Source organism: Schistocerca piceifrons, chromosome 2 (genome assembly GCF_021461385.2).
Source record: "Schistocerca piceifrons isolate TAMUIC-IGC-003096 chromosome 2, iqSchPice1.1, whole genome shotgun sequence".
Classification (NCBI taxonomy): domain Eukaryota; kingdom Metazoa; phylum Arthropoda; class Insecta; order Orthoptera; family Acrididae; genus Schistocerca; species Schistocerca piceifrons.
The window spans coordinates 358,930,129-360,083,561 of NC_060139.1; the positions used below are offsets into that span (position 1 = coordinate 358,930,129).

At 40.8% G+C, this 1,153,433-nt stretch overlaps 2 protein-coding genes across 4 annotated transcripts in view; one reads left to right on the forward strand and one right to left on the reverse strand.

The window, feature by feature from the left end:
- The window catches only part of LOC124776382 (actin-related protein 5), a 195,412-nt gene extending 87,380 nt beyond the window's left edge, over positions 1-108,032 (forward strand). For all 3 annotated transcript variants that reach the window (XM_047251348.1, XM_047251350.1, XM_047251349.1), the window contains 5 exons: positions 10,042-10,170; positions 21,065-21,153; positions 57,684-57,864; positions 104,409-104,756; positions 107,684-108,032. In XM_047251348.1, the coding sequence (XP_047107304.1) occupies positions 10,042-10,170; positions 21,065-21,153; positions 57,684-57,864; positions 104,409-104,756; positions 107,684-107,959 (1,023 nt within the window). In that variant the 3' untranslated portion in view covers positions 107,960-108,032. The remainder of the gene's footprint in view (positions 1-10,041; positions 10,171-21,064; positions 21,154-57,683; positions 57,865-104,408; positions 104,757-107,683) is intronic.
- Positions 108,033-376,620: 268,588 nt separating this feature from the next.
- Positions 376,621-885,729, reverse strand: LOC124775383 (guanylate cyclase 32E). Its single transcript, XM_047250218.1, has 23 exons — positions 885,688-885,729; positions 885,334-885,516; positions 820,795-820,924; positions 805,762-805,911; positions 795,871-795,988; positions 783,838-783,922; positions 779,214-779,366; positions 777,515-777,670; positions 735,309-735,487; positions 704,126-704,237; positions 651,021-651,203; positions 620,435-620,611; positions 611,818-611,938; positions 608,609-608,800; positions 593,378-593,555; positions 582,704-582,844; positions 582,497-582,620; positions 552,663-552,906; positions 520,970-521,160; positions 457,400-457,511; positions 444,713-444,721; positions 382,230-382,423; positions 376,621-376,683 (listed from the first exon to the last, which is right to left on the reverse strand). The coding sequence occupies exons 1-23, from the start codon at positions 885,727-885,729 to the stop codon at positions 376,621-376,623; spliced, it is 3,237 nt and encodes a 1,078-aa protein (XP_047106174.1).
- Between the last annotated feature and the right edge of the window lie 267,704 nt (positions 885,730-1,153,433).

Genomic DNA, 1,153,433 nt, shown 5'->3' on the forward strand with positions numbered 1-1,153,433 from the left:
AGGAGAACTGGGTCCGAAAGCTTGTAAAAGCTAAATCCTTTTGTGTGTGTGTGTGTGTGTGTGTGTGTGTGTGTGTGTGTGTGTGTGTGTGTGTGTGTGTTCCCCTGCCACCGCTTGTGAGTATATTTTTGGTTGCAGAGCTCTGAAATCTTCTGCATTATTGAGTATGTGGTACAGCTAATACAGATCGGTTCTGTTGAAAATAAAAATTATTGATCTCAGTCATGTTTGGTTCATTATTCTCTGTTTGTGAGTGAAAGTTCTCTTGAATATTTGTCAAGTGGTGGCTTATACTTATCATTAGCCTGCTGTTTCCAATCTTTTATGCTACCTGTACTTCAGGAAAACAAATGAAACATCTTTTACACTTACAAATTGTGTAACTGTTTCTCAATATAGAATATAATTCTGACTATTTTGCAAGGTTCGCAGGAGAACTTCTGTGAAGTTTGGAAAGTAGGATATGAGGTACTGGCAGAATTAAAGCTGTGAGGACGAGGTGTGAGTTGTGCTTCTGTTGCTTAGATGGTAGAACACTTGCCCGCGAAAGGCAAAGGTCTCGAGTTCGAGTCTCAATCCGGCACACAGTTTTAATCTGCCAGGAAGTTTCATCGAGAAATAAGTCATATTTAAATGGTGCTCAAAAGAGGAATTAAAAGCCTGCTGAGATGAAGACGTTAAAAAGACAATGAAAATGGTACAATCTTCCAGAGTTCAGCTATGCACCTGTAACAGATATGTACTAAAATTAATAGCAAAAGTGAAATTGGAGAAAAGTCTGATGATTTAAAAGTTAAAATGGAAGTCAATACAGTTGGAAAAGTAAAAGGGGAAAGATTCTGACACTTTGCAACTTCGCAGTGAACATTATATAAAATGAATTGGTTTTAAATTCTGGTGACGCATCAACAGGCACCAATCCACCACCAGCAGATTGTTCTTTTTCACATCAAGATAATCAGCAAAATGAACCTTTCACCACTGACAGAGAATTATTCCAAGGCAACCGAATGACGAAAGTAACTAAAAATTGTAAACAGCAGGCCAAGCAAGCTCAGGATCCTTTTCCTAGACACACTGAGAGCAAATGATAGTTTAGCTGTGATTATTATGATAATTATACTAAAACACATCAGAAAATTGAAAAGTCTTGGCTGTGATGTTGCTGTACATCAGATGCAGCATATTGTGTCAATATGATGAAAAGAAAAGATGATGCCACTCACTGTATAGTGGAGATGCTGAGTTGCAGATAGGCACAACAAAGAGACTGTCACAAATAAAGCTTTCGGCCATTAAGGACTTTGTCAACAACAGATGTGTACACACACACACACACACACACACACACACACACACACACACACACACACGATTACAGTCTCAGGCAACTGAAACCACACTGCGAGCAACAGCACTGGTGCATGATGGGAGTAGCGAGTGGTTGGGGGTAAGGTGGAGGCTGGGGCAGGGAGGAGGAGGGGTAGTACGGTGGGGGTGGCGGATGCTGTCCTCACCCATCCAAACTTCTGTCATTTCCACTACTTCTACACTTTTCTGTTACCCAAAAAGCTCTTCACAATTGCTTTAAAGAAGACCAAGTAGCTAATTGGATATCTGTGAGTGTGGTATCAAAGGTTGGATTTTTCAGCAATTTTATTATTTGTGGTCCAGCAAATATATACTGTCTTTCAGCTTTGTCTCACTTAATTTGGGAAACTTTTCTTTTAAGTAATTGAAGGCCTCATCTTCTTTATCCAGAGCTTTTACAAAGTTCTTGATAAGGCCCAACTTGATATGAAGGGGAGGCAAAATGATTTTATCGGGCTCAACCAATGGGGTACTGTTCACATTTGCGTTTTCAGGAACACATGACTTTCTTATAGGCCATTACTTGACTGTATAGTGGTTCCTGGTGTCACGACTGTCCCAAAGGCACAAAAAGCAGCAGTATTTTGTGAATCCATCCTGTAAACCTCTAAGGAGTGCAAGAACTTTTAATCACAGCAAATGTGCCATTCGTGATCCTTATATTTGATTGCCTCTAGCAGCAAAACCATGTTTTCATAAATTTCTTTCATGTCTACTGCATAAGCCAAAGGTACCGATGGAAATGCATTGCCATTATTCAGTAGTACTTTTTTCAAGCTGGTTTTACTGGAGTCAGTAAATAGTCACCACTCCTGTGGATTATGTTGTACACCTAGCTGCATCATCATACCATTGACATCTCTACATACACACATTGAGTTCTGCATATCGAAATATTGAGCAAAGGAAGCACCTATTGTTCGGAAACAGGACATTTTTCTCCCTGGAGCTAGAAGGTTCTGTTGTTGCAGTCTCGACCTCAAGAGTTCAGCTTGCTGTTTCGAAAGTTTTAGATCGTGAACCTAATTGTTCAGAGCTGAGGCGAAGTGTCATGATATTGAGAGCAGTACACATCTATCTGTTCAATAATTTCTGATTCACTTGACATGGTGTCTGGTTATGTGGCTTTCAAGTTACAGACAGGAGCAGGCAACCCCTCATCATGGGGCACAGGCAGATGCACAGAATATATATTAGGATACTTTATTTTATGTCTAGTTTTGCTTGAATGTCCTGAAATATTTGTAAGAAAGAAGCAACACTCTGAATAATGGTCATTAGGCTCACACCACACCATCGGACCAGTGAATGGCATAGCTTGGTGTTTTCCTTTCAACCACTCAGTTAAGGTTGTAGTACATGCTATGCAGGCAATATGAGGTGCAAAATTTTTATCTTGATCACCAACAGGACATTCAGACTGCAATTTATATGCCTTCTTAACCAAATCAGCGATTGGTTTTCTTTGGGCTTTTGGAGTGAATTTCCCACACATATAACAAAAGTTGTCGGAGTGGTTTAGACAGCAAGATTTACTAGTTGCCATTTTTCTTATCGTAAGTTTTAAACACAAAAACTTTGCACTCTCTTTCACAGGAAACACTCACTGAGGATCTCTTTCACACCACTGGATTACCACACCAACCATTTACTGACGATTTGTAGATCTTCTAGCTTCCTCTGAAAATCGAAACACACCATTAAACATCAAAACAGAAGAACAGCATAAAGCGAAATACTGAATATGAAAAATAAAAATAAAAAAAAAACCTTTAAAAAGTCAAAAATCGTGCATGCTAGAACATTTGTTACAGTACGCTTGTTCGTCCACTGCTTGAATACTGCTCAGCAGTGTGGGATCCGTACCAGTTACGGGATGATAGATGAGATAGAGAAGATCCAACGGAGAGCAGCGCACTTCGTTACAGGATCATTTAGTAATTGCGAAAGCGTTACCGAGAGGATAGATAGACTCCAGTGGAAGACTCTGCAGGAGAGACGCTCAGTAGCTCGGTACGGGCTTTTGTTGAGGTTTCGAGAACATACCTTCACCGAAGAGTCAAGCAGTATATTGCTCCCTCCTACGTATATCTCGCGAAGAGACCATGAGGATAAAATCAGAGAGATGAGAGCCCACACAGAAGCATACCGACAATCCTTCTTTCCACGAACAATACGAGACTGGAATAGAAGGGAGAACCGATAGAGGTACTCAGGGTACCCTCCACCACACACCGTCAGGTGGCTTGCGGAGTATGGATGTAGATGTAGATTTTAAAGGTATATTTGGATTCTACATACCAAAATACATACTAGTTGATGTATCACATTCCAGATGCAAAATTGCTGTTGACAGGTGTGTTAGACCTTCTCTCTCTCTCTCTCTCTCTCTCTCTCTCTCTCTCTTTTTTTTTTTTTAAAAAAAAACTATAGTAGCAAACAACGGAAAATCCAGGATTAAATGTAACAATACAAGAGAAGGAAAGTTGCTACTCACCATGTAGCGGAGATGCTGAGCCGCGATAGACACAATAAAAAGATGCACACAAACATAGCTTTTGGCCATTAAGGCCTTTGTCAGCAGTAGACACACACATGCCGCACACACTCACGCAAGTGCAACTTGCACACACATCTGCAGTCTCAGAGAGCTGAAACTACACCAACTGTGTGTGTATGTGTGTCTACTGCTGACAGAGGCCTTAATGGCCGAAAGCTATGTTTGTGTAAATCTTTGTATTGTGCCTATCGTGGCTCAGCATCTCCACTATATGGTGAGTAGCAACTTTCCTTCTCTTGTAAAAACTATAATGGAAAATTTCAGCCAACAAACTCAGAAGGTAATGACTGAACTATTAAATGGTTGTGTTTTAGAGTGGATTATCATTGAAATTAAACAGCAGCCATTCTCTTCACTTTTTGCAGATACAACTCCTGATGTATCAAGAAAGGACTAGCTAAGTGTTGTGTGATATATGCACTTTGAAGGAAACCGGATAGAAAGCAGTCTGAAATAAAGAAATTGTTTTTAGGACTCCTTGAGCTAAGGGGGGCATGTTGCTGAGAGTTTTGAAAAAGAAATAATAAGTGCTTTAGAGAAGACAAACATACAGCTGGATAGATGCAGAGGTCAAGGATGTGATGGTGCTGTGTCTCTGAGTGCCAAGTACTCTGGTTTTCTGTCAAGAATTAAAGCACAGTACCCAAATGCTGAGTTTATGCATTGCTCAACACACAATTTTGATTTGATAATAAATGATACCTTCATGAATATAGTGGAATGACTACAGTTTTATGAGAAAATAGAATGCATTTGATTTCTTTAGAGCTTCTGTGGTTTGATAGCAATAAATAAAGGAAAGAAACTGACAGACATATTACAAGACTCTGAAGAAACTGTGCCCAACCAGATGGTCTTTCAGATTTGATTCATAGTTATCAATGAAACAGATTTCATACAGGTTTTGTAGTGCCTGTCCAGTGCCATTTTAAAGAGCAAGAAGGAGCAGAGAGGGAAAAAGCTTCTAATTTGATGAAAAGTATGAAAACTTTTGATACTGTCCTGCTGCTCATGTTTCAAAGGATGATTTTTGAAAATATTAATGTAGTTTGCAAACTGTTACTGCTGATATAGAGATTCTAACTGCAAGAGTTAATCTAATCACCTTAATTCTAACTGAAACAGTTTTGAAATTGTAGTAGAAGTAATGCAAGTACTAGTGAAAGTTTGAGGCATTGATCCAAAGTTGATCTCAAAATGTACTCATAAAATGAAGAAATTTTTTAATGAGCATTCTGCAGATCTTATAATTGTGGACATACACAAGTCTTTTAAGTCAGAGATTTCAAAGCTTCTGTTGATTTTTTATTCAACAACTACACAAATGTTTTACCAGACTACAGAATGTTAATGGTTATTCTTTCTTACATCCTGTTCGTCTTTTTAGGTTAGAAAATGAAAATATTCTGAATAAAGTAGAAAAGCTTTTTAAAAAGTATGGATCAGATTTTACGTAAATCTTTCACATGAACTATGAGCCTAAAAACACTTGAGTTGAACGAAGTTGGAAAGAAAGGAAACATATTGTCAGTTAAAGGTTTTGCAAAATGTTTGTTGAAACTACTTTTCTTGCATGTAGTTTTCCTGATGAATGTACAGCTCTTAGTGGTACTCAACTTTGACAGTTATTTCAGCTTTGCCAGAAAGATCATTTTCTAAATTGAAACAAATCAAAAAGTTTCGAAGAAACTCAATGTCAGAGTCCAGATAACTAATTCAGCAGTTTTAATCAATGAACATAAAACATATCATTCTCTCAACTTTCCCATGACATTGTCAAAAAGTTTTTGAATGCTAAGCATAGGAAAACTGGAAGATGTGTTTGCTGTAGCTTGTAGCCTCACTTCACAAAATTGAAGTCATTGTTTGTTAAATAAGGAGTGCATCAGGAGGCGCGTTTTTCCAATTTTAACATGAATTACGGTATGTGGATGTCTAATGTTTGCATATTTGTTCTTTAAATGTTTATTAGTAAATGTGGCCCTCCAAACTTTACTTACAGTGGACCACCCCAACCCCCACACCCGAAACCTTAGCTGCACCAGTCTGTAAAGTTGATCTTACGCACCTAACATCCTTCTTTAGTGTAACTCATATAGTAAATTAGGCGCAGTTTCCTCCAAGATCAGGAGCATTGTCCTAAATATTAAGAGTAATGGAATTAGCGATAATAAGGACATTGCTGTGATAGTTAAGTATTCTTTTTCTGAGCTGGTAGACTGTGGATTAGCTGTTAGTGAGACAAAGGATAGTCTTAAGCAGATAATGTCTATTACTTAAGATAAAACAGTTGCCTCCACTACTGAAAACATTCACAAGTGAAATAAATTGAATGTGGTCACATCTTTAACACAGTAATGGGGTGTTCCTTGACAGAGTAAAATATTGAGTACTGTTGTAAAAACTCTTACAGGGAATGTCAGAAATGTGAATAGACTTGTCAGTACATACCACAGTTCACAATATGTGTGTACCATATTGCTTCATTGTAAAGGATACTTTTTATGTGAAAACATGTAACATGGATCTACAGAAATTATATTTGTAAAAGAATGACATCTAATACACATTGAAAATCTCATTAATGTGAAGATGTGCTAAATGAATTGATGTCATATCCTTTTAATGGCTAAAAAAGATGCAAATCTCAAAAGTAAATTATACCATAATACTTAAAGCAGTTTCATTGTTCTCAAGTGCTGTTGTAAGCATTGTGTTTATAACGTTATCATTTAATTATTATGTTTGAGTATGTTATTACTGTGCTGATAGATTTTCATCCAATACATGGTCTAATGGACCTCTCCTGCTTTATATTCATTTATTAGGTCTGAAGATGGCAATGATTTTTGGTTATTATTTCCTTTGGCATTACAATAGTATTCATTATGAAACTCTGTTGAATATATAATTGAAATGTGTTGTACACTAAATATTAATAAGCATAGTCTTCACACAGTTCTTGTCCTTGACCAGCTTATCACCATATGGACCTATCACAGACTTATACTACAAAGAAATAAAAAAGTAAAGAGAGAGAAGTTTCAGACAAAACTACTGTTTGTATGTGTGATTGCCATAAATGGTCCTGCACAACTATTTTTTTTGGTAACTGATGTATTATAACTTTTGAAGAGTAAGAAAGTCATTTGCACAAAATGATTTTGTTTGGTCCTTTTTATTTTGCTTAGTTATGTACTAATATTAACCTTCCAGACAAATCAACACAAAGAAACACACATTAAGTGGTCCAGAAGAGGAATTTAAGTATGTACTTCTATCAATATCTCTTCAGTTTTTATTTTATTCTTCTTTTCCCCAACTAATTTTAAAAAATTATACATACCAATTGTATTTAATCTATCCTTTCTGAACACAGTTAGCTCCTTTGTAAAAATTTCGGCTGAATTTATTTTAAAGTATAGTCAGCATTCCATAACTGTAACGATTTGAGCTTCAGTGATTTCTGTTAGTGCTTGGAATTCTGGTTCCTTTCCAACAAAGCTACAACAGTTTAGAACTACTATGGTGTTTCTGTATTTCTTGAAGTACTGTGCAAAATTCAAATACTTTGCAGTGAAAAATAGTGGTTGTTCTGTGGATTTTAGATCACATATTGCTGCATACAAAATGGATTTAACATATGGAATAGATTTTAAGTGACTTTGTTGGCTATATAGCGTATGTCTCTCCTAAGAGTCCTCAGGTGCTTTTTCTCTGGTGTTTCAGCAGATTCCCGCAATTTCATTTTTGTGTTGTGTTGTTGGAGTTAACCGAGACAAGTAGTGGTCATCACCTCTATAAGGTGACACCAAGTGTTGACAGAAAGCATTCATTTGTTTCCCATTACAAACAAAATTATTTTTAAAGTGGAATTTTACATGCCCATTTGATAGAGAGGTCCCAAGTTAGCCCACTGTGATATTTGTTATATTGATATGTATTAACAGGGACAGTAAAACTCAAAGAATAACCAGTACTCCAACAGCAACAGCACTGCCCTGGCCCATGCTAACAGCTAGTGCCAAGCGTGCAGCTTTATTGAGTTGCCTCTGGCTTGCTATTTATTCTTCATGTTTTACTGTCCTTGTTAATGCATACCGATAAAACAAATATTGTACTGAGCTAACGTGGGACCACTCTGTGTAGGGGAATGTAAAATTTTGCTTTAAAAATGTTTTTTTTTTTTTTTTTTGTGTGTGTGTGTGTGTGTGTGTGTGTGTGTGTGTGTGTGTGTGTGTAACAGGGAACAGACTAACAGTTTTGTTGATACTTGGCATCACACAAAAGATGTAATGAGCAGTTATTTGTTTGGGCTGACTCCAGCTACACAATGCAAAAAAGAAGTTACAAGTATCTTCTGAAACACCGGACAAAATGTACATGACTCATAGGCGAGATGCCCATATACGTATGAGGGTGGTTTGAAAAGTTCTCACAATCACCACGAGACGTCAGTGCTAGCGCAACAAGTTGTTCTTGTGATATTAATTGGATTGTTGCCTGTAGACGCATGCCACGTCAGTGCTCTTGGAAGAGAGCTGTGGCAATGACGTGGCTCTGTTGTTGTTCCCACTTAGTGATTTGGGAAGATGGAAAATATAGAGATTTGTGGAGTGATGAAGTACTTCATAAAGAAAGGTATGAAAGCAAGGGACATACATGCCAATTTCCAGAATACGCTGGGGGACTCTGCTCCTTCATATTCAAATGTTACCAAATGGACAAATGAATTTAAATTTGGTCAGGACAGCTTAGATGATGATTCGCGCTGTGGTTGGCCAAGATGTGTCACTACTCCAGAAATCATTGCAAAAGTTCACAAAATGTTCTTGGTGGACGAAGATTCACTTCAAATGAATAATTGATAGCCGGAGTTGACAATTATTTTATAGGCCTGGAGGAATCTCATTTTCGAGATGGGATCAAGACACTGGAATATCATTGGACCAAGTCTCTTAATCTACAAGGAGACTACATTGAAAATTAAAAAAAGTATTTCAGTGATGTATGTACTTTTTCTCTAATCCATTCCGAGAACTTATGCTTGCCAGAAGTCACCTGACTGAAGAATTAAAAATGAAAAAATTGTCTGCAAGATGAGTGCATGACTCTTGACGCTGGATCAAAAAGTACCGTCACCATGGCAAAATTACACAAACTAAGGTATGAATTGTTGCCACACCCATCTTATTCACCTGATATGGCTCCGTCAGACTTCCATCTCTTCCCAAAACTGAAAATTTTTCTTGGTGGACGAAGATTCACTTCAAATGAATAATTGATAGCCGGAGTTGACAATTATTTTATAGGCCTGGAGGAATCTCATTTTCGAGATGGGATCAAGACACTGGAATATCATTGGACCAAGTCTCTTAATCTACAAGGAGACTACATTGAAAATTAAAAAAAGTATTTCAGTGATGTATGTACTTTTTCTCTAATCCATTCCGAGAACTTTTCAAACCACCCTTGTAAAATAAGGGAAATTTAATGGCTTTTTGTAGCAAAAATACACACATTCATACTACAACCACATAGACACTCAAAAGCACACACACCTGTGGTCACAGTGAGACTCATTATTGATTGATAGATTGCTGTTTGGGTGTCAGTATGGTTGTGTTTGTGAATATGTGCACGTTAGCAAGAAAAAGAGCTAGTGCTCGAAGGCTAATGTGAATGCTGTTTTCTGTTATGTGTTTCTGTGCTCCATGCATCACATTTTCCTTATTTTATATATTGCTCCATCCAGGAATTTCCATGATTGGTTGATTATATGGTATACTTCTCTCTTCACATATTACAATTGTTCAGGTTAGTTGTCACCTTTTTAGTACTGGGTTTCTTTACAGTGTTGTGATTCTTGATTAATAAAATGGTGACTGGCAGTAACATATAACTGTCGGTAATGACCTCATTATACACACAGAACTAAACTGTGATCTTTGGTTTTTCCTCCTCCCTCCCCCCCCCCCCCCCTCCCTCCCTCCCTCCCTTTACTGCTGGCACTGCACATGTCAATGCACATAAAGAAAATTTATTACACTTAAAATTTTTGAGTTTAGACTACAAAGCAAAAGGTTATAGGATAAAATTCTTTCTTTCAGAAAGCCCTGGCATCATATGAGCTTGAAAACCTGAATGAACTGCTGAAAATGATATCGCAGCTGCAGAGTAGAATAGAAAAAACACGGCAGAAAATAGTGGCAGCTAATACCTCTGAAGATCCTCTTGAGGTATGACAGTGTTTTCTCTCAATTGCTTTTTTCTTTGTATTCATTCAGTTAAAGGGACTGAAACTTAAATTTTCATTTGTTTGATGAAATTATTCATAGATTGGGAGGGTTCTGTTTCATATCGTGTCAAGATGTCTGGACTTTGTGTGTGTGTGTGTGTGTGTGTGTGTGTGTGTGTGTGATTGTGTGTGTGTGTGTGTGTGTGTGTTTGTTTCATAAGTAACAAAGTATTAAATGTTATGTAATCGGATGGATAAAAAACCTACTCACCAAGTGGCGGCAGAACACATGCATAAAAGACTGTTGTAATTGGAAAGCTTTCGGAGCCAGTGGCTCCTTCAGGCAGAAGGGTTGAAGGGTGAAGGAAAAGGTCTGGAGAGGTGTAGGAAAAGGGGTAGATTTTGGGAAAGTCACCCAGAACCACAGGTCAGGAGAGACTTACCATACGGGATGAGAAGGGAAGACTGATTGTTGGGGACTCATCGGATGAGATTTAAAAACCTGAGAGCTTAAAGGTGAAAGACGGGGCAGTATGCAAGACAGAGATTACTACTAAAACATTGTGCACGAGTTAATAACAGTGAAAAGCTAAGTGCATTGTACGTAACAGAGGTGGGAGGTGGCAGTGAAAGAGAGATGGGAAAGACAATGAAAAATGTAGAAAACTAAAACAAAGTTAAGCAAAGAGTAGTTACAGTGGAAAATACTGATTTATCAGGCCGTCGTATCCAATCCTGATACTGCTGATCCCTCCACAAAACAGCTTTGGAGCACATCATTGGTGACTCAGTATTATCCTTATTTGGAATGTGTTAATCAGCTACTTCGACAGGGCCATGATTTCCTAAAAGCACGCCCTGAAATTAGATCCATTCTGTCTGAAATTTTGCCCGCCACACCTAGAATAGCTTTCCGTCACCCTCCCAATCTCCGCAGTATTCTTGTCAGATAATATGCTCCTTCTGCAACCATCTCCCTACCCTATGGTTCCTACCCCTGTGACCATCCCCGCTGCAAGACATGCTCCATGCACCCTCCTACCACCACCTATAATAGACTTGTATCTGGCAGAACATATACTATCAAGATTAGGTTAGATTAGATTAGATTTACTTTCATTCCAATTGATCCGTAGTGAGGAGGTCCTTCAGGATGTAGAACATGTCAGAAAAACAACAATACGTGACAAATATTTACAACTAAAACATATAAGCTAATGTACCATTCCACAGGTCCCAAGTGGAATGATCGTCATTTTTTAATGAACACTATATGAAAGAGTCATTTTACAATTACTAATGCACTGAATTTAAAATTAAAATTTTTTTAAATTTATTTATAAGGTAATAAACATGTAATACAACTACTATAATACTTATTTACAATGAACACATTACTGCACTGACATTGTGCAGAAGTTATAATATCACACACACAAATCAGTTAGTTCTATTGAGAAATTAATCAATGAAGTAGAAGTAGTTGGCCACCAATAAATCCTTTAGGCTTCTCTTAAACTGAATTTCATTGGTTGTTAAGCTTTTTATGGCTGCTGGCAAGTTATTGAAAATGTGTGTTCCTGAATAATGCACACCTTTTTGTACAAGACCAAGTGACTTTAAATCCTTGTGAAGATTATTCTTATTTCTAGTATTGATTCCATGAATTGAGCTCTTGGTTTGAAAAAGTGATATATTTTTAATGACAAATTTCATTAAGGAATAAATATATTGGGAAGCAGTAGTTAGTATCCCTAGTTCCCTAAACGGGCTTCTGCAGGATGTTCTTGAGTTCACACGACATATAACTCTTACTGCACATTTTTGTGTCCGAAAAACTTCACCCCAAAAAATAATCCCATATGACATTATGGAATGAAAGTAAGCATAGTATGTCAGCTTTTTCACTTTTATATCCCCTATGTCTGACACAGTTTGCATTGCAAATAGAGATTTGTTAAGATGCTTCAGCAGTTCTGTGGTGTGCTCCTCCCAGGTGAATTTGTTATCAAGCTGTAATCCCAAGAATTTAACACTGTCCACTTCTTCTATCTGCTTGTCATCGTATGTTAGGCATATACTCGTGGGACACCCCTTACAAGTTCTGAACTGCATGGAATGTGTTTTTTCCAAGTTTAGTGACAAAGAATTGCCTAGGAACCAGTTATTAACGTCCACAAATATTTTATTAGCTGATCTTTCTAAGACTACACTTGATTTGCTATTTATTGCAATGTTTGTATCATTGGGAAACAAAACAAACTTGGCTTCTGGTAATGTTACTGATGAAAGGTCATTGATATACACAAGAAAAAGTAGGGGGCCCTAATTGGAACCTTGTGGGACCCCACATGTAATTAGTTCCCAGTTGGATGATGCCTGATAGCTTGATACATGTCTCTTTCCTAATAACACCCTTTGTTTCCTGCCAGAGGTATAAGATTTGAACCATTTTGCAGAATTTCCTGTTACGCTATAATATTCTAATTTACTTAAAAAGATATTGTGATTTACACAGTCAAATGCCTTTGACAGATCACAAAATATACCAGTTGCCTGCAATTTTTTGTCTAATGAATTGAGCACATTTTCACTGTAAGTGTAGATAGCCTTCTCAATATCAGAACTCTTTAGAAATCCAAACTGTGACTTTGACAGTATGTTATTTGAGATAAGATGGTTATAAAGCCGATTATACATTCCTTTTTCTAAAATTTTTGAGAATGCTGGCAACAGTGAAATTGGACGGAAATTTGATGCTATTTCTTTAATTCCCTTCTTAAACAGTTCAGCATATTTCAACCATTCTGGAAATATTGCACTGATAAACGACTGGTTACACAGATAGCTTAATATGTTACTTAGCTCAGAATCACATTCTTTAATTAACTTTGTTGATATTTCATCATACCCACTAGATGTTTTTGATTTTAAAGATTTTATGATGGACATTATTTCTGCTGGGGTAGTGAGGGTCACATTCATATTACGGAAGTTACTTGAAATGTCTGGTCTGAGGTATTCCATAGCAGCATCTACCGAACCTGACAACCTCATCTTTCCAGTAACAGTTATAAAATGTTTGTTAAAAAGTTCTGCAACACCATACACATGTCACCAATGTATCATTTACTCTTAATGCTATTTGTTTCTCTTCATGTCTGGTTCTACAGGTCTCCTCCTTCACTATGTCCCATATTGTCTTTATTTTGTTATCTGGTATGACTATCTTTTCCTTATAATATATTTGCTTTGTTGTCCGTATTACAGTCTTTAATATTTTGCAGTATTTCTTGTAATGTGCTATAGCATCATCATCAGAACTGTTTCGGATTGACAGATACAGTTTTCTTTTGTTTTACAAGATACCCCTATTCCTTGAGGAATCCATGGCTTCTTTGTTGACTTTGCTCTAACCTTGGTAAGTTTTGGGGGAAAGCAGTGTTCGAATAAGGTAAGCACTTTATTAGCAAAAGTGTTATATTTTTCATTCATGCCATGAGCACTGTAAACATCAGTCCAGTGAATGTCTCTGAGGAGTGTCCTAAAATAATAAATTTTTGGCTTATTGATTACCCTCTTGAGCTCAGATTTAAGAGATTTTATATCCTGTTCAGTATTAACATTTAACAGAAGGAACTGCATGTCATGGTCTGAGAGGCCATTGACTATTGGTTTTGTAATATAATTTTGTTCATTGGACTTTTTTATAAAGATATTATCAATGACTGTTTGTGAGCGTTTGGCTACCTTAGTGGGGAACTTTACAGTGGGAATTAAGTTGAATGATAGTGTTACTAACTCAAATAAGCTCTTATTGGGAGAGTCTTTAAGGAAATCTACATTGAAATCACCAGCAACCACTATTTCTTTGTTTTTGGTTGTTAAATGGGCCAGTACAACTTCAAGGTGGTTTACAAACAGATTAAAGTTAACTGCAGGTGCTCGATGTACACTTACTATTATGAAGGATTATTTGTGAAATTCTACTTATGTTGCACATGCTTCCATGTGTTGTCCTAGGCAAAATTTATAAATGTCTATGTTTTTAAATTTATGACAGTTCCTGATGAATGTGGCTACTCCTCCTTTCTCCATTTCTGATCTACAAAAGTGAGATGCTAACCTAAACCCTGTAACACTTAAAAGTTCTATACCTGTGGCCACATGATGTTCAGAGAGGCAGATTATGTCAGCTGGGTTTGAAGACTCTAATTCATCTATGCAGATAGTTAATTCATTAATTTTATTTCTGAGTCCTCGAATATGTTGATGCAATAAAGATAGCTGACATTTCACATTGATTGAGTTAAAATTGGGCAGAGTTAAAATATCTGCTGACTGTTGAAAATTCTTAACCAATAGCTGTTTATGCTGATGTAATAAGCTAGAATTATGTTTTTTGGTTTCTTTCTCAAACTGAAGGTTTGTCTCAGTTCTAATCTCTCTTAAAATTTGGTTTCTTTCTGTCTCTTTTTTGTCCTTGGATAGGATTGGGCTGTTGGATCATGTGGCCAACACATCTTTCTCACAGTTGTCAGTGCTGTTTGTAGAAATGAGCTCTGCTACTTATCCTTCAGATAGATTCTCAGTTATTTTCATGAGGCTGGATAGCCCCTGTTCTAGTCCTCTCATCAAGGAAAAATACTTGGCAGAAACAGAGACCAAACCAGTCTTTGTATGTGACAGCTACATTCACTGAACGCTTATACATACAGACAACTGCGAAAATGGTTTCAGTTTCATTAAAAATTATTTGTTTATTCAGCATTAATTCTACCATCTAGAGTAAATCTTGCACATACAATGCACTTTGTGAAGCTATATTTCAATCTTTGAAACATGGCAGGACAGACGCTTTGTTTAAACTACAAGTGAATCTTGAACAGAGGGAGATTGAAAGGGATTTTGAATGCTAGGAAGTGGAAAATGTACCACATAGCAAAACGTTTCTGAAATAGAACAGATGCAAGAAATGTACAGACAGACTGCACTATGTAATGTAAGCATCAGTTCTCTGTTATTTTTTATCTCCTGAGTGTTTTCTAAACAAATTCAGTGCACATTTGCTCTGACTACAGTCGCCACTAAAAGGGCTTCATGAACACTAAATGACCTACAGGTTGGTGCAGATTAAAGTAGTAGCCCATGTAAGTATAAAGGTTATGAAACTTCCTAGCAAATTAAAACTGTGTGCTGTACCGAGACTTGAACTCCGGACCTTTGCCATTCGTGGGCAAGTGCTCTACCATCTGAGATACCCAAACATGACAAACGACCTGCTCTCACAGCTTCACTTCCGCCAGTACCTCATCTCCTACCTTCCAAACTTTACAGAAGCTCTCCTGCAAACCTCGCAAGACTAGCACTTCTGGAAGAAAGGGTATTACGGAGACATGGCTTAGCCTGGGGGATGGTTACAGAATAAAATTTCCACTCTGCAGTGGAGTGTGCACTGCTATGAAACTTCCTGGCAGATTAAAACTGTGTGCCGGACTGAGACTCGAACTCCGGACCCTTGCCTGTCGCGGGCAAGTGCTCTACACAGTGAAATACAGAAATGAAGAGTTGAAATGGACTTAACATTTATTTACATGAACAATACATTTATAGAAGATGTTGAAAGTGACCCTCTGCAACATAAATACACAACTGTGCATATCTAAGCATATGCAAGTACACCCAGCATAAAGTTCGGATGTCAGTGGTGCCAAGTTAACAAGTGATGTTGTCTTTTAGTACCTGTATTGTGTGTGGGTTTGTTTCATAGACACTTGCTCTTGAAGTGTCGTTACAGGAATAATCACATATTGTTAGATATGACGAATGTGGTGGCCATAAATGTTTGCTGACAGTTCATTCCTCAGTGTCATCATGGACTCATTTCATCATGGACTCATTCCAGGGATACCTTAGTTGTGTGCCATGTTGCCCCATCTTTCTGGAAGAAGCAATATTCTCTTTCATATTCAGTGAGTTGAGCACGAAAGACTCAAAAAGTTCCTTGTATTCAAATGTGTTGAGAGTAGTGTCCAATGAGGCGTGTTCCTGTTACACCACACCAAACGCTGATTTTTTTTCATCATGGGGTGGTTGCTGAAACAATGTTCGGGTTCTCCGTTGGACAGTACCTTGTGTTCTGTGAATTCACATGGTCAGGAAGGAGAGACAATGTTTCATCACTCATGATGTAATGAAAAGAGTCTAACAAACCATCGTCGATGTTATTCAAAACCCAAGTGCAGTAATCTATACATTTCTGACTGTCATCCCCCTGTAATTGCTGCACAACTGTCACATAATATGGCTTCAAATTAAGATTTTTCAGTATCTGATGGCAACTGCTCCTACTTACATGTTCCGATTTGTATGTAGACTTCTTAGGGCTCTGAACAGTTCTTCACCGAGTGTGTGCTATAACTTCTGGTGTCCAAACTGAAGGAATGATTTTTTTTTTTTCACATTTTACTCATATCCATAGATGCGCTAGTTTTTATACTGACTTTGTATTTCTTTCTCTGCTTGTATTCCTCCGTCTGGATACTTGAACCCGAAAATGTTGCAAGTTTCCTTAACTAAACCTGTTTTTACGTATACTTCCACAATTTCAATTCTTTCTTCGATTGAGAAAGTCATTTTGTGGACTGAAAAGAGAAACATCTAACTTCACTGATGAAATAAACTGAAATGCTGACAGAAGAATGCTAATAATCAATTATTGCATAAAACTGTCCAGTGTTGTAGCTGTTTACTCTATTTCAGAAGTTGAAGTATTGCATTCAGATTCAAAGATGAGGTGGGCTACTTTTAACTGTGCAACCCTGTATTTTTGTACTGACAGTTCCTTCATGTTCGCGTCCAATTGCTACACCTTAGGCAATAGTTTTATTTTCTTGCTTATTGTTCTACATAATGTATTCCCATTTGTCAATAAATGGACTGATTTGAAGAGGTATTTTCAAAACGTTTGTCAGGGAGCTACCTTAGTTACTCCCACTATCAGGAATCTGGAGACTATTTGTATAAACCCTTGGGAAGGAGATAATAGAGTCATTCATATTAAAGGATACGCTTCAGCCATATTTAGTCCAGTACAAATGCACTAGTGATGTTCAACCTAACTGGGTACTGCACAACAAGATTATTTTGCTTAAATTCTAGTAAAACGTGAGAAAGTTGGGCTCATTACTATTAAAATTCATCAGAACAGTATTTTGTTCACTCTGTAACTTTTATGCAGTCTTAGAAAACCGTTTTTCTTGTGATGGAATGAGAGTTGTCTTTATCTGTTCACTTGTGGGCATAGTGTAGAATTTAAGCTGTAGACCATGCCCATGCTCCTTAATTCAGTGTCAAAAATTAGGCAAGTCACTTAAAGTGAAACAAGAAAATTGTGTTGTCATTTCTGGAATCTGTCCCATCCGTTGTATGACATTTGCTAGTTAGGAGAATTTAGAGGAAAAGAAAAAAAAGTAGTGCAGTGACTTCCATACTCTTACTCTACTGACCTCACAAATTTCAGTAAGAATTTAATATAAGAATATGCAGTTCATAATAATACCTCATATTTCACTGCCATTAGGAATGTGCATAGAACAGGTATGATGAAACCTAGACCAATCGGACCTAAGAATTTAGTTTAACTTGTGATATAAAATCCCAAAGGATGTCTGTGACCATTATATGAGCACTGTACACATCCTTGCTGCCATTTTTTTGCCACTAATGACAAGAGTCCACTTGTTAAGACTTTATTTACACATTTCAGGCATGGCCTATCATCAGAATGTCTGCCTTAAACATCACAATTGTCATTAGAGCACAAATTATAGATGACATATTATGACCGAACATACTTAAACTCAATGAAAACAGTTTGCATACCGGGGCAAAGTACTTGTGTTGGTGTGGTAATGCAGTTTTTCGATTTGAGTAATCGAAAAAACTGCATTACCACACGAACACAGGCAAAGAAGTAAGCCCATTTACTTCGCCAACAAAACAGGAAAACGTACCACAACTTCAAAACTATGACATGTTGTATATTGTGTAGCATAACAGCTACCAAAAAAAGAGGACAATAAAATAATGTAAGTTAAAAATAAAAATAGAACCCACTGATGATAGCACATAAGTGCTGAAACATGTATGGGTGAAACAAAAGAAAAAAGGTGTCTTGCATAAGGCGGAAATTCTCATCCCATTTTCTTAGCAAGCACGGAGACAACAAGAAGAACTGCACCACAAGATGATTTGGTAACAGTAGTATCAATTCAAAACCATTGACAATGAAGTGACACATGTAAAAGCTTACCCTCGATACTTTCTGACCTTAGTGCACATTATGCACTTACAGTGTGAAATTCAGTGGAAATGTCTTGTCCATAAAAAAAAAGAAAGTTTTGACCTCCAGAAGTATGCTGCTTCTCGTGTATGTACATAATTGACAGTAGGCCTTCTGTGTGAGAACCTAAAAAAAGAAGGCATCAGATATCTTCATCAGACCAATTGTACACATCACACATATGAGGGCTGTTCGTAAATTAACCTCTGATTGGGTACTGAAAATAAACAAATGCTCTTAGCTTCATGGCATTTGTATGATTGGAAAAAGAGACTTTGAAATTCATGTTGCGTCAGTAGGCTCTTTTTTGTGTTCATCAGTCTGAAAGCAGCAAGCAGTTAAAATGGACGTTGTTATTGAATCTCCTGCCATTTGAGAGGTACGTTTTGTGATTCAGTTCCTTCAAGCAGGAGGAGTCAATGCTAATGTGATTAAATGTCAGTTATGTTATGGGGATGGCGTTACAAGTGATGGTGTTGTGAGCAAGTGGAGCGGAAAACTGTGGGTTGTTCACACAGATGTACGTAGTGAAAATGGTTGAGGAGGCATTCGTATGCCGCTGATGAACATGTGCAACATTTTGACGAAAGGGTGTGCATGAGACATTGATTCACAATTTTCAAACTTCTGAAGTTCTCAGAGACAACCCTCTTTTAACATTGTCAGAGAGATGTTAGTAGGTCACTACAAGTTTTGTGCACATTTGCACATTGGGAACCACAATGTCTAACTAGCATTAAGAAAACTGAATGAATGGGTTTGGCCTTGTCATTCTTTTAGCACAATCATGAAGAGGGGAAATAATTCATGAAAAAGAAAAATTGAGACTGGGGCAGAACAAGGGTCCAGTGTGTCAACTCTGAAACTAAGGAATAGTCCAAGCAGTGGATGCACACTTGTTCTCCCGATAAGCCCAAAAAATTCAAGCAGACATTGTCAAATCACAAAATGCTGGTTGCAGGTTTTTTAAACTGCAAGGGGATTTTGATAACAGATTTCATGAGAGTAACAAATGAGTATGATCTGAGTTCACAAGTTTGTTGTGAGATTCAGGAAACTTGGAAGGTCAAGCTAAAACAAACCATGCAGGATGATTACTGAAGGACTTGTTCTCATTCATGACAATGCAAGAACCCGTACTGTGAGCTGAAGAAAGGAAACACTTTCTGGCTGGGAGGTTTTTCAGTGTCCTCACCATAGTCTGGATGTGGCACCAGATGACTTTTATCTTCCTCAAGATGAAGGCCTGCTGACTACTCAGCACTTCATGACTGATGATGAGCTCAGAGGTACTGTCAACAGCTGAGTGAAGTACCAGGCAGGGCCATTCTTTGATGAAGGGATAAGAAAGGTGGTATCACAGTATGACAGATGTTTGAATTTGGTTGGTGACTATGTTGTCAAGTAATTCAACTATAATTTGCAGGAAAAGAGAGAGAGAGAGAGAGAGAGAGAGAGAGAGAGAGGAAGAGAGAGAGAGAGAGAGAGAGAGAGAGGGAGGAGGCCAGGTGTGAGTAGGGCTCACAATCTGAGAGTTCTGTATAAACCTAATTATGTATATAGACAGTTAATTCATTCTGATAATTGAGACACTCTACTATTTTTGCCTGTTACTGGCACTGAGATTGGCAACATATCAGTCCTGGGAATTACAAAGCTTCTGAGACTGTTCTAATTTATAACAAGTGCCAAAAGAAATATGTTTTTCATTTGATGTAGTTATAAATTAACTATTTCTTGGTTTTTTATTGTACTTGTACTGTGAATTCTTGCTTTCTGCCAAATTTCAAGATTCTAGGTTAACACAAAGTACACTATAGCCCCTGCAAGTATGTAAATGACCATATCTTGTGGTTGCATTGGCATAGAAGCTTAATTTTTTTTACACCATCAAGGAATCATAGACCTTAGGATGTAAGATAAATTTGAATTTGATACGTGTGTGTGTTCTTGAGAAAGAGGATTTTTAACATTTGGCTGGACAGACAGACAGCAAGTGATCCCAAAAGAGTTGGCTTTTACTGATTTAGGTACAGAATCCTAAAAAAAGTTCATAATATTTTCATGTCTAGTAACCCATTAGAGATTAATTTTACAAATAGCCCTCATATATACATTGTTTAAATCAGTCACAGCACATTCCTTCCACCTTTATAACTCCACTCTAGGCGACATTGTCAACTTTGCCACCTGTTAATACACTGACCTTGCATCAGTCTAGTTCCAGCATGTGAAACAGTTCACATCATATCCAAAATCTTTGTCGGTTTTCCACTCATTAGTTATCATGACTGTGTGCAGTGTACAGATTGTTTTTCAGCCAGTGTACTATTTATTTTTTATTTTGCTTATTTATCCATCCAGAGACAGTGTAAATTGTATGGACTTATTTCCACAAATACTTAAATTGCTTCCTATTCTACATAACGTACAATAATTTTGTCTCCAGTAACTCTACACAACAGCAAGGAATCTGCATTACTGCTACAAAATTGTAGTACATTGTACAGTGTTTCATGTTAAGTAACAATGTGCAAATTTTGCCTTCCAGGAACCAAAGGCAAAATTTCCAAAGACCACATTTCAGCCCAAAAATGAGGAAGAGCATGTGTCTTGGATTGAGAGCTTAAGATTGAAGAGGTATGTTCTGCTAAAAGGATTGCTGAAGTGAAGTGTGTATAAAAACTGTAATAATGTGCTTATTTTCTCTCTCTCTCTCGTGCGTGCGTGCGTGCGTGTGTGTGTGTGTGTGTGTGTGTGTGTGAAAAATGTTGAAGTGTTGTGAACTTGGGTACAATTTGTTTTTTGTTCATATCTATTACTACTTACGAAGGAAGATACTTATAGTGTTAAATTTAATTAATTAATGATGCTGGGAAAGGACAAGTATCATTATTAAAGCATTGCTGCAAAAAGAAAACAGCCACACGTAACATTATAGTACCACAGTGCTGGTCTGCCTATTTACGTTTCAACCTAAAACTCACCTTAACTTTCATTTCTGGTTTCAATATATCTAGCCAGCTTCCATAAAATTCTTGTCTCCTCTTTTTAATACTTCTTATCTATAGCCATCAAAAATCAATTTAAAAAAGTTGTAGTTCCTATAAGGCCGTATATTATTTGAATAAGATGCATTATTCGCAATTCTATGCTAATTTCGACCTAACAATCTTTTCAATGTGTGCCTAGTAAACATAACATTCTTCGTATATGGGGACATGAACATGAAGAAATATCTTCATTCAGAGTGACAATCAACACAGCCATGAGTACATCAAAATACAAATAAGAAAAAAAAGATCAATACCTTATGCTTATGAATGTATACTTCAGAACACAAAAAATGGTTGCATAAAATCAATGACACCTGGAATCAAAGTCTGATACAGTACTGATGCAAATCAAATAGAAAAATCATGTTCAAAAACGGTCATTTGTGTTCTATATCTATTGCAAGAAGACACAGGAGCTTCACTGCAAGTAATGTACATTATTGTTAGCTGTAGATACACTAAACACATTTTTAACAAGGACACTTTTATTGGTCGCAGCTGTAGCACAGTGGTAAACATGTAGCCTTTGTTGTGAGGTCTGCATTCTCCTGAAAGTGCAGCATTTTTCTCTTTCTTCCTTGCTGTAAGAGAAGCATACTATATGGAATATATCCCTCTATTTTGATGATACGCAATTGCTTTCCACTGTAAATGTGACTGTTACAGCAGGAAGGAAATGAGCACTACTTGTGCCGGCAAGTATGATAAAACTGATGGCAGTCTTTGTTGTTAGCCAATCTGTATGGGATGCTCTGAATTCTGCAAAATGGTGATGGTGATAATGAAGATGGAAAATTAGACCTAAACAATCAAGAAAACTGTAAAATACTATCAAGCTATTTTTCAATAAGTTGTTAAATTGTGAGGACCAAGAGTAAACTTTCTGAAGCAGAATCCACCATGCTCTTATACAAATGCAGAACTGCCCCCCTCCGATGAAATCCCAAGTATCATTAAAGATCTAAAGAATGGTAAGGTCCCTTCAGGAAAGTTCAGATTCGTGTTACTTATTATTTAACTGAAATTTAGCATTTTTGTGTTACTACTTATGTTGATGACTTCACACATTTCATTATTTAGAGTCAATTAAGACTTTTTGCACCAAACAAATACCTTGTCTAAATCATTTGGCTATTGGTTTCAATTATCTGATGACTTCACAAGACGGTAAATGATGGCATCATTTGCAAACAATGTAAGAGGACTGCTGAGATTATCTCCTAAATTGTTTGGATAAATTAGGAACAGTAGAGGGCCAATAACATTTCCTTGGAAAACACCAGATATCTCTTCTGTTTTACTTGAAGACTTTCTGTCAATTAGAGCAAACTGTGACCATTCTGACAGAACTCATGAATCCAGTCACACAACTGAGGCAATGCTCCATAGGCAGGCAATTTGATTAGAAGTCACTTGTGAGGAACGATGTCAAAAGCCTTCTGGATATATTTCTTCTTTAGGGCCAGCAGCGTAATATATGTCTGATAACAATATGATTGTTAGAGTAGATACACCAAATAGCTGCTTATAATAAGTAATCTTTATTTACAATTGTCTGTTTCGGCTGAATCGCCATTTTCAAGTACCTGCAATTACGATTTTGGCGAGAACAGATATGGATACCAATGTCATTCGTATTAAAGAATGATGCCTTCAATTATCACTGTTATGAAGGCATATGTGGGAATGACACTGCATTGAAGACAGCGCTTATTATATGCCCAATTTGACTTTTAAGCAAATAAAAGCAGCTATTTGGTGTATCTACTCTAACAATCATGTCATTATCAGACATACGTTACACTGCTGGCCCTGAAGAAGAACAATTGTTGAAGATATTGTCTTATGAAATAAAGGGGAACATTCTGTATTTTATTCGCTTAAAAGTCAGTTTGGTGATGCAATAAGTGTTGTCTTTGACGTAATGTCATTCCTACATATGCCTTCATGAAAGTGATAATTGAAGACATCAGACTTTAATGTGAATGACATTGGCATCCTTACCTGTTCTCATCAAAATTGTAATCGGAGATACTTGAAAATGGTGATTAAGCTAAAACAGACTGTTGTAAATAAAGATTGCTTATTATAAGCAGCTATTTGGTGTATCTTCTCTAACCTTCTGTATGTCTAAAAATATGGAATCAATTTGACATCATCTGTTGATAGCACTCATTAGTTTGGGAGAATAAAGAGCTACCGTATTTACTCGAATCTAAGCCGCACTCAAATCTAAGCCGCACCTGAAAAGTGAGACTCGAAATCGAGGAAAAAAAATTTTCCCGAATCTAAGCCGCACCTGAAATTTGAGACTCGAAATTCAAGGGGAGACAAAAGTTTTAGGCCACATCTCCAAATCGAAACAAAGTTGGTCCATTGTAATATGAGACACAATTTAGATCGAATGAATGACGATACAGCTACAGTAGTTTGGTTCGAGTCGTAAGCTTAGCAGTTACGCTTTGCCAGGTAGCCATTGCTATGCGTCAGGCGCTCCGTCCTTATTTATACAGGTACGATTCCTTTTTCACGTGCTTTGTCTGGTTTGAATTGATTGCTTATTTTTCTTTGATCTGATAGGTGCCGTTTTCTTTGTTATAGGTGTTTACGTCTCTCTAAGCTGAAAATGCATTACTGTACTGTGTCATGCATTGTTTGTTGCATTCTGATAGTGCGTGTTTACGGCCTGTCGCCGCTCGCGGCATGGCTTTCTTTTGTGTGTGCTACCGTCACTTATAATTTAAAAAAAAAAAGAGGAATCGTCTCATTAGCAAATCAATGGCAAGAGACTGGTATTTGTTGTTACTTAAACTGCTGCTTTCTTTGCTAATGATTAACAAGAACCAAATAATAGACTGCGTATGATAGATGTTCTGAACAACAGTTTAGCGAAAATTTTTCTCCGTTTCAAAATCTTTGCAGGTGCCTCTTTAGTACGTTACATTCTGCACAGAAATTAGAGTCATCTTAGATTTAAAAATGTAGTCAATTGCCATGCTTCATTTCTGACTGTATCACTATTAGGCATCAGAATAATACAAATATAAAGATGGCATGATATGTATATTCTTCCGTGTTTGCTGCGTTGCCTCACTCTAGTTTCGTAGTTTATTAGGCAGACAGGATTTAAATGAGGTAGCAGCAAACACGAAAGAATACATGGCGAAATGTTTATATTCGTACGGTATTATTCTTATGGTGAAAAGAATACTGCATGTGATTCACAATTCATAAAAGTTCTTATTAACAACGATCTCTTGTCACAGGTAGGAAAAAATTCAGAACGTAGAGTTGGCCATATTGACAAACATCCCAAACAGTCTTGCCAGTCGGATTTTCGTAGTACATTGAAATGCTGCTGCTACATTCGAAGATGAACAATACGGAATTTGTATTTACTTCGTTGGATAATGTACGAAAATGCAGTGGTCGAAACTCGGGGTGGAGAAAAAAGCTCGTCTTCCACCTTTTTGTTTTAATTTTGTTTACTGACGCAGCGGTTTTGGTGCCAGTATTTATTTTTGTGCCTACAAAGCATGCCTATGTAGCGCTACATATATTCGACGGCAGAAGTTAGTTGTGGCGGCACTGACCAACATTTTTCAGAACTTCCGCTTGCTTTGCACTCGATTCTAAGCCGCAGGCGGTTTTTTGGATTACAAAAACTGGAAAAAAAGTGCGGCTTAGATTCGAGTAAATACGATAGTGTGTTTTGCAAGAATGATATTTTCTGAATCTGTGCTGACTATTTTTCAGTAAATCATTTTTTTTGGTGGTAATTCATAATGTTCGAACACAGTACACCTTCCAAAATCCTACTACTTATTGATGTTAGTGATATGAGTCTGTAATTCAGCTGATTACTCCTGTTTCGTTTCTTGTGGTATTGGTATGACCTATGCAACATTCCAGTCTTTGGGTACTTGTCTTTCGACGAGCGAGCAGGTGTATATGATTGCTAAGTATGAAGCAATTGCATCAGCATACTCGGAAAGGTACCTGACTGGTATACAATCTGGACCAAAGGCCTTGCCTTTATTGAAAAATTTACGCTGCTTTGCTGCACTGAAGATATCTGTCTCTAAATTACTCATGTTGGCAGTTGTTCTAGACTGAAATTCTAGTGTGTTAACTTTGCCTTCTTTGGTGAAGAAGTTTTGCAAAACTGTGTTCAGTAAGTCTGATTTAGTGGCAGTCATTGTTAGCATTACCATTGTTATTGCGCAGTGAAGGTATCAGTTGTGTCTTGCCGCTGGTGTATTTTACATATGACCAGAATCTTTCTGTCACATTTTGAGACAAAGTTTCATTGTGGAAGTTATTAAAAGTAAATCGCACTGAAGTTCATGCCAAATTTTGAACTTCTGTAAAACTCCTCCAATATTGGGGGTTTTGTGTTCTTTTAAATCCGGCTTGCTTTTCTCATTGCAGAAGCAACAGTGTTCTGGTCTGTTTTGTGTACCATAGTTGTTGTTGTTGTTGTTGTTGTTGTTGTTGTTGTGGTCTTCAGTCCTGAGACTGGTTTGATGCAGCTCTCCATGCTACCCTATCCTGTGCAAGTGTACCATAGTATAGTCTCTTATTACTTTATTTGGTATATATCTTTTAATTGCTATCAGTACTATTTCTTTGTATTCAGACCACATCTGGTGTGTGCTTACATAGTCAGATTGGAAGAAGGGCGCCAAGGAATTTGTTTTTATTTATTTATTTATTGTTCCGTGGGACCAAATTAAGGAGATGTCTCCATGGTCATGGAACGAGTCAATACATGAAATTATAACACGATAGTAGAAACAGATAAAATGAAATATAAGAAACATATTCAGGCGACAAGTCGTAAGTTTAGATAAAGAAAATCAACAATGTAACACTGGAATTTGCTTAATTTTTCAGCTCTTCCAGGAGCTCTTCAGCAGAATGGAAGGAGTGAGCCATGAGGTAACTCTTCAGTTTAGACTTAAAAGTGTTTGGGCTACTGGTAAGATTTTTGAGTTCTTGTGGTAGCTTATTGAAAACGGATGCAGCAGAATACTGCACTTCTTTCTGCACAAGTGTCAAGGAAGTGCATTCCACATGCAGATTTGATTTCTGCGTAGTATAACTGAGTGAAAGCTGCTAACTCTTGGGAATAAGCTAATATTGCTAACAACAAATGACATTAAAGAAAATATATACTGTGAGGGCAGTGTCAGAATTCCCAGACTATTGAATACGGGTTGACAAGAGGTTCTTGAACTTACACCACATATAGCTCAAACAGCCCATTTTTGAGACAAAAATACCCTTTTTGAATCAGAAGAATCTCCCCAAAACATAATACCATATGACATAAGCGTATGAAAATATGCGAAGTAGACTACTTTTCATGTTGAACTGTCACTTATTTCAGATACTGTCCTAATGGTAAATAAAGCAGCATTTAGTTTCTGAACAAGATCCTGAACATGGGCTTTCCACAACAGCTTACTATCTATCTGAATGCCTAGGAACTTGAACTGTTCCGTCTCGCTTGTAATATGCCCATTCTGTCTGATCAAAATATCGGTTCTGAGACTTACTGTGATTTAGCATCAAATTATTTTCCACAAGCCACGAACTTATTTCATGAACTATATTATTTGATACTGTTTCAATATTACACACAAGATCCTTCACTACCAAGCTGGTGTCATCAGCAAACAGAAATATTTTTGAATCACCTGTAATACTAGAAAGCATATCATTTATATAAATAAGAAACAGCAGTGGCCCCAGCACTGACCCTTGGGAACGCCCCACTTAACAGTGCCCTATTGGGACTGAACATCACTACCACTCTCAATATTACGGAGAATTACCTTCTGCTTTCTGTTCTTAAAGTAAGAGGCGAACCAATTGTAAACTACTCACGTTACTCCTTAATAGTCCAACTTCTGCAGTAATATTTTGTGGTCAAGACAATCAAAAGCCTTCGTTAAATCAAAGAAAACACCTATCGTTCGCAACCTTTTATTTAATCCATCCAAAACCTCACAGAGAAAAGAGAATATAGCATTTTCAGTTGTTAAACCATTTCTAAAACCAAACTGTACATTTGACAGCAAATTATGTGAATTTAAATGCTCCAGTAACCTTGTATATACAACCTTCTCAATAACTTTAGCAAACACCGATGGCATAGAAATAGGTCTAAAATTGTCAGCATTATCCCTGTCTCCCTTTTTATAAAGTGGCTTCACTACCGAGTACTTTAATCGGTCAGGAAACCGATCACTCCTAGAGGAAAAGTTACAGATATGGCTAAGTACTTGGCTACCATACATAGAACAATACTTCAGTATTCTGCTAGATACCGCGTCATATCCATGAGAGTTCTTGGTCTTTAGTGATTTAATTATTAACTCAATCTCTCTCTTGTGTGTATCATGGAGGAGCATTTCAGGTAACAGTCTTGGAACACTTTTTTCTAAGAGCGCTATATGATTCCCTGTTGGGACTAGGTTTCTCTTTAGTTCACCTGCTATATTCAGAAAGTGATTATTAAATACTGTACATATATGCGACTTATCAGTAACATGGACATTCCCACTATGCACTGATTCTATATGCTCGACCTGTCTCTGCAGACCAGCCACTTCCTTTATCACTGACCATATGGTTTTAATGTTATCCTGAGGCCCCCAGGAGCTCAGCATTCATTTGCTGGGTACGGGCTTGGCAACCCCAGGGTTCCTGAGCTGGGGACTGGTAAGCGCCGCCAGTCCCCTGTCACCGTAAGCTCTGGGCATACTTCAGCGACCACCGTGCAGCGCGGCGGTGGAATGTTGTGTGTCTCAGGGAATGGGGATCTTGGCTTGACTGCCCGGATCGCGAGGATGGAATAAACCTCTATAAACAACCCCTCAATCTCAGGGTGTGCTGCGCACTGATGAGATGCATGGCTGTTGAGGTGGAACAGTCGTTAGTGGGCAACCTCTGGGGAACCTGCCGCACCTCAGTTGTATAAGGCTTACCTAGGCACACAGGGCTCTGTCTAGGTGGACTTCTAGCTCCCTAGCTGCTCGTGGGACCGAGATGGAACCCTTGAACTTTTCTTCTCCTCCTCCCAGCGGAAAGGGTGGGCCGCTGGTAGGTTCTAACACCCAATCTAACAAGAGGGCTCGTGTAGCCAGTCCTCCTGATACAGTTGGTAGTAACAGAACGCATGCTGCTTTGCAGAATGTGTTTCTTATAATTAAAAGGAAAGATGGGAGTTTCGAAAAAGTTTCACCATTTTATATACAGAAGGGCTTAGAAGGTATTGCTGGCACATTAAAGTCTGTAAAGCGCTTGCGAAATGGCACCTTGCTGATTGAAACGTCTAGTTTCCAGTAAGTCCAGAACCTTCAGAAGGTACAATTTCTTGGGGAGTTTGTGATAGAGACTGAATTTCACAACACCTTGAACTACAGCAAGGGTGTTGTGACTTGCAGAGATCTCGTTGACATTCCCCTAGACGAACTGAAGTCTGAATGGTCCCGGGAAGGAATTGTCGACGTGCAACACGTTATGAAACGGGTGGATGGTGCTCTCATGAAATCTGACTCATTTATCCTTACGTTTAACAGCACCAAATTGCCAGAGCATGTGAAGGCAGGTTTCTTAAGTCTCAGTGTACGGCCTTATTACCCCAACCCCATGTGGTCTTTTAAATGCCAACACTTTGGACACACTACTCTCGGCTGTAAAGGGGAAGCCACTTTTGGGAAATGTGGTAAAGCCGCCCATGAGGGAGTTGGTTGCTCCTCTCCTCCCAAGAGTGTCAACTGCTCTGGGGATCACCCTGTGTGGAGTAGGGAATGCAGAGTTTTCCTTGAGGAACAGAAGATCCAGGAACTTAAAACCACCAAACGCATCCCGTATGGTGAGGCAAAGAAAATCTACAAGTCCATGCAGCCGCCCATGTTCACTGCCTCCTTTTCTTCCGTTCTGAAGCAGCCAGTTATGAAAACCGATGCCACTACACAAACGGAGGTTGCTACTGTCAGCACTAGCACCTGCGTTTGTCAATGTACGTGTGCTGCTGCCGTTCCTGTGAAGCCTGCTGGACCCCCCCGGCCTTCTGACAAGGCCGTGGTAGCTGACATCATGGAACTTCCTGCCCCTTCCCGTGTTCAGTCTTGTGCACTGCCCAGCACTGCTACACCCCCTACTGCTTCTGAGGTTTTGGCTCCAATGCCACCTCAGGCCAGAAACTCTAAACCAAAGCCAAAGGTAAAGACTCGCCCACTGAAGGAGACTGAAGTTATACAGTCTGCTGCTGTTGATGTCATTCTCTCTGACATCTCTCACGACTCCTCTTCAGAGGCGATGGAGGTTGATGTCAGACTGGGGCAATCATCTCGCCCCAAAACTGAGCCTCCACCTGTTGTGGGCTCTCCTCCCTGACGAAGTGAGAATGAAGGTCCTCCCACTCTAATAGATGACTCCCCTCCCATTATACAGTGGAACATGAATGGATTCTGGGCACATGTGGAGGAACTGAACCTCCTAGCAAGGCAACGCCCCCTGTGCTTGTGTTTACAGGAAACGCATTTAAAACCATCTGATGCTCCTGTACTAAGGAGCTATACGTTATATCGCAAAGATAACCTGACTGGAGAAAGGGCCAAAGGCGGAGTCGCCGTGTTTGTCAATAATGACCACCACTCCTCTGCTCTCCCCCTGGATACTGACCTGCAAGCAGTTGAAGTTTAAATTCATTCACGTCGGAGGCTTACTGTTTGCTCCCTTTATTTACCCCCTCTGGATGCAATGACCTTAGACGCTCTCACAGATCTTATCGACCAACTCCCCCACCCATTTCTCCTTCTGCGAGACTTCAATGCCCATCATGTCCTGTGGGGCTCCACTTCTCTTTGCACTCGAGGTCGAATTTTGGAGAGCCTCCTAACATCTCAAGTGTTGTGCATCCTCAACCCAGGTACTCCGACTCATTTCTCTACTGCTACTGGGTCATTCTCAGCCATTGACCTATCTTTCTGCTCTCCAACCCTCACTGACTGTGTTCACTAGGAGGTCATTGACGACCTTCATTCTAGCAATCACTTCCCCATCCTCATTCATCTCTTGGATGGTGTATTGCTGGAGCAGAGGCCACCATCGTGGATGATTGGCAGAGCTAACTGGCCACTGTTCACTTGGTTGGCTGTCTTTGAACACCACAACAGCGTACAGGAATGGGTGGATCACATCACACTTGTGATCCATCATGCTGCTGACCTGTCCATACCACAGTCTTCTGGCCCTCTTAAGCGGCACCTTGTGCCTTGGTGGACTGAAGAGTGCCGTTCAGCCATCCGGGACAGGCGTGCGGCTCTTCGCCGATTTAAATGCCCAACAGCGGTCAGTCTTACCGCCTTTCGAATCGCGAGAGCCAGGGCACGCCGTGTCACTAGAGAGAGCAAGAAAAGGTCATGGCAGGAGTTCCTGGACTCCATCAACCGTTCCACTTGTTCCACAAAAGTATGGGAAGCCATCTGGAGGATTTCCGGTAAACATAGCCGTTTAGCAATAGCTGCAGTCCTGAAACATAGCCATTTACCAATAGCTGCAGTCCTGAACCAGGAATGCCTCCAAACGACACCCAGAGCCATTGCTCAGACGCTGGCAGAGCATTTTGCACAATGTACTGCCACTGCAAATCAGGATTCAGCATTTCGTCGCTACCGTGTTACTGTCGAAAGAGCGAACTTGGACTTTCGGTCGAACAGTTCTGAGGCCTACAACTCCCCTTTCTCCATGTGGGAACTTGAATCGGCACTTACTGATACTTCTGACACTGCACCAGGTTACGATCGCATCCGGTACTCCATGCTTCGACATCTGCCGGCGGCGTCAAAGGAAATCCTCTTCCAATGTTTTAATCTCATATGGCAGACAGGAGTGTTCCCCACCTCATGGAGGGAGGCAATCCTCATCCCTCTCCTCAAACCAGGAAAGGACTGCACATGTCCTGGTAGTTATCGTAGGATCGCCTTGACAAGCTGTGTCGAAAAGATCCTGGAACGGATGGTTAACCGATGTCTGGTCTGGCTGTTAGAGACCAGACAGCTCCTTAGCCGCTTTCAGTGTGGATTCCGAAAATTTCGGTCCACAGTCGACAACCTGACCCTCCTAGAGGCGGCTATTCAGCAGGCTTTCCTGCGTCAGCATCACTGTATCGGTATCTTCCTTGATATCAGTAAGTCATATGATACTACTTGGAGACACTGTATTCTTGCACAACTGCATCAATGGGGCTTTCGTGGCTGCCTCCCCATTTTCATTCGGTCTTTCCTGTCTCAGCGGTTTTTTCGAACCCGCGTTGGTAACACACTGTCTGATTGCTTTGAGCAAGAGAACGGTATCCCCCAGGGCAATGTTTTAAGGGTTACCCTCTTTGCCATAGCCATCAACAGTATAACATCTACAGTGAGGGGTCCATTACAGTGCTCCTTGTTTGTGGACGACTTTGCTGTTTTCTGTTCCTCCTCCAGTGTTGCAACCGTGAGCTGTCAGTTGCGTCTAACAGTGCGGCAGTTAGAGGAGTGGGCTGCAAAGACAGGTTTTCAGTTTTCTGCTGATAAGTGTGTTTGTGTTCATTTTAATCGTTCTCGTCGTCCTTTACTTTGCCTGCCTTGCATATGGGGGATACTGTCCTACATTTTAGAGACACAGTGCGGTTTCTGGGCCTAATTTTTGACTCCAGGTTGTCATGGCTGCCACACCTACGTGACTTGAAAGCCAGAACCCTGAAGGCACTGAACATCCTCAAGTGCCTCAGCCACAGGTCTTGGGGAGCGGACAGGGCGCGTCTCCTTCAGTTTCACCGAGCTTTTGTGCGTTCATGGTTGGACTATGGGTGCACAGTCTATGGGTCAGCAAGGCCGTCTTGTTTGCAGATCCTTGACGCTGTTCACCATGCTGGGATTCGACTGGCCACGGGTGCGTATCGGACCAGTCCCGTACCCAGCCTCTGTGCTGAGGCTGGCGAGCCGCCACTTACCATCCGGCGGCAGCTCCTGCTGGTGCGCCAGGCTTATAAGTTTCTTGCACCTCCCAGCTCGCCTGCTCACCATCTTGTTACCCATCCACCTCTGGACCGCCTATTTCCCGCCGTCCCCGGGCTACGTTGCCGTTTGGGATCCGTGTGCAACGTGTGCTTGAGTCCCTCGGTGTGGAGTCTGTACAACCCCAAATCCAGGGTTTTAACCGCCTGCCACCCTGGTTGCTGAAGAGGCCCGGAGTGATTTTAGATTTATTGCAGTACAAGACAGATTGTACTCCTGCCACCATTTTTAATGCAACATTTTCTGCCATTTTATCGGAGCACCACGACTATGTAGCTGTTTTTATGGATGGGTCGAAACAAGGGGATTCCGTTGGTTGCTCAGTTGTTTCTCCGGATCGTGTCCTCAAGGTCCGACTGCCTCAGACTTTTACTGTCTTTGATTTAGAATTGTCTGCGATCTTGCGGGCACTGGAGCAGATAAGACATTCTTCCTCTCCTAAATTTCTTGTCTGTTCCGATTCACTCAGTGCCCTTCACTCATTGCAAAGTTTGTATCTGACAGACAAAATAATCCAGACCATCCAGGATGCCCCCCTCCGACTACAGTGACTGGGGAAGGTTGTAGCTTTCTGCTGGGTTCCGGGGCATGTCGGCATTGCTGGGAACGAAAGGGCAGATCTCGCAGCCAAGGAGGCGTGTCTCGATCCACAAGTATCTCAGTGTGCTATCCCCCTGCACGCACTCACCTCGCTGTTGAGCTCATGAGTCATGCATCGGTGGGAGGAAGTGGCTGGAAGTGACTGACAATAAGCTCCGTATAGTCAAGCCCACAACGCGTGTGTGGTGTACCTCATTTCAGCCCCATCGACGGGACGAGGTTCTCCTCACTCTGCTTCGAATAGGCCACAGCCCTATGACGCATGGCTTCCTGCTCCGGCGAGAGGACCCTCCAATGTGTGGTGCTTGCGGCGTCCAGGTCACTGTGCGCCATGTTTCATTGGATTGCGTTTTATTTTCTGACCAGCGGGCCGCGGCTGACTTGCCAACAGACCTGCCATCTCTTTTAGGCAACACTCGGACGAATGTGGTTAAAGTTTTAAAGTTCTGTACCATGTCAAATGTTTTTACAAAGATTTTAGGGAGAGGATTTTAATTTGCTCACTGTGTGACAAGCTCGCCCATATTTTATGTAAGTGGCCAGCCAGTGACAATTTCCTGTGGCATTCTTGTTGCTGTGTTTTCCCTTTCCTTCGGTTTTACTTTCTTATGTAGCATTTTCCCCCTTTCCTGCTTTCTTTGAGTGTGTGCTTCAGTCAGGGCGCTGATGACCTCGACGCTGAGTGCCCATAAGCCCCAACACACACACACACACACACACACACACACACACACACACACACCTGTTATCCTGAGACTTAGCTATTCCATCTGCATACCACATACTTTTTGCCTTCCTGATAACATTTTTAAGCACCTTACAATACTGTTTGTAATTGGCTGCTGCATTTAGATTTTGACTGTTTCTAACGTTTTGATATAATTGCCACTTTGTTCTACAAGATATTCGTATCCCTCTAGTCAGCCACCCAGGCTGCCTGTTTGTGCTAGTACCCTGTTTTAAACGTTCCAACGGAAAGCAACTTTCAAAGAGCACGAGAAAAATCTTGAGGAAAGCATTATATTTATCGTCTACTGTATCAACACTATAAACATCTTGCCACTCTTGTTCCTTGATAAGGTTTACAGAGGTCTGTACAACAACTGGATCAGCTTTCCTAAACAGTTGATAACTGTATTTAACATGTGTTGCAGCACAAAAATCTTTTAGACTTAAAATTTGTGCATCATGATCTGAAAGGCCATTCACCTTGTTACTAACAGAATTCCCTTCTAGTAATGAGGAATGAACAAAAATGTTGTCTATGGTTGTTCTACTGTTCCCTTGCACTCTCGTTAGAAAGAATACGGTTTGCATAAGATTATATGAAGTAAGGTGGTCTACCAGCATCCTTTTCCTTGCACAATCACTTATAAAATTAATATTGAAGTCACCATATATAACTAATTTTTTGTATTTCCTATAAAGTGAACCAAGAACCTCCTCTAGCTTTAGCAAAAATGTTGTGAAATCGGAGTCTGGGGATCTATAAATAACAAGAGTTAGAAGTTTAGCTCCACTAAATTTAACCACACCTGCACAACATTCAAACACCTTTTCAGTGCAGTACTTTGAAACATTAATTGACTCAAATGGGATGCCGTTTTTCACATACATGGCTACTCCCCCACACTGCAAAGAGCTCCTAGAAAAGCTGCCAGCCAACCTGTATCCTGGTAAAGGAAGCCTCTGAATTATCTCCTTATTTAAGAAGTGTTCAGATATACCAATAATTTCAGAGTCAACATCTGTAACCAGTTCACTAACTTTATCTCTAATACCTTGTATATTTTGATGAAATATACTAATTCCCTCATTACTCGGATACTTAAGCTTTGTCGAAAGTGGTTCCTTTGTTAGAGAGACTTCCCTTAAGCAGGAATACATATCAGCTGACTTCAATCTAAAAAAGGTGCAGCTCCAACACCCACTGCTACAGGAATTTTCCCATGAGTGATCCCACCACCCCCACGTATGCTGTCATCTATAAGCTTTGCCAACCTCCCCTTCCCATACCTGTTGAAGTGCAGGCCATGTCTAGTGAAATCCATCCTGCTGATAGACTCCACTTACGCCACTGAAAAGTGACCCATGCCTTCTGTCATCAGCGCATCCCCAAGTCTCATGTTATTACGCCTGATGTCTGTATTAAGATGAGGCCGATTGTGACGCTGAAACAGTCCCACGAAATGCACATTTGTGTTGCCAGTCTGAGTGGCTATCTTTTCCAGGTCACCATCTATGTCATACTCCCCATCCCTATCAGTACTATTACCAGCCCCACCCACAATCACTACCTGATCCTCTTTAGTAAAATCCCTACATAACCCCCCTATGTTAACAGTCACCTGAGCCAATCCTGCATTAGGCTTCACAATGCTGGTGACCTGGTACTCACTCCCCAACACTTCCTGCAACTGCTGGCCTACACCTGTGCCATGAGAACTACCTAACAGCAGAACCTTCTTCTTTCTCTTCGACTTTGCAACTGTCCTAGCCATCGTAACTGCTGAAGTCTGCTGCATACTTCCTACATCTACAGCTACTAGAGATTCCTCTCCACTAGACTCTGACAGTTGGTCATATCTATTGCAAACACCAATAGTAAAACTATCTGAAAATCTCCTTCTCCTAGCAGGTCTCTTGCCAGCAGCCAGCTCCCATTCCCCAACCCCCTTCTCCCTCCTCATCCTATCTAGCTGCTCCTGTGCAGTTTTTCAACTGCACCTGAAGGGCACAGATCTTACGCTCCTGCTCCTCTATCAACTTACTCTTGCTACGTAACCTGCAGTTCCAGGAGAGGATCTCACCAGAATGCCCACTGGCTTCCCCACTGCATTCCCCCCAGTGAAAATACTTCGAACAAGTCTCACACCGCAATCCACTACTCACGAACCTACGGCAAAGCTCACACTTCTCACTCATGGTAAAATTTTACAGTTATTGAAACAAGAAAACTACTTTATCTAAGTTCCGCTACTACAATAAGAAGATGTTAAAAACTGACTACAGTAATCACAAACTTACTCTACAAGGGAAGTAACTACTATTATTAACAGTATTAATCAACAAATGAGAATATAACAAAAGACTAACACAGAAAGAAAATCAAACGTCTAATGACACAGTAACGAAACTGAAAACAGTTCCCAAAAAGTTCTTCTGAAATTATTTCACCAGAAAACACCAAGAACACCGGTTGAAGACTACTAAAGTTCCTAAATAAACCACTATACACAAACAATTAATTAGTACTTAGCTTTCGATGCACCGCTACAGCTGCAACTGGTCAGTGCAGAATGTAAACACAGGTAAGAGGTTAAGTTGCTCAATACGAAACACTCACAAATATCAGGTCACAACACAAAAAAGGCAGAGGTGAAAGAAGTAGCCACTAATAAGTCACTTATGTAGTAAATATTATCACAAAAACTGTTAAAATATGTATCTGAAACCAAAAAATATATAAAAACTTAGAGAGCGTTCTCACACGCAGTCACGTTCTTATGACGTCACACCAAAGACGAAAAAAAAAAAAAAAAAATCAAAGGAATTTGTGTCTGCACTTTTTAAACAGATGTACTTCGAGTTTATTTTTGTTGGGTTTGGATTTTGCAGTATTCAGTCTAGCTACAACCATCTTGTAGTCACTAATCCCTGTGTCCACCATGATGCTCCTTATTTGCTCAGGATTGATTATTTATTGCTCAGAGGTCATAGACATTTTCACAACCACTCGCTCTTAGAGTGGGCCCCTGAACTAATTGTTCAAAATAATTTTCTGAGAAAGCATTCAGTATAATTTTGGATGGATGAAGTTTTATACCTTCACCGGCTTTAAACATGTATTTTTGCCAACATATTGAGGTTAGATTGAAGTCATCACCAACTAAAATTGTTTGAGTAGTACCTGTTTGAAATGAGACTCAAGTTTTCTTAAAACTGTTCAGTAAGTGTACTATCTGCATCAAGCAGATCAGTACAAGGAATCAATTATCTACTTCAGTTTTACTGCAAAGAGAACTATTTCTGACAGCAATAAATGCTCCATCACTAGCCATATTTCATCTATTGTTTCTGAACACAGTCAGGTCATTTTAAAAATTTCAGTTGCACTTAATTCTGGCTTTAGCTACCTTTTTGTGCCTGCTATGATGTGAGCTTCAGCACTTTTTATTAGCGTTTCCTACGACAATTTAGAACTACAATACTGATTGTTGCTAGTCTATCTTCCTGTGTTTGCCATGGACCCTGTTAGACTGACATCTTTCTCTAGTATCCTGAGATCCTCTAACCTAAAAAACTGCCCAGTCCTCTCCACACAGACCCTGCTATCTATGTAGCTATTTCCTGTGTGTAGAAGATCCGGAAACCAATCATCTGATGGCTCAAGTCAAGGAATCCACAGCCTACATGGTCACAGAACTGTCTGAGCCTCTCACGCAGACCGTTCACTCAGCTGTGTTCCAAAGCACCACAGTTTGTTCTGTCAGCGATGCAACAGATGGTGAGCTCTGCTTTCATTTTCAAGCAAGACTGGCAGTCTTTGCCACTTCAGCTTACTGCCTGAAACCATCCCATCCAAAGCGAGACACACAGTTTGTACTGACATGCTGCTCATGGTGTCCGAGACACAGTTTGTACTGATATGAGCCACCGCCTGCAGTTGGCTGCACCCTTTGCTGCTCATGGTGTCCAGAAGTGCCCTTTCCACATCTGGAATGACTCCTCCCGGTATGCACACAGATTGTGCACTGGATTCCTTTCCCTCCTTGGCAGCCATATCCCTAAGGGGCCCCATTACACACCAAAATGTTGGAGTTCTCAACTACTAGTAATCCCACCATTTGTGAATGCCCAGCCCTAGCAGGCCAACAGACTTCCTCTGGAGCGGAGCGATTGACTGCTGGCTCAGGGACTTCTTCAGCCACAGATAGTGCCTGAAACATGTTCATGAGATGAACTGGGGAGGCCCTTCAGTCAGCCTCTTGGAAAATATTTCACTGCCTACCACACCTTGAAATGACCTCCCTCTCGACCATGTGTGAGGGATCAATCACAGTGCATACAGTACCTGGGGGAGCCACAGTAGTGGTGCAATTGGCGGACTCAGATGTCTACGTCCCTACCCCCACACTAATGTCCATTGGCAGCAGCTTCAAGCTGTGTGACCTCAGTCAACACAGCCTGGAGCTGTGAATGTAGGGCCACCAACTCAGCTGGCAGCTGCACTCAGAAATCACAGTTTCATTCATACTAAGGACGACGAAAGTATACTCTAGAAAATTAAAAATGTGGAACTGTAACTGATAAATAAAAAACCTACATTAATTTAACAAGTTTAAACTAAGGAGCACAGAGGAAATTTAAAAGAAGTTGCTTATTATGAGAAGCTATGTCAACCGTATCGTATATTGTTTTTGTTATCATCAGGCTGTCTTTTTCCTGAACTTCGCCTTGACAGTTTGTTGAGTGATACGTCGTAAAAGCATTCACAATACACAAGATTTCTTTATCTTTATAGTCACCAGGGAATAAACATGGATTTTATTTATGAAATCACATATTTCCATAATTGGTTAATAGTAACAGATTGCCTGAATGATAATATAAAATAATACATACTACAGTTGTCTATAACATCATACTGTGTTATTCTTGCCTACATTATTATATTACCCTGTAATTGCTGCACAAAGTAAAGTTAATTTTCAGTTTTACAAAAATATTCTTAATTATCCACGAACAAAAAAGACTTCACGAGTGTGGGGATCTGAACCAATGACGTCCTGGTCAGTAAATAATCACTCCATCTGCAGCATTATCTCTCTGGTTAAAAGTATGAAAGCATTCAAACTGAAATACTGTAGCCCTTCACTTTTTTTGAAAATTAAGCCTTTTGATCTAAACCCTCTATGGGCACATTTAGAGAGACTAAACTGCTTAACTTGCTTCTCAGATCTCCTATAAATTATCACCATGTGTGATGGCAATATTCTGCTCATTGACTGACAGTCTAACAAGACAGGCTAGGTCTGTCATCACACCATTCATTCTATAATAGCTGATGACAGCATAAAATTTGAAGTCCGATGTCTGAACTGCCTCTCTTTGAATGCAACATTTTTATTCATAAGCCAAGACCCATTACTAGCAAGTTATTCATGTCCGTATCATTGATATTGTGGAGGAAGGGAATTTGACAGTGTCGGAGGCTGTGGTCAGGTGTGGTGTTGCTGAGCACAATATGCAGCTAAGGATAAAACGGTATTGCGATACTCGAGCCAGGGTAATGAACCTGTAACCACATCACATCAGTATCCTCTTTCAAATGTGGTGCAGTTGAAAGATACTGATGTATACCCAGGTCAGTTGACACTGTTTGCCATTGGCTTTAGGAGGCTGGACTATAAAGTAAATGTGGAGCTGACAAGGGGAAGCTCTGTGATGATCATCTACTTTGAGTAGTATTTACTGAGGAAAATATTTATTATGACTGGAGAATGTAACATTTTCAACAAATCAGTTTTTTCCATAGCGAATGATGTTGCAGTAAGATTACATAGACTGCACATTGTCTTGCCATGTGCGTGTTGCAGTTTGGGGCTGTATGTGTTGCTGTGAACTAGGGATGGATCATTGGATAGATGGCTGACTTGAAATTGCTTTTTAGACTCATATTATGTGTAGTGTATAGATTACATCACAGTGATAAATATATCTTGAGAGATTAATCTGTCTCCAGAAGGATCTGTATCTAAAGTGCATGTCAGCTGTGATGCACAAGTGGTCTGGAGAATAGAAAGGATTTCTCTTCTTGACTGACTTCCTTCTGCATCAGACCTCAGCCGTACTGAAAACGTGGTGGAAACAAAAGAAAGCATGCAAGAAAGTGTCTGACCCCATGCCAAGAATCCCTGAAGACCTTTGGAATGCCACCCTAGCTGCTTAAGAGGAGATGCCGTTAAATAAGAGATCTATTGCTCACCTTATAGACACCCATTCTTAAAGAATGCAGATTATCATTGAAATGGAAGCCCTTTGGATAGGATATCTACTGGTAAATAAATCACGAACTGTGCCTTTTTAGGCTGAAGAATGTTATTAAGAACTATGGACTGTTCATTCTGCTAATTTCATATTTTCTATAGATGAAACATTTTAACACAGTAAAGCAAAAACTAATTTCAGAAAGCAGGATTCTATTTGAATCCTGCTGTTGTGCAGCTGCTTATCGATTTGTAGACTACGCCAGCAAACAATATAGTCACTAAATCAAGTGCTGCAGTGTTAATTATCTGGTACTGTTGCTTCGCTCTTCGCTCCACATCACGACTTAGTGCTTGTTCTACTTCTGAAATCCTACAACTCGTACAGAGCAGATTTTCTTGTGTTTTTAGCAGGTGTGCGTATTGTGCTGTGTGCCAGTTAGGTGTAACTCCTTCAGTTGCACTCACAGTTACAAGTGGCTTTTACTTTTATGAGGAGTACTGTTCACTCTGTAATGTGATTGACTCCTGTGTGAAATGGAATACAATTCAAAATTCAGCCACAGCCACTTTTTGTGATATCAAGTATACATATATCAATTAATATTGTACTTCAAGTTAAAAGTAAAGGAAAAATGCAGAGGCATGTTTCAGATACGCAGTCAGTATGAAGAAGAGTATAGAATTTACATAAGCTAATACATAGCATCAAACCTTACCAGCAGTATGAGTCATGTTATGAGATGTAACAGCTACTATCTATTACCAAACTATGTAACTCATATATAGTACACTGCTGACCATTAAAAGTGAAACATCATGAACGCAGCGTGCAACATTGTCATACTGGCATGAAGCGTACTCCAAAGTTGGATATGCAAATGATTTACATTTCAGCACAATCGTGCAAAGAAGGAAGGAGTATAGACATCTACATTATATACAGAAGGATAGATTATGCAGCATGTTTTTCATTCAGAAATTACATTGAATATTGTTTGTTTGTGAGAATATTGTGTTAGAAGTCAAGTAATAAGGGTAAACGTCCGGCAGCGCATCTCAGAATTTGACATCAGCAGAACCTTTACTTATTGAGACAACAGTTTATTGAGTGATATTGCTGATCGTATTGGTTGGGAACCCATGGCGGTTGTGTGAATGTGAAATTGATAGGTTCAGGAGGGCTGTACTCGTGCTCTGGAGGATCTTAGTTGGCCTCCTGCCACATGTGCCCTAGAAGGCACATACTCGTCACTACACCATGAAGGACCATAGAGCCACATTATATAAGATGTATCAGGATATTGACTTGTTTGTAGCAGAAGAAATATCCACACAGCATCTTGCACACTCATCTATTGCAGTAATAGTTTTTAGTCTATCTGAGTTAATTAGTGATATCTGTTCAGGAACAAGGTCTGACTACAGAGTTTTTAAATTATTTAATCAAAAAAATCAACATGCGCTATTACTTTGAAAATAAACCCATGTATGTTGCATACAAATTTTTCTTATTATGTATTTCAGGCTCGAATCACCTAAGTGGTATCAACACCAGTTTTGACAGGTCACTAATTTACCAACTGAAGAGGCCCAGAGAGACACTCACACTGTAAAACAACAGATTCACTGTAATTATACTTCTCATTAACTATGACTTCAACAGCAACTTTCTAAAAACTAAAAATGATCAAATTTAGAGGGAATTGCAAACTTCAATCTTTCCAGTGTCTTTTGACACTTTTTTTTGGAAGAAGGCACAAGTGTAACAACTTTGGAACAATCATCTGCATGTACTTTGCCTTGTTGAAAGAGATCATACACTTTGAGCTCTAACTAAATTTACAGTCAGTTTGAAATTACAGACACTATTGAACATCTGCCAGGCATTATGTGTCCAGTCTGTAGCCTGATGGGCAGCTACATGAATTGAAGAGAAATATTTATCCCTGTGCATTGATCCTGAAAGAAAGTCATTGAGTGGACTTTGTCCTTGTATCTCAAGGAAGTTGGTGAAGTTGATACTGTCGCATCAGATATACAGGGTGGTCCATTGATTGTGACCAGGCCAAATATCTCACGAAATAAGCGTTAAACAAAAAAACTACAAAGAACGAAACTTGTCTAGCTTGAAGGGGGAAACCAGATGGCGCTATGGTTGGCCCGCTAGATGGCGCTGCCATAGGTCAAACGGATATCAACTGCGTTTTTTAAAATAGGAACCCCCATTTTTTATTACATATTCGTGTAGTATGTAAAGAAATATGAATGTTGTAGTTGGACCACTTTTTTTGCTTTGTGATAGATGGCGTTGTAATAGTCACAAACATATGGCTTACAATTTTAGACGAACAGTTGGTAACAGGTAGGTTTTTAAATTAAAATACAGAACGTAGGTATGTTTGAACATTTTATTTTGGTTGTTCCGATGTGATACATGTACCTTTGTGAACTTATCATTTCTGAGAACGCATGCTGTTACAGCATGATTACCTGTAAATACCACATTAATGCAATAAATGCTCAAATGATGTCCGTCAACCTCAATGCATATGGCAATACGTTTAACGACATTCCTCTCAACAGCGAATAGTTCAACTTCCGTAATGTTTGCACATGCATTGACAATGCGCTGACGCATATTGTCAGGCGTTGTCGGTGGATCATGGTAGCAAGTATCCTTCAATTTTCCCCACAGAAAGAAATCCGGGGATGTCAGATCCGGGGAACATCTGGGCCATGATATGGTGCTTTGACGACCAATCTACCCGTCATGAAATATGCTATTCAATACCACTTCAACCGCACACGAGCTATGTGCCGGACATCCATCATGTTGGAAGTACATCGCTATTCTGTCTTGCAGTGAAACATCTTGTAGTAATATCGATAGAATATTACATAGGAAATCAGCATACATTGCACCATTTAGATTGCACCATTTAGATTGCCTTCGATAAAACGGGGGCCAATTATCCTTCATCCCATAATGCCGCACCATACATTAACACGCCGAGGTCGCTGATGTTCCACTTGTCGCACCCATTGTGGTTTTTCCGTTACCCAATAGTGCGTATTATGCCAATTTACGTTACCGCTGTTGGTGAATGACGCTTTGTCGCTAAATATAACGTGTTCAAAAAATCTGTCATCGTCCCGTAATTTCTCTTGTGCCCAGTGGCAGAACTGTACACGACATTCACAGTTGTCGCCATGCAATTCCTGATGCATAGAAATATAGTAGGGGTGCAATCGATGTTGATGTAGCATTCTCAACACTGACATTTTTGAGATTCCCGACTCTAGCGCAGTGTGTCTGCTACTGATGTGCGGATTAGCCGCGACAGCAGCTAAAACACCTATTCGGGCATCATCATTGTCGCAGGTCGTGGTTGACTTTTCACATGTGGCTGAATGCTTCCTGTTTCCTTAAATAACGTAACTATCCGCGACAGCAGCTAAAACACCTATTCGGGCATCATCATTGTCGCAGGTCGTGGTTGACTTTTCACATGTGGCTGAACGCTTCCTGTTTCCTTAAATAACGTAACTATCTGGCGAACGATCCCGACACTTAGATGATGTCATCCAGGATACCGAGCAGCATACATAGCACACGCCCGTTGGGCAGTTTGATCACAATAGCCATACGTCAACACGATATTGACCTTTTCTACAATTGGTAAACGGTCCATTTTAACCAGGGTAATGTATTACGAAGCAAATACTGTCCACACTGGCGGAATGTTACGTGGTGCCAAGTACTTATACGTTTGTGACTATTACAGAACCATCTATCACAAAGCGAAAAAAGTGGTCCAACTAAAACATTCATATTTCTTTACATAATACACGAATATGTAATAAAAAATGGGGTTCCTATTTTAAAAAACGCAGTTGATATCCGTTTGACCTATGGCAGCGCCATCTAGCGGGCCAACCATAGCGCCATCTGGTTTCCCCCTTCAAGCTAGACAAATTTCGTTCTTTGTAGTTTTTTTGTTTGACGCTTGTTTCGTGAGATATTTGGCGTGTTCACTATCAATGGACCACCCTGTATATCTTGTAAGTTTTCGCAGTATGTAATGGTGGCATATTGGCACTTGATTTGGCAGTAGTTTTTGTATGCTTCTGTTAAGTTGTTACTGTGCATGATGTGAAGTATTCATACTTTGCCATAGTGGAATGTATTGTCTTAACTGCAATGTGGCTGATACACATGTGAGTTGAAGGTAATTTAAATCCATGCAGCTTTTGATATATTGTCTTCAGTCCATCTGGTGACCTTAATCGTAAGCCATTCATGTACATGGCAAAGTAATGTACATTTATCTTCATTGTACATAAATTAAGACTACTTTAGACCTGGCATTCTTTAACCATTGAATGATATTTATAAACCTCGCTAGTAATTCAAGGTGTGGGAAATAAACATTCACTCACACTAAAGCAACAGAAAATTCTGACTATTCTGCTATGAGCACAATGCTGACTTACATTTAGTATTAAGTTTATCCTTTCGTTCTACTACAGGTGAGTGTCTATGAAGGAATTGTACTTAGTTATCTGTATTTTTATGAAAAAGTACATGTTAATGCACTTTCAGAATTAGTTTGTTCTAAAACTTTGCATAAATTCTCTTACACGAGGATTGAAGTGCTTACATGCTTCCATACATGCTACAATTCAATTTACTTTCAATATTGTGTGGGGAACAATATGCAACTTGTTGCAGGATTTATCTCTCACTATCAGCTAAAGCTGGTACATGGAATTCAACGTGCAATATGTTGACTTAATACGCGCCTTGCTGCTGAACTCGCAGAAATGATCCGGCTTGTGTGTACGATACTTGTGCCTCAACATGATATACACATCCACAGCGTGCTCCAGTGGCAATTCATGGTGCGAACTACACAGTAAATGTGAGGTCTCAAAGTGGACAAGTGACTACAACCTTCTCCAGTGCCAGTTGGTGGCTGTATCTTGCTCACAAATCACAAAGTGTGTTTATGAAAATGGATGGCCGTAAAATTCCTTTGTTAGATCTGTTAAAACACACATCTCCTCCCTTTTCCATATGCCAGTCTCGTTGTTCTGTGTGTAGTATACATAAATAAATACTTTAATACCCATGAATGTGTTACAAGCAGAACGTGTGTTTCGTATCCAATCAGTAAGGACATCAGCTTACAAATACTACAATATAAATTTACAACAACCTTCCACATAACATAAATACTACATCATCATTCTCACTTTTTAGTAAAACCCCAAAGTCATTCTTACTTGATCACTATTTCTATTCAGCAGCAGACTCTTTAGACTTGAAACAAGAAAGTGTAAGATATCTTTCTGCAAGTATATAAAGCCAATCGAACAAACGCTCTCCTGAAAGAGAGGGCACACTTATATTTACATAACATAATATATTACAGACCATACTTCTATTAAATTAACAAGTCAGTCCCAGAAGCTTTTAGAAAACACAAAGGTGAATAAAAAAGGTATTTGGAATAGGCTATACGCAAACCAGCTAAACTCTTCTTCATAATTATGCATCTCAATCCCTGTACCCATTATGGTACACTGAATTTCCATGACGTATGACCATGTTTTGTATATTTATTCATCAATATGTTATTAATGGATATTTAATTGCAGTAATTTGTACCAAGAACAACATATTTCTGGTGGATTTTCTATTGCCTTGAAGCAGGATACTTTAACAATGTAAGTTAAACTACAAAACGGCATGCTTGATATTGCTCTCCACATTTGTAAAGACACCGCAGCAAGATTTTTCACGCTATGACATGAGAAACTCTACACACTTAATGTTGATGTTCGACTGCTTGGTTCATGTGTGATGAACGCTAAAAGCACAAAATATTACTCTGGCTGGATGGCACCGATGGGGGCTGCCCTCTTTTGTAGTAGGCAGCATCATGGTGGCTACCTCGTGCAATGAAAAGGTCAAAGTCATCAGCCAGTGGCTGTCAGGCTCTGGCATTCTCTAAAGACAAATCTGAATTCCTAAGAGCAGATCCTTTTGGACCTAAGCAATTTCCCTCATTGACCAGGCCATGGGAAGAAATCAGAATCAAGCTAGCTGGAGAAACATATTCTCCTTGGTTCTCTGTTTGCACCTAGACTGATGAAGTGTCCTGTCTATCTTCTAAGCGAGCGTTCTTTGCACAGAATATCAAAAATGTATTTGGAGAAATTTCTGCTGTCAGTAAATTGTTAACAGTGAAGCCTACCTAGTCTTGAAAATTACTCTCTTGCTAAAAAGCTCGGTGATGTACCTGTTACTGTTAACACTTCATAAGTGCATGAACATAGTACAGGGTTTAATTTTTCACTGGGATGTTAGAGATAGATAAGTAATTGCGAGAACTTGTAGAAATGAGGGTTTCAATTCTTACATCATGTAAGATAGGGACCACCAGACAAGATTAACACTGGAGCATTCATCCTCAAAGTCATGAATGAATTGCTTCTTGAGAAAGTGAAAAGCATGGTCTGCTGTTGTGATGTGTAGCCTTATTTCCCAACCTAATACAGTGCTTTAAATGCCAGTACTTTAAATGCCAGTGCTTCGAGCATTTCTTTCTGGTTTACTAACATCCCAGTTTGTGGAGACTGGTTGCCCACTTCATGAAATCTCAGTGTGAGTAACCACCACCTTTTTGTCTCAGCTGCAGGAATGATCACCCTTCTCATTCGCCAGTGTGTACAACCCTAATTAGGAAACTTAAAACCCAGGAACTTAGTTGTAGATCACATCCCATATTTTGTATCTTGGGAGAAGTACAATAGCTTATATCTGTCTGGATTGTATCAACTTTTGTCATTAATGTGGTTAGCTCGTAAGCAGTTTGTCGAGTGCATAATTCCTCCATTGCCTCAGTGTTGACCTCTGGTGGTCGAGCAAGTAATTTAGAGCTTAGGGAAGAAGACAGACTCTCTCTTCTTGTGATTCCTGTAGCACCATATTTGGGGACATTGACTTCCTGAACCTGGCCAGCATCTATTTTCTTAGGGCACATTCTCCATGCATATTTACGGACCAGTGACTTGACACCTGGTAGGGGCTGAAGGAGCCAAGGAATATGCGTACTGGGGCTGCCTGAACCTCTCCAGTCCCTACACCCAATGCAGATAAGCTCTTCGAAGAGTCTCTACTCTCTGAAGTTATTGAACACAAAAAGAAAAAAATCTACAGAGAAAGCTACTCTAGTCCTCTTGGCCCCTACACACATAACCAGGAAATCTTTAAAATGCTAATTGAATAGATCAGCAATAGATATGAGGGTCACCTACCAGAACTACAACTACTAATGTCATCCAGTTCTGCAATCTGTTTTGCTCTTTGAGAAACGTGTTTCACTGCTGACCATTCTCTAACTCTTTCAGGTTACCGTTCATTTTGTTGCAACTATACTGGGCCCTGGAGAGCTTCTGTATGGGTTTGTATCTTGGTTTGTACAGGTATCACCAATGACAAGATTCCTTTCTGTACCAAATTGGAAGCAAATAGCTTTATGCGAAGGAACCAGGCGATCATTCCTTGCAACATTTATTTGTCCTTGGACAGTGGACATACATAGCTTAATATGGTGGCTTTAATTTGACAACTCTCTCTCTCTCTCTCTCTCTCTCTCTCTCTCTCTCGCCCCCTTCCCTCCTCCCTCCCCATCCCGTCTCCCCCCCTCTCCCTCCCCATCCCGTCTCCCCCCCCCTCTCCCTCCCCATCCCGTCTCCCCCCCCATCCCGTCTCCCCCCCCTCTCCCTCCCCATCCCGTCTCCCCCCCCCCCTCTCCCTCCCCTCCTAATTGAGTATTTCAACGTACACCACTACCTAGTTAAGTAGTGGCCTTCTGATTAACCAGCTTCTATCTGATCCCTTCAGTTATGGTATCCCTTCTCAACCAATTTCATCTTTTACTCTCTCTTCAATCTGTTAGTTGGCTGTATCACAGTGGACACTATTCCACAATCATTGTGATAGTGGTTGCTCTCTGGTGATCCTGTCACCTTGTCACTGCCTGATGGACAAAATAAAATGTTGATTCTCCAAAGGGCTAACTGTCAGATTGCATTGCAAGGTGGTGGTTGTCCCCAGTGTGATAGCCCTCATCACTGAAATGACTATCTCACTTTCTATGAGTCCCCAGCACCACCAGCAGCCATTATCATGGAGGACCAAAGACATTTTAGCAACTGCTCAGGATCCTCGAAGAACCCTGCAACATCACAAGTGACATCCTTCACAGACCGTCCTCATCACTTTTAAGCAGTTCCGCTATCTGATTAAATGCAGTAAAATGGAGTGCTGGGAGTGCAAAGTCTCCTCCTTGGGAACATATGCCTCATCATCCTGGGTGGGCCAAACCTCATAGTCTACTGGGCTGCCAAAGATCAACAACTGTCTCCTTCATAGTGGTATTTCTACCAGTGCATCGATTCTTGCCGAACACCTTGCGACTCATTTTGCAACTGTGTCATCCTCTTTTTACTTTTCAAACACGCAAAGACAACTGCTTCAAGCTGTTGACTTGTCTTGTGATATGACCCTAGTCCCTGAATCAGGGTTCTCAATTGTATTTGGCTAGAAGGTGTTTTTCTTCACAATGGGGAGATAGCATCTTCACTATAATCTGTCTGTCTATTGACAGCTACTGACTGATAAGCCTCACAGACATGTTATGCGCAAAATGCTTGGAGGGATTGTAGCGTGGCATTTATGCTGGGTGCTTGAGTCATCCCCTGCCCCCTTTGTCTCCCTAACAATGTGATTTCTGAGAGGAATGATCCACTACCAACCATCTGGTTAGCCTGGAAACATCAATTCAGCAGCCTTTTTCTGAACACCACCGTCTCATTACAGTTGCTGTTGACCTATAGAAGGCAAATGTTGCAGCTTGGCACACCATTGCATTTCACTTACACTTTCAATGACTGGGGCTTTTGAGGCACCCTACTGATTTCTATTTGTCAATTTTTATTTGATTGATCGCTTCACTTTTGTGTTGGTACGTCCCTTAACTCCCCAAGGGCACAAGAGGATGGCATTCCACAATCTTCCTTATTACCGTCAATTAGCTAGTGACCTGCGGTGTATGTTAAAGACTTCTGCATTTTGTACAGCTCTTTGTCTGCAGCCTTGGCTTCACACCAGCTCAAAGGTTCCATTGCTAGAGCCTTACTTGGATCCTTTCTGATGACTTCGTTTTCTTCCATTAAAATACAAGTCATGCATTTTTGTTGTCATATCTTTTATCATCCTGACCCAGGACTATTTGGGTACCCAGTGCTTGGATGTTGTTGCACAATCCTGATTTTTTTGGACTTATTTTTGAAAAAAGCTGTCACAACTGTCCCATATTCGTAAACTTAAGACTAACTGCATGCAAAAGCTTAACACTTTCAAGTACATCTTTGTGGCACCTCTCGGACTAGTCCTGTGGACAGTGGGCCGAAGTGGGGTCATACCTATTCACTTAGATAATGCCAGCTGTTGGTCACTTCCACAAGTACCATATGACAATTTCCCAGTTATCAAATTCGTTCTTCATACGTGGTATTCACCCTCAGGTGAGTTTAGAATGTACGTGAAGCCTCTCTGATAAGACCTATGCACTCCTCCTTTGATTAGTACTGAGACCGCAAAGTAGAGCTGAGCTTTTTCAAGGACCTAAAGTTTTAGTCTCCTCCATGATCTTATGGTGTCCGTTCCTCTCGGTTCTTCAGTAATAGAGTGCTACTGCCATTTATCCTGATGGATCTAAAATCAGTAAATAGATTGGTATATGTTTTTATATCTCCAACTTGTAAGGAAGGACATTAATTGCCAGGAAAGTGTCGTGTTGCTATGATAGAGCTGATGGCCGTAAACAGAGTCCTGCATTTGCTAAACAGACCTCCTTTGACCATGTTTTAATTTTTAATGACTCAGTTAGCAGTCTCCAGTCTATTGATGTTACTGTTGTCACCCAATTCTATTCCTGGTCTCTCTGACCTTACTCATACTATCCGCCCAGTTGTCATTTTCTGGGTTCCAAGTGATACGTATATGTTGGGGAATAAACTGGCCAACTGCTTGGTTATAGAAGTAATTACTCAATGTTTGCTTTGATGATCCCACACACACATTTTCTGGTACAAGTAAAACTTTGTCACCGGAGGAACAGTGTTGTTTGATAGAAAATTAACCCCTTTAGTAAAATCTTTGCTACCGAGGAGACTATTTCCACATGATGCCACCTCATTCTGTTCCTCTTGAAAAGAATATAGAATCCATCATTCTATGTTGCCTCCACATCACTCACAACAGATTAGCCCATAATTTTATATTGTGGAATGAGCTACCCCACATTGTGGTTTCGAAGCCTTACACACTATAGCTCATGTATGAGAAAATTGTTTTTATTCTCACATATTATGTTTTAAACAGCTCTCTGGATGTGGTGTGGGGTGGGATGTGGTGGGGTGGTAGGAATTAGAGAGTCTCCCACCACAATCTGGGCCCGGAGGCCCCTCAACTCTACATCCTCTGCCAGACACCCTGGTCATCCCATTTAACACTGTTGTACTTTATTTGAGATGCAGTGAACTTTTTTCTTTTTCCTTTTTATTTTCTTCTGCATCCTATTTTATATTTTTAGGAGTGCCCTTCTTATTACACTCTGATGAAGACAGCACCATATCCTTATCCTGGATACTAGTTGATGACAAAAGAACAGTTGAATAGATTCTCATGCTACATCTGAGAGAATGGGTTCTATTCCATCTGTAACACTGGAACTATAAAGTCGGGGGGGGGGGGGGGGGGGGAGTGGGAGATGGTTGTGGGGAAGGAAGCCTTTTCCTCCTATCTTTATCTAGTTTGACACATAATAATCTCCTCTTTCTATTGAATGCCTCCTTCACTGCACTGAGAGTTTTCACCTTGTGATGCATCTCAAGTTTTCAGTGATAGTATTTCCAAGTTATTTAATTGCTCCTGCTTGGCTAGTAATAACTTATTCTACCTAAATATTTGTCAGTCTCACCATACTGCTGATCACTGTACTCTTTGTTTTTGATGTATTGATTCTCACCCCATATTCCACACAAGCTCCATTTAGATCTTTTAGATCAGTCACTTTCTGCCACTAATACCATGTCATTAGCAGTTCTTATACCTTCTGTTCTCTTCCCACAGATACATGCTGCTCTTTCTCCAACTAAGCCTTTGACAATAATCTCTTCCAGGTATAAGCTGAAAAAAAAAGGAGAGAGAGAACAGCTTTGTCTAACACCCCTTCGAATATTCCTTTCTTCCAACATTTCGTCTTCAATCCTTTTTCTTACTTTCTGTGTTTCCAATTAATTGAAAACAGCATAAATTTCTCTACCTTTCTAAATATATCTTTCCCCTATGATTCTTAACAGGCCAATAGCATCTCTCGTTCCTTTCCCTTTTCTAAATCTGAACTGTTCCTCCCAATCCATTTATCCAATTTTCCATAGAGCCTGTCAGTCAGCACTCTCAGCAATACTTCAGCTGCATGAGAAATTAGACTGATAATCCTATGCTCTACACATTGTTTTGCTATTTATCTTTTTCTCAGTTGGTATCATTACCATTGCAAGAAAGTCATCAGGACATTCCTCTGTGTCATATGTCCCATTACAGAGGTAGGCTATTCCTTCCCTTCCCTGTTTTCCAAGCTCTCCAACACTTCTACCAGCAAATGATTGATTCCACATGCCTTCAGATTCTTCATCTCCTTAAACACCTTTTCTTCTTTTGCTACCAAGATGCTATTTATTTCAAATGCCAGTTTTGTGCTGCTATGCTTGGGAATGATGCGTTTCTACATAAGTAAACATACTGATTGTACAACACTCCTAACTGAAACAAAATTCAAGCTAAAGTATCTGTACTGAGAGGAGTAATTGGAATAATCAGTGTAATAATAAATATCAACTTCACATTACCCTCCCTCACCATTACCTCACAGATACTGCATTAGTGCTTGTGTTTCATAATATGACCAGACATTCCCATACTGAACTCATCACACAGCTATCACAGCTGCTACTTCTTTATTTCTGTGTGGACATTTTAATGAACATGTTGAGGTCTGGAACTATGCAGTGACCTGCTATATGGGTTGAGCATTTGAGGGCGTTAAATTAAAACTGACATATATGCCGAATATAAGGCAGAGCATGCCCTTCAGCATAGATATCCTAGTCATTTTCTGCCATCGTTCTGTTGTTAGACACTATTTATTGATGTTATTTACAATTTTCAGTGAATGGTGACCAGTTCTCTTCACTTCAGTGATCACATTTTGATTTTGTAATGGGCTGCTTCAGTGGTCCATTGCCGAGAGGTGGGGGAGCATTGGTTCAGTATATCAGGAAGTTGCAGCCACTCACCTGACCAGGCTCTGCAGTTTCGATTGGCGGGTGAATAAAAGGTGAGGGTGGTTGCTGCAAGATTGACAGATTACAGTCAGAGTCTTTACTGATACTGCAAGCTGGAGCCGAGATAGGCCGTTGTCCTGCTTGTCATGGCCTGGTGTCAACTCGTGATGTCTTCGTATCCAGTATAGTGGAGGCAAATGTATATGTGGCCTTGTATGCTGCTGAGACAGTGCACTGATGGTGTGATGGTGGCCAGCTGATGGTAGCACATCATTCTCGCAGGCCAAAGTAACTGCTATTAGTGCAGGTGTGGAGACTTTGGCAATGAACTGCTAGGTCTGAAGGATTCTGTGGTCAACCTGACAGTTTCTAACCTCAGACCCCAAGGAGTGTGGCCAATGCTCCCTTGTGGAGGCTGTCTGAACTGATACATAGGCCTGCTGAACTCTCTCGCCAAACTCTGTCTGTATCATTCTCCTGAATACCAGGACATGTGGGGATCATGTGAAAATAGCAAGCATACTGAACCAGGGAGCCCTAAAGAAAGTAGTGTCTTGTTTGCCTACAAGCAGTCATCTCACTTTTGACCAGGAGAGCCATACAACTGTGATAACAATGGTGGTGGTCATTTGAGAACAATAGGTTGTGTCACAGACAGACAATGCCGAGAAGTAGCAACTTTTCATAATGGCAGATTTACTGGATTCTAAACGCAACGATACATACATTGACCACTGGCCGTACAGCAGCAACAGATCGTTTAATTTATGGCTGATTGGCAGGTAGTTACTAATCATTGGGTTTGGATTAGAGACTGTTTCCTGAAGATCAAAGTGTGTGGCCTCATTTATATAAAGAGAATTAAATTTTTTTCAGGCTGTAGTGTTGTCATTGAAGCTGTCTGATCATTGTGTAACTTACACCGGTCACTCATACGGGATGAAGTTATGCTGGTCAGTCTGTGACTTGGATGCTGTCATGGGCAACTGATCGTGAAGCTTATCTGACAATAGTACAGGCAGAATTAAAACATTTGAGAGTTGCAGTTGGCAGTAGTGCAGTTAAGAATAGGGTAGATGACTGGACTTCAGTCAAACCTGCGAGACCAAGAAAAGGGTTCAAGAGATGCTACATGTCTGCTAGCTTTAGTCTAGATGTCTCCAATAGCTTCACTGTTCTGGAGACAATAGACAAAAATGTGCAGACGATACAAGTAGTTCAGGAAGACATGGACAAAACAGGGAAAAAGTCCAAGCTTTGTCTAGTAGTAGTAAAAACAACAACAACAACAACAACAAGAGTTTTCTACTGAGAATTAGTGATGGGAGGTCATGTCTGAACAGGCACAGAACTCTCTTGGTAGTGAGTACCAACCAACTAATATTTTTAAGCCACATGTGGAGGCCTTGATGTAACCTGTTATTTACGATCTATAGGAAGGATCAGAATAAAGAAATATGATTTCTGTAACTGCTGGGAACAGTTTGGACAGGTACCTGAACTTCCTAATTAAGGATGACAGGCACACTGCTGGAAATCCCCTCAGTCCAGTGTGCAGCTTGTTTCACTCGTGTGTGTGTGTGTGTGTGTGTGTGTGTGTTTTTTTTTTTTCTTCTTTTTTTCAACAAAGGCCTCGTAGATTGAAAGCTCATTCGTGACAGTCTCTGCGACTCAGTATCTCTGCTATATGATGAGTAGAAACTAGCCTTTTCATGATGCTGCTACAGTTCATCCTGGATTTTTCATTGTTTGATAAAAGAACCAAAAGTAGAGATGAGGCTCTTTGTGTGGACATCGATGTGTCCAAGTGAATAATAAACTGAGGAGTCACCAGTGTTTAGATTACTTAACGAGAAACCTTAGTTCTGCCGTATTTGCAGTTTGAAACCATCGTCATTGTGTTGCCATGGAAATGTGATTGCTACCATTTTTTGCATACTTTTGCTCAGTAATATTTTGAGACAGTGCAGCTTACATGAAAAAGAATTTAATCTACAGAAATGTGCAATAAAAACATCAGTTTTTAGCTGGATATCTTACAGAAACCCTTTTGCATTTACTTACCATTTACATACCAGTACATATACTCCATAATGATATTTGTAGTTAATAACAGGAATAAGTTTCGGATGAACTTAGAAATTCAGTAATTCACAACTGCAATACAACCCATATTTGGTTCCCTTTTACCGACCCCCCAACTTTGGTGACGTGGTTGCTGAACAGTTCAAAGAAAACTTGACCCTCATTTCAAATAGGTACCACCTTTATACAATTTTAGTTGGAGCTGTCTTCAATCTGCCCTTGATATGTTGGTAAAAATATGTATTTAAAGTCAGTGGTAGACATAAAAGTCATCTGAAATTGCCTTATCAGAAAGTTATTTTGAAGAACTATTTCAGAAGCCCACTTGAAGTATAAGCGGTTATGTAAAACGTACTTGATCGCATAGGAACAAATAATCCTGACCAAATAGGGAGCATCATGACAGGTACAGGGATTAGTGACCACAAGGTGGTTGTAGCTAGACTGAATACCATAACATGCAAAACCGCTGAAAATAAAAGCAAAAGACATCTATTTAAAAGAAGAGATAAAAATTCGCTTGACGCCTTTCTCGAAGACAGCCTCCACTCCTCCCAATCCGGCTGTGTAAGCATAGACCAGATGTGGTCTGAATTCAAAGCTACAGCAGTTGAGAAATGTATACCAAATAAATTAATAAGAGGTGGTACTGATGCACCAAGGTACACAAAATGGGTCAGAACACTGTTGCAGAAGCAATGAAAAAAGCATGCAAGATTTAAAAGAACACACAATCCTGAAGACTGGCGAAGTTTTACAGGAGCTTGAAATTTACTGAAATCTTGCAGAAAACCCAAAGAGGTTCTGGTCATATGTAAAGTACATCAGTGGCAAGACACAATCAATTGCTTCACTGCGTGATAACAGAGGTGATGTTATTGATGACAGTGCCCCTAACGCTGAATTACTAAACATGGTTTCTGAAATTCTTTCACAAAAGAAGATGACGTAAATATTCCAGTATTTGAATCGAGAACAACTGCCAACATGAGTGACTGAGAAGTAGATATCCTTGGTATAAGAAGCACTTAAAACAGGCACTTAAAAAAGGCACGGCATCTGATACAGATTGTATACCAGTCAGGTTCATTTCAGAGTATGACTATACAATAGCTCCATACTTAGCAATCATATGCAGCTGCTCACTCGAGAAAGATCTGTACCCAAAGATTGGAAAGTTAAACCAGTGACACCAATACCCAAGAAAGGAAATTGCTGAGTTATAGACCTGTATCATTGACATCAATTGGCAGTAGGATTTTGAAACATACACTGTGCTCAAACATGAATTACTTCCAAGAAAATGAGTTATTGACAAATGGCCAACACAGATTCAGGAAATATCATTGTTGTGAAACATAACTAGTTCCTTCTACTCTCAAAGTAATGAGTGCTATCAACAGGGGACGTCAGATTGATTTCATATGATTAGATTTCCAGAAGGCTTTTGACACCGTCCCTCACAAGCGACTTCTAACTAAATTGCATGCCTATTGAGTATTGTCTCAGTTGCGTGACTGGATTCCTGATTTTCTGTCAGAAAAGTCACAGTTCATAATAATTGGCATGAAGTCATTGAATAGAACAGAAATAATATCTGGCATTCCCCAAGGAGGGATTGTAGGCCCTCTGTTGTTCGTGATCTACATAAATGATATAAGAGACAATCTGAGCTCTTAGATTAAAGTCATCAGCTGATCAAAACAAATTCAGAAAAGATTTAGACAAAGTATCTGTATTGTTGGAAAAAAAAAAAAAATGGCGATTGACTCTAAATAACAAAAGCTGTGAAGTGATCCACACGAGTGCTAAAAGGAATCCGCTAAATTGAGGTTACATGATAAATCACACAAATCTAAAGGAACAATCACATAGATACTGTTGTGGGTGAAAGCAAACCAAAGACTGTGATTTATTGGCAGAACACTTAGAAAATGTAACAGGTCTGCTATAGACACTGCTTACACTAAACTTGTCCACCCTCTTCTGGAATATTGCTGTGTGGTGTGGGATCCACATCAGATAAATTGACAGAGGATATTGAAAATATTCAAGGGAGGACAACTAGTTTTGTGTTACTGCAGAATAAGGGAGAGAGTGCCACAGGTGCGATACATGAATTGGGATGGCAGTCATTAAAACACATTTTTCACCGCAGCAGGACCTTTTCATGAAATTTTTATCACCAACTTTATCTCAGAGCATGATAATATTTTATTGGCACCCACCCACGTAGGGAAAAATGATCATCATCATAAAATTAGAGAAATCAGAGCTCACTTGGAAAGATTTGTGTTCATTTTTTCTCCTGCACTGTTTGAGAGTGGAATGGTGGTTTGAAGAACCCTCTGTCTGGCACTTAATTGTGAATTGCAGAATAATCATGTAGATGTAGGTGCAGATGTAGATACAAGAAGTAGAAATAATTTTCATGCATCCCACTCTAGGGTTCATATAGAGTTCATACAGATATACAAGAAAAGGCTTCTTAAAATGTTGCCTTCCACAGTGCTCACTTGAGTACAGTCCACATATTTGTAGGATAACCACTGCCATATTGAGAGAATATTTATTGTAGCTGAAGAATAATTAGAAGAGGTGTAATTGTTCCTTGTGAGTGTTTATACTGCTGACACCCTCGCAGAACTTCTTGTCAAAAATGGCTCACAGTCAAAAAGCATATTAAAAAGAGTGAGGAGCTTGTTTCAAAGATGCTCAAGTCTAAGCAAGTCGATGAACTGTCACAGTAGGAGAAAATATATGGGGTTTGTAGGTACTGATTTTAATATTTGAAACACAGTCATTTTAATTACTTCAGCCTCACTCTGTTTCACTTTGGGATTGATGAATGCAGGATTTTATTTGTACGTTAATATCTCTGCCCACCGTTTATGTCACTTTTTATGGAGACAACAGAGTATTTCATATCTTTATGTATGCTGCAGGAAGGAGATGCTAGAGAAACGGGCCGCTCGACGACAGAGAAGACAAGATTTGGCTCGCCGACGAACTGCTGCAGCACAGGAGCGCATGAGACTCATTAGCCAACTGGCTCGGAAGGACAAACGTGAGGACACATTTGGCATGCGGGATGAAGACTGGGATGTGTACAAGGCAATAAATAAGGTGAATATTGTTGCTTGAAGTATTTATCAGATCTTTGCTTATCAGTTGGTTCCCTAGTTCAAAATTTGTACACATTGGTAAAAGTTGTAGGACTAGTCTAATGTGTCTGTTTACTGATAGTGCTGTACATTTAAGACTGGCATTGTATGGACCTTTACAGAAAGTAGTGAATGTCCTATTGTGCAGTTGTTTATTTAATTTGGAATATGCTTAAACATTCCAGGTCCATCAAGGAAGCTAACTATAACTTGTCAAAGTAAGTTTCTTGAAGTACATTGTGAAGCAAGACAAACAATTCACAATGTCACTGAATGGTGCTTTTGTAGATGAATGTGGAACAGTATTGAAAACTAGTGCATCATTAGGGCACTCTTATGAAACCGTTATTACTTCCTTATTTTACTTCTATTTTGTTACTGCTTCTTGGTATGACACACACAATGCATGCAGTACCAGAGCATAATTGTACTGAGCTTAGCTTTCCCCCTCCCCTCCTCCACCCACACATTGAGGGACTGAGTGTTTGTGTTTGTTTTTTATTGTTCTAAAGATTATCAAGTCTAAGATTTAGTGCACCATAGTCACTCTTTCTTTGATGGAGTAATTTAACCTAGCAAGTGACCATCACATGGAGCCAGATCTGGATCTAGGGGAGGGCAGACTGGGGTACGTGTCCTGGGTGGCAATTTCAGGGGGCACCATATTCACATTCATATTCTTGAAGAAAGAAAACCTTGTTTCACAAATTGCCTAGCATCCAATGCACTTTGGTCTATCGATTGTGAATAATATTTTGAAATGTGTCCGTGATGCTTTTTGAACATTTTTGAACACATTCTGAGTTGATTTCTGAACGAAATCATAAGTTGATTTTATAATGCATGCATAAGGTACTTGATGTGTCTGCCAGTGAAATCCCCGTTGGATCAAGAAATAAAAAAACTTTCCCACAGACAAAAGGGAATGGAGCTATATGAGCTGAGCCAAATGAACTGGTGAATACCAGTCGCTGTTTGTTTATGTGGTTTTGTGGCTGACTGGGTGTGCGACTAATCAGTGCTGCTATAATTATTAGTGAAATCCAGAGATTCAGACTAACAGAGTGAAAATAAATGACTAACAGGAATAACAAGTAAGAAAGATTACATATATCTTATTCGTGCACCCAAGAAAATGAAATTTTGACAGAAAATTTTTGCCAAATCGCTACACTACCAAGGGCCAGTTGTACAGGCCCTGGTTAGCAGCTGCTTAAGTTCTATTTTTGGAATAGCACAGAAAACGCGTTGTACGAACACGTAATAATGCCTAACTGGAGAATAATCATGGTGATTCTGGCAGTGTTAGGGAAGTTAACCGGAGAATAAGTTTTGACAGTGGCAGGAGTAGTTACAGAATTAGTAATGACAAAGATTGTTTGTTACAATGAGGAAGGAAAAGAAACGGGGACATCTTACAGATTATGTGGAAGAATATGATGATTCCAAATTTATATAAATATTGCATATTGCTGCTACTTTTTGATCTCATGAACTGGAGCGAATGAACAAAATTCCCTTAACATACAACATTTTGCTTGTACTACGCATAATAGGCACTTGATATTGGTACTTCATCAATTATATTCTGTTGTGTTATTTATGTAAATGAGGTAGATAAAAATGACCATGTGTGCCAAAACCATACTTGAGTATTGCTCATCAGTGTGGGATCCGTACCAGATCGGTCTGACGGAGGAGATAGAGAAGATCCAAAGAAGAGCGGCGCGTTTCGTCACAGGGTTATTTGGTAACCGTGATAGCGTTACGGAGATGTTTAATAAACTCAAGTGGCAGACTCTGCAAGAGAGGCGCTCTGCATCGCGGTGTAGCTTGCTCGCCAGGTTTCGAGAGGGTGCGTTTCTGGATGAGGTATCGAATATATTGCTTCCCCCTACTTATACCTCCCGAGGAGATCACGAATGTAAAATTAGAGAGATTAGAGCGCGCACGGAGGCTTTCAGACAGTCGTTCTTCCCGCGAACCATACGCGACTGGAACAGGAAAGGGAGGTAATGACAGTGGCATGTAAAGTGCCCTCCGCCACACACCGTTGGGTGGCTTGCGGAGTATCAATGTAGATGTAGATGTAGAAAACAGCCTCGTTGTTACAACTGACGCAATATTAGAAAGGCCAATTTCATTTTATCTAGCAGATAGTGACGAAATAGGTGCAATCAAATAGGAACCATGTAAGTCTTTGGTAATATACTTACAGCTTTTTCCTTATTACATGACAACATTTTGATTTTTCATGTAGCAAAAAGTTTGACGAACTTTGAAGAGGTAATAGATTCTTTGGCAGAAAAGAAAGTGTGAGGGTGTAAAGCTGTAATAAGATTAGAGAAAAAAATGTGGGGACCTAAGGATTGAAGAAATGTGTACTGTCTTGCTTGTCTCTTGCCTTTACTGGTTTTATGTTCTCTGTATTTAATTTTAGGTCACGCAAAACAGAAAGTTATTAGCTAATAGGCAATAAACAGTGCAAATTTTCTGAAGAGTTCTTAGTCTCCTGGTCACAAATAAACCCACCCCATATTAATTGTGAGGGTTTTTTTTTTTTTTTTTAATATAGACTTTCAAATTCCGCAGAGCGCAATACAGTGCCATCTCTCTCACACACACACACACACTTGAGTGAGGGGGCACTACCAAGTTTTTGCCCCAGTTCAGAAATTGGAAATATAGATCAGAGGCTGCGTGGAGCTGCCTGCCTCATTACATGACTTTTCTTATTTGTTCTTAGTATTGTTCAGTCGTTATCTTCTTCTTCATTGTTATTCACTTACATTTTGCCTTACTTTACTAATGCAGGAGCAAAATATTTCTCTTTACTATTTTTCCTGCTCCCAATCCCTTACCCATGGCTCCCCCTGTAATAGACCTAGATGCAAGACCTGTTCCATACATCCTACTACCACCAGCTACTCCAGTCCGGTCACTAACATCACCCATCACATCAAAGGCAGGGCTACCTGTGAAACCAGTCATGTGGTCTACAAGCTAAGCTGCAATCACTGCGCTGTATTCTATGTAGGCATGACAACCAACAAGCTGTCTGTCCGCATGAATGGCCACCGACAAACTGTGGCCAAAAAAGAAGTGGACTACCCTGTAGCTGAACATGCTGCCAAACATGATACCCATCACCTCAGTGACTGCTTCACAGCCTGTGCCATATGGATCCTCCCCACCAACACCAGATTTTCTGAATTGCGCAGGTGGGAACTTTCCCTGCAATACATCCTACGTTCCCATAACCCTCCTGGCCTCAACCTTAGTTAATCACTGTCCTCACCCATCCAGCCCCCTCCCTATTCCCATTCCAGCACTACACAGCCGTCATTTCTCCGCCACACCCAGTCTTTTAATTTCTTTTTATTTTTGTTTCTCTCCTTTCTGCTACTTACCCCCTCCCCCCTCCGCACCTTCTCTCCTGCCCTCCATCTAAACTGCAAAACTTCACTGTCCGCCACTCCCACCATACTATCCCTCCACCTCACTGCGCAAGCCTCCTCCTTACCCCACCCAGTCGCCACTCCCATCATGCACTGCTGCTGCTCGCAGTGTGGTTTCAGCCCTCTGAGACTGCAGACGTGTGTGCAAGTTGCACTTGCGTGTGTGTGTGTGTGTGTGTGTGTGTGTGTGTGTGTGTGTGTGTGTGTCCACTGCTGACAAAGGCTTCAATATCCGAAAGCTATGATTGTGTGAATCTTTTTATTGTGCCTATCGCGACTCAGCACCTCCGCTATATGGTGAGTAGCAACTTTCCTTCTCTCGTATTGTTACATTCTATCCTGGATTTTCCATTGTTTGTTCTTTACTATTTTTTTTTCGCTCTTACAGTCTCTGCAGCGGCATAATTTTTTGTATGTGCAAGCCATTCACTTACTGCCCCCCCCCTCCCTTTGTGTCTTTCTCCCCCTCCCCCCCTTCCCCCTTCATAGTTATGTCAGACGATGAATTATCATAGTGCTCTGTATTTCTGGAAGAATGTATGCACTTATTAGCCCTTCAGCAATCCAAAAAAAGTGTCAGAAGTTAAGTAGAGTGTCCGTGGCATTTACTGCAATCATTGCATTATCTGTGGTCAAAGATATCTGAACCCCCCCCTCTCCCCCCACTGAATGCATTCTGCGTGATAGCTTGCCTTGTAGCTGAGGATATATAAGAGCAGACACACTAACAATGACAGTGATGACGATCAGCAGAAGCAGCATGTTTCCTGTAAGAGTGAACAAACAGAGAGAGTAGTTGCAGGGGCAAAAAAATTTGAAAGGAGGTTTCATAGAAGTTACAAGCATCCAAGGAAACTGGGAACAGGGCTGACTGAGGAGTAAAAGTTTTGAATGGATAGAATTCTTGTTGCTTGCATGTTAATAGGCGAAATTTAGAAACAGTGTTTCATCATGGCGTAGGGCATTAATGACAGGGGAGGAAAGGGAACACACAAAAAGTTTATGAAAGTTTCTGAATGTAGGTTGTGGTACTCGAGGAGAAACTGTAATGTTGCGAAAGTTTAGTGATGTAGTCAGAAATCAGAGAATATTGGAACAGTTGCCAGAACCGATGAAAACACAGTCAACAACAATGTTGAGATGAGTGTTGAGCCGGTGACCAACAATTTTGTGGCGGTGTCCATGCAAAATGGTCCATCTGTGCACAAGAGAGACCCAGCTGGAATGAACACTGCTTCCTAGTGAAGGAAGACCACTTTGAGATTGCAGAGTTTATCAGGACTTTGAGACAGGGATTGATAACTACTTTTGTGTTAGGTGTTGTGAAAGTAGTAGTAAAAGTGATGGAAGAGTACACAAGAAAAAATTAAAGCTTACAACTGAGAGCTGGCAAGAAGGTAGAGGAAAGAGTAACACAATCTGTAGTTATTGTGCATGATAGAGGGTGAATAAGTGAGATTGATTTGGAAGTGAAATAAAGACATTTAAGGAGGTATTACTGGAAACAGTAAATAAAGTATACAGACAGCAAACATGATTTTATTGGCAGAGAACAGGATGACTCATTGCGGCACTAATAACACTCAAGAAGCAGTTTCAAAAAAGAAAGGGTTGATGGATGATACTTCCACTGTTGGATTTAGGTAAAAGTGGTTTCCAAATACAATAGGAGAGTGTGTCAAAGTGAGGATGAGAGGAGAATGAAATAAGATCTGGCATTAAGTGAAGTTCCAGTGATCACTAAAGGAGCTTGGAAAGGGAGAACTGGGAAGTGTAATGTCACCACACCAAGTAAGTTTAAAAACTTACAGAAGAAAGGGGAACTCATTTAAATTCATGGTGGATGACTCAACTCTCTAGGCACACCAGTAAGTTGTGGAAAACGTTGGAATTTTTAACAACTGCAGAGACATTGTTGTTACTGGGAAAGCTTTTCTTCAGGATTTCAGAAGTTAGACTGTGAAAAGAAGTTGAGAACAGAGTAGAAGTAGAGTAGTGTGGGTTTTGTGCAAGTAGAGGCATGCAAAATCTCATCACCTTGATCGGAATGGCAAAATAAAAGCCCTTTTAGAAAAAAAAAACACCTATCATACTGTATTTCCTTCACCTGCTGCAGCCATTTAGCTGAATCCCAAGAATTTAACTTGGGGAAATTCTAAGATAGATGTTGAGTTCATCACACTTTGATAAATCCATTGGCAGCCGATATACAAATTGCAAGAATTATATGAGGACAGAAAAATTAATAATCCGCTGAATTAATCATGAGGAAATAAATTCGACAATGTTGTATCAGTCACCCATTTTTTGTTAGATACCCTACTTGATAATGAAGACAAATTTAACAGAAAAAAGTAAATTATTTTGGCCATAGGAAACTATCAGATCCAAGAAAGTCAAAAGATCTGCTCAGCTTAGCAGGTGTCATGATAGGCACTCTACCATAGTGACTTACAGCTGACTTTAATGTTGTAGACTGAGGAATAAAAATGGAAAAGTTATAAAATTATGGCAACTTAAATGTGTGTGTATGTGTGTGTAATAAGAATATAAACTGCCTGACAAAAACACTGAAGCACCCAGAAGGAGAGAAGGAAAGAAAACGAAACTGCATGGGTTCAGAGGGTACAAAATGGAATGAGATTTACAAATAACTTATTAGTATGAGCAAATATATAAGTATGATGTTACATCATTCTTGGCTGGATGCATGCACTGATTTTTGGTTAGGATGGGTATCATGAAGCTGCTGTATCCTCTCCTGAGGCAAGCTGATGCACAACTGTTATAACTGATCCTTGATACACTGAATATTGGCACTGTAACATATTGGGGCTGGTCTCACACATGTTTCAGAACTTTGGATCTTGCTGGCCACAGAAGTATCTCAATATCATGGAAACAGTTCGTGAAGACGTGCTGTGTGATAACAACCATCTCTCCTGAAGGACAGCACCTTATCGCTGGTACCTTCAGTGTTGGGCTGTTTCCTTAGCTTTAGTTCATATCTACTCCTGAAGAGATTGATGTACTGTTGGAGGATATTACTGGGTCCTTAAAAGCATTAAACAACTTTGTAGTGGAACACTTATAGCCAATACTGCCATGTCATACCAAGTACCTAAGCTTCTGGGATGCAAGGTCTGAGGTGACCACCTTGTTGTGGCTGAGTTGCACAACACCTGTAACTTCTGTAAAGGCAGGGTTATCTGCTCTGATATAATGGAGATGGACTCCACGGAGTTATGTGAAGCATGAAAAAAGTGGGTGTTATGAAAGTGCAGAACTATATGAAGAGAGTCAATGAAACATTGGAAAAACTGAAACATTTATTCTAACTTTCAACACCCTGAAATTACGTGAACATATTCTTGCAAGCTATATCCATATTCAGGTTCAACTGTTTTCTCCCAGCTATATGATTCAAATGTCAAAGATTTGGGCATACCACTGCAGCATGTAACAGGAAGGCTATGTGTGGAAATTATGGGGGTTTAGCTCACGAATTGGGTGACACACTTCCACCAAAATGTATATGCTGCTCCAGGAATCAGCCAATATGGAGCAGGAACTGCAGGATTTATTTGATGAAAGGAAAATTTAGGAGACGAAAGTTAAGAGATGCATACCCTGTGCTGAAGCTAAAAGTCCTTACAAAGCTGTACAAGCTCTAATGTTTGCTACTTCTCTTGCATTGGTCCTTATGAAGCCTGTCACCAACTGTGATACCTCCACACAAATTCAGAACACAAATTAAAGTATTTGTCAATGTACAATTTTAGACATAAAACTTGGCCGCTGGCCAACCACCACAGAGACTTAAGTCCATGTCATTCACTCAAGGCAATCAAAAGAACCATCTTCCCTTCAGAATTCCAAGTCCAGCCATATGCACAATTTGAAAACATTGAAGAATGTGGAAGTCTCTGGGGAAGTGGTGTTTTCTTCTCACATTATTACAATGCTGTATGAGCTCGTGGTCTAGTGGTAAATGTCATGAAATGTAGACAGAGAGTCATGAGTTTGAGTCCAAACAAATCCTTATTTTTTACATCGAATGTTGGCTGTCTGCTGAAGTTATCAGTTTGATGGAACCTCGAAGATACAAGGGGTCTTCAATTAGTAACGCAACACATTTTTACTGAAAGCAGGTTCGTGTTATTCAGGATTCTAGTGCACCATATTATTCCCCACTCTTTTGGCTACAAAACCCTATTTGTCAACATAATTTCCATTCAATGTGATGGCCTTATGCCACCTTACCAGGAGGGCCTGTTTGCCGGCATGGTACCATACTACTGGTTGGAGCCAACATCTTGCTGCATCAGTAACCTCCCCATCATCCATGTACTGTCCGGCTACGGTAGCTGAGTGGTCAGCGTGACGGAATGTCAATCCTAAGGTCCCGGGTTCGATTCCTGGCTGGGTCGGAGATTTTCTCCGCTCAGGGACTGGGTGTTGTGTTGTCCTAATCATCATCAATTCATCCCCATCGATGCGCAGGTCGCCGAAGTGGCGTCAAATCGAAAGACCTGCACCAGGCGAACGGTCTACCCGACAGGAGGCCTTAGCCACACGACATTTCATTTCATCCATGTACTGCTTCTCGCAGAGTGCATTATTCATTGGGCCAAACAGATGGAAGTCGGAATATGCAAAATCCAGACTGTAGGGTGGATGACAAAGAGCAATTCAGTGAAGTTTTGTGAGCTGCTCTCAGGTGCACAACTTCTGTGTGGCCTTGCATTATCATGAAGCAGGAGAAGTTCATTTGCATTTCTGTGGCGAAAACATGTTGAAGTTGACTCTTTGGTTTTCTGAGTTTAGCACAATACGCTTGAGAGTCAATTGTTGCACCTTGGTGATGGACAACAAACAGAATCACAGGAGACTGTACCATGACTTTACCGGTTTAGTGTGTGGCTTTGAACTTTTTCTTCAGAGGAGAAGTGATATTTTACCACTCCATGGATTGCCTTTTCGATTTCATTTTGAAGTGATGAACGCATGTTTCATCACCTGTGACAATGTTTGAAAGAAAAAGAAAAAATTATCACCCTCATCCATGTAATACATAAGCAATTCTGCACAGGTGCTCCTTTGTTGCTCTTTATGGTCTTGTGGTAGGCAGCAAGGAACTCAGCTGGCAAGCACCTTTGAGAACCCCAGCTGGTGGATGAGTGTGTCACCATTACGATCAGAGACGTCCAGTTGAGCAGCAGTATGTTTGATTGTGATCCGTCGATCGCCTCACATGAGTGGGGTCTGACCTTCCAACATTGCAGGTGTCACAAGTGTGTGTGGGCAGCCAGCACACAGGAGATTGGACAGGTTTGCACAGCCTTGTTGCGGTGATGACAGATGCCTCACCAAAACGACTTGCGATGCTTTTGTTCACTGTCAGGTCTCCATAGACATTCTGCAACCTACTATAAATATACGTGATGCTCTAGTTTTCCACCAAAGGAAATGCAGTGACAGCTCTCTGCTTTGAATGCAACTCCCTTAGAGTCATCATTTTGAAGGCTACATATAGCACTGCCACTTATTGAAACTTCATGAAACTAGGGGCACAGATGCAGTAATATTTCACAATGTCCCACAACAAATTATGCATTTTTTCAACCAAAACTGGCTGAGGAGAAAAAATGGATTGCATTACTTATTGAACACCCTTTGTAATTTGCTTCACTTTCTAGTAAATCAGTAATAGCAAGAAGTTCTGGAAACAGTTCCACAAAACAGCTTATGGCTGTGTTGAGTGTTTCCTCATCTTACCATGGCCACCGGCTAATGGTAACCGACCTCGTGCTACTTACCTCCTCATGTCAAGTACTGTCTGAGCAGGTGACCATGTCATGGTGCTATGAGTATAATTATCAATATTGTTATTTTCTTGTTTGAAGTTCTAGTACTTATCGTGCAGTTATTTATTGGATTTTCCATGCTTGAAACTAATGAACATTGTGCAAACATCATAAAATAAAGTCACAAGTGGGAAAAAGTGTAATACTCATGAAATATTGTGATTATGTGGGCTTACCGAATCTAATAACTGATAACATTTTCTTGAGTCCGCAGCCAGATCATGAAGTCATCTTGATGTGATATTTCTGCTGTTTGGCTGCCATCTTCAGGTGAGGATACTGTTGGATGAACTCAGAACTGAATTCAGACTGCAAGTGGCGGCTGCTTTATATGACATGAGAAGGCCAACAGCATGTGCACAGGAAATGGTCACAACTGCCCTCTAGTGCAAGTGAACATACCGAGCCCCAGTGGTGGAAGCTCGTGACATTGATAAATCACTGTCAAAAACTGTTCTGATGGCTGAATGAAAGACCAATGTTTTTCAGTGTCTGATAAAACAGTGTTGCAAATCTTACTTAAAGGGTAACCCTTGCCTCTATTTAAAACCTACTTGTTTTTTTAGGTATGTTGAAGATACATTCATGGTATGGCCACATGGGGGGTGGGGGGGAGACTTAACTGTTTTGTAGATCATTTCAGTTGCCTTCATCCCAGCATCAAGTTCATGACGGAGATTGAGAAGGATGGAAAGCTTCCATTTCTAGATATCTTGATTTACAGAAATGATGATGGGACACTGGTCCACAGTGTTTATCGAAAGCTCACACACGTGACCATTATCTGCATGCATTATGCTGTTGTTCTTTGTTCCTATGCACAGGGATCCTGTGGACTTTGGCAAGAAGAGCTTATGCCATTTCAAATGCAGAAAGCTTAACACAAGAACTGGGTCATCTTAAAGTTGTGTTCAAGCAGAATGGCTATACAGACAGACAAACCCATCATGCTTTCTAGTGTGGACCTATGCGGAATCATTAGAAGATATATGTAAATTGGTGGCTTTCTTACCTTTTGCTGGGAGCATATCTTCAAAAATAGGAAAAATTTGAAAAATATATGAATCAAAAATGTTTTCATCTGCCACCCAACATTAGAGTGCTCCTTGGCTTTGTAAAGGATGACTTGAGATTGTGGATGCCTCGTCTATACAAAATCCCCTGCCATTGTGGGGAAGCTTATATTGGTCAAATAATTTGTTCAGTTCAGGACAGATGTGTTGAGCACTAGTGCCACACGTTTGTTTCAGCCTGAGAAACCTGGAGTGGCAGAGCACTGTCTTACCAAGGGACATAAAGGTTGTATGAAGAGATACAAATACATTGAAATCTGACAGTCTTATAAATAGAGACAAGGGTTACCTTTTAAGTAAGATTTGGAATGCTGTTTTATCAGACATTAAAAAACACTGATCTTTTATTTGGCCATCAGAATAGCTTTTGACAGCGATTTATTGATTTCTCCAGCTTCCATCATTGGCACACTATATATTCACTTGTGTTAGAGGACAGTTAAGATGATTTATTGCACAAGTGCAGTTGGCCTTCAGTGGCATAAAAAGGAGACCCTGCTCACAGTCTGCATTCAGTTATGGCAGTTCTGTGCAACAACATACTCAGCTGAAGATGGCAACCAGGTGGCCCATGGAAATATTCTTTCAAGATGACTCCATGATCCAGCTGCAGACCTGAGAAGAATATTGTTAGTGATATATAGTGTGCTTTGGGTTTAATAGATAGGTGAAGCCAGCGGTGAAAGCTCAGATCCTTTGTTTTCTTTGTGGGGAAAGTGTTTTCAGGCAAAACATGAGAGAAACAGATTTTATTGTTTGTAAAAAGAGCATTCTGGCATGAATGGTTTCCAACATTCAAAAACTATCAATAACTGAAGATATGATAGACTGGGGCCATTTACCAATCATGCGACATTTCCATTCAATAGGCAAAGTTCAGAAGTTAGGTTTAGGAGTACTGCGTGCTCTAATTCATAGTAACAAAAACTAAGTGGATGAATATCACTGCATATTAATCCAGTCCTAACCAGGAAATAACTCAGCTGTCACAGCGTTGCCAGACATTTTCTACATTTTTGCCAAGATTCAGTTATACTACTAGCAGGAAGAATACCAGCCAACGAGTTCATTTATTGGGCAAGAAGTGTCTATACCTGACTTCTCAAAAACATGACCATTTAGAGCAAGAGTACCCAAAGAATATGTCAATGAATCTTACATTTCTGTAACTAGATTTAGGGACTAGAGCAGTCTTACTAATGAACTCGGATGCACAGACTATAACTGTCGCAGCTACATGTGTTTCTATGTTGTAAGCACAGGAAAAACTGTAAAACCAGATGGGATTCACATTTTTGGAATGTTCCTGTGGTTATACTGTAAACACATGCCTTTCGATCTTTATAGACTTTGAAAGAATGTTGTTATTGGCATAGGAAACCCAAAGAATTCATTAACAACACAGCATTCATTGCAAAATGTGAACATGCACAGAGAGTTCATAAGCTATGAATAACATGAAATTCCAGATCAAGAAAGTTTACTGTGCGTGGAAACCAAATGCCAAGACCAAAAAAGTGGGCTCAAAAAGGAGTAGAGGAATTCAAACCACCAAACATGATGGAGAAGAAGAAGAAGAAGAAGAAGAAGATGATGATGATAAGTCATCCTTAAGCAAAACTCACACTCACTCTATAGATATGAAAAACACAACAAAAATCACCTACTCATAACCATTACAATATTACCACTACTGCTGCTTAGTCAACAAAAGCGAAAAGTGTCTGTATTGAAGAGCTTTTCAACTTGCAATAGATGTAAGAAAGAGACAACAAATCTAAGCATGGTGCTACTTGTCTATGCAGCACTCTACAGTTGGGGCAGAGTGTTATTAATCTAGTCCCTGATAGTTTCATATGAACAATGCTTCTGGGCTTCTACAATATTCACATGATAATTATTGAAGTTTAATGCGATGGCTATGATAGTAGATGCTTTCCTCTCACTAACCGTTGGGAGCAGGATCATCTCCAGGAGTGCTGATCCTTCCTCACCTGCTTATCTTGAGGGAAACCTGCTCTAAAACCCTTATCCATCCAAATCTCTGTTAACTCCTACACAACCCTCCACCTCTTCGTAACCCACACTGGACCAGCATTAGAATATTTGGTTCCCCTGAACGTGAATTTTGAACTTTAAAACAATCACACCCCAGGCAGGTAGAGCTGGAGGCTCGGAATATTGCGCTGAAATGTCAGTCTGCCCCGTGGGTTGCGGGAGAAGTGTTGGAGTTGTGGGCAAAGCCACAGAGATGTGGAGACTACTGTTCTTAAGTCTGGGCAGCTCCTATTAAAGAACAGCTCCAAATAAATTTGCATATTGATGGCATACATTTGCTGATTCACAGCAGGAGGAAACATTTTATCACCAAGACCATGTCCATTTGAGACAGAATGATCTAACGTGATCCATAAGTTGAATGCTAATATTAGACTAAAAAACAGTTGTGCCTACACAACTAGTTGCACTTTAACCAATGAAGAACTGTAACAGTTCTATGAAGATGTGGCAACAGCAGAAAATTCAGAAACTACTACATTTTCTGTAATATTAATACAAACATAGGAATGAAGTCCACATGAGACCATCCCTTCATTGCGAACTTTGGACTTTCTACAGGAAACCAAGAGGGCAAGAGATGATGGATTTTCTTAATAACCAACAGGAAAGTTAAGAGAAATGGGGCTTCGCAACCACTCAGCTGAAATTATCAGCAGTATTCGAACAGCAGTAAAGTAAGTCAGTGCACTCCAAAGCAGAAAAATCTAAAATTCAACCTCAAAACAGAATGGCGTATAGAAGAAAGCTGAAATACTGACAGACGATCCAAATACAGAGACTTCAATAAAAGCATAAAGAAGTTGATCATAATAAATTACTGAACGCAAAACACAAGACTGACCGAAGAGACCATCATAATCAATGTGATCATTAGAATCCTTCATTCCAGTCAATCAGAAGTGAAGCTTACCATCCACATCATTCCTAACACCCAAGGAAAAGTTGTTAGCGAAAGAGACAAAATTATAAAAACTGGCGAGGATTTTCATTGGAAACTCTACAGTCAATCACTGTCAAGCCAAAGCTTGCATGACAAATCATGAATATTTGTTATGAATTTGGCACTGGAATAACAGGAACTTATATAGTAAAAAAAATAAAAATAATAAAAAATGGAAACAGCTCTGAAACAACTCAAGAATCATAAGGCATCAGGAGAAGATCAGATTACGTGCGAGATGCTAAGAATTGGAGGAAAGACAAAGAAGCACTCCTAATTCTGTTAAGTAAACATATCTAGGAAGGAGATTCAAGAGTCATGGAAAAACTCGGAAGTTGTTCCTCTTAAAAAAAGATAACACTCACATCAAGAATTTCATGTGTATTAGTCTTTTATTCATGTTTTAGAACCTGTTAACAAAAATCACTACAAACCATCTGAGTCAGAAATTTGACTTTCACCAGCAAGTTGAGTAAGGGGGCTTCAGAAAAGGGTAAAGTACTGCTGACCATATTAATGCAGTATGTACACTGATAGAGAAATGTACGGAATATGACGTCCCACAGTGGGGTGGAGGACAGTTGATGCTGTTCACACTCTGTTGAGTAATTGTTTCATAGACAGGAAATAAGACTGTGCTATAATCCAGCTAACAGCGGCACTGTTAAAATAATGTAGTTTGGTATCATGAACTGCATTTGGTACTTTGGCAGCATGAATCTGCAGCTTATGGATAGTCTCTGCAAATTCTAGAACCATCTGCCCACCTGTGCCATGGCATTCTTTTGCTTCTTTCTTCAGTCACTGGATGCCCACTACTGGACATAGACCTCTTCCAGAGAGATCCGTGTTGATCTTTTGTGGTCAGTCTGGAACCAGGCTTTTCCTGCAAGTCAGTGGATGTAGTCTCTTCATCTTGTCAGAGGACATCTGACACTTCTACTTGACTCCCTTCGACATCACTGCATCAGCGTTGTGGTCCATTTAAATTTGTTCCTGGCCACGTGTTCTGCCCAACGCCACTTCAGTCTCGCTATCTGCTCAGCACTGTCATATATCACTGTTCTTATCGTTGTCTGTTAGTTCTTGATCTTGTCTCAAGATTCGCTCGAAACATTGCTTTCTCTATTGCCCTTTGATGGACCCAAAGTCAACCTGTACTACTAGTCGGAAGTCATAGTTTTGAGCCCATAAGTTGTTACTGGCCGGATGCGAGAGTCATAATCTTTACTTTTTAAATTTGTGAAGGATACTTGGTTTACAGAGAATGTATTTAAGTTCCCCGAGTGCCATGCAGGTGGGGCCAATTTGCTGGACCTTGGCTGTATGATTATGTTTTCCAAGTTGTATTTTATGCCCCAGTTAAATTTATTCATTTACTACTTCCAGAGTGTGGTTTTCAATGGAGGCCATGAAGTTGATAGGGCTCATGATTTTGGTATTCTGAAGATTAATTTTGACATCTACAACTTACGAAGCTTTTTTGAGTTCTTGGGTTATTTTTGACTGTTGCCTTGCGTCACTGCCAAAGGGGATATCATCATCTGCAAGGCAAAGATGGTCGAGACATTTTTCCGTGTTGATACAATAACCTTTATGTCCACATGACAGACACTTTTAACACATCCCACATAGTGAAGGTAAATAATTTAGGTGAGATCGTGTCTCCATGTGTGATGCCACTTCTCACGGGAACCTTTCCAGTTATCCAGTCTTCCAGTATTTTCACATGTAGAGTGGCATTCTTGTAAACGAAGTGGATGAATTTGGTGTATTTATAGTCAATGTGGGCTCCATTTATTGTGCTCAATACTGCCCAGGTTTCAGTCACATCGAGCTCCCTCTGGTGTCTATGAAGGTCATGTGATTTTGGATGTTATACCCCATATATTTCTCTTGTCAGTTTGTGTACTGCTTGGACATGGCTAATGGTACTGATCCTTTTGTGAATCCTACCGTTTTTACTGGCTAGTAAAATCAAATTTCTCATTTGATTGATTTGTAATGATTTTTGTTAGCAGCATGTGAAATGTAGAAAAAAAGAATTACACCTGAATCCCTGATGTTTGTGTCAACTTTTTTGAGGAGGAGAATGGCTGCTGCATTTTCCCATGACTCTGGGATCTTCCCATTCTCTAGGCATTTGTTCAATAGAATTAGGAGTGCTTATTTGTGCCCCCCCCCCCCCCCCTTCCCCCGTTTTAAGCATATCTCGCTCATGATCTCATCCTCTCCTGATGCCTTCCAATTCTGCAATTCTTGAGTTGTTTCAGAGCTGGTTCCATTTCATTTTTATTGATAAGTTCTATTTCGTCCAGTCTCTCATGATTCATCATGGAGGCTTTGGCCCAACAGTGACTGACCACAGAGCTTCCTGTGGAAACCCTCAACATTTTTTATAATTTTCTCTCTTTCAGTAACTATTTAGCGTCAGCCATTCCAAATGTTGTGGTTGATTAACTGGCCTTTTGATTGACTGGGACAAAGTATTATGTTCACATTGATTTTGATGATCTCCTCAATCAGTCTTATGTTTACTGATTTCTTCTGATCACCCTCTATGTTTTTGTTGAGGTCTCTGTATTTGGGCATGTGTCTATCAGTGTTTTACCTTTCTTCTATAAGCTGTTCTGTTTTGAGACTAAATCTCAGATTTTACATTTTTGTAGTGTTCTACACCCACATTCTTTACTGCTGTTAGAATACTGCTGGTAATTTCTGCTGAGAGTTCATTCTCATTAACTTTTCTGTTGCCTGTTAAGAAAGTTCATTATAATTTGCTCTCTGGTTTTGTGTGGAAAGTCCCTAATTTCCAATGAAGAGGATGGTGTTCTGTGGACCTCATTCCTATTTTGGTGTTAAACTCTCCAAATATTAGGGCAGATGTGGTGCATTCTGAATTTTTTGCTCTTGTCAGGTCTGCACTGAACTGTTCTAGTTCTTCATCAGTTGAGGTGGAAGCAGGTGCCTAGTCACAATTGATTTGAAGGCTGTATGTAGTATGTAGTATCCCTGACGCTGAGCGTGTCCCCTTTGATGATCTGCAATTCCTGTTCCAAAGAGCCGAGATGCTCTTCAAGTTTTGTGGTGCAAATATTATATGCAGCAACATAGGAAGTTTAGTTCAAGTTGATCCTATTTTCTTTGTGTTTAGTATTTGGTTTAATTCAATTACTCAGCTAGTTGACCCCTCCTGACCTCTAAAATCCATGTGGCAGACTGACATTTCAGTGCAAGATTCTGAGTTTGCAGCTTTGCTTGCCTGGGATGTGCTTATTGTAAACTTCAACATTCTCATTTGTGGAAGGTTTGCACCATCTCTTCTTATGCTAGCCCAATGTGGGTTGCAAAGAGATTGTGGGATGTGTTGGAATTAATAGAAATTTCAGTGGATAAGGGTTTTGGGGCATGTTCCCCTCCTGATATGCAAGTGAGGAAGTAGTAGTGCTCGTATAGGGAGGGTCATCACTCGTGAAGATGATCCTGCTCCCCCCAGTTCATGAGAGGGAAGCACCTACTACACATAAATAATTATCATGTGAATATTGTGTAGCCTAGAGGCATCATTCACATGAAACTATCAGAGTCTAAATTATTAACACCATGTGCTGACTGTGAAGTGCTGCATAGACAAGTAGCACCATACTCAGCTTGGTTCGCTCTGTCATCAGGCTACTGCAAGTTGCAAAGCTCTTCAATGTAGATGCTTTTCACTTTTATTCGCTAAGCATCAGAAGTGATAATATTGTAATCATTATGGGTAGGTGATGTTTTCGAAATATATAGTCTGAGTGACAGTTTTGTTTAAGGATGACTTATTCTTCATAATATTGTCAGTGTTCTGTGTTCCCTGTTCCACCTTCTGGAGACAACTGCTTCTCCTTCATATTTACTAGTTTGACTTTCTCCACTCTTTTTTGAACTTGCTTTTTTCAGTTTATAGCATACAGTTTCTGTGCATAGTAAAATTTCCTGATATGGAACTTTGTTATTTGTAACTTACTAAGTCTCTCTGTTGTTGTTCATGTTTTGAAATCAGTGCTGTGTTGTTATTTATTCATTTGGGATCCTATATATTGGGGATAGTATGAATTACAGCATTTTAAAGAAAAATGTTTTCAAAGCCTATAATGACCAAAAGACATATGGCCTGCTCATAAAGTTTATAGTAAAACCTTGGGGAATACTCACAAAAATAAGAGTCCTGTCTGGTGAATGAGCTTTTCAGTTTTGAGCATGCTTAATACAGAAACTAGAAATAATTGTGACATTTATTGATTTATGGGGTTTCTTTTGCAGGCTGTGCATCTGAGTATCATTAGTAACAATGCTGTAGTCCATAAACCTAGTTACAGACAAGTGAGTAAGACTCATTGTTGTGTGCTGGGTCTGCCTCGCCTTGATAGCTGCATCTTTGGAACATTAGGTGTAGTCACTTCCTAGCCTGCTCAAGGAACTCATTGGTTGGTATTCTTCCAGCTAGTCGTATAACTGAATCTTGGCAACAATGCAGAATATGTTTGGCAACTCTGTGACTGACGAGTTACTTCCTGTTAACACTGAATTATGCTGCCAAATTAACTTCATTTTTCGTGATGTACTGATAGAATAATTAGAGTGATTTTCACTTAAGATTATCAGTTTATTGTTTTGAGTCCAGGAAAGTCATTTCACTGGAAATTGGAACTAATCCTGTCTTTTACATTGTGATTTATCAGTCCTAGCGATCCCTAGGACATTAAGGGAGAGATGAATTCAGCAGGTCTAAGGTAGCATGGTCGCATGTAAAGTGAAGGCTGCTCTGCTTGCAGTTCCAGTCTTGCTTTAGGGTAGATTTTTATCCTTTCTGTGGCAAAGCTACAAGCAGCCAGATCGAAAATCAGTAAGGAAACCTCAAGAAATTTTCTCCTACAAAAGTCGTCTCACTACTTCCAGTATACCATAGTGTGAGGATGAAAAACATATGAGGCTGCACAATTGTTAATACTTCTCCCTGCTTCTGCCTATGTAATTTTTGGTATCTGTGAATATACAATGTTATTTATGAAATATCAGATTTCCATTCTGCTTGTGTTTGACACATGACAGCATGTAAACATAGATGGTTTGAAGTCCAAAGCGTGTAGTATCTTAGAACTTTGAATCGATGTAGGTGTGCTCATGTTACAAATACATTGTGTGCTACTGAAATAGAAATAGACTTTGTTTGTAAGATTATCATGGTAAGTTGTATTTCATTTGTATTCATACAATGTGTACTTTAATGCCATTTTCACTTAGTTAATTGAACACAAAAGTAAACACTAGAGAGAAATTAATCATCAACAATAAAGGGTGTCCCATGAGGAATGGTCAGCAGGAATGATAATTCGAAGCAAGAAAGTCTAATTATCATGGGCTCTCAAATGCTTAACATTAAGCGCTGTGAGCACTACTTAATATTTGATACTGTGAAACAAATCTCTTCTGCTGCAAGCTCTTGCTCTCTGTACTTTGGTAGCTGGTAATGTGGACCAAAATAAGAAAAAACCGTCCAGTAAACATGGATTCTAAAATTTATACCTTCGGAGCTCTGAGAACATGTTCATCTTTGCTACAATGGAAAACGTCTTACTACTGAACAAGTCCCATAGCTCTTAAGGTAGGCACGTTAGAGCACATGATCCCTAGATGTTTTTGCTTCGAATGATTATCCCTGTCATATCCCCATGAACCATGGACCTTGCCGTTGGTGGGGAGGCTTGCGTGCCTCAGCGATACAGATAGCCGTACCGTAGGTGCAACCACAACGGAGGGGTATCTGTTGAGAGGCCAGACAAACGTGTGGTTCCTGAAGAGGGGCAGCAGCCTTTTCAGTAGTTGCAAGGGCAACAGTCTGGATGATTGACTGATCTGGCCTTGTAACAATAACCAAAACGGCCTTGCTGTACTGGTACTGCGAACGGCTGAAAGCAAGGGGAAACTACAGCCGTAATTTTTCCCGAGGGCATGCAGCTTTACTGTATGATTACATGATGATGGCGTCAATGATAAAGCTTGCACAGGATAGAGTAGCATGGAGAGCTGCATCAAACCAGTCTCAGGACTGAAGACCACAACAACAACAACAACATCCCTGAGTATTGATCGTTCCTTATGGGACACCCTGTATATTCTTTCTTTAAAACAGTCTGACAATGCTACGGTAGTTTATCATTTCCACACCTGTTAAAATTTACTGATTCTGAGATAAAGGTGTCATCAAACCATCCTTGAACCGCATTTTCATCTTGAAAGGAATTTTCTTGACAATGGTTCGTTAAGGAGCGGAAAAGGTAAACATTTGAGGGCATAAGATTAGATGAATAAGTGTGTGGATGACAACTTCACAAATAAACTCCTGGATAGTTTTGTTTGTGACATCAGCAGATTGTGTTTTCACATAGTAGCAAAACGTAATGCAGTGTTGTTGGTCATGTTTCGTACACTGCAACTGAAAGGTGTTTTGGTTGTTGGCACCTAATACCAGCTGCGATGGACACACTCCTTGGAAGGCATTCATAAAGCACAATACCCGTTCTGAGCCATCAGATGAAAAATATTGTGTTGACACTTCCCCTTGCTCAAGTCTCTGTCTTTTGTTTGTGCTCAACAGTTAATTTATTGTGAAAAGTTAACATAAAAGCATCATAACTCCTCACCAATAACAGTATTGCATAGGAATGCTCATTGAAATAACTGATGACATTCAATAGAATATACAGTACTATTCACCCATTTAGTTTTTATTACTTTGAATTAAAACATGCGGTATTCCTAAACCTGATTTCTGAATCTTTCCTGTTGAATGAAAGTGTCACACGACAGTTTAATGGTCGTAGTTCATCACGCATGTCAATTATCGAGACTTCTTGAATGTTCATGCCTGAATGATCTTTCTTGAAAGAAGTAAATCCTTGTCTGACATGTTTAGCCCGAAAACACTCGTCCCACACACAATACAAAGACTCTGAACTCCCACCACTGTCTTCACCTCTCTATTAAACCCAAAGTGAACAGTATGTCGCAAATCTTAAACTTTTTTCCAGTTGCGACTCTGATTTTACATTGCTAACACAATGTTCAGAAGTTTCAAGCATACAAAATCCAACATGTAACTGCAAGATAAATACTAGAACTTCAAACAAGAAAATGACAGTTGATAAATACATTCATAGTGGCACAAAGTGGTCTCCTTATCAGACAGCACTTACGTGAGGTGGCATGTGGTAGGTTGTTGGTAGTCAGAGGCTGCAGTAAGGCAAGGAAATACTCAAGTGTACACTGCTCTTATCTCAATACAGCCACAAGCTGTTTTGTGGAATTGTTTCCAGAAGCTTTTGCTATTACTGGTGAGTTATAAAGTGAAACAAGTTATCTTTGATAATCCATCACATTGATAACTTTAGCAGAAAGCCGAAATGCATTTTAAAAAATAAGGCAGTTTGTGGAATTGAACTTGTTACTTCATGTCCACATTTTGTGAAGTTTACCTCTAGACCACAAGCTCGTCCAGCACTACAGTAGCTCAAGAATGAGAGTACACTTTCTCCAGACATTCCCACATTCTAGTGTTGCCAGATCATCCATGCAGCTGGACTTAGACTTCTGAGGGGCAACCAGTTTTATTGTATGAAAAGTTCTCAGTTTACTTGCTGAGTCAAATTTGCCTAAAATCTGAAGTTTTTGATGATTGCCTCCATCATCATTGTCATGAAACTGATAACTTTTTATACAAGGACTCCATCAAGAAAAAAATTGTAGCCAGTCAGTTTTATTGGCAGCCTTAAGTGAATGACTTGGATTTAGTCCCTGCGGTGGTGGTAGCTGGCCAGTGGTCAGGATTTACATCTAAGCCTGTGAAAGTGGGATGAAAGCTATACTTGACCCCAAAAACAGTCAGAAGCTGCCAACAATTGACCTGGAACCTTGGCAGTATTCCAATGCACAGCATCAGAGGCCCACTAATCCATCCTGTGTATATGCAACCAACTCCCCTCATAAGTAAGAAAAAAGTCATACAAAATGTAGTTAGAAATCGAAGAAAGTGGCAGTAAAATCATTGGATTGGTGAGCACTGTCCCTTTCTGGTGGGGATTTTACAGTCAAGGATACTGATTATCCTCATGAAGGAACCTTAGAGCTGAGCATCATACAGTGTTTGCCCTGAACTCTTGGGGAAAATTGCCGCAGCCAAGGGAGAAGGGCAAGGATAACTATTGCTAATTGACGGCTCCCTGGGGTAACTTTTGTATTGTAGTGGAACTTAGCTGGATACCAATCACTTTTGGAAGGATTGCAGCTCGTGGCCCAGGAGACTCCATTTTCCATTCTCTTACAAGAAACTCATTTTGAAGTCAGTGGAATTTGTCATATCTGTTAAGATCACATTGTGTTCTTTATGTGTTCCACCTCACAATCCATTGGATGCAGATGCACTGACAGAGCTCTTTTGACCACTCATCACCCACTCCTCCTCATGATTGACTTCAGTGCACGTAGTGTGCTTTGGGACTTGGGTACCCCTTGCTCCAGGGGTAAAATTATGAGACCCTTGATGGACAGTACCCCATCACTTGTAAGAAGGCAATATTAATTTTCTTATGGAAACCCATCAAGGATTGTATCACCCCTAACAGTTACCAGGGTGTAACTCTCCAGTGCATTGTCAATTGCCGCCTCGTCTGGCTCCTTGAATCCCAGGGTCACCTGTGGTGCCCCAGTGCAGCTGCAGGCCCTACCTGTCTGCCTTTGACACCTATTCTACTGGAGATGGCAGTAAAGGAGTCTTCACGATGCCACAGCCATTTAGTCAGGGTTGTTTCTTCCCTTGGAAAAGCATATGACACCACTTGAATGTACAACATCCTTTGCCTAGTTCATGAATGGGGACTATGTGGAGTCTACAACTTCTTATTCAATCCTTCTTCAAAGACAAGTGCTATTTCTGTTATGTTGGTGATTGCTTGTCTGACCACTTTGTTCAGGAGAGTGGAGTCCCCAAGACCCATGGGAGTGTACTCAGTCACACTATTCACAATCACTATCAATGGCTTCTCCTCTGCAGTCAGAAATCTAGTTAAAACTTCTTTGTTTAAGGGTGACTTCACATTCTGCTTCTCCACCTCCAATCTTACAACAATGAAGCAGCTTCAGCTGATCATAGGGAGGCTGGACACTTGGGATGTAAAACTGCTCTTGAGCTCTCACTTGAGAAGATTATTTGTGTCAGCTAATATATAGTTTCCTCCTCTGTCAGGAGGATCCACAATTTTGTGGAGTGCCGGTTTCGGTTCAGCTTATTTTGGGACCATGTATTTTACATATTTACATCAGGACAGCCTTCAGTTTGGCTGGAGATCAGCTCACTGTTCTTACCAACACTGACATTTTTGTCACATGGGTTTTGAAATTTTGTGAACTTTCAGGCTTCATCTCTAAAGTGCTTGGAAGGGAAGGTGGACATAAATGCATTATAGAAGGAACTCCTCCTATGGGGGCAGCATTCATCCATCCCCCACCCCCCTCACCCGCTGCCCTCCTCTCCCTGTGAGAGTGGCACGTTGACTCTTCGTAAGGGTGCTGATGACCATGAAGTTAAGCACTCCACATCCGGAATCATTATCTGAGTGACCATTGTCCTGTTGAAAAATAGAGCCATGATAATGTCATATAAGAGATAACACATCAAGATGCAGGATGTCTGTGACGTACCGTTGTGCTGTCAAGAGTTCCCTCAGTCAATATCAGCTGTGACTTGAAGTCATATCCAATGGCTCCCCACACCATGATGGCAAGAGAAACACTGCTGCGTCATTCCAAAAACTGGAAGAATGGGACCTCTCCCCAGGTTGCTGCCATACTTGCCAATGACAGTCATCTGGGTTAGTGCAGAACCACAATTCATTGCTAAGTGGCATGCAGTGCCATTCATCAGCAATCCATGCTTCGTGATCGTGGCTCCACTCAAAACGAAGCCATTTGTGTTGTGGTGGTAATGGCAGCCTATGGATGGGACTGTATTCACTAGTTTGACAGTTGCTATTCTCTGACCAATGTACGGGATGACTCAGGGTCCATTATTTGTTCTCATATGACCAGAACAAATGTGAAGAGTTTACAGTGTTCTTGGTTTACAATGTGGTGATCCTTCCTTTTGGTGTTCAGACGTGGTTCAGGGGAACATTGACAGTGAATATGCCTGTCCTTACATTCCCGTGCAGTCCAATATTGGGCCACTGCCATAGCCTAATGCTCCCATATGTGGATATTGCATGATTTGATCAATTGGCCAAATGGAGATCCACAGTGAGGCACCGTTCAGACTCAGTCAGGTGCTGATAACACTGTGCCACTCAAATATATGGCATCTCCATTTCTCCACAGCAGTTTTTCAATGTCTAACACTGTTCACGTTCCTTATATGCACTAACAAGCTTGGTAATAACATTAAACACTAACAACACTCATGCACTCTGGTGTCTATTCGAGATGTCACATTGAATTGCAACCCTAAATCATTTACATACCTGTTGATGATGTGTATGTGTATGAAGTTACACTGATATCTGACTATGTCCTCTGGGTACTTTGCCTTTTTTTTGTGACACAGTGTATTTAGTTTAATGTCCTTCCCTTCACTCCCCCCCCCCCCCCCCGCGCGCCGCCAAACCCAAACACACACACACACACACACACACACAATGTACTTGACATCAGCTGTGCAGGATAAAAGCTACCTTCAAAATTCTCCGTGCCTAGTGCTTTTAAGCTACACACGTGTGTGTTAATGCTACATTTTCCTGGTGCTCTGTATTCACCTTAAATTATGTTATTGCTTCTGTCTTTCCTTATGTCTTGGGGTCTAGCAAAATATTTCCTTGTTCCATCTACAATTTATTTACATGGCTATATACGGTGCCTACCTCTGCCAGGGCACTGTCTTGTAGAAGCACCATCAATGCAGGTGGAGAAGCTTGCATGTTCGCAAGAAGCTGAGGGGTGTGCCTGGAAGCACAGCCACTGGCAGGGTCTCCTATGCCGCACAGTTCTCAGTGGATGAGCTGAAAAAAGTGTGTCCCACAATTCCCCATCACTCCCCCATCTATTCCCACAGTCTTTCCCCAGATCCCCAACCCTAAGTGTGATGCGATCTGTGCCGAGGAGTTTGTTGCACTTGGGAAGACGTGTCATTAATGGAGCCTCAGGGATACAAGACAACCTCGCTGAGTAATTAGCCTTGCACCATGTGATGTTCCATGGTGTTGACCAAATAAATCCCCAATTCTTATGGGATCAAAATGGAGAACAAGGGAAATTAAAAAAAAAAAAAAAAAAATAATGATGAGAGCTCAAACACCCTAGCATATAGATTGGAGCTGATGGAAGCTGTTTCTGTAATTGAGTTGAAGTGATTTACCAGTCCACCAAATGGAAGCTGTTATTAATACGTTGGACCAGGTCATGGTCAAATCCTTCTCTGGGCCTCAGATAAGGATTTGACCTTGACCTGGTCCAACTAACTCGAAGAACAAAAAGAACAGCTTCCTAAACATAAATGGAGGGAACTAAAAGGTCCTGAATTTAAGACCTCCAAAACAGAGTGAAGGATGACACTTATCCAACAGAAACATCCACAGGTCAACATCACCTTGCAGCACATGGAGCTGCTTCAGATGGCAGTCTTGCAGAAGATTGCGGGGACACAAGTCCAGGAGGATCTGTCTGGGAAAAGGTGCTCTTATCTTTGTCTGTGATGCGATGGGAACAGTGGAGTTGCTGAAGGAAATAGTATCCAAGATACCTCCAAGGGAGGAGGCAAAGCTGTTGATCAAAACAGCAGGTGACGTCTCCAAGATCATAAAGGTATCAATCTGGGTACCAAAACTTCTTGAGGATACTCCACAAAGACTCTGTTTGAGAAAATAAGGGTGCAGAACCAGAAGCCCTCGACAGAGGGTTGGAGGGTAATCAACTGAAAGGTTGTACTGGACGGCCAAACCCTCGAGTTGGAAATTGGTGAAAAATTGCTGGTGGCAGTGTGAGAACAAGACGTGAAAGTACATGGGGTTCTCACAGGTTGCTGTCAGGATAATCAAAGACATCAGAAGCAACCATTGCAGCAAGTTGGAGGCTGCAAGTGTTGCAGATAAAGCTGCAACACAGCAAGGGCCAACTGTCACCCTGAACCATGTTATGGAAAGCTGATTCAGAAACCCTATCTATATGAAGGGGCATTTCAGGCCTCAGAGGAATTGGAGGTAAATTGATTTATACTAGAAATTTATAGAACTCCAGTATATGTATTTATGTTGAGAATGGAATTTCATTAATACCAATGGCAGACGTCTTTTCCAAGGACTTAGTGACTGTCAGAATGAAGCAGTGTGAGGAAATTAACTTGAGGGAAATTGTATTTGCCTCAGTTTAATTCCCTTGTGAGGAGAGTTCTGAGAAATTTAGCGAATCGTGGAACATATATTGGAAAGATGTATTAGAAGCCATAGGAGGGGGAGTGTTCATTGCAGTTGACAAAAATATTGTCTGCATTGAGATTAAAGTTGGGTGTGACAGTGAAGTTATCTGGATGCCTGTAACAGGTGTAGGTGAAACCAGAATAATTGTTGGATGTTTTTACTGGCCACTCGACTGCGCTGTGATAATCCTAAAGTCATTCGAAGAAAGTCTATGGTCAGTAGTGCGGAAATACTCGGATCATGCAATACTAGTTCGAGGTGACTTGAACCTACAGAGTACAGACAGGGATGTCTATGGAGTCATTGTGGGGGGTAGAGATAGACCATCATGTGAAGTACTTCGGAGTACAGTTTTCTGAAAACTGTCGTAAACGGCTAGTTCAGCAGCCCCCACGCAATGGAAATATCTTAGATCTTATAGCTAAAAAAGGCCGGGCCTTATCAACAATGTCAGTATAGAAACGGGGATTAACGAACATGATGTCAATATAGCAACTATGGTTATGGAAGCTAATAAATCAGTCAAGAACTCTGGGAGAGTGTTTCTGTTAGATAGAGTAGATAAGCAGTTGTTGACATCCCGCTTAGGCAGTGAATTGACATCACTTACTTCTAGTAAGATGACATAGAGGAACTATGGGCAAAGTTTAACCAGATTGTAAATCTTATCTGGAGAGCTATATGCCTAGTAAGTGTATGAAGGACAGAAAAGACCCACCAAGGTTTAATAATGAAATCTGGAAGATGCTGAGGAAGCAGAGGCTGTTGCACTCCCGGTTAAAAAGAGAATGCGCAAATGACAACAAGCATAGGTTAGTAGAGGTTCGAGCATCTGCCAAAAGATATATTCGCAAAGCATACAAACAGAGAAACCAAGAAAATGCTTGTTCTATGTAAAATCGGTAAGCATGTCTAGGGCTTCCATTCAGTCCCTTGGTGACCAGTGTGCTGTGGCAATTGCAGATAGCAAAACGAAAGCCAGAGTTTTAAATTTCACATTCAAAAAATCGTTCACACAGGAGAATCGTACAAACATATTATTATTTGACCATCAGACTGACTCCTGTATGGACAACATAGTAACAAGCATCCCTGGCATAGAGAAACAACTGAAAGATTTTAAAGCGAATAAATCACCAGGTCCAGATGGAATTACTCTATGACGTTGGCTTCTTACCTAACATGCATGTATTGTGAATCTCTCGCCCAGCACAAAGTCTGAGGCAACTGGAAAAAAAACACAGGTGACTCCATTATACAAGAAGGGTAAAAGAACAGACTGGGAAAATTACAGACCAGTGTCCTTAACTTTGGTTTGGTGCAAAATCCTTGAGCATAGTGTTATTTAAAGTATAACAGACTTTCTTCAAACTAAGAGGCCTATGCCAATGAATCGGCATGGTTTCAGAAAGCATTGCTCGTGTGAAACTCAGCTTGCACTTTTCTCACATGATATACAGTGAACTATGAATGAAGGGAAACAGACAGATTCTGTATTTATAGATTCCTGGAAAGTATTTGACACAGTACCCCATTGCAGGCTGTTAAAGAAGGTACGAGCATATGAAATGAGTTCACAGACATGTGAATGGCTTGAAGACTTCTTAAGCACTAGAACCCAGTATGTTTTTCTCGGCGGTAAATGTTCGTCAGAGACAAGGGTTTCATCAGGAGTGCCCCAGGGAAGTGTGATAGAACTGCTGCTGTTCTCTATATACATAAATGATTTGGCGAACAGGGTGGGCAGCAATCTGCAGTTGTTTGCTAATTATATTGTGGTGTATGGTAAGGTGTTGGAAGTTCAGTGACTGTAGGAAGATACAAGACGACTGAGACAAAATTTCTAGTTGCTGTGGTGAATGGCAGCTAGCTTTAAATGTGGGAAAACTTGAGTAAATGCAAATGAGTAGGAAGAACAAATCTGTAATGTTCAGTTACAGTATTACAAATTGTCTTGCTTGACATAGTCAGGTCATTTAAATATCTGGGCATAACGTTGCAAAGCGATATGAAATGGAATGAGCATATGACAACTGTGGTAGGGAAGGCAAATGGTTCATTGGGAGAATTTTAGAGAAGAATGGTTCACCTGTAAAGCATACCACATATAGAACACTGATGCGACCTATTCTTGAATACTGCTCAAGTGTTTGGGATCCATACCATGTCAGATAGAAGGAAGGCATTGAAGCAATTCAGAGGTGGGCTGCTAGATTTGTTACCGGTATGTTCGAACAACACGTGTTACGGAGATGTTTCAGAAACTCGAAGGAGAATCCCTGAAGGGAAGATGACTTTTTTTTTTTTCAAGAAACGATATTGAGAAAACTTAGGGAACTGGCATTTGGAGCTGATGGCTGAATGAGTCTACTGCTGCCAACATTTGTGTGTAAGGACCACCAACATAAGATTCGAGACATTAGGGCTCATATGGAGGCATATAGACAGTAGTTTTTCCTTCACCCTATTTGCAGTGGAAATGAAATGAAATTACTGCTAGTGGTACAGGGTACCCTCCACCACAAATCGTACAGTGGTTTGTGGAGTATCTTTGTAGATGTAGATGAAGACAGTAGTCCTCCTTCCCAGGAAATGAGGAGGCTGGTAGATAATTGCTCAAAGCAGAATAAACAACTGCTGGTTGGTTGTGATTCCAATACCCACAACCTGGTGTGGGGAAGCAGTGACACCAACAGCAGAGGTGAACACCTACTCAGATTTCTGCTAGAAGATAGTCTGGAAATCTTGAATAGGGGTAGTGAACCTACAGTCAGGAATTGAAGAAGGGGAGAAGCAGTTGACATAACTTACAGGTCCATGCTAATGGATAGTTATGGCAAACAGTGGCATGTGGCAGTGGAGCGATCCTTATTGGACCACATGTATAGTAAGTTTGACATTGAAATGGAGGTTATGCAAGCCACGTCCTATGGAAATCATAGGAAAACAGACTGGGACTCATAGGACCTAAACTCAAACTTACCTGAAGTCAGAACTTTATAAGGAACCCAGTAAATTTTTAGGAAATGGCAGGCACATTGACATCTGCTGTTATGACCTCATATGTAAAAAATCTGCCCAGCCACCAAGAAGTGAAGAAATATAAATGTACTGTTATACCCCAGGATAGTCTAAGGGTTTGTCCCAAAAGAACTGTTGTAGTCCACTTCCAAGGAAACAAGTCCAGCACACATACAAACTCCTCAGTGAAATTCTACCATTGGGGGTGGGGGGTCAGTGAAGTATTTAGAAGAGATAACCAAGGTGTGAAACTATCATGGAGCTCACATATGAAGAATATATGTTCCAAGGCAAAAAGTACTCTCATGAACACTAAGATGGGCCTGTGGTAAGAACTGGGGTCTAAACCCCTGGAGTATGTACTGATGTACATCACCATAATGAGACTTAATATTTATGGGGCGACAGTGTGGTGGAATAATGTAGAACAAATAGTGGCTGCTAAGGAGTCTGGCAAGGTGCAGGGATTGTCCTGCTTAGCCATAGCAGACAGAACTAGCAGGACACCCACTGCAGGGATGGAGACCATGCCCCTGTTACACCTTTGGGTTACAATGCAGGTAGCAGCAGAGCCATACAGGTTAAAAATTGTATTCCTTTAGCATATTCAGAACCTTGCACCAATAAAGTTAAAGCGTTAGCAATAGTCGGTGAAAACCCAGCTGACCATGCAATAACTTCCAGTTGCTTCAGTAAACCTTTCAGTGTAACAATTGGAAGAAGGGAGCAGTGGAAGAACGAACTGTGACATTGTTCTGGAGCCATAGTCTGGTTTATTGACAGGTCAAAACAGGTGTAGGTGCTGGGGCCAGAGTAACATATTTACTCGAATCCAAGCCACACTTTTTTTCCGTTTTTTTTAATCCAAAAAACCGCCTGCGGCTTAGAATCGAGTGCAAAGCAAGCGGAAGTTCTGAAAAATGTTGGTAGGTGCCGCCACAACTAACTTCTGCCGTCGAATATATGTAGCGCTACACAGACATGCTTTGTAGGCACAAAGATAAATACTGGCGCCAAAACCTCTGCATCAGTAAATAAATTTTTTAGAAAAAGGTGGAAGACGAGTTTTTTTTCTCCGCCCCGAGTTTCGACCACTGCATTTTCATACATTATCCAACGAAGTAAATACAAATTCTGTATTGTTCATCTTCGAATGTAGCAGAATTTCAATATACTACGAAAATCCGACTAGCAAGACTGTGTAGGATGTTTGTCAATATAGCCAACTCTACATTCTGAATTTTTTCCTGCCCGTGAGAAGAGATTGTTGCTAATAGGAACCTGATGAAATGTGAATCACATGCAGTATTCTCTTCACCATAAGAATAATACGAATATAAACATTTTGCCATGTATTCTTTCGTGTTTGCTGCTATCTCATTTAAATCCTGTCTGCTTAATAAACTACGAAACTAGAGTGACACAACAGCAAACGCGGAAGAATATACGTATCGTGTCATGTTTATATTCGTATTATTCTTATGCCTAATAGTGATATAGTCAGAAATGAAGCAGGGCAACTTACTAGAATTTTAAATCTAAGATGACTAATTTCTGTGCAGAATTTGATATACTAAAGAAGCGGCCGCAAAGATTTTCAAACGGAGAAAAATTTTCGCCTAACTCTCGTTCAGAACATGTTCTATCATACGCAGTGGTTGTTGTTGATCATTATCAAAGAAAGCAGCAGTGTAAGTAACAAAAAATAGCAGTCTCTCTCTTCTTTTTTTTTAAGTGGCGGTAGCGCACACAAAAGCAAGCCGTGCCGCGAGCGGCGACAGTCCGTAAACACGCACTATCAGAATGCGACAAACAATGCGTGACACAGTACAGTAATGCATTTTCAGCTTAGAGTGACGCAAACACCTATAACAAAGAAAACGACGCTTATCAGATCAAAGCAAAATAAGAAATCGATTCAAACCAGACGAAGCACGTGAAAAAGGAAGGGTATCCGTATAAATACGGACGGAGCGCCTGCCGCATAGCAATGGCTACCTGGTAAAGCTTAACTGCTAAGCTTACGATTCGAACCATACTACTGTAGCTGTATTGTCATTCATTCAACCTAAATTGTGTCTCATATTACAATGGACCAACTTTGTTTCGATTTGGAGGTGCGGCCTTAAACTTTTCTCTCCCCTTGAATTTCGAATCTCATTTTTCAGGTGCGGCTTAGATTCGAGTGCGGCTTTGATTCGAGTAAATACGGTACACAGGATACAACCTAGACTAGAGCGAGCAGTCTTTCTAGGTAAGCTGGCCACATTATTCCAGCCAGAAATATCAGCTATCAGGGTGTGTGCGGAGGAGAATTTGTGTGGGTGCTACAAAGATCATAACATTTACATTTATTCAGACAGTCAAGCAGTTGTATCAATCCCTGCAATGATATCAAAGATAATTGTAGAATCTCATGAAGCCCATGGGAGAGTAGGGCAGAGCAACATGGTAAACCTGCCGTGGGTCCCTTGTCCCTTAAGAATTATTGACAATGAGCAAGCTGATAGACTGGCCAGGACAGGCATGACGACTTCCGCTTTTTGGACTGGAACTTGTCCTAACTATCAAACAGGTGATAGGAAAATCAAAGCTACGTAGCTGGCTGAGGAGGCAGCATGTAGAATACTGGACTATGGTCCGAAGATGAAAACATGACAAGCAAATGTTGCCAAAGCCATGTTTTGAGAGAAGTTCTGTAATCCTGAACTTGAACAGGAAACAGATTAAACTCATGGGAGGACTCATGACTGGCTTTGGGAACTTAAAAGAGACACATACACACATTGGGTATAGAGGAAGAAGTCCCTGGATGTAGACTATGGGGTGAGGAAGGTGAAACCGCACCACATCTAATCTTACACTGCAAAGCTCTGTAACACAAAAGACAGAATTTTTGGGTCAATAGAGCCTGAAAAAATTGTGTCTAATAAGGGACTAGTAAAGAGTCTCTTACTACTTCTCAAGTGTACTGGTTTTCTTTACTAGAATGACAGGGAGCAAAACTGCACAATAAACCCATTTTCGGTGGGCAGCAGTGGGCTAAGGCAACTGTTGCTTCTTTCTCCCTGCGTAAATAAAATCAATATGTTGTGCCCAGCTAATTTTTCTCTTCGTTATACTCATTATGTCTTGCACTCAAATTGTTCTCTGATTCGGGTGTTTGTTTCCTAGTTTCCCCTAATAATTCTCATACTCTCTGTACTTCCATCATTCAGTAAGCAGTCTTCAATTTTTGAATAGTTTCTGTACTGAAAGCCCTTGCCTCACTGCTATAATTCAAGGCTATTCATAGTGGTAAAGTTTCTATTTCAGTCATGACGCAAGCATAGTTTTGAAAATCCTATTTCATTTATGAAAATAGTTACAGGCCATTTATACTCTTCTGTTTATTTCTTCCCCTGTGCATGCATTTATTGTCTTAAATCATCCTAATGCAAAACCTCATCAACTGTTTCTATAAATTCATTGTTAATTTGTACAGTTTACTTTGCAATATGTTCATTGTGCATTATTATTGTTTTATTACAGTCTATTTTTATTGCTTCCTTTCGCACTTGCTTTATTAATTTCTTCCACTTGTTGTTAAGCTTTGTGTGTACTAGTGGCAAACAGTATAATGTCTTTAAAAAAACAAAGGTGTTTCATATATATTCCTTTACTCTGTTTCTTATTTGCTCCCAGGTTAAAGATCTGAAGACTTCCTGTAGGGCAAGCTGTTCCAGTTTGAGTGCTTGCTCACAGGCAGATGGGCAGTGATGGGCAAACAGTTGACATGTGGTGAATTAGGCTGTTTGATTCTATCCTGCTTGATAGTACTACTTTTACCAGAAGCTGATGGGGAGGGGTGTTGAAGTGACTCGCACATCTACTGTTAATGCTTGTAATAGGGCTACATGGCTGGTAACATTTGCTACCTGCACCTACCTGTGGGGGAGCTGATACAGGCTTACAGTTGTCAGTGTTCCATGAGGCAGTGTTGGAACACCCTGCTCTAGAGTTATTGAGAATAATTTTGGTAATGTTGAAATCTTGTTGCATGATTCCTATTTTGGTTCTGAATTCCCCATTCCTGAGCTGTTGGCCTAAAGTTGAATCAAAGTTTTGCTTGTGAAGGGTATTTCAGCATAGATTTTGTTAAAACTGAATCAGAAACTATGCATGAATCCTAAGAAAACTGGTAATCTGTAGTTATTGTTCTGTTCTGTAATTTCCGTCTCACCTTGCAATTTTTTCTCCAAAATTTTAACGTATGAGTGCGCAACTAAGTTACAATAATTCCGAAAGGTAGTCATACAATCTGGCCCCATTGCCATTGTTAAGGATAAGTCTGTGTTCACAGCTCTAGGTTATTGTATCAACCATGGAATGATAATGAACTCTGTTAAAGCTAGCAGGGAGAAAGAGACTGTTACGTGTATCTATAATAGCAAGTCTCAGCCATTACAATATTCTGAAAGGACACAAATCGTTTTTGGTGGAAAAGCAAGTTTTCATGTCAACAGGATGTGTGGACAATTTGAAACATTTGATTTTTACCTGAAGGTAGTTTGTCTTCCATGTTCAAATTTAGATTAGATTCTGGGCGGGTGACTGTATTCACACTATAGTATTGAGGAATGGGCAGCATATCATCTCAGAAGACAACTTTGAAGTAATGACAACACTTTTGTTGAATATCGTGTAGGAAACACTTATTAATGTTCTGCAAAATTGTATTTATTTGGTCATGAACTGGCTTTTGGCTTCTCAGCCCATCTTTAGGAGATAGATATAATAATGTTTGACTCAAACAATATTATTTGTGTTGAAGAAACCAAAATGACATATAGAATTTACAGAGGAAATCATTACATTTTTTGTCACATTGAAATAATTACATTAACTAAAGAAGGAGGAAACAAAGTTTTTTACATGGAGATGCATTTAGCAACTGATGAAAAATAAGTAGAATTTACAATCTCAATTTATTATTTGTTTTGAAAACTTAATTTAACAAAGGGAAAACGGAAATTAAGTCTGATCATTTAATACTAAGCTGGCATCTTCAAACAGTGGAAAATCCAGGATGGAATAATGACAGTATTATGAAAAGGATAGACGGTTACTCACCATACAAAGGAAACTTTGAGTCACGGACCGTCATAAGGAAGAGACTGCTATACATTCAAGCTTTAAACCAAAAGGCCGTATTGTGAAGTAAAAAACTCTCACCCTTTCACACAAGCACAACTCAAACACACATGCGCACTGTCTCAGGCTGCTGAGGCCAGACTGCGCATGGCAACTGTGCTTTGTGGGAGAAGAAAATGGTGGGTGGGTGGGTGTGGGTGAGGAGGCGACTGGGGGTGGGAAGGGGAGGCATAGCATAGTAGGGATAGGGGAATCTGTAGTGGTGCTTGTTGGAGCACACATGGATGTGGTGGGGACAGGGTGGGAATGCTAGGTGCATTGGAAGGTGTGAGGGAAACAAGAGGGGGGGGGGGGGGGAAGGTGCGTGGGAAAGGAGAGAAGTAGAGGAGGGAAAAAGGCTACTGCGTGCAATGGTGGAATAGAAGGCTGCGTAGTACTGGAATGGTGGCAGGGAAGGGGATGTGTTGGTGAAGGACAGGTACTAGCGAAGACAGGCCAGAAGTGTGTGTGGAACATAGGATATATTGCAGGGTGAGTTTTCACCCATGCATTTCAGAAAATCTGGTGTTGACGGGAAGGATTCACATGGTGCCGGCGGAGGAGGAGTCATTGACAAGAAGCCTGTGTTTTGCAGCATGTTCAGCAACTGGGTGGTCCAACTGTCTCTTGGACACAGTTTCTAAGTGGCCATTCATGCCGACAGACAGCTTGTAATGCCCATGTAGAGAGCATCACAGTGATTGAAGCTTAGTTCGTAGATCACCTGAGTGCCTGCATGGATAGCCATGCTTTTGATCGGACAGGGAATGCCTATAACCAGAATGGAGTAGGTGGTGGTTGCAGAATGTGTGGAACACGTCTTGCATCAAGATCTACTGCAGGGATGAGAGCCGCGAGTCAAGGGTTTGGGGGCAGAGTGAAGTACGGATGAATAAGGTTACTATGTCTGTTTGGTGTGTGGTGGAATACCACTGTAGGAATGATAGTGGGTAGGATATTCCTCATTTAAGGGCATGGTGAGAGGTGGTCCAAACCATGGCAGAGAATGTGATTCAGTTTGTCCACTCTTGGATGGTACTGAGTCATGAAGGGAATGCTCCTTTCTTTGTGGCCGGACAGTGGGAATTTGGGAGGTGGTGGGGGACTGGTGAGACAAATCACAGGAGATCTGTTTTTATAAAAGGTTGAGATGATAATCATGGTCTGTGAAGTCCTCAGTGAGAGCATTGGTGTATTTGAAGAGGGACTGATGGTCATTACAGATGCAGTGACCAAAGATGGCTAGGCTATATGGAAGGGTCTTCCTGGTATCGAATGAATGGTAGCTGTTAAAGCGGAGGTGTTGCTGCTGACTGTTAGATTTGATATAGGCAGAGGTACAGATGTGGCCACCTTGAAGTTGAGTTCAACATCGAGGAAGATGGCTTGTTGCATTGAGGAATACCAGGTGAAGTGAATGGGGGAGAAGGTGTTGAGGTTCTGGCGTAGTGTGGATATGGTGTTCTCAACCTCAGTCCTGGTAATGAAGATGTCACCAGTGAATCTGATCCAGGTGAGGGGGCACCAATAGTGATGGACGGGGTGCCATGTTGTAAAGGAACAGGAACTGTGGAGAGGCAGTGGAGGAAATGGTTGGTGTCTTTTATATAGCGTAGTAGCTTGTGGGTAATCGGCTGAAGGTGTTGGTACATGAGAGCAGTGGGCTCACAGTAACTATCCACAGTGGGGTGTCCTAGGTGGTTTGGTTTATGGATTTTAGGAAGCATGTAGACTGTAAGAGTGTAGGGTGTGGTAGGGGCAAGGGGGCGGGGGGAGAGAGAGAGAGAGAGAGAGAGAGAGAGAGAGAGAAAAGGTTCTGGGATGGCCCTAATCCATTCCAGAAATCCATTACAGTCTCCCCTCAAATCTTAGGCCCATCCCAGAACCTCCACCCTGAGCCTCTCTCTTTCCACACCATAACCCCCCCCTCCACCGCCACACACCCCCACCCCCACCCCCACCCCCGGGCACACCTTCTGCATGCTTCCTGAAATACATAAACCCAACCATCCAGGATGTCCTATTGTGTCCAGTTACTGTGACCTCACTGACAGAATCGCTCCTCTCATTGACCAACACCTTCAGCCAATTACCCACAACCTACCCTCTATAAAAGATTTCCTCCACCGAGTCCCCACAGTTTCTGTTTCTTTACCACATGGTGCCCTGCTCATTACTATTGATGCCAACTCCCTACACACTAACATCCCTGATACCCACAGCCTTGCTGCTATTGAACACTACCTTCCCCAATGCCCTACTGATTCCAAACCTGCAAACTCATTCCTGACTGCCATGACAAACTGTATCCTCACACAAATTACTTCACCGTTGAAACTTCCTGCCAGGTTAAAACTGTGTGCCAGACTGAGACTCGATCTCGGGACCTGTGCCTTTTGTGGGGAAGTTCTCCATTGACTGAGCTACATGAGCACGAATAACAACCTGTCCTCACAACTTTACCTCTGCCAGTACCTTGGCGCCTACCTTCCAAGCTACACAGAAGCTCTCCTATGAAACTTGGAAGAGTAATACTCCTGCAAGAAAGGATATTGCGGAGATTTGGCGTAGCCTCAGCCTGGAGAATGTCTTCAGAATGAAATTTTCACTCTGCATTGGAGAGTGCACTGATATGAAACTTCCTGGTAGATTAAAACTGTGTGGTGAACTGAGATTCAGAAATGGGGCCTTTGCCTTTTGTGGGCAACTTCTTTGGTAGTTGTGAAGACAGTTTGTGAGTTGTGCTTGGATAACTCAGTCGAGACAGCACTTCCCCACGAAAGGAAGGTCCAAATTTGTGTCTCAGTCTGCCACCAAAATTTAATCTACTGGGACTCTTCACTGGAGAGTGAAAAGTTCATTCTGCTTCACCTTTGTAGACAACATCTACAAACAAATCCATGGTACAGCAATGGGCACTCACATGGCATTGTCCTATGTCAACCTGTTCATGAGCTGTGTAGAGGATTCCTTCTTAACCATATAGAATCACAAACTCCATACCTAGTTTAGGTTCATCAATGACATCTTGTGATCTGCACTGAGGGTTAGGACAAATTGTCCATATTCCTCTGGATCATCTTCTTCTTCTTCTTCTTCTTCTTTCCCATTCATTCCACCTTGTCCTCCTCAACCCAACATGTCACCTTCCTCGATGTTGACCTCCACCTCAAAGATGGTTGCATTAGTACCTCTACCAACATAGAACCTCCCAATCAGCAGCAATACCTACACTTCAACAGCTGTCACCCATTCTATACCAAGAAGTCCCTTCCATATAGCCTAGCCATCTGTGGCCATTGCATCTGTACCGACCAGCAGTCCCTCTCCAAATGTACCAATGGTCTCACCAAGAACTTCACAGACTGAAATTACCCTCCAAACCTTGTATAGAAACAGATCTCTTGTGCTTTGTCTCTCCAGTCCCCTACCACCTCCCAAATTCGTACTGTCTGGCCACAAAGAAAGGAGAATTTTCTTCATGACTCATTACCACTCAGGACTGGAAGGACTGAAACACATTATCCACCAGGGTGTGAACTATCTCTCATCATGCCCTTCAATAAGGAATATCCTACTCACCATCCTTCCCACCACTCCTACAGTAGGATTCCACTGCCCACTAAACCAAAGCAATACCCTTGTCCATCCCTACTCTACCACTGCTCCCAGCCCCTTGCCTCGTGGCTCATATCCCTGTAGTACACCAAGCTTCAACACTTGTACCATACATCCTCACACCACCATCTTACTCCAGTCCAGTTACTGGCATTACCTATCCCATCAATGGCAGGACTGCCCATGAATCTGTCATGTGATGTACAAGTTAAGCAGCAACCACTGTGCTGCCTTTTACTTGGGCATAACAGTCAATAAGCTGTCTGTCTACATGAATGGCCACCAACAAACTGCAGCCAATAGACAGGTATCTCTCCCAGTTGCTGAACATGCTGTGTAACTCAACGCTGCTTCACTTGGATGACTGCTTGACAACCTGCACCATGTTGATCCTTCCCACCAACTACTACTTTTCTGAATTGCACTGGTGAGAAATCTCCTGCAGTATAGCCTATGTTCCTGAAACTCACTTGGCCTGAACCTTCACTAGTCCCTGTCCGTCAACCACCTGTCACATTCCCAGCCCCCACTCCAGCACTACACAGCCTTTTGTTCCACCAGTGCACCCGCTAGTCTCTTTCCCCTCCTCAGCTACTCTCCTTCGCCACTCATCATCCCCCCCCCCCCCCCCCGTCCGCCCCCCTCCCGCCCCTCCAAACCTCCTGACTACTACTAGCATTCCTACCCTGTCCCCACCATTTACCTGCAGGCTTCTGAAAGCAGCACTACTGCTTCTCCCATCCCTACCATGTTACTCTTCCCACTCCCTGTCATAGCTTCCTCCTCCTCCTCCTCCTCCTCCACCACACACAGATGGCTTCTCCCATGAGGTGAAGTTACTGTGTGCAATACTGCATCAGTGGCCAGAGACTGTGTTCATGAGTGTGAGTTGTGCTTTTGTAAATGTGTGTGTGTTTTCTAGTTTAGGAGGAGGCCTTTTGGCTGAAAGCTTAAATGTTTCGCAGTCTTTTTGTTGTGAATGTTTGTGACTCAACATCTCCTCTGTGTGGTGAGTAGCAATCTATCCTTTTCATAATATTATTGTTGTTCTGGGCTGACATTGTGTGTCACATGTTTGCTGATATCCAGTATTTGCAGTAGGATCATCTTTCTGCTTTTCTTAACAGAGTTTAAAACTTCACTTTTTATATTATGATTGGCAGAGGTTGAATCTTTCTTCCTTACGCTCCAGCTTCTTTCATTGTTCTGGTAATCTAATTGCCAAAGCTCTCCTCTACTGTGCAACATATATTTTTCCATACTGCTTGCATGTGATTTTATACACACCATTCTGTACCAAGAGTTGCAGTTTGTCTTTACTTTTCAAATTTATCTGAAATGTTGCCAGTTTTTGTAATTACTGACCAGTTGCAGTTGGCCAGTGTACGGTAGTGGTGTAATTTTTATGAATTTCTTTCTATCATTTTTTTAGTTGATTATCTTTTATACTCCTCATTAACAGGAGAAAGAAAACTGGCGTTCTATGGATTGGAGTGTGGAATGTCAGATCCCTTAAGCGGGCAGGTAGTTTAGAAAATTTAAAAAGGCAAATGGTTAGGTTGAAGTTAGATGTAGTGGGAATTAGTGAAATTCGGTGGCAGGAGGAACAAGACTTCTGGTCAGGTGAATACAGGGTTATAAATACAAAATCAAATAGGGGTAATGCAGGAGTAGGTTTAATAATGAATTTAAAAAATAGGAACGAGGATAAGCTACTACGAACACCATAGTGAACACATTATTGTAGCCAAGATAGACATGAAGCCTGTGTGTACCACAGTAGTACAAGTTTGTATGCCAACTAGCTCTGCAGGTGATGAAGAGATTGAAGGCAGGTATGATGCGATAAAAGAAATTATTCAGATAGTTAAGGGAGATGAAAATTTTATGGTCATGGGGGACTGGAATTCGATAGTAGGGAAAGGAAGAGAAGGAAAAGTAGTAGGTGAATATGGACTGGGGGTAATGAATGAAAGGGGAAGCCGCCTGGTAGAATTTTGCACAGAGCATAACTTAATCATAGCTAAAACTTGGTTTAAGAATCAGGAAGGAAGGCTGTATACACGGAAGAGGCCTAGAGACACTGGAAGGTTTCAGATAGATTATACGAGGGGCGTTTGAAAAGTTTGTACAAAAAATAAAAACCACTTACGTGTTTGGGGTAAATCTTTTTTTTTTTTTTTTTTTTTTTCCGACATAGTCTCCTTTTAGGCTTATGCACTTAGTCCAATGCTGCTCTAATTGATTGATCCCATCCGAATAATAGGAATTGTCCCAGTCTGCAAAATAGCTATTTGAACAAAATCTTTGTGCCGCCAGCCATTTCTTCAAATTGGGTAACAAATAGTAGTCCGAGGGAGCCAAGTCTGGAGAATAGGGGGGATGTGAAACGAGTTGGAATCCTATTTCCATTAATTTTGTGACCACAACTGTTGAGGTGTTTGCTGGTGCATTGTCGTGATGGAAAAGGATGTTTTTGCGATCCAATCGCCGGTGTTTTTCTTGCAGCCCAGTTTTCAAATGGTCCAATAATGATGAATAATATTCACCTGGAATAATTTTACTATTTTCCGCAGAGTCAATGAGGATTATCCCTTGCAAATCCCACAAGACAGTTCCCATAACTTTTCCGGCCGAAGGAATGGTCTTTGCCATTTTTGGTGCAAATACTCCCTTGGTAACCCATTGTTTAGATTGTTGTTTGGTCTCAGGAGTATAGTAATGTATCCATGTTTCATCCAAAGTGACGAAACGACACTTAAAGTCCTGCAGATTCTTCCTGAACAGCTGCAAACAATCCTTGTAACACTTCACACAATTCCGTTTTTGGTCAAACGTTTCACAGCATAACAATGGTGAGAATTTGAGTGAGGTATGGCAAAAACAGGGATCAAAATACTAGCTACTAGGTCATTACTTCTAATAGTGTCTGGCTTTTTTAAATATTTTATATTTCATTTTCTTCAAATTCCGATTGATATATTATGTTGCAATTAATTAAATCATTTCATGAGATGGAAAGTCACTACTTCATTGATAACATGGTGAGTTTGCATGCAGTTTACGGGCAAGCTTGTCTCCTACATTGTACTATGAACACTGGAAAATCCAGGCTACAAAACAGGCAATGAAGGAGGTAGGTTGCTTTTATCTATTCATTACAATAAATGATAGTACAGATTAATGAAAGTATATCAGTCTGATGTAATCATTCACTCAGCTACACTTTAGCGTGGAGTATCTCACTTGAAAATGCAATGTAAGTGGCAATTAAGAGTATCTGTTATCAAAAATAATTTTGAATTCGTGGGTTGACAGTTCCTTTGCATTGTTTGCATATTAACGTTTACCTCTTTTCAACTGTTTTTAAACTTCATTCTTGGCTAAGTCACATTGCTTAATTATCCCCATTTTAACTCCTTATGTAACTGTAATAAGGTTGCTTCTATATTAAAATTTTACCTACTTTTGTAGCTGTCTTCTGCCCTTATCTTTTTGAATTTGAGAAAGTTGTATTTAAGTCCTTTAATTCATCCCCTTGGTTTGTTATTGTTTAGTTTTAAAGTCACCACAAAAGAGTTGTCTAGCTCTTTTGTGGTGACTTTAACACTATTGGATAACTTTTCCAATTTTCATAATATTTCTAGTAAACTGCCTCCAGTGCTGTGGGTAGTAACTGGCATACAGTAAAGACAAAAATATATTTAAGGTGTACAACTTTGCTTACGCCGTTGTTTCCCCAACATTTAAGGCTTTAATGAAACACTTTGGTTACACATGTATCATTCAAAGTATTTTTCATCGCTGCCCACTACTTTCTCACATCTTTCTGGCAGTGTACGAATCCTGCAAAATTGTTCATCTTTTGCAGTGATCGATGAATTGATCCAATTTGTGACTTCTTCATGAGATCGGAAGTATTGGTCAGCCAGGCCATGTACCATTGATATAAACAGGTGATAGTAAGAGGGAGCAATGTCTGGAGAATATGGTGGGTGGGGTAGGACTTCCCATTTTAATGTTTCCAAGTACATTTTGACCTCTTTTGCAACGTGGGGTCGAGCGTTGTCGTGCTGCAAAATCACTTTATCGTGCCTCTCGCTGTATTGTGGCCGTTTGTCTTTTAATGTTCTGCTCAAACGCATTAATTGCATTCGATAACGAGCCTCATAGTACATGACGCTGAGCTGGTCCCACCAAATGCAGAGCATCTTGGAGCCGTGAATATTCAGTTTGGCCGTCAACGTGGAAGCATGGCTGAGATATCCCCATGATTTTTTGCATTTAAGATTATCGTAAGGAACCAATTTTTCATTTCCGGTCACAATGCAATGCAGAAATCCCTTCCGTTTTTTCCTCTGAAGCAACTGTTCAAAAACGCTGTTTGATGTCTCTTGGTTTCAGCTCACACGAGACCCAAGTTCCTTCTTTATGAATCATGCCCATAGCTTTGAGATGTTTTGAAATGGCTTGCTGTGTCACTCCCACTAATCGTGCCAATTCTTCTTGAGTCTGACGCGAGTGTTCACTCAGCAATGTCTCCATCCTGCATCTTCGAAAACATTCTCTCTTCCATCACTATGCCCATCTACGACGTTAAAACCACCATTCTTGAAGCGTTGAAACCCCTCATGACACATTTTTTCACTAATAGCGTCTTTAATATACATACTTGAGAGCAATGAAATAGATTCAGCCACTGTTTTCTTCATATTGAAACAAACCAGTAACACCTCCCGCAAATTACGAGAATTAGGCTTGTAAACTGACATTTTCAAATCAAGAACAGCTTTATGATGCAGACACAAATTGACTAATGTTTGAATGAGGTTATGGTGACTGAGGTCCGAGCTAACTGCCTGACGCCTGCGATCTGTTTCTTTCGACCGGTACTTACCATTGTCGCCATCTATCGCCAAAAGGCGGAAGCAAAGTTGTACACCTTGTGTGTCGTATGGCATGGGGTTTGCCATGTGACATCGTGCATTGTCATGAAGGATGATGGATGCAAACCATTGGTGATCCATGTGCAACAAGGAGGCAAGGAGCTCAGGTGTCATGTTGTCCATGGAGGTCATTCCAAATGTTGCCGATACTGAATGACATACCTGCTCTTATGAAACACTTTCACCTATCTCACCACTGTAGGATATGGCAATGCTGCGTCACCAGATGCCTCATGCAGCCGCTGAAAATAATTATTGTGTTTACCGCTGTGTGTGTTGTTTGTGTTTCTAAACATAACATTGGAGTGCTTGAACTGGCTTCCCTTACTTTCAGACAGTACACACTGCATCTGACTCATACAGAGCCGTCACCACTCACTGCATTACTTCAACTGACCCTTTGCTATCAGCTACAGTCAGCGCATAGGCCATCGGACGCGCATCCTACATGTGCAGCAGTGCACAAAGCCAGTGAAATGTGTTTTTGCAACTCTTTACAGATTACTCTTAAAAAAGGATCTCAGGTCAGTGCTGTTTACTGCTCACCTTATCAAGCATACAACTAGCTGCACTGTGCTGTAGATGCATAATACATGGTTTAAGTGATGTAATGATGAGCTGCTGCATAGTTGTGTAGCCAGCTGACCAGCCACTGTAGTGCAAAGTGGGCTGTGCTGTTGTTGTGTCTTCAATGAAATTCTCCTTTACTCATGTGGCCAAGATTACTTAAGCATGTGAATATGTTTAACTGTTGACCTCATTGCAGTGGTCAACAAACATCTTTTCTTCACCCCTCCCAGTGTACTAGGGTACCAAATGGACTAATGTAGTTGTGTTTTTGTATGACGAGTTCCACTACATACACGATCTGTCAACCGGCTGATACATATACCAACTTTCACATTACAGATATCTGGTGGTCACTGTTCCTGATGTAATTCACTTCAGTTGACCTGCTGTGCAGTGCCACTAGACCATCACATGTTTTCTTGACAAGGGACTCCTTCACCTTCCACATGGATGGTAGCTGAGAGCTCCATTCTATTCAAGCTACTAAAATGGTGTAGTCACTTTTATGATAACTCTTCTGTGTCGTAAGTGAAATGCTTCCACTCTACAACTTAATTTACAGTTGTGGGTGAAAGAGATCTCTCATAACTTGTAACTGACATTAGAGCACAACATGTATAAATTTACTGATATGACATTTCAGACTGACAGTGCTCATGTATAATCTTAAATTGTTCTGGTGTTTACATTATCACTCATGCCCTTGGCTCTGTGATTTCCAAGGCACTGCCAAGTCACGATGGCAAAGCATAAAGCGGCCATTCCCAGCAGGTGGAGATGTTCACTTGCTGTCACACATTGTCGATGTTCTGTCTTTTATGTCCGTTTGTACATATCGAAAACCAGAGCGCGCACAATAGGATGTTCTACACTTAAGAACTGCCTAAACAACATTTCTGGTTTCCACGAGCATCTTTCGTCGATCCTAGTGATTAGAAGTGGAATGTGTCATTCTGCAGAATCAACATGTTACACCACAAGAGATTTGATTGTTCAACTGCCCCTTGTAGATTCAGATTAAAATGTTCTTCAGTTAGTGGCTGGGAGACATCAGCAGTGGGCTTGATTACCTGGGCAGGAATTTGGTTGTAGGATAGAGAAACTAAGAAAATGGTACATAAATATATACATCCAAAAACACCCTGTAGGCAACCTTGTATTGTGTGGCAGTTGTTTGACTCCTCTGAGAATTTTAATAGTAAATCTCTCACTGGCACAAACCACGTCTCTTGTGTATGACACGATAGTTGGTTAACTGTCTCCAGAGTGATCCTGGACTTAGTAAATGAACCATTGATGAAACATGCCGCTCTTCTCCTGATCATCTCCTCATAAGGGTTTCAGACTATGAAAGCGTTGTAAGCTGCTTCCTTTGTGGATAGATTAAATTTCCTTTTGCTTCTTCTAATGAATAGGAAATGTGTCTGTTAAACAACTGTTTTTACAAAGTTGTTCCCCTTTAAATTTGCTCCAAATGTATACTGTTAGATATTTAACAGTTATGGCTGTTTGTGTAATCAAGCAGTAGTGAGGGTTTCTGCCTCTTTATGCATAATTCATTACATTTTGTTCTTGTTGTGTGTCAGCTGCCAATCCTTGAATCAAGTGTTGAACTTATATAGATACAATTTTCTGCTGATTTTCCATCTATGAGGGACTGTTATGTACTTATATAAGGGGTGTTCACAAAGAAACAACCTGGAGGCATAATTACATAAATCAGTACCTGTATGCTAGAAGTGTTGATCCTGGCTGTTAAGACACTTGTCCCACTGTGACACAATATGGTGAATGGCTCTTTCATAAAATTCCTGGGGCTTCAATGTGAATCAGTTCTGCATGTGCAGCTGGACGTAGTCATCCACACGAGTGCAGAAAAGGTTATGCTGATGTTCTTCTTTGACCAAGATGGCCCCCTTCCAATTCACTTCCTACAGCCTGGGACAACACGAATGCCCAGCATTACTCGCAAACCTTGACCACCCTTCGCCAAGCGATCAAATCAAAATGACCAGGCAATCTCACCCATGGGACCATTCTGCTCCACGACAATGGAAAGCCTCATATGGCCAACACAGTTGCGGCACTCCTGCAGAAATTCAAATGGGAGGTTCTCATCCACCCTCCAAACAGTCTGGACTTCTCTCCCTGCGATTACGCCATTTTTGGTCCCCTTAAAAAGGCTCTGAGGGGCAAACGATTCACCTTGGATGACGATGTCCAAATGTACATGCGGAACTGGTTAACATCACAGCTGCAGGAATTTTATGAGACAACCTTTCACTGCCTTGTGTCTCAATGGGACAAGTGTCTCAACAGCCAGGGTCATTGCTTCTAACATACAGGTACTGGTTTCTGTAATTATGCCACTGGCTCATTTCTTTTTGAACGCCCCTTATTATTACCACCTCGAAAGATAGTTTTGTAATTAATTTGTTTTGTTTGCAAGTGCATATCTGCATTCCTGATGCAGATTTAAGTCCATACACTACAGTAGGATACTGTTAGAGCAGCTAAAACAAAATAGGACAGCCCATTTAAAAGTGTGTTAATTTGTTTTTCGTAGGGGGGGGGGGGGGGGGGGGTGGAGAAATGTTGTAGCTGTGTCGACTCAAGCCAGATGCCTTTGGTAGCCATCTGGATTGGCAAGACACAACTGCAGTATATTGTTTTGACTTCTCTAGTGCCATGCTACAGCACTGTGGCATGAGGATTTCAATGTGCACCAGGACTGCAGACGTGTCCATGAAAACAGACAAAAAATTAATTATGTAACTTTGTTTTTTTGAGGTGATGATTGTATAAACTGTGACTACCCCATGTACAACAAACAATGTGAACTAAATCAGATGAATAAATCTCATTAATTTCTACCCTTTCACAACCAATCCCTCTTTCTTCCCTAAGTAAGAACTAATACTTCCAAAAGCTAGGTTTTGTATTTTCATTTTTGTATATGTCTGTTAGCAGTACTGGAATTTCTCCTCCAAAATAAATGTACTAGTCTCTCATTTTGGCTCTTATTAGGGAATTATTTTAATAATGAATTTGATTAAGCAGCATAGTGTGGGAATAGAGTACCTGTGATTATGTGATAACTATGAAGTATTGGATTGTGCTGTACATGAGTAATTCATCTGGTACATGTAGTTTCACTTTAAAGTTATTCATATAGTTGCGAAAATGATAACTGTCAAAAGAAAATAAAACCTTTCTATGTTGTTGTTATCATTAACTGTGTTAATGTGGGTAAAGAATGAGAAATATTGTTTAATTTTGTCTAAAGGAAGGGGGTGACTCAGACAGTGATGAGGAACAGAAACTGATGGAGGTTGAAGAATTACTTCGGCAACATGATCCCGATTTTGATGGAGGGACTGGCAGTGGAGGAAGTGATGATGCAGCTGAAACTCATCAACTCCATCTTGGTGTAGAGCTGCAACGAGCCCCCGAGTTGCTTTTCCAGCCTTCAATGCTGGGCTCTGTGGAAGCGGGTCTGGCAGAAATGACGGAGTATGCTTTACGTACCTACTCTCCTGAAATACGCTCCTCTCTCATCCGTAATGTCCTGCTGGTTGGAGGATGTGCCCAACTCCCTGGACTTGCACAACGTTTCCATAGAGAACTTGTGGAAGTACGTCATAAATACTTTTCATGACTTACTTATCTAATAAATGTTGGGGTAACGTAATTTCATTTATTTTTAAGTTGGTGCTTATTGCTGCAGCATTATTATTGTCATTATTTCACATTTTTATTTATTTCACATGTCATAGATGTTCAGCAAAATTTGAATGAAAAGCATGTTCACAAATTTTTGAGTTCTCTTCAAAATTATTTTAGACGGTAATTGTGCCACATTAATGATAGGCTAATAGTCACTTTGCAGATGTATGATTCTCTATACAAGTGCAAAGATTGTGCATGAGGGCAAAGTTCTATACAGGGTTTTTATTACTGTCAAGATCACTATACAATTTTTGATAGTACCACCAAAAAGTTGAATTGTTATCATGACAGTTAATAAATTTTCTGTTAAATTAGTGATTGTAGTCTTCTGGTTTGTTTCTTACATGGGAGAGAAGGAATCAATAGTCAGAAATTAATATTTCAGAGGGAATGAAGACTTGTATGAGTAATGGGAGTGTGACACATGTTTGTAAGTTGCTAATGTTTCATAACAGACAGTTACCTCCTATATAACCCATTACTGGAAATTGCAAATGTGCATTAATGTATGATGCAGCAAGATGAAGTGCCTGTGAAGCTGTGCAGATAAAGGTTCTGCAACAGGTGTCGTCGTAACTGAAATTTTCCACCATAGAAACAAACTTACCAGAAACTTTCACAGAAACCATGGAGATGTAGTCAAAGTTATTATCAAAGCATTGTTTGCACAGTAGAATTTGAGGAGATAGTTTTGGTTCATGTGAGAGAAGAGTTATCAATAAGCAGCTACAATTTTCCTATGAAATCTACACTTTGAAGATTACAGTGCAGAGAATACTGCTAAAGCAGCAATTACATCCCTGTTATATATGTGTGCAGTGTGGAATTGGAAGATTTAGAACCCAAAGTTCAATTATGTCAGTGGCTTATGTAGCAAATGCATGCTCTGAATGCAGTGATCACCATAATTCCAGGTCCAAACAGTGTCATCCTGTGGGAAGTTTCTTAAGTGCAGACATGACACGCTCTATGGAATCATGATTAAGAGGAAACATTGCTTTTTAAGCTAAACTATGTAATGCTACTGCAATGTACTGCCGATAATAGTGACCAAACATTGTGTGAAAATACAAACTATAATACTGTGCTAAACATGGCTTGCTTGACCACTATTGTGACATCCTACGAAAAATGAGCAACTCTTTTGATAGTTTGTATTAAAAATTCTTAGCTCTTAGGAGTAACTGATTTTCATGGTAAGAAGAATCACTTTTTTCTGCAACCTCTTCAACTCATGTGAGGCATTGGTGTTTTTATCAAACTGCATTAGTTCCACAGCTGTTGTGGCACAAAGAAATTGATTGGTTGATTCTCAGTACAGAGAATGGCAGATGCATCTCGTTTTCTCATTAATAGAACTTAGAGAGCATATTGTGATAGCCTGCTGCTTGAGTAGATAGAGGGGCTTGGTAAATGTTTGCTGGGTGCCAAAATGGGTTCTATTTGATGAAATTTATGAAGATGAACTATAATACACACAGTCAAAAGCTTTAGCACAAAACTAATATAGATGTAATCTTCTTTCTGTTGCAAGTTTTCAGAATCTAGCTGTGCACTCTGATGCAAAGCTTATATTGAGTTGTCTGTAGAGATAAGTCTACAAGTGTGGGAGGCAGGGGGGGGGGGGGGGGGGGGGAGGACGACACCATGGATTTAAAAGGAAAGAAAGAAGTGCCTCATTATCTAATTGCATTTAGAACATGCCAAAGCACTTATAGTAGTATGACAGGTAATAATGATCCTACAAATAAACCTCCATTCTTAAAATAGATTATGCAGATAGCTATTACCCTTTGATGATTATTAGTCAATCATGTAAATACCAAGCAAGAAGATAGCTGTAGACTGTTACAGTTTCAGTTTGTGCTCAAGTATTAATTGATATAACAACTTAAAAAAAATTAATACCAAGTGAATATTATTTCCAAATAAAAGTAATTTTTGCTAAAGTGAGAATGAAAATATAAGAAACAGTTTTGGAATTGGAATAAAAAAGAGAATCATCTTCTTAAGAGGTGTGTCTGCTGCAGAGTGATAAGAGTTATTTTGCAAGCAATCTCCTAACCTGTGACTCAACCAGTTACTACCTTCTTCAGCATCTAAGCATAGCCATATTATATATCAGTGTACTGTGTCTTCCCTGTATTCTTCCTATGAAATGCACGGTGTGAATTTACTTGAATGAGAAAATATGTTGTTTCTCTTCATTTTTCTTCACAGTTTGCCAACTTCATTGAAATCTCTAAATATGAATATACTAATATTTTCCATAAAATTAGAAATTTGCTCAATATAAGATTTTCTTAGAAAGCTGCTGAATGCGGCCGCGGAATGCTATGTATGCATTTTTTTAACTAAATTTTAATATTACAAATCACTCAAATATTCCTGCTCATTACAGTATTATGAAACACTAATCATTCTAAGAGAAGTGCCATGTGTTTCATTAATTGCCACCCCCTTTTGTACTCAAAAACTACATGCAAAGTAGATAATGTAACATGCACAGTTTCAGAGAAAAAACGTGCTTTCTGTTAACTTTAATGCCAAAGTTTCAGGAAGCACACCATATCTGAGTCAAGACGTATCCCTAATTCATGAACATTTATAGGAATTCCCCTCATGTTCTGTGCAGTCCTTTGTATTCTGTTTTCCCTAAGTACTAAATAATGAATCCCTTTAAATTTTATCTTACCCATGATAACCATCTCTTACCATGTTTGGTGTTCTTTGTAGCTGTGTTTGCGGTTGCTTGTAATGGAAGATATGTGTTATAACATTAGTTCAAAATCAGTAAAGCAAGTAACATGACAACTGTCTGGTTTTTTGTAGGTTAGCCCATTTAAGTCTGTGGTCAATGTACGTGTGGCAGTGGACCCCGCCTTGGATCCATGGTATGGTGCGAGAGATTTTGCGGCTTCTGAGCTACTTAAAGAAGCTCTTGTAACACGTCAGGATTATGAAGAACGAGGTGGTGAATTCTTACGTGAACATGCTGCTTCAAATCCATTCTTTCCTTCACCAACAGCAGTTTCTGCTGGTGAATCTTCGTCAGTAACAGCGGTTGATGAGGTGGATGGAGACAGCAGTCAGTGTAGAGATGTATAAGTGCTATTGCATTGCACTTTTATAAAGCAGTTTTTGTTACTTGGCATTCTCAAACATTAAATGCTATATTTTATGTACTGTTTACTTTGATTGTATATGTCTCACAGACTGATATGTTGCAATTTGAATGTGTGACCCTCTTCAGGTCCGTATGAAACTATGTTTTATTGATTTCTTCCAGAAATCAGCATATTTAAGAATTTGTGAGTTTGGTTTAATATTTATGTGAAAGAAGGAAAAGCAGGAAGCTTTCATTGTGAGGCCACGAGAACTCATTGTATTGAGTCAGGTGTTGTTTGGCTCACTAAGAGAAAGTGGAGGGGGCAGAGGAAGGGTGGGGAGAGAGAGAGAGAGAGAGAGAGAGAGAGAGAGAGAGAGAGAGAGAGAAACACACAGCTGAACCAGACTGCTGTGTAATGTTATGGAACATGAGGAACTGATATCACCTTTGCCACTGCCATTCCCACCTTTTATAACTGTCGAACAAGTATGACAATATTTACATAGGATAAACCGTTATCATTGACTTTCAGTACAGGGTTGACTACATACACCATTTAAAAACAAAGTTAGCTTGAGAAGTTGACATTGAGCAAAGAATGAGTACAGAATACAATTTGAAAAGACAATTATTTTAACCCATCCAGCAAATCAGAGGGACTCAAATATAACAGAGGTAACAGAGATTAAAGTGCTATGCAGTAATTTCAGCAGGGACCAGTAGTTCACACTCAATAGGGCAGAAGGTGAGTTTTGCACACAAAACAACAAGAAGCATCAACAGTTAAATGATGTTGTTGCAGGAATTGTAATTTCGACACTGGAGGCAGCCATTTGAACTCCTTGTTATCATGTAGTCGCAAGATGGGCAGGATCTTGTGTGTGCTTCTTGAATGCCTTCCTGTGTTTGTGTGGTTTTTGCCAATTTATTTATTTATTTATTTTCTGTCCATATAACAAAAAGTTTTCGGACATTGTCAGGAAAATATAGCTTACTTTACATATATACAATAAAATATTTACATTCTTTCATAACACCATATGGATCAGACGCATGTCTGTACACACTATTTTTCAAAAGGGCACTATAAGTCGATTCCTATATAGTGTAACACAATTTAGCTTATATTTATAATAGTACAGTACACATAATACAGTGTGTAATTACAATCTTTCATACCACTGATAAATCGGAGACATTGTCTGTATACATTGTTTTCCAAGATGGCACTACAACTTAAAGTCCTCTATAGAGTAACAACACTTCTCTATTAATAATTGCTTCAGTCTACTCTTCAGCATATTTAGATTTGCTTTCTTGACTTCACATGGTAGTGCATTGTAGAAAATTGCTCCCATTCTATGTGGGCTGTGGTCCGTTGCCTTTTTATTGGTCACAGTTCTATGAAAATTTTCCCTTCCCCATGTATCATAGTTGTTTACATTACTGTTTGTCATATTAAATTCAGGATTTTGTTTCACGAACATGACTGTCTGCAGTATATACATGGAGTAAACCGTAAGAATTTTATATTTTCTAAAGATATCTCTACAAGGCTCTCTCTTCTTTACATTGGCTACCATTCTTACTGCCTTTTTTTGTAATCTAAAAAGTCTGTCTATATGAACTGCTGATGCCTCACCCTATATCTCAATACCATACTGAAGGTGCGGATGAATCAGCCCAAAATATATTTGCCTTAAAGTATCATGGTCCAAGAAGGCTGACGCCTATTTCAGTAGATACAAATTTCTACCGATTTTCTTGCAAATGTTATCTACATGTTCTTTCCATGATAAGTGTTCATCAACAACAATGTCCAAAAATTTATGAGAATTTGCGTATACAAGACCCAATGGGGATGTAAATACAGTATCAGTTATGGCAGCATTATAAGTGAGGATGAACTTCATTATTACCATTTTGTCTTTATTTACAAGAAGATTGTTTGCTGTACGGTATGTGGACAGAGTATTGGAACTGATCTCGGTACTGTTAGCTGCAGACTGCATATCACTGCCACAGCTGATGAAGGATATGTCATTGGCATTGCTTACAACCATGCAATTTTGGGGTTCAAATAAATTATTTACATATGCAAGGAACAGAAAAGGCCCTAGTATGCTTCCTTGAGGCATGCCACATTGAAGTGTCCTGAAGGTTGATTTGGTTGTTAGGAGCTGCTCATTATTTTTATAAGTTAGCAGTTTCCTGTCTTTCAAATAGGAGGTAAGTAGTTTCAAGGCTAATCTTCTCAACCCATACTCTTCCAGCTGACACAGAAGAATGGTATGATTCACAGTATCAAAGGCTTTACTCATATCTAGGAAAGTGCCTATTTACCTTGTCACTTTTGTCCAGCCTATTTAATATTTCATGTATAAAAGGTGCTACTGCTGTTGTAGTAGATCTCCTTTTTCTGAATCCATGTTTTAGGTTGTTTAACAGATTGTGCTTGGTGAAATATGATACAACTTGATTTAGTATTACTCTCTCTAACAATTTGCTTAGTTCTGAGGTTAATGCTATTGGCCTGTAGTTTTTAGTGTCAGTTTTTAATCCCTTTTTATGCACTGATATAGTTTCAGTAATTTTCAAAAGGTAAGGGAATACACCATTACTGAGGGAGATATTTATCAAGTGAGTCAGGGGTTTCACTAATTCATCCCTGCATTCCTTTAGCAGTTTAGGTGAAGTGTCATCCCAGCCACAAGACATTTTTGGTCGAAGTGCGGATATGATTGCTAGGATGTCCCTCTCAGTAATGCTGTGGATATAAAAGGACTGGCTAGATTTTCCAAGACTAAAATTTTGTGGCTTGACATGAACTTCATTTGTACCAACTTTACTGAACTTTTGTATAAATTTCTCTCACACTTCTTTTGGGTCATTTATTTCTTCACCATTTTCTTTTAATGTTATGTTATTGTGTTCACAAGAATTCTGTTTCCCACTTTCTTTATGCATTATTTTCCAGGCAGTTTTACTGATAATGCTAGAGTTCCTTATTTCAGAGGTATATTTCTGTGCTTTTAGGTTAGTCAAGGACTCTCTGTATGTTTTTCTGAGCAGTTTAGTATCTCTAAAAATTATACAGCAGTCTTTCATTTTCTCCCTTTTCGATAATTTCAGAAGGGAGATTCTCGGCTTTATGGTTTACAGCTTTATTTACTTTTTTTAACTGAAGCACAGGTTTCATTTAAAGTGTTACTGAATAACTTATAGAAATATTCCCATTTTTCATTCACTTTGGTTGCATCGTACACTGGTTCCCATTTTTCATTCCCTAGTTCCATCTTAAGTTTAGAATAATTAAATTTTCTTTTATATATGACCGTATCACTTTGTTACATCTATGTTGTCTACATCAGTTTCCATAGTAAGGACTCTGTGATCACAAATGTAGTTTTATAAGGCGTTTACCTTTACTTTCAACATGGTCAATACATGACTTCGTATCTGCAGTGACTGTTGTGGGTTCCGAGTTCATTTGTTTAAAGTTATAACACTGTAATACATCCATATAGTGCAAATAATTAACACTATTATTTAATGAGTCTGTGTTGATGTCTCCAACAAGCAACAAGTGTTTTTATACACTGCTGTCCCCTCCAGCAAGTCCTCTAGGCAATTTAGAAACTCTTCTGTGTTACTTCCAGGCGACCTATACAGTGCTGCTATAATAAGGCTGTTGTTTCCGTACTTTAGGTTTACTGCTGCAACCTCAAATACCATTTCAGTACTCAGATCATACATCCATTTCACTTTATCACATTTTACATAATTTCTACTATAAATGCCTACCCCACCACTTTTGTGTGTCTTTATGCAGTACAAGTTTATAAATTTGTAATTTTTTAGTCTGTCACTATGTGCTTCCTCTTCCTTGCATCCCAATTCACTTGCTAGGAAGAGGTGTGACTTAGTTTCATTTAGGTAAACACTCAGATGCTCTGTTTTATTAGTTACATACTGGACATTCTGATATGCAAGGGTTAATTTATTATGCTTTCCTCTGAAAAAAACATCATTGTTTACTTTGTGACTGAGAATTCTGTTTAATTTGTCTTTTTTTCGATAATTTCCCATATTTTGTCACACAACAATTTTTTTGCCTTCAAAGTTTAGATGCATACCATGTTTGGTATGTAGGCTTCTGTTCAGTTTGCCTATATCTAATATTTTACATTTGCCAAAACGAGCACTCATTTGTTTCATTTTAATGTTTGTTTTTCGAATCAATTTATTTACACACGAATTGTACATGAGATCATACCTATGAGGCAGTGTTGTAATAATGGTGTTTCGTGATTTATTTGCTTCTAGGAAGTTTTCCAGGCTTGCTAGACAATTTCGTTCTTCATTTCTTGCGATGTCATTGGCACCAGCTATACACACTACATATTCATTCTCTTCTTTCATGTTTCCCTGCAGGTTGACATCGATAACAGATTTTGTACTTACACCTGGTTTCACTATTCCTATTGCTTGGATATCTTTGTAATTGTCCTGTAAAACATTCGCCAAATTTATGCCGTGGCTGCCTGTTAATAAGAGAATGTTGTACCTTTTTTTCGTATTTTTTGTATTTTTTACCGTTTTTTGTTTGTTTTTCCACTGCATAGTTTATGAAATTCATTTTCACCACATTTCACACTTTCACATTTATCACTATTGGTTTCTGGTAAGAGCTGAGGCACTGGTAGGGCAAATGTAACTGTTTTGAGAGAGTTTTCACTTTTTTTGCTGTGAAGATTACTTTTTGTAAAGTTTTCCATAGACACACTCTAATTTACCTCATATTTCGATCCAGTCACTTGACTACAGTTTTCGGAATAAAGGATATTAAAATTGTTTTCACACTCGAAACTTGGTTTACTCACTGTAGGTGACATTTTTTCACCGTGTGCTTTACATTTGCCGTTCACTGTCTTCCATTCCATCGACTTATAGTTGCTAACTTTCAACAGTACACCCATGTTTTGTTTCCACCTAAGCTCCATATTTTCATGCTTTAGGCTGTCATTTTCTCTTCTTAATCCAATTGTAAACTTGAAATACATTCACTATACATTTTAAGTTCATCTTTGCACTTCACACAAGCGATCATTTTAACTACATCACTGTAATTTAATTTAGCAGTAACATCATGTACATTTATACTCACCGCCATCTTGAACAAGCAAGTTCTGGAATCAGCTGCTTTTTGTATAGATGGAGAATTCTTTGCTACCATTGGCATTCAGTTCCTTTGTCTTATCAAGACAATGGTGGTAAAGATGATGAAAGCTTGATATAATTATTCGAGCTGATGTGGCTTGAAAACTAAGAACCTAATACCCTGTCCTTCGTCCCTGAACCACTCAGAGGACACACAGTGTTTTCTGTTCATTTGTGTATACTCTGTATTCAGATTAAAATTCTGCTTAATCAGGATCCTTCACTAGGATAATTTGTATTGTATTTTGTGTATTGTTCTTTGAAGGACAAACTTTGCAGGCTATGCTAAAATCTGAAAGTTTACCCTTCATTCAAGATCTCCCAATACAGTAAGTGGTTCTCTGAACTCATTCTACTGCTTTTATAAATTATTCGGATCAAGGACATCCAGTCACAAGAAAGTTGTATAAGCTTCTGACCTTGAATCAGTGAAAGGATCACACATATTGACTTATAAAGTTGTAAAATTGTAAACTTATATCTAGTCTCTCTTGCATCACTATTTCAAGAACAACAATTCATGTAAGTATTCATTATATCTTGTATTTAATTGAATTTACGGCATGTAGACGTGACTGATTTATCACGTAACAAATTTAATGAATTCCTTTTAGCAATCATGTGGATGACTCACACTTTTCTTTATTTAGTATCAATTGCAGATTTTCGCACCATACAGATATCTTTTGTAAATCATTTTGCAATTTACAAATGACAACATCAAATACAAACAACCTAAGATACTACCTTGGGGAATATCGGAAATCACTTCTGTTTTACACGCCGACTTTCCGTCAATTACTAAAGACCCTTTTTTTTTAAGGTGGGGTAAAAAAATTCTAATCTTGGAAGAAAAAAATGTGGCATAATGAGAATCTTAAACTATCCAAATAAGTCTAGAACTGTGGAGGACAAAGTGAGAAGTTTTTTGTTGTTGTCTAATTCATGAACTTTACAATTTACTAATTTTCCAAACAGTATCAAATTGCTGATTTATGCATTATAACGAAAGCAGTCTGAATCAAAACTTTTGGGTCCCATTTGTATGGTTAATTGTTGACTGTGCAGAGTAGAATAGGTAAGGAAGAGATGCTTTCAGTGAAATGAATTTATAAAGGAAAGCTGGTCATTCAAAAATCCAAAGCATCTGGGGATCTAGAGGTTTTTATTGGGTACCGGTAGATTCAAGTGGGGTGAAGACCAAAGTAACTCATATAATTTCCTTATGCAGTACTGAAAATAATCAGTCTTTGAAAATATAAAGTATTTGGATAGATAAAAAATCCACTCACCAAGCTGCTGCATAACACACATATAAAGGTACTACAATTTGCAAGCTTTCAGAGCCAGGGACTCCTTTTCTGGCAGAAGGGCTGACGGGGAAAGAATAGGGGTAAGTCCTCCATTCCTTTTTCTTCACCCCTCTTCCTTCTCTTTCAACCTTTCTGCCATAAGAAGCGACTGGCACCGAAAGCTTTCAAATGGCAATACCTTTCGTATGTGTCTTCTTCTGCTGCCACTCGCTGAGTAGATTTTTTATCTATCCAGTTGCAGTAGATAGTATTGAAAAAGCTGTTCCGGCTGTTGAACTGAAAGTATCTAAATCTCAGAGTTGAGATTCTGAAAGTTGTCACAGAGAGGTAGGATTTTGCGAAAGAAGTAGAGGTAGTTAAGTAAGCTCTGTTTGCATTATTTTGCAAGACCAGGATGGTGCAGCTTAGAAGATGATGAAACAACAAAAAGATGAAGATATTTGAGAAAGGATGGATAACAGCTAGAGATTTCAGTTTTTATGGTACTTCTTACAAGGTATACCAAGGGACAGATATTACATGGGGTGAAAGTGTTTATCATGTATTGACACACAGGAAGAGGAAGGATTCATGGTGGATCTGGTAGGAAATAAGGATTGGTGAAAGAGGGATCTAAAATGAAAATCCTATAATAGAAATAATTTTGGAAACAACTGATTGTTTTGATAGTAAATATAAAATATATTAAGATTTAAATAAGGTGAAGAGGACAGTCTACAGTGTTTTGCATGACAAGTCTGACATTGTAAATATTTTTGTCCCAGTTGCTAATCACACCACTCTATAAACGGTCCCACCATTGTATCAATAAACAATGTGCTTACACCTTGTGTACAAGTTCATTTGGTGTCCTTTACAGCACCACCATTCCAAGCTTGTGTTTAATTTCCTTTCTGCAAGTTTTCTTTTTGAACTCCAGTAGCACTTGTTGCTGTCAGCACTTATTCCAGTACAAAATTTAGCCTTATCATTGTGAGTATAATGTTTCTAAAAACAAAGATGATGTGACTTACCGAACGAAAGCGCTGGCAGGTCGATAGACACACAAACAACCACAAACATACACACACAATTCAAGCTTTCGCAACAAACTGTTGCCTCATAAGGAAAGAGGGAAGGAGAGGGAAATACGAAAAGAAGTGGGTTTTAAGGGAGAGGGTAAGGAGTCATTCCAATCCCGGGAGCGGAAAGACTTACCTTAGGGGGAAAAAAGGATGGGTATACACACTCTCTCTCTCTCGCGCGCGCGCGCGCGCGCGCGCGCGCGCGCGCGTACACACACACACACACACACACACACACACACACACACACACACACAAGCAGACATATTTAAATATGTCTGCTTGTGTCTGTATATGTGTGGATGGATATGTGTGCGTGGATATGTGTGTGTGTGTGTGTGTGTGTGTGTGTGTGTGTGTGTGTGTGCGCGCGCGCGCGAGTGTATACCCGTCCTTTTTTCCCCCTAAGGTAAGTCTTTCCGCTCCCGGGATTGGAATGACTCCTTACCCTCTCCCTTAAAACCCACTTCCTCGTCTTTCCCTCTCCTTCCCTCTTTCCTGATGAGGCAACAGTTTGTTGCGAAAGCTTGAATTTTGTGTGTATGTTTGTGTTTGTTTGTGTGTCTATCGACCTGCCAGCACTTTCGTTCGGTAAGTCACATCATCTTTGTTTTTAGATATATTTTTCCCACGTGGAATGTTTCCCTCTATTATATTGAGTATAATGTTTCATAGATTAGGAGGAAACAGCTGATAGTCAATATCTGCAGAATTATGGCGTTCATATAGGTTCGCAGTTTTTAACAGTAAAGGTAGTTTTTGGTGAAGTGTTGCTCTTTTACAGCGCAATTCTATGTCAGTTCGTGACTTACCAGTTTTTGTAAAAAAGCACAGCAATGACTTGTGCCATAATAGTGAAAAAGATACAGCTCATAATCAAAATTGGCAGAGTTGTGGTGTTGGGGTGTCTGGATTAATGTGAGCAGTACAGGTCTCCAAACATTGTAAATTGTAAAGGTAATTTCTGGTAAACAGCATTATTCTTTTGCCAAATAGTTCCTGTTTCTGTTTAGACTTATGTTCTATTGGTTTCAGTGGTAAAACATAATTATGACGTAAGTCATGAAGGCAAGCATCAGAAATGCCATGTAGTTTTTATATGTAATACGTACACTTCTGTCACTACTTTAATTCCTACTCTCATATTAATTTGTTGGTCTTGTTTGCAGAAAGCTTCAAACATAAGTATTGTGATCTATAGGTACGTGCCATACATACAGGGTGATTCCATGATGATCTTACTGATGACATTGTACTATTTATCTCTAGTGCAGATAAAATTCAACAGTGAATGGAAGAAATTAACAAAGCAGGTGTTAAAGTAGGCTTGAAACTCAATTAAAATTATGGTTAAAATAATGAATGACCAACACACTGAAAAAATACGAATTAATAATACAATCACAGAACCTGTTGAGAAAGATAGTGTTTGGATGGACTGCAAAGGAAATACACAGAAGAATAAAAATGGGCATCTGTAAAATGATCAGTGTGCAAAGAATACAACTACTGTCACTGTAATATCATAGCAGAAGATCTTGTCGAAAACCCGAGAAAATTCTTGTTCTACATAAAATCGCTAAGCGCATTGAAGGTTTCTATCCAGTTACTCATGGACCAGTCTGGGGTGGCAGTAGAAAACAGCAAAAGGTAATCAAAGTTTTAAATCTCCGTTTAGGAAGTCATTCACACAGAAAGACTGTACAGACATAGTGTCGTTGAATTGTTGTGCAGATTCCTGTATTGAGGACATAGTAATAGCTGTCCCTGGGGTAGAGAAACAGCTGAAGGAGTTGAAAACGAGTAAGTTGCCAGGTCCAGATGTAATCTTACTTTTGTTTTACAGAGAGTACTCTGCTGCATTGGTCCCTTACATAGCTCCCATTTACTGCAAATTTCTCGCCCAGTACAGAATCCCATTAGACTATAAAAAAACACAGTTGACTCTTGTATACAAGAAGGGTAAAAGGAAGGACCTACAAAAGTACAGTCCAACAGCCTTAGCATTGGTTTGCTGCAAAATTTTTGAACACATTCTCAGTTCAAATATAATAAAGTTCCTTCTGATGGAAGAGCTTTTGTCCACAAATCAGTATGGATTTAGAAAGTGTCACTCATGTGAAACTCAGCTTGCCTTTTTCTCACATGATATCCTGCAAACTGTGGATGAAGGATTAACATGCAGATTCCATATTCCTAGATTTCGGGAAAGTTTGATGTGCTCTACAGCAGACTGTTAACAAGTTTATGAGCATACAGAATAGTTTCCCACATATGTGAGTGGCTTGAAGATTTCTTAAATAACAGAACCCAGTATGTTGGCCACAACAGTGAGTGTTAATGAGTGACCAGGGTATTGTAAGGTGTGTCCCAGGGAAATGTGATAGGACCAGCATTATTCTGTATGTACAAAAATGATGTGATGGATAGGGTGAGCAGCAGTCTGCAGCTGTATGCTGATGATGTACAGAAATGTGTCATCATTGAGTGACTGAAGGAGGATACAAGATGACTTGGATGAAATTTTTACTGCTGTGATGAATAGCAGCTTGCTTTAAATGTAGAAAAATTTAAGTTAATGCCGATGAATAGAGAAAAAAAATGCCATAAAATTTGAATACAGCATTAGTAATTCACTGTTTGACACAGTCATGTCTATTTATAGCAAGGTGTAATATTGCAAGACGGTATGAAATGGAATGAGCATGTAAGGGTGGTAGTAGGGAAGGCGAATGGTCAACTTCGTTCAAATGTTAGGAAAGTGTTGGCTATCTGTAAAGGAGATCATGTATAGAACACTAAAGTGACCCATCGTTGAGTACTGCTTGAGTGTTTGGGATCCCTACAAGGTCGGATTAAAGGAAGACATCGAAACAGTTCATAGGTGGGCTGTCAGATTGAGTACTGATAGGTTTGATCAATAAGCGAGTATTACAGAGATACTTCATAAATTCAACTGGAAATCCCTGGAGGGAAGACAACGTTCTTTTCGATGAACACTATTTAGAAAATTTAGAGAACCAGCATTTGAAGCTGACTGCAGGACAATTTTACTGCCGCCAACATACATTTTACATAAGGATCATGAAGATAAGAGAAGGCTTATAGACATCCGTTTTTTGCTCGCTCTATTTGCACGAGTGGAACAAGAAAGGAAATGAATGGCAGTGGTGCAAGGTACCCTATGCCTTGCACTATGTGGTGGCTTGCAGAGTGTGTATGTACATGTAGATTTAGATCAGGTAACAGCCTGGAGTGGATGACATAATTATAACTGTAACTAAAAATGAAAGTGATATATGTGAAACATGTAGCAAGGCAAATGGATGTTACATGGACGAAGGAAATTCTTTGCTTGATTCCATGAGATAGAAGAAGATAATGTAATGGAATATGGGTATTTGATACTAAAAAAACATTCAGCAATAATGCCGATTTGATTAGCTGAAGACTGTAACATAAGTCTAAAGCTGGTCTTCATAAATCAGTGAATGTAAAATGAATCACAATAACGCCCACCCAAAAAGTGTGTTGAAAAATCTCAAAAGACTTATTGTTGAAGAACACCAGATGGCAAAGAAAGGTGCCAGCTTGATTACATCATGGTTAGATAAAGATTATATCATCAGATATTCAATTCTAAGGCATACCCAGGAGCAAATTTGAAGTTGCCCGAGGCTGTAAATAGTGTACTGATAAATAACACAGCAGGCAGTTCATTTGACGAGGAATGGACCTCCTTAAAAACATTTGTTGGACAGGCAAATATAACTACAAGGAACATAAGTTTGGACAAACCTTGAATAACATAAGCAATACTTCAGTTTATCAGTGAAAGAAATAAATACAGAAACATTCAGTAAAAGAAAGGAATACTGCAATATAAGTCACCAAGGAATGAAGTCAGTTGGAAGTTAAGAGACTGAGAGTTAACCAAAGAAAGATGAAGGTACTGAAGACCAGCAGAAATGAGATTAGGGCCAAACTTAACACAAAGATTGGTTACTATGTAGTGAAGGAATGCTGTTACCCTAGAAGCAAAATAAAGCATAGCATATGAAGGAAAGAGGACATAATAAACCCAAAGGAAGCATTCCTTATCAAAAGATTTCTGCTAGTGTGTAACATACACCTTAACTTGAGAAAGAAATTTTTGAGGATAAACGCTGGAGAATAACATTGTATGGAAGTGAATCATGGACCATGAAAACCAGAAAAGGAAAGATTTTTTTAGGGTTTGAAGTACAATGCACAAGAAGGTTACTGAAAATTATGTAGACAGACAACTTGAGGAATGATGGGACTGTTAGCAGAATAGATGGGGAAGGGAGTGTGTGGAAAATATTAACTAGAAAAAGGGGCAGGATGAGAGGAGATGTGTTAATATGTTAGAAAGTGTTGCAGAGGTCAAAAAAGTGGCAGGCAGTGACAGAGATTGGAATATATGTAGCAAATACTAGAAGAGATTGAGTGAACTGCCAATCAGAGACGAAGAGATTGGCACAAGAGAGGAATGGAAATTGTGGTGGGCCACATCCAACCAGTCAGAAGACTGATAAAGAAAAAAAGAGACTGCTACTAATCTTTCATCAGCTGGAGCAAATTTTAAAAATATGGTTTTAAGGTGAAACTGAAAAATTGAAGAGGTTGGACTTAAACTTTCTTGTTGCACAGTACAGATATGATTTTTTTTTTTGCATTTTCTTTGCTATCTTCTGTGAATTACTAATTTATCTTATTGTCCTACATTAAACTTGCTACTGTATTGGCACAATATGTCACCATTTAATGTGATGCAAAACTGTATTTCACTATTAAGTCGACATTCATATAAAATTTTGTGTGTTTGCGTGCATGCATGCACTGTCATCTGTCATGCACAGTCTGGACATAAAAAGGGAGGAATAATAAAGAAACACTTTGTGAGCTCCCAGGTTTCCCTGGCACAAAGAGTACAGACGATGGAAACAACAACCTGGCAGAAAACCGATACCACACTATTAAAGAAATTTTGAGGAGACATATCACAGCTCAAGTGAGATGCAATGGCACCAGCATATTTTTGGGTGACTTGCTGGCTTCATTGTTTCATCCCCATCCCACCTCCTATAGGGAAAAATTACATTATAATGGGGTATGTTCCCACTGGCTCAAACAGGTATAGATTTGTTTATCTACTGGGGCCATTTTACACTGATTACATATGTGTACCTATATTCACACACTGTTAGCACATTCTCCCTCAATCTTTCTAAAATCTGTTTTGCTGTACACAAACAAGAAAATCATATCACATATCAGCACTAGGTAACAAAACAGTTGCAGCTCAAATGCTGCCCTCATGCTCTACGTGACTGCGGGTAGCAGCTGACAGTATCAGCATGCAGATAGTAGGATAGTAGGGCTTTAATTTGGAATGCCTGCTGCCTAAAACAATAAAAGCTGACAATAGCAATAAAGCAATCACAACCATTGCCGAAAAGGAAGTGCCCAGCATGATAGTTCAGTAGTTGTAGGTAGTACTGCTGTTCATGCTGCATTAGTTCGGGGCTCTTCTGATTTTGCTAGATTAATTGGCCCAGAGAAGGGTGTGATAAATTTGCAGGTGGGAGGATTTCAAAAGCCAGGCCAGGCATTTACATCACGGAATAAAAGATGTTCAGTGCTGTAGTTCTAGTCATAGCCACTAGCAGTAAAAGAGAAGCAATGATAACTATCACTGTCAGCCAAAATATACAACCAAGGTAGTTTCATTTTCTGAAAATAATAAAGCAGATCTAGTAATATCGCTTGCAGACAACGATCCAACATCTCTGCAACAAATTAGCCTACTTTACAGGACTCTGGTGTTGTGTGGATAAGTTTAGTGTGGCATATCATGATGAGTTGAGAATGGGACTGTAAAATGCTCAGTGGTAGTTATGACTGCATGAGATCTCCTATTCCGTGCCCCAGGCATGTAGATACACGTACTCACTCATTGCTTCCCATATAATTGGGTGACAGGTAAAGGTTAATGGTTCAGAGTTCTCATTTATCACTCAAACTTGCATACTAAGCAGGTAATTTGCACCCAGGTGCCTCATACCATGTAGTAAAAGAAGGCAAATGCACTCTCTTCCAGAGCCAAGAGGAATTCTAGTATGACCTTTATGCTATATTGTATCTGTCACAAACCCACCAGGAATGCTTTGGTGGTAGAAGTAATATGATTTTTTATTCTTTGACAGCATGCTAAGAATACAGCTTTGTAGACAGTGTACAGGGGCCAGTGATGTTAATGTCTTTTGTTCTCAAAATACTTTTAACAGTTAACAGTTACCTGCATCTGAGCCCTTACAACATCTAAATCCCGATTCACAGTCAGCATTCTATTGGTCAGTCAGCAAATTTGATAACTGACTGGTGTATAGCTTCAGTGTCTTCTTGTATGTAAAGTTTTGTTTATGTGCTTCAGATCATTGGAATCTGCAGTACCAGAAACAGTTCCAAGGATTCGTACTCATGAGTTTGTGAATCCTCTCTTCTGCAGAGGTGCCACATAACCCACAGTTTTCTGCAGATTTCTAAATCTTACGTGAGACGGGCACAAAATATGATTGACACATCTCCCTACTGAACCCACGGGGCACAATGCTTGCGACGTGTGCTGGTACCTGCATACCTACATGCAGTTCCTGATTATTACAAATGCTACACTCACCAGTGAAGACAGCCTGATACCACCTGCTTCATTATTTCCTTGCCTTCCTCCTTCTTAAATCTTGGTGCTGGGGTGTTGGTGCTGTGGGTCATAATGGATGCCTAAAGGCCAAATTGATCATGTGGAGATGATTACATACTGTGTGAGTTGACAACACTCTCCCAGTTGCCCTTATTGTGTTACTGCTTCTGATATATTTTTCGTTTTTGCCCAAAATTTATGTAAGCAGTACATGGTTGCCATACTAATAAACAAAAGTGTAAATGGAACTTAAGTTGTCACTTGGTGTAAATCATTGCATATATGATTTAATTTTCATTTTATTAGATATTTTTGTCTTAGTAGTTAAAAGTGTGTTTCTGTTGCAACTCAAAATCTTTAAGGATTAATGTTGCATATCATGTCAACTCAACATGACAAGTTATTATGTTCTCTGTAATTTAATTTGGAATTCATGAATAATAAATAAAATATGTTGACTAAAGAAAACTAAAAGTATTTCACATACTATAGTTGTAAGGACTGATATCCACAACATATGATGTCTGTTCAAAAAATTCGGGAACATTCATAATTTTGTGCCAATGATGTGTTGGAGTGAAAATGCGGTTGGCATCCCTGCACATGCCTGTTTTATGTGTAACTGCCCAAAGTTTCATTGTTGTATGTCTGTTATTTATTGTTCATTGTTGTATTGAGGAGTTGAGTTGTGTTGCACAGTTCAGGATTTCGAGATGGCAAAGATAGAGTAGCAAAGCATATGCATTAAATGTTGCGTGAAATTGAAGAAAACCTTTACAGAGACATACCAAATAATGCAGGAAACTTACAGTGATGAGTGCTTAAGCTACACTCAGTGTTACAAATGGTTTACATGGTTTAAAAATGGCTGTTTGGAAATTAAGATACCCTCTTCAGGATGCCTTTCGATGTCTACCAATGACTTTCATGTCAGGAACATCAATGAAATTGTGTGTGCCAACTGAAGACTGACTGTCCATGTGATTGCAGATGAATGTAACGTTTCAGTTGGATCATGTTATGAAATTCTGACGGAGCATCTTGGAATGTATTGTGTTGCCACCAAGTTCATCCCACAGCTCATGAGTCAAGACCAGAAAGACCTTCGCCTTGCAATCTCTGAAGAGCTTTTGGATCACACAAATGAGAATGAGATGTTCCTTAAGAGAATCATAACTTGTGACGAGCTGTAGTTCTACGGTTATGATGCTGAGACCAAGCTTCAGTCTTTACAATGGGTTGGAAAATGTTGTCCAAGACCAAAAAAATGGCTCATCAGGTCAGGCCAAATCTCAAAGTCGTGCTGATAGTTTTCTTTGACATTGAAGGATTAGTTCATCATGAATTCTTGCCACAGGATTTGTGTCTGTTAATCGATGGTACTATCGGAATGTGCTGTGATGCCTGTGAGAAGAAATAGCCTGAGATGTGGTGAGACAATTCGTGTGTCTTGCATCACAATAATGCACCCGCACATTCATCCCTCTTGCTACGTGACTGTTTCCAAAAAAACAAAGTCACTGTGCTGCCCCATCCTCCACACTGTCCAGATCTGGTCCCTGTGAATTTTTTTTTTATTATTCCCAAAGTTGAAAACCCCATTGAAAAGATGATGAATTGAAATGACAGAGAAGGTAAAAGAAAATTCACACATGGTGCTTCATGCAATCAGGCAAGAAGCATACTATAACTGCTTAGGTAAGTGGAAACAGCATTGGGAGCAGGGTATAAATTGTGGAGGAGAGTACTTCAAAGGAGACCATGCACAGCAAGCAAAATGTAAGTGCAGATAGTTTTGTGGACAAAGTTCCAGAATTTTTTGAACAGGGCTGTGTGGATCATTATCAAGTTGAGACACATATACATTCTGTGATGTCATTAACGTTTGTATGAAAAAATAATTATTGGAATATGGAAAATATATTTATAAAATTACAAAGAGACAGAGATACAAACACAAGGAATGTCTACAATGGACAATAAAGACGTGTAACAAAAAATCGACCTCACTGTACACCACAAATAATCACATCACTTACATGCACTTTTATACACAGACAAATAATTTTCTAGTCTTGAGTTCACAGACCACAGGAAGCTTAACAGCAGCACTGAGGAACCACACAAGGAACCACTGGTACTGGAAAATAAATAATTGATTTACAGTTAACGTCAGTGAAAATACTTTCATAAGTTGACTATATAATGGAAAAGGATGTTGAGTTGCATTTGCACTTGTGTGTTTGTGTGTGTGTGTGTGTGTGTGTGTGTGTGTTTTGTCTATTTTTGTGAAGGGCCTTGTTGGCCAAAAGCTAATTTTCTGACAGTCTTTTTGTTATGCCTTTCTGTGTATCAGCATGTCCACTATCTGGTGAGTAGCAACTATCCTGTTCATTGTTACATTCCAGCCTGGATCTTTCAGAAGTTGGCATGCTTAATATCTTTCTTATAAAATTTTGATAAAATATTTACACACTGTACCCTCTGTCATGAACAGTGAGGTTGCTTGAGGTTTGACTTTACAGTCTGTTAAAGTGATAAATTAAAATTAAATATTTCTATTAGTCACAAGCATGTTCTTTCTGTGTTTACCTTTCCTGTATTAAAAATAAAAAGGATACAAATATCCATTTTATGCTATACAAGAGTTAGAAACGCACAGTAAAACCTTCAAACTGAATATGTGAGAGAAAGGAAAACCATAGTTTTGGACCATTTGGGAAATAGTATGCATCAAACAGAATATGTCTTCTTTTATTTTCATCTGTCATCTACTGAGGTGCGTCATGTGGGTTGGGAATTTAGAAGTGTTACTCCGTGTATTTCTTTCAGCTTTAGTAAGAGCTGCATCTCGTGAAGATGATAATTGGCCAGCCTGTCTTTCTTGCATGGCTTCAGATGTTTGTATTGAGACTTTGCAATCCCTAGCTTTTTTCACAACAGTGTAATTTACTTTATTCTTATTTTATATCAGTTGTCTTTGCAGTTGCAATAGTGAAGCATTAAATAAAAATAGTAAAAAAATTGAAACAACAGATTTATTTGTTCCACATTGTTTCAGTTTGTTATGCTGAAACTTTCTTTTAAAAGATGATGTGAAGAATGGTCTTATATACCATAGGTTTACTCTTTGATGATGACTGCATTTATATAAAAAAACTGAGCATGTGATGTATTTGAAAGGGTGTGAAAAATACATTTCTGACATGTTATGAGAGTGAGCCAGAAATAAGTTCAAAAAAGGTAAAATCTGTCTCAGGACTTCCTTGTATGCCCTTTTCAAGTCAGCATTGTGATAGGCAGTAGATGATTCACTCAAAACTCATAGAATAATTCTATATTTACTACTGAAAAGAATCATTTTATCAGCAGCTCTTGGCAGTTTTTAGGCATGACTTCCCCTTTTTTTTCCCTTCAAAGAATATACATTTTGTTGAAACTTCAGCTTAAAAGTCATGATTATTTGAAAAGCTTTGTAGAAACAGGGAGGTACAACACATTTGATATTATTACCATCTTCTGAAGTTCATTTTCTATCAAAATTAAAAATGCTAATACATTATTTTGACAAGTTATGAGATAAAAGTCTCTTTTTATGGGAAAAACTCCACCTGCATGGTCATCACCCATCTGAACTTGCTACTCGTTGGGTGCATTGCCACATTTAAACACATTAAACCTACATCTATAAGGATAAAAAGCTAAAGTATCTCAAGAAAAAGAGAAAATTAAGCTAATGTATAGAGATTGAAACTGTAGACCTGGGATTTCTCAAAAATGATAGCAGATTCCTTTACAATCCTCCAGCATATCTGTGTAAAACAATTTGTGGTATCAACTTATATTAGTTGGCAATATGCCCATAATTCACACAGTTTATGCAAAAGTTTTCATTAATACTTGTGTACTGTTTTGTACAAAGGTTTGATTAAGGAGTCTGCTTTAGGGAAGAAAATTGGTTCCATTTATCGCTACCTACTTGTGTTGGCAAGTCTTTCCTGAATTACTGTGCATGAAAAAATAGGACAGGAGTGTAATCAGAAACATTAAAAAGGATCTCGTGATAAAACTTTTAGGAATTCAACCTAATATTAATAACCTTGTTAATGAAATGTTGCAACAAAGTTCCTACCAATTTCATTAAAATTTACATTGCAGTGTTATGGTTCCTGTTATAACCCTGTTCTTTGTTAATCAATACACTTTTATGAAATAAATAAATGTACAGAGACACATCAGATTGCAAGTTTTATTCATGGAAATTCCAGATTAGTCTAAAAGTTGCCCTTACTTTCCCTTATCATTGTCTTATTCACTTACCTATCTACACTGATGGAAAAAAAATCACAACACAAAAAAAAATAGTGCAGAGTAATGAAATTCCACAAATAACCAGCCAGGTTAGCCGAGAATGCTAATGCGCTGCTTCCTGTACTCGACTGGGCACGCTGGACCCAGATCGAATCCGCCCGGTGGATTAATGATGAGGGCCGGTGTGCTGAACAGCCTGGATGTGGTTTTTAGGCGGTTTTCCACTTTTCCACATCCCACTAGCTGAATACCAGGCTGGTCCCCACATTCAGGATCAGTTACCTGACTTGCAGACATTTGACAACGTTTGCACTATTTCATGTCTTACACTAGGCACAGACAACTGGGGTACAATGCTTCTGTCCCAGGTGGGGGGGGGGGGAGGGGGGGGGGGGGCTATTGGGTGGCATCAGGAAGGGCATCCGGCCACCCTCTGACACTAACATTGCCAAATCCATAGTAACTGGACTGACCCTGGGTTGAAATGCGACAAAGGCCCAAGAAAATGATGATGATGATAATGAATGAATGAATGAAATTCCACAAATACGTTTGCCTAAGTAACATAGTTAAGCGATTAACATTGCAGGATCACAGATTAATGTTAGTGCGAGATAAGCCATTTCAAAAGTTAAGTGCTGGTAAATTAATAAACAGGTGTAACCTACAGAATGCAAATGTGCATGTGTTGTGATGTACAGATGCTGGATGTAAGTTTGTGGGATGGAGTACCATGTCTGTTGCACTTGGTTGGTCAATACGTGGATGGTTAATGCCATTTGTGGATGACACTAGAGTTGTTGTCTGATGGTGTCCCATAAGCGCCCAATTGGAGACAGATCTGGTGGTTGAGCAGACCAAGGCAATATGTCCACACTTTGTAGAGCATGTTGAGTTACAACAGCAATATGTAGGCAGTGTTATCCTGTTGAAAAATGCCTCCTGGAATGCTGTACATGAATGGCAGGACAACATGTCAGATCACCAGACTGATGTACAAATTTTCAGTCAAGATACGTGGAATAACCAAGAGTGTGCTGCTTCTGTCATACAAAATCGCACCCTAGACCATAACTCCAGGTGTAGGACCAGTGTGTGTAGCATGCAGACAGGTTGGTTGCATGCCCTCAACTGACATCGTCCTAACCAACACACAGCCATCACTGGCACTGAGGCAGAATCAGCTTTCATCAGAAAAAACAACAGACTTCCAACCTGCCCTCCATCTAGCTTTCGCTTGACACCAATGAAGCCACAAATGCCAGTGGTTGGGGGTCAGTGGAAAGCGTCTGGCTTGGGGCTATCCTTGAAGTAACCCAGTTGTAACAAAAGTTTTTTGTGTCACCACTGTTCACATTGCTGCTGCAGATGCAGTATAATGCACAAGAGCCCCATGCCGAACATGATGGTCTTCCCCCTCAGTAGTGCCATGTGGCTGTCTGGAGCCCAGTCATCTTGCGACTACACAATCTGGTGAGCACCTCTGCCAGCAATCATGTACCGTGGCTACATTCTTGCCATGCCTTTCTGTAGTATTGCAGAAGGAACATCCAGCTTCTCATAGGCCTTCACAGACAGGCAATACCCTCCAAACCTAGTCTACAGATTCCCCATGCCATATCCTCATACACCCCCAATCCTATCACCACCCCCAAAAATCAGGTACAAAGTAGCACCCCCCTGTCACCCAGTATCACAACTGAACCATACTCTTGACCAAGGCTTTGATTATCTTTCATCCTGCCCTGAAATGAGTGTCATCCTAACCAAGGTCCTTCCCACTCTTCCTAAAAAGGTGTTTTGTCGCCCACCCAACCTATGCATATGCTTGTATATCCCTGTCACTCCCACTCGTAACTCCTAGCTGGGGGTCATATCCCTATGGCAGACCAAGGGGCAGGATCTGCCCAATCCACCCACCCACTTCCTACTCCAGTCTTGTTGCAGGCTTATCCTATCCTGTCAAGAGACCAGGCCACCTCTGATGGCAGCCATGTCACATACCAACTCTGCTGCGAATACTGTGCAGCTTTTTATTTTGGTATGACTACCAACCAGCTGTACATCAACTGCCAAACTGTAGTCAAGAATAAAGCTGGCCACCTGGTGGCAAAACATGCGCAGTTGGCTGCTTCACAGTCTAAGTAATCTGGACCCTTCCACAACCAGCTTCTCTGAGCTACACATATGGGAGTTAGCCACCCACCCTCATTCTCTCTCCTGGCCTCTCACCTCCTTGTCTACCCACCACACCTGACACTAGCCCAACCACAACCATCCCACCAACTGAAAAATAGCATTGGTGCTGTTAGTTCAACTGGCACCATGTAGGGGACTAGGTGTGTGTGTGTGTGTGTGTGTGTGTGTGTGTGTGTGTTTTACTCTAGTTTATCAAAGGATAACTGTGAAAGGTAGCAGATTTGCTTTTTTTTTATGTGAACGTATTGCTGACTCAGTGATGCATAGTTATATGTTACATTTGTACACAAGACTTGGTCCTGCAAATGTTAAAGTATTTTCTTCGTAGGAGGTTCACAACACTTAAGAATTTATTAAAAAGGAATAGACAGTTAAAAAGGATTAAAAAATAATGCTCCAGACAGTGTTCGAAACAATCATTAAGAACACTACTTTTTGGGTTGCAATGTATAATTATGTTACCATTGAAAATTCTAGATGGAAAATGAATGAATGTTATAACTAGGGAATGGATTTTTATGTAAATAACAGTTTTTTTTTTTTTTTTTTTTTTTTTTTTTTTTTTTTTTTTTTTTTTTTTTTTTTTTTTTTTAGACAGAAACTGTAACTAAGACAGATATTCCTGAAATATTGTGTACAAAATTTTATTTCCGATAAAATATTTATTATCGCAATATTATTTAAAATAAAACACACAATTTCTCACTTTTCTTTGTTACAGTTTTTAAATTTAAATAAAAATCTTGTGTATTGTCATATTATGAGAATGCAATTTGAATGAACTTCATTCATAAATGTATTACATATTGAAGAACTAATTAAGGATGATGCTGCTTCAATTGAAACTCTTCAGAACTTACTCAGTTATAGTACATTAAAAAACGAATTATCATACCTAGCTGCAAATATGACTTTTTTGTTTCACTCTATTAAAAAATTAGAAAAATCAACTGAGACAGTTAATGAAGTGCATGACATTGAGAAAAAAATTAATTCACTCAAAGATTAAAAAGTGGAAGCTATTAAACAGAAATTTAAAAGTGTATTCGAAAAACATGGTGGATTTCATACTGTGTGTAAAACTACCAAGGGAAGGAGATTGTGAAATCGAAATGACATATCTGTGATGAAATATGCAAGACTATCATCACGTGATGTTGAACAGTCCTTCTCCCAGTATCTTGTGTTGAGACAACTGACATCGGTTTGTGACGGAGAACTTGGAGACAGTTTTCTTAGTTCACAACAACGAGTTGTTTCAGTCCACACTGTGTGGGTGTTTGTTTAACATAAGTATTTACAGTTTTGTAATAGTGAAAAAAATATTTTTGTATTTTTATGCATATTTGTTATATTTTTCCTACATAAAAAATGAAATATTTTAAAGTTTTTTTAGCTCATAAAAATCCATTCTGTAGTTATGACAGTCACTACCGTTTAAGGTAAAATATTGAGTGGAAAATGCATGCACAAATTGTTGAGGTAGGCGCTTGCTGAACTATCAAACTGAAAATAATGTTAAGTAAAGGGTGCTAATATACAAAAATACACTGTGACGCTGATGTTGCAGTGACAAGTAAGATAGGAGGAAAGGGAAGCATGTAGAAGGAAAATTGGGTGGTTCAGGTGACAATGGCAATAGGAATCAGTGAAGGCATGATCATGTATATGTATGATGGTATTTGGATGAGAAGTAAGAAAGTATAGATGGGAGGAAAATAAAACGAGGAGACAGGAAGTGCCCAAATCCCAAAGAAATTCTGGTCACTTTCAAAAGCTGTCAGTGGCACCAAAGTTAGCATTCGACCTTGTAGATGAGACAGGAAGTGCAATTGTGATGGTAGCAGAGCAAAAGTTGAAATGCTTAACTCTGTTTTCAAATGTTTGTTTGCAAAGGAAAACACAGGAGTCTTGCCTTAAATTAATTCTTGTACCACTAAAAAGATGAGTAAAATAGATATTCTTGTCAGAGGCATTGACAAACAGCTGACATTAATATCTATAGCTCCAGGGCCTGGTGGAATCTGTGTCAGATACTATACTGAATTTGTGACTGAATCAGCCCCTCTGCTAACCATAATCTGTCAGAGAATCCTCAGAAAAGAACTATGTGCAGTAGTTGGAAGAAAGCACAAGTCACACCCATGTACAAGGAGGGTAGCATCTATTTGTTTTAGAATCTTAGAATGTATTCTGAGCTCAAACATAATGAAGTATGTCAAACAGAATTACATCCTCCATGCCAATCACACAGAAGTCTAAAACACAGATCATGTGAAACCCAACTCTCACTTTTCTCAAGTGACATCCTGAAAGCTTTGGATAAAGGCAGTCTAGTAGAGACAGTATTTCTTTATTCTGGAAAGCTTTTGATTCAGTACCACAGTTATGCTTATAATCGAAAATACAATCTTGTGGGGGTATAAAGTGAAATTTGCGCTTTAGGATATTTTTGGTAGGGAGGATTAGCAAGTTATTTTGGACAGAGAATTCTCAAAATAAGTTGAAATAACTTCTGATGTGTCCCAGTGCAGTTTATTGGAGCCCTTATAGTTTATGTTGAATATTAATGATCTTGCAGACAATATTAGTAGTAATTTCTACTGTTCCCAGATGACAAAATCATCTATGGTGAAATACTGTCTGAAAAAAGCTACATAAATATTCAGTCAGATATTGATAAGATTTTTAAGTGATGCAAAGATTAGAAACTTGCTTTAAATGTTCATAAATGTAAAATTGTGCTGGTCACAAAACAAAAAAACCTAGTGTCCTCTGACTATAATAGTAATGAGTTACAGCTGGAATTGGCCAGCTGCTACAAATACCTGGTTGCAATACTTTGTAGGGAGGATTACATAGGCTAAGTAGTGGGTAAAGTGGGAGGCAGGCTTCAGTTTCATTAATGAAATACTGGATAAACTCAATCAATTTGCAAAAGAGATTACTTACAAATCACTCATGCAACCCATCCTAGAATAATGCTCGAGTGTGTGGGTCCCATACCAAATAGAACTAACAGGGATATTGAACATATATAAAGAAGGGCAGCACAAGTGGATAAGATTAGATTAATTACAGCACACATGGAGGAATTTAAACAATCATTCTTCCTGCACTACATATATGAAAAGAAACCATAACAGCTGGTAGAGGTGGATGTACCCTCTGCCATACACTTCACAGTGGTTTGTAGAGTGTACATGTAAATGTAGAGAGAATAGTAAAAAGAGGGTGGACTAAAGTAAAAAATGATGTTCAATTCAATATAAAGACTGGTTTAATGCAGCTCCCATACTGGTCTATTGTGAGCAAGACTTTTAACCCCTGTGTAACTCCTCCAACAACATTCATTTGAGCCTGCATACTGTATTAAAGCCTTGGTCTTCATTTACACTTCACATTTACTTCCATTACCAAACTGACTATTCTCTGATACCTCAGAATGCGTCCTATCAATGCACCCCCTCTTTTCATCAGATTGTGCCATAAATTTAATTTTTCCTAAATTCAATGGAATACTTCATCATCATCAGTGTTCTGCCAAAAGGCAGGTTTTCACATGGTAGTTCTCCAGGCTGTCCGGTCTTCTGCCATCCTCTTCAGGTCTGCATAATTTCCTCTTCCCTTTATGTTGTCTGTCACCTTGTATCTCCTTCTTCCTCTCAGTCTTCTCCCACAAACCAATCCTTCCAAAGCATCTACTAGCAAGCACTCCCTTCTCAATGAATGTCCCAACCAGTTCTATTTCCTTTCTCATGCAACCTTCAGCAGACATCTTCTCTCTCCAACCTTTTCCAATACTCTTTCATTACTCGCTCTTTCCATCCAGCTTATTCTCTCAATTCTCCTCCACATCCACATCTCAAATGCTTCTAACCTTTTTTCATCCTCTTGTCTCAGTGTCCATGTTTCTGCCCCATATAGTGCCACACCCCAGACAATACATTTGCCAAGCTTTTTCCTTAGTCCTTTATCTAATTTGCCACATAAGTGTCTCCTCTTTCTGTTGAATGCCTCCTTCGCTATGGCAGTTCGAGTTTTCACCTCCTGGTGACACCTCAGGTCTTCAGTTATTGTGCTTACGAAATATTTAAATTCACTTACTTGGCTAATGTTAGATTGTCCTATTTTAATATTGGACAGTCTGCGTCTTGTACTGATTACCATACTCTTTGTTTTTGCTGTGTTTATTTGCATCCCATTCAGATCTTTGAGCATGTTATTCACTGTCCACTCACTTTCTGCCACTAATACCATATCATCAGCAAATCTTATACATTCTATTCTCTTTCCACCAATACATATTCCTCTTTCCCCATCTAAACTTTTTGCAATAATTTCTGCAAGGTATACGTTAAACAACAGTGGGGAAAGCAACAACCTTGTCTAATATCTCGTCCAATGCTGCTTCCTTCTGACATTTCATTTCCAATCCTTATCCTTACTTTCTGGTGTAAATATAGATTCTGTATCAGTCGTCTCTCTTTCCAATCTACTGCTTTCCTCTTCAAGATATCCATCAGCTTGTTCCACTGAACTCTGTCAAAAGCCTTTTGTAAATCTATAAAAACAGCAAAGATTTCTCTACCCTTTTCCATATATCTTTCCCCTATAGTTCTTAGCAGGCCAATAGCATCTCTTGTTCCTTTTCCTCTTCTAAATCTGAACTGCTCCTCTGCAATCCCTCTCTCCAGCTTGCCACATAACCTATTCAACACTCTCAGCAAGACTTTAGCTGCATGAGAAATTAGACTGATCATCTGGTGCTCTTCACATTTTTTAGTATTTCTCTTTTTCTCTGTTGGTATCATAACTGTTGCAGCAAAGTCCTCAGGCCATTCCCCTTTGTCATATATATCATAACAGAGGTAGACTATTTCTTTTCTTGCGTTGTTTCCCAGACTCTTCAACAGTTCTGCTGGCAAATCATCTATTCCACATGTCTTCCTATTCTTCATCTCCTTCAGTGCCTTTTCTACTTCTGCTTCCAAGATGGTAAATCCCTTTCCATCTTCCGGCACATATTGCTCCTCTTCAACCTTAATTTCGCTTTGCGTTTCATCCCCCTTATACAGACATTAAATATATTCTTGCCATCTGTTCAAAACCTCCTGTGGTTCTTCTGCTAGAGTACCATCTGTTCTTTCTATTTCCATGTTATTCCTCTTTCTTTTACGTTCAAAAACTATCTCACTAGCCAGTCTATACATCATTTTGTACTTCCCCCCTCTCTCCATTTTCTCTGTTTCGTCACATTTCTGTTTCATCCATTTTTCTCTTGCTTCTTCAGTTTCTCTTCTTAACTCATTATTCAGTTTCCCGTACCTCCTCTTGCCTTCTTCAGTTTCTACCCTTTTCCACTTTCTGCACTCTTCCATCTTTTTCAACATGTTATATGTTATCCATTCTTTCCTGGTGCTTTGGGATACTCTAATTCCTACTACTTCTTTGGCAGAGTCCATGAGTCCTTCCCACATTTTTATCCACTTGTCATTAACACTTTCATCAACACTACCTCTTTGCCATTTTTCCATAAATCTGTTGTCCAAATCTGATGCCTTTCCTACCTCTTTGAGTCTTTCTATGTTTAGTCTTTCCTTTGCTTTACCTCTCCAGACTTTTTTCAACTTCACTTGTATTTCTCCCATCACTAGGTTGTGGTCTGAATTTATATCCACTCCTGGATAAGCTTTAGCATTCTTCAAACAGTTCCTAAACCTTTCTTGTATCAGGATGTAGTCCAGCTGATATCTTTCCCTATTCAAATTTGATATCCATGTGTAACGCCTCCTTTTGTGGTGTTCAAATAATGTGTTACCCACTGCTAATGAATTTTCTTTACAGAAACTAATTAGTCGTTCACCTCTCTGATTTCTTATTCCTAACCCAAATTTTCCTACTGTATCTTCATCTCATCCTTCACCCACCACTGCATTCCAGTCCCCCATGATGATAATGCAGGCATTTCTGTTTCTTTCTTGATGAGTTCTTGTATTTTCTCATAATATTCTTCCACTTTCTTATCTCTGTGCTGGCTGGTTGGCATATATACCTGTATTAATACCAAATCTTTTGAACTACCCTTCAGTCGTATCATCATCAGTCTTCCATCAATATATTGTACCTTCATTACCTTATTTTTCAACTTTTGCCCTATTAATATTCCTACTCCGTTTTCACCACTCTTGATTTCCCCTGAGTAAAAAAGTTTATAATCTCCACTTTCTATCTCCCCATTCTCTCCCCATCTCATTTCACACAAACCGAGGGCATCCAATCTGTTCCTTTTCATCTCCTGTTTTGCATTCTCTAGCTTTCCTGCTTGCAGAAGTATCCTCACATTCCATGTTTGAATCCGTATCTTTCCTCCCTTCACTGTCCCTTTCTTCCTTTCAAATATGTCTACTCTCAGTGTGTTCCCCTCCTGGAGATCCAAATGAGGGGACGTTTTAACTCCGGAATGGAGAGACATACCATGTACTGCTTGGGAATGTAATGTGGTAGTTTCCCGTTGCTTTTGTAACGTCTAGTAAGAAACAAAAACAACATATTATGTAGTAACGAGAAAATTATATGTATCATATTGTGTTATTGTATAAAATTATGTATTTTTTTTATTATTTATTTTTGAGAATATCTGCGTCGGCGAGTAATGAAACCGCCACAGACGATAAATGTCGAACAAAGATTAAAATAAGTAACTAGTATATAATACGGGACGAATATCAATTTCTTTGTCTTCTTCATCTGGGAGTCGAACGAGTAAGATATCCTGTGTCGTAGTAGCGAACGCTAGTGTAGCATTCTTTTGTCGAGACTAAGAGATGTACGCCATTACGTGTGAATTCATAAAGGTGTGTAACAATTGAAATATTTAAATGTTTTAATAGAGTTATGTAAATGAAAACTTGCATTATTAATTGTTAAAGCTTGCTTGCCTATTATCCCATCCTGTTGAGACATTTTTCAGTTATATAAATATTATCTGTGGTGCTGAGCAGCGTGGCGAACGAAAGAGCCGCTGCCGCAGCGTATTCAAACGACTTCCAATATAGTCTATCATACCGCAAGGAAGCGGTAAAGTAACAGTAAAATAATATTATTTCTTTTAGCTTCCAGACTTGCAGTGCAGATCAGCAGATTTTATGATGTGTTGCAGGTTGACGCGGGCTGCTGATAGTATATAACTCACAGTACAAATAAGTTAATGTACCATCAAAATCTAATAGGAATCTTGCTGTGCTCCGTTCTGGTCTGGCAAACTTTATAGTATAGTAAAAACGTATTTTTTTAATAGTCTCATGTTCTTGTGCTAGTCGTGGTATTGAATGGTGTTTTACCGAGAAACAAAATCCACTGCAAAATTTTGTTGTTGAACGATCATACGAACTGTGACATCAGTGTTCATAACCAAGTAATTTCAATTTTCAATAACTATAAAGTAGGGAAGATATGTTGATTTTTAGAATGAGTTACAGTCACGAAAAAATGTTCCTTTAATTGTAGGCCAGATACAGAACAATAAGATCTCAATATATATATTTTGCTTTGTTAAAAGGTAATGATGATAAAGAAATTCAAAGCACGGCATTATTAACAGATATTTCGCGGCTCTTTTCGTATATGCGATATTAAAAAACGCGAAACTGTCGCCCAAAAACGCGGGGCCCGAATTTGCAGTGGCCACAAAATTTTTATGTATTTTCCTTTCAGTGTTTATTGTTTTTTTTATATATATATATATATATATATAGTGACAAATGTATGTATGTGTATCATGATTAATGCAATGTATTAATGAATGTGCAACTACTCTTTCATCAAAAAACGTACTACTGCAAGCGAGTCAGAGAAGACGATCCTGATAGTACTGAGAAACTGTAACGACTACGTAATCCGGGGGCAGCCGAACCCCGAGATCAGATAAACTAAAGGTAAGACTACAGTGTAGTTGTCCTGTTTGTAGAAGCTGAGCTCCAGTGAAGTGATCTCATATCGCTAGTGGTATGCATATTGTGCGTAGTTCGATGTTAGTGTTATGACAGGACAAAGTTGATGGTAGATAGTAATTTTTAGTGGGCAGTGTAGTGTAGATAAATTAACGTATTTTGTGTGCAAGTGGCAGAACTGTCAGATTTTGTGTTTGAGTAAGCAATTTAGGAATATGGTTAAGTTGCGTAGTCAACGTCCGAGCAATATGGATACTGAGGAACAGCCATTAGTTAGTGCAGGAAATGTAGAAACGGGTGCATTAAGCAGTACAAGTACTCTCTTTGAGGATATACCATGCGAAAATGTGGGGGCAGGGGCACAGGAAGTGGTGCCACGCCCACTAGTGCTCAAGGAGAGGTAGATAAAGAAATTACACCACCTCCAGAAAAGCAGGAACCAGAGAGTGGTAATCTTCCTGGCGGGTATTCACTTCAGGCGATATTTGAGAGCGTGCTGGATTACCAGGCAAAATTCGTGCAACAACAAGCTGAAAAAGACGAAAAAATTGAAATCTTTCTTGCCCAGCAAGCGGAGTGAGATCGCCAGCAAGCTGAGCGGGACCAGCAACTTGTGCAATCGTTAGAACATATGAAAAAGGAGATTGCCTGTATGAAACAGAATTATGAGTCGATACCTAAGGCCGTGCAGGAGTTGACTGTACAGGTCAACAACCTGCAAGTAGCAAACACTAACATGGTAGATGAGATAGGTGTCTTAGCCAACCGGTTAGAAAAGCGAGAGGTAGATTCCACACAGCTTGTAGAGCAGAAGTGGAACGAACAAACAACTAAAATTGAAACCGAATTCAACTCATGGCTAGAAGTGAAGGAGAGTGAGATTGACAAAAATATTAATTCTAAAGTACAAGCGGCAATAGCAGATAGAAATTCCGAATCGTTCAGTACCGCAGTAAATAGTCAGGTACAGAACGACGTGCAAACCATCAAACAAATACTCAGTGAGGATATTCCGCAGTGGCAAGTGAATATTAACAAACGGATATCCGACTTGGAAAAGGGTTTAGCACAAAGCAGAAAACATCTGGAACATGAAACTGTGTCGCCAACAGCCAATGTTTTTGGCAACGCACAAACTTATACGCGACACAACAATGGTGAATCTGTAGTCGATAATGCGAAGAGCTGTAGCTTCGGTTCGGAGCAGACAGCATATGTCCCAGGAGCAAATCCATATAGTTCAAAAATATTAGTTGAAGAAAGTTTAATCAAAAATAGGCAGTTTCAAACGTTTACTACTGAACGGAAGTCAGTACACCCAGTAGTATTCATAAAAAGCTTTAAAAATATCTTGCCTAGTGTGTGGAACGAAGCACAGAAAATTCAATACGTAATGTCATACATTCAGGGTGATGCAGCGTTGTGGGCTACGGAAGTAGCAGACAGCTGCATGACATATGAACAGTTCGAAAGGGCGTTTCTGTCGAAATACTGGTCGCCTTGTATACAAGAGCGGCTAAGAAAAGAAGTATATAATCCCTAACCGTACTCACCCCGTCTTGGGAATTTGAGACGGTATTTTGAAAAGTATATAAACAAAACGCGCTACTGGGACGAGCCTATATCACCAAGAGACATAATAAGACTACTAAAATCACATTTACCCATTCATATCAAAGAGAAATTAATACACGTACCAGAAAGCGACATGGAACATTTCCTGTCTGTTCTAGATTCAATAGACTTGATCCAGGAAGACGCAAAATCAGCGTGCAATCACTCGCGGAAAAATGGATCAGGGTGTAACCATGACAGAAATAATAGTGCACAAAACCACAACCATGGAAATGGTGGGGGTGGTAACAAGCGGCAAGAGCATTCGCAAAATGGTAGTAATGGTAGAAGCCAGAACGGGTATGGGCAACCAACTTATAACAAAAAGCGTCGATTTGACGACCGGTACGAATCCGGAATGTCAGGGACCAACCACTGGAAAAATGCGCGAGGTCAGTGGCATAGCAATTATAGTGATAGTAATCGAAATTGGCATCAGAATCAGAGAACAAGCCCAGAGCGACAGGGTAATGACCGGTATGACAACAATAGACCACCACCGCAAAACGCGCCTATTGCGCAGCCGTGGCGGCCTACAAATCAGAATGTACACATAGGGGAGGTCACGGACAATAGCCGTCCAAGTACCTCACAAGTAAGCAATCCAACAAACTAGGATCGGCCTCGATATGCTCTCCATCGCGGGCTGAGGGGTGGAGTGAGAGCAACACGAATGATAATAATATACCTGGAATATGTATGCTGCGATACGACGACGGTATCAGTATGGATAAAGATCTACTGAACGAACCGCACGAATGTAAGAAAGATAATAACGAAAATGTGCAAGCCATAATAGAAGCGAAAATCAATGATGTTGCAGTGAATATAATCATCGACACAGGTGCCTCAGTCAGTGTAATGAGTATAGAGTTATTTAAAGCACTGGGAAAAGGACGTAGCATACCGACTTTCCCGGTTAATAATTGTAAGGTGTCTGGAGCCATAAGTGCACAGAGCCAATTAGTTAAATACCAGGTGCAGGTAGAGATTTGTAAGGAGGGCAAAGCCATAGTGAGCTCGTTCCTCATTGTTAAAGGACTAAAGGTGGCCTGCATTCTGGGAGTAGATTTTCTCCGTGAGAGGGACGCAGTGATCGACCTCTCCTTGGGGAAACTAAGCATAGTTAATAAAGGTAGGAGGATTGAGTTGTCTATGATGAAATCGAAGGAGGTACTTGTGCCATGTTGTAATCGAATTAATATCAAATGTAGGAACCCCTGGGTACTACACCTCGATGATTTTTCACATGTAGCAGACCTCTATTACCCGAATTTAGAGGATCGAAATTTTGAAACAAATGTTGAGACATTTCAAACCAAAGTGCAGGAATCTGAAGGTTTAAGCAATATCCAAAAGCAACAGTTGACGCAGCTGCTATCGGAATATACTATGGTATTTACCGACCGACCAGGAATAGTCAAAGGGTACCACTATCACATAGAGGTGATGCCCCACAAAACATACTGTCGCGCAACTTACTCCATCCCTTGGTCGAGGAGGGAAGTAGTAGCTAAAGAGATTCGGAAGATGTTAGAGTGGGATATCATTGAGCCCTCTTTCTCTCCATACAGTAGTCCTCTTGTAGCAGTGGCGAAAGCCAATGGAAAAATCAGGCTAGTTTTAGATGCGAGGCACATTAACAAAATTATTATACCTGTCCGGACCCGTCCAGAGAATTTAGATGAGCAGATACAAAAATTTCATGGAGTGCAGTACTTGACCTCGGTTGATCTTAAAAGTTCATATTGGCAAATCCCACTTACACCGGAATCAAGGAAGTACACAGCTTTCATATTTGGAGGTCGAAGTTACCAATTCAAGGTACTTCCCTTCGGATTGAATGTGAGTGCTGGAGTATTTATTACTGCTCTAGACACGGTACTAGGTCCAGAGTTGTTAGAAAAAATCACAGTATATGTTGATGATCTGGTAATCGCTACTGCTACTTGGGACGAACATATGGAATTGCTGCATAGAGTACTAGAGAGATTTAAGCAAGCAGGTGTGACAGCAAATTTAGAAAAGTCAAAATTCGGACGAAATAAAATTAAATTTTTAGGCCATCTTATCACACCACTTGGTATCAGCCCAGACAACAAAAAACTAGAGGCGATCCGAGAATTTCCAAGCCCCCGCACTAAGAGACAATTAAAAGCGTTCATTGGGCTTACGTCCTTTTTCAGAAGGTTCGTACCTAATCAGTTGTTAAATGATGCATCATTACTAAATTTACTACGAAAAAATGTGCAGTGGGTTTGGACTGACAAATGTCAACAAGCTTTCGAAGCGATTAAAACCGCCCTACTGAATGCAAATAGTTTGCAGCACCCAGATCTCTCAAAAGATTTTTGTCTTGCGACGGATTCGTGTTCCTATGGCTTGGGAGCGTGCCTGTTCCAGTGGGAGGAAGGCAACGACCCGGCAACAATAAAGATTATTGGCTTCGCCAGTAGGACTTTAACTAGCTGCGAGAGAGCCTACTCGGCAACCGAACTGGAAGCGCTTGCAGTAGTCTGGGCTGTAAAAAAGTTTAATTGCTATCTACAGGGGAAGGAGATTAGAGTGTATCGTGACCACCAGGCGTTAAGTTTCTTGATGTCATGCAAGCTCTACCATACCCGACTGAGGAGATGGATGCTTACCTTACAAGAATACCGAATAAAGATTATGTACATAAAAGGCCAAGATAACGTAATAGCGGATGCTCTGTCGCGACTGCCGGTAGGATTACTGGAGTTAGCAGAAATGTTAGAACAATCCGCCGAGTATAAAGTGCTTTTAGTGCGTGACAATACTTAAACGAAGGATTTTTTAGATATATGTAAAAATATGTTTGAATTACAGAGGTCAGATCCGATGTGGAAAAAAATCATTAATAATATTGAAAAGGGTGCTAACAATAGAGATGAGTAAGGTTTTAAGATTGTGAACCATATTTTGTATCATAAACTTAGCACGGAAGAAGACTGCTGGGCAGTATGTATACCTAACCAGTCGGTAAAAGTTATAATATGGCACACGCACTTGGCATGGGGCCATGCAGAGATTGGAAAGTGTGCAGAAATCATGGCGAGATACTGCTACTTTCCCCGTATGAAACACCAGATTCAGGCAACAGTTAGGACTTGCGTTATATGTCAGAAAGCAAAACACTATAATAGATCCACCAAGTTTGAACTACATCCCATAGTTCCACTCAGGCTGCTTCAATTAGTATCTGTGGATGTAGCAGGTCCATATCCCATGGCCAGAGGAGGTATGAAATATATACTGGCCATGTACGATATTTTTTCCAAATACTTGGCAATTTATTGTATAAAATCAGCTACTGCCAAAACCATAGTCAGGCGGATCAATCAAGAATACTTGCCTCAAGTGGGAAAACCCGAAGCCATAACGACTGATAATGCCTCTTATTTCACGGGTTGCACTTGGAAAAATTACCTACGGGAACAAAATATACAGCATATTCTGGTATCTCGGTTCCATCCAGAAGCAAGTTTAGTTGAAAGAACATTCAGAGAATTGAATAAGTTCCTTAGAATTTACATAGGGAACCGACATACAAAATGGCCCGGATTAGTACCTAAATTTGTAGAAATACACAATTTAACACCCCATTCAAGTACAGGATACCCCCCGGTAGAGATATTGAATGGAGTTAATGAGACACTGAATGAATGGCTCACGCCTTTACCGAGATTACCAGCCAGGGCAGAAACAAGGGAGGAAAAGATAAAAAAGATATGGAACAAACTAACCAGCTGTGCAGCAGAGAGGAAAAAGAAGTACAGCCGAGGTGTAACTAACGAACAGAAATATAATGTAGGGGACCTGGTACTTATTCGTAACCACCCTAAATCCTCAGCCACCTTAAAACAGAATTGCTATATTCAGGGCCCTTTGAAGTAATAAGCGTGCCACACGAATGTAGCTATTTGTTAGCACATCCCCAGACGGGGAAAATCAAAGGACTGTATCCACGTAAAGATGTAAAGTTATTTATTCAGTGAAATGTCTGATGTAAATAGTAGTGGTAAGAAGATTTCAATTGTGTTTTAGAGTATAAGTATGTTAGTTTTAAGAAAGAATTTATGTATAGTTACAATTTTGAGGAAGTAGAATCAGTAAACTGAGCAATAATATGCAAATGGAAGACTTGGTTTACAGACAGTTAGTGTCATTAAAAGACTACATGCTCTTCAAGCAATGAATAATCTTTTGTTGATAAAATAAGGATTAATTTCTTGAATCATTTTGTAGTAAGTAAGTACAATTAATGATGAAATCTCATATAAATATGTAGCAGATGTAATCATGTTAGAATCAAGGAACCCTGAGAGAGAGTCTATACTAGCCAAAAATTGACTTTGTAGTACGAAATAATTATGTGATGTAATGTTTACTGCCAATAGTGATCTGAGAACGACACTGGAGCAGAATCCAATAAAAAACAAAACCGTTCCGTGTAACCTATGCTTTGTATGTATGAATGCTTCAATTGAAGCCTGTGTACTTGGTACACGTTCTTGAATATTAATTACGTGGTACGCGAATCAAGTTACGCGGAAACTACACTGTAGTCCTGTAGGACGGACCGTTAAAAATAATACTAGTACTAAATGAAGTATTTATTGAACAATATGCCCAAGTCAAGCTGTCATGCACATGGTAAAATCTGTTTGCTAGATGGGTGATAACCTGGCAAGCTACACTAAAAGGGGAAAGGAAAGCTATGTACAAAAAAAAAAATTACACACCTTTAAATAATTACAAAAAAAGCAATATATGCCTAGTAATAGTATTAAAAGTGTGTAATGAGAAGGTAACACAATGGACTCAATGTAGATGAGAGTGATTATGCTAAGAACAGTTGTTATGCATTAAAAATAAACTGTGTGCATAAACAACCTAGGAAAGGACGGAATATTGTGTGTAGTAGGGACAGAAAATGACTGTTGTATCTGCACCAATATATATACGTCGGTATAAGTTAAGTGTTCAGTGACTAACTGTCATAGTGCAGTGCTCAACGAACAGTAGTACACTGTGAGTAAAAACGGTAGTTAGTGATCCGGTCGGAGTCGATTCAAACAAACATCGCTCGACGGAGACATTTAGTATGTGTGTACCGAAATATTTTCGCGTGTTGAAAGACGCTCTGGCAGTGTATCAACCGTGAGAACAAGTGAAAGTGTGTAGTACAATGTGCGTGTGACGAACCCTGAATACCAGTGTCACAATGCCACAAGAAACCTGTTATCATGCCAAAACATCCTGTGCATACCAGCGAAGCGACGGCGTAATGAGCAATAAACATTTTTAAACAAGTTGCATTTTCTTCCACAGCTAGTAATCTGTGTCCTTAGAGACAGTACACCGTTGTGGAATGTTTGTTTCATGCACTACGACGGGGAGCCATGCGGAGAAGCAGAGACGATTGCCTTGCCGCCAGCCGGCCTCTATTACCCGAATTTGGAGGATCGAAATTTTGAAACGAATGTTGAGACATTTCAAACCAAAGTGCAGGAATCTGAAGGTTTAAGCGATATCCAAAAGCAACAGTTGACGCAGCTGCTATCGGAACATACTACGGTATTTACCGACCGACCAGGAATAGTCAAAGGGTACTACTATCACATAGAGGTGATGCCCCACAAAACATACTGTCACGCAACTTACTCGATCCCTTGGTCGAGGAGGGAAGTAGTGGCTAAAGAGATTCGGAAGATGTTGGCACACGAATGTAGCTATTTGTTGGCACATCCCCAGACGGGGAAAATAAAAGGACTGTATCCACGTAAAGATGTAAAGTTATTTATTCAGTGACATGTCTGATGTAAATAGTAGTGGTAAGAAGATTTCAATTGTGTTTTAGAGTATAAGTATGTTAGTTTTAAGAAAGAATTTATGTATAGTTACAATTTTGAGGAAGTAGAATCAGTAAACTGAGCAATAATATGCAAATGGAAGACTTTGTTTACAGACAGTTAGTGTCATTAAAATACTACATACTCTTCAAGCAATGAATAATCTTTTGTTGATAAAATAATGATTAATTTCTTGAATCATTTTGTAGTAAGTAAGTACAATTAATGATGAAATCTCATATAAATATGTAGCAGATGTAATTGTGTTAGAACTTATTTGTACTGTGAGTTATATACTATCAGCAGCCCGCGTCAACCTGCAACACATCATAAAATCTGCTGATCTGCACTGCAAGTCTGGAAGCTAAAAGAAATAATATTATTTTACTGTTACTTTACCGCTTCCTTGCGGTATGATAGACTATATTGGAAGTCGTTTGAATACACCGCGGCAGCGGCTCTTTCGTTCGCCACGCAGCTCAGCACCACAGATAATATTTATATAACTGAAAAATGTCTCAACAGGATGGGATAATAGGCAAGCAAGCTTTAACAATTAATAATGCAAGTTTTCATTTACATAACTCTATTAAAACATTTAAATATTTCAATTGTTACACACCTTTATGAATTCACACATAATGGCGTACATCTCTTAGTCTTGACAAAAGAATGCTACACTAGCGTTCGCTACTACGACACAGGATATCTTACTCGCTCGACTCCCAGATGAAGAAGACAAAGAAATTGATGTTCGTCACGTATTATATACTAGTTACTTATTTTAATCTTTGTTCGACATTTATCGTCTGCGTCGGCGAGTAATGAAACTGCCACAGACGATAAATGTCGAACAAAGATTAAAATAAGTAACTAGTATATAATACGTGACGAATATCAATTTCTTTGTCTTCTTCATCTGGGAGTCGAGCGAGTAAGATATCCTGTGTCGTAGTAGCGAACGCTAGTGTAGCATTCTTTTGTCGAGACTAAGAGATGTACGCCATTACGTGTGAATTCATAAAGGTGTGTTCCCCTCCTGGAGATCGAAATGAAGGGAACGTTTTAACTCCGGAATGGAGAGACATACCATGGAGAGACATACCATGTACTGCTTGGGAATGTAATGTGGTAGTTTCACGTTGCTTTCCACATAGGCAGTAGGATGCCCAGCCTAAAGTTAGCCGCTCACTTACTGCAATACTTCCTCACCAATTATTTTATCTATCCACCTAATCTTCAGAATTTGTCGGTGGTATCACTTTCTAAAGCTCCTATTCTCTTCATTTCTGAATTGTTTACTGTTCAAGTTTCACTCCCATGCAAGACCATATTCTACACAAATACCTTCTGAAAAAAAGCTTCTTAAAACTTAAATTTATATTTGACATTAAATTAATTCTTTTGAGAAATGTGTTTCTTGCTATTACCAGTCAGTATTTTATATCCTCTTTAATTCAGCCATCTCATTTATTTTGTTTCCTAAAATGCAAAATTTATCTTCCACTTTTAGTTTTTCATTTCCTCTTATTATCTAAACATCATCTGATTTAATTTTACTACATTCCATTACCCATGTTTTATTTTTGTAGATGTTCATATTACAACCTCTTCTCAAGAAGTATGCATTGCATTCCACTGCTCTTCCAAATTTTTTGCTGTCTCAGACAGAATTACAGTTTCATTGGCAAACTTCAAAGTATTTATTTCATCACCCTGAACTTTAATTCTCTTCAAAAATTTTCCTTGGTTTCCTGTGGAGCATGCTCAATGTAGAGATTGAATAACACTGAGGATAGGCTACAATCATATCTCATGTCCTTCTCAATTTCTAGTTCCCTTTCACGTCCTTTGGCTCTGTTGGCTGATTTTTGTACAAATTGTTAATAACCTGTATTTTATCCATTCATCCCTTAGAATTTCAAAGAATTCATTCTTATCCACATTGTCAAAAGCTTTATTTAAATCTATAAATGCTGTAAATGTAGGTTTGCCTTTCTTTAACCTACCTTTTAAGGTAAGTTATAGGGTCAATACTGTCTTGCGTGTTCTTACATTACTCCAGAACCAGAACTGATATTCGCTGATATCAACATCTATCATTTTTCTTTATATAATTTGTGTCTGTATTTTGCAACTATGACTTATTAAACTGATGGTTCAGTAATAGTCACAGCTGTCAGGACCTGCCTTATTTGAAAATTAGAAGAATTTTCATATTCTTCTTGAAGCCTGAGGGTATTTCGACTGCTTCGTGTATCTTACACACGAGGCAGAATAGTTTTGCCATGGCTGACTCTTGGAAATAATTCTGAGGGGATGTGTAGTCCATGGTTCTCATTTTGATTTAGGCCCTTCAGTGTTCCGTCAAATTCTTCTTGCATTATTGTATTTCCCATCCTACTTCCTCTTCCCTTTCTGTAATATTATCTTCAAGATTGTCCCGCAGTATAGACCTTTTATTCCTTCAGTCTTTCAGCTTTCTCTTATTACTCAGTACTGATTTGTCATCTGAGCTCTTGCTATTTATACAGCCACTTTTCTTTTTTCCAAAAGTTTCTGTAATTTTGCTGTAGGTGGCTTAGTCATGTCCATTTCTATAGCCGTGCTTTTGTCTGTGAATCATTCCTGTTCAATCATCTTTCACAATCTGTTAATATCATTTTTTAAATGCCTGTCTTCCCTTTTGCTTGCTTCATTTACTGCCTTATTGCCTTTCCTCCTTTGGTCAATTAAATTCAGAATCTTGTTTGTTATTCGAGTATTTCTACTGGACCTTATTTTTTTGCCATCTGGATCCTCTGGTATGTCCACTATTTCATCTCTCAAAACTACCCATTTTTCTTGAATTGTATTCCTTTCACTTGTTTCAGTCAATTATTGCCTACTACTCCCTTTGAATCTCCCAACACCTCCTGATTCTTTCAATTTATCCAGGTCTCGTCTTCTTAATTTGTTTCCTTCCTGCAGTTTCTTTGTTTTAATCTGTAACTCATAATCAATAAGTTATGGTCAGGGTTCACATCTGTCACTGGATACGTTTTGCAGATTAAAATCTGATTCTGAAATTTCTGTCTTACAGTTATTATATAACCGAAACCTCCGAGTGCCTACAAATTTAGCCACCTTTCCTGTTTCTTTAAACTATCAGCAACAACTACATTTTTTTCTGCACTTAATTCTTTCAGGCAACTTCCCCTTTCATTCCTTTCCCCTGCCCACATTCTCACACTATTTTTTCCTCTTGTCATTTTCCTACAATTGCATTCAGTCTCCCATCACAATTAATTTTCCACCATCTTTATCTGTCTCAATAATTAATTTTATCTCATCCTACATTGTTCCAGTCTCTTAATCAACTGCAGAGCTAGTAGGCATATAAACTTTCACTACTGTGGTTGGTGTTAGTTTCATTGCCTGTCCTGGCTACAATAATGCAGTCAGTGTGCTGTTATTAGTAAAATATACAAATTAAAAAGTAATAAATACCAAATAAATTGATAAAGCAGTCTTAGCAAATGGGAGAGGGGGAGGAGAGGGAGGGTAAGAGGGTAGAAAATCAGTATGATAGGGGACTGAGGCCATAGAACAAAATGGAGGAATAAACAGACAGGGAACAGGGTTCAACAAAGGAATAAATGGCTAAAAAGTTCCTATTTCAAAGTCTCTGGTACCTCTTCCAAGGTCCAGTACTGTTCACAACTACTTAAAATATGTTTCATCATTCTTCGAGAAAACAGCTTAATGTTGATTCTTCATTTCATTCAGGTTTTATATATTATGTGTTACAATTTTTGTGATATTGTGATCTTTCTGTTTAAGATATTTCCCATGAACAAGAAGTCCCACTCACATCTTATTAAACAAGTGCATTGTTCCCATCCATGATGGATTCGTCCCATTAATCTGTAATTTAACAGCAATATATTTAATGAAATTATTGCTACAGTTAGCTTCCAAATAGACTATTAAAAATAGGAAATCTGCAGCTTGTGTGTGTTTGTGTGTGTGTGTGTGTGTGTATTGACTAATTTTTATTGTCCAATACGGCAAGGCAAGTCATGTGAACAAAGAACAAGGATGGGAGTTGAAGGCACATTGAAAGTGTGGAGCCTTTTCTAAAGCAAGCAGATGGTGGATTACAAGCCTGCGAAACAGATGTTGCATAGTTTCTCTTCCAGGACAAACCCCGGAAAGGATAGAACCATCTTGTGTCCAGTAATAGTGATGCCTGTGTCTTTTATTATGGTTTGATCATCATGGAAAACAAAATACTGCTTAGGCCATAAAAGATTGCATCCCACAATAAGTGGATTTGGGACACATTGTTACATGTTAGAAAACAGAAAGCAGAAAGGAAAGTCAATGTTACAAATTGTCAAGGAGGCTGTATAAACTTTCACCCTACACAATGGAGAATGAAACAGTCAATGGATAGAAATAATCACATATTTCACAATTTCCATCTCCAGTGTCACTGCTGTGTGCCCATGCCTCCCATTACATATAGAGCAAACACACATCACAACTAGATGCTTTTATAATTGCTTACTTTGTTACTAATGGTTGAGAAACTGGTCATGTGGCCATTTTTCATACATATTATGCTTTTCATTGTTGATTGATATCCAGGTGGCTAGTACATAGGAGCCTGAATTGCATGAATAAGTGAATGCACTTTGGCTAAAATTTGGTTCTTGCAACTAAATCCACTTGGCAGAAATTCAGTGAGAGAATACTTTGATAAAGTCATAAGTGTTCTCACTTTCAGACCACAGTGATGTGAGGTCTCTCTTCAGCTACCTTAGTAATGGTGCTTGACAGCACTCAATTCATTTTGATGGTCTCTGCTAAGGTACCATACTTAAATGGCTAAAGGACATCGTAATAACTTTACTTTTTGGAAATATCAGTCATGTCAAATAAGAGTGTTTTCTCATAGCATATCAACTACTGCAACATTTCTTCTGTCATTGTACCATCTTACTTGGCAGGCTTTATATCCTAGGAGACACAATCATCAGTGCTATTGTGTGCCAGTGCCTGGTAAGTCAAGATGTGTAAGCCTTTTTGGGGTTAGCATTTTTGTGGGTCCACAGTACGTTTGTTGAATGTCCTGCACCACTTAATGTCCCTTGGCAATTATGCTCCGGTAGTTCATGGTTATAGTTACATATTCTCTATTTCACCTCTGAGCAGATAAACTTCATCATGTCAGATTTTTTGTGCTTCATAGTTACCTACTGTACTGCATTTAGCAGGGTACACTCTCTATCTGTATTTTTTTAATGTGTAATAACTGTTGTTAAAGGAATACTAGTATACAGTATGTTTGAACAGTTCAGGTGTCATTCTAGCCACATCTGTATTATTGTTGATTTGTGAATACTACATCAAGGAGCAACATTTCATTTGTATTATGTCCAACTCTTATTAGTGGTATGTATAAATCAACTGACTAGTTTTGTCCTCTTAAAAGTCGCTAGACATCTACCTCTGACATTTCATTATTCAGATTCTAATTCCCCAATTTTTCTTCTTAATTCTGCCTGCAGGTTTGTATTGAAATTGTTTTTTATAATACTTGTCACTTCCTACAGAACCTATTATAAGTACACTGATTTGCCTTGTCTCTTCTTTTTTCTACTGCTTTATTAGTGCATAGAGTTAATTTAGTTTAAAAGTTCTATTTAAAACATTTCTTTGAATTCCTTTATACACTTTGCATTCCTTTTAAAACAGAACTAGTCTTATGAGCCTTACTACTATGTGTAATAAAACGTTAATCTTTTATTGCTTCAATGTCCCTCTCCCCCGCTTCCTCAACATTTAATACTTCAGTGATGACAGTGTTGTAATTTTATTTATTTCTCCAGTAAAGACCTGCTGCCTGTTATATAGCAGGTTATACATTTTATGATCTTACGTGTTACATCATACAAATTCATTAAAAATAGATGCTGTGACTTACCAAATGGGGAAGTGCTGGTAGATAGACACAATAAAAAACACACAAACACACTCACAAATATCAAGCTTTCGCAACCCACAGTTGCTTCATCAGGAAAGAGGGAAGGAGAGGGAACGACGAAAGGATGTGGGTTTTAAGGGAGAGGGTAAGGAGTCATCAGGAAAGAGGGAAGGAGAGGGAACGACGAAAGGATGTGGGTTTTAAGGGAGAGGGTAAGGAGTCATTCCAATCCCGGGAGCGGAAAGCCTTATCTTAGGGGGAAAAAGGGACAGGTACACACTCGCGTGTACACACACACACATATCCATCCGCACATATACAGAAACAAGCAGACATACAAATTCAGTTTTATTACTAGCACCTTTTTTTGAGAATTTTACAAAAGTTTAAAAAAGTACAAATGTATATACAAAGTTTTGTTTAAACTTGTTGCTAACTTACATAACAACAAATAAGATGAATAATTGTTTGTGGATGTATTTTAAGTTAAAATTAAAAGTATATTTAATGGAAGAAATGAGAGATGACAATTTGACTTATGTATGATGTGACAGTTCTTCCCTATGTATCTCCCATGTGTATTGTTACATATGTTGTCTTGATTGTGGTAATACTTAATAATGTATTGATTAATTAGGTTACAATGTGTTTCTGAACTTAAGGTAACAGTGGAGATTGGGAGTTGATTTGCCGTAGACAGGTGCATCAGGTGTGATGGCTCATTAAAACTTTGAACCAGTCACACCTGATGCAGTGAAAGAAGAAGAAACATCACATTTCAGATAGTATTACGTGCTATGAAATGATATAACAACGAACTACATTGAGAGTTACATTTTCACATTGTTTTGATGTAGTGTTGGTGAACCTTAGCTTACCTTTGCTGTGTCTGTATGTATATCTTGTCTTCACTACCTGTGTGTGAGATATAGCATCCGAGTCAGTGTCTGTGTTTGTATCTGTGTTTATGTAATGCTGATCTGTTAGATGTGGAGCCTCTCTGATTCTAGCATATGGTCTCTCCTCTGTGCCCCATGTAGTGCTTGCAATACTTCATCTGCAGTATTGTTTATAGAGTTCCAGTCATCTTGTCTTCGTATTAACTGTCCTATGTCTTGGTTCCCTAATCTCGGTCTTATATGTCCAAGAGTATCGCAGATGAGCACTATGTGGTGAGTTGTAACATTCTCACCACAGGCACAAGTGTGAGTTTGTTTTAGGCCAAACCTGTGGATGCACAGGATACGGTCTATGGCCCATGATAAAGTGCACCATATCATATGTTGGGTTTATGTACTTCAGATTCATCCGCTCTCAGATACTGGAGAAGAAAGAGTAGACCCATCTTTCCTTATCAGTTGTGTCTCATTCTATCTGCCATGTAGCAATTCTCCACTCATTTAATTTCCATTTGTTGGTTATGTCTTGTCCAGTTATTTCTCTTATTTTATTGCATCTTCTCCTCTTGAGCCCATCACTGCTCTGTGATGAATTGTAATATGTGTAGGAAAACTCCAGGTACCACACACAGTGCCTAAATCGAGGTCGTGTCAAAAGCCCAAGAGTATCTGAGTAGAACACTCCTCTGGCTGCGCTTCACAATGGTTTTATGCATACCTAAACCTAATCAGTGTGCCCAAGCACTAGCCATAAAGCAAGTTACTGAAGCAAAGAGTGCTGTGTAGTATGTCCTCATTGTCTGTAGGGGTAGTCTGTCTCGTATAGGGTTCAGTCTTGCAGGTTTATGCACGAGTTTCATCACTTTGTTAATTGTTAGACTGACATATTCATTAAAGTGTAAATGTTCATCAATATAAATGCCGAGGTATCTTTTCATATCCTTCCTTTTTATAGATATGTTGTTTAACTTCATAATTGAGTTTGTTTTCAGTGTGCCTCTTAGATGTAGGTAAACAGTTTTCTTAGTTGCTATTGTGAGTTTGTTGTTCGTGCACCATTCACCAATGAATACAAGGGGGTACATGGCTTTACTTGCTAATTGGACCCTGGATATTGGAGGCATCATGACTGTAAGGACATTAGCATAAGCAACCACGCTGTTCGGCCATGTTGTCATCTTATAGTACGTTCAGTTGTGGTTCTAAGAGCATGTCCCAGGAAATCAATCCGCATGTGGATCATTGCAGACAACCCCTTAGTCTTCTATTCCATTATAGTGTTTTTACAGTAATCTCTAAGGCTGTTGCATTCATATCTCTAAGACTTGCAAACAGCACCTGCCACCAAAAGGTGTCAAAAGCACCAGATACGTCACTTAGGACTGCTACCATGTACTTGTCGTGTATTGTCTGTTTCATTTCTATGGTCCTGTTTACTGCAACGTGGATGGATTTATGTGGTTGAAAATGGAACTGATGTGGGCTAAAGCTGAAGAGCTGACAGTGTGACTGAAGTCTGTTGCACCGCATTCTCTCCTTACCTTTGCTAGAATGTTAAATGAGACATATTGTTTGATATGTCTTGGGGTCAGTCAGGTCTTTGTCCTCTGTTTTCTGGATTATAACTGTATTTGCAATCTTCCACATATTTAGTATTTGTCCTTCTAATAGAGCACCATTCAGTAAGTCTGTCAGGTACGGCATGATAAGTGGAGCAGCTTGCTTGATGGGTTCCTGCTGGATGCCATCTGGGCCAAGGTGATACCATCTTTTTCGTATTTGTCATCAAGTAGGAAGTCTGCAATGGGTGGTTTGAAGTAGGTTGGCTTGAGTGTGGCCATCATCATGAAGTAGTTTGTTGAGGAGATACTGTGCTGTGCATTTCCAGCCTCTAGTGGTAGTACCATCTGATTTTGTCAGGGCTGAAAATACTGTCGAGGTCTTTATATGTTCAATCTGCAGTTTAAAAGGCTCCCCTCAGATGTTGTTCTGTTAGTTCTTCCTAAAGTATGTGTCCCAGTGGTCTTTCCTCGTCTTGCGTAGTATTGTGCAGTGATGTTGAAGTCTAATTTCTCTTTCCTGTGCTGCCTTTAAGTTCTGGTAATACTATCATTTATCATGAGTGTCTTTCCACAGTCTTGTTAATAGTGCTGACCATGTTGCCCCTTTTTTTTTTTTGGGTGTATAATGTACTGCAGGTATTGCTGTAGCATGCGCTCTTGTTAAGACATCTCTAAGAACGTTGAGTTCTGTAATCTACACTTCCTTGGGTGACACATAGAGGAAACTTCTCAATCACATGCCTTAGTTTTTGCCAGTTTGCTTCATGTAGCTGCAGCCTTGTGTATTGTGATGCATCTGTGTTTGTTTAAGTGTATATAATTGTTGCATTATGATCACTTAGTATTCTGCTGCTGAGCACCAGCCAGTTCACCTCTTGTATTAACGATGCGCTATTTGCCAGAGAAATGTCTATCTTGCTGCATACTCCACTATTTTCACAGTAAGCTGGCAGTTGTCTTGTTTTGTTTAAAATGTGAAGATTACATTCATTTGTAATGTCAATTGTTATTTGTCCTCTGGTGTTCACTCTCTTTATATCTGTTAAGATATGTAGCAGAATAAATCAATATTTACAAAATAAATATTGTGTTGAGTGCAGACAAAAATAGGTGCTGTGTTGAGTGCAGACATGCACAAACAAAAGACAATTAGCTGCTGAGCTCTCAGACAAAACATTTCTCCAAAGACCACCCCTTCCCTCTCCCACCCTCAACCCTCACACACATACACACACAGCTATCTAGATTAATTTAAATAAATAATGATCATGGGTGGATCATGAGATGAGGGATGTAGAGGAGACATGGGGTTGAGAGAGAGTAGAACAGCAGAGGAGAGTTTAAGAAATAGTCTTGATTTAATGCAGTTTTTTTTTTCCTCCAGGTGTCTGTCAACAGCATCGATATACTTGGAGAAATGCATGATGCGCACTGTGCTGTCTTAAAATATATTTATTGACCACTGGTTTTGATCGTGGACCAACTTCACAGTGGAAAAATATATATTATGACAACTTGACAAACCATACATGCTATTTAACCAGAAAAATATATACCATTGCTGACCTGAAAAAGTAGGAAGATGATACTTAACAGCATAATACAGGTTTTCATGTTTTCAGTGTTGTTTTATGCTTGGTTAAGCCTGTATTACAGCATTAAGTATCATTTTCTTACATTTTCAAGTCAGCAATGGTGTACACTTTTCTGGTTAAATAGCATGTATGCTATGTGAAGATGACACAATAGATATTTTTCCACTGTGAAGTTAGTTCACGATTGAAACCAGTAGTAAATAAATAAGAGAGCATAGTGGGTATCATGCCTTCATATAATGTCCTATCTGTTGGTGTATTACTTCTGCATTTGACATCATATAGCAGTTTTCTGTTTCTGCCATTTGTTGCCTGTACAGTTGATACTGCTGACCAATACAATATTTGTAGAGAAGACTGACTCTGTATAGAGATAAGTTCCACCTCAGTTCCACCTCCCTGAAGTATGGAGATTGCTTGTTATTGAGCTTTCTGCACCTAGTGTTATGTGAGATTCACTGCTTTGGCAGTGTTAATTAATTTTGCACTTCAGGGAGATACTAACAGTCAAATTTCAGCAGAATGAACCTTCTCTGTTGGGAACTGGTCAAAATGAAGAATGAAGTGTAATATTACGCACCCACCTGCAGCAGACTGCTGACCAGTAATGTCTAAAATTCATCTAATATATATTGCTAAATAAAAATAATTAATTGAGATGATGTATCGTGTGAAATAGAACACTTACCACAGCATGGCAGGGTGCACGCTGGCTCAAAGTCTCCCGGCAGCAAGTAGCTATGAAAGAGGATAAATGGTATTAAAACACGGCCGATACATTTTTTTTAGCAATATAATGTGATAACCATAAGAGGTTTTGTTTAACTTCCTATAGTGTATACCACTGAAGATTTTCATTGCACAATAGCATACTGATAGTATACACTTACTATTCTGTAAGTTTATGTTGCCTACTGCTAAGAATTTCTGTCTTATTGGGAGCTCAAAGTTTTATTCTGAAGGAAGTGTTTCACAGACCCTCAAACAACAAAGCTGGTTTGTTACACTAACAGTGCTTCAGTAAATGTAAAACCTTCGCTGCAGTCAAGTTCTCCAAGGCAGAAAGACTTGTTATGAAGACAAGCGTGTGTACAGAGTGTACAAATGGTGATAAATTTCTCCAAAAAGCTTATTAAGTTACTCTTTAAAACTAGTCCCATGTAAATGATGTAAGAGCGTTTCATTTTTTACTTATTCCTATTCAGATTTTACATAATTAAACAAATTATTCCTACAACTTTATTATTCTCATATGTCATCTCCCAGTGTGACATCGTCACCACTCATAACTCTTCCAATTCGTTGATATTTAGTCCCTTCAAGACTTTTGTTGGACTAACTGTTCCAGTAGCATTACTGGTGATATATACTTAACAAAGAGTAATCACACATGTATCTATGTTACATGTTCATTCAGATAAATGTGGCATCCATTGTTTGTCCTGATATGGGTGTATAGCCGTAGGTAGACAGCCTAAAAGGGCACATACAGTATGCTGTATCGTAACTAATTCTTCAACTCACCTGCAGAGCCATACTTCCTTATCTTATTACCCAAGTCATTCTAATTGTACACCAAAAGCAAGTGCAGAAGTATTTCTGCTGGAAAGTATTCACTTTTCTCTATGGTATCATGTGCCTCCCATCATACACAAATGAAATTAGTTATAATTATATTCATAAATTTAAGGCCAATTATTTTCATATGTCAATTGGTCATATTATACTTTTTACTCTGTGTGCTGAGTGCATATGCTCAATGTGCGAGTATTTATAGTGAGGAGCTTTTCCATTTGATTTTGTTGGTCATATTAACACTCGGCTATGACACTTGTTTTCCTTGTGCTGTTTTCATTCATTATTACTTGCCTTGCTTGAGAGTCTCACTTATTGTATCTTTGTAACAATATTAGACAACCAATCTTGATAGAGGTAAATGATCAATTTGGTTATGCACACATGAATTATGATATGTTGATCTCAAGACTTTTTGTGTATGATGTTAGCAAACATTTCGCAAATGATGTGTTAATGTATGGGCTTTGTGATAGATACTGATAAATTACTCAGAGCTGACCATCAGGTGACATTATGTTCTGTACAATCATTCCACTATGACTTTGTTTCATTCCAACATGTTATTTTTATGACATTATGTTATGTACAATCATTCCACTGTGACTTTGTTTCATCCCAACATGTTATTTTTATGTTATGCTGACAGAGTTTCTTTATTTCCACACTAATTTAGACATTAACCTATTTGAAATTATATGTGTGTATTTTCTTTGTTACACTTTTTTTGATTGTTGATTCCATTTTATAAAATGGAATTAACAAGTTGGCTGTTCAACCAAAAGCTCATCGTTACATGTTTAAAAAATTTTGTTCACTATTCACCCAACTGACTACCGATAGCAGATAACTTACATAAAACTTCACTACCTGATGTTCAGCACCTGTTCACCTTCTTCACTAATTAGCTTTGATATTTCATTTCAACAGGTTACTGGCAAGAATTTCTGCCTCTTTGGTAGTTGTAATTTTCAGTATTTTTCATTTCATTTGTTGATTGTTTCTCATAGGTTATGGTAATTCATGTTAAACAGAACTGACTAACCAAAATGCAATTGAAAGTTGTTGTTGTTGTGGTCTTCAGTCCTGAGACTGGTTTGATGCAGCTCTCCATGCCAATTGAAAGTAGTAAAAAGATATCATGATTGAAACATTGTAATTCATGTGTGCTTGGTTTGCCATAGATTTGGCTATCTACTTTTATCCACATCCAAACAAGGGAAGAATTATGTACGAAGGCTTCAAAGCATGATCTGTAGCCGCTGTAATCATTAGATTCTCTGTGATGTCCCGTTTATGTAGAAAATATTAATAACGACATTTTATTCAACACTGAATGATTCATTTGCATGTGTTCAAAAACTGCAAGGGTTATAATTCTTGATACATAACACAAGAATCCCCCCCACGAACCGTAGCCATTGCCGTTGGTGGGGAGGCTTGCGTGCCTCAGCGATACAGATAGCCGTACCGTAGGTGCAACCACAACGGAGGGGTATCAGTTGAGAGGTCAGACAAATGTGTGGTTCCTGAAGAGGGGCAGCAGCCTTTTCAGTAGTTGCAGGAGCAACAGTCTGGATGATTGACTGATCTGGCCTTGTAACACTAACCAAAACGGCCTTGATGTGCTGGTACTGCGAACGGCTGAAAGCAAGGGGAAACTATGCCCGTAATTTTTCCCGAGGGCATGCAGCTTTACTGTATGGATAAATGATGATGGCGTCCTCTTGGGTAAAATATTCCGGAGGTAAAATAGTCCCCCATTTGGATCTCCAGGCGGGGACTACCCAGGATGACTTCGTTATCAGGAGAAAGAAAATGCGTTCTACGGATCGGAGCGTGGAATGTCAGAACCCTTAATCGGGCAGGTTGGTTAGAAAATTTAAAAAGGGAAATGGATAGGTTAAAGTTGGATATAGTGGGAGTTAGTGAAGTTCGGTGGCAGGAGGAACAAGACTTTTGGTAAGGTGAATACAGGGTTATAAATACAAAATCAAATAGGGGTAATGCAGGAGTAGGTTTAATAATGAATAAAACGATAGGAATGCGGGTAAGCTACTACAAACAGCACAGCGAACGCATTGTTGTGGCCAAGATAGACATGAAGCCCATGCGACAGTAGTACAAATCTATATGCCAACTAGCTCTGCAGATGATGAAGAAATTGAAGAAATGTATGATGAAATAAAAGAAATTATTCAGATAGTGAAGGGAGACGAAAATTTAATAGTCATGGGTGACTTGAATTCAGTAGTAGGAAAAGGGAGAGAAGGAAATGTAGTAGGTGAATATGGATTGGGGATAAGAAATGAAAGAGGAAGCCGCCTGGTGGAATTTTGCACAGAGCACAAGTTAATCATAGCTAACACTTGGATCAAGAATCATAAAAGAAGGTTGTATACCGGAAGAAGCCTGTAGATACTGACAGGTTTCAGATAGATTATATAATGGTAAGACAGAGATTTAGGAACCAGGTTTTAAATTGTAAGACATTTCCAGGGGCAGATGTGGACCCTGACCACAATCTATTGATTATGAACTGTACATTAAAACTGAAGAAACTGCAAAAGGTGAGAATTTAAGGAGATGGGACCTGGATAAACTGACTAAACCAGAGGTTGTACAGAGTTTCAGGGAGAGCATAAGGGAACAATTGACAAGAATGGGGGAAAGAAATACAGTAGAAGAAGAATGGGTAGCTTTGAGGGATGAAGTAGTGAAGGCAGCAGAGGATCAAGTAGGTAAAAAGACGAGGGCTAGTAGAAATCCTTAGGTGACAGAAGAAATATTGAACTTAATTGACGAAAGGAGAAAACATAAAAATTCAGTAAATGAAGCAGGCAAGAAGGAATACAAACGTCTCAAAAATGAGATCGACAGGAAGTGCAAAATGGCTAAGCAGGGATGGCTAGAGGACAAATGTAAGGATGTAGAGGCTTATCTCACAAGGGGCAAGATAGATACTGCCTGCAGGAAAATTAAAGAGACCTTTGGAGAAAAGAGAACCACTTGCATGAATATCAAGAGCTTAGATGGAAACCCAGTTCTAAGCAAAGAAGGGAAAGCAGAAAGGTGGAAGGAGTATTTAGAGGGTCTATACAAGGGAGATGTACTTAGGGGAAAGTTATAGAAATGGAAGAGGATTTAGATGAAGATGAAATGGGAGATATGATACTGCGTGAAGAGTTTGATAGAGCACTGAAAGACCTAAGTCGAAACAAGGCCCCGGGAGTAGACAACAATCCATTATAACTACTGACAGCCTTGAGAGAGCCAGTCCTGACAAAACTCTACCATCTGGTGAGCAAAATGTATGAGACAGGCAAAATACCCTCAGACTTCAAGAAGAATACAATAATTCCAATCCCAAAGAAAGCAGGTGTTGACAGATGTGAAAATTACCGAACTATCAGTTTAATAAGTCATGGCTGCAAAATACTAACACGAATTCTTTACCGACGAATGGAAAAACTGGTAGAAGCCGACCTTGGGGAAGATCAGTTTGGATTCCGTAGAAATATGGGAACATGTGAGGCAATACTGAACCTACGACTTATTTTAGAAGCTAGATTAAGAAAAGGCAAACCTACATTTTTAGCATTTGTAGACTTAGAGAAAGCTTTAGACAATGTTGACTGGAATACTCTCTTTCAAATTCTGAAGGCGACAGGGGTAAAGTTCAGGGAGCAAAAGGCTATTTACAATTTGTACAGAAACCAGATGGCAGTCATATGAGTCGAGAGACATGAAAGGGAAGCAGTGGTTGGGAAGGGAGTGAGACAGGGTTGTAGCCTCTTCCCGATGTTGTTCAATCTGTATATTGAGCAAGCAGTAAAGGAAACAAAAGAAAAATTCGGAGTAGGTATTAAAATCCATGGAGAAGAAATAAAAACTTTAAGGTTCGCCGATGACATTGTAATTCTGTCAGAGACATCAAAGGACTTGGAAGAGCAGCTGAACGGCATGGACAGTGTCTTGAAAGGAGGATATAAGATGAACATCAACAAAAGCAAAACGAGGATAATGGAATGTAGTCAAATTATGTCGGGTGATGCTGCGGGAATTAGATTAGAAAATGAGACACTTAAAGTAGTAAAGGGGTTTTGCTATTTGGGAAGCAAAATAACTGATGATGGTCGAAGTAGAGAGGATATAAAATGTAGACTGGCAATGGCAAGGAAAGTGTTTCTGAAGAAGAGAAATTTGTTAACATCGAGTATAGATTTAAGTGTCAGGAAGTCGTTTCTGAAAGTATACGTATGGAGTGTAGCCATGTATGGAAGTGAAACATGGACGATAAATAGTTTGGACAAGAAGAGAATAGAAGCTCTTGAAATGTGGTGCTACAGAAGAGTGCTGAAGATTAGATGGATAGATCACATAACTAATGAGGAGGTACTGAATAGGATTGGGGAGAAGAGGAGTTTGTGGCACAACTTGACTAGAAGAAGGGATTGGTTGGTAGGACATGTTCTGAGGCATCAAGGGATCACCAATTTAGTATTGGAGGGCAGCGTGGAGGGTAAAAATCGTAGAGGGAGACCAAGAGATGAATACACTAAGCATATTCAGAGGGATGTAGGCTGCAGTAGGTACTGGGAGATGAAGCTTGCACAGGATAGAGTAACGTGGAGAGCTGCATCAAACCAGTCTCAGGACTGAAGACCACAACAACAACACAACATAATAATACATTCTTCTGAATATGTCATGGATTAAAATATGGTAACATTACAGATAAATGGTTGATGAACACTGTTTACATAGTTTTTCCAAAGCACTTTGTATTCTGCACATAAGTATGATATTGCTGAAACTTGGGCTTCATCTTGGGAAGAGTCATAATTACACAGGGCTGTGCATTATCTAATTTTAATCCTGGTAATTGTGGACCATTTTCATAGTGTCTGCCGATGTAAAGTTTTTCTTTATTTCTGGTTTTGTACTGATGCAAATTAGAATAAATATGGGTTTTAGAATGTACATATTTGCTATGGTTAGCACAATGACTTCATCACTCAGGCTGTTAGCAATTGTCTATTATCATTTGTTTAATGTAAATTTAGATAAAACAGAAATAAATCATTGACTGTAAGTAGTGTTCCATAGAGTTAAACATGATCTATATAGTGAACTTTTTGTCTTTGTTTTTGTTTTTGTTGTTGTTGTTGTTGTTGCTGTTTGAGTTCAAAGACTGGTTTGATGTAGTTCTTTGCACTAACAAATTCTATGTAAGAATTATTGTATTTACCATAAAATCTGAGGCTATTACATGTGTCCTATATATCTTGCATATTGGATGAAAAAATTTTGTCATTATATAAGTGATTGTATAAGTGACTATTGTCCTTGATGGTAAGTCATTAGGTCACATTGTATTCCTCCTCAAACTTATTCAGTGCATGACATTTTGATCCTCCTACTGGGATCTTCTTCAAGATTTCCTTGGTTTCCTGGGATGGCTAAACACACTCAAGAGAAAGTGTCAAAAATCAAACAATGGAAAATCCAGGATGGAATGTAACAATATTATGAAAAGGAAAGTTGCTACTCACCATATAGCGGAGATGCTGACTCGCAGATAGGCTCAACAAGAAGACTTGTCACAAATAAAGGTTTCAGCTGTAACTCCTTCATCAATAATAGACGACAGACACACACATACACACTCAAGCAACTCACTTACACGTGACTGCAGTCTCAGGCAACTGCAGCCACATTGTGAGCAGCAGCACCGGTGTATGATGGGAGTGGTGAGTGGGTGGGGGTAAGGAGGAGGCTGGGGCATGGAGGGAGGGATGGATAGTTGGATATGGGTGGCGGACAGTGTAGTGCTGCTGGATAGGCCCCAGGGACAAGGTGGAAAGAAGATATGGCAGCTATGTTGTGCAGTCGGGAGGTTAGACGGGGCAGAAGAGAGTTGGTGGCGGAGGGAGGGGGGGGGGGGGGGGGATGGCGGCGGAGAAGAAGAGAAGTAAGAAGAATGGATGCAATAGTGGAATGAGGGCTGTAAAGTACTGGAATGGTAACAGGGAAGCCAGATGGGCCAGGACAATGACTAACGAAGGTTGAGGCCAGGAGGATTACAGGAATGTAGGACATATTGCAGGGAAAGTTCCCATCTGTACAATTCAGAAGAGCTTGTGTTAGTGGGAATAATCTATGTGGAAGCAGTCACTGAAATGGAGGATGTCATGTTTGGCTGGGTGCTCAGCAACAAGGCAGTCCACTTGTTTCTTGACCACAGTTTGTCGGTGGCCATTCATGTGGACAGACAGCTTGTTGGTTGTCATTCCCACACAGAATGCAGCACAGTGGTTGCACCTTAGCATGTAGATCAGATGACTGGTATCACAAGTAGCCCTGCCTTTGATGGGATAGGTGATGTTTGTGGTCAGACTAGAGTAGGTGGAGGTGGGAGGATGTATGGGACAGGTATTGCATCTAGGTCTATTGTAGGGGTATGAGCCATGAGGTAAGGGATTGGTAGTAGGGGTTTTGTAGGGATGGATGAATAAATTGTGTAGGTTTGGTGGATTGTGGAATACCACTGTAGAAGAGATGGGAAGGATAGTGAGCAGGACATTTCTCATTTCAGGGCATGACGAGAGGTAGTCAAAACCCTGGCCAAGAATGTAATTCAGTTGCTCCAGTCCTGGGTGGTACTGAGTTACAGGGGGAATGCTCCTCTGTGGCCTGATGTTAGGACTTTGGGAGGAGGTGGAAGATTGGAAAGGTAAAGCATGGGAGATTTGTTTTTGCACTAGGTTGGGAGGATAATTACGGTCTGTGAAGACTTCAGTGAGACCCTCAGTATATTTCAAGAGGGCCTGCTTGTCACTGCGGTTGTGACACCATGGGTGGTAGGCTGTACGGAAGGGACTTCTTGGCATGGAATGGGTAGCAGCTGTCGAAGTGGATGTATTGGTGGTGGTTAGTAGGTTTGATATGGACGAAGGTACTGATGTATCCATCTTTGAGGTGGAGGTCAACATCTCGCAAGGTGGCTTGTTGGGTTGAGTAGGACCAGGTGAAGCAAATGGAGGAGAAGTTGTTCCTCCAGAACTTCAACAACTCCTCCCCCATTTGTTTCACCTGTTCTTACTCAACCCAACAAGCCACCTTCCGAGATGTTGTCCTCCACCTAAAAGATGGCTACATCAGTTTCTCTGTCCATATCAAACCTATTAACCACCAGCAATACCTCCACTTTGACAGCTGCCACCCATGCCATACCAAGATGTCCCTTCCATACAGCCTAGCCGCCCATGGTGCCACAACTGCAGTGACAAGCAGTCCCTCTCAAAATATACTGAGTGTCTCTCTGAAACCTTCACAGACCATAATTATCTTCCCAACCTTGTACAAAAACAAACCTCCTGTGTCTTATCTTTCCAATCTCCCACCACCTCCTAAATTCCCACTGTCTGGCCACAGAGGAGCATTCACCTCGTAACTCAGTACCACCCAGGACTGGAGCAACTGAATTACATTCTCGGCCAGGGTTTTGACTACCTCTCGTTGTGCCCTGAAATGAGAAATGTCGTGCCCACTATCATTCCCACTCCTCCCACAGTATTCCACCATCCACTGAACCTACACAATATATTCGTCCATCCTTACACAACCCCTACTCCCAACCCCATACCTCATGGCTCATACCCCTGTAATAGACCTAGATGCAAGACCTGTCCCATACATCCTCCCACCACCACTACTCCAGTCCGGTCACAAACATCACCTATCCCATCAAAGGCAGGGCTACTTGTGAAACCAGTCATCTGATCTACATGCTAAGGTGCAACCACTGTGCTGCATTCTGTGTGGGCATTGACAACCAACGAGTTGTCTGTACGCATGAGTGACCACCGACAAACTGTTGCCAAGAAACAAGTGGACCACCTGGTTGCTGAACATGCTGCCAAACCTGACATCCTTCATTTCAGTGACTGCTTCACAGTCTGCATCATATGGATTATTCCCACCAACACAAGCTTTTCTGAATTGCGCAGGTGGGAACTTTCCCTGCAATATGCCCTACTTTCCTGTAACCCTCCTGGCCTCAACCAACGTTGGTCATTGTCCTGACACATCTGACCTCCCTGTTTCCATTCCAGCACTATACAGCCTTCATTCCACCATCACATCCAGTCTTTTTACTTCTCTTCTTTTCCACCATGCCCCTCCCACCTCTCCCCTACCCTTTGTCTAATTTCCCGACTGCACATAGCTGCCCTGTCCTCTCTCCACCTTGTTCCTGGGTGCTCCCCAGCAGCACCACACCATCCGCCACTGCTACTCTACAATCCATGCCCCTCCCTGCCCTAGTCTCCTCCTTACTCCCACACAGTTGCCCCTCCCATCATGCACTGGTGCTGCTGCTCACATTGTGGCCATAGTTGCTGGAGACTGCAGTCATGCGTGTGTGAGTTGTGTGAGTGTGTCTGTCACCTATTTATGATGAAGGCCTTATGGGACAAAGGCCTTATTTGTGACAGTCTTTTTGTTGTGCCTATCTGTGAGTCAGCATCTCCGCTATATGGTGAGTAGCAACTTTCCTTTTCAAGACAAAGTGTCACTTTCATTTATAAAAGGGCTATTTTCCTACAGTTTTTGAGTTGAGCCCTGATAACCAGTTAAGACATTTCTGGAGATGCCCCCAGACAGCAGTGAGCTATTAACCTGACTGTCACCTGCCATATGGGCCAACAACCAGGAGTTATGGTCTAGGGTGCCATTTCATTTTGTAGCAGGACCACTTTATTAGCCATCTGTGACACCCTTACAGCACAGTGATACATTCTTCATGCCAAGCCATTCTGGACTTACATTTCAGCAAGATTATGTCTGCTCGTAGACAGCAGGAGTTTTTACTGCTTGTCTTCATGCTTGCCAAATCCTACATTGGCCAGCAAGGTTGCCCCAATTGAGTGTGTTTGGAGCATTATGGGCAAGGCCCTCCACTCAACTCTGGATTTTGATGGGCTGATGCACCAGTTGGCCAGAATTAGGCATGATATCCCTCAAGAGGACATCCAATAATGCAATCAATCCATGTCAAGCTGAATAACTGCTTTCATAAGGCCCAGGAGTGGACCAATGAACTATTGATGTCCTCAATTTGTGAAGCTCTCTGTCTCTTGAAGAAATCATTCAATTTTCCTGAACTTGTAATCATTTGTTTTTCTGTACATGTACATCACATCTACCAATTTCTGTCCCATTCAGAAAATTTCTTAATCATTTTTTGTCTTATAATGTACCTTGTTCTTCCTAATACTGCTGCACTGTTTCCTAAAATCTTGAAGAAAAACCTCTTCACCTATCAATGCAACATCATTTCTTCTGCACTATACTAAACCCATTCTCAGTAAGGCTACACTCATGCAAGCACAGGCTAGTAGCAATTAAGAAAATAAGTGTACAGCTGAACTACTATCAACAGCATAGTGAACAAATGTGCTTACTAGTTATGAAAATGATAAGAGGTTGAAAAACAGTATGTGAAAGAAATTATTCAGTATGTTACGAGAGACGAAAATGTAATATTTTAAAACTGCACTTACAGTTAGTCTGTGTAACTGGTGGTCTCAAAAAAGTGTTTCATGTAAAATGATTGCATCTATGAGACAACTGATATCATTCAACAGTTTTTGAGTTTCATGCAATATTTTACAAAAATTCGAAACACACTCATTGATAACAGCATGGCCTGATAATAGGTAGGTACGTATGTTTATATTTTCATACTTATAGGGCCTCAAGATCCAAACTGCCTCTTATTTACTGAGTATATTTTGGCCTTGTTTAAGATTTGATTAAAAATGGTGTGATACTGGAGTGGGGGGGGGGGGGGGGCTCTAAATCTCGAGGCCCACCAGATCTGGGGGCTCCCCAGGACCAAAGGCTTGGAGAGTTTCCTCCCCCCCCCCTCCCCCCTCCCTCCTCCCCTCACCCCCTTCCACCAATTATTCACGACTGGCCACTGAGATGGACTGACTGTAAAATGAATGTCTCAACGTATTTTGAAATACATGAACCATTAGTGATAAGGATTAAGATGTGTATAGTACTTTTTGTTGTTTTCTTTAATTAGCATGTTGAAGAAAGTATGCTGAAAGCGGGAAGAATTACATTATAACATTATATATAGATTTAGCATAGAAATGAAATGTAGTCAAAAATATGTAAATAAATTAAAACATAAATATAAATGATTCATTAAAAAAAACAGTAGTTGTATGCTTGTATTCAGTTGCCTTATTCAATCAAGGCTTGTTGGTATAGCCACAGAAAGTCGTTTGGATCACCCAAGTAGGCTCTCAGTTTACACTTCTTGTACGATGCTCCACAATTACAGCTTGGGCAGGGCTTCTTACCCCATTTGTGCAGGTTCTATGAACACATTCCTTGTTGTGTTCAGGTGTGATTCATAGTCTTCTACTTATGTCATGGGAGTTCAGAGACCCTGTGGTTTGGTAGAGGGTCAATAAGGGAGCATTTGTATTCGAGGTTTCACACCATTTGCTGTGAATCTGCAAGCTGTGGTCAGTTGCAGGGGTGAATTTATGGGACGAAGTCAGTTTGTTGTCGACTCTGGAATGTCTCTATGGATGGTTTGTTGAAGATTATTCATTATTTTGGAATATTCTTTCAACAGGACATCTTGTCTTGTTAACAGAGGTGGTGCTATGTGGCTGAGTGTTGGAGGCCAGTGTAGTAGAGTAGTTCTTGCACACAGAGATGATTCTCATGATTGCATTGAGCTGAGTTCTGTCTTATTTACATGACGTCTATTCAACCACACCAGAGCACAATATTCAGCCATAGATAAGGCTAAATTGAGTGTAGAAGTTTGGCATGCATGTACTAATGCTCTCCAGTTAGTACTGCAGAGTTTTTGGTAAAGTTGTGCCTTGTGCTTGATTTCTAAGATGTTTTTTCAAGGTGCTTCTTGAGAAATAGTGTCCTATCAAGAGTTATTTCTAAATAATTTGAGTGGGTCTGGTAGGGAAGCACAGTGTCATTAATACAGACCTCCAGTTTATAGTCTGCTGCTCTGCTGGCGACGGGGAAACTGATGACTTCAGGGTTTTAGAAAGACTGAGTTCTAGTCTCCACATGTTGAAATGCTGGTGTAATTTGTTGAAATCGTCAGTTGGAATGTTTGATACTCTTTTGACACTCTATACTATGTCAAAAGTGCTAGATAGTCAACATATCGTAACTTATTTGCACTGCTTTCAGGTATGTCAGGAACATAGAGGTTAAAAAGTAAAAGGGATAATACTCATTCCTCAGGTAGTCCATTATGTAATTTCCTTTCTTTGTTTATGAGATTGCCCTGGAGATTACCTTTCTGACAGCAAGTTATGATTAGCCTCAATGTGGTTTGACAGAGGAAGACTCTAATCAGCTTATATGAGAGCCCATATTTACACACTGTATCGCAAGCAGCATTCAAGTTGAAAAACACTGCACATTTCTTCAGTTGTGTCTGAAATATGGCTTTTATATGTATAGGTGGCTGTAGAATCTGGTCTTTGCACCTCTTGTTCATGATGTACAAGACATCCTCCAGTGCAAGTGGTGTAGCTTTATATATCCATGTAAGTGATAAGAGCTCCCTTACTGTTTCTCAAAACCATTCCATTCCAAACTCTGTCAGTTTCATCACTGATTTTGCTGTACTGTGACAAAAAAAGGGGGGGAGGGGGCAATTCCTGCAACCGCCTGTTTAGTGCCACAGTAGTAAAATACTCACTTGCTAAAGTAGTATCTTTGATAATACAACTGAGCGTGCACAATCTACTGTACAATAAAACGTTCACCCATACATGCGAGGTTTCCTGTGATTCATACAGAATAAATAATTTGACAAACAACAAGGAGATCAGAAGACAAATGCAGAGCACTGTTCTTCCTCTTCCCCATTTGAGTGGCAACAATGTGCAAATACATTACCCAGCCAACCTCCCCTTAACTTGTGAGAGCTACCAACTAATCCTCTACCTTATAGACAGCTGATCGCACCAGGGAGGAGAACCCTATCTTTAAAGAAATAGTGGAGCATGATCCTCCTGCTTCTGAACTCTGTAGTCCAATTTTTATGAAACTAACTGCTTCAAAGCTGTCATGGCCACTAATGCGAGACATTTCCCATCCTTAAATATGGCTATCCTTTAGTGGATTGCATAGGTCAGAACTGCAGCTGCTATTAGATTCACAATCCCCATATGTTATATGCCTCAAGGAATAAAAATACATCCTCAAGTCCATTTTGATCTTTTACACTTCACTACAGTGTGTTATGATATTTAACCTGATTGGGAAAGTCCAGCTTATGGTGATCTAATGACACTCGTCTGAGATGGTGTAGAGAGCCAGATCATTCTTTTGAAACTGTTACTGTCCATATTTTCCTTCTTGGAGTAACATGTCATCTTTTTTAAGGTTTACTTGACTGAGAATGCTATTCAAACATTCACTCATTAAATTTTACTGGTCTTGAATAGTAAAATATTGCAGTTGATATTTTTACAATCTTTGCAAGACATCTGATTGTGTATATCCTGTTATTCTCTTAGAACTACTCAACTTTTATGGAAATGGTGGCTGTACTCACACCTGAGTTGAATCATACTTAACAAACAGAATGCAAAAAGTGCACGGAGTAATTCAAATAATATTGGAAAGGTAGAAAAATTGAGTGACTGAGGAGAAGCAACAAAGGGAATCCCACAGGTTTCAATTTTGGGCCCACTCATGCAAATGACCATGCACTTGACATTCAACAACTGAATGGTACTTTTTGTGAATGATAGTAGTGCTATAATAAATCCCATTAGAGAGAAAACCATATGAAGAGATTGTTAATGATGTATTTTGAAGAGTTATGAAGTAGTTCTCTGAAAATTTACTCACTATTGAAAAAAACACACTGTATTCAGTTCTGTACAACAAATAGAATCAAACAAAAAATTGAACTGGAGTTAATAAGTAAAGTAGAATGGTCCAAATTTTTGCATGTTGATATGAATGAAAACTTGGAACTAGAAGAAGTACTGAGCTGCTCAAACAATTAAGTTAAGCTTCTTTTACTCTTCGTATAATTGCTAATCTTGAAACCAAAAAAATTCCCCATTATTAAAGCTGCCAATGGTGCAGAAAGAAGGTAAACAATGGAAACCCCAGTATGGAATAATGACAGTATTATGAAATGGGTACGTGAGTACTCAGCGTACAGGGTGAAGCAAACTTCGTGCACTCAGTCTTTGCAGCACGACTCCTCACATGCCAGCGATAAGAAAGTGTCTCTCACAAAATTTCGTCCAGCAATTACATTTGGCACAAAAAGGATGTTAGAGTGGCAATCTGGCAACACTATAACCACAAGTACAGTAACTACCTCTGTCAGCAAATATTAGTCGTGCTGTACAGTTGGTGCAGTGCTAGAGTTTTGGGTTAGCATGCAGTAGATCGATGGTTCGATCCTGGGTTGAGGCATATGTTTTTTATTTGGTAAATGTAGTCCAGGTGGTATGGTATCTGGCACCTTAATTGTCAACAGCGTAGAAATGGAAGATTGGTCAGCTTTGAAAGAAGCCCTTTCCAGGTTGTGGACGTGAATTTATTCACACCACTTCATCTACCAGATGCGAAACCTGTTTTCTTTGTACCCTCCTCCAGTGGTCCCATAGATTAGTACCAAATATTATTCTTGCCTCGTTCAAATCCATAACGCTTCATTAGGGCTTTACGTTACCAGTAGGACTAGCAATGTGCTCTGCGAATAATGCCCAAACTCTGTAACTATTTGTATGTATTATCACCATGGCCTCACTAATTATGCCTTTCAGCATTGAGTCTGGTAACCATTTGCTGTTTAGGACATATCTCAATGCATTATTATTATTATTATTATTATTATTATTACATCTTTCCTTTCTCAGACGTTATGTCTGGTTAAAAATGGAAAGTGATGTGGACCTTGATCAAGCGTGACTTCCTTTTAACTGTACGGTATATGTTACATTGCATTTAGGAACTTTCGGGTAATTGAACATGTATCAATAATTACAGATTTCTGTAGTTGTATATATACGTTTGGATGTAGCTGTATTGCGTTGATGTACTGGTGGATATTATGTGATATGACTCCTGTAGTTGATAGTATAATTGGTATAATGTCAACTTTATCCTGATGCCACATGTCCTTGACTTCTTCAGCCAGTTGGAAGTATTTTTCAATTTTTTCACCTCTTTTCTTCTGTATATTTGCTGTATTGGGTATGGATATTTGGATTAGTTGTGTTAATTTCTTCTTTTTATTGGTGAGTATGATGTCAGGTTTGTTATGTGGTGTTGTTTTATCTGTTATAATGGTTCTGTTCCAGTATAATTTGTATTCATAATTCTCCAGTTCATTTTGTGGTGCATACTTGTATGTGGGAACGTGTTGTTTTATTAGTTTATGTTGTATGGCAAGTTGTTGATGTATTATTTTTGCTACATTGTCATGTCTTCTGTGGTTTCTGTGTTTGCTAGTATTGTACATCCGCTTGTGATGTGATCTACTGTTTCTATTTGTTGTTTGCAAAGTCTGCATTTATCTGTTGTGGTATTGGGATATTTAATAATATGCTTGCTGTAATATCTTGTGTTTATTGTTTGATCCTGTATTGCAATCATGAATCCTTCCGTCTCACTGTATATATTGCCTTTTCTTAGCCATGTGTTGGATGTGTCTTGATCGATGTGTGGCTGTGTTCGATGATATGGGTGCTTGCCATGTAGTGTTTTTTTTTTCCAATTTACTTTCTTTGTATCTGTTGATGTTATGTGATCTAAAGGGTTGTAGAAGTGATTATGAAATTGCAATGGTGTAGCTGATGTATTTATATGAGTGATTGCTTTGTGTATTTTGTTAGTTTCTGCTTGTTATATAGATAATTTTCTTAAATTGTCTACCTGTCCATAATGTAGGCTTTTTATGCTGATAAATCCCCTTCCTCCTTCATTTCTGCTTAATGTGAATCTTTCTATTGCTGAATGTATGTGATGTATTCTATATTTGTGGCATTGTGATCGTGTAAGTGTATTGAGTGCTTCTAGGTCTGTGTTACTCCATTTCACTACTCCAAATGAGTAGGTCAATATTGGTATAGCATAAGTATTTATAGCTTTTGTCTTGTTTCTTGCTGTCAATTCTGTTTTCAGTATTTTTGTTAGTCTTTGTCTACATTTTTCTTTTAGTTCTTCTTTAATATGATGTCTGATTGTGTCTGTATATGTGTGGATGGATATATGTGTGTGTGTGTGTGTGTGTGTGTGTGTGTGTGTGTGTGCGAGTGTATACCCGTCCTTTTTTCCCCCTAAGGTAAGTCTTTCCGCTCCCGGGATTGGAATGACTCCTTACCCTCTCCCTTAAAACCCACATCCTTTAGTCTTTCCCTCTCCTTCCCTCTTTCCTGATGAGGCAACAGTTTGTTGCGAAAGCTTGAATTTTGTGTGTATGTTTGTGTTTGTGTTTGTTTGTGTGTCTGTCGACCTGCCAGCACTTTCATTTGGTAAGTCACATCATCTTTGTTTTTAGATATATTTTTCCTACGTGGAATGTTTCCCTCTATTATAACCATATCATTAATGTTAAATAATTTTGTTAGATGTGAATGTGTTATGGTGAACTTCTTTAGCCAGAAATTTGCTATTTTATCTTTTCCAGGGGCTTTCCAATTGTGCGTACACTTAATTGCTCGGGTGACTTCATGTTGCAAAATTATCACTTCAGGCATTTGTGGTATCATCTTGTATGTGTCTGTTTCCACTTGTATCCATCGTGCATGCCTGTTATGTTGTACCGGGTTTGACCATATGTTGCTCCAGAAGTGTTCCATGTCTGTTATGTTTGGTGGATTGTCTATTTTAATGTGTGTCTTGTCTATTGTCTGGTAAAATTTCTTTTGGATTGTGTTGAATGTATGGTTTTGTTTCCTTCTATTTTCACTTTTTTTGTATCTTCTAAATCGTTTGGCCAATGCTTGTAATTTCTGCTTCTTTTCATCTAATTGCTCTATCGCTTCTTGTTGTGAAATTTTACCTAACCTTTTTCGTTTTCTGTCTGATATTTCATTTCTTATAAATTGTGTTAGCTGTCCAATGTCTTTTCTCAGTTTTTCTATTCTGATCTGTAGCCTGTGCTGCCATGCTGGTTTTGTGGGTTTCTTCTGTGTGTTGGTTGGTTCTGACCTCTGCCTAGTGTGTATATTTAGTGTAGTGAGTGCTCCTATATAAACCAGTAGTTGTAACTCTTCCATAGTAGTATTTTCATTTATTTTGTTGTGTATGATTGTGTTGATAGTTGTTATTGTTGTTTCGACTTGTGGGTTATTTGGTGATCTATGCGAGAATGGTCTAGTGTCTATATTTGTGTTTTTGTATTCTATATATGTCAGCTGAAATTTTTCTTCTATATCTAACATGTGTGTCACTTCATGTTCTATTTGTGCTTGTTCTGGTGACTGTCTTAAGATTTCGTTTTCCTCTGATTGTTTAATTGATGCGTGTTGTTCTTTGTTTGTTTGCTCTGGGATGTTTGAGTCCATTACTGTATTTTCTTCTTCTGAATGCACATTATTTTGTTCCAGTATTTGTTGTACTTGTTGTTTGATGTTTTCTAATTCTGACTGGGGTATCCTGTTATCTTTGATTATTACACGGATCTGATCAGCTAGTCGTTGTTCTGTTAAAAATTTTAATTCTGGGTATCTGGTAATAAATGTTGTGAATACTTATGATCTGTATCCAGTTGTGTTGGTTCCTAAGTTTGTTGCTTGGTAATAACAGAACATGAGGTGTCAGTTAACTTCATCTGACCATCTCATCCTCTGTCTTTGTTTTCCTTCTAGAGCGGTTACAGGAAGCATATCCTGCAAAACACCTCTATTTGGATTTAAATCATTTTCCATGTGGCTAGCAGTGTCGTTACCATTGTGGACAGGCATAGGGTTCAAGCGTCGTCCCCGACCATGACAGCACTTGTCTGAGGCTTCATTAGTCCTGTCCTGAACCAACTAATCACACTAAAAGGGGGGTTAGCCCTATTAGTGGTTTGTTCTTTTCATCACCTTTTGCGACTGGCAGAACATACTGGGGGCCTATTCTTTTCCCGGGCCTCCACGGGGTTTATTATTATTATTATTATTATTATTATTATTATTATTGCCCTCATCAGAGGTTCACGTCCTCCCTCGGGCACGGGTGTGTGTGTTGTCCAAAGCATAATTTAGTTTAAGTTAGATTAAGTAGTGTGTTGGCTTATTGACCGATGACCTCAGCATCTACATCTACATTGATACTCCGCAAGCCACCCAACGGTGTGTGGCGGAGGGCACTTTACGTGCCACTGTCATTACCTCCCTTTCCTGTTCCAGTCGCGTATGGTTCGCGGGAAGAAGACTGTCTGAAAGCCTCCGTGCGCGCTCTAATCTCTCTAATTTTACATTCGTGATCTCCTCGGGAAGTATAAGTAGGGGGAAGCAATATATTCGATACCTCATCCAGAAACGCACCCTCTCGAGACCTGGCGAGCAAGCTACACCGCGATGCAGAGCGCCTCTCTTGCAGAGTCTGCCACTTGAGTTTATTAAACATCTCCGTAACGCTATCACGGTTACCAAATAACCCTGTGACGAAACGCGCCGCTCTTCTTTGGATCTTCTCTATCTCCTCCGTCAACCCGACCTGGTACGGATCCCACACTGATGAGCAATACTCAAGTATAGGTCGAACGAGTGTTTTGTAAGCCACCTCCTTTGTTGATGGACTACATTTTCTAAGCACTCTCCCAATGAATCTCAACCTGGTCCCATAAGACCTTACCACAAATTTCCAATTTCCATTATTATTATTATTATTATTATTATTATTATTATTATTATTCTGTCAATGGGATTGTTTAAACATCATATCTATTACTGATAGAGAATCAGTGTAATTCGAAACCAAACATTTCACAGTTAGTGGTGTCGGGATGAATCATATCTGTCAGAGGGGTAGTGCGCGTTAGGTGGAACAACGCACAGGACTGATGGCGTGTTTATACTGTATGTGCTGTCCACCAGACAGGGGCTACTTGCAAGCGGAGTTACGTGACGGACTCGCCGTACTCCAGGTACTGAGGAAGCTATTCTGGAGGTCATACACCAAGAATCTCAGTGAAGTACACATAGCGTAGCTAGGCAGCTGCATGTCTCTCAACACACGGCTGTTAATGTGCTACACGAGCATGGGCTGCACCCTTATCATTGCGCTTTTACACAACACCTGCATCCTGCAGATCGCCATCAGTGGATACAGTTCTGTGAATGGTTCCAACAACATCAGGGAGCCAATGATGACTTCATGAACACTGTAATTTGGTCAGAGAAGTAGCATTCACTCTGAGGGTTTCTTCAATATGCACAATGCCCACCATTGGTGTGAGGTTAACCTGCACGTCAACCGTGATTGTGGATATCACATTCGCTTTGGATATTTGGTGTGTTGTCTGACTGATTGATTGCATGAAGGTATCATGTATTCCTCTCAAACTATCTGCCTGATGCGCTGGAAGATGTTCCACTACATGTTTGGCAAAGGATATGGTTCCAACATGACTGTGCACCTCCACACTCTGGAATTAATGTGCGATAGTATTTGGATAGAACATTTCCAGGGAAATGGCTCGGACTTGGAGGACCAGTTGTATGGCCACCAGGTTAACCTGACCTAAGTCCTCTGGATTTCTTCCTGTGGGGACACCTGAAGGAGATGTGTATTCTACCCCGCTGACAAATGTGGAAGAATTAGTAGCGCGTGTTCATGCTGCTCTTGTTACTGTGGATGCAGCTTTGCTATGAAGAGTCCAGAGCTGTATGATCTGGCGGGTTGCACAATGTTTGGACGTACAGGGAGGTCGCTTTGAGCATCTGTTGTTCTGAGGACTACATATTCTGTTGTGAAAGTCATGTGGTCATTAATATGGGCATTATTATTGTCACTGGTTGCTAATGTGCAACATCTGAGTGCTCGTATTACATATAGTATAAAGGACAAGTAGATGATGTGTTATTGTACTGTGCATCTCGAAATTGATATTTATTTTTGTAGTCAATCTGTCCTATGACAGGACATTTGTTTCAACTGTCTATTTCTTATTTGTCTAACCACGTATTTGTTATGTTCAGTGTTACAAAATGTTGTAAATTTAAGATACATGTGACCTATGAAATAGTGTATATTACAGTATGAATTGTCAGAATGAAATTAGCAAATAAAAAAAAAAAAAAAATGCACCCCAACCCAGGATCAAACCCTCGACCTCCAGCATGCTAACCCAAAACTATATCAACTGCACCAACTGTACAGCCCAACTAATATGTGCTGACAGAGGTAGTTACCAAACATGTGGCTACAGTGTTGCCAGATTGCCACTCTTTAATGTCCTTTTTCATCCGGTTGTACTCACCAGCTGAAATTTTGTGAGAGACATTTTTTTATCGCTGGCATGTGAGGAGTCATACTGCGAAGCCTGAGTGTGCAAATTTTGCTTCACTCTGTATAGTGAAGACACTGAGTTACAGACAGGCACAACAATAAAAAGGCTTTCTGCCAACAGGCCTTCTTCTAAAGTAGAAAACACACACATTCACACAAGTACAACTCTCAAACACACATGACCACTGAGGCTGGAGTGTATATATCAACTGTGCCTGATGGGAGAAGCAGTCTGTGGGTGGTGGGGATAAGGAGGAGTCTGTGCTGGTGAGAGATAGCAGAGTAAGGATTGGAGAAGGTCTAGTGGTGCATGATGGAGCATGGGGAAGACAAATATAGTAAGTGTGTCTGTGGGAAGGATCCAGATGGTGCAGGCTGTGAAGAAATCCTTGAAGTGAAGCACATTGTGCTGGGCAACATGCTCAGCAACTGGGTGGTGCACTTTCTCTTGGTCACAGTTTCTCAGAGGCCATTCATGCAGACGAACAGTTTGTTAGATGTTATGCCCATGTAGAAATCATCACAGTGGCTGCAACTTAATTTGTAGATCACATGACTACTTTCACAAGTAGCCCTGCCTTTGATGGGATAGGTGATGCTTGTGACCAGACTGGAGTAGGTGGTGGTGGTGGTGGTGGTGGTAGTGGGAGGAGGAGGATGTATAGGGTAGGTCTTGTGTTTAGGTCTATTGTAGGATTATGAGCCTTGGTGCAAAGGATTGGAGTAGTTTTGGAGTAGGAATGGATGAGGATATTGCAATGTTTGGTGGGTGGCAGAATACCACTTTGGGAAGGATAGTGGGTTGGATATTCCTCATTTCAGGATATGACAAGAGACAGTTGCAACGCTGAAGGAGAAAGTGATTCAATTGCTACAGTAGTGGGTGGTCCTGAACCATGAGGGGAGTACTCCATTGTAGCTGGCTAGCAGAAATATGGGAAGTCATAGTTGACTGGAGAGAAGAAAACCTTGTACAGAAAGAGATCTCTCATGCCTCGTCTCTCCAGCCACCTACCACTGCCCACATTCCCATCATCAAGCATTGGGTTGGGTTGGGGTGGGGGGGGGGGGGGGAGGAGGCATACACCATAACTATGCTTACCTGGACAGACAGACACTATCTTTATTGCACATACAATAGTTTACTCATCAATACTCACTCATCATAAGAAAACTACTGATACACAAGCGCAGATGTGGGTAACAGCTAATTACTCAATAAAACATTAATCAAAATATGCAAAATTTGTCAGGAGGTTGATACATTTGTTTCGAAGACTAGCAGTTACAGGAAGATAATAAGTAAGTGAACTTAATTGTTTGAGAAGCCCAACAGACACTATCTTTATTGCACATACAATAGTTTACTTATTAATCCTCACTCATCATAAGAAAACTACTGATACACAAGCACAGCTGTGGGTAACAGCTAATTACTCAATAAAACATTAATCAAAATATGCAACATTTGTCAGTAGGTTGATACATTTGTTTCCAAGACTAGCAGTTACAGGAAGATAATAAGTAAGTGAACTTAATTGTCTGAGAAGCCCAATAGTATTTTTCTTCCAGTTCATGTGCTATATCAATATTTGGCATGAATATTTGTTGTATAGACTTGAATATAATGTACCGTACTTTCTCACGATTTATGGAGATTCCATTTTCAGAAAACTACTTAATAATTCTTTTTAAAACATCATTAACAATTCCTTCTATTGCCTTATTTCTAATAGGATTTACTAAAACACTAGTATCATCTGTTAAAAGTACCAATTCTTCTTGATGAATGTTAAGTGGAATGTTATTCACATATATAAGGAATAGGTGAGGACCCAAAATGGACAAGAGATAGTTGAAAGCCTGTGGGATTCCCTTTGTGATTTTCCCCATTCTCTAAAATTTTCTCTCCTTGTAAAATTGCTTGAGTTATCAAGCATGATTCACCACCTCACTGGCATGATTCAGTATATGACTGGTTAAACCACACTGTAACTGAGACTGGATTGGCTGCAGGAGCCAAATGACAGAGCTTGTTTTGCATGACCTCCATGTTCACACACGATTTGATGCCAAGTGACTTTTACCATTGGAAGTTCATAAGGAATCATATGTATGTTCCTCTGCTGCCAGCTGAATCTGCCTGACTTTAGAAATAACATTGTTGCAACATTGTTAGGGAAGAACTTGCCTGTCGACATCATGTGTGACAAGTGGTGCTCCCATTGAACACTTGTAAGAAATGTTATTTGAATTGCTCTTTCATTCGATGTTTTATTATTTATGATTGTAAGTTGGATGTGATAAATGCTACAAAGCCTTAAAACCTGTATATTCATTTTGAAACACCCTTTATATAACTAAGAATATTACTTATGAAGTTAAAACAACTTAAATTTTGTTTGAAATTCCATCAGCATCATATGAGCTATTGTTTTTGAGATATTTTATAATTTTATGAGTTTCAGTGAAGGATATTGGTGCTACTTCTATTTGGTTAAAATTTTGTGGAATGAGATTTTTAATGTATTCTCTTGCTTCTTCAACCAAATCATTTAATCCTGTTTTTTATACTACATTTAGAATGTGATTGTTAAAAACACTTGCAAATTGTCAATTGAATAACAACATTGGCATTCATCTGTTGTGATAGTAACTTATGCACTAGCAGGTTGTCCTGCCTCCCATTTCATGAAATCTCATGTTGCTGTTGTTGTGGTCTTCAGTCCTGAGACTGGTTTGATGCAGCTCTCCATGCTACTCTATCCTGTGCAAGCCTCTTCATCTCCCAGTACCTACTGCAGCCTACATCCTTCTGAATTTGCTTAGTGTATTCATCTCTTGGTCTCCTTCTACGATTTTTACCCTCCAAGCTGCCCTCCAGTACTAAATTGGTGATCCTTTGATGCCTCAGAACATGTCCTACCAACCGATCCCTTCTTCTGGTCAAGTTGTGCCACAAACTCCTCTTCTCCCCAATTCTATTCAATACCTCCTCATTAGTTATGTGATCTATCCGTCTAATCTTCAGCATTCTTCTGTAGCACCACATTTCAAGAGCTTCAATTCTCTTCTTGTCCAAACTAGTTATCGTCCATGTTTCACTTCCATACATGGCTACACTCCATACGTATACTTTCAGAAACGACTTCCTGACACTTAAATCTATACTTGATGTTAACAAATTTCTCTTCTTCAGAAACACTTTCCTTGCCATTGCCAGTCTACATTTTATATCCTCTCTACTTCGACCATCATCAGTTATTTTGCTCCCCAAATAGCAAAACTCCTTTACTACTTTAAGTGTCTCATTTCCTAATCTAATTCCCGCAGCATCACCCGACGTAATTTGACTACATTCCATTATCCTCATTTTGCTTTTGTTGATGTTCATCTTATATCCTCCTTTCAAGACACTGTCCATGCCGTTCAGCTGCTCTTCCAAGTCCTTTGATGTCTCTGACAGAATTGCAATGTCATCGGCGAACCTTAAAGTTTTTATTTCTTCTCCATGGATTTTAATACCTACTCCGAATTTTTCTTTTGTTTCCTTTACTGCTTGCTCAATATACAGATTGAATAGCATCAGGGAGAGGCTACAACCCTGCCTCACTCCCTTCCCAACCACTGCTTCCCTTTCATGTCCCTCGACTCTTAAAACTGCCATCTGCTTTCTGTACAAATTGTAAATAGCCTTTCGCTCCCTACATATCTCATATAGTTTTAATTTTATTACCTGCATTATTAATTTCTGCCATGGTATTCATATTTATGAATGTTTTAATGACTTTCCTTGAAATATTTCAATATTTTTTGTGGAATGGAAGTAATGTTGGATCACAACTTCTTGTGGCATTTTTATATAGAAATTTCCCTTTTGCTCTTACAAGACATTTTAATTCCTTTAATGATCCATGGTATACTTGTTTTAATAGTCTTTCTGGATTTTTTTTTAAAGAAAGCTGCTTTCAAAATTTAGTAAGGAATATATTGAATTTCACTTCAACATTTTTTTCCCCATATACACCATCCCATACCACCTATTTTAACTTATTCTTAAGACATTGTATTCTGGTATCATTAATAAGCTGCACTGTTTTGTATGAAAATAGCACAGAGCTTTAAGGTGCTGCATTGTTTAATTTCATTAGTTATGCATTATGATCAAATAGTCCATCAAAAATATGGTACATGTTAATTGTTTCAGTCCAAGTACTGTGTATAAAAATGTTATCTATCAGCATCCTGCTATGTTGATGCTTGTGAATTGGAAAGTTAACCACTGAAATCAGAATGAAAGAGGCAAGTAATGGTTCCAGTGTATTTTTGTGTCTGAATATTACAAGAAATCTACATTGAAATCTCCACAAACTACTAGCTGTTTGTATGATAGGTAGCTCAATAATGAACCTGTATTTCTCATAAACAGCTGAAAGTTTCCTTGGTGATATCTACAGAGTGTTAAGATTACAAGAGAATGCTAAAACATCATTTATTCTGTGAGGAAGCTAGAACATGAACTTTCATCATCATGGCCCTCTGCTCCAGGAACAGATGACATTCATTTCCAGATGATGCAGCACCTTTCTTGTGTTGGCAAGCGATTGCTGCTCCATATGTATAATTGTTTCGAGAACAGCACATTTTTCTAAACATTGATGTGAAGCCACTGCAACACCTACCTTAAGTTAAGACAACCATCTCCCTCCCAGCTACAGTCCTATTTTCTCTCACCAATAGTGTCTGCAAAGTGATGGAATGAAAGATCTATGTCTGGCTGATGTGATGGATTGAGTCTCAGAAATTGCCAACAAATGCCCAATGCCTCATTTATAGGCATAACTCTGCAGTCGCCCACCATTGTATCAACATTGTGGGTAAATTTCTGAGCAAATTCTGGACTGTAGCTGCATTTTTTTATTTTACTGGAGGATGAGAATGCTCTGTACAATGGAATTCCCAAGGCGACAATTAAAAGTGCAGGTATGTATAATCAGCTCTAGCAGACACTTTTGTTTATGGGAACAATGTACCTCAGGGCTATATGCTGATTGTAACCTAATTTTTTATAGCAATCAAGCTCATCATCAACTGTTTCCTACCAAGCATTTCAGTCTGTCTCTTTGTCAGTGATTTTGTGGTCTAATGCAGCTCTCAAGGGACCTTTCTGCTCAAGCTGTGAAGTCAGTGCTGTCTCAACTATCACTACTTGTGGACTGTGGAGAAGAGCTTCCACATTTCCACCAAAAGCAACCATATGTATGAATGTTTGTTCGTGAAACAAATTCCATCCACCATTCTGTGATCTATCTCCCACTGCTCTTCAAAACAACAAATTTCATGGGAGAAGACTATGTTAGTCCTCCCGTATACCTTATCTGGCAGCATGCTGTGACTGTTCTCTGACTATGCTATGCATTCTTAGTGGCACCTCATGGGGAGCAGACCAGGCAATCACCAAACTTCAAGACCTTTAGAATGCTTTACTCAGTTGCATGTCACACAATTAATGTTTTTGAAACCTCTACTAATTTCCATGAAAAAGCTTATTTTGTTCCAAGTAGGTCATAATGTTTGAACTCGGAACGTGTTCTAGCATTCTGTTACAAATAATAATGTAAGCAAAGTGGGATGGTAAATTTGTGAATAATTTCTACTTGTGGGTTGTTTTTTGAGTATGATCTGTTATTTTCCAATTGTAAGGTACAAATATTTGCTTAAGGAATCTGCAGTATGCAATGACAAAGAATATTATAATTAAAATCTTGCCAACTGTATAATTATGCTTTATTTTGTAACTGTTGTGCAGTAGGTTCTGTTTATTGAGGTGATAACTGAAAACTACACTACACCTAATTGGGAGCCATATATTAGTCTGACTCTTCTGCAGGTATCCCTCCTATATGGTTGCAACTACAGTTCAGCTATCTGTACTGTTGCGGCATGCAAGTTTTCCCACTGCAGTGTAAGGTGGGAGAATAGTGTACTAACATTTGATATATGTGTAATAAATTAAACTGCATACACAAAATCATCGATAAATGGCTCAAAGTAGTAAAAATATAATAATATCTGTACATAAATGTTGTCTTCATACCTGTTGTTGTACGTGGTATTATTATCCATAGGGACTGTGGGACAGTGCCATTTGCCCTTGCTTGCCCATGGGAAAAACTCTTTACATCCAGGTGTCCAGCCAGGATAGCTCATGCGTTGGATAGTTGATGTCTCCATTGGAACTTCAGGCTGTTTGTAATGACGGAATGGGCGATATGATATAGCTGGATCAATCTTACATGGATCTGGACGTTGGAAACTCAACTGAGTTATGGTAGTTTCTGTGCAACAATTAAAACATAAACAAGATTAGTTATACAAGTCCCTTATAATTTGAATTTGTTTCATTATATGAATAGAATCTAGTTTTTTATTGCCCTCAAAGCCAAGGGCACCAATGCATGTTTGTGTAGTGGTGCATAACTCAGATGATAACTAGTTCATATCCTGGTGGTGGTAGAAATTTTAACCATCAGCATTTGGCAGGCAAGAAAATAGAATGGAGGAATAAAGTTCCTGCTCACCCATTTTTGTGCTAATGTCCTGGATTCAATTCAATATCTCTCTGCAGCATTCCATGGACCTGTGACATTGTTGATGGTGATCTGTCCCCCATCTGGGGACATTAAGCTTGGCAGCCACAATGGTACTCTTTGAGAGAAGTAGACTGTGGTGGCACCAAGTTTCAGTCACTCTTATATTTAATCATCATCACAAACATGATACTTCACTCTGCAGACATGCATCACAGTCACCTTTATTGATTTCCATTTGTCGTATTAATTTTTGTTACATCAAACATGTTGAAAGAAACCCTGTTTCTCCTCCCTGGAAAACTGATGGAATAAAAAAAAAACATAGTAGTACTCTTCATAGAGCAGTTGTTAACCTCAAACACTATTTCAGCTGCATCTGTAGGCATTATTTTCTTGATCTCATACATTTTACACAGCAGTTTTGTATATTTTTCTTTTCTTTCTTTTTTTCCTTTTCCAAAAATATTTGAGACTGAAGACTTTTTAAAAATTAAATTTCTGATTAACTATATTTTGGTGGAACCACAGTATGATTAATATTTGATTCTGGGATGTGGAAATTTTAGCGTCTGCCTCTTTAGTTCTTGAGGTGCTATTAAAAAATGCTGTCTTCGATACCGTGTGGGATTTGGATGTTGTACAGACCAATGGACGAAAACACAAAAATAAGAAGTCTCAGGAGATTTTCACAATGCATTCCCTTCTGGTTCCCCCAATTCCTCTTTTCTCCACACTGCTGATCGAACATATGTTGTGCATACACTCGAGATCATTACATGCAGGACATTTCTGAAACAGAAGGTTACCAGGAATTAACACCATTAGGCTGTGGATCAGCACCTGAGATAAATGAGATTGTTCACACCCAAAATGACCAATGTAGGATGTCAAAGATCTGTGGCATCACGAAATTTGATGAAGAATTACTCTTGTCGTTCAAAATAGTGAAATGGCACCTTGAACCATCAACAACTAATAGGTTATTTATAAATAACTTTTAGCTTGTTTGAAATATTTCAAGGCAAGAAAAGTTTTTTTTTTGTTGACAATAAGATAGCAATCAGTATTCTGACAAAGTGAATTTTACCTACTTTATCCTCTTTGTAGATGAGTATATTTTCATTGGGGAAGGAATATTAGGAATATGTAATACCTACAATTGTCACCATTGGAAGTATGACAATCCTCATTAAGTTCAAGGCCACAAAAGATTTTAGATAAAGTGTTTTGGCAGAAATTACCAAGATTATGTTGCATACTGCACTAGGGTAACAACTGAATTTGGTTAAAATGTTCAGGCACATGGGGTTGTGTATGTAGCCTTCCTCTTTTGTATTTAGCAAATACCAGTCAAACTCTGGGAAAAGTCAGTTGTAAGAATTTTTGAAACTGTAACAACCAATCACATTTTGGTAGGAATTTTTGAGAGAATGTGTGAATCATTTCTTTGAAAAATGTTAGCATTGTTCCAGTGCTGAATGCAGAAATTTTGGGCATGTATTCTAACTGATTTGAGAAAACAAGAGTATCTAAAATTTATTTCCAGTTTTATATTTAAGTAGTGCCTTAGTTTACTGTAAATGGTCTACCTATTTAATAAAAGTTCATTCATGCTTTCCACACATTAACAAAAATCAAAATATGAGGCATGTCCAGAAAGTAAGTACTATTTTGGAAAAAACCCTCATAAAACAATTTTTCAAACTGAAATTTATGTTTAGAACAAAGAGATTTTCAGATTTGACATAGCAGGAAACCAACTTTTCTGTGACCACTTCACAGAAAGATGTCACCAGTGAATACAGCCACTGTGGAACACTGTTTCTTGCATCATTGTCTGCTTGTTGAGTTCCTTCCCAGAGGTGAAACTGTCAATGCAGTACAATACTGAAAAACACTAAGAGAACTTCGGCATGCAATTCAAAACCAAAGGTGTGTAATGCTCAGTCAAGGCATTGTATTTCTTTATGAAAATGAACATCCCCATCCTGCTGGTGTCACTCAAAACTTATTCAGCAATTTGGTTGGGAGCAGTCTCATCATCCACCATATGGCCCTCCTCTTGCACCTTCTGTCTACCACTTGTTCATGAAGCTGAAGTATGATTTTCAAGGAAGGCACTTTGACAGCACAAAAATCAGTATTCAGCAGTGTCTGTCTTCACTGGTGGCTTGAAAAGGTTTAGAAAAGTTGGTTTCCTGTTATGACAAATGTCTGAAAATGGTGGCAATTATGAAAAGAATATTGTAAGAAATGCTCCTTTTTTTAAAAAAAAAAATTTTGATTTGGAAAAAAAAATGTTTTTATCAGTTTCTTTCCAAAATGGTACATATGTTCCAGACATGCCTGATATGTTGTATTTAGATTTCATTATATATATATAAAAAAAACATTATACCTTACTATACCATATACTGGCTGACCTACTACAAATCTCTTTCTTTTATGTCAGTTTATTATGCATTAATAGCACTGTTGTAATTCTAGCATAGTTTATGTAACAGTCAAGCTTTACCCAGTAAGTCATGTTAAATCATGTTTACCATAACCCATCAAGAACAGGTGTTTTCACTTTGTTTGGCTTTGACTGTTCAGTCTGTTTATTTAATGAAATTTGCTGCAGCTAATATATGTTATACTAAAGAGTGCAGTTATGTGTTAAACTGAATAGTTTAACACATAACTGCACTCTTTAGTATAACATATATTTTTTAGTATAACATATATTTCATTAAATAAACAGACTTTCATTTGTTCATATCTGACAGGTTGCAATTTTATGGCCATATCTGCATACAAATGGTTATTTAGCCAATGTTGCCCAGTTTGATTTCTCCTACTCTGCTCTGACAGTATCAAGTTTTTATTCTGCACCCTTTATGGCTTAACTACAAATTATTGAGCACTTTCATAGAAGTGTTAGGAAAATTAGTGGTTTTACTGACCAGTCGCTGCCAGTGAATACTTGAATTGTGTGCAGATATAATGTTATTGTAGATTGTCTGGCATTCTGAAATCTATGTGGTGGTTATTGTCCTCCTGTGATCATAATGTAAAAGTAGTTTGACAGTTCCGCAAGAGAAGTTGTACTAGTTATTGAGTAAAATGGCATGGTGAGTACCAATAGTAAGTGAAGATAAAGAGATAAGGTCCATTGTATATCGTATGAAACTCGCAGAAATCAGTGTTGGGAGATAACCAATAGCTGCAGAATATCAGTCAGAAGCAAGGTTGTATGGACAGATGCACACAATTTGTAACTTAAATGAATCAGTAAGGATTGATGGATTTTTGTGGAAATTTCAGTATCTGTATTAGAGATGATGCAGATATTTCAGTTAATATGGCAATATCTGGATACAAGGTTTAGAAACTCTCACTTTCACTGAGACACAAGGGTGGTTTGAAAATTTCTCAGAATGGAATAGAAAAAAAAGTACTTACATCACTGAAACATTTTTTATTATTCAATGTAGTCTCCTTTTAGATTAATGCACTTGGTCCAATGATGTTCCAGCACCTTGATCCCATGTCAAAAATGAGTTTCCTCCCGGCCTGCAAAATAGTTGTCAACTCCAGCTGTCAATTATTCGTTTGAAGTGAATCTTCGTCCACCAAGAAAAATTTTCAGTTTTGGGAAGAGATGGAAGTCTGGCAGAGCATCAGGTGAATCAGGTGGGTGTGGCAAAAATTCATACCTTAGTTCGTGTAATTTTGCCATGGCGATGGCACATTTGTGCTGTTGCTCATTGTCTTGATAGATGACTTTCTTCCTTGCTAAAGCTGGCCTTTTTTGGTGTATCTTTTGTTGCAATTTGTCCAGGAGGTGAGCATAGTATTCTCCAGTAATGGTTTGCCCAGTGGGGAGATAATCTGCAAACACTCCACTGCAGAGTGAAAATCTGCAGAGTGAAAATCTCTGTCTAGAGACAGCAAAGGACCTGGTAGAGCAGCTGAACGGAATGGGCATGGGCAGTGTCTTGAAAGGAAGATAAGAATGAACATCAACAAAAGCAAAATGAGGATAATGGAATTTAGTTGAATTAAATCAGGTGAGACTGAGGGAATTAGATGAGGAAATGAGACACTTAAATTAGTAGATGAGTTTTGCTGTTTGGGGAGCAAAATAACTGAGAAAGGCCAAGGTAGAGAGGATATAAAATGTAGATTGGCATTGGTAAGGAAAGCATTTCTGAAGAAGAGAAATCTGTTAACATTGAGTACACATTTAAGTGTCAGGAAGTCTTTTCTGAAAGTATTTGTATAGATTGTAGCCATGTATAGAAGTGAAACATGGACGATAAATAGTTTAGACAAGAAGAGAATAGAAGCTCTTGAAATGTGGTGCTACAGAAGAATGCTGAAGATTAGATGGGTAGAGTTTTGTCATGGTTGGCTCTCCCAAGGCTATCAGTAGTTCTAATGGAATATTGTCTATTCCCAGGGCCTTGTTTTAGCTTAGGTCTTTCAGTGCTCTATCAAATTCTTCATGCAGTATCATATCTCCCATTTCATCTTCATCTACATCCACTTCCATTTCTGTAATACTGCCCTCAAGTGCATTGCCCTTGTATAGACCCTCTATGTACTCCTTCCGCCTTTCTGCTTTCCCTTCTTTGCTTAGAACTGGTTTTCCATCTGAGTTCTTGATATTCATACAGGTGGTTCTCTTGTCTACAAGGGCCTCTTTAATTTTCCTGTAGGCTGTATCTATCTTACCCTAATGATATATGCCTATCCATCATTACATTTGTCCTCTAGTCATCCCTGCTTAGCCATTTTGCACTTCCTGTCAATCTTATTTTTGAGACATTTGTATTCCTTTACACCTGCTTCATTTACTACATTTTTATATTTTCTACTTTCATCAGTTAAATTCAATATCTCTTCTGTTACCCAAGGATTTCTACTAGCCCTCGTCTTTTTACCTGCTTGATCCTCAGCTGCCTTCACTATTTCATCTCTCAAGACTACCCATTCTTCTTCTTCTGTATTTCTTTCCCCTGTTCTTGTCAATCATTCCCTAATGCTCTCTCTGAAACTCTCTACAACCTCTGGTTCTCTCAGTTTATCCATGTCCAATCTCCTTAATTTCCCCACCTTTTTGCAGTTTCTTCGGTTTTAATCTACAGTTCATGACCAATAGATTGTGGTCAGAACCCATATCTGCCCCTGGAATGTCTTACAATTTAAAATGTGGTTCCTTAATCTCTGTCTTACCGTTACATAATCTATCTGAAATATTCCAGTGTTTCCAGGCCTCTTCCATGTATACAGCCTTCCTTCATGATTCTTAAACCTAGTGTTAGCTATGATTAAGTTATGCTCTATGCAAAATTCTACCAGGTGGTTTCCTCTTTTATTCCTTACCCCCATTCCCTATTCACCTACTACTTTTCATTCTCTTCCATGTCCTACTATCGAATTCCAGTCCCCCATGACTATTAAATTTTTGTCTCCCTTCACTATCTGAATAATTTGTTTTATCGCATCATACATTTCTTCAATGGCTTCATGATCTGTAGAGCTAGTTGGCATATAAACTTGTACTACTATGGTGGGCATGGGCTTTGTGTCTATCTTGGCTACAATAATGCATTCACTATGCTGTTTGTAGTAGCTTGCCTACACTCCTACTTTTTTAATTCATTATTAGACCTATTCATGCATTACTCCTATCTGATTTTGTATTTATAAACCTGTATTCACCTCACCAGAAGAGTCTTGTTCCTCCTGCCACCAAACTTCACTAATTCCCTTTTTAAATTTTCTAACCTACCTGCCCAATTAAGCAATCTGACTTTCCATGTTCCGATCCATAGAACGCCAGTTTTCTTTCTCCTGATAATGATGTCCTCCTGAGTAGTCCCCGCCCAGAGATCTGAATGAGGGACTATTTTACCTCTGGAATATTTTACCCAAGAGAACGCCATCATCATTTGACCATACAGTAAAGCTGCATGCCATGGCCGTAGTTTCTCGTTTCAGCCGTTCACAGTATCAGCACAGCAAGGCTGTTTTGGTTAATGTTACAAGACCAGATCAGTCAATCATCCAGACTGTAACCCCTACAACTATTGAAAAGGGTGCTGCCTCTCTTCAGGAAGCACACATATGTCTCACCTCTCAACAGATACCCCTCCATTGTGGTTGCACCTATGGTATGGCTATCTGTATTGCTGAGGCACGCAAGCCTCCCCACCAACGGCAAGGTCAATGGTTCATCATCACATTAATCATGTGCAGTAAATGTGGAATATAAGTTTTCCTCGTAGCAGCTTTTAGAATTCATTGTACACTTGTACTGCTAGTTCTCACTTCATGTGCACATTACATAGCACACTTTTGTGGAGAGGTAACAAACTTTTCCAATACGAGAGCCAGTGAAGCAGGAATTATTGCTATATGCAGCCTTGTATATCTTCCTTTGTGAATATCACAAATTGTTCAAAGTGTCTAAAATTGATCAATAATGCATTTAATTTTTCAGTGGATTGGGATTTTCATTTCAGATACCCATCTTCAGTGACATTGCACATTTAACAACATTATCAAACTTGATAAACCACTTCAGGACTTGTTCAGCCATTTTGTTTTATCACTGTTGTGTTGAAAGTATCAACATCTGTTGAGCAAAAGATCATGTAACAACATACTCATAATCACAGTTAATTGAGAGTATCAGTATTTCAGTAAAGACTTACAAAGTGTGTTGTTGTTTTTTTTTTTTTTGTGTCAACTCTGTGTGTCAGAATACATCACAACAGAGAAATTCTGGGATGGCTGAACATCATATCTCTGCTAGGTAAACAGAACACTTATGAGTTATCATATTTTAATTATCTTTCTCTAACTGACTTTCTAAAATGGAGAAATTTATGTAGACAACAAACTAATCAAAAATTAGTCTAAATATTTATTCTCTGGAATACACTGACTATCACAAACATTTGTTGATTATAATAATTACTGAAAACTTAAATGTGTGTGAATTCCTAAGGGACCAAACTGCTGAGGTCATTGGTCCCTAGACTTACACACTACTTAAAATAACTTAACGCTAAGGACAGCACTCACACCCATGCCCAAGGGAGGACTTGAACCTTTGGCAGGAGGGGCCGCACAATTAGTGACATGGCTCCTCTAACAGCATGGCTGAAAACTTAACAAATATTATAAAATAATGAAATGATGTGACCCCATTGATAACTCCTGAAGGGTGTAATTGCTGTTAGTTAGTTTGTTAGTTACATGACCCAAAGATCATATTTACCAGTAAATGTATTAACGTTGGTAGCAAGGTTCCTAGGTGAATAAATGTCCTGTGGGGCCATAGTTAATATTCTCAGCTGTTGACAGTAAAGTATGGCTTTATTAATTCCAATACGTGACATGCCATGGTTCAGCAAGGCAAACACATCTCTCTCTCTTTTATCCCTGTCTGTGCTGACTTCTGGGTAGTGGCTTCTGCCCTGGTTTCTGAGCTGGTACACAGTGATGCTGACAGCAGACTCATGGTAGGTCAGTAGTCTTTAGAGGCCACAGCCATTGACATCAGCGGTTTGCTACTTTCCTCGGGAGCATGGATTTCTGGTGGCCCTTCTCTCCGCATGCATCACTGCTGCAACACATGGACACGACCATATGGAGGGTGCGACACTCTGACCTCTGAGAGGAGTCAAATGGCAGCTGGCACTGAGATGCCAAGTTGCACTAGGAACTCAGTGCTGGCACCAGCAGGCACAGGCAGCAAGTCAGCAGTGCTGTGGCACCAAGCCCTGTGAATGACTGCTTCTCTCTAGCAAAGCGAAATGATCCCTGCCTCAAAATTCAGACTTATTTATGTGCTTCAAGTGTGCATTTCTTTCATTAAAACCCGGCTCCTAGTCATAACACCCATAACAAGATATTTGCCCCAATGAGGTGACATCGCTTCGCTCACTATGCAGTTACCACTGTGCAGTGCAGTTTCTGTTGTGTTCAGCTATCCTTGCTTTTGCAATCCACTTGTGTGTCTGTTATTGTGACCTACAAGTTGCCACATTGGCAGCTACTGGTGTGTGGCTGCTAACACATTGCTCCATGCTTCTTATTACTTTTGCTAAAAAGTTATAAGTATTGCTCTGAGACTGAGTACCAGCACTACACTGCCCCATCCACAGAGAAGACCCTGTCCCTTGGGTCTTTCTCTAGCCCAGTTCTCTATTGTAATTACCTTTGCCACTAATCTGTGAAACAAATAATTTGGCTACTCCTAAGTAATACATAATTACTATAGTAATCTGCAACTTTATAAATCTGTCTTTCATCTCTTGCTTGGGGGATCCTGTCTCCAGAAACTTGAATTACCCCTGGCTCAGATTTTTGCAAGACTCTTCGTTTCAAATACATCAATCCAAGTCAGAGTGAAATCAGAGTCACCATAGCACTAAGTATTGTGACACTGAAGGTCATATTATCTGATGTCTACCATTCTGATACTGTTCCACATGCTGGAACAATTACTCTGCAGTGATATGCCCCTCCTGTGCTGCTATCAACTGGCTTATTGAATGGTCCAGACTGTTGTTAAGAAAGGTAAGGTTTTATTTAGCTAACATCTCTAGACGTTTGTCTGGCCAATATAGTTGTCGCTGTGTCACATTCAACAGAGTAACTTGTGTTATAGTAGCAGGTGAATCATAGTAGCTAGTAAATGAAATCTTGGTCTCATAATATTGAAACGTTGGTCTCATAATACCGCACATAGTCCTGTTGATTAACAGTTCACTACCTTACAATTCTAACCATCTTGCTCCCAAGAGTTTTCCTTGCTCATAGCAGTTAGCAACCACTACTGCATTATCATATACTGAGTATATCCATTGTACACACATTCTCCGATAATACACATCTAGTTTGATTTTGTCTTTTTAGCAAGGGTGTATCTTTATTTTATCCCTGAACAACTGTATGATGCAAGTGCTCCCACCTATCGAAATCTCATGGGTTGGGCATGTGGTGACTACTCAATCTAACATTGCTGAAGCCTCCACTCTGTTATCACCATATGTCATTCCTCATCTACTGCCACTGGTAGCACCCTCCGTCTCTTAAATTTTCCAATTACTGTTAACTTCTCTGAGTAAGTGTATACTGTATAACACTTAAACAGTGCATGCTTTCTTGCCTCAGTACCTTTTCTGATACATGCAGCCATGCATTACCTATTGTTACACCCACTGTAGCACCATGGCAGTAGAATGAAAATTCTGGCTGCTCAGCTCTGCTACTGTATTTCTGGCAGTAATTCTCCTCCCGTCTTCTTTAATCCCCTTCAGATACTGCTCAGGTGACAGCAAGATTGGACTTCACAGTGCATGTAGTGCCCGATGAATGGATTCCTGCAGGTTTGTTAACTCCTCTCATTTGTCCTGGATGCTATCCCCTAGCAACTTCAATACTCTTGTCATCGTTATTCTTCCATGTGTTTGTACTTCTTATAAATACCAGTTTAAAGCTCTAGATGAGGCCCAGGCATTATCCATGTATTCCTTAGTAATCTGTTGAAGCTTGCATAAATTGTTTAACACACCATTCTCCCAAATTCACAATCAGTGCAACATGCCATCCCATACTTGCTTTATTTCGCTCTGCTAACACACTATTCTCCCAAGTTCACAATCAGTGCAACATGCCATTCCATACTTTCTTTATTTCGCTCTGCTGACCACTTCGCGGCCTCAATTTGCTTCTGTTGCTTGCACCTGCTGTCCCAAAGATAAAGATTGTCATTAGTATTCTATCTCCAGCATCATTACATCCCTTTCTCATTCTCTTGGACTCATGTAGTGCCACTCCAGTCACCTCCTGCATCTGTTCCTTTAATCATTCATATGCCTTGAGCAACTTTCTGTGCTCCTTTGAGACTTCTCTCAGCCTCCCACTTCTAAACAAAGAGTTACAATACTGCCAAAACTAGCATTCTTTTGTGGTCACCCTGCCATATGTCAACCTAAGTGCAAGAATCAATATCACCTCCCTCCATTCTAAAGCCTGCTGCCCTCAAACAGCAAATCTTAACACACTAATGCTAAACCCTACCCTAACACAAATATATGACCTTATCTAACTAACATTAATGCCCTAAACTATACACAAAAGAACAATATTCAGATATCAAAAAAACACAATACACATCAATTATTTCCTTGGCTCCAATGCATAGTGAGCATGATGTATCTGGACTTCCATCTCCTGTTGTTGCTCCTCCTCCCACTTCTTCTTTTCCTCTTTCCCCACTCTCATTCATACCTCTCATGGAACGGCCTCTGGTGCACCCTGCAATGGTTGTAGACACCCAGTATGCACAATTATTTACCTCATTGGCAACTCCAGCTTTACATTTAATGGTTATGTGTTTTCAATTACTCACTACAGGCCCTGGTACTGTTTTACAAACTTGTTCATTTTTCCATTTGGAGTATATGGGCTCAATGATATCACCTACTGACCTACTTTATACTAAGGTGATGTTCCCACTTACTTCACTGCCTCTCCCTGCTTCTCCTATGCCTCAGTATTTGCTTACTTGACCTTTCTCAACACTTCCTTAACTGTTCTTGCAAATTTTTGGACTGACTCTCTCTTCTTGCTTCCTTTCTGACTAATCATGTCAATTGGCAAAGGCATCTTCTTCCCATACACCACGTCAACTGGTGACAACCCTGTTCTAGTGAGTACTTTGGAGTTACACACATTCACTATGAAGGATAGCTATTTGTCCCAGTCCAAATGGTTCGCACCTTTACAATTGTCCCCTGAACTCATTCCATCCATCCATTAGCTTGTGGATGATGTAGACTAGTTCTCAACTTTTTACTTTTAACAACCGACACAACTCTTTCATCAGGTCTGACATGAAGTTTGTCCCTTGGTCTGTAATTATTGTCTCCGGCGAATGAAACTTCAGTATCCACCTATTAACGAACTCCTGTTCAACTGTAATTACTTGTTGGTCTGACATCAGCACCATCTCGATGTAACGTTAGAAAACATCTGTTATTGTCAACACAAAACAATTGTCTCCTGGTGTCTTGCTGAATGGGCCTAACATGTCCACTCCTATGAAACTAAATGGTTTTGTTGCTTCTGGCAATCTTCAAAACAGTACCTGCTTCTGATATAAATTCACCCTCCTGAGTGCAATCCACACAATTTCTGACATACTGAATGACATCATTCTTCCTTCCCTTCCACTCCTGTTGCTTGCCATACAGACTACACTCTTCATTGGTGCTCTGTGCTGCTTGCCATTTTCCAAGGTCCTGACTTTGTGCTTGTATTACCGCTATTTTCATATGCAGCCTGTCCACATTTCCATGCTTCTTCTTTATTTTGTGGATTACTTCATACTTGAATTCAGTGAGTTTTAATGCCCATCATGTCAATCTACTGGATGGAGCCTTCAATCCTAGTAACCACTTCAAGAGAGCACCACAGTCTGTCACTACCTTGAACTTACTTCCATACAAGTAGCACAGGAAGTACATTAGTCTGTACACCAAGCTAAGTATTTCCCTCTCCATGATAGAATAATTCCTCTCTGCTGTGTTCAAATTTTGTGATGCAAAGGCAATAGGGTGTTCCTGACCATTGACCTCTTGGCTCAAAATGCATCCAAGAGCATGATTTGGTGCATCACATGACAATATAAACTCCTTATGAAGGCCTGTAAACACCAACACCAGAATCAATGTTAACACCTTTTTCAGTTCGACAAATGCTCCCTGACATTCCACCAACCACAAAAATTTAACACCCTTCTTCAGCAACTGCAGAAGTGGTATCTGCAAACCTCTTCACAAACTTCCTATAATAATTTGAGCGACCCAAAAAAGATGGTAACTCCTTGGTAGCTCCTGGCACCAGAAAATCCTGCACTGCTTGCAATAATTACTAATCATGTGCCCTAAACAGCTGCCTTCTTCTAGCTCAAAGCAGCATTTCTGTATACTTAATCCCTAAACACTTCCCTCAGCTGCTGCCTATGCCTCTACATATTTCTTGGAAACATGATTATGTCATCGAGATACACCAGACACTGAAGCATTTTTAATTCTTTCAGCAACACATCCACTAAATGCTGGAATATTTCCAGTGCATTTTTTAACCCAAGAGGCATCCTTTTGTACCAATAGCATTCCCAGTGTGCTGAAAACACCACTTTTGATCATTCCCGCAGAGCCACATCTAATTGATGGTGTCCATTTCTCAAGTCCATTGTTGAGAAGCACTGGCTTTGCCCTAGATTACCTACTGTCTCTGTGATGCTCATAACTTGGTTTGTTGATTTATAAATTCCCCCAAAGTTGATTGCAGTGATTGTGATATTCTGTATGGCCTTCAATATACTGGTGCTTCGTTACCTGTCAGACTCATGTTGCGTTGCTGGCATAGCAGGTAAGAGCACTTGCAGAAAAACCAGATCGTGAAATTTAGCAACAGGTTCTCCATCTCTGCCCTTTCTGTCATCTTCACTTTCTTGTGAAATGAAGTCATAGCAGCATTCTTTACCCTCTTATAGCCTACACCCTCTTTGTGACAATCTTCCTCATTCAGAATCTCCAATGTAGCCCATCATGTTCCTTTCAACAACTTAACCTTCTCAGCGCCAATATCATCCAAACTGATAGCAACTGTCTTGCCTCTGTCCCTCTCTTGTACATGTAAAATACTAAGTCTCATGAAACAACATGCTGCATCCAACACCTCGCTGTCTTTCTGTGGTTCCACTATATATCACTCAGTAAGTAAAGCTCCACATTCACCCATAGCAACTTTCAGCTGCCCCTCGACACACAACCAAGCAAATTAACCCATAATGTCTTTGTCCACAGTCTGACTGGATTGTCCTGTACACCTGTACACTAGATGCTGCTCACAATAGATGAACATTGACAACAGCTACCCCTAGCTGCAATGTCTTCCCTCAATTATGGCATTATGTTGCTGCAGAAAGTCTAACCCTTGGATCATGCTGCAGCCCTCACTTAACATGAGACACCACTTCCACACATTGCTTAAACTTCATTGTCTCAAACAAAAAATTCATCAGTACTGGCTCCAGTGGTTGTATATCATTATCCTCTACTCTGCACGTCTTGTAACATGATGGATTCCAGTGCCTCAAACCTTCTAACTCTCTTGAGGCCACTGATACATGAATGTCTGTGTCTAACAAAACTCTATATCCCCTACCATCTATCACACTTATTATGACATGTTCTGTCTCTGCATTCATTTTTATTGCATTTATCTTTATTGATAACTCTTTCTGGCAGGTCTGAGGTCCCCTCTTAAGTTTAATGAATGCTTCTTACTACTCAAATCACATACACCATTACCCCTATATTCCTGCTGTTGATCCATACCACCCCCACCACCATTTCCATTACATCATCTGGAGGCCACACCATCCCTTTTACCCCACTGTGGATGATAGCATTGCCTCTGCACATGCCCTGCACGACCACAATTAAAACATTTTATATTGATTACAAACATGTTTCTTTGATTCCTTATACCTGTGGACACTTCAATTTCCTTGTACTCCAATGCTAATCTGACCAATGCTTGGAGATCTTTAGGTGTCCCAGTGTTGCAGTTGACAAAAGTTTTTTCCCAGCAAATGTCATATTTGCCAATAATGTTTTCTAAGCAAGGAAATATTTCACTGGCCATAGTTGTATCATGCATTAGTGATAAATCAAGATGTTCCTCCATCATGTTGATAGTATCCTCTCACAAATACAGGAAGCTGAGTAATGTCCATTACATCCATGCTTTCATCAAAAGCAAAATAGGGCATTTCTTTGATGCATCCACAAATTGTTCTCTATGAAAGAGGATTTGTTTGTGTGTGGGGGGGAGGGGGGGGGGAGAAAGAAAGAAAGAAAGAAAAGAAAGTCACTGGATGCAAGGTTATTGCAGTAGCAACAAATCAGTTTTTGACAAATTTGTCATCATTGAAGGGGTGGGCTACTTTGACTATTTTAAGAGCTATGTGATAGCTTACTCTTACTGCACCATCATTGTGTGTGACATGGTTTCTTTCCTTAAATGCATTACAAGGAACAGGTAAAAGTGAGGGCAAAACCATATAATGCCTTAGAAATAGTAAAATTTTCAAGAAATGAAACGTATCTACATAAACTTACTTCTTTCGCTTTCTTATGCTTTAGCTCAAGAAGTTTGGCTTTCCTTTCCTCAGTATCCAAAGTGATCAAGAATTTCTCATCAATGAATCATAAGTCACTTCACGTTGTACTTCTGCCATGATGATAAAATACCATTACAAAAGACACACTCAAGACTGATTTGTGTTTCAATAAAAAAAAAAAAAAGTAATATTCTTTCCACTATGGGTTGAAGTGTAGGGACTTAATTGATTTTTATTGTGAGAGCTTTCTACCAAATAAATTATCATATGACAGAGCACTTTGCTGAAACAACGGAAAAAGCATGCCAAATTTAAATGAGCAGGAAATCTCCAAGACTGGTGATCTTTTACAGAAGCTCAAAAGTTAGCATGGACATCAATGCAAGATGCTTTTAACAGTTCCCACAGTGCAACTTTATCTCGCAATCTGGAAAAAAATCCAAAGAGATTCTGATCGTATGTAAAAAAGTATGCTAGTGGCAAGACACAGTCAATGCCTCCTCTGTGTGATAGATATGGAAATACTATCATAGACAGTGCTGTGAAAGCAGAGTTACTTTCAGAATTCCTTCACCAAAGAAGATGAAGTAAATATTCCAAAATTCAAATCAAGAACAGCTGCCAACATGAGTACTTTAGATGTAGATATCCTCAGAGTAGCGAAGCAACTTAAATCGCTTAATAAAAGCACTTCTTCGAGTCCTGACAGTATACGAATTAGGTTCCTTTCAGAGTATACTTATGCAATAGCTTCACACTTAACAATCATATACTACTGCTCACTTGAAGAAAGTTCCATATCCAAAGACTGGAAAGTTGCACAGGTCGCACCAATATTCAAGAAAGGCAATAGAAGTAAGTAATCCACTAAATTACAGGCCCATATCATTAATACTGATATGCAGCAGGATTTTGGAATATACATTGTGTTCAAACATTCTGAATTACCTCAAAGAGAATGGTCTATTGACACACAGTCAACACCGATTTAGAAAACATCGTTCTTGTGAAACATAACTAGCTCTCTACACACACAAAGTGTTGAGTGCTGTTTAAAAGGGATTTCAAATTGATTCTATATTTCTAGATTTCGAAAAGGCTTTTGACACTATACCACACAAGCAATATGTAGTGAAATTTCGTGCTTATGGAATATCGTCTCAGTTATGTGACTGGATCCATAATTTCCTGTCAGAGAGGTCACAGTTTGTAGTAACTGACAAAAAGTCATTGAGTAAAGCAGAAGTGATTTCTGGCATTCACCAAGGTAGTATTATAGGACCTCTGCTGTTCATTATCTATATAAATGATTTAGGAGACAATCTGAGCAGACGTCTTAGGTGGTTTGCAGGTGATGCTGTAGTTCATCATTTAGTAAACTCATCGGAAGATACAAACAAATTGTAAAACTATTTAGAAAAGATATTTAAATGGTGTGAAAATTGGCTGTTGGCTCTAAATAATAAAAAGTATGAATTCATCCCCATGAATGCTAAAAGGAATCTGCTGAGCTTAAGTTACACGATAAATGAGACAAATCTAAAGGTCATATATTCAACTAAATAGCTAGGAAATACAATTACAAACTATTTAAATTGGAAAGACCATGTAGAAAATGTTGTGGGGAAGGCAAACCAAAGACTGCATTTTACTGGCAGAACACTTAGAAAATGTAACAGATATACTAAAGAGACTGCATACACTACACTTTTCCGTCCTCTTTTTGGAGTGCTGCTGCAAGGTCTGCAATCTTTACCAAATAGGATTAATGGAGTACATCAAAAAAGTTCAAAGAAGAGCAGCATGTTTTGTATTATTGCGAAATATGGGAGAGAGTGCCACAGACATGATACAGGATTTGGGGTGGACAGCATTAAAACAAAGACATTTTTCATTACAGTGGAATCATCTGATGAAATTTTAATCGCAAACTTTCTCCTCTGAGTGTGAAAATATTTTGTTGACACTGGCCTACATAGGACAAAATGAACATAGAATAAAATAAGGGAAACCAGAGCTTGCACTGAAAGGTATGGGTGTTCGTTTTTTCCTTGCGTTATTTGAGATTGGCATAATAAAGAATTACTGTGGAGGTGGTTTGATGAACCCTCCCTGAGGCACTTGAGCATGCTTTGCAGAGTATCCATGTAGATGTAGGGGTAGATGAGGTTCCCAGTTCCTCTCACTAATTTTGACTTACCAAGAAAAGCCAAACGGACATCATGAAGTAAACAGTTCTCTCGAGTGCTGGTAAAAAACGTACAATGTTAGCAGAGAAGTGTAGGGGCAACTTTTGGCTGAGAGCATCTGCAGGCAAGCAGTGTAGACACAAAGGGGCACCTGTGAGCATGTTAGCACATTGCACACCCCTGCTATAGAGTAAATTGGCAGTCTTTGAGCCTTGTGGCTCAAGTTTATCAAACCATAATTACACTCGTGAACCATGCATGGAAAAAACAAGCACCTATATCTTTCTGTGTGAACTCTGACATCCCTTCTTTATGATGATTATAATTTCCTCCTATAAAGGCTGGTGTCAACAAAATATTTTCACATTAGGAGGAGAAAGTTGGTGATTGAAATTTTGTGTGAAGATCTTACCTTTGTTTTAATGATGTCCACCCCAAATCGTGTATCATGTCTGTGACACTCTCCTGCTTATTTCTCAATAATACAAAACATGCTGCCCTTCTTTGAACTTTCTTGATGTACTCTGCTTACCTTACCTGGTAAGAATCCCACACTGCCAAGCAGTACTTCAAAAGGGGACAGACAAGCATAGTGTAGGCAGTCTCTTTAGGAAATCAGTTGCATCTCCTAAGTGTCTAAGTGTTCTGCAAATCAATTGCAGTCTTTAGTTCACCTTTCCTACATCATTTTCTATGCTTTCTGTCCATTTTAAGGTGTTTGTAACTGATTCGTATGTATTTAGTTGAATTTATGAACTTTAGATTTAAATGATTTATTTTGTAACTGAAGTTTAATGGATTCCTTTTAGCACTCATGTGGATGACCTCACACATTTCATTATTTAGGGTCAATTGTCAACTTTTGCACAGATATTGTATCTAAATCCTTTTGCAATTGATTCTGACCTTCTGATGACTTTACTACATGATAAATGAGAGCATCACCTGAAAACAACCTCATTTAAATATATAAGGAACAGCAGAGGGCCTGTAATACTACCTTGGGGAATGACAGAAATCACTTTTGTTTTACTTGATGCCTTTCCATCAGTTAATGCAAACTTTGACATCTCTGACAAGAAATCATGAATGCAGTCGCATAAGTGAGATGTGAGGTACAGTGTCAAAAGCCTCCTGGAAATCTAAAAATAGGGAATCAGTTTGAAATCCCCTGTCAATATCATTCAACACTTAATGTGAGTAAAGAGATAGTTGTGTTTCACAAGACTGATATTTTCTAAATCCGTGTTGACTGTGTGTCAACAGACCATTCTCCTTGAGGTAATTTATAATGTTCGAACACGATATATGTTTCAGTATCCTGCTGTATATCAACATTAATGATATGGGCCTGTAATTTAGTGGATTACTCCTACTGCCTTTCTTGAATATTTGTGTGACCTGTGCAACTTTCCAATCCTTGGGTACAGATCTTTTGTGGAGCAAGCAATTGTATATGATTGTAAAGTATGGATTTATTGCATCAAGATACTCTGAAAGGAACCTAATTGGTATACAATGTGGACTGGAAGACTTGTTTTTATTAAGTGATTTAAGATGGTTAACTACTCCAAGGATATCTACTCCTAAGTTATTCATGCTGGCAGCTGTTCTTGATTATTATTCTAGAATATTTACTTTGTCTTCTTTGGTGAAGGAGCTTCGACAGGTTCTGTTTAGTAACGTGGCCTTAGCAGCACTGTCATCAATAGTATTTCTATTGCTAACATGCAGAGACTGCATTGATTGTGTCTTGCTGCTAGCGTACTTTACACATGAGCAGCTCTCTTTGGATTTTTTGTCAGGTTTCAAGACAAAGTTTCTTTGTGGAAACTGTTAATAGCATCTCACATTGAAATCCACACTAAATTTTAAGGTTCTGTAAAAGATAGCCAATATTGGGGATTTTGCATTCATTTAAATTTGGCATGCTGCTTTTTTTGCTGTTTCTGCAACACTGTTCTGACCTGTTTTGTGTACCAAGGGGGATCAACTCTCTTGTTTGTAAATTTATTTGGTATAAATCTCTCAATTACTGTTGATAGTATTTCTTTGAATTCAGGCCACATCTGGAACCTTTCAGCAACTGTATCGTCTGAATTGGGACATTGGTAAAATGATCCAGTTATTATTTTATTTTAGTTGTTGAGAATGACCTCTACCCATAGTAACTCACAGGAATTATGTACTCCAATTTCACTGCAAGATAAACTACTTCAAACAGCAACAAATACACCATCACCACCAACTGCATTTAGCCTATCCTTTCTGAACCACATTAGATCCTTTGCAGAAATTTCAGCTGAACTTATATCTGGCTTTACACAGCTTTCAGTGTGTATAACGATTTGAGCATCAGTGCTTTCTATTAGCATTTGGAGCTCTGGTACTTTCCCGACACAGCTGTGTCAATGCACAACTATAATACCGATGGTTCCTGGATATATGTTCTTCCTGCATTTGACCTGCATCCTTTGAGACTGAAGCCCTTTTTGTGTTTCCATGAGACCCTCTAATCTGAAAAACCACCCAGTAATGCCACACAACCCCTGCTACCCGAGTAGCCACACCCTGCTTGTAATGGACTCCTGACCTATTTAGCAGATCCCAAAACCTCACCACCCTATGGCGCAAGTTGAGGAATCCGCATCTTACATGGTCGCAGAACCATCTGAGCCTCTGATTCAGACCCTCCACTCATCTCTTTACCAGAGGTCCACAATCGGTCCTGTCAACTGTGCTGCAGTTGGTCAGCTCTGCTTTCATCTCACAAGCAAGACTGGCAGCCTTAATCATTTCCGGCAGCCACTCAAAACCAGAGAGAATCTCTGCAAGTTCAAAGTGGCATACATCATTGATACTGGCATGAGCCACCACCTGCAGGTGGCTGCATGGCTGCACCCTGTGCTCTTCATGGCATCCGGAAGGACTATTCTACATCTGGAATAACTAGACCCAGTAAACATATGGAGTGCACATTAGCTTTCTTCCCCTCCTTCACAGTTGTGTCCCTAAGGGGCTCCATAATGCACCTAACATTGGAGTTCCAAACCACTAATAATCAATAGGTGTCCTTCCGGATGCCAGGAAGAGCACAGAGTGCAGCCATGCAGCCACCTGCAGGTGGTGGATCATGACAGTATCAGTGACGTGTGTCACTTTGAACTCACAGAGATTCTCTCTAGTTTTGAGTGGCTGTCGGAAATGATAAAGGCTGCCAGTCTGTGACTGTTAGGATCTTGCAGGCTGAGAGGTTTTCTCTGAAAAAAGACAAGTGATGGCATCTGGCTGAGGGACAGTCTCAGCCAGAGACAGCACCTGAAAACTGTTTGTCAGGTTAACCAGGAAGGCCATACATTTGGCCCCTCTGGGAAATCTTTTGCAGCTTTCCATACCCCGATGTGACCTCCCACTCCACCAGAGGTGAAGCGTCAGCTTCACCTATGACAGAGACCCAGGGGCAAGCTCTCTTGGAGGAAGGAAGTATTCTAGTGCTGCCACTATTTTTTGGGCATTACCATGGAAACTAGCAGCTCACCTGCAGCAGTAGGAGGAGCCATAGGCAGCCAGCAAGTACTAAGGTGTCAGCATCTTACTTTGCAGCAACAGGGTTGTTTATGCATTGTAACACAGGTGAAGCCAAGTACTGCAATCGGCCAACACTGAGGTAAAACAGGACTCTTGCAGGATGGGCCAGTGACGTGTGTCACTTTGAACTCACAGAGATTCTCTCTAGTTTTGAGTGGCTGTCGGAAATGATAAAGGCTGCCAGTCTGTGACTGTTAGGATCTTGCAGGCTGAGAGGTTTTCTCTGAAAAAAGACAAGTGATGGCATCTGGCTGAGGGACAGTCTCAGCCAGAGACAGCACCTGAAAACTGTTTGTCAGGTTAACCAGGAAGGCCATACATTTGGCCCCTCTGGGAAATCTTTTGCAGCTTTCCATACCCCGATGTGACCTCCCACTCCACCAGAGGTGAAGCGTCAGCTTCACCTATGACAGAGACCCAGGGGCAAGCTCTCTTGGAGGAAGGAAGTATTCTAGTGCTGCCACTATTTTTTGGGCATTACCATGGAAACTAGCAGCTCACCTGCAGCAGTAGGAGGAGCCATAGGCAGCCAGCAAGTACTAAGGTGTCAGCATCTTACTTTGCAGCAACAGGGTTGTTTATGCATTGTAACACAGGTGAAGCCAAGTACTGCAATCGGCCAACACTGAGGTAAAACAGGACTCTTGCAGGATGGGCCAGACACTTTCTACACTTGATTTCTTGTCCTGACTGTGCCCAGAATCAGTGCATCGGCACAAGAAGTTAAACAAGTTGGTTCTAACCCATACAAATAACCATAAATTTTAGCAAATATATTAGCAGTCTGGGAGCAACTGCTACAGTGAAGGGCTACACCAGGCACTGAAGCAATATGGGACAGCAAGCAACCACCAAGGGCTTGGGGGTCCACCACCACACCACCTTCTAGCACCAAGTCTTGTTTCCTGGATGTAGTGCCACTCCACTGGTCAGCTGCCTCCAGGCTCACTACACTAACAGCCAGACTCATGTCCTGGAGGGCAGCAGATCGAAACTGGGGTGGTACAACCAACCACTCACCCTTCTGCACTGGTAAGGGTACCTGATCCCATGTGCCACCACTATCAGGTGTGAGATACATCACCACTGGCTGTCATCCCCTGCAAGTCTTCTGACAGTCTTCCCTGCTACTGGTGCCTCTAGTGAGCAGCCATCCAGTTTCTAAATGGGATGCACCATTGACTGAGCTCCTGGTGTTAGCATTCTTGAGACCAAATATCATGGCGTACTGGCCAACAGCTGGCTGTGCACCTAGTGCAGTCCTCGCCATGTGCTGAGGGGGAGTGTTGGCCACTGCATTGCTATGCTATGAATGTATTCACATGAGTTTTAATAAAATATTGGATTTTTGATGTTGTTTATTTGCGGTATTACCAGCCTGCATGCTCATCACAATCCACCACTACAGTCCTACCCTGCACAATAGTGTCCCTTCACCATGAGTATGCTCCTGGAAGAACACATGACAAACTCAGAATATCCTGTTGGACAACACACAATGCATCACTGTAGTTGTGATATTCGTGGTTAATTCATTATTTTGTAATTCTCAGCATGAATGATTTAGAGTTTCACAATTTAGGGCTCTCTGTATAACAAAACTTGTTCTCACAACACAACTACTTTCAGTTTATGCTAATCTCTCAAATTGTTGGGGAAACTCCTCATATTGAAGTTGTGTAAGATTAGGGCATCACCAAAGCATGTCACTTTTTGCAGCCAATGCTCTTACAGACAGAGACAGCAAGACATGTCTCATGACCTTTCCTCACATCTTTAATGTTGCCAGTACCTCATTATTACTTTTAAAGCATATCCAAGTCCACTGCAGAGCAAAAACCTCCTATGTAATTTACCTCTTGTTTACTCCTCACAATTTCGTCAGTGTTAAGTTATCTTCTTTCTTTCTTTTACAACACTTTCAATGTCTTGCTAGGTCTTGCCATGATGCACCATTAGAGCAAAAGGAGGTGCTACATGCTGCTAGTTAGAAGTCTCTAATTGAATTGCTCATTAATGTATACAGACAGTAAAGACTTACTTTCCATTAGAACAATTGATATGTTCACTTGGAAACGGTTTGTCAGATTAACCAGGGAGGCCATACATTCGGCCCCTCTGGGAAATCTTTTGCAGCTTTCCATGCCCCGAGGTGACCTCCCACTCCACCACAGGTGAAGTGTCAGCTTCACCTATGACAGAGACCCAGGCATAACTTTGTAGTGTGAAACTTTTTTCTTCATGTAACCTAGAGTCATTGAAAATGAAGTAATTTTCACAGTATAACAAAGTCTAACATTATGTTTTGTGATCTCATTCCATCATCGCTGCTATGGGTTATGTAGTAAGAGTTCCTAAATGTGTAGCATTCAGTTTCAATAAATTTACCCTGCATTTTACATTAAAATGATGTCTTTAATTGAATTACTGAGTATCTTGTTTACCTTTACATTATTTGTGAAAATACGCACCCAGGGGAGGGGGGGGGGGGGGGGGGGAAGAGGGACAAATATTGATAGATGTAATTTACATCTACAGACAAACAAATGATTACAGTTTCAAAAAATGGGATGATTTAATCAAGAAAAGTAATGCATTGGTCCACCTCTGGCCCTTATGCAAGCAGTTATTCAGCTTGTCATTGATTGACGGAGTTGTTGGCTGTCCTCCTGAGGGATATCATGCCAAATTCTGTCGATCTGTTATGTTAGATCATCAATACCCTGAGCTGGTTGGACGAACTTGCTCATAATACTCCAAACATTCTCAACTGGGGGGAGATCTGGCATCCTCACTGGCCAAGGCAGGATTTGGTAAGCATGAAGACAAGCAGTAGAAAATCTTGCTGTGTGCGATTGGGCATAATCATGTTGAAATGTGAGCCAAGGATAGTTTGTCATCAAGGGGAACAAAAAAGGACACAGAATATTGTCAATGTACTGCTGCATTGTAATGGTGCCAGGGATGACAAGAGAGGTCTTGGTATAATCAGATGGCACCATAGACTGTCACTCTTGGTTGTCAGGCCCTATGGCAGGTGACAGTCGGGTTAGTATCCCACTGCTGTCTGGGGCATCTCCAGATGTGTTTGAACTGGTCATCAAAGCTCATTTTGAATCAGGCTCCTCACTGAAGTAAATGAGATTCCAGGCCAAAAACATATCTGGAGACTTCCCGGACAGCTATGGGATACTAACCAGACTGTCGTCCACTATATGGCCTGACAACCAGGGGCGATGGTCTGGGATGCCACTTCTTCTCATAACAGGACCCCTTTGGCTGTCACAGCATCCTTAGAGCACAGCAGTATGTTGTCTGAAGCTCGTGGTCCAGTGGCTAGCGTTGCCACCTGTGGATCAAAGGATCCCTGGTTCAATTCCCAGCTGGCTTGGGGATTTTTTCTGCCCAGGTGCTGGGTGTTTGTGTTGTCATCATCATTCATGAATGGGCCTAGATTGGACTGTGTACAGATTGCAAATGTGTAAAGATTGGAAATGTGTACAGATTGGTAATGTGTATGGGCACTGATGACTGTGCAGTTGAGCACCCCACAAACCAAATATCACAGCGGTATGTTGACATTATTCTACACATTATTTGTTGCTCTTCATGGCAAGCCATCCATGGCTTACATTTCACCAAGATAATGCCTCCCCACACTCGATGAGAGTTTCTACTGCTTGTCTTCATGCTCACCAAACCATATCTTGGCCAGTAAGGTTGCCAAATGTGGCCCAATTCAGAATGTTTGGAGCATTATGTGCAGTCCCCTCCAACTAGCTCAGGATTTTGATGATCTAACACATCAATTGGACAGATTTGGCATGGTACCCTCAGGAGAACTTCCAACAAATCTGTCAATCAATCCCAAGCCAAATAACTGTTTTCAGAGGCTGACCAATGCATTATTGATCTGCTCAATTTGTAAAGATCTTTTTCCTGAAAAAAATCATCCAATTTTTCTGAAATTTTAATCATTTTTTTGTCTGTACATGTACATGACATCTACTAATTTCCATTCCATTCAGATGATTCTTTCATGGTGCACTTTTTTTCTTAGAGTGTGATTTGTGAAGGGTAGATTGCTACTCATCACATAGAGAATGTAGCTTGTTGTTTCTGATGAAAGACTCAGTTCGAAAACCGAATACTTCTAGCATTCTTTTTCATTGTGGCTGTCTGCAGCTCCATGCCTCCTCAATGTGCTGAGTAGACTCTATTATTTACATGCTGTTTTTATTCCATCCTGTTTCCCACTGTCAAATAATTTATGAAGAATATTGTATAAGGTAAAACTTTTTTCCCTGTTTTGGAAATGCTGAAAACTTAACAGAAGATCAGATTTGAAACAAAGACCATTACAGTTCCCAGTATTTTAAAGTTTTGAAACTCCAGTTTTCCTCTTTCATAGTGTCTTGTTTTTCTAGCCACAGCATTCGCAGAAACACAATAGTAGATGCTGAAAATCATAAAACATTAACATGGATCACATAAATACCTTCAAGTGGGCAGCCAGAACAACGCAGTGTTGTTGGTGGTTTGATGGGCATTGCTGGAGGACCTGACTTGCAGACATAATCATGTCGCTGTGTTGTCAGGGACTGCATTGGTCCCTCTCCCAGGAGTGACCTGCCACATGGCACAATGGGTTTGGCAGGACCAGCACAGGGCCAGCATCGGTAATCATGCTGAAATAAGTGATGTGTTATTAGATTCCTTTTTGTTTTGTTTTTGTGTTTTGTTTGTAGTGAAAGTAGTAATCAAACTATAACTGTATTTATGACAAAAAATATGGCTCAGAAGATCTATAGAACCTATTTCCTTATAGCCTAATCTCTTAGCTCATTAGAAAGAAAATCTTAGGTAGGTACTAGAGAACTCTACCCAATTTCAGTCCAACTTTTCCATTTAAACTTGGTATTTTCCATTTGTTTTCTTATGTACCTTGTAAATCATGTATACGTTGTCGTGTATTTACTGTTTTTATGAGTCACTTAGTAAGATTGAACATATGTGTCTCACTTCTAGATAAAGATCTTATAACACACTGAAAATACCTCTATGAAATTTTACTTGACCTGCAATTTCTTTTAATAAGAATGAGAAAAGGCAGCCACTAAACTGAGATTTATTGAAGCATAACATGTAGACACGCACAATTTCACAGAAAATCTCGCTCTCTCTCTCTCTCTCTCTCTCTCTCTCACACACACACACACACACACACACACACACAAACACACACAGTTGGTCAGGCAGGTAGACGTGATGGAATAAGGAAATGTAGCTCCACTGAAGCAGTAAGATTTTTGGGGGTGTGCAGCTGGGGTGTGATGGGCTTAGGGAGGTGATGAGAGGGAGGAGTGGCTCTCAGTGGAATTTACAAAATAAAGAATAAATGAAGTAAGGATCACAAAACTGATGGGGCGAAGCATGAGAGAGATATATACACAAGCATGTTCTCGATGAGAGAGGAATGGGAGCAAAAAAGGATAGAGGAGGGCAACCAAGGAAGCGGACTAGTGAAAGTTTAGCCCAGGGAGACTGCAGTAATGGATAATGGAGGATACACTACTGGAACAGTTTCCACCTGCATAACTCAGAAATAATGGCCAAAAAAAGTAGTCAAGTTCACTGCAAAGATCTGTTCGAATTTGGGATTTGTACTGTATCATGTGAGTGCTGATCAGTTGTGCTATTTAAAAATAACACTGATAATTGTAACACAAACAACTCTCTCCATTACCATGGAACAAGATCTAACAACTTACATTTACTAACAAAGAATAAACATAAAACTTAAAACAGCAATAAACTGTATAATAAACTTCCCAAGGAAATTACAGGCATTACAAAAACAAACTTATTTAAAATGACTATTAAAAAGCACCTGTGAAGCCATACATTCTCACAGTGAAGGATTTCTCAGATAATCCAGTGTAGGGGTTTGGGAAAAAAGTTAACACAAATAAATAATAATAATAAAAATCACCTCTAGCCCTTCCTGAGCTCAATGTCTCACTCACTGTAGAGTTACAGTTACACTGCCAGAAGCAGAATTCTTTTTGTTTGCAGATGACTCAAGTATTGCAATAAATAGTATGTTGAGTGTAGTTCTAGAAAGATCTGCTAATGATATTTTCATGGATATTAATAAATGGTTTAAAGCCAACTCACTGTCATTAAACTTTGAAAAGACTCACTATATGCAATTCAGAACCTGTAAGAGGTTTCCACCCAGCATTTGCTTAAAGTATGAAGAAGAGCAGATAGAAGAGGTTGAAAGTCTTAAATTACTGGGATTACAACTTGATAATAAATTCAGTTGGGAGGAGCACGCCACAGAACTGCAGAAACGCCTTAATAAATCTATATTTGCAATTTGAGTGTTAGCTGACATAGGCGACATAAAAAAGAAAAAGCTTGCATACTTTGCCTACTTTCATTCTGTAATGTCATATGGCATAATATTTTGGGGTAACTCTTCAAGTCAAACAAAAGTTTTCAGAGTCCAAAAGCGTGTAATACGTATTATTTGTGGAGTAAATTCACAGACGTCCTGTGGAAACCTCTTCAAAGAACTGGGTATACTAACTACTGCCGCTCAGTATATTTACTCCTTAATGAAATTTGTCCTAAATAATATATCTCTTTTTCCAACAAACAGCTCAGTTCATACATACAATACCAGGAACAAAAATGATCTGCACAAGGACTTAAAAGCACTTACTATAGTTCAAAAAGGGGTCCACTACTAAGGAACACTCATCTACAATAATTTGACAGCAAACATAAAAAAATTTAGTTACAAGTAAAGAGCAGTTTAAAAGGAGCCTGAAAGACTTACTAGTGGCTAACTCCTTCTACTCCACTGCCGAATTTTTTAATAGAAACAAATGATGTATTGTATATATTCATACTATTAGTATTGTTATTTCAGCTTAAAAAAAAATTGACATGTTGCACATCAATGAGGCTCTCCTCAGCACAGATCTATGGAATAAAAAACTAATCTAATCTAATCCAAGGGATGCTGACTTAGTTTTTCAGGCTAGCAAGTGGGTAGTTGTGGTACACAAAATTCAAACGAAATGTCATAGCAGTGTTTTGACATCAGCTGATAGTGTGTGTAATGTTACATTATGAAATAATGTGTGTATAGTGAGTGCAGTGAATTCGAGTGAGAAATAAATGTGTAGTATAGCAATAGCCTTTACATTATTAAATAACTTCTTGGAAAACAGTTTTCTACTGTAGGGATGAACTGAATGAGGCAGCACTGTTTTAAAGAGACAGGGTTGCATTGAGAAGGGTGGAGGATCCAATCTTTATCCCACAATCCTGATTTAGGTTTACTGTTGTTTCCATAATTTATTTCAGGTAAATTCTTGTCAAACTAAACTTTTAAGTATGAAATGCCTGTAATATGAAACATGTTATTTTTATTGTTTCTAAGTTGTAATACCACCATGACATGCCCAGTATCCTTGTAAAAGTGATCTATGGATGAATAAAACTACTACTAGAATTACATTGGTCATTCAGTGAGATGTCCACAGCCCTAGCCACACAGCGAGATGGCTGTCATGTTGGGGACATTGTGGACTATTGATGACTGACCTATATTGATAAGGTACAGTACTTGTATCTAGTGAAATTTCTAAATGAGCAGTCAATCTTATTGATGTCTGAGTACTGGATTTGTGGAGGCAACTTGCTGTATTTACCTTTGGTTAATCTTGTGTTTAAATATTACCTTCTTGTTTAAATGTTTTTCAGTTTTTCACAGATCCACTAAAAAGCCATACCATAAGGAACTCAAACAATACAAAAAGCAGTCATTTTGCAGCAACAGGGATGAATTTCAAGTAATCAGGACATACAGAACCCAGAAGCAGCCAGAAGCCCCAATACACATCATCTGCTCAGACGACTGACTGACCAACCAACAGTCATTGCCAATGAAATCACAGGCAAGGGAATGGCTGCAAGTGAATTGCCAACTGACAGGCTAGTTACCAAGAGATCGTTTTTGATGCATGGCAACAAAATGGGTGCTGGTGACAACATACTTTTGATGGAAAACCAGTAGCCATCAACCTCTTGTGGAATGGAGCCTTTGGTCACTGCCCACAAAATTAGCCAACCACCATCCCAACCACTTCAGCTCAGAGCCCCAACTTCCTCCCAGTGCTGTTCCAATGAGACTCCCACACTGCAAAAATTTGGCCCTCTGGCCACAGCACAGTGTCAGTGCCATTGGATGACCAGAGGAGAAACCAAACAGAGGACATTGCCTGGACAAGAAATTGATACGAGCCAACATGGCTCACTGGTTAGTTGTTACATCGACATAGAACACAGCACTGTAATTGCCGAACAGCTGTGACTGCAACTGAGCTGCAGAAGGAGATGGTGGGTGAGTTCAAATAGGTTCACAACCAGGGTTGTTCACATTCCACACGTTTTGTGATTGTTGTTAATGTTGTGGCACAGTGGAATTATATAATATTTGGGTCTGATTTTTTTCCCCTTAGGTGTAAATAAACGTTCCTGTTATGAAAGAAAGTGCCTAATCTTATACATTTTACTTGGAATTACCCTGAATATCAGAAGCTGCATCAATCTTCAATAAGCCAAGATCTGCAGAAAATGTCCCACAGCAGTAAAAATAGCAGTAGTATGTCAGGGCAAGAACCTTAGTAAATCTTTAGTTTGCTACTGCTGCTAGCAGCACCTTGTGTCCATCTCTCTTACCCTCCCACCATACATCTACTCCCCCCTCGTCCCACATGTCTTACTCTCTACCAGCTGTCACCCACCTTTCCCCTCTGCACACACTTACCAGCCTGGGTACACAGTCAACCACTCAACAGTCAATGTTACTGCAGTCACACGCGTGTGCCTGTGGAGATACAAACACACACACACACACACACACACACACACACACACACACACACACACAAGCGCGCGCGCGCACTCTTGAGCAGAGAGGTCTGAAACAAGCCTATGTATATCTGTGATGTCATATAGCTTTATACTAAAGAATACATATGCGAATGCAACAGTTTCCAATAAACTTCATTAGCATAGACAGGAATTTGAAATTGAAAGAGGATATTCTGTATCACCAACACTAGTTAGAGAGAGAGTATTCAGAGTCTTAAAATGGGAACAATAAGAACACCTACATGTAAATGGAACTTATCTGAATTCCCTTCATTTTGGGGGTATTCTACTGTTTATCTCTAGTACAGCTAAACTTTAATAATCAATTAAAGAAATTAATACAGCAAATTTGAAAGCAGACATAAAATAAATTGTACTAAGACTAAAATAATATACAACTAAAATATCAGAAAATTGTATAAAAGACACTGAATTCATAAAATCAGTTGATGAAGTTTTGTATTTCAGGGACTTGAAGACAACGACTGGAAGGACGGAAAATAAAATAAAGTAATATAAAAAGAAGTTTAGAAATGGTATAGAGTGCTTTTTGTAATCTAGGGTAAACCTTTTAGGGACCAACATAACTGAAAGTGAGTAGACAATATTAGAAAACCTACAGCAGCAACATGGACAGACAAGACAATAACCATGAAAAAATCGAGAAGAAACCCAAGACATGTTGAAAGGTGAGTTCACTTAAGAAAAGCGTAAAATTATAGACAGTATGACTGGCTACTACTTAAACCAGAAGATAAAATTTCGGTACTTTGGTAGAGACATTAAAAGGAGAAAAAAAAAAAAATTGCTTCCTACCTTTCAGATTTGTTAATCACAGAGGAAAGAGAGACAAGTTTTGGAAAGTTGGTTGCTTTGATTGCTAAAGTTAATAAATTTATCAAGAAGACTAGGTGAGTTTTTGCGCTGCAAAGAGCAGATAAGTAGCTGTTAGATCCTACTTAGACAATGAATGGACATAATTTAGCTCCAGTATGATTGATGTAGAGAAATTATGGGCACATTTTAAACTGATTTATAATTATTCTCTGGAGAAATGTGTGCCAAATAAGTGGAAAGACCCACCATGGTTTCATAATAAAACTTGGAAAATGATAAGGAAACAGACTGTAGCAGGCTTTTTAAAAAAAGAACACAGAAATTCAACAGACAAAAGTTAGTAAAAATTTATGCATTTATAAAAAGGTCAATGCACAAAGCCTAAAACTACTTCTATCTTCATACATTTAGCAAAAGAATCTGCTGAGAACCTGGGGAAATTCCGGTCCTATGTAAAATCTCTAAGCAGGTCAAAGGCTTCTTCTAGTCAGTCATTCATTGACCAGTCTTGTGTGTCAATAGGAGGTAGCCAAAGGAAAGCTGAAGTTTCAAATTATGTGTTTAAAAATCATTCACTCAGGAGGGTCATACAGACATTGCATCATTTGACTGTTACAAAGATTCCTGTGTATAGGACACAGTAACAGGAATATGTAGCATTGATAAACAACTGAAAGAGTTGAAAGTAAATAAGTCACCAGATCCAGATGGAATTCCAATTTGCTTTTACCGAGATTATTCTTTGGTGTTGGCACCTTACTTAGTTTGCATTTATTGTGAATTTCTCGCTCAGTGCAAAGGCCAAAGTGTTTGGAAGAAAGCCCTGGTGATTCACATATATAAGAAAGATAAAGGAAGAAGCCCATAAAATTACACACCAATATTCTTAACATGTTTGCTGCAGAATACTTGAACATACACTGATGGGAAAAAAAATTGCAACTCCAGAAAATAATTAATGAAATTTTGGGAAAACATTTCTCTAGGTAATGTATTTAAATGATCAACACTGTGAGATCACAGTTTAATGGAAGCATGAAGTTGTCATTGTAGATGTGAAATGCTGATATGTTAATAACTGGTGTAACTGGCAGAATGTTGAATGCAAATGCGCATGCTTTGTGTTGTATAGTGCACATGTCAGTTTGTGGGCTGCAGTTCCACGCCTGTTGCCCTTGGTCGGTGAATACAGGGATGCTTAGTGCTGTTTGTGGATGAAGCTGGAGTTATCATCTGATGATGTCTCATCTGGTTATTGAGCATGCCAAGGCAACATGTTGATACTCTGCAGAGCATGTTGGGTAACAATAGCGGTATATGGGCGAGTGTTACCTTTTGGAAACTGCCCTGTTGAATATTTTTCATGAATGGCAACACAATAGGTCAAATCACTAGACTGACATACAAACTTGCTGTCAATATATGTGGGTTAATCAAGAGAGTGCTCTTGCTATCGCACAAAATCGAACTGCGGACCATAACTCCAGCTGTAGGTTCAGTGTGTGTAGCACCAGACAGGTTGCCGCAGCCCCTCAACTGGCATCCTTCTCACCAACATATGGCCACCACTGGCACTGAGGCAGAACAGCTTTCCTCCAATGAACTCTGGTTTGACACCACTGAAGTCGCAAATGGTGGTGGTTTGGGGTCAGTGGAATGCACGTCATAAGAAGTCTGCTTCAGAGTTGTCTTTGAAGTACCTAATTTGTAACAGTTTATTGTGTCATTGTGGTGCCAACTGCTGCTCAAACTGCTGCTGCAAATGCAGCATGATGCGATTGAGCCATATACTGAACACGATGGTCTTCCATCTTGATGGCACTATGTGGCTATCTTGAGCCTGGTCTTCTTGGGACCGTACATTCTCCTGACCACCACTGCCAACAATCATGTACAGTGGCTACATTTCTGTCAAGTCTTTCTGCAGAATTGCAGAAGGAACATCCAGCTTCTGATAATCCTATTACACAACCCTGTCCAAACTGAGTGAGATGTCAGTAATGGTGTTTTGTCACCTTGAAAGGCTTTCTAGATTAACATCAACTCACCACATCCATTTTCAAAGGTACCTAACACTCACGATAGTTACAGCATGTATTTAACACAGGCATGATCTGCATCCTCATAGTGATGCTACTAGCATCACTGTTACGCATCTGGCATAAAATTCTAATAGGCATAATTTTTAGATATAGAAACACACCTACTAACTGTCGTCCATGTTGCACAGCTCCTTCTTGGTTCTGTAATTTTTTTCCATCAGTGAGAGACAAATCAGCACATATTTAAAAAGAATCACTGATGCAAAACTCAGCTTGTCGATACCTTGAACGATATACTGTGAACAATGGATGTAGGGCAACAGACAGATTCCATATTCCTAGACTTCCAGAAAGGGTCTGACACAGTGCTCCACTGCATACAGAACAGGTTCTCAGATATGACAGTGTCTCTTAAGTGATAGATCCTGGTACATTGTTCTGTATGGTGAGTGTTCATTAGAGACAAAGGTTTTGTCAGGAGTGTGCGACCGAACCGCCGAATCTTTCCATCAGTAAATGGGGTATGTTCTCAACTGACTCGGTTGTTTTAACCCCCTCCACTGACGGAATGACCCACTTCCTACTTCCGTATGTATAAAGCCAATACGGACTTGTAGCTGTCACGCCTTTGCGCTTACTGCTACGTATTTTAACCATAAATAGCTCAGTCCTAATGGTAAGAGGTAGTAGTGAATTCACGTTATTAACCTTCGAATACAGCGCAGCTGCCACAAGCTCAGCTCACTTTTACTCCACTCCTACCCTCGCCATTGCACCACATTAAGTAGGTGCTACATGGACCTTGCTAAATTCACTTGCGTATACATTTTTGACCGTTACTCGCCAGTATTTACCTAATGATTAGTACACTCCTAACCGGACTATTTCCGAAAGAGCTGTGATGATTGAACGGGTTTGATCCATGGCCTACAGTGCCCTACAGTTCACACGGTAACACTGCCTACCTGACCCACTTAACTTGGTAGTGAGCTATGTATCCAATCACCACTGCTAGCAGCAGTGGATAATCCTATCAGCACGACGAGGGCAGCAGACTTACCGTCGAATCCTCCTGAAAATACTTATAACTACGGTCGCCAGCTCTGAAGGAGCAAAAGAATAAATCAATTTTTTGGCTCATTTCAAAGTGAAACGGCTTGAGTTGAATTTAAACTTAATTCTGAATATTACTATTTCTGATCATTCTAGGTGATTCTACAAAGCAAATACTCTCTCAATTTCTGTAAGTTGGCTTGGTAATTACCACCAAGACAATTTATGGAACTTAGGTTAACAAAATTCTATCCTTCAACTTATTTAATGATTTTGGATATTACTCTTTGGACAATTGATATAGAATTAGTTAAGTGACTTTACTTGAAAAGTTACTCAGAAAAATTTAAGTAACTATAAATAGGCGACTCATTCTGGTGTGACCATTGCTCTTTTCAACATTCTTATACGCTAAAGTATTCTACAACCAAAAGAATTGTAAATGAAAGCGGCGATGGTGGCCTCAGTCTGATTTCACTATACTATGTGTGAGGTTACTACACTTTACAATGAACAACATGCGTCGTAATTTTACTCATTACTATATCTGTCCTCTGCACTTGCATAAAAGAAAACTGGTATTCTCCTTTTACATGTATACAAAGTTCGACTTAACAATTGCAAGCAGTCTTGCCTTGGGTAGACGTGTCGGTGCTGGTGGTGAGATGCATGTGGCTAACGCAGCTCTTCATGCCTCATGCCCTTAATGGCGGCTGGAACTACGAGCTGTAGCACTCGTATAAGCTACTGCACGTCCGCCATAAAATCTGGGCGCAGGAACTCTTACAATCAGCACCAGTGGCATAGAGACGGCTTCGACAACCATTCGTCGCGTTCCACTCCACAAACGGCGACGATATTCGCCTCTTCGCTGTTGCACAATCACTTTTGCGTGAGCTCAGTTACGCACGTTCGGTCACGTCAACACTCCCCAGGCCATTCCATTGTTCAGTCCCTGTGTCTCCAGCTACCTCTAGCTACGCTCGTATCACCAAGAGTGGGGGCGTTGCCCTACCACCTTTTCACCGAAATCATTTAGTATTTAAGAATATTTATATTTATTACCCTGGAGTTCATACCATTCATAATAATTTACTACTAGCGCTTTATAACATTAAATCATACAGTAATAACTTATAATTACCAAGAAAAAGAATACATTTGACTCCGAGAGCTTAGTGCATTGTCTGACAGGTAGCGCTAATTCCCAGTTTCGCCAATAGATGGCATCAGGGTGCACTCCCTGGCAGTCTCACACCAGCTCGCCCGTTTCCGACGCGCGGGCTCCAAATTACTGTCAGCCCACCATCATTTCAGTTCTGTTACACATGCCTCACTTCTTGTTGAAGTATCTAACAGTGATAATTCAATAAGAAGTCTCTCATATAATGAATCTGAAATTTTCGTTAAGCTTTTTACCAAGGGTTTTCCCTTTCTTACTGATACACCTCAATACTTATATTACATATTTAAAATTAAACACCAATTCTTTCTCTCTTTCCTGCTAAACATTACATAAATGATTTACATATATTCTTTCCAATTTTCTTACTTCTAAACACAGTACACTTTAAACATCTTTTTTTTTTTTTTTTTTTACAAAAATTTTAAATACACTTCTTTTATCTCAGGCAAGTAAAACATACGTTATGCGCCTATTACTTTATTGCCCGTCCTTTTCACTTTACCTCCTCACTTTTCTACCTCTTCCACAACACTTATTTACACATCTATTAAGGCTTTCTTAGAAGCTCAGTCTTTCCCAGTCTGTTTAGTCTCTACTTAAACTAGAAGTTTCATTAGAATACTGCAACATATTTTAGTGAACATTTACCTTTCACATAGAACAAAAGAAACAAAACTATTTACATATTGGTTTACTTTAATATTTATTTATATATTTATTTTCAATCTGGTAGAATACGTGGTTCATACCTTTTGAGATCCACTATGTTTCTTACTCCCAGGCGTTTGCCTGTTAATGGGTACTCTAAATATAAGCATTCACATTGGGTATGGACACTATTTTAAATGGTCCATTATATATATATTTAAATTTGCTGATCTTATTATTAATTTCACTTGACTTTTCATGTGTTTTTACAAGAACGAGATCACCTATTTTGAATTTAGGATTCCTTACTTTTTCGTCGTGACGACGAATTCTCGCATCTGCTTGTTTTCTCATCTTGTCTTTTACTAAGTTCTTTTTACTATCATAATCTAATTCAACTCTATCTGGAAATTCTAGTAGGTCTTCTACTAGACTTTTACTTCTTGTCTTTTTCAGGATTTCTTCTGGAGTAAATCCAGTGCTCTCGTTTGTTAATGACTTCATGATTTCTTCGAATTCACTCACATACATGCCCCACTTCTTGTGGTTACTATGGCAGTACGTCCTAAATAACCGACCTATCTCACGCATATATCTTTCTGCCAGATTGCTTGATGGGTGATAAGCTGAGATATGTACCACTTCTACCTGTTTCTCAGTTATCCCATCCTTCCACATTTTTGAGCAAAACTGAACACCATTATCTGATAGTATTCTCTTTGGCTTCCCTACTTTCACAAAATAATCACACACCATTTTATCATACACAGCTCTGGCAGTAGCTTTTCTCAAGGGATATAGCTTTATATACTTTGAGAAAAGTTCAATTGCTACAAATATGTATACAAAACCCCCCATGGTTTTCGGTAATGGCCCAGAGATATCTACTGCTACTATTTCTAATACTTCATCAGGTTTTATTGATTGCATGGGCCCTTGATTAGTTGCATTTGTTACTTTCACCTTTTGGCATAGATCACAAGATCTTATCCTCTGTGCTACCCTTCGTGCCATGTTGTTAAAGGTAATGCATTCATCTAACTTATCGGTACACTTCCGTGCACCACAATGGCCATATGCCAAGTGAACATAATCTATCAGCACTTCAGTGTGTTGTTCCGGCCAACATACTCTCCACTTCCCTGGATTATTTAATCTTTGAAGATACAGTACACCTTTATGTTATTTTATACGAAGCCCTTATGTTAGTTGCGTCCGGATTGTCAAACTTGACCTTTACCGACTTGAGTGCATCATCATCACTTTGATATCTTCGCATATTCCAACATATTTCCCTAATTTTTTCTCTTCCTTCCGATTTTTTGAAGTAATTCACCTCAAAAACATCTTCCCTATTCTTTACACTTTCTAGTGTCTCACATCCTTCCGGTAATCTCGACAAAGCATCCGGTACTGCATGTTCTTTCCCTTTAACATACTTGATCTCTATATCAAATTGTTGTAGAAACAGCGCCCATCTGGTCAACCTGTTATGTAACAATCTGCAGTCCTTCAAAAATATTAAAGCTTTGTGGTCTATATGGACCACAGTCTTATGTCCCCATAAGAAAAGTTGACATTTCCTAAAACCCCATACTATAGCTAAAGCCTCCTTCTCTGAAACCGTATAGTTTCTTTCATACTTAGACATGGTTCTACTCGCAAATGCTATTTGTCTATGAGTTTTTTCCCCATCTATCATTACCTCCTGAAATATGGATACTCCCAATCCAAAATCTGAACTATCTGTTGCCATGTGGAATGGTTCACACAGGTCAGGGTGCCATAACTTTATGTTTTTGGCCAAATTGTCTTTTAGCCGGTTGAATGCTGTTTCACATTCCTCAGTCCTCATATACACACTGTTCTTCTTAAGTAGGTTGTTCAGATGTGGGCTATTGAACACCTGATCATCCACATACTTACGATAGAAGGAACAAAGTCCTATAAACGACTTTAGTTGTTTTTTATTCTTGGGAGCCGGACAATTTCTTATTGCTTTGACTTTATCGGGATCCTTTCCAATTCCCTCTGGTGTTACTATGTGACCTAAAAACTTTATTTCTTTCTTCACAAACTCGCATTTTTTCAGGTTCAGGGTCATTCCTCCTTTAATTAAAGCTTTGAACACCCTGTCGCATAACTCCATGTGCTCTTCCCATGTCCTTGTAGCAATTAACAGATCATCTACACAAACCGTGATTAGCGAACTAAGTTCACTTCCTAAAATTTTGTCTAAAGCCCGAATGAACACTGAAACGGAAGTATTTAGGCCAAACGGTACCACTGTGAAATGGTAGCATTTGCCATTGAATAAAAATGCCGTGTACTTCCTAGACTCCTCACTTAATGGGACTTGCCAGTATCCTGCAGTTAGGTCTAAACTAGTCATGTACTTTACACCATTAAACTTCTGCAATAAATTATCTATGTTCTCTGGACGATCCAACTCCCTCTTCACTACTTTATTCAGAGTACGAGCATCTATCACTATTCGTACACTTCCATCCTTCTTACCTACTATCACCAGTGGGTTATTATATGGGCTAGAACTCCGTTCAATGACCCCACATGAAACCATTTGATCTATTTCTTTTTGAACTGCTTCTTTCTTAGACAAGGGTACATTATATGGTGGTTTAAAGAAAGGTTCATGCTCCTCTACCTCCATGCAGTACTCATAATTTATCACTCGTCCCGGTTTGTCCGAAAATACCTCCTGATTTTCTTTCAGAATTTGCCATAGATCCTCCCTTTGGGCATCAGATAGTCCTTCCGTTTTATCCACTACATTTCGAAGGAGTGTCTCCTTATTTCCATCTTCAACTATCTGCCTCACCAGAAACCAATCGAATATTTGACCTATTCCTGAATCATGATCATCTCTAAATTCTACCCATCCCAGCTGGTTCTCTTCCATTACTCTAGATGATTCAAATGGTATTTCTAATACCGCACTATCAACTTTACAAACTATTATCCCTTTGTCACAATCTATAATTACTCTCTGTTTTATTAACCAGTCAATGCCTAAAATGATCTCGGCACTGAGCTCTGGAACTACTAAAAATGCATTCGAAAATAGCTTGTTTTTTATCTTAAATTCCATCATCACTTGATGTTTAACAGGTTTACTACATTTCCTTGTCGCCCCTATCACTTAAACACCTGTTACTGGCATCATGACTACTCCTCATTGCTCTTTGATCATCTCAAAAAATGCGTGCGAAATAGCACTTATTTGAGCACCCGTATCCAACAATACATATAAATCGTACCCACATACATTAATGGGTAGGATTGTTTGCATCCTATTGTCCTCTTTCATACTTTCTTTATCTTCCCATAATAAATCCTTTTCCACTGCCAAGTCTTGCCATATTATTTTTCAGGTTTTTATACTGACCATTCCATCTGGAGATTTCTTTCTCCTTTTCATTCTAAATTCTTTCACCACTTTTTCCAATAGTCCTTCGTCTAGGCTCTTTAATGCCATCTCGTTCTCATTCGAATCTGTCATGCCTGAACTCTCGGTTGCGGAATCGTAAACTTCCTCTACTTCTTTTTCTCCCTGGATGCTTTCTGATGATTCTGACGATAATTCCTCCTCCTTAGAAATATGACCTCCTTCGGATTCAAATAATTCTCGCAAATTATAATCCATTTCTCTATTTTCCCTTTGTTGGATAGTGCATTCGCCACTCTTACTTTCATTATTTTCCCCTACTAATGGAATTCCAGTCTCACTCAACTCATTTGCTTCAGTACTACAGGGATCACAACACTCTTTCTCTTGGTTAGATACACTTTCTCTAATTTCTTTAAAAAAATCTTCATCACAGTCATGTACTCTTGCTGTCACTAGGTACACATCATAATCGGTATGGCTCTCTAACACCGTCATATTCGGGTCCAAACTAATCACTTGAGTGGAAGATCTTTCTGATTGTGCTGGCTGGCATTTGAGCTGATGTACATATTCTGCATACGAGGTAATTTCTGAATCGGCATGTGTCTCTGCACTATGCCCCTTTTTCTTATCCACCCTTCCCTCTTTAATTACTTCTCGATGCGATTCGTCGACTATTCGTACGAACCTTTTACCATAAGTCACATCACTCCTACCTTGCCCCTGCCTCTCTGCACAGTTGCCATCCCTACCGACAAACAACGCCTTCTCTGACTCTTCCTTCATCAATTCATCACTCTGACCTCGAATTGTACTTATTTCATTCACGTGAGCCTTCACATCCGACCGATATTCTTTTCCTACTTCATTTCCTTTAATAATTCCTCCCTGCTCTCTCTCCTCTGTTTGTATCCCTGCATTATACTTCTCAAAGTTTCGTTTATGTAACTGCTCTTCAGGCGAACGACGCACTATCCTACTATAGTACTGACTACTCCGATCTTCCCTATATTTGGGCCATTTCTTTCTTTCCGCGCGCGTTAGGCCCTTGACCTGCGCGGTATTTAGTTTTCCTGATTTTGATAATGCATCCCGTTTCCCTGATAGTGCCCTCTCCATCGCTGAGAGTTACCTCCTTGACCTCTTCCTCTCATCATGTTAATTTGCGGTTCATTCCTACCACCTTTTACTATTCCATTCTGATTTCTGAAACCTCGAAACTCTCTAGTTTCACGCCACCTATCTTCATTCTTGATTTTTTCTAAAAATCCATTGAATGTTCGATGAGTGCCTCCTACATAACGCTTTGAATCGTCAGGTAGCTTTTTCCACAACTCCCACACTATCTCCGATTCTGATCTACGATCTTTAAGATACTCCAAACGCTTGAACCATCCTTCACAGTATTCTTTCATGAGCCCACGCCCATGTTCTGGCATTCTGGTGACAACGAATTCTCTCCACAATCTATCTCTCTGTTGTGTGCTCCAGAATTCCTCAAGGAACTTTTCTTTGAAGTCTGTAAACTTCAAATTGTCGATATCCAAATTCAATCCCCAACGTTTAGCATGACCTGCTAAAGCGTCTATTACTAAATTAATTTTTTCTTTATCCGACATGTCTGTTGGTAAGACACATTCACAATTTTTTATAAAATCCATTGGATGCCATCCACCTTGTTTCTTTTGAGGATCGTATTTTTCCTCCCTACTCAGTATTTCTGATTTTTGCATTACCAATGGGATACCACTACAGTTAAGAAACGTCTGATTCTGAACTTGCTGACTTAACAATTTTATCTCATTACACAGTGTATTTTCCTGCTCCTGCACACATGCATCAAAACTCAACATGGTATTGCGCAGTGTTTCAATATCAGCTGCCGTTTCTTTAACAATCTCTTTCTTCACAACTGGTACTATCACCTGTAATTTACTTTCAATTATCGGTTCTAATTTTTCACTAACCAAAGGTTCCACTGATTTCTCTATTCTCTGAATTTTGGTATCAAATCTTTTCTCTATTTCTGTGACTTTTCTCTGAACATTTGTTATTTCAGCCCTAATCCTATTTACTGATTTGTTTACCTCTGTGATACGTTGGCTTTGCGTATTCAAAATATCTAAATTTGCTTTTTTCCAGATAGGTTTTCATCCAATTGGGATATATGACTAGCCATTTCTGCTTTCAAACTAGCATTCCCTTCTCGAATTTGCGCCATCATCCTATTTAACAAATTTGTTAATTCCATATCCTCTCCCTTGTGACTTGCATCCACAGATACATTGGGTTCACTTTTCACTACCATTGGTTTCACTTCCCGTTCCTCCTGTCTTATGGGTGTGGATTCATCTATAAGATTTTCCAACCCTACAACAGTATCTATGGTCCCTAATTCTGGGTCTGACCTTGTAATGTTTTCGTCTTGCTTGTTACTATTCGACTACATTTTATGCTGCTGTATTTCGTGCCTAATAGAAATGTTTATTAAACCAAGTATTACTTGTTTAACTCCTACTATTGGACTTTCTTTTGCTGCTTTGCAGGTTGTCGTCTTGAACTTACCAATTGTGGTATATTTGTCTACAACAGAATTTTAAATTTAAAATTTTCTTGAAACTACAAGTTTATATAAAACACTTTTATTGCAGCCATTATTCTACAAACTTGGTAAGTCCTGTCACGGTCGCCACATGCGACCGAACCGCCGAATCTTTCCATCAGTAAATGGAGTATGTTCTCAACTGACTCGGTTGTTTTAACCCCCTCCACTGACGGAATGACCCGCTTCCTACTTCCGTATGTATAAAGCCAATACGGACTTGTAGCTGTCACGCCTTTGCGCTTACTGCTACGTATTTTAACCGTAAATAGCTCAGTCCTAATGGTAAGAGGTAGTAGTGAATTCACGTTATTAATCTTCGAATACAGCGCAGCTGCCACAATCTCAGCTCACTTTTACTCCACTCCTACCCTCGCCATTGCACCACATTAAGTAGGTGCTACATGGACCTTGCTAAATTCACTTGCGTATACATTTTTGACCGTTACTCGCCAGTATTTACCTAATGATTAGTACACTCCTAACCGGACTATTTCCGAAAGAGCTGTGATGATTGAACGGGTTCGATCCACGGCCTACAGTGCCCTACAGTTCACACGGTAACACTGCCTACCTGACCCATTTAACTTGGTAGTGAGCTTATGTATCCAATCACCACTGCTAGCAGCAGTGGATAATCCTATCAGCACGACGAGGGCAGCAGACTTACCGTCGAATCCTCCTGAAAATACTTATAACTACGGTCGCCAGCTCTGAAGGAGCAAAAGAATAAATCAATTTTTTGGCTCATTTCAAAGTGAAACGGCTTGAGTTGAATTTAAACTTAATTCTGAATATTACTATTTCTGATCATTCTAGGTGATTCTACAAAGCAAATACTCTCTCAATTTCTGTAAGTTGGCTTGGTAATTACCACCAAGACAATTTATGGAACTTAGGTTAACAAAATTCTATCCTTCAACTTATTTAATGATTTTGGATATTAGTCTTTGGACAATTGATATAGAATTAGTTAAGTGACTTTACTTGAAAAGTTACTCAGAAAAATTTAAGTAACTATAAATAGGCGACTCATTCTGGTGTGACCATTGCTCTTTTCAACATTCTTATACGCTAAAGTATTCTACAACCAAAAGAATTGTAAATGAAAGCGGCGATGGTGGCCTCAGTCTGATTTCACTATGCTATGTATGAGGTTACTACACTTTACAATGAACAACATGCATCGTAATTTTACTCATTACTATATTCTGTCCTCTGCACTTGCATAAAAGAAAACTGGTATTCTCCTTTTACATGTATACAAAGTTCGACTTAACAATTGCAAGCAGTCTTGCCTTGGGTAGACGTGTCGGTGCTGGTGGTGAGATGCATGTGGCTAACGCAGCTCTTCATGCCTCATGCCCTTAATGGCGGCTGGAACTACGAGCTGTAGCACTCGTATAAGCTACTGCACATCCGCCATAAAATCTGGGCGCAGGAACTCTTACAATCAGCACCAGTGGTATAGAGACGGCTTCGACAACCACTCGTCGCGTTCCACTCCACAAACGGCGACGATATTCACCTCTTCGCTGTTGCACAATCACTTTTGCATGAGCACAGTTATGCACGTCCGGTCACGTCAACACTCCCCAGGCCATTCCATTGTTCAGTCCCTGTGTCTCCAGCTACCTCTAGCTACGCTCGTATCACCAAGAGTGGGGGCGTTGCCCTACCACCTTTTCACCGAAATCATTTAGTATTTAAGAATATTTATATTTATTACCCTGGAGTTCATACCAGTCATAATAATTTACTACTAGCGCTTTATAACATTAAATCATACAGTAATAACTTATAATTACCAAGAAAAAGAATACATTTGACTCCGAGAGCTTAGTGCATTGTCTGACAGGTAGCGCTAATTCCCAGTTTCGCCAATAGATGGCATCAGGGTGCACTCCCTGGCAGTCTCACACCAGCGCGCCCATTTCCGACACACGGGCTCCAAATTACTGTCAGCCCACCATCATTTCAGTTCCGTTACAAGTGCCCCAGGAAAGTGTAATGGGGCTCCTCTTGTTTCTATGCACACAAAATAATATGAGATAAGGTGAACAGTAATCTTTGGCTGTTAGAGAGTAGAATCCAAGCCAATGAACTCAAATTCCTAAGAAACATTCTAGGGAAAATGAGGACAGACAGAGCAAGAAATGAAGATGTTAGGAATTAAAAGGGGTAGAAAGCTGACTGAGAGAACTGAGAAGAACAGTTTAAAATACACCGAAGCACCAAAGATGCTGGTACAGGCACACATACTCAAATACATAGATACACTATGTGATCAAAAGTATCTGGACACCTGGCTGAAAATGACTTACAAGTTCGTGATGCCCTCCATTGGTAATACTGGAATTCAATATGGTGTTGGCCCACCCTTATCCTTGAACAGGTTCCCCTATCATAGGCATACGTTCAATCAGGTTTCTTGGGGAACGGCACACCTTTCTTCATGGAGTGCTGCACTGAGGAGAGGTATTGATGTTGTTTGGTGAGACCTGGTACAAAGCTGGCATGCCAAAACATCCCAAAGATGTTATATAGGATTCAGATCAGGACTCTGAGCAGACCAGTCCATTACAGGGATGTTACTGTTGTGTAATCACTCTGCCAAAAAAAAAAAAAAAAGAAGTTCAAATGGCTCTGAGCACTATGGGACTTAACGTCTGAGGTCATCAGTCCCCTATAACTTAGAACTACTTAAACCTAACTAACCTAAGGACATCACACACATCCATGCCCAATGCAGGATACAAACCTGCGACCGTAGCGGTCACGCGGTTCCAGACTGTAGCGTCTAGAGACCTCGGCCGGCTCACTCTGCCACAGGCCGTGCATTATGCACAGGTGCTTGATTGTGTTGAAAGATGCAGTCACCATCCCCAAATTGCTCTTCAACAGTGGGAAGCAGGAATGTGCTGAATACATCAATGTCGGCCTGTGTTGTGATAGTGCCATGCAAAACAACCAGGGGTGGAAGCCCCCTCCATGAAAAACACAACCACATCGTAACACCACCGCATCTGAATTTTATTGTTGCCACTACACATACTGGCAGGTGACGTTCACCAGGCATTCGCCATACACACACACTGCCATTGGACTGCAACATTGTGTATCATGATCCGTCACTACACACAACGTTTTTCCACTGTTCAATTGTTACAATGTTTATGCTCCTTACACCAAGTGAGGCATTGTTTGGCATTTACCAGCATGATGTGTGGCTCATGAGCAGTCACTCGACCATGAAATCCAAATTTTCTCAACTCACACCTAACTGTCATAGTACTTGCAGTGGATTCTGATGCAGTTTGGAATTCCTGTGTGATGGTCTGGATAGATGTCTGCCTATTACACACTACAACCCTCTTCAACTGCCAGCGGTCTCTGTCAGTCAACAGATGAAGTCGGCCTGTACGCTTTCGTGCAGTACGTGTCCCTTCACGTTTCCACTTCACTATCACATTGGACACAGTGGTCCTAAGGATGTTAAGGAGTGTGGAAATATCACATAAAGACCTATGATGCAAGTGACACCCAATCACCTGACCACATTTGAAGCCCGTGAGTTCCATGGAGTGCCCCATTCTCCTCTCTCACTGTGTCTAATGACTACTGAGGTCACTGATATGGAGTGCCTGGCAGTAGGTGGCATCACAATGCACCTAATATGAAAAACTAATGTTTTGGGGAGTGCCCAGATACTTTTGATCACATAGTGTATGTAAACAGGCAGAATACGGTGCTGCTGTCAGCAATGCCTATATAAGACAACAAGTGTCTGCTGAAGTTGTTAGATCAGTTACTGCTGCTACAATGGCAGGTTATCAAGATTTAAGTGAAAATTGGAATGTGGTGTTATAGTTGGTGCACAAGCGATGGGACACAGCATCTCCGAGGTAGCGATGAAATGAGGATTTTCCCATATGACCATTTCACGAGTGTTCTGTGAATATCGGGAATCTGGTAAAATGTCAAAGCTCTGACATCGCTGCAGCCGAAGAAGATCCTGCAAGAATTGGACCAATGATGACTGAAAAGAATCCTTCAACATGATAGAAGTGCAACCCTTCTGCAAATTGCTGCAGATTTTGATGCTGGACCATCAACAAGCATCCTGTCTGATAACCTGCATGCATTCATGTCCATTGTGCATTCCAACAGACTTGGACAATTTCAGCAGTATAATGTGACACCCTACATATCCAAAATTGCTACAGAGTGGTTTCAGGAACACTTTTGTGAATTTAAACACTTTCACTGGCCACCAAACACCCCAAATATGAGCATATCATACCCTGCAAGGTGCTGTTCAGAAGAGATCTCTACCCTCTTGTACTCTTATGGATTTGTGGACAGCCCTGCAGGATTCATGGTCTCAATTCCCTCCAGCATTACTCCAGACATTAGTCAAGTCCATGTCACATCATGTTGTGGCACTTCTGTGTGCTCATGGGGGCCCTACATGATATTAGGCAGGTGTACCAGTTTCTTTAGCTCTTCAGTGTATTTTTGACATGTAAAGAGAATGGAAGATGGAAGAATACCAAAACAAACGATGGAGGATAAGTTTGATGGCAAGAGATTACAGGACTGAGACCTAGATCAAGGTGGACTCATTCAATAAACACCTATTTAAAAAGAAGTAATCTGGTCTGGAAGAAAATTAGTTATAGAAGAAGAATGGTGCGAAGCTGGGGGAAAGTAAAGAAGTACCATAAATGTCCCAGCCTGGACTGATTCTGGATAAAGGGGAAACAAAGATGACGAATCTGTAGCTGTTTGCTGATGATGCTGTTATGTACGGGAAAGAGACATCACTGAGTGGCTCTAGGAGGATACTGGATGACTCAAGCAGAGTTTCTGTTTGGTGTAACGAATGATAGCTTGCTCTAAAATGGAAGCTAGTGCAGCTGCATAGGAAAAACAACACTAATGTTCAAATAGGGTATTTATGGTGTGGTACATGACACTGTGATGTCAGTTAAATATCTAATCATATCTCTGCAAAGAGATATGAAGTGGGATGGGCACATAAGGTCAGTGGTATGAAAGATGAGTGGTTGAATTTGGGTTATTGGAAGAATTGTAGGCAAGTGTATCTCATTTACAAAAGAAACTGTGAGCAGAACACTTATTTGACCCATTCTTGAATATTGCTCAAGTGTTTGGTTTACCCACCAGATCACGTTAAAGGCAGATATTGAAGCAATTCAGAGGTTCATTGCTGTATTTATAACTGGTTGTTCAATTAACATGTGAGTATTGTAGAAATGCTCCATGAGTGCAAAGGGAATATATGGAGGGAAAAATGACATTCTTTTTGTGAAACACTATTGAGAAAGTTTAGAGAACTGGCAATTGTGACTGCCTGCAGAAGGACTCTTCTGCCACCAAAACACATCTCATATAAGAAACGCAAAGACAAAATAAATGAAATAGAGCTCATATGGAGGCTAGACAGTTTTTTTCCCTTGCTCCATTTGTGAGTGGAATAGGAAAGGTAATGACTTAAAGCAGTACAAGGTACCCTCCCCCATGCACTGTATTATGACTTGCAGAGTATGTATTACATAGATGTAAAAGTGGAAGAGGAGCAACTCACTCAGACCCCATTATGAAAGGTGTCCAACTGGTGTGAGGATGAGTGAAAACACTCTTATAACTTTAAAATTATGTCATAATCACATTTTATGAAGATTCTATTTTTCACAGTACTTTTTAAATCTCCCACACACAAATATCATTGAGAAGATGTTGGTTTTGAGGTGGTAATCCTCTGATACACATGGGTACTAATGGAATATTACATAGGACAGAAAATTTTTAAAAATTACTTTTAAAACCTTTGTTGTGCTTGTGAGTGGTAGTGGTGTAGTGATCACATGTGCAGAAAGTTGAGGTACATACTGTAAGAAGTCATCTGTAGTGGAGGAACAATGGTTAGGTGATGGGTTGGTGTGTTCTTTCCGGTTATTCAACTTCTCAGAGCAATCAGTGCATCAGACAGATGTAACAATTTGTGTATATTATATTTAGTTAATTGGTTGCCTAATATTTATCAGAATGATGTGGGACAAGTCAGTTAAATGACTACATATACACAATATCTTTGTGAGTGTGGCTACATGGTGGCCATTTACAGGTTACAAACAGTGCACTCTCTTAAATTTACTAATAATGGACAAATTAGTCTAACACTACTCATGTAGTGGCGATACACTTAAACCTAGTTTTTGTTATACATGCCACTAGTTTTTAATAAATATTCTTCGGTGGAACAGAAGGAGATGTTCAGAAGAAATGATTTTAGGTGTATTTAAAATTTTATTTTTTACTTGTCTACCGATTTATGTTTTGAGCAAATAATGAAAAATTAGTTTTTTGGCTGCATACTAAAGTCTTTCTGAGGCACTGACAGATTTAATAATGAGAAATATAGGACGTTATTTTATTTTAGTTCTATAGCTGCAGATATTTTTATTCTTCTCAAATTGTGTTATTATTTCTGACAAATTTCATTAGCAAACAATGTAGGAAAAGACAGATTTCTACTTAACATATAGAAAACAGGCACAATTAAAAGACACTCAAATAAAGCAAGCACACCTCACACACACATGACCACCAACTCCAGCTTCTCAGGCCAGGATACAACATCACGTGGATTGCAAGCAGCAATCTGGAGGGGGAATGGGAAGGGATGGTAGTGTACGGATGGGGAGAGAAACGAATGCTGTGTGGTGGAGAGTGCAGGGACTAGGCTGCCAATAGGCTCAGTATCAGGAGGTTATGGGGCAGGAACATAGGGTAAAAGGAGCAAGAAAAAGGAGAGGAGCTGGAACAGACTGGCAGATACATTGGTGAAGGGCCGAAAATAAACAGAGTGGGAGATGAGAACGGGAAGGAGATGATAGGACAGAAGGGGTGGAAATTGTTGGGTGGAGGGTGTGGGGACAGTATGTTATGATAGGTTGAGGCCGGAATAATTACAGGAATGGAGAATGTCTTGTAAGGATAGCTCCCATCTGTGCATTTCAGAAAAGGTGGTGGTGGAGGAGGAAGGATCCAGATGGCTCGGGTAATAAAACAGCCATTGAAATCATAGCTTTGATTACCTATCATCATCCCCTGAAATGAGGGGCATCCTAGCCCCATCCTACAATGATAGATAATCAAAGATTTGATTACCTATCATAGTGCCCTGAAATGAGGAACATCCTACCTGTGCGGTCCTGCTCACTCATCTGTAATAGGGTGCCTAAAAGACGCTGTGTTCTTGGATAGCTATAAAACAATTCAAGCAAATCACGTTAATAGTTTTTATTACAATAACAAAGTCTGACAATACTTAACTTTGAATTTACAATGGTGTCGCAAGCAATGAGCGACATACAAACAGTCAACATCTTTCACTATATACTATGTCCATGTAAGTATTCACAGTCGCTCATATGATCACTAATAATGGCTATAGTAGTGCTCTGTGCTAGGCCCGGTCTAGTACTTTGCGTTTACTGTCTATCTAGTACTGTGCGCTGAGGCTGGCAGGAGCAGCGCGTATATTCTCTTCTTGTAGAGGCCACTCCTGTCGTAGCGTGATCCTTCTCAGCAGGCTATTGACTGACCTCGTCTCACAGCCTTCTTTGATCTTGCATTCTTCATCTTCATGCCGGTGCTTGTGGTTATGCCGGAACACTACCTGAGATACTTCCCACCCCTCCTAAAGTGGTGTTCTATCACACCCAACCTCCACAACATCCTAGTCCATCCCTATGCCTCTCCCATCCCATTGCCACAAGGATAATACCCCTGTGGAAGACCCAAGTGCAAAACTTTCCGAATTCACCCCCACCCAGTACTTCCTATTTCAGTCCTGTCACAGGCTTACCCTACCCCATCAGGGGCCAGGCCACCTGTGAAAGCAGCCATGTCCTTTACCAGCTCTGCTGCAATCATTGCACAGCTTTTACATTGGTATGACTACCAACCAGCTGTCCACCAGGATGAACACTGACAAACTGTGGCCAAGAGCAAAGTAGACCACCCTGTGGCACAGCATGCAGCTGAACATAACACACTTGAATTCAGTTGCCTCTTCACTGTCTGAGCGATCTGGATCCTTCCTCCTCCATCACCACCTTTTCTGAACTATGCAAATAACACATTCTCCATTCCTGTAATTATCCCAGCTTCAACCTACAGCAACATACTGTCCCTATACCCTCCACCCAACACTTTCCACCCCCTCTGTCCTATCATCTCTTCCCCATTCTCAACTCCCGCCCTGTATATTTGCAGCCCTCTGCCAATGCATGTGCCAGTCATTGCCCACTCCTGTCCTTTTTTGGCTCCTTTTTTCCTATATCCCTGTCCCACAACCTCCTGATGCTGCACTTGTTGGCAGTCTAGTCCCTGGATACTCCACCAGATAGCGTTTGTGTCTCTCCCCATTTGTACACTACTATCCCTTCCCCTTCCCCTTCCCCTTCCCACCCCCTCCAGATTGCTACTTGCATCACACATGGTGTTGTGTTACAGCCCAAGATGCTGGAGTTGGTGGTCGTGTGTGCATGAGGTGTGCTTGCTTTATGTGAGTGTCTTTTAATTGTGCCTGTCTACAACTTCTTTATGGTAAGTATCCATCTGTCTTTTCCTACATTGTTCAAATTTCATTAGTAAACATACATATTGTGAAGGACTGCTTAAGATGCCCAATTCCTTTAGGAGATGTTTGAGAGTGAGCACTACATATTATTCTCACTTCTTGCTTCTGTGAAATAAATAATTTCAGTATAAGTGATAAATTACTCCAGGAAATTTGTGCTGTGAGATATTACTAAAAGGTAATATGCAGAATATGACTAAATGTTGATAAATTACTCCAGGAAATTTGTGCTGTAAGATATTACTAAAAGGTAATACGCACACTAAATGTTGGTAAATTTGTTGCCAAAACTATACAAACAGCAAAAGCTGCTGAACTATGCTGTTTGAGCAGCTCAGTACTATGTTTATTTCAAGTTTTCAGCAATATCATCATCATCATCATCATCATCATCATCATCTTGAACAGTTTCCATCCCCTTGTTGGGTCTGTTTGGAACATGAGGCCCACTGTCTAGTCCTGTTTTCCCACCATCTATCTGTGTTCACTTTGGTCCTGTCCCCACCTCTTTCTCCAACAGTTGCCTCCACACCTTTCAGCCACCTAGCCCTTGATCTTCCTCTTCATCATTTCCTTTGCATTTCCATTTCATGTATCTTCTTGAGAGTTCTCTTGTTTTCCATTCTCTTTAAGTGTCCTTACTATATTAACATTGATGTTTCTATCCCGCTCTGCTAACTTTCACTATTTTCCTTACCCTTTCATTTCTCATCCTATATCTCCTTGATACATCTATCCTTCTTCCAAGGAACTTCATCACCCATGCCTGCAATCTGCTTACATCTCTTTTCTTAATTATCCATGTTTCAGATGCATAGGTCAGTACTGGGATGTAGCAACTTCTGTATATTACTTCTTTGCTTTTTGTGGGACATCTTTACTCCAAACCAAGCTCCTAACAATTCACAGGAATACGTCTGCTTTTCTGCCATGTTCACTGATTTTTTTCTTATTTCTTCCATTTTCCTCTGTCATACTTCCCAACTACTCAACACTTTCCACCTTCTTAAGTTGTTCACCTCTAATCCTCATTCCACTGTTTGGTCTTTCTTTCTAGTAGTAACCAGGATCTCACATTTGTTTACATAAAATTTTGCTCAGTACAGTCTCACAGTTGCTTCCCTAGCACCTAGCTATTCCTGGATCTTGTCCTCCCTGTTTCCTCAGTTCATAAAGTCATTTGATAACACCATTGTTTTCATCTTGTCTTCTCCAGTTTTTTCTCCCACTTTAGTCATTATCTCATCCATGACCACAACAAAAAGGGGAGGTGACAATGCACTGTCTTGTTTCACATCAATTGGTTGCTGAATCAGTCTATGCTGTCATTCTCCACTTTCACACAACTCAGACTTCCACAGTACATCTCCTCCATTCTGCTTGTTGTCTCTTTTTCCACTCCCTTCTTTTCTAGTGCTTCCCAGATCTTTCTTCTGCAGATGCTATCAGATATCTTTTCTGTATTGAGAAAGGCCATCACAAGGTCTTCCCCATATTCATAGTGGTGCTCCTGGAGCTGCCTCACTGCAGATGTGAGGTCAACAGTTGACCTCCCAGGTCTGAAGCCATGCTGTTCCTCTCTGAATTTGTTCTTGACCCAGGATCTTTTCATATACATTTGCACTATGTGGTATCACTGTGAATCACCTGTAGTTTCTACAATCCTTTCTACTCCCTTTCTTGAATATAAGGATAATTAGTGCCCTCTTCTAATCTCCTGAATATTCTTCTTGTTCCACACCACCCTCATCACATGATACAGCCACTATTTCCCAATCTCCCCTGCTGCCCTCATCAATTTGACACTTACTTTGTCCATACCTAGTGCCTTTACTCCTTTCATATTGTTCAGTGCATTTTCTATTTCTTTCCATGTCAGATCTTTTTTCTTCAGAGCTTACTTCTACTTCCTTTAGTCTATTATCTTGACATGCAAATCTATTTGGATTCAGCAAATGCTCAAAGTACTCCTTCCAACTATCTCCAGTCTCTCTGTGTTATCAACCTCATTCTTATTTCTGTCTATCTTTGTTGCATCCTCTCCTTTCCTCTTACTTTTGACTATTCCATATAATGTATTCTTACTTCCTCTGCTGTCTCTCTGTCATGTTTCTCCATTCTTCCAACCACTTTCTTGTCTCCTCAGCCACTGTCTTATTTGCCTCTTCTTTCTTTTTCTTTTAATCTTCTCTTGCTACTTTGGTCCTTTCTTGGAACCACAGTCTGAAGACCTTGTTCTTCCTTCCCACTACCTCCTTGACTCTTTCATTCCACCTTGGTGTATCCTTCCACTGTTTTCTGTCACTTGTCCTGCTGTAAACTGTCCCCATTCCTCTTCTACTGTTTTGGTCCATCTTTTGGTAAGATTTCCCTTATAATCTCCTGATATTCTTCCTTTACTTCCTTTTCTTCTGCTTCCATACTGTAATTCTCCTTTCCTAGTTCTCTGTCTTCTTCCATTCTTTCGCGATTCTCAGACTCATTATCACCAACCAGTGGTCATTTACATCTGTTACAGCCCTTCTGGTTTCCCAGTCATGGAGCATGTAATCCACAGAAGATTCCTGCACTAGATTCCTGCCATGCTCTATTAGTTTGAGACTTTTTTTTACTTCTGAAACCGTGAGTTACCTATCACTAAACCATTTCTGTTGCAGAATTCCAACAGTCTCTTCCCTTCTTCATTTCTACTTCCCCACCCCTTCTGCTCCCATTACATTTTCATACCCTTGTCTTTCACTCCCTCCATGTGTGTTCAAGTCTCCCATGACTGTGACCCATTGTCCATTGAATTGCTTTTGTAGTTCTTCTTTGAAGCCCTCCTTCTCTTGAGATGTAGAGCCCACTTGAGGGGCATACACCTGAACCACCTCCATACTTCTTCCCTTGGTCATTATTCTGATCTTAATTATCCTGTTGCTTATCCTCTCGACCTCTTCTTTTAGATCATCCCTCATCCATCAAGTGCCCTGGGACCAATTCAGTTCTCTAATGTTCTCATTGTTGATGGGACATTAAACCAATGCAGTAGCTGTAAAGCCCAGTAAGAACTCCAAAGAGTGGTAGCTAATGGGGTTCTGGTGGAGCTGTGATAGACCTATCTCATCAACAGTGGATCACCAACCATCTTTCAGCAAGGAACTCGCTTCAAGTTTTCATCAATATGTAGACCTAAAAATTTGGAACAATCTATCCTATTTGCTAACTCCTGTTCATGTGCTATTGTTAATTGCTGGTGTTATTCTATTTGATGCATACAACTGAAAACATAGTGTTTTTTCATAATTTCATAATTAAATAACATTTTCAGACAGCAGTTAAACATCATTAACAATATTTTCTAGTGCATTCTCTCTAACAGTTACAGTGCTTGTGTTGTCCACAAAAATACTAACTAGCTTGAGGTTCATTAAGTGGAAGGGCATTCATATACACTAGTGTGCAAAACTTGAGGATGAAAGTAACTTTCACATGACGTGTCATTGCCAAGTAACATAGCTCAATGAAACTTGGACCGCACATAGAATGACCCACTACAGTATAGAACAGAAGCCAACTGAAAGAAATACACAATGACAAGAACAGTGACACTTTTATTCAAAGACAGTAATTACCTGAAGTCACTGATGACCCCTGGCCATTATGAATGGTGGGACATGGTCATTAATGGGGTTTGTAATCACCACAGGTGGAAAAGCATGCTTTGCAACATGCTACTCTGCACCCCACAAGGTTGGTAAGGAATTATTGTGGTAGGGCATTCCATTTGTCCATAAGCATGGATGACAACTGCTGGATAGTTGTTGGTGTATGTGGAAGTCTGCAATACATCTCCTCAAAGCGTCACAGACATATTTGATTGGACTTAAGTCAGGGCAATGGGCAGGCCAACCCATTCGCTGAATATCCTTTTGTTCCAATGTGCAGTTCAGTGCATTTCCACACCATGATGTATAAAAATGATGTCCAGGCCAAATACATGTGGAGATGGAGTACAGTGTCACAGTAATTTTGACCATGGAGGTCAGTATGCCCATGCAACATTATGCCTTCCCATACCATAACATCTGAACCAGCAAAATGATCATGTTTGACAATGGTGGATGTACCCTCATATGGTAAGAGGTGGGAACACATAATGCACCTAGAAATATCATTGAACATGATCATTTTGGTGGTCCAGGTATTATGGTGTGAGGAACCATAATGTTGCATGGGTGATGTCCATATCATTGAACACGGTAGACTCATTGGTCAATGTTACTGTGACACTGTACTTCTTCCTCATATGCATCTTCACAACAACTAACTTTTTTCCTACTTTCAGCATTGTTTGAATTCTTCAGAACAAAATTTTGTATTCTTTGTAATAAATATAATTCAAACCACTTGCTTGCATAATCATCAATTCCAGGAGATGTAAGCTTTTATTTGGCAATGGCCTTGCCACAGTGGGTACACCAGTTCCCGTGAGATCACCGAAGTTAAGGGTGTCGGGCGTGGTCGGCACTTGGATGGGTGACCATCCAGGCCGCCATGTGCTGTTGCCATTTTTCGGGGTGCACTCAGCTTTGTGGTGCCAATTGAGGAGCTACTCGACTGAATAGTAGCGGCTTTGGTCAAGAATACCATCATAACGACCGGGAGAGCGGTGTTCTGACCCCATGCCCCTCCTATCCACATCCTCCACTAAGGATGACATGGCAGTCGGATGGTCCCAGTAGGCCACTTGTGGCCTGAAGATGGAGTGCTTTAAGCTTTTATTTAACATGCACAAATGGTGTTCATAGTTGATCAACTTTTCTGCAGTTAAAACTTTGTTACATTACATAAACTGTTTCTGGCTGAGTGTGGCATTACTGATGAGTACATTACTTTCTAAAATATGTTGGAAAATATGCCTGTGAGGGAAATTGGCAATATTTAAGTCTTTAATGCAATGCAATGTTTCACATAAAGTGATTTAAAAAGGGCATATTTTAATCTGACTAACAAAATTCTCTTTGTTGGTGGTGCAATATATTCATCACTAAGGATGGAATTCTATTTGAAATTACACCTACAACATATGATCTTTAGTTTTTGAGAACTTTTTTAATTCTTTTAATGTCAATGAAGAATGTTAGTGCCAATTCTAAGTGCTTAAGTTTTATGGAAAAACATTTTTGATACATTCTATGGTTTCTGCAACTATTTAATACCAGTTTCGTTGGCACATTTAGAAAGTCGTGATTATAAATACTTCCAAATTGTGAATTACGGGGGTGGTTTGGAAAGTTATCAGAACGGAATAGAAAAAAAAGTTCTTACATCACTGGAACTTTTTTTATTTTTCAATGTAGTCTCCTTTTAGATTAATGAACCTGGTCCAATGATGTTCCAATGCCTTGATCCCATCTTGAAAATGAGTTTTCTCCAAGCCTGCAAAACAGTTATCAACTCTGGCTATCAGTTCTTTGCTTGAAGTGAATCTTCATACACCATGAAAAATTTTCAGTTTTGGGAAGAGATGGAAGTCTGGCAGAGCCGTATCAGGTGAATAAGGCAGGTGTGGCAACAATTCATACCTTAGATCTTGTAATTTTGCCGTGGCAATGGCACATGTGTGGGCGCACATTGTCTTGATGGAAGATGACTTTCTTCCTTGCTAAACCTGGCCTTTTTTCACATATCTTTTGTTGCAATTTGTACAGGAGGTTATATAGTATTCTCCAGTAATTGTTTGCCCAGTGAGCAGATAATCTACAAACAGAATCCCATTTGCATCCTGGAACACTGATGCCATGACCTTTCCCACTGAAGGAATTGTCTTTGCTTTCTTTGGTGGCTGAGAATCAGCATGTTTTCACTGCTTTGATTGTTGTTTTGTTTCTGGGGTATAGTAGTGCAACAAAGTTTCATCTGTGGTCACAATTCGGCACAAAAAATATTGTTCGTTTCTCCTAAAATGAGCCAAACATTGTTCTGATATGTCCATTCTCATGTGTTTTTGATCCAGCGTCAAGAGTTGTGGCACCCATGTTTTTCATTTCTAATTCTTCAGTTCAAATGTGATATACCCTTTCAGATGACATCTGGCAAGCATGAGCAATTTCACACACTTTCAGTCGGTGGTCCTCCATGAGCATTTTGTGCACTTTTGCAATGATTTCTCGAGTAGTGACATATCTTGGCCAACCCCTGCACAGATCATCATCTAATCTCTCCTGTCCAAACTTAAATTCATTTGTCCACTTGGCAACAGTTGAATATGAAGGAGCAGAGTCCCCCAGCGTATTCTGAAAATTGGCATGAACTGAATAGCCTTTGTTTTCATACCTTTCTTTATGAAGTACTTAATCACTGCTTGAATCTTGATTTTTTTTCCATCTTCATACATCACTACGAAGGAACAACAGAGCCACATCACCACCACAGCTCTCTTCCAAGAGCATTGACTTGGCATGTGTTTATAGGCAACAGTCTAATAAATATCATGTGAACAACTTGTTGTGCTAGTGCTGACCTTTCATGGTGATTCCGAGAACTTTTCAAACCACCTTCGTATTAGTGACAATATAATTGTTCCACTGGCCATAGTTTTAAATTTTGTTATTACCCAAATTATTTTATACTGTAACTTTCACATTTATGAGTCTTTTATTAACATTCTCCCAGATAATACAGTACTTTTAGTAGCATGCTAGTTATACAACACTTTATCTTTTCTGACTTTTGTGTAAAATTCTCTTTTCCTTAAATCTGATATTTCATTGTCTTTGGTTATTGGTGGCTGTCTTTTTTATAATGCTCTGTTAGGAAAGGTTTTTAGGAAAGCTACTTACATATGTTAAAAAAAATAGTAAATTTCAAATTAACATCTTTTTCCACACACACCTCTTTCACAATTTTCGGTAAGCCTCCGCCTGAGCTCCAATATCTCTAATTTTACTTTCATTGTCTTTTCATGAGATATATGTAGGAGGAAGCAGTATATTGGTCATTCTTCTAGAAATGTACACTGATGGAAATTTAACATTAAACCACACAATGGTGTGGAGTGCCTTTCTTGAAATGGCTGCCTCTGGAGCTGGCTGTGCACCTCCATGTCAGCTTCGTGCTTACTAAATTCACCACTCTTCTTTGGGTCTCCTCCATTTCCTCTATCAATGCTATCTGGTATAGGTCCCAGACAGCTGAGCAGTATTCAAGTACTTGTTATGTGAGGGTTTTGTAAGGTACCTTCTTTGTGGATGGACTATTCTTCCTGAGGATTCTTCGAACGAATATCTGTCAGCCATATGCTTTACCTGCAATGAGTTTAATGTGGTTGTTCCACAATGAAACACTCCATATCCATATTATTATGTATTTTGTGGATGTGAATGCTTCCAGTTATTGTTCTGTGATTGTGCAGTCATGCAGTAATAGATCTTTCTGCCTTTTTATAGGCAATATGTCACTTTTGTTTATGTTGAGCTTCAACTGTCAATCCTGGCAGCAAGCATCCTCTGCAGGTCTTCCTGCATTTCACTACAATTTTCTAGTGTTGCAGTTTCTCTGTATATAACAACATCATCCACAAAAAGCCTTATGAAACGTTTGCTATTATCCACTAGGTCATTTATATACTGTATATTGTGAAAGTTAATGGTTTCTAACATTCCATGGGGTATGCCCATTATTATTTTTCATGCAAAGACTTCTCTCCTCTGAAAATGACATGCTGTGTTCTGTTTGCTATAAATTCTTCAGCCCAGTCATAAAGCTGGTTTGATATCCTGTATGCTAACATTTTTCATTTTTGTCAGTAGGCGCTGTTCAACTGTATTGAACATCTTTCAGAAGTCGAGAACACAGTATCAAGCCAGATGCCAGTGTCCACTGCTTTCTGGGTCTCATGGATGAAGAGAAAGAGCTGGGTTTCACATGACTGTTGTTTTCAGAACCCATGTTGATTCCTATGGAGGAGAATTTTGGTTTCCACTAATACCATAATATGCAAGCATAAAACATGTTCCAAAATTCTACAATAGATTGACGTCAGAGTTATAGGCCTATAGTTTTGAGAGTTAGTTTGATGACCATTCTTGAAAATGGGAATGATTTAAAGCATAAAACATGTTCCAAAATTCTACAATAGATTGACGTCAGAGTTATAGGCCTATAGTTTTGAGAGTTAGTTTGATGACCATTCTTGAAAATGGGAATGATTTAAAGGAAGATTTACAGTGTGAGGTTATCCACATGAGTGCTGAAAGGAATCCATTTACATGATAAATCAGTCAAACATAAAGACCTTAAATTCAGTTAAGTGTATAGGAATTACAATTATAAACAACAATGGAAAGAACACACAGAAAATGTTGTGTGGAAGGCAAACCAAAGACTGTGTATCATCGGCAGAATGCTTAGAAAATATAACAGGTGTACTAAAGAGACTGCCTACACTAACCTTGTCCATTCTCTTGTAGAGTTCTGCTGTGGGATATTTACCAGACGGGATTAATGGAGTACATCAAGAAAGTTCAAAGAAGAGCAGCACATTTTGCATTATCCCAAAATAGGGGAGAGACAGTCACAGACATGATACAGGATTTGGGATGGACATCATTAAAACAAAGGTGTTTTTTGCACTGGAATCTTCTCACAAAATTTCGATCACCAACTTTCTCCTTTAAATGCAAAACTATTTTATTGATGCCAACCTGCATAGGAAGAAATTATCATCATAATAAAATAACAGAAATCACAGCTCTCATGGAAAGATATAGGTGTTCGTCTTTTCCATGAGCTATTCGAGATTGGAATAATAGAGAATTATTGTGGAGGTGGTTCAATGAACCCTCTGCCAGGCACTTAAGAGTGATTTGTAGAGTATCCATGTGGATGCACATGTAGATGTAGATGTAATCATCCTCAGTGAAACAGTTTTATAAAAAGACATTTAGTATTTTGGCCTTTTCTCTGTCATACTCCATTTTGATGCTATTATGGTCACAGAGTGTTTGGACTGGTGGTTTTGAACCATTTACTGGTTTAACTTATGACCAAAACTTCTTGGGATTTACTGTTAGATCAGTAGATAGAATTTTGCATTCAAATTCTTTGAATGCTTCAAGCATTCTCCTTTTGCTAATTTTGGCTTCATTCAGTTAATGTTTGAAATTACAATGAAGCTGTCTTTGCTTTTGTAGCAGCTTTTTAATGTGGCTTTTGAACTATGGCATGTCTTTTCTCCCCCTTACAACTTTGCTCAGAACATTCCTGTTTAAGGTATTTTGTCCAAGGCTCCTGAAATTGTTTCCACTGATGTTCATCACTGATAGTGCTAGATCTGAAACTTTCATGTTGACCACTCAGGTAATCTGAAAAATGATATTCTTGCTAAGCAGAAATATCTTCCAACTTTTTTTTAATATTCATATTTACCACAATATCCAGGAATGCTGTAATGGTGAATGATCACTGATTCCCTGTTCTTTACTGATTGCGAGTTGTAAAGGAATACCCTCCTCTAGCATTACTTTTTCTCAGTGGAAGTAGTTGATACCAGAACTAATTTTCAAATTTTGGACTGGTCAATATTATCTCAAATGTTTATGTGAAAAATTTCATATAATTTTATGCACAGTATGCTACATTTCAAGCTAAAACTATGAAATTGAATTACTTTATTTTCATTGTTACAATCGATATGTACGTACTAGCTTTGCATGTACAGTTGAAATTATTTTTTTTAAGAAACATTTGAAATTACGAAATATGTGGCACTCTTAAAATTTCTATTATTAATCACACAATCTGGTACTTTTTATTATGTTTATTTCTGGATTCATTTATAAAGTAAAAGAAATTCATTTGTCAAGAAATTTTGTAAACCCTTTGGAATATTGTTTTTACTGCAGAGTGAGGAGGTAGCAGTGGGCATACCTCTGATTTGATTGGATGTGTTTTTGTGTTTTGGAAGAACAATGTAATTTCAGCTTTGTTAATGTGAAAATTCAAATGACAGTGTGACATAGTAAAATGTGAAGCAAATAAACATAAAAAAATCTGCACAGGTACTCATCAAATTTATTTACGTCAATTGGAACATGAGAACCTAAAATGTGAAAATTTCAGCTTCAAGAATAAGACCCCTAGACATGAGAAAATGGAGCCAACTATGAGAAAATAAGATAAGTGAAAAGTGTATTGTAAATCTTACTCCTCTCGTATTTTTTGATAAGACTTTACCATCAACGATAGTAGTGGCAACACCAAAGGAGGGAGGTGGAGATCACATGTAGTGGCATCATCTGGGATCAATTGACTAATAATGAAGTTTTGTCTGTTGCAGAAAAGAAAGTACTTTATTGTATTTACAATTTATGTATGACTGAATTTCCAATGACACGAAGAAAGAAGACCGAGGCCTATCCAGCAAAGCAATTCATATCAACAGTGACGATGTATTACCAACATTGACGGACTGGATCGAATTAAAGAGGACATTACAACTACAACCAGAACATCAAAAAGCACAAACTATTTGTGAAGTTAATTTGTTTGTGGACTCATGTGCTTGTTAACAAAATGAATCGAGATGAGGGTTGTAGTGAGGTAGAAGTGAAAGCTGTAGGATCCAGTTAAGACATATCTGAGCCTAGTGAAATTGTGGTCAGCAAAGAAACAGTAAAAACTGATATTTTGCAGTTAGTTTTGGCAAAAATTGAGGAAATGAAGACAGATAAAAATAGTAAATTAGACAAAGTACAAGATCTAATGGACCAACTTAGTAATCAAGTTTCAGAGCTAGAAAATGGGTTCTCAGGGGCGTTAAAAAGTGTGAATGAAATGTTGATGTTTTAGAAAATCAGTTTATTGTTTTGGAAAATGAGTTGATAATTGAGTCAGCAAGATAATCGAAGAATGTTGATGACATCAGAGTTGAACAGAAGGCTGTAGCAGAAAAAATGGAACAAAACATCGCCAGTGTAAACCAAAAAATTTTAAATGTTGCAAACGATATGCAAACTAATGTAACTGTTTTGGATCAAAATTTCAGCAGTCCAGGAAAATTGTGTTCACAAAAATCTGCGTGCAAGCAATGGTACTGTGGTCCAACATTGCTATCAATAGTTTTCCATAAGACAATTTACATCCAGTGGGCTTTCTTCACCACTGTAGAGATGGTTTTGTGTCAAGCATGAATGACTATTAAAAATTATTTATGTTAAAAGATGTCTTGAAGGTGAAGCCCTATCATGGATAAATTTAAATTTAAGTCAGTGGGAAACTTATCAAAGTTTCAAGTGAAGTTTTTTAAATTAAATTTTGGTCAGAAGTTGAACCGAGAAAATCAAAAGTGAATTTTTGAATGGTTCTAATTATAGGAGTATGGGTGGTACTCAGAGTTTTGTAAGAATTAACTTAAAATATTAACACACCGTGACAAACTGTTTGACGAAATGACCTTGATTGGTGCTCTAAAAGGGTATTATGATGAAAGGCTGGAGTGGGATTTAGTACACAGACCTGACTATTGTCTTGAACAATTTTTACGATATGCTGACAGGCTGGCCAGGGCAGTAGAAAGAAATATGTACTGTAATAATCGGAATGATAGAAATCACAACAGGAGTAATAACAGAAACAGAGATAACAGTAACTTCTATCAGGACCAAAGTGTCATTAGAGAGAGAAATTTTGAACATTAGCAGGATAGGAATAATTGGGATAACCACAGGCATTTTAATAGAAGCAACAATCATAGAAGTAACTACTCGTGAAACGGCAGTTTGCCTCAGTGAAGGTCCACAGTTTTGGGGCAAGGAAACACAAGAAGCACAGAACCCCCAAATTATCTCCCTCACATGACACAGCATATGCTCTGCTTATTTATTTGAAAATTTGTTACTAGATATTTAATGGCATTGTCCCATTTCAAAATTGTAAAAGAATCTACTCATTTAGTATCATGGCATATATGTATCAGATTCTAAAGTACATATCTATTAAAAACATAGTTATATAGCTGTATGAACCTGCAAAATAGTATGTCAATAGATAAGACAGAACTTCAGAAATTACATAATCTTAAATACTACATTCCTGACAAACTACATTCCTAACAAACAAAACACGTTTATATAGTTGTATGAATCTGCAAACGTAGTGTTCATTTTCTTCGAGACTAGGGATCATGATACATCCATGTTCAAAGATCTTGTCTTGTATACTAAAAGTTAACTGTACTTGAGATTTTACCAATTTGCTTTGCTTACCTGTAGCTCCTCTTATCTTTACACCTACAAGGGATATTTCCTCAAAATTCTGACTATACTTGATCTTGTCACCAAATTTTTCAGATATACCACAAATTGGGCTACCTGTATCAATCACACAGTTACTTTCCCTAACTGTTTACAAAAATCGTCACTGGCATAGACAGTGTTATTCCATATAAATGCAAATTTTTTCAAGTGGGGGAATTAACTTCCTAATACTTTATGAAACTTTAAATCAATATGTATTTTTTTTATCAAATTGTAAGCGAATCATCTAGGCCTCTATGTACATATTTTAGTTTGTATGAACAATTAGCAAATAGTTTGGAAGACATTTACGAGTGTAGACGGTATAACAAGATGTATACATTTCGGATTTCAGTAGCTGGTTTTGCTCCTCATGCTATTCGATTATGTCATCATTCGAAGCTATTTATGAATCTGATTACCTGTATTTATCCTGAGTACTGCAATACTGTATCTCATAGATATATGATTGTGAACTTCATTCATTTTGTTGTGTCGAAACATTTTTGTTGGTCTGTCCCTGGTTTGGATTTGTGGGTCAGTCCCCACTTCGTAAGCTTAGGCCCTAATATGTTTTCATTATTTTCTCCTTTCATGAGTCAACATATCGTTAAATACTCTGGTTTATGTGGCTGACTGGTTTTGTGTTTTATTCCTTTTCATGATTGAGTGTATTCTTCTGGTCTGAACCCATCACTGTGAGTCTTTCACGTCAGCCCACTCATTGTACACTTAGGCTCTAAATATTTTTTCTTCTCTTTTGATGACTTTGAAGGTGTGACTTTATAAATGTAAACTTGCAATATGTAATTCTAGTAATTTACATTGCTTCTCCACTTATTTCTATAGTTTAGTGTTGTAATGCTGTAGTTTTGAGTTTGTATCGTTTGTCTTGTGACAGAATGTTCCACAGATCTGAAAATCTGATACATGTATAAATTATGACTTGTATAGTAGATATTTTTCTTATGCTTTCTGTAACATGTTATTACCAGATACTTCTATTCATCTGTATTCTATCTTTTGGCATCATTTTGTACACCATTTGGAAAACCTTATAGTAGGTCACAAAATATTGTAAACACATTGTTTCTAAATTTTGTGAGGGGGATATCATAAAGGGATGACCTCCTCTAGCATTACTTTTCTTCAACGGAAGTAGTCGATACCAGTACTAATTTTCAAATTTTGGACAGGTCAATATTATCTCAACTGTTTATCTGAAAAATTTCGTATAATTTTCTACAGAATATGTTATATTTCAAGCTAAAATCTATGAAACTGAGTTGCTTTATTTTCCTTGTTACAATTGATATGTTTATTTCTGGATTCATTTATAAATTAATAGAAATTCATTTGTCAAGAAAATTTGTAAACCCTATGGAATATTGTTGTTACTGCAGAGTGAGGAGGTAGCAGTGGGCATGCCTCAGATGTGATCAGATGTGTTTTTGTATTTTGCTAGAACAATGTAATTTCAGATTTATTAATGTGAAAATTCAAAATATGGTGTGATATAGTAAAATGTGAAGCAAAAATACGTAAAAAAATCTTCACAGGCATTCATCAAATTTATTTATGTCAATTAGAACACGAGAACCTAAAATATAAAGATTTCAGCTTTAAGAATCAGACCGCTAGGCATGAAGAACTTGAGCCAGCTATGAGAAGAGAAGACAAGTGAAAAGTTTATTGTAAATCTTACTCCTCTCATATTTTTGAAAAGACTTTACCATCAGTGATAGTAGTGACAACACCAAAGGAGGGAGGGGGAGACTACAGTGTTTAAAAATTTGGGCCTGTTGGTGGCCAGTGACAACTGAGTCAGTTCTCTGATTAGCTGCTCAAGGTAATTTTTGATATGGCATTTAGAATAATATCACATGATACCTGTCCCAAATTATAGCTTGGAGTAGAAATCTCTACCTTATCACCAGGAAATTTACATGAAATATTCTCAAGTTTCATCTCAAATGTTCTGTCATTACTGCCCCTGAGGCAGGGGTTCTATAGAAGGATCTGGTTATGTTTGATCCACCTTAAACACTCATCTTCCCCCAACATATTTTTCTTTCAGAATCTGTACTAACCTCAATAGACACTTCTTTTTCAGCTATAAACATGCATCCATCACTGGCATACAACCTATCTGTGATATACATTCCATTCAGACATAAAAATTTTCTTTCCGACACCTGCTGAGATGGAATGTTACTCTCCTTTTTCAATGAGAATGGTATTCTTTCCTGTCTGAGATCAGAATGTATTTTATACAGCTTCAGAGGGACTGAAAACATACAGGTGCATGCCACACATACTCCACTATCCTAGTATCCATTTCCTGTGTGTGGTTCATACATGACCTGTTAAGGGAGGTATCACAAAATCATCTGAGCCTCAGGTTTACGCCTTCCATGTGGCTCCAACCCAAATGATGGTCATTGGTTCTGGGAAAAATGCTGCAAAACACTAGCACCATATCAGTGAGGCTAGCTGTCTTCCAAAGCAGCCAGATGCCTGTAGAAATTGAAGATGGCTTCTAAATCCAGGCAACAAACATCATTTGTGCTGACAAGAGCCACGATTTGCAACTGGGTGCACTCAGTGCACACAACTGCTACCAAAGGATCTTTCTCAACATCTCAGCCATGACCCCCGGCAAGCAAACAGATTGGACACTGCCCACTATTTCCCTAAGGGGCTTCATCACCCACCTAATGCTGGAGCTTCCAGTGACAAGCAGTCCCAAGCCCAATGCCCTGCACTTACTCAGACCTCCTAGGAAGATTGGCCCCAGTTCCAACAGACAAGGCATCATATGATGTAATTTCAGCAGTGGGCAGTACCTCACACCTGTTTTGCAGTGTAGGGGAAGACCCATGCAGCTGGTACCTACTTTTGCCTTCTGTCCAGAGATTTGTGACCTTGCCGCTGTTCATCAGTTAAGTGTGAACCAGCTGTGATTAGTGAACTGAAAGAAACTGAAACATCCAGGATCCCTGGCAACAGTATAAACATCAGAGGTGCCAAAGTATCTGCCTCAGGTGCCCCAGTATCAGTGCAGCCTAGGCCAGTAACCTGAAGCCTGTTGATCATGGCTGGCACAGCTTCCAACTGTTTATGAACAATGGCCAATCCCCCTACATCCAGCTATTTCACACAAACTATTTCCTGGAACTGTATGGTGGTTCATTGTTAATTTTTATTAGCTGTGCATAATTATCAGATAGAATGGGCGATGTTCGATAAGTAATGAAACACATTTTTTTTCGGAAAGCAGGTAGGTTTTATTCAGGTTTCCAGAACACTATGTTATTCCTCATTCTTTTGACTAAAAGACTCTATTTTTCAATACAATCTCTGTTCAATGCAGTGTTCTTACACCGCCTTGCAGGGAATGGCTATATGCCCGTATGGTACCACTCTTCTGGTTGACGTCAGAGCCAACATCTTGCTGCATCAATAACCTCTCCATTGTCCATGTACTGCTGCCTGTGGACCCCGTTCTTCATTGGGCGCTACATGTGGAAGTCAGAAGGTGCAAGATCTAGGCTGTAGGGTGGATGAGGAAGAACAGTCCAATGAAGTTTTACGAGCGCCTCTTGCATGCACTGGCTTGTGTTGTCATGGAGAAGGAGAAGTTTGTTTGCATTTTTGATGACAAACATGTTGAAGTTGATTCTTTTGTTTCCTGAGGGTAGCACAGTACACTTCAGAGTTGATCATTGCACCATGAGGGAGGACATCAAACAGTATAACCCCCTCAGAGTCCCAGAAGACCATTGCCATTTTACCAGCTGAGGGTGCAGCTTTGAACTTTTTATCCGGAGGAGAGGTGGTGTGATACCATTCCATGGATTGCAGTTTTGTTTTTGGTTTGAAGTGATGAGTTTTGTTTTGAAGTGATGAACCCATGTTTCATTGCCTGTGACAATGTTTGACAAATAATTGTCATGATCAGCCTCATAACATGCAAGTAGTTCTGCACAAATGGTACTTCACTGCTTTTTATGGTCTTCTGTTGTGGCGAGGAACCCAGCAGGCACACACCTTTGAGCATCCTTACTGGTGGACAAATGTATCAGCACTACCAAAAGAAACATCCAGTAGTGCAGTGAGGTGGTTGGTTGTGATCTCTGTCACCTTGGTTGAGAGTGCACATTCCAGCACTGCAGGAGTCACAGCTGTATATGGCCAGCCAGCAAGCGGGAGCATGGAAAGGTTTGTGCGACCTTGTCGCAATGATGAGAGACACCTTGCCCAATGACTCACTGCATTTTTTTTCTCTGCCAGGTCTCTACAGACATTCCACAAGTGCCTACGAACATCTGTGATGCTCTGGTTTAGTGCAAAAGAAACTTAATGAGAGCCCTCTGCTTGGAATGCACCTCTGTTACAGATGCCGTTTTGAAGATTACATATAGTACCATCACCTGTCGAAACTTATTGCAACTATAGGGGCTGAAGCAATAATATTTCAAGATGTCTCCCAACAAATTCTGCATTCTTTCAATTGAAACTGTCTGAAAAAAAATGTTGCATTACTTATTGGACACCCCTCATGTGTCAGCGATATGGTAAACATTATTTTTACCACCCTGAGTAATGTCTGGAAAATTCATTATTGAAGTAAGATTTTAGCAGCCCAACAATATTTCCATATCTATTTTTTAGAAATTTTCATTGAAACCTCCATAAACTGTACATTGTTTCTCTTTGTCTGATAGGTAACTCGACGGTGTTCTCATAAACTGAAGTTTTCTTTTGAAGGCCTGTAAGTTGTTACAATAACATTGGAAGTATTCTACAGTGACTACTCAAAAGCATGTGATCAGAAGTTCTAGTCTACACAATTACTGCATATTTCAACATTTTTAACTATGTCTGCAAATTTTATGTATGTTGTAACATTCTTTTTTCCATGTTGATTCTACATGAAAATTCTGCTATCCTAAAACCAATTATATTTAATTTCTTGAACCCTGTGGTGTATGGTGTTCACTCAGTTGCAGAGCATCTATCTTTTCAGAAGTCTTAAAGTCATACAAGTAGCTCATTTATTTTATTTCCCTATCCCCCAATGTTCTGCTGGAAAAAACTTTATTTCTCTCGAAATTGTCAAATATTTTGCAGTCTTATCCTGTTCTGATTTCTTTCTTTCAAGATGGCCTGACTTTTTATATGACTTTAATCTAAAAAAAAAACTACTCTAACTCCAGCAATCACAGAGATTTTGCTTTGTGTGATCTGCACCTGCCCCTCACCTCTACAGGTCCTAAAAGGAGCTATAATCTATTTAGTTTTTCCCCTCAAGTTGCAGCAACAGTTACATTACAGATATGATCTTAGTGTAAGGCATCCACTAAATGACTTTAATATCCTGCATCTACTGCTGTTCCTCAAACAAAGGATAGTCTCAGGTCCATGCTGTATGATGAGAAATAAATTAACATAGACATGATTTATTTATTTATTTATTGGACCTGTAGATCACACAATTTGTACAGCTAAGCGCATAATGATATAGGACAAGTCAATTTTAAAATATGTTAGGACGGTGTATGATGAGAGATGGTGGTAGTGGTACATAACTCTCATACATGTAGGATATAAAGACAAAATATAAAAAAGGTGATGTGTGATGAGAGATGACAGTAGTGGTACACACTACAGATACCAGAATACACATAAGAGATAATTCCGACAGGATATGAATACCATACAATAATTAAATTATCTTACTAACTAGAAATACTTACAAGTGATAAAAAAACAGCTTATTACAAGTAATTAAAATTTTGTTCCAAGAAATTTGTGCACAGAATAGAAACACTGATTTTAGTAGTAATTCCTTTAATTTAATTCTCATTATTTTTGGGTTTTTGCTTGTTTTTATGTCTGTTGGGAGGTGGTTGTATATTTTAATGCCCATACACTTAACCCCATTTGCATATAATTTTGTGTTGTGAGCTATAATTTGTAGTTGGGTTTTGTTTCTGGTGTCGTGTGTGGTGGTCTGCATTTCTGTGAAACAACCATTATATAGAGGTATAGCAGTGACAGGATTTTTAACTATTGAAACAGTGGTTTACAGTTTTCAGTTCTTTTTTACACTTCATTTTTCTTACCACTTGTTTTTGTAACTTGAAAATTATGAGAGAATCAGAGCTATTTCCTCAGAAGATTAGGCCATAACTCAAGACAGACTCAAACAGTTCATGTTACACCAGCTTCAAGGCATCTACACTGGCTGTGTCTTTTAATGATCTTAATAGATAACAGGTTTTATAAAGCTTTTGTGACAGTGTCTCAATATGTGGTTTCCAATTTAGAGTGTTACTGATGGCAATCCCAAGAAATTTTGTGTCCTGCCTGTTTGTAGTGTCGTCTTTGCCAATAACTATAACCGCATTGAAGGGGGTAAGATTTTGTCTAGCGTGGAAGTTCATACTTACAGTTTTTGAGTATTTATGAGGAGTCTATTTGCTTCAAACCAAGATTGTGATTGATAAGTAGTTTCATTGACTGCATCTTGCAATGTGTCACCTCTACTGGTTATCAGGATATTTGCGCCATTGGCATACAGATATGAGCTGGTATTTGGTATGTGTTCTGGGAGATCATTTATAAACAATATGAAAAGAACAGGGCCAAGAACAGATCCCTGAGGGACACTATTTGTTGTATGTAGTGTATCTGACCTGCGATACCTGGATCTCTTTGATTTTCTTATTTCTACATATTGCTTTCTTTCACTAAGGTAGCTATGGAACCAATAGCGGGCTACACCTCTAATCTCATACTTCTGGAGTTTCATAAGAAGCAGCTTGTGGTTGACCATGTAAAATACCTTGGACTGATCAAGAAATATACCAACAGCAGGTTGTTTATGGTCAACAAAACTTGAGCACTTTTCTAGAAATGCATACAAAGCATGTGTGGTTAGACCTGTTTTTCTGAAATCTATATTGGGAAGATGTGATTATGTCGTTAGAATTTAAAACTATTTTGAATCTAATTGACATACAGTATTCAAATATTTTTGAGAAGGCAGATAGCATAGCAATTGGCCTATAGTTTGCTATGTCAGTTTTCCCTCCCTTCTTGTAGACAGGTATAATTTTAGCAAGTTATCGCTGGTTTGGAAATGTTCCCTCTAGAAATGAGGTATTTATGATATTTGACAGGGCTCCACTTCTTTAATTTGAACACTTATGAATTAAGAATCAGGGTATCATATCACACCCTGCCGAAAAAATCTTTGTAACTCTTTTTTTTTTTTTTTATAACATAATAATAATCCTCTATCCTTAACTTTCTACCTGTCTGTTCATTTACTATACCCCAGACAGTCTTACATTTGTTGAAAGAGCACCTAACTGTTTTATCATTATGAGCATTTTTAGCCCATTTGATAACTCCCCTGTATGTGGTTTTGTAATTTTTATAGTATACCTTGAACTCTTTGGATTTGCCACTGTCCAGTTTGCCAAGTCAGCAGCCTCATCTTTTCTGATGAAGTTTTAATACATTTTGTGACCCAAGCATTCTGTTTTTGTTAGTGATAGTCTTTGTTTTCTCTGGGAAATGGTAATTAAAGTAATATTCAAATATATGCAGAAAATTGTCATATTTTTCATTTATAGTTGAAGAAGTCAACACAATTTGCCAGTCTTCTTTCTTTAAGCTAAGTACAAAGTTATACAAGTCACAATAACTTCTACACGTAATAACTGTTTTTCCTGTTGGGAGTACATAGAGTGGTGGATTAAAATGTATTGTTAGTGCACTGTGATCTGAAAAACCAACATCTATAATTTTTACAGTGCAATCAATGTGAGTAGCAACCTGATCAAGAAAGCTGTTTAATCTTGTTGGACATATCACCTTCATATTTAAGTTGAATTACACCATTAAATTCATTAATTGTGACTTTTGAGCAGATTATTCAAGGAAATCAATGTTGAGATCACCACATATTATTATATTTTCTGAGTTATTGCGACACGCTTTTTATGGCAATGCTGCAAAGTTTCTGGGGAAGACAAAAAAGTTACCACTAGATGATCTATACACACACATTATATACATATTAGGGTGGCAAATACTATCCCAGCTATTTCAATGCCTTTGTCTAAGGAATAAACTTCACAGGGATGGAAAGCTTCACAGCTAACACTATTTCTTATGTAGGTGCAAGTTCCACCACCTTTGTAATTTTTCCTAGAATAGTGGTGAACTAATGTGAAGTTTTGAATATACTGATAAGGTAATTATGACTCTTTTAGCCAGTGTTCACAAATACACAGTAAGTGCTTGTCTGACAAAACATTAGTATCACTTGAAACTTCCTGGCAGATTAAAACTGTGTGCCCGACCGAGACTCGAACTCGGGACCTTTGCCTTTCGCGGGCAAGTGCTCTACCAACTGAGCTACCGAAGCACGACTCACGCCCGGTACTCACAGCTTTACTTCTGCCAGTACCTCGTCTCCTACCTTCCGCTGCAGAGTGAAAATCTCATTCTGGATTAGTATCACTTGTAAGAATTTCAAGTTCACTTACTTTATTTCTCAATCCTTGTACATTTTGTATGTTAAGGTTGTCACATTCTTCAGTGTGAGGAAGATTTATGTCTGCTGTGTCCTCTTGCGAAAGAGGTGACTTGACCATAAAAAATCTTCGTTATAAGCTCACAGTTTTTTTTATTTTTCTTGATGATCTTTTCGGAGAAATTGAGATCTTGCTGCTTGAAGCTGTACTCCCAGAAGAAACGTGCCTCTCCAATGATGAATATGATGCAGTGGGAGTATGTTGGGATCTCGTAGACTTTTCTTGTTGAGCTGTTGTTAGGATAGCAGTATCCAAATTTTGACTGTGTAATAATTCGCCCAGTTCCTTGTGTTTTTGTAGGTGAAGTTTTCCTATCTGCTTCTTCATTAATTGCAAGTGAATTTTTTGATGCAGCTGTTTCTTTTTCTTCCAATAGTACAGTTTCATTAGGCACAGGTGCTTTTAGTGCAATTGGTGGTGTGGTGTTTTCATATAGTTGGAACGTTTCTGTTAATAAAGCATTAGCAAGTACATGTTTTCCTCAGAGGTTTCTGTACATTCTGTGGCAAGTAAAGTAGCTTCTTTCTTTGGAGCTACTGTCTAAGAATCTAAGAACTTGACATGTTTGAATACTTTACAGATTTTACGAAACTTTCTGTTTGTGAAACTTATTTCAGTATTTACACATGAACTTTTTATTAAGTCATGGCTGAATGGAATGCTAATGATGATCTTTTTTGTTGTGAAATTATTTCTGATGTTTGGGGCAATGATCTAACTGCATTTTTTGACTCATTTTTATATACATCATTAGCTCAACCAATAACTACAGAGACATCATTTGGGTGTAGGTTGCAGTCTTTAAGTAGTTCCTGAAGGGGAGCCCTGAATTTTACAGTTATGTAACTAAAAATTCCGACTGCTTATTCATAAGAATAGTGACCAAATCTCACCCATGACAGTCAGAGAAAATGCAAATTTTTGATTTTGTTGCCTCTTCTCTCAGTAACTTGTTTCGTCTTTCTGGCAATAAATCGAGTTTTAAGCCATTTACTACACTTCTAACGCCTTTAGAGTTGCTCTGTATATTATTTGTTTGCTTCTGGATTGAAACTTTTGGTGGCACAATTTATGTATCCCTAGATGTGTGAAAGAGCACAAACGAATACCACTGTAAACAGTATTTTGACAGCTTATTGTATATAACAGTTAATTGTATATAACTGATGTCTGGAGTACAGCATTATATGGTAGTGAAACATGGACTGTGGGAAAACTGGAACAGAAGAGAATCGAAGCATTTGAGATGTGGTGCTATTGACGAATGTTGAAAATTAGGTGGACTGATAAGGTAAGGAATGAGGAGGTTCTACGCAGAATCGGAGAGGAAAGGAATATGTGGAAAACACTGATAAGGAGAAGGGACAGGATGATAGGACACCTGCTAAGACATGAGGGAATGACTTTCATGGTACTAGAGGGAGCTGTAGAGGGCAAAAACTGTATGTAGAGGAAGACAGAGATATTCCTGTGAGAAATCTATTTTCAGCTCCAACATTTGGGTTTCATCTTCCTTGTATTTAACTCTTGTCAGAATGCTAAGGCCACAACCTGCACTATAGCATGCATTCCTGCCCATATGATTTCAATTGAGCTGTCCAACTACGTAGAATTTGTGGCGTTGTTTGTGAAAGGTAGCTCACGACGACGCTACTGCAAGCCACAACCTGTGGTGGAGTAAGCGAGTGGTTCTTATTTTGTTGGTTGCTGTGAAACTTTGCCTGGCTGTCTTGTTATCAAAGTGTAGTGAGGCCGTACTGTTTGCATTTAAAACATTTCAAAGGGGAGGGTAAGTTTGATCACACTCTCAACAGAAGGAACTGTGTTTTCATGCACTCCAGCAAAGTGGGTGGAAAGATTAACATTGTAACCATGTATAAATGAATTCTGGCAAAGTGGATGAAAAGATTAATATTGTTAAGGCTCATAATCAGCTTGTTTAATGATATTCATATCATCTGATATTCCTCTATAATGTCATTCTGTCCATAGTTCATTTGTGACAATACTTATTGAACATGATGCAAAACTTTTGTTAAAATTATGTGATTTTGAACATGATGCAAAACTTTTGTTAAAATTATGTGATTTTGTGGTTTACTCATAAATGAGTTAACATAGATTTTTGTATTTCAGAAGCTGTCATTCCATTTTGTATTGATTTATCATTTATTGATACTAAAAGTCCCATTATGGACCTTCTTGATGAATTAGTTCATACCAAGTTATGCAACTGAAGTTGCAATATTAGTTTTCTTTATTGATAACTAGTTAGGAACCCTAAGTTCATTACCAAATCACCCACTAAGATATGCAATGCCATCCATTATGACAGCCACTTGATTGTTACTGAACACTTTATTTATTAGGCAAAGGAAAATTAATACTGCAATCTCTGTCTCTGACTCTCTCTCTCTCCTTTTTTTCAATATTTACTGCATTAATTGGTAAACCAACCATACAGTCGCTGATTTTCTGCTTTCCAGAATCCTGGAAATAAGTAAAGTTAGTTTATAGCCACCAATTCTAAGGCTTTCAGGATTTAGAAGGATCTTATCAAATGAGCCTTCCTCCATTTTGATTACAAGACATACACTGCGTTATAGACGTACCCTGATTCCTGATTTCAACTAGTGGTCACTTGATCATAAGGACTTCTTTTGATTGTGAAAGATGAGAAGCATTCCACTTTCACAATACCTTAGGGAAAATATGAGAAACTCAAAGGGAGTCCCAATTGCAGTGACGTGTGCACATACAACATGATTGGTGATGAGTGTGGTCCTGTTCTCCATTCAAATTTCTGCTATGGTAGGTCCTCTTTTTATTCTCATGATGGCTGATGATGTTATGGAAAACATTTTATGTTGTTTGGTTGAACAGTAAGGATCATTTTCCATGGTGTTGGACCACCAAGCACAGCCACTGGATATTCAAACTCTGGTACTTCAATCATTGGCATCTGTATCATCTAATTGACATGCTCCTTAGTATGTGTTGCCTGCTGTTTTGCCCTCCGTGGCCCCCATGGTTCATCCGCCTCCCTTTTCTGCATACAATGAGTCCACTGAGAAATGGGATTGCTGATGCTACTTTAAGTCATACCTTGTTCCTTTTACATGAAAGTGCTGTATCACCTTGCCTCTTTGCAGGATGTGTCATCTTTAATGTTTGACCAAATGTCTGAACTTTTTTCAAAATAGTACTGTAAGTGCACTCATGTTATAGCATCCTGAGTTGAGTTTATCTGCTGCAGGAAGCATGGGTAGCTCAACTCCATGGATTAAATTGCATCGTCATTTTGTGTCTGATGTGCAAGAAGAGCTGTATTTTGATTAGATGGTCAGACATGCTATCGTTTGTTTGGCTCCAGATCATGAGATGCAAGAGCATGTCCTCCAGTGTGAAAATCCATCCCTCACCAAGGTTTTAGCTATTGCCCATTCGTTTGAGGTGACACAAGTGGCAGGTAAACAGATTGAGTCATAGTGTGAGGTATCAGCAATCCAACCCTCTCCTCCACACCTAGCTTTAGTTTGTTCACAGGTGAAAGACATGGCCGCAGCAGTCCGCACATGATCAGAGCATCGAGGCAGCCAGCCTCACTTCCAACTAAGTAAACAGGCTAGTAAATAGCAGTGTATGAATTCCAAGCTCCCATCCTGCTCTTACTGTTTCATTGACCATGAGCATCCAGACTGTCCAAAATGCTCGGCTACACGTCATAACGAGAAAGGTCACATTCCTTCTGTTTGTAATGCAAAAATTCAGCACAACAATCCTGATGCAGATATGGATGTAAACATTATATCAGCTATTTCTGTTGCAGCAAACCAGCTTTTCAATGATGATATGGTTTTTCGTAAAGTTCTGCACATGCAAGTTATACAGGAGTTGTGATAACCTTGTATAACACACAATTTGTATGGACTTGGGCTCCCCCGGGCTTCTTCCTGTGCCACAGAATTTAGTAAATTACAATAAATGGAGTATTCTTATTCTTGTCCAATTCTCTGCCCCAGTGATCTACAAGTCAGTAGTCTGGTCACTTAGATTTCTTTTTGTAGATAATGCACATATGGAGAATCTTTTTGGATTAGGCACTTTTAAGTTGCTTGATGTTTACCATTTCAGATAAAGTGAATTTAGTGTTGAACAAGTGCTGCATACATTGATAGATGCATTATGTTCAGAGTTTTGCCCTTTGTTCTCTCCTGGATTGGGGCATGCCAACAATTTTCAAGCGCACATTACCATGAATCTTCCAGCTCAGCATCATTTTTTCCAGGCCCATCTGTTTCCAGTGGCACTTAGGGTACAGGTCAAAGATGAATTAGATCACCTCTTAGAGTCCAGTGTTGTTTCACCTATTGCATCAACTGAATGGTCTACACCCTAGTTATAGTAAAGAAACCATTGGGCTTGTTATGCCCTCTACAGCAATTTTAAAGTTTCTGTGAATGCACAATCTACAGGGGTAAGTGCCTGATACTGTGCCCGGATGAACCCTTTGCAAAGTTATCAGGTGGTCAATATCTCTCAAAAATTGACTGGTCAGATGCCTATTTACAACTCCCTTTAGATACAGAGTCACAATGTATGTTACATGTCAATACCGCTTTTGGACTGTACCAATACTTGTGGTTGCTTTTTGGAGTCGCTAGGGCTCCCAGTATTTTTCAACATTTTTGGAACAACTTGGAGCATCTGTCCCAGTTTGTGCAAACAATTTGGACGACAGTAATATCAGAAATTGAGTCCACCTTGATGCAAAACACCTTGTTATTCATGTATTTCTTTATTATCCCAAACTAGTTTTGGCGGCAAATATCACCATCATTAGTGGGGTTTTTTAATCTTATTTATTGTATGCTACAGCATGTTTTAAGCAATTATTGGCGCTGTTTGCAACATATTTTCTGAGCTCTTTTTTTTTTCTTTTGCTGTCTTTTTACTTAGCGAACATTATGTCATCTGCAACCGTGTGAGCGGGTTCACTGGATGGTATGTGGCTGCTTTTATACACAGAAAAACAAAACTTTTCACTTTTTTTCTGATCCAGAATGTTACACCATTTCATTGGTCGCTGTCTCGTGAAATCGCATTTTCCCCCCTTAAGTCCATGTTGCAGTCTGCATCCTGTTTAGTTAATGTACCAACCAGGCCTCCACTTGGTCCTTTCACAATACTGCTTGGGGACAGTACTGGCTCATAGATATCCTGATGGCTCTGAGTGGCATACATCTTATGCCTCAAAAACACTGATTTATGCTCAAACTTGGTATTCTCAAATAGAAAAGGAAGCTTTGGCCATTGTATATACTGTAAAGAAATTCCATGTTTTTCTGTACAGTACAAAATTCCACCTGCTCACCAATCACAAACCATTGGTTTCCTTACTCAGTCTTTCTGTGTCATTACCAGATAAAGTAGCACATTGCATTCAATGTTGGACTCTTTTCCTTTCATGTTACAACTATGAGATTCATTTCCGCCCTATGAATCAACAGAAAAATGCCAATGCTTTGTCCTGCCTACCGGCCAGTCCAGATTTAGAATTTGATCAGGAGGAATTGCTTTGTTTCCTCACTGATGTCACCACCCAGTAGACAATTGATGGTTTTTCTGTAAGTAGCTTATGAATCATGAAGTGTGTACGTTTGGATCCTGTTTTGCAGAGTGTCACAACATTCGTATAACATGGTTGGCTGGATTCACCACCTTCTCATGCACCCGACTCCTTCCATAATTGTGGCCTATTTTGACATCAGTTCACTGTTGTGGATGGTATTCTGCTTTTAGACACAGATCATGAGGTCCCTCACATAGTGATCCCCTCTGTGCTTCATTCAGAGGGTTGGCCTGTTGGCCGGCCGGAGTGGCCGAGCGGTTCTAGGCACTACAGTCTGGAACCGTGCACCCGCTATGGTCGCAGGTTTGAATCCTGCCTCGGGCATGGATGTGTGTGATGTCCTTAGGCTAGTTAGGTTTAAGTAGTTCTAAGTTCTAGGGGACGGATGACCTCAGCAGTTAAGTTCTATAGTGCTCAGAGCCTTTTGAACCATTTGGCCTGTTGACATGTGTTTTGGCTTGGCATGGACGCTGATGTTACCCATCTTGTTGCCACCAGTTCACAGTGCACAATGCACCAATCAGCTCCCTGAATGTCATTATCTGCTTGGCCAATGGCATTGCATGCATGGGACTAAGGATTTCACTGGATCATTTCTCAACATTTATTGGTTGTTGGTTGTTGACGCATATTCTTGTTTTCTGTATGCTGATCATTGTGTTTCCACAGATATAGCTGCCACCATCATGGCCTTGTCCAAAATTTTTTCACTGAAATGCTTGCCCATGTTGTTAGTGTCTGATAATGATCCACAATTTTCATCGCAAGAGTTTTTGGTATTTTGCGATTCCTGTGGTATCCATCGCATTCTCACCCTACCATTCCATACACAATCTAACAGTGAGGTGGAATGCCTAGTGCAAATGTTCAAATCTCAGACGAGAAAATATGTTGCCAACTCTTCATCTGACATTGCCTTAGATCGGTTTCTCTCCTTGTACCATTTGATGCTGTTCAGCGAGAAGAGCCTTGCAGAGTTACTCCACGGATGCTAGCTGAGGACACTGCTACTCGTCCTGTGTCCTCCTCCTGGACATCAACCTGTGCAGTCACTGCACTTCTGCACTTCTTCTGGCTGGGTGTGGCTTCTGGGTGTGTTGTTTTAGACATTGCCCTAAATGGATTCAAGCTGTCATCATCAGAGGCTGGGGGCAGCATAACTGCGATGTCCACATGGAGAACTGCTTCTGCTTGAGGCATCATGATCAGCTTCACTTTCATGTGGACTGCCAGGTGCTCCCTGATGTCACTCCATCACCTCCGAGGCCATTCACACCGGGCGTCACATCAGCTACAGCTGCCGGTTCTCCACTTTCCAGGGCCAATGTCTCAGGTCAACAGGTCTGGTGTTGCTGGTGTTACCATATGGTTTGACACTGGAAGATGAGTGCAGAATGTGTCTGCACCTGAAGCACTTCCAACTGTATACTTCCATTGCACCATGCCACTTTAGTCAGGGGCCACCAGATGAGGACAGCACAGACATCTCAAGAATTCATGATCTCCCTACATGAGGAGAAATGCAGTGATGCGTGCGCATACCTTCTGAAGGCCATATGTACAGCAGTGCTATGTTGTCTGCAGAGGGCACTTCAGGTGTGTGTGTGTGTGTGTGTGTGTGTGTGTGTGTGTGTGTGTGTGTGTGTGTGTGTGTGTGTGTGTAAGGGGGGGGGGGGAGGGAGAGAGAGAGAGAGAGAGAGAGAGAGAGAGAGAGGGGGGGGGGGGGGGGGGGAGGAATCACCAATCACCATCAGAGCCCACCTCATGCCCCAGTCTGTTTGGCCTCAGTTCACTATGCGTTGCTGACAGTATTTGTGTACATAATTGGTTCCTGCTGGATCTTACTTAAATACTGTCTTGAAGTTGTGAAGGCTTCCATGGAATAAAGTGGTATTCAGTCTACTGGGCTTGTTTTACTTATACCAAACTACAACACCATTGTTAATGCAAGCCTAATTCTGCTACAGCTATACATGTTTTGTATTCATTTAAAGTTATTCCTTCATTTAACACACAACTATTTACGTGTACTCTGATATAATACTCTCTGAAGTTGGTATAAGTAATGGATTTGTTTCATATATTTCTCACAAAGTAAATAAGTCCACAAGCATAATTAGTACAAGGATGACAACTATGTGTAGCAATTACCTGCTGAGTAGTTTCCCTGGAAAATAATCCTTGAGGTATGCAGAGTGCATTTCTTGGAGGAATTGGTCCTGTTCGCCGAGTACAGTGCTTCATATAGGATGTTTTATATACTGTGCAACCATCCATTGGCAGAAGTGGACAACAGTAAGTCTGTAAATTATATTTTGAGTGATATCATTCAAAAATTTCAGTAAAATATCATCAGATTCAAGAAGTTAAACACACAACTGGGCAAAATCAGTACTGATTTTCAATGAAGTTAAAAATTTTATAAAATGAAGTGAGGTTCATTCCTTTGCAATTAATCATAGCTGATTCTGTCAAGTGAATTATGCTGTGGTTTTTTCTATAATTAAAGATGTATTTATTGTTCACATGAGGTGCAGGCAACAAAAGATCCTGAAGTTTTCTTTAAAATAACAGTTACACATTACAACAATATTAGGTAAAGGATAGATTGCTAGCCAGAGTTGCTGATGCTAGCAGTCATGTATGCATGAGGTGTGTGTGCTTGGGTACATGTGTGCATATTTTCTTTGCTGGATAAGGCATTGGCTGAAAGCAATAATACATAACAGTTTTTTCATTGTACCTGTCTGCAATCAACATGTCATGTTTATGATGAGTAGGAATGTATCTTTTTCATAATATTGTTGAGTTGCACATTACAGAAATAACAACAAATAAGTTTGTGGAATATAACACTTACCCTTATGGGTTTGTATGATCTGGGTCTTTGGGGCTGTCTGTAACGCATTCCACATTTTTCCTGAAATTGCAAACAATTGTGTAAAAGTTATTAAAACTGCAAACTTAAATACTCAACTACTACTTATCATGCATTAATGTTTTCTGTCTTACATGTAGTATCTGCTGAGGGGGATTAACTGGAGCAGTGTAATGTAGAATTATTCATCTGTAATTAATATCAAATGTGATATCAAACCTTTATTTGACAGGCTACTAGAATTGCTAATAGTGGAATGGGTTTCAAATATAGTAACTGAGAGTGTTGTATTCATCTTATGGATATTATACAACTAAATCATAGCCACTACCAGAGCTTTGACTACATCTCATCACATGCTGAAATGAGAAATATCTACTCCTCAACCCTCCCACCCTAATCTGAAAGGACATTCTGCCATCCATCCACCTATTCAGAATCTGTATCTGTCCATATTCTCCTCCTGCTAACCACCAGTGTTGAAGACTGATAGTCTACATCTACACATACATGATTACTCTGCAGTTCACATTTAAGTGCCTGGCAGATGGTTCAACAAACCACTTTCACACTATTTCTCTACTATTACACTCTTGCAAAGTGTGAAGGAAAAATAAACACATAAATCTTTTCATGCAAGTTCTGATCTCTCTTATTATTATCATCATTTCTCCCTGTGTAGGAGAGTAAAAAAGATTAATGCCTGAGGGAGAAAGTTGGAGATTGAAAATTTGTGAAAAGATCTCACTGCAATGAAGAATTCCATTATTTTAATTTTTGTCACCCCAACTTGCTTATCATATCTATGACAATCTCCTGCCTATTTCATAATAATACAAAATGAGCTGTCCTCCTTGAAATTTTTCTATATCCTCGGTCAGTCCTATCTGATAAGGACCAAATACCAAACAGCAACACTCTAGCAGGAGGAGGACAGAGCAGTGTAGGCAGTCTCTTTAGTGGATTTGTTGAATCTTCTTAGTGTTCTACCAATGAGATGCAGTCTTTGGTTACCCTTCCCTACAACATTGTCTATGTGATCATTCCAATTTAAGTTATTCATAATTTTCTTCATAGTGTGTACCACAGCAATGAAGTTATTAAAAGACTGTTCATTTTCCAGTTTTGCTGTATTAATTTTATTTATCACAACTAGTATCAGCCTTCTAGGCTATTCTCACATCATTTTATGGTTTTGTACAAAATATTACATATTACCTCCACCAAAAGAATTGTTATGATGTGATTGTAAACATATTTTAAATACATTTACTGTCATAGAAAACTGTGCCTTACATACTTCCTGAGAGTTGGGTTTTCTAGAGGTTTTTGTTTACAAATTCTGTCTTGTTTGTTTGACAGCTTGATGTTTACAAAGGTATTATATTGATCAAAAAGTAAAGATAAGCGTGGAATAATAATTTCAAATACTATTACTGTATTTTTGTGTGTGCAGTTGAGGAAATTTAAAAAGTAAAAAATAAAATGATATGGGAAATGAAATAAAATAAAAATAAATATTAAAATATATGATGAGGTAAGATTAAATTTTAAATTTCATTGTATTTTATAGATGATTTCTAATATGATTTCTAATTTGTCATTAGCAGAATATGACTGAAGTTATCAAGGAAGTTTTTGTTCTGAAGATCTGTTTTCTCATTAAGAAGTGTATCAGCTTGACTTTTTAAATGCTTGAAAGTTTCCATTTCTTCTAAGATATTCACTTGTCTGCATTTCTTAGTGAAATGGAAAATCTTGTGCTTGCAGCTTTTAGTTAATATTTTTGGAAGTATGTTGTTTAGGAGATGTAGTGCAAAAGCACTTGCACTGTATTGATATACTTGGTGATACCTGATTTATTAATGGGTCTGTCATACTAGTTCTTTACAAACCTCCAACCAATTGCCTGTAATCTACCCTCCCACATCAGAGACACCAACAACTTCCTCCACCGACTCTCCACCATCCCCATCCCTTCAACCTCCTGGATCCCTGCTCATCACTGTTGATAGCAGCTCCCTGTACACCAACATCCTTTATGCCTATTGTCTTACCGTTATTGAACACTACCTTTCCCAACATCCTCCAGACTCCAAATCCACTGCCTCATTCCTCGTGCACCTTACTAACTCTCTCATTTGAAAGAATGGTATATATAAACTATTCTATGGCACGGCCATGGGTATCTGCATAACACCCTCCTATTCCAACCTTTTTGTGGGCCATCTAGAGGAGACCTTCCTAGCCTCCCAAAACACCAAACTCCTAGTCTGGTTCAGGTTTACTGATGAGATCTTCTTGATCTGGACTCAGGGCCAAGACGCCCTATCTTCCATCACAATCTCAACACCTTCCCTCCCATCTGCTTCACATGGTGCTCCTCAGCCCAGTATGCCACCTTCCTAAATGTTGAACCCCTCCCCTCTGATGGCTCCATCTGCACCTCTGTCCCCATTAAATCTATCAACCACCAACAGTACCTGCATTTTGACAGCTGTCACCCCTTTCACACCAAAAAATCCCTCCAATACAGCCTGGCTACCTAGGGACGGTGTATCTGCAGTGACAAAAACTCCCGTGTTCACTGTGCTGAGGGCCTAACCAAGACCCTAACAGACAGGCACCATCCCCCAGACCTAACCTGATAACATCTCACGTGCCATTTCCGCCCACAACCCAAATCCTCAAATCATCCCCAAGAACCGGCCGAAAGAAGTGTCCCCTTCATCACCCAGTACCATCCTGGACTGGAACAAATGAACAACATCCTTTGCCAGGGCTTTGATTACCTATCATCACGCCCTGAAATGAGGGACATTCTATCTGAGGTACTTCCCACCAGTCCTAAAGTGGTGTTCCATTACCCACCCAACTCCACAACCTCTTAGTCCATCCCTATGCCACTCCCAATCCCAACTCCTTGCCACAAAGATTATATCCCTGTGGAAGACCCAGGTGCAAACCTGCCCAATCCACCCACTCAGCACTTCCTACTCCAGTCCTGTCACAGGTTTATAGTACCCAATAAGGGGCCAGGTGACCTGTGAAAGAAGCCATGCCATTTACCAGCTCTGCTGCAATCATTGCACAGCTTTTTATATTGGTATGACTACCAACTAACTGTCCACAAGGATGAATGGCCACCACCAAACTGTGACAAAGAACAAAGTAGATCACCTATGGCACAAGATGCAGCTGAATATAACACATTTGATTTCAATTGCTGCGTCACTACCCGAGCCATATGGATCCTTCCCTCTACCACCAGCTTTTTCGAACTGTGCAGATGGGAGTTATCCTTACGAAACATTCTCCAGCATCAATCATAAAATCAGTGATCAAGGACCCTGTAGATCATGCGCCAACTTCACAATGCTCCTCCATAGATGGCGATCTTGTGCGCTTTGGATCCAGTTGTCTTGGACTCCTAGCTGGCAAAGGTCTTTCTGTAGCTCATCCTCCCATCGCTTTCTGGGTCTTCTGATTGGATGGGTACCATCAGGTCTTCCTTTAAGTACTGCTTTTGTCCAAGAGGTGTCTGGTCTCCTACTAATGTGGCCTGCCAAGCTTATTCTCCACACTTTCAGTTTTCGAATGATGTTCAGTTGCCTCATCAGCTCATACTATTCTTGTTTTTTTTCCCTATGTCTCCATGAGCTCCCTTCCTGGACATGCCCAAAGATCCAAAGATCCTTCTCATAATTTTTCTTTTGAAGACCAACAAGTTTTCTTCATCCTCCTATGTTGTGCTTAGGGTTTCTTTCCCATACAACAATACTGGCCCTGTCATGGCTTTGTATACTTTAAATTTGGTCTTAATTGACAATTTCTTGGATGATATTATCTGCTTTAGACTGAAATAAGTTTTAGACCCGTTCACAATATGTTGGTTCATTTCCTGTTTTAAATTATTTTGCCTGTTGAACCATGTACCAAGGTATTTAAAATTTTCCACTTTAGTGAATTTCCATATCCCTACCTGTAATGGGAACTGTGATGTTGTCTGCATAACCCAATAAGTCTGTCCTACCACTTAGCATCACCCCTTTGTTTTCCCTTTTCATTTCTCAGATTACTTTCTCTAGGACCAGATTAAATAACAGTGGTGAGATAACATCACCTTGTCTCACACCTGTTCTGATATGGAATTCCTTAGACAGCTCCCCTTGATATTTGACTTTGGGTTTTGCCTCCACTGTGCACACCTTGACTGTATTTATTAACTACATTGGTATACCAAGCTCTCTCAGGACGTTGTATGTACTTAATCTGTGGGTACTGTCATAAGCCTTTGAGAAGTCCATGGACGTCACCAGAAAGTGAAGGTTGAATTCCCAGCACTTTTCTCAGATTTGCCTCATGGTGAAAATTCGATCGATGGTCGATTGTCCTTCCTGGAAGCCAGCCTGGTACTCTCCTACAATATCTTTTGCAAATGGCTTAAGTTTTTCAAGTATTATTAAATATAGAACTTTATAAGGTACATTTAGGAGAGAAAGTCTTCTGTAGTTGTTACAATTCCTATTACTGTTCTTTTTATGCAGTTTGATAATGATGGCTGATTTCCACTCTTCTGGGATTTCCTCCTTTTCCCATATTTATTTTATGAGATTACATAGCTCTTTCTGAAGTGTTTCTCCACATGCCTTCAACACCTCTGCTGTTATCCTATCTTCTCCTGGAGCCTTATTATTCTTTAGTTTCCTCATTGCTGTTTCTACATCTTGTTGGGTCACCTGAATGTTTGAGGCTTCTCCTTCACCCTCTATATTATTCTCATGTGGAAAGACACTCTCTGGATCTTCAGCATTTAATAACTCTTCAAAATATTCTCTCCACCTATTCAAAATTTTTTTCTTGTCTGTTAGCATATTCCATCCTTATCATTAATAACTAAAGCTTCATTTCTGTGACCATTCCTCACATGTTTCAACATCTGAAACATTTTCCTGCTGTCTGATTTTTTATTTGCCTTTTCGATTTCATCAATCATATTGTTCATGAACTTTCTTTTTTCTGTTCTCAGAATCCTATTTGTTTCTCTTCTAATGGTCTTGAGTGCTTCCAGTTGTTCCGCACATTGCCTGTCCAGCATGTGCACTGCCTTTGCTCTCCTCCTGGTCTTTACAGCCTGTTCACATGTCTCATTGAACCATTTCTTCTTAGTTGTTAACTTTTCCCCTCCTAGAATTTCTTCAGCTACTTCAGTAACAGTGCCCTACAATGGCTTAAATCCTACTTATCCAACAGAAAACAAAGAGTTAGCATTTCTTCAAATGGCACAGATTATTTTTCTGACTGGAAAAAAAAAAAAAAAATTATCTCATGGTGTTCCACAAGGCTCCATATTAGGCCCAGTCATATTTCGCTTTTACATTAATGACTTACCATTAAGTATCAGCTCCCCATCAGTTCTGTTCACAGATGGTACTTCTGTCTTAGTTGAAGATCAGAACTTGGAAAAAATTCCCAAATCTGTGATCAGTACCCTCAGTACCTTAGAAACTTGGTTTCAGCTAAATGGGTTGAATTTAAACAAATCTAAGACTCACGTGATGCAGTTCAGAACCAAACAGTCAAAAGTGAGCAAATTAAGAGTGTACACAACAACCAAGGTATAGAAGACGTTGACTCAGTCAAATTCTTACGTTTAAATGTAGATAAAAGTTTGAGCTGGCAGGCACACATTGAATACCTGGCAAACAAATCGAGCAGCTTTGCATTTGCAATGCAAATATTGTCAACTGCAACTGACATGGACACATGAAAAGTAGCATATAAAAGCTACTTTGAATCCTTTATTAAGTATGGTATTGTTTTTTGAGGTAACTCGATACTAAAAATACAGAAAAAATATTAAAATACAGAAAAAAAATCATATAAAATATGTGCACTGCAAATCACAAAGAACCATGTCGATCATTATTTAGAAAACTTAAAATATTAACTCTGCCATCCTTATACATATATGAGATTATTATAGTTTTGTACACCAGACATGAATTATTTGAGGGAAACCATTTTGTCCATTCACATGATACCAGAAACAAAGAAAATTTTATGCTCCCCACCCAGCACCTCAGACTGTATGCCCAGGGAATGAAAATTTCTAATAAATTAAAAGGGAGCAAGTTGCAGATGAATTTAGGTTCACTTAAAAGAAAGCTATATGAGGTACTGACGCGGAAGTGTTATTACTTAGTGGATGAATTCATGCAGGACAAACTGGAAATATGAGCTGGGTACAATGTGTTATCCTTATAGTGTCATTATTTATTATAGTGCTATTATTTATTCATGTAAAATCATTGTAATTGTTTTATAAATTTTTGACATTTCTCCTGCACACAAACCAGATGGATTGAAAATGTACGTCATGAGATGAATAAAACACAATTCACAATTCAGATCCTTATTTCTTCCCATCACTACATATGCAATGTTGTACTGCTCACATATTTCTGGATCCTTAACCTTCTCAATATCAAACTGTCTCGTGCCCATGTTGTTCTCTTTCATTTTGTAGCACAACTCTAACTGTAATTTGGCTATGACTAGGAAATGGTCTGTCTCTGCATCTGCTCCTCTGTAGGATCTCACACCCATTACGCACTTCTTGTACCTATCATCTATCAAAAGATGATCTATCTGATTGACAATGCTACCATCTGGGGAAATCCAGGTCTATTGTGGATCTGTTTGTGGGGAAAGTATGTTGAGCTCACCACAAGATTCTGACTTTACGCAAAATTGATTAACTGCAAGCCATTTTCATTTGTTTTTGTGTGTAAACTCTGTTTTCTAATTATTGGTCTATACATCTCTTCTTGCCCCACTTTGACATTTAAGTCTCACAGAATAATCTTAAGATTTCTGTTGCTAATGCTCTCCACTGTTCTTTCCAGTTCTTCATAGAATTCACTCTTCTCCTCTTCATCACTTGCATTTGTTGGTGCATATGCATTATCAAGGGTGAGATCACCATACCTATGTCTAATAGTTAGACACGATATCCTGTTGCTGACTGCACTGAAGGCCTTCACTAGCCCTATGACCCCCTCCCTCACCACAAATCCAGTTCCATGTTCATGCTTATCATTTTCTTCAGAACGTCCATAAGAGATTACTGATTTCCTCTCACACAATATCCTTCCCCCTAGCCATCTTGTTTCCTGTAATGAAGTAACATCCATTTTATACTCTCCTAGTTCAAAAACTATTGTCTCAACAGCTCCAGGTCTATACAGACTTTTAATATTCCATGTGCCAAATCATAAACCAGTGTACCTAGCCATTTTCAACTTATGGGGTTCCATCCTATTCAGAGGCACATTTATGAGACTTTTTATGGGGGTAAAATGTCCCCTGGCCGCATTAGAGGTGCTGCGCAAGGTTAGCCCAGTAGTGGGACTGCCACTGTTTTGCCCTGAGCTGGCGGCATTTCTTTTCAGGGTTTACTCCTGTGGCTTCACCATGCCTCTAGAGCCTTCCCTGCCCTCTTTGTTGGAGATAGAAAAAAAAAATGAAAGACATCCTCGGTCCTCAAAATCTAATACCATTAGGTTCGAAAAAGTGACATTCTCCGCTCCCATAATTATCCCGGCTTCAACTTATAGTAACATACTGTCCCCACACCCTCCACCCAACAGTTCCCACCCCTTCTGTCCTGTCATCTCCTTCCCATTCTCATCTCCTACCCTGCTTATTTGAAGGCCTCTGCCGATGCATCTACCAGTCTTTTCCTACATTGTTCTTTTATTGTGTTTTTACTTTCATTTGTGTAGAACTTGTTGAGTAAATAAATTTTCTGCATAAAAAAACAGGAGGCACTGTCAATACTACTGACAATAGGAGAGGTAAGTATGTCCTTTTTATGGATTTTTGGTTCTGCTCATAATGTTTGGGTTCTGAATTCATGTAGCTACAGATATAGGTGGGGAAAACTGTGTCATAACTGTCAAAAATCTTGGACTGTCAGATCATTTATGCCAAATCATAAAAGTAAAAGCTTCTGTAGAAAAACCAGTAAACCTCCACATGTTTAAAAGAGTCTACTCAGACGCAGCAATACAAAAATTTTGCTTACAATTAAGACATGAAAGATGGGATAAGTATATTCAGAAAATAATGTGAATCAGAAATTCTCCAAATTCATGTCGGAGTTTAAGATAATATTCGAAGAAGCCTTCCCCAAAGCACTAAGTTCTACTGGAACATCCACCAAAAATAAGTGGATTACCATAGGAATTAGAAAATCTGCCCAAACTTTTAAATACCTAAACTCTATAAAAAACAACAACAGTGATCCAGATTTTCTTCATTACTACAGAAACTACAAAAAAATCTATAGGAAGGTGCTCAATGTTGCAAAAAAAAAAGGCCAATGATAGACTAATAAATCTAGCTAAAAATAAAAGTAAAGCTACATGGACTATAGTGAAACAAGAGACAGGAACAGCAACACAAAGGCAAATAAACACCCAAATCAGGAACAAAGAAAACCTAACAAGTACCCCAAAAGAACTAGCAAACTTTGTTAATTCTTACTTTAGTAGTATAGCTACAAAGTTACAGGAAAATTTTTCAAAATCTCATAATCCACGAACACGGGAATATACATCAAATTCAATGGTATTGCTACCCACTACTGAGGAAGAAGTATGTAATGTGGTAAGGAAATTAAAGAGCAAAAATTCAGCAGGTTTAGATGAAATTCCAATGTCTGTGCTGAAAAAATGCATAAATAGTATCAAAGCCCCCCTAACCAATATCATAAATGAACTTTCAAAGCCGGTTGTTTCCCTGATTATCTGAAACATGCAAAAATTTTACCTCTACACAAAAAAGATGATGTAGAAAACATTGAGAACTACAGGCCAATTGCCCTACTGTCATCATTTTCCAAAATAATAGAGTCCATAGTGAAGAACAGACTTATGAGCTATCTAAACAAATACAACCTTCTTTCAAATGACCAATTTGGTTTCAGACCAGGCAGAGATACAGAAATGGCAATAGCACATTTCACTAAAGTGGTTCTAGAAGCACTGGATGAAGGCAACTATGTATCTGGCATATTCCTTGACCTGTCAAAGGCCTTTGATACAGTTGACCACCAGAATCTATTACTTAAGTTAGAAGCACTAGGAGTAAGAGGGGTAATCAACAAATGGTTCCATTCATACCTTAAAAATAGAGTACAGTGGGTAGAGATCTCGCATGTCTCCAGTAGATCAAAGTTCATAGAAAAACACCTGTCAGATCCACAGCATATTAATATTGGGTTCCCTCAGGGAAGTGTGCTGGGTCCGGTGTTGTTCTTGATTTATATAAATGACTTTCCACAATATATCCGACATGGAGAGAAGATATTGTTTGCCGATGACAGCAATATTATAATCACCAGTGAGACATCAGCACAAATGTTGGAAAATTGTAATGAATCACTGAAAGATGTCTACAAATGGTCTACAGAGAATAAAGTGACCTTAAATATTAAGAAAACAAATAGCATACGCTTTAGAATAAACAGAAAAAACAGTCCCCTAAAGTTAAAGCTACATAACACCTCTGTAGACGAAGTGCCCACCACAAAATTCCTAGGGTTGCATATTGACAGCCAGCTTAGGTGGAGTGAACATGTTAAAAAACTCACAAAAAAGATATCTACAACGTGTTACGCACTTAGAGTTCTCTCCTCAGTATGCAGCGATGAATGTCTAAGAACTGTATATTTTAGCTATGTACATTCAGTCATAAGCTATGGGATAATTTTCTGGGGAAATAATGTACTCAACTTACAAACAGTTTTTAAAGTGCAGAAGAGAGCAGTGAGAATTATAACTAAAAGCAGTAAGTGGGCTCACTGCAGAGAACTATTCAAAATACTTGGTATTCTAACTGTTCCCTGTTTATTTATGTTCCACACTATAGTATATATAAAGAAAAATATAGTGAATTATAGTACAAACAGCATTTTACACAGCTATAGCACAAGAACAAGCCACTGCCTTCATCTAGATAGGAGAAACAAGCATAAGACCCAAAAAAGTTTCTTGTATCAGGGTGTAAAATTGTATAACAAGCTGCCACAGGAAATCAAAGAAATTAACAGCATGTACTGTTTCAGAAAAACTCTTAAACTGTATTTTCAGGAACACTGTTTTTACACAGTAAGTGAATATTTAAATGTTTGAATGTAATTTAAGTGACATAATGACATTGTATTGTATATTCTGTAAATGTATAACAAGCTGCACAGGACATCAAAGAAATTAACAACATGTACTGTTACAGAAAACCCTTAAACTATATTTTCAGGAACACTGTTTCTAAACAATAAGTGAATATTTAATTGTTTGAATGTAATTTAAGTGATAAATGTCATTGTATTTGTATACTCTGTAAATGCATATAAAAGTGTCAATGTATCTGCAAAAATCACTGTATCCAAACTGACAACATCCATACATTGCAAAATGTCTACGGATGGCTAATCAAATAAATAAATAAATAACTACACATTCATTTACTTCTTTACCTGTGAAGAGATAATTGGAATTTTTAAGGGCTTTCTTGATTTATGCGTTAAATTTAATGTGGTAGTTATAACCGACAGTTGAGCCACATCTTGTGTTTAAATTTAGCATGAATTTCATATTTGATCCACATAATTTCACTGCACTGATTCACAATCTTAGAAACTTATGTTATAGATTTAATAATCATATTCACAAAGTTTTTGCTTCAGGCACTGTTTGTTAAATCAGATGCTTTTAATAGTCATCAACAGCTTAATTGTTATCTGTTGATAACATTGGATATTACTCTTTCCTTTGTATAGTAGCATATTGTACATTTTCGTCATAGTGAGTGCCACAGCGATGCATTTATTAAAAGACTGTGTCATTTTCCACTTTTGCTGTATTAATTTTATTTGTTCACAACTCGTAGCAGCCCTCTAGACTATTCTCAAATGATTTTGTAGTTCTGTACAAAATAGAATATATTTGTGGCGCCGATGAAATCGACACCAACATCGATATGCATTCATCTTTGGACTCTAAGCATTATCTTTGGCTGTTCTGCCATGTTCAGTTCTTTGTGATCCTTGTATGTGTTAAGGTTAATAAATGAACTACTGCTAAAGGGGTTTAATTATCAGTGCAACCAACCTGAACAAACTCCTCATATTATAGTACCTCAATGATAGGAACAGTGATGTTGATGTAAACATATTTTAAATACATTTACCTGCAATAGAAAACTATGCATTACATACTAAAATGTTAGCATCTTGAAATTTGTGTGTTCTGTTCATTTTGATTTACAAATGCTGTCTTGTTGGTTTATACAGCTTGACATTTACAATGGTATTATATGGACCAAAGAGTAAAGCTAAACATGGAATAAATAGAATAATGATTGCAAATACACTGCCTATATATTTGTGTGTGTCATTGAGGAAAGTTAAAAAACCACAACAGACCCATTTAATAAGTCAGGGATCTACAAAACTAAATGTGACAACTGTGTCAAAGTATATATCAGGCAAACTCATAGAAATTTTTGGATACATTTTAAGGAGCACACAAAATCTAATAACAATATGTCTTTGCACTTCATTTTCTAAGAAACAAACATGCATCCATAAACATTAAAAGATCCAAATGTTCCATTACACTAAGGAATGGAAGCAAAAGAATATCTTATAAGAAATGGAAACTTCCAAGTATTTAAAAAGTCAAATTCCTTGATAACCTGAGTCATATTCTGCTAACGGTCAATTGGAAATCATCTATGCAATAAAATGAAATTTAAAATTTAATATCACCTCATAATATATTACAATATTTATTTTTATTTTGTTTCCTTTTATATACCATTTTATTTTTTCCCTTTTTAACTTTCCTCAACTGCACACACAAATATACAGTCGTATCACTTGAAATTATTATTCCATTTATTCCATGCTTAGCTTTATTTTTTAATCTATATACCACCTGTGTAATTGTGAAGCTGCCAAACCAATAAGACAGCATTTGTAAACCAAAATGAATAGAGAAAACAACTTTCAAAACGCTAACATTTCAATATGTAAGGCACAGTGTTCTATGTAGATAAATGTATTTAAAATATTTTTACAACCACATCATTATATCTCTGTCTATAGAAGTAAAAAAAAAAATCACTTAAGAATATCCCAGAAAGTTGAAAATAGTTGTGAACAAATAAAATTAATATGCAAAAGTTGAAAATGACACCATCTCTTAATTTGCTCATTATTGATATCCCCAGGTATTTAGCTGAACTGACAGCCTTTAGATTTGTGTGATTTGTCATGTAACAGATATATAATAGATTCCTTTCAGTAGTCATGTGGATGACCTCCTACTTTTCATTATTCAGAGTTTGGGTTTGATCTTCTGATGACTTTAGTAAATAGCAAAAGACACTATCATCTGCAAACAATCTAATATGGCTGCTCATATTGCCTCCTAAATCATGCATGTAGATTAGGGAAAGCAGAGACCCTATGATGTGTCCTTGGGGAACACTAGATAACTTCTGTGTTTCTCAATGACCCTCCATCAGTTACTATGATATGTGACCTTCCTGACAGACAATCATGGATCCAGTTGTACACCTGTGACACACAGTTACTGAGGCAAGCAAACTAAAGTTGCTTGTGAGGAATGATATCAAAAACCTTCTGGAAATTTAGAAATAGTGAATCAACTTGAGATCCTATGTTGATAGCACTCATTACTTTGTGAGAATAAAGAGCTAGTTGCAATTCACAAGAATGAGATTTTCTGAACCAGTGTTGACTATGTGTCACTAGGTTGTTTCCTTAGAGGTAATTAATAATGTTCAACACACAGTATATGTTCCAATATCCTATTGCAGATCAAAATGTCAGTGAAATGGATCTGTAACTCTGCAGATAATTCCTATTTTCTTTCTTGAGTATTGAAATGACCTGTGCAACATCTGGTCTTTAGGAATGGATCTTTTGTCAAGCTAATGGTTGTATATGATTCCTAAGTATGGAGCTATTACATCAGCATACTCTGAAAGTAACCTAACTGGCACACAATCTGGACCACTCTGACTGTTCATTGAAATAGCAAATGCAAATGAACCAAGCACTAAAAATACTTATAGCAAAAGACATTTTACTGCTGAAAATTTAAAACACTTCTGCTCTAATTTAGAAGAGGTGAAGTGGCAAGTTGAAGCTGATACTCCAATCTCCATACAATTTAACAGGTTTATAGAAAGTTTCTTATATGTATTTAATGAAATATTTCCACTTAGACTATTCAACACAAAGATGACCGATAAGCTAAATTGGATCACCACTGGAATAAAAATATCCAGTTTGAAGAAAAAACAACTGCACAAGAAGCTGAAATACAACAAACACCCTATTTTCATAAATTATGTCAAACAGTATAAAGGCTTATTTAAAAGGGCAGTGAAAGCTGCAAAAGAAATGGTAAATAATAAATACATCTTGGCTCATGAAAACAAATCAAAGGCAGTCTGGTCTGTCGTAAAATCATAACTGGGGGTTAGAACTAACATTAAATTATGGTGGGAAATAAAACTATAACAAATCCTGCTCTGAGTTCAGAATCTTTAACAATTTTTTTATAAATGTATCAAAATCAACTGCAGATGTAGATGGTTATACCAAAAAAGTACTATTACGTCAGAAGATGGAAGAATGCTTTACCAAATTAAAAAAAAAATTCAGCCAAAGATGTAGAGAACACTATATTACAGCTCAAAAACAAAAATTCTGCAGGGTGGGATGGCATACCTACTAAAGTAGTTAAATCAGCTTCCAGGATAATAGCTCACCCCCTTTGCTCAATAATCAATAAATCACTCAAAGAAGGCCACTTTCCAGATGCCCTGAAGCATGTAAAGGTAAAACGTTTGTTCAAAAAAGGCTCAAAACAAGATATGGGAAACTACTGCCCAACTGCCCAATCTTTGTTCTCCCAATTTTCTCAAAAATATTTGAAAATGTGGTAGTAATGCAAATCAAAAAAATTATAGAAAAATCAAACATACTATCAGATAATCAATATGGCTCTCAGAAAGGCAAAAACACAATAGATGCCATAAACGAGTTTGTGAAAAAAATTTGTTCTGCCTTAGACAAGTCTAGCAAAGTTGCAGGATTGTCCTGTGACCTCACAAAAGCATTTGATTGTGTAAACCATCAATTGCTCCTGTATAAAATGGAAAAATACGCAGTTGGAGCTCGTGTTTTAGAGTAGTTCATTTTTGTCATACCTCACAAAGAGAAAACAAACAGTAGTTATATCATCAAGCAAGGGAAATTTCTTCTCTGAATGGATGATTATTTCACAAGGTTCAATTCTAGGTCCAATTTTATTGTTACTTTACATAAATGACTTGCCACTAAAAACAAATTCACACTCAGTTTTATCCACTGATGATACGTCTACCCTCATAAGCAATCACTCAGAACAAATTCCCTCAACTGTCACGAATCTACTAGACAGTTTAGAAAACTGGTTCCAACTAAATGGGTTAAAATTGATTATTGGAAAACCACATTTACTACAGTTTAAAACTAAAAGTCTGAGATAAATGAAATTTGTATTCCCTGCAGAAACCAGGAACTGAAAGAATCAGATTTTTAGGAATACATTTGGACCAAAATTTATCCTGGCCTTCACATATAAAATACTTATACATGAGTTAACCAACCTGACCTTTGCAATGAAGATTTTCCATATTCAACTAGCAAACAGATAAGAAAAGTAGTTTATGGTTCAAACGGCTCTGAGCACTATGGGACTCAACTGCTGAGGTCATAAGTCCCCTAGAACTTAGAACTACTTAAACCTAACTAACCTAAGGACAACACACATATCCATGCCTGTGGCAGGATTCGAACCTGCGACCGTAGCGGTCGCGCGGTTCCAGACTGTAGCGCCAGAACCGCTCGGCCACCAGCGGCCGGCGAAAAGTAGTTTATCACAGCTATTTTGAAGCTGTTAGAAGGTATGGCATTATTTTTGGGGTAATACAAGCAAAATCATTAGAATATTAAAATTAAAAAAATCAATTGTTAGAAATATGTGTAACACAAGGCCAAAACAATCTTGTCGCCCACTATTATGAAATCTAAAAATATTAAGTGCCCCTTGTTTGTACATCTGTGAACTGGTTATTTTTATATACAGTAACCCTATGTTATTCACAGACAACAATTTTAAACATCAATACAGCACTAGGAATAAGACAAACTTCAAGCTTCCCACTCACAGGTTAAAGTTATATGCACTAACCATAGAATATATAGGCATGAAAATCTACAACATGCCAAAAAAGAAACAAATAAACAGCATGGTGCTAGGGCAACTGAAACCAAAGCTGAACAAGTTATTAGTGGAGAAATGTTATTACTCCATAGAAGAATTTATGAATGATGAAGTGGAAGTCTGAGCAAGGAAACATTGTCTGTAAATTAAGCTTAGCAGTTTTGTGTCAAATAATTGATTGTAAAAAATATGTTCACTATGTAAACGCTATTGTTATATATTACTTTGTAACACATGTAAACTGGTGTGTTGATATACTGTTTTTGTAATACTGTATATACAAATTGTAATTGTAATGTAAATGTAATGTTGATGAGTCCCCAGTACATCAGGTCTGTGATTTGACTTTGTATGTTATAGGATAATAAAAATTCTGATTCTGGACTGGAAGACTTACCTTTATTAAGTGATTTGAATTGCTACACAATGTGGAATCTACTTTTAACCTACTCATGCGTACTGTAGTTCTTTATTCAAATTCTGGAATATGTGCTCTGTCTTCTTTAGTGAAGGCATTTTGGATGACCACATTTAGTGACTCTGCTTTAGTGGGATTATCGTTGGTAATATTACCATCACTGTCATGCAGAGAAAGTATTGACTGTGTCTTGCCTCTGGAGTACTTTACTTATGACCTGAACCTCTTTGAGACAAGGTTTTCATTGTGATACTATTAAATGCATCTCACTTTGAAATCCATGCTAAATTTTGATCTTCTGTAGAATTTCACCAACCATGGAATTTTACAATCATTTAAATTTGGTATACTTTTTTGTCAAATCTGCAACAGTGTTCTGACATTTTTTTTGTGCCTTGGGTGATCAGTTACACCTCTTATTAATTTATTTGGTAGAAATCTCTCAATTGCTGTTGATATTATTTGTCTGAGTCCAAGCCACATCTGGCCTATGCCTGTGGAGTTAGTGCAGAAGGAATGTAGATTGTCTCTCACATAGGTGTCAAGCAAATTTTTATCTGCTTTTTAAAAAGATATATTGTCCACTAATTTTTGATAGGTTTTGATGTTATGGTATTCAGTTTTGCTATGACAACCTTCTGGTCACTTATCCCTGTGTTGGTCATGATGCTCCCTACCTGTTCAGGAATACACTACTGGCCATTAAAATTGCTACACCATGAAGATGACGTGCTACAGACGTGAAACTTAACTGATAGGAAGAAGATGCTGTGATATGAAAATGATTAGGTTTTCAGAGCATTCACACATGGTTGGCACCGGTGACGACACCTACAATGTGCTGACATGAGGAAAGTTTCCAACCTATTTCTCATACACAAACAGAAGTTGACCAGCATTGCCTGGTGAAACGTTGTTGTGATGCCTCGTGTAAGGAGGAGAAATCCGTACCATCATGTTTCTGACTTTGATAAAGGTCAGATTCTAGCCTATTGCGATTGCGGTTTATCGTATCGTGACATTGCTGCTCGTGTTGGTCGTGATCCAATGACTGTTAGCAGAATATGGAATCGGTGAGTTCAGGAGGGTAATACGGAATGCCGTGCTGCATCCCAACAGCCTCATGTCACTAGCAGGCAAGATGACAGGCATCTTATCCGCATGGCTGTAACAGATCGTGCAGCCACGTCTTGATCCCTGAGTCAATAGATGCGGACGTTTGCAAGACAACAACCATCTGCACGAACAGTCTGACGATGTTTGCAGCAGCATGGACTATCAGCTCAGAGACCATGGCTGCGGTTACCAGTGATGCTGCATCACAGACAGGAGCGCCTGCGATGGTCTACTCAACGATGAACCTGGGTGCACTAATGGCAAAACGTCATTTTTTTGGATGAATCCAGGTTCTGATTACAGCATGTTGATGGTCACATCCATGTTTGGTGACATCGCAGTGAACGCACATTGGAAGCGTGTATTCGTCATCGCCATACTGACGTATCACCAGGCGCGATTGTATGCGATGCCATTGGTTACACGTCTCGGTCACCTCTTGTTTGCATTGACAACTCTTTGAACAGTGAACATTACGTTTCAGATGTGTTATGACCCATGGCTCTACCCTTCATTCGATCCCTGCGAAACCCTACATTTTAGTAGGATAATGCACAACCGCATGTTGCAGGTCCTGTACGGGCTTATCTGGATACAGAAAATGTTTGATTGCTGCCCTTGCCAGCACATTCTCCAGATCTCTCACCAACTGAAAATGTCTAGTCCACGGTGCCAAGCAACTGGCTCATCGCAATACGCCAGTCACTACTCTTGATGGACTACGGTATTGTGTTGAAGCTGTATGGACAGCTGTACGTGTACACGCTATCCAAGCTCTGTTTGACTCAATGCCCAGGCATATCAAGGCCCTTATTACGGCCAGAAGTGGTTGTTCTGGGTACTGATTTCTCAGGATCTGTGCACCCAATTGTGTGAAAATGTAATCACATGTCAGTGCTAGTATAATATATTTGTACAATGAATACCCATTTATCATCTGCATTTCTTCTTGGTGTAGCAATTTTAGTGGCCAGTAGTGTATTTGTTGTTAATAGGTCAAGTACATTTTCACAACCATAACTTTGAGTTAACCCCTAAACTAATTTCTCAAATTAATTTTCAGAGGAAGCATTTAGTTCTGATTACATTTTATACCTATCACAGGCTGTGAACATGTATTGCCATCAACATATCAAGGGTAGATTGGTGTCACTGCCAACTATAGCTATATGAGTGGGGACCTGTTTCAGATGATGTATGACCTGAGTTGACCACTCAGTAACAGGAACCAATTCTTAATTCTCCCCAGCAGTACTTCACTGTCCCCCACCCCTACATTACTCTTCCTGCCCCTCCCCGCCCCAGCCTCCTCCTTACTCCCACCACCGCACGGAGTGGCCGCGCAGTTTGAAGCATTATGTCACGTACTGTGTGGCTCCTCCCATTGGAGGTTCGAGTCCTCCCTCGGGCATGGGTGTGTGTGTTGTTCTCAGCATAAGTTAGTTTAAGTAGTGTGTAAGTCTAGGGACTGATGACCTAAGCAGTTTGGTCCCTTAGGAATTCCCTCACATTTGAACTCACACCCAGTCACCACTCCCATCAGGCACTGGTGCTGCAGCTCACAGTGTAGCTCAGTTGCCAGAGACAGCTAGCAACTTCCCTTTTCATAATATTGGACTAATTCTTAATTTACCCCAGTTGACAAGTATAGCCTCCATCCCTACTAACTCACAGGGACTATTTACTTCTGTGTTGCTCTAAGGTAAATTATTTCTAACAGTAACAAACACATCACCAGTTCTATCTAATATATACTATCTGAACATGGTTAACTTATCTCTGGCTTTAGCAAGTTTTCTGTACCTATAACAATTTCAGCTTCAGTGCTTGCTGTTAGCACTTGCATCTTTGGTTCTTTCCCAACTCCGCAGTGATAATTTACTACTGTAATACCTATGGTTCCTAGGTCCACCCTTACCTTTGATTGGCCAGTACACTTTGAGATTGAAGTCCTTTTTGTTCTTTCCCAAAACCATCTAACATAAAAGAACTGCCCAGTCCACTCCACACAGCCTCTGCTACCCATGCAGCCACTTCCTGTGTGTAATGGACCCATGAATTATTAAGTTGAACCTGATACCCCATCATTCTATTGCACAAGTCAAGGAACCTGCAGCATAAACAGTTGCAGAAACTTCTGAGAATCTAATTAAGACCCTGCACCCAGCTCTGTACCAAATGTTCACAATCTGTCCTGTCAATGACGGTACACATGGTGAGCTCTGCCTTCATCTTGCAATGTTAGCTAGCTGACCAAAACCAGAGAGAATCTACTCTGCTCGAAAGTGACACAAATAAGTAGTGGTGACATGAGCCACCCCCTGCAGTTGTGTGCACGCTTTGTTCTTCATGGCATTGAGAAGGATCCATTCCACGTTTGGGATGACTGCTTCCATCCAATATGTACACAGACTGCACAATGGAGTTCTTCCACTCCTTTGTAATCATATCCCTAAGGGGCAACATTAAGCACCTATCATTGATGCTCCCAACAACCAGTAATTCCACCCTCTGTGAATGTCCAGATACTGCAGGCTGAGGGTCTTCCTCTAAAACAGAGCAAGTTGCTTCTGGCTCAGGACATTTATCAACCACAGATAATACCTGAAACCCTTCCGTCAGACAAATTTTGAGGAGAGGGTGCCTTTTGAACCCCCTCCACTCAAAAAGTCTTTCATTGCCTGATACACCTGGGATCGACCTCCCACTTAACAATGGTTGAGGAGTCAACGTCAGTGTGGGCATTAACCTGGGTGGCCACTGTAGTGGACTGACTGGGGACACTTACAATGTGTATTATATATGGACTGCTCATGTCTGACAAGGGAGTAGTCTGTTATTTGTCAGACAGTGAGTGTGAGACTACCAGCGCATGTGGGTCTGTCAAACTAGCTTAGCTCCAGAAGTTGGGCCTCATGCACCTGGGGAGCTCCCGCCAAGGAAGATGACAACTGGGCTATTGTAATTGTAATATATACACATACTGTGGATGTCAGTAAAGTAACAGTGATGGTATTAAAGAGCATGATACAATGATAAATTCAGCACCACATTTGTAAATGTCACTTATAAATTACTAAAGATATAATAAACTGAATAAAGATATGATACACAAATACAACGGATGCATATTTTAATAACAAGTACTGTGGTCATCAAACTGTCAGCTTAAGGAAAGACATGCCTGAAGACACACAGAGCTTTGTTAACAATTAAATAATTCATAATGAAATGATTATATGAAGCTTCATTCTACAACTGAGTTAATTTGAAATATGAGACAGTTACACATCTTAGGGATTCAACATATGCAAATAGGCTTTTGTTTGCACCACTCACAGTATTTATAAAATATATTTTTTGTTATTTATTAAGTTAACTCCAACTGATTACTGTGTTCACCATCAAAAACAGCCACAATTCAGATTGTATTGAATTTATCATACAAAACAGACTGCACCAGTAGAAAGAGAGGTGTGCACACTGGTTGTAATTTATGAATTTTAGACACTGTTAATTATTTAATGAAAGAGTGCAATAACAGTGATGAGTTTTTTTGTTAATTATGAGCAAACTGTTTACTGTACAACCTTCTGCAGCAGCTCATGTTAATAAGCTCAAAATATTCATTTACACATGTAGTCTAATTTATACTGGTTTATAGTTTGAGCTTCATAACCAGTCATTAGGAAAAATTGAGCTTCTAGCTGTATACAGCCAGCCAGAGGCTGAAAATGTATATCAAGGTTGGTTCTAGGAATGATGCAGCACCTTTGTCAGTGCAATTGTGTTTCAAGTTGAACAAAGAGTTTTACATTTGTGTGTAAATTTCTTAGTTTTGATCCACAGTTCAGACTCTGAAAAATTTTCATAGGTTTTCAAAATTTTGATACTTTTTTAGTGTTATTTTGAGAATTTTTACTATTTTTCAAGTTTGTACTATTTTTCATGCTGTTCAAACATTCTAATTTTTCATGAATTAGTCACTCTCACGACTTACATATGTTTTTTGCTTTCAGAGATTCAGTGATATTAACACAACAATTTCTTCTCAGCTATAGTGATCTATAATTTATATGAATGCTTGGTGTCTGTTCTTTTGGAAATGTCTGAGGGAACAGACACATCTGTAGCTGTGATACATATTATGTAAATTGAAGGGACCGGTGGGGGGGGGGGGGGGGGAGGGGGGGGACATGGGCACATAGGAAAAGAATAGGAAGGTACTAATAATATCAGGTGCATCAGGGCTTTTTTGTGAAATCAGCAGTGATGATTACTAGGCAGTTACATTAATCCCTACACCACCCAGACTCAGTGTTTATTGCAAATGTGCTGACTGTCTTGACCCATCAAGGTGAATACGGGCAATGAATCGACAACCTTCAGCGCAGATGAACATTTATGTTTGGCCTCCTGCAGGAATCTAAAATTAGTGAGCATAGAGGACTTGGATGGGGACTGCAGGTGGCAAGAGACAGAACTGTGAGTGGACCAGTGAGCACGCCAAGATAGTCCACACATTTGCAATAAACACTGTGTCCAGGTGGTGCAGTGGTTAGTGTAACAGCCTAGTGAGCAGGAGATTCTGGATTTGGGTCCCAGTCCAGCATGCATTTCCACTTGTTTCCACTGATTCTACATCTACATCTACATCCATACTCCGCAAGCCACCTGACGGTGTGTGGCGGAGGGTACCTTGAGTACCTCTATCGGTTCTCCCTTCTATTCCAGTCTCGTATTGTTTGTGCAAAGAAAGATTGTTGGTATGCCTCTGTGTGGGCTCTGATCTCTCTGATTTTATACTGATGGTTTCTTCATGAGATATACATAGGAGGGAGCAATATACTGCTTGACTCCTTGGTGAAGGTATGTTCTTGAAACTTCAACAAAAGCCCGTTCCGAGCTACTGAGCGTCTCTCTTGCAGAGTCTTCCACTGGAGTTTATCTGTCATCTCTGTAATGCTTTTGTGATTACTAAATGATCCTGTAACGAAGTTCACTGCTCTCCGTTGGATCTCCTCTATCTCTTCTATCAACCCTATCTGGTATGGATCCCACACTGCTGAGCAGTATTCAAGTAGTGGGCGAACAAGTGTACTGTACTCTAATTCCTTTGTTTTCGGACTGCATTTCATTAAGATTCTTCCATTGAATCTCAGTCTGGCATCTGCTTTACCGATGATTAATTTTATATGGTCATTCCATTTTAAATCACTACAAGATAATTTATGGAATTAACTGCTTCCAGTTGCTGACCTGCTATATTGTAGGTAAATGATAAAGGATCTTTCTTTCTATGTATTCACAGCACATTACACTTGTCTACACTGAGATTCAATTGCCATTCCCTGCACCATGCGCCAATTCGTTGCAGATCCTCCTGCATTCCTGTACACTTTTCCATTGTTACAACCTCTCGATTTACTACAGCATCATCCGCAAAAAGGCTCAGTGAACTTCCGATGTTATCCACAAGGTCATTTATATATATTGTGAATAGCAATGGTCCTACGACACTCTCCTGTGGCACACCTGAAATCACTCTTATTTTGGAAGACTTCTCTCCACTGAGAATGGCATGCTGCATTCTGTTATCTAGGAACTCTTCAATCCAATCACACAATTGGTCTGATAGTCCGTATGCTTTTACTTTGTTCATTAAACGACTGTGGGGAACTGTATCAAACTCCTTGCGGAAGTCAAGAAACATGGCATCTACCTGGGAACCCGTGTCTATGGCCCTCTGAGTCTGGTAGATGAGTAGATTTCTAGTCTCCAGAAAAGTCACTATACTCGAACATAATACATGTCCCAAAATTCTACAACTGATGGACATTAGAGATATAGGTCTATAGTTCTGCACATCTGTTCAAAGTCCCTTCTTGAAAATGGGAATGACCTGTGCCCTTTTCCAATCTTTTGGAATGCTACACTCTTCTAGAGGCCTACAGTACACTGCTGCAAGAAGGGGGGCCAAGTTCCTTCGCATACTCTATGTAAAATTGAACTGGTATCCCATCAGGTCCAGTGGTCATTCCTCTTTTGAGAGATTTTAATTGTTTTTCTATCCCTCTGTCATCTATTTCGATATCTACCATTTTGTCATCTGTGCGACAATCTAGAGAAGGAACTACAGTGCAGTCTTCTTCTGTGAAACAGCTTTGGAAAAAGACATTTAGTATTTTGGCCTTTAGTCTGTCATCCTGTGTTCCAGTACCATTTTGGTCACAGAGTGTCTGGACATTTTGTCTTGATCCACCTACTGCTTTGACATAAGACCAAAATTTCTTAGGATTTTCTGCCAAGTCAGTACACAGAACTTTACTTTTGAATTTGTTGAACACCTCTCGCGTAGCCCTCCTCACACTACATTTCGCTTCTAGTAATTTTTGTTTGTCTGCAAGGCTGTGAAGTTCCCTTTGCTTCCGTAGCAGATTTCGAACTCGGTTGTTGTACGACTGTGGCTCTTTTTCATCTCTTACGATCTTGCTTGGCACATACTCATCTAATGTATATTGTACGATGGTTTTGAACTTTTTCCACTGGTCCTCAACACTATCTGTATCTGAGATAAAACTTTTGTGTTGAGCCATCAAGTACGCTGAAATCTGCTTTTTGTCACTTTTGATAAACAGAGAAATCTTCCTACCTTTTTTAATATTTCTTTTTACGGCTGAAATCACTGATGCTGTAACCACTTCATGATTGCTGATTCCCTGTTCTGCATTAACTGTTTCAAACAGTTCGGGCCTGTTTGTCACCAGAAGGTCTAATATGTTATCACCATGAGTTGGTTCTCTGTTTAACTGCTCAAGGTAGTTTTCAGATAACGCACTTAAAAAAATTTCACTGGATTCTTTGTCCCTGCCACCTGTTACAAACGTTTGAGTCTCCCAGTCCATATCTGGTAAATTAAAATCTCCACCCAAAACTATAGCATGGCCAGTATTTTCCAAATTTTCCTTCAAGTGTTCTGCCACAACAGCTGCTGAGCCAGAGCGCCTATACAGACATCCAACTACCATGTTTGAGCCTGCTTTAGCCGTGACCTTCACCCAAATTATTTCACATTTCGGATCTCCGTCAATTTCCTATGATACTATTGCACTTTTTATCACTATAAACACACCTCCCCCTTCACTGTCCAGCCTGTCTCTGCGATATACATTCCAATCTGAGTTTAGAATTTCATTATTATTTACATCTGGTTTCAGACAACTTTCCATCCCTAGTACTATGTGGGCATTGTGACCATTTATTAATGAGAGCAGCTCTGGGACCTTTCTATAGACACTCCTGCAGTTTGCTATTACCACATTAATATTGTCATTCCCTGTTGCGTTTTGCCTACTGCTAGCTTGTCACTTATCAGGAGGCGTCTAGTAAGTCCTAGGGACGGAATTATCTAACCTAAAAAATCCACATGTGCACTCCACACATACTCCGTTACCCTTCTAGCTGCTTCCTGCGTGTAGTGCACACCTGACCTGTTCAGGGGCACCCTACATTTCTCCACCAAATAGTGGAGGTCCCTAAGGGACTCCATCACCCACCATCTCCACAAAGTCCTGATACAGCTGATATTATTCCTTCCCTTTCCACTCCTTTCTCCTCCCTCCCACTTCAGTTTACATAAGATCTGTAATATGTTGATCGGTGAATGGTGGAAAAACGTATAACAGAAGGTTTGAGCTGTGAACGAGGTGTGGGGTATGATTACTCCCACGTTCTGAAAATGTCTCAACTTTACCGAAACATTCTCCTGAATGACATGGATGGACCTCTCGTGCTTTGGTGAATTGTGGCTGGGCAGTATCTTTTAAAATAATGTGGGCAGAAAGCTTTTTCACCATACCCAGATAGTCCTCAAAAGTTGATGATATTTGCCACAGATCTTTGCGATGCTGTCATGATGGACATGGGAGTTGATTGATGCCACACTATTCTAGATATGGAGGCCATAGATGTTGGAGGTGCTGAGGCTAAAAATGTTTGGACTGTTGTAAGAGTGAAGTACCATGACTGGAATTGCCTTAGATGTAGATCTGTACTGCATCTGTAGAAGACAAGTGCCAGGAATGGTGAAGTGATCCCCATTGTATTTGCTGAGGGTACAGCCATGGGAAGCTGAGCTTTCCAAATATGCACCTACTGATCAATGTAATGGAAGCCCCATTATCCAGCTGGAATTGTGCATCCTGGTTCTGAATATACAACTGAATGAAAAGTTTCTTTGGCTCATGTACAAGCACAGAGGGGTGCTGGGGGTGACTGACAACCTGTGACAATTTATGCATAGTGGAAATAATGTAGCTGGTTTGAAACAGGAATGACTTGTCAGAAACTGAAGAGTTCGGGAGGGCAGTATCATCGACACTGACCTGATGAATATTCATTGCCTCAGAACCTTTGGCAGCCATGTTAACAAAACGGCTCTGTAACTTCTTCAATCAATTGTCTTGGATGTGCCAAATCTTTCTACAAAACAAATATTTGGCTCAGTGGAAATGATAAGTATCTCTGTCATGACAGACATAGCACTGATGACAGCACTGCAATTTGCCATCATTATGTGGCTCTGTTGCCATTAATTTGTTGTACATATGGATGGTGGAACAACAAACAACAGAAGACATGAGTAATCATCAAGGTTTATTCCTTTAGAACACTTCATTGACAAGGCTGATGCTCCGACTGGGACGGCAGTTCACTAGGTCCATGGATAAATCTGGTGTCTGCTGGAGTGATGAGTAGTAGAAACTCCTGAATATTACAGTTACAAGCCTAATCAATATCCAGATAAGGGTGAACTGAATGGTGTGGCATCAAGGTATCAACAATAGTGAAGTCCAAGTGAAGACTACAGTGTGAGGTGCCATGTGCACTTATAAAAACTTTGCAGCATAGGAATATGCCTGCCGTTGATGATTCTATGGTGATGTAGCACTGCATGATTAGTGTAGTAACATGCTGCTGCTATTGATGTAGATACACTGGTTGGGCTTTGCTAAGATATCACAGAGGCAGCTGTGTGCATGGGTTGTGCTTGCAATGTCCAGCTGGATGGCACTGTGCATGAGTGTGGAATAGTTGACTGGGGGCTGTGTGACATTTGACCTGCGGCTGTGCGGTGGCAGGCACCATAGTGTGTCTAGGCAATGATGATAGCACAGTTGTAGTGGCTTGCCCATCACTAACCTAATGTTATATTGTGTACTTAATAACTATCTAGGTACAGCTTATATGTGACTTGAACTGTCAACAACCCCTTCCTCCTCCTACAGTAGTGTGGGTACATTTAGAGTTCAATCATAGAAATAACTTTCTCTTCATATAATTTTAAATTTATAAACATTTTTCATTTAACTGATTATAACCATTGCTTTTTGAAATAGCCATAACCTAAAATAACTCGGAAAAGGAAAAGGAATTCAGCAACCAGTCACAAATCCAATGTGTATTTTATTGCAGATAATATTTCAGCAACTGAATAGCTATTTTGAGTGCATTTAAACTGAGTCATATAGACCATTGAGCTTTTGACAACACATGTTACTCAATAGCCACTTATAATCTGGTTATATATACATTTAAGTCACATGATGACATGTGCTGTCACAACCTTGACAGTTCTATATGACACAGTTTAAACACAGCTACTCAATATATGAAATCTAGATCTGTAATAAAATACAGATTGGATTTGTGACTGACTGCTGAATTCCTTCTCCTGTTTTGGAATATACAACAATCACTGTGCACACCTGTTCTGATAGAATCACACTTGGCCAAAATAATCCATAATCATGCAATCATCTCTGGGAAACAGTTCATAGAATAATTAGACCTGAAGTATAGGATTGGTGCAGAAGTGAAATTAGGTGAGTGAAAGTTACTTTCATTTTTGATCACACATTTCATTGGTGAGCAGGGATGTGATCAAGGGAAGACAATCACAGCAACAGCTACCTTCTACACAGTGATAGTAAGCAGCTGTTGGCATCACAACAGTAACACTCAGTGCCAAAATTATGTGAAGTGCAAGCAACTTTTGCAATTGTTTGGGTCATTCTATTCAGTATATTAGTCATGGCCAAGATTATTAAACAGTCACTAACTGAGTGCTGTTATGTGGTGATATCATTAACTCTAGTAGATTTTTTTGGGGATGAGGCTGTTGAAGCTCCATGGGAAATTTCATCATAGTCTTTTGCAGAACTAAAGGTCACAGTGAGGAATGAACAATAATTTCAGTGAGCTACATCACTATAATGAGGCAGTTTAACACTATGTTAAGTGAGCTAAGCATCTAAAAGACAGAATGAACAATAATTTCAGTGATCTACAGCATCTAAATAATGGAATTAAGCAGCAAAATGAGGGGTGTAAGAAAATTTTACTCCTGAATTTGCTGACACTCAGAAATTGTTCTATTAATGATAAAGTTTCATGACATGGAAGAGAAATAGTCAGAGATGGAACTCGGCTCTAGCACTGATGCACTGTGAAAGAATTTTGAAGAGAAAACATGGAGAGTTGAATCTCCACTTAGTGAACGTGTCAAAAAAGTAAACATAGTTGTACTGTGTCAAGCATGTTTTAAAATAGGGTTGGAAGCAGTCAAAGCAGTCAGAGAAATTGAATGCTGCTATTAACAAGGAAAGTTTTAGTAAAAATAGTAATTAAAAATAGATTAAGTAGTATAATAATGGGATAAACAGGAACATCCGGTCTGCAGCTAATGCAGGTGCCTAATTTATGGTTCTTTTCTGAGGAAAATAAATATTATGTGGTGAATCTACATCTACATCTACCCTCTGCAAACCACTGTGATGTGTGTGGCAGAGGATACACCCCATTGCATCAGTTATTACAGTTTTTTCCCATTCCAGCCATGTATGGAGCATGGGGAGAATGGTGGTTTATATGCCTCCATGTGTGCTGTAATTAGTCTAATCTTATCCTCACAGTTGCAGTACATTGATAGAGTCATAATTTAAAGATAGTTCTTGAAACTTTCTAAGTAGGTTTTCTCAGGATGGTTCACATTTATTTTCAAGAGTCTGCCAGTTCAATTCCTTCAGCATATTTGTGGCACTCTACAATGGGTCAGACAAATCTGTGACCATTTACACTGCCCTTCTCCACTGTTATTACCACACACTTGAGCAATATTCTAGGATGGGTCACACAAGTGATTTGTAAGCAATCTCTTTTGCATACTGACTGCATTTTCCCAGAATTCTATCAATAAAATGAAGTCTGCCATCTGTTTTACCCATCACTGAGCCCATATTAACACTCCATTTCATATCACTATCAAGTGTTACACCAAAATATGTGTATTAGATTACGGATACCAAGTGTGACTCATTGATATTATAGTCATCGGATACTACATTTTTAATAATTTTTGATGTTTGTGAAAATGTGAATGTTCTACTCTCATGTAAAGAAGTTTTGTTGACGTCATGATAGAAAAAGCACAAGTGAAATTTGTGAAGCAGCAGCTCAAGGGTGCAGCACAAACATGGGTGAAGCAGAATGCTGGATCATTCGGTAACTTTCCCAGGTTTTTATAACTAATATTAAGAAACACTGTGGATCGTGCAAACAGGTGTGCTTGTAGATGGGAGTTCTTTTATAGGTCACACTACTGCAGTGTGTGCAAAAGTCCATTCATTTAAGCAGATCATTGAACAGACTTAGTGTGATATCCACTCTACAGTGATGGCTACCAGAATCTCTGCTTTGGGACTTAATCCATAGTCAGACGGAGTTAAGTGACAACTTTTCAGATTTTGTGGATAAACCAGAAATCGTATGTGTGTATGTATGCTTTTCTGAACCTCATATCTCCTTTGGGACATATTTTCTGAGTAGTATCTCTTTTCTCCGAATATATATACAGGGTTATTCAAAAGTTCCTGTGTCAGCAGCTTGTGGTCTTGTGGTTAGTGTTGCTGAGTCTAGATCACAAGGCCCTGGGTTCGATACCCAACCAGGTTGGGGATTTTCTCTGCACAGAACTGAGTATGTGAGTTGATCTGCAATGGGAGGACCCCAGCCTCCACCAGTAGGCTGATCACCAGACTCATCCTAAAAGCTTCCGTCACTAGTCGAACCCACAGTACTGCACTGGGTCTAGTAACTGCAACACTGAGGGTGCCACCGAACAATAAACCCAACTCCCATAGTCAAGGTGGGACTGAACAAGGGCTTTGTAGAGCAACAGCATTGTAGAGCAATCTGCACTCCAATTGGTGTTGCTCATGTGGCAGAGGGCATTAAGGCACTACCGCCTAAGCCGGTGAAAATGAGTAAGCCACATCAATCAGGCATCAAAAACCAGTCCTAAGAATCAATATGTCTCCACTACAGCGAGCTGGATCATCATCAGGGTAAAGATCTGGTTCGAGATGAATGGTACCATGCTGACAAAAGTGCATGATGCACAATTTTGCAGCTGAAAGCTGGAAGCCATGGGTCAGAGCCCATGACTGCGTCTTGTGGATGGCTCCCAATAGGAGCTGCTCAGCAACACCTGCACTGGAGGAGCAGAAGAAATGCAAAAGTCATCTGCATTCAGACAAGGTGAGACAGACGGCTCCACATCTGCTGCTAGACTGTTAATGGCCACTAAAAATAAAGAGACATTCAATACTAAGCCCTGCGGGACCCCATTCTCCTGGATATGGGGTGGCAGGGGGGGAGGGGGGGGGGTGTCTATGAGAGGCACCAACTTGGACCTTGGACATGGAAAGTACACAGTGACAGGAAGTTTTGGATAAAAATCGGGAGCCGGCCTCAGAGACCTAACTCATGTAATGTGATAAGGATGTGTCGCCAGGTCATGTCGTAGGCTTTTCTTAAATAAAAAAAAAAGACAGCTACCAGGTGTCGGTGTCTGGAAAGGCCGCTTGAATGGCAGACTTGAGGGACATAGGATATCAGTAGTAGAGAAACACTGGCAGAAACCGCCTTTGCATGGAGTCAGTAGGTACCGTGACTCCAGGAGCCAACACAACCACTGACTCACCGCACATTCTAGCGGCTTACAAAGAACATTGGTTAGGCTGATGGGCCAATAGCTATCCACATTAAGCAGGTTTTTACCATGTTTGAGCACTGGAATGATGGTGCTCTGCCCCCACTGCAACGGGAATACACCATTACTCCAGATGCGGTTGAAGATGATGAGGAGATGTCACTGGTAGTCTGACAAGAGGTGTTTAATCATCTGATTGTGGATGCGATCTGGCCCAGAAGCTGTGTTGGAGCATGTGCAGGGGCACGGAGGAGCTCACACTCAGTAAATGGAGCATTGTATGGTTTACTGTGGCATGTAGTGTAGAGAAGAGTTTCCCTTCCATCTGCTGCTTGAGGGTATGAAACACAGGGGCATAATTCTCTGTCACAGAGGCCTGAGCATAGTTCTCTGCAAAGTGCTCAGCAATTGCATTTGCATTGATAGATAACACTCCACTGATGGATATGCCAGGAACACCAGTTGGGGTCTGGTACCCAAAGACACATTTGTACTTCATTCTGACTTGTGAAGGTGACATATGTGACCCAATGGTTGAGATGTACCTCTCCCAGCGCTCCTCTTTCCATCTTTTTATGAGCTGGCAAACATGTGCACAGAGCCACTTAAAAGCTATTAGGTGCTCCAGTGATGGGTGCTGCTTATGTCACTGTAGATCCCACCTATGCTCTTTAATGGCTTCTGCAATTTCCAGCGACCATCATGGTACTGTCTTTGACCTGGGGCACCCTGAAGAATGAGGGATCGCGTTTTCTGCAGCATAAACAGTTGTTGTGGTTACTCTCTCGACTACCACATCAATGTTACCATGTGGGAGAGATTCAATGGTGATGGCAGAGATGAAAACTTTCCAGTCTGCCTTTATTAAAGCCCATCTGGGTAGACATCCACGGAATGATGCTGGGGAGAGACAGGAAGATGGGGAAGTGGTCACCACCACACAAGTTATTGTGGGGTCTCAAGTGGACAGATGGGAGAAGTCCTGGGCTGTAAAGTGATAAATCAATGGCTGAATAAGTACCATGAGCCACATTGAAATGTGTGGGTGTCCCAGTGGTCGAGTTGAGACAGCAAATTCTCAACATCTCTACCTCAGACAGTAAGCATGGTGCCACCCCACAAGGGGGCATTAAAATCTCCCAATAGTAGGAAAGGTCAGTGGAGCTGATGAATCAGTGCAGTAAATATGTTCAGGGGTACTTCACTATCTGGAGGAAGATATACATTGCAGACAGTTCTTTCCTGCATTGTCCTTACCCTGACAGACACAGCCTGAAGGGGAGTTTGAAGGGGCACAGGTCCACTACATACCGAGTTCAGGACATAGACACATACTCCACCTGACACACTATTATATTCGCAACAGTTTTTATAATATCCCTCATAGTTGTGAAGGGCAGGTGTCTGCATTGCGGGGAACCAGGTTTCCTGGAGGGAAATGCAGAAAGCAGGTGTACAGCTTAACAGTTGCTGTAGCTCAGCCAAGTAGTGGAACAGCTGCCACAATTCCACTGGAGGATGGTGATGTCTGGAGGCTGGGAAGACGTGAAGGGACTGGCAGACATCCTCTTTCCAACTGATAGGAGCCTTGGAAGGGAGTGACCCAAGGGGCCCCTTCGTAGCTAGAAGAGCTGAAGAAGACTGATGCTTCACTGTCTGAGAAGTGGGGACTGATGTCCCCGATGGCTGTAAGGGGGTGAGGGGGTCATTGCTCCTGAAGTAGGCGTTGCAGGTGCAACAGGAATAGTTGTGCACCCCACTACTAAGGGGGCAGGTGTAGTCTTGCGGCCCTGAGGGCCAACTATAGGTGGCAGAACTGATGGGACTAACCATTGTTGTATATGTGGCATAACACAATGTCATGCACACAGGGTTTAGCCTTTCAAATTTTGTCTTAGCATCTGTGTAGGTCAGTCAGTCCAGGGTCTTGTATTCCATGATTTTCCTTTCTTTCTGGAGAATCCTGCCGTCTGGCAAGCAAGGGGAATGGTGCTCTCCACAGCTGACACAAATGTGAGTTGGGGCACACTGAGTATTGCGATGTGATGGACATCCACAATCTCAACATGTGATGCTGGAAGTACAGCTGGAAGACATACACCCAAACTTTCAGCACTTAAAGCACTGCATCTGGGGAGGGATATATGGTTTTACATCACATCAGTAGACCATCACCTTGACCTTCTCAGGTAATGAGTCATCCTCAAAGGCCAAGATGAAGGCACTGGTGGTAACCTAATTATCCTTCAGATCCCTGTTGATGTGCCAAACAAAATGAACACCTCATACCCTAAGTTGGCCCACAACTTGTCATCAGACTGCATAAGAAGGTTCCTGTGGAATATAATACCCTGGATCGTATTTAAGCTCTTATGGTGCATGATGGAAACAGACACTTTCCCCAGCATGTCACAGGTGAGTAATGCCTGGGACTGGGCAGGGGATGCTGTTTCTTTCATGACAGACCCAGATCACATTTTGGACAGGCTCTCGTACATACTAGGTACTGGAGTGAATAAGGTTCTCTTCCGTCTTTAGCCTGGTGTTCCTCTCATGATACGGCTAGGGAGGGGAACGATATGGGTTCGTAATTCCTTGCAATGGATTGAGACCTTGAACAGGTAGAGACTGCTGGTATTTGACCACCAACAAGAGATGATGTACTACACTTCATCGCATGTCATCCGCCCTGATGGCACCCACTCCAACCAGAGGCCCTCCCTACAGGCACCACCCAGCCTCAGCAAAAGCCACCTGGCAGGATGGCCACTGCTGGGAGTCCCGATGCCGCTGATAGGTGGGCATCTACTTCTTGGCATACAAGCAGCATTAATAGTGCAGGCATCAGCAGAATGATCCCTGTGAAGTCAGGGGGCTACTACCAAGAGGGTATCTGTCAACCCCACCACAACAGACTAGCTACCGTGCTGAATATCAGGTGCAAACAAGTCCATTATATTCATCAGCGCAGAAAATGACACCGCACAGTGAATGGAGGAAATATATCTGGGAAGGTCTCCTCACGCAATGGCTGTAGAATGAGTGGAATTGCAGATCCACGACAGTAAAGGTTGCTAAAGGTCTCAGTGCGCAATGGACACAATTCACCTCATAAGGCACCCTTCCCCAATTGACTCCCTCTTCGGAAATTTGTTTAATAATGGAGGTAAAACCCTATAGGGAATCATCACAGAAAAGCTGAAATGTTTGAGACTCCTTTCAGTCACCTCTTACAACAGGCAGGAATATCTTGGGCCTATTCTAACCCCTGGACCAGCATGGGGGCAAACAGTTAGATGATGAAACTTCCTGGCAGATTAAAACTGTGTGCCCGACCGAGACTCGAACTCGGGACCTTTGCCTTTCGCGGGCAAGTGCTCTACCATCTGAGCTACCGAAGCACGACTCACGCCCGGTACTCACAGCTTTACTTCTGCCAGTACCTCGTCTCCTACCTTCCAAACTTTACAGAAGCTCTCCTGCGAACCTTGCAGAACTAACACTCCTGAAAGAAAGGATATTGCGGAGACATGGCTTAGCCACAGCCTGGGGGATGTTTCCAGAATGAGATTTTCACTCTGCAGCGGAGTGGTAGGAGACGAGGTACTGGCAGAAGTAAAGCTGTGAGTACCGAGCGTGAGTCATGCTTCGGTAGCTCAGTTGGTAGAGCACTTGCCCGTGAAAGGCAAAGGTCCCGAGTTTGAGTCTCGGTCGGGCACACAGTTTTAATCTGCCAGGAAGTTTCATATCAGCGCACACTCCGCTGCAGAGTGAAAATCTCATTCTGGAGTTAGATGATGTTTTACTCAAACAGTCTTATGCTGTCAGAATGAGATTTTCACTTTGCAGCAGAGTGTGGACTGATATGAAACTTCCTGGCAGATTAAAACTGTGTGCCGGACCGAGACTTGAACTCGGTATCTTCACCTTTCACGGGCAAGTGCTCTACCATGTGAGCTACCCAAGCATGACTCATACCCTGTCCTCACAGTAAGGTTCGCACAAGAGCGTCTGTAAAGTTTGGATGGTAGGAGATGAGGTACTGGCAGAAGTAAAGCTGTGAGGACAGGGTGTGAGTCGTGCTTGGGTAGCTCAGATGGTAGAGCACTTGCCCGCGAAAGGCAAAGGTCCCGAGTTTTAATCTGCCAGGAAGTTTCAGTCTTATGCTGTGTTTAAAGAAGCTGTACTCCAGTGTTTTGTGCTACAGCCAGAATGAGGTTATAAAAAAATATTGAGAGTGAAGCGTGTGCCAGTGATTCCCAGTCGCAAGTGCTTCACTTATAACGTGCAGTGACAGATAGTGAAGTGCTATCGTAAGTCATTAAAAATTTTCTGGCTTCAAAGAATGCCACAGCATGTGGGGGTCATTCTTTTTGCTTTTATGGATCTCTCCCTTGATGAATTGGCATGCAAAGTGATGCAGTTGTGATTGCATGTATGGATAACAAACTGCCGCTGTGAATGGCGGGAGGTCCAAGGCTACGGCATTGTGACCACACCTACAACAGGGAGCCCTGACATATGCATTGCGGTAGCACAGGTGCGAGGTCCACAGATGCATAGCCCACAGTCAGAGTCACCTACGAAGCAGTTGATGAATGAACTAGCCAGACTAAATGCTAGCCTAAAGAGACATGCCAATGATGATGAGGTTCAAAGTAAGAACAACCAGTGACTCAGAAACTGGTATTGGTACCACAAGCGTTTTGCTGATACGGTGAGGCAGTGCACAAGTCCCTTCATGTACCCAAATGGGAGTGATGGGTGTCAATAGGCACGTGCACTCATCAGTATTTTTCACAGCACCTGAGAGGCAGAAAGAATGTAATGGTATCAGTTGTTACAGAATCCACTCAATTATTTATCAAAGACAAAGTCGGGTGCACTTTTCTAGTTGACACTGGTTCAGAAATCAGTATTTATCCAAAAATGCCGAATGATACCACCAAAAATGAAGGTGTTGAGTTTCTCACAACTGCCAACAAGTCCACAGTCTGAGCATGTGGGAAGAAACATAGTGCTAAAACTAGATGACAACTTCGACCCTACATGGAATTTGGCATCACTGAAGTGACTGGGCCAAGTTTGGGAGCTGATTTTCTTTGACATTTTTCAGTTGTGTCAGATTTAGTGCATCAGTGCTTAGTGCAAATACCCCCCCCCCCCCTCTCTCTCTCTCTCTCTCTCTCTCTCTCTCTCTCTCTCTCTCTCTCTCTCTCGAACTCGATTACCACATCGGAATGTATACTGCACAGCTCTGCCACTTCCAGCTTTCAGTCACATGAAAATTTCTGGGCTAATCACATCCTCCACATTGGTTATACACCAGTCAAGATTGCTACCATATCAATGCAGAGTGCACACATGTGTGTTATGTGAGAAGACACCGTACACCTATTTGCACAAAATCACTGATCATTTGTAGTTGAGAGAGACTTCAAAGGTACTTGAAGCACAAATTTCTGAAATACAAGGACTGTTTTCTGCAGAAAGATTGACTGCTCATGAATTAAATGCTAAATTCTAAACAGTGAAAGAAAATTTCCATATTGAAAAAAGAATTGGGTGGCTGATGTGAACAACTACAGTGCCTCTGCTGGCTGCTACAGTGCCAGAGAGTGGCCGAGCTTCTCCTCCCTCTTGCTTCTCCAAGGCCATCTGTGTATCAGATGATGACATTGGCCAAAAGATGCTGTGTGAGCTTGCTGTGCTGATGGATCCAGTGTTGGCCACGAGCAATAGAAGTCATTCCATTCAATCTTTTATTAGGACAACACTGGGTTAGAGATGGCTTTTAGAACTTGGCACTTGCCTCCTGATAAATTACCCTCAGCAAAACTGGAATTTGATAACTTGATCGCTGATGGAGGCATATCAAGATCAAACAGGGCATGGGCATCCCCATTGCAAATGGTAAAGAAGAAAAACAGATCATGGAGAATCTGCAGAGGCTACAGGGGTTTAAATGCCTGCACTATTCCAGACCGGTACCCAGTGCCTTAAATAGCTGACTTAAAAAAAAAAAAAAAAAAATAAGAGTCACCTGTAGCTGCACCCTTTGATCTTTTTGAGCACAATACGATGCCTTTTGAACCTGCAAAATACTACATAAACTTGACTGTGTTTCATGCATGAGGTACTGCATGGCCTTCCATTTGTGATCTGCTACATGCATGATGTGTTAGTGTTCTCAGAAACTAAAGAGGAACACACTGAGCATCTGTGTACTTTGTTCAAAAGACTAGTTTGCTATGGTGTTAGGATTAATAATGACAAATATGTAGTGGCAGCCACCGAGCCAAGAGGACATGCAGCAGCAGCACTGATAAACTGTACATTAATTTAGTCTTTGTTTTTTGTTCACATGCTTCTGCAAAGAAGTGAACTGTACATGTGTCTTTTACTGTGTAGACTAGTGGTTGTTGCATAAATCTTGTGAATATCCTTGTGTAGGACGGCTTCCTGGTGTAAATTTTGCGGTCGCCAGAAACTCCATCACAGCATTAAATTTTAATTTTGTGCTAGTAGGCAGCACACAGTTTAGATCAGTGCATTCTAGTTTGAATATTTATCTGATGCAGTAACTTTTTGGAAAACAGTATTTCTAGTAAAAATTATCTGTAAATACATCAACTTCAGCAGAGAAATTTATTTCTGTTTAATATCAGAGTACCGTGACAAATACACACAGCAACATTTAGTGTTACTTTATTCTCCTTTGGTATATTTTCAAACTCAGTAGCGCCATTTGAGACCTTATATCTATTATATACACAGTATGATATGGTTAGGGCTGTGGCTCCCTTGGTGCCACTGGAATACCCTGGTGACGTGGACGTCGCTGCGGCTTCTGATACGCAACAGCTGACCGGTCTGTCCTCACTCCAGAGTGGGTGGCAGACAATGATGGGTTTGCATGTCACTGGGTGTAAGGTGAAAGAGGGAGCAAGCCATGCAGCTGGCTCCCTACATCTTAGCAACAAGTACGAGGTGCTACCAGTCTTGATGGTAACTCTGAGCCAGCACTGGATGCCTCTCCTGTTGGGCCAGCATTTGATTTTCCTACCCAGTCCGGACAAGTACAGAGGGTGGGTATGCTCGTCATTGGGAGCTCCAATGTTAGATTGATGATGGAGCCCTCAGGAAGCTAGCAGGGAAGGTGGGAAAGAATATCAGTGTGCATTCTGTATGTTCGCCAGGAGGTCTCATCCATGATGTGGAGGAGGCCCTGCCAGTGGCTATCGAGCACACTGGGTGCAACCGGCCGCATGTAATGGCACATGTCAGCATGAATGACAACTGCCACTTGGGTTCTCAGGCCATTCTCAGCTCCTTTCAGCAGTTGGCTGATTTGTTGAAGGCAACTAGCAATACATGAGGGGTACAAGCAAAGCTGTCTATTTGTAGCATCGTACCCAGGGTTGATCGTTTTTTTGTTTTTTAATTTATTTATTCGTGTTCCATAGATCTGGTAGACAAAAGAATTGCATGGATATGGAACGAGTCACAATATAAATTAACACAGTAGCCTACTTGTGTACGCTAACAAAGGGGGCTGTAATTGGTGTATAAGAAACAAAGTATGTTAATAGCTACAGGCTCAAGCATTTTCTATGGTAAACAGAGGTATAAAATGATAAAATAATAAATTACAATTTTCCATATTATAAACCTACATTAGCAGGAATTTGATAGTGCCAATTGCCTGAACACGAATTCCCATACTGGTGTAAGATGTATTAAGTTACAATGTGGCAATAGCAAATGTTACAACTAAAAGTATTACATCTAAGTTACATTAAAGAATTGATTAAGAGAGTAAAATGCTTTCTCCAGAAGATGTTCCTTGAATTTACTATTAAATTTTGGCATTTCACTGGTAAGATTTTTTGTCAGACGGGAGTGCATTAAAAACCTTTATGCTTGAGTAGTATACTCCCTTTTGTATCAGACTGAAGTTTTTTCTGTCAACATGAAAGTCATGTTTTGTTCTTGTGTCATAGTCATGATAAGAAGTATTAGTTTTGTACATGTGTAGGTTCTTAGCTGAAAAGCACATAAGCGATAGGATACACTGTGGGGTCATTGTTAATATTTTGTGTGTTTTAAAAATATTTCTGCATGAATGATTTCTGTTAACTCCACCTATAATTCAAATTGCTCTTTTCTGAGTTACAAATACTTAATTTGCCATTGGTAGGTTACCCCAGAATATTAAGCCATAGGATAACAATGAATGGAAATAGCCAAAATAAGCAGCCTTAACAGCATCACTATTAGCAGTAGTTGCTATAATACGTAGAGCATAAGTTGCTGAACTAAGTCTTTTTCTGAAGTCCAAAGTATGACAAGACCAATTTAATTTATTGCCAATGTGGAGGCCTAAAAATTTTGTTGAATAAACTTGATGTATACCTTTTTTTTTTTTAGATTTAAAGTTAGGCCGTTGCATCTGAACCACTTATGGAGGTCATGGAACACCAAGTTGGCAGATGATGCAATATAATTTTTGGGTGTTTTTTCAATTACAAGGGATGTATCATCTGCGAAAAGAGTAAATTTGATCGTGGTCCTCTGGTTTGTAGCAGAGTGGAAGGTCTAAACCAGAGGCTCAGATGTCTCTCTGACAGTATTGGATGCAAATTTCTCAACCTCCACTACGGGTACAGAATTGTAGGGTTCCCCTTAATAGATCAGGAGTGCACTACACACAGGAAGTGGCTATTAGGGTAGCGGAGTAATTGTAGTGTGCACTTTTTTTTTATATATATATATATAGGTTAGAGAACCCCTCCATTGGGAGCAAAGACAATTTGCTTGTTAAATCAGCCACAGTGACCTCAGAGAATATTGGTCCTCACAGATCCGAGATAGAAAAGATTAATTTGATTTTAGTAAACTGCAGGAGCATCCAAGGAAAGGTCCCTGAATTAGTATCACTTACTGAAGGTTATAATGCACAGATAGTATTGGGAACAAAAAGCTGGTTGAAACCAAATGTCAATGACTATGAAATCCTAAATTCAGACTGGGATGTTTATCGTAAGGGTGGGTTAGTCGCCAATGGTAACAGCGTGTTTATTGCAGTAAAAATTTCGGTAAAATCTAGTGAGGTTATCATGGATTCTGAATGTGAATTAATCTGGGTGAAATTAATTATCAAAGAACGGTAATAAATGGTGATCACATGCTTTTATAGACCACCTGGGTCAGTATCTGTAGTTGTAGAGCACTCTTCAGACAGAACTTGCAGAATATCATTAGTAATTTTCCTGATCATGCCGTTGTAATAGGGGATGACTTCAACTTGCCAGGTATACATTGGGAGTGTTATACACCAAAACTAGTGCCAGAGACAAGGAATTGTGTGGCATTATTCTGGATGTCTTGTCCAAAAATTACCTCGAGCGGATAGTTAGAGAACCAACTTATGAGGGTAACGTCTTAGACCTCCTGGTAACAAAGAGACTTGAACTTATCAAACCAGTTAACATAGAGGAAGGTATCAGTGATCATAAGGCTGTGACACCATCTATGAAGATGGGTCCTACAAGTAGTGTTAAGAAAGGCAGGAAGATATATTTGCTCAGTAAGGGTGACAGGATACAAATTTCAGAATATCTCAGCAATCAGCATCAAATATTTGGCGATGAGGACAAAAATGTGGAGAACAAATGGAAAAAACTCAAAGGCATCATTCAATATGCCCTAGACAAGTATGTTCCAAGTAAGGTTTTAAGGGTGGGAAAGATCCACCACGGTTTAATAGCCACGTTAGAAAAGCGCTATGTAAACAAAGAGAACGCCATCTCAGATTCAAGAGAAGTAAAAACCTAGCTGACAAACAAAAGCTGAACCAAGTGAAAATAAATGTAAGGAGAGCAATGAGAGAAGTGTGCAATGATTTTGAAAGTAAGACATTGTCAACTGACCTGAATAAAAACCCTAAGAGATTTTGGTCATATGTAAAATCAGTAAGTGGGTCAAAATCATCTATTCATTCTCTCAGTGACCACACTGTCACTGAAACAGAAGGTAACAGAGAGAAGAGAGAAGGCTGAAATAGTGAGTTTGGTCTTTTGAATTTGTTTCACCATGTAAGATTGTAACACTGACCCTCCTTTCAATCATCATACGAACACTGAAATGGTAGATATTGAGATAGCTGATTGCAGAACTGAAAAGCAGCTACAATCGCTTAGTAGTTGAAAGGCTTTTGGACCAGATGAGATATCTATAAGATTCTATAAAGATTATGCGAAGAACTTGCTCCCCTTCTAGCCATAATTTATCATAGATCACTTGAGCAACGAAAGGTACCTAACGATTGGAAGGTCATTCCCATTTTTAAGATAGGCCGTAAGATTGATCCACAAAATTATAGACCTATATCGTTGATGTCAATCCGTCATAGAATTATAGAACATGTTTTATGCTCAAGAATTATGACATTTTTGGAAAATGAACATCTCCTCCATAAAAATCAACATGGATTTTGCAAACAGAGATCCTGTGAAACTCTGCTTGCCCTGTTCCTCCATGAGGTCGACAGCTGGTCCTGCATCAAAGGGCATAAGCCACTGCACGACACAAGACAAGGGATTTGGTGCAACATTTCAGGAAACAAGTTATGTTTATTTATCCCAGAAAAGTGGTAATGCCCAGTACTCAACGCCTTTCCCAACCTAGTACACCAGGACTAAGGGCTGCTGCTAAGTTAGTATCAGACAGAGTTGTTTGGCCGGGAATAGAGAAAGATTTCTGTCAATGGGCTTCATTTTGCATGCTATGACATAATTGTAAAATCTCTCACAACATCTTTGCTCCAGTGGATGTCCCCCCCCCCCCCCCCCCCCCCCCCCCCCCCCCGCCGCCCCTGTCTCCCTCCTTTCTCTAGTTACCATGCTAGACAGATTTACTAGGTAGCCTGAGGCAGTTCCTGTACTGGATATTTCAGCAGAGTCCATTTCACAAGCATTGACCTCTACTTGGTTCTCAATGTTTGGCATTCGTTAAATTATCACTATTGATAAGATAAGGCAGTCTGAATCCCAACTGTTCAAAGAGCTCTTGAAATTACATGGATACAAACACATACAAAGTACAAGCTACCATCCCACCAGCAGTAAAATGACACAGCATATGCAGCACACCCCGAAGGTTGCCTTGGCCTACTGGTGGTGAATTCAGGATATCACTACCATTAGTGCTTCTAGGCCTCTGCGCAGTACTTAAAAATTTAGGGTGTTCCTCTGCTTAGTTAGTCTATGGAGAGCAATTGAAAGTACTAGGTGAATTTTTCTTGCCCTCTCCCCCTTCCAACATATCTGCTGGGGAAATGCCACTTTTTCACACACACTGCAATTTTACATGCAACTCTTCAAACATACCAATCCGTCATGACATGGAGACCAACAAATTTTCTTCCAGAAAGATTTGTTCAAATGTGAGTTTATATGAATAAGTGATGACACTGCTAGAGCACTTCTTTACCTTCCATATATGGGACCCTTTATGGTCACTGACAGGGGTGACAAAACATTTGTAGTCAAAATAGATGGCAAAAACAACACAGTGTTGTTTGACCACCATAAGACAGCGTAATCTGAAACATATCTGGATGAACCACACAATGAAAGAGTCCTAGTTTTATATTCCCTGATGACTTGTGAGGCAAGGATAGAGACATTCATCTCTCTGAACAGACCAAAAAGCCAGTGTTTACATGGTCGGGCAGACGAGTAGTCTGTTAACACTCCATTGTCAGGGGGTCCTAGGTTTTCAAGTTCAATCCAGTTGAGGGTCTGACAGACCATGTGAGTAAATATGCCACACACATGAATTGCCAAGCTATAACTCCCCCAAAAGAGGTGGGGATGATGTGGTGGACCAAAATGGACATTCAATATGGAGTGAGTGCAACTGTTGATTCATGAATAGCTGTGATATAAAAACTAAATTTATCTTTGCATTAGGCAATATAAGTTATGTTTTTATGTTGTTTTGTAATTACAGTGGTGTTGAGATTTCTGTTGTGTGCACTGGATGAGTATTATATGTATAGCGAATAAGTGCAATACAGTGTTGATTACTATCATAGTCATGTGTATTACAAGTGGATGCAGAATTCCCCTAAACTTTGATTTTATTTTACATATTTTCTATGAGATGCATTATTGATCAATAAAACATATCCCAGAAAATGTTTTATACAGTCAGCAGTAAAAAACATAAAAATTTCTGCTCCATGTAAATGAGTTGGCTTGTAAAATACATAAGGGAACCACAGTACTCTTTGCAGAGCATACTAATATACTGCTTACCTCAGACAGTGAGAAGAATCTGCACCATCACTTATGAAAAGTTTAACATAGTGGTTAAGGAGCAACAGGCTCATCATAAATTCTTAAAAAACTGTGGCAGTTAACTTTCATACCACACAAAGTTTCCATCTTGCAACCTCTGTTTCACCACTTAAGGAAAAAAAATATCTCAATTCAAATTTTTGAAGCAAACATGAGGGGTCCACATTAACAATATAAATACAAAACTGAATACACCTACGCAGTATAGAGTTGCTACTGATGAACGGAATCACTTTTTGGGGGAATTACACAATTTAAAAAAATCAGAATACAGAAAAATATTACCAAAGTGATAAAGTAAGCAATATGTGGGGTAACCTTTTTTTTTCAGAGTAGCACTTACAATCTAAGTCCTCAATTATTTTCTGCGTGTATTCCAGTCTCTGTTATTATCTACAGTTTTTGCTCTCTACAGCTCCCTCTGTACTCTGTTCATAATAAGAATAAACCTCATGTAAGCATTACACTATGTATTCTTGTGCGTTTGCTGGAACCTCATTGGATTTTGTTGCACATGAAGCAGAAGCCAATCTGTCTCAAGTACAGCCAAATATGGTAATGAGGATGCTGTGCATTATGTGTACATTAACTCAGCAATAGTATGGGACAACAGCTTTACCAGGGCATTTAACTTGGAAATTACTGGCTAGCCACCTGGTCCAACTAACCTGCAGTGGCGTGAACTGTTGTAGTAGAGGTGTAAAAAGAGATGAGCAGAGAATAATATAGTCTTGAATGTCATTTAATTATTGAACAGAAGGAAATAATGGTAAAACTCAGGTGATTCGCTTCTTAGGTGATCTGAAGGAAAACATGCTCTCAATCTTAGCTAACATAGTACTGTAGTTAAAAATGAGAGTGATGAAAATTCCTTTCATTAACAAGAGTAATTTTTCTGCAAGAGCTATGTGCTGCATAAACACCCACTATTGGTATTTCACCATGTAGTTCAATATTGAAGCCACTGGAGGTATTAGTCAGCCATCTGATAATCTCTGAACTTCTTCCATATCAGACTCCAAGGAAAATGGTACATTTCAGCACTGCTACACTGATATTGAGGTGATCAACAACAGAATCCCAAGCCACCAAAAAGTCCACATTTTGTCGTCGTCATCCTCCTCCTCCTCATTTATGATATGCTGTTCTGCATTTCACCATCGTTCGCCAGTGAGGTGTCATAAAGCTTCGTGCTTTAGTTCCAGTAAGTGTGGCAGCTTAAATGTCTTGTTATTTCTCACAACAAATCCCTTAACTTGGCTCCAGGTCAATTCTATCGGGTTCAGATAGCAGTGGTATGGTGACAATTGTAAAAATGCAGCATTTGTACAATGTGCTCGTTGGCTTGAAAATTGTTTTCCGTGTTTCTATGAGACTTATCACTGCGGCTCATGTGAGACCACATTTTTCCTATAAACAGTGGGCATATTCAAACAAAGAGTATTTGATTTTTCATGTTTCTCCAAAAAAATTAATTTTGTAATGTTTTCTTAACTTCAAAATCAGCAACAATCTTTTATAATAGATCAGTAATTAAGAATGTGGATTTGCAATGAAAACCAGAATTCTGCGTGTGGTATATAATTAGAAACCAGGAGATGTGCATTTTTCTTTTAAAAAAATGATGGTTAAGTATGAGTTAATTACCACATATTGATAAATTTCATATTTAAATGATTTAGATAGTCAAATGGAGCAAAAAAAAATTGTTGATCTCAATGGCTTACGAACCACCATCCACTAACCTGCCCCATTATCAAACAATGCTGCTACTGATTATGCCAAGGTTACCATTACACCTGCATCTCTTATATTTATTACAGCATGTCTCTCAATAAATGTCAAAGCTCATTTTTCTGTGCAATGTTGTGAAAAACATGAAGAACAATTTGTTTCTAGCCATTAACAGTGTTCTTATATATAAAAACAAAGATGAGGTGACATACCGAACGAAAGCGCTGGCAGGTCGATAGACACACAAACAAACACAAACATACACACAAAATTCAAGCTTTCGCAACAAACTGTTGCCTCATCAGGAAAGAGGGAAGGAGAGGGGAAGACGAAAGGAAGTGGGTTTTAAGGGAGAGGGTAAGGAGTCATTCCAATCCCGGGAGCGGAAAGACTTACCTTAGGGGGAAAAAAGGACAGGTATACACTCGCACACACGCACATATCCATCCACACATACATATTTACTGTCCTACACTCGTACTCTCTGCTGGAAGTATCACTTTGCCACGAAGAAAAATGATCCTAATCCTACTCCTAATGATCCGACTCCTCAAGACACCATCCAAATTGAACCCTGCCTGGAACAGTTCCGACCTCCGTCACAGCTGGACCCACCTCCTCTTCCTCAAAATCACCCTCTCCAAACCTTCCAGGAATTTCTGACTTCCAGCCTTGCATCTCAATCCTTCTTAAAAAACCTTAATCCTACACCCAACATCACCACTGCTGAAGCCCAGGCTATCCGTGATCTGAAGGCTGACCGATCCATCGTCATTCTTCCGGCAGACAAGGGTTCCACGACCGTGGTGCTTGATCGTCGGGAGTATGTGGCTGAGGGACTGCGTCAGCTTTCAGACAACACCACATACAAAGTTTGCCAAGGTAACCCCATTCCCGATGTCCAGGTGGAGCTTCAAGGAATCCTCAGAACCTTAGGCCCCCTGCAAAACCTTTCACCTGACTCCATCAACCTCCTGACCCCACCGACACCCCGCACCCCTACCTTCTACCTTCTTCCTAAAATCCACAAACCCAATCATCCCGGCCGCCCCATTGTAGCTGGTTACCAAGCCCCCACAGAACGTATCTCTGCCTACGTAGATCAACACCTTCAACCCATTACATGCAGTCTCCCATCCTTCATCAAAGACACCAACCACTTCCTTGAACGCCTGGAATCCTTACCCAATCTGTTACCCCCGGAAACCATCCTTGTAACCATTGATGCCACGTCCTTATACACAAATATTCCGCACATCCAGGGCCTCGCTGTGATGGAGCATTTCCTTTCACGCCGATCACCTGCCACCCTACCTAAAACCTCTTTCCTCATTACCTTAGCCAGCTTCATCCTGACCCACAACTTCTTCACTTTTGAAGGCCAGACATACCAACAATTAAAGGGAACAGCCATGGGTACCAGGATGGCCCCCTCGTACGCCAACCTATTTATGGGTCGCTTAGAGGAAGCCTTCTTGGTTACCCAAGTCTGCCAACCCAAAGTTTGGTACAGATTTATTGATGACATCTTCATGATCTGGACTCACAGTGAAGAAGAACTCCAGAATTTCCTCTCCAACCTCAACTCCTTTGGTTCCATCAGATTCACCTGGTCCTACTCCAAATCCCATGCCACTTTCCTTGACGTTGACCTCCACCTGTCCAATGGCCAACTTCACACGTCCGTCCACATCAAACCCACCAACAAGCAACAGTACCTCCATTATGACAGCTGCCACCCATTCCACATCAAACGGTCCCTTCCCTACAGCCTAGGTCTTCGTGGCAAACGAATCTGCTACAGTCCGGAATCCCTGAATCATTACACCAACAACCTGAAAACAGCTTTCGCATCCCGCAACTACCCTCCTGACCTGGTACAGAAGCAAATAACCAGAGCCACTTCCTCGTCCCCTCAAACCCAGAATCCCCCACAGAAGAACCACAAAAGTGCCCCACTTGTGACAGGATACTTTCCGGGACTGGACCAGACTCTGAATGTGGCTCTCCAGCAGGGATACGACTTCCTCAAATCCTGCCCTGAAATGAGATCCACCCTTCATGAAATCCTCCCCACTCCGCCAAGAGTGTCTTTCCGCCGTCCACCTAACTTTCGTAACCTGTTAGTTCATCCCTATGAAATCCCCAAACCACCTTCCCTACCCTCTGGCTCCTTTCCTCGAACCGCCCCCGATGCAAAACCTGTCCCATGCACCCTCCCACCACCACCTACTCCAGTCCTGTAACCCGGAAGGTGTACACGATCAAAGGCAGAGCCACGTGTGAAAGCACCCACGTGATTTACCAACTGACCTGCCTACACTGTGATGCATTCTATGTGGGAATGACCAGCAACAAACTGTCCATTCGCATGAATGGACACAGGCAGACAGTGTTTGTTGGTAATGAGGATCACCCTGTGGCTAAACATGCCTTGGTGCACAGCCAGCACATCTTGGCACAGTGTTACACCGTCCGGGTTATCTGGATACTTCCCACCAACACCAACCTATCCGAACTCCGGAGATGGGAACTTGCCCTTCAGTATATCCCCTCTTCTCGTCATCCGCCAGGCCCCAATCTCCGGTAATTTCAAGTTGCCGCCACTCATACCTCACCTGTCTTTCAACAACTTCTTTGCCTCTACACGTCTGCCTCGACTGACATCTCTGCCCAAACTCTTTGGTCTGTATGTGTGGATGGATATGTGCGTGTGTGCGAGTGTATACCTGTCCTTTTTTCCCCCTAAGGTAAGTCTTTCCGCTCCCGGGATTGGAATGACTCCTTACCCTATCCCTTAAAACCCACTTCCTTTCGTCTTCCCCTCTCCTTCCCTCTTTCCTGATGAGGCAACAGTTTGTCGTGAAAGCTTGAATTTTGTGTGTATGTTTGTGTTTGTTTGTGTGTCTATCGACCTGCCAGCGCTTTCGTTCGGTAAGTCACCTCATCTTTGTTTTTATATATAATTTTTCCCACGTGGAATGTTTCCTTCTATTATAACATTAACAGTGTTCCACACATGTGTTTAACTATGAAGCAGTGTCATCCATTTTTGCGGTACATATGAACTGTGAGACAATTGGAGTACAAATAGCACTTATTGAAAGTGTGACAGTACATGATTTTTGAAATAAAAATTATGTAGCTAAAGTATGATTAAGAAAAACATTGATGGCCCTTAATACATCAGAATGTCTTAAAGTTTCATTCACAGTGACATAGTAATAAAATATCTAATACATAAGTTGGACCTACTTCCAAGAGCGGAACAACATCAGTGTTCCACAGCTACAGCTGCTGACCACTCATCACATTTGTGTTTGTTTACATCAGATTTATTCTGATGTTGAATGGAGTATAGTATCATGGAAGTCATTCCCTGATATCTTAATAGATGTCCTATCATCCAGTCTCATCTCCTTGTCACTCTTTTCCACATATTCCTTTCCTCTCCGATTCTGTGCAGATTTGCCTCATTTGTTACCTCATCAGTCCATCTAATTTTCAACATTTCATCTCAGATCCTTGGATTCTCTTCTGTTCCAGTTTTCCCACAGTCCATGTTTCACTACCATACAATGCTGTGCTCCAAACATACACTCTCAGAAATTTCTTTCTCAAATTTCGATGCTAGTAGACTCCATGCTTTGACATGGATTATTTTGCTGCCTAGAAAGCACAATTCATTAACTTCATCTACTGTGTAACCATCAACCCTGATGTTATGTATCTCGAATTCTCATTTCTGCTACTTCTCACTACTCTTGTCTTTCTTTGATTTACTCTCAATCTATATTCTGTACTCATTAGACTGTCCATTCCATTAAGCAGATCATGTAATACTCCTTCACCTTCACTCAGGATAGCAATGTCATGAGCAAATTGTATCATTGATATTCGTTCATTTTGAATTTTAATTCCACTCCTGAACCTTTGTTTTATTTCCATCATTGCTTCTTTGATGTACAGATTGAACAGTAGGGGTGAAAGACTACATACCTGTCTTACACCATTTTTAATATGAGCACTTCATTCTTGGTCCTCCACTCTTGGCTCTTGTACATGTCACCCATCTCTCCCTATAGCTTACCCCTATTTTTCTCAGAATTTTGAACATTTTGCACCATTTTACTTAGTCAAACACTTCTTCCAGGTTGACAAATCCTATGAACTTGTCTTGATTTTTCTAAGTCTTGCTTCCATTATCAACCTCTAAGTCCGAGTTGCCTCTATGGTGCCTTTACCTATTTTAAAGCCAAACTGATTGTCATCTAACACAGCCTCAATTTTCTTTTCTGTTCTTCTGTATTCTTGTCAGAAACTTGGATGAATGAGCTGTTAAGCTGATTGTGCAATAATTCTTGCACTTGTTATCTTTTGCGGTCTTTGGAATAGTGTGGGTGATATTTTTCCAAAAGTCAGATGGTATGTCACTGGATCCATATGTTCTACACACCAACATGAAACAGAAATTCTGATGGAATATTATCTATCCCTTCTGCAATATTTGATCTTAAGTCCTCCAAAGGTCTCTTAAATACTGATTCTAATACTGGATCCCCTATCTCTTCTAAATCTACTCCTGTTTCTCCTTCTATGACATCAGCCAAATCTTCCCTCTCATAGTGGCCTTTATTGTACTCTTTCCACCTATCTGCTCTCTCCTCTGCATCTAACAGTGGAATTCCCATTGCACTCTAAATGTTACCACCCTTGCTTTTAATTTCACCAAAGGTTGTCTTGACTTTAGTATATGCTGAATCAATTCTTCCGACATTCATTTCTTTTTAGATTTCTTCACATTTTTCATGCAGCCATTTCATCTTAGCTTCCCTGCAGTTCCTATTTATTTCATTCCTCAGCGACTTGTATTTCTGTATTCCTGAATTTCCCTGAATATTTTTGTACTTCCTTCATCGATCAACTTAAGTATCTGTTACCAATGATTTCTTCACAGTTATCTTCTTTGTACCTATGTTTTTCTTTCCAACTTCTGTGAAGGGCCTCTTTAGAGATGTCCATTCCTCTTCAACTGTACTGCCTACTAAACTATTCCTTATTGCTGTATCTATAGGCTTAGAGAACTTCAAGCATATGGTTATAACGTCAAGTTTAACACATATATTTCAGAACGACACAACACATATAAGTCACAGAGTAAGTTAACAAGCAAGACGTGTGTCCACGTTAGCATTTGAATGAGCACTGAGTCCCAGTCTAGCGGCCGCTGCTCGGCTGGCCGCTTAGGTGGCGCAGCTGCTGCATGGCTGGCAGACAGCGCCGCACGTAGAGGACGCGCGTAATTGCGCGGCGGCGCTTTGAATGATTGGCGAGTCACAACACATATCTCATCATTCCTTAGTACTTCCATATCCCACTTCTTTGCATATTGATCCTTCCTGACTAATGTATTAAATGTCAGCCTACTCTTCATTACTGCCACATTGTGAACTGAGTATATCTGCTCCTGGGTATGCCTTGCAATCCAGTATCCAATTTTGGAATCTCTGTCTGACCATGATGTAATCTAACTGAAATCTTCCCATATCACCTGCCCTTTTCCAAGTATAACTCCTCCTCTTTTGATTCTTCAACAGAGTATTCACTATTAGTAACTGAAATTTGTTACAGAACTCAATTAGTCTTTTTCCTCTCTTACTCCTTGTCGCAAGCCCATATTCTCCTTCTCTTCTACTCCTTCCCCTGTAACTGCATTCCAGTCCCCCATGATGATTAAATTTTCATCTCCCTGTACATACTGTATTACCCTTTCAATATCCTCATATACTTCCTCTATCTCTTCATCTTCAGCTTGTGATGTCAGCATGTGTGCCTGAACTATTGTTCTCAGTGCTGGTTTGCTGTCGGTTCTGCTAAGAACAACCCTATCACTGAACTGTTAACAATAACACACACTCTGCCCTACCTTCCCATTCATAATGAATCCTACTCCTGTTATGCTGTTCTTTGTTGCTGTTGATATTACCCTATGCTCATCTGACCAGAAATCCTTGTCTTCTTTCCATTTCACTTCACTGACCCTATTATATCTAGACTGTGCCTTTGCATTACCCTTTCCAGATTTTCTAGCTTGCCTACCATATTCAAGTTTGGAATCTTTTGCCAATGGAGAGATCATCATGACACTTTTCCAATTACAGGGCACATGTCCTGTGAATGTATATATTTCTTTAATGCAGTGGTTTCCATTGCCTTCTGCATTCTCACACCATTGATCATTGCTGATTCTTCCGCCTTTGGGGGCAGTTTTCCACCCCAAGGACAAGAGAGTGCCCTCCACCTGTTCCTCTGCCCTCTTTGACAGAATAAGAGTGATTTTTTATGCCAGAAGTCTTTGGCTGCCAATGCTGATTATTAATCAAAATTTAAGCAGTGGCGGGTTTTTAACCAGTGACCAAGGATGTTTTGATTACTAATCAAAGACACTAGCCCTAGACCACGACCACATTAAATACATTTAAAGAAAAGTTGAAACAGTTCTTGCTTGACCACTGCTTCTATTCTGTCTCTGAATTTCTGGAACATTATAATAAGTAAATCTGTTTACCAAATATTGACAATTACATAATTCTCTCTTACATCTAGCCTGTCATTACAGTAGAAACACTATGAAATGTGGTGAATCATGCATAAACGTTAAGGAGGAGATTACGTATAAAATTAGAAATGACATTATGGCATTAAGTGAGGATAAACACTTAGAAATATCAGCTTTAGAGATAAAAAACCTAGATGTATTCCAAAGACTAACAAGTGTTATATATTCATCATGCTCCCAGTGGTGACATGGTCACATTCACTACAAAGTTAACCCAAGCAGTATATATGGTCTCCCACCCCAAAGACAAAATCATCATTTGTGGAGATCTAAACATTAACATGATGAACTCAGATATGTTGTGCAACAGTTTTCTGAACATTATGTACACCTCTGGTATATCACCATTAATTAACACTGCCACTAAGATAACCAGACATTCAGCATCAAGTATTGACCATATGCTAACAGACACAGAGAAATATAGGTGTGACATTGTCATAGATGACCTTGGCATCTCAGACCATTCCAGTCAGTTATTAAAATTAAACATAGAATTAGATAATAACACTAAAATACACAAATACAGTAGAGTTTTCTCTAAGATAAAAAGAGCTCTGTTTGCCTCACTAATTAACAGTGAAACATGGGAGGAAGTGTACAGAGAAACTACTATAAAGGAGAAGTTTTCAAAATTATATTTAAAGTCAGATTTGAAGAAGTGTTTCCTAAAGTTCTAAGAATCACTAAAACATGCAACAATAATAGCTGGGTAACCAATGGGATAAGGAAATCCTCTGATACCCTCAAGCACCTTAGCTCAATGAGAAACTACCGCAATGATTCAGTATTTCATAACTATTATCATACATACAGAAAGATCTATAGAAAAGTATTGTTAGCGGCTTAAAGGTACCAAAATGACAAATTTATAGAAAAAGCTAATAATAAAATCAAAGCAGCATGGAAAATCACAAAACTGGAAACTAATAAGAAAAAATTAAAGCCGATAAACATGCAGTTTCAACAGAATGTTACCAAAATAAATGACCCCAGAAAACTAGCAAACTTTGCCAATCAGTATTTCAGCAACATAACAATCAAACTACAACAGAAGTTCAACAAAACAAAGCATTTACAAATGCTGAACAAAATACCAAACACAATGATGCTACAATCAATCACTGCAGAAGAAGTATGCAATGTTGTGAGTAACCTAAAATATAAAAATTCAGCAGGCATAGATGAAGTACCTTTGCTTACTGAAGGACTGCATAGACAACATCAAAGACCTTTTAGTGCATATCATCAATGGACCCTTCTCCACAGGCTGCTCCCAGACATAATAAAACATGCAAAAATCCTACCTATATATAAAAAAGGTAACCCAGAAATCATAGAAAATTACAGACCAATCTCATTACTGTCATCCTTTTCAAAAGTTACAAAGATCTTAATGAAAAACAGGCTCCTGGATTACTTAACAAAGTTTTATCTTCTGAGTAAAGAGCAATTTGGTTTCTGGTCTGGCAAAAGCACAAATTCAGCTGTAGCTGGTTTCTCAAATGTTATCCTGGAAGCACTAGACAAAGGAGACCACATAACAGGGATCTTCCTTGATTTGACCAAGGCAGTTGACACAGTAGATGACACATTTTTGCTAAACAAACTAAATGCACTAGGAGTAAGAGGAGTAACAAACCTGTGGTTTCATTCATACCTGCGAAACAGGGTCCAACAGGTGGAGATCAGTCAAACTATCTCCAATCATACCTTTTCAGACCTAAAGTGTCAAACATGGTGAATCAGTACTGTTTTCTGATGACAGTAACATCTTAATCAAAGCTGAGTCACCAAGTATACTCAATGGAAAAGCTGAGGAAACACTTACGCACGTATGCCAGTGGATAGAGGTTAATAAATTAACCCTAAATGTAAAAAAAAACTGTATTAGTTACCACTTAACTAGAAAACTGAATGGTACAAAGCTACAAGTTAATGACGAGCACATAGAATGTGTACCATCAACAAAATTTTTAGGCATGCTTGTTGACTCTCAGCTAAATTTGACAGAGCACACTGTGGTACTTGGAAAGCGAACAGCTTCAGCACTTAGGATAATAAATTCAGTGTGTAGTAGCTTGTGTACTAGAATTGCATATTTGGTTTATGTCCACTCTGTAATTTGTTATAGCATATCCTTCTGAGGATCAACAGAGCAGAACAGACAAACAATATTTAAGTTTCGAAAAAGGGCCGTACGAATCATAACGAAAAGTAGCAATAGATCCCATTGCATGGAGCTATTCTTCAAGTCTTGGGGGTATATTGACAGTTCCATGTGAATACATTTTGAAGACGGTAATATACATAAAAAAACACATTGGCCAGTTCCCAATAAACAGTTCTATACATGCACATGAAACCAGACACAAACAACACTTACACACCTATAGGAAAAACAAATCAAAAACTCAAAATACCATGTTATATAATGGTATTAAATTGTACAACAATCTTCCACAAGGGATCAAAGACATAAGCAAAATAGATAACTTCAGGAAAGCGCTATAAAAAAATATCTCTTGGAAAAGTGTTTTTATACTGTCAAGGATTACTTGGAATGAAGTAAATATATAGTTATACATAAAAATTATCAACTGAATTATTAAGTGGTTTAACAATGTATCTTTATGTTACAATATTCATGAATTCTGATTGTGATAATCATAAATTTGTGTACCTATAGTATATACTTATGTTAACAACATCCATACAATCCTGATTGTCTACAGATGGATAAATAAATAAATTTCTATTTACATTGAGTGTGTTGATCATGTTGTCTCACTTAATAACTATTTTAATTATAAACAAATTTTGTTACTCCTGAATTACCCTATATCATATGTACAAACAATGTAATATGTCACTTTATATTATAATGGACCTTGATTGTGCTAACCATGTAGTTTCACTTAATAACTACTGTAATTATAAATGTGTTAACACCTGACTTGCCATGTACAAACAGTTATTGTGTACTTTGATGGTGTTGTTTATGTAGTCTCACTCAATAACTTTTGTAATTATATATTACTTATGTTACCCCTGCCCTGCACTATATATTACATGAACATTCAATGTACTAAAACGATATACAAGACCAAATAAAATAAATAAAACTGATTTAAAAGTGTCCACAGATTATAATTATAAAATGAAGTATAGTACTGATGAATGAAGTACTGAGACATACCAGTTGGTTTGGAGGACAGGCCCGTTTGACACATGGGCAATTTGGTCCCACGGGGCAGCTGAAAATAATCACACCATTATCTTTTATATAGTTACATTACTATCAAAACACCATTTAGAAACAGTACAAGTTGTATTATGAAGTTGGCTGCACATTTTACATTGTGGATCAGTTTAAAATGACTAGTTATAACTGCAGGCAAGCAGTATGCAGGAATATATACTGTCTTATCAGTTAACTAAGGTAATGCAGTTTGTAATAGACACGGCAATGTTCAAGTGCACTGAAAAATTAAAGTTTTTACAACAGTAACACAGATGTTTGGTTGGTTGATTTTCGTGTGCTCAACTTTGAGATTGTTGGCACCCACAAAAATTTCTTGTGGACCAGTGATTCAAAGCATATAAGAGCTTTCTTTCAAATATATTAAAACAATTACAGTCTTGAGATAAAATAGGTCTCTTCAATCTTTAGATAATTATATTTATGTTCTTCATTTTGTATTTAATAAAAACATACCAATTATTACACTCTCAAAGGGTAACACTTCTTTCCACCAACCCTCCAATCAACCTATGGCTGTGTTGTTGACCTGGCAGATAACAGCTTGTCAAATGGTTCAAATGGCTCTGAGGACTATGGGACTTAACATCTGAGGTCATCAGCCCCTAGAACTTAGAACTATTTAAACATAACTAACCTGAGGACATCACACACAGCCATGCCCGAGGCAGGATTCGAACCTGTGACCGTAGCGGTCGCACGGTTCCAGACTGAAGTGCCTAGAACCCCTTGGCCACACCGGCCAGCTAACAACTTGTCACTGGTCACTTACAGTGACTCAGTTTCCCACAGCCACATCTCCTAAACTGCAGTACTATAGTATGTAGGTGCGAGGGCACAGGGAGACACGATATTTGAACCACATGTCTGTCTAGCTGCTGCATCTCCCAGTTCATTTCCCCTGATGCCTTTGTGAGCAGGTATTCACTAAAATGGCGCCATCTTCCTCAGTGCCTGCAAAAAAAAATGGTGTATCCTGGATGTTTATCACTTATGTTACCACTGGGCTCAGCTTCTGAATGGCTTGTAAAGAACTTAGTGAATGATGATTTGTCCATTCCTGTGCCCTGTGGATTGCATGATGTTCGACATCAAACAGTATATGTTCATTTGTCAGATGTCTTCTGGGGGCACAGTTGAGGAAAATGTTGAAGCAGCTAACTACAAACCCCCCCCCAATGGGTTTCATGGGAATTAGCCCATATTCCAGGACACTGCAGTACAGCTACTCAGTTTTAGTGAAATTAATAAGAAATAGTAAAAAGCTGCAGTGGAATACTGCAGCAGCAGACATGGTCCGGTAGTCACAGTGTGGTGATATGTGAATCAGAAAAACATGTATAAGGTGTGTTCAAAAAGTAAAATGACTGTATATTTTTATGAAAAAATATTTATTTATTCATCAATATTCATGTTGTCCCCTTCAAAGCAATCCCCCTCGAATGCAATATACTTGTGCCAATGCTTCTTCCAATCCTTGAAACACTTCTGATAAGCACTTGTTGGTACGGCCTTGAGTACTTCCAGCAATGCAGTTTTTATTTCCTCAATCATTGAAAATCTTCATCCTTTCATAGGTCTCTTCAGTTTTGTGAACAGGAAAAAGTTGCATGGGGTCAAATCTGGTGAATATGGTGGCTGAGGCATGATTGTCATGTTGTTTTTCACCAGTGTACATACATTGAGAAAACTTTGGAAAAGGAATTTAAGTTCAGGAAGAAGAAGTAAAAGTTTTGAGGTTTGCCATTGACATTATAATTCTGTTAGAGATGCCAAAGGACTTGGAAAAGTAGTTGTATGGAATGTATAGTGTCTTGAAACGAGATTATAAGATGAACATCAACAAAAGTAAAATAAGGGCAATGAAATGTAGCCAAATAAATCACATAATGCTGCTGAAATTAGATTAGCAAATGAGGCACTTGTCCAAATGGATGTATGCTTGAGTAGTAATGCAGATGTAAAGAGTCTTGCACAGGATAGGCTAGTGTGGAGAGCTGCCTCAAAACAGTCTTCAAATTCAAGGCCACAACAACATGTAGCAAAAGTTACAGTTACGACAATGGCAAATACTATCCACAGCATTTCTTACATAGAAAAAGTTGTAAATAGTGCTCACACTAAAATCTGTATGTCATGTCACCATGACACTATCAACACTTGTCCATTCTGATTGCTTAATCTGATAACAGGCATCCATTTGTTACAGAATTTTAGAACATATTGTGAGCTCAAAGATAATGGGGGAACTCAAACAAAATGACATCATCTGTGCCAACCAGTGTGGATTCTGAACACATTTGCCATGGAAAATACAATTCGCACTTTTCTCAGATAACGTTCTCAAAGCAACAGATCATGGCAGGCAAGTTAGACACTGCATTTCTTGACTACTGAAAAACATTTGATTCAGTCTGCTAATGAAAGTTTGTACCATATGGGGTAGATGCCAATTAAACAAATTTTTGACTGGATTGAGCATTTATGGGTATGGAGGATACAGCCTAGTTTCTTCGATGAAGAGGTATTGATAGATGGGGTAACTTCAGGCATGCTGAGGAAAATGCAGATAATATTAACAATAACCTCAGACTTTTTGCAGATGATCCAGTTTTCTGTAATAAAGAACTATATCACAAAGGTTACAAAAATATTGAAGTCAATCTTCAGAAGATTGTAATGTAATGCAAGAACTGGCAACTTTCATTAAAGTTCAGAAATGTAAAATTGTGAACTGCTTAAAATACAGAAACATAGTATTTAGACAACTCCACCAGTAAGTCACAATTGGAATCACTCAACCATTACAAATACCTGGATCACTCAACTATTAAAAATACCTGGATGTCAAATTTTGTGAGGATATGACATGGAATGATTACATGGAGTCAGTCATAAGTAAAACATGAGGTAGACTTCAGTTCATAGGTAGGTTTCTGGGAAAATACAGTATTAAGTCTATAAAGAAAATCACTTGTAAAACTTTCGTATGACCCATCCTAAAATATTACTCAAGTGTATGGGACCCACACCAAACATGAATAACAACTAGTGATGTTGAATGCTTACAAATAAGAGCAAAATGAATGACAATTTTTTGTTTGACCCATGAGAGAGTGTAAATAAAGTTCTGAAAAACTTGAACTAGCAGGTGCTCAACAGCAGACACCAAGTATCCCCAAAAGCCTTTTTACAAAGTTTAAAGAATCAGTATTAAGTGAGAAATGTAAAATAATGCAACCACTGTCTATGTATCGCTCCAATAAGGGTAATGAAAACAATCATAGACTCACTACAGAATGCACAGACACATTTCAGCATTTCTTCCCACCCACTATTCACAGATGGAATTCGATTAGGGTATAGTACACAGTATAGTGGGAAGTACCTTTTTATATGCATTTCTGAGAGATTTGCACAGTATGGATGTTGCTAGAAAATTTCACTTCATTTTAATCAGCTGATAAAAAAGTTGTTCATTTGATTCTTTGGTGTTTCTTTGTTCTGCAGGGATCTTTCAGATGAGGATATTTTTTAATAAAGTATAAAATATTACAAAGTTTTAAACATATTTCAGATCCAATTTAAATTCTTTCATGAAAACTAACCTTTATGCCATTTAATTACTGCAGCACATACTGAATACAGGCTAGTTTATGTTTTTATTGAGAAGAAAACATTAAAACACATAATTAGATCACACAGTTGAATTACATGTGAGCTTTAATACCGGTAATGATAGAGTGTATATATTTGTGCAAAACTAGTAACTAAGCTGCTGTAACATCAGTTTATAAACAATTTATTTATTTGATTTTTGCAGTATTTCAAATATTAACAATATCAATTTTAATGTTGTATTATGATCACTCCTATGATCCTTTTGTCTATGAGAAATAAGATTGCTTGGAAGTTAAACATTTCCTTTAGAAAGTATTACTACTATTTATACCTGCTGATTGGTTACTGATGGAAACTCTGCTCATAGAAACTAATATTTGATCAGTGTAATGTCCTTTATAATCTAACATCCTCATGACAATCAAATCTGATGATTGCTCTCTTTTACGTTATCCATAATGTATTTGTAGATGGTGTTACTGAAATGCTTGTAGAAAATTTAGAGAACAAATTTTTTAACTAATTGCTATTATAAAATTTTGTAATGTTTTTAATTTTATAATTAATCTGAGTTAGTAACAGAAGAAATTTTTAAAGAGCTTACATTGCTATTTAGTAAATTGTATAGAAGAATGATTTTTTAACTATGATGATATAGTATCATACAAAATATTACTTCTGTGAGGGCAATTCCGTAACATGTTCTCCAAAACACCTAGGAGATTCTTGGAAAAAATCAACTTAAAAAATTAAATGCTCTGTTAAAGATTAAAAATTATTTAAATCTCATTTGATATATCTAAGTGAAAAATTAAATCAGATTCGTTTTGATTGAAGAACACCTATTTTCAAACAAAAACTTAGCAACTGATACGTGATTACTGAAAAGGAGTGAAGCTATAGTACCTCATATTTTTCTTAAATATATTGCATAAAATTGTATGATGATTAGAACATTAAAACTATAACTGACTCTATCACTTGCACCAGATGGTATTTTGGAACTGGCACTATTAGCCTATACACCAGATGCTTCTAGACTTAAATGGTGAATAACCTGGTGATGTGTAGGTGCAAATTATAGTTGTAAGCTACTCCTTAATGGTCAGGAAAGATGCAGAGTTCTTTCTCAACATAATCAAGACTTATGGAATAACATACACTTTTAAGACAATAAGCTTGCTTAACAGGCCAGAAGACTGCCAGTAATATATTGATTAGCAAATGGTATAACTAGAATCTTTAAAAGCTGATACAAATTAATAAACATAAGCTGCATCTGTATGCTACATTCTGGATAGTGTTAAAAATATTATTTCCTATATTTTATTACTTCTGCTTCAAAAAGGGTACTTTGATATATGCTTTATTTATAATACACCTTACTGTGTCTGTTATCTAATCAATGAGCAATTAATACTTACCACAACATCTTTTTGATTTTATTAAAAACTAAACCTAATTCAAGAAATTACCCGAAAACAATTGCCTGCCTCTCAGGCAAAGAACACACATTATTAATTGCTCTGAGAAAACAGGTTTGTTCTACTGTTAAATACATGGAATCTTCCATACACATGAGATGTGGTGTACGTGATACACAGAGGATGATAAGAAACTTCCAGTCACTCTTTACACACCATTTAGGTAGAAATGAAAAAAAAAAAAAAAAAAAAAAAAAAAAAAATACTGAGCTGAGCTTTTTCTGCAAACACATATTTTTGATGTTACTTGCAAATCAAATGATTAACCAATCGTATTATTTTTTTTATTCCTAACAAATACAAAATTTTAACATGGGTAGAAGCAGATGTCACTGTGCATTTATATTTTCTTTACTGTATCTTGAGAAATATTCTCATTATCATTTAGTCTTCAAGGATATTATACAAGATTTCAAATCTTACTACTTCCAATATATTGCTCTGGCAGTTGTTTTTCAGTTTTAGATATTTTCACCATTGTATGCACTCAGTTTTTGTAAATTCCATTATGAAAACAGGGATTCAAGCCTAAGAAACATGAGAGTACATGCTGGAACAATTTAGATTCTGTGTGTGAAACACATTTAATATTTGAACTTATTAATTTATAAATGCTATCCTCTGATTTTAGCATTTTTACCATTATGAGTGAGATTAAATAAATGTCACACTCCACTGACAAAAAATATTTGCATTGAATGAAAGCTGTAGCTTCTTTAGTTGTGCTCTTCCATTCACCTTCCCCAAAACATTTTCTACATGGTTGTGCCAATTTAAGTTTTTTGTAATGGTAATCCCTAGGTATTTAGTTGATTTTACAGCCAATAAATCAATATTTTTTACCATGTAACTGAAATTTAATGGATTCTTTTTAGTATTCATTTGTAGGGCCTCAATTTTCTTATTGTTCAAGGTCAATTGTCAGTTTTGGTTCATATTGCTCTTATGATGACTTTCCTAGAAGGCGAACAGTATCTGCTAGTAGTATAAGAGGGCTGTTCACATTGTCTCCCAAATCATTTATATAGATTAGAAACTGGGGAGGGCCTATAACATATCCTTGGGGAATGCCAGATATCACTTCTGTTTCACTTTATTGCTGTCGGGTACTATGAACTGTTTCCTTTCTAACAAGAGATCACAAATACAGCCAAACCATTGAGACAATAATCTAGGGGAATGCAACTTCATTAGAAGCTGCTTGTGATTGATGGTGTCATAAGTCCTCTGGAAATCTAGAAATATGGAACCAACCTGAAATTCCCTGTCACTAGCACTCAAACTTCATGTGAATGAAGTACCAGTTGTGCTTCACAAGAATTATATTTTGTGAATCCCTGCCGGCTGTGTGTCAATAGATCTTTTCTTTGAGGTATTTCATAATGTTTGAACATAGTATATATTGTAAAATATTACTCCAAGCTGATGTCAGTGATATGGGTTTAGAATGCAGTGGATAGCTTCTATTTCCCTCTCATGTAGTCAGTGGTGTGACCTGTCCAACTTTCTAGTTCTTAAGTATGCTCTTTTACCAAGTAAGTGATTGTACATCATTATTAAACATGGAGCTACTTCATAAGTATATTCTGAAATGAACGTAACTGGTGTACATTCTGGACTGGAAGACTCCCCTTTATTAAGTGAGTTAGTTGTTTTGTTACATTGAGGATATCTACTTCTAAGTTACTCATGTCGACAGCTGCTCCTGATTTGAATTTAGCAATATTTACTGCATCTTCTTTGGTAAAGGAATTATGGAAAACCATTTCTGGTAATTTTACTTCAGTGATGCTGCCATTGATAATGTTACCAGTACTTTAAATATGACCAGAGTCTCTTTGGATTTTGTGCTAGCTTTCAGAACAGAGTTTATCTGTGAAAACTATTAAAAACATGCCACACTGGAGTCTGCATTAAATTTAGAGCTTCTGCAAAACCCTTAACTTGTTTTGCCCCCATGGAGGATCTGTTCTGTCTCTTACTAATTTACTTGTTATGAGTCTGTCAACTGCTTTCAATACTATTTCTTCAAAATTAAGCCACGCCTGGTCTACACTTATGTTGTTATCTAGGAAGGAATGCAGATTGGTTCATAGAAAACTGTCAAGTGAATTTCTGTGTTCTTATTTAAATAGATATATTTTTCTTTCAGTTTTGGTATATTTGCTTGTTATGGTGTTCAGTCTCACTTCAATGAACTTTTAGTCTCTAAACCCTGTATCTGTTATGATGCTATCCATTTTCTTAGGATTTGCAAGCTTAGACCCTAGCATATTTAGCCTGATGTCTGCTTGTGTCTGTATATGTGTGGATGGATATGTGTGTGTGTGCGAGTGTATACCCGTCCCTTTTTCCCCCTAAGGTAAGTCTTTCTGCTCCTGGGATTGGAATGACTACTTACCCTCTCCCTTAAAACCCACGTCCTTTCGTCTTTCCCTCTCCTTCCCTCTTTCCTGATGAGGCAACAGTTTGTTGCGAAAGATTGAATTTTGTGTGTATGTTTGTGTTTGTTTGTGTGTCTATCGACCTGCCAGCACTATCTGTATCACTCACAACATTTGCAGTGGTGTAGGTATGAAACATGGGCAACAGTCCTGAATCTTACTCTCCAAAGGAGCATTTGAAAATGGAGTTAAGAATATTTGCTCTTGCTTTTGCTACATTCAATTTCAGTTCCTGTTCATACATGAAAAATCCTTGTAAAACCAAAAATTGATTAAAATGCAAACAAAATTAAACTAGTGGTAACAGATAAATCTAATATACATGTAGTGGCAAACATTAAGAAAAGAAATTCAATAATAAAGCACGTAAATGAAATTTGTTACTTGGGATACATTAGCAGATGACAACAGAAGTACAATGGGTATTTAGAAAGATTGAAATGACAAAACAAGCCTTCAAAACTAAGAGTAATTTAGTAACATGCAACCACCTTATTACAGAAACACGAAAGAAGACATTTATTTGGAGCATTTCAAACTATGGGGAAAAGGAAGAGAAAAAAATTGAAGCAACAAAGACATGGTCATGGAGAGCAGATTTTTGGGAAGAACAAATTAAAAATGGTGAAACCACAAAGTATACATGTAACACAATTGATACCTGGAAATTTAACTACTTCATAGAAGCATGGACTTGTAACCAATAAGTCTCCACAAGAAAACTGCACCAATGGGCACTAGCTGCTGTGAGTCAGCTTCCAGATTTGGAATTCAATGCCTTGAAAATGTGGGTCAGAAAGATGAAACAAACACATAAGATTTGACAGACAAAAATTAAGAAATTTTTATCCTGAAGAGAGATAGGCACTATTAAGGAAACCCTTGCTGTGACAGAGACATTTCAAGTCCATACTTGAACTCTTATCTCCATTTATGACACTGATCAAACAGGTAAGTCAAGAATTCTCACATGTTGTCTCCAATTGCAATACTCCTTTTAAAATCACTGTCTAATATTACATTCATATGTTCTCTCTCCAGGTTGCCAGTAATTGTCAACTTCTAACAGTGCCCTGGACCATCGAGGGGCAAAAATAATTCTCGTGAAATGAAAGGATATGAACAAAGTAACCAACTTGTAGATAGTGCAATATGCTATAACCCTTTCTGGAAAATTGTTGACAGCCAGTCTACTTATACCTGCAATATGATACTAACTCTTTTGGACATAAGATTCAAAAAAACAGTAGATAAGTAAGTGGCAAAATACAAGAATGTCATTATTTCATCATCAAAATCTGGGGCACTTACAACAGTTACAGTTGAACTGGAAGCACAGAATCTGTAATAGCACAATTCACAAAAACATTTTTAGGAGTATTAGATGAAAACAGTTGTGTAACTGGCCTTTTGCTAGATCTGTCTAAGGCATTTGATACAGCTGACCTCCAGAAACTGTTGCATAAATTAGAGACACTAGGAGTAAGGGAAGTGGTCAACAGATGGTTTCATTCATATCTAGAAAACAGAGTGCAGTCAGTAGAGATCACACATGTCTCCAGTAGATCAAAATACAATGAGAAACATATATCTGATCCACAATACATCAATACTGGGGTCCGTCAAGGAAGTGTACTGGGCCCTGTATAGTTCCTGATACATATAAATGATTTCCCACCACATGTAAGCCATGGAGAGAAGATATTGTTTGCTGATGAAAGCAACATATTAATCACCAGTAAGATACTAGCATAAATGCTGGAAAATTCTACTGCAGTGCTGAGGGGTGTCTACAAATGGTCACAGGAAAACAAAGTAACCCTCAACATAAAGAAAACAAATACAGAAGCTTTAGAATGAATAGGAAACAGAGTCCCTTAAATTTAAAACTAGATAACATCTCCATAGATGATTTACCTACAAAAAATTCCTAGGGTTGCACGTCAACAGCCAAATGAAGTGGAATGAACATGCCATGAAACTCTCAAAAACGATATCCACAATATGTTATGCACTTAGACTCCTTGCATCCACTAGCAGTGATGAATGTCTAAGAACTGTATACTTTAGTTATGTTCATTCGGTAATCAGTTATGGTATAATTTTCTGGGGAAACAGTGCTCAGAATTTACAAGCAATATTTAAAATGCAAAAGAGAGCAGTAAGAATGATAATGAAAAGCAGTAAGTGGGCCTAGTGCAAAGAACTTTTCAAAATGTTAGAAATTCTGATTGTTCCTTGTGAACTAATATTCCAAATCACAATGTACATCAGGAGAAATATAGAAAATTATAGTGCAAATAGCAGTTTTCATGACTATAGTAAAAGAACAAGTCACCGTCTTCACCTAGATAGGAAAAATAAACATAAGACTCAAAATAGCTTCTTGTATGAAGGTGTAAAACTGTATAATAAACTGCCACAGAAAATAAAAGTACATACACGTGTACTGCTTTACGAGAAATCTTAAACTGTTTTTGCACGAATACTGGTTTTACAGCACAAGTTAATTCCTTAGCAAAAATGGTTGCAAATAATTTTTGTCTCACAATGTTTAACTACATGTAACAAAAAACTGTATAAATATGAGAAAGTACACAAACTGACAACATCCGTTTATTTTGAAATATGAATGTATGGTTAAATAAATGTATAAATAAAATTTCCTTGTAGAATATCTGTCTTTTGATCTTTTTGTAATTAGGTCGGTAGACTTTCCAGTACTAAGAACTTTGTGTGCCTGTGAGGGGTCATCAGTCTGTATGCCTGCTTCCAACTCTTTTACATGCTGTGTTATTGACATTTCTGCAGCTTTATTCTAAAAATGAGATTTAATAATAGTAATCTGTAATGATAATATAATTTTTATTATAATGTTCATACGTAATTTTAGGTAATATTTTTAATGTCAGGAGAAATTGCCTTGAAGGAGTTCCTCAGCAATAAACGTTTTTATAGTATTAAGGAATTCCTCTCAGAGGAGTAGAATACTTTCATTTGTATAAATAGCATTTACACGTACACAAAAAAAAAAACCACACAACACTTTTTATCTGTTAGACCTATTGTATATAATTCTTTCCCACAATGTTATAAGGGGAAATGATCAATATGTAAACTATCCAAAACAAATCCTTGTATTTGTCCATGGAGAATAAATAAATAGATAAATAAATTATTCATATTCCAGGTTCCTAATGCAGAGCAAGACTCTTCCACAATAGTGAACAATTTTTAAAAGAGATGCAATTTTCCACTCTGGTTGGCTGTGGTGATGGAAAATGTAGAGGTAATTCCTCCATATGGAGAGGGTTCATTTTATTTGAATTTAAAATATACTCACAGTGTGGTCCTATTTGCCATAACTGATGAAAATTATACAGGGTTATTACAAATGATTGAAGCGATTTCACAGCTCTACAATAACTTTATTATTTGAGATATTTTCACAATGCTTTGCACACACATATAAAAACTCAAAAAGGTTTTTTAGGCATTCACAAATGTTCGATACGTGCCCCTTTAGTGATTCGGCAGACATCAAGCTGATAATCAAGTTCCTCCCACACTCGGCGCAGCATGTCCCCATCAATGAGTTCGAAAGCATCATTGATGCGAGCTCGCAGTTCTGGCACGTTTCTTGGTAGAGGAGGTTTAAACACTGAATCTTTCACATAACCCCACAGAAAGAAATCACATGGGATTAAGTCGGGAGAGCGTGGAGGCCATGACATGAATTGCTGATCATGATCTCCACCATGACCGATCCATCGGTTTTCCAATCTCCTGTTTAAGTAATGCCGAACATCATGATGGAAGTGTGGTGGAGGACCATCCTGTTGAAAGATGAAGTCGGCGCTGTTGGTCTCCAGTTGCGGCATGAGCCAATTTTCCAGCATGTCCAGATACACGTGTCCTGTAACGTTTTTTTCGCAGAAGAAAAAGGGGCCGTAAACTTTAAACCGTGAGATTGCGCAAAACATGTTAACTTTTGGTGAATTGCGAATTTGCTGCACGAATGCGTGAGGATTCTCTACCGCCCAGATTCGCACATTGTGTCTGTTCACTTCACCATTAAGAAAAAATGTTGCTTCATCACTGAACACAAGTTTTGCACTGAACGCATCCTCTTCCATGAGCTGTTGCAACCGCACCGAAAATTCAAAGCGTTTGACTTTGTCATCGGGTGTCAGGGCTTGTAGCAATTGTAAATGGTAAGGCTTCTGCTTTAGCCTTTTCCGTAAGATTTTCGAAACTGTCGGCTGTGGTACGTTTAGCTCCCTGCTTGCTTTATTCGTCGACTTCCGCGGGCTACGTGTGAAACTTGCCGCACGCATTCAACCGTTTCTTCACTCACTGCAGGCCGACCCGTTGATTTCCCCTTACAGAGGCATCCAGAAGCTTTAAACTGCGCATACCATCGCCGAATGGAGTTAGCAGTTGGTGGATCTTTGTTGAACTTCATCCTGAAGTGTCGTTGCACTGTTATGACTGACTGATGTGAGTGCATTTCAAGCACGACATACGCTTTCTCGGATCCTGTCGCCATTTTGTCTCGCTGCGCTCTCGAGCGCTCTGGCGGCAGAAACCTGAAGTGCAGCTTCAGCCGAACAAAACTTTATGAGTTTTTCTATGTATCTGTAGTGTGTCATGACCATATGTCAATGAATGGAGCTACAGTGAATTTATGAAATCGCTTCAATCATTTGTAATAGCCCTGTACATATATTCTGTTTGATTTTGGCACTAAAGGCAAAATATCAGATACAGGTGTTTTTCAGAATACAAAATTGTTCAGCAGACTAAAAAGCAACTCACTAAATGTTCCAGGAGAGGCATAAGCTGCAAATAGTTCAGGAAAAATCCCACAGCTATGCTTTTCCTTTGATGACTGAGATGCTAAATCCATTCCAACAGAATGATTTGAATGACCTGGGGAAAAAAATCTACAGGTACTGATTATGCAGAGCTTGGTACACTATTGAGAATGTTTTCAGAATTTTGACATCTGCTTTATGATGTTTTACACCACTACAAATTTGGAAATAGGCCATTCTGATAAGATAATAAAAGCAACTTTTATTTTACATAATTATTTAATGATCAATGTGATAAAATCTATTCTCCATGTGATTCTCTCAATTGTGAGGACATAGAACATGGGATAATTTATGCTGGCTAATAGGCAAGAATTCCAATATGTCACCACTGCTAAGGTCTATTGCTGGAAATAATTTACTTGACACTAAACATGTTAGACAAGTTCCTTGTGGACAAAAAGTGGAAATAAGTAAAAGAAAACTGTATGTATGGAAGTACTGTATAAACCAATGAAGGCAAATATTTGAACTACAACAGTGCCACTGTCACGAGATGTTACTGATAGCATATCTCACTTACCTCTGTTACTTCTAAATTATTTGCAAAGTTTCTGGGTGTCACCCATTCATTAAAAGAACTAAACAAATAGACAAATAGAAGGTCCATAGCAATTGTTTACATATCTGATCTGCAGCAGCCCCTGATTTACAACTACTTTCCATTTTCTTTTTTCCCCTTTTGGCAATTTCTTCTTAGAGAATTTGTGTTTATGATGACCATGGCTTTGTTTGTTGTATTATCTATTACTTTGCATGTTGCATGAAGGAGTTCATACACGCACCCTTCTTTGCTTTGACATGATATACTTTCAATTTCAAATTCCATAGTCAGTTATGGCTTTCATAAGTAAGCATAAAAAAATTTTCTAGCAATTCGACTGATCTGTTTCAGATTGCCTGACATGTCATTACACAGGCATAAATGTTTACATGAAAAAGGGATTCTGTGAGACAGGTATTTATGGCAAACCACATCATTAGCCATTTGTTTGAGAAAGAACACAATGGAGCCAAGTGAACTGATGACAGCAGATTACTGTGGAACTCATGAGAAATATTTTGAAGAGAGAAGTATATAGCCATGTTCAGATACAGCTACACGAAATTTCAGTATTGCTATTTCATAAGACAAAAATCTATAGTTACGGATGTGCTGAAATATGATTAACACTGGAAGACAATGGGTCAACCAGTCAAACAGCTACTAAGTGACAATGGTGTAGTATTTGTGGCAGAACTGCCAGAAAATATTAATATCTTTGCTTTTTTGTACTTCGTTTTTACTTACTTTGGTTGTTGACTAGTTGGTGTGAGACATTCGTCATGCCTGTTACTGTGATTGTCGAAATCTATTTCTTTGTGTTTTGATTTATCGTGTGCCAATAAAATATTACGTAGTGAAACTAAATGGTGTTTTCTGTGTTATAAGTATAACACACGCCATACTGGTGACCTCCGACGCGCAACATACGTCCGATTTGACAATGTGGCCATTTACTTCGACATCTCCACATCACTCACCTTCCGCTCCTTTCGGACTACAACATGATACTAATGGTGCCTCTACACTGCCTTTCCATGGTTTCCTACGCACAACGCCACCAAAAACTGGGATAAAATTGGAAGATAAGTACTACGCCGTGGAGTTTTCTCCGTCATCAACATTGCCGTTGTGGACTCGTTCAACATCGTCAGTGATGTCACCTGCTATGAAATCTTTTTCTACGTTCATCTATAACAAACCAACCATGAGTGCTGTGCCTAAATTTGTGACTCACAATGCGTCGTATTTACAACCTCCTGTGACATGTAGTGTGCAACAGTGCCCCAACACTATGAACCTCACAGACTTTTCGATCCCACAGATCACTTGGAGCTCCCCAAATATTGCTGATAAATCGGTTTTGGACACATTCTCACTACAAAAACAGATGGGTACAAATTTCAGTGACAACAATTACTGGTTGGACAGTCGTCCCGCCCTGATTGTTTCCGCAGCCCCGGCTGCGCCTGCTGCGCCAGCCGTGTTTAAACCAGCCGCTGCGAGTGACAGCTTCATAAACACTCTGCCACTCCTGTCCGCTGTGCTATTAAATCTGTTACATCCACAACACAAGAGTGACAAAATTCCTAAATTACCAAGGTCCATGATGGACAATCCGCATACGTAGTTTATTTTGGCAGAGACTATATTCACCGCCCTAAACATTGATTCAGACAGTGCTAAACTTATTGCGCTTATTTATGCCCTAGAGGACCATGCTAAGTAGGTACAGGACTTAGTATTGTCGGCAGCCCCCGCAAATCGTTATGCACTGGCAAAACAACAGATCTGCGAACGTCTAGCTAAGACCACGCAAGAGTCTGTTTTATACATACTATGAGATGTACATCTCAAACACTCGACTCCTTCACAACTGTGGCGACATATCAGAGCAGTCTTTGATAGCAAAACCATGCCAGATGAAGCTTTACTTTCTTTCTGGGTTGCAAAGCTGCCGCAAGCTATCCAACTGCAGCTCCTATCACACGACCAGGAACCTCTCTCTGCAAGCAAAATTATTGCTGGCCGATGCCGCATATAAGATAATCAACAGAAGAAAGTTATCTATGTGTACCCCTCTCGATATTACGCCTCCCCCACGTGGCAGAGGCCGATCTTCCCAAAACAACAGACAGAGTACACTGGCTGAGCACCATCCCATACCACAGCTTCAAGTGACATCCTTCACCCGGTAACAACACAGGAACAGCAAGTTTATCCTCTCTGCTGGTATCACTCTCTTTACGGTAATACAGCCAGGAATTGCCGCTGACCTTGTGCAATGCGCCCAAACATGCACGGCAGGCCGCTATAGGCGCACCGGTCCGCACTGTGACATCAAGTCGCCTAACAGATCACAGGCTAGTACCGAATTATTCTCTCGCGGACATTTGTATATCCAGGATGTAGCTTCTCAGAAATGGTTTTTAGTGGACACTGGTGCCGATGTGAGCGACATTCCACGTTCAATGGTCACTTCTACAATCAAGCATTCGCCTCACCAAATCAGAGCAGCCAACAATTCCTCATTAAAGGTTTATGGTGTAACGCAACTTCGCATTTACTTCAATGATACACAAAATTATGAATGGGCATTTTCGGTAGTAGAAATCGACGAGCCAGTATTAGGATTGGACTTCTTAACTGCTCATAACTTTTCTTTGGACTTAATTACACCTGCCCTCTGCTCAGTGGATTTTAAACAAAAATTTTCGGTGAGATATTCCCCAACCACGCTGACAGAATGCAGCTCGAATATGTCCTGTCAACAAGACAAAGAGACAGTTTCTATTCTATCTGAGGAGGTCAAAGCTGCCGTAGTGGACTTAGTTATGCAATTCCTTGAAACTGACCAACTGTCTCAAGACAATGCAAGGCTACTTCAACGTTGTGATGCCCTGACTGATGAATTGCGCGGGTTTAGAGAGGAGATCAAGATTAAAAGTAATAACACACACAAAACTACACGGGACCTGCATACCGCACTGCTGTTTATACGCAGCCACAGCAGTGCCTGCTATGACCCAGACAGCGAAGACGGCAACCCGCCCAGCAACCCCCCACCCTGCACTTCACCGTCCGCCTCTCATCAAAACACAGAGGCGACAGCTGTTACAGGTGATGCCGCGCGCGCGCGCAACGATTCCTTCATGCAGTGACACCATAGTCAATGGAACCCCGCTGGCTGTCACACAGTGCAGCTCCGCGGATATCACTGCAGCTTTCACTGATCTACCGTTCAATGATAACGTGGTTCAGGTTAGTTACCTTTCATACTTACCGCGCACCGACGATAATGTCGTGCCTTCCTGTGTCCCTCCACATATTTCGGCCACACCTATTCGCAAAATCAAGGCCATTACTATGGGCGTCTGTCACCGGCTTAACACAACTGAGGGACCGCCTGTCCATTCTCGGCCCCGTCGCCTCAATGCAAAAAAACTTACCGCTGCCAAAGAATGTATTAATGAACTTTTACGCTTGGGTATAGTCAGCCCCTCGGACAGTGCGTGGTCTTCCCCAATACATGTTGTTCCCAAAAAGGACATTTCCTTTCGACTCTGTGGAGACTATAGGCGTTTGAATGCCAGAACAATACTGGATAACTACCCTGTCCCACACCTCCACGACTTTTCACAATCCATGTTCGGTGCCAACTTTTTCTCTGTGTTAGACTGCCAAAAGGCATAACATCAGATTCCGATGCGCCCAGAAGATACCCCCAAAACCACTATCATCACCCCATTTGGACTATATGAATATTTGTTTATGCCTTATGGATTGAAGAATGCTGCTCAGACCTGGCAAAGATTCATTGACACCATTCTACATGGCCTTAATTTTTGCTTTGCCTACCTAGACGACATTATTATTTTCTCCACAACTACAGAGGAACACAAACAACACCTCTAACAGGTTTTTGATAGATTGGCACGACACGGAGTTGAGATTAATCATGACAAATCCCAACTGGAGAAGCCAGAGGTTATTTTCCTGGGACATTTGGTCAATAATGAGGGCATTCGTCCCACCTCACACAGAGTACAACAAATACTTGACCTTCCCCTCCCTCAAACCTATAAAGAGTTACCTAGATACCTTGGAATGGTAAATTTTTTTAGACTCTACATTCCACATGCGGCATCTCTTCAAGCCCCTCTCACTGAGGCCTTAAAGGGAAAGAATACCACAGGCGACAGACACATAGAATGGGATCAGACCATGCAGTGAGCCTTCGACTCGTTTAAGTACGCCTTAGTGAATGCTATTACTCTGTCTCACCCTCACCCTGATGCCTCCCTGACAATAACCACAGACGCTAGTGATAATGCCATTGGCGCAGTTTTGCAACAGACCCTACCAACAGGTACTACACCCCTGTGTTTCTTTTCAAAAAAGCTCACCGAAACGCAAAGAAAGTGGTCCGCATTTGATCGTGAACTTTATGCCATTTATGAGGCCGTAAAGTACTTTTGTACAGATATTGAAGCCCGACTTGTGACAGTTTACACAGATCACAAGCCCCTTGTCGAGGCTCTCCACAAACCAGCATTAGATGTACTACCCAGAAGGTTCCGCCATATGGATTTAGTATTACAATATGTTTCAATATATCAGGGGTAATGACAATGTTGCAGCAGACTACCTGTCACGCCTGTCCTCCCTGAAGACAGCTATTGATCCTCACCGCTTACACGAGCTCCAGCTATCCGACCCAGAGATACAGCACCTTCTCTCTGACTCTGATACTTCCTTACAAATTGCTCTACTTCCCTTTCCTAATGATGATTGCTCTTTGTATTGTGACATTAAAACAGGTAATCCTTGTCCTATAGTCCCTAAAGTTCTTAGGAAAGACGTTTTCGACACAATCCACAATCTCACTGACCCGAACATTCACGCGGCTATGTGCCTCATTACAGAGAGATACGTTTGACCTAATGTAAAAAGAGATTGTACTCGGTGGGCGAGAGCATGCATACCTTGCCAGAGAGCCAAAATACACAAACATACTAAGCCCCCATTAGGGAAATTTACTGTGCCGTCAGGTAGATTCCGTCATGTCCACTTGGACATTGTCAGTCTGTTACCGATATCTAACAATTTCCGTTTCTTACTGACCATGATAGATCATACCACACGTTGGGCCGAGGCTATCCCCATCATGGACATTATGGCCGACACTGTAGCTAACGCTTTTGTCCACCATTGGCTTTCTCATTTTGGTTGCCCTACTTCACTTACCACAGACCAGGGGAGACAATTTGAATCTAATCTGTTTAATCGTCTCTGTCAACTGTGTGGTATCAAAAAATTCAGAACTACAGCCTATTACCCGCAATCTAATGGCCGAATAGAATGATGGCACCGTCCCCTGAAGGTCGCTCTCATGTGTCATTCTTCCTCTTGGACTGAGGCACTCCCCTGGGTCCTTTTAGGGTTGAGGACAGTTTTCAAAGAAGACCTTAAAGTGTCAGTTGCTGAGATGGTATATGGAGAAAACCTCACACTTCTGGCGGATTTTCTTGATGATCCTCCTCTAATTCCTGAGGATCAACTTCCCAAGTTGGTACAACAGGTTCAACAGCATATCACCAAGTTACGTTTTCCGCAACCTCGATCACATGCTACCCCTCCGGTTTTCATTCACCCACACCTCAGTTCTTGTAACTGTGTGATGCTTAGAGAAGACGCCATGCGTCCACCCCTTGCTCCACCCTACACTGGCCCATACCAGGTCCTGTCACGCTCTGAAAATACTTATACGATCCTCTTTAAGAACAAACCATCTGTCGCATCCATTGAGTGATTGAAACCAGCATGGATCCTTAACGACACCAACATACACGATAATGAATCTGTTTTGCAAGAAACTTCAGAGGCCTGTCCTAACCCTTCTCCACAAGCTAATCAAACACTCTCTGCAAGTCAAGGCCCCCCTCTTCTGTACTTCACACCTCCGAGTGCCAGCAGTAATGAACTAGTGTTTCAAGTGAACTTGAATGACTATGATGTGGACTCAATAAAAATACAACTTGTGGACACTTTTCTTTTTTTATTTGAAATTCAAAACAATTCTGTGCCATCTGACCAGAAAGACATTAAGCTATTACAGTGCTTCAATGTGGCTCCTGGTACTTCACAAAATGACATTTCAGCCTATGTAGACTCCAATATCCTTCATCTTCCCCGAATCCTCCTACCCCTATTGCCATCACCCGTGCTGGCCACTCCGTACGGCCACCTCTCAGACTTCAAGACTACGTCATGCCTTAAATGTTTACCTTCCCTTTGTCACTTACTCCTCATCACTCCTCCTATGCGCTCCGCGCTCCTCGTGAGGGGGGAGGGGGGGGGGGGGGGAGCTCTGTGGCAGAACTGCCAGAAAAAATTAATATCTTTGCTTTTTTGTACTTCGTTTTTACTTACTTTGGTTGTTGACTAGTTGGTGTGAGACATTCGTCATGACTGTTACCGTGATTGTTGAAATCTATTTCTTAGTGTTCTGATTTATCGTGTGCCAATAAAATATTACGTAGTGAAAGTAAATGGTGTTTTCTGTGTTATAAGTATAACACACGCCATATATTCAATAGAAAGGAAGTTCAGGACATACTGCATGCAGCGGACATTACTCAGAGGCTAGCAGCACTCTACACACCTGTGGCATAATACACTGAAGTACCAAAGAAACTGGTGTAGGTATGCATATTCAAATACAGAGAGATGTAAACAGGCAGAATACGGCACTGCAGTAGGCAATGCCTGTATAAGACAACAAGTGTCTGGTGCAGTTATTAGATCGGTTACTGCTGCTACAATGGCAGATTATCAAGATTTAAGTGAGTTTGAATGTGGTGTTATAATTGCCAATGAGTGATAGGACACAGCATCTTGGAGACAGCAATGAAGTGGTGATTTTTCCCTTTGACTATTTCACAAGTCTACTGTGAATATCAGAAATCCAGTAAAACATAAAATCTCCGATCTCACTGTGGCCAGAAAAAGATCCTGCAAGATGGAATAAACAATGACTGAAGAGAATCATTAAATGTGACAGAACTGCAGCCCTTCTGCAAATTGCTGCAGATTTCAATGCTGGGCCATCAGCATGTGAAATGTTCATTGAAACATCACCAATATGGGCTTTCAGAGACTAAGGCCCAATCATGTACCCTTAATGACTGCATGACACACAGCTTTCTGCCTTCGAAATTAACACATACCTGGTTGGTCGAGTCTCGTTTCAAATTGAATTGAGCAGATGGATGTGTACGGTTACGGAGACAACCTCATGAACCATGTCAGTAGGAGACTGTTCAAGTAGGTGGAGACTCTGTAATGGTATGGGGCATGTGCAGTTGGAGTGATGTGGGACCCCTGATACATCTAGATATGACTCTGACAGGTGACGCATGCATAAGCATCCTGTCTGATCACCTACATCCATTCATGTGTCTATCGTGCATTCTGACAAACTTGGGGAATTCCAACAGGATAATGTGACACCCAACACATCCAGAATTGCAACAGAGTGGCTTCAGGAACACTTTTCTGAGTTTAAACACTTCCACTGGCCACTAAACTCCCCAGACATGAGCATTATTGAGCATATCTGGGATGCCTTGCAACATGCTGTTCAGAAGAGATTTCCACCCCCTCGTACTTTTTCAGATTTATGAACAGCCCTGCAGGAGTTATGGTGTCAATTCCCTTCAGCATGACTTCAGACATGAGTCAAGTCTTTGCCACGTCATGTTGCGGCACTTCTGTGTGCTCATTGGGGCCCTACATGATAATAGGCATGTGTACTAGTTTCTTTGGCTCTTCAGTATATATCACTCTTGTAAAGTGATTTGTACCCCTACATGAACCTAGATGATGAACAATAGTCACAGTAGTTGAAAGCATCTATTGGTTGAACAATTGAGAATAGAAAATAGTTTGGTCATTTTTGTAATTTGTTTTTGAATGTGACCTGACAAAGATGAGTGCCGTAGATCTTCAAGGTTGCAAGTAGTGGTACCTGTGGGGCTTTGCATTCTTTCTGTGATCTGTTGTCCCACTTTGGATTACAGAAGGCACTATTGAGTAAGGAGCACACTATGATATTGCTGTCAGATGTGGCACTCCAAACTCTGTCAGCACCAAAACAACACAAAGGGTGCTTCATAAGGGGAAGTGCGGGGTGAGCTGGATTTCCAAAACAACATCTGTGATGCAAATACCCATAATAGAAAATGTGCTGCCAAATCCATAGCATCTCCATTATGGACCAACAGAAGAAAGTTATTTGATAAGATGAGTATTGTTTCACACTCTTTCCGACAACTGGCTGAATGTACGTCCAGCATGCACTGTCCCAAACCTATAATGCAAACTGCTTCCCTCCCAGAGAGAAAAATGGCAGGAAATCAATGATGATTTCAGTATCCATATTGTGGTATTCCATGGCCCCATGGTTACTCTGTAAAGTTGCATCGATACCAAGGATTATGGGACAATTTTGGCTGCTTAGGTCTATCCCATGGTACAATAATTGTTGGCCAATGGTGATGCTGTGTTCCAAGATGACAGAGCCCGTGTTCACAAAGCTCACATTGTCCATAACTGGTTTTATGAGCAAAAGGACGAATCATTGCACGTCCCCTAACCACAACATTCACCAGATTTCAATATTATTAAGCTTTAGTAGGCTACATTGGAGAGAAGGAGCTGATTTTCTGCAACCATGAGGGGAGAACTGATTGGAGCGTCAGTGTGCAATCTAAATCGAATTGCAAAATCATCTATGAACAGAATAAGGTCTTGTGAATTGAGAATAGGCAAGAAGTCTACAACAAAACATTTATGTGAAGTTGCTCTATGTGCTATGCCCACATCCCAGTTCCAAGAAGACAGAAAATTCATATGAAAGCTGTCGAAGAATTTTTCATGGGATATGTTTCAAATGAGCATTACAGAATTTGGTTGAAAGAAGAAAACAAAGTAATTCTCAGCAGAGATATTATCTCCCATGAGAGGCCTGGAAGTTGTGAAGAACAAGTTATATAGACATTGTTATGAGAATATAACCGTCTTTATATTGTAATTGAACTTATTGATGAAGCCCATTGTATAAGAAAATACTGAACGGCTAATAAAGATTCTTATTCTTATTATTGTATGAGGGTAAGCAAAATAACCAGCAGCTCAGAAAGTTATAGAAGAGTTTCAAACAAAGATTAAAAAGGACATCTCATCAAAAACTACAACACTGTTCAATGTTAATGAGGCCTTCATGGGTAAATGACTTAGCAATATTTACTGGAAAATGATTAATTGAACAAAAGGAGATCTAGAGTCACACAAAGAAGATGTCATTAGTACCCAAATTGTTCACTGGAAGTAAGCTATGGAAAATGAAATGAAGTCGCTACAAGAGAATTAACTGTGCTACAAAAGAAGAGAGAACCGTACCATATAGGTGGTTTCTTTGTGTACAGATTAATCAGTTTGACTTTTTGAAAAAATAAAGCAAGACTTGTCATCAAGAGATTTAATCAATGCTATGGCGTGGACTACAGTGGGTGTTTTAGTCCAGTAGAAAATCTGAGCACAGTTTGTTAAATGTTAAGTGTTGCTGCTGCTGAGAAGATACATCTGGTGGAGAATTTTTTGAAAAAATAAAGCAAGACTTGTCATCAAGAGATTTAATCAATGCTATGGTGTGGACTACAGTGGGTGTTTTAGTCCAGTAGAAAATCTGAGCACAGTTTGTTAAATGTTAAGTGTTGCTGCTGCTGAGAAGATACATCTGGTGGAGAATTAGAAGATGTAATATATACAATAACCCGAAAGGTAAAGTAATGATACAGAGACAGTTTGCAAATCAAGGATGTTTGAATAAATGGTTTGGAGCATTTCTCTCATCAGAAGGTTTCAAAGTAAATGATACAGATCATTTAAAGAGTTGAAAACTGAACAGAATATCACTAGATTTGATATTAAATGCTTTGATGATGCTGTAGTCAAGATAGGTCAATCAGTTTATGCAAGACAGATTCTGAAGCATTTCAGCATTTTCAAGAGTTCAGACATGTTTCAACTTATTGGAATTAGATGTATCACAAGAAAAATGCATTGAAGTATAACTTACCCTACCAACAAGTGGTTGGAGCACTGATGTTTGTGATGTTCGGAACGAAATTTGATTTGGCTTACAGTGTGAGCTTCCTTTCTTGAACACTAGATTCTGTATTGATATAAAATGTGAGACTAAAATAAGAGTTCTGATATTTATCAGGTACATGTAATCTATGTATCTTCTATCATCTAGATTTGTGCAGTGGTTCTGTAAAACGAGATAATACTGATCGTTGTTGGTCTTTTTTACTGGTATTTTCCATGCCATTAAAACCATATTTACAAAATTTTATATTTAAAATGTTTGACTCTTTCTTGTCCATTTGATAATAATAGAAAAATAAAAACCAAGTGAATATGTCACGAGCATGGGAAAGAAATCGCTGATCGGTGTTATCCCACAGTGTGGGGTAATTCCAATCAGGGGTTTATTTTGCTTGTTTACTGGTGTTATACTTTTCCATAGGCTGCAATGATCAAAATTTTACATTTTTTAAAAAGTACAAACACTACTGTAGTTAAAAAAAAATTGGCCTATACATTTAAACATATGAGCAAGAAAACAGATTTAAACACTTGTTTCATTACAGTCAGTCCTACTCCACAGCACTAACATCAGTGTCAGAGAAAATAAATGCCCTTCATTTGTTAGATATCAGCTACATCTCTTTGACAATTTGTTCTTTTCTTGTGTCCATTGTGTCTGCAACATCTGGGAATACAAAACAGGTTGTCGCTCCAATGTATCATTTTTGCATGAAACAAACTTGGTAAGAGTCCCCACTTGTCATTTTTATTATCTGTTGAAGTAAATGTCAAATGCCTTTCTTTACTGGTAATGTGACAAGAACAATAGCACCACTCAATAGCTACTGTTCCTTTTCTGTTTTGACTGAAGTTGAAATAGTATCTCTCAGGGAGAAGTGACATGATTCTAACAATTCAGAGCCTGAGTTACTTGCTTCCAGCATATTTTCATCTTCTTGCAACTCCGCACTATCTTCTGTATCACCAGTGATCAAATCCTTAACCACAATGCCCTTCCCGGGAAGTACAGTCAGGAGCTTTGCATTATAGACAGGTGTGCTTGCATTTGGGTCATCAACCCAGGCTTCCTGGAGAATGTTCTTCAAAGGACGCAGTCCAGGAGGATTTATCACTGCTAACATCATTCTAATTTTGTAGAATCAGATGCAACACTTCTTCAGAACAAGAAAGGCACAATACCAGTTTTTTTAAACCCTGATATTATGTTAGTTACAGAATTCAGACCTACTTTCATCAAAGTTTCTTCAACAGTTCAGGAAATACTGACTTCTGCATTGGTCCTCTGTGAGATTTCTTCCACTCATCTAACATGAAACACCACGATAGCTTTAAGGGGTGAAAGAATGCCATGTCAAGAGGCTGGCAAATATTGGTCACATTTGGTGGCAGGAGGACAAATCTAATGTCATATTCCTCACAAAGCTTGATGACACTTATCACGAGGTGACTGGATAAGTTATCCCCAATTATAATCTTGGGTTTTTGCACTTTCTTGGCATAGGACAGCAAAATTTTCATGAACCATATTCAAAAATGTTAAGATGAACCACACACTCATATTCCTATTGTAACCAGCCCCATCGGCACATTGCTAAGTCCAAGTATCATACAGTTGCTTAATTTTGTGAACAGTATAAGGGGGTACCAATGTTCCATCTGCAGCTGCTGCCATGATAATTCTGATACTAGTTTTAGATGTGTCTAAAATCCTCTCAGGATGCTTCACACCTCTTTTGACAAGCACCTTCACCTGTCCCCTCTTGTTAGAAAACTTAATTTCATCGTAGTTAATTATATTAGAGTCACAAATTCCATCTAGTGTTTCCCTAATATTATTCTAATATTCTCTTATGATCTCCTCAAAACAGCTGCTCCAACTCTATCACTTTCTCTGATTCTCACCATAAGTTTGGAATTGCTTCTCAGAAATGCATGAACCCACTCTAATCCTGGCCAACTGTCTTTAAATCTCTTTTCCATTTTCTCTGCATGGTTAAGGTAACCCTGGTACAATATGGTGTACATCTATGTTTCTCAGTGAAAAACCCTACTAGGTACATATTGATAAAGCCTCAACAAGCATTTTCTCCCCTTTCCTCTTAAAAGATGATGGAGCACCCACCTTGTGTTTATAGTTATTCCATACCCTATTGTTAAGGATTGTGTATGGTACAGCAAACTCTTCTGATGCTGATGCTCATTTTCCCCTGATGTATGGCCTTTGCTACATTTTCTAGGAAATTGGTGTTGTATTTCGATCTTCCACTGGACTCAAGCTTCTTGACATAAGTTTTCACCATGATCATTATTACCCTATAACAAGACAACTTTCCATATCAGGCCCTGTAAATTCACAGTAGTATTGCATCAAAATTTATGTAAATATTCATATGATACCCAACTAACTAAACAGTAGTTAACAATAGTAATTTACTCTGTGTGTACAGCCTGTGAAGCTCTTCAACTGAAGTTTTCACGGTTAACTTTTTTTTACATGCAACATTCTGTTTCTCACAACGTTTACTGGCTGATTGTAGGTAACAACTGAGTGAATTCTTGGCATTCATCCTAGTAAACAATAATGTTACTTTTGTTATTACATAACATGTCGGTTCTATAATTGCCGCAGTTTTTCGGGGGAGCTCATTTTCAAGCTACAGACGAAATAATCACTATTGTCCCGCTATATCGGTATTGGCCCCTTCAATGGTATACCAGATTTCTACTTAGATAAGGGCTTTTAAAGATGCAAAAAGACTGGTCAGTCAACATCTGGTGTCCTTATTATACAAGCAGTTGGAGCTATCTCCTGGTTCAGCCAAAGACAGGCAATGACTTCCATATCTACAACTGAAGCAGAGTTTGTAACTAGAACAAAAGCTGTCAAGGAAACAATTTATTTATGTAGATTTTTTAGAGGAATGAGGAATCTGGCATAAGCCCCAGTCTTCACCATTGATAATATAGCAACAGTGAGACGCACACAGAATCCTGAATGCCATCATCACACAAAATGTAACAATGTAAAGTCTTTTTTCCCCTTTGAAAAAAAGTGGTAAATGGACAGTTATGTATGCACCATATTTTAGATGAATATCGGTTAGTAGATATATTGATGAAGCCCCTGGCACAACTGCGATTTTCAGTTTTATGTTACGTGATGGGTCCTTCATGTCGAGATGCTGGTTCTCTCACTCTTTCTCTCTCTCTCTCCCTCCCTAATTAAAAAAGGGGAAGTGTTACGGTTATAAATGTATTTGAATTTAATTAAGTATCAAGCAAGGTTGGTAGCAGTGACGGCTAAGAGAAGCATCTTCATGTGTTGTGTTCAACTGTTTTTAGAACAATGAATGCCTGAGCATAAAAGTTAACTGTCAAACAGTTAATCTTCAGACTACAAGTTAATTTAAAAAGTATTAAATTTAACGATATCTTGTTCATAAGTTCTGCACACTAATGCTTTAAGTGTTTCTGCATGATTTCAAGAATCATAAAGATAATCTAGTTTTCACAATATTGGTTGTAGGAACAAATTCAAAGATGCAATGAATTAGTCTGGTCAATACAAAGAATTTGCTGCAATTGATACTAATGTAAATCAATAGGAACATGTAAATTGTTGTTGTTGTTGTTGTTGTTGTGGTCTTCAGTCCTGAGACTGGTTTGATGCAGCTCTCCATGCTACTCTATCCTGTGCAAGCTTCTGCATCTCCCAGTACCTACTGCAGCCTACATCCTTCTTAATCAGCTTAGTGTATTCACCTCTTGGTCTCCCTCTATGATTTTTACCCTCCACGCTGCCCTTCAATACTAAATTGGTGATCCCTTGATATCTCAGAACATGTCCTACCAACTGATCCCTTCTTCTAGTCAAGTTGTGCCACAAGCTCCTCTTCTCCCCAATTCTATTCAATACCTCCTCATTAGTTATGTGATCTACCCATCTAATCTTCAGCATTCTTCTGTAGCAGGGTAAAATACAGGGAGCGAAAGGCTATTTACAATTTGTACAGAAAGCAGATGGCAGTTATTAGAGTTGAGGGGTATAGAAGGGAAGCAGTGGTTGGGAAGGGAGTGAGGCAGGGTTGTAGCCTATCCCTGATGTTATTCAATCTGTATATTGAGCAAGCAATAAAGGAAACAAAAGAAAAGTTCGGAGTAGGTATTAAAATCCATGGAGAAGAAATAAAAACTTTGAGGTTCGCCGATGACATTGTAATTCTGTCAGAGACAGCAAAGGACTTGGAAGAGCAGTTGAACGGAATGGACAGTGTCGTGAAAGGAGGGTATAAGATGAACATCAACAAAAGCAAAATGAGGATAATGGAATGTAGTCGAATTAAGTCGGGTGATACTGAGGGAATTAGATTAGGAAATGAGACACTTAAAAGTAGTAAAGGAGTTTTGCTTTTTGGGGAGCAATATAACCGATGATGGTCAAAGTAGAGAGGATATAATGGCAAGGAAAGCGTTTCTGAAGAAGAAAAATTTGTTAACATCGAGTATAGATTTAAATACCAGGAAGTCGTTTCTGAAAGTATTTGTATGGAGTGTGGCCATGTATGGAAGTGAAGAATGGACTATAAATAGTTTAGACAAGAAGAGAATAGAAGCTTTCAAAATTATTATAGCCAATATTCCGCATTTCACACATGGCAGCAGGAGGTCCCAACATGGTGGCCTGGAACTAACCCCACCTCTCTCCAACTCGTTGGACTTTTTGAGACCCTGTCTCAGTTAATCTGTTATAACTTGGCACTTCTTCACAAACTCCCATAGCATTCAGTTCACTACACGCCCATGTCCACAGCTTAATGGGCACTAACCTGTCTAAATTCATGTTAACCAGCAACTGACAATTTGACAAAAGGGGTTTAAGCTTACACCTCACAGCTGACTTGGTCCCAGAGACACAATCACAATCATGACGAGTCCACCTCCAAGCCTACCCACCTCCATCTTAATGAACACACTGCCATAGCCTCGGCAACAGAGTGCTGACAGTAAGCAACAATGGGAGCCAATGGAGGTGGAAAGCTTCTATTCTCTTCACCCACCACAAATCCCCTCTCCAACTGAAAACGTGCAGTGGAGTTCAGAGATAAAAATAGTGAAGTCCCCATGGAGGTGGAACTTCTGCTACCATCCAAACCACTATTGGCACTCATTTCCTGTAGACAGGCCCAAACACATCCCAGAGGCATACACCTGGCCAGTGCCTCACCTACTGTGCCAGTAACCCTGCCTGAACTGGTTGCTCATATTGTAGACATGCCAAGGGATCCTGTGGGTCAGATTCCAGCACCTCTCTTCCCCTTCCTTGGCAGGGCTGTGTAGCTACCAGACTGACACACAATTCTGTTGTGGGCACAGCAGATATGTAAGGTGAGCGCAATATCCCTAATGGTTTATAGAGTATGGATGTTGATGTTGTATATAAATAAATAATTTTGTCCCATAATTTGTGCAACATTCTTTATGTATAAGGTATTGGGAACTTAAGATATTTAAAGAACATTTTTGTACCACAGCATTAAATGTAATTTCAAGACATTATTTTATGGATACATTTTCTAGCTAATTTAATGGAAGGGATGATTCAAGTAAGAAATGAAGATGAACACCTACACTCCAATACTCTACACATATAAGAGATGATGCAGTAACAGGTTCATATGAGGAAATGAAGAGAGTAACTAGGAACAGAGGGGAGTGGAGAAGAAGAACTGCTGCCAACTATTTTTCAGATTGAGAATTATTAAGAGGTTTTATGAATGCATGGCAATGATTCCCAAACTAAAAGGAATGGAGTCAAAATAAAAAGGTCTTAAGTGTAGATAACATTATGATATCTGAGTAAGATTAATTATTTATTACTGGTACACTAATTAGTTATTAATTTGGAATCTTGAATAAGTATTTGTTAAGCATCAAGTTTATTCGTGTTGTCGAACCTATTTGGAACTTCAGTATGGAACAAGGGGATGGTCTTATCTCCAGCAGTATTTTTCCTCTTTGTTTCATAAATATATATAGAAGAACTGAAGAATTAAGATTTTAGATATAAACACTTCCTTTTTATTTACAAATATATAAGTATACACATAAACATAAATGCTTTTCCATGTTTAATTTATAGTCTGACAGTTATGTCTCTAGTATTTTAAAAAAATTTGCTACTTTTATACATTGGTATTATTTGTGTATTTGTCTGCTTATTACTAATTAATGCCTGCTCTCTAAGATCATCCAAAGTTTGAAACACATTAAGATACGTTTTTAAGCAAATTTCATATGCATGTAAGATATAGCACCAAAAGGAGAATCACAGTTTTCTTTCAGTCATTCAAATTTTACCTTCTGCAGAACATATACATTCCAGTTACATATGTCGTGCTGTATGGTGTACAAAGAAGGAACTAATTCTAAATCTGAATAATGTCTTATTTGGAAACAGTTATTTAATATATCAAATTTCTGTATCTTATTTTGAGAAAATACAAAGGAATTTGCTTCATACTTATACCATTTTACAAAATAGCATTATTTTCTCTTGTTAAATGACAGTCTTTACCTTTGACATGAAATTTATGGAGTGTGACAAGTAACACAGATACATAATATTTCATAAATATCTCCACAGTTGCAACACATTATGGTTAATTTTCTTGCAGAAGTCAGTACAGATAGTATTAGACAGACAGTACTGGTATTACACAAAGAGACTTCCTGAAGTCATAATTTTGTGTAAAATGTGAGTAAAGTATTTGCTGTAACTATTCTTAGTAATGTCTTCTGTTTTACATCATAAACAGTTAAAATGTTGTCAGACATTAAGTACCTTTTTTAGAAGAAAAGATATGAGTATATCATGTATGTTAATGAGACAGATGTACCTTGTTAAACTCAGAAGGAAAGAGCAAGAGAGAGAGGGAGAGAGAGAGAGAGAGAGAGAGAGAGAGAGAGAGAGAGAGAGAGAGAGAGAGAGAGAGAGAGAGGCAGACAGACAGAGAGACAGACAGACAGAGAGACAGAGAGAGGTGGAGGGAGATGGAGCAGTTGGGATTAGGTCAGTGGGAATGATGGGACAAATCCTTTTGTATTTAGAGCATAGATTACACTAATTTTATCAACACTGTTCATATTATTTTTAGATGCTATCACATATTTACTGTTCACATTTTCTTATTGGTTTTTACTGAAATATTGTCATAGTATCAACTAAAAAATAAGAGCTTCAGTTCAATTGAAATATGTAAATGAACTATTATACATTCCACTTAAGATACTGATTAACCTTTGCAAAAAACATTAAACAGAAACATTGACACAAGTGTTATGCTAGTATTAGTGACAGTAGTGATTATACGAGAAGCAGTATGTAAAAAATAAAATAAAATAAAATATTAAAAAAATATCAACAACCAGTAGCTCTTATTATCTATTAACAAGAAGTACATATTTTTCATATACAAAGTTGGTTAACACTGAAGAATGATATAACTGCAATGAGACCATTTGTTATGAAAACATCAATGATTATAACAAAAGGAAGTGAAAGTCAGAGAGAACAAAGAATCTGGAGATCTAATATATTATAATGTATCCTTTCACCCAAATTTGTGGAGGACAGCTTTTCTTTTCCTTTATAATGCTGCTGCCATTGACACTGATACTAGTCTCATGCCACAAGACATCAACATGACACCACTGCAGGAATATGTGATCATAATACTATTTCCTCCAATCCTATATCTCTTTAATACCTTTCTAAATTATTATTTTATATATAAAATTTGTAACCTTGTAGTTTCTATTATCATCACATCATTTGTATGTAATTTTTTAAATAGTGTTTAATATATTTCTAGCCCTGTTTTTAATTACATGAGGCCTTGTTTCTTTCTTTGTATGATACATTAGATTTGCTGCCTTTCCAAATCTTTTTACTTATCAAAAATAGATGTATCATTTATATGTGCCAAACAAATATGTGATTAGTACATGATGGAAGCCAGCAGGCCAGCAAGGGATTACCTCACCCAAATATGCTATGTAACATTTTAGACAAATGTTTCAGACTGTCATGAGTCATCAATAAATTTGACTAAAGCATGTGTTGCCATATACCATAATCACCTTTCCTTACATTGCCAGTACCTTGTCCTATGATTTTATAATAGAATACATAAAAATCATGCACATACAAGATAGAAAGGAAATCTGAAAATACTTATTTCTCAAATATGATCTGGAAAAAACCTGTTCCTAAAGCTATGGGTTAGCTGTGGTTACATTTACAAGATCTAAATGAAACAACAATGTGGTACAAGTTGAAAATTCATAGGAGATAAAAACAGACGGATTTCTCCACTTCTGGTAACATAGCACAGGTATAGAGATAGCAGTGCCACTGGAGCAGTGACTTATATCAGACTACAGCCATTAGTGCAATAGTCATACATGAGGACTGCAGTCACGAAAAATGACATTTGGCTCTGACTGATGTGAGCGTCCACAATTATGTCTTCCACTCTTGAAAACATGAACTGGTGTATGCACGACATTTGAGCAGCTTCCAGTCCCAGTGAGGAAACCCTGTAAATATACATTTCACATTATCTGAGTCAGAGAACTGAACTCATTGTTAACTGGTTGAACAAGGTAAGATTTATGTTCCATTTTATAAACATACTGTGTAAGTGTGATTGTTATAATCATGGTAATGCAAATAAGACTTAGTTTTGCTTGATAAGTATGAAAAGTGATCTAAACCCTACACATCAACAAAAGGACTTAAACCAGTATATGACGAAATTTACCATTACAAGAAATTCATCCATATGTTACCTGGGCTTTTATATGACAGGATTCTGTGAGATACAGTTCCTTTAAGTTTTTGCAAATGGAAAAATAATAAGCAGTTTAAAGAAATTTTGTATGCTAGAATCAGGAGACTAAATGTCATTTATTTAGACTGAGCCAAAGGAAGATATGTGCACTGAAACATATTGAGATAGTCTTCTTTCTTTACCTTTGAAATGAGATACCGTCTCACAAAAATATAATTAGTCTTCTACTATTTGAATAGTCAAGTCCACTTAAAATCTGTTTTACACTTGTCTTCCTTTGACGTCAAAAGGCTTCAAATTTTGCAAACCATTCATAATTAATTTATCTCTAGCATTCACAAAAATTCTTTGTTGACTGAAAGCTTTATGATATGAAGAAGTCATTTTCTGAGTTTTTATAAATATGTTATATTTCTTGTCAAGATTCTGATCTATACTACAACTTTAGTAATCAAATGTGTGTGTAACTGTGAACAGTATGAATGTTTTTATGGAAGCCTAGTAGATTAGGTTAAGAGTATGTTTAACTAATTATAATCACACAACCGTTTTAATTCCATTTCACTCAATGTTCATGATACATGGGTCAAATGAGTAATCTGTTATAAATGTGCAAGAATTTTTGTTTGATTTGAGTGGTGAATAAGAAATTGTATCACATTTTTATACCTATTTTTAGACATTTATATATTTTGTTTGAAAGTCATGATTTTATGTTGAGTACTACATGACTCTTTGTCAGATGATATTACTGATATTTTTCTTGAGTTGTTTGTTTTATTAGTTACTTAAGTTCTGATGAATTTTTTATTATAATGTATTTGGGGAAAAAATGTATCAACTGAAATCCTTATCATCAATGATTATTTTAAATGACTGTGATTATGTCAACTGAACACAGAATTATTAAAAATTCAAGGAGAAGATAAAAAGTAAAGGCTGTTCAGGAATTCACTGATGTTGATGTCAATAGGTATGGAGCACAAGTTTGCAGTGGACAAGGATGGGGTAGGAAACAAGCTGTGCCAAAGCTAACTAGAAATGAATCAAACACACACACACACACACACAAATGAAGAAGAAGAATCAGTGTAACTGAATGGAGATTTAACTACAGTCTTCGAGACTAAGCCTAATGTCTCATTTTTGTAATTGAGGATCATAACATTGTGTGGACATTATAAATAGTTGATGCTAAAGGGTAAAAACTAAGGTTTCAGAACTCTATTTTTCAAGTTAGTTTGTCCCTAGTCAAGGGCTACAATCAGATAAAGACATGGCGGAAGGTACACAGGCTTTGGCAAAATGCTCCACATTTAACGATAATTTTATCTGCACCAAGTGTCTTTTGTGTAGTGAAAAAGTGATAAAAGGACTCCGAATATGCTCAACATTTCAGAAATGGTCCACTTTGAATGTTGCACGCGAGCTGATAATAAGGAAATAACATGTGACTGTGTTACAAAGTGTAATGGTCATGAATCGGCAATTCAAATGTGCATTGAGGAAGTGGAACTTTATGTGTCAGAATCACTGCTCAGTGAATTAAAAGATGCCAGAAATTACGTCAAGATGCTTGAAGATTCATTAATCTATATTACGCAAAACTCTGTGAAATTGAGAAGTAATGAACCATCTCAAGACACTGTGTGCAATTCAGATTTCCGCCTTATGCTTAAACTGATGAACTTTCATGTACCGACACGTAATAGTGACAAAATTTCGATGTCTAGTATAACTAATTCAAAGCTTATAAAGAACAGAAAGAATGACAAGGCAACACTATGTAAAGAGCCGAGGAATAAACATGAAATCAGTATATATTCCGACAGTCATGGCAGAGGAATCACAAACATTTTACGAAATGATCACAGTGTAAGCGCCACCAGTGTCATCAAACCAGGAGCACCTATATGTGAAGTCATTAAGAATTGCTCCAATAAAGAATGGTGCACGGTAGTAATAGCAGGTGCTAACGACATGTACAAAAATTAATTCAAAGAAGCCACTAGATGATTAATGAAAACACTGAGATCACGGGACAAGCAAACAACGATTGCTGTGGGAATTCCACACAGGCATGACCTTCCAGATTTCTCCTGTGTGAACAAAGAGATCCAGAAAACCAACAGATTGTATTACAAAATCTGCCAAGACTTTCAGAACACATTATTTCTCCCTACAGGGGACATGGACTGTGAATTCTTTACCAGACATGGCATGCACTTCAATAGGAGGAGAAAATCATTTCTCAGTAAAAAAAAAAAAATCGTGGAAATTTTGAGAAGTGCTCATTGGACACCTGATTTAACAACCATTCCTCTATCTCAGACAGTACTAACAGTTTCACAGAACGCTAATCATAGCCAATCAAAGTGCAGTGAGGTGTCCCAAATCACAGGAACAGCATCAGAAGATTGCTCCCACACTGACAATAGGCCTACACAATCAGTGTTAACACCAGATACCTGTCAAGGAAGATACCCAAGGAAAAGTTATGCTAGCATCGTGAATACAGGTGCAGCAGTCCCAGCTTCTGTTATAAATATAGAAGAAACAACACCAACAGCAGTGTCCATTGAGCAGGGCAAAAGAAAAAGAGTACTGCCTTCCCACCTGAATGATTTTTAATAGAAAACAGAGCAAAGAAGAACAACACAAGATAAACAGGGTCAGGACTTTATTTGACGTGAGTGGTTCATCGGAAATGACTAAAAGCAGTAGATGCAGTAAGCAAATTAAATCCAACCTCCTGCCATTTCATATACTGTATCATAATGTTCAGTCTCTGACTAACAAATTGCAAGAACTAGAAATAATACTGTGTTCTGACCTAAATGTTGATATTATCTGCATAACAGAACATTGGCTACAAGAACGACAAATAGAAACACTAAAGATCCCTGGTTTTTCCCTAGTCAGTTCATTTTGCACGTCTTATTATAAACATGGAGGGATAGCTATCTTTGCAAAGCAGCATTTAAGGTATAAAGCAATCCAAACATATCCTGAACTGAATAAAGAAAAAGTCTTTGAAATTGTGGCTATTGAACTTGCTGACAATCAACTAATTGTTATAACTATATACAGATCCCCTGATGGTGACATAGAAGAATTCCTGTGTAAATTTCAAATGATGTTAAATATTTTAGAACCAAAGAACAAGAAAATCTTTTGTGGAGACTTCAACATAGACTTTTTGAAACCCTCAAACTACAAAGATGAATTACTATATATGACAAAGAGTTTCAACTTAATCCCAACAGTAAATACACCAACAAGAATCACTAGGCATAGTAAAACTGCGCCAGACCAAATTTTTATTCAAGAAACCTTTTCTCCATACAGTAGTGAAGCAGTTAAGATGGGATACAGTGATCATGAGGCTGTGTTGTTATCACTGGAATTATGATCAAAGAAAGTATCTCCCATTAAAATAACTGAGTGCAGGGATTTCAGTGATGGCAATATAGCAAAGTTTTGCAACATATTAAGCTGAAAAACATGGGATGAAGTGTTCAATGAAACAGATGTTAATAGAATCTTTGATAACTTTCATGGATCATATAAGTACTATTTTGACACAGTCGTCCCACTAAAGCAAGGTAAATTAAAGCCAACCAGAAACAAAAGTTGGATTACCAAGGGCATAAAAATCTCCAGTGCAAGGAAAAGATTTCTACATTCGTACACAAAACAAAATAAAACATCATTAGAAATGCAAAAGTATATCAAAGAACACAGTAAAATCTACCAGAAGTTATTAAAGAAGCAAAGAAAAGTGGAAATGATGAATATATCCGCAGATCAAAAAACAAAACACAGGCCCCATGGAACATCATAAGATATGAAACACACACAAAACCAGTGGCAAAAAATATTAACTTAAAGCTGGAAAACAAACAGGTATCTGATGCTACCTCTGTAACTAAAATCTTCAATGAGTACTTTGGCAAAACTGTAAATCATCTTATCCAAAGCAACTTTCAGAATACTAATATGCACTACATTGAGAACTGTAAGCCTCCCATGGGGTCTATGTTTCTCAAGCAGGTCACACAGAGTGAGCTCATACTGGCAATGAGCTCATTAAAGAAACTTTCTTGTGGTTTTGATGAGATTCCAGATTGTATTATAAACCAAATAAGATATCATATTGTAGAACCTCTGAAAAACATTGTTAATCACTCCTTTTCCACAGGTACCTTTATTCTAAAGATTGCAAAAGTAACCCCCTTGCACAAAAAGGGAGCCACAGACAATGTTAACAGTTACAGACCTGTAGCACAGCTTAGTGACTTCTCAAAGTTCTTTGAAAAGCTCTTTTATAATAGGTTGCTGGAGTTTGTTAACAAAAACTCATTGCTGTCAAACCATCAGCATGGCTTCAGGCAATCTAGATCCGCAACCACAACAGTCTATGAATATTTGCACTCCATTCTAAAAGCTGTACATGAAAAGGAAATGGCTACTGGAATATTCTTGGACCTATCCAAAGCATTTGACATTTTAGATCATGGTATCCTACTACGTAAGTTGGAAAGAAAGGGAATTAGAGGTATTCCAAATGAATGGATTAGATCATATCTTACTAGCTGGCACCAAAACGTTGTTCTCAAACAATACACAATAATTGAAAACATTTCAAGAAGAACAACATACACATCAGAAAAAACTACCATCAAACATGGTGTGCCACAAGGATCAACATTAGGTCCTATCTTCTTTCTTTTGTATATTGATGACCTGAATGACACTGTCCACACCAAACAGAAAGCTTTATTTGCAGATGATACCAGTATTTTGATTACAGGTTCAGACCAAAAAGGGATCAATTAACTACAGATGCATCATTGCTGGAGCTAACACACTGGTTTCAAAAAAATAAACTTATAATTAACGCTCAGAAAATGGAGGCCATGAACTTTCATATATCCCACTATAAACAACAAAATGAACAACATAATTGTAAATTAGCTGATGATGTTAAGTTCCTAGGAATATATCTCCAGAGTGATCTCAAGTGGAATACACACATTAAGGCTCTTACAACCAAGCAATCATCAATCTGTTACAACAAAATAAACAACATAATTGTAAAATTAGCTGATGATGTTAAGTTCCTAGGAATATATCTCCAGAGTGATCTCAAGTGGAATACACACATTAAGGCTCTTACAACCAAGCAATCATCAATCTGTTACATGCTACGGATACTAAGCACAAGCTGTAACAGAGAAATAGTAATACAGGCATATCACACACATTTCCAGTCAGCAATCCGATATGGATTAATATTTTGGGGGAATGCATCATGTAGTCAATCTGTTTTCAAAACCCAGAAACGAGCTATCAGAATCATCTGCAACATAAAGAGGCAAGGTTCATGTTGCTCTCTTTTTCCTACTCTAAAGATACTGAACCTTCCATGCCTATATATATTTGAAACAATAGTCTTTGTAAGAGAATATTTAAGAACCTCCAATGCCTACCAGCTGAACAGCTCTGTGCACAATTACACAATAAGAAATGGCAATAACATTCGTGTCTCATATGCCAGAACATCAGCCTACCAGAAGAGTGTCCCTCATAGAGGCACACAATTGTGGCATTGTGTAATTTTTAACTTTCTGTATCATTAATTGACCTGTCCTATATCTGTACAAGATGTCACACAATCAAAACTAAATACATAAATAAATATACAGACACTGGCAACATATCAGTTACTTCCTATTTTTGTTGTAAAAATAAATGAATTATTAAATTTAGTTTTCTCCTTATATGATGTCACACATTTGTTGTGGCACCTTCTATTCTTAGTCTTTTAAAGCAAATGCTGCATTATACTTCACTGATACCACATTTCATAAAATACTTTCAGACTAGGGATGGTGCCATTCTATAATACAACTAATGTATGATGACAACAGCGAGAAACTACCACATAGACCAGACAGGGCAAGTCTTGCACACTGCATGTACACATGCTACATGTACCATCCAATAGGCCATGCCACATGGTAACAAGTACATTATTGTTTCAGCAATGCTGTACCAATTTTTATGCCACATGTCTGTTGCTCCTTTCTGTCAGTATTGTTCTTGATATAGCACTGATCTTTCTCCCCATTTTCTATAATGCCACAATATTTCAAAAGAATGGAAATTTTATGAATAAAATGACTCATTTTTCTCAAAACGTTTATTTAAAAAGCAAAAATGATAGCACTCCTGCTATGGCTACATGATATTTTGATTTTTACATGGTTATTAGTAAAAAATGAAAAACAGAAATTATAACCAGGACCAAACAAATACCAAAAATACTCATTATTCAGAATTGGAATACTAGTATCAGTATTAACCAGTCAATTTTTCCCCTCGCTGTGCAAGGTTTCTCAGTTGAGAACCCATGGCGTGAACAGCCTGATCGAGGAAGTCCCACAAAGTCTCGATTGGGTTCAAGTGCATAGAGTTTGGTGGCCATGGGGAGCACTATAAGCTCATCCTGGTGCTCTTCAAACCCTGCAGATATGCTATGAACTGCCCAACACATCACTTTGCCTTGCTGGTAGATGTCATCATGCTGAAAAAATCAAACTGTATATATGGGCAGACATGGTCCCCATGGATAGATGAATACTTGTGTTGATCCACTGTGTCTTGTAGAATGCCCTCCGTCCTGGGCCCATCTGACAATTGTTGTTGGGTGTTTGTTTGCATGCATTTCACACCATACATGCCAATGACCATGTCTGATGCAGTATAAAATGTGATTCATCTGAAAAGGCCACCAGTCATCACTCAGAGGACACCCAGCTGTGGTAATGGTGTGTAGATCCCGGCCTTTGTCACCGATGAATGGCAGTCAGCAAGGAGGCATGAACCAGGCACCTACTGCAGAGACTCACATGCAATAACGTTAGCTGAATGGTTGTTAATGAGACAATGTCGCAGCTCCTGCAGGAGGATCTGCAGTGAATTGACGCATGGTGCAGAGAATGGCAATTGAATCTCAATGTAGACAAGTGTAATGTGCTGTGAATACATAGACAGAAAGATCCCTTATCATTTAGCTACAATATAGCAGGTCATTTCTGAAGAAGAGAAATTTGCTAACATCGAGTATAGATTTAATTGTCAGGAAGTCGTTTCTGAAAGTATTTGTATGGAGTGTAGCCATGTATGGAAGTGAAACATGGACGATAACCAGTTTCGACAAGAAGAGAATGGAAGCTTTCGAAATGTGGTGCTACAGAAGAATGCTGAAGATAAGGTGGGTAGATCACGTAACTAATGAGGAGGTATTGAACAGGATTGGGGAGAAGAGAAGTTTGTGGCACAACTTGACTAGAAGAAGGGATCGGTTGGTAGGACATGTTTTGAGGCATCAAGGGATCACAAATATAGCATTGGAGGGCAGCGTGGAGGGTAAAAATCGTAGAGGGAGACCAAGAGATCAATACACTAAGCAGATTCAGAAGGATGTAGGTTGCAGTAGGTACTGGGAGATGAAGAGGCTTGCACAGGATAGAGTAGCATGGAGAGCTGCATCAAACCAGTCTCAGGACTGAAGACCACAACAACAACAATAGCAGGTCAGCAACTGGAAGCAGTTAATTCCATAAATTATCTGGGAGTACGCATTAGGAGTGATTTAAAATGGAATGAGCATATAAAGTTGATCGTCGGTAAAGCACATGCCAGACTTAGATTCATTGGAAGAATTCTAAGGAAATGCAATCCAAAAACAAAGGAAGTAGGTTACAGTACGCTTGTTTGCCTACTGCTTGAATACTGCTCAGCAGTGTGGGATCCGTACCAGATAGGGTTGATAGAAGAGATAGAGAAGATCCAACGGAGAGCAGCGTGCTTCGTTACAGGATCATTTAGTAATCGTGAAAGCGTTACGGAGATGATAGATAAACTCCAGTGGAAGAGTCTGCAGAGAGATGCTCAGTAGCTCGGTACGGGCTTTTGTTGAAGTTTCGAGAACATACCCTCACCGAGGAGTCAAGCAGTATATTGCTTCCTCCTACGTATATCTTGCGAAGAGACCATGAGGATAAAATCAGAGAGATTAGAGCCCACACAGAGGCATACCGACAATCCTTCTTTCCACGAACAATACGAGACTGGAATAGAAGGGAGAACCGATAGAGGTACTCAAGGTACCCTCCGCCACATGCCGTCAGGTGGCTTGCGGAGTATGGAGGTAAATGTAGATGTAGATGCAGAATTTGGGTGATAATTTGCTCACCAGTTGCATGTCTGTTTGCCCATACACATCTTTGCAGCCATCATTCACCCCTGTCACCTATGGCCCGTGCAACCAGTTGCCTCAGCACCCATTTTGGATACACCACTTTGCCATGCATGGTATACTTAAACCACAGCAGCACATGAACAACTTACAAATTTAGCCAATTCAGAAATGGTTCCACCCTTGTCTTGAAAGCCAATAATCATGACCTTTTGGACGTCAGATAAATCACTCCGTTTCTGCATTACGACAATGACTGCACTGTGTTCTGCATCCTCCAAAATACTGTACATACACTACACTGCTAGTGCTGACTGTGAGTGGTTATTGCATGTTGATGTCAAACATAGGCAGTGGTCACATCAATGTGATTGGACTATGTATTGTGTATAACATATAATGTATGACAAATCATTTATCATTTTATGTGATGAGATACGAGTTGTTGTTGTTGTCATTGTTGCCTTCAGTCCAGTGATTGGTTTGATGCAGCTTTCCATGCTACTCTATCCTGTGCATGCTTCTTCATCTCCAAGTAACTACTGCAACCTACATACTTCCGAACCTGCATAGTGTATTCTTCTCTTGGTCTCCCTCTATGATTTTTACCCTCCACACTGCCCTCCAATACCAAATTGGTGATCCCTTGATGCCTCAGAATGTGTCCTAGCAACGAACCCCTTCTTCTGGTCAAGTTGTGCCACAAATTCCTGTTCTCTCCAGTTATATTCAGTACCTCCTCATTAGTTACATGATCTGCCCATCCAATCTTCAGCATTCTTCTGTAGCTCCACATTTTGAAAGCGTCTATTCTCTTCTTGTCCAAACCATTTATCGCCCATGTTTCACTTCCATACAAATACTTTCAGAAAAGACTTCCGGACACTTAAATCTACACTTGATGTTAACAAATTTCCCTTCTTCAGAAACACTTTCCTTGCTACTGCCAGTTTACATTTCATATCCTCTCTACTTTGACCATCATCAGTTATTTTGCTCCCCAGATAGCAAAACTCCTTTACTACTTTAAGTGTCTCATTTCCTAATCTAATTTCCTCAGCATCAACCGACTTAATTCGACTACATTTCATTACCTTCATTTTGCTTTTGTTGATGTTCATCTTATATCCTCCTTTCGAGACACTATCCATTCCATTCAACTGCTCTTCCAAGACCTTTGCTGTCTCTGACAGAATTACAATGTCATCGGCAAACCTCAAAGTTTTTATTTCTTCTCCATTGATTTTAGTTCTTATTCCAAATTTTTCTTTTGTTTTCTTTACTGCTTGCTCAATATACAGATTAAATAACATTGGGGATAGGCTACAACCCTGTCTCACTCTCTTCCCAACCACTGCTTCTCTTTCATGCCTCTCGACTCTTATAACTGCCATCTGATTTCTTTACAAATTGTATATAGCATTTGCTCCCTGTATTTTATCCCTGAGTCCTTCAGAATTTGAAAGAGCGTAGTCCAGTGAACATTGTCAGAAGCGTTCTCTAAGTCTACAAATGCAAAAACGTAGGTTTGCCTTTCCTTAACTTAACTTCTAAGGTAAGTTGTAGGGTTAATATTGCCTTACATGTTCCTACATTTCTATGGAATCCAAACTGATCTTCCTCAAGGTCAGCTTCTAACAATTTTTCAATTTGTGTGTAAAGAATTCATGTTAGTATTTTGCAGGCGTGACTTATTAAACTGATAGCTTAGTAATTTTCACACCTGTCAACACCTGCATTCTTTGGGACTGGAATTATTGTATTCTTCTTGAAGTCTGAGGGTATTTTGCTTGTCTCAGACATCTTGCTCACCAGATGACAGAGTTTTGTCAGGGCTGCCTCTCCCAAGGCTGTCAATGGTTCTAATGGAATGTTATCTACTCCTGCGGCCTTGTTTCGACCTAGATCTTTCAGTGCTCTGTCAAACTCTTCACGCAGTATTATATCTCCCATTTGATCTTCATCTACATGCTCTTCCATTTCCATAGTACTGTTCTCAAGTATGTCACCCTTGTACTGACCCTCTGCATATGCCTTCCACCATTCTGCTTTCCCTTCTTTGCTTAGAACTTGGTTTCCATCTGAGCTCCTGATATTCATACATGTGGTTCCCTTTTCTCCAGAGGTCTCTTTAATTTTCCTGTAGGCAGTATCCATCTTATGACTAGTGATATATGCCTCTACATCTTTACACCTGTCCTCTAGTCATCCCTGTTTAGCCATTTTGCACTTCCTGTTGATCTCATTTTTGAGGCGTTTGTATTCCTATTTGCCTGCTTCATTTACTGCATTTTTATATTTTCTCATTTCATCAATTAAATTTAATATCTCTTTTGTTACCCAATGAATTCCACTAGCCCTCATCTTTTTACCTACTTTATCGTCTGCTGCCTTCACTATTTCATCTCTTAAAGCTACCCATTCTTCTTCTACTGTGTTTCTTTCCCCCATTCTTGTCCATCATTCCATGATGCTCTCTCTGAAACTCCCTACAACCTCTGGTTCTTTCGGTTTATCCAGGTACCATCTCCTTAAATTCCCACCTTTTTGCAGTTTCTTCAGTTTTAACCTACAGTTCATAACCAATAGATTGTGGTCAGGGTCACATCTGCCCCTGGAAATGTCTTACAATTTAAAATATGGTTTCTAAATCTGAGTCTTACTATTATATAATCTATCTGAAACCTTCCAGAGTCTCCAAGCCTCTTCCATGTATACAACCTTCTTTCATGTTTCTTAAACCATGTGTTAGCTATAATTAAGTTTTGCTCTGTGCAAAATTCTACCAGGCGACTTCCTCTTTCATTCCTTGCCCCCATTCCACATTCACCTGCTACTTTTCCTTCTCTTCCTTTTCCTATTATCATATAGCGGTCCCCTATGACTATTAAATTTTTGTCTCCCCTCACTATCTGAATAATTTCTTTTATCTCCTTCAATCTTGTCATCATCTGTAGAGCTAGTTGGCATATAAACTTGTACCACTATGGTAGACATGGGCTTCTTTTGGCTACAATAATGCATTCCTTATGCTGTACATAGTAGCTTATCTGCATGTCTATTTTTTTAATTCATTATTATGCCCACTCTTGCATTACTGTTACTTGATTTTGTATTTATAACCCTGTATTCACCTGACTAGATCTCTTGTTCCTCCTGCCACTGAACTTCACTAATTCCCACTAATTTTACCCTATTCATTTTCCTTTTTTAATTTTCTAACCTACCTGGCCAATTAACTGATCTGACATTCCATGCTCCAGTCCTTAGAATGCCAGTTTTGTTTCTCCTGATAACGACAATCTCCTAAGTAGTCCCGCCCTCGAGATCTGAATGGGGGCTGTTTTACCTCCAGAATATTTTAGCCAAGAGGAGGCCATTATCATTTAACCACACAGTAAACCTCCATGCCCTCAGGAAAAATTGTGGCTATAGTTTCTCCTTGCTTTCAGCTGTTTGCAGCACCAGCACAGCAAGGTCTTTTTGGTTAATGTTACAAGGCCAGATCAGTCAATCATTCAGATTGTTGTCCCTGCAACTACTGAAAAGGCTACTGTCCCTCTTCAGGAACCACACACTTGTCTGGCCTCTCAACAGATACCCCTCCATTTTGGTTGCACCTATGGTATGGCTATCTGTATGATGAGGCACGCAAGCCTCCCCACCAATGGCAAGGTCCATGGTTCATGTGTGTGTGGGGGGGGGGGGGGGAGGTTAGGGAAGAGGGGGGTATTAGAATATGCTAAATATATTTACTTCAATATACTCAGCATAGCAGAGATACAAGTATCCTAAATACACGGAACTCAATCGAACTGGCTGTATTTATTGAACATGTTGAGAAACACACTAAATACCTTGAGACAAAATATGGGAACTTCAAGTTTGTGTTTACTGGTAACATTTATCTTGAAATTAGATGTGAAACTCAAACTATGGCCTGATTTTTGAACTGTTTATGAGCTATCAATTTGTATTGCATTAATGAACATCCAACAAGATAAGGTGCATACTAGGGCAATATAACTGCCAAACTAGATAAAAAATGAACAAGGTTGTGGTGTGATAGATCCAATGTCATCAGATTGTCCAGGCTTATGGGTGGCTACTGAAAATGTAATTTATAATGTACAGCAACACTCTTATGTTAAGAAATTCAGAATGTTAAAAAGTGATCACCTTGCACACTTCTGTGTGAGTGTGAAAGTATGAGTAACTGAGACAACACTGACAGCACCTTTGATATTTTTATTGATACTCTTCCTAACTTACTCAATAAATGTTGCCCTTGTATAACAAAAACGGTCAAAACTAATTATGTACCAAGGAAACAGAATAAATTATGCTGATACCTGAAATAAGTCAGAGGTGTACTTTTTACTTGTACATCATGACAAAAGCTGATGATCTTGTTATCAAGCAGATGTATGGGACAGAGATATATAACAGAAATGTAGCAAATAGGAGAGCCAGTGACATCTTCATTAAAAGTTTCACAACAAATGCCAAGCAGCCTGCAAGATAGTAAACTCTACAGCAAGGAAATACAGAACCAAGCAAGTAACTTTAGTCTCGCCTTAGGTGCTAAGGTACTTCTTTATAAGCTGTACAAATCGTGGCAAATCTGCTACCTCAGAAATAGATGAAAATAATTCTGAAGGTACTGTGGACTACAGAGGCCTACCTCATTTTAGACATATTACTTTCAAGTGGACTCATATTAGTTTCCAGACTGTACACCAAATTGTATCTAAACTAGGTATCTCTCATAGGAAAGATATCTATGGTTTCTCAAATGAAATTCTAAAACATATCACTGATGTTATAGTGTCTCTTGTGACTTACATTATAAACTGCATGTTTCAACCTGGAGAATTTTCTGCTGTCTTCAAATCTGCAACTATTGGCCCATTTTATAATAAGGCAGACAAAAACAGTTCTGACAGTTACATGCCAATATCCCACATTCCCATAACATCTAAGGTCATAGAACACTGCATGAAACAGTAATTATGCAGCTACTTTGAGAATAATAACCCAATCTCTTCTTTGCTGAATGGCTTTAAGTCTAATCTAACCACCACTGAAGCTAATTACAGATATTCTGAAATGTTTAGAAAGCCATTTTTTGTCTGTGCTCTGCTCCTTGATTTGAGCAAAGCATTTGACAGTGTAGTACATGGTGTCATAAAATCTGAATTTGAAAAATATGTTCTCAGCAATAATAAACGATCATTAATCAGATATGTTAGATTGGAAACATGTTATCACTGTAAATAATTGTAGAGCAAATTCCCTACATGTTACTAAGGAGTACCACAAGGTTCTGTCCAGGTCCCTTTCCTTTATATAAATAAAGGAACTAGCAACCCATCAATGCTTTGTGACTGCTAATTATGTATGGGTGGGAATTGTATGCACATCCTAATCTCCTTCCCCCCTCTCTCTGTCCACCTCCTCCCCCCCTCCCCCCAGTCTCTCCCCATCTCCTCCTCTCCTCAACCTTCACCCTGCGTATCTCCTCCTTCACCATCTCTCTGTCCATTTTGTTCCCCTCCCCCTCTCTGTACCTCAGCTCTTCCCCTCTCTCTCTGACATTCATCTTTGTTTATTGTTACTGTGAACGAAAGCCTGACTGGAAAAGTAAATCACTTAAAATTAATGAGTAAATAGGTTGGGATCATTAACATAAAGGGTACAGGAGAGACTTCCCCAGCTGCTGGATCTGAGAGGACAGCAGTGTCAATGACAGTATTTCTCATAGTTTTAACCTCTCAGTAGGTAGGATTGCAAGTTTTGGATGATTCAGATCACATAGTACAATTCTGATCATATGTCAATAAGCCATAAATGTAACAGTCCTCTTTCCTCTTAAAACTGTCTGGAACAAGAAAATAAAACGGCATACTGCTGTGTATACAATTTTTGTTTAAATTATGTATAAGGAGATAATTGAAGAGCAAACACCCTATGCATTACTATGGAGAAATTTATCCAGTGGTGTAAATGCCCTAATATGTAAGTTAAAATTGACTGTGAGAAAGAAAACAAAACTGCACATTTTCACATAAAAGCACTTTCTTCCTTGCAGTCAATTTTAACAGAAAAACTGAAAATTTTTGTTTAAAATTGTATACAGTCTATATCATCTGAATATCAGTAGCGTATTGTGTAACAATTTCAAGCAGAACGGTTACGAACTATTCACGATTTTTGCAAACAACATTCCCCCTTCATACAGGGTGTCCCAGAAATGTTGCTACAAATTTTGAAGGGATCTAGATAGTGTCTTGAGGAACAAATCGAGGATAGGAACAAACGTACAGAAATGTTTCCCAATGATGCTACAGATCATTGAAGTAACAGGTATCAATGTCTGCCACAAGGCCACTCTTTCGGTAGAAAACATGATTTTGTACACCGATGGGCCATAGACAGAATGTCTCACGATGTTTTTTGTTATTCAGCAATCATGAATGACTGTCACAGTCACCAATGGAGAAGATGGAGCTAGCCACTGTGTAGATAAGCCTTGTTTCCTATGAATGCGGTGCTCTGTTGCCTTGGTGGTTGACAGTTTTTTTACACTGGTTTCCATCGGCAGTTTATTTTTCTCCTGGATTCCAAAAAAGCAATGAAGATTTTAGACAGTGTCATGCTAAAAATAAACTGTGAATGGAAACTCCTATTCAAAACCAACATGTACCAAGGCAACAGAGCATTGCATTCACAGGATACAAGACCTTTTTATGCTCCAGCTAGCTCCATCTTCTCCACTGGCAATTGTTGTGGCAATCTGTCATAATCACTAAATAACAAACAACATGGCGAGACATTTTACCTAAGGCCAGTCGGTGTACAAAGTCACATTTGCTGCCAAAAGCGAGTGCTGGCAACTATAACTTTGATGCTCTAAAGCATCATTGGATGACGTTTCCAGGCACAGGTTTCTAACCTCAATTTCTTCCTCAAGACACCCTCTGCAACCCCTCAAAGTCTGTTGCAATGTTTCTGGGACACCCTGTATTTTAAATATATATTTATATATTACATGTATTTAAAAACCATATAGTCAATGTCTATCTGAATGTTTAGAGCATTGTGTAGAAGTTTGTAATAAAGAGCGCAAAAACTTTTTGAGTATTGAGTAAAAAAAGGATATAAATTGATCAAAAGCTTTTCCAGATTTTTAATAAAGTTTCCCCTTTATATATTTCATGCATATTTATGTACTACATATATTAGAAAAATATGTAGCCTATGTTCTGCCAAATTTATAATAGAATATCATATAAACATCTTAATTAAATGCATCAAGAACTTTTCACGATGCACTCTATCCTGTGCAAGCTTCTTCATCTTGGAGCAACTACTGCAACCTACATTCTTCTGAATGTGTTTAGTACATTCATGCCTTGGTCTCCCTCTACAATTTTTACCCTCCGCACTTCCCTCCAATAATAAATTGATGATCCCTTGATGCCTTAGAATGTGTCCTACCAACCAATCCTTTCTTCTAGTCAAGTTGTGCCACAAATTCCTCTTCTCCACAATTATATTCAGTACCTCCTCATTAGTTACGTGATCTGCCCATCCAATCCTCAGCATTCTTCTGTAGCTCCACATTTTGAAAGTGTCTATTCTCTTCTTGTCCAAACCATTTATCACCCATGTTTCACTTCCATACAAATACTTTCAGAAAAGACTTCCGGACACTTAAATCTACACTTGATGTTAACAAATTTCTCTTCTTCAGAAACACTTTCCTTGCTACTGCCACTCTTAATTTTATATCCTCTCTACTTCGACCATCATCAGTTATTTTGCTCCCCAAATAGCAAAACTCCTTTACTACTTTAAGTGTCTCATTTCCTAATCTAATTCCCTCAGCATCACCTGATTTCATTTGGCTACATTCCATTATCCTGGTTTTGCTTTTGCTGATGTTCATCTTATATCATCCTTTCAACAGACCGTCCATTCCATTCAACTGCTCTTCCAGGTCCTTTGCTGTCTCTGCAGAATTACAATGCTGTCGGCAAACCTCTAAGTTTTAATTAAGGTCTATAAATATATATGAAATACATAAAGGGAAGGGGCAATTTTTTTTTTTTGCAAAGATCTCAAAAAGTTCATGACAAATTTTTTTTATAAGCAAGCCTATGTCTATCCGAACATTTATTAGACTATCATGTACAAGTTTGAAGTAAATCAGTCAAGAACATCTTGACATTTTTGATAGCAACATTTCCACTTTATGTATTATATATATTTAAATACCTTATACACTGAAAGGTGGGAATTTAAGGAGATGGGACCTGGATAAACTGACTAAACCAGAGGTCGTACAGAGTTTCAGGGAGAGCATAAGGGAACAATTGACAGGAATAAGGGAAAGAAATACAGTAGAAGAAGAATGGGTAGCTTTGAGGGATGAAGTAGTGAAGGCAGCAGAGGATCAAGTAGGTGAAAAGACGAGGGCTAGTAGAAATCCTTGGGTAACAGAAGAAATATTGAATTTAACTGATGAAAGGAGAAAATATAAAAATGCAGTAAATGAAGCAGGCAAAAAGGAATACAAACGTCTCAAAAATGAGATCGACAGGAAATGCAAAATGGCTAAGCAGGGATGGCTAGAGAACAAATATAAGGATGTAGAGGCTTATCTCACTAGGGGTAAGATAGATACTGCCTACAGGAAAATTAAAGAGATCTTTGGAGAAAAGAGAAGCACTTTTATGAATATCAAGAGCTCAGATGGAAACCCAGTTCTAAGCAAAGAAGGAAAAGCAGAAAGGTCGAAGGAGTGTATAGAGGGTCTATACAAGGGTGATGTACTAGAGGACAATATTATGGAAATGGAAGAGGATGTAGATGAAGATGAAATGGGAGATATAATACTGTGTGAAGAGTTTGACAGAGCACTGAAAGACCTGAGTTGAATCAAGGCCCTGGGAGTAGACAACATTCCATTAGAACTACTGACGGCCTTGGGAGAGCCAGTCCTGACAAAACTCTACCATCTGGTGAGCAAGATATATGAGACAGGCGAAATACCCTCAGACTTCAAGAAGAATGTAATAATTCCAGTCCCAAAGAAAGCAGGTGTTGACAGGCGTGAAAATTATTGAACTATCAGTTTAATAAGTCATGGCTGCAAAATACTAACGCGAATTCTTTACAGACGAATGGAAAAACTGGTAGAAGCCGACCTCAGGGAAGACCAATTCGGATTCCGTAGAAATATTGGAACATGTGAGGCAATACTGACCCTATGACTTATCTTAGAAGCTAGATTAAGGAAAGGCTAACCTACATTTCAAGCATTTGTTGACTTAGAGAAAGCTTTTGATAATGTTGACTGGAACACTCTCTTTCAAATTCTGAAGGTGGCAGGGGTAAAATACAGGGAGCGAAAGGCTATTTATAATTTGTACAGAAACCAGATGGCATTTATAAGAGTCGAGGGACATGAAAGGGAAGCAGTGGTTGGGAAGGGAGTGAGACAAGGTTGTAGCCTCTCCCCGATGTTATTCAATCTGTCTATTGAGCAAGCAGTGAAGGAAACAAAAGAAAAATTCAGAGTAGGTATTAAAACCCATGGAGAAGAAATAAAAACTTTGAGGTTCGCTGATGACATTGTAATTCTGTCAGAGACAGCAAAGGACTTGGAAGAGCAGTTGAATGGAATGGATAGTGTCTCGAAAGGAGGATATAAGATGAACATCAACAAAAGCAAAATGATAGTAATGGAATGTAGTCGAATTAAGTCAGGTGATGCTGAGGAAATTAGATTAGGAAATGAGACACTTAAAGTAGTAAAGGAGTTTTGCTATCTGGGGAGCAAAATAACTGATGATGGTCGAAGTAGGGAGGATATAAAATGTAAACTGGCAATGACAAGGAAAGCGTTTCTGAAGAAGAGAAATTTGTTAACATCGAGTAAAGATTTAAGTGTCAGGAAGTCGTTTCTGAAAGTATTTGTATGGAGTGTAGCCATGTATGGAAGTGAAACATGGACAATAAATAGTTTGGACAAGAAGAGAATAGAAACTTTCAAAATGTGGTTCTACAGAAGAATGCTGAAGATTAGATGGGTAGATCACATAACAAATGAGGAGGTACTGAATAGTATTGGGGAGAAGAGGAATTTGTGGCACAACTTGACTAAAAGAAGGGATCGGTTGGTAGGACATGTTCTGAGGCATCAAGGGATCAGCAATTTAGTATTGGAGGGCAGCGTGGAGGGTAAAAATCGTTGAGGGAGACCAAGAGATGAATACACTAAGCAGATTCAGACGGATGTAGGCTGCAGTAGGTTCTGGGAGATGAACAAGCTTGCACAGGATAGAGTAGCATGGAGGGCTGCATCAAACCAGTCTCAGGACTGACGACCACAACAACAACATATACTGAAAAATATGTAGCCTTTGACAGCCAGGAAGTTTGTTGGAGCACGTGTAAAAATCTGAACTAAATAAGTCAAGAACTTTTTGAGATTTTTGCTTACAACGTAACACGTTTATGTATTACATTAACATTTGTATATGACACAATAAAAAAAAATGGCAGCTTTTGTCTGTCTGGGCATTTATTAGAGTATTGACAAAAATTGGAGGTAAATCAGCCATGTACTTTTTGTGAGTTTTGGTAACATCCTTAATCGATGACTTGTCTTTATACTGTAAGTACATGTAAAATGTATGACCTTTGTCCATCTGAATGTTTGTTATAGCATTGTGTGAAAATGTGAAGTAAATTGGTCTTTTTTGAGATTTTTGGTAATAACATTAAACTATGACTTGTCTCCAGTAGAAATATAGATTTTGTACATATATTTATATATCACATACATTAAAAATATGTAGTCTATGTCTCTCTGAACATTTATTAACTGTGTAAAAATTTGAAGTAAATAGGTCAAGAACTTTCTGAGATTTTTTTCTAAAAACCTTTCACTATTATGTAGCACATATATATTTATATGTTATACATAAAAATTGTGTAGCCTATGTCTGTCCTCATGTTTTTTTTTAGAGTATTGTTTAAAAATTTGAAGTAAATCAGTCAAGAAATTTTTGAGATTTTCAGTACTAACATAAAACTACAATTTGTCTCCGTATGGTAATATAGATGGTATACCCAGTTCTTTGCCCTACAAGTTAGTAATATATATTGTTGATAGAGCTCTCATTCAATAGATGGATTTGCACTTAGATAACTATGAGTGAGAAAAGCACCATTGCTATCTATAATAGAGTAGACAGAATACATGGTATAAGACAATTATACTGTGAATAAAAAAATGGTTTCCTGTGATTCTAGTAAATTGAAACCCCTGTTTTATGTTTTTGAGTGACCCAGACTTAAAAAAATGCAAAATTAAGGAAAACGTTAAAACCTCAAAATATGAGCAGAAATGTATGTAATTGGCATATATAATTAAAAATCATAATCCTTTCTACATATTGTATAAATTTTGTATGGGTGAAGGAAATTAAAATTTACAATATAATGTTTAAACAATAATTTGTGGTAATAAATTTCATAATTTTTTTAAAAAATTACAGATTCTTGTAACAGCAAGTAAAACCTCATCAAAAAATTGAAACTGGTATCTGGATACAAGGTAACTGAGCAATTTTCCTGCATGCTATGACCACAAATTAGATGTCAAAACATGTGTTTTGAGAGCCCATCCCTTTGAACCCACCCGAAGAAAGCAAAAATTGATGAACATGGTGAATTAAACTGAAAACTGTGAAGTTCGGTAAAAGGCGTCGTAATCTAACACATGGGGCTGTGTGTTTTCCTTCAGTAGCCAATGGCAGTGCAGCTACAGTCTCATGCAGCATACTCTGGTGCAGTGAGCACAGTGACCTCTAGTGTATTGCTTGTAAACTTTTCCTTGTTCATTGTATTGACTGATCGAGTATGTTTCACACTACTTTTTGCAGGAAATGATGTGTGACATGGTGGCACTGTGAAGGCGACCAGAAATGAGGCTATGGATTTGTTGATCACTATTGTGCTGAGTTGATGTTTATGGATGTGTTAGTGACAAGAGAACCTCAATAGTAATGAAAAACTCTTTATGGGAATGTGTTTGTGTTCGCAAAATGTGCAAAATATTTGTGACAAGGAAGAATATGTACGTTATTGCTCATTGTTTCACTTGCAGCAATTTAAGCAGGTCCTCTTAGATTCCTGCCAAACCACACACTCAGAAATTGTCACATATTTGGAAACAAAGAGGCAACTATTTGTGAGAAGGAAGAATAAGATTTTTATTGCTACTTGTTTCAGTCCCAGCAATTAAAGCTGCCCTCTTAGATTCCTGCCTAACCACACACTCAGAAATCATCACATATTCGGAAATAGACAGCCAAATATTTATTTCATCCTTTGATCTCTGATCAAACAGAAACGTTAAATAAGACCAAATATTGCAGAACATACTTGTATTTCATTCATAAAAAAGTGTCAGATTATGTTAACAATGCTAAGGTGGAAAAAAATGTTACCATGTAGCAGGAATGACAACTTACCACCTCTAACTCAAGAAACCATGATATTATTCATTATGCTACAGATTAATAGTCTAAATTTTGACAATTTCTTCTGTTATGATAATATCTCTTGAGGCCTTATATTTTTGATTCTTTATTAACTGACATTTAATGATAAGGGCGATATGTTTGTGATACATTTTCAATGCACCACTACTTTGAAATGGCATACTGCGGCACACACACTACATAGGAAATGAATAACTGAAATGCACATGGTTCACACTGGGGTCATTCATATGTGCTGGCAAAAATCAACAGTTGTAAGCCCACTAGTGATGTCATGATTGAAAACAGTAGTGTTAAACCTACTCGACACTTGTGCTGAGTAGTCGAAGTGGAGCATTCTGCAGTATTGCCAATGGGCGCCATTTGCATTTTGAACTCATTGCTTGCTGTAACATTCCACGTGGGAAAAATATACATAAAAAACAAATATGCTGTAACTTACCAAATGAGAAAGTGCTGGTATGTTGATAGACACAATAAAAAACACACAAACACACACACAAATATTCAAGCTTTCGCAACCCAAAGTTGCTTAATCAGGAAAGAGGGAAGGAGAGGGAAAGACAAAAGGATGTAGGTTTTAAAGGAGAGGGTAAGGAGTCATTCCAATCCCGGGAGCGGAAAGACTTACCTTAAGGGGAAAAAAGGACAGGCATACACTCGCACATAGATTAGTACTGATCACGTGGTAAATAAGTGTATTAGTGTGCCGTTTAAGTGTACCATTAAAGGTTTCATTTCTCATTACGTAATATAGCAGAAAACGCGAAAAGACCGTACAGTCGTATTTTCTGTTTACGTTCTGCTGCAGCAAATCTATAGAATTTCGTTTAGTTGTTCCTTGCTCTCTCCAGCAATTTAACTTAGCGTACCTCTTCATTATTTAACTAGCATTTCCGGAAAGTAGCGTAAAGTTTAACTTGTTGTTTCAGAAACTTTGCACTTTTGTTTTTGTTTACACACAGTTGCGTATAGGCCAAATTTGTGTAACCATATTTTCGTGTTTATCTGTAATTTAACTGACTTATTCTTAATAAATTATTACGTTTATCATGAGTGAAAAGTGCTTGACTTGCCGTAGAATTGTTAGGTCGGGGCTTTGGTGTGATGGGTGCTGTAGTTTTTTCCATGTGGGTGACTGTAGTGGCGTGGGAATAGGGGAAGTAAATGAGACTCATCAGTGGTTTTGTAGGATTTGTAGTAGAGATAGGAAGATACTGGAACAGGAGGGGAAAATTGCTGCCCTTCAGGCTGAGTTAGACAAGGCCAGGGGAGATCTTGACAGGTTAAGGAGGGAGAAGGGTAAAGAGAGGTGGGAAGTGGCAACAGGCAACAGGAGGAACAGGCCTAGAACTTTGTCTGACAGCTTTATGGTGAATGTGGAAAATAGATTTGACCTGTTGCTTCAGTTAGAAGCTGGTGAGCCTCAAGCAGTTACAGGTGTAGACAGGGCACAACAAATTTTCAGCAGCAAATTGAAAAGTAAGAATGTAGGGAAATCAGTAAAGAGAAAGAAAGTGTTGTTGTTAGGTAGTTCCCATGGAAGAGGTGTTGGCCAACTCTTGCAGGATGAACTAGGATCAGAATACCAGGTCACCAATTTTTTTAAACCTAATGCTGGTCTGGAGCAGGTGACAGAGGATTTAGGATCACTTTGCAAAGATTTCACTAAGGAAGACACCGTGGTTATAGTGGGTGGGGCAGGTAACAGTATTGACAGAGATCCTGGGTACAGCATAGAGTGTGACCTGGCGAAGATTGCATCAGCATCGAGGCATACCAGTGTTGAGTTTGTATCTGTTCTTGGGCGCCATGACCGACCTCATTTGAACTCTTCTGTCAAGAGAGTTAATTTGGAGCTGGAACGGCTGCTCATGTCGGGTGCGGGGTCACACATTGGTGTGGTTCATGTTGATTCTGTCAGTAGGCGGGATTATACTAGGCATGGCCTTCACCTCAACAGGAAGGGGAAGGGTAAATTGGCTGGGGAAATAGCAGGAAAGTTAAAGGGGGGAGGCACTGTCATGAGTGGTAAAATACCAGTGGTTATAGGATTCAGAAAAGACCCTTTTTTAGGGTAGGGAGGACAGAAAGAAAACAAATTTTAAGAGAGGTTAGAACTGAGACAAACCTTCAGTTTGAGAAAGAAATCAAAAAACATAATTCCAGCTTATTACATCAACATAAACAGCCATTGATTAAGAATTTTCAACTGTCAGCAGATATTTTAACTCCATCCAATTTTAAGTCAGTCAATGTGAAATGTCAGCTATCTTTATTGCATCAAAATATTCGAGGACTGAGAAATAAAATTAATGAATTAACTATCTGCATAGATGAATTAGAGTCTTCAAACCCAGCTGACATAATCTGCCTCTCTGAACATCATGTGACCACTGGTATAGAACTTTTAAGTGTTACAGGGTTTAGGTTAGCATCTCACTATTGTAGATCAGAAATGGAGAAAGGAGGAGTTGCCACATTCATCAGGAACTGTCATAAATTTAAGAACATAGACATTCATAAATTTTGCCTAGAACAGCATATGGAAGCATGTGCAACAGAATTAGAATTTCACAAAAAATCTTTCATAATATTAAGTGTATATCGAGCACCTGCAGGTAACTTTAATCTGTTTGTAAACCACCTTGAAGCTGTACTGGCCCATTTAACAACCAAAAACAAAGAAATAGTGGTTGCTGGTGATTTCAATGTAGATTTCCTTAAAGACTCTCCCAATAAGAACCTATTTGAGTTAGTAACACTATCATTCAACTTAATTCCCACAGTAAAGTTCCCCACTAGGATAACCACTTGCTCACAAACAGCCATTGATAATATCTTTATAGAAAAGTCAAATGAACAAAATTATATTACAAAACCAATAGTCAATGGCCTCTCAGACCATGACATGCAGTTCCTTCTGTTAAATGTTAATACTGAACAAGATATAAAATCTGTTAAATCTGAGCTCAAGAGGGTAATCAGTAAGCCAATAATTGATTGTTTTAGGACACTCCTCAGAGACATTCACTGGACTGATGTTTACAGTGCTCATGGCATGAATGAAAAATATAACATTTTTGCTAATAAAGTGCTTACCTTATTTGAACACTGCTTTCCCCCAAAACTTACCAAGGTTAGAGCAAAGTCTACAAAGAAGCCATGGATTACTCGAGGAATAGGGGTATCTTGTAAAACAAAAAGAAAACTGTATCTGTCAATCCGAAACATTTCCAATGTTGATGCTATAGCACATTATAAGAAATACTGCAAAATATTAAAGACTGTAATACGGATGTCAAAGCAAATATATTACAAGGAAAAGATAGTCATATCAGATAACAAAATAAAGACAATATGGGATATAGTGAAGGAGGAGACCGGTAGAACCAGACATGAAGAGGAACAAATAGCATTAAGAGTAAATGATGCATTGGTGACAGATGTGTATAGTGTTGCAGAACTTTTTAACAAACATTTTATAACTGTTACTGAAAAGATGGGGTTGTCAGGTTCGGTAGATGCTGCTATGGATTACCTTAGACCAGACATTTCAAGTAACTTCCATAATATGAATTTGACCCTCACTACCCCAACAGAAATAATGTCCATCATAAAATCTTTAAAATCAAAAACATCTAGTGGGTATGATGAAATATCAACAAAGTTAATTAAAGAATGTGATTCTGAGCTAAGTAACATATTAAGCTATCTGTGTAACCAGTCGTTTATCAGTGGAATATTTCCCGAATGGCTGAAATATGCCGAAGTTAAGCCACTGTTTAAGAAGGGAGATAAAGAAATAGCATCAAATTTCCGTCCAATTTCACTGTTGCCAGCATTCTCAAAAATTTTCGAAAAAGTAATGTACAGTCGTCTTTATAACCATCTTATCTCAAATAACATACTGTCAAAGTCACAGTTTGGATTTCTAAAAGGTTCTGATATTGAGAAGGCTATCTACACTTACAGTGAAAATGTACTTAATTCATTAGACAAAAAATTGCAGGCAACTGGTATATTTTGTGATCTGTCAAAGGCATTTGACTGTGTAAATCACAATATCCTTTTAAGTAAACTAGAATATTATAGTGTAACAGGAAATGCTGCAAAATGGTTCAAATCTTATATCTCTGGCAGGAAACAAAGGGTGTTATTAGGAAAGAGACATGTATCAAGCTATCAGGCATCATCCAACTGGGAACTAATTACATGTGGGGTCCCACAAGGTTCCATTTTGGGGCCCTTACTTTTTCTTGTGTATATCAATGACCTTTCATCAGTAACATTACCAGATGCCAAGTTTGTTTTGTTTGCTGATGATACAAACATTGCAATAAATAGCAAATCAAGTGTAGTCTTAGAAAGATCAGCCAATAAAATATTTGTAGACATTAATCACTGGTTCCTAGCCAATTCTTTGTCACTAAACTTTGAAAAAACACACTACATGCAGTTCAGAACTTGTAAGGGGTGTCCCAAGAGTATATGTCTAACATATGATGACAAGAAGATAGAAGAAGTGGACGGTGTTAAATTCTTGGGATTACAGCTTGATAATAAATTCAACTGGGAGGAGCACACCACAGAACTGCTGAAGCGTCTTAACAAATCTCTGTTTGCAATGCGAATTTTGTCAGACATAGGGGATATAAAAATGAAAAAGCTGGCATACTATGCTTACTTTCATTCCATAATGTCATATGGGATTATTTTCTGGGGTAATTCATCAAGCCAAGCTAAAGTTTTCCGGGCACAAAAACGTGCAGTAAGAATTATATGTGGTGTGAACTCAAGAACATCCTGCAGAAGCCTGTTTAGGGAACTAGGGATACTAACTACAGCTTCCCAATATATTTATTCCTTAATGAAATTTGTCATTAAAAATATATCACTTTTTCAAACCAATAGCTCAATTCATGGAATCAATACTAGAAATAAGAATAATCTTCACAAGGATTTAAAGTCACTTAGTCTTGTACAAAAAGGTGTGCATTATTCAGGAACACACATTTTCAATAACTTGCCAGCAGCCATAAAAAGCTTAACAACCAATGAAATTCAGTTTAAGAGAAGCCTAAAGGATTTATTGGTGGCCAACTCCTTCTACTCCATTGATGAATTTCTGAGGAAAACCAACTGATTTGTATATAAGTACAACATATCTTCTGCACAATTTCAGTGCAGTAATGTGTTCACTGAAAATTTGTGTGTGTGTGTGTGTGTGTGTGTGTGTGTGTGTGTGTGTGTGTGTGTGTGTGTGTGCGTGTGTGTGTAAGTATAATCTAACTTCTGCATCATTTCAGTGCAGTAATGTGTTCATTGTAAATAAGTATTACAGTAGTTGTATTACATGTTTCTTACCTTATAAATAAATAAAAAACTTTTTTATTTTAAATTCAGTGCAATAGTATTTGTAAAATGACTCTTAGTGTTCATTAAAAAATGACGATCATTCCACTTGGGACCTGTGGAATGGTACATTAGCTTATTTGTTTTAGTTTAAATATTTGTCATGTATTGTTGTTCTTCTGACATGTTCCACATCCTGGAGGACCTCCTCACTACGGATCAATTGGAATGAAAGTAAATCTAATCTAATCTAATCGCACACACACACACACACACACACACACACACATATCCATCCGCACATATACAGACACAGGCAGACATATGTAAATGCAAAGAGGTTGGGCAGAGATGTCAGTCAACGCGGAAGTACAGAGGCAAAGATGTTGTTGAATGACAGGTGAGGTACCAGGGGCGGCAACTTGACATTAGCAGAGGTTGAGGCCTGGTGGGTAACGGGAAGAGAGAATATATTGAAGGGCAGGTTCCCATCTCCAGAGTTCTGTTAGGTGGGTGTCAGTGGGAAGTATCCAGATAACCCAGATGGTGTAACACTGTGACAAGATGTGCTGGCCGTGCACCAAGGCATGTTTAGCCACCGTAGCCACAGGGTGATCCTCATTACCAACAAACACTGTCTGCCTGTGTCCATTCATGCGAATGGGCAGTTTGTTGCTGGTCATTCCCACATAGAAAGCTTCACAGTGCAGGCATGTCAGTTGATAAATCATGTGGGTGCTTTCACATCTGGCTCTGCCTTTGATCATGTACACCTTCCGGGTTACAGGACTGGAGTAGGTGGTGGTGGGAGGGTGCATGGGACAGGTTTTACACCGGGGGCAGTTACAAGGGTAGGAGCTAGAGGGTAGGGAAGGTGGTTTGGGGATTTCATAGGGATGAACCAAGAGGTTATGAAGGTTAGGTGAATGGCGGAAAGACACTATTGTTGGAGTGGGGAGGATTTCATGAAGGAGGGATCTCATTTCAGGGCAGGATTTGAGAAGTCATATCCCTGCTGGAGAGCCACATTCAGAGTCTGATCCAGTCCCAGAAAGTATCCTGTCACAAGTGGGGCACTTTTGGGGTTCTTATGTGGGAGGTTCTGAGTTTGAGGGGATGAGGAAGCGGGTCTAGCCATTTGCTTCTGTACCAGGTCGGGAGGGTGGTTGCAGGATGCAAAAGCTGTTTTCAGGTTATTGGTTTAATGGTTCAGGGATTCAGGACTGGAGCAGATTCGTTTGCCATTGCTTAGGTATTCGTGGCAAACGAATCTGCTCCAGTCCTGAATCGCAAAGATTCATCATTTCGGTACTGCAAGGTCTTTCTTTCTGTTTCCCCTATTTGGATGACAGTCTTGTCTTTTTGTTCACAGTGCAGCAGCACAAACAGCACTTAACTGAAGTCTTCAAGTGGTTGGGACAGTATGGCATGGTTCTAAACATTGCTAAGTGTATATTTGGCCACTCACAAATTAACTTCCGAGGCACCTGATTTCATCCATGGGGTCACTACCATTACATGAAAAAGTGAAAGCCATTTTACAAACTGCTGAACCAAATACTGTTAGATAATTATGTCAATTCCTTGGCATGCTAAACTTCTACCATCAACATCTGCCACAGTCACCTAAGCTACAAGTACTGTTGAGCTTGTCACTCTCTGATCTGAAATATTAGGGCAACTCAGTGATTCAGGAGATGGACGCCTTGAGCTCTGCCTTCAAAGCGGCAAAACGAGCACAGCAGATGCAACACTTCTCGCTCACTCTGAACTGGATGGACCCCTTGCACTAGTTGTGGTTGTGAGCCAAATACCTGCTTGTGCAGCATTACAGCAGTCCCACCATGGTGGATGGCAGCCACTGGTCCTTTAGTCACACAAGCTCTTTCCACCACAGCAAAAGTGGAGGAAATACAATAGAGAACTTCCCACTACCAATGAGGCTGTCAAGTACTTTCACCCACAACCGGAAGCTAGAGATTTTACTATTTTCACAGATCACAAACCACTCACTTATGCATTATGCCAAACAGTAACAATTGCTCACCTCACCAGCATAACCATCTGGTATTGATTGATTGGTTCAGCATGGATATCAGATACATTTTGAGAATCACCAATGTAGTAGCTGATAGTCTTTCCCAAGTCATCAACATCTCAAGCACTACTGATTTTGCTTGACTTGCTAAGGCACAAGAGACTGACCAGAACCTCCAGAACCTCCGCAAAGATACATCATCAACCTTGGAATTGTGATTAGACTGTGCTTCTGGTGCAGATGTCAAACTGTACTGTGACGTCTCAACTAGAAACCTTTATCCATTCTTGCCTCATACAGTCTGGAGATGCAAATTTGATACCTTGTGTAATCTGTGTCATCCTGGATCAGACCAACATTCCTCCTAGTCTCACAACAATTTGTTTAGCCTGGAAGACTGCTAAGAATGGACTCGTACATTTGTAAAGTGCAAACAAAGAAAAGTTCCCCACCACGTGCATGCACCAGTGGGGGACTATCCTGACACAACTACATGATTTGCACATGTGCATATCAATGTTTTAGGCACATTACCTCCATCAAATAGACCACGTTAAATTCTTACTATGACTATGGCCAGACGCTGTGTCAGTTGATAACATCTCCAGAGTAACCATAGCCTACACTTTCTTTCCAAGCTGGATTTCTCAATTCACTTCCCACTACACATCATAACAGATCACAGCTGCCAATTTGAATCAGACCTGTTTGCTCAGCTCAACAAATTCCGCAGCACTAATCACCACAAGACCACAAGCTGCCATCCAGTAAGTAACATTAAAATAGAATGCTGGCACCATTCTCTACAGGCAGCGCTCATGTGTCATGAAACAAACTGGACCACAGCTCTATCATTGGTTTTACTCAGGGAGCTTATAGATGCGCAGTTCTTACAGCTTATTGACCACAGTTATTGCAATTTTGTTTGTCAATTGAGGGAACAGATTTCATGGATTCACCCTTGCCAAGTTTCGCAACATGGCACATCTCCCAACTATGTACAGCATGACCTGGAAATATGTACACACATCATGCTTCGTACAGATGGCATCAAATATTCACTTCAATCATCATACACAGGTCCACGCAGAGTCTTATCTGAGGAGCAAGCACTTTGGACATATTAGTAAATGGCAAGTCCCCTAACGACTGTGTCAATCCTGCTTATGTTTTCCAGAAAGTACAACTGACTGATGTGCCACGGCTACAACCTCATTTGTTAACACTAGCACGGCCACCAGCATCAGCATCTACAGCACCCACCACAGACCCTCTTCCAAAATGTACAACATTGTACATGCATGCATTTTCCAGTAAACACTTCCTGGAAGCGCTCTGCTTCCCTCAAGGGATCTGATTTGGCAACCTCCCTGTACAGTGATGTGTCATATTGTGTATTGTGTTGCATGTGTTGCTGTTTATTTACATCACAGCAGACAAAACATTTCTTGCTCCAACCACCAGAGGTGCTGTTTTATTCTTTAGGAATGTGGTTGTTCTTAGAAGGGTTCACTATTGTTTTTGGAGAGTATTTTATGGTAGTTTTTTGGTAATGAGATAAACAGAGTGTTTCATATTTTCTCGAGGAGTCTCCTTATATAAAACTTCTCTGAAGCTGTTACCTCATAAAAAGTTTTCTTCCTGTGGAGCAATAAAAGAATTGTTCATCTCTGTATGAGATTTTATACTATTTTGTACAGCAGCCAGCCTAGCCCTCGACTTGTGCAACTTCAACAGTCAGACAGCCCAACAACCTGGTTGCATACTTCCACTATAAATGATTATAGTTCAACTGTAAATTGGTTATCAACAATATGTGATGGCGGTAACATTCCAAAGACTGTATTGACTAAGCATTTGGTCCTGGCTAGGAGCACTTGTAATTTAATGAAGATTCTGACTTAAGCACAAGAACTTCAACCTAACGTTATGACCAGTAGGCTTGACAACTTGTGACATTTACTTTTCAAGAAATGGCGGGTTGTTGTACTTGAATTAGTCTAGTATCTATCATTCTACCTTTGATGTTCTCACAAATACATACTTTTTAGCATATGACTCTAAAGCCAAGGGGAAGGGGGCACAGAATAGTATATGACTGCTCAGTGCCCTTCCACAATAATATTCACTCAGTTTTATCATAATAGTTTTAAATTACAGAAATGGTTTATGTTTTTAGAAATGATGTTACCACTGTAAATGTCCCTTAATTTTAAATGAAAAGTTAGCTTCCAAAATTGCCTGATGATGGTTAACACCTTAGGCAGAAATTACTTTTGTATTAATATTTTCTTCTATGACTATGCACTATTACACAATGAGTCAAACAAGGTAATTCTCTTGCTTTTAGTAAATTTTATTTTGTTGTCATTTGTACAGATGAACATTCATCTAATTTCATGCTTTGGATATGAACCTCATAGGGCATAAGATAGTTTTTCATTATATCTCAGAGCGTTTTCATATTAATATTCATTTGGCTCAGTATAGAAATGCTATAAAATTTTATTGATTGTAGAGGATATTTCCATGCACCCACTATAACTGGTTTTAATTCACCTATAAATCAGTTACCAACAATATGTAATGACAGTAACATTCCAGAGACAGAATTTGTTATTGGCTTAAAATTTGGTCTGGGTTCTGAGTAATCATAATTACATGTACGTTTTCACTTACGCATGAGAATCTTAACCTAATCTTATAACCAGTAAGCATGACAGCTTGTAACATATAGAGTGTGATTCAAAAAGAAAGAACAGATTTCAGTTGTTTATTAGCTGCAGAATGAAAGAAAAGCTTTACAAACCTGTGTTGAGGCCCTTGATACTGTATAGCATAGAAACTTGGCCAATTACAAAAGCCCAACAGAAAAAGATGGAAGTGGCAGAAATGAGAATGTTAAGGTGGATGAGTGGGGTTACACTAAAGGATAGATTAAGGATGGGTACATCAGGGGAACAGTGGAAGTGGGGTTCATAGGGAAGAAGATCCAAGAAAGTAGGCTAAGATGGTATGGACATGTGTAGAGAAGAGGAGAGTACTAGGTGGGGAGAAGAATTGAAGACCTAGAAATCAAAGGACCAAGGAGAAGAGGAAGACCAAAACTGAGATGGAAGGACAAGGTAGCAGGGGACCTATGGGAGAAAGGATGGCTCAGAGAAGAAGCACTAGATAGACATTTATGGAAGAGAAGGATCCAGCAAAGCAACGCTGACCCCACATGATGGGGGAAAAGGCTGAGATGATGATGATGATGATTAAAGATAAACTATGAAAGACAGAAACCCATTGCACATATCACTGGATAGAGGAAGGTTTAAATTTTATGTTCGCACAGATACTATACTACACACTCAATTTGTGCATAATGCATTGTTCGAGAAACATCACAACGGAAATCCATTCTAATCTAAACATGAATCAACATGTCCTCATTCATTGAATAGACAGCATCAACAATCTGATTTCTCAGCTTTTGAAAAGTAGCTGCAATAGGTGGGAAAAATAATAACGTCTTTTATGTGCCCCCACAGAAAAAAAATCGCAAGGTGTGAGGTCTGGTGACCTGGGCTGCCAAAAGCAATGAACAAGACCTTGTTGTCCAACTCTTCCAATCAAACATTGTGGGATGGTGTTATTATGACAATGCCACAACTCAAGGTGAAAGTGGTGCATAAAAATGAAATCATTGGTATCTTTATGAAGTTTGGTATGTAACCAATTTTGCAGCATGTCCAGTTATGATATTTGTGTCACAGTTTCCTCTGCAGGAAAGAAAGGTTTGCTAGAAAGTTGCAAGGTTCATAAACTTTGTGAACAGAAGCACCACAAAACACATTCAGTTTTGGAGAGTCTCTTTCATGTCTGATGATGATGCCATGATTTTATAACCTCCAAATTATGGCAGTTTACTTTATGTGATGTATGGAATGTTGATTCATCTGAAAAGGCAAGTCATTCAGAAAAAGTGTACTCTGCCATATCCTGGAGAAACGAAATGCAAAATTCATACCTTCTGTTATGGTTGCCAGTATGTAACTGCTGCAGTAACTGCAACTTGTAAGGCTTCATATGTAGGCATCATTTCAGAACACATCAAGACTGTTGTTTGAGGCAGTTGAAATTCCTGGCTGCCCGTCTAGTGGGCTTCCTAGGGCTCCATGTGAACGCATCTCAGATATGGTCAACATTTTCATTAGACAAGCATGGCTGAGCAGTGTTCTTTACTTTGCATACACAATTAACTTCCATGGATTTTGTAGCCTATCATAAATATGCATTTGCAGTGATGGTTTCTTGCTGAATTGATGATGGAATGTACAGTGCACTTGAATATTGGATTGACTTTGTGCAAATTCTAACACACAAAATGATTTCTCTAGTGGTGTACTCACCATGTTGCTACAAGCAGCAGTGCAGCTTGAACCTTCCTTTATCCAGAGACATGCTCAATGCCTTTCTGTCTTTTATAGTTTCTAATAAATGATTTAAATCATTATTTCTTTATGAACCACCCAGTACTTTATGAGAAATGCTGTTATGTTGTATATGCACTGACGTGCTGTAATTTTAAAAATGTTACGAAGCCATCCTAAAGCCAGAGGCTATTTTGTTCATAACTGCTAATCATATAAGGCTGTATTTCAACCATCCATTATGATGGATGCTCAGGTGATTCATTATAATGTATACTCCTGTGTAGCCTGAGAGCAGAGATTTAGTTATTTCAGAAATTCTGCGATGACAGTATTTTGTTTGAAACTATCTTTGTACTCATGTTAAATGTTTTAGGGAAAATACTGAAAATACAGATTACTATTAACAGATCTACATTTGCTTCATGAGTTTCCCAATTAAAAGTCCATTAACACTACCAAATGCAATATTGTTTCCCTTTACATTATGCTACACTGATAGACATAACAACTTAAATTTTTATGATAAAACTGGATTTCTGAGTTCTAGTTGTCAGTTTCTGATCATGTAGATGAAGATCAGCTATTTGCAAAATTTTTGATCTCTGAAATGAGTATTTATTTCATTATGCAGTGATAGGAAAGTCATGTATTTTTAGTGAAATTATAAGGTAATAAACTATTCTTATATGATTCAAAACACATTCATTATAGGATAACATTAATACCATAAACTATCATAAAAAACAAAAATATTCATATTTTAATATTATAAAATGCAAAGACATTCACAGATACTACATATACATGGTGGTCAATTGATAATGACCGGGCCAAATATCTCATGAAATAAGCATCAAACGAAAAAACTACAAAGAATGAAACTCGTCTAGCTTGAAGGGGGAAACCAGATGGTGCTATGGTTGGCCCATACATCAAACTGATACCAACTGCATTTTTTTAAGTAGGAACCTCCATTTTTTATTACATACGTAAAGAAATATGAATGTTTTAGTCGGACTACTTTTTTGCTTTGTGATAGCTGGTGCTGTAATAGTCACAAACATATAAGTACGTGGTATCACATAACATTCCGCCAGTGTGGACGGTATTTGCTTTGTGATACATTACCCGTGTTAAAATGGACCATTTACCAATTGCAGAAAAGGTCGATATTGTGTTGATGTATGGCTATTGTGATCAAAATGCCCAATGGGTGTGTGCTATATATGCTGCTCGGTATCCTGGATGACATCATCCAAGTGTACGGACCGTTTGATCGATAGTTACATTATTTAAGGAAACAGGAAGTGTTCAGCCACATGTGAAACGTCAACCACGACCTGCAACAAATGATGATGCCCAAGTAGGTGTTTTAGCTTCTGTCGCGGCTAATCCGCACATCAGCAGCAGACAAACTGCGCGAGAATCGGGAATCTCAAAAACGTCAGTGTTGAGAATGCTACACCAACATCGATTGCACCCGTACCATATTTCTATGCACCAGGAATTGCATGGTGACAACTCTGAAAGTCATGTACAGTTCTTCCACTGAGCACAAGAGAAATTACAGGACGATGACAGACTTTTTGCACGCGTTCTATTTAGTGACAAAGCGTCATTCACCAACAGCAGTAACGTAAACCGGCATAAAATGCACTATTGGGCAATGGAAAATCCACAATGGCTGCGATAAGTGGAACATCAGTGACCTTGGCGGGTTAATGTATGGTGCGGCGTTATGGGAGGAAGAATGATTGGCCCCCATTTTATCGATGGCAAGCTAAATGGTGCAATGTATGCTGATTTCCTACGTAATGTTCCACAGATGTTACTACAAGATGTTTCACTGCATGACAGAACGCCAATTTACTTCCAACATGATGGATGTCCAGCACATAGCTCGCGTGCGGTTGAATCGATATTGAATAGCATATTTCATGACAGGTGGATTGGCTGTCGAAGCACCATACCATGGCCTGCATGTTCACCGGATCTGACATCCCCGAATTTCTTTCTGTGGGTAAAGTTGAAGGATATTTGCTATCATGATCCACTGACAATGCCTGACAACATGCATCAGCACAGTGTCAGTGCATGTGCGAACATTACGGAAGGCAAACTACTCGCTGTTGAGAGGAATGTCGTTACACGTATTGCCAAATGCATTGAGGTTGACAGACATCATTTTGAGCATTTATTGCATTAATGCGGTATTTACAGGTAATCACGCTGTAACAGCATGCGTTCTCACAAATGATAAGTTCACAAAGGTACATGTATCACAATGGGACAACCGAAATAAAATGTTCAAATGTACCTACATTCTGTATTTTAATTTAAAAAAACCTACCTGTTACCAACTGTTCGTCTAAAATTGTGAGCCATATGTTTGTGACTATTACAGCGCCATCTATCACAAAGCGAAAACAGTGGTCCTACTAAAACATTCATATTTCTTTACGTACTACACAAATATGTAATAAAAAATGGGGGTTCTTATTTAAAAAAACGCAGTTGATATCCATTTGACCTATGGCAGCGCCATCTAGCGGGGCAACCATAGCGCCATCTGGTTTCCCCCTTCAAGCTAGATAAGTTTTGTTCTTTGTAGTTTTTTTTGTTTGTTGCTCATTTCGTGAGATATTTGACCCGGTCACGATCAATGGACCACCCTGTATAATATTCCTGAGCAGTGATACAGCCTCTTAGACTCTTCCATAAGTCTACACTAGATAATATGTTCATAAAAACACAGGACAAGTGGAAATAACGTTTTATGATTATCTGTGCGTATGTATTACAAATATGACAAGCACTCATTCATCTGATTATTAGATATTAACATTTTAGAAACACAAATTTCAAAATTTTATATAAAGAGAGTAGATTAGCTTACCTGGGCATGTGCAAGAGCAGCCCTGGCTCGCAGCATGCAGCGGTCAGGTGGTTGACTTGTTATCCAAGGCCCTATGACATGCACCGGCCATGGTTTAAACCCTGGATCTGGCCATGACACTCCAGGCAATGTGCAGCCTCCTGGCAATGGCTGCCCACCTGATGGTCGTCGTAACAGATCTGGTGTCTCCAACCCTGTAGTACATGCACTATTTATTACATCTGTTACAACAGATCACAGTTTTTTAGGCTAATTGATGTCCACCTGGAAAAGACAGGGAGTTTATTTTGTGTTAGATATTAGTTCCATCTTACTTTAGAGCAATCACTATTTGAAAAATGAAAGATTCCACAGGTTTCTGTAATACATTCAACTTATCAAGAGTTTGCTCTTGACGTGTTGACAGCAAAATTAGTTAGTGTTTCCATAAGAGCATTAATTTCCTATTTTATCAGGAAAAAACACTTGTCTGATATTATTGCATTAGCATTGTTTCTTTGGGTGTTGTTTCGAAACAGCGTATTTTCAAATCAGTATTTTTATTTACAAATATTTTAAGTATATACAAACAAAAGAGAATGCTCTTTATTGGACCAACAGTACAGATATTTGTCTGCATTAGGTGTAGATAAAGGCTATAAAAATTCCAGAAAGAATCTTTCACTCCACACCACATTGTGCACTATTTTTAAACTTGCTGGCACATTAAAACAGCATACCAGACCAGGACTCAAACCAGAACTTTTCCTTTTGTGGGCAATCGTCCTATCAAATGAACTATCTAGGTATGACTCACAACTTGCTCCCAACAGCTTTACGTCTGCTAATACTTCTCTACTTCTTTCTAAGTTCACAGAACTTCTCCTGTACACCATGTGCCACTAGCCATCCTGCAAGAAAGGATTTTGTTGAGAAATGGCTGAGTCACAGTGTAGGGGATAATTCCCAGGATGAACCTCCCATCCTGCTATTTTTTTATCTTAAACTTGGGCATGCAATGTGACATGTTTCCTCAAAATCAGTGAACACAATGGCAATCAACAAGTAGTTTACTACAATGTGGTCTTGTACTGCACAGGAAGGCTAGGACTGATGAGTTCCTGCACAGTCTCACATAAGATGTAGTGATTTGAGTATTTCTGCGTAAATTCTAGAACCACTCGGCCTTCCACCATCTCGAACACACAATATTTTAGATGTGAGTGGGAAAAAGGAACCCTTCCTACTGCGCGTCACCTGTCTGTGTGAGCAGGTCTGAAGTTAGTCATGAGAAGACTGTACACAGCGGTCGAACGGCACTGACAAGTACTTGTCGGTTGATCAATGGAAGTCGTAGAAAGCACAATGAAGAACCAAGGAACTTCTGTGTTATTCTGTACTGTTTTGTAATGATGACTATTGTTAGTGACAAAAGAACAGTTGAGTTGAGAAGATTTTTAGAGACTCGTAACTTGGACTTGCTAGAGGCAAGACATGTTACCCTGTTGTAAATGTTACTTAATGGTGTCTAAGGGGAGACAACACAGGCGACCTACAAGAAGTCAAATATTTATGTGAGAAATGACAAGTTGTTCTTTATGGAAGTTGAAATATACTGAGAGTGAACTAAAAGTATTTCTTCGAGTACCTACTTATTTCACAAGTAGAGAGAAAGAGAGAGTCTTATATGTTTCTTTAACTAGCATCATTCTTTGGAGAAGAAGTTTTTAGAGATTCCAGTAGCAGTCTAACCAGAGAGGAAGATCGGCTACGCATTCACAAGTAAGTTGATGCGTGTAAAAGAAGTGAGAAAGTTGTACACATACTTCACCACTTTAAGTCATCCAAACCATTAGAACATGGCGACCAGTGTGTAAGGACTGAAGGAAAAAAATGAATTTTGAGATGAAAATGAGAGAAAAAGATATCAAGTGTTGCCATAGCAGCCGAGCATAACAAGACAAGAGAACCAATAAGAGAAACTGGAGTATACGAAGGAGAAAATTTGTAAATGCAAATAAGGGAGAAAACGTGAGAAAGTCACAACTTGAAAAACTGGAGAGAAGATCTTGATGTATTACACTGAGAAGAGATACGTCTAGAACGATACGACTAAGAAGATCTGGTGTAGGGAGCGTACAGCTCTCACACGCATTGTAAGGACGCAGACATGGAAACCAGCCTACATCAAACATTGCCGGCACCAGCTGCTGTTCACTGGTACTGACCTACCGTCACGTTCACTCACCTACGCTGCAAGAAGTCTACGCCGGGTGAGTGCAAAACAAAACTTTAGTACCTTAGTAAGTAGTGACACAAACTACAGAGTGAACTTTATTAGTATAGTTATTATACTTGTAGTTAATTTTTAAATGCTCAGAAGGTCTAACACTTGTAAAATCATGGATAACATTCAGCTAGTTGGAGAAACTTCAGAATCAGCCATGGCTATGAAAATTACCAAAGAAGGGCCTGACTGATCTGAGTTACTAAATCTGATTAAAGCTGAGAGTATACCATTTAGGCTCAATGAATTATTGATTACAAGATCAAAGTCTTAAATTAGACTCAATAAATACTCAATTAAACGATAAATTAGATGATCAGAGTACAACTTTAAATGCTAAGACTAAAGTTCTCAATAACCAAAGTGAAACCCTGAATAGTCAAGCAACAAATATAGGTTTATTAAATGCCAAGGTTGATGCACAGAGTAGAGAATTTAGTAATCTATGCAAAGGCATGGATGCTTTAAAGACTGAATTTGATACCCTGAATAGTAAAGTTGAAAATTTAAAATTACATTTAAAGAATGAACTACCTAATTCCTTGAACATTCATGTAAATCAAATGTTTACTGAATTCAAGCAAAAACAGAATGATAATTTTCGGGATTTGACAAAAAAGTTAGAATTTGATATTGAGGAAAAATGTAATACAGTAGAAAGCGAAATCAATGAAAAGTTAGGATAATTTGAAAATGTATGAAATGTTAAGTTTGATGCTGTAAAGCAGGGATTGCATACTTTGAAAGAGAGTGTTGTAAAGCAAGATAAGTTAATGCCAATAATCCAGTCACAAATTGCAGGTGTTAATACATGAGTAGATAATGTAGAAAGAAACTTCAAAGAGAAACTAGTCCACTCAGACATCATAAATGTAAGTAGTTTGGAGGAAAAGGTAGAGGAAATGAAAAAATGAAAAGTTGCCACGAGAGTAACCTCCGGGAATGTATCGCCTATTGTTTCTTCTGAACTTTCAGATACCCAAAAAGATATAGATGATTTGTGTAAAGAATTTAAACTTATCCGGGATAAAGTAGACAAGAGGGTGACTTCTCCTAACATGGTATTGACTAGTGAAATGGTGACTGATTTACAATGGGGGGCCGATTCAGGATTATCCAGGCAATTCCCTGAGTTTACACCAGATGGGGATGTACATCTGACTCATTTTTTGAAAAGATTCAACCAGGCTTTGCCAAAGAACTGGGAGGATTCTAAAAATATTGAATATTCTGTGGGGTACATTGTAGGGGAAGCCGCAGAATGGGGTACTGTAAATATTGAGAAGTTTTCTCCTTGGGGAGACTTCCAGAAGAAATTTAAAGAGAAATAATGGTCTGCTAGTGCACAAGAGAAATTAATATCAGATTTGTGGGACCCAAAATATTAAAATAATACATGAGGTGCTATGAAAAAGTATTTAGACTGGTATCTAACATGGGTGAAGTACTTAAATAAGCCAATGGGAGAAGAAGGGTTAGTGAGAATTTTAATAACATATTATCCATTTATGCAAGGAAAGATATATTATGTAGTGGTTGGAAAACAGTAGAAGAATTGTTGTCCTTTGTGGATACACTTGATGCATTAAATAAGGACTGCAATGAAAACTGAGCTACAAAAGTTACAGTGGTAATAACTAAATTAAAAAAAAAGCATGAGGCTAACCTACCAGAGTACATCAGTGCAACATAAAAAGTGGTAATGGCAATTATCAGAAGAAGCATCCACCTTTGAATTTAGGTCCAAAAACTTCACAGGAATTTGTACCAAGTAATAACAGGACACAAAGTGGTAACATAGTATCTTGATATGGTAACTACCTTTGAATACTAATAACGAGGAAAACGTAGTGCGGTCTGGGTCCAGGGCCAGGGCCTAGGTCATGGAAATACACTAGGAGGCTTTAGTCCATACAAGTATGTTAACTTTACGTACAAAGGAATGGTTGCTACTGGAAGAACCAAGCTTGACTACCAATAATCCACAACCTATAATAGCAGGGACCATGGAGAATTCTAAGGTTAACATACCTATACATTCAGGGAGTGAGGTCTCCAACACATTCTTTACTTCACTACAGACTAAACAACACGTACCATTATTACAGTGACCGGAGTTTACATACTTTGAATAACAGGAACAAAAAGTAAGATTGTAAAGTATGAGACTCAAGTGAACTGCGGCATTGGAAATATATTATTTCATCAAACACTGTTAACAGTAGAGAATATCAATAGAGATGTATTGTTTCATTTATATTGGCTATTAGAGTTTAAAGTTGTCTTAAACTTTGATGAAAATCTTCTATGTTTTGGTAAAGGGGACAGTAGATTTTGGACACCATTTGTGACAGGTAGCTATATGGGAAAACAAACAACTGAGTGTCAATGTCTGCAATTAACAGCTACAGCACAACTGTCACCAAAGATGGATAATGAAGATCAAGTAACACCTCGAATTGACATACAGGACAAAGTTAACGAATCTCTAATATTAACCAATCAACAAAAGTGAGATTTACATATAATTTTAATGGAGTATGAAGTAGCATTCTCTGATTGTCCCGGTAACATCAACGACTATATATGTAAATTCAAAATCAAAGATGACACTCCATTCTTCTGTAAGCCATATCCAATACCTGTAAGTTTGAAAGAAGCAGTTACGGAGGAAATTAACAAAATCATTGATAACAGTATAATAGAATGTAGTTCCAGCATCATGAATAACCCTTTGGTTCATGGTGAAAAAAGCTACAGGTGGGGTATGATTAGTGTTGCACACTCGTACATTGAATAAGCATATAGAGACAGAAAGAGACAGACCAATTAATATTGATGAATTGTCATCTAAATTTGAAAAAGCAAGGTTTTTTAGCATGATGGACCTGACTGCAGGGTATTGGCAAATAAAATTACACCCAGAATGCAAAAAGTATACAGCGTTTCTGTTTGATGGTAAATTATATCATTTCAATGTACTGCCATTCAGACTTAACATTTATGTATCCATATTTATACATGCACTGGATGAGGCATTAGCGAGAGATTCATTAAGGGATTTGATAATATATGTAGACGATATCCTAATAATATCAGCTACTTGGGAAGAACATTGTCTCACCGTATGCAGAACTCTGAAAAAAATTAAAGAGAAAGGTATTACAGTGAATCTATCAAAATCGTATTTTTCACGCCAAGAGCTTAAGTTTTTAGGTTATATTGTAGGGGTGCAGGGAATTAGACCAGACCCTGAGTGCATCCGAGCTATTAAGGAATGTCCACACCCTAGATATGTAAGACAGGTGAAGGGATTTATAGGAATGGCCGGATACTATTGACAGTACATACAAGGTCAATAACTGAATGACCCAAGAATTTTATGTTTATTAAGGAAGGGAGTACTGTGGATTTGGGATCAAGAGGCAAATGATACATTTGAAAATGTCAAAAGTGCGCTTGTTCAATCACCCATATTACATCATTTGGCATGGGGGGAGCACATAGATGCACTGTGTAAAAAGATAAGCAAACAGATCTTCATCATGCATAAAACAGCTAAGACTGTGGATGACAAAGTCCTCAGATCAATGTATTATGGACTTGTCTTCCCACATTTGTCTTATTCAGTTCATATATGGGGAAATGCACAAGCTGGCTACCTAAAAAGAATATTCACAATTCAGAAAAGGGCAGTGAGATGCATTGCAAAAATACCACCAAAACAGACCTGTAGGCAAGCTTTTGTACACTATAATATTATGACAGTATATTCACTGTATGTATACCAAAGCATAATGGTGGTAAGGTCAAGTGATAAACACCTCCTAAATAAAGATGTACACAAACACGGTACAAGAGGAAATGAAAATTACTACATGATAAACAGAAATCTAAAACTGTCTATGACCGCCCCAGAAGAAGCAGGCAAAAGGTTTTTTAATAAACTCCCCAAAATCATTAAAAAAGAAACAGATCTAAAATGTTTTAAAAATCATTTGAAACTATATCTCACAGAGAAATGTATATACAGTTTGAGTGAATACTAAGATGGTGTTTAAATATATCATTACTGAAATGTACCTGTAAAAATTATCATTTCTGTATGTTTTTTTTTTATTTGTGTGTACGTATAATGTGAAACATGTAAAACCTTTGTATGATTATATGGACTATTTCTGTTTAATCATTTGTTTCATTTATATATATATTGAAATCAAGTTTGATGTTAATAGGCTATTGTATGACACACCCAATACTCTCAGCAGGATTTTCAGCTGGAGTCCATGGGCAAAGAATAAATAAATAAATAAATAAATAAATCATCCGATTATTGGCAAACCATTTAAAATTTCAACAGATGCATCATATTACAGTATTGCCGCAGAACTTTCCCACGGAGAGTGGGATCTAAATAACGTAGAACACCAAACCATAGCTTTTGCCAGCTGTAAAATAAGTAAGAATTAAATTACATGGCTACTGAAAAAGAACTGTTGGCAATTGTATGGGTATCCAAAAATTTCAGACACCAGTATAGGGGTCAGAAATCCATGTTTATACAGATCATCATGCTCTATCCTTTCTAATAAGTACTTCATTGTTGCACAGTAGATTAATGTGATGGATGCTTTTCCTACAGGAATATGATATTAGGATATAATATGTAAAAGGTTCCAAGAATATTGTACGGGATGCTTTGTCTAGGTTACCCATAGGAATGAAAGAATTAAAATGTACAGAAGGACCCAGCATTATTTTTGCACTCAATTTGATCTCAGTAGAATATCCGAACATCAGGGTACAAGAGAAGGCTCAAATAATAACATACAATATTCATCATGAGCCCTATTTTACATAAATGTTTTCTGTGTGTATCCCAAATTCCTTAACCCTTAATCAAGACGAAAAATGGAAAATTATAGGTCATAATTAGTTTTGGAGAGACAGCGTGACACCGCAATGTTGGCGCTTATGCATTCTGAAGGTAGTGGAAGATGCACTTGTGTGGTATGTTCATACAAGATATGGACACTTCGGAATAAAAAAGTGTATAGCCCATATTAATAAGTTCTATTATTTTAAGAAGTTAGGGTATAAGATAGCATCTTTGATTAAAACTTGTGAAATCCGTCAGAAGGTGAAAGAGAATAATACTCCTGTGAAATACAAAATGTATCCGATTATTCCTAAGTCGTTACATGATGTCGCAGCAGCAGATTTTTTTGGACCAGTTCCAAAAGGAAAGGGAGGAGTGACATACATTTTAGTCATCATAGAGTGTTGGTCAAAATATGTTAAACTATATCAAATCAAAAGAGCCAATACGCAGACAATTATACACTGTTTATAACAATACTTTCTGGAAGTAGATAAACCAAAATGGTTTCTACGAATAATGGCCCACAATTCGTGAGTAATGAATTTAAAGAATTTCTAGCATGGGAAGGTATTTGTCAAGTGTTAATATTCAACTATAACCCATCCTCAAATCCGTGTGAACGAGTAATGAAAGAAATTGGAAAACTATGTGGTACCTACTGCCATGAAAAATATACTTTATGGGCAAAGAAAATTAAAGGCTTTGAATTTATTCTAAATGAATTACCACATTTATCAACTGGAATGACACCATTAGAAGTAACAGGCAAACCCTTTGTATGAGAACTGCTGATTAAATGTTTTAATTGGCCCGAACAACCTACTGTCGATTCCGGACTGAATCAGGAAATAGTTTCTAAGAATTTAATTGAAAAAGCAGAACTAACAGTAAGTAAACATAATGAAAAAGCTGTTGAACCTCAGTACAAGGTTGATGACCTAGTTCTAGTAAAATGACATCTTCAAAGCTCTGCCCTGAAGAAAGAGACACACAAATTTTTCCAAAAACCTGAAGGACCATACCGGGTGCAAATGATAATCCATCCTAAGACATTATTTTTAGTAGACCCTACAACTGGAACAGTGAAGGGGAAGTACAATGTAAAAGATGTAAAGTTGTACATATCCCCCAGGCACGTTAACGTTCTAAGTTAACGGGCGGAGTGACGACCGTCGGACCCCGAGTTCTTTTCGGTGTTTCTTCCATAGTAGTTTTTCTGCACTGAATTCCTATAAAAGTATTCTGTTGTTAACATTCTAAGTTAATGGGCAGAGTGACAACCGTCGAATCCTGAGTTGTTTTTGGTATTTCTTCTATAACAGTTTTCCTGCACTGAATTCCCTTCAAATCTTAAAACTATTCTATCACCCCAAACTCAAGAGATACTATGAAAAAAAAATTGTACTTGCTAGTATTTGTGATTATGTCATCCACAATGGTCGCTGGTGGGGGTTTCCTTGTTCCATTCAGTTAGACAACTAACAACCTCTGGGTCCCTATATAATCTCTTGTGGAACTAAAGAAGCTTCTGGATACATGCTGCTGGTACTACTATTTATGTGCCCTGCAAGAGCACACATGAGGTAGAGGTTTGCACAGTGCATTCACACCTACCCGTCCCCAGGCCCTTCGGTCCCGACTTTGCTCAGCTGTAGCACGAGGTGGAAATTTGCACACATGCTGTCTCTGGTTCCCATCCTTTGGCATAGCTGTGTGAACAAGTTATATTAAGTTCGCCGGGTCAGCTCTTCTCTCCCTCGGTTTCGACTGGCATAGTCTCCAAGTATATTTAGGTCATGTTTTTGCTCAAAATGGTCTCTGTATGTAATCTCTTCACCAGTTTCTTTGCAAACCTGAGTGTAGAGGTCTTGGGGAAATCAAGGTCATCAATTTTGTATGTCCTACTGATAAAAGGTGTCATTGTGATGACTCCAACAATGGTTTTCTGGAAAGCTGCCTGGTAATCCCTTTATTTGTCACATATTTCTTTGTAAATATGGAAAACTGTGTCCTGGTGCATAACTTTCAAAATAATTTCTGAATTCATGAGAATACCATTCTCATACTGAACGTAATATAATTGGGCCAAAGTTCCAGTTTATACTTCTTGACGCATATTTTTCTTAGTGAACTGAAGGAAATATTAAGTTAGCAGAAAATATAATATTGGCTGACTAATTAAACAACTGTGATAATACACTACATACATTTTCTACTTTCTACAGAATATTTTATACCTTTTATGAGATGTGATCTAGATGCGAGGGTTTGTATCAGTTTTGAAAGGGGTGGGTATTGTGGATAGAAGCATGGTTAATGAGAACACATAAATCATGACTAACACAAAACACACACCACACCTTTGAAACAATCCTCGCAAACAAGTGTGCCTGATTTTTCACCATTTGCCATTTCCATGTGGTTCCTAAGATTTCCTTTGGGGACCTCAAGGGTGAAGGTGGGAATGTCTGTTCTGTAGGAGATGATTTAACACCAAACCTCCTCCGGTGTCTCACTCAAGTACCTGCGAGATAGAGATCCTGGGGATGGGGATGGGAAGGGTTTCCTGTCTTTGGGGCTATCTTTGTTTCTCTTCTTTGATCTTAGCAACCATTTCTATTTATTTCCTTTCTTACTTCCCATTTGAGGATCTATCTATTTTTCTCTCCTTCCATATGCACATACTTCTATCGCAGAAGTCCTTCCTAGTTACTGTGGTTTCTAATGACCTAAATCTTATCTTCAGATAAGAAGGCCGAAGAATCAGACTACAAGATCACACACACAAAATTACATTTAAACACAAACAACAAGATTATTGACTAGAAACCTGTCGCGATGTGAGAACCGTCAGGTGTTGTAGCGGAAAGAATAAGTGTGCACAGGGAATCATACACATACATATATATACATGGATATGAAAACTATGACAGTTCTACATCACCTATATATATATATATATATATATATATATATATATATATATATATATATATATATATATATATATATATATAAAAAAAACAAAGATGAGGTGACTTACCGAACAAAAGCGCTGGCAGGTCGATAGACACACAAACAAACACAAACATACACACACAATTCAAGCTTTCGCAACAAACTGTTGCCTCATCAGGAAAGAGGGAAGGAGAGGGGAAGACGAAAGGAAGTGGGTTTTAAGGGAGAGGGTAAGGAGTCATTCCAATCCCGGGAGCGGAAAGACTTACCTTAGGGGGAAAAAAGGACAGGTATACACTCGCACACACGCACATATCCATCCACACATACAGACACAAGCAGACAAGCAGGTCTTTAAATATGTCTGCTTGTGTCTGTATATGTGTGGATGGATATGTGTGTGTGTGCGAGTGTATACCCGTCCTTTTTTCCCCCTAAGGTAAGTCTTTCCGCTCCCTGGATTGGAATGACTCCTTACCCTCTCCCTTAAAACCCACATCCTTTCGTCTTTCCCTCTCCTTCCCTCTTTCCTGATGAGGCAACAGTTTGTTGCGAAAGCTTGAATTTTGTGTGTATGTTTGTGTTTGTTTGTGTGTCTGTCGACCTGCCAGCACTTTCATTTGGTAAGTCACTACATCTTTGTTTTTAGATATATTTTTCCTACGTGGAATGTTACCCTCTATTATAACCATATATACACCAACAACCTGACAACAGCTTTCGCAACCCACAACTACCCTCCCGACCTGGTACAGAAGCAAATAACCAGAGCCACTTCCTCATCCTCTCAAACCCAGAACCTCCCACAGAAGAACCACAAAAGTGCCCCACTTGTGACAGGATACTTTCCGGGATTGGATCAGACTCTGAATGTGGCTCTCCAGCAGGGATACGACTTCCTCAAATCTTGCCCTGAAATGAGATCCATCCTTCATGAAATCCTCCCCACTCCACCAAGAGTGTCTTTCCGCCGACCACCTAACCTTCGTAACCTCTTAGTTCATCCCTATGAAATCCCCAAACCACCTTCCCTACCCTCTGGCTCCTACCCTTGTAACCGCCCCTGGTGTAAAACCTGTCCCATGCACCCTCCCACCACCACCTACTCCAGTCCTGTAACCCGGAAGGTGTATACGATCAAAGGCAGAGCCACGTGTGAAAGCACCCACGTGATCTACCAACTGACCTGCCTACACTGTGATGCATTCTATGTGGGAATGACCAGCAACAAACTGTCCATTTGCATGAATGGACACAGGCAGACAGTGTTTGTTGGTAATGAGGATCACCCTGTGGCTAAACATGCCTTGGTGCACGGCCAGCACATCTTGGCACAGTGTTACAACGTCCGGGTTATCTGGATACTTCCCACTAACACCAACCTATCCAAACTCCGGAGATGGGAACTTGCTCTTCAATATATCCTCTCTTCCCGTTATCCACCAGGCCTCAATCTCCGCTAATTTCAAGTTGCCGCCACTCATACCTCATCTGTCATTCAACAACATCTTTGCCTCTGCACTTCTGCCTTGACTGACATCTCTGCCCAAACTCTTTGTCTTTAAATATGTCTGCTTGTGTCTGTATATGTGTGGATGGATATGTGTGTGTGCGCGAGTGTATACCCGTCCTTTTTTCCCCCTAAGGTAAGTCTTTCCGCTCCCGGGATTGGAATGACTCCTTACCCTCTCCCTTAAAACCCACTTCCTTTCGTCTTTCCCTCTCCTTCCCTCTTTCCTGATGAGGCAACAGTTTGTTGCGAAAGCTTGAATTTTGTGTGTATGTTTGTGGTTGTTTGTGTGTCTGTCGACCTGCCAGCACTTTCATTTGGTAAGTCACATCATCTTTGTTTTTAGATATACAGGGCGTTTCAAAAAGAAAGAGCAGATTTCAAACATTTATTTCTCAAAAACTACAAATGATAGAAACACAATTCCAACGGTCCTTCACTCAATATGAGTACCAAATGTTACACAACAAATATCAAAACTGTACCTCAATATGAGCACCATTTGTTACACGACAAATATCAAACCGGTATCTCATTTCTTGCCACACACGACGCAACTGGTCTTTAGTTACCGAATTCACGGCCGCAACAATTCGATGTCGTACCTCTTGAAGAGTAGCGGGCATAGGTGGGACATAAACACAGTCCTTTATGTACCCCCACAAATAAAAATCGCAGGGAGTAAGGTCTGGTGACCTGGGAGGCCACAGACGATGACATTGATCTTGTGCTCCTGCTCTTCCAATCCACCGTCCTGGAATGGTGTTATTTAGGTACCGTCGTACAGGTTCAGAGAAGTGTGGTGGGGCGCCATCTTGCATGAAGATGAAGTGATTTGAATCTTCCTGAAGTTGAGGAAATAGCCAGTTTTCTAACATGTCCAGGTAAATGGTTCCTGTGATAGTTTTCTCCATGAAAAAGAAAGGTCCATAAACTTTGTTTACCGAAATTGCACAAAAGACGTTAACCTTTGGTGAGTCTCTTTCATGTTGAATAACGTCCCTCGGAGTTTCACTCGCCCAAATTCGTACGTTATGCCGATTAACTTTACCAGAAATGTGAAACGTTGATTCATCTGAAAACATTAATCGTTCGGCAAAATTGTCCTCTTCCATGTCCTGTAGAATTGCAGTTGAAAATTCGAACCTTTTGTTGTGGTCGTCAGGACGCAATGCTTGCAATAACTGCAGTTTGTACGGCTTCATGTGCAGACGGTTACTCAGAAACGCGCCATACCATTGTTTTAGACATGTTTAGTTCGTGACTTGCCCGTGCCGTGGATTTTCTAGGGCTCCTTTCGTAAGCTGCACGGACACGCTCGACATTTTCATCCGATGTGCGTGGACGACCCGTGCTTTTTCGCTTGCAGATGCAACCATCTTCTACGAATCTGTGATGCCACTCATAAATTTGCTTATGACGAGGCGGCTGTTTGTTGAATTGACGGCGGAATGCACGTTGCACACCAACAATGGACTCTAACTTTGCAAATTGCAGCACACAAAAGGATCGTTCCTGTGGTGTCGTCGCCATTTTCCTACAAACAAACGCCAGCGCCACTGCGGATTTGCATGGAACTTCTGCGCGGACCATTGAAAAACTTTGAACCTTTCTCTGACAAGAAACGTTTGAATTGTGTTTCTATCATTTGTAGTTTTTGAGAAATAAATGTTTGAAATCTGCTCTTTCTTTTTGAAACGCCCTGTATATTTCCTACGTGGAATGTTTCCCTCTATTATAACCATATCATTAATTTGAACCCAACAATTACGTTCGTTATTGTCGCTGTTACATTTCGAAATCTTTCCTGTCGTCTTATTTTCTCTTTCTGTTTTTACCAGTAGTCTCACTTTGTATTCACCTTCCCCTTTTTACCGTAATACAATTTTATCCCGCCTATATATACTCAATAATACGTAACCCACTTCCAAACCATAACCAAATAATTTTTATTTTCCGCTTTCAACACTACCGCTGCTATGAAATCCACCGTTTCTAGTTCAATAACAGCTGCTTTCACGTATTAAACAACCATTTCGGCTAGTTCTAATAACTTTTACTTTATTTCCACTTCCGTTTTTCGCACATCACTAATCATTTTTAGCCGCTCCCCACAGGTTTTAACGTCACTATTCACATTTGTTAGCCCCATTTTTGTAATCTTTCACCACAACACCACTCCTTTTAATACATTTACACGTTTTTTCGAAATTTTCCCGAATTTCTCCGTCTTTTAACGTGTTTTAGCGGCAACACAACCACCTAACCTTCATGCACATCGCTGTCTACCAACCCAAGTTCACCACAGGATCAACTTAACCAACACTTTTTCGCCTTTTTTCATACCAGATCTCCAGTTACTTTCTAGTTCACCCTTATCTCTCCCCATATATTTTTATCTTTCATTTTCATTTCAACCTCATGTTACACTTTCCACCTTCTAATACCATGTCACCCTCACAACACCCCCACAACGACCCCATTAAGTTTTATTTACATTCCCTCCGCAAACATGCCTTCACCCTAGCCAGATTACGCTCGCATATTTTATTTTCTCAGGCTTGTCTGACATTTGGCATAACCCCCAAAGGCCTCACACTTAAAGTTCCCATCTCTGGCTGCAACCCTTCTTTCCATCAGTCCCTATACCAGTCCCAAACTGAACAATCCATTGCCCTCACCCACCTAATCCTTCACCTACACATCAACTCAGCCAATGAACACACCCGTCAACTCCTATCCTTAATAAAAGTCCTCAATCTTTCCTCTCCCACATCCACACCGGCTATTCAGAGCATCCTCCTACAGGCCAACCGCAAATTAGAACAGCATGCCACCCTTCACCTCAAAAAACTATCCAATCTCCTGGTTTCCCACCTCCGGAAAGGCAACTCACTCACCCTTCACAACCTTTCCAGCAAACCTCAACCACCTCTCATTGCACACAAACCCAGTCTCTCCCATCTACTCAGTCTCCCACTTCCAGCTCCACTCCCTCCAAAACCTCAAAATTCCAAGCAACACAATCTGGCACCACAACACCCTAACTCAGTAGTTAACCTTTCCTCCAAACCTCTCTCCCAATCCGAAACCTCTGTCCTATCCAAAGGCCTCACCTTCAGCCCCACTCCCAGATTCAACCAAACAGCCCTCGTCAAAGATTTACTGTCCTACATTCGTACTCTCTGCTGGAAGTATCACTTTGCCACGAAGAAAAATGATCCTAATCCTACCCCTAATGATCCAACTCCCCAAGACACTATCCAAATTGAACCCTGCCTGGAACAGTTCCGTCCTCCGTCACAGCGGGACCCACCTCCTCTTCCTCAAAATCACCCTCTCCAAACCTTCCAGGAATTTCTGACTTCCAGCCTTGCCTCTCAGTCCTTCTTAAAAAACCTTAATCCTACTCCCAACATCACCACTGCTGAAGCCCAGGCTATCCGTGATCTGAAGGCTGACCGGCCCATCATCATTCTTCCGGCGGACAGGGGTTCCACGACCGTGGTACTTGATCATCGGGAGTATGTGGCTGAGGGACTGCGACAGCTTTCAGACAACACCACATACAAAGTTTGCCAAGGTAATCCCATTCCTGATGTCCAGGCGGAGCTTCAAGGAATCCTCAGAACCTTAGGCCCCCAACAAAACCTTTCACCTGACTCCATCAACCTCCTGACCCCACTGACATCCCGCACCCCTACCTTCTACCTTCTTCCTAAAATTCACAAACCCAATCATCCCGGCCGCCCCATTGTAGCTGGTTACCAAGCCCCCACAGAATGTATCTCTGCCTACGTAGAGCAACACCTTCAACCCATTACGTGCAGTCTCCCATCCTTCATCAAAGACACCAACCACTTTCTCGAACGCCTGGAATCCTTACCCAATCCGTTACCCCCGGAAACCATCCTTGTAACCATTGCTGCCACTTCCTTATACACAAATATCCCACACGTCCAGGGCCTCGCTGCGATGGAGCACTTCCTTTCACGCCGATCACCTGCCACCCTACCTAAAACCTCTTTCCTCATTACCTCAGCCAGCTTCATCCTGACCCACAACTTCTTCACTTTTGAAGGCCAGACATACCAACAATTAGAGGGAACAGCCATGGGTACCAGGATGGCCCCTTCGTACGCCAACCTATTCATGGGTCGCTTAGAGGAAGCCTTCCTGGTTACCCAGGCCTGCCAACCCAAAGTTTGGTACAGATTTATTGATGACATCTTCATGATCTGGACTCACAGTGAAGAAGAACTCCAGAATTTCCTCTCCAACCTCAACTCCTTTGGTTCCATCAGATTCACCTGGTCGTACTCCAAATCCCATGCCACTTTCCTTGATGTGACCTCCACCTGTCCAATGGCCAGCTTCACACGTCCGTCCACATCAAACCCACCAACAAGCAACAGTACCTCCATTACGACAGCTACCACCCATTCCACATCAAACGGTCCCTTCCCTACAGCCTAGGTCTTCGTGGCAAACGAATCTGCTCCAGTCCGGAATCCCTGAAGCATTACACCAACAACCTGACAACAGCTTTCGCATCCCGCAACTACCCTCCCGACCTGGTACAGAAGCAAATAACCAGAGCCACTTCCTCATCCTCTCAAACCCAGAACCTCCCACAGAAGAACCACAAAAGTGCCCCACTTGTGACAGGATACTTTCCGGGACTGGATCACACTCTGAATGTGGCTCTCCAGCAGGGATACGACTTCCTCAAATCCTGCCCTGAAATGAGATCCATCCTTCATGAAATCCTCCCCACTCCACCAAGAGTGTCTTTCCGCCGTCCACCTAACCTTCGTAACCTCTTAGTTCATCCCTATGAAATCCCCAAACCACCTTCCCTACCCTCTGGCTCCTACCCTTGTAACCGCCCCCGGTGTAAAACCTGTCCCATGCACCCTCCCACCACCACCTACTCCAGTCCTGTAACCCGGAAGGTGTACACGATCAAAGGCAGAGCCACGTGTGAAAGCACCCACGTGATCTACCAACTGACCTGCCTACACTGTGACGCATTCTATGTGGGAATGACCAGCAACAAACTGTCCATTCGCATGAATGGACACAGGCAGACAGTGTTTGTTGGTAATGAGGATCACCCTGTGGCTAAGCATGCCTTGGTGCACGGCCAGCACATCTTGGCACAGTGTTACACCGTCCGGGTTATCTGGATACTTCCCACTAACACCAACCTATCCGAACTCCGGAGATGGGAACTTGCTCTTCAATATATCCTCTCTTCCCGTTATCCACCAGGCCTCAATCTCCGCTAATTTCAAGTTGCCGCCACTCATACCTCACCTGTCATTCAACAACATCTTTGCCTCTGCACTTCTGCCTCGACTGACATCTCTGCCCAAACTCTTTGTCTTTAAATATGTCTGCTTGTGTCTGTATATGTGTGGATGGATATGTGTGTGTGTGCGAGTGTATACCCGTCCTTTTTTCCCCCTAAGGTAAGTCTTTCCGCTCCCGGGATTGGAATGACTCCTTACCCTCTCCCTTAAAACCCACTTCCTTTCGTCTTTCCCTCTCCTTCCCTCTTTCCTGATGAGGCAACAGTTTGTTGCGAAAGCTTGAATTTTGTGTGTATGTTTGTGGTTGTTTGTGTGTCTGTCGACCTGCCAGCACTTTCATTTGGTAAGTCACATCATCTTTGTTTTTTTTTATATATATATATATATATATATATATATATATATATATATATATATATATATATATATATATATATATATATATATATATATATATATATATAACTTGAATTATATGTAGACATAGTATCTACTAAGAGTATAGAAGTTGAGAAGTAGAGGAGGACTCTAGGGATCAAATGAAGTATTAAGAAGTATATGCAAAGTGTAGAGTAGATTTGTAGCCTTACTAAAAAATACTTAATTATGGTATACATAGGAACATATACTGGGGTAATGAACCATGAGGCCTACTCAGAAAGGATAAGGGGGTAAGGGGGATGTACCCGGCATTTGCTAAGTATATAGGGCAGGCGTACCAATATGGAGATACAATGACCTGTGGCCTAAAAAATAGGAATGTTTCATAAAGGGACATACCTACCAGAATGGAAAGAGGAAGTGCACTCATATGGTCAACCCACAGGCAAGGTACAGGTACTGAACCTAGCAGAAGGGGACAATATCATGACAGAAGTCACACATTTTATAGGAATTATTCTGGAAAGTATGAATTATACGAGCACAACAAGCATTATTACGTTTTATGTAAGTTTATGAGTGTCAAAAAGAACACTTTCATGTTGCCCAGGGTTCCTCCAAACTACAACAGATAATAAATGAGTATGTACTTAGGAAAGCTAGTACAAAAGGTGAGAACAGAAAGTAGATTACTCATGTGTCATGAAAACCTGGAGTTTATGATTGGAAAGATAGCAGAAAAAAAAGAAAAGGACAATATAGCGCGCACGATTCCTATATATTAAAAGAGTTGACTAAAACCTTGAGTGAAATGCTCACATTTTATTATCAAACTAAAATGAGAAAAGAATAGCTAAATAGTAAGCAAAAGGTTATTCACAGTTATTGAAAGAAAAGAAATGTATACTGTTAAAATGTGAATTGTTATTATAAGTGATATTAATGTACATAATAACTATGTATAAAATATCGCATGTTCGATCTGAAGGGGAGGGGGATATGTAGTGATTCGAGAATTTCTGTGTACATTCTAGAACCACACAGCCTTCCACCATCTCGAACACACAATATTTTAGATGTGAGTGGGAAAAAGGAACCCTATCTACTGCACGTCACCTGTCTCTGTGTGCAGGTCTGAAGTTTGTCGTGAGAAGACTGTACACATGGTGGTCGAATGGGACTGACAAGTACTTGTCGGTCAATCCATGGAAGTCGTAGTGAAAGCACACTGAAGAACCAAGGAACTTCTTTGTTATTCTGTGCTGTTTTCTAATAGTGACTATTGTTGGTGGCAAAAGAATAGTAGAGACTCTTAACTTGGACTTGCTAGAGGCAAGACATGTTTCTGATTACTGGGTAATAGAGACGTGATCGTTAAGCCAACCCCACTGTAAATGTAACTTAATGGTGTCAAATGGGAGTTGACATGAGCAACTTACAAGAAGTCAAATATATATGTGAGAAATGACAAGTTGTTCTTTATGGAAGTTGAAATATACCGAGAGTGAACTAAAATTATTTCTTCTAGTACCTATTTATTTCACGAGTAGACAGAGAGAGAGAGAGAGAGAGAGAGAGAGAGAGAGAGAGAGAGAGTCTTATATGTTCCTTTAACTAGCATCATCCTTTGGAGAAGTTTTTAGAGATTACAGTAGCCATCTCATCAGTGAAGAAGATCGGCTGCACATTCACGAGTAAGTTGACTCGTGTAAAAGAAGTGGGAAGGTTGCACACATACTTCATCAATTTAATTCGTCCAAACCAATAGCAAGGCAACACATGAAAACATTTTGGTTGATGGAAGGAATGAATGTCAATGTGCATGAGCTCAGATATGACCTCTTCAGGAAAACATGATTAATTGAACATATTTAGCAATGCTTTTTATATGTATTTTCTAATGTATGTCAGCAATATTCTAATTTTTAAAGAGATTACTCATCAGACATTTTTGACTGATCTGAGGGTGTCCCTTACAGCTTCCAGTCTTTTGTATAAATTGCACAAAACATTTTTCATAAACTGTTTTACACATTTCAGTCTTGTATTTTCCCTAAAATTATTTGCCCTAAAATTTTTCTCTTTTATGTCTGTTTCTGTTGTAAAGTTGGTATATCCTGTGTGCTGCAGCAGCTGTCTCATTAATTTGACCCAACCTGTCTGATAACTTTCATGGGCTCCTTTCCTCATATACTGAAACTTAACAAATAAAAAAATTCCACTCAATATTGTTCTACTCCTTTTAATAACAATTTTGTTGTCTTTCCACTAACTGTACTTATGTAAGTATAACACATACAATGTAATACTTGAAATGATTTTCTTCCTAATTACATAATATTTCATGTAATTTCATAATAGGTGTAATTTCATAATGGGTGTCTGTCTTTTGTTTTGAACGGCCAGTGTCGCTTGGTCACAGTCAGTGTGCTCCCTGCCACTGTTGGATAAGCAGCTGCAGCAGCAAGTCGTATGCTCCTAGCTCACTCATTTGTTACATAGTTTAATTCTTAATTTCTTTGTGTGTTTTTGGTACTTGCATTGTTTAATTCATAAATTTCCAGCGTATTACAGTATTTGAGAGTTGTAGCATCGCGTTTTAGTACCTGAATAGTGTAAAATCGCGTAGTCTCCTTCCGCCGCTGAGCAGTGTGTCAGCAGTGTGCAAGTAGCAGCATTTACTAGGCAATCTTGTATTTTTTATAACCGTTTAAATTTTGTGTCAATTTGTTTGCGCTCTCTGTAGATTAGTTCAGACGTTCTTTGCGCAACAGTTTTTAGCATGGATAGGGACTGCAACTGCTGTGTTCGGATGCAGGCTGAGTTGGCATCCCTTCACTCCCAGCTTCAGGCAGTGTTGGCTTCAGTCACACAGCTTGAGGCTGTTGCCAATGGGCATCACTGTGGGGGTCCGGATGGGGGTTTGTCGGGGACAGCCAACTCGTCCCACGCATCCCCCGATCGGACTACGACTGTGGTTGCCCGGGATACTGCCCGCATTGAGGCTGATCCCTCACCTGTGGTAGAGTGGGAGGTCGTCTCGAGGTGTGGCAGGGGGCGAAAGACATTCCGGAGGGCTGAACGGAAGGCCTCTCCAGTTTGTCTGACGAACCGGTTTCAGGCTCTGTCTCAGGCTGATACTGATCATCGGCCTGACATGGCTGCTTGTCCTGTTCCAGAGGTTGCCCCTCAGTCTGCAAGATCTGGGCGGTTGCAGAGGGTGGGCTTACTGGTAGTTGGGAGCTATAACGTCAGGCACGTAATGGGGCCCCTTAGGGATAGGGCAGCAAGAGAGGGGAAGAAAACCAATGTGCACTCCGTGTGCATACCACGGGGAGTCATTCCAGATGTGGAAAGGGTCCTTCCGGATGCCATGAAGGGTACAGGGTGCACCCATCTGCAGGTGGTCACTCATGTCGGCACCAATGATGTGTGACGCTATGGATCGGAGGAAATCCTCTCTGGCTTCCGGCGGCTATCTGATTTGGCGAAGACTGCTAGTCTCGCTAGCGGGATGAAAGCAGAGCTCACCATCTGCAGCATCGTTGACAGGACTGACTGCGGACCTTTGGTACAGAGCCGAGTGGAGGGTCTGAATCAGAGGCTGAGACGGATCTGCGACCGTGTGGGCTGCAGATTCCTCGACTTGCGCCGTAGGGTGGTGGGGTTTCGGGTTCCGCTGGATAGGTCAGGAGTCCATTACATGCAACAAGCGGCGACACGGGTAGCAGGGGTTGTGTGGCGTGGGCTGGGCGGTTTTTTAGGTTAGATGGCCTTGGGCAAGTACAGAAAGGGCAACAGCCTCAACGGGTGCGGGGCAAAGTCAGGACATACAGGGACCAAGCAGCAATTGGTATTGTAATTGTAAACTGTCGCACCTGCGTTGGTAAAGTACCGGAACTTCAAGCGCTGATAGAAAGCACCGAAGCTGAAATCGTTACAGGTACAGAAAGCTGGCTGAAGCCAGAGATAAATTCTGCCGAAATTTTTACAAAGGTACAGACGGTGTTTAGAAAGGATAGATTGCATGCAACCGGTGGTGGAGTGTTCGTCACTGTTAGTAGTAGTTTATCCTGTAGTGAAGTAGAAGTGGATAGTTCCTGTGAATTATTATGGGTGGAGGTTACACTCAACAACCGAGCTAGGTTAATAATTGGCTCCTTTTACCGACCTCCCGACTCAGCAGCATTAGTGGCAGAACAACTGAGAGAAAATTTGGAATACATTTCACATAAATTTTCTCAGCATGTTCTCGTCTTAGGTGGAGATTTCAATTTACCAGATATAGACTGTGACACTCAGATGTTTAGGACGGGTGGTAGGGACAGAGCATCGAGTGACATTATACTGAGTGCACTATCCGAAAATTACCTCGAGCAATTAAACAGAGAACCGACTCGTGGAGATAACATCTTGGACCTACTGATAACAAACAGACCAGAACTTTTCGACTCTGTATGTACAGAACAGGGAATCAGTGATCATAAGGCCGTTGCAGCATCCCTGAATATGGAAGTTAATAGGAATATAACAAAAGGGAGGAAGGTTTATCTGTTTAGCAAGAGTAATAGAAGGCAGATTTCAGACTACCTAACAGATCAAAACGAAAATTTCTGTTCCGACACTGACAATGTTGAGTGTTTATGGAAAAAGTTCAAGGCAATCGTAAAATGCATTTTAGACAGGTACGTGCTGAGTAAAACTGTGAGGGATGGGAAAAACCCACCGTGGTACAACAACAAAATCAGGAAACTACTGCGAAAGCAAAGAGAGCTTCACTCCAAGTTTAAACGCAGCCAAAACCTCTCAGACAAACAGAAGCTAAACGATGTCAAAGTTAGCATAAGGAGGGCTAAGCGTGAAGCGTTCAGTGAATTCGAAAGTAAAATTCTATGTACCGACTTGACAGAAAATCCTAGGAAGTTCTGGTCTTACGTTAAATCAGTAAGTGGCTCGAAAGAGCATATCCAGACACTTCGGGATGATGATGGCATTGAAATAGAGTATGACATGCGTAAAGCTGAAATACTAAACACCTTTTTCCAAAGCTGTTTCACAGAGGAAGACCGCACTGCAGTTCCTTCTCTAAATCCTCACACAAACGAAAAAATGGCTGACATCGAAATAAGCGTCCAAGGAATAGAAAAGCAACTGGAATCACTCAACAGAGGAAAGTCCACTGGACCTGACGGGATACCAATTCGATTCTACACAGAGTATGCGAAAGAACTTGCCCCCCTTCTAACAGCCGTGTACCGCAAGTCTCTAGAGGAACGGAAGGTTCCAAATGATTGGAAAAGAGCACAGGTAGTCCCAGTCTTCAAGAAGGGTGGTCGAGCAGATGTGCAAAACTATAGACCTATATCTCTGACGTCGATCTGTTGTAGAATTTTAGAACATGTTTTTTGCTCGAGTATCATGTCATTTTTGGAAACCCAGAATCTACTATGTAGGAATCAACATGGATTCTGGAAACAGCGATCGTGTGAGACCCAACTCGCTTTATTTGTTCATGAGACCCAGAAAATATTAGATACAGGCTCCCAGGTAGATGCTATTTTTCTTGACTTCCGGAAGGCATTCGATACAGTTCCGCACTGTCGCCTGATAAACAAAGTAAGAGCCTACGGAATATCAGACCAGCTGTGTGGCTGGATTGAAGAGTTTTTAGCAAACAGAACACAGCATGTCGTTATCAATGGAGAGATGTCTACAGATGTTAAAGTAACCTCTGGCGTGCCACAGGGGAGTGTTATGGGACCATTGCTTTTCACAATATATATAAATGACCTAGTATACAGAGAAGTTGCAGCATTAGAAAATTGTAGCGAAATGCAGGAAGATCTGCAGCGGATAGGCACTTGGTGCAGGGAGTGGCAACTGACCCTTAACATAGACAAATGTAATGTATTGCGAATACATAGAAAGAAGGATCCTTTATTGTATGATTATATGATAGCGGAACAAACACTGGTAGCAGTTACTTCTGTAAAATATCTGGGAGTATGCGTGCGGAATGATTTGAAGTGGAATGATCATATAAAATTAATTGTTGGTAAGGCGGGTACCAGGCTGAGATGCATTGGGAGAGTCCTTAGAAAATGTAGTCCATCAACAAAGGAGGTGGCTTACAAAACACTCGTTCGACCTATACTTGAGTATTGCTCATCAGTGTGGGATCCGTACCAGATTGGGTTGACAGAGGAGATAGAGAAGATGCAAAGAAGAGCGGCGCGTTTCGTCACAGGGTTATTTGGTAACCGTGATAGCGTTACGGAGATGTTTGACAAACTCAAGTGGCAGACTCTGCAAGAGAGGCGCTCTGCATCGCGGTGTAGCTTGCTCACCGGGTTTCGAGAGCGTGCGTTTCTGGATGAGGTATCGAATATATTGCTTCCCCCTACTTATACCTCCTGAGGAGATCACGAATGTAAAATTAGAGAGATTAGAGTGCGCACGGAGGCTTTCAGATAGTCGTTCTTCCCACGAACCATACGCGACTGGAACAGGAAAGGGAGATAATGACAGTGGCACGTAAAGTGCCCTCCGCCACACACCGTTGGGTGGCTTGTGGAGTATAAATGTAGATGTAGATGTGAAAATTTACCAGCTGCTGATGATGGTTGTATATTTAGTTTCATTGAAAACTTTATTAATTAAAGGAAATGAATAATAGAAATAGTTACAACAAAATGTAATGGTGAAATCCAAGTGAGTTGTGAGAGTAACATCAGTCATCAGAAACCTTTGAGTGACCTGTTTCAGTTTTCCTAAAACTAACTTAAAAGATATTTATAATTAAAGATCAGTCACACCCAAATTTACTTTTGCCAAGTAAGACTATATACGTGTTCAAATCCAGTATTTAACCTTATACTTTTGTTGGCTTAATTTTTCTGAACCAGATAATGCTCTTATTATTGAGTGATGCCCTTGTTTAAAAATTTTCATAAAATAGCAAACTTTCAAACATGGCAGCTTTACTTGGAAGTAGATTATTCATCCTGTAGCCATCCAGTGTACTAATAAAATAGTACTGAAAACTTTTGTATTTTTCCAACAAACCATCTTTTAGCTAAACCAAAACATTATTGGAACTTATAAATCATCTCCAGAGGTAAATTTTCATCCTGCAGTTATATAAACTATAATGTAATTATTAAGAAAACAAAATTTTACTATACCAGTCTTTATATATAAAATCTCCCCCAACCCAAGAATCTAGTCAGCCACCAATATCTATTTGGCAAATATCTTTATAAGCTTCTTTGGTTATTATGCTCAGGCAAAGTGTCACCCAGTCTGCAATTAAGATTTGAGTTTTTATGTTTGCCATATGGAATGTTTTCAATGGTTCAGTATGAGAACTGTGCATAATAGACTACTGTCTGAAGAATATGATATGCAGAAAAAAAGAGAAATAAAAAATAAAAAGATCTGTTTTGACAAAAATACGGAATAGTGAAAAATTCAACTCAGGCCTGATGTGTTTGTAATTTAACTGTATGGATAAAAACAAAGTAATTTAATGTCATGAGATTTCATTTCTGCATGCTTCACTGAGGAACTTTAATCTACAAATAGGTTATTACACTTACGATGTTTTTTCTAGCAGCTTTTCCTTTTTGTTATTCACCTGTTGACTTAAATTTTTCATTATTTTATGGCAATGCATTTCAAATTATTCCTGTTTTTTCTCATCCATATTTCACATGATCCATATCTCTTACCACAATAGTCTAATGATAGCAATAAAGCACCCCCATCAATTAGCTTTGCTAAGAAAGGAAAAATCAAAAAGATGACTTAGTCACACTATTCAGAGAGAAGTTATCGTACTAATCATGGGAAGAAAATTGTCAAGGACATACAGTATATAAGAAATTTAATTCTGCCCAAAAAACATATCCTTATAATACTGCATATCCAGTTATCTTTTATAGCAGGTCAATGACTATCACTAATGAGGGCTTTGAAGTGCACTAAAACCTACATTAGAAAATTCTTCCCTGTACAATCAAGAAAATAAAAATCATGCAGTACCCACAAAAATGGAAAATTCTGAGAACAAAGTAAAAGCATTTTGGAGCATAATTAGACATGAAATGAATAAACTGAAAAAGGTAAATGATATCTAGTTCACTGACGACAGTAACAGAAAGGTAGATGATGTTATTTTCACATCATTGTCCAATGAATTCAATAAATTCTTCCTAACAACAGCTGAAATCACAAGGAGAAAAAATGTATACCTGATCTATCTGGAAACAATTGTGAAGTGGTTGGAAAACGGTGCTTTCACCGGTTATTAGGGCTTCACATTCTATTCAAGTAAGAAACATGTGAAGAATGATATGCACATGTAATAAGACTGATCTTGTCTTCGTAGTCTCTACGGAAGCCATATGTGTTGTGTTATATTTTAACTTTATACATACACTTTCATGGGACAGTTTGTGTCTATCTTCAAGCATTTGCTACTTCAGTTTTTTCAACATCTCTGTGACACTACTCCATGGATCATACAAACCTGAGACCGACCGTGCATATTCAATTTCCTCCATTGTACACCTTTGGGGGACACACTTGAGCAATAATCTATGGTTGGTCGAACAGGTGTTTTGTAAGCAATGATCTTTGTAGACTGAGTGCATTTCCCTAGTCTTCTACCAATGAATCAAAGTCTGCCATCTACTTTGCCTACAACTGAGCCTATGTGATCATTTCATTTCATATCCATATAAATTTGTTATCCCTAGGTACTTGTATGAGTTGCTCAAATCCAACTGTGACTAACTGATATTGTAGTCATACACTAAGGTGACAAAAGTCATGGAATAGCAATATGCACATATACAGATGATTGTAGTGTCACATACACAAGGTATAAAAGGGCAGTGCATTAGTGGATCTGTCATTTGTAGTCATGTGATTCATGGGGGTTTGTCGGGGACAGCCAACTCGTCCCACGCATCCCCCGATCGGACTACGACTGTGGTTGCCCGGGATACTGCCCGCATTGAGGCTGATCCCTCACCTGTGGTAGAGTGGGAGGTCATCTCGAGGTGTGGCAGGGGGCGAAAGACATTCCGGAGGGCTGAACGGAAGGCCTCTCCAGTTTGTCTGACGAACCGGTTTCAGGCTCTGTCTCAGGCTGATACTGATCATCGGCCTGACATGGCTGCTTGTCCTGTTCCAGAGGTTGCCCCTCAGTCTGCAAGATCTGGGCGGTTGCAGAGGGTGGGCTTACTGGTAGTTGGGAGCTATAACGTCAGGCACGTAATGGGGCCCCTTAGGGATAGGGCAGCAAGAGAGGGGAAGAAAACCAATGTGCACTCCGTGTGCATACCACGGGGAGTCATTCCAGATGTGGAAAGGGTCCTTCCGGATGCCATGAAGGGTACAGGGTGCACCCATCTGCAGGTGGTCACTCATGTCAGCACCAATGATGTGTGACGCTATGGATCGGAGGAAATCCTCTCTGGCTTCCGGCGGCTATCTGATTTGGCGAAGACTGCTAGTCTCGCTAGCGGGATGAAAGCAGAGCTCACCATCTGCAGCATCGTTGACAGGACTGACTGCGGACCTTTGGTACAGAGCCGAGTGGAGGGTCTGAATCAGAGGCTGAGACGGATCTGCGACCGTGTGGGCTGCAGATTCCTCGACTTGCGCCGTAGGGTGGTGGGGTTTCGGGTTCCGCTGGATAGGTCAGGAGTCCATTACATGCAACAAGCGGCTACACGGGTAGCAGGGGTTGTGTGGCGTGGGCTGGGCGGTTTTTTAGGTTAGATGGCCTTGGGCAAGTACAAAAAGGGCAACAGCCTCAACGGGTGCGGGGCAAAGTCAGGACATACAGGGACCAAGCAGCAATCAGTATTGTAATTGTAAACTGTCGCACCTGCGTTGGTAAAGTACCGGAACTTCAAGCGCTGATAGAAAGCACCGAAGCTGAAATCGTTATAGGTACAGAAAGCTGGCTGAAGCCAGAGATAAATTCTGCCGAAATTTTTACAAAGGTACAGACGGTGTTTAGAAAGGATAGACTGCATGCAACCGGTGGTGGAGTGTTCGTCGCTGTTAGTAGTAGTTTATCCTGTAGTGAAGTAGAAGTGGATAGTTCCTGTGAATTATTATGGGTGGAGGTTACACTCAACAACCGAGCTAGGTTAATAATTGGCTCCTTTTACCGACCTCCCGACTCAGCAGCATTAGTGGCAGAACAACTGAGAGAAAATTTGGAATACATTTCACATAAATTTTCTCAGCATGTTCTCGTCTTAGGTGGAGATTTCAATTTACCAGATATAGACTGGGACACTCAGATGTTTAGGACGGGTGGTAGGGACAGAGCATCGAGTGACATTATACTGAGTGCACTATCCGAAAATTACCTCGAGCAATTAAACAGAGAACCGACTCGTGGAGATAACATCTTGGACCTACTGATAACAAACAGACCAGAACTTTTCGACTCTGTATGTACAGAACAGGGAATCAGTGATCATAAGGCCGTTGCAGCATCCCTGAATATGGAAGTTAATAGGAATATAAAAAAAGGGAGGAAGGTTTATCTGTTTAGCAAGAGTAATAGAAGGCAGATTTCAGACTACCTAACAGATCAAAACGAAAATTTCTGTTCCGACACTGACAATGTTGAGTGTTTATGGAAAAAGTTCAAGGCAATCGTAAAATGCATTTTAGACAGGTACGTGCTGAGTAAAACTGTGAGGGATGGGAAAAACCCACCGTGGTACAACAACAAAATCAGGAAACTACTGCGAAAGCAAAGAGAGCTTCACTCCAAGTTTAAACACAGCCAAAACCTCTCAGACAAACAGAAGCTAAACGATGTCAAAGTTAGCATAAGGAGGGCTAAGCGTGAAGCGTTCAGTGAATTCGAAAGTAAAATTCTATGTACCGACTTGACAGAAAATCCTAGGAAGTTCTGGTCTTACGTTAAATCAGTAAGTGGCTCGAAAGAGCATATCCAGACACTTCGGGATGATGATGGCATTGAAATAGAGTATGACATGCGTAAAGCTGAAATACTAAACACCTTTTTCCAAAGCTGTTTCACAGAGGAAGACCGCACTGCAGTTCCTTCTCTAAATCCTCACACAAACGAAAAAATGGCTGACATCGAAATAAGCGTCCAAGGAATAGAAAAGCAACTGGAATCACTCAACAGAGGAAAGTCCACTGGACCTGACGGGATACCAATTCGATTCTACACAGAGTATGCGAAAGAACTTGCCCCCCTTCTAACAGCCGTGTACCGCAAGTCTCTAGAGGAACGGAAGGTTCCAAATGATTGGAAAAGAGCACAGGTAGTCCCAGTCTTCAAGAAGGGTGGTCGAGCAGATGTGCAAAACTATAGACCTATATCTCTGACGTCGATCTGTTGTAGAATTTTAGAACATGTTTTCTGCTCGAGTATCATGTCATTTTTGGAAACCCAGAATCTACTATGTAGGAATCAACATGGATTCTGGAAACAGCGATCGTGTGAGACCCAACTCGCTTTATTTGTTCATGAGACCCAGAAAATATTAGATACAGGCTCCCAGGTAGATGCTATTTTTCTTGACTTCCGGAAGGCGTTCGATACAGTTCCGCACTGTCGCCTGATAAACAAAGTAAGAGCCTACAGAATATCAGACCAGCTGTGTGACTGGATTGAAGAGTTTTTAGCAAACAGAACACAGCATGTCGTTATCAATGGAGAGATGTCTACAGATGTTAAAGTAACCTCTGGCGTGCCACAGGGGAGTGTTATGGGACCATTGCTTTTCACAATATATATAAATGACCTAGTATACAGAGAAGTTGCAGCATTAGAAAATTGTAGCGAAATGCAGGAAGATCTGCAGCGGATAGGCACTTGGTGCAGGGAGTGGCAACTGACCCTTAACATAGACAAATGTAATGTATTGCGAATACATAGAAAGAAGGATCCTTTATTGTATGATTATATGATAGCGGAACAAACACTGGTAGCAGTTACTTCTGTAAAATATCTGGGAGTATGCGTGCGGAATGATTTGAAGTGGAATGATCATATAAAATTAATTGTTGGTAAGGCGGGTACCAGGCTGAGATGCATTGGGAGAGTCCTTAGAAAATGTAGTCCATCAACAAAGGAGGTGGCTTACAAAACACTCGTTCGACCTATACTTGAGTATTGCTCATCAGTGTGGGATCCGTACCAGATTGGGTTGACAGAGGAGATAGAGAAGATGCAAAGAAGAGCGGCGCGTTTCGTCACAGGGTTATTTGGTAACCGTGATAGCGTTACGGAGATGTTTGACAAACTCAAGTGGCAGACTCTGCAAGAGAGGCGCTCTGCATCGCGGTGTAGCTTGCTCACCGGGTTTCGAGAGGGTGCGTTTCTGGATGAGGTATCGAATATATTGCTTCCCCCTACTTATACCTCCTGAGGAGATCACGAATGTAAAATTAGAGAGATTAGAGTGCGCACGGAGGCTTTCAGGTAGTTGTTCTTCCCACGAACCATACGCGACTGGAACAGGAAAGGGAGATAATGACAGTGGCACGTAAAGTGCCCTCCGCCACACACCGTTGGGTGGCTTGTGGAGTATAAATGTAGATGTAGATGTGAAAATTTACCAGCTGCTGATGATGGTTGTATATTTAGTTTCATTGAAAACTTTATTAATTAAAGGAAATGAATAATAGAAATAGTTACAACAAAATGTAATGGTGAAATCCAAGTGAGTTGTGAGAGTAACATCAGTCATCAGAAACCTTTGAGTGACCTGTTTCAGTTTTCCTAAAACTAACTTAAAAGATATTTATAATTAAAGATCAGTCACACCCAAATTTACTTTTGCCAAGTAAGACTATATACGTGTTCAAATCCAGTATTTAACCTTATACTTTTGTTGGCTTAATTTTTCTGAACCAGATAATGCTCTTATTATTGAGTGATGCCCTTGTTTAAAAATTTTCATAAAATAGCAAACTTTCAAACATGGCAGCTTTACTTGGAAGTAGATTATTCATCCTGTAGCCATCCAGTGTACTAATAAAATAGTACTGAAAACTTTTGTATTTTTCCAACAAACCATCTTTTAGCTAAACCAAAACATTATTGGAACTTATAAATCATCTCCAGTGGTAAATTTTCATCCTGCAGTTATATAAACTATAATGTAATTATTAAGAAAACAAAATTTTACTATACCAGTCTTTATATATAAAATCTCCCCCAACCCAAGAATCTAGTCAGCCACCAATATCTATTTGGCAAATATCTTTATAAGCTTCTTTGGTTATTATGCACAGGCAAAGTGTCACCCAGTCTGCAATTAAGATTTGAGTTTTTATGTTTGCCATATGGAATGTTTTCAATGGTTCAGTATGAGAACTGTGCATAATAGACTACTGTCTGAAGAATATGATATGCAGAAAAAAAAGAGAAATAAAAAATAAAAAGATCTGTTTTGACAAAAATACGGAATAGTGAAAAATTCAACTCAGGCCTGATGTGTTTGTAATTTAACTGTATGGATAAAAACAAAGTAATTTAATGTCATGAGATTTCATTTCTGCATGCTTCACTGAGGAACTTTAATCTACAAATAGGTTATTACACTTACGATGTTTTTTCTAGCAGCTTTTCCTTTTTGTTATTCACCTGTTGACTTAAATTTTTCATTATTTTATGGCAATGCATTTCAAATTATTCCTGTTTTTTCTCATCCATATTTCACATGATCCATATCTCTTACCACAATAGTCTAATGATAGCAATAAAGCACCCCCATCAATTAGCTTTGCTAAGAAAGGAAAAATCAAAAAGATGACTTAGTCACACTATTCAGAGAGAAGTTATCGTACTAATCATGGGAAGAAAATTGTCAAGGACATACAGTATATAAGAAATTTAATTCTGCCCAAAAAACATATCCTTATAATACTGCATATCCAGTTATCTTTTATAGCAGGTCAATGACTATCACTAATGAGGGCTTTGAAGTGCACTAAAACCTACATTAGAAAATTCTTCCCTGTACAATCAAGAAAATAAAAATCATGCAGTACCCACAAAAATGGAAAATTCTGAGAACAAAGTAAAAGCATTTTGGAGCATAATTAGACATGAAATGAATAAACTGAAAAAGGTAAATGATATCTAGTTCACTGACGACAGTAACAGAAAGGTAGATGATGTTATTTTCACATCATTGTCCAATGAATTCAATAAATTCTTCCTAACAACAGCTGAAATCACAAGGAGAAAAAATGTATACCTGATCTATCTGGAAACAATTGTGAAGTGGTTGGAAAACGGTGCTTTCACCGGTTATTAGGGCTTCACATTCTATTCAAGTAAGAAACATGTGAAGAATGATATGCACATGTAATAAGACTGATCTTGTCTTCGTAGTCTCTACGGAAGCCATATGTGTTGTGTTATATTTTAACTTTATACATACACTTTCATGGGACAGTTTGTGTCTATCTTCAAGCATTTGCTACTTCAGTTTTTTCAACATCTCTGTGACACTACTCCATGGATCATACAAACCTGAGACCGACCGTGCATATTCAATTTCCTCCATTGTACACCTTTGGGGGACACACTTGAGCAATAATCTATGGTTGGTCGAACAGGTGTTTTGTAAGCAATGATCTTTGTAGACTGAGTGCATTTCCCTAGTCTTCTACCAATGAATCAAAGTCTGCCATCTACTTTGCCTACAACTGAGCCTATGTGATCATTTCATTTCATATCCATATAAATTTGTTATCCCTAGGTACTTGTATGAGTTGCTCAAATCCAACTGTGACTAACTGATATTGTAGTCATACACTAAGGTGACAAAAGTCATGGAATAGCAATATGCACATATACAGATGATTGTAGTGTCACATACACAAGGTATAAAAGGGCAGTGCACTAGTGGATCTGTCATTTGTAGTCATGTGATTCATGGGGGTTTGTCGGGGACAGCCAACTCGTCCCACGCATCCCCCGATCGGACTACGACTGTGGTTGCCCGGGATACTGCCCGCATTGAGGCTGATCCCTCACCTGTGGTAGAGTGGGAGGTCGTCTCGAGGTGTGGCAGGGGGCGAAAGACATTCCGGAGGGCTGAACGGAAGGTCTCTCCAGTTTGTCTGACGAACCGGTTTCAGGCTCTGTCTCAGGCTGATACTGATCATCGGCCTGACATGGCTGCTTGTCCTGTTCCAGAGGTTGCCCCTCAGTCTGCAAGATCTGGGCGGTTGCAGAGGGTGGGCTTACTGGTAGTTGGGAGCTATAACGTCAGGCACGTAATGGGGCCCCTTAGGGATAGGGCAGCAAGAGAGGGGAAGAAAACCAATGTGCACTCCGTGTGCATACCACGGGGAGTCATTCCAGATGTGGAAAGGGTCCTTCCGGATGCCATGAAGGGTACAGGGTGCACCCATCTGCAGGTGGTCACTCATGTCAGCACCAATGATGTGTGACGCTATGGATCGGAGGAAATCCTCTCTGGCTTCCGGCGGCTATCTGATTTGGCGAAGACTGCTAGTCTCGCTAGCGGGATGAAAGCAGAGCTCACCATCTGCAGCATCGTTGACAGGACTGACTGCGGACCTTTGGTACAGAGCCGAGTGGAGGGTCTGAATCAGAGGCTGAGACGGATCTGCGACCGTGTGGGCTGCAGATTCCTCGACTTGCGCCGTAGGGTGGTGGGGTTTCGGGTTCCGCTGGATAGGTCAGGAGTCCATTACATGCAACAAGCGGCTACACGGGTAGCAGGGGTTGTGTGGCGTGGGCTGGGCGGTTTTTTAGGTTAGATGGCCTTGGGCAAGTACAAAAAGGGCAACAGCCTCAACGGGTGCGGGGCAAAGTCAGGACATACAGGGACCAAGCAGCAATCAGTATTGTAATTGTAAACTGTCGCACCTGCGTTGGTAAAGTACCGGAACTTCAAGCGCTGATAGAAAGCACCGAAGCTGAAATCGTTATAGGTACAGAAAGCTGGCTGAAGCCAGAGATAAATTCTGCCGAAATTTTTACAAAGGTACAGACGGTGTTTAGAAAGGATAGATTGCATGCAACCGGTGGTGGAGTGTTCGTCGCTGTTAGTAGTAGTTTATCCTGTAGTGAAGTAGAAGTGGATAGTTCCTGTGAATTATTATGGGTGGAGGTTACACTCAACAACCGAGCTAGGTTAATAATTGGCTCCTTTTACCGACCTCCCGACTCAGCAGCATTAGTGGCAGAACAACTGAGAGAAAATTTGGAATACATTTCACATAAATTTTCTCAGCATGTTCTCGTCTTAGGTGGAGATTTCAATTTACCAGATATAGACTGTGACACTCAGATGTTTAGGACGGGTGGTAGGGACAGAGCATCGAGTGACATTATACTGAGTGCACTATCCGAAAATTACCTCGAGCAATTAAACAGAGAACCGACTCGTGGAGATAACATCTTGGACCTACTGATAACAAACAGACCAGAACTTTTCGACTCTGTATGTACAGAACAGGGAATCAGTGATCATAAGGCCGTTGCAGCATCCCTGAATATGGAAGTTAATAGGAATATAACAAAAGGGAGGAAGGTTTATCTGTTTAGCAAGAGTAATAGAAGGCAGATTTCAGACTACCTAACAGATCAAAACGAAAATTTCTGTTCCGACACTGACAATGTTGAGTGTTTATGGAAAAAGTTCAAGGCAATCGTAAAATGCATTTTAGACAGGTACGTGCTGAGTAAAACTGTGAGGGATGGGAAAAACCCACCGTGGTACAACAACAAAATCAGGAAACTACTGCGAAAGCAAAGAGAGCTTCACTCCAAGTTTAAACGCAGCCAAAACCTCTCAGACAAACAGAAGCTAAACGATGTCAAAGTTAGCATAAGGAGGGCTAAGCGTGAAGCGTTCAGTGAATTCGAAAGTAAAATTCTATGTACCGACTTGACAGAAAATCCTAGGAAGTTCTGGTCTTACGTTAAATCAGTAAGTGGCTCGAAAGAGCATATCCAGACACTTCGGGATGATGATGGCATTGAAATAGAGTATGACATGCGTAAAGCTGAAATACTAAACACCTTTTTCCAAAGCTGTTTCACAGAGGAAGACCGCACTGCAGTTCCTTCTCTAAATCCTCACACAAACGAAAAAATGGCTGACATCGAAATAAGCGTCCAAGGAATAGAAAAGCAACTGGAATCACTCAACAGAGGAAAGTCCACTGGACCTGACGGGATACCAATTCGATTCTACACAGAGTATGCGAAAGAACTTGCCCCCCTTCTAACAGCCGTGTACCGCAAGTCTCTAGAGGAACGGAAGGTTCCAAATGATTGGAAAAGAGCACAGGTAGTCCCAGTCTTCAAGAAGGGTGGTCGAGCAGATGTGCAAAACTATAGACCTATATCTCTGACGTCGATCTGTTGTAGAATTTTAGAACATGTTTTTTGCTCGAGTATCATGTCATTTTTGGAAACCCAGAATCTACTATGTAGGAATCAACATGGATTCTGGAAACAGCGATCGTGTGAGACCCAACTCGCTTTATTTGTTCATGAGACCCAGAAAATATTAGATACAGGCTCCCAGGTAGATGCTATTTTTCTTGACTTCCGGAAGGCGTTCGATACAGTTCCGCACTGTCGCCTGATAAACAAAGTAAGAGCCTACGGAATATCAGACCAGCTGTGTGGCTGGATTGAAGAGTTTTTAGCAAACAGAACACAGCATGTCGTTATCAATGGAGAGATGTCTACAGATGTTAAAGTAACCTCTGGCGTGCCACAGGGGAGTGTTATGGGACCATTGCTTTTCACAATATATATAAATGACCTAGTATACAGAGAAGTTGCAGCATTAGAAAATTGTAGCGAAATGCAGGAAGATCTGCAGCGGATAGGCACTTGGTGCAGGGAGTGGCAACTGACCCTTAACATAGACAAATGTAATGTATTGCGAATACATAGAAAGAAGGATCCTTTATTGTATGATTATATGATAGCGGAACAAACACTGGTAGCAGTTACTTCTGTAAAATATCTGGGAGTATGCGTGCGGAATGATTTGAAGTGGAATGATCATATAAAATTAATTGTTGGTAAGGCGGGTACCAGGCTGAGATGCATTGGGAGAGTCCTTAGAAAATGTAGTCCATCAACAAAGGAGGTGGCTTACAAAACACTCGTTCGACCTATACTTGAGTATTGCTCATCAGTGTGGGATCCGTACCAGATTGGGTTGACAGAGGAGATAGAGAAGATGCAAAGAAGAGCGGCGCGTTTCGTCACAGGGTTATTTGGTAACCGTGATAGCGTTACGGAGATGTTTGACAAACTCAAGTGGCAGACTCTGCAAGAGAGGCGCTCTGCATCGCGGTGTAGCTTGCTCACCGGGTTTCGAGAGCGTGCGTTTCTGGATGAGGTATCGAATATATTGCTTCCCCCTACTTATACCTCCTGAGGAGATCACGAATGTAAAATTAGAGAGATTAGAGTGCGCACGGAGGCTTTCAGATAGTCGTTCTTCCCACGAACCATACGCGACTGGAACAGGAAAGGGAGATAATGACAGTGGCACGTAAAGTGCCCTCCGCCACACACCGTTGGGTGGCTTGTGGAGTATAAATGTAGATGTAGATGTGAAAATTTACCAGCTGCTGATGATGGTTGTATATTTAGTTTCATTGAAAACTTTATTAATTAAAGGAAATGAATAATAGAAATAGTTACAACAAAATGTAATGGTGAAATCCAAGTGAGTTGTGAGAGTAACATCAGTCATCAGAAACCTTTGAGTGACCTGTTTCAGTTTTCCTAAAACTAACTTAAAAGATATTTATAATTAAAGATCAGTCACACCCAAATTTACTTTTGCCAAGTAAGACTATATACGTGTTCAAATCCAGTATTTAACCTTATACTTTTGTTGGCTTAATTTTTCTGAACCAGATAATGCTCTTATTATTGAGTGATGCCCTTGTTTAAAAATTTTCATAAAATAGCAAACTTTCAAACATGGCAGCTTTACTTGGAAGTAGATTATTCATCCTGTAGCCATCCAGTGTACTAATAAAATAGTACTGAAAACTTTTGTATTTTTCCAACAAACCATCTTTTAGCTAAACCAAAACATTATTGGAACTTATAAATCATCTCCAGTGGTAAATTTTCATCCTGCAGTTATATAAACTATAATGTAATTATTAAGAAAACAAAATTTTACTATACCAGTCTTTATATATAAAATCTCCCCCAACCCAAGAATCTAGTCAGCCACCAATATCTATTTGGCAAATATCTTTATAAGCTTCTTTGGTTATTATGCACAGGCAAAGTGTCACCCAGTCTGCAATTAAGATTTGAGTTTTTATGTTTGCCATATGGAATGTTTTCAATGGTTCAGTATGAGAACTGTGCATAATAGACTACTGTCTGAAGAATATGATATGCAGAAAAAAAAGAGAAATAAAAAATAAAAAGATCTGTTTTGACAAAAATACGGAATAGTGAAAAATTCAACTCAGGCCTGATGTGTTTGTAATTTAACTGTATGGATAAAAACAAAGTAATTTAATGTCATGAGATTTCATTTCTGCATGCTTCACTGAGGAACTTTAATCTACAAATAGGTTATTACACTTACGATGTTTTTTCTAGCAGCTTTTCCTTTTTGTTATTCACCTGTTGACTTAAATTTTTCATTATTTTATGGCAATGCATTTCAAATTATTCCTGTTTTTTCTCATCCATATTTCACATGATCCATATCTCTTACCACAATAGTCTAATGATAGTAATAAAGCACCCCCATCAATTAGCTTTGCTAAGAAAGGAAAAATCAAAAAGATGACTTAGTCACACTATTCAGAGAGAAGTTATCGTACTAATCATGGGAAGAAAATTGTCAAGGACATACAGTATATAAGAAATTTAATTCTGCCCAAAAAACATATCCTTATAATACTGCATATCCAGTTATCTTTTATAGCAGGTCAATGACTATCACTAATGAGGGCTTTGAAGTGCACTAAAACCTACATTAGAAAATTCTTCCCTGTACAATCAAGAAAATAAAAATCATGCAGTACCCACAAAAATGGAAAATTCTGAGAACAAAGTAAAAGCATTTTGGAGCATAATTAGACATGAAATGAATAAACTGAAAAAGGTAAATGATATCTAGTTCACTGACGACAGTAACAGAAAGGTAGATGATGTTATTTTCACATCATTGTCCAATGAATTCAATAAATTCTTCCTAACAACAGCTGAAATCACAAGGAGAAAAAATGTATACCTGATCTATCTGGAAACAATTGTGAAGTGGTTGGAAAACGGTGCTTTCACCGGTTATTAGGGCTTCACATTCTATTCAAGTAAGAAACATGTGAAGAATGATATGCACATGTAATAAGACTGATCTTGTCTTCGTAGTCTCTACGGAAGCCATATGTGTTGTGTTATATTTTAACTTTATACATACACTTTCATGGGACAGTTTGTGTCTATCTTCAAGCATTTGCTACTTCAGTTTTTTCAACATCTCTGTGACACTACTCCATGGATCATACAAACCTGAGACCGACCGTGCATATTCAATTTCCTCCATTGTACACCTTTGGGGGACACACTTGAGCAATAATCTATGGTTGGTCGAACAGGTGTTTTGTAAGCAATGATCTTTGTAGACTGAGTGCATTTCCCTAGTCTTCTACCAATGAATCAAAGTCTGCCATCTACTTTGCCTACAACTGAGCCTATGTGATCATTTCATTTCATATCCATATAAATTTGTTATCCCTAGGTACTTGTATGAGTTGCTCAAATCCAACTGTGACTAACTGATATTGTAGTCATACACTAAGGTGACAAAAGTCATGGAATAGCAATATGCACATATACAGATGATTGTAGTGTCACATACACAAGGTATAAAAGGGCAGTGCATTAGTGGATCTGTCATTTGTAGTCATGTGATTCATGGGGGTTTGTCGGGGACAGCCAACTCGTCCCACGCATCCCCCGATCGGACTACGACTGTGGTTGCCCGGGATACTGCCCGCATTGAGGCTGATCCCTCACCTGTGGTAGAGTGGGAGGTCATCTCGAGGTGTGGCAGGGGGCGAAAGACATTCCGGAGGGCTGAACGGAAGGCCTCTCCAGTTTGTCTGACGAACCGGTTTCAGGCTCTGTCTCAGGCTGATACTGATCATCGGCCTGACATGGCTGCTTGTCCTGTTCCAGAGGTTGCCCCTCAGTCTGCAAGATCTGGGCGGTTGCAGAGGGTGGGCTTACTGGTAGTTGGGAGCTATAACGTCAGGCACGTAATGGGGCCCCTTAGGGATAGGGCAGCAAGAGAGGGGAAGAAAACCAATGTGCACTCCGTGTGCATACCACGGGGAGTCATTCCAGATGTGGAAAGGGTCCTTCCGGATGCCATGAAGGGTACAGGGTGCACCCATCTGCAGGTGGTCACTCATGTCAGCACCAATGATGTGTGACGCTATGGATCGGAGGAAATCCTCTCTGGCTTCCGGCGGCTATCTGATTTGGCGAAGACTGCTAGTCTCGCTAGCGGGATGAAAGCAGAGCTCACCATCTGCAGCATCGTTGACAGGACTGACTGCGGACCTTTGGTACAGAGCCGAGTGGAGGGTCTGAATCAGAGGCTGAGACGGATCTGCGACCGTGTGGGCTGCAGATTCCTCGACTTGCGCCGTAGGGTGGTGGGGTTTCGGGTTCCGCTGGATAGGTCAGGAGTCCATTACATGCAACAAGCGGCTACACGGGTAGCAGGGGTTGTGTGGCGTGGGCTGGGCGGTTTTTTAGGTTAGATGGCCTTGGGCAAGTACAAAAAGGGCAACAGCCTCAACGGGTGCGGGGCAAAGTCAGGACATACAGGGACCAAGCAGCAATCAGTATTGTAATTGTAAACTGTCGCACCTGCGTTGGTAAAGTACCGGAACTTCAAGCGCTGATAGAAAGCACCGAAGCTGAAATCGTTATAGGTACAGAAAGCTGGCTGAAGCCAGAGATAAATTCTGCCGAAATTTTTACAAAGGTACAGACGGTGTTTAGAAAGGATAGATTGCATGCAACCGGTGGTGGAGTGTTCGTCGCTGTTAGTAGTAGTTTATCCTGTAGTGAAGTAGAAGTGGATAGTTCCTGTGAATTATTATGGGTGGAGGTTACACTCAACAACCGAGCTAGGTTAATAATTGGCTCCTTTTACCGACCTCCCGACTCAGCAGCATTAGTGGCAGAACAACTGAGAGAAAATTTGGAATACATTTCACATAAATTTTCTCAGCATGTTCTCGTCTTAGGTGGAGATTTCAATTTACCAGATATAGACTGGGACACTCAGATGTTTAGGACGGGTGGTAGGGACAGAGCATCGAGTGACATTATACTGAGTGCACTATCCGAAAATTACCTCGAGCAATTAAACAGAGAACCGACTCGTGGAGATAACATCTTGGACCTACTGATAACAAACAGACCAGAACTTTTCGACTCTGTATGTACAGAACAGGGAATCAGTGATCATAAGGCCGTTGCAGCATCCCTGAATATGGAAGTTAATAGGAATATAAAAAAAGGGAGGAAGGTTTATCTGTTTAGCAAGAGTAATAGAAGGCAGATTTCAGACTACCTAACAGATCAAAACGAAAATTTCTGTTCCGACACTGACAATGTTGAGTGTTTATGGAAAAAGTTCAAGGCAATCGTAAAATGCATTTTAGACAGGTACGTGCTGAGTAAAACTGTGAGGGATGGGAAAAACCCACCGTGGTACAACAACAAAATCAGGAAACTACTGCGAAAGCAAAGAGAGCTTCACTCCAAGTTTAAACACAAGCCAAAACCTCTCAGACAAACAGAAGCTAAACGATGTCAAGTTAGCATAAGGAGGGCTAAGCGTGAAGCGTTCAGTGAATTCGAAAGTAAAATTCTATGTACCGACTTGACAGAAAATCCTAGGAAGTTCTGGTCTTACGTTAAATCAGTAAGTGGCTCGAAAGAGCATATCCAGACACTTCGGGATGATGATGGCATTGAAATAGAGTATGACATGCGTAAAGCTGAAATACTAAACACCTTTTTACAAAGCTGTTTCACAGAGGAAGACCGCACTGCAGTTCCTTCTCTAAATCTCACACAAACGAAAAAATGGCTGACATCGAAATAAGCGTCCAAGGAATAGAAAAGCAACTGGAATCACTCAACAGAGGAAAGTCCACTGGACCTGACGGGATACCAATTCGATCTACACAGAGTATGCGAAAGAACTTGCCCCCCTTCTAACAGCCGTGTACCGCAAGTCTCTAGAGGAACGAAGGTTCCAAATGATTGGAAAAGAGCACAGGTAGTCCCAGTCTTCAAGAAGGGTGGTCGAGCAGATGTGCAAAACTATAGACCTATATCTCTGACGTCGATCTGTTGTAGAATTTTAGAACATGTTTTCTGCTCGAGTATCATGTCATTTTTGGAAACCAGAATCTACTATGTAGGAATCAACATGGATTCTGGAAACAGCGATCGTGTGAGACCCAACTCGCTTTATTTGTTCATGAGACCCAGAAAATATTAGATACAGGCTCCCAGGTAGATGCTATTTTTCTTGACTTCCGGAAGGCGTTCGATACAGTTCCGCACTGTCGCCTGATAAACAAAGTAAGAGCCTACAGAATATCAGACCAGCTGTGTGGCTGGATTGAAGAGTTTTTAGCAAACAGAACACAGCATGTCGTTATCAATGGAGAGATGTCTACAGATGTTAAAGTAACCTCTGGCGTGCCACAGGGGAGTGTTATGGACCATTGCTTTTCACAATATATATAAATGACCTAGTATACAGAGAAGTTGCAGCATTAGAAAATTGTAGCGAAATGCAGGAAGATCTGCAGCGGATAGGCACTTGGTGCAGGGAGTGGCAACTGACCCTTAACATAGACAAATGTAATGTATTGCGAATACATAGAAAGAAGGATCCTTTATTGTATGATTATATGATAGCGGAACAAACACTGGTAGCAGTTACTTCTGTAAAATATCTGGGAGTATGCGTGCGGAATGATTTGAAGTGGAATGATCATATAAAATTAATTGTTGGTAAGGCGGGTACCAGGCTGAGATGCATTGGGAGAGTCCTTAGAAAATGTAGTCCATCAACAAAGGAGGTGGCTTACAAAACACTCGTTCGACCTATACTTGAGTATTGCTCATCAGTGTGGGATCCGTACCAGATTGGGTTGACAGAGGAGATAGAGAAGATGCAAAGAAGAGCGGCGCGTTTCGTCACAGGGTTATTTGGTAACCGTGATAGCGTTACGGAGATGTTTGACAAACTCAAGTGGCAGACTCTGCAAGAGAGGCGCTCTGCATCGCGGTGTAGCTTGCTCACCGGGTTTCGAGAGCGTGCGTTTCTGGATGAGGTATCGAATATATTGCTTCCCCCTACTTATACCTCCTGAGGAGATCACGAATGTAAAATTAGAGAGATTAGAGTGCGCACGGAGGCTTTCAGGTAGTCGTTCTTCCCACGAACCATACGCGACTGGAACAGGAAAGGGAGATAATGACAGTGGCACGTAAAGTGCCCTCCGCCACACACCGTTGGGTGGCTTGTGGAGTATAAATGTAGATGTAGATGTGAAAATTTACCAGCTGCTGATGATGGTTGTATATTTAGTTTCATTGAAAACTTTATTAATTAAAGGAAATGAATAATAGAAATAGTTACAACAAAATGTAATGGTGAAATCCAAGTGAGTTGTGAGAGTAACATCAGTCATCAGAAACCTTTGAGTGACCTGTTTCAGTTTTCCTAAAACTAACTTAAAAGATATTTATAATTAAAGATCAGTCACACCCAAATTTACTTTTGCCAAGTAAGACTATATACGTGTTCAAATCCAGTATTTAACCTTATACTTTTGTTGGCTTAATTTTTCTGAACCAGATAATGCTCTTATTATTGAGTGATGCCCTTGTTTAAAAATTTTCATAAAATAGCAAACTTTCAAACATGGCAGCTTTACTTGGAAGTAGATTATTCATCCTGTAGCCATCCAGTGTACTAATAAAATAGTACTGAAAACTTTTGTATTTTTCCAACAAACCATCTTTTAGCTAAACCAAAACATTATTGGAACTTATAAATCATCTCCAGTGGTAAATTTTCATCCTGCAGTTATATAAACTATAATGTAATTATTAAGAAAACAAAATTTTACTATACCAGTCTTTATATATAAAATCTCCCCCAACCCAAGAATCTAGTCAGCCACCAATATCTATTTGGCAAATATCTTTATAAGCTTCTTTGGTTATTATGCACAGGCAAAGTGTCACCCAGTCTGCAATTAAGATTTGAGTTTTTATGTTTGCCATATGGAATGTTTTCAATGGTTCAGTATGAGAACTGTGCATAATAGACTACTGTCTGAAGAATATGATATGCAGAAAAAAAAGAGAAATAAAAAATAAAAAGATCTGTTTTGACAAAAATACGGAATAGTGAAAAATTCAACTCAGGCCTGATGTGTTTGTAATTTAACTGTATGGATAAAAACAAAGTAATTTAATGTCATGAGATTTCATTTCTGCATGCTTCACTGAGGAACTTTAATCTACAAATAGGTTATTACACTTACGATGTTTTTTCTAGCAGCTTTTCCTTTTTGTTATTCACCTGTTGACTTAAATTTTTCATTATTTTATGGCAATGCATTTCAAATTATTCCTGTTTTTTCTCATCCATATTTCACATGATCCATATCTCTTACCACAATAGTCTAATGATAGCAATAAAGCACCCCCATCAATTAGCTTTGCTAAGAAAGGAAAAATCAAAAAGATGACTTAGTCACACTATTCAGAGAGAAGTTATCGTACTAATCATGGGAAGAAAATTGTCAAGGACATACAGTATATAAGAAATTTAATTCTGCCCAAAAAACATATCCTTATAATACTGCATATCCAGTTATCTTTTATAGCAGGTCAATGACTATCACTAATGAGGGCTTTGAAGTGCACTAAAACCTACATTAGAAAATTCTTCCCTGTACAATCAAGAAAATAAAAATCATGCAGTACCCACAAAAATGGAAAATTCTGAGAACAAAGTAAAAGCATTTTGGAGCATAATTAGACATGAAATGAATAAACTGAAAAAGGTAAATGATATCTAGTTCACTGACGACAGTAACAGAAAGGTAGATGATGTTATTTTCACATCATTGTCCAATGAATTCAATAAATTCTTCCTAACAACAGCTGAAATCACAAGGAGAAAAAATGTATACCTGATCTATCTGGAAACAATTGTGAAGTGGTTGGAAAACGGTGCTTTCACCGGTTATTAGGGCTTCACATTCTATTCAAGTAAGAAACATGTGAAGAATGATATGCACATGTAATAAGACTGATCTTGTCTTCGTAGTCTCTACGGAAGCCATATGTGTTGTGTTATATTTTAACTTTATACATACACTTTCATGGGACAGTTTGTGTCTATCTTCAAGCATTTGCTACTTCAGTTTTTTCAACATCTCTGTGACACTACTCCATGGATCATACAAACCTGAGACCGACCGTGCATATTCAATTTCCTCCATTGTACACCTTTGGGGGACACACTTGAGCAATAATCTATGGTTGGTCGAACAGGTGTTTTGTAAGCAATGATCTTTGTAGACTGAGTGCATTTCCCTAGTCTTCTACCAATGAATCAAAGTCTGCCATCTACTTTGCCTACAACTGAGCCTATGTGATCATTTCATTTCATATCCATATAAATTTGTTATCCCTAGGTACTTGTATGAGTTGCTCAAATCCAACTGTGACTAACTGATATTGTAGTCATACACTAAGGTGACAAAAGTCATGGAATAGCAATATGCACATATACAGATGATTGTAGTGTCACATACACAAGGTATAAAAGGGCAGTGCATTAGTGGATCTGTCATTTGTAGTCATGTGATTCATGGGGGTTTGTCGGGGACAGCCAACTCGTCCCCGCATCCCCCGATCGGACTACGACTGTGGTTGCCCGGGATACTGCCCGCATTGAGGCTGATCCCTCACCTGTGGTAGAGTGGGAGGTCATCTCGAGGTGTGGCAGGGGGCGAAAGACATTCCGGAGGGCTGAACGGAAGGTCTCTCCAGTTTGTCTGACGAACCGGTTTCAGGCTCTGTCTCAGGCTGATACTGATCATCGGCCTGACATGGCTGCTTGTCCTGTTCCAGAGGTTGCCCCTCAGTCTGCAAGATCTGGGCGGTTGCAGAGGGTGGGCTTACTGGTAGTTGGGAGCTATAACGTCAGGCACGTAATGGGGCCCCTTAGGGATAGGGCAGCAAGAGAGGGGAAGAAAACCAATGTGCACTCCGTGTGCATACCACGGGGAGTCATTCCAGATGTGGAAAGGGTCCTTCCGGATGCCATGAAGGGTACAGGGTGCACCCATCTGCAGGTGGTCACTCATGTCAGCACCAATGATGTGTGACGCTATGGATCGGAGGAAATCCTCTCTGGCTTCCGGCGGCTATCTGATTTGGCGAAGACTGCTAGTCTCGCTAGCGGGATGAAAGCAGAGCTCACCATCTGCAGCATCGTTGACAGGACTGACTGCGGACCTTTGGTACAGAGCCGAGTGGAGGGTCTGAATCAGAGGCTGAGACGGATCTGCGACCGTGTGGGCTGCAGATTCCTCGACTTGCGCCGTAGGGTGGTGGGGTTTCGGGTTCCGCTGGATAGGTCAGGAGTCCATTACATGCAACAAGCGGCTACACGGGTAGCAGGGGTTGTGTGGCGTGGGCTGGGCGGTTTTTTAGGTTAGATGGCCTTGGGCAAGTACAGAAAGGGCAACAGCCTCAACGGGTGCGGGGCAAAGTCAGGACATACAGGGACCAAGCAGCAATCGGTATTGTAATTGTAAACTGTCGCACCTGCGTTGGTAAAGTACCGGAACTTCAAGCGCTGATAGAAAGCACCGAAGCTGAAATCGTTATAGGTACAGAAAGCTGGCTGAAGCCAGAGATAAATTCTGCCGAAATTTTTACAAAGGTACAGACGGTGTTTAGAAAGGATAGATTGCATGCAACCGGTGGTGGAGTGTTCGTCGCTGTTAGTAGTAGTTTATCCTGTAGTGAAGTAGAAGTGGATAGTTCCTGTGAATTATTATGGGTGGAGGTTACACTCAACAACCGAGCTAGGTTAATAATTGGCTCCTTTTACCGACCTCCCGACTCAGCAGCATTAGTGGCAGAACAACTGAGAGAAAATTTGGAATACATTTCACATAAATTTTCTCAGCATGTTCTCGTCTTAGGTGGAGATTTCAATTTACCAGATATAGACTGGGACACTCAGATGTTTAGGACGGGTGGTAGGGACAGAGCATCGAGTGACATTATACTGAGTGCACTATCCGAAAATTACCTCGAGCAATTAAACAGAGAACCGACTCGTGGAGATAACATCTTGGACCTACTGATAACAAACAGACCAGAACTTTTCGACTCTGTATGTACAGAACAGGGAATCAGTGATCATAAGGCCGTTGTAGCATCCCTGAATATGGAAGTTAATAGGAATATAAAAAAAGGGAGGAAGGTTTATCTGTTTAGCAAGAGTAATAGAAGGCAGATTTCAGACTACCTAACAGATCAAAACGAAAATTTCTGTTCCGACACTGACAATGTTGAGTGTTTATGGAAAAAGTTCAAGGCAATCGTAAAATGCATTTTAGACAGGTACGTGCTGAGTAAAAACTGTGAGGGATGGGAAAAACCCACCGTGGTACAACAACAAAATCAGGAAACTACTGCGAAAGCAAAGAGAGCTTCACTCCAAGTTTAAACACAGCCAAAACCTCTCAGACAAACAGAAGCTAAACGATGTCAAAGTTAGCATAAGGAGGGCTAAGCGTGAAGCGTTCAGTGAATTCGAAAGTAAAATTCTATGTACCGACTTGACAGAAAATCCTAGGAAGTTCTGGTCTTACGTTAAATCAGTAAGTGGCTCGAAAGAGCATATCCAGACACTTCGGGATGATGATGGCATTGAAATAGAGTATGACATGCGTAAAGCTGAAATACTAAACACCTTTTTACAAAGCTGTTTCACAGAGGAAGACCGCACTGCAGTTCCTTCTCTAAATCCTCACACAAACGAAAAAATGGCTGACATCGAAATAAGCGTCCAAGGAATAGAAAAGCAACTGGAATCACTCAACAGAGGAAAGTCCACTGGACCTGACGGGATACCAATTCGATTCTACACAGAGTATGCGAAAGAACTTGCCCCCCTTCTAACAGCCGTGTACCGCAAGTCTCTAGAGGAACGGAAGGTTCCAAATGATTGGAAAAGAGCACAGGTAGTCCCAGTCTTCAAGAAGGTGGTCGAGCAGATGTGCAAAACTATAGACCTATATCTCTGACGTCGATCTGTTGTAGAATTTTAGAACATGTTTTTTGCTCGAGTATCATGTCATTTTTGGAAACCCAGAATCTACTATGAAGGAATCAACATGGATTCTGGAAACAGCGATCGTGTGAGACCCAACTCGCTTTATTTGTTCATGAGACCCAGAAAATATTAGATACAGGCTCCCAGGTAGATGCTATTTTTCTTGACTTCCGGAAGGCGTTCGATACAGTTCCGCACTGTCGCCTGATAAACAAAGTAAGAGCCTACGGAATATCAGACCAGCTGTGTGGCTGGATTAAAGAGTTTTTAGCAAACAGAACACAGCATGTCGTTATCAATGGAGAGATGTCTACAGATGTTAAAGTAACCTCTGGCGTGCCACAGGGGAGTGTTATGGGACCATTGCTTTTCACAATATATATAAATGACCTAGTATACAGAGAAGTTGCAGCATTAGAAAATTGTAGCGAAATGCAGGAAGATCTGCAGCGGATAGGCACTTGGTGCAGGGAGTGGCAACTGACCCTTAACATAGACAAATGTAATGTATTGCGAATACATAGAAAGAAGGATCCTTTATTGTATGATTATATGATAGCGGAACAAACACTGGTAGCAGTTACTTCTGTAAAATATCTGGGAGTATGCGTGCGGAATGATTTGAAGTGGAATGATCATATAAAATTAATTGTTGGTAAGGCGGGTACCAGGCTGAGATGCATTGGGAGAGTCCTTAGAAAATGTAGTCCATCAACAAAGGAGGTGGCTTACAAAACACTCGTTCGACCTATACTTGAGTATTGCTCATCAGTGTGGGATCCGTACCAGATTGGGTTGACAGAGGAGATAGAGAAGATGCAAAGAAGAGCGGCGCGTTTCGTCACAGGGTTATTTGGTAACCGTGATAGCGTTACGGAGATGTTTGACAAACTCAAGTGGCAGACTCTGCAAGAGAGGCGCTCTGCATCGCGGTGTAGCTTGCTCACCGGGTTTCGAGAGCGTGCGTTTCTGGATGAGGTATCGAATATATTGCTTCCCCCTACTTATACCTCCTGAGGAGATCACGAATGTAAAATTAGAGAGATTAGAGTGCGCACGGAGGCTTTCAGATAGTCGTTCTTCCCACGAACCATACGCGACTGGAACAGGAAAGGGAGATAATGACAGTGGCACGTAAAGTGCCCTCCGCCACACACCGTTGGGTGGCTTGCGGAGTATAAATGTAGATGTAGATGTGAAAATTTACCAGCTGCTGATGATGGTTGTATATTTAGTTTCATTGAAAACTTTATTAATTAAAGGAAATGAATAATAGAAATAGTTACAACAAAATGTAATGGTGAAATCCAAGTGAGTTGTGAGAGTAACATCAGTCATCAGAAACCTTTGAGTGACCTGTTTCAGTTTTCCTAAAACTAACTTAAAAGATATTTATAATTAAAGATCAGTCACACCCAAATTTACTTTTGCCAAGTAAGACTATATACGTGTTCAAATCCAGTATTTAACCTTATACTTTTGTTGGCTTAATTTTTCTGAACCAGATAATGCTCTTATTATTGAGTGATGCCCTTGTTTAAAAATTTTCATAAAATAGCAAACTTTCAAACATGGCAGCTTTACTTGGAAGTAGATTATTCATCCTGTAGCCATCCAGTGTACTAATAAAATAGTACTGAAAACTTTTGTATTTTTCCAACAAACCATCTTTTAGCTAAACCAAAACATTATTGGAACTTATAAATCATCTCCAGTGGTAAATTTTCATCCTGCAGTTATATAAACTATAATGTAATTATTAAGAAAACAAAATTTTACTATACCAGTCTTTATATATAAAATCTCCCCCAACCCAAGAATCTAGTCAGCCACCAATATCTATTTGGCAAATATCTTTATAAGCTTCTTTGGTTATTATGCACAGGCAAAGTGTCACCCAGTCTGCAATTAAGATTTGAGTTTTTATGTTTGCCATATGGAATGTTTTCAATGGTTCAGTATGAGAACTGTGCATAATAGACTACTGTCTGAAGAATATGATATGCAGAAAAAAAAGAGAAATAAAAAATAAAAAGATCTGTTTTGACAAAAATACGGAATAGTGAAAAATTCAACTCAGGCCTGATGTGTTTGTAATTTAACTGTATGGATAAAAACAAAGTAATTTAATGTCATGAGATTTCATTTCTGCATGCTTCACTGAGGAACTTTAATCTACAAATAGGTTATTACACTTACGATGTTTTTTCTAGCAGCTTTTCCTTTTTGTTATTCACCTGTTGACTTAAATTTTTCATTATTTTATGGCAATGCATTTCAAATTATTCCTGTTTTTTCTCATCCATATTTCACATGATCCATATCTCTTACCACAATAGTCTAATGATAGCAATAAAGCACCCCCATCAATTAGCTTTGCTAAGAAAGGAAAAATCAAAAAGATGACTTAGTCACACTATTCAGAGAGAAGTTATCGTACTAATCATGGGAAGAAAATTGTCAAGGACATACAGTATATAAGAAATTTAATTCTGCCCAAAAAACATATCCTTATAATACTGCATATCCAGTTATCTTTTATAGCAGGTCAATGACTATCACTAATGAGGGCTTTGAAGTGCACTAAAACCTACATTAGAAAATTCTTCCCTGTACAATCAAGAAAATAAAAATCATGCAGTACCCACAAAAATGGAAAATTCTGAGAACAAAGTAAAAGCATTTTGGAGCATAATTAGACATGAAATGAATAAACTGAAAAAGGTAAATGATATCTAGTTCACTGACGACAGTAACAGAAAGGTAGATGATGTTATTTTCACATCATTGTCCAATGAATTCAATAAATTCTTCCTAACAACAGCTGAAATCACAAGGAGAAAAAATGTATACCTGATCTATCTGGAAACAATTGTGAAGTGGTTGGAAAACGGTGCTTTCACCGGTTATTAGGGCTTCACATTCTATTCAAGTAAGAAACATGTGAAGAATGATATGCACATGTAATAAGACTGATCTTGTCTTCGTAGTCTCTACGGAAGCCATATGTGTTGTGTTATATTTTAACTTTATACATACACTTTCATGGGACAGTTTGTGTCTATCTTCAAGCATTTGCTACTTCAGTTTTTTCAACATCTCTGTGACACTACTCCATGGATCATACAAACCTGAGACCGACCGTGCATATTCAATTTCCTCCATTGTACACCTTTGGGGGACACACTTGAGCAATAATCTATGGTTGGTCGAACAGGTGTTTTGTAAGCAATGGTCTTTGTAGACTGAGTGCATTTCCCTAGTCTTCTACCAATGAATCAAAGTCTGCCATCTACTTTGCCTACAACTGAGCCTATGTGATCATTTCATTTCATATCCATATAAATTTGTTATCCCTAGGTACTTGTATGAGTTGCTCAAATCCAACTGTGACTAACTGATATTGTAGTCATACACTAAGGTGACAAAAGTCATGGAATAGCAATATGCACATATACAGATGATTGTAGTGTCACATACACAAGGTATAAAAGGGCAGTGCATTAGTGGATCTGTCATTTGTAGTCATGTGATTCATGTGAAAGGGTATCTGACATGATTATGGCCACACGATGGGAATTAAAAGATTCTGAACACAAAATTGTAGTTGGAGCTGGATACATGGGACATTCCATTTTCATAATTGATAGGGAATTCAGTATTCCAAGATCTACAGTGTCAAGAGTGTGCTGAGAATACCAAATTCCAATAATTACCACTCACCACGAACCTTTCAATGGCTGAAGGCCCACACTTAATGAGCAAGAGCAGTGACGTTTGCATAGAGTTGTCAGTGCTAACAGACATGAGACACTACACAAAATAAATACAGAAATCAATACGGGCACACAACAAATGTACCCATTAGGACAGTGTAGTGAAATTTGGTGTTAACGGCCTGCACCAGATGACTGATGCGAGTGCCTTTGCTAACAATACGACATTGCCTGCAGCAGCTCTCTGGGGTTTTCACCATATTGGTTGAATCCCAGACGACTGGAAAACTGTGGCCTGGTCAGATGAGTCCTGAATGTTGTTGGTAAGAACTGGTGGTACAAACCCCTTGAAGCCATGCACCCAAGTTGTCAACAAGGTACTGGGCAAACTATTGATGGCTCCAGAATGGTGTGGTCTGTGTTTACATGTAATGGACTGGGTCCTGTGGTACAACTGTACTGATCACTTACTGGAAATTATTATGTTTGGCTCCTTGGAGACCATTTGGAGCCATTCATAGACTTCATGTTCCCAAACAAAGACGGAATTTTTATGCATGACAATGCGCTATGTCACTGGGGCACAACTGTTCACAATTGGTTTGAAGAACATTCTCGACAATTTGAGCAAATGATTTGGCCATCTAGATCACCTGACATGAATTCCATCAAACATATGCATGACATAATTGAGCGGTCAGTTTGTGTTCAAAATCCTGCACCGGCAACACTTTTGCAGTTGAGAACAGCTATAGAGGCAGATTGGCTCAGTATTTCTGCAGGTGACATCCAATGACATTCTGAGTTCATGCCACATTGAGTTGCTGCACTATGCTGGGCAATAGGAAGTCTGATATGATGTTAAGAGCTATCCTTTGACTTTTGTTACCTCAGATAAGAATATATATATATATATATGTGAAGTGCATAATTATATATTTCTAAACATTTAAAGAAAGTTGACAATTTTTCCACCACTTTGCAATCTTATCAACATCAGACTGAATATTTGTGCAGATATTTTTCCAACAGTACTTCATTACATATAAATGCATCACCTGCAAAATGTCTTAATTTACTATTTATATTTTAATTAAGAACGAGCTTGCAAATTCTGCTTATGATTTTGCATCAGCTGTAGCATATTTCAGAACAAATGAAAATTTGTGCTGGACCAGACTCAAACACGGATTTCCAGTGTGTCATGAGTAGTCATCTTAATCACTCTGGATATCTGAGCACACTTCCAGGAGCAATCAAAATATCTCCAATGTGGTGGTGTCTGCTGTGTCTGCTCATATTGCCTTGCTATGGTATGAAATACTGAAGTTCACTGTCTGAGACATTGCACTGAGAATCAAGACTGCATTCATTTAAGAATGAACTAACAAAATGTGATTATGGTTCTACATCAACAGTAGAATATTTCAGAACAAATGAAAATTTGGGCTGGACTGAGACTCAGATCCAGATTTCCCACATTTTATGTGTGTTCACCTTAACCAATTTGGCTATCCAAGCACTGCAGCTATTTCACAGCATAGCAAGGCGATGATGAGAGAAAACATGTGTCTCACCCTGCATGGGAATCATGATAATATGATGTGAGCACAAGGGAGAGTAGCTGCCAGGACAAATGGAGATTTGGATCACTCCTGGAAGCATTCTGAAATGTTCTATGGCTGATATGGAAACATAATCAAAATTTGTGAGTTCATTCTTAAATGAACAAGACTGTTGATCATTAACAGTATCTGAGACACTGTACCGCAGCATTAACATTTTCTGTCATATCATTAATATACAACTTGAACGGCAAAAATTCCAACACACTTCCCTGGGACACACCTGAAATCACTTCACAGTTGTCGATGACTCTCATTCCCAAGATAATAGCCTGTGCCCTCCCTACCAAGAAAACCACAATCCAGTCACAAATATTGTTTAATCCCCTATATGATTGCAGTTTTAATAAAAAATATAGTTCTGGTACTGAGTCAAAAGCTTTTCCAAAGTAAGAGATACCTATCTATCTGATAGCCTTAATTTATGGTCTTCAGGGTGTCATATGACAAAAATGCAAGTTGGGTTTCACATGATCAATGTTCTTAGGATGCATATTAGTTGGCATGGAGGATGTCATTACATTTGAGATATTCCCTTCTATCTGAGTTTTAGAATCCAGAATGAGATTTTCACTCTGCACTCCCCCAGGCTGTGGCTAAGCCATGTCTCCGCAGTATCCTTTCTTTCAGGAGTGCTAGTTCTGCAAGGTTCCCAGGAGAGCTTCTGTAAAGTTTGGAAGGTAGGAGATGAGATACTGGCAGAAGTAAAGCTGTGAGGAACGGGTGTGAGTCGTGCTTCGGTAGCTCAGATGGTAGAGCACTTGCCTGCGAAAGGCAAGGGTCCCGAGTTGGAGTCTCGGTCGGGCACACAGTTTTAATCTGCCAGGAAGTTTGAGTTTTAGAATGTTCTAAGATTCTACAAGAAATGGAATTCATATATGTTTGACAGTAGTTTTGTGGATCCCTTCTATTGCCCTTCTTGCAAATGGCTTGTCACCTGTCCTTTCTTTCAACCAGTGGATGCAGTTTTCTTATTTGAGGGATCTTTGGTATATTATGGTTAAAAATGTGGCTGATTTTCCCAAAAATTCAGTGTAGAATCTGACAGGGATTCCACTGGGCCTTCAAGCTTTATTCAATTTTGATGATTACAATTACTTCTTAACACTACTGATAGTATCATCTATTCCACTCATCTTTGCAAAGGTGTGAGAATTAAACTAGGGTAGCATTACTGTTTGAAAATGGTGTTTAATATTTATGACAGATAGAGGTGGCACACCGGACTTGCATTCAAGAGGACTACAGGTCAAATCCTTGTCTGGCCATCCAGATTAGATTTTCTGTGATTTCCCTAAATAGCTCAAGGCGAATGTCAGGATGGTTTCATAGAAAGGGCAAGGCCAATTTCCTTCACCAGCCTTCCCTGATCCAGGCTTGCCATGTCTCTAATGACCTCATTGTTGAAGAATATGAAACAATAACCTTGCATCCTTTCTTCAGTATTTCTGCTTTTGCTTTGCTACCCTTATCTTCATTTCCTGACTTGTCCATGAGGTCTGAACACTAACTTTGATGCCACTAACTGATTTGCAAAGAAACAATATTATGAAAAGGAAAGGTGCTACTCATCATATAGCAGAGATGCTGAATCGCAGATAGGCACAACAAAACGACTCTCACAATTAAAGCTTTTGGCCTTTAAGGCCTTCGTCAACAATAAATGACACACACACACACACACACACACACACACACACACACAGACTCACGCAAACACAACTCACACACATGACTGTAGTCTCAGACAACTGAAAACACACTGCGAGCAGCAGAACCAGTGCATGATAGGGGTGGTGACTGGGAGGGGGTAAGGAGGAGGCTGGAGCAGGGAGGGGAAGGGATAGCATCCAGCCCCTTCACTCCCAGTCTTTGTATTTCTCTCCTTTTCCACTACTCCCCCCCCCCCCCCCCCCCCCCCCCACTTCTCCCCTGGCCACCGGCTAACCTGCAGCTGTTCACTGTCCACGAGCCCCACCACTATCCCTCCCCCTCCCTGCCCCAGCCTCCTCCTTACCCCCACCCAGTCACCACTCCCATCATCCACTGGTGCTGATGCTTGCAGTGTGGTTTCAGTTACCTAAGACTGCAGTCATATGTATGTGTGTGTGTGTGTGTGTGTGTGTGTGTGTGTGTGTGTGTGTGTGTGTGGGGCATCTACTGTCGATGAAGGCCTTTATGGCCAAAACCTTTAATTGTGGGAGTCTTTTTGTTGTGCCTATCTACGGCTCAGCATGTCTGTTACATGGTGAGTAGCAACTTTCCTTTTCATAATATTGTTACATTCCATCCTGGATTTTCCATTGTTTGATTTAGAAAGAAACATATTTCTTTGGGTTTTGTGAAAGATCATTCAATATTCTGCTGTGGTAGTTGTTGGAGGATTCAAGCATTGTTTAATGTTCTTCACTGAGCACCTCTCTATCATGCTACAATTTGTTTTACACCTACTATGTTGTACTTTCTGTTTCTTTAGAAGTTTCTTTATAGTGACTGTATACCATAGACGGCCCTCCCATCTCAAACTGTCCTGCTAGGTACATATCTACCCAGCACATATTCAATTATTCTTATAAACTTCAACCATACTTCTTCTGCATCCTCTGGTCCAGAGGTAAATGTGTCAATGTACAGGATGGCGAGATGGGGAATATTCTGTATAATACTTTAGAGTGATTTTTTTGTCATGTTTTTTGACTATGCATCCAGCATAAGTTCCCTCAGATGCTAAGTACCAGGTAGAACTTTGGCATCAGCAGACACTGTTCTTTCTGGTATTTTGATGACAAAACCAGCCACACTCACCACCATGGCTAGCCAATAGGAAGCAGGGAAGAAGTGTCACATAGCGTTTCTACATGCTCCTTGGAGTGCAGTGCCCAGGATGCTCCCTCCCTTATGTTTCAGCCTTCATACTGAGTGGATGGATTATGCCATCTTTCTTTGTCTCTGTTCTTGACTGGCCACCAGATAATTCAGACGAAAAATTTTTTCCTCTACCTTTCTGTTCCTTTATCCATTACAATTGCCTACTCTGGCAGACGGCCTCACATTCCAGCCTTATTGATCCATATCTACCCTGTCAGAATATAGGGAGCTTTTATTTGGCAAACCTCACACCCACGTCCTCATCCAACATGAGTAGGTATCTATGTCTACATATGTACTCCACAAGGCACTGTGGCAGAGGGTACCCTGTACAATTACTACTCATTTTGTTTCCTGTTCTACTCACAAAATGAGCAAATGAAAAATGACTTTCTATATGCCTCTGTATGAACCGTAGTTCCTCATATTTATCTTTGCAGTCCTTACATGAAATGTATGTTGGCAGCTATACTATCGCACTGCAGTCAGCCTCAAATGCTGATCCTGTAAATTTTGTGAATAGTGTTCCTTGAAAAAAATTTCGCCTTCCCTCCAGGGATTTCCACTTGAGTTCAATAAATATTTCTGTATTACTAGCATGGTGTTCAAATCTGTTGGAAAAAATCCAGCCACCTCCCTCAGAATTACTTCAATGTCTTCTGCAATCTGACCTGGTGCAGATCCCAAACTCTTGAGGAGTACTCGAGAATAGGTGACACTTGCATCCTATATGCAGTTTCCTTTACAGATGACCCACACTTTCCCAAAATTCTCTCAATAAACCAAAATCATCCGTATACCATCCATAAACAATCCTCACATGCTCATTACATTTCATATGCATTAAGCGTAGATGACACATTAGTAACTGATGGGCATAGTGTGGTAAATCTATTTAACAAGTACTTTATATCCATAACTGATAGAATGGGATTGTCAGCATCAGTAAATAATGCCCCTGAATATCTGAAACTAGCCTTTACAAATAGCTTCAGGTACATGAATATGTCACTCACTTCACCAAAAGAAATAACTTCCATAATAAAATCTTTAAAAACAAAGCATTCTAGTGGTTATGATGAAATATCAACAAAGTTAATTAAGGCATGTACTTGTGAGCTTAGTACAATTCTAAGTTACTTGTGTAACCAGTCAGTTATAACTGAGACATTTCCTGACTGGCTAAAATATGCAGATGTTAAGCCTCTATTCAAGAAAGGGGATAAAGAGATACCATCAAACTACAGATTGATTTCACTTTTGCCAGCATTCTCAAAAATTTTAGAAAAAGTAATGTACAGGCAGCTTCTCAACCATCTGACCACGAATAACATATTATCAAGAACACAGTTTGGATTTCTGAAGGGTTCTGATGTTGAGAAGGCTATTTACACCTACAGTGAAAATGCACTTAATTCATTAAATAACAAATTACAAGCAGTAGGTATTTTCTGTGATTTGTCAAAGGCATTTGATTGTCTGAACCACAACATCCTCTTAAATAAATTAGAATTCTATGGTGTCACGGGCCGTGCTGCAAAATGGTTCAAGTCATACCTCGCTAACAGGAAACAAAGGGTGTCAGTGCAGGGGACTAGTGAATTAAGTCATCAGTCATCATCAGAATGGGAAGAAATTACATGTGGTGTCCCACAAGGATCCATTGCTTTTTCTAGTGTACATTAATGATCTCTCATCAGTTACACTGCCAGAAGCAGAGTTTGTTTTGTTTGCAGGTGATACAAGTATTGCAAAAAATAGTATGTCGAGTGTAGTTCTAGAAAGATCTGCTAATGATATTTTCATGGATATTAATAAATGGTTTAAAGCCAACTCACTGACATTAAACTTTTAAAAGACTCACTACATGCAATTCAGAACCTGTACGAGGTTTCCACCCAGCATATGCATAAAGTATGAAGAAGAGCAGATAGAAGAGGTTGACAGTCTTAAATTCCTGGGATTACAGCTTGATAATAAATTCAGTTGGGAGGAGCACACCACAGAATGGCAGAAACGCCTTAACAAATCTGTATTTGCAATTTGAGTGTTAGCTGACATAGGCGACATAAAAATGAAAAACCTTGCATACTTTGCCTACTTTCATTCCGTAATGTCATATGGTATAATATTCTGGGGTAACTCTTCAAGTCAAACAAAAGTTTTCAGAGTCCAAAAGGTGTGTAATATGTATTATTTGTGGAGTAAATTCACGGACGATCTGTAGAAACCTCTTCAAAGAACTGGGTATACTAACTACTGCCTCTCAGTATACTTACTCCTTAATGAAATGGTTCAAATGGCTCTGAGCACTATGGGACTTAACATCTTAGGTCATCAGTCCCCTAGAACTTAGAACTACTTAAACCTAACTAACCTAAGGACATCTACACACATCCATGCCCGAGGCAGAATTCGAACCTGCGACCGTAGCGGTCACGCGGTTCCGGACAGCAGTGCCTAGAACCGCACGGCCACCGCGGCCGACACTCCTTAATGAAATTTGGCCTAAATAATATATCTCTTTTTCCAACAAACAGTCCAGTTCATACATACAATACCAGGTACAAAAATGGTCTGCACAAGGACTTAAAAGCACTTACTTTAGTTCAAAAAGGGGTTCACTACTCAGGAACACTCATCTTCAATAATTTGCCAGCAAATGTAAAAAATTTAGTTACAAATAAAGCTCATTTTAAAAGGGGCCTGAAAAACTTACTATTGGCCAACTCCTTCTACTCCATTGACGAATTTTTTAATAGAAACAAATGATGTATTGTATATATTCATACATATTGACATGTTCCACATCCACGAGGATCTCCACACCGTGGATCTATGGAATGAAAAACTAATCTAATGTAATCTAATCTCTAATCTGCAACATTATGCCCAGATATTTAAATGCCTGACTATGTTAAGTAGCACACTACTAATACTGTATCTGAAAACTATGAGCTTATTTTTTCTGCTCATCTGCATTAACTTACATTTTTGTACTTTTAGGGCTGGCAGCCATTCATTACACAAACTAGAAACTTTATTTAAGTTATCTTGTCTCCTCCTACAGTCACTCAACGATGACAACTTTCCATACAGCACAGAAAACTCAGTAAACAACAGCAGATTGCTGCACACCCTGTCTCCGAGATCACTTATGTATAAAGAAAAAGAAGTGGTCCTATCACACTTCCCTGGAGCACTCCTGATGAAACACTTGTCTCTGATGAACAGTTGTCATCAAGATATACGCACTGGATTTTATTAATTAAGAAGTCTTCAGGCCACTCACATATCTGGGAATCTATTCAATATGATTATATCTCTGTTAACAATCTTCAGTGAGGCACTGTGTCAAATGTTTTCCAGAAATCAAGAGATATGGAATCTGCCTGCTGTCATTCAGCCATGGCTCACATTATATCGTGTGAGAAAAGGGCAAACTAAGTTTTGCACGACTGTTGCTTTCTAAAACCATACTGATTTGTGGAAGGCCACTCACATATCTGGGAATCTATTCAATATGATTATATCTCTGTTAACAATCTTCAGTGAGGCACTGTGTCAAATGTTTTTCAGAAATCAAGAGATATGGAATCTGCCTGCTGTCATTCATCCATGGTTCACATTATATCGAGTGAGAAAAGGGCAAACTAAGTTTTGCACGACTGTTGCTTTCTAAAACCATACTGATTTGTGGAAGCAGCTTTCCGATACCAAGGAAATTTATTATATTTGAACTTAGAATGTTGTTGTTGTGGTCTTCAGTCCAGAGACTGGTTTGATGCAGCTCTCCATGCTACTCTGTCCTGTGCAAGCCTCTTCATCTCTGAATAACTACTGCAACCTACATCCTTCTAAATCTGCTTAGTGTGTTCATCTCTTGGTCTCCCTCTACGATTTTCACCCTCCATGTTTCCCTCCAATACTAAATTGTCGATCCCTTGATGCCTCAGAACGTGTCCTACCAATCAATCCATTCTTCTAGTCAAGTTGTGCCACAAATTCCTCTTCTCCCCAATTCTATTCAGTACCTCCTCATTAGGTATGCAATCTACCCATATATGTACACCTTAGAATATGTTCAAGAATTCTGCACCAAACTGATGTTAAGGATACTGATCTGTAATTTTATGGATCTGTTCTTTTACCCATCTTATACGCAGGAATCATCTGCACTTTTTTCCCATTGCTTGGGACTATGTGCTGGGTGAGAGATTCGTGATAAATGTAGACTAAGTAAGGGGACAACTTCATAGAGCACTCTCTGCAAAAGCCAAACTGGGATTCCATCTAGATCTGGTGGCTCATTTGTTTTCAACTCTTTCAGTTGTTCCTCTATGTAAGTGATGCCTAATACTATGTCATCCATAAAGTAATCTGTGCAATGGTCAAACAACTGTATGTTTGTACAATTCTCCTACATAAATGATATCTTAAACATGAAATTTAAAACTTCAGCTTTCCTTTAGCTGTCTTCTACTGACGCACCAAACTGTGTAGATGACATAGACCTGCTTAGCGATTTTATATAGAACCAGAATTTTCTTGGGTTTTTGGCCAGATATTTTGCTAAGGTACAATGGTGATAGCTGTTGTATGTTTCGTACATAGATCTTTTTATAGAAACATGAAGCTCTACTAACATTTGCCTGTTGTCATTTGCACATTCTCTTTTTAACCAAGAGGGCAACAGCCTTTGCTTCCTCAACACTTTCTGAATTTTGTTGTTAAATAATGGTGGATCTTTTCCATCCTTAACCCACTTACTAGGCACATTCTTCTCCATATGATTTACAATCTATTTAATCTTTTCTCATAATTCCTCTATGTCCATCTTACTGGAACTCAGTGATGTCAATTCAGTGTCCAAGTGAGATACTAACAATTTCTTATCTACTCTTTCTAGCAGAATCACTCTCCCATCCTTTTTGACCAATTTATCAACTTAAGTAACAACCATAGTCACTTTGATGACATCATGGTCACTAATTCCCATCTCTATGCTAACACTGTCAATAAGGTCATGCCTGTTTGTAGCTAGAAGGTGTAAAACATATGCACTGCATGAGGGCTGTCAAACTACCTACTCGAGACAGTTTTCTGAAAACATTTACAGAAGTACTTCACAAGACTGTCCATCTGTAGCCCCTGCAATGAATACATAGATGTCCCAATCTGAACTTGATAGGTTAAAGTCACCTGCACGTAGTATCTGGATATTTATGCACTATTCACTGTAGACTTTGTTTGAATGACTAAAACTGTCACAGCAGAATTGCATGGTCAGTAAAAGCATCCAACAATTAACTTGATTTCATCTAGACCTTTTATATGTGACCAGATAACTTCACTGTCACACTCAATTTCAACCTAAATAGAGGCAATATTTTTGTCAACTGAAATGAACATGTCCCGTCCTACAGCATCTAATCTGTATTTATGATATTGTTCCATGACTTGCTAAGTATCTCAGAGCTTTCTACTTTGAGTTTCAGGCAGCTCTTGAGCTCAAGAATAATTTGAATGCAAGAACTTTCCCAGAGGGCATTACATTTGGGAACTTTATTATGAATACTTCAACAATTTACTGATAAAATTTTGTCAGTTGAAGTGTCTTTACTTTGAACACAGTCTGATTTTTCCATCTGCATATCATCTTGGCAAGTGTTCATTGGAGTATCTTGAACTACCATGAGCCATGGTAAAAATTGCTGTTTTGAAGAGCATGCCACAGCGCGTTGTGTGAAGCAGTCGCCCTCCATTTCTGGCGGTGGCACCGCAGTGGCAATCACAGCTTTTGTGTCTCCCTCTGGTGGGAAAGGGGAAAGATAGTCTGTTCACGTGTATTTACGGGGCGCTATTAGCTCGCTAGGTGGTGAGTCTGGTCAGTTAGTCAGCCGGGTCAGTGTCTGTCTGTCATCTGGAGTGCTAGTATGTGTTAGGCAGCCAGTCTGCTCGAGTTTGTTCAGGCAGCCCGAAAGCTCATACTGTCAAAAAATTTGTTCTTTCTACCTCTGAATAAATCGTAACTTGATAGTTAGAGGGTGCTTTCTGATTATAATTTTAAATTTGTTTCTAAAAAAAAAGATAAAGCAAATTCTTAAGAAAAGGTTTTGAAAGTAAATTCACGGTTCATACCACCTATTCTAGGAAATCCCATTTGCACTCCACAAGTACTCTGCTACCTGAGTATCTGCTTGATTTGTGTAGTTCACCCGTGACCTATCAAGGAAATTCCTACATTTCCCCTGAAAAATTGTAAACTGTGCTTGCACCCCACATTTGAGACCTGCAGCCTTCACTACTCCCACCACCCACTTGTACGAATTAAGGTGGCCTCGGAACCCACGTGACAGGCATCATTGGTGCCAACGTCAGCCACAACTTGCAGATGACTGCACTTTGCATGCTCAACAGCCATAGGCAAAGCCTCCCCCACATCTAGAATGAGAAATACCAAGGCCACCTCGGCTTTCTTTCCAGCCCCGAATGCTACCTCACTCAGGGGCTCCACAACAAGCCTAACATTAGAGTGCACAATAACTAGCAAACCTGAACCCATGTACACCTGTGAAGACCTCACTCAAGGAACAGCTACTTTTTCTCACAGGGTGAGAAGGTGAAGCCAGACGGCCAGCCTCCATACCGGTCGGCCCTCCGCCTCGAGCAACACAAGTGCAACACCACCTGCCACTGACCCTGCCAGGCAGATCCACGGCGTTGGGTACACCGGCTCCATCTGTATCTTCCCACAGCATGCATGCATCCTACTCATCCTAGCAAGACTAACTGAAGAAGTAAACTATAAAAACAGACAGAAACCTAGATAGCAACTTGCTGCCCTCCTGACATGCCACTAATGGATGCTGTTGCCTTAATGAAATATGCAGCTAGCTGCTCATACTTTCTGAATTTACAGTTACAGTTAAAATAATGTGACACTGAACCTCTTAAACCTCCCTAGTACCACTGGGGTCAATTTGACACCATAAGCAAACTGGAAAATCATATCCTTCTTGTTTTCAAAGCTCCCCCCACTCCTCTCACCACACAAATATATTGCTTTCTCTCTCTGAGTCAATTGCATCCAGTGTTGTTTCCTGTTCGAGCAGATGAACCCCCGTTTCATCACTTCTGACAATGATCGACAAAAAAAAGTCACTATCAGCCTCATCACGTACAAGCAATTCTGTACAGATGGTCTTTTATTGCTCTTTATGGTCTTCTGTTAGGCGGTGAGGAACCCAGAGGACGCACATCTCTGAGTACCCCAACTAGTGAACAAGCGCATAAGCACTACTGGTGGATGAGTGTGCCAGCACTACCAACAGACACTTCTAGCAAAGTGTTTGATTGCAACCCACTGATCACCTCAAATGAGAGTGTCCGCACATTCCAACACTACAAGGGTCACAGCTGTGTGTGGCCGGCCAGCACACGGGAGATAGGGCAACCTCGTTGCTATGACAATAGACACCTCACCCGATGACTCTCTGTGCTTTTGTTCACTTCCAGGTCTCTGCAGACATTCTGCAAGTACCTACGAATATCTGTGACATTTGGGTTCTCCCCCAAAAGAATCTCAATGACGGCTCTCTGTTGGAATGCACCTCATTACAGACAACATTTGAAGGCTACCTATAGTGCTGCCACGTATCAGAACTTCATGAAACTCTACGGGCTGAAGCAGGCATACTCCACACTGTCCCACAACAAATTCTACATTTTTTCAACCGTAATTGGCAGAGAAAAAAAGCTGTTCCATTACTCACTTAATGCCCCCCTTAGTTGGTAGCTCACGTGGTAAAACACTCCAACTTAAAAGTTTGTAGCCTGACTTTATGTGATCATTTGCCTTAAAATTCTTCCTTTAGGAAGAAAGGAAGTTTAGGATTTAATGTCACATTGACAATGAGGTCATCAGAGATGGAGCACAAGCTTGAACTGATTGAAGGACAGGAAAGTAAATTGGCTATGCTGTTTCAAAGGAACCATCCGGCATTTGCCTGGAGCGATTCAGGCAAATCGTGAAAAAGGTAAATCTGGATTGTCAGACATGGGTTTGAAATATTTATTCACAGTCACCACTATTCAGATTATGTAAATACAAGTTAAAAAATTTGTATCATCAAAAGAGGAAATGAAAAAATGTGCAATTAATATTTCATACATCTCCACACATATTTTTACAAGACAGATAAATAATGATGGTTATCATTAAATTCATAAAATTTATACACAAATGTACTACCTCAAATATGGATCACTCATACTGGTTCAATAATGATACTAACCAAAAAAATATCTACATAAAATTTTTCAATTTTATGACCTTTACCATTTTACTTGTGCAGCCTTTCATGTTTTTTGGTGTGACCAAACAATGCATGAGAAATCACCATTGTGATAAAAAAAAACTTTACCAAAACACTACAGTAAAAAAAATTAATGTTTATTCAGTAAGCTGCTACCAGACGAATTCCACTCGTAAGCTGATTGATATGTTGATTTCATTGTAATGATATCTTGTGGTGACAGCGACCCCCCCCCCCCCCCCCCCCCCCCCACCAAGGACAACAGTGCTACTTCAAAGCATCAAGATTTCCAGAGATGACCACCAAGAACTTATGGCTATAGGCTGCAGTACCATCTAAGTTGTACAGGTTACCAAAAGTGCATAATAAAGGTACCCCATTACACATTATAGTCAAAAACCCATGGGTAAGTCCATTATTCCCAGTGGTGGTGAATCTGTGTATGGAATACTTTGAGGAAACAGCTGTGAACCCTACCACTTCCAAAGCAAACTATTTCTACCAGGATGTGGATGACATATTTGTAATATGGTCTCATAGAATGGAGAAGCTCATTGAGTTTCTTCATCATTTGACCTCACACCACCCTAACATCAAATTCCCACATGAAACTGGAGAAAGAAAGTCTGATGCAATTCTTGGATGTTATGGTGAGGTGGAAGGTAGATGGGTCACTTGGGGTGCCACCATCTTGCTCAGAACAGTGGTGTCTTGAAGACCGTGATCATATGGCATGTACCCACTGACTAAGAGAGCTTGTCCTTTGAACTTCATCATCTATGAGAGGTTTTCCACAGAAATGGCTACTCCACAGCCCAAACGGAACACTATGGCAATCAGTTTCCAAGTAAAAGTAAGAAATAGAAGAGGACAAACGTAAGGCATTAGCAACATTGGCTAAGCAGGGACTGTCTCTGCAAAGATCAGCAGAAATATAAAGAAATTTAGTGTTGAATAGTGGCATACCCAGTCACCAAAACAAGTAGCCTGCTCAGCAGTGCAAAGGAAAATTTAGGCTTTTAAAAGCCAGGTATATGCAACATCCCTTGTGAGTGTAGCACATCATACATTGGTGAAAAAACCAGAACAGTACATGTTCATGTATAGAACACCAACTCCACACTAGGCTGAGACATTCCAGTACATCTGCAGTAGCTGAGCCCCCTCTGGAATATACGCTTTCCATAAAGTATGATGAGAGAAAAATCCTTGTGCAGTCTCCCAGATTCTGGGACAGAATCATTAAGGATATGACTGAAATCAAACTGGGAAAAACCTGATCAGTAGGAATGCTGGCTACAAAGTCAGCAAGTCACGGGATATCATGCTCAAATCACTGTAGGAGCAATGGAACCTGCACTCAGTGAACAGATTCGTGACCACGAAAATGAAGGTAACGTTTCTTTGGCACCCACTCCATTGGTGGAAAAGACATTAGACACCATTAATCTAACCACAAGTGATCACAGTTGCTGACAAGGTCTTGGACATGCACACAGACTTGGGCATGAATGGCACAAAAAAATGCTGGTAAACCTTCTGGGTTGTACGGTCATGGTCCATGAAAATTCTCAATTCCTATCTTTACGTTCAGAGTTGCACTGGACATCGTCAGAGGTGCTCGTGGTTTCATTGAGTCTTGCCAACTCTGAGGATGTCCAGCACAGCCTTGAACAAAACGTAAGAACCGGAAAAATTTCATGGAGCATGACCATACAAAGCAGAAGGTTTATGTACAGGCAAGATGTCCAGTCATGAGAGAGTTTGTTGTATGAATGCTGGCTGGACCACAAGGGGTGAGTGGTTGGATCAGGAGTCAGCTATAAAGGGAGGAGCAGCTCTGACTACAGCTAAAATAAAGTTGAAATATATGATCATGTCATGCATTCCTGATATGACTGCTTCTTCTAGCATCTATACGTTAGCAAATATCTGTTATTTCGGGTGATTAACTGAGTGAGAATGGCTAACTGTAAATCAGAATGAATCATGGGAAACTCATAACATCATATCCTTTGTTTGCTGAGTGTGAACTGTAAAATTATATTTCTATGTGGCTCTCCGCGTGGGGAACACTATACCAGAAACACCAAATACTCAGTTGCAGGATATGATACATAATATGAGGTGTTCAAAAAGTCTCCTCTGCAATGCAGTATGATTGTTAGCCATGTGTGCCGTATGATTGTTCGCCTGCCTGGGTTACACACAACGATACTGCAGTGATATTCTGTACCCATTCATAGGAGAACTTGTGTTAAGTGAAATACTGAACAGCTATTTTCAACAAGATGATGCAACCGCGCATACAGCTCGCATTTCAGCATTTCAGTGTCACTGCTTGCTGATATTTTTGGTGATCACATAATTTCAAAGGGGCTTTGGCCTCCATGATAACCTGACCTAACACCACTTGACTTTTTCTTCTGGGGTACAGCAAAAGCAACGGTCTATAAAAAACCTCCAAAATCCATCAATGAACTGAAAACTGCAATATCCACTTTCACTGCTTCTATTATAGAAGAAATGTTAAAGCTTGTGTTTGGAAACATGATTAGATGAATTGAATTGTATATTCAACAACAAGGGGGACACTTTCAGAATTTAATGTGAAAATTTGTAAGTAAAAATGAATATTAAATAAATTAATAACTTGTATTTCACTGAGTTTCATTTCGGTATACGGCATACGGCGTGCGGCATATGGCATATGGCATGTGTAGCTAACAATCATACGGCACTGAGGAGAGACTTTTTGAGCACCCCATATTAAAAGTCTGGGTACTTGATTTACCACTTGAATCCTTTGCATCTTCTCCCAATGCCAGTGTTACGAAAGCTCACCTATCAGAACAGGTAGGTAGTGCTGCTGTTTAGCTGATCTTAATTTACATTAATTTATTTCTTCATTGTTCTTTCACTACTCACTACAGTCTTCATCCCTCTTGTTTTCTATTAATGTTGTGCATCATCTTTAGAGATTACTGACAGTATTTGTGTTCTTTCACCAAAAAAAAAACATTATTTATGCTTTATCCCAAAATTACCTTGTATCCCATTGCCATCTCCCAGTGCCTCTATTTTTTGTAGTTTTTTCCTTTAATTTGTTTTGACTTTAGGTCTCATCTTTTGACCACATTTTGCTCAATCATATTCTCATCTTTAACTTGCCAGTTCTATACACCTCATTACTACACTTTGAAATTTTAGTCTCATCTACCAGTACATTACTCTCATACTTTCTTCCTTGACCATATGTTTCTCCCGATCTTGGCTGTGGAGGAACTCCTCCAACTCCCTGGGACTACTATACCCTACTTGTACCTTTCCTTTTTTTATTTTTCTCTCTTTTTCTTTATTTTTTACAGATTCTTGTCTTTCCATTCCTTCTGTACAGGGAAGTGTTCCAATATTCAAAAACCTGTTCTTCGCTTGGCAGTTGCTACTCTTTTTCACTTTTTCTGTTCTACTGGTTGATAAATAGACAATTCATTTCTGTCTCAAATGTTCTTTAACCTTTGTAATCTATGTGTTGTATCAGCATAGTCACTCAAACATGAGATACTTTGTTTGAATGTGTGAGTGTCACTAGTCTCTTATGTAGTAAATTCTGTTTATTAGGTTCTACATCAGGTTCTCTGTATGGCAATGGACAAGATGATTAAAAAAAATAATAAGTTAAAGTGCTAGCTTCAAATCATCTGAAATTGCCAAACTAACTGCTTTGGAAACAGTGAATTGGCTGTTTTAATTGTAAAGTGCTAATCAATTGCTAATCTACATTTTCACCTACCTATATGTACATATCTGGTGTTCAATCTGCAGTTAAAATGTTTTTACCAGTTGTATTCAACTTGTTTTCTGTTCTCGTTAAAACAGTATTCAATCTGCATTTAAAGCATTTTTACCTCCTATGTTCAACTTGTTTTCTATTATCATTTTAAAAAACCACAAGAAAAATAACAGTTCCTCGGTGTCTACTTACATACTCTCAGTATTTTAACTTTTATCAGTAGTTTTCTTAGGCTGAAGAAGGAAAGAAAGTAACTGCAGAAACACTAGTAAATAACAGACTTAAAGTTTTATCAGTAAGTTTATGTGAGGATAGTTGTCTTTCTAATAGAGCCTCTTCAGATGATTCATCTACTGCCACCTATAATGTCCATCATGAATTCTGCATTGTCTTTGACTCTTATATTGTCTGAAGTGAAATGAAATGAAATGTTAGCATTGCATGTTTGGCCAGGATACCCCCATCTGGGGTATTCAGGGACATGATGCAAGTCTTTTGGGTTGATGCTGCCTCGGTGACTTGTGCATCAATGATGAAGAGAACAACACAACACCCAGTCCCCAAACAGATTACATCTCCAACCCCCCCCCCCCCTCTTTGCCCGGGGATTCAACAACCTGGGCCCCCCCTGTATGGCACTCAGACATGCTGACTATTCAGCTATGGAGGTGGACATTGTTTTAAGTTACCCAATCAGACAGAGACCCTAAATTCTCAAATGCTACTCAGAAATGGATTGTACAAGCATTTACTAAGAAATTGCTTTAACAGGTTAACTACACTTACCCAAAATTCTTCCAATGAATCAGTATCTGCCATACACTTTCCCTAAAATTAATATATGGCCATCCTACTTCATATCATCTCAAACATCTATTTTGAGTTATTTATATGTCCATGGTATGTAACTGATGCTGTAATAGAGCAAGCAGAGTTTGTAAACCATGATATAAAATTCAAATTGCATTATGTATGTTCATCATTAGTTACCAGCCACTGTGGCAAAGCAGATATTTTTGTGTGGCAAGAATTCAGTGCTTGCAATATGACTAATTCACAACTTATCATGAGAAGTTTTAACCCCAACAATTTTAGTGGGAAACTTTTGCAAAACACTATGGCTCTATGTGCTCTGTTTACATCCGAAATTTCGTTTAACACTATGAAGGTATTAATTGCCCACTCCGTTTTCAGTGACTGCTCCATGCTTTCATAACCTACATGTAACAGGAAAACAGATTTCCCTATGAAAACACAGCAAATATATGGACATTAACAAACACATGAACTGTGGCAGACAATGGACAGGATGAATCAGCACGGAACAAAATGAAATGACAGGATTTAATTGTAGATCTGCTTTCAAATATTACAAGTCAGTTTAATGTGCTGAATACTAATATAGAGAGCATCAATTAGTGGGGTGGCATCTTTTTTCTTGTGTATCGTGTAAACCATTTACTTCTTGTGCATCACTTACTTATGTGAAATCCTTCAGCTTAATCACATTGCCAGCAGAGGAAGAGAGCAGGTCTATGAAACAACATTCTGAATATTGTTATAATCATTGTATGTGTCTGCTTGTAATTACATTTAAACCTTCTAGTAATGCAGTAATAAGTTACATAATGTACAATATGTTATAGTTCATACAACATAAGATACTGGTAAAATAATAGGGTGTAGAGATAAGTACAAGTTTTATTTAGATTTTCATCAGTCAGACTAACTGCATTATCACTTTTTCAAAGGTTACCATTTTGCAAAAACAGTCAGGTTTTTTTTTTTTCAGTATCTTGCAAGATGGTTCAATAAGTTTTATTAACTACTACTTATTGTCTGTTTTTCTTCCATTTTTTCTGACAGCTGACAATCAATCAAGAGAAGAACTCAAAAGATGACTAATTGAATATAATGCAAACCAGTTGTTGTAACATGATGAATCTCTTCAGAAGAGTTGTAATTTTATTATGAATGTAAGAGCTATCCATCAAATACATTAATGATTAGTACTAAATCATGTAAAGAGAAGCACAGCCTGGATGTTCCCATACTCCATGCTGGTCTTGGCAACAAAGACTTGTGAACTACATAGGGAAAAAATATATTTTCATGCACCAACATGGCTTCAAAGAAAATAAATCGACACAAACTGCTCCTTTTGCCTTTGTAGCCCTAATAGAAGTAGCCCAAATATAATCTGAAAAGTACTTCGCCATTAAAAATCATTTGGTGTTATAGATCACACCACCCTGTTGAGTAAACGGGAACATTTGGGAGTTAGGCGACCACCTATCAGTGAAAGAAACTTGTTTCTGTAGACCAGAAAACAGGTAACTGAGTAGTATAGCTCCCAGTTATTTTGAAGAATAAAATCTAAAACATAGTGTCCTACAAAGCTCTTCTTTAGAAATTCTTCCTACTTTTTATAAATAATTTATACCCAGTCAGCTCCTATCATAAATATATTAAATTTACATATGGCAGCAATGTACTGATCAAATATAGATGTAGCCTACTGAAGATTTCCAGGGTGAAATTCAGAAGTGCAGCTCACACACTGAAAAATGCTTTTTTGCAAATAACCTTATACTAAATACACAAAAACTCTTTCAGTCTCTTGCTCAATACAGAACATCCACACAGTAGCACCAACTATTTAGTAAAACACTTTAAAATGCACAACTCACAAAATATCTTTGAATATGGATTCAAGATGATCTAAGATGCAACAAGCATGCACAACAAATAAGTAAATCAAATTTCATTTGCTGTTACAGTGTGCAAGGGGGGGGGGGGGGGTGGGGGGGGGGGGGGGGGGAAATGTAAAAAAGCATGCTTTACTCAAGAAGAGTCATTGCTGCAATATAGTATTATCTTCTGGGGACACTCAAGCACCAGTAAATTATAAGAATCATGGAATCTGTAATGTCACAAATCTCTTGCTAACCTATTTTTAGTAAATTAAAAATTCTTTATTTCAACGAAAGGCAGACGAATAAGACAGAAAACTTTGCTAGCTTTTCAATGACTCCTTTTTCAAACTGAGTACACACACATACACACCCACATATAGCACCCAAATGGAATCAATAGCTCAGCTATACCCAGAAGCACACCATCAAAGAAAAATTTTGTTTCCTTCAATACAAGGAAAAAGCAGGATATGTTCATTCATCACACACATCTAACACTGAGACAAAATGTATCTCTGGAAAAAAGAAAAAGGTTGTTTCATTAAGAGTTACAAAAACAGATACAGAATAATATAAAACATCTGTCAAAAATTACTCTGCTGAAATGTTTCTATATTGTATAAGAATTACTTGCAACATGAAGGTAAAATTTAAATTTTACATGACTTAAGCTTAAACAGAAATAGAATATTTTAAAACAAAATAAAAACAGAAAAATATTTTGTTAATATAACATAAATATGAAATTACTGTGTGATGTTAATGTGTGAAATGTATGAACTGCACTGTTGAACTGTAAGAGAACTTCATATGTTGCTAATAAATGTAGTGTACTATAATTTTTGTTTGCTTTCCCTCTTTATTTGATCATATCATGCCATGTCACCACAGTAATCCACATCACATTTATCACCATATCATTTTGTATTATCCATAATATCACAATGTTGACTTGTCCTATATTGTACTGTACCTCTTGTCTGCACATTATTTATGGAATAATAAAATACAGTTACAATCATCTTATCAGCCACACAAATGAAATACATTCTCACAATGCCTTCCAGACTTTATCATGTTTCCTGTACATACATACATACATACATTAATCCTTGTTCCATAGATAGTGAATATGACATTTCGTAATGATGTGGAACATGTCACTTTAACACAAGTTGTCTTTACACAAAACAGTAATTCTTTTTTATTTTTTTTTTACAGTTACTACTTCATACCTAAGAATTCATCTATTGAGTAGAAGGAGTTGTCATTCAGAAATTCTTTTAATTTGCTTTTAAATGTTGGTTGGCTATCTGTCAGACTTTTTATACTATTTGGCAAATGACCAAAGATTTTTGTGGCAGCATAACTCATCCCTTTCTGTACCAAAGTGTGATTTAATCCAGAATAGTGAATATCATCCTTTCTTCTAGTGTTGTAGCTATGCAATTTACTGTAATTTTTGATTTGGGATGGGTTATTAATGACAAATTTCATAAGTGAATATAAGTATTGTGAAGTACTGTGAATATCCCGAGTTCCTTAAATAAATGTCTGCAAGGTGATCTTGGGTGGGCTCCAGCTATTATTCTGATTACACACTTTTGTGCAATGAATACTTTCTCTCTTAATGACGAATTGCCCCAAAATATGATGCCATATGAAAGCAGTGAATGAAAATAGGTGTAGTAGGCTAATTTACTGATATGCTTATCACCAAAATTTTCAATAACCCTAATAGCATAAGTAGCTGAACCTAACCGTTTCAGCAGATCATCAATGTGTTTCTTCCAATTCAATATCTCATCAATGCACACACCCTGAAATGTTGAGTATTCTGCCTTAGCATCAGACTTCCGTTCATGGTCTATATTTATCAATGGTGTTATGCCATTTACTGTACAGAACTGTATAAACAATGTTTTGTCAAAATTAGTGAGAGTCCATTTGCAGAGAACCACTTAATAATTTTCTGAAAGGCATTGTTTACAATTTCCTCAGCTGATTCTTGCTTCTTCGATGTAATTACTATAATCGTATCACAAGCAAAGAGAACTAGCTTTGCATCTTCTTAAATATAGAGTGGCAAGTCGTTAATATAAATTAAGAACAATAAGGGACTCAAGACTGAACCCTGTGGGACACCATTCTTGATACCTCCCCAATTAGAGGACTCTTTTGGTTTTTGCAGACTAGCTGGACTGTTCATTTCACCCTTCTGCATTCTTCCAGTTAAGTATGAATTACACCATTTGTGCACTGTCCCACTCATACCACAATACTTAAGCTTATCTATAAGACTTTCATGATTCTCACAATCAAAAGCCTTTGAGAGATCACAAAATATCCCACTGGGTGATGTTCAGTTATTTAATGCATTTCATATTTGATCAGTGAAAGCATATATAGCATTTTCTGTTGCAAAGCCTTTCTGAAAACCAAATTGACTTTTTGTTAGTACTTCATTTTTACAAACATGTGACACTACTCTTGAATACATTACTTTTTCAAGAATTTTGGATAAATCTGTCAGAAGTGAGACTGGGTAGTAGTTGTTAGCACCAGATCTATCCCCTTTTTATACAATGGTCTAACAATATCATATTTGAGTTTATCTGGAAAAATGCCCTGTTTCAATGAGCTACTACATTTGTGGATGAGAATCCTACTTATTTGTTGGGAACAAGCTTTTAGTACTCTGTGGGAAGTGCCATCAATTCCATGTGAGCTTTTACTTTTGAGTGAATTTATTATTTTCCTAATTTCAGTAGGAGAGGTTGGTTGAATTTCAATTTTATCAAATTGCGTAGGTACTACCTCTTCCATATACTGCCTTGCATTTTTTAATGAATAACTGGATCCTATTTTCTCTACAACACTTAAAAATGGTTATTAAAAATGTTTTCTACTTCTGACTTCTTGTTAACAAACTTTTCGTTGTGTTTGACAGACATAAAGATTTCCTGTGCTCTCAGTTGCCCTGTTTCCCTTTTCAAATTATTCCAAATTGTTTTAATTTTACTGTCAGATGTGCTAATCTCAGACATAATGCACTTACTTCTTGACTTTTTAATACCTTTTTTTAATATAGTCCAGTAGTTTTTATAATGTTTCACTGTTTTGGGATCATTACTCTTCCTAGCTATAAGATACATTTTCCATTTCTGTTTACAAGATATTTTTTATTCCTTTAGTAAGCCATGGCTCTTTAGATGGTTTCTTGCAATTATATTTCACTGTTTTCTTAGGGAAACTGTTTTCAAATATACTCACAAAGGTGTCATGAAATAGGTTAAATTTTATATTAGCATCATGTTCACTGTACACCTCATCCCAGTCTAACTGTTGCAAGCTTTCCCTAAAATTTTGAATAGTTAAATCATTAATGGGACACACTATTTTGGAGGACTGTTTTGCATTACTTTATGGAGCTATATCATATACTGTAACTAGCTGTGCATCATGATCAGACAAACCATTCTTAACAGGAAAAGTTTTTATTTGATTAAATTTATCTGTGTCTATGAAAATGTTATCTATCAGTGTGCTGCTTTTCTGTACCACCCAAGTAGGAAAATCAATAACTGATGTCAATTTGAAAAAAAAATAAAATAAAAAAAAATAAAAAATTAAAAAAAAAAAAACCAAGTGATTCTTCAAGAGCAAGCTTTCTATCAGACTCTTTCAGAAAATCTATGTTGAAATCCCCACAAACAATAATTTGCTTTCCTTTGTCTGACAGGTAGCACAACAAAGAATCCTCCAACAAGTCTTTTTCAAAAATAGCTGAAAATTTCCAGTGGTGACCTATACAAGGCTGCAGTGCCATTATTTAGTTTATGCTCATGTGCAAATGCTTCTATACATTGCTCTACACAAAGTTTTTTAGTTTCCAAATTTTTCACACTATGACTGATTTTTAACATATATGGCAACTCCTCCTCCCTCCATAGTGTCTCTACTTACATGTGCTGAAAGCTCATATCCACCTACATTTACCATTTCCATACCTGTTTCTAAATCTTCTAAACAAATGAGAAGCTCATCTTCTTTGTTTTTTAGTCCCCTGATATTCTGATGCAATATATTAACATTATTTCTCACTGTGCTTTTATGTGAATCTTGTGACATACTAACATTATTTTTCACTGTACTGTTATGAGAATCTTGTAATATCTTCACAGCTCTAGTACCTGCCTGTCTGAACTTCTCATTAAGCTTAATTTCAATCAATGTAGGATGACTGGACACTGATCTTAGCCTAAAAAAGTATTCCCATGAGTTTCAGTGCCCCCTTAAAGATTTTGCTATCATCCCAAAAAGTTTACCCTTCCATTTCCTATTGAGATGCAGGCCATGTCTTGTGAAGTCCCACCTACCAATACCACCAACAGGAACCAAACCTATGCCTGACAGAGTAGCCACCTGAAGCAACTGATCTAGCTCCCTATTGACCCTCCTGACAGATGTGTTCAGTTGGGGCCGGTCATACTGCATGAAAGCAGGAACCAAGCCAACATTTGTATGGTTTGTTGCATATGCTATTTTTACCAAGTCACACTCAATATTGTAGCTCTGATACCTATCAATACTGTTTCCTGCTCCAGCCACTACCACAATATGATCCTGCTTTGTGAAACCCTTGCACAATGATCCTACATCCTCTATCACTTGGCTAAGACATGCACTGAGCTTGAAAATACTTGTGATCTGGTATCTTCACCTAATTTTTCCTGCAAGATCTGACCCACACCTCTTCCATGGCTACTACCTAACACTGTACTGATGCTAAACTCAAGAAAGCTGATTTACATCTTGTAAATTTCAAAATATTTGAGAAGTGAAAGTTAAAAGTTCTCCAACATTCAGCTCAATTTGTCATGCAAATAATTGTGATCATATACACAGTTAAAATAATCAGCAAACTTTAAATGGTTCCATAAATTGGTAATATTTATTACCAGACACACAGATGCAACTTGTACTGATGTTCAGAGCCTAAGGAATTATCAGCTTTTAGTATTTTAGTTACATATTTGCCGAATAGCTTTACTCTTACATGCCTATTGCATTTGCTGTTTATTGTTTCATGCAGAATGTTGTTATTGCCTTTTTATATTTACTAGTTGAAGTTACACTTGATGTTTGTCTCTTCTGACCTTATCTTTCCAATATTTTCACAACATGCTGAGGGAGCATAAAATTACTTGGGAAAGAATAACTAGAACTTACATACGTATTTTTGAATCCTGCCATTTATTACCAGACACACAGATGTAACTGGTACTGACATTCGGAGCCCAAGATACTACTACAAGCTTTTAATATTTTAGTTACCTATTTGCTGAATAGCTTAACAACTTACTGTCTGAACTGATGCTGCTGTATGAGGAACCATGTGTTTCGTCAAGTATATGTGACATTTGCCATGCAGGTTCCTTGCCAAGCAACCAGTATGTCCTCATCTCTCCTTTTCCCTTGAAACAAGCAGAAACTCATTTTAAGTGCAAATAAGCATTATGATAATGACTGAATGATATTAAAAAAATGCCAGCCCTTAGGAATAGTTTCAAGAATGGACTTTTATAAGTACAGTTTACAGGCACAAACTGCTCTTACAGTGTGAATAAACATTGTGATAAAGAAGGAGTGATACGAAATATGCCAACACTTAAAGAGTTGTTTCATGAATGGACTTATACAATGAGTACAGCTTATAAGCATATACCACAGCTGCAGCTATATACACTCCTGGAAATGGAAAAAAGAACACATTGACACCGGTGTGTCAGACCCACCATACTTGCTCCGGACACTGCGAGAGGGCTGTACAAGCAATGATCACACGCACGGCACAGCGGACACACCAGGAAACCGCGGTGTTGGCCGTCTAATGGCGCTAGCTGCGCAGCATTTGTGCACCGCCGCCGTCAGTGTCAGCCAGTTTGCCGTGGCATACGGAGCTCCATCGCAGTCTTTAACACTGGTAGCATGCCGCGACAGCGTGGACGTGAACCGTATGTGCAGTTGACGGACTTTGAGCGAGGGCGTATAGTGGGCATGCGGGAGGCCGGGTGGACGTACCGCCGAATTGCTCAACACGTGGGGCGTGAGGTCTCCACAGTACATCGATGTTGTCGCCAGTTCGTTGGCGGAAGGTGCACGTGCCCGTCGACCTGGGACCGGACCGCAGCGACGCACGGATGCACGCCAAGACCGTAGGATCCTACGCAGTGCCGTAGGGGACCGCACCGCCCACTTCCCAGCAAATTATGGACACTGTTGCTCCTGGGGTATCGGCGAGGACCATTCGCAACCGTCTCCATGAAGCTGGGCTACGGTCCCGCACACCGTTAGGCCGTCTTCCGCTCACGCCCCCAACATCGTGCAGCCCGCCTCCAGTGGTGTCGCAACAGGCGTGAATGGAGGGACGAATGGAGACGTGTCGTCTTCAGCGATGAGAGTCGCTTCTGCCTTGGTGCCAATGATGGTCGTATGCGTGTTTGGCGCCGTGCAGGTGAGCGCCACAATCAGGACTGCATACGACCAAGGCACACAGGGCCAACACCCGGCATCATGGTGTGGGGAGCGATCTCCTACACTGGCCGTACACCACTGGTGATCGTCGAGGGGACACTGAATAGTGCACGGTACATCCAAACCGTCATCGAACCAATCGTTCTACCATTCCTAGACCGGCAAGGGAACTTGCTGTTCCAACAGGACAATGCACGTCCGCATGTATCCCGTGCCACCCAACATGCTCTAGAAGGTGTAAGTCAACTACCCTGGCCAGCAAGATCTCCGGATCTGTCCCCCATTGAGCATGTTTGGGACTGGATGAAGCGTCGTCTCACGCGGTCTGCACGTCCAGCACGAACGCTGGTCCAACTGAGGTGCCAGGTGGAAATGGCATGGCAAGCCGTTCCACAGGACTACATCCAGCATCTCTACGATCGTCTCCATGGGAGAATAGCAGCCTGCATTGCTGCGAAAGGTGGATATACACTGTACTAGTGCCGACATTGTGCATGCTCTGTTGCCTGTGTCTATGTGTCTGTGGTTCTGTCAGTGTGATCATGTGATGTATCTGACCCCAGGAATGTGTCAATAAAGTTTCCCCTTCCTGGGGACAATGAATTCACGGTGTTCTTATTTCAATTTCCAGGAGTGTACATTCAATCTGGGTAGTGCCAATTGGGTTGATTACTTTTTTTGGTTATTTTTCTTAAAACTACAGGTTATTATCAACAGTTAGAAGATTAGTGAAGATTTTTTCCATTATTATTAAGTAATTTAATAAATAAAATTACCCTTCCAATACAGTAATAACTTAGTGTGTCTCAGTGGTTTGGTACAAGTCTTACAATTGGATGCCACTTTGGTGACTTGCATGGCCCTAAGATATGCCAGTTACCTAACCAGGACAGAGGACCTACAGTTTACTGTGGACTCTGAACCATGTGTAATTCCTGGCAACTCCTCACATTGTTGAGGGGTGGAGGCTAGGTTAAAACAAAAACTGAAAAATCCTTGGTCTGACTGGAATTCAATCATGTGACCTCTTGGTTTCCAGACAAGCACTTTACTGCTAGACCACCAGGCGTAACTGCCTTTCAATGATTCCATATCCTTGAACAAAAATTGCTGAAGATTAATTTTATTTCTTATACTACTTCATAATATAAGGAATTCACATACCCTCTATTATCTTAATTAAACATGGACCAATATTTTTAAAAAAAGAAAAAATCATGCCCAGCAGTAAGTCAACTAGAACTGCACAATTTTCTCATGTGCAAATAATCTGTTGCAAAAATAATCTTGGAGCAGTTCAATAACCACCAAAGGCATGACATTTCAACAGGTGAATGTTGATTGTGCAATGATTTGTTAGACTTAATGACAGCATGAGCAGCAGCACACTGCAGTGTGGTCTCAGCTTTCTGAATCTTTTTATTGTGCCTATTGCGACTCAGAATCCCCGCTATATGGTGAGTAGCAACTTTCCTTTTCTGGTATTGTTACATTCCATCCTGGATTTTCCATTGTTTGATCTTTTCTGTTTTGCGTAGTTTGTCTCCAATAAAATAGTTTAAATCCAATTTATGTGAGGATGAATTTGTGTATTTTAAAATTTTAATTCCAGTTCTACACTTCTCCATTATATTAGTATGGTGTTAGACTCAGGAGAATGATTTGATGCAGCTCTCTGCACTATTATATCATATGTCAGCCTCTTCATCTCTGACTAACTACTGCAACCTATATCCATTTTAAGTATTCACCCCTTGCTCTCCCTCTACAATTGCCCCCCCCCCCCCCCCCCCCATACATACACACACACATTTCCATCCACTACCGAAATTGACGATTCCTTCATGCTTTGGGATGCATCCTGACAGCCATTCCTTTCTGTTAGTCAAATTGTGGTGTAAATTTGCTTTTCCCCAATTTGATTTAGAACCTCCTCATTAGTTGCTCTATCTACCCATCTAATCGTCAGCATTCTTCTGTAGCACCACATCTTGAAAGTATCTATTCTCTTCTTGTCTGAAGTGGTTATTAACAATATAAACATAATTGAATGCTATATTTTTGCTTGTATGTTTTAACATATACAAAAAGCTTATATAGAAGCCTTATCTTGCTTTACTTCTGGTATTTATGGATGACAGTTTCACATATACTCTATGCAGGATGTCAAGGATCTTGGTCCAAGTACCTCTCTATGTGACTCATCTCTGAATTTTAAAACAAAGCAAAAACAAACATTAATTTAAAAATGATCCATTATATTTTGGTACTGCAATAGTGCAAATCATATCTTACTGTCAAAATGTTTCTCCACTTGCCATTAGCAACAAGACTTCTGAGAAAGTATTTAACATGGCTACATTGAAAGATGGGCAGTACAATTTAAGTTTATAACAAAAACCACTTCCAAGGAAGTCAAATGATAAAGTATTAGTACTATGTTTTCTGCACAGATAACCTTTATACTCTGTTAAAATATGGGTCTCTACAATCATGTTGACATATGTGGATGCAAATTGACAGTTCACTAACAAACCATTTGCCTATTGTGAAATGTTATTCAAATCAGGAGTGACCAAATCAGTGGGTTAGATGTGATACTTCCACTTTGTGGCTGGCAAAGTCTTCTGATTTCAATCCCATGTGTTTCCTTCTATGAGGTAACCTAAAAACTTGAAACAACCATTCATCATGTGTGAACTGACAGTTCTCCTTCATGCAGTTATGGCTTCTGTTTATGCTGAAATGTTGCAAAATGTTCACACTCATATGATTCAGCAGCCAGAAACATGTAATGTCACAAGGAAAACAGTTTTAAACACTGGTTGTAAATTCACGCAAATATATCATGTTTTTCTTTTCTTTTCCTTTCTTTTAAATTCATAATGAGCTATGTTGAGTGTTGTGCTCCTATCTGTATTGTACTCTGTAACTGAACATAACAAATAAAATGTGATGTACTGCTAGCTAAATTACCACATATAAATCTTTCTTATGTATTACTGCCAAATCTCACAATGAAAAACATTTTAAAAATTTGTAGTCAAACTGAAAGGGATTGAACTCAAAAAATTTGAAAGCTGCTACTACAATGTTACCAATCAGCTACAACGGTGAGTTGCTGAGAGCATTTGTAACAACCAAGATAAAAGCAAATCATACTCTCCACCAAGGTGTAGTAGTTATTTGCATGCTTTATCAGTTCTTTTCTTCAAAATGGAGGACTGTACAAAATTTTGACACAGAGTGTCTTCATTTTATAATATACAACTATACTGCAGGGTGAAGAGTTTTGATGTGAATTTCTGGAAACTGTATTTAATTTTTTATTTGTTAGTTGTACATGGTTGTAATTGTTTTCAGGACTAATTTCAAACATCTTCTCTTGAGTTCTGCAATTCACTGCAGAAGATTGAAGCATATCTGCACTCAAGGCAAATAGTTTTTTTTCTGTATCTCCTAGTAATTTCCAACAGGCAATTCTCCACTGTTCACTGAACAAGGCTGCTACATTAAAATTACATGTCTCACTCATCTGGTAAAATAAATGGATTGCAAACTTCCTTTTCTCACATCTATTTAGTTTACTAAAAGTTCTCCAAGCCATTTGTATTTTCCATTTATTTCTTCTCCCATCCATCCAGTAAGCTACAATTGTCCAAATACAAAAACTCTTGAATTTATTATATCAATTAATTGTCAATTTGTACTGTTACCTATTTCATTTGGCCATTGTACATGGTTATAACAGTTTTTCAGGTCTGATTTTAAACTTGCTCTTTTAGGTTCTTCCATTCATTGCTGAGGGCTGAAGTGTATTTGCAGGTAAACAGTGCAATGCCATCAGCAAAACAAAGGTGTAACCTCTCAAGGGATTTGTTAATGGTGTGGCTTTGAGATATGCAAAATATTACAACTGATCTTGTCAACTTCTTCAGATACTATGAGTCACTTGTTACACGTAACATTTGGTTAGACTGCAACCAGACTATGTTCCATTAACACATATTCCTTCTTTATCTTCACAGAACGGGGCAATTCACAAATTAAAACTAATAGTTTTTCAGGAAACTTCACAAGTATCAACAGTTATAAACTCTGTGGTCACAACCCTCGCTCTGAAAAAATCTTAACTTCTCAGTTTATGAACACCAGGCTCCGCAAATGCAGCATGTATCCTACTTGATGCAGAGAAAGCTGGAATCTCCCATCTTCTCTAGTTACCACCCCTACTACCACTTACAATTTTTTCTTCTACCTTCTGTCTCTAAGTGATATTTAGTTCTGATTTTATGTAACATGCATATGTGCTGGCATAAATCTATCTATTTCTTATTTAGATTAAATTTCATTCTCAGATTACCTGATTGCAAAAATATAATTAGTTTTGCTTTAAAACATGCCTAATTAAAATTTCCGCTACAGTAGATAAAGCTGAAAACATTTTGAGTTAATATATAGAGTTGATAATGAAGACACCACTCATTATAAGGATTGGCATTTTGTATTTTCAGTAACAAAGCTAAAATTCTGTAAAGTTAAGTAACTTAAATAGTTTTTAAGTTCTGAAATAATCACATTTTGCCTTTGTGCTTTTTAGGCTCCAACAGTTGCCGTTATACTTCTGTTAACCTAATTTTTATGTGCAACATGGAACATGTCAATTAATTAAGCCATTAATTGAGTTTTGCATAATTTATCATAATTTTCAATATGGCATTTGTACTTATAAATATGAACTTATAAATATAATTTCACAGTGTGGGCGTATGTAATAGTTTCATCAACTTCTCTAATTTCCTAGATCATCATATATTTCATAAACAAATTTAATATAAAAAAACCACCAAGCACCAAAATCAATCACAGCAATTTTCAAATGATTATGTACTTTCTGAAATTACAGCAAGCTTGTGACAATCATGTTCATGATCAACATGCATGGACAATACAAGCATTTTAACAACTGTATGCATTTTACCATCTGTGTACATTTTATCAACTTTTTGCATTTTATGAACTGGATTTTTATCAATGTGGATGCCTTTTATGCTTTGACTTCGTGTAATGTAACGTGGCAATTTTATAACAAGTTCCATAAAATCAGATGATGGCAGCATAAGACTGCTGAAACTGGTCTTCTTGGAACAATAACAGTGTCCAAACTATGATCACGGTGTAAGAAGTGTGTTCATTTTCAAACATACTGATCATCTCACAGCAAAGCACATGTACTTTACAGAATCTATCCATTCCTGTTGATACTGTTTCTTTGAAATTAAGTTGCATCTGGTCTGTGTTTGCACAGCTAGTTCGGAAGGAATGGAGGCTGTCTCTTCAGAAGGCATCAAGTGAATAAACAGATGTACTTTGCATTTATTTTTTGTGCATTTGGGTATTATTCTAGTAACCTGAATCAAGCGAGAGAGGAGCACACAGGCTGATGGGCTGATGGCATCAACAGGGAATTGCAGGTACAACACAGAAACACACAACAGGGGTGACTGACAGCACAGTCCAGAGAGAAAAACCAAATCAGATACCAAGATGTAGCAAATATCAGTGACCAAAACAACAATGAGATGACAATGATCACAGAAGTTGTCAGAACATAACTGCAGTCTCAGCCCCTGTGCTGCTGGCTTTATTGGGTCACCGTGAGTGCCGATAGGCTGCCGCGATGTGTGTGGCTCCCTCATAGTGCTGTGGTGGAGGTAGCAGCACTCACAGATTGTGACAGTGTTGCCTAGCAGCTGTCATCTACATCCATGTCTTTTGGCAGGCTGTCCAAATTGTAGAACTGGGATACCAGAGTTATAGTATTCATCCTTGCTACAACAACCTTGTGGTCATTAATCCCTGTACCCATCACAATAGTTGCCACCTGCTCAAGATTATTTGTTGCTAAGAGATTGAGTATGTCTTTGCAACCATTTACAATTGTAGTGCTTCAAGAATTTATGCCTAAATTCTAGAACCACTTGGCCTTCCTCCGCCTTGAACACATGATATTTTAAACAGAAGTGGGAGAGAGATGAATCCGACCTACTGCGCATTGCATGTCTGTGTGTGTAGGTCTAAAAATGGTAACGAGCAAAATGTGGATGCGGTGGCTGACAAGTACCTTCTGTACAATACATAGAGTTTCAGTGTATGTGTAGCGAAGAACAAGGAGTGTTTATGTATTATTCTTGCTTTTAGTGACCATGATGATTGTTAAGGACAAATGAAGAAATGAGATTAGACTTTTAAGTAATTCATGTGTTGGACTTGCTAGAAGCAAGACATGTTCATAAATTACGAGAGGTTCTTAAACCAACTCACTAATGAATGTTAGTTTAATGCATTTCTAAAGCTCAAAATACGAGTGAAATATGAGACGACAGAGATATTTACATGTGAAATGTGAGAATGCCATTCTGCACAATCCAATACATTGTTAATTGGTGAAAACATAAAGTTTGTATATTTACTCCTCACATTCTATCATCTAAAGCATTAGAGAAAAAACAAGGATTTTGAGAAGAAATCGAAGAAGAAGATATGATGTTTTGCCATAGCAAAGAGATATAACAAGACAAGAGAACTGTTTCACGTAATTGGATTAAGTCCAAAAATCAAATGGAAAAATTTGTGGATGGAACAAAAGGGAAGACGTAAGGAAGTAATAACATTAAAAGAATGGAAAGAAGACCTCAACATATTAGACTAAGAAGAGATACAATGAGAATAATTCAACTAAGCAGATCCAGTGCAGTGAGTATACAACTCACACACACATCGCGGCAATGCCAACACGGAAACAACATCCGACGCCATCAGCACCAGTTGCGGTTCTCCGGTGCTGACCTGCTTTCTCAGCTGCCTAACGACACTGATGTCAACACCAACGTCTGACGCCACTGGCTTGCTGTTCACCGGTGCTGACTTGCTGTCACATCCACTTACCTACATTGCAAGAAGTCTACACCGGATGAGCGCAAAATAGAACTTTAGTACCTTAGCAAGAAGGGATACAAACAGTAGAGTGACTTTTATTGATGTAGTTATTATACTTAGAGTTAATTCTTTAAATGTTTATTAGATCTAAAAGTAATAGGAATATGAATAATACACAGAGAATTGGGGAAACTTCAGAACCAGCCATGGCTATGAAAGTGAGTAAGGAAGTGCCAGACTGGTCTGAATTAGTAAATTTAATCAAAGCCCAAAGTGCAGATTTGGGGCTTTACGACAGGAACTAAATGCAGCTTTAAATGCTCAAAGTCTTAAGTTAGATTCAGTGAATACTCAATTAATTAATAAATTGGATGTTCAGAATGAAACTTTAGGAAGTGCTAAGGTAGATTCACAAAGTAATGACTTTAGTAATTTATGTGAAGGTAAGGGAAATTTGAAGACTGAATTTGATGCTTTAACTGTCAAAGTAGAAAATCTCAAGGCAGATTTGAAAGGTGAACTAACTAGTTCTTTAAGCAGTCACATAAATCAACTGTTCACTGACTTTAATCAGAGACAGAATGATCAACTTTAGGATTTGACAAAGAAGTTAGAATTTAATATTGAAGATAAATGTAATAATGTAGAATCTGAACTCAGTGAGAAGGTAGGGTCATTTCAAAATGTATGTATTGTAACATTTGATGCTGTAAGGCAGAGATTGCATACTTTGAAAGAAACTGTTGAAAAGCAGGATAAGTTAATACCAATAGTCCAATCGCAAATTGCAGGCATTAACACTCGAGTAGATAATGTAGAAAGAAACTAAAGGAGAAAGTAGCAACCTCAGACATAATAAATATAAGTAGTCTGGAGCAACAGGTAGAAAAGATGTTAGACCAAAAAGTTGCTGCGAGAGTAACCTCCGACAACATATCTCCCATTTTTTATTTGGAACTTAGTAATAACAAGAGAGGTATGGATGAACTATGGAAAGAATTCAAACTTATCCAAGATAAAGTAGATAATAGGGTGACTTCTCCTAATGTGGTATTGACTACTGAGGTAATGGCAGATTTACAATGGGGAGCCAATTCAGGGTTACCTATCAATTCCCTAAGTTTAAGCCTAATGGGGAAGTACATCCCACTCACTTTCTGAAAAGATTTAACCAAGCTTTGCCAAAGAACTGGGAAGATTCGAAGAAGATTGAATTTGCTGTTGTGCACCTTTTAGGGGAAACCTCAGAGTCGGGTACTGTAAATATCGAGAACTTTTCTTCTTGGGGAGACTTCCAGAAGAAATTTAAGGAAAAATACTGGTCCGCTACTGCGCAGGAAAAACTATGAGGTTTGTGGGACCCGAAGTATTGCACTAATACGTGGGGAACAATGGGAAAGTATTTCCACTGGCATTTAACACGGGCAAAGTACTTAGATAAGCCAACAGAAGAAGAGGGGTTAGTGAGAATTTTAATAAGACGATTACCCATTTACACACTGAAAGATATATTATGTAGTGGATGGAAAACAATAGAAGAATTTTGGTCCTTTGTGGATCCACTTGATGCCTTAAATAAAAACCACAATGAGAGCGTACACCAAAGTGAAAATCAGAATTACAAAAGGAATAGTAATAATAATTTTAAAAGACATGAGGCCAACTTAGCCAGAGTACACCAGTGCAACAGAAATGATGGCAATGATAATTATCAGAAGAAGCATCCACCTTTGAATTTATGTCCAGTAACTTCGCAGGAATTTGTGCCAAGCAATAATAGAGCACATAGTGGTAACGTAGTACCTTGATTTGTTAACCAACCAGTGATTACTAATAATGAGGAAAACGCAGTGCGATCTGTATCCAGGGCCAGGGCCCAGGTCGTAGAGATACACTAGGAGGCCTGATTCATAACAAATGCCTGGTTCATAACAAATATGTTAAGTTCACACACATAATACCTACAAAAGAATGGCTGTTACTGGAAGAACCAAGTAATACTACTGATAATACACAACCAGTAATTGCAGGAACTGTGGGGACTTCTGAAGTTAACATATTTATAGACTCAGGGAGTGAGATGTCACTCATTTCTAGTGTGTTCTTTAACACATTACAAACTGAACATTACTTACCACTGTTACCAGTAACTGGAGTTTACATAGTTGGTATAACCAGAACGAAAAGTAAGGTTGTGAAACATGAAACCCAGGTGAACTGCCACATCATAAATATCAGATTTCATCAAACACTTTTAATAGTAGAAAATATTAATAGGGATGTTTCATTTGGCATAGATTGGTTATTAGAATTTAACGTCATATTTAATTTAGGGGAAAATCTTCTTTGCTTTGGTAAAGATGACAATAGATGTTGTCTACATCTACATCTACATATACAGGGTGAGTCACCTAACATTATCACTGGATATATTTCGTAAACCACATCAAATACTGACAAATTGATTCCACAGATCAAACGTGAGGAGAGGGGCTAGTGTAATTGTTTAATACAAACCATAAAAAAATGCACGGAATTATGTTTTTTTAACACAAACCTATGGTTTTTTTTAAATGGAACCCCGTTAGTTTTGTTAGCACATCTGAACATATAAACAAATACGTAATCAGTGCCGTTTGTTGCATTGTAAAATGTTAATTACATCCGGAGATATTGTAACCTAAAGTTGACGCTTGAGTATGTAACGGAACATATTAAAGGCTTTACTTTAATGAAGTAAGTGATACCCTCCAAATTCAACCAGTTTAACAAGTATTTATGATTATAGAAGAGTTATTGTGTATGTTAACAATGATTGCACAACATGTCTCCATAAACAGTCAACCCATTAAATTATACTGAATAACTGACCCACACAAAAGTTAATATCACTTGATCACTGATACAGCAAATGTCATCATGTAAAAACACTAAGTTTATCTTAAATAATTAATATGAAGTACGAAAAATAGTAGCCAACTCAGGTATTTTGGATCCCCTTAAATAAAAATCACCCAGTGAAACCTATTTGTTCACTAGGAGCGTTTTCACTCAGTATTCACGTAATCAATCCTATTTTAGACGAAAACCAATGTAATTCTTAATAATTCATGTTACTTACTTATTTATGCAAATTAGAGAAGTCAATTGACAAACTTCTAAAAAAATGGACTTTTTGTAACAAAGAATTATTCTGTCAAGTCTACAAATCTGTCTGTCATTTTAATAACATGTTAAATTATGTCACTCGATGCAAATTAATAACTTTTCTGCACAAATTATGATAACAGATGTACATGTGACTTGTAAACTATATCTCTTTTTAGTAGTTCTTTGACAATGTTATAAATACAAGCAGCAAGAACGGTTGGGAGGCAGTCGGAATGTCACTTTGGTAGAGTGTGTTTGTGTGTTATTGTTTGAGGTGGATAAACAATGCAAAGAACATGCAACAGAAATACTACTTTGTCTTGTGTCATGGTCTTTGGTGGACAGTGGAATTAAGATGGCCACCAGAGTAATAAATATTTGAGGTTTACATATTTGTTGGTTTCGCTCGTTCTTTATCATCAAAAGCACATAAAAAACACGGGACCTCATGTTTTTAACCCTAGACAACCAGATTTAGACCCAGCATCAGCATCGAGACACAGCAGCGATCCAGCAAGCAGCAGCGATTACTACAACGCATTTTAATGGCGCCAACCAAACATCAAGTGCTAACAAGCTCCGTAAATGGGAGTGAAATAGTGCGATTACAGCAATTAGCAATATCAACGACTAGGCGACCATTACAAGTATCACTCCTCCGCTGTTCGATCGTGTGTATCGGAGAGCACCAAATTACGTAGGGATCCAAAGGGAACGGTGATGGACCTTAGGTACAGAAGAGACTGGAACAGCACATTATGTCCACATGCTAACACATTTTTATTGGTCTTTTTCACTGACGCACATGTACATTACCATGAGGGGTGAGGTACACGTACACACGTGGTTTCCGTTTTCAATTACGGAGTGGAATAGAGTGTGTCCCGACATGTCAGGCCAATAGATGTTCAATGTGGTGGCCATCATTTGCTGCACACAATTGCAATCTCTGGCGTAATGAATGTCGTACACGCCGCAGTACATCTGGTGTAATGTCGCCACAGGTTGCCACAATACGTTGTTTCATATCCTCTGGGGTTGTAGGCACATCACGGTACACATTCTCCTTTAACGTACCCCACAGAAAGAAGTCCAGAGGTGTAAGATCAGGAGATCGGGCTGGCCAATTTATGCGTCCTCCACGTCCTATGAAACACCCGTCGAACATCCTGTCAAGGGTCAGCCTAGTGTTAATTGTGGGATGTGCAGGAGCACCATCATGCTGATACCACATACGTCGACGTGTTTCCAGTGGGACATTTTCGAGCAACATTGGCAGATCATTCTGTAGAAACGCGATGTATGTTGCAGCTGTTTGGGCCCCTGCAATGAAGTGAGGACCAATGAGGTGGTCGCCAATGATTCCACACCATACATTTACAGTCTACGGTCGCTGTCGCTCTACCTGTCTGAGCCAGCGAGGATTGTCCACGGACCAGTAATGCATGTTCCGTAGATTCACTGCCCCGTGGTTTGTGAAACCCGCTTCATCGGTAAACAGGTAGAACTGCAACGCATTCTCTGTTAATGCCCATTGACAGAATTGCACTCGATGATTAAAGCCATCACCATGTAATTGCTGATGTAGTGACACATGAAACGGGTGAAAGTGGTGACGATGCAGTATGCGCATGACACTACTTTGACTCAGTCCATCGGCTCTCGCAATGTCCCATGTACTCGTGTGTGGGTTCATGGCAACAGCAGCTAACACACCAACTGCACCCGCTTCTCCTGTGACGGGCCTGTTACGGACCTGTTTGCATGCTACGACCATACCTGTTGCATACAGTTGGCGGTAAATGTTTTGCAATGTGCGGCACGTTGGATGCTCTCTGTCCGGGTACCATTCTGCATACACCCTGCAGGCTTTAGCTGCATTTCGTCGACACTCGCCGTAGATGAGTATCATCTCCGCCTTTTCAGAGTTCGAATACACCATGGTCACAGTTCCTACAACATTACACTATCACAGACATCTGGTAACACGGTGTACTACAGTTGGTCTGCGTGCAGAGACAAATGCAGAATAACAATTGCAGCAAGCGCTACATGCAGACACTGCGACAGCTAGACCAAATCACAACAGTGCACTACAGCCACGCTCGTAAACATGGTCGTCATCGTAAACATGTCCCTGCAGATGCTGCTCGCCGACCGTGGCCCGTGTTTGTTACAACATGCAACTGAATGTCGGAGGTTTCAAGCGTCAACTTTAGGTTACAATATCTCCGGATGTAATTAACATTTTACAATGCAACAAACGGCACTGATTACGTATTTGTTTATGTGTTCAGATTTGCTAACAAAACTAACGTGGTTCCATTTTAAAAAACGTAGGGTTGTGTTAAAAAACATACTTTCGTGCATTTTTGTATGGTTTGTATTAAACAATTACACTAGCCCCTCTCCTCATGTTCCGTCTGTAGAATCGGTTCGTCAGTATTTGATGTGGTTTACGAAATATATCCAGCGGTAACATTAGGTGACTCACCCTGTATACTCCACTAGCCACCAAGCGGTGTGCAGCAGAGGGCACAGTTCGTGCCAAAGTCATATATCCCCCCCTCTGTTCCACTTGCGGATTGCGCAAGGGAAAAACGATTGACTGAACGCCTCAGTATGAGCTCTAATTTCCCTTATCTTTGAATGGTGATCATTGCGCAATTTGAAAGTTGGTGGTAATAATATATGCTCTACATCCGGATTTCGGAATGTAGTGAGCAGCCCCTTCCATTTAGCACATCGTCTATCTGCAAGTGTGTCCCAATTCAAACTTGGTTAAATGTACCAGTCACAAATCTAGCCGCTCTTCTTTGGACCTTCTCAATCTCTTGAATCAGACCCAACTGGTAAGGGTCCCATACAGACAAATAATACTCTAATATTGGATGAACTAACATATTGTAAGCAATTTCCTTTGTTGAAGGACTGCATCTCTTCAGGATTCTACCAATAAACCGCAATATATAGTTCGCCTTGCCCGTTACTTTTGTAATCTGATCATTCCATTTGAGATCATTTCGAATAGTCACACCCAGATACTTGACGGATGTTACCACTTCCAAAGACTGGGCATTTAAATTGTACACCTACATTAATGGGGATTTTCGTCTTGTTATACGCAGTAGGTTACACTTACTAATATTGAGAGATAGCTGCCAGTCATTACACCACACATTTATTTTCTGCAAATCCTCATTGATTTGTTCACAACTTTTGTGTGATACTACTTTCCTGTAGACTACAGCATCATTGGCAAACAGTCTAATGCCACTGTCAATACCATAAACGGATCTATTGCGCTGACCTGGGGCACGCCTGAAGTCACACTTGTTTCGGTTGAAGTCGCCCCATTCAGGACGACATACTGCTCTCTGTCTGTTAGAAAACTTTCAATCCAACCGCATATGTATCAGACAGACCATAATCGAGCACTTTTTGGAGCAAGCAACAGTGTGGAACTGAGTCGAACACCTTTCAAAAGTCGAGAAATATGGCTACAACCTGGGAGCTGGTATCTAGAGCCTGTTGTATATCATGCACAAAGAGGGCCAGCTGTGTCTCGCACGACTGCTGTTTCCTAAAACCGTGCTGGTTTCTGGAGATGAGCTTTTCAGAGTCTAGAAAGGTCATTATGTATGAACACAAAATATGTTCCAAGATTCTACAACAAATTGATCTCAGTGAAATTGGCCGGTCATTATGTGCATCCGATTTTCTACCCTTTTTATAGATTACTATGACCTGGGCCTTCTTCCAGTCCCATGGAACTTCCTGCTGTTCCAATGATATGTGATGATAGTTAAGAATGGTGCTATATTTGTAGCATAGTCAACATATAATCTTACGGGGATACCGTCTGGGCCAGATGCCTTCCTGGCGTCTAAGGATCTTAGCTGTTTTACAATCCCAGATACACTAAACACTATGTTAGCCAACCTTGCGTTTGTTCAATAATTGAAAGGGGGAATGGTGCTGCAGTCTTCTATTGTAAACGACTTTTTGAAAGCTAGGTTTAGAATTTCAGCCTTCTGTTTATCATCATCCATTACATTACCCGTACTATCAGCAAGAGAAGGTAATGAACTATTTATTGCGTTCACTGATTTTACATATGACGAAAATTTTTTGGGGTTATTTTTAGAATCTGCAGATAATATATTACTTTCAAATTCATTAAAAGAATCTCTCATTGACCTTTTCACACCTGCTTTCATTTCGCATAATTTCTGTTTGTCAGCGGGGCAGTGACTACGTTTAAAATGACTGTGCAAAATTCTCTGCTTTCTCAGCAACTTCCTAATGCCAAGGTATCTAATATGTTCCCACCTCAAGTTGGTTTCTTGAGTTGGTTTTCTAACCAATTGCTCAAGGTTGTATGTTGAGAGCACTCCTAGAATAACTTCACATGAGTCTTTGCTTCTGTCCCCTGTGATAAACGTGTAATTGCCAGATTAAAGTCTCCACCTATAACTAACGGATAATTTGGATATTTATTTCCTATGTACTCAAGACTTTCCCTGAAACGTTCTGCGATGTTTGTTGCAGATGCTGGTGGTCTATAAAAACATCTTAATACAATGGTCAATCCTTGTCTGATTGACAGTTTTATCCAGACTATTTCACAGTCCAACCCAGTATCGATCTCAACTGCATTTAAACAGTTTTTAACTGCAATGAACACACCACCTCCCATATGTTTGTAACCAATAATTACATTGCAAGACAAACAACTGAATGTTAATGTTTATGATTAACTGCTACAGCATGATTGTCACTAGAGATTGATAATGTAAATCACATATCACATCAAGCTGACATGGAAAACAAAGTAAACGAATCTCTAATATTAACCAGTGAATAAAAACTAGATTTACATAAAATTCTCATGGAATATGAAGAAGTATTTTCTGATTGTCTTGGTAATATCAGCGATTACACATGTAAGTTTAAAATCAAAGGTGACACTTCATTTTTCTGTAAGCCATATCTAATACCGGTAAGGTTGAAAGATGCAGTTAAGGAGGAAATTGACAAAATGATTAGCAACAGTATAATAGAACATAGTTCTAACGTCATGAATAACCCTTTAGTGCTAGTAAAAAAGATTACAGGTGGTGTGCGATTAGTGCTAGATACGCTAACACTGAATAAGCATATAAACACAGAGCGAGACAGACCAATTAACATTGATGAATTATTATCCAGATTTGAAAAGGCAAGGTTTTTCAGCATGATGGATATTGGCAAATCAGGTTACATTCTGAATCAAAGAAGAATATAGCGTTTCTGTGTGATGGTAAATTGTATCATTTCAATGTGCTACCATTTGGACTAAATATCTCAGTATCCGTATTTATACGTGCTCTGGATGAGGCATTAGGAAGAAATTTATTGAAAGATTTAATAATATATGTAGATGATATCCTCATAATCTCAGCTACCTGGGAAGGACATGGTCTAATCTTGAGTAAGACCCTGAAAAAATTTAAAGAAAAAGTTATTACAGTGAAATTGACTGAACCGCAATTTTGCGCGACAAGAGCTTAAGTTTTTAGGGAATATTGTAGGGGCACAGGGGATTAGACCAGATCTGGAGTGCATAAAAGCTATTAAGGAATGTCCACCCCTAGAAACATAAGACAACTGAAGGGATTTATAGGAATGGCTGGATACTGTAGACAGTATATACGAGGTCAAGAACTGAATGACCCAAGAATTTTATGTTTGTTAAGAAAGGGAATACTGTGGGTTTGGGATCAAGAGGCAAATTATGCGTTCGAAAATGTAAAAAGAGCACTGGTAGAATCACACATATTACATCATCCGAGTAGGGGCAAACCATTTAAAATTTCAACCGATGCATCTGATTACAGTATCGCAACAGAACTTTTCCAAGGAGAGTGGGGTCTAGATAATGTAAATCACACATTCATAGCTTTTGCTAGCCATAGTCTTAATAAACATGAATTAAACTACACAGCTACTGAAAAGGAACTGTTAGCAGTTGTACGGAGTATCCAGAAATTTCAAACACTAGTATGGGGGGCAGAAATCCATGTCTATACAGATCATCAAGCTCTATCTTTTTTAATGAACAGTCAGTTATTACATAGTAGATTAATGCGATGGATGTTGTCCCTACAGGAATATGACATTAAGATACAGTATGTAAAAGGTTCTGAGAATATTGTACCGGACACTTTGTCTAGTTTACCAGTAGGCATGGAAGAGTTAAAATGTATGGAAAGACCTGGTGTAATTTTTGCAATTAATCTTTTGACAGTAGAATATCCACATACCAGGATACAAGAGATGGTTCAAAGAATAACAGAAAACATCCATCATGATCCCTATTTTACAGAAATGTTTGCTATGTGTATCAGGAATTCCTTACCTCTTAATCAAGCAGGGAAGAGGAAAATTATAGAGTACAATTTGTTTTGGAGAGGCAGTATAACGTCACAACGTTGGTGCATATGCATTCCGAAGTTAATGGAAGACGAAATTGTGTGGTATGTTCATACAGGATATGGACACTTTGGAATAAAAAGTGTACAGCTCATATGAATAACTTCTATTATTTTAAGAAGCTAGGACATAAAGTAGCATCTTTAATTAGGACCTGTGAAATCTATCACAAGGTGAAAGAGAGTAACACTCATGTTAAATACAAAATATATCCAATTATTCCTAAGTCGTTACATGATCTTGCAGCAGCAGATTTTTTTGGACCAGTACTGAAAGGAAAGGGAGGAGTGTCATACATTTTGATCATCATAGAGCGCAGGTCAAAATATGTTAAGTTATATCCTATCAAAAGAGCAAATACACAGATGGTTATACACTGCTTGCAACAGTACTTTCTTGAGGTAGGAAAATCAAATCAATTTCTCACAGATAATGGACCACAATTTGTCAGTAATGAATTTAAGGAATTTCTAGCTTGGAAAGATATTTGTCAAGTATTAATATACAACTATAATCCATCCTAGAATCCATGTGAAAGAGTTATGAAAGAAATTGGGAAATTATGCCGCACCTACTGCCATGAAAAACATACTTCATGGGCAACAAAAATTAAAGACTTTGAACTTACTTTAAATGGATTACCACTTTTATCAACTGGATTAACCCTCTTATTAAATGTTTTAATTGGCCTGAACAACCTATTGTCGATTATGAACTTAATCAGGAAATAGTTTCCAAAAATTTGGTTGAAAAGGCACAACAAAGAATGAGTAAGCATAACGAAAAAGCTGTAGAACCACAGTACAAGGTCGATGACCTAGTTCTTGTAAAACAGCATCTTCAGATCTCTGCCCTGAAAAAAGAGACAGACAAATTCTTCCAAAAATATGAAGGACCTTATCGAATACAAATGATAATCCATCCCAAGACATTATTTTTAGTGTATCCTACAACTGGATCAGAAAAAGGAAAGTATAATGTAAAGGACATAAAGTTGTATATCCCAGAGGGACATTAACGTTCTGTGTTAAGTGGCGGAGCGATGACCATCGGATCCTGAGTTGTTTTTGGTGTTTCTTCTAAAATAGTTGCCTGCACAAAATTCCCTTCAAATCTTAAACTATTCTGTAACCTATTCTTGAATTCTTAAACTATCCTATAATTTTAGTACCGAGAAAACTGGAAAAAAAAAGAAAAAAAAATTAAGAGAATCACGGATAAACAGTGATCTCTACACAAAATGAACAGAATAGAATATTATATTTGTGGAAAAAGGTTATATCATTTAACTAATTGAACAACTGTTATACTGTAGTGTGTGGATTTTCTGTTTTTTATAGAATATTTTATACCTTTTATGAGATGTGATGTAAATGAGAGGGTTTGTATTGATTTTGAAAGGAGTGGGTAGTGTAAATAAGAGCATGATTTATATCAAGAGATACATCATGCCTAACACAGAACACACATCACGCCTTTCAAACACCCCTCAGAAACAAGTGTGACAGGTTCTTCACCATTTGCCATTTCCATAGGATTGCCAAGATTTCCTTCTGGGACCTCAAGGGTGAAGGTGGGAAAGTCCATAGGCTGAAGAATCAGAACACAGAAACACACTTACGCATACACACAAAGAAATACGAATACACAAACAATGAAGTTACAGATAAGAAGGATGTAAGAACTGCCAAGGGTTGTAGGGGAGAGGATATATGTACATCTAGAAAGATTCACACATTGTTCTTATTTCGATGGTTCTACATCGCCTCATCGCCTATTTACATGAAAAGCCATTGTATATATATATAAGGAGAGAGAGAGAGAGAGAGAGAGAGAGAGAGAGAGAGAGAGAAACTATGATGATCTCACAACGAGTAATGAAGAAGAATGCAAGCCATATTGGAATTAATTGTGGTGCTTATTTAAGAAAAGTCTGTGTAGTGATTACTCGGATAAATTGATGAATAGTAGGATAATGGGGCTTGAACAAAATAGGGAGGCATAGTATCTACCACGAGTTGAATAATATGTGTAGACATAGTTTCTACTAAGATTATAGAAGTTGAAAAGTAGAGGAGGACTCTAGGGTTTTAAATGAGGTACTAAGAAGTGAGAGTGAAGTGTAAAATAGATTTTTATTTTACCAGGAAATATTTAATTATAGTGAGCATACAGATGTGTACTAGGGCAATGAACCATGAGTCCTACTCATAAAGGATAAGGGGGGAGTACCCGGCATTTGCTAAGGACATAGGGCAGGCGTACCTACATACAGATAGGATGACCTGTGGCCCGATGAATAGGGATGTTTTATAAAGGGGCGCACCTACCAGAACAGAAGGAGGAAGTGAACTCATAGGGTCAAACAACACGTAAGGTATAGCTACTGATCCTAGGAGAAAAGAACAGTATCGTGACAGATATCAGAAAATAGGAATTATTCTGGTAAGTTTGTATTCTATCTATCACTAGCATTATTATGTTTCATGTGAATTTACAAGTGTCAAAACGAACACTTTCAGTTGCCCACAGTTCCTCCAGACTACAAACTATTATAAATAATGATACTAGTACATACTAAGGAAAAAAATAGTACAAGGAATTAGAATAAATAATGAAGTACTCAAGTGTCATGAACACCTGGAGCTTACGATTGGAAATTAAAGGTTTAGTCCACACGATTCCTAGATATAAGAAAAAGAACTTCAACATTGATTGAAATGTTCAAGTTTAGAATTAAAGTAAAATGAAAAAATAAGTAATAGCTAAATAATAAAAAAAGGGTTGTAACGGAACTGAAATGATGATGGGCTGACAGTAATTTGGAGCCCACGCGTCGGAAACGGGTGCGCTGGTGTGAGACTGCCAGGGAGTGCACCCTGATGCCATCTACTGGCGAAACTGGGAATTAGCGCTGCCTGTCAGACAATGCACTAAGCTCTCGGAGTCAAATGTATTCTTTTTCTTGGTAATTATAAGTTATTACTGTATGATTTAATGTTATAAAGCGCTAGTAGTAAATTATTATGACTGGTATGAACTCCAGGGTAATAAATATAAATATTCTTAAATACTAAATGATTTCGGTGAAAAGGTGGTAGGGGAATGCCCCCACTCTTGGTGATACGAGCGTAGCTAGAGGTAGCTGGAGACACAGGGACTGAACAATGGAATGGCCTGGGGAGTGTTGACGTGACCGGACGTGCGTAACTGTGCTCACGCAAAAGTGATTGTGCAACAGCGAAGAGGCGAATATCATCGCCGTTTGTGGAGTAGAACGCGACGAATGGTTGTCGAAGCCGTCTCTATGCCACTGGGGCTGATTGTAAGAGTTCCTGCGCCCAGATTTTATGGCGGACTTGCAGTAGCTTATACGAGTGCTACAGCTCGTAGTTCCAGCCGCCATTGAGGGCATGAGGCGTGAAGAGCTGCGTTAGCCACATGCATCTCACCACCAGCACCGACACGTCTACCCAAGGCAAGACTGCTTGCAATTGTTAAGTCGAACTTTGTATACATGTAAAAGGAGAATACCAGTTTTCTTTTGTGCAAGTGCAGAAGACAGAATATAGTAATGAGTAAAATTATGACGCATGTTGTTCATTGTAAAGTGTAGTAACCTGAAACATAGTGTAGTGAAATCAGACAGAGGCCACCATCGCCTCTTTCATTTACAATTCTTTTGGGTGTAGAATACTTTAGCGTATAAGAATGTTGAAAAGAGCAATGGTCACACCAGAATGAGTCGCCTATTTATAGTTACTTAAATTTTTCTGAGTAACCTTTCAAGTAAAGTCACTTAACTAATTCTATATCAATTGTCCAAAGAGTAATATCCAAAATCATTAAATAAGTTGAAGGATAGAATTATGTTAACCTAAGTTGCATAAGTTGTCTTGGTGGTAATTACCAAGCCAACTCACAGAAATTGAGAGAGTATTTGCTTTGTAGAATCACCTAGAATGATCAGAAATAGTAATATTCAGAATTAAGTTTAAATTCAACTCAAGCCGTTTCACTTTGAAACGAGCCAAAAAACTGATTTATTGTTTTGCTCCTTCAGAGCTGGCGACCGTAGTTATAAGTATTTTCAGGAGGATTCGACGATAAGTCTGCTGCTCTCGTCGTGCTGATAGGATTATCCACTGCTGCTAGCAGTGGTGATTGGATACATAAGCTCACTACCAAGTTAAGTGGGTCAGGTAGGCAGTGTTACCGTGTGAACTGTAGGCCGTGGATCGAACCCGTTCAATCATCACAGCTCTTTGGGAAATAGTCCAGTTAGGAGTGTACTAATCCAATAGGTAAATACTGGCGAGTAACGGTCAAAAATGTATACGCAAGTGAATTTAGCAAGGTCCATGTAGCACCTAGTTAATGTGGTGCAATGGCGAGGGTAGGAGTGGAGTAAAGGTGAGCTGAGCTTGTGGCAGCTGTGCTGTATTCAAAGATTAACAACGTGAATTCACTACTACCTCTTACCATTAGGGCTGAGCTATTTACGGTTAAAATACGTAGCAGTAAGCGCAAAGGCGTGACAGCTACAAGTCCGTATTGGCTTTATACATACGGAAGTAGGAAGCGGGTCATTCCGTCAGTGGAGGGGTTAAAACAACCGAGTCAGTTGAGAACATACCCCATTTACTGATGGAAAGATTCGGCGGTTCGGTCGCATGTGACGACCGTGACAGGACATACCAAGTTTGTAGAATAATGGCTGCAATAAAAGTGTTTTATATAAACTGGTAGTTTCAAGAAAATTTTAAATTTAAAATTCTGTTGTAGACAAATATACCACAATTGGTAAGTTCAAGACGACAACCTGCAAAGCAGCAAAAGGAAGTCCAATAGTAGGAGTTAAACAAGTAATACTTGGTTTAATAAACATTTCTATTAGGCACGAAATACAGCAGCATAAGATGGAGTCGAATAGTAACAAGCAAGACGAAAACATTACAAGGTCAGACCCAGAATTAGGGACCATAGATACTGTTGTAGGGTTGGAAAATCTTATAGATGAATCCACACCCACAAGTCACAAGGAAGAGGATATGGAATTAACAAGTTTGTTAAATAGGATGATGGCGCAAATTCGAGAAGGGAATGCTAGTTTGAAAGCAGAAATGGTTAGTCATATATCCCAATTGGATGAAAACCTATCTGGTAAAATAAAAGCCAATTTAGATATTTTGAATACGCAAAGCCTGCGTATCACAGAGGTAAACAAATCAGTAAATAGCATTAGGGCTGAAATAACAAATGTTCAGCGAAAAGTCACAGAAATAGAGAAAAGATTTGATACCGAAATTCAGAGAATAGAGAAATCAGTGGAACCTTTGGTTAGTGAAAAGTTAGAACCGATAACTGAAAGTAAATTACAGGTGATAGTACCAGTTGTGAAGAAAGAGATTGTTAAAGAAACGGCAGCTGATATTGAAACACTGCGCAATACCATGTTGAGTTTTGATGCATGTGTGCAGGAGCAGGAAAATACACTGCGTAATGAGGTAAAATTGTTAAGTCAGCAAGTTCAGAATCAGACGTTTCTTAACTGTAGTGGTATCCCATTGGTAATGCAAAAATCGGAAATACTGAGTAGGGAGGAAAAATACGATCCTCAAAAGAAACAACGTGGATGGCATCCAATGGATTTTATAAAAAATTGTGAACATGTCTTACCAACAGACATGTCGGATAAAGAAAAAATTAATTTAGTAATAGACGCTTTAGCAGGTCATGCTAAACGTTGGGGATTGAATTTGGATATCGACAATTTGAAGCTTACAGACTTCAAAGAAAAGTTCCTTGAGGAATTCTGGAGCACACAACAGAGAGATAGGTTGTGGAGAGAATTCGTTGTCGCCAGAATGCCAGAACATGGGCATGGGCTCATGAAAGAATACTGTGAAGGATGGTTCAAGCGTTTGGAGTATCTTAAAGATCGTAGATCAGAATTGGAGATAGTGTGGGAGTTGTGGAAAAAGCTACCTGACGATTCAAAGCGTTATGTAGGAGGCACTCATCGAACATTCAATGGATTTTTAGAAAAAATCGAGAATGAAGATAGGTGGCGTGAAACTAGAGAGTTTCGAGGTTTCAGAAATCAGAATGGAATAGTAAAAGGTGGTAGGAATGAACCGCAAATTAACATGATGAGAGGAAGAGGTCGAGGAGGTAACTCTCAGCGAGGGAGAGGACACTATCAGGGAAACGGGATGCATTATCAAAATCAGGAAAACTAAATACCACGCAGGTCAAGGGCCTAACGCGCGCGGAAAGAAAGAAATGGCCCAAATATAGGGAAGATCGGAGTAGTCAGTACTATAGTAGGATAGTGCGTCGTTCGCCTGAAGAGCAGTTATATAAACGAAACTTTGTGAAGTATAATGCAGGGATACAAACAGAGGAGAGAGAGCAGGGAGGAATTATTAAGGGAAATGAAGTAGGAAAAGAATATCGGTCGGATGTGAAGGCTCACGTGAATGAAATAAGTACAATTCGAGGTCAGAGTGACGAATTGATGAAGGAAGAGTCAGAGAAGGCGTTGTTTGTCGGTAGGGATGGCAACTGTGCAGAGAGGCAGGGGCAAGGTAGGAGTGATGTGACTTATGGTAAAAGGTTCGTACGAATAGTCGACGAATCGCATCGAGAAGTAATTAAAGAGGGAAGGGTGGATAAGAAAAAGGGGCATAGTGCAGAGACGCATGCCGATTCAGAAATTACCTCGTATGCAGAATATGTACATCAGCTCAAAAGCCAGCCAGCACAATTAGAAAGATCTTCCACTCAAGTGATTAGTTTGGACCCGAATATGACAGTGTTAGAGAGCCATACCGATTATGATGTGTACCTAGTGACAGCAAGAGTACATGACTGTGATGAAGATTCTTTTAAAGAAATTAGAGAAAGTGTATCTAACCAAGAGAAAGAGTGTTGTGATCCCTGTAGCACTGAAGCAAATGAGTTGAGTGAGACTGGAATTCCATTAGTAGGGGAAAATAATGAAAGTAAGAGTGGGGAATGCACTATCCAACAAAGGGAAAATAGAGAAATGGATTATAATTTGCGAGAATTATTTGAATCCGAAGAAGGTCATATTTCTAAGGAGGAGGAATTATCGTCAGAATCATCAGAAAGCATCCAGGGAGAAAAAGAAGTAGAGGAAGTTTCCGATCCCGCAACCGAGAGTTCAGGCATGACAGATTCGAATGAGAACGAGATGACATTAAAGAGCCTAGACGAAGGACTATTGGAAAAAGCGGTGAAAGAATTTAGGATGAAAAGGAGAAAGAAACCTCCAGATGGAATGGTCAGTATAAAAACCGGAAAAATAATATGGCAAGACTTGGCGGTGGAAAAGGATTTATTATGGGAAGATAAAGAAAGCATGAAAGAGGACAATAGGATGCAAACAATCCTACCCATTAATGTATGTGGGTACGATTTATATGTATTGTTGGATACGGGTGCTCAAATAAGTGCTATTTCGCACGCATTCTTTGAGATGATCAAAGAGCAACGAGGAGTAGTCATGATGCCAGTAACAGGTGTTAAAGTGATAGGGGCGACAGGGAAATGTAGTAAACCTGTTAAACATCAAGTGATGATGGAATTTAAGATAAAAAACAAGCAATTTTCGAATGCATTTTTAGTAGTTCCAGAGCTCAGTGCCGAGATCATTTTAGGCATTGACTGGTTAATAAAACAGAAAGTAATTATAGATTGTGACAAAGGGATAATAGTTTGTAAAGTTGATAGTGCAGTATTAGAAATACCATTTGAATCATCTAGAGTAATGGAAGAGAACCAGCTGAGATGGGTAGAATTTAGAGATGATCATGATTCAGGAATAGGTCAAAAATTCGATTGGTCTCTGGTGAGGCAGATAGTTGAAGATGGAAATAAGGAGACACTCCTTCGAAATGTAGTGGATAAAATGGAAGGACTATCTGATGCCCAAAGGGAGGATCTATGGCAAATTCTGAAAGAAAATCAGGAGGTATTTTCGGACAAACCGGGACGAGTGATAAATTATGAGTACTGCATGGAGGTAGAGGAGCATGAACCTTTCTTTAAACCACTATATAATGTACCCTTGTCTAAGAAAGAAGCAGTTCAAAAAGAAATAGATAAAATGGTTTCATGTGGGGTCATTGAACGGAGTTCTAGCCCATATAATAACCCACTGGTGATAGTAGGTAAGAAGGATGGAAGTGTACGAATAGTGATAGATGCTCGTACTCTGAATAAAGTAGTGAAGAGGGAGTTGGATCGTCCAGAGAACATAGATAATTTATTGCAGAAGTTTAATGGTGTAAAGTACCTGACTAGTTTAGACCTAACTGCAGGATACTGGCAAATCCCATTAAGTGAGCAGTCTAGGAAGTACACGGCATTTTTATTCAGTGGCAAATGCTACCATTTCACAGTGGTACCATTTGGCCTAAATACTTCCGTTTCAGTGTTCATTCGGGCTTTAGACAAAATTTTAGGGAGTGAACTTAGTTCGCTAATTACGGTTTATGTAGATGATCTGTTAATTGCTACAAGGACATGGGAAGAGCACATGGAGTTATGCGACAGGGTGTTCAAAGCTTTAATTAAAGGAGGAATGACCCTGAACCTGAAAAAATGCGAGTTTGTGAAGAAAGAAATAAAGTTTTTAGGTCACATAGTAACACCAGAGGGAATTGGAAAGGATCCCGATAAAGTCAAAGCAATAAGAAATTGTCCGGCTCCCAAGAATAAAAAACAACTAAAGTCGTTTATAGGACTTTGTTCCTTTTATCGTAAGTATGTGGATGATCAGGTGTTCAATAGCCCACATCTGAACAACCTACTTAAGAAGAACAGTGTGTATATATGGACTGAGGAATGTGAAACAGCATTCAACCGGCTAAAAGACAATTTGGCTAAAAACATAAAGTTATGGCACCCTGACCTGTGTGAACCATTCCACATGGCAACAGATAGTTCAGATTATGGATTGGGAGTATCCATATTTCAGGAGGTAATGATAGATGGGGAAAAAACTCATAGACAAATAGCATTTGCGAGTAGAACCATGTCTAAGTACGAAAGAAACTATACGGTTTCAGAGAAGGAGGCTTTAGCTATAGTATGGGGTTTTAGGAAATTTCAACTTTTCTTATGGGGACATAAGACTGTGGTCCATACAGACCACAAAGCTTTAATATTTTTGAAGGACTGCAGATTGTTACATAACAGGTTGACCAGATGGGCGCTGTTTTTGCAACAATTTGATAAAGAGATCAAGTATGTTAAAGGGAAAGAACATGCAGTACTGGATGCTTTGTCGAGATTACCGGAAGGATGTGAGACACTAGAAAGTGTAAAGAATAGGGAAGATGTTTTTGAGGTGAATTACTTCAAAAAAGCGGAAGAAAGAGAAAAAATTAGGGAAATATGTCGGAATATGCGAAGATATCAAAGTGACGATGATGCACTCAAGTCGGTAAAGGTCAAGTTTGACAATCCGGACGCAACTAACATAAGGGCTTCATATAAAATACATAAAGGTGTACTGTATCTTCAAAGATTAAATAATCCAGGGAAGTGGAGAGTATGTTGGCCAGAACAACACACTGAAGTGCTGATAGATTATGTTCACTTGGCATATGGCCATTGTGGTGCACGGAAGTGTACCGATAAGTTAGATGAATGCATTACCTTTAACAACATGGCACGAAGGGTAGCACAGAGGATAAGATCTTGTGATCTATGCCAAAAGGCGAAAGTAACAAATGCAACTAATCAAGGGCCCATGCAATCAATAAAACCTGATGAAGTATTAGAAATAGTAGCAGTAGATATCTTTGGACCATTACCGAAAACCATGGGGGGTTTTGTGTACATATTTGTAGCAGTTGAACTTTTCTCAAAGTATATAAAGCTATATCCCTTGAGAAAAGCTACTGCCAGAGCTGTGTATGATAAAATGGTGTGTGATTATTTTGTGAAAGTAGGGAAGCCAAAGAGAATACTATCAGATAATGGTGTTCAGTTTTGCTCAAAAATGTGGAAGGATGGGATAACTGAGAAACAGGTAGAAGTGGTACATATCTCAGCTTATCACCCATCAAGCAATCCGGCAGAAAGATATATGCGTGAGATAGGTCAGTTATTTAGGACGTACTGCCGTAGCAACCACAAGAAGTGGGGCATGTATGTGAGTGAATTCGAAGAAATCATGAAGTCATTAACAAACGAGAGCACTGGATTTACTCCAGAAGAAATCCTGAAAAAGATGAGAAGTAAAAGTCTAGTAGAAGACCTACTAGAATTTCCAGATAGAGTTGAATTAGATTATTATAGTAAAAAGAACTTAGTAAAAGACAAGATGAGAAAACAAGCAGATGCGAGAATTCGTCGTCATGACGAAAAAGTAAGGAATCCTAAATTCAAAATAGGTGATCTCGTTCTCGTAAAAACACATGAAAAGTCAAGTGAAATTAATAACGAGATCAGCAAATTTAAATATATATATAATGGACCATTTAAAATAGTGTCCATACCCAATGTGAATGCTTATTATTTAGAGTACCCATTAACAGGCAAACGCCTGGGAGTAAGAAACATAGTGGATCTCAAAAGGTATGAACCACGAATTCTACCAGATTGAAAATAAATATATAAATAAATATTAAAGTAAACCAATATGTAAATAGTTTTGTTTCTTTTGTTCTATGTGAAAGGTAAATGTTCACTAAAATATGTTGCAGTATTCTAATGAAACTTCTAGTTTAAGTAGAGACTAAACAGACTGGGAAAGACTGAGCTTCTAAGAAAGCCTTAATAGACGTGTAAATAAGTGTTGTGGAAGAGGTAGAAAAGTGAGGAGGTAAAGTGAAAAGGGCAGGCTCTAAAGTAATAGGCGCATAACGTGTGTTTTACTTGCCTGAGATAAAAGAAGTGTATTTAAAATTTTTGTAAAAAAAAAGATGTTTAAAGTGTACTGTGTTTAGAAGTAAGAAAATTGGTAAGAATATATGTAAATCATTTATGTAATGTTTAGCAGGAAAGATAGAAAGAATTGGTGTTTAATTTTAAATAAGTAATATAAGTACCGAGGTGTCTCAGTAAGAAAGAGAAAACCCTTGGTAAAAAGCTTAACGAAAATTTCAGATTCATTATAGGAGAGACTTCTTATTGAATTATCACTGTTAGATACTTCAATAAGAAGTGGGGCATGTGTAACGGAACTGAAATGATGATGGGCTGACAGTAATTTGGAGCCCACGCGTCGGAAACGGTCGCGCTGGTGTGAGACTGCCAGGGAGTGCACCCTGATGCCATCTATTGGCGAAACTGGGAATTAGCGCTGCCTGTCAGACAATGCACTAAGCTCTTGGAGTCAAATGTATTCTTTTTCCTGGTAATTATAAGTTATTACTGTATGATTTAATGTTATAAAGCGCTAGTAGTAAATTATTATGACTGGTATGAACTCCAGGATAATAAATATAAATATTCTTAAATACTAAATGATTTCGGTGAAAAGGTGGTAGGGGAACGCCCCCACTCTTGGTGATACGAGCGTAGCTAGAGGTAGCTGGAGACACAGGGACTGAACAATGGAATGGCCTGGGGAGTGTTGACGTGACCGGACGTGTGTAACTGTGCTCACGCAAAAGTGATTGTGCAACAGCGAAGAGGCGAATATTGTCGCAGTTTGTGGAGTAGAACGCGACGAATGGTTGTCGAAGCCGTCTCTATGCCACTGGGGCTGATTGTAAGAGTTCCTGCGCCCAGATTTTATGGCGGACTTGCAGTAGCTTATACGAGTGCTACAGCTCGTAGTTCCAGCTGCCATTGAGGGCATGAGGCGTGAAGAGCTGCGTTAGCCACATGCATCTCACCACCAGCACCGACACGTCTACCCAAGGCAAGACTGCTTGCAATTGTTAAGTCGAACTTTGTATACATGTAAAAGGAGAATACCAGTTTTCTTTTGTGCAAGTGCAGAAGACAGAATATAGTAATGAGTAAAATTACGACGCATGTTGTTCATTGTAAAGTGTAGTAACCTGAAACATAGTGTAGTGAAATCAGACAGAGGCCACCATCGCCTCTTTCATTTACAATTCTTTTGGGTGTAGAATACTTTAGCGTATAAGAATGTTGAAAAGAGCAATGGTCACACCAGAATGAGTCGCCTATTTATAGTTACTTAAATTTTTCTGAGTAACCTTTCAAGTAAAGTCACTTAACTAATTCTATATCAATTGTCCAAAGAGTAATATCCAAAATCATTAAATAAGTTGAAGGATAGAATTATGTTAACCTAAGTTGCATAAGTTGTCTTGGTGGTAATTACCAAGCCAACTCACAGAAATTGAGAGAGTATTTGCTTTGTAGAATCACCTAGAATGATCAGAAATAGTAATATTCAGAATTAAGTTTAAATTCAACTCAAGCCGTTTCACTTTGAAACGAGCCAAAAAACTGATTTATTGTTTTGCTCCTTCAGAGCTGGCGACCGTAGTTATAAGTATTTTCAGGAGGATTCGACGATAAGTCTGCTGCTCTCGTCGTGCTGACAGGATTATCCACTGCTGCTAGCAGTGGTGATTGGATACATAAGCTCACTACCAAGTTAAGTGGGTCAGGTAGGCAGTGTTACCGTGTGAACTGTAGGCCGTGGATCGAACCCGTTCAATCATCACAGCTCTTTGGGAAATAGTCCGGTTAGGAGTGTACTAATCCAATAGGTAAATACTGGCGAGTAACGGTCAAAAATGTATACGCAAGTGAATTTAGCAAGGTCCATGTAGCACCTAGTTAATGTGGTGCAATGGCGAGGGTAGGAGTGGAGTAAAGGTGAGCCGAGCTTGTGGCAGCTGTGCTGTATTCAAAGATTAACAACGTGAATTCACTACTACCTCTTACCATTAGGGCTGAGCTATTTATGGTTAAAATACGTAGCAGTAAGCGCAAAGGCGTGACAGCTACAAGTCCGTATTGGCTTTATACATACGGAAGTAGGAAGCGGGTCATTCCGTCAGTGGAGGGGTTAAAACAACCGAGTCAGTTGAGAACATACCCCATTTACTGATGGAAAGATTCGGCGGTTCGGTCGCAGGGTATTCACAGTTATGAAAGGAACAAGGTATACTGTTGAAATATGAACTGTTACTATATGTGATATAAATGTACATAATGATTATATATAAAATATCGCGTGTTCAATCTGAGGGGGGGGAATATGTAGTGCTTTGAGAATTTCTGCATAAATTCTAGACCCGCTTGGCCTTCCTCCATCTCGAACACACGATATTTTAAATAAAAGTGTGAGAGAGATGAATCCAACCTATGGCGCATTATATTTGTATGTGCAGGTCTAAAAATGGTCATGAGCAAAATGTGGATGCGGCGGCCGAGCGGCGGCTGACAAGTACCTGCTGTATGACCCACAGAGTTTCAGTGTATGTGTAGAGAAGAACAAGAAGTGTTTATGTATTATTCTGGGCTTTTAGTGACTTTGATGATTGTTAAAGAGAAATGAAGAAATGAGATAGACTTTTAAGTAATTCATGTGTTGGACTTGCTAGAAGCAAGACATGTTCATAAACTATATGGTTCTTAAACCAACGCTATTGTAAATGTATTTAATTGAGTCTAATGCGAGATGAATTGGCTGACTTGCAAACTTTCTAATATTTATGGGAGAAATGGTGAATTTTTTCTTTGTGGAAGTTGAAATATACCAAGACTAAACTAAAAGTACTCTGTGAGTATCCACTTATTTCACGAGTAGAGAGAGAGAGAGTCTGACGAATTCCCTTAACCAGCTTTATTTTTCGGAGAAGAAGTTTTTGGATATCGATGTGGCTGACTATCCAGAGAAGAAGATTGGCTGTGCATACCAAGTATGTCAACTGATGTGAGAGAGGTGTGAAGTTGGCAAACCAGCTCCACATCGCTTCTTGTTGTCGAAAGCATCAGACAATTCAAGTGAGCTTGTGAATTAATTGTTCAAAATATCTTTGAGAGAAGGCATTTAGTATGATTTTGGACAGTGTTTTACACCTACCAACAAATTTAAACATGTATCTTTGCCAACATATTGAAGGTAGATGAAGTCACCATCAATTGTATGAGTGATGTACCTATATGAAATGAGATTCGAGTCTTCTTTGAACTGTTCAGCAACATTATCATCTGAACCATGAAGTCAGTAAAAAGAACCAATTATTAACTCATTCTGGCTGTCAAGTATAACCTCTGCTCATACTAACCTGCAGGAACTATCTACTTCAATTTCACCTACAAGATGGACTTCTTCTAACACTTTGGCGACTGAGCCTGAGCATAGGTTGGGTCACAAAACTCCTTCGAAATGACCGCACCTGAGTGTAGGTCGTGCGGCTGTTGCATGCAGCTCACAGCCTATTAGCCGTCTGGGAGCAGGCCGACTACTGTGGTAGTGCTGTGTGGATCACCTGCCTATATGTCCCTTGACTGCTGCTCCCCTCTGTGTTCTGGTTTAAGATCCACATCAAAAGAAATGGCAAGATGCACATAGCAGCTTCTGAGACATGCTGTGCCATTGTATATTGATGTAGCCATGAGTTTCAAACATTCTCAAATAATTTCTGAGTGAGAAAGAAATTTTAGAAGCCTTGGAAGCAAAATTGGACGATTCTGGTTCTCATTGGAAAATGTCTGAATGTGAATAGAATGAAGAGGATTCAGATACAAGATAAGGAGCTATCTAGTGCAGTTTTTCTTCAGTGTTATTATTATGACTTATATTGCTCGAGTTGCTTCAGTTATCAGAAAATTTATTTCTGTTTGTCTCGTCTATCTTGCAGAGGAATCTGAAGAGCAGCTGGTGTTTACTGAACAAAGTACTTCCTCTGCAACACAGGTGTCAGCTGCAACACAGCTGTCTGTACCTCCAACAAAGAGGCAACAAATTTCATGTTAAAAACCCACTGATGCCGAATTAGGCTGGAAATTTTCTGACAATCAGCCTACTGTGCCACAATTTGTAGAGAAAAGAGGAGTAATGGCAGCTGTGTTTTCCCCAATTCCATAATGAAACACATAAAATCTGAAACAAACAGATATGCAAAGTCTGTTTAAGACAAACTCAAAGTAGCTTCCAGGGTAAAGCCTCACAGTTTTTGTAATTCGAGGGTGGGAGCAAAGCTGCATGAAACGTATTTGTTTTTTGGCATATTTATATACCTGTGTCTTGTGAAAGAACCAAAACTGACAGATTACTGGTCAACCAACAATTTTATTTCAACCCCTTTCCCTGGTTCTGTTATGGCCAGGAACAGATTCAAGGAAATATTATCAAACCTGCATTTGAATGACAATGCAACTTACGTTCTGAAAAGTTAACCTCAACATGACCCCATGCATAAAATGAGGCCAATCCTGGATCATTTCTTATTAGAATCACAAAAATCATTTTTCCCACCAGAAAACCGCAGTATTGATGAAGGCATGTGTGGTTTTTGTGAAAGAGTTGTATTTCGGGTTTACATAAAAAAATAAACCTGACAAGTATCGAATCAAGATATGTTTATTGTGTGCAACTCTAAAATTGGTTATGTTCTTAGACTGGAGGTATATGATGGGAAAGAAACACAAGACACCTCCATAATACTATTATTTGAGAGGTTGCTAGCAGATTGCCTGGGAAAATGCCACACTGTTTACATGGATAAATTTTATAGTTCACCAGCAGTATTCGATTTTCTGTGGCAACATAAAACAAAACCATTATGTACATGCATGACTAACCAGAAAGAACTACCAAACAAAATTGTTTCCAAAAAACTGAAAAAGGTATGAGTCTGTTTCAATGAGGAGGAATCATCTGCTTTGTTTGAAGTGGAAAGACGCAAGAGATGTACTATGCCTGTCCACTGTGCACAAAATGACCAGCTCTGACACATCTGTTCACACAAAGGAAGACATCAAAGTAAAATCAAAACCAGATGTCATTCTTGCCTATAATATTTACAAAACAGGGGTCGATAGGAGTGATCAAATGATTTCTTGGTATGCATTTAGGAGGAAATAGATGAAGTGGTTGAAGAAATTGTTCTTCCACATGCTTATAATGGCTGAAACAAATGCATTTATCTTATACTGGGAAACCAGGACTCCTGCTCAAAGAATGAGCTGCCATTTTTCCACTTTCCTACAAAAAATTGGTGAAGGACTGATTCACAAAGTTACAAATTTGGCACTAGACAGTGTTCCTAGTGAAACACACTGCAACAGACTACTAGTACAACACTTTGCAGAAAAAATTCCACCCACTGAGAAGAAGGAGCGTCCAATTAGAGTTTGTGAAGTTTGCTCTGAGAAAACAAAAAAATCTAGTGGCAAAGCAGGTAGGAAGGAAACCATCTGGTGGTGTCCAGACTGCAATGCACCACTCTGCATGCCAGAATGCTTCAAAATCTTCCACACTGAAGCTAATTAGCTGTGAATTTACACAAAAATTTTTTTTTGTGAAACCAAAATCATACATTTTATGTTTGTTGTTATTAATTTTGTCATCAACCAATGTAATTAAAATAAATGTTTAAAATAAAGCTTAAAGATTGTTCTTTCATAATATGTTTTCTGTTTCAAGATATCTTGAATAGAAACATGCCAGTGACATTTCAAAAAATGCTAAAAATGGCCAGTCCACTGGACCAAGAGTATGTATAAGCTGACAGCCTCAAAGTGCTAACAGTAACAAACATGCCACCACCAACTGTATTTAATAAATGCTTTCTGAACACCGTAAGGTCCTTTGTAAAAATTTTGGCTGAACTTATCCTCAGCTTTAGCCAGCTTTTAGCACCTGTAATGATTTGTGCTTCAGAGCTCTTGATTAGTGCCTGGAGCTCAGATCCTTCTCCAACACAGTTACAATAATTTACTACTGTAATAATTGAGGTTCCTATGTCAGCTCTTGTCCTGTGACTGACCTGGACCCTTTTAGGCTGATGCCCGTTTTCTTCTTTCTTGAGAAAGATGGGGGGGGGGGGGGGGGGGACTGTTATCTTATGGATTACTTCAAGAAGCATGTGAACAGTGTTCTGTGCCTCATTTAATCATTTTTCTTTAGTGAATGAGTTGCTACTGATTCTTCGTTAGTGTTTCTGAAAAAACTTTGCTCCAATAAGTTTATAATTTATCTAGTGAATTCTGTCCTAGACTCTCAATCATTTGTGACAGCCAATGCTGTTTATGCACCGTTTCCTTACACAAGGAACTGTCATGGTAGATGGGGCTGGTACTACACCTTGGAGAGTAGATGGTCATTGATCTGCAGAAAGAATTCTATTGATCACCACCGTAGCAGATCAAAAATACTGGTACACACTTTTGTAAAAGGTGCTGACAGTTAACTAACCGTTTCTTATAATTTGACTTAACTCTAATTTCAGGTGCATAATTTTTTTTATTTTATCTATAATCTAGTTATTAAGTATTACTAGCTCCTGGCTCTTACATTAACATAGGTTTCTGTGTGTTGTATTTCACCAATTAAAAACAGTTATTGACACATGTGAATAATTTTTCTAACACCTTTCACTTGTTTCAAAATTTTCCATGTGACTAAGCTAGATCTTATTTAACCTGTACCTAGAGGCAACAACATTTATTGAACACAATCAACTTTGGTAACAACAAATTAAAGTTGCTTATTAATCTGTCAAACAAGCCATAACAATTCTTGGTGGAATATTCATCTTAGTCACAATAGTAATTAATATAAAGCAACTCCTGATCAAGATGTATAAGTCCAAGCACTATTTAGCCAGTAAGCATGTATTTAGTAATCAAAGTTCCATGGTGGGCAGGGGCTACATGTAGACATGACTCTAATAATAGCAACTAGCAACTGCAGAAGAGATCACCACTGTGTGACATTGTATTTGTCCATTACGGAAGCTGGCATGAGAATGCAGCAATACTGCTAGTGCTCTCACTGGAAGCACTTTCATCAGATATTGGGGGCATTACTCATATTCGTAAGTCCAGAGTCCATAGCTTACATTTGCACATCATGCAAGGCTACTAAATACCTAATCAGCCAGAGGCTGGCCAATGCCCCCCCCCCCCCCCCCCTTCCTTCATTGTGGGACTGTGGGTGGGGGGAGGTCATGCTAAATTGATGAATTTAATGTTTGTTTGTATTCTTGTTATTTTATTGCAATTGTGTTGTACAGAAGTGTTTGCTTTATTATGTTACATGACAAGAACAAGAGCTGCTGCCATAGGTGCTGTGCTGACCACTACTGCAACCACAGCGACAGCCAGTGGTGAGAAGAAGTACTGCCAGTTACCCCTCTGAGTCTCATCATGAAATTAATATAGTAATTGTAGTTAAAGGAAAAAGGGATGATGAAATATAATCCAAATGTACATGTAATGATATTATAAATCTTTCCGTATTTTGATGCAAAACAGTGAAATATCTATCAGATAACACTATACAACAATAATAAAAGTACTGAAAAATGAAATTATTTATCTCCCTTTTAAATCAAGAAGTATAAAGAGATTATTTAATGAGTCTTTTTAGAGCAGTTTACCTATTGAGTAATATGAAATTTTCAACTACAGAATAAAATTATTTTACAAGCACAGACTGAGATCTGGACCTGAGATTGTTTAAACTAAAGCAAGCACCAGGGATAAACATAATCTTTGACTTTCATAAGAAAAATCAGCAATTTTATGAGGATGAAATAAAGTAATATTTCTCCAATTTGTTTGCTTAAATTGAAGCGAGCACCAGCTATAAACTGAATCTTTGACTTTTATCAGCAAAATCAGCAAGTTTATGAGGATGAAAGAAAATAATTTTTCTCCAATTTGGTCTCTCTCTCTCAACAGATGAATCCCTGGTGGGAAGAAATCCAAGCACACTCAAGCAGATTAACTGAAAAACTTACTTACACTAAACATTATACACCAAAGAGCCAAAGAAACTCCCTAATATTGTGTAGAACCCCTGCAAGCAATTCTGGACGTGTCCTGCTGAAATTGCCCAAGTCCACCAGAATGCACAACAGACATGAATGGATGCAGGTGATCAGATAGGATGCCTACGTACATGTCACCTCTCAGGGTCTTATCTAGATGTACCAGCTGCTCATGCCCCAAACCATTACAGAGCCTCCACCACCTTGAACAGACCTTTTCTAACATACAGGGTCCATGGATTCATGAGGTTGTCTCCATACCCGTACATGTCCATCTGCTCAATACAATTTGAAACGAGACTTGTTTGACGAGGCAACATGTTTCCGGTCATCAACAGCCCAATGTCAGTGTTGATGGGCCCAGGAGAGCTGTAGAGCTTTGTGTCATGCAGACGTCAAGGGTACACGAGTGGGCCTTCATCTGTGAAGGCCCATATCATTGATGTTTCGTTGAATGGTTTGCATGCTGATGGTTGTTGATGGCCCATCACTTATATCTGCAGCAATTTGCAGAAGGGTTGCACTTCTGTCATGTTGAACAGTGCTCTCCAGTTGTTGTTGGTCCCATTTGTGGAGGATCTTTTTCCAGCCACAGCGTTATTGGAGATTTGATGTTTTACCGGATTCCTGATATTCATGGTACACTTGTGAAATGGCTGTACGGGAAAAATCCACACTTCATTGCTACTTCACAGATCCTGTGCCCCATTGCTCATGTGCCGACTATAACATCACATTCAAAGTCACTCAAATATTGATAATCTGCTATTGTAGCAGCAGTAACCAATCTAACAACTGCACCAGACACTTGTTGACTTATACAGGCATTGCTGACCGCCACGCCGTATTCTGCCTGTTTATATATCTCTGTATTTGGATATGCATGCCTATACCAGTTCCTTTGGCACTTCAGTGTATGTCAGAGCTAGGGGTATAAACTGCACTTGGTGATAAATACATGGACCTGTGAGCATAATGCTGAACATACAGGATGCCAAAGAGACGAAGGAAGATTGAAATAACCACTGGTTGACACTCAACCAAGCCAATAGAGAGAAGGTGTGGAGGAGTACCCTGCACCCACAAGTGACTCTGAAGACAACTACAAGACACTGTGTCCTTGTGGTAACAGCAGGTGGCAGTCGACAATGAGAGTCTATGGTTCGGTGATGGCAGCTGGGCACTGTCAATGACAAGACTTGGTGTTTAGGTAGTGGCTGTCAGGTGCAGTTGATGACAAGACATTGTGTCCAGGAAGTGGCAAGTGGATACAGACAAACTATGAGACATCTCCTCCCATAGGTAGCAGCTGGGCATAGACAACTATGAGGCAATGCATCCTGGCGGAGTGGCAGCTGGGTACAGTTAGTGCCTGTAAGTGGCAGTCTACACCACATTTCATGCAATTGAGCTCCCAAGAGCATTCGGTTCCCTTTGGCAATGGAAAGTTTGCATAGTGTGCTTAAAGTGATATAGTGAAATGCTGAGAGTGCTCAAAAAGTTTTAGAACTATTTTTAAAAACCATACTTAATTTACTTAATTATCATGTGAGGAATTTTGTGGGGAGGAAGACATGCTTTTGTGAGCTTGCATGACTAATGATGCAAAAATAGGACAATATAAAAACTTAAACAACTAATAAGTTCAAGCAAGAAATAAAAAGTATAAAAAATGAATTTCACGAGGAAATCAACAATTTCAGTGTAGTAAATTAGCTGAAGTGAATCAACAGATTACTAGGCTAAGTACTCAGATTGTGAATACACATTTCCCAAATAGGAAGTTAGGGAGGAAAAATTTTGAATGGAATATGATATACTAAAGTTGAGAGAACAGATAGGGGACATGAAAATGTATATGGAAGATAAAATCAAGAAGAATAATTTTACTGTTGGACAAGAAATTGTTGACCAAACTAAATTTATTCGTAAGGAATTCTTAAAATTTATTTAAGAAATATGGTAATGTATCATACAAAATCAAAAACCCAAAGTTCAGAATGACAAGCAATAGTTAATTGAGTAGAAGAAGACCACAAAGAGCTAGAAAAATTGAAGATCAGGTGCAGAGAATTGGAGTGCACTAATGTATACACACTGTGGGGTCATGGGCTGGAAAAAGTAGCATTGTTTGGAAGGTTGGAAGGAGCAGAGAGCCATTTGCAGGAGATTAGGAAATGGGTCTCCGGGTTTCATAAGGACTACTGACTAGTGTTGCTGTCCGTGACTGTGCTCACAGATCAGTAGTTTTGTTATGATGAGTGATGTGAATAAGTAAACTACTGTACATGTAATATTATCAGCTGCCCTCATGTGCCTGCCTGTTCGGGTAAGCATAGCTCATGGTGCACCCTCATCCCCCCTCTGCCAAGCTGTCCCAGAGCACAATGTATTGGCATGCGCACTATTAGTGCCAAGCAATGCATACAGAGGAGCATGGATAGGAGCATGCACTTACACATAGTACTACTGAAGTATCTGTAGTGTCTCATTCTGTCCGCGCAAGTGCATGTGTACAGTGGTACATAAACATTCCATGTAACTGCAATTCTGATGTATTATCCTAGTTACCCTTTGACTTGAGAACTCTAGATTATACCATGCTTCTTATCATCACAAATCTTATGTTCTCACACTTGTAAACTGTTCTGTACAAGTTATATGTGAAAATAAATGTTTTTTTCTGTCTGATGGTCACATAATTAGTGACCCCGAAGTAACAGCACCACAGCATGACCATGCTGATTTCTGCATCCCATGCCACATCACGAAGTGAACACCTGTCACTTTCACACTAATCATGCCACACTCATTCTCACACAAAAATGGAAAAATCTCCCATCTCCACAGAACTAGCTGTGAGCAATGCAGTTAATAGGGTTACTATCAAACCACCGCCTTTCTGGAAACACAATCCTGTATTACAGTTCAAGCAGCTTGAAAGCCAGTTTGTGCCAGTGCATATATCAGCAGACAAGACAAATTATAGTTATAAGGTTGCAGCACTTACAGAGGACCTAGTCACAGAAGTACAGGATATTTTAGGTGCACCACTGGACACCAGATGATATGTGTCAACCAAGAACGTGTGTGTGACATGCCTGATACAATCAGAGGCAAAATGACTAGAGGAGCCTTTGATGACTGAGAAGCTTGGTGATTGCAGCCTGTCACAACTTGTATGCTGTTTGTGCACAATGGCAAACAACAAAGTGAGTGACGAGATGCTGTACAATATTTGGTTATCCCAATTATCCTCAGACACTCAAAAAATTCCAACAATGTGTGGAGCTAATTTAAATGCACGAGCGCAGACAGCAGAAAGGATCGTTGAGCTGTATCCCACAACAAACGTATCAACACTGACACTGCGATAAGAAAATGTGCCTGCAGTGACACTAATATTGCTACTGACACAATTACTGGGACTTACCATGTAAGTAGTCACAGTAAAAATGATGCACACCCGTCAATGATTGCACTAATGAATGTCACAAAGTTGCAACCACTCACCATTGGCATCAAGTATCTACTGGTATCACAAGAAGTTTGGGAATGACAAGAAAAAATGCAAACCACTGTGAAATTGGATAGATGAAGTGGAAATCACAGCAGGAACAGCTACTTTACCAATAGTACTTCTCAACTTTTTGCCACAGACTGCAACACGAAGTTACGGTACCCATTGGACACAGGGGCAGAAGTATCAGTGAACCTGGAAACTCATCTACCATGCCGGAGCTGTGACAACTGTTATCTGTTTGCCACTAGTGTCTCTAAGATTAAAACATATGACTGAATCACATTGTTGTTTAACATCTGACTATACTGTACGTTCGAGTGGCAGTCCACAGTAGCTGATATATCGCATTTTCCATAGGAGCTGATTTCTTCTCCTTTATGATTTAATACCTGAAGTCTAATGCCAGCAGCTGATTTATTCAACTACAAACCTGAATACACCAGGGAAGGCGTGTTGCATCACCCCGATGATGGTACATATAGTAACAGGAAGTACACTGTACATATGACTACTATAAGACTTCCACAGAGCAGTTGTCTAGTCTCCCACCAGTTAAACACGCAATGATGCATCATTTTTTAAGCACTAACTCATGCTAGACCTAGATGTCTGATACCAGAGAAGTTAACATATGTGTAGCACAAATTCTGTAGCATGTTGTCACAGGGCATTTGCAGAGTTTTGAGTAGCAGCTGGGCAGCCCCAATCCATGTGCTACCTAAGAAGAAGAACAAGCGGCATCTATGTGGCAATTACTGTCAGCTCAATGTGACGACCATCCTAGATCGGTGCCCAGTGCCACACATAGAAGACTTTTCTTCCAATGTTCATGATAAGACTATATTTTCCATCACTGATTTAGTCCGGGTGTACTATCAAATCCCTTTCTCTATGGACGATATTCCCAAACACCGGTGACAAAACCCTTTGGCATATTTGAGTTCACTAGGATGCCCTTTGGTTCATGTAATGCAGCACAGATGTTCCATTGTTTCATGGATGAGACTACTACGGACTTGGACTTCTAGTATGTCTACATAGACAACATATTCATGTATTGGAAGATGAATAATTAATGCATTTGTCATATGTATTTGATTGCTTACAGGCACAAAGCTTGGTAATTAATCCTTCAAAGTGTACTTTTGAAGCAAGGGAGTTGCAGTTTCTTGGTTACATGGTAGGCACACATAGTATTTGACTGCCACAGGGTAAGGTAGAAGTAAATTAGTCAGTCAGGCAGAGGCATAGCTTCTACGCTGGCTGAACATGTATGCAGATAGGGATTGCAGAATTCTAACTCCACTTTTGCTGAGGATGTACTGAGTGAGAGCCACAACTACTAGTCAGAGTCGCATGACCTTCCCTTAGCAAACAAAGGCCAAAGACTTAACCTGCAGGAAACCCTGGAATTTAACAAACATCTAGCTCACAGTCCAGATCTACTCTTAAATGAGCAGACACAGCTTAACTCTTCCCCTCTCCTAAACTTCACAAAATCCTCTCTGTTTTTCATTACTTTCCACATTGTCTGTGCCTACATATTCTCCCATTTTCCTGTATTTATTGAGTTCTTTTATTTTACTGAAATTATCTATGTAATCCAAATAGATTTTACTTACAACTGTTAAGTAATTCTTTGAACTGGTACTCATTGTATTGCTTTATATGTTTAATACCACTTGTAGTTGTCTCATCAAGTGCTATTTTTTACTTTATTTGGTTCATTTATTTAATGCAAATTGTTACATAGGTACAGTTTTGAGTATAGTGTTGATGTTTTTCCTGTCTGCTCCTTTTATATTTGTACACTGTTCAACTTTTTACTTTTTAAAATACAGTACCACAACACTCTCAAAGATGGCATTTACTGTATGTTTCCTCACACTCCTCCATTTTCCTATATTTATTCATTTCTGTTTATCTTACTGTTATTGTTTAAGTTCCTTATATATTTTGTAGTTACACTGATAATTCTTTCTCCTTTTAACTGGTTTGTGCATCATTCTCAATGTTTTATACTTTTTGAAGTAGCCTACTCAAGTACTAATTTTGTTTCATTTTATTGGTTTTGTTTATTAATATAAACTGTTATGTACGTTTGCTGTTTGAGGTTTTTCCTGTTTACCTCATTTACAACTATTTACTGTTCAACTTTTTACTTTTGGCATTGTGTTACTACCCCCCCCCCCCTTCCCACCTGAACCATGGATCTTGCAGTTGGTGGGGAGCCTTGCGTGCCTCAGTGATACAGATAGCAGGGGGGGGGGGGGGGGGGAGGGGGTGTATCTGCTGAGAGGCCAGACAAATGTGTGGTTCCTGAAGAGGGGCAGCAGCCGTTTCAGTAGTTGCAGGGGCAACAGTCTGGATGATTGACTGATCTGGCCTTGTAACACTAACCAAAATGGCCTTGCTGTTCTGGTACTGCGAACGGCTGAAAGCAAGAGGAAACTACAGCCATAATTTTTCCCGAGAGCATGCAGCTTTACTGTATGATTAAATGATGATGGCGTCCTCTTGGGTAAAATATTCTGGAGGTAAAATAGTCCCCCATTCGGATCTCTGGGTGGGGACTACTCAAGAGGACGTCGTTATCAGGAGAAAGAATACTGGCGTTCTACGGATTGGAGCATGGAATGTCAGATCCCTTAATTGGGCAAGTAGGTTAGAAAATTTAAAAAGGGAAATGGATAGGTTAAAGTTAGATAATGCACAATGGACATGAATGGATGCAGGTGATCAGACAGGATGCTTATGTATGTGTCATCTGTCAGAGTCATATCTAGACATATGCAGATACCCCTCACCATTACAGAGCCACCACCAACTTGAACAGTCCCCTGCTGACATGCAGGGCCCATAGATTCATGAGGTTGTCTCCATAACCATACATGTCCATCTGCTTGATACAATTTGAAATGAGACTCGTCCGAAAAGGCAACATGTTTCCAGTCATCAACAGTCCAAAGTCAGTGGTGACGGGCCATGGTGAGATGTAAAGTTTCATGTCTTGTAGTCATCAAGAGTACACGAGAGGGTCTTTGGCTCTGAAATACCATGTCAATAATGTTTCACTGAATGGTTCACACAGTGACACTTATTGATTGCCCAGCACTGAAATCTGCAGCAATTTGTGGAAGGGTTGCAGTTCTGTCACAATGAATGATTCTCTTCAGTTGTTGTTGGTCCCCTTCTTGCAGGATCTTTTTCCGGCTGCAGCGTTGTTGGAGATTTGACGTTATATCGGATTCCTGATATTCACAGTATACTTGTGAAATGGTCATATCAGAAAATGCCCACTTCATTGTTACTCTGGACATGCTGTGGCCCATCGCTTGTATGCCAACTATAACACCACATTCAAACACACTTAAATCTTGATAAACTACTATTGTAGCAGCAATAACCAATCTAACAACTGCACCAGGCACTCATTGTCTTATATAGGCATTGCCGACCCCAGTGCTGTATTCCACCTTTTTACATATCTTTGTATTTAAATATGCAGGCTTATATCAGTTTCTTCAGCACTTCATTGTATATTAGGTATGAGGTAGTGGGAGCCCCCACACATGCCCTCCCATTATAAACACCACAGAGAAGTTGGCATGGTTATGGTGTACCAGTTCATACGATGAGTTAATAACGGTTGTTCTCAGTGCAACAATGACACACTGGAGAGGGCTTTATTATAATGTGCCACTTACTAACTGATGGTAATAGACCTCGTTAGTAGTTTCTACTACACTTAATATTCCTAAATCTTGAAGGCACTAAGCATTAAAAAAAATTAAAGACATCCCTCTAGCATGATGGCCTTATAAAAATAGTAAACAATTTATCACATAAGTGATTATACCTGTTTTAATAATGCATCATTAAGAGTATATGAACATTGTTGTTTTTGTGGTCTTCATTCCGAAGACTGATTTGGTGCAGCTCTCCATGCTACTCTAGCCTAAGCAAGCCTATTCTATCTCTGAATAACTACTGCAACTCACATCCTTCTGATTGTGCTTACTGTGTTCATGTCTTGGTCTCCTTCTATGACTTCTACCCCCACACTTCCCACCAATGCTAAAGTAGTGACACCTTGATGTCTCAGAATATGTCTTACCGACCAAACCCTTCTTCTAGTAATGTTGTGCCACAAATTTCTTTTCTCTCCACATTCTATTTAGTACTTCCTCATTAGTTATGTGATTTACCCACCTAACCTTCAGCAATCTTCTGTAGCACCACATTTCGAAAGATTATATTCTCTTCTTGTCTAAACTATTTATCATCCATGTTTCACTTCCACACATGGCTACACTCCATACAAATAGTTTCAGAAAAGACTTCCTGACACTTAAACCTATACTCAATGTTAACAAATTCCTCTTTTTCAGAAATGCTTTCCTAGCCATTGCCAGTCTACATTTTATATCCTCTCTATGTTTACCATCATCAGTTATCATCAAGACACCCTCTGCAGCCCCTCAAAGCCTGTCGCAATGTTTCTGAGACACACTGTAAGTTAGGTCGAAGGGTCAGTATTACCTCAAGTGTGCTCACATTTCTCCAAAATACAAACTGATCTTCACCAAGATCTTCTTATACTATTTTTTCCATTCTTCTATGAAGAATTTATGTTAGTATTTTACAACCATGACATATTAAACTGATAGTTTATATTCGCACGTTTCAGCACCTGCTTTTACTGAAATTGGAATTACTCCATTCTTCCTGAAGTCTGAGGGGTATCTCATATATCTTGTACACCAGATGGAAGAGTTCTGTCATGGCTGGCTCTTGCAAAGCTATCAGAAGATGTGATAGAATATCATGTACTCCCAGTGCTTTGTCTCAACTGAGGTCTTTATTCTTCTCACAGTATCATGTCTCCCATCTGTTCTTCACTTACATCCACTTCCATTTCTACAATATGCCTGCAAGTTCATTTCCTTTGTGTAGGCCCCCTATATAGTCCTTCCAGCTTCTAGATTTTCCTTCTTTGCTTAGGACTGGTATTCCATCTTAGCTCTTGATATTAATACAGCTGCTTTTCTTTTCTCCAAAGATCTCTTTAACTTTCCTGCAGGTAGTATCTATCTTTCCCCTAGAGATATAACCTTTTATGTCCTTACACTTGTCCTCTAGCCATTCCTGTTTAACCATTTTGCGCTTCCTGAGAATCTCATTTTTTATACATATTGAGTACAAGTGTGAAGAACTGGCAATCAACAATTATACCACGTCCTTTAAAGTAGGCATCCCATTTTCGCAGCTTTGAATTGGTGTACAAAACTGAATTCAGGCCAGCAGGAATCACTGTCAGATGCTCTAACTTTCACCATTGTTTTTGAGAAAACATGGGATGTCTCATTAATAATTAACAGGAACACTGCCTAAAGAACTGAAAAGACATAGAAGTAGTAGGAACCTTAAACGTCCTCCAATGGAAAACAGAAGGTCTTAAAATGGCAATGAACATGGTTCCAAAAGACTTCTACAAAGACATGACATAGCAACCCTAACAGAAACATTTTTAAATGAAAAGTGGCAACACCCAGAATGTTACTGCATTCATCTCCAAACAAAAGAAGTCAGTACTGGGAGACCTGTGGGAGGAACAATGTCCTCATAAAACCAGAATTAACAACAATAACCACAACTAACAAATAAAAATATACACTCCTAGCACAAATGAAACACGTTACAATAATATCAGAATCCTTACAACCAAACAAAACAGCCATTGATATAATAAATGAAATAGACCAGCTGATCACTACGAGTAAACAAGATAAACCACTAATTACTGTTGGAGACTTAAATGATGGAATGGATACCGTCAAACAGGGCGATTTCAGACACTGGGGCAAATTTGAACAGTATGGCTTATTTGCTCTTTGCCACTGCATAGAAGAAAAGAGTTACTTATTTCAATGTCTGTGTGCCAGTTATTTTAAGTACAAGATTGAATTTATTGCCTTCCACAACTTTTATTTTGCGTCAATTGTTTCCCTAGGTGAATAATTGATGAACAGTCTCATTGTTAAAAATCCATGCATTATCGTAAAGTGGAAACTTTCTATTGCTGCGCCGAGCGGGAAGTTATTGTAACCGTAATTGTCAACGCACTCAGCATTGAGACAATTTCTGTACAAGTTTGTCAAATTTCTCATGCAAGGTTATAAAATAATGACGGTTTTTGTAAAACTGTGTACTGTATGGGGTGATTTTGGACAATGCCAAGAACGTGTAAGAGCAGGAGAGGTGCTGCAGTACGGTGTAATTATGAACTGGAACTTTTAGCTTTAGGTAAAGCTGTTTATAATATTCAAAGTGGTAAATTATCATACAGAAAAGCATGTGATTTGTATGGTATACCTAAATCAACCCTACAAAATAAAGTGCGGGAAGCACGAAAAAAGGGAGGGAGGGGGGGGGGGGGGGGGGGGGGGGAAAAGAGGACAGCCAGTGCTAAATAAAGAAGAAGAAGAAATGTTGAAGCAAGGTATCTTGAGGGCTACACATTGGGGATTTCCCTTCACTAAATTGGATACTAGATACTTAGTTAAAGGCTACCTTCATAAAACTGGCCTAAAAGAGAAGAAATTTCATAATAATTTGCCAGGAGAAGAATGGGTGCATTTATTCCTCAAACGACAGTCAGAAGATCTTTCCGTTCGCTTAAGCAAAACTATTAAACGAGCTAGCGCAGAAGTGAACAAAGAGACTCTTAAGATGTTTTTCTGAAATATCAAGGCAAAGCTGGAAAATCTCTCACCTAGCAACATGATCAACTATGATGAAACCAACATGTCAGATGATCCAGGCAAACAGCAGATAATTATGAAACGAGGGAGTGAGCATGCTGAAAAAGTTATGGACTTATCAAAATCTAGCGTCTCAATTATGATGGCAGCTAGTTCTGATGGTAATCTGCTTCCTCTGCACGTTCTTTACAAATCAGAGCATTTGTGGGACACATGGCAAGAAGGTTGACCACAAGGAACCTGTTTCAATAGGAACAAAAGTGGATGGTTTGACCTGCCAGTATCTGAAGACTGGTTCTTTACAGATGCTTTTCCCTATTTGAAGAGGCAAAACGGGCCAACAGTCACGATTGGAGACAACTTATCCAGTCACATGTCTTTACGTGTTATTGAAGAGTGTGAATGAAACAATATTTCATTCATTCTCCTTCCCCCCAATAGCACACACCTCCTCCAACCTCTCGATGTAAGCTTTTTCAGGCCAATGAAAGCAGCATGGCGAGCTGTATTAACTGAATGGAAGAAACACACTAGTGGGACCATTTCCAAGGATGCCTTCCCATCTCTTCTGGAGCAGACACTTACTAAGATTTCAGCAAACTCCAAGGAAAACATAAAAGGTGTATTTCACACCACGGGCATAATCCCTTTTGATCCAGATCATGCCTCCAAAAATTGCCTGATAATGAGGAGAGCCAGCAAAGCAACACAGATGCATGGTCTTTCACTTGTCAAGAAATGCTCAAAGAAATTCGTTATTGTTGTTGTTGTGGTCTTCAGTCCTGAGACTGGTTTGATGCAGCTCTCCATGCTACTCTATCCTGTGCAAGCTTTTTCATCTCCCAGTACCTACTGCAACCTACATCCTTCTGAATCTGCTTAGTGTATTCATCTCTTGGTCTCCCTCTACGATTTTTACCCTCCACGCTGCCCTCCAATACTAAATTGGTGATCCCTTGATGCCTCAGAACATGTCCTACCAACCGATCCCTTCTTCTGGTCAAGTTGTGCCACAAACTTCTCTTCTCCCCAATCCTATTCAATACTTCCTCATTACTTATGTGATCTACCCATCTAATCTTCAGCATTCTTCTGTAGCACCACATTTCGAAAGCTTCTATTCTCTTCTTGTCCAAACTATTTATCGTCCATGTTTCACTTCCATACATGGCTACACTCCATACGAATACTTTCAGAAATGACTTCCTGACACTTAAATCTATACCGGATGTTAACAAATTTCTCTTCTTCAGAAACGCTTTCCTTGCCATTGCCAGCCTACATTTTATATCCTCTCTACTTCGACCATCATCAGTTATTTTGCTCCCCAAATAGCAAAACTCCTTTACTACTTTAAGTGCCTCATTTCCTAATCTAATTCCCTCAGCATCACCCGACTTAATTAGACTACATTCCATTATCCTTGTTTTGCTTTTGTTGATGTTCATCTTATATCCTCCTTTCAAGACACTGTCCATTCCATTCAACTGCTCTTCCAAGTCCTTTGCCGTCTCTGACAGAATTACAATGTCATCGGCGAACCTCAAAGTTTTTATTTCTTCTCCATGAATTTTAATACCTACTCCGAATTTTTCTTTTGTTTCCTTTACTGCTTGCTCAATATACAGATTGAATAACATCGGGGAGAGGCTACAACCCTGTCTTACTCCCTTCCCAACCACTGCTTCCCTTTCATGTCCCTCGACTCTTATAACTGCCAGCTGGTTTCTGTACAAATTGTAAATAGCCTTTCGCTCCCTGTATTTTACCCCTGCCACCTTTAGAATTTGAAAGAGAGTATTCCAGTCAACATTGTCAAAAGCTTTTTCTAAGTCTACAAATGCTAGAAACATAGGTTTGCCTTTCCTTAATCTTTCTTCTAAGATAAGTCGTAAGGTCAGTATTGCCTCACGTGTTCCAGTGTTTCTACGGAATCCAAACTGATCTTCCCCAAGGTTGGCTTCTACTAGTTTTTCCATTCGTCTGTAAAGAATTCGTGTTAGTATTTTGCAGCTGTGACTTATTAAGCTGATAGTTCGGTAATTTTCACATCTGTCAACACCTGCTTTCTTTGGGATTGGAATTATTATATTCTTCTTGAAGTCTGAGGGTATTTCGCCTGTTTCATACATCTTGCTCACCAGTTGGTAGAGTTTTGTCAGGACTGGCTCTCCCACGGCCGTCAGTAGTTCCAATGGAATATTGTCTACTCCGGGGGCCTTGTTTCGACTCAGGGCTTTCAGTGCTCTGTCAAACTCTTCACGCAGTATCATATCTCCCTTTTCATCTTCATCTACATCCTCTTCCATTTCCATAATATTGTCCTCAAGTACATCGCTCTTGTATAGACCCTCTATATACTCCTTCCACCTTTCTGCTTTCCCTTCTTTGCTTAGAACTGGGTTTCCATCTGAGGTCTTGATATTCATACAAGTCGTTCTCTTATCTCCAAAGGTCTCTTTAATTTTCCTGTAGGCGGTATCTATCTTACCCCTAGTGAGATAGGCCTCTACATCCTTACATTTGTCCTCTAGCCATCCCTGCTTAGCCATTTTGCACTTCCTGTCGATCTCATTTTTGAGACGTTTGTATTCCTTTTTGCCTGTTTCACTTACTGCATTTTTATATTTTCTCGTTTCATCAATTAAATTCAATATTTCTTCTGTTACCCAAGGATTTCTACTAGCCCTCGTCTTTTTACCTACTTGATCCTCTGCTGCCTTCACTACTTCATCCCTCAAAGCTACCCATTCTTCTTCTACTGTATTTATTTCCCCCATTCCTGTCAATTGCTCCCTTATGCTCTCCCTGAATCTCTGTACAACCTCTGGTTCTTTTAGTTTATCCAGGTCCCATCTCCTTAAATTCCCACCTTTTTGCAGTTTCTTCAGTTTTAATCTACAGGTCATAACCAATAGATTGTGGTCAGAGTCCACATCTGCCCCTGGAAATGTCTTACAATTTAAAACCTGGTTCCTAAATCTCTGTCTTACCATTATATAATCTATCTGATACCTTTTAGTATCGCCAGGGTTCTTCCATGTATACAACCTTCTTTCATGATTCTTAAACCAAGTGTTAGTTATGATTATGTTGTGCTCTGTGCAAAATTCGACCAGGCGGCTTCCTCTTTCATTTCTGTCCCCAAATCCATATTCACCTACTATGTTTCCTTCTCTCCCTTTTCCTACACTCGAATTCCAGTCACCCATGACTATTAAATTTTCATCTCCCTTCACAATCTGAATAATTTCTTTTATTTCATCATACATTTCTTCAATTTCTTCATCATCTGCAGAGCTAGTTGGCATATAAACTTGTACTACTGTAGTAGGCGTGGGCTTCGTATCTATCTTGGCCACAATAATGCGTTCACTATGCTGTTTGTAGTAGCTTACCCGCATTCCTATTTTCCTATTCATTATTAAACCTACTCCTGCATTACCCCTATTTGATTTTGTGTTTATAACCCTGTAGTCACCTGACCAGAAGTCTTGTTCCTCCTGCCACCGAACTTCACTAATTCCCACTATATCTAACTTCAACCTATCCATTTCCCTTTTTAAATTTTCTAACCTACCTGCCCGATTAAGGGATCTGACATTCCATGCTCCGATCCGTAGAACGCCAGTTTTCTTTCTCCTGATAACGACATCCTCTTGAGTAGTCCCCGCCCGGAGATCCGAATGGGGGACTATTTTACCTCCGGAATATTTTACCCAAGAGGACGCCATCATCATGTAATCATACAGTAAAGCTGCATGCCCTCGGGAAAAATTACGGCTGCAGTTTCCCCTTGCTTTCAGCCGTTCGCAGTACCAGCACAGCAAGGCCGTTTTGGTTATTGTTACAAGGCCAGATCAGTCAATCATCCAGACTGTTGCCCTTGCAACTACTGAAAAGGCTGCTGCCCCTCTTCAGGAACCACACGTTTGTCTGGCCTCTCAACAGATACCCCTCCGTTGTGGTTGCACCTACGGTACGGCTATCTGTATCGCTGAGGCACGCAAGCCTCCCCACCAACGGCAAGGTCCATGGTTCATGGGGGGGAGAAATTCGTTATCCTCCAAATAAGCTTAATAGCTCCCGCCGCCACTGCAAACTAGACGTTCAACCTGGAAAATCAATCAGTGGCTGAGATTTTCAAGGAAATGAAAACAGTGCAGAAACAAGTGACAGTGCTTCTAGCAGTAGTGAAAGTGAAAATGACACATCATCCAATGACGTTTAACTGCTGAAAGAAGAGGCTTTTCTTGTTGCAGAGTACAAATATAAACGTGGAAACAAGGAGCAAACAAGGCAGTATGATGGAGTGGCCACAAATGTTGGTGCTACAGAAGTAAGTGTAAGTGTTTGCAACTTAATTTAGAATGATGCCTGGTGCAGGTCTTTCGATTTGACGCCACTTCGGCGACCTGCGCGTCGATGGGGATGAAATGATGATTAGGACAACACAACACCCAGTCCCTCAGCGGAGAAAATCTCCGACCCAGCCGGGAATCGAACCCGGGCCCTTAGGATTGACATTCTGTCACGCTGACCACTCAGCTACCGGGGCGAACAAGGTAGTGATGAAATGGGGATTTTCCTGTAATGAAATGGGGATTTTCCTGTAAGACCATTTCACAAGTGTACCATGAGTATCAGGAATCTGGTAAAACATCAAATCTCCAACAATGCTGCAGTTGGAAAAGGATCCTGCAGGAACGGGACCAACAACGACTGAAGAGAATCATTCAATGTGACAGAACTACAACCCTTCTGCAAATTGCTGTAGATTTCAATGATAGTCAATCAACAAGTGTCAGTGTGTGAACCCCTCAGTGAAACATCATTGACATGGGCTTTTGGAGCCAAAGGCCCACTTGTGTACTCTTGATGGCAACACAACACAAAGCTCTACGTCTCACCATGACCCATCTACATTGACATTGGACTATTGATGTGTGGAAACAGGTTGCCTGGTCAGATGAATCTTATTTCAAATTGTATCAAGCAGATGAATGTGTACAGTTATGGAGACAACCTCATGAATCTATGGACCCCGCATGTCAGCAGGGGACTGTTCAAGCTGATGGTAGCTCTGTAATGGAGAGGGGCAGCTGCATTTTGAGTGATATGGAACCCCTGATATGTCTAGATATGACTCTGACAGGTGACACATACATAAGCATCCTGTCTGATCACCTGCATCCATTTATGTCCATTGTGCATTCTGACAGACTTGGGCAACTCCATCAGGACAATGCGACACCCCACACATCCAGAATTGCTACAGAGTGGCCCCAGGAACACTCTTCTGATCTTAAACACTTCCACTGGCCATCAAACTCCCCAGACAAGAACATTATTGAGCATATCTGAGATGCCTTTCAATGTGCTAATCCAAAGAGAGCTCCACTCCCTCGTACTCTTATGGATTTATGGACAACCCTGCAGGATACATTGTGTCAATGCCTTCAAACACTACTTCAGACATTAGTCGAGTTGATGCCACATTCTATTGCTGCACTTCTGCATGCTCGCAGGGGCCCTACATGATATTTGGCAGGTGTACCAGTTTCTCTGGCTCTTCAGTGTATACAGCAAAACAATAAAGGAAAAGTTGCAGGAAGAAGATTCTACCCTATTAAACAATCCCAACATACCTACATACATTGATCAGCCAAAACATTATGACCATTGACCTACTATCGATATAAACCTGCCTGGGCGATAGCAGTGTCACTTGGCGAGGAATTACTGCTAGTCAGACACACACATGGTACATGTAGTATTACCTAGCATGCTATCAATGTGTAGAATGGGGAAGTCACAATCTATCTGAGTTTGACAAAGAGCAGATTGTAATGGCCTGGAGGGTCAGCATGGAAATTTCAGAAACTGCACATCTTGTTGGATGTCTGAGAAATGCTGTGGTGAATGTCTTCAACACGTGGCAAAACTAAGGCGAAACAAATGTCCAGACGATGTGGGGTGAGCAGCCACCCCTCATTACACATGTTGGACATCATAGGCTGGGTAGATTGGTAAAACAGGACAGGTGGCAAACTGTGGTGGAACCAACATCAGACTCTAATGCTGAGCAGAGTACATGTGTGCCTAAACACACAGTGCACCGAACATCCCTTATGATGGGCCTCCGCAACCGATGATTCATGCATGTGCCAATGTCAACACCACAACATCAGCAATTACGACTGAAATTGGCACATGACCATCAGAACTGGAAGTTAGTGCAGTTACAGAGTGTTGCATAGTTTGATGAATCCTGATACCTCCTTCATCATGTCGGTGGGAGGGCATGGATCTGTCATCTTCCAGGAGAACAGCTACTGCAGGACAGAGACCAGCTGGTTGTGGCTTCATTATGCTCTGGAGAATATTCATATGAGCATCCATGGGTTCCAGTGGAGCTCATGCAAGGCACCATAATGGTGAGGGAATATCGTACAATGGTTGCAGACCATGTAGACACCTTCATGATGATCATGTTTCCCAATGGCAGCGGCATTTCTCAACAAGATAATTCACCATACCATAAGGTCAGGAATGTGACTGAGTGATTTGAGGAACACAGTGGTGAGTTTCAGTTGATGTGCTGGCCCCCCAACTCACCAGATCTGAAGCCAATCAATTCATCGAACACATCTGGGATGTGACTGAACATGGCATCAGAGATCATTGCCCCCTCCCTGGAATTTATAGGAGTTTGGTTACATGTTTGTGCAGATGTGGTGCCAACTCCATCCAGTGACCTACCAAGGCATCATTGCTTCCACATCAAGATACATCTCTGCTGTTATCCGTACCAAAATCGAACATACCGGCAATTAGGTAGGTGGTCATAATGTTCTGGCTGATCAGTGTATATTTCCAACGACAGCAAAAGCACAATAGACATCACACTCATAAGGGACCAACCAGAGACAATATAACATCTCTCTGGACTGCAAACCACAGAAAACTTCAGAAACATATCCCTCTGGAAATATGTATCCAAGGAGAACGATAGAAAGCACAAGAAAAGGAGGAACAAACACTTTCGAGAGCAATAGACATCGAGAAAGTGAAAGCAAAATCAGACAATATAAAACTAACTGAAATGCTAACAGACAACACGCAACTAGAGGAAGCAACAAGCATAAGCAAAACTCCTAAAACAAGCTGCCAATCACAGGAACAAAAGAAGAGCGAAAAAAATGGTACGACACAGTGTGTCATAGGCTAAGACAAGATGTACTAGATGGCCTGCTATTCTATTCTATTCTACACTTGTACTCTATTCTACACTTAATGTAATACTACTAGGGTGATGTGAGCAGGCAGCAGTCAGTTTTGTGTTTATGATGCTGTGTTCAACTACATAAGTTTTTGAGCATTCTTCTGCTACAGTTCTTTATAGTCAAGAGTTACCAACTACAGGAAATATTTTGATGTATTTTTTATTCACTGTGCAGTCATTAAATGATCTTAATATTAATCTGCTTTAATATCATTAGTTACTAGCATTAATTACATATTCATGGCTCACAACATGTTTTAGTTGCATAAATGTATCTGTTTGCAGGACACTTAACATGACTGATTTGTATGTATAGATGACTACATATAATACTAACAAATATTAATATCAGCAGTGAGTGGGACAGAACCTTACCACGAATGTTCCTGCGGTTTACTAATAACACATTAATATTTTCTGTTTGTGATCTGCAGCAATGAAAGTTATTCTCTCAGAATAATTTACCTTATCTTCCTCTCATTAGAGAAAAAAACTAAAAGTAAATTCTTTGGAGAGGCTCTAAATTTTAAAAAATATGGATGCCTCACATCCTCTGTTAACTGAGTAGTTGTTATCTTTGTGTAGTGCACACCTGATCTATTGAGAGAAGCTCTACATTTCTGAAACCAATAATAAAGGTCGAGAGATTTGCATTCACATTCAACATAGAATCAACTTATCCTATAGTTCAGATTTTCCTCCTGGCTCCAAGCCAGAGGACTGTGATAAATTCTGCATACATTGCTGCAAATAATGAACCATGCTTCCATTGAATGGATAAGGCTAGCTTCCTTCACTAATTACGTCAATCATTTAAAAGAATCTTGGATGGCACCAGAACCCAGGGGCCAACGGTAATTTATTCTGGCATGAGCTACAGCTTTTCAGCAAGTTGCACATATTGTGTTCAATCACTACCAGAAGAATACCCTCTACATCTTAGGTGAGACCTTTTGACAACTATACCAAATGCACTTTCATCTCATTTCTTGATCAGATTGTTATTTTCCTGAGTGGCTCCATTACCTGCCTTATGTTGGAGCTCCCAACGACCAACATACACTTTCTCTATGGTTGTCTGGACTTGATAGGAAAATCAGCCACTGGTCCAACAGACAAGATGTCACATAACGGCTCTCATCTGTTATCAACAATGGACAGCACCTCACTCATGTTACCAAGGTATACAAAATGAACTGCCTAGCAAGTTCCCACATTCACCTTCCACCTAGAGATATGCAAACCTACTGCTGTCTGTTACTCACCCTCTAGTGATAACAAATCAATCAGTTGTTCTACCCTGGAAGACACAACAACAACAGAGTTTCCAGGAGATTCCAGAGATATCATGATAATAACAGCTTTCACCACAGGAACCCCAGTTTTGTTGCAGCTTCAAGCAGCAAGACTGAAGCATGTTGATGATGCCCAACGTAACTTCTGACTGTTTCACAAGAGTGACAGTTCACTTTATGTCTGCATACAACAAGCTTACACACTTTATCCATTTCCTATTATGTATAAGTATATAAAATCACTAAGAAAAAACATTATAACCAAAGCAGTCAAATACTAGGATATGCATACTGTAACTAGTGTCCAAATTACCCAACTGTGGTGCTGTAGGATAGGCTGACTCAACCTATGCTACCAACATTAAGAGACATATAAAATACAAAAAAGAAAAAGAAAAACCTGAACTAAAATCTACACTAAAAAGTCACTTCATGCAACATAAATGATCAAAAAATATGCAAACTCTGAAGTCAAAATTAATAACACTACCGATAACAGAAAAATAAAAGTTACTTTTCACTTCTTCTCAGAAGACAGCAAGAAAAAATACTAAACTAAATGATATATGCTGCTGCTGGAGATTTTTCTATACAAAGTGCCACCAGGCCCATGGGAGAAATTTTCATTATTTGAATTTTACAAAGAGGCTACATGTTTTATCTGTCATTTCTCTATGACGTAAAAACAACTGATCAGTTCATGCACAGCAGGCCAAATCACCATCAGCAAAGTCACTTTGCCAATCAAATCACCCCACAGGATCACCTGGCTTGTCAATCTGAGGGCTTTCTGTGCCATGGCTGCAAAATGATTCTGTTTCTGTTCTGTGTTACTGCCAGATTATCTGCTAAATGGCTTACTCTTCTTTACCTTTGCATTTCACTTCACCTCTGAGATTGAGCTGGGGTTATTGGAGCTAATTTCTCTAGCTGGGGCTATTGGAGCTAATTTCTCTCAACCCCTGGCAATCCTCATCATGTAATTACCTTGAGCAAATAAACAGGCACAGTTTCTTTTTATGAAAATGAGTACTGTATATTAATCATAAATCCACATTACTTTACAGTCCTGACTCTACCACCAACAAGGTGTACAACTGGCAGCAGAATCAGGATGCTGGATTTGCCATGTTTTCAGCATTGAGAGGCTGTGTAAAAATTACTAATCCATGAGAAGATGCATGAAACCATTGTATGGAGCTGTCTGCCTCTGTGCTGTGGATCAGGCTCCACACCACAATCTGCCCAGCCCTGCTTCAACTGTGTGAGACCATCTGATGTCACCTGCCACATTTGCACAGCACCAAGTCTAAGTACGGTGACCTCTTGCCACCATGATGCCAGGCACTGCCATCTGCTTGCTGCCAGATGTTGCCACATCATTCATCAGTCGTTAAATCTTATGTCACGAGCTTCTCTTTTCGGTAGAAGACACCACAACAGAGATGTCACTGAGAGCTGCTGCAAAGCCTTAGCAAATGCAAATTCTTCACCACTTATAGATATATGATCCGGCTGCCACTAAATACCAAAAAGTCGGGAAAAGACAGCCTGTGTTGTGCCCTCACACCTCTGCCACATTTCAACATTTTGATGATTTACTTTTACAGTTTACACTCCTCCCTGACACAAATGTCTTTTCAATTATTATAAGGCAGCATGCAGAATGATTGAGAAACATGATAATTTATGATGGTGATGCTATTTTAAATTTGAAATTAGAAAAGTGCAGTTTTGCAAAATCAAAAGTGCACTATCAGGGCCATGTAATTTTGGCAGTTAGTGCAGGTCCAGATCTGGGGTTAATGGACATAGTGGATCATTTTCTAACATCAAGGACTGTTGAAGGATCACAATCATTTCTCAGATTAACAAATTACCATTGTTATGTCATGGAGAACTATGCAGCCACCATGAAAGCTGTCACAAAATTAGTCAAGAAGGGAACTCCTTTTGTCTAGACAGCAGACTGTGAGTGCCATGTTAAAACTGAAAACAATTATTACAAGTTCACCTGTCTTGCATGATATGGTTTTTGCACTACCTTTTATCTTGTCATGTGGTGCTAGCAACATTGCTGTCACCTGCATTTTGAGTCATATACAAGAAAACAAGAAAAAACCAATTGATTACACACAACGTCTGCTGAGTCAATGTGAGCAAAACTATAGCATCACAGAAAAGGAACTTCTGACATTTGTTTTTAACACTCTTTATTTGTAGTGTTATCTATATGGAAAACAGTTCACAATAACTAACAACGATGTGGCTCTACAATGGTTACTGAGTTTAAAAGATGCCAGCAGCAGACTTGTTAGGTTGGCCTTAAAAAATCAGTGCATATGACAATACAGTCAAACAGAAGGCTGGAAGGTTAAATCGCAATGTGGATGCCTCGAGCAGAAAATTAAGATCCTGCAAGCCAAAGACATGCTTACTGATGAGTTAAAAAGGCACAGAAATCTGATAACAAATGTTAGAAACAGGCTACCTTGCCACATTTTATTACAACAGATGACGTTTTATATAACAAAACCCCTCTTGGAGAACAGTTAGTAGTTCCATAGGCTATCTGCAAGTGCATACTGCAACAATATCATAATAACATGAGAGTATGTCAAATGGGAAAAAGGCCATGCATGTTGCACACCATTATTGGCAGCCACAATGAAAGATGTAGAAGACTTCATTCAAAATTATCTCACTTGCATTAAGAGAGCATGAGGACAAAGACCTAATATTCCTCTTAAAACTCTGCCTGAGGCAGGAGGGCTTTTTGAAATTTAATTTCATGTATCATTAGGGTTGATGTCCTCAAGGATTTAAATAAGTAGATGGCATGATACCTTCTGCACATTAATATGTTTTCAGTTTTGCAAATTTTCTTTGGTCAGTTAAATAGTTAATTTGTGCTTAAAGGACATAGTAGGGGGTGCTAACAAAATCAAAATAAATTTTACTTACAATGATTCACTCCTCCCTGATCACAGTTAAAACAAACACATGTGTTTCAAAATTCTGGTCTGTGATTTCAGTCATTTCATAAGGATGTTGGACACTGCGTGCCTATGTCATCTATAAATGATGAGGTAGTCTTTCAACAACACATGGACCTTATTCTACTACAAATCACACCAGATCCATCATCTCCTCCAATAATGCTCAATCATTCACATTCTCCTTTAATCTTAAAAAAACATCCTGAAAACATGCATTGATTATTTACATGTTATGCTCTAAACCTTGTCAACCAAGTATTTCAGCTGCTTTTACTCCTTACAATTTTCTCTGAAACCAGTTTCATTTAGCAACTTCTGCAATGCCACCACCATTTCAGTCCTGAGGTGCTAACTGTAGTCAGCAAACAGTGCTGTAACAGTTGTACTCACCTTTTGGATTGTAAAGCAAAAATAAAATATTGTTACCCCTAGACTTAAGGTCCCACTGAGGTTGTCAAATTCACCCATGAGAGAGGAGAGGAGGTATACAAGGCCCCCAGGCTCCAGAAGTGAGAAATTTTTGTTATTTGACTTTATAAAGAGGTCACTTTTTCATCTATTGACCAGTTCACACCAGAACAGGCAGAATCATCATCAGGAAAGCTGCCTCGTCAATCAAATCATGCTAACTCCTGAGACTGAGGGCTTTCAGAACCATTGCTGCGATAGATGTCTCTCTTCTGTTCTGAGTCATTATCAGAGCAGAAGCTAAATGTCTTAGTCTTCTTTACCTTTGCATTTCCCTTCTCCTACAAGCTGGGTCTGGGGCTACCGGAGTTACCTTTTCTCATCCCCCTGGGAATCCTCACCATCTGGTGTCCCCGCCCCCCCCCCCCCCCCCCCTCTCTCTCTGAGCAAAGAAACCGATATCATTTCTTTTTCTGAACATGACTACTATATATTAATTGCAGGCCCACAGCACTTTTCATTCCTGACTACATCTTAGTGGGTGTACACCTCTCTGATCTATGACTGGATCATTATTAGCTGTTTACTATTTACAATTATCAGAAAATTAAAATGCCAATTATGGCAATGTGATATAACACTACAAGGTCAACTCATGCTAAATTAATGGTTACAAAACTTACTAAACAATATATATATACTCAATCTCTAATGGCCTTTCTAGTGATGAGAGGTTTTGCTTTAACTTTCCCATCATTTAAGTCAAATGCCAAATGGTTTCTTCGAGAAGGAAAGATTTCCTCCTGTATTCTTCCCTCACTATTAGTGATCTGTTTAATGAATTCAAACATTCGAAACTCCAGGTTGGAATATCAACAATATTAAGAAAAGGATAGAATGCTACTCAGTATAAAGGTGACCCACTGAGTTGCAGACAGGCATAATAAAAAGACTGCACACAAGCAAGCACACCTCACTCACACATATGCATGTGTGCATGAGGTTTGCTTGCTTGTGTGAATGTGTGTCTGTTTCCTTTGCTGAAGATGGCTTTGGCCAAAAGCTATAGTGTGTAACAGTCTTTTCATTGTGCCTGTCTGCAACTCAGTGGGTGAGTAACAATTTATCCCTTTCCTAATATTGCTGTCTAATGAATTTATTAGCAACAGGACATTAAACCCTGAAATTACTTACACTCATTCTAATCTTCCTTTCTGCATATTCAATACAGCACAGGTTGTATAACCAATACAAAAGTCTGCAAATGAATATCGATTGGCATTTGAAAAGGTGTTAACATACAAAAATAACTAGCAGACAGAATCGCATCAGCATATTACACCCAATAGTCCTGTCATCAGTATGTAACAGCTAATGACTTTTTGTTTTAGTTATGTACTATTTGAACAAACACTTTATTCTTGGTTACAGAATTCTGTTCTGTAGAACAAATGATCAAAATATATAAGTATGGAACAGGGTCATAAGAATAGAGTCGAAGATACCTGTCAGGTTCAGCATCCAGTCTGTTGTGCTATTTTGTCTTTGTAGCTGCATATGCTAAGAATCCATTATCACACAAGTATGGTGTCAGGAATGGGATAAAAACAGTCAGGTCCAGTGTAGCAAGTTGGGAATATTCATCAAAAACCATACACCAAAAATTATCAAGTGACATTGTTTTGAAGGATGGTTCTATGCTTGATATGATTTCAAATGAAAAGGTACAATGTGTCATAATGATCTAATTGGTTGAAATTTGCACATGCTGGTTTGGGATAATGTGTTGAGACATCTAGAAACACAAATGTAGTGTAAGAAGTGGTCGTGTGCATGCATGGACACATTATGCATGAGAGAAGTTGGCAGTTGTGTGTTCCATACATTTGACACAGCAGTGCATGTGATGCTATCATGGTGTTCACACTGCAAAATTTCAGTGATTGAGGAGTAGCAAGGTGTTTTCAGATTTCTGATGGCAGTAGTGGTTAGACTGGCCAACATTCCTCACTGGATGGTAATTGTTTTTTGGAGGAGAAATTGCAGTGCCCATTTTCGTAAAGGCCAGGAGTGTTTTCAGTGATAACCTGAGACCATGCCAGGCAGACAAAATAATCATAGCCAATCTCATTAACAAGGTGAACAACCTGGTAAGAAGTGATCGGCTTGTCACAATGCAAATGTTGGCAGTAATGATGGGGCAATTGTAAACAATTGCATATGATAGTTTGAGTTACCAGGTGCACATGCAGTGGGTTTTGAAGAAGCTTAGTGAGCCACAAAAGGAATAGCATATGGGGTGAGCACAGAAATACGTGTTGTTTGAGACAAAGTGAGAGAGCATGCAATGGAAGCATGCATCATCACCTCCCCCTAAAAAATTCAAAGCTGTGCCCTCAGCAGGCAAGGTGATGCTTACCATCTTTCTGACATCAAAGGCCCAGTATTAATTGAAGTCCTTGAGCACAGAAAAACCATTATCAGTGACATGTAGTATGAGACACTCTGTGCCCTACACAAATGCATCAAGAGCAAACTGCCTGGGCTGCTCACGGAGGGAGTAATTCTGCTCCATGACAATATGCATCCACACATCTCCATGGTCACACAAAGTGTAGTGGCTAAGTTCTAATGGAAACAGCTTGAGCATCTGCCCTACAGCCTGGCCATGTCACCCAGTGATTTCTATATGTTTGGTCCTCTAAAAAGACATCTCAAAGGAAAACAGTTCAACTCAGAAAATGAACTGAAGGAGACAGTGGAGGACTGGTTCATGTCACAGCCACGGGAATTCGAGGAAAAGGGAATCCTACGGCTTGTGAAACAGGGAGATAGCTGTGCTTGTCTCTGGTGATTACTTTTGAATAAAGATTTCAATTATATCCACAGTGTTGCTTCATACTTTTTCTTTTGAACAACTCACACATTTTCTAGCTTCTACAAATTTGGTACATAAGAATTCTGAACCCATGAATTCATTTTCAGTTTTGTCTTCCACTCTTAAAAAAACTACGTCTCAAAAGGTGCACACATATCATTGAAATATTGGACCAATTCTTCAAATATTTTGTTTGGTAATTCTGTTGGCTCACTAGCAAACACATTCAGTGTTAAAAAAATTTCTAGTTCTAAAAAAAAAATGTTAATCATGTTAAAAATTTATTTTCTGGTAGTGTTAGTTGAGAGTGACGTGCATACATTGTTATTAATTCACACAAAAGCAAGTCTTTTTTAATGAATGTTCCTGTAGATATTGTACAATTATCAGAAAAATGGCCAGTCCAGCAACATCAGTCGGCCCATCCATTTACAAGACGAATCTGTTGTGTTGAAGGTGACCAACTAGTTCTTGCTTGATATTGTCCACAAGATCATTAATTCAATGCGAAAGTGTGATTTGAAAGCAGCACTACAGAAAGATGCTTTACAGACTTTTCTATGAACATATATTGTTTTATGTCTATCCCACATGGTTTTATTAATTTCTCAGTGAGAGTGTGTATTTCATTGGCTTGTGAAGTGCAGTAGTTGACTGAATGCCTCCACAGTTTTTTCATTAACTGTTTGGATTGCATACTTCACAGATTTTTACTTCTAGATAGTGAAACGAAAATATGCTACATGCATGTCTAGTGACAAGTATTGTGTCGCCACGTGCCTACTTATAGTTAAATTCTTTTATTTGCAGTTTCTGATCACAGCATTGTTGTATATTTATTATGCTGCTTGTTGTCTCATTTTTAACTATTATGCACTGAGAGAAAAAATAACTTTTACAAAACTGACAATGATATGATATTTATGAACTGTTTTTCCCAGTGTGTGGCAAAACGTGATGTGCTTTGTTCTTTAGGATGATATTATTGTGGTAGAGCCTCCACAGAAGCCTTGCAGAGCCACAGAGCACACTTTTGAGTATCATGTCACTAGAAAATTCAACCTCTTCATATTTCCTTCATCCCCAATGTGGAGTTGAATTGAAATATTAATGCCTATGATCAGCAGATTACAATCCTCAAGCCCTAATGCTGCATGAGGATTTAACCAGTATGAATATTAATGGATATTTTTGCTATCAGTAAAAATTCTATCCAGTAAATGCACTACATATTAAACAGTTGAATAATAATCAGCACAGTTAACGGATATCACCTTGAATAAAAGTAAATAATCTAACTTAGTAAGATATCTCATTTTTTATGGAACTGTTCATTCAAAATGTCATCTTCAATGTGAATGCAGATTTGTCCTCCATATACCCTGTCTTCACTTGCCCTTGTAAATGTTTTGCATAAGTTTTTTGGAAACTATTGAAAATCTGTTCAGAACTTTTCCAGTGATCATTTACTATTTCCAACACATGGTAGATAGCAATAAATTAAATTTCACACACATATGCATGTTTCTTATGTTCTTACATATATAGAAAATTTTGCATACAATTTGTTTGATTAATTTATACTACAAAAGACTGATTTCATGCTTGCCATATGCCCTTCCACACCCACAAATAATTTAAGTACTGCTTCCTAGAAAGTCCATTAACATGAGCTATTTCAAGAATGCGAAGCAAATAAATTGTCGCCTTACCTTTATGTGTGTCATACCACGTTCTTCACTGTGATAACCTCCCAATATATCCAGAAGACACTTTGTGGCTTCTGAGATATGTATTCTGAAAGCTTCTCCTGTTGACTCCATTCGAGAAGCTGTATTTACTGTGTCTCCAAACAGACAGTACCGAGGCATTTTTAAACCAACAACTCCTGCTACACAATGCCCTGTAGGAATTATTATGTTATCTTACTGTATGTGCAAATGATTGTTGTTCAACAACAATGAAAATTTCTCAACTGAATAATATGTAAAATAAAGGAAAGGTAACCACTCACCTATAGATGACTGATGTGTGGTGCATAGAAACACACAACAGTGAACAGTATTTACACCAGGTTTCAAGCTCTTGCTCTTTCACTAGTAAAAGTACACACATTCACAAAACCACATAGACCCCCAAAGGCACATGCGGAAGCAGCAGCGAGACTGACTGTTGATTGTTGATTAGTAAGAGCAGTTGCCTGACCACACAGACATGAGGAGGGGTAGGTAGTACATGATCTGGATGGAGAAAGAGCAGCATGGACATGAGAAGAAAGGGAAAAGGCAGTAAAGTGAGGCAATGGCAAACAGGTTAGTGGAGGCTTAGGCTACAGAAATTGTAAGAGTGCAGGATATGCTGGAGAGACAATTCCCACCTGCATAGTTCCGAGAAACTTGTGCTGGAAGGGAGTAAGAGGATGACTCACATAATAAAGCAGCTGTTGAAGTCATTTGTGATGTGGTGCGCAGCATGTTCAATAACTGAATGGTCAAGTGTGGGGTTTGCCACAGTTTGGCCACTCACACAATTGGTTATTTTAATGGCCATGTCAAATGCTTCATAATAACTGCAGCATAGTGTAGCATGTCATATTAAGCTATGCTGCAATTACTGCTCGGCATTCTATGTGAGCATTACAAGTAACTATCTTTCACACATGTCCCTGCCTTTTATAGAGTAGACAATGCCTGTGACTGGACTGTGGGAGGAGGTGGTGGGTGGGTGTATGGGACAGGTCTTGCAACTAAGTTGACAACAAGGGAATGACCCATGGGGTGCAGGTATAGGAGGAGGATTGGAAGAGGGACAGAGAAGGATATTCTGTAGGTTGTTTGGGTGGCAGAATGCTACTCTGAGTGATGTGGGTATGATTTTAGGTAGGATGTCTCAGGGCGTTACAAAAAATAATCAAAGGCCTGGTGATGGATTTGACTGAGCTTTTCAAGCCAGCATGATTCTGGGTCATCAGAGGAGTACTGGTCAGTGACTGGTTAACAGGTTTACTGGTGTCAGAGAAGGAAAGTAGCTCAGGCGATCTGTTTATGGATTAATTGAATAGGATCTGCCAATAAAGGCTTTGGTAAGGGCATCAGTATATTTCAACAATTTCTACTTTGCACTGTAGATGCAACATCCATGGGTAGCGAGGCTTGGCATGGAATGGGTGACAGCTGTCAAAGTTGAGGTGCTGTTGGTAGTTGATGCACTCAGTATGAAGAAATGCATTTGGAGCCATCTGAGAGGTGGAAAGCAACATCTAGGAAGGTGGCTTGTTGAGTTGAGAAAGATCAGATGAAGGAGATTTGGGAGTGGGTGTTGAGGTTATGTAGAAAGAGCAAAGGTTGTCTGAGTCCAAATCATGAAAATGTCATCAATGAATCTGAAACAGATGAGGAGTTTTACATGGCTGACTGGATAGGAAGAGTTTCACCAGATGTCTCCTAAAAAAGTTGGAACTGGATGATGCCCTGTGAGTATCCATGGCACTACCATAGATTATTTTATAAATCTAGCCTTCGAAAGTGAAATAATTGTGGGTCAGGATGTGATTAGTTATGATGGTTAAAAAAGAGGCTCTGGTTCTGGTATCAGGAGGACTTTGGGAAAGGAAGCATTTCATGGCCAGATCAGCAATGAGGAATTCCAGAAACATAGTCAGGAGATGACTGGGTGAATGGGTAGGATGATAATGGTTGCAGAGAGCTTGGAACTGTTTTAGAAAAGGTACTATGTGGGGGTTTTGGTTGGCTGTTGTCAATAGCGTATGTGGCAAAGAAGTGTTTCCGCTGTAGAGAACAAGTAAAGGAAACAAGGTTCTTTACAAGCCCAGCATGGTTGAACTTAGGTTGTGGGCTAAATGTGAGACCTTTTGTACCTTTAGTAACTGCTGAGACTTCTGCGGGATTCAGAGATTTAGCAGAAATGTTGATGACAGTATGGGATGGGCATTCTGGAGCAGTGTATTTCATGGAGTTTGGAGGAAGTTTTTGGATATGTGAAAAGTGTAATAAGTGAGCAAGGCATGGTCAGGGAAACCAGGACAGGTTAACGTAGGTGTCAGAGAAGAGTGGTACACTTTATCTTGTCTATAGGTAAATCCATGCATGCACAGGACAGCACTAGATTGGTCAATTTCCTCAAATGGTGCTGGGAATGGTGTTTCAACCACTGAAGGGCAAGAGTTCCCATTGCAGTGTATCATTCAGGAAGTTGTGGTCAAAGAATAAAAGGATTTTATGAAAAGAGTAGAGACTTTCAAGTATGGTTTGTGCTTGGATTGTATGATTATGAAGGACCAGGTTGTTGCAGGTGAGGAACTGATAAATTTCGAAAAGGTGAAGATTCTTGCATTAGGACAGAGGCTCTGGTGACAGCCCAAAGACAGAAATTTTAATTGTAAGCCCATTAGGTGGGATACCACATTTTCTATTGCACATTTCTATGTGCCATACATCAGTTAGCTATGAGTGATTGTTGTTCAGGTGTATGACACTATTAATGTTAATTTAAGTTTCAATGTATCACATTTCAGACATGACAAAAGTCATAACAAACAATATCCTGGATTCGCCATTGTTTGAAAGTCATGTTGTTGTTGTTGTGGTCTTCAGTCCTAAGACTGGTTTTATGCAGCTCTCCATGCTACTCTATCCTGTGCAAGCTTCTTCATCTCCCAGTACATACTGCAGCCTACATCCTTCTGAATCTGCTTAGTGTATTCATCTCTTGGTATCCCTCTATGATTTTTACCCTCCACGCTGCCCTCCAATACTAAATTGGTGATCCCTTGATGCCTCAGAACATGTCCTACTAACCGATCCCTTCTTCTAGTGAAGTTGTGCCACAAACTCCTCTTCCTCCCAATCCTATTCAATACCTCCACATTAGTTATGTGATCTACCCATCTAATCTTCAACATTCTTCTGTAGCACCACATTTTGAATGCCTCTATTCTCTTCTTGTCCAAACTATTTATCATCCATGTTTCACTTCCATACATGGCTACACTCCATACAAATACTTTCAGAAACGACTTCCTGACACTTAAATCTATACTCGATGTTAACAAATTTCTCTTCTTCAGAAACACTTTCCTTGCCATTGCCAGTCTACATTTTATATCCTCTTTACTTTGACCATCACCAGTTATTTTTCTCCCCAAATAGCAAAACAACTTTACTACTTTAAGTGTCTCATTTCGTAATCTAATTCCCTCAGCATCACCCAACTGAATTCGACTACATTCCATTATCCTCGTTTTGCTTTTGTTGATGTTCATCTTATATCCTCCTTTCAAGACACTGTCCATTCCGTTCCATTACTTTTCCAAGTCCTTTTGCTACAATCACATTTTTCCCCTCCAGTTAACGCTCTTGCAACAAATTTTGTATGTTGGATATATCCAGGCTAAAAATTCACAGCGAAACATGCTGTTTCAAAACATTAAAGGATCTGTGGGATTTGTGACAGAACTTGACAAAATGTAACGACTGAAATTTACCTGTTAATATTAATTCCTGTGACTGTTAATATATATGGTGTTAAATAAGCTGCATAAACTTATAGAGACTACATAAAATAAGACTGTTTGTGAGAGACTAAAACTGTGTGCCAGGGAATGTGCTAGCAGTTCTAAAATACAACACTGTTGGGATCTGTGTATGGCTCCCAGTCTGGCACACAGTTGAACTTGGCACAAGTTGACATTATAGCATATAGTTCACACATAGTTGGATAGTTCATACTCATCTATATTTAATTCGATTAACAGTGTCTATCTTGATTAAATATATGAGGGAGGCACAAAAATAAATATAATTACTTTCTTCAGGATGGAGGGCCAGTACTGGCAGACTTCCTTATTAGGTGCCTCTACTAGTCATTGTGTTTGGTCAGCTGAATAACTTCTAGGGAAGCAAGTGCATTCTCCCATGTACTACAGAGACGTTAATTACCCTTATGCACATTGTGAATGGAACTTCCCAGGACAATGTGTAGTAGCCCATGCTAAACATGGCATGTTGCTTGCTTGGGAGAATATGACATAATAAGTTTTTATATCATCCACTGTAGATCTTTGTGAAATCAAATAACATTAAATTTGGCTTAATTTCATATTTTCCAAGATATTTTATTTTATTTAATATATTTTTGAGCCATTGTGAACAACAGCTATAAATCTCAGATTTATAAACTTAAAATGTAATGCACAAACATCAACTCAAGGGGCAGTCCTGGATATCTGCATTATTTTCTGAGTTACAGGAAAACACGTAATTGAAGAGTTAAATTAACTAGCATTTAAAACTGGAATATCACTTAAATGTTTGGCTTCATTATCAGTTGAAAAATTCATTAATAATGAAATGAGTCAGTCATATTCTGAAGCACAGTGAACCTCATTTATTTTGAAGTGTAAGGGCTACATTTCAGCATCTTTTTCATTTTATAAAAGCAACATACACTACCTCTTTTCCCCATCTGCCCATCATTTTGATGTACACTTAGATTTACTCTGAAAATCTCACTGCTATCAATTTAGGCTTTTAGCCAGCCTTCTATACCTAGTAAATGTGAGCTCCACCACTTTTTAGGATTGCTGTAAACTCTGGCACTTGGTTATGAATGTTTCAGCAACTGATTACTAGGAATTTAATATTATAAAAACAACAGAAATTCCTGGATGGGATAACACATAAAATAAAGAAAATGCAATTAATCACTTATAGCTGACTAATGTGTGGCACTTACAAACATGCAAAAACACAGTGTCTACACTAGGTTTTGAGCTCTTGTTTCTTCTCTAGTAGAAGTACACACATTCACAAACACAACCACATGGATACCCAAATGCACAAACCTGTATCAGTGCTGAGACTGACTGTTGATTATTGATAGAAGTTACCTGGGCAGATAGAGATGGGAAGGGAGTAGGTAAAGATGCATGAGGTGAGGAGGGGTGGTAGAATAGGTCTTCTGGCAGATGACTCAGTTGTTGCGCAACAAGATGAAAGGAGTTCAGAGGGTAGAGCACATAAAAGGTAGAGAGAGAGAAGAGAGACTAGAGTAGGACAGGAAAATAGAGGAAGTGGAGATAAGAAGGGAGACAGGGAGGGAAAAGACAAAGGAGAGCGGTGACAAAAGGTGGAGAGAGGGGAAGGAGAGGGGGGGGGGGGGGGGGAGAGGGAAGAAGACAGAGAGAGTTTTTCTACTATAATAGCAGGGAGAAGGAAAGCAGGTGGTGAAGAAGCTTGTATGAAAAAAAAATTAACTAGGAATGAAGATAGAAGTTATACATTGATATGTTAAAGATGAGCACACTATTGACATCCTGGATGTTATGAGATTTAGTAGATCAATTATGAGATCTAAAGCAAACAATGGAAACTCTAGATTAGATACTATAAGGAAAATATAGTTGGCTACTCGCCATAAAGATGAATCATTGAGGTGCAGACAGGCTCAATGAAAAGACACTTACATACTAGCTTTTGGCCAAAGCCTTCTTCAGAAAGGAAAAACACACACATTCAGTCACACACACATTCAGTCTGGCAGACCACGAAGGGACTAGACTGCCTACAGGTACAGCAACTGGAGGCTGGGGGCAGGAAGTGGGAAGGGGAGTGGAGGGGGTACAGGGAACAAAAAAGGAGAGGGGCAAGAAAGGGGTAAGACAGGCACATGCATGGCAGAGGGTGGCACACAAAGAGGGTGAAGGAGTGACAGTAGGGAGGTGGTGATAGGACAAAGGAAGTCGCAACTGTTGGGTGAGGGTGTTGGGACAGTAGGTTACTGTAGGTGAGGACAGGATAATTTTGGGAGCAACGAGGGTCCAATGGAAAGGGGAGTGAAGCAGCCATTGAAACCATGCATGTTATGTTCAGTTGCATGCCATGCCACAGGTGGGGCCTACTTTGCTCTTGGTCACAGTTTGGCAATGGCCATTCATCCTACTGGACAGCTGATTAGTAGTCATACTGATATAAAGAGCTGTGCAATGATTGCAGCAAAGCTGGTATGTGACATGGTTGCTTTCACAGGTGGCCTGGCCCGATGGGGTAGGATAAGCCTGTGACAGGACTGGAATAGGAAGTGCTGGGTGGGTGGATTGAGCAGGCTCCTGCTCCTGGGTCTTCCACAGGGGTATGATCCCAGTGGCAAAGAGTTGGGATTGTCAGTGGCACAGGGATGGACTAGGAAGTTGTAGAGGTAGGCTGGGTGACAGAACATGACTGCAGGAAGGTGGGAAAGACCTTGGGTAGGACATCTCTCATTTAGGGCATGATGAAGAATGTGGTTCAGTTGTTCTGGTTCGGAGTAGTATTAGGTGACAAAGGGAGCACTCCTCTGTACCTTGTTCTTGGGAGAGGTGGGAGGATATGGGGTGTGTGGGGAAATGGCACGGGAGACACGTTTGAAGACTAGGCCTGGAGGATAGTGTCTGTCTCTGCAGACCTTGGTGAGACCCTCAGCATGCTGTGCAAGGAACTTCTTGTCACTGCAGACATGCATCTCTGGGTGACCAGGCCATATGGGAGGGATTTTTGGTGTGGAAGGGATGAACAGTTGTCGAAAACCCTCCACAAAATCCTAGTCCATCCCTATGCTGCTCCCAAACACAACTCCTTGCAACTGTGATCATATCCATGTGGAAGGTCCAGATGCAAGACCTGCCAAATCCACCCACCCAGCACTTTCAATTCCAGTCCTGTCACAGGCTTATGCAACCCCATCAGAGGCCAAGCCACCTGTGAAGGCACCCTTATCATCTCATCTACTGGCTCTGTGGCAGTTGTTGCACAGTTTTTTATATTGGTATGACTACCAACCAGCTGTTCACTAGGATGAATGGCTGCTGCCAAACTGTGGCAAAGAACAAAGTAGGCCACCCTGTGGCACAGCATGGTTGTTTTCAATAGCTGCTTCACTACCGAAGCCATCTGGAGCCTCCCCTCCACAACCAGATATTCTGAGCTGTGCAGTTATGAGTTATCCTTACAACACATTCTCTGCTCACGAAATCATCCCAGCCTCAGCCTATGGTAACATACCTCCCCATATCGTCCACCCAACAGCTTCCAACCCATTTTTCCTATGAAAATTCTCCCTATTCTTGCCCCTCAAACATTTTGTTGCCACCCTCTGCCAACATGCCCCTTCCCCACCGCTTTGCTTTGCTCTCGGTCTCCCCCCCCCCCCCCCCCCCCTCCCCACTTTCCCTGCCACACAGCTTCCAATGCTATGCCTGTTGGCAGTCTATTCTCTTCATGCTCTGGCAGACAGGGCTCTTTTCTTCCACCTATCCATGTTATCCATCTCCGTCCCCTTACCTGCACCTTCCAGATTGCTGCTTCCATTCTACATTACATTTGGACTCTGGTCCACGCTGCCGGAGGTGGTGGTGAAGTGTGCCTGCTTGTGTGAATGGATGTGTGTGTTTCCTTTTCTGAGAAGGCTATGGCCAAATTCTAATGTGTAAGCATCTTTCCAATAAGCCTGTCTGCAATTCAATGTGCCATGTTTATGGTGAGTAGCAATCTAGACTCCTGGAAATGGAAAAAAGAACACATTGACACCGGTGTGTCAGACCCACCATACTTGCTCCGGACACTGCAAGAGGGATGTACAAGCAATGATCACACGCACGGCACAGCGGACACACCAGGAACCGCGGTGTTGGCCGTCGAATGGCACTAGCTGCGCAGCATTTGTGCACCGCCGCCGTCAGTGTCAGCCAGTTTGCCGTGGCATACGGGGCTCCATCGCAGTCTTTAACACTGATAGCATGCCGCGACAGCGTGGACGTGAACCGTACGTGCAGTTGATGGACTTTGAGCGAGGGCGTATAGTGGGCATGCGGGAGGCTGGGTGGACGTACCGCCGAATTGCTCAACACGTGGGGCGTGAGGTCTCCACAGTACATCGATGTTGTCGCCAGTGGTCGGCGGAAGGTGCACATGCCCGTCGACCTGGGACCGGACCGCAGCGACGCACGGATGCACGCCAAGACCGTAGGATCCTACGCAGTGCCGTAGGGGACCGCACCGCCACTTCCCAGCAAATTAGGGACACTGTTGCTCCTGGGGTATCGGCGAGGACCATTCGCACCGTCTCCATGAAGCTGGGCTACGGTCCCGCCACACCGTTAGGCTGTCTTCCGCTCACGCCCCAACATTGTGCAGCCCGCCTCCAGTGGTGTCGCGACAGGCGTGAATGGAGGGACGAATGGAGATGTGTCGTCTTCAGCGATGAGAGTCGCTTCTGTCTTGGTGCCAATGATGGTCGTATGCGTGTTTGGCGCCGTGCAGGTGAGCGCCACAATCAGGACTGCATACGACCGAGGCACACAGGGCCAACACCTGGCATCATGGTGTGGGGAGCGATCTCCTACACTGGCCGTACACCACTGGTGATCGTCGAGGGGACACTGAATAGTGCACAGTACATCCAAACCGTCATCGAACCCATCGTTCTACCATTCCTAGACCGGCAAGGGAACTTGCTGTTCCAACAGGACAATGCACGTCCGCATGTATCCTGTGCCACCCAACGTGCTCTAGAAGGTGTAAGTCAACTACCCTGGCCAGCAAGATCTCCGGATCTGTCCCCCATTGAGCATGTTTGGGACTGGATGAAGCGTCGTCTCACGCAGTCTGCACGTCCAACGTCCAGCACGAACGATGGTCCAACTGAGGGCACCAGGTGGAAATGGCATGGCAAGCCGTTCCACAGGACTACATCCAGCATCTCTACGATCGTCTCCATGGGAGAATAGCAGCCTGCCATTGCTGCGAAAGGTGGATATACACTGTACTAGTGCTGACATTGTGCATGCTCTGTTGCCTGTGTCTATGTGCCTGTGGTTCTGTCAGTGTGATCATGTGATGTATCTGACCCCAAGGAATGTGTCAATAAAGTTTCCCCTTCCTGGGACAATGAATTCAACGGTGTTCTTATTTCAATTTCCAGGAGTGTATCTTTTCCTCATATTGTAATTATGAGAACGAGTCATGACAATGTAGCAAACATAATAGTGTCTCATTGGTTAATTAATCTCAATGTGATGTGAGGGACTGAATCTCACTCAGATGCTTTGGGAAGACTGGAAAAAAGGTGTTAAGCTATCAGATTTCACAACAACAACAATTAGCACTTGGCACTTTCTGAAGCTATGATTCAAGATAAATCTAACACTTTGTTTGTAGATCTCACTAAGGAGGAGTGCCTGCTTAGGCTGATCCAATTGTTACACACTTTGGTTTGGCTTCCTTAATATAACCCCTCCTGGGAAAGCTGCCGGTGCAGGTATACTTGGTATAAAATTATTATAAAATAATTTACAGTAAGATCAAAGCCAATTATGATTGTCAAAGGTTACACATTCAGGTATTGATTTGCAGACAGATACAATGAAAAGACTGTTACACATTAAGCTTTCAGTCAAAGACTTCATCAGGAAAGAAAAACACACACACACACATTCGCACAAGCAAGTACACCTCACACACGTCACCACTATCATGCTCGGGCCTGACTGTAACTGAAATACATTGAAAGGGAACAAACAATCCATAGTCAGGGAAAGTGGGGGGAGGGGGGTTGGGGGTAAAGCAGGGTATAGGTGGGAGAAGAGGAAACAATGGTGCCTGGTGGAGTATGCAGGGACTAGATGTGGCAGGACAAGACTGGTGCAGAGTCAGGAGCTGCGGGGGTTGGGCAACGGAGGGGAGGGGCCATCTGGATCCTCTCCTGCACCAACACCTTTTGTGAACTGCAGAGATGGGAGTTATCCTTAAGACAGATTCTCCGCTCTCGAATTCATCCAGGCCTCAACCTACAGTAATCTACTGTCCCCACATCCTCTACTCAACAGTTTCCACCCCATCTGTCCTATCACCTTTTCCCAACTCACATCCCCTCACTCTGTGTACTGTTCTTTGCCAATGCAGCCACCGATCGTTCATTTACTCTCCTGTCTGCTCCTTCTTCTTCCCCCCCCCCCCCCCTCCCTCCCCTCTCCCTGCCCTCCCTTCCTTACAGTCTCCAGAATCTGCAACTGTTAGCCTTTTCTGCCCCTCTAGTCCCTGCACACTCCACCAGACAGTAATATTTCCTCTTCCCCCATCTGTACCCTGCTCTCCCTCCCACTGCCTTGCTCCTCTACGGATTGTTGCTCCCACTCAACACATTTCATGTTCAGTCTGTTCTGAGTAGAGATAGCAGTCATGTGTGTGTGAGATGTGCTTGCCTGTGTGAATGTCTGTGTTTTTATTTTCTGACGAAGGCTTTTGCAAAAAGCTTAATGTGTAACAGTCTTTTTGTTGTGCTTGTCTAGGGTAGTACCTTTTTGGTGAGATAGCAATCTAACCTTTCCATAATTGTTTGTATAGCCATACTTTCATTGATGTTCATGAAACTGTTTGCTTTTTTATGTTTGCTGAGGATTGGTATACTCTTAATTTCACAGAAATGTGTTAGGATTTTATAAATAAAAAACTCTTTGATCCAACATTAACAAAATCTGAGGGCATTGAAGAAATTTCCTTGGAGTGGCTTGCATGTTCATTAGAGATAAAGTAAAAGTAGCTGGATGTTACCTACAATTTTTAATGATCATTTTGCCAAAGATAAAGGTGTGTTGTGATAAACAAACAAATTTGTTTTAAGATTGTTCTCTTTGTTGATAGTATTCCAAGTTCCTCACATTCTACTACAGGGTTGAACAAAAATGTCAAATTTACATTTATGCTTCCCAGCACTTCCATACAGCACACCAAGCACCAAGGTGCCACTCCCAATTTCAGTCTTATAACTTGTATCAAACTTTTCTAAGCTCAGTGAAAAATTTAACTTGAATGACAAGTTTACCATAAAGACATTCTAACAGCTGTTTAATATTAAGACTTAAGTTTACCATTAACACATAGGGTGATGCAGTTAGAGGAGCATGAAACTATGTTGCTCCTAAATGTGTTAACTGAGTACGCGAAAAAAACTATTGGCTGATGCAGCATCAGTTCTAACATATGACATAAATAGAGACTGTGGTGATACATACTACTCCAAAAGAGTGATGCGAATTACTAACGCTTCTTACCAAAAAAATTATACTTGCAAGTGAAAACTATGAAATGAGAAATCATAGGTAAAATTGCACATATTGGGCAGGATTTGCATGTCACAAGTCATGCCGAGAGATGATATGCATCTTCAAGATGGAAGAATGATTGCAGCAAATTCACAAGAGAAAATACGTGCTTGAAGTGTAAATATATGTTTCGGGAATGCCAGACTGCTTTGAAGTGACACAGAACTCCTAAGATGATATATAGAGATTTGACCATGACTGCTTCGGTGTGTGTGTGTGTGTGTGTGTGTGTGTGTGTGTGTGTGTGTGGAAGGGGGGGGGGGGCAGGGGTTGGTGTCATAAGTTCTTTTAATATTCACTCCATGCTTGGAATCCATAGTTGAATATTAACATTAATAGACGCTCATTATTTGATTTGTTTGATGACATACACGTGTAAAGTCAACATATTGGTTACTTATACAAATGGACACTTAACAGCAATAGAAATGCATTCCGAGGATGAGTCCAAGTAGGCCCTTACAAATTAACATTACCAAGCATATAAAAAGTGAGCAGGACATTAACATCACATTTGTGGTGACTATATTAAAGAAAAAATACTCTGTGATAAGTTTAAAAATTCATGTTACATTGTGCACAACATTTAAGGCTGGGCAATTGTACTAAATTAATACTGCATATAATGCTACACTTGCAGTGCCCAACTGCAGGATGTGAATCAAGTTATTTCTGGAAGTGTAGCAAAAACCCAAACTTTGTAAGAGACTAATGGATACCATAAATAGTGTTAAAAGCAAGAAATATTAGACAAAATGTAATAAATAAGATTACTGAAGAAAAAAAACCTATTTTATATGGAGAATTAGTGCGATATTGCGTTGCTGCCCCTGGCATGCAGATAAATAACTATTGGAGGAAGAAAGGGTATTTGTCAATACATCTACTAAAAGGCTATTATTACAAAGAAATTTGCAGTTGATACCATGCAGTTAATAGTCACAGCATTGTATTCAACCAAAAAGACTTTTTATGACAAAAAAATGGAAGACTGAATGCTGACTGCTATGGTAGATGGTGACTAATTGAGTGGGTGACTGACAGCTATGCAATGGTTTCCAGTGTGAGAGACAACTGCACAACCACATCGCTGAATCATTGAGTTGTGACAGCATAGTGCAGTCCACATTATGTTGCTGTGTTTACTCGAGAACAATTTTATTTGATAATTATTTTTTCTGTCTTACCCAATACTTTGTGTAGAAGGACTGAATAACAATTTTCTGTATCAATTTCCCAACCAAGTCTTCAGAACTGTTGTGAATTAGGGAAGTGGCATTCAAGTATTATTATTGAAACCGTATCTTAATTTTTAATCTGAAAAACAGAAAATTTTAAGGGCTCTTGCTGACCTAAATACTAGTGAAAATGCATAAGTGTCAAGTCTGAGAATGATCTTGCTGAGACAACTAATGAACTAAATGCTAACTTCGATACAACTGATGGTAAACTAGACCAATAAAACAATAAGTTACAGGAACATGCTGCTGAGTCACACACCAGGATAGGGCTCATTAAATCAAAAGAAATTAAACTTAAAAACAACTAAACTGAATTTAAAAGGTGAATTACATTCTGATTAAGCTGAAAAGGACTTAACTAAACAATTTAAAGACGGAAATAAATATGCAAAACAAATTACAAAGGTTACTGAACAGGAATTTGCTGGAGTACGGTACATAAACAAATTTCGTACATTAGTGTAAGACATAATGTTTTAGAACAAGGTAAAAATTCAGATGAAGTAGATACCTTAGATTCCAGTTTCACAATGTTAGAAGAATGTGTAAATGATTTCATTACAATGACTATCCATTTGTACACATCATTTGTTAGCTGCTCTCTAGAAAAAAGAGGCAGAATTTTCAACATTAAGAAAAGAAAGCTAATTCTATTGTATGTAAGCAATATGTTTGGGAGATCCTATTTAAATTTGGTGCACAATTACAGCTTGACTGGACGGGGGAATATATACAGAAATTTTGTAGACAGTTTAAAATTAACTGGAATGATTTTTGTTGTCATGTAGTTATTTATGTTGACTTGGTTAAATTGTTTGATTCTAAGAGAGAAATTTGTAATCAAGACTTAACATTTGTATTAAGAGGAAGACCATCTAATAAAGGCAGAATTAGGTTTGTTGCTGTTGAAAAAATAACAGGTTTTGATATAAATGTAGAATTCAAAAAGATAGTGTTTAAAAAAATGTAAAAACAGAATTGTGTTTGGGGCTGGAATTGTAATGGAAAAGGTACCACGAATTATATTAGTAAAGTGGCCCATAAAAACGACATTCATGGCACTCTTAGGTAAGATATGGAAAAGTTGCCTCATGTGATGTTTCCTATGTTGACACGTCTTGTACAGAAGAAGTTATTATATGTTACAGAACAATATATGGACATTGTTGTTGACGAAACTCTTCATATTTGTTTAAGAGGGGTCAACATTATGTTGAAGACTCTTAATTCCAGCATTACTCAAAACTACAGCTGAGAAGAAGTCCAATAAACATGCACTATCACAGACATAATTATATTTCAGGTGCAAGAATTAAAACTACATGAAGTTAACAGATTCCAAGGATAGGGAACATAACATTCTGGTGCTGCAGTGACTGGACCCAGAAAAATTCCTGCTGGAAATCAATCAAACAGAAAAAAAGATCAACAATAAATGAAAGATGGGAAGAAATTAAGAAGAAATAAAAATTGTAATTGAAGATTTATCGAGACATTATAATGGACAACTGAGTAAACAACAGAACACTAAGAAGAAATGCATACATAAATACAGTCACAGAAAATTAACATTTAAGAAGAAATCATTTTGTCAGTAAATAACAATCAAAGTTATTGGCAAAAATATGATGAGGAAGATTATCAAGTCAACAAGGTGGAAGATTGGTGGCCAACATGTCACAAAGAGTGACAATTGTGTTCATTGGGTCCCTAACAACAAGGCAGTAACTACCAGTGTGGCAGTATGGCAGGTACTCACCACCTACAGTAATCTGATCTTATTAAGCACTGTGACCAGAATCATAGTCAGCATCTTGACACAGTTAGCTACACATTCAACTTTGGTGTGTTGAACTAAAACTAAGCTGAATGTTTTGTTTTGATTAGGTGATAGTGCGTGTCTGATATGGTAGAAGTTAATGTCGTGCACTTAGATTTGTTGTAAGGAAGTAATTCATATCCGGCTAGGAATACAGGAGGGAAGGGTGGCAGGTACACAGGCTATGAATCTGATGCATGGTTGTCATAGCTGGTGGGAAGTGTAGTACACTGGAGATGATGTGGGGATGTGAATTGGGAGGGAGTGACAGAACAAAGGATGGGGAAGTCATAGAATGGAGGGTGTGAGGACAGTAGGTTACTGGAGATTGAGACCAGGATGATTATGAGACCCAGGAATATGTTGCAAGGATAGCTCCCATTAATTCAGACAATCCGGTGGTGGAGGGAAGGACACAGACGGCCTGGGTTGTGAAGCAGCCATTAAAATGGTTCTTCTCAGCTGCAATGTTGTGCCACCAAAGGGTAAACTTTGTGCTAGGTAATCAGTTTGGCAGTGCCCATTCATTCTGGTGGACAACTGGTTGGCAGTCATACTGACATAAAAAGCTGTGCAGTGTTTGCAGCAGAGTTGGTATATGACATGGCTGCTTTCACAAGTGGCCTGGCCTCAGATGGGGCGTGATAAGCCTATGACAGGATTCAAGTAGGAAATGCTGGGTAGTCACTGTGACTACCACACAGAAGGCCCTTGCCAAATTTCTGACTACTCCATCTACAAGCTTTGTCAAGGTGATCCTGTCCCAGAAGTACAACATATTCTCCACTTCCAACTGAAATCCACAGGCCCTCCCCAAAACTTCTCTGCAGAGCCCATCTTGCTCATCTCCCTAATGACACCCCAAACATAAACCTTCTACATGCTCCCCAAAATCTATACATGCAACAGTCCTTGACAACCCATTGTAGTTGATTACTGTGCTCCCACTGAAAGAATTTCCATTACTGTTGACCAACACCTCCAACCACTTATTTGAAACCTAGCCTCCCACATCAGAGACATTACCCACTTCCTTCAATGACTGTCTGCCATACCCACCCTTTAACTCCTGGAATCCTACTCAAAACTGTTGATATCACCTCCCTATATATCAATAACCCTCATGCTCATAGCCTTCCCACTTTAGAACACCACCACTCCCAATGTCCTTCAAACTCTAAACCCGCCATCTCATTCCTTATACACCTTACTTACTGTATCCAGACTTACAACTATGTTTTCTTTGAAGAGAAGGTATACGAATAAATCCACAGTGCAGCCATGAATACCTGCAGAGCATCCTCCTATACCAACCTATTTATGGACCATCTAGTGGAAACCTCCCTAGCTATGCAAAACTCCCAACCCCTAGTCTGGTTCAGGTTCATTGATGATATCTTTGTGAAATGGACTCACAGCCAAGGCATCCTATCTCACTCTTTCATAACTTCAACACCTTGGACATTGACCTCAACCTCTCTGATGGCTCCATCCACACCTCTATACACACTAAATCCATTAACCACCAACAGTATCTGCATTTTGACAGCTGCCATGCCTTCCACACCGAAAAATCCCTCTACTACAGCCTTGTCACCTTTAGACAATGTATCTGCAGTGACAAGAACCCCATTACCCAGTGTGCTGAAGGTCTCATCAATACCTTCACAGTCAGGCACTATCCCTCTCCCACATCCCCAATCCTCCCACCACCCCCAAGGATCAGCTACAAAGGAGCAACCCTCTCGTCACCAAATATCACCCTGGACTGGAACAACTGAGCATTATCTTACATCAGGGCTTTCGTTTTTCCTCTCCATGACCTCAAATGTGGGTCATCGTAAGCAAGATTCTTCTCACTATTCCTAAAGTGGGGTTCCATCACCCACCCAACTTACACAACATCCTAGGGCTCTCCTACGTCACTCCCATTCCCAACCGCTTGCCACAGAATTACTATCCCTGTGGTAGGCCAAGGTGCAAGATCTGCCCAATTCACCCACCAAGCATTTTCTACTCCAGTTCTGTCACAAGTTTATTCTACCCCATCACAGGCCAGGCCACCTGTGAAATCAGCCATGTCGTGTACCAACTCTGCTGCAAACACTGTACAGCTTTTTATGTCAGTATGACTACCAACTAACTGTCCATCAGGATGAATGTCCACCACAACACTGTGGCCAAAAATAAAGTTGACCTCTCAGTGGCACAACATGCAGCTGAGCACAACACGGTCAATTTCAGTGGCTGCTCCATGGGACAAAGAGGAGAAGATTGGTTGTTAACATCCTGTTGATAAGGAGCACAAGCTCACATTAGGGAAGGATGGCAAAGGAAAGTAGCTGTTCCCTTTCGAAGGAACCACTGGCAGATAGAGTGTCCTTTAGAGTGTCTGTATATAGTCAATGAGGCAGGTACTCCATGTGCACAAGGAGATTCTTGACCACAGAGCTGCAATGACCATATTTAAAAACAGTATTTATGGTACTTAAGAAGCAGGTCTCCTACAAATAATGATATAGGCAAGACCCCATATGAGTAGCTGTAAATTTCATCAATAAGATTGAGAATGACATATCTCTTCCACACAAATTTACAATGAGGATTTGATGACTCAATATTACTCAGTAAGATTTGAATCCTTCTGGCAGTGAATAGTGTTAATTAATTTCAAGATAATATCATTTGTTCTTAAATGCCACATACATATATGAGATTCCTGTTAATATTCAATGACACAACAAAGTCAGTTATTTACATCAGAAGCTTTTATTCCTAATAAGTCGAATAATTTGATTTACGTTTATGGTGGAAGATTTTTATTCAGTTATCCTGTCATGTCAGTCACCAAGAAACTGTGTTACAAGTTTAACAAGGCTATAATCTACAGGGAAGAAGATATAAGGATGACCCAAAAGTAATGATACTACCTTACTTGCAGGTGGAGGAGCAGCAGTGATTGATTCTACCCTTAGGTGCAACTACTTCACATTCTTTTGTACCTTCGCAGTGCTCACCACATCTTGTGAAGTAAAAAGGTGTTTGTATAAAAATAAATTACATTAATGTATGTGTGCAGTGTCCTCAGAATCCAAAAGAAGAAGGATCAGTCACAACAAAATATGACAAGCTATTATTGCAGATCCAAAAGAAGAAGGATCAGTCACAACAAAATATGACAAGCTATTATTGCAGGACACTATAGAGTTGGTCCTGCAAAATCACATAATGTAAAACCACGTTTTTCAATAAACAAAAAACCCACTGATGGTGGCACAGAGGTGCTGAAACACGCCACGTGGGATTAGCCGAGTGGTCTAGGGTGCTGCAGTCATGGACTGTGCGGCTGGTCCCACCGGAGGTTCGAGTCCTCCCCGACGGGCATGGGTGTGCGTGTTTGTCCTTAGGATAATTTAGGTTAAGTAGTGTGTAAGCTTAGGGACTGATGACCTTAGCAGTTAAGTCCCTAAAGATTTCACACATTTTGCTGAAACACATTTGCGTAAAATGAAAAAGCAGTGTGTTTGCAAAAAGGAGGAACCCATATCCTATAATTTAATTGCAAATGCGGAAAAAAGGATGACAGCTGCAGATTCAAAAGATGAATAGCAAAAGAGAGATTGTATAATTATTCTGGTTATGTAGCAGTCATCAAATGAAGTTGTGGCAATGTTGGTAGTTGACTCATCAATTGTGAACAGTGAAATTTGATGTGGTGTGCGACATCTTTAGTTTTTTAGTTCTTAGTCTTGTTGTGCAAAGTGCGGAATTCTGTTTGTGTCACATGCTGCAAAGCATCAGTTAAAAGTGTGATAAATGTATGATGCTCAAACTACTCTCAAATCATTCAGTGTAGAATCTTAGCTTGTCAAGCAAACAAAAATCCCATAGTGGCGACCCCGTGAAGTGAGCACAACATTAACTTGGAACTTTCAGCAGTGTCACACAAATGACATTGACAACTTCTGCTGCAAACAATAACTGCTAGCAGGAGCAACCTCTGTCCAGCATGCCAAACACACAGCAAACCATGGAATGTTTGGCATATGATCAATCAGAGCAGCTTTTGCAACTACACACAGCAGTGCAAAGTAGGACACTCAGCCACAAAAAATTGTCCCCATTCTGACCGACAAGACTGCAATTGTGGTTCATGCAAACCAAAAAGCACAGCATCAGAGATAATGAGGACAAATTGCATTGCATAGTAGCTGACTTAAACGAAACTCAAACTATGCACACTGAAGATGTAGCATTAAAAGATTGTCTACTCCAAAAAAATCACACTGATGCGTGAGCTACATCTGTTTGAAGGACCTTAAAACACTGGTGGGAACAGATTAGCTGCCTGAGAATTCCATGTGCCCATTGAAGCTTAAACAGCTACCACTCAACATTTGGACAATTTTGGTGGGCAAAATATGTCTTTAAGTGTTCTTGCAGATAAAGCTGAAGCCATTTCAGACAATTTGCAGAACAGTGTTCCTAACATGGAGGTGCATGACAACATGGCAGATGGACCCAGAACATGCATGACAGAGGCGTGGCCAATCACCATCCCCCCCCCCCCCCCCCCCCCCCCCCCCGACCATGCACAACCATCACAGCACACAAGTCAACACAATATCAGCTGGTAGCCAGCATGCACAAGCTGAGTGCAACTTAGCACTGACAACAAAACACTCGCAAGTGGTGCAACAAACATTTCTCTCAAGAGCAGGATGATAAGGAACAGGAAGATGGCATAACCAGAGCTAGCATCAACAATAATTTGGATGGAAGGCACACAAATGTGTAGCACCTTGCTGGCACTCAAACCCCACAGACAGCCAGTAATGGGTACTAATGGCTGTCACAAACACCAAGACGGATGCTCCTCCCTGTCCCCCCCTTCCCACCAATCTTGTCTATCATACTGGTTTTAAAGAATATGCTCATTAATGCCTGTGCCTGCAGAGTGCAACCGGTTGCATCTTGCATGGAGATATTCACGAATCCCTCCCCTTTTCTCAAGTCATCATGAAATAAGACACAGGTGTTACACTATCATCTGCATTTGGTGACTCTGGAACATCAACAGTCACTACACAGGAAGGGTTATTTGGACAGTCACAGCACAGTCTCTTTTCACAGCCTGCACTGACTGGAAACACCCTCTTCAGTCCACAGTTTTGCAGTTCGACTACAAATACTGGCACTACCATGGTAAAGTTTACTCCTGTCACTGGTTCTAGTACCTTGATGAAAGTACAATAACCCAAACTGTAAACTCGAGGCACTGTTGTTATCATTTTTGTGAAGGGGTATGAGAAAATAAAGCTTGGAAGAATTGCATTATTTAGACATGGTTGCTACATCAGCCACAAAACTGCAATCAGCAGACATCTGACAGAGAACCGGTTTCACACACATGGCTCATGCTGGGTGTCTGTGACAGATAACATATCAGGAAACATCTTTCTGGTGGATATAGGATTAGCTCTAAGTATGCTACCTTGACACAGTTTCGATATAGAAAATAAAACTACTACACTAGTGTCAACAGCAGCTAACAACTCGTCCAATCGTACATAGAGAAGGAAATGCATGGTGCTGGATCCCAATATGCACAAGATTGCTCGATGGTGCTTCATAGTAACAGGCCTCATGCAGCCAATTACTGGGGCTGATTTCCTCCACAACTTTCACCTTGTTCTGGTCTCAGTACTACGAGGCTTCTGTCATTAGCAGAGACCACACCAATGCTAGTAAAGTTTTCATTTCATAACATTTTACAAGAATTCCTGGAGATCATATATTCAACAAAGGCAGCCAGGACATGCAAACATGGCACTATGCATCATATTAGGATCTCATTCATCCCATCAGTAACAGCAAACTCTCACCAGCTCATGCCTGAGAGGTTTTTGCCAGTACAAGAATATGTAAATAGTCAAATACAGGCTGACATAATGGCAGCCTCAGACAGTCTGTGGGCCTTGACGCTCCATATGGTTTTAAAGAAAAAGAGTACATGCTTGTGCTGCATTTACAGAGCACTCATTACGAGTACAGGTACCCAATTCCACACACATAAGACATCAATAACACAACTACAAACACCTGTCATTGACTGTGGTAAAGCTACTTACAAATACCGGTTTCTACAGCAGATGTCATTACCCAGTTAATCCTGTTCAAGTACCAATGCATGCCTTGCGGTTTGAAGAATGTGGACAAGTTATTAGAGGCTTGGACATTATGTACCACTATATGGATGACGAAGTAGTGTTCTCCACATCACTGGAACAGCACATATTCACCTCAGACAGCTCTTACAATGACTAAGACAATATGGAGTAGTCATAAACAGAGCCAAATGCTGTTTAGGCAGAGAGGAAGGGACTTTCCTCTTTTAAGAGTTTCAGCAGCAAACATCTCGCCACACTGCCGCAGTGTCAAGCATTCAAAATACGTCAGTTCCACAGACCTACAAGGAACTTTTATTTTTATTTTTATTTTTTATTTTTTTGAATGCTAAACTACTACTGTCAGCACATGTTCAAAGCTGCAAAACTAGAAGCACCACTGACAGATAACGTATATATGTCTAAGATGAAAGGTGAGGTAGATGCACGACCAGTTAGATACACTCCATAAACTCAAGGAATATGCAGTTCGAGCTGTGCTTCTTATACATAAGCCAGAATGCCATTGGAGCATCATTGCAGTAACAGGTCAAAGAAACATGGCAGCCATTGGCAGTTTTCTCACTAATCCTCACTCAGGAACAGCAAAAAATGGAGGGTGATAGATAGGGAATTGTATGTGATCTACACAGAAATGAAACACTTCATAAGTTCAGTAGAAGGAATGCATTTCACAATCTACACCAATTATGCATCATTAACAGCATTTTTTTTTACAAAAGTGCAGCCCTGTGAGAGCTGTCAGTGGAGCAAGATTGGTAGGAATGAATTGATAGGAATGAATCATGGCTTGCCAAAACAGTGACAATACCACCGTGTGAGACACATGAATGTCAAACACAATGTAGTGGTGGACTTCTTCTCACCCTGCAGTCCTAGCATGCAACCTGTTCCATGGAAACAAATAACAGAGTGCCAACAGGCAGACAGCAGCCTGCAACAACTCCTTGAGCTGCAAGATTCTGCAATCAACCTAACACAAGTTTATATACCCGAATTGCAAGCTACATTGTGGTGCAACACAGCCCACAACTCGCAGTGTCCATATATTCCACAAGAGTTTCAATGTGAGATATTTGAGGCCTTCCGTAACAGTGCATCCTGGTGTGAAGGTGACAGTCAGATTAGTCATCAAGATTTGTCCAGGCATCAAGGACTGCTGTTAATGGGTGCAATCCTGTGAGAGATGTCAGCGGAGCAAGATTGGTAGAAATGTCTTGATACTGTTAGGTACCATCTAAACACCAATGGCACATTTTATGCATATGCATGTGGACCTGGTAGGATTCCAACTGAGTTGCAGCCATCAGTTACTTACTAACCTTCATAAACTGATCCATATACTTGTCAGAGGCTATTCCCATCACATATGTGGCAATAGAAATGTTGGCCAGAACGCTAATAATTAACTGGATTGTATGATTTGAGGTGTCCCAATCTATAGCAAGTGATTGTGGAAGGCAATTCAAGCCTCAGTTGTTCCATGAACTCCTACATCAATATGGTAGCAACCATATAAAAACCACTAAGAAACAGGATGGTAGAAATGTTCCACAGGACCTTAAAAGCAGCTCTAATGTGCAGCAACAGCCAGTGGACAAAACCATTACTGCCACTGCTGTTAAGGCTAAGAACAGCAGTTAATGATGACCTACACTGCTCCACAGTCTGCAGCACAACAGTGGAGCAAGATTGGTAGGAATGTCTTGATACTGTTAGGTACCATCTAAACACCAATGGCACATTTTATGCATGTGCATTTGGACCTGGTAGGATTCCAACTGAGCCCCAGCCATCAGTTACTTACTAACCTTGACAGACTGATCCACGCACTTGTCAGAGGCTATTCCCATCGCATATGTGGCAACAGATGTGTGGCCAGAACGCTAACAATTAACTGGATTGTGAGATTTGGGGTGTCCCAAACTATAGCAAGTGATTATGGAAGGCAATTCAAGTCTCAGTTGTTCCATGAACTCCTACATCAATATGGTGGCAACCATATAAAAACCACCACCTAATGACCACTGAGAAACAGGATGGAAGGAAGGTTACACAGGACATTAAAAGTAGCTCTAATGTGCAGCAACAGACTGTGGACAAAATCATTACTGCCACTGCTGTTAGGGCTAAGAACAGCAGTTAATGATGACATACACTGCTCCACAGTCCACAGCACAACTGGTGTACTGGAAACTATTACAATTTCCTGTGGAGCTCATCTCTACTAATCCATAGGAGCTTCCAACTATCCATAGGAGCTTTCAACTACAGAGGCCACAACAGAGTTGAATCAGCAGCTGCAAAGATGGATGGCAAGGTATGTCCCATGGCACTGCAGAATCACAGAGACAAAATGTTCTCCAAACACGAAGAACTTCAGACAACATTGCAAATGTAACAGAGAGACAACAGTGTACAGCCTTCCTTAAGGTCACTGTACACTGGATCCTACAATGTTCTCCAGAGGCACGCACACACACCTACAAAATAGAAAGGAATGGAAAAGAAGAGACGGTGTGAAATGAATGAGAAACCAGCACACGAAGAAGTGTCAAATACGATCCAGCCACACACAATCATAGTGTGAATGCCCACCAGCATGGAGAATACACTATCACTCTCCCTCCAGAAGAACAGGAAGAAGCTTTGACGACTCCACCAAATTGGTGGTGGCTGTAGACACTGTCACCACTGGTGACTACTGGTGGTCACATGAGTTGACAGAATCATAAAACACCAGTTCCCTTACATTGCTGGTGCTCCCAGTTTCAAAATAATGGGGAGGAGAGTGCTAGTGTGGTGACCTCAGCATTTGACACATCATATGTGAGCAATGAAAATCTGATTCAGTCTGTGAAATCTTTAGTTTTTAAGCTCTTTGTCTTGATGTGCTAAACATGAAACTCCGTTTGTGTCATGTGTTGTAAAGTATAAATTGAAAGTGCAATAAATGTGTGATGTTCAAACTAATCTCAAATCATTCACTGTAGAGTCATAGCTTACCAAGCAAACAAGAATCCTACCTATTTCTTATATTTCTATTGTCAGTACTGATAACTTCTCCATCTGTTGGTAAGTATTGTGCAGCCTACGTCCTTCACTATGAATTTAACATTAAATGCTCTCAATGTGCATGATTAATGAACTACTTTCAGGTGATTCCACTTTTGTGCACAATATTTTGATGACCTCTCTAACAAGAAACAATTTCCCCCTTCTTTTCTTAGTTTCTAATGACAAAATGGTGAGAGTGTCTCTCTTCTGGATGGCCACACAGTTCTACAAATTAGTTCTCTGAGCAACAAGTATCTCAGTGAGTTGAGGAGACATGGACTAATTATTGATTGCACCTTATTCAAAAGCTATTTTATCAGTGTCGTGATGATCTGAGGTGATCATGGCATGCCTTTATATATCACTGAATTTAATTTCTTTTTCTGTGTATGAGGGACCATACACACCTACTTTGGAATTCACATAGCATGAACTTCTTGATTCCTACCCTTGGCATTTACAGTGATGGATACTGTAGGTATCCAAAAATTTTCTATTTGTTAACAAGGTTTTCCAGTAAATGCCAAATTCTGTTTAGCTTTGGCTGTGGATGATTCCAGGAATGGCGTATAGAATTTTTGGAATAAAGGAGGCTTATTTTCAGGATCTGAAATTGAGAAAAACTCAGCACTTGTTGGAATATCAGAGTAGTGAGCATCAGTTGTTTTGTCCAATATATCTAGTAGTTGGACTTCATCAAACTACTTAAAAGCAATACAACAGTGATAAATACAGGGTGGCGCAGGGGAACAGGAAATTTTGAACATTACAGTTGGCAGCACTGTAGCGCTGGAAGATGTTCGAAATTTTGCACAATTGATGTGAACGCATTGCCATTTAGTAATTATGGAGAACTGGACTGGTGCGGAACGTGCAGTAGCTGTGAGAGTGTTTTACAAAAATGGTGATAGTGCGACTGCCACGCAGAGAACATTTCGACAGCATTACCAGCTTGGACGTCATAGACGTGTCCCATCTGCACATGCGATTACAATGTGGGTGCGTAATTTTGAAGAAACAGGATCTGCCTTGAAAAAGAAACCTCCAGGTGGCATTCCCACGGTACGTACCCCAGAGAACATTGCAGCTGCAATCGAGAGAAGTCCTCGCTGCTCCGTTCGACAGCATGCATCTTCGCTAGAGATTAAACGACGAAGCTTGCAAAGAATACTGCACGAATTAAACTTCCATCCCTATAAGTTGCAGATTGTGCAACACTTATATGAATGAGACCCAGCATCACGTATGGAGTTTAGTAGCCAGATATTGGCTAAAATCAATGAGGACGCGAATTTCCTTGGTAACTTATGGATATCAGACGAAGCCAATTTCCACCTGAATGGATTTGTGAACAAACAGAATTTTCGTTATTGGGCACAGGACAATCCTTGTGAGTTTCACCAGCGACCACTACATAGCGCCAAGGTCACAATATGGTGTACTGTATCATGTCACGGTGTTATCGGCCCTTATTTTTTTGAACGTGAGGATGGTAGTGCAGTGACAGTAACATCCGCTCAATATGTTGAAATGCTTCAAACATTCTTTACACCGAGACTGTACGAGCTTAATCTTAACGTTGAAACCATTTGGTTTCAGAAGGACGGAGCCACGTCACACACTGCTTGACAATCGATGGCAGCAGTTCGTCAATTGTTTGGAAGACGCATTATTTCACGTAACCGTGACATTGCATGGCCTGCGAGATCCCCTGATCTTAGTGTGTGCGACTTCTTCCTGTGGGGATATCTTAAAGGCAAGGTGTACCGTACACGTCCTGCAACAATCCATGAACTGAAGGAGAACATTGAAAATGAAATCACTGCCATTCCCCAATATTTTCTACACCGCGCATTCCAGAGTTTTCATAACAGGCTGTTAGAGTGTGAACACCGAATGGGAGCACATCTTTCCGAAGTCATCTTTAAAAAGTAAAGAGACACTTTTGGACATTTTGATTGTAAAGACATACTGAATAATGGCATACTGAATACATTCACTTTCGTTAATAAATTACTAGTTTTATGAATTTATTCATGGAAATGACATTATTTCGAACTTTCCCGTTTCCCTGCGCCACCCTGTACTTACAACAGTGTAGGAAAGGATAAACTGCTACTTACCATAAAGGTAACATGCTATGTTACAGACAGGCACAACTAAAAAATACCCTTGCATAAGCTTTTGGCCACAGTCTTTGTCACAGAAACACATGCCATTCATTCACACAAGCAAGCATCACACAATCAAGCACTCCTCATCCACACATGACATCCAAGTCTGGCAGCTCAGCCAGAATACAACATCACATGGGATGAAAGCAGCAACCTGGAGGGAGTGGGGACGGAGAAGGGATAGCAGTTTATGGATGGGGAAAGAGAGAAGCACTGCCTGGTGGACTGTGCAGGGATTAGAATGCCAACAGCCGCAGTGTCAAAAGATTGTGGTGCTGGGAGATGGGGAAAATGGAGAGAAAAATGTGAGGAGTGGGGAAATCTGGGTGGGTGCATTGGCAGAGCGTGGCAAACAAAGAATGTAGGAGATGAGAATGGGGAGGGGGTGGAAACTGTTGGGTAGAGGGTGTGAGACCAGTATGTTACCATAGGTTGAGCCGGAATAATTACGGGAGCAGAGAATGTGTTGTAAGGATAACTCCCATCTGGGCAGTTCAGAAAAGCTGATGGTGGAGGGGACGATCCAAATGGCTTGGATAGTGAAGCAGTAACTGAAATTAAGCATGTTATGTTCAGCTGCCTGTTGTGCCACAGTGTGGTCTACTTTGCTCTTTTCCACAGTTTGGAGGTGGCCATTCTTCCTGGTGGACAGCTGGTTGATAGTCACACCAATACAAAAAGCTGTGCAATAATTGCAGCAGAGTTGGTAAATGTAATGGCTGCTTTCACAGGTGGCCCGGCTTCTGATGAGGTAGGATAAACCTGAGGCAGGACTGGAATAGGAAGTGCTGGTTGGGTGGATTGGGCAGGCCTTGCATCTGGGACTTCCACAGGGATATGATCCTTGTGGCAAGGGGAAGGATCTCGGGTAGGATGTCCCTCATTTCAGTGAATGATGATAGCTAACCAAAGCCCTGGAAAAGGATGTGGTTCACTTGTTCCAGTCCGATGTGGTATTGAGTGATTAAGGGGGCACTCCTTTGTGGCTGCTTCTTGGAGCTGGTGGGAGGACTGAGGTGTTAAGGGAAATGGCATGAGAGATGTTTTTGTGGCCAGGGTCTGGGGGATAGTGCCTGTCTGTGAAGGCTTCAGTGAGACCCTCAGAATACTGGCCAAAGGAGTTCTTGTCACTGTTGGTGTGGACAGAGGTGTGGATAGAGCCATCAGAGAGGAGGATGTCAACGTCTAGGAAGGTGGCATAATGGGTTGAGGAGGACCTGATGAAGCAGATGGGAGAGAACATGTTGAGATTGTGAAGGAATGAAGATAAGGTGTCTTGGCTCTGAGAACAGATCACAAAGATATCGTTAATGAATCTGCACCAGGCAAGAGGTTTGGTGTTTTGGGAGAATAGGAAGGTCTGCTTTAGATGGCCCATAAATACGGTGGCATAGACGGGTGCCACGTGGGTGCCCAAGGCCATGCTGTGGATTTGTTTGTATACCTTCCCTTCAAAGGAGACGTAGTTGTAGGTTAGGATGAAGTTAGTAAGATGTATGAGGAATAAGGTAGTGGGTTTGAAGTCTGAAAAACATTGGGAAAGGTAGTGTTCAATAGTGGTAAGACTATGGGCATGAGATGTGTTGGTGTATAGAAGGCATGAAGGAAGTAGTTGGTAGCTTTGAAGTGGGGGGCTAGATTATGGTTCAAATGGCTCTAACCACTAAGGGACTTAACATTTGAGGTCATCAGTCCCCTAGACTTAGAACTACTTAAACCTAACTAACCTAAGGACATCACACACATCCATGCCCGAGGCAGGATTCCAACCTGCAACTGAAGCAGCAGCGCAGTTCCAGACTGAAGCGCCTAGAACCGCTCAGCCACAGCAGCTGGTGCTAGGTTATGGGCGATTGGTTGGAAGTGTTGGTTAATGAGGGCCAAAAGTCTTTCAGTGGGAGCACAATAACCAGACATAATGGGGCGTTCGGGATGGCTGTGTTTGCAGGGGAGCATGTAGAAGATGGGTATGCGGGGCATCATAGCGGTGAGGAGGGAAATGGATTCAGGGGAGAGGTTCTGTGAAGGGCCATAGGATTTAAGCAGGGATTTGAGGTTGTGTTGGACTTCTGGGATGGGATGACTCTGGCAGACTTTATAGGTGGAGGAGTCAGATAATTAGCAGAGGCCTTCTGCCAGGTAGTAATTGCAATTCATAACAACAGTGATGGAACCTTTTGCTGCAGGCAGGATCATTAGGTCAGGATTATTTTTGAGGTCATGTATGGCTATTCTATTTTCTGCTAAAACATTGATGTTCTGAGGAAGGACCCGGCGGAGGATGGTGAGGCTAAGCTGGAGGTAAGGAATTACTGGAAGTTGACCAGTAGGTGGTTAGGTGGTAGCAAGGGAGGATCATAGTTGGGTGGTGTTACGAACTGTAAGAGGAGGGTTCAGTGTTGGAATTAGTTGGCTTTGGTCAGAGGGATTGGCAGCAAAGAAGTGTTTCCACTGCATGGATCAGAAGGAAGAGAGTAGGTCTTTTTCAAGTGCAGCATGGTTAAATTTGGGTGTGGGGCTACAGGTGAGGCCTTTGGATACGATAAAACTTCTGTGGATTGAAGGATTTTGATGGAAAGGTTAACAACAGTGTTATGGGCATCTTTTGGCTCTGGATTTGGTGGGGTGTTGTTAGGGAGACTTGGGGGATGTGGCAAATTGAAAAGGTTAGGTAGGCAGGGTTTTAGGTGCTATGAGGAGTGGACAAGGAGGAACACTGTGGGTGTGGTATGGGTTGGAAATTGGTGCCTCAAGGCAGCAGTAGGATGTCTGAAGTTTGGATAACTTATGGAGGTGGTGTCTGGAATGCTCTCCCAAGTGCTGGAGAGCAAGGCATTCCATTTCAGAGATGTGATGTATGAAGCAGGGATTACACAGTAGCAACATTTTGCAGAGGTGGCAGAGGAGGTTCTGGGATGCCTGTGCCATGGAGATACATTTTTGCACTACCAGGTTTGTGACATGCTTTGGGCAGAATTTAAGAAATCGGATGCATGACTGAGTTTTAACAAGGGAAAGGATACTTTCCTGAACTGGTGCAGAAAGGTGGAGCAGGGTCCATTGTGGCAGGAATGGTGTCAAAGAAATGAGAATGGTGCAGAAACAGAAAAATATGTCTTGATGGTTCTGAGAGGAGCTGGATAAAAGAAAAGATGCATAAAAATATGTAAAAAGACACGAAAAAACTCTCACATATACCAAAAAATACCCACAGATGTGTAAAAATATGCACAAATTTGTACAAATATGCAGAAATGAATAAAACTGCATTAAACTCTGTAAAAATATGCACAAATACATTAAAAATGTACAGAAACATGGGAGAAGTGGAACAGATGAGGTATGGGAGTATGTGAGTTTTGCAATAAGAGTAGAGAGGGGGTGGGGAGGGGGGGAGAGAGGGGGGATGGATTACGTTGAAGATCCAAGTTCATGTGGTAGGGCATGTGTGGAAAATAAAACGCTGAAGCATATCAGGAAGAGGGCTAAAGTGGGGTCAGTAGGAATATGTGTGATGTCCTTAGGTCAGTTAGGTTTAAGTAGTTCTAAGTTCTAGGGGACTGATGACCTCAGATGTTAAGTCCCATAGTGCTCAGAGCCATTTGAACCATTTTAATACTTAAGTGTTGTTCGAACTTACAGGTAACACATCTAGCAGCCCACCTCTGAATTGCTACAGTGTCTTCCTTTAATCCAACCTGGGGTAGATCCCAAACACTCAAGCAGTACTCAATAATAGGTGGTATTAGTGTCCTTTGTGTGGTTACCTTTACAGATGAACCACACTTTCCTAAAATTCTCCCAATAAACCAAAGTCGACCATTCACCTTCCCTACATGCTTGTTCCATTTCACAGTGGTTTCCAACATTACACCCAGATATCTAAATGACTTGACTATGTCAAGTCTTATGCTACTAATGCTGAATTCAAACACTGTGGGTTTGTTTTCCCTACTCACCTGCATTAACTTACACTTTCTACACTTAGAGCCATGTGTCATTCATCATAACATCTAAAAATTTTGTCTAAGTCATCTTATATTATCCTACACTCACACATCTTCAACACTTTTCCACACACCCAAGTATCGTCAGCAAACAGTTGCAGATTGCTGCCCACCCTATCTGCCAGATTATTTCTGTATACTGAAAATAATTGCAGTCCTATCACACTTCCCTGGGGCACTTCTGACGACACGCATGTTTCAAACAAACATTCGCCGTTGAGGGACAACATACTAGGTGCTATTACTTAAGAAGTCTTCGAGCCACTCACATATCTGGGAACCTGTTGCATATGTCTATACCTTTTTCAACAGTCTGCACTGTGGTATCATGTCAAATAATGTGCACCAAGTCACTGTCAATGAGCTGATTGACATATGGCATGACGTTATCTACACATTTGTTCACAAAATGAACTATAGGCTTACTGTGAACAAAAATTTTGGAGGGACTGGCTGATTCAAGCAAACATATTTGCTTCAGACCACTAGCAAACACTTGGCAAACAGCCATCTAATAAACTGTCATCACTTGCAGTCTCCAATGGAATACTGCCACATTCTTGATCAATTTCTGAGTTCCTAAATTCAGGATCAAACTGAGGATCTTTACTGTAATCCATTTTTGAATGCTCTGACTAAACAATATGGAACAGAAGCTGAGAGCAGACTCTTGTTGAGCACACAGTTAAGGCAATACATAGTGACAATCTCAACCAAAACCTTATTGGCAGGCTACAAATACCAGACTGAATGTTCTCTAGTGGTTCAACACTCAGCTGTCAGCCCTGCAGGGATATATACAAGGTTTTAGTTTTCCAAATACACATGAGATAACATGGGAATTTTTATTTAACGGTTAATTGTTGTTATTTGTCAATGTACTAGACAGAGACTATGCGATAGTAGCTTCTTTTTAGCTTCTCTTTACTGTAGTGTTTGTTGAATCATTCTACATCCTTGAACATCCTCTTTTATGATGAACATCATCCTACATAATGTAGTGAAATTCATAACAATAGTTCACATCCAGAATGTAAATTGATTATATGGGTAGCAGATTGAGAGAGTAAACTGGTGGTAGACTGCACAGTGTCTGTGAGGCAGCAGAGCACAGGACAGTGATCTACCAAAATCAAAAGGACAAAGAATCAACTTTGTCTGATGCTCCTGCAACGTTTATTTAAAAACATTTTGTGAAGCACTGTGAGAATGTGCGCTTTATCATTTAGGAACACTTCAGAACACATTTTTACTTTATAGTTTACTGATTATAAAAGCTTAAAAGCCCAGTATGATTTTCTGTGCTTTAAAATGTCTATTCATCTGCAAGTGAGTTGTTTTAGTCCTTACATTTGGTTTATTGTTCCCATGCTGAAATTCCTGTTATTGCAAGAAAATCACCACAGGTACCAAATAAAATTCATAAAGGAAAACAATTGGAACAATAATGGAAAGAAAAGATAATGTTTATGATCAAATTAGTATTGCTTGCCACTCCTTTTACTACTATTAATTTTTTAACTAACATTGTCCTCCTCCTAAATTACATTTGGTACCTATGTAGGCTTGTTGTTAAGCTTCCTGAAAACACACACATTCACTTCTCCTATTTTACATGATTGAATTTTTCTGACATTGATAGGTTCTTTACTACTTTGATCTCAGAAGCAAAATATATGTTTTTCAAACAACGAAATCATTGATAGTAGCACCACTTAGCCCACAGAATAATAATTTCATGAACTAAAATTTTGATTTTAAAATACCTGAATGTATGCCAATACGTAGTTTCAGAGTTTCACCAGCTCTATGAGGAATTTTGAAAGATTTTATTCTTGTGAGTAGGTGCAGTGCCATTGAAGCTATCTCACCCGCATGTCGGTCACCATTACGCACAGGTAGACCACTTACTACCATGTATGCATCACCAATAGTCTCAACTTTATAGACATCATAATTGGAGATAATTGAATCAAAGCAAGTGTACAGATCATTCAGCAAGTCAACAACCTGAAAATAATAAACAGTTTTAAAAGCTATTCACTAAACAGCTTGTGGCAGTATTAAATTTCTTAACTTCTTAAAATAATGAACTCATACTAAGGGGAAATTTTAATTTACATTTTCTGGAGGAGAGTCACTCAAGATCCATACTAGAGTCTCTTACCACTCCTTATGATCTCATTCCCTTAGTACAGTTTCCAACCAGGGTTATGGGTACCAGCAGCACTACTATTGATAACATTTTAATAGATACTACCACACTAGCAAATCATAGTATAAATCCAGTATTTAATGGCCTTTCAGATCATGATGCCCAGTTGCTTACATTTAATACAGTGGGGTCAGATCCAACTAATAACAAGAAGTGGGAAACTATACGAATAATAAATGAAACAGGAATTGCAGTTATAAAAAACTGTTTGAGGAATACAGACTGGAAAGATGTATACAATTAATCTGGGATAAATGAAAAATATAACTGTTTCTCTTTAAGAAACTTGGTATTTTAACTACTATTTCTCATTGATGTCCTTTGTCATTCCCAACATGTCTCTTTTTACACAAAATTGTGCAAAACATGATTATAATACCAGAACCAAAAACAACCTGTATAAGGGCAATAAAAGCTTGATATTAGTATAAAAAGGATCAAATACATGGGCACTCATATATTCAATAAATTACCACAGCATGTCAAAGGTGTTGTAAGTGATAAAAATCGGTTTCAGAGTGAATTAAAGCATTTCCTGTTGGCCAACACCTTTCTACACCATCGATGAACAGCTTCACAAGGATTATAGCTCATAACTCCGTCTGCATTAGAATTGTAAAATATCCCTGAATCTGAGGAGGAGGGGGGGGGGGATCCCAGAGACTCCTCTCCAAGGGATCCATGGAAAATGATAAATGTAAAGTAATAGTATAGATGAATTTCTACGCCAAAATGCATAATACTTCCTGAGTATGCTTAAATCTATTTTTATGGCATTTATGGTCTTAATCATCATTCTTTGTCTATCTACAGTGTAATTTAAAAATTGAAATGAATGTATATCTGTATGTTTAACTGTATATTCATTCAGAAGTCAAGTATGATAACTCATACATAAAGTTATATGTTAGCTAATCTATTCCTGTTATTTGTATGATAAGAACAATGTACTCGTGCACTAAACAATAATTTGTAAAAATTTGAGTCGTTCTATATCCAGAGGTATATTCTCATATGGATCTACAGAACTCGAAATAAATAAATAAAAAAAAATAAATAAAATGATATACTCCCCAGAGTATAACTAAACTAGGACATCATTTATTTCACGTTTATTTGCAAAAGTATTTTCTAGGTTCTCCAGGTTTACATCAACAGAATAGTCATGTTAGAAATAAATATTAACAACGCCATACAGCCATGACAGAAAAGCCTCTCTTTCCATTATCCAATGAAGATCAACTCTAATTTCAAACTAAAAAACTATATCCTATTGTTATCTCCATCACAGAATTTTTTACAATAAAACTTGCTGCTGCACATAGTCTATTACTTCTAAATAGAGCCGGGCTCAACAAACCCATCTGATCATGTAACATCAGTAGTGTTACAGGTCTTTACTCCATTAACAGCTGCAGATAGATTGGGGTTTAACACAGGATATTGTTGCAAAACCTCCTGATTGTGAAATTTATCCTACTAGTAATCCAGCTCCTGTTGGTGAAATATTGGTTTTGAAAGTTTCTTCCAAGTACAGCAAATTGTGCAACTAATCCACTAAAATGAATGGCTTTTAACATTAAAAAAATTACTATTAAAATGGTAAAATTGAAATCCAAGACAATGTACTGTCACCACAATCTACATTATTCAATTGCTAAAATGGGGACTGGGTCCCTGTTGCAGGTTGTCTGTCCAATCGGTTCCAGGGGCAACAAAAATTTGATTTTTAGTATATCATACAGTTATCAGAAGAAGTTACAACTTTAAAATGCTGTCATTATCTACTCTTCAGAGGTATAACCTTATGTAAAAGGTTTAACATGATAAGTCAAGTACTCAAGTTAAAAACAGTGGATACTTCTTGAGGCACGAATTACCCAGACTATATTCATCCAGTATTTCAGAATGAGAGCGCTTGGTGACTTCCAATAAACTTTACACATAATTTCAAACACTTTCAAAACTTTTTTCACTGACGTGGCCCACAAAATAATGAAAAGAAAATGATTCTTACTCACTACAATTTCGCTATTCATGGAGTAAAACATCAGCATTGGGTATGATATTTTAATTTATTACTGGTTTACTACTAACCCTGTTTGCGGACAATATCTACATGTACCACTGAATTTACCTGCAAAATTGTATCATTGTATCCTACACAATTCAGGAGATATGACATCAAAAACATGTCTGAAAATGTACTTTTTATTAAAATGGAGCACAGGTTACCAAACTACTCATTTACTGTTTGATAATGAGAGTTGTTTTATACATTAAAGTTCAATTCTTTGAACGATTGGGAGGGGGGAGTATTACTGGTAATTTAAACTAAAGCAGCAACACTAGAATTAAAGATCCTCTTCTCTCTCTCATTCACAGTTTTCAAAATTCATTGTAACATGACGCAAGTGAACTATAGTCTGACTAAAATTATTTGTACTATACCCTAACCACATCCAGTTATCAACAGTGGAAATTATAACATCCAAAGAGCAAAAACCATTCAAGATTGAATACAAGCCAGAATGTAAACTGCACTTGTAGTCAAGAGATCAGATAAGAAGACATTCCCCCTAAATGCTCAAATGTCTAGGTGACTGAATATCTGCATATCAAGTTGCTAAGCTAGTAAACACAAAAATGACTTCAGACAGTTGCCACCTTAACTTGGTGCCTTGGAAAACCAAAACCTCTCTTCAGTACACATGGTGTGGATGCCCCATTGAAGGCCGTCATACCTGTTTGCTGGCTGCCAGCATCATTGATTCCGCATCTTCCACTGCCAAGGCATTATCAGCAGGTGCAGATATGAAATGCCTCTACCTTTAATGGGCAGAAGGACAAAAGAACCCTGGTTTATGTCTTAATTGTCTGTGGGGAGGAGAGGGAGAAACTGGAAGCATGGCCAGAAGTTCAAAATATGACAACTGTACTTCAACATGAAAGGTACTAAATGTGATTATTAAGATTAGTATGACATGAAGTGTAGATCTCAGGAGTCAGGCTGCCATATTTACAGACTTACATCAATTTTGTAACATTCTTATTTCATGTTTCTGGTCACTTTAAAATTAAATTTATTATATTACTTCATACTTTGTCATTAATGTCATTTCAATTTATCAAGTGCAAAAACATCTCTGGTACTGATTGATACTTACACGTAAATTATACACATTTCTCATTTTGAAATTCTAGAATACTTTTCACAAGAACTGAAATTAGCTTTAATTTGCATTCAGGTAAAAAAAAAAAAAAAAAAAAAAAAAAAAAAAAAAAAAAAAAAAAAAAAAAAAAAAAAAACACACACACCTGAAGTACACACTGGGAACATTTTTCATCCAATAACTTTCATGGTATAAATGATTTTGTAAAATGTATTGTTTAACTTATTTTGTAAATTTCACTACTAAAAATCAATAAACCAAGCAATACTTTTTATTCCGACATAAAAAGAACAAATTACTGCTTAATACTTTGCCATCAGTTTGTGAATGCCAACATGATTTTGATCAGAATCCTCAAATTTTCTGTCTGCAATAATGGATGACGTCAACAGTAGTTACTGAAATGATATGTAAGTAGTAATGAAATAGCCATGTGGAAGTGAGTTTTGTAACAGTTTTTTGTGCATGAAACCTGTGCCAGTTGAAGTGATAAACATGTGATTGCAAAAGCGAAACTTCATGTCAATCTAATTATTTAAAATATCTCTTGGCATACCCATTCATTAGCTGTGCTGTGAAGACCATTGAAAGCTGTAGCAAATTTGGTGAAGCAGATAGTCTCAATTATTTTAGTCACTGGAGTTCACCAAGAAAACAAAGATGATTATTTCCCACTAACTGTTACACCCACAAATACAGGGTATTAACTTGAGATAAACTGGGATTGCACCAATTTGCCATGGTTACTTCAGCCATGTTCAACATGCTGCGAAGGAATCATTGGAGGGAGTGGCTCAACTTTCAGTGGCTGTTCCTGCCACATAGTGGATGAGGAACACCGTGTGATCTCATGTCATAATCAGGATGTACTGGGCAAATTTCATTGCCTCATATGCCTGTGTGTGTGTGTGTGGGGGGGGGGGGGGGGGGGGGGGGGGGGGGGGGGGAATTGATGTCACCCATACAGGATCCTCCCCCTGTGAACCATGGACCTTGCCGTTGGTGGGGAGGCTTGTGTGCCTCAGTGATACAGATAGCCATACCATAGGTGCAACCACAACGGAGGGGTATCTGTTGAGAGGCCAGACAAATGTGCGGTTCCTGAAGAGGGGCAGCAGCCTTTTCAGTAGTTGCAGGGACAACAGTCTGGATGATTGACTGATCTGGCCTTGTAACACTAACCAAAACGGCCTTGCTGTGATGGTACTGCGAACGGCTAAAAGCAAGGGGAAACTACAGCCGTAATTTTTCCCGAGGACATGCAGCTTTACTGTATGGTTAAATGATGATGGCGTCCTCTTGGGTAAAATATTCTGGAGGTAAAATAGTCCCCCATTTGGATCTTCGGGCGGGGACTACTCAAGAGGACGTCGTTATCAGGAGAAAGAAAACTGGCGTTCTACGGATCGGAGCGTGAAATGTCAGATCCCTTAATCGGGCAGGTAGGTTAGAAAATTTAAAAAGGGAAATGGATAGGTTAAAGTTAGATATAGTGGGAATTAGTGAAGTTCGGTGGCAGGAGGAACAAGACTTTTGGTCAGGCGAATACAGGATTATAAATACAAAATCAAATAGGGGTAATGCAGGGGTAGCTTTAATAATGAATAGGAAAATAGGAGTGCGGGTAAGCTACTACAAACAGCGTTATTGTGGCCAAGATAGACACGAAGCCCATGCCTACTACAGTAGTACAAGTTCATATGCCAACTAGCTCTGCAGATGACGAAGAAATTGAAGAAATGTATGATGAAATCAAAGAAATTATTCAGATAGTGAAGGGAGACGAAAATTTAATAGTGATGGGTGACTGGAATTCGGTAGTAGGAAAAGGGAGAGAAGGAAACATAGTAGGTGAATATGGATTGGGGTTAAGAAATGAAAGAGGAAGCCGCTTGGTAGAATTTTGCACAGAGCACAACTTAATCATAGCTAATACTTGGTTCAAGAATCATGAAAGAAGGTTGCATACATGGAAGAACCCTGGAGATACTGACAGGTTTCAGATAGATTATATAATGGTAAGACAGAGATTTAGGAAGCAAGTTTTAAATTGTAAGACATTTCCAGGGGCAGATGTGGACTCTGACCACAATCTATTGGTTATGAACTGTAGATTAAAACTGAAGAAACTGCAAAAAGGTGGGAATTTAAGGAGATGGGACCTGGATAAACTGACTAAACCAGAGGTTATACAGAGTTTCAGGGAGAGCATAAGGGAACAATGGACAGGAATGGGGGAAAGAAATACAGTAGAAGAAGAATGGGTAGCTTTGAGGGATGAAGTAGTGAAGGGAGCAGAGGATCAAGTAGGCAAAAAGACAAGGGCTAGTAGAACTCCTTGGGTAACAGAAGAAATATTTAATTTAATTGATGAAAGGAGAAAATATAAAAATGCAGTAAATGAAGCAGGCAAAAAGGAATACAAACGTCTCAAAAATGTTTTTGACAGGAAGTGCAAAATGGCTAAGCAGGGATGGCTAGAGGACAAATATAAGGATGTAGAGGCTTATCTCACTAGGGGTAAGATAGATACTGCCTACAGGAAAATTAAAGAGATCTTTGGAGAAAAGAGAACCACTTGTATGCATATCAAGAGCTCAGATGGAAACCCAGTTCTAAGCAAAGAATGGAAAGCAGAAAGGTGGAAGGAGTATATAGAGGGTCTATACAAGGGCAATGCATTTGAGGACAATATTATGGAAATGGAATAGGATGTAGATGAAGATGAAATGGGAGATATAATACTGCATGAAGAGTCTGACAAAGCACTGAAAGACCTGAGTCAAAACAAGGCCTCGGGAGTAGTCAACATTCCATTAGAACTACTGACGGCCTTGGGAGAGTCAGTCCTGATGAAACTCTACCATCTGGTGAGCAAAATGTATGAGACAGGCGAAATACCCTCAGACTTCAAGAAGAATATAATAATTCCAACCCCAAAGAAAGCAGGTGTTGACATATGTGAAAATTACCGAACAATAAGTTTAATAAGCCACAGCTGCAAAATACTAACGCGAATTCTTTACAGACGAATGGAAAAACTAGTAGAAGCCAACCTCGAGGAAGATCAGTTTGGATTCTGTAGAAATATTGGAACACGTGAGGCAATACTGACCCTACGACTTATCTTAGAAGAAAGATTAAGGAAAGGCAAACCTACGTTTCTAGCATTTGTAGACTTGGAGAAAGCTTTTGACAATGTTGACTGGAATACTCTGTTTCAAATTCTGAAGGTGGCAGGGGTAATATACAGGGAGCGAAAGGCTATTTATAATTTGTACAGAAACCAGATGGCAGTTATAAGAGTCGAGGGACATGAAAGGGAAGCAGTTGTTGGGAAGAGAGTGAGACAGGGCTGTAGCTATCTCCGATGTTATTCAATCTTTATATTGAGCAAGCAGTAAAGGAAACAAAAGAAAAATTCAGAGTAGGTATTAAAATCCATGGAGAAGTAATAAAAACTTTGAGGTTTGCCGATGACATTGTAATTCTGTCAGAGACAGCAAAGGACTTGGAATAGGAGTTGAACGGAATGGATAGTGTTTTGAAAGGAGGATATAAGATGAACAACAGAAGCAAAACGAAGATAATGGAATGTAGTCGAATTAAGTTGGGTGATGCTGAGGGAATTAGATTAGGAAATGAGACACTTAAAGTAGTAAAGGAGTTTTGCTATTTGGGGAGCAAAATAACTGATGATGGTCGAAGTAGAGGGGATATCAAATGTAGACTGGCAATGGCAAGGAGAGCGTTTCTGAAGAAGAGAAATTTGTTAACATCGAATATAGATTTAAGTGTCAGGAAGTCAATTCTGAATGTATTTGTATGGAGTGTGGCCATGTATGGAAGTGAAACATGGACGATAAGTAGTTTGGACAAGAAGAGAATAGAAGCTTTCAAAATGTGGTGCTACAGGAGAATGCTGAAGATTAGATGGGTAGATCACATAACTAATGAGGAGGTATTGAATAGGATTGGAGAGAAGAGAAGTTTGTGGCACAACTTGACTAGAAGAAGGGATCGGTTGGTAGGACATGTTCTGAAGCATCAAGGGATCACCAATTTAGTACTGGAGGGCAGCGTGGAGGGTAAAAATCGTAGAGGGAGACCAAGAGATGAATACACTAAACAGATTCGGAAGGATGTAGGTTGCAGTAGGTACTGGGAGATGAAGAAGCTTGCACAGGATAGAGTAGCATGGAGAGCTGCATCAAACCAGTTTCAGGACTGAAGACCACAACAACAACAACATACAGGATGACGACCCAGACATGACTCCTGATGTGACAGCTGACTATACTTCTTTCTGGTTGTAATTGGTTTCTGTTTCTCATGCACCTTTCATCTCTGATAGCGACCTCAAAAAGTTGGCGACCCTTGTGCTGGACTATCACGTCTTCTGTCCGTCCTGGGTGACACCCAAACATGCGGACCCAAACCAACACACTCTTCCTGAAACAGGGTGTAAAATGGGACTCTATGGGTGGGGGTAGGGCACAAAACAGATCCATCAACGTACAGGGCCACCATCTACACAGAAGCTCCACTGGACTAAGCCCATTCACTGAGATGGTATGATACATTGCTAAGAAATGCAAAATAGCCTCCTCCACTAAAATTGTTTTCTCTGCCTTCCTCATTTGGATATTGAAAATCTGGATCATCCACTCCATATCTGAGATGGATGCTGGATGGAAAGAAGCAGTGATCAAGTGGTGGATACCACTGCAACAACAGAATGTCTGAAATTCCAATGCTGTAAACTGGCTGCAATTATAGCACGACTGGTGCATCCTCTACGGCAAAAATAGTTCTGAGTGCCCCTGACGGTGTAGCCTCCAGTAATGGTGCACATTGTGCTATATAGGGGAAGTTTGGCACTACATCCACCAATATCAACCATATCTCCCCAAGAAAGGGATTAGCGAAATCCACATTTACTCTACCCCACAGCCGAGTTAGTTGAGGACACGACAAAAACTTTTGGGGAAGGGTTGCTTGGTCCAGCAAACAGGCATGACACTGCCTCATTGCACTTTCAATATGAGTGCTTATTGCAGCCCAATATACATGCCACCGAGCTAATGCTTACATGTGAGCATCCTCCAGTGAGAAGTACACAGCAACTGAAGGGTGTGTGGAAGGAGTGAGGTAGGAACTACAACACAGCACTCATCATCCTCCGTTGTAAGCAATGACACTCCATGATGTACATCGAGGCCACTCTTTCATACTTATATAAGATCGAAAATTGGGATGGGCATCCTTAGGAAGGTGCACAGGCCATTCAGATTGAACCGCTGCCACAATGCTGCACAACGGTGGGCCATGAGTTGTGGCTAACGCTACTTCCTCCGTGATGATAGGAAAATCTTGGAGCATCATGTCTAACACATCATGAAGCACAAAAAAACTGTTTCTTCTTTATCAGACTCTGCATTGGGACCCATGGGCAACCTGGACGATGCCATCAACATTCGCATACTATATGGTGGGACCAAAAATGGATATCATAAAAATAACTGCCAAGAAATAGCACCCAATGTGCAGTCTCTATGCTGTCTTGTCACTCAGCCTGCAGGCTGAACTATGATACCAATCATTTATGACCCATGACCACGTGAAATTTGGTGTGGTACAGGAAACACAAAACTTCTTATCACCACATATTATGGCTAGCATATCCTTCTTTATTTGTGAGTAATTCTTTTGAATAGATGAGAGGGGCTTAGAAGTGAAAGCAGTCATCTGTTCTGACCTGTCCAGACTTCTGTGGAACAGTACAGCACCAGTCCCATACTGCAATGCATCAGCAGTCAGTATTAGGCTTTTCTCGGGATAACAAGTAGCAAGGCAAGGAGCAGTGAGTAAACAATGTTTTAGCCACATGAAAGATCACTGACAGCCGCGCGGGATTAGCTGAGTGGTCTAGGGCGCTGCAGTCATGGACTGTGCGGCTGGTCCCGGCAGAGGATCGAGTCCTCCCTTGGGCATGAGTGTGTGTGTTTGTCCTTAGGATAATTTAGATTAAGTAGTGTGTAAGCTTAGGGACTGATGACCTTAGCAGTTAAGTCCCATAAGATTTCACACACACAGATCACTGACAAGTATTAAACCAAACAAATTTCACACCTTTCTTATCAAGCTAATTGGTGGGTTGGGAGACCTCTGCTGCATTTGGTATGAATTTGTTATAGTCATTTACCTTGCCAAGGAATGACTACAGTGCCTTCAGTTTCCAAGGTGCAAGTAATTTATTAATTGCCTCAACATGGTCGTCGAGTGGTTTAATGCCCTACCTATTTAAGGCATGCCCTAAATACCTGACATTTGGTGCAAAAAATGTACACTTTCCCAACTTACAATGCAGACCATTCTCCTCCAGTGCCTGAAACACTGCCCGTAAGTTTAGCAAATTTTCTTTCCTGGTGGTACCCATGACAAATCATACAGATAAGTTGCACACTTTGAGACATGGTGAACTTTCTGCTCAATAAAACGTTAAGAAATTCCTGGGGCTGATTCAACATCAAAAGGCAACCCAGTAAAATTATAGAGCCAAATTGCATATTAATAACGGGAAACTTCTGTGACTCATCATTGAGAGGCAAATGCAGATAGGCATCTCATAAATCAGTCTTCGAAAAAGAGTGTCCACCAGCAAATATCACCAATAACTCCTTGGTATGAGGGATTAGATAAACCTGCACCACAATCTGGACATTAATTGTGGATTTAGAATTGTCACATAGCCAAATCGCCCAACAGGGGTTTTTACCCACAACTAATGGCATTGCCTACAGACTCAATGCTACAGACAAAATAATCCTGAAGTCCTTCAGTCTGTCTAATTCAGCTTCACCGACATCTCTCATGGCAAATGGCACAGATCAAACATGGGGTTACTGATGGCTTAAGCTGAATTTGGGCAACAAACTGTCTGAAACAGGGTGTATACATGGACAACGAAAAAAAAATCCCGGATTTCTCCCAGATTTCCTGGTTACAAATATGCTTTCTCCCAGGTGAAAACATGCTTTTCCCTGTTAACTCTCGGGACTGTATAACATATCAGTCCTTTGAATGGTTATGGGTTTATACATGGGCGTAGAATTTTCCGGTGCTTTAGAAAATGAAACACAGGGAAAAAAACACGTTTTGGAAATATCTTTGATGAGCAGCAACATGTAAGCTGCATATTACGAAAGTATAAATTCGAATTCCACCATTCACCGCATGTTACTTTCTGAAGCATTGAAATCGAGATTGCGATGATCTTTTGTAAGCCAGGCATAGCTCATGTCACGTGACCTCACCAGCCAATGATAGCAGGTATTCAGAGCTGAGGACACGTGATGTAGACAGCTGATAGCAACATCACTGTTAAGAAGCGTGAACACACAAACAGAAAAAGCTAATGGTTTAAATTAATAAACATAGAGTTGCTACACGAAAAGCAAAGTTTTCACATATAATATTGGTCTATAAGATTGCTGCAATAGAGGCTAAGCTTTCACATATAATGTTGGTCTTTTCTGCGCGTATTACAATGTAAGATATATCACATAAATGTGTCAGTAAAATTTTTAATAACGATATAAATGTCTGATCTTCTGGGCTCAAAATTCATCTAAATGGCTCATCATCAAAGAGTTGATTTTTAAATGAGAGTCGAACACTATGTGATTTAAGAAATTCATTGTACATTCTCGCACATAGTTCAACTTGCGTTAAAGGAAATTTACTTTGATAGCAAAGCGTTTCAAACCACCATTCAGAATATTTTCCCGCGACCTGTTAGAAATTGGTTCGTTTCTGCAGGAGCCCGTATGTTCGTGCGTGTAAGACATTATAAGATCTTACATTATGTCATAAAAGAAACAAGATATCAGAGAATATTCCAAGAGAATCGGCATTTCATGACCCATACAAAAATGTGTACATTTAAAGTCCATATTTAAAGTGCACATTCGTATGTCCAAATTCCCAGTGAAGTAGGCCATGACCTGATATCAAGCTTTTAAATATAGTTTTTGGGATGTAAATTTTCTTGGAGTACCAGTACTATGTTATCTCACGTTTGGTTGTTTATTATGGCATAATGCAATACATGCTAGAAGTTGAAAACGTGCACTTGAAATGCAGATAAAATCTGCAACTAACAACACATTTTAGCCTTCCGTAATTATGTGAATGTATTTTAATTCACTTGATAGCCCCTGGCCACAGAAATCTGTTTTGTTTTCATTTCACATGAGAGCAGTAAACGAAGAGGAAACAGCAAAATCACTAAATGTAAACACGACTCACATGGGGACTACCCACTTCCCCAGTATAACTCAGACTGCTGTGCGCATCAGCCCTGGATCTACGATATTTCTGAACCGGGGCAATACCCCGCCACTCCCTCGAGCGTTTCAGACAGGACGTCAATTAGAAAAAAATCGAATTTTCAAAAATATATTCATTTTGTAGCGCAAAACTTTCTGAATAGTCTAATGCATAAAACATATCTGTTCTAGGAAATGTAAGACATGTTCTTTGGTCGTAAGTGTGCCAAAGCGCAGTGGCACACCTCTTCACGTGTATATTTTGTAATGGATGCCATTAAACCATATTCAGGACAGTGGAAATTAAAATGTCCTGTGGTGCCTCTCATGCTTACAGTCAGCCGGTTTGACATCCTGTCCCTCTATTTAAAAAATAAAAAAAAGAACTCTTCAGAAAATTTGCACTCTTTATTCCCTATCAGCTAACAACTTGCTGCTTTGTGTGACATTAAATACAGGATACATAAAACCAGTAAAGACATGAGACAAGCAGGACAATATATATTTCTTCAATCCTTAGCTCCAAGAACATTTTGTCTCTAATCTTGCTACAGCTTTACATGGCGTGCTTTCCTTTCTGCGAAAGAATGTGTTACCTCATCAAAGGTCATCAAACGTTTTGCTATATGAAAAATTGAGATGTTGTTGTCTAATACTGAAAAAGCTGTTAATACAAATAGGGCACCAGACTGGCATTGTTTTGTGATCTGATTACATCTATTTTGTCGCTCTCTGCTAGATAAAACAAAATAGGCCTTTCTGATACTGCAAAAATTGTAACACACACCAAATAAACGAGATTGTTTTGGCACAAACGGTCATTTTTAACGACAGAATATAATTCACAAAGTACCAGTATCAAATGCCTATTAGGCCTACTATAAACAAAAGCTTTAATTTAGGAAATAGTTTCACACTTCATTCATATGCTCCAGTTTCTCAAGCATGAGATCGATAAGTAGTAGTACGAAATTTTTATAGAAACTTGGAATCGTCATATTGTTCCATAGTTTGTGTGATGTCCCCGTTTCTTGTACTTCCTTATTCTAACAAAGAGTCTTGAGAGTCTTGTTATCACTAGTTCTGTAACTATTTCTGTCAATGTCAAAGCTTATTCGCTGGTTAACTTCACTACCTCTGCCAGAATCACCAGTTTAGTTATCCAGCGATCATTCTCCGGTTAGGCGTTGTTACGTCTTCATACAACGCGTTTTCCGTGATACTTCCGGAACAGAACTCAAAGCGGCTGCTAGCCAGGGACTGTACAACTGGCCTTTACTAGTATCGCGATCTGGCCAAAAATTTTCTGTCAAATTTTCATTTTCTTGGATACACCGAGAAGGCAATACGTAATCGCTGACCGCAGTGGCCGAGCGGTTCTAGGCAGTTCAGTCTGGAACCGCGCGACCGCTACGGTCGCAGGTTCGAATCCGGCCTTGGACATGGATGTGTGTGATGTTCTTAGGTGAGCTAGGTTTAAGTAGTTCTAAGTTCTAGGGGGCTGGTGACCTCATATGTTAAGTTCCATAGTGCTCAGAGCCACTTTAATACGTAATCTTTCTCACCTGTTATTCGTTTATTTCCACTCTGGTAGTCTGAATCTATGGATTTCGCTAGTAATTATAACAATGCTCATCATTCGCAAACCCTATCAACCACACAATCAGACAGTGGTTGGCATTCATCCGTTCAGCCTTACTCCACTCAGCTCGTATAGCCCCTTTTGTCTGTAGGAAAGTTTGTTACTGACAGAGACATCATGAACACTATGCACGCATTCACAAATCAACTTATGATTCATTAAGAAATCAACTTAGAATGTGCTCTAAAATGTTCAAAAACCATCAGGGATGTATTTCAAACTCATATGAATAATCGATAGGCTAGCGTAATGACACCCAAGCTGGTGGCAAAGAGTAATGGTAGAGTTATTAGCTTACGTGAAAACTCGTGTTTTGACGCGGAAAAGTGTAAAAAATGCGGAAAAGTACTGAAAACCGGAACCACGTGCAAGGAATGTAATAACTCGTATCATTTTCGATGTGCAAAAGTGGACTCATCTGTGAAAGAAAATAATGAATTTATAACATGCTGGAACTGTAGTCAGTGCTGCGTTCAGAACTCAGATAATTATCATAAAGCAAAAATTTGTGACTGTAGGTGTGAATTATCTGTTCTAGTTGGCGATATGGTAAGTGAAATCCAGAGCCTAAAGGCTGAAGTTACTCTCTTAAATAAGAAGGTGAGTGAATTTGAGCAACAGCGCCTGATGAACGACTGCAGGCCTAAACTAAAAATCAAGGAAAGCTTTCCTGCCGTCAATACTCAAAACAGGTTTCAAATTCTCGAAGAAATAGTGGAATAAGAACAAGTTCAGTCCGTGCAAACTAGAGGTAATCCTTCAAGCAGCAAAAAAACTGTCAGTGATAAGTTCAGAAAACACCAAGTCCCAAACTCGTGTGCAAAACGTGAAACTGAACATAAACAACCCGTCCAAGGGAGTGGAATCTGTGAAATTACATGCAAGAAATCGTCCCTAGAGAAAAACAGAAGAAATGACGACAATCAGAAACACAAGCAGGGCCGGACTCTATTATATGGAGACAGCCATGGACGTGAAATAGCGCAAAACATCGCAAACATGCAAGACAACTTTGCAGCTGTAGGCCACATCCAGCCTGGAGCCCCTCTTTCTGCTGTGGTGAAGCCGTGCATGCAGGAGTGTGATTCCTTCTCATCCAATGACTGTGTCATTATTATGGGAGGTTCATTTGATGTAGCAAGAAATCAAGCAAATGATGCAATTAGACATATGAAAATGGTACTGGGTAAGTTAAATCACACTAAAACAGTTGTTGTCAGCATTCCACAGAGGTATGATCTTATGAAACAGTCTATTGTGAACCGGGAAGTTCATAAAACAAATGACAGGATTAAAGATGTATGTAGTAAATTTCAGAATGTGTCTCTAGTAGATGTCACCTATCTAGAAAGGGAGCTGCACACATCTCATGGTCTGCACATGAACAAAAGAGGCAAAAAGATCATTAGTAGCAAAATTATTGAGGAAGTCAGACGACATTGTTCACAAAGTGATGAAAAGAAGTCCATTGCCATGGGGTGGTGCAACCCATCTCAACAAAATTTGCCACAACACCAGCCACCGCTGGCAAGCCAGGGAAACTTGTGAAGCCTGCTGGCCTCATTGCTAGTCCAAAATTATCCTCTAAGGTCCAGCAGGTAAAACTCAGCCTTAAAATCATACACCAGAATCTTGGTAGTCTTAGAAATAAGCATAATGATCTAGATGTAATTTCACGGATTGACAAACCCAATATGTTAGTTGTAACTGAACATTGGTACAATGAAGCTCTGATTAGCATTAATCAACCACTGTGTATGAAATTCTGCACAGCCTTCAGTAGAAAAGACAAGACTGGGGGAAGTGTAGCAATTTTCACTGTAAATGAAAGTAATTTTAATGTTATTGATGTGAGTGCCTTCTGCTTGGAAGGAGTCTCAGAATTTGCTGCAATAAACCTGAAATGGGGTAGAGATAACATAACAGTTATCGGTGTTTACAGGCCACCTGCAGCAAATACAGATACCTTTTTTGTAAATCTTTCTGACTTGCTTGTATATATAGACACAACATTTTCTGGGCCAAATGGTCATGCAAATATTATAGTTACAGGGGATATAAATATATATTTATTAACAAATGATGTCAGCACCAAAAAGTTACTTCGTCTGTGTGATGAATTTAACCTGACCCCACTCATTCGGGAACCCACTAGAGAAATTGGCAATAGTAAAACATGTCTTGACAACATAATAACAAACATGACCCACCTATTCCAAAAGTGCATCGGTTTTAAAACTAGCCATCTCAGATCACCATGCAGTACAGCTTAAATTGGAACGCCATGAGGCCCCCACTGTCACCACAAAGCAACAGTTTGTAACTAAAAGAATAATGTATAATGACAACATAAATAGACTAAACTGGATGCTAGCACAAATAAAATGGTTTGAAAATAATAGCTTTTCATATGATAACTTTGCTGCTGACTCCTATTACTGCTTTGATTCCACATGCTCAGTTGTAATCACAAAAACGAAACAAACAAAAAACATAAACAAAAATATTTGGGTAAATAGTAATGTCACTGAAGTGAGGGAAAAATTAAAACTACTCCACAGTGCAATGCTGAATAATAGAGAGATTCCTGAGCGAAAGGAAGCCTTCAAAATATATCAAGCACACTATAAGGACTTACTTACACAGACCAGGAGCAACTATGTTGCAAATAAGCTTCAAAACTCACACAACATAACTACTGGCATCTGGGCAGTCATAAACAGTTTTAGAACCGGCAATGACAAATCCTGTATGGACTTTACTATTAACCACAATGGCATGCTCATAAAAGACCAGCTGGAAATAGCAAATATTTTTAATGAATATTTTTCTTCCGTAAGCCATAAATGACAAACATAAAAACATGAACTAAAGTTTTAAAGGCAATACATGTGACCATAGTATATATCTAGCCCCCACAAACTGTGCAGAAATAATGGGCATCATTAGCTCTCTAAAACCCTCTAATTCAGCTGGGCATGATGGCCTAAATACTAATGTTTTAAAAGCCTGTAGCCAAAATGTCTCTGTACCTCTGTCTGCAGCAGTCAACAATATAATAGCATCAGGCACCTTTCCAGACAGACTCAAAATAGCACAGGTAACACTCATTTTTAAGAAAGGTGACAACAACAAAATAGAAAACTACAGACCAGTCTCAATCCTTCCTGTCTTTTCCAAAATAGTTGAGAAAGTTATATACAACAGGATTATAAACTTTCTTAACAAACACAACCTTATGTTCGAAAATCAAAATGGATTCATAAAAGGTAAATCAACTAGCACTGCAGCTGCTCAACTAATTGAAGAGGTGTTAGGGGGTATTGAAAGCAAGGAACATGTGGCAGGTGTATACCTAGACCTGGAAAAAGCCTTTGATTGTGTGAACATTGACATCCTATTAGACAAGCTATGGAACATGGGCATTAGAGGTGCTGCTTATGACCTAATAAAGTGTTATTTGAGCAATAGAAAGCAGTATGTTCTACTTAAAATGGAAAGTGGTGTCTACAAATCAGAGATCACTTGCATAAAATATGGGGTGCCCCAGGGCTCGGTATTGGGCCCCTTCTGTTCTTGATCTATGTAAATGATATTAAATACTGTACTATAAATTCCAAAATTGTTCTGTATGCCAATGACACGTCCATTGTATGTAAAAAGGAATCATGTAATGAACTAGAGGCCGAGTGTAATAATGTGACAAAAGAAATTGTTCAATTTTTTAATGAAAGCCACTTAAATGTAAGCACCTGTAAAACATGTTTGATGGAGTTTAACAAAAGTAGTTTGAATAATGAAATTAAATTATACATGGGCAACGAATTGGTAAAGAGAGTCTAGTGTAAAATTCCTTGGCGTAACAAACCAAAGCAACCTGAAATGGGACACACATATTGACTCTCTAGCAACTAAGTTGTCAAAAAATATATTTGCAATCAGTACTATTAGCAAGTTCTGTAGAGACACCGTAGACCTAAATACTGCATACCATGCTCTTTTCTCCTCTCACTTGAACTATGGTATTGAAATTTGGGGGGGCAACAACCAAAGCTAATCTAGATAAGCTACTCATTCTTCAAAAAAGGGGTGTGAGAATAATCTGTGGAGCAAAATATAGGGAATCTTGTCGCAACTTGTTCCCAAAAACAGAGGTGTTAACTGTTATAAACACATACATTCTAAAAGCCATATTGCTTGTGAAAAGACTGCACCCAAACACTTATTCAGATTTCCACCAGTACAATACTAGAAATAAAGAAAGATTTTACATTGGCAGCCACAGAACAGCACTTTACAAAAAGGGACCTCAGTATGCAGGTATAAAATTAGCTAATGCACTGTCTAGAGCAGTCATGGCTCTTCCTACAATTAAACTGAAACATCAGCTTAAGAAATTTTTAGTAAAACACCCTTTCTACACATTAGAAGAGTACCATACTTATATGAAGAACAACAAATGCTTTGTGAAATTATGTGAACAGAAATAAGTAAACACCTTATTGTAATTTTGTTGTAAATTAATGACGTACTCAGAAGAATGTGTCTTGTGTATTGTACAAATAACTTTAATAATTACTGTTTCTTTGTACATGTGCAGTGTACCATTCGATGTTGAATAAAGCTATTATTATTATTAATATTATTATTATTATTAACGTGCGCTGCCAACAGCCACATTTCTGTAGCCAGAAGTGGGAGAAGGTACTACTCAACTGCACATGTGCATGATCCCACTCGTTACTGGTGAAACGAATCTAATGTAAACAGTTGTGACGTCACGCTCATCGGAGGCATTTTGTTGTTACAAAGCATTGCATAGTTTCCTAAAGCCTTTGACATATTTTCCTGTTGGCAGACGCTTGTATGAGCACTGTGTTTTGTTGTTGTATATGGCGCATTTCCTTTGCAGTTTAAGTTTTTTCTCTCGTTCATGTTTTATTGCTGCAGTATTATTCTGCAGTAGCAGGATACAGTAATATCCTTTGTTGGAGTATCGGTTCTTACCAGTCAAAATTACGAAAATTTAACTGAAAACAAAGCAATTAAAAATTCCTGGAATTCCAAAAAATTTCCGGGTTTTTCCCGATTTTCTCCCAGATGAAAAAATTGCCTTGTTTTTCCCGGATCTCCTGGTTGGCCCAGGTGATATACAACCTGTGAAAGTATGACTCAAGGTCATGGAAAGGAATGACTGGAGACACTAGATTGATATGATCAACAAACTGGAAATCAAATAGCATAAATGCATCTAACCCAAAAATATTTGAAACTGAGGTAGAAATGACAACTAATAATGTTATTTGGTGCTCCACACTCCAGTCGACCTCAAATGGAATGAACTGGCGACTATAGGAAACCACTATTTTGGTAACTGATTGTAATTTTGGGGGGGGGGGGGGGGGCTACCCAGCTCCAGCATTGGTCAATTAGGTCAGAGCCCCAGCATCAAGCTGAAACTCAGTGGAGTGTTCTAAAATTCACAACTGCAGCAGAAGCTTATGAGGTGTCTGACAGATGTGTGAGAATGGAGTTGAAAGCATGTTAATAAACTGGTCAACACTGTAAACACAACACTGTACAGCACAGACGGTAGATGTGGCCCCTACAGTTGTGCTTAAAATAAACTTTATTTACACATCGACATTTCCATCATTTATGCTGGTGGCAACCAGGACAAGCCCTAGAATCTATGGAAAAGCCTGATGGTGAGAGAGGACAGCACTTACTGTCTGCCATACCAGACCAAGAATTTTAATTATCACTGTGCTGTTTGCGATAAAGTCGATCCGATGGCAGGGAAAACTGATTCCTGGCGTCCATCATATTAAGGTGTTTAACAGACTGATGCCAAGATCACTTCTTAACAACTAAAGGTAATCCAGTCATCTCAGACTCCAGGGAACAAGATCCTGCTGTGTCAACTGATGAGTTACTATGGGAAGAACTACAATCCACTTCCACCACATGGCACTCATCGACAAAACCTTCCTGAGCTGTCCCAGACAGCTTATATGACTATGCTTCCTGAGCTGTCCCAGACAGCTTATATGACTATGCTTCCTGAGCTGTCCCAGACAGCTTATATGACTATGCTAACTGTGCCACAACAGCTAGAGGAGAATCAGATGACTAAGGCCTTTGCTTGGAATTACTTACCAGGAGCCAAGCGAATAACTACATAACAGGTAATGGAATCTGTGTAAGATAAGCTGCACTTATTGCAATCAAGTTTACAATATTGAGACAAACCCTGTAATTCCATTATCCATTCTGTATATGATTCATTAATCCACATTCATTGCCAATTAGCTTAGGGCATGTCGCCACAACATGCGATTTGTGATAAAATGGTGCACTCAGTGCTGTACACAGCTCATCAAATTTCCACAAGAGGAGTCCATGTGGAGACAAATCATTTGTACTGAATTATAAAGAAAAGATCTCAAAGAGAGAAGGAGTGCCCTCATTTTTACAGGGTCAATCATCTTTCTTAACTTGCAGTAGAGCAACAAATGTCTTAGGTAGTTTTTATTTTATTTATTTAAACGTCAAGTTCAGTAGGACCAAATTGAGCAGCAAATCTCCAAGGTCATGGAACGTGTCAGTACATGAAATTACAACATAACAGTAATAACAGATAAAAATAAATGCTTATGAACCCAAAAAACGTCAATCCATAGGTTTAAGTCAACACAATCAACAATAAAGCAAAAATCAGCTTAATTTTTCAAGGAACTCCATGGCAGAATAGAAGGAGTGACCCATGAGGAAACTCTTCAATTTCAATTTGAAAGTGTGTGGATTACCGCTAAAATTTTTGAATTTGAGTGGTAGCTTAATGAAAATGGATGCAGCAGTATACTGCACACCTTTCTGTACAAGAGTTAAGGAAGTCTGATCCAAATGCAGGTTTGATTTCTGTTGAGTATTAACTGAGTGAAAGCTGCTTATTCTTGGGAATAAGCTAATATTGTTAACAAGAAATGACAGTAAGGAATAGATATATTGAGAGGTCAATGTCAAAATACCCACGCTCATGAACAGTGGTCGACAAAAGGTTCGTGAACTTAAACCACTTATTGCCCGAACCACCCATTTCTGAGCCAAAAATATCTCTTCAGAATGGGAAGAGTTACCCCAAAATACACTCCTGGAAATTGAAATAAGAACACCGTGAATTCATTGTCCCAGGAAGGGGAAACTTTATTGACACATTCCTGGGGTCAGATACATCACATGATCACACTGACAGAACCACAGGCACATAGACACAGGCAACAGAGCATGCACAATGTCGGCACTAGTACAGTGTATATCCACCTTTCGCAGCAATGCAGGCTCCCATGGAGACGATCGTAGAGATGCTGGATGTAGTCCTGTGGAACGGCTTGCCATGCCATTTCCACCTGGCGCCTCAGTTGGACCAGCGTTCGTGCTGGACGTGCAGACCGCGTGAGACGACGCTTCATCCAGTCCCAAACATGCTCAATGGGGGACAGATCCGGAGATCTTGCTGGCCAGGGTAGTTGACTTACACCTTCTAGAGCACGTTGGGTGGCACGGGATACATGCGGACGTGCATTGTCCTGTTGGAACAGCAAGTTCCCTTGCCGGTCTAGGAATGGTAGAACGATGGGTTCGATGACGGTTTGGATGTACCGTGCACTATTCAGTGTCCCCTCGACGATCACCAGTGGTGTACGGCCAGTGTAGGAGATCGCTCCCCACACCATGATGCCGGGTGTTGGCCCTGTGTGCCTCGGTCGTATGCAGTCCTGATTGTGGCGCTCACCTGCACGGCGCCAAACACGCATACGACCATCATTGGCACCAAGGCAGAAGCGACTCTCATCGCTGAAGACGACACGTCTCCATTCGTCCCTCCATTCACGCCTGTCGCGACACCACTGGAGGCGGGCTGCACGATGTTGGGGCGTGAGCGGAAGACGGCCTAACGGTGTGCGGGACCGTAGCCCAGCTTCATGGAGACGGTTGCGAATGGTCCTCGCCCATACCCCAGGAGCAACAGTGTCCCTAATTTGCTGGGAAGTGGCGGTGCGGTCCCCTACGGCACTGCGTAGGATCCTACGGTCTTGGCGTGCATCCGTGCGTCGCTGCGGTCCGGTCCCAGGTCGACGGGCACGTGCACATTCCGCCGACCACTGGCGACAACATCGATGTACTGTGGAGACCTCACGCCCCACGTGTTGAGCAATTCGGCAGTACGTCCACCCGGCCTCCCGCATGCCCACTATACGCCCTCGCTCAAAGTCCGTCAACTGCACATACGGTTCACGTCCACGCTGTCGCGACATGCTACCAGTGTTAAAGACTGCGATGGAGCTCCGTATGCCACGGCAAACTGGCTGACACTGACGGCGGCGGTGCACAAATGCTGCGCAGCTAGCGCCATTAGACGGCCAACACCGCGGTTCCTGGTGTGTCCGCTGTGCCGTGCGTGTGATCATTGCTTGTACAGCCCTCTCGTAGTGTCCAGAGCAAGTATGGTGGGTCTGACACACCGGTGTCAATGTGTTCTTTTTTCCATTTCCAGGAGTGTATAATACCATATGACATAAGTGAATGAAAATAAACAAAGTAGACTAATTTTTGTGTTGAACAATCGCTCACTTCAGATACCGTTCAATAGTAAAAATGGCAGCATTAAGTCTTTGAACAAGATACTGAATGTGGGCTTTCCATGACAGCTTACTATCTCTCTGAACACCTAGAAATTTGAACTGTTCAGCTTTACTAATCATACACCAATTCTGTGAAATCAAAATGTCAGGTTTTATTGAATTGTGTGTTAGAAACTGTGAAAACTGAGTCTTACTGTGATTTAGCGTTAGTTTGTTTATTTTCTACAAGCCATGAATTTAGGTCATGAACGGCACTATTTGAAACTGAGCCAATGTTGCACACAATATCCTTTCCTAGCAAGCTAGTGTCAACAGCAAACAGAAATATCTTAGAGTTACCCATAATACTAGAGGGCATATCATTTATATAAATAAGGAACAGGAGTGGCCCTAACACTGCTCCCTGGGGCACCCCCCACTTGACTGTACCCCACTCAGATCCCACATGACAGCCATTCTCAACATTGTGAATTATGATCTTTTGCTGTCTGTTGCTAACGTAAGAGATGAACCAATTGTGAGCTACTCCCCGTATTCCGTAATGGTTCAACTTCTGGAGCAATATTTTGTGATCAACACAATCAAATGCCTTAGTTAAATCAAAAAATATGCCTATATGTCTAGCATTCAAAACCTTTTGTTTAACCCATCTAGTACCTCATAGAGAAAACAGAATATAGCATTTTCAGTTGTTAAACTACTTCTAATGCCGAATTGTACACTTGATAGCAAATCATGTAATATAAAATGATCAATTATCCTTTCATACACAGCCTTTTCAATAACTTTAGCAAACACTGATGACATAAAAGTAGGTCTAATATTATCTACATTATCCCTTTCTCTGTTTTTATAAAGTTGCTTTACCACCGAGTACTTTAATCACTCAGGAAACTGACCATTCCTGAAGGAAAAATTACAAATATGGCTAAATACAGGGCTAACATGTGCAGCACAGTACTTTAATATTCTGCTTGGCACTCCATCATAACCATGAGAGTCCTTAGTCTTCAATCATTTAATTATTAACTCTGTCTCCCTCTTGTCTGTGTCATAGATGCATATTTCAGACGTCAATCTCAAAAAGGCATTTGTCAAGAAAGTTATATGATTCCCTGTAGAAAATAAATTTTTTATTTAATTCACCAGCAATGTTCAGAAAATGATTTTTAAATACTGTACATATATCTGATTTATCAGTAACAGAAATATTTTTACTGCAAACTGACTTTATATCATCGACCTTGTGCTGCAGACCAGACACTTCCTTGACAACTGATCATTTAGTATCAATTTTATCCTGTGAATTAGGTATTCTATTTGCATACCACGTATTGTTTGCCTTCCTAACAAGATTTTTAAGCACCTTATGATACTAGAATGAAATTTTCATTCCACGGAGGAGTGTGCACTGATACAATACTGTTTGTAATGGGCTACTGTAGCTTGATTCTGACTACTTCTAACATTTTGATATACTTCCTGCTTTGTTCTACATGACATCCTTATCCCACTAGTCAGCCACCCGAGCTGCCTATTACTACAAGTACCCGGTTAGAATGTTCTAATGGAAAGCAACTCTCAAAGAGCATGACTAATGTGTTAAGGAAAGCATTATATTTTTTATCTACATTATGGGCACTATAAAACATCCCACCACTCTTGTTCCTTGACAAGGTTTAAAAAACTCTCTATTGCTGTTGGATTAACCTTCCTACATTGTTTGTAATTAAATGTGATATTTGTTTGAGTACTGCAGCCTTTTAGTGGTAAAATTTGTGCATCATTGTCTGAAAGGCCATTCATTCTTTTGCTAACAAAATGCCCATCTAGTAATGAAGAATGAATAAAAATATTGTCTATGGCTGTGCTACTGTTACCCTGCACCCTAGTTGGAAAAAACACTGTCTGCATCAGATCATATGAATTTATGAGATCTACTAAAAACCTTTTTCTTGCATCATCATATACAAAATTTATATTGAAGAAACCACATGTAATTAAATTCTGGTACTTCCTACAAAGTGATTCAAAAACCCTCTCTAGCTTGAACAGAAATGCTCTGAAGTCAGAGTTATGGGACCTATAAAGAACAACAATTAGAAGTTTAGTTTCACTAAATTCAACTGCCCCTGCACAACATTCAAATATCTGTTCAGTGCAGTGCTGTGATACGTCTATGGACTCAAATGGAATACCGTTTTTTATGTGCACAGCCACTCTCCCATCACACAAGGAACTCCTTGAAAAACAGCCAGCTAATCTGTATCCTGGTAAAGAAGCCTCCAAATTGTCAAATTATTTAAGTGGTGCTCTAATATATCAATAATTTCAGTCACCATCTATAAGCAGTTCACTAACTTTATCTCTAATACCTCTTATACTTCGATAAAATATGCCAATTCCTTCTCTACTTGGAAACATTAAATCCTCTGAAGGTGAGCTCTTAGTTCAAGAGACTTCCTTTAAGCAGGTATATCTATCAGCTGACTTCAATCTAAAAAAGGTGCAGCTATAACACCAACTACTACAGGAATTTTTCCAGGAGTGATCCCACCATCCCCACCATCCACTACACTGTCACCTACAAGCTTTGCCAGCCTCCCCTTCCCATATCTATTGAGGTGCAGGCCATGCCTAGCTGTCACACCTCTGTATACTTACAGCACAAGGATGAAAATGGTGGAGGGGGGGGGGGGGGGGGGAAGGGGGAGGGGGGCTTGTAGACCCAGCAACACTTGTTACTATGGTTGCTCTCAAGATGTCAACATCTACAGAAGCTCAGCATGTTACTGCTGTAGGTGCTGCTGCTGTTGCTGCTACCATATTTCCATCATATATCCATAAAGCAGTTATTCTTGGTGGTGCAAAACAACCAATACAGATGTGAGTTACACTCGTCAGTACTTTACTCTATCTTAGCCATGCCATGTCATCAACAGGAGAAATTATAATCTTTGAAGAACAAACACCATTTGAGTCCAGAACACAAGCAAGAATGGTAACGGTACACATAATCAAGAGATCAAACAAGAAGAGATTCTCCTAAACATGCAAATATCTAAGCGATCGAATATCAGCACTTCAAGTCGTTAAGCTAGTATCAGATAACTGAGCCAGTGGCTCCTTTATTTGGCACCTCAGTAACCAAAGGCTCTCTCCAGTACATATATCATGGGTGCCCACTGTTGACGGCCATCACACCCAGTTTGCTAGCTGCCAATGTTGTTGGTTCTGCATTCTCCATTGCCATGACATTATTGGCAAGTGCAGATACCAAAATTTTATAGCTGATACTTCATGTGTTGAAGCTGTCTTCCTCCAATCAGAGTGCTCAATGTCAAGCCTGCACTGTTTGTCACTGCAAAACTGCCACAAGTAATGGTCAGTTCACTTCAGTTTTGATATCTGGCTTTTCTCCTTGATTAATTTGTTTAGATGTAATTTTTTTCCAATCTTTTATTGCTTCATTTTCATCATCATACTGACTTTTTTAATCGATCTTCTTTTGTCTTCCTCTCATTCTTTTTTGTCTCACATCTGCCTGTGTCACTTCTAACCTGTTATGAAGTACCAACCATGACTGCTCATCAGTTGGTATCGCATCAGCTTGTGTAGCCCGTGTCAGGATAGTTTCAAGTTTACATTTTGCTTTTAGTGGAAAAACTGAAGTTTTTCTGTCTTGAGCTTGCTCATAAATGTCAGGTTTAATTGCCTTGAACAAAGTGAGTGTGATTAATACCTCTGTCACTGGTTACTTACACCTATTTTCTTGGATACATTGCTCAACACAAGGTTGTAGGTTAGGAGATGAATGGAAATTGATGGCTACAAGATGCATTGTCTGCCACAGATCAGTGATTGGTCACTTAAAATCAATCTTGGACAGAGCATCTGGCATTGACACCATACCTGACAGCAGCCACTTCCAACACTGCTCCGCATTCCATGAACAGCACGCAGCACTTGTGAAGTTAACTGCCATTTGTATTTTGCATTTATCCGAGTGGGATCCGATATGCCAATGCTGTAGCAGCAAGTGACACGTGTCAACTATGAAGTAATTTTAATTGGACATAGCAACAAGATACACTGCCCAACAAAACTAGTGATACACCCAGAAGTTATCGCTGGATTTCAAAGTAATGTCACACATGTGTGTACCATACTCAAAGTTGTAAATTATTAGTGACTCCCAGTGACAGGTACAACTAGAATGCATTAGTGTTGTTTGTCTTTAGTGTTGTTACCAGGTCTGGTAGGGTAAATAAGCAAGGAGGGCAGTGTGAGATGTTGACTGATCCCTGTGAAGGACATAGAGACGCTGTATAATCATGTGAGACTGCATTACCAACACCTGACAGAGTTTGAAGGGCACATATTTTTGGCTTCCATTTGGCTAGCTGTTCAAATTGCCCAGCATCCAGGTTTATGGGGCATTCAGATGTAACAGTTGTCCAATGTTGGATTGCTTGGGAATGTCAGGGCAGGCATACCTGTCATCAAGATTCTGAAGGACCATGTCTCATCATCAGAATGGAAGACCACTATATTGTGTACTAAGTCCATCATAACCCTTTCATTATGCCTGTGACATGCAAATCACTGTACATCACATTTTAACTGAGTGCATTTCACATCACGATGAGAGGGCAGAAGCAAATTTCAGCGGGCATCTATGCTCTAGCTGATGATGAGATGAATATGTTAACGGATTGAAGTTTTTCAGTGTCTAGATTCCAGACTAAGTTTTTTGATTGAAATTTCAGTGTGTTGCAGAATGGCTATCTCATCCTTTTTATTCCAGCATTCAGTCAGCCACATTTAAATGCTGTATTATTTAAATTCTTTTGCATGCTTTTACCTGTAACAGAACTCTGGTGGCACAGCGATACCTCATGGACATGCTGTGCCCTCATGTATTACCTCTCATATGATAGTATTGTTGAGGCATTTTTCAAAAGGACAATGCTTGTACCACTTTAGAGACCACACCCAAGCATAGGTCGGGCTGCAACTTCGCATGAAAAAGACCGTGCCTGAGTACAGGTCAAGTCACGGTTTTCTCGGCACATGAGCCACGTATCACTCAAAAACCGGACTCATTCCATATGATAACAGTGTATGAATGGCTTGTGACCTGCCACTTGACTGGTGCTGCCTGCTGCCTTCTTTTGTCAATTCTTTGAATAATTTTGAAAGAAACATCAGCGAATGTAACAGCTGCTCTCTTGAACGGCTGAGTCAGTAGGATCACATTCATGTAATTTCATGCATGTACTCATTAGCTTTCGCTGTTTGCTGTAATTGTGTTACAAATATGTCATATTTGTTGAGTGAGCAAGAAATTTTGGATGTTCAAGAAACCTCACACTTTTTTGTTGTGAAGATAAGTATATTTTCTGTCATTATTATTTTAAAATTGTAATATACCAAAACACTAAAGTAAACACAACAAATAAATCTTGAAGCTTGGCTCCTCCTTAGTACATATTACTCTGGATGATACATCAATTACATATGTGCAAGTAACGCTTTAAATAATGGCAAAAATGGCTGATTTCCAAGGCCCAATATTGTTGTTAAGTGGACGGTCTCCAATATGGTATGTGCATGGCATATCTCTGTGAACAGTCCGCTGATGCTGAGGTCCTCATGGCCAGCATGACCCCAGATATGCAGTACTGATAAGAGGGCTCATACTGTCAAGTTCTTTGTAAATTTGACGTGATATTGACTGAATCAATGTGACACACCCTCTCAATCCATGAAGCTTCATCTCCCTTGCAGCGTACTTCACTTTATAGTTCATTGCTTTTGATACCAAATGGAAATACTTCCAATACTATCATGATCTGGCACACTGACTTTGTGCCACCAATAAAATTTGAATAATGATTATGACATGAATATAAATCTTATTCAGTCTTAAGTACACTGCGGAGCAAGTGGCTTGTAAGGCTACACACAGTTGTGGTGTTATGTGAATATTCTGTATCACAGCTGCTACATCCAAGATACAATGGATAAAATTGTATCTTTTTCAAGTAATCAGCTGGATATTTTTATGAATAATTCACAATCTTTAGTGAATTTGATCACAGTAAAGCACTCATAACCTAAATGACTTTTTTATATGGATGATGATTTATGTTATAAATAGTTATCAGCTATGTATTTACTGGCTATGAAGTGCTTCATGTGTGTAACTTTGTGCAGTATGTATGCAAATGTCTTCTTTGTTTATATTACTGCATACACAATGTATGACATTCAACATTGCACATGCACAAGGGAAATGACAGAATAACCATGTACCACATTTCATCATATTTCTGAGTCTCCCTTTTCATAAACCGTGCAGTAGGGGCACTGTAAAACAACTTCTTTGTATGACAATGCTAATGAAACTGCTTAAAAAAAAAAAAAAAAAAAAAAAAAAAAAAATTGGTACTTTGTCACGCAGAAAATTTGTGTTACACTACATGTTTATCGATTCCAAACCTCCCCTCAAATTTTCTTTATCAATTTTTTTTCTTTATAATCAACAAGCCTGCAATAGTATTGAAGATTTGAATGCATTTGTTTGGTATATTTCATGTACATTGCAAATTCTCATTACATTATAAAAGAATTATTAAGAAATTTATTTGAAAACTGAGTAAATGTACAACAAAACTAACATTAAAAATTTGCATTTTCTGCTCTGTACACACACACATGCAGGCACGCACGCACACGCACACACACACACACACACACACACACACACACACACACACACACACACACACACACACACACGTTTATGCACTTCTCCCTTTGAAAAAGTTTGCATCTGTTAGGCGTCTTCTGAGCACACTCTGAAATATTTATGGAATGAAATTCTTCCCTATTTACTTTTGGTATCATATTTTTATTCTTTGCTCATCTTAGGAGAACAAAACATTAGCTCACATAATCATAGTCCATGTCACTGGTTCCAGTACTAAAACTTTTTTCTGTGACTACTTTCAAGCAAGCAGAATGGTTTGGAAATCTCTATAACACAGAAGAAATGACCCAGACCTATACATTACATAAACATTATCTGCATGCTAACACTTCTCAAAATTTATGTATGTGGAATGGAGTGACTGGCTGAACACACACACACTACATATTTATCTAGCACTTGTCTCATAAATATATGGCCATACAATCACATAAATTAATACTGTGAGTTTATTACATTGTACCTAAATACTTTTAAGCACATAAAGTTGCACATAGTGGTGTCATACTTACAGGTAGGCTTTTACCATTGGAAAACAAGGTTTCTTCTTTCAAGGGGTTTTATTTGCATCTGCACCATCAACAATCATTCACAATTGGTGTTAATAATAAACAAATGTGTAAAAACAGTGCAAGTATGTGTAACATTAGTTTAAAATTCAAATAAACAGTGTTATGCTGAAGTCATGCAACTATCCAAGTCTAATGTTGAGGATATGAACAGTACACTGTGCTCATGCCAGAGATATGCCTACTCTGTGGTAGCAATTGTACAATAATATTATTTCTCGGGTCAATAAAAATACAATACAAGAGCAGACCTGTAATGGAGTGCTGACAGCAGATAACTCAGTAAATCCAACAATGTCACTGAAGTAAATTGTAACACAGTCAAAACTCTCTGCTTCAACGGGATCACCTCTTTTTAATGCCTCTGCCACAGTTCTGTAAATAAAGCCATAAAATTAGAATCTATTTTAACAAGTTCATACATAAACTTGTATCCGTTTATAAGAGTATGGCAATACTTGGGCAACATTCGATGCAAAAGAGCATCAGTTTTCTTTTTTTCCTCTGTAAGTTGATTTGTTCGCTCTTGCACTAATTCTTCCAAATTGTAAGCATACTTTTCCATAATAGCCAACATATTGTCAAAAATATTTGGTTTTCTGAAAAAGCAATTAAAGTTATAAGTAATTTTCACTTTAATAAAATAAATACAATAGACAAATACATTTAACATAAATTCACACACTGACTATGTCAGTCAGCAAACTTTCTATATAACATTTCTACAATGTTTGGTGCAGCTAAGTAGAATTGATATCATAGCATACTATGGGATAACTTAAATCCAAATACTATTTTCCTCTCTCACTACAAGTTTGTCTTATTTCATAAGCTCATTCTCTTCCTCCCCCTCTCCCCCCTACCCACCCCATGTAAATTTAAAAAAAATAGTATAGAATGGAGTTACAGACACTAAAAAACACTTTTTTAACAAATTTTCCTGTAATGCATAAAAAGATATCAATAACATTGGCTCAACTGTGGCACAAATATCTTATAAGCACAAATAAAATGAGCTAACTTGTCAATTAGTATATGTTTTTAGAGCATTTGAATGTAACACTACATCATTTTGGGGAGATTGATTTGTAAGCTATGCAAGATAATTCATTTTTTATCCATAACCCTTTCATGACCGAATTATTTTTTGCTCAGTTTTTTAAATTTTTGTTCTGTATTTTGCTTAAAGAATAGCTTCTAAAGTGAAATGTATAAAAAGTGTATGACTGCTATGACCAGTTTTTTTAATATTTTAAGTGGGACTTATATGTCCCATTGGTCATTAGGTGGGAGTATTGCATAGGTTTGAATAAAAACAGAGGATAAGAGAAAACATTTAATTTCAGCTGCAACTTTTACAAAAAATAATTAATTTTTGTGACCAGTTTATACAAATACAAGAGTTATATTGCAAATAATGTATGATGTTGATTTTACCAATGCCTATATCAGAAACATTTATTTTCTATGAAATTTTTCGAAGCAGGTATGTGCACACAGAGGAACTTTGCAGTTAATGCACATCATGTTGGTTCGTGCTTCCTTCTGCTTTGTGCTCCAGAACCTGCAGCATTTCCTTCTGTCTTTTACTGGGAAATGTTTTCCAGTTTGAAGGCAAACTTCATCTGGTACACTCTTGACACCCGGCTTGTTTCTTCTTAGAAAATTTGGTCTTCCTCTTCTTTTGATTTCATGACCTGCTGTTAGTTGTCTCATAAGTGAAGAAGAAAGGATAACTGGTTATGTCCTCCTCCATGCATACAGTTCCACATTATGAAACTGTTAACAATTGCCAGGTCAGTTATGAAAAAGAACAGACGATACCACCACTTTAAAGATCGCCTTCCAATTGCACACCTCTCATGCATCTGATCAAAGTGATCCACACCTCCCATAACTGCTTAAGGACAGAAGACCTCTGATGATGTACCATCTTTGTTTTTCCTATTGACAAAGGTTACATCTTTTGGGCTATGATAAGTACTTAGTATTATCACAGTCTTGTTGTTTTGCCATTTTACTGCAGATACACGTCCCTTTGTTTTGAACATAAACTGCCCCAATTGTAATTTGTCTTGTTTCTTCATCATACCTGGAAGTCCCTTCCTGTCTGTCCTCACTGTTCCTGTTACAGTAAATTCTTTTTATTAACATATTTAAAAAGACGTTTTGTGTTAAATTATTAATCACCATCATATATGAGCATTATGTTTTGTTTATCTCTGTTTCTTTTTTTGAGTCACAACACTCACACTTTTACTCTTAGGTGTATTTTTTTTAGAAGCTCCTTGGTCAAGTGACTTCGTGTGTAAACAGTACCTCCAGATTCAGAAATAAATCTAAGTATTTGAAAACCAAACTCACCACTTTTTGTCAGCACCTGATCTTTATTGAGAATAAATAAGTTTTTTTTTCCTCAAAAAATACAACAGGTTATGGGTCCCAGTTACGAGTGTAAAAATGTGTGCAAAAAGTGACAGATGCAGTTTTCTTTTAACTCATATTTGAGAGTGTGCTCTTTGTTTTAGAGTTGAAATGGATCTGGTAAAACATATAAAGCCATTGAATAGTAAAACTGTTTGGCCAATGTGGAAGAGAAAAATATGAGATCTACCGTATTTACTCGAATCTAAGCCGCACTTTTTTTTCCGGTTTTTGTAATCCAAAAAACCGCCTGCGGCTTAGAATCGAGTGCAAAGCAAGCGGAAGTTCTGAAAAATGTTGGTAGGTGCTGCCACAACGAACTTCTGCCGTCGAATACATGTAGTGCTACACAGGCATGCTTTGCAGGCACTAAGATAAATTCTGGTGCCAAAACCTCTGCGCCAGTAAATAAATTTCAAAAAGGTGGAAGACGAGCTTTCTTTCTCCGCCACGTGTTTCGACCACTGCATTTTCATACATTATCCAACGAAGTAAATACAAATACCGTATTGTTCATCTTCTAATGTAGCAGCATTTCAATGTACTACGAAAATCCACTGGCAAGACTGTTTGGGATGTTTGTCAATATGGCCAACTCTACGTTCTGAATTTTTTCCTACTTGTGAGAAGAGATGGTTGCTAATAGGAACTTTTATGAATTGTGAATCACATGCAGTATTCTCTTCACCGTAAGAATAACACGAATATAAACATTTTGCCATGTATTGTTTCGTGTTTGCTGCTATCTCATTTAAATCCTGTCTGCTTAATAAACTACGAAACTAGAGTGACACAACAGCAAACGCGGAAGAATATACATATCATGTCATGTTTATATTCGTATTATTCTTATGCCTAATAGTGATATAGTCAGAAATGAAGCAGGGCAACTTACTAGAATTTTAAATCTAAGATGTCTAATTTCTGTGCCGAATATAATGTTCTAAAGAGGCGCCTGCAAAGATTTTCAAACGGAGAAAAATTTTCGCTAAACTCTCGTTCAGAACATCTTCTATCATACGCAGTCTATTATTTGGTTCTTGTTGATCATTATCAAAGAAAGCAGCAGTGTAAGTAACAACAAATACCAGTCTCTTTCCATTGTTTCGTTAATGAGATGATTCCTCTCTCTTGTTTTAATTGTTAAGCAGCGGCAGCGTGCACTAAAGCAAGCCATGCCGCGATCGGCGACAGGTTGTAAACATTCACCAGCATGCGACAAACAAAGAATGACACAGTACAATACGGAATTTTCAGCTTACAGTGAAGTAAACACCTATAACAAAGAGAACGGCACTTATCAGATCAAAGAAAAACAAGCAATGAATTCAAATGAGACGAAGCATGTGAAGAAGGAAAGGTACCCTGACGCATAGCAATGGCTACCTGGTAAAGCTTAACTGCTAAGCTTACGACTCGAACGAAACTACTGTAGCTGTATCCTCATTCATTCGACCTGAATTGTGTCTCATATTACAATGGACCAACTTTGTTTCGATTTAGAGGAGCGGCCATAAACTTTTCTCTCCCCTTGAATTTCGACTCTCAAATTTCAGGTACGGCTTAGATTTGAGTGCGGCTTAGATTGGAGTAAATACGGTAATTGACTATCATAAAGGAGCTTTAGACATAACTGATGACAAGTCAGTAAAACCTGAGCCACTGTGTGAAGGTGCTAATGATCCAGCAATAAGGGATCATAAAGTCAAGCCAGATTTTTATCGTAAAGTGAATAGTCGATGATTACAAGTGCAGTTACAGACGCTGTCTATCAGAAGATCATGGACAAAGAAATGGCACATGAAGCATGGGAGGCACTGAAGCAGAATTACGAAGCATCATCAAAGGACCAGCTGTTCAAGATTTGTTCAGATTTTTTCACATTTAATTGGTCTCAGGAGCAAAGTTAACAAGTCTGAGGAATGAACTGAACAACGGGCTTAAAGCAAAGGGAGAAACTGTGCTACCTGATCTGATATTGGTATGTAAAGTTTTACATATTCTACCTGCAAGCTTTGATTCCTTTAAATTGAGTTGGATGTTATTAATGAAAGATGATAAGAAAATGCTTGATAAATTAAAGGAACAATTGTGTATGTTTGAGAGAAATTTCACAAAGAGTAGTGACAAAATTGAACAAGAGGCATTAGTAGTCAAATCAGGTGTAAATAAAATAAAATAAAATAAAAATAAAAATAAATTCAAAGTTAAAGGAAAATGTAGCTATTGTAAAGAACTGGGCCACTGGATCAAATACTGTAAGAAAATGTAACTATTGTAAAGAACTGGGCCACTGGATCAAATACTGTAAGAAGTGGATTGCTGATGGAAGACCAGCTAAAAATACAATTGTGCAGAAAAACATCAACAAAACTGTAGTAACGAATGTAGCATTGTTTACTATTTGTGGTGAGGCTTGTTCATTAGAAGAGGATGTATACAAATGGTGGATTGACAATGGTGCAATGAAACATATGACAAATAGTCCTGATTACTTTGTCAGCTTTGAAGCATTCAACAATCCCTGCTGTATAAAGGCCACTGGACAGGATTCTCTAGAAGCAACAGGAAGAGGATCAATTCAGATTCTGTCAAAAGTTGGCAGCAGATGTGAAGAGTTGACCCTGACTGATGTCTTGTACGTACCAAAAATTTCCAAAAACCTTATTTCTGTTTTAGCCGCCCAAGATTGTAACAAAAATAGTGTATTTCAGTCAAGTACTACACATTGCTCTTTGACAATTGGTGGTAGAGCGGCACTGTGAGGAAATCATAAAGTTGGTGGCACTTTATACAAAGCAGAAACTAAGCCCTTAGTGCCAGAGAAGGGTGAATCTTTCAGTGGAAGACAGATTTGATGTACTTCAACTGTATCATGAGAGATGGGGTCATCAAGACAAGCGTCATGTTAAAACAAAACTTAAAAAGAAATTTAACATTGATGTTAAGGAAGGGGCAGAGATTTGTGAACCATGGAAATCTGGGAAAGCGCATCGTCTACCATTTGAAACTAGAAAAGTCAACAAGGCCTATTGAGTTGATATCAGCAGATCTGTGTGGACCTTTTCATGAGTCATTCCAGAAGAAACATTACCTAGTTTTGTTAAAAAACAATTACACCAAGTTTCACTATGGTTGTTTTGCTGCAGAAAAATAAAAGTTGAGTAAAATTCTCAAAGATTTTCCCTAACATACAAAGGCTTTTGGGTACTCCGTTAAAGAGACGCTGAGTGACAATGGCAAGGAGTTTGATAACAAAGAGGTTAGATCTATCTTAGGTTCAAATGGTATAACACAGTGATTGACTGCTCCCTATACTCCTGAACAAAACGGTATTTGTGAGTGGGATAATAGGACAGTTGTTGAGATGGCAAGGAATCTTAAGCATTGAAATTCAGATGTCACTTATCCAGAAGAGATATGGGCTGAACTGCTTAACACAGCAATTTACATCTTGAATAGGACAGGGAAGTCATCTGTAGAAGGTGTCAGTCCTTATGAATTGTGGGAACGGAAAAAGCCTCAAACTAAATATCTTAGGATTATTGGCTCAACATGTTCTGCACACATTCCAAGTGAAAAATGAAGGAAAATGGACAAGAAAGCTGTGAAAGGACATCTTATTGGTTATGATGTTGATGAACACTTCAGGGTTTGGATAAAAGAAAGTAATTCAGTTGTGCTGTCCCGAGATGTGTAGTTTGAAGAAAAAACAAGATGCCGTAGTGAACAAGTTACACTACCATTTCAAGATGTTCAAAAGCCCATTACACGTCCAGGTTATATTAAAAATCAATCAGAGAGTGAGGGAAATACACTCTCAGAACATAGTTTGGAGCATGAAACTAGTTCAGACACAGAATCTGATGATGACATTCTGGAAACTTGCAAAGAGGAAATAGGAGTTCATCATTAAAGAGACCAAAATACCTCAATGACTATGCAATGGTAACAGAAGATTTCTTTGTCACAACTGAGGTTCCTGAAACCTACCAGGATGCACTTAGACATGAAGACAGCATCAAATGGAAGGAAGCGATGGACAGAGAAATGGATTCTCTGATCGAAAATGAAACCTGGGAGCTTGAAGACTTACCAAAGGGTGTCAAGGTAATGCAATGTAAGTGGGTGTTTCAACTGAAAACAAATGAAGAGGGTCAGATCGAAAAATTTAAGGCTTGACTGGTCGCCACGGGTTTCACACAGCGAGAAGGTTGCAAAAATGACAATGATTTGATCTATTCTGAGTGTTGCTGCAACTAAAAGAATGTATCTCAGACAGTTTGATGTGTCAACGGCCTTCCTGAATGGAAAACGTGAGGAAACCATTTACATGACACAACCAACAGGTTATGAAGACGGCACCAACTGAGTTTGCAGGTTGAAGAAAAGCCTGTATGGTTTAAAACAAGCACCAAGATGCTGGAACAAGCAATTCAGAGAATTTTTGGTCAGTCTAGATTTCAGAGTAAGCCAAGCAGATCCATGCTTATACATTCAAAATAAAAATCGCAAAGAAGTTCTGGTAATTTTGTGTGTTGATGACGGGTTGGTAGCTGCAACTGATTCAAATGATTTGTGCACTTTCTTTCAACAATTGCAAAAGGAGTTCAAGATCACAACAGCACCTGCAAACTATTATTTAGGTCTGCAAGAATGGCTGTATCAAGATTCACCAGAAAGCTTATGCACAATGAATTTTAAAATGTTTCAACTTTTCAGAGTGTAAAGCAGTTTTTACCCCAATGTTGAAAGTTACAGATGTTTCACAGTCAGGGAAAGATGGTACAGTAAAACAGTCTTTTCCATATAGAGAAGCAATTGGATCATTAATGTATATGATGCTTGGCAGAAGACCAGACCTAGCCTTCAGTGTAAGTGTTCTGTCAAGATCTCTCGAGAATCCCACCAAAGAAGACATATTAAGAGTAAAAATGGTTTTTCATTATGTATCAGGAACGACTGAATATTGAATCACATACAAATCAAAAGGAAAGAGCACAACTCTGGAATGCTACAGTGATGCAGAATTTGGAGGCTGCTCAAAAACAGGCAGATCAAAATCTGGAGTAGTCATCAACTACACAAGATGGGCGATATCATGGCTAAGTCAGCAACAAACCATGGTAGGAACATCTACAACTGAAGCTAAACTAGTTGCCACAAATGAAGCTGTCAAGGAGATTCTTTGGTTAACTCATCTACTCGGAGAAACAACAAGACTATCTGAAATTCCAGTTCTCCAAATCGACAATTCAGCAATAGTGAAGTTGTCAGAGAATCCAGAATTTCATCACCAAACCAAACATATAACCATCAAGCATTTCTTTACTCGTGCAAAACTTTATGAAGGAAGAATTAGAGTCCATCAAATCCCATCTGAAGAGCAGGTAGTGGACATCATGACCAAAGCTCTACTGAAGACATGTATGAAGATATAGTGTAATCAAATGAGAATGTTGTAAAACTCAGTTTTGTTTTGTGGGTTTATCTGTTTGTTGATTTCTATTTAACAAGGGAAAGTGTTGAAGTAAGTTCTTTTTATTAAGGTATTTAAAAAGAGGTTTTGTGTTAAATTATTAATCAACATCATATATGGGCATAATATTTTGTTTATCTCTGTTTCTTTTTTGAGTCACAACACTCACACTTTTACTCTTAGGTTTTTTTCTTTTTTTTTTGTTTTTTTGGTTTTTTTTTTAGAAGCTCCTTGGTCAAGTGACTTCTTGTGTAAACAGTGCCCCCAGGTTCAGAAATAAATCTAAGTATTTGAAAACCAAACTCACCGCTTTTTGTCAGCACCTGATCTTTATTGAGGATAGATAAGTTTTTTCCCTCAACAAAATACAATACTTCCAACTCCAAAAAGTCCTCTTTCATTTAGTGACTTCATTAGATTGTACAACGTGAAGAAGTTATCAAACACAATTAGTCGGTGAGACTGCATGTATGACTCAGTAAGATGGAGCAGAATATTTTCTCCCAAACTGAACAATGAGTCTTGGGTGGCCTTCTAACCAGTATACACCTCAAACTGGGTTATGAAACCTGTTTTTGAATCAGCAAGATACCAAATTTTGTAACCTCATTTTACAGGCTTCATTGGAAGGTACTGCTTTATAGAAGAACACCCTTTGAATGGGACCATAGTTTCATCAACAGCCATGATACTTGATGGAGTGTACACTTCTTTGAAATTGTACTGATAGCGTCAATTATTGGGCGTGATTTGTGTAGTTGATCATAGCCAGCTTCACCTCTTGGTACTAATGTAGCTTTGTCATTGCAATGAATGTTTTCAGTCAGTTTTTTGAACCTGGTTTCACTCATTAGTTGAGAAATTGCACTTACACCTAAAAGTGGGTCGGTGGACCAACGATGACTCAACTCAGGCAGCCTATGTATTCGCATTAGAATGTAAATGGCAATAAAATATTTTATTTCTTCAACGTCATTGTCTTTCTGGTTGCAACTGGCCTGTCTTACCCTTTTACCTCTAGCAGTGTTGTCACGTATTTGAGTTGCATAGAGGTTAGTCTCATCTTTGATCTTCCTCAAACAATCATCAGTAAAAATTGTAAAAGAAATAATATATTTCTTTATCATTTTGTCCAAAATTGAACTTTACATCTGCACTTCCATCAAGAGATGCTGATAAGTTTTCACAAAATGTTACGTCATCAGTCCACTCTGTTTCAGTTTCAATGGCATGTTCGGCTCCATTCTCTTGTTCAGCACACACAATAACTTCATTTGCAGTGTCATTGGTAATTTCAGTGACATTTTCTTTTACTGCACATGCAATACCATCATTTTCTGCCACCTCCATTGTGACGACCATAGCTAGGTGGCTCAGTGAATGTACTAGATAGTGTGGTATCAGTAGATGTATTATTGGATGCATGGAAATAAGGTCTGCAGGTCTGCAATTGGGCTAGCACACTGTATTGTGCAACAAATTATTATTATTGTTGTTATTTTTATTATTATTGTATGAATACTTTACCGAGTCAAGTGATGTAAAATTGTGCAGAGAAAGAAATAAAGCCAAAATGTCAAATGTATAACGAAATTATAAATAACCTGGGGGACAAATATGTCCCACTGGTGATGTGATTGATATTTCATGCAGCCAAAAACTAAAAAATTTTCACCAAGTCACTGAAATACATTTTACACTGAAATCCCTGTAATATTTACAAATAAATCATAAGAAACACAATAAATACGATTATTATGGTTACCTTGCTTATTTACGAAAGAAAAGTCGAAAAATATGCAAAAACTTTCACAGAAGCGATCAAACAAGTGCAGTGCATCGAACAACTTCCGGCAGAATGCAGCTGTTTGGCAGGAAGAAGTCTGTAATGGTTTCAAGTAGTAGCGATGGCTTCCAGTAGATGGCAGCACACTATAGATGTGGCTTTCTATTGTCCCCTTGGTCGTGAAGCACAAAAAAGTTAATTGGGACACATATGTCCCACAGGTCATGAAATGGTTAACTCCAAGTTATCAATTTAAATTTGAGTAACACGCAATATTTAAGTTCAATAATAAAAATAAATGTAGCATCCTTTTCAACAATGTATGCTACGAAATGTAATATTGTTTGCAAACATGTGCTGAAATTTAACAATAACTGTTCTTATGTGAAATTTAAAAAAAATTAAAAATATTTCTTGTTTTAAGAGTAACTATTGTGATCTATTAGGAGTTACATGTCATTAGACATGTGGAATGAAGAACAAAAAATCGTACTAGCAAAATGCAATCCTTTATGAATGAAAATCATCTTTACCAAAAGCTAATGAAAATAATATTTTCTAACAGAATTATAACTATTGACATTATAATGCCCTCTGAGGTACAGTGGATTACCTAGAACAAATGTTATGAAAGACTGTAAAGCTTTAGTCAAAATGCCTAAATCCTTCATTAAATATTTTAATATCATCAAAGGTGAGTGCTAAATATCATTCCATGAGACCATTCTCTGTTCCTGTTACCCTAGAAACTTTTCTACAAAACATCAATGATTGAATATGTACTAAAGACAGTACCTTTTGATTTTCAGTTGAGATGCATAATATATTAGCATTAATTACCATTAATATAATAAATACTAATACTAAAGAATGGAAAATATGTAATAGTATAATATTTATACTATTACATATTTTCCATTCTTTAGTATTAGTATTATTATAATAATATACTTTAAAAAGTAGAGGTATTTCACCTTATTGTAGAATACATTTGAATCTGTGCATCTAGCATAAACATTGAACAAAGGAATCAACCCACATTAGCTGACATCTTGCCTTAGTGATGATTATCATTCTGATATATAAGAAATGAAAACTAAATATACAGGAGAGCACTGTTTGACTGATTAAGAAACAGACAAAGCATACTGATTTGGTAGATCTGAAGATCAAATTCAAATACCTGGCAATTGATGGAGCTTGTGATCTGCTTTTTTCTCTTTTTTTTTTTTTTTTTTTTTTTTTTTAAATTTAGTGTGAATGAGTTGGTCTCATGCACTGATTTAGGCCAATATGTTGGCAAAATTTATTTATTTTGTGCTTGAATTTTATTACTGAACGCAAGGCTAACTGGGGTAAAATAAAATAAAAAACTTAATTTAGTGTTACCATGAAGACAACTGCATGGAATAAGAAAAATCATATAGGCTGTGTTAAACTTACAGACCAGCTTGCATTTCCTTTAGCTTGACCCTTACAAAGCGAATGTCAGGGCGTTGGTCTGGCTCTTCATCCCAACAACTCTGCATGCAACGCACCACGTATTCAGCAGCCATAAGACCATCAGTAGGTGGCCGAAAATACCTGCCTGAAGATGGATTCCGCACCCTTTCGATAATTTCTGTCCAAGAATATACAAAATAATGAAAAGTAAGAACATATACATTTATACGTGGAATTACATCAGATGTGTTCTGATGTATATTAAATTATATTGGTCAACAACTTCAAGGCAAAAAACCCTTGTTTCATGATGAAAGTAATTTTACCAATGATGCATAAAAGTCATGGAAATCCTTACTAGATCAGTTTATCAGACACTGATGGAACTTCTCAAGTCAAAGTACTGGTGTTTGAAAATTGTCATTGTGGTCTTCAGTCTGAAGACTAGTTCAATGCACCTCTGCATGCTACTCTATCCTGTGCAAGCCTCCATCTCCAAATAACTATATACTTCTGAATCTGCTTACTGTATTCATCTCTGGTCTCCCTCTACAATTTTTACCCCCCCATCCCCCGCCCCATCCCCCCACCACTATTCCCTCGAATACTAATTTTTTGATCCCTTGATGTCTCAGAATGTGTCCTATCAACCAATCATTCCTTTTACTCAAGTTATGCCACAAATTTCTTGTCTCCCCAGTTATATTCAGCACCTTCTTATTAGTTATGTGCTATACCCATCTGATCTTCAGCATTCTTCTGTAGTACTACATTTCAGAAGCTTCTATTCTCTCCTTGTTTAAGCCATTTATCATCCATGTTTCACTTTCATACATGGCTAAATTTCATACAAATGCTTTCAGAAAAGACTGCCTAATACTTTAGGCTGTATTCAGTGCTAACAAATTTCTCTTCCTCAGAAATGTTTTTCTTGCCATTGCTAGTCTACATTTTATATCTTCCCTGCTTCAGCCATCATTACTTATTTCCCTGCCCAAACAGAAAAATTCATCTATTACTGTAAGTGCCTTGTTTACCAATCAAATTCCCTCACCATGTTCAGATTTAATTTGACTACATTCCATTACCCAGGTTTACCTTTTTTTCATTCATCTTATGTCTTCCTTACAAGATACTATCCATTCCATTCAACTGCTCTTCCAATTCTTTTGCTGTTTCAGACAAAATTAAAATGTCATAGTTTTCATTTCTTCTCCCTGAACTTTAATTCCTGCTCCAAATTTTTCTTAGATTTTCTTTACTGCTTGCTCACTGCACAGATTGAATAACATTGCAGATAGGCTACAACCCTGTCTTACTCCCTTCCCAACTACAGTTTCCCTTTCATGTCCCTCGACTCTTCATAACTGTCATCTGTTTCTGTACAAGCTATAAACAGCCTCTCACTCCCTGCATTTTATCCCTGCTGCATTTAGAAATTTAAATAGAGTGTTACAGTCAATTATCAAAAGCTTTCTCTAAGTCAATAAATTCTACAAACATAGGTTTGACTTTTTTTAAACGTATCTTGTAAAATATGTCATAGGGTCAGTATTGCCTCATGCTCCTATCTTTCTCCAGAATCTAAACTGATCTTTCCCAAGCAGAGCTCCAACCAGATTTTCCATTCTTCTGTAAAGAATATCAGGACCTGCTCTCTTTGGAATTGGAATTACTATATTCATCTCGAAGTCTGAGGATATTTCATCCATTTTATACATTTTGCACACAAAATGGAAGAGTTTTGTCATAGCTGGCATTCCCAGGACTATCAGTAGTTTTGACAGAAAGTCATCTACTCCTGGAGCCTTCTTTTGACTTAGGACTTTCAGTGTTCTGTCCAATTCTTCTCACAGTATCATATCTTCCATGTCATCCTCATTTAAATACTCTTCCATTTCTGTAATAATGCCTGCAAGTTCATTTCCGTTGTATAGACCCTCTATATACTTGAGGGGATATGGTATAGTTGTAGGTAAACAACTAGAAGTCTCTCTTATACAGATTTATTCACACTTAGCGTTTACACAGATACAAGTCCGGAGGCCAACTGCCGTTAGCGTCCAACATGCTCTCCAAAGCCCTCTCCTCAAAGATAGCACACTTACGCACACAACAAATATCGATTTTTATGGCGCTCTACGCCACATAGCCCCCCCCGCGCGCGCGCGGTATGGAGTACGTCCCTGTGAATTGGGGGGGGGGGGGGGGGGGGTGAGAAGTTGGGAAGGTAACGCACAGTTCTTCTGTGTCAGGCGGAAGCGGTCGACTGGTAGGAGACCGGGGGGTGAAGCCCGGTACGTCGACGGTGAAGTCAACAAGCGACGCCGGCGGCTGAAGACGATGTCCCGTCCTGGAGTGAAGGCGTAGCACTTCGTCAGCCGGCAGGCAGAGAATCGCCTTGACAGAAGGCCTAACAAAGGCACGCAAATTGCCACACGCAGCACTTCAGCTCAATTTAAAGCGGCGCACCACACGAGATTCTGCACTTCCTCCCTCAATATTGTCACACGCGAATACCACACACACTGTATCGCCATCTACGACAACAGATAATTTATGTATGTCATCAGGGTGCACATGTGTTGTGAATTCTTGGATGGCAACTGTACGAGCAATGGTAGGGAGGCAGGGAGGTGTGGGAAAGCCATGGCAGGGGGGTGGCAGGTGCACAAGACGTGCAGGAGACAACCTCGGGCGATCAGCTGACAGACGAGGGAGCGTGACCGAAGGCAACGAGGAGCCAGCGTGGGTTGAACGGCGTGACAAAGAGCTGTCACACGAAGATGGTAACACAATGGTAGAATCCGAGTGGTTGGCAGTTCGACTGCGAGGGCTGTGAGGAGTGAAGCCCCGAAAAGATTGGCCACTCGAATTAGATGAAAGGGGAGAAGGAGCAGTGCTCGGCAGAGAAACACGCTGTGGAAAATCAATACCCAAATGCATGGTGTGGGAAGATGGATGGCCGCTCGAAGCAGGAGTGGGAGAAATAGGGGCAGAATCAGGGAGGTTCACCTGAGGCTCAATGAAAGCTGGTTTCACTCGGTTGAGTGAGACCGTGGTTACAGAGTCTTTTATGAGGAGATCCATGTTATTCTCAGAGCGTTTGACGACCTTGTAAGGACCTGTGTAGGGTGACTGAAGCGGGGCTTTGACTGAGTCGTCTCTGAGAAACACGTACTCACAAGAGTCTAGCGTGCGCGGTACGTACACGCGCGGAGGTGTATGAGCAGCCGGAGGTGGCGGCTGAATTTTGCTGCAGTGCAAGCGCACCCACTCGAGAAGTGAAGGGAGTTCAGAGGGCCGTGCAAGTGCGGTCGGAGTGACTAATTCTCCAGGCAAAACCAGAGGTTGGCCATACACAAACTCGGCTACGGACCCCTTGAGGTCTTCTTTGAAAGTCGCACGAAGGCCAAGAAGCACGAAGGGCAGTGCCTCTGTCCATAGTGAGTCATGGCAACGCAGGGCAGACTTCAGGGTGTGATGCCATCACTCAACAAGCCCATTGCTTTGGGGGTGGTATGCAGAAGTATGAATTTTGACAATACCACACATTTTACATAAGTCAGAGAAAACTGAAGACTTGAATTGTCGCCCCTGGTCAGTGGTGAGGTAAACAGGTGAGCCAAATCTAGAGATCCACGAATCTAAGAATGCTCGACTTACTGTCTCAGAGGTAATGTTTGGAATAGGCACAGCCTCAGCCCACCGAGTCATCCTGTCAATAGCTGTAAACAAGTAACGGAAACCCTCAGAGGGGGGCAAAGGGCCTACGAGGTCGACACGAACATGGTGAAAGCAGCCTGGAGGTTGGGAAAAACAGCCAAGGGGTGGAGAAGTGTGCCTGGAAACTTTGTTCTGTTGACACACCATGCATGCCCTTGCCCAAGACTGACAGTCACGGCGCATATTTCTCCAGACAAAACGTTCAGCTACCAGACGGGTGGAGGCTTTGACACCGGGATGTGCTAATGTGTGTAGTTTGTCAAAGACCTGGCATTGAAGGGGCTTAGGAATGAATGGCCGCAACGTACCAGTCGATTCATCACACCACACTAAGTCAGATATGCCAGGGAAAGTAGAGCGTACCAGTTGGAGAGAGGAGCTGTGGTCTGAAATTAACTGCATGGTATCGGGGTCTGCCAATTGCAACCGAGGTGGGTCCATTAAGTCAATTAAGGTTGTGACAGCACCAACACGCGAGAGAAAATCAGCGACCACATTGTCCGCTCCTCGGATGTAGCGAATGTCATTTGTAAATTGAAAGATGTAATCGATGTGACGAAAGCGTCGTGGGGGCGGATCAGCCGCAGGATTTTTTATGGCATGAACCAACAGCTTGTGATCAGTGAGCACATAGAAATCTCGTCCCTCAACATCAGTTCTGAAGTGTCTTATGGCCTCGTAAACTGCAAGTAGTTCTCTGTCAAATGCTGAGTATTTCTTCTGCACGTTGTTTAGCTTTTTTGAGAAAAACTGCAGGGGGGTCGTAACATCGTTGTATGTCTGACTCAGTACTGCGCCGATAGCATTGTCACTAGCGTCAGTAGTGATAAACATTGTGGCATCTGCCCGTGGGTGAGCAATAGTGACAGCGGAGGCCAACAGCTGTTTGAGTTCATTAAATGCCTTGTCCATGTCTGGTGTCCATGGTACCTGGCGGGTGCCAGAAGTTTGTGGGCCAGCGAGAGCATCTGTGAGGGAAGCCTGCACCGCAGAAGCAGCTGGCAAATGTTTCCGGTAATAATTAACTGTTCCGATGAACCTGCGTAATTCCCTGTAGGTCTGAGGGCGTAGCATCTCGAGAACAGGCTTGATCTTGTCCTGTGGTGGTGTCAGATCGTCCGATGACACAACATAACTTAGGAATGTGACGGATGACTGGTGCAATTGAGTCTTTTTATTGTTCAGTTCAATACCAGCGGCTCCTAAAATATCTGTCATGACTTGAACACGCTCCTCACTCTGTTCTAAAGTAGAAGCAAAAACCAATATGTCGTCCATATATACGAAACAAAAGTCTAGATGGGATAAAGTTTGATTGATAAAACGCTGCCACGTTTGGGGTGCATTTTTCAACCCAAACGGCATAAATTTGTATTGGAACAGCCCGAAGGGAGTGGTTATGGCAGTCTTTTCAATGTCCTCCGGAGCCATAGGAATCTGATGAAATGCATGCTTACAGTCCAAAACAGAGAAGTACTTTGCACCTGCGAGCGCATGATTGAAGTCTGCGATGTGTGGGACCGGATATTTATCAATGATGGTGCGGGCATTTAAACGCCTATAGTGTCCGACCATACGCCAAGTACCGTCTTTCTTTTGGTCAAACAGGATAGGACTAGCCCAGCAACCGGAAGAAGGTTCAATTATTCCCTTTTGTAACAGATCGTCCAATTGTTCTTTTGCAATTTTCATAAATTCCGGCTTGAGGCGGCGTGGACGTTGCGATATGGGCGGCCCATCGGTTAGACGTAACCGATGAACTGTGCCGTTAGTGACTACTGCAATACGTGGCGCGGCACGATAGCCAGATGTCCGTGAAGCGGAGCAGGCAGTGGCGGACGGGCCAAGGTGAGGCACTGAGGGCACGGAAGTACAGGTGTGCCACCTGCTCGTAGGCTGCGTAAAGGCCGCACACGTGTTAACATGGGCGAGGTTGGTACACTGGTTCTTGGTAGCAGGCCGTGCCGCTACGAGCGCTGTAGGCACGAGTGGGCATGGCCGGACAGCAGATGGCCGTAGTTCATTGCCACAAGCTTGGCAAGTTAATTCTCCATTCGGAACGCAAGGAGCATGAGTACTCGGGCATACCCTATCATTACGAAAGGGGGTGCTGACACAGTTTACAGAGTTCACAACATTGTCGTTAACGTGCGCGGGCACGGGAACACCAGATTGGCACGGACTGACCTTGTCTGTAGCCGATGAGTCGTCTGCTTGTAGTGCTGCGAGGCGTTGTTGTGTGGAGGCCAACTCGTGGTGTATGTCGCGGAGATGCAGCAGCATTTCCATACGTTCCATCCGCAACTTAGAAGACTTGACGCACTCCACTAGCCACTTGTTTGTCCAAGATTGCAGCTCCAAGGATAGGTTTACACACTTCTTAGCACAGCACACATGTTTGGTGTTAGCCGAACTGTCACTCGGCGAAGCGAAAGGAATATGTTTGTTAAGGGAGGGGTAAAACACAGTATTTTGCACAAAATCTAGTGACAACTGATAGTGCTTGAGGAAATCAATTTCGAGAATAGGTTCTTCAATTGTTGACACTAGAAACGTCCACTCCAGCTTGCACTCGGGCGAAAGTTTCACTGTATACAAAGTGGAACCCGAACACTGTAGGATAGACAAGTTCACTGCACGAAGTACTGTTTTGTGTGGTTGCACTTTATTGGTTGCTAGGCGAACCGGCAGCAAAGAGACGTCTGCGCCAGTGTCTACCAGAAAACATACATCTGATCATAAATCGCGAACATAGACTCGACCACACTTACTGTTATTGTCCGAAACGGAGTGCAACGTGGGATGGTACCCGTTGTTTACATCGCAGGAGGTGGCACCATAGCCTACCTGCAGTTGGAGTTTGGGTAAGAACACGGTGACTGACATTTGCGAGCTTGCTCCCCGAATCTCGCGTGGAAGAAACAGTAAGGTTGGGCGGGCCTGTGCCCTTGTGGGTAGTTGCTAGGTGACGGAGTATGTGCCCCAGAGTCTTCCACAGAGGCCGATGCACTGTCGTTGCGAGGAGTTGAAGGTGCAGGCAGGGCGGCTAGTTTAAAAAACTTGTTATCAGCAGTACCAGACAAGGGCGTGGCATCAGAAAGCGTCTTAGTGCGGTCACGTCCAGAATGCAGTCCACGGAGCTCACGTTGCCTGGCGGAGTATGCTCTGTCGGCAGCGCGTAAACGTTCATTTACTGGCCTATCTTCATACGCAGAGATTGCAGTCTGGACAGGCAAAGGCAGCTTTTCAGTCCAGATTTCTGCGAGCGTGTCATCAGGCATAACTTGCTCATCGACAAGAAGACGGATGCACCACCACAGCTGGGACGGAGACCTGTCGCCGAGACGCTCTTCGTAGATGAGCTGTCGCACACTTTCTCTCCTGGTTTTAGAGACGCGCTCCAGTATCGTTTGTTTCGCCACAGCATACTTCCCTGCTAGGGGGGGGGGGGGTTTGACCAGATCATAAATTAAATCGACGCAGTCGTGAAGATGGTTCATGAGGCAGGCGAAGCGTGCGTCGTCGTCCAAAGCACAGACATTGAATGTTTGCTCAACCAGGTTAAACCAGAACTCCGGGTGAGCGGGTTTGAAGTCTGGTAATTTCGGCAGATTCGGCAATGCAGTCACTGCGGAGGTGCGCCTATTACTTCGGATGGAATTAGAGCATGCAGAAGATTGTGAGTCTGGATTATTGGCGTCCCGTAATGCGGGAATCGCGAAATTCACTTGATGCCGGGGGGGCGGCTGAGAAGCGACGGACGCTCGAACGGTGTGAGGATCGTAGTCAAAATGTGCATTCTCATTGACGTGGTAGCTCAGAGAGAAGCCACAAGTGCTTAAGTACGCCGGTGAATGTCCGTTATGCACACAGTATTCACTCGACCGTGAGTGGTGGGGCTGGTTGTAGATGTCGGAGTAATTACTATCCAGCACAGAATTGTTGACCTGATTAGAAGCAACACAAGGATCCCACACACGTCCACTAGGATGCACACTCGGTGTGATATTTGCTGTTTGGCGAGCATTGAACACCTGTTGACTAGCCGGCGCGGAAGGATACACACGTGGCGGGAACTGATTCGAGTTTGAATTTACTACTGGATTTTCCAAATTAGCAAAACCTCGCTCAACACCACGAACTGTATTGAATTGTGTGTTCGACACGGGAGTAGAAATGTTCCAACCAACACTCTGTGGAGAACACGTGGGAAGGTCCTGGCTAACAAAGCCAGAGTCCACGACCGTTGGCGTTTGGAAGAAACTGGTGGCACTCGATGAATTCCACTGCATGTTCTGGCTGAAGGATTCCGAAGATTCTTGCGGCATGTCCACTGCAACGGCAGGAGTGCTGGAGAGATGTTGCTGGAACCCGGGTGGCGGTGAATGCTGAAAGGCCATTTTCTGGAGCTGAACAAAGGCCCTTGGGATCGCGGAGAAACCCGACGCGGTAGGCGCGTAAATAACCTTCAGGCGGTAACTCGGACGCGTATTACACAAAAACGGGATGACCAGTGAAGGGATATGGTATAGTTGTAGGTAAACAACTAGAATTCTCTCATATACAGATTTATTCACACTTAGCGTCTACACAGATACAAGTCCGGAGGCTAACTGCCGTTAGCGTCCAACATGCTCTCCAAAGCCCTCTCCTCAAAGATAGCACACTTACGCACAGAACAAATATCGATTTTTATGGCGCTCTACGCCACATACTCCTTCCACCTTTTCAGCTTTCCCTTCTTTTCTTAGGACTGAGTTTCCATCTGAGCTCTTGATATATTTGAAAATCAACAGTCATCAATTACACGCCAGCATTAAAATAAATTCTGTGGATATTTCTTCTGATGCACAGTTTCTAATAGTTATACAAGAGTTAGTCATAAGTGAGTTTTAATATTACAAAATGTGTATTCTATAATACCCAAATGCTTATTTGAACTTTCAGAAAACTGTACTATATTATACTTTTCTCGTAGAAATCAAAAAGCAAAATCATCAATACTCAAATAAAGGCAGCAAAAAACTTCTACTTAACAAATAGCAGAAGACCTAAAATTGAAAATATTAGAAACAGAGTCACATTTTCTCTAAAATTATAGATTAGTTGGTGTACAAGCTACTGTTGTAAGGTAACTGGAACTTTTTTATTACCAGTACATTTATTTAACTGTCACTGTATAGAAAACAATCTTCAAAAGTAGCTGCTCATTTCAATCTCCTTTCTGACTTTATCTTGATCTCTGGGTCTTGGGTCAATTTTTTGGTTTATATCTACGAGTTGTTCTTTCCACTATCCTCTTTTCTGTTTTTCTGAAAGTTATTTGTTGTGATCACATTGTGTCCCTCTAGCTGCATTATGCTTCAACCAACTATTTCATTGTGGTATTACTTGGGAACTTATTTCTTATACTTTATTGATGACACATTCATAGTTAATGCCTGCAGATCTGCATTCATCCTACACTTTCTTATCCCTATCCTGTCTTATATACATCTTATTCAAATAGAGAGTAGCCATAACGTCTATCAACTTTTACTTCTCATCAGCAGGTAGAATTACTGCTTAAAGACCTTTTTTGTGCTATAAATAGCCTTAACTTTCCTTACAGTCACTACAGGAATGACATCAATGGGGCTGAAGACATTCCTAGATCCACCAGTTAAAGCTGACTCTGGAAACATGTAAACTGACTTCTGTGAGGTAGCTGGCATTTTACTATGAAATTTCTGGCAGTTCAGGTTTTTCGCCATCTCTGTGTGATCTCCCATGGGGCAAACAAAACTGAGTTGTTTGTGCTGCCCTTCTTTATATACATTCAATCTCCTCTATTAGTCCAATTTGATATGGGTCCTGCATACACAGCAGTATTATAGGACAGGATCATACAAGCATTTTGTAAGCAATTTACTTTGCAGAATGCTTTCATTTTCCCAGTAATTTGCCAATGAACCAAAGTCCTTCACCTGCTTTTCTTATGATTGAGGCTATACGATCATTCTAATTTACATCCCTAAAAAAGTCTGTAAATGCTACAAACATAGATTTGACTTTCCTTACCCTATCTTTATTTTTGTGATATGACTGATTCCAGTTGGGCTAATTGACAGGATAGTCGCAGGATATCATGTTTCTACATTTATGTCACGTGCACAATTTCATATTTTTCAAGTCCTAAAGCAAGTTGCCAATTTCTGGACCACATCAAAATCTTTCAAGATTTCAGACAATGCTAAACTATACATAACTTTATCATCTGCAAAAATATGAAATTGCTATTAATATTGTCTACCATATCATTAACATACATCTTGAACAACTAGGATCACAGCAAATTTCCCTGGGCCACACCAGAAGTCGCTTCTACAACTGTCAATGACTCTCAATCCAACATCACATGCTGCATCCTTCTATACCTATACACTATGTCTTTCTATACTTACACTCTGCAGGTCATCTTCCTACAAGAAAGCATTAAGTCAATCACAATTTCAATTTGATATTCCATATAATTGTACTTTTGGTAATAAATATAGGTGTACTACTGAGTCAAAATTCTTTCTGAACCTAAGAAATACTGTATCTACCTGCCTGCCTGGATCCACAGCTTTAGGGATGTATCAGAGAATAGCACTAGACGATTTTCATATGACTTATGTTTTCAATGTTTGGTGCTTGGAACGGTAGAGCATATTCAATTCAAAGCATCTCATTACATTTTAGTTCAAAACATATTCTAAGATTCTACAACAGATTGATATAATGATAGCTCGTGAATCAATTCTGCTGTCCTTCTTGCAGATGGGTAAAACCTGTGCTTTCTTCTAACTACTGTGCATGGGTTTTTTATGGATAAGTTATTACAGTTAAGAGAGTGGATAATGCAGACACAAATTCTGAAAAGAATCAGACAGGCATTGCATCATGACCTGGAAGCATTCAATTATAAACATTTCAGCTATTTTGTAAATGCTATAGTAGCTATTTCACTCATCTTTGCAATGGTATAAAAATAAAATTGGGGCAGTGCTACTGCATTTCTCTATGTAAAGGTACATTTGAAAATGGAGTGCAGTGTTTCTCCACTTGCTTTGCTACACTAAATTTCAGATCCTGTATCACCCATGAGTGTCTGGGTACTAACTTTAGTGCCACTGACAAACTTTCCACAAGACCAGAGTTTCCTTGGTTCCTGTGAGATTCTTTTCAATCACATTCTGTTATGGTAGCCCTTCAATGCTTCATGCCTTGCCTTCTTAAAAGCCAAACACATTTCATTCGTAATTTCTCCACCTACAGCCCTGTGCTATCTTTTACATCTATTCTGCTGCAGTCTCTATTTATTTACATTGACTGCTGTGGTATCATATATCACCCTGACAGAGCAGTGTGTAACCTTACATATACCTTGCTGACAAACAACGTTCATGAACTATAAAGAGATATAGCAATTTAATATTTATGAGAGCACCAACAGTTCATGGTTTTGCTATGTACTGCTGCCAGTAAAGAGTGTGCTGAAGGATGTTGTGTGTCTTCAGGATGGCATGATGACTGGAGCAATTACACAATATGAAAATACGTGCATGGGTACTTGTGCACACTCTGTGTATCATTGTCTCAGAGTGGAGTAGTGCAACAAGTCCCGAATAAATACTTATAGTGCAACAATACTGTGAGAGATCCATACAGAAGTAGAAGAAGCTTGTGCAATATTCATTCATGTCACTCTTATGTGAAAACTGGAGAAGATGGTATATGTGATGTTCCCATGTTGTAAAATCTTGATAGAGGAAGTTATTGTATGTTTACAGAACAATATATGGAGATTTTTATAGAAGAAACTTTTTGTATTAATTTATGAAAGTTCCATATTATGGTGAAGAATCTTGATTCCAGAACTACTCAAGATAGCAACAAAATAAGGTCCAATAGATCAGCACTGCCAAGTTTGAAACAAAAATGTGTTTCAGAAGCAGAAATTTATAGGTGTAGGAAAACAACAGCCTCGAACCAGAGAAAAGATAAGGAATATCACACTGTTTACCATGGAGGGCTCTTCCCATCATAAACTGTTTTGCTAGGTACATATCTACCTAATGCTTGGTAATAAAATGCCACTGGACAGATAAAAAATACTCATCAAGTGGTGGCAGTAGCTTTTTTCCCACACAATTACATTGTTCTTGTTGTGGTCTTCAGTCCTGAGACTGGTTTGATGCAGCTCTCCATGCTACTCTATCCTGTGCAAGCTTCTTCATCTCCAAGTACGTACTGCAGCCTACATCCTTCTGACTCTACTTAATGTATTCATCTCTTGGTCTCCCTTTGCAATTTTTACCCTCCATGCTGCCCTCCAGTACTAAATTGGTGATCCCTTGATGCTTCAGAACATGTCCCACCAACCGATCCCTTCTTATAGTCAAGTTGTGCCACAAACTCCTATTCTCCCCAATCTTATTCAATACCTCCTCATTAGTTATGTGATCTACCCATCTAATCTTCAACATTCTTCTGTAGCACCACATTTCGAAAGCTTCTATTCTCTTCTTGTCCACACTGTTTATTGTCCATGTTTCACTTCCCTACATGGCTACACTCCATACGAATACTTTCAGAAACGACTTCCTGACACTTAAATCTATACTCGATGTTAACAAATTTCTCTTCTTCAGAAACACTTTCCTTGCCATTGACAGTCTACATTTTATATCCTCCTTACTTCGACCATCATCAGTTATTTTGCTCCCCAAACAGCAAAACTCCTTTACTGCTTTAAGTGTCTCATTTCCTAATCTAATTCCCTCAGCATCACCCGACTTAATTTGACTACATTCCATTATCCTCGTTTTGCTTTTGTTTATGTTCATCTTATATCCTTCCTTCAAGATACTGTCCATTCCGTTCAACTGCTCTTCCAAGTCCTTTGCTGTCTCTGACAGAATTACAATGTCATCAGCGAACTTCAAAGTTTTTATTTCTTCTCCATGAATTTTAATACTTACTCTGAACTTTTCTTTTGTTTCCTTTACTGCTTGCTCAATATACAGATTGAATAGCATCAGGGAGAGGCTACAACCCTGTCTCACTCCCTTCCCAACCACTGCTTCCCTTTCATGTCCCTCGGCTCTTATAACTGCCATCTGGTTTCTGTACAAATTGTAAGTAGTCATTCGCTCCCTGTATTTTACCCCTGCCAGCTTTAGAATTTGAAAGAGAGTATTCCAGTCAACACTGTCAAAAGCTTTCTCCAAGTCTACAAATGCTAGAAACGTAGGTTTGCCTTTTGTTAGTCTAGCTTCTAAGATAAGTCATAGGGTCAGTATTGCCTCACGTGTTCCAATATTTCTACGGAATCCAAATCTTCCCCGAGGTTGGCTTCTACCAGTTTTTCCATTTGTCTGTAAAGAATTCGCGTTAGTATTTTGCACCCGTGACTTATTAAACTGATAGTTCGGTAATTTTCACATCTGTCAACACCTGCTTTCTTTAGGATTGGAATTATTATATTCTTCTTGAAGTCTGAGGGTATTTCGCCTGTCTCATACATTTTGCTCACCAGATGGCAGAGTTTCGTCAGGACTGACTCTCCCAAGGCCATCAGTAGTTCTAATGGAATGTTGTCTACTCCTGGGGCCTTGTTTCGACTCAGGTCTTTCAGTGCTCTGTCAAACTCTTCACGCAGTATCATATCTCCCATTTCATCTTCATCTACATAATCTTCCCTTTCTATAACATTGCCCTCAAGTACATCGCCTTTGTATAGTCCCTCTATATACTCCTTCCACCTTTCTGCTTTCCCTTCATTGCTTAGAACTGGGTTTCCATCTGAGCTCTTGATATTCATACAAGTGGTTCTCTTTTCTCCAAAGGTCTCTTTAATTTTCCTGTAGGCAGTATCTATCTTACCCCTAGTGAGATAAGCCTCTACATCCTTACATTTGTCCTCTAGCCATACCTGCTTAGCCATTTTGCACTTCCTGTCGATCTCATTTTTGAGACGTTTGTATTCCTTTTTGCCTGCTTCATTTACTGCATTTTTATATTTTCTCCTTTCATCAGTCAAATTCAATATTTCTTCTGTTACCCAAGGGTTTCTACTAGCCCATGTCTTTTTACCTATTTGATCATCTGGTGCCTTCACTATTTCATCCCTCAAAGCTACCCATTCTTCTTCTACTGTATTTCCTTCCCCGTTCCTGTCAATTGTTCCCTTATGCTCTCCCTGAAACCCTGTACAACCTCTGGTTTAGTCAGTTTATCCAGGTCCCATCTCCTTAAATTCCCACCTTTTTGCAGTTTCTTCAGTTTTAATCTACAGTTCATAACCAATAGATTGTGGTCAGAGTCCACATCTGCCGCTGGAAATGTCCTGCAATTTAAAACCTGGTTCCTAAATATCTGTCTTACCATTATATAATCTATCTGAAACCTGTCAGTATCTCCAGGCTTCTTCCATGTATACAACCTTCTTTTATGATTCTTGAACCAAGTGTTAGCTATGATTAACTTATGCTCTGTACAAAATTCTACAAGGCGGCTTCCTCTTTCATTTCTTCCCCCCCAATCCATATTCACCTACTACGTTTCCTTCTCTCCCTACAGTTACATTATATTTTCAAAACTTGGTAAATTATTATTATAGATATGAGCTACAGTTCCTCATAATACACCCGTGTATTTCTCTCTGATGATGCATGACTACATATATCCTTATAATTATTATATGCACCTCAGTGTACTGAACAATCAACTTTTAAATGTTTAAAATTATTTTTTGACTAATTCTACATTCATCAGAGTAATTTCTCTTGGGATCTGTGGACCCATATAGCAGAATTTTTTTTAAAAAAAACAGGTTTCAGGTTTCTTACAACAAAAACAAGAAAGAAATGTCTAGTAAACATGGACTCTAAAATGCATATCTTAGGAGCTATAAACACTTGTTCATCTTCGATACTATGAAACACATCTCTTCTACTTCAAGCTGTATAATTTTCTATTTTGGGAGGTGGTAGAATGGATCAAAAGAAGAAAAAAATGTCTTGCAGACATGAGCTCTAAAATGCATACAGCAAGAGGTAAGAGCACTTGTCCAATAGAAGAGATGTATTTTGCATTAGCAAAGATAAACAAGTTTTCATAACTCTTGAAGTATGCAATGTGAACTCCATGATTAGCAGGCATTTTTTCTTTCATTTGGCCCATACCACCTCCTCCAAAAACATGGAAAGCGAAGTCCTTGCAGTAGAAGAGATCTGTTTATAATATCAAAAATAAGTAAGTGCTCATAGTTCCTAAGATTCACATTTTACAGCCCATATTTGCTATACTTTTTTTCTTGTTTTGTAGTAAGAAACATGTACCTAAAGCTTTTCAGTGTTTTTGGGACATCCTGCCATAGATAAGAGCAGCTCCTATCATTGCCCAATAGTTTCATTTCTTCATTTATACTTTTACATTTTGCTTGAAACCAGAGGATATTTGTCACTAATCTGAACCAACCTGCGTTTGTCAGAGTTGTGTGGCCCCATGGTCCAGACCGGCCTACAATTTCATATAGGACAATGCCAAATGAATAGATATCACCCTTCTGTGTCCCTCTTGGAGGAAAATGTTCACAACGCAGCAGCTCGGGTGCCCTCCAGAGGCTACGTCGCAGCTCCTTGGCCTCAAAGTCTGGTTCATCTTGGCCAGCTACATAATGAACAAGAGACAATGGCTCAATAGTGTTAGTAGTAATAGTAGGAGTAGTAATAGTAGTGGCAGCAGCAGCAGTAACAAAGTGACAAGCATTGTGTTGTCCTCAAAACATAAGTATATGCAATAAGTTACGATGGTTTCAACTTTTAATGGCAAATATTACTTTCTTGTGTTTTTCATATCTTGTTTGAGTAAGTGCTGGTTTATTTATAGTTAGAAACCAACAGACATATTACTGGTATGCTATAATTGCTGAGAGACTAAATTCCAAATATAAGATTTAGTTCATTAGGAAAAAAATTAATAATCGAAATTTAAGTGCATGGCTTTGTATGTGTCAGTTTCATGTTACTTCAGTAAGTTGAAAATTGTAGTCACAGACTCTGGCTGCCTTAATACATAAGGTTATTACACTGAATGCTGGGTCACAGACTTTGGCTTCATTATTACATAAAGTTATTACACTGGATGATGGCTGCAGTATTTCCCCTGGGGTACACGTAAGTATTTTACGTTTAATTAATCAGGTAAAATGACTAATAATGAAACATCAGCACAAATTTGGCAGTGCACCACAGAGGTACCAACTATTTTCCTGCATAAAGAAATGCATGAGAATGTGGTAGCATTAATTTGGGTCCTACTGTAAGGTAGATACACAAGCAAATAAAGGCCAACCATTACACCCATTATATGAATTCCCATTCCTTTGTAAAAGGTACCAGCAGGCAGCAGACAGTTTTTTGATTACATCTAGAATATGGAAATAAATTTTTATTTTATAATAAAATTTCTAGTGTTATGAAATCCCTTTCTTTCAGTCACTGTTAGTAATTATCTAGGCTAATGTTAAATGTTTCTTAAGCAAGACTTCAAATTTGTGCATTATTACAGTTTTCTTTAATTTAACATATTTATTTACTTCGTTTCAGTACGTCAGTTTTGTATGGTATTAGTATTACACAATTCTAACTTCATGCCACGTCATATCATTCATTAAGCAACTGGGAAGACACTGCTTACCAAAAATGGTTAGATGTCAAAGTAAACAAGTAGAAGTCACCAGAGTTATTAGTGCTGTTAGTGTTTATTGTTGTTGCCACACCTGGTTAGTTGTATAAGGGATATGAACAGTGCCAGATGTTGAATGATCACTGTGTGGACACAGATATACAATGTACTCATGTTATACAGTGTTATCCGTACCTGACTGAGTTTGCAAGGGGTCTCAATGTGGATGTTCATTTTGTCAGCTGTTTGAATTGTGCAGTGCCAGATTTGTGGGGCATTCAGATGTGACAATGGCCCAATGTTGTACTGAGAGGGAACATGAAGACAGGCACACTCATGGTCAAAGTTTTGGTGCACCACGCCTGCCCATCAAAAGGGAGGATCACCGAACTGTGCACCAACCACATTGTAACCCCTTTACAACTGCGTCTGCCACCTGAGAACAAGTAATGGATACCCTGCAGCATTACTGTCATCCCATACCATTAGCTTAAAACTAGTAACAGCAGGACTAGAGATTACCATCCCATATGTAGACTGTCATTAACACCACAACACAAACAGCTGTGTCTGGAGTGGTGTTGTGACTGGGAAGCATGGACTGATGGTGAATGAAATCGCATTGTGTTCAGAGATGAATCGTGGTTCTGTACTACCACAGGTGACCATTGTCATGAGTATGGCAGTGAACTGGTGGGAATTTCCATTCTTCTAACATTTTGGAGAGACACAGCAGTGTCACTCCTGGTGTCAAGGTGTGGGAAGCCATTTGGTTTGACTTCTGGTCACAGCTGGCAGTGACTGGGAGCATTCTGATGGTAGAAAGTTATGTCACGTACACCCTGCATCATCATGTGTTACCTCTCATGCAACAGTATTGCAGTGTCATTTTTCAAAAGGACAATTCTCATCCACACATGTCACATGTATCTTTGTATCGTCAGTGTGATGTTGCTAGCAAGAACCACAGATCAGTCCCTGATACAACATGTGTAGGGCCAACTCTAAAATCAATTCTGTTCCAGTGTCAGAAGCCAGAATATCAAGGACCAAATAGAACAGCTGTGGGCCAGCTTGCCTCAGGAGATGATACAATAGCTGTATGATGCCCTTCGCAATTGAATTATTGCATACTTGCCGATAAGTGGGCTCACTTTGCCGAATTCTTTATAAAATTATTTTTTAACCATATTGGGATGACAGTGATGTTCTTCAGCAGTATAATAAATACCACCAATCTAGATCGCAACTAGTATTTACTTATTCTGGTAACCAGTTTCAGTCAAACATGACCATCTTCAGACTGCTAACTCTTTGGTGACATGTGGAGCCAGTACACGGAGCTTCTATACGTACTGAAAGGTACCATTCAATAACTGCCACCTATTAGACAGATACCTTTTGATATTTACAGTGGCTACATTTACCAGCTCCATAGTCACCAAAGAGGTTAGTAGTCTGAAGGTGGTCATGTATGACTGAAGCTGATTAGTAGAATAAATAAATACGATTTGTGATCTACATGGACACTGAAACAGACTTGATTTTGTAATGCTAAAATAATACTGAAGCACTGAAAACAGCACACTCTCTCAACTTCCAAAGTTTCAATATGTTTCCTCCTCCTCTTCTAAGTGCTTCACTTTTTTTATCAGGTGGTGTATAATCTTCAGCCAATTTTATTGTATTTCCTAATGCGGAAAGAATGATTCTGCAGCAAAATATTTTTTATGAAAAAAGTAGTTGTTAAGTATTTCATAATTCCTACAAGTTAGCAAGTAAATGATGAATATCATTAACAGAGTGTACCACTGTATGGTTATGTTTTGTACCACACACTGGAACACTCAAAGTAATTCACACGTTGCAGAATTACTGTAAAATTCTAACATAATAATACTATAAAAATCAAGAAATGTAATCTATTTCAATCTGAGGAACAATCTGACAGATTACAATTTCTGTTTAAGGAACACTAAAGAAATGAAAGAGAAACTTGCCTTTAAATTCATGTAGACCAAAATCAGATATCTGAAGAACCCATCGACTATCAACCAAGCAATTACTTGACTTTAAATTTCCATGTGATAGTATTTCACTGTCATGCAGGTAGGTCAATCCCTGCATGTAAAAACAAGAAACATTTATAAATTTAGATGTCTGAGAAAGTGATGTACAAAAATTTAAATTTGCAAAAGAAAGTAACAGAGTAGAGGCATTTTCTCCAACAAAAGAATAGTGTTTTAAAAATAGAGTTTATCATTATAAATGGAAACGGTCTCATATAACATTTGTGGTATGTCAGTACAAACTGGTGTAACAGAAGACAATAACTGGAGAAAATTTAGGGAACTTATCAAAAGAGGAAAAGGGAAGTTGGTATGAAATAGAAAAGTAAGAGTTGGACTAAAACAATGTACTATAACAAAATGTCAAAAGACTGTAATAGATAATGAGGAAGAAAACACAATAAAGTCAAAACTGGGCTGAAAACAAAGACTACAAAAGATAAATATGGAAAAGGTCTTTGGCTGTAATGCAACTACAACAAATGGACACGGTACGAGGAATAGTAGCATATGGAAAAATGTAAGATGTTTTTATAGTGATAATAGCAAAACCGGCAATGCATCACAATTGCTGAGTATGTATGTGAATTGGATATATGTCCTTATCTCCTTCTCACTCTCACTCCCCCCCTGCCCCCCCCCCCCCCCTTTGTCCATTTCCTCCTCCATCTCTCTCCATCTTCTCCTCCCTCCTCTCTCTGTAATTTCCTCCTTCCCTCTCTCTTTGTCCATCACCTCCCCCCCTCCCTCCCACTCTGGCCATCTGTCTCCCCCCCCCTCATACTGACCTGGAGCCTTGTTTATCGTTACACCCAACAGAAACATCATTGTGAATTGAAGTTGCTTAAAATAAATGGGTAAATCAATTGGGACCATTGGTGTACGGGGATTGAGAGATCTCTCCTGCTGCTGAATCTGTGAGGACAGTAGCTTCAATGACAGTATTTTGCACAGTTTTGATCTGCAAATGGGTGGGATTACAAAGTTTTGCATGATACAGATTCTGTAGCAGTATTCTGATGATATAGAGACAAGCCATGCATAGAACTTTCATATTTTCTGTTGTGATTAAAAAATCATAACAGCACATGGTTGTGTATACAACAAGGTGAAAGAATATATATAGGAGAAACAATTTGTCTAATGGTTTAAATGCCCTGCTATTGTAGTTAAAACTAACTGTGACAAAAAAACAAAACAGCACATTTTCATAACACAGCATTTTCTTTCTCACAGCCAGTTTTAACAGAAAACCTGTACACTTTCATACAAAAAAAGTATCCTAGGTCTGTTTAAATGCTTATTCACACACCGTTTAAAAATTTGAAGGGATTTGGTCAAGCACTTCTCGATATTTTTGCTAAAAGCTTTTTCCTATTACATAATATGTATATGTATTTATACATTATACAGACTAAAGAAAAAATATCATATTTCTGTCCAAATGTTTACCTGAATATCATGTAAAAATTAGAAATAAACCGATCCAAAACTTTTTGAGATTTTTTTCTAAGAATGTTTCTTGAAGTGTTGTAGCCTATGCCTGTCTGAGCGTTTATTAGAGTACAGGGCAAAAAGCTGAAGTAAACCAAAATTTTTGCAGCAACATTAAACATCGACCTGTTTTTGTATAGTAGTATAGTTTTAAATATATACTTGTACATGACATATACTAAAAAGAATTGTATTAGAGTATCGTGCAAAAATCTGAATCAGTCGGTCCAGGACTTGTTGAGCATTTTGATACAGTGTTTCCCATTTATATAGTAAATATATATTTACATACCATATATATTAAAAATAAGTAGTCTGTGTCTGTCTGAACATTTATTACAGTACAGCATAAAACTATGAAGTAAAGTGGTCAAGCACTTTTAGAGATTTTTGGTAATAACATTAAACAATGACTTGTCTTTATATGAATCAACTCTTTTAAAAAGGTGTAAGTCTCCATTTTTACCATCTCCAAGTTTTTGTATCGTAACAGAGGTAGGTCTACCATTTGTGTTTAAAAGGGCGCCAGTAATGCTATTGCTTGGATAGTAACAGGGAAACAAAGTTCAAACTTATTTTTAAATGGGCAGTTGTCACTGATGTATGCCATTTTAAAAATGAACAGCTGGCCATGGAAACAGCTGATGAGTTAACAGCAATTGTTCATTAATTTGTGGAGGAACTCTAATTATTTCTGGTTTATTTATAGCCTTATTAGCTGAAAAGTGCCAGATGATGGCAGTATTGTAAGTGATACTGGAGATGTTAGTAGAAAAAGAAAAAGAGGGAGAAATGTTTCTAGTTGCAAAAGTAACAAAATAAATGCAGCTTGACTGAAGCGTGAAGCCTACGTTAATAAAAGAGGGAACCCTATTTAAGCTATATTAAAAAAAAAAAGAGCTCTCTTGCAAGTAACATTATCTTTCATTTTATTTAGCACAATCTATTATACTGAAATTGTTGCCATGAAAGTTAAAAGAAAATAAATAGCGTAATTTATTCTGTTTGGTTATCATGAACATAGCCTCCAATATCATCAGTAACATTTTTGTTACTGATGATATTTGAGCTGTGATTAATATCCTTTTCATAATTCTGAAATTTATTTTATTTATTTTCTTCACATGTATGAAGAAATATTTGGTATCAACTGGAGACGAAAACTGCTTAGATATTTTTACAAACTTTTACAGTATTCCTAATAAGAATGAGCAAGACCTATTTCTTCAAGGATTATCAGATTCTCAAGAGGTCAAGCAGAGACAATCAAGAAAAAATGATAACCCTGTAGTGATGCATTCTACTAGTTTTTTGTATACATATTCGTTGGTGCATCGCATCAAGAGATATGCATGAAAGCTATCCTCCCAGTTTCTGACATTAGTGAGGAACAAGTACAAAGAATAAGATGGATTAAGCTCTCTAGGAAAACCCCAGAAGACAGGAGAGGTAGGAGAGTTATACATAGCCTTGAATCTTCTGTTCATGAGGCAATATGTGAACGTATCCAGTAGTTCCCCTTATGAGAAAGTCATTACACTGCTGAATAGATGTACTATCTTAGTGTAGACCTTAATGTCAAAATGATGTGGAAATTGTTCCTAAAGAAGAATCTGGAGAGTACAGTAACTTACATCTTTTATTGGAGCTTCTACAGAAACAATTTCAGTTATCGATTTGGAAAACCAGAGGTGGATACACGCTGTATCTGTGAAGAGGTGAAATTAAAACTTAGATCTCCATATCTCAATGATGTAGAAAAATGAACAGCAGTTGCCAAATTGATGATACATTAGCATACAAGCATAAAATTTTATTCAGCTTTCACATATGAAGCATCAGTGGAAACAAAGAAGGAGATTGTCTTTATCATCTGATTATATGCAAAACATCAGTCTACTGGAAGTGCTAGTACGGGAACTATTTTATTTAAGGAAACTTTCAGTGAATGTTTTTTGCATTCATGATATAAAAAGAGGATGTAGCTCATATTATGTTTATCATGAAGGAAATTGTAAAAAGCGCCATTGTGAAGTCTGCTCCTTTCAGCCTTACTTTCTAAAGTCTGCACCAAAAAGCATCACAAAGCTTAGGTCATTCTGTGAAAATTGTGCCAGACAGAACAAAAACAAGTCTCTATGCAGATTCTTACTATGACTTAAAGAATCTTACAAGTCAAGAAACGTAAATATGTCAGAGATTGAAGAAATCTATTTTATAAGGAGATTGTCTGAAAGTATATAATTATGAACATTATCATTGTTAGTTTTAGTGAAGGTTTCTATGGTAACTTCTTACTATATATAATACCTAATAGTAGTTGTCAGAGTTTTAAAATTGGGAAAATCTGCCCTTTATAAATTAATTGGCTTAAGGAAATGGAGAAACATAATGGAAAACTGATAATTTTGGGATTATCTCAAAACGGCTTCATCAATATGACAGAATTTTCACTATCCATAACATTATAGAATACATTATTCAAAGTACTGACAAAGTACGCAAGTTCTTAGCAACAGAAAATCAAGCATCTCAAATTCTAGACTTCAAGAACTGTTGGCCAAAACACTAGAAGAAAACCACATTTTCTGAAGAAACAAGGATCAAGCTTAGAAGTGAGAGAATTAATTTTGTGATCAGCACTCTGTTCAACCTTGCTTACTCGCACACTAGATATGGATATATCAAAGAAGCTAGTAACATAAATGGATTAATAAACCAAACATTCTTCATGGCATCTGAGAAAGCATCTGTTTCTCCACCATTGGCACTGGCATATCCTTCAAGAACAGTTCCAATTGCAGTGGAAAAAAAAAAAAATGCAAGACTTGAAGAAGAAGATAAAGTAGTATATTCCACATGAACATAGGGCATTCTATGAGGAATGTTTTAACTAGGGAACAGATATCAATGCTGCAAACAGTGATTGAAAAATAATCAACTTCAATTTAACTGTGTGTTCTTTGTAAGCTACTGCAATATTTTGCACTTTAATTAAAATTTTCTTCTTTGTGTGTGGTTCTGAATGACTTACAGTGTAATAGAATGTTGTAATACTGTTAATTATCTGTCTTCCATTATGTTTCTCCATGTCCTTAAGCCAATCTTTTTTAAAAGGCTGGATTTTTCCATTTTTGAAACTCTAACAACTACTATTAGGTACTATGTATACTAAGAAGTTCCTGTAAAAGCAGATAAATCTTCATTAAAACTAACAGTTACATTCATAATCATATACTTTCAGATAGTCTGCTTCAGTCTCCCATCAATTTATGTTTCTTGACTTATTCCCTTCTAAAAAAGATCAAGTCATATAGTAGTATAGACAAACAGGGAGTAAAACCATTCCATCTCTAGGCAGGAGAAGGCAAAGCAGTAACATCTGACCATAAAAAAGGGCTTCTTGAGCCACCTATTTTGGAAGACTGTGGGTGTGGGTACACTCCTGATGCATAAACCTGACAATGGTGGAGGAAATAAGTAAACATATAGCAGAAACCACATCCAGCAATTGCCAGATACAAATTAAAGAAACAACAGACATGCTTATGAGCAACAGGATAATGAAGACATGTGAACCTGACACTGCATCTGTTGATCCAGCTGACTCTGCAAATCTTTTCCACGCAGAAAAATTGTTCTGGCTTGGAGGTGCTGGAAGACTGGTAATCAGTCTCTGTGATTTCTGTTGGAAATTATGTCAGTCTAACAAGTCTGATAAGAAAATAGTGTCAAAGCTACAAGCCAAATCCATCTAGATGATATGCAACTGAGCACAATGGCTTAAGGATGTCCAGAGTGGCCTCTTGGCTGTGCTCAGGATGTGGTGGACACATTTGATGACAGGTGGGGAGGGGAACTAGATTCCATCACTATAGTCCTTTGAAAGGCATTGGGCTCTTACAGCAAAAATTATACGCTGCTGGACTTGAAGATAGAGTGGTTGCTTGGGTAAATAGAGGTGGAACTCAAAGTGTAAGGGTAGAAAAAGAAATCTCACAGAAAGGAGACATATTTTCAGAGATGCCACAGAGTAGTGCCATTATTATTTATAATAAACAACAGAGGATCTGTATCCATTACAACATCAGGACATTTGCAGATGATCTAATGGATTATCACAGAATAAGGCAATCAGGAGACTGAGAAACTCTTTAAGATGTTCTTGCTTTGGCAGAGAAGCAGTAAACAAGACCACAAATGCAAGCAAGAGCCAGTGGTTTAGCTAATTCTCCAGGAGGTTCAAGACAACATCAGAGTTTAATTTAGAGGGAGAGATACTTTCCAAGTTACCTACTTCTAAGTACACTCCTGGAAATGGAAAAAAGAACACATTGACACCGGTGTGTCAGACCCACCATACTTGCTCCGGACACTGCGAGAGGGCTGTACGAGCAATGATCACACGCACGGCACAGCGGACACACCAGGAACCGCGGTGTTGGCCGTCGAATGGCGCTAGCTGCGCAGCATTTGTGCACCGCCGCCGTCAGTGTCAGCCAGTTTGCCGTGGCATACGGAGCTCCATCGCAGTCTTTAACACTGGTAGCATGCCGCGACAGCGTGGACATGAACCATATGTGCAGTTGACGGACTTTGAGCGAGGGCGTATAGTGGGCATGCGGGAGGCCGGATGGACGTACCGCCGAATTGCTCAACACGTGGGGCGTGAGGTCTCCACAGTACATCGATGTTGTCGCCAGTGGTCGGCAGAAGGTGCACGTGCCCGTCGACCTGGGACCGGACCGCAGCGACGCACGGATGCACGCCAAGACCGTAGGGTCCTACGCAGTGCCGTAGGGGACCGCACCGCCACTTCCCAGCAAATTAGGGACACTGTTGCTCCTGGGGTATCGGCGAGGACCATTCGCAACCGTCTCCATGAAGCTGGGCTACGGTCCCGCACGCCGTTAGGCCGTCTTCCGCTCACGCCCCAACATCGTGCAGCCCGCCTCCAGTGGTGTCGCGACAGGTGTGAATAGAGGGACGAATGGAGACGTGTCGTCTTCAGCGATGAGAGTCGCTTCTGCCTTGGTGCCAATGATGGTCGTATGCGTGTTTGGCGCCGTGCAGGTGAGCGCCACAATCAGGACTGCATACGACCGAGGCACACAGGGCCAACACCCGGCATCATGGTGTGGGGAGCGATCTCCTACACTGGCCGTACACCACTGGTGATCGTCGAGGGGACACTGAATAGTGCACGGTACATCCAAACCGTCATCGAACCCATCGTTCTACCATTCCTAGACCGGCAAGGGAACTTGCTGTTCCAACAGGACAATGCACGTCCGCATGTATCCCGTGCCACCCAACGTGCTCTAGAAGGTGTAAGTCAACTACCTTGGCCAGCAAGATCTCCGGATCTGTCCCCCATTGAGCATGTTTGGGACTGGATGAAGCGTCGTCTCACGCGGTCTGCACGTCCAGCACGAACGCTGGTCCAACTGAGGCACCAGGTGGAAATGGCATGGCAAGCCATTCCACAGGACTACATCCAGCACCTCTACGATCGTCTCCATGGGAGAATAGCAGCCTGCATTGCTGCGAAATCTACTAGTGCCGACATGGTGCATGCTCTGTTGCCTGTGTCTATGTGCCTGTGGTTCTGTCAGTGTGATCATGTGATGTATCTGACCCCAGGAATGTGTCAATGAAGTTTCCCCTTCCTGGGACAATGAATTCACGGTGTTCTTATTTCAATTTCCAGGAGTGTATTTTGGGTTGACACTTAATGGCAAAGTCCACTATAGTCTCCATGTGAGAGGTGTAGTCTGCAGTGCTTGCAGGGTTATCTTCCAAGTAATGAGGATTTTGAAGCAAGAGGCCTAATGTTCTTCAGTGAGGCTCATCTTGGAATCCTGCAGTTCTATGTGGGAATCCTACCCAATTACACCTTGTACGAAGAAGATTAACCAGTTTGGTCCAGAGAAATTTTGAACACAGTTGCAGTGCTATTGCTGTAAAACAGGACTCAAAAACTTTTCCAGATTCATCAGCTGATATTAAAAATATGCAGAATGTGGAATAATGTTTTAAACTGTAATAAGCCAGTGGACAATTTGTTCCTAATAAGACCAATTAGAGTGGAATGTTTTGGGGAGAGAAGCCTTCAACACTTAGTCTGAGGCAGTAATATTTCAAAAGAAGATTGAGCCATATGAGTTGATGGATAAAAAGAATTTTGTGCATAAGGACTTTTGTGCTTCATAATGCTTACTGCCAAAGAAGAAAGAATGCTTAAATTAAATTTAATGTATTAACAATATGACATTTAGAAATGAGTAAAAATGATAGTTGTTTTTGATAAATGTAAATCTCATGTGCTGTTTCTGGCTTGGATATCACAAGGAGTAGGTTCAGCTGCCGATTGGAAACTGTGGTCGTTCTTCTTGCTTATTGACCCCTATACTTGTGGATATGTGCAAGCAGTGTTGTACTTTTATTTTTTTGGTGAAGGTGAGTGCAATGGATGGATGTATAGTTATGTTTGTGTTGGAAGATGATGATGAGAGAAGGAAGTGGATGAAACCTGGTACCACCACATAATCTACTTCTCTTGAATAGCACCCAAGGGGCCATCTGGTGGATGGATCACCATCAACAGTGTCATGTACTATCACGTTATGAGGCACTGAAAAGGAGTTTGGAATTTAATCTAGGACTGGTGATCAGGAACTCTATGCCGCCACCTCTCTACACCTTGCTGACCAAATAATGGAAGTGAAAATTTCATCCCTCAACAGGATTCAGACCGAATAATATACATGACATATGTTGATTATCTTCCAGATATATCAATTACTGAAAAATGAGGAAGCGTGTCCTCTATTATTAATCGTTATTACTGTAGAAACACGGAAATTTTCAAGTGCACAACAGTATGTGTACATAAACGTGGTGCATGAACAATTAGTGATAAGTAGTGCTACATGCTACTATCAACCTATTTGCCAAATGCCATCTTTTATCTTATTTGGAATAATCATAAAACTGCTACAGTTGCTTTATAAAGTTATTTGGAAATCTACATCAATTAAAAAGAAAACCTCACCTTTACAATATCAGACACAAGAGAAGATACAAACATGTTGTCCAGATGTAAGTCTTCATTTGCTAGAACATCTTCCAAGCTTCCACGAGCACAATACGCTGTTAATACACACAAGTTTCCATGATCAACAGAGGCACCAATAAACGGTATGATATTGTCATGTCGTACCTCCCGTATCTGAAACGTAAAGAACACAAAAGAGCTGTATATGCTGCTTTATAAATAGATTTTATTTCACCATATGATCCATATATTAAGCCTAATGTTAAATTAGGAAGCAAAGTAGAATGCAACAGAATCTGTACGCTGGATGCTATCTGAGCATGGTTTCTTAAACAGTTTTCCACACCTGTTAATGCAAATATTGGATGAACATTTCACCTCAGCCTCCAATAAACTGACAATAAGTCATTCATAAATAAGTGGCATATATCATTTTCCCCACTTCACAAGTTTAGGATAAAATATTATGTACCAATTGCTTTATCTTCTATGTCTGAGAAAAGGGCAAAATGAAAAGCAAAAATGTGTTACAGTTGTACAATAAAATGTTATTTTTGTTTAGATTCAGGAACTAAATTTGTTAACTGACTGCAATTTGTTGTTTATACTGTTTTATGATTTATTTAAGAAACCTACAAAAATATCAGGTGTTGATATCTATGTACAGAATTACGTAACATATTCTGTCTCTAATATTTTCTTGTTGTTATTTCTTCTGTTTGTTGAAGTATTTCCTAGAATTTCCCAAATAATATGCCTGTTTTCATTGTCATTGTATTTTTATTCTATTATATTTACTTGTCCTTTACTTATTTTATGCAATGGTAGTGCACACATCAAACACAGTACAAAAGAAAGAAGGAAGGAAGATTAGAATTTAACTTCCTATCAATGATGAGGTTATAGAGGTGGAGCACAAGTTCAAATTGAGGAAGGTTGGAGAAGGTAATCTACAGAGTCCATTTTAAAGGAACAATCCTGGAATTTGCTTTGAGCCATTTAGGGAAAACATGGAAAGCCTAAACCTAGCTGATCGGACAGCTATTTGGACTGCAATATCTGCAGCCTTATAATTGTCACATTTAATGTTTTGTTAAATTATAATGGAAAAATTCTTTTGCATCATCATTATCATCACCATCACCTTCCTTATAGTATCACCGAGAAATTCTCGTGCCATCTTTTCAGTGGTCAGCCAAGCAAACTTACACCATTTTGGTGGCAATGTAGCATGGATTTTAGGGGCCTCTTTCATCTCATTTGCTGCAGATATTTTGTCCAGTTGCTCTGATAGTTCTGAATAGTGTGAAGGGTTCCATTTTAACTTCCTTTGACAAATTTTCATTTGTTTTCTGATCTCATTTGGTGTAACCCCTGTTCATCTCAAGAATTTCATTTTGCAGGTTGTTAATCTTTTCATATAGCACAGGTCAAACCTGTACACAAAAATTGCGGCAGAAGTGATCTACAAAATTACCATATAATATCAGAGACATCCATCAGTTGTAAAATTTGTAGTTAAATCCAATGAGGTGCACCAAACACAAGTACCTCCTTGATGCCAACCAGCAGGGATTTAGAAAACATCAACTTCCATTTCTCCAGCATGACAACTTGAAAGTCATGGTGGATGCAGTATTTCCTGACTTCTGAAAAACATTTGGCTCAGTACCACATGCAATGGGAAGCACACACACACACACACACACACACACACACACACACACACACGCTCAGATACACATTCTTTCATATAGAGTAAAATAATGTAAACTGCAACAGTTTTAACATTCCAGGTGTAATTTTTACTGATAAGTTTCTTATATCAAGTTCTCTATGGTTGCAGATGACAAGCTATAAAAGAATAACAGCTACATGACACTGTACAGAATGTTCCAAAAACCACAGTATGTGTTAAAAAAATCTGTTTCAAATTTGTGATTATTTTAGCAAAAAACTGAATTTCTGTGTGTACAGACAGTAAAAAGTGACTTTCCAGTTTCTGATAGAAAGAAGACAAGATTCCACTGAATATGCTGTAACTTCAACAAAAAATATCTGTCTAAAAAGAAAAAAATGTGTTTTCTCAAGGCAAGAATTATCCAAAAACAATTCCACACTTTCCTTCCTTGACTATTCAGCAATAAAGTAAAATAAACACTGCATAACAACCATTTCTATTTAGATTATACTCTATCAAAAGTTTGGTTATCTCCTCCTTTTTTTCCATCCACCATTTATTCATACTGTACTATTCAGACAAATAAAAGCAACTCTTTGAGCACCTTTTCTTTTGAATCTGCACAGAGCATGAAAATACTGTGAAAAGATTAATGTTGGCACAGTGCAACTATACTAGATGACTGGTGGTCAGAAAGAAATCCAGGAAGCTGAACACCAGAACAGGTAACAGAATTAGACATGTGGATCAATCAAGAGGGAAGCAGAGCTTCAGAACACCATACAGTATGTCAGAGGCAGCCTCTGAGTCCAATGGCCAGTCTACAACTTGCAGACTGTCACAAACTGATGCCAAATCGCCTACTCTTCAGCATATCCCACATGTGAAATCTACATCAAGGCACTCATGCCTATTATGTACCACATGACAATCACAGCAGGAACACCAAGTTGCCTGTTGAGTGGACACAGAAGAGGAATGATGGTGATGGCAAGAACGTGAAAAACATTGTGAGTGGCGACCACAACCCTATGACCTACTTGTACCCACTGGGCTCACCGCAGATCAAGGCTGGAAGCACTCTCACATCAATACACCACTCAAACAGTGGTTCAACTGAAGACACCATCACTAGGTCAACTGCACAGTGCACCAGGGGCTGTTTATCACACACTTCACCACCTGAAAACTGTTGGAAAGTATGTCTCTTGCCACCATCTTAAGTTCACAGGATTCAGCAGTCTGGATAACTTTAATTAAAGAAGGGGTGGACAAGGCCGTCACTCTGGTCTGGACCTCAGAGTCAAGTACTAACCAGACAATCACATCCCTAATCAGAAAGTCGACATATGAGATAGCACACTGAGGAGACTCATACTGACACTTGTGTGCGACACCTTGCATGTTAGTAAGACAAGCCACATACGACCCCTCCCCCCCACACACACACACACACTGCTCGAGGTGTTGGTTAAACTGCAACCATGCCACCATCACATCAGTTTGATGATCCAAATATTGCATTAGCAACTGACACTGTTCCTCAGAAAGTAAATTTCTCAAGCTTGGTGGAGGTTTCCAACTTTGCATGATTTTGTACAGCCCTCCTCTGCTGCACAATAACAAGGTGGCCTTACAGATATATCACAAGAGACACACAGGTAATTCTCCCAAATTTCTACCAACTCAGGCAATGAGTATGGGGCAATTCAACATTCTGTTTGAGCAGTTTCTGCATCTGCTTCTGTTGCTGCTTTGTTGCTACTCCTGGAAGCACAACTGCTGATGCCAGTATTTCAAAAATTCCGGGTCCACAGTGGCCACAAATTAATGCTAAGAAAAAAAAGATAGGTTTCACTTGCATAAGAACATTCTACACCATCAATTTTGTATCTGTGCAGCGAGTGATAATGCTGCAAAACCATCACTGTTGGCACAATGCAACTACAGTAGCCAACAGTGGGTCAAAAACAGCCAGGCAGCTGAACTGCTGAAGATCAAATAAAGCTTTACATGTGAATAAATCTACAAGGGAGAACAGAGTCCAAACACTTTATAGAAATGAGCACATTGATAAACAAAAATGTACCCAGCATGAATATCTGAACACTAGCATGATAAATCAGAGTAAGATGTAAGGAGAGGCCAGGTCCAAGGTAGCTGACATCAGCACAAGAACTTGAGGGATGCTGGCCTGTCACCACCAACAGGTAAACAACTGGGTCAATGGTTCTGCCCATAGAATGCTTCACCAATGCTGCCTGAGACAGCTGTCTGCACTAGGCAGGGAGAAGTTGTGTCTAAAATTTGGAATGTTATTTACAGTGCAATTCCTTTTTAGCACTTATTCATTCCTGTGCTATCAGCAATAACTTTCATGTAATTATTTGCTCACAGAAGCTCTACATCTTTCAACATAATATTTTTGTAGTTACTTGATCACACCATTGCATTGGTGAGTATGCAAATACACTGATGGGATTGGGGGGGGCGGGGGGGGGGGGCCTCAACACCAAGAAGGAGTTGTAGTACATAAACAAAGTTTGGTAGGCATGTTTCCGCATCTGAAAGATAATGTATATTCAAATTTCACACCAGTCACATAAGAGTGGCACTATAGTGCCACTATGAGGATGTAAATCAGGTTTGCTTTAATTACATGCTGTAACGGTCATGGATATTAGTTATCTTTGAGATTGGACATGGTGAGCTGATGTTAGTCAAGGCATCTTTAAAGTGACAAAGATGCCATTGTCAACGTCTCACTGAGTTTCAATGAAGCCGTAAAATAGGGCTAGAAGAAGATGGGTGTTCCGTCTGTGATAGTGCTGAAAGACTTGGCAGGAGTGTAGCCACATTACATGACTGCTGGCAGTGGTGATCATGAGGACGTACAATCTCAAGAAGACATGGCTCTGAACAGCCATGTGGCACTTCCAAGAGGGAAGTCCATCATGTTTGACATATTGCTCTGGTGCATTGCATTGCATCTGCATCTGCAATTTGAGCAACAGTTTGCACCACAGTGACACAACAATCTGTTGCAAACTGGTTACTTCAAGGACAGCTCTGAGCTAGACAACCTGTAGTGTGCATTCCACTGACCCCAAACCACCACCACTAGCAATTTCAATGGTGTCAAGCGAAAACTCATTGGAGGGAAGGGTGGAAAACAGTTGTGATTTCTGATGAAGGCTGGTTCTGCCTCGGTGCTGGTAATGGACATGTGCTGGTTAGAAGGATACCAGTTTAGGGGTTACAACCACCCTGTCTGTGTGCTAGACACCCTGGAGCTACACCTGGAGTTATGGTCTGAGGTGTGACTTAGTATGAGAACAGGAGCAATCTCGTGGTTATCTGACATGCTGAACACTTTGGATCAAAGCAGACAGATAGATGCAGTATTTCTTGATTTCTGAGAAGCATTTGATTCAGTACCACAAATATGCTTATTGTGAAAAGTATGATCATGTAGGGTATTGTGTGAAATTTGTTACTGGACTTAGGACTTTTTGGCAGGGAGGAGGCAGCATGTTATCTTGAATGGAGCATCATCATCAGATCTACATCTGTAGCTTCAGGTGTGCCCCAGGGAAGTGTGTTAGAACCCTTGCTATTCATGTTGTATATTAATGACTTTGCAGACAATATTAATAGTAACATCAGACTTTTTACAGATGAAGCAGTTATCTACAATGACATACTGTCTGAAGAAAGCTGCATAAATATTCAGATAGATCTTTATAAGGTTACAAAAGTGGTGCAAAGATTGGCAACTTGCTTACATGTTCAGAAATGTAAAATTATGCAATTCACAAAGTGAAAAAAACATAGTATGCTCTGACTATAATATCAATGAGTTACTAATGGAATCAGCCACCTAATACAAGTACATGGGTGTAACACTCTGTAGTGATATGAAATTGAATGACCACATTGGCTCAGTCATGGGTAAAGGAGGTGGTAGACTTCAGTTTATTGGTAGAATACATGGAAGTGCAATCAATCTACAAAGGAGACTGCTTACAAATAACTTGGGTGACCAGTTCTAGAACACTGCTCAAGTGTGTGGGACTTGTACCAAATAGGTCTAACAGGGGATATTGAATGTATACAGAGAAGGGCAGCATGAATGGTCACAGGTTTGCTAGATCCATATCTCAGAGATACTGGAGATAAGATATAAATTATCCAGAGAGAGTCTATTAACAAAGTTCCAAGAACTGGCTTTAAATGATGACTCTAGGAATATACTACAAGCACCTATGTATTCCTCACATAGGGTTCTTAAGGATAAGATTGGAATAATCACCACACACACAGAGATGTTCCTTTCCGCACACCATACATGAATGTAACGGGAAGAAACCCTAGTAACAGGTACAATGGGACATACCTTCTGTCACGCACTTCACAATAGTTTGCAGAGTACAGAATTAGAGGTTTATTGGTAGAATACTGGGGAACTGTAACCAGTCTACAAAGGAGACTGCTTATAAGTCACTCATGCAACACATTCTAGAATACTGCTCAAGTGTGTCAAATAGGACTATCTGGGTATATTGAATGTACACAGAGAAGGGCAGCAAAAATGGTCACAAGTTTGTTTGTTCCATGAGAGAGTGTTAATGAAACCAAACTGGTAGGCTCTTGAAGACAGATGTAAACTATCCTGAGAAAGTCTACTACTAAAATTTCAAGATTGTCTTCAAATGAAGTCTCTAGGAATATAATACAACCCCTATGTATCATTCACATAGGGAATATAAGGACAAGATTAGAAGAGTTATAGCACACACAGAGGCATTCAAACAATAATTCTTCCCATGCTCCCATACATGAATGGAATGGGAAGAAACCATAATAACTGGTACAATGGGATGTGCCCTTTTCCATGCATCTTACGGTAATTTGTAGAATATAAATGTGGATGTAGACCTGTTATTAAGTTTGATTATAAATGTTTGAAGACTTGTTCTACATTCTTGTTGAAACTTAGGAATATTAAAGGTTCTTACATCTGAAACAGTTTCATTAATTCTTTATAGGCATCAAAACATAGAATTATGTATTTTTCAGGTGACAGATTTTTGTTTTTTCTTATTTGGCAACAGTTAACTTGACTGATGTACATTTCTCTAATATCTCACGCTCCATAAAATGTTTTGCTGCTGTTTGTACTGTAGATACCGAAGTTGTGTGGAGAAATGGAGTTAACCGAACACCTTTCTGGCACTTTGTTCGGAATGTTTCGATATCACAGGACAACAACTTGAAGAAAGCAAGTTTCAAACACAGCAATGGATCATTAATAAACTTAACTCAGCAACACGAAACTTTCACTCTCTGGTTTATTCTTATCTTTCTTCACACCCTCAAGGAATTTCTTCATGTTTGGTGTTTTATTAATTGCTTTTTGAGTAACTGAGGAATTTTTGAGCCACCTGATACAACAAATATTTTCGGAAACATAGTGGAACCTGAATATTAGTATATAATTCTCTCCCGGTTGGGTCATTCTCGAACAAATTATACCAGGCTTCCAGCAATAATACAATGTACCAATGTTTTTCCTTGCTACCAATACCTGGCAGTTTCAGGTCTGCTGAATGCCCTTTACATTTTTTTCATAAACAACCAATTCACATTTGGCCTGTCCATAGAAATCTGCAACATATTACTCTTTGGTATGTCTTTTGTCACATCAATCAATGAAGAGAAAAGGCCAGTAGCTCTTGAGCGACCAAGAAAAGAGGAATTAAGGTATTTCGTTGTTACCTCGTTTTTGTCCTCATTCCAAAATCTTGTATTTACATCCATTTGTGTGTGTCTCATGACTTTGTTTAGTGATTCATCAAAACCAAGAATAATATAACTGGCTTTCATCAGCCATCCAAGCAACTGTTGATTAAAATAAGGTGCAATTCCAAACATAAGAAAATATCCAGTTGTCTCTCATTCAAGTTCCTTCGTGTTAGCTGCAGCACTGTCTGTACATATTCTTCAGATTACAACAACATCCTTTTCAGCCTTCCAAGGTAACTTGGGTGTCATTTCAACACACTAAAGAATTTCTTCTGTCATTACATTGTCTTTTAACACAAATTCAGAGAATTTCTGCTGTGTTTTAATACAGAGCCTTCAAGTTCCAATGAATGACTTGCTGTGGAAGGTAATAAATATTCTGAAAAAGATGATACTGAGGTGTTTGGCTCAGAAGCAGTAGGTGAGAGGGTAGTAGTTAACTTTTTTGCCTAAAAAACCCTTCAAGTTAACATGATGTTCTCTTACTTAAAGCACATTGTGTGCCCCTTTTTTCCTGTTCATGTGGCTACAGCAGGTTCACAAGGCAGACTTTCAATCCAGTCCTTTACATTTGAGTGATTCTTCCAAATATCTGGATAAAATTCTTGAAATGTGGTGTTTCATAACTTGTTTCCAACTTTGATTCTGGTCTCTGACTGTCCACACTGGTGGCAAACATTTTCCTCTGTGTATTCACATTGTCTGTAATGTTATTTGTCATATAGTTTTCATATAGTCTGCTATGCTATATTTAGTGATGAGGAAACTGTAATGATTAGTGGAGGTGTGCTATTAATACCTGAAGAATGTTTTCACAAATTAATGAGAGGCCTTGTCATTGTTGGTGGATGAAAGCATGCTGCAGAAGAACTGGTGGTAAAAACTTGTTGCAGGAGGTGAATACAGAAGACAGCTCTGGTTTTAGTAACTTCACTCAGATGTCATTGACTGATTTTGAACTTTGGTCAAATATGGCAGCACCATTTGTTTGAAAAACAATTATGACCAACCAAAGACTTCCCGTTATTCTTTGTTTTTTGGCTGTGGGAGATTTCATTTCAGAATCTTGAATATTTATTTCAAATTTTGAATCAAGTTATCTGAGGGTCATTCAATAAGTCATGCCCCACTTTTTTTAAAAAAAAAAAGCTATTAATATATGTAGACAAACATCCTTGTTGGAGCTTCACATTTGATGTTTGTTCTGATGTTCAGCCACACTCGGGGCATCCTGTCACAGCCACTGCTCCAGACATGCTGAATCATGTTGATGCCATTATTTGTGCCAACCAGTGCATTACAACTCAACAATTGGCTCTACAGCTGTTGGTCAGCATTGGAAGTGCGTCTGCAATGATCAACACTCTCGGATATTCAAAGAGGTGCTCACAATGGGTTCCACAAATGCTCACAGCGGACCACAAGATTCAAAGGAAAGCCATTTCATCTGAATTGTTGGAGCGTTTTGAGACCAATGGAGAGGCCTTTCTGTCATGGGGGATGAAAGCTGGGTGCAACACTTTGTGCTGGAAATGAAAAGGCAGCCCATGTAATGGAATCATCTCCATTGACCACAAGAGAAAAAATTCAAGACAACCCCCTCTGCCAGAAATGTCATGGTGACAGTCTTCTGGGATTGTGATGGCATCATCCTCATGGATGTGATGCCAGGAGAGTCAACCATAAATCTAGAGGCATACGTGAAGACTCTGAATAAACTCAAGAACCGTACCTGGTGTGTCTGATCGGACAAGAATCCAGCAGAAATCTTGCTCGAACATGATAATGCATGCCCACACACAAGTCTGAGAACCTGGGAACACATCGCCAAATTGGGTTGGACATCATTGCCTCATCCAACCTACAGTCCAGACCTGGCACCCTTGGATTTCCATAACTTTGAGCCACTTAAAGATTCTCTTTGGGGTACACACTTTGAAGAAGACAAGGATGTCCGTCATGCAATGAAAACATGGCTATGCCTACAGGACAAGAGCTTTTACCAGCAGGGACTACATGCTCTTCCACAACGTTGGTGTGTGGCCACAGAATGTAATGGAGACTACGTAGAAAAACAGGACATGGACAATACATGTTGACGTGTATTGTCACCAAATTCTGACTCTTAACAATAAATATGTTCTGAGAAAAAAAATGTGGGCCATTACTTATTGAACAACCCTTGCATTACAAAGAGTACCTGAAGTTTGTGAAATACTGATGGAAGCCCTGAAGGTTTATCTAATAGTAACTAAATGAAAAACATTGTTAAATATGCATATTACTGAATTTTTATTCAGTTTGTATGATTATGCAAAAATCATCAAAAAAATAACTTCAACAGTGTCGTCAGTTTCTGGGTTGTTATGAATGTGACATGGCACTGGACACTACTTTTTGTACCTCTTTGTCCACAGCATCTAGTTTCCTTTAGCTCGTGAACATCATCACCAAACTGCAGGAGAGGATAGCCAAGCCACATCAGGTTGTGCAACAGTGTCCACACCACTGCCCGATGTTTACTAACTTCGTCTTTTCCTGTCAATATTGGACAACATGCAACCTTATTTTCTTTCCAACATAGTCAATGCTAGTATCAAATGTAGCAGCAATTCTCTGCAGAGCATCCGCCCACTTATTTTTTGGGCAGTTCCTGTAATGCTTGCTTCACACATTGCGCAAGCAATTGTCAGCCTGGGACAGGGAAAACAACTCAACAGTCAGGAGCCTTGTCTATTTTATTTTATTTTTGGGGAAAAACTCAATACAGAATATGAAATTGCAGCACAAATCAACAAACAGCAGATACAACATGCCACATAAACATGTGCTGGTGCCATGGAGCAGGGACATGTGGTAGCTAACCTGAAACATTGTTTCCTTTGATCTGTATTGTAATTGCTAAAGACAGTCATTTCTGTGTTACGGAACACACACACGCGCGGGGAGAGAGAGAGAGAGAGAGAGAGAGAGAGAGAGACAGACAGACAGACAGAAAGAGAGAGAGAGAGAGGGGGGGGGGGGGACACGAGATGCCTTGTAAACACATAGTAACTGTTATACTAAAAATGATACTTTTACCTTACCTTTATTATAATAAGCCAAATGTGAAAACAAAATTAATCACTGTTAGGAAAACCATTATTTCACGATACACTTAATACACCTTAAATAATATTGTTTATATGTCTCCAACACCCTCCATCCATACACTGGTGCCAACACTAGCCAATGTTTGTGTTACAACACACATATGACCCAACTTTCATTTGAATTCATATAGAGTCAATGTAAACATGTACGACACACAGACTGCGGCCAGCTATTTGCAGTTTTGAGTGTGAATAATTATATTTTGTTACTGCATATCAAGAAGAGGAAAATACATAAAAGAAGTTGGTTGGCTGTAACACTTCACACATTTTTAAATCAGTAAGTCTGCCCTAATAATAAAACTGTAAAACCACCTCGTCTATCTGTTTGTCTTTTAATATACTAATTCTCAAAAGTACTGGGCCAATTTCTATAGGGTTTTCACTTGTAACTTCAGCATAGCTTGGGGCAATGCATAGGCTTTATTTAATCAAAATCAGATAATGGAAAAAAGATATCCTTATATATTATAAACATGTATGTATGTTCCATGTCTCCTCCAAAACTGCTGGATCGATTTCAACCAAACTTGGTATGCATATCACTCACTGTCTGGAAGGAACTGTTGTAGGACTATGAACCACCTGCCTATCAAAGTGGTAGGGGTGGGAGTAAAAAAGGAGTATAGGCCAAGACATGTGAATACCCATATTTTATTCATCCAGTATTTGCAAATGAAAGTGCTTAGTGACTTGCAACAAACTTTACACATAATTTCAAACCAATATGTAACTTTTCTCACTGACATCACGCAAAATATGATGAAAAGAAAAAAGTTTATCGCTTACTGGTACTACATTTTCAAATCAGGTGTGATGTTTTAATTTATTACCTCTTTACTACTAACTGTATCTGTGTCATAATTTCCAGGCAGTGTTCACATATAACACTGAATGTTTATGCAAAATTATATCATTTTATGTCATACAGTTTAGAATATATGACATAACGAACACTGAGATGTGTGATAAACTGCCACATATTGCATTACATTTAAATTTATTATTACTAACACCATGAACTGATTTCGATGACACTTGGTAACGAGATAGCATGTACCCTGAGGAACAACACAGCCTACTTTAGAAGGCGTGTAGTGCAAAGTACTTACTGATTTGATGAATATTATGTGAATTACAGAAAAATATCTACACTTTGAAAAAGCTATTTACACTTTGCATTTTGAACTTTATTATATTTGTCCAAATGCTTTTATTGGTTGATGTGTGCTATGTGATATAATTCAATGTAATGAAACAATGCTTATATAATCTTCAATGCATTTAATCCACACTTCCAAACTATCTGTTGCGTAATGTAACCATTTCATAATGTATAACAATAGCTATTACATACGAGGGCCGTTCAGAAAGTAACCTCCGGTTGATTTAAAAAAATACACCAAGTTAAATAAAAATATTTTAATATATACATCTTACAACTACATCTTTGCACTATTTTTCTACATAGTCTCCATAGTGATTGAGGCACTTATCGTATCTCTTCACAAGCTTTGAAATTCCTTCTGCATAAAAATCACCTGCTTGTGCCTGGAGCCAGCCTGTGACCACATCTTTGAGCTCTTCGTCGTCATCAAACCGCTGTGACCCGAGCCATTTCTTCAAATGCATGAAGAGGTGATAATCACTTGGCGCCAGGTCTGGGCTGTAAGGTGGATGGTTGATAACGTTCCACTTGAAGGACTCAAGAAGGGCCGTTGTTCTGCGAGCAGAGTGAGGACGGGCATTATCGTGCAAAAAAACGATACCGGAAGTCAGCATACCACGGCGTTTGTTCTGTATAGCCCGACATAACTTTTTTATTGTTTCACAGTACACGTCTTGATTAATGGTCATACCACGTTCCATGAATTCAACCAACAACACCCCTTTGGCATCCCAAAACACCGTTGCCATCAGTTTTCTGGCAGAAAAATCTTGCCAGGCTTTTCTTGGTTTGGTAGGCGAATTTGAATGTGCCCACATCTTTGATTGTTCTTTTGTCTCAGGGTTCACGTGCTTAATCCAGGTTTCATCACCGGTCATGATTCTGTTTAACAATGGTTCTCCTTCGTCCTCATAACGTGACAGAAAGTCTAATGCAGAGGCCATTCTTTGAGTTTTGTGGTGGTCGGTAAGAATTTTGGGCACCTTTCGTGCACAGGAACTTACGGTAACCCAATCTTGCTGTCACTATCTCGTACAAGAGAGTCTTAGAAATCTGTGGAAAACCAGTAGACAACTCCGACATTGAGAAACGTCGATTTTCACGAACTTTTGCATCAACTGTCTGAACGAGTTCGTCAGTCACCAATGATGGTCTACCACTCCTCTCTTCATCATGAACGTTTTCTCGTCCACTTTTAAATAAACGTACCCATTCACGGACAACTCCTTCACTCATAACTCTTGGTCCGTACACGGCACAAAGCTCACGATGAATAGCTGCTGCAGAATATCCTTTGGCTGTAAAAAACCTTATGACAGCACGCACTTCACATTTGGCGGGGTTTTCTATTGCAGCACACATTTCAAACTGCCACAAAAACTAAACTAGCACAGGTACGACATTCACTCGACCACGGCTTGATGCCGACTGACCTGTTGAGTGTGTGAACGCACAGATGGCGTCGCTACTCCCCTCACAACCCGCACTGTGACCAATCGGAGGTTACTTTCTGAACCGCCCTCGTACATACATATTCGGTAGTCACAGGCCTTGCATACGATGCACTGCTTCCACAAACTGCCTCCACTTCTTTCTGTTTTGTGCTTGGTTTTTCCAGTTATCTTCCACCTTCAGGGTTGCCAGGTCTTTCGCCAGATCATTCCTCCATCATTGCCTTGGTCATACTATGGGGCATCTTGTGTATGGTTTCCCCTCAAGTGTTTTCTTCACCCGTCTTTCTTCTGACATGTGGCTACATGGCCTGCCCACTGGACTCTACTGCTCTTCAGCTTCTATAGCATTGTTAGTTGCATCAAGAAGTAAATTTCCTCATCCCTCCTCCTGCTCTATTACCCTTTACCTAAAATTGTCTTCCATATCTTCCTCATTACTCTTCTTTCAAATATTAATAGTTTTTTCTTTTTGCATTTTGTGATGCTCCAGGTTTCTGAACCATGCATGACTTCTGGGCATATCACTGCATTATAGATTTTCATCTTAGTATCTGCTGATATTAACTTTGAGTTGATTGTCTCCCTGAGGGTTGCTGTTCTTTCTTTGATGTCCATTTCTATGCTGTTGTTGCTGGTAAACCAAGATCTCACATATTTGAACTGGTGGACTTTCTTGAATGTCATGCCATGTATCTCAAGAACTTCTTGCTGCTCTTGTCTTCTTCCCAATTGCATGAACTCTGTTTTGTCTCGATTTACCTTTATCCCAACTTTCTGTTCATAGTTATCCATTTTCTGGTACATTTATTTCAATTCACAGACTGATTCACTTAGAAGTACTATATCATGTGTTTATGCGAGACAATTTAAATTACCATCCAACTGTACTATGGCCCATTCCTGTTGCCTACGTTCCCTTATTACTTTCTCTAAGATGACACTTAACAAAAAACATGAGAGAGAGCATTCTCTTGTCTCAGACCTGTCTCTGTCTCGAACCATTCTGATGTGCCCCTCTGAAATGCACTGCTGCCCTCATCTACATCTACATCTACATGGTTACTCTGCAATTCACACGTAAGTGCCTGGCAGAGGTTTCATGAAACGATTTTCATACTACTTCTCTACCATTTCACTCTCGAATGGCATGTGGGAAAAAAGGAACATCTAAATCTTTCCGCTCGAGTTCTGATTTATCTTAATTTATTATGATGATCATTTCTCCCTATGTAGGTGGGTATCAGCAAAATATATACACATTTGGAAGAGAAAGTTGGTGATTGAAATTTCATAAATAGATCTCACCGCAAAGAAAACTGCCTTTGTTTCAATGACTGCCACCCCAACTCGCGTATCATATCAGTGACACTCTCAACCCTATTGCACAATAACACGAAACGGGCTGCCCTTCTCTGCACTTTTTCGATGTCCTCCATCAATCCTACCTGGTAAGGATCCCACACTGTGCAGCAATATTCCAGCAGAGAATAGACAAGTGTCTCTTTAGTGGGTTTGTCACATCTTCTAAGTGTTCTGCTAACAAAGCGCAGTCTTTGTTTCACCTTCCCCACAACATTATCTATGAGGGCTTTCCAATTTAAGTTGCTCGTAATTGTAATTCCTAGGTATTTAGTCGAATTGACAGCCCTTACATTTGTGTGGTTTATCGTATACCCAAAATTTATCGGATTTCTTTTAGTACCCATGTGGATGACATTGCATTTTTCTTTGTTTAGTGCTAATTGCCACTTTTTGCACCATACAGAAATTATCTCTAGATCATTTTGTAATTGGAATTGATTATCTGATGATTTTACTAGATGGTAAATTACAGCATCATCTGCAAACAATCTAAGGGGGCTGCTCATATTATCACCTAGATCACTGATATAAATCAGGAACAGCAGAGGGCCTATGACACTACCTTGCAGAATGCCAGATGTCACTTCTGTTCTACTCGATGATTTACGAACTGTGACCTCTCTGAGAGGAAATCACGAATCCAGTCACACAACTGAGACAATACTGCTGCATATGCACACAATTTTATTAATAGTCACTTGTGAGGAACGGTATCAAAAGCCTTCTGGAACTCTAGGAATATGGAATCGATCTGAGATCCCTTGTCGACAGCACTCATTACTTCACGGATATAAAGAGTTGCACAAGAACAATATTTTTTGAATCCGTGTTAGTTACATGCCAATAATTCATTTTCTTCAAAGTTATTCATAATGTTCAAGTACAGTATATGCTCCAAAATCCTATTTCAAATTGAGGTTAGTGATATGGGTCTGTTATTCAATGGGTTACTCCTATTTCTTTTCTTGAATATTGGTGTGACCTGTGCTACTTTCCAGTCTTTCGGAACAGACCTTTCATCAGGTGAGCGGTTATATATGATCATTAAGAAAGGTGCTATTGTGTCTTCATACTCTGAAAGGAATCTGATTGGTATACCATCTGGACTGGAAGACTTGCCTTTCTTAAGTGATTAGAGTTTTTTCGCAACACCTAAGATATCTACTTTTATGTCACTCATGCTAACAGCAATTCACCCATACAAATTTCCATCCTTTTCACTAGCTTTTCGGGAATTCTGAAGTCATATAGTGCACTGTAAAGGCTACTGTTGTGGATGCTGTCATAAGCTCACCGAAAACCAGCAAACAGAATATGGATATTTTTATCACATTCCCACTGCTTTTGAAACAATTGTCTTAGGCTTGGTATTCCTGAATGTTGTTCTCTATGAATGGTTGTAATTTTCTGAGGATAATGATGGCCAGTACATTGAAGGTTACTTTCAGCAAGCTGTTACCTCTGTAGTTACAACATTCCATTTTGCTTCCCTTCTTGTATGTTGGGCATATTATAGCCAATTTCCATTCTTCTGACAATGTCTCATTTTTTTTTTCATATCAGCTGGATCAGTTTATATAGTTCTAAGTCAAGCTCTCACCTCTCTCTTTGATTAATTCTCCTATTATTCTGTCCTCCCCTGAGGACTTGCAGTTTCCAAGTTTTTTTATTGGAATCTTTACATCTTTTTCCATCACCTCCCATTCTTCTTCATCTTCCCTTTCCTCCATGGTGTCTGCAGGTAGCAACTTCTCTGGGTCTGGATGATTCACAAGTTCTGCATCTTTCTACAATTCTTTTGTTGTCGTTTATCAAATTTCTGTTCTCATCTCTAATGAAACAGGATGGGCTCTAAAATCCACATTTGTGATTTTTAATGCATTGGAAAAATTGTCTCAAATTCTTGTTGTGGCTCTCTGCTTCAAGTTGTTCTAATAAACTGGTTAAATATATTCTCTTCTGTGTTCTTGAAAGTCTCTTTGGGTTTGCTGCCGGATCCTAAAATCAACTTGATTCGATATTTCGGTGATCCAACTGTTCGCCATCTTCAGGAAATGCTGCTTCTGCTGATGAGTCCCGCTGAGAACTGACGCAAGATTGCAATTCGACGTCCTATATAGGCCACCGTTCAGTACACGGCGCATGCGCCGCCCATCACAGTTTCTGGCTTCCAAAACATGGAGGTGGCGCCGCCCTTAGTGAAACATTGCTGGCAACGATATATCGCAATCAAGGCCACACCAAAGAACGTTCAGTTTTCATGCAAGATAATACAGGATTCCACATTTTGCTAAGAGGAAACCCATTCTCTCTGTTGATTAAATTATCAGCCAACCTAATTTCAATCGCCTCTTTATAGACACTATTCCAAAAACCGGAAATGTTGGCAATCACAACAATTCCCTTAAATTTTATTTTGTGTCCCTCATTTAGGCAGTGTTCTGCTACGGCCGATTTTTCTGGCTGTTGTAGCCTCGTGTGACGGCGATGTTCCACACACCTGTCATTCACTGTGCGAATCGAATGGCCAACATAAGCTTTCCCACATTGACACGGGATTTTGTACACCCCTGGTTTCCTAAGTCCCAAATCATCCTTCACAGAGCCGAGCAGAGCCCTAATCTTAGAAGGTGGACAGAACACACTCTTAATGTTAAAATTCCTTAAAATTCGTCCAACCTTAAACGATAAGCCTCCAGCATAAGGAAGAAAAGCCACAGATCTATGTTCCTCTTCGTACGCCTCCGGAGATGGTCCAAATACCATAGCCCGACGAATCTGTTTCTCGGTGTATCCATTTTCCTTAAAAACAGTCATCAAATGCTCAAGTTCTTGGGTTAAGCTGTCTGCTTCGGAAATGGCATATGCTCTCCGTACCAAAGTCCTAAGGACGCCACTACGTTGGTGTGGTGGATGACAACTCTTAGGGTGCAGATACCAATCTGTGTGATTGCCGAAATATCGAGTCAAGTTGATTTTAGAATCCAGCAGCAAACCCGAAGAGACTTTCAAGACTTATTACGCCGGGAAAGCCTATGTAATCACATCTCTTCTGTGTTCTCCAGATTCACTTTGCCTCCATTTTGATATTGAGAAAATGATCCCTTCTCTGCACATAATTCCCGTCATCCAGCCACTCCTCCATCACCTTCCTTCTCTTTCAGTAGCTGCTACGTGTGCTATTCAATATTTGAGAACAAGAGCACTTAGTGACTTGCAACAAACTTTACACATAATTTCTAACCTTTACAGAACTTTTCTCACTTACAACTGCCATAAAATAATGAAATGAAAAAAGTTTATCACTTCCTATATTTTCGCTGTTCACCATATCGATACTGGCCAATGCCCTTTGATGTTTGATCGAAATACTGACAAGCAACAAAGTCATACAAAAATTGTGACCAATGTTGGTTCCAATGCTATTTCATCAATCCACATGCTGGACCAACATTGTTGGGCCTTACACCTAACTAATTTATTTCAAGCAATATTCATACTGATTTTGTACAACTATGTATTTTAAAATTTGTGATTTATAGAGCTCAATAATATTAAATTGCAATGTTCAGTTAAAAACACAAAATTTCCTGAGGTTTTATGGAATTCCATGAGATTCCCATGATTTTTCCAGGTAAATGTAGTACCCTGAGAATTCCAAGTTTTCCGGAAGATTGCCATCCTTATTTCATTTCCTCCTTTGCTTCTGTGTGCTTCATTTTTCATCAGGAAATTAATATTTGCTGTGTTTTACAAACTCTTTCAATCTGTCTAAGTCTTACTTTTGCCATGGTGGTGTTTGAAGGCCATCTGTTAAGTCTACTTTCATAAGCTTTTAAATCACATAAAATTATGTACCTTGATGAGGACCACTTGGAATAGTGAATGAGTAGTGCTCCAGCTTCAATTTCTTATCTTCTTTTCACTTTAAACAAAGGTAAATGGCAGCAATGATGTGTTGCTGAGGATTGTGCACCGTTTTTCAAGATAGGACCACAAATGTCAATAAGGTGGGCAACTCAAGTATTGGGAAGTCCAGGATGGAATAACAATAATACGGCAAAGATAATTACTACTCACCACAAAGAGGACAAGATGAATTAAGCTTTCAGACAAAATCTTCTTCCAAAATAGAAAACACACACATATTCACAAAATCACAACTCACAAACATAAAGCCACTGTCTCTGGGCACTGAGGCCTGGCAGTGACTGTTTGTCATGAACAGCAATCAGCTTGGGTGTGTGGTAAGGGAAGATGCCGTGCTGCCTGCAGAGTGGGGGGCACGGGACAGGGTAGGGCTGTGAGGTATGGTGTCTGAAAACTGTACTGTTGGGGAGAGGGGGGGGAGGGATGAAGAGGGCAGGGAGAGGTGTGAGGAGAGAAGCAGAGAAGGGGAAAAGACTAGTAGGTGCACTGGTGAGATAGAAGGTATGTGTAGTGCTAGAGTGGGAGCAGGAAAGGGGTTGGTTAGGCAGCAGATAGGGACTAGCTTGGGTTGAGGCCATGGGGGTTATGGGTGTGAAGGATATCCCCCCCCCCCCCCCCCCAGTACAGAAGTTCTGATGTCAGTATGAAGAATTTATATGGCACAGACTGTGAAACAGTCATTAAAGGGAAGCACATTGTATTGGGTGTTACACTCAGCAACTGGGTGGTCCAGATGTCCCTTAGCCACAGTTTGGCAGTGGCTATTTATGTGGACTGACGGCTTATTAGTTTTCATGCCCACACAGAAAGCAGCACAATGGTTGCAGCTTAACTGCATGATTTCACAGACGGCCCTGCCATCGACAGGGCATAAATGTCTGTAACAGGACTTGAATAGGTGATAGCGGGGGGAGAGGAAGATTGTGATAGGAATTCTTATATATTGGTCTACTGCAGGGATATGAGTTTTGAGGCAAAGGTTTGGGAGCAGGGGTGGAGTCGGCATGGACAAGGACACTGTGTAGGTTCAATGGGCGGCAGAATACCGCAGTGGGAAAGGGTGGGGAAGGTAGTGGGGAGGATATTCCTCATTTCAGGGTAGGACAAGTGGGAGTCAAAACCCTGGCAGAGAATGTGATTCACACAGAGAATCTGATTTAGTTGCTCCAGTTCTGGGTGGTCCTGAGTCACAAAAGGCCTCTGTGGCCAGATAGTGGCCATGTACAAGGTGGTGGATGACAGAAGAGACCAGGCATCAAAGATCTGTTTCTGGACAAGGTTGGAAGAGCAATTTCAGTCTCTGAAGGCCTCAGTGAGACCCTTGGCATATTCTCAGAGGGACTGCCTATCACTGCACTTATGAAAACAGCAGTTGGCTAGATTGTATTGAAGGGATTTCTTATTATGGAATTGGTGGCGGCTGTTGAATAGAAGATGTAGCCGTCCTTTTGGTGGAGGTTAACATCAAGGAAGGTTGCCTGTTGAGTTTTGGAGGCCCAGGTGAAGCGAATGGAGGAGAAGACTTTGAGGTTCTGGTGGAATATGGATAGGGTACCACATAGTCAGTCCAGATTATGAAGATGTCACAAATGAATCTGAACCAGGTGAAGGGTTTGGGATTTTGGGTGGTTGTGAAGGACATCTCTAGACAGGCCATGAGTAGGTTGGCATAGGATAGTGTCATAAGAGCCCAAACCAGTACCATGCATTCGTTCATAGGTGATGGCTTCAAAACGAGAAGAAATTGGGGGGGGGGGGGGGGGGGGGGGCTATATAGTTGGTCACGGTGACCAGGAAGTAGGGTGTTCATCTGAAGTCAGTTGGGTATTGGGAAAGGTAGTGTTCAATAGCAGCAAAGCCATGAGCATTAGTAACGTTACCATTGAGGAAGGTAGCATCAACAGTAATGAACAGGGCACCAGGAAGACAGATACTTTGGAAGACGGACTTTAAGTAAAAGCTTAAACATTTTTGCAGTCTTTTCATTTTGCCTGACTGCAAATCAACATGTCCTCTATGTTGTGAGTAGCAATCTATCATTTCCATATTGCTGTTAAGGTGGGCAATTGTTTGTTATGAAAAATACACAGTTTACAAAGTTCTGCCTCACACACATTGCCTATCAAGCCATCATACAGATATTCATTAACAATGATTAATTTTTTATGTCAAAATACTCCATTTAGGATCCCCAATAATTTTTATAATACTGACCTCAAATGATTGAGGCATCCTGTATAACTGATATTGATAATGTTAAAGTCAAATAACATCAAGTTTCCCATCTGTTCTATACAAAAAAGGGTAATGTTTCATTTTCAAACTCAAATTATGATTGTGAATTGTGGTTTAGTCTCATAATGTACATAATCTGAATCATTTGAGTCAGACGCAACTGTGGAAGCAATGCATATAATTTCACGTGGTATATACACTCCTGGAAATGGAAAAAAGAACACATTGACACCGGTGTGTCAGCCCCACCATACTTGCTCCGGACACTGCGAGAGGGCTGTACAAGCAATGATCACACGCACGGCACAGCGGACACACCAGGAACCGCGGTGTTGGCCGTCGAATGGCGCTAGCTGCGCAGCATTTGTGCACCGCCGCCATCAGTGTCAGCTAGTTTGCCGTGGCATACGGAGCTCCATCACAGTCTTTAACACTGGTAGCATGCCGCGACAGCATGGACGTGAACCGTATGTGCAGTTGACGGACTTTGAGCGAGGGCGTACAGTGGGCGTGCGGGAGGCCGGGTGGACGTACCGCCGAATTGCTCAACACGTGGGGCGTGCGGTCTCCACAGTACATCGATGTTGTCGCCAGTGGTCGGCGGAAGGTGCACGTGCCCGTCGACCTGGGACCGGACCGCAGCGACGCACGGATGCACGCCAAGACCGTAGGATCCTACGCAGTGCCGTAGGGGACCGCACCGCCACTTCCCAGCAAATTAGGGACACTGTTGCTCCTGGGGTATCGGCGAGGGCCATTCGCAACCGTCTCCATGAAGCTGGGCTACGGTCCCGCACACCGTTAGGCCGTCTTCCGCTCACGCCCCAACATCGTGCAGCCCGCCTCCAGTGGTGTCGTGACAGGCGTGAATGGAGGGACGAATGGAGACGTGTCGTCTTCAGCGATGGGAGTCGCTTCTGCCTTGGTGCCAATGATGGTCGTATGCATGTTTGGCGCCGTGCAGGTGAGCGCCACAATCAGGACTGCATACGACCGAGGCACACAGGGCCAACACCCGGCATCATGGTGTGGGGAGCGATCTTCTACACTGGCCGTACACCACTGGTGATCGTCGAGGGGACACTGAATAGTGCACGGTACATCCAAACCGTCATCGAACCCATCGTTCTACCATTCCTAGACCGGCAAGGGAACTTGCTGTTCCAACAGGACAATGCACGGCCGCATGTATCCCGTGCCACCCAACATGCTCTAGAAGGTGTAAGTCAACTACCCTGGCCAGCAAGATCTCCGGATCTGTCCCCCATTGAGCATGTTTTGGACTGGATGAAGCGTCGTCTCACGCGGTCTGCACGTCCAGCACGAACGCTGGTCCAACTGAGGCGCCAGGTGGAAATGGCATGGCAAGCCGTTCCACAGGACTACATCCAGCATCTCTACGATCGTCTCCATGGGAGAATAGCAGCCTGCATTGCTGCGAAAGGTGGATATACACTGTACTAGTGCCGACATTGTGCATGCTCTGTTGCCTGTGTCTATGTGCCTGTGGTTCTGTCATTGTGATCATGTGATGTATCTGACCCCAGGAATGTGTCAGTAAAGTTTCCCCTTCCTGGGACAATGAATTCACGGTGTTCTTATTTCAATTTCCAGGAGTGTATTTAGAATAATAATTCACTGCATCTGAAGTGATAATTATCCCTTGTTTTCTATTGTGTAAGTATGTGTTATTACTTGTCAATCAGTTTTGTACTGAACACTGCTGCTTGCCATGTAGCTAACGGGAGCTTTCAACTCTTGAATTTTAATAACTGGATACCTTGTAGGAGTGGTTTAATGAACTAAGTTTTCAATTTTCCCTGATTTCTTGTTTTATGTTAATTAGAAGCTTGGTGAATAGATCTGCATCCATATCGATTTAAGGATAAGAAATGAGAGTGTGTGCCTCAAAAAACTTGAGAATCTCTCAACGTGTTTTTCATACAGTATGCCTTATGACCCTCTCAAGAAAGTAAGCATGCTTCTGACATCACAGTTCTGCAGCACTCAAGAGTCTGAGGGCAATAACAGGATAAGATGAGCTGCAGAATGTTCCAGTAGGGCATCATAAATGACATGTGGCCTTCAATTCACAGTAAACAGCATCTACATCTACATCTGTACTCTGCAAACCACTGTGAGGTGCATGGCAGAGGGTACATCCCACTGTACCAGTTATTAGGGTTTTTTCCCATTCCATTCACATGTGGAGTGAGGGAAGAATAATTGTGTTGAATACCTCTATGTACACAGTAATTATTCTAATTGTATCCTCACAATCCCTATCTGAGTGATACATAGGGGTTGTTGTATATCCCTACAATAATAATTAAAAGCCGGTTCTTGAAACTTTGTTAACAGATTTTCTCAGGATAGTTTACATCTGTCTTCAAGAGCCTGTCAGTTCAGTTCCTTCAGTATCTCTGTGACACTCTCCCATGTATTAAATGACCTTATGACCATTCATATTGGCCTCTTCTGTGTACGTTCAATATCACCCATTAATCCTACCTGGTATGGGTTCCGCACAGTTCAGCAATATTCTAGGGTGGGTCGCACAAGTGCTCTCCTTTATAGATTAACTGTACTTCCCTGTATTCTACCAATAAGTATTTCATCTGCTTTACTAATTACTGAACCTATGAGACCATTCCATTTCAAATCCCTACAAAGTATTACACAGAGGTATTTGTATGAATTGGCTGATTCCAATAGCAACTCATTGATATTAGAGTCATAGGATTCTACATTTTTTGAAGTGTACAATTTTACATTGCTAAAAATTTAGAACAAGTTGCCAATCTCTGCACTACTTTGAAATCTTATCTAGATCTGACTGAATATTTATGCAGCTTCTCTCAGAAAGTACTTCATTACACATAGATGCATCATCTGCAAAATGACTAATGTTACTATTAATACAGTCTGAAAGGTCATTAATATACATCATGAACAACAAGGGCCTCAACACACTTCCCTGGGACAAACTCAAAGTTACTTCTACATCTGACAATGACTCTCCATCCAAGATAACATACAGTGTCCTCCCTATCAAAAAATCCTCAATCCAGCCACAAATTTCATTTGATATCCCATATGATTGCACTTTTGACAATAAACATAGGTGTGGTATTGAGTCAAATGCTTTCCAGAAATCAAGAAACATTGCATCTACCTGGTTGCCTTGATGCAAAGCTTTTAGTTTGTCATGTAGGAAAGATGGGAGTTGGGTTCGGGTTTCACACGATCGATGTTTCCGAAATCCATGCTGGTTGGCATTGAGGAGGTCATTCTGTTCAAGATACCTCATTATGTTTGAGCTCAGAATATGTTCTAAGATTCTACAACAAATCAATGTCAAGGATATTGGATGGTAGTTTTGTGGATCACTTATAATACCTTTCTTGCAATGGATGTGACCTGTGCCTTTTTCCAAGAACTGGGCATGGTTTTTTGTTTGAGGGATCTACAACAGAGTATAATTGGAAGAGGGGATAACTCAGCCACAAATTCAGTATAGAATCTGATAGGTATTCCATTGGGCCCTGGAGCTTTGTTCAGTTTTAACGATTTCAGCTGTTTTTGAACACCACTGACACTAATACTTATTTTATTCATCTTTTCAGTGATACAAGGATTAAATAATGGCAATTCTCATGTGTTTTGCTTGGTAAAGGAACATTTGAAAATGGGTTTAAGCATTTCAGTACTTGCTTTGTTATCCTCAATTTCAGTTCCTGCCTCTTTCACCAGGGACTGGACACAAACTTTGGTGCCACTAACAGCTTTTACATAGAACCATAATTTCTTTGGATTTTGTGAAATGTCATTTGATAATAACCTGCTATGGTCATTGAAGGCATCAGGCATTCCTCTCTTGACAGGCAAATGCGTTTCATTCAGCATCTCTCTATCTATAGCTGTACACTTTGTTTTACATATATTATGCTGTAATCTCTGTTCCTTTAATAGTTTCTTTACAGTAACTGTATACCATGGATGCTCCCTCCCACTATGAACTGTTCTAATGGATACATATCTATCCAGTGTGTGGTCAACTATTCTTTTAAACTTGAGCTACAGAGTTCCTTACTTGCTCCTGACCTGTGCTGAAAGTTTCAGGTTCATCAATGAGATATGACACTACTGATTGTTTATTTAGTTTCTGAACACACATATCTTTCTGCTTGTTTTAGTTGCCCTTTGTACTTTGGTAATCATTGTTGGAACAACCACATCATGGTCACTGATACAGTTTCGATGTGGACATCCTCAAAGAGGTCAGGTCTATTTGTTGCCACTAGATCCAATATACTTGTATTTCCATCATGAGTGGGGTTCCGAACTATCTGTTTTAGGTAGTTTTCAGAGAAGGCGTTTAGTAAAATTTTGCAGGATGTCATATCACACCCTCCACTAACAAAACTGTAATTTTCCCATTTAATTTTTGGATGATTAAAGTCTCCACAAATGATTACAGTATGATTGGGAAACTTACACACAAGTCAACTGCAGTTTCCTCTAAAGTTTTTGATCATATCAGGAGATGAGTCTGGTGGGCAATAGAAGAATCCAGTTATCATTTTACGTCCACCCCTGATACTGAGGCTTGCCCAAACAATCTCACATGTAGCTTCTGCTTCTGTTTTGTTGGATTTGAGTTACATGTTTACTGTGGCAAATGTACCACCTCCATTTCCTATTCGACTATCCTTCAGATACATGCTGAAATTTTCCTCAAAAATCTCACTGTTATTAATTTCAGGTTTCAACCAACTTTCTATAACCAGTATCTACATCTACATCTACATTTATACTCTGCAAGCCAGCCAACGGTGTGTGGCAGAGGGCACTTTACGTGCCACTGTCATTACCTCCCATTCCTGTTCCAGTCGCACATGGTTCATGGGAAGAACGACTGCCGGAAAGCCTCCATGCACGCTCGAATCTCTCTAATTTTACGTTTGTGATCTCCTCGGGAGGTATAAGTAGGGGGAAGCAATATATTCGATACCTCATCCAGAAATGCACCCTCTCGAAACCTGGACAACAAGCTACACTGTGATGCAGAGCACCTCTCCTGCAGAGTCTGCCACTTGAGTTTGCTAAGCTTATCTGTAACGTTATCATGCTTACCAAATAACCCTGTGATGAAACGTGCTGCTCTTCTTTGGATCATACCCGACCTGGTATGGACCCCACACTGATGAGCAATACTCAAGTATAGGTCGAACGAGTGTTTTGAAAGCCATCTCCTTTGTTGATGGACAACATTTTCTAAGGACTCTCCCAATGAATCTCCACCTGGCACCCGCCTTACCAACAATTAATTTTATATGATAATTCCACTTCAAATCATTCCATACGCATACTCCCAGATATCTTACAGAAGTAACTGCTACCAGTGTTTGTTCTGCTATCATATAATCATACAATTAAGGGACCCTTCTTTCTATGTATTCGCAATACATTACATTTGTCTATGTTAAGGGTCAGTTGCCACTCCCTGCAACAAGTGCCTATCCACTGCAGATCTTCCTGCATTTTGCTGCAATTTTCTAATACTGCAATTTCTCTGTATATTACAGCATCATCCACGAAAAGCCGCATGGAACTTCCGACACTATCTACTAGGTCATTTATATACACTCCTGGAAATGGAAAAAAGAACACATTGACACCGGTGTGCCAGACCCACCATACTTGCTCCGGACACTGCGAGAGGGCTGTACAAGCAATGATCACACGCACGGCACAGCGGACACACCAGGAACCGCGGTGTTGGCCGTCGAATGGCGCTAGCTGCGCAGCATTTGTGCACCGCCGCCGTCAGTGTCAGCCAGTTTGCCGTGGCATACGGAGCTCCATCGCAGTCTTTAACACTGGTAGCATGACGCGACAGCGTGGACGTGAACCGTATGTGCAGTTGACGGACTTTGAGCGAGGGCGTATAGTGGGCATGCGGGAGGCCAGGTGGACGTACCGCCGAATTGCTCAACACGTGGGGCATGAGGTCTCCACAGTACATCGATGTTGTCGCCAGTGGTCGGCGGAAGGTGCACGTGCCCGTCAACCTGGGACCGGACCGCAGCGACGCACGGATGCACGCCAAGACCGTAGGATCCTACGCAGTGCCGTAGGGGACCGCACCGCCACATCCCAGCAAATTAGGGACACTGTTGCTACTGGGGTATCGGCGAGGACCATTCGCAACCGTCTCCATGAAGCTGGACTACGGTCCCGCACACCGTTAGGCCGTCTTCCGCTCATGCCCCAACATCGTGCAGCCCGCCTCCAGTGGTGTCGCGACAGGTGTGAATGGAGGGACAAATGGAGACGTGTCGTCTTCAGCGATGAGAGTCGCTTCTGCCTTGGTGCCAATGATGGTCGTATGCGTGTTTGGCGCCATGCAGGTGAGCGCCACAATCAGGACTGCATACGACCGAGGCACACAGGGCCAACACCCGGCATCATGGTGTGGGGAGCGATCTCCTACACTGGCCGTACACCACTGGTGATCGTCGAGGGGACACTGAATAGTGCACGGTACATCCAAACCGTCATCGAACCCATCGTTCTACCATTCCTAGACCGGTAAGGGAACTTGCTGTTCCAACAGGACAATGCACGTCCGCATGTATCCCGTGCCACCCAACGTGCTCTAGAAGGTGGAAGTCAACTACCCTGGCCAGCAAGATCTCCGGATCTGTCCCCCATTGAGCATGTTTGGGACTGGATGAAGCGTCGTCTCACGCGGTCTGCACGTCCAGCACGAACGCTGGTCCAACTGAGGCGCCAGGTGGAAATGGCATGGCAAGCCGTTCCACAGGACTACATCCAGCATCTCTACGATCGTCTCCATGGGAGAATAGCAGCCTGCATTGCTGCGAAAGGTGGATATACACTGTACTAGTGCCGACATTGTGTATGCTCTGTTGCCTGTGTCTATGTGCCTGTGGTTCTGTCATTGTGATCATGTGATGTATCTGACCCCAGGAATGTGTCAGTAAAGTTTCCCCTTCCTGGGACAATGAATTCACGGTGTTCTTATTTCAATTTCCAGGGGTGTGTATTGTGAAAAGCAATGGTCCCATAACACTCCTCTGTGGCACGCCAGAGGTTACTTTAACATCTGTAGATGCCTCTCCATTGAGAACAACGTGCTGTGTTCTCTAGAATGAGATTTTCACTCTGCAGCGGAGTGTGCGCTGATATGAAACTTCCTGGCAGATTAAAACTGTGTGCCGGATCGAGACTCGAACTCGGGACCTTTGCCTTTCGCGGGCAAGTGCTCTACCAAGTGAGCTACCCAAGCATGACTCATGCCCCATCCTCACAGCTTTACTTCTGCCAGTACCTCATCTCCTACCTTCCAAACTTTACAGAAGCTCTCCTGTGAAACTTGCAGAACTAGCACTCATGAAAGAAAGGATATTGCGGAGACATGGCTTAGCCACAGCCTGGGGGATGTTTCCAGAATGAGATTTTCACTCAGCTTTGGCGACAATGATGCAAATTTTGAGCTTCATTGAAACTCCATCTGCAAGGCTGGACTTCTCAACCTTCTCTGCAAGTTACTGGAATGACCCAAGAATCACCTCGCAGACCAGACGACAGGCATAATTTGTCCCAACATGTGCCACAATCTGCAGCTGCTTGCACCTTGTATCCTCATTAGCTGCCAGAATAGCCTCTTCAACATGTTGAATGAAGCCCCCGTGCATACACAGAGTGCACCTGGTGTCATTTCCTGTCCCTTGGTGACATTTCCCTAAGGGATATCATCATTCACCATACGTTTGAACTGCCGACAGTCAATAGACCCCCACCCTTTTGCAGTTGCATTCTCCTGACACCAGAGAAAACAGATTTCCCAAAACAGGTGAAGTCAGTTCCACTGGCTCAATTTCAGTTTCAGTCAAAGACAGTACCTCCAACTTGTTGGTTAGAGGGGTCAGTGCAACACCCAGAGTCTTCCCTGATCCCTGTTCATCCTGTACAGGATGCCTAGATCTACCATTGACATACCACTAACGGTCAAGTGGACTGGTAATGATAGGTTCAGTACTTCCTGCAGAGGAAACAGGATCCACAGGCGAGGATAGTACCTGAGGTTCTTCTGGTACTGCTATAACAGCAGCTGCCAATAGTTTGTTGAAAGTAGTCAGGACAATTTCCAGTAGCTTATGAACATCAAACAACTTATCTCATTTTTCTTTGTAGTAGCCTTGAGTAATTACTTTCTCTGTTCTATCTTCATATACATTACATGTAAAATGTATTAGAACACACAGATATTTCAGTTTTGCAACTTGTTTAGAAGATGAATAATTGTGTTAACAGGAACATGTACCATGACTTTAGAAGCTGTAGAATTTCTTTTACATATGAAACATTATATTAAATGAAATTAAACTTAAATCAATCATCATTTTAGAAGTGTTACAAGTACTCAGACACAAAGAGTATTCTTTTTTTCTTTCAAAAATCCTTAATTAAATTCTCATGTACACTGAAACTTAAAAGGAACTGTTGTGGCATGAAGGCAATTTGATGCTGAAGGTTGTGTGTCAATGAATTACTGTGGCTGAACCAACATAATGAGCAGGCTAAATTGTAAATATATGTATTTTTTCTGCATTAAATATTATTTAATTCTGTCAATTTTGTTGTCTTCACTATTCGTAAGTAGCTTCTTTATATGGCTTTTATTTGTAATATGACTGTTGCAATACGAGAAAAGGAAAGTTGCTACTCACCATATAGCGAAGATGCTGAGCCACGATAGGCACAATAAAAAGATTCACACAATCATAGGTTTCGGCCATTAAGGCCTTTGTCAGCAGTAGACACACATACACACACGCACACACACAGTCACGAAAGTGCAACTTACACACACATCTGCAGTCTCAGAGAGCTGAAACTATACTGCGAGCAGCAGCAGCACCAGTGCATGATGGGAGTGGCGACTGGGTTGGGGTAAGCAGGAGGCTGGGGTGGGGAGGGGTAGGAGTAGTATGGTGGGAGTGGTGGAGAGTGAAGTGTTGCAGTTTAGACGTAGGGTAAGAGAGAAGGTGCGGAAGGGGGAGAGGGTAAGTAGCAGAAAGGAGAGAAATAAAAATAAAAATAAAAGAAATTAAAAGACTGGGTGTGGCGGTGAAATGACGGCTGTGTAGTGCTGGAATGGGAACAGGGAGGGGACTGGATGATCAAGGACAGTGACTAACGAAGGTTGAGGCCAGAAGGGTTATGGGAATGTAGGATGTATTGCAGGGAAATTTCCCACTTGCGCAATTCAGAAAAGCTGGTGTTGGTGGGAAGGATCCATATGGCACAGGCTTTGAAGCAGTCATTGAGATGAGGGGTATCATGTTTGGCAGCGTGTTCAGCTACAGGGTGGTCCACTTGTTTTTTGGCCACAGTTTGTCGGTGGCCGTTCATGCGGACGGACAGCTTGTTGGTTGTCATGCCTACATAGAATGCAGCACAGTGGTTGAAGCTTTGCTTGTAGATCACATGACTTATGTTATGTTATGTCTTATGTTATGTCTTATTGGTTTCAACCATACTATTCTCTGCCACTCTCGGGGAAAGTTGTTGTTAAAAAGAACCCTACAATAAATAATAATAGCTACTTTCTCTCACAATGTTTGTTTATACTGTTTATGAGTGACAAATAAATTTAGAAGAGTGAATAATAACACAACTCCTGTGAACCTGAACAACACGGACATTTTCAAAAGTCCATAAAAATATTTTGGCACTCTTTTTCTTATATAAAAGATAAACTGACCTGTTTTAGTTCTTTTCGAATACTGCGAGTAATGTCAATACTGCGTTTATAAACTGGCTTGATGGCAACAATATTTCCTTTGTAGAGTCCTATTTTTGTGTAAGCACGTTTAGGGCTGGCTTCTGTTTGCTCTCCCATTAATGATTCTGGATCATGGAAGACACTATTGTGGCAAACTCGTATCTGTAACAAGATGATGTGAAACAAATAATATGACATTAACTTTTATTTTTCAGTTATGTTAAAGTAACAAACACAGCAGATGCTCAAATTATTCTCCAGTAACATACAAATAACATAATACTGTATATTCTCGAATAATCCGCACACCCCAATTTTGAGGAAGAGGGAAAAAAAAAAAAAAAAAAAAAAAAAAAAAAAAAAAAAAAAAAAAAAAAAAAAAAAAAAATTATTTTTTGCTTTAATTTGTTTTATTCACAAAAAATTGTTCCAACGTTATGATGTGTTCAAAAGTATGTATAATAACTACTGGTTTGAAGCAACGCTGCTGAACAGGTTGATACATCATTAAAACGCAACCGATTCAGAGGTGTGCAGTTGGCCAGCTGTCGGGCGGGTGGCCAGCGGCGTGCAGCTGGCCGGTTGGCCTGTTAGACGGGTGGGCGGCCGGGGAACATTATCACCGCCAGCCGGGACTCTACACGTAGTACAATAGCAAAAAAAGAAATGTGAATTATCTTGTTTAAGATTTTTTTAATACGGTATGTGCAATAAAATATTTTAGTCAGTACCAGTACGTTTCCTCTCTTACCACCCTATTCATCACTTTCATCATCATCACTAGTGGGAGAATCATTGTCGTCTTCACCATCTTCCCATAGAGCGTTGTCCTCTGTTCGATCCTGTGAATTTGAACCAGTGGTTTTGGAATGGAGTCCCATGCACTTTTCACCCATTCACAAATCTGGGACAAATCCGGCCGTTTGATTTTTCCACTAGGTGTGAACTTATGGTTTTCATCAGCCATCCATTGTGTATATTGCTGTTTAAATGCAGCTTTGAATGGCCAATTTATACACACATCTAGTGGTTATAGGATGGATGTTAGGCCTCCAGGGATAATGACCAAGTCAGTTTTCCATTTTTGTAATTTGTCTTGTACTTCCTTAGTTGTATGTCCGCGGAAGCTGTCCAGGACCAACATGTTGCGTAAACTCAGTAACGCACCTGGACGATGTTGCCAAACATGTGTCACCCAGTCAATTATAAGTTCATTGTCCATCCACCTTTTCGGATTTGCTCTTACTAATACCTGTATGCCTTTTACTGATATTTTCGGAATAGTTTTCCTTTTAAATATCATGTAAGGTGGAAGCTTTCGTCCATCGCCAGTTACACACAACATCCCTGTACATCTTTGTTTCTCACTTCCGCCAGTTCATATCATGATGCTGGATTCTCCTTTCCTGTTCACTGTGTTGTTGAGCGGCATCTCAAAATAGACTGATGTTTGATCCGCATTACCAATTTGTGATAATATATAGGACTGCTTAAGGAGCAGATTTATCACATAACTATGAAAATTCACTATTTTTTTCCTCGTAATCACCTGGAAGCCGCTGAGCAATAGTAGTTTTCCTCCGGAATCCTAAACCATTTCAGCTGAAAAATCTTAACAGCCAACCCTGGCTAGCTTTGAAACTGGTAATGCCTAGTTCTTTGGCTAAAGACAATGCTTTAAGCTGGCACATTTCACTTGTCACCACGCTTCTGTATTGTTGCTTCTCATCTACATGATTGCAGAGCCTTTTCTTGAGATCCGGATGCTTCGCTTTTTGTCCATGAAATGCCCGGTGATTACTATTAGATTCTTGAAGCTGCATTTTATTTTTTCGCCAGTCGCGAATACAACTCTCATTCACGTCGTACTTTCTTCCTGCTGCATGGTTTCCAATATTCTTGGCTTCTTCAATAATTTTTCACTTTGTCTTTAGCAGTGTACGAGCGATAACGAGAACTTGTAGACGTAATTAACACGTTTGAAGACATTAATACTTCACTCCTAATGTGCTACTGATGTGTCTCAGACGGAGGCCACAACAATGCAATAGTATAATGGGATGTATTGTTGGAGGCAGAGCAGTACCAACAATGTTTCGAATAACCCGTGCACCCCAGTTTTTCGTCCTAAAATTTGGGAAAAAACATGTGCAGATTATTCGAGTATATACGGTATCTTGTAACAGTTTCTTTAATGAATAAAGTAAGAATTTTAGGCTGACAGTGAAGTTTTCTTGAACCACTCTTCCTGTCATCTGCACTATGTCACAATAGTTAGCACTTCATTACGTGTATCATATTGTTGAGTGTTGATATTGTGGACCTACTTCTTTCCTTTCTGGCTGGGAATGTCCCTCAAATATATTTTGGACAAAACTGTTACGACAAATTGTATGTCTGATCAGTCTTTTTTTTATTATTATTGTTTCATAAGTGTCCATAATTTTCACTCACAACTTAAAGTGACCAAACCCATGTCTTCCTTAATTTTTTTCTTTAAACAATAGAAAATCCAGGATGGAATACCGACAATATTATGAAAGCGATAGATTGCTACTCATCACATACAGGAGACACTGAATCGCAGACAGGTACAACAATACCTGTTGCCATGCCCTGAAATGAGAAATATCCTACCCATGAACCTTCCCACCCCTCCCACAGTGGTATTCCACTGCCTACCGAATCTATGTAGTATCTTTGTTTACCCCCTTTGCACCAATGCTTTCAACTCCCTGCCTCTTGGATCACCTTCCTGCAATAGACCTAGATGTAAGTCCTGTCCCACACATCATCCCACCATCCCTCCTCCAGTCTGACCACAGGCATCAAGTATCCCATCATGAGCCATGTGATCTACCAAATTATCTGCAACCACTATGCTGATTTCTACGAGGCTATGACAACCAATGAACTGTCTGTCTACATGAATGGCCACTGACAAACTCTGTGGCCAAGAGACAGCTGAACCACTCAGCTACTTCTCTCCTTTTCTGCTCCCCCCCCCCCCCCCCCCTGCCACCCAACCTCCTGAATACACCTATCTGCTCTACCCTGTTCCCAGCACATCCCCCCATGCTCTCACAAGAGTCACAAAGAGTCACATGCTGTTCCTATGCTGCCATCCATTCCCCTCAATGCTATAGCCTCCTTCTTATCCCCGTCACCCACAGATTGCTCCTTCCACTAGCTACAGGTGCTGTAAGCAGTCTGGCCTGAGTGGACAGAGACAGTGGTCAGGTGTATGTGAGTTGTGCTTGTATGAACGTGTGTGTGTGTGTGTGTGTGTGTGTGTGTGTGTGTGTGTGTGTGTTTTCTACATTAGAAGAAGACCTTTTTGGCTGACAGCTCAAAAGTATAGCAGGTTTTTTGTCGTGCCTGTCCTTGACTCAACGTCTCCTCTATATGGTACTTAGCAATCTATCATTTTCATAATGCTGTCATTGTTGAATCTTTTCTTTCTTGTGTTACAAGGAGGTTTCTCATTATGTACTAAATTTGTTTTATTCCTAATCCTCAAAAAATTGGAGAGAGTACTTGATGAGACAGTAGAAATAAAAGGGGATAATTGTATGTGATGATCCATACACTGATTTCATCTTGGACATGCCTACTGATGCCTGACTGACTTGATACCCACAGTACATTATTATCACAAACACAATGATACAGCACAACTGCAATCAAAAATTTATTTCAAATCTATCTTTAATAAAATAAATTTGAGGTCCACAATAAACAATTACTCTAATCATCATAGTCAAATGGTACCAATAAAACCTCTCTATCAATCATGTTTAGCTAAGAAGTACGAAGTAGAGTTTTACAGAACAACAGAAGCTGACTCAGTCCAACAATTCAGAGACAATCTGCTGAGTGAACAATGAGTAGAAATTCACCAAGGACGCACAGTAGTTGTGAAACATTATTCTTCCTTGAAAAATTTTCTTAGAATGCTGTGAATACAGTTTTTATTTACTATAGGCCAGAGACAAACACAATGGATGTTGAGAGAATGGGTGACCAAATCCAACATCAATGTTTGTTACATCAAAAAGAGAGACCTTTATTTGAGGCAGAGGATTAATTGTAATTAATATTGAAACATGCACAAACAGCAATATTGCAAAATTCTCACAGTGACATCTAAAACACAAAAACTGAACATACAAATGAAAAGTAATGACCCAAATAGTAAAGTGGATTATTAATATTTATTTTTACATAAAGTACAATCTCTGAAGTTCCTTCTTGATGCTAAAAATTCTTAAAATTATGTTCTATACAAAAAAGATTCAATATTCCAAGAACAGAGCAAAGGAAATGTGAAGCTTTATTATGCAAGAAATAAAAAGACTCAGCAAGGCAGATCATATTCAACTTCCTGATGACACTAGCAATGGGACAGCTAATTTTAATTCCCATCGTGGCCCACTAAATTCAACAATTTTTAAGTGTAGATGAAAACACAGGGAGGAAAAAAGAATGATTGGGAGCAAATCATTTACATTTAATTAACACATAATGAGAAATTCAGGATGGAATATAACGATATTATGAAAAGGATAGTTGCTAATCACCATTACCAGAGACGCTGAGTCGCAGATAGGCATAACAAAAAGACGTTCCAAAATAAGCTTTCAGCCAACAAGGCCTTTGTCAAAAATAGATGACAGACACATACACACTCAAGCAAATGCAACTCACACTCACATGACCACAGCCTCTGTCAGTTAAAGCCACACTATGAGCAGCAGCAACAGCAGTGCCTGATGGGAGAGACAAGTAGGTGGGGGTAAGGAGGAGGCTGGGGGGGGGGGGGGGGGGGGGAATAGGAGGATAGAGGGTGGGGGACGGTGAAGTGCTACTGGGGAATATGTAGGGATGAGGTGGAGAGAGAGGGTAGGGCAGCTAGCTGCAGTCGGGAGGTGAAGGGCTGGGGAGTGGTGGGGTGGGAGGGGGGAAGGGTTAGCAGAAAAGGAGAGAAGTAAAAAGTCTGGGTGCGCTTGTGGAATAGATGGCTGTGTAGTACTGGAATGGGAACAGTGAAGGGGCCAGATGGGCAAGGACCATGACTAACAAAGGCTGAGGCCAAGTGGGTTACGGGAACGTACGAGGGTGGTTTGAAAAGTTCTCGGAATCACCACGAGAGGTCAGCGCTAGTGCAACAAGTTGTTCATGTGATATTCATTGGACTGTTGCCTGTAAACATGTGCCACATCAGTGCTCTTGGACAAGAGCTGTGGCACTGATGTGATTATGTTGTTGTTCCTGCGTAGTGATTTGCAAAGATGGAAAAAATCGAGATTCTAGCAGTGATTAAGTACTTCGTAAAGAAAGGTATGAAAGCAAAGGACTTTCATGCTGATTACCAGAATACACTGGGGGACTCTGCTCCTTCATATTCAACTGTTGCCAAATGGACAAATGAATTTAAATTTGGTCGGGAGAGCTTAGATGACGATCCATGCAGTGATTGGCCAAGATGTGTCACTACTCCAGAAATCATTGCAAACATGCACAAAATGGTCAGGGAGGATCACCGACTGAAACTGCATGAAATTGTTCATGCTTGCCAGATGTCATCTGAAAGGGTATATCACATTTTGACTGAAGAATTAGAAACAATAAAATTACCTGCAGGATGGGTACCGTGACTCTTGATGCTGGATCAAAAAAGCATGAGAATGGACATATCGGAACAATATTTGGACCATTTTAGGAGAAAGAAACAAGGTTTGTGACCACAGATGAAACTTGGATGCACTACTGTACCCCAGAGACAAAACAACAGTCAAAGCAGTGGAAACATGCTGATTCTCTGCCACCAAAGAAAGCAAAGACAATTCCTTAGGTGGGAAAGGTCATGGCATCAGTGTTCTGGGATGCAAAGGGGATTTTGTTTGTAGATTAGCACCCCACTGGGCAAATACTTACTGGAGAATATCATGCTAACCTTCTGGGCAAATTGCAACAAAAGATATGTGAAAAAGCCCAGGTTTAGCAAGGAAGAAAGTCATTTTCCATCAAGACAATGTGCGCCCGCACACATGTGCCATCACCATGGCAAATTCACATGACCTAAGGTATGAATTGTTGCCATACCCACCTTATCCCCCTGATATGGCTGTCAGACTTCCTTCTCTTCCCAAAACTGAAAATTTTTCTTGGTGGACAAAGATTCACTTCAAACAAAGAATTGATAGTGGGAGCTGACAACTATTTTGCAGGCCTGGAGGAAACTCATTTTCGAGATGGGATCAAGGCACTGGAACATTGTTGGACAAGTGCATTAATCTACAAGGAGACTACATTGAAAAATAAAAAAAGTTTCACTGATGTATGTACTTTTTTCTATTCTGTTTTGAGAACTTTTCAAACTACCCTCATAGGCTATACTGCAGGGAGTGTTCCCGCTTGCACAGTTGAAAAAAGCTGCTGTTTGTTGGAAGAATACAAATGGCACAGGCTATGAAGCAGTCATTGAATTCAAGAATGTCATGTTTGGTGGCATGTTCAGCAACAGTGTGGGCCAGTTGTTTCTTGGCCACAGTTTGTCAGTGGCTGTTCATGCAGACAGCTTGTTGGTTGTCTTGCCCACATAGAATGAAGCAAAGTGGTTGCAGCTTACCTTGTAGATTATATGGCCGGTTTCACAGGCAGCCCTGCCTTTGATGGAATAGATGGTGTTTGAAACCAGACTGGAGTCGATGGTGGTTGAACAGTGTGTAGGACAGGTCTTGCATTTAGGTCTACTACAGAGGGATGTGAGGCATGAGGTAAGAGGTTGGAAGGAGGGATAGTGTAGGGATGAACAAATATATTGTATAGGTGGAATATCACTGTGGGAGGGGTGGGAAGGATAGTACACAGGACATTTCTCATCTCAGGGCATGATGAGAGGTAGTCAAAAGCCCTGGCACAGAATGTAATTCAGTTCCTCCAGTCCTGGGTGGTATTGAGTTATGAAGGCAATGCTTCTCTGTGGCCAGACAGTGAGATTTTGATGGTGGTGGGTGAATGGCAAGATAAGACACAGGAGATCTGTTTTTGTACAAGGTTGAACAGACTGGAGCAACTGAATTACATTCTCTGACAGGGTTTATGACTGTCCTGCCCACTATCCTTCCCAACCCTCCCACAGTGGTATTCCACCATCCATCAAACCTATACAGCAGTGTTTTTCAACCTTTTTGAGTATGTGACCCCTTTGCAAGTAAAAAATATTCTGGCGACCCCCAGAACCATAATAGAAGTATGTCAGTGATTTCAAAGGCAATGTATTTAATTTTCTTTCTATTGATACTATACTGATCGAGAAATCAAGTGAAATGTTAAAAGAGGTCACAGTGCTCTGCTGGCAGACATACAATTATATTATTTACCAATGGTAGAGGTGTGGGGGTGAGAAGGGGTCAGCAGGGCCATAGTCACACGTTTTTGGTCACTATAATCAGTTGTCCGAATACACCAGCAAGTACGGATATGATTATTGTCTTCACACTTCACTCTGAGCAAGCATAAAATGGACAAGTTTCTTAAAAGATCTGTGCAGCCCTCCATGTCTAGTACAAGTGGCAGTGGCGGTAGCGAATTTTTGTCCTGCGACCGCTACCTCCTGAGCAAGGTGTTGCAACCCCCTAGGGAGTCGCAACCCGCAGGTTGAAAAACACTGCTATACAATATACTCGACCATCCCTACACAACCCCTCCACCCAACCCTTTACCTCATGGTTCACCTCCCTATAAGACCTAAATGCAAGATCTGTCCCAAACATCCATCAACAACCATCAATTCCTGTCCAGTCACAAACATCACCTATTCCATCAAAGGCACAGCTACCTGTGAAACCAGTCATATGATCTACAAGTTAAGCTGCAAGCGCTGTGCTTCATTCTATGAGGGCATGACAACCAACAAACTGTCTGTCCGCATGAACGGCCACTGGCAAACTGTAGCCAAGAAACAACTGGACCACCCTGTTGCTGAACTTGATGCCAAACATGACATTCTTCATTTCAATGACTGCTTCACTGCCTGTGCCATTTGGATTCTTCCCACAAATACCAGCTTTCCTGAACTGCACTGGTGGGAACTCTCCCTGCAATATATCTTACGTTCCCATAACCCTCATCACCTCAAAAATGGTTCAAATGGCTCTGAGCACTATGGGACTGCTGTGGTCATCAGTTCCCTAGAACTTAGAACTACTTAAACCTAACTAACCTAAGGACACCACACACATCCATGCCCGAGGCAGGATTCGAACCTGCGACCGTAGTGGTTGCGCGGTTCCATGGCCTCAACCTTCGTTAGTCATTTTCCTCATCCATCTAGCCCCTTCCCTGTTCCCATTCCAGCACTAGACAGCTTCTTATTCAACCAGTGCACCCAGTCTTTTTACTTCTCTCCTTTTCTGCTAACCGCCCCCCCCCCCCCCCCCAACCACTCCCTTGTCCTCTGTCTAACCTCCCAACTGCACGTAGCTGCCCTACCCTCTCTCTCCACCTCATCCCTGCAAACTCCCCAGCAACACTTCACAGGCCCCATCCCTACCCTCCTATCCCTCCTCCTCCCTGCACCAGCCTCCTTCTTACCCCAACTAGTTGTCTCTCCCATCATGCACTGCTGCTGCTGCTCATAGTGTGGCTTCAGCTGCCAGAGAGTGAAGTCACGTGTGTGTAAGATGCATTTTCATGAGTGTGTGTTTGTGAGTGTGCCTGTCATCTATTTTTGACAAAGGTCTTCTTGGCTGAAAGCATATTTTGTGACAGTCTTTTTGTTGCGCCTATCTGCGACTCAGCATCTCCACTATATGGTGAGTAGCAACAATCCTTTTCATAATATCACAATGTAACAGTTGTTACATTCCATCCTGGATTTTCCATTGTTTTAATATCACAATGTAACAGTTGTTACATTCCATCCTGGATTTTCCATTGTTTGCTTTTCATAATATTGTTACATTTAGTTAGATATACATTGTATACCACACTATCGGATGTCAGATTTGCCAAATAAACTGTAAAAGAGGTCATAAAAATCTTTAGGTCACTGACAGGAAGTAATTATTTTGGCTGTGATGTTAACTGACTCAAAGTACTGAAATAATTTTGTGACTTTATTGTGCACTCTTTACGTTCTCTTTGTAACTGGTTGATGAGTCAGAGTGTGTTTCTTGAAAGAATAAAATATGTAGTCTCCTTCCTGCGTACTCATTTTTCTAAGAAGGAAACTTATTAAAAAATACTGAACCACTTCTCTGAAAATCACCTTTTAATAAGTACTCAATTAGGTTTCACTGAAAGCTCCTCCTCAGAGATTACAATATGACACATCTCATAAATACCATTTTGATAGAACTAAACAAGAATAACTACACTATTGACATTATGTGTACACTTTTGAATGCATTAACAGTGAAGATTATAAAATCATATGATGGAAATTAAAATATTAAGGTGTTAAAGACATTCTACTTGTACTGATGGAGTCATACCTTAACAATAGAAAACTCAGGGCCACCTTAACAAAGAAAATGACAGGAATGTAACCAAATTTAGAGTGGAGAAACATCAAACATGGTGTTCTGTAAAGTTTTCTGAGCACTTTACCAAAGAAACTGGAGGACATGCTGGAACTGCAAACTGTTAACTCTCCAAAATAATTGTTTTCATGTTCGAGCAATTCAACCAGAATAGTACATGAAATATGAACATTTGTGTACCAAGAATATTAAAACTTTACTAATGTAAATACGAGGGTTGGAACTTAAATAGTGGCAACTATTTATTCACAACCAATACAAAAGAGTTACATGTTTGCACCTGTTACTGTCCTTCAAAGGAGTCACCAGCATTGTGTAGAGCCTGTCACCAGCAATGTGGAAGGCATAGTATACCGATAGCACAGTGTATTCTGTTGATAGTGCGAATGAAGTGGTCTACTGCCTGTCAAATCTCTGGAACAGTTCTGAAGCGAATGCCATGAAGTGGTTCCTTCATCTTTGGAATCAAATCAAAGTCACAAGGACTTAAGTCCTCAGAGTATGGTGGATGGTACAGTACTTCCCAGTCCCATCAACAGAACAGAGCAGCCACAGCTTGTGTCGTATGCAGCCATGCATTGTCGTGCAAAATGATGGGTGGGTTGCGCAGAAAGGGTTGCTGCTTCTTTTGCAAAGCTGGTCACAGGTGATGCTCCAAAAATGAATAGTAATACTGTGCATTGACAGTCTGCTGTGGAGGAACATAATGCATTAGGATAACACCATCACAGTCATACACTAGAATCACCATAACTTTAGACTGCTCCATTCGCACCATCAACAGAACAGGCTCTGCTAACGGTATACTATGCCTTCCACATTGCGGGCAATGGGATCTACATAATGCTGGTGACTACTTTGAAGGACAGTAACAGGTGCAAACACGTAACTCTTTTGTATTGGTTGTGAATAAATAGTGGCCACCATTTAAGTTCCAACCCTCGTAGAACATAGAAGAAAACAATCAGTAAACACTTGAGACTAGTTTTCTGCATTAGACTGGTGCTAGTCGAGGTCTGTCTCTAAAGGAAATTCTCACAAACTGTCACTTTCATGAAATCTCACAAGGAACACTAAGAACAAATCAACCACTGATGCTGAACAACAGAGCCTCAGGTGGCTGGCAAATGAACTCTTTGAGAGTTTTGATAAACACAGTAACCTTGTCTTGACAACTACATTAGACCCCTTGGTTGAAGTGGAGTGTTGTCCAAAAATCTTGTAAGAAAGGGAACTTGACATCCAGAGCATGTTCTTCATTCAGATAGTGAGTCTACTTTGGATGGTTGTACATGTGCCTGAGGCAAAGGCTGGTTTTCTGCACAAGTGTTGGTGGCACTTCTGGAAACTTGTATGTACAGGTTTGTGTTAAGTGAGATCATAGTGCCCTTACCATTTAATAGTATGTCCAGAGTTCATGCTACTCTCTTTATGGACCTGAGTATGGGGATGTAATACTGGTTTGACACTGTCTGTTCTTAACATGACAAGAGTGAATGTCTGCAAGTCACAAAGAACCAGATGATCGATGAAGTCTGACTCGTCTGGTCAAGTAGTTGTATGGAACTTGGATCAATGATCTCACGAGGCTGTCAAAGTGCTTCATCATAAATGAAAGACAACTCAAGTCCAGTTTGTATATGGTGCGAACACCAAGCAAGGCCATGGTAAAGCAGTTGTCCAACTAGTGTCATGACACATCGATACAACCTTTAAAGAATTGTGCCAACGTTCAATCATATTGTTGCTCTCTCTTGGTGGTAACTGGATATTGTACAATGGAGAGTGCCACAGACTTTACTAAATGAGCAAATAACTCCCACTCAAATTGCTGGCCACAGTCTGTGGTGATGTGCAGTGGACAAAGAAAGAAAGGCAAAGGCTAACGTTTCTGCTGATATGTTGTTGACTACTGAAGCTTCTGACCAACAAGTGAAATGATCAATTGCAATTAATAAATAGTACTAATCATTTGATGATAGAATTGGACATACTTCATCAATGTGAATATCTGGTAAAACTCTAACTGGTGCAAGCACATGATGGGATATCTAATTGCACTGATACTGAAGGCACACACACGCTCTTGACAGCCCTTTTGCACAACAGACCAGACAAAATGTTTTGAAAACAGACAAGTTGATGATCTGATGCTAAGGTGGTATAGGCTGTGAAAGCTGTCATAAGCATTTCTGCTGAATGAGGGTGGCAGAAAAGGACAAGACCTCCCACTTGAAAAGTTGCAATATAGCTTCATATCTGAACCAGGAACTTCACCAATTGTAACTCAAGGCTGTATCCTTTTGCACAATTCAATAGTTTCTGGAATACCTGACCAGATTCTTGTGCTTTTGCAAGTTAGGCAAACACTGCTAACTCGAAACAGTTGGTGAACATTTTGTCAATAACAGATATATGACAGATGTCGGTATTGAACTGGGTAATGAAATACAGATGGTTATGCTGTCATGCTAAACACTTGTTGTTCTGTCTGAAGGTGTAGGCAACTGGCTGGCTATCCATAAATGTTATAAACCCTCTGTCTTCCAACTGAGGGTGAAAGTACTTTATTTATTCATATATAGCAAACAGTTCACAGTTGTAAGTGCTCCACTTTTGCTGTACAGAGTTGAGCTTGTGTGAGAAGAAGGCAAGATGTTGCCAAGCACCATTGACTTGCTGCTGCATTGCGGAACTGACAGCAGTCTCGCCAGCATCAACCACCAGCACAAGTTGTGGATCCAGTTCGGGATGTGCCAGAAGCACAGTACTTACTACAATTGGCTTCACTGTCTCAAAACCAGAACTCATCACATGTGTCCACTGTATCAGTGATTTCTCTTACTTTTAGGCCCAGAAAGTGCTGCAGGCAACACTTTTTGCACTCAGCTGAATGAGGCAGAAGACGCCAGAAGAGATTCAGCGTTCCCAAGAAATGCCATAATTCTTTGATGGTGGCCATGTGATCTTCACAAAGGCCTTCACTTTCACAATTGTGGCAATTATCCCACTGACAAAATAAGATGACTTAAGAAGGTTTACCAGAAAACACACTTGATAGTATTTAACACCACACCATGCTGTTCTAAGCATTTGAAAACTTCTTCCAAGTGTTGCTGGTGCTGCTTTGCAGTTGCTGAAAAGATAAGAATGTCATCTATGGATGCAAAACAGTACTATGACCCTTGCAAAATGGAGTCAATGAACCTCTGCCAAGACTGAGCAGTGTTGTATAAATCAAGTGTCATGAACAGACTCTCGAACAAGCCAAATGGCAAGATTATGGCTGTTTTAGTAATATCTTCATCTGTGTAAAAGCTATTTTGCAGTCCAGGATACTAAACATAGTTGCACCACAAAGAGCATAGATGTAATCTCTTAATAGGGGTACTGGGCAGCTGTCCAGAATTGTCCTTGCAATAAGTGAATGTTAATCCCTGCATGTGGGCAACACACCACACTTCTTGGATACTAGATGGAGAAGTGATGACCACAGACTGTTAGAAGGGTGAATAATACTTTACCTGAGCATCAAGTCAAATTCTGCTTTTGTAGTAGTGAGACAATGAGGAGCTAAATGCCTCAGACAACATGAAACTAGTGGGTCATCGGCATTTTGATACAACTCTGTGATGTAGATCTCTCAGGGTGCCTGATGGTGATGTTACAGTTACTCAGCATATTTACTTTCTGCTGCCTGCATGAACTTGGTACTGTGTGTTGCTGCACTGCATCAGAAGCCAGCAGTCGAAAGTCCAGTGATGCTGTCGATGAGTCTCACATTCACCACATCCAGCAGTAGATGATAATGCACCAGGAAGTTGGCTCTGATTATGAAGGTTCACAATGTAGGGACAGTGAAATTTCAGGTGAAGGCATGGTGCTGTCTCAAGTCCAGCTCAATACATTGTGTACTATAAGTCACTGGAAATGAACTGTTTGGGGCAGAAAAATGAAATGAAGTTGGTGGCCAATTGTAGATAAATGAACAAGTGTGACCCAGTGTCCACAAGAAATTTTCATCCTGCATTCTGATCGCTAACAAAGAGATACTGATACTTCAACCGGCAATTGGATGTTACTAAATCTGACTACCACTGGCATTTGGATAGGCGCTCCTGATCTCAAAATGTCTGGTGATACCAGCATACACTAGATGGCTGCTCTGTGGCACTCAGGACTCATCTCGGGATGACTACACATTCTTCTGCAATAACATCCTCTATCATTGTTAGAGTTGTGATGGGACAGAAACAACAGAAATTCCCTTAACTGTCTAGCCAGAGCATCAACATTATCTGACAGGCAATCATAATCAGGACAATGAAGTACTTTTGCTTGGCACCACTACTGCACTGACTGATGGCACCATTATTGCGCCTTGAATTCTGCCACCCAAATATGTGATTGCATCTACTGACATTTTCGTCTCAGATGCTATTATAGTTTTCACATGGACCAGAGAATGATGACTCCGAAGCATATGTAGCAAGATGTCAGGTACGCTTCCTGTGTCGAACTTGCTATATAAGTGTGAAGGTTCCCTGCCTTCAACATTTTCCTGCGCTAGAATCTGAAGCACCTATGCTCTTCTTGTGATGCAAAAACTCTGCAAATCAACTCTGTCTTGAGTTTGTGATAGGAATCTTGCATAGGAGAAGCAGTAATTACATCTTTGACTTCGGCTGCATAATGGTGGTCGAATTGACTGACCTAGAGATCAAATTTGGTTGAATCAGTATTTATACCTACAAAATGGAAGCCTGCATCACCTGTGCAAACAAGAGCACTGGCTTGTGAAGCCAGAATAGAGGCAATCTCATGTCAAGTCCCAAAACAGATAGTCCTTCAGTAGGCGCAGAGTCTTGCATTCTCGTGAAAAAATTCTTTGATCAATCTTACGAATTTGTACTGCTTCTTCTGGTCTTCAAACCCTGTTCATGTTGGGCAAAATCACATCAGTATCACCAATGTCAGAGCGAGTAAGTGTTGACTGTCCAAACTAATTATGTTTTCATGCTCAAGCAACTCAATCAAAATAACCCACAAAATATGAACATTAGTGTTTCACGGATAATAAAACTTTATTAACGCAAACAAAACACACAAGAAGATATTCAGTAAGTGCTTGAAACTAGTTTTCAGCATTAGGCTAGTGCTAGTCAAGAACTGTCTCACAAAGTGTCACTTTCACGGAACATTGCATGGAACACTGAGAGCCAATCCATCACCGGTACTGAACAACAGCACCTCTGGTGCCAGGCATACAAACAATTTTACTGCTGTGACAGCCACAGCAGTTGCTGCAGACTCATCACAAACAGTGATGTTTGCTGATGATACAGGTACATTGATAAAAGGTGTAAACTATGGGGAAAGAAGAGAAGAAAAAAGAAAAAGAAGAAAAATCTACAGTTCCAAAGAAACAATAACGTCTTACAGATACCGGTGTTAGATATTAATTGTCACACACAAAATGAAGCTACATGTATAAAATACATAGACAAACAGATGGATAACATGCTGAGGTGGCACCAGAATTGACTAAATTTGGAAAATATTTCGTGTAGATTTCCCCACCATGTTATAGTTCTGGGTGGAGATTTTAATTTGCCGGATGTAGACTGGCAGACTCAAACATTCATAACAGGTGGCAGGGACAAAGAATCCAGTGAAACTTTTTTTAAGTGTTTTATCTGAAAACTACCTTGAGCAGTTAAACAGAGAACCGACTCGTGGCAATAACATATTAGACTTTCTGGTGACAAACAGACCCGAACTATTAGAAACAGTTAACGGAGAACAGGGAATCAGCGATCATAAAGTGGTTACTGCATCGATGATTTCAGCCGTAAATAGGAATATTAAAAAAGGTAGGAAGATTTTTCTGTTTAGCAAAAGTGACAAAAAGCAGATTACAGAGTACCTGACGGCTCAACACAAAAGTTTTGTCTCAAGTACAGATAGTGTTGAGGATCAGTGGACAAAGTTCCAAACCATTGTACAATATGCGTTAGATGAGTATGTGCCAAGCAAGATCGTAAGAGATGGAAAAGAGCCACCATGGTACAACAAACGCGTTATAAAACTGCTGTGGAAGCAAAGGGAACTTCACAGCAAACATAAACATAGCCAAAGCCTTGCAGACAAACAAATATTACGTGAAGCAAAATGTGGTGTGAGGAGGGCTATGCGAGAGGCATTCAATTAATTTGAAAGTAAAGTTGTATGTACTGACTTGGCAGAAAATCCTAAGAAATTTTGGTCTTATATCAAAGCGGTAGGTGGATCAAAATGAAATGTCCAGACACTCTATGACCAAAATGGTACTGAAACAGATGATGACAGACTAAAGGCCGAAATACTTAATGTCTTTTTCCAAAGCTGTTTCACAGAGGAAGACTGCACTGTAGTTCCTTCTCTAGATTGTTGCACAGATGACAAAATGGTAGATATCAAAATAGACGACAGAGGGATAGAGAAACAATTAAAATTGCCCAAAAGAGGAAAGGCCACTGGACCTCATGGGTACCAGTTCAATTTTACACAGAGTACATGAAGGAACTTGCCCCCCTTCTTGCAGCGGTGTACCGTAGGTCTCTGAAGAGCGTAGCGTTCCAAAGGATTGGAAAAGGGCACAGGTCATCCCCGTTTTCAAGAAGGGACGTCGAACAGATGTGCAGAACTATAGACCTATATATCTAACATCGATCAGTTGTAGAATCTTGGAACACGTATTATGTTCAAGTATAATGACTTTCCTGGAGACTAGAAATCTACTCTGTAGGAATCAGCATGGGTTTCGAAAAAGACGGTCGTGTGAAACCCAGCTCACACTATTCGTGGGAGACTCAGCGGACCATAGACACAGGTTCACAGGTAGATGCCGTGTTTCTTGACTTCCGCAAGGCGTTCGATACAGTTCCCCACAGTCATTTAATGAACAAAGTAAGAGCATATGGACTATCAGACAAATTGTGTGATTGGATTGAAGAGTTCCTAGATAACAGAACGCAGCATGTCATTCTCAATGGAGAGAAGTCTTCCGAAGTAAGAGTGATTTCAGGTGTGCCGCAGGGGAGTGTCATAGGACCGTTGCTATTCACAATATACATAAATGACCTTGTGGATGACGTTGGAAGTTCACTGAGGCTTTTTGTAGATGATGCTGTGATGTATCGAGAGGTTGTAACAATGGAAAATTGTACTGAAATGCAGGAGGATCTGCAGCGAATTGACGCATGGTCCAGGGAATGGCAATCGAATCTCAATGTAGAGAAGTGTAATGTGCTGCGAATACATAAAAAGATAGATCCCTTATCATTTAGCTACAAAATAGCAGGTCAGCAACTGAAAGCAGTTAATTCCATAAATTATCTGGGAGTACACATTAGGAGTGATTTAAAATGGAATGATCACATAAAGTTGATCATTGGTACAGCAGATGCCAGACTGAGATTCATTGGAAGAATCCTAAGGAAATGCAATCCGAAAACAAAGGAAGAAGGTTACAGTATGCTTGTTTGCCCACTGCTTGAATACTGCTCAGCAGTGTGGCATCCGTACCAGATAGGGTTGATAGAAGAGATAGAGAAGATCCAACGGAGAGCAGCGCGCTTTGTTACAGGATCATTTAGTAATCGCGAAAGCATTATGGAGATGATAGATAAACTCCAGTGGAAGACTCTGCAGGAGAGACGCTCAGTAGCTCAGTACGGGCTTTTGTTAAAGTTTCGAGAACATACCTTCACCGAAGAGTCAAGCAGTATATTGCTCCCTCCTACGTATATCTCGCGAAGAGACCATAAGGATAAAATCAGAGAGATTAGAGCCCACACAGAAGCGTACCAACAATCCTTCTTTCCACGAACAATACGAGACTGGAATAGAAGGGAGAACCAATAGAGGTACTCAAGGTACCCTCCGCCACACACCGTCAGGTGGCTTGCGGAGTATGGATGTAGATGTAGATGTAAATGCTTGAATCTACCTGCTTTGCACTAAGAAATCTCTTTCATTGTGTTGATCTGCAGATGGGACTGCTAGCACACTTCCATTTAATATTATATTGTGAGGCAATGCAATAAAACAAGGAAGTATTTATTCAAAAGAGTTATGAAGTAAGAATATTATGCAAAGTTGAAAACTGAAGATTTTGTGGTAATCTCTTCAGGAACATTACAGTTCTTCCACTCACATGACATTACACTTACTCCACACTGATATTTTTGGTTTATAATAAGAGTCAATTTAGAATGAACTGTGAAATCCACAATCACAGTTTAAGAAGTAAAAGTAATTGCAATAAGGACTATGAATCCCTACCTACGATTTAGAATGGAGATATATATTCTTAAGTCTTAAACTGATTTAGCAGAAATAAAGCAGGAAATCCCCAGACATTCAAAAACAAAATAAAGGAGTGCCTTATCAATCACTCCTCTTAGAGTTTAACGGATGTTTATGCTCAATAACATAAAATCCAGTTGAGATTAATATTTATATGTTATACATGTTTCTGGCTTTTCAAGCATATAGACAGCTGGAAGGGTTCTCTGAAATCTGTTAAGCTACAGAAATGATTGGTATGAAGCAGAAATGTCAGCTGAGAAGTGCTATGTGAATGGCAGGAGCTTTGTTCAAAGTAGCTGCTTCCCTCTCTGTAAAGTAATCTTCACATTTACCAGTGTGAGTAGATTAGCAATGTAGTAGTCATCATTTGTTATTAGTCTGTAATATAGAAGTAGCCTACAGCAGCTGCTTCTTGCTGTTAATGTATAATTTGACCCATTCCCTATCCCTGAAAGCTCTCTTTCGTGAGGCAGATTATGCAATACAATCCGTTAATGAAGATTAAAGCCATGAAATAAAGACTACAAATTAATTAAATTTACACTCATTTATTCATAGGATTTTTGCTGCTCACTTTTTGATTCTGTCAATCCTGAAATAATTAATTGAAAAAAAGCCAAGTTACATCACAGTTTGGAGTCCAAATTAAATTGGAGCCCCCCTTAAATTTGCTGGGTAAACAGATTCAAATGTCAGAGAGATTAAAGACATGTATTTTATTCTTAAATATAGGGTGTTTAAAAATGAATATATGGATATTAAGGCTTTGTAGCATTTATGAGGCTCGTTTGATAAGTCTGGTAAAAATGCAAGAAACAATGTTTGTTCCATAAACAACTTACCCTACCTCTCGACGTAGTCTTCTTTGAGGGATATACACTTGGTCCAGTGATCCTTCAGCTTTTTCACCCCATTGGAAAAATACGTTCTGTCAAACTCTGAAAATACTCATTGACTGAAACTATCAATTCCTCATTCAATGAAAATGTCTTTCCAGCAAGCACAAGTTTCAAGTTAGGGAATAGGATGAAGTCACTTGGGGCTACATCTGCTGAATATGGTGGATGAGGAACCAATTCGAAGCCCAATTCATGCACTTTCACCATTATTATCACTGATTTGTGGAATAGTGCATTATCCTGATGAAAGAGCACTTTTTGCATCCTAAACTTGGTCTTTTTTCAGCCAATGTAAAATCAAATGATCCAACAATTAAGCAAAATAGGGTCCAGTTATGGTTATACCTTTTTTCCAAGTAATCTATGAGGAGTAATCCTTAATAATTCCAAAAAATATTGCGATCACCTTACCAGTTGACAAAATGGCATTTACCTTCTTCAGTGCACTTTCTCCTGCCTTTGTCCATTGTTTTAACTTGTGTGTACGGGTTTCATCAACAGACACAAAACGGTACAAAGTGTCTTGCAGATTGCGATCAAACATCACCAGACAATATGCTGAAATGAGACAATATGCTGAAATGTTGTGCTGGATGGTCCTTTGGTTGACTGTAAGCAACTGCAGCACCCACCTTGCACACAAATTTTTCACAGCAAATTCGCCATGCAGGATATTGTGCACTTGCTCATTTGAGAAGCCTAAAGTCTCAGCAATGTCATGAATTTTTATTTGGATGTCTTGCGCTACCATATCATGGATTTTTTTCAATGGTTTCTTTTGTGGTGACCCCAATTCAATAGCCAGTGTGTGCTTAGCCTTCACTGCTTGTCCAACTACATTCTAATTCATTAATCTAAAAGTAAGAGGTCTTCAATGATGGTGCAGAGTCTGCGTAAACTTCTTCCAACACTATTTTGGTTTGCGCTGCAGTCCAACCCTTCAAACAAAAATGTTTAATTACAGCACAAAACTCAGTTTCCTCCATTTTCATTCACAGTCGACACACTGATCAATTCAGACAGTGGTGAACAATGGAACTGTATGTTGTACATTGTTGAAATTCTTTGTACAATCCTTGGCACAATCAAGTTTACCAACTATGAAAGCACAACAAAAATGTTCCCTTCTCTCATGGAAATTTACTAAACTTATCAAGCTACCCTCATATAACAGTCAATTTACAATTATAAGCAATACATCACATGAAATAGCAACTCAAAGAGTTTTTCTTACAAGTGTTCAATGTGACTACCATTTGTAGGTGATTTCTTGAAAAACCTTGATCAAGTGTCTGGAGTAACCATTGCAAAAATGCTATTTGTGAAGTTGGGTAGATGAGATGGTAGCACAGCACATACACATTATCGCCATCATGCAGTAACATTTCATTTGCAAAGTTGGCCTGTAAACCATAGTCTGTAGGCCTTAGAGCTTGTAACAGCTACAAATGATAAGGATGTAGTTGTAAGCATCTCTTTAAAAGTTTGCACATGGATGTCACTGGAATTTTTAATTCAGGTCTAGCCTCCCACACTGATTTCTTGGGGCTACACCTGAAAGACTTGCACTTGTTCAACACATTCTTCAGACACCCTTATCATTCCAAACTCTTGCCTTTGCACACATTTCTACACAAACAAAACTATTTTGAGTTGCTCTTTCATTTGCTGTATTATTTATAATTGTAGAATGTAATAAATGCTACAAAGCCTTAAAACCTGTGTATTCATTTTGAAACACCCTGTACTTGTTTGGCTACTGCTACTCATTTGATGATTGCTACTCATATACAATATACTTTTGTTAGTTCCAGTCATCATAGTATTCAAATAACAGAATGCATCCTTTGATTTAGGGGTGTATTTTTGGTTTTAATATGTGTCCTCATATCTCTCTTCATTTTCAAGATTTTTGATTTGTTTTCCTTTTTCTTAATGTTTCTTAGAATTATCTTTTTTGTGTCTTCATTGATTACCATAGCATTACAAAAAGCAAGTTCAAAAAATTAAGAGACTTTTAACAGTCTTGTTTAGTGGTTTTTCTTAATTACATTTGTTTCTCAGTGCCTTTCATATGCATTTCAGTGTCCCATTACTATTTTTCATAAATTTAGAACTACTGTTTTGTATCTCCAATCTAGGCTAGTTCAGCTAATCTGTTGAAAGATTATCCTGTACCTAGTATATGACAAGTATTTTGTAGATCAACAAATGTTGCATGTCTTTTCCTATTTCTGTTGATGCTTCTCTCTAAGGTAATACCAAAGCTTTGTTGCAGTTTACCTTATTATTATGACTTTCTAAAAGCAAAATCATGTGGTACAAGATGATGGCTGTCCACCAAAAGTTCTAGTTTGGCTTTAAGGGAACAAAGTTTATTTCTCGTGACTTTTAAATGGGAAATGACTTTTTTTAAAAACTTTGAAAATTGTTTAAATTAAAATGTTTTAAAGTATATCAGAAAAGAAGCTACTTAAGCATATATCAGATTCATCTTAAAGCCTAGCAACCCTATTATTAGCAGCTAAGTGTTTACCAAAACTGGTTCTGAAAAATGATTTTTATTAGGATTGCTGAGCAGAATCATATATTTCACTAAGGAGCTCTGGATCTATTGTCTCATATGGAGAATCTTTCTCGTTTTTATACATACACACACACACACACACACACACACTTGCTATGAGATATTAAATCTACTGTGCTGGTGAGAGGGGATAAGTATGCATTGGTGAGAGATGATAAGTATGTGCTAGTGAGAGGTGACAAGTAGAAATTAAATATATGTCTGCTTGTCGACAGCAGTTGATGGCAATAGACAGGAGGAAGCCCTCTCTGATAAAGTACTGATGTTCCCAATTGTTACTGATACACTTTTATAGACGAGTCTTGTAAGTGCACACTGAAACTATAATAATTATGTAGAGCATTCAACTTAGGGTTGCCACTTTTTGGTGGATGAAATAAAGAACATTTACCTAAAAACATGGAATTTTTCACAAAAATAAGTGACAGTCCACAAATACTTGGGAAAAAAACATTAGGTACCCATTTCAGTTGCGTTTTGTTAACATAATGAGATAATTACTGAAATTTGTAAACAAAACCAAATTACACACTCTAACAGTACATTCAGTACAATGCATAAGGGGTATGATAAAACATGCAGAAATTTTTTCATTAATAGAACTACCTTATTTCCCCATCTGTACTTCACATTTGACCCAGTTGACTTTAAAATTTCACTGCCTCACTTTATAGCACACTGGAACTCCCTAAAAGACATGTTCATGTTTATAGTAATTAGTAGGTTCACTTTTAACCACATCTATTGCACCACCTGTTTCTAGAGCCTGACCACTTGTTAGACATTAAGGGAAAATGTATTCAACTTAAGAGAAAATGTGTTCAACAAATGCATCTGACCCAGGAACTCTCATCACAAAAGTTACAAGTTTTTCTGACTCTATTAATTTCTGTTGTCCTTTATGTCCAGTAAACATTGACATCCCCCTGTTCGAGGCATCTTCTGTACTGTCCAAAATACTGGCAGGAATGTTCCCAACAAGACAAAACTCACCATTCAGTTCCTCCATAACAATCATTTCATTTAACTGGAGGGATTTCACTGTAGCTTCCAGCATACAAAAATCTATCCTTCTGTTTAAATCTTTGCTGTAACAAATAGTATGATTATAGTATGTGGTTTAGGCTTCTTGTTAGAATTGCATAAAATGTCTCTCCAGTTTGGTTCTTTCTGAAGAAGATACAGCTTCCATCGTATTCTTAATGGCAGTTTCAAAGAACTTTCCTTTGTTCCAGTTTTTGCTTCAGTAAGCACATTTTGTCATAAGCTTCACCCACAAAAATAATGTCTCTTTTTAAGATCTTGATGTACTGAACAAAAATTTTAGCTTCATTGCTGAGGAACAGTACATGGATTTTTAGCAGTATATCATTAAGTTCATCTTCTGTATCAAAATACTTCTTCAGAACTATGGAACAGCTCTCTCCCAGTGCTTTGATGTAGCTTTTGATGGCAGGCCAGTAGTGGATTAATCTTTCTAGTGCACATTCTAAAGAAAGCCAGTGAGTTGTAATGTGCCTCAATATCTCCATCCATTCAACATCTACAAACTCAAAATATTTCTTCAGGTCTTTGCAGCACTTCGCATACATAGGAAAATGACTATGTATTTTCAAAATAACATTTTCTATGTCTGTATCAAGGCCATCAATTGCATGTTTCACTGTATTATGTGCAATACGATCTGAGAAGATTGACTTCACAATTCTGCAATGTGCATTTTGAAGCAGCTTAAAAACAGAATTGTGCTTACTGTAACTGATATTAATGTTGTCTGCAGTATAGGCAGTAATCTTGTCCAAAGGCAGGCCATTTTCATTAACTACTTTAATGACACTCTCCTGACCTGAACTTGCAGTTTCATTGGAACTTTCATAAAAGTCCAGCAACTTATTCTGTACATCATTTGTAGCTGTGAAGTATCTTTCACATAGAGGAAAAATTTTACAATTACCTTGATTGCTGGCACCTGTTGCAAATGAAAACAAACAGTTCTTAGGAAGAAGTTAGGTCACAATATCTTTTAGAGGCTTTGGAGCCAATATATCTCGCACCAAATTTTCTCCATTTGTTCTTCCACATGAAACACTGTTAGCAACACCAGAATCTCCAGCAACACCAGAATCTCCAAAAATATGGGATATCAGTTTATATGAACAATCCGTGCTCGCATAACTGTGGTTATGTTTTATGGTGTGAAACACTAGCTAGTTTTGTTGAAGTTGCTTTATCTTGCTGGGTTTGAGAAGTCACTTGATTAGAAAAATAGAATAACGATTTTTTATTGTATTTTGTGATCTTGAATTTCCTTCATGGGTTTCAGTTCTAGCATTCTGCTTAAGGTCTGACTCACTGCCATATAATAGAGACAATTCACATGCACAGATGGAACTTCACAATTGTTAAGATAACAGATTCTGATGAAAATTCAGTCAATACAACTCTTACAAAGAAAGGTAAACAAGTGAATGAGTAATGTCAAATGACAATAGCTGGGAATCATCATACACATGGGTGAAACCTGTTGTTAGACAATGCTATTATGCCCAGTCTCTAAACATTCATCCACATTTGATTTGAGTACCGTTGAAATTCAAAGTAGCTCTATTACTTTTTCTTCTCTTCAAATACTTGGAAGAAGGAAATCGTTTTGATGTCTCACCATTCGCTATAGTAAAGCTGAACGTGCTGGGTTATTTACCTTGTCTCCTGTCACACACTTCCATAGGTCTTCCCTTCCTGTTTCTAACATAATTTTTCGTGCTGTTTGAGACTTCCGTTGGTTTCATAACTTCATGCTGAATATTCAGAGAGAAGTATTCTGATTTATGGTTTCTATGACAGTTTTTACATTATGACCTCTCAAATGCTTCCCGATGAAAGGTCACAGCTGTATGAAACATTTGATGCACCATTCTATATGTAATAACAAAATAAGTCTGCTAATTAATTTAATCCTGTGGTGCACTTGTCCAATGTAGTGAACAAATAGCTATTAATATCACTTCTTTGGTGTTTTCAATCAGTCCTGTGGCTATAAATGCATGCAGCCAACTTTAGTGGGCACTCCCTCCTGGTGCTGTGCCCTGTGCCTCTGCAACCTCAGGACTGACTGGAAATGCCAAAGTAGCAACCATTAACAGCTGTCCACTACAGTGGGCATGTATAGCACAGGGTTAATGTAAATTTTCAAGACGCCAATATGCAAGGATGACCATGGCATACCAATTTTGTATTCATCTTAAGCAGGGCAAAATAACACAGAGTATGACTAACGTAAGAGGTGTACTCTTGGAGGAGGGAGAGACATACTGTAAGGGTGTGACCAGGAGGAAGCTACATGGGAGAGCTATAAGAACTTCAAGAATGTTCTAAAACCTTCTGTGGAGGTGGATTTCTTGTCTACTGATGTTTAAAAGATGCAGTAAAGGTGCAAAGACACACCTCAGCCAAGTAAATGATGCATGTTTCGTTGTATTATGTGCAATATGATCTGAGCAGATTGACTTCACAATTCTGCAATGTGCATTTTGAAAGACGAAGTTTGTAGGTAGCCCAAGAGCGAGGTGGATAGGGTGGGGACAGTCTCAGGGAAAGGCTTGGCCGTGGACTCATCTATCTGATTTCAGTGGGGGGGGGGGAGAGGAAGAGCATTGCAGTTAATGATTGTTTTCCCATTTATTTAAATCAAAATAAAAACTGTGATAGTCTCTCATGGCAGGCTGACATTCGAAAAATGGGTATAAACATCTGACATGGTATCCGACATGATGGTGGGGAAATGTGCATTTTGAAGCAGCTTAAAAACAGAGTTGTGCTTACTGTAACTGATATTAATGTTGTCTGCAGTATAGGCAGTAATCTTGTCTAAAGGCAGGCCATTTTCATTAACTACTTTAATGACACTCTCCTGACCTGAACTTGCAGTTTCATTGGAACTTTCATAAAAGTCCAGCAACTTATTCTGTACATCATTTGTAGCTGTGAAGTATCTTTCACATAGAGGTTATAACCTTTACTAGAGCATGTAATTCAACATTAATAGAATGAAATAACTGGGTTGCTATGCTTCAAGCTGAATCTAATATATGCTGAAAACAATTCCTTTTGTTAGGCCCTACACTTTAAAGCATTTTAATTTAAGTAGTTTTCAACAGCATTGCTTGGTAATAGTCTTCTTGTGTTTTTAAAATTTTTGTAGAGTAACAGCTGAATTAGGTTTGCCACCTGTCCCATGTAATAACAAAATAAATCTGCAAATTAATTTAATCCTGTGGTGCACTTGTCCAATGCAGTGAACAGCTAGCTATTAACATCACTTCTTTGGCGTTTTCAATCAGTCCTGTGGCTGTAAAAATGCGTGGAGCCAACTTCAGTGGGCACTCCCTCCTGGTGCTGTGCCCTGGCATCTCATACTTGAGATAAAAATGTTGGATCAACGGTTGTGAACTGTTGTGCCATAAAAATGAGTGTTCATATTTTTTTGTCTCTAAGTTATCAAAGCTCATCGAAGACAGAAGCACCATACACAGACTACATCAATGTGTTAATATCATATGTCAAGCTATTGTGTCTCGATAATACATTGTCAACAACAAAATTTGGTTCTGTTCTTGCTTTTAGGCTTACCGATCCCTTCCCTGGCCTGAATTCATTTTAGTGTTTCAACATAAGGCAAATGTATCAAGCAGAGAGATGGGTTATCTGGTAGAATTTCTGAAATAATGCATATTTACAGGATGATGTACAGTGGAACAATGGTCATCAGCTGTAAAGTTAAGATGGGTTGCTATACAATGAAAATTTGTTCCTCAAACTAACATCTGGCACCAATGGGACAAGCAGTGAAGCAAATAGCTAGCAACTAAATTAGTGTCACATCAAAGCTCCCTGATAAGTTCAAAGATCAACAAGGTTATGAAATTGAACAGGGTAAGTTATGGATAAAAAAAATTTAAAGCTACTAAATAAGAAAGAACAGTGGCATTAAGCCTCAAGTCCCACAGCATAACCATAATTATTAGTACACTCCTGGAAATTGAAATAAGAACACCGTGAATTCATTGTCCCAGGAAGGGGAAACTTTATTGACACATTCCTGGGGTCAGATACATCACATGATCACACTGACAGAACCACAGGCACATAGACACAGGCAACAGAGCATGCACAATGTCGGCACTAGTACAGTGTATATCCACCTTTCGCAGCAATGCAGGCTGCTATTCTCCCATGGAGACGATCATTGAGATGCTGGATATAGTCCTGTGGAACGGCTTGCCATGCCATTTCCACCTGGCGCCTCAGTTGGACCAGCGTTCGTGCTGGACGTGCAGACCACGTGAGACGACGCTTCATCCAGTCCCAAACATGCTCAATGGGGGACAGATCCGGAGATCTTGCAGGCCAGGGTAGTTGACTTACACCTTCTAGAGCACGTTGGGTGGCACGGGATACATGCGGACCTGCATTGTCCTGTTGGAACAGCAAGTTCCCTTGCCGGTCTAGGAATGGTAGAACGATGGGTTCGATGACGGTTTGGATGTACCGTGCACTATTCAGTGTCCCCTCGACGATCACCAGTGGTGTACGGCCAGTGTAGGAGATCGCTCCCCACACCATGATGCCGGGTGTTGGCCCTGTGTGCCTCGGTCGTATGCAGTCCTGATTGTGGCGCTCACCTGCACGGCGCCAAACACGCATACGACCGTCATTGGCACCAAGGCAGAAGCGACTCCCATCGCTGAAGACGACACGTCTCCATTCGTCCCTCCATTCACGCCTGTCGCGACACCACTGGAGGCGGGCTGCACGATGTTGGGGCGTGAGCGGAAGACGGCCTAACGGTGTGCGGGACCGTAGCCCAGCTTCATGGAGATGGTTGCGAATGGTCCTCGCCGATACCCCAGGAGCAACAGTGTCCCTAATTTGCTGGGAAGTGGCGGTGCGGTCCCCTACGGCACTGCGTAGGATCCTACGGTCTTGGCGTGCATCCGTGCGTCGCTGCGGTCCGGTCCCAGGTCGACGGGCACGTGCACCTTCCGCCGACCACTGGCGACAACATCGATGAACTGTGGAGACCTCACGCCCCACGTGTTGAGCAATTCGGCGGTACGTCCACCTGGCCTCCCGCATGCCCACTATACGCCCTCGCTCAAAGTCCGTCAACTGCACATACGGTTCACGTCCACGCTGTCGCGGCATGCTACCAGTGTTAAAGACTGCGATGGAGCTCCGTATGCCACGGCAAACTGGCTGACACTGACGGCGGCGGTGCACAAATGCTGCGCAGCTAGCGCCATTCGACGGCCAACACCGCGGTTCCTGGTGTGTCCGCTGTGCCGTGCGTGTGATCATTGCTTGTACAGCCCTCTCGCAGTGTCCGGAGCAAGTATGGTGGGTCTGACACACCGGTGTCAATGTGTTCTTTTTTCCATTTCCAGGAGTGTATATTAGAAAGTTAGGAAGAGTTCCTTACAATGTAGCAGACTTTCTAATGTATATTATGCTAATACTGGGATCCTTAAATTTTATTGGTATTTCTGTTTAAGTCGCTACTGTCTGTTTCTGACACTTTGTTCTTGATGGTGTCATTTTAAGAAACAGTGGAATTCCAGTATGTTGATTGATTGGTGTCCCTACGAATTTACTTCCTGTTGCCTCCTTCATACTTATGTGTTCCACAGCATTTTTAAATCCACCTGTATTTACAGTTCTTCAATATATTCTTTCTGTTACTTTTTTACATTCTCAACATCAAAAGAGAATCTTTCCTAATTTTTTATCTTTTACTATGCTGCTAACAGCCTGTTTCTTGAATTATAGTGCTTTCTGATTTGAATACAGTTTATTTGTGTTAGTAACCATGACATTCACTTCTTGTATGCCTCATATGATCATTATTTCTACACCAACATTACTTGACATTTGACTTTACTTCTTTACTTAAGTAAGAATTAAATTTAAAAAATAAAACAATGAACACTCAATGTAGGAATAGCAATCATGCAGGAAAAGACAGATTGCTACTTACTGTAAAAAAGACATGTCAAGTTGCAGATAGGCACAATTAAAAAAACTTGATGTGTTTTCTTTATGGTAAGTAGCAATATGTCTTTTCCCACAATGTTAAAATTTAAAAAATATATCCAATAGATTCATTAATGTTTGGTTACGATAATGGTGACAAATCAATGGAAACGTTTACAACTGCAAAACACTTCAGAGTAATTGCCTGAAGCATTCTATGGTTGAATGACGACATAAAATTAGTTGTATGAAAAACAGATGTCAGGCTGAAATTAACTGGGAAAACCTTAATCAACTGTAATTCATCCATGAAATAAGTGGGTTATGGAACACTCTTTTGACCAGTTCTTGAGTGTTGCTCATCAATCTGAGATCCTTACCAGTTTGTATTAATAGAAGACATAGAGAAGAAACAACAAAGAGTGGTGTGCTTGTCACAGGCTCATTTAATGAGCAAAAGAGCATTATGGATATACTCAACAAACTTTAGGGACATACATTATAAAAGAGCCATTCACAACACAGAGAGGTTCACTGATCAAATTCCAAGAGCATACATTCAAAGAAGAGGTCAGCAGCGTATTATTTTCTCTAACACAAGTCTCACAAAAGGACCATAACAATAAAAGCAGAGAGATATGAGCTCATGTGCTCATGTGTTGTCTTAGTGACAGTCACTCTTTGCATGTTAGATTCGTAAATACGGCAGGGAATAAGGGAATGGTAGTGGTACAAGAAGTTCCCTCCACCACAAACCAAACAGTGGCTTGCAGACTGTAGGTGTACATACAGGTTTTTCCTTGTTTGAATGTCTTTCTGTGTTGTACACACAGAATTATTTCAGTAACTTTTTCTTATTATGCCCTTGTTATTAGTCTCATGGCTTATTTTGTCCATCTCAGTTCTGAATGGTCTACATGTGAGATTACATTTGAATCTGTCTATGCACTATTTAGTTTGTGGTGTTTTGAAAATACAATATTACTATCAACATGGAAAGCAAGAGATCACTGTCAATATTGTAATGCAGATACGAGTATCTTCAGTTACCTTGTTAGTACTATTTCTACTTCAACAGATTATAATCTGTTTACCACTGATGTATATCCTGCTATTTCTAAGGTATGTTTTCTTCTGATACAAATTTTAAGTAAATGTTATTGCACTTTGGCACCTCTCTCATTTATAAATTTCATGACCCCACAGTTTGCACTAGCAGTTGGCTTTCCCCTCACAGTTGCACCTAGATGCTCTCCAAAGCAACTGTGCCATAGCGGACACCTGCTGACTGGAATGTCTTTTCCCTGTTGTGACTTCCGCCCAGAATAACCATCTGTGTGTGAATGAGGCATTCTTTGGTATGTGTGAGTGACAAACTGTTGATGCAGCATCCATGTGAAAGCTCTGCCTTTCAATGAGAACCACTCCTACCATTTGTGAACTAGTGCTTCCATCTGTGAAACAGCACTTTTGTGTTGCACCAGCACTCTCAATGAAGACATGAGGACTGCCACATGATAATTATTTGAGAACAAATCTAGTGAGCTGTATGTCGGGCTGCTTTGTCTGCTTGGATCTGGTGCTCTGGTGCCAAGCACCCACATGAACCATCCAGTTAAATTATCACTCACTTCTACATTTCCTTTCATGTGTGATGGCACATTGCCAAAGTTTCCTCCTTACTTTTATTTGCCACTACTGATAGACTCTACTAGAGATGAATATTTTGTGTCCATGTTGAGCTTTCGAAATCTGTTTAACTGTTAGAGAAGGCTCCTGCCTACGAACTTTACGGTCTATTCAGTCCTCCACTACCAGTGATAAACTGAGAACTGTGTAAGTCACACCTGAAATATGTATGGATGTTCAGATCACATATTCCCCTTTTGTTATTGTTAAATGTAATGTAGTAATCTCTACCTTCATAAATAGTTTCTGCTGCTGAAAAACTGTCTCCTTGCTTTTTTGTTGCTTTGTTCGAGCACACATTCCACACTGTTTCCTGCCTTCTCCTTCCTTTCCCCTTAATTTTCATTGCCCAAAGGCCGTGATGTACATTGCACAGTGAAATATTTTTGGCGTAGCCAGTGTTACCACAATGGTGACCCGGGTTTCAAGCACCCCTCTTCTACCGCCCTCATTCCTCATACGCCCATCGCAGCTTCCTTCCCCCATTAGGATCTCTTCCATGCACCTCTGTGTTGCTCCACAAGCTCTGCTCATTGTTTAGTTATTGTTTTCAGTTTGGGCCTGCAGTCTAATGAGCACCCAGCATACAAAATTTGTTTTCTCTCCCTCCTGGTTGTACCCACATCACAATCATGCCCGAGACGTAGCTTATGTTGGGGAGATGTCCTGCCAAGCAGAACCCTGAAATATCACCGACGTCAGAGAGTGTTTTGTTCATCAGATCCCTACAGCTAATCTGTCTGAAGCGTTGGCTCAAGCAGCTGGTTTAAATCAGTTTCTCACACAGCTTGAACAACTCTTGAGCATGGCTACGCCTCAGGCACAGGTCACGTCACTGACCCATCAGTCAAAGAGAGCTCTTGCCCACCTCCTTGCACCTACTGTTTTCTTTGCTGGATCTGGAAATTATGAGCAACACTACAGAGTTTGCCCTTATTACTGCTAAGCTCGTGACCACAGTGTGGTGGAGGCTCACAGCATCATCACCACCCCTCTGCAGTCGAACAGCTACTGTAAATTAAATGAGTACATCATGTGATTGGCGTTATCCGAAATACAGCGCTCCTGGCACTATTTTCTTCAGCAAAGTGTTCCGTCATGAAGCCTATCCAGCCCCTACAGCACCTCCATGCCTTTATCTGAACCCCATGTCTTGCCAGACAAGATTTTATTCCATAACTGGAATTCTCATTTGCCTGCCGTGATCCACATGGTGCTTACAGGCTGCACAAATGTCTCTACTGCCACTGTCATACAAACTGTGTGTTTAAATCCCTTAACCCCTGCTGCACAGTTTCCTTGCCCTTATGTCCCATCCCATGTTCCAGCTCCCACCTTCCACTATGGTAACAAGTCCCCCAGCCACCCTGAAGCATAACTGACAGTTATGCCCCCAAAGCCTGCACCTCAGGATGCACAGTCAGACAGAGCGCCAAGCGTGACTAGTCTGAGCGGAGAGGTGACAAACTTAATGGCTACCCTCACTAGCTCGTGCCACCCACTTCCATGCCCCCCAACCCACCACCATCCCTCACGGCCAAATGTCTCTACGAAAATGGCTCATGTGACTGTTCCTTCCCCCTCCATGCTGACTGCCAGCAGGCACAATTGTGCAGGCACGTAAACCTATACACACCTGGTTAGACCAAGGACCCATATGATACTGAGCCCGTCAGCTGGCATCACGAGTGGTTTGGCAGTGACACCGTCAAATGCTGGCCACCATGCTCATAGTGCCTAAACACAATCAGCAACCAGCAGTAGGCACACATGGTTTCTCAGCAATTTCCCAGCTCTTGTCCACACTTAACCACCATAACACCACCTCACCAATACCCTACCTCATTGACAGTGACTCAGACCTGTCCATCTTCCCATGGAAACTCTTGCCTTTGTCCAGTCTCCATTCCCTTCCTCCTCACCACCCCAAATGGTTCCGTCATCACCACCTACAGTTCCTACACCTGTCATGTTGAACTCGGCCTCCATGAAGCTTCTTAGGTCTTTCACTGTGTTGTCTAGTTGAAGGCACGTTGGGTCAATCCACCATCTTGCCATTAAACAACTTTCTTACACCCGCCCTTTTGCTAGTCTTCTTTCGCAATTCCCACTACTCACCTGACATCTCCCCCACCCCCAACCCTCATTCACCGGTGTCACCTGCGATGTTCACCACAACACTATATCATGACTACTCTGGGCCCACTGGTTCATTGCCCTTCTCATGCTCTCCTGCCAGGAACGCCATGGCTTGAGCAGACAGAAATCCAGACTTCCAATGCCGCCAGAATTCTCCACCTATGCAAAAGCCCTTGCTACACTGCACTTCATTTAGCACCTAAGAAGGACAGGACCTGTCACCCTAGAGGTGTTGCAAGAACCATTCCCAACCATTATTCTATCCCGCTCTTATGCAGCTATGGCAACAATGTTTCCAGATCACCATTATTAGTAATTACTGTGCGAAAGCTTTCACACAGATACTGGTCACATGGAAGGATATCAATAAGATGACCATCATCACACTTTGTGACCTCTTTGAAAGCCCCTTCATGACCTTTGGCCTCCATAATGCAATGTAAACCTGGAAACATTTTTTAGACAATATCCTTCGTAACACACCATGCTGTTTTGCCTACCTCAACAATATTCTTATCTACTCCTAGGACATGACTGAACACCTTAAGCACCTCAGAGATATTTTCACCCACACAGAAAGAGAAGGGGTCATTCCCAGCATAGCAAAATGTGCTTTCAGGGTAGCTGAGATTCAATTCTCAAGGCACACCATTTCCAGTTCCAGCTCATGACCCCGCCCGAGAAAGTCCATGCTTTCTCCGAATTTTCATGTCCCAAGATGTGTAAAGAGCTTCCAAGATTACTAAGCATGGGAATTTTTTTCATCCCTTCCTTAAAAATGTGGCCTCTGTTCAGGAACCTCTCATTGGTACACCACAGGATGACCGAATGTGAAGTAGAAACCTATACCATGGACCCCACCTACGACAGCCAGTTTTGAGAGCACTAAGCAAGATTTGTCAATGCAGCCCTTCTGCCACACCCCCACCCATCTGCCCCCTCCATGTTGTCAGTGATGTGAGCCAATCCACAATCGATGAGGTCCTTCAACAGTGCACTGGGGACACTCAGCAGCCACTAACTTTCTTTTCAGGCAAGCTATCTGAGCCCCAGTGCAAATTGGCCATGTGTAATTGGAAACTGCTCTCCATCTGTGAGGTAGTGAAGTACTTCCACCATTTGGCTGAGGGGAGACATTACACCATTTTTATTGACCACTTCCCTCTTACGACAAGGTTTTGTCAGAAAGATGCCAACCAAATTTTGCCCCGACAGTTCTGTCAGTAGAAGTATGTTGATCAGTTTTTTATCGATATACCCCATGCGGTCAGGGTCAATAACATCATTGCCACTGCCTCAGCTGCTTCTGGACACTCTGCTAGATTATGAGGCCCTTACAAAAGCCCAGTCCATTGTCCTCACACTAGCTTAATTACATCAGGATCTGAGTTCGGACGTCGTCCTCCAGTTCCACCTGGACTCTGGCACAGACTTTCACATTTGGTGTGACATCCTTTCTGATCCCATGCACACTGATGGCTCCAAAGACTGCATCTACCCCTACCTCCACCCTCACTTCCTCAAACCAGCTTTTGAATGCCTACACAGCCTGGCAAACCCCAATATCAGTAGATTCACTGTCCTCACCCAGGAATGTTTCTTGTGGCCCAGCAGGACTGCCGCACTTGGGCCCATGTCTGTGTCCCATGCCAGGACACTAAAATGTGCTGTCATGTTCACAAGCCCGTTGCCCACTTTACCCCCAGCTGAGTACCAGATTTCCCACATACACACTGACATTGTTGACCCACTTCCATCCTTAGATGGCTGCTGCTCTCTTCTCATGATGATAGACTGGTTCACAAGCTAGCCAGGAGTCATCCTCATCCTCACATTTTGGGCAAACAATTACCACAGCTTTCATGAATGGCTGAGTTTCGCATTTTGGTTGCCCAACCACGTAACATCAGACCACTGGTGCCAATTCACTTCCCATTTATTCAAAACCATGTCTGAGACTTGTGGCACCCTTGTTCATTTCACTATGAGCTACCACCCAGCAGCCAACGACATTGTGGCATGTTTCCATCGTACTTTAAAATCGGAACTTACCTGCTTCAACACAAAATGGTCCATTGCTATGGCCTTTGGTCCTGTTAAGTTCGTGGGTGGCCCACAAGGCTTGCCACCAACCTGGTACACTGGCAGCCCCTGGTCCGGCCAAGTGACTTTATTGAGCTGCAGCCTTTCCCCACTACTACCTGTTTCCCAGCTTACATCCAGCAGCTTCAAGAATGTATGGCCTGACTCTGACCAACACTTCCAAGATCCCATGCTGAGTGCATGACTTTTGTGCATCATGACTGCATTATGCACTCAGATGATGCTACTCATCGACGTCAGCCAGCCTCTACTCCACTCACAATACTCCGTCCTTGCCTCATTTTACGACAAAATATTTACTCTGCATCTACATGGCGCTTTGTCAGCTGTGTCCATCAACAGGTTAAAGCCAGCTTACATGCTCACCCTCCATGATGACCATACACCACTGACAGTTGTGGTCTCCCTGCCTCCAGTGACGCCACTGATTCCACCACTGATGTCAACATCAACACCACCACCATCATTGATACCACCACCACCAGCACCCTGGCCAGTGCTGCCAAACTACCGGCTGGCACCTGGGACCCAGACACAGCTACCTCACTCCTGTTCACTCGCCCTCCGCCTCTCTCGATTTTCAGCACTTGAGACCCAATACTGAGTACACAGCGCCCGACACCTTGCCACCAACAACAGATGGAGTCACAGGCAATGCCCCTCCAGCACCTCATGGTCAACACCACATCCCAGCACCTCACTAGGATGTGTGGCAGACAGCAGTGGCACCAGCAGCACTTGCCAGCACATGCACACTCCAGCATGTGCTACGTCCCACACACTGGTCGCACAATGCGTAGCTGTACATGCACCACCTGCCCAAGTACTCACCCTCCTTCTCATGCTAAGTGAGACTGCACAGTGTCACAGCCCCCCGTGCTGCCTGACATGCCCTCTGAGCAAACTGCTCTAACACGCAGCACCTTATTTCCCGAGTTGCAGCCCCAATCACATCACAAGTCACCAGGTGAATCTTCAGCCGTGTGGTCCAGCACACCAATCTGTTAGTTGCCCATCGCATGTTCTGGACTGCCATGCCTTGACACACAGTGTGCTGCCATTGCTGCACTGCATCACCTAAGCTGCAACCAGCTGTGTTCCCCCACTGCATGCCATGCCCGGCTGTCAACATGACAACTGTTATCATAGTGGCTATGAGGCACAGTGGACCTCGGCCATTGCCACACCACAATACTGCCACAGCAACATTTGATGAATTGGAGCTGCATTGATGAATTGGAGCTGCATTTGGCTTTGTTACCCTAATGGGGGAGGGGGAGCAACTGTGTGGTGTCCCCTCATTTATAAATTTCCTGAGTCCCACAATTTGTCCAGTTGCTGCTACAGGAATGAAAACATGCTTGAAGTTCATAGGTGGGAGCCTTCTCCAAAAATTACACAAAGTTCAAAAGCTCAGTGCGGATACAAAAAGTTTGCCTTTAGCCGAGACCACAACAGTACTTTCATTTTGAACCAGTACTCCAACAAGGACTTGCGGACTGCCACACAATTATTCATGAACAAATTAGGTGAGCCAGTTTTGTATATTACTTTGGGCAGATAGCTGGCGAGTGCCACAGGTTCCAAAGCAGCACCAGACACAATAGAGCAGTTTCTCAAGATGTTTTTGAGAGTTGCCTACCAATTTCTGGAGGCCATAAATTCCACATGCAGCAGCACACATAAATGCTCTGTACATTGAACTGCTTTGTTCTGGTGCCAAGCACCCATGTGATGCACTTTTGTATTTCCTTTCAATGCGATGGCAAACAGCTGGTTTCTCCCTTACTTTCATTCATGACTACCTGTGACCTTGGCTAATGGCAAACTTTTTGTATCCGCACTGAGCTTTTGAACTTCGTGTAAATGTTGGAGAAGGCTCCCACCTACGCACTTTAAGCATGTGTTCATTCGTGTAGCAGCAATGATAAACTCAGAACTGTCACTGTGTAAGCCACACTTAAACTGTGTACAGATTGGACATTGCCCTTTTGTTATTGTTAAATGTAATACAGTAATCTCTAATAGTTTGTGCTGCTGAAGAATTGCCATCTTGCCTTATCACTGCTTCACTGGAACACGAGTTCCCTGCCAGTTCTTGTCTTCACTTTCCTTTCCTCTTAATTTCCATCACCCAATGACTGAGAGGTGAAATATTTTCGACAAAGCCAGTATTACTGCAGGACTTTGATGTCATTCATTGGCAGTTTTGGTAGAATGTAAATAGAGTAAGAGGAGAAGTAACAAGTCAACAAACAATAGAAGAACTGAGTCATCGGAATGCATGTAAACAAGAATGAAAACTTTTTTAGCAATTGGACCTGTCCTTTTTCTGAGTATTAAACACACACACACACACACACACACACACACACACACACACACACACACAAATTTAACATTTAAACTCCTGTGTAGATACATTGTGTCAACTAAATGCACACTACTGGGACTGCAAATCTGTAGGTTGACTGAGGTGAGGGGTTCTGTTAGATGGAGCGGGAGAGGGAAAGAAAGAGGTGGGTAGCAGGAGGGAAGGTCGCAGAAGGGGGGGGGGGGGAGAATTGTGCAAGGGAAGGCTCAGAGGGAGGTAGCAGATACACAGGATACAAATACAGGAGGGAGAGGCAGCAGACACATGGTATAGGAATGTGACATGGACTGACATTGATGAGTTTGTGCAGTGCTCAATGAAAAAATGGCATAGAGGGGTGAATTGGGTGGGGGTGGCAGAACAGAGGAAGGAGAGACAGAGAAAAGTGTGTGGATTCAGGATAAGTGAAGTTAGCGCTCTTGGGGAGGGTAGTGATGGGTTTAGGGAAGGGGGCTATCAAAGATTAAGCCCAGGAGGATTATGGAAGCAAAGGGCAACTTTCATGTACACATTTCAGAAAAGCTGGTGTTGGGGGGAAGGATCCAGATGGGGTGGTTTGTGAAGGAGACACTGAAATTAAGTACGTTTTGTTCAGCAGTATGCTCTACCTCTGCGTGGGTGCAATTGAGGGGATGGATTTGGGAGGGGGGAGTGTCAACTCCACTCTTGACTACAGTTTTGTTGCAGCCATTCAGTAAGGTGGACTACTGCTTGGAGTCATGCCCACATAAAATGCTGTGAAGAAATTCCAGCGTAGCATGTTTGCAACATGGTTGCTTTCACAGATGATCCTGACTCTGATGGCACAGAATAAATCTGTGATGGGACTGTAGTAGGATGTGCTAGATGACTATATTGGGCAGGTCTTGCTCCAGAACATTCTCTCTCAGGAACAAGACCCATGTGACAAGGGATGAGATGGGTGTGGCATACGAATGGACAAGAATATTGCTTAGATTGAATGGGTTGTCGAATACCACTTTCAGAATGGTGGGAAAGATTATGGGTAGCACATTCCTCATTTCCAGGCATGAAGCCATGGCAAAGGACATGGTTCAGTTGTTCCATTCTGAGAGTGTACTAATGAGGGGAAGTGTGCCTTTGCAGCTAGTTCTTGGGGTGATGAGAGGATTAAGAGCGTGTGATGATATGGCTCAGAATACATGTCTAGGTTTCGGTACGTATGGGGGACAGTGCCTGAAGGAATGAGAGCTGTAAGACTGCAGGTATTGTTGATGGTAAGAGAACTTGATATGGACAGAAGTATGGATAGAACCTTCACAGTGGAGAAGGTCACATCCAGGAAGTTGGCATTTGGGCTGAAGAGGTCCTGTTGAAGTGAATGGGAGAGAAGGCATTGAGGCTGTGGTGGAAGAGGATAAGCTGTCTTGCCCCTGAGTCCAGATCATGAAGGTACCATCAATTAATGTGAACCAGACAAGGGGTTGGCACATGAGGGTGCTATGTGGATGACCATGGCCTTATCATCGCTTTGTTTTTGTATCTTCTCCTAAAAGGAGAAACAGTTATCTGTGAGAATGTAATTAGTTAGATGAATAAGGAATGAGGTGTGGGACTGGATTTGGAAGAGATAGTGTTTGATAGTAACAAGGCCATGGACATGGGGGATGTTGAAGTATAGGGTGGTGGCATCAACAGTGACAAACAGGGATCCAATACGTAATGGGGATGGAGATGATTGCGAGTAAATGAAGAAAATGATTCATATCTTTAGTATGGATGGATATGCTACAGGGAATGGATAGGAGGTGTTCTTTGACAAGAGCAGAGATTCTTTCAATGGGAGACAATAACAAGCTACAATGGAGCATCCACTATTATTGGGTTTACAGTTTGTTGGGCATCATATAGAACATCCAGTATTGTTGGGTTTATGGACCGCTGGGCATCCCGTAGAATACTGGTAGTCAAGATGGTCCCTACTGCCCACTAATGGGTATTTGAGCTGTGTTGGGTCATTGGGATGAGGAGGAAAATGGATTCAAGGAGGAGGTGAGGGAGAGATTCTAGGATGGGCTTAAGGATTTGACTAGGGACTGGAGATTACATTGGACTTCTAGGATGGGGTCACTACTGCAGGGCTTGAAACTGGAAGAGTCAGATAGCTGGCAGAGGCCATCTTCCAGGTAACATTGCAGTTCATCATGACAGCAGGAGAACCTTTGTATGCAAGGAGGATGATTAAATATATGTCTTAGGGTTGTGGACTGAGAGGTTTCTGTTCTGGCAAAGAGACATGGGACAAGTAGCAGGTACAGAATTCCTGGAAGGTAACAAGGGAGTGGTTAGGTCAAGGCAGGGGAAGTTCATAGTTGGATGGCAGTATAAACTTGGAGAGGCAAGCTTCAGTGTTGGGATTGGTTGGCTTTGATTGGAGGGTAGCAAAAAAGTGTTTCCTTTGTGGGGATTGAGAAGATAGTAAGTCTTTGGAAAGTTCAGCTCGATTGAAACTGTGTATGTGGCTGAAAATGAGGCCTTTGGATAGGACTGAAACTTCTATAAAACTGAGATTTTAGGTGGACAGGTTGACAACAGCATTTTGGATTTAAGTTCTAGGCTTCTGGGATGATGAGAGGGAGTTTTGTGGGGTATGACAGATGGTAAAGGTCAGTATGATAGGGTCCAGGTGCTATGAGAGGTTGAGAAGGAGGGTCACTGGTGGTAGTACAGGTATTGATGGGTAGTAGTGCTCCAAGGCAGGAATAGGATGTCAGTAAATTTGATAAAAGTTCGGGGTCATGCCCATAGTTCTCTTCCATGTGTTTCATCATCATCATCAGTATTCTGCACTAGAGCAGCTCTCTATGCAATCCTGTCATATACTATCCTCTTCATTTTCTCATAATTGTTTTCTATCCTCATACTATCCACCATCTGATATCTTCTGCATCTTCCTCTTCTTATTATTCTTCTTCCATTCACCATTCCTTCCTTAGCATCCATCAGTAAACTATCTCTTCTCACCCACTGCCCACACCAATTGTATTTCTTCATTACCTTTAAAATTTCTCTCTCTTCCCCCACTCTTTTCAAAACTTTCTCATTTCGCACTTTGTCTACCTATTTTAGACCTTTCATCCTCCTCCAAATCATCTCAAATGCTTCTGTTCTTATTTCTTCCTCTTTCCTCAGAGTCCATGTATCAGCATCAATAGTGTAGAAGCCACCTCCAACAAAATGCCTCCTTGTAAATTGCTATAGGTGTTTTCACATCCTTATTAAAGCTCATGCCATCCATAATTATGCTTCCCATATATCTGAAAGCACTAATTTGTTCTACAACTTCCTGTCCTAACTTTATTGTTGGTCTTACATTTCTTGCACTATTCCTCACAGGTCTTATTTAATTAAACATTCTAATAGTAGCTATTTTCTTCTCTGCAGTAACACTGGATCACCTACAAATCAAATACCCTGTATCCTGCTACCACCAATGGGCACTCCTCTTTTTCGTTTCAAACATTTTTTTAATAATATTCTCCAAATATATGTTAAGCAGTACTGGTGAGAGACAGCAGCCTTGTCTCACTCCCCTTCCAAATGTGCTTTCCTCTGTCATATCATTCCCAATCTGTACTCATGTTTTCTGTTGTAGGTGTAGGTTCTTAATCAGCCTTTTATATCTCTAGTCAACACCATTATTTTTTAGAATGTCCAGTAATTTATTCCACTGTATCCTCTCAAGGGATTTCTCCAAATCAATGACAACAGCATAAACTTCTCTTGCTCTTGCAGTGTATCTTTTATGTCTAATTCTCAGCAGTCCAGTTGCAGCTCTTGTACTTTTACCCTCTTCTAAATTCATAATGTTCCTCTGCAACGGTCTTTCCCATTTTTCCATGAAGACTTCTATTTATCACTCCTAGCAGAACTTTCGCTGCATGAGAAAACAAACTTTTGGTACTAAAAGCCTCACTTTTATTGGCACTGTTTTTCTTCTCAATCAGTATCATTACTGCAGCAAGAAGTCATCTGACTGTTCACCTCTTTCATACGTCCTATTATGTAGATAAGTTAACTCTCTCACACCACTACTCCAAGGGTCTTAAACAAATCTGCTGATAATCCTTCACTTGCTTCATGATTCTTTGTCTCTCTTAAAGCCTTTTTTACTTCTCCTTCCAAGATGCAGCATCCTTTGTCCTCTTCTATAACTCTCATCTCTTCTAATTCAATATTGTTTAGTTTTTGATCAGACTCATACAGGAATTCTACAGTCTTTCCATTCCAACACCTTCTCCAGTTTATGAACTATAGTACCATCACTTCTTTCTATTACAGTACCATACTTGTCCTGCTTTTGTTTGCTTCAAAGTCTTGGTCAACAGGTAGTCTATACATCATTTCATACTTTCCTTTATTTTCTAGTTTCTATATTTCCTTACATCTCTTCTTCATCGACATCTTTCTTGCCTCTCCTCTTTCTCTCCTTAATTCATTACTCAGCTTTCTTAAAATTCTTTCCCCTTCCTCAGTTCCTATTGTCTTCCATTTCCTTCTTCCTTCCATCTTACATAACATTGTCTTTGTTACCCACTCTTTCCTTATTCTTTCAAACTTCCTCACCTCTATAACTTCTTCTGCAGATTCCTTAAGGTTTTGTCTGATCCCCTTCCATTTCTCATTTCCACTCTACTCACTGGAAACTCTATCCTATTTTGACATAAATGTGTGTTTCAACTCAGCATCCGTACCTTTGTCCTTTAGTGTTTCTATGTCTCTTGGTTTTCCTCTTCTCACTCTCTTCAATGTTATTTGCAAGTCCACTGCCACCAAGTTGTGGTCAAAATCTATGTCTACTTCAGGATATGACTGGCATTCCTCAGGCAGCTTTTGTACCTTCTCTCAATAACGATATTTTTCTTTATCTATAATTTCTTCAGTCTTTTCATAATATTCCTCTACTTCCTCATCAATCTGTTGACTTGTTGGCACACATATTTCTATTAAAATGGCATCCTTCTTGTCACCCCTTAATCTCTTTGTCACCAGTCCATTTCCAAGACATTTTTCATCAGCCATTTTCCTGTCATAATTGCCACACCAGGTGTTTGAGGGGAAGGATTTCAATTTGGGGGATATGATGTATGCATATAAACGCAGGCTTCCACAACCACTGACACATTCAATAAAATTTTTCTATGCTTGTGACCGCATTTTCAATATATATACTGTATATACCAGTACAAGACACACGAACATCTTAGAGGAACGCATGGCACTCGATATCTGTGATCTCATGCGCCACTGTTTAACAACCACCTATTTCAGGTGGAAAGGGGAATTTTATGAACAGACAGATGGCATAGCTATGGGCTTTCCTCTCTCACCTATGCAGGAGACATCTTTATGGAAGCATTTGAAGAAACAGCACTCCAGTCCTCACCATTATGCTCAGAATGTTGGCTCTGATATGTTGATGATACTTTTGTTATCAGACCACATGGAGGGAAGGTCTACGAAATTTCCACCAACACATCAACCAGCAGCACAGCAGAATCCAATTCAATATGGAGATAGAAAAGAATGGGGTGCTGCCCTTCCTCGATGAGGAAGTTTACAGAAAGCCTGATGGTAAACAAGGCCATAGAGTATATAAGAAGCCAACCAGTACTGACAGGTACCTGCCTGCCTCCTCCCATCATAACCCTACGCAGAAGAAATCCGCCCTGCACACTTTAACCAAGAGGGCTCACAGGATCAGCGATAAGGAACATCTAAAGGGTGAACTACAAAACCTTAAATCCATTTTTGAGACAATGTTTATGGAATGAAAGAAATAGACAAAACTATGGTGACAAAGAATGAAGGCATCAGAGGAGAGCAAAAGGAAGCACAAAACATCACTCTTACCATATGTTCAAGGTGTCACTGAACAGACAGGCAAAATTCTCCACCAAGCAGGCATCAAGCCGATTTTCTGAAGCAGCAACAGAATAAAAGATATTCTTTGCATAATAAAGATACAGTTCACAAACTACATGTTGTTGGAGTTTTAGAAATCAAGTGCAAATGTGGATTAGTGTATGTAGGCGAGATGGGGCAACCAATTAGCACACAGATATCTGAACACGAAAAATATATCCGATTAAGACAGGACACCAAGTCAGTGGTGGCAGAACTCCAGGATGAGTGCGGTAAACATATTGATTTTGGTCAAGCACGCGTACTGGCAAAACAGCCTCTTACTTTCAGGAGGAAGATTAGAGAGGCAATAGAAATAGCCAAGCAACTGGGCAACATGAACAGAGAAGACAGGTACTGACTTCCAACATCTTGGCTGCCAGCAATAACAGTGCTACAGGACAATAGCTCACGTGAAGCAATAAATACAGGTGCATAGGAGACCGCAGCAGCCACAGATCCATAGAGTATTGGCGCACCTCAGCCAGGGCTAGAAAGCAGGAGAACAATGCCATGTCACAGCTGCTGCCTGGTTTTCCATTTGCTGATTTCCTCCAATGACAAGCAGTAATGCAAACACCAATCAAAATGTCAGGTTTCAAACACCAATCAAAATGTCAGGTTTCCATCAATGAAAAGAAATAATAAAAACACCAATAAAGACTTCTAACATACCTCCCCTTCATCCTAAACAGCCTATCAGAATTAGACAACAGCCATGTCTACAGGTATACAAAAAACAAAGTTCAGCAGTAAACAAAAACGCCCTGAAGAAGCTTGCTTGCAACAGGGACCAAAACGTTGGTAGTTCTATACAGATTGACAATGTGGTCACAAACCCAGAAAAAAATTATTGAATGATGTTTGTAGTTTGTATTGTAAAACTGCACTGAGTGGAGGTGATTCAGTAACACCTGTATCATGGAGACTTGTTTCTATGTATGAACTTAGCAAGAGACAGGGATTGGCAGAATCTGAACATTTGGAGATCATTGTCGAAAGAGAGGGACATTTTACAGTTAGACTTTTTTTGGGGGGTGGGGGTGGGGGGTGGGGATTCTAGGGTTAGCCTTCTTTCACAATGAGCTGAACCTTGTACGTGGCTTTTCAAAACCCATAAACCCAACAATCCTGGATACCCTGTACTAGTTGGTTGCTGTGTACCTGTTGAAAGAATCTCCACTCTCGTTGAGCAGCACCTCCAAACAACTGTCTGTAGCCTAATTTTCCATACTAAAGATGCAAACCACTTTCTTCACTGACTCTCACAAATCTCCATCCCATTACCGCCTTGATCCCTATTCAATGCTGTTGATGCCACTGGCCTGTCAACTAATACTTCCCATGCCCATGTAGCTATTGAACATCCTTTTTCACAATCTTCTTCCAATTCCAAACCCACCATTTCATGGCTAATTATATTCTCAAACATACCTAACTGTTTCTCCTCTGAGGAGAAAACATTGAAACAACCAGCATACAGTCATGGGCACCCAATGGTACCCTCCCAAGCCAACCTATTTACGGACCATCTCTTCAAAATATTGACCCAAGATCGAGACAGCTTACCCTCAGCCCTCCACAACTTCAACACCTTCTCATTGGCACAACATGCCATCTTCCTGGACATTGACCTCCACCACTGTGATGGTCCATTTACATATCTGTCCATATCAAGTCCAGTAACCATCAACAATACCTGCAGTTTGACAGCTATCATTCCTTCCACACTCCCATATAATCTGGCCACCATGGAGGGTGAATTTGCGGTGATGAGAACTCCCATATGCTGAGGATCTCACTAACACTAAAGATCATAGACTGACACTATCCCCCATCACTAAAATGCAGACATATTTGTTGTGCCATTCCCTCACCTGCCTCTAATCCTCCCACCACCTCCAAGAACCAGCTGGGCCATTCCATGCTAAGTGGTCTAAATAGTTCCCGCAAGACCATCATGGATTTTGATGAAATATTGTGTGAACATTTGCACTTGTTCCCAATGAACATTGGAAAAGTTGGATGCTGATTAATTCAATACTTCCATAGGCATATAACAATATTAGAGATGGAAAGTTGCCACTCACCATATAGCGGAGACGCTGAGTCGCGATAGGCACAACAAAAAGATTCACACAATTATAGCTTTCGGCCATTAAGGCCTTTGTCAGCAATAGACACACATACAGACATGCACACACACACTCAGGCAAATGCATCTTGCAAACATGTCTGCAGTCTCCGACAAGTTGTCGCAGACTGCAGACGTGTGTGAAAGTTGCATTTGTATGGGTGTCTGTGTGCGTGTGTGTCTATTGCTGACAAGAGCCTTAATGGCCACCTTGTACAACATTTTGTGCCCTCTTAATCAAAATAATATTTTTTAAAAATTCTGAGACTGCAGGTACAAGTGCAAGTTGTGTCTGCATGAGTGTGTGTGTGCGCGCATGTGTGTATGTGTGCCTGTTGCTGACAAACTCCTTAATGGCCAAAAGCTATAATTGTGTGAATCTTTTTGTTGTGCCTATTGAGACTCAGCATCTCCACTATATGGTGAGTGCCAGCTTACCTTCTCTAATATTGTTAGCCGGCCAGAGTGGCTGAGTGGTTCTAGGTGCTTCAGTCTGGAACCGCGCGACCGCTACGGTCGCAGGTTCGAATCCTGCCTTGGGTATGGATGTGTGTGATGTCCTTAGGTTAGTTAGGTTTAAGTAGTTCTAAGTTCTAGAGGACTGATGAGCTCAGATGTTAAGGTCCATAGTGCTCAGAGTCATTTGAACCATTTTTTAATATTGTTACATTCCATCCTGGATTTTCCATAGTTTGATTCTTCCATAGGTATAGTCATTTGTTTTACCCCACAGTGCAGCTATCAACAGTGCACCTGTGAGGTTTCAGCAACTTGGACATAATATCTCTGGCAATATTTTTTTGAAAGAAACAAAACTAGGTCACTTTGTACAACATTTTGTGCCCTCTCAATCAAAATAATAACAAAAAATTTCTGATGTTTTTGGATTTGGATAATTTGAAGCAAAGCTGGCCAAAAAACAGATGTCAGCTTTTTATATATCCAGAAGTAATTGTGGGATGTACCTAAAACTTCCCATGTGCTAACTTACCAATAAAAAATCTTAGAATATAAAATTTTATTCTCGTATTGCTTTCCAATAGTTTACAAACTGAAGGGAAAAGTGACAATTTTTCTAAAAACACCAAAAAAGGCTATTATTTGGTCCACTTCTGCCAACTCTTTTAAACTGTTTTCATTATAAAGACCATGTTCTAAACTGCTCAAAAATACACAGGGTGTTACAAAAAGGTACGGCCAAACTTTCAGGAAACATTCCTCACACACAAATAAAGGAAAGATGTTATGTGGACATGTGTCCGGAAACGCTTAATTTCCATATTAGAGCTCATTTTAGTTTTGTCCACCTACGCTCTATGGAGCAGTCCACCTACGCTCTATGGAGCACGTTATCACTATTTCATTCGGAATACTCTACCTGTGTTGCTAGAACATGTGCCTTTACAAGTATGACACAACATGTGGTTCATGCACGATGGAGCTCCTGCACATTTCAGTTGAAGTGTTTGTACACTTCTCCACAACAGATTCGGTGACCGATGGATTGGTAGAGGCAGACCAATTCCATGGCCTCCATGCTCTCCTGACCTCAACCCTCTTGACTTTCATTTATGGGGTTATTTGATGGAGGACATTTTGAACATTTCCTGTAACAAAGTGTTCGAAGTCACGCTGGTACGTTCTGTTGCTGAGTGTTTCCGTTCCATGATTAGTGTGATATGAAGAGAAATAATAAAATGAGCTCTAACATGGAAAGTAAGCATTTCCGGACACATGTCCACATAACGTATTTTCTTTCTTTGTGTGTGAGGAATGTTTCCTGAAAGTTTGGCCGTACCTTTTTGTAACACCCTGTATATGGTTTTGCAATGCAAGCCTATAAAGCCCTAAAAACTAATGATACGGTGGAGGTCCATTGAAAATGGGCCCATATTCCACTGGTACTCAAGTTAAATCTGCCATTTTTTATTATGTCCTACAACTATTTCGTACTTTCTGTGGAAGATAATATCAAAAGTCCTGATGCCTATGAAATGAGCGTAAGTCAGAAAAACTGCAAGTAAGTAAGCTTTTTTGTTTTTTTGGACATCTCTACAGAATCAGCACAACATTCTTTTTGTAAAAAATGAAATGAAATACTGAATAGTTTTCTCTTTTGTGGCTATAATAATCTGAGGTAAACACAGTTTAAAAAAGTAATTTTTTGGGTTCTGTGTTATTAAAATTTCTTTTCAAACAATCCCATCAGTGACTGTCGTGACCAGGAGTATAGTTTTGCTCGCTGTTTTCTACAGCAAACTAATGAGCACTGTTTTTAAAATTCAAGTAGCTTGAAGTAAACACAATTTAAGAATCCTAAAAGAGACCTCCTCTAGCTATGGCCTCTGACACTTATAGAAATGTATTGGCTTGGGATTCTGTGTAAAAAAAAAAAAAAAAAAAAAAAAAAAAACGAACATATGAGACTTAGGAATCTGTGGTACAGAAACTCACCTGTGGCTCCTGTTGTACAGCCACTGAGCATGGCCCCTATGGTTATGGGGATGTTGGTCTTCTAATTTCAAAAGGAACCAGCAGTGGTTAAGCCACCATGGACCATACCAATACATTTACACAATTTTTCATGTGTACGCCAATATTCCACATTAACAACAAACTATGCTATAACTTTAACCAGAATTAAAGTAGCACATCAATAGCATTACAGAATAAAAATACATACTAATAATGCTCTAAAACATGAATCCATATCAAAAAATGTCATGGAGACAACTGTGAACTTCAAAATTTACACAATGTGACAGTAGTGCTGCAGTTGTTATGCAACTACTTTACTGCCATGATGTCTGCTGCCTTTGTAATGCACAGTTAAATAATAAAGGTTGTAACCAGTTTTATTCTGTAGTTATAGCAGCAAAACAGACACAACGAGTTGTGACAAAATACACCCTTTTTTGAAGTTTTTCAAGTTATTTGAACTTTATCTCACTTACCAGTCATCAAGACTTTTGATACTGCCTTCCCCGAAGTGTACTAATCAATTGTAGAACATAATGAAAGATGCCAGATTTAATATCAGTACCAGGGCTCATTTTCAATGTACCTCCAGCTTGTCATTGTGTTTTGGACGGCTTATTTGGTCACAATGGAAAATGGGTTTTAAAGAGTTTGCAGTGAGCACTTTTTTTTTTTTTTTTTTTTTTTTTTTTTTTTTTTTTTTTTTTTTTAAAAAGTGTGATGATTTGTAAACAATAGGAAAGCATCAGGAGAATGAAATTTTATATTCTGACCTTCTGTTGGTAAGTTTACATGTGCAAAGTTCCAGGTATATCTCATAATTACTTCCAGAGAAATGAAATGGTGAATTTCATAAAATGCTTAACTGCAAATTTTTTCAAATGTCTATTTTTTCGGCTGACTTTGCTTCACCCCATCACTGTTTTTTAGTGCATTATATGCTCACAGTGCAAAATTAAATATAGTTTTTATGTGGTTTAGAACATGGTCTTTCTAATGAAAATGGTTTTAAAAAGTTTGCAGAAGATTCTTTTTTGCAAGAGTGGGCCAAAAAGAGCTATTTCTGTCATTTCTAAAAATGTCGTCAACTTAGTCCTCAATTTTTAAACTAAGTTACTGGAAAGCATTAAAAGGATGAAATTTTATATTCTGAGACTTTGTGCTGGTAAGTTAGTACATGCAAAATTTTCAGGTACATACCACAATTACTTCCACCAATATGAAAAGCTAACTTCACATTTTTTCTAAGCATCTATTCTTTCGGCCAACATTACTTCCAATTATCCATATGAAAATCACTCAAGAAAACTTTTTTTTATTATTACTTTGATTAAGAGAATGCAAAAAGTTGTGCAAGTTAGGCTAGTTTTGTTTCTTTCAAGAAAATATTACTGGAGATATTATGTTACAAAGTTACTGAAAACTCATGGGTGCACGTTAATAGGTGCACTATGAGGTGAAACAAATTACTGCATCTCTGGCATATTGAATTAATAATCATGAAACTTAGGATGTTCATTGGGAACATGTGTGACTGCACATACAAAATTTCAACAAAATCCATGATGATCATGTGGGACCACTTAGCATGGAATGACCCAGCTACAAAGGACTACTCCTCTCATCACCCAATTCTATCCCCAAAGGGAACAAATGTACCATATCATTTATAAGGCCTTTGACAGTTAAGCATCATACCCTGGAATGAGGAATACTGTACCCAGTATCCTTCCCATCCCTCTTAATGTGGCATTCCACAGTCCATCCAATCTAACCAATATTTTGATCAATCCTTATGCCACACCCACTCCCACCCATTTTCACACAAGTTATATCCTTGTGGGAGACCTCAAAGCAAGATTTGTCCAATACAGCCACCCAGTACATCTTACTCGGGTCCCTTCACAATTTTATCTTATCTCATCACAGTCAGGGCCTCCTGTGAAAATAAGTCATGTAATTACCAGCTTTGTTGCAATTTGTACACTTTATTGAATGTGGATATGACTGTCAACCGGTTGCTCAGCCAAGTGAATGGCCACTTTCAAACTGTGGCCAAGAGCAGAGTTGAACACCCGGTGGCAGTATACAGTGCTGCAACATGCTCTATTTCAATCTTCTCTAAATTATATAGATGGAAGTAGTCCTCGAAACACTTCCTTTGCGCATATAAACCTCTGGACCTCATTTTTCACACCCACCGCCACCCTGTCTCAAAACCCTAACTTCATTTATCCTGTGCATACACTCTTCTTCCCATAGTCTCCTCTTCTTCTGTTCTGTCATAATCACCCAATTCACTCCTGTATGGCATTTTCACTATCATCATGCACTGCATGAACTCATTATTGTCAGCTGCATTCCTATTGCATGCACCTGCTGCCTCTTCGTCCTACATTTGTATATTGTGTAAGTGAGGCCTTCCTCTAAGCCATCAGCCACCCTTCTGTAACTCTTCCTCCTGCTTCTCTTTTCACTCCACCTGACACAACCCCTCACCCAGTAAATATGCAGTTCCAAGATTGTGGTTCAAAATGGTTCAAATGGCTCTGAGCACTATGCGACTTAACTTCTGAGGTCATCAGTCACCTAGAACTTAGAACTAATTAAACCTAACTAACCTAAGGACATCACACACATCCATGCCCGAGGCAGGATTCGAACCTGCGATTGTAGCGGTCTCGTGGTTCCAGACTGCAGCGCCTAGAACCGCACGACCACTCCGGCCGGCCCAAGATTGTGAACCTAGTTAGCACAATGTAACTGCACAGGTGTGTGTGTGTGTGTGTGTGTGTGTGTGTGTGTGTGTGTGTGTGTGTGTGTGTGTTTGTAAGGAGGGGGGGGGGGGGGGGGGGGGATGCATGCTGTAGCTCAAAAATGGATTGCTCCGGAAGCTAGCAAAGTTTCAATTCTTGTTAAAGTGCTTATTGGCTACTCTACCCCTCTGCTATTTAGTGCACTGTTACAAGTTTTCAATGGTTATCCATCGCTATTTTCTTTTCAATTTTTTAGTTTAAATTTCATTTCCCATTTCATTATCTTTGCTAATTAGGAAACAAAGCCTCTCTTACTATGTACATTGCGTGTGACGAGGGCCTCCCATCGGGCAGACCGCCCACCTGGTGCAAGTCTTTCGATTTGACGCCACTTCGGCGACCTGTGCGTCGATGGAGATGAAATGATGATGATTAGGACAACACAACACCCACTCCCTGAGTGGAGAAAATCTCCGACCCAGCCGGGAATCGAACCTGGGTCCTTAGGATTGACAGTCTGTCGCGCTGACCACTCAGCTACCGGGGGCGGACTTCTCTAACTAATACTTACTTGAATAGGTCTGTTCTATTCTGTTCCAGATACCTTTGGGGTCACAACGCTGTCCTCTAGATTCTGTTTTACTTTAACATCAATGATAGATAACTTATGATATTCTCTCACTAATTTAAAGTGAACAATACAATAATGTTGTCACATGTATTAGAATATGCTCAAAAGCACAAAATATTACAGTTTTCCAAAGTAATGTTTTGGAATAAGTCTTGCTGTTCATACACAGTACAAATGACATTTATTCTTAAACATTTACTGGAACTTTCCTTACCATATTAATATTCAGTTGACTTATTTACTATTTTTATCATGAATATCAAAGTGCTTACTGCTAGAAAGTTTTCCACACCACGTTTTATCTTTAGCCAAAAAGAAAAACGAACTTTTTCCTGTGTTTCACAACTTTCTTAATATAACTTAATTTTTTTCAGTTCATAGCCTATTTTCTACTGTAATTCTTTCAAAGATGTTATTTTTGCCTTGTGGGTTATTATAAAACTACGAATCAATAATCACAACACTGGTAGTTCAGAGTACACAAAGACCTGAATGTGTAAAACTAAGAAAGTAAAACTTGATAGCATAGTATCTATATCAGATTACAGATTAAAAATATAACATATGTTTGAAAATATGCCATTATGAAAATGGGGTATTATTTAGTACACAGCACAGAGTCAAGTGTTCTTCAGCAATTCTACAGAACTTAAGGACAGAATTTTTTTGTGTGAGTTGCATACTGTAGCACTGCAGAGTGGATGGCCCTTGAATGTAACTGTCCTATTTGTTCTGAGTGAAGTATTCTAACACTAATGAAATATTTATGATTGACTCTCAAACAGTTCTGTGGGCAGCTGTAGGGGCCTAGTTTGTTTTTTGCAGGTTTCAGAATCTTTTATGGATCTTGATAATCTGTAGATGTATCTGCCTATTTTTCCTATTTAATATGATAAATACTCTTGGTAACTGATTTTATATTCCACTTTCATGTATAGGGAACTGTATATCGGTAAAGCTGTTGATTATGTTTTCTTCAAAAGTATGTCAGACAAAAATTGACTCACTTTTCTTACCATTTAAGTAGAAGTGAACTTTTAATGGATCTTGTAAGGCTATTTATTTAGATATACACTTTGTGATCAAAAGTATATGGACACCCCAAAAACGTACGTTTTTCAAATTAGGTGCATTGTGCTGCCACCTATTGCCAGGTACTCCATATCAACAACCTCAGCAGTCATTAGATATCATGAGAAAGCAGAATGGGGCACTCCATGGAACTCAATGACTTTGAACGTGGTCAGGTGATTGGAAGTCACTTGTCATACATCTGCATGCAAGATTTCCACTCACCTAAACATCCCTAGGTCCACTGTTTCCAATGTGATAATGAAGTGGAAACATGAAGGGACACATACAGAACAAAAGCATACTGGCTGACCCCGTCTGTTGACTGACAGACCGCCGACAGTTGAAGAGGGTCATAATGTGTAAAAGGCAGACATCTAATCCCGACCACCACACAGGAATCCCAATCTGCAACTGCAAGTACTACAACAGCTAGGCAGGAGGTGAGAAAATTTGGATTTCATGGTTGATGGCTGCTCATAAGTCACACATCATGCTGGTAAATGCCAAACAGCACCTTGCTTGGTGTAAGGAGCGTAAACATTGGACAATTGAACAATGGAAAAACATTGTGTGGAGTGATGAATCATGGTACACAATGAGGCAGTCCAATGGCAGGGTGTTGGTGTGGTGAATGCCCGGTGAATATCGTGTGGCAGCATGTGTAGTGCCAACAATAGAATTCGGTGGTGTTATGATGTGGTCATGTTTTTCAAGGAGGGGGCTTGCACCCATTGTCGTTTTGCATGGCACTGTCACAGCACAGGCCTACATTGATGTTTTAAGCACCTTCTTGCTTCCCACTACTGAAGAGCAATTTGGGGATGGCGACTGCATCTTTCAACACAACTGAGCACCTGTTCATAATGCAAGGCCAGTGGCAGAGTGGTTACACGATAATAACACTGGACTGGCCTGCACAGAATCCTGACCTGAATCCTATAGAACACCTCTGGGGTGTTTTGGAAAGCCTACTTCATGCCAGGCATTACCGACCGACATCGATACCTCTCCTCAGTGCAGCACTCCGTGAAGAATGGGCTGCCATTCTCCAAGAAACCTTCCAGCACCTGACTGAACATATGCCTGCAAGAGTGGAAGCCATCATCGAGGCTAAAGGTGGGCCAACACCATACTGAATTCCAGCATTACTGATGGAGGATGCCGTGAACTTGTAAGTCACTTTCAGCAAGGTGTCCGGATGCTTTTGATCACATAGTGTATCTAGTATTTTCATAGAGATAAACAGTAGATATTAAACATGAGACAGTGTTCTCAAGCAGGGAGCCATAGGTTAGTTTATGTAATTTAGTAACTGGTTTAAATTTAATGAACACCTGATCAGGGAATGTATAACATTATGACACACCATACTTCTGTTTCCACCTGATGATTCTGCAGACTCCGTGGGTATTATAGTGACATCTTTCATGTCTATCTTCCACAGCAAGCATGCAAGCTTGTGTTCATATCTGTAGTGCCTGCAACAATAAGTTTTCATAGTATTCAAGAGCTAGTAATTTCGGACTGTACATATAACTGTATATTACAGTAATTATTTTTACAAACACATTAGTAGCCTTAATTACACTAACACATATTACACCATGAAACAAAATTGATACTATTTCAGTACTGACATTATAAAATTATTTACCTTTTAAATTTGACTTATTTTTGTTCAAGATGTTGAAAATGCAACAGAAACAATTTTCATGTTTACACTACAAACACAGAAAATAGGTCATTATTGTGTGTTCCATTAGCACTAAATTCATTAGACATGATGAATATGCTTAATTTTGCTCAGCTGGAGCAGGGAACTGGGTGCAGCTACTATCAAGAAATAATCGTGATATTTACCTGAAGTGATATAGGGAAACTGTGAAAACTTAAATCAGAATGACTGGATAGTGATTTGAATTCAAGACCTCCAAAATATGAGCAACTTACATACAATATACACATATGCAAACAACCCCAACTTACCAGTTATCATAACAGCCATGGAAGGGATAAAAGTAATAGGTACACAATACAGACAATGGCAGCGAATATTAAGTCTTGTGGATATAACACTGCTATACTGGAAGTTATACATAACATGGAGCAAAGAAATATGCATGAGGCAATTCCTGAATGGAGTAATAGTTAAAATAAGGGAAAGGTAACCACTCTCCCATAAGTCTTGCCAAGGTCACAAGAGTGTGCATTTGGATGTACTTGTGGTTCGATGTGTGAATGTGTACTTTTGCTACAAAGGCAGCAAGAGCACAAAAGCTACTGTGATGCTGTTTTCTGTTATTTGTTTCTGTGCCTCATGCACCATTTCACTATAGGTGAGTGGTTGGCTTTCCCTTATTTTATAAATATTCATGGGAAATTGTGGAATGTACAAGTGAGACATAAAATGATGAATCAGAGTGTGAAGTGTATTTGACTTGTAATCATGTATGATTTTCTCCTTCCACTGTTACTCTTTAAAAACACTGGGGAGCCATCCTAACCTATGGGCACTATATCCTCATCCATAGGACAGGGAGATTGATGGGAGTTATGACCTACATGCACATACCTCAATCATTGGTGTAATATGTGTGCCACAAAAGGAGGTCAGGTGGCCTGGAGGAGCCACACAAACACTCTCATGTTTGTGGAGTGTACCTCAAAGAATTGGTTGGAGAAAATTGCACATTTACATTATGAGATGAACAGAAAGATGCACTTGATAAGACTACAAGTTCTTGTACAGTTTGCTAATGAGAAACAATGGCATATATTGTATACTGTGCTTATCTCTGGATCACCTGATGACCAGGCATACACATGTGACAGTGGCTTCTGTACAACAAAGTTAAAAGGTGGTCCTGGATGGTATGGCTACTTCCAGGTGTTGTCATCTAGCATTTAATTGGCAAGAGGTATGCAACACTGAGTCCTACGTACCTGACATAACAATTTACAACAGTCAATGGTGATCACTGTCATCAATTGCTGCCCATAGCATCTGACACATGCAGGTGCCTCTCCAGTTATCTGGAATTCTTTCTTCCTGAAAGATCTGTTGCTTAAAATCCCACAGTATGTCCAACCCTTCTTCACTTAGACACTCAAACTACAACAGAGATTTCATCAGGACCCGGGACTTTTCCACTTTACATGTTTTTAAAATCTGCTAAGGTTCTTCTCTGGTTATACCTACAATCATGTTCTGGAAGGCAACACCATTATCAGAGACTGACCGTGGATTTTCCTCATTGAGCAGATGTTCAAAGAATTTCTCCCATCTTTTCTTACTACTGCTGTTCTCTTGGAGTATCATTGCCTCCTCATTCTTTGTTTGTCAGGTATGTGTGAAATCTTCTATTGTCTTGTCTTGTGCTCTGTCTATCCTAAAAATCTAGGCACCCACTTTCTTTGTCTCTAGTACCCCAGAAAACCTATTCCATGGAGTTACCTTTGCTTTTGACTCACCCCTTTTAGCAGTTTTATTTGCCTATCTGTAACTATCTCTAACTTTTCTGAGCTTTTTGGCTACAATATAGCAGGTCAGCAACTGGAAGCAGTTAAATCCATAAGTTATCTGGGAGTACGCATTAGGAGTGATTTAAAATGGAATGATCATATAAAGTTGATCGTCGGTAAAGCAGATGACAGACAGATTCACTGGAAGAATCCTAAGGAAATGCAGTCCAAAAACAAAGGAAGTAGGTTACAGTACGCTTGTTCACCCACTGCTTGAATACTGCTCAGCAGTGTGGGATCCGTACCAGATAGGATTGATAGAAGAGATAGAGAAGATCCAACAGAGAGCAGCGTGCTACATTACAGGATCATTTAGTAATCGCGAAAGCGTTACGGAGATGATAGATAAACTCCAGTGGAAGACTCTGCAGGAGAGACGCTCAGTAGCTCAGTACGGGCTTTTGTTGAAGTTTTGAGAACATACCTTCACCGAGGAGTTAAGCAGTATATTGCTCCCTCCTATGTATATCTCACAAAGAGACCATGAGGATAAAATCAGAGAGATTAGAGCCCACACAGAGGCATACCAACAATCCTTCTTTCCACGAACAATACAAGACTGGAATAGAAGCTAGATAGAGGTACTCAAGGTACCCACCCGCCACACACCGTCAGGTGGCTTGTGGAGTATGGATGTAGATGTAGACCTTTCTGCCTTATTTCTCTATTGTACCTCATTGCTCCACCAGCATGTCTCTCTGTATACAGGGGTTCTTTTACCAAACCGAGCAGGGTGGCACAGTGATTAGCATAGTGGACTTCCATTTGGGAGGCTGACAGTTCAAATCTGCAGCCAGGCATCCAGATTTTGGTTTTTATTGATTTCTGTAGTACACTACTAGCTGCTATTGGGATTGTTCCTTTGAAAGGGCATGGCCTATTTCCTTCCCCATCCTTGAAACAGTCCAAATTTATGCTCAGTCTCTAATGACCTTGATGCTGAGAGCCCACTGAACCTTCATCTTTCTTCCTTCCTTTACCCAATGTTTTTCCAAGTATCTCTTCAACTACTTTCCCAATAGCACCAACATTTGTATCTCACCACTTCCGTACTTCTGGCACTGGTAATAACTCTTGCATGACCTTCACTCTGAACTTGCTTTTTACTCTAGGTCCTTCAGTCTCCATTATGTGTTGTATATTAATGACCTTGCAGACAAAATTAATATTAAAATCTGTCTTTTTGCAGATGGTGCAGTTATCTATAATTAAGTACTATCTGAGACAAGCTGCATAAATCAGATCTTGATAAGATTTCAGAGATTGGCAACTTGCTCTAAATGTTCAGAAATGTAAAATCGTGCATTTCACCAAAAAGTGTAGTATCCTATGACAAAATATCAATGAGTCACTGTTGTAATTGGCCAATTTATATAAATACCAGGGTGTAACACTTTGCAGGAATATGAAATGGAATTATCATATAGGTTCAGACATCCGGGCAAAGCAGGTGGTAGATTTGTGTGACCCATCCTAGAGTATTGCTGAAGAGTATGGGCCCCATAGGACTTACAGAGGATATTGAACATATACAGAGAATGGCAGCATGAATGGCCACAGATTTGTTTAATCTGTGGGAGAGTGTCACAGAGATACTGAAGGATCTGAACTGGCACACTCTTGAAGACAGATGTAGACTATCTTGAGATACAAACTTCCTGGCAGATTAAAACTACATACCAGACTGAGACTCAAACTCTGGATCTTTGCCTCTGCTGCAGAGTGAAAATCTTATTCTGGAAATATCCTGAGAAAGTCTATTAATGAAGTTTCAAGAACCGACTTTTAATGAGTACTCTTGAGATATACTACAACCCTCTATGTATCGCTCACATAGGGATCGTCAGGATAAGATTAGAATAATTATTGCAGGCAAAGAGGCATTCAAACAATCATTCTTCCCGTGCTCCGTATGTGAATGGAACAGGAAGAAACCCAGATAACTGGTACAATGGGATGTACCCTCTGCCATGCACCTCACAGTGGTTTGCAGATTGTGGATGTAGATTTTTGGAACAGTTTGTTTTGTTCTTCTATTCATTCATATATTTTTCATGCACTATCTAATCAAAAGTATCTGGGCATTTCTTAATGGATACTTACATGTGGCGAGTCCACTTTCACATTTATGATGGCTTGAACTCAGGAGACACTTTAAATGAGCTGCCTGAATATCTGTGGAGGAAAGGCAGCCCATTATGCCTCAAGAGGCAAAACAAGAGAAAGTGGTGATGTGGGATGCTAGGGTCTGGAGTGAAGTCAATTTTCTAACTCATCCCAAAAGAGTTCCACTGGGTTCAAGTGAGGACTCTAGACAGGCCAGCCCATTTCAAGAATGTTATTGTTCACAAACCATTGTCTCGCAACCAAGTACACTGTCACTCCATACAGACAATCATTACCTCTGAACTGGGCCTTTATTGTGTACAGAACAAACCACTGTAAAACATGTTTGTATCTTCCATACTTAGCATTTTATTAAACAATGGAAAATCCAGGATGAAATGTAGCAAAATTATGAAAGAAAAGTTGCTAATCACCATATAGTGGAGATGCTGAGTCACAGATAGGCACAACAAAAAGACTGTCACAACATAAGCTTTCGGCCAACAAGGCCTTTGTTAAAAACAGACAACAGGCACACACACACACACACACACACACACACACACACACACACACACACATACACATCCATGATTGCGGACTCTGGCAGCTGAAGCTGCAATGCCACACTGGCAGTATGACTTCAGCTGACAGAGATTGCAGTCATGTGTGAATGAGTTGCATTAGCGTGTGTTTATGTAAGTGTGTGTGTCATCTATTTTCGACAAAGGCCTTGTTGGCCAAAAACTTATACTATGACAGTCTTTCTGTTGTGCCTATCTGCGGCTCAGCTTCTCCACTATATGGTGAGTAGCAGCTTTCCTTTTCATAATATTGTAGCATTTTATTAAGTCCAATAAGTGGACTATGCCCTACTCACGAAAAACAATCCAATACCATAATACCATCTCCTCTGTATTTCACTGTTGGTTCTACACATAATTCCTGTAACATTCTCTAGGCATTTGCAAACCCACACCCTTTCATTGGGCTGCCACAGAGTATAATGTAATTCATCACTCCAAATCACTAATTTCCAGTCATCCACTGTCCATAGGTGTCACTCTTTAGGCTACCTCAAGTGATACTTAGCATTGGCTACAGAAATGTGTGGCTTTTGAGGAGCTGCTCAACCATTCTAGCCCATTATTTTTAACTTACTACACACAGTCACTGCAGTATATGGATTGCTGGTAGCACTATGGTACTCATGAGTGATTTCTTCCACTGATTTCATACAATTTTTTACAGCCACTCTTTGTAATGCCCAATGGTCACTGTCAGTACACGAGGTCTGCCTGGTCTTACTGTGGTTGTTCCTACAAATTTCCACTTCACAATCACATCAACATTCAATCTGAACTTCTTTAGAAGGGTTGAACTGTCCCTAATGGATCTGTTACTCATGTGATATCCAATGATTAGCCAACAATCAAAGTCACTGCACTCTTCTGATGGACTCATTCTGCTGTTACTGCTTCTCTCCACAACAGAATACTCACCACCTTCTCTTATATTGGTGGGTCCATATCTTGTGACAATCAGTAGTCTTTTGCACATTACATATTGGTTCCCAATATTTCTGATTGGACTGTGTATGTGTCTATAAAATATAGCTTCATGGTGTATAAAATTATGAGATTCTTTTTGACACTGTACACTTTGTGACTATCTTATATGAGGTGAACTGTGAAGGTGGTCTTCCTTCCCATGCTTTCTCTCTTTAATTCTGTGTGTTCCATCTATAGTGTTTTAAAATTCCTCACCGTTTGCCTTCCATTAACTTAATACACTCCTGGAAATTGAAATAAGAACACCGTGAATTCATTGTCCCAGGAAGGGGAAACTTTATTGACACATTCCTGGGGACAGATACATCACGTGATCACACTGACAGAACCACAGGCACATAGACACAGGCAACAGAGCATGCACAATGTCGGCAATAGTACAGTGTATATCCACCTTTCGGAGCAATGCAGGCTGCTATTCTCCCATGGAGACGATTGTAGAGATGCTGGATGTAGTCCTGTGGAACGGCTTGCCATGCCATTTCCACCTGGCGCCTCAGTTGGACCAGCGTTCGTGCTGGACGTGCAGACCGCGTGAGACGGCGCTTCATCCAGTCCCAAACATGCTCAATGGGGGACAGATCTGGAGATCTTGCTGGCCAGGGTAGTTGACTTACACCTTCTAGAGCACGTTGGGTGGCACGGGATACATGCGGACGTGCATTGTCCTGTTGGAACAGCAAGTTCCCTTGCCGGTCTAGGAATGGTAGAACGATGGGTTCGATGACGGTTTGGATGTACCGTGCACTATTCAGTGTCCCCTCGACGATCACCAGTGGTGTACGGCCAGTGTAGGAGATCGCTCCCCACACCATGATGCCGGGTGTTGGCCCTGTGTGCCTCGGTCGTATGCAGTCCTGATTGTGGCGCTCACCTGCACGGCACCAAACACGCATACGACCATCATTGGCACCAAAGCAGAAGCGACTCTCATCGCTGAAGATGACACGTCTCCATTCGTCCCTCCATTCACGCCTGTCGCGAGACCACTGGAGGCGGGCTGCACGATGTTGGGGCATGAGCGGAAGACGGCCTAACGGTGTGCGGGACCGTAGCCCAGCTTCATGGAGACGGTTGCGAATGGTCCTCGCCGATACCCCAGGAGCAACAGTGTCCCTAATTTGCTGGGAAGTGGCGGTGCGGTCCCCTACGGCACTGCGTAGGCTCCTACGGTCTTGGCGTGCATCCGTGCGTCGCTGCGGTCCGGTCCCAGGTCAACGGGCACGTGCACCTTCCGCCGACCACTGGCGACAACATCGATGTACTGTGGAGACCTCACGCCCCACGTGTTGAGCAATTCGGCGGTACGTCCACCCGGCCTCCCGCATGCCCACTATACGCCCTCGCTCAAAGTCCGTCAACTGCACATACGGTCCACGTCCACGCTGTCGCGGCATGCTACCAGTGTTAAAGACTGCGATGGAGCTCCGTATGCCACGGCAAACTGGCTGACACTGACGGCGGCGGTGCACAAATGCTGCGCAGCTAGCGCCATTCGACGGCCAACACCGCGGTTCCTGGTGTGTCCGCTGTGCCGTGCGTGTGATCATTGCTTGTACAGCCCTCTCACAGTGTCCGGAGCAAGTATGGTGGGTCTGACACACCGGTGTCAATGTGTTCTTTTTTCCATTTCCAGGAGTGTATACAACTGCAGGATAACAGCACACTTGATACATGGAGAAGCTAATAGTTGGTATGTTTGTTGACATCCCAGTTACATGACATGCCAATCTATCCCAGTTGCCATGTGTCAGTAACAATCTCTGTCCAGTCTAGTTACTGTGTGTGTGGTGTGTGTGTGTGTGTGTGTGTGTGTGTGTGTGTCTGCAGGCATGTGTATGTGTGTTTCGAGAGGGTGGGTGAAAGAGATGGAGAAAAGAGGGCGGAGGCAAGGGAGAGGGAGTTGAGGCAGGGGAGATTGGTGACGGTGGGAAAGAGACGAGGATAGTGATAGTGGGAAAGAGAGAGTGGCTGTGGTGAAGAGAGATGACGAACAGAGGTGGGGAGGGAAAGAGAATGGAAGGTGGAAAAAGGGTTATATAGAAAGGGAGAAAGGTGAGAGAGGGGGGAAAGGAGAGAGAGAGAGGGGGGAGGAAGGAGAGAGAGGAAGGGGAGAGAGGGGTGGGTGACAACTGTGGGGAGAGCCAGGGTTGAAGGGATAGGGGGGAGAGAGCATTTAGTGACAGTTTAATAATACAGGTGAGTATTTACAAATGGCAGGGTTTGTTGTATCATCCTCACATATGAGGGTTGGAACTTTAATAGTGGCAACTATTTATTTACAGCTTGTACAAAATAGATACGTGTTTCAGAGTTTGCCTGACCTTCAAAGTAGTCAACAGCATTGTGTATACCCCATTGCCAGTGATGTGGAAGTTGTAGGATACTCTTAGCAGTGCCAGTTGTGTTGACAGTTTGAATGGCACGGTCTATTGCCCGTTGAATTTGTAACAGTTCTGAATCGAATGCCATGAAGTGTTTCCTTCAGTTTAGAAATTGAGCTGAACTTATGAGGACTTAAGTGAGGGGAGTGCAGTAGGTAGTATAACACTTAGCTGCCCCACCAGTCCAAAAAATCAGTAACAGTAACTTTGAAACAGGGATCTCTTTTGTACGAGCTGCAAATAAATAGTTACTACTATTAAAGTTCCAACCCTCGTACATATGAGGTAGTCAACATTAGAATGTTTGTGGCAAGAAACTATTTTGTGCAAATGATTGACAGTCCTCACCAGGCAGTTTAAGGTAATATTCATCCAATCCTTGTGAGCAAAATATTTCCACTAAGCCATTCTTTTACTGATGAGAGAGGTGCAAAGTAAATATAATTACAGTTCAAACAGCTATTAGTGAAAAAAAGACACTGCACTGATGTTAGTAGTTCCTTCTGATAAATGATATCAGTGCTATTGCTTCAGTTTTCACATCCCATATCCTGATCATGAACAGCAGTACTCTGTTGTGCAAGCATTCATGGTAGCCACTTTGGGGCCCTCCTTTCCCCAAAATGTCTTGTGAATGTTGATGACATACAAGGTCTGTTCAAAAAATTCCAGAACATTCGTAATTTCACACCAGTCTATATCTACATCTATACTCTGCACACAATTTTGAGGTACGTGGCAGAGGGTACGACCCATTGTACCAGTTAGCAGGGTTTTCCCTATTCCATTCACATATGGGGGGGAAGAATGATTGTTTGAATGCCTCTGTGCATGCAGTAATTTTTCTAAACATATCCTTGCAATCCCTATGTGAGTGACACATAAGGGGTTGTGGTACATCCCTAGAGCAATCTTTAAAGCCAGTTCTTGAAACTTTGTTAACAGACTTCCTCAGAATAGTTTACGCCTGTCTTCAAGAGTCTACCATTTCAGTTCCTTCAGTATGTCTGTTACACTCTCCCATGGATTAAACAAACCTGTGACCATTTGTGCTGCCCTTCTCTGAATATGTTCAATATCTCCTGTAAGTACTATCTGGTACGGGTCCCACACACTTCAGCAATATTCTAGGATGGGTGGCATGAGTGATTTGTAACCAATCTCTTTTGTAGGCTGACTGTAGTTCCCCAGTAGTCTATCCATAAACTTAAGGCTACCACCTGCTCTACCCTTGACTGAACCTATGCGATAATTCTATTTCATATTCCTACCAAGTGTTACAACCAGGTATTTGTAAGAGTTGGCCGATTCCAGCAGTAACTCACTGATATTATAGTCATAGGATACTACGTTTTTTCGTATTGTGAAGTGCACAATTTTACATTTCTGAACATTTAGAGCAAGTTGACAATCTCTGCACCACTTTGAAATCTTATCAAGATCTGACTGATTATTTATGTAGCTTCTCTCAGCCACGACTTCATTATAGATAACTGCATCATCTGCAAAATGCCTGAATTACTATTAATATTGTCTACAACATGAACCAGCAAGCAAGCCATCACACTTCCCTGGGGCACAACTGAAGTTACATCTTCATCTGATGATGACTGTCCATCCAAGATAAAATACTGTGTCCTCCCTATTAAAAAGTCCCCAATCCAGTAACAAACTTCACTTGATACCCTGTATGATCATACTTTTGTCAATAAGCTTTTTGGAAATCGAGAAACACTGCACCTACCTGACTGCCTTGATCCAAAGCTTTCAGTACATCATGTGAGAAAAGTGTGGGTTGGGTTTCATATGATCCATGTTTTCAAAAACCATGCTGGATGGTACAGAGAAGGTTACTCTGTTCAAGATACCTCATTATCTTTGACCTCAGTATATGTTCTAAGATTCTACAACAAACTGATGTCAAGGATATTGGACAGTATTTTTGTGGATCACTTTAACTACCTTCTTGTAGATGAGTATGACCTGTGCCTTTTTCCAAGAACTGGGCACAGTTTTTTGTTCAAAGGATCTGCAATAGATTATAGTGAGTAAAGCAGCTACCTCAGCTGCAAATTCAGTATATAATCTGATAGGGACTCCATTGGGGCCAGGAGCTTTGTTCAGTTGTAATGATTTCAGCTTTTTCTCAACACCACTGACACTAGTACTTATTCTATTTCTCAATACCACTGACACTAATATTTATTTCATTCATCTTTTCTGTGGTACAACGATTAAATTGGGGCAGTTCTCCTAGCTTTTCCTTTGCAAAGGAACATTATACAATGTGTGTTATACAATGATGTGTTGGAGCAAAATGTGGTTGTCATCCCTACACACACCTGTGTTAAATGTATAACTGCCAGAAGTTTCACTGTTGTATGTCTGTTAGTGATTGTTCAGTGCTATATTGAGTAGAACATTGTGTTGCAAGGTTTGAAAATTTCAAGATGGCAGAGTTAAGAGGAGCAATGCGTCTGCATTAAATTTTGTGTGAAGCTCAAGAAAATCTTTACAGTGACACACCAAATGATGCATAAAGCCTACTGTGATGAGTGCTCAAGCTGAACTCAATGTTATGAATAGTTCACATGGTTTATAAATGGCCAGATGGAAGACAGTTGGATCAAGTCATGAAATCCTGAAAGCATCTTGGAATGCACCGTGCTGCCACCAAGTTCATCTGACAGCTCATGAGTCAAAACCAGAAAGAGCTTTGCCTTCCAATCTGTAAAGAGCTTTTGGATCACACAAATGAGAATGAGATGTTACATACGAGAATCATAACTGCTGATGAGATGTGGGTCTACAGTTATTATGTTGAGCAAGGTTCAGTCTTCACAATGGGTTGAGAAACATTCTCCAAGACCAAAAAAAGCTTGTCAGGTCAAATGTCATAGCCATGCTGATAGTTTTCTTTGATTCTGAAGGATTAGTTCATCATGAATTCATGCCACTGAGCCAAACTGTTAGTCAATGGTACTGTCAAGACATACTGCGATGGCTAATAGAAAATGTGAGTACGAAACAAACTGAAATGTGGTGAGACAATTGATGGCTCTGGCATCATGATAGTACAACCACACATTCATCCCTGTTAGTGCATGACTATTGCACAAAAAACGAAATCCCTGTACTGCCTCATTCTCTGTACTTTGCAGACCCGGCCCTTGCAGACTATTTTTTATTTCCAAAGTTGAAAATCCTGTTGAAAGGATGCAGATTTGCAACGACAGATGAGATAAAATAAAATTTGCAGACAGCTCTTCATGCAATTCTGCAAGAGCTGTACCAAGTCTGGTTCTGGAAGCAGAAATGGAATTGGAAGCATGTATCAACTGTAGAGGAGAGTATTTCAAAGGAGACTATGTGCAAAAAGTAAAAGTAGAAAAATTTTGTGATAAAGTTCCGGAGTTTTTTGAATAGACCCCATATACCCTAGTTCCTCGTGAAACTAATGCTAAAATTTTTGGACTTCTCACTGTGCCCACTCAGTGTAAATTCCTGAGCTTGCAATTTTTACCACCATCGTCTTCTCCAGGGGCAACTAAATCTCATAACTGCTACTGTGATGGCCTTATATAGCACACAGATGGCTTCTGATTGGTCGGTACTTATGTAATGCTGCTGCTGAAGGAGTCAATGTCTGTACTGGTGGCACCACCACTCTCGTAGTAGCATAAACATTGTGATGAATATCTCTGCCTCTTTTCTGCATTAGGGGCTCACTTCCATGCATCATTAAGATGACATCTGTTGCCACAGTTGAAGTTCTTCTTGCACATACTTATTTCTACAGCCTCTTTAATTGCAGAATCCCAGTATGTAGGGGCCTTGGACAAAACTTTTATTATGTCACACAGTGTTTGTTTGTGAGGCTGTTTTCAGCAACTACAGATTTCTCAAGTTCTGGATCTTTAATACGCCGCTGATGCTTTGCACAGTGTTTGGAAATTGTGTGGATGGACTGATCAGTGTTATAAATCCCGGGGATCCTAAGGCCTAGGCTGTCCTTAGCAGGGCATAGCATCTCCTTTATCTTCTTAGGTTAAAAAATAGGTTTTATACATCATCTTTCCAAGACTCTGCCTATTTTGCTGGATGTAGCACAAAGGAAGAAAGGAATGCAATCGGTCTCTCATCATGTGCCTGTTTAACATTTTCATATTTCCTTTTCCTGGAGAACATTCACGTCGTATCAAGTGAACTGTACTTCAGATGATTAATTTTGGAATCCAAGTGGTCCGTGTCAGAACCAGTTTCTGCTCTGTGTACCGATGCATTTAATACTGCCCTCTTCTGGGCTGGATGATGAGAACTCTGCGCACTAAGATATAAATCTGTATGGATTGGCTTGCAGTACACTGATTGGCTGAGATGACCATCCGACTTTCATTGCACCAAAATATCTAAAAATGGATCCACACATTCAGTTCACTGTCAAGGTAGAGAAATAAGAAACAAAAGTTTTGTCCTAGGCTCCTACATACTGGGATTCTGTAATTAAAGATACTATAGAAATAAGAATGTGTCAGAAGAACTTCGACAATGGCAGTGAATATAATCTTAGTGTTGCATGGGAGAGAGCTCTCGATGCAGAGGAGGCACAGAGATATTTGTCAAAATGTTTATGCTACTACAAGAGAGGTGGCATCATCGCTGCAGGCGTTGACAACACTATGTAATTACCAACCAATCAGAAGCCATTTATAGCCAATATAAGGCCACTGAAGCAGCAGTTATAACAGTCAGTTGCTTTTGACAAAGACTATGGAGGTAAGTGATGAAAGATTTACCGTGAACGGATGCAGCAAGAATTCTGAAAATGTTTTATACAACGCTACATAATGATACCACCTCTCCTTTATATACAAATACAATATGATATGATACAGCACTTGCATCAACATAAAAGAAATCTGTATGTTATTGCAATTGTTAATAGTTCAAAATTGGAACTTTTGATTATTTATTACAGACTCCTGTACTCTACAACTTCTCACCTATTCTGATAGCTTACTTCAAATCTTCTTCAAAGTAATTAAATGAGCCCTATTACACAGTTTGATAAAATACAGAAGACTAAGATAATTATAATTACTGTGAACCTTTGCTATACTATTGCAAACATGTGGTTATTTCTTATGTTTGTACTGGTGTATTAACATTCTAAGACCAAATTTATTAAGAACAAAGTTTTTAAGCTTTTCTTTAACCCAAGCTAGCCAGTATACTATCATAAATTTAACTCTACTGTCATAACATTTAATTTAATTGATTCTTGTGGTCCATGTCCCACAGTGCATCTGTTAGCCTTTTTTTGGCACTGAAACACAGTTTCTAGCACTGAAGTTTTCTTATACTAAAAGCGCATAACCAGACATGAAATAAAGAAAACGAAATAGGCATGAAGCACAAGAATTTCACTATAAAATCTGTCAACTAAAGCAACAGAGAAACTGCACAAGAGTCTGGTGCATATACTGGACAGGTCTTTCATCAATATGACACTCAATGACCATCACTGACTGGAAGCATTTAAATTAAATACAGGGTGATTCAAAAAGAATACCACAACTTTAGGAATTTAAAACTCTGCAACGACAAAAGGCAGAGCTAAGCACTATCTGTCGGCGAATTAAGGGAGCTATAAAGTTTCATTTAGTTGTACATTTGTTCGCTTGAGGCGCTGTTGACTAGGCGTCAGCGTCAGTTGATGCGAAGATGGCGACCGCTCAACAGAAAGCTTTTTGTGTTATTGAGTACGGCAGAAGTGAATCGATGACAGTTGTTCAGGGTGCATTTCGAACGAAGTATGGTGTTAAACCTCCTGATAGGTGGTGTATTAAACATTGGTATAAACAGTTTACAGAGAATGGGTGTTTGTGCAAAGGGAAAAGTTCTGGACGGCCGAGAACGAGTGATGAAAATATAGCACACATCCAGCAAGCATTTGTTCGCAGCCCAGGAAAATCGACTCGCAAGAACAAGAAGCACAACAATTCATATTTCAGCAGGATGGAGCGCCACCACATTGGCACTTATCTGTCTGTAACTACCTGAACGTCAACTACCTGAGGCGATGGATCGGCCGCCAGGCAGCCCGTGACAGAGCACTTCATCACTGGCCTCCAAGAAGCCCTGATCTTACCCCCTGCAATTTTTTCTTATGGGGGTATGTTAAGGATATGGTGTTTCGGCCACCTCTCCCAGCCACCATTGATGATTTGAAACGAGAAATAACAGCAGCTATCCAAACTGTTACGCCTGATATGCTACAGAGAGTGTGTAACGAGTTGGAGTATCGGGTTGATATTGCTCGAGTGTCTGGAGGGGGCCATATTGAACATCTCTGAACTTGTTTTTGAGTGAAAAAAAAACCTTTTTAAATACTCTTTGTAATGATGTATAACAGAAAGTTATATTAGGTTTCTTTCATTAATTACACATTTTTAAAGTTGTGGTATTCTTTTTGAATCACCCTGTATAAAGACTTTTGATTTAATTTTATTTATTTGCTACACATTTGCCTGAAAACTGTAGTTCATCTAACTACTACTACTCTATTGCTACTGTAGATTATGTTGTGACTACAAGATGGTACTAAGGGTAGATTAAAGTGCAGGACGAAAAGGCAGTTTTTATTTACAAAACAAATATGAGGGTAGATCCTCTATGTATATAATAAATAGAAGATGTTGAAGCCTTCAGTTACACTACTATCATGGGTAACAAATCTGATTTTTGATGATTTATACATTGTTTGCTTTTTCTTGAGACATGCACTCTCTCCCTCTCAGTAATTTATTTATTTATTCATCCAAAAAAATTTTCCAGACTGTGGGACACCAAATAAACACAAAACAAAACAGCAACACAACACAGTAAAAATTCAGTATTATTTTACTAGATACATAAATTTTAGCTCCATCCACAAAAGAGCTTGCACTACTTACAGTAGGTGCACTGTCTTTTTTCAAGTCTCGCAAATGTTCTAAAAATTCTGCAACTGAATAGAAGCAATGATCTAATATGAATGTCCTTAAGGTTTTACAAGAGAGTGTGTATGATGATATGATTTTTAACTTATGTGGGAGACCATTGTAAATTTGTATACCACTGCTTATTGTGGTAGGTTGATGCCCTTACTGACTGAACATAAAGTTTTTCCTTTAAAATTTTCCTTTATGTCTTTTAAGTTCTTTCTGACACACTTATATATCTCTAGTATGTACATACAGAGAAGTAGAAGGACTGACGACATTTGAAAGAGGAGTTTACAAAAATCAGGTTGCTCTTAACAGTTCTTTTTTGGGTTAGGAAAATGAGTGAACTAGATGGCGTGTTACCCCAGAATATAATTCCATACAGCAGGATACTTTGGAATTGAGCAAAGTAGGTAACTCAGAGAGTGCTAAAACTTGCTTTAACAGAGAGTAAACGTCTTCCCTTTATTTTGTTACATGTGTATGCTATTTGAAGTTATTTTGAAGCCATATGCCTAAAAACTTTGTTTACAGAGAAGATGGATTATTGTTTTGTTGGAGTTTATTGTCATAATGATGTTGCATGCATTACCTTTTATACATAAATTAAGGAAAATTGTTTTTTTCTTGTCTATTAGTAGTTTATTCCCTTCAAACCATCTATTTAGCTGTGCTGTAGTTTTAATTAAAGCTGCTTTTAGCTGACTGTGGGTGTTTCCTGTAATAAGGATATTTGTTTCACCTGCCAAATAAGTATTTGTTTGTGAATCATTGTTTAGGCCAAAATCTTTTATGTAGAGCAGAAAGAGGATTGGCCTAAGAATGGATCCCTGAGGGACTCCTTTTTTTCAGAATTTCTGCATCTGAGAAACATATCCTGGCATTTTCCTTTAGTTAATGTTTTATTTGTATTTTCTGTTTCCTGTTTGTCAAGTATGATGTGAACCATTTAGCCATATACCTGGAGCTTGTCCAACAGTATGTTGTGTTCCAATATGTCAAAGGCTGTATCTAAGTCTGAAAAAGTTCCAGTGGAACTTTGTTTTTTGTCCTTTGTTTACAGCACATTGGGTATGAAATCATAGATGGCACTAGTCATTCATTTATTTTTCCTAAATCCACACTGAGTATCAGTGAGAATTTTTTCTCTAAAAATTTCAGTTGCCTACTATACATTATTTTTTCTATGATTTTACTAAAGCCCGATAATAAAGCATTTGGTCTATAGCTTTCCTGTGTTTGATTTGTCTCCTTCCTTATGAATACGGACCACTTTAGCAATTTGAAAGCAGTCTGGTAATGTACCTGTCTGAAAAGATGAATTGATTATACTTACAAGAGGCACTGCAATGTTAGTAATATATTGCTTTATGATGCAATCAGGAATACCATAAATTCCTGATAACATTTTCTTTAGAGTTGATACAACATGGGTGATTTCATCTGGAGTTGTTCCATAAATATAGACTGACGAGGAACTTGAATGCACTTTGTTTTTCTGTTTCTTTCTACTATCCATTTTGTTATTGACTATAAAATTATTTGTGATATCTGCATAGTAACACCTGAAAAGATTTGCAATGTGTTGGGGATCAGTTACACTCTTGTTCTCATGGGTTCAGAGTGATATTTTCCATTTTAGGGGACACATTATTTGCTTTCTTCTTTATTACTTTCCATACCACTTGGCTTTTATTTGCTGACTCTGTTATGAACCTATCATTGGCCATTCTTTTTGCCTGGTGTATCATCTTTTGTAGATGTGAAGGTATTTCTGAAAGTAGCTGTTCAGAAGTGAGGGTATGTTATTGTTTCTCCTGTATCTGAGTAATTCTCTTTTCCTCATACTTGAGTTTTGATACCTGTTGTTATTCAATTCTTTGCTTTTACAGTTGTACCTCTTGCCTCTTATTACTTGTGTTTTGGAAGGGAATGCAATTTCAAACCAATCACTGAAGATGTTGGAGAATTTTTCTAACTTCTCGTAGATGTTATCTACTTGGAAAACTTCCTTCCATCTTTCTCTTTATAATAGGGAACTGAATGTTTCTATATTATGTTTACTGAAACTTCTTGCTGTTACAGTTCTTTTGTAGTTCTGGGTGGGCAGCAAGCAACTTTGGAGGGTGGCAACTTGGGCTTCATGATCACTAAGGCATGTACTGATACATTTTGCAGTACAGTGTGTATTCACAAATATCTGATCCAGGCCAGTGGCAGTAGTTGCTGTAATTCTTGTTGGGGTTGTTGTGTCTGTTTTAAGTTGAAGGTGTCTTTGAGGTTGAGCAGTATCTCTTTTCTTTTGATGGTTCCGAGAAAATTGTTGTTCTGTTTTAAGTTGAAAGTGTCTTTTCTTTTGCTGGTTCCAAGAAAATCATGGTTGAAGTCCCCAAGCAGCACTATCGATTTTTTGTCTAGATAGAGCCTATATAGTACATATTTAAGCTTATTTAGAAATGACTAAAAATTTCCATTTGGGGAGGGTAAATACATGCTACAACTGTATTTTGTTCACTGACTTCAGTAAGTGGCAAGTCAAAGTCCTTTCCGCACTGAGATGCCAAAACTTATTAATGGATTTCTATTTTACACCTTGCTTGATGAAAATTATGGTAATTCCATTTTTATAGCTGTTTCTAGAGAAATAATTTGCTAGTATATACCATGGTATAGGGAAAGAGACAATTTGATCAATATTTCACCACTGCCGTGTAATGCAGAGAACACTGATACAGTGGAATCTGTATTTATTAAAATCTCTCATCTAAAATTTTGTTTGTTATTGATTGAATATTTTGATGGCAGACAGAAAGAATTTTGTTGCTGTAATTATTTTGATTACCACTACTGATTTTTACATTAACATTAGAGTTCTCCAAGGGCATTTTTATTACATCACTAACCTGCTTCTAGCTTGTTAAGGATTTGTCCATAAAAAATCATCTGTATAGGAGCCTGGAGTCTTTTCCTGAGTTGTTGGAGTCCGAATCTTTTCTTCCAATGAGCTGTGGACCACTTGTGCATAAGAATGTCTTATCTCTGAATTCTTGATGACACATCTGCATATTTTTTCAACCACAAGCTGCTTACCTAGCCCATTTAAGTGTAGTCCATGTGTAGTGCAGAATCTACATCCTCTACAACTGAGATCAATAGCTTCTACATTTTCGTGTTGTGTGTATATTTTCGAGAGCAGTATGCTTGCAGGACTTATCTCTTTGGCTACATATGACCAAGGAGGTAGGTCATATTGATGTAGACCAGTCATTAACAGTACATTTTTATGAGTCAAGTGTCCTAAACATTTTTTTAATTTGTCAGTGACTTTTGAGGTTGCATTTTTATATACACCATTTGCTCCTTCATATGACAAAATGAAGCCATTATGAGATAAGTTACTGACTTTAGGCAAGTGGACGAGTTTTCCTATTTCAGATATGAAGAGTTCTAATTCGGATGTGGTGGAACACTATATCTAAATGTTTCATTAGCTCCTGGTGTGTTACATTACACACTGAATTATTCTCAATGTTTTAATTACCGTTTTCTCAACTGTTGTGCCTTCTTTCACATCTATGGGGTAAAAAGAAAGTCCAAGCAGTAGATAATCTCAGATGCAATTGTTCTTGGCATGGACTGGAGGGAAACGGGTGAGGGAAAAGATAACAGCACCACAAGTACCTTACAAAGTGCACTATATGGTGGCATGTGGAATATAGCAGAGATAAGCCAGATAAAGTCTCACAGATGAGTAGACAAGTTCGAGAATCAGGCAGCACAGCCCTACCTAACATTTTATAGGAGGTAAAAGTGAGGTCTACCATAAGCCAGTGGCAATGGAACCTAGAGCTAAATAATTATTCCTCTCTTACACATTTGGAAACATTAAGAAGTAGCAACCTCATAAACATGTAAATATCGTGAATGGAGCTACTTTACTTCACTCATTTCCCTTTCTGACATAGCAGTACTCAGCGCTGTACGAGTGGAAACAATAATTCTCAACACAATTTAAAATTAACTTTTTTTTCTGGTAAGGTTCTGTGGAAAAAAGATCTCAAATGTTAACTACATAATGTTCATTAGTCCTACATAGCAAAATTTGAAGTTTCTGTGGCTAAAAATAGCATTTAACTGAATAAAAATCCACGTACAGTCTAGTGGCATAATGAAGAAAATGAAATCAAAATTTTCAAATAAATAAGTATAGAAATACTACTTAACTAAATAAAATAAAAACAAAATAAAATGGTAAATGACAGATACAACAAAATCCTAAGGTCAGGATACATCCAGAATACTACTACACTTCTCATATTAAATTTAGCTACCTTGAAAATAGCTCCCAAAATCTACTTCACCTACTTCTCACCCCACACTAGACTTACATAATTACAGAATGGTGGACACTACTATTCAACTTATAAGCTAATGTAAGAATCATTACCGACAAAGTAGCCTACCACTACTACCAGCTGCTGCTGAGGGCAAATATTGTATCTGCAAATTAGACTATACAGTTCTTGAATGGCATCTTGAAAAACTACAGATTCCTAACAAGAATACACTAACAGCAAATAGCAGCAACATGGCAGATAGTACAGAAATATCCGACTTGAATTTTATATAAAAGTCTCATACACATACATACACACACACACACACACACACACACACACACACACACACACAATACTCAATAGGTATTGATGGAAAAAAAAGAAGCATTCCAGCTTTCCGATTCATTATCGCAGTATGGACCAAAGTCTTCTGATTAACTTTGTTTCCAAACACTGATACTTATAATTCTCTAGTTCTTCCCCTTTAAAGTATTCTCTTCTGCCCATAGGTTAGGACTGGTCTGTTCATTCTGTTACATAGAGCCATTATACATGCAAATAATCAAAGTCGGGAACAACATATCCCTCACTAAGAAAAATAAGCTGGAATTGTCTATCTTGTCATCTCTATCCCTACTGAGTGATGCATAGGGGGTTGTAGTATATTCCTTGATCCATCACATAGCTGGTTCTTGAAACTTATTAATAAGCGTCTATCTTCAAGCATTTGCCACTTCAGTTCTTTCAATGAAATGTAGAGACATATCCCCCCCCCCGAGTTCCCACTGCTTAAACTTGTACACGACCACATACTTTCGTCTACCTACTGAGATAAACAAATTTTAGAATTTCAGAAAGGAACTGTTTACCGTAGAAATGGCTCTGAGCACTATGAGACTTAACATTTGAGGTCATCCATCCTCTAGAACGTAGAACTACTTAAACCTGACTAACCTAAGGACATCACACACATCCATGCCCGAGGCAGGACTCGAACCTGCGACGTAGCGGTCGCGCGGTTCCAGACTGAATGTTTACCGTAGAATCACAGCCATCGGAGAAACTTTATCTCTCTTGACGACGGGCATCCACTTCGTTCGCGGTACTGTCTGTATACATTCGTCGACTGGAAATGAGCAAACTGCTCTCGTCACGTACGGCTGGTACAGGGTACTACACACCGCGTAACGGTTGGCACGGCAGGGCAATCATTTTGTAGCTGCTCTGCCACACACACACACACACACACAAACCATGTATTGTTAGATCGCTATGTCGGCAGTAGCAGCTCACCAAAATATTAGTGGGCCGAAGCTGACCGACTTCTGCCGAAGTCTACGCAAGCAAATTGCCGTGATTTAGAACGTTGTGAACGAATAGCACATCACAGATGCCACCACAAAATAGAACAACAATAAACGCCGCTGGCTTAACAATCATCTACGCGACGCTATCTGTAAGATGGAAGTGAAAGATAACGTTTTTATTTCTATTATGTCTCGATAATAGTTCAAATGGTTCAAATGGCTCTGAGCACTATGGGACTTAACTTCTGAGGTCATCGGTCCCCTAGAACTTAGAACTACTTAAACCTAACTAACCTAAGCACATCACACACATCCATGCCCGAGGCAGTATTCGAACCTGCGACCGTAGCGGTCACGCGGTTCCAAACTGAAGCGCTTAGAACCGCGCACGACCACACCGGCTGGCTCGATAATAGAAGTAGGGGGTGGATGAACTCTTAAGATACCGGTAAATAGCACCGGTACATCCACGGCCCGCTTAGAGTGCAAGCGACACAAGCCGCCACTGTTAAAAACTCGTATCCAAGTAATGATAATACTTAAGCACAGTTTCAGATGATGAAAAACTATTTAATGTGAAAGCAGTCAGTCACTTTATCTATACTGTCAACAGAACACCCACAGCTGCTGAAATTGACCTAAACGACATAATCAATTAGTTTGCCTCACACGAATGAAGGAAATTTGAAGTAAAACTATAGCCCTTTTCATTTACTCAATAGCTGTTATTAGTTTATGGGGAATTAACATAACTTATTATACATCGCACTACAAACAATGCAGGCCTCCAGAAGTTGCTGTAGACAATAAGATGCGAATTTTGTTTTAATTTTAGTTTCTTCAGAAAGTTTACACAATTTGTAACGTCTTTGCTACAACGATACATTTAATTTGTTGTGTCATCAATATAGTTCTTTTGAATAATATTTTTTAATAATTCCCTATTTTTGTGAAACGTAGGCCCTACTTCCGAAATTATAAAATTTGCTAAATCTACATAGAAAAATTACAGGAGGAACTAGGAGGTACTCTTAGACTTACACCTCCTGTGATGACTATAATTGATTTGATGAGCTGCTTTGGATAGGATAATGACTGGGTCGAATTGATGAAGCACAGTTTCAACTGAAACGCTATTTAAAAATGAAGAGCGCATCTCCACTTTTAGACATCACACAATTATGTAAAAACACAACGTGACTATTACCTTGAGTCATAATTAAACTTTGGAATTATTATAGAAAATACGAGCTTCATTTACGTCGTGACTAGTGTACTGAATCATATTACTTTTTTCGTTCTTTTCTTTTCTTATATATAAGCTGTATGTAAACTGCATGAGTTGTAGACACCACCAACGGTAAAGTTACGAGTTGTTTTGTGGCAAGGATAATGTTTTGATTCATCAGTAAATATCTGTATGAAACAAAAGTAAGAAATACGCTCTTCAGTTTATTAATTCATATATCTTCGCCCTATTGTTTCGGGAAGTGGTACCGTACGGACGTATTCTTGGATCAGTCGTACTAGCATTGTTAAAAATGTGTATTTTAACCGTTTATTATTAGAAAAGGAATATTTATTCGCAAGGGTATAAGATCAACTCCTATCTGTTCATCATTTTAATCGCCGCCGAGATTCTGCATCAAGAGGTTCGGTGCAGACAAGAATAATTTACTCGTTATCTGGTGGATCGCTCCTGCATCGACACTGTCACAATCAAGCAGGGGAGGTGGCAAGAGGGGGGGGGGGACGACAATGAGGGCAATAGCCCCCCCCCCCAATGGGTATCATACTACATTGGATAAAATGACTTAAGGAATCAGCGAATATATTACTTCAACAGATTCAATCATTTTTTTTTAATAAGTATGTAGCAATATAGGTTGCAATGTATTTCAAACACATTTTAACAAAAGAATAAGAGCGGCAAATGGCTTACTATCTAAAGCAATAAATATCATTTAACTTAAAATGGGCGTCTTATTATTTATTAATATACATTGGATGTATATTAATGTACGAGTACCACTTTCAATAATCACACATTTTTTTTGCCCTGAACCCAAAAGAGTTACCAAACATTACGTTAAGTAACATCAAATTTTACCAATTTGTGGTGGGGGATCTCAACTCTCCCGCCATTAGCCTTCCCCCCCTTGACCGACTTCTAGAATCACCTGTGCAATCAAGACTAAACACAATGGAATTAATGTGAAGATAACGACTCAGACTTGATAGACACCTATTGAACTTGGTTTAATTATAATAAAAATATTGTACTTCGTGTGACTGATCGACAATTTCAATGGTTGCGATGATGATTCGGTACCGCACTCTACTGGAAGCAGCAATGCGTAATGCAAATTATGTTTATTGACCTTGAATGTAATGATATTAAAGGTCTGTTGATATTGGTATCAGTTCAAGTTCACCCAAGATTGTGCGCAGGTTCATAAATTACCTTCAATTTTTTTCAAGTATTCTTTCCAATCAATTTTTCCCATTATGCAACAATTATTAATTGTTTCCATTTCTACATCCCTATTCACTAGATCGTGGCGTTTGGACTATGTTGGCTATGCTTACTGAAAGGCATAGTTGGTTTCAGCGATAAACTTTATATTACTTCATGGACTCACTGGCACTATTCGCGTGTACTGGGTGAACTCCACCGACAAATTTTCACTGGTGGTAGTATGGGCCAAAGTGGGGGAAAACGTGTAGTGAAAATGGGCTCTAAAATTCATACCTTAAGAGCTATGAGCACTTATTCACCTTCGTTACTGGGAGACACATCTCTTCTACTAAAAGCAAAGGTTGCCATGAAGCTGGGACCCTGTCGGGACACTCTGAGATGGGGGTATAGAAACGAAGAAAAAAATTTGTTTAATATAATCACTTTGAGCAAAAATACCCTTTCCACAGTGGTGTTTTGTGCGGGTATAGAAAACGTTCAGGATTTTCGGTTTCCTTATGAAAAGCAAATATACCTTAGCCCTCCCAGTTAGCCTTGCCGTCCAACGCACTGCTTTCCCGGCGGGAAGGCGTGCTGGTCCCCAGCACGAATCCGCACGGCAGATTATTGTCGAGGTCCGGTGTGCCGGCCAGTCTGTGGATGGTTTTTAAGGCCGTTTTCCATTTGCCTCGGCGAATGCGAGCTGGTTCCTAAACACTTTCTCCACGTACGCGTACACAATAATTACTCTACCACGCAAACATACGGGTTACACTCGTCTGGTGCGAGACGTTCCCGGAGGGAGGGAGGGGTGGGGGGTCCACTGGGGGCCGAACTCCACAATAACCCTGGGTTCGGTGTGGGGCGGCGGTGGGGTGAGTGGACTGCTGTAGCCGATTGTGGCGTTGTGTACCACTGCGGGCTACGGCGGGGGCGAAGCCTCTCCGTCGTTCCTAGGTCCCCAGTTCCGTACAATACAGTACGGTACAAATACACCTTTCTTCCACAGAGTGTTCAGACTTCCATTCTTCCGAGTCACGCTTAATTTCTAAAAAGCTCTTCAGATACATGTATCCCTGAAATCAATTGTCGCCTGAAATCTTCACACCATTTTTTGTCAGATGAATAATAGTGTTAATAATCATCCAATCTGGGATTTCACATAGCGTCGTCTAATCAAATACTTGATATTTATTAAAAGAAATAGCCAATTTCTCTATCAAATGCTATGATATAGAAAGCCATTGTCTCTTCCTCAAATTCCGAAATCAAATCAATAGTTTCTTGGTTACGGTTCTCATTCTTTAATTTGTTCAAATTAATCTTGGTTTGCATGTCAATAAAATTGGCAGTCTTCATTTCATCCAAACAGCTTTGAGTGTCGTTTGATATAATTCTTATTTCAATTATCGAGACTTCATTCTTCTCCACGCTTCTTATATATTTTTTTCATTCAGAGCTAAGTTTGACTGCAGAAACGTGAAGTGAATTTCATTGATCGGACTACTGAAAAAGTCTGAAATTATTTTAGGTGGCCTGTCTTCGGTGTCAAAAATTTGTTTTAATGATATCCAAAGCTTAAGAATTCTCGCAACTGCGAGTATTAACGACAGCCATATTGTTTTTGAGTGAGATAAAATGGTCTGATGATTGACATCAATGTATAAGCAGAACTCTTTCAGCTTCTCTGTCCTTACCGTGTAAATAATTAATTATTTTCATGAGGATTATTTCAATACTATAGTATTGTAGAGAATATGGGCAGGGCATTCAATTCCTTCACGATTTTTTCCAAATTCTTCTTTAATTGGTGAAACACATTCTGCTCGCTACGTCGATGAAGTCCTCCGAAGTTGCTATTGCTATTATCTGCACAAAAAAACGATTAATTTATCTAATTGAACTTGCAGTTGTCTTAAAGTTCTTGACAAAACTTTGCAGCTGTCTCCAATGTTTCGTTATTCAGCAAAACAGACTTCAACAGCTTCTCTTGGATTCCGCCAGTTTCAGCAAAGTACTGAACAGTTAAAGGAAACATCTTTTCAGTCCTTTGGATCGATGCGTCGGTGCCCATGCCATAAAATGAAACTTTTTGTTTTGCATTTATTTATAATTGACGTAATATGCAATTTATAAAGGTTTTTTTTTACATTTGCTGCAGGTCCCACAATAAAGAAACTAATCGCAGCTGTTTTACGCATTCGGACACGGAATGTGGCGCCAGAATATTTTTAACAATCGCTGTAGCACTGGTCTTGGTTGTGGACAGCTTTGCGGCGACTTTGCAGTGAGGATATATTGCGGCATTCAGTTTTACGATACAGTAAAGAGAGCTGAAGAATTGATGATGCTTGACAACTTTATGAGCTGTTATTTGTTCTGCACCAGCAACGATGAGTTCTTCCTGGGTATCTTCTTTAATCATGAATGTAGAAATAGGCTTTAATGTCGATGCTACCGCAGATCTATTTGTAAGATTCTTCGTAGAAATGCGATGCCTCACATCTGCCTTACCTCTGTGAGTTACTGAGATGAAACTGCTACAAATCTCATCCAACGCTTGATGATCAGTACGTACTTTCTTGACAAAAGACCAGTCTTTTGTGTAATCATCCGACAAGTGACAATTTCTCTTTCCATCCTTAGGTATTTTCGTAAGCTATGATAAGATAAGCTTATTAGACGATAGACAGTCGACAACAGCACTTTCGACATCGACGTACACGTCACTATGCATTTGACGCCATATACCCGCAGTAAAAACTTCAAACATCACTAACTTGCGTTCGTATTACGTTGAGAAAGAATCGTTTATCAGATCGCTATTCAAATTCGAAATGCCCGGTTCTTTCGCGAGTCGCTAGGAAGCAGTTCCGGCCCCATACTACTGGAGAAGTCTGGTATTTTCTTGAATGATGGCGCTAAATATAGAAGGTGCTTGCATGGTACATACAGTATACGCAACATGCAACGCCATTTGTGAGACGACCTTGTCAACATAAACATTTTGATATAAATGGAACCAACCGAGACTACATTTACATGTAGCGCTATTAGTCGCGCAGGATACGGTGGTCGATGAACAGTGACGAGTTTTCGTACAAAGAGTTGGGCGAGTTCATTCGTCTGTTCAGAAGGGGAGGCCGACAAGCTTTTTCCATCTTTCGGCTCGACGGCGATGTCGGAATCGACGTGCACGCCCTGCAATCTTTCTCAAACGATTTTACAGAACCTGTTGGTTAAAAAAACCTTTTTTGCTTTACTTGTAGCTTTAGATGTCACATTCATTATGATGCGTCCATCATTTCGTTAATGATCATAGTTATTGAGATATTTACGTGGAAGCAAGACACTGCGCGAAATTCGAAAAAGTTTGCAATGAAAAATAGGAGTCGGTATGATTTTGCTGCATATGAAATTTAGCTAACATACTGAATTTTTCTTTAGACTTGGTTGGAGGTCTCTATCTGCTATCAATCTTGAGAAAATTGATCTGATGTAACGCACTCATTTGCGATCGCACTGCGCCAGCGATAAAGCAACACAATTCCTCACATTTCATAAACGGTTTGAGATATCGAAATGAGATTTTGGCAAATGATAGCACACAAGGAGGAGAGTATTTTTCCATACAGTTATTTTGCAAAACTTCATTATCTGCCGTGTTATTCCACTAACTACACACTCTTCTGATAAAAGAATGTAATTTTTAAGGGTCGTCGATAGCTGGTGAAATAAAAATGTTATGGGTTTTGGAACAACACAAGTGAAGTCATTCTTTTTTTTTACCCAAGTATGTGCTTTTTCATAAGATGTTAATGTAATCTTACTTTTCGTCAATTCCTCACTTAATAAACCACAATTTCAGAAGTCTCTCGCAACCTCGTCTGTCCAACATGTTAGTGAGGTGAGGGTGTGTAAATTCTGCTGAGTTTTGGCAAAAGCAGAAAATTTTAACATATCAACAAGAGAAATGTCTAGGTTTTACTCAAAATTCCCCATTCATGACTCTTCTCTGAAAGTTACGAGTGGTTAACAAACCAGAAGAAAATAAATCGCCGCATTTTCGGCGGAATTAATTTTTCAGTACTAACCACGGTCACCATGCAAGTGTGGGCGTGAAGAGGCCCCGTTTAATATTTACCAAAAATGTGTAGTTTAGAACGGTACTTTCCCTGCAGCACTTGGCATTTCCCCTACAGCGCTCTGAGCGACCCCACAACACTGCCGCTCTCCCCACGCTTCACCAGCTGACAGCGCGTCCAGCCGCCAAAGCATTTTGCGTGCTCTATGACAGATGGCGTTACTTCAGTACTTGAGCCAAGCTTGTAAAAGTATTTTACAAAATCGGGACAAAATTAGGTCTTGTCAGGATGTCGGGACAAGAAGGTCCATAATGGTGACGATCTCGATACATCGGGATGTATGGCGCCCCTAACTGAAAGCTTTTTGTTTTCCATATTTTGAGGGGTGGTAGTAATGGACCAAAACAAGAAAAAAAGTCCAATAAACATGGACTCTAAAACAATTATTGTTGACTTACATTAACCAACATATTTTCTGAAGAGATAATGAAGTGTAAGTAGATAGCTGAAAATGTCGCCGGCCACTGTGGCCGAGCGGTTCTAGGCGCTTCACTCCGGAACCGCGCTGCTGCTACGGTCACAAGTTCGAATCCTGCCTCAGGCATGGATGTGTGGGATGTCCTTACGTTAGTTAGGTTTAAGTAGTTCTAAGCCTAGGGGAGTCATGACCTCGGATGTTAAATCCCATAGTGCTTAGAGCCATTTGAACTACGTTGAAAATGTCTTTTAGCACACTATTAGCTGTATCAATACACTTTCTTTAATGTGGAGTACCATGGGGGAGGGGGAGAGGTTACGTTATGACCACCACAAAAAATCAAAAAGTGCGGATTTCGTTAATCTTTGTTGACTTTTACACACAAGATGGTTTTTTAAAGAGATATTGATGTGTGAGGAAAGTCCTGAAATTGAATGTATTGAATATGACATTCACTGAGGGAAGTGATTTTTAGTACTAACAAGGGAACCTCCCCATCGCACCCCCCTCAGATTTAGTTATAAGTTGGTACAGTGGATAGGCCTTGAAAAACTGAACACAGATCAATCGAGAAAACAGGAAGAAGTTATGTGCAACTATGAGAAAAAAGCAAAATATAGAAACTGAGTAGTCCATGTGCAAGAAAACATTAAGGCAACTGTAAGTTCTGGAGCGCGGTGGTCCCGTGGTTAGCGTGAGCAGCTACGGAACGAGAGGTCCTCGGTTCGAGTCTTTCCTCGTGTGAAAATTTTAATTTTTTATTTTCAGACAATTATTATCCGTCCCTCCGATGCGAAGTAACTGCGCCGTAGTATGGGGACGCTACACCTAAACAAGAAAACCTAAATCGGGCAAGGTAGAAGAATCTTTTTACCCATTCGCCAAGTTAGGTGGGCCGACAACATATTCCTGTCATGTGACGCACATGCCGTCACCAGTGTCGTATATAATATATCAGACGTGTTTTCCTTTGGAGGAATCGGTTGACCTATGACCTTGCGATCAAATGTTTTCGGTTGCCATTGGAGAGGCACGTCCTTTCGTCTACTAATCGCACAGTTTTGCGGTGCTGTCGCAAAACACATACACTAAACTTCTTACAGTGAACAGAGACGTCAATGAACGAACGGACAGATCATAACCTTGCGAAAATAAAGAAAGTAAAATTCTCATGCGAGGGGAGACTCGACCCAATGACCTCTCGTTCCGCAGCTCCTCACGCTACCCACAGGACCACGGCGCTTCTGAGCCCACTGTTCCTTAATGTTGCCTATGTTGCGCATGGACTACTCAGTTTGTATATTTTGCCTTTTTTTTCATGGTTGCACATAACTTCTTCCTGTTTTCTCGATTGATCTGTGTTCAGTTTTTCAAGGCCTATCCACTGTGCCAACTTATAAGTAAATATGAGGGGGGTGCGATGGGGAAGTTCCCTTGTAAGAGTTGAATTTTTGGGTTAAGTTTAAATGAGCAATTTAGAACATGTTTGGCATGTAGTAGAAGAATTCATTAAAAACAATGAATATTCATTTCGAAAGTAACTGACCAGATTATAATATTTTCAAGACGCGGGCATAACCCCCCCCCTCCCCTCCCTTGGTGTAGCAAGTATGGAGAGTTATGAGCGTTTCTTCATCTTCACATCCGTAAAACACACCTGTTGTACTGAACAGCTCATAGCTTTTAAGGTATGCGTTATAGAGCCCATATTTGCTGGACATTTCGTTCTTGTTTTGGTTCATACTAGTGTGTCCCAAGACAGGGAAGGGAAAGACCTCGCAGTATATGAGATGTTTTTCACAGCATTGAAGATCAGATGCTGTTAGCTCTTAAGGTACGCATTTTAGAGCCCCTTTTACTGTTTTCTTAATGTTTTGGGTCATACTAGCACCTCTAAAAGTTTGTCAGTGGAGTTCTGTTTCACAATGAAGGCTATGTTGCATTCATACCCTGTAAAATAATCTTGGCCCTCACAGTATACAGAAAAATGGAAGATTATAGAATAATAATTACATGTTAGTGTACTGTACCGTTACATGGGCCAGATAAACGAGATTCCACTGTTGTATACATATTGTAATAGTGTTAATATTGAATCACTAGGGATGTCTGGTTAGATGTAAGAGACTACCTGAAGATCATAATCTTGGTAGGTAAAATGAATGCATAAATACGTAAATATTCCTAAAAAGAGAGGAAGTTCTACTTTGTAATCTATAAACATTAGTTTCTGAAACTGGCTTGTTTAAATTTACTCAGCTACATACGATGCTGCAGTGCCTATATTGTTAAGAACGAGGCAATGTTCCTTCCGACATGCATGCATACATATCCAACGGAATAGGCACTGTAGTGGCTACAGGTGTTATGAAATACATGAAATGTATTCACAGTTGCGAATACAAAAAAACATCAGCTGTATAAGAGAATGAGGACAATATTTGCTAGACTGGGACTGGAACCTGAATTCGCCACTTTACGTGAGTTGTCGTCTTAACTACATATATACACGGATGACACAGGACCAGACTCAAACTCCCAGTCCGCAGCTCGTGGTCGTGCAGCAGCGTTCTCGCTTCCCACGCCCGGGTTCCCGGGTTCGATTCCCGGCGGGGTCAGGGATTTTCTCTGCCTCGGGATGACTGGGTGTTGTGTGCTGTGCTTAGGTTAGTGAGGTTTAAGTAGTTCTAAGTTCTAGGGGACTGATGACCGTAAATGTTAAGTCCCATAGTGCTCAGAACCATTTGAACCATTTTTTTCAAACTCCCATATGATATCATTCCTGCAACACCACCTGTACTCGTGCACACACATGCATGCGTGTCCGAGGGAACATGGCATCGTTCTTCTTAACAACACAGGCACTGCAATATTTATCTGCTGATGCCAGCAGCAACTTTCAATTAAAATTCTGAAGAGATACTGATGTGCAAGTAGGAACTTGAAAATATCTTTTAGCACACTCTTAGCAGTATCAATACACTTTCTTTAATGTGGAGTACCATGCATAATTTGTGTAGAAGTACAGAGTGTGATGCAGGAATGGTGACGTATGGAAGGTTGGGTCTGGCTGTGAGTCGTGCACGGAAAGCCAAAGCTGTTAAGGTGACTGATCGCACAAAGCGGAAAACCGTGTTCGAGTCCTAGTGTGGCACAGATTTTCACTGTCGTCATTTCCTTATACAGCTGACGGTCGTTCCCATTCGCAACTGCGAATACATTTCGTGTATTTCTCAGCTACGGTTGGCAAGAGCGAGTGAGGAGGGCACACAGGCAGAAGTGGAGGGAGAGGCAGGCAAGGCGACTGGCTACCTGAAGGCGAAGACGCCGGCGATGGCGACGAGCGCAGCGAGTGCGGCCAGGGCCAGCAGCAGCCGCCAGTGGGCGCGCGGCGCGCAGCGCTCCCCGCGGAAGCCGCAGGCCGGCTCGGCGCGCGGCTGCCGCCCTCCCACCCACCGGATGGGCCGGCTCTCGTCCAAGTACCGGAACTCCTGCAACAGCCAACCAATCTGGCCTGTAAATGCTCGCAAAAAAAACAATTGTACATCAAAGATTTGTTACTTCCGATGCTGTACAAAAATGTGAACATAACCGTACAGAGTATTACGATTTTCAGTTGTTGTTGTTGTTGTGGTCTTCAGTTCTGAGACTGGTTTGATGCAGCTCTCCATGCTACTCTATCCTGTGCAAGCTTTTTCATCTCCCAGTACCTACTGCAACCTACATCCTTCTGAATCTGCTTAGTGTATTCATCTCTTGGTCTCCCTCTACGATTTTTACCCTCCACGCTGCCCTCCAATACTAAATTGGTGATCCCTTGATGCCTCAGAACATGTCCTACCAACCGATCCCTTCTTCTGGTCAAGTTGTGCCACAAACTTCTCTTCTCCCCAATCCTATTCAATACTTCCTCATTAGTTATGTGATCTACCCATCTAATCTTCAGCATTCTTCTGTAGCACCACATTTCGAAAGCTTCTATTCTCTTCTTGTCCAAACTATTTATCGTCCATGTTTCACTTCCATACATGGCTACACTCCATACGAATACTTTCAGAAATGACTTCCTGACACTTAAATCTATACTGGATGTTAACAAATTTCTCTTCTTCAGAAACGCTTTCCTTGCCATTGCCAGCCTACATTTTATATCCTCTCTACTTCGACCATCATCAGTTATTTTGCTCCACAAATAGCAAAACTCCTTTACTACTTTAAGTGCCTCATTTCCTAATCTAATTCCCTCAGCATCACCCGACTTAATTAGACTACATTCCATTATCCTTGTTTTGCTTTTGTTGATGTTCATCTTATATCCTCCTTTCAAGACACTGTCCATTCCATTCAACTGCTCTTCCAAGTCCTTTGCTGTCTCTGACAGAATTACAATGTCATCGGCGAACCTCAAAGTTTTTATTTCTTCTCCATGAATTTTAATACCTACTCCGAATTTTTCTTTTGTTTCCTTTACTGCTTGCTCAATATACAGATTGAATAACATCGGGGAGAGGCTACAACCCTGTCTTACTCCCTTCCCAACCACTGCTTCCCTTTCATGTCCCTCGACTCTTATAACTGCCATCTGGTTTCTGTACAAATTGTAAATAGCCTTTCGCTCCCTGTATTTTACTCCTGCCACCTTTAGAATTTGAAAGAGAGTATTCCAGTCAACATTGTCAAAAGCTTTCTCTAAGTCTACAAATGCTAGAAACGTAGGTTTGCCTTTCCTTAATCTTTCTTCTAAGATAAGTCGTAAGGTCAGTATTGCCTCCCGTGTTCCAGTGTTTCTACGGAATCCAAACTGATCTTCCCCGAGGTTGGCTTCTACTAGTTTTTCCATTCGTCTGTAAAGAATTCGTGTTAGTATTTTGCAGCTGTGACTTATTAAGCTGATAGTTCGGTAATTTTCACATCTGTCAACACCTGCTTTCTTTGGGATTGGAATTATTATATTCTTCTTGAAGTCTGAGGGTATTTCGCCTGTTTCATACATCTTGCTCACCAGATGGTAGAGTTTTGTCAGGACTGGCTCTCCCACGGCCGTCAGTAGTTCCAATGGAATATTGTCTACTCCGGGAGCCTTGTTTCGACTCAGGTCTTTCAGTGCTCTGTCAAACTCTTCACGCAGTATCATATCTCCCATTTCATCTTCATCTACATCCTCTTCCATTTCCATAATATTTTCCTCAAGTACATCGCCCTTGTATAGACCCTCTATATACTCCTTCCACCTTTCTGCTTTCCCTTCTTTGCTTAGAACTGGGTTTCCATCTGAGCTCTTGATATTCATACAAGTCGTTCTCTTATCTCCAAAGGTCTCTTTAATTTTCCTGTAGGCGGTATCTATCTTACCCCTAGTGAGATAGGCCTCTACATCCTTACATTTGTCCTCTAGCCATCCCTGCTTAGCCATTTTGCACTTCCTGTCGATCTCATTTTTGAGACGTTTGTATTCCTTTTTGCCTGTTTCACTTACTGCATTTTTATATTTTCTCCTTTCATCAATTAAATTCAATATTTCTTCTGTTACCCAAGGATTTCTACTAGCCCTCGTCTTTTTACCTACTTGATCCTCTGCTGCCTTCACTACTTCATCCCTCAAAGCTACCCATTCTTCTTCTACTGTATTTATTTCCCCCATTCCTGTCAGTTGCTCCCTTATGCTCTCCCTGAATCTCTGTACAACCTCTGGTTCTTTTAGTTTATCCAGGTCCCATCTCCTTAAATTCCCACCTTTTTGCAGTTTCTTCAGTTTTAATGTACAGGTCATAACCAATAGATTGTGGTCAGAGTCCACATCTGCCCCTGGAAATGTCTTACAATTTAAAACCTGGTTCCTAAATCTCTGTCTTACCATTATATAATCTATCTGATACCTTTTAGTATCGCCAGGGTTCTTCCATGTATACAACCTTCTTTCATGATTCTTAAACCAAGTGTTAGTTATGATTATGTTGTGCTCTGTGCAAAATTCGACCAGGCGGCTTCCTCTTTCATTTCTGTCCCCCAGTCCATATTCACCTACTATGTTTCCTTCTCTCCCTTTTCCTACACTCGAATTCCAGTCACCCATGACTATTAAATTTTCGTCTCCCTTCACAATCTGAATAATTTCTTTTATTTCATCATACATTTCTTCAATTTCTTCGTCATCTGCAGAGCTAGTTGGCATATAAACTTGTACTACTGTAGTAGGCGTGGGCTTCGTATCTATCTTGGCCACAATAATGCGTTCACTATGCTGTTTGTAGTAGCTTACCCGCATTCCTATTTTCCTATTCATTATTAAACCTACTCCTGCATTACCCCTATTTGATTTTGTGTTTATAACCCTGTAGTCACCTGACCAGAAGTCTTGTTCCTCCTGCCACCGAACTTCACTAATTCCCACTATGTCTAACTTCAACCTATCCATTTCCCTTTTTAAATTTTCTAACCTACCTGCCCGATTAAGGGATCTGACATTCCACGCTCCGATCCGTAGAACGCCAGTTTTCTTTCTCCTGATAACGACATCCTCAGTTAAAAACTGATAATAGTTTATTTTCCCTCGAGAAGCTGGGCAGTGCGGCTTGCAGAGCTCCTGCGCAGAGCGTAGCATGAGCTACACTGAAGCGCCGAAGAAATTAGTATGGGCAATTGTATTCAAATACAGAGATACGCCGGCCGATGTGGCCGTGCAGTTCTAGGCACTTCAGTCTGGAACCGCGTGAGCGCTACGGTCGCAGGTTCGAATCCTACCTCGGGCATGGATGTGTGTGATGTCCTTAGGTTAGTTAGGTTTAAGTAGTTCTAAGTTCTAGGGAACTGATGACCACAGATGTTAAGTCCCATAGTGCTCAGAGCCATTTGAACCATTTTGAACAGAGATACGTAAACAGCCAGAATACGGAGCTACAGTCGGCATCGCCTGTATAAGACAACAAGTGTCTAGCGCAGTTGCGTTGACCGGTTCACCACTTGGTGTAAGCAGTGGCTGCTCAAGGTCAATCCCTCCAAAACCCAGGCGATCATTGTAGGCAAAACCACCCCTTCCTTTCGTCTCCTCGATTTCTATCTCACTATCTACGGACGTCCTATCAACTTCACCCCCATCCTCAAGTACCTTGGCGTCTCCCTTAATCGTCGCCTCTCCTGGACCCCCCATCTCTGGATAATCCAAGCCAAGGCACACTCCCAACTCCGCCTCCTCAAGCTCCTTTTTGACCGCACATGGACTCAAATGGCTCTGAGCACTATGGGACTTAACTTCTGAGGTCATCAGTCCCCTAGAACTTAGAACTACTTAAACCTAACTAACCTAAGGACATCACACACATCCATGCCTGAGGCAGGATTCGAACCTGCGACCGTAGCGATCGCGCGGCTCCAGGTTGTAGCACCTAGAACCGCTCGGCCACTCCGGCCGGCGGCCGTACATGGGGTCTGGACCCTTCCACTGTCCTCCACACCTATAAATCCCTCATCCGCCCTATCCTCTGCTATGCCCATCCTACCGGGACGCCACCCTTCCTACCTTTTACAAATCCCTTCAAATCCTGGAATGTATGCGCTCCGCCTCGCCTATCGCGTCCTCCTCCCTTCCCACATGCGGATCCTCTACGATCTAATTCCGTTCCCACACCTCCTCCTTTTCCTCGAATGGATCCTTTACACCTCCCGAAAACTTACTCCCCTTCACCCACTTTTCTGTCCCATCCTTTCCCACCGCCATCCGCTGACGCTCCTGTACTCCCATATCCCACCCGCTCTCCATCTCTCCACACTACATACCCTTGCCCAAGGTGGCTTCCGCCAACTCCCCCTGCCTGAAGATGCCCTCAACCCCTCCATCTACCCCTCCTACCAACTTTGATCCTCCCCTTTCTCCCTCCGTGTTTTTCCCCCCAGGGCACCCCCTTTTCCCTTCTCTCCCTCCTCTCTTCTTCCTTCCCACCCCTCCCCCAGGCTTCCACACACCCCCTACCCTCTCCCGTCCCCCTCCCTTCTCCTCTCCCACTAGCATCAACACCCCCTCCCCTCTCCCTCCTACCCACATGTCTTCCCTTTGGCAGGTCCCCAACTTCGTGCGTGAACAGTGTGTCTTCGTGCACTGGAGATCGTCCCCGCAGTGCTCGTGTTAATCGTCCCGTCAGTGCATCAGTGTCTCTTTCGTCCGAGCTCTTCCGTTTACGTGTGGCATTCTGTCTTCTCCGTTGTGTGCAGTGTTGAACTTTTTTTTTTGTTTTTTTATCAGAGCAGTGCGTCAGTGAACATCTTCGTTTGTTTTCTTATGTTTGTCTCCCGTTTTCGCCCTCCATGTATGTTTGTTTTTCTGTATTCCTGTTGTACCGCATGTCTTTTCTATGGTCGAAGAGCGGCATAAATAGGCCGCTGTCGGTCTACCTTGTTTGTAAGGTATCAAAATGACAAAAAAAAAACACAGCGCAGTTGTTAGATCGGCTACTGCTGCCACAATGGCAGGTTATCGAGATTTCAGTGAGTTTGAACGTGGAGTTACAGTGGGTGCATGAGCGATGGGACACAGCATCTCCGAGGTAGGGATGAAGCAGGGATTTTTCCGTACGACCATTTCGCGAGTGTACCGTGAATATCAGGAACCGGTAAAACATTAAATCTCCGACATCGCTGCTGCTGGAGAAAGATCCTGCAAGAACGGGACTAATGACGACTGAAGATTCAACGTGACGGAAGTACAACCTTTCAGCAAATTGCTGCAGATTTCAACGCTGGGACATCGACAGGTGTCAGCGTGCGAACCATTCAACGAAACATCATCGATATCGACTTTCGGAGCCGAAGACCCACTCGTGTACCCTTGCTGACTGCATGACACAAAGCTTTAAGCCTCGCCTTGGCCCGTCGATACGGATATTGGACTGTTGATGACTGGAAGCATGTTGTCTGGTCGGACCAGTCTCGCTTCAAATTGTATCGAGCGGATGGACGTGTACGTTATGGAGACAACCTCATGAATCCATGGACCCTGCATGTCGGCAGGGGACTGTTGGAGTGATATGGAACCCCTGATACGTCTAGATACGACTCTGACAGGTGGAACGTCACGTAAGTATCCTGTCTGATGACTTGCATTCATTCATGTCCACTGTGAATTCTGACGGACCTGGGCAAACCCAGCAGGACAATGCGACACCCCACACGCCCAGAATTGCTACAGAGAGGCTCCAGGAACATTCTTCAGAGTTTAAACACTTCTGGTGGTCACCAAACTCCGCACACATGAACATTGTTGAGCATATCTGGGATGCCTTTCAACGTGCTGTTCAGAAGAGGTCTCCATCCCCTCGTACTTTTGCGGGTTTATGGACAGCCCTGCAGGATTCATGGTGTCAGTTCCCTCCAGCACTACTTCAGACCTTAGTCGAGTCCATGTCGCTTCGTGTTGCGGTACTTCTGCGTCCTCGCAGTGGCCCTACACTATATTAGACAGGTGTTCCAGTTTCTTCGGCTCTTCAGTGTATATCAATGAGTAAACCGCCTTTGCCACAATCTAAAGGCGTGTGTCCACAAACACGTAAACTTCAGCGAGTCGCTTGCAGAAGTTTCAAGTTGACGTGGAAACACTCCCAGCAAGTCGCCTTCCGCAAGTTTCATCAACAGAAGTAGCTTTTGCAAGTTTCTTGCGTCTTGCTGCAACTACTTGTCGAAGTTTCCAGTCGCTGGAAGTTTTTCTAAATCTCGCAGAAGTATTGTGCATTTAATATAGGTACGAAAATGCAGCGCCGGACAGGAGAGTGGGACAAAGTGAGATGGGCCAAAACCAATGTACCATTGCAACCCTAAACATATGAGACGGCCACCATAGCTAAGGAAGTGCGAAATTAATTTACTGATTTTTTTTTTCACCGCAAGAGCAGTAGAGATGTCTTTAAATTTTTGCAGATTTTTTTCCGTTAACATAAACACAAACCCATTATATTTGCAATAAAAGTAATAAATATGGTTTGGAAAAATCGAATTTGCCGTAATTAAAAATCTGTCCCTTGGTGATACAGCTTGCCGCATTTTTGTATCCTGTTTTCGAATACTTCATTGTACGATAGACAAGGTGTTTCAGAACTAGCATATAATAATTTAAGTAAGTTTTTAAGATGAGCGAATTCCTCTGATTTTATTTCATTCAACTTTCTTGGTAACTTAAGTAAGTACGCCTCTCTATCCATTTCTGCACTCGAATATTTCAATTTTTTTTAATTTTGTTTTTCGTAACGGTTTTTCTTCAATAATAAAAATTAATAATATTAATGCAACAATAGTGACAGTTGCTCTGTTTTTAATCACGACCCCATATATTTCCACTTGCCTATCTCTGCCAGTACCCTGTTGTTATAATTAAAGTGCAGTTTCTCCCAGAAGTCCAGTGTGTGCTGTAATAATCGTATGGCAGAGAAACGTGGTAGATATTCTAATATGTTCATGGGAAGCCGATTTACGCTGTAAAACAATTAGTTACAGTTTTGGCCACCAGGTGCAAATCTACCGCTGTGAATGCAAGGAAGATGTATAAAATGTTTCAAAATGTAATGGATTAGGAACGGAATGCGGACAGACAACGTCAAAAAAGTGAGAAAACCGTAATGTTGATTTTATATCAACTACAGCTTACACAGTTTGTTCAGTATGAGCACCAGTCATCGACGATATGCTTTACAGTGTCAGATTTGCACCTGGTGGTTAAAACTGGAACTAATTGTTTTCAGCGCACATCGTTTCCGCATTAACGTATTAACACGTGTACAAAGTTTCACTCTCATACGATAGTTACAGTCCACACTGGACCTCCTTGAATAGATGCACTTTGCAATGAGGTGTCTAAAGTTACGGGGCAGCGATCTGCACATATGCAGATGACGGTAGTATTGCGTACACAATGTATAAAAGGGCAGTGTATTGGCAGAGATGTCATTTTTACTCAGGTTTTTCATGTGAAAAGGTTTCCGACGTGATTATGGCCGCACGACGTGAATTAACAGACTTTGAACACAGGGTAGTGCAGTGCCCGAATGCCATTATTTACCGACCGAGAGCAGTGGCATTTGCGTAGAGCTGCCAGTGTTAACAGACAAACAAGTTTGCGAAAAGTAACCGCAGAAATCAATGTGGGATGTACGACGAACGTGTCCGTTAGGACTGTGCGGCAGAATTTGGAGTTCACTGGCTGTAGCAGCACGCGACCGACGCGAGTGCCTTTACCAACAGCACGACATCGCCTACGGCGTCTCTCCAGAGCCCGTGACAATATCGGTTGGACTCTCGACGATTGGAAAACCTTGGCCTTGTTGGATGAGTCCCAATTTCAGTTGGTAAGTGTTGATGACAGGGCTCGAGTACGGCGCAGGCCCCAAGAAGCCATGGATTCAAGTTGTCAACAAGACACTGTGCAGGCTGGTGGTGGCTCCATAATTGTGTGGGCTGTGTCTACATGGAATGGACTGAGTCTCTGGTCCAACTGAACTGATAGCTGACTGAAAATGGCTTTGTTCGGTTACTTCGAGACCTGCAGTTATTCATGGACTTCACGTTCCAAAACAATGATGGAATTCTTATGCGTGGCATGCGCCATGTCACCGGATCAAAATTGTTCGCGATTGGTTTGAAGACCATTCTGGACAATCTGCGTACATGATTTGGCACCCCGATAGCCCGATGTGAGTCCCACCGAACATTTATGGGCGCAATCGAGAAGTCAATTCGTGCTCAAAATCTCGCACTGGCAACACTTTCGCTCTAGAGGCAGCAAGGCTCAGTATTTCTGCAGTGGACTTCCAACGACTTGTTGACTCCGTACCACGTTGACTTGCTATCTTATGCCAAGCAAAAGGAGATCCGACACGATATTAGGAATTATCCCCCTTTGCCTAATTGTAACCACCAGATACTTGCAGCAAGTTCCTGAAATCAACTTGTCGAAGCGACTTGTAGAAGTAAACTTGGGAAAATCTTTGTTCTAATTTTAACACCTCAGCAAGTGCTTGCAGGTCTTGCTCCGGAAGCTACTTGCCAGTTGACACACGCATTTATGGTCACTTCTTCAGCCGCCGCCTTCGTGTCACCCAAACAAACTTCTAAGCCTCAGCTAATGCTACTTGCATATTCTGATTTTTGGTGTACATCGCAGTATGCTCAAGCGAACGAACATTCTCTCCTGTGTAAAAGATAGGCGAGCGCTAGCCAATGGCATTTGGTCTTGTACAGTTCGCATTTACAGGTGCTCGCTCTTGTCCCTCTGGTGAATCATCAAACGAAGTTTGCGTGTCTCCGATTCGGTACTACTTTGGTGTCAACAGCAGTGAGAGCGTTCGTTTTCGCAGTCTGCTTTTCGTTGTGTGTGATCTACTTTTGTTATTGAACGTGAACTGTGTGACCGATGCAGTAGTCAAAAGAACGTACTGTTGCTAATAGAGCAATATACTGAATGGTCGCAAACAGTTTGAAAAGCTTGTAAGGGCGTTAAAAGGTAGGATGTGCTAAGAAATAATTGACTAATCAGAAAAAATTGATACGTTGCACCGTTTCCGAGATAATTAGCATTGAAGCGAGCCAATCGGGCCGTCGCGTGTGCAAATTCAAGTAGTCCGCCAGATTAATGTCAGTTGTTCTCATAACGTAGATGTTAGCACACGAGACTGCTCAGCCTTTGGCTAGCATTCGATTCTTACTACAGCCTCATGTCCAATTTTTATATCGCTCCTTTATTTGGTTTTGGGCAGCCAAATGAAGAACACGTTTGGCGACACCGTCTCTGGAAGTCAGCTTGAATTTGCGCGTAACGGGCTGATTGGCTAACTTCATTGCGCAACTTATCGATTTTTTTTCTGAAGTTAATAGTTTTTCAGCACAACCTACGTTGCAATACCCTTATAAGCTTTTCAGACTATTTTTGACCATCCTGAAGATACCATGGGAGGAGGGGGGGGTAATCAAAAATTTAACTATCGACACAAAAAAACAGGTTACTTAATCAATTTTTTTTATTATTTTGCAGGTACATTACATCTCATTATGTGAGATAAGTTTACCAGGGTGCGTAACCCAAGAAATTCAAAGTATTGGAAGATACAAAGTAAACATTATGGACACTAATTGCCACTCAGCTGAGAAATACAGCTGTCGCACGGAGAACATGGGAGTCAAAGGCAAAATTTCAATCTCCAGTCTATATCCTTCACGTAATAAGGGAATACAAGAGCGCGAAAACTAATTATAAAATGATTTCAGAATGAGCAACAAAAAACTTACGTGATGGAGGCAGAAATTCGTCGAGTGATCTCCAGTCACTTTCAGTCCATATGTGTTCAGTATGGACTCACCCCACGGATAAAATAAATGAATGGCTGAAGACAGAAGAGAGGCGACACACAATAGCGCCACAGAAAAATAACTGAAACTTATTTGTACCATTCACCATCACAGAATTCAAAATATTCATGTCAGCACCGGTCTACAATTCACGAGCATGAATGGCACGCTGGCGGAGCTCTACAGGAAATATTGACATGTAATATGAAAAAGGCTTACTGAAATTCATACTGAACTTGTAACAAGACAAAATTCATCCTCAGTTTATGCAGAATACCCAACAGACACACACTGTCAGGAGAAAAACTGTCGACTTGTCGCGCATCTAATTGTGAACCACACACCTTACTGTGAGGGCGTTTTGAAAAGTTCTCGGAACGGAATGGAAAAAAGAAAAAAAATCAGTTTTGGGAAGAGATAGAAGTCTGACGGAGCCATATCAGGTGAATAAGGTGGGTGTGGCAACAATTAATACCTTTCTTCGTGTAATTTTGCTATGGCGACGACACGTGTGTACGGGCGCGCATTGTCTTGATGGGCGATGACTTTCTTCCTTGCTAAACCTGACCTTTTTCGCATATCTTTTGTTACAATTTTTCCAGGAAGTTAGCATAGTTTTCTCCAGTAATTGTTTGCCCAGTGGGGAGATAATCTACAAACAGAATCCCCTTCGCACGCCAGAACACTGATGCCACGACCTTTCCCGCCAAAGGAATTGTCTTTGCTTTCTTTTCTGGCGACGAATAAGCATGTTTCCGATAAGTCCATTCTCATGAGTTTTTGATCCAGCGTCAAGAATCGTGGCAACCATCTTGCAGATAATTTTTTCATTTCTAAGTCTTCAGTTAAAATGTGATATTCCCTTTCAGATAACATCTGGCAAGTGTGAGCACTCTCACGCACTTTCAACGGGCGATCCTCCATGACCATTTTGTACACTTTTGCAATGATTTCTGGAGTAGTGACACATCTTGGCCAATCACTGCGCGGATTATTATCTAAGCTCTCCCGTCCAAATTTAAATTCATTTGTCCACTTGGCAACAGTTGAATATGAAGGAGCAGAGTCCTCCAGTGTATTCTGGAAATCGGCTTGCATGTCCTTTTCTTACATATCTTTCTTTACGAAGTACTTAATCGCTGCTCGAATCTCGATTTTTTCCATCTTCGCAAATCACTACGCGGGAACAACAGAGCCACGTCACCGCCTCAGCTCTCTTCCAAGAGCACTGACGTGGCACGTGTTTTAGGCAACAGTCCAATGAATATTACGTGAACAACTCGTTGCGCAAGCCCTGTCCTCTCGTGGTGATTCCGAATACTTTTCAAACCACCCTCGTAAATAACATTCTGTGAAATGTCACATTTAATGTACTGTGTTCCTTTGAAGTCAGCGCGATAACAAGTCGGTTGATATCATGGGCGTATACAGAAGGCGGTTGGAGGAGCACGTCTGAAGATTCAAAACCCACCCGAAATGTTGGCAATCCCAAAAAGAAGAAGTGATCTCAAAATCGATTGCAACGTAATTACGTGTTTTCAAACTGCGGCTATTACCGGCGTGGCGTACTGTGAGAGGGGAATACGGCAGCGAGGAGTCAGCACTGGCGGCAATATTGACACCAATACGTGGACTAAGTCTCAAAGAAATGCGATTTGTCTGGAGTCATAGAAAGTCCAGGTAGCACTGTCCGCGAGAGAAGTTTTGTTCGCACGGCAGCAGCTTAGAACTACCGTCGCCATCGCGCTTCCTGGAAACTGTTGTTATTAGTGTGATAAAATTTCTTTAAATGTTGTTTTAGGTAATGTTATGTAGGAGAGAGGAACGGCTACTGTGTGCAACAAGAAAATCCCTCTGTTTTTTACCGTTTGCTTTTCTAGTTTTACATAATACATACAATATCGAACAACTGACCAGTTTGTGGCAAAATTGTATAACAAAGAAGTTTTAGAGCAACAAAGTGGGTTTTCAAAAAGTCTAAGAAAGTGGCGAAAAGCCTATCTGGTAAATAATTATCGCCATTTATCAATTTTATAGAAATCGCATACGTCAGGTTCAAAATGGTTCAAATGGCTCTGAGCACTATGGGACTTAACATCTTAGGTCACCAGTCCCCTAGAACTTAGAACTACTTAAACCTAACTAACCTAAGCACATCACACACATCCATGCCCGAGGCAGGATTCGAACCTGCGACCACAGCAGTCACGCGGTTCCGGACTGAAGCGCGTAGAACCGCACGGCCACCTCGGCCGGCCATACATCAGGATAATAGTTTAGGAAACAATGAATCAAAAGGTTTTTTGTTTACATGGGTACTGGTTATGCTTAGTATTAATTCTGTCAATATGGACGTTCACATTGTTAAACACAAACTAGATAAAAGAAATGTCTTGAGAGTGTCTACTGCTTTTTGCACACTGCCTACTTCAAACTGTCTGATATCATCACAGTGTTAATTCAAAAGCCGATAGCACATCTACAAGATCTCTTGACTCAGATTTTTATATACCATTTTCTCATGACTTAGTTGTGTGTTAGCAACAACGGAACTCGGTCTTGCAGCTGAAATAGCAGAATGTGAAAGACAGTTGATTGTCGTCTTTTGCTTTGAACAGCTTTTCTTTTTGGGACAAATGGTCCATCTACATCTACATGGATACTCTGCAAATCGCATTTAAGTGTCTGGCAGAGGGTTCATCGAACCACCTTCACAATTCTCTGTTATTCCAATCTCGTATAGCGTGCAGAAAGAACGAACACCTATATCTTCCCGTACGACCTCTGACTTCCCTTATTTTATCATGGTGATCGTTTCTCCCTATGTAGGCAGGTGTCAACAAAATATTTTCGCATTCGGAGGAGAATCTTGGTGATTGTAATTTCGTGAGAAGATTCTTCTGCAACGAAAAACGCTTTTGTTTTGATGATGTCCACCACAAATCCTGTATCATTTCAGTGACATTCTCTCCCCTATTTCACGATAGTACAAAACGTGCTGCCCTTCCTTGAAGTTTCTCAATGTACTCCGTCAATCCTATTTGGTAAGGATCCCACCACACCGCGCAGCAGTATTCTAAAAGAGAACGGACAAGGAGTAATTTCAGTGGATCTGGAAGTCACTTTCAGCTTTATCCAAGAACGTATTGCCTGGAAGAAGATATATCATCACTTCATAAACTCATGATCCAGTGTGCTCCAGACTTGTTGGTATTTGATTCTGTTCTCTTACAACGTATCAAATAAGATGGAACAGCCTGTGTTTCAAAAGCGTATCACGGTTTTCTTGTGCTGATTTATTTTTCCAACGAATGACAAACCTTGACATAACTATTAGAACACCAGATTTTGTTTCCTCACGATGTTCGGGAAGTATCCATTGTAATGGTTCTTAATGTATTACTAGTGCAAGTTCTCATTCATCGTCGTTTGCTTCCGAATCGTCACAAACGAAATACCTCATCATCTTTTTATCTCCCAACGCTACTTTGGATTGCAACATCAGATTTCAGAAACATTTTTGCGCAATTAACATGGTATCTACCTTCAACAAAAAGATCATCTTGGATGTGCCTTTCTAGAAATTTTACTTGAGTGCCCCAGTCATTATTCCGTTTTGTCGCTATTTCCATTATCGATTTTGAAAACGCCTTAGCAATGTCACGAACAACATTTAAAAAATTGGTTTCTTCTCCATGTTTTTCACACAAGCCTCTGATGCGTTTTCCCCACAAAATAATCATTTTGTTGTGAGACAAAAGTTTTTAACTGACAATCGATGAATGTGGGATTCATTTTCCACTGCACACATTCTAGCATAATGATTCTTCTAATAGAATTTTTTGCACTTGTCATGAAAACCAACAACAGTACAGTTCACCAAAACAACATGTTAACCTCCTTTCTGGTCTTAATCCTCTCAAGAAACGTTTGTATGCGTTTTTCCCTTGCCAGAAATAAAAAATTCAGACGTCATGCTGACTGACACTGACGAACGTAACTAAATAATGGTCAGTTGACGACTGGTGCCTACTCTACAGCCAAATTTTTTTAGCAGTGGACATTAAAAGACTCGGCAGAACGTACACGTTTTCGATAGCGGAGCAACAAAATCCAGAGAATGTTTTCAGTGGTACATAAATGAAAGAACAATATTAAATATTGGAAACAAGCATGAACGTAAAGTGTAAAAATCGAGTGTCATTAGCCATACGATTTTCATAAAACTGATAAGTGGGTACATTTACTAACCAACTGTGCTTTTCGACAATTTCTTTGACTTACTAAAAAGGCGTCTAAATGCTTCACTACTTTTGTTCTAGATTTGTTTCGTCTAATTGGCGAATTCTCAGATATTGCACGTTTTATGGCGACGAAACGAGTGTTTATCGAAAGGTGAAAAACTAGCGTTTTCTGATGTAATGCGGAAGACGTAGAAGTAACAAAGTTTCGCGAAAGCGATTTATACATACGTTCACAGTCATGTGTGGTGCTTATTTATAGTGATTAGGATGAAATTAAATTAATCCTATTCTAATGCAATATTTGAGTAGACCGCTGAGGTTGGTAGAGACCTCAAACAGAACGCAAAGGGCTCGACGACATTCGACTTCTGTCGACAAGTACTGATCAGAAAAAGGAGGTGAAACTGACAAGAAAGCTGTAGTTGAAATCAGTCGGCCTATGTGTCGATAAAAGACGGTAAACTTCGTGCAGTAGCCGGCTATTGCCAGTCTTAGAGATTTATCATTGTTACAACATAGTTAATTTAATTTCGTATCAGTTACAATTAATAGGCACCACGTTTAAACACAAACGTTTCTATTCTGTGCTTTCACGAAACCTTAGAAGTTTCGTCTGTTATTTCTACAACAGCACTGAGAGAGATGGCGCAGTGCCTAATGCACTAAACTAGCATTATGGTGACCCGAGTTCAGATACATAGTGTCATCCAGATTTGGATTTTCCGTATTTCCCTGTTCACTCTAGGCCAGAGGCCTCCAGACTTTTTAGTCCGCGGGCCACACTGACTCCTCACGAAGTCATAAGGGCCAACATATTCCTAGTGGGATTAAAGCACACTAGCACTCCATGATCACCGTAATGTAAGGCTAAAGGAAAGAGGGAATCGCAAAAATCTAAGATTATTGGAATAGCTAGCACTGAAACGAACTACGATTTTTATTTAATTACATAATTTTGATTGGTGGACGTGTTGTTGTTGTTGTGGTCTTCAGTCCTGAGACTGGTTTGATGCAGCTCTCCATGCTACTCTATCCTGTGCAAGCTTCTTCATCTCCCAGTACCTACCGCAACCTACATCTTTCTGAATCTGCTTGGTGTATTCATCTCTTGGTCTCCCTCTACGATTTTTACCCTCCACACTGCCCTCCAATACTAAATTGGTGATCCCTTGATGCCCCAGAACATGTCCTACCAATCGATCCCTTCTTCTAGTCAAGTTGTGCCACAAACTCCTCTTCTCCCCAATCCTATTCAATACCTCCTCATTAGTTATGTGATCTACCCATCTAATCTTCAGCATTCTTCTGTAGCACCACATTTCAAAAGCTTCTATTCTCTTCTTGTCCAAACTATTTATCGTCCATATTTCGCTTCCATACATGGCTACACTCCATACAAAAACTTTCAGAAGCGACTTCCCGACACTTAAATCTATACTCGATGTTAACAAATTTCTCTTCCTCAGAAACGCTTTCCTTGTCATTGCCAGTCTACATTTTATATCCTCTCTACTTCGACCATCATCACTTATTTTGCTCCCCAAATAGCAAAACTCCTTTACTACTTTAAGTGTCTCATTTCCTAATCTAATACCCTCAGCATCACCCGACTTAATTCGACTACATTCCATTATCCTCGTTTTGCTTTTGTTGATGTTTATCTTATATCCTCCTTTCAAGACACTGTCCATTCCGTTCAACTGCTCTTCCAAGTCCTTTGCTGTCTCTGACAGAGTTACAATGTCATCGGCGAACCTCAAAGTTTTTATTTCTTCTCCATGGATTTTGATACCTACTCCGAATTTTTCTTTTGTTTCCTTCATTGCTTGCTCAATATACAGATTGAATAACATCGTGGATAGGCTACAACCCTGTCTCACTCCCCTCCCAATCACTGCTTCCCTTTCATGTCCCTCGACTCTTATAACTGTCATCTGGTTTCTGTACAAATTGTAAGTAGCCTTTCGCTCCCTGTATTTTACCCCTGCCACGTTCAGAATTTGAAACAGAGTATTCCAGTCAACATTGTCAAAAGCTTTCTCTAAGTCTACAAATGCTAGAAACGTAGGTTTGCCTTTCCTTAATCTTTCTTCTAAGATAAGTCGTAAGGTCAGTATTGCCTCACGTGTTTCAGTGTTTCTACGGAATCCAAACTGATCTTCCCCGAGGTCGGCTTCTACTAGTTTTTCCATTCGTCTGTAAAGAATTCGTGTTAGTATTTTGCAGCTGTGACTTATTAAACTGATAGTTCGGTAATTTTCACATCTGTCAACACCTGCTTTCTTTGGGATTGGAATTATTATATTCTTCTTGAAGTCTGAGGGTATTTCGCCTGTCTCATATATCTTGCTCACCAGATGGTAGAGTTTTGTCAGGACTGACTCTCCCAAGGCTGTCAGTAGTTCTAATGGAATGATGTCTACTCCCGGGGCCTTGTTTCGACTCAGGTCTCTCAGTGCTTTGTCAAACTCTTCACGCAGTATCATATCTCCCATTTCATCTTCATCTAATCCTCTTCCATTTCCATAATATTGTCCTCAAGTACATCGCCCTTGTATAGACCCTCTATATACTCCTTCCACCTTTCTACTTTCCCTTCTTTGCTTAGAACTGGGTTTCCATCTGAGCTCTTGATTTTCATACAAGTGGTTCTCTTTTCTCCAAAGGTCTCTTTAATTTTCCTGTAGGCAGTATCTATCCTACCCCTGGTGAGACAAGCCTACATCCTTACATTTGTTCTCTAGCCATCCCTGCTTAGCCATTTTGCACTTCCTGTCGATCTCGTTTTTGAGACGTTTGTATTCCTATTTGCCTGCTTCATTTACTGCATTTTTATATTTTCTCCTTTGATCAATTAAGTTCAATATTTCTTCTGTTACCCAAGGATTTCTACTAGCCCTCGCTTTTTTACCTACTTGATCCTCTGCTGCCTTCACTACTTCATCCCTCAAAGCTACCCATTCTTCTTCTACTGTATTTCTTTCCCCCATTCCTGTCAATTGTTCCCTTATGCTCTCCTTGAAACTCTGTACAACCTCTGGTTCTTTCAGTTTATCCAGGTCCCATCTCCTTAAATTCCCACCTTTTTGCAGTTTCTTCAGCTTTAATCTACAGTTCATAACCAATAGATTGTGGTCAGAGTCCACATCTGCCCCTGGAAACGTCTTACAATTTAAAACCTGGTTCCTAAATCTCTGTCTTACCATTATGTAATCTATCTGAAACCTGTCAGTATCTCCAGGCTTCTTCCATGTATACAATCTTCTTTTATGATTCTTGAACCAAGTGTTAACTATGATTAAGTTGTGCTCTGTGCAAAATTCTACCAGGCGGCTTCCTCTTTCATTTCTTTGCCCCAATCCATATTCACCTACTACGTTTCCTTCTCTCCCTTTTCCTACTACTGAATTCCAGTCACCCATGACTATTAAATTTTCGTCTCCCTTCACTATCTGAATAATTTCTTTTATTTCATCATAAATTTCTTCAATTTCTTCGTCATCTGCAGAGCTAGTTGGCATATAAACTTGTACTACTGTAGTAGGCGTGGGCTTCGTGTCTATCTTGGCCACAATAATGCGTTCGCTATGCTGTTTGTAGTAGCTTACCCGCGTTCCTATTTTTTATTCATTATTAAACCTACTCCTGCATTACCACTATTTGACTTTGTATTTATAACCCTGTATTCGCCTGACCAAAAGTCTTGTTCCTCCCGCCACCGAACTTCACTAATTCCCACTATATCTAACTTTAACCTATCCATTTCCCTTTTTAAATTTTCTAACCTACCTGCCCAATTAAAGAGATCTGACATTCCACTCTCCGATCCGCAGAACGTCAGTTTTCTTTCTCCTGATAACGACATCCTCTTGAGTAGTCCCCGCCCGGAGATCCGAATGGGGGACTGTTTTACCTCCGGAATATTTTACCCAAGAAGACGCCATCATCATTTAATCATACAGTAAAGCTGCATGCCCTCGGGAAAAATTACGGCTGTAGTTTCCCCTTGCTTTCAACCGTTCGCAGTACCAGCACAGAAGGCCGTTTTGGTTAGTGTTACAAGGCCAGATCAGTCAATCATCCAGACTGTTGCCGCTGCAACTACTGAAAAGGCTGCTGCTCCTCTTCAGGAACCACACGTTTGTCTGGTCTCTCAACAGATACCGCTCCGTTGAGGTTGCACCATTCGGCACAAACTGACGGCACACGGATAAACGTAGACAGTTTCTCGTATTTTCGTCACTCAGATTGCCACGTAATTGTGACTTATTTGGCATCATAATCGAAAAAAACCTTTCGCACACGTATGTCGATCCAAACATTGATATAACTTTTGCAGCCTCATTGTGGAGACGGGGAAACTCTTCCCGAGGAAAACCTTCATAAAAAATTTTGTCCTTTAAACGGGAATTACACTGCAGATCGATCAATTCCATTTGCATATGCACTGGGGCACTTTCAACTGAAACGGCAAATGGTCTAGAAAATAGTTCAAGAACAGATGTCAGACTGGCAGTGTCCTGAAAATGTTTACAAAATTGTGCCTGTAGTTCCTCCAAGACAGAAACGAATTCGTCAGAAGTTGCGTTTTCTCTGACTTAAGAGAGCGTAGGGAAATGGGCGGTATTCTTTGTCACTAACAGTTCTTCCGTCACGTGCAAATTCATATCTACTCCATGAACATAAATCACTAGTTGTGCTGTGTCCAAAATGTCGGTCGACTCGTCCAAAGCAATCGAGACGCACCTGACCGAAATTCTGGCGAACTTCACCAACAAAAAAGTATGTCACTGCACATTCTTTACGAAAGCGTCCTGCGAAGTTAACGAAATCTCAAAATCATTGTTAGCAACACTATTACTGCAAGACGTAGCAGAGGTAGAGTATGTCAACGCATTGTTATTTCAAGCGGCGCAACAATAAGTTTAGTTATGTAGTCTTGTAGCGAGTAGCAGAACCAGAGCATACATTTGATAGTTCTGTTGCGTGATTGTGTCTATGTTGCGAGTGTCTTACGAGTTTTTTAGTGTTTTATGCGCTGTACTAGTAGGTGAGACGATGACGTGTGGTACAACTCAAAGTTTGAATTCGAAGAGACAAGGAAAATCTGAAAATCGAAATACGTATAGCACGACTTGAGTATTTTTTAACTGTAGTTTTTAGTGGAACTACAGAGTAATTGTGAGTATTTAATTTAGTAATTAAAGTACCTTAAAAATAAATTCATTGCATTTTATTTAGGCAGACTACTCCCCAGTTTTATTAGTATTAAATAGCACAATTTTATTTTCAGCTTACAATCTTTTGTGAAGTTCTGTACAAATATAGAAAATGACGGTGGCTCAAAACCATTAGTAGTGCATTGTATTATTCACCAACAGTCTTTGTGTGGAAAACATTTCGATATGTCAGAAGTTTTAAAGCCAGTTATTTCAATTGTTAATTATATCAGATCCCATGCACCCAGTCATCGTCAGTTCCGCGAGTGTCTCAGAAGATATTGCGGTAAACTTCTGACCCGTTTTTTTGAACTCCGAGTAGTAACTGAAATTTTTTTGAACGAAAGGAATCGCCCTATGGCTGAGTTACGGAACGGTGTGTGGTTATGGAAGCTGGCATTTTATAGACTTAACTAAACATATGAATGACCTTAATTTAAAATTGCGAGGTGAAAACCAAGCTTCTGCCTGATTTATAAACGCATGTTAAGTCCTTTCGACAAAAGATTGCTTTGTTTCAATCTCAGTTGAACAAAGTATGCTTCACGCATTTTAATACATGCCAAACATTCAGTCAGCAAACTGAGATTCCTGTAACTTTCGCATTTGAAGCTTTGGGAGCGTTAAAAATTAATTTTTAATCACGTTTTTCAGATATCGATGCAAATTCGAACGATATCAAGATATTTCAAAATCCCTTTGACGTCGATATAGAAGCGTTACCCGCAGAACTTCAGTTTGAAATTATTGATTTGCAATGTAGCGACTTTTTTAAAGAAAAACGTTAAAAGTCAACATTACTGGAATTTTATAAGTGTCTTCCATCCACACAGTTTCCAAATTTACATAAATTTGCCCGTGGCTTGTTTTTCCACTTTTGGCACTACTTATTTGTGTGAAAAAACTTTCTCCAAAATGAAACATGTAAAAAGTATTTACAGATCAAAATTAAGTAATGAGCATTTGAAGTCGCTGATGATTATCTCTACCAGTAAACTTGATCCACAACTGGAGGTAATTATGAAAGGAAAGTTACAGCTACATAAAAGTCACTAATTATCACTAAGATGTTAAATTCCTTACGTGAATAAAATGCAAATAATTTTTTTACTTAAAATGTTTTCGCCAAACTAGTCTTAACTTTTTTTTCGCTACCGCACGGAGAATGGTCTGTCTGTTTATTGTGGATAGCCACTAGTTTAACCATGACCTTCCGCTTTGTAAAGTAGAGCTCCGACAATGTCGCTGTGTATTGGTCGCGATGAGCCTCGAAACTCAATTGTTGGCAGTGTAGTTACCACCTCAAATATTTGGCGGGCCGGATACCGGGGATGTCCGGCCAGCTAACGCGGGCCGGTTTGTCGGCCCTCGCGGGCCGGTTTCGGCCCGCGGGCCGTAGTTTGGAGACCCCTGCTCTAGGCAAAGGTCAAGATGATTCCTTGAAAAGACCACGCAGGATTCTTCACCTCCAGTAACAAAAACTCCGAGCAAACCGTCGTCCCTAATGACATTAGCTGCCGAAGATGGGTTAAACACTTGCTCGCTGGGCCTACGAAGTGGAAACCGTGCACGTGTTGTCAGATTTGAGGAAGATGGAAATTCTTTTTCATGTACTTGTCCTCTCTTCTTGATCATTGTACTGCTTACCCCGCTCGCTAACTGATTATTTCTTGAAATTAAAAAAAAAAATATATGGCTGGATCTTGTTTACATCAGGAAATTAAAATATTGTCAGTAGCTAGTTTCAGCTGTAAACAGCAACCATCTTCAGATCGTGATTATATTAAATGCTGACTGAACAAAAACTGGATGTAATAATAATCATCATGCAGTGACACGCATTTGTGTAGAAAACGACATGAATAATAAATTTACTGCTGAAAATAACAACAAAACTCAGCCTGGGCTATACGCTCAGGCTGAACAAATTGGTTGTATAATTACAAATCATATTTTATGAAACGCTTGTTCAGTGAGAAAGCGTCATTCAACTGCAAATTAATGATTGATGTGATTCGCAATGTACAACCCATTTGTTCAACCTGAGTCTCAAACAGTATGTTGTACAGCCAAGCACAATTTTGTTATTACTGTTAGCACCAAATCTTTTATTCATGTGGTTTTCTACACAAATGTATGTCACTGGATGATATTTATTACTGGTACATATAGTTTGTGTTCAGCCCGTACTTAATATGATTATGATCTGAAGGCGGTTGTTACTTACAACCGAAACTAGCTAGTCATCATATTTCGATTTCATCCAGGCATTAAAAGACTTTCGTAAAAGAAAAAAGTCAGGCATTATTAACTCACCATTGTCTGAAACTGCACCACTTGCTGGAAAGACGCGGATTGCCGACATGTATGACAAATGTTCACTGACACCCAACCACCCCCCCCCCCCTCCCCATTGAATATTAACCGGGGGCCTATAAACGACGGAGAGGTTCCGTCCCCACCGCAGCTGCAGCTGTCCACAACCCCACGACGACTACCGCAGTCCACATCACCCCTCCGCCGCCCGACACCGAACCACTTTTTCAGGGTTATTGTGTGGTTCCGCCGCCGGTGGACACCCCCGCCCCCCACCAGGGAACGTCTCACACCAGACGAGTGTAACCCCTATGTTTACTTGTTAGAGTAATGGTGGTGTACGCGTACGTCGAGAACTTGTCTGCGCAGCAATCGCCGACATAGTGTAGCTGAGGCGGAACAAGGGGAACCAGCCCGCATTCGCAGAGGCAGATGGAAAACCGACTAAAAGCCATCCACAGACTGGCCGGCTCACCGGGCCTCGACACAAGTCCGCCGGGCCGATTCGTGTCGGGGACCAGGCGCTCAGCTAACCAGGCGGGCAAAAGTTAATATTACTAAAGGAAACATCCGTCTGTGCTACAACCGGTCACCCTTGTATGTGGACGGCGTCAGTTATGTGTTTGTAAATGGGAACCCCATTTTATTGCATATTTTGATTCTACGCAAAAAAGTATGTGTGGTTTGTTTAAACTATTGCTTTCCATTCATGGTAGAAGGCCTTTAATCGACAAATATCAAGTGTGCCTGTTTCTGCAGTTAAGAACCGACACATTTACGATGTGAAAGTAAAGCTTTGTGTTGTAACGTTTTGTAACGTCCCCTGTAACGACTGTGCTGATAAACTTCTACTTATTTGATTTTCAAACAGCTGAGCAAAAGTGAACGTACTCAGCCATTTCTCTCTTTGCTTATTCTGACCATCAATAAACTGACACACAATATTTTTTTTAGCGCAACGCAATCTGAGTTTCAATAATCCCTACAAAAGAATGGCCCTGACTAAAAATAACCTATACCTTTCATGAATCACTTGCTCCACAAAAATCTTCGTTACTACTGCAATACAGTGAGCACCAATACTCCCAGCTAAATAAATGATTCTAACTACTGTTCTACGTTATTTGATTTTCAAACAGCTGAGCAAAAGTGAACGTACTCAGCCATTTCTCTCTTTGCTTATTCTGACCATCAATAAACTGACACACAATATTTTTTTTAGCGCAACGCAATCTGAGTTTCAATAATCCCTACAAAAGAATGGCCCTGACTAAAAATAACCTATACCTTTCATGAATCACTTGCTCCACAAAAATCTTCGTTACTACTGCAATACAGTGAGCACCAATACTCCCAGCTAAATAAATGATTCTAACTACTGAAGGCACTAACTGCTGATAGGCATAATTAGCAAATGAAAGATTTTGATAGAGAACAAACAATGTATTTACCTTAATTCATGAAATCCATCTTTACAAATTTCCTTTTTCTGGCGGACACACGTCCAGATCGTCCGCTTATAGCAACCTCTCAAAACTCTGGCATCTCTCTCTCCACATCCACCACTGATGGCGGCTCACCTCCAACTGCCTAACGCTACGTGCTGTTCACATCCAACTGCCCAACACTACACAAGCGAATATTCCAACAATGCCAACCAGCCACAAACTGCACACAGCACAGTCAGTGATTTTCATACAGAGCGCTACGTGGCGTTACCAACATAAAAACCTAAACAGCCTATAGTCTGGGAGACGAGTCTTTGGTATTGACAGCTCGGTAGCGTCTTTCCGTTGCCTAGCGACCGCAAGCAGGCAGCCAATGACGGCCTGACTTTGAGCGAGTAGCAAGGGCCACGTTGCCGCTCTGAAACCCGGTCGCGCGCGCTTATGAAACTTACCAGTGTCTCGCGTGCAGGCGGTGCGGTCGTTCGTCGTTTGTCTGAAGTTGAATTCGCAGTTTATTTCGTTTTTGTTGTTTTTAGTGTTTCTTTGTTTATGTTTCGTTGTAAACAATGTCTAGTGCGGCGGGTAGTACCAGCCCAACACAAGAAGTGAAACGGAGGAAGAAAAGTGTGCTACACACCCAGGCCCGTGAATTCGTGTGCTCTGTGAGGGATTACTTTGAGAAAGAAAAGGACAAAGGTGGGCCCTTAATTCCTGTTGTTCAGGTTATGAAGAGAACTGCAGCAGCATTGAAAATAAGTAAGAACACTGTTGTAAAGATAGGGAAAGAACAGTATAGTGTAGATTGTGACGAGAGTGGCACAACAAAGCTGCACACACCAGGAAAGAAGCGACCGAGAAATAAGCAGGTGACAGCTTTGGACGATTTTCAGAAAGACGCTATTCGTCGTCATTATAAGAGAAGGGAACATCCCACTCTATCTAAATTACAGGTGTCGCTTCAGAAAGACGATCTTTTTAAAGAGAGCAAATTTTCATTGCGTACAGTGTTGAAAGACATAGGCTTCAGCTATTCACTGTTTAACGGACGCAAAATATTAATGGAAAGGACAGATGTAGTTGCATGGCGGTGCAGATTTCTGCGCAGGATCATGGGTGTGGAATTCGAAAGTATAGTGTGGTTAGATGAAACTTGGGTCAATGCCAGCCATTCTTTACGTAGAGGCTGGAATGATGGAACGCCCGAGGGGACAATGGCAGTGCCTGTTGGCAAAGGAGGGCGTATTATTGTCTTACATGCAGGAACATCGAAAGGTTTTGTGCCAAACTGCTTGAAATGTTTCGGTCAAAAAAGACGGGAGATTACCATGAAGAAATGAACAGTGTAGTATTTCAAGAATGGTTCGAGACATCGCTTATGACGAATCTGACAAGTCCATCAGTGATTGTTATGGACAATGCGCCTTATCATTCCGTTGTTCACGATAAGGCACCAACCTTGGCAACAAAAAAAGACGATATCATTCAGTGGTTGAAACGGCGAAAAGTAGATTTCAGAGAAAATTTAAGGAAGGCGGAACTGCTCGAAATTGTGGCACAAAAGAAACCCCAATTTCCAACATATGTAATTGACGAGATTGCTAAAAGGCACGGGCATGAAATCGTTCGGCTTCCTCCATACCACTGTCACTTGAATGCAATTGAAGGAGTGTGGGCGCAGATAAAAAATTACATTGCTGCAAACAATAAAAAATTCACGATCTCTGAAGTGGAAACTCTCCTTCCAGCAGCTATCAATAAAGTGACAAGCGAGACGTGGGCTAAAATTGTAAACAGCACTGCAAGTGCCATCAGAGAGGCGGCCAAAACCGAAGAGGTTGTGGAAGAATGCATCGAAAATTTAATTATACATCTGGGAGAGAGCAGTGATAGTTCGAGTAGTGCTGAGGAAGACAATGTTAAATCAGATACTGACGGTGATGTGAGTGGTGTTTTTCCATTACAGTAACTACAACGTATTCAGGAATGTAAGGAGGGAGTTTGCTATCGATCTACAACCAGATCATCATATTGTGAGTACTTTCTTCAGATTATAACTCTTAATACACTGACCAATTATTCTGTAGCTTGTAGTAGAACAAATTAATAATGCTAATACTTAACAATGGAAACCAAAACTGCTAATGTTCAACAACTTGCGAAAATAGTTTTCATTTCAGTTGTGAAGTTTAACAAATGATTATGTTTCAGCATCTTAGATACTTGTACTAAATAGCTCTTATCAGTTTTCGAGTTAATATATTTCAAGCATCAACTTTAAATAAATTCACGCGTACCAATACTACTTGTATTTTGTCTCGCTTTTATTTCTGATGCTAGAGAATGCGTGAATCAGACAGGGCGCCACGTGCTGTGAGCCACGTTCGGCAACAGCGCCGTCTGCCCGCCGGAACTGTCAGTACCAATCACTCGTCTCACGGGCTATACTTACAGTTTGATATTTTAACCATCAACATCAATATCACGCTTATAAAGGCCCTGGCGCTGCGGCGGGGCGTGCCACGTGAGGCGCTGAGTGATGGGGCGAGTGTGTGAGCGTTTACACAATATGAGCGTATCCATAGCAGGTGTGCCTGTCACTCTCACTTCCTGGACATTTCACCTTATTACAGTGGCCTTGGACTATTTACCGGTTGCCACGTAGCGGCCAGCGCGAGTGTTACGGTGGCTGAATGGAAACAACATCGAAATCAGTCACCCACATTGCGGGATCCGAGGGCGGCCACCGAAATCAAGCATTCCGACAAATGGTTCAAATGGCTCTGAGCACTATGGGACTCAACTGCTGAGGTCATCAGTCCCCTAGAACTTAGAACTAGTTAAACCTAACTAACCTAAGAACATCACAAACATCCATGCCCGAGGCAGGATTCGAACCTGCGACCGTAGCGGTCTTGCGGTTCCAGACTGCAGCGCCTTTAACCGCACGGCCACGTCGGCCGGCAAGCATTCCGACAGTCTGGGTTCTCATCACAATCAAGGGAACAGAGAAGTGTGTTTCCATACAAGTAGCTTATTTGCCAGAAATGTCAGTGTCTAGCCATATTATTTGTACTCTACAATCACATTTGCAAGGCAGTAACATCTGAAAATCTATATCAACTGTTAGACCACAAAGGTTTCCATTCACATCGTCAATGAAATGTAAAATTAAATGCGCCGGCTCTTAATTAGAAAGGCAGGCACACTTGATATACATCGATTACAGCACCACCTGCCACGAATGGAAAACAGCGGTTTGAGTAAACTGCACATATGTTTTGGCGTAGAAACCGAATGTGCAATAAAATGGGGGTTCCCATTTGAAAATACGAAGCTGACCCCACGTGTGCAGGAGCAGTGTAACACAGACAGATGTCCGCTTTACTAACATTAAGGGGAGGTTTACCATCTTTTGGTTAAAAAAATCGAGGAAACACGCAAAATTCGAATGAAAGTTTGAACGCGTGTGTTTGGAAGTTAGCCCCCAAGCATTTGCATTCTGGTGCGAAGACTGTGGAGATTGCGACTTTCCTGGCAGTGATCAGCTTCAGCGAAGGGTATTCAGCAATTCTGAAGACGATGACAACGATGGACTTCACCATGGGACTCTATTCGAAGCAGTTCGCCAAGCATTCGGACGACCACCGGCTGTACAAGCGGCTCTGGAGCAGCGCAGGATGGCCCAGATCGAGCAGAACGCCCTCTATGAGGTAGAGGAAGGACTAGTTTACGGACCCGGAACAGCAGATTGAACTTAAGCTGCTTAATTTGCATTTATATGTAGTCAAAACTTTAAACGCGTTTTTCTCGAAATGTCTTTTTTTATCGCGCGGTATGGTAACTTCAATCTACTGAACCGATTGACATGATTCATTGTTTCCGACGAAGCTGACTAAATCGTCTAGGAGTTGTATCACTTTTATTCCGATCCATCAACTACAAATATTTTTACTTGGCCGACGAAGTCGAAAATTGGATGAAAAAAAAAACCTATTTTTCTCAAATGGCCGCCATTTTGTTTCCTAAGGTCCAAATAACTTAAGCGAGGTACAACTCCTAAAGAATCTTATATACTTCGCTAACAACTCAATTTTGATTTCAGACGGGCCGGCTGACCTGTGACATACCGCGCGTGGAGGTCTACATCGAAATTTTGTTTCGTTCTGAGGGAACTTCCGCCTTTGCTCTTCGACATTTCCTGTCGAAAAAATTCCAGTTTGTAGAGGAAATATCAATAAACATTTTGACCAAATTTGACATTGATATCTATAACACATCCCGAGAAAAAAATTCTCAAAGAACATGCTTTTTTCGGGCTAAGGATAGTAAACCTCCTCTTAACTTTGCACCTACAACACTCTTTACGTACGATGCGTCGCTTTCGGTATATTTGGTTTTCTCTAGTAAAACAGACCGCTTTAGGATCAAAAATATTAATACGAGATTTGTGAACGAAAAGCCTTAACCCCCCACCCGCTACACTCTAACCCCGATATTCGGGTAACCGAGATGTATTCTATCCCAGCGTGCCAATAATGTTACCCACGCCAGCTTTTTTTTTTATTTATTAAAAAAGAACATGACTCTACAACGTTGCGCTACAATCCTTGAATGTGCTGTGTGGAGACATTGGGCTGCAGACAGCTCTTCTGTAGAACGATTACAGGTGTTTTTATTATCCTGTGCTGTGTCACAGACAACTGGATATGAGAATTCCTCATAGCTATTCTACCAGGTATTATACACCGATAAGCCACAACATTACGACGTTGGATGCCGCCTGGTGGCGTTGCGAACACTTGACGCGGTAACAAAAGTATGTAAGAGGAGCAGACATGGACGGGGGATCACCCTAGCGAAGATATGGGTGCAAATGACGAAATCCATTGAGAAAGGCGACCTTGACAAGGGGCAGATTATTATTGCGCAGAGCCTGAGAACGAATATCTCGAAAACGGCGAAGATGGTTGAATGTTCACGTGCTACTGTTGTATCTACGGAAAGAAGTAGAAGGGCAGTGAAACTACCATAGGCGCTTAGTGGTTGGGCGACCACAACTCTTCACAGAACCTGGGTTTCGTAGGCTTGTCTGTAAAGTAGGGTAGATGGTGATTTGTGGCATCTCCGCCGAAAGAGCACAGTGCTCGTCACGCACAAGTGTTTCGGAGCACGCAGTTCATCGTACATTGTTGAACATGGAGCTCCGCAGCAGACTACCCTTATGTGTTCTCATGTTGATCCAGCGACATCGTCAATTACGATTGCAGGGGGCACGGGACCATCGTGATTCGATCGTCGATCAATGGAAACGTGTCGGCTCTTCGCGTGAGTCACACTTTTGCTACGCTAGATCGGTGGTCGTCTCCAAGGTAAACAGCGGGTCGAAACGTGCAGCGCGCAACGGACGCAGGCTGGTGTGAACATTATTATGCTGTGGGAGATATTCTCCTGCGCTTGCATGAGGCTGTGGTAACAATCGGAGACATGCTGACAGCTGCGAACAACCTGCATGCCTTCATGCTTGATGTCTTCCACGACGGCGATGTCACCTTTCAGCAGTATAACTGTCCGTGTCCCGGAGCCAGAACCGTGCTACAGTGGTTTGAGGACAATTATTGTGAACTAACGTTGATGCACCGATGACCAAATTCGCCTGATGTAAATCCTATGGAACCCATCTGGGTCGCTATCTGGCGCCATCACCGCGTACGCAACTCAGCGGCCCATTATTTACGCGAATTACAAGACGTGTGCGTAGACATCTAAAGCCACATACCACCACAAAACTACTAGTAAATTGTCGGATCTCTGATACGCAGAATCAGTGTTGTATTTCGTTCCAAAGGGAGGCAGACAAGCTATTAAGCACGTGGTAGTAATGTTTCGGCTCATCAGTGTATGGTTCGTGTGGAAAGAATGGACGTCGATAAAAACATCGTATTTTCTTCACACCGGCCACAAGTTCGAACTTCTGTAACGTGTCATATCGTTGAACCGTGTCAGAGACGCCGCTGCGGCCCGTATTTAGCATTTATATGGGGTTTTTATTAATGAGTATCGGGGTTTTAACGCTTTATAATATTTATTAAATTACAGTTATAAGTGATATGTCCAATGAAAGAGCAACTCAAAAAGTTTTCCCAAGAACCTTATAAATGTTCAATGTGAGCACTGGCATAGCGAAGTACGCGACTGGTTAAACTTCACTGTACCCAAGCGCTGGATAGGCCGCAAGGGGCCCAATGACAGGGCTTGCTTTGCATGGCCTCCACGTTCACTCGACCTAACGCCATACGATTTTTTTCCTTTGGGGCTTCATCAAGAATCGTGTGTACGTGCCACCGCTACCAGCAGACCTCCCTCAATTAAGAAACCGGATTGAAGCAGCTGTTGCTACAATCACTGAAGACACACTTATCAACGTTTGGGAAGAACTCGGCTATAGACTTGATGTGTGCCGTGTGACAAATGGTGCTCACATTGAACATTTATAAGGTTCTTGGTGAAACTGTGAATTGCTCTTTCATTTGACATATCATTTATAACTGTAAGTTTAATATAATAAATATTACAAAGCGTTAAAACCCCGATATTCATTTATAAACACCCTGCAGCATGGAAGTAAAAGTAGGAGGAGTTGTCTTATCGTCAAAAACTTGAAGCTAACGTTCGACATCTCCATTGCCCCAAACCTTTCCTTCAGAGGTTTTGATTGCTTCGAGTGGTGAAAGTTGTCTGATCAAACATGGCAGCTTGCGTCGTTTATAATTTATGAGGGCAAATGTGTCGTATTGCTTGATCAAATACGCATTGAAGACCATACAACGATTGAAAATGCGTTCCTGGTACTACAGCACTGTAATATTTACTATTTAGAACAATTATCGCATGCACAACAGAAATTACGAACAAAAAGCAAGCAATCATTCTACACGTAGATAATAGTCTGATTATATTTTGGGGGCATCTAACATGGCGGCGTCGGCTTCAAAGCAATGAACAGCGTAAGTTTGTTGTGCCATCTCCCCTGATTTTGTACCTCCACGGTTACAGCCTTGTTTCGTTGTCTTTAGTCGTGCACTGTGCTAGGGAGGACTCTTGGGAAGTTCCGGACTTCTACCCATTACTAGCACCTCTCTGGCGCAAGCCTGTGCCCATCAAGCCAGAGAACGCAACCTTGCGACTATCGAATGCCACAGACAATTAGGAACCGGAGACTTAACTGATTGCTAGTTGCATTGCTACTTGGATGTGCATGTGCAACAGCGATGGCGAATCCGAATGCTTGCTTTAGCAGAAGCAAGTGCGGCAGCCTGCAACAGACAGTGGTTCTGATTGTCGTCCAGCATTAGTTCCCTTTTCTAAAGTGTTTTAAAGAAGATACCACTGGTATTTATGTTGAAACTGAGCGACAGATGTTAGTTCTACGTATGATTTGTTTTGAGAGAAGAACGTTGTGCAATAACATTCTTTGAACATTGTGTAGAGGAAAGATTTTAATTAAGCTTTTTTTTCTGAATGCTTTCTTTAGTGGTATAGAAGTTAAAAATACGGTAGATATTGAGACTTTAGTGTCACACTTTTATTTTACGCCTTCAACGTAGCAAGGTTATATCGATACTTAATATTAAATAGACACTATCACATACGATGATGTAGGCCAAAGATTTATTGTACTCTCCGCTTGTTCTTTCCTCTTCCTTTTTTCGAAGACGAAGACGACACCAGAGAAGACAAGTTCATTGCCAGTTTATTAGCACTGGGCTTCGGACGGACAGGTGCTCCTTTGTAACTAGCTCCGCCGTTTACTGACAACTGTCATTACAAAAAAATGGTTCAAATGGCTCTGAGCACTATGGGACTTAACTTCTGAGGTCAACAGTCCCCGAGAACTTAGAACTACTTAAACCTAACTAACCTAAGGACATCACAAACATCCATGTCCGAGGCAGGATTCAAACCTGCGACCGTAGCGGCCGCGCGGTTCCAGACTGCAGCGCCTAGAACCGCTCGGCTACTCCGGCCGGCTCCGTCATTACACACGGCGTAATTAGCACGTAACTAACCTATAATATACATAAAAAGATGTATAAGAGTACATACTCGAAACGTTATGAATGTTCAACATAAATTAAATCGCCAGAAAATAGGTCAATTAAACATACGTGGGGCGTTCAACAAGTAATGCAACATTCTTATTCCCCTTCAATTTCGGTTAAAAAATGCGGAAGGTGTTGTGGAACATCGTGGGACATTTGCGCTTCAGTTTCTTTGGTTTCATGAAGTTCGGGTGGTTGGTGGCGCTATACGTTGCCTTGAAAATGGTGTCTGTAACGCAGGTGCGTTCCAAGCATGTAGTACAATTACCTATAGAGTGAGCATTCGGATGGGCAGAAGGAGACTTCTGTTTTCAACATTTCCTGCAGCTCAAGTTAGTGATTTTCGAACGGTTTATGTTAGCTCGTACAGCGCTTAGCGTGTTCTGAACGTTATTACTTCATTGCTACAGATGATCCCCTTCAGAGGTGTCGTGAAACTTAGTATACGCGTTTTACAAACATCTTAACAATTTCACACCAAGAACTGAAGCTGGCTTAAAGATGTGAAGAGCAATGGTATCGTGCGTTTTCGCCACAGTACCATACCTCAGATTCCACTTTATTTATGATTTTTCGGCAACAATATTTACTTGCGCTTTCGATCGCACTTATTCAAATTATCGAATTTTTGTTCTCATTAATTTCGTTACAGTGACTCTGTATAGGAAACTGTCTCATGAAAGAATGCTTAGATACACACAAGGGTTTGAGGACCTACATAAACTGGATGAAATTAATCAGACTGTCATATATAAATTTTATATGTATATGAACATAGCAGCAACATGTATACACTGACTGGCAGTTTACTCAAACACACTTGCGAATTTATCTGGCACATGTGTAAAAGGAGCTGTGTGAAATAAACGAAACTTCGCAAGCGTGTTTCCACTTCTGAAAGATGATGTCCATTCAAATTTCGCGTCACTCGTGGCTCAGGTAGCGCCTCTGTGAGCGTGCGAGGCAGATTTGCTTTAAATGGACGAATTTGAGCGAGGTCGTATAATACGGAAGGAGTGTAGTCACGAAACACGATTGCTGGCAACGGTGCTCATGAGAATGTACGGTCGCAAGAAGACTGGGCTCCGGATGGCCACGTGGCACAACCGAGAGAGAAGATCATTGTGTACGGCGTATGGCTCTAGCGCATCCTACTGCGTCTGCAGCAGTAATTTGAGCAGCAGTTGGCACCACAGTGACACAACGAATTCTCACAAATCGGTCATTTCGAGGGTAGCTTCGAGCCAGACGCCGTGTGGCATACGTTCCACTGACCCAAAACCATTGCTACATGCGACTTGAGTGGTGTCAATCGAGAGCTCATTGGTGTGCAGGGTGCAGATGTATTGTGTTTTCTGATGAAAGCTGATCCGGTGAAGACCGTTAGAAGGATGTCAGTTGAGGGGCTGCGACCAACCTGTCTGAATGCTAGACACACTGGACCTACACCTGGAGCTCTGGCCTGGGATGCGATATCATATGACAGCAGGAGCACTCTCGTCGTTATCCCACGTAACCTGACTGCAAATCTGTACGTCAGTCTGATGATTCGACCTGTTGTGCTGCCATTCATGAAGAATATTCCAGGGGGTGTTTTCCAATAGGATAACGCTCGCCCACTGCTGTCACCTAGTATCCGTCAAGGAGTGCGACATTTTGTCTTGGCCTGCTCGATCATCAGAGCTGTATCCAATAGAGCACATATGGGATATCATCAAACGACAACTCCGTCATCTACAAACAGCATTAACTGTCCCTGTATTGGCAGACCAAGTGCAACATACATGTAAATCCAACTGACAAACCGACACCCGGCACGTGTACAACACAATGCATCCACGTTTGCATGCTTCCGTTCAACATTCTGGGGTTACACCGGTTATTAATGTACTATCATTTCACATTTGCAATGGCTTATCTCGCGCTTACATGAACCTGTGATCTTGCACTGTTAATCACTTAAATATGTTACCTAGACAAATGTATTCCCAAAACTTCTTTACTCTACATTAATTATTTTTTGATGTTGCGGTTTTTTCCCGTTAGTGAATAAAGTGCCTCATGTCGATATGCAATTACACATTTGTTGTACATAGTAACTCTCACTCTTTTCACAAACACCTCTTTACATCCATAACAATGACAATACTGCACTATAGCTGCTACTAAAGCTCAAAGTGCAGAATCATATATAAAACTAGGCGAATACGTGTAATATTTAAGTTTCGCTGTTACCGCTAACTGTAAACAAGCAGGGTCGTCCTACAATCACGTGACAAACCCGGTTTAGTGTTGAGAACATGCGCAGTAAACTATTCTCACTCCACAGATATACATACTCTATGGTACCAAGCCGAGAGTTTCTTTTGCTGGAACACCAGAACATCACAGATATTCATAACCGTTTGCAGCTCGTCTACGGAGACCTAGCAGTGAACAAAACCACAAAGAGTCGTTGGGCGAGGCGTCTGACATCATCGCAACAACGTCGCGCAAACCTGCCCGATCTACCGTGTGCCGGTCGGGCGCACCCAGCTGTGACTCACCAATGTTCGAACGTGTGGACATTACCTTTCGAGATGACCGATCTCGTTGCACAACTGGACTCACAAAAGTCTGTGCACCCGAGAGAAGCCCATTGGACGGTTCTTCCTCGTCCACCGTACAGCCCGGATCTCGCACCTACCGAGTTCCATACGATTAGTTTGATTAAGGATGTATTCAGAGAAAAGTAGTACTTGGAGACGAGGAGGCTATTGGTGCAGCAAGACGTCGGCTCCGACGTCGACCAGCGGAATGGTACCGTGCGCGTGCGGGCATACAGCCAACCCCCCCCCCCCCCCCCCAATACGGTACCATTGGGCCGTCGCATTGAATTGGAGATTATGTCGAAAAATAGGGTTTTGTAGCAGCCAAAAGAGTGGAGAATAATATGGTGTGTAGGAATCTTGATAAAGCCAAATTGCTTACAGAAAAAAAATGTGTTACATTACTTACTGAACGCCGCCCGTATACTTCGTTTCTTTTGACCTCTATTAATCTCAAAGGCTCTTTATGTTACCAGCATCCCATCTACAGAAGACCGACGTAAAAATTAAATATTTTTAATATTCATTGTCCCATAAAGTAGGCGATAAGGTTATTAATCATCAAGAACAACTTTTGCATGGGGCTAAATCCAAAGACATTCAACTGAAGGAAATAAATATTCAATAAAACTAGTAAATAAAAGAAAAGGAGGGAAAAAGGATACTGTAAGATACAGAGAACTTACTGAAATTAGAGTTGAATTATTTTTTCAGCTGTACAAGTATAAAGGAAGTAACAGGTTTTGACTTTGTGGTAGGATCATCACAAATTTCGTGGGATAATTTAAGGAATCCTTAAATATTTAAAAGATTAGGGTCAGAGTGAATATCAGTTCGTGGTTGGTAACACATTTTCCCCACTCCTAGCTCGCTGGGATTTGACTGGAAATAATCGAATCTGTATGAAGCCCAGCTCCGATGACTTGAGTCGGGGAAAAAATGCAGTGGTGCAGTTTCTTAACCTCTAATTCTCTTCACTCAGTTTGAAATTTAAATTTTTCACTAGTTGCAATTGGATCATATTTTACTTCTTTTAGCATGCTGGATAAAGTGGCATACCCTGAGCATTATTACCTGGAAAATATCTGGTTCCGATTTCGGGTTTGGCCTTCAAAGTCAGGTACAGGAATTGACAAACTTGACCGTTGGCGATGGCTGAAACATTTAACTTCCAACAGTGTGACAAAGCACTATGGAAATGTGACAGATCTCGACTTATATTGATACTCGTACAAGGGATCCAGACTCACAAGGGCAAGTAATGCAAGCGAAAGTGTTAGTAATGAGAAGCGGCGGTAACAATAATTGCGCTTGGTAATAAATTTACAATTGCAGAATTATCCTCTTGTAATATGAGACGTAGATAATTCTTTCAAAGATGGAATTATCGAAGTAAACAATCGACATTACATACTTCAAGACATGTATTCAGTGATTCATTACCTGCATTATTCAAAACGGTTACCTGATTCTGTCAGTAGAAAACGCGGCTTTCTGTATTATGTAAAGAACGTATCCTCAAATATTTCACTTGAGCTCATCGAGTCAGATTTCACCAAACACAAGAATCCATGCAGAACACCTCACACAAACAACGTTGTTGCCGACAGATTTGTCGAGCGAGTAGACAGTAACTCTACTCACACAATCAAATCCCGGAGAAAACATGCTATCTATTGCGTGGTGGAAGTAACATAATGTTTGTTCACAAGCGTCCAGCTGATTGCTGGTCCTCATTTATGGCCTCTATTCTGTTGATGAAAACGGATTTACTAAAGTCCGACCACTATACCTTCTATTTGTAGACACGACACTTTCGAACGTAAGGTTTATCGTAATAAATCATCTTTATCGACAACTAACTCTTAGAGTCATTCACAATATGTCATTAGTTTTCCCACGTCGCTTAGTTTCATTGCCCACTCCACGATGTAGTGATAAGCAAGCATTCTCTTTAGGCTTGTTCCCTGAGCTCAGTGAAGTGGAGGTCTCTGCCACCAATCCGAAAGGCATCTAACTCCATTTTGACTCGTAGTTTATAGCAAGCAGCTCCCATTGACTTGCAGGTACGACCGCTGTAGTGTTCTCGTCGTTCCGTGTTTGTCCAATATATTCTGGATGACATTCCTGAAGGAATCATTATGAACACCACATTTTCTTTCAAAGGTTTTCATATTGTTTCTTTAATTGTGTGCGTCAACAGTGTTCTACATTGAGATGACAATCGTCATGGGATACCTCCTAATATCCTGTCGTTAAGCGTGTAGCGCAGCAACTCTTCGTGGTGTGGGCTTAACAAGTCGTTGGAAGACACCTATAGAAATTCTGAGCCATGTTGCCTCTACTGCCCTTCATAATTGAGAAGGTGTTGCTGGTGGAGGATTTTCTGCTCGAACTGCTCTCTCGATTATGTTCCATAAATATTCGATAGGATTCATGTCGGGCCAAATAATTTGCTCGAACTGTCCGGGATGGTCTTCAAACCAATCGTGAACAATTGTGGTCCGGCGACATGGCGCACTTTCATCTACAAAAATTCCATCGTTGAATGACTGAATGGCTGGAAATGATGTCCAAGTAGCTGAACATAACCATTTACAGTCAATGACTTGTTCAGTTGGACTAGAGGACACAAGTCTGTTCCATGTAAACACAGCCCGAACCATTATGGAGTCACCACCAGCTTGCACAGTGTCTTTTTGACAACTTGGGTCCAGGGTTTCGTGGAGTCTGGGCCATACTCTAACCCTAATATCAGCTCTTATCAACTGAAATCGAGACTCATCTGAGGTAGCCAGGGTTTTCCAGTCGTCTAGGGTCCAACCGATATGGTTACGAGCCCAGGAGAGGCGCTGCCGGCTATGTCGTGCAGTTAGCGCATTCGAGTCGATCGTCTGCTGCCATAGCCCACTAACGCCATTTTCCTGCCATAGCCCACTAACCCCAAATTTCGCCGCACTGTCCTAATAGATACGTTCGTCGTACGTGCCACATTGTTTTCTGCGGCTATCTCACGCACTGCTGCTTTTCTGTGAACACTGAGAACTGTAGGCAGACACCTCTGTTCTCAGTCGTTAAGTGAAGACTGTAGGCCACGGCGTTTTCTGCATGAGAGGTAATGCCTGAAATCTGGTAATCTCGGCACAGTCTTGAGACTGTGGATCTCGGAATATTGAATTCCCCAACGATTTTCGAATTGGAATGTCCCATGCTTCTAGCTCCAACTACCATTCCGCGTTCAAAGTCTGTTAATTCCCGTCGTGTGGCGATAATCACTACGGAAACATTTTCACATGATTCACCTGAGGTAAAATTACCGTCACCTGTATATTCGCATATCGCTACCCCATTGCTTTTGTCACCATAGTGTATGTCTCTCTCGCCACCTCGCGATGGAAATTTCTTGGTTTTCTTCGCGCGCTTAGTAACAAGCGCCGACCGAAGTGGCCGAGCGGTTCTAGGCGCTACAGTCTGGAACCGCGATACCGCTACGGTCGCAGGTTCGAATCCTGCCTCGGGCATGGATGTGTGTGATGTCCTTAGGTTAGTTACGTTTAAGTAGTTCTAAGTTCTAGGGGACTGATGACCTCAGAAGTTGAGTCCCATAGTGCTCAGAGCCATTTGAACCATTTGAACACTTTTGGTGCCACAGTATGATACATTTGTACAGCTGCAAATAAAACTCGCGTTACTTATTTTTCGTCTTAATGTACGCGATTGTATTCAGTTTAGTTTAAAATATCTATGCAGTAAGAAGAAGGTTGTGGACTGGTTGTTGATTTATAATTGGCTTCCGCCTTTTGTGAGCACAGTGAAGAATTCATCTGGCGAATGGGCACATATTTCCCTTTTAGAAGAATGGTGAGGCAATACTTTTCTAAATGTTGAATTGAAAATGTTTTCTTGTTAAAGCATTTCCAATTTTAATTGGATTCAACACTATGTAAATACTATCGTGGAACAATCTGCGAAAACATCAAAGCGGTGTGGAATCAGTTTTTTTTATTATAATAATAATTGATCTCATGTACTTTTATTTAAACTGTTTATTCCTGATTCCGATCAGGGTTTCCCAACTTGAAATTGTGGACATCTTGACTGTGTAGCCACAAATAAACCAGAGTAAATTTTAACACGCAGTTGAAACTTTTTTGATAATTTTTGATTATTTAAAAACATAAATTTGTAGCTTGGAGGATAGATTGTACTTACTTCAGAAAACTGACTTGGCTGAACAAATGCAACACCGTTTCTGAGGTAAGTTCGTTGATAAGAGCAGGGACCTTAGACACCCTAACCTTATTATTATTACTTCCAGCAACGCTTCCATTCTCTTTTTTAATTAAATTTATAGGTTTTTTGCGTAAAACAATACACCCATTACAATTAAATTTTAAAAACGCACATACTTTGTACATATATAAAATTAAAAATTCATTACTTGATTTGTCAGAACTCAATACCTGCTTCGTATAGGGAACGAGACAGTAAACTGTTAATTTTAATGTTGTTCTCATCTTATTTATCTACAAAAATCAAGAATAATTACTTTGATCGAAACGATGTTCATGTTACACCGAGTCTTTTTGGATATTTCACCATATTATGTGCGGGTGGACTATAATGTTGACATCTGTACTTAACCTTGTAGTACAAGCTCTTTAGATTTCCTACACATTTTCTTTGATATTTTAACTTTATTTATAAAGTCGAAATACGTTGTTGTTGTACAGTACAAGAGCACACATCGTTTCCGAAATATATACTAATTAATCCGATTACACGGATGGCGTCCATTTCTGGTACTGTTGTCTCTTACAACTTTCTTTTTATTACAGTTTCATATGTTATTAAGATTTCAACATATGTCTGTTGACTAATTTTGGCACTTCTTTACGTCGCTGTTTTATATCGAAAAGGAGTTAAGAACATTTTCTTCTACTAAGAGTTTCAGTGCTCCGAGATTTTTGCTACGGTACATATTTCTTCTACACAACGCACTTAATTTTTCTACATGTAAATTCTGCAAAAATGTAACAGTGTTTACTCTTCTACTGGAGTTCTTTGTTAATCTGCGAACAATACGTGCTAAAGTGTGCGTCCTTTATGACGGCGGCCGAGTTTAGGTTCGTTCTGCGCATCTGACGTCACAAAACAGTCAGCCAATGAACAGAGAACGACGTTGCCAGAGCTCAACTGCAGTGCAGAGCACAGACAAGTGTCTTCAGTTTTAGAAACGTTCAGTCATAAATAAAGTAATTGAACAAAAGCAAAGTCTTGATAGCAGACTTTCTTTTATAGAAAGTTTGGAAAAAGCTTTCTTTATACCAATTGCTTCATATTCTATTAATTAATTAAACCAAACAAGCAATAAGCCTTCTAATTCAGGCGATAGTCTTCAGTTTTAGAAACGTTCAGTCATAAATAAAGTAATTGAACAAAAGCAATGTCTTGTGTTGAGTGTTAATTAAGTAAATAAATTAGTGAAATCAAAGTGAACTAGAAATTAGTTTATAAATGGAAAACTTGGTTTAGTTTAGAGAGTTACATACTGGCATTCAGCGTGCAGAACAACAGAACAGAAGAGACAATGACCGTGAAGTCAGCAGTTCCACATAAGCGGGCGCTGTCGATTCAGCCGTCAGGGCATCGCCCGACCGGCTCACGTGTTTCTCAGTTGTCGCATGTGAGCAAAGGCCCTCGCCTACATTCCAAGAGCCAATGACCGACGTTAAGAAGATTCTTCGAGAAGCTTTTCAACGTGACGGAAGAGGCAATGACCGGCTCACGTGTTTCTCAGTCGTCACATGCGATCAGAGGCCCCCGCCTACATTCCAAGAGCCAATGACCAAGGTCAAGAAGATTCTTCGAGAAGCTTTTCAACGTGACAGAAGAGGCAATGGCCGTGAAGTCGTTCACCTCCAGTAAACTGAAGTGTATAAATACGCGAGACGCGGTGGGCCCGACAGATGAAGACAGATGAAGACAGAGGAAGACAGATGAAGACGGGGACGAAGACGAAGACGGAGACGGGAACGGAGACGAAGACGAGAGACGAAGGAAGAAAAGAAGAGTAGCAGTAGTTTTCAGTCAGTTTCGGTGCTGAAGACCGTCATGCAAGAAGAGACTAAATCATGCACAGACGCACCAAGTCCGCCGCTGTAATGGAATAGCAAGCAGGAGCCGCGGCGCCAGAAGACAGAAGTTAAAAGATATTTGAAGTCTGATTTTTTCGTACCCGGGTGACTCGTGAGGACGGGAAGGAGACGGCCTCACATCAGTAGTTACCTGTGAGCTGGGATGAAGACCTGACAGCCGAAGACTGGCAAGCGGGAGTCCATGGTTCGAGTTCGGGACACTGGCCTTCCCCCGCCGCGCCGCTCCGCTGGTCAACTCACAACACACGCGGCCGCTTAGAGAAGAGAAACACTGGGACGCCACCTTCAAGGTATCACCATCCGATGCACGACGTCGCTCGCAATAATTAAACGGGCCACCTCGCGCTGCGCGTCTCCCGTCAGCTGGGCGAGACGGCGACACGAGATACACACCGCTACGCGTAATCAGACGCCGCCGCCGCCGCCGCCGCCGCCGGCGCTGCCGCAGCAGAAGACTTCACAAACGACACAGCTGCCGCTCTCCGAACCAGAACATCCCGTAAGATACAGTTGTACAAATCTTCAATAAAAGTTATATTATGTAAAAATGATGTTTCATTCGACCTCATACCCGAGCCAAGGAAGAACCCACCCTGCCCACATGTTATTAAGAGAGAAAAGTTAATTTATTTAATATTTTCACCCTGACAGAATGCTTTAGAATGCTCATCCTGACAATTGACAGCATCCAGTTACATTGAGTGACCGAAGTGTCACATTTAGTAACACAACTGTTACATTTGATGTCAGAAGCCGTTATAGTTGTTACACTTGATAGCAGACTTTCTTTTATAGAAAGTTTGGGAAAAGCTTTCTTGATACCAATTGCTTCATATTCTATTAATTAATTAAACCAAACAAGCAATAAGCCTCCTAATTCAGGCGATAGCAAGGAAAGGTGTTTGTATCATTCTCACTAACCGCTTTTTTGCAATAAAGAACAGCGGTAATTGTTTATTTCCTATTGTACTTCGACGAAACGTGAGTAATTCATAATCATACCAACAGTGTTTGTCGGTATTTTGCATGATATTTTAAAGTCCTCCGGGAGATATATTGAATGACGAGTTGGATTAGCGTAATGGTTAAAGTGTATGGCTGCTAAGCGAAAGGTTTCAATCCTTGATCGGTGCTTATTATTTTCGTTATTTAAAAACAATATCGAAGTGTCTTATTTCATGAATTTTATTCGTTTGAATGTAATTTTTTGAAATTTCTAGTGGCAACTAAAATCAACCCTACGGAAAGTATACACTATGGACTTTTACCTCTGCAAACTCTTCAAAATTTCGTGCAATGGTTAACTACATCTAATGCTGCACAATAACTGCGTTGAACACCGAAGCAAAATTAAGTCATTTATGGGGGAAGGTATCAGTCAAGAAGACGTGTAAAAATCAAATTTTTGGGCCAAATAGTTTTTGTGAAATCGAATGATAAAGTGTGTCAAAGCAGTCGAAACACCATGTGTCTGCACAGGCGGGCAGTGCAATGATGACAAAATCACGCACATTGCGGAATGCGGGGAGCACGCCTCTGTAGCAGCGAAAGGGTTAATGCGGTCGTGGTGGCTTTACTTCATAAACTGCGCGCTCCCCCTCTAAAGGTAAGTTTGCGAACTATACTATGGCACTGCTTCTCTTGGAGCGTGCAACTGGCAACGCAACAATCTCCCGCGTCTGGGCGGGCATGCGCGAACCGCCAAGATAAAAGAATTGAACTGTAATTGCAGACAGTGTCAAATATATTTTGTCTTACCTGTATGTCTTAGACGGAGGAAATAAAATATTTCAGAGAAGGAGATTCATTACATTCCTGTGAATTTCGATATTAAAAATTTCGATAGACCAGTGCAATTATATTTTTAGTTTATTTCTTTGAATGTTTTACGACAGACCTGCTGAAGTCAGTCCATAGTTTTGTATCCCAACGACGATTAGTCCATTGCGAATTGTGCGCAGGTGCGGTTTTATAATGATGCGAAAGGAAACCAGACGTGCTATTTTCAAAGGAAGTGTTTAGCCCAACGCCTTCCGAGTGCTACAACGACCTTTCTGCTTAGCTCGGATGCAGATATATTGACGTGAACAAGAAAAGATACAATAATTGAAAATCATCGGGCTCACCGGCAAGTCGGTAATGCTGTTACCGTTGTCATGAGCGTACTGGAAGAACCCAACTGGCTGCATACTGACGCTTAACGTGCCATTCATCAATTCATCCTCCATCAGAGCCATCACTGTGTAGTTGCCCTCAGCGTCTCCATTTACGTCTATGTATACCTGCAAACAATGTGGAGGCATTGGCCATGACATCATTTAGATAAATTTCAAATTTTGTAATATCTAGATTAGAATTTCGTAGCAAATTAATGTGGTGCTTAAATGAATTGTTACATTAAAATTTTTTCATGTCAAATGTTAAACTTTGTCTTGATCAATGAAAATTTAACAATAAAATGATTGTGCAGTGACTAGTAAATAATCTGTTACTTTTTGTTCATGATTACTTTTACGAAATATGCCAGTGGATACCGTGGAGTGTCATTGTACAATGAATTTTGTTCTTGAAAGAATTAATGTTGAATCTTTTTCGGAATGTTAACTGTTACTATTTATTCTAGATTTGTTAACGTTTGCCAAATCCACTGCATTATTTGTACCTGTATTTGCGCGTTCTTATACTGTATTCATGTTACCAGTTACAACATTGAGAGGTGTGATGAGTGATTTCTAGGTCTATCGTTTTTCACTGAAGTAGCTTCTACAGGATGCTCTAAAACTTCCCTTATATATATCCAGGACTTATAGAGGGCACCGTGGAGACAATATTTTGAATGGGAAACCACGTACAGAAACTTACTGTTTCCATGCTACTGCTCTTTGAAAACGAGTTTGCTAGGTAGGCACGCAACAGGGTAGTCATGGTGGGGGCTGCTTACGTCGGATCGGTTGATGACATTTGACGACTATCCTACCTCTCTGACCTCGTTCGAGCCCCATTCACGTGTCTCTGAGTGATAGAGCAACATGGAGGGGTTCACGTTTGCAGGATACACTGACCTGATCCTTCTGTACAGGGAAGCTTATTGCAAAGGAAGACTTGCTCGTCGCCTTTATCAAGGTCGTTATCCACAACGTCCGGCTCCGTCGCGTACTCTTTTGGCAACGGCTTTGAGAAAGACGCACGTCAGCAGGCCTGACTGTGGTGCTCCAATGAGAGCAGTTTAACTGTAAACAACAGTGTTTGTGAAAATTAAATTTCCTTTTTATTTCTTCGGTTATTAATGAGTGGATTTGTAGGACAAGTGATCATGCCTAATAAATTGATTGTAAAAGTGATCGCATTACCAACATGTTTTCAAATAGTTATAGCACGAAAACGGTACGTTTCCGTACATGGGTTCCTATTCAGAACGTTATGTACTCAGTCACCTCTACAAGTCCTGCATGTTTGTAATGGGAATTTTAGAGCTTTAGAGCGACCCATATATAAGAGTATGAAACCGGATAACGTAACAGTTTTAAAAAATGTAAAAAAAGATTATGATGACATAACAGTGATGAAGTAATTTTTTTTTGTTTAGGGTAGACCTATCATTCAACACTGTAAAAGTAAATACAGTGAAAAACTATAAATTCAAGTGCGGTTGCTCAAGAACATTTATTTAAATTTAACGTCAACTCGTCCCGCTAAAGGGAGAGGGAAAGGAATTTGATGTTCCCTTGCCTGATTAGTTTTCAGCTCGTCAAAATTATTTCTTAAAATGGACTTAATGGTGCACTGCGTCAGGATTTAAATAGTTACATACTTTGATAAACTCACATCATGTCCTTTGACAGAGTGATATGATCTGTCCCGTATTCTTTCAATTACAGCTGTCCCGTTCGTTGGATTTTCACCGTCAGCAAAAACTTCCGTCAGTGCTCTTGCGTATATCATAACAGCGTCATACAGATGCGCCGCTTCGATTGGTACCTGAGAATTAAAAATACTGACTACATTGCTTTAATTTCAACAGGGGGATGTAGATCTAATGTACACTGCCTGACAAAGAAAGTGAAGCACCCAGAAGGCATGATCGGATGTCAGTCTAACTTCGTGCACGTACACACTATAGGCGGGTATGTGAATGATTAGAGTCGCAGTTCTCTGTGACAGGTAGAAAGGCACCAGAGTGCATTGGTGTTGTTTGTGTGTAGCATTGTTATGAAGCCTGGTAGGCTATGTAAAGGACGTCAATAGTATCAGATGTCGAGTGATTACTGTGTAAGACACAGAGATGCCGGGTACTCCTGTGAGACAGCGTTATCAGCATCTGGCAGAATTTGAAAGCGGCCTTATTGTGGGTCTCCATATGGCCGGCTGGTCGAATCGTGCAATCTCCAGATTTGTGGGGTATTCAAATGTGACAGTGGCCCAATGTTGGACTGCACATGTGAAAGTGAAAACAGGCGTACTCGTCTTCAAGGTTCCAGTCGACCATGCTTGATCACCACACAGGAGGTTCGCCATATTGTGAACCAAGCAAATCGTAACCCCTACACTGTTGCGCTTGCCGTCCGAGAACAAGTAATGGACTTACTGCAACACTCTGTCTCATCGGAGAATGGTAGCAGGCAGCCTAGGCTATCACAGCTCCATGTGTAGGTGGCTTTTAACACTACAATACAAACAGCTGCGTTTGGAGGTGACGTTACCGAGAAGCGTAGACTGCTGCTGAATGTCGCAGATTGTAATCATCTTGGGGTTGAAGCTCTTTCCTTCCGTGTTTTCCTTAACAATATGTATGTTTTTGGACTGGGTTCGCCTTTAGAAAACACATTTTTTGTTTTTTAACCCAAACATGTTTCACTGCAGTTGCAGCATCTTCAGTGGGCTTTTATTTTCCATCTGTTAAAGATAAAGAGTGTTCTTTGATATTTGTATACATGTAGCTGTTAGTTTTTAAATCGTGATTACAGATATATGAAAAAACACATAAATTACGAATTCATACCTTTTTACCACATGGTGTGGTTTTTCTGATGTGTTGTGTTTCTACAGTGACCGTTTTTTGCACAGTTTGTCATCTGAAACCACTTATACCTTAAAGTAGACAAATTGTTTGAGCCAAAATTACGATTTGAAAACTTGTTATTTCTATGTCTGAAATTATTTAATTCTATGTGTGTGTCTATTGACATAATGTTTCACTTACATTTTCCTTTTAATCGTCTTCATCACTGTCAAACACTATATATCGAGTTGTCACTGTCACTGACACTTTAACTGTTTCACTGCTTCACCAGCTGCAAAAACAAACAAACAAACAAACAACAAACACACACACACACACACACACACACACACACACACACACACACACACACACACACACACAGACACAGACAGACACACACAGAATCCAAAAACAGGAAAAACAAAAAAAGTCCCTAAACCTACTGTCACCCTCTCTCTCTCTCTCTCTCTCTCTCTCTCTCTCTCTCTTTCTCTCCCTTTTCAACACACACACACACACACACACACACACACACACACACACACACACACACAAAGAGAAAAAAAAATCACAAACACCTCTGAAAGATTCAGAACAACCACCATGAACACCACCTTCAACTGTTCCACTGTCAGCCATCTTGTTTTTACACCTTCACTGCCCGCCATGTTTGTTTTTGCAGCTGGTGAAGCAGTGAAACAGTTAAAGTGTCAGTGACAGTGACAACTCAATATATAGTGTTTGACAGTGATGAAGATGATTAAAAGGAAAATGTAAGTGAAACATTATGTAAATAGACACACACATAGAATTAAATAATTTCAGACTTAGAAATAACAAGTTTTCAGATCGTAATTTAGGCTCAAACAATTTGTCTACTTTAAGGTATAAGTGGTTGCAGATGACAAACTGTGCAAAAAAGAGGTCACTGTAGAAACACAACACATGAGAAAAACTACACCATGTGGTAAAAAGGTAGGAATTCGTAACTTATGTGTTTGTTCAAATATCTGAAATCAGGCTTTAAAAACTAATAGCTACATGTATACAAATAGCAAAGAACACTCTTTATCTTTAACAGATGGAAAATAAAAGCCCACTGAAGATGCTGCAACTGCAGTGAAACATGTTTGGGTTAAAAAACAAAAAATGTGTTTTGCTAAAGGCGGACCCTATCCAAAAACATACATGTCGCAGATTGTGTTCATCGATGATCCGTGATTCTGCACTAGATGACCATCGCCGGCTAGTATGGAGGCGATATGGGGAGAGGGCCCTTTGTTCCAGTGTTTTGAAGAGGCACAGTGATGTTATACCTGGCGTCATGGTGGGGAAAGCCATCTCGTATGACTTTAGGTCACGGCCGATAGTGAATGAGGGAATTATCTTGGCACAGCGGTACATCACGGACATCCTGGGCCATCATGTGTTCCTGTTCATGCGACAGCATCGTGGTGGCATCTTTCATCAAGATAATGCTCGTTCACAAATGGTATGTGTCTTTATGAACTGCTGGTGTGATGCTGAGGTCCTCCCATGATCAGAAAATTCACCACGCCTTTCCCTGATAGATGTGTGGACTAACTCGGACAGTGCCAGTATTCAGGATATGAAGCACCATTTGCAATCATTAGGGGCCAGCTTACGCCAGGAGAGGATACAACGGCTTTATGACGCCCTTTCCAACCGAATCAATGTATCCATCCAGACCAGAGGGGCTGCAATGTCATAATGATCAATGGGCACATACTGCCAATTCTGCTGTAAATCTGACTCAGCACTTTAATCACTGAAATAACAACATGTACCTCTCAACCGGTGAAGTATCATTTCGTTTCCTTCTCCTCATCCGGGTGCTTCACTTTTTTTTTTGTTACGCAGTGTGTCGGTACAGAGCACACAGTCGTTTATATGAGCCACTGTGTAGGAAGAATGCATTTACTGACAAGGATTACTCGGCTTCTAACAAGTCTGTTAGAAAAAGAAGGGAGAGAGGCTGGAAGAAGGGAAGATCAGGGTTTAACATCCTGTCGACGACAAGGTCCTTAGAGATGGAGCCTTTCGCTTATGAGATGTAAACACTGAAAAATCTAAATCTCGATAATCGTACTGGGTCAGTCTTTTCGGTTCAGCGCGACTTTCAACCTGTTCACGTAGCTGCTTCCAGACACAGTCGTGTTTCATCAACCTTATGGCGACAAGTTGTAAGTGTCCAGAAAAAACCACGTAAGTGTTGCGTTTAGCAACATAATGATTCCGTGAGCCTTTGTGGAAAAAGTGGAAGACAGCTGGCAGTCAATCAGTATGACCTGGACATTCACTGGTTTCCCAGAGACAAAACATTAATATACAAGTATTCTAAGGAGAGAATTCACGGACAATAAAATAATACTTGTGTTTTCTATTCTTCTAATTAATTTACTCTGAATTATCTGTCGGTGAGTTAAGAAAGGATATTAAGTACTAATAATGAGCAAGAATCTACTAATCTTTGTACTAAGCACAACACCATGAATACTAGAGCCAGAAAAGTGTATTGTAAGATTATTGAAGTGAGGTAACGCATTTTTCACATTACTGTAAAAACATTTGTAGTTCACTGCAGTGAATGAAAGCGATGCGCAGCTGTCAGTAACATTCTTGCGGATGTGTTGACACGTAATTGTGTTAAATATTTCAACGTTTCGAATGTACTTCTTACTGCGGTAATCAGGGTGTCTGTGTATGCCACCCAGGAGAATTTTCCTGAAACCGACTCCGGTCTCGCAAAGCTAAAAACGTGCAGTAAGCTCTGTGTACGTAACGTCACGGCTTCACCGTTTTCTCTGTGAGTCTACAACTTCGTTCCTTCTCCGGCAATACCGATTTGCCACTCAGACTACTTCATGCCCAGCGGATTTGCTTTCTCGGAAAAGCTGTGACAAGCGAAGTACTAAATTTCACTTACTTCTTTACTTGTTGGTTGACTAGCTAATATTGATATTTAATCATTTGCATTATTATGCTTTGAATTTCGTTCCCAGCAACTGCCGCGCATGGGTTCACAGCTTACGCGTATCTTTTAAGAACGTGTTGTATCCAAATCTTTTATTTCCTGGTGCTTAAAATTAGGTTTTCCAAATTAGTAACGCAGTTTTCTTCACGTAGCCGATATTTGTCATTGTATTATGTTACCGATTACTGTTGGTTTCTGACATGGTTAGCAAACTATTTTTAAAATGTCCTCTTGTTGGAATACGTTTCAGAATATTCGATGCATCTGATCCGCATGAGAAAACGATCATTCACACTTTCTGGTGGTAAGAATCTATCAACTCGGCTATGTCTCTGACTAACACGGAATGTATTCTCTGATGACTTAATAATTTTAAGGTCTAAGAGATAAGCTACTGTTGCTGTTGGTGCATTTTTGTTTCTGCATTCGTAAATGATTTTCAAAGTACTCACCGATATACTTCTGAACACGGAGTGGTGGTATGGTACACAGAAGGGTGGCTTTGTTGAGAAGTTTCTGATCTGTTCACAAACCTCCCTGAAACAGAAATTAACGAACGAAAGTCAATAACATTCATTGCAAGACTGTATTAACAGTTTTAATGGGCAATACTAGAAACTGTTCGTATAACGTGACGCAGCTGGACGCACAAGAAGCAATGAAAATGTTATTTGTGTGTCTGAAGCAAGGAGTCGATTTAAATATTAGTTCTTACACTAAATATCTTTTTTGCTGTGACATCGGGAAGAGACATTTAGTTTACTAGTTTATAAATGAATATTAATATAATTACTACAGCAAATGCCACCCGACAAACTTATAAGTAGATTTAAACTACCATATAACAGGAAAGAAGCTTACATGTGAGCGAGGCATTTGAATATGCAGCGTTTCACAGGGTTCAGTATTGCAACCACTTCTTTAACTCATGTACTTACCACAGAAGTTACTAAGAGCTCGAAAGTTTTGTTATATTTTCATAACAGAAGTGTAATTATTAGAGGCTCAGAGTAGCAAATGATCATAAAAAAGTGCCTTGTACAAAATCAGTAACTGACTCACTGCTGTTAGGGTAAGTTAATTTCACACATTCTGTTAGCATCGACATTCTATCCTTCAAAATGGTTGCACGGTACTCCTAGGATTGAGGACATAAGGGGAACTCTCGTTGAAAGTATATATAATCATGACCTCCTTCAGAACCTGAAAGCATTTATCAAAAAATTGTGTATCTTCAGAACTTGTGAGAACAGCTTTAAGAGTGGTGGGACTGGTTGCAATGATCCTATAGAAATAAAATGAAATTAAATACACCTACAAGAATATTAACATAACATTTGAAAAATTGGTACAATTTGTTACGATTTTCAACATTAAGCTGTTCAGTGTTTGGAACACAATATGTATTAAGGGCATTTAACCAGTAGCAAGAGATGCGACACCTGATTTATAGTCACAACAGTGGAAGGTCTTACAGACCACTGAAGTACTGTAATACTTAATATGGAATTATGCTCAGACACGCGCTATGTATTTCCCACAATAGCTAGTGTCGTAAAGCTGTATAGGTCGCCCAGCCAACGAAATTATCATTCTTAATTTGTTTCTAAAAATCATCTCCTGTATTTTGCAACTAGGCTTCATTGCGACACGTGTCGCTTCAGTAGAGGTTGTTTGTTCCACTCAACTGTTGACAAAGAATCTGCTTCCTATATACTCGCTGGTTATAGCCGTTAGAGTACGTGACGAGTCGACATAAAAGTTTTCTGGGTTTGGTACCGCTTCATAATGTAAAAACTACCGCTGCTAGAGAAAAACCAACGTTTCGGCCACGATTGCAGTGGTCTCCTTCTGGGTCTAATGGTGCGTTCTAGCTACGCAGTGTCCTTTATATTTTGTTGTTAGTGTTCACTGCGCATGCCATTACGTCATAATTTTAAAAAGGTAATTAGTTTCATTGGTCACTCAAGGAAGAAGGCGAGGGAACTTTATTTTTAATAGGTTATTGCGGTGGAGGGAGAACGTGACCTCTGTTGTCTATTGGCTCTTGTGTTATGTACCATGATTGGTGGTCACCGTCGAATGAGAAGTTAGCTGCTGTTTACCAACTGCTGGACGTCAGCCGCGCGGCAGCAGTTACTCGCCGGTAGTGCTCGTGTCTCGTGTTGACAGTGCGGTGTGTTGGCCACTGATTGCTGGCAGCCAAGATGGGGCAAGCCTGAGTCCATCCTCCCTGTTCATGTTGTTAGGGTGTCTAAGTATTTCGATGGCCTCTCTGACTTTGCGTTTCGTCATAATTGGCTGCTTGGCCAACACACAATTGGCTGCTTGGCCAACACACAGGCTTCGCTGAATTTTATTTCTTTTCCGCAGTCTTGGTGATGTTCTGCCACTGCGGATTTGTTGTGTTGCCCTAGACGAATATAACGCTCGTGTTCCGGAATGCGCATTGCTATTGGCCTACCAGTCTCGCCGATGTATGCCTCTCCACATTCGCATTCCACCTTGTAAACGCCTGCAGTGTGTAATTCATCCACCTTCACCTTGTCCTTAGTGGAGCCTAGCACGTCCTGGATCCTACGACCACTATATAAGACAGGCTGCACCCCAACGCGGCGAAGATGTTTGCCTATTCGGTCAGTAACGTTTTTCAGATAAGGTAAGCCCACTGTTGGCTGCAGTTTGTCTATTTCTTGCTTATCTTTCGTGCTTGTGTTCGTCGACAAGGCTGTGCTTATCGACTTATGGCTGTAGCCATTGGTTAGAAACGTTGTGCGTAACCTTTTAAGATCAGGTGTGATGTTTTGAGCATCACTTAGGCGCTGGGCACGGATTGCCAAAGAGCGGATGACAGAGTTCTTCTGCGCTGGATGATGGTAGGATTGGGCGTGAAGATACCTCTCTGTATGTGTATGCTTGCGATATACTGTGTGCCCCAGCGTGCCCTCCGTTCTCCTGTACACTTCGACGTCTAGAAATAGGATAGTACCATTCTTTTCTAGTTCCAGCGTGAACTGTATCTTCCCGTGCATATTGTTCAAATATTCGTGAAACTTGTGTAGCTCCGTTTCACCATGGGGCCATATAGCGAACGTGTCGTCCACGTACCTGAACCAGCAACGTGGGCGTAAAGGAGCTGAACCGAGGGCCGTTGCTTCAAAGGCTTCCATGAATATATCGATAGTAGGTCGGTGGTCATAGTGTTCTGGCTGATCAGTGTATAGCCCGCATGCGTCTAAACGTTTATTAACATATTACATATTTATTCATGTATTATATATACTGAAATTATGGGAGTATAGAAACACACACGTTTTCGAATGCAATGTTGTGTGCAAATTTCAGCTAAATCGAACGAATACTTTCCGAGTTTTGCGAGCAGAAACATACGCAGGCTGTATTTTTATATATAAAAATTAGGTTTCCTCTATCCATTCATATTAACTACAACCTGTCCAGATTAAAGCAAGTTGCCATTCATGGCACCATACGGAAATGATTTCTAAGTAATCCTGAATCCCCCTGCGGTCACACAACGATACTCAATTCTCGTACACAACAATGTCATCATCAAACAGCAAGACGTCCGAAAGATCGTTTATATGCGCGGGAAGTGGGAATGTTCCCACCAACCTTCCCTGAAGACTCCGAAGAACACTTGCCCTCCAGGACGACATACTGTGAACTATTAGTCAAAAAGTCTTCGCACTACTCACAAACATATTCCGTACTGTCAGACCTTTCTTTTCTGACTATAGTGCGGTACAGTACTGAGTTCTTTCTGGAAATATTGGAACAGAGAAGTTATCAATTGGCCTGCATCCATGGTTAGCTGGATATCGTCTGTAAGAAGAGCGACGAACTGTGTTTCAAACGAGCAGTTACTTCTACCTCTGTCATTGTGGACAGGGACTTTTCTCTCTTGAATATGCTCAAAAATCCCGAAACGGACCTCCGTTAAGGGCATTCATCAACAATTTGACGTATTTTCCCTTTGCCTCTTTTACGTAAGGCAGCAAGTATGTAGCATATTAAAGAACGAAAACTGAAGACCTTTCAAAAACAGATAAAATAAAACTATTATTTTTTTAAATTTTTGAAAACATTTTCTCTTGGACTGACTCTTGACAAGATGGCCCGTGTTTACATCTTTAAGAAACACAACCCATTTATTACAGGTCGCGTGAATTAATTGGACAGCTAGGAGAAGTCTGGTACATTGAACTTCGTTGTCCGTTCCACTTATCATTTAGAAAAAGCTGTTTCCTAGCAGGTAATTTTCTGATATCGTGGGTGGATGTTAGTTTCCGGAATTGGGAAAATTTATAAACCCACCTCCCTGCTCGGTCTAACTTAACTCTCATTCCCCTGGGCCTATGTCACCATTTTCCTCTTTTATGTATGTGAGGCTATCGATGAGAAACTCACCTTCCAAAAAAGAAACGCAACGGGTAATTTTTGTGGAGCAGAAAATTACTGTGCCACACTAGGTACGGCAATGCAGAAGAAACGCTGTTTAGGAAAAAAGTAATTTATAAAAAAAAAAAAATGGTTCAAATGGTTCTGAGCACTATGGGACTCAACTGCTGAGGTCATTAGTCCCCTAGAACTTAGAACTAGTTAAACCTAACTAACCTAAGGACATCACAAACATCCATGCCCGAGGCAGGATTCGAACCTGCGACCGTAGCGGTCTTGCGGTTCCAGACTGCATCGCCTTTAACCGCACGGCCACTTCGGCCGGCAGTAATTTATCAAGGTGTTCTAACTTTGCGCCGAAGAACAACCACCCATGAGCCCAGCTTTTCACTGTAGCTTTTTGCTGTGAGTGCAGAGCCGTAATGAAGCAAATCGGATTAAGCCAGGAGGAGGCCACCTACGCTTCTGCAATATAGTGCGCAGCACATGACGCCAAGCGTGTGGCAAAGAAGTTGGGAAGTTCTTCATTTGTGATGTCACAGTGTCAGTAGGTGTTTTGAAATCCATTTGTGCTACCACAAGAATGTACGTGTTTATATCACCATATGCATTTCATTTATTTATATAAAATATCATCAGTGGCCTGTAATCGGTATGTAACTACTATACAAAGACAAGTCGTTATTTAACGTTATCAAAAATCTTGAAAAGTACTTGACCGATTTACTTCAGACTTTTAAACGATTCTCTAATAAACATTCGGACAGAACTCATGTTCAGAAAACACAGACCACCTTGAACGACTAGAGATAGGACGTTGATATTCATAGGACATGTACATTAGCATTGAACCATGTCGGCCCTGCAGGTTCAAGATCAACATCGATATTGTGGCGCAACACCACCTACCGCTAAAATGTGGCTGCGGCTCTCGTTGACGTTGTAAGCCGAAGGTAATGGATCAGTGTGACTTGAGAAGACGTTCAGAATGTCTCGCAGACGTATGAGAGAACCGTACCGTCAGATCAGTGAGTTTGAAAGATGGCGCGTTACTGCCGTAAGAGGCTGATATGCATCCACGTGGTAAATTGCTGCTCGTGTTGGACGGAGATATTCGGCAGTGCAACGTGTGTGTGCCGAATGGTTCACGGAAGGCCGTAGGATGTGACGAGATAGGTCAAGTCGCACCACTCAGACTACCCCACGAGAAGATGGGCACTTCATCCGAATGGCATTGCAATATAGATCTGGGTGCTCGGCTCTGGCGCAAGAGTGGAACAATGTAACACATCGTACACTATCGGGGGTGACAATCCATCGCGGTTTATTACGGCATGCGTTACGCGCGCGTCGTCCACTTCTCCGCCTGCCTTTGACGAATGTGCAGAAACATGTTAGACGGCAACGGTATATGGAATGATGTCACTGGGGCAGGAAGGGCATCAGATAATGTTTTTGGACAAATCCAGGTTCTGTTTGTTTGAAAGTGATGGCCGCATTTTGGTTCGACGCAAGCAGGGTGCGGCGTCACAGTGAGTGCATTCGCACAAGACATGCAGCGCTAACTCAAGGCGTTATGGTGTGGGGTGCTATTGGGTACAACCACAAATAACAGCTGATGCGAGTCCAGGGCGCTGCGACCAGTGTGACCTTCATGAATGGCATCCTGCGGTCCATAGCCGTGCCCTTTCTGCACAACGCCACATGTTGCTGCACGAACGCGTCCCTACTTGGTGTCACAGGATGTCAGCCTTTTGGTCTGCCCCGTCAGATCACCAGACTTGTCGTCAATCGAAAATATGTGGGGTATGGTGAAAAGACGAGTGCAGCGCTGTGACCCAATGTCCACCACCACAGATGAACTTTGGAATCAGGTGAATGCAGCATGGGTGACTATATCAAGGACGCCATTCGCGCCTTATACGCATCGATGTCATCACGCATGGAACAAGTTATCAGTGCCCATGGTGGGCGCTGCCCCTACTAGGCAACAGGACACATGCTGAAGAGACGTGACTGAAATCCTAATCATTTCTGCAGGACATACTAATGTACATGTCCTGTGGCTATGAACTTACTATTCTAATCGTTCAAGTTGTTCTGTGTTTTTGAACACGAGTGTATAAAGGTGCCCTATAAATCTGCTGGGCGGGATGCACATTTTTTCTGAAAACTGTCTTTAGGTGGGCGAGCTCTTTAGGCAAGCTATCTAGATCTGAGACAGTATGAGCTCTGTGTACGAGAGTTTTAAGAACGCTCATAGTTTGCGAAGGGTGATGTCAACTTGATGCTTGAAAATACAAATCAGTGTGAGTGGGCTTACGATAAACTGAATGCCCAGAGAGCCATCACTCTTTCGTCTAACCAAGACATCCAAGAAAGGCAGACAACCATCTCTCTCTGTTTCCATGTTGTTGTTGTTGTGGTCTTCAGTCCTGAGACTGGTTTGATGCAGCTCTCCATGCTACTCTACCCTGTGCAAGCTTTTTCATCTCCCAGTACCTACTGCAACCTACATCCTTCTGAATCTGCTTAGTGTATTCATCTCTTGGTCTCCCTCTACGATTTTTACCCTCCACGCTGCCCTCCAATACTAAATTGGTGATCCCTTGATGCCTCAGAACATGTCCTACCAACCGATCCCTTCTTCTGGTCAAGTTGTGCCACAAACTTCTCTTCTCCCCAATCCTATTCAATACTTCCTCATTAGTTATGTGATCTACCCATCTAATCTTCAGCATTCTTCTGTAGCACCACATTTGGAAAGTTTCTATTCTCTTCTTGTCCAAACTATTTATCGTCCATGTTCCACTTCCATACATGGCTACAATCCATACGAATACTTTCAGAAATGACTTCCTGACACTTAAATCAATACTGGATGTTAACAAATTTCTCTTCTTCAGAAACGCTTTCCTTGCCATTGCCAGCCTACATTTTATATCCTCTCTACTTCGACCATCATCAGTTATTTTGCTCCCCAAATAGCAAAACTCCTTTACTAGTTTAAGTGCCTCATTTCCTAATCTAATTCCCTCAGCATCACCCGACTTAATTCGAGTACATTCCATTATCCTCGTTTTGCTATTTTTGATGTTCATCTTATATCCTCCTTTCAAGACACTGTCCATTCCATTCAACTGCTCTTCCAAGTCCTTTGCTGTCTCTGACGGAATTACAATGTCATCGGCGAACCTCAAAGTTTTTATTTCTTCTCCATGAATTTTAATACCTACCCCGAATTTTTCTTTTGTTTCCTTTACTGTTTGCTCAATATACAGATTGAACAACATCGGGGAGAGGCTATAACCCTGTCTTACTCCCTTCCCAACCACTGCTTCCCTTTAATGTTCCTCAACTCTTATAACTGCCATCTGGTTTCTGTACAAATTGTAAATAGCCTTTCGCTCCCTGTATTTTACCCCAGCCACCTTCAGAATTTGAAAGAGAGTATTCCAGTCAACATTGTCAAAAGCTTTCTCTAAGTCTACAAATGCTAGAAACGTAGGTTTGCCTTTCCTTAATCTTTCTTCTAAGATAAGTCGTAAGGTCAGTATTGCCTCACGTGTTTCAGTGTTTCTACGGAATCCAAACTGATCTTCCCCGAGGTTGGCTTCTACTAGTTTTTCCATTCGTCTGTAAAGAATTCGTGTTAGTATTTTGCAGCTGTGACTTATTAAGCTGATAGTTCGGTAATTTTCACATCTGTCAACACCTGCTTTCTTTGGGATTGGAATTATTATATTCTTCTTGAAGTCTGAGGGTATTTCGCCTGTTTCATACATCTTGCTCACCAGATGGTAGAGTTTTGTCAGGACTGGCTCTCCCACGGCCGTCAGTAGTTCCAATGGAATATTGTCTACTCCGGGTGCCTTGTTTCGACTCAGGTCTTTCAGTGCTCTGTCAAACTCTTCACGCAGTATCGTATCTCCCATTTCATCTTCATCTACATCCTCTTCCATTTCCATAATATTGTCCTCAAGTACATCGCCCTTGTATAGACCCTCTATATACTCCTTCCACCTTTCTGCTTTCCCTTCTTTGCTTAGAACTGGGTTTCCATCTGAGCTCTTGATATTCATACAAGTCGTTCTCTTATCTCCAAAGGTCTCTTTAATTTTCCTGTAGGCGGTATCTATCTTACCCGTAGTGAGATAGACCTCTACATCCTTACATTTGTCCTCTAGCCATCCCTGCTTAGCCATTTTGCACTTCCTGTCGATCTCATTTTTGAGACGTTTGTATTCCTTTTTGCCTGTTTCACTTACTGCATTTTTATATTTTCGCCTTTCATCAATTAAATTCAATATTTCTTCTGTTACCCAAGGATTTCTACTAGCCCTCGTCTTTTTACCTACTTGATCCTCTGCTGCCTTCACTACTTCATCCCTCAAAGCTACCCATTCTTCTTCTACTGTATTTATTTCCCCCATTCCTGTCAATTGCTCCCTTATGCTCTCCCTGAATCTCTGTACAACCTCTGGTTCTTTTAGTTTATCCAGGTCCCATCTCCTTAAATTCCCACCTTTTTGCAGTTTCTTCAGTTTTAATCTACAGGTCATAACCAATAGATTGTGGTCAGAGTCCACATCTGCCCCTGGAAATGTCTTACAATTTAAAACCTGGTTCCTAAATCTCTGTCTTACCATTATATAATCTATCTGATACGTTTTAGTATCTCCAGGGTTCTTCCATGTATACAACCTTCTTTCATGATTCTTAAACCAAGTGTTAGTTATGATTATGTTGTGCTCTGTGCAAAATTCTACCAGGCGGCTTCCGCTTTCATTTCTGTCCCCCAATCCTTCTCTCCCTTTTCCTACACTCGAATTCCAGTCACCCATGACTATTAAATTTTCGTCTCCCTTCACAATCTGAATAATTTCTTTTATTTCATCATACATTTCTTCAATTTCTTCGTCATCTGCAGAGCTAGTTGGCATATAAACTTGTACTACTGTAGTAGGTGTGGGCTTCGTATCTATCTTGGCCACAATAATGCGTTCACTATGCTGTTTGTAGTAGCTTACCCGCATTCCTATTTTCCTATTCATTATTAAACCTACTCCTGCATTACCCCTATTTGATTTTGTGTTTATAACCCTGTAGTCACCTGACCAGAAGTCTTGTTCCTCCTGCCACCGGACTTCACTAATTCCCACTATATCTAACTTCAACCTATCCATTTCCCTTTTTAAATTTTCTAACCTACCTGCCCGATTAAGGGATCTGACATTCCACGCTCCGATGCATAGAGAACCGAATGTTGTTATCAATGGAGTTAAGGTGGTGAAGCAACTCCATCAATTTATCTTCTCTATGAGGCCACACTATGAAAGTATCGTCCACATACCTCCAAAAGTACTGTTGGTTTAAGAGCACCTGATCCAAGCGCTCTCTTCTGGAAATCCTCCATAAAATGGTTTGCCACATTTCGTATAAAATAGCAAGAAACCTCTGTAAATTTCTGGTGCAAGTGATTTTTTGTCCACCATCTAAGATTTCAAACCTCTTGGGATCGGTGTCAGTGTGGTATGGCGTACATAGGACAGACCACACACATTGTAAAAGAACGCTGCACTGAACATCAACGTTACATTCGCCTTTTGCAGCGAAGCAAGTCTGCTACTGCCGAGCACTTTTCCGCTGGACATTCAATGGAGTATGATAGATTCTGACCACACAATATCTTTCTGGGACTCCGTTATTAAAGTATCCGTGGAAATACGCCTGGCAGAAAATCTGATAAACCGTGATAGCGGCTACCAGTTAGACAGTGCTTGGAACACCATCATCTGCACGATTTGTTGTAATCGAAGGCGGCAGAGTGCGCCAACGGCCGCGGCGAGCGATACGCAAAGAACAGCTGAGTTCCGCGGTTCCCGCAGCGAGGGTACTGCCGCCGGGAAGTGTCGTCCGCCTCTCACGGTGAATTATGACTCATGCGCAGAATTCTCACAACGAGCTATATGAGGCGGAAAAGAGTAGATCTTCGTCGGTCTTCGATGGCTCATTTAAAGACGTCTGGCAGGTGCCCATTCGAAATGTCGTGCGATGAATTAAACGACGACCAGCTGCAAGCTCGAAATTTGTTCGAACATTTAATTCGCAGCGAAAATTTTAAAATTCAGATTAAAATATCACTCTGTAACGAGTCATTGAGAACCAAGTGTTTCTCGTATAAACACACTCAGTGCAGTTAATTCACATCAACATCTGCAGGCTTGTCACTAAGTTCGGACAACGTGTTAGATCGTAAGAGATAATACTTATTTGCTCTGCAAGGTGTTAAGAGTTCATCCATTTACACCACAAGAAGATCTGATGTGATTAACATGCAAAAGTCGCACAAAATTCTGAGCCCAGGTACGTTCACTCCAGAGTAAATATACTATCTGATCAATAGTATCCGGACATCAATTAGTGGACATTAATATAGAGTATGTCACCCCATCTCCTTTACGACAGGTTGAACTCTGTTGGATACACTTTTAGTAAGCTGTCTGAAGTCTGTGGAGCAATGGCAGCCCATTCTTCCTCACTAGCGGAAACCAGAGAAGCTAGTGATGTTAGGTGCTGGGACCTGGAGCGAAGTCGAAGTTCTAAGTCTTCCCAAAAGTCTTCCATTTGGTTCAGGTCGGGACACTGGACAGGCCAATTCATTACAGAAATGTTAACATCCACAAACCACTGCCTCTCAGTTGCTGATTTATGACAAGGTGCACTGAGATGCTGGTACACTCTTCGTCTCTGAACTGTTTTTCTACTGTACACAGTACACAAAGCTGGCAAATGTGTTCAGATCCTTCCGCATTCAGCGTTTTCTTAAGTGTAATAAGAAAACTAACTGTAACCACGAAGAAAACCCACACAGCAATACTACCTCCTCAGTACTTTGTCTCTACGCATGATGGCAGGTGACGTTCTCCAGGCATTCGCCAAACTCAGCTCTTTCCATCAGATTACCACGGAGTATAGCGCGAGTCACCACTCGTCTCCAGTCATCCACTGTCCAGTGCAGTTGCTTTTTACGCCACCTCAAGCGTAGCTTAACATTGAGTACAGAAATGTGTAGCTTGCGAAGAGTTGCTCGTCCATTGTACCCGGTTCTTTTTAACTCCGCACGTTCAATCATTGTGCTAGCTAGACTGACTGTAGTACTATGGAACTCACGACCGATCTCTTCCACTTATTTCATGTGATTTTTTACAACCACCCTTTGCAATGTTCGACGGTCCCTGTCCGTTTCCATTTCACAATCACATCACTAACAGTCGACTTGGACCCCTGTCCGTATCCTTTTCACAATCACTTTACTAATAGTCGACTTGGGCAGCTTTATAAGGACTGAAAAATCCTTCATGGATTTGTTACACAGTTGACACCGAATGACTAGTCGACATTCGAAGCCTCTGAGCTCTCTATTTCTTTGCTGACAACACCTTAGTCCCCACCTCGTTTTAAATTGATACTTCCACTTCTCGTGACATCTAGCGATCAATTCCGCATTATACAGTGATGTCCGGGTACTTTTCACCAGATAGTGTATGACTATATGCCAACGGCCTTGCTGCAGTGGTAACACCGGCTCCTGTCAGATCACCGACGTTAAGCGATGCCGGGCTTGACTAGCACTTGGTTAGGTGACCGTACGGGCTGCCGAGGGCTGTTGGGGTGCACTCAGCCCCTGTGAGGTCAAGTGAGGAGCTACTTGACTGAGAAGTAGGGTCTCCGGTCACGAAGCCTGACAACGGCCGTGAGAGCGGTGTGCAGACCACGTGCCCCTTCAGATCCGCATCCAGTGACGTCTATTGACTGAAGATGACACGACAGTCGGTCAGTACAGTTGGGCCTTCGTGGACCTGTTCGGAAGGAGTTTAGTTTGGTTTAGTTACAGTGTATCGTTATATAATAGCGCCCCTTTTCTACCGTTCAGCAAGCTAACGCTTTGACGACGTTATGTGTTGCTCAGAGTGCCCTGCTTCACAACACGTGTGTGTTAAGTAATGCCATTTGTTGTGCCATTCGGTTACAGGAGAGAGGCGTCAGCGGAAGGGGTTACTCACTCGTAGCGACTGCTTTTGGGGTAGTAGGGAGACAGCTTCAGCACCGAGCGTAGAGCGGGGACGTCCGTCACGTCGAAAGCGTTGTCGGCGTCGCCCTCCAGGTACGGGTCTAAGTAGACTGGAACATTACAGAGCGGCAGCTGCGTCACTCCAATCTCATGACACAACACGAAAGTTCTAAGCAACAGAGCAAGTAGACTCTAGTAATGGAACTGTTATTGATACTCTGCACTCTAGAACACTGAGGAAGAAAATGAATTGTTGAACATAATAGATTTAGAGCTAACCCAACCATACCGCGGAAAACAGTACAAATAAGATAGCAGTTAAACGGCACAGAACAGACGAGCAATACAGCAGCATATCTTTTGCAGGTATCTACAGTTTCCAGTTACACACTGTCCATAAGTAACCATAATTTTCGGAAAATCTCATCCCTTTGTAACGACACAGTTATTTCAAGACAGTAACATGCACTTAAAGGCACTCACTTGCGGAACATAATTTTCAAAGCATTATTTTCATTTCTAGGTTTCTTTAATTTCAGTCATAAAACGATACGAAATATTTCAAAGTATGTATCACTGTTCTGAGACTGTCATCAGTATCGCCATCTGTTAGTAGCCTAAGGATCTGTTTGCATAAATATCGTCATTTCTGTCTGTGTACTTTAGTGTTTGCAGTCAATATTTATTGCTTGTGTAATCAATTACTTTAAACTGTACTGACAGGTAGAAAGTGTATTAAAAAGAAACAAAGTGTGTAAAACATTTATTGTCATTGTACGAGAAACTGCATTAGCTAAGCAGAGACTTCCTTTATCGTAATAACTTTGACAGTACTAGTCTGTGTTTGTTAGTGTGAGCGATCTGTGATTATCAGCGCAATACATACGGAGGAATATGTGCTACGCCGTCCGTCGATGCTTTTATGCTCCGGTCATACTTCGCCTTGTGTTCTTTTAATTGTCCCAGTGTGTGGTTTTTTGTGTGCGCTACTTTTTTACGGTTTTTATCTCCATTTTACAGTCGCCCCTTTTTGTCTATTGTCTTCCATAATGTTGCCCCCGTTTTTTATATCTATGTCCACCATCTTTTCTCCTTTATGTTATTTTTAAATGTCTTCTATTGTATGTTCTATGTCTTTCGGCTGAAGAGCAGCGCATATGCTGCTGCCAGCCCACCCCGATGGGGAATTGAAATACAATAAAGAAGAAAAATAAACGAGGAAGGATATGTAAATTATTTACCTGCCACTGAGGGGCGACGTCACAGCGTCAGTCGAAGTAGGTGATGTTTACTTTAAAGTGAAGTTTCTCACTAACGGTTTAAGTTCACATTCTGAAACTAGAGGAGTAAACACAGTGTAAACTTTTTTCAACTACTACTACGTGATCAGGCCCAGTGGACCGCACGCATCTACAAGTTTCCTCTTCCACTGTATTCTGTCCATTGCTGCTATCCGCCATTCGTCCACATCTATTGACACTTGGTTTAAATCTTCATGGAGTCCATCCCTCCAACGCTTCTTGAGTCTCCCTGGCGGTCTCTTTCCTGTAGGTGTGAAATCCAGGAGCTTCCAAGGCCATCTGTGATCCTCCATCAACACCCTTCATTAAAGTTATTTCAGTACTTAAAAAGTTTCATTAGGGCATGCTGTTTCCGCAACTGCAGTAAATTATTCAGTTTAGGAACTGCACTGTATTATTTATACAGTATGTATACGAGTAGCTATAGTGATTAGTCCATGGATAGAATTTTAATGTACGTGCATGATGATGTGAATGATCCCCATTCCTGTAGTTATACGTTACCAGACAATTATCTGATCCTATGATTCGATGTAACACGTTATCTCCTCATGTCAACCTTCCATGTGTCATAGCTGTTTTGATTTGTGGTAATTACCAAGTCTCAGTACGTAAAAATAAAAGTGGAATAGTAATACCGAATGTACTGAATTTTAGTTATAATTAGGTATCGGGTAGTCCGATGTCTTCACGGTCATATTTTCAATGAATTAATATCTTCTACAGTAAATTCCGACGGCCGCATTATACCGCCGACTAGGTGCAGCTGTAAGATTGCGGTCCTATACAAGCGTAGCTCGGGAAGGACTCTAAGAAAAGTAAAGTCGTATGTCACTGTTGACTGGAAGAACACGAAGGACAGTTTCAGCTCCATAACTGGGAAGGTTTCTCGGTCCTTCGCGCATTACCGCGACTTTCCTTCACGAAGTGTGAGAATTGTGTGTTTAAGTGTATCTGGTAAGTGTGGGTGACTGCAAGGGTGTGTGTAGTGTGGTGTCATGTTTGTGCCGGACGATGATGACGCATGGGAGAGGGTGAAACTGGTGTTGTGACGTATCCTCCTCCTCGGATATCAGCAAGGGGACCCATCTTGACGTCCCCTTCCGACGGACAGATCATCAACAGTGCCACATGCTTTCCTGTACGCTCATAGACATTTAATTGCAGGAGACTCGAGAATGTTTACGCACTGTGTTCAGAAAGTATAAAGCGAATCCTGATCAAAGAATCAAACGTAATCTCGAGGCATCGACATGTTACACATTTATTAAAATGACACAAAGACAACTATTTGCCTTATTTGCTTCTATTTTCCAATAACGTGAAGTAGTATTACTTTAATGTTTATATTTGTGCATCTTATTTACTTATCAACAAGATCTCTACGTGACAGTTCATGCAGTTCAGTTGCCTGGCAAAAGTTTTTCGTCACAAGTGGTAACCCACACCTCCTACGTTGTGCGCTTTTCAATGACCTTCCCTAAATTATGTGCCTGTCTACGTTTGAGACAGCAGGCTGCCTCTCAAAGGAAACAAAACTCGCCCTGCGGGTCCAGTTTTGGAAAACACCTGTTGTGAGTTGGTAAACAAGTCTTTAGTTGCTTATAGACCTATGTTATAACAAACTCTCACAATCGAGAAATATTCGAGTACAGGACACACAAGCTGTGTTTTGTTCCCTTTCAAAGGGGGCTTGCAGCCTCTCATCTAACATCGGAGTAGATTTGCGGCAGTGTTGTAACATACTAATGTGAGTAAAAGACTGGTTTGATGCAGCTCTCCATGCTACTCTATCCTGTGCAAGTCTCATCTCCGAGTAACTACTGCAGCCTACAGCCTTCGGAGTCTGTTTACTGTATTCATCTCTTGGTCTCCCTCTACGATTTTCACCTCAAACACACTGTCGAAAATGCATACCTTAAGAGCTACGAGCAATTTTTCATCTTCGATATTGTGAAAAAACCTCTTCTGCTGCAAGTTCTTTGCTTTCCTTATTTGGGAGCTGATAGTATGGACTAAAACAAGAAAAAAGGTCCAGTAAACAAGTGCTCTAAAATGCATTCCTTAAGCACTTGTTCATCTTTGCTACTTTGAAACACAACTCTTCTAATGATCATATTCTCGTGACGTTTACGGTATGCGTTTTAGAGCACATGTTTGCTGGACATTTTTTCTTATTTTGATCCGTACTACCACTTCCCAAAATATGGAAAGCAAAGAACTTGCAGTAGAAGAGATTTGTTTCACAGTGTCATAGATGAAAAATCGCTCGTAGCTCTTAAGGTATGCATTTTCGATCCTATGTTTACTGAGACTTTTTTGCTCCCGGTATCGTGTATACTTCCAACTGTATGCGTTTACGCCATTGTACAGATGTCATACATATTGCATTTTGAAGAGAAACTCAAAACTTTTTTTACAAACATTCGGTATGTAAACCATGAGTGACCTGGCAGACGTCAATACGGTAATCGAATTCTTGCCATATCTGTCCCAGCATGGGATCGCCGACTGTGGCAGTCGCTTTCCGTATTCTCTCCCAGAGCTCTGCTTCATCACGTGGTAGAAACGGTACATACACGAGATGTTTAATGTGTCCCCACAGAAAAAGTCATACGGAGTGAGATCTGGTGATCGGGGAGGCCATATCATGAAACAGCCGTCCCCTTCTGTAGCACGGCCGATCCATCGAAGTAGCAGCTCCGTGTTCAGGTACCCACGAACTTCACGATAAAAATGGAGTGGAGCCCCATCCTGTGGAAAGATGGGCGGAGGGTCCGATTGCATTTCAGGCATCAGCCATTGCTGCAACATGTCCAAATAGGAATATCTAGTGACAGTGCTCTTGGCGAAGAAGAATGACCCGCACATTTTTCGACGTGACAAGGCACAAAAAACATTTACCTTCGGGGAATTATGCTCAGATTCAGTGCATTCGTGTGGATCTTTTGTACCCCCAATTCGACAATTATACCTGTTCACTTTCCCATTAGTGTGAAAAGTGACTTCGTTGCTAAAAATTAAGCAATCAACAATGCCATCCCCATCCTCATTCAACTTTTGGAACTGCAAACAAAACTCAAAACGCTTGTTTTTGTCGTCGTCTCTGAGCTTCTGCACTAGCTCCAATTTGAATGATTTCATAGACAGCTTCTGTCGCAGGACTTCCCACCCTGTCATTGGAGCCATTTCGAGTTCACAAGATGCACGACGCACCGATTTCTTTGGACTTCTTATGAATGTCTCTTGTATGCGCTCCACATTCACTTCACTCACACTGGGACGTCCGCTTCACTTTACCGGGCACAGGCTACCTGTCTTAATGAATTTGTTGTGCCAGTGTTAAATGGCCTTCCTTGTTGGTGGCTTCTTACCGCACTTGTTTCTAAACTTTCGTTGAACAGCTGTAGCACACTTGTTTTTGTCGAACTCCAACACACAGAAAGCTCGCTCCGCACCAGAACTCGACATGTTCGCGACTAGTGCTGACTATGAGCAAATTAACAAACTACCTTGTGACGGTATAAATGAAAAAAACTTCCAGTGTTTCTCTTCAAAATGACATATGTATAATATCAGTCCAATGTTTGGTTCTTGTGCAATAAATAAATGGAAGTGTTAACTTCGGTATCTATGAGGTTTAGTTTCACAAGTTTGGCAAAAAAAAAGAACAATGTTTGTTTCATAAACAACTGACCTTACTTCTCAACATAGTTTCCTTTGAGGTAAATACAATTGGCCAGTGTTCCTCCAGCTTTTTCATCCCATCGGAAAAATAGGTTCTGTCAAACTGCAAAAAGCTTGTTGAACGCAACTATTAATTCCTCATTTGATGAAAATTTCTTCCCAGAAAGCCATAGTTTCATGTCAGGAAACAAGGCGAAGGTACTTGGGGCTAAGTCTGGTGAATAGGGTGGATGGGGAACCAATTTAAAGCCCATTTCGTGCACATTTGCTATCGTTACTGTTGATGAGCGGGATGGTTAATTATCCTGCTGATGCAGCATTTTTCGCATGCTGACTTTCGTCTCTTTTCAGCCAACGCAAGTTTCAAACTATACAGAAATGAAGCATAATAGGGTTAAGTTATGATTCTGTCTATTTTCAAGCAATCCGTGGGGATTATTCCTTGGAAATCCGAAACAACAGTGGCCATCACTTTACCAGCTGAGAAAAGTTCTTTAACGTCATCAGTGCATTTTCACCACCGTTGTCCATTATTTAGACTGCCGTTTTGACTCTGGTTTGTAATGATGGATCCACATTTCATCAACAATCATAAATCGGCACAAAAAGTCTTGCAGACCGCGACTATACATCGCCGGACATTGCGACTGAACATTGCTGGATGCACTTTTGGTCTGCTGTGAGCAATGCGGCACACACCTTCCACACAGCTTCTACATAGACAATTCTCAGTGCAGGAGATTATGCACTCATTCCTTTGAGATGTCTACAGTCTCAGAAATCTCACGAAGTTTTATTCGGCAATCTTGCATTACCATATCACGGATTTTGTCAATGGTTTCCTTTGTGGTGACCTCAATGGGACGGCTGGAACAGTCTCTTCGGTGCTTGTCTGACCGCATTTAAATTCATTGGTCTAAACGTAAATGGTCTTCAATGATGGTGCAGAGTCCGCGTGAACTACATCCGATTCTGTTTTGATTTGTGTGGCAGTCCAAATCTTCAAATGAAAATGTTTAATACCTGCACGACTGGATTTTCTCCATTTTCAGTCGCCGTCGACACACTGACCAATTCAGGCGACAGGCAGCAATGAACTGTATGCTGTAGATTGATGAAATTTCTTACACAACCCTTCGAATAATCACGCTTACCAACAACGAAGGCGCAACGAAACTGTTCATATTGCTTTCGTGGAAATTTATCAGACTTATCAAACTACCCTCTTAATTGAGGTAGATCGTATTTGCACACGTAAATGAAACAATTATATAGTCTCCTTTATAAAATATGTGTACCTGTCAGCTCTACGATAACCCGTAGATTCCCCTCTAATCACCAAAAAAGGAGTTCTGGTAGGTGACTTAAGTATGTATTGAAAGAATTCTTGCGGGGGAGTCATAATACGGAAAAACTAGCAAAATTTTTCTCGGCGCGAGTGAAACACTCCTTTGACGCATTATTATTACGATGATTGTCAATACTATTACTGACTGAAGAAAATAGAACAGAAGAACAAGGGATGAGCTCTTCCAGGAAGTAAGGTATTACATGGACTATTTATTAAACGTTGCTAATGCTGCCGCGGTGCTAATTATTCCAGAAAATTTGAATGTCAGGGATAAAAGATGCTTGTACCATCAACAAGTGGATCTAATTGTCATATAGGAAGTGTGCACGGGTGAAATGACTAGAATGGTGGAATTGAAACTGTTCCGACGTAACATCAAGTGCCGGCACGTCAGCCAATAATACGCTGACTAGGACCGCGTCACGACAGGAGCGGCCCCTATACGAAGAGAATATAAGCGCCGTTCCGCGTTAGCCGCGGCCGCACTAGAAGACGAGCCGTGACTTGTGAACAGTATTATTTGCTTGCATGGAAATAGTATATGTCGAACGACATTATTTGCATGTGCCATTTGCATGCGACACCTCAATGTAACTCCGCTAAGTTAAATATTGTCAATTCAATTTACTGTAATAAACTCCATTAATACGATTTGCTTGAATTGCTGTCTAGTTATCCGAGAAAACAGCTTTCTAGGCACTCCATATTCGACGAGTGGGCCGGAAACGACAGAAACAAGACATCATGGGAAGAGAGTTATGACATGCCACTTTGCGAAGAAAAATGGTTTGTGCGAAATACTGGTTTGTCTTCTATAGGATGAAAGCGAACGCAAAATCCTGCAAAGCATCGTTCCGTCATTTTATTAAAAATTTTCCTTATAGAGGTACGATTGTAATAGATCTAGCCCTGTATCACACAATTATAAATTTGTCTATGAAATACATTATTCTATGGTTGGTGTTCAATGGTATGGAGGTCCCATATAATGCCTACTCTTATGCCAAATTTACCATGCCAGCGTCAGCAGCTCGTGGACTTGTGGCTAACATTGCTGACTCTCTCGATCATGGGTCGCTGGCTTCGATTCCAGACGCAGCTCGAGATTTTCTCCATTCGGGACTGGTTCTGTGCGTCGCCTGTCATCACGAGCTCGTCGCCGCGCAACTCACCGGAGTGGCGTCGAATAAAAAGACTTGCATCCAGGTGACTGAACTCCTCACTAGGGGACTGCCAGTCAAAAAGGCCATACACACATTTTTTTCAAGATCAAGTATAATGCACCATGTGGGACACCATTCATGTTACAAGCATTGCTTTTGGAGAATGTATTGCCCATAATGGACAATGCGCGTATCTTACTGCGAATTCAACGTCACTGAAGTTATTTGGTGATGTTAAAAACTAACTAACGAAGGAGAAAGAGATCTGAAAGGTACTGTACCACTCAGCTATGCAAAATGTTCCCCAAAAGTGGCTGGGGATGCTCTGTGAGCTATATGCACAAAGTATACAATGCTTATGCTGTGTCTTGACATGCGAACATAGTCATTACTACTTCAAGTAGACGCGTGCGAGTACCGAGACAACAGACAGCAGCAAAAGAGATTAAGTTTTTTTTTTAATTTGTCAATCTGACTCACAAAATTTAATTTCATTCAGTTGCTGATGTCACAGCAGTAGTAGCCGTTACAGTCACATAAAATAGTGAATCATTCACTTACCGCCGTGGTTATAAAAGTTTATTTATCACCTCGAAAAAATCAAACTGCGATCGTGAAGCTTCGCTGGCGGCGTTGATCCTTCTCTACAAAATTAATCCTGCAGTGCGAGACACTTTTCCCAACTATGAATGGTTTTAAAAGTAATTTTTGGATGAATAAACTTCACCACCACCACCACCACCACCACCACCAACAACAACAACAACAACTACTACTACTACTACTATCTTTACTGCTACTACAAGTTTATGTGCATTCTCAAAATTCTGAACTTATACACTTTGTTTTAAATTTTCGTCTGTAGGATGAAAAGGTCACTCCAAGCTCTATAGGTACCACAATAATGGAATGAGGCTTCCTTCAGACTTTTAATTATCTTTCCTTGCATTTAAATGTCAGAAAGCAGGCTCATTTACAGCAAGTTTTCGGTAATACGACGATGAACTTCGTGGTTCGGCTTCGTTTCTTTGGTAATGTTTACGGGGATTGGAAAAAAATACGGAAACACCAAAAACACAACACATTACCATGCCCAAAACGGTGCGGGAAACACTTTGGCTTCGATACAGCTTTCGGGCATCTCGGAATGGATAACTACAGGTCGTGTACGGTTTTCAAGGGAATCTTATGCCATTCTTCTTGTAAAGTAGTGGCAAGTTCAGGTAACAATGATAGAGGTGGATAGCTATCACTTACCCTTCTCTACAAACTAGACCACAAAGGCTCAAAAGCACTGAGATCTGGTGGCTCAGGTGGCCAGGGGAGATGCAACAATTAATTAATCCTCGTGCTCACTTAACCAGGCCTGGATGATGCAGACTGTGTGAACAGCGGCCCTGTCGTCTTGGAGCACATCATCACCACTGCGGAACAAACCTTGTTCCATGGGATGAACCAAATCAGCCAAAATGGCCATATAATCCTTGACTGTAATGCAACCATGTAGAGCACGAATGGGGCCTGTGGAATATCGCGATATGGCTACCCAAATCATCACCGAACCCCCACCCCCCCCCTTCTCCCCCTCTCCAGCCCTTTTATGTTTCACTACTGGAACACAGCTTGTGCAAGAATTTGGAAACAGCGTGCACCAACACTAATCCGACAAACGACTTTCTTCCATTGCTTCAAAGTTCAGGCTTTATGGCTTCAGCATCGCGCTTTCCTGCTACGGGCATCTGAGTGGTTTGCAATTCTAGCTCACCCTGCAATTCCCTGCTTCTGACAGTTCCTTCGTGTTGTTTGATGCTGACAGGGATCGCGACTGCGACATTCAGTTCTGCAATGAATTTTCCAGTTGCAGTCGTTTTACTTTTCGTCCCAATCCTTTTCAATGACCAATCGTCACGATATCTCAAAACACACTTTTTACGCGTTTTGATGGGGCGGATGTTGTTTTTCCACTTTCTTTGTATGCGGTATAAATATGCGATACGGTGCCTCTTGAAACATCAAACACTTCGCTTTCCTTGGTCACAGACGCACCAACTATACAATCACCAACAATTTGCCCACATTAGAAGTCACTTAGCTCCGACATAATGCACTCACAACACTGTTCTGACCGTTAATGACGCTTGCAACATACTGAGGACATAGCATAGGTACCGTTCGTGGTCAAATACAACAGCGCAACCTATAGGCTTGGCAAGCATCTGCATTTATAGTCAAGCAAGTATTTCTCGCAGTTTTCCGTATTTTTGTCCAGTCCATGTATATGCTTCCCGTTTCATTGCTGATGCACAGAGTGTAATTGAGAAACTGAGGACATGAGATGTGGCAGGCCTCAGCGTATGCTTTGCAAACGTATCATTACTTACCTCTGTGCAACACGTTAAGCTTCTTGCTAGGGTCATATATCTCATCGTCCACAGAGATGACGATGTAGTCACCAGAGTCGAGAAGATGACGACGCTGCAGGCATTTGACGAAGTCCATTAGCGCCATGTGCTTTCCAACGAAGACATACACTGTCAACATAAGACGAGGCACTGTACACTTCAAGCTGACTCACTATTTACGCACTAGCCTAATAAAGAGGTCTGCTCATCTACAGTAATGTTCAGAGGTTCACACATTTCGTCCCTTAAGCTTTCTCTGATATGTCACACCAGAAACAAAGAGAAATAAAGAAATACACTGCCTGATAAAACAGTGATTCAGCTTGAAGACACTGTCAGATGTCTATTGTATTGTATGTTAACCGGGGACCTTGAAACGACGGAGAGGCTCCGTCCCCGCCGCAGCCGCAGTGTTCCACAACCCCACGATGACTACCGCACTCCACTTCATCACACCGAACCCAGGGTTATTGTGCGGTTCGGCCTCCGGTGGATCCCCCCAGAGAATGTCTCATACCAGACGCGTGTAACCTCTATGTTTGTGTGGTAGAGTAATGGTGGTGTACGCGAACGTGGAGAACTTGTTTGCGCAGCAATCACCAACATAGTGTAGCTGAGGTAGAATGAGGGGAACCAGCCCGCATTCGCCGAGCTAGATGGAAAACCGCCTAAAGACAATCCACAGACTGGCCGGCTCACCGGACTTCGATACAAGTTCTCTGGGCGGATTCGTGCCGGGGACCAGGCGATCCTTCCCACCGCGGGAAGCCGTGCGTTAGACCGGTCGGCTAACCGGGCGGGCGTCGGATGTCTGAATGACTTGGTAAACGTCGGTGGTTATGTAAATGACTAAAGTTTCAATTCTCAGTAGCAGGTAGGACGGTCACCAGAATGAATTAGTGTTGTTCGTGTTTAGTGCTGTTTCAGCTCTGGTAGGGTGCATAAGGGCCGTGAACAGAGTCGGTTCTTCGGTGATCATTGTGAAGGGCATGAGGATGCCAAGTACTTGTGTGAGACAGTTTTAGAAAGGGACCTCATTGTGGGTCTCCATATCTCCGATTGCTCGAATTGTGCAGTACTCACATTTGTTGGGCATTTGGATGTGACACTAGCGCCATATTTGACTGCATGGGAACGTAAAGATAGGAATACCCACCGTCAAGGTTACAGACGATCCTGTCTGTCCACCACAATGGAGGACCGCCGTATTGCGCACCAAACGTATCGTAACCCATTTACATCTGCTCGACCGTCCGAGAACAAGTAATGGACTTCGTGCAACGTTCTGTGCCATTCCATAGCATTGGTGGAAATTAGCAGCTGAACTACAGAATTACTGTCCATGTAAGACCTACCGCTAACAGCACAAGACAAACGGCTACGCCTCCTGGGATTAGCCGAGCGGTCTCAGGCGCTGCAATCATGGACTGTGCGGCTGGTCCCGGCGGAGGTTCGAGTCCTCCCTCGGGCATGGGTGTGTGTGTTTGTCCTTAGGATAATTTAGGTGAAATAGTGTGTAAGCTTAGGGACTGATGACCTTAGCAGTTAAGTCCCGCAAGATTTCACACATATTTGAACATTTCTGAACAAACGACTGCGTTTGGAGTAGTGTCTCGACCAAGAACAGTGGACTGCTTGTGAACCGATGAATCGCGGTTTTTCACTACCTCGGATGACCATCATCGGAGAGTATGATGGCGGCCTGGGGGGGGGGGGGGGGGTCACGTTCTTCCAGTGTTTTGGAGACACACAGTGGGATTACTTCAGGCGTCATGATGTGGGGAGCCATCGGGTAGGATTTTGGGTCACGGCTGGTTGGGACTGAGGGAACTCCGGTGGCACAATGGTACATCACGGACATCCTGCGACCTCATGTGTTACCTCTCACGCGTAAGTATCGTGGTGCATTTTTTCAGCAGCATAATGCTCGTCCACACATCACACGTATCTATATAAACTGTCAGTGTTATGTTGAGGAACTCTCGTTGCCAGCAATATCCCCTCATATGTACCTGATAAGGTGTGGAAGCAGCTCAGACATCAACGTCCTAGTGCCAGTGTCCAGCATATCAAGGACCAATTACAGCAGTTGTGGACCATATTGCCTCAGCGTGGGATAAGACTTATGACACACTTCCCCACCGAATCAGTGCAAGCAACTGTCAGACGGGATGCAACTTCATACTGATAACTGCATTCGTCCTGCCAAGTTCTTTGTAAATGTGACTCGATTTCGAAATCGCTGACATAACAACGCATGACCTCTGAACCCGTGAAGTTTTATTTCGCTTCCTCTTTCCATCTGGGTGCTTCACTTGTTTTGCTAGGCAGTGTACTAGTTCCTACGCTCCGCGACCGCTGTCATTGACAGTAAAATCTTCTATGTAGTTAGGCTATGTCAAATTCCTCTTCAGACTTGTATAAAGCTTGACGTTTCCAGCTCTATGCTGCGATCTTCTTCAGGATTCTTCTGGTGTCCCCAGGAGACTGATCACTGTCTAAAAACATTGTTGTGTCCACGTATAAAAGCGTTTTACAACTGAACGCAACACTCTTTTTAGATAGTGATCAGTCTCCTGGGGACACCAGAATACTCCTGAAGAAGATCCAGCATTTGGATTGAAACATCGAGTATTCTGCACGTTTGAAAGGACATATGACTAAGATTTTATATTTATAAGAAATATTGCTATGGGAATGATGACTATTTTGATATATCAAAGACATATCTCACGAATTGGGAGGCAATCGAGTTGATATATGAACCTTCGCGGCTGTGTATGCTATAGATTTTGGCACATTTGGAATTATCTTCGATCCGTGATTCCTCCGTTCCAAATGACACTAAATGTACCTATGAAATATGTCGGAAAAAGCACAAAGCAGTGTTACTGAATTACATGATACAGTGTTATCGGACGAACGCTTGCTACGTCACAGCAGATGCTCACAGTGTCCGCTTTGAGCAACAATACATGCATCAACGTTGACCGGTGTAACTTTTCGGTGATTTCAGGGTTCTGTACATCAGCTGAACACGAGTAATGTGTATGGAGAGTAATAGACCGTTTATGTCGTTGACCTTAGAGCGTTAGACCAGACTTTTCATGTGCCCACACAGCCAAAGATCCAGTGGATCTCACCATTGCGCTGGAACTCTGCATCCAGTTCCATTGTCTAAAAACTGTCGTACATTTCAAGAGATGTGCGCTATGATCCCTTAATGTGTGAACCACATAGTGACGCGAATTGGTAGGGGTACGTCTTCCAGCAGCACACCCGGAGCGCCCACCAAGTCAAGGAAGCTGGTCCTTTCGGTCACCGAGAAACTTGTAAGGGGTGACAAGATGATTTGGATAGCACCACACCACACCACACAGTCGGCGTTACGTTTATCGACAATCGTACCACGGGGAGCAGAACCTGCCCTAGTTTATGATGTCATCCTGCACAGCAGTGGCCTCGTCGCTGAACAAAAAGGATGACACGAATGATGTTGCCCCTCTTAAGGATTTAGCGACAGAACTGCGACAGTCTGTCGAAAATGTGCCTCCATTAATTCTGTTCCCTTTGCTGGAGGTATTGGTATAACAAGCATTTTGTGCCTCACTTGTCGTATGCCCGTACTCGAATGGTTGTCCACGCTTTGTAACACACTTCACAATGCCACACTTTCGTTCTGGGCAGGCTCTACCACCGTAAACTAGGACAAGTAGTGCATAGTTACGAAACTTCCTGTCAGATTAAAACTGTGTGCCGGACCGAGACTCGAACTCGGGACCTTTGCCTTTCGCGGGCAAGTGCTCTACCATCTGAGCTACTCAAGTACGACTCACACCTCGTCCTCACAACTCTACTTTCGCCAGTACCTCGTCTCCTACTTTCCAAACTTCACAGAAGCTCTCCTGCGAAAGGCAAAGGTTCCGAGTTCGAGTCTCGGTCCGGCACACAGTTTTAATCTGCCAGGAAGTTTCATATCAGCTCACACTCCGCTGCACAGTGAAAGTCTCATTCTATTGCACAGGTAGTTTCACAAATGCAGTAACGCACTGCTGCAAGTACCTAGTCTACGGGAGGCGCTGTCTGTGAGGAAATGCTGCCGACACAGGTGTGCTGTTTCGCGCCTGTAGCTTTTAGTGTGGCCCTGTTCAAACAACTTGTCGCCTTGTTCTTTATTTATTTATTATTTTGTTTCGCAATCTAGCAGTTAGGCTCTTTCATACATAGGCAAAAGAACTACTTGTATCAAATCATTATCAATATCTATGCGCACTTGTACTTCAGTTAGATACATCTGAGGTGCTATCATGACGATAATTATAATTACCAACATCAGTAATAACAATGAATAATAACAAGAACAAATAATACTAATAACAGAAGACATTGAGAATAACTACAATATTAACTAGTTTAGCGCTCTTGAAGGCCTGTTTAATATCTTCAGAAACAGAAAGAATAATCACAGAGAAGATGACTGAAGTGACAGTGACTCTTCAGAAAGAGTGTAATGATCGACTGTCGAAGAGGAAGGGAAAGGTGAGCGGGGTGGGTGCAACTAGTGAGTCAAGTTCGGACAAGTATACGGAAGAGACAGTTATTGTTACAGAAGTGTACTTTTTCATGTGATTTTGAGGAAGATAGTTCCAAAAATCGGTTTCCTGTCCAGAAAATGTTTTTTAGAAGCTGGCTGTTTTATGTAGCAGTATAGATACGATTTTTTTTTGTTGTGTATTGATCCTATACTGTCCGGAAAGAAGAGGGAGGGAGGGGGGGGGGGGGAGCGAGAGCAATGACTGGGCAGACGGTAAAGCAGACGTAAAGTATGACGTTCTCTACCATTATCGGCACGTGGCTATCATAATTGTTTATAGGCAGGAATGACATGATCGAAAAAAAACTAATGTCACATGTGCATCGCTCGCAAGCGTTCATCTCCAGTTCTGTCCAGCGTAAGTACTTGATTTGTATAAAACACCATGTTTTACATGCGATCATTTACGTATCCTATTTCATCTCTCACTACTGGCTGCCCCTATTGAACTATGAAATTATTCCTGTGCACCATACAGTGTTACCGTGAATGAACACAAGTTCCGTCTACATATTACGTATAGAAACCCGCTTGTTTTAATACATTTTACATGATACAGCTATCTACAAAGGTAACATCATAGTACGTAGTGATGGATGATGCCAAATGTTGTCCAATGGGCGTACCTCATTTCTGACTCATTTGTTCGTAGGCAAAAGTTTCCTCCTTTTCATTGTAAGAATTACCTAGAGAAGTTTATTAAAGATGTTTAAAAACAAAGCATGTAAATTAATGATTATAACCCAGCCATTGACGTAGGGTACTGGAAACCTATTAACTGGTAAAACACCCAATCATCCTACCCGCCTCCATGTCTGAAAGTATGAATGGTCCAACGCACAGAAGTTGATAGAATCTCTGACATGTCAATCGAGGAAGAATCCTCACATTTTTGGACAATTTCTTTCTATTAAACAGAAAAATATAAACCGTTTTGTCTGCTGTATGCTTCAACGGCCATTTGTACGGTGTTTACATTGAATTGATTTAAGGGACGGCGTTCGTTTCGGTGAGTGCTTTAAAAACAGTTCAAAAACTGAAACAGTGTACTCGTCACTTAATTAAAACATACAGCATAATAAATAGTAATAGCAGTAAGATGTGACTTAATTGGCCTACGTCACTGATCAGCAAAACTTGCAAGGCTGTCCAACGTTGTCTGATCTCTTGATAGACACAAGCAACTGACTGGAGAGTTCAGTAATGTATTTTCGCTCGGGTATTACAAAAAGAACACATAGTGACGTTTCTGGGAAACATGTGAAATATCAGAAGGACGTATTTGTTCCTTAGTCTTTAGTACCTTTTTTTCGGGAAAAAAGAATAACATGAACAAAAAATGGTTCAAATGGCTCTGAGCACTATGGGACTTAACTCCTGTGGTCATCAGTCCCCTAGAACTTAGAACTACTTAAACCTAACTAACCTAAGGACATCGCACTCATCCATGCCCGAGGCAGGATTCGAACCTGCGACCGTAGCGGTCGAGCGGTTCCAGACTGTAGCTCCTAGAACCGCTCGGCCACCCAGCCCGGCAATAATATGAACAGCAAGATTGTATTCCGTGTTCCATCATTTATTTCTTAATATTACAGGAGTAGCTCCAACTGTTTCCCTTGAAACTGCAACACATACAGTGCTGTCTCCACTAGCACACGGAGTTTTGGTTGCTTGTCTATTGACAATAAATGTGTCACGTTTACTTCACAACACGTGAATCTGTTTTGCTTGTAACGGCGACGAGAAGTAGCTTCTGTAATACGGTATAAAGCGTTAGAAGATTTTATTACGCATTGCTGAGCCTCCTTTCTCGAACAGATATTCATATTTTTACGGTGAAATGTAATAGATACAATCCTCGGGGAAGTAGTTTTTTGCAAGCAAACGAAGGGTACTGCCAACAATCGGACAGTTGCTATCTATGCGAGCTTTGATCGTCAATCGCTTTATCTTCTGTCGTGATAACGTCGGACGCTATGCTTTAGTCAGACTGCAAAAATGCTATACAATATCTGGAAAGCATAGCTGGGATAATCTTCAGACACTGTGCCTGTTCACTAACAGGTGTTTCTATAAATACAGAACACACTTGTAAGCCAAATCGCTAATAAAATGGATTATGCAAAACTTATACTAGTATGCTATGAGTTTTTTGACAGAGCCGCGCGGAGTGCCCGGACCTCAGCAGTTTGGGCCCTTAGGAATTCACACACGTTTGAACATTTTGATTTGACATGTAGATCGTAATGGTATTTTCCGTTTATTGGTGTACGATAAATGGCATTACTAACTGGCCAGAGAATCTATAATATGGAACACGGCGTAGGTTTTAATAAACGTGATTCAAGAAATTAAGACATGGAAACAGTGAGTTACGTTATTTTCACACTGCCGATCAATACCGTTCTTTATTTTTATCTGTTACAAGGCCATAATATTCTGTTGTCCTTCGCAGTATGGTACTTTACTAACTGTATGTAAATGATTTATTTCTTGTTTTATGAATTCTAAAATGTTAGCCTAATGTGTCAATCTATCAAGTGTGTGTAAAATATATGATGCTAGTGCGTTTAAGGAAGAAAATGCCATATTAATTCAGTAAAATTTAATATAACTTAGATATCATTCTGTCAATACTGGCCAGTCAGTACTCCACTAGATAGGTAACAATTAATGTCAATTGCTAATATAGTGTTTTTACATCTTAAAAAACCTAATGTACCTGATTAGAGTACATACAGTGTGTATTGACTAACTTCTTCAATTATATGACGATATTTTCTAGTTTCAAGAGCAGTAAAATTAAATCTATAAACATAACAGAGTTCAGAAGTAATTTTTGAATGTGTAAGAAATCTTGACTGCATATGAAACTTTCAATACAAACAAACACATTAGTCATCCAGACGGGTAATTTTGCACCGCACCAGTGCTTCAGTGAGCTTTAAAGTGTTTTCGCTATTGATGCAAAGATGGCAAAAGGAGCCACAAATTACAGAACAAAATCAAGTGCATCTAACTCTCAATTAAACCTTAGTAGACAACCTGGGAAACGTGGTTTGAATGAACTGTTATTTTCTACAAGGTAGCTGCAGCATTCAAAATGGAGTCGATGAGAACATTATACTGATGAAGAGCTAAATGTGTTACTCAAAGTGAGGACAGGTCAAACCCTGAAACCCGTCATTGCGTGAAAAACAACCTAAATAAAAAGGTTGTCTATTAACTGTGTTTCTACAAATAATTTTTATTTCTCTACAAAAAAAATATTGGTGGCGCTGTTGAGAATGTATGACTTCACAGTCTTTGTCTCTTTAGAACTCTTATTTTTTGTGCGGAAGTGTGCAGATAGAATTGCAGGAGGGATCATCAGCACTCTGCGCAGCAGAGAACTCATAATGCTGTTTTTTCCTTCTTCTTTTTCCGGAGGACATGGAACACGTAACAGTGTACCCATGTTCACACTATAATGAATTTACTTGAACGATGCAAAAGCTCACATAAGATAAGCGTTAATTTAAGATACGATAACGCATAAAAATGCACTTCGGAAAGAAGATTACGTACCCTAACGTGTCTTCCGTGAGATACATTAAGTTAATAAAAATTGTTACCTTCAGCAGAAAACTTTTTTTTCATGCTCCTTATTCTGCCCCGCACTCCCAAAACCACTATTTTAAAAATACAATTAATTACTCCAACACTGTGCTTGATGTTATTCAGTTTGCGTTTATTGCTCAGGATTATAGTTGACTCCGTTGTCTGTGCGACAGACAGAGCAGTAAGAGACTGGTCAGTAGTAACAAGGCTATTCTCCTCGAAAATAGCCTATTAGGTAAGAAGAAAAACTTTCTGCCAAGTGTACACAGATCATCTTGAGAGGTAAAGAACTGGTTATCGGGAGCAACCAGATTCAACATTCAGTTTAACATTCCGCATTAAATCAATAAATATCCTAATTACTTCAGGCAAACTGTGGCTGTTTTTTATTGAAGAAGTCTTCATTTCCTTCGCAGTTTTCCTGAAAACTGAGGTAGTGCTCTGTTTCTGATTACGTACCTGTCGATTGGATTCTAAGTTACAAAAAAGGAAAATAGTACGAGTAGGCCTATAGCATGCAGAGCAGGGGTACATAATGAGGTAAGAAGTGTCCGAAACAATCAATTTAGTATTTAGCATAATGAAATTTTGGTGTATAGGATCAGTGCGGCATGAATATATGGACCGAAGTGTACTTATACGTTTAGTAGGTTGTCCTCGACGGCGAATGTTCATCAGAGGAATGCGTATCGTCATGAGTTCTCCAGGGAAACGTGGTAGGACCGCTGTTGTTCTCAGTGTACGTACATAAATTATCTGACGGGTAGGTTGAGCAGCAGTCTGCAGCTGCTTGCTGGTGACACTGTAGTATACGGGAAAGTATCATCGCTGAGTGACTTTGGAAGGATACAGGATGACTTAGGCAGGATTTCTACTTAATGTGATGAATGGCAGCTTGTTCCAAATGTAGAAAAAAATAGGTTAAAGCAGATGAGTAGCAAAAACAATCTTGTAACGTTCGAATACAGTATTAGTGTTGTGCTGCTTGTCACAGTCACATCGATTAAATATGTATCGTTGCAAAGCGATATGAAATGAAACGAACTCGTAAGGATGGTAATAGGGAAGACGAATGGTCGGCTTCAGTTTATTGGGAGAGTCTATAAAATGACTCTTATCTTAATAATATGAATATTTATATATGTCTTCACTTAAAACTTCCGGGCTGATAGGCCGTGGTCGAAGTATAAAACTCTCTCCTGACGTTTCGTCTCCGACTGTGGGAGAGATCCTCGGAGGTAAAGTTTACATTGTATGATTTATATATGTGTTTGGAGAGAGAGAGAGAGAGATTGATTTTGATTGAGACTTTACTTTAAGTCGTAACTGGTACCTAAATTTTGGTTGCTGCCTCCTTGAATGATCAGCTTCTGCACCAGTTGGTGATGTATTATAATTTGGAGGAAGTTATTGTTCTTTAAGATTTAAAGTACGACTCTATTGGTTACTTGGCCGTATTGCGGATAGCTTTGAGCCAAAGTTTTCCTAGATTATCATACCTAAGGCACCACTGTTGTAAGTAAATACGATCAAACAGCGATCTGCTTTTCGTAAGAAAAGGAGATTGCTTGGCACACAAACTTCCTTCAAACTACACGTCCTGCTACATCAAAATTGGTCAGTGGAGTTTAGCATCATAGTATTATACAAGATCATAATCCAATTACTGTCGTTAAGAAATTATGAGAGGTTGTTACTTATTGAATGAAAATTATAGAGAATGCATTTCTTTTCCTGTATTTTAGTGAACTTTGTACACTTACAATTCTGTCGATTGATAGATGGCGACGGCAAAGAAGTTCACCTCCGTTTCCAAAGACAAGATATTTCTATTCTTTACTTCCAGAAAATTTGTATACATAAATGTTTGGCAACTCTTACACATACTTTACTCAGTTTTATCACTAAAATATCAATTTTCATTTAATGTAACAATACGTTCTGAGCGACGGCCTAACAACACGTCCTCTTTCCACAAGATACAGATTAACAGTCCCCCCTTTTTTTTAATGAATCGATTGCTTTTTTTTTTTAGTCCATACTCAAAGATTCACAGCTACTATCGTTGCGGGGATTGCGTGCTAAAGAGTTTCTTGCTGTCAGGCTGCGCTTCACTTCACTTCACGTACTTTTTGAATCAAATTTACATTTACAGTATTTACATACATTACTCAGCTTCTCACAATAAAATCAGGCACAAATTAATTTTAAATAGGCGGTGAAGCTCACATAACATTACAAGTTTTAGGAAAGTGTAAGTCATCTATAAAAGAGACAGCGTATAGAATAATAGTGCCACCCAGTCTGCTCGAGTGTTTGGGATACCCACCCAGTGGGATTAAAGGTAGATGTCGTAGCAATTCAGAGACGTGCTGGTAGATATGTTACTTTGTAGGTTAGCTCAATACGCGAGTGTTACGGAGATGTTCCGTGAACTCCAATGGAAATCCCTGAAGCGATTCTTTTCTCGAAACACTATTGAGAACATTTAGAGAACCGACATTTGCGGCTGACCACAAAACGATTCTACTGCCGGCAAAGTACATTTCGACTAAAGACCGCAAACACAAGATAAGAGAAATTAGCGCTTGTCCGAAGGCATATAGACAGTTGTTTTTCCCTTACTCTATTTGCGAGTGGAATAGGAAAGGAAACGACTAGCAGCAGTACATGGTACTTTGCGCCATACTCCAGACGGTGGCTTGCGGAGTACATATGCAAATGTAGATTGGATAGTGAAAAGCAAGATGAGAGACGACATCGATTCATCGCAACACGGTAGTAACAAGAACAGAGAGAATCGCTATAGACTGTGGTGAAGAGCCGCTATAGACTCGCACTATCCTGGCTGCCAGCCACCAGAGCCAAGGCAGTACAAGAAATTTGAGACGGGAGCGTCACCAGAAAGAAAATGTGCAGCGCGGCCCACAAGAGGAAAACAGGAATCTACACGCGATTCGCCGATGACTGCCAGTCATCGGTCGTACTGTATCGGGCAACACATGACAGCCGACCCCGCCTACTTCCAGCGCAGGACACCTGTCATACGACAACTGGCATAATGTCAAGCCTGTTACGAGGGCCCTTGTGAAGTACAAGTGAACCTCGGACATCGCAGTACACGAGGCGGCCCAGAACAAAGCTTCTACAACCGTGGTTTAAAGGTTGGTCTTACATTCTTTTACATCATAATGCGAGTCTACACCAAGAAAACTTATACATTGCCCCGTCAAATTAATATAACCATCTGTAGAAAGCCTGAATAACCCCATTTTACAGTGCCGACCTCTACGAAACTTGTAGGAAGAGAATCAAAGAGGTTCTGGGAGGTTCCTACAGGAATAGAATTTGACCCGCCTCCAGTGCCGTAACTAGCTACGCAAGGATTCTCGATTTAAGATTCATGATGCAAACAGCCCGATCCAGGTGGTCCCACAGAGTCTCGACTGGGCTTATATCTGGGGAGTCTGGTGGCCGTGGGAGTGTGGTAATCTCATCCTAGTGCCTTCGAAAACGCACATACACTGCGAGCTGTACAACACATTAAGGGATGAACTTGCTCTCTAAGGGTTGTTCCAAACTTGTGTTGATCTACTGTGCCTTCCAGAATGACAAGATCACCTAGGGACTGCCAGAAAACATTCCCCAGACCATAACGCTATCTCCTTGTTTGCTTTCCGACGTTCCAAACCGCACACGCCAAAGACTCCGATGGAGTATAAAACGAGATTTATCTGAAAAGATCACCTACCGTCACTCAGTGGACTTCCAGTTGCGGTACTGGCGTGCAGATTCCAGCCTCCGTCGCTGATGAAAATCAGTCAGCGTGGGTCCATGAAGCAGCTGCCTGCTGTGAAGGCCCACGCACAGCAACATTCACTGTACGTATGAAGATAGTAACTGTTCTCGAAAGAACATATACCATTGATGACCGCACAGCCTCTCTATAATAAATGATAATTACGAGGTGCATTCAAGTTCTAAGGCCTCCGATTTTTTTTCTCCGGACTGGAAAGAGATAGAAACATGCGCATTGTTTTAAAATGAGGCCGCTTTCATTGTCAATACGTCCCAGAGATGGCAGCACCGTATGGCAGATGGAATTTTACCTCCAGCGGCGAGAATGAGAACTGTTTTAAATGCTTAAAATGGCGACGTTTTCCTTACTTGAACAGCGTGCAATCATTCGTTTTCTGAATTTGCGTGGTGCGAAACCAATTGAAATTCATCACAATTGAAGGAGACATGTGGTGATGGAGTTATGGATGTGTCAAAAGTGTGTTCGTGGGTGCGACAGTTTAATGAAGGCAGAACATCGTGTGACAACAAACCGAAACAACCTCGGGCTCGCACAAGCCGGTCTGACGACATGATCGAGAAGGTGGAGAGAATTGTTTTGGGGGATCGCCAAATGACTGTTGAACAGATCGCCTCCAGAGTTGGCATTTCTGTGGGTTCTGTGCACACAATCCTGCATGACGACCTGAAAATGCGAAAAGTGTCATCCAGGTGGGTGCCACGAATGCTGGCTGCCCGTGTGGTATGTTGCCAAGCAATGTTGACGCGCAATGACAGCATGAATGCGACTTTCTTTTCGTCGGTTGTGACAATGGATGAACCGTGGATGCCATTTTTCAATCCAGAAACAAAGCGCCAGTCAGCTCAATGGAAGCACACAGATTCACCACCACCAAAAAAATTTCGGGTAACCGCCAGTGCTGAAAAAATGATGGTGTCCATGTTCTGGGACAGCGAGGGCGTAATCCTTACCCATTGCGTTCCAAAGGACACTACGGTAACAGGTGCATCCTACGAAAATGTTTTGAAGAACAAATTCCTTCCTGCACTGCAACAAAAACGTCCGGGAAGGGCTGCGCGTGTGCTGTTTCACCAAGACAACGCACTCGCACATCGAGCAAACGTTACGCAACAGTTTCTTCGTGATAACAACTTTGAAGTGATTCCTCATGCTCCCTACTCACCTGACCTGGCTCCTAGTGACTTTTGGCTTTTTCCAACAACGAAAGACACTCTCCGTCGCCGCACATTCACCAGCCGTGCTGCTGTTGCCTCAGCGATTTTCCAGTGGTCAAAACAGACTCCTAAAGAAGCCTTCGCCGCTGCCATGGAATCATGGCGTCAGCGTTGTGAAAAATGTGTACGTCTGCAGGGCGATTACGTCGAGAAGTAACGCCAGTTTCATCGATTTCGGGTGAGTAGTCAATTAGAAAAAAAATCGGAGGCCTTAGAACTTGAATGCACCTCGTAATTGAAACCCTCAGCTGCCGAGAGGTGCTGCTGATATATCTCGATGGGGACAGCTGAAAATTTGTGCCACGACCGGGACTCGAACCCGGGATCTCCTGCTTACATGGCAGACCCTCTATGCATCTGAGCCACCGAGGACATAGATGAATAGCGCGACTGCAGGGACTTATCCCTTGCACGCTTCCCGTGAGACCCACATTCCTAACTGTCCACAATCTACAAACGTAATGTACCTAATAGATATTTGCCCATCCACTCATTACTCGCGCACACTAAGGTGACTAGAGAAGCTGCACGGTCATCAATGGTATCTGTTCTTTCGAGAACAGTTACTCTCTTCTTATATACAGTTAAAGGCTACCCACCCACTGACCTTCGTCTGTGCGAATGCGCACAGGGTGCCCGAACTCTTACGGGAATCGTCACCTTAGTGTGCGCGAGTAATGAGTGGATGGGCAAATATCTATTAGGTACATTACGAATGTAGATTGTGGACATTTGGGAATGTGGGTCTCGCGGGAGGCGCGCAAGGGATAATTCCCTGCAGTCGCGCTATTCATCTATATCCTCGGTGGCTCAGATGGATAGAGGGTCTGCCATGTAAGCAGGAGATCCTGGGTCCGAGTTCCGGTCGGGAACACATTTTCAGCTGTCCCCATCGAGGTGTATCAACAGCACCCGTCGGCAGCTGAGGGCTTCAATTAATTATCATTCGCTGTACGGTCGTTGGGAGACGTTGTTGGTAGCCCCTTGGGTCATCCTGGCAATCAGTTGCGCAACAGTTACACGTCTATTTGCCCGTACACATTTCCGCAGCTTTCGTTCACCACTGTTGTCTACGGACCTTGGTGCACGGCAGTTGGTTCGGCGCCGGTTCTGTGTAGCGCCATTTTATTTGTACCGCACACTTTAACCATGGAGGCTCGTGAACAGTTTACAAACTTATCCGTTTCGGAAACGCTTCCCCTCTTGGACAGAAGTCAATGATCATGCTCTTTTGGACGTCAGATATATCGCTCCGTTTCCGCATTATGACAAGGACTGCACTGTTTCCTGCTCCTCCCCTCCCCCCTCCCTCCCACGCTTCCCACCGTACGCTTTACGAGTATATACCCTCTGCTGTTAGTGCTGCCACCTGCTGTCGATGTCGAAAATAGGTGGCGGTCAAATTAATCTCACTGGAACGTGTGTTTGCCTTATATATTGACGTGCAATAGACGAGTTTGGACTTTTCCTTCAGCACCGACGAGTCCATGTGACCAACCCACAAAAATGTACATTTATTTCAAATATCACGCTTATTTGTTTTATTAACGCAGGAAGACGGTGTTGTGGATGCATGAATTGGCTAACTATGCTACATGTGGTCCTAGGACTCTTCCACTAGAATATTACACTTAAGAAAAGGCGAGAATGCAGATACGGCCGTAGTGAGGACCCTGTTATATGGCTATTACCATTATTAGTATAGCTGCACTACGCCCACAAAGATTGATACCTTGTAGAGCACATGTAGGGATTAAGAGACTACAGTAGCGAACCGCCTGTACCTCTAGTCCTCTGGAAGGTGTCAGCCACGATGCGGTCCATCTCCTGTATTGAAGGCTTCATGGAGACGTAGTCCCTCTCTGAGAAGAGGCACGTGTCAGTCAGCTGGAGCCCGTGGACTGCGGCCAGCTCCTGCAACCAGACGCCCACGTTACGTCGTTGTACAGTGCACGCATGCAGGCGATGTTGCATTAACAGAAAACAGAAGATTTCAGCATGAAACAGCGAAAAAGCGTAGGAATATGTGGAAACTAAAAGTTCTGTCGCTTATTCTTCTGATAGAGAGGAGAGGTATTTCAATGTCGTGCAAAACTGACGGAAATTGGTCGAAGGTATGTACGCAGGATACATATCTGTTTTGACTACATCTCATATGCATTCAAAATGAGTAGTGTCGCTATCAGTTAAGTGCACTCATGTCCGTGCAGCGCCCAGCGCAGTGACACAACGCCGGGGCTATAACAACAATGACTTCCTCCGCACGCATACAGTTTTTTCCGGAGTTATTCGCAGAAGAACATTGTCATAGTGTTGTCCTGCTGGCTGGACTAAGCTGGACATCTAGCTACTGCCAGTTGCGATGACACTGTGCGTCCCGCTCGTCGGAATACCGACCCCACGAATTCTCTAAAAAGGTAGATTAAGGAAAGGCAAAACAACATTTACAACGTTTGTATACTTATAAAAGCCTCTGACAAAGTTGAGTGGCGTTCTCTCTTTGAAATTCTGGGAATAGCAGGGGTAAAATACAGGGAGCGAAAGGTTGTCTACAACTTGCACGGAACCAGACGACAGTTATAAGAGTCGAGGGGGCATGATAGGGAAGCAGTGGTTGAGAAGGGAATGAGACAGGTATGTAGCCTATCCCTGATGTTATTCAATCTGCATATTGAGCATGTAGTAAAGGAAACTAAAGAAAATTGGAGTAGGAATTAAAGTTCAGGGAGAAGAAATAAAAAGCCGGCCAGTGTGGACGAGCGGTTCTAGGCGTTTCAGTCTGGAACCGCGCGACCGCTACGGTCGCAGGTTCGAATCCTGCCTCGGGCATGGATGTGTGTGATGTCCTTAGGTTAGTTAGGTTTAAGTAGTTCTAAGTTCTAGGACACTGATGACCTCAGATGTTAAGTCCCATAGTGCTCAGAGCCATTTGAACAATTTTTTTTTTAAATAAAAACTTCGAGGTTCCGAGGACGTTGTAATTCTGTCAGAAACAGCAAAGAACATGGATGAGCAGTTGAACGGAATGGTCTGCGTCTTGAGAGGATGATTTAAAATGAACATCAACAGAAGCAAAACAAGGATAACGGAATGTAGTCGAATTAAATCAGGTATGCTGAGCGAATTAGATTAGGAAACGAGACACTTAAAGTAGTAGATGAATTTTGCTATTTGGGCATCAAAATAACTGATAATGACTGAAGTAGGGAGGATATAGAATGTAGACCGGCAATGACAAGAACAGCATTTCTAAAGAAGAGAAATTTGTTGACATCGAATTCGGGTTTAATAGTTAGGAAATCTTTTCTGAAAGTATTTGTATGGAGTGTAGCCATATGGTAGTGAAACATGCATGACGAACAGTGAAATGTGGTGCTATGGTGCAACAGAAGAATGCAGAAGATTAGTTGGGTAGATTATGTATCTAATGAGGAAGAACTAAATAGAAATGGGGAGAAAAGAAATTTGTTTCGTAATCTGACTTGAAGAAGATGTTAAAGGTGTTAACGAAGAACAGTTGCACCAGAAAAGTGCGGAGGTCGGAGGGGAGAACAAGGATGCCAATGGCTGAGGAGATGGGGGGGAGGAGGAGAGGGACAGGGGAGGGGAAGCCTGGGGGAGGAGTGGGGAGAAATGGAGGAGGGAGGGAAGAGGGAGAGAAGGGAGGGAGGGTGCCCAAAGTAGCAAACACAGGAAGAGGGTGGGAGGATCAAAGTTGGTTACTTGTTAAAATCTATTTGTTTTCTTGGTGAGGTCACCAGCCGCTTTGTTTTGGGGTCGTCTCACCTTCAACAGACCCAGTAACACGACGTTAATGGTATAGGAGTTGAATTTTGCTGTTGCTGTTTACAGAGAGAAACTAGGAAATCTTAGCAGGAAAATTCTGGGATTTTAATGGTACCGTCAGTGTCACCCAACAGATTTTACTCAGTATCACTTTTGATTGGGAGGTATTTTCACTGGTTTAAATATACCGATTTTAGCCGCTTTATAAGAGCGACTGAACTGGAATTGAGCTGCATTATTCGCTACCTATGCTGCTTGTTTCAGTTATCACGAGTAAATCTACATATAATTTTTGACTATTAATGAAGTTATATCGTTTTCTTTATTATAGTTTTTCCTTATAATTGTGACTCCCTGAGATTTGCGCTTTTTGACGTGTATTCAAATAAATTCTTGTGAACTTTTATGAATACTAAATTATTCAGTCTTTTTTTGTCGTATTTGAAAGTCATGTCTTCGTAATTTAGATTGGTCAAATAAATGAAACAGACCCCAACTTTATAGTTTGATATGTTATGGCTCCTCGTGTTTTGTCAGTCAGAATATTAGGACACGTAACTTCTCTGATATGTCATTTTACAAATACCTGTTTATTTTCTCAGCAAATATCTCCCCTTGTCTGTTTTTGAAATCCTTGAAATTATTATGGAATGTATACAACAGCATATGTACGACCTGATACAGAACTTTTGAGTTTTTCTGTAGTATCTCCATGTTCTGAAATTTGTTCTTGTATCAGTGGATAGACAGACTAAAAATGATGTAGGTCTGCGTATTTTTCATTTTTGGAACATATGGTTGCTTGGTGATTTTTAATTCTGTTGCTTGGACTAACTTTTCTTAACTACTTCTGGGTGCTGATTAGTGTTGTATCGGTAGCCCCCCACTACCGCTTCTTTAAAGAATCTAACTGTTGTGGTTGGCAGGAGAGCTAACACCGTGTTACTAGAGGAGGCCGAAATGCACGCGTTTTAGCTCACGCAGGCTGGTGTGAGGTCTGGAACAGGACAAGGAAATTAGAATTTAGAAAAACGGACGTAGCTGGTGGAATACTTATCTTTAATCCATTAATGATGAACGTCGCTCTTGACGGTACATGACTCACAATATCAATAGTAACTGAATATGGCGCCTTGCTAGGTCGTAGCAAATGACGTAGCTGAAGGCTATGCTAAACTATCGTCTTGGCAAATGAGAGCGTATTTTGTCAGTGAACCATCGCTAGCAAAGTCGGTTGTACAACTGGGACGAGTGCTAGGAAGTCTCTCAAGACCTGCCGTGTGGCGGCGCTCGGTCTGCAATCACTGATAGTGGCAACACGCGGGTCCGACGTATACCAACGGACCGCGGCCGATTTAAAGGCTACCACCTAGAAAGTGTGGTGTCTGGTGGTGACACCACACTAACTCTCATGTACAACATCCATTTCACGCATATCAGTGTTTATCACATAATATCTCCTGACTTTTGTACCATACAATGAAATAATTTTGCGGGTACTCGCAAGAATATTAGATTAGATTAGATTAGATTAGATTAATACTAGTTCCATGGATGATGAATACGATATTTCGTAATGATGTGGAACGAGTCGAATTTTCCAATACATGACATAATTAGGTTAATTTAACAACATACTTAAGTTAATATAACAACTTTATTTTTTTGTGTTTTTTGTTTTCTTTATTTTTTTATTTTTTTAAATTTTTTTATTTGTTTAATATTTTTGTTTTCTTTTTTTTTCTTAATTTATATCTAAAAATTCCTCTATGGAGTAGAAGGAGTTGTCATTCAGAAATTCTTTTAATTTCTTCTTAAATACTTGTTGGTTATCTGTCAGACTTTTGATACTATTTGGTAAGTGACCAAAGACTTTAGTGCCAGTATAATTCACCCCTTTCTGTGCCAAAGTTAGATTTAATCTTGAATAGTGAAGATCGTCCTTTCTCCTAGTATTGTAGTTATGCACACTGCTATTACTTTTGAATTGGGTTTGGTTGTTAATAACAAATTTCATAAGAGAGTATATATACTGAGAAGCTACTGTGAATATCCCTAGATCCTTAAATATATGTCTGCAGGATGATCTTGGGTGGACTCCAGCTATTATTCTGATTACACGCTTTTGTGCAATAAATACTTTATTCCTCAGTGATGAATTACCCCAAAATATGATGCCATATGAAAGCAATGAGTGAAAATAGGCGTAGTAAGCTAATTTACTAAGATGTTTATCACCAAAATTTGCAATGACCCTTATTGCATAAGTAGCTGAACTCAAACGTTTCAGCAGATCATCAATGTGTTTCTTCCAATTTAATCTCTCATCAATGGACATACCTAAAAATTTGGAATATTCTACCTTAGCTATATGCTTCTGATTAAGGTCTATATTTATTAATGGCGTCATACCATTCACTGTACGGAACTGTATGTACTGTGTCTTATCAAAATTCAGTGAGAGTCCGTTTACAAGGAACCACTTAGTAATTTTCTGAAAGACAGTATTGACAATTTCATCAGTTAATTCTTGTTTCTCAGGTGTGATTACTATACTTGTATCATCAGCAAAGAGAACTAACTTCGCCTCTTCATGAATATAGAATTGCAAGTCATTAATATATAATAAGAACAGCAAAGGACCCAAGACTGACCCTTGTGGAACCCCATTCTTGATAGTTCCCCAGTTTGAGGAATGTGCTGATCTTTGCATGTTACGAGAACTACTTATTTCAACTTTCTGCACTCTTCCAGTTAGGTACGAATTAAACCATTTGTGCACTGTCCCACTCATGCCACAATACTTGAGCTTATCTAGCAGAATTTCATGATTTACACAATCAAAAGCCTTTGAGAGATCACAAAAAATCCCAATGGGTGGTGTTCGGTTATTCAGATCATTCAAAATTTAACTGGTGAAAGCATATATGGCATTTTCTGTTGAAAAACCTTTCTGGAAACCAAACTGACATTTTGTTAGTACTTCATTTTTACAGATATGTGAAGCTACTCTTGAATACATTACTTTCTCAAAAATTATGGATAAAGCTGTTAGAAGGGAGATTGGACGGTAATTGTTGACATCAGATCTATCCCCCTTTTTATGCAAAGGTATAACAATAGCATATTTCAGTCTATCAGGGAAAATGCCCTGTTCCAGAGAGCTATTACACAGGTGGCTGAGAATCTTACTTATCTGTTGAGAACAAGCTTTTAGTATTTTGCTGGAAATGCCATCAATTCCATGTGAGTTTTTGCTTTTAAGCAAGTTAATTATTTTCCTAATTTCAGAGGGACAAGTGGGTGAGATTTCAATTGTATCAAATTGCATAGGTATGGCCTCTTCCATTAACAGCCTAGCATCTTCTAATGAACACCTGGATCCTACTATATCCACAACATTTAGAAAATGATTATTAAAAATATTTTCAACTTCTGACTTTTTGTTCGTAAAGTTTTCATTCAATTTGATGGTAATACTGTCTTCCTCTGCTCTTGGTTGACCTGTTTCTCTTTTAATAATATTCCAAATTGTTTTAATTTTATTATCAGAGTTGCTGATTTCAGACATGATACACATACTCCTGGATTTTTTAGTAACTTTTCTTAATATAACACAGTAGTTTTTATAATTTTTGATAGTTTCTGGGTCACTACTCTTTCTTGCTGTCAGATACATTTCCCTTTTCCGGTTACAAGATATTTTTATACCCTTAGTAAGCCATGGTTTGTTACAAGGTTTCTTACGAGTATATTTAACTATTTTCTTGGGGAAGCAGTTTTCAAATGCATTTACAAAAATGTCATGAAATAAATTATATTTTAAATTGGCATCAGGTTCACGGTACACCTCATCCCAGTCTAACTGCTGTAGGCTTTCCCTGAAATTTGCAATTGTTAAATCGTTGACTGAACGTACTACTTTGGAGGACTGTTTAGTATTGCTGAATGGAGCTATGTCATATATTGTAACTAGCTGTGCACCATGATCAGAAAGACCATTCTCAACAGGCTGAGCATTTATCTGGTTAAACTTATCTTGGTCTATAAAGAAGTTATCTATCAGTGAGCTGCTATCCTTTACCACCCGAGTAGGAAAATCAATAACGGGTGTCAAATTGAAAGAACTGAGTAATACTTCAAGGTCATTTTTCCTATTACCCTCTTTCAGAGAATCTACATTGAAGTCCCCACAAATAATAATTTGCTTCCCCCTGTCTGACAGATAGCACAACAAGGAGTCCAAATTTTTCAGAAATAGATGAAAATTTCATGATGAGGACCTATATACAGTTACAATTATAAATGTGCCTTTATTTAATTTAAGCTCACAGGTACATGCTTCTATATGTTTCTCTACACAAAACTTTTTTGTTTCTATACTTTTTGCACAATGATAACTTTGACATATATGGCAACTCCTCCTTTCTCCATATTTTCTCTCATTACATGTGCGGAGAGCTTATAACCACTTACATTTACCTTATCCATATCAGTAACAATGTGATGCTCAGACAGGCATAGTATATCTATTTCATTCTCAGCTTCTAAATCTTCTAAACAAACCAGAAGCTCATCTACTTTATTCTTTAAACTCCCAATATTTTGATGAAATATACTTACATTATTTTTAATTATACTTTTATGAGAACCTTTCCTTATTCTAACATTTGCAGTACTCTCCTGTCTGAGTTTCTCATTGTGCTTAGGCCTAGTTCCTATACCAGTGGTCACATGGTGTTCAGAGAGGCAGATTATGTCAACTGGGTTGGGTGACTTTAATTCATCAATGGAATTACCTAGGACTGAGATACAACTTGGTGGAGATAAAATTTCTGGTGATTGGTGAAAATTTATAATTGATAGCTGTGATTGGTGATCCAATGTGCTAGAATTGTGCTGTTTAATTTCTTACCTAAACTGAAGATTTGTTTCAATACTGACCTCTCGTAGAACTTGACATCTTTCTGTCTTACCTATCCTAAAAAAGGTGCTGCTCCAACACCTGTAACCACTGGTATTTTACCATTCATGGCAGTGCCTCCCCCCCTTAAATTTCCTGCTATTACCCCAGCCAGTTTCCCCTTCCCTTTCCTGTTGAGATGTAGGCCATGCCTGGTATAGTCCCACCTACTGAGATAATCAACAGGAACCACACCAATATGAGCCCCCGCACCCGACCCAAGCAGCTGTTCCAACTCCAAATTAACTCTCCCAACAGAAGAGTTCAAATGAGGCCGGTCATGGCGTCTCAGGACAGATACAAATTCAACATTGGTGTGTCTCGATGCCGACGCAATCTTTACCAGGTCACACTCTATACTGTACCCAGGATCTCTGTCGATGCTGTTCCCTGGCCCTCCCACAATAACCACGGTGTCTTCCCTGGGAAATCCTTTACAGAGTGAACCTAAATCCTCTGTCACCTGATCCAGACTAGCACTTGGTTTGAAAAAATTTGTGACCTGGTATTCTGGTCCTAATTCCTCCTGCAGAAGTTGGCCTACACGTCTGGCATGAGAACTGCCTAACAACAAAACTTTCTTCCTTTTCGAAGACTTTCCTACATTCTTTTTCAATTTCCTATTGAAAGTTTGTTGTGTCCTGTCTACACCTACCTCTGCTTGAGGCTCATCAGTTTCTAACTGAAGCAACAGGTCAAACTTATTTTTGACATTCACCACAAAACTGTAAGACTTAGTTCTAGGCCTGTTCCTTCTGCTACCTGTTGCCACTTCCCACCTCTCTTTGCCCTTCTCCCTCCTTAACCTGTCCAGATCTTCCCTAGCCTGATCTAGCTCAGCCTGAAGGGCAGCAATTTTCCCCTCCTGTTCCACTATCTTCCTATCTCTGCTGCAAATCCTACATAACCACTGATGAGCCTGATCCACTTTCCCAACACCCACGCCACTGCAGTCCCCCCCGTGAAAAAAACTACTGCATCCATCACACCAAACCCCGGAACTAACAGTTCTACGGCAAGTCAGCCACTTCTCACTCATGGCAAAAATAATACTTTAGCTAGAATAAATCAATTAATTACCGAAAATCAAAAAAGACGTTACAAGAATTAAGCCTATTCACAAATGTATATAAGCAAGTTTCTGATTTAAAATTCCGTTGTTCTTCTGAGATCTGTATTAAAACAACGAAGGTATACGCTATTTATTATATATTTCACTCGATGGAATGAAAAAAAGGACAATTAAACGAGATACTTTAACTTTGATTCTCCAAAAACGTTACGAGAATTAGGCCTATAAACAAATGTATATAGGCAAGTTTCTGATATAAAGTTACGCTGTTTTTCTGAAATCTGTATTAAAACAATGAAGTTATACGCTATTTACGGTAGTTTACTTATTTGTTACCGAGAAACTAGTTAAATTACCGTGAAACAAGAAACAAACACGTTTACAAAATTTAAGCCTAAGCGCGACTTCGCGAAGTTACGATCTTTTCGTGTTTTCTGAAAAAATACGCAAAGAAAAGTCAAACCTTTAATGGCAAGACTAAACGATACACTAATGCACGTATTTAATTTGTTGTCGGCGTTAAACTAAATTATATTCCTGTCTAAATCACTTAACTTTCTGGAAATGGTTTCTGGCGTCACTTACTCGGCGGCCATCTTGGAACGATCACGATATATGTGGATACTGTCTGAAAAATAAGTTGTGAGTGGAGTTAGTGGTAATGAAGTAACAAATCAAATCGTTATACCTAATGCTGAAGCTTTACTGCATGAACAACGAAAATGTAGTAAGCAATAAACTTTTTTCTTTCATTATGTTTTCGGGGGTGTCAGAGAGCCGTGGTAAATAATTGCTGTTTTGAAGAGCACGCCGCAGTGCGTTGTGTGAAGCAGTCGCCCTCAGTTTCTGGCGGTGGCGCCGCTGTGGTAATCGCAACTTTGGTGCCTCCCTCTGGTGGGAAAGCGGAAAGGTTGCCTGTTCACGTGCATTTAAGGGGCGCTATCAGCTCGGCACAGGCTAGGATACGGGTCCTGTACACCTCCTGCAAGCTCAATCCTCCTCACCCGCTCGTCTCGCCCATCCTCTCCCACCCCCGCCCGCTGCCGCGCCTGTATTCCCACATCCCACCCGGTCTCCATCTCTCCACCCTCCTTACCCTCTCCCAACGTGGCTTCCGCCAGCTCCCTCTCCCTGATGATGCCCTCCTCCCCTCCATCTACCCCTCCTACCAACTTTGATCCTCCCACCCTCTTCCTGTGTTTGCTCCTTTGGGCACCCTCCCTCCCTTCTCTCCCTCCTCCATTTCTCCCCACTCCTCCCCCCGGGCTTTCCCTCCCCTGTTCCTCTCCTCCTCCCCCCATCTCCTCAGCCATTGGCATCCTTGTTCACCCCTCTCCCCCACCTCACCCTTATTCCCCTCTTGGCAGGTCCCCGGACTTGCACACGCTAAGTGGACATTCGCGTGCCAGAGATCATCGCCATCAATGTCTCGTGTGTGCCGTCGTGTTTAGTGTTCAGTGTTCACCGTCACACTCCATCGTTCACCAGTGCCATCGACATCTTCAGTGTTTGTGATTTGTGTCAACAGTTTGTAGTGTGGATTGTCATCGAGTGTGAACGGCTTCATGTTTTTTTTATTTTCATTTGTCTACTGTTTTTTCCCCGCCGTTTTGTTCCAACTCATGTGTCTTCTCTGTTTTTATCATTGTACTATCTTTGGCTGAAGAGCGGCGTATTGTGCTGCTGCCAGCGTACCTGTTCTACGGGTTTTAAAATCACAATAAAGAAAAAAAAAAACTCGGCACGGGGGTCAGTCGGAGTGAGGCCAGGTCAGTCTCGCGTCACCAGTTGGTGGTCTGCCTCTCTTTTGCATTTGTGCGGCAGTTAGTGTCTGTCGGTGGTCGGAGTGCTAGTATGTCTGTCGTTTGAATCAAACTTTAAAGTCAGAAAATGAGAGTCTTGCCACTCCGCCAGTAGCAGAACTCAGCTAGTGGACACAAAGTCGGGGCTGAGTTCCTGCATCTGAGTTTGCTCGTTAGGCCACCAGTCTGCTCGAGTTGCTCTGGCAACGGTCATTGGCGGTTGGATCGGTCGGTCGCGCACTGAGACACGAGATGATTTGTCCGCCTTGAGCGTCGGCGCACGTGAGGTCCCCACGTGAGTCCAGTGGGCAGCGCCGTATAGAAAGGGATAGTGGCTTCGCGGATCACACGAGAGCAACATGAGCGAAACCACGACATCCGGCTGGCCGGGGCGAGCTGCGACGCCGTGAAACGGGAGATTGGCGCGCCTTCCTGCATCCGTTGAAGCGGCTGGCAGCGGACGGTTCGGGAGAGCGTTGGGGGTGCTGCGCCAGGTCTTCGCCAGAAATCGCAGTTTATTAGAAGTTAAGTGATTGGAGATATGTTGTTTCATTTACTTGTTAAAATCTATTTGTTTTCTTGGTGAGGTCACCAGACGCATTGTTTTGGGGTCGTCCCACCATTCTTCTCCGTTTGCCACCCGCAGGAAGGTGTTTATTTGTGAATTGGGTGGTCCGTTTTTCCCTTGTGGAATTGGGGAGGCTTAGAGCAATCTGCGGTTAGGATTGTTTAGTAACACCCCCCCCCCCCCCCCCTGTCAATCTGCCATACGTTAATAGCTGCCTCTGCCATGTTGGTCGGATTCGATTTTAACGAGTTTATTGCTTAAAGGCCGAATTCTGGAAATATGTTTTTATCTTGCCTATCATCTTGCGAGGTGGTATATGTGTAATGTAGAGCATGTTGTTCATTTTATGTAAGTCTGCATTTTATGGGTTTTATTTAAATAGTAATTTTAGGTTATAAGGTTGCTACCCTTCCACCGTAAGAGTCCTTAAAAAAATTGCACTTTCGGTGGCAAATAATTGCCATCCCTCTTACGGGTGCATAGTTTACGTGTTTGTGTGAGTTGCTAAAAATTTTTTTGTTTAAAGTAATCTGGTGTGTTGCAGATTTGCACCGGTGCACTCTTTCAGAGGTTGTTGTGAGCAGTCATGACTACGGCCGTGTTGAAAGGGAGCAGGCAAGCTTCTCAGCCCGAGGGCTCCTACTGTTAATATTGTTCTTTCTGCCTCCAAATAAAATTGTTACTTGATATTTCGAGGGTGCTTTTCTGCTTTTAATTTTAAATCTGTTTTTGAAAAGTTTTTAGGAATAAAATTCACGTTTGTTAAAAGTAATCTCATTTTCCATCACTTACTTCCTGGCAACTACTTCCACGCTCACCTAGTGTGATTAAATGTGTTAATGTTCTTGATGAGTCGCTAGTAAATAAAATAAATTCTATAAGAAAAAAATTTGAAATTAAATTCACGGTTCAATCAGCAAGGAAGAGTTTCAGAAAACTTTTGAAATTATGTGTAAAGTTTGTTGAAAGTCGCTAAATGCTCCCAGTGTCAAAAATTGGATTAATGTGGTCTGGGTAATTTGCATACTATCTCAAGTACACAGTTTCTAACTTCCAATACTTGGCTTACTGTGTTAAGCCTTTAACATAAGAGTGCATCTCTTGATGGTAGACTAATTCTTAAAATCGCTCAATAATTATAAGAACTGAAAATAAAGTTTTTGTTACCCTGGAAGCTGTTAGACAGGCAACCCGCAATTAAGACTGGACGACTAGGTGACCATCTAGTAATACAGACAACAATGTCACATTTTGTGACTAATGTTTATTAAGAACTTTATTTTCTTATGCTTAGTGCATGATGTATTAAGTTGGCGCTGTTAAATGAACCATGGATTGTTACCCGTGGAGAGTAAAATGAGACATCAGGATGACAGTAGATGTGTTTAATTAACTTCTTTATTCCAGCCCTTGGCAGTAGTACATCAGGAACAGCTTGGTGGACTCATCCAGTTGCCTCTCATGTGAAACAGTAGACACCCAGTACCGCTGACAGCACAAAAAGTGAGGCCGAGCATAGCGTCACTCGAATGCCACTGTCAGCAACTTCTCCAAACTTCTCCAATTGGACCGTGATGACAGTGCGGCAGTACAGTAGGTGATACTGCAGAGATAGCCGGCCGCTGTGGCCGAGCTGTTTTAAGCGCTTCAATCCGGAACCGCGCTGCTGCTACGGTCGCAGGTTCGAATTCTGCCTCGGGCATGGATGTGTGTGATGTCCTTACGTTAGTTAGGTTTAAGTTCTAAGTTCTAGGGGACTGATGACCTCAGATGTTAAGTCCCATAGTGCTCAGAGCCATCTGAACTGCAGAGGTGCCGTGACCTCTCTTCAGCCAGCGGGCAGCTCTCTGCTCCGGTGCCTGTTGCTCTCGTGGCTCAGGGCGGGCTGCCTGTCCTATGGTCGAACATCAGATCCTGTAGTGCATACTGGGATGCCACTCCGGATGTCACAGGCTTGCGGTGTAGGCTGTGATACTGAGAAGAGAATATTTTAGTACACGAATGGCTGAGGACTTAAACACTCCAGACTATGTTTGTTCACGACTTAAGGCCTGTACTCTAACATCTCTGTGGTGGTTAGTGTGAAATGCTTCTGTCCTTCTGCTAGCTTATTTCAGCGTCTTTTTGCTGTACCGTGACAAGCTGCCTCTGCTTTGCAATGCCTGTCGGTCGTGTTTTGCTTCGCAATGCACAACACTATTGCCTCCTGCCGCTGGCTCTGTTGCAACTCACTTCTGCTCTAGCGTACTTCTTGAACGAATATGGTCGACATGCCACAGTGCACCTGTTTTTAGCTTTTTTTCATAAGTTCAGTAATCATAACAGATGCAGAATAAAATTTTCGCTCTGTAGCGGAGTTGCGCTGATATGGAACTTCCTGGCAAATTAAAACTATGTGCCGGACCGAGACTTGAACTCAGGACTTTTGTGGGAAAGTGCCCTACCAACTGAGCTACGCAAGAACGACTCACGACCCATCCTTACAGGTATACTTCCGCCAGTACCTCGTCTCCTACCTTCCAAACTTCACAGAAACTTGATTCGCAGCAGAGCTTCTGTGAAGTTTGGAAGGTAGAAGACGAGGTACTGGCGGAAGTAAATCTGTAAGGACAGGTCATGAGAAGCGCTTGGATAGCGGAGATGGTAGAGCACTTGGCTGCAAAAGGCAAAGGTCCTGAGTTCGAGTCTCGGTCCGGCACACAGTTTTAATCTGCCAGGGAGTTTCATAACAGATACACATAACAGATGATTTAGTCATGAATAACATGTTCTCCTTCAGTAGTCTGCCAACGCTGGGGTAACTTCGATTACGCGACTGTAGAAATCACGTGGGTTTGAGGCGAAGAAGTCGTCGAGCCATGTTCGGAGCGTATCTTCTTCCGGAAAGGAATTTCCTTGACGTTCTTCGCTAGAGCGGAAAAGGTGAATGTCTGAGGGCGCAAAATCAGGAGAATAAGGTGGGTGCGGAATGGCTACCCAACCCAACGCCTGTATAATGTTATCTGTCTAGTAGAATGCGGACGGCCATTATCGTGGGGTAGCATCACTTCGCGCAGGGTAAAGACACAATTTCTCATCACCAGTAACGATATCATTGTATCATTTATACTTCTATTACTGCCATATATCAGTTCCAACATCACAGTCATGTGTATCCTCCTATCCTACAGGATTTAAGCTACTTTGACCTTAATTTGCTGCACACTACAACCGAGAAAGTAATGGGCCATGTGACTGGGATAATATACTCCTTCCCTGCTTGCTGCCGGAGTTACCTGTATTAAAAGCTATTCGTGTATACCCACTATGCCTCCACAGTTTTCAAACATCTGTCGCTTGCCATTTTTTTGCCATTCTGCAGTCTCAGTCCTGACATGACAGACACGCAGCCAAACCGCCTCGCTTTATTCAACGCAAGTTCATTGCACTTGAGCATTAATAAAACCACATTAAGCGGTCATCGTTAGGCTTACAATAACAGCTCCAACACAATAAAAAAATGAAAATCTTTGTAATCAACGGCTATCTTCCAACCAGATAAACAGAAGCTATGTATTAGGTTGAGGCCTAATATGTTCGTAACGTCTTTGTTTTGCATGTTGGTATTCCGGTTGCTTTGAGTTTTTATCGATTGTCATTTTTTATAAGTGGTTCATGGTGTGGGTTCCTGTAGTCATGTCCTAGTTCATGAACCACGGGCAACGTTTGAGTGGCCAAGTAAGTGGTCCCGACAGTCGGGATACCAGTTACTTTGGAATAAGGCTGGGCATCTCGGACATATTCTGAGTCGTGGTCACCTTTGTGCTCATACGGCAAAGACTACCAAATCCACCGGTTAGTCCCTCAACCGTTAGGGGTAAAACTCAATGGGACTCGGGGCAAGTAAGGCTAGCAACCTGCTTCCCTGGTACTTTAAATATGATGCTGGCAACAATCAGAGCAAAATGCCTCGGACCTTTGGAGGTGACGGAGTCCCACCTCTAACTGACAAACCAGGGACTCCTAAGATACGACTTGGCAAACAAATGGTAATGTGATGGGGAGCTATTAATATCAATGGGGGCTACTCTGGGAAGAAGGTAGAGCTGGCAGAGGCTGCAAGTAAGATGGGGCTGGACGTTTTAGCTGTTAGTGACATTCGGGTAAGGGGTGAGAAAGAAGAGGAAGTGGGAGAATACAAGGTCTACGTGTCAGGAGTCAAAGTAGGAATAGCACAATGGGGTGTAGGGCTTTACATCAGGAAAGAAATGGAACCCAGCGTAGTTGCAATAAGGTATGTAAACGAACTACTGATGTGGATAGATTTGACAGTGTCTAGCAAGAAAATTAGGATTATGTCAGTATATTCGCATTGTGAAAGGACACATCAAGATAAGATGGATAGTTTTTATGAGGCACTCAGTGATGTAGTTGTTAGAGTAAAGGACAAGGACAGTGTTCTGCTCATGGGTGATTTTAATGCCAGGATTGGAAATCGAACAGAAGGGTATGAAAAGGTTATGGGTAAATTTGGAGAGGATATGGAGGTCAACAGGAACGGGAAACAACTCTTGGATTTCTGTGCCAGTATGGGCTTAGTAATCACAAACTCCTTTTTTAAACATAAGAACATTCACCGGTATACTTGGGAAGGCAGGGGAACCAGATCTATCATTGACTATATAATAACAGATCAGGAATTCATGAAGGCTGTGAGGGACACACGTGTATTCAGGGGATTCTTTGATGACACTGATCATTATTTAATCTGCAGTGAAATTGGGATTGTGAGGCCGAAAGTGCAGGAGGTCAGGTCCATATGTAGGAGGATAAGAGTGGAGAAACTTCAGGATAAGGAAATCAGGCACAAGTACATAACAGCGATCTCAGAAAGGTACCAGTTAGTTGAATGTAGTCAATTACAGTCATTGGAAAAGGAATGGACAAGATACAGGGACACAGTACAAGAAGTGGCTAAAGAATGTCTTGGAACAGTAGTGTGTAAAAGTAGGATGAAGCAAACAGCTTGGTGGAATGACACCGTCAAGGCAGCCTGTAAAAGGAAAAAGAAGGCGTATATAAAATGGCTTCATACTAGAACTCAGGTAGACAGAGAAAGCTATGTTGAAGAAAGAAACAAAGCCAAACAGATAATTGCAGCATCCAAGAAGAAATCTTGGGAAGACTTTGGAAACAGGTTGGAGACTATGGGTCAAGCTACTGGAAAACCATTCTGGAGTGTAATTAGCAGTCTTAGAAAGGGAGGTAAGAAGGAAATGACAAGTATTTTGGACAGGTCAGGAAAACTGCTGGTGAATCCTGTGGATGCCTTGGGCAGATGGAGGGAATATTTTGAAGAGTTGCTCAATGTAGGTGAAAATACGATCAGTAATGTTTCAGATTTCGAGGTAGAATGGGATAGGAATGATGATGGAAATAGGATCACATTTGAGGAAGTGGAGAAAATGGTCAATAGATTGCAGTGCAATAAAGCAGCTGGGGTGGATGAAATTAAGTCGGAACTCATCAAATACAGTGGAATGTCAGGTCTTAAATGGCTACACAGGATAACTGAAATGGCCTGGGAGTCGGGATAGGTTCCATCAGATTGGACAAAAGCAGTAATCACATCAATCTTTAAACATGGAAACGGAAAAGATTGTAACAACTACAGAGGTCTCTTTAATCAGAGTTGTGGGTAAAATCTTCTCAGGTATTGTTGAAAGGAAAGTGCGAGTATTAGTTGAGGACCAATTGGATGAAAATCAGTGTGGGTTTAGGCCTCTTAGAGGTTGTCAGGACCAGATCTTTAGCTTGCGGCAAATAATGGAGAAGTGTTATGAGTGGAACAGGGAATTGTACCTATGCTTTATAGATCTAGAAAAGGCATATGACCGGGTTCCTAGGAGGAAGTTATTGTCTGTTCTACGAGATTATGGAATAGGAGGCAATCTTTTGCAAGCAATTAAAGGTCTTTACATGGATAGTCAGGCAGCAGTTAGAGTTGACGGTAAATTGAGTTCATGGTTCAGAGTAATTTCAGGGGTAAGACAAGGCTGCAACCTGTCTCCACTGTTGTTCATATTATTTATGGATCATATGTTGAAAACAATAGACTGACTGGGTGAGATTAAGATATGTAAACACAAAATAAGCAGTCTTGCATATGCGGATGACTCAGTTGTGATGGCAGATTCGATTGAAAGTTTGCAATGTAATATTTCAGAGCTAGATCAGAAATGTAAGGACTATGGTATGAAGATTAGCATCTCCAAAACGAAAGTAATGTCGGTGGGAAAGAAATATAAACGGATTGAGTGCCAAATGGGAGGAACGAAGTTAGAACAAGTGGACGGTTTCAAGTACTTAGGATGCGTATTCTCACAGGATGGCAACATAGTGAAAGAACTGGAAGCGAGGTGTAGTAAAGCTAATGCAGTGAGCGCTCAGCTACGATCTACTCTCTTCTGCAAGAAGGAAGTCAGTGCCAAGACTAAGCTATCTGTGCACCGTTCAGTCTTTCGACCAACTTTGTTGTATGGGAGCGAAAGCTGGGTGGATTCAGGTTACTTTATCAACAAGGTTGAGGTTACGGATATGAAAGTAGCTAGGATGATTGCAGGTACTAGTAGATGGGCACAATGGCAGGAGGGTGTCCACAATGAGGAAATCAAAGAAAAACTGGGAATGAACTCTATAGATGTAGCAGTCAGGGCGAACAGGCTTAGATGGTGGGGTCATGTTACACGCATGGGAGAAGCAAGGTTACCCAAGAGACTCATGGGCTCAGCAGTAGAGGGTAGGAGGAGTCGGGGCAGACCAAGGAGAAGGTACCTGGATTCGGTTAAGAATGATTTTGAAGTAACAGGTTTAACATCAGAAGAGGCACCAATGTTAGCAATGAATAGGGGATCATGGAGGAATTTTATAAGGGGGCTATGCTCCAGACTGAACGCTGAAAGGCATAATCAGTCTTAAATGATGATGATGATGTCATTTTTTATTTTTTATTTGTAGTTCACTGTTGCTACTTGAGTTTACATATTGTCGTTTTGTCATTTGGAAATAGTGTGTGTAGCTTTGGACGCTAGAAAATAAAATGGAGAAATCGGAACATTTCCGATGTATTCTTCAGTTTGAGGTCAATAGAGGGGTGAAAGCAGTGGAGACAGCCAGAAACATTTTCACTGTGTAAGGGCATCCTGCCATTGCACATAGCGTGGCAAGAAAGGTTTTTTTCGTTTTAAAGAGGAACATTTCGACATTAGTGACTCTCCACGCTCAGTAGTTTGATGAAGGTCGTTTAAACGCATTAATCCACAATGATGCACGTCAGTGCATTCAAGAACTGGCAAATGTGAGGAACTTTGATCACTCCATCATCGTGCGATATTTGCGTGCAGTGGAGAAGGTTCAAAAATGTTCTACACCAAAATCATAAAAATCAGCTGGTGGCCATATGGGTATTGCGAAGTGTTTTGATGGTATTAAACAATATGGGACGAGATAGACATTGTTTACCTGGAACCGCTCTGGATACATTTCTGCTGCTCATGACACAATTTTGTGACATTCACCATAAATTCAGATAATGTTGACCAGTTATGCGCTATAAAATGGTATTATACTTCTGAAAATGGCTTATGCGTTACTAGCGATTTGTATATGTGAAGCCTCACACACAGGACTATAAAAGTTTCGCTCGACCCCACCCCCCCTCCCTTCCCCCCGCCCTCCCACCCCCCCATATTGTCCTGACATAGCACCCACCGACTTCTTCCTCTTTCGACGGGTAAAGACACTATTGCGTGGCAGGGATTTCCATAATGACGAAGGTCCAGGAGTTCAGTTCTGTTCCGGCTGTAAGTGCTTTCAGTAATCGGTGTTTTATTTCATTGACGACCCTGCTTCCAGATTTAGATTTGAGTGTGCTTCCGACGTGACATTGTTCGGTGGAGATGCCGAGTACTTCCAAACATCTATATACTTTGGCATCAATTAGACAACATCAAAGCCATCTCCTACATCGTCAGGAACAAGAATAAAAGCAATACTTCGATCACAAGATCCGTATATTCAAGAAACCTATGGAATCGAAAACAGCAGTGAGTTAGCTGCACATTAGTAATTCATTAGCGCTTTCTGAAGCGCTGGTCAGGACCCCACGAAATGGCTGAAAGGATTCAACTGAACTGCCAAATTCAACAGCTGGGAAGACACATGATGTGTGTGGCAAATGTATGTTTTTACTTAGACAACACAGTCCATCAATTGTTGGATAACAATTAAGAGAATCTCAATAGCTGGGACAAATTCCAGGTCGAACTAAAGAAAACGTTAGACGACTGTCAGTAGCAAAGTCCACTTAGAGGAAGAGTAGTTGAAGAAAGGGACCAATGTCATGGGTGTACGACGTAGTCGTACATCTAGGATGTTTTGGCGCTGTGCTACATGTGAATCCATATTGGACAGAAGGTGACAAAACCTCGCACTTAATGAAAGGAGCTGCAGAAGACATGTAAACAAGTTCTTTTGCTAAAGGATGTCACAAAAGGAGAAGAATTTATCAAGTGATGCCAGTGAATAGGGAAAGTGCAATAGAAAATAATCGTACGAAATAATTATGACCGGCTTCCAAATGTGGTCCCTGTGGCAATTGTGGAAGACTACCACGACCTCGCCTCTCTCATACGACAGGCTGTGAGAGAACAGATGCAGCATTTTATGGCACCCAAAACTGTCGGGCTAAGTACATGAAACATGACAGCCATGAACGTCGACCCCCTACATCAGGAAGTAATAGAGGATGCTGAAGGAGTGTTAGTCTTCAGCACTAATCTCCATCACCATCCAGATATATCAGGAACAATGGACTCTGTCAACTTGATCTTATACTGCCGCTGTCAAACAACACGCCAGCAAACAGCCAACCTAGGTGCAACCAACTCCTACGCCAAGTAGGAAGCCCGTACAACAACAGACTTTGGAGGACAGAGGACAACACGCCGGTTTGTTTCCACTGTGCACATGTTGTATCCTGCTGCAGAGAAAGAAGGCGAATTTTCGATGCCTACTACGCTATCAGATGTCAACCATCACAATAGTTCCATTTACGCCAGTCAACTGCAGAAGATTATAGTCAACCTATCGGACGAAGTCCGTAGTCCAGACGAGATCGCTTCCCAGCACGCTGTAGCCGGTGTATGTCATCACTGTAGAGGTACCAGCCACTCACGTAACCCAGGCGTGCGTCTATTGAAATGAGGCCGCCACAGATGCAAGTCCTCCATGGACAGCAATCACCAAGACATAAGGAAATCTCACTGAGGTCATCATTGACGATCAACCTGTCGGGCACTAGTCGACACAGCGGCTTCCTCTCCTGTGAAGTCAGATACTTGTCGTCGTCAGATCAAGATGGCTATGTGCTGTGATTCTGCTGATAGTCACAAATTGGAAATATGCTCAGCCGACAGGAACATTTGTTTTAAGAATAACTACCAGGGACAAAACACAGCCCTTCGAATTTGTCGCTTTAACCGAAAGTACTCATAATGGTATTCTCGGATGGGACTGTGGAAGAGCACAGCCCAGGACTGACAAGCTATTCCAACAAGCACACATAACAAATATTGCTGCATTGCTGCAGGCGGCTGTTTTCCATTGAAGACTTGGTTATCCTGCCATCATCAGTAATACGAGTTACAGTTGTCAATCGGGATGCTCAGATTAACTACAAGAATTGGAACTTAAATAGTGGCAACTATTTATTCACGAACGAGTTACATGTTTGCACCTGTTACTGTCCTTCAAAGCAGTCACCAGCGTCGTGTAGAACCCGTTGCCAGCGATGTGGAAGGCGCAGTATACCGTTAGCAAGCCTGTTCTGTTGATGGAGCGGTCTACTGCCCGTAGAACCTCTGGAACAGTTCTGAAGCGAATGCCACGAAGTGGTTCCTTCATCTTCGGAGTCAAATCAAAGTCACAAGGACTTATGTCCGGTGAGTATGGTGGATGGTACAGTACTTCCCAGGCCCATCGACCGAACAAGGCAGCCACAGCTTGCGCTGTATGCGCCCGCCGACCGAACAGAGCAGCCACAAATGGCTCAAATGGCTCTGAGCACTATGGGACTCAACTGCTGAGGTCATTAGTCCCCTAGAACTTAGAACTAGTTAAACCTAACAAACCTAAGGACATCACAAACATCCATGCCCGAGGCAGGATTCGAACCTGCGACCGTAGCGGTCTTGCGGTTCCAGACTGCAGCGCCTTTAACCGCACGGCCACTTCGGCCGGTGAGCAGCCACAGCCCGCGCATTATGGTGCAAAATGATGGGTGGGTTGCGCAGAAAGTGCCGCTTCTTTCGCTGGTCGCAGGTGATGCTCCAAAAACGAACAGTAATACTGTGCATTGACGGTCTGCTGTGGAGGAACGTAATGCGTTAGGATAACACCATCACAGTCGTACGCGAGAATCACCATAGCTTTCACCATACTGGGGCTCTGACGCACTTTCGACTTTCGCGGTGATGCATAGTGACGCCATTCGCTGGATTGGCGTTTCAGTTTTGGCTCGTACGATGTGGCCCACGTCTCATCCAGTGTTACGATACGGCTAAGAAAGCCTCTCCTTCTCGCTCATAGCGCTCCAAGTGCGTCTGAGCAGCGTCGTAACGCATCCATTTCTGCATTTTCGTCAAGTCATGCGGAACCCATCGTGATGCAGTTTTTCGCACGCCCAGGCGTTCCTTCAGGATGCGAAGCACAGTCGTGTGCGCTAATCCGGTTTCGTGGACGAGCTCACGAATTTTATGGCGTCGATCACTGTCCACTAACTCGGCAACAGCATGCACAACTTCTTCAGAGACGCTAGGACGACCTGCCCGATGCATGCCTGCCACAGTTTGCCGACCTTCGTTGAAGGCTTTTACCCAACGTGCCACCGTTCTGTACGGCAATGTCGATTCCCCGCGCGCCTCTTGAAGACCTTGATGACACTGTCGTGCTATACGACCTCTGGCACATTCAATCTTGATCCAACTCCGTTGTTCCAGTTTAGAAAACATAGTGACGCCGTTACGTTAGACCGCTCGCTCACAAGTTACTGTTTTTCCCTCGATTGTGCGCAAGCAGGTGATGTGGGACGGCTGAGTCCATTTAATCGGAGGTAAAGTAGGTATGTCAACGACATGTGCTATCAGCGACAATAGTAGATTCCAATGCATAGTGTCTCCACAGCAGTGTTGCCACTGTTTGAGTTCCAATCCACGTAGGAAGCTTTTGTCTATTGCAAGAAGCTATTGAGGCTCACAAAGGAAATCTACGTGCCAAAGACGATCGTTAAGCATGCAGGCGGTCAAGGAGAATTCTGGATCATTAACTGTTACGAGCAGCCACAACTAATCCTTATGGGTGTGTACTAAGGGGGAACTGAAGCAGCCCAGGAAGAGCAGCTTAGTGTCGTCGACAAAGAACAATGCTCCGCTACCACTACGGACAACACAAGGGAGAAGAGTACTAACCAACTACCAATAGGATTTGGCCTGACCAAGAAAGAGTACCGACGAAGGATAGCCATTCAGCGTCAATTTTCGGATGCTGTCAAATTTGAAGAAGATGAAAGACAGGCTAGTGGTCAAAGTAAAATATCGTGTCAATACTCGGGATCGTCCATCAGTTAGCCAGCGCTCATATAGAGTATTGCTGGCTAAATCGTGGATAACCCAGGAGAAAGTGGAGAAGATACTACGATCGCATTCTTGCACCTTCAGGAGTCCTTGGTCCTCTCCTGTGGTCCTTGTGAAGATGGAGGACTGTACAGGCCTATTCTGCTTCGAGTACCAACGACTGAAAAAAATCACGAAGAAAGATATCTATACATTGCTTCACACTGATGGCACTCTCGACTGCTTGAGAGGAGTAAAATATTTCTAGACTATGTACATGCAGACGTGCTACTGGGAAATCGAGGTTTATCAGGGCTGCATTCATAATTACTGACGGTCTCTATGACTTAAAAGGTATGTTGTTTGGACTGTGTAACACTCCAGCCACTTTCAGACCTATGATCGGCAACTTGCTTCGACATCTTAAATGGACGACGTGTCCTTGCGATATGTCCGACATTGTCGTTTTCGAAGACATTTGAATCCGAAATAGTGCCTCTTTCTTGACAAAAAAATAAAATTTTTGGGGCACCTTGTTAATAGCGATGGCGTCCGACCAGATCCAAAGTAAGGTCACAGATTTTCTTAATAGATTCTACATCCGTGATGTGACAAATTTTCTCGATTTGTACTCACACTCTGTACCAAGGCAGGTCCCTTGCAATAAATACTGCGCGTTAAACCAAATTTTCCAGGAACGAGGATCAGGAAAGTTGTTTTCTTGTCCTTAAGGAAGCGTTAACATCTCCAGTTCTGGTGTTGTATGATGAGAATGTTGAGACAGAACTTCACCTCGGCAGTAGTGTTTCTGGTATTGGTGCAGTTCTATTGCAAATTCAGAAAGGTGCTGAAAAGGTATAGCTTATGTTTGCAGATTGTGATGTCACCGCCAGACACCACACTTGCTAGGTGGTAGCCTTTAAATCGGTCGCGGTCCGTTAGTATACGTCGGACCCGCGTGTCGCCATCAGTGATAGCAGACCGAGCGCCGCCACACGGCAGGTCTAGTCTAGAGAGACTCCCTAGCACTCGCACCAGTTGTACAGCCGACTTTGCTAGCGATGGTTCACTGACTACATACGCTCTCATTTTCAGAGACGACAGTTTAGCATAGCATTCAGCTACGTCATTTGCTACGACCTAGCAAGTCGCCATATTCAGTTACTGCGAATGTCTTCTGAACAGATAATATTGTGACTCATGTACCGTCAAGAGCGACGTTCATCATTAATGGATTAAAGTTAAGTATCAAACTAATTACGTCCGCTTTCTGAATTCTAATTCCTTGTCATGTTCCAGACCTCACGTCAGTATAGTTCTTTCCTCCTCACGCCAGCCTGCGTGAGGTAAAACGCGTCTATTTCGGCCTCAACTAGTAACACGGTGTTGGCTCTTCTGCCAACACAACACAGATTATGTTTCCTGTCTGATGTGAATTGCTCTGCAACTGACCGCCCTGCAGGTATTTGGGCTGCCTACAAGTTCCGGCCGTATTTATTTGGCAAACCGTTCCCATTCTGACACAACATCGATCTCTATGCTGGCCGACTAGCCTTCGTCAGGTCGTCAGGAGTGCGACGTCATTGTGGTACACAATAGCAGACGCAAACAAAATGACCCAACTGCATTTCCAGGAATGCTTTGGTGGAATACCGCAGCATGTATGAAATCTCAGTCACCGCTGAATTTAACGACTTTGCTACTGAACAGAGAGAAGAATAAGCACTGCTGAAAAACATAACAGGCGGAAATGTTTGCTCGCCACCCTAGCTATGGCCGGCTACCTTGTATTGATTGTAAGACGCAACGACAACAGGTAACCAGGGATTCGTCAAGCTTATAGACAGAATCAGATGCAGGTATAGTGGACAGGTCTCTACCGTTCCATTAGACACTATGTGAGCCGTTATACGCATGAAATTCGCGTAGATCATAAGAAAGCAAGACACTACAGTCCTCACCCCATTTTTCTGCTTCTAGGTCACGAGGCCAAAACGACAATGGCTGCATTGTTCCCGTTTCAACCGGACGGTATTCAGGTTGACTACGTGAAACACCTCATCACTAGAGCCAAAGAAGCAAGGGAACACGTGTGGACCCTGGACGCCCAGGAGAAAAACGAGAGCGCTGTAACGTGAAGTACGGGGCAGTGAGGTATAGCCCAGGAAAGTTCTTATAGACTTTGATACCTGTGCGAAAAGTGGGACTATTAGAAAAGTTATTAAAGCGCTACTTTCGACCTTATTAAGTGCTTCGTTGCTTGGCGGATGTACATAAGATGTCGAGGTTTATGAGCCTTCATCAAGAAGACAAAAGGGCAGGGGCATCGTCCGTATACTCTGAATGAAGGCCTACTGCAGTCCTGAGCTGCAGATCGACGATGGGGGGCTCAAGGAAACTGAAGAGCCAACTGATGATCGCGATGTGAAGGCTACTTCCGACGCTCATCACAGTGGAGGGGCAGCGACAACACAGCCAGAAGAGGAGGATCTACCACCGCTGTCATATAGAGGAACACTGAAAATGTTTAGATCCAAGGTGCTGTAGTCGATTGCAATGTGAACTTCTGTAACAGCAGATAGCTGTTTCTTCAAGAGAGGCAGCAAAGACGTAAGATGCGGCGCTAGCCGTGTGGCGTGATTGTTAGCGTTGTGGTTGCCGTGCTGTGTGTGGCCTTTTTAAACCCGTCTCACAGCTATTATTTGTTATTTAGTATTTGTCATTTGCGGAAGGTTCTTGAAACTCCCTATGTTTTTAATGCCTGTATAGTCTACAATATTCCATGGCTGTACAAATTACAGAATTCTGGAACATTCAATGTCTGTATAAATGGCAGCATTCTCCGTTCAGGAGTTCAATTCTGTTCTATTCTGGCTGTACGATGCTGCTCGTAATAAAAGTTTTTATAATTTTGTTTCTGTGTGGACCCGCAGCCTCTAAATACTTTATAAAAGAAAACATGATCTGTAGTAGGATGTAATGTAAACGATCGTTTACATTACAGCCCACTACGAACCATGTTTTCTTTTGTTACGTAATAAAAGTGCTTTCAATGCTAGGTGTTGTTTTTCATTGATTATCTTGCTTTATGATTTGGATTTAAGGGTGGTCACGACATGACGCCACCAAGATCCACGGTCGTAACTTGATTTTTGCCTGTTGATAATTGAAATCTGACGACTACCCTTCGCATAATTCTGAGATGCGGACACCAGACGATTAAGAAATGAGAAGTTAAAACTTTGTCAGTGTTGTCAGCTACTGAAATCAATATAGGAAATATATTTCTCAGAAATAAATTTTACTGTCTGGATGTTCCTAAAACGTAGCATAAGAGGAAGGGATAAATACAGGAACCGTTTGCATCTTTTTATTTGTTAAGTCACTGAAATAATAACTTGTTTGAATGGTCTTGTTACAGCAGCTAGTATCGTAATTGGTACGTTGCACAATCACTAAGTACTAATTTTTCTCACTTCACAACGTAATAATTTACCAAGTATTTTATTAACTATATATATATATATATATATATATTGGAAACCAGAGTGTACCGGTTCTTAAGATATAACTACTCGATTCAGGAGACAATGAAAATAAGTCAAAGGTATAACAAGACCGTTCTACTGCGTCTGCCCATGGAAACGTATTGTACCCTTGGGTGGCATAAATATCGTTCTCGAACTGAATTGCCTCATTGATTATCTACTGGCATCTGTGGGCGCCATCCCTTGTTGTTATATGGTGTGGTGCGCCTTGGAGCGATGTTCTTTCCAAATGTCCGAAGAAAGGAGTTATCTGTACACTGAGACTAAATGTTTATGGTCATAAGCTCAAATTGCTAAACATGGTGACTGTTGTGGTATATATGTCCTTAGTGATGCAATATACAGCAATAAAAACTTAGAGACGTTCGATGTGGGAGATTGCAAACACCACGAATACCAGACACACCCAACTAAGATATATGCCATTTAACGGCCCACTCTAATCTTTAGTAACTATTTGTATTGTAAAACTGTACCGGTGTATGAAGATTTACTACAGATATTTTTAAGCAAATTTCTGTAATTAACTGACACAGTACCATTAATTCAGTACGGAAAAAATTGGATGTAATGTATTGAGTTCTATTCAGTGGATGAATAGAAAATAGCCACTACAAATTATACTTAGGGAATGTTAAGCCAACATCTGAATAATCTTCCTTGGAGCAGTATCCGTAACAGCAACTATGGTATGAGTGAATATGTTATTTTCTTTGAATAACCATCGCCGGGGCACTCTGGACTTTTTACTAGAAGCTGCGAAATTCACTTACGTTATCCACAGAAGAGTCAAAACTTGACTTGAAAATTATCACATAGTTGACTTTAGTATTTTATTCAAATTTTCAATTAGAAAAACATAATTATTTGTAGTAGGATCTTTTACACGTTATTGTCAGAATTAATTTTAGAGCTACACTACTGGCTTGGTAATATCCTGTTGAAAGTTTACAATGATATTTATTTTTGTACCAATAAGTGTAAGGATACTGATTTGATTACGTGAACGAAGGAAAAAAATTTATACTTTAGATGAGTGTTCAGTATATAAGATTATACACAATTCATTAGTCCATAACTTAATTACTATACAAACGTTATATATTTAATGCATTACTCATCACATTAATCACATAATGTACTTGTCTAAATTCATGATAACTATTTGAATACATTGAGAATATTACGCAGTGTTGCATCTTTTCCCAGGAATGGAGAGGTCTGTTTGGTGCAAAAGTGTTGTACGTAGTCGTCTGTAGGGAAGGTAACTCCTGTTTAATATTTTATACATTTAGTACAGTGGTAAATCACATTAGTGCAGTACGTCGCTTTATTATAGACAATTACGAGTCCGCTTGTATGGAAATGTGCCAAAAGCTCAATACACATTTTGTTGCTGATTTCGTACGGAGCAAGGCTAAGTTATAATCTTAAAAATACACACTTAAAATGTTACGAAGCTTGAGAACACTGTGGTAGTTTGAATGCAGTTCATTTCCTTTGAAACTACTTTACCGAGCTATTGACCATCTTCTTCACTTGCACATAGCTCTGTTGCTTTGAGACAATTTGCCTTTAAATTAAATGTTCTTACTATTCTGCATTATTGTTCCCACGTAATTATATCGTTCATTGTGCTCTACCGTCTCCACAGCAGTATTGACAGAGGTAATGCAATGTGATTTTGGCTTTCGTCAGGATCAACGTGAGTACAGATTCATTCTATAACAAGACTTTTAAGAGAAGAAAGTGCCATACTTAACACTCCTGACTTACAGTATTAATAAAAGCATCTATCCTTTCGACGGGCAGTTATATACCAAACAAGACCTCCAAGCATCTGATGCACGGACCAGGTCAAGCTTCAGTCTGCCAGTGCCTATCTTAATTTTCTCCGATTTCCAAAGCTGTTTCCACGCACGCCCCACTGCGAGAAAAAGTGCCTCCGTTGTTTCAGAAGACGACTGTGCGAAAACTACAAGACATGCAGAACTGTAACATATATCGGTAATATGACCATTGGCAACCTGGCATACTTTGCATCCGTGTCACTTCTGCAGGGCAGTGGCATATCCATGATGTCAAAAGCCACGCTCCCTCCGTATTTACGTCGTCATAGGCATGACAACACAAGCACTGCCCCATTATCTTTGACATCTTCTCGAATCCCAGAAGTGGCGTGCTAACGCTTCGGCTATCCAGGCTGGTCACCTTTAACAATCTATAGTAGTAAAAACGGATAAAGAAATGACAAGAGCCTTAAACTTGGCATCACCTCATTCAGTTGATTGTGCTTCAGAGTACATTTCTTAGTACTATCTGCCGCACTCTACTCCTTCTATTGTCCTGAGAGGATGGGAGGTAGTAAATGTGAACGTATCGCCACTGTCACCGTAATTTCATCTAAGTTGTCAAGTAAGGTGCAGTCACACTTATTCTTTGTCTTTCTTTGTGGATTCAAACGTTAAGGGCCAGGAAATTTTTACTTGACGTTATCGTTTCGCCTATTAACTCATCATTGTATTTATTTTATTAGTAATTCTTCGGGTTCTTACAGCTTCTAAGGCGATTTCTGAAAGGAATTGATGACAAAGTCTCAACAATAGTGTTCCTTCTCTGGAATACTTAGTAAATTAAAGAACATTCCTTCCTGGAAGTGTTTTATCTTCACTGTTTGTGGGTCAGCAAATTTGTCGTCTCCATTTTCTACATCACCATGGTCGTTTCCCTCGAAGAAACACTTCTGCGCTGTTAGAAAAATCGTAATCTTGCAGTACATTGCAGATAAACTAATACATAAATTGTTCAGTTTTTACGAAATTCCATTTAGGAACTGGATGATATTTATACTCATTATGTGAATACTCACTCTTTCAGAATTAGAACCAATGTACGCTTTTTCAACTGTGTTCCACAAGCAACTTCACGGTGAGTGGTGGCTGATACGTTGGGTACCGTTATTTGTTACTAATTCAGTCGTACTGCTATCCATGTCCTACTCTTACATGATTATTCTTATTCTTATTACTTTAGATACTGTTGTTCATGCCGTGTGCAGGAATGAGATAGTTAGCACGACTTCTTGTAGCAAGAATTCTGGAGGAGTGATTTTCTGCTTCTTTGATATCTAATGGGCGTTGCCAACGTTACTTGGAAGCTGCATTAAAAGAACAAGTCAGAATTACGGGATCCGGACTTATGGCGACTTTTATTGAAAGCATATCACATCAAGGTCATCGTTACATGGGAGTTATTGCAAGAATCTTAAGCAGTGCATCTTCCGACTTCTGATTAAAAATTTTTACTCTCCTCCTCGAAATTTTTCGCATCAGCATCCACACATGTAAGAGGCAGTCAAATGTAAACGAGACAGAGGGAAAAAAGTAAGCAAACTGTTTATTACTTCAAAAGTGATTGACATAATGGTTAATACGTTTATTCGACTGTGAGACAAGATAGCCAATACCTTTATGGAAACATGTTTACAGTTATCTCCGGAACCGTGATTGTTGCCTGGCGAGCACATCTCCGTTCGAAGCAAATCTACGGCCACGAATGTCTCCCTTCAGGGCGGCGAAAATATGGAAGTCGTATGGGAAGAGATCGGAAATTGTATATGGAGGATGTGTGAGTGCTTCCCAGCGGAACTTCTGCAGCGTAGTCGAAACCATCTTGGAAACACGTAGGCGGGCCCTCCACACAGTCCCGATCTCCTCCCTTGCTATTTCCATATTTTTGGAGGCTTAGAGAAAGACATTCTTAGCCGTCCACTTGCTTCGGACGAAGGGGTGCACGCCCGTGTACAATCATGATACCGTAGGCAACCGCAAACATTTTTCCATGAAATCGACGGCCGTCTTGTCTCGCAGTGGCATAAATGTATTGACAGATATGACGATTATCTTTGAAGTAATGAACAGTTTTTAATTTTTTTCCATGTGCCTTATTTTCATTTGACTGGTCCTAATAAAATTTATGTGTTCAAGCAGCGTCATGTTAGAGCTGAAACTTGAATTTTCAAAGATGTTCATCTTCATCGTGAGGACCTGGCTGACAACGGTGATCGATGTGCGCCTCTTAAGTCTGCACCAGCAAATTTAACACAGATGGCTGCTGTAATCTTGATGGAACCTGAGGCTGTGTGCTGGAAGCGGAACGTTCGCTACGAACTAAAGATAATAACTTGGTTTCATAGGGAATTGGTGGCTTCGAGGACGGTCTCAATTCTCCTTCGGACTCGAAATTCCTCACCGGTGTGAGAAAGAAGGACGGTACCGTTGGTGAGGGGGGGGGGGGGTGGTTAGTGTAGGTGTCTGTATTCCTGTATTCACTTCACTGTTTTAGGGCCCACCCCGCATACTGATTAAGACAGATCTGAGAGAGAGGAAGAAAAATCAAATATTAACCCGACTGTGAACATAAAATGTTCGTGTCTGTGCATAACTGTAGACTAGACGATGATGGTGGCTGGAAGGTATGGAGCAGGCTTATCAGTAAAAAAAGTTAATTTCATCTCACTGCATTTGTAATATGTCTTCTGTTACTCAGTTCACAGGAAAAACCTTATAGATCACAACAGGCTGACAAATTATCTGTCTGTCATCCGTCGAAACAAGAAATTACCGATTGCTCCCGTTTTTGACCATGTGTCTATCAAATACTCCATTATTGCCAAACTTTTTCTTTTGTGTAATATTGATACACTCCAGCATCTTTCTTTATTTTGTTGGATGACAAGGGGAAGCAAGCTATTTTACTGACCCCGTTTACGCAACAGTAGCTAGACCGTTAATGGAGAAAATGTTAAGAAATTTTGCTCCGAAAGTAATATAATGGATAATCATATGAATCAAAGACACATCTTATGGTGAAAACCTAAGTTATTATCTGACGATGGCCTGGTAAAGCCGAAAGACACTTCATACTGTAAACGGGTTGAGATGAGACATTCACAGCTTCTTTTATGGTTTATAGAAAAAGAGTAACCCGAAACTACCACATATTTTTATGCTACTGTTAATGTTCTCGACATAATTTAGCGGCGATCTCATCGATTCATCAAAAGAGTAAGTTCTTTCAGGAGATTGTAATGGGTGGCGTCGCAAGATTGCTGTATGACTGTATCTCTGAAAGCCAGACTTACAATCTTGCCGTGTTTATCTCAAACTGTAAGTAAAAAAGTCTTCCGACTCTGAATAGCCAAAGCCATTCATGCACGTAACAGCCGTCCTGGATTCTTTCTCACAGAGAGAAGAATGCAATATTGCCGCAATGCATTTCAAAACGGAATTCAAGCTATGTACGGAACTTAGAAATCCCTTGGGTCCACAACATATTTCGCAGCAGAAGATAGGATTTTGATCTAATGAATAGGGGATTAAGACACAGCACGAATTGATATATACCTCTCAGGAGTATTAGTATAGATCTCTAGCTACTCTGTACATACACTCCTGGAAATGGAAAAAAGAACACATTGACACCGGTGTGTCAGACCCACCATACTTGCTCCGGACACTGCGAGAGGGCTGTACAAGCAATGATCACACGCACGGCACAGCGGACACACCAGGAACCGCGGTGTTGGCCGTCGAATGGCGCTAGCTGCGCAGCATTTGTGCACCGCCGCCGTCAGTGTCAGCCAGTTTGCCATGGCATACGGAGCTCCATCGCAGTCTTTAACACTGGTAGCATGCCGCGACAGCGTGGACGTGAACCGTATGTGCAGTTGATCGACTTTGAGCGAGGGCGTATAGTGGGCATGCGGGAGGCCGGGTGGACGTACCGCCGAATTGCTCAACACGTGGGGCGTGAGGTCTCCACAGTACATCGATGTTGTCGCCAGTGGTCGGCGGAAGGTGCACGTGCCCGTCGACCTGGGACCGGACCGCAGCGACGCACGGATGCACGCCAAGACCGTAGGATCCTACGCAGTGCCGTAGGGGACCGCACCGCCACTTCCCAGCAAATTAGGGACACTGTTGCTCCTGGGGTATCGGCGAGGACCATTCGCAACCGTCTCCATGAAGCTGGGCTACGGTCCCGCACACCGTTAGGCCGTCTTCCGCTCACGCCCCAACATCGTGCAGCCCGCCTCCAGTGGTGTCGCGACAGGCGTGAATGGAGGGACGAATGGAGACATGTCGTCTTCAGCGATGAGAGTCGCTTCTGCCTTGGTGCCAATGATGGTCGTATGCGTGTTTGGCGCCGTGCAGGTGAGCGCCACAGTCAGGACTGCATACGACCGAGGCACACAGGGCCAACACCCGGCGTCATGGTGTGGGGAGCGATCTCCTACACTGGCCGTACACCACTGGTGATCGTCGAGGGGACACTGAATAGTGCACGGTACATCCAAACCGTCATCGAACCCATCGTTCTACCATTCCTAGGCCGGCAAGGGAACTTGCTGTTCCAACAGGACAATGCACGTCCGCATGTATCCCGTGCCACCCAACGTGCTCTAGAAGGTGTACGTCAACTACCCTGGCCAGCAAGATCTCCGGATCTGTCCCCCACTGAGCATGTTTGGGACTGGATGAAGCGTCGTCTCACGCGGTCTGCACGTCCAGCACGAACGCTGGTCCAACTGAGGCGCCAGGTGGAAATGGCATGGCAAGCCGTTCCACAAGACTACATCCAGCATCTCTACGATCGTCTCCATGGGAGAATAGCAGCCTGCATTGCTGCGAAAGGTGGATATACACTGTACTAGTGCCGACATTGTGCATGCTCTGTTGCCTGTGTCTATGTGCCTGTGGTTCTGTCAGTGTGATCATGTGATGTATCTGACCCCAGGAATGTGTCAATAAAGTTTCCCCTTCCTGGGACAATGAATTCACGGTGTTCTTATTTCAATTTCCAGGAGTGTAGTATCGTTCCTGTAATTTGCACGAAACTGACGTTCAACAGAAAAAATATATTTCAGTTCATCAGTAGTCGATTTCTTGTGAGAGTTCCATTACTATTGTACGAAATCGATACCGAGTGTAAAGGACACCAGACGAACATGTTTCGATCTGGAGCATACGTTCCTGACGCCAATCAGTTAAGACAACGGACCCGTTTAATAACATGATTTAGTTGGAAGGACTGTGAACGGACGATGTACTGTTGTATTTCTTCCTGGTGTGGTAACAGAACTGCTGGAGGAAATGTGTTTGGATGGTAGACGAGGCTATTACTTGCAATATGCTGATTCGCCATCGCACTTCTGATACACACATTCGTGAACTAAGGATCGGCTGAGATGGTTCGCCTTGCACCAATAGCATGTTGAGCATCTCCTGTATGAAACCGCCATTAAATCAAATGACACCAAGTCATAAGAACTACCAGTAGCGTCTCTGGTGGTACAATTCAGAACACGCAGGGAGTCTTCAAGAGCACGCTACAATCACACATTCGGGCACCTCGTGTATATTCCACATCCGTCCATGTTACGGGGCCTACAGCAACATCTTTGTAAACGATGCGTGCCACTATAAGCTGACGTTAGCGAGATCATGTCTGTACTCCAAAAACGACGGCTGATTTATGTTTACGGTTTTAAAATAAATGAATAGGTCCGAAACAGAAGAATGTATGTATGACGTTGCAGGGGCTCCTCGTCGATCCAACCCGAGAGAGTGTGAGAGAGAGAGAGAGAGCTCAAAGATAAGAAAAGAGGCATACAACTCTGCGGAAGACAGTTGTTACTTTCAGAATTATTGTTCTGTAGTAAAGACACGAGAGTGGGGGAAAGAGATCTACTTAGCAGAAAAAGGCCGGGTTCGAGGACATTTTTCCACATAAGCAACTTTTCATTTGACATACCTCCACCTCTTCTACCTTGTATACTTTGAACCATACCAATTTTCGCTGCTAGTTGTGACATGCTCTGTGAATACACGTTGCTCCTCTCAGCTTGGCGCCCAAAACTGAGCGGCCGCTCCCAATTGTGGGACATACTGTATAGAAATGTTAGAACTGTGACCTCTCTGACACCCCTCTCAGAGTTTGGTGCCCCGTAGAAGGACTGACGTGTGGACGAACATTGCCCTGTTGAAAAATGGCACCATGACTTCGATATAAGAGAGGTAATACATAAGGACGCAGGACGTCAGTGACGTGTGACAGTCTAACACCGCCGTGCCTCTCCAAAACACTGGAAATAGGGAGCTCTCCCCAGGTCGCCGACGATGGCTATCAGGGGTAGTGCAGAACCACGTTCATCGCTGAACAGTGTGACATCATTCACCAGCAGTCCATGCTTCCTGATCACAGCATCAAACCTGATGCAGCCGTTTGTGTTGTGTGTTAACGGCAGTCTACGCATGTGACGGTAATTCCCTAGTTCGGCTGCTTCTGCTCTCCTACCAACGGTGCGGGATCTCACAGAATGTTGCAGGAACTTGTTGTAGGCTGGCAAGCACAGATGTGAACGGCTACGATGCACTTGGCGCACAATACGGCGATCGTCCATTGTGGTGGTCAGACAGGGTGACTCTTACCTCGATGACGACTACGGATGCCCTCTCTTTCCCTTTCCCATGCAGTCGAACATCGGGCCACTATTACAAATGTAGATATTGCACGATTCGACCAGCTGGCCAAATGGTGACGCACATTGAGTCCTCATTCTTAAGCTGTCAAGTGCTTATAACGTTGTCTCATACGAGTACGCGCCGTGTCTGAGACTTTCACGATGATCACTCAACATCAGACAATGTACACGCACGTTATGTACTCTTCCAGGCCTCGTAACAACATTAAACACTAATGCCACCTGTTGCCCTTGAATCTGTCAAAGAGAAAAGCAAATCTGCTCATTTACATACCCACCGGTAGTGGGTACTTGGGTTAAGTTGCATTGATATTCGACTGAGTCTTCTAGGCTCTCCACTGTTTACATCGGACAGGGTTTAACGGGATGTAGGTCATGAACAATAGTTTGCAAACGGTCGCTGTCATGCTGAAAGCCGTCGTACCGAGATATCTGATGTATCTTCTCCGTCTGGAATAAATTATATGAACGATTATATTGGGTGACAAAATAAAACTGCCCCAGAAAATACGTTGTGTAACGAGCATAAGTGCAGATATTTTATATGTGGTACCTTAATATGTACCCATTTCAGAGTGTAGCTGGTTTTTCTCGGCATCGAAAAGTCTTCCTGCAAGCACGTTACCTAATTTACTACCTGATGTTTTATGCAAGTTCGTAACTGCGCCACAAAGTGGACTACGCTGTCAAAAGACTAACCTTTTTGTGTCCGCGTATCCACATTTCAACTCCTTAACTGCTGCTCAGTGGAAAATAAGCGTTGATGACTTGGTCTTAACCCATGTACTTGAAGATACTAACCAACCTAAAGACATACTACTCCAAACAGTTATAAATATTGTTAATCTGCACGTGAAATAAATACTGACAGATTGTTTTTCAGTACTCTGTTCTCAGTCAGTAATAAAAATATCCAGACTTATAACCGTTAAGCCGTGTATTCGTAAGCCTAACGCGGAACTGATCCTTGTCAATGAAGAGAGTTGCCCATTACAGAAAATGCTGGAAATCGGGATTTCTATGCATCAGTCGGTTGCTGTTACATGTCTGCACATAGCCGGGCGGGGTGGCCGAGCGGTTCTAGGCGCTACAGTCCGGAACTGCGCGACTGCTACGGTCGCAGGTTCGAATCCTGCCTCGGGCATGGATGTGTTGTGATGTCCTTAGGTTAGTTAGGTTTAAGTAGTTCTAAGTTCTAGGGGACTGATGACCTCAGAAGTGAAGTCCCATAGTGCTCAGAGCCATTTGTCTGCATATGCGCATCTCCCACATGCCCATACCTGAGTACTACGCTGCGTTATTACTTTAGAGTGAGTGAGTCTATCAGACGTGTATTAGTGACAAGTTGAATGCAACACAGAATGGTGCCCACGATAAATCAGAACGACTTCATTGTTGAGAGTTATGCGAAGCGCACTTTGTTGAAAAATGTGTTCGGCTCTGTTTGTACAAGAGTTGAAGACTGGCAGTGTTTTGGCAAAACATCCAGGGAGGTGGAAAAATGGCACGAAAAGAGCTCTGTAGCGAATAAAAAGCCAAGTATCCGAAAAGATTTCGATCACTAGAAAACACTCCTCGAGTGAAGGGAAGTCTGGAACAAAGTCCGACGAAATCTCAGTGGAATATCTGTGCAAGTCGGAATTAAGAGATGATCTTGTCGAAACATTATCAAAAAGAACATCCATATGTATCCTTACAAATTTACTGTTGAGAGTGGTTCAAAGAGTCTGGACGAACTTTTGCATGTTCTCTTCTGCCATTGATATCTGAGTGAAGAGGAATCAGGACTTTTATCCTTAGTTCTTTATTTCTTCAGGTGAGACCTGGTTCAACCTGTCACGCATGGTGAACTCATAGAACTACATTATGCATCAGGAAATCCCCATTAGCTTGCTGAAGAGCTGATGCATGATCTCAAGATTGTTGTTTGATGTGCTGAGAGTTGGCAATACTCTCTTAGGATTTGAAGGTTGACTACAGCGTGCATACATAAGCTCTGGAATCTGAGATACTGTTGTCGCGCTTCGCAGCGCACGGATTAATTTGTGGCAGTTTGGAAGCCAATGTAGGAGCCCGCCTGCTGTGGTGCGCACGTGTGTGTTCGATGAGAAGAGGCCAACCAGCAGAGGCATGGCCAGAAACTGTTTGATCCATATGTGGGTCAACTCACAGAAGATGAAAGACTGTATGGATATTTTCAGTAAGACGGAGAAACAGCACACATTGACACAATTGTATGAGGTGTTCGGTGAGGAGAGGGCAATCAGCAGAGGCATTGCAATTGATTAAGCTTATCCATTAAGGATGTTTTAGAGCTCGTGACTGTTTATTCAATGTAAAAACAAGAAACTGCAACCAGTCACTTTTTTGAAATAGTTATTTATTCAAACGTCCTGGCAGATTGAAACTGTCTGCCGGACCGAGACTCGAACTCGGGACCTTTGCCTTTCGCGGGCAAGAGTTCTACCATCTTTTTTTTTAATTATCTCATTTTTTCGTTATTGGTCGCTTCAATTGTTCGTGGCGGACGTCACCTGACGCCCGTTGAAGTTCGTTATTGATCCATTCACTCAGTTTTTTTGTTACAGAGGGCAGCTAACCCTCTGACCGAACACGCTGAGCTACCGTGCCGGCAGTTTTGTTCGCTTTTGTTCGTTGCATCTGCTCGGGGCGGACGTCGTAAGACATCAGTTTAAGTTCGTTGTTGATCGATTAACTCAGTTTTTTTATTACAGAGGGCAGCTAACCTTCTGACCGAACACGCTGAGCTACTGTGCCGGCTACCATCTGAGCTACCCAAGCACGACTCACGCCTCGTCCTCACAGCTTTACTTCCGCCAGTACCTCGTCTCCTACCTTCTTTCAGGAGTGCTAGTCCTGCAAGGTTCGCAGGAGAGCTTCTGTAAAGTTTGGAAGGTAGGAGACGAGGTACTGCCGGAAGTAAAGCTGTGAGGACGGAGCGAGAGTTGTGCTTGGGTAGCTCAGATGGTAGAGAGCTTGCCCGCGAAAGGCAAAGGTCCCGAGTTCGAGTCTCGGTCCGGCACACAGTTTTAATCTGCTAGGAAGTTTCATATCAGCGCACACTCCGCTGCAGAGTGAAAATCTCATTCTGGAGTTATTTATTCATTCCATGAACTGATTTTCGAACCTTTCATCTTCAGATGGTTTTCCAGAAGTTACATAGTTATTTCAAACATAATGCTGGGTGCTGGCTCTGTGACAAGAAGATGGGACATGCTTTAATGCATCACCATGAGTATTGTTTATCAATCGATTCGGATCCAAAATTTGGGTTTATACTTACTGCGACAGTAGGGACGGCTTTTGTTGTTAGTATCCACATATCTGCTTCCACTGTGATGGCCACTTGGTACCACGTCGCACACTTTTACACAATATGTATTCATATACACTGTGATAACGAAACTTTGTCGGTATCCAGCATGTGTAATACAACTGTTACTTGTTACAAAGATTTTGACACAAAGATATGACACAGGTCTAATTTGCTCAGAGATATTATTTGTTTTTTGTTTTGCGATTTCTTTGCCACCTCGATCCCTTGATATCTCTCTCTGTGATATTTGCCTGTGGGACAAACTTAACCGTCAGGTGTACTCAAACAATCCTCGTACACTGGAAGAGCTACAGCGGAACACTGAAAACGCTACTGCTGGTATCCCTCAGGCACAGCTGCGAAGCGTATATCAGAGTATGATAAATCGAGCATGGCGCTGCATCGACGTCAATGGTGTTCTTTTCCAGCATCTTCAGTAGTGTCCACTAACAAGGTTCAGTCCCGTGTCAGTCAAATGGTTCAAACGGCTCTGAGCACTAAGGGACTTGACATCTGAGGTCATCAGTCCCCTAGAACTTAGAACTACTTAAATCTAACTAACCTAAGGACATCACACACATCCATGCCCGAGGCAGGATTCGAACCTGCGACCGTAGCAGTTGCGCGGTTCCGGACTGAAACGCCTAGAACCGCTCGGCGATCGCGGCCGGCCCTTGTCACTCATATTGTAAATAATTTCTGGGCCAGTTTCATTCTTTGCACCCCATATGATTACACAGGCCAACGATGGAAAAACCTTTTTTCTGAAAATATCTTGTTCTTACGTTTTTTAGGGTGGGTAATCCAAATATGATACTTAAAAAACTATATCACCCGTCATTTCTTCACATTCTACAGCTAAATTTATTAAATTAAGCGATTTATTAAGAATTTAACGGCTTTTATATAGTTAAAATAATTTAAAAAGGAGGTTAATGAATGTAGATGACGTTGGTACCACTGTTCAAAAACATTTGCTGGCAAAAAAGGTCGATTCTATTTTTGTGTTAACAGATGGTGTCTTGTTTACTGTCAGCCTAACCTCACTTTCCCATTTCCTGTACATGTGCTCAGTGCAATGTCTAACTGTGGTCTTAAAAAACTCTGCTGACAGTTTTTGTTATATTTGTGGTGAATTTGTGATTAAAAAACACCAAAGAAACATTTGTGAAGAAGGTTTATCTATCATACCTTTGATCTAAACTTGGTGATCAAGATAAATCTTGTTATGTGTGTGTTGAAGATCTGAGAAAATGGTCCAAAGAGGAGAAAATAGCCTTTAGATTTGCTGTTCCTATGATATGGAGGGAGACAAGAAATCATTCACATGATTGCTACTTTTGCAGTGTTCATATTACTGGTCATAATTCTAAAAACAAGAAGGTAATAAGCTACCCTAACCTTCTGTCCGCCATCGGACATGATGTAGATTTGCCGGTTCCTGAAACACCAGATGATTTAAACCTATTTCTAAAGAAGTATTTTCTGATGTACAGTGCTATTTAGATGAACCAGATAATGATGAATTCCATTGTAATACATAAATTCTAGAGCCCAAATTGTTTACTCAGACCGAGCTTAACGATTTGGTTAGGGATCTAGGCTTAACGAAAGAAAAAGCAGAATTGCTTGGCTCTAGATTAAAAGAAAAGAACTTATTGGCAGTTGGAACCAGCATATACATGTATAGAAAGAGAGAGCAGGATTTTTCAAGCTTTTTCAACAAGAAGGTGATTTAGTCAGCGCCGGCTTTAGGGTGGGGCGACTCGGGCGGTCGCCCAGGGCGCCGGGGCCCAAGGGGCGCCATGTACTAAACGCATGTAAAAAAAAAAATAAAATTTACAATCACCCATTTCGCGAAACTAAAATATTATTCACTCTCATTCAACATACGTCGCTAATCTCACGAATGCGCGATGAATTCGGGGTAGCAGAAGAGAAATCATGCTGAATGCAATCTTCGTATTGTCTGCAACCATCCATGTTTGACGCGGGCTAGCACGGGCTCTACCAAAGCGCCTCTCTTATTTGTTTCAAGAACTGCAACAAACAAGAGCCCATGCAGCCGCACCATCTCTCGTTTACAACAGAAACTACCGGTCGCTCCAAATAAAAGAAAATACAGACTGTGAAATATACATTACATTATGATTTAATTAATACGAATGTATTTATATCGAATATTTGTGAATTAATGACTCATGTACATTAATTAATAGATCATGCAATGCGTGCACTGCATTCATAGAGAATTCTCCCCTAACTTACTGAAATAATACAGCGCCACACAATGTTTGTTAGACTGCATATGTTGGCAGCGCTACGATTTGCACCCGCATGTCAGTAATTGTCAGTAAGAGTCGGAGGCAGCGCTCATGTTTTCGTGGCTGAATAATTGTGAGTGAAACGAGTGTCGTGACTGTGTCAACATTTTAATTTTCTGGTAGGTGCGAAAAACATTTTTATCTTTCAGTTCAGGTTTTTTTCTAGTTACGTCTACTGATAGGTGAATTTCTTTATTTGTTATAGATCGAATATTGTGGTCGCGAAATAGAGCAGTGTCCAAGCAATAACTTGTCAAATTATTAAATCATGCCAGAAGAGAAGGAAATGATTAAAAAAAAAGCTTTCTGGTTCAGAAAATCGGAAAAGAAAAGCTGAAAAAGAAAAAGTTCTTGAAGAAACTAAAAAGCACATGAATATTTATAAGTACCTTAAAGGAAATTCTAAGGCAAATACTTCAGATATTGAATCAAAAGTCCATGTATCAGCAAATATTTCTTCAGACTGTGAACAATTATACACAAAAAATATACAATCACCTATTGAAGGTGATCAAATTGACCAGCGCAGTACATCTTTGCATGAATCCTCTGATATTTCTCCAAGTCAAAATCAACACATGACATCTGTCGTCGATGAAAGTATCAACGTTCTTGCAATAAAAGAATACAATGTTTCTGATGTAGGTACGTGGCCAAAAGTACTTAATGCTAGAGATATAGATCGCATTATAATATGTGGACCCTCACAAGTATGTCTAAATAACTTTCTAAAAGATGAAAATGGGCGTCATTTCTCTTCAACTCATTACACAAGAAAACTATCAAACGAAGAAACTATCAGACGACGGTGGCTAGTTTATTCTGTATCAAACGACAGTGTCTTTTGCTTTTGTTGTCGACTGTTTGATTTAAAGTCAACTACTAATTTGACTACCACTGTGGGTTTCAGAAATTGGAAACATTTAAGTGAAGCTCTGAAACTGCATGAAAATAGTCCTAACCACAAAAAAGCATTTACTCAATGGACTGAAGCTGAAATTAGGTTTAAAGCTAGATTAACTATTGACAAGGAAGAACAAAAGCTAATTCCTAAAGAAAGTTTACGATGGAGCAATGTGCTTCAAAGATTGATACACATTACTTTGTATTTGGCTGAAAATAATATGGCATTCAGAGGGTTATCAGATAAATTATTTACCCCAAATAATGGAAAATTCTTAGGTCTTGTACAGTTATTGGCAAAGTTTGATCCAATCATGGAAGAGCACGTCAGACTGGCATTGAATGGTGATTTGGCTGACCATTATTGCGGCAAAAATATACAAAATGAATTAATAGAACTCATGGCATCACACGTTATGTCTACAATCGTATCCCGCATAAAGGGTTCAAAGTATTATGCAATCATAGCTGACTGTACTCCAGATATAAGCCACAAAGAACAACTTTCGATAACTTTAAGATGCGCTGACATAACAGAGGATGGCGTAAGTGTACAAGAACATTTCATCTCATTTCTGCAAATAGATGATACAACCGGTGAAGGCCTCACAGAAAGCATTTTAAAAACATTGAGTGATCTTGACCTTAACATTAATGACTGCAGAGGACAGGGCTACGATAACGGCGCGAACATGAAGGGGAAAAATAAAGGCGTCCAGAACAGAATTAAGAAGTTAAATCCACTAGCTTTTTTTGTGCCATGTGGATGCCATAGTTATAATTTGGTATTGTGTGATGCGGCAAAATCATCAGTAAAATCCGTGACACTGTTCGGAATGTTACAAAAAATGTTTAATCTATTTGCTGGATCGGTAAATAGATGGAAAATTTTGACCGACCATTTGAAGATATACACCCTGAAAAATGTAAGTGACACACGCTGGCAAGCTCGAATTGATAGCGTCAAAGCGGTTCGTTATCAATTATGCAAAATGCATTACGCTTTGGTTTCCTTGGCCGATGCTACTGAACAAAGCGATGCTGCGGTGTCACACGAAGCGACAACACTAGGAGGACAATTAAAAGACTTCAGCTTCATTGTTTCTCTCGTGACATGGTATGATGTTCTGTTTCAAATTAACGTTGTGAGTAAAGCAAGTCAGTCACCCACAATCAACTTTGTCGAGTTTATGGGAATCCTTGACAAATGTTGCTCTTATTTGGAAACATATAGACAAACAGGTTTCGAACAAGCTATTGTAACAGCAACTGAACTGGCTTCGGATCTTGATACGCAGCCATTATTTAAACCACAAATGCGATTAAGACGTATTAAACGCAGGCCGGGTGAAGAGGCTGTTGATGATCAAATAACTAACCCAAAAAAGAAGTTTAAAGTAGAGTTTTTCAATGCACTGTTGGACACCGTGCACATATCCATGAAAGAAAGATATGAACAGATGCAAGAATTTTCTGCGACGTGGAGTTTCTTGTTTGACATTAAAAAAAATCAAAATAGAGAAGAACTAATACAATGCTGTTCTAAATTACAAGAAAAGTTAACTGTCAACATGAAGTCAGATATTGATGGAAATTTGCTGTGCGACGAAATTTTAGGCCTGCAACACTATCTCGAAGACAGCCAGGCAACGCCTATTGAAGCCTTAAACTTCATAAAAAAGCATAATCTTCAAGAGTTATATCCCAACATCTGGGTAACGTTACGTATTTTGCTAACAATACCAGTGACTGTCGCAAGCGGTGAACGCAGTTTTTCCAAACTGAAGTTGATAAAAACGTACTTGCGGTCTACAATGTCTCAAACAAGACTAACCAGTTTGGCCTCACTGTCCATTGAAAATGAAGTTGCAGAAAACCTGGACTTTGCTAATCTGATCAGAGACTTTGCCGACAGAAAAGCGAGAAAAGTAAAATTTTAGTCGTTTATAATTGTTTCTCATTAGGCGTAATATGTTTTGTGTTCAGATGACTGACAGAAAATATAGGTTTATGGCTTGCAGTTATATTAAATTCAATAAAAATATGGTACCCAATTCAAAATTAGTGTTTTTTCGTTATACATATTACCTCCTATATATAAAAATCAATTGTTGTGTGTTAGTCTCACCAAAACAAAGAAATGGCTTGACCAATTTGAATAATTTTTGTTTTGTTTTGTTCGCTTTAGTACAGGGGTGCTTCAGAAAAGAAAAGAAATATTTGGGATATACGAGCCTGTTTCAACCACATTTTACGCATCTTTTCTTTGTTTGGAACACGCAGAAACAATTTTCTGGAGTTGTTGTAGATGTACAGTGCAGTACTACGCAATATTTTTAGACAATTTCCCAAAACGTTAATGCCCAAACAATATATCACTGCTATACTGACTGTTACAGCAGCGACAGCAGCATGCGGGACTCATGCTTATACTCCGCGAGCCACCTTACGGTGTGTGGCGGAGGGTACTTATTGTACCACTATCTGATCCCCCCTTCCCTGTTCCATTCACGAATTGTGCGTGGGAAGAACGACTGCTTGTAAGTCTCCGTATTTGCTCTAATTTCTCGGATCTTTTCGTTGTGATCATTACGCGAGATATATGTGGGCGGTAGTAATATGTTGCCCATCTCTTCCCGGAATGTGCTCTCTCGTAATTTCGATAATAAACCTCTCCGTATTGCGTAACGCCTTTCTTGAAGTGTCCGCCACTGGAGCTTGTTCAGCATCTCCGTAACGCTCTCGCGCTGACTAAATGTCCCCATGACGAATCGCGCTGCTTTTCGCTGGATCATGTCTATCTCTTCTATTAATCCAACCTGGTAAGGGTCCCATACTGATGAGCAATACTCAAGAATCGGACGAACAAGCGTTTTGTAAGCTACTTCTTTCGTCGATGAGTCACATTTTCTTAGAATTCTTCCTATGAATCTCAACCTGGCGCCTGCTTTTCCCACTATTTGTTTTATGTGATCATTCCACTTCAGATCGCTCCGGATAGTAACTCCTAAGTATTTTACGGTCGTTACCGCTTCCAATGATTTACCACCTATGGCATAATCGTACTGGAATGGATTTCTGCCCCTATGTATGCGCATTATATTACATTTATCTACGTTTAGGGAAAGCTGCCAGCTGTCGCACCATGCATTAATCCTCTGCAGGTCTTCCTGGAGTACGTACGAGTCTTCTGATGTTGCTACTTTCTTGTAGACAACCGTGTCATCTGCAAATAGCCTCACGGAGCTACCGATGTTGTCAACTAAGTCATTTATGTATATTGTAAACAATAAAGGTCCTATCACGCTTCCTTGCGGTACTCCCGAAATTACCTCTACATCTGCAGATTTTGAACCGTTAAGAATGACATGTTGTGTTCTTTCTTCTAGGAAATCCTGAATCCAATCACAAACCTGGTCCGATATTCCGTAAGCTCGTATTTTTTTCACTAAACGTAAGTGCGGAACCGTATCAAATGCCTTCCTGAAGTCCAGGAATACGGCATCAATCTGCTCGCCAGTGTCTACGGCACTGTGAATTTCTTGGGCAAATAGGGCGAGCTGAGTTTCACATGATCTCTGTTTTCGGAATCCATGTTGGTTATGATGAAGGAGATTTGTATTATCTAAGAACGTCATAATACGAGAACACAAAACATGTTCCATTATTCTACAACAGATTGACGTAAGCGAAATAGGCCTATAATTATTCGCATCTGATTTATGACCCTTCTTGAAAATGGGAACGACCTGCGCTTTCTTCCAGCCGCTAGGTACTTTACGTTCTTCCAGCGATCTACGATAAATTGCTGATAGAAAGGGGGCAAGTTCTTTAGCATAATCACTGTAGAATCTTAAGGGTATCTCGTCTGGTCCGGATGCTTTTCCGCTACTAAGTGATAGCAGTTGTTTTTCAATTCCGATATCGTTTATTTCAATATTTTCCATTTTGGCGTCCATGCGACGGCTGAAGTCAGGGACCGTGTTACGATTTTCCGCAGTGAAACAGTTTCGGAACACTGAATTCAGTATTTCTGCCTTTCTTCGGTCGTCCTCTGTTTCGGTGCCATCGTGGTCAACGAGTGACTGAATAGGGGATTTAGATCCGCTTACCGATTTTACATATGACCAAAACTTTTTAGGGTTCTTGTTTAGATTGTTTGCCAATGTTTTATGATCGAATTCGTTGAATGCTTCTCTCATTGCTCTCTTTACGCTCTTTTTCGCTTCGTTCAGCTTTTCCTTATCAGCTGTGATTCGACTACTCTTAAACCTATGATGAAGCTTTCTTTGTTTCCGTAGTACCTTTCGTACATGATTGTTATACCACGGTGGATCTTTCCCCTCTCTTTGGACCTTAGTCGGTACGAACTTAGCGGGCTTTCAGATTATTTGGATTTCATTTCCATTTAAAAAAATAAAATACTCAAATTTACGATGGAAAAAACCATGTTATGATCATAAGATGACGCCATTAACCACTTAAGGCGATTTCTAGAAAACAGTCAAATACCGTGTTGCAAAGCACTGCCAGGTTCGCTATTTATACAATAAAGGGCGCCAACTGGACGACTCGCCCGGGGCACCTGGATGGCTAAGGCCGGCCCTGGATTTAGTGTACTGCTCAGACATTCCCAGTCTGATGAATGAGTTTGGTATTGAATACAAAAAGGAAGACTGGAGGCTGTTTATTGATTCATCCAAAACTAGTTTAAAGACTGTTTTATTACACAATAGTAATATGTATGCATCTATACCTGTTGGACATTCTGTACATATAAATGAAAGCCTTGAAAACCTAGAAATACTGCTAAATAAAATAGTTTTGATTTTATCCATACTGGATGAGAGGTCGTGGTTGTGAATGTCAATGTTAAAAAATATATCGGCTCAACCACTTGTTTATAGCGTAAAACACTAAGACTGATGCGTTTCGGAAGTCAAGCTTCCATCATCAGAATAATAAAAAGTAAAAGAACCTCTTAAAACTCGCTAAAATGGAACATGCACCAGGCACAATAAAATTGATGATAAAATTAAAACATCGTGGCTAATTTTATTATCAGTTTTGTTGTGCCTGGTGCATGTTCCATTTTAGCGAGTTTTAACAGGTTCGTTTACTTTTTATTATTCTAATGATGGAAGCTTGACTTCCGAAACGTGTCAATCTTAGTGTTTTACACCATGAACAAGTGGTTGGCCGATATATTTTTTTACATTAAATGAAATAGGCTATTCTGCTTATGGTTGGATGATATGTGGCGATGCAAAGGTAACATACATGCTCTTTGGTCAGCAAGGTGGCTTTACTAGATTTCCATGTTTCTTGTGTGAATGGGACAGTAGGGCTAGGGATCAACACTGGTGCAGAAAGAACTGGCATGTGAGGGAGTCTTTAAAACCTGGTGAGAAGAACATTCTACGCAAAAGTCTTGTAGATCCAAAAAACGTACTTCTACCACCTCTACATATAAAGTTTGGCCCAATGAAACAGTTTGTTAAGGCTTTACCTAAACATGAACCATGTTTTAAGTATCTCTGCCAAAAGTTTCCACACCTTTCAGAAGCTAAACTAAAAGAAGGCTTCTTTGTCGGACCTGACATTAGAAAATTGATGTTTGATGTTAACTTTGATTCCACAATGACCTTAAATGAGAAATAAGCATGGGTATCATTCAAGCAAGTCGTTACAAAGTTCTTAGAACATGAAAAAGACCCAGAATATGTTTCTATTATAGGTACAATGTTAAAGACGTTTAAAACTTAAGGATGTTTAATGAGCCTGAAAGCTTTTGAACAGTCACCTTGATTACTTCCCGGACAATATGGGAGACGTTAGTGACGAACAAGGAGAGCGTTTTCACCTGGACATTAAAGTGATGGAAAAACGCTACCAAGGCCACTGGAACACAAACATGATGGGGGACTGCTGTTGGCCACGTCACCGAGAAGTTCAGCAAGTGATTCATCGTAGAAAAAGCTACACAAGAAGCTACAAAGAAAATCGAGAAAGAAAATACAAACCATGCTTATGTTGTGACAAAGCGTTTCATTAATTTCGCCGTTTAACGTAAAGCATAGGATTTTTATACTGTATAATGAAAAGCATATTGCTCGAAAACTATGGGTGATACAAAAAACTAAGGCTAGATTTGGATTCAGCTCATACAAATCTATAAAGATCAGTTATAAAAGTAAAAAAAAGTTTATCAAAAAAACGTTTTCGTTGGCGTGTGTTATTATTGGGTTTCGAATGCATGTGTCGTGTAGTGGAGACTACGAATCACGTGCGTCAGGAGCGTTTTACGAAGACAGAGCGACACGCAGTGTTTGTGCACGGTGCATGTCAAGAGCAAAAATACGTATTTATTAAAAAGTTTATGTATCGAAAATTAAAACTAAAGGACGGATAACATTAGACTGTTAACAGTGCAGCATTCACACAATGTTGGCGCCGGTGGCGACACCTACAACGTGCTGACATGAGGAAAGTTTCCAACCTATTTCTCATACACAAACAGCAGTTGACCGGCGTTGCCTGGTGAAACGTTGTTGTGATGCCTCATGTAAGGAGGATAAATGCGTACCATCACGTTTCCGACTTTGATAAAGGTCGGATTGTAGCCTATCACGATTGCGGTTTATCGTATCGCGACATTGCTGCTCGCGTTGGTCGAGATCCAATGACTGTTAGCAGAATATGGAAACGGTGGGTTCAGGAGGGTAATACGGAACGCCGTGCTGGATCCCAACGGCCTCGTATCACTAGCAGTCGAGATGACAGGCATCTTATCCGCATGGCTGTAACTGATCGTGCAACCACGTCTCGATCCCTGAGTCAACAGATGGGGACGTTTGCAAGACAACAACCATGTGCACTGAAAGTTCGACGACGTCTGCAGCAGCATGGACTATCAGCTCGTAGACCATGGCTGCGGTTATCCTTGACGCTGCATCACAGACAGGAGCGCCTGCGATGGTGTACTCAACGATGAACCTGGGTGCACGAATGGCAAAACGTGATTTTTTCGTATGAATCCAGGTTCTGTTTACAGCATCATGATGGTCGCATCCGTGTTTGGCGACATCGCGGTGAACGCACATTAGAAGCGTGTATTCGTCATTGCCATACTGGCGTATCACCCGGCATGATGGTATGGGGTGGCATTGGTTACACGTCTCGGTCACCTCTTGTTCGCATTGACGGCACTTTGAACAGTGGACGTTACATTTCATATGTGTTACGACCCGTGGCTCTACCCTTTATTCGATCCCTGCGAAACCCTAAATTTCAGCAGCATAATGCACGACCGCATGTTGCAGGTCTTGTACGGGCCTTTCTGGATACAGAAAATGTTCGACTGCTGCTTTGGCCAGCACATTCTCCAGATCTCTCACCAATTGAAAACGTCTGGTCAATGGTGACCGAGTAACTTGCTCGTCACAATAGGTCAGTCACTATTCTTGATGAACTGTGGTATCGTGTTGAAGCTGCATGGGCAGCTGTACCTGCCTGTACACGCCATCCAAGCTCTGTTTGACGCAATGCCCAGGCGTATCAAGGCCGTTATTACGGCCAGAGGTGGTTGTTCTGTGTACTGATTTCTCAGGATCTATGCACCCAAATTGCATGAAAATGTAATCACATGACAGTTCTAGTATACTATATTTGTCCAATGAATACCCGTTTATCATCTGCATTTCTTGTTGGTGTAACAATTGTAATGGCTAGTAGTGTATATTGTTTCGGGTTTCAACTGGCGCACAGTTTTATCAGAGCTTAGTGTGAGTGATTTCACAGTTTGTTCTTTCCCGAGTCCTGCCAATGTTCAGCATGTTGGCGGAACAAGAGCACGTGACCGAGTGGGTCACGCTAGATTAGACACGTGAACGTTACAAGCACTGGTCACTATTAATAAGCATCATCATAGAGTGTAGTCGCATAAATCTCAGTTTCTGCCTGATCGCTTATAAGCTGTGCAGACTAAACAACTAGCGATAACATTCAAGTCGCAAGACTATTTAGTTGAAACTGATAACAATAACTTAAATAGCCGGCCGAAGTGGCCGAGCGGTTCTAGGCGCTTCAGTCTGGAACCGTGCAACCGCTACGGTCACAGGTTCGAATCCTGCCTCGGGCATGGATGTGTGTGATGTCCTTAGGTTGGTTAGGTTTAAGTAGTTCTAAGTTCTAGGGGACTGATGACCTCTGATGTTTTGTCTCATAGTGCTCAGAGCCATTTGAACCAATAACTTAAATAATAAATCAGGAAGTTAGTGTCTGTTGTCAGATTCTGAAGAGAGAAGATGTGAAATGGTATCAAGTGAGTCGATGGGAATAATTCCAGAATATTATGCAAATTAATGTTTGGGGATATTTTGAATGCAAAACCTGTTCAGTGATCCGTGATATTATCTAGAAAATTATGAGTAATATGGTCATGGGGAATTATAGGTCTATTACGGATGAAAGGATAAAGTGAGTATAGTTTTGGTTAGAAAAAAGTAAAGTCGTCACTAATTTTGGTAAGAATTATTTGATCGAAAAATATTTACGTAATCGTTCGTCAGTGTAGTACGTGGCAAAGAAAGAAAGAGTAAGAATCCAACAAAACACGTCTTGTGATTAAAAGAAGTGGCCCTTGTCTGAAATCGAGATGCTGCATTTCACACAGTTTAATAATGCCTGTCAAACTTTTCATATGTGGCAGTGTACACGTGCTTATGTGCACGTGTCTCACGCCGTTGTGCGTACCTATGAGGCTCTATGCATCTGCAGTATTGGACAGTAACTCAGGCACAGTAGAATACCACCACATTTTGCATTCAAATTACGAGCATGATTTGATAATACCTTTACTCGTCACGCACACGGCGACTATGAAAACAAAACAAAGAAAAAACAAACGGTGACCTCGGTATAAATAAGTTGTGACAACAGCAACTACGGCAATAATGCCCACAGCGTTAGCAAGTTATCCCACAAGTTTGGAGAACTTTTATGTTAGCGGAATGTGTTTTATAAGTGGCTGCAGTTTATCAATGGTTATTGGTGACGTCAACGTATTGCGTGAGAGGTATGTATAGACAGAGAAAATAGTCGCTGGTTAGCGGCAGCTGCTTGTGACGGGTCTCTGCTTCTTGATTTCAGTCATTATCTGCTGCGAAACAGGCCACTGACTTGGGGAAGAAAATTACCTTACTCCTACGCATCAAGTTCTCTAATATAACTTCGGCACTTACGGGGCGTAGGCATAAATCCCATCACAACAACGTTTTTTTTTTAGCTTGCCGTAATGACACAAAAGTATAGCTTGGGTATACGAAATGTCAGCTTCAAGAAAACTGTAAAACAATGTAAAAAAAGAAAAATATTGCCAGAGAATTCTTTTTCATTCGTATCTTTAATAACATGCCGGTAAAATCACTCAGTGTCATAGTATACGCAACACAGACCTGAAAAACTGTAACTACTCGAATTAATAACAAGGTAAGGTAAATGCGAACACTATTTAAACCTTTGAAGGTATAAAACTGATAGTGATTATTTTGCACCTGATGAGGTACCTGAGGACAAAAAGTGGCTTTCAATTAAATATATTTCGCATTTAAATTTGATCTTTGAAGAATTGCTGGAGAAGGAGGAAAATATCGACTGTGATTTTTATTTTATAATTGCGTAGGTTTGCACGGCCAGTGTCAGTGGTCATAAAAGTTTTCTTAGTGTCGTAAAGCGTCATAATGTAGAAAACTATACAGGAGAAACGAACTTTACGGCCACGGGTACAGTAGCCTCCTTCTTGGTCGACTGATGTGCTTTAGCTGAGTGGAGTGGCTTATATTTTGTCATTGCAGTTCACTTAGCATGACGTTGCATCATAATTCTAAAGGGTCGTGGTTATTATTGTTCAAATGGTTCAAATGTCTCTGAGCACTATGGGACTCAACATCTGTGGTCATCAGTCCCCTAGAACTTAGAACTACTTAAACCTAACTAACCTAAGGACATCACACACATCCATGCCTGAGGCAGGATTCGAATCTGCGACCGTAGCGGTCGCGCGGTTCCAGACTGAAGCGCCTAGAACCGTTATTATTGTTCACTTGAGGCGAAAGGAGCGGAAACTTTATTATAATAGCTTGCAATGATGGAGGGAGTGGGGATCTATTGTTGTCTATTGCTTCTTGCATTGTTTGTTATGATTGGTGCTCATCCGCGAATGAGGTTGGGTTTCCTGTTTTCCTCCTGGCATTCCACCTTGTAGTAGACAAGCTGCAGCATGATCAGAGAGACCATAAAAACAATAAAACATCCTAACAACATGAACAAAGAGGTTGACTGCAGGCTTGCCCCATACTGGCTGCCAGCCCTCAAGAGTCCAACAGGCCGCAACAATAACACGTGACGCGAGCGCTACCGGCGTCTAGCAGGAAAACAGGAGTCCACGGCTCATTCACCGATCACCACTAATCATAACAGTGCAAGAAGCAACAGACAACAGCAGATCCCTACTCGCTCACCAGCTGCAACCTATTATAATGAATATCCCGCTCCTTCCGCCTCAAGCGACCAATTATAACATCGGCCTTTTAAAAATATGACGTAACGTCATGTTCAGTGAGCAGCAGTGACAAAATATAAGCGACTCTACAAAGCTAAAGCACATCAGTATACCCACAAGAAGATCACTGTAACCGTGGCCGAAACGTTGGTTTCTCCAGTATTGTTTTTTACCTTATGACGAGGTATACGACATTCAGACGTATTATTTATTCTTTCTTATTGGTGCACTGGAGGTGCTGCCCTGCCCCATCGAAACTGTTGTTTAATATCTCAATGTTCAAAAAGTTGGGTAAGCTGAAGTCCCTCTTACTGCGTTTCTAGAAACTGACGTTTGTGACACTCCGTAATCTGCAGTCGTAGTAAAAATCTTTTTTATTCGACAGCTTTGATCTCTAATGTTTTAATTAGTGTTTCGCTATTTATATTGTACTGAGATGCGAAGAAAATTATGTCAACTGTATCGATGTACAATACGTTCATATTAAGCAAACTGTACTTGCAAAAGCTCTACTGACATGCGTTACAGAGTGCCAGTAGGGAACTTAATATCCGATTCAACTGAATGTGCGGACGCCACGGTATAGTACAATACATTACCATCATTACGCGCCAGTATGGCCAGATAGGAGAGAACGGGCGCGGCACTGTGGGACTTCGTCAGAGAAGACTATACGGCCCTGCAGGTCCGCATGGACACCAAGGCGACGTAATCGTGGCGGGATGGAAATGCCAGCTCTCACGAGTCAGCCAGACAAGTGTAAATCGAAACTGCAGATGAAGTCGTAAGTGGACAGCTATATCCTAGTGAAGAGGAATCATCGGATTCAAAAATTAAATACATATTGAAAGTTAACTGTCATTAATTTGGAATAATCTCTTTACTTTTGCTTTACTCCCTCACGTGAACTTCCTTGCATGTTGATTTAGTTACTGGATTGAAACAACCGAATCACGACCCCAGTAAACAATAATGTAATGTCGCGGAACGAAATAACGACGTATTAACAAACAGGTATCGGAAAGTGACTTCTGGGAGCGCATATAGCATTCTGATACATTACACGTAATTTAATTTTGACATGATTCAGTAATTTCAGAATTTTGCTACTCTTCCTCGTTGTTCGAGTTGTGGTACAGGGACGCTCGGGATCTTTTCGCATAGATGGTGACAGGCTTCCATAATGTAGGAAGGCAATATTTTATTCATCAAGACAAAATTAACTGGCTAAATACACACATTAAATCACAATCAGAACATTACAACAACAACAACAACGAGTGGTCCTCTGACAGTCAATAGTTGAAGATTCAATTAAAAAATGGCAAAGATGCACTCATTTGGGGAGGACGGAGGTAAGTGTAGGTGGTAAAGGAAAAAAATATTACTCTCTCGCATTGCCCCATGTACATATGGAAAACATGCCATTCTATTAATTGCCGTTCACTACTGTAAAACATTAGTGACAGAGTAGGGAAGTAGCACTGTAGTCGAAAACGAAGAACTCACAAAATGAACGTTGTCCAATTTCTTTCTCCCAAGACCAGGCAGAAGTGCTCTGACGAGCACGTACTCACACGTATCCGGTTCAGCCAGAAGTGATTCGAAAACACCTCCGGTAGCGAAACGCCTCCTCAGCCCTTAAGAGTGAGACGGGGGAGATTCGTTACGTCTGACATGACCAACCAAAGTCTCTCCCGCCATCGTGACCTTTTCATCCTTGTTCCAATCTGTCTCCTTTTCTGTCGTGTCCGTCCCTGCGCTACCTAGAGAATGGTTCCGCTTTTCAAAAAGTAGAGGTGAGAGATTCGCTGGATTTGAAATAATCCACCACTCCCTCTCTTTAGGATTCGCGTTTTTCTATTCTTCTCAAGCCCTGTTCCTTTAACTGCTATGACTAAAACGACTTCGACTAGAGAAACAGAGCCTATGTTTAAAAAGTAGTGGGGAAGACATTCGTTAGGCCTGAAAAGTCCCAATCAACTCTCTTGCCTTGTGGCTGTTATGCCCCATTCGCTTCTCTGTCTCCACGCTACATTAGTTTTCAAATACCCCTACAATTATTCAGAGACAATTACTCATAGTATACAGAACGAAGAAAATTAAACTAGCGTCCATATGAATAATTAAAATACAGCACCTAGCTTGGTCCATCTTTTCCGCAGAGGTTTTCGTGCCATTTTGTCAAGATAAAAATTTAGCGTGGAAGACTCGATACGGGCAACAAATATGACGCGAAAGTGGCCAATTACAAACCGATCGGCGGATTTCGATGTATGGCTTCGAATCTCTCTTAAAGACGATTCTTGTGATCTGAAGAAAGCCCCCCCCTCCCCCCCTCTTACAATGTGTGTACTTTGGATATTCTATTCATGCAAAGTATTATGAATTTGTGAATCTTCGTAAAGTGATAACAATCTACACAATCATTTTACAAGATTCGAGAGGTGATTGAACGGTATTGAGGGAATGGCTTCCTTCTGTCTCAGCATCAGTACATTCAAGCCTCCAGAGGTGATGCTATAATGTTGTTTCAAGGTTACTTTTATCGCATAACATACTGATATGCAGTGAGGTGGGACATTAGCGTATGAAGCGGTGGAGAAACGCATCATACTGACGTGACTTAAGTCATGGGACAGCGATATGCACATACATAGATGCCGGTAGCATCGCGTACACAAGCTCCGGGGAATGAAACCTCTCCCAGCTGCTTGGCCGACCTCCTCTCGGCCCTCTCGCCGCGATCATTTTAGCTAGGTTGCGTATTGGGCACTGTCGTTTTAGCCATCGCCATTTGTTGAGTGGTGATACTCCACCACTTTGGGTTCATTGTCATCAACCTTAGACGGTTAGCCATTTCCTGACCGAAAGTCCCTTTTTTTAACCACTTCCATTCTGACTTATGTTTTCCGTTTTAGCGAACGGCGCGCCGGCTGTCGACCGTGTTTTACTTTTTATCCGTCGTAGCAATATGGCGAAGAATATTTAATCTTTAGTCCAAGACCTCCCTTTCCTCTATGGCGTATTTTATGGATCTTTTCCCAAGAGAAAGTCCTTGTTTTTAGCTGCCTTTCCTTCCATCGACTGGGCTTAACTTGTAGTTGCTCTTAACTCGTTTTTCGTCTTAGTGTTCTACAGTTCTGACTTGGGCGCTTATGACTTTAGATGTTTCTGTACCCTCAAACAAAACAAAACAGACATGATTATAGACGCCCGCCGGGAAGTAACACAATTTGAAAGCGAAATTGTTGTTGGAGCTACAGGCATGGAACATCCCATTTCTTAAATCGTTAGGGGATTCAACATTCCGAGATCCACAGTGTCAAGGGTGTGCCGAGAATACCAAATTTCAGGCATTGCCTCTCCCCACGGACAACGCCGTGGCCGATGGCCTTCTCTTAACGACCGAGAGCTGCAGTGTTTACGTGGAGTTGTCAGTGCTAACAGACAAGCAAAACTGCGTGAAAGAACCGCAGAAATAAATGTGGAACGCAAGACGAACGTATCCGTTAGGGCAGTGCGGTGAAAACTGGCGTTAATGGAATATGGCAGCAGAATACTGACGCGAGTACCTTTGCTAACAGCACAACATCGCCTGCAGGTCCTCTCCTGGTCTCGTGACCATATCAGTTGGACCCTAGACGACTGGAAAACCGTGGCCTGGTAAGGTGAGTCCCCATTTCAGTTGGTAAGAGCAAATCGTAGGGCTCAAATGTGGTGCAGACTTCCCGAAGCCATGGACACAATTTGTCAACAAGGCACTGTGTTATGGGTCAAATGGCTTTGAGCACTGTGGGACTTAACTGCTGAGGTCATCAGTCCCCTAGAACTTAGAACTACTTAAACCTAACTAACCTAAGGACATCACACACATCCATGCCCGAGGCAGGATTCGAATCTGCGACCGTAGCTGTCGCGCGGTTTCAGAACCGCTCGGCCACTCCGGCCGGCGTACTGTGTTAGCTGATGGTGGCTCCACATGGTATGGGTTGTGTTTACATGCAATGGACTTGTCCTCTGGTCCAGCTGAACCGATCATTGAATGGAAATGGTTATGTTTGGCTACTTGGAGACCTTTATATTCACAAACAACAATGGAATTTTTATGGATGACAATGCGCCACGCCACCAGGCCACAATTGTTCTCGACTGGACTGAAGAATATTCTGGATAGTTCAAGCAAATGGTTTGGCCACCCATATCGCCCGACATGAATGCCATATAACGTTTATAGGACGAAATCGAGAGGTCTGTTCGTGCACAAAAATTTCTGTACCGGTACCGCGTTTGCAATTATGGGCGCTTATAGAGGCAGCATGACTCAATATTTCTACAGGGGAATTCCAATGACTTTTTGAGTGCATACCACGTCGAGCTGCAGCAATATGGCGGGCACAGGGAGTACGGACACGATTGTAGGAGGTATCTCATGACTTTTGTCACCTCAGCGTAGAGCGAGAGTGTTGCCGGAGAGTTAGACATGTATCACGGTGTGTGACGTACGGACGGTGATGTGAGCTACAATAAGGCCGCCACAATCGAGCCTAGATTTATAAACGTTTCTGAGAGATTAAACGAAATTACATTCATTTGACGCGTTTTCAAATCATTGAGTCCAAATTGATACATTATGTTGCCTAAAAAGCTATATGGGGCAAAAATAAACTAGATAAAGTAGCTAAACTTTTGTCAGTGAAATTAATCTACAGTGTCATAGAATGTTATTTACTCTGATCCGCTTTCTGTCCAAGTTACTTTGGTCAGTGGATTTTCTCATTTGCGGCACGTATCGTCGCTGAAATGTTTACCACTCGACTCTGCTCGGGTTAAATACTTTCGTTCCTGCGTCACGTGGCAGCAACGCCACCAGCCCGCATTCAGTTCGCGGAGGGCACTGGTCATGTTTTGACTCACAAGTGTATTTCAGCCAGGGAGAATTTTAAATTCAGGAACATGATATAGCGTGCCTGTGTGGTCGATGCTAACTGATCAATGTTTCCTCTGCAGATCACAGCACTGTCCCTCTGCTCATTGTATAAAAGGGTGATGACAAAGCTGGCAACGCCTTAACATACAATCTACGGAGAGGTCATTAGTGATAGTGACAAGCTAGGTGTTTGAAATTCATCAGCCATGTCCTTTTCAAATGGAACCCTTAAATGTGGACGGTTGAACAGCCAACTTTCCGAATACGAGTCCAATGTGCTAACCACTGCGCCATTTCTCTCGCTCACAATTTTGGTCCATGTCTAGAATTTCTAGACTCTGGTGTTTCTGCAATGAAAGGAGACTATCGTACCAATCGCGGCAATCAGTAGGCTTACCCCTGCTGACCTGTAGACATTTTGATGATTTTTTTTTCGCATTTTACACAGCTTCAGGTAAGTCTTTGCGAAAGCTCCGTTCATATATCCTGAGCCGCAGCACATTGGAGTTGGTATTAAGTGCTGTATCCATGACTGAAATAACACTGTCTGTATATTTTAAGGATGTGGTGGGTCCACTTGCAGCAAAACAGAATTAGATTTCCATTAGCAGTCACAGTTTTAGCAGTCGATTCTACGTGAACGAGATCGTGGGATGTGCATTGGGGCATAGAAAGCAAGCTATAGTCTCAGTCTGTTGGGAACAATTTCCACCCGACACCGGGGCAGTTCATTCCAGAGGGTGTTTTTCTCGAAATAGCCGCTGATGGACGGCCAGGCAATTTCTTCCACCCACTGCCCTTCGAGAAAAGGGAGGTATTGAAAAGGACAGCGTAACTGTGTTACCGAACCATGGCGCGAAATTGCAAGTCCTTAAACTTCAGGTAATTAGCACAACGAGCGAGCTGGTTTAACAAATAAAAAAGGAAAGTTAAGGATACCTATTAAAGAGAGAAGCATGTCTCGAGTTAAAAGAGGTACGTAAATACATAAAACTGCAACGAGTCACTTTTTCGAATTGTTATTTATTATTTCATGAGCCGGTTTTCCAACCTTTTCAGGTTCATCTTCAGATGGTTTTCCAGAACGTTTCGTAGACATTCAGCCATGTCGAAGTATCGACCTTGCTACATCGATGTCGAGCGTAGTTCTTCGACTGTTTTTCAGAGACACAAGCTAAACGACTGCTCTATATAATCGATATTTGACTACTGTAGAGGGTGAGCAGAGGTAGCTGAGTTGGAGAGCGCAGTCGCGGACAGAGGCGAGCACGAGCGTGGCACGGCTGTCTGCAAGTAACTGCGGTCACCAAGAGAGGGCGCACAGAGCCGAGCAGTACGGCACCGCTGGGCACTTGACACACGCAGCGAGCAGACCGGTGGACTCGGCAGCAAGGCCTGCTAGTCTCTTACGGCCGCCAAGACGTCTAGAACATACATGTTTGATCTGTTTATCAAACGCGGGCTGTTGCAATTTCTACAGCACACGTTGAGAGTCCTTAAGTATCAGGACGAACTTGAATGTCCGGGTACCATAATGAATAGCTTTCCTGATGGCAGTAGTTCCGCCGTGTAGACAGAAAATTCAGGTGGAAGCGCAAACGTTTGGTAGCCGCCACTATAAGGGCAAAAGAAGGCGTATCCCACACCCGCCTCAGATTTAGAACCGTCCTTATAAATATGAGCGTACGGCGGACATTGTGTGCTGAGAAAATGCTCCAGGTCGCGAGGGATATTGCTCTCCGTTCGTAAATCGGAAGGCAAGTAAGCAAAACTATCCTGTATCACGGTGCGTGGATTGGCAAGGAATCGGCGAGAACAGAGGCACGTGCAACTTATGTTCGACTACGTACTAAGACAGACAGTACATGCATCTGGCAATTCGGCAGATTTAATAACCAGTGAAGCAACGTTTTTGTCACAGGTTTATGCTCGCGAGCGTAGTGAAAGTGCTATACTGTCCTATCTAATACAGGTAGAATTTGATTGTCATGGAAGTAAGAATCTTGCCCTACTGTAACTGACGACTGGTAATTTGATAAAGAACGTTCGATTTTGCTGTCTTGTTTACGTAAAGTCAGAGCAAAAGAGTAACTTTTTCTGAAGTTTTTAGAAACATACCAGTCAAAGGTGTGAATATGGTTAAGAAGTAAATTGCTTTTAATTTTGGAGTTTAACTTAAATGTTGACGGTATATTTTATAGGGTATTTATATGGGTGTATAAGCTTCCTAACGACAAGAATAGCTTCATGAATTTATGCCTTATTGCAAAACTAGCGTGTTTAGACAGTAGTTGTTCAAAGCTCAGTGTGATGTACAAAGGCCTAGTAAGACAGTTAACAGTATATGAAATTTTTATTTTATGTAATTTTTATTAACTGGCGTTCTACGTAAAAGTGGAAAGAGAATTTACTTGTGTTGGCTGTAGGTCGAGGTTTTTTTTTCTTCTAAGAATTGAGTAGTACGGTACAACACGGTACAACTGTGCAGCAATGTTTCGTAACAAGGGATTATTAAATTTTGTAAATTTGGAGATTTTATTTGCTTTTTAACGTGTATGCTCGGTTTTGTGTACTTGTTAGAAGAACAGCAAGTGTGTAAATGAGAGGTCAAAGGAACGAATGGTTTCATTGACGCCCTTTATGCCACTTGCTGACGCCTTTTCGTGTTGATACTCAGCAGCGTTGAGTTTGAAATGTTTTGCTCGGCCACCCTTGAAAAAAACCACGTGTTTTAAACGATGGGCACCGCGGTTATGACCTCTGTCGCAGAGGCATCAAGAGAAGGAGTACGATGTAGATAAAGGAAGGTATGACCATCGTGTGACCCGTACACGGTAGCGTTGGGAAGAATTGTAGTGAAATCTGGTGCTAATGTGATATCATTAACCCACCTTACAGCTCACATTTACTTCTGAACTCTGGTCTTTTTTCTCATGTATAGACACCTTGCTGTCTGAGTTCGAGGTTGTAATCACCTTTGAGCCAAATTTCAAACTTTTGCAGCGCAAGGGGGAAAATGACGGGATTTCGGAAAAGTGAATCTTTCATTCTTTTGCGCACTGTAGTTATCGGCTCATACGAGTGTAATCTCAAAAGTAAGGTCTCCTATTTTTTTATAAGTACAGAACTCTGTTTGTGTGGCAGTTGGTCACACTGTTATGAAGAGTGCTTCACGTGTTGTGTCTAAACATACGCACGCCGCGCTGAGGTGCTCAGTCTTGGCTTGGCAGCCGTTGAGATTGGAGCTCCCGTTGGATGTTACCGCCAAGTGCGAATTGCGCGCAGCTACCCGGTTTTTGAACGCAAATGGCACTGCGCCGATTGAAATCCATCGCCAATTGACGGAAGTGTATGGTGAGTCGTGCATGGATGTCAAAAATGTTCGTAAGTGGTGTAAAGAGTTTGCAGCTGGTAGAACCGAAATTCACGACGAACAAAGGAACGGGAGACCGTCGGTTTCTGAGGAGACAGTGTTGAAGGTTGAGCAAAGCATGCGTGAAGATCGGCGGATCACCCTGGATGATCTCCGCACGTTGGTTCCTGAGCTTTCCCAAAGCACCGCTCACAGAATTTTAATGGAAACACTGAACTACCGCAAGGTGTGCGCAAAATGGGTGCCACGCCTGCTGACTGAGGCCCACATGCGGCAACGAGTTGATGCTTCCCGTTCATTTCTTCACCGCCTTGCAGCCGAACAGGACAACTTTCTGGACTCAATTGACACGGGTGACGAAACTTGGGCATACCACTTTACGCCTGAGACCAAGCAACAATCACGTCACTGGCGGCATCTTTCTTCACCGAATACGCGGAAATTCAAACAAACGCAGTCTGCCGGTAAAGTCATGACAACCGTTCTTTGGGATCCGAAAGGGGTATTGTTGGTCGACTTTACGCTCACTGCGACCACAATTAACGCTGACAGGTACTGTGAGACTCTGAAAAAACTCAAACGGGCTATTCAGAACCAGAGAAGAGGAATGTTGAGCAAGGAAGTACACATTCTCCATGACAACGCCTTGCAGCCGAACAGGACAACTTTCTGGACTCAATTGACACGGGTGACGAAACTTGGGCATACCACTTTACGCCTGAGACCAAGCAACAATCACGTCACTGGCGGCATCTTTCTTCACCGAATACGCGGAAATTCAAACAAACGCAGTCTGCCGGTAAAGTCATGACAACCGTTCTTTGGGATCCGAAAGGGGTATTGTTGGTCGACTTTACGCTCACTGCGACCACAATTAACGCTGACAGGTACTGTGAGACTCTGAAAAAACTCAAACGGGCTATTCAGAACCAGAGAAGAGGAATGTTGAGCAAGGAAGTACACATTCTCCATGACAACGCTCGCCCACACATGCTCGGGAAACCGTTGCTGCCGCGCGGGATTAGCCGAGCGGTCTTGGGCGCTGCGGTGATGGACTGTGCGGCTGGTCCCGGCGGAGGTTCGAGTCCTCCCTCAGGCATGGGTGTGTGTGTTTGTCCTTAGGATTATTTAGGTTAAGTAGTGTGTAAACTTAGGGACTGATGACCTTATCAGTTAACTCCCATAAGATTTCACACACATTTGAACATTTTTTGAACAAACCGTTGCTCTCCTGCAACAGTTTCGGTGGAACATAATCATCCATCCACCCTATAGTCCTGACATGGAGCCCAGTGACTATCACCTGTTCCCTAAGTTAAAAGAACATTTGGCCGAAAAGCAATTCGGCTCAGACGACGAGGTGAAAGAAGAGGTTCATGACTTTCTGAACAGCATGGCGGCGAGCTGGTATGACATGGGTATACAAAAAATGCTACAGCGTCTACAAAAATTCATCGACAGAAATGGTGATTATGTCGAAAAAAGCTAAATGTTCAAGCTGTAAATTGATGTAAACCATTCTAGAAATAAACAGGTCTATGTACTTATAAAAAATTTAGGAGACCTTAGTTTTGGGATAACCCTCGTAGTTCTGACATTGGTTTTCAGGAGTTTGCCTGCGGTTGTAAGTAATTGTCAGAATTAGTGGCAACCTCCTAAATATTCTCATTTGGGACTCCCTCTTCGCCGCACTCAGCTTGCCTGGTATGTGGCTGAAACGTCCATGACTCTATATGTGTCATTACTCAAGCAACTTGATTTACCTAGGGAATGAAAAATATACAGGGCTATTACAAATGATTGAAGCGATTTCATAAATTCACTGTAGCTCCATTCATTGACATATGGTCACGACACACTACAGATACGTAGGAAAACTCATAAAGTTTTGTTCGGCTGAAGCCGCACTTCAGGTTTCTGCCGCCAGAGCGCTCGAGAGCGCAGTGAGACAAAATTGCGACAGAAGCCGAGAAAGCGTATGTCGTGCTTGAAATGCACTCACATCAGTCAGTCATAACAGTGCAACGACACTTCAGGACGAAGTTCAACAAAGATCCACCTACTGCTAACTCCATTCGGCGATGGTATGCGCAGTTTAAAGCTTCTGGATGCCTCTGTAAGGGAAAATCAACGGGTCGGCCTGCAGTGAGCGAAGAAACGGTTGAACGCGTGCGGGCAAGTTTCACGCGTAGCCCGCGGAAGTCGACGAATAAAGCAAGAGGGAGCTAAACGTACCACAGCCGACGGTTTGGAAAATCTTACGGAAAAGGCTAAAGCAGAAGCCTTACCGTTTACAATTGCTACAAGCCCTGACACCCGATGACAAAGTCAAACGCTTTGAATTTTCAGAGCGGTTGCAACAGCTCATAGAAGAGGATGCGTTCAGTGCGAAACTTGTTTTCAGTGATGAAGCAACATTTTTTCTTAATGGTGAAGTGAACAGACACAATGTGCGAATCTGGGGGGTAGAGAATCCTCACGCATTCGTGCAGCAAATTCGCAATTCACCAAGAGTTAACGTGTTTTGTGCAGTCTCACGGTTTAATGTTTACGGCCCCTTTTTCTTCTGCGAAAAAAAACTTTCCAGGACGCGTGTATCTGGACATGCTGGAAAATTGGCTCATGCCACAACTGGAGACCGACAGCGCCGACTTCATCTTTCAACAGGATGGTGCTCCACCGCACTTCCATCATGATGTTCGGCATTTCTTAAACAGGAGATTGGAAAACCGATGGATCGGTCGTGGTGAAGATCGTGATCAGCATTTCATGTCATGGCCTCCACGCTCTCCCGACTTAACCCCATGCGATTTCTTTCTGTGGGGTCATGTGAAAGATTCAGTGTTTAAACCTCCTCTACCAAGAAACGTGCCAGAACTGCGAGCTCGCATCAACGATGCTTTCGAACTCATTGATGGGGACATGCTGCGCCGAGTGTGGGAGGAACTTGATTATCGGCTTGATGTCTGCCGAATCTCTAAAGGGGCACATATCGAACATTTGTGAATGCCTAAAAAAACTTTTTGAGTTTTTGTATGTGTGTGCAAAGCATTGTGAAAATATCTCAAATAATAAAGTTATTGTAGAGCTGTGAAATCGCTTCAATCATTTGTAATAACCCTGTATAATTAAAAATGCGCAAGAGAAGATCACTTCGTTATATGAAGCTGCCGCACTAGCCTAGTGTTTGATTTTGTATTGGGTTACTCTGGTTGACTTGTTCTCTACTGTTGACGGACTTGGGTGTGTTTACTGAACGGTTGACTCGCAACTTCTCCTGTGAAATTGCTCGCTCCCTGTCTCCGGACAGGTCGAACTCAGAACGTAATATTTATGTTCTCCAGCTAAGCGGTCGGCGTTTAGTGGTTACGGGCTGGAACCCGAGCACCGTTCGGCGCGTTTAACGGACAGCGGGTCTTTCTATCTTGCAGAACAGAAATAATGTGTCAGCGATTGGTTGCGACGGTGGCGTTTATACTACTGGCCATTAAAATTGCTACACCACGAAGATGACATGCTACAGACGCAAAATTTAACCGATAGGAAGAAGATGCTGTGATATGCAAATGATTAGCTTTTCAGAGCATTCACACAAGGTTGGCGCCGGTGGCGACACCTACAACGTGCTGACATGAGGAAAATTTCCAACCTATTTCTCATACACAAACAGCAGTTGACCGGCGTTGCCTGGTGAAACGTTGTTGTGATGCCTCGTGTAAGGAAGAGGATGCGTACCATCACGTTTCCGACTTTGATAAAGGTAGGATTGTAGCCTATCGCGATTGCGGTTTATCGTATCGCGACATTGCTGCTCGCGTTGGTCGAGATCCAATGACTGTTAGCAGAATATGGAATCGGTGGGTTCAGGAGGGTAATACGGAACGCCGTCTGGATCCCAACGGCCTCATATCACTAGTAGTCGAGATGACAGGCATCTTATTCGCATGGCTGTAACGGATCGTGCAACCATGTCTCGATCCCTGAGTCAACAGATGGGGACGTTTGCAAGACAACAGCCATCTGCACGAACAGTTCGACGACGTTTGCAGCAGCATGGACTATCAACTCGGAGACCACGGCCGCGGTTACTCTTGACGCCGCACCACAGACAGGAGCTCCTGCGATGGTGTACTCGACGACGAACCTGGGTGCACGAATGGCAAAACGTCATTTTTACGGATGAATCCAGGTTCTGTCACATCCGTGTTTGGCGACATCGCGGTGAACGCACATTGGAAGCGTGTATTCGTCATTGCCATACTGGCGTATCACCCTGCGTGATGCTATGGGGTACCATTGGTTACACGTCTCGGTCACCTCTTGTTCGCAGTGACGGCACTTTGAACAGTGGACGCTACATTTCAGATGTATTACGACCCGTGGCTCTACCCTTCATTCGATCCCTGCGAAACCTTACATTTCAGCAAGATAATGCATGTTGCAGGCCCTGTTCGGGCCTTTCTGGATACAGAAAATGTTCGACTGCTGCCCTGGCCAGCACATTCTCCAGACTTCTCACCAATTGAAAACGTCTAGTCAATGGTGGCCGAGCAACTGGCTCGTCACAATAGGCCAGTCACTACTCTTGATGAACTGTGGTAACGTGTTGAAACAGCATGGTCAACTGTACCTGTACACGCCATCCAAGCTCTGTTTGACTCAATGCCCAGGCGTATCAACGTCGTTATTACGGCCAGAGGTGGTTGTTCTGGGTACTGATTTCTCAGCATCTATGCACCCAAATTGCGTGAAAATGTAATCGCATGTCAGTTCTAGTATAATATATTTGTCCAATGAATACTCGTTTATCATCTGCAATTCTTCTTGGTGTAGCAATTTTAATGGCCAGTAGTGTAGATAGGTAGCTTACGGATAGTGGTCAGAAGGAATCAGAAAAATGAAACGCACAGAGAGGGACTCTGGCAGTGGCAGTATGGCGCGCGGCTGGTGAGGTGTGGCGTACCTTGATGGCGTCGCGCACCTGCTCGGCCCAGGCGACACGGCGGCCGGCGACGACGACGAACTTCCCCCAGGAGAAGGCGCGCAGCAGCGCCACCACCGACTTGGAGATCTTGCTGGATGGCGGCAGCGTGCGGGCGAACGTGAAGTACACGCGCTTGTCCGACACCAGCGTGTCCGCGCACTTCTGCAACACATAGCGCGTGCCACTCGTTCGTCACCTCCTGCAACACTTATGATAGTGTACAAGTTGACACGCACTAGAACGAATAGTGGTCATATTACTCTGGTTGTTGTTAAGGGCACTAACCACTCATCTCTACTCTTAATTTAGGCAAGCATGGATATGTAATCCAACCAAAACAGGAGTATGTATACATATACGTAAATGTGATGACATCTGGTGCCAACTAAATAGCAACAGATGCAAGAATGCCGCGTGCTTGTCTCTAGGTGGTAATACGAGGTGAAGTCACAATGTTTTGTATATTAACTCGAAAAAATATGTTTACATAATTAATTTTTGTTTGTTTGAAGGTACATGTCTGCGGTCCTGGAACACGCCGAAACCCCAAAGTCATGATACCTCGCCGTTGGGCAAGCCATAACAAAATGGCGTAGCCCTTGGATAAAATGGAGTATTTTGCAGTGATCGTTTATTGCGTTTGAAGAGAAACAACACAGGAACAATTTTTGCTGGCTTGCTAGAAGTATGTGGCAAGAATGCATCATCAAACGGCAGTGGTTAGGGGGTGCAGATGCGTCCATATGGCAAACAAGTCTGAATGATGAAGAAAGAAATAGAACAGCATCTGTTTGTGATGAATTGGAAGTCGCAAGGGAAGCGGAGGCCCTAGTGTTCGAAGAGTGTGTGATAACAAGGGAGCCGATAGTGGATAATGTCAAAATCAGTCATGGATAAGTTTTCAACATCTTGGACAACACTTTGAATGTGACCGAAGCAGCCTCCCGCTGGGTTCCGTGATTTTTAACGTCCATTGCAAAAACCTTCCGAACCGGGACAGAAGCTGTGTCAGGCCAGTCCAGCTACCTAATCACCATGGACGACTCAGTAGGAGCCCCTGACAAAGGAAGAACGTAAGGAATGGAAATATATGGTTTCACCATCGCAGAAAAAGACGAAGGCTCAATCATTATTGGGCAAGGTGACGCAAAATGTTTCTCGTGACTACAATGGCATGGTGCTAACCGTCACAGGAGCGAGGCATCTCGGAAAGCTACCCAAAGCGGTGCTTTTGTTTCACAACAAAGCCTCACCTCTTTTTGCGCTGATGACAGTAACACTTGCTGCTTCTTTGGGCTGCCAGATTTTGCCTTAACCGACCTACTCATCCCCCTCCCCCCTCCGTGTTTTCCAGACATTCTAGTGACTTATTTCTTTCCCCAGATGAAGAAATTAAGCGATACGCATTTCCAGAATGATCACTTGGTGACTTTCAAGGTGGAACGTTTCCTGAACACCCAAAATGCAGACTTTATGACCAAAATCTCCACCAAGTCATCCATTGTTAAGGAAAAAAGTGTCCTTCTGAAGGGCTAATATGTAGAAATTTGGATGGTAGCTGACTTTTTGAGGTGATAAGTGAAAGGTACAGCATTATGAGATCGCCAAGAGCTATTGCAATACACATTTATTTATTGAGAACCAGCTGCGGTCAAGCCACCATCTTCAAGCCACGGATACCATTACATCAGTTTAACGAAAGGTTCCTTGGCATGCAGTAAATAATTACGACCAATTGGAGCAAGTACATGGTGTAAACGATAACAGTTTACAACGTACCACAGAAGTACCTGGGAAGTCGAGAGGAACAAATCGGTACAGGACACTTGCAATCTGTGAAGCCGGGAAAAGCCTCCAATTTTGCCTACAAAAGCCACCTAAGCTACAGCGCATGCACGCCGCGCGAGGTTTTAGCAAAATTGCACTTCAGTATTAATCACCCATTTGTCTTGCACTTACAAAATGTAAAATTTTCATTTGTGCCAATTTTACCTCAAAATATTGTGAGTTGTAACAGTATAAAATTAACGATTAAATCATGTTGTTTGTCTGGTCTTCTTACCACGAAACGACAGCATAAAATTAACGATTAGATCATCTTGTTTATCCGGTCTTCTTACTATGAAACGACTCTGCTTGTAAGGGTTAAATGCAGATCGAATTGTAAATATGATTAGTTTTTGGCTAAAGTTTACAAAAGTCCCTTTACTTTCATTATCCTCTCAGGGAAGCTTAAATTAATAATGTTAACGAAATAGCCGACTAAGCTGTTGGCGTAAGAGAGTGAGAGGATGTTGAAATCTCGCGCAGCGTACGTACGCTGTAGCTTAGGTGGCTTTTGTAGGCCTATTCGAGGCTGTCTCTCGGACTGATAGACCGCAAGTGTCCTGTATCACACGTTCGCCTCGACTTCCCCCACATCACTGTGGTGCATTGTAAACAGTTATTGTTTACACCCTGTGTAAGTGATATATGTTGCAATTGTTAATAATTATGTACTTGAAGTCACGAAGCCTTCCATTATTCTGATATAAAGATAGTCATGAACTGAATATGGCTCTTGATTGGTGTTGTTGTCTACGTCTACATCTATGTGACTACTCTGCAACTCACACTTAAGTGTTGGTTCATCGTGCAGTGGAGACGGGACCATCGGGATTCGACCGTCGATGAATGGAAACGTGCAACACTAGGTCACTGGTCGTCTCCACAGACGCCATCATCGAGGTGAACGGCGACTCGAAACGTACAGCGCGCCAAGGGCGCAGGCTGTTGGGAACAGTATTATGCTATGGGAGACATTCTCCTGTGCTTGCATGGAACCTTTGGTAGTAATCGAAGACACGCTGACAGCAGCGAACCACCTGAATCCCTTCATGCTTGATGTCTTTCAGCAGAATAATTGTCCTGTCTCTGAGCCAGAACCATGCTACAGTGGTTTGGGGAGCATTATAGTGAACTCACGTTGATGCATCGGCAACCAAATTCACATGATGTAAATCCTGGGACGTTATAGGGCGCCATCACCATGCACGCAAATCAGCTGCCCGTTATTTACGCGAATTACATGACCTGTGCGTAGACATATAATGCCACATATCTCCACAAACCTACCAACAAACTGTCGGATCCCTGATACGCAGAATCGTGATGTATGTCGTTCCAAAGGAGAACAAACAAGCTATTAAGCAAGTGGTCATGATGTTTCGACTCAGCAGTCTAGAAACTTTTCGTCTAGTTTTGTTCGATACTATGTGCTATGGGAATTTGTGACAGTTTTTTAAACGTCCTGTATATTACTGCAGAGGTCAGTATCACTCCAAACTACCTTCTGGATATTTTATTGAGCTAGTTTCAGTGCCACGAAAACGTTTTCATTCTATGTGATTAGAGCGCTCCGTATTTTCCATAACAAACGATCCGCTCTCTCTGGCATAACCATTATTTGTACTGTGTGATTTATATCATGGTGTTGAATGGAAAACATCGTTTCAGCTGATGTCTCCGGAAGCCTCCACCAGACTGTCTATGGCAACTCAAAATGATATACCACTATGCCACTATTCAACCATTTATTATATGAAAGAGACGCTTCGGTACCTCGTGTGTCGAATGAGTGACAGAGTAATGGCGTAAGAAGTTGAAGTACCATATTTTCTGTTTGCAATGTATTACACGCTGCTGCCGCAAAGTGCGATCGATCCCGGTCGCCCTTAGATCCGGCCAGTGCTGCCTCTTCCCTACAGTGACGTGTTTACTGTGGTGTCACCGCCAGACACCACACTTGCTAGGTGGTAGCCTTTAAATCGGCCGCGGTCCGTTAGTATACGTCGGACCCGCGTGTCGCCACTGTCAGACCGAGCGCCGCCACACGGCAGGTCTAGAGAGACTTCCTAGCACTCGCCCCAGTTGTACAGCAGTTAAGTATCCCACAGCTACGTCCTGTTTTTGCTAGTTCATTTCCGTGTCCTGTTCCAGACCTCACGCCAGCCTGCGTGAGCTTAAACGCGTGCCTTTCGGCTATCCGTCACAGTGGATTGGCGCTCTTGCCAGTCTACAACATTTACTATAGCAGCCAGCGCGCCCATTGGAACAGTTAGCTGGTAATTGTTGACTACGGGGACGGTGAGAGACTACAGCAGCCTTGGTGGAGCTTGGTGGTTGGCGTTCTCAGATCTGAATGGTGTCTCTAATCTTCCTTTCGTCGCGTTACCCAAGGTACTGTGTAGTCAGAGATAGAGCGGCAACATCATTTGGTTTACGTTCGAGAAAGAGGGACCCAAAAATCTTCAGTATTGTTAAAAATGATCACTCAGGGGACTACCATGTTGCTACAAGAAAACAGACATTTACCATTATATCTCTGCTGCGCACAACAATTGGCTGGTATCATCCATGCCAATTAATTTAGAGAGTGAGTTCGGTATTTTCCACAGGTGTGACCGTGACTACGTCTTCTGTGCATATTCGGACACGAAGGATACTAATGTTTCTTCGTTTGTGTACGTGTCGTCTGAAATTTAAAAAAAAATGGTTCAAATGGCTCTGAGCACTATGGGACTTAACTTCTATGGTCATCAGTCCCCTAGAACTTAGAACTACTTGAACCTAACTAACCTAAGGACATCACTCAACACCCAGTCATCATGAGGCAGAGAGTTTAAGTTCCATAACCTGCCAAAGTACCTGTCAATTAGTAATTACCACACGTTTTTCTAACACAGGGTGTCCATGACGTCCCGTTAGATTTCAAAAAATCGTAATTTGACGGTTATTTATTGTAGATTTCACTTTGACAGAATGAAATGGCGGCAGATTAGGAGAAGACGCAATGTGACATCTGGTATAATCGAAATCTGCGGCAACGGTACTGGGGAATTTACGACCCCAGTATGGGAGAGCATCACCGGCTAAAACAAGCATGATGAGGTGGTTCAAAAACTTTAAAGATGCAGGCAGTGTCAAAGACCTTCCTCTAAACGGACGTTTTCTGTGTCTCAAGCACGTGTTGGTAGAATGCATGCAGCATTTCAGTGCAGCCCTTAAAAGTTACGTCATCATTCACTATGTGAATTGCAGGAAGCGCGACCAGCTGTCCATAAAGCGTTACATAAACGGTTACGGCTTTTTTTTTCGTACAAAGTCCAAATGGTCCAAGTACTGCATCGAAGCGATAGTCCTCTGTGGCATGCATTCGCGTGCTCCGTTTTGGTCTCTATGGCTGCGAACAATGATTACTTGAAAAGAGTGTGTATCCAGATGAAGCAACGTTCCGTATTTCTGGACTTCTGAATTGCCACATTAGAATTTGGGGTTCCGGAAGACCACACAACACATGTGAAGAGATCCGTGATAACTCGAAACTTATTGTTTGATTGTAAGGCGTCGGGATTTTGGACACCTTACATGTCGGGTGCCTCCGTTTTACGTATCGTTTATAGAGTTGCAAGACACTAGTTTTGCAACTTTGGATGGGTTTTTGTGTATATGTTTCGCTTGTTTGAGATTTAATATACGTGGCATCGAAAGTGACGATAGTAACACCCTTACGTAAATTTGCATGTTTTAGTCAGATAGAAACAGGGTGGAAGCATCACGGGAGGAGAAGGCAGTTTTAGTTAGCCACGCTGTGTCACAATGGCCTGCAGAGTCGCAGCCTAGTCAATGTCAAGTGCAGGTGACGAGCACGGCAGACAACTGGGGGAAGAACAGTATATCACGTGAGCTGCCTGTGAGGACGTAACTTACCACTCTGGTGGATGATGGAGTGTTAGTAAGGAGGGTAACAGACCTGGCTGTTCACTTGAAAACCAACCAATTATATGACACTGTACTTATTAAGCCATTTGCTGATTGGGCAGCCATGGCTACTAGAAATGAAAGAGAAACTGCCATTGGCTGTTCCAGTCAGTGTCCAACCCCACTGTAGAGGGAAGGGAAACTAGGCTGAGGAGATGTGCAACTGCCCATAGCAACAGGCACTTTCCTTTGAGAAGCAGTCGAGTGTGGTCGGAGGGCATTTCCCTCTGACGTGATGACAGGGAAATAAGATATATTGGTGTGAACACTTTCTTTAACCGGCTCCAAAATTCAGTTAAGAGCTGGCTCTATTCTTTTCGTAAATCTCCTGAGCTGAAAACGAAGAGAGTCAATACAGTAAAATTCTTGTGAGAAGTGCGAGGGCAGAGTAACACACGGAAAGCCAGCCTTGCGCTTGTGCCTAGCCATTAAAAGTAGACTAGGTTGAAGTTAACGTTTTTCGCTTCACGAAAACATAGGGCAAGTTTGCTGGTATAGAATCAGCCAGGTTTAGTATAGGATTTTGATAGATTTACAGACCTGACGACACACGGCAGCAGCCAAGCCGACGACGCTGTGAAACACAAGGTACAGAACGCAACACGCCATTAAATGTAAGCCAATTTTTACTCCAGTGATATGAAGCTCAAAGAAGGAAGACCTGTCCCCCTTGTACTATTTCCCGAAATTAACGTATTTTTCTTCGTGCGCTCGGTTGCTACGTTTGGTTAACATTTGTGGAGAAAGAATAAAATTTGTTACAGCCAGTAACGTTGTCCACCTAGACACTAAGAAAGTTTCCACCAGAGAGTATATCTCTCACTTAAAATAATTAACTATCTTTAATTTTGTGGTATTATTGATCTTTTTTATTTTCTGTTATTTGAGAAATTTAATACCGGGATCCCCCTGTCACAGCAGGCGACGCCTGAGATTGCTTCTGTACTATCATGCGCAAAAGTATCCAAACGACCTGAATTCTGATCCGGCTAATTAGCATGCAACCAAAATAACGTAGCTGTCTAGCCGGTCCTCTAATCGCTTTGCGGTAAAGTCTTTGGACTATACAAAATGGATACCACGAGAGACCACTAGACAACACTGTTCTTTAAGGCAATCAATGTGGGGTAACATCACACCATGATAACTGCAAAAACTAGAAAAACACGTAATTAGAGATGAGTTAGTTCCTAACGCTTGAACAGGTTACAATGATTTTCAAAAGCGTTACCATCTCATTACCATCTGAAACAACTAACTATGGCACATAAACTATGTAGCAATCCTTAAACAAAGTAAATGTTTGCATAACAAGATATTCTGAGACAATCATGTCCATTATAATTATCCGGGCTGTTATGCCGTGGTCGGTTGATGAATTTTGTCTCAATTCCCAACGTTTCGTCTCCGACTGCGGGAGACATCTTCAAGGGGGTTCGTAGGTCGATGGAAGGTCCAACACACCCACTGGCTCGATACTGACTGTAGCGAGCCAGTGGGTGTGTTGGACCTTCCATCGACCTACGGACCCCCTTAAAGAGGTCTCCCGCAGTCGGAGACGAAACGTTGGGAATTGAGACAAAATTCATCAACCGACCACGGCATAACAGCCCGGATAATTATAATGGACATGATATTTCCGGCCGTGAAAGTCTACATTTTAGTATCATTCTGAGACAATGTCTGGACTAAGAGAGGTCTATGACAGTTCGAAGTGTTTTTCCTCTGTATAAGGTTTTCCCACACCTGCTAAATGTCCCAGTGACGATTGGTTTTTGCATAAACTGGTCGTGAAATGAACTAGTTAGAGAAAACGCGATGAACAGCGGTAAACGCTCTATAGAAACCCCATTATTAATGGAGTATAATCAGTAACGTCACTGTACTATTTATTCATGAAGAATTATTTGCCCACATGTTTGAACTATAAATGACATGACGAAAGTTTTTGTTCAGGATCTGTACATAAACCCAGCAGACGTAGCCACTACTAACTAAAATACACTTTCGCACCTGCCCGGGACTTGATCAAGGCAACGATCATCAAGAGAGGTGAAATATAAAGGTTTTCACCAGTATTAGCTAACACACCTGAATTTGAAACGAAATGACGAAATTATTTCTACTATATCAAAACCATTATTACCCTGTTAACTAACCACAAAAGACGTTTAATATACTCTCCTTCACAAGTAACCGTGTATGCATGTGCTGAAAATTGGAATGCTATGATTTAAAATGTTGTGACGGGATTTTATACCCAGCACGTTATCGAATTGTTAACTAAGTAAAATCAGAAATCAGAAATAGAATTTATTTACCAGCAGCGAGCTGTATCAATATGAAATGAGGGTAAAATTTGTTTTGCTTACCAGGGAATCGAACCCGGCGCGTTCTGACGCAGTCTCCCATCCATAAATAGACGTTAAGTATAAACTGCTTGATCGCCAGTAGTGAGATGCTCACATGTTTCACTAGAAATAACGGTACCTATCGTTATTGTTGACTATTCATGAACAGACATTAAATATGCAAATTATTTTTCGGTGGTAGGTCAGTGTGCACATGCTAGGGCGTAAAATGAAATTATGACTATGTTTGGGATGGACCAGGATTTCAACCCAGATACGTTCCATTCCCAGAGATCCGAATTCGAATTCCAGTCGAGGACCAAAAATTGCAACGTCTCAACTAAAAATTAAATATGAACGCTGCGAACGAAAGAACCATTCCTAAATTAAATGAAATAAACTTTTTAGTTCTAGTTTACTGGCGACAGAGTTTGTGCCTTCGATGGCTGCCGTCTTTGTTATGGCGCCATTTAAACAGGCTCTGACGCTGTTGGTAGTGAAGGGATATTGTGTTGAATGCGGATTCTGAACCACTGTGCGACCTAAGATTCTGAACTTGACGTTACCATAGGTGAATTAGATCTTTTCGTGAAAGTTAAAAATGGACGCCATGAGTGAGACCGAACCTATACCCCGCCATTATCAAACTACGATCAACCAAGCAGACCACTGCAACTCACAGTTGGCAATGTCCTGATTGTGTTGTTCTGTCCGACGACAGAAGCTGTGAAAAAATCCTGCTCTCTCGATTAACTGGTTAGTTACCTACTAGTTTCTAATGCAGGTATTATTCTAATCTCATGACTGCGTGATATAAGGACCTTTCTAGTCTTCATAGCTCCGAGTTGATGGCAATAAGAAATTTTTTCTATAGCAACTAATGTTTTAGTTCGCGAAATACAACTACAGTGCGTGAGGTTACCAGATAATTCGATGATTACTGTCATGATTGCTATTATTATCTTCATTATGCTGCTATTACACATGTGATTGAAGGAAAGGTATATGCTCTTTGATCGTTTGTAGAACCATCTGCCAAAATATAGTAATTATGGAGTTCCTTCCATGTATAGGGAATATTTTTCGATTTAATGTCGGAAATCTCCAATTCTTCGTTAATCACATTAAAATTAAATTAATTGCTTGAAGCCTTTATTTGAGAGCAGAAATCGTGTAGCTTTTCTTTATTTATTTGTGCTTAGCAACGATGCTTGTAAAATGCGAAATCTGGAGGTAAAACACTATTCAAAATGCAGGGATGTTAATGTCTGCCGTTAAATGTCAAGTGTATGTTTTACAGATGACTTGGTCACACTGTTGTGAATCACAAGGGAGTTACATTGCTGCTTATTAATATCTTCCTCATTTTTTGTGTCGTGTTTAATGAACTACCGAAAAACAATATGCAGTATGTAATATAGGAAAAAAATTAATTACAACTTATGCTAACGGTACAAAAAAGTCTACCTTCTTAAGGCAAAATACCCCAAATCAATATGAATTAGCAAGAGAAAGTTAAAAAATCATTCAGTGCAACACTGAAGTCAATATTATTTACAGAAGCAGAAAAAAAAGGATTAAATGTATGCAATTCTGCAAATGTTGTGTCTATACATCCACGGACTCTCATACAGGTAGGGACATAATGGCAGAGATGTTTTCAGTTGATGTCTTTACTGATTGTTGATCTGCCTTCGAGATTCTATTTTACAGATAAGGAAGAAGTATTGTCACCACCAGTATTTGAACCGACAGCAAGCTCAGTTTGCAATTTCATGTCCAAACACGTTACCCCTACGCTAGCAGTCATCTGCTACAAATCTTGCCTCCTTGTCGCCTCAATCGTAGATTCGTCAGCTAAACAGCGACGTAAATAGCGAAACCAGCTGCAGTTTCTGTTGAAACGAGCTTCCTGGAATCAAAATTATTCATTTGATACTTTCTATATCAGGATTATAATGAGAATGATATTAGTGACTGAATTTAGAAGGAAACTTTTGCACCACTCCAGGAAGTAATTCGAAGGCCACATTGCTGCTGAATGTATGCTGCAACGTTTCCAATTCTCCATTAGACTGGGACAGGCAGAAGACGCCGGCTAACGCGAAAAGTCTCTTCAGCTTGTAACCATAGGACTATCTAGCGCAACACAGACGTGGTAGGGCCAGCGTTGGCTCTAGAGCCAGTTGCTACCACTTTGACGGGGACCTGAATTAACAAACGTAAAGGCCAATTAGCTAACGACTGCAACTTGAACATCAGGTATAAATATCGGGGGAATTATTTACGGGGCCCTCCTTTTAAGTAGCTGTCGTTGGAATTTTTGTTATTATATCTTATAAGAACTGCAAACTGGAAAAAATTATTCTCCAGGAGCGATTAGGTTCTGTAGTATCACCTGACTGTGTTAACAGAATGAGAAAATAATATTCTTTTTGCTATTAAATGCTTGCAAATAATTTTTATTACGTAGGATTTCTTTGGCACTACTGCTGACACATAACAACATAGATGAAACCACAACATGTCACTGATTACAAAACGCGAACATCAACAAAGACATTTCATAAACTGCGAATATCACATTATTTCATCTACATCTATATTTCACAAGCCACACTAAGATGTGTGATACAGGGCCTTATACTTACCACTATCATTTCCCCATTTGATTACTCCAGGCGCGAATTTTTCGTAGGAAGAACGATTGCTAGTAAACCTCTGTGTGCGCGAGCATCTCTATAATTTTATCCCCATGGTCTTTCCGCGTGATGTAAGTAGGAAGAATCCATATATTAGCTGAGAAGTCATGTGTCGTAAGCTCTCGGTATTAAACAGCTATGGATACCGCCATGTGGGATCTCTCTGTTGCAACGTCTACAACTAAAAGTTACTAAGCATCTCTCTGAAGCTTTCGTGCTTACTAAATAACCGTGTAACTAACGGTGTTGCTCTTCATTGGCTTTTAGAATGAAGAGTAGCTTTCAAGTATTTGTCACATGATTGATTTGTAAGGTATCAGTTAGCACACATGAACTTGAAACTAAATGACGAAATTTTTTGTGCTAAATAAAGACCCTTATCTCCCTGTTAACTAACTACGAAAGACGTCTTTCAATATACTTTCCTTCACAAGTAACCACGTGAGCACGTGTTGAAAATTGCAAAGGTGTGATGTAAAATTTTGTGACAGGGTTTTGTACGCAGCACGTTATCGGATGGGTAACTAAGTAAAATCAAATGTTAAATATCGAATTCACCAGCAGCGAGATTTATCAATATGTAATAAAGATACTCATTTTCTGCCCGGGAAACGAACCCGGCACCCATTGTCGCCCTTATCCATCCATAAACAGATATAAACTATTAACTGATTGCTCACCAGTAGTAAGATGCTCACATATTTGACTAGAAATAATGGTAGCTATCGTTATTGTTGACAATTCGTGAAAGGACGTTAAAAATGAAAATTATTTTTCGCTGATACTTCGGTGTACACACACTATGGTTTACAAGGAAATTATAAATATTTTTGTACTGGACCAGGATTCCAACCAAGATACGTTCCATTCATAGAGAACCGAATTCGAACTCCACTCCAGCACCAAAATTTTCTACGTCTCAAATTTACATTAAATATGAGCCCTGTGAACGTAATGCCCATTGGGTTACTAAATGAAAAAAAATTTAGTGTATGTTTACCCGAACAGTATTTGTGTCTTCTGCAACTACCACCTTTCTTGTGGCGCAATTTGAAGAGGCTCTGACCCTGTTGCTGGCGAAGGGATATGGTGTTTATGCGGATTCTGAACTATGGTGTGACATAATATTCTTCACTTGACGTTACCAGAGATGCACCAGATCCGTTAGTGAGTGTTAAAAATAAACGACCTACGTGAGAATCACCGAGCGAGGTGGCGCAGTGGTTAGCACACTGGACTCGCATTCGGGAGGACGACGGTTCAATCCCGTCTCCGGCCATCCTGATTTAGGTTTTCCGTGATTTCCCTAAATCGCTTCAGGCAAATACCTGGATGGTTCCTTTGAAAGGGCACGGCCGATTTCCTTCCACATCCTTCCCTCACCCGAGCTTGCGCTCCGTCTCTAATGGCCTCGTTGTCAACGGGACGTTAAACACTACTCTCCCTACCTACGTGAGAATCTAACCCACACCACGCAATTATCGAATTAGGATCCACAACTATACCGTAACAGTAATTTCATGTGCAATGGATACGTACCGATTGCAGGACTTAAGAATTTAAGGCTCTGCATCAATTCCGGTTCAGGTAGTGCAACATTATACACCAGCAGTTTGCTCGTGATGCCAACTGCATTGTTGTTTTCACTTGATTCTGTAATCACTGAAATAAAATCACATAACCTCCCAACACGAGAGGTTTAATTTCGTTCCTCCATTCCTGCTGGGAGATTTCTTATTGATCAGCTCTTTGCCTTCCTACCAGCGAAATGTGACAAAAAGTGGCCTGTAATAGATCCACAACCCGCTATTTTGATGTTGTTGTAGGTGAAGCACTTTAGTTTCCTCTTAAAACGTCTTAAGCAACAACGTTCTCTGATTTCCCAAAAAAGAAATGCTCGTTGTCGAGGCAGGAAGAAAATCAAATGGTTCAAATGGCTCTGAGCACTATGGGACTTAACATCTGTGGTCATCAGTCCCCTAGAACTTAGAACTACTTAAACCTAAGGACATCACACACATCCATGCTCGAGGCAGGATTCGAACCTGCGAACGTAGCGGTCACGCGGTTCCAGACTGAAGCGCCTAGAACCGCACGGCCACACCGGCCGGCCGAGGTAGGATGAGTTTTAAATCGAAGTCCCCAAAGTCTGGGACAGGTATATCTCTTCGTCTAACGGCACTGCGTAAGTACTTATCCTAAGATGCATCACAAGTTATGTTCGTATAGCTGTAGAAATCATTAGTTGAAGCAGAGTTTAGCACCTGTAGGTATGGTACTGCTAGAAACACAGAAGTATTATATACTGAAGGCTGAGTTCATCTTTAAACTGAGGTGTATTTATAATACGGAAGCCACTGGAGATTAAATGTTCTTGATTTCCTCCACAGAGCATTCGAAGGTGTATACACACAATACTAAAAATGATGTAAACGATAGAAGTAGCATTATCCATCTAAACTAATAACTCGTTCTTTACATCAAATTAAATAATAATTGTAATGGCAGGATTCGTACCTCATTCTAATAGATTTCAAACCGAGTGCTTTAGCCACTACGCTAACTCGCCACTGGCTGAATGTGTTGTTACAGACGTGTGTGGCGTGCTTTAGCGAGAGCACCATGACCTGAATCACTACATGCTTTAAATATCTGAAAATGATTTCATTATTATTTTGTATGAAGATTAGAGACAAAATAATTGCCACGATACTCAAAATAATACTTAAGAGGAACTTCTTTATGAAATATATTTCGTAGCATGTAGACGGGAATGAATGTGACTTCTGAGGCGAGGAAAGTGCTGTCCCGCTTGTATGGCGCTTCGTTTCCTCTTTCCTTGTCAGTAAGTTCTTACCTGCAATATCTCAGCTCAAGGAATTCGATAAGGGTCGCATTCTTGCGCTTTATAAAGATGGATACTGTATCAGCGCCACTTCCCGTGCCCTAGGATACAGCAAATATACGATTCATCACTTGTTAAAGAGGATGGCAGATGAAGGCCACGTCAACCGCCGCCGTCGCCCTGGGGGTCCACGGAGTATCAAGACAATAGTATATTCCAATGCAGTGATGACGACCCACTCAGGACAAGCACATAAATAAGGAACCTCCTTCAGCTAAGCGTGAGCAGGTCGACCACACGACGACGTCTCAACGAGAAGGGAAAAGTATGGACGAAAATCCGCGGTTATGGAAATGTTGAAAGAGCAACATAGGGCTGCCAGGTTAAACTTCGCTCTGGAGTACAGGAATAAGTCACTTTCATATTGGGAGCAAGTTATATTTACGGACGAGAAGGTGTTTTATACTGCGCCAAATAGTTCTGTCCTTGTATATCGTCCATGTGGAGCAAGATGTGACGGAAACTATGTACATCAGAGGCAAAGGTGTGGACGAACGTCTGTCACAGTTTGAGGATGGATATCAGCAGATGGTTGTGGCGTTTTGTGGGAACTGGACCGCTCGCTTGCTAGTCATTACTACTGCCAAATACTGGAGAACATAATGCTTCCTTCTGTTCGTCAGATGTTTTCGGGAGGCAGTATAATATTCCAACATGACCGTTCCCCAGTCCATACAGCGAATTGTGTAAAACAATGGTTTCAAATGAATGGAGACATCGATCTCCTGGACTGGCCTCCAAAGGCTGCTGACCTGAAACCTGTAGAACACGTATGGGCAGAGAGGGAGAAAATTATCAGATGTAGAAGACCTACACCAACAACCAAGGCATCACTGTCCGAAGCAGTTCATGATTCATGCGAAGAGCTGTCACAGAATAACAGATTCATCCGGAAACTTGTTGCCTCTGTTCCCCGGCGGCTAAATGCTGTTGTAGACGAGGATGGAAACTGGACACGATACTGAATCCATTGTGTCATTAGGGAGGAAACTTTATGATAAAAGAACGTTTTGTTTACCGTTGGATTACTCTTATTGAGCATTTACGTTACTATGAACAAAAGGAAAATGTGTCTGCCTTAAACTTTTTTTCAATTGAAGGTGTAATATAACTAAATCGAAAACGACTGATCATCACCAGCTAAGACATTTAATTGAAAGAAGACCATAATTTACACATATCTCAATTATTCTATTTCACTCTTTTTCAGCCATTTAAAGGACTATTGATTTTAAATTATTTTGTGGTCATTGATCAAGAAGTTCAAGACGACTATGGGAACAATATATTTTTCACATGGCAAATGACGTGAAATCCGATGACGCCATCAAAGTGTAAGGATTAATTTTGTTTGACGTCAATGAGAAGGCATATTACTTTGAGTTATTTGTGCAGCCAGGACTCCAGTACCGACGGGCGCGTAAAAGAGAGATTATTTTTATTTAATACTGAACACAATACCGAAAGCGAATAATCAGAAAAGTGCAAGGATGACACTATGTGAGTTCTGTACAAATACAATTACTTACTTAGATAACATTAATTCCTTTTGCTTAATGCCCTGCTGCAAGTTTTTGTATTCTATTGTATTGTACCACTTCGGTGACTTGTGTGTCGCCGGCCGCGGTGGTCAAGCGGTTCTAGGCGCGTCTGCTACAGTCGCAGGTTCGAATCCTGCCTCGGGCATGGATGTGTGTGATGTCTTTAGGTTAGTTAGGTTTAAGTAGTTCTAAGTTCTAGGGGACTGATGACCTCAGATGTTATGTCCCATAGTGCTCAGAGCCATTTGAACCATTTTGGAACTTGTGTGTCCCTAAACTACACCAGTCATCCAAGCGGGGAGAACTCAAGTACACTTAAATGGGTAAACCGAAACACGCGATGCTTCTGGCCATTCGTTACATCATTGAAAGGTGAACACTAGGTTAAAATGAAGTCTGAAAGATCCATAGTATAAACGAGATTCGATCCTGACCCTTTTCTAATTGCAACTTCGCACTTTTCCGCTAAACCAGCAGGTCCAATACTTCCGACCAATATTCGTCTGTAGCTTTTATGAATTACGTTTGCGAGTATCGGAACGTTTGACGTACCATGCTCTATCTTCCGAGAGAAGTAACTTAGGAGCTTAAATTTATTTAGACAGCCACGGGACCGTAGACCTTATCAAAATGGCTCTGAGCACTGTGTGACTTAACTTCTGAGGTCATCAGTCGCCTAGAACTTAGGACTAATTAAACCTAACTAACCTAAGGACTTCACACACATCCATGCCCGAGGCAGGATTCGAACCTGCGACCGTAGCGGTCGCTCGGCTCCAGACTGTAGCGCCTAGAATCGCACGGCCACTCCAGCCGGCCAGGCCTTAGCACGTGGCACAAATTTGTACTTCATATCTTTATATGTCTTGAAAACAAGAGGTCTTAGCAGATGGAACGACAGGCAAATGGATAACAAATGGTAAAGAAATTTAATTTTTCCGTGCCATATCATTACAAATCAACAATTTTCTGATTTATTCTTTTAGTTGTACTTCATTACTTTATGTATATGCACACACTGCTAAATTCCAAACTTTTGTGATAGTTCTGTGACGCTTCTGTATGACTGTGGATTGAACGTAGACAAAGAGCATTTCGCGGCCGAATTTACATAATCTGTTGATAATCCTTGACGACTTGGGGTACTTTGAATTAGTCAGACAGACGTTTTTTGTACCTCTATCGTGATAAGTTGTATTTCATTTTTCTGAGTATAGTGCATACTAAATATGGACTTTAGTTACTTCTGTAACATCGTCCACCCTATAAGTCGTCGCATGAAGGACAAATGTTCAAATGGCTCTAAGCACTATGGGACTTAACATCTGAGGTCATCAGTCCCCTAGAACTTAGAACTAATTAAACCTAACTAACCTAAGGACATCACACACATCCATGCCCGAGGCAGGATTCGAACCTGCGACCGTAGCGGTCGTGCGGTTCCGGACTGAAGCGCCTAGAACCGTACGGCCACCGCGGCCGGCATGAAGGACAAAATAGATATAGAACTACGTGACCACGGAATAGTAAAGGTACAGAAATCACTCATGAGATGAATGGGCACTGCACTTGGAAGTATACCAACTGGTTTATACACAAAGTATGCGAAAGAACTTGCTCTTTTCCTAACATCATTTTACCGTAGATGTCCTGACTAGCCATCCTAATGATTGGAAAAAAGCACAGGTTATTCTCATTTTCAGGAAGGGTCGTCGGAAAGATGCACAAAACTATAGGTCTACATTTCTGACGTCGGTCGGTCGTAGAACTTCGTAATATGTTTCATGCTAGCACATTATACAAGTTACGGAGTTTCAAAATCTACTCTGTAAGAATCAACACGATTTCCGTAAACAAGGATCGTGTGCAACTCAGAACATTCTGTTCACCCACGAGATTCCAGAAAACAGTAGACACAGGTGACCAGGTAGATGCCATGTTCCTTGACTTCTTACAAACTTGACTTCTTACAATCGTTTGACCAATACTTAAATACTGCTCATCATTCTGAGATCCGTACTAGGAAGGATAGCAAAATAGAGAAGATCCAAGTAATCCTTTAGTTACTGGATTATTTAGTAAGCACGAAAGCGTCAGAGAGTTGCTCATTCAATTCCAGATGAAGACGCTGCGAAGGAGGCAGCTTCCACGGCGGTATGGTCTACTGTTTAATACCAGCAATCGTCCTTCCCACGAAACATTCGGACCTGGAGCAAACAATTGGAGAAATGATAGTGTGTAGAAAGTGCCCTCTATTACACACCGTAACACGGATTGTGAAATAATGTGATATTCGCAGTTTATGAAATGTCCTTGTTGATGTTCGCGTTTCGTAATCAGTGTCATGTTGTGGTTTCAACTGTGTTATTATGTGTCAGCAGTAGTGTCAAAGAAATCCTACGTAATAAAAATTATTTGCAAGCATTTAATAGCAAAAAGAATATTATTTTCTCATTCTGTTAACAGAGTCAGGTGATACTACAGAACCTAATCGCTCCCGGAGAATAATTTTTTCTAGTTTGCAGTTCTTATAAGATATAATAACAAAAATTCCAACGACAGCTACTTAAAAGGATGGCCCCGTAAATAATTCCCCCGATATTTATACCCGATGTTCAAGTTGCAGTCGTTAGTTAATTGGCCTTTACGTTTGTTAATTCAGGTCCCCGTCAAAGTGGTAGCAATCGGCGCTAGAGCTAACGCTGGCCCTACCATGTCTGTGTTGCGGTAGATCGTCCTATGGTTACAAGCTGACGAGACTTTTCACGTTAGCCGGCGTCTTCTGCCTGTCACCGGTCCAATGGAGAATAGGCAACATTGCAGCATACATTCAGCAGCAATGTGGCCTTCGAATTACTTCCTGGAGTAGTGCAAAAGTTTCCTTCTAAATTCAGTCACTAATATCTTATCATTCTCATTATAATCCTGATATAGAAGGTATCAAATGAATAATTTTGATTCCAGGAAGCTCGTTTCAACAGAAACTGCAGCTGGTTTCGCTATTTACGTCGCTGTTCAGCTGACGAATCTACGATTGAGGCGACAAGGAGGCAAGATTTGTTGCAGATGGCTGCTAGCGTAGGGGTAAAGTGTTTGGACATGAAATTGCAAACTGAGCTTGCTGTCGGTTCAAATACTCGTGGCGACAATACTTCTTCCTTATCTGTAAAATAGAATCTCGATGGCAGATCAACGATCAGTAAAGACATCAAATGAAAACATCTCTGCCATTATATCGCTACATCTATTCTATAGTCCGTGGATGTATAGACACAACATTTGCAGAATTGCATACATGTTAATCCTTTTTTTTCTGCTTCTGTAAATAATATTGACTTCAGTGTTGCACTGAATGATTTTTTAACTTTCTCTTACTAATTCATATTGATTTGGGGTATTTTGCCTTAAGAAGGCAGACTTTTTTGTACCGTTATCATAAGTTGTAATTAATTTTTTTACTATATTACGTACTGCATATGGTTTTTTCGGTAGTTTATTAAACACGACACAAAAATGAGGTAGATATTAATCAGCAGCAATGTAACTCCCTTGTGATTCACAACAGTGTGACCAAGTCATCTGTAAAGCATACACTTGACATTTAACGGCAGACATTAATATCCCTGCATTTTGAATAGTGTTTTACCTCCAGATTTCGCATTTTACAAGCAACGTTGGTAAGCGCTAATAAATAAAGAAAAGCAACACGATTTCTGCTCTCAAATAAAGGCTTCAAGCAATTAATTTAATTTTAATGTGATTAACGAAGAATTGGAGATTTCCGACATTAAATCGAAAAGTATTCCCTGTACATGGAAGGAACTCCATAATTACTATATTTTGGCAGATGGTTCTAAAAACGATCAAAGAGCATATACCTTTCCTTCAATCACATGTGTAGTAGCAGCATAATGAAGATAATAATAGCAATCATGACAATAATCATCGAATTATCTGGTAACCTCACACACTGTAGTTGTATTTCGCGAACTAAAACATTAGTTGCCATAGAAAAAATTTCATATTGGTATCAACTCGGAGCTATGAAGACTAGAAAGGTCCTTATATCACGCAGTCATGAGATTAGAATAATACCTGCATTAGAAACTAGTAGGTAATTAACCAGTTAATCGAGAGAACATGATTTTTTCACAACTTCTAGGCGCATCGTCGGACAGAACAACACAATCAGGACATTGCCAACTGTGAGTTGCAGTGGTCTGCTCGGTTGATCGTAGTTTGATAATGGCGGGGTATACGTTCGATTCTCACTCATGGCGTCCATTTTTAACATTCACGGAAAGATCTAATTCACCTATGGTAACGTAAAGTTCATAATGTTAGGTCGCATAGTGGTTCAGAAGCCGCATTAAACACAATATCGGCCGGCCTAGGTGGCCGAGCGGTTCTAGGCGCTTCAGTCTTGAACCGCGCGACTGCTACGGTCGCAGGTTCGAATCCTTCCTCGGGCATGTTGTCGTTAGGTTAGTCAGGTATAAGTAGTTCTGAGTTCTAGGGGACTGATGACCTCAGATGTTAAGTCCTATAGTGCTCAGAGCCATTTGAACCATTTGAAACACAATATCGCTTCACTACCAACAGAGTCAGAGCCTGTTTAAATGGTGGCATAACAAAGGCGGTAGCCGCCGAAGGCACAAACTCTGTCGCCAGTGAACTAGCACTAAAAAGTTTATTTCATTTAATTTAGGAATGGTTCTTTCGTTCACAGCGTTCATATTTAATTTTTAGTTGAGACGTTGCAATTTTTGGTCCTCGACTGGAATTCGAATTCGGATCTCTGGGAATGGAACGTATCTGGGTTGAAATCCTGGTCCAGCCCAAACATATTCATAATTTCATTTTACGCCCTAGCATGTGCACACTGACTTACCACCGAAAAATAATTTGCATATTTAATGTCTGTTCATGAATAGTCAACAATAACGATAGGTACCGTTGTTTCTAGTGAAACATGCGAGCATCTCCCTACTGGCGATCAAGCAGTTTTTACCCTCATTTCATATTGATACAGCTCGCTGCTGGTAAATAAATTCTATTTCTGACAACTGATTTTACTTAGTTAACAATCCGATATCGTGCTGGGTATAAAATCCCGTCACAACATTTAAAATCATAGCATTCCAATTTTCAGCACATGCATACTCGGTAACTTGTGAAGGAGAGTATATTAAACGTTTTTTGTGATTAGTTAACAGGGCTATAATGGTTTTGATGTAGTAGAAATAATTTCGTTTCAAGTTCAGATGTGTTAACTAATACTGGTGAAAACCTTTATGTTTCACGTCTCTTTACGGCTAGTCAGCACTGATGATCGTTGCCTTGATCAAGTCCCGGGCTATGTCGTTTATAGTTTAAACATATGGGCAAATAATTCTTTATGAATAATTAGTACAGTGGTATTACTGATTATACTCCATTAATATTGCGGTTTCTATAGAGCGTTTACCGCTGCTTATCGCGTTTTCTCTAACTAGTTGCTTTCACGACCAGTTTATGCAAAAACCAATCGTCACTGGGACATTTAGCAGGTGTGGAAACCTTATACCTAGGAAAAACACTTCTAACTGTCATAGACCTCTCTTAGTCCAGACATATTCTCAGAATATATTGTTCATGCAAACATTTACTTTGTTTAAGTATTACTACATAGTTTATGTGCCATAGTTAGTTGTTTCAGATAGTAATGAGATGGTAACGCTTTTGAAAATCATTGTAACCTGTCCAAGCGTTACGGACTAACTCATCTGTTATTACGTGTTTTTCTAGTTTTTTCAGTATCATGGTGTGATGCTACATCGCACTGATTGCCTTAAAGAACAGTGTTGTCTAGTGGTCTCTCGTGGTATCCATTTTGTATAGTCGAAAGACTGTACCGCAAAGCGATTAGAGGAGCGGCTAGACAGCTACGTTATGTTGGTTGCATGCAAATCAGGCGGATGATGATTCAGGCCGTTTGGATACTTTTGCGCATGATAGTACATTGCAATGACCCAACATGTCAAAAGTGATTCCAGTAAATACAATTACAGGGAATAGTTGTTGTCTATTCTCAGATAGAGGTCCCTATCCTAACTCATTGAAATATTTTACGCATATTGATGACAGCTACTCTTCGAAGTCTAAACCCTTGGTGAGTAATAGCAAGTTTCCTTACAGGGTGGGCTTAAACTGCGTTATGCACACAATGAAAACAAAGAACTCACTTATTACCAACCAGTGGAGTGCTTAAATGATGCTGTCTTATGTATGATAGAGTGACAACCCCATTTTTCTTTCCGGGGGAAATCATAACGGGAAATGTTGAGATGGACATGCTCAAATAGTTCTCATTACGGCAGATCGAAGAGCTGCAGCCCTCTGTCATCTTTCAGCACATGTTTTTCAAATTGAAGTTTTCAGGTACAGGACGTACTGAATGACACATTTCCTGAAAGGTTGATGGTTATGGCAGAACCCGCACTCTCCCGATGTCACGCCGCTAGACTTAATTTTGTCAAGTTACTTCAAGGACCGCGTGTACAGAACACAAGCCAATGATATTGATACCCTTCGTGCACGAATCAATGAAACAAACAGAACTCTTGACGCTGCAATGCTGACCTGTACATCTACATCTACATCTATACCTTGCAAACCACTTTGATGTACACAGCAATGGGCACATCATATTGCATCATTTATTGGATTTATCTCCCATCCCTTCACGAATGGATCACAAGAAGAATGAGTGTTTAAATGCCTCTGGGAGTGTTGTAATTCGTCTAATCTTGTCTTTGCAATTTCTATTGGAGCGATATGTAACGGCTTATAATACATTCCTACATTCGTAGCGTAAAGTTGGATCTAGAGACTTTCTGAGTTGGTTTCCACGGGATACTTTGCGTCTGTCATCAAGTGTCAGCTCTTTCAGCATTTTCGTGATACTTTCGCTTGGGTCGAACAAACCTGCGAGCATTCGAATGGTCGTTCTTTGATCCGTTCATTATCCCCTGCTAATGCTAGTTAGAATGGACGCCATTCATTTGAGCATTATTCAAGGATGTGTAAGATGGAGTCTTCGTTGTAAACTGTTTGCATTTCGTTAGTTTTCTACCAATGATCTGCTGTCTGCCACTTAATTTATCTACAACTAGACTATTTCACATCCCATTTCATATCTGTTTCATATCCCTGCAACTTGTTACCACCAGGTAGTTTTATGAGTTGACCAATACCAGATGTGATTCACTGATACTCGTGTTATGGTCGTAGGACACTACGTTTTTCTCGTTTTTTGAAATGCACAACTTTATATTTCTGAACATTTAAAGCAAATTACAGGTCTCTGCACTATTTTGAAATCTTATCGATATCTGACCGAATATCTGTGGTGCTTCTTTCTGACAGTACTTCATTATAAATAGCTGCATCGTCTGCGAAAAGTGTGAGGTTACTATTAATATTGTCAGCAAGGCCATTAATATACAACACCCTTTCCTGGGGAACACCCGAAGACAATTCTGCATCCCTCGATGACTAGCTTCTTGTATCCTCCCTACCAAAAATTCCTCAATCCATTAACAATTTTCTCTAGATCCCCCGTAAGATCGTATGGATATGTAGCACTGAGTCAAACGCTTTTGCGAATCCACCCGAGTGCCTCATGCGTCGTTTTCAGTATGCCATATGAGAAATGCGCAAGTTGCTTTTCACATTATCTATCTTTTTGTAATCCATGTTGGTTGCCATGTAGGAGGTATTCTGTTCGAGATACCTCATTTAGTTCGAGAATATATTCTAAGATTCTACAATAAATCGACAGCAGGGATATTGGAGGGTAGTTTTGTGTATCGTATCTGCTACCTTACTTTTAGATGGATGTGACTTGCGCTTTTCTAGCTGTTGGCGGGTTATATTTAAAAAAGGGGCCAACTCAGCCGCAAATTAAGTATAGAATCTAACAGGGATTCTTTCAGGCTTCAGAGCTTTGTCCAGCTTTAATGATTTCAGCAGCTTCTCAACGCCACTAACATATATTTCACTCACGCTTTCAGAGTTTGGAGTATTAAACTGGAGCAATATTCCTGGGTTTTCCTTTGTGAAGTAACATTTGAAAACGGAGTGAAGCATTTCTGTTTTTTGCTTTGCTACGCTTAGTTTCAGTTCCTGCCTCGTCCATAAGTGACTGGACACTAGCTTTGGTGGCTATAACACCCTTTATACACGACCAGAATTTCTTTGGTTTTTATGATAAATCTTTCGACCATATTCTGCTACGTTAGTAACTGAAGGGTTCACACGTTGCTCACTTCACAGCCAAATGCGTTTGATAGAACATCATCTATGTTCAACTCTCTGCTTTATTTACGGGTACCTCTTATGCAGAGGTCTTTCTTTCTTTAGAAGTTTCTTTACAGTGATTGTGTACCATGGAGGGTCCCTCCTATCACGAACTGTTCTACTGAGTACGTAACTACTCAGTGCATGGTCAACTATTCTTTTAAACTTGAACCACAGTGCCTGTACATGCTCCTGTCCTGAAATAAAAGTTTCAAGTTCCTCATTGAGATACGACACTGCTGCTTCTTTATCTAGTTTACTCCACATATAAATCATTTTACTTTTTTTAATTGCCCTTTATACTTTGGTAATCATTTTTGCTATAAGTGCCTCATCAATTTGATGTTTTTGTAGACGTTCACATGGAAACTGGTATCAACGGATACCAGTTTCCATGTGGGCATCTACAAAAACATCAAGCTGATTTGCTACCATTAGGTCTAATGTACTTCATCATGGGTGGGGTTCCGAGGCATCTAGGTATTTTTCAGAGAAGGCATTTAACAATGTTTCACAGAATTTTTTGTTACGCCCACCACTAACAAAAACGTAATTATCGCAAATAATTGTTGGATGATTGAAGTCTCCTCCGATGATAATGGTATGTTTGAGGAACTTACTCATACTCTCCAAAATATCGGTTACATCAGGAGGAGACTCTGGTGATGGACAGAATTATCCAATTATAATTTTATGCCCACCCTTGCTGCTGAGTCTTGTCCAAACAATCATGCATGCAGCTTCAATTTCTACCTCGGTAGATTTGAGTTTGTTGTCTACTGCGACAAATAAACCAAAACCATTTCTCATTAGGCTATCCTTTCGACATGCTTTAATTTTCTACAAAAATATCACTACTGTCATCTTTGTGTTTTAACCAGGTGTCTATGGCTGTATTATGTGAATTTTATTGCTTTTTACGAACGCTTCAAATCCTGGCACTTTTTTGTGAATGCTTTGGCATTTAACCACTAGAATTTAATACTCATTTTTGTAGGGGGCGTTTCTTTGGATCTTAAAATAATACGTCTGGATCTACAGTCATCATTATCTGGACTGGATGGAGAGCCGTCTAATCTAAGCAACCCTTGTGCGCATCTCCCTCACACGCACAGTCAGCTGCCTGGGTAGCAGCCTCTGGTGGGTAGTGCACAACTGACGCATTTAGGGGACCCTACAGGTCTCAGCCCAACAGTGCAAGTCCAGGAAGTCATAGTCTAGCTTGTCATAGAATCTACACAGCCTCTAGTGCAGGCCTTCAACTCAACTCCGAACCAGGTGTCCACGATCTGTTCGGAGGACAGTGTTGTAGATTGTGAGCTGCTTTGAAACTTCATACGCAGGGCTGGTATTCTCAGCTTTCTTTGCAAGTCGCTGGAAGATCCAAGTATGAAATCGAATTGCAGACGATAAACACCATTTGTCTCAACCAGCACCACAATCTGAAGTTTACTACTGTTCCATGAAAGGTTGCTGGGATAGCCTCTTCAACATGTTGAAAGAGGCCCAAAGCATATACACTGGGTGCATATGGTGTTCCTTCCTACCCCTTGCTGCCATTTCCCAAAGGGATACCATCATTCGCCTTGTGTTGGAACTGCCAACGTTTAATAGACCTCCACCCTTTTCTATTTGCCTCCCCTTGACACGGTATTCAGCAGATTTTCCAACAGGTGAAGTGAGTCTTATTGGCTCAGTTTCGGTCAATGGAAGACAGCACCTGGAACCTCTTGGTTAGGGGAATGGGTGCAACATCCTGACTTCTTCTTGGTGTCTGTCTCGTAAACGACATTAACAATAGAATTCTGGTGTTTAGATTTTCGAACTGGAGCTATGTAGCACACTTGGTCTCACAGGAAGGAGAATTCGGAAGATGTCTTCCACGGTACCAATATGCTCCAAAAGGCCACTCCCGAAAATGAGATTTTTCAGGGTTCTAATGGTCACGGAGATAAGAGCCCAAATGTTTTGGATAGCCCTTGGCCATGCGGCCGTTTGTATACCAGTCGGGGAAACAGGTATACTATACCTATGCTACAATATAGAGTCAATATTTAAACATTGCATACTTCCTCAAGTCCAAGAAATTGAACAAATTGGTTGGTGTTTTCCATTAGGTGTGGTCTAGGGTGAGCCTTAGGCGGCTTATAAAAGTATTATTTATTCGTGGGCGCGTCCTTAGAAAAACCCGAAGAACCACGATTTTTAGGTACACAAAGTGCCAGTTGTGGGGATGGCCACTTCTGTAAGTAATATTCACGGCAAATCGTTGAAACTGTTACCATATATCCGTAAGATGATGCTCCCGGGGAAGCTTGAAACTGTTTACGACATCATTATCCGTTATAGAAATCCAAAGATTCAAAGTTAAAGTGCGTTACTCGTAAAATATGCACACAATATCCGGTCTGAGACGCAGTTTTAACTGAAATGGTAAACATATGCTACGGATTATAGGGTAATCACTAGGCTTTTAAGGTCATGAAACTACACTAAAGAGCCAAAGATACTGGTACACCTGCCTAATACCGTTTAGAGCCCTCGCGAGCACGCAGAAGTGCCGCAACACGACATGACATGGACACGACTAGTGTCTGAAATAGTGCTGGAGGGAAATGACATCATGAATCCTACAGGGCTGTCCATAAATCCATATGTTCTTTGTCAGCATTTTTTCATCAATAAAACTTTATAAAGAGTTGTCTCTGCATAATTGGCACTTCCCACCTACACAAATATGTCAGAAGTCGTACTTCAATGACTAAAAACGAGCTGAAAAGAACTTAAAATAACAGGCGAAATTATGTAAAAGTGTAAAGAATGCACTTTCAGTAAGATATTTCTAACAATATATATATTTTTTTCTTTTAAGAGACAAATAATAAGTCGGGCGTTGTCGATGAAGTGGGTTTCGATGAGCAAGTATTTAGAAGAAATTTAAGGCAAACGATTTTGTTTTAACCTTATATTAAGCTTGCTTCTTTATTGTTTATATGTATCAGAGTATTTAAATGTGTCGAAGTATGTAAAAAAACTGTAAAAAAACTTTACCGAGCTATAGAATTTGTTTTGTATAAGCAGCACACCCTCTTGTAGCAGGGGAAAGAAGGGAACCAGCGAAAAAATACTCCTGTCAGTGCACAAAAAAGGCAAAAATGTACCTCTTTATAAGACTAGTACGAAAGTGAAAACCAGGTGCTCCAATCCATTCCGCCTTACTCCCAAAAATTTTGGCATGCGAAGAAATTCACGCTTTTTCGTGCTGAAAGGGAGTAGCAGAGAGGCAGTGATGATGGAAAAGAGAGGAGACAGTTCCAGTGGGAGAGAAAGAGGGAGGAGACTTTTGTAAAGCCTCGTCGCCAGCTTTGTAAAGGCCTCGTCGCTACTGCTGCGAGGCAGAGCTACCACTGGTGCTACGATAGGCCGAGTTTGCGAGTTCGTGAATCGGCTTCTGGTGCAGTACACAACTAACGCAATTTCTTCCTGCCACTATTACACAGCTATGCCCCAGGGTCAGGCAACAGGATAGCAAAACGAGGGTTCTGCAACGCTCCAAGAGATTAGTAACAAAGTCACACAATGAGTTCAAAAGGTTTACTTATCTTGACAGCTGACTTGCTGAATAATGAAGTCTGCAACACTGCATGCAATATAACGCAAAAAAGGCCCTCAATGGTTAAGTGCAAATATTCGTAAGTAAACTTCACGGTACATAGCAAATGGAATGTACTTCTAAGAGTTCACTAAACGACGTTCCCTTTTTATGTCAGCCCTGAACGCCGATCTACAACTAAGTGGGCGAGAGCTGGTCTTCTGTCTTCCAAGTAGCCTTCTGCCCGTTGTCGTCCGCTCATTGGCGGATTGTACTCGGCCGGAAATCGGCCGAGGCGAAGTCGTTATCTTCATCCTCAGCGCCTCCCGTGGCGCTGGTGGAACTCACGGAAGTGGTGAGTCTCTATAGCACTGGCACCAGCTCACGTCTTTGTGCGTGTGATACTTTTGCCCTGGCTTTGTCTTTTTCGGACGACACAGCAGAGGCAGTGATGGTGGGAGAGAGAAAATGACAGTGAAAGAGAAAGAGAGATGGATGAAGATCTCAGCAGTAGGAACCAAGGAGAGAGAAGTCATTGACGGTCATTGAGAGACAGTGGCAGCAAAAGAAAAATAGAGGTAGCTAGAGATAGAAACATAACAAAATGAAGAGGAGAAAGTGGAAATTAAAAATACAGATGAGAGAAAACCATTCGTTGGCTTTACAGGGGTGGGAAGGGGGGGTCTGTGAACCACTTGGAACTTTTGAGCTGCCGAGGTGTAGTGAAAACAGTGGTAGTGGGAAAGAAAAACAGGAGGACACAGTGTAAGTGAGAAAAGAGTCGCAGTGGGTATACTGTAAATCAATAGGAGAAAAAGGAGATAATGGGAAAGAGACATACATAGGTAGTAACAGTGAGATGGAGATGCTGATTATGAAGGCTTAACAACGAGGAGAGACTAGGTAAAGGGATTTAAAATGTTCTGTGTTGAAAGAGCACGAATACCACAAATGAGGATAGAGGCAGCTGGTGCCCCACTTTTACGTCAAATTGTGTTAAAGAGGAACATTTTCGTTTTTTTATGCTCCGACAGGAGCATTTTTCTGCTGATATACGTAAATGAATGTGCGAATTGCATGGATTTTTTACTTTACTTCACTGAATTTGTGATACATTCTACATTAGCGTGCCAAAGATGAAGACTGCAGTGTCAGTTTAAGACAGACACAATTTCGAAAATTCTGGAGCACCAACAAAGCGCATCACCCGCTTGCAGCGGCTAACAAACCTGTACATGAGCTAAACAATAATATCGCCTCGATGTCCTGTGAACGACAAGTGGGACACACACTGAAAATCTGGCGTAACCGAAAAAAAAAGGTTCCGATGGCTCTGAGCACTATGGGACTTAACATCTGAGGTCCTAAGTGCCCTAGAACTTGGAACCACTTAAACCTAACTAACCTAAGGACATCACACACATCAATTCCCGAGGCAGGATTCGAACCTGCGACCGTAGCGGTCTCACGGTTCCAGGCTGAAGCGCCTAGAACCGCTCGGCCACACCGGCCGGCTAACCGAAAAGCCTGCATTATAACCTGACAAAATACTCTGTCTTTGAAAGTTTACAGGATATGATCTATTGAAATGACAGCCGTGCTTTTGGGCACCGTGTATGTTAGAACTCTTTGGATCTAAAGTTATGACAGCAAGAGGATGAAACAAAATTTTAAGACCTTAAAGAAAAGACCCCCTCCCCGAAGTCATTTTTGATATTGGAAGTAAGTACTTTTGGATTTTCTTGAGGAAGGCTATCGGTGAGTACTAGATTTTTTACTAGGAAAAATACGCGAAGAATGTACAAGCAGAATTACAGCAACGGAATGTTGCACAGTACCATTGTTTGATAATAGGATTGCGACTATTGTATCAAATAGGCCACTTTTTTCACTGTTTATAACGGAATAATTTGTTTCCCAATGTTTCTGAGCTCTCATGAAAGTCTAGCCCTTTCTGACAACTGCTGCACAGCCCGTACCGAAAGACAGATGTGTGTAGACCCCATTTTCCCCCTCAGCTGTCCCGTTCCGATTAACAGGTTCAGTCTGCCAGGAAATTTCGACGCCATTCCACATATAACACCATAACAACACTCCACGGCCCTGACCCAGGAAATCCTGGGTCTTATCTCAATGAGGAACCGCTCAGGAGATAATGGCAGCACACCAGGCGTCCGTTCTATAAACTGCACGTTAACAGATTCCAGGGACTAATACGGGAGAAAACACATTTAGAAACTAACCATGAGGACAGAAACTCGCAGGGATAGATGCCACTCGTACTGGCGTGTGGAAGCTAGCCAGAAACTTTACAAGGGAGAAAAATTACATTCATACCCTAAAAAGCCCAGACGGCCCCGTATACTCCGCGACGGACAAGGCAACGCTTATAGAAACAACACTTGCAGCGTCCTTCATGTTGAATCTGGCTCCTTCAGACCCAATAATCACAGTTGAAACGGACCAGCAAGTTACACGACTCGCAGCTCAGCCCACGCGCAACGATATCAGAAGTAGTAGCACAAACGAAATCACTTGCCCTATCAAGCATTCCAGTGCTAGGAAATCCCCAGGTCCCGATGGCGTTCAAAACCGTCTCCTCCAGGAGTTACGGATAGAGCCGCAGAAAATGTTACACACATAACGAATGCCATTTTACAAAATTAACACTTACCTGACTTTTGGGAGGCGGCCAAGATTGTCGGGAGGGTAATACTAAAACGTACCACTAGGCACTGCATCGCCAAAGACACCCTAAGGCCGGAGCAGTTCGGCTTGAGTAATCACCACTCAACAACACAACAACTCCTCCGCGTAGCTGAACGTACAAACATGGTTACAGCACGAACAAAGCACAGGGGCTGTGTTCCTGCATATCGGAAAAGCTTTCGACCTTCTCTGACAACGGCCTCATACGCAAACTAAACGATGCTGGTTTCCCCGTCGAACTCGTACGTCTGATACACTCATATTCCACGAACAGATGTTCCAACACTGATGTGCAGGGCAAAAAATCGACACAACACGGTATCCAAGGGAAGCATACTGAGGCACATCTTGGTCAACCTTTACATTAATGATCTCCCAGCAACACAAAACACGTCGTTGGCCAATTACGCGGATGTCACAACTATGCTCCCGGGTTCGATTCCCGGCGGTGTCAGGGATTTTCTCTGCCTCGTGATGACTGGGTGTTGTGTGATGTCCTTAGGTTAGTTTGGTTTAAGTAATTCTAAGTCTAGGGGACTGATGACCTCAGATGTTAAGTCCCATAGTGCTCATAGCCATTTGAACCATTCCACAGCGACAGCCTTTCTTCCAGGAGTGCTACTCCAGCAGGGAATGTAGAAGAACGTCTGCTAGGTTTAGAAAGTGGAGGACAGGTACTGGTGAAGGTGAAGGTGCTAGCTCAGTCGGTAAAAGACCTTTATGCGGAAAGGAAGGTTCCGGGTGGGAAAACAGTCTTAATTTGCAGTAAGTTCCGAAACAGCGAATGCCCCACTGCAGACCGAAAGATTCACTCTGGAGATAAAAGTTGTGGGGTAAAGAACCTGCCAGTAACTCGAGAACAAATGTTGCAAATTTCTTGTAAATTATTAATTCGACAACTATGGCGTTGTAATAACTTAAAAATGAATAAATTATTAAGACATAGGACGTATCTTTAAACACTCTACTTCTGTGTCCTGTACGTTGAAATGTTCTCTGAAATTCGATTTCCGTCGCCGATGAAAGGGGGAAAACTTAACGACAATATTGTTAAAATACTACAGCTGCACTTTCACTAAACGTGTTCAGTGATAGTGAGCGGCTGCTGTTGAAGCATTCCGATGAAAAAATATGCTTTACGATCATCTCATGCACGATTTACATTGTCACTATTGAGTTTAAGAGCCAAATATTTTGATAGTGAAGTATTAATTTTACGTGGTATCTTTTAACTTTCAAAGTGAGGTACAAAAAAATCCTGTTTAATGGAAATACAGTGACAGGAAAATCGGATTCTATAAACACGTTCTTAAGGACCGATTTAATTTACATCGGTCTAGTGGAAATAACTTTAAATATTCCAGTACTTTACATATTCCAGTATTCATCAATTAAATTCTATTGTCACTGTTGCTGGGGTCTTCAGAGTGTTGGTTTGATACAGCTCTCCATATTAGTCTATTCTGTGCTAGCCTCTTGATCTCTGTCTAACTAATGCAAACTACATCCATTTGATCCTGTTAACCATATTCAAGCCTTGATCCCCCTCCAAAGTTTTTGCCCTTCACACTTCTTTTAATTACAAAATCAACAATTCCTAGGTGCCTCAGGAAGTGTCCTATGAACCGATCCCTTCTTCTAGTCAAGTTATATCATAAATTACTTTTTCCTCCAATTCGATTCAGTATCTCCTCATCTGCTATTCGTTCTACCCTTCTAATCTTCAGCAGTCTTCTATAGCACCACATTTCAAGCGCCATCCATACTCTTCTTGTATGGACTGTTTACCTTGCCCGTGGGCAGCAAACTATCATTCCCTGCAAATAATTTGCCTGTATTTTCACATGCAAAAATTCATAACAAAAGTGCATGGAGCGTATCTGTTCGTTGTTTCATCTGCCATTGCTTTACATGTTATCAGATTTCTGAAAGTGTGTTAAATTACAGTTTCGTCCAATGAAAAGGGGACGGAGCAGTTATTTTGCCCTGATTCTGTCGGTGCCTCTTGCTGCAAATTTCAGAAACAATAACATGCCAGCGATGCATAAGTGCAAACACATTTGAGCGGGATTACCCGTTCCTGTTTCCAAGAAACTAGCACAATATGTAGGCCTGTGAAACTAACCCTCTACTGAGCACATGAGTGGAAAGTGAATATATGTTTCTGCGAACAATTAGTTATCCCAATACATCAGCCTGTTAACGGCGAGCGTTCCACGAAATGAGTTTGGGGAACTGTCAGTAAACGTTTTACACATTGAAGAGCGCATACAAAGGCGTAACTATATTGTTAGAATGTTAACACTATGAAGGAGCAAAGCCAAATGAGTAACCCATTTCAACGCGATTCACTTCACACCAAAACCTTGTTAGAAATATCGCTATTCTTAAGTCTTGTAAGCGGACAAGAAATGTTGTCACTGTTTGCTCGACAATACATCCTTTTCGACCGGGTATCTGTTCAAATAATGGCTGAATGGAATTTCATGGAGTGTCCTTGAGGTGTGTGATTGACAGCCTTTGCACACATTCTTCATCACTCATCAAATTTTACAGTACGTATCAGTCTAGTTAAGTTGGTTTGTCCCCCCCCCCCCCCCCCCCCCCCCCCCCATGAACCATGGACCTTGCCGTTGGTGGGGAGGCTTGCGTGCCTCAGCGATACAGACCGTACCGTAGGTGCAACCACAACGGAGGGGTATCTGTTGAGAGGCCAGACAAACGTGTGGTTCCTGAAGAGGGGCAGCAGCCTTTTCAGTAGTTGCAAGGGCAACAGTCTGGATGATTGACTGATCTGGCCTTGTAACAATAACCAAAACAGCCTTGCTGTGCTGGTACTGCGAACGGCTGGAAGCAAGGGGAAACTACGGCCGTAATTTTTCCCGAGGGCATGCAGCTTTACTGTATGATTAAATGATGATGGCGTCCTCTTGGGTAAAATATTCCGGAGGTAAAATAGTCCCCCATTCGGATCTCCGGGCGGGGACTACTCAGGAGGACGTCGTTGTCAGGAGAAAGAAAACTGGCGTTCTACGGATCGGAGCGTGGAATGTCAGATCCCTTAATCGGGCAGGTAGGTTAGAAACTTTAAAAAGGGAAATGGATAGGTTGAAATTAGATATAGTGGGAATTAGTGAAGTTCGGTGGCAGGAGGAACAAGACTTTTGGTCTGGTGACTACAGGGTTATAAACACAAAATCAAATAGGGGTAATGCAGGAGTAGGTTTAATAATGAATAGGAAAATAGGAATGCGGGTAAGCTACTACAAACAGCATAGTGAACGCATTATTGTGGCCAAGATAGATACGAAGCCCACACCTATTACAGTAGTACAAGTTTATATGCCAACTAGCTCTGCAGATGACGAAGAAATTGAAGAAATGTATGATGAAATAAAAGAAATTATTCAGATAGTGAAGGGTGATGAAAATTTTATAGTCATGGGTGACTGGAATTCGGCAGTAGGAAAAGGGAGAGAAGGAAACGTAGTAGGTGAATATGGATTGGGGCTAAGAAATGAAAGAGGAAGCCGCCTGGTGGAATTTTGCACAGAGCACAATTTAATCATAGCTAACACTTGGTTTAAGAATCATGAAAGAAGGTTGTCTACATGGAAGAACCCTGGAGATACTAAAAGGTGTCAGATAGATTATATAATGGTAAGACAGAGATTTAGGAACCAGGTTTTAAATTGTAAGACATTTCCAGGGGCAGATGTGGACTCTGACCACAATCTATTGGTTATGACCTGTAGATTAAAACTGAAAAAACTGCAAAAAGGTGGGAATTTAAGGAGATGGGACCTGGATAAACTGAAAGAACCAGAGGGTGTACAGAGTTTCAGGGAGAGCATAAGGGAACAATTGACAGGAATGGGGGAAAGAAATACAGTAGAAGAAGAATGGGTAGCTTTGAGGGATGAAGTAGTGAAGGCAGCAGAGGATCAAGTAGGTAAAAAGACGAGGGCTAGTAGAAATCCTTGGGTAATAGAAGAAATATTGAATTTAATTGATGAAAGGAGAAAATACAAAAATGCAGTAAATGAAGCAGGCAAAAAGGAATACAAACGTCTCAAAAATGAGATCGACAGGAAGTGCAAAATGGCTAAGCAGGGATGGCTAGAGGACAAATGTAAGGATGTAGAGGCTTATCTCACTAGGGGTAAGATAGATACTGCTTACAGGAAAATTAAAGAGACCTTTGGAGACAAGAGAACCACTTGCATGAACATCAAGAGTTCAGTTGGAAACCCAGTTCTAAGCAAAGAAGGGAAAGCAGAAAGGTGGAAGGAGTATATAGAGGGTCTATACAAGGGCGATGTACTTGAGGACAATGTTATGGAAATGGAAGAGGATGTAGATGAAGATGAAATGGGAGATACGATACTGCGTGAAGAGTTTGACAGAGCACTGAAAGACCTGAGTCGAAACAAGGCCCCCGGAGTAGACAACATTCCATTGGAACTACTGATGGCCTTGGGAGAGCCAGTCCTAACAAAACTCTACCATCTGGTGAGCAAGATGTATGAAACAGGCGAAATACCCTCAGACTTCAAGAAGAATATAATAATTCCAATCCCAAAGAAAGAAGGTGTTGACAGATGTGAAAATTACCGAACTATCAGTTTAATAAGCCACAGCTGCAAAATACTAACGCGAATTCTTTACAGACGAATGGAAAAACTAGTAGAAGCCGACCTCGGGGAAGATCAGTTTGGATTGCGTAGAAATACTGGAACACGTGAGGCAATATTGACCTTACGACTTATCTTAGAAGAAAGATTAAGGAAAGGCAAACCTACGTTTCTAGCATTTGTAGACTTAGAGAAAGCTTTTGACAATGTTGACTGGAATACTCTCTTTCAAATTCTAAAGGTGGCAGGGGTAAAATACAGGGAGCGAAAGGCTATTTACAATTTGTACAGAAACCAGATGGCAGTTATAAGAGTCGAGGGACATGAAAGGGAAGCAGTGGTTGGGAAGGGAGTAAGACAGGGTTGTAGCCTCTCCCCGATGTTATTCAATCTGTATATTGAGCAAGCAGTAAAGGAAACAAAAGAAAAATTCGGAGTAGGTATTAAAATCCATGGAGAAGAAATAAAAACTTTGAGGTTCGCCGATGACACTGTAATTCTGTCAGAGACAGCAAAGGACTTGGAAGAGCAGTTGAATGGAATGGACAGTGTCTTGAAAAGAGGATATAAGATGAACATCAACAAAAGCAAAACTAGGATAATGGAATGTAGTCTAATTAAGTCGGGTGATGCTGAGGGAATTAGATTAGGAAATGAGACACTTACAGTAGTAAAAGAGTTTTGCTATTTGGGGAGCAAAATCACTGATGATGGTCGAAGTAGAGAGGATATAAAATGTAGACTGGCAATGACAAGGAAAGCGTTTCTGAAGAAGAGAAATTTGTTAACATCGAGTATAGATTTAAGTGTCAGGAAGTCGTTTCTGAAAGTATTTGTATGGAGTGTAGCCATGTATGGAAGTGAAACATGGACGATAAATAGTTTGGACAAGAAGAGAATAGAAGCTTTTGAAATGTGGTGCTACAGAAGAATGCTGAAGATTAGATGGGTAGATCACATAAGTAATGAGGAAGTATTGAATAGGATTGGGGAGAAGAGAAGTTTGTGGCACAACTTGACCAGAAGAAGGGATCGGTTGGTAGGACATGTTCTGAGGCATCAAGGGATCACCAATTTAGTATTAGAGGGCAGCGTAGAGGGTAAAAATCGTAGAGGAAGACCAAGAGATGAATACACTAAGCAGGTTCAGAAGGATGTAGGTTGCAGTAGGTACTGGGAGATGAAGAAGCTTGCACAGGATAGAGTAGCATGGAGAGCTGCATCAAACCAGTCTCAGGACTGAAGACCACAGCAACCACAACAACAAGTTGGTTTGTTGCCACGGTTAGTTTTCTGCAGAGAAATTCCACGGTCTGTTTTGGATATATTTCTGGTTTACAACAACTGAGTGACAAACTTGTTCTTTCTCATACACATATTAGCTATATGGTTGTCATAGCTTACAAATTATTCGCCTGGGGATAAGATAAAGTGCCCGCATCTCGTGGTCGTGCGGTAGCGTTCTCGCTTCCCACGCCCGGGTTCCCGGGTTCGATTCCCGGCGGGGTCAGGGATTTTCTCTGCCTCGTGATGGCTGGGTGTTGTGTGCTGTCCTTAGGTTAGTTAGGTTTAAGTAGTTCTAAGTTCTAGGGGACTGATGACCATAGATGTTAAGTCCCATAGTGCTCAGAGCCATTTTTTTAGCCAATAAGATAAAGTCCCATCATTTTCGTAAATATTTTATTCTTATTCAAGTAACTTTCTTTATTCACATAACGTTTAATGTCCATTATTGTCCTAATCAGATCTTAGTTGTGTAGCCAGCATCATCTCGCTAAACTTCAGCCTCTTCCATCACTTGTGCGCTACGTCCGTCCTGTTATTCGTCTAATCCCCTCAGTTGAACAGAACGATACGCTTCCTGTCCATTTTAGGGTTACTTTCCTATTATCTTTTCACCTTTTCACCTTTCTTTTGCAGGAGCTCGGTTGGCAGTCCTATTCTCAGCTACCACAATTAGTGGCCCACACAACACCGTCATATTCTTTCTCCAGTCACCAAAATCGTCGTCACTACTAACTCCACATTTACAAAATCTTACGCAGTTTTTCAGCTTTCCTTTCTATAAAGACATTGGAGGCTCATTACATTAAAATAACCGGACAACTACACCACAAAGTCCAAGTAAATTACTGCCTTTTAAATATAACGTTAAACCACAAGGTCACTTTCTATTTAAACAACAAACGTAAGTATTATTTATATTAAAACGTCACAATATTTAATAAGGAAGCCTTTTCCATTTTACATACTTCCGTTGGATGAAGAATGCATACTTCCGTTGGATGAAGAATGGTTGTAACTTTTGGATATCCAACGCCATTTAGGAAGGTTGGGGGGGGGGGGGGGATTAAAAACAATAAAAAGTCTACAGTTATATTCTGAACTGACTGTAAGTCCTAACTGCAGCTGTCGCATATCAAACTCCAGGACAGATCACGTTCGTGGTGGTGTGAGCCTAGCTGTCTCATACATTTCCCGAGGGAGGAATATTGGCTAGCTCATTCGAGTAGTTCAAGACTTGTCAGTCGGAGGTACTATCGATCATCTGAGATAATCATCTGTAGTGAGTCCTAAGGGTGCTATCATGCTCAAAATTACCAGAACGACCTGAACTGCGTCCCGCCTGATTTGCATGCTGGCCACATAACGTAGCTCTTTAGTATGTTCTCTGACCTCTTTTCGGTACAGTCATTTGACTATACAAAATCGTTACCACAAGAGACAACCAGGAACACTGTTCTTCATGGAAAACAAGAAGTTCGAAGTATTTTTGCTCTCTAAAAACTAGGGATAAGGAGATGTGGATTATTGACTTTTTGTCAGTATTGGTTAGCAAGGTTGACCTCGAAAGTACATTAATAACCTTTGTACCGAACCGGGAATCCTATCAAAACACTTACCTCTCTATTAAACAACCAAAACGGTGACGAGACCTGCGACACCTCTGATTGCGTTATCTCACGGTGGCCTGGTTGTCGCAATGTCTTCCGATACGCATCATCAGATCAGTCTGTCCTCAATCGAGAATGAGGGCCGACAGTGGTGGGTTGGCGTGCCACTGGGGGGAAGGAGAAAGCGGAAACGGGCCTCACCGGTGGCTCCTTACGCCTTAGTAACAAGTATGAGGTTCTAGCCAGTGTTGTAAAATTGAACCAGCACGGGACGCCTCTCCTGTTGGGCCAGCGGCTGGTTTTCCTGCACAGTCTGCCCAAGTACAGAGGCCGGGTATGCTAGTCATTTGGTAATCCAACGTTAGGCAGGTGATGGAGCCTCTCAAGGAAATAGCATGCAGGGCGGGAAAGAATCCCAGTTGCACTCGGTATGTTCGCGAGGGGGGGATCTCGTCCGTGACGTGGAGGGGGTTATGCCAGTGGCTATGGAGCGCACTGAGTGCAACCAGCTGCAAATCGTGGCAGATTTCGACACTAACCACGGCTGCCGACTGGGTTCTGACGACATCCTCGGTTTCTTTCGGCGACTTAGTGAAAGCAACTAGCACCGCATACGGCGTGCAGGCTAAGCTGAATATTTCTAGCATTGCACCCAGGGTCGATTGTGGTCCTCTGGTTTGGAGCAGAGTGAAGGTCTGAACCAGAGGCTCAGACGACTCTGCGACGGTATCGGATGCGAATTTCTCGGCCTCCGCCATCGGGTGCAGAATTATAGGGCTTCCCTTAATCGCTCGGTAATGCACTATCCCCAGGGAGCGACTACTATGGTAGCGGACTACGTGTGGGATTAGAGATGAAATACATGGCAAAATCGAAGTTACAATAGCCACAATGTTCTCGTCCTCGCAGATTGGGAAAGAAGATGTTCATATGGTGTCAATAAACAGCAGGAGCATCCGAGGAAAAGTCCCAGAATTAGTATACCTTATTGAAGGTTACAATGCCCAGATAGTATTAAGAACAGAAAGCTGGTTGAAACTGGAAGTGAACAGCAACGAAATCCTAAGTTACAATTGGAATATTTATCTTAAGGACAGATTAGTCGCCAAAGGTGGCGGAGTATTTTGTCAGTAAAGAACTCGATAATATCTAACGAGATTATCACGGATTCCGAATGTTTATTGACCTGGATGAACATCAAAGGTCGGTCAAAGTGGTAATCGGATGATTTTATATATCGCCTGGATCGGGAGCAATACTGGTATAGCGCTTCAGAAAGAAGATGTAGTCGATAATTCTCCTGATCATGCTGTTGTAATTGCGGGCGGGAGGGTGGTGCGGGGGGTGGGGGTAGGGGGAAGGGAGGTGATTGTCTTCAGCTTGGCAGGTATAGATAGGCGCTAGAGACATAGGTAGGTATGGCACAGAGACAGGGGTTCGTGTGACATTATTGTGGCTGTTTTGTCCGAAAATTACTTCGAGCAGATAGTCAAACAAACAACTCGTGAAGGTAATGTCTTAGATCTCCTAGCAACAAACAGATCTGAACTTTTCGAATCAGTTAACGTGGAGGAGGGTATCATTGATCATAAGTCTCCGATAGCGCCTATGACTACGGGTATTACAACGAATGTTAAGAAAGGTAGGAACATACTTTTGCTTAGTAAGAGTGACAAAATACAATTGCAGAGCATCTGAGTAGTCATCCTGAGTAGTCAACCTAGCTGACAAACAAAAGCCGAAAGAAGCGAAAATGAGCGTAAGTAGAGCAACGAGAAAAGCGTTCAGTGGCTTTGAAAGTAAAATTTTGTCAACCCATCTGTCTAAAAGCCCCAAGAGGTAAGCGTTTCGAAATCCACTACTCAGTCACTCAGTGAGCATACTGGCACAAAAACGAAAGATAACAGAGAGAAGGCCGAAACTGAATTCGTTGTTTCGAAATCGTTACACTGCGGAAGACCGTAACATAGTCCCTCCTTGCAATCACCGTTCGAACGTCGAAACGGAAGATAATGAGTTAACCGCTAGCGGAATAGAAAAGCAACTACAAACGCTTAGTAGTGGAAATGCGTCAGGATCGTATGAGATACCTATAAGAGTCTACAAAGGTTAGGCGAAAGACGTTGCTCCTCTTTTATCAGTAGTTTATCTTAGATCGCTGGAGCAACGAAGATTACCTAGCGACTGGAAAACAAGTGCAGGTCATTCCTGTTTTCAAGAAGGGCCATAGGACATGCACATAATCATAGGCGTCGTTCTGTTTTAGAATTAAGGAAGATTTTATCATCAAGAATTTAGACGTTTTTGGAGAACGAAAACCTGCTTTATTAAAATGAACGTGGATTCCACAAACAGATATCTCGAGGAGCTCAGGTCATCCTATTCTTCCATGACATTCATAACGCCGTAGACAACGACGCTCAGGTTGATGCTGTGTTCCTCAATTTCAGGAAGGCATCTGACACTGTTCCGCACTGCCGTTTAGTGAAAAAATACGAGCTTGTCGAGCATCGGACCAGATATGCAACAGGAATCAAGACTTCCTTGCCGACAGATCTCAACACGTCGCGCTTAAAGGAGCAAAATCGACAGATGTAAAGGTAATTTTCGAGTACCCCAAGGAAGCGTGATAGGTTCGTTACTGCATACAGTGTACATAAATGATGTAGTAGAAAGTGTCGGAAGCTCTTTAAGACTGTTCTCAGATAATGCCAGAAAACAATTTCGAATTGCAGAATGACCTACAGAATATTGCAGACTCTGACAGTTGACCATGAACATAAATAAATGTAACATAGTTCGCATAAATATAAAAAAATTCCAGTACTCTATGACTATACTATTGATAAGAAATTGCTGGAAACAGTATGCTCCTAAAACACCTAGGAGTAACTATCCAGAGTGACCTCAAGTGGAATGACCACATAAAACAAATGAAAAAGCAGACGCTAGACTGAGATTCATAGGAAGAATTTTAAGGAAATGTAACTCGTCCACGAAAGAAGTGGCTTACAAGGCTCCTGTTCGACCAAGTCTTGAGTATTGTTCATCAATCTCAGACACTTGCCAGGTAGGACTGATGGAACAGATAGAGAAGTTCCAACGAAGAGAGATGCGGTCCATCACGGGATCGTTTAGTCGATGCGAGAGCGTTACGGAGGCGCTCAACGAACTCCTGTGGCAGACGTTACAAGAGTGGCCTAGTGTATCACGGTGAGGTTTATTATAGAAATTTCGAGAGAACGAGCCGGCCGGAGTGGACGAGCGGTTCTAGGTGCTACAGTCTGGAACCGCGTGACCGCCACGGTCGCAGGTTCGAATCCTGCCTCGGGCATGGATGTGTGTGATGTCCTTAGGTTAGTTAAGTTTAAGTAGTTCTAAGTTCTAGGGGACCGATGACCTCAGAAGTTAAGTCCCATAATGCCCAGAGCCATTTGAACCATTTGATTTCGAGAGAACGCTTTCCGGGAAAGGTCGGACAATGTATTACTCTCTCCCACAGAAATCTCACTAACTTATCACGATGAGAAAATACGAGATATTAGAGCCAATACAGAGGGTTACCGACAATCATTCTTCCCGCGCGCCATTCTCAGGGGGAATAGGGAACGGGGGATCAGTTAGTGGTATCAGAAGTAGCCTGCGCCACAAACCGTTGGGTGTCTTGTGGAGTATGATGTAGCTGTAGAAGATGTTTAATACAATTTCATTCACAATCAACAGAGAGTGTTCGTGTTTAAAATCGAAATTTCATGACGTAAACTTTTGTGACGGAGATTCGAATCGACTACCTGATCGGATTGTTAAGTAATATTAGATGTTAGATATAGAATTTCTTCATCAGTGGCATGATCCTTTAAAATGACGGTACTTTATTTTCGGCTCAGGGGAATTCGAACCTGTCAGCCACCGCCGTTGTTTTTTGGTCACAAGTAGATGTTAATACCTACTGTACTGGTAGCGAGATGTGTGCATTTTTGACTAGAAACAACGTGACGGAAAGTTCTGTGCTGAATGGGAGAAAAACACCGTACACATGGTCACGTAGACACGTTAACTATCGAATTCCTTGTCACCAGTAGTTAGGAGTGGCGTGTTTGAACTTGAAACGATGTGATAAAAAGATCATTGTCTGACTGGGAGTTTAAACGTGCACCTATCGTTGTTGTTGAGAACACACGAAGAATCGTTAAAAATGAAAGTGTTTGTTCACTTGTAATTCGGCGTGCATATGCTACAGCTTGAAATGATATGATGGAAGTTTTTGTGTTGGACTGGGATTCGAGCCTAGAAAGGCGTCTTTCGTGAGGACCTAGAGGAGTCTGCATTCTTGTGGAAAGTGACAAAACTGTATGAATCTGGGAGGGTCAAACCGCACGAAAGGGGAGATTCGAATACAAATCCCGATATAGCCCCAAATTTCCAACATATCAAGTTCAAATAAAAAAAAACAACCCTTTGACCTTACCGACCACTGTATCATTGCTAGTCTAAGAAATCTTACTGGTCAGAGTTTCTGGTTGCAGCGACTTGCGCCTCTTTCATGGCCCAACCTAAACTGGCCCTGCCCCTGTCGGCAGTAAAGGGATATCGTGTTTAAAGTCGATTCCGAATTATAGTGCAACGTCCTTCACTTCGTGCTGACAGAGGTGAAAGAGATCTGTTCGTGTCTATTAAAAATTGGGCGGCTGAAGTGGGAATCTACCCAATAACTCGCACATTCCACTCTAGGATCAATCCATCAGACTACTGTCACACACATTTGACAGGCTCAAGACTGTTTTGCAGTGAAAAATGCGTGACACTGTGAGGGAATTCTAACTCTCTTACTCCCTGGAAGGGAATTCCAGCCTGTTCAATATGTTCATTTTCTGGCTCTGTTGTAATTTTGTTCGACCGCATCGGCATTCACCAGTAGTCTCGATTACGCAGTGCGTATTTTTGATATGCCCAACACCTCCACAAGTTTCACAATTCAGTTATATACTGAAGTAACTTTATATGAGGTATTTATTGCAAATCAGTAACGGTTAATTTGTGACACTAATATTAAAAAGAGTTTACAAATCATACAGAATGAAGAAAAAACGACTCTCTGTTGACTGGTTAAATATCACCAAGCTTCTGACGGAAATTATGCGAGTCTCTTATCAACGATGCTTCTTGCTATCATAGCCCCGACTCGAAGCCTTTCGGAAATTTTAACTATTTCAACAAACTGTTTATTTCAAGAAATGCAAGTTACCAAATAATTCGATCATTACTGTATTTACTGTATTTTTTTTCATTCAACTGCTGCTACAGGTGTGGCTCAAGGAACCTTTTAATGGTTTTTGGTCGTTTTTGGATGCAGGTGTCCCAAAACATTAAATCATTTAGTTCCTTCCATATCTTGAGAATATTTTTCAAGTTAATATTGGCCATCTCCGATTATTTATTGGTTAAATTGGAACTAAGTTAATTGATGAATATGTTACTTCAAAACTGAAATTGCGTTGCATTACTTGATTTAATAGTGTGCAGCAGCGACGCTGATAAAGCGCTAAAACTAACAGTAAATGTCACTCCAAAAACCAGAGGATGTTAATGTCTTACGTTAAATTTAACGGTCATTATGTGCAGATACATTGGTAAACCTGGTCGACGTCGCTTATTTCAAGCAGTATAAAGGACAAAGTATTGCGAAATATCTCCTGCTTTCGTTGCAATAATCTCAAATTTTAACACTCTATGTGGTCCAAGTTTAGGTTTTCACTGAATTCGTTTAAATTTAGCATCCACTTCCAATATGTAGAAAAATGTCGCGCAGTTAGAACCTTCACAAACGATTTAACGACCTTACACTTAGTCGTCAGCCAGAAATGCTAACCCTGTAGAATACCAGTTTCAGTAACCTGAGTTAGTAACGAATGCTTATAGTACTCTTTCTCGCGAGAAAATTCGAAGCTGACTTATTGGTCCCCATAAACTATACTATAAAAGTAATTTCGCGTGCAAGAAATGTTTACGGATTGCAGCATTTAATAGTGCCGTTGCTTCCAGTTCTGTACATATCTGACCTAAACTGGCCCTGCATCAGTTCAGGTCCCACGTATCGCAACATAAACTGACATAAGCAATTTTCTCGTACTGCTAACTTCGTTGTCCGTTTCAGCTGATTTTGTAATCACTGAAATAAAATAACATAACCTCTCACCGCGACAGGTTTCATTTCGTTTCTCCTTTCCTTCTGGGACTTTCTTTTTTGTCATTCACGTTTTCCCTTTCAGCAGCGAAATGTGACATAATGCGTCTGGTAACCGATTCAGATACCGCTGTTTAGTACTGTTAAGAAGCTTAATTTTAACGTTTGACACATGTTAACGAATATGATTTACTCTAAAGAGGTCTTAAGCAACAAACTTCACAAATTTTCCGATTAGGAAAAGTTCATTGACCAGATACGACGAGGTTTGGAAAAGTAATCCGCACCGTCTGAGTCGGGTCCATCTTATCGTCTGATAGCATTGCATAAGTATTTTGCCTAAGAGAAATGACAAATTCTGTTTCTGTAGCTATGGAAAACATTAATTGAAACAGTGTTTAACACTTATAAGTACGGTATTACTAAAAATACAAAACGATTATATACCGAAGGTTGAGTTCATCCTGGAACTGAGGCGTGTTGATAATAAGGAAGTTAGTGGAGACTGCTTATCCTTGTATCTAAAATTTACTTTCAGTCTTGAAATACGCTATCGTTAACCTACGATTCATGTCTGTGTGAATAGGATGGTGAATGAAGAGCATGTTAACAGTTTTCGTCGCTCTGGACGCTCAGGGACAATCAAGACAAGTGTATACTTAATTGCAGTGACGAAGACCCTGTCAGGACTAGCACAAAAATTAGTAATTTACTACAGTTAAGCGTGAGCTGGTCGTCCATTAGTACTACCGCCGTCCTCCGCGCATGACTGTCTCTGGTCGAGGAGCGCCTGCGGTACTGACTCAGACTACGCGCTGGTCGCGGGCGTTGTGCCGGAAGTACACTCATGCTCATAAGTATAACTGCAGAATGTGGTGCCACACAACGTGGCACTACACAAAACTGACGCTAATAGCATAAGCACATAGGGAACACACACGACACAGATCTGTAAGTCCACGGTATTGGTGATAAGTTGAGAAAACCGTCCAGAAACACATGTGCTACAAAACGCCCCTGTTTCCTGCGCATGTACACCGACATCAATATGGGATACGATCACCATGCACACGTACACAGGCCGCACAACGGGTTGGCATACTCTGGATCAGGTGGTTGAGCAGATGCTGAGGTATAGCCTCCCATTCTTGCACCAGTGCCTGTCGGAGCTCTTGAAGTGTCGCAGGGGTTTGAAGACGTGCAGCGATACGTCGACCGAGAGCATCCCAGACGTGGTCGATGGGGTTTAGGTCTGGAGAACAAGCAAGCCACTCCATTCGCCTGTATCTTCTGTTTCAAGGTACTCCTCCACGATGGCAGCTCGGTGGGGCCGTGTGTTATCATTCATCAGGAGGAAGGTGGGACCCACTGCACCCCTGAAAAGGCGGACATGCTGGTGCATGTGACGTCCTGTCACCCCTGAGCTGTTACAGTTCCTCTGTCAAAGACATGCAGGGGTTTAGGTGCTCCAATCATAATCCCACCCCACACAATCAAACCACGACTCACATACAGGTCCCTTTCAAGGACATAAAGGGGTTGGAATCTGGTTCCTGGTTCACGCCAGATGAAAACCCGGCGAGAATCACTGTTCAGACTATACCTGGACTCGTCCGCGAATATAACCTGGGACCACTGTTCCAAAGACCATGTACTATGTTCTTGACACCAGGCTTTATGGGCTCTCCTGTGACCAGGAGTCAGTGGAATGCACCTTGCAGGTCTCCGGGCGAATAAACCATGTCTGTTCAGTCGTCTGTAGACTGTGTGTCTGGAGACAACTGTTCCAGTGGCTGCGGTAAGGTCCCGAGCAAGGCTACCTGCAGTACTCCGTGGCCGTCTGCGGGCACTGATGGTGAGATATCGGTCGTCTTGTGGTGTTGTATACTGTGGACGTCCCGTACTGTAGCGCATGGACACGTTTCCTGTCTGCTGGAATCGTTGCCATAATCTTGAGATCGTACTTTATGGCATACGGAGGGCCCATGCTACGGCCTGCTGTGTTTGACCAGCCTACAGTCGCCCTAGTATTCTACCCCTCATAACGTCATCAATGTGTTCTTTGAGCCCTTTTCAACAAACAGTCATCATTCGCACGTCTGAAGACGTCTGCACACTTACTCGCTGCACCGTACTCAGACATGCACCAATACACCTCTGCGTATGTGGACTGCTGCCAGCGCCACTGTGCGACGACCTCTGGTCGGATGCACCGCATGGTCATACCCCGAGGTGATTTGAACCCGCAAACAGCCCACCAGAGCGTTGTTGCACCATGTATCATCATTATCCTTAATTTATCAGCATTAGTGTAGATGGTCTGCGTATGGAGAGGTACGTAACAGCTAGCTGCTGTACTCTTTTACTTCTTTCCACATGTAGTTACAGTTTTAATCATTTTGCACTCTCTAGCCACACTCGTCTTTTAACAGTTTAGTATGGGCGCTAAAGACCATGCCGTCGTGTATCCACGTCAACATATCATCATCGTCATCAAAAGTGTTAGCACATGTTTCTGTCATCTTGTGGACTAGTGTCATGAGTGTTAGTGCATCGTCACCGATTTATCTCCAAGAGAGACTGCATTATTCCTATTTGTGCAAGAATTGTGGCGCGTAATATGGTGACCATAAGTTCGACGCCACCTCTTTATCTCCATTTTGTTGGACTAATACTGGCGATGGAAATATCTTTAACTGCCACTAGAATTCGAGTCGAATGCCCTGAACAAATGTTCTTAAGTGCACTTGGCTACGGAGACGGGTGACTCGTTCCTGTTAATAAGACAGAATTAAAAAGTATTTATACGCCCACTCCGCGATTTTCTGTCATAAAATCTATGATGTTGAATATTAAACGGTTTGATTTCAACTTACATTTTATGTTGTGACGTCCCACGTAACTGTTCAAAGTACTGGACATTGCGTTCTATCAGAGTGAGCCTGAGGCTGTGATCTCTATACTGGAAGCAAATGTTGCAGTAGGTGAAATGAGAACGACGACCATTTTCGTGTTTGTAACGGTGCTGCAGCGACAGTGAGTTTGCCAGCTCTCTAGCGGGGTCAGCTAGGGTGAAACACGAGAGCTGCTATTGACCTCTACAGCGTGGCTTAGGTATCAGACTACGAGCAAGCGTGTAATAGAATCATTATTAAAAAGAAACGATGATGCAGGAAAGATGCAGCGTGGGTCTCATATGCTGAACTTGGAAGTTATTTCAGGTTTTTCAAATGGTTCAAATGGCTCTGAGCACTATGGGACTCAACTGCTGAGGTCATTAGTCCCCTAGAACTTAGAACTAGTTAAACCTAACTAACCTAAGGACATCACAAACATCCATGCCCGAGGCAGGATTCGAACCTGCGGTTCCAGACTGCAGCGCCTTTAACCGCACGGCCACTTCGCCGGCTCAGGTTTCTCAATGGATAACGAAAATACCAATGATTAAGAAAGATGCGGTAGATATCTTGTAGGGGGTAAAGATGCCGCACGATTGGTCTTTTTACACTGCCTTTCTTGGGAGACGCAGGAGGACCGTTTCAGATGGCAGTAACTGTCACTTGGTTTGTGAATCTGGATGAAGAACGACTTACTTCAAACTGACGACAAGGCGTAACGTATAGGTAGTGACATAGCCATTTCTGACAGCCAGAGCTAATTGTTCGTCATGTTGGCCCGTGTTTTCAGTAAGTCACTATACGATGTTCACAGTACAAAGTGATTTCAGTTTAAGAGCGTGATTGCTGCACAGATGTGACTGTTTTTGTCAAGTAAAATTTTGTTTAATGTACATCTCAAAAATGTGTGTTTAGCAGACGATGCTCTCGTTCTGGGATTATCCCAGTGGCGACCCTTGCTATGAACGAATCTGATTGATTAAATTTTTTAAATCATTTCAATGGCATTTCAGAGCAACCTACCTTTCCTCAGCACTCCTCCCCCCCCCCCCCCCCTCCTCAAGGCTTAAAATGTGCATTAAATTAAATTGCTAGTGATATATAAAAAACTGTCGTAGATTGCTCGAGGATCAACAGTGACATCTTCAGACTGCAGAAAGCCGTCTTATGTCTAGGCAGTCTGTCTGGGAGAGAGAACAGGGTTGGCTGATTGAGTGTCTCCAGCGTATATGCAGCGTGGCTATGGCATGCTTCCAAATGGGAGTCTGCATAGAGCACTTGGGTAGGAGTAAATCTATCACGAAGATTGTTGTAAGCCCGTAGAACTGTTGCCAAGAGTCTGCTAAGTCTTAAAAGCTGTGATACGAAGCACCAATGATTTTAGACACTGAAATCCATGAGCGTAGCCAGGGAGTGGGGAAACGGTGGAGGAAGGATTAAGCCGAGTATAAATAGGTGTTGTTTTCTAACGAGATTCATTCGAGCGTGGCAGCTCTCCTGGATGGCGGGGTGTGTCTCTCCGCCAGGCTACGCGCAGCAACAGGTGGGGCAACAGCATCCCAGTTCACGGTGGATCGTTGGTTCGACCCTCTGAGACCAACGCGGGGCCCATAGCCAGCCAGGCCGACTTTCCACATCTACAGACAAGTAGCGATCAGAAGAAGAGGGCGAACCTGCTAAGAAAACTTTTACGAGCTACAGATGAAACAATTAGGCCTGTCTGTCAGCAAAAGTCATTATGCTTCGTGCAGTAGCCGGTCATTGCCAATCTTAACGATCTAACAGTGTTACGACATGCTTAATTTAATTTCATATTAATTGTTCTTAATAAGTATCACATTTTAACATAGACGATCCTGGTCTGTGCTTTCACGAAACCTCTTAATTTTAGACTGATGTTTGTGCAATAGCACTGAGCTAGACTCGAATTGCGGAGACAGGGGTTCAACCTCAGAGCTGACCATACGGGTATGGGTTTTCTACCGTTTCCAAATTGACTCTAGGCGAATGCTGGGATGGTCCCTTAAAAGGACACTGCCTTGGTTCCTTAAAAAGACCACGGCCGTTTCCGTCCTCTCAAATAATACAAAATCTGAACAAAGCTCTGTCCCTAAATACCTCAGTTGTCGACGAGGCACCAAGCTGGAAACAATTTTCCATGTAATTCTCCTCTCACAGCGACAGTCACTAACTCGTTATTATTTGAAATTATATTGCTTGTTGGAAGACGTGGATTGCAGACGTTTGTGCACAGATGTTCATTGCCATCTACAAATAACGTTTACTGCCTTACAAAAACGCGTCTTCTAGAAGATACCATTGACAAAAGAATTTTACTGACTAATTTCTGCTTGATGACGAACGTTGTAATATATTAGACCCGTTTCGTATTCTATTGCAAGTCTACTTTATTAAGATTTCCATATGTTGAAACCCCTCCCCGCCACCGAAATCAAATGCTGGCTATGTCTTTCAAATGTTCAAATGTGTGTGAAATCTTATGGGACTTAACTGCTAAGGTCATTAGTCCCTAAGCTTACACACTTCTTAACCTAAATTATCCTAAGGACAAACACACACACCCATGCTCGAGGGAGGACTCGAACCTCCGCCGGGACCAGCCGCACAGTCCATGACTGCAGCGGCCGTGACCGCTCGGCTAATCCCGCGCGGCGCTATGCCTTTGATGCAGTCTTAAGTTTCACATACAAAGAATCATAACCTTAGGAACGTACTGCACAGGGCCAGAAAGTCTGAAATGTGTATTGTGTCACTTAATTGTTATTTGTACCATTGTTTGGCATGAATTTCCTTTCATTAGTCACTCACCAAACAATTGTAACTCCAATAAACCAATAAAGATTACGAAGTGTGGCATTATCGTTGCAATGTGCACCTACTTATTGTGGTTTGGGAATATTGTAAAGTAGAATTTAATTTTACGTAAGGGCTGCTCTAATGTAATTGTGCATATTGAGTGCTAAAATGAGGATTCGAAGATCGTTGCTGTTAAAAAAAGTACGATGATAAACTAAAAGATACTTTTTTTAAGATCAGTTAAAACTGAAATGTGCTTCAGACACATACTGGCTAAAATTAAGGACGAATATAAATTACTATGTACTCTACATTTCAGTACAATTATTTTTATTCTTCATCGTATCCTACACTAATGAAACTGATACAGGACTGAAATTCCATAAATTGCTAACGGAAAATTTATATTTATTCCAATGTCACCTACTATATTTTATCATGCTCTGCTCATGTTATTACTGTGTACTGTGAGCAATATTCTTTTGCATAATAATTACAAAGTGAATAATTACTTAATAGTAAAGTTTAGTGTCTGCTTTCACTGTTTCTTGGCTTGTTCCTTCACTATTTCTAAAAGCTTAGGACTCTATTTCTGATATGTATTTCGATCTGAGGCAACATAATGCTTGAGTGAGAGACAGTATCGTACCCAGTTGTTTGTTTAATTCACTGACACTAAGATTCGATAAATTTTATGCTATTTATACGGCAAATAAAACACTAAGTTAGGAGGTGCGGTGTATGATCGATGAAGTCATATTTAAGAGAACTGGGCCTCACAACCTAATATGAGAAACCAGATTATTTTCGGTTCCCCGTGGTTTCACTGAATTAGTTAAGGCAGATGCCGACATGCTTCCTTTGATTACGACACGGCTGACTCCATTCAACAATCTGAGCATATGCTGGGTCTTTGTATGATCTCGCCGTCGACAGGACGTTAAACTGTAATCTTTCTTATACATGTAGATCTTCCTTCTTAAGTACAAGGCGTCGATCTGAAATTTATTAGCAATGCTTATCAGACAGTTCTTAGAAACTGAATGTGAATGTTGGGATAGCTTGACATGAGAAGAGCTTAAGGACCTCCAGGTGAAATGAAGTTGTGTGGAATTATGTTAAAATGTATCCTACGTATGTAAAATACAGAACTAAGGGCACGAAGAGCGGAAAACTAACGATGTGACTGTTATATATCTTTTTCTTTACATATGCGCGTGCTTCCAGGATCTTACCTAACATGTCGCTAAAGCCTTCATTGACGACAGAGTGCAGAGATGCATCAAAGGAAATTTGTACTCTAGAAATGCTATAACAAGAGATCTTATACAGTTAGCGAACCACGTAAAAAGTAATAGAAACAGAATAAGTCCACTCTCAGGACACTGATGTTGACCGTATTGCTCATTACCCAATATTATGCACAGCAGATACGTGCCTGAGGATGGCTCTGAGTAGCCAACATAGCACACGACATACAATACAACTACATTACAATTTTCATTTGTGGAAATACATTAGTACCACCGTAATTGATGACATGGAACTACAACGGAGTTTAATTTGTAAAATACAAGTGAGGAAGGGGATACAAAATTAAATACAAATGTGTGAATTACACTAATTTCGAAACCCACAGGGAATGGTCCTAATGAACGAAAAACTCGGAGGATGTGTGGAATAGTGTGCCAGCAAAAAGGTATTAATATTCCAGACATATGATGTACACAAGCCAGCGTACTCTCTTATGTGACGGGAAGGATCTGTGATATTCGAAGCTTGAGAAGAGCTTCAGATGAAATGGAAACGTGATAAGAAGTAGCAGTATGCCTTATTGACGTGAAAAAGCGTAATATCAACATGCGAGCGATTTTTCACTGAGCAGAATGATTAGTCTTCAGGAAATGCGTTGGTCATTCAGTGAGACTTAGACCTATACATTCTTTTGCGACAGTTATGCACGTGTGCAACAAGTGGACAGACGAAGATGAAACGCAGAGGCAAGCGGGTGCTGAATTAAGCAACGTGACCACAAGACGAGATGACTGCCATGGCGCACAAGAGCCAAGTGTGATCGTATGGGGCTTCAGATGGCTCAAATGGCTCCAAGCACTATGGGACTTAACATCTGAGGTCATCAGTCCACTAGACTTAGAACTTCTTAAACCTAACTAAGGTCATCACACACATCCATGCCCGAGGCTGGATTCGAACCCGCGACCGTAGCAGCAGCGCGGTTCCGGACTGAAGTGCCTAGAACCGCTCGGCCACGACGTCCAGCAGGGCTTTATTACATGAAACGTGTGATCTGCTGAAGCCGCTCTGAACCGCAACAACGGCATCAGGCACCTTTTCAGCCTCGAGGAACTGTTCTTCTTACTGGCGAATCTACACGTAACATCTCAGAAAAAGTGTGTTCTATCCCAAATGACAAGTATTATAGAAGTATTCTCCTGCAAAAACGGATACCAAAGATACTTTTACCGAGCGTTCGTTTGACGTATGGTCTATCAAACCTGGCTGAAAGCTTGTTCGTTATGGTCATTCAAAAACCACTGTTGATGTTTTATGTTCTCAGATACAGATTGCGTGGAGGGAGATCCACTAACAACATATCTAGACCCCCTTTGATTCCATGTGACGCTGTTTAGAGTTTCTAATTGAAGAATTTGATGGCTTCCACTATAACAGATTCTCAGATTTTATTATACCCAATCTGTGGTAAAACGTTGATTTTAATCCATATAACATACTTGGTAATATAATGTTATAAAGTTAGTGTAAATCCGACTTCTTACTGGGTGGATATGTATTCATAGGGTGATTCTAAAAGGACTTTACAACTTCAGTTACATAAAGAATTTTATTAAGATATATGTGGTTAAGGTGCCGTCTTGTAGCAAAATACTTCTAGTTTCGAAACTGCCTGGCAGATTAAAACTGTGCGCCCGACTGAGACTCGAACTCGGGACCTTTGCCTTTCGCGGGCATTTGCTCTACCATCTGAGCTACCGAAGCACGACTCACACCCGGTACTCACAGCTTTACTTCTGCCAGTTTTAATCTGCCAGGAAGTTTCATATCAGCGCACACTCCGCTGCAGAGTGAAAATCTCATTCTGGAAACTTCTAGTTTCATTCACTTATTGTTGTAGTACCGAATTTCACCACTACGGACGACAGTAAACTGCAAATCACGTGGTTAAGGTGCCACTTTCTAGCAAAAGTTTAATTCATTTATTGTTATGTTACCGAATTCCGCCACTAGAAACAACAGAAAGTCGAAAATGAAAATACAGACTTCACCGGACCCGAGCGTGTGCACTACGTGTTTTACGTGGAAGAACAAAGTGAGCAACAGAGGAATTAAGGAACCTCATATTTGTCTTACAACTTTCTCCTGGCATCAGAATTTCGTTCAAAATGGTTGTAGCATTCACCTTAACGAATTCCCTGGTCGCCCACGAGTTTTTGAGGCTGTCGTCGAATGAGAGGGAGAGAGAGCTTTGTTCACAATCACGGGAAATCAGCGCGTCGTGCGTCGCGAGAGTTTGGGGTTCCTCAGTCAATTATCTGGAGAGTGTTACGAAAAAGACTGCACATGAAGCCATACAGAACTGCAGAAGTGACGCCAGATATCCAACACACAGAGTGGCGAGAAACTGACTTCAGAAGGGACGTTTGGTGTATCGCAACGACTGTCATACAGCGAAAGCGAAATTTAAAGTTGAAGTGAATGGACGGGATGAAACTTGCAGTATTTTGCTACAATATGACACTTCTACTATCTGTATAAGCCTTCTAGACAGAATTTTATGTGTGAGTAAACTTGTAAAGTGCTTTTAGAATCACCGTATAACGTTATGCACAGAGTATATCAGACTGGGTTTTCCTCAATACGCTATTGACAAAAGAATTTTCTCTGTATCATAAACACGAATGACACGAGGACTATACATTTTGAGTTAGTTCATTAGAAAAATCTGTGAATAAGATTTGTAGTAGTTATTTGTGAAAACTTTAGTTTAATTAAGACTTTTTATCATTATTGTTGTAACAATATTCCCAAGCCACACTGGGTACGTGTACATTGCATCGATAATACCACGTTTCGTAATAGTTATTGGTACCGAATTACAAATATTTGGGTAGTGACAAATGAAGGGAAATTTATGCGAAGCAACAGTACAAAAAACAATTAAGTGACACAAAACACATTTCAGACTTTGTGGCCTTGTGTAGTACATTCCTAATTTCATGAATAATTGTATGTGAAACCTAAGACTGCAACAAAGTATAGCCAGCATTTGATTTCGGTGGGAGGGGAGGGGTTTCAACAAATAAAGAACAATGCAGAACTGAACAACGGACATATGTGATACTGAACGTGTAGCTGCTAAAAAAAGTTATATTGGCTGGAACTGATAAAATGGGAAGGGCATCACAAACAGAGATAGGTGAGTGAGGATCTAAAGTAAAACTTACATGGCTGAACTTGGTCACTTGTCTTCGGTCACTCAAAACCAAGAGTTAGATGAAAGTGTACCTTTTATTAATTTCATTATTGAAAAAACTAAATCTTCGTCACTTGTTGGATGCTATTTGCGGAAACTGAACTCTTTCATTAACACCCGATGAGAAGGTGTGAATTTAGGCATCTAGAATTTTAGCATCACTCTTTTGCAACCTGTGTAGCTCCTACAGCTGTACGGCACCCAATGTAAAACATACATATAACGAAGAATTAGATTTGAACATTCCTTTTATATTCTATAGCTGTATAACGGCTTTACTGTTACACAGTCACTGTGAAGTCTCCCATGTAATTCTGTAATGTTGGGCTTTTCAGTATCAAGCAACATACATGGACATTTCTTCATATGTACTGAAATGTACGTCACTTGTGAACAATAGTGGAGGATAATGCAGGAGGTATGCAGCAGAGAATTATGATAAGTTTCCTGTTCTACTGTCCGGGATTATTAGTCATCACACTTCTGTAACGACAGTTGCAATTGATCAATTTCGTCTCGAAAATTGTCTTTAGTTTATATGAATGGTACGAGACAATACATCATGGAATAGAAAAGAAGACAGCTATTGGCCGTAGGAACACAGGTTGTTATTGCGTCAGTTGTGGCATGTCTGACAATTCTATAGCTGTGTGTGTGTGTGTGTGTGTGTGTGTGTGTGTGTGTGTGTGTGTGTGTGTGTGTGTGCGCGTGCGCGTGTGTGTGTGTACCTGTCGGTGTGGGCGCTGATATTAGTATAGCGGTCGGGACGGTTGACAGATATTCAGTCTACGTGCTGAACTGAATGTTTGTTATGTACTGAGCTGCTGTTGTGTGTGTCAACGTGGTGGCACAATTCCCGGCATGAATCCTCAACGACGGACGTAGTTATGTGTCCCATAGTGCGTCTAGCAACTAATCTTGAGTGTAAACAGATTAACAGAAAGAGGATAATAGCTCAGTACTTGTGTCTGAAACGACTCGATTACAGAGTGATTAGGATGAATAACGAAGTCTGGATACTTAACGTAGCTATTTCAAACTATATGAAAAGAGATGGAAGCTGACATGAAACTTCATGGAAATAAGCTGACAATTTATTTTTATTTTTTATGTAAAATGAAATGTGAATTTTAGTTTATCATGGGTAATCTTATCAACAAAATGGTCAAAAGACTCATTTCCAACAGCTGTCGTGTGGGATGCCTTTGCAGTCGAACTACAGCAGGAGAGCGTGACAGTACTGGAAAACAGCGCCACGCCGTGTCTCTGGTATCAAATGATGGAATCTGGACGGGAGGTGGTTTCCAAGCCTCCAGAAGCTGTTATGAGAATTCCAAGAGGATCCCGATACAGTCTACTGCCTGAGGCAGACTTTTTACTCAATCCGAGTAATTGGTGTTTCGGTTCTCGACATTTTGTATGCAAAATTGACTCTTGGGACACTTACCTTTGTTGTTAAACTGCAATTTACAAGAAAAAGACTTAAATACTTCATTGTATTACCATAACCATAATTATTATTTCTGTCATCGCAGCCCATGATTTGTTCGTCCAAGATTCGTTTTCCGGTACCTGTTCGAGAAGATTTTGGTATGGTAAAATATAGAATCTCTTGAGGTCGGACGAGACGCTGTATTGATAAACAGTGCCCATGAGATGCAATCTAAGAAAATTGCTCAAAACTGAAAGTCTTTCGCCAGTTTATGAACCGTGCATTTTATTAAACGAAAGATCAGATGTTTGGTCTGGGCAATGATGAAGAAGGCTCATTCGTGCAACTTTTGTAAACATACTTACGGAGACGATGTCTGATGCGGTCATGTTGAAGCACCTTAGAAAAATACGAAATTCATAGTGTTTTTAAACATTTTACTTAAAAATGAATAATTACACATTTTTAGGCACTTTGAGTAAATACTATTACATGATTCACTCACCAAGCACAAAGTGTTCTAAGCTAATAGTAAACCATTTCCAATAATAAGGTTCTTTGAAAGCTAGATGGCATCAAAGACTTATCATACGCCACTGGAGTTTAATTATCTATGACGTGTGTTGAATTAACATGCGTACACTGAACTTCATCGCGATTTAAATGTCAGAACTTTTAAAAATGTATAAAACATTGTATGTAATACTACTTAGTCATGTAAATAAGTACGCTCATATCCAAGATTTTCAGATCGAAGAAGTAATTGTATAGGACGATAAACAAAAGTGCAGTACTGGAAATAGAGACCGATTTATTTTCCTTATGTTTAAACTATACTATAACACATTATCTTATTAATTCGGAGAAACCTCTTGAGAAATATGGTGCGCTTTATTATGTATGGGTTTTTAAAATGCTAAGATAAGTTTTCTGTAGACACCTGTAGCAGGATCAGGTCATCAAGAACTGAATGATATCGTCTTGCCCTGTAATAGAAACAAATAAGGAGCTTCTCTGTTTCTAGACCGCAGTTCCCCTTGTGTTTTATGGTTGTGCCAAGCATCTAGCGATAGCAGCGAGCTGGCCGGTGTGTCCGAGCGGTTCTAGCCGCTTCAGTCTGGAACTGCGCGACCGCTACGGTCGCAGGTTCGAATCCTACCTCGAGCATGTATGTGTGTGATGTCCTTAGGTTAGTTAGGTTTAAGTAGTTCTAAGTTATAGGGGACTGATGACCTCAGATGTTAAGTCCCATAGTGCTCAGAGCCATTGGAACCATTTGATAGCAGCGATACAAGAATTTCAGGGGCAAGTGCTACTGATACTTAACTGAAAGTATCCTAACAGATACAAGTGACTTCTTTAACCAACTAATCACCATGACGGCTGTTGGGTGTGCTACCATGATCCCCAAGATAAAGAATCAAAGTAATCTGCGGGAAAATGTGGATACATAAGCGCCGAAAATCATAAAGACTCAATCGTCCTAGGACAAGGTGATGCTGAGAGTTTTTTCTAATGCCGTGATGTCATGATAAAAGGTTATACTCACAAGAGCTAAACAGTCACAGAAACACACTAGCAAAATATCGTGACGAGATTACTGGATCAAGGAGAAGCGTCGCGGGCAGCTGTTAAAGGGGTTCTTTTTTGCTCCACGAAAACATTCTAGTTCATTGTGCACAGGACACAGTGATACGTGCTGCTTCCTTGGGTTATCAGATTTTGCCTCTCTGAAATGGCACCCATGGCTTCTTGTTCTTCCCCAGATAAAGTAACCATTGCGTCTGACACATTTACAGAAGGGCTATAGGGTGCTTTTAAAGGTCGCACGTTTGCTGAACTGCTGAAATACAGATTTATACAATCAATGTGATGCACTGTTGGGATAAATGTGTCGCACTGAAAGGTCAACATGTAGAGAACCTCCACGGTCGCAGCTTGAGTTTTTCTGGGTGATAATTAAAACTTTGTGACTTACCCCCATAACACCGATTTCCTAGCACACATCCTGGGGTGCTCCTACCTCTGTTAGTTAAACGAAAACAAACGATCAGTCGAATGAAAGGCAGCTTCACTTCCCAGGAAACAGCCTTACGAGCGAGGAAGAGCAACGAACGGCATCGAAGCAATGTGTCATAAGACCAGTATTGGGAAATGAAACCTCTGGAGGAAACTCTCAACGAGTGGATCGCTCAACAAGTAGAAGTGTATTACCTACATTATAATTTTTCAGGCGAAGAATAATTTATGGGAAAGATTATTGTGCTTAGCCTCCTGCTGGAAATCAGAAGGAGTACTCTCGTACCGGAGGCCGACCCTTCTGTGGAGGCTGCAGCGTCCTGTCTCATGGAGTTCACCGACTTTTCGTAGTGTTTTGTGAAAATTAATACAAAAGGGTCTTACATGTCTCAGGAACTTTAGTTCCCTCCACATTGTTTCTGAATCCGTTCAAGTTACACAGTAAATTCGTTTTCAGTATATATTTACCCTTTTCAACTTCTGTTGATGTGAGGTGACCCGTAACTGGCGAAGGATGAAATGAATTGTAGCGTGTTCATCACTGCCCTCAATAACTAGTTTCCTGCCGTTATGTAGACAGGAGCGACACCACCAGCAGTCGACCAATGGTGTAAACGCCCAGATGATGACCCCTACGGTTGGCGGCATAATAATAATAATAAATGCGATTAAGACTGTTTTTGAATTATTGAGTAATCATACTAATCGCTGCTTCTCTCTACAACCATGTTTTCCAAAAATTCTATTAGTCCATCTCCCCCTCCCCCCTCTCTTTGTCCATCTTCTTCTTCTCCCGCCTTTGTCCACCTCCTCCTCCTCTACCTCCACTCTCTGTGCATCTCCTTCCCCCTTTTCCCCTTTCGCTCATTCCATTTCCTCGTCTCCCCTTTCTCTTTCTATTTCCTCCTTCTCCTCTCTGTTTGTCTCCACCTCCCCCATCTTCCTGACTATATCTTCCCCCCCCCCCCCGTCAGTGACCGTCTCCCCCTTTTTCCTTTCTCCGGCCACCTCCCCCCCCCCCTGCTCTCTCTCTGTTCAGTTGCCCCCCCCCCTCTCTCTCTCTCCATGACCTCCTCCCCCCGTTTATGTCCATCTTCTCCTCCCCTTATGAGTCCTTTTCCTCCTGCCACCTCGCTGTCCATCTCTTCCTCACCCCTTTTCTCTCCACGTTATCAAGATCACTCCATTAGGAGGATGGTGGATCTTAACCCTGCATTATTTGTTGCCAGATGGTAAGTAACATGTGTACCAAGTTTGGATGAAACCGATCAAAGGGCTTAAGATGAGCTTTCTTTTCCTCCTGGCCTTGCCCACGTGTGCGCTTGTCAAATACATTTCATGTAAGTGTTACATATTTCAAACGTATTATACAGCTATTTCACCTGTGTCTTCAGCGAATTTCGCCCTGCAGGTTCAGTTTCACCCAGCTCAATGTTTATGACATCTTATTTCCTGAACCTTGTGCTGTATAGTGATATAATTTTGCAGATACATCAAGTGGTATATATGGTTACCGTCGGCGAAATATGTTTTAAACAGAGTTAATAGTATAGAAGAAATAAATTTCAACATCTTGTATAATGGTTCAGTTTTTCACGTATCTGAGTGTTTGACGTCATAGCTCCTGAACTATATGTCGTACAATGATACAATTTTCCTTGTACACTGTGTGGAATTTTTGAATACCGCGAGCAAAATGTATTCCGAATACAGTTACTAGTAAAAAATTAATAAACTAAAACTTCACGCTTCATGCAACAGTTTTACTGCATGAACAGCGAAAATGTGGTAAACGATAAACTGTTTTCATCATTTTGTTGGCATCCTGAGTGAGAAAAAGTTTCATAAAAGTTTGAAATTATGTGAAAAGTTTGTTGCAAGTCACTAAGTCCTCTGATTTTGAAATACTGGATGAGTGAAGTATGAGTATTCACGAGTCGTGAGCTAGACTGCTTTCTCACCCCACCCGCATTCCTTTGATAGGTAGGTGGTTCCTACCCCCACAGCGACTCTTCCAGACCGTAAGTGATATGTAAACTAAGTTTGGTTGAGATCTGTCCAGTGGTTTAAGAGAAGATGTGGAATGAACATACATACATACATTTATACATAACGTATATACGTACATCCATTTTATAGTGTGTAGATACCACTATTCTCGTTTCTGATGGTATACTATTCGTTTTTTCGACTTGTTTTTACTTTTTTCTATAACTTTCACATCCTGTGCCAGAGAACTGATGGGAATAGACTGTTTGCTTGTTAAGAAACAATGAGATAACGCGAAACTTTTGTATTTTTTCTGATGACGTCAAATCGCAGGAGATTGTGATAGTTTTCCTAAACAAGCGCAGTTTCATTTGCCAATGTCAGTGATTACATAAGATGTGTCTCTGTGTCATAAAATCCACTCTGAAGTTTGATTATCTTTTTGTTTGTTTTTATAACAGAGTTAATACTCAGAAAAGTGTTCCGATTGCATGAGCCTGCATTTTGCTTCTACATGTTCGTTTAATTCGCAACTTACTTGCGTTTTGTTTCTTACGCTGGAAGTGGGCCATCTGCATTCCGCCTAGAATGACCACGATAATAGTGACGCTAACTGATGGACTCAGTTCTTTCTTTATAGGATTCTTAGCTGCATCCTCTATAAATTCGTTGACTCTTGCGTGTCACGTTGCACGGCTAAGCGTTGGAAATTATAGGTACGCATAGTACTGCGGACACAATACAGTAGCAAAGAAATATTATCTTCATGCAATAGTGATTTCCAGCTTATAATTCACTCGCAGTGTTGATTTCGTTAAGTGTGTTACGGCTGGATTAGCCATTATACTTTCAATTTGTTAATTTTTGTCGTTGTGCCGCGTTTCAATTGTGTTCAGTAAACTCACACAAGATGTGCATATCGGCCAACTCTTCACCAGTAAAACTATTCACCCTTCAGCATATCGCTGCTAACGTACAACTAACACTGCCGAAAAAAAACAAACCCGAGACTGAACACAGCGGAGCAGTACTGAACACAAGCTTCATGATGAAGAATAAAGTGTGTTTTACTATTGTCTACAGCAAGTATCTTGGATGGATGGAAAAAGTTTATCTTGAACACGTATAATATAAATGAGAGTAAGACTCTCCCCTACATCTCCACACTATCGACTGCTCAAACTTTCTTCCATGTTCAACTAGGTACCTAAAGCAATCCTTATCAACACATTCACCAACATTTAGAACATCGCTTGCACCTTTCTACACATACTGGATAGACAACAAAATGGTTCAAATGGCTCTGAGCACTATGGGACTTAACTGCTGAGGTCATCAGTCCCCTAGAACTTAGAACTACTTAAACCTAACTAACCTAAGGACATCACACATATCCATGCCCGAGGCAGGATTCGAACCTGCGGCCGCAGCGGTCGTTCGGTTCCAGACTGTAGCGCCCAGCACCACTCGGCCACTCCGGCCGGCGATAGACAGCAATTTAATCGAACTCCTATCCGTAGAACTGAACTTTTGTCCTCGTTGAGCTTTCTAAAAGTCTCTGAACGAATGTGGCATTCCAACCTGTTTCAAAAAACTACAAAGATACATATTTCCAATCAATTACATGCGCCCTATTACTTACTTCGTGATACACCGCCCATCATTTGTCACTATCAGCCATACCCAACCTCATATGTACCATCCATCCGCAGGAGTGTCCCAAAGGACAGTCCTATGCTCTCTACACTATCAGTGCTACTCAGCTAATGTGCGCCTACCACCTGCCCCTATCCATCTGCTACTGTATGCCGACGACACCGTTTTCTTGCTCTCGATCAACATTTCAAGCTTCTCAACGGTCCCTGTAGATCTACCTCAATAACTTTGCCCGCTGATGTAATCTCTGGTACCTCAAAGTCCTGTCAAAATCCAGACAATAATAATAAGACACACCTCCTGTCACTTCCATATCTATCACTATTCATAACTATCCTACCTACTTTTCTAACACACTAAAATGTCTTGGAATAACCATTGACTGCAAACCAACCTGATGCACCTGTCAACTAACAAGTCGGCAAGAAAGCTCATAATAGACGTAACTTGATAAAACTACTAACAGGATATACATGAAGATTACATCCTTACATCATCCTCTAAACCTTTTTCGACCCATCCTCACGCTTGCTAATGCTGCTTGAATACTTCGTACATGCCTTAAAGCATCATGCACTCCATTTCATCTCTCGCATCCATATCACCTCCGCTGCACATATCCTCTATCAGTCGATAAAATGATCTCTCTCCTCCTCAAATTCCTCAAACATCTTCACGAATCCTAAAAATCCCGTAAAGTAGAAGATCAAAACCCCATTTTTCCCAAATCGTCTCCAATATCAAGCTTCCACCGTGCCTGTATCAACATAGAGTATTGCACCTCCCTGCACCTTCACAGCCCCAACGTCCTACCCCGGTACATCTTCAACAGACTTCTTCTCCTGAATTCAGAAATCCATCCTCAAATTTAGGCTTCCCACCAGTTATAGCGCTAAACCCAGTATTTTTTTCTTAAACCGTGCCTCTGATTCCCCTTCCAGATCCTGACCATAACCCACACTGTTCCATCTTGTTTCAGTCTCCACTTATCAGTGACTTTTCCCACCCTAAATCATCTTTTCACCCTTCCTTTCTGCTTATCTGGACATTGCGATCCATCCATTTGTGTTGCTTCTCATGTCCCCATTCTCATTTCCTCTCCTCACGGAACTGGCAGCTGACCTCAAAGGCCCCGCCAGATAACACCATCGTCAACGAGGTCTTACCACCAGCCACACCATAGCCGTCTGTGTGTAGTAAATCAGCAAAATAAATATTTTAGTGCATTTCATTCATACAATTTTAATATTTTTAATTGTGTATTTTTAACGTCATATGGCTGAAGAGTAGCAAAATGGCTGCTGTCAACTTTACCCAATTTGGGAGGGAATGAAATGGTGGACAAAGAAAAGGAGGAGTGTATGGCTTCCAAAACATCCATCGATGACACACTGCAAATTGTCAGAACAAGAAACTGCGAAATGTACAATGTAACGTTGTGATACTTCTGGAGCTTTCTTCTCTGCCAAGTGCAATATCCCATCTTCACGTTGAATTTTTTTGTAAACAGTAACACAATATGTATTTGCGAGTACATTTTCATAGAGCATGACAGCGTGGAAACCAGAACAATTGGTGATGGTAGACTGTACCAAGACATCAGCTTCACTAGAGACAACAGACAGCTGCATAGAAAATAGTACATAGATGTATTTTTAGGAAAATAAAATTACAGTAACTCCACTCGTTATTACTACCGAAAAAATGATGACATTTAAAGTGGGAGTTGCAGGTGGCCATACGCACTTCAGGTACATCAATATGTACGCCAAAAATATGGGGCATTCTGCTCCATCAACTGTTGGTATGACTCTATTGTACAGAATTGAATTCTTAAGTTTTCTCAAAATTAGGGGAAAGTCCTTTTTCAGAGAAACACTTAATAATTATCTGAAAAACATAATTTAATAATCACTTCTGTGGCTTTCTCTCTATTGGGATTTGTTGTAATACCAGTACTGTCTGCAAAAACACAAATTCTGCTTGTTGAAAGATAAATGGAAAGTCATTCACATATACAGGCTAATTTTTTCCATCATGTACAAACTCTAGGGATTGACTTATGATAGGATACGGAAGAAAAAAGGTCTAATGAACTTAAGTCCGGAAATGCGTGGTTTCCATGCTAGAAACCATTTATTCAATCATACGTTGTCACAGAGACTGCGATCTAATACACTCTGTACCATGCAGTCACAGTTGCAGTATATGTTGAAAGTGGTTTCCATGTGCCTCAACGCATGTGTGTACGCGCCATAGCATGTTCTATCCCACACATTGACATCGGCCAGGTTGCATCCGAACAGTGTCAAAGACAGCATGAATAGGCTGCTCCAGTGTCTCCATATCTGGAATGGCCTCTACATAAGAGATACTTTTGAGATGGCCCCATAACCAGAAATCGCACAGGCTGAGGTACGGTGAACGAGCAGGCCATGAACGAGCAGGTCCGAACCATCGACCTGGGAAGACACGATTAAGATGCGTCCGCACGTTAACGGCGAAGTGGGCTGGAGCACAATCATGTAGCAGCCACATGACCCTTCGAATCATCAATGGCACTTCTTCCAGCAGGGGAGACAAAGTTACCCTTAAGAAACGCCGATAGTTCCAGCCTTTTAGGCGCCTTGGACGAAGACTGGTCTTACAATACAGTCACCAGTTATCGCGGCCCACACATTCACGTCATGTGAGACACAGCTGGCCCTCTTTGTGCATGACATACAACAGGCTCTAGATACCGGCTCCCAAGTTGATGCCATATTCCTCGTCTTTCGAAAGGGGTTCGACTCAGTTCCGCACTGTCACTTGCTCCAAAAAATGCGCACTTACGGTCTGTCTGATGGCATATGCCGTTGGAAAGAAAGTTTTATAACAGATAGAGAGCAGTTTGTAGTTCTGAATGGGGAGACTTCAACAGAAACAAGCGTAACATCAAGTGTGCCCTAGGGAAGCGTAAAAGGTCCCCTGCTTTTTACGATTTACATAAACGATCTAGTTGATGGTATTGACAGCGGCATTAGACTGTTTGCTGATGATGCTATAGTCTACAGGAAAGTAGTATCACACGAAAGTTGTATCACACGAAAGTTGTGAACAAATCAATCAGGATTTGCAGAAAATAAATGCATGGTGTGATAACTGGCAGTTATCCCAATATTAGTAAGTGCGACCTACGGCGTATGACAAAGCGAAAATCCCCATTAATGTACGAGTACAAAATAAATGCCAAGTCTTTGGAAGCGGTAAAATCCATCGAGTATCTGGGTGTGACTATTCGAAATGATCCCAAACGGAACGATCAGATTACACAAGTAACGGGTAAGGCGAAATCTAGATTGCGGTTTATTGGTAGAATCCTGAAGCGATGCAGCCCTTCAACAAAGGAAATTGCTTAGAATACTTTAGTTCGTTCAGTCTTAGAGTAGTGTTCGTCTGTATGGGACCCTTACCAGTTGGATCTGATTCAAAAGATTGAGAAGGTCCAGAGAAGAGCGGCAAGATTCGTGACTGGTACATTTACCATCCCGAGAGCGTTACAAATTTCATAGAAAGTTTGAAGTGGGACGCACTTACAGATAGACAACGCGCTAAACGGAAGGGGCTGCTCACTAAATTCCAAAATCCGATCTTTGCCGAGGATGTAGAGCATATATTATTACCACCAACTTTCAAATCGCGCAGTGCCATCATTCAAAGGTAAGGGAAATTAGAGTTCGTACTGAGGCGTTTAGACAATAGTTTTTCCCTCGCACAATCCGCGAGTGGCACAAAGGGGGAGGGGGGGGTATGACTTTGGCGTGAATAGTGCCCTCCGCCACACATCGCTTCGTATCTAGCGGAGTATATATATAGATGTAGATCTAGGTGTAAATTCCGGCTGCACCGATGCTGATGATTCGCTGTCACCATAACTATGGGGGTTCTGCGTGCTAACCCATAGATGACTGTTATGAAAGTTGAAGATAAAGGTGGCCTCATCTGGGAATAGGATGGATGACACAGATCCCGGAATTGTGGTCGCATGGTGAAGACACCACTGACAAAACTGCTCCCGAAGCGGCAAGTCTGTCGCTAGTAGACCCTGCACACGCTGTAAATGATATTACCCTGTATTGGCGAGTCAACTCCCTGGTACTGACACGGCTGTCGCCTTCCACCATGTTAATCACATTTTCCTTGGTGAACGAACATTTCGGGTACGTCTTCATGATTTCCTGCTTCCTGAAACGACGCTGTCTCAGACAAACGGCGAAACACTGTTGCAAACATTAAATGCTTTGGTTTTTGTTGGCAGGAATAGGTCTCCTGATACAGCCTTGCTGCCCGCCGCCCGTTGCTTTTTGCCTTTCCGTAAGTAAACATAAATTCGGCAAGCTCTCTATTCGAATACGGAACCATTGTGCACAACGCTGTATCACAGTCACTACTAGGAGAATCAGCGAGAGATGTGAATCGGACACAACATTACCAGTTACTGTGGCAGGAGAGGGCGCTAGGGCATGAAGTATGATAAGTACCACTCTCTAGGAGGAAATCATGTATACTGTAACTATGGCTGCATGGTACAGCGCTTATTAGACTGCAGTCCCTGTAACAAAGTATGATTGAATAAGTGCTCTCTAGCATGAAACCATTCATTTCTGGACGCAAGTTCATTCGACCTTTTTTGTTCTGTATCCTATCATCGACCAATCCCCAGAGTTTGTACATGGTGGAAAAAAGATCGCTCTGTACAAGCAATGGGAGTGGACCCAAAATTGAACCCTGCAGTATTCTCTTTGTGATTTCTCCTCAATCGCTAAATATTTTTACCTTTCTAACATTGTATGCATTATTCAGCACGACGTTTTGCATTCTGTTAGTTAACTATGATACAAAGCAGTTACACGTAAAGCCGCCAATGCCATAAAACTTATGTTTTTGTAAGAGTGTAACTATCAAACGCCTTGTATAGATAAAAAAATACGAGCTGGTGACATTTTGTTAGGCTATTTAAGGCTTTCGATATTTGGTGGGTGAATGTATAAATAGCATTCTCAGTCGAGTAACTGTGCTGGAATGCAAACTGTGATATACTAAGAAAATTGGTTCCAGTTAAATGTGAGATTACACTTGAGTACATTACTTTTTTGAATATTTTGAAAAAAAAAGTCTATAAGGAAATTGGACGACGTTTACTTCATCTATGTATGCCCTCTTGCAATAAGGACAGAGATGCGAATCCTTGTTTTTGGTCATTTCATTACCGGACAGCCTGCACGTTGGTAAGTGGATGAAGGGTGGGAATGCGGACTTGTGGCATGGCAAGTGACAGCTGGCGGCGAGGCGCGGTCAGCTGAATGAAGGCCGTTAAGTGGCTGCCCTGCACTGGCCTGGGCTGGGCTGCGGTGCTCCGCTGCACGCGGCCAGACCCTAACTCAATCTGCGCTGATGGCGGCGCGCGTCAGGCCAATTTGCGAGCTGCCGCCTGTCGCCTTCTGTCCTCGCCGTCTGATGCACGCTCGCAGTGCTGACCGGCTGTCAACACCAGTGGCGTGGGTCTATGTGTCCCGAAAATCTGATCTTCTTTAACGCTTGCTCATTTACAGGTGGTCGCAAAAGTGCAAACTATAGGGGCAGTAGCAAAATAAACATAAATAAATGTTTTTACATCTGTGATCTATGACGTATGACCAATGAAACAAGAAGGAAAAGCCATTATCAGATAACACTGGCTCGGTGCTTCCTCATGCAAAACTGTAATTCAGAATCAGAAGTTCGCAGCTCATCTTGAATCCTTCATTCGCTGCACTTACACTACTGGCCATTAAAATTGCTACACCGAGAAGAAATGCAGATGATAAACGGGTATTCATTGGACAAATATATTATACTAGAACTGACATGTTATTACATTTTCACGAAATTTGGGTGCATAGATCCTGAGAAATCAGTACTCAGAACAACCACCTGTGGCCGTAATAACAGCCTTGACACGCCTGGGCATTGAGTCAAACAGAGCTTGGATGGTGTGTACAGGTACAGCTGCCCATGCAGCTTCAACACGATACCACAGTTCATCAAGAGTAGTGACTGGCGTATTGTGACGAGCCAGTTGCTCGGCCACCATTGACCAGACGTTTGCAATTGGTGAGAGATTTGGAGAATGTGCTGGCTAGGGCAGCAGTCCAACATTTTCTGTATCCAGAAAGGCCCGTACAGGACCTGAAACATGCGGTCATGCATTATCCTGCTGGAATGTAGGGTTTCGCAGGGATCGAATGAAGGGTTTGAGCCACGGGTCGTAACACATGTGAAATGTAACGTCCACTGTTCAAAGTACCGTCAATGCGAACAAGAGGTAACCGAGACGTGTAACCAATGGCACCCCATACCATCACGCCAGGTGATACGCCAGTATGGCGATGACGAATACACGCTTCCAATGTGAGTTCAACGCGATGTCGCCAAACACGGATGCGACCATCGTGATGCTGTAAACAGAACCTGGATTCATCCGAAAATATGACGTTTTGCCATTCATGCACCTAGGTTCGTCGTCGAGTACACCATCGCAGGCGCTCCTGTCTGTGATGCAGCATCAAGAGTATCCGCAGCCGTGGTCTCCGAGCTGATAGTCCATGCTGCTGCAAACGTCGTCGAACTGTTCGTGCAGATGGTTGTTGTCTTGGAAACGTCCCCATCTGTTGACTCAGGCATCGAGACGTGGCTGCACGATCGGTAACAACCATGCGGATAAGATGCCTGTCATCTCGACTGCTAGTGATACGAGGCCGTTGGGATCCAGCACGGCGTTCCGTATTACACTCCTGAACCCACCGATTCCATATTCTGCTAACAGTCATTGGATCTCGACCAACGCGAGCATCAATGTCGCGATACGATAAACTGCAATCGCGATAGGCTACAATCCGACCTTTATCAAAGTCGGAAACGTGTAGTACACATTTCTCCTCCTTGCAGGAGGCGTCACAACAACGTTTCACCAAGCAACGCCGATCAACTGCTGTTTGTGTATGAGAAATCGGTTGGAACTTCCCTCATGTCAGCACGTTGTAGGTGTCGCCACCGGCACCGACTTTGTGTGAATGCTCTGAAATGCTAATCATTTGCATATCACTGCATCTTCTTCCTGTCGGTTAAATGTCGCGTCTGTAGCACGTCATCTTCGTGGTGTAGCAATTTTAATGGCCAGTAGTGTAAATGTACTGCCTGAAAAATATTAGTACGCCCTTTTAGAGGTCTCAAACCCGCTCAATTTGTTTTTGCAACAGTGCATAAGGAGCACATGAAACGATTACATTTACAGATCAACAGCATAAGCGATTCTGAGATGCCAGGTATCGACCCATGCTGAAACCCCAATATTAGTACATGCAGGCGTTGACTCTGGCATGCAGTCGATCGTACAAATGGTGAATACTACTGACCTGGGGTACATTATATCACGCCTGCTCGACGTGTTCACATAGTTCTGTAAGAACTTTGGTTGACTAATGGTACAAATCGCTTCTCATTCCATCATATCCCAAACGCGTTTGACTGGTGACAGGTCTCGATATAGTGCTGGTCAGTTTCTGAACGTTTTGCAGAGCACGTTGGGTTTCACGGGCAGTCTGTGGGCAATTATCCCGTTGAAACAACAAACCAACTTCCTGGTGCAAGAACGGCAAAAGAAGGGGTCTAACAAAATTCTGTACGCACTGAGGGCAGCTTAGCCGCCACTCCCAAAACACGAAAAGTGAACGACAGTTGTATCTTATTGCAGCCCAGACCATAAGCCCTGGGGTGGGGTCAGTGTGTTTTGGATGAATGCAAGAGAGAGCGCTCACCAGGTCTACGACATAAGCGCAAACGACCATCACTTGTGTGCAGGCAGAATCTGGGTTCTTCACAGAAGACCACGGCGCGCCATTCCGTCTTCCAAACGATTATCTGATGGCACCAGCCGAGCTGTGCACGTCGATGTCGTGGCGTGAGTGGAAGACGGGCTACAGGTGTGCGTGCCCGTAGTCCCACTGCTAATAACCATTTCACAACAGTTCGTGTTGACACGTCTGGGCTCACAAGCCGGCTTACATGTGCTGTGGTTGCTGTACGATCTGCCACTGCAACCTTTACTACACGACGATCTTGGCGGGCGTTTGCGTTGCGCGGACGTCCAGAACTTCGTCTACAGAAAGTTCATGTGACAACTAACACCAGGATCGTTGCACAACTGATGCACCACGTCCAACTTGTGTGGCAGTTCTCACAGGACTGACCCCTCCTCCCCTCCACCCCCACCGCAATCCCCACCTCGGAAGGCCACAATTTCACCCCTTTCCAACTCGCTCAGTTGGCTGCAGGAAGCCCAAGTGCGTCTCCATGGCATGGTTGCCTGCTTGCGTCACACGTTTGCACCACATTGAACCTTCTGACTGTGAGAATTTCCTATTAAAAGGTAGACACACAGGGCGCTATCTGTTGGTAGACGACGTTGAAACCATTATCAGTACATCTACTATGCCCCAGGTGGCATATACCATCATCGGATCAAAATCGACTGTATCTTTCCATGTCTATTATTTTTTCTGGAGGTGTACCTTGATGTTTTTGTTTATGTGATCTATAGGGATTACTCGTCATGGTTAAATAACTGTGTGATTTTGGATGTTCAGGCGAGCTGTGGATTTATTTTTCTTGCATGATATTTCGACAACCGACCCACTCGTCTTCTTCGGATGCTCTTATTATGTGTACTCTCTGCCTGGACTGCAGCCAGACAGTGAAGAATTGCATACCCTTTAACGCGCATTTGTTGCTCATTTGTTTTTCAGAAACCACACTGTTATTCCGTGAATCGCACCCTCTCAGCTCTGACGGATGAGATGGCCTGTGAGATATTAATGAATTGCGTGCCAAAATTGAAACCTTGCTTAAAATGAAGGGTAGCGAGAAAGGCCTGTAAAAGCATCACTGAAGCCGTAGTGCTGGTCATGTCACTTAATTGATGCGATCATGACTACATTTCAGTTTAGTAGTAGTTCAATGTCGAGACCACAACGCTGCAGATTTTACTCGAAAATACGACCATCAACGTCGGGAGATGTCTATTAGCACCAATGTCCTTCGTTTTTTTCTATTCTTCTTTTTATAGAACTGCATGTCGTGGTACAACACCCAATAATTTTATTAGGTTACAGTCAGGCGTATCGTGTGTAGGCTAAGTGCTTTTCTTCTGGATAAAATGTGCATTACATTGTTCGCATGGCTCTTTTTGATATACTTCTACAAAATTTGTTTTCGGTTCCTAAGAATGTTTTATTAATTCAAGGTGGTACTAATACCTACTAACACCTAAAAGTCAAAATTTTGACACTTTGTGTTGCATGTTACTTTGGACGCCTGCAGAGAATCAGTATGGTGGAATCTGCATATCTATTATCTTTACAAAGCTATCTGGCCACAACGCTCTCTAGCCGGCGCCATTCTCAACCGACAATTGTCCAGTCTGATTATTCACTAGTACATTTTCTGACAGACAATTAATAAGCTTCGGCAAGTGTTCAAAAATATTTGTGACTGCATTGTGCAACACTTTTTGTGCTAAAGACAATCTTAATGTAAATTAATCAATGACATTTTTATGTTGATATTGACATTCTGTACATGACTGTTTCTTTGTAGTGGCATGTTTACAATACATTTCATCGCAAAATAGACTGTGAATCAGTAGTCAAACATATGCCTACAAGCTGATCGTGGATGAGCACCACATATTATTCTTACAGCACGTTTTTGAGCAATGAGGACTCTTTCTTAATGTTGAGTCACCTCAGAATATGATCCCATATGGAATTACCGAATTAAAGTAAACAAAATGTATTGGTTTACTGATTTGTCTCTTTTCAAACTCTTCAATGGTTCGATGTGCAAGTAAGGCTGCAATGAGTTGTTTTAGTAGCTAAAAAATGTGTTTTTCCTGTTTAAATTGTCACTAGTAGCTACACCCACAATTTTTGAAGCTTCTACTCTAGTTATTGTTTCCTAATCATGTGTAACATTCGTCACTGATTTAGTACATTACATGTTCAGAACTGAATATCTTATGTGTTTTGATACTGAGAATGACACTATTTCCAGAAAAGCACTCAATAATTCTTTTTGGAATATTAGTTACTATTTTTATGTTTCTGTATACATCGTAGGATTGATGACTACCCTAGTGTCGTCTGAAAAAAGAACTAATCCTGCTTGTTATATATCGTTTACATACATGTGAAACAAAAGTGGATCTAAGACTAAGCCTTGCGTAACCTGATGTGTGAGTTCTCCCCAGTCAGGAGAATATCCCCTGCCTACTGATGACGACGACGACTATGATGATGATTTTGTGGTTAAGAGCACTAAACAGGGAGGCCTTTAGTGGCCTTTGCTTACACTGGTTGAATTATTAAATACAGCTTTCTACACTATTTTGGTTAAAACTGGCAGAAAATAACAACTGTTGCCACTTTGTTATTTGAGACATGAAAATTGTTTTGAGTGAACGTATAATTGGCATTCTCCGTTGAGCAGATACTCTTTAATCCAAATCATGATTACTGAGACATTATTGTTGCTGAAATGTTCTTTAAATTACTGATTTCTGACACAAAGTGAATGTTCCTTCACATTTTAATAATTTAAGTTTTCTTAGTAACTTTGAACAGTTTCGGTAGAGTGCAACTACTGCAGCACCTTTACTTATTCTTGCCAACATACACATTTCCCTATCCCTTTTACAAAATATTCCTCTCCCTCTGGTGATCCAAAAGCTTTTACAAGGCTGTTTGATGTCCTTTATAATTAGTTTATGAGGAAAAATGTTCTCTAATAATCATATGAATTTATCATGGAACAGATTAAATTTTATATTAGCATTTGGTTCACAATAAATTTCATCCCACATCATCTACTGTAAAGTATACTTAAATGTGTTTGTTCTGGAATTATTAACTATTCTAGCTGATTTATACCTAGGGTATCTATGCTGTAGGGCATCATCATATTTATCCTAGGTAATTGTGCATCATGGTTAGAGTATTTGTTACTGGGCATTCCTAGGCCGACCAGCCATCCCAGTTTTGCTCGGATTATCTCGGTTTTCAGATAAATGTCCTGGTGCCCCGAAAAAACATTAGGGACATATAATTGTTCCAATTTTTAATCGAGAAACAAAATGTGTGCAATAATATTTCTCAAAAAATTAAATGTTTGTGAAAAACAAGTCTCATAGAAGGAGACATAAATGTATATTCTTTAGAAAATCTAAATTGAAATCATCACAAGGCATTAACTGCTTGTTGTCTGACAGATGGCACAGTAGAGAATTCATATGTTTAATCAACAGTTCAAAATTTCCCAGTGGGGATTATGGAACTACCACTATAGCACGATGTATTTTTCCTCTTCTTTTTTCTGCTTTCCTATCTTTGATTTTCTTTGTACACTGGATAAGTTTATTACATTGCAACTTTTTATCTATCCCCGTCATGTACCTGTAATTTTTCAAATAATTTTACATTTATCCGAAGTGTGTTTGCCCATTTATTACCATGTTATTAAAATTATTTTTTCACCGCCAATGTTATAAAGTTATGTTTTCATGTAGAACAAAAACATTGCGCTCTGTGTAATGCTAAGCAAAATGAGTTAAGGGGAGTTAGAACGGAAAAAAATTTTGTTTCACATTTTAGGAATTTTATCTCATTATAAAATTTGCAGTTTTACGAATAAAATGATACTCATTTTACTAATGTTTGAAGCTCATCTTTTCTTTCTTCTGCGTTTGCGATTTAAAAACTGTGTGGTTATGGAAATCAGCCTTATGCAAACACAATTAGTTTATTTTTATATTTACCCAGACATGTTTCGACACCAATGTGTCATCTTGTGGGGGTCAAATTTTTATTCCTGAAAAGTACAATATCACATTTGTAGTAATTTAACTTCTGTAGGCCTAAGAAATACAATATTTGCAATTTGCTTCGTTTTGTTTCGACACTCACCTTAAAATTGCATCGCTAACTTAACTGTATTATTATATATCGATTTTAGTGCTCGTTTTCGTCGATTTTTGTACAGCATGTCATCTGCAAACTAGCCATGAAGAAAATTATTGCGTATTTGTGGAGAGCTATTTCGAGAGTAGAGGTTAGGTATCTACATCTACACCTACATCCATACTCCGCAAGCCACCTGACAGTGTGTGGTGGAGGGTACCTTGAGTACCTCTATCGGTTCTCCCTTCTGTTCCAGTCTCGTATTGTTCGTGGAAAGAAGGATTGTCGATATGCCTCTGTGTGGGCTCTAATCTCTCTGATTTTATCCTCATGGTCTCTTCGCGAGATATACATAGGAGGGAGCAATACACTGCTTGACTCCACAGTGAAGGTATGTTCTCGAAACTTCAACAAAAGCCCGTACCGAGCTACTGAGCGTCTCTCTTGCAGAGTCTTCCACTGGAGTCTATCTATCCTATCTATCATCACTGTAACGCTTTCGCGATTACTAAATGATCCTGTAACGAAGCGCGCTGCTCTCCATTGGATCTTCTCTATCTCTTCTATCAACCCTATCTGGTACGGATCCCACACTGCTGAGCAGTAGTCAAGCAATGGGCGGACAAGCGTACTGTAACCTACTTCCTTTGTTTTCGGATTGCATTTCCTTAGGATTCTTCCAATGAATCTCAGTCTGGCATCTGCTTTAACGACGATCAACTTTATATGATCATTCCATTTTAAATCACTCCTAATGCGTACTCCCAGATAATTTATGGAATTAACTGCTTCCAGTTGCTGACCTGCTATATTGTAGCTAAATGATAAGGGATCATTCTTTCTATGTATTCCCAGCACATTACACTTGTCTACATTGAGATTCAATTGCCATTCCCTGCACCATGCGTCAATTCGTTGCAGATCCTCCTGCATTTCAGTACAATTTTCCATTGTTACAACCTCTCGATGTACCACAGCATCATCCGCAAAAAGCCTCAGTGAACTTCCGATGTCATCCACAAGGTCATTTATGTATATTGTAAATAGCAACGGTCCTACGACACTCCCCTGCGGCACACGTGAAATCACTCTTACTTCGGAAGTCTTCTCTCCATTGAGAATGACATGCTGCGTTCTGTGCGTTTCTGTACCTACGTTTTCCGACCTGTTTCGTGTCCCTGGTTGGTGTCTCAACCAGGTGCTGTTTAATGCGTTGCTTTAACTCAGTTTATCACAAATTTCTGCTCACTATTTCACCTTACATTCACAAAATGTGGTGAAATGTGAACTGCACAGACACTTCTGACAACACACTGAATGAGAGGTGTCATGTTATTGACGTTGTTCGCTTGTTCATCGTTCGTTTTGTGCTTGTTATGACGCTGATTTTGAATGTGTGTGTGTGTGTGTGTGTGTGTGTGTGTGTGAGAGAGAGAGAGAGAGAGAGAGAGAGAGAGACAGAGAGACAGAGAGAGTCAGATGGAAAGAGAGGCGGGTTGAGAACCAAGAAAACAAAAGTCTTTTTTTTAATGTTTCTTGTGGAGAGTCATTTTGTATAGTTCATTGAGTGTTACAAACAGTGTTTTGTTTTACAGTGTTGTATTTTCATTCAGGACTCTCTTTCCCTGTATTATGGATTTTTGTATGTGGTAGTTCTCCTCTATTGTGGGTTTTTGATAGAGATAGTTGCTTTCTCTGAGGATCTTCAGATCAGTCTCCACGTTTTTTGGGTGGTGGTTTTCTTGTATTTGATGGTCTGCAAAAGTGGAGTGTGTACTATCACTTCTTAGGGCTCTGAGATGTTCAGAGTACCTCCTTTGGAAGTTTCTGCATGTAGACCGACTGGCATGAACTGCAGATTAACTGATATATTCCAGATTTCGAGAATTTGTCTGCAGAGGTGTTCTTAGGTCTTCGATTCTTCTGTACTGTGTTCTTTGTTTGTTTGTTCAGTATGTTTCCCACCCTGTGTACATTTTTGTTACTGTATGTTAGAGTGTACCATGCTGTACTCTTTGTAGGGTGTTCCTGGTATCCTGTGTTTGTCTAGAACTTGTGTTCTTGGTTCTCTGTTGTAGCTGGTGATTTGCTGAGGATTTGTTCTCTTTTAATTTGTTTTTTAATTTGTTGTTCAGTTTGATTATCATTTGTGCGTTGTACCCATTCTCTCTTGTTATTTGGTGTATTGTATTTAGTACCTGTGTGTAGTTGAGTTTGTCCAGTGGAGTTCTGTTGAGCCTGTGTAGCATGTATCTGAAACTTGAGAGTTTATGTGCTTGTTTGTAGTTGGAGTTGATGTGAATGGTGGTACTTGTGGATGTAGGCTTCCTGAAAATTCCAACATTATGTTTGTTGTTGATTCTGTGTATGGTAATGTCTAAGAAATTAAGCTTCTATCTCAATGGTGAATTTTATTTTTTGGTGAACTTTATTTATGCCACTGTGTAATTGTTTCATTTGGGTATCTGTTTTATCAATCAGGCAAATGGTGTCATCTACCTGTCAGCATCAGTATATAATCTTGTACTGTTTTGGGTGTATGATTTCATTGAATATTTTGTATTCAATGTGGTTTACAAATATGTTTGCAAGTTGACCACTGATGCGTGAGCCCATTCGTAGGCCGTCTTTATGCAGATAGAACTCTTTCTTGAAACTCCATATCCTCCATCTCCTTCATCAGGGCAATTTCCAGCACCTCCCTCTCCCAAATAATGCTGTAATGTCTACCCTTCCTACCATCTTTATCCCGGCCTTGTTCCCCCCCCCCCCCTTCCCAAGGTCCCCTTTTCCTCTGCACTTCTCCCTCCAGAGCGGTTTTTCCGCCTTCCACCCTGAGTCTCTGCACCCCCTCCTCAGCTGTTTTCTCTCTCCCATCCTTCCCTCCCTGGTCCTCTTTGGGGCGCCCCCCGCCCCATCTCTCCTTCCCTCTAGCACTGCCCATTCTCCCCTTTTTCTCCCCTTCTCCCTCGTATATCTACCCCTGGCAGATCCTCCCAGGTTGTTCTTACATGTCAGTGTGCCAAATCAGCATTGTGTTTGGTGATGTTCTACAGTGATGTCAAGTGCTGTGATTTTTATTGTGTGCTGGACTTGTACATAGTGTTGCTGTCTGTGATTGTTCTGTGATACGGCTCCTGTCCGAACTTTTATGCTCTTGCCATACTTTGCCTTGTGTTCTTTTGCTCATCACAGTGTGTTTTTTGTGTACGCTACGTTTTTAGATTTTTAACTGCATTTTTACAGTCACATCCTTTTATATGTTATCTTCCATTATGTTCCCCCTTTTTTATACCTCTAATTCGCCATATTTTCTCCTTTATCTTGTTTTAAATGTCTCCCTGTTCTGTACTTACTGTCTCTCAGCTGAAGAGCGGCGCCTATGCTGCTGCCAGCCCACCCCATTTGGGGAATTGAAATTCAATAAAGAAAAAAAAAATCTGTCTGTATGTGAAGACTAATTTCAAGAACTAGTCCAGGGATTCTCATACTATTTTCACTGACAGATATACAGGACACACCAGGGGGCATAGTACTGTGCATCTCCCATAACTGCCATGAGATACCATTCCGAACATCATTTACATATACATTAACTAACATTCAGTTCTTCCATGAAACTGATGTTATTCAGGAAGGTGACCTTTTTCCCTGAACATTAATTATAGCTCCACACAGTTGTGCATAAATAAAATTACCTTTACACTTATGCAAAGCCGGGTGGGTTGCAAGTACATATATATGGTTATAAAAAAAGTGCAGGGACAAGCTCCTTATACAGAAATAAGTAAAAATGTCTAGTAAACAGGGGCTCTAAAATGCGTATCTTAAGAGATATGAGCTTCATCTTCAATACGGTGACACAGATCTCTTCTACTGCAAGGTCTTTGCTTTCCATATTTTGGGACAAGGAAGCATTGACCAAAACAAAAAAGTCTACTTAAAATGGCATCTAAGATGCATACTTTAAAAGCTACGAATACTTCTCCATTTGCGTTAGTGTGAAACATGTCTCTTCTTCCGAGTAAATGATCATAGCTCTTAAGGTATGCATTTTAGAACCCTTGTTTACTGATATTTTTTCTTATTTTGGTGTAAGGAACCTGTTCCTAAAGTTTGTCTTTTTTTTTTGGACAATCTGTGCAAATCAAAATCCCATGTCACGCTTTATGTCTGTGTGTTCGGGTTAATCTCAGAAACTATTGTAAGGACTTTGATCCAGTTTTGATTAATAGATAGACTGATTCATGAGGAAAATTTTTGTTTTCCGCTTTATTAATATTTCGTGGAAATTGGGTAATCATGATGAATTTAGGTCCTCTGGCGGTGTGAAAACGATTGCATGGAGATGTAGAGATTCGCCAAAAACGAAACGTGCTTCGGATTCCATGTTAAGCTATAGGTCCCCTTTAGGCCAGGTGGATAAACGCTTAATGAGACTCATGTCTACGAAGTGACGTACAATTGAAAGACTTGCAAGGACATTGATCCACAAGAAATTATTAATACCAGAATATATACAATTATATGTACAGTTTCCTACCATACACATTATGAAGTCCCCGCTCCCTTTTTCTGTCTATATGTGAAGGCTAATCTCAGGCATTGCTGCAGGAATTTTAATACTCGCAGCGAGTCGTCGATGGAGTCTTAAACTTCTCAAGAGGTACCAATTTTATGTGTTCCACATGTAATTAGTGTTTGACGTGACATTTCGGGCAACGATGGAGGCTGCAGGCTATTGTGCCACTAGTAGCGTTGGCTGGCACCTAATGAGTGGCTCTGTAGCCAGTGTATACTGAGGTGATGAGTCATAGGATAACCCCTAATATCGTGTCGGACCTCCTGAGCCGTGTTGGGCTCATTTTATGCGTTGGTTTAAACCTTGGTTCCTATTCTGTGTTCGGTTTCCCGCGGTTATTGCGATTATGCTGTTGTTCGCCCTCTCCCTGAGAGGAAGCAGCGGTGTGTACCGATATTCGCACCATGTACTATCTTTGGTCTGGTGCTTCTAGTTTCCTGCTGCGTTGTGTGCGAGCAGTCGGTCGGTTGGCGTGGAGCAGCGAAGGAATCTCCGTGGGGTGTAGTTTGGCCCGGCCCGCTGGCGGTCTCTACACAGTGTCAGAGTGTGTGGGGCTGTTCCCATTGCTACGAGCTCCTTGGCTCACCGACCTTGGACTCGAAAGTTGAGCTTGGATTTAATTTATCAGCAAGTCAAGACTGTTCACATTGTGCCGTCTGGTTCTCGTTGTTGGCTGTTGGGACATTCCCGCGAGCAACAACGTGTGTGTTTGAGTTGGCAAAGGTTTAGCCACCGTTTGGTGGAGTCTAACTGTATTTGGTTACTTGCAATTTGAAGTGCACCAACGGATTTTTCTGCCTTGTGTATGTTAACGTTTCGGTTACCTGCCCTGACCATTGACGTAAATTCAGACAATGTCCTTTCCTCACCGTGCTGTTGCTGTCCGGCACGGTGTGTAGTTTGACAGCTTAATGTATGCTTGGTTGTGGGCGTCCATGCCTTCTACGTTTTGCATTGAACTCCCGGTTGTGAGCTGGTCGAGTGGAGTGCAAGTTACCTTGTCGGTGGGTCCATTGACTGTCTGTTGGTTGGATTCTCGTCGGATCGAGAAAGGTTGGGCCGACTGCCTGTCTCACTGATCGTTAGTATTTCAAGTGCTGGCCGACCCCCAAAACTTCTGAGCGCCGATAGCTGCACTGCCTTTTTTTTATTTTCTGTTGTGTGTATTTGTTTGGCTCTTAGCTGATGCCTTTGAATTAAATTTGAATAGTTTTTAGTGGTGTTTTAAGTCATGGGCCTTCAGCTGCTTTAAAATTAAAATTCCTTGCTTGTCAAGTGTTAAATTGTTTGGGCCTTCAGCTTGATTAAAATATTGTTTATAGATAAAGCCTTAGGCCTTCTGCATACTCAAAATTATTTTAGTTGCGTTTTGAGTCATGGGCCTTCAGCCGTTTTAAAATTAAGTTTCTTGCTTGTCAGGTGCTAGATTGTTTGGGCCTTCTTCCAATGAATCTCAGTCTGGCATCTGCCTTACCGACGATTAATTTTATATGGTAATTCCAGTTTAAATCGCTCCTAATGCCTATTCCCAGATAATTTATGGAATTAACTGCTTCCAGTTGCTGACCTACTATATTGTAGCTAAATGATAAAGGATATTTCTTTCTACGTATTCGCAGCACATTACACTTGTCTACATTGAGATTCAATTGCCATTCCCTGCACCATGCGTCAATTCGTTGCAGATCCTCCTGCATTTCAGTACAATTTTCCATTGTTAAAACCTCTCGATATACTACAGCATCATCCGCAAAAAGTCTCAGTGAACTTCCGATGTTATCCACGACGTCATTTATATATATTGTGAATAGCAACGGTGCTACGACGCTCCCCTGCGGCACACCTGAAATCACTCTTACTTCGGAAGACTTCTCTCCATTGAGAATGACATGCTGCGTTCTGTTATCTAGGAACTCTTCAATCCAATTACACAACTGGTCTGATAGTCCATATGCTCTTATTTTGTTCATTAAACGACTGTGGGGAACTGTATCGAACGCCTTCCGGAAGTCAAGAAACACGGCATCTACATGGGGTCCCGTGTCTATGGCCCTCGTGGACGAATAGCGCGAGGTGAGTTTCATACGATCGTCTTTTTCGAAACCCATGCTGATTCCTACAGAGTAGATTTCTAGTCTACAGAAAAGTCATTATACTCTAGAACTGATGGACGTTAGAGATATAGGTCTATAGTTCTGCACATCTGTTCGACGTCCTTTCTTGAAAACGGGGATGAACTGTGCCCTTTTCCAATCTTTTGGAACGCTACACTCTTCTAGAGAGCTACGGTACAACGCGGCAAGAGGGGGGAGAAGTTCCTTCGCGTACTCTGTGTAAAATCGAATTGATATCCCGTCAGGTGCAGCTGCCTTTACTGTTTTGCCCGTCGTTGCGACCATAATCACGACGGAAACCTTTCCACATGAATCACACGAATAAAAATGACAGCTCCGACAACGCACTGCCCTTTTATATCTCGTGTACGCGATACTACCGCCCTCTGTGTATACGCATATCGCTATCCCACCTCGATGTAGTGCACGTAGCGGGCCACAACCGCCCTGCCTTTGATGCCCGGCTCTGATTGTTAGGTTGGTTGCGATATGTTACAGTCAATTACGTAACGTTGTTTCTGAATTATAATATACTCACTAGCCATAAGGAAAATTACCTTTGAGTCAGACTTTTCGTCCGGCCGTAAATAATTAATACTAACCGTGCGAGGTCCGAGTGGGTCACTAGTCCCTATAAAAAAGTTAAACGTTCCATTGAGAGAATAATAATTGCTTTAATATCTTGGTTGATTCCAGGGGAAAACGGGATAACTATACAACAAAATTGTGTGTAACTCTGCGTACCAAGTTTATGTACTTTGAACGGTTCGTGAAATAAAGGAGTGCAAGTTTTAGGTGTGTATACGATTTTCTAAAGTCCAAAAATATACGTATGGTCGCAGGGAATATTATGAACTCACTCCAGAAACTGTTCCTACATGCGAGTACCAGTCGCGCAACTTTGTAATAAGTTCATTTTCCGCGCGGTGCCGTAAATTACCGTGGAGATATACGATGAAGTTGGAAACGAGTCGGCCATTTGCCATATCGGAGACACGGCTTAACTGATCGGCAAGCAGTTTAGGCAGAAGCACGGCGTGGGGAGCCCGGGCCGAGCGCGCTCCGTGATTGATCACTGAGAGCGCCTCGTGGCGCAAACTGTAATTCAATGAGCGGCGGCGGCACCCGGGAGCGAATGACCGCCGCCGCCCGCCCACGTGCTGCCGCCCGCGCTCTGCACGCTTCGCCGCAGGTCTCGCTCACTCACTGTGCGGACTGTCAGAGGAAGGAGTACCCTGCATTAAGCTCTGCTGGAATGTTGCTGCGTGATATGGGATGCTTACCGTATGGGACTGACGGAGGACATAGCAAAAGTTCAAAGCGCAGAAGCTCGTTACGTAATATCACGAAACAGGGGAGAGAGTGTCACGGATATGATAAGTGAACTAGGGTGGCAATCATTACAACAACGGCATTTTTTGTTATCATGAAGTTCCAATCACCGACATTCTCCTCGAATGCAGAAATATTTTGCAGACTGTGACACACAGAGTGTGGGTCAAGATATGGAAACACCACAAACGTTGGCATTCTAAACAGGTTATAGTCATTTCTGAATCGATACATACACTACTGCCCATTAAAATTGCTACACCACGAATATGACGTGCTACAGACGCGAAATTTAACCGAAAGGAAGAAGATGCTGTGATATGCAAATGATTAGCTTTTCAGAGCATTCACATGACATTGGCGCCGGTAGCGACACCTACAACGTGCTGACATGAGGAAAGTTTCCAACCGATTTCTCATACACAAACTGCAATTGACCGGCGTTGCCTGGTGAAACTTTGTTGTGATGCCTCGTGCAAGGAGGAGAAATGCGTACCATCACGGTTCCGACTTTGATAAAGATCGGATTGTAGCCTATCGCGACATTGCTGCTCGCGTTGGTCGAGATCCAATAACTGTTAGCAGAATATGGAATAGGTGGGTTCAGGAGGGTAATACGGAACGCCGTGCTCGATCTCAACGGCCTCGTGTCACTAGCAGTCGAGATGACAGGCATCTTATATGCATGGCTGTAACGGATCGTGCAGCCACGTCTCGATCTCTGAGTCAACAGATGGGGACGTTTGCAAGACAACAACCATCTGCACAAACAGTGCGAAGACGTTTGCAGCAGCATGGACTATCAGCTGGGAGACCATGACTGCGGTTACCCTTGACGCTGCATCACAGACAGGAGCGCCTGCGATGGTGTACTCAACGACGAACCTGGGTGCACGAATGGCAAAACGTAATTTTGTCGGATGATTTCAGGTTCTGTTTACAGCACCATGATGGTCACATCCGTGTTCCGGGACATCGCGATGAACGCACATTGGAAGTGTGTATTCGTCATCGACATACTAGCGTATCACCCGGCGTGATGGTATGCGGTGCCATTGGTTACACGTCTCGGTCACATATTGTTCGCATTGAAGGCACTTTGAACAGTGGACGTTACATTTCAGATGTGTTACGACCCGTGGCTCTACCCTTCATTCGATCCATGCGAAACCCTACATTTCAGCAGGATAATGCACGACCGCATGTTGCAGGTCCTGTACGGGATGTTCGACTGCTGCGCTGGCCAGCACATTCTCCAGATCTCTCACCAATTGAAAACGTCTGGTCAATGGTGGCCGAGCAACTGGCTCGTCACAATACGCCAGTCACTACTCTTGATGAACTGTGGTATCGTGTTGAAGCTGCATGGGCAGCTGTACCTGTACACGCCATCCAAGCTCTGTTTGACTCAATGCCCAGTGGTATCAAGGCCGTTATTACGGCCAAAGGTGGTTGTTCTGGGTACTGATTTCCCAGGATCTATTCACCCAAATTGCGTGAAAATGTAATCACATGTCAGTTCTAGTATAATATATTTGTCCAATGAATACCCGTTTATCATCTGCATTTCTTCTTGGTGTAGCAATTTTAATGGCCAGTAGTGCACATATCCTGCATGGTCTTCAAGGGAATCGCATCCTGCAAAATAGTGGCAAGCTCAGGTAACGATTATGGAAGTCGATAGCGGTTTAAATGGACCACAAATACTCAATAAGATTGACATTAGTGGCTATTGTGGCCAGGAGAGATGTGAAAATTCTTCCCCGGGCACACAAAACTAGACCCGGCAGTGCGAGGGGTATGCCATACCTTCTTGCAACACAGCACTATCACTGAGGAAGAAACTTCGTACCAGGAGGTGCACCTGATCAGCCGAAATGATCTCACAACTCTCGCCAATAATGCGACCTTGCATAATAACCATAACGCCCATAAAATCCCACGCCAGTCTGTCCAAATCATCACCAAATCATCTTTCACTCAGCCAGAAGTTGAAAACACTGTGAAACAAAACTCATCTGACCAAATGACACTTTTTCTTTGCTGCATAGTCCAGTTTTACTGCTTTGGGACCATTTTTTCTGTTACGGGCACTTACATCAATGATGAATGGTTTTGCAATTCCAGATCGCCAGAGAATTTCCCCACTTACGGGGCTCACCTCCGTGTTGGTTTGGTGCTGACAGGGTTCGCGAGTGCCACTTTCAGTTATGCAGTGCCTTTTGCAGTTATCGTCCTGTTATTTCTAAAAATAGCCCCAAAAATTTTGGTCGTACGTAAAATCTAATCTATGAACGCTACAAACAATTTAATACCTTCTCTTGCTGACAGTACGGGTAATGTAACTGATGATGATAAACAGAAGGCCGAAATTCTAAACCTAGCTTTCAAAAACTCGTTTACGATAGAGGACTGCAGCGCCATTCCCCCTTTCAATTATCGCACAAACGAAAGGATGGCTGACATAGTGTTTAGTGTATCTAGGATTGTAAAACAGTTAAGATCCTTAGACGCTAGAAAGGCATCTGGCCCAGACGGTATCCCCGTAAGATTTTATGTTGACTATGCTACAAATATAGCACCATTATTATCCGTCATCTATCAGAGATCATTGGAACGGCGGAAAGTTCCACGGGACTGGAAGAAGGCCCAGGTCATAGCAATCTATAAAAAGGATAGAAAATCGGATGCACATAATTACCGGCCAATTTCACTGACATCGATTTGTTATAGAATCATGGAACATATTTTGTGTTCAGACATAATGAACTTTCTAGACTCTGAGAAGCTCATCTGCAGAAACCAGCACGGTTTTAGGAAACAGCGGTCATGCGAGACACAGCTGGCCCTCTTTGTTCATGATATACAACAGGCTCTAGATACCGGCTCCCAGGTTGATGCCATATTTCTTGACTTTCGAAAGGCGTTCGACTCAGTTCCGCACTGTCGCTTGTTACAAAAAGTGCGCGCTTACGGTCTATCCAATGACATATGCGGTTGGATAGAAAGTTTTCTAACAGACAGGGAGCAGTATGTCGTCCTGAACGGGGTCACTTCATCAGAAACAAGAGTAACTTCAGGTGTGCCCCAGGGCAGCGTAATAGGTCCTCTGCTTTTCACTATTTACATAAACGATCTGGTTGATGGTATTGACAGCGACATTAGACTGTTTGCCGATGATGCTGTAGTCTACAGGAAAGTAGTATCACACAAAAGTTGTGAACAATTTATTGAGGATTTGCAGAAAATAAATGCGTGGTGTAATGACTGGCAGTTATCTCTCAATATTAGTAAGTGTAATGTACTGCGTATAACAAAGCGAAAATCCCCATTAATGTATGAGTACAAAATAAATGATCAGTATTTGGAATCGGTAACACCAGTCAAGTATCTGGGTGTGACTATTCGAAATGGTCTCAAATGGAACGATCAGATTACACAAGTAAAGGATAAGGCGAACTCTAGATTGCGGTTTATTGGTAGAATCCTGAAGCGATGCAGTCCTTCAACAAAGGAAATTGCTTACAATACGTTAGTTCGTACAGTCTTAGAGTATTGTTCGTCTGCGTGGGACCCTTACCAGTTGGGTCTGATTCAAGAGATTCAGAAGGTCCAAAGAAGAGCGGCAAGATTCGTGACTGGTATATTTAGCCATCGCGTGAGCGTTACAAATCTCATAGAAAGTTTGAAGTGGGACACACGACGAGCTAAACGGAAGGGGCTGCTCTCTAAATTCCGAAACCCAATCTTCACCGAGGATGTAGAGCATACATCATTACCACCAACTTTCAAATCGCGTAATGATCATCATTCAAAGATAAGGGAAATAAGAGCTCGTACTGAGGCGTTCAGACAATCGTTTCTCCCTCGCGCGATCTGCGAGTGGAACAGAGGGGGGGGGGGGGGGGGGGTATATAACTTTGGCGCGACTTGTGCCCTCCGCCACACACCGCTTGGTGGCTAGCGGAGTATATATGTAGATGTAGATATTTTTCCACCAGAATCCTCTTCAATCGAATGGCCGTCGGCTACATCAATCAACACACACTTTCGTCTGCGTTGTGGATGATGTTTTTTCGCTTTCCCTGTAAGCGGTATAAATCTTCGCTACGGTTCCTCTTCAGACGTCAAACACATCATCTATATTGGTAACGCAAACATCCACCACACGAGCACCAACAATTCGCTCACGCTCTGATTCACTTAGCTGCGACATAACGCCAACACAACTACGTAGAACTCTGTTCAGAGTACGACTGACGCTTCTATTGAGAACGTTGCACAGGTGTCGTTTGTGGTCATATACAACAGCGAAATCTGCATTTATGTTCAGCACGCATTTCTCAAGGTGTTTCTGTGTTCCTGCACAACCGCTCCACATTGGGTGAAATGATCATCGTGTTAAAGAAATCAGAGTTTGCACGGAAACATTTGAGTGTTTAGTTTTCTCACGACAAATTCGAGTATGGAACTACAGTGTGTCAGTTCAAATGGCTCTGAGCACTATGGGACTTAACAGCTGTGGTCATCAGTCCCCTAGAACATAGAACTACTTAAACCTAACTAACCTAAGGACATCACACACATCCATGCCCGAGGCAGGATTCGAACCTGCGACCGTAGCAGTCGCTCGGTTCCGGACTGCGCGCCTAGAACCGCGAGACCACCGCGGCCGGCCAGTGTGTCAGTTGCTAAATACGATAGGTAGGTATAAACTTTTGAAAATCGCCAAAAAAAAAAATTACATTACGTAATTAAATTGTTGTTTGTTTGCAGATACATTAGGCATCTCTGCAGAAGGGTATCGCAGAGCGCCGCCAGATACCGAATCAAGCTTGCGCAGCGCACAGGCAATGTGTAGTATTGTGCGGAAATTCGTTTTCTGCGTTTGAAGAGGAGCAACGCTGCAAGAAGTCATGCAGAGTAGATGAAGTGAAACACTGCAATCTCATATGACACAGTGGTTACGTGGTGCAGACGCATCTAGTGTTGCCAAACAAATTGGAATAACAAATAACGATGTGACAGACCATCTCTCTCTGAAGTACCGGGCGTCAGAAAAGAAGTGAATGCATTGGTTCTCGAACACCAGCTATCACAATCGAGATGATAGTGGAAAAAGTAAACATGAGTCATAGGCGAGTTTCCAACATATTTCGCAACATTTTGGACATTACAAAGAACACTGTACTCTGGGTTCCGTTCGTGGGAGATTGGCAGTGGTTAGCACACTGGACTCGCGTACGGGAGGACGACTATTCCAGTTCGCGTGCGACTATCCTGATTTAGTTTTTCCGTGATTTCCATAAATCGCTCCAGGCAAATGTTGGGATGGTTACCTTGAAACAGCAGGGCCGATTTTCCTCCCCATCCTTGAAACAATCCGAGCTTATGCATCATCTCTAACGACCTCCTTGTCGACGGGACGGCTTCTAACTTTCCTTCGTTTGGTTCCCCGACTGCTAACACTCACTCAAGTATCCCGCCGAAAACCGAAGAAGTAAGAGAAGGTGTAGTAGGTCAATCTAGATGACTTATTTTGATGCCTAATCAATATGGCCGACTTTTGGATTTATCACTATGAGCCCGAGGCAGAAAAAAAGTATGCAGTTGATATGGTGAAGGCACATCGATAATTTGTCTTTATTTATTTTTACCACCCCGGTGTGGTACTAATAGAATCTGCCCGTAAGTGACAAACATTTACAGCTGCATACTACCGAAAAAAAGAAAGAAACCGAACACCACGAAAGAACTATCCGAATGATCCGGAAATCGACAGATTACAATTTTAAAAAATTGGACGATTTATTCAAGAGAAGCAGCTTCACAAATAGAGAAGATCAACAACGGTTTGGTCCATCTCTGACCCTTATGCAAGCAGTTATTTGGCTTGACATGATTGATAGAGTTATTTTTGTCCTCATAAGGGATATATTGTCAAATTCTGTACAATTGGCGTGTTAGATCGCCAAAATCCAGAGCTCGGTAAAGGACCCTGTCCATAACACTTCAAACGTTCTCAACAGGGTAGAGATCCGGCGACCTTGCTGACCAAGGTAGAATTTGGCAATAACGGACACAAGCTGCAGAAACTCTCTTCTTGTGCGGGCGGGCATAAATTTGCTGAAATGTAAGCCCAGGAAGGCTTGACATCAAGTTCAACAGAACGAGACATAGAATGTCGTCAAGATACTACTGTGCTGCCACGGATGACAACCAAAGGTGTCCAGCTATGAAATACAATGTTACTCCAGACCATGGATCCTGGTTATCGGGCCGTATGGCGGGTGACAAGTCAGGTCGGTGACCCAGCGCTGTCCAGGACGTCTGCAAGCACATCTTTACTGGCCATCGGTGCCTTGAATCTCATTAACAGAAGTAGAAATATCCTCAGTTATGAGTCCCTCTTCGAACTAAACCACTATGACCAGCAAAGTCGTGTTTGGAGATGCCCTGGATGGAGGTGGTGTACCAACCAGAGTGTCGCTCGCCTTACGGCTCGACAGCCTGGAGTGATGGTCTGGTGTGCCATTTCTTTTCATAGCAGGACCGCTTTGGTTGTCATCCACGACACCTTTACAGCACAGCGGTACGTCGACGATATTCTAAGCTCCGTTTTGTTGCCCTTCGTGGCAAGTCATCCTGGGCTTACATTTCAGCAAGATAATGGCCACCCGCTGTTGGAGAGAGTTTCTACTGCTTTTTTTCGTGCTTGCCAAACCCTACCTTTACCAGAAACGTCGCCGGACGTCTCCCTAGCTGAGAACATTTGGACCATTATTGGCAGGGCCATCCAACCATTTCGGGATTCTGATTATCTAACGCGCCAATTGGACAGAATTTGGCATGATAACCTTCAGGAGGACATCCAAGACCTCTATTCATCAATGCTAAGCCCAATAACTGCTTGCACAGTGGTCAGAGGTGGCTTCAATCGATTGCACATGACAGCAACCAGCTGTGAAATACAGGTTTATTAAACTTCGACCATGATTTCGACAGTTTAAAAAATGTCTTATTCAGAAGGTTTTGTACTTATTAACAAATATTACGGCATTGTTTGTAGAACAGATATGGTATCATTACAATAAACAAAATTACAAGAAATATTTATAAATAATTTTAGTGAAATATACTCACGTAAAATCACGAGTTATCTATAACCAGTGTGGGAGCCGTTACTCTGCCTAATACATCCGAGTTTCTTCCACTTAATCATCATTAAAAATGATACAAAAGTAGTAGCTCTCTAGTGTAGAGCTATGACTCAAAATTTCTTAACTTCCTACACATTTGACATTGGACCCAAATGTGTAGCGTGCCACTAGAAAGTTTTATATATGTGTGACATTAAAATATAAAATGTGGCATCCTACAGAGCGTAAGTACGTCACCTACAGACCTAGTGACATGCGCTGACTGGTTGAAGAGTGGGGGCACTAGGCTCAGGTCGCCTCTGGTACGCTGCTGTTATGCACGTCGTGTATGCGCGCAATGAGAAGCGTGTGTGATTTTCCAAGTACACATTCATTACTAGAATCAACACATTAACTAAAAAGTTGAAAAGAGAGAGACGGGAGGGGGTAAAATAATATGCCATTAAACTCAACTGGCTTTTTAAGAGACCACAGGCTAAGGTAAACAGAGCAAACCCTTTACAATATGTGCAAAACAGCACGAGAAACACTTGTGCGTGAATTCGCAACTGTAACAAGCATAAGCGTCAAAACAAAACCACTTCAGGGAAATATTATCAGTGTATAAGAGACCCAATACTTGAGGTATTAAATTGACTCATGACGTGAAGGAATACTGTAAAAGGACACACTGTGACGAAGAAACTGCACATATTACAAGACAAATGCAAGGTACGGCAAGAGAAGCGATGGTGGCAAAGGGGAGAAGATCATCACTTCTAATGCATGAATCTAAAGGAAGTGGTCGTACTAATAAAGCATGCTGTATGAACAAATATACCAGAACAGGGGGGACCATAAAGTACCCAGTAAAATAACGAATAAACAAAGGCACACGGAGCAGTGAATATTTGCCTAGAAATCACAATGTTATAGGCAAAATGAAACGCACTAAAATAAAAAATCCACTTAACTGTGGATGACGATGATGATGATGTTTGGTTTGTGGGGCGCTCAACTGCGCGGTTATTTGCGATCGTACAAAAATTCCTATCCTTTTCTCAGTCCAATCTCGCCACTTTTCATGAATGATGAAATGAGGACAACACAAACACCCAGTCATCTCGAGGCAGGTGAAAATCCCTGACCGCGCCGGGAATCGAACCTGGGACCCGGTGCTCGGGAAGTGAGAACGGGACCGTGAGAACACGAACTGCGGACAGTGGATGACGGGGTGTACATTGCAAAGAAAAATAACAAAATAAAAGACTTAATCTTAGAAACATGGAATTTTGAGGGAAATAAAAACTGCGCAAAGGACAAACATCAAGCGGTAAGCTTGACTAGAGGTAGAGGCTTATAGCCTTCCTGGAAATGTGTACTTGCAAGTTGAAGCTGATCATTCAAAATGTAGCCATCGCTTTTCCCTAAGTGTTTGAAAAATTAGAGCTCTTCCCATAAATATAATCTACGCCCTTTTACTTCCTTGCGTAAGATTATGTTATCCTCTAAACCCTTTGGATTATGACCTACAATAAATAAGTGATCTGCAAAGGTGGAATGTGTGCATTACTACTTTTTTTCCAATAGATGTTAATCGTATCTCACCTTGATTTTTCTACCAGTTTATCCAGTATAGCAACTGGGACAATTACTGCAGATTATTTTGTAAATGTCTGAATGTGAAAACGGATCCTCAGCATTTTTGACAGCATTGCCAAGATTATTTGAATTAAAAACAGTCCTCGTTGCAGCTTGCTCTTTTATGAACAACACGTGGTTGCAACCAAGACCGTCTTTAAAGCAAATATTCTACATATGGTTGCGGTGGGAGACGGAATGATGAGGTGGAAGAAATTTTAAGCACAAAGTATTTCATTAGGTTGTTATTATTGGTAGAAAAAGAGGAGCTTAATCCTGTAGCACATATTCCTAAAAACGGGATGGAAATAAACTTATTATTGTCCTCTTTACTGTATGCCTATCTGTTACCTTGTAGGTTCGAAAATTTTTTGGTACTTTTGTTACTGAGTATACAATCTACTACATAAGCAATTATATCCGTTGTTGGTAGCAAAGGATTTTATTACATTAATTTCATTTTGTTTGTTATTAGGAGAAAGGGACTTGTGGCATCATTGATAGCGGCATGAAAAAATGTAAATTTGTCTGCTAACTGATAATCAGAACCATCTGGAATTATATTATCCGAATAAGCTGGCTTACGAAAACATTGAAGATGATGCTGTTATTGCTATAGATATTTGAAGCTCGAGGAAGCTGAGCTCCGCGTTTTCATTACGGATTTCTTTTGTAAAGTATATTTTCTCGTGAAAATTACTGAAGATGCTGAAAAACTGTTCTAGTTCCTGGTCATTGACATCAAAGGAAATTGCTATATCGCGTACATATCGAGCATAAAAGTGTATTTTTCTTTATAATTCTGAGTTAGAATTAAAGAAAGCATTTTCCAGAGAATTAATGAGGATGTCAGCTAGGATTTCGGTAAGACGGTTACCCACCACTAGGGGTACGTAAAATTTACCGTTGAATGTGAAATAATTATATTTAAGTAACAACTGTAAGAAATTAATTACCTCGGCGATTTTTACCTCAGGTTTTTGTTCTGTAATAAATTCTTCCCTATAATGTTGAGATTCAAATCAATAGGTACATTAGTGTAAAGTCTCACTATGTCAAATGAGACCAACCTAGTTCCTGGTGAACATTGTACTGTCTTTATTTTGTTGAATAACTCAGCACTATTTTTAACTGAAAATTTGCGTTCGAAAACGAATGAATGCTGAAAAACTGTTCTAGTTCCTGGTCATTGACATGTAATGAAGCCACGTAGTTAAGCTACGGCGTGCATTCGCTTTGCCGTTGACTAAAGAACGGATCGGGTGATTTTTCATATGCAACTTCTAAGAAATGGAGGCTTAAGGTTTATATTGACAAGCCAATTTATTTTGAAGCTTTTAAAACAAGCTGGCAGTATTAGCTAAGGATTGTCGTATTTCTTTTTGCGGGTTATGGGGAGGATCAGTGGTGACCTCAACGATATCGTACCCGTCAAAAACTTTAGTTTCATCTACATATTCTTTTACGTAGGCAATAAAAATAGAGTTACCTTTGTCAGAGTTATTTACTAGAGTAACATTTTCTTTCAATTTGCAATTAATACTGTCAGCGAATCGTGGCGCCATTGAGTTAGTAGACTGTTCTGCCTGGCGCCACTGGCTCAGGGGTAGTATCGAATATCCCTCTTGCGGCCCCATTGCCAATATCTATGAGGAAGAGTTGGTATCTGTGGGCTGTGTCCGTAGAAGGTCTTTGCCTGCCGATATACACTACTGGCCATTAAAATTGCTACACCAAGAAGAAATGCAGATGATAAACGGGTATTCATTGGACAAATATATTATACTAGAATTGACATGTGATTGCATTTTCACGCAATTTCGGTGCATAGATCCTAAGAAATCAGTACCCAGAACAACCACCTCTGGCCGTAATAACGGCCTCGATACGCATGGACATTGAGTCAAACAGAACTTGGATGGCGTGTACAGGTACAGCTGTCCATGCAGCTTCAACACGATACCATAGTTCATCAAGAGTAGTGACTGGCGTATTGTGACGAACCAGTTGCTCGGCCACCGTTGACCAGACGTTTTCAATTGGTGAGAGATCTGGAGAATGTGCTGGCCATTCTCTGTATCCAGAACGGACCGTACAGGACCTGCAACATGTGGTCGTGCATTATCTTGCTGAAATGCAGAGTTTCGCAGGGATCGAATGAAGGGTAGAGCCACGGGTCGTAACACATGTGAAATGTAACGTCCACTGTTCAAAGTGCCGTCAATGCGAACAAGAGGTAACCGAGACGTGTAACCAATGGCACCCCATACCATCACGCCAGGTGATACGCCAGTATGGCGATGACGAATACACGCTTCCAGTGTGCGTTCACCGCGATGTCGCCAAATACGGATGCGACCATCTTGATACTGTAAATAGAACCTGGATTCATCCGAATAAATGACGTTTTGCCATTCTTGCACCCAGGTTCGTCGTTGAATACACCATCGCAAGCCGGCCGGAGTGGCCGAGCGGTTATAGGCGCCACAGTCTGGAACCGCGCGACCGCTGCGGTCGCAGGTTCGAATCCTGCCTCGGGCATGGGTATTTGTGATGTCCTTAGGTTAGTTAGGTTTAAGTAGCTCTAAGTTCTAGGGGACTGATGACCACAGCAGTTAAGTCCCATAGTGCTCAGAGCCATAGGCACACCATCGCAGGCGCTCCTGTCTGTGATGCAGCGTCAAGGGTAACCGCAGCTATTGTCTCCGAGCTGATAGTCCATACTGCTGCAAACGTCGTCGAACTGTTCGTGCAGATGGTTGTTGTCTTGGAAACGTCCCCATCTGTTGACTCAGGGATCGAGACGTGGCTGCACGATCCGTTACAGCCATGCATATAAGATGCCTGTCATCTCGACTGCTAGTGACACGAGGCCGTTGAGATCAAGCACGGCGTTCCGTATTACCCTCCTGAACTCACCGATTCCATATTCTGCTAACAGTCATTGGATCTCGACCAACGCGAGCAGCAATGTCGCTATACGATAAACCGCAATCGCGATAGGCTACAATCCGACCTTTATCAAAGTCGGAAACGTGATGGTACGCATTTCTCCTCCTTACACGAGGCATCACAACAACGTTTCACCAGGCAACGCCTGTCAACTGCTGCTTGTGTATGAGAAATCGGTTGGAAACGTTTCTCATGTCAGCACATTGTAGGTGTCGCCACCGGCGCTAACCTTATGTGAATGCTCTGAAAAGCTAATCATTTGCATATCACAGCATCTTCTTCCTGTCGATTAAATGTCGCGTCTGTAGCACGGAATCTTCGTGGTGTAGCAATTTTAATGGCCAGTAGTGTATATACGGGGTTCGCTGGCCCGGGAGGGAGGCACGAAGTTTGCGGATCGGCGGTAGCGTCTCGACAAGAGGTGGTCACGAGGTCCGAGTTGCCGAAGCCACGAGCTTCCCAAGAAGGATACCGGAGTACTTCACCGGGGTCAACGTCGACTACAACCAGCAGGCCGACATCCTATCGGCTGGTTGGCAACATTCGTGTCGGACGACCATTCGTGGCCTGGCTGCCCTCTTCTACCTGGCTTTCATCGGCACCATTCAGTAGCCGCTGCTACGCACTGTGGATCCATGGAAGTGCTTGATGACAAAGGGGAGTAACTTTTGTAATCCTGGTGGTGATTTGTTCATTGTCTACCTGCCCTCCTTATTATTTTCTGGTTTGTATCCGACCCTCAGAGTTTTACTCGGTCGGATCTTTGGTCGTAAATGTAGGCACTAGTATTGTACTAAGACACTAGTTGTCATTTGAAAATTTTTCGCACTATTATGTTGCCTTTCCTTTCTCGTTTGTACCAGATCATTAATGTTCTAATTAATCAGCTCTTGGTCGTAAATACAGCCGGAAGAATTGTACTAAGGCACAGGTTGCCGTTAAACAAAAGAGGGGCTTTGTGGTTAGATTTTGCTGTTAACCGCTTCAATTCTTTGATTGTAATTGCATTTATCAGTCATTAGTTATAATCTGAACTACCTGTCTACTAATCTGTTCGTTTCTGTGTTTGAAAGAACTCGTCATTATTGGTGTATTTTAGCTGGACCTTGTGGTCCGCCGAGTGAGTTCTCTTGTAATAAGTGTTCACAAGTAATGTTTTAAGGCGTTCCTTCAGAGCGGTCTTAATAACTGACAATCAGTTTAACTCTGAAAATATTAACAGCTGTCACGAAGGCTTTAGTAAAAATAAAATTGTTAGAGGGGACGGGTTGGGATCCAGTCGCACCATGGTTGCCGATTGGAATTAAGAGATTGGTTGCTTTGAAGCTTGTCATATTGTTTGCTAATCTGTTTAAACTTTAAGCACAGGTGCGCGTCTTAACCCCGAACCTTTCGACATACAGCTTTCAAATTAAAAGTTAAGTTATCTGTTTTGAGTAATTGAAACACTCTTGTCATCAATAGTGCTTTTATAGTTTCATGTGTAGCTGAGGGGAATTTAATAAGACAGACTGTGTCCAGCGTGGTAGTTAACACTGCTGTTTCACGTGATAACGGGCGTGCTGCAGGACCAGCCGTCTTGTAATTATTGTCATACTGCTTGCTGTTTTGCAATACAGAACTTCAAATTTCTTTTGCAAAGATTGAAAGCTTATTCAACTTAAGGTTTCAGGTAAAAAGAAGTTTGCAAATTTGTTCATTTTGTTAAAGAAAATTGTACGGTTAAATGTTCGATTATCTGTGAGACACAGTTTACGTATTGTTAAATAAACTGGTTGTGCGAAAATAAAGTTAAATTGGTGGATCCTCCGTTCCACGTTTTCCTTAATTCCAGTAAGTACCACGTATCAATCAGTTTTGGCTCCTTCCTACAAAAATTAGTTTTTAACTCAATTTCCTTTTGTATAATATTATTAAAATCGCATGCGATCTTGGCCTGTTTTACTTTCTGTAATCTGAGGGTGTGTACACCTATTTTGAGATCAGTTATAAAACTGTTCATAACACACGAGTCATTGAGCTTGGGGGGGGGGGGGGGCAGTGTACTTAAAACCTTTATGTAAAATTGCATTTTCCTCTTTAGTATAAACAATTTCAGTCTTGAAACTTCCTGGCCGATTAAAACTGTGTGCCCGACCGAGAGTCGAACTTGGGACCTTTGCCTTTCGCGGGGAAGTGCTCTACCAACCGAGCTGCCCAAGCACAACTCAGAATCCCTCCTCACAGCTTTAATTCCACAATACATCGTCTCCTACCTTCCAAGCTTCAGAGAAGGTATTGCGGAGAGATGGCTTAGCCACAGCCTGGGGATGTTTCCAGAATTAAACTTTCACTCTGCAGCAGAGTGTGCCCTGATATGAAACTTCCTGGCAGATTGAAACTATGTGCCCGACGGAGACTCGAACTCGGGACTTTTGCCTTTCGCGGCACACAGTTTTAAACTGCCAGGAAGTTTCACATCAGCGCACATTCCGCTGCAGAGTGAAAGTTTCATTCTGAATTTCAGTCTTATTCAATACCATATTGAAAAAAATGATGCTTTGTACAAGTATATGCAGTAATAGTAATGCTACAACTAACCCGTGTCCTACTTTTAAATTTTGACAGTTTCTCTTGATGTATAGCCGTAATATCAGATTTACAGCTGTGAAGTCATTCATTTACACCATTCTACATAACATCTATTTGCAATTGAATAGTTCATTAAATGTTTTGGTTAGAAAAATGTATCAATAATACGCTAGTATATTCAAATTGTATTTTCTTCTTAAGGAGTTACGTTGCCCTATTAGATATGATTTGCTAGACTATTTTTTTCGTAATGTGTGGCACTTTCATGTACTGTTTTATATTGATATAAGATTTTACATAACCGGACTATGTCCCGTTTTAACCACCAGTGCGTTATTGATTTGCTCAATTTGTTTCTCTGTACATATATGTCACGTCTACCTATTTCCGACCCTTTCAAATAATTCTTTCTTGGTGCGTCCTTTTTTTTCTCTTAGAATGCATGTAGATGGTTATGGAGACGAAGCGTCGTGGGAAGCTGCTCAAAGGGGTGTTGTTGCTCCACGGAAAAGCTCCAGCTCATTCTGCACAGCACACTGTTACACATGCGGCTTCTTTGGGCTATCGAACCCCCGTATTCTCCTGGCAAGGAACCCAGTTTCTTGTTAATCTTTCGTCGGATAAAGTAACATTATATGGCAGGCATCTCTATTATGATTACGAGGTAATTTTTTAGGTGGATTGTTTGGTGAACAGTGAAAACACAGACATCTAAAACTAACATCTGCGGTAAGATATCCATTGTTTGTCGGGAAAATGTGTCACGTTGAAAGCTGAATGTGTAGAGAAGGACTACAGCACTTTAAGTATCATGGTCGCGGATTGATTTTTTCGAGGTCACAATTCAAAAATTATGATTACCTCACGCAGACACAGTATTTGATGACTTCTTAGGAAGACTTATTCTCCAGAAGTTTTCTTGAAAACCTTATGCTAACTATTTTGGTTGTAAAGTAGTTCATTGTTCTGCAATACAGTGGTGCTGGTTGAATTAATACTTTTTTCATTCTCCATTGCTGGGAGTGGAGCGGGCTGCTCGAGACCCGGCCCATTAACAGCCGCGGCTATGTTCAGCGAATTATCAGCGGAACTGATAATGGGGACAATGGCAGGTCACAACTGAGAGTAAATGGGAGGGGCTTACCAGTTCCGGAATATGCCTTACAACCAAGGGAAACCCCCAAAAACCTTTATTTCTGGGACATCATCCTTCATAGAAGATGTTGTCCGAGACAAAACTTGAAATATTGTGTATGTGCTAAGTATACAGTGAGTCGCTTAAGACGTATCACTATACTTATTTCGTGAACGGTGAAACAGGTGAAAACGCGTTTTTTGGCAATTGTTAGCGCGTCGAGGGGCACGTATTGTTTTGTTTGGTTAATGTTTTTAGCACTGGTATCAATGGAGATATTGGAGCAAGTACGTTTTTAAAATGTAACCGTGTACTTTCTGCAACTGCATTCGATAGCTCTTGAGAAGGCAATTACAGTGGTATAGCGTTTGTTAATGTTGATGTTGAAACCTGTCATAAAAAAGTTCGAGAAATGTAGTAGAATTTGAGAGCACGGTGGTCGGAATCGGCATTAGCGGTGCAAACACTGCCAAGCAGAGCTCTCAGTGCTAAGCTTAATCAGACTGTCAACACATTTGCCTCTTTACTTGTCTGCATTGCAGGCCGCTCATTTCTGATTCAGAACTCGTTGCATGCAGACATGTATTGGATATACTAGTTTTTATGGTGAACGTAAAAGAAATGCCGTAAAACCAGTACATCGGTGTAGGACTATCTATCCGGATCGCCAAGAATTTGGATATACTACTTTTGAGTGGTGAATCTAAAGGAAATGCCGTAAAAAACAGTACAGCTATAAAAAAAAAGGAAATGAGCGTATGACATCGTTGGCCGGGTGACCCCATCCGGGAAGTTCGGCTGCCAAGTGCGAGTCTTATTTCAGTCGACGCCGCATTGGACGACTTGCTCGCTGGTGAAGAGGGTGAAATGAAGATGAGGACAACACAACACCCATTCCCCGAGCGGAAAAAATCTCCAACCAGGCCGGAAATCGAACACGGGCTCACTTGCATGGGAAGACGAGCACGTTAGCACCCAGCCAAGCAGGCAACAGCGGTATAGGGCTCTACAATGGTATTGGACTCCAATTTCTTAGACACCAATGTACGACGCGCTAGGAAATTGCACGAATTATTAAGACACTAGTGCGGACAGGTAGCTCGAACGTCAAAAAGAGGACAAGAAAGAAGATTTCAGCTGACAGAACACGAAGAAGCTGTTCTGGCTACGACGCTAATGAATCCGCAATGTGATACGAGACATTGTCAAGGAATGTGGAATCAGCAGGACGAGCGTCATTCGCATCCTGCATTGACAGAATATCCATTCCTATCATCTGTTACTACTTCAGGCACTCAACTACCATGATTTCGAACGTCGTACAGAATTCTGTCGGGTTGTCGTTCAGCAACTGAGAGACGACCCTACGTTTTTGCAGCGTGTGCTCTTTACCGATGAAACAACGGTTACTAGACACGCTAATGTAAATTTGCATAACATGCATTACTGAGCAGCCGAGAATCCACACTGGCTTCGTCTGGTGCAACATCAACGGTCGTGGAGCGTAAGCGTATGGTACGGCATCATACGAAATTACACTGGGGACCTTACTTCATCCCAGGCCTTCTAAGTGGACATTCTTACGCACTATTTCTGACGAATATTCTTCAGGTTCCTCTAGAAGAGGCACCACTGGGCATTCGACAGCGTATGTGGCTGCAACACGACGTTTGTCCAACTTGTGTTGTATTGTATTGAACTGGGGACCTAAAAACGACGGATAGGCTTCGTCCCCGCCGTAACCTCAGTGGTACACAACCCCACAACAGGCTACAGCAGTCCACTCACCCCTCTGCCGCCCCGCACCGAAACCAGTTATTATGCGGTTCGCCCCCCCCCCCCCCCGCCCCCCCTCCCCTGGGAACGTCTCACACCAGACGAGTGAGTGTAACCCCAGTGTTTGTGTGGTAGAGTAATTATGGTGTACGCCTACGTGGAGAAAGTGTTTGCGCAGCATTCACCGACTTAGTCTTACTGAGGCTGAATAAGGGGAACCAGCCCGCATTCGCCGAGGCAGATGAAAAACCGTTTTAAAAACCATCCACAGACTGGCCAACACACCGGACCTCGACACTAATCCGCTGGACGGATTCGTGCTGGGGACCGGCACGCCTTCCCTCCCGGAAAGGGGTGCGTTAGACCGCACGGCTAACCGGGCGGGCGTTGTCGACCTTACTCGTCCCGTGTTAAAGCGCAAATAATGGACGTTGGATAGGACCAAATTATATTGTCAAACGGCGTGCGAGGTCCCGCGATTTGACTCCTCTTGATTTCTTTCTTTAGGGAGCACTCAAAAATGCAGACTATGACGAAACTCCAACTACGCCAACTGTTCATCTTTCTTTCGAATGGCGATTACAAATGTGCCTTTCAGTCCATGGTCAACATTTTGAAAATATGCTTAAATAAAGGATAAAGTTATTATTTTGGAAGACAAAATTTATGTGGTTTGGGTGGCTACAAAACTATTGTTAGTAAGTTGTTTATTTCATTACGTGTGCACGAAATCGCATTGCAATATCAAGTAAGTCGGCAGTGTGTCTTGCAGGTAGCTGGTAACACTGCCATTAAGCGCTTACGTTCAGCATGAAACGACGTTTCGTTAAAAAGAATACATGCTTTGTGCCGTACAAGTGGTTACCAAAGTACTTTTAATGAAATGTTATTTCAAAGAATGTATCCCATATGAAGTAATTTGGAGCAGTGTAGATACAGTTGCCCGACAGCATGTATTTTACCTCCAAGAAGCACACAGTCGCGTACTGGAAAAGATAGGTCAAATCTTCCTTCTATCATTTAGGTATTTAATACAGTAGTCCCTTTTTGCAGTGGCTAAGACCCCTCCATTTTTGAGGAACGACCAGTTGATATCTCTGTTTCAACTCACGTAAATCTGGGAGGATACACAAATGTGAAATAGTTTTCATACGCCATTTGTGATACGCTAGACTCTAGCCTATGTCGTATTTCCATATGCGACATTCCCATAAGCCCTTAGTGATGCGCTAGACATCATACAGGGCTTATTTCCATTTCCAGGGCTTGTATTTTCATGTGCAACATTCGTAGGTGAACCTGCATGTAGGTCGTAAGTTGGTTCAAGGGGAAATAAAGCTTTATTCTCGTAGCGCATGCCTTTCTTACGGTGTACAATTACGCAGCTTGGTCCGAGAAGCCTGCATGGCAATGTTCGCACACAAACGCAGTGTCCGGCCACCGTGCTCTCACATTCTAAGACATTTCTCGAATTTTTTTTTTCAACAGGTTTCAACGTCAACATTTACAAACGCTTTATCGCTGTAACGAACTTCTCAAGAGCTATCGAATGCGTTATAAAGAAAAAGTACTTGCTTCAATATCTGTCTTCGTTGATATCAGCGCTAAAGTCATTATCCAGACAAAAAAAAGATGTGTCCCCCTCCACGCTCTAACATTTGTCTAAAAGCGTGTTTCGATATGTGTAACTGTTCACGAAATAAAAGGGGTGTTACGTCTTACGACACTCACCCTTGTGTGTGTGTGTGTGTGTGTGTGTGTGTGTGTGTGTGTGTGTGTGTGTGTGTGTGTGTGTTACTGATTGACGTGTTGACTGATTAATTCGCAATTTACCATCAAGTCTGATGAAAATATTGCGATGAACCATAGCAGCCATAGAGATACGTCATGGCAGATAGTATAAATCCTAAACCACACCTGAGAACTCAGGTCTTCACCCAAATTTTACACCACTTCAATAATTTTAAACTGAACGCAAAATCAGCGATGTATCATCATCATCAGTCATTACAGAAATCTAGTTTTACAAGCATTATGCCCTTCAGCTGCGAGCAGCCGCCTTCTCCTTCGCTTCTTGTAATATCGTCTGGCGACAGTTGATCGTCTTTGTCTTTCCGTATCTCTTGGAATCCAGCAAAGAACTTCCCTGATCGTTACCTCGTAACAAGTTCTGTCCATCTCCATTTCATTTACATACGTCATAATTATTTAGAGCTCTCCAGGCGGTTCCCTGATCGACCTGTTTGTTTTTCTGTCTTTCTTAGTAATTACCGGTAAATATATATCCGCTGCAACCTTAAGTTTTCAATACTTTTCACAATTAAATTTCATATATGTCTGCCATAAGTTAAAACTGATATTTCACATTGTTAAGTCTAGTTTCTTCTTAAGACATTTCGTTTTGTTTGTCTTTTATTAATTTCAGTTCCCCATTGGGTCGGGCTGGCAGTGCACAGGCGCCGCTCTTTAGCCCAGAGACAGTAAGTACGTAACAGGGAGACATTTAAAACAACATAAAGGAGAAAATATGGTGAAACAGAGATATAAAAAAAGGAGAGAACATAATGGAAGACAGGATACAAAAGGCTGTGACTGTAAAAATGGAGATAAAAATCTAATAAAGCGTTGTACACAAAAAACCACACACTGTGACGATTAAAGGAACACAAGGCGAAGTACGGCTTGAGCATAAAAATTGCTATGGGTGGCGTATCACAGGACAATCACGGACAGCAACACTATTTACAAGTCCAGCACACGATTAAAATCACAGCACTTGACGTCACTGTAGAACCTCACCGAACACAACACTGATGTAGCACACTGACGACGAAGAACAAACTGGGAGGATCTGCCAAGGGTACAAATACGAGGGCGGAGTGAAGAAAGGGGTGTGGGATGCGCGGTGCTAGAGGGGGGGGGGGGGGGGAGAATATGTGAGACGGGGCGGTGGTCATTTCCGAAGCTTAACTGTGTAATCACCATTTAGTTTACCAACAGCATTCGAGGTCATTCTTCTGTTTATTTCTTTTGCTGTCTATTCAGTCATTGTCTTTATATCCCATAAATACGAAACCCAATCTGCCAGTTTATGACTACATTGCTAATTTGTATTGGAGAGTGTTATATCATGAGGGTTGTGAACGTAGGGAACACATGATGTTTCCTGATCGGTGTTTTAGTCTTGCGATCAGTTCTGGAACCACTTCAAGCAGTGCCCTCTGGAGACAGCCATGAGTAGCTTTTGGCTTTGTCTACTGTTTTTGTTGCTGTGAGTATGAGGTTGTACCTTGTGCATCATTTGTAAATAGCCTATTCTGAGTTCTATATATTCAGTTGCTGACGATATATAAAAGCTATTTGTAAGATTATGTTAATTCTTACTTGCAGAGTTTTATGGTGAGTAAAATTCTATAATTTTTTCAACTAAATATATGACGTGTGGACGGTTAAGCTATATTTCGTCGGTCGTCGACCTTCTTGTAAATTGAGACGAAAGAAGGTCTTCTCCCATGAGTAACGTAATATTTGCAAATCAACTGAGTTTCTATTACGTCATGAAAATTTCACTTGTATTGGAAATGGAAATTTGTGTTAATTACCAATAGCTTCTGTTTTAAATTGCATTTATCACGGAATTGGTATTTGATAATATTTCTACCTAATTTGACTTAACTTACGACTATGGGTGTTTTGTTGAGTAATAATGTAACGGATGGGCAATTAAATACAGTACTAATTAGATTTTATCGACTTCAACGCTTATAATTTTATATACAATATCTTTTCTTATGTACAATCACATTGTATCCAGAAACATTTTTTAACTTTGCAAAAATTGTACTTTTTTGAAGAGATTTTTTTTATTTTCAGAAAATAACTGCAACAATAAAAAAGTGAATGCTATCACTTAAAAATGGAATATGAAAATAGATTAAAGTGGCTGGCTAGAGGCAAAAGTCTGAAAAGTGTTCCGAGGTACAACATTCTTCGCTACTATCTCCTTCTCGATATGCTTCTTGTAGATTGTTTTAATCTATTAAGAATTGACTGTCAAGCTACTATGATCAATTTTGTTTTATTAAGTCCTACATTCGTTGTTGTTTATCTGTACTAGAACATACAATGCCATCAGTAAAAAGATCAGTGATCAGATACTTTTCATTAGGACGATTTATTTCATCTCATTTCAATGGCCTGAAAACTTCTTCTACGAATATTGTGAATAATTTTTATGATAAGAAATACCCTTGCCTGATTCTCTCTAATCATAATTTATCACTGTCCAGATGAGGTCAAACAGACGTTTGTATTCTTGTGCCTAATAACATGGTATGTTGAATCAATGTCTTGTTTTTCAAGAACTGTTAAAACAGATTTTGTTGAAACTGAGTTACAATCTTTTTCTAAATAAATGAATCCTAGCAAAATTGGTAACTCACGTTCATTGCACCGCTCTACAACTCTACTTATTATTCAGAAACTTGGTTAATTGCACTAAATCCTCTTCTGCAGCCAGTTTGTTCCTTTGTCTGGTTAAAATTAAAAGTTTTTTCTCTGCAGCTAGGGTTACTTTTAGTGAATGTCTGGTACATTATGGAGAGGATACTGATGTGTCAATAGTTTTTATGTATTTTTATCTTCTTTTTTGTGCACTATAATAATTTTAGCGTTGTTCAAATTTTGGGTAATTGTTTATGACCGCAGACATTGTGTAAAACGATTTTTCAAGTTCTTTCTGTATTTTGAATACGATTAAGATGTTCACATCCTGCATAATTTCCTTCATTGTTTCATAAAATATATTCGATTTCAAATTCTACTAATTCTTAATCTCTGTCACTTCTGATATCGTACCCAATTTTCCAGCTGAAGGATCATCCTTTACTTTTCTGACCTATTTTTGCATCCAGATGCCCGTTATAATTCTGTAATGATATTTGCTGTCCGATATCATTTAATTTAACTTTTTGTACAAGTGTTCTACCTCGTCATTAGAATGAGATCACGTTTGTGCATATACTTGAACGATTTCCATCTAAAGTCTCTTTTTTAATGTTTCTGAGATTACTTCAATATTTGCAATATTTATTTCAGTTTTCTTGTTTATTATCAATTCTACACATGAATTCCCTCCTTGTTTCCTTCCTCTGTGGTTACATTTGTATGGCTTCATTTTAATTCTATTTGGTTTTCATTTTTTCATCGCACTTTTAATAACCTTGCTATGTCCCACTTGACCTTGTTTTAACTCTTCTCACGGCTCTACCAGCTCATCTTAGGATCTTTGTCCTACCATTTATTGTTCCCGTAACACCGTTAGTCGTGAGGGCTGAGCCCCACGCCCACCAATCATCATGCTGTTTGCACTCGGAATGCTGGGGAGCATATCCATATTTGTTCCTCATAAAGCTATATATTAAGGTTTCTACATTCTCGATACTAATAACTGCGTGGCCATTACATCTCGACTGAACGTTGAGATCTACCACGGTTGGTTCCATAAATTCTCATCTAAACTGTAATTAAGGACTCTCCCTTGTGATATTATTGGATTTCAGACATTTTGCATATGAGAAAAGGACAGCCATCGAGCTGTAGTTTGTAATGATACTAAGCACGACAACGCGAGAGTAAAGAAACGAAATCTGTTTATAACGTGCGCCTATGCCAAGGTACTTTTAAACACTATGACTCGCTGGGCGCAGATATTTAAAATCATTGCCGCAGCGCTTGATAGCAAGAAGCTCTTTATCGCGGTGTCTCGATTGTATTTGGGAGACCATTAATGTGTTCAGTTTCCGATCTGACAACTTTTTTTTAACAAAATTTCACTGTTTTGCATTTTTTTGTTATTCAAATAGGTCCCTTAGGTAATTTCATTGAAGAGTCTGATTGCGTGAAAGCAATCCGGGTTAAGAGGTCATTTGAGAAACTATTTTCACGCAGTCAATCTGTACGTCTCCTGAACACAATCGAGAACCGACGCATTGTCGATCATTCATTAATTTTTCTCTCTTTCCAAGTCGTAGCAAAAAAAAAAAAAAAAAAAAAAAAAAAAAAAAAAAAAAAAAAAAAAAGGCCAAGGAGAACTGCCGTGAGTACGCAATCTAGTGTTAAAAGGTTGCATTCTTTATCTTGTCGGCAAACATTGCCATAAATTATCATCATCAATGTTATATTTGGTTAAATACGAAAATCAAAAAACCTTTTAACGCTAGACCCTGTAAGTTCTTAATAAAAGCACATTTTTCAGACTTCGACATATCGTAAGGATACTTAAGTTGCATTATCATGTGACGTCATCTAATACGCTGTCTAGTAAAGAAAAAAGTGTTTAGCCTTCCTAACGACGTCGAGATTCTTAGAGCTGCAGCACATGGATAAGCAAGGGAGCGCGAGACGGAATACCGCTAGGTAAAGGTAATAAGATTCTTGTGAATTTAATATAAATGACAAAAAAGGAAAAAGAAAAATAGCTAAATATGTGAAGAATTTATGGCACGGGGAATCAAATGGGCGGCTTAAGAAACCCAAAAGATAGAACTAACGAGGAATTTAAGCAAGCGCTGTAATAGAGAAATACGAATGTAATATTATAATTTACCTCAAGTGCTCCCACCGAGATTTAAATCCAGGATTTATCATTCAAAAGCCCTCTTGTGAAAGGCTTTTGCTCCATTTGAACTTAAAACAATTTCAATATGCCGATAATGTCGGATTTTTCTTCCTGTCAGTGCTGTAAAGTGCATAATTAAGCAATAATTGAAAAAAAAAAATACTAATCCATGAACGGATATAAGAGACGGAAAAATAAGAGGAAGTGGTCTTAATATGGTGGGGAAGGAAGATAGAGAAGAGTAAAAGTCATTTATACTTTAGGTAATTGCGTTATTAGATTTTTTGAACATGATATCTCGTGCAATTGCATGGCCTATATACACTTGTTCTAATTTTCACACAAACAGTTCACCCTGCTGTTGCAGAATAACTACTTTCATTCACCCTTAAATTATTGTAAATTAGTTACGTTTCACATAGCTGAATATATAATTAATTCGTTATTGTACAGTGAAGATTCTGGGGCCTCGCCCTTGTTGAACTATTATAAATAATGTTCGCAGATTATTATTAATGACAATTTTTCCAAACTGTGCAATAACTGCATTTATGTTGGAATCACAAGATTTCAGCTACGATAAACATGACCCTGACAGTGAGCAGGTCGTCAATAAATTCAGTAAAAATTAGTCAACGTAGCTTTTTCTCGACGATAATTGTAGATTCTTCTTATTCTTGTTTATGGAACAATAGTCTTAGCTGGTGGTTCCTTTCTGCAATGGCTACAAAGTAAGTCTCCAGTTTTTCTAAGTCCATACATTTATAATAAGTCGCTGCAGAATTGTACGTTCTTTACAAAACACGTTTATTACCATAGTATAACACAGTCCTTCCGTATCACTACTACAACTGACAACAGATTCCCGAGTGCATCTCCGCTACAACTTCCTCGCCTCAACAACGTTACACACTGCACACACCGCTTGTTGACAAAACGGAGATATAACAACTTTAGTACAAAGATATGAGTATACAGTCGATAGAATCGATATAACCAAAAGGTTCCATTTTATTAATGTACCTATTAATTTATCTTCCTTAATATTTATATAAACAGCAATTATGAACATAATTCGAATATTAAATATTTATGGCTTCAAATATGAATATGACTGAAATACATCGAAAATATAACAATCATTAGTAAATGCAGAATTACAACTTCTATCTCACTGTATCGTGTTGTGACCTATTTTTTCTCGAATGCGAGACGAAAATAGGTGGACTGACCAGTTTCATTATGAGGTCCATCCTGAATAGATATGGATATCTTCCGTTCTCCTGCATTCTTACAGTAAGAAACAATTGAACCAATAACTATGCTTCCTAATGAAAAGAAATTTTGCGTGGAAGACGAGTGTATCCATGTGATCTCTCAGGTTTTCTCGGCGTGATTGACTAATGCCGTACTTCAGAGTGTTCAGCCGAGTTATTGCTTCCATTTTATACACAATTTCCTGACGTCCTACTCAGCTGTCTTCGTCCCGTACTGCGAGTTTTCCTGTTACGTGCTCTTGTTGCCTGGTTAGAGTCCACTCAGCGATAACACACAACGGGAAACCTCGCAGTGCTTGACGAAGACAGCTGGGTCGACCGTCGGAAAACTGTGCATAAAATTGAAACAACAACTCGGCTGAACACGCGGAAGCACACCACTAGTTTACAGATAATTTAAGACGTACTAGATTTTAGCGGATAGATTACAATATTTTTTTTGCAAACTGCTTTGACGAATGGGTAGAGTTTGTTACGCGACGGCTCTCCTCCCTATTTGTAGACTGCTTATGCCTAACTCGGCCTGCAAGTGAAATTACAATACAATTTCTGTTTAGCGTATCCGCAGCAAAGCTGACTATCGTCATTGCTACTGCGTCTGTGTTGCAAACTTCTGTTGAGCACACTAGATACGCTTTTAAATAATTGTCTGTCCGGTACTAGCTCAGGGAATCTCAAGGAGAAAAATTCGCACATGATGTTGCGTAAACCATCCAGAAAACCTTAAAAACTGTTACAGCACAGAATGAAACAGAAAATGACTAATTACAAAACGCTTATCACTTACTGCGTAATGTCTAAATGATGGAGACCTTTCAGTCACCGTGGACTGTCAGTTTTGTTCCTTTAATGCACCATTCATATAAATCGCATTACTGGCCAGTTTTGGCCTTAGGCCATTATCAAACATATGACGTTGGTGTTCTGTGTGTAACATTCAAAATGTTTGTTTAGTGTTTTAAATGTGATATGCACATTACCAACATCATACATTTGATAATGGCCTAGGGCTGAAACTGGCCAGTAATGTAATTTACATGCGTTGTGCATTAAAGGAATAAAACTGAGAGCGTACAGTGGTTAAAATGATTTCCTCATCTAGACGATACATTGAGTCTGTGGAACCGTACGTGAAGAAATAATTACTACATAGTATTTCAAGCAACGCCAACTTCCACAATGCAATTGAACCTAGTTATATTGAAGCTGTAATTAGAAGAATCTGAGGGCGGGGGACAAGTGCGCTATCCCGAATTTAATCGTGGCTCTGTTCGCTTGTCTAAGGCGCTCACACATCCTTACAGTTAACCCTGTTACCTCGATAGACGCAACCTAAGCACACACGAACAATAAATAAAGTTCCACTGAACGAATATAAACCAGTAAAATGTCTGGCACTCAAGGTATCAAGTAATTGTAGCCGACTCCAAGAAAATAGTCTTCGAATTAATTATGATGCAGTCATCAATTCTCTTCCTTAAAAATAAACTAATTATTGCTCTTACAAATTTCTCTTAATACCTTAATTGCATTGGACCGCTAAAAATCAAAGTTCAGCACATTCGTCAACATAAAAATTAGACTGGAATAGAAGGGAGAACTGATAGAGGTACTCAAAGTACCCTCCGCAAAACACCGTCAGGTGGCTTGCGGAGTATGGATGTAGATGTAGATGTAGATGTAGATGTAGATGTAGATGTAGATGTAGATGCAGATGCAGCTTAGATGTTGCCTAAAATTTCGCAACATCTGATCGTGTCACCAGTGCGCCTGAAATCCACTTATTTGACATCATATGCTTGTGCGTTAGAGTTCCAGAAAAAATAAGCGTTGGGAGGTCTACAATCCACACATCAATTCTACCAAGTCGGAGAACGTGCAGCCGTTTGCTCGTGAAGGAGGTAAGTCCAGCATGTTCTGTAAGTCAACACAAATTTCGTCTATAAGGATTCCAATAACACCACTGTTCTGTGTCCAGTATATACCGGTATATTCGACGGCCACAGCCCGTCTACCTCACAGTGGCAGTTGCTTTTTCTTTGAAGTGAAACTTGGCCGGTCATACAAATATTATAATGATAATAATGGATGCAAAACACAAGTATAGATGCGTACAGTATTATCACACTCACCATTTTAATACAACAAATTAGAATTATGAAAGACTGAATTCACGACATCACACGAAGTGTTTTAAACAATACAAATTTGTCTAAATACTCATCATTCACATGAACACGAGATGTTGTGTCATGTCATGTTGCTTTTCACGGTCTCTCAGTTCCTATTTTAAGTTTTATACCCACACACACCAATCTCAAATTACAAATAATTTTATTAAATAACTTTTCATGTAAGTCTAATTTTACTATAATAAACATCTAAAGGCTGTGGATCGTGTGAGTTTTACAAATATAGAGTACTTTTTCAGTGAAAAATATGGTGACATAACCCACTCCCTTTTCACTCTGCGATCGATACTTAATTATTTTCAGTTTCTTTCCCCCTCCCCCATGTCTCTGTCTCTGTCTGTCTCTCTCTCTCTCTCTCTCTCTCTCTCTCTCTATCTATCTATCTCTCACAAACAGTTGCGCACACCCACACACGAACACATCATCTCACTACACATTCAGAAATTCTTGTATGTCGTAAAAGGCGTTGTCAAGTCCGTTTGATTTCAGTTGTGTTTGAAGTTAATTTTATTATATTTTTATTTCACTAGGCAGGTGGTGAAGGATTTTTATGGCAGTACACCTCAATCCTTTCTGTGCCACACTAATGCTGAATAATGACTCAGGTAAGTCATTTTTCATTCTAGTAGTTTATTTACGTTGTTTTTGAGCTGTGATTGTTTGTTGGGAAAATCTTCTCCAAGGAGTAAATGAGCTGTGATCTGTCGTCAGTATGGCCAACCGTTTAAAAATGTGTCTACAAGAGACAGCAGGATGGCCACCACTCATTGTCCCTACTACACGCTTCGGTGCAACAAGCACTTTTTTCCTCAGTCACATATTACTCCAGAATATAATGTTATCAGACTTCAGTGAGTATAAACAGGAAAAACGTTTTCATTTTAAAGGTCTGATATTATCCGCAAACAAAAAGTTGCAGAGTATTGGTAAGTACAAAGAATTGATACGTTGTTGAGTTTTCTTGGTGTATAACACCAACTTTTATCACGATATGTTCAGGAGTAGCAATAAACAATGATGTTCTATAAGAACGTACATCTTTAACACCTGTGTGGCTCCTTGAATTTTTGTCTTTGAAACTGAGGCAGAAGTACATTATAATAGTCTCGGTGAGACTCTCGTTTTGGTGTGTTTGGAAGTCTTGTAGCTCATTAAGTTTAAAGGTTATCATTTCTCCACATTGTCTTATACTATATGATGCTTTGTTCAGACAACCGATGGGAGTCGCCCGAGTGACAGGTTGTTATTTGAAGAGGTTGAAAAATCAGCCAACCAGTTGCAAATAAAGGTTTATTAGCCCCTGACGTGGGTTTCGATATTTGTAAAAATGTTTTCTTCAGAAGTAGTGGGCATTGTTACATCACATGATGATACCATCAAGTAACAAGGCCCACAACTTCAAAAGAAGATATTTTTACAAATATCGAAACCTAGATCTAGGGCTAATAAACCTTTATTTACAACTGGTTGGCTGATTTTTCAACCTTTTCAGATTTACGCAATTGCTGTGTGGCAGTCTTGTTTAAGATTTTGAGGTTGATATTTACTAAAGTGGGAAAACCACTGAAGTTCCTTCTCGAAAGCTACTGGTTCGTTACCTCCACGCGCTGCAGGTTTCGACATAGGTCTGTCTCCAGGCAACAAGTGGCTGTCATCTACCTTACGTCACAAGTGAGGCTTTGGCTTCTGTTGCAAGTTGTATCCATCGTGGTTTTGTGTGTACAGCTGGGCCAGCGCCGTTTTCAAACCTTAGGTAGTGAAATTTCATCGTGCTCGTGGAGTCAGTTTGTCAAGACTGTAACTGAACTAAATTTTTGATTGGAGGAGAGGAGTGGGAACTCAATCACTGACATAAATCATTTGTGGCAGTGTCATTTTTAATCGTAACAAGCTGGTATCAACAATAAACATAGGGGTACAAAGCATGTCTCGCACTGAGTGGTATCGGTCACCACGGGCACCACGTAAGCAAGCTACATCATCACTGTACTGGCTCGCACCACATTAGTATGCATTTTATTTTGTGACGCATACAAGATGATCTCAAGAGTTGCAGGTATATATAATATTCTAAAAGTTTTTTGGTGCAGCGTATAGGAACTTCACTGTGACTCCAAGTACAGAAACTTCCGTCAAGTCAGATTATACAAGTCGTTGAGTTACTGAATGCACAGTCTCTGAACAGTAGTCCGATTCGAGACGAACGAAGTGATTTCTACGAGGACTGGGCTGTCGCATCTCTGCGCAATTCCAAGCCACCATTACAGGTTTGGCGTGTCCCGCGTGATGCAATACATACGTTGACGAAAATATTTTTCGTTGTGTTTTCTCCTAATTAACTTTTGTAACGGAGTCGAAAGAGTAGAATCTCCTTTTTTGTTTTTGTTTTAGTGTTGGTGCTGGGTACCAGAGAAGGGTCTTTGACAGGAATGCAGATCTTTCAAAGGAGCAACATGATATGAACTCGTTTGTTTATCATTAGGCATATCTATATGCGAAGTGACTAACATAAGTACACGAGTTAAACCTAGTACCAACTTTCTACTGTCGAGACTCCTACCGAGTGAGGTGGCGCAGTTGTTAGCACACTGGGCTCATATTCGCGAGCATCACGGCTCAAACGCTGATTTAGGTTTTCCGTGATTTCCCTAAATCGCTTCAGGCAAATGGCAGGATGTTTCCTTCGACAGGACACGTATGACTTCTTTCTCCTCCTTCCCTAATCTGACATCGCTGTTTGGTCCCTTCCCCCAAATCAACCAATCAATCAAAAGTCCTTCTCCTATGATTCCATCTTACTATATATGGGCTTCTACTATCAGGAGACAAGAGCCACCTTGGTCCTTGTTCCTATCAATATAAAATGCACATCACGCGATGCCTGGCACGGGGAAAAGGGCAGTTGTAGCCACTTGTTCTGTCATCTACTAAATCAATGGCCTCTTGGCCTAACTACTAACTCAGTGGCCACTTGGCCTAACTATTACATCACTGGTTCCTTGGCCTAATTATTATATCACTGACTACATGTTCTAACTCACAGGAGAAAAATGGTTCAAATGCCTCTGAGCACTATGGGATTTAACATCTGAGATCATCAGTCCTCTAGAACTTGGAACTACTTAAACCTAACTAACCTAAGGACATTACACACCCATGCCCGAGGCAAGATGCGAACCTGTGACCGTAGCTGTCGCGCGGTTCCAGACTGAAGCACCCCTCAAGTCGATACATTTTTCCAAACAGTGGATGACTTGGCGGAGACCTTGGTTATAGAAATATGCGTTTTGGTTATTCAGAGAATGTTCCATCCCGAAAAGTACATCATTGTCATTCTGCAAATGTTACCACGCAATGGTTCCTTTATCTGAGGGAAGAGCCATATCGGAACAGAACAGGGGGTGGGGCAAAATTTGATAACCCAAAGAAGCAGCAGGTGTGACAGTGTGCTGTGCAGAATGAATGAAATGGGGCGTTGGAATAGCAGTGGTTAAAACACTGGACCGCATTCGGGAGGACGCCGGTTCGACCTCGCATCCGGCGATCCTGACTTAGGTTTTCCGAGATTTCCCTAAATCGCTTCAGGCAAATGCTGGGATGGCTCCTTTGAAAGGGCACAGCCGACATCCTTCCCCATCTTTCGCTAATCCGATGGGACCGATGACTTCGCTGTTCTATCCCTCCCCCCAAATTAACCAACAGCCTCCTGACATCTCGACTGGAGATTTTGGTAGAATGCTCGTGTGACGGTTTGGCAGTTGTGTGCTGCGTACAGGATTCGCGCCTGTTTAGCGAGCAACCAACAATGCGTTTGAGGGATGCGGACACATAACTCATAGGGGCCAGCCTCCCTACAGACAGACGCAACTGGACCACGATCTCCCAGGCTACCAGACGGCATCCCAGACGCCGATAAAGGTCGCTAGCGCCATGGACTACTCTTCTCTACGAGCCATGTGACTGAAATTAGTGGGTACGGTATACTGGCGCCTGGGCTGTATTTAAGCCGGCGCCCGATCCACAACTGAGCCTCGCATAAATTCTAAAGGGTGCGGCAACTAAAGGCTACCCGGACGAATGGGTACAGTTGGACGTGAATGTACGCATAAAATCACACCCCGTGACGCGCACACCACGTGTACGCCCTCCACGTGGTGCACACCGGTTCAGAACGTGGTGCGGGCTGTGTCAGTGTGAGTGGAGCAGTACAGAAGGACGATGGTAAATATAGCAGCCGACGCTCATTGTGGAAAGTGTGGTGACAAGAAAGTGGTGGAAACGGAATGGTCAGTTGTTTGATAAGTTTAATGGTGTCAAAGTGCCACCAAAGCGTGTCATGCAATGCTTAATCCTAAAATGGCGTCAGACAGGATCTGTTTCGAACAAGTCAAAAAACATTCCGAAACGTGCCCGCACTCCAGAAAATGTGGCTGCAGTTCGCTAGAAAATGCTTCAGAGTCCTGCCAAATCGATCCGACGCTTGCCGTAAGGGACTGGCGTATCATGTCGATCATGCGGACGAATACTCCACCTGGACCTGCACATGCATCCTTACCAGAAGATGCTGCACAGTGCCTGCAGCTTTGTGAGTGGCTGTTCACTGAGATAACAAGGAATGGCTTGAACATGGATCTGTTCTTCATGTCAGACGAAGCCTGGTTTCAAATGAGAGGCTATACCAACTCACAGAATAACAGGCTATGCGCAGCGGAGAATCTGCATAACTTCCACCAAACACCATTTCTTGAGCAGAAGGTTGGGGTTAGGTGATCAGTGTCTGCATGCCGCATTACTGGTCCCATCTTCTTTCATCAAACGCAGACTTCGGCGAGTTACATTCCCAACATATTGAAACCATTTGTGGCACCATTAACGGAGGAGGAAAAGACCTACAGCTACTTCCAACAGTGTGGAGCAACTGCCCGTACAGACGACCGAACCTTGGAACACATTTACACAGTTCTCATGCCTTGCAGTGTTGTTAGCAGAGGTCAGTCTGGTCGCGGCCCCAGTTGGCCAGCCAGGTCACCTGATCTATCAGGGTGCAATTAAACTTCCTGGCAAATTAAAACTGTGTGCCCGACCGAGACTCGAACTCGGGACCTTTGCCTTTCGCGGGCAAGTGCTCTACCATCTGAGCTACCGAAGCACGACTCACGCCCGGTACTCACAGCTTTACTTCTGCCAGTACCTCGTCTCCTACCTTCCAAACTTTACAGAAGCTCTCCTGCGACCTTGCAGAACTAGCACTCCTGAAAGAAAGGATATTGCGGAGACACGGCTTAGCCACAGCCTGGGGGATGTTTCCAGAATGGAGCTTCTGTAAAGTTTGGAAGGTAGGAGACGAGGTACTGGCAGAAGTAAAGCTGTGAGTACCAGGCGTGAGTCGTGATTCGGTAGCTCAGATGGTAGAGCACTTGCCCGCGAAAGGCAAAGGTCCCGAGTTCGAGTCTCGGTCGGGCACACAGTTTTAATCTGCCAGGAAGTTTCATATCAGCGCACACTCCGCTGCAGAGTGAAAATCTCATTCCAGGGTGCAATTACTTTGTGTGCGGAGCCCTCAAGTCTAAGGTCTCTCGCAAGAACCCTCATAGTCTTCAAGACATGCAGCAGGACGTTTCGGATGAGACTGCAGCATTTCCAGCAGTCCAGCTTCAATCCGCCTCAGTAACTTGCTGACCAGGGTCTAAGTGCCAAGAGATGCATACTGGTCACTTCCAACAACTGCTATACTCATGTCAGTACTGCATTTCATTTCCTCTGCTACGTTTCTTTGTACCTGTAGCAACTCGTTCACTTCCCACGCCTTCTTCTCTCCCTAGAGCACCTTCGTATCTGATATGTTAATCGCAAAACCCAGACCCAGCACCAAATTACTCGCCAACTAATAACCAATCCAGGTACCTTGCTACTCCACTGCACCCATATTCCACTTTACATGCATCTCTGTGCCTTATGCATCCTCTCCTGCCGGAATTTTAACCATCTCTCACTCCCCAGCGATGAAATCCGCCTCGAGATATATTCCTCTTTCCAACGCTAATCACAACGCTTCGCCTCACACCATCCTCCCATTTTCTCCTTCTCCCTTCATCCTGCTTGCTGACTTCTAGGCGCTACCTGCGGTTCTAAAGGGCTCCCTACTCATAATCATCATAGCACCTTCATCTTGACAATTCTTTCGTGTGTCACTTGGCATCACCATTACACCATGGTGTCATTCACGTTCATCACGTTCTATATTTTAACTGTAATATAAAATTGTCAGACGAGCTTAGAAAACTATTCGTATTTTGCAGCTATGCGTATTTTACAAAATCCTTGTCTATTGTTACTTGTTATACTTAAAAATCGTCAATATCGTCCATTGAAGTGTTCTACAATATCATATGTTATTGTCACCTTTTATACATTTAAAACATATTTTAATGCAGTTTATGTACCCTTTGGTTGAAGATCCATCGCGACCCCATTGTGTGCTATTGAAATAGCAATAAAGAAGGAAAAAACACAAAGAGCAGTTCACTCCTAGTGAGCGCCGAATGCAGTCGCATTCCATGTCAGGAACTCACTTCAGAGACACCGCAACGACGACGCCGTCTTTCGTTCTAGTGATCAGCTAATGGGCTTCTAAGTTTTTTCTTTGTTTCTGCCATGGACTTGATTGTGTTTAATATACTGTAACTGTGATACTGAACTGTTCTTCTGGGACTTACACTCGTACTGTGTCTAGGTGTTCAAAACGTTGACTATGGACTGTCGCATCAGGAACAAAACATAGCTAGAGTAGTGCTTTGAGTATTTTCTAGTTCATGATCTTCTAGTAGTGAATATTTTCTTCCTAAAGGACTTTAGTCTTCGGTCAATATTTATGTTAATCCATTCTTGCAATAAGAGACTATTTTCGTTCAGGCCTTTGGCCTCCGTATTAATGTTACCATTATTTTAATAGAGAAGAAATTTTCTTTTGAATACTGTTTATTCCTTATTAGAAAATAATTGTCTTTGTCAGGAGATTAATTTTTACTTTGTATTAAAACACACATCGGAGAAGATGTATTCTCTCTTGTTAACCAAACTTTGTTCTACCAAATGTACTTGAAAATTTCTTGTCCGCCAAACCAGGCAGACGCAACATTGTGAGCATAGACTGTTAGCATCACACCATCATATAAGACACCCAGCATTATTTTTCCGGTGATGATAGGGTCTTTGCCTTTTGCGGCGGTGCTGAATGAACAAGCTCCCAGCGATGTTTTGCACCCATGTCTCGAGTCATGGTGATATCCCAGCATCATCATTAGGCGACAAAAGTAGTCACTGGAACGGACCCGTGAAAGCTGCAAAATTGGGTTTTGATGAGATTATAGAGGTGTGAGTATTCACGGAACCCCGCAGGCATGACCTTTTGCCTGTGGCATACAAAATATCGTGCAAGACGCTGCAAACCAATTCATAAATGACATTTATTTAACACACTATTACCTGAATTGTGATAAGCCGGAGTTCTAGTACTAAGACGTCCACTTGTCTTGCATTTTCCAGTTCTTCGTCATTCTGCCATCTTTGACAACAGTAGAAGCTTCTGCAAGACCTAAACACTGTGTCCTATTATGGTGCCTTGTTGCCGTACACTTCCAACAACGCATCATGGGTTGGTGCAGCGTTGTTCGCCTGAAGATTCACAAAACGACTGACAATACGGTACTCCATTTTGTGAAAGAACTGCGCTATTTTGTTGTGGCTCCGAGTCTGTGTACTACGCTACTGCGGCGAGAGGATTTCAATGTTTACTAGGATTAAGGACATGTACCAGCAAGTAAACCAAAAATTAATTAGGGAATGTTATTTTTTTCCAGGTGATAATCAAGACTTTATGACTGCCGTGCCTTGGCGTATCGTGTATTGGACGCTAGGAAAACTGCCGCCTGCTGCGCCCACTGCCGTGGTGCGGCGCCCCTTGCTTGCTCACCTGCCGCCTACGCGTTATCACGTCGGCCCGTGTCCCCCCCCCCCCTCCCCTCCCTGCACCTTCTCCTACCTGTAGATTACACGGGGCTTCACGCCGCCTCACACCTTCCAAGGCTTAATTGCACCCGACCCTACAATAGCTTTTGTTTATCGCTTCTTTTTTAAGCCATCGTGTGATCTACTACAACGTTCACTACGTTCGCGCAAGCTAATGAAAATCCTCCTTAGTCTGTGGATTCCTAAGGTAAACTACCAACGATATACGACAGTTAAATTTACTTCAGTCACGCGTAATACTTAAAAAAAAGTCTGAATTAATCTACAGGACCATTAAAACTCAAATATATTATAAGATTCAATGAAATTTGTCATTGTCGAATTGAAGCACGCGATCTGTTTGAAATACATTTTTTTTACACACAAATGTGATGGCATTTGGTGTATATGTTACACTTAACCTGTTCTGACTCCATTGAGCGTCATCAGACATAAAAATCTAGAAAAGACAAAGACATAATTTAACAACTATGCTTTTGGAAAAAGCACATTTGTGCCGTCAATCGTACAGTTTTATGTTTATTGTGTACCAGTTTCGACTGTTACAATCATCTTCAAGGAGAAGAACATTGTACATCAATGGATCAACTATGCATGTGTAGTTCATCCATTGATGTATAATTTTTTTCTCTTTGAATATGATTGTAACAATGGAAACTGGTAGAGAATAAACATAAAATTGTACAGCTGATGGCATAAATACGATTTTTCAAAATTGTTTAAAAGGTATAGATGACCACCTAACAAAAGATCAATTACGTTTTTATTTTTTCTTTGTTCCTTTGCTTGTTTTAAATTTTATATGCTCCCTAATTACTGTAAAGACATGATACGTTTCTTTCGTTTTATCAGACGTGTCGTCCTTGTCTGTCTACGTTTCTTTCATAACTTAAATTCCGACTGATTATATGTTTGAAAAATGATAAATACAGATTGTGTTTTAGTTTTACAGACGAAATGTTTTTCTTAATTGTATATCTCGTACATGTAAGCTCTGTCTACGAACATTACTGTATAGTTTCAAAGTACCATGCATGTGCAGGTATTGAAGATGATTTTAAGAGACGACAATGAGCACTTGATGGCGACTTAAACTGTTGTTTTGGTAACAACTGGGTATATTTTTTTTATTATTCTCTTTAGTTTGCGATGTTTAATGTTTTTATAGAAGTTTGTGTTTAATGATAATTCTGTGTTTTTGTCATCTCTAGAATTTTAGTTCTGATGACGATTATTAGAGTCGAAACCGGTCAACTGTCATACATTAGCTCATCAAATATATCCGGGCACCTATTAGTGGATACAAGTATGGGTGTGTCCACCCTTCGTCTGCACGACAGCTTGAATTCTGTGAGGACAGTTTCAGTGAGGTGTCTAAATGTCTGGAGGAACGGGAACGCATTCTTCCTCAATAGTAGCAACTTGAGAAGGTAGTGATTTGGAGGCTGGGGTCAGGCACGAAGTAGACTTTCTAACTCATTCCAAATGCCTTTCACTGGATTCACGCTGGGACACTGGGCAGACCAGTTCACTTGAGGAATGTTATTGTTCACAAATCATTGTCTAACAGATCATGCTTTATGACAGGATGTGTTATCATGCCGATACCTTCGATCACCGTCTCCGAATTGTTCCTCTATGGTACGCAGTACACAATGCTGTAAAAAGCGTTCGCAACTGACTCGTTACCCATCATTTCGATAAAAGAAACGTTTAAATGATCTATGAAACATGTAATTAACAACCTTCCTTATTTAGTGTTTTCTCAATTGCAATGAGGGGAACACGCTCTAACCATGAAGAATACCCCCATACAGCACACCACCTCCTCCGTACTTGATTATTGGCACTTCACATCATGGCAGGTAGCGTTCTCCAGGCATTCGCCAAACCCAAACCATTCTGTCACATCACCACAGGTTATAGCTCGATTCATCATTCCAAATCACTCGTTCCATTCATCCACTGTTCAGTGGCGTCGCTCAAGCGTCGCTTAGCACGGACTACGGGAATGTGCCACTTATGAGGAACTGCTCAACCTTTGTACCCCATTATTTTGAACTCCCTACGCACAGTCATTGTGCTAGATAGGCTGCCGGAAGCACTTTGAAACTCGCGAGTGATTCTTTCTGCCCATTCTACTTTCGCAACCATCCTCTGCAATGCTTGATGGTCCCTATCCGTCAGTACTTGAGGTCTACTGATTTCGTTTTAGTTGTGGCTATTCCTTCGTAACTCAAATTCAGAATCACATCACCAACAGTCAACTTGGTTAGCTTTAGTAAGGTTGAAATGTCCCTGATGGATCTGTTACTTAGGTCACATCCTGCGAAAAGTCCAGGTTCAAGGCGACCGAGGTCTCCTGACCGACTAGTTCTACCGTCACTGCTTTTCTACTTGCAATACAATATTCGTGGCCTCCTTTTATAGAGGCAGGCCCTCCTCTTGTGACATCTAGTGGTTAATCCCGTATTATACAGGGGTCCCCAGATGCTTTTGATCAGACAGTATACATCTACAAAGTGTGATCAAGACACTTTTGAATGAAAGTGTGTTGTAAGATGTTTTATTATTTCGTAATTATAAATTCTCTGATATTATTTTTGTGTAACTACTTTCACGATAGTTAAAATATATTCTTTAACTAAGTTTTCTATACCTCTTCTAGACGCTATGGTAGCACTGAAACATTAAATTTGACGCTGATGACTCTCCTATAGCCGGCCGCGGTGGCCGAGGGGTTCTAGGTGCTTCAGTCCGAAACCGCGCGACTGCTACGGTCGCAGGTTCGAATCCTGCCTCGGGCATGGATGTGTGTGATGTCCTTAGGTTAGTTAGGTTTAAGTAGTTCTAAGTTATAGGGGACTGATGACCTTAGTCTTAAGTCCCATAATGATCAGAGCCATTTTAACCAACTCTCCTATAGATTAAGCTGTCAACAACATGTCACGTAGCTTCAGATTTTGGTGAAAGAATAATGTATGAACCCGAGACCACCAGTCAGGCTGTCCACTTAATGTGATTGTCGTTCAAGTGATGACTGATACAATTTCTTGGTATTACATGATATTTCCCTTTACTGCGGTCTTTTTATTGCACCTCCAAATACTAGGGAATGGTATGTTGTACGACTACAATTGGTAGTCCCAACGGATAATACTGACATACAACGGTGTGAGTATTGTATTACAGTATTTGGAATATTTGTTACTGCTTACGAAAATAATTTGCTGAATATGCCTGACGTTTTACCCACATTTACTATTTTTACTCGAATATATCTGGAAGATTCCGTTTCAGGAGCAGCACAAACCCTGTAAATAGGACGAGGAATGCCATATTTAAGGAACTTCTTTGTAGGCTATAGAAGCTCCAGCAAAATCAAGCAGATAAAATTTGCGGTTGCGTGATACGCTTCATTATCCTTTGAAATAAAACCAAGCACTGCAGGCCAACGAAAAAGTGAATAAAAGAAGCAGTAAACGTTAAAGAAGTGAGATAAATTAGGAAGCGCGACTAGGAAAAAAACGCGAGCTACGCTGAAGTCAGTTGCAAGTATTCTGAGAAACTGCGCCATTTCACCGAAAGGGTGCGAAAACTTAGATGGGTGACCAAGATACTCATAAGAAAGCGTCTATTGTTCGCAACCTTTTAATCAATATTAATTATGGTAACACTGGAACATAAAATATGTCGCTGATGACTCTCCTACAGATGACACTGTCAACAACAAATCAAATAGATTTAGATTTTGATGAAAGAATAATGTATGAACCTGTGACCACCAGTTAGGCTGTCCACTTATTGCCAGTGTCGTTCATGTGATGACTGATACAGTATCTTCGTATTACACGATATTTTCTTTTATTGTAGTCTTTTTATTGAACCTTCAAATACTAGGTTATGGTATGTGTAATGTCTATGAAAAATTGCTAGGGTTGGAACGTTAATAGTGGCAACAACTTATTTACAGCTCGTACAAAATAGATACGTGTTTCAAAGTTTTACCGACCTTCAAACTAGTCACCAGAATTGTGTATAACCCGCTGCCAGCGATATGGAAGTCGTAGGATATTCTCAGCAGTGCCAGTTGTGTTGACAGTTCGTGCGGCGCGGTCTACTAACTGACGAATTCGTAGCAGTTCCGAAGCGAATGCCGTGAAGTGTTTCCTTCAGTTTAGAAATCGAGTTTAACTCGCCAGGGCTTAAGACAGCGGAGTGCAATAGGTGGTACAGCATTTAGCAGCCCCATCAGTCAAACAAATCAGTAACAGCCTGCACTGTACGTGCATTGAGCATTGTCCTGCAAAATGATGGTCAGGTCCTGCTGAAAGTGTCATCACTTGTGTCTCTATGATGTTTATTTTTGGAACACAACCTACGACCAGCTTAGAGACAGAAATGATGATACTTTCTGCAGGACCTGACGATCGTTTTGCAGAACAATGCTCAAGCACGTACAGTGCAAGCTGTTACTAATTTTTTTGACAGATTGGGTTGCTAAGTGCTATACCACCTACTGCAGTCCCGTAACTTAAGCCCTCGAGAGGTCAACTCGATTTCTAAACTGAAGGAAACACTTCACAGCATTCGCTTCAGAACTGCTACGAATTCGTCGGTCAGCAGACCGCGCCGCTCGAACTGTGAACACAACTGGTACTGCTGAGAATATCCTACGACTTCCACATCGCTGGCAACGGGTTATACACAATGCTGGTGCCTACTTTGAAGGTCAGTAAAACTTTGAAATACGTATCTATTTTGTACGAGCTGTAAATAAATAGTTGCCACTATTAAAGTTCGAACCCTCTTAGAAACACACATTAAATTTCCTCTCACCGACATTACAAAAGGAGAGAGTGGGAAATTTGTAGTGGCCTCACTAAAAACGCCATCCATTTGAGTCATTTATGGAGACCTTTAAAAACCTAAGCCTGAATGGCTGGATGCATGTAGGAACTCCACTGCTCCCGAATCCTAGGCCACTTCGTAGTATCTCAAAATGTGAGGATAACGGACTTCTGCCTGCTAGAAGAAAATGTTACCATAGTTTGTGCAGCTATCATTTTATACTGTGTATGATGATACTCCTTTTTGTTGAACTGGAGTGCAGACTCAAATATTAGATATAAATTTTCCTTTACGATTCAGATTTGAATATATTCCAATATTTCAGTTGGTAAGCTAATTTCCCACGACAGCATAGTGATATATTCAGAGATTAATCAGATACTACGATACTGTTTATATAGAGACAGTCCGTCTCATTTGGCAGACGAGCTGCCTCGTGCAACAGTACTGGTAGTATTGTTATTCAGTTTTGTGACACAGAAAAGCTACCAGGTTCTCCCGTGTAGCAAAACTGCAAATACGAGCAGCAGACTAGATCTAACAGTTGTAGTTAGTTTGTCAGTTGTCTGGTCGCTTAACAGAGGTTAAGAGCGTCTCTCAGTCTGCCGACTTCGTGGAAGACGGGACAACTGGATGAGAAAAGGTGCGCAAGTAAGTCGATACCTGAGGTCACGGTGCTGTTAGCTGGCTGCAGGAAGACGCAGCTGGCACAAAATAGCTTCGTTAGCTACCTTCAGCAAGGATACCGTTACGACGAACATTGAAAGTTAACAAGCTACGGAGTCCCTCCCAGTTGAGGAGAGAAGCCGCATAAATGCTTCTCTTCCTTGTACCACGTACTGCATAGCCATGTGGAGCAGCCGCTGGGAGCCTGGAACATACGTATTACATCGTTGTACCGCCACAAGGGATTGCGAAATACACACAAAGAGTAGGTCGGTTTTCTTCAGAGAAGAAACTGGAGGAGGAGTACAAACGACTGAAATATCTGGTCAGCGTGTTGCTGTTCAGATCGCACTTCAGACTTCCTGAAGCCGGCGCTATCCCCCCTAGACACCGGCTTCCGCAACGACGTACACAGTCCTCTTGTGGCGTAGTCATGAACCCCTCCGCCCTTTTAATTGTTACCAATGATTCGTTATTTACATAGGTCTTAACAACAATTTTTATTCCTGTAAAACTTTATACTAGATTTTCGAGATTGTTATCCTTTCAGACAACTTACCATTTGCTTAAGGAACAATAATTATTGGCAGTTATTAGAAATTTTCTTTTTAATACATAACACTGAGGACTATGCTACAGTGCGATTTTCATTTTCAGTCTTGCGGAAAAGACGTAAAGACTAACTTCTTTCTCTACCTTCGGTAGATGTCCAACAGGTGACCTGCTGCTTGGCCAACCGGTAGGTAATCTTGTATCCTCAGATCTTCGCTGAACGACGTTTAACGTCAGCTACATTACTGACCGCAAAAAGATTCAATATGTTTTACGATTTCATTAATTCTGTGGCTAGTGAGTACCTCTACCGTCCCGGTGAGATTTTCTATTCCATTAATTTCCGTGTAATTTTAATGCCCTTATCAAGCTCAGGCTTCCACGTTAGCTCAGTTTCGTGCTATTTCACTGGCCCTGCGCTGGTCTTTCGGATACAGTCTCTATAAACTGTCACTACACCCGAGAAACAACAAAACTATTCATATTAAGCCATCAGGCCAAATCAGTTTGCTGCAGTCCTGCTTTCATTCTTCCTATAGCCATCCATCGCAGGAAGTCTGGCAGGCGAATTCTCTATAACACGCTGCACCATGTGTGACTGTGTAAATAGTGACTGTGGATGTGGGACTACCCAGGAAACATTGCCCCGTCTGATATGTGCACTGACGTCATCGTTGGTGTGGTTTTCCGGTGACCAGAATGTCATCTTTCATGAAGAGCACGATCGTACGGACATCTGTTGACAGTTTGTATGATTATATAGTGAAATATGTCCCTACAACACTTAACGGAAATGCAAATATTGTTTCCTTGAAAAGAAAAGTAGCGACGTCCTTACACATTTTAAGATTGTCTTCAGTAACTAATAACGTCGTCATGGACATGGTGTTAATCCCCCATTTTATTTCTAGTGGCATGCTCACAGCATATTATTACAATTTAATGGTAGGTTTGAAGATACCCATCAGACTGATTAGGAAAATGCGAATACTGTAAGGAAGATGTGAAAGTTTAATTCCGAAGACTGAACATTAAAAACTCGGGCAACATGCCTGTTCCTAACAAAATATGAATGAAAAATAAATTCTAATGACAACAATTCACTTTAACCTTTGCTCTACACAAGGCAATCAGTTTTTTACATAACACAAAGTAAGGATATACCCCTACTCTGATCTATACCTCATGGACATTGTCGGACCAAAATTAAACTAATTGGTTTGCGGTTGGAAAATAGAGTTCACACACAAGTAAACGCGGGAAGCTTAAGAACTGTGACGGCGCACGTAGTAGCTATGACGCGACCCTCCTTTGATGTAAATGTAGCTTTATTGTTATACATTTTAATGCAAATAGTCAGTAACATATGAATGATTTATATTCGATAACTGAAAACGAGCAGAAACGTGAATATAATAACTATTTGTTTTGCGAACATTACAGTTATAACAGTTTCAGTTGACACTCCCACTCGTGACTATTGCTACAATATCATTTTGATCATGGTTAATATCATATCGATTTCTCATCTTGAAAGCCACGAAAGTGTAGTTAAAACACCGCATATGACAATTATCATTTCTTATTATTCATTCGTTATTGTTAGCTCTAATGGCCTGAGCCAATGTTAATCAGAACTCTACTTGTTTAAGAAATTTATCACATTTCTTCAAATCAATCGCTAATGAATATTCTCTGTATTTTACCCATTTCGGGTGGAGAACACTTCAGCTGTTTTCGTAAATCGCACTGTGGGAAATACTGCATCAGCCACAAGTTACCTTGTAATGATTTTATTATACTGCTACTAGTTTCAGGCCTGACCCCATCGTCAGATGGTAGTGTTGACTTCTTTTACATTTGTGTTATCCTAAAAAAAAGCCTTTACTTATTATAGGACAAAGGTCACTTTTTCAGCTAGACATATTTTGTTAAATGCTATAGGAAGTATTATTGTCATTAGTTGAAACTTGCACTTTCTTAAGTCACGCACAATTCTGTATGCCTTTCGGGGTGGTAACGACATTATTTTATCCATCCTTGCTGTCCCGTAGTATGTAAAGGAGAGCTTTTCACGTTGAAAGAAATGTAAAAGAAGTGAACACAACTCTCTGACGATGGGCTTGAGCCAGAAACTAGAAATGGCATCATAAAATCATTTCAGGACAACTTGTGGCTGATTGCAGTATTTCGTACTGTTTAATAAATATTATCTCTAATCAATATTTGTGTATACATACACTTTCTGATTGGGACAATGCCTATTGACGTTAATATACTGAAAGAAGGGTAAATTAGAATGTCATAGGCGCTTGTTGGAGGATTCTAGTGCGGATCGCTTATGAGGCATCATATTTTTAAATGTCACTTCGACACTGGTACAATACCTGCGGCGTAACACACACTAAAGAACAACCCAAGTGCATACACTAGTTATGTGGATTCTGACCAGTAACGAGACAATTGGCGATCACAGGTTGTGCTCAAAATGACCACCGGCAGAGGCAGTACATGCTTTCAGCCCGGTATGGAACGACTGCTGCACACGTGCTAGCATTTCAGCGGAGATGTCTGAGCAAGCTCGTCTTTCTGCTTTCCCCAAAGAAAGAAGTCTACAGGCGTCAAATCCCGAAAACGAGGCCGGCCGCTGTGGCCGAGCGGTTCTAGGTGCTTCAGTTCGGAACTGCGCTGCTGCTATGGTCGCAGCTTCGAATCCTGCCTCGGGCATGAATGTGTGTGATGTCCGTAGGTTATTTAGGTTTAAGTAGTTCTCAGTCTAGGGGACTGATGACCTCAGTTGTTAAGTCCAATAGTGCTCAGAGCCATTTGAGCCGAAAACGAGATAGCCAAGACAAATGTTGGAAACGTGTTGTAGTACTTCGTGCAATGTGGGCTGGACAGCCATCATGTTGGTACCGCAGATTCCTCCTAATCTGCCGAGGAACCTCTTCCAACATGCGGAGAAGATATACGTTAGGACGCCGCGATACTTGTGTGTGTTCAGTGTTACGTCTGTGACAAAGTGGGCCACGAGCTCATGATTCACTATCCCTTACCACACGTTTACCCTCCATAGTCGCTGACGTTCCATCTGACGATGCCAACGGAGATTGTCAAGAGACCAGTAGCGCATGATCCGACGGTTTACCTGGCCGTGATCGGTAAATGTTGTTTCATGGCAAAACAAGATAAATGATACATCTGGCTTGTCCTGTCTTAATGACCATGCGTGGAAGTGCAGATGTTACCACTATTGTCAAAACCGTTTCAGTGCAGCTCTTGATGCAGAGAGATGCTATAGGGATGAAACCTATGTCAATGGGGTAAGCATAGGACACTTTGCTGATTCATGGCACTTACTCGAGCGATTGCGCGGTAGCTAACGTGCGGATCAACTGCAACAGCAGCATGAACGTTAATTTCCCCCTCTTATGTCGTCACTTATTTCTATCTGTTACGTTGTCTATGTGTTACACTACCACTTTCACGTAACTGGTTGAAGAAGTTGATAAATAATTACCGAGATAGTTGACGTCTATGGGGATATACCGACAAGAACGAACTGCATTCTTCCTACACTCTCCATACACCATGAGCACATCGGCTTTTTCTGCATTGATAAATTCCATCGTCCACTTACGACCTAAAGCTTGGACTGTCACACAATAGCTGACTAGCAAGTCGCAATGCACTCAGGAAACACACAAGCACACTGTAAGCAAACATAAAAACATCGAACCTAGCAACTCCGCATGTTGAACAGTACAAGCAAATGTCAGTGTGGATACTTTTCAAAGTACAGTATGTCGTAAACGACTCGCACGAGACTGCTGCAACAAGCACCACTCTCATTCTTATTTACCCTATTTTTAGTTTCTTAATCCCGATAGGCGTTGTTCCATTTAAAAATGTATGTTTGCACAAAAAATACCTCTTCTAAGTATTATTACAATCTGTTGATTGGCTAATAATGCAAGTCCCTGACTACCAATCCGTTCTGTGAAAACGGCACATCAACAGCCCTTTCAATTTCCTCAATAAGTGCGGTGCAAGTTTTAAATGATCCATCCTGCACAGTACAATATGAACAGTACGTGATTAATTTCGTAGGTGAATTGGTGGTATACAGGGTGATATTTGACAGACAAACAATGCAACAATGGCTCTAATCCGTCTGAACATTGTGACAGTATTTGTGTGAAGAATGGCAACTAACTCTAAATATAGATAAATGTAAATTAACGCAGATGAATAGGAAAAAGAATCCTGTAATGTTTGAATACTCCATTAGTAGTGTAGCGTTTGACACAGTCACGTCGATTAAATATTTGGGCGTAACATCGCAGAGCGATATGAAGTGGGACAAGCATGTAATTGGCAGTTGTGGGGAAGGCGGATATTCGTCTTCGGTTCATTGGTAGAATTTTGGGAAAATGTGGTTCATCTGGAAAGGAGACCGCTTATAAAACACTAATACGACCTATTCTTGAGTACTGCTCGAGCGTTTGGGATCCCTATCAGGTCGGATTGAGGGAGGACATAGAAGCAATTCAGATGCGGGCGGCTAGATTGTTACTGGTAGGTTTCATCACGCTAGCGTTACGGAAATGCTTCAGGAACTCGAGTGGGAGTCTCTGGAGGAAAGGAGGCGTTCTTTTCGTGAATCGATATTGAGGAAATTTAGAGAACCAGCATTTGAGGCTGACTGCAGCACAATTTTACTGCCGCCAACTTACATTTCGCGGAAAGACCACAAAGATAAGATCAGAGAGATTAGAGCTCGTACAGAGGCATATAGGCAATCATTTTTCCCTCGTTCTGTTTGGGAGTGGAACAGGGAGAGATGATGCTAGTTGTGGTACGAGGTACCCTCCGCCACGCACCGTATGGTGGATTGCGGAGTATGTATGTAGATGTAGATGTAGATCTCCATTGGCTACTACATAACTCTTTCTGTTCAGCTTTGTGTTTTTAATGATGGTTTTCATCGCATTTTTTCGTGTAAAGTACTCCTTATTACTGATTAGGTGCTCATTTGATCAATTTTATCTCTGACGCCGTCTCATTTTTCACTTGTCTGGAAATAAATAACGAATGGTTGATCTAATTTGTCTTCTCCTGGTAGTTGTGGAATAATGCGATAGCAAAGAGAGGCGCACTCGTGTCTTTGTACCATATTTAATAATAAATCACTGGGTGTTACGAAACGTGGGTGTGGAGTGCATTACTAGAATTAATGTACCTGTATTGTCTTTAGGAGGAAAAGTAGACATTACTGACGGATCTCAGCCACAAGATTTCTTCCATCAGTCTTAGCAACAGCACTAGAAGTCGATCTGAACATGAATTACAGATACGGATACGTCATTCCATGTTGCTTCAGCTGTATGCCAGAGTTCATCAATCGCAGAGGCTGACGAGTGGTGGAGAGCCAGTAACTGAGCGACCAATGACCAGATATTTTCAAAGAATAAGAGAGTTGAGGAACGGGCTGGCCAGGGCAACTGTCGATATCGAGATAGCAACAGAGCATGGGAAACGTGCGGTTTTGAGTTGTTTTCTAGAAAGACAAAGAAGACCCAGCTAGTAGCGAACAACCGCCGAACTAAACACACCAAAGTGTAACGCATGCTGTCTAAATTACCGGATATGCGAACCGCAGGTGAACTTGTGTATTCAAAAGCACACCATACCAATACTCCATGTGCTAGGCCCATAGCACAATAACGAATATAATTTGCCAATATTCGTTCTTCTCGTTGCTTGCACACACGGATACAGGCATTGTTGACAAATAGTTGGACCGGGACTCGTCAGAAGAGACGACGTAGTGCCACTTATGCGTCCGGTGTTGGGGTCGGACCGGCCATTGTCGGCGCCATTCTCTGTTCCCGCGTCAAGGGAAGCCGCAATAATGGTCACCGTGGTGCTTCAGACGAAGTCGTATTGTTTGTTTGGATACTTGCCTTCCTCCAAACAAGCCCATTTCCTGGCTCAAGGTGCATGAAGTGGCTGTTAGATATTGCACTTCCGAGTCAACAGTACGTCTGTCCTCTCTAGCCACGCGGTAAGTTTGATGTTCTGCATGGCGTGGAGTATGACCCTCCGGAATTCAACACTGCAATGCAATATTTGCATGACAGCGATGGGGTACTGATCAATGCCGTAACGGTCCGGTTACGTTCGCTGTTGTTTTGTTGTGGTCTTCAAAAAAAAAAAAAAAAAATGGCTCTGAGCACTATGGGACTTAACTTCTGAGGTCATCAGTCCCCTAGAACTTAGAGCTACTTAAACCTAACTAACCTAAGGACACCACAAACATCCATGCCCGAGGCAGGATTCGAACCTGTGGTCTTCAGTCCGAAGACTGGTTTCATGCAGCTCTCCATGCTACTCTATCCTGTACGAGCCTCTTCATATAGGAAAAACTAGTACAACTTACATCTTTCGAATCTGCTAGCTGTATTCATCTCTTGGTCTTCCTCTACGATCTTTACCCCTCCCCCTCGCCCCCCCCCCCCCTACACTTCCCTGGAACACAAAATTGGTGACCCCTTAATGTCTAAATTGTTTATCGCCCACATTTCACTTCCATACATGGCAACACTCAATGTACAAATACCTTCAGAAAGGACTTTCTAGTACTTGAATCTATATTTGATGTTAAATTTTTCTTCTTCAGAAATGCTTTTCTTGCCATTTGCAGTCTAAATTTTATATCCTCTCTACTTCGTCCATCATCAGTTATTTTGCTGCCCAAATAGCAAAACTCATCTACTGCTTTAAGTGTCTTGCTTCCTAATCTGATTCCCTTAGCATCATCTGATTTAATTTGACTACATCCCATTATCCTTGTTTCGCTTTTTTTAGTGTTCATCTTACATTTTCCTTGTAAGGCATTGCCCATTCCGTTCAACTGATCTCCAAAGTCGTTTGCTGTCTCTGACGGAATTAAGATGTCATCGTCAAACCTTAAAGTTTTTATTTCTTTTCCCTGAACTTTAATTCCTACTCCAAATTTTTCTTAGATTTCCTTTACAATGTACAGATTGAATAACATCGGGGATAGGCTGCAACGGTATCTCACTCCCTTCTCAACCACTGCTTTCCTTTCATACCCTTTGTCTCTTGTAACTGTCGTTTGATTTCTGTACAAGCTTATATATAGCTATCGCTTCTTGTATTTTACCCATGATGGCTTTAGAATTTCAAAGGGAGTATTCCAGTCAACATGGTCAAAAGCTTTCTGTAACTCTACAAATGTTAAAAACGTAAGTTTGTCTTTCCTTAATCTATCTAGGGTCAGTATTGCCTCACATGTTCCTACATTTCTTCGAAATCAAAACTGATGTTCCCCGACGTCAGCTTCAACCAGTTTTTTCATTCTTCTGTAAAGTACTCGTGTTAGTATTTTGCAGGCTATGACTCATAAAATTGATGGTTCGGTGATTTTCACACCTTTCAGCACCTGCTTTCCTTGGAATAGGAATTACTACATCACTCTTGAAGTCTGAGGGTATTTTGCCTGACTCATACATCTTGCGCACCACATGGAAGAGTTTTGTCAAGGTTGGTTCTCCAAACTCTATCAGTAGTTCTGATAGAATGTCGTCTACCCCCCCCCCCTCCCCACCTCCCTTTCTATAATAATGCCTTCATCTCCCTTGTGTATATATTCGCTGTACATTCCATTTTTCGTTTCTCAATAAAGTGTTTGCTCAAAATGTGGTTCTAGAATGATGCATTGGAATTTTGTGCAGATTCATGGAATAAGAACTGCAAGTGTGGTGAAATCCTGTTAGTAATTGTTTTTGGAAAATTTGTTATTTATTCTCGATTACTAAGTGCACACGAGCCCCCGGGGACAGCATACTTGGACAGAGGGTGCGTGAGCGGTGCAGGCGAGAAAACAGTGAGCAAGACAGCACTGAGTCCACAGAAGCTACTTCCGTGCCCAAAGAGGGTTTGATGAAGTGCTTTGAACAATTAGTTGCTTTGAGCTCGCTACTGATTGACCTAATCTTTTACGCGCCAAGCCAAAATAATAGTTACTAATATTAAATGAATTTCTGTAAAGGATATTCAGTTATTACAAGACGCAGTTAATGTAAATGTTTTTACGGTATATACTCAGAACATCGTGATCAGAAATTCACTGTTTTTCTTTTACAAAATGAGAGGATCTGAGTGTTAGTTTCAATGAATTAGAGTGTAATGCATTTTTTTAATTTAATCTCTGACACGTAAAATTGCGAAAGTTGTTTACTCTTAGAATTAACGAAGAGTACTCTTTGTCTTATAACTCATTCTTAGCAGCGAAGCTTTACTGTCACAGGAAGTTGGACATTCAGTCGCAGTGAGATCGCATATTTTACAGCCTCAATGTGTCTTTCGTACTGGAAAAGTTACAATAAACGAAGATTTTTATGTTAGGCCTCTAATGCGTTCCGCTCACCTGAGCAAGTGCATCAGAATTAAATTTATTACTGAATTTTAGCTCTCTCGAAACGATGGTTGGAATTAGTCAAACCCAAACTTTTAGCATAAATAGCAGAACAGCCGCAAAGCGAGCAGCGGTATCGCGGAACAATAAAGCAGTCTTAACAGGTCACGATCTTGCCACTGTTAAATTCCGATACGTGCGGTTGGACTGAAATGCTAATCACTTGCATATCCAGGCAGGTATGTAGCACATTTCATGCAAATTTGACATTTATGTTGCAGTCTTCATTGGTGTTTCAGTTTAATGGCCAGTGGGGCCAGTGGCATATTTAACATTTCAGGCGTAGTTTCCTGTCTTGTGCAGTTGCGTTAACTTCTCTTGGTTGCTAACAATTTTCCCCTTAACATCATCAGTGTATAACATTACATTGGTATATGCAGCTGTACAAGACGTTTAATACTGAGAAGCAAAGTCTCAACGAATTCATGCGGAACATGAGAAAATCGCTGGGAAAGAAGTGGTAGCTTCCTGTATTGAAAAAGTTTGCAGATAAATATGACGCGGTGATCGATTTGTATCAGTGTCAGACACATCTGTTGCGGGTAAGAGAGAATCGGCGCCGAGGAGAGAACGCTTCCCGTTTCCCCGCTACTACGCGGCTCAGCGTCCGACTAACGTGTCCTCCGATTTTAGCCGCGGAGGCAGGTGCAACGCTCCCGTTACTCGTCCAACCCACAGAATGCTCGGGAAGTTGGCGACCGTCACTACAATACTATATTCTCATTACACATTTCTGAAACCAATGAAGAATCAGCACCAGCTACAGCAAATTACCAGCATATTGTCGACTTTAATAATTCTAATAATTGGTTCACACCTAGTTGCCGCCACGGGGACAGGGTATAAATACATAGGTTTCCGTACCCTGCTACAATCTCATTCAAAATCTTCCGACTGTGCTGAAAAATAAAACTCTTTAAGTACTAAAATAACAGACGTTGCTCTATGTCCTGCACACAGCCCCTGCAACGCTGCCGAAAGGTGTGTTACTTTACTAGTAGCATTTTAAGCATTTTATAAGACGACACTGCTGTACACCCCTAGGGATTTTAACGATATTTCTCGGCTTATCAAAAAATCTGTATCCTTCCTCATGTAGACCTTTTAAAGTTAATGCATTTTCTGGAGCGATTTTCCTAAGTTACAGTTATGAAGCACCTACAAAATACCTATTTGTTCCTGCCATTAAGACTTCATTACACTCCACCCACAAATGTCTTTATATGTAATAACGTAAAATTCACTGGGTACCAAAGATGGTGATCAGGTTAGATGTTCCAGTAATTCGTATTCTCAGAGCAAAATCATCTTTCTGTTCATCGTAACAACTTTTTGATCCCGGCAGTCTAGGGAGACATGACAAATTTTCCCCAGTTGTTGTTTAAAGTTGTTCCATTGAGAACAACCATTGACGCATCGCAGAAAAAACGGAACTCACCTTTTTTCTGCTGAGCCATCGGCGTTCAGCCACTGCTTAGACTGTAATTTTGTTTCCAGCATTACGAGGCGTACCAGTGTCTCAGCCATGGCAAGCAATCGGCGCACAAAATTCGCTGGATCCATGTTGATTCCTTGTAAATATTGCTAAATAATTTTCGAATTTTGTTGCTTGTTTTTGGTTAATACTCAAAAAATTCGTCACACATCTTGCAAAAAGTGTTCTCATAGCTAAGTCTTCATGTACATCATGGCCCATAGTTCCTTGTTATATGTCTGTGAGTTCATTTATTTCTTATATCTTTAATAATACGTCTCTCATTGCTATACTATCCACTTTCTTGATATTTTGTGAGTGGCTGTAATTTTGGAACTTTCCCAATCACCTTCATAAGTCTAGATAGGTTTCTTAACTGTCACTTCAGACACTTTAGAATTAATTTCAGTTGGTGATAAATTCTCATAAACAATTTTTTTTGGAAAGACGAACACACAAAATCACTACTTTAAAAAGACGTATGCAAGAAACTGGAGAAATTCTTCCAAACTTCTATCAGCAAAACGTTATCACCGACGATCTGCGTGTGTTCTGTTATCCTGTCAAGCCTCTAATCATTTCTTTCTGTTGACCTTTTGTTTTCGAAGTATGATATGTGGGGTTTTAGTTCGAACTGATTGTCTTTATCTTCCTTATGGTCCTTTGCACGTAACTGCCATATCGTAAGGCGCTTGCGGTCATGTACGCTGCTCCATTACTTACGTACGTGCCGAATAGGTTCCAGGCATGTGATTCTGTTGCAATGGATGCAGAGCACAATTGACCCAAGTAGTCGCTGAGCATGTCGATCTGAGAGAGGCTACAGAGGCGCCAAGTGTAAAATACACTGCCCCGCAAAAAGCCTGAGATTTACCTTTTGAGAGGCGGACTGCTGTGAGACGTGCAAGAAGAGAGAGTGAAGTTCTCGGAGATACCGACAGGGATGTGGAAGCATGTGAATTTTAAAAGTTTCCCGGCGAATTGACAGTTCAAACAAATTTCTGGCTTGCAGGCGGTCGTCGTTCAATACCTCGCACGATATTTCAACTAGGCACCTGCCAGTCATCTTCAGGTGAGCCGTCGCAGATTAGCGAAAACGTCCTCCGTTCCGCAATATATAGCGCGCTGTAACTATTCTACGCATGCGTCGAAAGCTTGATAGATGGACCACACTGCCCGCCGGCAGCGCCCTCGCTGGTAGAATAGCGTAACTCAAAGGCCCTCTGCGTTGCTGTTTGCCGCGGCCGTCGGCGTACTCTGTCGCCTTCGATTGGAGCAAATCGTGGAGATGATGGGATTCCATGCACTGTCCAGCTGGTAGTCGCTGTCACGATTCAACAGATTTTCCGCCAGGCGTATTTCTACGGATTCTTTAATAATGGAGTCCCAGATAGATGTTACTGTGAACTAAATCATTGTTTTGTCATCCTCCACTGAATGTCCAGTGGAAATACAATGTTCGGTAACAGCGGACTTGCTTGGCTGCAAAAGGCGGGTTTAACGTTGATGTTCAGGTGTCTGGACCCCTCCACCATCCTCCACACCTATAAATACCTCATCCGCCCTATCCTCTGCTACGCCCACCCTGCATGGATCGTCGCCCCTCCTACCTTTTACAAATCCCTTCAAATCCTAGAACGCCACGCCCTCCGCCTCGCCTATCGCATCCGCCTCCCATCTCCCTCGTGGATCCTCTACGACCTCATCCTGTTCCCGCACCTAGTCCTTTTTCTCGAACGAATACGGATCCTCTACACCTCCCGCAAACCTGATCCCCCCCCCCCCCCACCTGCTTGTCTCTCCAATCCTCTCCCACCCCAGTCCGCTGCCGCGCCTCCATTTCCACATCCCACCTGCTCTCCATCTCTCCACTCTCCATACCCTCGCCCGAGGTGGCTTCCACCAACTCCCCCTCCCTGATGATGCCCTCATCCTCTCCACCTACCCCTCCTACCAAGTTTGATCCTCCCCATCCACCCCCTGTGTTTTTCCCATGGGCACCCTCTCTTCCTTCTCTCCCTCCTCCCTTCCTCCCTCCCTCCCTCCCTCCTCTCCCCCAGGCCTCCCATAACCCCCTCACCTCCTTTCCTCCTCCTCCCGTCTCTCCTGCCACTGGCATCTACACCTTCCCCTCTGCCTCCTCCCCCACCTTTCCCCTTTTTGGCAGGTCCCCAGACTCGTACACGTATAGTGAACTTTCGCGCGCCAGAGATCGTCGCTTAATGTTTGTGTGTGCTGTCGTGTTCGTCTTCCAGTGTTCTAGTGTTTCATCGTTTGTGCTCCAACGTCCGCGTGTGTCATCTCTGTCATCTCTGTGTGTGTCCACGTTTCTGAACATTTTTATTTTGGACACTGCGCCCGTGAACGGCTCCGTCTTTTTTAATTTTGTGTGTCTACGTTTGTATATCCACCATGTCTGTCCTGCGATTGTCTCCTTTGTATCATTCCTTATCTGTGGGCGAAGAGTGGCGTAGTATGCCGCTGTTGGCCTACCTGTATCAGGTGTGAAATTAACAATAAAGAAAAAAAATTGATGTTCAGCGCAGCGTTCTTTCACGGTGCGTGTGGTTTGATCTATGTAAGCCATACCACACTGGTACGGTATCTTGTAATTTCCGACGTTTCGTAGTAACAGATTGTCCTTTACTGATTTCACAAGGTCCGCAATTCCGCCAGCGAGGGCGCTGCCGGCGGGCAGTCTGGTCCATCTATCAAGTTTTCGACGAATGCGCAGCATAATTACAGCGCGCTATATATTGCGTAACGGAGGACGCTTTCGCAATTCAGCGACGGCTCACCTGAAGATGACTGACAGGTGCCCCGTTGAAATATCGTACAGGGTATTGAACGACGACCGGCTGCAAGCCCGAAATTTGTTTGAACATTTGGAACCATGCCGACTCCAGTGCCGCGGCCAGTTGCGCTACGTTTCTCGTTTGTGGATTCAGGCTCGAACAGTTCCTCGCTTGGATTTAAATCCTGCGAATTTGGTGAGTAGTGGAGTACGGAAACTCATCCTGGTGCTGTTCGAACTACGCGTGTACGCTGCGAGGTATATGACACGTTGCATTTCCTGTCTGTAGATATCATAGTGTCGAGGAAAAACAAACTGCATGTAGCGCTGGACATGGCCCCGAAGAATAGATACATAGTTCTGTTGTTCCATAGTGTCTTCCAGAATGACGAAATCACCAGGGGAAACAACGAAAACATTCCCCAGACCATAACGCTCCCTACTCCGGCCTGAAAACTTCCGATAATTGTTGCAGGGTGTCTGCTTTCAGCCAACGACCATCCGTCCTGATTCATCAGTGAAGGCTGCTTGTCACCACTCATTAGACGTACCGTTGCGGTCTTGGCCTTCTTCGCCGACGAACAGCAGTCAGCACAGGTACATCACTCAGGCAACTGCTACGTAGACTCAAATGCAGCAACGTTTGCTGAATGATCTTTGAGGAGAAGCTGTTGGCTACTACTTGTTTTATCTGGGTGGTCAGTTGGTCAACAGTTGCAAGTCCATTCGCCCGTACCCGTCTCTACAGCCGTCGTTCGCCCCTGTAATCTGGAGCCCATGATACACTACGGTTGCCAAGAGTCGCTTTTGGATAGCGCCATTTTGTCATGCATGGATTACTTTAACCACAACGGTTCGCGAACAGTTTATAAACTGACATTTCGGAAATGCTTCCACCTTTGTCCCGGAAGACAATGATCGCGTCTTTTTGAACGTCAGATAAATTGCCCCGCTTTACGACAACGTTTGCAGCTTTTCCCCGAGGCCCCTGACACATTGTACGTACCCTCCACTGCTACTGCTGTCACCTGCCGCCTGTGAGTGGTTATTGCACTATGACGTCGAAAAAATGCTGTGGTCGCTGAAATGTGACCGGACCGTGTATGCATATCATAATTAACAATGGAAAATGATACGAGTGAAAGTAGATGATAATAGAAGCAAATTCGTGCCATTAAAGATGAGCCTCCAAATCAGCTGTATATGAGATAACTGCTAATGTCTGGCAGCGAGCCGCCACTGATCTCGGTATCAGTCGATGTCCTAGTTAATATAAATGTATATGAAGTGTAAATTTTTCATTTAAGTCCTCTATCTACAGTAAGTGTGCTAAAATTTCACCTAGGGTTTACCTTAACAAGAAATACAATACTATTTCAGCAGCGTTACATATTGCTATTAGCTACACATTTGTACAGTTGAGTGGCAAAAAGGTTGCCTGAACCGAATAATTTAGAGTCCAAGAACAGAGAATTGCACATGCCCAGGTTCAGAAGTGCCACTGTTTACAACTGTAGCGGTCTGCGGAGCTCCAGCTTTGTGTTCACATCGTCAGATTGAAGCAATATAATAGTCAGGATAAAGTACATGTCGAGATTCATGGCAGTTTAACTCATAATATCATTTCTTTTGAAAAATCGTTATTCGAGCACGTAGAAACGGTTAATATGTTAGAACTCCACGTCGGTAAAATTACTACAACGAGGAGTGTTCCACATCTGTTTCAACTGCTCAGTTGATAGGCTGACGGTTTATGAACGTAAAGGACGAGTTTTCGTATCTAACTGAAGTCAGTTATCATTTTTTTCATTTAGATCTGTGCAGGTAATATTTTAAACTTTGATTCACTGCAAACTGTGCAGTTGTAGGATTTTCTATGTTCAACATTCCTTCAAAAGATTCTCTTTTATAATAGTCTAAACTTGAAATAAAAAGACTGATTGGTCATAGTAAAAATATTGAAAATGAATATATTTATTTGTAATTACTTCGACCGCCACCTGGTGTTTCCACAGTTTTCAGCTAAGAGAAACGTATCGCCTGATTGGTGTAAGTCATAGGTTTGCTTCAAGATGGCCGATGTGAATGTACGCGAGCGAATAACTGCTCTCTTTGAAAACGTTGTTAGTGCATCTGAGACAGGATGTCGTTATGGTGTTGGTGCTTCCACAGCAAGGAGATGGATTACACAATTTAGAGATAATGGTGAGGTAGGGAGACGTCCCATAGCTAGAAGACCACGAGTCTCTAGACGGAGAGAAGATGACATGGCCCGGAATGTTCCTTTGTTAATTATCCATAACTAAGGAGAGCTTCACATTTTCCGGGCTCGTCGAGAGCAGCTCTCAGAAGATTAAAGAACCGTGGAATCAGGACCCGTCGTGCTCTTATCATAGAACCGTTGTTTGACGAACAAGCCGTGGATAGACTAGTAACTGTGTGTTCCTGGCAAGATGTCGATTGGAGAAAAGTCACTTTCTCTGACGAGTGCACAAGTGAGGCCACGAGCAGAGATCCTTCTGTTATTTACCGCACAGATGGGCAACGATATGACGCGCGCTTCGTGGTCACACGTGCTAGAGGCGGACACATAAGTATGAAATGTTGGGTCTGGTTGTCTTACTTGGGTGCAGGAACTTCAGAACGTATCAAAGACAAGTTCAATTCAGCATGCTATGAACATTTTCTTGAAAATGTTACCATCGCTGGAACTCGACTTTGGTACCCCAAAGGACGTCTCACCTTACCAACATGATAATCATTCATCACACACTAGCATTATGTTTCAGAGCTGGTTTCAAAGAAGGGAAAATATTATTCAGTGCCTTCCGTGGCCTTCAAAGTCATCTGAAGTCATTCTCAAAGGGCACGTTTGGGCTCAGCTTAAGAAGACTCTGCGGGACAATTGGCCGGACCCTCCTCTCGGAACTGTGTATGCCCTATGGGATTTGGTTCATTCTTCATGGGAGAGAATTGTCATGGATGAGGACTCTCTCGATAGACTTGTCAATTCTATGACTCGAAGGATCCAAACTATTCTTGATACCAATGGCATATGGACAAAATACTGAAGCTATACGTTGCCTATTCTTTATTTTATTTCATTTTTCTATAAAAGGCCTACATAGTTATTAGGCCAACAATATTAATTTCAAAATACAAATGTACTTGCTACTATGTTATTTGTATTTTTATGGGAGGTCAGATGAATATCACGCTACAAAGATGATTATTATTATTCTTATGGGAGGTCAGATAAATATTACCTTCCAAGGAAGATTATGTTTAGAAATCGAATTCACAAACTATAATTAGTTATTTACTGAAGATAATATCGAAGAAAATAAAAAAATTAAATGTAATTTAATAAGAAAAGGTAAATGAAGCACGAAACATTTGCGACGCTATTAAAAAAAGAAGGCTGCTGTGAGATTCGATCCGACACATACTACAGCTACCAAGGAGCTACCGATCTCTTCTTTTTAACGTAACTATCAAATAGGCCTACCATAGTTGGAGAACGGATGTTAAACTGGAAACAAAAAGTACTGGAAGGCACATCAATTTGCTCTTGTATACCACGCATAAGGACTTAGAAAAATATACAAATCAGCTGATACGCTTCTCTTAACTGAAAGAAGTCGAAGTAATTACAAATAAATATATCCATTTTCAATATTTTTTAGTGTGGATATTTTTCTGTTTGTTTAAAGATTAGACTATTATAAAATGGAATCTTCTGAAACACTGTGGAACATAGAAAAACCTACAACTGCACAATTTGTATTGAATTGGGGTTTAAAATATTATCTGCACAGGTCTAAATAAAAAAAGAAGACACTCGACTCCTGTTAGGTTCGAACGCTCGTCCTTTATGTTCGTAAAACGGCAGCCTATTCACTTACCCATTAAAAGACATGCGAAACACTCAACGTTGTAGTAATTCTACTGACGTGGAGTTCTTATACTTCAACCGTTTCTATCTGCATGAATAATGATTTTCAGAAGATTATACGATGAGTTAGAGTGCAATGAATCTCGATATGTACTTTTTCCATACAATAAGCTCTTGTAGATAACTACATTATCTGCGAAAGTCTGTGGTTACTATTAATTTTGTCTGCCAGGTCAGCAATATATAGCATGAACGGCAAGCAGCCCAACACACAATTCACTGGGTGCACCAGCAGATACTTCTACATTTGTCGATGAAGCACCATCCCGTATTTTATCCTAACTGTTACATTGTTTCTGTTTGACGATGTAAACACAAAGCTGAAGCTCCACAGACCGCTAGAGTTGTGAATACTGGCATTTCTGAACTTGGGAATGTGCAATTCTCTGTTCCCGGACTCTAAATTATTCGGGCTGGCCAACATTTCTGCCTCTCATTGTACCTGTTAAAGGAGGTGTTCCACATCTCGTACTCGCATCTGGAGACAATATTGTAATCGCCACTGTAGTGTGTTGCCAATTATTTATGCATCTGCATATCGAGGTGCGGGGCGGGGACTTAGTGAAGTACATGTAATCTGAATGTAAAATCTCTCAACAGTGTCCATTGAGACAGCTGAATAAATGCCTTGGAGCTTCTTACGCATATCTACAAACAAATCTATGATTGTTGACGAAGCTAGTGAAAACTGTAAAGGGGATGTCTTGGAAGAAAAAGTACCACTGCTATTGCACGAAAGCCACAAGAACTCAGATTTCTTTGTTATGTAGTCCTTTTGTACGAAAACATGTTTAAGATAAACCAGGTCAGCAAAGCTCCCCAAAGAGTTTTTGTAGACGTAAACAGTGCTGTTGATGAAATTGATGAAGACAACCCTAGGTCAACATTTTTTCAATAAGTATTGTGTGGACTATCAGTTTCTCTCTAACGGACACAATATTTTTATTGAAGCTAGAACAATACGATACATACAATTGGTTTAGATCTTATTGCTTTCACCAAAAGCTTCTCAAAAATTATCTTATATAGAAATACGTTGTCTCTTCTTTTAATATTTAGAGCCGGAATATGATACAGAATTTTGTTTCTTCTATAAAACACTGTCTATGTAATGCTTACTGAAAGGAGCAACAAGCCATTTCCAAGATCACTAGATTTAGAGTTTTTTTGAAGGTCTTACCAAGAAGAAAGTAAAAGTAAGGAGGGGAGTAAGGCCAGGAAGCCCATTATCACCATATTTGTTCAACTTATTTATTGAAAAACCATTAAAGAACTGAAGATAATATCGAAAGGAATTAAAATTAACGGAGAACGAATACACTGTATCGGTTTTGCAGATGATGTAGTAGTACTTGCTGACTCAGTAAAGGAAATGGAGTTTATGTTGCTAAAATTCTAAGAGAATTTAATCTAAAAGTAAATAAGAAGAAAACAAAAACTATGGTAGTAGGGAAGACAAAAGAAAATGGTAAAGTTAATATTAAACTAGAAGATGATGTTCTAGAGCAGGTTGAGAACTTCTGTTATTTGGGGAGCACAATCACTGACGACAATAAATGTATCACAGATATAAAGAGAAGAATAGCCTTGGCAAAGCAAGCTTACCAAAATAAAAGGAATTTACTAACAATCATATAAGCACAGAAAGTAGGAAAAAGTTTGCCAAAACTTTTGTCTGGAGTGTCTTAACATATGGATGTGAAGCGTGGACTCTGGGAAAGGTAGAGAAAAAGAGACTGGAAGCAATGGAAATGTGGATATGGAGAAGAATGACAAAAACAAGCTGGGTAGATAGAAAAAGTAATGAACAGGTCTTAAGAGAAGTGAAAGAGAACAGAACGCCGATAAATTATATAGGAAGAAGAAAATAAAAAATGATTAGGCACATAATGAGACACAACCAGTTCCTAAAGAATGCATTTGAAGGAAAAGTTTTGGAGAAAAAACCAAGAGGCAGGCCAAGAGCAACGTATTTTAATAACATCAAAGAAGACATGGGGATAAAATCGTAAGAAGAACTGAAGAGGATGACAATGGAGAGAGGGACGTGGCTAAGTCGACAAGGCATAGCCTACAGTTTATGATGATGACCAAGAGCTCAAGGAAAGACAGCTCATGTCTGAATGAGGGAGAGGAAGGCCAAATGAAATATCGCTTGTGTGAAAAAACGTTCTGAGGTCTGTCCTTGGCGGACGTCCAACTTCGCTGCTGTCGCCTCTGCTGCTTGCATCATGAGGCGCCCCCGGCTGTAGCACCAGGCTGCATACCCACAGTGCAGGCAAGGGGCTCAGGAAACGTCGATACTTCAGCTGAGTTTCACCTTCAGTTTCCGCTTTTAGTAATGGTTCGAGCGCCGAAGTGGCAGATGTTGAGATAAGTGATCGCAGAACAGAAACTAAAGTAAAAGCGCTGAACAGTGGAAAGGCTGACCGGATGACATACAAGTAAGACTCCACAGAGATTGTGCGAAAAAAGTAGCTCCCGTTGCAGCACATTTTGACTGTGGTGTCGTCCGAAGATTGCAGTGTCATATCATAGACAGCAAAGCGTGTCGATATCACAGACATTAGTGATGTCTCGCTGCAATCCGCAGTGACGAATGGGAGAGGCTAAAGATGATACTCCCTCTCTCTCAGCACAGCAGTGGCCTTACTTGAAGGTCAATATAGAAACGAGCATGGAAGTACAGTGCCCAGTTCGTGACCTCGGCTGAAGCAGACATCATCAAGTAGGATTAAAAAGTTATTCAAGTCTCAGATGAAAATGTACTTTTGTGAATTTTGAACATTGTACTTCAAGACAAGAGTTTAACTAGTGCAACAAGTGAAGCAGTCGTAAATTATCAAGCACTTCTTTGGAGAAGGTTTGTATGAAATTAAGTAGATCTCTTCATCATTCATTTAATAAAGTGAGCTGATATTTCGCACGTTGTAGTTCATAAGACACATGTTCCAGAGCAATCAAAGAACTCACAGTTATGGCCGGACGATTCTAGTTTCATCTGATCATTGCATTAATGAAGACCGTAGGGGTAACGAAAGGTACCTAGTGATTGGAGGAAAACTGGTCATTTCTGTTATCAAGAAGAGTCGTCGGACAGATCCACTTAATCATAGGCCTTGTATCACAGAATTCAATGTCTAGCAGAATTATGGAAGATGTTTTATGCATTATGATGTTATTGGAAATCTCTTCCGTAAAAATCAACACGGATTCCACGCAAAAAATGTCGCGAAACACAACACAGTATGTTCAAACAGATCGTTATCACACTTACAACACCAGAAATTAACATTTTCTCTCTTGAATTTCTTAATGGGCCTGTTTTTGTTACCGTGCAACGTTTTCTAAATCTGCATCTCTATGCGTCTGGAAGTGAATTTTGCCTTTCTCTAGTGAAGCACTACTCACACTTACACCACAGAATGAGATAAACATCTTACCTTATATTGCAATTTATAAAATTGCATTTTCTGTCCTTGAAACATTAAAAACTAAAAATTCTTGAGTGCTCATCACACACCACTATTGTGCTACCGTTACATAAAAGTAAAAATGTTGGTATAACGTAGGGACCCTGTCGAGCTTGAGGTTAGTAAAAATTGTAAAAATTCTTTAAATGTTGTCTTATCACTATGAATGTCAAGCTAACTCATGAACTGCAGTGACGAACTGCAAGGAAATGGGTAAGAAGGGAGATGCGTTATCGACAGCGTCTTCGTGGACGACACCCGGCGCGCCACGCACTGCGCACAGCTCCGCGGGCGATGGCATAATTAAATCTCCCACCGGCGTTCCCTTCAGCGAGTTCAGTATTCACGTCAATACAGAACGAACCTCACTGTCTGCGACTGTGATTGGCCGGCGCGTCCTTTTGAAGCAGCCATACGCAGTGAATCTTCGGCCTCTCATCAACTTTAGGACGGAAGACTGCAGCAAGGAAATTACATTAATGGAACACAACGCTACCAAGCACTACTAGTTACCAGTGACTTATCTGATTGTATCAGCATTTAAGATTATTTGACTCTTTCAGAACATCGATGCTTTGTTGTTGCTTCTGAGTGCATAATCGCACCATGCGTGCTCACTGCGCTTCGCCAGCAGGACTCTTACATAGTCGTCGCCACGACCCTCGACACTCTGTTTCCGACAGTGACTTCACAACGAAATTCCGTACGTAGGATTTAGAGAAGATATCTGCATTGTGCGAAAAATGGCAGTCGACTATAAATAATTAAAAGGTTGAAGTCACCCACATGAGTATTAAAAGGAATCTGCTAAATTACGGTTACACGGTAAATTACACAAATCTAAAGGCCGTAAATTTAACTTAATACTTAGGGATTACAATTACGAAAGACTTACGTTGGAACGATCACATAGATAATATAGTGGGTAAAACGAACAAAGACTACGATTCATTGGCACGAAACTGAGAAAATGCTAAAGATCTAGCAAAGAGACTGCCTACACCACGCTTGTAGTCCTGTTCTGAAATACTGCTCTCTGGTGTCGCTGCCTGCTACTCTCATTGGCCGGCGCTCCATTTTAAGCAGCAGCACTCATAGCTTTACCTCAGACTCAGTGCACCTTCGGACTGATTATCAGTCGCTGCAGCGACAGAAGTAAATCGACACAACATGGTGCTGCTAAGCAGTATTAGTTCCAGTGTCTTACCTGATTGTATCAGCATTCAAGACTATTTCCTTATATCAGGAACATTACTCTCATTGCATATGCTCAGGACCACAAAAGGAGCGTACAGTATTTCAATGTTTTGTATAACTCAGTTACACTGTCCAGACATGTTAACGTGACCACCTGTCAAAAACCTGAATAAACACCTTTTTCAGCGTAAACCGCTGCGAGATATGCAGGGAGACGGTCAGTGAGGTTCTGGGAGATGTCAACAGGGCTGTGGAGCCATACCGACTCCAGTGAAGTGTTCAGCTGCGCTTTAGTTGCCAGCTTCCAGCTACGTAGTACAAACGGATAAAGGTGAAAAGAATAGCCGTCTACAGATCTCCAGCAACACTTAGGCGTTGCCGTAAAGACGTTTACACAACCGCGTAGCGTGATTGGTTGCACGAGGCACGCAGAAACTGCTGCGACCAACCCAATGCAACTGTCAGAGATCTTCTTACAACGACTCGACTATAAGTTTCTCGATTGAGGATCTATGATGCGAATGGCTTGATCGAGGTGACCCACAGATTCTTGATTGGGCTAAAATTTGGGGAGTTTGGTGGCAAAGGAGTACGGTAAACTCAACCTGGTGCTCTTGAAACCACGCACGTACACTGCGAGCTTTGTGACACGTTGCATTGTCCTGTTGGAAGATCCCGTCGTGCTGAGGAAAAATAAACAGCCTATAGTGGTTCGCATGGTTCCCAAAGATTGATACACAATTCGATTGATCCATTGTGCTCTCGAGAATGACGAAATCATTCAGGGATTATCACGAAAGTATTCCTCGGACCACAACGCTCCCTTCTCCGGTCTGGACCTTTCCGACAACTGTTGCAGAACGTTCACTTTCAGGCTAATGCCAATGGAGCATAAAACATGATTCATCCGAAAGGGCAGCAGTCGAACATTTTCTGTATCTAGAAAGGCCCGTAGAAGACCTGCAACATGCGGTCGTGCATTATCCTTCTGAAATATAGGGTTTCGCAGGGATCGAATGAAGGGTAGAGCCACGGGTCGTAACGGATCTGAAATGTAACGTCCACTGTTCAAAGTGCCGTCAATGCGAACAAGAGGTAACCGAGACGTGTAACCAATGGCACCCCATACCATCACACCGGGTGATACGCCAGTATGGCGATGACGAATAGACGCTCCCAATTTGCGTTCACCGCGATGTCGCCAAACACGAATGCGACCATCATGATGCTATAAACAGAACCTGGATTCATCCGAAAAAATGACGTTTTGCCATTCGTGCACCTAGGTTCGTCGTTGAGTACACCATCGCAGGCGCTCTTGTTTGTGATGCAGCGCAAGGGTAACCGCAGCCATGGTCTCCGAGCTGATAGTCCATGCTGCTGCAAACGTCGTCGAACTGTTCGTGCAGATGGTTGTTGTCTTGCAAACGTCCCCATCTGTTAACTCAGGGATCGAGACGAAGCTGCACGATCTGTTACAGCCATGCGGATAAGATGCCTGTCATCTCGACTGCTAGTGATACGAGGCCGTTGGGATCCAGCAGGGCGTTCCGCAATACCCTCCTGAACCCATCGATTCCATATTCTGCTAACAGTCATTGGATCCCGACCATCGCAAGCAGCAATGTCGCGATACGATAAACCGCAATCGCGATAGGCTACAATCCGACCTTTATCAAAGTCGGAAACGTGATGGTACGCATTTCTCCTCCTTAACCGAGGCATCACAACAACGTTTCACCAGGCAACGCCGGTCAACTGCTGTTTGTGTATGAGAAATCGGTTCTAAACTTTCCTCATGTCAGCACGTTGTAGGTGTCGCCACCGGTGCTAACCTTGTGTGAATGCTCTGGAAAAGTAATCATTTGCATATAACAGCGTTTTCTTCCTGTCGGTTAAATTTCGCGTCTGTAGCACGTCATCTTCGTGGTGTAGCAATTTTAATGGCCAGTGGTGTATATTTCTTGTAGTTTTCATGTGTTCGCCTTCTGAAACCTCAAACCTCAGAGATATTTATGAGGAGCCCTATTATCAATCATGTCACCAGCCGTGCTGTGGTGGATACAAAGATTACCGTCACATCACAGAAGTTAAGCAATGTCGGGCGTGGCTGTCACTTGAATGAGTGACCATTCTGCCATCCATGCGCTGTCTGCACTGAGCCTCATGATGCTAGTTGAGGAGTTGAGTGACAGAGCAATCATACCACCACCTCTTTAGGTTCAAAATGGTTCAAATGGCTCGTAGCACTATGGGACTCAACATCTGTGGTCATCAGTCCCCTAGAACGTAGAACTAATTAAACCTAACTAACTTAAGGACATCACACACATCCATGCCCGAGGCAGGGTTCGAACCTACGACAGTAGCGGTCGCGCGGTTCCAGATTGAAGCTCCTAGAACCGCTCGGCCACACCGGCCGGCACCTCTTTAGGTGGTGTTGGTAACAGCTGCTCCTGGTTACGAAAATTGCCAATGGCCGAGACAGCTTTGTACTGACCCCTTCCATATACGCACCCGAGGACCCCGGTAGCCTGATGATGACACTTTGGTTGCTAGCTGCTGTTGAGTCTTCCGAGGTATGTCTTGATTGACAGTATTGAAGCATCAGTCGAGCATCTCTTTCAATAGCCCCTTCTTTCGACGACGAATCAAATTTCCTCACGATTCATCCAATGACTATCAATCCGCCATCTAATTTCCATACAGTTTGTCTTATGTGGTCATTCCACTTTCGGTAGCTCTGGAGAAATACTCCTAGGTATTTTACTGTTGTTAACCTTTCCTGTGATTTATCCGAATAGCATAACCGAGCATTAATGGATCTCTACATTTATTTATGCATTTTTCGTTAAATTTAGTGTTTGAGGAATCCACCAAAATTTCTATGAGAGAGCTATGCTGTTTATAGGCAGTAAAATAGCGTTGAAGAAGGGTTCTGTGTTCGGGAATGGTCGAGTTTGGTAGCCATAAATAAATTAGTTTCGTATGCTACCGTTGTTTAGCGATATGCATTTCAGCAGAAAGGAGCTATTAGGACTGAAAGGAACGAGACACGCACTGTGTTCTTTACAGGTTCAGCGGCTGACTTAGAGGAGAAGAACAGTATACAAGATATGACAAAATGAAAATATCCATGGCATGAATATACTTGCTCTCGCTTTAAGAAGGATATTGATACTCGTGAGAACGACCATGAGCTGCTACAGGTACCACAGAAAACATTAAAAGCCATTACGCTAACAAATTGTCCTAATTGTTATACTACGCGGAATGTAAGAAGTATTACTTTTGTGTCTGGCACTCGGCAGTAGCGGTGATATAGGAGCTTTGTCTCATATCTGAAACCATACACTACCCTCAAATCGGAGCCCTCCTTCTGGAAATGGCAAAGTTATTCACATAGCGACGAGTCGTCCATAATTATTTCTCGGTTCATGCTGTAAATAGTCGGCCGCTTCTCTAGTTCCACTCCAGATAATCTCACACCACAGTAAGAGTTTGCAAGTCGTAAAGTTCTTGCAGCAGACAGCATGATGTCAAACTAACTGTTTCCCGATCCTGGTTAAAGAAGGAAAGAGAGAAAGAGGGAAGACAATTTTAAAGTCTCGACGTCAGCGACGTCATTGGAGACAGAGAAAAAGGCACCGGCTTAACGTGGCGACGATCTGAGAGATAAAAGTTGCCTGGCATATCGAAATACGTCAGACAGGGATCCAGACCTAGAGATGTGACCTTCGCTCTCAATGCTCGTACCGGCAAAACAATCCAGACACGCTTCAGTGGTCGACGACACAGCTTCACACGTATTTCTCCCCTACTCTCCAGGATCCTCCCAAGCTGTTCTGCACAACTTAGCACTTCAAGAAGAAAATATATAGTGGGGAATAACTTACCAAAGCCTTTGAGCTGTTTCCGGAAAGAGTCTTTCACCTGTAAAGTTCATATCCGAGATTCTAACTACACAACTGAAAGACACAAAGCATGTAACAGAAGATTATTATTTGCTTCTTACACTACACAATAGAGAATGCGTTCCCTTCATAAATGGAATCTAAAATCGTTACTCAGCTTGTAGGGTGATTATTTTGCCTCAATTCTTTTTCAGTCATCAGTGTTCTTACTGCGACGAATTCCTCTCCTGTGCCAACCTCTTCATCGCAGAGTGGCACTTGCAGCCTACGTCCTCAATTATCTGATGGATGTACTCCAATCTCTGTCGTCCTCTACAGTTTTTACCCTCTACAGCTCACTCTGGTACTAAGGAAATTATTCTGTGATGTCTTAACAGATGTCCTATAATCCTGTCCCTTCTCCCTGGCAGTGTTTTCCACATATTCCTTTCCTCTCCCATTCTGCCCATAACCTCTTCATTCCTTAGCTTATCAGTCCACATAATTTTCAACATTCTTCCGTGGCACCACATCTCAAATGCTCCGATTCTCTTCTGTTCCGGCTTTTACACAGTCCATGTTTCACTACCATACACTCCCGCGCTTCAAACGTAGATTCTCAGAAATTTCTTCCTCAAATTGAGGCCTATGTTTCAAACTAGTAGATTTTTCTTGGCCAGGCATAGTCTGATTTCTATGTCCTCCTTGGTCCGTTCGTCATTGGTTATTTTTCCTTCCTAGGTAACAGAATTCCTTAACTTCATCTACTTCGTGACCATCAATTCTGTTGTTAAGTTTCTCGCTGTTTTCATTTCTGCTACTTCTCATGTCTTTCGTTCCTTCGATTTACTCTCAATCCATATTCCGTAATCATTAGACTGTTCATTCCATTCAGGTGATCATGTAATTCTTCTAAACTTTCACTGAAGACAACCACGTCATCAGCGAATCTTATCACTGATATCCTTTCCTTTCACTGTTGAATCTTTATTTCATTTCCTTCATTGCTTCTTCGATGTACATATTTACAGTGGGGGCGAAAGACAACATCCCCGTCTTACACCCTTTTCAATCCGAGCACTTCTTTCTTCGTCTTCCACTCTTTATTATCCCCTCTTCGCCCTTGTACGTGTTGTGTATTTCCCGTCTCTCCTTACAGCTTACCCCTATTTTCCTCAGAATTATGAGCATCTTGCACCATTTGGCATTGCCGAAAGCTTTTTCCAGGTGGACAAATCCTACGAAACTGTCTTGCGTTCTCTAATTGGCTCTGAGCACTATAGGACTTAACATCTGAGGTCATCAGTTCCCTAGAACTTAGAACTACTTAAACCTAACTAATCTAAGGACATCACACACATCCATGCCCGAGGCAGGATTCGAACCTGCGACCGTAGCGGTTGCGCGATTCCAGTCTGACGCGCCAAGAAAAGCTCGGCCACACCGGCCGGCTCGTTCTCTAGTTGCCTCCATTATCAACCGCAACGTCAGAATTGCCTCTCTGGTGCCTTTACCTTCCCTAAAGCCAAACTGATCGTCACCTAACACATCCTCAATTTTCTTTTCCATTATTCTGTATATTATTCTGTCACCAACGTAGATACAGGAGCCGTTAAACTGATTGTGTGATATTTTTCGCACTTGTCAGCTCTTGTAGTCTTTGGAATTGTGTGGATGATACTTTTCCGAAAATCAGATGGTATGTCACCAGATTCATACATTCAACAAACCAACGTGAATGGTCGTTTTGTTGCCACTTGCCCCGACGGTTTTAGAAATTCTGATGGTATGTTATCTACCCCTTCTTCCTTATTTGATCTTAAATCTTCCATGATTCTAATATTGTATCCCCAATCTCTTGCATATCGACTCCTGTTTCTTCTTCTATCACATCAGACAATCTTCCGAAAGTCATTTCTTTTTCGATTTCTTCTCTTTTTCATGCATCCATTTCGTCTTACCTTCCCTGCACTTCTTGTTTATTTCATTCCTCAAAGACTTGTGTTTCCGTATTTCTGAATTTCCCTGAACGTCTTTGAGCAGGACACTACTCAGGCTTTGGCTCGGGTTCGATCCTTACTAACGTCCGACGTCCAATTTTTGTATCGCTCTCTTGTTCGGTTTTATGAAATCAAATGAAGAATATGTTCGGCGAGAACGCCTCTGGCAGGCAGTGCAGTGTATCGAATTTTTGTCTTAACAATTATTTCTCAGCACAACCTATCCTGCAACACCCTTACAAGCTTTCCAGACTTTCTGAGCACCCACTGTACAGGTCTCCGACATGCGCCTCGTTAATTGACCACAAAGGAAAAATCAGGGACACTAGAGTTCATACCGAGACCTATCTGCAGTCGTCGTTCCAACACACCATTCGGGAATGCAACACGGAATAGGCTAAATTGTAGTTATATTTGAAATATCTTCCGCCAGACGGCGCAAGAACGCTTACGGAGTATAAGTGCCGATGTAGAGTACTGAGCGGTAATGCCACGTGTTGCAAGAAATGGAGGTTTTCTGTTCCTTCAACTACAAGTCTGTAATGAAGCACACTGTTTCTTCTTGGAAAGGACAGAGTGTGTTACCTCCGATCGGGAGTCATCGACAGAGGTAGAAATAACATCAGTTGTGCTCCAGGGAAGTGTGTTGGGACCCTTCCTCCCCGAGTTGTATACCAATGATCTGGCATGTAACCTCAAAGCCTCAGACATTTAACATATGACGCATTTGTCTATAATGAAGTGCCATCTGAAAAATGCTGCATTAATATCCAATGAGATCGTCAGAAGACTCAAAAGCAAAGTTTTGCAACTTACATTATACGTTTAGAAACGAAAATCGTGCAGTTCTGGTCCACTGTGAGACAGAACCTGAAGGTCCTAATCTGGTCAACTTAATTTAATAAGCGATTGATTAAAATAAATGAATCACAACTGGGATCAGTCGACTCATGCAATCATACAAACACATCAAAATAACGACATGGGGGATATGAAGTCGAACGATCACATAGATTCAGTAGAAATTGTATTTTTTTCAATGGCTTATTCCTTATTTTCCTTCCGCGTGTCCTTATAAATGTTCCCGCAAAGTTTTGTCGTCTTATGATCATTCGTTTTCAGGGCTGCCCTCTCAGATAGCGAAAGTTCAATTATAACCACCTTGTAGATGGCATCAAAATTGAATTGTCTCTTTTTCGGTTTTTTCCCTGTCTGTCCCGTTCGAGGCACATGAATGTGGTATTTTTGGTGATATTTTTCAACCTTTATGACTTTTTTCATATTTAATGTTTTAAATATTCAGTTTCACACCAATATTATTTTTGTGAGCACGTTCTAGGTTTATTTCATAACTCGTTGGATACTGTGGATTTAATCACATGGGGATCTAATTTCGGATCATGGCATCCATCTTAGTATAATGCCATAAAAAGATGAACTTTCCATATGTTGCTGAAATGTGCTTACCGTTTAGGTACCAAACTCATCTACCTACGAATATTAAGTAGGTGACTCTCAATCTTTTGAGAAATAACAAGGTTTGGACGCTTGTAGCTAAATTTAGTTCTTGGAGCACGACACTTTTCAACTTGGCGAATCAGTTATATCAAAACTGGCAAGCGCCGTATGTTGCCCAATACGGACGCCCATGCATTCTTACATCTATATTGAGATATTGCGTTTTCCTTTGCAGATTTTCCAGCTTCCCCACCATATTCAGATTTATAGCATTCCACGCTCTTAGTCGTTGAATGTTATGTGTTCGTTGGTTTTTCAGTCTATTTCTCATGGTCATTTTACACTTGCCAGTCTTCTCCCGGTGATGCGAATATGGAACTACTTCGGTATCTATTCTCAACGGAAAGGTCATCATGAGACTTGCATCAATAGTGCCCACATTTCCTGTGAATGTAAGAGGCTTTAATACAGTAGTTTTCACTGCTTATTGATGATCTTTGCTGATTCCTCCGACTTTAAGGCCGATTTCCCCCGCAACGGGCAAGAAAGGCCCTGAGACTTCATCCTCTCCTGACCAGGCCGCTGATAGGATGACTCCTTATCACGGAAGTCTTAACCGAATTGGTTGATGATTTTTCATTCAGAATTTAAGCACGTTCTGGGATTGATTCCGTGACCAAAATCTTCTCGTTAGTAATCGAAGACGCTACTCCGAGAACACAGTGAGGTAAATCTTGTTTCCTAATGAATATTCATCCAGGCTCGTCAGAACGTCTGAACCCACTTTTTTTCGACTCTCTTTATTGCCTGAGCTCGGCTCTATTTTGGTCACACAGTGGAAGACATTCCTGGACCTACTGTACGTATTCACCTTCTCTCTGCAATCGCGCAATAACTTCCTGAGGATGGGTTCGTATAGCTGGTATTGCAATTTTCACAAATTTTTGTGATCTCCATGAGAATATGTTCTAAATGTGGGGAACTGTTCTACACTTTAACATGGAGAAAAGGTCTCGATTCTTATCGTAGAAACAAAAAAATCGTAAGACTCCCCGTTCCAGTACAATATCGCTAGAAGCGCTATGAGCAGCAGGAAGTAATGAAGGCAGGGCTAATGCTCGAAAGTCCCGCATTCTTGCGGCACCGTGTTGTAAACGAGAAGCAAAGCTCCACCGGCGGAGATAAGCAGACTCTTTGTTGCATTGGAGCGTCGCGTTAGCCGTCGTTAGCAGCCACTGTCCCGTGGAAGCTGTAGACTCTAGCCAGACAGTTCGCTGCTTACTCCCACTGGCAGCGCTATCAGACAGACGGCCATTTTCTGCAGATACGGGCGCCGCTACGTTCACGCTGACTACTTTCGTTCCGCTTCGCCTACTGGCTTTCTGTAGAGGCACTGAAATGTGATTACCAAACAACAGAAAGCTGCTAGTGTTATTAGGAACTCAGTTATTCCACCATCCTTAATGCGTGTGATAGTTGTTTCAGAATAACAGTAAGAGTTGCACGAGGGTAAAATTCGTATGTCTAGAGCTTTGGTGAGACTGAATTCAGTGTCGGTTAGATGGTTAGTGAGGCAGTTTCTTCCGTTCCTGCTGCAGAACAGGCGAGTACAGCGTATGTTTGTGAATTATTATTACGAGTTCCAAACAAGAGCGACGTATTTTATTCTTAAATTATTGCGTTTCTATGTGCTAGCTAGACACAGTCTGGCGTTTTAATATCTGTGTAGTGTAGAGTTTAGCCGTCTATGACTGTTGTGCTCGGATGCAGGTTGAATTGGTAACGCTTCGCTCACAGCTACTAGCTGTGCGTGTTTCGGTCACTCAGCTAGATCTGTTGCCAACGGAAATCCCTGTGGGGGCCAGTGGTTGATCCCTTACCGGAGGTCGTTCCGAGACGTGGCAGATAGTGAAAACCATTCCGTTGGGGCCGATCGAAAGGCCTCGCCAGTTCGTCTGGCAAACAGGTTTCAGGTGCCGTCTGTGGCTGATAAAGATTCTAAGCCATTTGACATGGCTGCCAAGGAGGGAAAGAAACCCAGTGTGCGGATACCGTGGGGAGTTATCCAAACTGTGGAATGAGTTATTCCAGATACCATGAAGGGCACAAGGTGCAGCCAAGTGCAGTTGGTGACTCGTGTCGGTACTAATGATGTGTGCCACTTTGGATCAGAAGAGATTCTGACTGGTTTCGGGAGGCTAGCTGAGTTTGTAAAGAATGGGAGTCTTGTTTGCCAGATGAAGGCAGAGCTCACCACCTGTAGCACCGTCGACAGTACCGATTGCGAACCTTTGTTACAGAGGGTCTGCATTAGAGCCTCAGAAGGTTCTGCGACTTTGCAAACTGCCCTCGACTTGAGCCATTGTGTTGTGGGGTATTAGAGACCCACTTAATAGGTCAACTGTCGAGTACACACGGGAAGCGGCGACACGGTAGCGAGGGCTGTGTGGAGTGGACACAAAGGGTTTCGGTCCCAACGGATGCAGATCAGACACAGGACGGGGGCTGACGTTAGAACCATAGATATTACAGTAGTAAATTGTAGTAGATGTACTGGGAAAGAACCAGAGCTGCAGGAGCTAAACGAAAGAACTGAAGCAGAAATCGTTATAGCTACTGAAAGCTGGCTAAAAACGGAGATAAGTTTATCTGAAATTTTTACAAAGGACCTGACGGTGTTCAGAAAGGGTAGATTAAATACAGTTTGTAGTGGCGTGTTTGTTGCTGTTAGAAGTAGTCTAGCTTGTAGCGAAATTGAAGTAGATAATTCCTTTGAGTTGGTACGACTAGAGGTTACATTCGGCAACCGGAATAAATTAATAATTGGTTCGTTTTACTGATCCCAAACCCCTGCCCCCAGTCATATGAATAGGTTGTCAAACACTTGAAAGAAAACTTGAGTATCACCACAAATAGAGAACCTACACATACAATTATATACTGTTGTGACTTCAGTCCACTCTCAATATATTGACGAAAATACACGTTCAAAGCCGGCCGTTGTGGCCGTGCGGTTCTAGGCGCTTCAGTCTGGAACCTCTACGGTCGCAGGTTCGAATCCTGCTTCGGGCATGGGTGTGTGTGATGTCCTTAGGTTAGTTAGGTTTAAGTAGTTTTAAGTTCTAGGGGACTGATGACCACAGATGTTAAGTCCCATAGTGCTCAGAGCCATTTGAACCATTTGAACACGTTCAAAGCTGGTGGTTGCTATAAAATGATTCAAATGGCTCTGAGCACTACGGGACTTAACAGCTTTGGTCATCAGTCCCCTAGAACTTAGAACTACTTAAACCTAACTAACCTAAGGACATCACACACATCCATGCCCGAGGCAGGATTCGAACCTGCGACCGTAGCAGTCGCGCGGGGTTGGTATAAAACATCAGTTGAAATTGTGCTACATACTTTCTCTGATAATTGTTTTGAGCAATTTGTTCTGGGGTCCACTTGAAGTTTAAATAATTGCGAAAACATACTTGACTTCTTAGCAAGAAATACAACCGAATTTTAAAAAACTAAAGGGACTTTTGAGAAAAGGAATATTTATTATAGTGATAGAAAACTGAAACATACATTATTTTTCTACATTACCTCTCTGCACTTCAACGCACTTTGTCCAACGTTTCACAAGTCTTTTGATTATTCAGGAAAAAAGATTTTTGGTTGCACCTGTAACAGTTTTGCACCGCATAAATGACATCTGCACCGGTTGCAAATCTTCTTCCCCTGAGCGCTTCCTTCAGTGGTCCAAACATACAGAAATCGCTTGGAGCCAGGTCTGGATTGTATGGCGGGTGTTCCAGCGATTCGAACCCCAACTCCTTTAATGTTTCGGCCGTCCGTTTGGCAGAATGTGTGCTGCAGAATGACCACTTTTTCGCAGTTTCCGCGATGTTTGAATCTGATTGCAGGTTTCAGTTTAGTTCCCAACACATGATAACAATTCTCACTGTCCTCAGTTTTGCCTCCTGGAGTGAAATGAACGGCAACCACACTTTCCGTACCCCAGAATAGTGTTAGCATAATCTTACCATATGATGGTTAACGTTTAAATTTCTTAACTTCTGTTGATTAGGGGTGTTCCCAAACTAGGCTCGCAGACTTACTTTCCGGTCCGTGATGATGCACCTACGCTTCGTCTACAGTAACTATTTGCTGTAAAAATCCATCTCCCTCTCGATGATAACGGGCCAAATGTTCACAAGAATTGTACATTCTTTGCACCTTATGTTGCGATGATAGTTCTTTTAATACCCACCTGGCACATAGCGCAGAAAATATAGCCTGTCATATAAGATGGAATACGCCGAATCATGATTTCTTTGTAAGGTACTGGTGACTTTGTCCATTGTATTCGTCTGTTTTCTATCACCATATCCTCAATGGCTTCCAAATTGTCCTCGTTTGTTGACGTCGATGGCCTGCCCAATCTTTCCTCATCACTCAGTGAACAAATAAAAGCCCTCATATCCTCCTCGGTGCGCATCGAGCTGTTATGTTTCACATTCTGAAACAACACTACGACTAACGTGGGAATAAGAGTGACATGTTGTATACAGTGTTATTTTTACCCACTTATATAAACGTTAGGGATTGATCGATGAGAGGAAACGGAACAAAAAAGGTCTAATCAACTTATGTCCGGAAATGCATGGTTTGCATGGTTTCCATGCCTGAGACCATTTATTCAATGATACTGAATGCGGTCTAATACGCCCTTACCATGCAGCCACAGTTACAGTATGCATGGTTTCCTCCTAGAAGGTGGTACTGTTCCTAATACGTCATGCCCAGCGCCCTATCCTACTATAGTAATTGGTAATGTTGTGTCCGATTCACTTCTCTTGCTGACTTACCTTCTACTGGATGTGATACAGAGTTGTACACAATGGTTCGTATTCGTATGAAGAGCTTGCCCACGTGGTGTTTGCTTACGGAAAGGCAAATGGCAACTGGCGGCGGGCAGCAACGTTGTATCAGGAGACCTATCCCCGCCGACAACCACAGCGCCGGCCGTTGTAGCCGAGCGGTTCTAGGCGCTTCAGTCCGGAATCGCGCTGCTGCTACGGTCGCAGGTTCGAATCCTGCCTCGGGCACGGATGTGTGTGTTTTCCTCAGGTTAGTTAGGTTTAAGTAGTTCTAAGTCTAGGGGACTGATAACCTCAGATGTCAAGTTCCATAGTGCTTAGAAGCATTTGAACCATTTTGAACAACCACAGCATTCAATGTTTGCAACAGTGTTTCGCCGTTTGTCTGGGATAGGGTCGTTCAGGAAGATGGAAATCATGAAGGATGTACCCGAAATCTTCGGGCACTGCACTTGAAGGAAAATGTGATTAACCCAGTGGAAGGTGGTTGGCCCCCCCGTACATGGTAAGTCAGACAACCGTGTAGAACATTCTCCATGACAATTGTTACTACCTTTATCACGTCTCGACGCATCTCAGTCGTATTTTCCCTGGTCGATGGATCGGACGGGGGGGGTCCAATTACATGGCCTGCTCGTTCACCGAATGTCCACACTTATAACCGTCACACCCTGTATGTGCGAGTGTGGGAGCCCAAGAAATGTGCGACCCGCTCCTATGAATACACAAAAAAGACAAGATGAACAAAAGTCTCTCATTGGAAATGTCAAACGCGGTAGCGTAACATCAGCGACGTAACTTGTACAATATTAGGTTTGGATTGTCTGTAGTAATTAACGGGAAATGTTTAAAAACAGTCACTTAAAATTGATATGGTAATGGGCACAACAAGATGTAGTTATTTATGCAATTTGCGGAGAGAGAGACAAGATGGACGCTTTAGGGAGTTTATGTAGTTGAGCTCGTGCAGTGAACCGTTGATTGCGGCCGCTGTCACTATAATTTCTCGTGCTATCGTAGGAAAGCTCCGTTTTCCAAGGCAATGAAGCAATATTATTCTTCCCTACGCGGTACGGAAAAAAATTAATAAGGCAGGCTATTTTTAGTACACTGTTTTGTGGACTTTTAGTTGTAAATAGCGAACATTAAATCCAGGTACTAGCGACGTGAGGCAGAAATATATTGGAGATCCACCAAAATACCCATCCTTCTGACATTTATTAGGTCCATAATGTCGATCAGGGAAGGAGCGTTGCAAAAGACCCTTTGCATAATCGAATACTAATTCCTTCCACCTTCGCCCTTTTCCTGAGCGCTCATGTAAACCCTGTAATAAATAAATCCTGTTAGTTCGCTTAACTATCTAAACTGTTGCGCCTGTCGTGAAAAATTAGTGCGCAGTATTACTTGAAACTGACATGTGAAATTAACAGCTCACGTATCAGTTTTCTTTTAAAACAAGTGTAAGATTTATTTCCTGGAATACAGCTTGGAATAACATGGAGGTTTTCAGGCACTGCCCTTTGTCACTTGTGTGCCAACTAACTCAGGATGTTTCTGAAAAGTTACATATCCTAATGGACCACTAACCTTGACGCGACATATCACTATCAGATAGACAAATTGTAACCGAATGATTATAAATGAACAGAATGTTTGAATGACCCGGGATCTGAATTCCAAATCCTTTCCTCCACATGACATCTACTGAATACTGTGCAGCTCAATTCTATGTGCCTTAAAGTGGGTTCATCGAAATACTTTCACACTATTTCTCTATCGTTCCACTCTCTAACAGTGCGCGGGGAAAACGAACACTTAAATCTTTCTGTGCAACCGCTGCTTTCTCGTGTTTTATTAACATAATTTTTCCCTATGTAGGTGGGTGTCAGTCAAACATTTTCGCATTCGGAGGAGAACGCTGGAGACTGAAATTTCGTGAAAATATCTCATCGCAACTAAAAACACGCTTTTATTTTAATGTTTGCCACCCCAACTTGCTTATTATGTCCGTGACACTCTCTCCCCTATTTCGCGATAACATAAAAAGAGTTGCTCTTCTCTGAACTTTCTCGATGTCGTTCATCAGTCCTATCTGGTAAGGTTCTCCAACTACACGGCAATACAGTACTCTAGCAGAGGACGGACGAGCGTTGTGTAGGCAATCTCTTCAGTAGACCTGTTGCATCTTCTAAGTGTTCTGACAGTAAAAAGCAGTCTTTCGTTTGTTTTCCCCAGAACATTATCTGTGTAATCATAGCAATTTAAATTGTTTGTAATTGTAATTCCTACGTATTTAGTTGAACTGATAGCCTTTAGATTTGTATGATTTAACACGTAACCGAAAAAAATGGTTCAAATGGGTCTGAGCACTATCGGACTCAACATCTGAGGTCATCAGTCCCCTTGAAATTAGAACTACTTAAACCTACCTAACCTAAGGACATCATACACATCCATGCCCGAGGTAGAATTCGAGCCTAGGACCGTAGCGGTCGCGCGGTTCCAGACTGAAGTGCCTAGAAGCGCTCGGTCACAGCGGCCGGCTCACATAACCGAAATTCGACGGATTCCTATTAGTACTCACGTGAATAACATCATAAGTTTCATTGTTTACTGTCAATATAGCCTTGTCTAAATTATTTTACAGTTGGTTTCGTTCGTCTGATGACTTTACTAGACGGTAAATGACAGCACCATCTGAGAACAATATAAGATGGCTGCTGAGATTGTCTCTTAAATTGTTTATACGCATTACGGAAAGAAGAGGACCTAAAAATACTTCCTTGGGAAACCCCAGACATCACTTCTGTTATACTCGATGACTTGCCGTCATTTACTACGAGCTGTGATCTTTCCGACGGTAACTCACGAATCCAATCGAACGACTGAGACGATATTCTGTAGGCATGCAACTTGATTGGAAGCCGATTGTGAAGAACGGTAACAAAAGCTTTTTGGAAATCTGGAAATATGGAATCAGTTTGAGATCCCCTTTCGATGGCACTCATTACTTCACGAAAATAAAGAGCTAGTTGTATTTCACAAGGACGATATTTTCTGAATCTGTGCTGACTGTGTCAACAGGGCGTTTTCCTCTAGGTAATATATAATGTTCGCACAAGTATGTGTTCCAAAATCCGACTGCGAATCGACATCAATTATATGGGTCTGTAATTTCCTGGATTACTCCTACTTACTTTCTTGAGTAGTGGTGTGACTTGCGCAACTTTCCAGTCTTTAGCTACGGATCTCTCACCGAACGAGCAGTTGTATATTATTGTTCAGTACGGAGGTATAATATCAGCATGATCTGAAAGGAATCTAATTGATATATAATCCGGATTGGAAGACTTGCCCTTCTTAAGTGATTTAAGATGCTTTGTTACACGACAATGTCTCCTTCTAAGTCACTCACGGTGGTAGTAGTCCTCGATTAGAATTCTGAGATACTTAATTCGTCTTCTTTCATGAAGAAATTTCGGAAAAATGTTTAATAACTCCGCATTAGTGGCACTGTCATCTATAGTATTAGCCAGCCGGTGTGGCTGAGCGGTTTTAGGCGCTTCAGTCTGGAACCGCGCGACCGCTATGGTCGCAGGTTCGAATCCTGCCTAGGGCATAGATGTTTGTGACGTCCTTAGGTTAGTTAGGTTTAAGTAGTTCTAAGTTCTAGGGGACTGATGACCCCAGCTGTTGAGTCCCATAGTGCTCAGAGTCATTTGAGCCACCTATAGTATTACCATTGGTGTTGCACAGAGCAAGTATGATTGTGTCTTGCTGCTGGTGTACTTCACATACGACCAGAATCTCTTTGGATTTTCCATCACATTTCGGGAGAGTATCGTTGTGGAAGCTACTAAAAGCATCTCGCATTGAAGTCCGCACAAAGTTTCGAGCTTCAGTCAAGCATCGCCAAATTTAGAGATTTTGAGTTTTTTATTTTGCATGCTTTTTTCATTGATTTTACATCACTGCTCTGACCCTTTTTGTGTATCATGACGGATCAGTAACATGTATTATTAATTTATTGGGTATAAATCTTTCAATTGCCGTAGATACTATTTCTCCGAATTTAAGCCACACGTAGCCTACACACTTACGTAGTTAATTTGGAAGAAATGGAGACGGTCTCTTAGGAGGGTGCCAAGCGAATTTTTATCTGCGTTCTTAAATGGGTATATTTTGTATTTGCTTTAGGTGGATTTCGATACTGCGGTAGTCGGTCTCGCTACAGTGACCTTCTGGTCGGTAATCCTTGCATATGTCATGATGCTCAGTATTACGAGGGGAAGTCAAAAAGTAAAGGTACTTCTGCAGTTTCTCACTGTAGGGCATGGTAACACTGCTAATATTCAGGGCTGAAGTATTGTCATCTGCAACAATTCTACCTGGTGATGTTTTTCCACCATGTACAAACTCCAGGGATTGATCGATGAGAGGATACGGAACAGATAAGGTCAAATGAACTTATATCCGGAAATGCATGGTTTCCATGCGAGAGACCATTTATTCAGTCAGACTTTGTTACAGAGACTGCAGTTCAATACGCGCTGCACCATGCACCCACAGTTACAGTATGTGTTGAAAATGGTTTCCAAGTGCCTCAACGCATGCGTGTACGCACCGTAGTATGTTCTGTCTCACACGTTGACATTGGCCAGGCTGCATCAGAATAGTATCAAAGGCAGCATGAATACGCTGCTCCAGTGTCTCCCGAAATGAGTTCTGCATACGCAATACTTTTGAGATGGCTCCATGACAGCGTCCACTCTCGCAGGCATACGTAACCCGTTACGTGCCGGAAGGTTTCTTGGGGAATGGCAGCGTTCAACTGAGGAAAGCTATTGATGCTGGTCGGTGAGGCCTGACACGAAGTCGGCGTTCCGAAACATCCCAAAGGTGTTGTATAGGATTCAGGTCAGGACTCTGTACAGGCCAGTCGTTACAGAGATGTTACTGTCGTGTAACCACTCCGCCAAAAGCCGTGCATTATGAACAGGTGCTCGATCGTGTTGAAAGATGCAATCGAAATCCCCGAATTGCTCTTCAACAGTGGGAAGCAAGAAGGTGCTTAAAACATCAATTAAGGCCTGTGCTGTGATTCAACAGTGGGAAGCAAGAAGGTGCTTAAAACATCAATTTAGGCCTGTGCTGTGATAGAGCCATGCAAAACAACAAGGGGTGCAAGCCCCCTCCATGAAAAACACGACCACACCATAACATCACCGCCTCCGAATTTTACTGTTGGCACTACACACGCTGGCAGATGACGTTCAATGGGCATTCGCCATCGGATTGCTGCATTGTGTACCGTGATTCGACACTCCACACAACATTTTTCCACTGTTCAATCGTCCAATTTTTACGCTCCTTACATCAAGCGAGGCGGCGTTTGGCATTTACCGGCGTGATGTGTGTGGCTTATGAGCAGCCGCTCAACCATGAAATCCAAGTTTTATCACCTCCCACCTAACTGTCATGGTACTTGCAGTGGATACTGATGCAATCTAGATTTTCTGTGTAACGGTCTGTCCTATTACACATTACGACCCTCTTCAACTGTCGGCGGTCTCTGTCAGTCAACAGACGAGGTGGCCTCTACGCTTTTGTGCTGTGCGTGTCCCTTCACGTTTACACTTCACTATCACATGGGAAACAATGGACCTAGGGATGTTTAGGAGTGTGGAAGTCTTACGTACAGATCTATGACACAAGTGACACCAAACCCCCAGACCACGTTGGAAGGTCGTGAGTTCCGCGGAGAGCCCCATTCTGCTCTCTCACGATGTCTAATGACCTCTGAGGTCGCTGATATGGAGTACCTGTCAGTAGGTGGCAGCACAATGTACCTAATATGAAAAAAGTATGTTTTTGGGGGTGTCCGGATACTTTTGATCACAAAGTGTACTCTTTATATCTTACATTGAACGGTCTCCCTGTCTGTCCTATGTAGTAATTACGGCAGTCATTACACGTAATTTTAAAAACACTGGAATTTGTGTAACAATCCTCTTGTGTTTGATAGAATGGGTTAATGACATCGTTGTTTTGGAACATGATGTCCATAAATGTCTTCATATGGTTTCCATGTAGCCGACCATCCAGACGACCTTGTCCATTACATGTGAATACACCCCACACCATTATGGAGCCACAGTCAGCTTGCACAGTACTTTGTTGGCAAGTTGGGTCAATGGGTTCGTGAAGACTGCACCACGCTCCAACCCCACCATGAGCTCTTACCAACTGAAACTGGGACTCATCTGACAAGGCCACAGTTTCCAAACGTCTGGGATCCAACAGATATGGTCACGAGCCCAGGAGAGGTGCTACAGGCGATATCGTATTGTTAGCAAACGCATTTGCGTCGGTCCTCTGCTGCCATAGCCGATTAACACCAAATTTCGCCGCACTGTCCTAACGAATACGTTCGTCGCACTCCCATATAGCTTCCTGCGGTTATTTCACGCAGTGTTCCTTGTCTGTTAGTACTGACAACGCTACGCAAACGTCGCTGCTCTTGGTCGTTAAGTGAAGGCCGTTGGCCACCACATTGTCGGTGGTGAGTGATAATGCCTGAAATACGGGATCCTCAGCACACTTTGGACCCTATGAATAGGAGAATACTGAGTTCCCTGACGGTTTCCGAAATGGAGTCTCCCATATACCTAGCTTCAACTATCATTCTGCAATCAAAGTCTGCTAATTCCCGTCGTCCAGCCGTAATCACGTCGGAAACCTTTTCACATGAATCACCTGAGTACAAATGACAGCTCCACCAATACACTGTCCTTTTATAGAGTTCGTGCAGAATACCGTAGCCGGTAGATGCACAGTCCTCGGGGGTACGTGAGGGGGACAGTAGTTAAAAAATGTTCAAGTCTGTGTGAAATCTTATGGGACTTAACTGCTAAGGTCATCAGTCCCTAAGCTTACACAGTACTTAATCTAAATTATCCTAAGGACAAACACACACACCCATGCCCGAGGGAGGACTCGAACCTCCGCCGGGACCAACTGCACAGTCCATGACTGCATCGCCTTGGACCGCTCCGCTAATCCCGGGGACAGTAGCAGTGGAGGGGGTTCTAGGCAGACACTGTAGGGGAAATGTCACGTTAAACTGGAGCCTACGCTCACAATTTTTGTAAATACTAATTGGAGCCTCTCAACGCCCACACTTGTATGGTGACAACTCAGAAAGATCTACTGTCACCGCTGCTTCGGTTAGTACCTAGAAAGAATTGTGCTGAAAATGCAATGGTTTATTTTCACTTGCTTGTTAATCATTTGTAACTTTCAGAGAAGCGCCACGGGTGGCGAATTTTGAGTAAAGCCTACACATTTCTCTTGTTGCCATGTTAAGATTTGCTTCTTTTGCTAAAACGCAGCAGAGTTTACACAGTGTCATCTCACTAACATGTTGTGCAGATGCAGTTGCTAGAGAATTCCGAAAAAATGGTTTATTAAGTTGATTAAGTGAGGAATTAAGGAAAAGCAAGATTAGCAGCATATGAAGATGCACATCCTCTATACGAAATAAACGTGTAAAATCTTCACTCGTGTTTTTCCAGAACCCATAGCATTCCTCGTTTCACCAACTGTATATGGCACCTAAAACTTATATTCTTTCATCGACAAGGTCTGTAGTTAGTGTAATAACACAGTAGATAACGACGTTTTGCATAAAAACCATATGACAAAATATTCTACTCTTTAAGTGCTATCATTTGCCAAAATCTCATTTCGATATCTCATATCGTTTATGAAATACGAGGAATGCGTCAGATATTTCGCTCTGACTTTATCACTAGCAACGCGCGACTGCAAATGAGTGTGCTGCATGAGAGTAAAGAGTACCTGACGGCTCAACACAAAAGTTTTGTCTTAAGTACAGATAGTGTTGAGGATCAGTGGACAAAGTTCAAAACCATCGTACAATACGGGTTAAATGAGTACGTGCCAAACAAGATCGTAAGAGATGGAAAAGAGCCACCGTGATACAACAACCGAGTTAGAAAACTGCTGCGGAAGCAAAGGGAACTTCACAGCAAACATAAACGTAGCCAAAGCCTTGCAGACAAACAAAAATTACGCGAAGCGAAATGTAGTGTGAGGAGGGCTATGCGAGAGGCGTTCAAAGAATTCGAAAGTAAAGTTCTATGTACTGACTTGGAAGAAAATCCTAAGAAATTTTGGTCTTATGTCAAAGCGGTAGGTGGATCAAAACAAAATGTCCAGACACTCTGTGACCAAAATGGTACTGAAACAGAGGATGACAGACTAAAGGCCGAAATACTAAATGTCTTTTTCCAAAGCTGTTTCACAGAGGAAGACTGCACTGTAGCTCCCTCTCTAGATTGTCGCACAGATGACAAAATGGTAGATATCGAAATAGACGACAGAGGGATAGAGAAACAATTAAAATCGCTCAAAAGGGGAAAGGCCGCTGGACCTGATGGGATACCAGTTCGATTTTACACAGAGTACGCGAAGGAACTTGCCCCACCCTCTTGCAGTGGTGTACCGTAGGTCTCTAGAAGAGCGTAGCGTTCCAAAGGATTGGAAAAGGGCACAGGTCATCCCCGTTTTCAAGAAGGGACGTCGAACAGATGTGCAGAACTATAGACCTATATCTCTAACGTCGATCAGTTGTAGAATTTTGGAACGCGTATTATGTTCGAGTATAATGACTTTTCTGGAGACTCGAAATCTACTCTGTAGGAATCAGCATGGGTTTCGAAAAAGACGGTCGTGTGAAACCAAGCTCGCGCTATTCGTCCACGAGACTCAGAGGGCCATAGACACGGGTTCACAGGTAGATGCCATGTTTCTTGACTTCCACAAGGCGTTCGATACAGTTCCCCACAGTCGTTTAACGAACAAAGTAAGAGCATATGGACTATCAGACCGATTGTGTGATTGGATTGAAGAGTTCCTAGATAACAGAACGCAGCATGTCATTCTCAATGGAGATAAGTCTTCCGAAGTAAGAGTGATATCAGGTGGGCCGCAGGGGAGCATCGTAGCACCGTTGCTATTCACAATATATATAAATGATGTCGTGGATAACATCGGAAGTTCACTGAGACTTTTTGCGGATGATGCTGTAGTATATCGAGAGGTTCTAACAATGGAACATTGACTGACATGCAGGAGAATCTGCAACGAATTGACGCATTGTGCAGGGAATGGCAATTGAATCTCAATGTAGACAAGTGTAATGTGCTACGAATACATAGAAAGAAAGATCCTTCATCATTTAGCTACAATATAGCAGGTCAGCAACTGGAAGCAGTTGATTCCATAAATTATCTGGGAGTACGCATTAGGAGTGATTTAAAATGGAATGATCATATAGAGTTGATCGTCGGTAAAGCAGATGCCAGACAGATTCATTGGAAGAATCCTAAGGAGATGCACTCCGAAAACAAAGGAAATAGGTTACAGCACACTTGTTTTCCCACTACTTGAATATTGCTCACCAGTGTGGGATCCGTACCAGATACGGTTGATAGAAGACACAGAGAAGATCCAACGGAGAGCAGCGCGCTTCGTTACAGGATCGTTTAGTAATCGCGAAAGCGTTACGAAGATGATAGGTAAACTCCAGTGGAAGACTCTGCAGGAGAGACGCTCAGTAGCTCGGTACGGGCTTTTGTTAAAGTTTCGAGAACATACCTTCACCGAAGACTCAAGCAGTATATTGCTCCCTCCTACGTATATCTCGCGAAGAGACCATGAGGATAAAATCAGAGAGATTAGAGCCCACACAGAAGCATACCGACAATCCTTCTTTCCACGAACAATACGAGACTGGAATAGAAGGGAGAACCGATAGAGGTACTCAGGGTACCCTCCGCCACACACCGCAGGTGGCTTGCGGAGTATGGATGTAGATGTAGATGTAGATAGATCAATTTTCTCACAATGGTGACAGATACGGGGCTTCCACCCAAGTCTAATGAAAAATACAGTATCTTAGCCAAATTTCATACACAGTAACATGTTATGTGATATGCACCAAAAGCAAAATCATAGTGACCTCGTTTTCTACTGCAAACTTTTTCGAAATTCTCGCAGTGTCTTACTTCATGTAAATATCACAGTAACTCTGACGATTAACGAAATTATGGGCACATCATCATGAGTTCCTTAACATTGTTCATAGGTCCAGGATTTACCATTCATTTTCTTTCAAAATCAGAAGTATCAGTATTAGTGCTACGTTAGCCTTAACTCTTTTCTTACTCAGAATTGCTGTACGTTCGCTTATTTCTTGTATGATTATCTTTCTTTGAGTTATAACTAAAATGTTCCTGCAAAAATTTTCCCGTTCAGTGCGGCGAAAGACAAGAACAAAGGATGACATTAAAATTGTTAACCTTAGAATAAGTAAAGGGCACTAAGGAGAAGAGAGGAGATAAGTACAAGTATACACGTGGACGAATTTAGTCATAGAACAAAGTGGCTCTCAGCAAACAGAATTTGCGTATTACGTTTCATTATGAAGACTGCGGGAAAAAGATTTCTGACAAATTTAATACTCGTTAACTGTAACTGGGCGTCTTAGCAACCAAAAATTGTATGAGTTTTCCATCGCACCGTGTCTTAAGTGAAATGTGTATTATATGTTACAGTATTTGTTACTGCTTCATTCTCAAAAGTTCTTGCTGTTAGACGTAGAAATTAATTTCACAAGTACGTTGCTGTAACTACCATTTCAACTTTTTTTATATGTTACTGCATATTTTCGTCTTTACCGGCTAATAGCAGCCATACAAGAAAAAAAAGAAAGATTCAGAATGTAAAAACAAGTGTTAGAAATGGAACATTAACACCTCTTCATTTTTTTTTTTGAAAACGAAGTACATTTCTTTTGGAAAGGATTTAACAGTCACGTGATCTTCGTTGGGATATGCAATTGTTGAGATATGTAGATTCGACACATGTGTAGGTACATGATGAAAGGTCCCCAGGATATCGTAAAGTTAAATTTTTTAAAAAACAAAAAATGAAACACCGATCGACCATAAGTGATGGCGAAGACGTTCATTATGAATTCGCGGTAAGGCGCAGACAAATGAAAAATCATCATTCGCTTTTTTGTACATTATTTTGCTATTCACTCTCTTGTTTGTAGAAGTTCTGTTAAGAAGTGCCGTTCGGAGGATGAGGGCTACGAGTGTTTTGTATCTGTTGTTGTTGTGGTCTTCAGTCCTGAGACTGGTTTGATGCAGCTCTCCATGCTATTGTATCCTGTGCAAGCTTCTTCATCTCCCAGTACCTACTGCAACCTACATCCTTCTGAATCTGCTTAGTGTATTCATCTCTTGGTCTCCCCCTACGATTTTTACCCTCCACGCTGCCCTCCAATACTAAATTGGTGATCCCTTGATGCCTCAGAACATGTCCTACCTATGTGTTTCGAAATAAGAAAAACATTTCTCGAACAGTCCACGGGTATACTGCCGGTTCATAGTGTCCAACGGGCACAATATTTCGGCGATCAGACATGTCGCCATCGGCAAGTGCGCTGACGAATTGAGCTCCTCACGTGGATCTTCACGGAGATAATTTGTCCTCCAATGTGTGATGTAGTTCGCAGCAGTTATTGCTTTGCCTCCTATGCATGCCGATGTAATGCGTCCTCACTTGTAGATTGTCATTCGGGGGTGTCTCCTCAGCACAGTTCTGCAGTGCCAGCTAGGCAGCGAGCAGGTGTGGCCATCGGGTGGTGACGCTGCGCGGCAGTTTGCGGCCCAGCGTCCGGATTTGTGCGTTGTGTGACCGGCCAGCACGTTCGTAAAAGGTGCGGGCGGTCGTCTGGAAGTGGTCACGGAGCAGAGGGACGTCGTGAAGATGAGCGGTGGGGAAATCGTGAGGCAGGTGTAAGGCCAGCCGAAGGATGCGATTCTGCAGTGTCTCCAGCTTCTTCAGGTTCGTGTCGGCGGCGTTCCCCCAGACGACGGCGGCGTATTGGAGTACAGGGTGGAGCAGCGCCTTGTACAGGGTGATGCCCAGCCGCGGTGGCAGTTGGGAGCCGGGGTTCAGCACCGGGTACAGGATGCGGAGCCTTTCCGCGCTTTGTTCTTCACTTCGCGTATGTGCGGACCCCACGTGAGTCGGCGGTCGATGGTGACGCCGAGGTAATGCGCCGTTGGACGCCACGGGACAGGGCTTCCACCGACGGTGAGCGGTTGCAGACCTGCAGGAACGAGTCGCCTGGTGACGATCAGGAACTGCGTCTTGGCCCCATTGAACTGTAGACGCCACTTGACTGCCCAGGCTGCCAGGGTGTCAACGGCGAGCTGCAGACGGCGGCGCATGACGGCGGCATTGAGGCTCTTCGTATATAAAGCCGTGTCATCCTCGTACAGGGCAAGCTGCACACGGTCGATCTTCGGCGCATCAGAAGTGTACAGCGAGTACAGGAGTGGCCCCAATACCGAGCCCTGCGGCACACCGGCGTTGATGCGGCGGACGGAGGACAAGCCATGCGCGGCCCGCACATGGAAGGTCCGATCCTCCCTATAGGAACGGATGAGACGGACGTGCGACGCCGGTACCCCAAGTTCAAAAAGTTTGAATAAGAGGCTGCGGTGCCACACACTGTCGAAAGCACGCGACACGTCCAGGAACACCGAGCCGAAGAACTCGCGCTGCTCGAGGGCGACGAACGCATCTCCCACTAGCCGAAGGAGATGGTGAACTGCCGAGTGGCCCCTGCGAAAGCCGAACTGCTCTTCGTGCAGGAGGCCTTCCTCGTCAACGTGGCGCTGCAGTCGCCTGATGTACACCCTTTCAAAGTCCTCGGAGATGGCCGGCAGTAAACTAATAGGCCTGTAGTTCGCGGGCTGGCGCAGATCCTTCCCCATCTTCGGAATCGCCACGATCTCTGCATGCTTCCAGGACTGAGGAAAACTGCAGGACCGGAGGATTTATTAAAGACGTGGGCGAGATGAGCAACAGCCATCGGCGGTAACTTCTTGCGAAGGGCGGTGGAAACTTCGTCAGGGCCCGCAGCTTTCCGGGGATTCAGGGCACGCAGGATGGACGACACCTCTTCCACCGTCGTCTCTTCAATGACGTCATCGTCGTCGCGTGCCTCCAAGTAGCGCGGGAGCCGGTCAGCAAACAGGTCGGGTCTTCTATCGGCGTAAACGCAGCCTCAAAGACGTCTGCGAGGGCATCAGCATTCGCAGCTGGTTCGCAGACAGCCTGACCGTGGAGCAGCAGCGGGGGGATACGTTTCGTGCGGCGTAGGAAACTCTTCGTCGTCTGCCAGGTTGTCAATGGCGGCCCGGATGTCCCAACGCATCCTGTTGAGGAGGCGCTTGGTGTCGGCATTTCTTGTTCTCTGCCACTCCCGGTAGACCCGGTTCTTCTCAGTGATGGCCGCAAGGATGTCCGGCGGCAGCTGTCGGGAGTAGTCAGGCGGTGCATGGTCGGGGCGGCGTTGCTGTTTTGGCGGCGTCGATCGTGGCTGCCGCGAAGTGCAGAAGTGCTGCGTCCGCTCCAGCGTCCACAGGTGGCGGCGCGACGGCGAGGGAGTCCGTCACGGCTGCTTGAAACCGGTCCCAGTCGGTGCCAGCAAGCGAGATGTTTCTCCTGGGCTGTTGTAGGGTGTCCAGGTCGATATCAAAAACCACTGGGACATGATCCGAAGACAGTGCCTTCCTCGTCGTGGCAGTTATCTGATGAGGGATGCCCTTGACGACCACGATGTCGATTATAACCGGGCGGCCACGGGCAGGGAAGATAGTCGGCTCGTACGGCCCCACCGTAAGCGCGTGGTGACGTTCTGCGACCCTGAGCAGGCAGCGTCCAGCGGCATTGGTGATCCTGGAGTTCCAGTGGCATGTTTGCTATTGAAGTCCCCGGCGACGAACACCTGCCCCCGCAAGGAGAGCAGAGCATCGATGTCAGCAGGGTCCAGTGGACGGGACGGCTGTCTATAGGCAGCGACGAACGTGATGGCGCCCGCCGAGGTATGAACGACGACACCAGTGGCCTCCAGCGTTGCCAGTGGTGGAAGTTGTATCACGTGATGACGAATACCATTGCGGACGTAAACGGCTGTCCCACCACCCGCCGTCAGTCTATCGGTGCGATAGCTGGAGTAGTTCGCCGCCCTGACGTCGACCCCAGGCTTCAGGTGGGTTTCATTGATAAGACAGACGTCGACGGCTTCGTCTCGAAGAAATTGGCGAAGTTCGCCGGCTGGACTGCGCACGCCGTTGGCATTCCATGCGACGACCGTGAGCCCTCTAACGCTGCCCACGGTGCAGCTGGTGAGTGTTGACAGCGGGCGGGGCCGGAGCGGCCATCAGCACTGCAGCAGTGAGTTGCTGCGACAGGACTTCGATCAACTTCGTGGCACTGGTCACTAGGGCAGTGAGTTGCGCGACGAGGTTGGCCAGGTCAGCGGTGGAGGCAGCAAGCGCGGCCCCGTCGCTGGAAGGGGGAGGCGCGGCTGCTGCGCTGCGAGAGTCCACCTGGGGCTGCTCGACTGACGTTGCTGAGCACTGGGTACCCACGGGTCGTCGACCCCCGCGCCGGTGGTTGGCGGGGCGCGGTCCGGCCGACGTCTCGGGAGAGGCAGCTCCCAGTTCCGCCACTAGCAGCTGTGGTGGACGCGCAGGAGCCTCAGGTGTCGGCACGGCCTCGGATACGGCGGGAGCAGGAGCGGCCGACGCAGTCGGGACGGTGGAGAGCGCCCCCGATGCCGCAGCTGCGAAAGAGACGCCGGGCCGTCTCGTTGCTGGCTTCTTCGGACGTGGCGCGGGTGTTTGGCCACGGTGGCGAGCGATGGCACGCTTCCACCCCTCACACCCACGATAACTGGCCACGTGTGCACCGCCACAAAGTGCACATGTCGGCTTCTCAGCGGGCGGACGAGGGCACACACGTCCTGCGTGGGCGCCGGCGCATTTAACACATCTGTCCGGCATAGAGCAGTGGCGCGCCACGTGATTTATCCCCTGGCAGCGAAAGTACTGCACTGGGCCTCTCCTGGGGCGAAGATCTTCGGTCGGAACCGGGACGTCGGCGACCCGCGTCAATTGGTAGAGCTTGTGGTTCTCCACGGTGTCGGAGCAGACGACCAGGAAGAGCGGCATATCATCGCGAGATTTAGGCGACTTCACCTTCATGACTGCCCGAATGTAGAAGCCCAGGTCAGTGAGTTCACGATGCAGGTGATCGGCTTCCATGTTGAACGGGAGGTCGCGTATTACAGTCTTCAAGATCTTGTCAGGTGCGGAAGAGTGGGTATAGAACGGAATACCACGTTCAGACGCCTCCTGAGTGACCCGGCGATAATCGTCAGCAGTGCGGAGTGTGACCCTGTACAGGTCACGCCCGGCAGGCTTCACGGTGTACACGGCCGTTGTCCAGCTGCGCAACAACTTCTGCAGTTCCCCATATGGTGGCCGAAACTGGAGGACCACCGGCGGAAGATGGGAGTCTTTCTTCGGTACACGATCGCGCGGCAGCTGTTCCGGCCCGTCAGCGAGCGCGTCGAATGAGTCGGCGACGGCAGTTGGAAGCGTCGTCGATGACTGCATGCGTCTGGCAGTCCGCCGGGCCGGGACAAAACCGTCGGCGTCAGGGGCGAAATCTTGCTTGGCCCTCTTCTCGATCGGCGAGCTGCGAACAGCGGACGTCGTAGCTTTTGCGCTCCTCTTATTTTTCCCGCTTCGTCCGCGTGGCTGAGGCGCGGTGGAGCTCTCATCTTCAGACTCGGGGAGCGGAGCAGACAGCGCTGTCTTCAAGGTTTCCGTAGCTGTGTCCATCAAATCCATAGCCATAGCACTGGTCGTCGTAAGTGGGGGGCCAGATGGGGCCGCCGATGGCGCAAGCGCGGCCGAACGGCGATCTGCCACACCCTTCGCGTCGCTAGCAAGCGCAGGTGCGTCCTTCTCGCGGCTGCACATCTCAGCGACTGTTCCGTGCGTGCGTTGAACTGAGCTCCTGAGGGCGGGCGGCCGATTTAACTCCCCTCCCCCCGCAGGCCGCTCTCTTCGCCGTCCGCGTCCGCGCGCCGGCGGTCGCGAAGACGTGGGCGTCGGAATCTGGCGTAGCGTCGATGTGCTTGCTACGTCCGCCCTGGTCGCCAGTTCGTACTTCTTGCAGACAGTCTTCTTAATTACATTCAATGCCGGGTCCCAAGCCTTGCTGAAATTGTAGCCGCAATCTCGGTTGATAAGATCTTCCCTAGTGCGAATTTCGATAGCCTCCCTTATAACGCGGCCGCCCGCCCTCAGTAGCTCAGTTCGTCAGCGCACCTGACGATGGCGACATGTCTGATTGCCGAAATATTATGCCCGTTGGACACTATGAACCGGCAGTATACCCGTGGACTGTTCGAGTAACAAATACGCCGGGAGAAACTGAAGAATCACAAGAAAAAAAATTGATACCAGTATTTTTTATTCAAGTGAAGTGATACCAAGTAAGGAGGATTTTCTTATTTACGACACGCACTGATGTACTTGAAGTCCGCTGCCTGCATCTGCAATTGAAATGTAAGAGAAGAAGTCCGTAAGCCTAAAAATTCGTACAAACACAGAACATTTCTAATAACGCAATTGTATTGTCCTTTTAAATGTTTTTTATCTGTGTATGTATATACTTTATTTTAGTTATTCTTTTGTTTAACAACACACACAGACCCCTTGGAAACTATTTCAAATTAGGGATGAGAGAATGGGGGAAATTCGTTTATGGTTGAAGAACTGAAGAGGCACAAAAGGTGTGCAATTTCCGGTTTCTTACAATAGTAACACTTCGATTTCTAATTGGCATATTGGCCCTGCGAATTTTGATAGAAAGGTGACCGTCAATGACGTACAGAATATAGCAGTAGTAAAATCACAAGACGAAGAATATCTACGAGTATGAATTGTGACAGATTCTGAATGTGTCAAAACAGTATGTTCTATGCAGCCGTGATTCTCTTTATTTGTAGTTTACACATCGAAATGCATTGACACGGAAGCAGACTGCGGCCATCGACTCTTCTAAGCTGCTTACCTCGGCAAGTTCAGAGTTGGAAGGCACAAAGCAGCTGTTGCAGAGTGGGAGGCAGTTGCTTCCGTGTGGACATCTCTTCACCTTGGCTACGCTGAAAGGTTCTAGTAACCAAACAGCTGTAGTTTACTGAACCACGTCCTACTCTTGTACGTACCTTATTCTTTGTAACCATTTTTCAAAATATTTCGCAAGGGGAAGGCTTCTGAGCCGTCATTTAGATCTACGATTCAATGTAGGATAACACCACTTTTATTGAATCACTATCTAAATTGAAACAAGCGGGAAAAATTGGGAAGGAAGTATTGTGCAGCACTTCAGCGATTTCGAAACGAAGCTCGCAGTCTTTTCGCTACGGAGAGGAAGCTTATCAACGCTACGAGCGTGTTCTGAGGTGTTACGTGTCGTTTTATTTTATGTAGTTACAGTCTATTATTTGTGGTCTTCAAATGTAAGTCAAGAGATGGAGTATTCTTCAAATTGGGTAAGCTGTACTAGTTACATTAGTAAACAGTATTCAAAAGTGAAAACAACAGGGTATTTAGTAGTTTCAGTATAATCTTTATTATCGGTGCGTCCTTAGTAAAAATAAAAAAGGTGCATTTGCATACAATGGATATTTTATTTGAAGTGGCCCAGTTTATGGAAATAATTAAACTTGGCACGATTCTGTACAAAATTTGAACTAATTGTTCCCCTTAATATTGAAATTACAGATTACATTCCGTACGCAATAAAGCCTAAATAATTATTACCTTTCTTGTTTCTGTAGCTCAAATGTGATAGATACAGTAGCAGGAAGGATCAGATGATGGAAAAAGGCTTAGTTCAAATGGCTCTGAGCACTATGGGACTTAAAATCTGAGGTTATCAGTCCCCTAGAACTTAGAACTACTTAAACCTAACTATGGACATCACACACATCCTTGCCTGAGGCAGGATTCGAACCTGCGACCGTAGCGGTCGCGCGGTTCCAGACTGAAGCTCCTAGGACCGCTCGGCCACAGCGGCTGGCAAAAGCCTTAGTGAAAGTGATGTAGATTTGTACAGTGCATACATACAAGACCCAGTTGTCAGTCTGGATGGTGACCCCTACAAATTAATAATTTGTATTGTCTTTTAGTTTCTCTTTAAGATTTTACTTTCCTTACCATATTGCACTATTCAGGTACACGTGCTGCAATGTGAGTGCTGAATCGTTGGACCAAAGTCCGAGGGCAGTACAGAGACCGTTCTAAGACATAGCCGAGTCTCGTATTCTTCCACTAAATAATCAGGAGGCGTGGGAGAGCGGCCATGTGACTGCCTCCTATGTCTGCAGGCAGACACTGTGAAATTCGGCCTCTTGCGTTTAGCATCTACTACTACAGTCATCACAGCTTTGGCTGTCTGCCTCTGTCTCTCTTGTAAATTGTCTCTGCTTACAGACAGACAGCTTGTAGCATTTGCCTCTGACTGTCTCTATTTTTCCTTTCTAAAGCTTTAAGCATTCACCTCTGTTACCCATGAGACTGCACTCAGTACAATTACATTTTTCTTGGCTGGCTTCAAATACTGCTACGACTTACTCCTTTGTCACCCTGAAATATCAGTACGGCAGCCTGAGGCAACCTCTATGGCCAGAGACAGAATCTGTAAGGAGAAAGCTGGCAACCTCTATGGCCAGAGACAGAATCTGTAAGGAGAAAGCTGAAGGCTTTTTTTTAACATAATACAAACCATTATTGACGAAACCAAACTGAATGCTAGTTGAATACTCAACGTGGATGAAACTACTGTTTCAACAGTTCAGAAACCTCAGAAAATATTAGCACGAAAAGGAGACCATCAAGATGGTGTGAAAACATTAGAGTATCTTTGTGGTATCCTTGCTTGATAGAGCAGCTGATGATATACAAGTAGTTCACTTAATGTATCTATCTAAATGATGCGTGGCGTGATGGCTGAATTTTTGGTAAGAGCGAAACTGAAAACGTAAAGGGTTGTGATTCAATCCTCATTCGGTTCTAGTATTTTTTCCTTCAATTGTCGCTTCTTTCACTTCAGAAAACTAGTTGTGTATGTGAAAAATAGAAAGTTGCATATTGTATCGGAGACCACGCGAATCCGTCAGTCGATCTAAAACTGGCTGCATAAGTCATTTCAAAGATGTTCCACTTCCAACCGGACCATGCTTAATTAAACACTGCGCTGTACAAACCAACACAGCCTTAGTTTGAAATTATTGAAATGACCATATACTTTAATACCTCTAATACCAACACACTTTTTGTCTAATGAGACAAAGTCACTGCACTATATCCACCTGCGGGTACTTTTAAAATTTTTCGATACTGTCCTTCGTTGCTTTCCAAACAGATATTTTGTGTATCCAATGGTGAAAATAGCCGCTACTGTGTAAGTAGAATATTTTCTTTTTGTAAAGGAAGGCAGGTATTACTGGATTGTTACCTGGGACTTGGGCGTAAACAAAAGTATTCCCTAACAAATGAGACTTCCAAAAGTACAAGCGGCATAACCTGTAGCCCTATTGAAGGTCGACATTATGTTTTTGCGGCTAGGAACTGTAAGTCAAATCAAGACGCCAGCATAGAGAATTTAATAAGGGTTCTGTGGGATACGAGAAATTTAGCAAATACACCTGTTGGTTTTAATAGTTTCAGTCACATTCACATCTCAAAGCAAGGATTTATGGCAGTATGATTTTTTGAACATACACCACTATCTTACTAGTTTTCTAAGTTTTGTGGGAACTAATCCCCATCAGGTGAAATTTACTATAATACAGCTCAGTCAATGTACCCCTAAATGTATAAGCCTTTTGTAACGGAATTTATTAATAACTTTACTGATTATTATGCATGCTGATACTGCAACAAAAAATTAACACCTAGAAATATAATACAAATTTTACTTTGAGATGCATTTGAGGTTTCCGCCATCATGTGAATGAAAACTCGACACGTGGAAACATGTCAGTCTTAAATGACCATTGTTTTTTTTTCTTCTCCTTCCTTTTGTGCCATTCTTCCTAATCGTCTCTTCTTCTTAGTTGTGTGGTTTCTTTACCGTGTTTTGCCAATTTCCAAGTAATAATGAAGTAATAATGGAATCTTATTGGTTGATGTTCTAACGGAATCTGTAAGAAAAGGTCTTTGAAAACGGCAGATCGATTGTGAATTACGTGAGTAACCGTGTGTCCGATCATCCATATTGCTGCGATACCTTAGGATTGTGTGTATCATAGTTTTTGCGGCTTTATAATCCTGTTAAGTTCTTGGGACTGTCTGGTCTATGATCGCAAGTTTTCTTCGGATGTAACACCAGATCTCTGATGCAGTACCGTAGGTGAACCTACTAGTCAACATATCAACGCGACCGCATGTTTCCCGTGTGAAAGCTGTGCTGAGGTCAATGTTGTATAATTTTTCGTTGGTTTCTATTCTTCGTTGATGATCGACTACCATATGGGTTTAATGCCGATTGACAGAACGTTGGTAGTCAAATTTCTCCAGATAATATTCCAGTCTATCTGTTTTTGCTGCAGTCCTTATTTAAAAAGTCAGAGATCTGTTTGGTTGTTAGCTTCAAAGATACTATGTAAATCACACTTAAGTGACTGGCAGAGCGTTCATTGAACCACCTTCAAGCTGTTTCTCTGCCGTTCCACTCTCTAAAAGCTCGGTGAAAAAAATACCACTTAAATATCTCTCTGCGAGCTCTGCTTTCTCTTATTTTATTATGATAACCATTCCTCCATATGTAGGTGCGCGCCATCAAAATGTCTTCACACTCTTGAGTACGAAGCTGGTGATTGAAATTGCGTGAGAAGATCTTGCAGTAACGAAAAACGCCATTGTTTTAATGATGTCCATCACGAATCCTGTATAATATCCGTGACACTCTCTCCTCTATTTCTCGTACTGCCCCTCTTTGAACTTTCTCGATGTTCTGCGTTAATCCCATCTGCCAAAGATCCCACACCGCGCAGCAGTACTTCAAAATAGGGTGGACAAGCGTAGTGTAGGCAGTCTCTTTAGTAGATCTGCGTCTTCTAAGTGTTTTATTAATAAAACGCACTCTTTGGTTCGACTTCCCCACAACATTTTTTATGTGTCCTTCCCAATTTAAATTGTCCATAATTGTAATTCCTAAGTATTTATACGAGTTTATGGCCTTCAGATTTAATTGATTTATTGTGTAACCGAAATTTACCATATTTCTTTAGCACCCGTGTGGATTACCTCACATTTTTATTATTTGGTGTCAACTGCCAATTTTCATGCCACATAGATATCTTTTCTGTATCTTTGTGCAATTTGTTTTGATCTTCTAGATCGTAAACGACAGCGTCAATTGCAAACAACCTAACACTGCTGCACAGACTGTCTCCTAAATCGTTTATATAGATAAGGAACAGCAGGGGGCCTATAACACTATCTTGTAGAACGACCGAAATCTTTTCTGTTTTACTTGATGACTTCGCGTCAGTAACAACGAACTGTAACCTCTCTGAGAAGAAATCACGTATCCAGTCAAATAACTGAGACGATATTCCATAAGGACGTAATCTGATGACAAGCCGATTGTGAGCTACAGTGTCGAAAGCCTTCTGGAAATCTAAAAATACGGAATAAATTTGAAACCTCTTGTCGATGCACTCGACATTTCTCGTGTTTCATAAGAACATGTAATCCGAATCTGTGTTGATTGTGTGTCAATAGATGTTCTCTTCGAGATAAATCATAATATTCGAACGCAATATACGCTCCAAAATCCTGCTGCATATGACGTTAATGAATGGGCCTGTGATTTAGTGGGTTACTCCTACTGCCTTTTTTGAATACTGGCGTGACCTGTGCAGCTTTTCAGTGTATGGATACAGGACTTTTGTCGATCAAGCGGCAGTTTATAACTGTTAAGTATAGAGCTATTGTGTCAGCATACTCTGAAAGGAACCCAGTTGGTACAGTGTCTGGACCGGAACACTTGCTTTTATTTAGTGATTTAAGTTTTTACACTACTCCGAGGATATCTACTTCCAAGTTAGTCATGTTGGCAGTTGTTCGTGATTCGAATTGTGGAATATTTACTTCGTCTTCTTGGCTGAAGGAATTTCGGAAGGCTGTGTTTAGTAATTCTGCTTTAGCAGTACTGTCATCGACAGTACTGTTGTTATCGCGCAGAACAGGTATTGATTGTGTCTCGGCGTTGGCATGCTTTACGTACGAACTGAATCTCTCTGAATTTTCTGCTAGGTTTCGAGACAAGGTTTCGTTGTGGAAACTGTTATAAACATTTCGCATTGAAATCCGCGCTAAATTTCTAGCCTCTGTAAAAGATCACCAATCTTCGAGATTTTGCTTTTGCTTAAATTAGCATGCTTCTTTCGTTGTTACTGCAACAGTGTTCTGACTTATTTTGTGTACCAATTAATTAATTTATTTACTATAAATCTCTCAAATGCTGTCGATGCTATTCTTTTGAATTCAAGCGGTATGTGGTCTACACTTACATCGTTCATGTGGAAGGAGTGGAGATTGTCTCTTAGGAAGGCGCCAAGGGATTTTTTATCTGCTTCTTTGAATAGATATATTTTTCGTTTATTTTTGGATGATTTGGGTTCGACGTTCGTTATTAGCTCAGGATTATTTGCTGCTAAGAGGTCAAGCGTGTTTTCACAACCGTTTGCTATTCGCTTAAGCTTATGAAATAATTGCTCGCACTAATATTCAGAGACTGCGTTCAGCAGAATTTCAGATGATGTTTTATGTGTATGTCCGGATTTAAACATGTATTTTCGCCAACGTATCAAGGGTAAATTAAAGTCACTACCAACTGTAGTTGTAAGAGTCGGGTCCTTGTTTGATATTAGACTCAAGTTTTCTTTCAACCTTTCAGCAATTGTATCATTTGATTTGGGAGGTTGGTAAAAGGATCCAATTATTTTTTTATTCTGGTTGCCAAGAATGACCTCTACCCATACTAACTCACAGGGACTATCTACCTTCAGGCTCGCTACAAGGTAAACTACTTCTAACAGCAAAAAACACGCCACCTCAACCGTATTTAGCCTATCCTTTCAGAAAGCCGTCAGGTCCTTCGCGAAAATTTCGGCTGAACTTTTTTCCGGTTGTAGCAGCTTTCGGTACCTATAACGATTTGAGCGCCAGTGCTTTCTACTAGCGCTTGGAGCTATGGTACTTTCCCAACATAGCTACGACAATTTACAACTGTCACGCGGGTGGTTTCTGGATCTATGTCCTTCTTGTGTTCAACCTGCACCCTTTGTGACTCAATCCTTTTTTGTGTTTCTCCGACACCCTCTAACCTAAAAAATCGTCCAGGCTACACCACACAGCCCCTGCTACCCGTGTAGCCGACTCCTAGGTGTAGTGGACTCCTGATATATTTAGCGGAACCCGAAACTCCACCATCCTATGGCGCAAGTCGAGAATTGTGCAGCCTGCACGGTGACAGAATTGTCTGAGTCACTGATTTCAAAAATAGTTCAAATGGCTCTAAGCACTATGGGACTTAACATCTGAGGTCATCAGTCCATTAGACTTAGAACTATTTAAATCTAACTAGCCTAAGGACATCACACACATCAATGTCCGAGGCGGGTTTCGAGCCTGCGACCGTAGCACAAGCGCGGTTCCGGACTGAAGCGCCTAGAACAGCACGGCCACGGCGGCCGGCTCTCTGATTTAGACCCTCCACTCTGCTCTGTACCAAAGATCCGAATCGGTCCTGGCGACTATGCTGCAAATGATGAGCTCTGCTTTCACCTCGCAAGGAAGACTGGCAGCCTTTACCACTTCTCATAGCCACTCGAAGCCAGAGAGAATCACTTCCTATCCAAAGCAGCACACATCACTGGTACCGACGTGAGCCACTACCTGCAGCTGGCTGTATCCTATTCTCTTCATGATATGTGGAAGGACCCGTTCCACGTCTGGAACGACTCCACCCGGTATGCAGATGAGTGCACACTGGCTTTCTTCCGGTAATTAGCAACTATAACGCACCTAACATTGGAGCTCCCTATTACCAATAATCCAAACCTCTGTAACTTCCCGGACATGCTACGAGTTGTAGTTCGTGTGTGTGTAGCTCAATAACAAAACTGTCTCCACGTATGAGCGAAATACCATGTTCACCGTGGTGAAACATTTACGTTTCTTACTCATCGTCTTCAGTGAAAGCTTATAAAAACGTTTTCCTGATGCTATTACTCAGGCAACAACGTGAAGTTCCGTCACTGTATAAATTTTATTTGATTCAAGGACCACAAAGAAAATTTTTATGTTTTCTTAATACTATACCGACTGAAGCTGTGGTTATTCTGTCTGTCCAATGCTGTAAATGATGAAGGTCTCTTTGTAAGAAGGAATAAGGATTAACGTAAAGTAAATGCCCGTCTTGAAAACAAGAGAACATCCGGCACACTACGCGGGAAAACCACGGAAGAAGTGTTGTTGAGAGTGACCGTGGAATTAAATCCCCAGCTTTTTTCAAAAGTGAAATAATGAGTTCGTTAAGCCGAGGGTCCCTCCAGAATTTCAGAATTCCAAGTCGAGAAGAAGCAGCTTCAGTGGAAAAAAGGCCTCCGACGAAGACCGTGCGTGCTTAAGATTAGAGAGTGTCCTGTGAGTGTCGCAGCAGACCTAATTGCCCCCTGCGAATGAGTACTGAGGGGCTCTCTCTTTCTCCTCTCTCTCGCTCACGCTCTCTCTCTCTCTCTCGCTCTCTCACTCTATGTGTGTGTGTGTGTGTGTGTGTGTGTGTGTGTGTGTGTGTGTGTATGTATTGCCTGACCGGAAACGTTAAGACGGGGTGGCGAAGTCTGCTCCCAATAGTTAACGCGAATTGTTCACTTTATGGCTGTTACTTACAAGATATTAAGCACAAAATAATTTCCGTTCTGTTCATTTTACCTGAATAGTTTTCCACGTCGTCGAATGAACGATATAAGAAATATTAATTGATTTTTAATTACATACTTCTGTACAAAGGTAATGAATTTTCATTTTGAGAACACGTTTAAAGCACCGGTGAAACAAATTCTTGGCAGGTGTGGGATCTAATGTAAAGAACATGTTTGATAACTCAGTATAATATCTGTGAATTTTTGACAATGGAATAGACTACGCAATCAAATGTCATGATAAAACTCTCTGTTAAATCACGTTATATCGAATATTCGTGTTTGAATCACAGGAGTTTTGGAAGACATTTTGATTTTTGTTTAATTTGATTTAACCAGGGAGAGAAAAAAACAGTGATCTACACCGTTGTTGCCCATACCGAAATTAAATTAATTTCACAGTATCTTTCCCTGTTGTTCTGAACTGCTAACCAGTAGCCTTAAAGAGCATTGTGAGTTCCTTTACTAGATTTTCGCTATCCACAATTTCTTCAAGACTTAATGATCCCAATGTTCTTTGTCTTTCGGCCTCCAGTGTTTCACATTAGAAGATTAAATTTGGTGAAGTTTCATCCCCAGAACCACATAGTTTCCACTTAGAGAGGCTTCTTCCTCTATACGCACCGTCTGCAGATGTTTCCTGAAGTACCCATGGTCAGTCATTAGACCTACCACGAGTTTAATCTGCCTGCTGCTCAGACTCAAAGGACGTAGTGAAACTAATGGCAAATATCATTTTGTGATTATTTGATTGTTGCAAATGTTAAAAAATCCATTACATTAAATCAACTGTTAGACATGAGAGGAGTTTATTGGTATAACACCTGCTTCGGGTTTTACGCCTTCGTCAGTTGGTACAAAAACATCGAGTGTATTCGAATATAAAACGTAATTGATGGTTATGGCGTTTCAATTTACATGTAATTTTGCACAGGAATACATTCGACGTCTGCTTCTGATGTTTTATGCATCATTTGACAAAGGCTTAAAAGCGGAACCAGGCCTGTAGAGGTTGTGAATAAAATTTCAGTTCTGACAATGCGTTTAAAACACTGGCGGAACCATGGTTTTAATCTTCAGCTTTCAATGAGTTGCTGTTCAAAATAATATAGTATATACCAAATCCTTGTGGCTCAATGGCCACGAACAAATCGTTGAACTGGAACCACTTCGGCGATATGCGTATACTTAATCAACCCCAGTTATCAAACCGGGGAAAAGGGACCTACAATGTGACGTGGAATCCGAACCACGTGTCGTTCCTGGAGACATCTCACACCGTTGAGGGGTGAAGGCTGGATTAAATGCATACTGAAAATTTCCGTGGTCGGAACGAGTTTCCACACCGCTATCTCTCGATTTCGCGCTTTACTACTAGACCACGCACACCAGGCCCGAGTGTACCAAATTATCCTAACATGATAACGCGATCTTCGTATGGCGATCTTTAGATGGGCAGGGCGGCGCCGGCTGCTGCTATGTTTTTCCTTTTTGTGAGTACGAATGATTTCTTAGCGTGCATTTAAAGGTCTTGTTTTATTTTCTATCGATTTCGGCGCTACAACGCACCATCGTGAGGCCCCTTTGTGATAAACCAGGTAACTGTGCGGATAACCTCGTAACCGCCATAACACATCTCGATAGAGGGCACAGTCAAATCGATCTCACGAATGATGAATTTCTTCCTTCCCGATTATGGGAGTGATACAGCCAGCACACCAGCAAGAGAGACAAGAGATTCGTTTGCGACGTGTCGAAAGTCGGTGACTGTTTCTATTTCTTTTCATCTCGATTTAGATAAAACGTATGGAGTTTTTATCAGTCTTCCATGCACAGGTGCTAGTGATGAATTCGAAGTCACTCGCAACATATAACAGTCAACTTCGACTTCTGCGGTGCAGTTTGATGAGAGTAAAGATTTAGAGTTCATAGCAAAGACGCAAAACTGGATGTCTCTAACGAACAAACCAATGAAATTTGTTCTGCCACGAAACTATCAAACAAACAAATCATTGTACATGAAATTGGTTCTGCCACGGAAACTATTCAGAATAGGGTCTATGTCTATACGGACGATGTTACTCCAAATGTCCATTTCTATTTCCTTCTGGAATATTCACTACTCCATCCACTTAAATTTTCTGCGTGAACAGAAGGTATTCTACAGTGATGGATGACTCGCAAGCCCACAAAGCTTGGAGCTAAATGTGCGTGCAGCCATGAGGATGAGGAGGTTGTGTACTCCAAGAGCTCATACCTGGGCTGCTGCCTCCCTCAGTACAAAGGATGTTAAAGCTATATGCCTTTTCACATTAATCTGTAATTTAACAGTCACATGTTCAGCCAGCGGAAAACTGCTCTAACTGGAACACAAAAAAGGTTAATACGTTTATCTTTATTTTAAAAGACCCTGACTTAAAAGTGAGGTGTCAGGTGCCTCATTATGCCTTCTGCGACTTTTATAAAAATTTTCTCAAAAAGTTGTACATTGCGCTGTTTTTAACATGGAAACTCACATCTCATTCCCACAAGCACCCCAAACTGTAACTCGTTCACATCCTAGGCCACCGATATAACTCATTCACACCCATCCACTCCGCTTGCCCATTCTCGCTCACTCATTCAGGCAAACTCAGTGCCATCTCTTTGTGTCTCTCTAACTGTCACTGTGTCCCGTCTCACAGCCAGTCTCCTTCGTTCTGTCCTGCTACAACTCTCTCGCTGTCACTGTCTCCCTCTTGCTCTCCCTTACTGCTACAATCTCATTCATTCCTTTCAATTGCTGCTGCCTCTTCTCACTGTTACAATCTCTTTTCCTCGTTGTTACTGCCATGAACTCTGTCTCTCATGATCACAATTCTGCCCTCTCCTTCTCTATTCTTCTCCCATTGAAACTGTCTCCTTCACTCTTCCCAGCAGTGTCCTCTCACTGTAAACTATGTTCCACTGCCATTATTTTCCTCTCTTTCTCCGACACTACCATTGTCTCCATCGCTCCACTGTCTACTATCTTCCAGTATTTATTACTACTCCGTCTCTTCCCCACTGCCGCCGTCTCCTTTTCTCTCACCATAGAAAACGTAGATATGTTCGGATGACAAAATTGTTGGGAACATTATTAAAGACACTGAGGAAGGCGTAATGAGGCAGTTGGTACCTCACTTTTCAGTCAGAGTTTTTTAAAACACGAGCATATTGAAACTTCCTGGCAGATTAAAACTGTGTGCCCGACCGAGACTCGAACTCGGGACCTTTGCCTTTCGCGGGCAAGTGCTCTACTTGCCCGCGAAAGGCAAAGGTCCCGAGTTCGAGTCTCGGTCGGGCACACAGTTTTAATCTGCCAGGAAGTTTCATATCAGCGCACACTCCGCTGCAGAGTGAAAATCTCATTCACGAGCATATTACCCTTGTTTGTGCTCAGGCAGAAGCATTTTTTTGATTCTCTCTCTTCTTTTCCCTGCTACAGCAGGGCATGTAACTCATACAAGAAGAAGTTTATGGGTCAATAAAATTTTGATAGTTTACTTACGCAAAACCAGAGTTTACACGCAAAAAAATTTTGCATGTGCCTCGGTACTAAAACATGAGGTTCCCACAACCCTTCTGACCATAACGGAGGCAATTTAAGGCATATTTTTCTCTGTTACCTCACTTCGTAAAATTCGTTTTCACCTCATTGCGGATATTATGAGCATATTTTACGCCTAAAAATAGTATAACTTTGAACCTATGAATCTCAGAAACGGATAAAGATATCACGAAAATTTTAAAGTTTATTCCAAATCTGGATCTTAGGAATATATCTTAAAAATTACAGGTATTTTCTGTGCGTAGCCGTCTTGGAATCTGCGGCACGGTTTAGGTACCCAAAAACCATGCTTTTGGGATAATTCTCGATAGCCAATAAAATTTTTTGAATACTGGAAGATGTCGATTCTAAATAAATGCCTAGGGAATATACTGTTAAAATTTGAGCTATTTGCTGCGGTTGTTTATTACTGAGTTTTTGGCTCACGTCGGATTTTACTTGCGTATATTACGTGAATAAGTAAGAGAAAATTGAACCTCTATATTCCGGAAACGGAGAAAGATATCAAGAAAATTCTCAAGGTTATTCGATATCGGGATCTTACGAATGCAGCTGTATCGTAAGAAATTCAGCCATTTGTTGTGCACAGCCATCTTGAAACCGCGGCTCGGTTTTGATACCCAAAACCCGTATTTCTCGCGTTTCCTCAGGAACCGGCCATAAACTAAATGGTGCATCCATAATCCCCTTAAGGTGCACTACCGCATACAATGCAAAATGAACCAACCGATTTACTCCATTTGCCTAAGCTGGGGGAAGGGCGTAATATTCAAATTTTGGCGATGTGCTGTAGTTAGTTACTGTAAGACGATCCCTCTGTTTGGTATACAAATGATCCATAGCTCAAGGGATATTCAAAACAATTGATTCTACCTTTCTATCACCAATAGAACCTGGGGTACGAACCCTGGAAAAACTCAGTTTTTATGCGCGGCGTTTTGCATGCAGCATGTTTGGTAGGTGCGTACAGAATAAACATTTAATACTTGGAACGGGTATACAGATTATTAAAATATGAGACTTAATGTAAATTTTAGTTGGCGTCCACCGCAAGAGAACTTTTCTAGCAGGCAAAGGTGGACGCTGTCCGTGTGTGTGTTTACTGACCACCTTCTGCTGTACATTATAGCAGGGCATTTGAATCGCCAAAGGTCCAAGTCTGCGATTAGAAAGCAAGTTTAACTTCCTGGAAACTTTTCCTTCAGTCCCCATGAGGAGGGAAAACGAAAATCTGAGTTTGACGTCCCGTCGACAGCGAGGTCATTAGAGATGCAGTACAAGCTCTGGTTACGAAAGGATGGGTTCAAATGGTACAAATGGCTCTGAGCACTATGGGACTTAACATCTGAAGGGCAAGAGAGGAGGAGAGCCTAGTGCTCGAAGACCGACTTATCCCAACCTAATATGAAAATGGTATCTGTTCTTTAGGACATGTCCGATCTTCATATACTTAAGGCTAACCGGCCATTGACCTTCTTCTTCTCTCCTGGATGCACACGCATTCCCCGAACTCTTACGGGACTCGGTAAGATTGTCTGCCGCGAGTAATGAGTGTAATAGGCAGGGGCACTACGAATGTAGTGTGTGGACATTAAGTTGGGAATATGGGTCACACGAGGAGCGTGCAAGGGATAAATCCCTGCAGTTGCACTATCGAAAAATGGTTCAAATGGCTCTGAGCACTATGGGACTTAACATCTGAGGTCATCAGTCCCCTAGAACTTAGAACTACTTAAACCTAACTAACCTAAGGACATCACACACATCCATCCCCAAGGCAGGATTCGAGCCTGCGACCGTAGCAGTTGCGCTGTTCCGGACTGAAGCGCCTAGAACCGCTTGGCCACCGCGGCCGGCAAAGGAAAATATAAATCTTGATGGCCGAATGAGTATTTAAACAGTCGTTCTCTCGAACGCAGGTCTATCCAGGAGGAGGGATACAAACTAGAATGAAAGATACTGTAACATGTGGTGTCTGGTCTTTCGGGCCGGCCCCAGTGGCCGAACGGATCTAGACGCTTCAGTCCGGAACCGCGCTGCTGCTACGATCGCAGGTTCGAATTCTGCCTCGAGCATGGGTGTATGTGATGTCCTTAGGTTAGTTAGGTTTACGTAGTTCTAAGTCTAGGGGACTGATGACCTCAGATGTTAAGCCCATAGTGCTCAGAGACATTTGAACCATTTTTGTTCTTTCGGACATACCCGAAAGAACACACATTTTGATCCTGCAACCATTATGAAATAAGACAAAAAGAGATAACTGACATTAGCTGATAGTGGGATAATGTCAGTCATCTCATTGTGTCTTGATACTGCATAATATCTCTTCCAACACACATCATGCGTAGGACAAGGCTAGTCTCTGTCACATCATAGAGGTAAGATTTGTTTTTATAGCCAGATGATCGTCCTGGAAATAATTATTTCTTGGGCACTGAATGATCGTCTCTACTAGGAACAGATTTAATATTTGTTATTAAATATAAGAAAATACGTTTTAGAAAGGAAGGCAAATTCAACAAAGGCTATGCAAGGTTCCATCCACACAGTACGTTTTATGTGTATTATATTCGGGACTAACATGATGTATCGAAAGCTTTAATTGCAAACCGGGATACATTTTCTGCTAAAAATATTTATTTTCTGTCTTCTGGCAGAGTATGTACAGGTTTGTAATTCACGGCTTAGTTTTATTCACGAACCCCTCTATCGTGTGGAAAGAGATGACAAGGAGCGAGAGCTCTGATCTGCATTTGAAAGCTCTCAATTAGTCCCTTCATTTTACCGGAAATATTTTCAGTTTTCTAAGATATTGTTAATAACTGTAGCCATTTTTCCTCAGTTGCTACTTCAGTCATGCTTTATCATATAGATAACAAAAAAATTTCAGAAGTTTTGTATAGGTTTAACCAGAACTTCACCGACGAACTTTCAGAGGTTATTCAGGGATACCCTCATTACTGTGCTATAAGGGACCCACAGTATCCGGCGGCTTGTTACAGAGCTACTGCATTTCGTTTGCTTTCCTGTCCCAATTAGCTTTGTTTCTGTATTGTACTAAAAATATTGTACAACCGTTCAAATGTCGATAGTATGCGATTTGTGTCTTGTTTCCATTCGCTCACGGTACGTGCTGTTGATAACAGTACTGCCCTCCGTGTCTCGTTACCCTCAAGTTTACAGTATGTACTGTACGGTTCTGTCTAGGGTTGTTTCTCCGGCAGTCTTAGTGCGTTAACAGTGATACGCAGCAGTACTATGGATAGGTTTACTGATGAAGTGTTGGCCGATATGCACGTCACTGAATGCGTTGGAAGAGCGGTCCAACGATGCTGTTCTGAGCTGTTGCTGTACCGACGGCAACCGCATCACAGTGCTCTTCACTCTGTACATAAGAGCCTACGAGAAACTGGATCCTTCCGAGTAAGAATGGAAGATAGTGGCTATGCGAGGTATGCTAGAGCGCCCGATATAGACGAGACTCTGTTACACGCAATGTGTGACAATCCTGCTAATACGACCGAATAAAACATTACTCTGTAATGAGCCGCCAGACACCGTGGGTCTCTTATAATCAAGAGTGTATCCATAAACCATTTCTGGACTTCTGATTCACACCGCACACGAGTATATGACTTCTCTCTGTGCCAAAAATTGATTCACTAAAGTGTCATGTAAATTAGTTTTATTAAAATATTGTGCTTGCATACGTCTCCATATCTTCTCAAGTCAGACGAAATGGGGACAACAAATTTAAAAAAAATTAAATAAATTTAGTGTGACGCTGTTTTTCACTATTCCCAATTAGGTGAACTTATACCAACAATTTGTAGATTTATGAACTCTACACTTAATTCTATCAACTGTGTAAGCCCCATGGTGTTTGTAATTTATAGCATGTGTATGTATGGTTTCCTAATGTTGTCTTCACACTGCAACTCTCACGCCTACAAATGGTTAAAACGATCCTGTCGTTGACAACCACAGCCAGGGATTTTCATAAAACAAAGTATCGTGTCTTGGTTTTTCTTCGCTTCAGTTTAGCGGATCAAACCACTTATTCATATCGAACTGTTGCTAGAATGAATCACAATTTGGATATCGTAAATAATTCATTCTCAAAAAACATGTAGAGTCCAGAAAAAACTGTAGAAATACATACTGTCGGTTCTACACTAAATGTAAAATCGAGACGGGCAGAACATATCTTTGATTTTCTTTAGATGGCACCCCACTTAGTTATGCGGACACAAAGTTGACTGATGCTGATTGGCAGTGAGAAACTGAAGACTTACTCCATGACTGGCACTTTCAGAAAAATGTCTGTGCACAAGCAAATGGAACTCAACACATTTACTGTGTTTCCCTATATGCCGAATCGGAGTGCGTATGTCACCTTCTGAAGTACGCACAGCACTGGCACTGCTGCTCATTGGGACGTTGGCTGCTGTGCAAATGATGTACGTGGCGTACCTACGAATGGACGCAGTATGCCGTCGCTTTCGCGTATGGCTGAAATTACCTCAGCACAAGACAGAACACGTGTCAAGATTTCTGTTTGATCCCTAGGCAGGAACAGAAATCTGATTCAAGTGTTCTCCTTATGGCCAAAGTAATACTTCTCAAAATCTGACCGCCACATTCTCCAGTGTGGCTCTGGCCACCGAATGTTCTACGTGGATCCACAAATGGAAGAATATTCATTCGATCTCCACAGGGAAGTGCTTCTCCAGGTCATATGCCCGCTCCATCCTGGACACTTGGCGTCTACATTTGCGCTTCATCTACATCTACATTTATACTCCGCAAGCCACCCAACAGTGTGTGGCGGAGGGCACTTTACGTGCCACTGTCATTACTTCCCTTTCCTGTTCCAGTCGCGTATGGTTCGCGAGAAGAACGACTGCCGGAAAGCCTCCGTGAGCGCTCGAATCTCTCTAATTTTACATTCGTGATCTCCTCGGGAGGTATAAGTAGGGGGAAGCAATATATTCGATGCCTCATCCAGAAACGCACCCTCTCGAAACCTGGACAGCAAGCTACACCGCGATGCAGAGCGCCTCTCTTGTAGAGTCTGCCACTTGAGTTTGCTAAACATCTCTATAACGCTATCACGCTTACCAAATAACCCTGTGACCAAACGCGGCGTTCTTCTTTGGATCTTCTCTATCTCCTCCGTCAATCCGACCTGGTACGGATCCCACACTGATGAGCAATACTCAAGTATAGGTCGAACGAGTGTTTTGTAAGCCACCTCCTTTGTTGATGGACTACATTTTCTAAGGACTCTCCAGATGAATCTCAACCTGGCACCCGCATTACCAACAATTAATTTTATATGATCATTCCACTTCAGATCGTTCCGTACGCATAAACCCAGATATTTTACAGAAGTAACTGCTACCAGTGTTTGTTCCGCTATCATATAATCATACAATAAAGGATCCTTCTTTCTATGTATTCGCAATACATTACATTTGTCTATGTTAAGGGTCAGTTGCCACTCCCTGCACCAAGTGCCTATCCACTGCAGATCTTCCTGCATTTCGCTGCAATTTTCTAATGCTGCAACTTCTCTGTATACTACAGCATCATCCGCGAAAAGCCGCATGGAACTTCTGACACTAGGTGACTAATCCCAGTGGCCACTATAAATACTTTACTTCTCACTATATGGATCATGAATCTGCCAACCAATCACTTGAAGTTCACACTCCTTTTCAGAAGATTTCCTGGAATTTTCTGTTTCCCTTCCTACATCCTTAGCACTCCACCAATCAAATACATGTCTCTACTTTTCGGTAGAAAGGGTACTCTTGCACTTCTCGTGAGAAGATTCCACAGAGATCAGCTGACGACCGTTGTTTGACAGCCCGGGAATTCCTTCACACTTGAAGGATATCTTTTCTCCTTGTTCTGCCACCGACCCTCTTTTGCCAAGTACGCTATTCTGAAATATTTCTTTTCGTCTCACCAGAGAGCAACATACCGCCCACACTGTCTGCGCTATGTGTGTTCTGGGACCTCCAGTGTTGTAAACTGCCGCCTCCTCGCTTTGCTCTCTCTCTGGGCAGTAAATGCCCATCACTCCAGAATACAACAGCTCTCTTCCAAAAATGGTTCAAATGGCTCTGACCACTATGAGACTTAACATCTGAGGTCATCAGTCCCCTAGACTTAGAACTACTTAAACCTAACTAACCTAAGGACATCACACACATCCGTGCCCGAGGCAGGATTCGAACCTGCGACCGTAGCAGCTGCGCGGTTATGGAGTGAAGCGCCTAGAACTGCTCGGTCACAGCGGCCGGCTAGCTCTCTTCCCAGTCCCTCTTCAACCGCTAGTCAACGTCTCCCTTTCTGTCAATGCTCAACTCTAATCAACTGGCAGACATGCAGTACTACAGAAATTGTTAGTATGTGATGCTAGCCTATATCAGCCAATGAAATGACTAATAATCCGATTGTTCATCGTAAACAGTGATCTAATATAAATATAAATCTAAAAAAATTACAAACATTAAAGTGTGTTGGCAAAATACTGCCACCTTATAACTGTCTCATAGCATTTTATACTTCAAATATAACTGCAGAGTTTACTCAAATATTATCTTATTGGTTATCATTGACTATAACAATGTTAAATATACACAGCCAGTAAAAACAGAAGTGGTGCACCGAGAAGAGAAGGGGAAGGGAAAATAAAATGAAACCTCACAAGTTGAGAGGCTATGTGATGTCATTCCAGTGATTACAAAATCTAATCACATTTACACAGAACTTGACAGTGCGTGCCCACATATCAGTGTGACGTTCCACCCCCTCTGTCCTGGATTCATGCACCGATTCGGCTGGGAAGCCATAGATCTTATATCTGCTTCTTGATATCATGGATACTGTCACTGGGAAGGAGTTAACGTCCAAGTTGGTCCACACATATCCTATTGGAGGCAGATCTGTGGACCTTGCTGGTCACGGAAGTACCTCACCATCATGCGACAGTTCTTGGAGATACGTGTGATCTCTGGATGACCACTGTACTGTTGAATAATCATACCACGATATCATCGCGTAGAATGTAATACATGAGAATGCAGGATGTCCGTGAAGAACCACTGTGCCGTCATAATCCCCTCAATCACTACCAGTCGTGACGTCAAGCCATACCCAACGGCCCTTCATACTATTAAGCTGGGAGTAACACCGCAGTGCCTTTCCAAAGCATTGAAAGAAGGTGACCTCTACCTACGTCGCCGCCACACACACCGTCAATGGCGACCCGGCGTAGTGCAGAACCGTGATTCATCGTTGAACACAGTGTGACGCCATTCATTAGCAGTCCATACTTCCTGGTCACGGCAACACTTCAGACGCAACCGTTTACGTTGCGGTGCTAACATCAGCCCATTCATGGGACGGCAAACCGCTATCCAGTTGAAGCTGGTCTCCGACCAATAGATGACACAAAATGTTGTAGCAAGTCCATTACTTGTTCTCGGATAGAGGTACGGATGTGGAGGGTTTACATTGTGCTCGGCGCACAATACGGTGAACCTCCCTTGTGGTGGTCAAACGTGGTCAACCGGAACCTTGACGATGAGTAAACCTGCCCCCACATTCTCAAGCTGTACATCATCGAACTGCTGTCACATCTGAATGTACCACAAATATAAATAATGCACGATTTGATCAGCCGGCCAGATGGCGCCCCTTTCAAAGGCTCTCAGGTGCTCATGACACTGTCTCACACGAGTACGAGACACCTCCTTGTCCTTCATAGTGATCCTCAACATCTGACACTATTCACACTCTTATATACCTTACCAGGCCTGGTAACACCACTAAACAGAAAAGGCATTAATGCATTCTGGTGGCCGTTCTGCTGGTTACAGAGAATTACAGCTGTAATCATTTACATATTTGTTTATTGACCTCCGACTGTGTCTTCTGGGAGCTTCATCTTTCTTGTCAGGCAGTGTTGTAATTTTGTGATATACTCCCTTTGTCAGAAAAGTTCCAGGACAAGTTTTTTTTTTATTTCTGAGTTTGTAATATTAAAAATAAAAAAAATGTTGTTTTTATGTTACCTAGTATGTGTGAGTCCTTGAAATGATGTTGACCATGTTTCCGCACAAACTCATGGCAGGGATTTGCTTAGCAATATACTGTTTGGATTCTTGGCCTATTAGTTACAGTGAAACGATGGACGCTGATTGTGGGCAAAGACTGAGCATTAAGTTCTGCCTTAAGTCCAGGAAACCCATAGTGAAATGCGGACGAGGATATGCAGGTGAGGCACTTCCAGTGATCTGAATTTTCGAGTGGCACAAAAGGTTTCGTGAACACAGAGATTCAGTACAAGACGATCCAAGAGTTGGTCGCCAGTCTACATACCGATGCAAACGTGAAGAGTGTAGAGCAGTTATTGCAAGAAGATCATCATGTAACTGTGCATGACGTATCACAAAATCTTAATTTAAATCGTGATGTGCGTCATAATATTTTACGCGAAGACATAGGGAAACGGAATCTTAATCCAAAACTCGCCCCTCACACACTAACGATGAAAAGAAAGTGGAAGAAAGAAGAATTTTTGCTGAACTAGTGCATGGAACCAGACGCAGTCTCACATTTCTATATAAGATTATTGCTGGGGATGAAAACTGGTGCTACCAATATGACAGTATGACCTTCACACGAAGCTCAAAGTTCTGAGTGGCGGAGTGCCACATCAAAAAATGGATCAGATGGCTCTGAGCACTTTGGGACTTAACGTCTGAGGTCATCAGTCCCCTAGGACTTAGAACTACTTAAACCTAACCAACCTAAGGACAGCACACACATCCATGCCCGAGGCAGGATTCGATCCTGCGACCGTAGCGGTCGCGCGGTTCCAGACTGTAGCGCCTAGAACCGATCGGCCACCCCGGCCGGCGTGCCGCATCACCAGTCTCAAAAATAGTCAAACGTCTACCTTCGAAAGCAAAGATATCGTTGATTACATTCTCTTATAGTAAAGCATTAGTTCACATGAGTTTGTTCTCAGGTCAATCAGTGAACTAAACTCTTTACATCGAAGTCTTGAAACATTTGCGACAAGCAATTCGACGTCATTACCCTGATTTGTGGCATTCTCAGGAGTGCTTCTTAGTGCGTGACAATGCAAGACCCCATACTGCATTATCTGTTACCGGGTATCTAGCCAGACATTCTGTTATTGCCATCCTACGTATTCACTCGACCTCTCGTCTTGCAATTTTTTTCTTTTTTCCGCGAGTGAAAGGGCGACTGAAAGGAAAGCTTCAGCAAGATACCGCAGACATCCAACGGGCTGTGACAAATGTCCCTGCTTGTTTGCAAGACCTCCAGAAACGTTGGAAGCTATGTATAGATAGCCAACTTCGTTAGGATCTAGAATCCTAACTTGGCAGGTGCAATTTTCTGTTTCTTTAAAAAAAACTTTTTTGCAATGAGAGTATTATTGCCCCGAAGAGGACAATTATTATTTTGTGAGTTCCTAATACGCACTTCGTAAGTGTTTAAAAAGTTTGGAAACAAATAACAGCACCAGTTGCCAGAGTTCATATTCACATCTCGCTGCTACAGACCAATAAGTAAACGTAAGACAACAGCACAAAAATTCACGACTGCTATGTCTGAGGTATGACAAAAATATCTGCATGATTTGAAACGGAGATCTTGGAAAGTAAACCAGCTATTGTTATAGGGTACGTGGAAACAGAAAGAAATGCTCAAATTAAACGTAGAAAGAAATACCCGCATTCACAGAAATGTAGTAGGTCTTCCCTCCAGCGCAGCCTGCGTAAATGTTATATCTGAGAAAAGAATTCTCCAAAGCTCGCCACAAAAAGGGAAGCTGCTGTGCGGTTATAGTGGGCGTCGGTGGAAGGTACCGGCATCAGTCACCAAATAGAACGCAGGCTTTACCCGGAAAGCAAACAGGCACACGTTTCTTTTTACGTTTCCCTTGAAGTATCACAATACTCGTTGATTAAGTAACCAACTACATAGCCAATTTAGCTACACCCCCAATGATATTATCAGAGGAAAGAGACAGGGTCAGTTCGTGGTACAGATTCCCCTTTGTCTTCTAAATATTTGATTTCCATGCCTCCATTTCTATAATTTATTTTCATGTATATATTTAAACCCTATATCTGAACCATCAGGTTCTTGAGGCGTGACACCAAAACATTATAGATACCCCGCCAAAAAATAAGTGGTATAACTTGACTTCGAGTCACTTAATGTCAAAGACTTCACCGTTGTGAGTCGATGTTATAAGTGTTGCGGCTGTGGTCATTCGGCCAAAACATGTAGAAACCAAGAGGCTCTATGCGCTAAATGTAGCCGAGCCGACAGTAAAAAGTCCTAGCGCAGGACATGTAGAAACAGGAAAAGACAGTGTAATAAGTCAAAAGGAGGAGAGTGCCAGACATACAGACGGTTACGACACAGGATCATAGACATTACTGGTTATGGTAATTAATCAGTACAGAGTAAACGACATTACGAATAATAATGTACCCGACACTACTACAAGAAAGCACAAACATCCCTCCACCAAACCAGAAGCAGAAACTTCCAGCTTGCCATCTCATGGCACCGTCAGCTGGACCTACTACTGGACAGGACATACATTTATGATGATATCCCCGCACTATTACACTAGCGCACTGTTATCCGAATACAATGGACGCGCGGTTTAGGGCGTCTTGTCACGGTTCGCGTGGCTTACCCCGTCGGAGGTTTGACTCCACCCTCGGGCATGGGTGTGTGTGTTGTCCTTAGCGTAAGTTAGTTTAAGTTAGATTAAATAGTGGTTAAGCTTAGGGACCCATGACCTCAGCAGTTAGGTACCGTAAGATCTTACCACAAATTTCCAATTTCCAAAATACAGTAGAGTATATGACAATATGATCTTAAATGGATCGGTACATAACGAGGTAGCAAAACCAATAAAAAAACATATGTTCTACTGGATTAACTTTCAGACCTCGTTAATCCCAAGAACAGAGGAATTCGAGGACGAGTTAATAAATGACCCAGAACACTCAAATACCGGCGAAAACTATATCACCGTATCAACAACAACCTCGAGAATAGACAATCCAAACACTAGACCCATCACAAGACAAAGCACAAAATACACAAGTATCGAAAACCACACACAACTAGAAACATCTAGTGACAAGGGAAGTAAGCCGGCCGGTGTGGCCGAGCGGTTCTGGACGCTTCAGTCTGGTACCGTGCGACCGCTACGGTCGCAGGATCGAATACTGCCTCGGGCATGGATGTGTGTGATGCCCTTAGGTTAGTTAGGTTTAAGTAGTTCTAAGTTCTAGCGGACTGATGACCTCTGACGTTAAGTCCCTTAGTGCTCAGAGCCATTTTTGACAAGGGAAGTAAATACGATACAATCAAGTGTGAGCGCTACATGAAGCCTGTGCCTTTGTATCAGGCGGACTATTGAACCTGGGGATAACAATACGAAGCATTTTGACCAAACGACTTATTATAGAATGCAACAACAACAAAACTGGCGAGCAACGGACGGTAGACAAAGGAGACATAGACATAAAAACACACAGGCATGAAACGCTACCGTTACCAAAATCACAAACAGAGACTACGAACATAAAAAAGATAATACATTATGACAACGAAGTAAGTGTCGATGAAAACGAAAATGATGATTACAGGTGTGTAATAGACACTATGTAACATACATAATCAAAACACACCAACAGGTGGAAACATCGCAACAATAATCGGTACTCCCCCGCAGGACAATCAGCCACTACACAATCCACCAATGCCAGCAAAGAGGAAAGCAATAAACCCTCACTAACATTCAGTTCTTAATCGTACAACGCCGCGCGGGGTAGCCGCGCGGTCTCGGGCGCCTTGTCACGGTATGCGTGGCTTCCCCCGTCGGAGGTTCAAGTCCTCCCTCGGGCATGGGTGAGTGTATCGTCCTTAGCGTAAGTTAGTTTAAGTTAGATTAAGTAGTGTGTAAGCCCAGGGACCGATGACCTACGCAGTTTAGTCCCATAAGATAAAGAAAAAAAACAATCGTACTACAACAAACCGAATCAGAAGAAACCTACTCCCAGTGTAAGAACTGGTACCGTAACACCAGTAAAACCAAGACGGAAATCACACGCCACAAAACGACAACCTCAGCACATCACCCGATGCCACACCTACGTCCCAGTGAGTCTCCACGAGATCCAACGCACCAGCCACCAGAGGCGCCATTGCAAAAACAACCATCTCTGTCCAGAGATGCCTTCACCCAGCACCAGCCCGATGGAATTTTGTACCACAAAAGCAATGCCCATCACTGCGAAAAATGTCTTTAATTATAGTGACTTAGAATTTAAGATTAAGTTAAGTAGATTAGAAGGTAAGGAAATTTTACAGACAGCTCGAAGAGTGCTGCTTGGGCACCAGCATCCAAAGGGTGACTCCGTCTGTTTTCCAGCTACGGAGCCAACAGACAGAATCATCCTTAAGACGGAAACCATACCAGCCGACATTGACCAGTTGTTGGACTTAATGATGCAGGTATGCATACGAAGAGAAGAACCATTTGAATGGATAAGATTTACGCCGACCACGTCAGGACACAAGGACGGCCGTACTTCGACCGTGCTCAAACTGGCAACCAATACTACGTTCACGTTACACACCCATAGAATCACTTATGAACATTCAACGAGGAGCAAGCAAGTTGAACCTCAACTGCCCAAAACAGTTAAATACCTAAACGTAGATATACTGTGTCTACAAGAGCCGTACACCAACCAAGGCCAACTGACATGCTTTCTGACAAATGTGATGACCATAACCGGTGCTCAGGACAGCATGGCAGCAGTAACCGACTTATCTAATGAACATGGTAACAACTAAACTTTCATAACTAGGAGATTCATGAATAACTGCTTCTCTGTATGCCGAATACAGTCATTCGATATCGCCTACACAAATTATATAAAGCTAATAGCCGAATACGCACAAGGTAAGAAGGTACTCATACGTTCGGACATAAACGCCAGGTCCACCCTGCGAAATTCCAACACAACAGACGACAGAGTACTCATAATAAACGACGTCAGAAAGGAAATGCCACTACACGTCGATGACGTAGAAGGGAACATCCCGACGCACAGCGGACATGACGGATCGAAAAGTAATGTGGACACCACGCTCATAAATAACACTGCTAGAGAACGCATAACGGACTGGAAAGTACACGACCACATTACTGTCAGTGAACACAACGCGATCACTTTCAGACTAACAAGACAAAACAACACAACCAACACAGTACACACCCGACACTTACTATTTCACAAAGCTGATAGCGAGAGACTAAGAGGAATAGTACAATATCGAATCCTTGAAACCATCGACGAAAGCATTGACTTCAAGGCACACATGATTGCCGATCTCATCACAAAAGCATAGAATACATCCATACCAAAAACAGAGAACACAAAACGCACACAAATATCATGGAAAAATAAACTGACTAGACTAAAATAAGAAATCCGAAGAGCGAGACGACTATACTAACAGTCTATAGCAGACAAAGTTAGACAAAGAAGACTGGAAGCATATAGGCTTCTGAAAGACCAACACAAAAACGAATTGTTCAAAACACGTAAGCAACACTGTGACAAACATGTGGCACCTCAAATACAGACAAACATATGGGGGGAATCATACAAAATAACTACTGAAAAAATAAAGAACCCACTGGTTCTTGGAACGCTAAGACAGAATGACGGCGCGATGACAAAGAGATGGAGATAAACAGCACAATTCCTGCTGCACAAACTCCTATCTACTAACATCGTCAACACTGAGATACAGTAACCAGCAACACTGCGAGAGGAACTGAACGGACCACACAACACTTCCGCAGTCACTTGTCCTTCCACAGTCACCTGTCCTTTCGCTCACGAAGAGGTGTCCATCGCACCCCATTCCTTACAAGTCTGTTAAACGACGCTCTACGGCTGTATCTAGTGCTCACAGTTTAGAAGGTCTCCAAGGCAGTCGTAATAAAGAAGGCAGCTGACGTGGGTTCCATCATATTCCAAGTCATATAGGCCTATAACTCTCATACACACACTTCCCAAGGTCCAGGAAAAATTCTTGAGTGCGTTTACAGGCGCACAAAGCTCTCCATAGCCTAAGCCAATAACCAGTTCGGCTTCAAAGAGGAAAAGTCGATTGATGATGCCATCAACCATGAGTTACAATTTTCCAACAACACAAGGGAAAATGATCGACATTGCGGGTTTCTTCGATATTCTCTGGTGTCCCGCAGTGTTCAAGAGACTCAGACAACTGGAGGTACCCGAAACAACATACAACAGTCAACCAGACTACTGTAAGAATAGTGTGGTTGAATGACAGATGGACGGCCAAAAAATAATCAAACTGATTACGAAAGGCTGCCATCAATTGTCGATCTGTGGTTCCATCTTCTGCAACATCACTACTGAAACCCTAGTGCAATTATTGCAGGGAAAAATAACGACAGGTGGGGTTGCCACATACGCAGACGACCTTTTACTCGTAGTGTCTGCTAACGGTAGGTCCCAGCTAGAAGAAAGAGCAAATGGAACACTCAAAACAATAACACCATGGTGTCACAACAACAAACTCAAGATAGCCGATAGCAAAACAATATGAATTTTCCGGAAATAGTCTCTCCAGAGAAATCCCAGTGTTGAAACAGGGGACGCAAACATTAAACGGTCAGTCACCACACGCTGTCTTGTGGTACACATAGGCGAAAACAAAATTTCCGTGAAGACATGCGCATTGTCAAAAACAAAGCAGAAAAAATGCCACACAACTGGCAAGACTAAATTCAGAACAATTTAAACGCCGGTTGTCAGTTATCTTTCTACTCTCTTCGAGTCGATACGTAACTTCGCCGTCATCACATGGGCTCACGGGTTGAACCTATCAACAAACCAGACCTTCGTCAGACGAAGACACAGAAGCGGCTTATTAGACTACCGCGAGCTTTCGGCACACGTCAGTGGAATCACTATGTGTGGTGCTCGGAATCTACCCAGTAGACATTACAGTAAGATGTAGAGCGCCTGTATACTGGCTTAAGGAGGGAAGGCACGACCAGGTCCGAAAGATAACTGTAGTACCAATTGACACGAGAGGCCAATTAAAAAATTGAAGGGTAGATGCCTGGGAAGGCGAATGGGAGACAAGTGATAAAGGCTGCAGACTACGAAAGTTCTTTCCCAATGTAAGGGAGAGACTAAAACTCAAACACTTTGAGCCCAGAAGCAGTATGGACCACTTCTTAGCAGAACACTGCCCTTATCCCACGCACACCCCGTGAGTCTGAGGCAGATACAAACATGCACCTGGGGAAAAAAGGCTCTCCATAACCCATATCTTTTTGTGCTGACATTATACCAACATTAGCCGCACATTGCACTTAAACCACAAAAATATTCAAGTTACCAAACACACAGTTCTCAGGGGCGAAGACCAGTGGACCATGTTAATAATACTCACAGACGAAATATCCAAAGTGACCTATAGAGAGTATGTCCGAGTCAGACAACGAGCCTATATGCAAAGATAAGATGGAAACAACCGTGGTACAACAACCGAGTTAGAAAACTGCTGCGGAAGCAAAGGGAACTTCACAATACACATAAACTTAGTCAAAGCCTTGCAGACAAACAAAAATTACGCGAAGCGAAATGTAGTGTGAGGTGGGCTATGCGAGAGGCTTTCAATGAATTCCAAAGTAAAGTTCTATGTACTGACTTGGCAGAAAATCCTAAGAAATTTTGGTCTTATGACAAAGCGGTAGGTGGATCAAAACAAAATGTCCAGACACTCTCTGACCAAAATGGTACTGAAACAGAGGATGACAGACTAAAGGCCGAAATACACTCCTGGAAATGGAAAAAAGAACACATTGACACTGGCGTGTCAGACCCACCATACTTGCTCCGGACACTGCGAGAGGGCTGTACAAGCAATGATCACACGCACGGCACAGCGGACACACCAGGAACCGCGGTGTTGGCCGTCGAATGGCGCTAGCGGCGCAGCATTTGTGCACCGCCGCCGTCAGTGTCAGCCAGTTTGCCGTGGCATACGGAGCTCCATCGCAGTCTTTAACACTGGTAGCATGCCGCGACAGCGTGGACGTGAACCGTATGTGCAGTTGACGGACTTTGAGCGAGGGCGTATAGTGGGCATGCGGGAGGCCGGGTGGACGTACCGCCTAATTGCTCAACACGTGGGGCGTGAGGTCTCCACAGTACATCGATGTTGTCGCCAGTGGTCGGCGGAAGGTGCACGTGCCCGTCGACCTGGGACCGGACCGCAGCGACGCACGGATGCACGCCAAGACCATAGGATCCTACGCAGTGCCGTAGGGGACCGCACCGCCACTTCCCAGCAAATCAGGGACACTGTTGCTCCTGGGGTATCGGCGAGGACCATTCGCAACCGTCTCCATGAAGCTGGGCTACGGTCCCGCACACCGTTAGGCCGTCTTCCACTCACGCCCCAACATCGTGCAGCCCGCCTCCAGTGGTGTCGCGACAGGCGTGAATGGAGGGACGAATGGAGACGTGTTGTTTTCAGCGATGAGAGTCGCTTCTGCCTTGGTGCCAATGATGGTCGTATGCGTGTTTGGCGCCGTGCAGGTGAGCGCCACAATCAGGACTGCATACGACCGAGGCACACAGGGCCAACACCCGGCATCATGGTGTCGGGAGCGATCTCCTACGCTGGCCGTACACCACTGGTGATCGTCGAGGGGACACTGAATAGTGCACGGTACATCCAAACCGTCATCGAACCCATGGTTCTACCATTCCTAGACCGGCAAGGGAACTTGCTGTTCCAACAGGACAATGCACGTCCGCACGTATCCCGTGCCACCCAACGTGCTCTAGAAGGTGTAAGTCAACTACCCTGGCCAGCAAGATCTCCGGATCTGTCTCCCATTGAGCATGTTTGGGACTGGATGAAGCGTCGTCTCACGCGGTCTGCACGTCCAGCACGAACGCTGGTCCAACTGAGGCGCCAGGTGGAAATGGCACGGCAAGCCGTTCCACAGGACTACATCCAGCAACTCTACGATCGTCTCCATGGGAGAATAGCAGCCTGCATTGCTGCGAAAGGTGGATATACACTGTACTAGTGCCGACATTGTGCATGCTCTGTTGCCTGTGTCTATGTGCCTGTGGTTCTGTCAGTGTGATCATGTGATGTATCTGACCCCAGGAATCTGTCAATAAAGTTTCCCCTTCCTGGGACAATGAATTCACGGTGTTCTTATTTCAATTTCCAGGAGTGTATTAATGTCTTTTTCCAAAGCTGTTTCACAGAGGAAGACTGCACTGTAGTTCCTTCTCTAGATTGTCGCACAGATGACAAAATGGTAGATATCGAAATAGATGACAGAGGGATAGAAAAACAATTGAAATCGCTCAAAAGAGGGAAGGCCGCTGGACCTGATGGGATACCAGTTCGATTTTACACAGAGTACGCGAAGGAACTTGCCCCCCTTCTTGCAGCGATGTCGGTAGGTCTCTAGAGGAGCGTAGCGTACCAAAGGATTGGAAAAGGGCACAGATCATCCCCGTTTTCAAGAAGGGATGTCGAACAGATGTGCAGAACTATAGACCTATATCTTTAACGTCGATCAGTTGTAGAATTTTGGAACACGTATTTTGTTCGAATATAATGACTTTTCTGGAGACTAGAAATCTACTCTGTAGGATTCAGCATGGGTTTCGAAAAATACGATCGTGTGAAACCTAGCTCACGCTATTCGTCCACGAGACTCGGAGGGCCATAGACATCCCATGTAGATGCCGTGTTTCTTGACGTCCGCATGGCGTTCGATACAGTTCCCCACAGTCGTTTAATGAACAAAGTAAGAGCATATGGACTATCAGACCAATTGTGTGATTGGATTGAAGAGTTCCTAGATAACAGAACGCAGCATGTCATTCTCAATGGAGAGAAGTCTTTCGAAGTAAGAGTGATTTCAGGTGTGCCGCAGGGGAGCATCGTAGCACCGTTGCTATTCACAATATATATAAATGACGTCGTGGATAACATCGAAAGTTCACTGAGACTTTTTGCGGATGATGCTGTAGTTTATCGAGAGGTTCTAACAGTGGAACATTGACTGACATGCAGGAGGATCTGCAACGAGTTGACGCATTGTGCAGGGAATGGCAATTGAATCGCAATGTAGACAAGTGTAATGTGCTACGAATACATAGAAAGAAAGATCCTTCATCATTAAGCTACAATATAGCAGGTCAGCAACTGGAAGCAGTTGATTCCATAAATTATCTGGGAGTACGCATTAGGAGTGATTTAAAATGGAATGATCATATAGAGTTGATCATCGGTAAAGCAGATGCCAGACAGATTCATTGGAAGAATCCTAAGGAGATGCACTCCGAATACAAAGGAAATAGGTTACAGCACACTTGTTTTCCCACTACTTGAATATTGCTCACCAGTGTGGGATCCGTACTAGATACGGTTGATAGAAGACATAGAGAAGACCCAACGGAGAGCAGCGCACTTCGTTACAGGATCGTTTAGTAATCGCGAAAGCGTTACGGAGATGATAGGTAAACTCCAGTGGAAGACTCTGCAGGAGCGACGCTCAGTAGCTCGGTACGGGCTTTTGTTGAAGTTTCGAGAACGTACCTTCACCGAGGAGTCAAGCAGTATATTACTCCCTCCTACGTATATCTCGCGAAGAGATCATGAGGATAAAATCGGAGAGATTAGAGCCCACACAGAGGCATTCCGATAATCTTTCTTTCCACGAACAATACGAGACTGGAATAGCAGGGAGAACCGATAAGGGTACTCAAGGTACCCTCCGCCACACACCGTCAGGTGGCTTGCGGAGTATGGATGTAGATGAAGATGTAGAATCCACAGGATGAAAAACAGCATTAATTCAGACATGGATTCAGGTGATCATACTGATCCCGATACGACCGTAAATGGAAATGAAGAAATATCCTAAACAGACAACACAATAGCTAAAAAAAGCAGAAAAAACAGCATACTGACAACATAGAGGTTAAGTTTTTGTTGTTAGTAAATCTAGAGTGGATGTTACATGTAGATGAAGAGCTGTTATTGGCGGCCGGCGGCTTGGTGGAGAATTCCAACACACTCATCGTCATACACTGTTGGTGAAGCGACATTCTTCCACTGTCATCTTCCCTAACTTCTGTTTTTATTTTTCCTAAAAATATAGTTATGATTCATATTTGATTTTCCGAAATTTTGTCAATTTCACCAATGATTATTAACTTTTATTTTTCCTGCTTAAATGCAAGAATCTTGTTCATTTTTGAAAATTTTTCGGAATTTATTTTATTTCTTAAAGTTATGACGTGTAATAAGCTCTTCTCTGTCTTCCTAATTTGTATCTTCTGTTCTTTGATCGTTAATTTTTAGGATTTTCATTTCTTAATTACTTTTAGGTCTGTAAGTATTTAAAGCTGCAATATTACCAATCCTTATTAAAAATAAGAAGTTACAAATAAATTTCACATTCTGTACACGTACAGTTTCTTGTTGTGAAAGTACGATCTGTCTTAGTAAGAAGGTGGCAGGTCATTTGTAAATGGCATCAAATGAATAAAAAATAATAAATAAAATAAATATCAGTTAAGAGTAACAAGTGTAAACGTGCATCCCATGGAGAGAACACTACTACGGTAGGTGGAGTAAAGCCCCGCAGCCGGCCAGTGTGGCCGTGCGGTTCTAGGCGCTTTAGTCTGGAACCGCGTGACCGCTACGGTCGCAGGTTCGAATCCTACCTCGGATGTGTGTGATGTCCATAGGTTAGTTAGGTTTAAGTAGTTCTAAGTTCTGTGGGACTGATGACCACAGATGTTAAGTCCCATAGTGCTCAGAGCCATTTGAACCATTTTTGAAAGCCCCGCAATTTTCAGTTATTGTAATGTTGTGGTCGGTGAGGGGTAGGTTTTATGACGATTTCAAATTGAAGCCACAGGTTGGATTGTTACCTATAATGCATCCAAATTCCAGCACTGTCTGATTATTAATTACATAGAAATTTTCAATTGAGTTAAAAATTGCGGGGTTTTGCCCCACGAAGTGGGGTAAAGGCGCGCAGTGCGTGTCTTTGCCCGATTTGAGATAAACATGGATAAAAATTTGTAACTGCATGATAAAAACATTTGAAGTAACTCTTTGTAGTGTTGTTGTATTGTAGCCAAGTTACCTAAAACAACATTCAACTGAAATGTTTCGTACATTTGAACATAATGCTTAAAAACACTTGTTCAAAAATAATACTTTCTTCTTCACGAAAGAAGGGTTCGTATGGTAACCTGGGAGAACTCAGTGTAAGCTGTCTATGTACCTGGCAAACTCCATTAGGTCCTCTGATTCTTCTTTGAAGTTCCACGTTTATCTTTCTTCTTCTCCTTCTTCGATTACTTTTACGCCACATACGAAGTCCATACCTATATCTAAGCTACTGTCACATTGTGAGAAGTCTCAATCTGACTCTGAAGAATAATCAACTGGCTATTTAACGTTTTTTCTTTCTTTTTTTATTGATATAATGAAATCTAGCTTATAGCGTTTGGTTTCTATAGCACGCTCATTTCATTCTTAGAGACGTCCTTCTTCCTCAGCAACAAGTTCTTCTTTTCCCAGTTATGCTTCTTTCATTCATTCTTTATTAGGTGTGGACGTTAGAAGCACAGATTTTGATATTTTGGCAGAAACGTTTCCTAAATTTTAATTTTGACAGCGGAATTATATCTTCATGTGAGAAAAATCTCAGGGACAGTTCGTGCTGAATGTCATCTTTTGTCGTCGTTATTATTGAAGAATTGCCTTCACATTGATCAGCGAGGATTTGCTCCATTTCGCCAAACAAATGCGCCACTGTTGGTTTTGGAAAGCAACTAGAACTACTATTTCGACGCGACAGTGAAGCTTAAATGCAGTAATGTCAACGAGTAATATGTTTGTTCTTCTTTTCAAACCTTACATTAAATTACGTTCAAGTAAAACATTAGAAAAGTTACACGTAAGTAGGACAAAAAGGATTAATCTCATTTTGCCACGTCTGGAACGACCTGCCGGGACAAGCTTTCATGGCGCAATAAGTTACAATAAGTCAAACCTGCCAAATGGTGGTCATCTGAATCTATGGCAGTCAATTGAAGAACCCTATGCGAGTATTTGACCCACGCGGGGCTTTCCCCCCTCCTATCCTATGCATTCTCGAACAGTAGCCATTGTTTGCTTGCGTAGCCATTATCCGCAGCAAGCACAGAAATATATGTCTTGTAAATAAAAACCGTATTTTCTTTCTGCAATGAATTTCATTTCTTCGAAACGCGTTTTGCCTTTTGCTTTAAGCCATCTTCAATGGTGTCTAGAATGATATGCGAGATTTGTAGATTATAAGACAGTTCACGTCCGTTTTTAATCTACATGTATTCTTCTAGATTTCACTGAAGATTCCTTAACGTGAAAGGCGAAAGACGTCTGCTAGAAATAAAATACATTGCAGCAAGAAAATGCGGTTTTAGGTTTTGTTAATAAGGAGAAATGATCACATGTCAAAGAACACCGCTGGGCACTAAAGGCGAAACACCAGGTGGGGTAAGAAATTATTGTGGTTGTACAATGTAGCAGGAAGTATATAAGAATAAATTTGTAGGTTATTTGAGTGCGAAATTTACTACACAGAGCTGACACCTTTGCAGCAGAAGTAGCTTTATCATGCTGAACTTCTTTTAAACAGAGCTTGGATGACAGACTCTTCTGTTTCTGCTCTGTTCCAGAAACATAAGTCGTAATGGCTGGCAGATCCTAACTTCCTAGTCTCTCACCAATCCCCAATTCATGATGTTTTCAATAGGTATGAGATAGGGAAAACGTGCAAACCAGGCCATCTATCGAACATCCCGCCGTGTCTAGGGCGCCTTGCCACGGTTCGCGCGGCATGTAGCATCCCGCCTTCAGGGTATGCTGATTTACTGTCGAGCAGTGTAGAACAGTTTCCCGCTGGCTTTATTTTGACGGTGAGCTGTCTCGCTGTGCCGATAGTGACTCACTTGAATAGGCGTACACAGTCGACGTCCACCTCATATATCAATGCCACGAGGAGCTCTGAAGTTTCTGTGACGTTCATTCACTTTAGTACCACCAGAGAACTCTCTCACAGGAACGACATTCACGGTTTCAAACGCTGCTGCTATTAGGCAGACATTAGGTAATCGAAAGTTTTTGCATCTTGGATAAACCGCTTCCTAGTAAGTGGAATTTCTGCCAGCATACTTTCATTGCCTCATAGCACCACTGTGTTAATGGATACCAATTGTCATAGTGAACAGCTACGTCACACGTCGGGGACTTGACAAGAAAGTGTACAACGTGTTCAGTCTCTTTCACCCACGTTACCCTGCTCATTCTCATTCGTCATCAAGGCTTCGTGAGCACGCCTCCTCACAGCAGGCGCCTGTTCTACGCAGAATGCTGGCAGTTCAGCGCGGCAGTAGCCACTCCAGACCGACCGGGAGTCGCTAACTCCTCTCCGTAGGCACTCGGGACAACAACAGAGCCGCAATCGAGAGCTGGCTGCGAGCGACAGGCTGCCTCAGGAACTCTCACCCACGAGTCCTGCTCTGGCGGACGACATCTTGCCTCTCCACACGGTTTTCGCAGTCCGTCCACTACTGATGTTGGCCATCAGCTTGTAGTAAACTAACTTCCAACCTATTCGACTGCATATAGTTGGTGAAAACCCTTCTCTAATCATGTACAATGATTAAATTTGAAATATATAAATGAATTTTAACACTGATTGTAGCATTAACGTAGTTTTAGCGCTGCTACCAAATCGTTTTTCTGCAACAAGCCATTCCTTTTACTCAAGCACCTCCATTTACGAAGGATATTCATAAAGTTTTAATTATCATCTCAAAAAAGTGATCTTGTGATTATTATTTTTTATAAGAATACGTCTGCAGTTCAGTTCCGCACTTAAATCCCTGTGCCACAGTACCGTAGCATGCCGCTGGATCAGCCAAAATAAAATGCCTCAGCCCATAGATAAAATGAAGTAATCGGTTTTTGCATTTGCGGAGGGAACACTGATTTAGCAACTCACGCTGAGTTGGTCAAGTGTACGGCAACGACGCACAATCGTATGACAATATGTTTACCTAGCTCAGACGCTTCCAATATGGATAAAAAAGTCTGAATGACGAAGAAAGATATGGCAGACCATCCTTCTGTAAAGAACGGGGAAGGGCAAGAGAGGAGGAGAGCCTAGTCCTCGAAGACCGACTTATCCCAACCTAATATGAAAATGGTATCTGTTCTTTCGGACATGTCCGATCTTCATATACTTAAGGCTAACCGGCCATTGACCTTCTTCTTCTATCCTGGACGCACACGCATTCCCCGAACTCTTACGGGACTCGGTAAGATTGTCTGCCGCGAGTAATGAGTGTAATGGGCAGGGGCACTACGAATGTAGTGTGTGGACGTTAAGTTGGGAATGTGGGTCACACGAGGAGCGTGCAAGGGATAAATACCTGCAGTTGCACTATCGAAAAATGGTTCAAATGGCTCTGAGCACTATGGGACTTAACATCTGAGGTCATCAGTCCCCTAGAACTTAGAACTACTTAAACCTAACTAACCTAAGGACATCACACACATCCATACCCGAGGCAGGATTCGAACCTGCGACCGTAGCGGTCGAACGGTTCCAAACTGAAGCGCCTAGAACCGCTCGGCCACACCGGCCGCCAATCGCACTATACTCTGTGCCCTAGGTGGCTCAGATGCCGGCGGCCGAAGTGGCCGTGCGGTTAAAGGCGCTGCAGTCTGGAACCGCAAGACCGCTACGGTCGCAGGTTCGAATCCTGCCTCGGGCATGGATGTTTGTGATGTCCTTAGGTTAGTTAGGTTTAACCAGTTCTAAGTTCTAGGGGACTAATGACCTCAGCAGTTGAGTCCCATAGTGCTCAGAGCCATTTGAACCATTTTCAGATGCCGGCATGGTAGCTCAGTGTGTTCGGTCAGAGGGCTGCTCGCCCTCTCGTCCGCCCAGACCAAATGCAACGAACAATACCGGGAAAAAAAGATGGATAGAGCGTCTGCCATGCAAGCAGAAAATCACGGGTCCGAGTCCCGGTCGGGGCATACATTTTCAACTGTCCCCGTTGATGTATACCAACGCCTGTCGGCAGCTTAGGGTCTTGATTTAATTATCATTTTATCCCAACCGAGGTGATGTTGGGAAAAATAAAAATTAGTTTTGGAGCGGTTTTCAGCATCTCGCAAGACGTTTTAAACATGACAAAATTCGCTGCCCGCTGCGTTCGGCGACTGCTCCCGTCCGTTCAAAAACTCTCTGCACAGAGGCAGCATCGGAAACGTGTCAGCTTGCCAGGCTAAGCCTGATTACAATGGACGAGTGCTGAATCACTATGACCTGAGACAAGGAGCGAAACAAGCAATGCAGACACATGAATTCGGTAGGTCGACACTGGAGAACATAGTTAAATCCATCAGTTAAGTGAAGGTTTTAATTGAAATCAAGGTTGGTATTGAAAATCATTCTGAAGGAAAGAAATTATAATCATTTAGTCTACTTTAGGTAGCCTACAATGCTACGTTCATTGTGTCTTTGTACTCGTAAACGAACTCAGACGTAAGACGTGGAGTTAAGGCTCACAGCACTGTTATATGAAATTGAATACAAAATGATTTAAGTTTATTGGTACATTCAATGAAAAGACTCTTTGCATACAATATTGATAGCTATAGTTGGTAGCGACGGAAACAAATGAATATCAGTCCGAAATCATGGACCGCCTTCCGACTTATTGCTCCGACAATGTTCTTAAACGATGGATTCTTGTTGTGTCAGATTAGTATGTAAAGTAAAACACTAAATAATTTTCTGACGAACACACAGTCGAATTCTTGAAATTCATCCATAATGCACTAGAAAGTCTTATGAAAATGTATTATTTCTAGTGATATGTGCACAGAAAACGGGGGAAGGAATTCTGGGACCACTTGACTCAAACTGCCTCAGATAAACTCTGGTAAACAATCTGGATCAAAATGGCTCTGAGCACTATGGGACTTAACATCTGTGGTCATCAGTCCCCTAGAACTTAGAACTACTTAAACCTAACTAACCTAAGGACATCACACACATCCATGCCCGAGGCAGGATTCGAACCTGCGACCGTAGCAGCCACGCGGTTCCGGACTGAGCGCCTAGAACCGCTAGACCACCGCGGCCCGCAATCTGGATCACTGGTTTGCAATATCAAATAACTGTGAATATAGTTCCACCGTCGAAAACCTCCATGTTCATTAAACATACGTACCTGTGAGAATCTATGTCACGCGTCCGAAGAAAGGTGCACTGTGTTTTGGGTGGAACAGATTGGCAAAGTTCGATATTTGTTGATGGCGTACCTTGTGTCTGCTATCGTTGCTCCGCGCTTGTACTACATTTCAAAGAGTTTCTTAAGGTTTTGCTTCATGGAGGTGAAACATTCATGTTGCTCGCCAGTCGTCTCGTATGAAACTGTTGATAAGCAACAGCCTGGGCGTTTGCAGGGACTCCTTTTACTGTTGAAGACTGCGGCGCTTCACGACATGTTGTTCACTCTTAAGAGGAGGCTCGGAAAAGTATCACCGCATAATTAAGGAAAGAGACTACCGACAACAACAAGGTCAGAATTAAACTGCCACTATAAGGGCAATGCCTGCGAACATAAAATACCTCTGGAAAGAATAAAAAGGAAAAAAATTGAGCAAAAATTAAAATGTTACGGAAAACTGGAAAAATTACACTACGTCAAAATAACGAGACATTATTTTGAAAGTCATTCTGATGTTAAGATATGCGAATCATGTATATCATTCACCAAGTCAAAGATTGGTCTGCATTATGCTTTAAGCATCATTTAAATGAATGTATAGAAGCCGATTCTTCGATCTACACTACGGCAGAGCATCGTCATTAGTGGTGAATACAATGGTGTGCATAAAAGAATCAAGCCATCGTGTAAATTTACTCCCTAAAGTCGTTTCAGAGACTAAGAATCTAATCAAGTAACAACCCTATATTTCGAAACAGCTGAGTGCATCTATGAATTTTTGATCAAAGCATGCAACGGTGGCAGGACTTAAAAACTTGTCACGTTAATACTTCCAAGGTAACGCTGATGCCACCAAAAGCAACGCGTTGGGCCGGGAGATACGAAACTGTCAGTATACTTAAAAGGACTTTCTTAAGCCTGTGACAAACATAATTATCGTAATTATCCTTTTCAGATTCAGTATAAACCACTAGAATTAATTAGTACGTCACCTAAGGTCTTGCATACTGAGACTGTCGATGTTGTAGCGGCATATGACTCAAGAACGACTCTGTCACAAATAAAGATGTAAGAAGTTCTGGCATGGTAAGGACGGGTAACGAGATCGGCTGAATCCCTTTCAACGGTAACAACTTGGCATTTACTTCAAGGGAAATACTGAAAACCTCAGTTTGGATGGGCATATGGGGATTTGAATCGACATCATTCCACATATGAGTAATATGTCTTATCTCTGCGACATATCATTTGGTTGCTGTCAGAAATAGGTAATATCAAAGGATGATATCACAAAGACTCACGCTCCGCGAGTGCACCTAAGTCTGCCCAGCGCACCGGCTTGCCCCGTCACTGCGCTGTTACGACCAGACCTATGAATGAAACGGCTCTGTGGGGAAGGCTGTATACGTGGTCAAATAAGGAAGACGCGTTTGCAACACAGTGGGACTACTTCTAACACACGAATATTGCAGCAATGTCCTTAGGCAGGATTTTCGGATAGTGTTTATTTTCAACTTTCTATTTTTCTTCCAAAGCAATGACTCTATCAATTACGAACTTAAGTATGTACGTATATTAAATAGCGCTAATATGATGAGGAGAGCTGCAAAACACTTTCTGTGCTGTCATTTAACATTAGACCGACTTGTGTGTAAATTTATACACATTTTAATTTTAAAATATGAAATATATACAGAACTATGATTTGTGATACTGTGAAACACATGGAGCTATGGAGATTAAAATCGTTAGACCCGAACATTGGAGGAACTTCGTCAGTTTCACAACTGACCAAAAAAAAATATATGTTGTACCAAGCATTGAATTAACTGCAGCGACTTATATCTGTAACCGAAGATATTGCTCTTGGGGTAACATTTTATGAAAGTTCCGTCCGAACAGGCCCAACAATATCGACCGGCTGCCGTGTCATCCTCGGCCGATAGGCGTCACTGTATGCGGATGTGGAGGCGCAAGTGGTCAGGACACCGCTCTGCGGGCCGCTGTCAATTTTCATGACAAGGGCCGCTATTTCTAAATCAAGTGGCTCCTTAATTGACTTCACAAGGGCTGAGTGCACCCGGCTTGCCAACAGCGCTCGGAAAACCCGGACGGTGACCCATCCACGTGCTAACCAAGGCCGACAGCGCTAATCTTCGGTGATCTGGCGGGAACCGGTGTCACCAAAGTGGCAAGGTCGTTGGCCAACATCTTATAACTGTCTTGTAAATTCCTGGATTCGATTAACAGGTCGCCGTGCCGGGCACTACACTGAACATGTTGCAACTCAAGTTGGAACTAATGAGGAACATCAGCAGCCAAAAGCGAGAACTAACTGACAGATCGAAATCGGTCTCCAATTGTGTAAAGTATAGGAATCTGTTTGAGAACTCACAGTGAAATGAAACTTACTGGCAGATTAAAACTGTGTGGAGGACCGAGACTCGAAGTCGGGACCTCTGCCTTGCGTGGGAAAGTGCTACACCATCTGAATTACCCAAGCATGACTCACGCCCCGTCCCCACAGCCTTACTTCTGCCAGTACCTCGTCTCCTACCTTCCTAACTTTACAGAAGCTCTCCTGCGAACCTTTCTCAAGTGCGCACACTGCGCTGCAGAGTGAAAATCTCATTCTGGTCACAGTGAAATGTTTCAAATACTGAAACGTAGTTAGTCATATCTAGTCCTCAAATGACTGCGCCCGAGAAATGTTCCATGACATGAACGTGAAGATAATTTTTCCATTGCATGAGTTTTTGTTTGAGAGTTTCAGCTTTTTAAATTATATGTATTATAAACGATTCTCTCCTTGCATTAACAGACTCAATGCATTCAAATAATTGATTATGACAAGAATAAAAGAGTTTTTCACTACTCTGTTTACTCTTAATTCAAATTTATCAGCTCGTATTCACTCCCCCACGTCCGAAAATATGCACCATATCGTCTTTGTTGCTGGTTTTGTAATGGCATTCCAGTGAGTGTTTCTCCGGTTCGTAACAGTTCAAAAAGTAAAGCAATTTCCGTTTCGCATTGACTGATGTTGCCTCTCCACTATTTCTTTTTCTGGACAAGTGCGTAGACGCCATAGTATTGCTAAGCTAATTTAACAGAGGTAGTGTTGCTATCAAATTGCTTGGTGTGCCACAGCGCGAGTGCTCGGCTGCAGTCTTTCCTCCTCTCCGCTCACCGGCGGCCGCACTCGCCGCTGCGCTCCCAGCGCTAGGCGGAGGCGCGGCCGGAGTGCTGTTTCACCAGGCCTGGTATAAACATGTCACATGAAGCAGCGCCCGACTTTCGAGAAATATGAATTCTTTCAGAGTTTTTGTTACATTTGCTATAGCTCTAGAGTTCACTGTACAAAATTGATTAGTTCTTCTGAATTCTGCGGAAAAAAATAGTACTTGAGAAAATTTTGTTCTTGTAAAAAAAATTACAAAACTTGCGAAAAAAGTAATGGTCACCGCACTGAATATCTCCTCAGGACTTCTACAGAAAACCCTAATGACATTTTTGTCTGCCAGTAATAGCTTATGAGATAATTGCAATAATGAGGAACTCACTTTCACTACTTGTGAACTTGCCATCCGACTTTGGAGAAGTATACACTTTTTGAGATTTCTTGGTAAATGTGCTATAGTTATAGAATTCTATGAAGAAAATTTGAGTAGTTCTATAGAATTAAAAAAAAATACGATCACAATTCTGAAAACCGGAATAGAGATGGGCAAACTCATTAATCTAAGGGAACTATTTCACTGATGATCGTTCCTATTTTAGAACTGTTCATTTTTACTCATTAATTTGTTTTTACCTAGGTGTGGGCTATATAGATTTTAGATAAATCTCCAGAAAAAATGTGAAGTACGGACAAATATTATCCATGCGTGATTACCTAACATACGTTGATTCCTCGATTCCCTTGGCTTAATGTGTCCTCAGAAAGCGTCACATTAGCTGGGGTTGATGTGATAGTCCAGTGACTGAAAGCGAGGCGGAGAAAGCCCAGACCAATCTGAACGGAAGTAAGGAACACGGAAACTGTTCACGATCAAGAGCGGACATCCTAAGTTGTCATTCACTTTCGAGGGAAGCTCTAATCGAAGAAAGTACAAGGTCTTGGTTTGCAATTTATTTACAGAAAATTATATAAATTACTGTGGGCATTACTATCGTGAAATAACTGGAAGTAAACTTTCATCTGTCATTCCAACATTAATAGTTTATTTTTACTATCTAGGGGTGTATAAATTAATTATGCATCAAAGTGTCATGCTGTGTGAGAACTGAAAATTTATTTGGAAAATTAGCGACTTCCGACTCAAGAACCGAACAGCATACTAGCATTACAAGGTTTGTATCAGCAACGGCAACAACTACATAAATATGCTGGCACATTGTCGAAACTCAACAACTGAAAGGAAGATTTTTTTTTCAAAACATTGACGACATAGCACGCATCATTGCTTTGAAGATCTTTACAAAAGAAGATTATAACCAGCTTTTGATCAGCCAGCAACTGAAAAGCGCTCGAAGTAACACGCATGAAATCAATAATCAGTTATTTGAGAAAGATAACTTATGAGCGGGCACAGGCAGCTATTAACGAACGAGAGTGAAACGAATATGAAAATCAACAAATCAGTAAACTGTGTATTAACGTACCTAAAAGATAAATTTTACTCAAAAATGTGTTGAAAAATAAAACAAAAGATAAATCCAAATTAGGTCAATGCTGATGAGTTAATATTTCGGTCCTTTAATTTAATACGGAAAAGGGGGAGAAAAATTTGTCCATGAAACTGACGCTGAATGGTTTTCGGTTAAATCATTGGTTTTTGTCACAAAGGCGTAAAATGTGAGCACTCTTAGAGGTCAGCGTGTTTGACAGAAACATTTTGGACAAAGGTCTCTTGTATTTACCTTACAGGCGTAAGACATATGATACGATTGTATTAATAGTTTTCGAATTAACTGCGAATTTTTTCCTCGAAGAAATTTCTCGTGGTGTATCTTTCCGTGCTGCAAAGGAATCCATCATGGAAGGTGAATGTCGAAAACTATTTGTGTTTTGAAAAAGTTTATGTTCCTTGACGAAGCTGAATCACGCCCCTAAGAACAGCCTAATTTGCGCTGTCCGTATATTCCTTTGTATGATCCTGTACCATTTCGGAGGGCAAAGTTCTGTATCTGGATTTCAGAATTCTTTCAAAACTTAATATGTATGTACCATGTTGTCGATGGTGATACCCCGTGTGAGACTTTTGAAAAACTGAAATATCGTTTATGGTTCCAATCCCCTGTTCTGTCGCCTTATTCTTCTGGATCGTTAAGCAGAAGCAACACACGGAAATACGTAAGGATTCAACTAGGAATCGATAAAATACCAAAAATTAATACTAATTCGACTGAATTGCTCGTTTCTAATAAAATGATAGTATATTCAACCAATTTGAACTGAGTGACAAGTTCTTTACGACAGATTCTTCACAGTGGCCTGTAAATGAAGATCCCAACGCTCTATACATAATTACTAAACTAAACGTTGTAAATTATCCGAGACAAGTGTCAAGTTCATGTACCTCTGTAATAAATAACTTTCAAAAAAAGGGAACAGGTTGCGTCTGAGTTGCCTGCAGATTCCAGGACAAAAAAAGTGTGTTTAAAAGAAAATGTGATTTTCTGGTCATATTTGTCTTACAAGGGGAGGCCGCCAATTGTGAAATTCAGATTCGATTCATACTGCGCATAATAAAAGCTCATGGCCAGAGCTGTAATGTGGCAAAGCACCAAGATGCACTTCTCAGCCGTTGTGGAGAAAATCGACAGTTAAAAGAAACCGTTGCGGTGAAATACTCTCTACGATTGATAATGGCGCAGCGGTAAGCGCTCGGGTTCGTAATCCGAAGGTCGCCGGATCGAATCTCGCGCCATGCAACTTTTTTTTATTATTAGTTTTTTATAATTCAAATTAATATATATATATATATATATATATATATATATATATATATATATATATATATATGTTGTTGTTGTGGTCTTCAGTCCTGAGACTGGTTTGATGCAGCTCTCCATGCTACTCTATCCTGTGCAAGCTTTTTCATCTCCCAGTACCTACTGCAACCTACATCCTTCTGAATCTGCTTAGTGTATTCATCTCTTGGTCTCCCTCTACGATTTTTACCCTCCACGCTGCCCTCCAATACTAAATTGGTGATCCCTTGATGCCTCAGAACATGTCCTACCAACCGATCCCTTCTTCTGGTCAAGTTGTGCCACAAACTTCTCTTCTCCCCAATCCTATTCAATACTTCCTCATGAGTTATGTGATCTACCCATCCAATCTTCAGCATTCTTCTGTAGCACCACATTTCGAAAGCTTCTATTCTCTTCTTGTCCAAACTATTTATCGTCCATGTTTCACTTCCATACATGGCTACACTCCATACGAATACTTTCAGAAATGACTTCCTGACACTTAAATCAATACCGGATGTTAACAAATTTCTCTTCTTCAGAAACGCTTTCCTTGCCATTGCCAGCCTACATTTTATATCCTCTCTACTTCGACCATCATCAGTTATTTTGCTCCCCAAATAGCAAAACTCCTTTACTACTTTAAGTGCCTCATTTCCTAATCTAATTCCCTCAGCATCACCCGACTTAATTAGACTACATTCCATTATCTCGTTTTGCTTTTGTTGATGTTCATCTTATATCCTCCTTTCAAGACACTGTCCATTCCATTCAACTGCTCTTCCAAGTCCTTTGCTGTCTCTGACAGAATTACAATGTCATCGGCGAACCTCAAAGTTTCTATTTCTTCTCCATGAATTTTAATACCTACTCCTAATTTTTCTTTTGTTTCCTTTACTGCTTGCTCAATATACAGATTGAACAACATCGGGGAGAGGCTACAACCCTGTCTTACTCCCTTCCCAACCACTGCTTCCCTTTCATGTCCCTCGACTCTTATAACTGCCATCTGGTTTCTGTACAAATTGTAAATAGCCTTTCGCTCCCTGTATTTTACCCCTGCCACCTTTAGAATTTGAAAGAGAGTATTCCAGTCAACATTGTCAAAAGCTTTCTCTAAGTCTACAAATGCTAGAAACGTAGGTTTGCCTTTCCTTAATCTTTCTTCTAAGATAAGTCGTAAGGTCAGTATTGCCTCACGTGCTCCAGTGTTTCTACGGAATCCAAACTGATCTTCCCCGAGGTTGGCTTCTACTAGTTTTTCCATTCGCCTGTAAAGAATTCGTGTTAGTATTTTGCAGCTGTGACTTATTAAGCTGATAGTTCGGTAATTTTCACATCTGTCAACACCTGCTTTCTTTGGGATTGGAATTATTATATTCTTCTTGAAGTCTGAGGGTATTTCGCCTGTTTCATACATCTTGCTCAGCAGATGGTAGAGTTTTGTCAGGACTGGCTCTCCCACGGCCGTCAGTAGTTCCAATGGAATATTGTCTACTCCGGGAGCCTTGTTTCGACTCAGGTCTTTCAGTGCTCTGTCAAACTCTTCACGCAGTATCATATCTCCCATTTCATCTTCATCTACATCCTCTTCCATTTCCATAATATTGTCCTCAAGTACATCGCCCTTGTATAGACCCTCTATATACTCCTTCCAACTTTCTGCTTTCCCTTCTTTGCTTAGAACTGGGTTTCCATCTGAGCTCTTGATATTCATACAAGTTGTTCTCTTATCTCCAAAGGTCTCTTTAATTTTCCTGTAGGCGGTATCTATCTTACCCCTAGTGAGATAGGCCTCTACATCCTTACAGTTGTCCTCTAGCCATCCCTGCTTAGCCATTTTGCACTTCCTGTCGATCTCATTTTTGAGACGTTTGTATTCCTTTTTGCCTGTTTCACTTACTGCATTTTTATATTTTCTCCTTTCATCAATTAAATTCTGTATTTCTTCTGTTACCCAAATTATATATATATATATATATATATATATATATATATATATATATATATTTGAATTACAAAAAACAACCGAGCGAGGTGGCGCAGTGTTTAGAACACTGGCACACTGGACTCGCATTCGGGAGGACGATGATTCAATCCCGTCTCCGGCCATCCTGATTTAGGTTTTCCGTGATTTCCCTAAAATCGCTTCAGGCAAATATATATAAATTATTAATGAATTGCTTATGCATGTTGGTGAAGGCGGATCGCTCTCCAATTGTACCGCCTCCATTTTTCCGTTTTTTTAACAGGGTGTACCAAAGCTCTCCCGTCCGCACTGATTTTCGACGATGTTATAAGTTGCGCTAGGGACCGCATCTACCTCCTTTCGAAGTTAGCAGGCAACTACGCTGGTATGTGGTGGCTCGTTTCGGCCCATTCAACATCTGTCCTTCAAGTGTAACGAGCGAGTAACGGAGTTTATATTTCATACCTGCCACAGCAAATTTGTGTTCATGGGGTCTCTATTCTAATTCGAACATTTGACTTCCGCTATACGTATTCGTTTCGGAATATCGTTTCTACGTCTTCCGTTAACTATACGTGGTTAACATTATGAAGACAATTAATAACATTTGTGAAACACAACTTTGTTTGCGGAATACATAATGATGTTCGAAGTCGCCAGTTTTTCCACGACAAACAACTTTCAACAACTTATTATATGCATAATTGTTGCAACTGATTGCCGGGAATTATATATATATATATATATATATATATATATATATATATATATATATATATATATATATATATATATGAATTACAAAAAACAACCGAGCGAGGTGGCGCAGTGGTTAGAACACTGGCACACTGGACTCGCATTCGGGAGGACGATGATTCAATCCCGTCTCCGGCCATCCTGATTTAGGTTTTCCGTGATTTCCCTAAAATCGCTTCAGGCAAATGCCGCGATGGTTCCTTTGAAAGGGCACGGCCGATTTTCTTCCCCATCCTTCCCTAACACGAGCTTGCGCTCCGTCTCTAATGACCTCGTTGTCGACGGGACGTTAAACACTAATATCCTCCTCCTCCTCCTCCACAAAAAACAAATACTAAAAAAAAATAAAAGGTCGCATCGCGCGAGATTCGATCCGGCGACCTTCGGATTACGAACCCGAGCACTTACCGCTGCGCCACGACGCTGTAGAAAACTGTTAATGGTAGAGAGTATTTCACCGCAACGGTTTCTTTCAACTCGATTTTCTCGACAACGGCTGAGAAGTGCATCTTGGTGCTTTGCCACATTACACCTCTGGCCATGAGCTTTTATTATGCGCAGTATGAATCGAATCTGAATTTCACAATTGGCGGCCTCCCCTTGTTAGTAAACAGCAACTTCATAGGATGTATTACTAAAGTTAACGCAGAAATACAGCATTAATAATTAAGTTGTTGTTGTTGTTCTTGTTGTTATTGTTGTTGTGGTCTTCAGTCGTGAGACTCGTTTGATGCAGCTCTCCGTGCTACTCTATGCTGTGCAAGCTTCTTCATCTCCCAGTACCTACTGCAGCCTACATCCTTCTGAATCTGCTTAGTGTATTCATCGCTTGGTCTCCCTCTACGATTTTTACCCTCCGCGCTGCCCTCCAATGCTAAATTTGTGATCCCTTGATGCCTCAGAACATGCCGTACCAATCGGTCCCTTATTCTTGTCAAATTGTGCCACAAACTCCTCTCCTCCCCTATTCTATTCAATACCTCCTCATTAGTTACGTGGTCTATCCATCTAATCTTCAGAATTTTTCTGTAGCACCACATGTCGAAAGCTTTTATTCTCTTCTTGTCAAAACTATTTATCGTCCATGTTTCACTTCCATACATGGCTACACTCCATACAAATACTTTCAAAAGCGACTTCCTGACACTTAAATCTATACTCGATGTTAAAAAAATTCCTCTTCTTCAGAAACGTTTTCCTTGCCATTGCCAGTCTACATTTTATATCCTCTCTACTTCGACCATCATCAGTTATTTTGCTCCCCAAATAGCAAAAACTGCTTTACTACTTTAAGTGTCTCGTTTCCTAATCTGATTCCCTCAGCATCACCCGACTTAATTCGACTACATTACATTATCCTCGTTTTGCTTTTATTGATGTTCATTTTATATCCTCCTTTCAAGACACTGTCCATTCCGTTCAACTGCTCTTCCAAGTCCTTTGCTGTCTCTGACAGAATTACAATGTCTTCGGCGAACCTCAAAGTTTTTATTTCTTCTCCATGGATTTTAATACCTACTCCCAATTTTGTTTTGTTTCCTTTACTGCTTCCTCAATGTACAGATTGAATAACATCGGGGAGAGGCTACAACCCTGTCTCACTCCCTTCCCAACCACTGCTTCCCTTTCATGCCACTCGACTCTTATAACTGCCATCTGGTTTCTGTACAAATTGTAAATAGCCGTTCACTCCCTGTATTTTACCCCTGCCACCTTCAGAATTTGAAAGAGGGTATTCCAGTCAACGTTGTCAAAAGCTTTCTCTAAGTCTACAAATGCTAGAAACGTAGGTTCGCCTTTCCTTAATCTTTCTTCTAAGATAAGGCGTAAGGTCAGTATTGCCTCACGTGTTCCAACATTTCTACGGAATCCAAACTGATCTTCCCCGACGTCTACTTCTACCAGTTTTTCCATTCGTCTGTAAAGAATTCGCGTTAGAATTTTGCAGTTGTGACTTATTAAACTGATAGTTCGGTACTTTTCACATCTGTCAACACCTGCTTTCTTTGGGATTGGTATTATTATGTTGTTCTTGAAGTCTAAGGGTATTTCGCCTGTCTCATACATCTTGCTCACCGGATGGTAGAGTTCTGTCATGAATGGCTCTCCCAAGGCCGTCAGTAGTTGTAATGGAATGTTGTCTACTCCCGGGGCCTTGTTTCGACTCAGGTCTTTCAGTGCTCTGTCAAACTCTTCACGCAGTATCATATCTCCCGTTTCATCTTCATCTACATCTTCTTCCATTTCCATAATATTGTCCTCAAGAACATCGCCCTTATATAGACCCTCTATATACTCCTTCCACGTTTCTACTTTCCCTTCTTTGCTTAGAACTGGGTTTTCATCTGTGCTCTTGATATTCATACAAGTGGTTCTCTTTTCTCCAAAGATCTCTTTAATTTTCCTGTAGGCAGTATCTGTCTTACCCCTAGAGATATAAGCTCTACATCCTTACATTTGTCCTCTAGCCATCCCTGCTTAGCCATTTTGCACTTCCTGTCGATCTTATTTTTGAGACGTTTGTATTCCTTTTTGCTTGCTTCATTTACTGCATTTTTATATTTTCTCCTCTCATCAATTAAATTCAATATTTCTTCTGTTACCCAAGGATTTCTATCAGCCCTCGTCTTTTTACCTACTTGATTGTCTGCTGCCTTCACTACTTCGTCCCTCAGAGCTACCCATTCTTCTTCTACTGTATTTCTTTCCCCCAGTTCTGTCATTTGTTCCCTTATGCTCTCCCTGAAACTCTGTGCAGCTTCTGGTTTAGTCAGTTTATCAAGGTCCCATCTCCTTAAATTCCCACCTTTTTGCAGTTTCTTCAGTTTTAATCTACAGTTCATAACCAATAGATTGTGGTCAGAGTCCACATCTGCCCCTGGAAATGTCTTACAATTTAAAACCTGGTTTCCAAATCTCTGTCTTACCATTATATAATCTATCTGATACCTTTTAGTATCTCCAGAAGTAGAAACTAATAAAGGTATCCGCAAAACGTTACTTGTTTACGAATAAGCTTCAAAGACATGTCATTCAAATCTTCATCTTACCATTAACAGAATTACATGATAGTCTCCAGTGTAATAAATAATCTCGAGATGGTGTGTGGGAATCATCGTGTTCCAAGCTTGAAAATAAGTAGCTGCTGCTTCCAGCAAATAAATTAAAAGAGCAGCGCGAGTTCTTACCATAGCACCTGCATAGTGCTTCAGATTGTAGAACGCTTCGCATCGCAAATTAAACGTACGTTACCACGAACATTAAAAATGCTGCAAAATCTACCTCTCCCACAATTTTACTGTAAATAGCTAACTTAAGTTACACAAAGAAACAATACGTAACCCTGCGCAGATGACTAACCAGTTGGAGGCTGGACCTCCATGCTACCTGAGGACAAAGTTTATCGACCTCGAGTAAGGGCTTAACTAACCACTTCCGTAGAACTTTTGGGGTGTTATGTAGAACTGTGATCAGAACTGTTGTACAAACTTGCTTTTTACGCTGTGAAAATGAGTCCCTCATTATGGCAACTATCCCAAACTATTATGTGGATTTTCTGTATTTTTTCCAATTCTACAGAACTATTCAAATTCAGTACAGAGAATTTTAGAACTACAGAATATGCGTCAAAAGCTGTGAAAAAAATGTGTATTTCTCGAAATTCAAGTGGCAACCCCACAGATATTCAGCTATTCAAGACTGTGATCATAATTTCTTTTCGAGAAATTCTGCATAACTATTCAAATTTTGTAGAGAGAACGCTACAACTACAGCATATCTAAAATAACTCTGAAAAACATGTATATTTCTCGAAAATCGGTTGCCAACTTCTCCAGAACGTATAAATAGTTTAACTTGGGGAGTTTATTTAAGTTTGAAACTGCTGCTAAGTCTCTGTAGCCTCTGATGGCATCTCCAGTATTAATAAAGAGAAAGGTTATGCATATAAACAATTTCTGGAGCACATTCTAATGCCCATAAAACTAAAGTTACCAACTACACACTTACCGGCAGTGGAAGTCTGCACTTTATGAACATTTAAGTAAGACAAGAATTTGAGATACCAGAGCATATACAGCTCACATTTTTACTTGGATGTACAAACTTACGTACTTCTCTGAGATTATCTATTCCTTCCATTTTTGCGTATCGGTACAGTATACGATACTATTTCACTTTGTGATTTTATTCAGTGTCGCAATTAAATCATTTGAAATATTTTTTTATTCTGAATGTCAAAATATTGTCTCACTAGTTAAATAACTGTTTCTCAAAAGAAATAATTTGTTTCTACATGCAATTAAAATATATATTATGCAACATGCACAATTTGTTACGTGCAGTGGATGAGGGACGAATAGCTGTTTTATGTATGGTTAGATCATGGAGAAGTTATAATATTACATTTCGCTTTAATAAAGTATTTAAAATAAAATAGGCTGATCTTTAAGCTTATCTCGCTTATTTCACTATTTAACTCAAATGGGAGAATAATAGCGAAGGAATGATGTGATGTAGTGTGTATGTGATGGGAGACGTTGGGCTTGCTGTGAAAAACGATGTGAGGGCGACGCTGTTTTCAGTTGAAGGGGGGGGGGGGGGAAGGGGAGGGCTGGTCTGTAGGAGAGAGAAGGAGCCTTGCGTTTTGTACTTGCCCTGGGACCTCCGTGACTGTATTTTGTCTCTGGTGATATTGACTGCTTTCTGCGACTGCATTGAGGTGGTACTAATAGAGTTTGCTTGTAAGGAGAAAACCGTCACAGGAGCAAACTACCGAAAGCTTGCGACGAGGCAACGGGGACTGTCAAGACGAAATGTCGCAGGAAGACGTAGAAACGCTCCAACTAAGTCTGCTTAAGATACACACACACACACACACACACACACACACACACACACACACACATGCTGATGGTTTGGGCTAACCGATTTTTCTTCACCCCGCATTCTTCTGATCTAGCACCAGTGGCTTCTTCCTTCTACGTAAGATGAAGAAAACATTGTACTGCAGACGTTTTCGGAACGACGACGAGGTGCAACATTTCTTGAACACCCAAAACGTAGAATTCCACAATCAAGGTCTCCAGCAAGTCATCCATCTCTAGGCAAAAACATGGACGGATACAGACCTAGACAAGGAGCAACAATCACCATGTTTCATGGAGGCAGTTTGATATTTTACAGATGGCAGTAAAAGTTTAAATACTATTTCCGGTACACTTGAAGGTTACTGATCATTTAAACTCGACGGTGTTACTGTCCTGTAGGATGTCGTTCTGCCGCCCGACGAGTGCTGCGTCCTGTGCCTAAGTGTCACTATACACCAATACTGGAGGGCCTCATGGGTGGCATCTCGCTGCGCCAGCCATTACTGTCGAACTTCGTAAACGGAGCCGCTGCTTCTTCCGGTAACTCAATGAATGTCCTCTCCACACTAAGGGAAGCGCGTCTCCAGGCCTCACGAGACCCTGCGAGCCCCGTTCCAGTCCTCCCATGACAAAAAATTTCTCATCGGTCCCAAAGAAGCCCACTTGTGGCAGGCAGATATACTGGCCGTTCGTCCATGTAGACAGGTTTCTCATGTAGTCGTTGTAATAAACATTATGGCTCGGCCATTCCGTCACAACCGATGGTTCTTTCTCCTGTCAAAAGCTCTTACTCTCCTCGCTGCATATTTTGGTAATCGGAACGATTTCACATACAAATTTTATGTCTTAATAATTACCTGTGGGATATATCATAGAACGGCGAGTACCAGTTTTATTCTCGTACACTTCTGTAACACTGAAGTATAATAAAAGTGACAATATTCAACACTCTTAATTTACGCATCTGCATTTACATATTATGTTGTGTGGCTGTGGGTACTTCTTGTACAGCCAGCATTTCCCCTATATACTGTTCAATTGGCGAATGCTCAGTACGAATAACGACTGTTGGTAATCTTTGTATGAGTTCCAATTTCTCTTAATTCCTCGTCGTCGTCATTCGCGAGAGTTATTTTGAGGGAAGTTACACATTACCCGACTCTGCAAACTATACGCTCGAAATTTTAACAGTAAACCACTCCGTAACATTCAATGTCTCTTTTGTAGCACCTGACACTGGAGTGGGCTCACCATGTCTGACGTTTTCGCACTTATCACACAAAGTCATGGAGAAGAACGCTGTCCTCCTTTCTAACTTCCCAGTTTCATCCATCATTTCTATCTGGCAAAAGTCCCAGATTGGGGAGCCATAGTAAAGTACCAGTCGGACGAGACTTTGTAAGCTACCATCTTCGCGGGTGGACTACACTTCCTGAGGGACTTTTCAATGAACTTCAGTCTGGCATTTACCATTCGTATTATAAGTTTAATGTTGTAGTATCATTTAAATCACTCCCATATATTTAATGAGTGTGAAACTTTCTAATGATTATTCGAATAACGTGTAATCAAACTTTAACGAATATATCCACTTATTTGTGTCCAATACGCTACATTTGTTTACGTTTTGCGTCAAATACTAGTCAGTCAGATCCAGATCTTCCTACACTACGCTACAATTGTCTAGCATTGGGATTTCACTACACACGACAGTATTGCCTTCGAACATCTTCGTGGAGCCTCTTAACGTTCTCCCCTAGGACACTTACATGTATTGTTAACAGCAGTGATCTACATCAACATCTACATCTACATCTACATGGACACTCTGCAAATCACATTTAAGTGCCTGGCAGAGGGTTCATTGAACCAAGTTCACAATTGTCTATTATTCCAATCTCGTGTAGCGCGCGGAAAGAAGAACACTTATAATGAATTCTTCTCGGGTTATCAGCCGAGTGGTAGCGTCATCTTGTCGCAAAGATGACAAAAAATTTCTCATCGGTCCCGAAGAATCCTAGTTGTGGCAGGCAGATATACTGGCCGTTCGCTGGCCGCGATGGCCGAGCGGTTCTAGGCGCTTCAGTCCGGAACCGCGCGACTGCTACGTTCGCAAGTTCGAATCCTCCCTCGGGCATGGACGTGTGTGATGTCCTTAGGTTAGTTAGGTTTAAGTAGTTCTAAGTTCTAGGGGACTGATGACCTCAGATGTTAAGTCCCACAGTGCTCAGAGTCATTTTTTTGAACTGGCCGTTCGTCCATGGAGATAGACATCGCCAGAAGATGGTGGGTACGAAACTCATTGAAACGATGCAACAAGACGACGCCACCACTCGACTAATAACCCGAGAAGAATTCAGCAGTGGAATACGCCGAAAAAGACTGCAATCGCAAGATCACCTATATCTTTCCGTAAGAGGTCTGATTTCCCCCTATTTTATCAAGGTGATCGTTTCTCCCTATGTAGGTCACTGTCAACAAAAAATTTTCGCATTCGCAGAAGAAAGTTGCCGATTGGAATTTCGTGGGAAGATACCGCCGCAGCCGGTTAAAGGCGCTGCAGTCTGGAACCGCAAGATCGTTACGGTCGCAGGTTCGAATCCTACCTCGGGCATGGATGTTTGTGATGTCCTTAGGTTAGTTAGGTTTAACTAGTTCTAAGTTCTAGGGGACTAATGACCTGAGCAGTTGAGTCCCATAGTGCTCAGAGCCATTTGAACCATACCGCCGCAACTAAACACGCGTTTGTTTTAACGATGTTCACCTCAAATCCTGTATCATTTCAGTGACACGCTCTCCCCTATTTCGCGATAATACAAAACGTGTTGGTCTACTTTGAACTTTTCCGATTTACTCCGTCACTTCTATCTGGTGAGGATCCCGCACCGCACAGCAGTATACTAAAAGAGGACGGACAAGCGTAGTGTAGGCAGTCTCCTTTGTAGATCTGTTACTTTTCTAAGTGTCCCGCCAATAAAACGCTGTCCTTGTTTAGCCTTCCCCTCAACATTTTCTTTGTGTTCCTTTCAATTTAAGTTGTTCGTTATTGTAATTCCTAGGTATTTAGTTGAATTTACGGCCTTTACAATTGACTGATTTACCGTGTAACCGAAGGTTAACGGATTCCTTTTAGCACGCACGTGAATGGCCTCACATTTTTCGTTATTTAGAGTCAATGCCAATTTTCACAGCATACAGATATCTTTTGCAATTTGTTTTGATCTTCTGATGACCTTATTAGTCGATAAACTACAGCGTCATCTGCAAACAACCTAAGGCGGTTGCTAAGATTGTCTCCCAAATCGTTTATACAGGTAAGGAACAGCAAAGGGCCTATGACACTACCTTGGGGAACATCAGAAATCACTTCTGTTTTACTCGATTACTTCCCGTCAATTACCACGAACTGTGACCTGTCTGACAGGAAATCATGAGTCCAGACGATATTCCATAGGCACGCAATTTCACTACAAGCCGCTTGTGTGGTACAGTGCCAAAACCCTTCCGGAAATCTAGGAATACGGAATCCATCTGAAACCCCTTGTCAATAGCACTCAACACTTCATGCGAGTTAAGAGCTAGTTGTGTTTCACAAGAACGATGTTTTATAAACCCACGTTGACTGTGTGTTAATAGACCGTTTTCTTCGAGGTAATTCATAATGTTCGAACTCAATATATGTTCCGAAATGCGGCCTCATGTCGACGTTAATGATATGGACCTGCAATTTAGTGGGATACTCCTACTAACTTTCTTGAATATTGGTATGACCTGTACAACTTTCCAGTCTTTGGGTACGGAACTGTCGTCGAGCGAACGGTTGTATATGATTGTTAAGTATGGTGCTATTGCATCAGCATATTCTGAAAGGAACCTAATTGGTAATTGGCATACGGTCCGGACCAGAAGACTTCCTTTTATTTAGCGATTTAACTTGCTTCAAATGGTTCAAATGGCTCTGAGCACTAGAACTTAGAACTACTTAAACATAGCTAACCTAAGGACATCACACACATTCATGCCCAGGGCAGGATTCGAACCTGCGATCGTAGCGGTCGCGCGCTTCTAAACTGAAGAGCCTAGAACCGCTCGGCCACACCGGCCGGCTTAACTTGCTTCACTACTATATTTACTTCGTCTTCTTTTGTGAAGGCATTTCGGAAGGCTCTGTTTAGTAACTCTGCTTTGACAGCATTGTCTTTGATAGTACACACAACAAAAAACTTTGCATCACCCTGGTTCCCAGGACACCTGAAGATAGACGTTGACTGTGGATATTGTATCACAGACACAGTCCCTTTGACTATTCAGAGATCTCACTAAATCCGCCCAAAGATGTAACCAACCATGCATGAGCAGCGCCTATTAGATGGAGGGAGTCCGACAGCCGATCGGTTCCAGTCATTCCACCAGGAAGCAGGAACACGGCTCGTGTTGTCTGTAGTTCAGTCATGCCTAGACGGTTAATACCGTGGTTCGATCGCGACCTGATTGTTACTTTGTGCCAGGATAGGCGCTCAACAAGGGAAGTGTCCAGGTGTCTCGGAGTGAACCAAAGCGACGTTCTTCGGACATAGAGGAGATACAGAGAGACAGGAACTGTCGATGACATGCCTCGCAAAGGCCACCCAAGGACTACTACTGTAGTGGATGACTGTACCTACGGATTATGGCTCGGAGGAACCCTGACAGCAAAGGCATCATGTTGAATAATGCTTCTCGTGCAGCCACAGGACGTCGTGTTACAACTTAAACTGTGCGTAATAGGCTGCATGACGCGCAACTTCACTCCCGACGTCGTTGGCGGGGTCCATTTTTGCGACCACGACACCATGCAGCGCGGTATAGATGGGCCCAATAACATGCCGAATGAACCGCTCAGGATTGGCATCACGTTCTCTTCACCCATGAGTGTCGTATATGCCTTCAACCAGACAATCGTCGGAGAGGTGTTTGGGGGCAACCCGATCAGGCTGAACACCTTATTCACACTGTCCAGCGATTGTAGCAAGGTGGACGTTCTCTGATGTTTTGGGGTGACATTGTGTGGGGACGATGTACGCCGCTGGTGGTCATGGAAGGCACCGTAACGGCTGTACGATACGTGAATGCCATTCTCCGACCGATAGTGCGATCATATCGGCAGGATATTGGCGAGGCATTCGTCTTCATGGACGACAATTCGCGCCCCCATCGTGTACATCTTGTGAATGACTTCCTTCAGGATAACAACATCGCTCGACTAGTGTGGGCAGCATGTTCTTCGGAGCATGAATCCTCTCGAACATGCCTGGGATAGACTGGAAAGGGCTGTTGACGGACGACGTGACCCACCAACAACTCTGAGAGATCTACACCGAATCGCCGTTGAGGAGTGAGACAATCTGGACCAAGAGTGCCTTGATGAACCTGTGGATAGTATGCCACGACGAATACAGGCATGCGTGAATTTAAGAGGACGTGCTACTGGGTTTTAGAGGTACCGTTGTGTACAGAAATCTGGACCACCACCTATAAAGGTCTCGCTGTATGGTGGTACAACACGCAATGTGCGATTTTCATGAGCAATAAAAAGGGCAGAAATGATGTTTATGTTGATCTCTATTCCAATTTTCTGTACAGGTTCCGGAAATCTCGGAACCGAGGTGATGCATTATGTTTATGACAGTTGCCTTCGCGCACAGAAGACATTGATTGTGTCTTGCCGCTAGTAAACTTTTCATACGACCAGAATCTCTCTGGTCTTTCTGCCAGGTTTCGAGACAAAGCTATGTTGTGGAAGTTGTTATAAGCGTCTCGCACTGAAGTACGCGCTTAATTTCGAGCTTCTGTAAAAGATGGCGGCCAATCTTGGGGATTTTGCGTCTGTTTAAAATCGGCATGTTTGTTTCGTTGTTACTGCAATAGTGTTCTGACCTGTTTTGTGTACCAAGGAGGATCAACTCCGTCATTTGTTAATTTATTGACATAGATCTCTCAATTTGTGCAGATACTGTTTCTTTGAATTGAAGCCACACCTGAGCTACACTTATATTGTTAATTTGAGAGGAGTGGAGATTGTCTCTCAGAAGGCGTCAAGTGAATTTTTATCTGTTTTTTAACTGGTATATTTTTCATTTATTTTTGGAGTATTTGGGGGTTACAATATTCAGTCTCGCTACGACAACCCTGTACCCGATTTGATCCTCGTTATTAACTTAGTATTATTTGTTGCTAAGAAGTCAAGTGTGTTTTCACAACCGTTTACTATTCGCGTGGGCTCCTGAACTTACTGCTCGAAATAATTTTCAGAGAATGCGTTTAGCACAATTTCGGATGTAGTTTTATGCGTACGTCCTATAACACATCGTTGGTGTACACCCGAAGCTAATTTTGCGTTTAAAGATTTCTCTGTGTTAAGAATGACATATTATGAAGTGCCAAAATCGTCGAATACGTCGCCCCCATCGCCGCCCCCCCCCCCCCCCCCGCCCCCCGCACAATGTCGTGTCGGGCCTCCTTTTGCCCGTTGTAGTGCAGCAATCCGACGCGGCATGGACTCAACAAGTCGTTGGTGTACCCTACAGAAATATTGAGTCACACTGCCTGCATAACCGTCCATCATTGCAAAAGCGTTGCTGGTGCAGGATTTTCTGTACGAACTGACCTCCCGATTACTTCCCTGTTTGATGGGATTCACGTCGGGCGATCTGGATGCCAAATCATTCGATCGAACGGTTCAAAATTTTCTTCAAACCAATCGCGAACAGTTGCGTTCCGGTGACATAGCGCATTGTCATTCATAAAGATTCCTCGTTGTCTGGGGACATGAAGTCCGTGAATGGCTACAAATGGTCTCCAAGTTGCCGAACACAACCATTTCCGGTCAATGATCGGTTCAGTTGAACCAGAGGATCCAGTTCATTCCACGTAAACACAGCCCATACCATTATGAAGCCACCACCATCTTACACAGTACCTTGCTGACAACTTGGGTCTATGGCTTCGTGTGGCCTTCGCCACACTCAGCTATTACCAACTGAAATCCAGATTCATTTGATCAGACCACAGTTTTGCAGCCGCCTAGGGTCAAACCAATACGGTCATGAGCCCAGAAGAGGCTCTGCAGGCTATTTCGTGCTGTTAGCAAAGGCACTCGCGTTGGTCGTCTGCTGCCGTAGCCCATTAATTCCAAGTTTAGCCACACTCTCCTAACTCGAACACTTGTCATACATCTCACATAGATATCTGAGGTTATTTCACTAGAGTTGCTTTCCTGTTAGTACTGCTGCTCTCGGTCGGTAAGTGAAGTCGGCCCCTGCGTTATCCATGGTGAAAGGTAATGTCTGAAATGTGATGTTCTCGGCACACTCTTGACGCTGTGGATCTCGGAATACTGAATTCCGTAACGATTTCCAAAATGGAATGCCCCATACGTCTAGCTCCAACTACCATTCCGCCTTCAAAGTCCGTTGTGCAGCGATAATCACGTCGGACACCTCTTCACGTGAATCACCTGAGTACAAGTGACAGGTCCGCCAATGAACTGCTATTTTATACTTTGTGTACGCGATACTACCGCCATCTGTGTATGTAAATTTCGCTATGCGACTTCTTTTCTCACGTCAGTATACTGTGTTCTATTTGCTGAGAACTAATCAGTACAATTACAAAGCTGATCTGATATCCTGTACGCTCGTATTTCATTCAGTAGGCCACAGTGCAGACCTGAAGTAGGCCCACCCATCACATTTCGGTATCTGAGACATAGCTTTTATCTTGTGCTAATCAGTACACTCCTCTAAAATAACTCGAAGGGACGCTTCCGAGAAAGTTGTTAACTCAGTTATGCACTATAAGGTTTGCTCATGGAGAAACAATATTGGTAAATAGAAAGATATACTGAATTTAACTGAACTGCCCAGACTGTGAGCTAAGGCAAGCGTGAAAATATTAACAGTGATGGGAGAAACTACTGTCTGAATTATCTCAGGGAAAGTAAATATAGATATTCTGATGCGGAAATCTGCGTTCCGATATTTTATTTTATGAGTTAAAACTGTAGTTTTAGCGACAATGGCAGTATATGATTTTCCTCGCTATGAAATATTTAATAGTTAACAGGAATCCGCAAATTTAGCCAAGTGTTGCAGTCTTTGGATGTATAGACGTTTAACACTCGGCGAATAAAGATGCAATATATTTACTTAATAGCGATTCAGTTATCTTTATTAAAGATGAAAACTATTTTTCATCAATGAATAAATAGTAAAATCGTTATTAAAGAAACATTAGCAATTGAATAAATTAGACGAATACACTTCACTGACTCCTCTTCCTAATTTTAATGGAAAATTCGCGGTTTTTGAAGTAACGTGAAGCAGCAGTTTGTTGTTTGTAGTGTCTTCTAGTTAGCTACGTGTTTGAAATATTGTTTCGAAAAACCCTCACAAAGCTAATTCGGTACTGCCGGATAGCTAACGTGCAAATATTATAGACAAAGAGAAACACAGGAAAATTGTATTTAATGTACGAAAGTAACATTCGCATGATCTCTCACTGATAAGTAACATTGCTCGATCATACTTGGACCGTACATACAAATAACTGCTACAGAATAGTCAGAAGACAACTGAAATGAATCCGAAATGAGACGGTAGAAATGGCACTTTTATTCAAAGACATTAATTACACTGAAGCCATCGTTATTCATGATGGTCCGCCGGCCGGTGTGGCCGTGCGGTTCTAGGCGCTTCAGACCGGAACCGCGCTGCTGCTAAGGTCGCAGGTTCGAATCCTGCCTCGGGCATGGATGTGTGTGGTGTCCTTAGGTTGGTTAGGTTTAATTGGTTCTAGGGGACTGATGACCTCAGATGTTTAAGTCCTATAGTGATTAGAGCCATTTGAACCATTTTTGAACCATGATGGTCCACTGAACATTAAAAACGCCAGGCGTGGTTATTAATGAGGTATGTGATCACTGTGGACGTCAGTGCATGCTGTGCAGTGTGCTCGCATTCTGGCCACAGAGTTGGTAAGGAGTTCTGGTGGCAGGCCGTTCCATTGCTCCACCAGCGCGGTTAACACATGCTGGGTGGTCTCTGGTGTATGTGAGCGTGCTGCAATACGTCTCTGCAACGCATCCCACACGTGATCGATGGGATTTAAGGCTGCAGATCGGGCAGACCATTCCATTCACCGAATATCCTCTCGTTCCAAAAGCTTCTCCATCTGTGCTGTAGGAAGCGGTCGCACATTGCCATTCGTCAGCGCCGAGAGCATCCCCGAAAAAACGCCTTGGGAAAGGAGTACACTTACAATAACATTGACTGGTGAGTGTAACGTATTCAAAGACTTGGAGCCCAGTACGCCCATGCAACATTATGTCTCGTCACACCATTACACACAGATCACCAAAACGATAAAGTTCGACACTGTTCCTGCGTGCATTACGTTTTCTCACCTCCCGTTGTACGACGGTACATCCAGTGTTGTCGAACGTGATCGTTTTGGTGGTCCATCTGTAATAGTGTGGGGAGGCATAATGCTGCATGGGCGTACGGACCTCTAAAACTTGGAACACGGTACACTTAGCGGTTAATGCTATTGTAACACTGTACAAGTTTTTGTGTGTGTCTTTCCAGGGACACGTTCGGCCCTGACTTCGTTTTTATGGATGAAAATGTACGGCTGCATCGAACTGCGAAGGTGGAGGAATTCTTGGAACGAGATGATATTCCGCGAATGGACTGGCTCGTCCGTATCCCCGAGTTAAATCCCATTGAGCATGTGTCGGATGCGTTAAGGAGAAGTATTTCTGCACTTCCACATGCCTCAACGCCCATCCAACAGTTGTCAGCCTCTCTGGTGGAGGAACGAAACGCCCTACCACAAGAAATCCTTAACAACATTGTGGCTAGCATGGGAGCACGTTGGAGAGCATGTAATGCTGTCTGTGGTGATCACACAAAGTATTAAGAACTATGTTCCTTCTTTTGTAATGTTCAGGAGACCGTACTGAAACATGATGACTTCAGTGTAATTATTGTCTTTGAATAAAAAAGTCATTCTGTTCATCTGATTGTGTATTTCTTTCAGCTACCTTCTATACTATATTATACTATACTGTACCATACTATACCGTATTATAGTGTAGCAGTTCTTTCTACGTATGGTGCAAGTTTCATTGAGATATATTATATTGTAGTGACACCTAATACGAAAGTCACTTCCTTAATAACATACTTTGTTACCAGGCAACATCTACATAACTTGAAGAGATGCATCCACAGTGAGACATATTAAAGGCTTTCGACCTAAATCCAATACAGAGCCTAGACTCAAATGCGTCTTCGATAATGGACTGCTTGTTAAGGACAACGACTGATTAGACGCAAACGATCACTGTCACACTGCTTCAGTCACTTTTATTTTTATTGCGCGTTTTGATTCTCATGTCATAGTCATCATCACTAGGTCGGTTGAGGTACGTTTACATTGTTGAATTTCTTTGTGACATACATATGTGTTGTCTGTCTCATACAGATATGAAGTAAGTATAACTCCTACAAACGTGTAGAAAGTGTGTAAATCTTTTCAGTGACGTACGAGGGTGTATTGGAAAGTAACACATAATAACTCTTTCCTCCCTTGGTATTGCTGCTGGAATCCTGAAATTATACGACGACACAGTTTGAAGTTTGGGCTATGCAGGGTATGTTGCTTCCAAGTGCAGCTCTAGCGAGAGAAGCCTGAACTACGAAACAAACATGGCGCGCATGTTCCTTTCGTCAGCTTGTGAAGAGCAGCGATGTGTATTTGTGAGCCAGAGGCCATAAACCGAGTGAAATTCACAGGATTGTGCGTGGCGGGTATGGGATCGACTTTATGGACTGTAGCAATGTCTCTAGTTGGTGTGCATTCTTCCAAGAGGGCCGTGTGAACCTTAGTAATTCGCCACGTTCCTGGCGCCCGGTAACGGCAGAATGTCGGAGCCACTGAGGCAGCAATTTTGAACAGCCGGCGTGTGAATCTGCGAACCTTATCGCAGCAGTTTAACATTTCGTGTGTTATGGCGTACGGTATTGTTCATGACACGTTGAAATTTCGTAGAATTAGTGCTCGCTGGGTGCCAAGGAACCTGACTGACAATCACAAGCGACAGCGAATGATGAAAAGCTTCCATCACTTAACGCGTTAAGCAGCAGAAGGGCATGACTTTCTGAAAGGAATCGTCACTGGTGATGAGTCGTTGGCGTACCACTACACGCCCGAAACAAAGCAGGCGTCTATGGAGTGCAAACATGCTGATTCCCCAGTACGAAAATAATTCATTGAGACTCACTCAGGTAGGAAAGTGCTTGTGACAGTGGTCTGGGATATGCGTGGTGTATTATTGGTAGACTGCTAAACACGAGACCACAGTGACTGCTGGAGACTACATTAAAACTTTGGCTAAGTTGCGTCGCGTCCTTCGTGACAAACGCCACAAAATTAATGCTGACGGTATCAAAGTTCTTCATGAGAATGCTCGCCCCCGTGTTTCTGCTGCTGTTCGTGAGAAATTACACCGAATTTGAGTGGGAGGTGCTTTAGCATCCATCATACAGTCAAGACCTTGTACCATCGACTTTCATCTGTTTGGTTCCATGAGGAAATTCCTACCGGCTAACGCTTTGCGACGAATGCGGAAGTGAAATCAGCAGTCCGAAGATGGCTACACTGACCAAACGGACTTCTACGAGCAGGACATATTGAAACTGGTACCGCGATGGGAGAAATGTGTTGATAACGTTGATGATTATGTAGAAATGCAGGGAAAAGGTGTAAGTTCATTTGTGATTATTTGTTTTCTTTTGTTAGCCATTAAACTTTTTGGTAACAAAGTTATTGTTCCTTACTTTCCGATCTTCTCTCGTAAATAACCCATACGCTTCTTCTATAATGTTAGATGACACATAATCTCTCTACCACATCTCTGTATGCCAAATAGACAATTTATGTGTGTGTCGGAAGTTCCTTAAGCCACCTCTTAATGAGATGGCATGACCATCGAAACTCATAGTGGTACTGAAATAAAAATAAAAGCGTAATTCTTTTCCACAGAAAGAATACGCACTGTCTCCCTTATTGTTCTTACCTCACTAAGTCTTGTGTTGTTTGTATACGATCACCTAACAAAATATAAATCACTCCACTTAATGGACTTACTGATCGCTTTGGACCGATGTAGATGGTGCAGAACTGGTGCCAAGCGGTCATGTGACCCTCCATCTATGACGTAAAATATTGCAGTGAAGTGGCGTGCCTGTGCTAGTTGGTTCTATGAAATCAACCAAGAAAGATGGGTCGACATGGAGAGGCGACAGCTGTTGTGTTTGTAAGTGTGCGTGAGCACACCGTGCGTGGAGTTCCCCCATTTTTTGGTGTATCAAAGTGAACTGCCCAACACGCCTTCAAGGAATGGTGTACCACTCGCAACCCTCAAAGATGGCGAGAGCACTGTGATAGTATAAATGTCCATACTGCCAGGATCCAAAGGCGACGTCCCGTCATACATCAGCCACCGAATCGCGCTAACGTATCCTCTGACATCCGCAACCCCAGTGACTCGTCTAACTGTCCAGCAAGATAATGCTGCATACTTAATGGAAACAACTGAGGAACTCTAACCGTAATGACAGTCATCAAAGTGTTGCAACATTTCTGATAAGTTTTTTGTGGGATAACTATTAGTACTTAAACTACACACAATTTCGCCGTTACTGGAAGTCCGTTAACAAGGCTAAGTGAGAGACGTAGAAGATTGTAATACCTTGTCAATGACGTCTGGTTTCAAACTCTACAACAGTTGTTGCTGTCTTTGTATGAAGGTCCACAGCGACATGTTTTCGAGTGAACATTGCCAAGGGAACTGCATACAGTCGGTGTTTCGAGTCGGATACCTCGCAAACGGCCGTTGGTCGCAGCGCCACATAAAGCTGTACGTCTTCAACGGGCCAACTGAAAAATATCTGAATGGAGGCGTGTAGTGTGGTCCAGAGACTCGCTGGTTTGTCCATTTTTAAATGATGCAAAGTGTCGAGTGCACGGTGGCCCAAACATGCGTTTAAGTTGTAGTGAGTGGAGGGAGCTTTGATGTTTTCGGGGTGTTTCTCGTATCAGTATTTGGATCCACTCCTTCATGCTATCGTGAAAACGGGAAATCGTGTTTGGTTTCCATCATTCTATGTGGAGCACTTGAAGCATTAAGGCCACCATCTTAACTTTTCTCTTCTTTTCTTTTATTGATACAGTCTCGAAACTTTTTTAACTCACCGCCGGCCGAAGTGGCCGTGCGGTTAAAGGCGCGCAGTCTGGAACCGCAAGACCGCTACGGTCGCAGGTTCGAATCCTGCCTCGGGCATGGATGTTTGTGATGTCCTTAGGTTAGTTAGGTTTAACTAGTTCTAAGTTCTAGGGGACTAATGACCTCAGCAGTTGAGTCCCATAGTGCTCAGAGCCATTTTTTAACTGACCTCTTGATGTTCTCGAAAAATGTATACGGCAAGCCGATCTTGAGATAAGAATTTTCCATTGGAAAAGTTTCAAGCGTGCCGTCATTGAAGGTAATCCAGAACATAAAGCTAAATTTTGTCAATAATAGACAGACAAACATACTTGATTCCCTGTGTTACGCTATAAAATTTTCTCGAACTATGGGGCCCCATTTAAGTGAAATGGCACACTTACTCCACAAACTGCTTCTAGTAAATGCTTCAGAACCCGCATATTACTACGAAACATTAATTGAGAATACGATATCGTGCACGACAGCCGAACCGAGCTTCTCTTTGGCAACATTGTATCTCAGTCGCTAATGACCTCCACTTCAATGGCAGCGTCGGCTCTAGTTTTGCCTTCTTCCCGAACGTGCGATAATTTCTTGCAGGAATCGACTGTGCCATGAATTCACGAAATGTATGCGAATAAAGAGGTTAACATCCAGAAATATGGACTAATTCATTGCTACCATCAGCATAGCAGATCCTATCTTGACGATTCACTGTTGTTGAAGCGAATTCATCGAGGAGGATCTGTTCAGTAAATGTTCAACGAACCTCACTACTTGTCATGGGTGTGTACCCGAGTTTTTCAAAGAGGAGTCGAAGGTCGGAACAACGACGGCTCTACATGGCGACTATTTGAGAAAGATTGACGTGAAGCAAGTGTTAATGAACCAAACATTTGACACCATTCTGAAAATGGTCAGCGTTTTGTAAAAGACGTGGACATCAATTGATTTAAATTTTGTTCCCCAGGTCATTTTCCCCCGTAGATTTCTCAGCTTTCCACCCACAGCTTACAAAACTCAGTCGTCAACAACTTGCACTCATGTAACCCTTTCTGATCTGAATACACTTAGGTAGTCGAACAGAGCACGAAATAAAGTTGAAAAAATTTGTTATCAAATTAGACGTTGTATAGCCTGTATTTGAAATCCTCTACAACAGCCAGGAGTGGGTGGATCACATTACGATATGATTCACCACGCTGCTGAAGCAGCAAATGCACAGTCTTCAGGGCGTTTACATACACATCCTGTCCACCGAGGAGTGCTGTTCAGCTATCAGCAGTACGCGTGCTGGACGAAAAAGGTTCAAGTGACGATAATTAGGCAGCTTTTCAGGTCGCAACAACAAAGAATTGATGGACTATTAAGAGTAACAAAAAGAGGTCCTGGACCAAACCAATCGTTCCGCTGGCTCAACACAAATACAAGAAGCCTACAGAAGGATTTCCGGAAAAGCAGTCCCCCCCCCCCCTCCCCCCTACAGTAGCTGTACCTACGGAGACATGTCTGCAAACAACACCTAAATAGTATATGGCTCTCAGGTCTGCCGATGGATCGTGTTTCACAAATTTAACTTGCCAGCAGTAACCGGAAGACATCACCTGACCATGTCGAGCAGTAGTCTCGAAGAAACAATGTGGGAATTACTGAACGTGACCTTGCGGCAGGCGCAGGAGTCATATGTCGAACAAATCCGCCAGGAAAGCCCGAGAGTAACACGTGGATACGTCGCCGAGACACTCGCGATGCATTTCTTCAAGACCACCGCCATTGCTTGCGTGGATATGGCATCACACCATAGTCGTTTGGTCGTGGAGCGGGGTGAATTGGACCTCTGTCCGACAGTTCAGTACATTAGTTGCTGTTCACACTGGCACGATACGATATGCTATACGATAAGTTGCAATGAAAGTTTGCGCGGCGTGACGCTTTATCGGCGCGACACTCGTGTTCCCTTTGAGATGGTGCGATGTGCGATACGATGCCAGATGCGACTCGTCATAAGGCTAGAAACGAGAAAGCATGAATCGCGCTTCTGTTTCGGTTTCAGTTGTAGTGATGAGCTCTTCTGAAGAGGAAGTTATTGTGGCTGAAAAAGTACTGGAAGTAGAGGGTACACGCATACAATGCTATAAATATCAAATACAGTTTGATTTCTCGTAGGGTCTCTCAGCACGAAAAATTCCGCGAGTTCTACAGAATGAGTCCAGACAGTTCCCACTTTTTGGAACAACTAGTATCAGCTACTTAGACAGAGCAGAACACACATTTTCGATCTGCTATTTCTCCTGCTGAGAAGATACTCATTACGGTAACGTAGCCGGCCGAGGTGGCCGAGCGGTTCTAGGCGCTTCAGTCTGGAACCGCGCGACCGCTACGGTCGCAGGTTCGAATCCTGCCTCGGGCATGGGTGTGTGTGATGTCCTTAGGTTAGTTAGGTTTAAGTAGTTCTAAGTTCTAGGGGATTGATGACTCAGAAGTTAGGTCCCATAGTACTCAGAGCCATTTTGAACAGTAACGTAAGTTGGTGAAAGTATGGATCTACACCATGCGGTTCCAGTTGCACCCCAATCCGGAGAATACTGCACTGCAGCCAGTACCAGCCATCACACAGGACACTTTGCCTCCTCCAGCATTGCCTCCCGAGGACATGGTGCTCTAAGACTGGTTCTCTTGTGTGGATCGTAGGCGGTCAACTGAGCTCAGTATTTGCCGTCTCTATACTACTGAACAGACTTTCACTTTGTTGCCCTTTCTCAACAGGGACCAGTACTACTTGAATGTAAGTCTTATTATCCCCATAGTGAACTAGCTCAGTTATTCTCAGCATATGGATTGCTTCTGTGTAACTTACAATCTTTGAAGCGCTTTCATGGGCAGAGACTAAATAATCTTTATTGTTTATCAACAATTAATTCGAGGCGAAGTCCAGTTGGTATGATAACTCAATGCTGAACAGGTTTGTTTGTATTTTTTTAATTTTTGTGCAGAGTAAAAATAATTGATAATTGACATGACCTGGGAAAATCAGTTATTGAATGTGTGTCACCACTCAGGACACCTCAACTTGTTTTGCTCCAAACAAGGCCATTTACAGACTCAAGACACATCCTATCGCTATACGTTCTCGCAAGGCTAGGTGAATAATAAATCTGTTGTCTCAGGTGCTAGAGAAGTTGGACTACTGAGGTCCTGCGATTCCATATCCGCTGAACAGTCATTAGGTCACGACAGTTGCGAGTCCAATATGGCAGAATGATGAACTGCAGTTTCGATGAGTCGCAATTCTGTCGCTGGTTTAACACAATCTTCTCACAAACCTTTAAATTTACGAGAGAATGTAGATGCCGTTATTCATACCTACTTTGTGTGGTAGCGCTGAAATGCTAATTATTTGCTCATGGAGGTATGTCTTATACTTCCTGAAAATTTGACGGTTGTTGTATACGACCTTCTTGGTGTCGCAGTATCAATAAACATCAGTCTATTAATGAGCACTGCAACTATATGGTTGTATTCACAGATGGGTCGAAGCAGGAGAACTGTCTAGGCAGATCGAAGATTTCCTCGTAGAGTGTCCCCAATAATCGTTTACCAAAATAATGTATTGTATGTTATACGAGGTGCATTCAAGTTCTAAGGCCTCTGATTTTTTTTCTCCGGACTGGAAAGAGATAGAAACATGCGCATTGCTTTAAAATGAGGCCGCGTTCATTGTCAATACGTCCCAGAGATGGCAGCACCGTACGGCAGATGGCATTTTACCGCCAGCGGCGAGAATGAGAACCGTTTTAAATACTTAAAATGGCGACATTTTCCTTACTTGAACAGCGTGAAATCATTCGTTTTCTGAATTTGCGTGGTGTGAAACCAATTGAAATTCATCGACAGTTGAAGGAGACATGTGGTGATGGAGTTATGGATGTGTTGAAAGTGCGTTCGTGGGTGCGACAGTTTACTGAAGGCAGAAAATCATGTGACAACAAACCGAAACAACCTCAGGCTCGCACAAGCCGGTCTGACGACATGATCGAGAAAGTGGAGAGAATTGTTTTGGGGGATCGCCGAATGACTGTTGAACAGATCGCCTCCAGAGTTGGCATTTCTGTGGGTTCTGTGCACACAATCCTGCATGACGACCTGAAAATGCGAAAAGTGTCATCCAGGTGGGTGCCACGAATGCTGACGGACGACCACATGGCTGCCCGTGTGGCATGTTGCCAAGCAATGTTGACGCGCAACGACAGCATGAATGGGACTTTCTTTTCGTCGGTTGTGACAATGGATGAGACGTGGATGCCATTTTTCAATCCAGAAACGAAGCGCCAGTCAGCTCAATGGAAGTACACAGATTCACCGCCACCAAAAAAATTTCGGGTAACCACCAGTGCCGAAAAAATGATGGTGTCCATGTTCTGAGACAGCGAGGGCGTAATCCTTACCCATTGCGTTCCAAAGGGCACTACGGTAACAGGTGCATCCTACGAAAATGTTTTGAAGAACAAATTCCTTCCTGCACTGCAACAAAAACGTCCGTGAAGGGCTGCGCGTGTGCTGTTTCACCAAGACAACGCATCCGCACATCGAGCTAACGTTACGCAACAGTTTCTTCGTGATAACAACTTTGAAGTGATTCCTCATGCTCCCTACTCACCTGACCTGGCTCCTAGTGACTTTTGGCTTTTTCCAACAATGAAAGACACTCTCCGTGGCCGCACATTCACCAGCCGTGCTGCTGTTGCCTCAGCGATTTTCCAGTGGTCAAAACAGACTCCTAAAGAAGCCTTCGCCGCTGCCATGGAATCATGGCGTCAGCGTTGTGAAAAATGTGTACGTCTGCAGGGCGATTACGTCGAGAAGTAACGCCAGTTTCATCGATTTCGGGTGAGTAGTTAATTAGAAAAAAAATCGGAGGCCTTAGAACTTGAATGCACCTCGTATAGTATCACACCCAGTCTTGATGGTACAGGGAAATATGAGAGGTATTTAGGACGGAAAATTCCTTACCTCTTCTGATTCCCCGAGTGTCCCTGAATCCCCATAACACTTTTACCCGTAGATAAGTAGTCTAGGGTATTTAGGACACACTTCTCTACTTGGGAAAGCAGATTTCGTCCTCGTGGGATACAAGGAAAAATGAGAATTCAGACTAACGAATCAGCAGTTGGGGCGGCGAAGAAGCCGTGTGGCGATAATCACTATTCTCTCCCTGTACGCTTTTACCTCGCTGTTGAGGTATAAAGTCTTGCATGGATGGAATGAAAGATGGATGGAAGCGACGGATAAAACCTGTGACTAGTAAAGTCAACAACTCCAGTCACACAGTGTAGTTGAGGTATTTCTCATTCGTCTGTACGTAGGACACAGTGTTATGACCCAAAGCTTCTTTCCTCAGCGAAAGGACACTCGAATGTTTGTGTATAGGTGACAAAGCACCTCGTTTTTATTCGCCGTATTTTATATTCACACCAGAGGCCAGAGGTTGATTTACCTGTAAATCTGCCCTTTATTTCATCTGACAGTAAGAGGAATGTGGTACAGATTTTGAGATACTGTGAATTGTCTATAACTGCCTACAATATTAGAGAGGAGCTTTTGCTATGTTATTTCTTTGGTCAGTGACCAGCTAGGAGTACAATAACATGTCCTTACTTTAGCCTTATTCTTATTTTATCCATTTTTAAACCCCTTTTATAATAATGACTGAAGTGGCAGCGTTTACAGTTTGGGCGATACTGTGAATGTATAGATGGACATGAGTGAGATTCAATTTTTCTTTTTTTGTTTCAGATTTTCGACTTTATATTTTTAACATCGGTCGTCTCTAATCATTTTTGCTAGTGGGGTGATAACCACGCAGCTGAACGAGCTGCACACACACACACACACACACACACACACACACACACACACACACACACACATGTATCGCAAGTCTAATGTTAAGGATTCCAGACTGGTACGAAAAAGGACACTATTCAGGGTACTGCAACGTTTTTCCGACTAAATTGTTCACTAAAGGATTTTGTGCTGTAACGCTTGTGAAAGCACATACCACGGTTTGTTGTATTAAGACAGGAGGACAAAGGGCTTCATACCTGCACCCTATAAACAACGAACTTTGCAGCGAGGGTGCAGGTGTGTGGACATTTTCAGCGTCCCTCTGTGCACAGGCGAGGCTAATTAATCAGCGAGCCAGACGCTGGGGCAACACTGCGGCCGCGATGTTAAGTTCAGCCTCAGTGTCTGCTGTTAGTGTGGGCGGCCAGACTCGCGCCGCAGGTTGCAAGCCGACTAGGCGCCGTTGCGGACTGCAAACCGCCGTGTGCTGATACTTGGAAAGCTATCAAGCGCTAGCAAAACAATGGCTCTAATTGAGGGGAGCTTCGTGGAATTCGGAGTTCAATCGTTTGCCGTGTGTTAATTCCGTAGCTTTCAACTGCGGACTCAGCAGTAGTTCTCAGTGTTTACAATGGTAGCTTCACACAAATTCGCTAGCAAAAGACAATACAGTCACAGAGATCATAAAACCGAATTTCAAAGCCTCTGCGTGGTGGGACTCTAAGCAAATAACTTCTTGTGAATTCTCTGTTTGCCTCAGGGAGAACAACTACATGGGTAGCTTCTCAGAATATACGATTTTCTATGTTCGAATAGAAATGGATCTGCTCGTAGAGCTCATTACTTAGCCAGGTACCTTTTGAGGCGTGGAGATGATTACTGAGTAAATAAGTTTCCTGACGGAGTCTGCGATCATTGCCGACACCAAGTGGCCGTAATCAAACTGACAGTGTTCCGAAGTCCTGCAGTGTGGACTGTATGAATAGCAGGACGTTGGAAGATCGTAGGTATGTTCATTAATCAGAGTGCTCATGGAGTATGGCGAAAAAACAATAGTTCCACTTTCTGCCGCCAGCTGAAAACAAGGCGCTGTAAGCAATCAGAATGTGAAACGTTTCCTTTTTTGACGTCAGTATGCTGTTTGTCGGTTGGCGACACGTGTTGATTTCTTGTAAAGTAATTATTGATGTAAATGTTTAAGAAGGTTGACATTTTTCATACGAAACACAATGGGTACTGAGACGAAAGACCGTGCACTGCTGGTGACGTTGTTTTATCAGAACGGCAGCAGTAGCAGCGGTGCATTGCGGAGACATCGCCGACAGAAACAGCTGTGAAGAGGATCCATGTCAGTAAGTGGGCTAACGAATATCATCAAGAAATTTGAAAAAACAGGAAAAATTGGTGGTGCAGCAGGGAGAGGGAGGTGTTCCGTTCCCAAAGCAGCTGTTTACGGAAGTTTCCTTTAATTTACGTCTGTGGTCACGAACTTTTTGTTAATAGATTACCGGTTTCGATCTATTATGACCATCATCAGATCTGTTTTATAAAAACAAAGTCCTAATGTACTGCAGCCATAGAACTTTGTTTTTATAAAACAGATCTGATAATGGTCATTATAGACCGAAACCAGTAATCTGTTAACAGAAAGTTTGTGACCATAGACGTAAATTAAAGGAAACTTTTGTATATACGCGTACTATTTTATTCGCGACAATGTCGCAGCTTGTGAAAGCTGTTTACGAAGTTGTTGTAGCTATAGCCGATCATGTAGCACACGCCCCAAATTCTTCAGCCAATGTTCAGAGTGCGTCACGAGAACTGTCTCTTCTTTGGTCCACGGCTCAAAAGATTTTGTGGCTCATTTTACGATAGTATCCATACATGATTCAATATGTGCACCAGATCAAGCACCAAGATAGACTACAAAGCCGTGACTTTGCTCTTCGTTTTTTTGCTCTCATGTTAATGGAGAAGATGTGGCCGGGTAATATTCTTTGGACACTCGAGGCACATTTTACTCTGCACGTTGCCTGGAATGCACAGGACTGTGGCTTATGGGGCTCTACTCCGCCACATGTCGTGCGAGAACATCCACTGCACTCAGCTCATGTGACTGTGTGGTGTGGTTTCACGTGCTGCATCATTCTCGGTCCGTTTTTCTTCGAGGAGATGACACGTCGCGTGCGTTTTAGGTGGACAGTACATCTGCACGTTATAAGGACCTCATTGTGCAACACGTGATTCCAACTTTGTAAGAACGCAACTGTGTCCACCCCCCCATTTTCATGCAAGATGGGGCTCCACTATATATCGCTTTCCAGGTGATAGATTAACGACCGAATCATTTGCATGCAATTTCAAGATGTGAGGTTTTCCAGATCTGCCGACCTAAATCCATGTGAAGTCTGGTTGTGGGGTATCTGAAAGACCTTGTCTATCAGGTATGTATCCAGACTCTTCTTGATCTAAAGTATAGCGTACAACAACATATCGCTCTAATTTCACCGAAGACCATATTGATCACATGTTGTAACCTGTTATCGTATCCTAATAAACGTGCCAGAAAAACGTTATCATGTGTTTGATCTTCCTTCCCTTTGCCTGCACCCACATCACCTTCTGACTGCTTACAGCGCCATGTTTTTAGCTGGCTGCAGAAAGTAGAACTTCTATTTTTTTCAGCATACTCGGGCGAGCTCACCAACTGTCGAACGTATCTATGACGATTCAGCGTCCTGTAATGTACACAGACCGCACTGCAATACGCAGAACACGGTCAGATTAATTATAGGCACCCGGTATACGTTTTGTGAATAAAGTTGCCTAGATCGCTTAAAACATTTCTTTATTTATAATGTTGTTTCAGCTAGTGCCATCATCAGATCAAAACTTATAACAACGGGCAGTGTCTGTTTCAGTAAAACTTATACTTAAGCAGGGTTCACATTGATGAGAGAAAACATTATGACCACCTGCTTATGGAACGTAATACAGCAGCGGTTCTGCGTCACACAGAGGCAGAAAGTCCTTGGTATGTTACCATAGGTATGTAGCACGAGATGTCTACCAGGTCATGAAAATCCCATGACTTAGGGGTAGTACGTTTCTTGACTCCGACATGGCCCCAGTAGCGTCCGATATTCTTCCACTGGGTTCATATCTGGAGAATTTGGTTGCCAAGACATCATTCTTAGTTCACTATCACAGTTATGGCCTTATGACAAGGCCAGTTGTCCTGCTGGAAGGTGCCATCACTGTCACATCGACTTCAACTATGAGGATATCTGCAATAATGTTCATGTGGCGTACAGCTGGCATAATGGCTTCGATTACTACTATAAGTCCCTTGGAAGTTCAGCTGAATGTCTCCCACACATCACCCACCCTCTCTCCCCCGCATCCCCCATGGCCTAATCTGTGCCGCGGTAAGTGTCTCGAGTACCTATACGCGTCTGTGGTGGCGCATTCGGACACGATCGTCCACCCGGTGCAACAAGAAACGTGATTCATCCGACAAGAGGTCGCGTTTACACTGATCCAAGATCCAATCTCGATCATCTCATTTAGATAGTGCTTGATGATGATTTTGAGTCAGTATCATAACATACAGGGATCTACTGCTGCAGAGCTCCATGTTCAGCAATGTGCGGCCACGGTGTGCTTCGAAACACTAGCAGAACGAAGTGCAACCATTGTACTCTGATGTTAGATCTGTCAGACTGCTACCTATACTGCTTTACAGAGCGGAAGGGCTTCCGACCTCCACGTACTGTGCTCAGGCGCGGATGTCAAATACTTTGTCGCTTACTCGTATTTTCACCGCCATTCAAACCACTTTCCATAAACGTTCACGACAGTAGCACCGCAACCGACCAGGATCACCGTCGTTTCCAGGCGCCGGACACTAAAAACCTGATCTTTGTCGAAGAAACTTATATCAGTAGAATAATTCTCCATTCGTCTCTACTCCGTTTAGGCAGGGTGGTCAGAAACAATCTGAAAAGCTCGTATGGGTGTTGCAGAGTAGGCTGTGGTGGGAAATAACGGTTCCGAAAAAAAATTACACGTTGCGCCGTTTCCGAGTTACTAGCATTGAAGTTAGCTGATCAGGCCTTTGCTGCGTAAGCGGCCCGCTGTAGAAGGTGTCGCCAACGTGTCCTTCGTTAGTTTCCTAAGGACATGGCACGGTACCAGGGTCGAACCCGAGCCAAAGGCCGAGCAGTCTCGTTTGCTGTCATCTATGCTTTGAGAATAACTGACACTAACTGCATCTGTCGGGCAGCGTGAATCTGCGGGCACAACGACCTGATTGACTAACTTCAATACTAACTAACTCGGGAATGGCGCAACATATCGATTTTTTTCTTAACAACTATTTCTCAGCACAACATAACCTTCAACACCATTATGAGCGTTTCAGATTGTTTCTGATAACCCTGTATACTTTTCTTACAGCCTCATGTGACTGCAACGGTATCAAGCGTCATATACTCTTGCGGTAGGCGATGGTCACGCTGTTTTGGCTCATCAGTGAAGGTTTTATTGAAACTGACACTGAACATTGTTTTACAAGTTCAAAGTTTCGGTTCGAATATAACATTAGACGATATGGCGTTGTAAACGAAGAAATACACTATCTGGTCAAAAGTACCTGGACACTCCGATGTAATGCGGAACTGACCACTTAATGTCACGCATCGCGGACCCACGCGTATAAAATGATTGGGAGATCTGTGTTGCGAGTAGAGACTCAGTAACACCAGGATGGGTCGCTCAGGAAAGCTCGATGCCTTCGGACGTGAACTAATCATTGGATGTCACCCGAGTAACACATCGACCAGGGACACTTAAACCCTTATAAAGTTTCTCGAGTGAACAGCTGGCGATGTGATTGTGTAGTGGAAACACAAAAGAAGAACCAGAGTTAAACCAAAACCAGACAGATCTCATGTGCTGCCGGATAGGGACCATCGAGCATTACGGAGAGTAGTTATACAAAATCATATAAAATCAGCCATAGGAACCAAGAAGAATGGGGCGCAATACTCGAGTAGCCAAGTGGATGGCAGGAAACGAGTGATATGGAATGATGCGTCATGCTGTACTCTGTAGGCATTCAATGGAAGAGCTAAAGGTGAACGAAATAGCTAACGCCACTGGTATGTTAGAAGAAACGTAGATTAAATTTCACCTGAAAAGTTAACTATAATAGATTCATTGAGCCTTGTTCGATTACGATCAAATGTAAGTGCTTGGGCGGTCTTGACATGAGAATACATAGCTCTGCACTTCTTCGATGGGCCAGACGGCACAGAAACTGGACATTACCTGACTGGAAGTACGTAGCGTGGGCAGAAGAACAGAGATATTGCGTCTTTTCGGACGATGCAAGGTGTGGACCTTCTAAGAGGCATTTTGTCCACAGCGTATGGAGCAAGTACCAGGTGGTTATAATTAAAGTACATCCACTCACGGAGGTCCACTGTCGGCTGTAATTACCGTCCGGCAGCGAAACTTGGTACATATACTAATGAGTTAGTGCGGAGCCGATTTATGATGTAAGAAAATTAATTAAAATTTTGGCCATCAGGTGCAAATCTGGTGATGTGAATGCAGAAAAGACTTATGTTTCCATACATAGTGGGCTAGGAACGAGATGTGGACAGAAAAGTCTAAACAAGTGAGAAAGGCGCAATTTTGGTTTTATTATTAACCACCGCTTACTCAGTTTGTTCAATATGAGCACCGGAGACGTCGACGGGACACTGCATCCGTAAAACGATGTGATCAGCAGTTGCTCTCAGCAGTTCCCGTGGAAACACAGTAACGTATTGTTGTATACTGGCCTTCAGATCGTGGAAAAGACCGAATGTGCCCCTGGTAAACGCATTATAGATATCCCCAGAGCCAAAAGTCACATGGATTCAGAGCGGGTGATCTCGTAGATCATGCATCTGGAATGCCTCTGAAGATAACACGTTCATGGAAGGTTGTACTGAGCAGCTCTATCACTGGGCGAGTGACATGAGATGTTGTACCATCTTGCATAAAGACAGCGGTTTTCACACAGTTCTGTTCTTCCGAAGCCGGAAACACATGCTGTACAAGGAGGTTTTGATACCGTGCAGGCGTCGTGCTATACATGACAGACCTTATTGGCTATTTTCTTCAAAGAAGAACGAACTGAGAATAAAGGTGCTTGTGAATCTGCACCACACAGTCACGTAGGGCGAGTGCAATGGCTCTTCGTGCCCAGCCCACGGTTAAACAGTAGCCCAAATTAAGGATTTTGTGTTTTTACTGCACCCTGCAATATAAAATGTGCCTCGTCACTCCACAGAATATTGCCAGGCCACATGTCATCAACTTCGACCCCTGCCAGAAACGGAAGTGCGTTCAGAACGTTGCTGCGGACCATGAAGTTTCAGTTGCTGCACCGTCGGGATCTTGTACGAGTAGCAGTGTAATATAGACCAATAAAACTTCCCATACTGCTGACCATGGGACAGACACACTGCACGGGCAGGTATTACCCGGGACACGCGCTGCGTGGTCAGTTACAGTGACAGAGACCTCGTCATGAACTTCCACCGGGACAGAACGCCTTCCTCTAGCAGGTGCCACACCGATCCCACCAGTGTTTTCGAATTGCATCATCATCTTCTTTAAACCAGTTAATGACATTCAGTATCCTCTCAGATCTTTCAGTCGGTGGTTCTCTCTCAATGAAATATTGTAACTGCTGCCGTTCGCATATTACAGTTTCACTAACAGCACACGGCCTCTTTTCTCGATAGCCATACTGTTCACACGCGTTATGACTTGTCAAATGACAGTATGGGTGTCATTCCGTCATACAGACAGTGTACAGAGCCAGATTTGTACCTGGTGGCCAAAATTGGAACTAATTTTTTCCCAGCGTAAATCGGTTCCACATCAACGACTGTAGTTATAAACACCCGGTAGGTCAGGCTGCAGGTAGATCTGTGACCTTTTTTATTTCTTAGGTGCAGCAGGTCATAAGTCATTCGTATCATGACTTGAGTCCAATCAGATTTCCGTGAACATAAACGTGGTTGTTTATTTCAACAATCTCGGTCACCTAATGTTCCTCACTCTTCCACATTACAATTAAACATTTTGTGGTGAACATCTCCGACTTCCTAAATGACTACAGCCGTGTTCACAGAGCGGCATGCATACGCTCCTCATTTGACGAACAAGGGGAAGCCACGACGTTTGGAACGCGGATTTACTGCAAACTTCGTACAATTGTAGTACTCCATGAGGACAACAAAATGCGTAAGCAGTAGCGCGTACTTCTCAAGCGTTAATGAGAAAATAGCAAGATAATTTCGGTCGTCGAATATATATTTGTGAGTGGCCATTTTAACCAAGAAGCGGCTACAGCCCAGTGGTGCCGGCACGGTAGCTCGATCAGAGCGTTAGCTACGCTTAATAATAAAAAAAAAAACGAGCGAACCGATCAATGACAAACTGAATGGGTGTCATTGGATGTCCTCCCTGAACAAATTCAACGAACAATATAGAACAAAATGTCTTTTTTTTTTAAAAAAAAAAAAGTGTTTGGCGTTCAAGCCGCGGGATCGCTGGATCGAGTTGCGTTCGTCAGTTTTTTTTTATTTTCAACACAGTCATTTTCTTTATTATTTATATTACTACTGATATCCCCCCCATGAACCATGGACCTTGCCGTTGGTGGGGAGGCTTGCGTGCCTCAGCGATACAGATAGCCGTACCGTAGGTGCAACCACGACGGAGTAAAACGAGGATAATGGAATGTAGTCGAATTAAGTCGGGTGATGCTGAGGGAATTAGATTAGGAAATGAGACGCTTAAAATAGTAAAGGAGTTTTGCTATTTGGGGAGCAAAATAACTGATGATGGTCGAAGTAGAGAGGATATAAAATGTAGACTGGCAATGGGAAGGAAAGCGTTTCTGAAGAAGAGAAATTTGTTAACATCGAGTATAGATTTAAGTGTCAGGAAGTCATTTCTGAAAGTATTTGTATGGAGTGTAGCCATGTATGGAACTGAAACATGGACTATAAATAGTTTGGACAAGAAGAGAATAGAAGCTTTTGAAATGTGGTGCTATAGAAGAATGCTGAAGATTAGATGGGTAGATCACATAACTAATGAGGAGGTATTAAATGGGATTGGGGAGAAGAGAAATTTGTGGCACAACTTGACTAGTAGAAGGGATCGGTTGGTAGGGCATATTCTGAGGCATCAAGGGATCACCAATTTAGTATTGGAGGGCAGCGTGGAGGGTAAAAATCGTAGAGGGAGACCAAGAGATGAATACACTAAGCAGATTCAGAAGGATTTAGGTTGCAGTAGTTACTGGGAGATGAAGCAGCTTGCACAGGATAGGGTAGCATGGAGAGCTGCATCAAACCAGTCTCAGGACTGAAGACCACAACAACAACTACTGATATAATGGGGAAAGGACGTGTAATCGGATGAAATTTTATTAAATATTATATTTGGCAGTCTACTAATTTTTATTATCACAAATAATGTAATATTCATAACTATCGACTAGTAAACGACCAAATGCATAAAGTCATACTAAAAGTGTATGCTTGTCCGTGATTTGAGAAATCCCTTATACCTGGAAGGAGCCAGAAACGACTTGTTACCTCCAAATTTTGACCGGCACAAACGGCTTTCGAAAGATGTACAATTAATCGTCGCTTTCGACATTACGAGTACAAGTTGCAGGATGGTATTTTTCGTAAAAACATGGAAAACATAAAGTTAAACGGCACCAGCTCCGTTGAATAAATGCTATGTTTCCGCGTACGCAAGGTCTTTTGACGTTTTCTGTGGAAAAACAAACCTTGTTAACATTTTCAAAAACCTCTCTTTCAGTTGATAGTTTGGAAGCAAACCATGCGTAACGCAGTATTTCCTTAAAAATCGGCGCTGATAATTGGTTATGCAGTATCGAGTTTATTTTAACAGCGTCTTAAAAAAACACTTCGTTTTACATTGTTCGCTGAATTTGTTCAGGGCAGACTTCCGATGACACCCGTTCGGTTTGTTCGTTCATCTGTTCGCTCAGTTTTTTTATTAGAAAGGGAAGCTAACGCTCTGACCGAACACGCTTTTTTTTTTTTAATCTCATTTTGTTCGCTTTTGTTCGTTGCGTCTGCTCGGGGCGGACGTCGTAAGACATCCGTTTCAGTTCGTTGATGATCGATTAACTCAGTATTTTTATTACAGAGGGCACGTTACCCTCTGACTGAACACGCTGAGCTACCGTGCCGTCACCACTCGGCTGCAGTCGCTTCATGGTTAAAATGGCCACGCACAGATATATATTCGACGACCGAAATTATCTTGCGATTTTCTCAGTAACGCTTTAGAAGTACGCTCTACTGCTTACACATTTTTTTGTCCTCATGGAGTACTACGAGTGTACGAAGTTTACAGTAAATCTGCGTTCCAAACGTCGTGGCCTCCCCTTGTAAGTCTCAAGCCCCTTATCACACATCGATTTACTTGTTGAATCACCCGGTAGTAATCCCACAGAAACGGTCTGGGACTATCTGGAAAGGTAGCACTCAACTTCCCCCCAGTCTGTTGCTCTAAGGCGTCCAATGACCAATGAGTGGCTTCATCGGAATTTCGAATACTTGGAGAAGCTTATGGACACTCTTCCTCGCCACAACTGCCGCTATTACACAGACTAGAGCTGATGAATTCTTTTTTTTTTTGTCTGGAGTGCTTATTTACCAATGCAATTCATTGTTGGTGAGATTTATATCGTAATCAGTGTTTACATGGACTCATTACAAATGTCTAAAGGTCCTCCACAATGATAGTGTTTATAGACCACGACAAATAAATGAATATGCCCTGCAGAATGTTTATTAATAGTTTCAAATGCTTCATATCTTTGCTCTTATTATGTATTTCCTGACCCATATTGACTAGAATTATTTTTGGAACAGTCTACAAATACTGAATGAGTACGGAATACTGATACAGTATCTGAAGTATACTGACGGCCTTGTAGTGCGGAACTGACCACTACATGCAACTGAATTGAGCACTAGACGTAACAAGAGGCAGACCCGTGAGCATAGAAGGAGGAGAGGGCTGTTCAGTTGTCAGTAGAGAAGGAGTAACAGCAGACTATGTCTGACACTAAAGCTAAGTAACTTCGAATTCGAAATAATCATTGTATGTCAGCTGAGTAACAAATCCATTAGAGACATTTAAACCCGTCTAAATCTCTCCAAATCGACTGTTGGTGACGTAATTGTGAAGTGGAAACACGAAGGAACAACCGCATCTAAACCAAAGCCAGACAAAACTCATGTACTGATGGACAAGGACCGTCGAGCATTGCGAAGGACGGATGTAAAAAGTCGAGTGAAATCTGTGGAAGGGTCCAATTGTTAGTTGCGTAGCGCTACAAGCAGTACAGGCAGCACAACTACTGTGCATAGGGAGTTACACCAAATGAGGTGCAACGGTTGAGCAGTTGGTCATCAGCCAGATTTTTGCTGTCAGTTCTAAGCGATGGTTGAGGTGGTGTAAAGATCGACGCCATTGGACAGTAGATGACTGTAAACGAGTGATTTAGAGTGATCAATCACGCTATGCCCTGTGTAAATCTGACGGAAGGGTTTGAGTTTGGCGAATGCCTGGGGAACGTTACCTACTTTCATCTACAGTGGAAGCAGAGAAGTACAGAGGGTGTTTCTCGTGGTTAACGTATCGTCTCCTTATTACCCTTAAGAAGAAGCTGAACTCGTGTATTCTGTGGACAGTGGTGGGAGAGTCAGAGACGACGACTGTTTGTGTTAGCATGACAATTAACTCTGTCCTAATGCAACATCTACGAGGCAAGGATTTGTGGGTAACAACATTCCTGAATGGACTGGCCAACCTAGAGTCCAGAACCCAACAGAGAAACTTTAGGATGACTTAGGATGTCGACTCTACTTCATACCCCAGCATCCAACATCACAACTTTCTCTGGTTTCGGCTGCTGAGGAAGCATAGGCTGCCATTGCTCCACAACGTTTGGATACCTCATCGGAAGTGTTCCCGGCACAGTTCAAGGCCTCAAAAGGCGAAGGGTGGGCATGCCCCATATTTACGTCCACTAAAAAGTGTCAGGATACTTTTGATCAGATAGTGCATGTTACGGCGTAAACTCAAGCGCATGCACGCCAGTCGGGAACGATAGAGAAGAGATGGCTGTGGGAAGAGGTCCGCCAATCGCACGCTGACTGACCCCTCTCCAGGACGACAACGCAACAGCAGCGGCCCCTAGGTGAAGAGGACCCGACTGGCCAGCAACAAGACTAGTGACTTGTATATTAGCGACTTAGGAATCGTGTATACTGAAGAAGCTTGTTTATTTCGCAGGTCGCCCTTTGCTTGTGACACATTTGTGTAATGAACAATGTTAAGTATTGTAATCTTTAACATTTGTAATAAAACACATTAAGAAAATTTGTTTGAATGTTGTCTAGCGATACGAGAAAGCAGGTTTCCTAGACACCCCATATTTGACGAATAGGCTGGATTTGAAACTTCCTGGCAGATTAAAACTGTGTGCCGAACCGAGACTCGAGCTCGGGACCTTTGCCTTTCGCGGGCAAGTTCTCTACCAACTGAGCTACCTAAGCACGACTCACGCCCCGTCCTCACAGCTTTAATTCCACCAGTACCTCGTCTCCTACCTTCCAAACTTCACAGAAGCTCTCCTGCGAACCCTGCAGACCTAGCACACCTGAAAGAAAGGATATTGCGGAGACATGGCTTAGCCACAGCCTGGGGGATGTTTCCAGAATGAGATTTTCACTCTGCAGCGGAGTGTGCGCTGATATGAAACTTCCTGGCAGATTAAAACTGAGTGCCAGACCGAGACTCGAACTCGGGACCTTTGCCTTTAAGTGCTCTACCAACTTTGTTTTCTTTTTTTGTTTTGTTTTATCAACTGAGCTACCCAAGCACGACTCAAGCCCCGTCCTCACAGTTTTAGTTCTGCCAGTACCTCGTCTCCTACCTACCAAACTTTACAGAAGCTCTCCTGCGAACGTTGCAGAACTAGCACTCCTCAAAGAAAGGATATTGCGGAGACATGGAATCTGCCAGGAAGTTTCATATCAGCGCACACTCCGCTGCAGAGTGAATATCTCATTCTGGAAACATCCCCCAGGGTGTGGCTAATGCACGTCTCCACAATATCCTTTCATTCAGGTGCTAGTTCTCCAAGGTTCGCAGGAGAGATTCTCTGAAGTTTGGAAGGTAGGAGACGAGGTACTGGCAGAAGTAAAGCTGTGTGGACTGGACGTGAGTCGTGCTTGGGTAGCTCAGGTTGTAGAGTACTTACCCACGAAAGGCAAATGGCTCAAGTTCGAGTCTCGCTGTGGCACACAGTTTTAATCTGCCAGGAAGTTTCATATCAGCGCACACTCCGCTGCGGAATGGAAATCTCATTCAAGCTGGATTTAACATTATATATTAGCCGATGTAGAGGACTTTATAAACGAAACAGCGAGGTGATTCAGACCCTATCGAATCCTTTAGCGGCCGTTGTTGTGGTACATCGGCCAGCCTTACTCTTGTTTATTCAAATACTGGGTTGATCCCAAACCTCAGTCTCAGAAAATACGATAGGCAAAACATTTAATAAACGATAACAAGCAAATCAAGTTTACACGATTGAAAGAGGCACGTAACTTTCCTCTCTTACTTTACATGACGACCGTGGTAACAGGAAGACTTGAGGTCAGAAAATTAAAATACAATAAATAAGTGCCAGTTCGTGAGAACAGCGGACCCCGTGCAAAGGGAAAAACTCTAGGAAAGGGAGAAAGAGTATGCGAATATGTTTCATAAGGGAGACCTAAATAAACCAAGTATTTTGAGAGAGGTAAGTTTTAACAGGAACTGGAATCAATACGGTACCGAATATAAATTGCCTGTTTTTCAAACAGTGCATGCATTCTTAAGTGTTGGAGGCACGACAGATCTTTGATCTCCAGATATGCTGGCTATAAGGTTTTCCAACAACCCAAAGAACTAATTGTAATATCCGTGCTACTACTCGACGATAGAGCATTTTGTAACTATCGTCTTAATGAAAATTAATTTGTCCCATTATGGCGGATTTTCCCCTACTATGCTACAATACAAAAAACAATATGCACAGCACACAGTCTTCTGAACCCGAAATCAAACGATTTGTAAGTAGCACTGCTGCAGTCCGTCATACAAGTTCTACGCAGTCGCTGTTGTATGTCTCTACTAGTGCTATTTTTATTTTATATTTTTAATGTAACCCATTAGTAGTGGTAGTGCTATAGCCACTCAGACACTGGGTTCACATCCCGTTCACACTGCGTGATCAGTACGTCGTGTGCATGCTGAAATTAAATCTTCTGACTGTGGTTAATAAGTTCCTGTAAAGCCGGATTTCAGCTGCTTCCTTACGTACAGAGTACCAAGATGGTGAAGATTGTAATAGTATTATCGCATCTTTGTAATTCATCAGGTGACTATAGTCTAAGCTTTGCTCTCAACGGTGGAGTTAGAGGGTTGGCAGAATTCTCTGTGCCGTTTATGTCCGTTGCTGCGTGCTGTAATTGTAAGTACCGTCTCGACGATGTAGATGTTGACTCATCCGCATAGGATACAGTACACTTCCCCAGTTTTTGAAAACAGCCACAAGTCGCACTTTGTATTGTTTATTTACCGGTTTCGCTCTTCAAATGAACAGGAGCATAATCAGATAATACAATTTAAAGTTGACTGACAGAATTGAAGACTGCGTTTAAAACGTAACTTTAAGTACTACAGTACAGCCAATTTAATCTTTAGATTTGTTAACCAACTTAAAACGCAATATTCAATGCTGTCAGCCAACTTTTAACTGCGTATTCCGATGATACTGTTGTTCAGTTGAAGAGCGAAACCGGTAAATAAAAAATACAGAGTGCGACTTGTGGCTCTTTCCAAAAGCTTGGTTTTAGCAGTCGCTCCCCACGCAGGCAATGCTTGCGCTTTCTAAACTAAACTTTCCAATTGCACAGGACTGGACTGTCTTTTACATATATAAATAGTCCGAACGTCCTGATAGGAAAACGGGTGACATTTTTTATACTATCACGTTATATATTGTGCTACCGCTCTTGCAAAAAGGGGAAACGAACAAATGCCCAGAATTAGTTACCAATGAAGTTCGTCTACTTCAGGACCATATAGCGCGGTCTTCCATTAACACGCTCATGCCAGCGACTACCACCGGTTATACACACTCGACTGTTGCATCGGGCAGCTCGGACTATCGGTGGTTCATGCACGACTACCCCTTCGGACGGCACGTGCCACAAGTGGCTCACGCTTCACTATCCCAATTATGCTACCACCAATACACGCTATCACCCATGGGCAACGAACAGTTGTGAATGCAGTTTTTCGTCAACTTCAGCGAGAGAGCTTTCTAAACAAATGAGATATCACGTAATTTGTGATTAATTTAGTGTAAACGTGAAGCAGGAATACGCGCGCCGCCCCACATCGAGGAACCCAGTTATCAGCGCCGGTGTTAAAATTTTTTGTTTAATTTGTACATATCTTGCAAACTGCAGATATAAGTAAACATACAGGTCCCCTCTTTCTCATTTTCCGAAAACATTTCCATATTATACCCCATGGTCAACTAATTACGAGATAACCATGTGGAATATCTAAGCAGGTATATGATCGGTCTGTTGAATGTTTTTACTTATGGCTTCGAGTTCGTTATACTGGACGGTGAATGATCAAGAGATACGATAGTAATATTGCGCGTGCCCCAACTGATCGTAAAAGGACATAATAGGATCAGAGAATGTTCTTAGTGCACATGAATGATTTATCAGATAAGGTCAGCAGTACCATCAAATTCGTTGATGAAGCTACTATGTACCGGAAATACAGGGGGTGGTCAAAAACATGAAAACAGCGCGAGAAATGCGTGCTTGAACATAAGTGAAGGTGCTATGAAAATCAGCAGACTACATTGTGGTATTTGAGTACGAACAGCTCCTGTGCGATGTTCTCAGTGCACTGCAAATGTCAGACGTGGTCAGAACAGAGTTCTGTGCAGTTGTGAATGCATCGTGTCGGAGCTAAGCAAACTTGAACAATTGTTCGTGATTGTGTGTTGGGCACTCCCGTAACCAAGATAATCAAAGAGTCTGGTGTTGCAAGTGACGCTATATCGAAGATTTATACGTCATAGAGGGAGAGCGGAAAAACATCATCTGCTAAGTCACAACGCGGACGAAAGTATGTGTTGAGTGATCGTGACAGACGGTCGTTAAAAAGGACTGTGACGAAAAATAAGAAGTCCATAGCTGCTAAGCACACTGCAGCACTGAATGTCGCACTCGGGAATCTTGTCAGCAGCAAAACAACACGAAGGAAGCTCCACATGCAGGGAATTGCTGGGAGAGCTGGAATTCCAAAATCATTCATCAGTTACGCAAATGCCCGTAACAGAAGACAGTAGTTCCGAAGCCATAAAACCTGGACAATGGACGAATGGAAGAAAGTCATTTGATTGGATGAGTTGTTTCACAGTGTTTCCAACTTCTGGCCGAGTTTACGTCCCAAAAATGAAACGTGGCGGAAAGTCAGTCGTGATTTGGACAGCCATATCGTGGTATTCGATGGGCCACATAGTTACTCTGCAAGGTCCCATTACTGCAAAGAATTATGTGACCATTTTGGCTAATCAGGTCCATCCTATGGTACAATACTTGTTCTCCAATAGTGATGCCGCGGTCCAAGATAACAGTGCCCTGTTAACACATCTCACATCGTTCAGCATTGGTTTTGTGAGCATGAAGATGAATTGTCGCATCTCCACTAGCCACCACAGTCACCATATCTCACTGTTATTGAGACTTTGTGGCCTACTTTGGAGGCAAAAGTACGTGAGCGCTGTCCACCAACATTATCGTCGTCTGAACTTGGAACAATTTTGCAGGAAGAAGGGTCAAAATTGTCTTGAAAACCAACAGGACCTGTGTTTAGACACTCTGAGACGACTGGAAACTGTTTTGAATGCCAACGGCTTTCCTATACCGTATTAGTTGTGGTGTTTCCATGTTTTTGTCCAACTGATAGTTCTCATTGTCTACTAGAACATGTTTAGCTATCTGAAGATGGAGATAATGGTCCGTAATCAGCCATGTCAGTAAAATAAAGCTTCTTGAAACTATTTGTGGCTCATTGCACTCTTTCTCTGCAATACTTACTATTCCATTTCTTTTAATGAATGAAAGTTCTCTGGAAATGTGGGTAACTACTATAGAAGTCCTACAACAAAGAGAAAAGAACACGACGGTGTCTGTTTACAAAACTAATGGCAAACATCTGTGAGGCATCGCATAGTTATAATATATAGAGGTAATACTAAGGAGCAATATGAAGTAGGATGAACACGTAAGATCAGTATAAGGGAAGACTAATGGGAGACTCAGATGTATTGAGAGGACGCAACGATAATGCAGTCTTTATAATGTAACCTTGACAACAGACATCGAAAGCATTTAGAAGGATGTTGCTAGAACCGCAGCAGGCCTCTATGGCTTATACAGAAGTGTAGCATAAATACTCAGGGAACTTAAACGGGAATAGTATGAAGGGCTTTGAGGGAGTTCCCGTGAAGCTTTATTGAGTCATTTGGGAAGTACCCTGTTCGAAGAAGAGTGCTGCCATTCTGCTGCCACCATAGTAAATTTCAGGTACAGATCATGAGAGTCACTGATGTTATTACCATATAAATGTTTAACAGTTTACTGGTAGATATTTAGCATATGAAAACTTATTTTATGATACTCATGTACAAAAAGTCGTAAAATGCATTAGCTTTATTTAAAATTGTTTGTTATTTGTTATCCTCGCGTTCAAATTTCCTACTATGAACACAAAGGTTTAAAAAACACTGAAGAACCAAAGAAACTGGTACACCTGTCTCATGTCGTGTAGGGCCTTCTCCCACCCCCACCCTCCCACCCCCGCCCACCGAGCATGCAGAAGTGCCACAGCACGACGTGTCATGGACTCGACTAATGTCTGAAATAGTGCTGGAGGGGATTGATACCATGAATCCTACAGGGCTGTCCATAAGTCCGTAAGAGTAAGAGGGAGTGGAGGTCTCTTCTGAACAGCATGTTGCAAGGCATCCCAGATATGCTCAATAATGTACATGTCCGGAGAGTTTGGTGGCCAGCGGAAGTGTTTAAACTCAGAAGAGTGTTCCTGGAGCCACTCTGCAGCAATTATGGACATGTGGGGTGTCGCATTGTCCTTCTGGAATTGCCCAAGTCCGTCGGAATTCACAATGGACATGAATGGAAGCAGGTGATTAGACAGGATGCTTAAGTACGAGTCGCACCTAGACGTATCAGGGGTCCCATATCACTCTAACTGCACATGCCCCACACCATTACATTACAGAACCTCCACCAGCTTGAACAGTCCCTTGCTGACATGTTGCGTCCATAAATTCATGAGGTTGTCTCCATATCCGTACACGTCCATCCGCTAGATACAATTTGAAACGAGACTCGTCCCACCAGGCAATATGTTTCCAGTCATCACCAGCCCAATATCGGTGTTGACGGTCCCAGGCAAGGGGTAAAGCTTTGTGTCGTGCAGTCATCAAGAGTACATGAGCGGGCCTTCGACTACGAAAGCCCATATCGACGATGTTCCGTTGAATGGTTCGCACGCTGACGCTTGTTGATGGCCCAGCATTGAAATCTGCAGCAATTTTCGGAAGGGTTGCACTTCTGTGACGTTTAACAATTCTCTTCAGTCGTCGTTGGTCCCCTTTTTGCAGGATCTTTTTCCGGTCGCAGCGATGTCGGACATTTGATGTTTTACCGGGTTCCTGATATTCACGGTGCACTCTTGAAATAGTCGTACGGAGGCATCCCCACTTCATCGCTTCCTCGGACACGTTGTGTCCCATCGGTCGTGCGCGGACTAAAGCACCACGTTCAAACACACTTAAATCTTGACAACCTGCCATTTTAGCAGCAGGAACTGATCTAACAACTGCGCCATCTGCTTGTTGTCTCAGATGGGCGTAGCCGATCGCAACGCCGTGTACTGCCTGTTCATATATCTCTGTATTTGAATACGCATGCCTGTACCAGTTTCTTTCGTGCTTTAGTGTATAAAACGAATAAATAAAGGTGTCACTGCCCAACTACTAGTCGAGGTGGTGTGCTGTCGCTCTTTTACGACTCAAGATGTGGCTCACTTAGGAGTTTATGGATAGGATTTACAGGTTTATGTGTAAACCTAAACACTGCGCAAGTTGTATTAATAAATGTTTCTCGGGCTTCCAGCCGCGTCAAGTGGTTTAATATCCACGAGCTTTCGGCCGAATACTCCTCGGCCATTGTCAAGTGGTGACTGTCTTCTGGTTGCTGCTGCGTCCTTATATAGCCGCACTGCCTTTCGTGACGTCACTGCTACCCGCTCCGACACCATATATGGTAATGTTTGCGTTGTGCGGCCGCCGCGCCCGCTTCAACCTTCCTATGGCCGGGTCCCACGCTGTGCTTAACTGCAGACCGCCGTCTTTATTGAGCGTGTTGTTACAAGTTTTATTTCGATCGCTTCTTTTATTATGCTGTCCCAACACATCAACAACATCCATGACAACGTTAACTTCACAAACTCTGGATAGCAGTCGGTCGTCGTAGACTTCACTGCATGATATTTAAAATGGACACCTGTCAGTCATCTTCAGGTGAGCCATCGTAGACTAACGAAGACGTTCTCCACTCCGCCTTATAGTATAGCCGCGTATGCGACAGAGTCATGGCGACAGATGGATACACCACTCGGGGGCAGCGCCCTCACTGGGAGAACCACAAGGATCAGCTGTCTTCACTGTAGCCACTCGCCGCAGTTATCGCAGTATTCTGGCGTCTTCGAGTTGATGGGATTCCACGCACTATCCACATGGTAGCCGCTGTCACGATTCATTAGATTTTCCGCGATGCGTATTTCAACGGCTTCTTTTATAGTGGAGTCACAAAAAGATGTAGCTGTGGCCAAAATTAATGTTTTGTCACACTCCACTGAATGTCCGCTGGAGATACAATGTTCCGCAACTGCACACTTTCTGTGTTTCAGGAGGCGAGTGCAAAGTTTATGTTCTGTGCAACATTCTTCCACTGCGCTTGTTGTTTGTCCTACATAGGCCATACCACACTTGTAAGTTATTTTTTAAACTTCCGCCTTCCGCAATAACAAGTCATCCTTCACTGATCCCATAAGGTCCGTAACCCTAGATAGTGGCCGGAAAATTATTTTCACCTGAAAATTACTAAGAATCCTTGCTGCTTTGAAGGAAATATTTCTAACGCAGGGAAGAAAACCTAGGGACTTTGCTGGCGCGTTCTCCTCTTTATCCACTTCCCTGTTCTTGGTTTTAGTTGAGAATGCCCTGTTAATTTGCCGGGTCTTTATCAAGTGTCTCTGAAATGCGCAAGCTCTTTAGGTAAATCTGCATCCGACGCTGTATCGACCCTGTGTACAAGGGTTGTAAGTACCCTCATGATTTGGGATGGGTGATGGCAACTTGAAGGGAGCAAGTGCAAATCAGTGCGAGTCGGCCTGCGATAAACAGAACGTCTCAGAGAGAGGTTACTCTTCCGTCTAACCAAAACATCCAGGAAATGCGGACAACCATCTTTCTCTAATTCCATAGTTAATCGAATGTTCTCATGAATGGAGTTAAGATGTTGTAAAAACTTCATTGACATATTTTCTCTGTGGAGCCACACTACGAAAGTCTCATCGACGTATATCCAAAAACAGTTGGTCCATGCACCGTTGATTCAAGTGCTCTTTACGCAAAATCATCCATAAAAAGGTTAGCCACCAGGGGAGACGAGGGACTGCCCATGGCGACGCCGTCAGTCCGTTCAAAATTTCTTTGTTAAACATATCACAGGTTGAGGAAATGCGTGCCGAAACAAAGCAGTGATGCCCGACTGAAACTGTTTACTAATCAGTACCAAGGAATTGGCAAGGGGTATCCTTGTAAAAAGAGATTCTACATCAAAACTACTTAGGTGGAAAGTACCCAGTCTGTTGATAAAATCGGCTGAGTTCTGTATATGATGCGAACTTTTGCCAACCAATGGTCTCAGCAAGAAAGCAAGATGTTTGGCTAAATCATTTGCGGGGGCGTCAATATTACTCACTATAGGCCGTAAAGGAAGATCTTCCATCTGCACTTTAGGAAGGCCATAGAGTCTTGGTGGTACGCTGCCATGTGGTCTTCACCGCTTGATGGTCTCTGGAGGTAACGAGGAAGAATTCAAGAATGTACACGTCTTCCGTTGCACACAAGCTGTAGGTTCGTGATCAGTCTTCCTGTACATAGTATCACTAAGCAGGCCATATAACTTCTCCAGATACAAACTACGAGATAACAAAACACTTGAGTTACTTTCATCAGCCTCCAGCACCACTATGTCCGGATCCTCTTGCATGTTTCTTATTGCAGCCCTTTCTTTGGTGGTTATATTACTTCGTTGAGGAGGAGCTTTCAAAAGAGCACGGCAAGTTTCCATTTTTATTTTTTCGGCAGCATCCATAAGAAGGCGTCGCACAGCTTATTTTGTGCAAATAATGTCTATTTCCAGCCAATAACTCAATACGTAGTACCAATAATACGAACAAGCACAATCTACATAAAGCCCTCAAATCACTTACCTTGGTCCGAAAAGGGGTCTAATACTCAGAAACACACATTTTCAATAAATCGCCAGCAACCATGAAAAACTTGTTTTCAGATAAATCACAGTTTAAACAGAAAAAAGACTTCTTAGCAGGCAAGTTCTTCTGTTCTATAGATAATATCTTAACAGGGACTGTTAGACCACCTTACGTAAAAATGTCTGTTAGCTTTCAGTTTGACAGCACTCTGGCATAACAGTCAAGATCAGCTATTTTGAGTATGCACAGACAAGGTATTTTGTGTATGATAAATTTATTAAAAGTAGATAATTATGTTTCATTCTGACAGTGTATTAATTCCGTAATTATTAGCTGTTCCACTTTGCTGTAGTGTATTCACGTATGTTGACAATCTCCTGACAAACGATGAGGGAAGTGTGACTAGGGCCTCCCGTCGGGCAGACCGTTCGCCTGGTGCAAGTCTTTCAATTTGACGCCACTTCGGCGACTTGCGCGTCGATGAGGATGAAATGATGATGAGGAGACAACACAACACCCAGTCCCTGAGCGGAGAAAATCTCCGACCCAGCTGGGAATCGAACCCGGGCCCTTAGGATTGACATTCTGTCGCACTGACCACTTAGCTACCGGGGGCGGACGATGAGGGAAGTGAGTATTATATTCAAATGTACTATGGTTTTTTTGGAATACTTCCTGACGTGTTACCTCACCCACGAACATCATCTCATGTTTGGCCTGCGGAACGAAAACGGAATCTAATATGATCTAATCTCTAATAGCGCTATCAAAAACTGGCGCTGAGGCAAATGTGGGTAATGTGGCTAATGTGGAAAATGTTGTTATAGATGCCAGGGGTGAACGACGGCTGCTGAAATGTATACAGGTGAATAGACATGCAGTTGTTGAGCAAGTGATCGCCCAGATGAACCAAGGGCGGCCGGCCGAAGTGGCCGCGCGGTTCTGGCGCTGCAGTCTGGAACCGCGAGACCGCTACGGTCGCAGGTTCGAATCCTGCCTCTGGCATGGATGTGTGTGATGTCCTTAGGTTAGTTGGGTTTAACTAGTTCTAAGTTCTAGGGGACTAACGACCTCAGCAGTTGAGTCCCATAGTGCTCAGAGCCATTTGAACCATTTTTTGAACCAAGGGCTATCAAGTGTCTCCTCAGCGAACGTTTAGCGAACGTTGCTGCATATGGTGCTTCGCAGTAGGCGTCTGGCTGATGCATCCATGACAACAGCGGTTCGTCGGCCTGGAAAGGTGGAATTTTCATGCCAATACCGCAGTTGGACGTCCATAACTGGCAACAGGTGACCTTTTCAGATAAATCACGTTCTATGCTCCATTCACGTGAAGCGTTTGAGAGCAAACACAATGCAGTAATCGCCAGCAGCGTTCAGGCGAGAGGAGAAAGCGTTATGGTCTCGGGAATATTTATGTGGCATACCCTTGGGGATCTTGTTATTCTGAAAACAAAATGGATCAACCCAAATAAACATCTATCCTTGGGGACCAAAGTCTACCCCTACATGCTGTTTGTTTTTCCTCGGCACAGATCGCATGTACCAGCGGGGCAATCCAACATTTCACACAGTTCGCAGTGTACGTGTGGGGCACCAGGATGAGCTTACCGTACTTCCACGTCCACCAAACTCTCTGAATTTAAACCCAATCGAGAATCTGTAGGACCACCTCGATCGGGATCTTCGCACGATGGATACTGAACCGAGAAACCTGGAGCAACTGGCCACGGCACTGGAGCCGGCATGGATCCACATTCCTGTCGGTATCTTCCAGAACCTCACTGACTGTCTGACTGCACATCTCGCAGCGGTCTACGCTGCAAAAGCTGGTTATTCAGACTTCTGGCAGGTGGTCGCACTAATGTGACTAGGCAGTGCGTATTAAAACGTAGTGCAGCTAAAATTTTAGTGAAGTTACTCCTTACATTGTTAGCACAGATAATTTTCTCGGTATGCTGATACAAAAAAAACTGTCAAAAAATTAGTCGTCGAAGGAACCGTAACGCTAATACTTTGTACCTCCACTTGCAGTTTCGATAATGCCCTCAGTTCGGTAAGGAAGAGAATCCATAGGTTTCACGTATGCCGTCTCTAGATTTAACTACTTATTGGTGATTAGATTCCGTGGAACTATCGAACTGCGAATATGCTGATTGTTACGTTTCTCCCGCTATTTCAAATTACCATAAACGTTTACATGGGCTTAGGGCAGGTGGTTTAGTAGGCCGATCGAGGCGATATCTGGTGCCTGTGTGTTCGTCAAACAAGGAACATACGTATATTGGTGCTGTCATCTAGGATGATGGAAGAATCTGCAGCATGTTCTTCACGGAGATGGGGAAGGAAAGGCAACCTTTGGACACACAGAATGTTGAAATAAACGTCTTTCTTCATGATCACGGTAAGCTGGATGGATGCGCCAAACTAATGGTACGAAAAATTTCTCCAAAACATAGTGCCACCTCTCACCTGAAGTGCAGCCCCCACAGACTGCGGGTTAAACACCTCATTTTAGCACGCGACGCCTTGCATCATTTGAAAATCGCGACTCGTAGAACCACACTACACACCTCCAGCCAGCTATTTTCCAGTTTCAGTTCCTTGGTCCACAGAAGGCGTGCTTAAATGCTGCTTTCAACAATGTCTTTCTGCGAGTTACACGATTCCAAATGTAAAATGTACATTGCATACGCTTCCACTCTTACTGTTCACCTGGAAACTGTCGAGATGTACCTATATTGATGGGCAGCAGCATTCCTGTCGGGATGAAATCGAATGTCATTGAAAAGGCGTGACGCTCGTCTCCTGTCGCTGACGTTTATGACCTGTTTATTACCACTGCTGTTACGCCTAGATACACAGCTGCCCTGTACACACGTTGGACAAGCCACGCTGATACGCCAGTGAACTGGGGAACTTCATTTACGATGAAGTTATGGGCACGTTGTATCGACACAGTTATGTGAACATAGTAACACAGGCTCAAAGTCACCCACTAGTGAAATATAAAAGCACAGAATAATTTTTATTTGTGAGTTTATGAATTTTAGTTCATAAGCTGATCTGGGACATTCCAAACTATGTGCCACTGTTCTGTAAGCGTAACCAGTAACGCCGTCAGTTAGTAGCTTGAGGAACTGTTTGCATAAATATCATCATTTCTGTCTGATTGTGAACACGTTACTATTTGTGTAATCAATTATTTCAAAAGTTCAATTAACTGGAAATCAGAATATGTGTTATAAGTAACTTTTCTGGCACGAGAAACTGCAGTAATTAGGCAGCCTTTCTTCATCGTAACAACATTGAGTGTAGCAGTCTGTGGAAATCGTTTCGGGTGGGAGTGGGGCGTAGGATTATTTATAACGTGGTTATATCCTAACATACTACAAGAACAGATTTGCCATTATGTAATAATTAACGTAATATGACAGTACAAGGAACGAGGAAGGCTGTGTAACTTAACAGCGACGTCACAGCAACAGTCCAGCGAAAGTATTTGTAAATTTCAGTTTCTCACTACCAGTCTGCGCACACATACTGAAACTAAAGAATTAAATACAGTGTAAACAAATGAGTTCATTTATTAAATACATTCAGAACCCTTCATTACAAATTACTGTACCATTAAAATTTTTGTTATGCACGTACTCTTTCCGCCATTACAGTATATTATTCAGTTTAGTAAGTGCACTATGTTATCTGTACGAGTATTTATGTGGATTAGTTCACGAATAAAGTTTTAAACTGCGCGCATGATGCTATGAGTTATTGTGTGAAATCTTATAGGACTTAACTGCTAAGGTCATCAGTCCCTAAGCTTACACACTACTTAACCTAAATTATCCTAAGGACAAACACACACACCCATGCCCGAGGGAGGACTCGAACCTCTGCCGTGATCAGCCGCACAGTCCATGACTACAGCGCCCGAGACCGCTCGGCTAATCCCGCGCGGCTGTGAGTAATTACGGTAGTTATTACTTTAACAGATTATAATGTGACCCAGTGACTTAGTGCAATACTTCATTAGCTATTCCACGTCTACATCTACATTTATACTCCGCAAGCCAACCAACGGTGTGTGATGGAGGGCACTTTAAGTGCCACTATCATTTCCTGTTCCAGTCGCGTATGGTTCGCGGGAAGAACGACTGCCGGAAAGCCTCCGCGCGCGCTCGAATCTCTCTAATTTTACATTCGTGATCTCCTCGGGAGGTATAAGTAAGGGGAAACAATATATTCGATACCTCATCCAGAAACGCATCCTCTCGAAACGTGGATAGCAAGCTACACCGCGATGCAGAGCGCCTCTCTTGCAGAGTCTGCCACTCGAGTTTGCTAAACATCTCCGTAACGCTATCACGCTTACCAAATAACTCTGTGACGAAACGCGCCGCTCTTCTTTGGACTTCTCTATCTCCTCTGTCAACCCGACCTGGTACGGATCCCACACTGATGAGCAATACTCAA

Excerpts from the sequence above, each read along its gene's own strand:
- LOC124775383 (XM_047250218.1), bottom strand. The coding sequence starts at position 885,729 with ATGTCATCACATTTACGTATATGTATACATACTCCTGTTTTG. Across the intron at positions 885,517-885,687 it reads GTATACATACTCCTGTTTTG|AAGTGCGCGGACACGCTGGT; the intron begins GTTGGATTACAT and ends TATGTGTTGCAG. Across the intron at positions 805,912-820,794 it reads CACCTTCCAGAGGACTAGAG|TGTATGTCTTCGTTGGAAAG; the intron begins GTACAGGCGGTT and ends TTATGTTGACAG.